The following is a 1,010,195-nucleotide window of genomic DNA, read 5'->3' as shown; positions in this document are numbered from 1 at the left end:
ACGAAGGGAGTCCCCTCTGCATTTCCCCTTAACAAGAGCCCATTAGAATGTGAATTGTGCCGCCGCTGGTTTAATTATTCTTCAGGCAGTGCTTTTGAATTTTAACCAAATCAGATGAGGTTTAATGGATTCATTTCCTTTAGCTGTGGACCATTCTGAAAGGGGGTGTTAGTTATTATTTAGAAAGACATGGACTATCAGAAAGAATCCTGCACTGAGTACTCTCAAGCTAGTCCAGCACTCATTCCGACATGTAAGTTCACTCAATGCGTTAAAAGAGAAAGGAGGCGGGGCTCTGACTGTGTTTGAGAGGAAGGTGCTTCTGAGAAACAGTGTCCTGTTTGATTCCAATTCAGTCATTTTTTTCATAGCCTGGCTTGGGAAAGTCCTAAATTTCAGGTTCTGGGCTCTCAGCTAATACTTTGGAAGGCATTAATTTTTATTAGGTTAGACTCTTAAACTAAATGGGAGAACCAGCACCTTCTTCTAAATATGAAGATCTTGGTATGCAAACACTCTCAGGGACAACCATACCGTTAAAATGAGGCATAAACCCTCACTTGCTAAGTGATCACTTTGTTAAAGGTATCTTATAGGTAAGCTCAAAGGAATACATTGAGAGTTCAATATTGGACCTTGTTAAAAGGTAAAGTAGCAATATAATATAGAAATAATGATCTTAACTAGGAGATACAGAATATATGTAACCTAAACCTAAAGAGAAAAAAAACATGAAGATCTGAATTATATTCCCATTAGAAGCAAACTAGAGGGATGTTGAGAAATATTAAATAGAATGACTCTGCAGTAGTAATCTAGATATGTTTGTCATATGTTCATTTAGGTGTTTTTAAATAAACTATCAATTTTGATTATCTCTTTTTTGTGTTCGACTAGTCGATGCCATTGGTTGGTTAATATGGATTAAAAGTATGATATTTGAGGCTGGGAGGTGGCTCAGTTGGTCAAGTGTCTGCTCTGCAATCATGAGGACCTGAGTTCAGATCCTGAGCACCCACATGAAGGTCAGGTGCAGTGGTGCACAGCTGTAACCCCAGCTCTGGCATGGGGTAGAACAAAAACCCTTCAGGTGAATCCCTGAAGCTCATTTACCAGGCAGCCTAGCCAAACTGATGAATCAAATTGATGAATTTCAGGTTCAGTGATAGACTTTTTCTCAAAAACTAGTGTGGAAAAAGACACCTAATTGCCAACTTCTGGCCTCTATATGTGCACATACACATATGCACCCTCACACACACACACACACATTAAAGTTTCAAAGTATATTTTCTGCAAATTAAAAAAGTCACAGCTATGATATTCTTTCATTAATTTCTGATAAATAAAAGTGGCTCCATAATCAGAATGGAAAAGTTACTTCTCATATAAAGGTTTACTGCACATCCTATTAAGACAGATGTTCTGCTCTAGAACCAGTCCTGGGGTGTCTCTGTCCTCCTGACGCTTTACCCCAGGAAAGCAGTCTATACACAGAAGACAGCAGGTTGTTATGGAAACTAAGTATAGTCCTGGGATAAACTTGGGGGTTCTCCGGGCTCGCCTCAGCATGCATTCAACCAGTACAATCAACTGCTTCAGTGCTAGTGGCCGCTAGTCACAAGGGGGAGCTCTGAGAAAAAGCATGGATGTGTTTCTGCACAGCAAACTGGGATCACTAGTCATGCAACATGTAGACTAGGTCCTTGTGGGGTAGTACAGTAAACACAGCTCCCGGTCGCAGCTCTTTGCTCCTGCTGCTGTGGAGCTGACACACTGAGGACAATCTACTTTCATTTTTTTCTACGTCTTAGGACTTCACTTTTAAGAAACATTACTTTATGTGGCAGTTATATATCTCTGACTCAAAAGAATAATTGGCTTAACTAACCAGATGATATATATATATATATATATATATATATATATATATATATATATATATATAAATTTAAAAATCTATCAAGTAAAATTAAAATTCCTTTCATTTCAGTAGATTTGATGAAGCTGTAATCAATTCACCTCTCACTAAAAGTAGACAGTTGCACATAACAATTTGACAAAAGTATCTCACTGCCAACGTGGTTTTGTTGGAAGACTGCATTACTTGTCAATGCTCTGGTTTTTTATACTTAGTATTGAACCTTCCCTTCAGAGTCTGTCCCCATAAACAGACCATGCATTTATTTCCACTGCTGAAACTTCAGAAATAATAGTACTAAGGCACCCAGCTTTTTCTACACACGAACCCTTTAGAGTCTTTTTTACACATCTAATTTTCTTCTTTCGTTAACTTAAAATTATTTTCATACAGTATATTTTGATCATATTCTTTCTTCTCCCCCAACTCTTCCACATCTTCCCCATTTCCTTCCTGACACATCATAGTCTCTCTCTCAACAACAATAAAATGAAAATTAAAACAAACAAACAAAAAACCCCAGTAAGACAAAAAAAAGGAAACAAACAAACAAACAAAACAAAACGAAAAGCACACACACACAAACCCATGACATCCATTTGGTGTTGGCCAGCTGGTTGATATACCCAGAATTACTTCACTGGAGAAAATTGATTTCTCTTCTCCCAGGAGGTATCAGTTGCAAATAGCTTCTTGGTTAGGAATGGAATACACATCTATTTTTAATTTCTTTTTTTAAAGTTATTTATTTATTTTATGTGTATTGGTGTTTTGCCTGCATGTATGTCTGTGTGAGGGTGCCAGATCCCCTGGAACTGGAGTTAGAGACAATTGTAAGCTCATGTGGGTGCTGGGACTTGAACCCAGGTCCTCTGGAAGAGCAGCCAGTGTTCTTATCCCCTAAGCCATCTCTCCAGCCCCCAGAACTTAATTTCATAGCTACAGCATTAAAAAAAAAACCATAAAGGTAGCAGGATTACAAACTCATTCATGATTAATAAGCACCCGTTAAAAACATGTTACTTTGCTGAAGGGCCATTGACTCTGTGTTGATCTAAAATTTAGTGGACACTATGACCACTAAAAATTAAAATTAAAAACATATATATCCTGTGACTGACTTGAGTATCTTTATAGATTCCTAGAATTGGAAAGTCTTGGATTTGTTTCAATTAATAGTATGAGTCCTTCCCATTCTAAATTTGTGACTCTTCTCATTGGAAGCTCCACACTTGAATGATCTCTTTAGATGACTGTTTAGTCTTAAAGTCTCTTTAGCTCTTTGAAATGGCCAAACCCAGGACAAACGACAGTCACAGAAATGACATATATAATTACCTTGACACTGTGGTTAAATCCATTTAAATAGTGACTCACAGTTGATACTGGAGGGAATCAGAAGAGTTAAGTGCCTAGCGTTCAAATATTAACTCACATGAACAATTTCAGCTTAACACCTGTATCATGTCATGTGTTGTATGACCCACAAAACATGTACTATAGCATTCATAATTTTTTTTTTTCGAGACAGGGTTTCTCTGTGTAGCTTTGCACCTTTCCTGGAACTCACTTGGTAGCCCAGGCTGGCCTCGAAGCATTCATAATTTCATAGGCATAAAAATAACAGCACACATCCTCAGAAACTAAAGGGAAGTGAAAATTTGAAAGAACATTTAAAAGTTCTGTATATTTTAGAACTGTGGACTTAGCTGTTGGTGGCTCTTTAAACCCCAATGGAATTCTGAGGATCCTGGAGGGTGATTTAGAGACTGTATAGCATTTGTAATTTTGTGTATGATCTTACAATTTAACATAACTAAATTTCAGGCTTGTTATTTCTTTATGTTGTGAAGCACAGTTAAGCCATTTGAACGTAGTTTTACAGATTCAGCTCAAAAATTCAGGCTCGAAGAAAATGCCAATATTGTGAGCATGCTTGTAAATAAATATGTGGACCGTGTTTCATTTCATAAGTCCATCTCATTATTGTTATTGCATTTCAATGTCTTTAAAGAGTCAACAAAAGTGCCCAAACATGAAGTGCTAGATGAAGAAATGAAAATCTACACATGCCTCTAATTCCTGATGATGAATTCTAATTGCAGGAGAGAATATCTCACTAACGCCACAAATGGAGCCCCGTGTATGCCAGTGACCTTCTCTACTCAGAGTTAATTAACACAAGCACTTGCTTCTTGCAGAGCACTTTGCTGTAATTTAGAACAAATTAAGGGAAAAATCATTCAAGTGCTGTTTTTCTTCACACCATGAAGTGAGCGTGATGGGCCAAATTTAATGCATTTAAAATATGATCATCCATTTCCTGTAATGGTGAATAGCAATAAATACCAATATCTCCTTTTAAAAACTGTCCCAATCTGTGTCATTTTTAATGTTTCCTATTTATTAATGGACACCAAGTTTCAAAATTAATGTCTTTTCTATTGTCCCCATTATGTCTCTTATTTACATTTGATTCATTGTATGCATTCCTAGATTTTTTAAAAATAGATATATCTTAAGTTTAATATGACAAACAGTTAAAGAATCATTTTTATTTTCTCTTGCCTCTTCCCTGCCCCTGAAATTACAACTTTATTATTGTCTCCATGGGGTTTGTGCCTTAACTGAAGTGTCTCGCCCTGAATCACACCTTATGAGGTCATGTCTTCAGTGGCTGTTTGAACTTTAACCTCTTAGTAGGTAGGACTTTATGGGAGCTGAAAACCTAAACATGGACATGATTAGCTCTCTTAATTAATTAATTAGTTAATGCTTAATTAATGAATAGCCCTCTTTCCCAGTAGGGAAACCTCCCAGGGGAGATGTGAAACAGAAGGAAAACCACAGAAAGACTCACAGGAAAGAGGGCAGAGTCAGCAGGAAGTGTCACCTTAGGTGAGCAGGGAGAAACTGCTTGGCCACTGGGCAAGCCTTGATACAGGTGGTGTTTATTCAAGTCACCCCCTCCGGGAGTACTCAAGCAAGATGCCTCTGACCCCACTCTCATTCCATTCTGGAGGGCCCCTCAAAGTAAACAACAAAACCCCTAGTCTCTGCACAATGGTCAAGAATTCATGGCGGCCCCAGCACTCGGGAGGCAGAGGCAGGCAGATCTCAGTGAGTTCGAGGCCAGCCTGGTCTACAAAGCTAGTTCCAGGACAGCCAGCGCTACACAGAGAAACCCTGTTTCGAAAAACCAAATAAATAATAAATACATAAATAGTTCATGGAAAGATGCTGTGCCTCTGACCACAGGGAGGGATCTGAGAGCTTTCCAGAAAGGAGAGTGCAACAGAAACTCCCTGGTGCTAATAGTGGATATTGCACTAAACTTCCCAAGAGAAGAGCCGGAGGGAAAAGGCATATAGAGAACGAAGAGAGCCTGTAATGGTATATTAATGGTAAATTAATATTACAGTCTAATTCTAACTTGTGTCTGCTACCTAATGGAGTTTTATAGATGGCAGCCACTGAACTTACCATGTTGTTATTACTCATACTGTGTAGGGTGCAGTAATATCTGACTCAGTTGGGACCCCAAAGAACTTTCTTTTAAATCAGTTATAAGAAGGAGGTCATGAAAATTGATAGCTAAACTCTTAGGTTGCACATGTGTTTTCTATTAGGACACACCCAGACGTACTCACTCATCTTTCGGCATTCAGGACAACACCGTTCATTTCACTGTTCTCTCTAGTTGGTCCCATCAGGTTTTGTCCACAATCACCTGTTTTTCTGTCACTAGCCAGTGAAAATGTACTGTGGATGCCTGCGGACCAGTCTGCGTGCACACTCTAGATTCCTGTAATCTCCTCCCATCTGAGATTCTCTTGCTCAATAACAGAGTGTTTACTCGCACGTTTAAATCTTCACAAAGCTATAAGTTTAGCTTTTTATAAAAAGAACACTCATAACCCTGTTTTTACGTTGCAAAATGTTTGCAATAGCTGGTAATCTGGCATAAAATAGATTTGTTAGCAAACATAACCAGCTGGTGTTAAACACAGGAAAGAATCAGTAGGTGCAGCAGCTGGGCCACACTTGGTTGTGTTGAAGCCTTGGTGATTGAATGGGGTAGTTAAGGCCTTAGCTTCTGGGGTTCTTAGTGTTTGAGGCTTTACTCTAGATTCAGAAAGGAGACTGTGCCTCTGAACTTAACTCTGAAATCCTCGCTGGTTGGGTCTGAACATAAACACGCCAGAAGACGGAGACATCTCTGAGATACCTGTCCAGACGGTAACTTGATGGAACATGTCTGAAGAAGCAAGCGTGTAAATGCTGACGAGGCAGATGCAATCTCAGAGGAAGCAAGCCACGACAGGGCATCCTCGGCAGCCCAGCGCATGGGACCAGGGCTTCTGAAGGCAAAGCTCTTTGTGGCATTTCGGATATCAGTTCTGTAAGAACATCCTCTGGCGAGACAGATGATTTATCAGGCTATCTTTCCTTCTGCCGTGAGCGTAATGACTTCATTTGTTTTGTTTTCTTGCTCACTAGAGTCACTAGTTAGAATTCGATCCTCAGGATGGGCTTGCCTGATACTGAGAAAACATGTGATCTTCCAGTATTTGATTCTTAGCATCCTAGGAAAGGGATTATCTTTGCTAAAAAATAAACCACCACCAACAACAAAAACCCTCAAAAGCTTATGGTTGCAATCTAATTTCCCATGCAGCTTAAACAGAGGTATCGATTGTGTAAAGTGGCGATTCTCAACCTTCCTAATGCTGTAACCCTTTAATACAATCCCTCATGTTGTGGTGACTTCCAACCATAAAATTATTTTGTTGCTACTGTTGTGAATTGTAATGTAAATACCTAATATGCAGGATATTTGATATGCAGACCCCAAAGCGGTCTCAACCTACAGATTGAGAACCACTAATGTGAACATTCTAGTCTTAAATGTTTTTGTGCCCCGGCCAGCAGGGTCTTCAATGGGGACCTAAAGGAAGAGCCGGCGAATGAGAGGGACAAGAGACACAAAGAATGAGAGCAAGACAGGACGTCTGACCAAGCTCCACAATTTTATTTTTCTCTCAAGGCATATATAGGTAGGCAAAGGGGGTTGAGAGCAGGAAGGGACTTAGTAATGGGGGTTGCAAGCAGGAAGGGACTTAACTGTGGGCTGTTCAGCCAGCAGGGAATATTGCTCTGAAGGTTATCTATCTACTCTTGTCTAACTGCCTAATTGCTTAACTGCAGCTCGTTCACCTGATATCTGAGAAGAGGTTCTGGTGCTATGGAGACTTAAGCAAGGCCTAGATCTAGGAAAAGAGGAGAGAAGCCCAAATATGGCGGCATGTGTGTCAAGGGTCACTTAGACTTATAGCTCCCGTCATCTTTGTGTGTGTGTGTGTGTGTGTGTGTGTGTGTGTGTGTGTGTGTCCGCGTATGTCTATGGAGGGGGAGTGCTTGTGCATGTGTGTTTATGGAGGCCCAGTTCACTCTTAGGAGAGCCTCAGTCATTTTTCTGACAGGGTCTCTCACTGTCTTGGAACTCACCATGTGATCTAGGCTGCCAGACCAAAGAGAACCAGAGATCCACCTGTCTCCATCTCCCCAGCTCTGGGATCACAAGAGTACAGTACACCATCACACCTTCCTCCTTTTTTATTTTTATTTTCATTTTTATTATTTTTGCACAGGACCTGGGAATCCAACTCAGGTCTTTGTGTTTCCAAGACAAACACAACTGAGCTATCTCCCCAGCCCTTGTCTTCGAGTTCTAATTATTCAACCAGTACAGCTGACATCATAGCGTCTTCCTCAGTCTTGTGTATGGCTGTGTTGGGGTCATGGTAGCTCTGACACATTGCTATAGAAGAAGATTGCTATAGGAACTATGGTCTCATTGGAAAGGGGACCTAGACCCCAGGCACCTGTCCCAATGCTGTGACTCCAGAACAAGCATGCTCGCTTAACTGGGCATAGCAGTCACAGCTTGATCTTATGACGTCTACCTCAGCAGCTATGGATGCTCAACCACAGTCAGCCAAGGTACTGCACTTCCTTATTCCAGAAAAGGGTCTGTTTCTATGACCATCAAGAAGCAATCCCAGAGACCCCTGGCAATCTTCAAGGTCCAGTCCATCTCTACTCTTCCTCTCTTTCCCAGAAGAACGGTGGGGCTTCCTAATGGAGGACTGGTTCTCATTCCAATGACTTTGTGGCAGTTTCAAAGATCACAAACATTGCAAACATCATCTCATAAATGAAAACTAAGACAGAACATTCTGTCTTGTGGATGATAGACATCTGACCTGTAGCAAGGTTAAATACAATGCGTGATTCCCGTCCTGAGTTCTCATGTTGCCTACAGGATGACTGACATCCAGAACACAGGGCAAAAGGGTGAAGTTGGAGGGAGTCACGGGAGACTGGGGACAGTCAAAGAGACCTTGTTATTTGACCAGGAAATCATAGAAGGGCAAACAGTCTCCTTACTCAAACACCCAGGGGGTGAGGCAGTTGCAATTATGCTTTGGAACCCCAGCTGGCATTTGGAACAGGGAGGGGGTGGCCAGGAAAGCTCTGAAATTGGGGAGTTGAATGAGGAGGCTCACGGAGGGCAGGGCAGGAGCCCAGAAGAGCCACACAGAACAACTACAAAGAAATAGAAGCAAGGCTACCCCAGTTATTTTTTCCTAACGCATCCTGCACGTGGTAAAACTTTCAGATTAGCTGGCACAGGACTGACATCTGGTTGTTTCTAGTTTGGTCTACGCTCCTAGAAACTGATCCATTCCAATGAAGGCAGGTGAGCTGCATTCCATCCAGGCCACAGATGCAAGACAATCAGCTCTGAAAGTTATGCAACTCCAGGAAACAGAGAACTTTAAGGAAGTCTTTTTGACTAGTAGTAAGTGGAAAATGGCAGCTAGAAATTGGGTTTGATTCTAATTGATTGCATTTATAACAAATATGAATGAGGAACATTTTTAGCATCAAGGTTTTTTATTTGTCCTTCCTAGCCTTGTGTGAGCTACCTTTATTCCCCTTTCCAATCTACAGACCACCCTTCCACACCATGCTATTGTTATGGGGAACCTGAGTAGAAAGGCTCCATTCGACCTGAATAAGTCAAATGGAGCCTTTGTTAGCCACCAGCGGGACTGTCCCAAGCAGATTAGCGGGAAGCATTCTTGACCCCCCAGCTGGGTCCAATTTTTAAGGGTAAAATGCAGTCATGACATATACAGAAAGGCAGCTCTGGACATCTGCAGCAAGCAGACCTTGTTTGCAGGCGTGGAGATAAAAGTTAAATGGTCAGGCAGTTAACCTTTAGCTCAGGGTCACATTGTATAGGGACTCAGGTCAGGTCCAAAGACCAGTTTGCCTTAGGAAATTAATGACTGGTCTAAGAGACCAGAGACCAGGTTTACCCAAGGCAGTTTTAGCCCTTGAAGTATCCCTTAGGAATACTTCCATGAGCTGGCATAACTATAATTCAATGGCCTACTACACTATGAGACACAGCCATGTCCCTTCGATGTCCGTGTCCTGTAGTTTCAGTTAGGTCCAGCCCAATGGAGCCTGGGAAGAATCAATGATGAGCCAGCGAAGCAAAGTTGGGGCTGTGGAGTCCCCAACTCTCTCCACACCTTCTGCATGTTCTTGCACTAGCCCCTGTGACTGTCCCTTGCCTGTACCACAGTAACAAAGCTACACAGCATTTCCAGGTCCAAGACCACCAGCTCTACATGTTTCTTCAGGCCTGGCCTGGGGAAAGTCCCCCGATGCCTGCAGGTGGAGCTGAACTCTAACTTTATACTTTTATTAGACTGTCTGCAATTACCACTCCCCGTGACCCCGCTTCTCCTAGGGAGCCCTAAGGACAAGCGTGACCCCACTTTGGATGTTGGAATGCCTACTGTTTAGAAGTCTGGATTCTCTGGGAGGGTGTTTCTTTTTCTTTTTTCTTTTTTTTTTTTTTTGTATGAAGCTTTTCCAACACAACATAAAATTCCAATTAAACACATGTTCAGCCCTACTGGACTCTAAACGCAGGCGTGGTAAATCATCCCCCAGTAAACCATTTTTGAACTGAAATAAGAGTGGTCACTGCCGAGGGAGGAAAAGGTTATTATCAACTCAAACTGTTAAATTATACTTTCATGAGCGAACACAACTGCAATCCATATTATTATTTTAAATTACACTATAAAACGCAGTCATTTATCGCCTTTCCAAAACTGAGTGATAATATATTACCAAATTATCGAGGGTGCTTTAATAAAGCTCTTGAATTTGATTCATACTGCATGATGTAGCTTATCCTTGAGAAAGAGCCACTAAAAGGTATCCTCAGTCTTCAACCTAGTGACATAAAATCTCCCTCTAATGAGCTGCCAGAAGCTTCCGCTTGGATGCTTTGTTGATATTGGTGTCAGCAGGACATTAAAGCTTCAAGCTTTTTATGTTTGATCAAATACCAACATTACACTGAAGCAGAAGAAGTCATTCAGAGCGAAGGAAGCTTCCAAAACCTCTATAGGCCTCCCTCTTCCTTCCTCCCCGCCGCCAAAGAGGTCACTTGAATCAGAGTTTGGTGACAAAGGAGTCTGTGAGTGCTGGATATAAGTAGCATTGCTGGAGAACCAAAGGAGAGACACACGCGCTGAACTGGACTTAGTCTAAAAACGCCAGTCATGTCTAAGACCGGGGAACGGAACCTGCGCTGGGGAGGAAGAGGTGACCAGGATCTTACTTCATCTTCAAAAGAGAAGGGGAGATGAGACCAAGGAGGCCGAGGGTCTGTCCCAAGCTCTCAGCTAGTGCGTGGGGATGCTGGAGTCCTTGTCAAGCTCATCACACATTGAAGGCCTTTCCTGAAGGAAATCCCTCAGCAACGAAAAATAAGAAGCCTCCAATCTTAGAGGAAAATCATTTTCGCACCTAACTATTTCCCATTGCTTTCTAAAGCTTTCTGAGCCTTCTAACAGGACATTTTTATTGTGCTGCCCTATTCACAAAAAATACTCAAAGGAACAGGTTGAATTTTCAGAGTCTCAGAAATCAACAGGAAAATGTCAACAATAAAAACAATGCTGTTGGGAAATTATTTACACACAAGAGCCCAAATTACTTGACTGCCATCTAAGCAATTGGTATAAATGCTGACCTCGATAATCTCTTACCTGTTTCCATGAATGCACACACGCACACCCAAATGTAGCATTATTGCCCCCACAGCAAGGACACTGCTCAACCTCGGAAATGCCTATAACCACCACTGTGTTACCGACGAAACCTTTCAGACCTAAAGATTATCTGATAGGTTCTTTTCCTAATAAAATGATTGGGAAAATAATATCACCTGCTACTTCAAGGTGAGAGAAAATGAGGAAGAAAAATCATCACTAACATAAGGAATTGGGAAAGGGGCAGGTACAGGAAGAGCTGCTTCAGCTTGTTGGGAAAATTCCATAGCAGGGAGTTGAAGAAATGGGGTTGTTCTCTTCTTACTGCCCCAGCTCTGACCACCATAACTCCTTTGAGCAATATGTGGCATCAGAGGAGTGAGCTGAGAGAGGAAATGATATTTTAACCAAATGTGATTCTTAGTGAATTTCAAATGTAATTGAATTTCTCTTTTAGGATCCAGGATCAGACTTTGCTGTCATCAAAGAACGCTTCCCATATTTGTACCTCATCCGTGTTTGTGTTTCGTTTTGTTTTCCCATTAACAAAAAGCCATAGGAACTGTATTTTCAGATTGGTGATTTTCCTTGTCAATAGTTGGCATGGCTTGACATATGGAGGACGGAACACTCATTGATAAATGTCTTTCCCCCTTTAAAGAGTCTAGGTAGTTCATGACACAGGAGTTCAAGTTGCTTTTGTTTTGGGTTTGGTTTTTATTTTAAGACAGGGTTTCTCTCTGTAGCCCTCCCTGGCAGTCCTGGAACTCACTCTGTAGACCAGGCTGGCCTCGAACACAGAACTCAGGGATCCGCCTGCCTCTGCCTCCCAAGTGCTGAGATTAAAGGCGTGTGTCACGGCCGGCCCAGCAGAAGTTTGTTTTTAGGAAAGCTTTGGAGCCAGCTGTGGCTCATAGCTGACATGACTCGGAACCTATCATCTTCGAACACTTTTCACTTCCCAGGATGCCTGTGGCTCACCAGTACACATGACCTAGGATCCATCAATGAGATGTCCACACTTAAAACCCCAATTCAGAAGGGAGCAGCACTGTGGCAGGCTGAAGAACGGTTCCCAGAGATATACAAATGTCACTTTATAGGGCAACATTTTGGCCAATGTGATAAAGAGGTTAAGATGGGGACATTATCCTGTAATTTCCCAGATGGGCCTTAGGTACCATTACATGTACCTTCTAAGAAGGGGCAGGGGGACATTTGAGGACAGAGGATGTACACAGGGCAAAGCAACATAAAGACAGAATAAGGAGGGTTTGAAAATGTAGTATTGGAAAGTTCTAGAAATGTAGCCACCAGCAAAAGAAAGCCAGTGGCCACCAGATGCTGGACAAGAAGGGATGGATTCTCTCCTAGTATCCCGGCCCAGTGGACCCCCGATCTGGGCATTGTGGTTTCCAGAACCAAGAAAGAATGTATTGCTGATGTTTTAAACCACCGAGTTTATGGCAATTTGTTACACACTGATAACTAATACCAACCCGAAGAATTCGGCCCTGCACGGAATCCAGTCTGCAAGGGCGATGGAGGGCACACAGGCATTCACAGAGAGGCCCAGACTGCAAGACTACATTCTAGTCATGGCGAGTCGCTGCCTCTGCCCAGAGGGTGTGACTGTGGAGTATGCTGGGTAATTTGTGCCCCGCTGTGCTGAGCAGTCTATGACTCTGTCTTTTGAGCTCACACTTTCACAAATTCTTTTTCTGTTGGAACTAGAGTGGGCTTTGTGCAACTCGGAGCTCTGGTCATACAATTCTGATTGCATTATCTCAAACATGTTGGGCTGTCCTTGAATGCAGCAGAACCCAGGGGCAGTAGTCTTTCTCCCATAAGTTCATCCATGGAAAATGTGCTTCAACTGAGATGTCTGAGTAACCATGGAACAGAGCTAAAAAGGTGATATCAGAAGCACATCCAAGTCAATTAAAATAAACTCTCCATTGCTCGATTTAACCATCCAAGTCCATGCCTGTTGTAAAGAGACAAAGAATATTTTTAAAAATTGTAGTGTATTAGATGGGAATACTATGAAGACCCTGCCTGGTGCCTGGTAATGGTGGTACATACTGATAATAACAGCACTCAGGAAGCTGAGGCAAGAAGATTGCTGAAATTTGAGGCATGTCTTGTCCACATAGCTAGTTCTAGGCCAGGTGAGGCAAGACAAAAAGTTGCAGACAAATAAGAAAGCTCTTCCCCTGTGCATTAGAGTAAGATTGAGCTTCTCTCTAGGACAGTAGTTCTCAACCTTCCAAATGCTGTGGCCCTTCAATACAATTCCTCATGCTGTGTTGACACACACACCCCCAACCATAAAATTGTTTTTGTTGCTACTTCCTAACTGTAATTTTGCTACTGCTATGAATCGTAATGTAAATGTCTGATATGCAGGATATCTGATATGTAACCCCTGTGAAAAGACCATTTGAACCCCCCTAGGGGTCTTGACCCACAGATTGAGAACCACTGCTCTAAGGTTTTGCTACTCCAAGTGTGGTCCATGAAACCTCAGTGTTTCAAGAACTTGTTAGGAAGACTCTCAGCCCATCACTGAGAATTACTGAGCCAGATTCTGCATTTCAACAGGATGCCCACGTGATCCTTGTGCATACTGAAGGTTGAGCAGGCCTTTCCAAGGTGATAAGCTGGACTTTACAGAGGAAATGGCACTTGAGTTGTTGCTTGGGTTTAACTGCAGATACCCCAGATACAGAAAATATCCAGAGCAGAGGTATAAAGGTAGGGACGCATAGGCCACCACAAGGGATCATGCCGTAGTTTTTAACCCTACCCAAAGGGTAAGTGAGCAGGAGGTAAGTTAGAATCAGACGGTGAGTGGTCAAATGGGAGAGTTTGCACAATAGCCCAGGGGCACTGGAGCTACAGGAAAGGGCAGGTGAAATGGTATGAACTCTAATCAAGCATGTCAAGTTGATTCAGGAAACAGCTAGAGATAGGGGACACATGGCAGTTGTTCATACGAGAACAAAGAAACAACAGGAGTAGGAAAAGGAAGTGTGTGAGTTACAGGGCAGGAAAAATAAACATAGGACTATTCATTTGGCCAAGGATGTAAGGGATAGAGGAGACTGAAACTCTTTATTAAGGGTGTTCCGGCAGGAAGAGAGAAAATGATTATCAAGGTGAAAGTTAATGAGTCTGGGTTAGTCTTGCTGATTTTGATGTCAGAATGTCATCTAGGGAATGTGCGCTTGATATTGGGAGATTAAACCAGTCCTTAGGAAAGAAGGGGGAAACCTGAAAAAGGCTGGGAGAAAAAAAGACAAGGGGATGACTGATACCTGAGAAATAAGTGAATTTTCCAAAGGTAAGCATGTAGGTGGAGATGGGCAGGCAAGAAGAGAATGCACAGAACATCATCACTTAGTCAGGAGAAAGAAGAGAGAGTGTTCTGGCCACATATCTTAGGAGCAAACCACGGCTTCCCAGCTCTGCTGTCCTAGGCAGAAAAGGGATTTGATAGGATAGGAGCAAGAGCTAGAGAATAGAGATCAGAAAACAAGAGGAAGAGACATGGGGCAGACAGCTGTGAGCTAAGACAAGCTCAAGGAAGCCACAGGAGTGGTTTGCTGAGACCACCAGTGCTGCCTGCGGGGCCACCCATCAGGGCTGACGTTACAGCGCCTGCCTGAGTTCTTGCTTCTATCGTCCTCCAGAAAATATTTCTGATTGTCCCATGCAAGAGTCTCAAGTGAATGGGACACCAGTTGTGTAACACGAAATTCTAAATGGTCTTTTAATAAAATATCCTGGTACCAGATATTGGGGTAAATGCTGAAAGATCAGAGAGACAAAGGAACAAGCCACATCTTACCTCTAGGACTCCTCAGCTTGGAAAAGCCTCTCTAGCTGAATGAGCTTCCTCAGCCAAAAAGGTTTCTAGTTCCTGTCTCCTCACACCTTATATACCTTTCTCCACCCAGCCATTAAAGGCATGTGGGCTTCCCAAGTACTGGGATTAAAGGTGTGTGCCACCAGTGCCTGGTCTCTATGTTTAATCTAGTGACTTGTTCTGGTCTCTGATCTTCAGGCAAATTTTATTAGGGTACACAATATATCACCACATTTCCCCTTTCTTGTCTAAAATGATAAAAGGTTATAACTAATATAAGAAAAACTATATACAATAAGTATATACAATATATACAGTCAAGAATTACATTAACAATGTTTAGTCCATTAACATTTGACAGATTCAGAGAAAATACTCCTTTATTTATCCTATTTTGGTGAGTCCAAAATGTTGTACCTAATTCACTTTCTATCCTAACTTGTATTACCAACACAAAAGTATCTTTTGATGTCTTTCAAACTTATACACTTTTTTTTTTTTTTGGTTTTTCAAGACAGGGTTTCTCTGTGTAGCTTTGTGCCTTTCCTAGAACTCACTTGGTAGTCCAGGCTGGCCTCGAACTCACAGAGATCCGCCTGGCTCTGCCTCCCGAGTGCTGGGATTAAAGGCGTGCGCCACCACCGCCCGGCTCAAACTTATACACTTTACACCTCTTCAGTGAGTTTCTTTTCTGAATTTGTTAACAAGGAAAACTCTAACTATCTAGATTTCAACTCCCTCAGAGACCCTGAGAAGCAAATAATATTTACTGAGTAAACAGGAAGTACAAACAAACAACTTCCAAAAAATGTGAGAAATGACAGAAACAGCTAGCTGCCTGAACAGTCACCCAAGGTTTCTCTGCAACATTGGGGCATCCATCTTTGGCCTACAGGCCCACCATATATCTGACAAACTTATCTGTGAAGCAGGATTTCTGAAAGGCTGTCCTACCTTGTCTTGGCAAAGTTCAGCAGTCCTTTCTTTTGTGTCCTGCTTGTCCACTTTGGACAGCATACTGTCAGCAGTTGATGTAAGGGCACTTTCTTGCCATTGCCTAACTTTTGCCACAAAGAAAGTAAACTCCATGTGGAGTTTCTTCGATGCTCATCATCTTCTCTGAAGTAGATTGGTGCTGCCAGGAGCAGACTTTTCTTATAGTCATAAAAAATAACAATCTATGTTATTAAAACATCTTAAATGCCATATTCTGTACATCTCTGAAGTGTTTGAAGATGACCTGTCTATCTAAAATATATCTGTTTGACCTTGAAAACATACCTAACTAACCTGACTATAAGTTTGATTGTAATAGGTAACTAACTACTAACCTGCATTTCTTTATTATCCTAAATAGATTGTAATAATAACTTTCAAGGACTAGAAATTTGCATTACATTGTTAAATGAACTGTATAGGTACAATACCTTGAACAAAATTATAAATATATGTACAGTATTTTCTAACAAAATTCATCTCAAATTTGTATCAATATACAAAATTTGTATAAAATATACAAAAATCCAATCCAATGTAATATATTTAAAATGAGTAGCTGCTTTTTAAAAGTAGATTCAATAATCTACCTTTTATCTTATCATATCTATATCCTCTTTTTTTCTTTTTCTTTTTTTTCAAACAAGAACCCTAAATCTAATCTCCTTTGTTTAGCCTTTTTCCTGACCATTATCAATTAACAACTTGTAACCAAACATCCTAAACAATCACGATTATCATTGAATCACAATAACTCATTGAATGACCAAAAACCACCCACCCTACCTCTTGGGAATGTGGGTGTCGTAGTCTTAAAATTATTTCCTGTTGTCTGGGGGACAAAGGCATCTTTGGGGGATCCTGAAAAGAAAATATTGGGTTAATTGTCAAGTCCTGGCAGAGGTAGCTGTATCATTTGTTGTCCAGTCTCTGCATAATTGGAAAGTGCAGAGCTTGTCTCAAATCCTAACTAGAGTAGTCTGTGAGGCTAGATCATCTCAGCTAGCCATCTCAAATTTGTCCTGAGCAGTTTGTAATCCAAAGTCAATCTCTGGGTGGTGTTTGTCAGCTTGGTGGCATTATCATTGTCCTGATGGAATCATCACTGGGGGCTCCCATCATCTATTCAAAGACTTCAAAGGTCTATTAGGCATGGTCATAGTTCACTGCAGAAAATATTTTTCATGGGACATTTTTTCTGGATGATTTGTTCTTTTTCTTCAAATGTCTCATTTGTCCAGTGTTTTACAGATTCCTTAGCCTTCATTCTCCTGAAAGACAAAAACAAAACTCTTCCCCAACCCTAACTTTGGGGAGGTACCCTTTTTAATCTTTATCAATTTTGATTTATGATTTCTCTTGAAATTTTTGTTTTATTTTCTAAAGTTGTTCTATCACCTTGAGCAGTATGGTTTTGTATAATAGGCATTAGGTTCTTTAATTGCTCTGTGAAGGAGTTTCTTCCGTGATGACAGGAAAGGACTGAATGGAATTTGACATGGGGGCCTGTGAGAGGTCCCTCAGGGCATTTCCTGATGGCAAAGCCAAAGGATTGTCTTGCCTGTCCCTTGTTGATCTACCAGTGTCTGTCTTTACTACACCTTCTGCATAATCCAGAAGGGAGAGGCATTCTATTGGGATTATTCCTAGCAAAAACATTGTTTCTAGGAACTCCCTGTTTATAGTCCCTTTTTAGGTGACCTTGTTTACAGGAATTGAAACATTTGATGTTTTGATTTTTCTTCAAACCTCTGGAAATCACCTTTTCTATCCAAGCATCATCATGATCATGAGATTCAATACTAATTATATCTTGGATCCATTTCTCCAAGGGTACTGATCTTGCCTTTAATGGCCTAATTATCCTTTTGCATTGTGTGTTAGCATTTTTAAAGCCAGAAACTCAATTATTATCTGTCTAGTTTCTGAATTTGGTATCATTATATTTACTGCTGAAGTCAATCTTTGTAAGAAATCAGTAACGGTTTCTTTTGGGCCCTGTATAACTTTAGTAAATGACTCAGTTTTCTTTCCTACTTCTTCAATTCTGTCCCAAGCATTCAAGGCTGCCATGCAGCATAAAACCAGGGTGTGGTCATCATATAAAGACTGTATTTGTACATCAGCATAATGGCCTTCTCCAAGAAGTTGATCTTGGGAAATTTCCATACCTCTAACTCTACTTCATTGTTCAATGGCCTTAGCCTCCTCTTTCCACCAGGTCCTCCATTGTAATTGGGGACCAGCCTCTAGGACTGCTGTAACCAAATCTCTCCAGTCTTGAGGGATTTTTCTATTACAAGTTGACCATGAGTTTAACATCTGTTTCATGAAAGATGAGTGGATACTATATGAGACTATTGCTTCCTTGAATCTCCTCATATCTAACATTTGCACAGGAGTCTAGTCAGCTCTTACACAGCCTTGAGGATATCTATTACTGGGTAGTTCCTATAAGGTTACTGGATAGATTAAGGTTGACTGTGAAAGCCTTAGGCTGTTTCTCTGTAGCCTTATAAGGCAATGTTGAGATTGGTTCTCCTTTAAATTCTTCTGTCTGGGTCTGAATATCTCTATGATCTGTTTTAACACGTTTTTCTAAAACTTTTATCTTGGCACTCATATTAACCAACTTTTTTAATGAAAAAACAAAAATGATCAAATAAATAATATTTATAATTGACATTACATCTATCCAATCAACATTATTTATCCTTTCATTTAACTGTTCCATTTTCAGATTATTTACTGTATAGTCAAGCAGAGACCAAATGCCTTCCATTGTAAAAATGTTTCCCATTTTTTTAATGTGGAAAAAACTTTCTTTTAACTAATTCCTCCCTTTAAGAAATCCCAATTGACTCACCAAATCTGCTGACATGACAATTCGGATGACGATGTGGCAGCAGCCTGATGAGGGGTCCCAGAGAAAGCCAAAACCTACCAGGAGAGGGGAGAAGCCAAAGAGCCAGCAGTCTGCATGGGGGGACATGCAAAAGCAGCTAATTCTGGCGTGTTTGGAGCCTGAGCCTGGGGAGTTTGCTACAGAGAGGCTTCAACAAAAACTTAGCCAGCAGGGTAGGGACTCCCAGCCCAGGCAGGGTGGAGATCCCAGCGGGGTGGATATTCCAGCCCCGTGTAGCTCCGGCCTTAGCCTGTGGCTTTGTCGTGAATCCGTGCCCCCACAAGTTGAGTGCCAGATGTAACATGAAGTTCTAAATGGTTTTTAACTAAAAAATCCTGGTGTCAGATATTGGGGTAAATGCTGAAAGATCAGAGAGACAAAGGAACAAGCTACATCTTACCCTAGGACTCCTCAGCCTGAAAAAGCCTCTCTACCGAAGGCCTCTAGCAGAATGAACTTCCTTAGCCAAAAAGGCTTCTAGTTCCTGTTTCCTCATGCCGTATATACCTTTCTCCACCCAGCCATTAAAGGCTGGGATTAAAGATGTGTGCCACCACTGCCTGGCATCTATGTTTAATCTAGTGGCTTGCTCTGGTCTCTGATCTTCAGGCAAATTTTATTAGGGTACACACTATATCACCACAAGTTGGGGTCTAGTCCTATAGCAGGAAAAGGAGGAGAGTAGAAGAAAGTGAGAAGAGAGGGAAGGGGAGAGAAGTTACCTCCTCCATCCATACCCCAGGATTCTGCCTGCCTTCCCGCCACATCCCAACTACTTCCACAGACAGACACAGGTCCGGAAGTTGACAAATGGCCCCCGAGGCAAGGAGGAAGGAAAGACAACAGAGAGATCATACTGCAACCTCACAGGAGAGGAGAAGGGAGTGGTCACTCTGGCAGACACGGTCTGGATGCGAAGGGTGGTTCACTGTTAGCAGTGAAGTCGTGGATCACCAGTCAGTGCCCAAGTAAGGAAGTAAAAGCCAGACTTTAAGAAAATCACATAAAGACAGAGTGAGGTGGCAATGTGGCCCGTATGTAAAAACTACCTTTTGTAAAACGTGGAGGAAAGTGCCAGGGTTGAGCCACCCTGCTAAGAGTCGCTGGCCAGGACAGTCCCTGCAGGTCCCCAAGTCACACTAGCTATTGCCAGTGCTCTTGTCTGCCCCACTAGCAGTGGGTGGTAAGACCTTACCGCTGGAGAAGACACCTCGCATTTTGGTCACTGACCACAGCGAAATGAAGCTGTAACTGAGCTGGGGGTTTCCTCCCTCCTGGACAGCCCTCAGACTGCTGGAAGCTGCTCTGCAGGCCGCAGGGGAGGCAACTTCCACTCCCAGTCATATTCAGCTGTGCTATACTATTGACTACCCAAGCAACAGGTGCACACTGGTGCAGTAGTGGGATGCTGTAGGGGGACAACCACTTTCTGATCGGACCTGAGGCCCACTCTGCAGGAGGGAATTCATATCCGCTCCTGTAAACCTGGTCAGCTAGGGAAGTAATACGCTGTAGTGTGGAATCAGCTGCTACCAGTTTATTAATTGGGAATGATGTGCTTCTCAAATTTGCCTTCTAAATACTGTTTTAGGCACATAGTGATTAGTGATATTGTCTGCTGTGCTAAGAGAAGTTTGCTTTCCAAGTGGGCAGCAGTTATTGGGAGACTCGTGACTGGTCAAGCGCTAAGAATGAAGGCGACTGTTAAATGCTGAGCCCTAAGTGGGACATTGATACCACCACCACCCATCCCCCACCCTTCACCCCCACCCCCGCCCCCAAAGACCCAGGGGACACCGTAGAAGAAGGGGCTGGACACATGTAAGAACTGGAGGAAGTGAGGGGGTGTTGTAGAGCCACAGCTTCCGGGCATGGCATTGTGCTCTTGGCCTCTCAGCATTCGTGAGTGTTTAAGATGTGCATGAGATTGAGCCTGTGGGCATCTGTCACGGCCGGATCACGAGGCTACCTCTCCCTGAGGATATAAGTGCAGTTAATGTTTCAGAGGGAGGAAAAGACATTGTCTTCAACAGTAGTATAGCCACAGGTAAAATATCCAAGCTTGTAAATAACTCTCCACCCATGTTCCTGTAAGCAACCCTAATTAAACTCAGTGGGCCATCAGAGAGAGAGAGAGAGAGAGAGAGAGAGAGAGAGAGAGAGCGAGCATGTCAGTGGAAAGGTGTCTCAGTTTCTTTTCTGTTGCTTTGATAAAATATCCTGATAAAGCAGTTTAAGTGGGGGAAAGGTTATTTGGTTCACAGTTCCAGGTTACAGTCAGTCCATCATGGCAGGGAAGTCAGAGTGGCGGGAGGTGGAGAGAACAGGTCACATGACACCCACAGCTAAGATCAGAGACCAATGTATTAATACCGGCATACGAGTTCAGCCTGCCGTTCTCCATTTTATGTAGTACAGGACCCCCGTTCAGGGAATGATCCCACCCAGATGGGTCTTCCCACATCGATTAAATTAATCAAGACAATCCCACACACACATTCTAGTCTCATATGGGCTGAGGCTCACTTTCCCTGCCATTCTAGGGCACAGGGACATGGAATACGTTTATCAGCTAAGCACATTTGTCTTGGGTTTCACAATGGCAGTCATTAGACTAGCTTTTTTTTTTTTTGGTTTTTCGAGATAGGGTTTCTCTGTGTAGCTTTGCGCCTGTCCTGGAACTCGCTTTGGAGACCAGGCTGGCCTCGAACTCACAGAGATCCACCTGGCTCTGCCTCCCGAGTGCTGGGATTAAAGGCGTGCGCCACCACCGCCCGGCTTAGACTAGCTCTTTGGCACTGTTTGCCTGTGTCATACCTACTGCTTGCTGGGATTCATTCTCAGAGCTGGATTCTTTGGCCTTCCAGCAATACCACAAGCCTAGGTATAACCAGACGCCTGCCTCCTAGATACCAAGCTGGCAATACTACCATCCCAAAGAACTGGTTAGAAAGAAGAAGGGTAATGGGAGTGAGGGTGGGGAAGAGATGAGAAATGATTATGGGGGACAAATATGGTGAAAACCCATTATATAAATGCATGAAAAGTCACGTTGAAACCCATTATTTTGCTTAGTTGAGACAAGCTACACATTGCTTTCAAGTGTGAAGGTTGGTACACGGAAAGATCCACACAAAGGGTTTGCTGATGACAAATGGACACTTGGATGCATTTCAGACCAGTTTGTAGGAATCTATAAAGGCGAAATTTCCAGATGAAAGGGTAAATCTGATCCTAGCCAATGCAGGAGGGGTGACTAATTAAAAAAAAGACGTGTGGGTGGAGGAGGTGGCTGTAAGAGAGAAGGGCATGGAGACAAGCAAATCCTGGAGGGGTTCCTTGACTGAGTTTAACTGATGTGAAATATTATCATGGGCAGGTATTAGGTGGAAGCTGTGGCGTGCATAGACATGAGTCGGGAAGCTCTCATGACTTCTGTGAGTGGTGAGCTGAGGCCCATTAGATTAGATGAGTGCTAATGTTCATTCAGCCCTAAATGTGTTAGCATTTTAATATTTTAAACTGCAAATATCAATACAAACAAGAGAGAATTTAATAATACCAAACAAGATGCACATTGTTATGGGAGTTTGGGACAGACAGTAAATGCTTCTAGCTTCAGGGCTTCAAGGACAAGGCTGAATCCTGAAGGACAAGGAGATAAGAAGGCAATGAACATTTGGCTGAATGTTCTCTCTGTCTGTCTGTCTGTCTGTCTGTCTGTCTCTCTCTCTCTCTCTCTCTCTCTCTCTCTCACACACACACACACACACACACACAGACACACACAGACACACACACACACTGGGTATTAACTGGATAACAGAATAGACATTTATATGGCTTGGGGATATAGTACAGTGGTAGACAGCTTGTGTAGCATGCCCAAGATCCAGAGTTTAATCTTTGTTATCAAAAAAGGAAATAAAATGGATATTTGTTCGTCTCCTTTCTTTGAGTTTTCTCCATTTACAAGACAGAACTGTCACTCTAAAAGCTGGGTCTAAGAGTTGAGTTCAGTGTTCACATTCCCTGCCACTCAAGTATAGGCACAGGGACACGGGTTAGGTTTATTAGCTAAGCACACTTTCCTGGCTTCAACAGCGGCAGTCCCTGCATCAGCCAGCTCTGTGGCATGATTTCACCTGTGTCATATCTACCACCTGCCGAGGCTGATCTCAGAGTCTGATTGCCTGCCCTTCCAGCAATCCTACAAGCCTTCTAAAACCCTTTCAGTACATTTTAAATTAGCTAGATTTTCTGATGTTTGCATGCAACCATCCTGATTCATAGCAGTGTGGTCACAGGAAGCCCACATACATACCAGCTTCGTGGAAGAACTAGGAGAATGTTAGCCATGGTTAGTTATGTCAGGGAAACAGAAATCCCTCTAAACAAGCCAAGTAAAAAGGGAATTGATATAGGAGATGAGAGGATTGCCCTATCTTTGGAAAGAACAGAGAAACCAAGGCCAGGGGAAATTTAAGAAATTAAAGGTGTGTGGGCTGCAGAAACCACTGTAAGAAATGTGTCGTTTCTGGATCCTGGGCTACCCAAGTGGAAATCATAAGTGGGCTAGGCCAAGCTCATTTGTCTAGTGTTAGCAGCCCCAGCCCTTGAGTGCTGGAAGCCTAGGTCTGCTTGGCAGACCAAAGACTTATGGCCCAGCCCATTAGGGCTGGGTCTTCTCTTACAAAAATGGCTTCAGGCACCTGTCTTGCTTAAATTGCTGCTTTCCAAGACAGGTGGGGACTGTCCCAAATGGTCATGACTGAAGCACGTCTTCAGCCATGGGTGTCATGGTCCTCTGAAGCTGCTGAAGAATTCTCAGAGTGACTGTAAAATGTCCAAACCTAACTGGCTGCCCCGAGGGTAGTCCACCCAACTGCTAAAAAGAGACTACGCTTGGATGGCAGTCCTACACAGGGCAAGATCCTGACAGACAGCCCACTCTTGATACTTTTAATCACTTACAGAAATATCACAGGGGTGTTTACAACAAGGACAATGAAAGCTTAACAAATCAATTCTAACAGATGTGACAGACAGTACTTAGTAATATTTAAGTGGTTAGCAGTACTTAGCTCCTACCCCATGTCCCAGGAAGAGCTAAGTACCTCTGATATGCCACACAACCACCAAGAATATCTCTTGGCAGCAACCAAGTCTCTGAGTCACTGCTCCGCAGATATCTGCTGCCAGTGCTCACGTGGTTAGCCATAGCTGCATCTGTTTAGTGCCCCTCACTGGAGAATCCCAAACTGAAGCTCTACTGGCAAGAGAACTGGAGAAATACATAATTTTCAAATTTCCAGTCTTGCTCGGAAGGGAATGACTAGCAGCATGGCACTTGGAGAATGGGGTATCTGGAGGCTAACATGCCTGAATTCATCTCCCTCCTCTCCTGCAACTTCCTCACTCACCTACTCCCCTATGTCAAGCACTTCATTGAGACTGCCAGCATTTCGAGCCCTCAGTTTTCTTCAGTCTACCACTTCCCTGCGTCTTTCTTCAATCTTCAGCCCCCTGCCTCCTTGACTTGCAACTATTGCCTCCCTAAACTATACAAAAGCCCGACGTCACCTCAGCCCACCAATGTGATTCCTCAATCCAGGCTGGCAGGCTTTGTTAGGGAGAAACCTCCAGCACCAGGCAGTCTGATAGCTTTAGTTATTTTATAGCCTACAACGGGTCCCAAGTGAACCACAGCTCACATTCCCCACAACTACCTAACTCTTCTCTTGATGCATGCCAACTCTACCCCCTCTTCTCCTCATCTCAGACTTTCTAGACAATGGCCTGACTCCCACTCCACAGAGAAAATGAGTCACAGAAATGTGGGGTTTTCACGACTTCAGACCTACATACTAACCTGCATCTGCCTTTAGTCTAACACTTTCCTCTCTGTAGTGGAGGAGGTCGTCTCTCCTTGTTATGGCTTACCTCCCATGTATGTTCCTAATCTTGAGTGATTTTCTTATAGTTTATCATCTCTCTTGCCTAATGACTTCAAAGTATCTCCCGTTTATGCCCATTCCATTCTCTGCATGAAAGTATCCAATTCTTACACACTTAAGAACATTTTTAAATGGTGATAGGACTAGTGAGTGAGGAGGATCCTTCTCTAACCCTTCTACCCTCCTCTCTGTTCTCATTTTAATAGCTAGAGGAATCAGAAATGCTCATTCCACACCACACTCATTCCAAATCTCCAGCAGCCTCACTCTGACAGACATTGCATATTGCTCAATCTTTGAGGTCAGCCTGGACTTTGGTTCCGCTAGAATTACTTCCTTAGCTGTGTGACCTAGAACACTTACACTGTGTCTGATTATCCTCTTACATGGGAGTAGTCATAACATCTAAAGGTTGTATTCAAAGTCCTTAGCACAGCGTCTATAGTACAGATAGTATGTGAGAATTAATGCAGCCTGTTATTGTATAGGCCCCAAACTCAACATCTGCTGCTCTCCCTCTACTGCTGAGCCTGCCCCACCAAGGCTTCCTCTGGCTTCCAAATTGGTGAAGATTTGTCTTTTTAATTTTTAAAACAATATTTTATTTAATCTCTTCAAGATGTTTCAAGCTGCTGACTCCTGTCTCTTGAACCCAGTATCCAAAGTGGGATGCACAAGGTGATCCACTTGGTTATAAGAAGAAGAACTCAAAACTCCCATTGATTGAAAGATGTAGGTTTGTTTTATGTGCACCACTCAGAAGGAGAAACAAGACTGCTGAGATAGCTTAGTGCATCGGGACACTTGCTGCCAAGGCTGATGATGTGAGCTCATCCCCAGGACCTACACCGTGGAAGGAGAAAGCCCTGATTTCTACAAGTTGTCCTCTGACTTCCATAGGTGTGCTGTGGCACACACATTAATCAATTAAAATTGTAAAAATAAAATTCAAGAAGGAAAAAGCAGAGTCAGGCATGGAGGTACATGCCTATAAGTCCAGCAATTATAAAGTGGAGGCAAGAGGAGCAGAAGTTCAAAACCAGTCTCAGCTACATAGCAAGTTTGAGGCTAGCCTGGGCTACATGAGACCTTGTCTCAAAAAGGAGGAGAAGAACAACAACAAAGAGAAAGTTATTTTACCTTTGTTTAAATTCACAAATTTATTTGACCTTACAAGCAGTGACAATACTATTATTGTGACTAAGTTCTTAAACGTGTGGCCACCAATAACGTCATCATAACTAGTCCCTAAGAAATAGGGAAATAAGCACCTTAGCAGAGGGAAATGCATTTTGTCCATGTCTAAATTTTCAACAAATTGTTTGGTTAGTAGTTACTATATGGATTGAAGATAATGCATATAATTCATAAGTTAATATACATATACTGATTGGGCACAAAATCAAACAGATATGGAGATGGCTGATTTAAACCATGTCTCAGCAAGTGATGATCTCTCGTGGTTTTCTTCCCACACTCTGGCTTTTTATTTGTGGCTCCCTTCATTTCTCCTCTTTATTTCCCTTTTCTGCATGCTAGTATTCCCCAGCTTCTCCACTGTTTGGACGCTCCTGTAATTTCACTTCCTCTGCAGAAACAGCGCTTCTGCCTCTGTCTTCAGGGTAGACCTCCTCTTAGTTCTCAAAGGATTAGTGATTGTTTTCTTTTCCTTTTCAGATTACAATACAATTATATCCCTCCCCCCTTCCTTGTCCTCCCTCCAAACCATTCCATATATTTCCCCTTCAAATTTATGGCCTATTTTTTAATTAATTGTTGTTAGATGCATATGTATATATGCATATGTATTCCTAAATGCAGTCTGCACAGTCTGTATAATATTACCTATATGTAAGTTTTCAGGGTTGACTGTTTGGTATTGAATAACCACTTGGTGTGCTCTTCCCTGGGGGAGACTATTTCTCCTCCTTTCATCATTCCTTAGTTCCCTGCAGCTCTTTGTGTAGGACTGAGGCCTCCTGGGCTTTCCCCTACCCACTTTGGCGTGTCAATCATTGTCCTTGGTGAGCTCCTGTTTAAACAGTCGTGTTGGTGAGACGTCATGGGCGTGGCTTCTGACGTTATCAGGAGACACAGTCTCATAGCCAACTTCCTGGTCCTCTGGCCCTTACAGTATTTCTGCCCCCTCTTCCACAATGTTCCCCAAGCCTCGGGTGCAGGAGTCATCTGTAGATGCATCCACTGATACTGGGCTCCACAACTCTGTATTTGATTGGTTGTGGTTTTCTGTAATGGTTTCTGTCTGTAGCAAAGACCAGTTTCCTTAATGAAGTGTGCAGATTACCCTTATCTGTGGGTAAGGGCAAATATTTGGAATGTAGTTAGAGATTTTGCTGGTTTGGTAAAGTAGTGGTTGTAAATTCTCCTTCAAGTTCCATGACTTCACTAGCCCTGGGAAGTTGGCGAGGTTTCCAAAACCGGGCATGTTTTCTCTCGAGTTGAGCAGGTCTCAAGTCCAATCAGAGAGTTGTTGGTGACCACCAGGTGTGTGTGCCTCTACTGCACCCTTAGGATTATGGTGCTATGGTGATATTTTATTTGTGCTGAAATGTGATTTTATTTGTATGTTAATAAATAAAGTTGCCTGGGGGTCAGAGCTAATAGCAAGTCATTTAGCAGAAGTCTGGCAGTGGTAGCACATGCCCTTAATCTCGATCACATGACAAGCAGATCTCTGTGTGTTCAAGGACACAGCCAGCATGGAGACACCCACCTTTAATCTCAATATCAACCATAGAGACCTGGAGGTCTATATAGACAGGCAGTGAAGAGGAGGTCATTTGTTTGGGTTTACAACCAATGAGAAGGCAGAACAAAAAAGTCAATAAAAAGACAGACACACAGGAAGTAGGTCTCTTTCTCAGGGGAAGAATGGCAGCGGCAGCAGGTGGTAAGAAGGTGGTCTCAGCTTTTGGCTACTGCTTTCTGATCTTTGGGTTTTTAATTCTGCCTTTGGCTCTGTGTTTCTTATTTAATAAAACCGTTCAGAATTACATCTACATGGTGCCATTATGGTCATTTTGTGGTTCACAGGTATCACACCTGGGTAGGACTTTTGATTGCTTTCCTCCTTTGGAAGCCTGCATGGTGTTTTCTGGTACCATGAAAGCCAGTGCTCAGGGAGAAAAAATTCAGATCTGTTCCAGCTTGGGGCCCCTGGGCTGAAATACATGGTGTCTTCAGCAGTAGTGGGCAATCCCAAGGGACAACTAAGTGATATTTTTTTTTATTTATCTATATGATGGGTACCTTAAATTCATCCACTCTGAAAAAGAGCTAATCAGCATTTTACATTCTTTCCTCTCCTGAATCCTTTGTCACAGCTAATGGCTGGAGCATTTGCTGGTGGCTCACTTAGAAGCCTGGGATTGATATCTTTCAATTCCATGTGTTATGATATTTTCCCAATAGCTGTAGAATGTCACCTACTCTCCTTTTCCACTGTTACCATTCCAACCTAGGTGCTGGGCAAAACAGACAGTGTGTAATGTTAAAAAAACCAATGGCTAAATCTACAATGTGAAATCTAAATGAAACAATAATTTGCATCATTGGTTTATCATGCTACAGTTACCAAGATCATCAAAACGGCCCCCAAACAAAGACATCTGCTGTTAGGAAGTGTGTGCCAGAGCTCAACACAATATTGTTTTAAGCCTATAATTACCTGGGATGCTGAATTGATTTTTTTTATCTTATAATTTGGTGTGTTAGTGCCTTAAGTATCTGACTGTTTAGAGAAAATCCCATTACTATTTGGCAAACGATTCCAGACTGGATTGATTAGCCATGAAATGAATGCAAGCACTCTGTGCAGTTTAAATATGCACTTAATAGTTTAAATATGAGATGACATTGACAGCATTCCAAATAGTGCTGAAATTCTAATGAGCAATTCACTAGCATCTATCAGTGCAATCCTTACATAGTAACATTTTACAAGCATTTTTTCCCTTTCCATTTGTATCTTGACTGTATTTTTAATTCTTCATTATGGCACCTCTTGGGGACAACAGACTACCTGAAATACTAGTTAAACTACAGTGGCCATCAAAAGATCACTGATTATTCTCCTCTTCCAGTGATTGCCATTTGAATGGAGACAATTCCTTTGGGTAGAAGTGATAGCAAGTTGGGGCAGTTATGACTAGCTGAAGAACCAAAAGTGTTGTCTGTACTCATGTTGTCTGTACTCATGTGTCATTTGCAATCAGGAAGCATTATTATAAAATATGAGAGGTAAACACATTGGAAACAAACCCATGAGCATAGCTTCAATAGAGAAAACACTACATGCAAACAGATACGTATGTGTGTGTGCATACCTCGCCCCCAAATACATAAAGGCTCCAGAAATCTACCCTTCTTGCTGAAAGCAATGGGAAGCTGAGCCACATTTAACAACCTTAACAATACTTTCTCAATATCCATTAACTCACAGGGGAAGTCTGACCACCCTTGGAGCAGAAACCTACTACAGCTATTTACAAGGTAGCAAAGATACACCTCTATTGTTGTAGTCTGTTTTTAATTTTTGAATTGTTAAGTACATACCTTTCATTCTGCAAACTGCACAAAGTAACTTGTTAAGTGATTTATAGATTAAATTATTTTTCCATAAGATTAACAAAACACTTCAAATTTAATAGCTGTGCAACTCACAGAGGGATACCATAACACATCATCAGAACTATAAAAAATCCAAACAATAAATGAAATCACAAAACATACAGACATCTTAGAAGGAATTGAGGTAAGAAATACTGTCTTCTTTTCTTTCTGTTGCTGTGATATATTCCATGACCAAAAGTAACTTGGGGAGGAAAGGGTTTATTTCATCTTACAGGACACAGTCACAACCTGGGGAAGTCAGAGCAGAAACCTGGAGTCAGGAAGTGAAGCAGAAACCATGGAAGACTTCTGCTTATTGACTGGCTCATTCCCAGGCTCATGTTCAGCTATCCTTCTTATACAGCCTAGGCCTACCTGCCCATGGATATCACTACTCACAGTGGGCTGGGCCTTCGTGTATCAATCATCAGTCAAGACAATGCCTCACAGACATACCTAAAGGCTGATCAAAACAAATCTTCAATGGAGGACCAGGTGTGTAAAGTTAACAAGAAAACTAATGAGGACAGATCCCCATAAAGACTCTGCCTAAGTCCACTGTGGTGATGTCATAGAGCACAGTGGTCCAAGCTAACACCCTGGAGGGGAAGGAAACCTAGTATCCATCAGTGGAGCAGATGAACGGGGTTGTTCTTTTTTTAATTATTATTAAGAAATTTTTTTCATTCATTTTACACACCAATCAAAGATCCCCCTCTTCCCTCCTCCCACCTCCCCAGCCTCCCCCTCCCAACCCACACCCCACTTGCACCCACAAGAAGGCAAGGCCTCCCATGGGGAGGCACATTCAGTAAAGGTAAGTCCAGCCCCTTCCCCCTGCCTCAAGGCTGCACGAGGTGTCCTATCATAGGTCAAAGAGAGAGAAGAGGGATTCTATGAGCAAATGCGTCAGGATCATGATGGGGAAACATGCAGGGACGACCAAACCAAACTAGAGGGAACTCCTGAAAGTTGGATCAATGGCTGTGGAGCCTACATGGGACTGGACTAGACCCTTTGCATGGCGAGACAGTTGTGTACCTTGATCTGCTTGGGGGGGCCCCTGGCGGTAGGATCAGAATCCTTCTCTGGTGCATGAGCGGGCTTTGTGGAGCCCACTACCTATGGAGGGGTTTGTTCTTACTCTTGCACTATCATCCATCGTTGACAGACAGTATTCTCTTCCTGGCAGTAAGAGTAATTGTGAGCTGGTGATATGGCTCAGCTGGTAAAGGTGCTTGAATCAAGACTGACGACCTGAGTTCAACCCCCGGGTCCCACATGCTGGAAGGAAAGAAATGACTCCCTTAAGCTGTCCTCTGACCTCCACACACCTGCCATACCCTCCTCCTACCACACACTAAATAAATAGATGTAAGTTTTAAAATTATTTATCGTACCAGACAACAGAAGATAAAAATGAAAATGTAAGTCTTTGTGACAGCTACCACAGGAATTTATATACAAAAGAAACCCTGTAAGGCGTCCTCACTCTGAATGATCGGATGAAGGTTGGCTTCATGGAAGAGGTCTAATTACACTTCAAGGTAAATTCAGATTTCCCAAAGATAAGGCCAGGAAGAGGACGTCCTTATACCAGTGAGAACCATTTTTCTCAGCCCCAGGTTAAGACAAACCCTCCAAACATGAGCATCTTCTCTCTCAGTCTTACAAAAGAAGCAGAAAATCTGATGGTGTCTTTTTCTTACAAAAGAGAGTAATTAATTTCTGGAAGTTTCTCTGAGGTATCTTATCTTCATTACCACTGCTACCATTAACATTCAGACTTCCTTTATTTCCCTAGACCTTTATGAGATTCCTGCTTGATCCCTCCATCAATCTCTAATCAAATTGCTACCAATCTCAAACCAATATTATCCTTACACAGCTTGCATTAAGCTACTCTTTCCACTCAATAATCTCTAATGAGACTCAAACAATTACCAAATCAGGCACATATCCCCCCAGCTAAGCATTCAGACAGATGCAAAAGGTGGCCAGAGTTTAAAAAAAAGAAGGAAAAAAAAAAGCAGTATCACGTTCACGAATTCATGAAGGGAAGATCAGTGTATTCCAAATGCAATCTCCCTCCAACTAGTCCTTAAATTAAACACAGTCTCAATGAAGGCAAATTGTTTTTCATTAAATTTGGCACAAAATTCAAAGTTCATAAACAGGAACAAGAGGGCAAGAATATCCAAGATAATTATGAAAGGGAAAAATAAATCAGGTGAAATATCTTACCTTCTCAGAAACTGAGATGATTTATTCTAAAGCTATAACGTAGGCCTGGGGAGATGGCTCTGTTGGCATCGGATGGCTGTTTCAATCTACAGCACCCACATAATAAAGCCAGGCATGGCCGCTCAGTGTTAACTCCAGCACCAGGAAGGGGCAGAAACAGGAGGAGTTCTGGGGCTTGCTGGCTGCCCATTTAGTTTGAGGTTCAGTGAAAGATCCTGTCTCAAAAGAATAAGACAGCCGGGCGGTGGTGGCACACGCCTTTAATCCCAGCACTCGGGAGGCAGAGCCAGGCGGATCTCTGTGAGTTTGAGGCCAGCCTGGTCTACAGCGCGAGATCCAGGAAAGGCGCAAAGCTACACAGAGAAACCCTGTCTTGAAAAACCAAAAAAAAAAAAAAAAAAAAAGAATAAGACAGAGAGTGATACAGCAAGATACCTGACATCCTCCTCTTGCCTCTGTGTGTACATGAGTGTGAGTGAGTGTATACCCCACACACACACCCCATACAAATACATACCTCACACTAAATAAGTAAATAACATTTTAAAAGAAGTTCAAAGTCATGTTTATACAGTGAGCTCAAAGGCATCCTGGGCCACATAAGACCCTTTCTCAAAGAGAAAATTAATTTAAAAGTAAAGATGTTAGCTGGGCAGTGGTGGCACACACCTTTAATCCCAGCACTCAGGAGGCAGAGGCAAGAGAATCTCTGAGTTCGAGGCCAGCCTGGTCTACAGAGTGAGTTCCAGGACAGCCAGGGTCCATGAGAAACCCAGTCTCAAAAAACAAAAACAAAAATGAAAACAAAAAAGAAAAATATATAATGTATAAAAATATTGCTACTATTGGTGCAAAGATGGGGCATTTTTTAATGAAGCTATATGCAGGGTCCATATATTGTCCCATAAGTTTATGGGTAAGTCCATATCACACAAGTGTCACTGCTAGACAATATGAAAAGAATGAATTTGATATATTTAACTAAATAAAAATAATGTTTTATGTTTCTATCCACTTAGTCAAATATACTCTATGCCCTAAAGTCTAGAGGAATTGAAAATCTAAATGTGTAAAATGATGAGAAAATTAAGGTGGAAACATAGGCAGGAAACATGGGATGGTCAACCAATTGTTGTCAACATAGGGTGATGGAAACTGGGAACTTAAATTGGTATGATTCTGGGAATGATCGCCAACACCCTCCTTAGTGTTTGACATGCAAACATCAAAGTATCTAGTTATTTCTTGCCTACTTGTATATTCCAGAAAAAAAAACATTTTTATCCATAATCCCAAAGAGTCATATGGTCACCAGCGTCCTCATGGGTCCATCAAATAATAGCTTACTGCCGCCTCTGTTTTGTATGATGTGGTCTTCCTCTACTCCTTACCCCTTTGTAGAAGTGAAGCCAAAGAGGTGTGCCATGGGAGCCAAAGGGTTTGGAACCCTCAAATTTGCCCTTGCACATAAGTGTATCAATTAAGGAAGAAGTGTAGATGTAATTCTAAATGGTCTTATTAAATAAGAAACACAGAGCCAAATAAAGAGTTAAAAGCCCAGAGATCGAGCAATAGCCAAAAGCTAAGACCACCTTATCTTACTCGCTGGCATCCTTCCCTTGAGAGAGAGACCTGCTTCCTGTGTCCTGTCTTTTTATTGCCTTTCTGTTCCACCTTCTCATTGGTTCTAAACCCAACCACATGACTTCCTCGTCACTGCCTGTCTATACAGACCTCCAGGTCTCTATGGTTCGTACTGAGATTAAAGGTTTGGGTCACCGCTTCGCTGTGTCCTTGAACACACAGAGATTCTGCCTGCCATGTGATGGGATTAAGGGCATGTGCCACCACCGCTGGACTTCTGCTCAATGGCTTGCTCTTAGCTCTGATCTCCAGGAAACTTTATTAACATGCAAATAAAACCACATTTCAGTACAAATAAAATATCACCATAAAGAAACTTTTGGGCAGCTCTTACCAGACTTCGGGTTATAGCTCTGCCACTTGTAATCCAGTCTTGGGCAACTTGACCTCTCTAAATCCCAATCTCCTTCCCTTAGTCATATTACCGAGACCCCCTCCATTTGATAACATGAGCATCTGGTGTAATTAAGACAAAATATACCAGCCATCACTTCAGACTGCTTACTTTAGGGTAGGCATCAAACACTATGTCAAGTGTGTTTAAGTGATAAATGAAGTATTAAAATCCCATTGTTATCTTTTGGGGATGCTGTGGGACCACCTCCTTATTTTCAAAATATATAAATCAAGAGAAATAACTAAGTAATTTGCTCTATAACCTCATAAATAAAAGTTTCTTAAAGAGAAAAACTTTCTCCTTAAAGAAGCGTCCAGCTAACAAATGAAAAGTAATGGAATATCTATACTTTCCCATTTTTAACAGATGAATAGATTTAGGTCATTTATCAGGTCTGATAATATCATCAAATGAGAGGAGATGATGTGTACATTCTGATAGGATGGCCCAAAACATATGAAATAGTATTGCTAAAAATAAATTGAATTTAAACCTCATAAGCCCAACACTAATTTAGGAGAAATATGAAGGTTAATGGAACATGCTGAACATTGCAACAGCAGGTGACTGAGATCCACACTGCAAAACCCTCCAAGAGCTGGAGTCTTTTCCATTCAGTGACAAGAAAGGGGGATAAGATTTAAAGTTAAAAACAACAAGGTCTCTGAAGATTAAAAGATACGTAAGAGATACGGCAACCAGTCTTAATTTGTAAACTCTTTACTTGAATTCTGATGCAAACAAACTGTGAAAAATTAAACAAGGCCCTTTTAAGATAATTTAAGGTGTGCCAACATTGAATAGATATTTAACAGGACTAAGAACTAATAATGAATTATTGCCAATGTTTTTAGGTGAATCATGTATTAAGGTTCTATTTTTAGAAGTCTTTAATGCGTATGCGTGCATGTGTGTGTGTGTTTGTGTGTGTGTGTGTGAGTGTGTGTATATGTGAGAGAGGATGTGTTAGAATGTGTGACAGAGTGTGTATGAGTGAGTGTATGAGAGAGTATGTATTAGTATGTATAAGAGTTTGTGAGTGTGTATGTGTGTGTATGTGTGTGTGTGTGTGTGTGTGTGTGTGTGTGTGTGTGTGTGTGTGTGGTATGCCAGAGACTGAGCTTCTTACTTGGTGTGTAAGTCCTCTGCCACTGAACTGCACTCAGGCCCAGGACTCTTCATATTTTGTCAATGCATTCTGACATATTTACAGATGAAACACTTTGCCTCTGAGATTGGCTTTAAACTAATCTGTCAGGAACAGAGTACAGGGACAGTAGAGATGAAAAAAGTCAGTCTGCGCTTGTGACTGTTGAAGGAGGCTTCTCGTAACACTATTTTCTCTTTAGTGTAGTTCTAAAATTATACAGTCAAAAGCTAAAAATAATAAAAAGAATTTTAAGACATGCTCGACCTGTGGCTAGAGAGGTCACAGGCCCTAGAGGAGACACATACACACACACACACACACACACACACACACACACACACACACACACACACACCCTGCTGATGTTCTGCTAAGTGACATGCTTGTCAAACTGTCTCCTAAATGTTTGTTTATGCTCATAGATTTGTGCTGCTTTTAGCCCTAGTCAGAAAAGCTTTTTGCAGAGGGTGATGGAGAAGGCAGAAACTCATTCCCGGTCAAAGTGCTGAGAGTAAGTGACTGTTGGATGCTTGGCCCTTAATGGGACATCTGGGTCACTTCCCACCCCAAGGATCAGTGAATGTTTCAGAAGAGTAGATAGAATGTGGGAGCCAGAGGACACTGAGGAGTGCAGTGAAATGCTGTCCCTGAAAATGACATAGCCATTGTCCCTGGGAACTCACACAGCAGTGGCCATCTACACAAGACTGGGCTTGTCAACAATCCATCATGGTTGGGGCAGGGGTTCATGAGGTTCCATCCCTGCCAGAGAAGCTAAAGGCAGTTAATTATTGCTGAGTGTAGGAACGTGTGTGTGTGTGTGTGTGTGTGTGTGTGTGTGTGTGTGTGTGTGTGTGTTATACTCATAAAGGTAGTAATAAGTGGACAAAAACTGATAGTGACAGTGGTAAGTACAGTGATGTCATAATATACTTCTTGATGCTAAAGTTTCTTAGGAACTTCACATTAAAAAAAAATCAGGAACGCAGCTTTTTTAAACTTCTACTGACCTTAGAGGTTAGCAAGTCTAAACTTGTCTCTGGGTTATGAGTCCTAAGGGGTTAGCTGGTCTATCCTTGTCTCAGAGTTATGAGGCAGCTTTGGTAGAGGTTCACATTAAACTGTGACTCCCAAAGCTAAAAAACAAACCAAAAAAAAAACAAAAACAAAACAAAACCTAACTGCTTTTCTCTTGTACTAAAGTTGAAAAGTATTTTTTAAGCATGATCATTTTCCCTGAAGAACCAAGACTCCTGGGATTTGATTATTTATCTTCTTAACTGTTGTTTTCTTGGGACAGATTCTGATGATGAGTTCAGTTATGAAGAAAGTGCTTCCAATTACCTATGTCAAAATCAAACGCATCACCCAACTTTTTAGCTCCCTGCCAAAACAGGCAAAGCATGTGTCTGTCAAAATAAAAAAAATCATCCCTTCACCACTTTTTTCCTATTCAGGAAACGATCTGTACCTCTGAAATTGCTGTATTATTATTATTATTATTATTATTATTATTATTATTACCCATGGTTTGCAAGTGTGCTAAAAATGCTTCTTAGAGAATTCTCACCACTTGTGAGATATTGTTCTATCCCAAACACATTATTGATACTTGCGACTTACTCCCACAAACAAAAGCATTCTCTTGATCTATGATCCATCCTTCTATTCCCAGAGTTCTTTTTTGTTCTGTTAGACAGTTGGCTTGAAGGTCTTCTCATTGGCACATTTGGGTTCTTCCTAGCCCCAGGAGTACATATCTAACCTCTGATGCTGCTTGTATTTACACTGGATACTGAATTCTCTAGGTCTATTTTCTTTGTCTAGAAAGCAAAAGGACAACAGACCCCAAGATCTGTTGATCTCTGTAATTTTATAATCCCTGGGGTCTCTGCACCGGTTAAGCTAATGAGGGATTGGGTCAACCATATTTACTTCTTGTTCAGCCTCTTGGGTCTGTGTTCTTAACAAAATGATTCTTCATTGGAGAATTCTACAGCCTAAAGTCTATGGAAGGAAGTTTGGTTTATTTATTGTTTTTGTGGATGAGTGTGTTTGAATTATACCCTTATACTGGCCCTTTGAGTCTACCTACATCTTGATTCTAATCCTCAAGAGTTTAGTTATGACCAGGAATAAAAGCAGATCTTCATTACCATGATGCAGTGGGAATTGTTTAAGGTTTATTTTTAAACCAAGCCCTTATCTGAACCTCCTGAGTCTTGCTTACCACATCTGAGACCATCTGTGGGCACCACCGCTGCTGCGGTTCAGATGGAGCACACACTGGCTCTCTATACACAATTACTCAAGCAGCTGGATATGCTTCTTGTGTAGTTTTTCTCCCTCACATCACAATTTTGGAGGCTGTCTCAAGAAACCAGTCTTTCCCACATTGAAACAGTATTGTGAAGGTTCAGTAAACCTTTTAAAAATCCATACTAAGTACCCCAACAGAAGAAACGTAACATAAGGGAGTAACTCGTTATCGAAGTTTTCTAAAAATGTGTTAGAGAAGCTCCTTAAAAAGCATCAGTTTAGAAGAAGCTACCCTTATCTACTAGGGATGAGGTGCTAGGCTACCATGGCTACCCTGTGGGAGCTAAAATCTTGGAGATGGGACCACACAAAGGGATCTAGAGGCATGGCAAGAGTTGCCTGATGGAAAATGGATCACAGAGTGCAGATCCCAGACAGGAGCCGGAGTCCCAGAGGGATCACAGCCCCTGTTACATGTCTTCCCAAAGAAGAAAGGAAAAAAAAACACCCTTGCTTCTTCTGCTCAGCTCCCATTTCTTGAGAGGAACTCCCATTGGCTGAACCTAACCAATAGGCAATGGGCAAGGGAGTCTGGGAAATTCAGGATAGCCCTTGGGGATTCAAACAGTGAAGGGCAGGGAATGGCTCAGAGCAAATGGGCAAATAATCTGCCCAAGAATAGGGGCGGGGCAGATACCCAAGTAGCCACTAAGCATAAGAAATTACGTTCAACTGCACTAGGAGTTGAGGACACACAGTTTTGATACAGACAAGTTTAAGTGCTGATGACTATGCTTAGCAATGGGAATGCTTATCCGCAATAGTGGGAGAGCAAGTTGAAGAACCATTGACCCTGTCTGATACGCTGATGCTGAGCACGCCCTGGTTTCTGGGAGCTCCGAGTCCAGAAATGCATCCTCAGGAAACTGCAGCAACATGCACTAGGAGACAGCTGCATTGGTACTGTGGACACTACTCAAATGTCCACCAAGAGAGTGGCTGTCATGTACTTTATTCTTATAATAGAACACTGAAATGAATGAACTGCAGAGATACACCATGAATGTCACGGACATAATTGTGAGCAAAAAAGAAAAGCATCAGAAGAACCTACCTCAAAATGATATTTATAGAATTTTTTAAATTTGCAAAATTATGTGCACAGTTTACAGGCTAAATCATACATACATGGCAAGACTATAAAGAAAAAAGTACTGGGGTAGATGAGAAGGCTCAGGGGATAAAGACACTTGCTGCTGAGCCTGATGATCAGAATTTAATTCCTGAAACCCAGAAGTTGGAAAGAGAGAACTGACCTCCACGACTTTTACTATGGTGTGCACATGCACTTAGGCGCACGCGCGCACGCGCACACACACACACACACACACACACACAAACACACACACACAATTTTAAATAAAAGTTATGAAAGAAAAACCAATTACCAGGAAAGGAATAATCAACTGAGGTCTAAGTTCAGTGGTTGAACACATGCTGAGCATATTTAAGGCCCTGAGTTCGATTCCCACCACTGAAAAGAGAGGACAAAGGATTGATAAATAGTTCAGAGGAGTGGTTACCTCTGGCAGGAAAAAAGGTGGCCATGACCAGAAGAAACCTACAGTACATCTACTCTTAATTTTTAGGTACAGAATATTTTGTCATTAAAAGCAAGACTTTAGAAGCCCCAAAGGTTCATTTCTCCTCCTCCCTAATTGTTACTGGGAGTATTATTTTATTGTACTTAATTAAATGTTATCTCATCCACTCACACCAAGTTCTTTACCGAGACTGTCACTGGCATCTTCACTTGTGGTTAATAACCTTGGCCCAGTTATCGATCCTGCATATGTTGTCAGTTTCTACATCTACAGGATGAGGGTACTGGGAATGCCCACTTCATAGGGTGATTACCAAACTAGATTGAATATGAGAAATGCTTATTCCAATAGTCTGGTAACCAGAGATCTGCAGATGCCACTCCATTTCCCACATTGCCTCAGCTTGAAGTGTCCACTCTCCCCACTGCCTTTCCTTAATGTGACCATCTGAGGACCTCTAGTCCAGTATCTGAAGACCCTTCCTGTAGCTAGAGTTTTCCTACCTGGCCCACAGTCAGGACAAATCTCTCTCACCTGCCAGTCCCACAGTCGCTCAAACCCGACCAAGTAAACACAGAGACTTATATTGGTTACAAACTGTATGGCCGTGGCAGGCTTCTTACTAACTGTTCTTACAGCTTAAATTAATCCATTTCCATTAATCTGTACCTTGCCACATGACTCGTGACTTACCGGCATCTTCACATGCTGTTTCTCATCATGGCGGCTAGCAGTGTCTCTCTGACTCAGCCTTCCACTTCCCAGCTTTATTCTCCTCCTTGTCCTGCCTACACTTCCTGCCTAGCCAATGGCCAATCAGTGTTTTATTTATTGACTAATCAGCAACACATTTGCCATACAGAACATCCCACAGCACTTCCCCCCTTTTTTTTTCAAAAAGGAAGGTTTTAACCTTAACAAAGTAAAATTACATATAATTTGGGAATTTGGGCATAGCTTCTCTTACTACTTCCTGCTGGAGGGGGGCACTGTATCTAATGTGGACACAAAGAAAATTTTAGGATTATGGAATAGTCCATGAGGGTGTATCATCTGAGCCAGTTGCCTTCAAATCGTTCTGGATGTTGGATCATCTGGGCCATGGTGTCATCGGAGACCTTTCAGGGGGTCTTGGCTGGTCAAATCTGATGTATCTTAATCTGGAACAAATCCATAGCCTTTGGCTTTCTGTGGGAACAAAAGCAGAGCCTCCTTTCCAAAGTAACATATCCTTACATGCAAATTTTGAAGTCAAGATATCTTTAAAGTATACATATTGGTTTAACTCAGCTTTCTTTACAAATATCTCTCTGCAGTTAAGAATCCCAAAGACAACACAATCCAGATTCTCTGTGTAATATTCATCTTTATGTGGCTTATTTTTTATATTAATTTTACTGTCTCTTTAAAGACTTTATTTTTTTTTTGGTTTTTCGATACAGGGTTTCTCTGTGTAGCTTTGAGCCTTTCCTGGGACTCACGTGGTAGCCCAGGCTGGCCTCGAACTCACAGAGATCCGCCTGGCTCTGCCTCCCGAGTGCTGGGATTAAAGGCGTGCGCCACCACCGCCCGGCTTATTTTTTAAAACTATGTATTTGTTTATATAAATGTATATATCACCTTTTTTTTTCTCTTTCAAGCTTACGTATATTTTACACACGTTATAAACTATTACATCTGAATCTGTCTTATTGTGAATCTATTGCTTTAAACTGCAGCAGCTGTAGCTGCTGGCTCCGCCCACCTCAGCTTACCATCATGGCCATGATTTACCACCAGTTCTGGGAGCTATTGGGGATCTATGCTTTTAGCCAAGCAGCGTGTAGCCCAGAAACCTCTTTTTTTTGTTTTGTACTAGCAAAGTCTAAAACCACCACGCAGCTTAATGTGCCTCTTGCAGAGGCCTCATTCCCGCCACACGGCAGGTCGAGTGCGCATGCTAGGAACCCACCAGTAGCTCAAACCGGCAGCTGCTGCTCATTTGAGAGAGACAATTAGGAACTGTTTTTAGCTCCATTTTAGAATCTTTTTTCTCAGTTTTTAGGTGGAAACTCTTGCCAACACGTTGGACGCCATTTGTATCTAGAGTTGCCCAAGTCCATTTCTCCTTCTAAATACATAAACTCCTGTTGCCTGTACCATTTTATGAGACATATTCTATCATTCATTCACTGATCCAGAAAAACCATTCCAGGTTATCCACACACAGAAATCAGTAAATGATCACTTCCCCATGGAGCTTGCATTCTGGAGGGCAGTGGAGAAGAGAGAAGTAGATGGAGAGAAAAGGAAGAGGAGAGGAAGGGAGGGAGGGAGGGAGGGAGGGAAGTGGAGAGACGGACCATAATTATCTAATCCAGGTGTGCTGGGTTCTGTCAGGAAAGGGTGAGGGGTGTCTAGGAAACCTGCTGCAACGGAAGATCGTCTAGACCATTCAGTTCAGAAAGACAGATTTCTTAAAGAAGATGACAGTGAAGGACAGACATGAAAGATATGCCACCATTTATTGTCACCACTAACAATACGTGTTTAGGCTTTGTAACTTCAGTAGAGTATCAGTGCACATGTACCCAAGGAACAAACAGCGTCAGGGGCAACGAGTATTAAATGTCAAATCCTGAGTGAACAGGATGGACGACATTATGCAGATATTTCGAGGGATAATCCTGAGAGAGACTGAGAGACAGACTGAAATAAAATGTGAATTCTGATGAGACAGTTAAGTGAAGAACGGAAATAAGACAGAGAGAGTGGGGGGATATCCTAGTCCTGTTGTGGAGCCACACACCCATAATTCCAGCACTTGGAAGTCTAAGGTAGGAGGTTTGAGAGTTCAAGGCCAGGCTGAACTACATAGCAAGGTTTTGTATTTAAAACAATAATAATAATAAAAAGTATTTCCTTTTACTAAAAACTTTTTTCATACAGTATTTTATTATGTTTCCCCCAGCTCCTCTCAGTTCCTCCTCACCGCCCTGCTCCCCGACTTTATGTCCTTTTTCTCTTTCTCTCCCTCTTTCAAATAAAACAAAACAAAAAGCAAGAAATAAAACCAAAACCCTTCCAAAATAAATAACAAAAAACCACAAAAATAAAAGTCGGCAAAAGCCCAATGAGAAAAGAAAAAAAAAAAATCCAAAGCAAAGCAAACTGAAACAAAAAGACCACAGAAGCACCACCGAGTTCGTTTTGAGCTGGCCAACTACAGCTGGGCATGGAGCCTGCCCTGGAGTGTGGTTGGTAAACCCAGTGATAGGTCATTGGAGAAAACTGGTTTTTCCCTTTGCTAGCAAGTGTCAGTTGCAACAAGCAGTGCTCTGAGTATGAGTTTGGCCAGACTGGAGGAGACAAGACCGGTTTAGACAGGTTGGTGTAAACAGGGATAAGTAGGAAGGGAGTTAAAGAGCAAGGGTCACATCATAGAGGACTTGCTTTCTCTAGACGGAGATTTCTCTTGCGATCACTGCCTTCTTCGACACTCTCTTGAAAGCCTTGAACCCCTCTCCTAAGGCAAAAAGTGTGTTTGTAAAGACAGCAGCGGCCTTCAAGGGGCGCCAACTCTGGTGGGCAGGTGCAGTAGCAGGTGCTGCTTGCTGTTAACGTTTCCCACTGTTTGAGACTTACGGGAGAAAGCCATTCACAGAACACCATTTCCTGCTGTTCTTCAACTCCCCCCCGCCCCCCCCCACACACTACTATCAGTTACACTGAACTTTGAAGCATTCTTGCGTTCTCTACCTCTGTTCTGTCACATCTACCTCCCTTGGTCAGATTTCCACCCATTTTTCAAGTCCCACTTGACCAGCTGCCTGTCTGGAAGCGTCGTCTGACCTTCTGTGCGTTTTACTCTTGAGTTACTGTTTAGGTTTCATCTCTTCCACAGCTCCGTAGTAAACACCAGAAGGCTAAAATGCTGCTCTAGCATCCTCGCTCATGCAGTGCCCAGTTACTGTGATACGTGCTCTCTGTAGCCACTAAATGCCAAGAGCCTGGGAGGGGAACGGAACTAGGATGGGTTTGGAGCCACATGGACCGCTGGAACCTGGAAAGTTGACTTAGACTCATCCTGACGGTAACAGGCACCTTTGGGGAAAACGGATGTGGGCTATCTCAAGTATACATCCTATAATCAACAAATAAGAGTTTACAATATAAAACGTTTACCTCTAGGTAACGTTGCCCTATTTGTGATAGTGTTGTCCGACGGACAGAATAAGGACTGAATTTCAGATTCTAGATGCAGACTTCCACATTTCGACTGAATTGTTATTACTACACCAAAAAAAAAATTTTTTTTTGCAAAGGTCAAAATGGTTAAAACGCCATAAAAAGTAGTATAATCGCTAGGATAACTGTTACTTTAAGTACTGTTTGACAACTTCTCGTCAACCTCCAAGGTGCCTTTATTCCACCTTTTAGGTGCCTTTATTCCAAGCGTACACTTCCCCAAGCCGAAGTGGGCAGGGTTGGGCGCACATTTCCAGCCCGCCACGATATGAAGTTCTCTCTCGCTGCCTTGTCTATCTACACCGCGGGGCAAGTCCTAAACCGACAGAGCCGCACTTTCCCAACTTCACTGAAGAAGAGGGGGAGCGGGTACCCCATGCACTGTGGTTTTCCTGAGCACTCTTCCCGCCTTCTGGAGGTCCCAAGCCGGCACAGATGTCTGCAGTGGGTGGGGGAATCCTGCACGCCCCCGCTTGGTCCACAGGCGCAGCTCTGATTGGTCGAGGGCGGCGGGGGCGGGGCCTGCTCGCCCCAGAGGTTGCCCCAGAGGCACCGTGAAACCGGCGGGACTCACCCCAGGAGCCGGTGCCGGGAACAGAGGCCTGGGACTGGAGATGGGGACGCGCTGGGCCACCCCGGGCCGAGCGACGGGGCTACTAGTGCTGTTGCTGCGGTGCTTCGGGCTTGCGGAGCCTTTCGAGCGCTCAGGTAACCGGGCGGCCTCGACGATGCTGTTCTGAGCATTTGCCTCCTCCGGGTCAGGTCACAGTCGTCTCTGGAGTGGACAAGCGGGGAGGTCTGGCCTAGGAGGGCGGCGGGCAGGGCTGTGTGGTGCGAAGGAACCCTCTGCCTAGAAGAGGCCTTGCCACAGTCTTCCCAGAGTCTTCTCTGCCTCTTGTTCCTCGATTGTCCCCTAAAAGCGTGCTACCCTGGGGCTCCCCATTTTTCCCTTGCATCCCTGTCGCCCCATGGTCATCTTGACCCCTCCATGATGAGGATGAGCCTTCACCCACACCGCAAGGATTCCCAGAGATCCTGACTTCACCGTGGCCACTGAACGCATTGGAAAGGAAGCCAGGTTCAACCATCGCCTCCAGAAGTCAGCCAAGAGTCTTAGGATGCCCTTCCCTGCCACCGGGAGCAATGGCCCTTCTAATTTGGTTATTATCTCCAAACGCTCCCCACTGAGGCAGGTGGCCCCCAGATAGAAGTGCAGATCACTTCCTGTCAGTGGGGAAAGGATGCTTTCTGTAAAGCTCAGGGTGGTGCCAGCACCACCAACCCACTTACGTTTTGCTTTTACTTTCTCTTTTTCCTCAGCAAAAGGTGTGCCAATGACCTTGTTACTTGATTCTGGTATATAACTGACAGTCTAAAGGCCGCCGACATTCACCCACTGTTTCTGCTGTCTTGCCCGAGTGAAAAAGGAAAGATGGTCAAGATGGGTTTTAGGAATGTGGCTCTTGAGTGTGGCTCTTGCTTTCTTCGGAGCTAAGCTTAGTTACCCTCTGATGTAGACTGTCCAAAGTTACGGGGAGAGTTTCCTGAAAGGTGGGTGTCGTCAACCTGTCAGCACCAAGAACCTTTGATGTGTTCTGTCTTGACTCACTCCACCAAAGGAGATATTAACAGTAAAATCTTTTATGGATATGAAAATTCAATTCTGTCTACTGCACAATCCAAGGAGAAAAATCTAGCTGCAGCAATTTACAGCGAAGGCATGCTGACTTCTAGTCACTCTCCCCCGCCCCACTCTCCCGGCTTCCATCCACGTCTGTGAGTCCTGTTTCATTGCCTCACAAATTTTTAGGTTTCCTTCATTTTCAAATGGCCTGGTTGAGGTTTTTTATTCGTTTGTTTGTTTGTTTGTTTGTTTGTGGCCAACTCAACACAAGCTACTCTCATCTGGGAAGAGGGACCCTGGTTGAGAAAATTCCTCCATCAGACTGGCCTGTAGGCAAGTCAGTAGAGCATCTTCCTAATTAATGGTTAATGAGGGAGGGCCCAGCACACTGTGTGTGGGGCCACCCCTGGACAGGTGCTCCTGGATAGCAAAAGAAAGCAAGCTGAGCAAGCCAGGGGAAGCAAGCCAGTAAGCAGCATTCCTCCATGGCCTCTGCCTTGAATTCCTGCCATGAGTATGATATGGAAGTGTAAACTGAAATAAACTCCCTCTTCCCCGAGTTGCTTTTGGTTGTGGTATTAATCACAATGGTAGGAACTCTGACTAGAACACCGCGGTCTCCACAGTCTATATCCTGTCTCATTGACCCACAGCAAAAAATGCTGGGCTTAAGTCTCTTCCCCCTGGACTAGGTCCCCACAGGTATTTATTTTCCTCCTTCGTCACTTCTAACAGCTGCCGAGGTGGCTTTCTCCCATCTTCAGGCCAGACTTGTGGCCTTATATTGGGGTGAACATATAAAGGGGTGTGTGTGTGTGTGTGTGTATGCATGCGTGCACGGAGGCCAGAAAGCCAGAGAAGGATGTCCCATCCCCTGTTCTATCTCTCCACCTTGTACTCTTGAGACCGGGTCTCTCACTGTGCCTGAAGTTCACCAGCTTGTCCAGGCTGGCTGGTCCTGGGATCTCTCTGCCTGTCTCTCCCCCAAAATTGTGGGCTTGCGGGAATTCCTCTTTTTTTTTCTTTTTTTAATATAATGTGGGCACTGGGGATTCAAACTCAGGTCCTCATGCCTGAGCCACAGTCACTCTTGTCCATTGAGTCATCCATCTCTCCAGCCCAGAACTGGAGTTGGAACTTCCATCTCTTTTGTCAACTTGTTTGGCGGTGGGTCAGATCCAGGATGCTAGCAATGGCAAGCACTGGGTCACATGTGTGCAGGAAGCTTGGGCAGCTTGGTCCTGGCCACCCAAATGCTGAAAGTGTATCTCTCTGTTCTTGGGGAGATGCCAAGTTTCCTTTCCTTTTGCTTCCTTGGAGAGCTAACGCCATGAAGTAATGTGATCCTTTAGGGATTTCTGAGCATCTCACCAGCCCACCACCTGTCTGGGATTATGGCTTTCTGATACCTAGTATGCTGTCATGGAACCACTTGTCTCTTCAGGACTTGTGTTGAACTAGCAAATCCAGACTTCTGATTGTCTCCCTCTACATCTGTATGTCCTTTACATTTGACAGAGATCACAAAACACTTAGCAAAGTAAGCTGTGGAAATTCCCTGGGAAGACCGGTGCTGCCATTTTGTTCCCTCCACTTCCCCATTTCCCCTTTTTCCTTCCTGTGATCTGTGGTGATAATGGGTATACGCTCACATCCAGCTTCGCTCCCAGAATGTACAGAGCCCTTTGCGCTGGGCCTAAAAACAGGCCATAGTGATTAGACAATAAGAAAATGTTGAAAGGACTCGTTTTCTTTGCTAGAGATAAGAATGCTAAGAAATCATTTTCAATGATGACATGCTCTTTGGCTATTCCCTCAAACCTCACTGAAGTCTTTATATAAAATGAAGCATATAAAGAGGACTCCAAGATGTACTTGGGCTTCTTGTCATCAACCTCTGCCCTCTAGATTTGTCCCAAACATAAATCTGGAGGGGAATGTGAGAACTCTGTTGAAGACTAGTGCGGAGAGGGAAAGTGGACAGTGTGCTCTAAAGCTACGGACAGAATCCAGTTTGGGGCTTGGGAAGATCTCAGTGCCAGGTTCTGGATTTGATGCCCAGCACCAAAAAATAGTCATTAAAGTTTGTGGTTACCTTCCCAGAAAGAATGCAATATCTTTCTCAAATAGTTTATATGACCTTATAAAACAGTTTTTTCTAAATAAGTTATTTTTAGTTTACCGGTTTTGTTTCCCACTCTTCAATCTGCAATCCCATAACGTCATAAAACTGAGGCAGACTGAACAGCTATTGCATAGGGCTAAGAATGATATGGAAAACTATTGTGAGAGAATAAATCTCTCCCCCAGCAGATATATTATTTATTAATGCTTACACATACATTATATATGAAGGCTAATGACAAGTTTCTTAAATCATTAATAATGAATAATTGTCCTAAGAAATCTCATCGGTATGTCAAACACTGGTAATGATTACATTCTCAGTTCAAGCACAGGTTTAGTCAGGCACACATACCTACATTCAAAAGGACAACTTAATGAGATACTTGGCAACACCTCCTTTGCTGTTCCATGCTACTCCACACTTCACCTGTCGTCTGGCTCCTACCAAGTTGGTAAGTCCACAAGTGGCCTGGAAGTAACCTAAGTGTAGAAAGTGAAAAGTAAAACTTTCTCTCTTCCGATGAGTGCTGAGGAAGCAGGACTTGCCACGTAACTCCACGCGTTCGTTATAGATTAAATGAGACCGACCTCAAATGTTACTCGTGGTACAGTAGTGTGAGCTAACTGCAAGAAGAATGTGCAATGACTTTGGCAAAGGTTAGTAAGCCCTGGGGAGCTAGGCCACTGTTACTTGGTGAAAGCATGGGATACTAGCTCTGGAATGGCTTGCCTATACTCCACAGCTTTCATCTGATACTTAGGGATATGAAGACCCTGGAGAGGAAGTGACTGACTTCCATGAGTCTCCCAGCAAACCGGTAATAAAAGTAGGTCTAGGGACTCCAATCCTTTGCTCCTCTGCCCTTCCCACCACACTAGGACTTGGAACTAACCTAGTGAATTTTATCAAGAGATCTGAAAAACGTGGAACTCCAAAAGAAAGCAAAGCTGCTGCTTGTCCAGGAAACCTGTTCGGGGTCAAGGGTCATGGAGCCGAGTGCCCAGGAAAGAGCACTGAGACTACAGGCTCCGTGAGAGGAATTTTTCAACTACGCTGAGGGCCACGTGCAACAGACTTCTCTTACCGGCTCTAGTTTGTGGTACTTTGGAATACAAAGAGTTTGGAGATGCGGGAGAGAGCAGTGTGGGACAAGGGTAGATCAGGTATTTGAGGGGCAGCTGAAAAGCACATGAGAGAAATTTTCCTTTGTGCTCACTATCCTCCCAACCTGTGACCATCAAAGAAAGAATGACAGAGGAGTGAGTGTCACAGAAGAGAGAGTGGGGACAGCAGCTGCTGGACAAACCCACCTAGCACTGCCCCAGGCAATTGTGTGTGTGTGTGTGTGTGCACATACATGCGCACCACACACCAGCATGCACTATGGAAGTCAGAGAACAACTCTGAGTGTTGGTCCCTACTTCCCACCTTATTTGAGATAGGTTTTCTCTGTTGTTTTGTTGGGGTTTTTTTTTTGTTGATTTGGTTTGGGTTTTTGTTTGTTTGTTTGTTTGCTGTTTATGCCAGGCCAGCTGACCCAAGAGCTTCTGGGGCCCCCATCTCTGCCTTCATCTCCCTCGGGAACACCAAGGTTCTAGATGCTCATGCTACAGGTCCTGCTTTGAGGCAGGTTTGAGGTCCTCATGCTTCTGAGGCAAATGTTTTCAACCAATGAGCCAGCATCCCGGCCTGTGATCTTTTTAAATTCAAATGTGAAAGCAGAAATGACCACAGCGCTAAGGTTTTCTTTGTTGTGCTTCCCATTGTTTGTCTTACTGTTACTTAAAGTGAAACAAAACAGAATTCCACCCACAGTTCACACGATCAGATAGACTTTTGGAGCGATGGCTTACATGATGAAATTTCCCCTCTAGCCAACAGTACCTGGCATGACCATTTTTAGCTCTTTAATCTATGACTTGAGAAAGTTTTCAGTGTTAGTAAACCCAGTGACTGTAAAGCTGACCTCAGGATGAAAACCCCTTTTGAGAACCCAAATCTTTTATGTTCTGCTGTGCCCTGAGTTGTTGACAAATGACTGTTTAAGCTTGTCTAAAATAGTCCAGCTTTATGTTCATCAACATGACCATCTGTGCCATACTTTTTTCTCTTTGTAAAAGAACTGACCAAAGTGTTTCACTGTGTTTTATTATAATTCATGTAAATCCTGGTCCTCAAACTCAGGTGTATAAGAAACACCCAATTACTTTGTTTTTTAGAAAATAGGTTAAATTTGGTTCTGAAACCCCATCCCACTAAGGTGACAGAAATTTTATCTGCATCTTTGTAGAGATTTTCTTCAGCTCCTGCAGAGTGCTGGGAAATCGTTCAGAGAGGCCCCATCTCTAGTCTGCAACTGCCACTGGTTAATTCCCATTTTCTCTTGTCCATACATGCCAGACATTGGACCTGATGGCTCAGGTTGTCCCTGGAGCCCAGTGTCTGATCCGCTTGATTTACTTGGTGAATCCCCAAGCTTCTGTCTCTCCTGGAGGTGCTGCAGTGGGGCTGGCCACAGGTTCCCCACCTCAGAACCCAGATCCTCTATTTTCTCCCATTGCTTTACCCCAATTTCTCTCCCCCTGCCTTCTCAGAAGTGTCCCCACTTCCACTGGTATACCTCAGTGAGGCTGGCTTCCACAGAAGTAAGTCTCAGGAGAAGTGGTTTTCAAGTAGATTTCCCTTTGGATGGCCGCAGTAACTTTCCCTGAGTCAGAGGAACATAGAGCCCTGCCTTCACAATTGGTGAGGGGGAGGAGCTGAAGTGAGAGCCAGGTCTGATGGCGTGACCGCTGTGCTGTGCATACTTTTTCATTGGCCACAGACCACTTGTGGAAGAAGAGGGGAAACTAAGGAGGTGCTTTATAAGCATGACAGGGAACCTTCCCTGGAATAGCAAAATTAAGTACACACCCTACTCTCTACTGGCATGGGTCAGCTCATTCCAGCATCCCTACATCCACAGTGTGAAGTGGATGCAGCCTTACAAATGAGAAATCTAAAGCAGAGAAGTTGCCTAATTTGCTCTGATCTCGTAGCACAGCAGAGGCAAAGTATGAGGCCAGGCAGACTGGCTTTAGAGCCTTGCTCTTACCACACACTGTGACCCTCACTCCTTGTGGAACACATGAGTTTACCAAGCCCAAGGGTCAGTGCCGTCCTGTGCCAATCAGACTCTCCTCAGCAAACAAGCAGGACCAAGGTGCGTTTGTCAGGTGACTCCGAATCCTGAAATGTCCTCCTTCGCTGTCTTGACCCAGGTAATGACCCATTCACCATCGTCAACGAAAACACGGGCAAGTGCATCCAGCCACTGGCTGACTGGATCGTGGCACAGGACTGTAGTGACTCTGGAAACATGTTATGGAAGTGGGTGTCCCAGCACCGTCTCTTTCACCTGGAATCCCAGAAGTGCCTTGGCCTAGATATTACCAAAGCTACGGACAACCTGCGGATGTTCCGCTGTGACTCCAGTGTCATGCTGTGGTGGAAATGTGAGCACCATTCTCTGTACACTGCCGCCCAGTACAGGCTGGCTCTGAAAGATGGATATGCCACAGCCAGTACCAATTCAACTGCTGTCTGGAAGAAGGGAGGCTCCAGGGAGAGCCTTTGTGACCAGCCTTACCATGGTGAGTACAGGAGAGAGGGACTTTGACCCTCTTGCTGTAATGGTTGCTTAATTTGGCATTAAATGTCACACCCAGCACAGCTCGGTCCTGGACACCTGACTGGGTAAAGGTGAGCTGCATGCAGTCTGATGGAGTGGTTCTAACTACTGAAGCAACCCAGAACCCAGTTTATTAGGAGGAGTGCACGGGGAGGGGCTAGCTAGTCCAGGTAGGAGGTCTCTATGGGCTAGCAGTCTCAGGCTCTAAACATCCAGGAGGAGGAAGCTGCAGGTGCTAGTGTTTGCCCACACTGGTCAGTAGTTGGTAGTCACTTGTACTTGGACCACAGGAAAGCTTTGCCTTTCTCAGCCTGATCGGTATGGAGAAGGCTTTGCCAGCTTCCCATGGGTCTGAGGCATTGGCCCTTAGCGTGGCTGTGCCCATGTCAACAATACACATTCACTCAGGCTTTCCTCAGTTCTCCACGACTGAGTTGAAATGAAGTCACAGTGACTAGGCAGGTACTGTGAGCTGCAGTCACACAGCCTTTTGGTGTGGTAAACCCAGGACTTGACTTCCTATGCCTCATTTACTTCCTATGATGCCATTTCCTCAAATGTGAAGAAAAAGGAAATGTTATACTGATAGGAAATACTTCATATAGGCTAAAGGCACATAATCGAATAATATTGATCTAATCCTAAGTTTAAAAAGAAAATAAGAGGGGTTGGAGAGATGGCTCAGAGGTGAACAGCACTGGCCATTCTTCCAGAGGTCCTGAGTTCAATTCCCAGCAACCACATGGTGGCTCACAACCATCTATAATAGAATCTGGTGCCCTCTTCTGGCCTGCAGGCATACATGCAGACAGAACACTGTATATATAATAAATAAACCTTTTTAAAAAAAAAAAAAAGAAGAAAAAGAAGTGGGTTTTTTTTTCATGCCTGGGAAATTTAATATAATGGAAATATTTTGCAAGTCTCATGTGGGTTTTCATAATATTTTCATCCTTGGCATAGGTATCACATGTTGCTCTTTGTATTTATGATTTGACATTTTAAATGTGAACTTTTCTTTGGTCATTTCCAAAAACAAGTACGTGAATATTGTCATGACCTTTGCTCTAGATTGCAATGAATCTTCAGTTTTTAAAAAATACTTTTACTCTTTGAGAATTCAGTGCGATGTATTTTGATCATTTTCACTCCCAGCTCCTTTTCCAAATTCTTCCCAGGCCCACCCCCCACACCCACCTTCTGAGCTTCCAAATTTGTCCTTTAAAAAATAATAATAATAGCTCACTGACTGGAGTTTGTGCTGCTCAAGTAGCCCTAGTTGTGAGACTTTCCTCTGGAACATGGTCAACCTACCAACACACCCTTAAAGAAAACCGACTCTCCCTCCCACAGAAGCCATCAACTGTCCATAGCTCCTCAGTTAGGGGTGGGGGCTCAAGACCCCCTTCCTATTCCATGCTAGAAGTTGAATATTGATCTGGACCACGTCATCTGCAGGCAACCATAGCCGCTGTGAGGGCATGAGTGCAGCCATCCTGTCGTATCCAGAAGACACTGTGGCACTCCCATCTTCCCTGACCTCTGGCTCTTTTCTAACCTTCCCATTCCATCTTCTGAGATGGTTCCTGGGCCTTGAGAAAGGGTGTGCTATAGACGTTCCATTAGTAGCTGAGCACTCTGCTTGTTCTCGGCACTTGGCCAATTGTGAGTTTTTGTATTGATCACCACCATGACCACACAAAGAGACTTCTCTGATGGGGTCTGAGAGCTGTACTAATCAACAGGTAGAAAGATACAAACTTAAATGGTGACTTTATATTGTGTCCGTTTCACAGAATAGTAGTAGCAGGTCCCCCCAGGGACCTGTGAGCTCTCCAACCGTAGAGCTTGACCCTGTTTACATACCAGGCATATGTTTCCTGTGGAGTGAGTCTTAAATCCAATCAGGAATCGATTGGTCACCCCATTACATTTGTGCCACTGTCCTACCCATGGGCATTTTCTTGCACCCCGGTCATCACTGCGGCTCACAGCATTCATCGCTGGGTAAAACTGTTGGCTGACTCCCTCCCACGCCCAGCAGACTGGAAAGCATCTTCCAGTGCTATGGAAGCTGCCTAGCAAGGTGGAAACTTCCCGCTCTGTACCAACTTGATTTCTCCATGTCCTGTCATCAATGTGTGTGGTGTCTTCAGCAGAGGGTCTGACCATCAACTTCTGTTGGGCAGCTAAGAGCAAAGCCAATAGCCTGATGGTTTGGGGCATCTTTAGGACACCTGTGACCCAACAACTTGAGGGGAAGTATCCCACATTGGCACTGAGCCTTTTATTTGGCAACCTGTGACTTCTGTGTAGGGTAACGCCAAGTAAATTCTCGCATATGAAAATATGTAGATACTCATTTATATGAAACTTCTACTTAAAAAGTAGGTTTTATATGGCTTTTTTAAGCTTCCTAAGGGTTAATTATTCTTCTCCCAACCCCTCCTCTGCCCTAGCCTTCTATTCCTTTCCCCACTTAAATCCCCCTCACCATTATTCCTTTTTCCCCTCCATATCACCTGTGTTCTACTACCCCCCCTTAAGATCTTCCTTTCCTCTTCCTGAGTCTATGGCCATAGTCAACGTAAATGGGTTTGAAGGGAAGATAAAGGACATCCTCTTATATCTGGCCAAAGACTTAGGATGGCAACTTAATTCCCCATTCTAACCGTAGTTTTTCCGCTTAGAGAATCTCTATTTCTTGTGAAGATCAAAAAAAAAAAAAAATTCCAGGAGTGTCTGGTTCTGCTCTTAATGAAGTGATATTAGAGACTTGGAGATGGGGTTTTCCTTGCCTTCAACTCATGGCCTTTGAATCACTAAATTTTCTCTTGGCCAGCTTCCTTTGGAACTCCAGAACTGTTCACTGAGGGCCAGGGCTCAGTGTGAACAATGCTTGCTCTGCAAGCATGGGGACCCAGAGTTTGAATCCTCAGCATCCATGGAAATCCTGGGTGGGTGTGGCAGCCTGCTTGTAATCTTATTGCTCTGGAGGTAGAGGCAAGGGATCCCTGGCTAGCTAGTCTAGGCCAATCAGTAAACTGTGGATTCAGTTGAGTTGGGGAGTGATCAAGGAAAAAGACCAATGTCTTCACATGCACATGCATGGCCTCACATGCACATGAGTGTGTGCCCACACACATACACACATACATATACCCCAGAGAAATAAGGAGAAGGAGGAGGGAGGAGGGTGGGGAGGTGGACAGGCAGAGAGAGACAGAGACAGAGATCACAGGGGAGAGACCGGGTTGTGGCTTGAACTTAAAGCAATTGCTTTCTGGATACCCCTTAAGGACAGGCTTAAATATTGTGCAACAAGAGTCTCTAACTTGGCAACTGAAAGAAAACATTGAACCCGAAAGAATGGCTCCAGATTGCATTTTGTTTCTGTTTGTTCGGGGATCAGGAAGGATCGTTTCCTTGGCAGCGCTCCATTGTCCTTCTGCCCTCGGTTCTTTTGAGAGAACAGTTGTAATCTCCAACTCCCTCAGACCCTGAAGTGTCTTCATTCCACTGAAACGTGTTTTCTTTCTTATTCTGTGTTTTATTTATGCGTTAATAATTTTCACACAACTGCTAAAGTGCTCAGCAGCACAAAAATGGGGAGGGGGAGGCCTCGAACCCTCCACAGCAGTGCCCAGGAGAGGGACAGAGTCTGTGCGCTGCACAGCCAAAAGGCTGGATTTGTTTCTTTACCGTTCCAAATTCAATACTTGAAATCCTAAAAACTTTTAGACCCTTAGCGCTCTGCCCGATTAAGAGTCCCATCAGATTTTCATTTGCACAGAGGCCAAGGCTGCCCCCAATCTCAGATCCACTCGGTTTCTACAAGTGGGAAATCTACAAGGCCCTCTTGACTTGTCCTGCTTTGTCTCCCTCCGCTCAAATTTAACCAGATATGAGGTCCTGCCCTTTCGAACTTTTAAAATTTACATGTGCCCCTTCCTATCTTAAAGTGAGGGACCTTTGCCAGGCCTCCTCTAACTCCCAGCCCAGCTGTCTATCAAAAGAGGAACAAGGAAAGTAGGCTATTCAAGTCCCAAGCAAGTAAAGTCCAAAGTTACCCTGCTTGAGGCACAGCTGGGGGTCAAAATTCATTCATTTCTCCAAATAACAGTATCTTTTTTCTCCCTTAGCTTTTGTAACCTGTTTTTTCACTTTGACTATATTAATCTACCATGATGTTTGTGGTTTCCTCAAACTTCATCATAGAAATCATCTTTATACTGAAAATGCTTTAACTGTAAAATTTTTTATGAATGAATTGCTGTTCACTAGCTCCTGTATATACAATGATGTCATAAGACATCTTGACCCAACTGGCATCTTCAAATCACAAATGTTTGTTGACTTACGCAGCGGAGTTCACAGTTCCTAGGAATGAACTGTGAACTCCGTCTGCTCTTGCCGACTCCCTGAAGCCTGTCAAACTCTGTAACTATTTGTCTCATTGCTTAAGCAATTCACTTTCCATGTAAACCCCTGATCTCATAACTTTGTGTCAATGCCACACTCAGCTGTTGATCTGAAGGTGTTGTCACCCCAAATCCACACATTCAGAGAAGAGTCTTGTTAGGAGAACCTGTCTTACGAAGACAACCCATGGGATGCAGGTGGTCTGTCAACAGCAAAGACAAGTGGGAATAAAAGGCCTAATTAACAGAGAGCCTCCGTTCGAGGCCTGCATCCGGCCTGGCTGTTGTTTGCTTATTGGTTTACAAAGCACTGGGTGACACAGAGAGCTGTATAATGACACTCCTCTTGGAGCTATGTGTAACCTGAAACCTATAAAAGCAGTTGATGGTGCAAAGTTGTTGGTGTGTGTCAGTGACTTGTCAAAGAGGCTGTCCCTATACCATGCTTCACGATGAGCCACCAAATGTGTCCTTTTAACCACTCCTGAAAAGTGGGGATTTCACGAACAACTCTGATCTTACAGGTTTGTGGTGAGGAACAAGTACAGAAATGTGTCTGAAAGCATTTTGCACATGGAAATAAAAGGTTTTAGGGAAACCCGAGCATCCCGGAAGCAGCAGCGCATTGCATCGTGTCCTGGGGTTGTCCTCTCAGTATTGTAAAAGGGGAGGAAAATGGGTCACGGGCCTTGGGGAATTTTTTCCTTTTTCTTTTTGTGGTTTTGGTTTTTCAAGCTAGAATTTCCCCATGTAGCCCTGGCTGTCCTGGAACTAGCTCTGTAGACCAGGCTGGCCTGGAACTTGGAGATCCACTTGCCCCTGCCTCCCAGAGTACTGAGATTAAAGGACCATATGCACCCAGGGGAATTTTTTGATGTGGTCAAATTTGAAACATGTGATGAGCATGCTACCACAAAGGGCCACCACACTATTTAGCAGAACTATTCTCTTGAAAGCTATTTATGTGGCACAGGAAAACAAAATCAATGACCCACAAAAGATTTATTATTATTTTTCTTCAGTAAGGCATCCAGATGGTTCTTCCTTTGTGATACCTTCCAAACTTAAGTCTCTGCTTCAGGCACATGAAGACTGGGGAATGACAGAGGATGTAGATAGAATCAAAGGCTAGCTTAAGCATACTTTAAAGCCAACCTGTGAGACTTTCTGAGAGACCCTAAAAGCCTGATGAAGGCTAATGAGTCTTGATGATGACACTCTCCCTTATGGCCATTCTTTCATTGCTCAATAACCAGAGGTTTGAAGAAATCGAAGCTAAGGAGAAAAGGTGACAGAAATAGCTACATGGTTAGCTGCTCTGTAAAACGTGTTTTCAAGGGGACTGACTGTTATTGGCACAGCATTGAGCACTTCCTCTGGGGTCCCAGGCATATCTGCATTGTGATCGTTTTCCAGTACCTCTCTGGGGACTAGAGAAAAATATTAAAATGAAAGCTAGATCTGCCACCTCCCTGGTCACCAGCTTCTCCCATCACTGCCCTGTTAAGGCCAGTTCTTTTTGCATAACCCGAATTACCATGTCCTGACTCTCCCCAAGCAGCTACTTGGGAATCTAGCAGCTCTCTTCCTTCGCTTCCTCCAAAGCCACCGCCTCAACTCTGTTGGGTAACCGTGTCCCTTGCCCGTCTGGCTAATTGCATAAGTGGTCCCAGGTGTTTCTTTGGCCCCACACTCACCAAAGAAATGGAGGAGAGTTGAGTCTCTGTCCAGACAGCCATTTTGAGGAAGTAAGCTGTCTCTGCCCCCCATGCTGGGCTCAGTCGCTTCTGCCTTGATCAAGCCAGAAAAGGACTCTTACTCTGTCACCAAATACACAGTGGACAACCCTTGAGGTAAACACTGATATTCTCGGTTTGAAATGCAGAAACTAAGTTTGTCTGTAGGCACACAGGAGACCCCAGATTTCAAAGTCCAGACCCAAGCAGTCAGTATCTAAGCTCTTTCCACAGTGTATAGCCTGTTCAGATATTGTAGGCTCATACGTGAGACCAGCACTCTTTCTTTTAAAAGTTTTAGGAATTAGCTATCCTAAGGTGGATTGTTCAGCTTTTAACTCTCCCCTGCTTCCTCCCCATCCCACAGAGATATATACCAGAGATGGGAACTCCCACGGGAGACCTTGTGAATTTCCGTTCTTAGTTGGCGAGACGTGGCACCATGACTGTGTTCGTGATGAAGATCACAGTGGGCCCTGGTGTGCCACTACCCTAAATTACGAATATGATCAAAAGTGGGGCATCTGCTTAACAGCAGGTATGTATGGGCTGGCGAGCTCCAGTGGCGAGAAGAGAGTGAGGTAAAGGGCGGAAGAGGGAGTTGAAGGTGACTTGGAAGTGTCTGCAGCAGATGTGATCCTAGAGGAGGAGTGTGCGTTGGCAGGAAGGGGGGGAAGTCGTGGGCAGCTTTGAATGTGCCTTCAGAAGCCGGTCAAGGAGAGAAGCAGGACAGTTTGTGTCCTGGGAAATGAGGAGGGGGAGGACTGCGGAAGCTTCGTCTACATCAGGGAGAAGTGGAAAGGGCATGAGCAGATGGGAAATTGCAGCTTCAAAGGACGAGTTGGGGAGAAAGTGGAATGTAGGAGACCGTAGCTTGGGCAGAAGGAAGTCACCCTTGTGCGTTTCATGAGGCAAACAAGAGCAACAGGTACAAAGGGGCTGAAAAACCGTATTTAGGATGGTGACGACTTATAGTGTATTTGTGGTCTGAAGCCAAGAGTGGGGGGGTTGGTTAAAATTAGAAAGCCAGGCATGGCGAGGATGCTGCCAGTAACCCCAGAACCGTGGAGGGTGGCTGGGGCTTGCTGGCTGCCAGCCGAGTTTCCAGTTAAATGAGAGAAACTGTCTCGGGAGAAGATGGAGAGTGACAGAACAAGACACCTGGTGTCTCCCTCCTGCCTCTGCTTGAACACACACATACACACACACACCACTAGCACAGGCACCCGCAGGTGCCAACCTGTGCACATGTACCACATACACACAGAGATAAATACTATGGGTGTTCTATGCTGTACACTCATGCTTATATGCCCATGTATGCATTTGTAATGTGAGTTCTATAATATTAATTCTATTCGTGGATTCAATCATCTATTCAAATATTACAGAGAAATTTGGACTGAATTTCCAAAATAAAGGAGTTGCTATGCTCCGAATCTTAGCCATTTAAGCAGCATGTCTGTACCCACACCTACAGTTCTTTCTCTGCAGGCTATAGAGAAGACTGCGGACATCTTTGCCAAGCTCTAGGGAACATGTTTTCCATTGGCTCAGTGTTCCACCCTGTACATAGGGAGACTCCCATCTTCAGGCAAAGGGCACACAGGAACTGGTGAAAATATGGTACTGTGGTTAACAGGGGACAGAGGGAAGGTTTAACCAGCTTGAGTCCTTTGCGCTGCTCTGATTTCCACTTCAGCACATAGTGAAAGGACCCAAGTACGGTCCTGCAGTGACTGCCTCCATTTTGGCACATCCTAAGAAAATGTAAATAGATTGCAATCTTGTAAGTGCTCCAAGTAACAGAAAACACTATGCCCTTATTTCATGATCACTAATTTTTTTTTATCAACAGAAAACGGCTGTGAGGGTAATTGGGAAAAGAATGAGCAGATTGGAAGTTGCTACCAATTTAATACTCAGGAAGTTGTTTCTTGGAAAGAAGCTTATGTTTCCTGTCAGAACCAAGGAGCTGACTTACTGAGCATCCACAGTGCTGCTGAATTAGCGTATATTACGGGTAGGTTTAGCTTGCATGTGGTAGAGCGGATAGCTGGATTTGTAAAGATGCTTCCTTCTTCGACATTTCATATCCAGGCGTGCTCTTTTGACGATGTCTTTTCTGGCCTCTCTTAAAATTTAAACCTTAACAGTGAAGCCTGCAAGGGGGGAAAAAAAGGATTGAATGTAAACATAATAATTCCATGTGTTGAAATGGATCTTGTGAGAGAAACTGATGTTTAGAAAGCAAGTTAGAGTATAATATAAAACCCTCATCCTAAATGGGAAAAAATGGAGAGGAGAAAGTGAACTCTAAACCTCTGAACATCACCAAAGAGAGAATTTGAGGAAGATAGATTAGATGGTGAATCATGCAGTTCTCCTCACAATGACTTACATAAATAATCAACAGCAATCTACATGGATTTCTACCCACCAATGAAATAAAGAAAAAAATGGCATAGATACAGGACGAAATACTGTGAAGCCACAAATGGAAGAGAAACTGTCCTTTGTGACAATGCAAACATCATGTTAAGTGAAACAAGCCAGGCGCAGAAAGGTGAATGCCACAAGCTGTCAGTCATCTGTGGAATCTAAAACCTTGATCTCATGGGAACTGAAAGGAGAGGAGAGGGAAGGAAGTAGGAAGAAGGGGGGATGGGGAGAGGTTGCTCAGCAGGTAGAAAGTAACAGAACTAAATGGTGGTGTTCTCTTACACAATGGGGTGATTATGGTTGACAGTCATACATTGCATATTTCAAAATAACTGGAAAGGATTTGGAGCACTCTTATCACAAAGTAAAGATAAATGTTTAAAGTGATAAATATGCCCATTTCCCTGATTTGGACATTATACAGTGCATCAAAGTATCACACTGTGACCCATAATATGTACAATTACTATGTGCCTATTAAAAACAGTAATGAAATAAAAAGTAATTGAAGCAAAAAGAACACCTGCCAAAGTGGACTTGCCCTTCCTTTAGTCTGAGGCTCTCTACTGTCAATCATCCGCGTGATAGCAAAGGTGACAATTAACACAGCCTCAAACTGGTCCAAGTGGAAGGAGAGAAAAAGTCCAGCTCTTGATGGTCCTGACCATATATGCTGCCTGGATGCTTCATATCTATCCAACAAGTACACTTAGAACTTACCCATTTCTCACTGACATCCACTGGGTTGCCAACATGGTAGAACACTTTAAATCCTATAATTCCAGTGAAGTCCATACAAATTACAAAGACTATGCAGTAATGAGACAAATCAGGGACTTTAGTTCAAAAGATCACATAATGTGTGTCCTTGCTACCTGCAGGTAAGTGCCAGGATTATACAGAGCAGCGATTGCTTCCTGGGAGGCGGGGTGGGGATAGCTGAAAAACCTTCATAGGAAGGATGCAGCTGAATCTGCGGTGGTTAGGAAGGATGGGTACTCCTTAGTATCCTGCTTGAACCACGGCAGGAAAGTAGAAGAGAAAACAAAAAGCATTCCAAATATCAGGTAACACGATTAAGTCTGGAGCACCAGACATATCTCTTAGTTTCCTGGACTTCTTCGGGAATGCTGGAAAACCAACACAAATGTGCATTAGATTACATCTTCTAGTGTGTTCTGTAACCGTGCTGGAGCTGTTGCAGGTGCTTGTGGGGTAAAAGAGAAGGATGAGTCCCAAGTTCTCTCCCCCAACCCTGTCAAAGCTTCTACACAAACACCCATCCTCTCTTTCCTTAATAAAGCATCTTTGCCATCTACTTCCTTGAGAAAGGTGGGGCAAGCCCTAAATTCCCACCCCACGCTTATATCTGTATCTAGACTGTGGCCCCTCCAGCTCCTCCAAAGCTCTCCCTTCTCCCCAAGATCTTTATGTCTGACCAGCCATTCTCTCACACTTTCATTGTTATCACTGTACTGACTCCTTTTCAACTGTCTACATCCTGTGTAAATATCCACCATTGAAGATTCATTTCGCTCCTGGGTCCTGGGAGCCTGCCTCCTCTCTTAACCAAGTTCCTTTACAAACCCCGAAAAGTCCTGCTTTATACATTTGGCTTCTAAAGTATTCATTGTGGTGAAGATTATGTATAACCAAAATTGCTCTTGAAAAGTCCTCATAATCTGGATATGTTTTCTCTCTCTGTAAACCCTATAGTCTATAATACACACACATAGACACCTAGTAGGGGGATAGATAAGGATGTAATGTAATAATATACATATTCCCCTGTGAGTAATTAGGAAACAGTTATTAAGTAATTTACAGCCAAAAAGACTCCAACAGATTTATAAAGACCCCCATCTTAATGTTTGTCAACATCCTCTTCGTCATTCATAGACCATTTCATCGTTGCTCTATCTCTTCTATCAAGCCTTCAATTAATTTTTCAAATTCTTCCCCTGTGGTTTTGATAAAATCTTTCTTTCGAGCTTCATAATCTCCTAAATGGTGGTAAAAATCCTTACAATCATTCTTATTCTTTCTGCGTTTTCTCCAATTTGTATGGACCCATTCATGCATGGACGCATCCATATTTTGTATCCATATCAGGTAGCACATGGACAACTAGACTCACTATTGAAACTATTTGTGCTTCCCTGTCCCCTTCACAACAGGTGTGTGTGTGTGTGTGTGTGTGTGTGTGTGTGTGTGTGTGTGTGTGTGAAAATACATAGTGAAACTGCCACTCTGAGAAAATTCTTTTACCTCAGAGGAGGAAGAACTAGACAAGCTATTTGGAAAGCAGAATTGAAGAAATTTATTAGACTTTGGTCTTCTCAAAAGAATAAAGTTTTGTTGTCTCTTAACGTGACCTGCCTCTGTTGCCTAGACATCTATCCATAGTGAGATTCCTGCTTCAGTCAAGACCTTCTGTTTTTTGACTGTCAATAGAAACCTAGTCTGATTTATATAATTTTGTCACTATTAAAAATTATATAAATTCCATTCATTTCTTCATCTTATGTGTTTCTTGTATTTTCTCTTTGGCTCTTTTTCTTCTGTCTGTTTTGTCTTTTTATGCTTTGTTTGTATTAATTGATCATTATTATTATTATTATTGTTTTATATGCCTGTTTATGTGGATTTGTGTGGGTGTGGAGGTGGGGAGGATCTGGGCGGTGTTAGGGGAGGGGAAACCATAATCAGAATGTATTGTATGAAAGACCTATTTTCAATTTAAAATTATATAATTCCTACAGGAAAAGAAGGCATTGCTAGAATTGTTTGGATTGGACTGAATCAGCTCTATTCTGCGAGAGGTTGGGAATGGTCAGACTTCAAGCCACTAAAATTTCTTAACTGGGATCCAGGTAAATGTATACAGGGTAAAACCTTCAAAAACGAAGAACTTTTTACTCATCCAGAGCTTTTAAAAGTTTCATGTATTGTCAGATCTCATGGTTGCTTTCTCAGAATTTTTTTCTAAAACATTCTTAAGTGTGCTGTTGTTTTTGCCAAGTTGAAGCACACCATGGGCAAAGGAGCATTTGCTCCGGGGCTTTAGAGCATCCCTAGATTTTTAAGAAGAACAGAATGAACCCCACAACATGGCTGGGAACCATTCTACAGCCCCTCGGGTCTTGACTGCCAATGCTTAGTCTAGAGCTTGCCTTTAAAGCAGGAATAGCCCTTCCTTTTCTGGTTCTTAGGCTTGCCCACTATATCACCTAAACACTGAGAACACAACAGCTGTATCTTATTACACAAATCAGTCCCACAATGAAAATAACATCCTGCTTAGCCAGAAACTCTACAAAAGAAAGGACGAGGAACCTTTGGAAAACTGGTCTGACCAAGGCCAAACCTAAATAACATTAATAAAAGTGTTCTGCCTACATAGAGGAGAAATCTATCAGTACTATCAAATGACCATGAGGTTTGCATTAACAAATCTTATTAGTAAACAAGGTAATACTCTATTATGTCAAAACTAGACAATGCCAGGCAAGTGCTCCACCACTGAACTACAGTCCCAGTCCCTAATGTAATATTTAAGGCCTTCAAAGGCAGAATCATATGTTAATATTCCATCTGGTTGTAAATATTTACTGGAGAGTAAATTTAATATAGACTGAGAGGTTCTGGCCACAGGCTGTTGTCGTGGAAGTTGCTCTAGAGCAGAAACTGATTTGTCTTCCTTGCCGCGAATCCGCTATCATGGATCAGAATGTTTCCCCTCCATCTTGCGTTTTAGAAGAGGCATAAATGATTTCATTGCTCTTCACTGCGGCTTATAACTTTTCGGTTTAGTTGAAAGTTTGAACCATACTGCGAGTTCCCATACAGACATACACTTATGAATTTGAATGATTTTAAGCACCACTCTGGCCCTAACCTCCTCCTGCCTCCTTGAACATCTTTCTTCCTCAGACACACCCAATGCACCCATGATAGGTGGAGCAAGCTGCGCCCGGATGGACACAGAGTCGGGGCTGTGGCGGAGTGTTTCCTGTGAAGCTCAGCAGCCCTATGTCTGCAAGAAGCCATTGACCAACACGGTGGAGCTCACAGGTTCTTCCCCTCTTCCTCATATGTACAGCTAAGTCTCAAGGCCAGAGTTTCCTGGTCAAGCAAATGCATGCCAGATACCCATTTTCACCTTTCCTACACTTGATACTGCCGATGTTTTCTCGGTCCCCAGAACCCATGCTAAAATGCTACGGTTGTGCATGTTTGAAATCCTGGGCTGGGGGCAGTGCAGGAGGATCCCTAGGCTTGACTGTCTAGCAGTCTAGCTTAATTGATGAGCTTCGGGTTAATGAAAGACTATCTCAAAGGAGGCTGATGGTTTTCATGACAATCTGAGGTTGTCCTTCGGGTGCACACGCACACTAAGTAAGAGTTTAAACTGTGTGTGTTGCGCGCATGTGAGTGTTCAGGTGCACGTGCCCATTAGTGGAGGCCAAGGCTCTCACTAATGGAAGTTCACCCTTTCAGCCGTCCAGTTGAGCAGCCCACTCTCAGGATCCACCTGTCTCAGTCTCCAATGCTAGAATACATACAGGTCCACACATCCATGCCCAGATTTTTACAAGGGTGCTGGGATTGGAACTCAGATGCTCAGGTCCCCATGACACTGAGAGCCCACTCTTACCCAGCCATCTCCTCAGCACTGTCAATTTCTTATCCAAAAAGGAGCATAGAGCAATTTAAAAAAAAAAAATGGTTATATAGAACAAAGAATGTAGGGAAATGTCTTATTGATAATAGGGAGAAATGAACATTTATCTTCCAAGTTACCGATTGTAGCCCATCTGACAGAAAGTATAACAGAGATACTGGTACAAGGGGGAATGTGCAAGCGCTGATGATGGAGTAAGTAAACACCCTGAAGTCGCCATTGTTAGTAAACCGTGATGTTTCCATAACACTGAACGGTGTGTATCTATTATAGCTGTGCCGGTGGGAAGCAAGGAACGGAGCACAATGATATGCTTACCTATCATTTTAATTTTGTAAAACTGTGTCTTCGTGGAGACAAAGACTAGACTATGGGGAGGATTGTTTGAGTTCATTTACATGTGATTGTTCTCTCTGTTCCTTCACCATAATTGAAATATCTCATGGTCATAATGAATGCCATTTAGAGCCCAAGTTAATTGAGTTAATCTTGCAAACCCGAGACTAATTGAACCTAAACTTTATCAATTTGTTTTTTAAAAAAAATACTCTACAATTTTTGTAGCTGTTTATTTGTTTGTTTTTACATCCTGACCAGTTAGTTTCCCCTCGTCTCTCCTCTCCTCCAGTCCCCTCCTCTTCCCCATCCACTCCTCTCTTCTCTTCAGAAAAGGGCAGGCTTCCCATGGATATCAGCCAGCCACGGTATATCAAGTTGTAGTGAGTCTAGGCACTTCCTTTCCTATAAGGCTGGACAAGGCAACCTGGTAGGAGGGAAGGGTCCCCAAAACAGGCAACAGAGTCAGAGACAGCCCCGATCCCACTGTTCGGAGTCCCACAAGTAGACCAAGCTACACAACTGTAACATATATGTAGCGGGCCTAGGTCTATCCCAGGAAGGCTCCCTGGTTGTCAGTTCAGGCTCTGTGAGCCCAGGTTAGTTTGATTCTGTGGGATTTCTTGTGGTGTCCTCGACCCCTCTGGCTCCTACAATCTTTCCTCCCCCTCTTCTACAGGAATCCCCGAGCTCCACCTAATGTTTGGCTGTGGGTCTCTGCATCTGTTTCCATCAGTTGCTGGACTACTCCATGTTTTTAAGATAACTGAGTTAGCTTGTTAAAAAAAAAAAAGAAGAAAAGAAAAGTTCCAGAGAGGATCTGGATAAGTTGAACAACAACATACTTTCTAGTTTTGCTAAGGAGAGTGGTAGCCCTTTGTCTCTGAAAGATTAGTCTTCCCTTGTGGATTTCACCATGGTCAAGCTGAGATTCCTCCACTGGTCTTTCAGAGTGGATGAAGCTGTCTAGAGAAGCCATTTGCCCTTCCCCTTTCCTCCTTTGCTGCCGTCCCTTGAGTGGAGACAAATACCACATCCAGTTCCTTCCCTCTCTACCCAGCCTGTATTCAACAGTTAGTGTTAATAGGCATCCGTTGTTAAACTGGTCACGCAAGGAAAGAAAGCTTGACTCCTTCCAATGTCAGAGCCATGGGTGGGGGTGCCTTCCAAATTTCAGACCTGGAAAAATGTTGTCAGCATCTGGCTTACTCCACACCTGTCTTCTGCCTATGAGGACTGAAGTCATTCCCCTTCCTTGACCTTGTCTATGCCCCTTCAGCAGTACAGTCCAGTCACATAGCATATGTGTTTCTCAGTAAGTACATTTCGTACCTGAATCTCTGCAGGAATTTTTATGATGTCAAATATACATTAAGCACAGCATACAATTCATGTCACCCTGAGAGCTGACATCACATCTCCCAGGTTTCCAGAAGCCTTGTGATTCAAGAAAGAAAAAACTTGCAGTGTTGTTGATTCAAACTAGATCTGTCTTTACTGGAATGTAAATCGCTGCTTTCCCCCAGATGTTTGGACGGATTCAGATACCCACTGTGAGGTGGGCTGGCTGCCCAATAATGGATTTTGCTATCTGCTGGCAAATGAAAGTGGTTCCTGGGATGCAGCCCATTTGAAATGCAAAGCCTTCGGAGGTGACCTCATCAGCATCCATTCCTTAGCAGATGTCGAGGTGGTTGTCACAAAACTCCATAGTGGGGGTGAGTTTTCTGTTTTGCTTTGTTTTGTTGTAAACCTCTTGTTTTAGGAGTTTAAAACATTTCAGGCCAGGCATTGGTGGCACACGCCTTTAATCCCAGCACTCGGAAGGCAGAGCCAGGCGGATCTCTGTGAGTTCAGGCCAGCCTGGGCTACCAAGTGAGCTCTAGGAAAGGCACAAAACTAAAACTATACAGAGAAACCCTGTCTCGAAAAACAAAAACAAAAAACAAAAAAAATTTCAGGTCTCCTTGTTTTCAGACTCTTGGTGGGAATGAGAGGGTTACAAACTGTCCCTGGATCGGCACATTTGTAAGTGGAGGTAGGGTGTTCAGAGGAAATGGACTCATCCTGGACCTGCCCGGTCCAGTGCTGTAGCTACCAAGAGGCTTTTGAACTCTTGAAAGGTAGTTAGGAAGAATAAGGAGCTGAAGTGTTAGTTTTGTTTAATTTTCTTTTTTTTTTTCTTTTTTTTTTTTTTTTTGCATTACAGTTTGAATAGCTACTACTGCCTAGCGGCCACTGTTTAATCAAAAACTCTCCCTCTTCCCATAATTGTGCCACACTTTATTTGAGTTCTTCTGACAACTGACTTGATGATCATTTAGCTTTTACAATTATCGGGAACTAGATTGATAAACAAAGACATCCTAGACTGCCTGTATTCCGCCCTCTTCCTAGATTCAGGCTGCAGAGGTCCCTGTTCCGTGTCCGAATGGTGCTAATGTTTTTCCATGTGAAGACAGTAGTCAGTCATTTCAGGGCAGCAGTGGACATGAACAATTTCTAATTAGAATACCTGTGGTTGTATCTGTAGAGTTTCACTAATACCCAGAAAGCAGGGTTTGTACCGTAGATCTCAGACACATGCAGGTGGCCAACCCCAGTGCAGCCTCTCTCTATGTCCTTTGCCTCCATGAGTGACATTACAGGCCTTCAAGACCCACCACCTTGCCTGCTCATCAGCCTTCTAAACACGGGCGACCAAAGAATACCAGGAAGCTCTTAAAAAGACGTTATCAGCACGTAAAAATCAGTAACCTACATATTATAACATACAGCAGAGCAAAACCAAACAAATAAAAGACTTTTCTTTTAGATGTCAAAGAAGAAATATGGACAGGCCTTAAGAACATAAACAGCCCCACTTTGTTCCAGTGGTCAGATGGTACGGAAGTCACTCTAACGTACTGGAGCGAGAATGAGCCGAGTGTTCCCTACAACAAGACTCCCAACTGCGTTTCCTATTCAGGAAAGGTAGGACACCTCCTGTGGCTTATTTATAGTCTTTTTGTTAGAGCTAATAATAATAACATTGTGCTGGGAACGGGATTTGTGTGCAAGCTGAGAGGGAAAAGGTAAAATCCTGGGGAGTGTCATTCTGATAGCGGGTGAGTGGAGGGTAAACAAAGGCAGTCACTGAATAAGCAGCCTGCTTTCTGTATAGAAAAGATATACAGATGCTTTGGAACTCTGTGTCAAACTGTCTCAAATAACCTGCCTTCTTCGAGGGTCTGAGTCTCCATCAGCCTTTATGCTCGCTATGATTGACGTTTGGCAGGTAGCCACAGGGTAGCCTGGAAGGTTCCATCCATGCTACGATTAAGTTCAAATTAATCATAATTTGAGGCTAATTGGAAAACACTATTCAATATTTCAATTTTATACGGTTTTCAATATTTTAATTTTTATAAAGTATTAGGTTAGATTTGTCCAGAAAACTGTCTTTTCCTGAGATGTATAGCTTGCTAATCATTCGTTGAACATGCTCTGGTTAGGAGCCTAAAATAGGCTGTATCATGTACAGAGGACTTAAGCACCTCTTTTAATTTTGTTTGGATTGCTTTCCTACAGGCAGCTCTCTCCTGGTATTCAGGGTGACTGTCACCCAGACATCTAGACTTTAAATGGAACCCACAAATTGTGTTCGTATTTAGAACTGTTTCAGTCGTGAAGATGTGTTTTAGAAGGTGTCACACTTGGTGGCCTACTTTAAAAGCCAAGATGTCTCAAAAACATTGTCAAAAGTGGAAGTGACGCGTGAACAGAAGGCAGAGCTCCACAGCCTGCCTGAGTTCAACACTGACCCTCTTCACAGTTGAGCCACTGACATTTCATTTCAAGAAGCAATGCAACTTAGTTCAGCCAAATTAATTTTATGTGGCATACTTGAAAGAGAGAATTTTGACGTCTATATTGGAGTAGAATTAAAAGAAACTTTTGCCCTTCGACTTCTTGAGTAGTAGACCACACAATCACCATCATCCTTATGCGGATAAGGAAATGTGAGCAAACATTGGCTGGTGCTTCCCAAAGACTTTTACTCTGTGAACTAACTGCAGCCAGGTCACAGGGAAGCGACCAGACGCTGGCAGCTGTGTGAGGGGTGGTGGTGTTGGTATTTTACTCTTTTCGGGGGCCCACCATCCTGTTCCCAAATAAATCACACATGGAGGCTTATTATTACTTCTGAATGCCCAGCCTTAGCTTAGCTTAGTTTCTTGCCAGCTTTCCTTATCTTAAATGATCCCGTCTACCTTTTGCCTCTGGACTTTTCCCGTTCTCTAACTTCTGTAATCTTACTCTTACTCCATGGCTTGCTGTGTAGCTGGATGGCTGGCCCCTGGAGCCCTCCTCCTTCCCTGGCTCCTAGTTCCCAGATTTCTCCTTCTATTTATTCTCTCTGCCTGCCAGCCCCGCCTATCCTTTCTCCGGCCTTGCTATTGGCCAGTTCTTCGTTAGACCATCAAGTGTTTTACACAGGCACAGTAACACAGCTTCACAGAGTTAAACAAATGCAACATAAACAAAAGTAACACACCTTAAAATAATATTCTGCTACAGAGGGGCTTTTCTCTATTCAACTTTCTGACTAACTGTCCTCGGTAAGGTTTTATTGGTAAGCTTCTAAGAAAGGGAGTTTGTGCTCGCTGTGACCTGGGAACGACAGGCTGAGCCATTACCTTTCCTGGCCTCCCAGAGTTATTGTGATTTAATTCTACATATTTGGCAAATATTTCCTTTGGTAAGAAATATTTTTTTTTCTTCTTTAAAAGTTAGGTCAGTGGAAAGTCCAGTCCTGTGACAAGAAACTCAGATATGTATGCAAGAAAAAGGGAGAAGTAACCAGTGATACAAGGTCTGATAAACTGTGTCCTCCAGATGAGGTAAGGAAATCCCTTCACGAATTTCCCTAAGCGGAATTTTCCTTCCTTGGTTAAAGATGACATTGAAGTTTAACCAATTCAAACTTGCCAAGTAAAAGTACTGATTTCTGCTCATTTATTTGAGAAAAAGCGAGAAAGAAGAGAATCCTAACACATTGGCATTCTTACAGAAAGAAAGATTTACCTATTTATGAATGTTTCTATAAACATGCAAATATGACTACTAGCCTCATTATTGATGGTTCGATTTCCTCCAATGACAGTACTCTTACTGAAAAACAATTCAACTAACAGCTGCAATGGGGTGTGTCGGGTACAAAGGACAAAGAAAATTATGCCACATCTCGGTCATGTAGAGATCTGTGAAACTGATCCACCCTTATCAAGTGAATAATCATGTCCACCCCTTCCTCACGTGGATGATTTTGTCCAAGTAACAGAATCCTACTTGTTTGAGGGGGACATCATTAAGTTTCAAACGCTGTGATGCTATTCCTCTTTTGATTTAGGGCTGGAAAAGACATGGAGAAACCTGTTACAAAATTTACGAGAAGGAGGCCCCTTTTGGAACGAACTGCAATTTGACCATCACCAGCAGGTGTGGCCATCAGCACACATATCCTAGATAACTTTTAACTGAGGTTGCCTAAACCATTCCCTAAGGTGGCAGGCGGGAGTGTGTGTATGGGGGGGGGGGAGTGGCTTTTATTTCAAAAACTGTGAAACATTTGCTAGATTGGTTCATCTTTTATAGATTTGAACAGGAATACTTGAATGATATGATGAAGAAGTATGACAAGTCCCTTCAGAAGTACTTCTGGACGGGCCTGAGAGATGCCGATGCCCGAGGAGAGTACAGTTGGGCCATCACTGGTGGAGTAAAGCAGGCTATGACCTTTTCCAACTGGAATTTTCTTGAACCAGGTGAGTGTTTTATGAAGGCTTGACAACGCCTCGAGACAGAGCTTACAAGGAGGGGGTTGGTATAGCGCTGAGCCCAACGCTTTCACGAGACACCAGATTTGCAGATGCTCTTTACCCAGTCGGCAAAGCTTGCTTGTGTCTGTCTATTCAGGTTTCCCAGGAGACATAGACCGTAGCAGACCATGTGGCACTAGGGACAGAGACAGACAACCCCAAAAGGAATGAGTCACAGGAGGCCATGACTTAGCATTGTGCCAGTCCATCTGTGGTTCTGAGTTTATGATTTCCCCAACAGCTCGCTGTTCTGAGGTGAAAGGTGGAGTGGGGAGCTTGGGGAAGCAGAAGCCGTTCTCATGCTTGGGATTCAATAACTATTCTAAATGCTAACTCATTAAAGAGTATCACACACATGCCAGCTGGTTGTCGTGATGAAGTGGGGGCAGAACATTCAAAGAGAAGGATAAGAGAGAGAGAAAGATAAGGCACAGGCTTAGCTGGGTGTAGTGCGCACACCTTTGATCCCAGCCCGCAGAATGAAGAGGCAAGTAGATATCTGTGAGTGCGAGGCCAGCTAGGTCTACATAGTGAGTTTCCAGGACAGCCAGAGCTATATAACCTATAGAGAAAAACAAAAGAGCACAGACTCAGTACACAGACACACACACACCAAAAAAAAAAAAAACCCTGAGAAATCTGTTTGACAAATTAGTGAGTTCTGCCCTATGGACTGGGCACCACAGTATGACACCTAACTCCTGACAAGGTTGGAGAGAGGGAGGGACCATCTCTGCTGTTTCAACTTTAAAGATTTAAAGGGTACCAACAAAAGAATACCAACTGCAGTGTAAGAAAGCTGGTGGTATTATAGAGATACGGCTTCATTTTTAAGAAACGAAGTGGTAGACCGGGAAGTGATGAAACACAGCGTCCCTCCCGATACACCTGCCACCTGTGTTTGGGTCTAAGGGAGTTGGGGATCTTCAGAACTGGAGGCTGTGAAGTCAGAAACAGTGCCGCTGTCCTGGACATCAAGTCCAGTGCTTTCCAAAGCCAGGGTCGGTGTACCCAGACCAGCGGCAGAAGTATGAGGGCTGGGTTGTTTTGCTTTGCTTTGGGTTTTGTTTTTTTTTAGTTTGTTCATTTGGGTGTTTTTGGGTTTTGGTTTTTGGTTGTTTTTTTGTTTGTTTGTTTGTTTGGTGTGTTGTGGGGTGAGGTTTTGTTTTTCCATCTTTTTTTAAATATAAGTCTCAAATAAAACCTAGATGTTTCCTGTGAAGTATTTTACATTTTTATCTGTCACCTAACTTCATCCTGCAGAATTAAAGGTTTATTTGTATTAATCTCAGTGAGGAGAAATTAGAAAAGCAGTGTAAGGTAGCATTTATTTCAAAAGCTAGTTCATTTTTCTCCAAACAGCCTCAAGGATTGACCACAATTTGCCTCAGAAACCAGGATTTGATGTAGAAGGGCCTCAGAAGTCCCATCTGATTTTAGAGCTGAGAAAATAGAGGCTTCAAGGACTTATTTAACAAAATATACCTGGTTGTCGAATTAATAAAATCAAGACCTTCCAACTTCTAAGCCAGCGCTGTTTAGACTTGGCTTTGAATAAGCTAAAGGTCCTAAGTCCCTCCACCTCTCTCTCTTTAAATGTTCAATATTTTTTGCATGATCTTATATAATGTGATCATTAAGGTATTTTTCTATAACATGGAAACTGGACTGTGTGATCTCATAATAGGACACAGTATTTTAAACAGAGAATCTCCACAAAAAAAAAAATCTCATGATCATGACTATCAGTTTGAGTAGCATTAATAATAACAAAATTATCTTTTTACTTAGAGAAGGTAGAATATAGATGCTAATCCTGGTTAAATATCAGATAAGGTAGATATATTCTAACAAGTAAGACATAGACATCTTGGTGGCAAATGCCTGTAATCCAGGCAATTAGGGCTAAGGCAGGAAGACCCCGGGGTTGAGGCTAGCCTGGACTACATAGCAAGAACTTGTCTTTCTTTTTTTTTTTTCTTGGTTTTGATTTTAGTTTTTCAAGATAGGATTTTTCTGTGTAGCCTTGGCTGTCCTGTAACTCCCTCTGCAGACCAGGCTGGCCTCGAACACAGAGATCCACCTGCCTCTGCCTCCCGAGTGCTGCGATTAAAGGCATATGTCACCACCACCTGGCTGTTCTTTGGAAGTTTTAATTTTTCATTGACTTTTCCCCAGCATCTCCAGGTGGGTGTGTGGCTATGTCTACCGGAAGGACTCTTGGCAGGTGGGAAGTGAAAAACTGCAAAAGCTTCAGAGCACTTTCAATATGCAAGAAAATGAGGGGACCCCAGGAGCCCAAGGAAGCAGTCCCGAAGCCCGATGGCCCCTGTCCTCAAGGCTGGCTCACTTTCCCCTCCAGTCTTTCTTGTTATAAGGTAAAGCTGCATTTTCATTCAGTCCTTCAATGGAGTCATTCTTCTCCTATCCTGGTTCTTGTTATTGTACAAATTATGCTCCTCCTTTTGAGCATGCAGAACCTAATACAAGTGTTCAGGAGCGTGGGGTCCTTAGAAAAGCATCATTGGACTCTGGTATCAGACAGTTCAACCCATACCCTACCCATGTCCTGCCCTCAAAAGTAAGACCAAAGCCGGAGTGACCTTTTCCCATGGTTCTTTCCTTCTGAGAAACTGGGTGACCTGCAGCATGCTGACATCATGTGTAGGATTTTCATAGGCCTCTAATTCTTCTTATTGGATTAAAATTCTTATAAGACGCCCGGCTAGTTCAGTCGGTAGAGCATGAGACTCTTAAAATTCCTTCTTGCATAATAAGAGCCAGTTCTTATTGTGTTAAAAAATAGTAATTTGAGGTCTGTGTCTTAGGGTTTCATTGCTGTGAAGAGACACCAAGACCATGGCAACCCTTATAAAGAAAACATTTAAATTGAGGTGGCTCACTTACCATTTCAGAGGTTCAGTCCGTTATCATCATGGTAGGGAACATGGCGGTGTGCAGGCAGACATGGTGCTGGAGAGGTGGCTGAGAGTCCTGCATCTTGCAGGCAACGGGAAATGTACTGAGATACTGGATGTTATCATTAGCATCAGAATCCTCAAAGCCCACCCCCACAGAGGCACACTTCCTCCAAGGAGGCCATACCCACTCCAACAAAGCCATACCTCCTAATGGTACCACTCCCTATGAGATTATGGGGGCCAATTACTTTCAAACTACCAGTCTGTAACATTCATCTAGTTCCATAACCAAACCATTCAATATCCTTCCTAAACCCCATGGTAATTACATTTAGTTTCACACTTATAGATGTCTGACTCAGTTAGGGTTTGACTGCTCGGCTGAGAATTCTACCAGCTGTTAGTCAGCTATCCTGGGCTGTAGGCTGTGACCTGGTGTCTGCTACCCTTCACTCTGGGGCTCAGGCAAAGGGGTGACACCTGTCAGATTGTTTTTCTCATAGTCAATTCCTGGAGCCCAAGAAAGCGAGGCCAACCAAGTTGGTGCATCTCAGAACTCTATTACTTCAGGGCCACTAACCTCAGCACACTACATGGCCAAGTCCCTTGTAAAGGTGGAGAGAAGCATGTTCCTTCCACCATACACTCTAGTCCTGGCTAGAGTGTAGGTTCCAGGGGCAGCAATCAGACAACTGTGGTTTCGTACTCTCGGCCTGCTCCCCTGCTTCTTCCTCTTCTTTGAAATAGGGAGGTCTCTTTTAGCATAGAGTTAATCATCACAAATCAAAGAAAGAGTCAAAAGTGCCAGGCTTTGATTTGGCACCATCTGTCGATGTTCACAGACCCATATAGATAGTTCTTTGATTATTCTTGATCAGAAAAAGAGCCCTGTTCTTCCGCAGGCTTCCGTGTTTGATGCTCAGAATTACGCTGTTGGCACACTTCTTCACAGAAAGCTGCTTCCAGAGTGTTCCTGTGCACCCTGTTCAGCCATGACCCTGGTGTGCTTTCTCTTCAAGGTCTTAGGAATGTACTAGTTGGAGCAGTTCTCCAGCCTGGCTGGGGAAGGCCACTCACCTGGTGACAGTGGCCACCACTGTGTGGGCCTTTAGCTCACTCCAGGCAGGACTTGCGTGTTTGCTGTGTATGCGTTTAGTTATGTTTCCATTACACCTGAAAGAATTCATGTCAGGGACCCACACCTTTGACTGCAATTGATAAAAAACAAACAAACAAACAAAAAAACTATGAATATTTTATGATCATTCCAGAAAAACACTATTCTATTTTCGTTAAGGTGTTCCATATAGAAAGAACGGTAAGAAAGAGGAACTGGGAAGAAGCTGAAAGATTCTGCCAAGCGCTTGGAGCACACTTACCCAGCTTCAGCCATACGGATGAAATAAAGGACTTCGTTCGCTTGTTAACGGACCTGTTCAGGTAATATTTCTAGAATGAGTGTTTCTGACCTAAGCCTGATGTCTTCTAGGTATCTAGGTTGTTGTGATCTAGCATCTAAAAAGCCGCCCATCCTTGACACTCAAGTAGCATCAAACGCCCTTATTGCAAAATGCCACGAAAGATTCAAAGCTGACCAAGGCGGAGTCCTCACCCTTTGTGTAGCACATACCAATAGCCAGGTTAAGAAAAGTGTGGCAAAAGTATAGGGCAATGATAAGGGGAGCCTCGGGAAGGAGCCAGAAGGGGAGGGAGTGTTTCTGGTGCAATCAGGGCAAATGTTATGAAGGAGGCTGATTCTTAGAAGGCAGACAGTGTTTTGAACAGTAAGCTAGCTAGAAATAGAAGCCAGAGAACACAAATAGAAACAAAGGTATGAGAACAGAGTGGACAGCTGAGGGGGAAAGAGCCATGCAACAGGAAGTGGGATTTTATGAAAATGGAACAGCCTTGCTAATCAGGGAAGAAGTTTGATCTTAAGAAAAAAAAAATCGCCGGGCGGTGGTGGCGCACGCCTTTAATCCCAGCACTCGGGAGGCAGAGCCAGGCAGATCTCTGTGAGTTCGAGGCCAGCCTGGGCTACCAAGTGAGTTCCAGGAAAGGCACAAAGCTACACGGAGAAACCCTGTCTCGAAAAACCAAAAAAAAAAAAAAAAAGAAAAAGAAAAAAAAAATCAAAGTTAGTCTCCAAGTCATTTCAGCTGTGAAGAGGTTAATTGTTAGGAACCACTGTGTTCCTGTAAACACACACATGTGTACAACCGCACAGACAAGGCTAGGGCATGGATCGGTGGGGGCATGCTCACCCAGCATCTGTGAGGCCCTGAGTTCTGTCTCCAGAAATGAAAAATAGTAAGACTATAAAGAGCGGGTCTGTAGATACTCTCAGGCAACTAGGTAGAAAGCTGCTACAGCTGCCCCTGTGGAAAGCCTCATGGAGTAGGACAATGTGAAAGACACTGCGAAGTTATCGAAGTGGCTACAGTCGTGGTTGTAATGTTAGTGTGGAAGGCTCCTCTGATGTCCCTGATGACCTTCAGGCAAATGTAGGTCAGCTGAAACTTTCAGTACAATCGCAGGAATTAGGGCCTTCGACGCCTCAAAATTACTTCTTCCTCACTTTTCTGAAGACTATGAGGTGTTTGTTTAATCAAGGTGTACTAGGATAAATGACTTTAAAAAAACACATAAATATATCTTAGTGAATATTTTCTCTACAATTCTGAATCCAACAAAAGCCCTTTCCTCAAAATAAAAGTTTACGAGAAAAATGAGGACAATCTAACTAGCCTTGTTCTTTTGGACATCATTAAATATAAAAGATATGTGAAAACTGGCATCTAAAGCGTATTACGGTAGGAGATGCTTGCAATCTGTTTAGCTCCCAGTTAACTTCATTTTTTGAAAAGATTGATCTGAACAATGTGTATTGCATCCTTTGAAAAAACACATCACAAACATACCCTAGCTCAGATGTGCATTTAAAAAAGCAAGAACAAGCCGGGCGGTGGTGGCGCACGCCTTTAATCCCAGCACTCAGGAGGCAGAGGCAGGCGGATCTCTGTGAGTTCGAGGCCAGCCTGGTCTACAGCGCAAGATCCAGGAAAGGCGCAAAGCTACACAGAGAAACCCTGTCTCGAAAAACCAAAAAAAAAAAAAAAAAAAAAAAAAAAAAGCAAGAACACTTAGAATAAGTAGTTTATTGTAAAAGGATATAGTTCGCCCCCAAGTCTTGATAGTTAATGTATGTCATTACAAGAACAGAACAAAATTACCCTAAATCTTAAAAGAGAAAACCGTCCTAATGGTGGGTTTCAGGGGCTGTGGCGATGCCTCAGCAAGTGAAGGCACATGCCACTCATGCCTGATGATTTGAGTGCCAGCCTGGAAGCCATTTAAGAAGCCAGATGCCGTGGCACACGTCACAGCTGTCCTGTGGTGAGATGGGAGGTGGAAACCAGAAATGCCTGGGAGCTTGTGGGCCAGCTAGTCCAGAATATGGATGTACCAGAAACAAGAAAGACCCTGCCTCCCCAGGGTCAAACGAGAGAACTGAGTCTTGAAAGTCGTCCTCTGACACACACAGGCACCATGGCGCAGATACGTTCCTCTCCCACACGCACACACAGTTGTTTTTCTTTTTTTAAATCTTAAAAGGAATACTTTAATAAATATCAGGCTTTAAACACTTTCTGAATAAAAACTGGAATGTAGAAACATAAAATAGTTGTGAAAAAATACCAAGGCATAATAAATTATTTTATCTGGAATCCATATTTTAGAAACAGATCTTATAAATATTAAAAATTTAACATTCAGTAGAGTTTAAAAGTATGTGTCCATAAATCAGATGTAGGAGGGGAAGGAAGCTGTACAATGTCCGTGTAGAGAATTATAGAAATGAAATAACAAAAGATTAATCTAGCATAAAATAAATTGGCAACGGCCCAATTTGTACATTATCAATTTTGATTAAGTCCAAGTCTACAAATTTATTCAATAATGAAATCCGATTCTATTTTGCTAAACACACACACACACACACACACACGAGGCAAATCTGGCATTACTGTTTGTTCAGCCTCGAGATTATGGTGTTTCCATTCTGGGTGGAAGGAAACACAAAATACTTTAAAATGGTGCATTTCAGTAATAGTCCTTCTCTCTAAAGATTAAGAGAAGTGGTGACATTTTATGTACAGAGTGCTGAATAGTGGCTCACCGACACAGGCATCACTTGGTTTGCCATGTCCTTGGCTCATTATGTTTTGGTCCTTTTTGCTGGCCTGCGCTATCTGTGTGGTTGTCCCACGTTAACTCAGATAACAAGAGAGTTAACGACCACAAGCTAGAGATTGTGTGATCAGATTATAATAGGGACTGAAACTGCAAATAGAAAAAATCCTAATTCATTTCTGTCTTAACATATAAATAAATCATATATTTGATGTGTTTAATTTAAATGCTTATTACATTAGAAACATAATGCTCAAGTCACTATCTGTCATAATTAATGAGGGAGCATTTTGAAATGCATTCTCATAAAAGAAACAGGTAAGGATGTCTATTATTATCGTTGTTGAGCTGTTTTGTAGTTTAATATATATTAAGATAGAAAATGTTGCTGGGCGGCGGCGGTGACGCACGCCTTTAATCTCAGCACTCGGGAAGCAGAGGCAGGCAGAGCTCTGTGAGTTCGAGGCCAGCCTGGGCTACAGAGTGAGTTCCAGGATATTGTTTTAAGTGAAGAAAAAGCAAGATTATAAAAATTTAAAGATATGCTACTCACACTGAAAACTAGACTTCAAAATACATAGAGATAATCAATGGGTATTACATCTAGCAAGCAAGATTTTGAGTGATTTTTGAAAATACTCCATTAGAAAAATTTTTACCATATTTTACAAGTTTGCTTTACCACAGTGAAACACAAACACTCTATATTTCCTTATTAAGGTGGCACACTCCTGCAGTCACTCCTAGCTTAGGGATATGTGTGGAGGCCAACAAAGGTTCCTAGTGAGATCTGAGCTTGCTTTACCCGGCAGAGCTGCATTAGAGGATTGCTTGACCATGTGCATGGTTTCTAGGTGATTGGAAAGGTCTGCACTTGGCTGTGCTAGAGGGTGGTCTTTTGCTCCACCCCTTGGCATTCCTATAAATAGCCCTTTAGAAGAGACAAAAGGGGCCGGTGGAATAGGATCCAGGCCCTCCCAAGGCTATCCTGTGTTTCTATCTCTTTCTCTCTCCTCTGTCCTTCTATCTAAATCTCTTATCCCTCACTCCTCAAGAGTACCCTGGGGTAAAATGTGGGAGCCAGTCTCCAGCTGGTCTCCCACAGATGTGGAGGCAAGAGGATCAGGAGTTCAAGATCATCCTTGGCTACATAGGAAGTCTGAGGATTGAACTGATTCTCATGAATGGTAGGTAAGCACTCTACCATTGAGCTATGCCCCAGCCCTCCTCATTTTTCTTTTGAGACAAGAGTCTCATGTAGCCCAGGCTGGACACATTGATTGTCTAAAACAATACTGTTCTTGAGTATTGATGTAAAATACAATACCTAGATTTTATAATTGTCTGTGTGTTGAGCATCTATTGTAGGAGTTCAGGTGTTCTAGACTTCATCATCTTGTATTAGGCCTAAGCCAATTTGGATAAACTTATTCTTAGATTCTTTTTGAAGGGAATCTTGGCTGTTTCCTCAGAGGCTTGAGAGTCGAGTATCGTGATTACAAAATTCAGATCAAATCCTTCTGTGCTTGCAGTCATTTGTTACACAGACATATGTTGAAGCAGCCACAGCACATTCCAGACAATCTACTTCGAAAGCTTGAAATCCTTGTCCCAGCAATCTGTCTTTGAGCATTTTGAGCTGTGTTGCAGCCTCACTTGAGGTAGATGTAACAAGGACAGAATTTTGTTCCCATGATCAATTCTATCAGGCTGTCATAGTCACCTGACCTAGCACCTGGCCCTGGGGCCATGTAGGGACCGTAGGTACCATTTCTAAAGATGCAGGTTACTGGAAAATACCTTTTAATGAAAGGTAAGGTTCCTGAGTATCTTAGCCAGTCCTTGTATCTTGAGTAATTTGTTTCACCAACAAAAGCCCATTTCTGAGGTCTTGCTGATTAACAAACTTCTAAATTTTGCTGATAAACCTGTTTATGACATTGAGCAGAAACCAAAGCCTTTGGTATACCATAGAATCAAAGAGTCCTTGTGGTAGCTGCCTCTAGGGCATGGCCCTTGAAATACACTGCCAATCTTAGCTGAAGTTTGGAATTTTAACAAGGCAACCTAATAAGATCATGAGCTTCAAACACACAAGTGTGTGCGCGCACACATACACACACAATCACACTATCTAGGTGAAGCATTCTTAGAAAATATTTACAGAACAAGCTCACAATTCTTTGCAAGGAGTTACTATCTCCAATTGGAGCAGGAAGCCATGGACAAGTACCGAGCAATATATCTGCAGATATTTGAGGGGACCAATTAATAGAAAAATGTCATAGCCCTGTATGGTAGAAATAGCCATTAAGAACATCGGTGGGCAGAGTGGATTACAGGAGAGAAAGCTGTGTGAAAGGTGGCTACCTTTATTGATCTGTTCCCTTTTAGCACTATTGAACACCCTCCTTAAAAACTGATATGAGTTCATATGTAAAACTGGAAAGTACATAAAAAAGTAAAGAAGAAAATGAAAACGGTTTCGAATATTACTTATAGGCAACATTTTGTGGAAATAGTTTCCATTTTCTTCCATTCCTATACACATTTTCATAAAATTGTCCAAAGAAAAAACTATTTAAAATTTTTTTCAGTCTACAAAAGTAATGCATATTGAAAATGGAAAAGATGGAAGTATAGAAAAAAAACTCCATAATACCTTCACCCATGGGAACTCTATTTTATTTGTGCATGAATGCCAGCAAGCCAGCAAAAGGCCGTATGCGCAGACTATTCTATCCAATTAATAAATGCTCCGTTATAAAGCAATTGTTTGCTTGGGCTGTGCTTAGAAAAAGAGCATACTTTAAAACCAAGATTGCCACAATAGTTTAACGGAAAGGAGGAAGCAGAGTCATTTATACTAGAAAATTATTATTAAGTCCACGCTAAACGTGTTGTTTTTATTACTTCTCAGCAAGAAGCCTACTGTCCACCAAGTCTGGATCACATGCCATGGAGTTAAGACTGGTGACTGCTCTGTTTCTCACAGTCCAGCTTCTAGATCTCTGCTTGTATTTCAGTAAAAAAGGATTCATGATACACTGACTCATTAAGGCTCTTAGATCATTGCAACTCTTAATGGCATCCCAATGGGAAACCATTGTGGAGCCAAACCAGTCCACAGATTAGAGAAGAAAGCCTGGTTCGCAGCCATTGCTGCTCTGTACACTCCCTCCTGGGAAGAGAAATGAATGGCTTGAGATAGAAATCTAGGCTTTGCAGACTAAGAGCCCTCATTAAATAGTATTTATCCGGGCTCGTGGCTGAGATACTGTTTTCCTTAGAAACCAAGTGCAGCAGGAAATTGGACTGAACATCAGAATTTTAACACACTTCCACTTACCAACCTTTTGTGCGGTGTCTCCTAATAGCCTTACCATATGCTTAGTGCGTGGAGTAGAAGCCGTTTAGAAAGGAAATGGGAAGGTTTCATTTTGATCTGGCTCCCCAGTTATGATCAGGAGCATTTTTTTTTTTCCTCCAGCCTTCTTGAATTCTGCACTAGAGGTGTGCAGTGAATGATGTGCTTTCCGGCTTATTCTTCCCTTCATCTGTCAGCAGCTAAGGAAGGTCAACTTCAGAAGAAGAAATTATTTTCTCCTCTAACCCGCCCCCCTGCCCCAGAACACACACACACCATGAGCACCTACTAGTCTCTGTATTTATGACACTCTAGGAAATCCCTTGAAATGATGCTGAAACTAAATTCAGGGTTGAAATGGAGTTCGTTCTCTGAAAGGAGTGATGATTGGAGATATTTCGGACAACTGAACAAACGTTTCTATAAGAAACCGCCCTCTGAGCTTTAGCATAGCACTCGGGAATGAACTAGAGAAGTTTGTCAGTAGGAGGACAGGGAGCCACTGCCTAAGAGGACACTGGGTGAGAGTCCCCGGGAGCCTAGGAAGGATGGGCAGAGCTCTGCAAAGGCTGGGGGTATGGGGTAGCTGCTTGAGTCTAGGCGATAGGTGATCATCTGTCTTTCTTCCCAAATGAGTAACAAATTGTTACTAAATAAGATAGATATTCTAAAGCTTCTGTAGGGAATTTCCCACGCCCAAGTATGTAAGAAGCACAGACTTGGAAGAAATAGTTGTATCATCATATGAGTTTGAGGAAGGAGACTTAACCTACCCTGTCTTAGCAACCTGGCTTAAGGATGACCTGTGTATAGAAACTGTCTAGACCTCGTGGTTTAGAGAAGTGTGATACAGTAGGAGGCCTGTGAGAAAGCTCAGTCAGCTGAATAGATAGCTGGAAATTGCAATTTCCTTATAGCTGCTCAATTTGAACTGGAATTAATTGTCTCTACTGGGTTTATCTGGTCTACAAATTGGTGACTATTCTCTCCAAATAGAACAACCTAACAATGAAAATATAAGAGGGGAGAATTCTCATATTCTCCAGGTCCGACAAGTTGAAGTTGAACAGGCAAGAAAACACTGACCGATACTAAACTAGTGGGAATGTTGAAGGAAAGGAAAGCGTGTGTTTGTTTCTGCTGTTCGGTTTTGTTTCGTGACAAGGTCTGGCTGTGTAGCTCAGGATGAACTGGAACAGACTAAATAACCCACACTGGCTTCACACCAGCCATCCTTCTGCTTCTGCATCTAAGTGCTGGGGTTATAGATGTGTGTTGCCATGGCCACACGCAGTGACTTTATTAAAGAGTAAGAGGGTGGTATAAAGTTAGGTTTGTTCTCTAGGTTACTAAAACATTGTATAAAGATATCCATGCTTGCCAGGTGGTGGTGGCGGCGGCGCACACGTTTAATCCCAGCACTTGAGTGTTAGAAGCAGATGGCTCTCTGTGAGTTCGAGGCCAGCCTGGTCTAAGTGAGTTCCAGGACAGCTAGAGCTGTGACACATAGAAACCCTGTCTCGAAAAACAAACAAATAAACAAACAAAAAGATATACAGGCTTATATTTCTCAATAACTTTATAGCTGTACATTCTATATATTCTGTATTTTCTACAAAGCTAAACAGTACAGACTGCTTTTGCATTTAGATCCTTCCTCTTCTGAAATAATTATATATATATATATATATATATATATATATATATATATATATAATCTATGCATGCACATGTATACTGTGCTTATACCACTGATACCATGTTCCACCATGAAGTTAAATTAAAGGGATATAATTTGGTTACTTATTAAAGCTGTAAAGTCTAGTGAATTTTAGGGAATGTTTTCAGTTGGAGGTTTGCAGCTGGATTACTTGTCACATATGTAGGCCTGCTAGTGTGGAAGTTTGTTTGAGGGAAGGACATTACTTACATGTGTGTTCCTGCCTTCCCATTTGTATCTCTTCATCCGTGAGGCACCTACCTGCATTCCACTGGAACATGGTAAGCACCTGGATTTGGGGCTCCAAAGAAATATTATCCATCTTTTGAAGACTGTCTTTTTCCTCCAGCCTCAAAAAGTGTTTGCATACTGCAGTCCACTATGACCTCTCATAAAAGTGTTGGGATTTCATAATGCTTAAATGCTATATACCTCATTTGGTAGCTCCCATGGGTTCATATGTATCATATTTTGTAGTGATATTTCCTTGGCTGTGTAATATTCTGTTTGACAGGCGACATTAGGTCTCACACTTCTCTGTGACATCATTATACCCAGCTCAATGCTTTTACATAGGAATATAAGACTGATAGTCTTAAACATGATGATTGAAGTGATTATTTCATTAACTTGTCCTGGCATTTTCTTTGCTACCTGAATAAACCTAGATTGAAACAAAAACAAAAACTTAACTACTTGCTCACTTTAAAATTAATGGACAGTAGGAATTGAAGTATTTAAAATTTTTCCTTAATAAAATTTTAATCAAATAGCCTATTTTGCTTTATAAAGAAAAGAAATTTGATAAAATGCCATAAAGGTGTGTGTGTGTGTGTGTGTTTTAACCTAGGGCCTTGTACTTGCTAGGCAAGTGATCTACCTTTGAGCAACATCCTTAACCCCTAGACAAGCGCTGTTTTTAAAATGCAGTTGTTGGGACTGGGAATGTGTCACCTTGTAAAGTACCTACACAAAGTCCTGAGTTCAAGTGCCAACACCTTATGAAACATGGTGTCTAATGCCTGCAATCCCAGCACTTAGGAGGTGGAGACAGAGGATAAGAAATTCAAGGTCAACCTTGACTGCATATAAAGAGTTCAAGGTCACGCTGGGCCACATGACACCCCCTCCCCCATCTCAAAAGAAGGCAAGTAGGTGGCCCATGGTTTAGAGTACTCGTGTTCTTACAAGAGGACCTGGCTTTGGTTTCCAGCACCCACATCATGGCTCACAACATTCATAATTCCAGTTCCAGGGGAGCCAATGTCCTCTCCTGACCAGGCACACACGTGGTGCACATACATACATGCAGGCAAAGCATTCATGGGCATAAATAAGTCTAGAAAAAGGAGACAAAGGCAAACTGCCATTATTGTCATTGACTCTGTCTGAAAATATTGCCTAATATGAACCATTGCAGTAAAAACTTAATAATCACATTTTCCGTTTAAAAGCCCAAAGCAGAGTAGATTCTGCCTTTTGGACACAGGAAATAACTTAAAATTTAGTTTTACACATGTGGTGCCTTTTCTATGGTTGCTCCGGACTAACGGCTTGATTTCATTTCTTTCTTTGTATCGCTTGAGATTGTCTCTTCTGTTGGTGCCAGATCTCCTGAACACACATACATGACTCAGTCACCTTAAACATGTGAATGCTAAATATTTTTAGCAAGTATTGTCCTCTACTTCTAATACTGCCTCTTTTTCTTCTTTTAACATAGTGGGCGGCGTTGGTTGTGGATTGGTCTCAATAAAAGAAGCCCCGATTTACAAGGGTCCTGGCAGTGGAGCGATCGTACACCGGTAAGTTCAAACTTTCATGGTGGGAAATAAATGGAAGGAATGTTTGCTTCAAAAGCAAGGAAGTCAGTTGTTTGAAACACCCACATCTAAAGTTTGTATGGAACTGCGGAAGAGCCCGACTAGCCAAAGCGGTCTGCAGGAGAAGGACAGCTCTGGGGATATAATTCTACCAAACTCTATCATTCACTCTGAGGAGCCTACAGTGATCAAAATGTCATGCTAGTATCAATAGGAAAGAAGAGAAAACAGGAAATAAATTCGTGAGTTGATGGTCACCTGATTATTGACAAAAGTGCCAGGACACATCAGGGAAGGTCAGTCCCTTTGATGAGTTGTGCCAAGAAGACTGTCTATCCACACGCATACCCATATGCACATCACATATGAAAATGAACTCAAAATGCACTGAAGACTTCAATGTCAGAACCCCAAACTATGTAGCTATGAGGAAAAAGGAAGCAGGAAATCTCCATGACAGAGTCTGGATAATGATTTCTGGAATATGAACTCGAAAGTACCAATGACAAAAGCAAAAATAGGCAGATGGGATTCCAGCTAAAAGTTACTGCACAGCCCAAGGGACCCAAGACCCTGTCTCGAAAAAGAAATACAATCTGTGGTTTCTTGGATGTTTATATAGATACATCAAATCATGTGTTTACATAGATATACAAAGGCATGTGATAGGCGTGAAAATAGAGATGCAGCTGTCTGGAAACACAAAGGAGGAGAAAGGGCAGGGTAGGGACCGAGGGCAGAATTGTCCAGTAGACACTACAGACTGTGTGAAAATGTTCTGGTGTGGCACGGTGTCACACATTGAGCACACACAATGAGGAACTAGAAGGGAGAAAATAGCGTGGTGGTTACCAGGGACTGGGGCAGACTGAAATAGGGGAGAGGTTTGTCAAAAGATACAAAATTTTAGGTAGATAAGCAATTAAGTTCAAGAGATCTACCGTGCAGTGTGGGACCATAGTTAGCAACACGTTGTTCTCACTGCATCCATGGTGACTGTGAAAGAAAATGCAAATGCTAACTAGCTAGACTCCGGTGTTCTCGGTGTGCACACTTTAAAACATCATAAAGACATAAAACACTTTTACCTCCATCAAAAAGACGGAAAACATACATCTCCATCATTAGAATTATTTACACATTTTGAAATAGACACAGATTTACTTATATGGTTCGGGAAGGAAAAAGCAAAGTAGCCATCTTACTTTTATTTATTAATTTATTTATTTATGTTTACTTATTTTGCGTGTGTGCCTGGGGGTGGGGTGGTGGAGCCCAGTGGATAACTTTCAGGACTCAGTTCTTTTCTTCCACCAAGTGGATTCTGGGAATTGAACTCAGGACGTCAGCCTTGACAGCAAGTACCTTCACCCGCTCCATTTATTTTCACTTTTTGAAAGCTTGTATGTCTAGTTTCTCTATATAGAGTTTTAAAAAATTGGAGCTATGCCGGGTGTCGGTGGCGCATGCCTTTAATCCCAGCACTCGGGAGGCAGAGCCAGGTAGATCTCTGTGAGTTCGAGGCCAGCCTGGTCTACAGAGCGAGATCCAGGACAGGCACACAGAGAAACCCTGTCTCGAAAACAAAAAAAACAAAAAAATTGGAGCTATACAAACATCATGGTAATCTTTGGAGAATACAAATCATTTTCCAAAACTTTCATTTGTACTTACTTTGTGTTGATTTCTATTATCTATTAATAATAGAAAATATGTATTTTTATCATCTAAAAACATTAGTTATATAACAAAGAAAGTATCTGTATTGAGCAAAATAGGCAAACCTAGAAAGGTCCTTAAATAATACTTTCAGTGTTTACCTTCTCTAAAGAGAGGTACATGACACTTCTAAGTGTCCATTTCCCGGACAGTCATCATTTCCTGTGTGTTGCTCTTATCAGTTTATTCTCTGTTCTGGATAAATGGAAGAGTCCAGGCTTACGCTTTCAAATTGGGGGATATCTGAAATCAACTGATCAAGTATACAGCTGACCAAATACACAAATACTGAATACAACTGACCAAAATACTGAAAAGTCACCGGCTGTGGAGGCGCACGCCTTTAATCCCAGCACTCGGGAGGCAGAAGCAGGTGGATCTCTGTGAGTTCGAGGCCAGCCTGGTCTTCAGAGAGAGATCCAGGACAGCCAAGGATATACAGAGAAACACTGTCTCAAAACGAAAACAAACAAACAAAAACTAAAAAGTCCTTTTCAGCTGTCATTTCTGACTCGGAGGTGACTTAACACCCTGCTGACCACACTTCTCAAACTGTGAGAAACTTAAGACATTCCAGCAGTTCCCAAGTCCTCTCATAGTTTGGCCTCCAGATCTTTCACAAAGTGGCATAAAAGACTGTTTTCTTTCAGTGGCAAATGAGCATGCTTGAATTATTAAAAGCTGCCTAAATTATATGTAAGTAGCAAATATCATATCAGCCTTCCATCCTCAAGGCAGGCTTGTCTTTTCCAGGTGTCTACTGTTATCATGGAGCAGGAGTTTCAACAGGATTATGACATCAGAGACTGTGCTGCTATCAAGGTCAGTACCATCCTGGAAAATCAGCATTAAAAATAAAATCCAGGGACTGAGGTTGGAGCTCAGTGGCTGAGTTCCTGCTTAACCTGTGTGAGGCCCTGGGTTCAACCCTCAACACCACACACAAATCTGAAGTCATGTATACTCAGGCAAAATATCCATGGAATACCTTTTGTTCATGGAGTGTGATGCCCATGCAGCGAAAAGCATGTCCAAACTGTCTAACTTAAACTAAAATTCATGTTCAAGAAACACAGCTTTATCGTCATTATGTAGTAATGATGTAGTAATAATTCATGATGCTTCAAAAGAGGAGGCTGAAGGTAGCCAAGGAAAAAGGAAGTGATCTCTAAGACCTGTCCAGAAAGAGTTGGGACTTGACCTTGGTCTCTAAGGATGGATAGAGTTTGTGCAGGTGCAGTAGGATCAGGCTTTCTAATGGGCAATTGCAGGAAGTACAAGAGGAAGTCTGGTGACCAGCAGTGAGGAGAACAGGATGTATCCAGGACTTTTATTTGGTTCTACATTAAAAACAGTACTTCAGGAATGGGGAGATGGCTCAGTAGTTCAGAGTACTGACTGCTCTTCCAGGGGACCTGAGTTTCCCATGATGGCTGACAACCACCCTAACTCCAGTTCCAGGGCATCCTCTGCCCTCTTCTGACCTCCACAGGCACCAAGCACTCCCGTGGTGTACAAACACATGCAAGCAGAACCCTCACCTGCATATAATTAACTTTTTTAATTTTAAAAAACAATGTTGGGAAATTAGGTTGCTGTCTGGTTCAGGTGCTTGAACTCTTGGTGGTTTTGTTTGTTTGTTTTGGATAGGGAACAGGATGTTTTTTAAACTGAGAAAGGGCAACATGAACCAAGATTGTGAATGTGAACAGGAAGCCAAGAATGTGAGGAAAATTTATCTTGAGATCTATTTCAAGATACAGCAATTAGGATTGGAAAATACCACGGACACATTTGGAATCTTGTACAGAATCCATTTGTTTATCCATTTTATAAGTGAGGTATCTGGGAGGTACATAAAGGCCCTAGAAGATATCAATGACAGGGCTCTTCACAAGAGCACAGCAGTAGATGGACAATTAAATAAGCTGGGGTACTATTGGGTAAGGGCTCCAATAGGCAAAAGAGAAGGTATATGCAATGAGGTGGTAATTGTGAGAATAAAAATGGTAGAGCACTGTCATGATGGTGGTATCGAAGAGTTATAGATTCTTTATGAGCCAGGCACTGAGGTAGGCATGTTGCACACATTATTTCACTTAATATGTATACAAACTGTGACATAGGTGCCATTACCATAATCATCAAGTTGAGAAAGAAATTTCAACTTAGATGTGTCAGAATAACACCTAAACCCACATGTGTCTGGTTCCAGGATATTTCACCACTGTACTATTTTGCCATGTCCTAGCACATCCCCAGGGCTGGACCTGACCAGGGTGATGAAGGAATGAAGAAAAGACAGATACACAGACAGGAAAGCCAACATCGGGAGAACTGGGGTCTCTGCTGGAGACAGCACAGCACCCTGGGAGTTCGCCATGTTTACTATATAGAGTTCACCTGAGAGGCGGTGTTATTGCATGCAGCTGATCAAAGAGACAGTCTCAGCTAAGCTCAGTAGGAGCAGTCTCTGTAGGCAAGTAGTCCTCAGGCTATACATTTCCGGGGGAGAAAGCTATGATTGATATTTTCTGCATCTACACTCATATTCCCCAGGGAAGGCTTTGGGGTCCTTAACATGACTGTGCACATGTCAACAGCACGCCCTCCCTCTGGACTTCACTCACTCATGGCTTTCTCTGCTCCCTGCACTATGGGACAAGCCTCTCCTAGAAACAGGCATATGCTGTCTTCCTCAGGATATGATACATTGTGGTTAAATACAGAATAGGTATAAGACATACCTTACAGTAAGCTGAAATCTAGGGAATAGAAGCGAAGCAGGGAATCGAATGTTTCCAAAAGCAAAAGACTCAGAAGTAGTTTTGAGGAAAACACAGAAAGAAAGCAAGGGCTGAGGAGACTGCGTGTAGCACCTTCGCTCCATAACCCAAGAAGGGTCAGAAAAGTAAGGTGGGTGCAATTAAAAATGGAAAGAACGCCATCCTCAAAGTAACTCTTTTCGTGGTCAGCGTCACAGCATTGGTTCATTTTATGGGATTTACAGCTCAGAGCAAGTAAAACCCTCAGAGAAGCTGATGTAGTTTTCAGAATTGTCTAGAAAACTGATGCAATGAACTGTATTTGAAAGGTACAGAGACCTCCACATAGGAAGAGATTTTAACCCCACCAAAAACAAAGTAAATGATAGAAGGGGTGCCAATACAACCAGCACCAGGGAGAGACCCATCCAGGGCCGTGTTCTCCCGTCCAGAGATGCACGCCTCTCCCACCACACTACCCATAAATCTGGCCTTAAGAGAAAAAGAATCATAAAGTGATGGAGGTTCTCCCAGCTCAGGCCGTCAACATTCCAACCCTGAACCATGAGCGTAAATGGGTCGCGCATCCTGGAAGTGGTACAGCAACAGCACAGCCAGGGCCGGGGCTGCTGGGCCCAGGAGTCCCTGTCACTTTCTGACCTGCTCTGTTATAGACTGGCTTAGACACCATCAAAATAAATACCTGTTTCTATTTAGTCTTTCTCAAACTTGAAAAGTACAAGATGCTCAGCATATAATATATAAGAGCATATAAAATATATGCTAGCATAAAAAAAAGAACTTCTGCAACACAGTATAACGAACACATCCAAGGAAAAGTTTTTACTATAGTTCTAAAAGAAATGGAAAAAAAGTCTAAAGTTTCATGTCAACAACAACAAAAAAAGACAACAATTAGCATTTTGGACATAAACACAACTTTGTTTCCTTTGTCACGCTCGCCCAAGCTGTTACTGTTTAGACATTCCATTCCTTCATCTGTTCATTTTGCAAGTATGGTAGGTGCTAGAACTAAAGTAGAGATGGAGGCCATAGCTTACAGTGTTTGCAAAGAGCTGCAACAGTTTCAGAATATTCTGCCATCCTCTCCCTCCTTCAGGTATATGACCATCCTTGGCGAAGAAGCTGGTATTTCTTCGATGACAGAGAATTTGCTTATTTGAAGCCTTTTGCTTGTGATGCAAAGCTTGACTGGGTGTGTCAGATTCCAAAAGGCAAGTGGTAGTTCCTGCTTTTCTCAGCTTCAACCCTGCAAACACTGGGCTAGAAGGTGCTCTGGGAAGAATGACGCAAGAATGAGGAAATCAAAATTTGGCAGATTCTTGTGAAATTTAGAAGCAATTTTCAGTCAACTCCAAGATGCTAATATTTTTATGTAAATTCAAATTCAAGAAACCAGTTAAAATGACAGTAGAGCCTGCAATGACAGAGAGAGAGAGAGAAAGGGAGGGAGGGAGGGAGGGAGGGAGGGAGGGAGGGAGGGAGGGAGGGAGGGAGGGAGGGAGGGAGGGAGGAGATAAGGCATAGTGGTATACACTTGTAGACTCCAGCACTCAGCAGCTGAGACAAGATTGCCAGACTTGGATGTCACCCTGGACTACGTAATGACACCCTGTCTTTGACAAGATTATAAACAAGAAGCCATGTACAGTTTTACCTGTCTTACAGCCCTATCGGTGAAAATTATCCAAAATGAAGAGTGCTGTCTCAGAGAGAAACACTAAACACATTTGATGTGTAGGCAGTCTCTGAGGAGGGGCTACTGATGCTTTGGTATTTCATGACCACATGAATTTCATGACCACAAGAAATGAGGCTCAGTGAATTTACCCTATAATTTCTAAGGTTAAGCAAATTATGTATTTATTTGAAATCAGTGTGGCTGCAGCTGATAGGAAAATGATGTGGGAAACCATTGGAGTCCTGTGAGGGCCATTGTCCAGGTGCCTCTTAGGCATAATGGTGTGATCTTCCCGGCCTTTGTGAGTAGAGGCACTCTTACAGAGTGGGAACTGGAAGCTCATGGAGTCAGCCATCTCATCCAGAGCCTTGCAAAGGAGATGTGTGTGCGGGCATCTGGATACTGGCCCACCCAGTCCCAAAGCCCAGAATTCTATAGAGCTTGCTGTATTTCCTGTTTCCATTCCAGAATCCTGAGTGACTTTCTTATTTTCCTCAGCCTTGCTTAATCTTCTTAAAAGAGTCACTTACTACTCTATTGTCTATTTTTTCCAATACCATCTTGGGAACTGGTAAGAATCCACCCCACGCTTACAGACTGGATACTCAGATTCCATTAGAACAGTGCTGATCCTCGCTGTGCATCCCTTGGTGCATTGTGTAATGGCTACAGAATCATCATTTGCTATTTTATTTATAGTTTCTAATTGCTGGCCATATGTTCTTTGTGACTTTCTTAATACAAAAGACTTCCTAAAAGACAGCTAGTAAGTCTTTCTTTCTGTTCTTACAATGGGGATCGAACCCATGGCCTTGCACATACTAGACAAGTGCTTTACCATTGAACTACATACTCAGTGCTAGACCACTAGCAATATTTAATAGGTCTGCCTTTTCAAAAGATCAGGACTAAAGCAAGCATTAGTATAAACACTGAAATATTACATTCAGAAATGCCTAACTCGACATTCCAAAAGGAACAGGCCCCCACAAGGCCTCCTATCACCTTCTGGCTCCATTTCCAGGATGCGTGCTTTGTAAGCCAGCACTAATCCTAAGCCTTTGCTCTCTTCCTTATACAGGTAGCACTCCCCAAACACCAGACTGGTACAATCCAGGTAAGCTGAGCGCCAGAGTTGAGCCAAAGCTACTCCGACCTCTTTGTGATCATGCATGTAGTTTGTTGGTAATTGCTAACTTCTTCTCATATCCTCAAGTGAAATGTCTGCAGGCAGCAGAGGTACGTGGATGGTGTGGGATGAGGAAGCCGAGATGGAGTTTCCTTCTCTGTGGGCACAGGAAAGTCCAGCCACTGGTTCAGAAGTCCTTGTTGTGTTACGAACAGTGCTTCCTCAGGGCAGACAGCCAGAATCTTAGTGGGTTACGGTGTTAAATTAACTGAGATAATGACAGTTTTTTTTTTTTTTTTGAATTTATTTTAATTTATTTTGCAATACAATTCAGTTCTACATATCGGTCACGGATTCCCTTGTTCTCCCCCCTCCCGTCCCCCTCACCTTCCCCCCAATGCCCCCCCCCATTCCCATCTCCTCCAGGGCAAAGCCTTCCCCACAGACTGAGGTCAACCTGGTAGACTCAGTCCAGGTAGGTCTAGTCCCCTCCTCCCAGGCCGAGCCAAACAATCCTGCATAGGCCCCAGGTTTCAAACAGCCAACTCATGCAATGAGCACAAGATCTGGTCCCACTGCCTGGATGCCTCCCAAACAGATCAAGCCAATCAACTGTCTCACCCATTCAGAGGGCCTGATCCAGTGTGGACCCCTCAGCCATTGGTTCATAGTTCATGTGTTTCCATTCATTTGGCTATTTGTCCCTGTGCTTTATCCAACCTTGGTCTCAACAATTCTCGCTCATATAAACCCTCCTCATTCTCGTTAATTGGACTCCCAGAGATCCACCCAGGGCCTAGTCATGGATCTCTGCATCCAGATCCCTCAGTAGTTGGATGAGGTTTCTAGCACAACAATTAGGGTGTTTGGCCATCCCATCACCAGAGTAGGTCAGTTCGGGCTGTCTCTCGACCATTGCCGGCAGTCTGTTGTGTGGGTATCTTTGTGGATTTCTGTGGGCCTCTCTAGCACTTTGCTTCTTCCTGTTCTCATGTGGTCTTCATTTACCATGGTCTCCTATTCCTTGTTCTCCCTCTCTGTTGTTGATCCAGCTGGGATCTCCCGCTCCCCCAAGCTCTCTTTCCCTCGACCCTCGCCTTTCATTACCCCCACTCATGTCCAGGCTGTTCATGTAGATCTCATTCCATTTCTCTGTCATTGGGCAATCCCTGTGTCTTTCTTGGGGTCCTGTTTTCCGGGTAGCCTCCCTGGTGATGTGAGTAGCAGACAATTCATCCTTGTTTCATGTCTAGTATCCTGCTATGAGTGAGTACATACCATGTTTGTCTTTCTGAGTCTGGGTTACCTCACTCAGGATGATTTTTTCTAGATCCATCCATTTGTCTACAAACCTCATGATGCCATTGTTTTTTTCTGCTGAGTAGTATTCCATTGTGTATATGTACCACATTTTGTTTATCCATTCTTCAGTTGAAGGGCATCTGGGTTGTTTCCATGTTCTGGCTATTACAAACAATGCTGATATGAACATAGCTGAACAAGTGCTCTTATGGTGTGGTTGAGCATTTCTTGGGTATATGCCCAAGAGTGGTATAGCTGGATCTACTCTGAACCTGCTAGAAGAGAAAGTAGGAAGTAGTCTTGAACGCATTGGCATTGGAGACTACTTCCTAAATAGAACACCAGTAGCACAGACTCTGAGAGAAACAATCAATCAATGGGACCTTTTGAAACTGAGAAGCTTTTGTAGAGCAAAGGATACGGTCAACAAGGCAAATCGACAGCCTACAGAATGGGAAAAGATCTTCACCAACCCCACATCTGACAGAGGACTGATATCCAGAATATATAAGGAACTCAAGAAATTAGACATCAAAATGCCCAACAGTCCAATTAAGAAATGGGCTATAGAACTAAACAGAGAATTCTCAACAGAGGAAACTCAAATGGCCGAAAGACATTTAAGGAATTGCTCATCATCCCTAATCATCAGGGAAATGCAAATCAAAACAACTCTGAGATACCACCTTACGCCTGTCAGAATGGCTAAGATCAAAAACACTGAAGACACCTTATGCTGGAGAGGATGTGGAGCTAGGGGAACTCTCCTCCACTGCTGGTGGGAATGCAAGCTTGTACAACCACTTTGGAAATCAATATGGCGCTTTCTTAGAAAATTGATAATGACAGTTTTAAAGACAAGACTGTGGTTGGTATGTAAATTGAATAAAAAATTTTCTTAAATAAGAAAGAAAGAGAGAAAGAGAAAAAGAAAGAAAGAAAAGGCTCCTCTGTCTCACAACTTTGAAGTTTCAGCTGGGAGCCTGCCGCATCTTGGCCTGACAGGATGTCCTGTGTCAGGGAGTAGGTGACGTAATAAGCTGTTCATGGAGGCTGGACAGTGAAAGAGAAAAGGGAGGTACCAGGGTCACAGTGCCCCCTTAGAAGACACACTTCGGTATAACCAGACTTCCTTCTAGGCCTTGCCTCTTATCCTTCTACCTGCCAATAGAATCTTGGCCTGGGGGCCAGCAGGCCTCTGAGGGACACTTATCTAAATGGCAGTGGTTAGTATGTATGATCCGATTTGAACACCCCCTGTGCTTAGCCGTACTGTTTGATCATCACGGTTATAACTCTGTTTTCTTCTTTAGAGCGCACTGGAATTCATGGGCCCCCAGTCATAATTGAAGGAAGCGAATACTGGTTTGTTGACGATCCCCACTTAAACTACGAAGAAGCCGTCCTGTACTGTGCCAGCAATCACAGCTTTCTTGCCACGATAACATCTTTTACAGAACTGAAAGCCATCAAAAACAAAATAGCAAATGTAATTGAAACGAATGCATTTTTGAGATTTTATTTATTTTTATTTTATGTGTATGAGTGCTTGTCTGTTCCATGTTCAGGCAGTGCCCAGAAGAGGGCATCCCCTAGATATGTAGGTACAGTTGGTGGTGAGCTCCAATGTAGGTGCTGGGAATTGAACCTGGATCCTTTAGAGGAGCAGCCAGTGCTCATTACCTCTGAGCCATCTCTCCAGCCCATCAAATGCATTTTCATTTCTTATATTTACATTTATTTCACTGAAATATTTCTGAAGTCTATAAAATCCAAATCTTAGCCATGCATGGTAATATATGTCTATCATCTCAGCACTTGGAAGGCTGGGACAGGAAAATTGTGAATTTGAGGCCATACCTGTCTAAACTACATAGGAAGACAGACAGAGAAGGGGTTGGGGAGAGAGGAGAAGGGAGGGGGGAAGAATGGAGGGGGATGCTCATACAAAATATGATTTGCTTCCCAGCCTCCAAACACCATTGGTTCATGCCAAGAAGGCTAAAGACAATTAAAGGCTTAATTATTAAAATACACATAACTGATAGTAAATATCAACTTGGTAGATACTTATCAGTAGAGAATGTAAAAAAGAATAATACTTATTCTTTTTTATTTATTTGTTTTATTCTCTCATATATTTCATCCTGACCGCAGTTTCCCCTTCCTTCTCTCCTCCCAGTCTTTCCCACCTCCCATCTCCCCAGATCCATTCCTCCTCCATTTCCCTTGGGAAAAGGACAGGCTTCCCAGGGACATCAACCAAATACGGCAGATCAAGTTGCAATAAGATGAGGCTCCTCCCCTTATAGTAAGGCTGGATGAGGCAGCCCAGTAGGAGGAAAGGGTCCCAAAAGTAGGCAAAAGAGTCAGAGGCAGGCCCTGCTCCCTCTGCTAGGTGTCCTACAGATCACCAAGCTACACACCCATAACGTACGTGCAGAGGACATAGGTCAGACCCATACAGGCTCCCGGATTGTCAGTTCAGTCTCCATGAGCCCCTATGAGCCCTGCTTGTTGAATAATCCTTATTCTTTATCATTTTTTTAACTTTATAGTTAATTTTCTGTTTCTACTAGTAAAAAATTAAATTAAAAAATAAATTAAATTGCAAAATAGCTTTTGGGAGGGGAAACTAGTGTTTTTAAAAATTTATAATTAACCATAGAAGACACTATATGCCCAATTATATAGCCACATATATATGGCTATGATTACAGTAATCATTTTCTATATCCAAGTAGAACCTATGACTATATAAAATAAGATAGGTCCAATTTTTTTTTTTTTTTTTTTTTTTTTTTTTTTTTTTTTTTTTTTTTGGTTTTTCGAGACAGGGTTTCTCTGTGTAGCTTTGCGCCTTTCCTGGAACTCACTTGGTAGTCCAGGCTGGCCTCGAACTCACAGAGATCCGCCTGGCTCTGCCTCCCGAGTGCTGGGATTAAAGGCGTGCGCCACCACCGCCCGGCCAGGTCCAATTATTTTTGATGGAAGGTCTTGGTATATATAGTTTTTTGAAACCAAGTAACGGAGTGTTTGGAGATTTTCATGATTCGTGGTTACAATAAAACAGAATATTTAAATCTACAGTCTCCAGCACATGTCAGGATGGGTATGCGGTTTATTTTCAGATATCTGGTGAAGAACAGAGGTGGTGGGTGAAGACAAGCTCGGATCCAATGGATCATTACTTCCCGAGGTATGTAACACCTTAGATACCAATTCCATCAATTTATCACAGAAGAAGCAGTCCTGATTGCCCTGGGCAAGTGGATTGCTACTTCTAAACAGTCTTCAACATGAATCCATAAGTTTGAGAAACCGAGTTCCTTTGCATGTTGGTATCAAAAAGTGGTATAAAAATAATGTTAACATCAAATTGACAATTCAGATAATTTAGAGTAAAGAAACTGGATAGGACATGCAATTACATAGGGAGTTGTCACATCTCATCTTTCTTTCAGATCACGATTCTCGTGGCACCGATTTTCCATCCCACTTGGAGATGAATGCTTGTACATGTCAGCCAAGATGTGGCTTCTTGGTAAGGTTTGTTCTGATGCTGCGGTGTTGACCATGTAATATGTGAACTTCAAATTCAGTGACCGCCTTAATCTGTCTTGCTTTCAATTGAATGTTCAGTGGGTTCTTCTTAATTTACCACTGATGACAGTAGCTCAAATTCCAAATAAAAGCCCCTTCCCAAGGTGAGCATTTTCGGCTCTGTTTATCCTCAAGCAATTACTTCAGACTAAGCTCAGCACTTTCAGAACTGGTAAGCAGATAGATGGATTTGCAAAGGTGAGCGGCAGGGGCCTGCCGCCTTAATAGATTTCCCTGCCAGCTCTCTTCCTGTTTCGTGCCATCATTCTTTGGATGGTGTGGTTGCTTTACCAAGTGCGCAATTTTTACGGGCAATATCACTGTCCTATAACCTCTTGATACGAATATAGTAGAGACAGAAATGAGTAGTAAAGACTGAAAATAATCAGGAATTACTGCTTGGAAGAGCCTCTCTTGGGGCTGAGGGTAGACTTCAGACCATGCCTAGCACCAAAAACCGTATGATAAAATAGGAGCCCATGTTTATTAGCAGTTCTTAAAATGCACTGAGTGAAAAATTCTCATCTTCGCAATTCCGGCTCTCCTTTTTCAGACTTAAGTAAACGAGCAGACTGTAACGAAAAGTTGCCATTCGTCTGTGAAAAATATAATGTATCTTCATTAGAGAAATACAGTCCAGATTCTGCAGCTAAAGTACAGTGCACCGGGAAATGGATTCCTTTTCGGAACAAGGTAAAAAGAGAGTTGCCGCCCTGTGCAAACGGTGATTGCTTTCATGCTGCTTGGATGGCCTGTGGTAGAAAGGCAGCCCGATCAGACACCTCTCTGAGAGGGCCTCTGTCACCAGGAACACGGGCGGTACCAAATTCATCTCTAAATTTAGTGATGCCTACAGGTCTTTGTATTCTATTATTCCCAACACCAAGTTGCTTAAGTTGATCTGCCAATGGGTCACCATCCGCCGACTAGTCACAGCTAATCCCACTCCCTGAGGAAACTGACTCATTTCCCCCTAAGGGAGAAAATCCAGGTAGCATCGTCAATCAACTTAGGTCACAGACCACACACGTGCTACAAAATACTTCTCTTTGATTTTGCCCACCTGAGAGTTCAGGGATGAAGTAGGGTCCGGGAATGGTGAGTTCTGTGCCTGCCTCTTTGGGATGTATGCGCCACACTGCTATATTTATCTACAGGATTATTGGGTTGCTAGGAAGAAATGGTCACTGGATGTTAACACATTTTTTTTCCTCTCACTTAAAAGAAGTTTAAAGGGGTGCAGGCTAGGCTGATGTAAAATCCCCACAAAGTCATCAGTGGCAGCAAGGTCCTTGTTTCTGCTCCGCCGTCTTCAACGCTGGATTTCTCTGTTGGAGTTCAGCATGGTCCTTCTGGGACCGTTTCTGGAAATCAACCAGTGACTTTGTGGCTCAGCTTCATTGAACTACCCAGTCTCTAAGAAGGCTGAAGAAAATTGTACAATGATTCAGGGAACACTATTTGAGACAAACTACTCCACCCTAAACTGTTCATCATCACAGAGAAAGGAAGAGATGCATTTGACAGCCTGTAGCGAAGCTGGGACCATTTTGACTTCTGGATTGGTTGGGGGAGGGGCAGTCGGCAGCGTCGCTCTCTCTGAGCTATGCTCCCAGCCACAGTTTAGATTGAAAGAAAAAAAAAATAGGACAATCTTTTCAGTTTCGAGAAGGAGCTGGAACTGTGTTAATTTGCATAGTGATAATATGTCGTACCCAAGCCGGGCGGTGGTGGCGCACACCTTTAATCCCAGCACTCCGGAGGCAGAGGCGGGCAGATCTCTGTGAGTTCGAGGCCAGCCAGTCCTGTTACACAGAGAAAACCTTGTCTCGAAAAACCACAAATTAAGAAATTAATTAATTAATTAGAAAAATAGGGTTGGGGATTTAGCTCAGTGGTAGATAGATAGATAGATAGATAGATAAATAAATAAATAAATAAATAAATAAATAAATAAATAAATAAATAAATAAAGTTGTACCCAGAAGAAAAGAGATGTGTTTAATATCAGGGGTGCTGACTAAGAGCCCAGGTTTTGATGTCAGATGGAATAGAATCGGAATGCCCATTTTACCACTGGGTAATTACTTTGCTTATGGGTCAAGTTGCTTCATTTTGCCCTGCCTCAGTTTCCTCCTTTGTTCTGGGAATTAAATGAGATCATGAGATGGGTAACTGAGTACAAAAACTGCAGAGCAAGTCAGACACGCACAGTAATGAGACACTTTAAAAATACACGTAATAGCTCGAGGATTGTTCATCACATGTTTATATTAAAAGTATCAATTTGAAATCATGTGATAGTGCTTGTTAATTTCCATATCTCACAGACTGCTAGCAATGCTCTAAAAGGTGAGGGAGGCATTTTCTGTTTGTGTGGTTTTCTTGTGTCCCTTGTTTACAGTGCTTTTTGAAGATCAACTCCGAGCAGCCCGTTACATTTTCTCAAGCAAATAGCACTTGCCTGACCTATGGTGGCACCCTGCCTTCAGTGCTGAGCAAGAGTGAACAAGGTACCAGGATTTCCCAGGATGGCTGGGAAAGCGGGGTTTGTTTGTTTGTTGGAATGCTGGGGATCAAACACAGGGCCTCAGCACAGCTGAGCAAGTGCTGCATGCTGAGAACCTTGTTTTAGTATGAGTTGGGAGCCAAGTTAGTTTTAGGAGGCTGTGGGGAATTAAAATAAAATCATATAATTAAACTCTTTTTCCATAGAAAAGGTAAAAGGCTATCTTGATAGATAATCCAAAAGCTTTTCTACTGTTTTTGTGTTTTATTTATGTGGGGTGTGTGTGTGTGTGTGTGTGTGTGTGTGTGTGTGTGTGTGTGTGTGTGTGTGAGATCTGTGTGTGTGTCTGATGTATGTGTGGGGATATGTGTGTGTCTGATGTATGTGTGGGGATATGTGTGTGTCTGATGTATGTGTGGGGATATGTGTGTGTCTGATGTATGTGTGGGGATATGTGTATGCTGGTGTGTGTGTGGTGTGTGTGTGGTGTGTGTGTGGGGATATGTGTATGTCTGGTGTGTGTGTGGTGTGTGTGTGGTGTATATGCGGTGTGTGTGTGTGTGTGTGTGGGTGTATGTCTGGTGTGTGTGTGGTGTGTGTGTGGTGTATATGCAGTGTGTGTGTGTGTGTGTGTGTGTGGTGTATATGCGGTGTGTGTGTGTGTGTGTGTGTGTGTATGTCTGGTGTGTGTGTGGTGTGTGTGTGTGTGGTGTATATGCGGTGTGTGTGTGTGTGTGTGTATGTGTGTATGTCTGGTGTGTGTGTGGTGTGTGTGTGTGTGGTGTATATGCGGTGTGTGTGTGTGTGTGTGTATGTCTGGTGTGTGTGTGGTGTATATGCGGTGTGTGTGTGTGTGTGTGTGTATGTCTGGTGTGTGTGTGGTGTGTGTGTGGTGTATATGCAGTGTGTGTGTGTGTGTGTGTGTGTGTGTGTGTGTGTGGTGTATATGCGGTGTGTGTGTGTGTGTGTGTGTGTGTGTATGTCTGGTGTGTGTGTGGTGTGTGTGTGTGTGGTGTATATGCGGTGTGTGTGTGTGTGTGTGTGTGTGTGTATGTCTGGTGTGTGTGTGGTGTGTGTGTGGTGTATATGCAGTGTGTGTGTGTGTGTGTGTGTGTGTGTGTGTGTGGTGTATATGCAGTGTGTGTGTGTGTGTGTGTGTGTGTGTGTGTGTGTGTATGTCTGGTGTGTGTGTGGTGTATATGCGGTGTGTGTGTGTGTGTGTGTGTGTGTGTGTATGTCTGGTGTGTGTGTGGTGTGTGTGTGGTGTATATGCAGTGTGTGTGTGTGTGTGTGTGTGTGTATGTCTGGTGTGTGTGTGGTGTGTGTGTGTGTGTGGTGTATATGCGGTGTGTGTGTGTGTGTGTGTGTGTGTGTGTGTCTGGTGTGTGTGTGGTGTGTGTGTGGTGTATATGCAGTGTGTGTGTGTGTGTGTGTGGTGTATATGCGTGTGTGTGTGTGTGTGTGTGTGTGTGTGTGTGTGTGTGTGTGTGTCTGGTGTGTGTGTGCTGTGTGTGTGTGTGGTGTATATGCGGTGTGTGTGTGTGTGTGTGTGTGTGTGTATGTCTGGTGTGTGTGTGGTGTGTGTGTGTGTGGTGTATATGCGGTGTGTGTGTGTGTGTGTGTGTGCACGCGCTCATCCCCATGCATGTGAAGGTCAGAGAACAACATTCAGGAAGGAGCCTGTTCCCCCTTCCCACCATGCGGGGTCTGAAAATCCAGCTCAGCTTTCTACCTCTCCGGCCCTAACTACTTTTCCAAAAAATTCGTTTGAACAGATTTTATTACATCCTTGCTTCCGGAAATGCAAACTAGTTTGTGGATTGGTCTGCGCTGGAGTGCCTATGATAGAATAAACAAATGGACAGATGGCAGAGACCTGACCTACAGTAATTTTCACCCGTTGCTGGTTGGTCGGAGGCTGAGTATACCAGCAAATGTGAGTTATATTTCAATCATCTATTTAGTGCGGGAAATACTTGAGTCTCCCATAAATCACTAAATCAGGAACAATAGCCCAGGGACCCGGGTATAACTCAGTTGGTAGAGTGCTTGCCAGGCGTGCACAAATCCCTGGATTGGATCCCCAGGACCACACAAACCAGCCAGCGTGGCATGTGCCTGTAATCCTAGCAACTGGCAGATAGAGGCAGGAGGGTCCGAAGTTCAGTTACCCTCATCTACATAGTAAGTTTGAGACTAGTCTGAGATATGTGAAACCCTGTCCCAAAACATTTTTAATAATAATAATAAAGGAATAACCTATTGCTTAGTTCCATTTCTATGACATGATCCAAACAGGCAAATTAAGAAAGATGGAGTAAAGAAAGAGTGGTTTCCAAAGGCCGAGGAGGTTGGAAGGGCGATGCTGTGGGGTGGGAGGCTCCTTTTCAGAAAAGCAATCATCTACCACTGATTGAGATGACGGTTACACAATTCTGCACATACACTCTGCACTATTGACTACACATGTTAAACAGGTGGACTGCAGCTCAGTAAAGCTGTGAGAACCACAGCCTTCAGGTGGGTGGCCTGGTTTTCACAGTAGCACAGACTCCTAGCAAGTACTTCACAACCTTGTAACTATCCAGAAACCAATGTAAATGTTTTACCAAATGTGGGGAATGTGAGCACTCCACCTCAGTCTCTCAAGATGAAAAGACCAAACAGTGATTGCTGATCATTTCTCTTTCATGTGAGGATGCCATAGATTTAATTCCTGGTTGATGTTCACATTAATGGGAAATTGGGGAGGGGAAAAGGGCACCATATTGACAGTAGTTACACAGACACCTTGCAATTGCCACAACAGTGAAATTCCTGATGAGATTTTGACTAGATTTTAGGGGAAATAAGACACTTGTCCAACACCTGGTTTGGAAATGTGGTATACAGCATCTCATCATTTACCCATCTTCCTTTAGGTCACTGTGAAATTTTATATAATTCTAGCTCCCTTTTAAACCACTGAGACGGGCTTTTTTCTCTTGATTGTCTTACAGATGTTTAGAAAGCTGTTGCCTGAGGACTTTTGTGTGATTTTTCCCCCCCCCATAGGCATCTGTATCAGTTACTTTTGGGTCAAGGTAACCACAGTGCCTGAACACTTCAGGGAGGAAGCTCTATTGTGAACTGTGGTTCCAGGAGGTTTCTGTCCATGGTGATGGAGGACACAGGGCCACAGAGTAATTCACATTGTACCGGGCAGGGAGCAGAGGCTGCTGGTCTCTAGCTCACTGCCCTCCACTTTTCTTTACACTCCTACCACCCCCTTTTATAAGGTGTGGTTCCTCTGCCATGAGATGACATCGCCCACACTCAGAGGGAGTGTTTCTCCTTCAGGCTGTCCTCCATGAAAGAGTCCTCACAGACACTCCCAGGGAGGTGCCTCTTCAGTCTTTTGTTTCCTTTTGTTTTCCCAGACAGGTTTCTCTGTGTGTGGCCCTGGCTGTCCTGGAACTCACTCTGTAGATCAGGCTGGCCTGAAATTCACAGAGATCCACCTGCTTCTGCCTCCCATGTGTTGGGATTAAAGGTGTACGCCACCACCGCCTGGCCACCTCGACAGCTTTATATAGGCAATTCTAAATCCACTCACAGTGGATTCAGTTCACAGTGAAAATTAGCCGGCACAGCATCCATCCCACTAAATTTCTTAACTGCATCTCAAGATTTTGTCAGTAGGTCTTCTGGGGATTCTAATTAGGTCATTTATAATCTGCATAAAACTGTGACCCTATAGTCACTATGGCCACTCCTCTCACCTCTGGCTTCACCACACCTGCCAGGACTTCCAGAAACTGAGAACCCAAAGGGAGTGGTCGCCACCACCCTAGACTTGATCTGGAGGTTAGCAGACCTCTCTACAAGCTTTTGTTGCTTATTATCTGATAACTCTGAGATGTAGCATTCTGTTACAGGTGTATTTCATATTTTTAATAGGAAGAAGCATTAGATTCTAAGTCTCATTTCCGTCATCTGCAAAAAATCACATAGTTTTTCCCACTAGACTGACCGGCAGATGGTAAAATGTGTGAAAAGATTGTGTTTCAGGCACCAGACCTACTTGTTCTGAGTAGATTTTTATTTTTTCTGTTGCATGGGCTTGGGTTAGCTATCGTTTGTTTGAGGATGTTTTCATCTCTGTTCACCCAGTTGATTTTTTAAGCTTTTCTTACCATCAGGCTCCCATCACAAAATGAACCATGTAGCTTTCTGTCTTGTCTGTGTTCTGGAATTATGACCCCACCTGTGCTAATGAAGGAACTATGGACAGCATGCTAGAATCCTCTTTAATGATAAAGGGACTTGGTGTAGGTGAGGACCCAGCCTGGGTTTATGATGCCTTTGGAAGCTCATTTAGAGCTTTGTAAAATTGACTCCACTCAAGTTCGGTGCTGTTAGAAGGTCTATACCGACCCTCTAATGATTGGATGAGAGTCATATTTCAAGTTTTAGTCCAGTACACATAGGTATTTTTCAATATCCACCAGGGTAAATTACCAATATTCTCCCAACTTCCTAGTACATTTAGGGACTTGGTGGTTCCTTTTGACTAAAGAAAGTTGTCTATGTCACTAACACCCAAAATGTATCAGAATAAAGATGTGCACCGTTCATTTGTTTTTCAATTCCCCAGGCCTTAGTTTGTGTAAAACAAAATCAGATGCATATCCTTGGTCCTTTGCATTGTCGGTTCCAACTCTCGTCAAGTCCCTCCCTTGTGTTATTAATAGTACGTCTACATTTCCTATTCTGTTTTTCCTGGAATGATCCTGCCTCTCACACTGAAGTGTTCACTTATTTTTCCCTTTTCAAATGAATTTAATAATATATATTCTCTCTGTATCAGTTTTAATCATATCCCCTTTTGGATATCTCATTATTTTCTATAATATCCTTATTTCTATTTTAGTTTAATATTTACATAGTAATTCAATTTTTAAATCTGTCACTCCTGGTGGCATAAGCCTGTTTTTCTTTGTTTTTTTTTGTGTATGTTTATTGATTTTGTGTATGTTTGTGTGTGGGTTCATGCCACTGCACATGTGTGGATATCAGAGGACAGCTTGTAGGAGTTGGCTTTCTCTCTCCACCATGAGGGATCCAGGTGCCAACCCCAAACACCTGTGCACATGCACCCACACACATGCTCATGTACATGTACATGCTCACCCAAACATGTACACATTTTTAAAAAACTATCCACATCTATTAAATTTAATCAATCGATTTTGCTGACTTGGATTATCAAGACTGACCAGTTAGTTTAGAATTCCTGTAGTCATTTTTGTCTTATTTCTAAGAGGCTTTCTTTGTTTGAAAATATGCTTGTCTATGTTAACACTTTTTTAATTTCTAAAGGTAATTGCCTTTTATATGCCTTGAATATTTGTCATGGTGTAGGTGGATTTTTCTGTCCCTCCTGCCAGCTCCCAAATCACGACATGGAGACTACTATTAATTATAAATGCTCGGTCGATAGCTTAGGCTTGTTTCTAACTAGTTCTTATAACTTAAATTAACCCATACCATATCTTTTAATCTATGTCCTACCACGTGGCTTTTACCTCTATCTAATTTTGTGTGTCCTACTTGTTCTGCATCTGGCTGGTGACTCCTGGCATCTCAGCCCTTCTTCTTCCCAATGTTCTCTGTGTCCCAAAAATCCTGCCTAGCTATTGGCTGCTTAGCTTTTTATTAACCCAGCCACAGTGACACATCTTCACACAGTGTAAAGGAATATCCCACAACATTGTGGCTTTGTTATTACTGTTGTTTTGTTCTTTAGAAAGTTCCTGCTAAGTTCTCTCAAGAGTTGGTTTGGTTTTGGCTTCGGTTCATTTGTTGGTTTGTAGGGGGAAGAAAAAACACCAATTTAAGATCCAAAATTTTCTTGCAAGGATCTTCAGACTATTAGCCCCATAACTGTGCTAATATTTTCTTTTTAGTTCTTTGATGAAGAGTCTCACTACCACTGTGCCCTGATTCTCAATCTCAAAAAGTCACCGCTTACTGGGACCTGGAATTTTACTTCCTGCTCCGAACGCCATTCTCTGTCTCTCTGTCAGAAGTACTCAGGTATTAACTGTCACCGAGATGTCTGCTGTGCTTTATGCTGTTAGATATATGCTGTTATGGTTCCTTGTTAAAGTCTTACAAGTGAATTCATATGTTTGGTAGTTATGTAGCTTACATTTTTAGCATAGACAAGTTCATATTGACACAGTGAGGCCGATTATCTCTTATAGACTGTGATTTTTTTCAAGTATTATTACCACAGTTAAATATAAAATTAAATCTATGGTGGCACATGTTAATAATTGTCTAATGAAAGTCATAGCTCAATATTCTAGTAAGCTATGGTTGAATGTTCTTTCTACCCAGATACTTCGCAGGTTTTAGTTTTTATCTGAGGAAAAGTTCAGTACTGTACAAACACTTACTGTTAATTTTAGCTTACAGAAATTAGAGGAAACACTATGTAAAGCTGTCTGTGTCTTCCCATAGTAAAAATAAGGTAAAATATGTACTTCAAAAGTAGAAACCACCCACGCTGGATGAGGTGGCATACTCCTCCAGTCCCAGCACTTGAGAGGCAGAGACAAATGAATCTCTGTAAGTTCAAGGCCACCTTGATTTACATAGTGAGTTCCAGGACAGTCAGGGCTACAAAGTAAGAGGAAAAAAATTAAATAGAAACCACCTAGTTTTTGAAAATATATTACATTATTTTATTGACCATGGTAAGTTTTTAACAAATATTTAAGTGAAAGTTCTTGCTACATAATGAGAACCTTAAGCACGTATTTCATGTTCCTTAGCAAATCTTTTCTTGCTAAATTAATCTTTGCCCCTTTGTCCCGCCCTCTCTAATGACTTCCTTGTTCAGATAACAACCCTAAGGCAGTAACAGTGACTCTGCAAAGTTTTTTCAGTTGAGAACTTTATAAGGGGACACTTTTTTTTTATGTCACTTTATTCAATCAGCTGATGTATCTAGTGGGGAAAAAGAAGTTAACTTTTTTTTTAACATAAAAATAGGTTATAATTTAAAAGTCCAGGGTTATTTTAAACAGTAAAATATTTTCTCTGTAGAAAATAGTATAAATTATAACATTTCCCAATAAGCCCTTTTAAGCCAAATGAGAGCTGAATTGTACATATAAATATTGATTAGATTCTGGGATACAGAAGAGACCTATCTTCATCTGTTCAGAGAGTTATGTTTTACTTACGTTGTGTAAGTGAGATTCCTATTCATCTTCCCCTCCACTGTTTGATTTACGGCAGACATTTTTCTATAGGCTAATCCATAATCTAAAAAGATTTTAGCCTCCATAAGGGGACACTTTTAAAAATTAGTTTTATTGGTTCTTTGAGAATTTCATACAATGCATTTTGGTTCTGTACACACACACACACACACACACACACACACACAAATTTCTCCCCCTCACTCCTTCCACAGCCATCCTTATCTCCCCTCCCCAAAGTCCATGTCCTTTGTTTTGTTTCTTACTTAGCCCATTGAGTCAAGCCTGTGCTGCTTCTGTAGTCCTAGCTGTGGGCCCTCAGCTGGAGCCTGGTTAACCTACCAGGCGCCACACTCTTAAAGAAGCCTGGCTGTCCTCCACAGAACTCACCAACTCTTCAGAGGTCTTCAGTTGAGGCTTGGGAACCTCTTCCCAGTCCGTGCTCACAGTGGACCAGCTTGCTCTTGTGCAGGCCTCCTCCAGGTACCCAAGCCACTGGGAGTTTATAAGCACAGCAGGCCTGCCATGTCCCAAAGACACTGTTTCATTCCAGTCCAGCCCAACCTCTGGCTCTTACAGTCTTTCTGTCCCCTCTTTAGAGAGGGTCCCTGACCTTTGGAGCAGTGGAGGTGACCTAGATGTTGTAAGGGGAGACTTTTAAATACCTTTCCTGGCAAAGCAGTTAACACAAAGGAGGCGTGATAATCTTATTGCAGGAGACTTTTATGGGGAGCTTTTCTCTCTCCAAATGAGAACATCCTGATTTTAGGAAGTTGCAAGTCATATATTTTACCCAAGCCATTCAGCAAGATATAGCTTAACCTCTCAACAGAATTCTGAAGTACATAGGCAAGTGATGTCTGAGGTAAACTAAAATGAAATCTGGAAATCCAACAGACCTCTACGACGTAGCACAGTGTGTGGGAGGAACTGTTGGTAGGTTGTTTTCTTCTACACTAGACACTGAAGACGGACAGCCCTGGGAGACTAATTCGGAAACTGTAAAATATCTAAATAACCTGTACAAAATCGTCTCGAAGCCTCTGACTTGGCACGGTGCTCTGAAGGAGTGTCTGAAGGAGAACATGCGGCTGGTGAGCATCACAGACCCATACCAGCAGGCCTTCCTGTCCGTGCACGCCACCCTGCGCAACTCCTCCTTCTGGATCGGACTCTCCAGCCAAGATGTAAGTTCTCCATTCCATCCATCAGCTCCTCTTGTAGACCAAGAGAAAGCGACATCGTAAAGCCTTATGCAGTTAATTCCGTGAGTGTCTATTTTTATAAAGGCCAATTATCTTTTGACATAAAGTGCAAGATTGCGGTTTTTAAAAACCTAGTGGGGGGTGGGAGGAGGGGGGAATCTGTGGGTAGTATGTGGAGTGAGTAAGCTACTGGTAAAAAAAAAAAAAAAAAAAAAAAAAGAATTGCCATGGTCATGGTGTCTCTTCCGAGCAATAGAAACCTTAAATAAGACAAGGACCAAGAATGTGGGAAGAAACATCTGAACAGAAGCAACTTCAAGAACTTAGGTACATTGTGGTATTTCTAGGACTGTAATAGGTAAATTGAATGCACAGAGGACTAAGAACAGAGTGGTTTTAGAATCCTCTTATATACTAGAATTCTCTAATGATTTACCTATTTTAATTGTAATTATTTTGAGATTATAATTACATTATTCTCCCCTTCACTTTATTCCTCCACCCTTTCCACATACCATACCCCCTACTCTCATTCAAATACATGTCTTCTTTTCCTTAAAAAAAAAAAAAAAACCTAGTGGGTGTGACTCATTGACCACTTCTTTTTATTTATCTTTCAGAAGTAGAGGCAAATAAGAGACCCTGTCTTAGATGAGATAAAAGGCAAAGACTAGCACCTCAGGCTGACCTTAGACTCCACACCCAAACCATGGCACATGTGTGCCAGTCTGTGCACAGATACACAAACACAGACACATGCACATCACACATACACACACACACACACACACACACACACAAATCACACACACTGACACATGTGCATCATACACACACATACATTTATGATTTAAAAATTTAGACTATCGTAAATTAAAAGAATGAAAATTAAAATCACTTGTATTAAAATCTCTGTTAACGAGGTAATGTGGCTTCATACCTGTAATCTCAACACTTAGGAGGCTGAAGCAGGAGGATTGTCATAAGTCCAGGGCCAGCCTGGGCTCTAGGATGAGTTCCAGACCAGCCCAAGCTACGGAGCAAGATTCTTGCTATTCAATGAAAAGCCACTGTATCAGAAGTTACCTATGGGCTAGTATTTTGGTGTGTTCTTGAGTTACTGTATTTACGGATTTATTTTTAAAGCAGTTGGAGTCATGTCTCATAACTTTCCCCATTTCCCACTTAATGATTTTGGTGTTTTTTCCTTGGTCTGATCTCTATTATCACCATCATCATCATTATTATTATTGTGTGTGTGTGTCTGTGAGAGAGAGAGAGAGAGAGAGAGAGAGAGAGAGAGAGAGAGAGATGGCGGCACACATGTGGAGGTCAGAGGACAACTTTGTGGAATCTTTTCTTTCCTTCCACCTTTGAATCGTTTGCTCTACCCACTGAACCATCTTGCTAGCCTCTCCTGTGTTTTCAGTCTTGACCTGAGCTTCTCTTTTCCCTTCTCCCTTCATTTTACATATCCTGTGTAGCTGGTGTGTCTTCATAAGCTGCCTTTAATCTTCTGAACATGACAGGATGTGAAGATGCAACAGTGTATATTGAAAACAATTGAATTTTTAAAAGCAGAATAGAAATAATATAAGACTTGTATTCAAGTGTCATGACACCAGGGAAGTATAGTGAGAACAGCAGCAGCATGGAGCCTGGAGCTGTGGGGACAGTTGTTTTCATAATACATGTATAAAGAAAATGATGTTGACCTGAAATAAAGCAGGTCCACTGTATCTCAAGTATAGCAATTCTGGGTTAAATGAAATCCAGAGCAGGGTCATGGCAGGGTCACGGCAGGATCACACCACACTGTAGTGAATATCAGGAAGAAGCAGGGAGAATAAGTCCTCATGTAAGACACATGTCAGAGGGAGGCATGGATCCTGGAAGTTTGCTCCAAGTGAAGGGACATCAAAGGAGATAACACCCACAGCCCCGCACTTACAGTCCTTTGGACAAAAAAATGAACAGGCTTCCCTTGTGCAGCTAAAACAGATTATTAGCTTGGAAAAGCCAAGTTCAAATTAAGATCAATGAAAGTTTAGATGTTAGAAAGTTTAGGTATTTATAGTCTTGATCAGGAGATTTCACGTTCATTGTGGACAGGGAGTATGATCGGAGTTATCTGTGGTAGAAGGGAGTTCCAAAGGCCATTGGCAGGGGCTGGTGGCAGAGAGGAAGAATTTGGGACAGTATAGGCCAGAGTATAGGTAAAATGCCTCCCCAGCGGGCAAGTTTAAAGCCCCACGGTGGCTTAGGAATTAACTGATAGAGCCTTTGCTAGCAGCCGGGAGGCCCTGGATTCAACCCCTAGCAGTACCAAAATAATGAAGCATTTGGTAGTGCTAGATGTGACTGTTTTTGAAATAAGGAATCTGTGTGTGACCTTCCCCTGGGCCTCAGAAATGCTTAGCCCTATTGTGCAGTTGGGCCAGCGTTGGTCATTAAGGCCTAGTGCCTGGTGTCACCAGGGGGAAGCTTCATAGCTATTGCTGAAACTCCCGTGTCAACCGCATAAAGCCATTCTCAAGACAGGCGGGTGGTCAGGACCTGTCAAGATCTACAGACAAGTGTTTAGAGGCTTCCAGATTGATACGTGTACTGTAAAGGAAGCTGCTTTGCCCCAGAGACCAGTGTGAAAACAGCAGTGTGTGCTGCCCAGGCTTGAGCTGACTCAGGAAATGAACATTTCACACTTGACTAGTCTGTGTTACAGCCATGTCACAGATGGGGGTCTGGAAATTTGGAGGGCCAGGCTCACAAATGAAAAGCTCACGTGGAATTGGATTACTGTTCACAGCCAGATTTCTGCTCTTTCTAGTATGCCATTCTGTCTCCATTGTATCCCGTGCAAACAGTGGTCCTCACTCCATCTTAGCTTTCTGGTTTCCACCAAACAGTTCTTATGACCTGTGGGCAGCAGAGCATGATGGTTAGGACCACAGAGTCTGAGAGCCAGAACTGGGGTTCCAGCACTGCACTCACTCTCAGTTCCCTGCTCTGTTAAAGAGAGGTAACAGTGCCCTCCTCAGACAGCTGTTACGCAGATTAAACAAGTCAATATTTATCAAGCATTTAAGATAGTGCTTAACACAATATAAAATACAACTAATAATTATTTGACCTCATGGGTTAAAATAATATGAAAGGGATAATGTGAATATTGTCTCTTTGAAATGAATTTCTGCACCTCATAGGATGGGCTCAACTTCGATTGGTCAGATGGAAAACGTCTTCATTTTAGTAACTGGGCTGCCAACAACGAGAAGCTTGATGACTGTGTGATCTTAGACACGGATGGATTCTGGAAAACAGCCGACTGTAATGATAACCAACCTGGTGCCATTTGCTACTATCCAGGAAGTATGTAAATTTCAAATGTCGTGGAATTTGGTTCATTTGGTTTTGCAAAATCTTATTTGGGGATTAGAAGGAAATCGTGTCCTTTTTAAGAGTGTATTTTTATTATCTTGTGTATGGGTGTGTTAGCAGTATGTGTGTCTGGGCACCGTGTGCAGGCCTAGTGTCCGTGGCCGCCAGATCCCTGGAACTGGAGTTAAAGATGTTGGAAGCTGCCGCAGAGGTGCTGGGAATCTAAAGTGAGTCCTCTGGGGAGCAGACATCTCTTCACCCTGAGCCCTCTCTAGCTCTACCATGTCAACTTTTTTTTTCAACAAAAATTTGGTGCAAACATTTGTGCTCAAGAATTATTGATTATGAATTGTTTTGAAATTACTTTTTTATTTTGGATTTTTGTCTTTCTTATATCAATGTTGATTGGCATATACAGTCCCATTGTCACTCAGCCTCATCTTACAAATATTTTTATTCATATATATTTACAAAACTAACTCACGGAAACTCTTTCTTAATTAATTCTTAACACCAACAACTGACATCTTAAACCACTGTTGAAATTCCCAGGCATGGTGGCACATACTTTTAATCCCAGCACTCAGAGGTAGAGCAGAAGATTGGCAAAGCCTAGCCTGGGCTACAGGCAAGCCCCTGTCTCAAAAACAAACAACACTCAGTTGATTGTAAGGAGTAACAACAAGATCAAGGTAGCTTAAGTCAAAAGGGAATTTCGAACACCACCCTACAAACAAGGGTAGAATTCAACCCATCTGGAGAAGGAGTATCAGAAACCCAGCACTTGGGAGCCCGAAGCAGGCAGCTCTCTGTGAGTTTGAGGCCAGCCTGGTCTACGTAGCAAACTCCAGGCCATCCAAAACTACATGGTAAGACCCTGTCTCAAAAGCAAAATTAAAGCAAACAAAAAATCCCAACACCAACAAGAAAACAGAAACCCAGAGATGTGGGTGTGCCTGTCCTTTCTCTGCTTCTTTGCTCTGCCCTTGTGAACTAAGCTGTCTCTGCACGTAGTGGAACACCGCTGCTCCCCAACTTCCACTGCTGCCTGTCACGAAAGGTTTCCGAATCCCACTTTTCCATCTCTTAGCATCTGTCGGGCTCAGCCTGAGTTGGGCATGCAATCTCCAGCCCAATCAGGGGCCCACATTTGTGTGTTTGTGGGAGAAAGAACACACTGTTTCTGAGATTGAGGGATTTGTCACAAAATGGGAGAATAATGCCCAGTGGTCTCTAGGACACAGTAAATCTTTCTCAATTATTTTGAGCTGTGCATACCTATATTTGCATCTTCTAGAATATATGAAAAATGAAAAAAATTACCTATTCTGGAGGCCATGTTTTAAATGATATCTCTGTTTAATTTTGTTAAGGGAATAACTATTCCATTAAGTTATTTCATTAAAATTAGAGCTATCAGTAAGCAGAAACGTGAGAGTGAATTACACAGTTCTAGTTAGATGTCTATTGTTAATTAATATGTTTATGGAGTTCCTCTGGGGAGGCTCCTGGTACTTGACATTTAATAATGCAGGAAGACAGAATCTCATGTAACCTAAAAAGCACCTCGCTTTTACATTCCTCCACTCCACAGCAGGGGTAAGAAAATTATGTCAAATAATTTCCTCACCACAGAAAGCCAGCATTCTTTATGCTATATTCGAGTGTAAACAGAGCAAGCCTCACCAGGCTGTTACTTCCTTGCTTCCTGCATATTTCCCACAAATCAAGTCTAATGACTGTGAACAGGATTTAACATTTACATCTGAAATTAGAATTCTCACCATTAACTCCTTTTCTAGATGAGACTGAAAAGGAGGTCAAACCATCAGACAGTGCTAAGTGTCCGTCTCCTGTGCAGAACACTCCATGGATAGCATTTCAGAACTCATGCTACAATTTCGTGATAACGAAGAATAGACATAAGACAATCACACAGAAGGAAGTGCACTCTATGTGCCAGCAACTGCGTAAGTACATCGTGCTGTCTTCCTGTGCTGGGACATGCTCCCTTTTGATGTCACTTGTTATAGAGATTCCTAAGTAGTGCTGGTGACCGACTCCCCTGATTTTCACACTAGAGAGCAGAGAACTGGGCGTGAAGCAGCTAGACCCACTGAAGTGAACTAGGTCACCCAGTGTGGCCAGCAGCTCCGTTATACCACTCATCAGAGCCAAGGTCCAAGGGGATGGGATTGACCTTGTGCATGTGGAGCTCTCCAGACCCAGAGCAATTCCCAGTTAAACCCTGAAGGTCTGTAACTTTTGAATAATGGAACAGAAGGAACTATGAACTTTGTGCAGAGTTCCTATGGAAAGTATCAAGTCAGTATCCCCCGAAGTGGGCTTTTAAGAGAAGTTCTACAAAAAATAAGATAGAATAAAGGTTGAGAAACACTAGACTGTTTACCCTCTGTATCAAAGTACAACTTTAAGAAATACTGGCATAGGCCGGGCGGTGGTGGCGCACGCCTTTAATCCCAGCACTCGGGAGACAGAGGCAGGCAGATCTCTGTGAGTTCGAGGCCAGCCTGGTCTACAGCGCGAGATCCAGGAAAGGCGCAAAGCTACACAGAGAAACCCTGTCTCGAAAAACCAAAAAAAAAAAAAAAAAAAGAAATACTGGCATAGCATATGAAGTCACGGAGACTGAGGCAGCATGCACAGGGCCTGATGGGATCCTAGAGCTGAAAGAAGTGGACACATGCCCCCACCCCCTACCAAGAAGCTACATCCAATTGATAACCACTTGCAAATGAAAATTTAGTTTTCTCCAAAGGCATCTGAACCCCCAACCCCACCCTGCACAGCAGGGGCTTCCTCCTGGACCCTGGATTAAAGACAAAGCACACCCAAACTCCTGTTTTCACAGAGATCCTTTAGTAAGCAGAGAAGAAAAGTTAAAATGGCTGCTTTCTGACTCTGACAGAAAACAGCAGCAAATGCCCTGGCAGGTGTCATTTTTAAGAGGAGAAAAAGGGGAGGTCTGTGTTAGAATGGGCTAGTAAAGGAGACAGGGGACCAGAGAGAGGGGAAGGGAACAAAAGAAAGGGGGCAGGAGTATTTGTCCTCAGGAGACAAGGACTGCCTCTGGATAGAGAGGAGACAGATGTGGCTCATGGGCAAACGGCCGTTTATGAAGGTAAAATGGGAAACCCCATGTGAAGATGAAGTGTTTAATTTCGGTTGGTCATTGTAGTTGAGCTTAAGGGGGCTTCTGATTGCTAGATTTCAATACTTCCAATAGCTCAACCTTGGTAGTCAAATAAGTGGCTAGCTTTAGGGATGTAATCTAATGGTTTTTACAAGGCAGGGGGGACAGGGGAGGGGACAAAGCCTGCCAGAGCCACATGCTTTGTGGACTAGTGTCCCTTCAGAGTCTCACTGGGAAACAAGCTACTCTAAGGGTAGACTATGTGCCCAGGAGTAGGCCAGCAGCGAACGAAATCAGTGGCACCTTTGGAGGTTCCTTGTCTCATAATGTCATGGCTGGGCTTTTTCTTTTTATTCTTTTCTTAATTACTGTTTATTTATCTTTCATTTAACTTATTTTACTTTTTACCTCACAGGCCTTTTGTATATATATTATGGCTTCTAGTCTTGTGTTTCTTGGGGATTCCTGAGCGTGTGCATGAGTGGGTCTTTGCATCTATATCTGTTTCTTGTGCCTTTTCTTGGGTTCATTTCCTTCTGTTTGTTTTTGTTTTATCTTATTTTGCTTTATTATTATCCCTTAGATGCCTGTTTGTTTTCTAATGAGAGACTGAAGAGGGGGTGTATCCAGATGGGAGGAGGGATGGGGAGGAACTTGGGGGAGTAGAGGGAGAAGAAACCACAATCAAGATGTAATGTATGAAGAAAAATAATCTATTTTCAATATAGAAAATAAAATAAGAACATTAATTTTAAAAAAGAATACTATCATAAATGAACTAGACTAACCTTGTTTGTATCAGTGTTTCCAGATGTTTTATCCATGTGTACTTTTTCTGAGAGGTCCCCTGATTTTTTCTGAGCAACACATTTTGGAAATACTAGCCACCTTTAACCCTGATGGAGCAGTGGTGTCTGAGGAAGAGGCAGGCTTGTCTTATGAGTTGAGGGGGACGTGATATAATTTTATTTTAATTTAAAATCATACTAAAGAAGTTTTGTCACAGGGTAGTTTTTAGCAGCACCCCGTTAATGCTGTGTGGATTTGTGCCCTTCGGAAAGTGAGCTTTAAATGAAGGGAAAGAGAAGTGGGTGTCTTAAGTTCTCAGCTCAGCTACCAGATCCCCGTGTCCTGTGGAGCCAGGTGTCCATGAGAATGTCTGACCGCTGCTCAGCCTGTCAGCTCCACAAGCTGATGGCTGTTTCGGTGCAGAAAGATCTGGGAAGGAGGACCGCCTGACTCTCTCAGGGAAGACAGAGGATTGTGTACACAGGAGTTGTTCAAATTGGCCTTCTTGTTTTGACAGATTCAAAAGCACATATTCTGAGTATTCGAAATGAAGAGGAGAATACCTTTGTTATGGAGCAGCTTCTGTACTTCAATTACATTGCCTCATGGGTCATGTTAGGAATAACCTATGAAAGTAAGTGGTAACTGCGGGCTTCTCCTTTAGCACTTCATTATGACCTGTTTATCAAACTACACAGTGCAATTCTTTTGTTTATTTGTTTGTTTGTTTGTTTTCAAGACAGAGTTTCTCTGTGTAACAGCCCTGGCTGTTCTGGAACTCTCTTTATAGACCAGGCTGGCCTTGAACTCACAGAGATCCACCTGCCTCTGCTTCTTGAGTGCTGGCATTAAAGGCGTGTGCCACCACACCTGGCTGAAAATGGAGTTCTTTAAAGACCGTGTTTATGGATGCACCAGCACGTGTTATGTATCTGCTATGGCATGTAATAATCCCACCAACGTTTTTGTGTGTCTGCTCTGCCACTAACACACCCTTACCCCAATCCTAGATTTAAATGGTAGAGAGTAATTTCCCATCTACACCCTTCCTTCTGGCGACTCAAGACTAATTAAAAATGACCACACTTCCACAGAAATCCCCAATTTGCACTCCCATTATAACTATGTGGGAAGAACAAACACAGGGCCCCGTTTCTATTGGTGCTACCCCATTGGCTTTATAGCCTTATCTGGGGTATGTGTATAGTAAGCAACAGAAAAATAAGATTCTTAGTCTAACAGTGGGAAGGATATTTGAAATTTGGATTAAATACCATGTCTCCAATATACCACTGATATGGACAAACCTTAAAACCCCATGTCTAATAGAATAAACAAGACCAACTTTGAAGGAAAATCAGGGGTATCCTGAAGTCCATGAGGTCTTGAAATTAGGGAGGGAAATCCATCTATAGGCATGTCATGGAGGGGCTGGCATTTCTTCTCATCTCTACCCTAGCAGTAGCCATGGCCCTTGAGCTCCTGGAAGAGAAGAGTCCAGATGGGACATGGCGATGGACAAGCAGCAGAGTTGGATTAGAGCAAGCAAGGAAGCAATAGATCCATGACACAAACAGCAGCTCCAGGCCTGGGCCCAACGGGCAATGTGCCCTATCTCTCCTCTCCTTGTTATGCCCTCTTGTGCTTCCCCTAGGGTGGGCACTCCCAGGAAATGTCTGTGCTTTTCCAGAAAGACCATTTTACCCAGAGTTCAGTCTGTTTAAGTGGATATATAAGATGTGAGAACATGTATAAAAATTAAATACTCGTAAAATTGGAAAGTTTCCTAGGTGCAGGTTCCCCTGGAGATGATTGTGCAGAGCAGAAGAGAGCAAACTCAGGCATGAGTATTTGAATTGTACCCTCTGGGACTGGAATGCATGGAACATGAAAACAGAAAGGGACTGTTGCGTGGGGAGGGGGAGCAGCGAGGGTGGGGCAGGGAGACAGAGTGTATGAAGATGCCATAAAATAAAGTCATTGTCTTATATGCTACTCTAGAAACTTAGTAAAATTAAGTTATACCCTCTTTGTCACAGTATTATCAGAAACAACTGAAAATGTATTCTTTTTTAATTTATTTTTTAATTCGTTTTCGAGACAGGGTTTCACTGTGTAACAGCCCTAGCTGTCCTGGAACTCACTGGTAGACCAGGCTGGCCTCGAACTCACAGAGATCCACCTGCCTCTGCCTCCTGAGTGCTGGGACTAAAGATGTGCACCACCACTGCCTGGTTGAGTTAATTTTTTATTGTGGTAACAGCAAGGAGCTTACATTCATAATTTTGTGTATGAATGCCTAGCTATTTAGCACCATTTGTTGAGAAGCATGATCTCCACATTGAAATGAAGTGTGTTAAAATCTTTCACTCAGGAGTATGCACAATTGTGTGTTGTAGAATATTATTTTAAGGTGTGTTACTTTTGTTCATGTTGCATTTGCTTAACTCTGTGAAGCTATGTTGCTGTGCCTGTCTAAAACACCCGATGGTCTAATGAAGAGCTGAATGGCCAATAACGAGGCAGGAGAAAGGATAGGCGGGGCTGGCAGGCAGAGAGAATAAATAGAGAAATCTGGGAGGAAAAAAAAGAAAGAGCAAGAGAGCAAGGAGAGAAGGATGCTAGGAGCCAGCCACCCAGCCACACAGCCAGCCACAGAGTAAGAGGAAAGTAAGACATACAGAAGTAACAAAAGGAAAATGCCTAGAGGCAAAAGGTAGAGGTGATAATTTAAAGTTAAGAAAAGTTGGCAAGAAACAAGTCAAGCTAAGGCCGGGCATTTATAATTAAGAATAAGCCTCCATGTGTAATTTATTTGGGAGCTGGATGGTGGGCCCCCTAAAAGAGCAAAAACAAACAATAACAATTATATCCAGAGAAAATAATTTCTTTCACTAATTTTATAAGCTATCAAGAATTTAAAAAAATAAAATAGTTATAATCGTTTATGCTACAGTTGAAAGTATATATAAGGAGAATGGATAGTTGATGAACAACAAATAAGCCACCAAAGAGTGGAATTCTAGTTAATTTTTTATATTCATAATTCATATTTTAAAGTTAAAAACAAGCATGATTTACTGTTACAATTAGGAGATTTTTTTTAAAGGTATAGTTAATCTGACAACCTTTTAGAAGGTAAGGAAAGGAGACAATAAATCAGTGGTTTGAAATACTAACACTGAAACTGAAATTTTGATTTAATCTCTAATATAGAAAAATGTATTTCTTTCCTAGACAACTCTTTGATGTGGTTTGATAGGACCGCATTGTCGTACACACACTGGAGAGCGGGAAGACCAGCTGTGAAAAACCACAAATTTTTGGCTGGTCTAAGTACTGATGGCTTCTGGGATATTCAGTCCTTCAATAATATTGAAGAAACAATTCGTTTTTACCAGCAAAGCATTTTAGCTTGTAAAATCGCAATGGGTAAGAGTCTTGGTCACTTCTCTTGTTTCTGTGGTAAAATAGCCTGACAAAGGCCGCTGAAGGGGAAAAGGGCTTGTTTGAGCTCATGGTTCAGGGGGATATGGTCCATCGCGGTGGGGAAGACATGCAGCAGGCAGGGAGGGCATGATGCAGGAGCAGGAGGCTGGCTGGTCACACTGCCACACACTCATGAAACTGAGAGTTAACAGGAAGTAGAGCAGGGCTGTAAAGCCTCAAAGCCCACCCCAGTGACCTACCTCTTCCATTGAGGCTCTGCCTCCTGAAGGCTCCACAATGTTCCCAAACAGTGTCATCAGCGGGGGACATTTGATAGTCAAGCCACAGCAGTAAGCATGAAAAGGTGTGGTCTCACTCCAGGGAAGCAAGTGTAAGACCATTGTTTTCTAGAGAGACTCAGACCACGCATGTCTGGAGAGCTCCGTTCATATTTAGTCCACATGTGGAACTGCAGAAGGTTACCAAAGAGAACAGAGCCCTTGGAGTCCTAGACTCATACTCCAGAAGGGAAACATTGCTGGTGAGACAGCATTGACGTTTCTATCCTTTGCAGGCAAGTCTTAGATTATTTGGTGAACAAAGAGCTCAGTGAGAATGAGGAGGTGGTGGTTGATTTGAGTCTTGAAAGAGGGACAGAACTTTTATTTTAAAAAAGGGGGAGGGGCTTGAATAGAATTTTGACATTCCAGGCAAAATGTGTGTCCTACAATCTTGTCTAATCCTTAAACAAGCCTATTTTGAAATGTAAATTATGTATAAGTTACCGTCAGCTTTAGAACTCGAGTACAGCAGCCTGCTCTGCTAAGCCCTCTGCTGATGTCTTGAGTACAGCAGCCTGCTCTGCTAAGCCCTCTGCTGATGTCTTGAGTACAGCAGCCTGCTCTGCTAAGCCCTCTGCTGATGTGGGGCCCATGGCAGCGACACCCTCGTGGACCCTCTTTGTTCCGGGTGCTGCCGAGTGGTGTGCTGGAGACCTGTCACATCAGAGTTCTCCTACTGACAGTCACTCTGGGTCCTTGTAAACGGTTAAGATGTTAGACACCAGCCTCTCCTCGGACTGTCTAAGCCTCCCCCAACCCTCACCTTCTCTCTCTCTGTTCTCACTGAGCATCATTCTGTCAGCCAGTCACTTCCTTGTTCTCTGAGTGTCCCACCACATAGTGTCAGCTTAGTTTGTTTTCCATTCTTTCATATACATGTTAATAGATGTTCATGTTAGGCTAGATTTAGATTTGCGGAGAACCTGCACAGTCAGAACTGAGAGTTCTCACTCCCCCACAGCCAATCTCCCTACTGTTAACATCTTTCATGAGTATCTGTCACAACTAATAAGCCAACGTTGATTGGTGCGTAAGAATTAACCAAAGCCTGTGCATTATTCATACCCCCTAGTTGTTACTAAGTTACTTTTTCTGTTCAGACATCCATGCAGGATACTGCGTTAGGCTCAGCCGTGGCTCCTCTTAGCTATGAGCATGTCTCTTAGTTTTGACAGTTTTGAGGTTATCTGGTCATAGATTGTCTAGATGATCAGTTTGGGTTAAGCTGTGATTTGAGTGTGGGAGAAGGTATCATTTTTAGCATAGCCTGTGAACAACGAATGCTGTCAACATCACTGCTGATTTAGCATTGATCTCTCTGGTCAAGACTGTGTTGTTGATTTCTCAGTTGTAAACTTACCCTTTGTCCCCTCTCCATGCTGTGCTCTCTATAAAGAGAGTAAAAAGTTACTGCACTCAGTCCACACTTACAGGAGGAGAGAGCTATCCTCCATCTTTGGGATGTGGGGCAGGGTATCTATGTGATTATCTGGAATTCTGTACAAGACATTTGTTTGTTTGCATTTTAAAATTTATTCAGTCATTTATACCCTCATCACTGTAGTTTTGTTGCTTGTTCAATTACTGTTTTTAGTTTTAGAAATTTGTGCGTGTGTGTGTGTATGTGTGTGTATTCGTACATGTGGCTAGGAGAGGACAACTTTGTGGGGTTCATTCTTCCTTCCATCTTTATGTGGGCTCCAGGGATTGGACTCAGGTTATCAGGCTGCCAGAGCAAATGCTTTTAGGTGTTGAACCATCTTGCCAACCCGATTCTTTCTTTATATCCTTCGCTTAACCCTCTATAACTACTTCAGACTCTTAGTTATTAATTTATACTTTGCAGCCAGGGACTATGGTTTGTGTGTTAATCCCAGCAGGAGGATCAAGAGTTCAAGGCTAGCCTCAGCTACATAGTGATTTTATGGCCAGCCTGAGGTATCTGAGAACCTTTCTTGAAAACAAAACAAAACAACAAAAAACACCTGGTACTTTGGATTTCTGTTCAGCATATCACACTAATCACTGACCTGCTCAGACTGGCTCATTGCAGCCTGACCACGGGGAGCTGGATCCTTGGACTCCAGTGTCCCTGCGGGAATTCCAGCATCACTGTTTTCATGTCGATTTGCTTATCTTCAGCACTTCCTTACTTCCTGGATATCTTCTTTCTCTTTAGCCTTAATTTCCCCTGCACTGCAGACCTGATTTGTTTGTCAAGCAACCTTTCTGACTCCCCCAGTGCAGATAACTCTCCTTTACAGTGAGTCTCACATGTCCAAGTGCTGAATCACTTTGCCATCATGTCACTGCAACTATTATATATATATATATATATATATATATATATATATATATATATATATATATATATATATGTATATAATGTGTGTGTGTGTGTGTGTGTGTGTGTACTTTTCAGGAGCCTTATATGTTCTGTGGAGATAGGAAACACAAAGTTTGCATTTGACCTCTTAAGTTATTTTGTTCAAAATATGTATTTGAAACTATTTAAACTTACCAGCCCTTTTATGTTCGATGTCATAGTTGACTACAAGGAAGAACACAATAGCACACTGCCAGAGTTCATTCCGTATGAGGATGGCATCTATAATGTTATTCAGAAAAAGGTGACGTGGTACCAAGCATTGAGCATGTGCTCTCAAAGTGGAGGACACTTAGCAAGTGTTCACAACACAAACGGGCAGTCCTTTCTGGAAGACATTGTGAACCGTGATGGATTCCCTCTCTGGGTTGGGCTCTCGAGTCATGATGTAAGTTTCACTTTGTTTCCAGAAATTTTTAAAAACTATGACTTTGAAATTGGTTAATTCCTGGTTGTTTCTTGCCTTTTACAGCATGGAATAAATAAAATTATAGAGTGTAAATGTCAGGCCATCCCAAGGGTTCAGTGGGTTAATAACTCAACAGACTCCTGTAATCTTTTGATCTGGAGTTATTTTTGTTGTGGGTGGAGTGGTCAACATCCCGTGTTCCACCTCTGAGCTCCATCCTTGGTCCCTGGAGCTTGTTTGAGAAGGACCAGTTAGAAAGCTCCTATGAAGTACATAGCATGGAATAGAAAAGCCTTTCAGTATTAATGGCACATCTGTCATTTCTGTGGTAGCTGATAGTTAATGAATTATTTAACCTTTGCAATCTTATTTCCTCATCAGTAAAATCAGCTAATAACATTTTCTTTTGTATTTTAACACAAAAATACATATAACAGGCAACCAAAATTCTTAATATGGTCAGTTACCTCTTGGATTTGAGAGGGCAGGACACAAGAGGAGTTGGAGAAAGGATACACAGGGTGGAAATAGTGTAAATACAGCACTCAATTTTGAAACTCCAAAAAAAAAAATTTAAAAACTAAAAAAGATTAATATATTGATAACACATCTTTGGTACCATCATTTGAGTCCTATCTCTTATATTATATACATTTAATAATGTCTGGCATACAAAAATAGCCATCCATTGAGAGTTTGGGGCCTCTTTAAATAATCTTTAGAAAAGAATGGAGAAAAATAGAAGGAAGAAAGGAAGGGAGGGAGGGAGGGAGGGAGGGAGGGAGGGAGGGAGGGAGGGAGGGAGGGAGAGAAAGAAGATGCATTAAGATTGTGGATTCAAGCACAAGTTGAAAGTCATCTCCTCACACCTAGCTCCTTGGGGAGAGGTGGCCTTTTCTAGCCCCTGCTGTGCGATGGCCTCTGTAATGTTGCCAGACACAAACCGAGAAACTATGAAGCTCAGAAAACAGCTTTCCAGAGCAGGATACAGCTCAGTGGCGGAGTACTTGCCCAGCCTGTGTGAGCCCTGGGTTCAATTCCCAGCACCACAAATAAGGAAAAGAACAACATGAAACAATTTCAGAACAACATGATGGTCGGGGTCTAAACCTTGAATTATGGTAAAGAGGTAAAATGGAAGCCATTTGCCTGTGTTTCATGAATCCAGTCTTTAAGTACAATCCAGGGATAGAATGTAGTGACTCTGTTTCTGAATTTAAAGTCCGGCTTAAATTCTGTCAGAGTAAATGCTCCAAATGACTGTATCAAAAGCAAATCTCTGGCATTATACACAGGCCCAAACTTACAATATTTATAAGCAGATAATCAGAGCTCACTTCTCACAGTGTGTGCATTCTTACATTCCTTCTGAAGTCACACAGCTGAGCCCAGGCTATCCAAACTGTTTCTAAACAGGGGAGTGAATCGAGCTTCGAGTGGGCCGATGGCAGTGCATTTGACTACACCCCATGGAAAAGCCAAGGATCTCCTGGAAACTGTGTCGTCTTAGATCCGAAAGGAATTTGGAAACATGAAAAATGCCTGTCTGTTAAGGATGGAGCTATTTGTTACAAGCCTACAAAATGTAAGACTTGATTTCAAATAACTATGTATTTACTATAATTTGATATAAATGTATGTACATCATTATATAATGAACATTTTTATAGATTTTAAATAAGGCTTGCCCACAAAAATCAGAACACGCTTTCTGATATTTTGTGAATGGATGTATAACTGATATATCTGTCAGGGAATTTGTTCCCAAGGAGATTCATCATTCTAGCACCGGTTACATTTTACTTTAGAATCTAAAGATTCTTGTTTCACATAGAAATGGTTCTCAAAGGCTTCTGTGTTCCCTTAATGGCATCATCAAAAACCAGCTTCGCAGGTACAAGGGGAAAGGAAATGCAAAGAAAAACTGTTGGAATCCATGACATATGATAAAGCATACAGTGATTAAAAAACAAATCTGAGAAAACAGACGTTTCAGAGTGGAGAATGATCGTTCAAACTACAATCATAATATTACCATATTGCCCGGCAAGTCCACGTTCAGGGCTAGACTAAAAAGGACTAAAAACAGACACTCAAACCGATATTTGTACAGCCATGTTCATAGAGCATAATTCATAATAGTCAAAGGCAGAGGGCCCAGGCATCCTCCAACAATTGAGTGGATAAGTAGAAGTTAGTACAGTGTGTCAAGATGTGTATAAATATGTCTATGTAAAACACACACTGGATCCCTCTTAAAGAGGAAGGAAATGCTAACACATGCCACAGTGTGGCTAAATCTTAAAGACAACACGATAAGCAAAATAAGCTGGTGATAAAAGGGGAATTCTGTAGGATTCTCCATATTACGAGGTACCTAGAATTCTCAAGTTCACGGTAATAGGAGGTCAGGGTCTAGAGAGGGTGAGGTTTAGACAGTGACTGCATACAGAGTTTCAGTTTGGCAAGATGAAAAAGTTCTGTAGTTGGGTAGTAGTGATTACTGTAGTGTGACTGTGCTTAATGCCACTGCGGTGCGCACTAAAACGTGATCGGGATGATGGTGTGTGTGCTGGTGCACTGTGTAATCCTAGCACTCAGGAGGAAAAAAGGGAACTCAGAGCCACTCAGGGCCACATAGTGTGCTCTAGGGTGGCCTCAAGCTACAGAAACAAAACCCTGTTTCAAAATAAAACAGAAAACAAACAAAGTTGAGGTGATAAAGGATATGCTATGTGTATTTTTCTGGTAGGATGAAAAATGGGGTCAGGTTGTACACCATAGCCAACTTTGTAGATTGTTTACCTAGCATACAGAAAGCCCAGCTCCTATCCTAGCACCTCAGAAACCGATCTGGTGATGCATGCCTATAATTCAAGCACGTGGGGTGTTGGACTTGATAGGATGAGAAGTTCAAGGTCATCTTAAACCAACCTGAGCTACATGAGATAAAGTTTCAAAATATTTTTTTTTACCCTAAGCAGAAATTCAACAGGGCTGGAATATAGATCAGTGTTAAAGAGCTTGCCTAACACTTGAGAGACCCTATATTGGATTCTAAGTTCCAAACAACAACAAAAAGACTATAACAAACTTACCACAATGCAAGCCCTTAAAAAAATGTTTAGGAGTTGGAAACACAACTTCATAAAGATCAGAAAGGAAAGGAATGTCTGCAACACAGGGCAGCCCAGCTACAGACAATTCTAGAAACCAAAAAGGTTGGTGGTGTGAGATGTTAAGAGGCCATATGCCCTGTGGTGCTGTGGTGACTGGTGGGTGAACTCACTTTCACATCTGCTGAAGCAACACACAGCTACTCCCAGACTCACAGGGCAATATCCCTGGGGCTTGTCAGCTACTTTCACGAAGTGGTAAAGGCAAGAATTTGCTGGTAGCAGCTCCTTCCACCACTGGTGCCAGTGGGGAATTGAACGGTTGCATTCGTTTGTCACCCACTACTCCAGCTGTTGAACTGACTGGGGGAGGGGGCGAGAGGGGGGAGCGGAGGAGGAGGGGGAGGGGCAGGGGTGCCCAAATGGGATAACATTAGGAAGGCTAAGCCAACAGCTGAAATTTGAAAGGATTGATCCTGCCTTCTAACAGAAGACAGAAGCAGAAGGAACTAGTCAACCCAAGGTTCTTGATGAAGAAAATGTTAGAAGCCATTTTCTCTGGAATCACAGAAGCCACAAATAAGACAAATCCCACCCACCTGTGACCTGCAGAGCCCACAGGGAGAGGGTTAAGGTAGTGTAGAAAGCACAACTGAGCTGAAGTCTGGGCTGAGATCACCGCCTGGGACAAGGCCAGAAATTTGAGAGATGAGAAATTTGACTCAGATGAGCCGTACTTAGCCTCTTTCCAGTTTTTTTGCTCTTGAAAAGGAATTAATCTCAAGCCCTAAGGGACCCACTCTTCCTTCAGAGGCTGCTAGCATTACTCAGCACAGCTAAAACACAAACAAAACAGGTTAGGTAGAAACCAGAAGAACTTTTAAGAGTTTCAAAAGATAACATCTTCTGGTTTGAAAGAGATTGACAAATTGCCAATTTTTTTACTTGTGGGTGCAACTTTTAAAGTCAATCTTATCTATCTAGATAAACGTTGGTTTACATTTTCACAATAAAAGGGAAGCCAGGGGAACAAAATTTAGTTATTGGCTCAGAGTACTGACAGGCCTACCAAAGCCTGTGTTTTCTTCCTTCCCCAGTCTGTGTGTCTGCTTGCTCTAAGTTGGTTGAACTCCATCCTCGAGGGGAAGCACTTACCTCATCTACCATCGAGGTTTGGAAAGGGCATTGCAAACAGCTAACCAGAGTGTATCTGTAGAGTTCAGACCGTGGCTTTTGCTGGTGTATGGATTGAGTTACAGGCTGCTTATCCACAAGCACAGGTTTCATATAGGAACATTGAATGAGATTTGAGGGAAGTATTGACTTTCTTCTGTGCATTATTACAGCTGTCTCTAACATTTTTCACAGCTAAAGAGCTGTCACCTCATGTACACTCATCAAAGTGTCCAACGGCGAAAAGGAATGGTTCCCAGTGGGTCCAGTATGGGGATCACTGTTACTCGACTGACCAAGCATTGCACAGCTTTTCGGAGGCCAAACAGTTGTGTCAGGAACTTGGTAAGTTAAAATTCACTTGTTTTCTTTTGACTGATTTAACTCTTCATAATTTTTTCTTAAGGAAATAATGGGGCAGGGGAATTACCATATCTTGGACAGTGTTTTAAAGGTATTTTTATTTTATAGTAGCATTATCACCTTATTGTCCAATAGTAGGGAAATAAGTATTTTATGCATAATAGCTCAATGGAATATTGCAATGGTCATTAAAAATGACTGATGTTGCCAGGCAGTGGTGGCGCACGCCTTTAATCCCAGCACTCGGGAGGCAGAGCCAGGCGGATCTCTGTGAGTTCGAGGCCAGCCTGGGCTACCAAGTGAGTTCCAGGAGAGGCGCAAAGCTACACAGAGAAACCCTGTCTCGAAAAACTAAAAAAAAAAAAAAAAGACTGATGTGGACTGAAAATACGGCTCAATTGGTAGAGCTATGCTTGACAAGCCTTCCTTTCCCGGTGGCGGCGCTGCGCATTGAGGAGCTCGAGTCCATGCTCACCCCTCACCAAGGGTCAGCTGCAGTCGTGCAGGTCTTCAGACACAAGCAGACAGCTGCAGCACACTGCAAACAGGGAAACAGGCTCATCTAGGTGAATGGACGTCCCCTGGAGAGAATCGAGCCTCACACACGCAGCAGTACAAGTTACCGGAGCCCGTTCTGCTTCTGGACAAGGAGCAACTTGCTGATGTGGATAACCATGTGAAGGGTGGTGGTCATGTGGCCCAAATGTATGCTATCCGACAGTCTGTCTCCAAAGCCCTGGTGGCTTATTACCACAAGTATGTGGATGGGGCCTCCAAGAAGGAGAGCAAAAATATCTTCATTCAGTATGATCGGACCCTGCTTGTAGCTGACACACCTACTGATAAGCCCATCTCAAGGATCAGGGTTTACCTTTATAATAAACATTCATGATTTTAATGTCAAAAATAAAGAAAAAGCCTGATGGTGGTGGCACACACCTTTAATCCTAGTACTCAAGAGGCAGAGGCAGGCGGGTCTCTGTGAGTTCGAGGCCAACCTGGTCTATAGAACAAGTTCTAGGATAGCCAGGGCTACACAGGAAACCCTGTCTCAAAAACAAATAAATATCAAAATGAGAGTGAATATATTGAAAATAAAAATGGAAAGAAGTAAAAATGCCAAGTGATCTATCTATTCACATCAAGTAGCAGTGATAACAAATGAAACAGTTTTAAATATACTTCAAGATGCTTAGAAAAAGGGGTTAAGAGGCAAAATATAATTGACTCTGTAGTCTATTACTGAGTTTTTAATACTAAGCTGATACTGAAGAGGATAATAAAATCAACTGAGCATGAGTTGTCCATCCATTCTGAATAGGATTGTCCCACATCCTAAGAACCCCACAACGGGGGCAGGACTTTAGTCTTCAGATTTAGCCATTTCAGGAAAAAAAGCATCAGTGACTGACTACCTCCTATGAGGGACCCAGTCATTGCCTTCAATAAAAATGTAAAATGACTTCTAGGAAAGCCACCTATGCTATTTCAAAAATCAAAACCATTTCACTTCATCCTTGGGTAGCTATGTAGCCAGGCAGATGGCATTTAACTCGTTCATTTTGCTCAATATTGTGGAGGCAGTAGGCTGGTTAGAAAGCATTTTAGTTACTGCTTAACTTAGCTTTGTGTGGGAACCTTGGTGTGCTGTACATGTTTATATATGATGAGAAGCACTGTAAGACATATCTATGCATATACATGGGTGTATGCCTCTTCCTCCTAAGGGAGGAAATAAGAACATTTGCTCTGCATGTAGCATGTGAGCAGGTAAGATATTTAAGCCTTTGAGGCAGACAGGCTGGGTTCATTTCCCAACTCTCAGATGAGCTGCTAACGGACACTGAGAAGTTGCAGACCTGTTTCTCTTCTCATCTAACCAATGAGAATGGAAACTTGGGAGTCTGAGACATTTGGGGGCATCGTCGGAATGGCATTAAGTGTTGCACATGGAGCACAGCGCCCTGCAGGTGGTGAACTCAGAACCGTTCTTCTTTCAAAGGTTTTGATCACCTTTTTAAGTTCTCCAGCTGGCTGGCTTCATCTTCGTGACTCAGTTTCCTTCTCTGTAAAAGGTGATAATACCTTTGATATTATCTCCCAGGCCACATAATGTTAAACACATTCAGTGCAGGGGCAAAGGCTTTCTTTCCTTTTAAGATGGATTTCCTAGCCTACTTATTACTAATTTCTATTCTGTCTGATGTAACTTATAACACTATTTCCTGTAGGTGTTTAGGAAACATGCTAAGCTTAAGGAATTTTCACTCACTCAATCCCATATCACTTTTAGGAACTTTTGATGGTTGTGACTGATCACATTTCTGTGTGCAATACCATGGAAGGAGAGTGCATGCTCCCTCAGATCACAGGCCAGGCTTCTTTGAATTCTATTTTGAGCAGAAGGAAGTTTAAATCTAAGTTACATAAAAATACTTTTTTTGAGGCAAGACCTAGAAATATATAGGTGGCGTATACTTTACAGTCACAAGCCCCAGTGATTGCAGCCAGCTGCTCAGACACAAAGGTCTCACTAGTTTGGCACTTCCAGAACCACAAAATGCTGCCAGATACATGGTTTTGTTGTTGTTGTTGGTTTTTTGGGTTTTGTTTTTGTTTTTGTTTTTGTTTTCTGAGACAGGGTTTCTCTCTGTAGCTTTGTGCCTTTCCTGGAACTCACTTGGTAGCTCAGGCTGGCCTCGAACTCACAAAGATCCGCCTGGCTCTGCCTCCCGAGTGCTGGGATTAAAGGCATGCGCCACCACCGCCCGGCCAGATACATGTTTTTTAAATTAGGAAATTTCTTTATGCAAATTTTTAATTTAAAAACATTTCTAATTTCTTTGGAACTGTTATTTGTGGGAGCACTTTTCACTTTTCACATAAATACCAAAAGTTTAAAGAGAGCCTCTGGGTGAAGCTTGAATTTCTCAATGGTCTTCTTCACAATAGAGATTGTTTTTTCCAAATGGGCTCGTTCAGAATAAAGCGCTTGCTTTACATGTTTAATGTGGAGTTAATTAAGTACAATTTGTTTGTTTTCCACAGATCAATCTGCGAACGTTGTCACCATAGCAGATGAAAATGAGAATAAATTTGTGAGCAGGTTGATGAGGGAGAATTATAATATAACTATGAGAGTTTGGCTTGGATTATCTCAACATTCACTCGGTAAGTGACACATTTGTGTGTGTGTGTGTGTGTGTGTGTGTGTGTGTGTGTGTGTGTGTGTCTGTGTGTGAGCGCGCGCGCATGCAAGTGCAGAGTTCTAAAGTTGAACACAGTGGCCCATACCTGTTTTCTAACACTGAATGGTTTTACTATAGTTCAAAATTAAGTCTTATCAGTGCTGTATTTTTCCAATAAGTTCAGTTAAATCTAAAGAGAATTTGTGGAAGAATTTTTTCAGTAAAGAACAGATACAGGGTTTGAAAGATGAAGCTGAAATTGATAAAAAAAAAATGAATTAAGTATATAAATTTGGTAATCTGTTTCATACTTTATGTAAAATTGAATATTAAATAATTAAAATAAATGTCAACTCTAAAATATCAAGTCATTTTCAAAAATGAATAGATTCAATATTAGCTGTCTAAATAAATTATAAATGTTTACACATTTATACTGCTGAAAAACAAAAATGGGGTGGGGGGTGATCCCAAGCCCTTGTAGTCCCTTCCCTCAGCAACATAGTTTCAATGACACGTTTTCTTAAAGAATGGAGATTAAATATCCCTGCAAATGTGTTTATCGCAAGCAAGCATTCTGTACCTTTATCAAAAACACATGTGTGGGTGTCTATAAAGATGAAAGTGGAGGCTGGAGAAATGGCTGAGTGGCAAAGAGCACTTGCTGCCCTTCCAGAGCACCCGAGTTAGTTTTCCAGTACCCACATCCATTGGCTCACAACTGTCTGGAGCTCCAGCTCCTGGGGATCTGCATCCTCAGACACTTGCACTCACATGTACAGAAACACACACCTACACATAACTTAAAATAACAAAAATACATCGCTTTAAAAATAAAAACATTCTGTTTCTCATTATCCAAGACAGCGGTTACTAGCCGCCTTGAGCATTAAGGCTTACAGGCCTTTGCTTATTTTTAATGAATTTCATTGTGTGTGTCCATGTTCATTTGTGCACGCGTATGTGTGCACATGTGTGTGAAGGCTAGAGGTCACTGCTGGGTGAATTTCTTTCACTTCCTGAAATTCAGCTTCCTGAATTTCTCTCCACCGTATTTATGTGTGCTCATGTTCATGTGTGCGTGCACATGTGTATGCATGTGTACATAGGTCAGAGGTCAACATCTTTCTCTGCTGCTCCCCACCTGATTATTTGAGATAGGATTTTTCACTGAGCCTAGCGCTCAGTGAAATATCCAGAGTGGCTGGTGAACGAAGCCCAGGAATCTGGTCTGTACCTCACCGTGCTGGGTTTATAGGCATGTGCCATGCCGTCCTGTTTTCTCACATGGGTCCTAAGACTCCTGTTCTTGTACTTACATGGGGAGCACGTCACTGAATGAGCTGTCTCTTCAGCCTGTTAGTTTTATTTTTAAATAACAGCATCATATAAAACAACACCATGGGGCTGGAGAGATGGCTCAGCAGTTTAAGAGCACTGACTGCTCTTCCAGTGGTCCTGAGTTCAATCCCCAGCAACCACATGGTGGCTCACAACCATCTGTAATGAGATCTGCTGCCCTCTTCTGGCCTGCAGGCATACATGCAGGCAGAACACTGTATAGATAATAAATAAATCTTTTTTTAAAAAATTAATTAAACAACACCATGCTAAGAAACTGAGTTATTTGAATCTTGTGTTTTTTTTTAAAGCTTTGTAATTAGTAGCAAGAAATATAATTACATTTATTATCTTTCTTTAGATCAGTCTTGGAGTTGGTTAGATGGATTAGATTCGACATTTGTCAAATGGGAAAATAAAAGTAAGAATGGTGATGGAAAATGTAGCATTTTAATAGCTTCAAATGAAACCTGGAAAAAAGTTGAATGTTCACGTGGTTATGCGAGAGTTGTCTGCAAAGTTCCTCTGAGTAAGTATGCAACCTGTCCTTAAGAGAGTTTTGAGCAGAATAAGTTAAGAAATAAATATAGGGATGTTCTTGTAGCTCAGTGGGAGAACCCTTACTTGGTGAGCATAAAGCCCTAGGTTCACTCATTAATGCCAATAAATAAATAAACAGCACATCTATGTACTTTTGTTTTTCCATGTAATTTTAAGTATTTATAAAGCATATCTCAAATCCTCATTAAATCACAGAGATTTTATATGATATATAAATATATAATACATCTAGAATTCCAAAATAAAGCTATTAAACAGCCCAAATTCTATATAAGTCTCTCCTAACTAAAAATGGAAACTGCTGTAGAATCGAGGAGGAAATTTCTTTGAGAACGTCCGTACAATGTATTTTATTCTGTATTTTCCCTGTATAAAAGCTTAAAGGTCTGCTTTTGTGGCTAGTATAGTGTGGCCGGTTTCCTGTTGCTGCTTATGGAAGAAAGGCTTCTTTTGGCTTGAGCAGAAGGATATAACCCCAGATGTTGGGGGAAATATGGCAACAGGCAGGCATGGTAGAAGGTGATGGAATGATCCCATTGCCATCCATACACAGGAAGCAAAGAGAGCAAGCAGCAAATGGGATAAGGCTATAAACCCTCAAAGCCTTACCCTGTGGCATACTTCCTCCAGCAAGGCACTGCCTACTAAAGGTTACGTAACTTCCCCAAACAGGGGCACAAACTGGGACCAAGAGTCTAAATTCATGAGCCTTTGGGGGATAGTTCTCATTCAAACCACCACAGCTAGTTTGCGTCCTTCTTCTTCGGTCCCATGAAACTTTCATAATGAATTTTATATTTTGTTTTTGCTTTTTTTTTAAGATAGAGTCTCACTATGTAGCCCTGTCTGCCCTGGAACCTCACTATGTAGACCAGGCTGCCCTCAGACTCACAGATATCCGCTTGCCTCTGCCTCCCAAAAACTGGGATTAAAGGCTGGGATTAAAGGCGTGTGCCACTACACCAGGCCATAAAAAATTTTAAGACCATCTAAAACTAGATCTAACTACCTAAAGTGCTCATGGTAGCTGTATGAAACTGCGATCTGAACTTTAGTCTTGTCCTGAATTGATATATAAAACAACCATAAAAATATCATTGGGCTTCATTTGTGGAGGAAAGGCTCAAAACCTTTTACATTAACATTTAAAAACAACTAGCATAGGCTTTCCATTTTGGTATTCTAAATATTAATGATAAAATCCAGTTGCGGTATACGTTTGTATATGCGTTGCTGTGCGCCACCCTGTTTTGCATGATGAAATGCACCTGAACGAGGTGGGTCAGCTTGCATGTTATCACAGACTGTCCAGTTCTGTGAGGAAGATAGATTAGGGACAAACAGGTCAAGTTTTATTGTTGTTGTTGTGTATGTGTGTGTGTGTGTGTGTGTGTGTGTGTGTGTGTGTGTGTGTGTGTGTGTGTGTATTTAGAGAGGGAAGTAACAAATAGTTAGCAACTCCATGTGCTGACAACCAGGTTGGTGGTTATTATATAGCTCTAGGAAGGTGTCTCTAGTGGAGGTGCTGAGGCTGAGCTCAGAAAGGTCAGCCCAGCAAGCTCAGGAGACAGGTACAGCTGGAGAGACTCCAATGGCAGAAAGAACACCGATGCTCAAGGAAGAGCAGCATGGTAGGCGGACAGAGACCCTTAGTGAGGCTGCAAACGACGGGCAGGGAGCCCTGGCTCTTTTCTGAGCGGAGTTGGCAGCAACTAGGGCTTTTGGGCAAAGAGGGGACAGCACCGGTGTGATAAAAGTTACACTTCTGGCCGGGCGGTGGTGGCGCACGCCTTTAATCCCAGCACTCGGGAGGCAGAGCCAGGCGGATCTCTGTGAGTTCGAGGCCAGCCTGGTCTCCAAAGCGAGTTCCAGGAAAGGTGCAAAGCTACACAGAGAAACCCTGTCTCGAAAAACCAAAAAAAAAAAAAAGTTACATTTCTGGTCGTGGCCATTTTGAGTTTGGGACATGGAAATCGATACGGGGATATCCAGTCTGCAGCTGAATACGTAAGAGAAGTGGGTGAGCAGCATAGGGACGGCATTTGAATTCGTGAACGAGCAGTAAGGATGTAGCTTGGTGGGGTGCTTGCCTTAGCATGTGTAAAGCCCCGAGGTCCAAACCCATTAGGAGGGGAGGATGGAAAGTCCAATAATACATGTTAAGCTGTTCTCCTAAGGAAGGTGGTGAGTAGAAGGAAGTAATGGCAATCCTTTAATTTCTTTGGGAGAAAAATGAAAAGCATTTTGATGTAAAGAAAACCACTTTTTTTTTAAAAGGAGTTTGGTGTTTAATGGTGGGTTCGGAATCTGTCATGGCTGTGGAACAATCTTGAAACTGTCTCTTACAGTTTGCTGAATAAACTCAGAAACAATGATAACCGTTGCATTTGTCTTACAATGTACTGTCCGGATTCCAGGTTCGGATTACAGGGGCATAGCCATCCTGTTCGCTGTGCTCTGTGTCTTAGCGCTCATCAGTGGACTGATTTGGTTCCTCGTGCAAAAAAACCATTTCCGCTGGACTGGCTTGTCCTCTGTTCGGTACGAACATGGAGCCAATGAAGATGAGGTGATGCTCCCTCCTTTCCACGACTAACTTCTTCCAAGAGTTGTTCGTTGGCACCAATGTTCCAGAAGAAAGATGAGCCGCTGAACATTGCCCCACGATCAGTGTTTACTCTGTTTCAAAGTAGAAGTCTTAGGGACGCTTTTAGTTGGTGAGTTGCTCAGCTGAGGCGCATAATTCCTTAACCCGCTAACCGCCACGCTAATGACTCCAGTTACCAGAGCAGACAGGTCTTAAAGCCAAAATGGAGGTTCAAATTGTTTATAGGGGGATAAACTCAACCAATGTGAATTGTGTCTGTTAGAGTGCAGTCGCAAGCCGGGCAGTGGTGGCGCATGCCTTTAAACCCAGCACTCTGGAGGCAGAGGCAGGTGGATCTCTGTGAGTTCGAGGCCAACCTGGTCTACAGAGCGAGATCCAGGGCAGGCTCCAAAACTACACAGAGAAACCCTGTCTCGGGAAAAAAAAAAAATGCGGTTGCTAAGTAGATATGTGCATATCTTAATAGCGCTTTAACAGCTTCCTAGAAAATTAAAGCTGTCAATACTACTAGGCTCCACGTGTACCTTTTAATTTATATGAGCATCTGGCCAAAGGCAAAGTTAGTACCTCAGGCAAAAACTCAACTAGAAATAAGATCAATGATGTTTCCAAAATAGCCTTTTATGGCACTGGGAAAAAAATACTTAATAAGGCATACTTTATACACAGAAAATGGAGCCTCTTGGAAGATGTTTCTTATATTATTTTGAAGATATTTATACCAATATTAATTAATTGTTATGTTTTCTGTTTATAATTACTCATATTCAGTGGGGTTTTTTTTATTTTGTTTTGTGAAAACAGTTTAATGTTTCCTAAAGTGTGGGAATGTTACTGGTAAATTGACTAGGCATGCTGTATCAGCATGGCTTGTGTTTGATGATTTTCTTTTTTACAAGGACCCAACTACAGATGAGACTTGAACTTACAGTTTATAATTTTCACACAGCACATCAATTTTTGATGAATGTGTTATTTTGTTGCCTTTTTACCCCAGCAAAACATAAAAGTGGTCTTTGAATGGTATTTGCTAACTTTGTATTTGTAAAAATGACAGCTTCTAAGACCATGAAACTTGAAACTTTGTGATTAATGTGGAAATATTTAAAACCTAAGTGACTAGGAAAATATTATTTTGTGGGTGTAATTTCCATTTTAAGACCCGGAATATATTCTACAAGTCACGTCCACTAAATAGGGTGACTGTTTTATTCAGTGTTTAACTCATATTTATACTTTAGAATATTTTTGTACGAGATCCAGATTTATTTTGTTTGAGGTGTTTATACTATCATAAAGTTGTAAATAATTTTCTAAGACTGTTTTAATATGGTCTACAAATGTTCTAAATATTTTTATTGAGGCGTCTTTTAAATAATCATTAAGAGTGTCTTCAGAGAACTAAACCAATACAATGTGACTACAGCTGTGTATAAAGCTGATGCCGTGGTAAAGTTGTCTTGCCTTTTAAAAGTGTTGGAGTTGATCCGTGCATGCAAAAGCATCTCTGAACTAGGTTTGACTGTATACCATGTCTAGTATGATGAGAAAGTGTCCAGCTATTGCAAATTGAGGTATTAAAGATTTTGCAAGCACTATTTAAAGAATAAATCTCTATATATATCTCTAAACGATTTTAGTCTCCTTGGCTCAGTGTTTCTCTTTTGTGTGTGGTGTATGTGGTGTGTGTGTGTGTGTGTGTGTGTGTGTGTGTGTGTGTGTGTGTAGCACATGAGTGTATGGGTGCATGCTTCCATGTGCATTTGCACCGAAGGACATCAAGGGTTTTTCTCTTGCTGTCTGTCTGCTTATCTTGTAAATTGGAAACTTGCCATTTTGTCTAGGCAACTTAGCCAGAAAGCTCCAACGATCCACTGGTCTCTGCCTGAATTTGTTGGAGTCTCAGACATGCAAAGCCATGTACATCTCTTTACATGACTTCTGGGGATTCAAACTCTGGTCGTGAGGCTTGCACACTAAACCTCTCTTACAAAGCCTTCTCTCAAGCCCTTAATGTGTCTGTTAGCATCTCTCAGTAGGGATCCCATCTGTGTTATACTGATTTCTCATTCTTTGTGCTCCTCTTAGAGGATCCTTCATACTTGTTCCCTCTGGGTTCAAATGCATAGTTCCAATGATCCATTAGATGATCTACTTGAAAGCTCTTCTCAACAAGTCCAGAACTGCCCCCTAGTGATCCCTTTCCCCATTTCTCAGTCCCAGGTATCTGAAAAACTTAAGACAACCCATTCCAGTCTTTCCTGGCTAACCCAGTTACTGCATAAGGTCTGGTCAAATTTGTCTCTTCAAGACAGACACCTAAAAAGGCAAGTCAGTGGACCCAATAAATAAGCACAGGGAACAAGTTCAGAAGCGACACCAGTATTCCCCCCAATTCCTCCCTTCCCCTTCCTCAGACACCTGCAAACTCTCCCTAGCAAAGGGCTCTGTATTTTGTTTTGTTTTTGAGACAGGGTTTTTCTGTGGCACCCTGCCTGTCCTGGAACTGTGTGTAGACCAAGCTGGCCTCTAACTCAGATCTGCCTGCCTCTGCCTCCCAAGTGCTGGGATTAAAGACATGTGCCACCACACCCAGCTAAAGAAAAAAAAAATTTTTTGGCTGTGTTCTTACTCAGCTCTATGTCTGACCCTTTGCTGATTCTTGTGGAGAATGTTGTCGATTCCTATTTTTTTTTTTTAATCTTAGGCTTCTTCTAATGCTAAACCCCTCTTGCAGAAGCAGAGACCTCATTACTACTAGTTAATGCAGTAGCTGTATCTTGCTTAGGAAGAGAAATTTGAATTAGTTCCCAAAAGAAAGACTTTCTAAACTAGGCCTTCATGAAAGCACTGTGTCAGAAACATAGACAGACATGTTTGTGGCAGTGCACAGTATCAGACTTCATGGACTATCAGATCACAAGGCCCCGTAGTTTCGGTGGTAACATGTCTGCTTCCTTTGTAATTCTGGTTGAGGCAAACATGCGTTTATCTAGTGCAATCTCAATTGTTTTAAGATTTATTCTATTTTTAGTATGTGTATGTGTGTTGGTATGTGCACATGAATGCAGGTGTCTGCTGAGGCGAGGATGGGGTCTTAAATTCCCTGGTTTGGGCACTACAGACACTGTGAGCTTCCTAACAGGTACTGGGAACCAACCTCCAGTCCTCTGGAAGAGTAGCACATAACCTCTGAGCAGTCTCTCCAGCCTCTGAGCTCTGTTTTTTAACACTAACTCTTAGATCACCTATCACTCATCACACAGTGTATCTACCTCTGTGTGTGTGTGTGTGTGTGTGTGTGTGTGTGTGTGTGTGTGTGTGTGTGTTGCAGAATGACTACAAAGGATTCAAGAGGCAAGATGTTTCAAAGAGGCCTAAGAAGTTGAATCCAGACAGATGGTGCTGGTCACGTGCCCACCAGCGCAGTCTTCCTCCACCCTCAAAACGGGGTCAGCGGCTGCTTGTGAAATAAAGCCTTTGAGGGCAGTACGCATCTGAGAAAACACTGCTTTACACAATGTAGAGTGACTTAGAGGGGAACAGCCTGATCTCAACATAAAACTGATGATTGGTGCACTCAACTCTAAGTCCCTGAGTGTTCAATGAAAACAGTCTCGCTATATCTAGACCTCCACAAACTGAGTAATGTTCGTACATTTCTTTCTTTCCCCTGAACTAAGCTAATCACAAACAAGATTTGAGAAACTATCCCACTTCCCCAAGCAGTTGTCATATTTATATTAGTTAATATGGAGAAGGCATAATTTTTGTCTCCAAGCTAGAAGCCCAGAAGTCACCTACAAATCCTTTCTTATCTTCCCAGTCCGACGATTTTCTCAGTTTTACCTGGACTTCTCACAAAGAGGGCGATTGCCAGTCACCAACTGTCTCATTTCCTTGTCATCTCCCCACTGGACCTGATGTAGATTGATAATCAGTCCTGGGTCAGCTTGATGCCTGGCCAAGGAGCCTTTTAATAGAGTGTAGCATCAAGTTGGTGTTTACGAAAGAACAGAGAGAACTGTTAGCCAGAGGAGAGTGGAGCAATTGGGAAACCACTGGTGATCCCGGCCAATGGAACTCCAGCAGCAGAGGAGCCAGAGTCCAGAGGGAGTAAGCAGAAAAGAAAGAACTGGGAAATGGGAGAATTTGAGAAATACAGTGGAAGTGTGGGAGTATTCTGAGAGGGTATATTCTGAGGAAGTTGTTTAAGAAATCTGATGGAGATAGGCCATAAAAGGAGAGGATGGTCCATGGCAAGTTTGAAGGTTTCCTTCCTTCCTTTTTTCCTTCCTTCCTTCCTTCCTTCCTTCCTTCCTTCCTTCCTTCCTTCCTTTTTTCCTTCCTTCCTTCCTTCCTTCCTTCCTTCCTTCCTTCCTTTTTTCCTTCCTTCCTTCCTTCCAAAAGAGATGGAAAATAAAGGTTTGTTTTTGTGGTGATGAGGACAGAGGACAGAATCCAGGGACTTATTTCTACATGCTACAATACAGATGTGGTGTCACTGATCTACAACCCTCAGCTCTTGGTTTATTTGGCAGAATATCACTATGTGGCCAAGGCTGGTCTCAAACTCCTCATCCTCCTGTTTCCTGAGTGCTCAAATTACAAATGTGCATTATCATGGCAGAGCCACAGGTCTAGAAGACAGGAGGAAGGGAAAAAAACACTTTCATGGAACAGTTGATGATGCAGAGGAGACAGGGGGAGTCATCAGTGGGAGACAATTTTGGAGAAGATGAGGCAAGAAGGGTGGTTCTCGGCTTACAGAAAGAGGAACTGGGCTTGCCTGTGATGAGGAAGCATGTCTTCCTCTCTGAGGCTACAAGGGAAGTGCTCCAGATAAGTATTTGAAGATGTTTGTCTCTAGCTGACAGTTGACGGCCTCCATTTTCTTGTTCAGCAGAATGCAAGATGGTCTTATGAGAAAGCAGACGAAGCCTTAACTTGAAAATAGCAATAAAAAAATTGGCATTTACAGTGGGAGGGATGGGAGAAGACAATAACCAAGGTAAAAAGAAAAGGATTGCCGAAGAGGCATGTAGGCCCCAGATGCCCTGGAAATGGCAACTGTTGGAAGAATGGACTTCCTCTTGCAGTCCTTAGTTATTACAATACACCAAGGGGTGGAGACCGAAGACAAAGGAGACCCTGGGCTGAGAGCTGGCTGGGGGATGCAACACCCAGGGGTGGAGGCTGACCGGGCGGAATAAAAGGGAGAAATGGAAGACTACGGGAAATAAATAGAATGAGACCAGAGAAGAGATAAATTGGAGAGAAAAAAAAAAATAAGGTGGCAGGTATGATTAGAGAGGAAGATGGGGAGTGATGGGTTTCAGTGGATAGATACCATGTTCTCCCACAAAGAGGCAATAAGTAATCAGTTTTATGTCTTAGCAGGAAAAATAAAGGTAGTGTGTACCAGAGTTGCCTAAGGGAAGAACACGCCTTTCTTTAGTTCAAATGATAAAAAAAAAAACCCTGCTGAAGTAGGTCACAGCTTAAATTAAACCAATTCATTAGATTGTCAGCTCTACCCTATATCTAAGATGTCTTTGACAATTAGTTGAACGTAAACTAATCCACATTCGTAACAACACTTTGGAGCCCGAAGTGACAGTGAAGGAAACTTTGTCAATTGCAGGATTCCATAGAACTAGTGGATCGGTAGTGGGCAAAAGAGCCCCAAATCAAGATATGTCCATATTTAAACATAGAGTAGTCTGGGAAGGATTTGCTTTCAGTTTGAGTTTAGTGCAGGAACCCATTATTGACTGCTTACAAGACCGGAAATAGGTAACGGCAAAGTCTTGACTCTTGGGCAAAGGCAGAGCCTGGAGTGCTGTGAATGAAAACAGCCCACACTGTCTCTAGCACTTCATGATGCCCCCTATAGGTTCCTCTGGTGAAATGCATTCTGTATGCATTCCCACCAGCAATGGGTTGTTGCTCCGCATCTTCCCAAGCGTGTGTCATCGTTGGGATTTGAGTCATTCTATAGGTATGTGGTAGTACTTAGTTTTCGCATTAAAGATGTTCTAATGACATCTTTTCATAAGCTTGTTTTCTATCTGCTTATCTCCTTGAGTGTTTATTCTTCAGTCAATTTGCTTGTTTTCTTTGTATTGAGTTTGACTTGATTTTATACATCAGTGACATGAGGCTTACCCAAGGGGCCTTGCTTGGTTCTAGTTCCTGTTTCTGATTCCAGAAACCCCTGGTTAAGTTATAGCTGCATCATCTATAAAAGCATAGTTTAGCCGGGCGGTGGTGGCGCACGCCTTTAATCCCAGCACTCGGGAGGCAGAGCCAGGCGGATCTCTGTGAGTTCGAGGCCAGCCTGGGCTACCAAGTGAGTTCCAGGAAAAGGCTCAAAGCTACACAGAGAAACCCTGTCTCGAAAAAACCAAAAAAAAAAAAAAAAACCATAGTTTAAAGGACCTGCTTGTAATCCCAGCACTGAGGAAGTAGAGGCAAGGATCGTGAGTTCAGTCCCAGAATGGGATACATAGCAAGTCCGTATCACAAACAAACAAATGTGCCTTAGAAAACATTTGATTAATTCTTTGAGAATTCCATACAACGTGTTTCAATTATATTCATTCCCCTCTCCCAATTCCTTTCATACCACCCCCTATGCCCTCCCCTCCCCCTCCACCCACTTTGTAATTTCCCTTATCACACACACACACACACACACACACACACACACACACACACACACCCCAACCATTGAGTCCAATTGGTGTTGCCCTACTACTCTTGGGAGTGAGGCCTGCCCCAAATTGTGGTTGACCAACTAGGGGGTCACATTGTTAAAGAAAACTGACTCTCCCTTTCTCAATACTATCAAACTCCAATAGCTCCTCCCCTAGTGGTGGAATTTTGTGCCCAACTGGCTCCTCTACGCTGGAATTTTACGTAGCTTGAGCTTCCAAATCTCTCCTACACGCTGTCACAGTCTCTGTAAGCTCATGTGTGCATCTGCCCTGGTGAGTCTGGAGAACACGGTTTCCTTGATGCTATCCACAAACTCTGGCTCTTACAATCTTTCTGGCCTTTCTTCCTCAAAGGTCCCTGAGCACTGGGGGAAGGAAGGGGTGTAATATGTAAGATCCACTTAAGGCTAAGGACTCCACAGTTCTTATTTTCTGCACATTGACCAGGGGAGAGTTTCTGTTAATTGCCATCTACTGTAAGGAGAAGCTTCTCTGATGAGGGTCGAGGGATACTCTCATCTATGAGCAAAGCAATAAGTCACTAGGGGTTACTTTAATACTATGCTCATTTAGCAGAATAATAGTACTGTGGTCTCCCCTAGGGACTATGACTTATTTAGCCACAGGTTCTTGGCACAATGCCAAGAATGGGTTCCATCCCATGGAGTGGGCCTTATGTCTAATCGTTAAGTGGTGGGTTACTTTCATAACATTCATGCCACTTTTGCAGCAGTAGGCATATTTTGTTAGGCGCATCATTGTTGTAGCTTGCAGGGTTCACATCTGGATGAGACAGAGGTGCTGGCTGTCCACACTACTGGAGGAGCCTGTAGGAAGGAATACAATACTGCTCCTCCAGTAGTGCATACACCAGCACCTCCCAGAACTGTGAAAGCTAGCCAGTAGAGATGAAGCTTCCAGGTTAGTACCACCTTGATTTCTCCAAGTTATGTGACTCTGGTACATGGTGTCTTCAGCAACAAGGGCTTACAGACAAGCTCTGAATATAGCCAAGACTATTGGCAATAACCTGTAATTCTTGAGGCTCTATTGGACCCCACTGGCAACAATTCAAGAAGTAGCCCATTCCTGGTATGCGGTTTTTATTTGCTAGGTTGAGGTGTCTGTCCTCTTTCTCTCTTGTGAGGTAACTCCATTAAAATATCTTTCTCTTGGGTTGGGGATTTAGCTCAGTGGTAGAGTGCTTGCCTAGCAAGCTCAAGGCCCTGGGTTCGATCCTCAGCTCCAAAAAAACTGTCTTTCTCTTCTCTCTCTCTCTCTCTCTCTCTCTCTCTCTCTCTCTCTCTCCTCCTCCTCCTCCTTTAGTAGTTATACTACCCATAGTTCTTCCTTCAACTTGCCTTTCTATCTCACATTCCAATTAAATCGTTCCTGTTCCATTATTCTGCTATACTCTTGATAGTGCAACTAATGATGGAGATGTTTTTCTAAGAGACATAGTCCACTGGGAGGAGCTTGTGAAAAAGGAGATTCTGGCTGCCGACACCACCTTCACCAAATGACCAAAGTCCATCACGCCTTGTCCCTTCTGTGGGACTCTTGCCAAAATGGCACAAACTGAATTCTACCGAGAAGAAACATCAGACAAACCCAAATTGAAGGACAGTCTTCAAAGTGACCAGAACTCTTCCAGGGGCTTTTGGTGTGTAAAGATAGAATGGAGGATAGTCCTTGACAAAAAGGCACCGAAGAGACATCACCTATGACCTATAAGTGTAACTCTTGTTCCTGGATTGGGTCCTAGAACAGAGATAATTGTCCAATGCCACAATGTCAGCAGTGCTCCACCACTGCTCGTTTCCTGGTTCTGATCACTGCCCCGAAGTTATGTAAGATGCTAACATTTAGAGAAGCTGGCCAAAGGAGTTGCAGGAATTCTATTTTGCAACATTTTAGAAAGTCCGAGATTATTTCAATTCACATGAAAAGTTTATCATTAAAAGAGAGAAGTTGGAGCCTGCAGTGAGCCAGCCTCTTGGAGCTCTGGGCGTCCCAGCTGTGCGACCCTGGCTTGCACTCCCCCGCCTCGAGTGGGAGGCGTCGCGGCGGAGCCCGGAGCTCCGCACGCCCGACAAGCGCCGCCCCCGGCCCGCTCTCGGCGGCGCAGCGCAGTCATGCCCCACGCAGCGCTGTCCACGCTCCTGCTGCTGAGCCTCGCCACTGCCACCGTCGCGGGTAAGCCGCCCCTGCCGCGCCCCCCGAGGGCGCAGGCTCCCCGCTCCCACCCCTCTCGTCCTGCGCTCAGACCATCCCACGCCAGACCATCCCACGCCCATCTCTCTGGCTAGGTGGCTTCCGAGAGCCAGACCCGGGGCAAAGGCCAAGACCGAGGACCTTCCACCCGCTTCCACCGTGTCTGTATCCTCAGCTCTGACCCCCCAAGACGGAGGGGCAGAGGAACTGAGTCCCTGGATGGGTGGCAGCAGGGAGGAAATGAGGCCTCGGGGGGGGGGGGGGGGGGGCGGGTGATGGGCCGGAGGAAACAGGCCCTGTCCCTTGGCTGGTGGTCAAGTTGGTAAAACAGGAAAAGAGTTCAGTCAAATAACCCCTGCATCAAGAAGGGAGTAGGTCAGACTGGGAACACAGTTAAAAAAAAAATGGTTTAGAGAAACGTTTGGTCAGCTGGTGTACTAGTGACATCTGAAAAAATTAGACATAATTAGCTACTTTTGCAAAAGGACTCCTGGGGAAGACAGACAATTCCAAGCATGTGTTTTTCTTTAAACAAGCTTTCCGTGGAGGCATGTCTAAAATATGTTAGTGGGGAAACTCTGGGGGGAGATTTCTTTCCAAGAAACACTATCGAGCGACCATTTCCGAGAAGGAAAGAACAAAATAAACAAGAGCTAAGTGAATACTTGTGTGGGCTTCAACAACAGGATTATGCAAGAGATTTTGGCCTCCTGGATTTCACTGCACTTCCAAATAAGTTTCTATAAGAAGCCTGCTCACAGCAGGGAATATTTTAAAGGCCCTGGGTGTTGGAGACCGAGCTTAGTGAGCAACTCAGAGCTTGCAAAGCTCTTTTCCTGGGCTCCTGTAGAGCGGCACTTATGACCAGTTAGACCATCTGCTGCCTATCTGAGGAGCAGCAGCAAGATGTGCAGTTTCACACCATTTGGACTGCGTGCATTCATTTTGTCTAAGGCTGGATTAGAGTTTCTGTGAAGTCTGGGCCGATTCTGTGTCCTCCTTAGGCATCCCCTTGTTAAATCTGAGCCCCATCTGAACTCCCCCTTAGCTCACTCTCTACAGTTCCAGACTATTAAAAAATACTCTTTTGTTTTTCCACCAGTGAGTTGGTACATGGGTAAATATGCTTGTTTTGCAAGCCTGGTGACCTAAGTTCATTCAGTCCCTGAAACCACGTAAATGGAGAATCAAACCTCCATGAAGTCATCCTCTGACCTCAGAAGGCACACTGCACCCACACACATACATCATACACACACACACACACACACACACACACACACACACACACACACATACACACACACAATGCTAGCAAATTAAAAAAAGAAGAAAAATACATTCTCAGCTAATCTGGAAAGACAATGCATTTCTATATCTTTTGATTTTGATATCACCTGCGAAGTTGTTTTGGACCGAGTCTGGTCTGGACAAACAGGCTTGCCAAGAGCTTTAGGTACAGTCCACGTCGAATAAATTTACTCTGCCGGTTGGCTTTTTTTCAGTCAGGCAACTTCAGAGAGCATGAGCACTTCACTCACTGGTTAGCCAGCTTCCCTGTACTTGAGTAGAATGGAGATGATACACTTCATAGAGCTGTTGAGTATCAAGTGAGAACTCCCTCTCCTACCTATTACAGGCCTGAGAAATCCTGGTCTCTTTCCCTTTGCTCTCATCATAAGACACAAAAGGTAATTGCATCAACAGAAAACATCCTAAGAGTACCGCTCTGTTGGCTGTGTATAGTTACCAGCACACTGACATTCATGATGGAGAGAGCTTATCAAGAATTAGAATTAGCCGAATCTCGGATCTCAATCCAGATCTTGGCAGAAAAGGAACCTCAGTCATCTAGCATACAGTCTAAACTTAATGCTGAAGTGGAAAACAGTCATAGTTTTCTCTACCACTTTGGAATATATTCGTGACAGGGAGCTCGTTGGTTTTAGTTATTAGCTCAGCATTCACAATGGCTAAAAAACATCGTTTAACTTTCGAAGGTTCCATGGCAGACCTTGGTGGAGCTGCTCTGGTTTGGGTTTGTTTGTTTTATATGAATGCTGCTGGGGATCTAAGTGCAGGTCCTCATGCTTGTCCAGCTAGTTCTTCACCCACTGGGCCACCTCTGCAGATCTAGAGCCTCTCTATAACAGTGCATCTGCACACAGGGATGTGCCAGTGACTCCCGGGTCAGTGATTTCCCATGAGGGGCACGGGAGGAGTGAATGTAAGTTCCCATTCTGTGCTCATCATGAGGGTGGGAACCCAGACCTCTGATTTCGAGGGGCTGCTACTGACAAGCGATGGTCTGGGGGCCCCTGCCTTCTGCCTGATGCTGTCTCACAGCCCTCCCAGCTCTTCACTGACTTTCTCCGCACTGACCTATGGGAACTCCAACCTTATGTTTCCTCTGCATGGGCTGCCAACCCCCTTGTTGCTGGCATGGTCATTCCTCCCCTACCATTTAGCTCTTTGTAATTACGTCATACCCTGAGGCCTTCCTCCACCACCTACTCTCTTTGTTATAGTGTTTCATCTTCAAAGCTTTTGAGTGTCCTTGTCTGTCTGCATCCTTGCCCATCACTCGCTTCCCAGGAACAAGCTATTTAACAGCAGGAACCTTACTGTCTTGAAGGGTTTTGTTTTAGTTTGATGTGTCTTTAAACTTTATTTTATAATAGGATGATGAAAAATTGGATGATTTAAAAAGTAGAGGGGTTAGCTGCATTGTGGATTCTTTCCAATTGCGTCTCTTCTGCCTGAACTTAGAACGGAATTCAAAACATTTACACCTTGTAAACCCAGAGAGGCCACTTTTTCTCAACATTGTAGGTGGAACATTTCTATTTCAGAGGAAATTATCTCAAATTAGATGTAAGAATATTTTTATGGGGCTGGAAAACTGACTCAGAGGTTAGGAGAACTGACTGCTCTTCCAGAGGCCCCAGGCTCAATTTCCAGCACCCATGTGGCAGCTCACAACTATTTGTAACTCCAGTTCCAAGGGACTGGACACCCATGTCAAAACACCAATACACACACACACACAAAAATTAATTAATTAAAAAACAAAAAATGATTTATTTTTAAAGAATATTTTTAATTTTATTTTTTCCAACAAACAATTGAATTCACAAATAGTTACGATTTTAGGATCTCTCTCATTGTTGAGAAGCCCTTGAGACTTGGCTGCAGAGTTGAAAATCAATGGTGCCACCAAAGCATGGGTTCACTCTGCATGGCTGTGTGAGCCTGTAGAGCAAACCCAGTTATCTGATAATGGTACATGAAAGCTCCTCTAGACGGTTTTCAGCATGATGCCTCACAAATCCATCCAGACAATAGGAGCCAAATCTGGCTTAAAATGAGGTCAAGAAAGAACAATTTTGCATCATCCATGTCAGGTACATGATTGTTTTTATGGGGTATTTTAGAGTTTGAGGAGAAAACAATGAGAAAGGTACAGATGACAGACCTCTTCTATGGGTAAATATCATGACAATCCTTTGAGGCTGGCCATGATGGCAAAGGCTATGCTTAATTGAACCTTTGGGCCAGCTGCTCCCTCCTGGACTCACCACACATGTAATAAACAGCCGTCGTCATCGTCACCCCCTTGTCTTGGTGAAGTTGGCCTATGGCAGGTAAGTAAGCGCCTTGAGAGAACGGAGAGTGTCATTACACTTGGCTTGGGAATACAAGATTCACTGTGGCAATAACCTTTCATTCTTTTGGCACATGGTACGTTTAGGTAAGTAATCTATATAGGAACTTTTGGAGCTAAGTGCCGCTTTTAACTTTTCCATGAGACAACTAAATTTCTTTTTTTTTTATTTGTTTTTTTATTGGTGCTTTCTGTGTCGGGGTAGCACCGAGGTAGTCAGGGGAGATGGTGCCCACTGGTGAGACTACTACATTTCTAGGCCTGTCAAATGAACAGAATTATGAAATTATCACATCCCTGAAAATGTCAGTTAAGTTCCTTATAAATAGCAATGGACCTTTCAGAATTGTTGGGAAGAAATAAGAGTTACAGAAAGTAACTTTTCAGGGAGCTCTCTGGGCATCTATCTTAACTACACCGGACTTACAGTAACAGAGCTAGCACGGAAGGCGACGTAGGTCAGCTTCCCACGCCTGAGCTACGTGGCCTCATCAACTGTCCTCACGGGAGAGTCAACCTCTCTGTACTACTGTCTCTAAGTCTTGAGTGTGTCTAAAGCTGGGGTACACACTCAGCTTTCCGGGAGGGGTTTCCTTTTTAATTAACTAGAGGTACAGCTCATGCTGAAATGAGCCGAAGGAGAAGGGGGCTGCAAGTTCTGAGTCAACAGTGTTTTTCTGTCTTTGTCACTTGTAGCTTTTTCTTTCTTTTTCTTTCCTTTTGATCTTGTCATAACTATTCAACAGTAGTCTGGAGTAATTAGTTGTCATCAACATCACCAGGATCACTTCCACCTCCGGAGTTTTCTATTTACTTTATCTGACTTCAATATCTGGTCTTCACCTCTTAGAAGTATCTGTGATTGGCAGCCTCGGAGATGTTCCCGACGCTGCTTATCATTTAGTGTTTACTCGGGTGTAGCTCACTCCCACACGGAATAGGGCTGACCTATTTCAGTGTGGTGGTCAGCTTTATGTATCAACTTGAGTGTACTATGAACGGATGCCTAAACAGCTGATAAGACACTATTTCTGGATTGGATTAGCATTTGAGAATTTGAACCTTAACCTCTAAACCCTGAGATTCGCATTTGTGTCTGTAAACCTATCAGCCTGGGCTGGCATCATCCAGTCCCTTGAGCTGGAACAGGAAGGCAGAGGAAGCACAAATTCCTTTCCAGCCTGAGCTGAGGCAGCCATCTACTTCTGCCTTGAACTTGCTGTAGACACACCTGGATCTCAGGCTTTCGAACTCAGGCAAGGATTTATGTTGTTGCCCCATCCCTAACCCCATCTTCAGACTTTCAGACTAGGGTTAAATAACACACCACATGTTCTCCAGCCTGCCAATGATAGACCATGAATTTTGTTTTGTTTTGTTTTGGCCTCCATAACTGTGTGAAACAGATAGCTAGACATCTGTAGGTAGGTAGGGCAATGGATAGATAGATGATAGATGAATTATAGATAGATAGATAGATAGATAGATAGATAGATAGATAGATAGATAGATAGATGGCAAATCTTTCTTATATTGTTGCTGTTTCCCTGGAAAATTCTAATACATAGCCAATAGGATATTTCAGAAATGAGTGAGTGTGACCACAAAGACTGCATTCTGTAAAGCTTTCACTTCTGCCTTGCACCGCGAATCCCTAGCTCTTGGGAAGCCATCTGCTTGATTCATTACTTTTCTCTTTGCTGGGACCCAATACCTAATAAGAGTAATGTAGTGGAGGAAGGGTTTTGGCTCACAGTTTGAGAGTAAAATCCATTCTGTGGCAGGAATTTGTGATGACGGGGTATAAGTTTGCTGCCTCTCATATCTCAGCAGACCAGAAAATAGAAAAGACAGAAAATGGGGCCTGGTTATAACCCTAAGCCTCAACCCACTTGCTCCAGCTAGGCACCACCTTCCGAAAGTTGGAACTTCTGAAAGCTGGAACTTCCGAAAGTTGGACTACTGTCCAAAACAGAGCCACAGCTGGAGACTGAGTCTTGAAACACATATGCTCAAACCAGGACATTCATACTTGGTTTCCATAGACTTGTGGCCATCTCATAATGCAAAGTGCACTCGGCTCAGCTTCTAGCATCCTCAGAGAATGAACATTCCCAACACTGTTATAAACTCTTGTCTGTGAGCCCCTGTATATAGACAAAAATTTATACGTTTTCAGTATGCAGTAGCACAGAATATTTCTCATTCCTAAACAGAAAGTAGCAAGGAAATATTGGACCAAAGCAAGAATGACACCCAACAAGGAAAATGCCAAACCTGCAGCTCAATGTCTGGCAGCTGGAACTCCAGCATCATGGCAACATCTGGGCTCCAACAGGCTTGGGTAGCCCTGTCCCTGCAGCCTACAGCTCCTGTGGCCATTCCCTTGGACCAGCCACACTCAATGTCAGCAGCTTTTGTTGGTGGATGCCTTTTGTGTCTGGCATCTCCAATCTCCTAAGATCGCTAGCGCATCGCATCCTAGGCTTTGCTTGACTTCATAGCTCTATACAAAAGCTCCCAGCTCCATGCATCGACTCTGACCCTGTCGCACATTGCCTGGCTCTGGCAGCTTCCTGAAAGATGGGCACAATCTTCCATGAATCTCTCATGCTTGCATCTTGTGTGTCTACAAATACAGCACCATATTGACAATAGCAAGTTCTACCGCCAGGTGATAGCCCGGCCCCTCCTGTACCATAATCTCCAGTACCCTTTCTGTATCTCTATGACTGAGCATAGCAGAACACTTCTCTAGGCAGCTCAGCTGCCCAGAATGGTTTTTGTTCAGGAACACTATTTCAAGTGAAAGTTCTTAAAATAGGTTTGCACTGTTAGACCCTGGTGCTCTCAAGGGGCAGAGTCTTGTTTTTAGGGCATCTTTCCTACTGTCTCCGTGAAAAGTGTGTGTATGGGAGGAGGGCTCTTGGATAACACTGAGCTCGTTAGCAGTTATGGATACTGTATCCCACCTGCCTTAGCCCCAACTTCTAAGCTCCCCCTTTCGTTACCAAACTGTACATTTTTCGTATTTTGGGGCTTCACTTCCTGCTCACTTGCACTGGAAATCTGGCCAAGAGCAATTAGTAGTATCGCCGTGCCAAAACCTGAATGCCATGCAATCTTGAAATTGTCCCTACCAAACAAATCAGTCTCTGTTTCCTTAATTACCCCTAAGTCAAGCTTTCAGGACGGAGACAAAATGAAGCCAGTTTCTTTACCAGACTATAACTCTATTGTTCTCTTAAAGCACGTGATCACAGCCTTCCTGTCTGTACTTCCTTCATCATCCTCCCTCTGTCTGTACTTCCTTCATCATCCTCTCTCTCTCCCACCAGGATCGCCTCTTAAGCTCTGCTTAAACATTCCAGGACCTCTCTAGCCTCCAGCTCCAAATTCCACTTTTCCTCCTAAAAACCTAAGAAATACAATCAGTTTTCTCCCAGCAGCCCCCATGACCCCAATTCTCATTATCAATCTTATGTATTAGTTACTGTTCTCACAGCTGTGACCAAATACCTGATCAGAGAAAGTTAGGGGAGAATTGTTTGATGCACCATTTGAGAGGTTAGTCCAGCAGGGAAGGAAAGGCATGGTGGTAAGGATAGCTCATGGCTCCGGTAGCAGCAGTGTTTGGATGCTTGCTCATTTCTGTGGGCCAGAAAGCATACAGAGGACAGGAAAGGAAAGAGCCACACAAAACAATGCCACTTGCTTTAGGATTAAATGGCCAAACACATGAGTCCATAGGGGCCATTTCACTGATGTGGGATAATGCTCTTGTAAAATGATTTAATAAAACGCTGATTGGCCAGTAGCCAGGCAGGAAGTATGAGCAGGGTGAGAAACTAGGAGAACGCTGGGAAGAGGAAGGGCAGAGTCAGGAGACGCCAGCGAGCCACCCAAGGAGCAACATGTAATGGGACGCAGGTACAGCCACAGAACATGTGACGATACATAGATGAATAGTTATGGCGTAATTTAAAATAAGAGCTAGCTAGCAAAAAGGCTTGAGCCATGGCCATGCAGTTGTAATTAATATAAACCTCTGTGTGTTTACCTGGGGGGTGCGAATGGGAGAGATTTGTCCCGACCACCAGCAGGCCGAGACACAGTAAATCTTCCAACTACATTTCACATTCAAATCAAGACGTATAGGGACTCCTCAGCATTACTGTGGTGAGAAACTGAGGTCTCCAGTCCACATCAACTCACTGTTATAGAAATGTGCCTTCTTGGGACCAGTAGTCCAGCTGTAGTTGAGTGTTCGGATGACTGCTGCCTTAGCCAACACATTGACTGCATTTGCATAGGAAAACCCTCCAAACAACCCAAGTAAGCTGCTGCTTCCGGTTCTTAACCAGAGACACTGGATAAGATGCTGTTTCCTGCTTTAAGCTGGCCATTTGTTACACAGCAGTAGGTTGCTAATACACCACCTTAGATGTTTAGCCTCAATTTAACAGAATCTAAAATTACCCAGGACACGGGCCTCTGGGGATTATCTTGATTGCATTAATTGAGGTAGGAAGACTTACACCCATTGTGAGTGGCCCGGTTAGTTTCCACTGGGACTGTATAAGTAAAGAAAGGGCTGAGAAGTAGCATGCATTGGTGACTCTCTGCTTTCTGTGGATGCAGTGTAACTAGCTGCTTCTGCCTCAACTACCCCCACGATGAACTATACCTTTGAACTGAAAATAGACCCCTCCTGCCTTAGGTTGACTTTGTCAGAATATTTTTTTCACATCAACAGGAAAGGGAACTACGACACCATCTGATCTGTTATTTTACTTCTTTACTTTTGTGCGTCTGTCCCCACTAACTTACACCTGTAAGAAGACCGGGTTCTCCCTCTCTTTTGTTCACCATGGAATTCCCAAGCACCTAGATGGGTACTATTTTACAAAAAAAAAAAAAAAAAAAAAAAAAAAAGGCGCAGAGGATGGCCTAAGTAATAGACCAGAGATCCTGTCTGGGTCAGACTTTTCTCCACAACCTAGTTTGCTTGCCCAGAGCCGTGCACTCCCTCACCCTTATGCATGCTTCTCTGGGTTGTATTCCAGACAGCAGAGCACCTGTTACTGGTGATATAATTAGATTTAAGACCGGATCTCTGCTGACTTGCAGTTAATAATCAAACCTGAGAAATAGGTGGCCACAGTATAAAACAATACTGAATGTGTCCAAGACTTCGAATGGTCATATAGCCTCTTTTGAATGAGAATGGCTGCTATGGGTCCTTGTCGTTTGACATGGGGTCTTTTTAAGTAGCCCTGGCTGGCTAGGACTCACCAGACTTTGTAGCTGGAGTTTTTCTCTCTGGGTCCCGCCAAGCCCCAGCAGTCCCGTAGCCCACTTATAAAATAAACATACAGACGCTTATATTATTTAAACTGCTCAGCCATTAGCTCAGGCCTACCATTGTCTAGCTCTTACTCTTATACTCAACCCATTTCTGTTAATCTATATGTCGCCATGTGTTTCGTGGCTTTACCTGTACCTTACATCTTCCTTGTCATGGAGGCAGCTGGCAGTGTCTCCTTCTCTGCCTTCCTGTTCTCTCAATTCTCCTCTCTGTTAGTCCCACCTATACTTCCTGCCTGGCTACTGGCAATCAGTGTTTTATTTATTAAAATCAGAGCAACACATTTGACATACAGAGCATCCCACAGCAAGACTTCTTGTGTTTTGTGTGGTCTTATCTCTTAATACTGCTAAAAGAGCAATAATTTTGGAGGGAGACATTAGAACCATAGCATTCTCCAGTTCAACTCTTCCTAGTGTGAAGCATGTAGAACAGTGAGCCATGCAAAGAAGACTTGGAGAGACATTGCTTGTTATTGCCATGAAGCTGTGAACTAGAAGCTATCCACACATTCACCAAAGAAATAATGGAAAAATGCACACATTATATAACAAGGAGAAATAACAATCCATAGATACAAACTAAAAACAAGTGACTCTCATAAAAGTAATATTTATCAAAAGAAGCTAGACACAAGAGTACGTTGTGCCTGATTTCCTTACTGTAAAGTCCCAAAAAAGCAAGATTGACCTATGGTCTTCTAAGTTAGGGAAATGATTTCATTTTGGAAAGGGGTGGTAACCAAAAGAGGGCAATGTTCTGTTTCTTCATTTTTCTGATGGCTGTGTGGGTGTGTTCCGTTTTTGGAAGTTTACCAAGTTATGGCTTGTGCTTTTTTGTATATGCTGTGTTCGATGACAAATTAATTTTTTTAAAAAATGTACCAGTAAGGTGATAGCATTGGCAGTAAGGTCGATTTGCTTAAATTTGGAGATATGAGACACTATGGAGTTTCAGGAAGGAGCAGATGAACTCAAGGCAAAGCATTTGAAGAAGATGGAAATAAATTGGTATGTGAAGGTGAAGAAGAAGATTTATTCACTCAGTCAAGTATTTTATTTTTTTAATAATTTATTTTTATTTTATTTGCATTGGTGTTTTGCTGCATGTACATAGATTGTGTGAGGGTGTCAGATCTTGGAGTTACAGACAGCTGTGAGCTACCATGTGGGTGCTGGGACTTGAACCCAGGTGCTCTGGAAGAACAGTCAGTGCTCTTAACCACTGAACCATCTCTCCAGTCCCTCAGTCAAGTATTTTAAATCCTTACTGTAGGTCCCTAACCAGGGGAGGAAGACAACAAAAGTGATTGGGGTTGATAAAAGCTACATAGTCTGGGAATCTTGCCTCATTATGCTGTGTGGTTTGCATGCCTTATCTAATGTTAACAATAATAATCTGTCTTAGTTAGGGTTTCTGTTGCTGTGAAGAGACACCATGACCACAGCAACTTTTATAAAGGAAAAACATTTAATTGGGCCTGGCTTACAGTTCAGAAATTTAGTCCATTATTGTCATGGTGGGAAGCATGGTGTCATGCAGGCAGACATGGTGCTGGAGAGGTAGATAAGAGTTCTACATCCAGATCCAAAGGCATTAGGATGAGAGACCCTGGGCCTAGCTTGAGCATCTCAGACCTCAAAACCCAACCCCAGTGATACACTACCTCCAACAAGACCACATCTACTCCAACAAGGCCACACCTCCTCATAGTGCCCCTTCCTATTGGCCTATGGGGGTCATTTTCATTCAAACCACCACACCAACCAAGAAGACATCCATCCTTTTCATCCCCTAGAAAACACAGGAACCAAGATAAGCCATCTAGGAGGAAATCCTTCCTGTTCTGACATCTAATGCTTGCTCTTAATGCTCATTTGCATTGAGAGAAAGATCTGTGTGGTAAAATTGCAAGTGAAAGCTAGAAGAAACTCCAGTGCTGATATGTCAAAGAAGGTGATACAGGAAAAGGGTCTGGTCCTACCAGCATGAAAAGATAAGAAAAATGGTTCATGGCCTGGAAGTAGATTTAAAGACATAAAAGTCTTTCTTTTTAAAAAAGAGGCTAGATGTTCTGTAGAGGCCCATAAAGGTTTCCTAGTGAGAGCTGAGCTTGCTTCACCCAGCAGGGCAGCATTAGAGAATAGCTTGACCATGTGCGTGGTTACCAGGTGATCAGAAAGGGTCTGCACTTGGCTGTGCTAGGGGGAGGTCTTTTCCTCCACCCCTTGGCATTCCTATAAAAAGCCCTTTAGAAGAGACAGCAGGGGCTGGTGGATAAAGATCCAGGCCCTCCCGAGGCTGTCCTGTGTTTCTGTTTCTCTCCCCTCTATCCTTCTATCTAAATCTCTTATCCCTCTCTCCTCAAGCGTTCTCTGTCATAAAATGTGGGAGCCAGTCTCCCAGCTGGACTCCTACAACGTTCATAGGAGGCGCAGAGGCACAGGTGAAGCAAAGGTGGCTGATTGCTGCTTGCCAGGAAGAGAAGGCTCCTGACTGCCCCAGTACAGCCTTCCCTCTCAATGCCCTGTTTTCAGGTCCCCTCAACTTTCCTCCTGCATGTATCTGTCATCTCCAGTCCCTCAATCTTTCTGGATGTTATTGCTCATGCCACCATACTGTGTGATGCAAGTGTTTATAAAACAGTAGCAAAGGGGCTGGCAAGATGGCCCCGTGGGTAAAGAAAGGTACCTGCCACTGAGCGTGAAAACCCAATTTTGATACTAAGGACCCACATGGTGGAAGGAGAAAACTGACTCCTGCAAGTTGTCCTGTGACCTCCACTTATACATTTGTGGCATGCATGGATGTGTGCACATGTGTTTGAGCATACACACACACACACACACACACACACACACACACACACACACTGATAAAAAAAAATGTAGTTAATTTTTTTTAAAGATATCCAGGCATGGTAGCACACACCTTTAATCCCAGCACTCAAGAGACAGAGGCAGGAAGATCTATGAGTTCAACAGCCTGGTCTACAAAGTAATTCTCGGGCTACATAGTGAGACCCTGTCTTGAAAAACAAAAACAAAACAAAAAGAAACAAACAAACCCAATGAAATAGTGAAATAGTCATTAATTTGTTCTAGTTGACATATGAAAGGCCTGAATTAGTGGGTTGGTCCAATGTGAGTATGATATGGCGATCCATCCATCTTGTGGCTCAGTTGTCCTATGGTACTTTGGGCCACATGGTAGCTGATGCAGCCTAGCCAACAGGACAAGGAAAATTGTAGTTGAAAGTTTTCTCCATTCCTGCCTGGCCTCACAGTCCCACAGCCCCTTATAAAATAATCACTCAGAGGCTTAATATTATTTACAAACTATATGGCCTATAGCAAGCCTCTTGCTAGCTAGCTCTTATATCTTAAATTAACCCATTTCTGTTAATCTGTGTTTTGCACGTGTTCTGTGGCTTTACCGGTCTGCTGGCATGTTGTTCCTTGGGCAGCAGGCAGGTATCTCTTCAGACTCCACCTTTCTCTTTCCTGACTGTCTCCTTGGATTTCCCACCTGCCTCTAAGCTGCCTTGTCATAGGCCAAAGCAGCGTATTTATTAACCAATGGGAACAACATATATTCACAGCATACAGAAAGCCATCCCCCAGCAGAAAATAGGGTATGAGGAACACTTTTCCTTTCTTGACTGACTTCTGTTCACCCCTCATCCTCCAGAAAATTGGAAAATAATCTATTTTGGTGACAGTGTGCTCCATGCTGTCAGAGGCCAAGGTTAAGTACTAGGGGTAACTTATGTCATAGTTTGACCTCAGTAAGATCAAGAATGTTGAATTAATTGAGTGTACTGTAGCTGATTACTCAGCTCTGGTCTTTTTAGGGGTGCTTGCTTCTATTCCTCTATATTAAATTATAACACATACAGAACTTAAAAGTGGAACTATAGAGGTGAGATCTTGCTAATTTTATGTAAACTTACAGGAATATGTAAGCTTAATATTTTTTGTTCTTTTGTCCACTAAAATTAATAAATCCTCTTCTATTCCTCCTATTTGTTTCAGTGAAACCAAGTTCTTACAGGCGTATTTTTGCACATAATGCTAAGTGATGATCTTCTGGGTCCCAGGCTTAAAAGTTTTATATCTTCATAATGAACAAAAGAAACCCAGGTAGAGATAGGGATGTCCTTCCTAAATAGCAGGAGCAGAAAAATGTAAGGTTCAGCTTCATAGATCTATGGAATCTCTATTGATAAGATGCTAAATTAAGAACATACAGGACTGGCCGGGAGGTGGTGGCGCACGCCTTTAATCCCAGCACTCGGGAGGCAGAGCCAGGTGGATCTCTGTGAGTTCGAGGCCAGCCTGGACTACCAAGTGAGTTCCAGGAGAGGCGCAAAGCTACACAGAGAAACCCTGTCTCGAAAAACCAAAAAAAAAAAAAAAAAAAAAAAGAACATACAGGACTTGAAAAATATAGCTCAGTGGGAGAGCACACGACCAAGTATACATGAAGCCCTAAGTTCAAATCCCAAGCCTCTCACCACACACACCCAGCACCCACAGGAGGACAAAGAAAGGAAGAAAAGATGAACATCAGTCGTGTTTGCTTGTGCAATATCAATACTAAAATTTTCCTGAATATTCATAATCTAGATATTATCTTCTGTTCTTGCAAGTAGAATTTGAACAAAAGGATTTTGCAGAACTTTTAAGACTTTTAAAATTATATTTTATATATATATTGACATATTATATATAATATATATATATATATATATATATATATATATATATATATATATATATATTATATGACAAAGATAGCCCTCAGAGAGAAGCTTTAAATTCTGACTAGTTGATTTCCTTGGTAGTCTGTTGGCTTGGTGATGACACTTAATTTGCATGTCTGAATTGCTAAAGAATCAACACACTTGTAACTGCACTGTGAAGACAGAAGTGAATCATTGGCACATTTTTTTTTCTACATGTAAAATGGAAAAAAATATGAATTCCTTTTACACTGGTTGATTTCTTGTTTTACCAAGGGAAATGACTTGTGTGTACATGTGGACTTTTAATATTCAATATCCTTAGCATCAGGAACTCATATTAATATTCTTTTTTTCCCTACATAGACTGTCCTTCATCCACCTGGGTTCAGTTCCAAGGCAGCTGTTACATTTTTCTTCAAGTAACCACCAATGTGGAAAGCATAGAGGATGTCAGAAACCAGTGTACTGACCATGGTAAGGAGCTTTAAAAATAGTAGTGATCCTAATATCTTTTAACTGTGTTCCTAGAATTGATGTGCAGACAGTGGAATTGGCCATACACTTTCTCCCTGTTTGGAAAACAGTTGTTGGACAAGACTGCTCACATTGGAGTGACAGAACCGTAACCACACCAGTATCTATTCAGTGTGTGCGCTGTGAGAGTGCCATGTGAAAGACACTGACTCTTGGAGTCAGATAACCTAGAGCAGTGGTTCTCAACCTTCCTAACACTGTGACCCTAATCCCGTTCCTCATGTTGTAGTGACCCCCCCAACCGTAAAATTAGTTTTGTTGCTACTTCATAACTGTAATTTTGCTACTATTATGAATCATAATGTAAATATCTGCATTTTCTGATGGTCCTAGGTGACCCCTGTGAAAGGGTCCCTCAACCCCCAAAGGGGGTCCTACCCACAGGCTAAGAACCACCGGCCTAGAATAAGCGTGATCTCATCTGTTCACTTCTCTCCAACAGAAGACAGTCCTTAGTATTTATTGCACAGCCTGTCAAGTATGGTATGGGAAGAAATGAGGAACTTTTTCTTAAAGAATCTTTTACCTGAGTTTTACAAGTTACTTTTTAAGTTCTACTGGCCCAGAACAGCATGACAACCTTAAACAAATGTTATCAACCTATACCCATGTGTCATTTGGAACATTTACTGTGGGGGATGCATTGCTTTCCACATTTTTTTTCAACAATATTAGAGCTAATTTTGCGCTGCCTCTCTCTCTGTCTCTCTGTCTCTCTGTATCTGTCTGTCTGTCTCTCTGTCTGTCTCTCTCTCTGTGTCTGTCTCTGTCTCTGTCTCTGTCTCTCTCTCTCTCTCTCACACACACACACACACACACACACACACACACACACACACACACACACACTCTTTGGTCAGAGACATGGAATGGAGAGAGGAAATGGTTAAAATCAGAGCTATCCATTTAACTTCGCTTGTAAAAGTTGCTGACATGGAGAGTCCAAGGCATAATAAGATTGATTACACTTTTTAAATGTTTATTTACTTTCTGTGTATTAATATTTTGCCTGTATGTATGCATGTGCACCACATGTGTGCCCGGTGCCTGAGGAGGTCAGAAGCGGGTGTCAGATCCCCAGGAATTGGAGTTGCATATGGTTTATGAGCTACCATCTGGGTGCTGGGAATTGAACCCCAATCCTCTGCAAGAGCAGCAAGTGCTCTAACCCTTGAGCCTCCTCTCCAGCCCCTACATCGTTTTATTAAATGAAAGTTAAATTTAGACAGGCTGAGCACTCTGTATGCAGACAGACTGAGTGCATGGTTTTCAATGACCTCAAAGGCTATGATGAGCTTGGTTACAAAGCTGGGTGAAAATTCAGTTAGTGAAAGCAGACTACTTTAAAATGTATTTTCCGGAAAACTCATTCCCACACCGAACCATGCCTGGCACTGTGCTTAAGCACTTCAGTTTCCATGGCTTTACCTATCAGAACAAGCCTGTCGAGCTGTATATTAAATTCTCCTTTATCAAAACTCAATTCAGTTGTTTGTTCAAAATCACACAGATTGATGATAACAGAAGCCGAGATTTGGACCTAGGCCTGCCACTTGGGTTTGCCCACAAGTGCCCGTCTGTCCTTGCTGTCTGTCTCTGTCTCCATCTCTCTCTCTCGGGACTGTCCTCCCTTACCCAGGATCTGATAATGTGCACGACCGTCTTCAAAGACGCCTGCCAACAGTATGGTCCTTCCTGGTCACTCGCTTACGTCTTACAATCTTCTTGCCCTCCCTGTGATTCTTGGCTGGTCTTTGTGACTTGCTTGCTAAATTAAATGCAACTCACGTGACCTTCTGGGACACCTGTGGTCTAGACCCTTAAGAAGACTAGCAAATTTTCTGGAAGCCAAGAGAAGAAATTGATTCGAGAAAGAGGGAGTAATTAGCTGTGTTGGTGTTGCTAGCGGCTCAGCAGGGTGGGAATCAAGAGCTCATTTTTGGATGCACGAGTGTGGGTGTGTCTTAGGATTTACACAGAAATCTCTATGCACCTCAGAACAAATTCCGAACTGGAATAGATTCAAGAAAAAAAAAAAGCAGGAAGAAAGGCTGGGAGAGTGAGCGTAGGTGACTCGTCTCTTGGTGAAAAATCTAGAAGGACAGCAGCTCCTATAATACAGTTCTTAATGTTCACCTACAATTTACTCACAGTATCAACTCACTGTATATATATATATATATATATATATATATATATATATGGAATTCCTAAAAGCAGAGTTAATGCAAATTACCTTCTTTGTATTCCAATTTCATAATGTGTAACAAGCTAGAATTATTTTATAGAATAACAACAAACAAGAAGCCCACAAAGCCTGTAGCCAGCCGAGTTGTTTGTGTGTGATTGTGGGCAAATGCAGAAAACAGTCTCCCCTCCGGTGTGGTCCTCAGCTTCCCTCTTGTTTGACGGGGTCTCTGATTAGTCACTGCTTCATATGCCAGGCTGGCTAGGCTGCGAGCGTCCGGAGGGTTCCGTCTCTAGCTGCCTTCTAACCCTAGGCATGCTGTGGTTCTGTACATGTGTTATGATTATCGGTGTTAGTGAGGCCTGGGGATCTTGTGGGACAAGCACTTCACCCACAGAACCATCTCCTCAGCTCTGTGGTTCAAATGTAACAATTTACTATTTACACAGCCAGGTGTCACCCCTCCCTGTAGCAGGGACTCCAGACATGTGCCACACTCTCAGGAAATGCCTTAAAAAAAAAAAAAAAAAAAAAAAAAAGACTGATTTTCATTATGCACATTGTCCAGGCTGGCCTTAAACTCTTGCCTCAGTCTCCTGAGTAGATAGTATTACAGGCATTTGCCATAGGACCCCAGCAACATTTCTGTTGTTTTGAGGGTCCCCCTCACACCCTGGGTGTGAATATTGAGGCCAGGTCCTCAGGCATTCGGAGTACATGTGCTTCAGCTGTCTTACTGGTCTTCTTTGGTTAAAGGTGTGCTTGGTGTGACAGCTGATAAACTGGGCTTTTTGTCCCCAAAGACATGCTTCTGTTAAGACACATTCTTTAGTGAGATCTAGAACCATACAACCTTAAGGTGAAATAAGAGCTTGTGGCATCCGTCTTTAGTTATTTAAAGGTGCCCTTATTTCTGTGGTAGAACTGAAAATCCACTGGTTCATCTCATCCCACTTTTTTCTTGGTCAAATTCCCAACTCCATTCCTTAGAAATGCCCTGCCTACCTTTAATCCCATGTGGGAGGCAGAAGCAGGCAGATCTCTGTGAGTTCCAGGATAGCCAGAGTACATAGTGAAGGGGGGGTGGCGGGATGGGGAGAGGTAAGCAAGTATCTGGGTGTGGTGATGCTCGCCTATAATACCAGCACTTAGGAGGCAGAAGCAGGATGATCAGGGGTGCAAACCAGCTTGGCCTACACAGTGAAACACTGTTTCAAAAAAATAAGGGCTGGGGGCATACTTCAATGGTTGAAGCCCTTGCCTAGCATGAACAAGACCCTTGAGTTCAATCTGCAGGGCCACTGGGGGCAGGTGTTGAAAACATAGAAACAGAAGTGCACTGTGGTGGCTAATTGGGGTCATCAACTTGACTGGATTGAGGGATGCTTAGAGATTCGCTTGAATTCACCTGAGCTTACACTGTTCTCAGGCGTGTATTGGGCCTTTGGCCCCGGATGTGGGACCAGCGCTAACGGGTCTTTTCCTGTTCTAAGAGATCTTGGACTTAGCCACCATTAGCTTCCCTTGGCTCTCCAGTGTGCTAATGGCCATGGATGGAATTTCAAGCTCTTTGACCTTGCAAGCCTATGTAATAAATCCTCTCATAGAAAAAAATAAAATAAAAACTGCGATTTCTGAAAACCTACTAGTTCAACGTGTTGGAAGACTATAAAATTATGCGAAGTATATTTAATTAAAATCATATTCCTTGCAGAAGGAATAAATGAAAATATACTTTTATTGATTTTGTTGAAGCTCCAGAGTTCTGTGTGTTTTTGACAGGCTGTCATCGTGTACATAGGCTGGCCTGGAGTGTCTGATCCTTCTGTCTCTGCCTCTTGAGACCTGGGATTACAAGTGCATGCTGAGGCTGCCTGCCCACATTGCACATAAACATATTTATTTCCCCTTGGAAAGTTCGTAGCTGCTAACTGGTGTTGACTTGTTGGCTTTTGGCGAGACACACACACACACACACACACACACACACACACACACACACACACACACAATTTCTAGTATGCCTGTATGGGTTTATTTCAAGGCAACTTAGTAGAATAGTAATTTTTCAAGTCTTAAGAGAATTTTAAAATGAGGTTTCCTTGAAAACCATCTTCAGTCTCTGTTTTAGAACAGTCTATCTGGAAAGCCCAGGCTGGCCTCCTGCTCCCTTTCTCTCCTGCCTGTGCCTCCCAGTTGTTGGGGTTACAGGTATGCACAACCATGCCGCATGGCTTCCTCTTTCTCAACAATTTATAGTGGTTATGTTTAGATGTAAACATAGATTTCAATAGCGTAAACTATAGTGGAGGCTATGAGCCATGAAAAGACATGAGCTATATTAGTTAGCTCATTGCCAAGCCTTTTTCCCCATTTATTGAAAATACAGCCTTTAGAGTTATCAGATAAGCAATTGTTTATTGTACACAAGCAAAATTGGCCCCTGACTGGCTTCCTCTATGATGCAAATGTATTTTCTTGAGCAAATTCCGTAAAATTAAATTGAAAACATAGAACAGTTTTGTGGCCTGACTCCTGTTACTTGTTTAGAACTCTTGTTGGGCTTCTTGTTGAAGCAAAGAAAGGATTTGGGACTTTTTAAATTGAAAACTTTTAAATTTTAAAATGATAAGATGAAAAGGGAGATCATTGAATCTACTTTTTAAAAAGGAACTACTTGAGCCGGGCAGTGGTAGCGCACGCCTTTAATCCCAGCACTTGGGAGGCAGAGCCAGGCGGATCTCTGTGAGTTCGAGGCCAGCCTGGACTACCAAGTGAGTTCCAGGAAAGGCTTAAAGCTACACAGAGAAACCCTGTCTCGAAAAACCAAAAAAAAAAAATAAAAAATAAAAAATAAAAAAATAAAAAAAATAAAAAGGAACTACTTGTTTTAAATAGGATAAGTAATGAAAATTTTTGTCTGAATTTGTCAAATGTTAATGGACTGGACATTGTTATATATTAATGGAGATTTTTGTCTGAATCTGTCAAATGTTAATGGACTAGACATTGTTAATGTAATTCTTGACTGTATATATTGTATTATTGGATATAGTTTTTCTTGTATAAGCTTTTTTTAATTTTAGACAAAAAAGGGGGAAATGTGCTGATATTGTGTTCCCCAATATATTGTGTACCCTAGTAAACTTATCTGGGGTCAGAGAACAGAACAGCCACTAGATATAGAGGCCAGAAAATGGTGGCACACACGCCTTTAATCGTAGCATTCAGGAGGCAGGGATCTGTCTGGATCTCAGTGAGTTCAGAGCCACACTGGAAATAGCCAGGCATGGTGACACACGCCTTTAATCCCAGGAAGTGATGGCAGGAAGTAGAAAGATATATAAGGCATGAGAACCAGGAACTAGAGCCTGGTAAGCTTTTAGACTTTTAGCAGCAGTTTAGCTGAGATTCATTCCAGATGAGGACTCAGAGGATTCCAGTTTGAGGAAACAGGATCAGCTGAGAAGTTGGCAAGGTGCGGTTAGCTGTGACCTGTTCTGTCTCTCTGATCTTTCAGCATTCACCCTAATACCTGGCTGCGGGTTTGTTTTTATTAATAAGAACTTTTAAGATTTGTGCTACAGTCTTGTGTATAAATGATGTCTTTTTCTGAATTAAAAGTGTATTCATTTCAGGGTTATGGGTGTAGTGCAAGGTTTTAGGTTTAATCCCCAGCACCCACCCCACCTTAAAACATAAAGTCTTACTGATTTGATTTCTTAAAGCTCTTGTACATATCTAGTAATCCTATGTGTTTTTCTAATAATCTCACTTACTTCCCTCTACAAATCCCCATTTAACAGATGAATTAGAAAGCTGACAGTATTAGTATTCTTACTTTGGGCCATGGTGGTGTTTTGTTTAGGATCATAGGTCACTATGCTAATTTGGAAAAAAATACTGTAACATAAAAGTCATTTCTTAAACCTGTTATTGGGTTTATAGAAAGTAGGTAACGTTTATTTTTAGGGGACCCTAGAGAGCTATTTTTACAGTATTCCCAGAGCTTTGTGCTAATTTACTTTATTTTTGTTAGAATTATTCATGTAGAGAAATAAGTGAATAATAAAGCTGGTGAGATAGGTCAACAGGAAGAAGCACTTACTTACCATGTAGGCCTGACAACCTGAACTCAATCCTCAAAACTCACGGGTTTCACGGTGGAAGGAGACAATTCCAGAGTTGCCCCTACCTCCACATGTGTGCACATACGCTCAGAAAGATCTCTCTCTCCTGTTTGCACAATGATATCTTTCTCTCTGTCTGTTTGTCTCTGTCCCTCTTACACCACACACACACACACACACACACACACACACACACACACACACACACACACACACACAGTTAATTAAATAAAAAATGGTAGCCGGGCGGTGGTGGTGCACACCTTTAATCCCAACACTCGGGAGGCAGAGGCAGGTGGATCTCTGTGAGTTCGAGGCCAGCCTGGTCTACAAAGTGAGTTCCAGGAAAGGCGCAAAGCTACACAGAGAAACCCTGTCTCAAAAAACCAAAAAATAAAATAAAATAAAAAATGGTAGGCTGGACATGGTGGCACAAACCTTTAATCCCAGTACTCAGGAGGCAGAGGCAGATGGATCGCTGTGAGTTTGAGGTCAGCCTGATCTAAAAAAGCAAGTTCCAGGACAGCTAGGGCTGTTACACTGAGAAATCCCGTCTTGAAAAAAACAAAAACAAAAACAAAATAAATAAACAAACAAATAAATAAATAATGGTCAACACCTCAAACTAAGCTGAAGTCTGTAATATATGCTGTCTATTGTAACAAACGTTTTCAATTTGCTTTTTATGAGAAAAGAGCTGTGTCATTATTCAGAAAAAAAGAATAAAACTATCAGATTAAATCTCATTAGGTGGTATTACTAATAATGTGTTGTTAAATAATTTTGCCTGAGCACATATATTCCTTGGGGATTCAAGCTGTCCTTTAAGAAAATGAGAGTATATCTTATTTGCCACATACAATAATTTAGTCTCTATAGTACTTAATTAGATTATAGTGCTTAAAATATTTAAGTTCCATTGACTGCAGAAAGATCAAAGAAAAGGACGGAGGAAAAACCCTCATTTCTGGATACTGAAGAACCAGCCTGCTTCTATTTTAGGCTTAGAAGGCATCTTATAGTAAAGACAAACTAGGTTCATTCCTGTTTATGATTAAACCACTGTTTCTCAAGATCTGGGCTATGCCCCACCTGTAACCTTAACTACAAATGGTTCTGTACTGCCTGTTCCAGAAAATGGCAACCTTATCTTTGTTATTATAACCATCTTGCAACCCTACCTTTGTTTCTAAAGGTTGTTATGACTACCTGTTGTTATGAATACCTTGTCTTGACCACCTTGCAATCATGCCTTTATTTCAAGGGGGTCTAACTTGTTATGATTATGATCTGCTCATGTAACCCCATCTGTTTTTCCCACCCTACCCCCCCCTTAGGACCCCCCTATCCCTGAGTTCCTCATCTCCAATGCTGACCCCTCGAACCCTGCCTTAGGGGGAGGCAGCCCATGTACATGAATTAAAAAGCTTGCTTTAATCAATTTGGCCATGATGATTTAGATCAGTGGTCTGTTTCTTTCCCATCTTTGGGATTAACAATACCTCTTGTACTACCTAGGTTTATGTCAATTTGACACAAGCTAGAGTCATCGGAGAGGAGGGAGCCTCACTTGAGAACATGCCTCCGTAAGATCTGACTGTAAGGCATTTTCTTAACTAGCAATCAAATGGGGAGGGGCCCACTGATTGTGGGCAGTGCCATCCCTGGGCTAGTGGTCCTGGGTTCTATTTTTTTTTTTAAAAAAAGCAGGCTGAATAAGCCATGAGGAGCAAGCCAGTAAGCAGCATCTCTCCATGGCCTCAGCATCAGCTTCTGCCTCCAGATTCCTGCCCTGCTTGAGTTCCTGTCTTGACTTCCTTCGATGATGGACAGTGATAGGGAAGTGTAAGCCAAATAAACGCTTTCCTCCCCAACTTGCTTTTTGGCTATAGTGTCTCATTGTAGTAATGGAAACCCTAACTAAGACAATTCTATATGTTAAGTATTTCTCCTGAGGATTTTCCTCGAACAGCAGTTTGGTTGCACTCCACCATTAAGTACTAGAGTAGATTTTTAAAAGTACAAACGGCATTTAATAGACAGGAGGTGGTATCATCAGCTGGCACTGATTAAAAAAAAACCCAATTTTTTGTAGGTTGCTTTTATAACATTTATTAAAATATTGCTATGGGTTAATAGAAATAGCAAAGAACCAAAGAATTAAAGTGCAAGCAATGTAAAATCCCAACTAAAATCCAGAAGTGTCTAATGTATTCATTCAGTAGCTTAACTAAAAACCAAAGAAAGACCCAATACTCAACATAATAAAGTACTCCAAAAACAGCTGGCAATTTTATAAAAACTGTTGATTTCATATTTCAATTTTTATCAGTCAAAAAAGCTTTTTTGAATGTTATGTACATATAAAACATAAATATATGAACATCAATGTATATATAAAAGATATAAAAATACATTGTAAACTTGTAACAATAGCTGAATAAACTTGTAATATAGACAATAGGTGGGACACTGTGGTGGTTTGAATGAGAATGGCTGCCATAGGCTCATAGGTTTCACTAAGTGGTTCCCAGTTAGAAATATTAGGAGGTGTGGCTTTGTAGGAAGAGATGTGTCACTAGGGGGTGGGCTTTGAGGTTTCAAAAGCCCATTCCATTCCCAGTCAGCTTTCTCTGCCTCTTGCTTGTAGATCAAGACATAAGCTCTCAACTACTCCTCCAGCACCATGCCTGCCATGCCTGTCCCCTCCCCCCACCCCCACCCCTCCACCGCCATGATTGTCACAGACTCTAACCCTCAGAACCATGAACCCCAAATTGAATGCTTTCTTTCATAAGTTGCCTTGTCCATGGTGTTTTGTGACAAAGATTGAAAAGTAAGAAGTTTCCACTCCCTGGCTGCCACAGCTTGTGGTCATATCGTCATGCAAAATACACTTAGTCCAACTTCCAAAGCCCCCAAAGTTTTTTTACAGTCTCAACATGCTTTTGAAGTCCAAAGTCTATTCTGAAACTCAGGAAAATCTCTTAATTGTAAGCCCCTGTAAAATCAAAAGGCAAATTACATACCTCCTACATACAATGGCACAGATATGTATTATCATTCCAAAAGGGAGGAATGGGGCACACTGAGGAAAGAGTGGGCCAAAGTAGGACCAAAAGCAAGCAGGGCAGACTCCAAATCCTGTAGTTCCCTGTCTGATTTCAAAGGGCCGAGAGGCTCTGCCCTTCCAGCTTTGCTGACTACAAATCCCTTCTCTGCCTTGGGCCGGCTCTCCTCCCTGCATGCAGCCCTCCATGGCAGACTTCCCACAGCTCTGGCACCTCCAATATCCTGGGGTCTCCAATGCAATCCAGGCTTCATTTCCACAGCTCAAAGCAGTGACCTCTCAGGGACTCCCCTGCCACACACTTGACCTCAGCAGCTCTCCTTAGCTGTGGAGGAAGTATAAGCCCCTTTTCTTGTGTAGCTTTCTTTCATCACTCAAGACAGAGCCACACAGCAGATGCTGCCAAGTTGGTTGCCTACTTGGGATGAGGCCTGGTTATATTTGCGTAAGCTTTGATTTGTTGTTGCTCTTTAGGATAAGAAAATCCCCTAGGCCTCTGCTTTCCAAGTTGAGGTTTAGCTGGGTAGTGTCTCACCCTGAGGGAACCACTCTTTTTACTCTATTTTTTTTTTTTTTTTTTTGTTTTGGTTTTGGTGGTGGTTTTTTTTTTTTTTTTTTTTTTTTTTTTTTGTTTTGTTTTGTTTTGTTTTTTTTTCCCCAAGACAGGGTTTCTCTGTATAGCTTTGGAGCCTGTCCTGGAACTCACTCTATAGACCAGGCTGGCCTCGAACTCACAGAGTTCCACCCGCCTCTGCCTCCTGAGCACTGAGATTAAAGGCGTGCACCACCACTGCCCAGCTTAGTTCTATTTCTTTTTTCTTTTTTTTAAAAGATTTATTTATTTATTGTGTGCCAGATCTCATTACAGATGGTTGTGAGCCACCATGTGGTTGCTGGGAATTGAACTCAGGACCTCTGGAAGAGCAGCCAGTGCTCTTAACCGCTGAGCCATCTCTCCAGCCCGCTCTATTTCTATTGAAGTGTTTGCTTCTATCTTATAATAGTCTGCTTAGTTTCTGGTTTTCCTCTTTGACAATTGTTTTAGTGGTTTTTTGCTGTGAAGAGACATCATGACCATGGCAAGTCTCATCAAGGGAAGCATGTAATTAGGGCTGGCTTACAGTTTCAGGTCTAGTCTATTGTCATGATGGTGAACATGGTGGCACTCAGGCAGACATGGTGCCGGAGGAAGCTTAGAGTTTTAAACAGATCTGTAGGCAGTAGGAAGAGAAGAGCCACTGGGCCTAGCTTGGCATGATGGTTTGAAAGAAAATGGCCCCCAAAGGGAGTGGCACTATTAGGTGTGGCCTTGTTGGAGGAAGTATGTCACTGTAGGGGAGGACTTTGAGGTCTCTTGCTCAAGCTTCTCTCAGTGTGATAGTCAGTCGACTTCCTGTTGCCTGAAAGATGTAGCACTCTCAGTTCTAGCTCCACATCTGCCTGCCTGCTGCCATGTTCCCACCATGATGATAATGGACTAAACCTCTGAAACTGTAAGCCAGCCCCAATTAAATACTTTTTTTTTTTTTTTTTTTTTTTTAGTTTTTCGAGACAGGGTTTCTCAGTGTAGCTTTGCGCCTTTCCTGGATCCTGCTCTGTAGACCAGGCTGGCCTCGAACTCAGTATTTTCTTTATAAGAGTTGCTGTGGTCATGGTGTCTCTTCACAGCAATAAAAATCCTAAGACACTTGGGCTTTTGAAACCTCGAAGCCTACCCCCAGTGAAAGACTTCCTCCAACAAGGCCATATACTTCCTAATTCTTCTCAAGTAGTGTTACCCATTGATGACTAAGCATTCAAATGTATGAGTCTATGGGGCCATTCTTATTCATGCCACGACAAATATGTTTTAAGAAATTTATTATTTTTGTATATGTATGGTATGTATGAGTGCAGGTGTACACATGCCACAGGACATGCATACAGGTCAGAGGACAATGTAGAAGTTGGTTCTCTCCTTCCATCATGTGGTTCCTGAGGATTGGACTCAGCCAGGCTTGCAGCAGGTGCCTTCAACCTGCAGAAGAGAACCATCTAAGATGGCCGTGGTATGCTTTGACTTTTGGACCCCAGACATTTTCCTTCTGTAGTTAACCACCACAACTCCTGCCTATTTTAAAATATGTATAGGTAAAACATAAAGCACAATTTTTATACACTTCATGATTTCAATTCTTTTTTTCCTTATTATGTATACAGTGTTCTGCCTGCATGTGTCTGCATATCAGAAGAGGGTACCAGATCTCATTACAGATGGTTGTGAGCCACCATATGGTTGAAGGGAATCAAACTCAAGACTGCCAGTGCTCTTAACCACTGAGCCATCTCTCCAGTCCCTCAACTGATTCTTGAAGTTGCTTTTCTTTTAAAATTATTTCAGGAGCAGACATGATAAGTATACACAACGAAGAAGAAAATGCTTTTATACTGGACACTCTGCAAAAGCAGTGGAAAGGCCCAGATGACCTCCTGCTAGGCATGTTTTATGACACAGACGGTAAGTGGTATTTGCCTATGAGACATGATTTTTTAAGTTATTTATCTTTATTTTATGTGCATTGGTATTTTGCCTGCATGTATGTCTATGTGAGGGTGTCAGATCTTGGAGTTACAGTTATTAGCTGCCATGTGAGTACTGGGAATTGAACCCAGGACCTTTGGAAAAACAGTGGTCTTAAATGATGAGCCATCTCTCCAGCCCAAGAGACATGATTTTTTAATGTTAATAAGACTTAAGATACTTAGCTCTTTAATTCTCTAGATCAGTGCTTCTCAACCTTTCTAATGCTGTGTGTAACCTTTTAATATAGTTCCCTCATGGTGTGGTGACCCCCAACCACACAATTATTTTCGTGGCTACTTCATAGCTGCAATTCTGCTGCTGGTATAAATCGAAATGTAAATAATATCTATGTTTTCCTATGGTCTTAGGCAACCCCTATGAAAGGGCTGTTCAGCCTCAAAAGGGGTCACGCCCCACATGTTGAGAACCACTGTTCTAGATGAAATGCATGTCTCTGGGTATTGTTTTTCAGTGTGCACCAATAACTAGTATCCAGTGTTTCCCAAGTCACTCCAAGTGCTTCAAAACTGGGAAACACACTTGACCCTCTTACTTTGAATTAAGGTATGGATATAGGGTTAGTATTTTCTGAAGATGTCATGGATTACACAAGAAGTATTAGTGTTTGCTGTTAATAAGGTAAAGATAAATTACCTTTCCCAGGTTATATTATAGGAATGTAAATTTTATTAATATATAAAATAAAGCATATGTATTTTAGTGTCTATATAAGAATTTTTATATAATTAGATATATGAAATGTGGATGTATGTAAGATATTAGTGACATTTTTAAATGTCATAAAAGGACTAAGGTTATTAATGTTTAACTATCTTTAAGTTATTTCACAAAAAATGTTTTCCTTCACAAAAATGACACCTTTTCCAGAATCCTCTTAAAATCAGTAAGTATCTTTTGATAGGATATAGTGTTCTTTCTACAACTTTTACTCCTACAACCAAAAATTCGATCACAAATATGTACATTTCGACCTTTAATCAGGATCTTTTCCTTTGTGTCTTCACACCTGTGAGAACGGTCATGGTGAAAATACTCCTTATTGACAGATGCAAGCTTCAAGTGGTTTGATAAGTCAAATATGACATTTGACAAGTGGGCGGATCAAGATGTCGAGGACCTAGTCGACACCTGTGGTTTTCTGTACACCAAGACAGGTGAATGGAAAAAAGGGAACTGTGAAATTTCTTCTGTGGAGGGAGCACTCTGCAAAGCGGCGAGTAAGTAAGACTGTCTTTTCCACTCTAGGAGGGCGCAGACACAGGCTTAGTTTGGGAGTGCTTTTCTTAGGCACACTATGACTTACAAATAGAGGGATTAAGACTTCAGAATGTAGCATGATGGAAGTCAAGTAATGCTCTTACATCTCAGAAGTGGAGCCAGATCATGTGAATCAGACATAATTTAATTCTGTGTGCCTATTCTTAGAAGTTCTTAAGAGCCCATAAATTTCTTCTTTTTCAAACAAATTTACATATCCTCTTTGCCTGTGATCTGACTGAGAAGTGATAAAGAATAATATTGAATAATCTTAACATGCTAACATTACTTTAAGGAATTAGATTCCCTACAAAATACCTTGTTTAGGCAAACAAAATGACATATTAAAATTTCATCATACTTCATGATTCTGTATTAAAATATTTTTCTGATCAAAGCTTAACAAAATTAGCATGTTCTGCAATATTTTCATGTTATTTGTTAAACACTGAATAGAATTTGTTCTAAAATACTGAGTAACTATTTCCACAGTAAACAAATGAAAACTACAAACTACAAATGGTATGGTTAAAACCGTGACTCAACTGTTTTCCAACTCAGATCCATTTTTTTGTTTTGTTTTGTTTTTTTGAGACAGGGTTTCCTGTTTGGCCCTGGCTGTCCTGGAACTTGCTCTGTAGCCCAGGCTGGCCTCTAGCTCAGAGATCCGCCTGCCTCTGCCTCCCAAGTGCTGAGATTAAAGGCGTGTGCCACCACTGCCTGGCCAAATCTGATCCTTAACAGTCTCTCCTTAACCATAAAGCAGATTATACATCTGTACATTTGGCTCTGAGTATTTCTCATTTCTTAAAACTACACTTACTTTCACTTGTTATAGCACAGTCCTTGGCTCTAATAGTGTTATAGGGATACTATTTTTTGTTGTATTATTAGAGTAGCCCCCCAACTTCAAACATTTTCATTTTGTTTTACTCTATTTGTGTGTATGGGTGTTGTGAGCCGAGTCTGGAGAGATGGCTCAGTGGTTAAGATCACTGGCTGCCCTTCCAGAGAATCCTGGTTTAATTCCCAGCACCCACATAGCAGCTCACAACTGTCTGGAACTTCAATTTTAGGAGATCCAATGCTCTCTTCGGGTCTCCAGGGGCACCAGGCACACACATGGTGCAGAGACATGCATACAGACAAAACACTCATTTACATAAAAATAAAAACTTAAACATGTCTTCTGGCCTCCAGATGGTGGTATGCAAACACCCACCCCCTAGCCAACCCCATACACACATGCACATTGGCTCCTTTCATCTACGGTGTTTGAGAGCTCCATTACAGAAAACAAACACTAAATGAAAAATACCAGAAATGGGCTGAAGAGATGGCTCAGAGATTGAGTCCTTGTTGGTTCCCAACGCGCGCAAACACGCGCGCGCGCGCACACACACACACACACACACACACGGCCAGTTGCAGTGGTTCTGATGCCTCGTCTGACCTCCATGGGCAGTAGGCATGGGATGTACTGCACATGCACACTTGCGAAACACTCAAATGCATGAACTCTAAAACTATTAACCAAACAACAAACACTAAGCAAATCCACAGCTGTTTAATTGTACACGTTTTCTAGACTCTAAAACCAGAATCATTTTCTCTCATCTACTATTATTTTTTATGAAGCACCTTTATTCTTTTTCCAGCAACCAAGTGAGTGCTGGCCGGTGGTGGCACACACCTTTAATCCCAGCTTTCAGGTGGCAGAGGCAGGTGGTTCTCTGAGTTAGAGGCCAGCCTGGTCTACAGAGTGAGTTCCAGAAAGCCAGGGTGACACAAGAAACCTTGTTTCAAAACAACAAAAACAAACTAAATTCAAAACAGTTAAGATAGATACTTGATGAAGCAGTAAAGTATATTAACCTCATAGAATATCCCTTTTAAACAACTGTGTATAAATCTTATAAGGCATCCTTAAATTTTTAATTTTAATTTTCTTTTGCATTTTAGTCCCATATGACAAGAAATATTTATCAGGTAAGTAACATTCTGATCTTAAAATTTTCCATACACTTAAATTCTGGTATGTTAAGATACTACTGTAGACCCATTTAAAAATATTATGTTGGCACATGCCTTTAATTACAGCACTTGAGAGGCAAAGGTAGGCAGATCTGAGTTTGAGGCCAGCCTGGTCTAGAGTGAGTTCCAGGAGAGCCTGTCTTGAAAAACAAAAAGCAAACAAACAAAATTTATGTAACATAAAGAACTTTTATCAAAATATAGAAAGGTCTAAGTAAGGCATCGCATTAAGGGCTGGAGAAATGGTTCTGTGGCTAAGGGCACTGGCTACTCTTCCAGAGGGCCCAGGTTTGATTATTCAGCACCACAGTGATGATTCACAAATATCTGTAACTCCAGTTCCAGGGGATTTGTACTGTCTTCTGGCCTCCGTGGGCATAAGGCATGTGCATGGGACACAGACATACATATAGCAGTGAGACTCCACATACCTGTATTCACAATACTACATGTGTAAGTGTCCAAAGATGGAAGTAACTCGAGTGTGCATCAAGAGATGGATGAGTGAAGTGTAATAAATACCAACTATTATTCAACAACAAAGGGAATTAAATTATAACATATGCTACATAAATCTGGAGAACAGATTAATACAAGTCAATCACTAAAAGGCAGGTGTGTCCTCCTTAGTGATCTCACTTACATAGGTACCCAGAATAGTTAACTTCACAGACAAATCTAGAATGATTATATATGTATTTTTATTATGACATCAGAGCTAGGGAGAAAAGTTACTGAGTTTGAGCCTCATGCCTATAAATGGATGGTGGTCCCAGCCAACTTGACTCCATTTAGTGATAATGAACTACACTTAGGTTTTTACTATAAGCTTATAAAACAAAAGCAGTTTAAGCATGGTATTTGGAAAGATGGAGACAACTAGCAGTTAATTTTGAGGAATGGATATTGGGTTGAGCAGTGGAATAGCAGCACAGCATTTTTTCAAATCTTGTGTTTATTAGTTGGGGTTTATTAGAGTGACTTAAAAAAAGCTGTGGTCCAACTAGTCCAATAATGGCTGGCTACCAATGCAAAGTCCAGGACTCCAGCAGTTGTTCAGTCCTCAAGGCTGGATGTCTCAGCTGGTCCTCAGTATATATACTGGAATCCCAAAGAAGTAGGCACTGTTGCCACTGAAGGAATAAACTTGCCAGCAAGAATGAGGGCAAGCAAAGAGCAAAAGCTTCCTTCTTCCACATCTTTTATATAGGCCGCTACCAGAAAAGTGTGGCCCAGATTAAAGGTGGATCTTCCTACCTCAAAATATCAAGGTTAAAGGTAGCTCTTTCCACTTCAAACAATTAAGAAAAAACTCTTTACTCATGCTCCCCATCAACTTCGGTTTTTTTCACAGATTTCATAAACTAAGACTTTTTAGCTGTGTAGACATTAAAAAAAAGATTATATTGAAGTCTGTGGAAAAATAGAGCAGACAGGTCGGTCATGGATCTCAAAACCATGCAAAGAACAGTGGGCAGGTTTAGATTAGTGCACATTTGGTTTAGAGTCCAGGGAAAATGTAAGTGGGTGGCCAGATTAGGCCTCAATCATAAGGCTGTAGCAAAGCAAAAAGATTTGAAGGAAAACTGCCTGATGCATTGACAGGCTTTGTCAGAAGTCAGTGAGTAACAGGAACACTGACTTGAGTTGAAGCAAGGAAAACAGAACTGTAGCAGCAATTTTAATGAACAAGGAGTTCTCTACACAAACAAAGTAAGATGGAAGACCTTGAGAATGTTGTGAAGAGAGTAAGGACTATAGAGGGATGTACTTGGTGTGGTAAGCACATGGAAGTTAGCCTTTTGGGGATACATAACAGTTTACTATAGACGCACCAGGATAACTAGAGCACAAAGGATTAAGTAAAAGCTAGCGTAGTGGTTACAAAAAAAAGTTTGGAGCTTTTGCTATTGCTTATTAAATGGATTTGGATAACTTGCTTAAATCATGCCCAGAATGAATTATGCACAGTAAACAATAAATAACTTGAAATTTAATAATTTTAAATGGACTGTAGTTTTGGCCTCAATATATGTTATAACTTTTGTATGAAGATGGCACATTTTAGAAGTTCCAGCTAGTCAACAAAAAGCCTTGCAACTCATTCATAGGCCACTTGCAGAACGTGTAAATACAGACATACTGTGCCCCATCAATCTTAGCTGCTGCCCCATATTTAAAAGGTCTTTTAATTTTGGTTGAATCTGTGACTATGTATCTGTAAACAACCCTAAACTACCATGCTGATCTTTCCGCCTAAAATTTACTGTTTTTCTAAACTTGAATTTCTGTGAGCATGTAATCACTGAAGCACATCCTACTGATTATGTGACTGTACATCATCAACACTGTGTGTCCACTTGCGTCAAGTCAAAAGGGCAAACCACTTTATAACTATGTGACATTTAATATAACTATAAAAACTGTCATTTGAACCAATAGTCCAGAAGTCTTGGTTTTTTGGTTTTTTTTGGAGATACAAGTTGACCTCAAACTCTGTAACTGAGGATGATCTTAATGTTTTTATAATACTGTTTTCCCTGCCTTAATAAGACACTTGGTCAAATTTATCCCATTCATTTCTAGCCCTTTTAGGTCCCACTGTAAAAAACACCAGTTGAAAATATTTAGCATAGTTAAGTAAAAATCCATCTGCAATGAAGTTGTGAATAATTTTGAATGCTTTATTACATACAATGCATCTACCATCCCGATTACTAAATCTGTTAAACGACATTCTTACAGAAAGATCCTAAAAGTTTTGAATTGGCAAGAACTGAAAGGTTGCATGCATTTCTTTTCTTTTCTTATTTTTGTTTGTTTTTCGAGACAGGGTTTCTCAGTGTAGTTTTGGTGCCTGTCTCAGATCTCACTCTGTAGCCCAGGCTGGCCTCAAACTCACAAGAGATCCACATGGCTCTGCCTCCTGAGTGCCAGGATTAAAGGTGTGCTCCACCACTGCCCGGCGGTGGCACACATTTGTAAACCAGGGAATCCACAAATACAGTGCTACTTGAAGAGAAACAAAAATGCAAGGTACTATAGCTCTTAGTGCTATTCCTGTGAAGCAAATTATAACTATGAAAGCCAGAGGGACCATCAGACCCCACTAGATCCTCAAGAGAACAGTAGGTGTAAATTCCAAAATCTTAGTTCAGAAAGGGAAAAGAGACATAAGCAAGACCATAGACAATGATACTCAGTAGAACATAGAACTGCAATGTTTTAATTGAAGTTTCAAGTATGGCTAGTTTTCCCACAAACGCGAATTTTAAACATTATTTCATTAATTTTTACTGTGTATACACACAAGCGTGCACCATGACATGTACACGGAGGTCAGAGGACAGCTTGCAGAGGTCAGTTCTCTCTCCACCTTGTGGGCCTGACAGCAAGAATCTTTACTCACTGAACCATTCTGCCTACCCAGAAGGACCAGTGTCTAGTAAAGAATGTGTAACTTTTTCTCATCAGTTGGAAATTCTACATATGACAAGTCTATGATGAGCTAACTGCTCCAAATGCAATACGTCCAACCTGTACACTGACTGCCTGTATTTTGTCTTTTTCCCCCCCAGATAACCACATCTTAATATCAACTCTGGTGATTGCTAGCACAGTAATTCTGACAGTTTTGGGAGCAATCGTTTGGTTCCTCTATAAAAGAAATGCTTGCTCCGGCTTCCTCTCTTTCTCAACTGCACCACAATCACCTTATGATGACGGCTGTGCTTTGGTAGTTGCAGAGGATGATGAATATGCTGTTCAGCTGGACTAAGACTTTGATATATCAAATACCCTGACAATGATTTCCTGTGCAAGGTTTTCATATAAAAGTTGCCACAGAAAACTGAAGCTTTTATGGTACTCCTTAGGCTCATAATATTTTCATGTACTCACTGTGACAACAAAATATTAACCTTTTGGTTCATTTTTAAAAAAGCAGATTTTGTAAAAGGAACAGCTGTAGATCGAATTTGAAGTTTTCTTAAGTAATTTTCATTTGAGTAAATGAAACCTCCAATAAAGCTGCTAAAATGCCACTCCCTGCCGGGTCTTCTTTATTGCTTCTTCCATTCAGTTAGTTTTTCCTTTAACAACTCTACTTCTTATTAGGAACACCAGGAACAAGCCGGACAGAGCCTGTCCTTTAACAGCTGCTGCTTCCCTTAAAGAGGAAGACATTTTACAGTTTGATACTCCTACTCCACACTTGTTCGTTATTTCACTCCTTGTATAGAACATTTGGGACAAGTAGTATTTAATGACAATCAACTAATTATGTTACAGATTCTTTCAAAGACAAGACTACAGCTCTAGCTAAGAGTCATGTAGATGGTGGCCAGCTGGGTTAACCTGTGTGTCCCTTGAGCAAAGGGTTTCCAGACCACCCTTACCTTTTCCTACACAATGTAGATTGTGGTGATATATTGTGTACCCTAATAAACTTAGCTGGGGATCAGAGGACAGAGCCAGCCACTAGATTAGACATAGGCCAGACAGTGGTGACACTCACCCTTAATCCTATCACTCAGGAGGCAGAGATCCATCTGGATCTCTGTGAGTTCAAGGCCACACTGGAACAGAGCCAGATAGTGGTGGCACACACCTTTAATCCCAGTACTGGGGAGCACACATTTGAGTACTTATCAATCAGTAGTTAATAACAAATTATATATGAATGAATTGTAGAACATTTTACCATGTAAATACCATTTTTTTTTTTTTTTTTTTTTTTTTTTTTGGTTTTTCGAGACAGGGTTTCTCTGTGTAGCTTTGCGCCTTTCCTGGATCTCGCGCTGTAGACCAGGCTGGCCTCGAACTCACAGAGATCCGCCTGGCTCTGCCTCCCGAGTGCTGGGATTAAAGGCGTGCGCCACCACCGCCCGGCGTAAATACCATTTTAAAATAAGCAACTTTGTGGGTTAAGAAGTCATTTTCATAATGAATTTTACAAAAATATTTAATATTTCAAATTCAGTTCCCAAGGACAGAAAATATTTATTTACATTAGCATTCTTAAAATTTGTGGTTTTAGCCAGGCATGTTGGTACACACCTTTAATCCCAGCACTCCAAGGCAGAGGCAGATAGATCTCTGTGAGTTCAAGCCCAGCCAGGGCTATTACACAGAAATCCTGTCTCAAAAAACAAACAAACAAACAAAAAAGGTGTTTTTACATAAGACAATGCACAGATAATAAAAGTTCAGAGCATGTTCAGGGGCTGCAGAAATGGCTCAGGGTTAAGAGCAGTATTTGGTATTCTCGTAGAGGACCTGGTTTCCATTATCGACACTTACATGGCAGCCCACAACTGTCTCTATAGTTCTAGGCGATCCAAAGCCTTCTCTGGCCTCCGAAGATACTACATGGACACAGAGCAGAGTCATATATGCAGGCAAAACACTCACACACACAAAATTAAAAAGTTGAGGAAAGAGTTGAAAAATCATTGTATGAAATAAGAGTTGAATCCCCCCTGCCCCCCCCAGACAGGGTTTCTCTGTGTAGTTTTGGTGCCTGTCCTGGATCTCACTCTATAGACCAGGCTGGCCTTCAACTCAAGAGATCCTCCTGGCTCTGCCTCCTGAGTGCTGAGAGTAAAGGCATGCGCCACCACCGCCCGGCAAGAGTTGAAATTTTAATTAAAATTCTTTTTAAGGGGGTTGAAATTCCTCATTGGAGACCAGTTTTAAAGGAAAAAGTTCAAACTAAAATAAATCAATCAGCATCACTTTATTTCAAGCCAAGGTTTTACATTAATACCAACAAACTAAGTGTAGGCAAACTGCTCATTCACATTTGAGAAATTACATGGTTTCTATTGAGATTTTGAAAAAGTTGTTTGTTGCCACAACACTGGACTAATCTGAAACCACCTGAAAGTGTAAATGTAAATCCTAAGGGTGTTGACAGTGGAAACTGTTAGGGAAATTTACACAACTCATGACTATAGTGCAAACTCATTCATGGTGAATAAGTCATTCATCTGTTTTTGCAAAGGTCGTGAAAAATATTAACAATCATCAAATAAATGCTCGCAATTACCAAGGAACAGCTACAAATGACCAGGATCCAAAGAGGTTGTTTCTATTGTATTTCTCTATAAAGAAGTGACAACACTAAAAACACATTGAAACCAGTGTTTTCAACTTTGAATGTGGGCTTTAAAAAAATAGTCTGTTAACTTGAGATTTTCAATCATGTTTAACCAAATATCACTTGACTGGCAATTCTGATATAATTTACAGCTGTAATATTCCTGAAAGGAACACCTACATACCATGGCCTATCAAATATAATCTGCATTTTTGCAAATCAATACAAAAGTTATCCATCATTTCTATATCTTTTACATACTTTTTTCTTAAAAATTAGGTTTTATTGCTAAGTGAATTTAGAATTCAAATTAAATTTGGAAACCTAATATAATTATGTTCTTCAAACCTCCCGGTTCTTTTAAAAAATTTTTTTAAACACTGGAAGTAAATGATTATCAAAATGTGGCTGTAACTTAAGGCATTTAAAAAGGAAAACTAATTAGGTGCCATTGGCATTTTATTTCAAAAGTACATTTTATCTGGCTTTTCACTAGCAAGAGACTAATACACAAACATTTTTTTTCCATAAATATGACTACAGTAATCGTAACACAGAAAAAAGTTGATGATATTTAAAATAAGGAAGGGTAATGCTTTCCCACTCACCTAAAAGAAAAAAATGCTTTTGATGATGTATTATGAACATGAGATTTGCTGGCCAGTGTTAAAAGGTCCAGCTGAAGAAATTCAATTCAGCAACACTTGAGAATGAATATATATTTACATTTATACATGTATGTATATATATTCATTTTATATATAATCAATATCTCTAATAGGCATTTCCCCACAAAATGATTCATACTTAATTGCCAGTTTTAATAAACATGTTCACGGATCATCCATTTGTCTTAAGTGAAGTTAGGCAATATCAAATGCTCTGTTATGGTCTCCATCTTCTTCAGAATCATCCTCTGAAGCTGTGGAGAGAAAACAGGATGATCAAGAATGATTTAAGGGGACAGGAATGCGACTTGTAAACATGAAACCAGAACAGCAATGACTTGTAAAAACAAAAACCCAATTTAGTATACTGTTTGGTCAAAATGGTAAGTTATCATGATAGTGTTAGGGTGGTTTGATTGTGGGTGATGCCCATTCACAATGTCCCCACCCCCACATCTTTGTGATGCTATATAATTTCCATATAATGAAAATGCTTAAAAAATGTGGTTTAAGAGCATCTTTTAAAAATGTTTCTGAGACCAGTTTGTGTTCATAGTAGCTAATGATATGTATATAAACATACACCAGAGGAAAAGTGAATTTAAGGCAAGTGCTCTCACACACCTGAGTAGAATCTGGCTTATTACCGCTGCATGTTTGATGCATCCGATGAGAATGAAAAAAAATGTACATAGAATAATAGGTTATGGATGTTCTTGCAAGTTACATCAAAGCTATGTCTATACAATGCCAAGGAAAAGCTCTATTGCAAAAGGAAAGCTTTATATAGACACAGCCTAACTTAAAATAATTGGCTTCAGAAAAAACAAAACCAAACCAATAACAACAAAAAAAATCTGCTGCTGAGATTATCCCCATGTCTCCCAACTCTCAGAAACATCATCATTATAACATTTCTGACCTCAATTTATTCAATGGCCATTAGTGATGTAAGACTTAATATAAAGCATCCTGGAATGTCTTTGAGATAGCCAAGGTAGTAAGAAGCTATGTATTACATAATCTGCTTTATACGTTAGGAAAATTTTAAGTTCTTTAAAGTAAACATCTAACTAATCTCTTTACTATTATCAAGAGCAGAAAAGCTTTGTATGTACTCTAGGATACTGGATCAACCCAGACAAAGAGCCAGAAAAAAAGTTAACATTTATGGATAAAATCTACTTGAAATAAGTGCTACCTAGCTCATGACTGACATAAACCCTGTTGTGAAGTTCTATGTTAGATCATACTGAATAGTGTTTAGAAAACATGACTGTCATGTTCTCTAGTGACTGACTCCACAGGAAAATACATCTCAGCTAGTTTTCAGAATGCAGCAGGACTCTGACATTTGATACTCATTTGAGGCACCGCCATCTTCCACTGTCAGCTGAAATTGTCTACATTTTACTTCTAGCTTTTGACTTCTCTTGCATATAGGGAAAAGACCAGGCTATGTTTTGGAAATTATGCTTTAAATGAAATTTTAAAGTGAGAAATCTTGGGGAAATACACTGAAACCAATAACCACAACATAAACAATAATTATAATTTTCAGAAACAAAAGCTGAACGTTTGTATTAGCCAGTGAGCTATTTTTATGAGTATTATACAGATAAAAAAATCAGTGAATAGTAATTACAACTGGCTCCTTCACTTTCACATATGCCAATAAAAAACCTGAAAATGTGTTGTCCAATTTTATCTCAAATCCTGTTAAAACCTAAAATTAGTACAGGCGTAACAACTTTTCTAAAGGCTAGGTCTTAGAATATTTAAGGAAGTAAAAGGTTTTAATGAGGACTGAATCCTTCTGACACTATCTTCAAAGGATGCCAGACTTCCTCTAAAGTAATCATCTTACACGTTTTCTAGATAACAGGTCACATTTCAACACTGGAGACTGTCCTGGGATGGAAACCTGTTGCTGTGGGTGAAGAGTGAACTAGGGATCAGATGGCTTTAATCCTCCCAGTTGGTCTCAAGGCAGTTGTGTCCCTGCCTGGTGTGAAGCACCACAGATGTGCTGTAATACATTACAGAACAGCAGGATGTGGAAATGCCCGTAAGATCTGGCATTAGGTGTCTTCGCCTATGACAAAGTGACCCTAAGAAATCTGAGCTGTTGTGTATTAAAGGTCCACAAAGAATTGTCTATAAGTAAACAAAGAACAAACAAAGCCCTTTTGTTACAGGCTCAAGCCTCTCTTATTTGCCTGGAACCAAACACAAGCCTAAAGAAAACCTTTCATGATCTGAATAAAAGGCAATTTTTTTTCATGTATTAAAAAATAAAAAGCCTGCCGGGCGGTGGTGGCGCACGCCTTTAATCCCAGCACTCGGGAGGCAGAGCCAGGCGAATCTCTGTGAGTTCGAGGCCAGCCTGGGCTACCAAGTGAGTCCCAGGAAAGGCGCAAAGCTACTCAGAGAAACCCTGTCTCGAAAAACCAAAAAAAAAAAAAAAAAAAAAGCCTTAACAGACAGGATTTAGTAGTTAATTTTATGTTTTCCTTTAATCACAAATAGTAAAATTTGTGAATTACTGAAAATATTAGTGATTAAAATTACCTCCTTCCACACATTAAACAATAACTTTAAAAAAATACATTTAAAAAACGAGAGTCTACCATCTAACCCATAGTATCCAAGTCAGTAACTGCGGTAGTATTAGGCCTATAACCAAAACTCAATTTGGTAGAAAAGAGTACATTTAGGTTTTGTTCTGTGGGTTTAATTTGCAAAAGTAAATTCAACAAGTCTGGGGAGGGGAAATTCCACCTACTTTCGAGATCTTCCATATGTGCCTGAAGAGTTCTTGCAAGGTTAATAAACTAGAAACAATGCAGAAAGAAATACAGTAGTTTAAATGTTGCAAATGGATCTAAAGAGAATCACTACAGGAGATTTATTTCTACTTAAAAAGTCAAACACCATTTTAATCCTTTAAACAGGGGTCTTTCTTCCCCAACAACAAAAATTATAACATTAAGGGTATTATGTTACATGTCTCATATAATCAGTTTTAATCATGGGGAGACCACTATCATGAAATTGGGAGCAGATATAATCAAATAATTGTATCCAATAATACTGTCTTCCTAATACATTTAAGAAAAATTATGAAATTAAGTGGGGAGACAAGAACTAATGTTTGCCTGCCTAAACTTGATAGCGATAGAGTTGTATATAACTCAGTGCTCGGAAAATAAAATATTGAGAACAGCCTCTACTGTATTCTTACGATTAATATTTTTTTTAAAAGAAAAGCCTTACTTATATGCTTAATATGGTTTCTTCAGTCACGAGAGTTAACACACCATTTTACAAATCATTTTATGGCATTAACTCCAGAGAGGGGCATATGACTTCTGAAATACTTAAAAATTAACAGAAAACTTAAGAGCATTCATAATTATGGTACATAAGTTTTCTTTATTCTTAGTACAAGTAATTATTAATTGGGTCACTTAAATATCTATATAATGAAGAAGCACAATAGTAACTTAGGAGCAACATGTATTTTGAATTATACTTTTTATCATTTTAAGATGAAAACACCTTAAATAACATGAACTCTTAAGTATTATATACTTAAAATTTAAAAAAAAAAAGGTTACCTTTACATATATTTTATTGTATTATGAACACATTTCAAGATAGAAAGTGTTCAGAATGTTGCAGTAAGACAGTGGTATACAAAATGACCAAAGCAACGGACTGTAATTGTCTTCTGATTCACAGAGACAAAGGGCATTGATTAATTACAAATACCTCACAAAAAGCTAGCTTAAAATTAAACATTATTTATAGCAACTAGTTCCTTCCTTAGTTGGTAATATTATTAGTTCAAGGGTAACCCTTTAAGGGATAACATCAAATCGTTAATCTTCCATATTCTTTTGGACTCTGGAACTCAATTTTATGTTTCTAAGATGTAACGCTAAGGGCTTTCTTTCCATAAATTAAAAATAACACATTTTTCTTGGCATTTCCAATTCTGATCGTGCTTCTCCCTGAAATATTTCACTTGCAAGAGCTGCAAAAATCACTTATTTCTCAAAATAACCTATGACATAATTAGGGTATTTGTTGTAGCAGACAGCACTTTCCATTAAATACAGACTATTTTTATTGTTAGCAAACGTTTAAACGGGCTCCTGCAAAGGAATTGGGATATGAACACATACATCAATTGGCTTTCCAAGACCAACTCTTGCGGTATCGCACCCGCCTCCCTCTTTCCCCAATACCAATGCTACTTACTCGGACACGAGTGCTTGGTTCAATTGTATTTCCCATCATATCAGAAAAGCTTTGTTCACACAAGTGCAGTAAGACCACTAAGTAGAGACCAGAGCTGATAAACTCGTACTCAGCCTTAAATGGGGAAGCAAAGAAAAGAAAGAGAATGAAAACTAGAATTGTGACTGACAGTCACTGTTAGCTGGTAAACTAAAGGAAGCGGATTCAGACACAGCTCCTAGAAAGGTGTACAGTCAACTATTAAAATATAAGGCTGACTTACACGGGTGTTATCTTTCCTCAGTCTAGCTCCCTTTATCATTTATATCAAAGTTTACTTTTTAAATCATTTGGTGAGATTTTGGTTTTCTATAAAGCTCCTAATAGATTTCCTTTTACAAACAACTAATAATTATATCAGTCTACTTTAAAATAAGTTAGTTTCATTTAACCTAAATCTGTAATGGGCACTACAATTTATACCAAATGTGATATACTAGTATTTCTTGGTTTTTTTTTTTTTTAATCCCGTTATTTTAAAGCAAACACACACAGATATTAGCACGCTTTTTTGGTCACGCTGGGAATGGAAGACTCAAATACTAAACAGTTTCAAACTGTTGTGAGTATGTTCCTTCTCCTTTATCTTTTTCCCTTCTTGCTGTTTTGGTGGTCCTAGGGAATGAACTCAGGGTCCCAAGAATACCAGACTAACATTGTACCAATATAAACATAGCTCTGAACACAAATTAGGATACAGAGATTAAAAACCCAATCTGTCCCTTTAATTTTTACAGTGAAAAGGTCAATTTTACCTACTTTGGATAATAAACATATCGGAAATTAAGAACTGCATGCTAATATTAATTTTAGAAACTGTTCATCCACATTCTACTTATCATTAAAAATCTGGAATAAAATCTTTACATGCTTAATCATTTTGACATTATTTTACTGAAAAGTAAATCATGTATCTGGGAAAATCATTATTTTTTACTTTACATGATTATACCAGGTATGGTGGCATACATCTTTAATCCCAGCACTTGGGGGTATACAAGTGTGGGGAGGGAGGAGTAGAGACAGGCAGATCTAAGTTCAAGACTAGCCTGGTTAACATAACAAGTTCCAAGCCAGCCAGAGATATGCTATAAGACCCTGTCTCAAAACAAAACAATCTAACAACAAAAATTTACATGGTTATCACCGTGCAAAAGAAAAAAAAAGGAATAAAATTATATTAAACCAATCACTTAAAAATCAGGATAGCTCTAGTCACTAGAATCCATGACTTATATAAAATAAGATAAAGCTAAGACTATCATTATCATTGTCTTTACAATGACTATAACTAGTATCTTCTAACACTTCTCTATAATGAAAGAATGCAGGTCATTAATATGATTAAATAAAAATAAAAAAACCTTTTTAGTGAAAAAAATGTGACTTAATTTTAAGAGACAATGTACATCTAAAGGTAGCAAGAGAAAATAATTTTCTGACTTCTCTTAGTCTAGAGACAACAATACATTATATCTATGTCCTATAAGCCCTTGTTTGTTTTTTTTTGTTGTTTTTTGTTTTTTGTTTTTCGAGACAGGGTTTCTCTGTGTAGCTTTGCGCCTTTCCTGGTACTCACTTGGTAGCCTAGGCTGGCCTCGAACTCACAGAGATCCGCCTGGCTCTGCCTCCCGAGTGCTGGGATTAAAGGCGTGCGTCACCACCGCCCAGCAAGTCCATAGATTTTTATCAGACTTTCAAATAGTATCTGTTATTCTCACATTATGTTTTTAAAGATTTATTTTATGTGTATGTATGTAAATTTGTATGTGGGTATATGCATGTGTGTCTAAGTGTCCTCAGATGCCAGAGTTGTGAGCCATCCAACATGGATGCTGGGAACAGAACTCAGATCTTAAAAAACAAAACAAGAGGCTGGAGAGATGGCTCAGAGGTTAAGAGCACTGCTTGTTCTTCCAAAGGTCCTGAGTTCAATTCCCAGTAACCACATGGTGGCTCACAACCATCTGTAATGAGATCTGGTGCCCTCTTCTGGCCTGCAGGGATATGTTCAGGCAGAACTGTATACATAATAAATAAAGAAATCTTTAAAATAAAAAAATTAGCTAAATTAAAAAAAAAAAAAAAAACCTTATTGCCAAGTGGTGGCGGCACATGCCTTTAATCCCAGTACTCGGGAGGCAGAGGTCTATAGAGTGGGTTCCCAGACAGCCAGGGCTACACAGAGAAACCCTGTGTTGAAAAACAAAACAAAACAAAACAAAACAACCTTATATTGTATGATTTCATCAACATGAATTATCCCAAGCTGGTAAATGTATAAAATACAACGCACTGCCAGGTAGTGGTGATGCCTACTTTGGACCCAATTTCCTAAACTTCTATTAATTTTTAGGCTCACTTATAAAGTCTGACAGTTTATCTTGGTCTTTTATTTAAAGGGAAAATTTTTATGAAATAATAAACTCTTATCATATGAATTATGATAAGAATATTACTAAGGTAGATTTTCTGACCATGACTTAATCTGTTCTTCAAGAGCTGTCCTTTAAGCACACAACAGACACTTACCAAATTAGGCAAAATATACTAACTTGTTCATTTGCATGAGCTCTATGTAGTTCATGAATATCAAAATCCTCCAGGTTAAGTTGCAACTTCTCTTTACAGAGTTCGCAGGTGGTTACAGCTTCTAATGAAGAACCTGACAAAAATCAAATAGTAAATAGTAAAGCTTTTCTGTCCTAAGCTCAAGGTTTAACATACTGGAGTAGACAAGCATGAAAGATGAGATTATAATATTGCAATAAACAAATAATGTATACAAAATTAATGATGTACAATGATAAATGTGCATGTCATGCTGTGTGTTGTAACATTCATGCCTTCACCCATCATTTGGATACCTTTTTTTAATCCTACACACTCATACATCCTATAATTATGAGATGCAGACAATGAGGCAAAGGAATGTCACCTGTACTTCCTCCTTCCTCCTGAAGTACACTGACATGTTACAAAAGCAATGTTTAATCACATAGCATCTTAAACACTAGTTACATACTTGGGTCAGTATTTTTGGTATCACAGCATACATATGTAGACCTTGTATGTGATCTAAGCAATGTGCCTACCCTGCTGCCTCCAAGAGGAAAAAAGAGATCCGCCTTTGTCCAGATAAAAGCAGCTCATTTCAGCAATTACTAGAATTAAGTCCTCATATATTTTAAAACATTGCCCAACCCAAGATATGCTAATAAAGAAGACGTAAATGGTGCAACCAGGATTCCCAACAACAGGCTGAAAGCTATCAGGGATTGGGAAGAGGACGAAGCATAGAGTTACAGCTTACTCACTACAAACTTTATGTTTTGAAAGTTAACCACTGAAAATTACATACTTAATTTTCTCACACATGATATTTTTGTCACAATTTTTTTGGGAAAAAAAAAAACAAAAAACACTTTTTTCTGTCACACCCAATACTTGATTTCTACAAGGCTGGTGGTAGCTCCACTTTAGTAGGCATTCATGCCTAACTATGAATGTAGGCCCTTCCACTATTTGGGGATTATTAGATAACAGCTACCAATTGAAAACTTTCCTCAAATAAGCTTTATGAGTAGCAGTGAACAGGTTTAAATTCAACTCCACTTACATTCTTTGAGTGAACTTGCACCAATCTCCAACCAAAGACTTTGGAGATTGAGAAGAGTAAGAGTATCATCAAACTCTTTTATAAAAAGGTAGTCTAGAGGAGAGTGTATGCAAGGGGACATGATAAAGAAACTGCCAACATCACCACTCCATTGTTAGTGGGGAGGTTTTTATTGTTTTTATTGAGTCAAGAGAGAAAAGAGCCAGAGGCATGTAGAGGAACCGAAAGCAGAGAAATAAAGAAGTAGACTGGACATGGCCAGCAGACTGAAAATGGCCATCTGTCTCCAAGAGGAGAGAAGAGTAGGGGACAGAGCACAGAGAAAGCATAGTAGAGCAGGGGGAAAGCCTTGCCATTGTGAAGAGAGTATGAACTCTGGGGAGGTGAGAAACCGGCATGCTAGAGTAGAGGCTTTGAGATGCGTAACAGTATTTGTGACACTGAAGGAGCCTGAAGACTAGCATGTGCTTTGATGGGCAACCACAAGTATATATATGTTAATGGAGAGCCACATATTCCTTCTTTCAGAGGTAAGGGAAATGACTCCTTTTGGCAGGTGGGAACTGGTTTCCCAAGTTGCTGAGGAAGGTTAGCTTTTATCAGCCAGAAATCCTTCATAGTCTAGGTGAGCTCATTTCTGGATACATGGACTGCCTTTTGGAATTTGGGAAATTGGGAGTTTCCTTGGACCTAATAGAAAGAAAAAGTACCAAGCTGAGAAACTGTATTGATTATTTGCCTGAGCTGTATGTGAAATCAGTTTATTTTCCTCAAATTGTCACAGACTTTAGTTAATATGACAATGGTCCCATAAGAATATAATGGACCTGAAAAATTCCTACTCTCCAAAATTTTTTAACACCATACTTTTACTCGCCTTCTGATTAAGTCCCACAATCGAAATTATCTTACACATTTCTAACATTACTCATTATTTACCTAGCAAATAAGCCAAGCTCAATGTATTCCAATCCACATCCAAGAATCAGTAAACCACTTTCTTAAAAATGCATGTGTTTCATTTCAATAATTTCGGCAGTGCTGAGTATTAAACACAGGACCTAACAAATGAGAGGCAAGTACTCTTGCCACTAAACCGTCTCCCCCAGGTCTAAAATCATTTTATGGAACCGTTTATACAACAGGTCATGCATCTTTGACTGAAGCAGGAGACTGATCCACACTCATTTCCACACTGGCTTCTGGACAGGAAATGGCTCTTCTGTCCAACTTGTGCTCTATCTTCTGCTCCTTTTCATGGATTTCTCTCCTCCAACCCAACAGCTTCTCAAAAACATGTCTGAATATTTTCCTACCTCAAAATAAAAATGTTTCCACACTCCATATAATACTCTAATTTGCTACCTTTGTTTATTGGGAAAAGAGCCTATGAGGTAGTATCTCCCTTTAACATACATATTTATCAATCTTGTCATTTCAGTGTATGTGATACATGCTCATGTGTGTGCACATGGGAGCCAGAGGCTGACACTGGGTGTCTTTCTCTATTACTCTCTACCTTCATTTTGAGACCATAGTCTGTTACTGAACCTGAAACTCTCCAATTTAGCTGGACTGGCTGGCCAGAGAGCTCCTGGGATCTCCCTAACTCCAGTGCTATGACTGGCCATGCTTTTCCATGGGGGCTAGGGGATCTGAACGCAGGTCCTCAAGTTGGCACAGCAAGCGCTTTATCCTGCTCAGCCACATCTCTAGCCCATTTCACAGATCATCATCTTAAAATCCTTCAATTCTTAGCAATGCTGAGTTTATCATACCCACTTTTACACAATTATTTTGGCTTACACAAAGTAAATTTTTCTCAATTTCTTACCACCAGTCTAACTGGAGGACTGGTCTTATCCTAAAATCTATTCTCCAGAGCAGCCAATAAAAATAAGAACAATTCAATTTTGCCCCCTTCAGTGGCTTCCCATCATATTCAGATATAAATTTAAGCTATAGCCTCAATCTTTAAGTCTTGCATGAGCTAGCCTCTACTACTCTCTTTTATCCCAACTGCATCAACCAAAACTTTACCCAACTATTAATTAAATACCAGCCATACCATACACCACTCAGTTTCCAAATATACCTAAGTCTTTCTTATTAGCTGCTCTGCTAAAATGTTCCTTTCCTTCTGAGCCAGTTTGGTATTATCAAGGTCTAAAATTAAATGGTGTTCCCTAAGAAAGGTGCTCTCTTAATGACAATATGACTACACCAGGTGCTTTGTATGCCTGTTTACTGTGCTCTAAAACCCATTTCTGGAACTGAACCTGACTCTCCAATCAGCACACCCAAAAGAATTCCCTGACACCCTGCTAAATGACACAGGCAATAAAACTTTCTCAAAATACATAGCTGCTAAATGGTGAGTGTGCTCGACTCAAAGGACTGTATATGCCATAATCACTGGTTAAATCCTAAGTATATAGAGTATATAAGGACGTGTAACTTTAATAATAAATTAGGAAAAAAATATGTATATCTCTTGGGAAAAGATATGAAAACAAAGTATCTAAGAGTGAATCTTACCAGAATTAATTTTGGCCTGTAACCACTTTTTCATACACTCTTGATGGACATACTGTAGACTCCCTGTGCATTTGCATGGCTCTATCAGTAAATTAGATGATGACGCAGCTGCCATCTGACAAATTCTACATAAGTCTCCTTCTTCTTCTTCAGAGTCCTCTAACAGGAGGCTAAAAAAGAATGCACAGATTTCAGAGATATTCTGATCCGTCCTAGATGGACATTTTCATCATACAGAATTTCAGTCTTTCATTTCTACTCGTACTGAGTACCAAAAAGCAAATGGTAAGAGTAGAGCAACACTAGTAACCTCTGAGAGTTTATGTTACTACGAATAAAAACTGTCACAGTAAATAAGACCAGCCATGCTGTAACTCAGCTTCAAATGCTTTAACTTTTGTCTTTGGTAACACACCTTTTTCACAGTCACTAAGATTTTAATTACTGACGTCTTCTAGATTACTTTAAGTACAATAGTATTAAGAGTAACATACATATCATTTTGGCCGTTTTGTCAACTGCAAAAGAATTTAAAAACTACTTCAATGAATTAAGTACATACTGACTTGTAGTTTCTCATTTACAAGTTATCAAAACTGACAAATTCTTTTTATTCACTGAATCAAAATTTTAAAAATAGATTTAAAAATTCTCCATCACTCTACTTTCAACAGTCTTACTAAATCATTTTGGTATCTATAAAGGAAGGCTTTTAAAACATGCAACATTTTCTATTATCCTTTGTCCTCCATTTAACAGGCTAACATGTACCATTTCTATGTGAATTCACTTTATAACAGGTCAAGTTTTCCGTTCACCTTTGTATTTTGTGAGTTCCTGACAGCACATCAAAAGCACTCAATAAACTGAGTACTGAATGATGAACTGCTACTGAACTACAACCTGGACAGTAGGAGTGGGTCTAACAAGACATTTACAGAGACACACAGACATAAGGCGACTTTCTGCCCTAGCTAAGTCAGAAACACGATATTAAGCACAAACATTCTGAAAAGTGGAACATTTTGTTTTGTATTTAACATTCTTCCCTTCATAGTTTCAATTACTTTTTACTAAGTAGATCCAATTTTTCTATGTTTATTAATTTAACTAGTCTTAAAATTCTCATCTATAAGGCAAAATACAACAAACACACATACTACAAACTCTCAAAATAAATGCCCTTTTACAACTACATAACTAGGAGCTGGTGTAGTAATACATGTCTGTAATACAAGTACACGAGAGACAGCGGCAAGTAAACAATCTCTATCAGTTCCAGGCCAACCAGGGTACTTAGTGAGATCCTGTCTCAAAAACAAAACTAAACCTACCTAACCAGATAGACTAGCACAGAATTGTAGACCAGTCAAGACCAATAAATAAATGCTATTTTTGAAGGTAAGAAATCTAAGTTACTACATACTTCAGATAACTTACAATCAGAGGAAATTGCTATAATGAACAAGTATTAAAGCTAGTATTACTAGGGAAGACTAAAGTTTAAAATCAGGAAAATAGTCCACGGTAAACTATATCAAACTATATCTTAAAAAAAAAAAAGGAAAATTAAGAAATACAAAATTAAGTGGTAAACCAATTAGTCTAATACAGATTGGCAATGCATTATCATTGGATTCCTCTTCCCAATTAAATTCCATTTAGCAGTAGTCCAACCATAGAACAAAGAAATTTGTGTGTATGGAGATAAGACACAGTAACACCATATAAGGTTAAGGAAGAAACCTCAGATAATGAGAGCTAATCTGACCTAGCTTTATAATGTACAATAAATATTCAAATATTTACCTTTCTTTTATTTTCTGCAGTTTTTCTGGGTCTCTTGAAGGTGCACTTTTAGTTTTATCACTTTTCCCATCAGCTGCATTCCAGCCAGAAGGAATAATATCTACAGTGATCATGACATTGTCGGCCAGATTACTTCCGAGTGCCGGTGGGACTGCGAACCGGAACAAGGAACCAGGAAGAATCCCTGCTATTCCAGTACTTCTTCCACCCGGAGGCAAATCTGGTGTGGAGGCACCTGCAGAAGCACTGCTTGATGCTCCAGATGCTTGTGGTCTGTTGGCAGCAGCCCCAAGGGGATCACTCTGTGCTTCAAGGTGAACTACTTCATTTGAGTCTCTTCTAAAAATATGAGATCTAGGCGGAACATCGGACACAGATATTCTTGAAGATTCATCTCTTCCCTCTCGCCTCCTTCTGGAGAACAAAGGTGTGCATCTATTTCTAAGTGAGGAAGATAACCATGGACCTGTACTTCTACCTTCTGATTCTTGATGAAAATTTTCTGCATCTGGTACAGAGCTATGATTTTGGCTAAGAGATGACAAACCCCATCTTCGCCTAAGAAATCTAAATCCCTGAGAAGCTTCAGATGCCCTGCCATCATTGACTTCAGAAGATGATGCTCCATTACTCCGAGACTGTGAAGTCAAGGTTCTTGGAGAAATATAATTTTCAGAACTCAATGATCTTGTATTCAAGGAATCCTGACTAGATCTTCGTGAAAAAAAAGTTGATGACATGCTAGAAGCTATCCGTGACAGCAATCTCCTAGTAGTACGCCTACCTTCATTGTCAGAAGATTCTTGAAATGGTCTCCGAGAGGAACCAAGCCTTTCTGAATTGCTTAGAACTGGGGTTTCATCTCTACTTGAAAGATACGAAAATGTGGGATGTGAACTGTTTCGAAAAGATTCTGATTGTCTTGGAGAAAAATGTGATCTGAAAGAATTTCTGCTAGAGTCCCTAGAACTCGGTACTGTCTGATGTTCAGAAGGCAATTGGTGATTGGTGGATGATGAATTCAACTGTAAAGTGCTCACTGAATTCTCTTTTGGTCTTGCTCCCTGTGAATATGAAGAAGGAACTCTTTCTTGAACATCTATTTTTGAAAGAAGGGAAGGTAACCAATTAAGAAATAATTTAATCGTTATTAAATGTACATTTATTGACTACTGCCAAATTGAAAGACTAGGTTTAAAATGAATACTGCTATCTTATAATTAACGGCTAAACTATTACAGGAGAAAAATTATTTCTGAAGTACTCCCAAGTAAAGTCAACACTACAAATTCAAAACAAGGTATGAAAGCTTATAAGAATAAGCTACTGAGGCAAGTTTAACGAGAAACTGATACAACGGACAACTCTCAAAAACTGATACAGAACTTTAGCCCAAAAGTACAGTGCAATGATTAAAAAAAGCAAAACCATCCCAGGGACACAGTTTTGGAGATTCTTCTTATTCTATTCAATAAATACAAAAATTATTTTATGTAAATGTTATTATTGCCCATGTAATTTGATAATATTCCTTGCTAACAGGTAAGAATTTCTATACTTTTGGTTACTCATCAGACACATCTTAGCCCTTTAATATTGGCTTGGAACTGTGAGTCAATAGAGGCCTCTGCTATCTGCATTTTCGAAAGTGGGGCAGGAAAGGAGGAACAGCCCAGCACTCGGGTGGCACAGGGAGGGGGATCACAGAGTTCCAGGCTTGTCTAGGTTAGTGTGGCCTTGCCTCAAGGTCAACAAGATAAACATACAATCCTTTAACTGGTTGCTTCAATCTGAGTGGGGAAAAGAAACACTACTTTTGTTTTGTGAAAAATATTCCCTATATACCTTGTGTAATACGTGTATTTATTATTGTGCTAATATAAGGAGACCAATGAAAGGATAAACTATAACAGGTTAAATCTATTCTTGTCCTGGGGGTTGGAGATTTAGCTCAGTGATAGAGCGCTTGCCTAGCAAGCACAAGGCCCTGGGTTCGGTCCTCAGCTCCAAAGGGGAGTAAAAAAATCTATTCCTGTCCTGTAATTTGATTAAAATAACTACAAACCCCACTTCTGCATGACTTTTGTTAACTCTGATCAGCATTCTTTTCCTTTAGTTACTTAATGTGATTGTTTCTGAAAAGCTTAAGTCTACATACAGAGACAAAAACTGTACATTTGAAAATTAATCAAAACAATCATACAGTTCCACATAATTCTTAAAATAGCTAATTTGGAGGCTAGAAAGACGGCTCAGCAGTTAAGAGCACTAGTTTTATCAGAGGTCTTAGATTCCATTCCCGCACTCACATGGTGGCTCACAGCCATTTATAACTTAAATCTAGAGGATCAGTCCCTTTCTTCTGGCGTTCCTGGGCACCAGGCATACAAGTAGAGCATAGACATACATGTGGCAAATACAGCCATATCCATAAAATAATTGTTAAAAATGGTGCTGTAAACATATATAGTTATTCCATAATTCAGTTAGAAGTACACATTAAAACTGTTATAGACAAGTCATACTGTAGTATGGAAAAATTATCTAGTAGTACTTTATTAACATACTTGTTTTTCATGTATAAAAATTTTAAAAAAGAGAATCTGAATACTCAAGAACATGTTTTAAGTTTTTTTATATTTGTTAAAGTAAAACAAGATACTAAAAAATTAGTTCTGATATCTCCATTAATAAATTCAAATTACTTCATTTCCTCCACTGTATTCTTATGAATGACACAGATCATTTTTGGTTGTGAGCCTAGCCTTTAACGGTTGAGCCATCTCTCCAGCCCGACACAGATCATTTGTACTAACACATAAGCGATATTTAAAGTATTTTATACATACATGATGAAGTTGTGAAGTCACCACTTCGGTGATTATAATCCATAAGATTGCTAATGGAGGAATCTGTTCTCCTCTCCAAATCTCTCCTTTCTCTCATCAAGTCTGTTCCAAATGAACCAAGTACCATTGAAGAAGATCTGGGAACCTGACTATGCCTCCAAGAAGAATCTTAAAATAATGGGAGAAGTTTTATTTCAGAGAAGGTTTTCAAGGTTTCTGAGGTTCATAAATCTTTAGCAATACAGTGAAGATAACTGTATCATTATAGCTATCCCCAGTTACATAGCTATAATCACAAGCCAAGTTTAACAAAAGCAAAATCACTTACTAATGAACTAATAATCATCTCCAAATTATCTTTCTGCCCAAACATTCTTCTTTTTTGGTACTGAGGACTAAACCCAAGACCTCAGATATGGTAAATCTATGTATGTTAAACAAATCCTTAACACTGTTAATCTATCCTCATACATAAGCTAAATGTCTTAGATATTCTCTATTACACCGTAACATTATGTCAAAATGATTATAGGTCAAAAATGAAAATTTGCCAAAGACACAGAACACTTCATAAAAAGTCAAAGTGATGTTAGAAAATCACCCAACCAAAACCAAAGCCAGGCATGGTGGCTTTAATCCTAGCATTAGGAGGCAGAGACAGAATCAGGCAAGCAGATTTCTGTGAATTCAAGGCCAGCATGATATACACAGTGAATCCTGGGCCAGGGCTATAAAATGAGACCTGGATCTCAAAACAAATAAAAATTAAAACCAAAGCTATTTTTATATGGTAATTCAGTTATAGAATAAATTACAATTTTAGCAGGAAAAGAAGTTCTTTTCCCCATGTGAGGAATTGGACTTACTTAAATGCTTGCATATTCTAAGCAGCCTCAGAAATAGTTTCACAGACATATTTCATTAGGTGTTTATACTAAGAATTAATGTATTTTTGCAATGATACTCCAAATTTTATTTGATATGATTTCCCTAAAAAGTAAACTAAAATTAATTCTCAAACCTATTTTGTTTCTTGCTTTTGAATTTTTTCCCCCTGTTTTTTGAGACAGGGTTTCTATATAACACAGGCCTGGCTGTCATGGATGCAGCTTTGTAGCCCAGGCTGGCCTGGAGCTCAGAGATCCACCTGCCTCTGCCTCCCCAAGTGCTGGGATTAAAGGCGTGTGCCACCACACCTGGCTTTCTTCCTATCCTAGAAATAGCCCAGTGAGTTTAATGTTACACTTTCACATAGCTAACAGAACAAATTGTTTCTACAAAGCAATGTGCTCTTAGCCATCTCACTACTTTTAGTGACCTTCAGAAGTGCTGTGTCTTTCCCTTGGAGTTCTAGCAAAACTAAAAGGAATCGCTTACACTAACTTAGTTGGTAATGTACAAGCATTTTATTTCTCATATTATCACAAGTTTTGTCTCCTTTTACAACTTTAGGGACAGTTTCAGTAAGGAGGAAATCTGCTTTCCTAACAAAGATTTTTTTTTGATCAACACAAATACATAAACCTAGGTATAAAATATAAGGAGGCTCAGAGCTTTATGGATAAAGCATGTAAATCCCATGGTGGTTAACTAAAGTGTTCAATGCCATTCTTACATACTTAAGTAGAGCTCTTAATTTCCAACTTTTTTTTAAAACTAAGAGTTTTGACATTTTCTGAAAAGTATCATATACTATGTTTATCAGTTGAAAAAACACATGAGGAAATGTTTATCAGATGTGGCCTTTGTAGTATCACTTTAAAAACCTCTCTTATATGGGGGCTGGAGAGATGGCTCAGAGGTTAAGAGCACTGACTGCTCTTCCAGAGGTCCTGAGTTCAATTCCCAGCAACCACATGGTGGCTCACAACCATCCGTAATGAGATCTGGTGCCCTCTTCTGGCCTGCAGACATACATGCTGTATACATAATAAATAAATAAATCTTTAAAAAAAAAAAAAAACAAAACCTCTCTCATAATAACCAACAGAAGACTCATGACTTTCACCAATTTGAACTACATACTAATACATACTAACGTTAGAGCCAAGCATGGTGGCACATGCCTTTAATACACACACTCTGTAAATTTTGGGCCAGGCAAAGCTACATAATGAGACTGTCTCCAAAACAAACAAACCAAGCAGCTATTCGACCTAATTAAAACCTACTAGCATGCTCTGTGTTTCAAAGCAAAAAGGCCAAATGAAGAGGCAACTCATTTTTACCACCAACTTAAGGTGGTAAAACTTTTTTTTTGAGAAACTACTGCATTTCCAAATCCACTATCATATACAAACTATTTTATTAAAACAATTAAGAATCTCAGAGGGGGGAAAAAGACTTCAGTCCCAAATATTGATAAAGTGACTTTTACCAGAAACTGAGTAACTTCTTACCTGAGACTGTATTTAAACCACCTCCAATATTTCTCCCAGCTGAGGTAGATGTACAATTTGTACAAGAAAGTTTAGGTCTCTTTGAATCATGATCCCGTTGCTGGTTTTGTGATCTTGACCGTGCTCCCTGAGTTATCTCAGATTCACTATACCATGTAGACTGAAATGGTGATGCAGATGCTGATGCTGATGTAGACTATAAAAAGATTAAGGAATAACTGCTGTTTAAAAATTACTCAATTTCATAGAAAATACTAATATTCAAATAATCATGCTAAGGGCTGTTGGAATGTAGCTTCCTAAATGGCAGGTGATTTGGAGGTAGTGGGAAGGTTGTGCTGGGTTAACCGACCCATGGTTTCTCAGATGCTAGGTACACACTACTACTGAAAGAAACCTTGAGACAGACTTATTACTCAATCAACATTAAAAGCAAAAGTATTCACCACCTGTATTGTTATTTCATCCACTGCTTTGCACATATATAGACAGATTAATAAGTATTCTGACTGGAAGAAGCATTTATCCACAGATAAAGCCATCCACCCACACGTACCACTTCAGCTAAAATTTATTTTAATTAATATTTATTTTCAAATGCAAAGTTTTCTAATTTTAGAAAGCATTTTATATAAGACCATACTTTCTTGTCCACAATTCTGAAGCTCCCAAATTTTGAAAATCATTAGCTATTTTATTTTGTTTCTATTTTAATAATTTAAGATTACAGGATGCCTCGGGTGCAGCTTTTTTTTAAATCTAATGAATGTACCCACAGCATTTTGAATTTGACTGTACATATATTCAAGTTAAAATACTACCTGATATTCAGAATCCAGTCTAAAGGAAGAGTCTCTAGAATGATAGGAATCATTTAAACTAGTTCCTCTGTTTCCAGACACCATCCTAGCACTTAAAGAGCCGGAGGGTTGAACAGAAATTCTTCTTGGAATCCTGGAAGGTTTAGACTCCATGCTTAAGGTTTCCTGTGAAATGCAAATCTGTGTTAATTTTATTTGGGAACACATGCAAGCACTTGCCCCCCCCCCCCACATACAACAACAATTTATTCTGGAATGGTCATTTAGTTTGAGACACAATTCAGGTCTCATTAATAAAAAAGCAGCCATTCCACAACTGGCACTGGCGGGCCCAGCTTACCAGGGAAAGGTGCTAGCCTTGCAAGCCTGAGAGCAGAGTTCCATCTCCAGAACCCATACAGAGCAAGGCAGAAACAAGAACCCCATTCACCAAAGCCTATCCCAGAGTAAACAATTCATCTGGGAAACAGATGAATTCCTGCCTCAACAAGGAGGGAGGAAAGAACTGACTCCAGAAAACTGTCCTCTGCCCTCTGCATATGCACATACAAAATAAATTTTAAAAATGAAAAACAATCAAATAGTCAACTATTTGCAACAACATTAAACTGTGAAACCCTCACCACGCTTCTCCTTAAAGGCAGAGAATGTATAGCAACATCCAATCAAGGTTTCCTACTGCCCACCTGACAGACATGGAAAGACGTTCTACAAATACACAGATCAACCTTGCAATGCCTGAACTTTTTCCCCATATACATTTATCCTTTACTCTTGGGCCATCCTTCTTCTTTTTTTTTTTTTTTTTTTTTTTTTTGGTTTTTCGAGACAGGGTTTCTCTGTGTAGCTTTGCGCCTGTCCTGGAACTCACTTGGTAGCCCAGGCTGGCCTCGAACTCACAGAGATCCGCCTGGCTCTGCCTCCCGAGTGCTGGGATTAAAGGAGTGCGCCACCACCGCCCGGCCAGGGCCATCCTTCTTAATGTATACACCTCTTAGACTATTTTCACACCCTTTAACAAATATACTCTCATAACCCTTTTATATGTCTGGGAAGCCTATACATTCCTTATCAAATTTCTGCCCATCAGATTAAATCATCTTTATTCTGTGTAATTCCACTTTTCATATATTTTTCTTAAGACATCACAGACTTGTTACTTGCTTACCACTTTATTTTTTCCCTTTCTCAACAATGCAATTTCTTTAGGTCAGGACTATTTCAAGTACTTCTAAATCACTGCCTAGGATATGTAAATGTACTGGCAGGAATACTACGGACAGTCCCTGTAACCCTCCTTTTGGCTATCAGACTGTTAAAGACAAGAGACCTAAGGAACTGGAATGTCTCGAAAAAGGCCTGCATGTCTCCCCCAGATTTCACACAGTTCTGACATGTTTTTACCTGGAAGGAGAGGCTGGATTTGAAACAATGATTGGTCATAGATTCTAAGGACCACAGTTTCATCATGACTACTTAGTTATCTCTAAAGCTCAAGGCTGGAGAGATGGGTCAGCAGTTAAGAATGCTTGACGCTTGCTCTTGTAAAAGACCAGAGATCCCAGCACCCACAAAAGATGGCTCACAACCACCTTTAACTCTAGTTCCAGGGTATCCATCCCCCTCCTCTTCTGGCCTCCATGGGCAACTGCACAACAAACATATAAATAATAAAGAAATGAACCTATACCTTGTGGCAGGATACTGGGGATGGAGAGAGAGAGAGAGAGAGAGAGAGAGAGAGAGAGAGAGAGAGAGAGAGAGAGAGAGAGAATGAATATATGTATGTATGTATGTATGCATGTGTCCCTTCTTTGTTTCTATTACTTCTCTGTGTAATTGGTCTGTTGAGGTCAGGTAGCTGAGCCTAGCTTATTAGGGCTGTCCAGGCTCTGACCTGAAAAATATTAGAAACAGGTTCTCAAAACATACAAGAAAAATCTTAACCAGACAATAAATATAAAACTGGATGTTACACACCCCCACACCTGCATCCTAGCGTTCTAGAGCCTGAAGCAGGAGAACCAGAGAGGCTAGCCTGAACTACACAGGGAAACCATGTCTCCAAAATGGGTGTTTTCCTTTTATTTACCACTGATATGATCTCTTAATTATAACATACATAAAAGCAATAGCTGCTATTTACCAAATACTGTGTGAGGGTAAGGGACTACTGATTATTCACTAGTCAACTACAAATCAATCCTGTGAGATAGGTACTTACTCTACTAGCCCCAATTTATAAGAAAACTTACTTAGACTATTGGAAAGGAATACTTTAAGTGAAAAGATCTACAAAATGTACAAACAAGAGATGGCACTAATTATATGGTGATTTAAGGAGGTGGCTCAGCTGGTAAGCACTTCCTGTGCAAGCATGAAAACCTAAGTTCAATCGCCAGCACTCACATAAAAGCAAGGCTTTGGAGAACACCTGCAATCCCAGCCTTTCCAAGGCTGACACAAAAAGCCTTAGTCTGCTGGCAGAAATCTCTAAACTCCAGGTTCAATAAGAGACTCAAAAATAAGGTGGCGTACTGTGGGGCGTTTACCCACCACCCCCACAGTTCCCCAGAGTTTTCTTGAGTGTGAGCAGCAGGAAATATTAGATAGAAGGATTTATTGCAGAGAATATCGCGGAGATAAACAGATAGAAAATAAAGAATAGCCTCGAGAGGGCCTGGAACCTTATTCAATGGGCCCGACTGTCTCTGCCCCAGGGTTTTTATAGAGACGCCAAGGGGTGGAGCAAAAGACCTCCTCCCCCAGCACAGCCAAGTGCAGACCATCTCAGACACCTGCACTCAGGCCCGTGGTCCTAATCATCCTCTATGCGGACCTGCTGGGTAAAGCCATGAGGAACCCGAAAATGGGCTCCCACAGCGTACAAGTGAGGAGGACACCTGATGTTGACCTCTGACCTCCACACACATGCCCTCCACACAGACACACACACACCCTACAAAACACTAGACACAGACACACACATACACACACTCCTAAGGAATTAAAGTATTAAATTTAGTTCATGTAAAATGTGGGACCAAGTGCTTTCCACTTTTATAGATTCATAATTAAATTTCTAAATTTTCTTCGCTGGCTAACACACAATAGTCATCATTAGCTCTATAGCTCTTTACCTATAAATGTATCACATTACACAAATTAATTTTGTCTGGTTCTAAGAGCACCCAAGACAACAGCCCCTCCCACTGAGATGACAATCTTCAAATTTTTTCTTTGCTCCTGTTTGCTCTTAATCTTAGATTGACTGTACACCACACCCCCTCCAAGGACTTCCCATTCCAAACTATGGGAGAAGGTCATGCCCGAAAGGTTGTTTTCCAGAAACACTGAGCAAAAAAAAAAAAAAAAAAAAAACTCAACATAAGTTACTTTAGTCAACATAGAAAGCTTGATCATTAACATCTTTATTTTTATTGGCCTGTAATTTGTGCTGACCTATGTGAAGATTAGAAGTATGTAGTCCAAATTCTAGAAGAACCCATTTTGCAAAGCTCAACTGAGGAACCCACCTGGTCTGATATCAAGAGATCATCTCGTGGAAAAAATCACCTAAAAGACTCCTTCAGAACTCAGGGTAAGATGGGCATTGAAGACAGATGCCAGCTATCTTCTAACAGTGCTGGGCTGTTGCTAATAAACGTGCTCAGTCACTGTCTCCATCAGAAGGTCTAGATCCTTGTATGATTCCAGCTTCCTCTGCTTCACATTTGTGAGACTCTCTCATGCTAGTTGCTCAGACAGCATGTCACTGTATAGGTGTACTTAATTACTTTCCCATTCTGTCAATGGAAATTAAATTGTCTCTTATTACCAACACCATTTAGACAAACATATTGCCTTTATAAATCAAAACCCTTGGGACTAGCAAGATGGCTCAAAGCCTTGCTACCAAGCCTGAGGATCAAGTCTAACCCCCTAGGACTCATACAGTGAAAGGAGAAGACTAACTCACACAAGCTGTCCTTGACACACACCTACATGCAATCATACAATTTAAGGGCTGGATACAGCTCAATGGTTAAGAGCATGTACTATTCTTAAAGAGGCTATGGATTCAGTTCACAACTACACCTCAACTCCAGCTCCGGAGGTATGCCTCTGGCTCTCCCAGTCACTTGCAGCACATACCATCCCTCAACAACGAAAACTACTGAAAATTCTTATTTTTTAAAAAGGTTAAAAACAACATTTTTACCCCTTGGGGTAGGGATCTATAAGCCTTCTGGAGACAGCCAAAGTCGGAAGACTACAAGGAGAATCAAGAGATAACAAAATAATCTCCCTATCTTTGCATTACCAAGTATTTTTAAGATCAAAACCTAATTTTTCCCTTCCTGAAAATTAGAATTCAGGCAAATATACAGAGTGATTTCACTACATAACTGATGTGCAGCTCAGAGTTAAGTATAATATTGCTTTACAAAACCATTCAAACTAAGTAACACAAATTGTCGAACTGACTTTCAGCATACCGTCTTGATAATTTATCAACTAACTTCTGTATTAACCACATCTTTCTACTTAAATTTACAACAAAGGAATTATTGAATTAATCTTTGTCTTAAAAGCACACTGGATATTGACATTAAAGGAAGAACAGAAGGCAGAGCTGGCTGAGCCCTGCCCAGTTACTCCATCTTGTTGTATAGAACAGTACTTCTTGGGTTATGCCTTTCCCCAAATGACTCCATTTTGTACAGAACAGTACTTCTCGGGTTATGCCTTTCTGTTGCTTGAATTTCTAATAGGTCTTATAATAAAAACCTGGAGCCAGATATTAGGGTAAATGTTGAAAGATAAGAGAGACAAAGGAACAAGCCGCTGCCACGTCTCACCTGTCAACTCCATGAATCCTCTGACTGAACATCTCTGAGTCCTCTGTTGAAAGGGGTCCAGCCGAAAAAGCTTTAGTTCCTGTCTCCTCACCGTTATATGCCTTTCTCCACCCAGCCGTATCATTTCCTGTCTCAACCTTCCTAGTGCGGGAGATTAAAAGCGTGTGACTCCCAAGTACTGGGATTAAAGGTGTGTGCCACCACTGCCTGGCTGGCTCTGTTTCTCTCCTAGACTGAATCAATCTCATGTAATCCAGGGTGGCTTTGAACTCACAGAGAACCAAAAGGATCTCTGCCTCCCAAGTGCTAGGATTAAAGGTGTGTGCCACCACCACTCAGCTCTATGTCTAATCTAGTGGCTGACTCTGTCCTCTGATCCTCAGGCAAGCTTTATTTGATACACAATATATCACACCACACCTTTCCCCAAGTGACTCCATCTTGTACAGAACAGTACTTCTTGGGTTATGCCTTACCCCAAGTTATTCCATTTTACAAAGCTGCTGTGTGTCCCTTTTGCTAGTCTACTTTGAGTATTAGATGCTAAGGTAAAAATAAACAGGTAACCTGTCTGGGCAGGCAGAAAACCATACTGGATACACAGAATTTATGGGAAGAATCCCTCCCCAGTCATACTGTACAACCATACATACTAACTTGTAGCTGGAGAGTTTCTCTCCAGCTCCCACCAAGCCCCGGCAGTCCCGTAGTCCACTTATAAAATAAACACAGAGACTATTATTTAAACTGTTTGGCCTAATGGCTCGGACTTCTAACTATCTAGTTCTTACATCTTAAATTAACCCATTTCTATTAATCTATAAGTTGCCACACGGCTTGTGGCTTACCGGCATCTTTACACACTGCTTGTCATGGTGGCGGCTGGCAGCGTCTCTTGACTCAGCCTTCCTGTTCCCAGAATTCTCTTCTCTGCTTGTCCCGCCTATACTTCCTGCCTGGCTGCTGACCAACCACCATTTTATTTATACAGAGGGATATCCACAGCACAAACTAATAACTTATTTATGTTAATAAAATTACTATTGTAAACTTACCAAATTAAATCAGGGAGGGACACATGGACATATCAAATCCTATCAGAACCACCACCAGGCATTTAGGTTTATCAAAAACATCAGTCCAATAAAAGAGGCAGCCCTGACCTGAAACATACAAAATGAAGGGTACCTAAGACCATGGCACAGCAGCAACACCAACTCGTTATCATGACCACTTGTGGTACACATCACTGGGATTCTTCTAAGCCCTAGGTTTCCCACCCCCACCCCAGTTTTTCAAGACAGGGTTTCTCTGTATGGCCCTGGCTGTCCTGGAACTTGCTCTGTGGACGAGGCTGACCACTGTCTCCCAAGTACTGGGATTAAAGGCATGTGCCACCATGCCCTGTTCTTATGTCTGCCCATGTCAAAGCTAAGCTAAACCTAGCCATGGGATCCTTGCCTAGACTGCACACTAACCCCTTACTTTATTATTTGCAGTGACTGCCATTAGTATCAGCCTATACCTTCGCTGTCATTACTGGCTACTTTAACCCTTTCTTGGTTTTTCTGTATGAACCATGTGATATAGGATCAGTGTTGACAGATATTACTAATTAAGACTCAATGTAATAAGGAACTTGTGAAATCAATGGTAGCCAGCAAAATAAAACCTAGGTAGCTTGTGAATTTGTTATTAAATAATTTTATTTATTTATTTATTTATTTATTTATTTTTATTTTTATTTTTTTTTTTTAAGGTTTTTCAAGACAGGGTTTCTCTGTGTAGCTTTGGAGCCTATTCTGGAACTCACTCTGTAGATCAAGCTGGCCTTGAACTCAAAAAGATTCGCCCGCCTGCCTCCCAAGTGCTGGGATTAAAGGCATGCGCCACCACCGCCTGGCTCATTAAATAAATTTTGACACCTGAAAGAACACAAACATGTCTGTTTCTGGCTATGACACAGCAAATATTAGATAGCTTGTAAGTCTGTAATAAATAAGAAAACAACATGTCATCAAGTATCATATTTTGCAACTAAGAATTTCCAGCAAATGAGAAATAAATAAGATTAAAAGCAATATCGGTTAAAGAAACCGTATCAGGAACTACTGTGAACAGGCTATCTTTAATAGTCCTTTTGTTCACCTCTCAAAACCCCATAAAGCAAGAGTAAATGAATCGAAGACTTAAGTCATTAAAAAAAAAAATTACAAAGGAACACTGAGGGGGATCTGAAGTAGGAGAGGTCCAGTAACTCAGCAGAGGATGGTGCTATAAGTGAAGGTACCCAGAAAGACGTAAGAACTCGAAACAAAGGATTTAACCTTATCATTACAGAACAAGAATCTATCCATACAACAAACCAAAAGAGAAAGAAAAAAGAGACATCCAAGTATAATACAATTTCTATGTAAACAGTAATGACAATTTCTCAAAAATAAAAACAGAATTATCATAGACCACCAAACCAAACCAACCTAACCGACTGAAAATAAGGATCCTGGAATATTTGTGCATCCCAATCACAGCAGTATTTGTCACAACAGAACTCAAATGTTATCAATAAATGAGTAACTGGATAAACAAAATATACATACAACTCATATCATCTAGCCTTAAAAAGGAAGGACGGCTAAGCAAGGTGGCAGAGCAGGTAAAGGCACTTGGTACCAAGCTGGACAATCTGAGCTGGATCTCTGGAAACTACATGGCTGAAAAGTCAACTGCCACAAACTGTTCTCTGACCTCCACACAATTATGCTGTGGCACATACACACCCAAGGGCATACACATCACCCACATACTAAAATAAACTGGGTGTGGTAGTGCACACCTTTAACCCCATTACTCATGAGGCAGAGGTAGGCAGACCTCTGTGAGTTCAAGGCCAGCCTGGTCTACACAGTGAGTTCCAGGACAGCCAGAGATACAGAGAAAGACCCCATTCTCAAAAATCCAAAAATAAAATAAATGTAGTATTTTAAAAAAAGGTTTAAGGGGCCATTCTGACCTGTGATAGAATATTAATCAGTCTTGAAGAAATTACACTTGGAGAATTAAGTCAGACACAAGTATTGTATGATTTTACTTACCTATTTAACATAGAATCATAAAGAAAAAACAAAAACAAAACCCAGAAGGGCAGTTACCAAGGGGAATCAAGATTTACTACTTGAAGTGTGTACAGCTTTAGTATTCCAAGATGAAAAGAACTTATACACCATATAAACTATATTTAATAAAATCAACTGTACAGTTAAGCACAATTAGGATGGTAAATTCTGTATGATGTCATTTTACTATAATAAAAAAATTGTGCGAGAGAAAAATGAAGCATGAGGCTGAAAAGTCCACTGAATTAAAAACCTCTATTTGGAGAGGGCTGGGGAGACGGATGAGTCAGTACAATGCTGAAATGAGCCACATGAGGACCTAGTACCTACACAAAAGGTAGTGTGATGGAGTGGGCTTTTAATCCCTGACCTGAGGAGTTGGACTAAGTCTGGCCAGCTAGCCTAGCCTGTATGCCAAGTCCCAAGTCCTGGTGATAGACTCTGTCTGTCTCTCATACAACACATACACGCACACATGCACGCACGCACGCACCAGGCAAGCAAACACGAAAAAACAAACAAGAAAGTACAATTCATGAGGAGTGATACCAGAGTTTAATCTCTGGCCTCCAAGTGCACCTGAACACACACGAACACTTAAACCCCTGTATTAGGAGAAACAAAATCTCATATTCTTGCCCAGCTCCCATTCCCTCAAAGACAGAATATTTAATCACTAGGTGTGGGTGAGGCACAGGTACTATCCATCCCCGATTACCATCATAATCATTTTCGCAACGAGATCAGTATGAGGAATTTTTTAAAATCTATATATATGCTATTGAGACACAGTCTCTTTTATGGTACCATTTCTCCGATGTTGTCAGGAGATTTACAATTTTCTATTCTTAAATCACTAAAAAACACAAGAACTCAGGACAGGAGAGAAGGCTTAACAGTTAAGAGGGCTGGCTGTTCTTGCAGAGGATCTGGGTTCCGTTCCCAGTACCCATATGATCATCTGCAGGCACACACATGGTGCACATATATACATAATGGCAAAATACTCACACACATAAAACAGACCTAAAAAGCTTTTAAACAGAAACAAACAAACAAAAATCAGAGGTAAGATTTCTAAAGTTGGCATATTTTCAAAAGTTTAACAGGGGGGCTGGAGAGATGGCTCAGAGGTTAAGAGCACTGCTTGCTCTTCCAAAGATCCTGAGTTCAATTCCCAGCAACCACATGGTGGCTCACAACCATCTGTAATGAGATCTGGTGCCCTCTTCTGGCCTGTAAGGATGTGTGCAGACAGAACACTGTATACATAACAAATAAATAAATCTTTAAAAAAAAAAAAAAGTTTAACAGGGCAACCATGTGTAGCTCAATGTAAGAGTGCTTTGCCTGGCACACATACATGCATGAGGCCCTGGTTTGTTCACCAGCACAGGAAACAAGGGAAAGAAGAAAGGAAGGAGGGAAAGCAAGCAGACAAAAATCAACCTAGCTCACCACAACTGCTCTACACCCAAGGCCACTAGTTATCAAAAGTATCTAACCTGCTTTTTCCTAGTAACAAACATCAAGCCTAACTACTCAATGAATTGATAGTATATAAAAAACAAAAATAAAACAATAATGACAATAAAAGGAACTTATAGGAAGGAAACTGGGGAGAAAAGGTTTGATTATCATCCTCAAAGGTATCAAAATAAGATGTTTGAGAATATACAACCAGTATTGTAAGAGTTGTGGAGATTCTAAATGAAATATACTTAAAAATGAGGAACATTGGAAGGGACAAAGCATAAAGACTAAAGGAATGTTGTAGAATATTATTTTAAGATGCCTTAAATACGTTTATGCTCTAGAACATTTGTTTAATGATGCAAAGATGTGTTGCATACTTTTATGTTGTGTTTGTTTAACTCTGTGAAGCTGTGTTACTGTGCCTGTCTAAAACATCTGATGGTCTAGTAAAGAGCTGAATGGCCAATAGCGAGGCAGGAGAAAGGATAGGCATAGCTGGCAGGCAGAGAGAATAAATAGAAGGAGAAATCTGGGAGGAAAAGAAGAAAGAGCAAGAAAACAAGGAGAGGAGGATGCTAGGGGCCAGTCACTCAGCCAGACACAGAGTAAGAGGAAAGTAAGATATACAGAAGTTAAGAAAAGGAAAAAGCTCAGAGGCAAAAGGTAGACAGGATAATTTAAGAAAAGCTGGCAAGAAACAAGATAAGACCTGGCATTTATAATTAAAAATAAGCCTCCATGGGAGAGGCAAAAGGGCAAAAAGCAGGAAGAGTAAAATAACAAACAACCAACAACATATTGGCACTCCAAGGTGGGATGTAGAAAGCTGAACAACAAAGGAAACCTCCCAGGAAGCAGAAAAGGTAAAAAATGTAACATAAGCAACAGGAGAGATGGATCAGAGGTTAAGAGCACCAGCAGCTCTTGCAGAGGACCAAGGTTCAATTCTCAGCACTCACATGGCAGCTTACAACTGTCCTCAGCTACAGTCCCATGAGACCAAACACCCTTCCACAGGCAAAACAAAACACCAATGCACATTAAAAATAAATAATTAAAAAATGTAACATGACAAGAATTGTTCAAAAGATTATCATTTGTGGTGATAAGAGAGAAGAAAACTGACAAGGAATACCTTTCTACAACTAAAACACACCAACCTCCACAATGAAAGGAAGCAAGCAGGATCCCAGAGAGTAAGATCAACATTATAAGCAACACCATTTCACCATTATATTGCTTTTCTCATTGCTGTGACCAAAAAAAAAAAAACAAAAGCCACTGACAAGAAGCAACTGGAGAGAGGTGGAATGAAGACACTCTTCTGACTTACAGTTTAAGGGATACAGTGCACCATAATGGGAAAGGCATGGCAGCAGCAGATGAAGCAGCTGGTCACCAAACATTAGCAGTGAGGAAGCAGACAGAAAGGGGAAGTGAGGTTAACCTACCAAACCACAGGGCTCACTCCAAGTGACTCACTGCCCCAAGCAAGGATCCACTTCCTATGGGTTCCACAGCCTTTCAACACAGCTCTAGCTGGGGACCAAATGTTCTAACACATGAGCCCACAGAGGACATTTTGTAATTCAAGCCACAACCATTTCAGTGTGAAATTTCAGAAACATAGAAATAAAGGGAAGATCTACCATCTACCACAGTAGGGAAGTGGACCCATACAAAGGGACAGTAACCAGAGAAATTTGGCAATATCCAACTACTAAACAAGGCCCAAAGTACTGAAAAGCATGTATACAACTATGAATTCTAATCCATGACTATGAAGAACAAGACATTTAAGGACATGCATAACCAATCAAAGAACAAAAGGACTGAGGGCTTATCTCAGTACTACCAAAGGGAGAGCCCCACCACCATATTGCTGTGAATATGTGTTGCTCTGATTGGTTGATAAAATACTGACTGGCCAGTAGCCAGGCAGGAAGTATAGGCGGGATAGGCAGATGAGGAGAATTCTGGGAAGAGGAAGGCTGAGTCAGGAGACACCAGCCTGCTGTCCAGGGAGCAGCATGTAATGGCATACAGGTAAAGCCATGGAACATGTGGGGACATATAGGTCAACAGAAAAGGGCTGAGTTTAAGTGTAAGAGGTAGTTAGTAGTTAGCCTGAGCAAATGGCCAAGTCGTTTTAATTAATATAAGCCTCTGTGTTTTTACTTGAGTCTGAGAGGCTGTGGACAGGGTGAGACACAGGAAAACTTTTGACTACACCGTTATCTTTTTGTTGTTGTTTTTGTTGTTGTAGTTGTTGTTTTTGGATTTTTGAGACTTTCTCTGTGAAACAGTTCTGGCTGCCCTGGAACTCACTCTGTAGACAAGGCTGGCCTCGAACTCACAGAGATCCACTTGCCTCTGCCTCGTGAGTGCTGGGATTAAAGGAGTATGCCACCACCACCAGGCCCACCACCATATCTTAAGTGAAGACCATGTCCTACCAAAATGAATGTGCAGAGCATGAAACAACCATGTAAAGAACCAGGAAGCTGTGACAAAGGGAAGCATTGAAGAGAACAGCAACACAAAAGCTAGGAACAATTGGTCACACTGGAGTAGGAAAAAGGAAGAAGAGGTTCTAAGAAATAAAGTATCATGCAGAAACTATATTTCATGGGCAACGTGGTAGAAATGATGGGTGGGTACAATTGGAAAACCAAGTACCTAAAATAAAAGGTCATGTTATTTTTTTAATGAAAAAAGAAAATTTGTAATATTAAAAAAAAAAATCAACATCCTACTGATCAGGGGGCCATAAGATAAAACACTGACTACTACAGAATACCAAAACCCACAAAAAAGAAATCTCAAGGAAACTCATTATGATATCAGCATTGTGGCAAGATATTATACATTCCAGTCCTATATTATCAAGCAAAATATATTTGCACTACGGGGTCCATGACAAAATGGCACTGCCTACAGTATAGGTACAAATTCAACTTCAACAAGTATCTATCATTATAATACACATCTAACAAAGCAGTACTAATTCCAGGATAAAAGTGGTTTACTGATTTGTTTCCCATACTCTAAGGACTGAGACTATTTTGTTTTGACAAGAAGCAGTTATTGGAGCATGTGGTCTCACTGTCAGGTATATAAGAAGCACTCAGTGCCAACAGTTTCCCACCTCTAACAGAAATTCTAACCAGCCCACAGAGTCCTTTTTTTTTTTTTTTTGGAGGCAGGGCTATGTGTAGCCCTAGCTGTCTTGGAACTAGCTCTGTAAACCAGGCTAACCCCGAACTCACAGAGATCCACCTGCCTCTGCCTCCCGAGTGTTGGGATGCACCACCACTGGCCGGCCCAAAAGATCATCTGTTATTTTTGTGGGGCCATTCATATGGCTTGAGTGGGTAAAGACACCTTATGCCAAGCCTGACTATCTTGAGTTTGATCTCTGGTAGAAAAGATCACAGGATAGAGACCTGACTCTCTCAAGTTGCCCTGACCTCCATATATGTACACTCAACACACATACACAAAATAAATTAATTTAAAATATTTTTAAAAGGCAATTACTATAATCTGGGAAAGGAGGTATGCTTCTATTTGAATGACTGCTAATATTTAGTCAGAATAGTATAAACAGGCTACTCAATTTTATTATGGTATAAAGTGCAGGAATTTAAGAAAAAAGGACAATGATAACCAAAAAGAATTGCATGAAAAACATCCTGAAGCAACAGTATAAACAAACCTTTAAGGAATATGAAGGTAAACAAATCCTAGGACAAACAAACAGCAAAAAAACAACCAACCAACCAACCACAAACTGGCAAGTAGGACCAGAATGGGGTAAAGGGTGGGACAAAATGATTGATTTTCTTCTAAGTAAGCTATCCATACTTCATGACTTACCTAGAAAAGTTTATAATCTGCAAAATCCTAATTTAGGATTACCATGCCAGGATAAGTTTGTCTGGAGACAGGGGTCACTCTATATTAGCTCTGGCTCTCCTAGAACTCACTATGTGGACCAGCTGGCCTTGAATTCACAGAGATCTGCCTGCTTCTGCTTTATTAGTGCTGGGATTAAAGGCTCGTAACAGCATATCTACTCCCAGGATAATTAACAATGCCTATGCTGTTTTTTAAAATTGCAGATGTTAGGTAATAAAGGATATGGTCACCTAACTCAGAAATCTTCCTACCACCTGCTTTTTCTCATCTATATACGTATTTGTTAAGTCCATACAAAACTGTTCATTAGAAAGAAGTGAAATTTTACATTGGAAATTTAAAGACATGTATTAGGAGGAAAAAATATTCATGAACACTAACATTCAAAAGTTTATCAATGACTCTTCAGCACCAAGAAGTAAAATCCTAGAGTATTTTAACAAGAAGATGTGTTACTTTATCAAGGTGGCTACAAAAATATTAAACAGAGGACTGTATATGTGATAAGGATTTTGAACTGGAAGACAGCATTCATTAAAAGATACAAGTCTACAACTCATTTTTTTAAAAAGCACAATGCATAATTATGCCTCTCATCATTTACTTTGACTCTATCATACCTAGCCCTTTCTTTTAGAAAGTAACTTAGTAGAATGTCTGCTCAGAACACACCTCTGGAGAGGAGGCAGAGAGGCAGAAAGAGTCCTCTGAGAGATAGAATTTGATACCGTGTGAAACTATTTTTGGCAATGCCGCTACATAAACTGATTGAATTTTGACAATGTGTTATATGAAAACTTATGTAATTTAGTTGCATAAGTTGTAGGTCAAAAGCACAAAAAATAATGAGAAATAAAATGTAGTCCTTGAAAAATGTCTCCCAAAGATTTAGAAGGAATTTTTTTAAAGCCCACTTAATAGATTTTTATGGAATGTTTACTATGTGCTGAGCAAATTAATTTTAAACAAGGGAATGGTTAAGTTGAGCAGAAAAACGCTCACTATATCAAGAAGCTGTAGCCTGGTGATAACAAACTATATAAACAACTGTCAAGTTCTGTAAGAGAAAAGGCAAGGCATCAGCAAGAATAACAGGGAGGACACAGTGCACTCAATCTATATACAATCCTTTCATCACACTCAACTGGACTTTGAGGCTCACAGGAAATCCCCAGTCATGGGAAGTCTTCTGTGCTCATGGCCCTCAAGAACAAGCGAGCACTGACAGGTACAAGGGACTGCATTTTCTCAACTCTACAGATTGTTCTGAATGCAGAAAGAACATAATGAGCCACAAAGCCATTACAATCTTAGTAAGTGTTTGAGGTTGTCATTTTACTTAACTCTCAACTCCCAAGATGAAGTCTCTGGGTAAAGACTCTCTGTAATTATTACTATTTACTGCATCATCTGTATTTTTACTATAGCCTCACTTTAGAGCATTTTTTCAGATTTTTAAAAATTTATTTTAGGTTGGTGTGGTGGTGCACACCTTCAATTCCAGCATTAGGGAGGCAGAGGCAGGAAGATCTCTGTAAATTTGAGGCAGTCTGGTCTACACAGGAAGTTTCTAGACAGCCAGGGCTACATAGAGAGACCCTGTCTCAAAAACTAAAAAAAAGTAACTAAATAAAATTTTATTTATTCTAAGATAAAAAGTCATTTTAATAGTGATTGATAAATGCACCAAGAGATATGTACACCAATTCCCATATTGGTATATTCTTACAAATCAGTAGCTTGCTGTAGCTATTAAAAAAGGTTAACTTCCATTTGCTGTGGATAATTTCATTCATCTGAGAATCCTAGGAAGCCCTTCAGAGCTCTCTATAATTAGTCCACGCCTTTGGTCTGTTATACACAACCCAAAGGGTCTTTACAGACACAGACACACATGCACACACGCGCATACACACTCATAAACAGCATTAAATGTATTCACATCTATTCCACACAAATAATCTTTAAGTTTTCTTTTAGTCCATGTAAAAGCCTAAAGAAATCTGTCATCATCAGTTGTTAAAATCTGAAAATTAAGTCTCCATCTGATGTTAAGTGCCACCTATCAAGTTGCCTGTTAAATACAAGTCTCATCACTAAAAGAGTATAGGCCTACTGTAAATCACCGGAAGTTTGTGAGAGGTTTTTAACTTGGTAGCATGATCATGTAGGCAGAGCCTACCTATACAAAAGAGGAGAATCTCAAGAACCCTAGTCAACTTCCACACTCTTCCAAAGTTGTTAAGGGAAGGCTAGGAAACTGAGTTTCTGCAAAGACTCTGTACTGACTGATGTAACACAGAAAGGTCTGGAGACATTGGGGAGGGGCTATGAAACCCACTCAGCTAAGCCCTTCGGCCAATTTAAGGCAGAGATCAGCTGGCACAAAGGACAGAGGCTCACACAAAATCTGACTGCACTCTAGACTCCAGAATGGACAGAAGACAGGAAGAAGCATAGAAACACTGAAGAATTCTCACCTTTCAAAGAGAAACAGGACACAGAGAGCCCGCCTAAGAGAGAAGCACCAGTAAGATGAAAAATGCTTTTCTAAATAGGATTTTTGTTTCAGTTAGTAAAATGCAAAAGTAGTCTACTGCTGAGAAAGGTACAAAAAGCCTTTGAGATCCTCTGCAGCACAGGACTTTCAAAAACAAACAAACAAACACTGAGGTTAGGGCCAACAAGACGGCACAGGCATGCCTCCAGTCTAATAATTGACCCATTGGACCCACATGATCCAACAGAGAGAACTAATTCCCACAAGCTAACCTGACCTTCAGTCTGTGGCTCATTTGTACCACACTCACAAAATAAAATGTAAAACAAAATAAAAATTCACAGTAATAGTTAACACAGTAATAATGAAAAGAAACCACACAGCCTTCTAGGCCTCTAAGGCCAAAGCAGTGGCAATCTACTACTAGAGTGGTTTTAGGCAAATAAGCAGTATTACAGTTTAGACTCAACTACAATTAAACCAATGCTATCCATTACACTTACACCCTGGTAGAAATAGAGCACACAAATACAAACTAGGATAATTAATATCATACCTACATAGAAGGCTGAAAATAGCGATTACAAAGTCCTCAAAATGTGGGCCAGTGAGAAGACTGTTCAATCCCCAGAACCCACATGGTCAAAGGAAAGAACTGGCTCCCACTAGATGTCCCCTTATATAAACACAAAATAAATGTTTAAAAAGAGAAAAAGAAAATAACCTGAACATGTTATGGAAACACCAAAGTGACAAAAGTCTCCCGGACCCCCCCAAAAAAAACAAAAATAACAAAGACAACTTCATAGGTAATATTTGGAATGATTTCTTTGATGACTCAAAGTACGAAGAAAAAAAAAGGCACAAAGGTATTAAGGCTTTTTTAAGAATGAAAGCCAGAAAACATACAAAAGGTGCAATTCAAAGCAAAGTAGGAGCCAGGAAGAGTTCTGAAAGTAGTAAATGCAGAAAGCAGACTACTCCAAGTGGTAAAAGCACTGACGTCCTCTGCTCAGGTGTATGTACTTAGGATCTCTCCCTCCAATGCTTTTCTGGAGCTTTCAGAAATGAAATAATTAGTATTCCAACAAAACTTGTATCTGTTTAGCATTAACAGGTCACTTGTAACTTCTGCACTTTTTGTAATACTAAAGGAACTTCAAAGTTAGTTTCACAGCCTTTGTGGAAGCCCAAGCCCCACTTTAGCAAGTCAATGCTATAAAGTTTAGGAGCTACTCAAGATTTTGAAACAAGCTCAGTTTAAAAAAAAAATCCCCTCCCCCACAAGCTGGCTAAGCAACCAGTTAAGATACAGGAAGAGAATCTGGCTCCAAGACAATGTTGAGTGAGGCCCCAACAAGAAGAAATGAAATGAACAGAAGGCACAGTTGATACATACTTCCAAAGCAGAAAACAAATGATCTAATAACCAGAAGGAGAGGGAAGTAATTATTCAGAATACTAATCAACTAAATGAAGCTTAATGCTTTCCTTTCTTGAGATTGAGAGCAGGGAGAAAGAAAGTACAAGTAAGACGATTTCAAGGAATGGGGGCAGAGACAAGGTACTCTAGCTAAGATTGCACACTGCTTGTAGCAGATCCAAATTTGCTTCCCAGCATCCATATTGGGTGGCTCACAACTGTCTAAAACCCTAACTCCAAGGATTAATACCCCTCCTGGCTTACAAAGGCAATCGACAATGTACACAAATATCCAGACATACCCAATACATAGAATAGGAGGAGGAAGCCTGTGGCAGCACCTAGGAAATGGCTCCTCTGGGTTAAAAGGACCTACTGCCAAACCTCATGATCTTGAGTTTGATCCCCAGAAACCACCTGGTAGAAGAGAGATCTGACTTTCAAAAGTTATCTGACTTCTACATGTGCTCACATACAGCACACAAAATAAATAAAATGCAATTTTTAAATGAATAAAAAATAGCCAGATGTCATGGTGCACACCTTTAATCACGGCACTCAGGAGGCAGAGACAGACCTCTCTAAATTCGAAGCCAGCCTAGCTTACATAGTTAGTTCCAGAGAGACCCTGTCTCAAAACAAACAAACAAACAAAAATAAATAAATAAATAAGGAAAGAAAGAAAAAAAGAAGTATGAAGTGACTTAAAAGTCCAGAGGATGTTATTAATAAAGTTCTGAAAACACAGTAGGGTAATGTGGGCCATCAACAGATTTTTAATCATGCCCATTTTTTTTTTTTTTTTTTTTGGTTTTTCGAGACAGGGTTTCTCTGTGTAGCTTTGCGCCTTTCCTGGAACTCACTTGGTAGCCCAGGCTGGCCTCGAACTCACAGAGATCCGCCTGGCTCTGCCTCCCGAGTGCTGGGATTAAAGGCGTGCGCCACCACCGCCCGGCCAATCATGCCCATTTTTACTCTTTGTCAGGCATATACTACCCCTTTGTGTTCTGTCTGTTCTATACCTTCTGCTTGGTTAGTCTTAGCACTAGGCTTCCAATATATCTTTAATAGTAAAATCTGGAGTACAATTGAAGCCTTGAATGATAATGCATGCCTACCATCCCAGCACTCAGGCCGAGGCAGGAAGATTATGAGTTCCAGACTAGCATACTATCAAAAACCTAAACAGAAGATAGGCAGATGGCTGCTTGAGGACTGAAATTCAGAAACCAACATCAATGGGGGGCAGCTCACAAATGCCTTAACTCCAGCTCCAAGGAACCCAGCAACCTCTTCTGGCCTCTGCAAACACATACAGATATACACATACACACCCACACGATTTATTTTCTAAGTTAATGTAAATTCTATATGTTACCTGCTTGTGAGGTCAATTTTGTTTGACCCGTACCACAAGTTGCCTGTCAGTGTAAAACTTGAAAAGCCGTGAAGTTACAAAGCAGAGAAGTAACCGTACAAGCCAGAAGCAGCTGTTTTCCTTTCTTTTTTGCAGTACTGGAGACTAAAATGGGGGCCTCACTCATGCCAGGCAAGCACTGTACCACTGAGATATAGCCTTAAACTGTAATTGTTAAAAAAAAATTTTAGTCAAGCACAGGGGGCACACATCTTGAATTCCAGCACTCAGGAGACAGAGGCTGGCTGACTTCTGAGTTCAAGGTTAAACTGGTCTACATAGTTAGCTCCCTGCCAGCCAGAGCTATGCAGTAAGACTGTCTCCAAAAAAGAAAAAGAAAACAACTCTTTTGCTATTACCGTTTTTTGAGACAGATCACACTAAATTGCCCCAATGATCTTCCTACCTCGGCCTTCATAATTGGAATTACAAGCTGTGTCACACTAAGCCTGGCCAAGTTTTGATTCTGCTTCCTCTCCTACCACAACACTGCAGATCACTGTGTCCCATTAATCTAATAATAGTTCCATTCAGGTATGTCAAGTCATATAGTAACACAGTAAACACAAGCCACACTACTAGAGTAACAAAAAAGACCCAACCTATCCATATGAACCGATGTTGTTTCCTATACCTAAGTCTTTTCCTGTATTTTAATGCATTTGTTAATACAAATGTATTAACACATTTACTAGTCAAATTCACTTAACTACTTTCTTTCCAAAACAAGACACTGAAGTTTTTTGGGTTTTTTTTGTTTGTTTTTGGTTTTTCAAGACAGAGTTTCTCTGTGTAGTTTTGGTTCCTGTCCTGGATCTCGCTCTGTAGACCAGGCTGGCCTCAAACTCACAGAGATCCGCCTGCTGGGATTAAAGGTGTGCAGCACCACCACCGCCCGGTGACACCTAATGTTTAGCACAAGCCAACTTCAAACAATTTGTAGAAAAATGGTAAAATGTAAGCTTTGCAATCTCCATACGTGGTATGAGTCTCTATTTAATCTCTAATGCTTAATAAGTCTTTTACCTACAAAAGGGTGATGATACTACTTTCAAGTGTGAGATTTGGTGACATAGCACACACTGAACAAACACTAGCTATTATGAAACAATACCTCCAGAGTTAGAAAGTCTATTGGCTTTTTTATTTGAAATTTGTCTTTATCATAAAATAAAATCTTTAAGAATCACTCAGGTGTATATATAAGCCATTCTCTGCAAAGAACTTCTACCAGTGTAGTTACCTTAATGGTATCTTTGAACTAAGAATATCACTTGGGGCTCGAGACGGCTCTGCAATGAGACTGCTTACTGTTCTCGACAGAGGACTGGGTTTGGTTCCCAGCACCAACATGGCAGCTCACAATCATCTGTACTAACTCCAGGTCCAGAGGATCTGATGCCCCCTTTGACCTTGTTGCTCTCCTATACACACATACACATAAAATAAATTTTAAAAAGTATCTCAGCCTATTGGCTGTGAAGACTGCCGAATTGGGAGGTGAGGGCTGGGGATACAGCTCGGGTGGCAGAATACTTGCCTAGCATGCAGAAATACATAAAACTGGGTGTGGCTGAGGCTTCCTACAACCCCATTTATAATCTCAGCATCTAGTAGAGGCATGAGTAACATAATGTCAAGGTCATCCTCATATATTTAAGGCCAGCTTGGGCTAGCAACCCTATGTCAAAAACTAAATAAGGGAAGGGGAAATTGCTCAGTGAGTAAAACATGTTCTGCTCAAGAAAGAAGGCCTGAGTTTGGATCTGTAGCGCCCACATACAAAGCGGGGTATGGTAATGCACATCTGTGCTGTGAAACAAAAGACAAGAAGATCCCAGAGGCTCAAAGCTCAAGATCAGTGAATTCCAGTTCATTTAGAGATTGTAAAGACCTTATCTCAAAAAACAAGGAAGCTGGGCGGTGGTGGCACATGCCTTTAATCCCAGCACTCAGGAGGCAGAGGCAGAGCCAGGCGGATCTCTTTGAGTTTGAGGCCAGCCTGGTTTACAGAGAGATCCAGGACAGCCAGGATTACACTGAGAAACCCTGTCTTGAAAAACTTAAAAAAAAAAAAAAAAAGGTGGAGGGTGATAGAGGAAGACACTAAGATACCAGATACTGATCTCCGGCTTTATCGCACAAATGGATGGGATTGAGAACCCACATACATACACAACACACACAAAACAAATAGCTGTTTACAGCCTTCGCATCTACACACAAAGCAAGTATCAAAAAGTGCTGTGCTTATAAAGACTAAGATGAGGTCAGAGTCACAAAAGCTTAGACCACATGGTATGTAGGACTTAATTTCCTATTGAATTTTTTTTTTTTTTTTTTTTTTTTTTGGTTTTTCGAGACAGGGTTTCTCTGTGTAGCTTTGGTGCCTGTCCTGGATCTCACTCAGAAGACCAGCCTGGCCTTGAACTCACAGAGATCCTGGCCTTGAACTCACAGAGATCCACCTGGCTCTGCCTCCCAAGTGCTGGGATTAAAGGTGTGCTCCTCCACCACCACCACCACCACCACCACCACCACCACCACCCTGGCTGAATTCTTAAACATACTAAAAGAGAAAATTAACTTCCACATACCAATCAACAATGTTAAACAAATTATCATTATTTGATCAATCTATTTACCATTTGTTCTATTAATTATTCTAAAGCAATTTCAACTGTGGCATTTTAAAGAACGTGTATTCTTTTTGTTTTTGTTTGTTTGTTTTGAGACAGTGTTTCTCTGTAGTTTTTGGTGCCTGTCGTGGATCTCGCTGTGTAGACCAAGCTGGCCTCGAACTCACAGAGATCCGCCTGGCTCTGCCTCCCGAGTGCTGGGATTAAAGGCATGTGCCACCACTGCCCAGCCAAGAATGTGTATTCTTAAATCTTTGGCAAATCATAAAATACGGCTACAAATTTCTCCCGTGCCCTAGTATGAACGTATCTTGGCAGTGCCATGTGGCTGGTCTGGACAGGACATGGCCAACTTTTACTTTTCTATCCCTTGAATGTAGATGTGCCTTGCCAAGTCATACCATATGGTTTGAAAAAGTCCTGAGGCCTTGTACCTTCCATTTTCATTCCCTGGATGCTATCCTAAAACATCATCCCATAAGAGATCACTCGGAATAGCAAGATCCAAGTATCAACCAACAACCACCAAGAGGCAAGGAAGCTAACTGTGCCAAGAGGGAAGTCCTTTGACACACAAAACTTCTAGGGCCTTTCAGAAAACAGTTCTCTCTGAATACTTAGCTAACACAGACTTAGGGTATTCTTAATATTTTAAAGGTTTTCTTTAGCAGCAGCAGCAGCAGCAACTATCCAACCGTGCCACTGTCTATCAGTCTCCAGCACTTAAAGATATAACCTATTCTCTCTGAAGAGAAGGCAGTTTAGGTATCACAATTCAATCTCCAGTCACCAAGTACAACCCATTTTAGAGTTCTTGTGCAGTCAGAAATACATGATTACCAGCTTTTACAAGCCTACCCTCTTTTACAGCTGTTGGAAAAAATGAGTGCAGAGGATTAGGTGATTTTAAAAGCAGACAGTCAAACTTATCTTGTCTAACCAGTCGTCAGAGAAAACATACTTGAGAACAGGTAAAACCAGCTTGGACCACAATGAGTTCATGTCAGTGAAGAAAATTAAAAATTACAATCAGACAACATCAAATCTCAGTCAACTCTTAAATTATGGAGCAATTTTATCATTTCTGCTCAGTCCTTTTGGATTCACTCCCAGCAACTTTACTAATGATACAAGTTTAATGAACAAACAAACAAAGACAAATGAAATAATTCTCCTTGGGTGACTACTTTAGTAGAAACTTGTTCATTTTAAGTTGTCATCTAATTTGGCCCATTATTGATCTAATAGTTTAATAGCTCATTACTTATTACTTAATTTGTTACTTAAAAATATGGCTTGATGCAAGCCTACACATTCTATTTAAGTATTTCCAAATTTCTTACTGACATAAAGATAATTTTATTTGGATACAACAGTTCTCCATCACACAGCACGGGGCACTAAACTTTCTAATGTAACACAGAAGTCTTCCATGGCAAGCTCTAACCTTCCTTCATTTTACCTCTCAGCCGTGGGAAGCCAACTGTCACCTCTTTAACCACATCTCCACAAGCAGGTCCTAGCCACCCGTCAGCTTAGCATAAGCATTTCTCCCTTTAAACCTTCCCAAGCCTGACCACACCACTGATGCCCCCACAGCATTCATGTATAGTATTTACAGGAAGATACTAACAGCAGTTGTTTACAAATCGGTCTGATGACTAAACTGTGAGTCGTAGAAGGAAGATTGCATCAAGTTCATTGTTGCAAAGGGAAACTCTAGTAACCAAACAGTGCTTATACTACTTGATAAATTTTCCACACCAAGATTACCTTAAGGTATATTAAAATGTGGACAACTCTTTATAATAGATGGAAGAAGAGACGGATATGAAATTGACTACATATATGATACAGACGTTGGTTGTCTACATAAATGCTATGGATGACTTATGTCCAAGTTGATTGTCCTTCAATGTAGAATAGAGAGGAAAAAATGTGAAGTTATGTAGGTAAACATTCCTCCTTATTCCAGACATCTGACCTAGGTTTGGGGTTACAGCTTAGTCAGAGAGTGAATGCTTAGTATGCCCAAGACATCTGATCCCGTGAAACTGAAAATAACTTAAGGTAATGGGGTGGGGCACGAAATTCCAATATAGACATATATGAAACTGTATGAAAAGAATAAAGAAAAAAATCTATAGGTGTGGGGGTGGTGGTGGTGGTGTACCAAACAGTTAGGGCAAAACTAGAGCTGTGTAGTGTTTGTTCCTGGATCTGGTGGCACACTCCAGCAATCCCAGAAGGCTTAGGCAAGAGTACCTTAAGTTAGAGGACAGTCTGGGTTGCATTATGAGTTCAATGCCAGCATAAAATACAAGGTAAGACCCCCCCCTCTAAACAAACAAAACAAAACTCACATATACATGAAGCGATGTGGATACAACTCACAAAGTTCAATTTTAAGTTTTTTTCTGATCAGAATACTTGGGTTATAAACCTGTGGTAAATTTCATTTGTTTATAGTCATTAAAACCTCACACTCCAAGTATGATGCCCTGAAGTGTCAGTTGACTGTTGGACACACTAGCTCATCTTATTAAAAACGCATCTCAAGGAGTGGAGGAACTCATCTCAACCAGCTCTGAAGAGGTTAAATAACTATGGTCATGGTAATGACCAGAGCCTCTGATTCCATTGCTACTGCCTCACCATCACGCTGCGGCTTCATACTTAGTGGAGCTGTAAAGAAAACCCTGACCCCATTTCCGGTTCTCTTGTGAAAATACATAGAATCTGCCTTTCTTGTGATACTACTGCTGTTTGATTTGTAAATCAGAAATGTATCGCTATGCTTATCTTCACTATCTTCCACTCTGGATACAAAAGGAATAGAAAGGAGTAAGAGATAAGGACATTTTAAAACAAAGTATCTAAAAACTACAAAATGGTGTGTGGACCGAGCCAGGCTCTTCTTAAATTGTTTTCACACTGGTCTTGACGATGTGTTTATTACCTCCACGGACCACCCCCTCCCCCCAATATACTAACATCTATACTTTTGTGGGAAGGAAGCAGTGTTCATTGTAGTGGTTTCGGGTGTGTGTGTGTGTGTGTGTGTGTGCATGTGTGTGTGTGTGTGTGTGTGTGTGTGTGTGTGTGTGCGAGTGCGTGCTCTTCGTCTTCACGACGCAGTCTCTTCAAGATGAGGGAGCCTTTTACTACTCACACCTCTCGCCCCATCTTTTGCTCCTCACACCAGTGTCACGCCACTCACGGTGCGGGGCCAGGCAGAGGCCTACCTACCATCACCGACTCCCAGGGGCTGGGAGACGGACCGACATTCCAGGAGGGGTCGCTAAGGCCGATCCCGTCCTCCCGCCGCCCGGCGCCACAGGCCGCCGCGGGTCCCCCGAGGGACACGCACCGTCCGCCCTCCCCGCTCCCAGGATCCGGGGTGGGGGCGGGGGGGGGGGTGCGCACTCCAGGGCTCCCCTCCCCTCCCCCACCGCCGCCGCCGCCGCCGCCGCCGCCGCCGCCGCCGCTCTTTACCCTCCTCCAGCTGGCACACCACAGGGAGCGTCGGGCTCGCCGCAGCCACACCGCCGCCTCCTTCCTCGGTGGTGTGCTCGGTCTCGGGCTCCAGCAGAGAAGTCGGCGGACGAAGCACAATGGCGGCCGCCCCCTCCGGATGCGGCGCAGCACTGGCCGCCGCCGTTGGCAGCCCCGCCCTTCCTCCTCCCCCGGCTCCCCCCCCACCCCTCCCCGCCCCCTGCGCGCTCTCGGGCCGCTTCTCGCGAGAGTGGCCGCGTTGCGGGGGAGCCGGGAAAGCTGCGGGCGGGCTAGACGTGCCCCGCCGCGGGGTGGTGCTCTGACTGCGGCAGCCGTTGAGGGCCGCCTCGGGGGAAGCTGCCAGGCGCCACGGTAAGCGGCCGCAGCTGGTCGGCGACGTGCGGGCGTGCGGGCGCCGGGAGCGGCGCGGGAGGCCGGGCGGGCTGGTCGCCGCCCGGAGAGTGAGGGACACGGCGCCCGCCTGGCTCCCGCGCCCGCCCGCCCGCCGCGGGCCCCTTGCAGGCCCGCCGCTCCGGGTCCCGCCCGGCTGGTGGCGTGGGTGGATTTTTGTTTCTCTGCGCTTGGCAAGTGGCGCAGTGACTGTTTACTGAATCGAGTCAAACACTGCCTCCTCCTCCTCCCGCCTCCCCCTCGAGCCTCCCTGGCGCGTCCCTGCCCACCTTGTAGGATTTGACAGCTCTCCCTCCACCTCCAGCCTTCTTCTGATGGATGCGTACACCCTTCTCGTAGTTTCCTTGGAGTAAATAAGTTTTAAAGGTCGGGGTGTTTTCTTTCTTTCTTTCTTTCTTTTTTTTTTCACGGTCACGTCTATCTTAAAATTATGCTATTAAGCTTTGAGAGCGCAGCTACAGGTTTTGCAGCAAAACATTCACTTATTTAGAAGGAGCGAGGGAATCTGTGACGTCGTAGTCTGGTGAATATGAGAGGAAACTTTCAAAACCACTGTAAATGCGGTAAACTAAGATGTAAATGAGTACCAATAAATACAAAGAGTATGGGAAAGCCACAAATTACGGGGAGTTTGATCTACCAAGCACGAGTTGTTTAACGGTAAGTTCTTACTGAAACTTGGAAGCATAGTGAAGACACTTGATTTAGACCTATTTGATTTAGCTTTTTGTTTTGTTTTAAAGAATCCCTTGAATCTAGATAATTACGCTGAGTGAAATGCCATAGATAGATAGATAGATAGATAGATAGATAGATAGATAATTTCATCTGAACAAAGTGGAGTATCAGTCAGTAATCATACCTGTTTCATTGATCTCCACTCATCACTATAATAAGTTTTAGCTAGTACAAACTTCAGTTTTTTGTTTTAATATTGTTAAAGTTGACACCCAGGCATCAGCCTTTTAGGGTGTTGAAATGTAGACAAAGTATCTGGTAGGGGATATAATTAAGTACAGATTACTTTTGAGAAGATTAATTTGTCCTTTTAAGAAAATTAATTGTTCTATTCTGTTTGACTGGCCATATAACACCCTTAACAATCAGAATTCTTGGGTTCAAATCTCAGCCCTGCCTCTTAGTACCTTTATCTTCATCAATTATTTAACCTTGCTAAGAATTCCTTAATCCAGGCTTCTTCCTATGGATTAGGGACCATAATCACAATGCTGCCTAAACTTCATGGTGTTGTTGAAAGGATTAAATGAGGCCATTTATCAGTTCTTAGAACATAGCAAGCGTTCCATAATTGTTCATAGTTACATTGTGTGTCTAAACCACCACTTGGTCTTTCTGTAATTTAACATTGTGTAGGCCCTTAAACATCTTTTTGAGTTTGTTCTGTGTTAAGTGGAATGACAGCACCATTTTCCTGAGCTATAGTAGTCAAACCTAGTAGTGGGAACTTCACTAAAGAAGCCCTACATCTGGCAAGGATGGTGCAGGTTTTTGGGAGATTATGGCTTCATCTTCTTCCAATACTGAGGAAATTATTATGAGAGGTGAGTGTGGTAGCAGATTTCTGTTTGACAGAGCTTCCAGATGTTAACTGTTTAAGAATTTTTAGTTTTATTTATTTATTTATTTAGTGTGTGGGGAGGTACTTGCCTCAGAGCATGTGTGAGGTCAGAGAGCAACTTGTGGGAGTGGGTTCTCCCTTACTATGTGAGTCCTGGGATCAAACTCAGGTCGTCAGGCTTGACAGCAAGCTCTTTTACCTGTTGATCCATCTCACAGGCTCCAGATTCCAATTTTTAGTTAATGCTAGGTAATATCTAAAAGCCACTGACGTGTTTTTTTCTTTGAGAATGGTCAGGGGTGTGTGTGTGTGTGTGTGTGTGTGTGTGTGTGTGTGTGTGTGTGTGTGTGTGAGAGAGAGAGAGAGAGAGAGAGAGAGAGAGAGAGAGAGAGAGATTGATTGATTGATTTACTCCCTGTTGTGAATTTTAAGTAATTTATCATTGTCAACAAATAATTACTGAAATTTTGCTATGTTAGAGACATTTTATGTTTTACTAGGAATTATGGAGATAAGTAGGTATAACAGTGTCTATATGTTCCCAAACAATAATCAGAGCAAACAATTTGATTGGCAAGCATCTGAAATCAGAACTCTTCGAAACAAGATAGACTCAGCGCCCTTTCATTTGTAGAGTTCTCTCACTGGGCCCTTTTTTGATAATCTATCCTTTATGACTGTGGCTCCTTTCTGAATTCAAGTGTCTTTGTTGACCTCTTGCCAGCACTGTTCTCCTTAGTTCCCATTTCTTAGCGTTGCTTCTCTAAGACAGTGTCTTAGTGGCTTCTATTGACTTCACTCTTCTGCTTTATAAACTTGTCGGTCATCTAGCCATGCTCATGCAGGCCTTTATTCTTAGGCTTACATGTTGTTATTGTTGTTTAATCCACTGGATTACTTTCTCTTTCTGATAGTACATTTCAAGGTACCTGTTCTCTTTTCATCATTATACCATATAACCTTCCTAGAAGCTTTTCCATGTCAAAAACAATCATAAGATGAGGTGATGTTAGCTGTTTGCAAATTGATCATTTTCAGTTATAGATTATCTTAATCTTTTGAGAAACAGGTTTCTACACCATGAGACAATATTTAGAATACTTTTTAGGGATACCAGTTTCCTTTCAAATGAAAATCTTATTAATCCCTAGGCTAGAGAAGGGAATCTGGGACCATCAACTAACTTGACAATCTACTATTTAAATTTATAGGTAGTGCCTGGCATGGTGGTGCACACCTGTAATCCCAGCACTCGAACTCAGGAATCGGAGGCAGGAGGATCACAAGTTCAAGGCCAGCCTGGGCTATGAAACTCTGACTCAAATAAACAAAAATAATAATAAAAATAAATTTATAGGTAGGTCCCATTTTCTAAATTAAGAATCCGCATTTTCAATAAATATGTTATGAAAGTCCTGTGCTGTACATCTTCGATAAAAAGAATTCCTTTTGTGCCAGAAAGTTGTAACCCTTGTATTTTAATGATTTCATACATTTTTAATTTTCCTTAACTATTATTGAAAACATGCAAAATTTAATAAATTAATATCTAAAACATTCCTTTAATTGACTTCTGCTTTTTTGGGCAGCAAAAAATCTCCAAGGTAGTAATTTAATCTCCAAAGGTAATAATTAAAAATATAAGAACATGTGAAAATAATGCCAGAACCTGCAACGCTGAGAAACTGCTCTCACACTTAAACTTTAGTATAGCTCTCATAATTAGAGATCGTATTCATTCATAGTAGTTCCAAACTGTCTGTCCTAGTAAGGATGATTTCCAATTTATGGGGCACAATTTCCATGATGTGTGTGACACACCATTACACTGCTTGAATCCTAGAATGTGGAGCTAGAGAGATAGCTCCGTGGTTTAGAGTGGCCAGCACCCACATCCAACATCTCACAACTGCCTGTAACTCCAGCTGCAGGGTATCTAATACTTTCCTTGGGCCTCTGAGGGCACTGTATTCAAATGTACAAACCCACATACTGACACACACATACACCTAATTAAAAATTTAAATCTTAAAAAAACTAAAATGTGTTGAGTGAAAGCTATCTTTTATTAATGATACAATTAGTGTTTGGAAAACTCAGGCTAAGTCTCACCCACCAGCTGTTACTGTAAATACTTTTAATGGAACAGTCATGCCCATTAGTTTATGTATTGTCTATGTATTAGTCAAGGTTCTCTAGAGAAGCATGGGCAGTTGTATACCACACATTATCTGTCACTTACCAGGAGATTTACTTTGAGGGTTGGCTAATACAATTGTGGTGGCTGACAAGTTTGAAATTTATAAGGCAGGCTGGCACTTAGATTCAGGAGTCTTTGACAGTCCTGAGGGAGAATTTCCTCTTTCCTAGGAAACCGTAGTTCTTCTGAGACTGATTGGATGAAGCTCATCTACACTGTTGAGAGTAATCTTCACTCACAGTTAATAGGTCGTGGATGTTAAGCACAACTACAAAACTCCTCCACAACATCTTCTAGATAAGTGTTGATTGTATAACTGGGTACTCTAGTCTTGTCAAGTCAACACAATAAAGTTAGCATCACTTGACTGTGGTTATTTTCTTCCTACAGAATCAGAATTGAGTACCTGAGACAGTATGACTGAGAAACACTAAAACATTCACTGATCTCGTCCTCTATCTGTTTCTGTTCTTGTTATAGTGACAAGATCTCTGACAGAAATGCCTTTAGCAAGGAAAGGCTTGTGCTGACTGTTTTTTATGTCAGTTTGACAGAAGCTGGGGTGGTTTGGGAAGAGGGAACCTCAATGAGAAAATGCCCCCAACCAGATTGGCCTGTGGGTAAGCCTGGCCTGCATTTTCTTGATTGCTGCTGGATGTAGGAAGGCCTATCTCAGTGTAGGTGGTGCCACCCCTGGACTGGTGTCCTGGGTGCTATATGAAGGCAAGATGAGCATGCCAGTGAGCAGTGTTCCTCCATGACCTCTGCATCAGTTCAACCTCTGAGTATGACTTCCTCAGTGATGGAGTGTAATGAGGAACCATTAGCTAAATCCTTTCCCAAATTCCTTTTGGTCGTGGTGTTTTGTCACAGCAGTAGAAGCCCTAAGATGGTATAATTTGTGTCACAATTTGGGGTGATACTCCATCATGGCAGGGAGGACATGATGGTGGGGGCAGTGAGTAGACTGGTCACATTGCATCTGCAGTCAGGAAGCAGAAAGAAATACAGAGTAGAGCGCTACTCAGTTTCTTTTTATGGAGTCTGGGACCCCTTGCCTGTGGAATGATGTTAGCTTCATTAGGATGGGTCCCTCAACCTCAGCTAAACTATCTGGAAATGCCTTCACAGGTATGCCCAGAGGTTTGTCTCCTAGGTGATTCAAAATGCCACCAAGCTAACAAGATTAACCATCACAGGTTCTTTACGGAAAATTTGCGAACTTCTGGAGTGAACTATAAAATTAATTGCAGTTAAAATTAGATTAAACTAATTACTGTTCCTGTAATATCGTCCACACACACACACACACACACACACACACACACACACACACGAGCACATATAACACACCCAGGTTTTGTTGTGATAATAAAAACTATATACACTTAATCTCCATTGCCTCTTTATATTTCAAGAGGCTGAAAGCAGAAATGGCTACGGATAGAGATTGTGTGGGTACTCCCTCTGACAAATTTGGTTGTATCCCCTTTCTTACATTTTTACGTGTATGTATGTATCAGTAGTTTTAATTATCAACTTGATACAGTCTAGAATCCCTTGGGAATGAGATCTTGGGGAGTTGTCTAGATTAGGTTGGCCTGTAGGCATGCCTGTGAAGAATTTTCTTTCTTTTTTTTTTTTTTTTTTTTTTTTTGGTTTTTCGAGACAGGGTTTCTCTGTGTAGCTTTGCGCCTCTCCTGGAACTCACTTGGTAGCCCAGGCTGGCCTCAAACTCACAGAGATCCGCCTGGCTCTGCCTCCCGAGTGCTGGGATTAAAGGCGTGCACCACCACCGCCCGGCGAAGAATTTTCTTAATTGAGCTAATTTGGGTGGGAAAACCTACCCTAAGTGTGGGCAACACCATTTTATGGTCTGGGCTCTGGGTTGGGTGAAGAGAAGAGAGCTGGCTGAGCAGTGGCATGTGTATATTGATTCCTTGCTGTCTGCTCTTGCTGGATGTAATGTGATCACTTCTCTTCCTGCTCTTGCTGCTGTGACTTCCCCTGCCATGATGGTCTATAACCTGTGACTGAGCCAAAAGAGCCTTCTCTCTGTTAGGTTGTGTTTGTTAAAGTATTGTCATGCTAATAGGAAAATAAGCTAAGACAGTTATGTATATTTTTATATAGATAAATAATGCAAAATTTAAAGTGTATAGCAATTATATCTTGTTTCCTAGCAATTTTAATATAGTGCTTTTGTGGGGGTCTCTTTTTTTCTTTCCTTCCTCACTACCTTCTGCTTTTTAATTTGGCTCTCCTGCCTCTTCTGCTTCACAAGCACCCTTCGCAATCACTCTAAGAAACTGCTGCGTGCTCCTCCACTGTTCTCCATGCATGGCCATGTAGTCATAAAAGAGGGGAGAGAGAGTGTGTGTATGTGTGTTGTGTATATACAGGACTGTCGGTAAAGGGAGAGTTTTTACTGTTTGGATAAAACAGGGTAAAATTAAGCATGTATCTTAAGGAATTGGGGAACTATAGGGTGGGAGAATATTGCCTAGCATATGAAAGGCCCTAAGTCAGTGCAAAGCAACATAAATTAATAAATACATAGTACAATTCGTAGATCACGTTTAACTAGCAAATCTAAATAACAGACATTTAATATAAATTTTACTTAGACATCTTTTTCTAAGACTAGATTATCCTATCATGTGAGACTGAGAAAATATTCATCCTGCCCATTAGTATGAAAAATTCTATTGGTGGAAATTTCTCCTTTTTGTTGTTGTTTTTTGTTTTTTGTTTTTCAAGACAGGGTTTCTCGGCATAGCCCTGACTGTCCTGAAACTCACTCTGTAGACCAGGCTGGCCTCAAACTCACAGAGATTCACCTACCTCGGCCTCCTGAGTGCTGGGATTAAAGATGTGTACCACACCACAGCCTGGTGAAATTTCTCTCCTGTTATTATTTATAAATTGTACATCTACTGTTAGGGAAGTGTCATAGCCTAACTACAATAAAAATATGTGTTAAAATTTTTAAAAATTGTTTACATGTGTTTATTTTGTGTGTGTATGTATAATACATGTGTGTGAATATGGGTGTGCGTGGGGGGGTCAGAAGAAAACTTGCAAGAGTGGGGTTTCTCCTGCCATGTAGATACTGAGTTTTAAACTTAGGTCATCAGACTTGGTTGCACACACCATACCTGCCCAGCCATCTTGCTAGCCCCTATGTGTTGAAATGTAATGGCCAATCTAATCATATTAAGAACTGGAAACTTTGGGAGGCATTTAAATCATAGAGCAAAGCTCCCATGGCCAAAGCCCTGAGAAAACTTTTGAGGGCTGGACATAAAGGTGGCATAGTAGTCCCAGACTGGGAAACTAAGGCAAAAGAAAATCTTCAGCTAGAGGCCAATCTGAGCTATGTTGTGAGACCCTGTCTCAAAACAACCAGAAAGTGTGGCTGGCGGTGGGGTTAGTAGAGGTAGTGTGTAGGCTGAAGGAATAGAATTGCTCTTCTACTATACCACATAAAGGACATAGCATTCTTCCCTATTGGAGGACACAGGTGCCTCATGGAAAAGGGTATCAGATACTAGTCCTCTTGACATCGAGCTCTTAGACTCCCTAGCTTCCAGAACTGTGAGAAATGAATTTCTACTGTGCATAAATTACTCAGTCTGTACTATTGTGTTAGAGCAGTGCAAATACAGTAAGAGAGGTAGCAGGTTGTTTCTGAATGGCCAACTTTTATTTAAATAATGAGTGTTTAGAGTAGAAACTACTATCTATAAATACCAGACATTTATTCATGACAAAATAAAAAATGATTCAACTCTTTTCTATGATGAATATTTTAATAGCAAGCCATTAAAGTATGACATTTTTCTATAATTAAAAGGAAAATAATACTTAAGGGGTTGGGGATATAGCTCATTTGGTGGACTGCTTGCCTGACATACTTGAAGCGTGATTCAATTCCTGGGACAGCATATAACTGGGACCCATGGTGATCCATGCCTGTAATCCTAACCTGTTAGGCCAGTGCTTGGAGGTGAGGTGGAAGAGTCAGAAGTGCATAGTGTTCTAGGCTCCATAGTGAGCTCCTGGAGGTGAGGTGGAAGAGTCAGAAGGGCATAGTGTTCTAGGCTCCATAGTGAGTTCATGGAGGTGAGGTGGAAGAGTCAGAAGTGCATAGTGTTCTAGGCTCCATAGTGAGCTCCTGGAGGTGAGGTGGAAGAGTCAGAAGGGCATAGTGTTCTAGGCTCCATAGTGAGCTCCTGGAGGTGAGGTGGAAGAGTCAGAAGTGCATAGTGTTCTAGGCTCCATAGTGAGCTCACGGGGGCATGAAAGAGACTTTATCTCAAGGAAGGAAGAGAAAGAAAACACAACACTTAAAAACTTTTTTAAAAGGCTTTTTAAAAAGTATGTATGTACATGTGTGTCTGTGAGTGGACATGTGCATGTGAGTGCAGGTGCAAACAGAGGCCAGAATGCTATACTAAATATTTTAATAATTGCTTTTTTTTTCAGATTTACCACTACCCTTTTTTTCCATAAGAATTACACAGTATTTTTTTTTTTTTTTGGTTTTTCGAGACAGGGTTTCTCTGTGTAGCTTTGCGCCTGTCCTGGAACTCACTTGGTAGCCCAGGCTGGCCTCGAACTCACAGAGATCCGCCTGGCTCTGCCTCCCGAGTGCTGGGATTAAAGGCGTGCGCCACCACCGCCCGGCTACACAGTATTTTTTTAAATCTTATGCTTAAAAGAGAGAATACAAACTTTTCAGAATGTGTAAAATTTCCTCTGCAATACTTATATTGTCATAGCTATCTAGGTTGTATTCTAGAAATACAGTATTAATGCCAAATCTCAAGATTTTTTTTAAAATTATTTTTCCTTATGGTGTTATGGTTTGAACCCAGGTTATTATACATGCTAGGAAAGCATTGTACTACTGAGTTATATCCCAAGATCTCTCAAAGCTTTTGAAAAGGACATTTATCTAAAAGAACAGCAGCAGGCTATTTAACGTTGTTTCTGCTTTCCTTAAGATAAATGTATAGATAGTTTTTAAATTATTTTGTGTGTGTGCATGTGGAGGTCAGAGGACAACTGTCAGGACTGGTTCTCTCCCTCCACTGTGTGGGTTCTGGGTCTTGAACTCAGGCTCTCAGGCCTGGTGTCAGACACCATTGCCAACTGAACCATCTAGCTGGCCCTAAATTTCTTATTTTTAATTAAGTGTATATGTATGTATCTGTGTGGGGGTGCATGCACATTAGTACCCCTGGAGTCCAGAAGAGGGTGGATGCCTAGAACTGAGGTTACAGGCTGTTGTCAGCTGTCTGATGTAGGTGCTGGGAACCTATCCAAGGTCTTCTAGAAGAAAAATGTGCACTCTTAACCACTGAGCCATTTCTTCATCTTCTATAAATAATTTTTAAATTTTTAGTAAATTGATTAGTGTAAGGCATGGAATTTTAACTTTATGCATCCTTTGCTATGTTATTTGACTCCATAACTGTGATACATACCTTTTTGTATGCTTTTCATTGACAGGTTGGACATTTTTAGAGTCACTTACATGGTTTGTACTTAGTGTGAGATAGTATTGACAGCTTATCTATTTCACACTCAGAAGAACAACTAGAAGTCTATTTATTACTTGACATCTCCAATGTTTTAGAAAATGTTTATGTTCTTCATATTTGATTTTTTTACATTGTAATGCCCTGTAAGTAAATGTCCCAGCACATTGACTTCTACAGTTCCAGTGAGGAACTATGATCAGTACAGTCATGTGGTTTCACAGTAGGGATAAGTTCTGAGAACATTGTTAGGCAATTTTATGGTTGGGCAAACATTATTTATTGTATTTCTAGGTAGTGTAATCTTATGATACCACTGTGACATATGGAGCCTGTTGGGAAACATCATTATGTAACACATGACTATAAATAAAAAAAGAAAACCTTTAAAACAGCATATTATAGGCTTGGGATGTAGTTTAGTAGAGTGTCTAGTATACAGGAAGCTGTGGGTTTGGTCCCCAGCACCAAATTAAGCTAAGCATAAGGCACAGGTCTAATGCCAGCACTCAGGAAGTACAAGCAGGAGGATCAGAAGTTCAAAGTTTACCTACATGAGACCCTGTCTCAATAAATAAAGAGCATATTATAAGTGAAAAATGCTATAGATAAATAAGGTCCTAGGAATTCTGAGTTAAAAATCATTGAAATTTTGGGTGAATCAATTTTTTTGTTGTTGAGACAGGGTTTCTCTGTGTAGCCCTGGCTGTACTGAAATTCACTCTGTAGACCAGGCTGGCCTTGAACTCTGTCTCCTGAGTGCTGGGATTAAAGGTATGTGTCACCACCATCCAGCTGGATGAATCAAATTTATTGTAGCTTTGTGGATACGATATTAAAGTTTGGCCAAGAAGAAGAGTTAGCGAAGTAGCTCAGAGAAGTAGAATGAAGCAAGAAGAAACATGCTAGTATGCACTGAAATTTACTGTGTGCTCTATAAAGAATAGAACTGGAAAATTCAAGATCTATTTCTAACCCTGTTTTTAATAGTAACTTTGATGTGGTTAGGCCTCCTTTGATATTGATTTGCTGTATAATCCAAAAACATCCAATAGAAAGGGCATGCCAGTCTTAGAAGAGACGCTTGTGGTTGTATGTCATCACCTTCTTTGAGGATACTGTACGTACCCCATTCCATCCTGATTGTTTGTTCTGTCGTCACATGCTACTTCTGTTGTCTGAAATTCCCAAAGAGTAGTCCTTGCAGGCAGTAGGCATTCAGTGTATGTTGATGGACGCATCATTGTGTTGACGTTTGGATTTTGATTGCTTATGGAAATTAAGTGGTAGTTATCTGATAGTATTGCATATGTACTTATATGTATAAGGGAGTAAGATATTTATTACTAAAATGCCTTCAGTTCAAGATACTATTTCATTATTTTAAATTTTTTATAGCAATTGGAAAATTTAAAGTGCTTTGACAAAAAATTTTTAATATGTAGGTTTTAATTCCTAAAAACTGTTAAATGAGAAAGAAAGCATTGATTCAGAGGATTATTAAAATCACTTATCATAATATAAAAAGTTATAGGAAAAGTTGAACATTCTGAATGTATGAAGCAACTATTTTTTAATAAAATATATTATATTGAAGTGAACACAGACTATGTTTCAATACTACATAATAGTATTTGTTAGAATGTGCTAAACAGTCTTAGAGTATTTGATGTAGTAGTGATTTGTAGTAAAATAAAATATTCTTAAATTCCAGGGATTGACTCTGAGACCTTGTGCATACTAGGCAAGTGTTCTGTCACAGAGCTGTGTCCCTAGTCCTCTTTTACTAAAAAACAAACCAGCAAAACAACAAAAGAAAATTGTGGGGTTTTTTTTGTTTTGTTGTTCGTTTGAGACAGGGTTTCTCTGTGTAGCCCTGGTTGTCCTGGAACTTGCTTTGTAGACCAGGCTGGCCTCAAACTCACCAGAGACCTGCCTGCCTCTGCCTCCTGAGTGTTGGGATTAAAGGCATGAGCCAAAATAACTGGCACTAAAATGTTTTTATGTTGAGGAGGAAGAATGGATTTTTAAAAACTGGGCATCTTAAGATATACGTTATCTTAAAGTCTGAGGCAGGATGATTGCCATTTGAAGCCCAACCTGTGCTACACAGTGAGTTCAGCACCCTGAGCTTCAAAGCAAGATTTTGTTGCAAAGACAAAAGTAATGTAAACTGGGTCTATTTGTGTAAGCCTATAATCCTAGCTACTCAAGAATCTACCTCGCTACAAAGTGAGTTCAAGGCCAATTTGGGTAACGTGTCTCAAATGAAAGCAAGGCATATAGCTCAGTGGTAGCACACTTTCATAGTGATTGAGAAGTCATAGGCTCATTCTCCAGTAGAGAGGGGTGGGGAAGGGAAGGAAGGGAGGGAAAGGAAGGAAAGAGTTTGAGGAAAGAATCAAGGAAGGCACCATAAGTGTTCCAGCATTGGTGGTTAGCATTATAATATATGATGGCAAAATTACGGTTACTAATAATTTTCATGAAGTCTTTTCATTCTGACATTTCAAAGTACTTTAAAAATACTAAACCTTTCAAAACCTCTCATGATAGCTACATACAGTTTAAATAGTTATATATTTCATTGGAGAAAAACAGAAACTGATAGAGGCAAAGTTATTTATCTGTGGTCACATAGTATTTAACTGATGGAGACTGAGTTATTCCAAATTCCTGTTAAATATAACTCATGTCAACAAAATCAGTGTAGTAATACCTAAATTGTAGCCCCACAATTTATTTATTTATTTATTTTAAGATTTTTGTTTTAGTTTGGTTTTTGAGACAGTGTTTCTCTGTATAACAGCCCTGGCTGTCCTGAAACTTGGTTTGTAGACCAGGCTGGCCCCGAACTTAGAGCATATCTGCCTGCTCTGCCTTCCAAGTGCTGGGATTATAAAGGCGTGCTCCACTATGACCAGCTAGAGATTTCTGTTTTAATTAGTTGTGTGTGTGTGTGTTACATGTCTGTGCCTCAGTGTGCACGTTGAGTGCAGGTCCCTGCAGGGTCAGAAGGGTTGGGTTCCTCCGTTACAAGCGGTTGTGAGCAGCCCAGTATAGGTGCTGGGAACCAAATACTAGAAAAGCAGTGGGAATTCTTAACCGCTGAACCCCTAAAACAGCAATTTAATTACACAGCTTTGATAAAATGAGTATTCTTATTTAGTTTTTGTTAAGCATAAACATTTACATAAGATTTTCATAGTCAATTTTATTTTTAACAGCATGGCCTTTAAGTTGTTTACTTGGGCTCTTTTGTTGTTGTGTTTTGAGACAGGGTTTCTCTGTGTAGCCCTGGCTGTCCTGGAACTATGTAGATCAGTCTGGCCTTGAACTCACAGAGATCTGGCTGCCTTTGCCTCAGGAGTGCTGGGATTAAAGGACTGGCTGGGCTCTCTTCTTTTTTAAACACAGGTCATAAAAGACAGAATTGTTTAAGACTGTGAAACACTTCTTTAAGTAGACCTTACAATAAACTGTTATTAACTTGACTGTATAAAAATAATTTTCGTGCCGGGCGGTGGTGGCGCACGCCTTTAATCCCAGCACTCGGGAGGCAGAGCCAGGCGGATCTCTGTGAGTTCGAGGCCAGCCCGGGCTACCAAGTGAGTCCCAGGAAAGGCGCAAAGCTACACAGAGAAACCGTCTCGAAAAACCAAAAAAAAAAAATAAAAAATAAAAAATAAATAATTTTCGTAATGGAGAATCCTAAACAAAAATAGGTAACTCCTTTCAATTGAAAGAATTTTGGAGCTGGAGAGATGGCTCAGAACACCTGAGTTTGATCCCTAGACCCATATAAAAGCCGGCTTAGCACATGCCTTTAATGCCAGGCCTCTGGAGGCAGTTCAAGACTAGTGTGGGCAAGTAAGGCTCCGTGTTTGAAAGGTGAGGGATTGATCTAAGGGGTGTGGGTCAGTGGTGGTCCTGTGAAACAGAATATCTTCAATATCCTCTCACTGCCTCATCTTCTAATCCAGTTAAAGACATCAGTTTTATAGAAGCAGTGGACATTGCACTTTTGCTTGTTTTCAAAGATTTTACCGATGGCTTTAGTTTATACCCTTCCCGAAGACCAGCTATGGCCACATAAAGTGATAAAAGGAACACAGCTTGAAGATTTCATTGTCTTTGTAAGTAAAACAAAAGAGGACGCTTGGAACTGGGCCACATATCCCACCTCTTTTCCTCCCGATTCCAAGGGCTTCCATCTCTTAAGCCAGTATTCTATTCTCTTAGATTTGCAGTTGAGCTCAACTCATTCGAGCGTTTGCCTTTTCCCAGAAAATCCGTTTAATTGGCAGATGACAGCCATTCTGCTTCTGCCACTCTTACTGCTTTTGTGAGTATACAAAGAACCCTGGCCGTGCTGTGCTCTTTCTTTGTCAGGCTGTGGGATGCTCCACCTTACAGGAAGCCCTACAGGCTTTGGAAACTCTCAGTGTATTTGTAGAAGAACTATCTATACAGAAGGAGCAGAGAAGGCATTCTGGAATTGGTAAACTCTTACGCAGTCAGTCTTGGTCAAAGAAAACAGGGCCAACAGCAACTTCAGCCATCTAAAACTAATTTTAAAGAAGATAGAAAGTGAGAAGAGGTCACGTGATCCTTAGAACACCTGCCACTCTCTTCTCCCTCATAAAAACAAAACAGGCATAAAGATAGACTCACAGAGCCTTGAAATGGAAACCACGAAGACAGAAATAAACATTTTTATTTACACTTAACTGATTTCTTTTCATCAGAATGTCAAGAGAGCAAGGAAAGAAAATCTCTTAAACAATGAAGGGTAGAAAGAAATTGACATGTAAAGAGTGAATTTGAACCCCACATTTCACACTGTAAATACAATTTAAAGTGAGTAAAAGATGTGCATATTCAGGTGTAGTAGTGCTTGTATGTAACCTTATGTCTTGGGATACTGAAGCAGGAAGATTGCTAGTTACGAGCAGTCTGAGCTACATAGCAAAACCGAAAAGAAAACAAAAACCAAAAAAAAAATCAGGAAACTGACCAAAAACCTTGTACAACTCAACAATGAAAAGAGAAGAACCCAATTTTAAATAAAAAAATTAAGTAAACATGTAAGGGTATATGAGTATATATATGATAAACATATATGTACATATATATATATGTGATAAACAAAAGATAACCTACATCAATCATTTGGGGAATGCAGATCAGAACCACAGTGAGGTATTTTTCATATAGTAAGACAATAAAAAAGATAAATGTTAACAGTAACATGGAAAGTTGGAACCATAGTACATCACTATTGGGAATATAAAATGGTGTAGATGCTTATAAAAACAGTTCAGCAGTTCCTCAAAATATTAAATATAGGCTGGGCGGTGGTGGTGGCGGCGGCGGCGGCGGCGGCGGCGGCGGCGGCGGCGGCGGCGGCGCACGCCTTTAATCCCAGCACTCAGGAGGCAGAGCCAGGCAGATCTCTGTGAGTTCGAGGCCAGCCTGGGCTACAGAGCAAGATCCAAAACAGGCACCAAAACTACACAGAGAAACCCTATCTCAGAAAAAAAAAAATAGATTGAATATAATTACCAAAAGAATCATTAGTTTAGTTCCTATAGATGACTGTGTATCTGAGAGAATGGACCATTTGTCGTAAAGGATCCAAGATACAAATATTCATAGCATTATCCATAGGAATTCCAGATGTGGAAACAACCTGTGTTAATTGACTAACAAATAGACAAACAAAATATAGCATATCTGTGTGCAGTGGTTAATCATCATTTTCAACTTGACTAGATTTAGAATCACCTAGGTGTATCTTCCAGCACATTTCCAGAGAATTTTAACTGAAGAGGGAAGAGTCATCCTATGGGCTGGCTGGGGTCCTGAGACAGATAAAAAGGAGAAAAAGAGAAAGCCAGCTGAGCATTCTTTTTCTGTCTTCTGATCTGCCCTGATAGGGACAAATTCCCACTACCAAAATCACAAGCCACTCATTCTGCCATGTCTTCCCTGTCGGAGTGAACTGTATCCCTAAACCAGGAGCCCAAACAAATCTTCCTTTAAAGTTGCTTGTCCGGTATTTGGTCACAGTGATGAGCAGAGTAACTAATACAGTCTGACTCAGCCAGAAAAATGGAAGTTCTGCTACATGCCCTAACATGGAGAAATCTTGAAAATGTCATCATAAGTGAAAAAAGGCAAATATAAAAGGTCATTATCAAGATTAGGCCTATTCATGGAGATGGAGATAGATTAGCAGTTATTTGAGACTAGGAAAAGCATTGGGAAATGAATTGGGAATGACTGCTAAAGAGTATGTGTTTTTTTCAGAGTGATGAAAATTTTCTGCACCTAGATGGTAGTGACAGTTTTATGAATTTGAGAATGTGCTAAATGCACTAAAATCCAAACATTATGTTTTTATGTATTTATTTGGATAGGAATGCTTTAACAAAGACTAAACAGACCTGGTGGCTAGAAGTCCAACATCAGCCTGTCATAAGAGTTGATTTCATTCTGAGGCAATCTCTTTATAGGTGGCCATCTTGCTGTGTGCTTGTGTGGATACCCACTAGTCTGTGTCTTGCCTGTGTCTTAATAGATTTTTTAGAAGGAGATCACATCCCTTTTATCTTAACCACCTCCTTTAAAGGCCTTGTCTCTGAAATCAGTCATATTCTGAAGTTCTGGGCATTAGGATTTCCATACATGAATATGGAGCTGAGAGATAGTTAGGTACTCTGCTCTAAAACATAATCTTAAAAGATTAGTGTTATGGCATATGAATTATATCTCAGGTTTTAAAATCTAAGACTCAGGCTAAGGATGGATCAGTGCTAGGGTGTTTGCCTAAGCATGCAAACACTCCTGGGTTAGAGCTCAGCATTGAGAAACAAACAAAAACCTTAAGTACCTACATCATAACTCCTCTGTCAGATAATATGAAAACCAAGTGCAAAAGATAATTTCCAAACTAAACTAGGAAAACCTTAATTAGCAACAAGGAAATAAAATACTAAATAATAAACATCAAAGAGTGTACAGAAATTATTGTAGAAAACTTTATAAAACATATAAAACTGGATTTGAACTAATAAAAAGATAGTTCTAATTTATAAATGTAATATTACCTATATATAAATGTAGGCAGAAGTTTCTGTCCCGCCAGCAACTCCCAAATACCCAACAGCTGCTTCCCAAATTACCACACAGAGGCTTATATTAATTATAAATGTTCAGCCAGTAGTTCAGGCTTATTACTAACTAGCTCTTACACTTAAATTAATACATAATTCTTATTTGTGTATAACCATGTGGCTTGGTACCTTTTCTCAGTAAGACAGTCTCATTTTGCTTCTTCTGCATCTGGATGGTGACTCCTGACTCAGCTTTCCTCTTCCCAGCATTCTTAGTTTGTCTTTCGTGCCTAACTTCCTGCCCAGCTACCAGCCTGTCAGTGTTTTATTAACCAATGAGAGTAAAACATATTTGTAGTATAGAAGAGGACTGTTCCACGGTATAAAAATACCACCATGATTTTTTTAGATTTTTTTTTGTGTGTGTGTATGAGTGTTTTGGTTATATGTATGTATACACATGATATGCGTGCCTTGTCCCAACAGAAGCCAGAAGAGGACATCAGATCCCCTGAACTAGAGTTACAGGTGTTTATAATCTTCCATGTGAGTGCTGGGGACCAAACACATATCTCTCCAGCCCCCACCATAACATTTTTATGGCACTAAACAAGTTGATACAAAAGTCTGTTTTTTAAGCCGGGCAGTGGTGGTGCAGGCCTTTAATACTAGCACTGGAGAGGCAGAGGCAGACTGATTCTAGGTGAGTTTGAGGCCAGCCTGGTCTACAAAGCAAGTTACAGAGCTGCCAGGACTACACAAAGAAACCGTCTCAAAAAACTAAAAAAAAAAAAGAAAAAAAAGAAAAATCTGATTTTTAAAAATAGGTAATACCAGGAATTGTTTCATGCAAACATGAATGTTTTACTATAATAATGCAAGAAAAGTTGGTGACAGAAGTATTTTTGGACTCAGAATTTTTCCCCATAGGATAGTAGCTAATCACAAAATGGAAAGAAAAAAAAGAAGAAGCAACTTCAGAGTGGACATACCTTTACCATATTGTCATTGCTATCAGCAGTGCAACAAAGAGAAATGCATCCTGGTAGTATCTCTAAAAAGATCTCTTCCCCTGAGATAAAAGTAAACATCAAAAACATTAGTCACGGGAAAGAGAGATGGCTTAGCGGTTAAGAGCACTGACTGATGTTCCAGAGGACCCAGGTTCAATTCCCAGACTGTCAGGTGTCTGATCACACTAGAATTTAAAAAAATAAAACAAAACCAAAAAACATTAGTCACATCCAAATTGACTGATATTCCATAGTGCCAATTAAAAAAAAAAATCACATGCTGAAGTTAACCAGGCCAAAAGTCTATATATCTCAGTGAACTTCTATTTAGTAACCTACCCATTCTGAAGCTGTGGGGCTTTATATTTTAAGTACTTACCAGCAAAACCAAAAAGTCCATGACAGAGTTAGAACTAGAAAAACAAAGTTAACTCTATATCTTATTTTATTGATTGACTTTTATTGGAAAACATTTTCTTTCATACATTATATTCTAATCATGCTTTTCTCCCAACTCCTTCCAGATACCCCCACCTCTTTTACCCACCCAACTTCATGCTCTTTCTTTCTCTTTAAAAAACAAGAAGCAAGAAATTCAAACACACACACACACACACACACACACACACACACACACACACACAATGACAACAACAAATCCCACAAAAACACAAAATCAGATACCAAAATATACAAGCAATAGACCAATAAGACAAAAAAAAAATGCCCAAACAAAGCTATATGAGACAAAAAGTCTGCGAAAATATCATTGAGTTTGTTCTGTGTTGGCCATCTACTCCTGGGCATGAGGGCTACTCTGAAGTATAGTTAATATAGTGAGACTCTGTCGGAGAAATCTAATTTCTCCTTTGCGGGCAGGTGCCAATGGCAGATAGCTTCTTGGTTAGGGGTGGGAGCCAGCATCCACTTCCCTTTCTCAGCTCTGGGACCTTTGTCTGGCTTGACCCTGTGCAGGCCCTGTTCATGCTGCCATAATCTCTGCAGTTCATATGTGTATCAGTCCTGTTGTGTCTAGAGGACACTTTGCTTGGTGTCCCCTGTATCCTCTTTTACAAGTTAGCAAAAGAAAGCTGTTCTCTCTACTTCTAACACTTCTGACACCAACTGATGTGTTCTACAGTTAAACTTCATTGGATTTAGTTTGAGTTAGCTCCAAATCACACAGGTCAATGGCTAGGGCTCCCAAGATTGATTCACCCACTTCAGTCACTACTACAGGTCCCAGGCTTCCTATACAAATTTGGGGTTCCCTAGGCTGAAGAGATGGTTCAGCAGTTAAGAGCACTGACTGTTCTCCCAGAGGTCCTGAGTTCAATTCCAGCAACCACATGGTGGCTCACAACCATTTATAATGAGATCTGGTGCTCTCTTCTGGCCTGCAGGGACACATGCAGGCAGAATACTGTATACATAATAAATAAATAAATCTTTAAAAAAATTTGGGTTTCCCATGACCCATTTTTTTTATCCAGTAGTTTGGAGAAGAGCTTTCATAACTAAGGGAGAACTTGAGTTTCTGTGGAATTTGTGGCACATCTTCCCTCCTCCAATACACATATGCTCAACCTGAAAGTTCTTGTCTGAAACCCTTTGTTTAATGGTTTAATGAAGGATCTATTATCTAGGTATGGTTCATTAAATATTGACCATTGGTGAATGACTTCAACCATTGGCTCTTCTCCCCTCCTCAGATGTCTAGAGGTAGGACAAAAGTCTCTACTATCTAATCATATGCTCATTTTCTCTGTCAACTAGCCTCCATTATTAGGCTATTCACATTGTTAGCATAAACTTGTAGAGTTTGTTTATGAATTACAAAATAATGCCCCCTCACCTAATTTCTAAGAAGTCCAGGATATTAAAGAATCCTGAAAGCACTGTACCAGAAACTGGGAACAAAAGTTAATGATTGTATTTCCCGGAGTTGGAAAATGAGAATATTTGAGACTGAGGACATAGGTCAGTGGTGGAGTATTTGCCTGCTGTGTTTAAGGCCCTGAGTGTATTCACAATAGAAGCAATGAGAGAGACAGGGACAGAAGAGGGGATGAGGAGAAGGGAAGGGGAGGAGAGAGAAGCATATTTGAAAGTTCTGGCACAGGAATGGAAGAGCATTCCAGTCTTTTGGACAGAGGAGATGGGTTTGGGCTGGAGAGGCTTTGAGGGTCTTACTACTAGCTTCTCCATGTTCTTTTGAATAAACAGTCCAAAGAGCCTCAATAACAAGGTCTAGGAAGCTCTGGAAGCCCAGTTTACGACCACTACAGTGTAATGCAGTCGCCTCTTCTCTAACGTGACACTTCTGCTTGCTCCAGTAGCTGTTGGAGCTTCTGGAACCACCTTCAACTCCCCTTCTCACACCTGGGAGCAGGATAGATGTGCTATTGCACTTCAGTATCTAAACCATATGAATCCGCACCATCCTGCCTCCTCTCCCAAGTAGGAATTCTAGAGTATATCTGCTTCCAGTGTTTCTAGTAAAAAAAAAGAAAAAAAATAGGTTTTCAATATTGTTATCATCTGGCTTTTCCTACTGCAGATGAAATGTCTCCTGCTAATCTTAATTTTCTGTTCTTTTTGCTTGCTTTTAAGCTCTTTTTCTTTATTCTTTTATTCTTACTATCCACATTTCTGTTGTAAAGTATTTGAGTATGACTCTATCCTGTTTGACATTCACACTGTATTATTTTAATCATTAATTGCATGGGAAATTTGGATTGTCGCACGTTAAATACTGTTCCTCCACTATTCTAAATGTAATAACATAATTCCTAGAATTATTATCCTGTCTTCTTTTTTTTTTTTTTTTTTTTTTTTTTTGGACAGAGTCTCATCTAGTCCAGGCTGTCCTGAGACTGTAGCTGAGGATGACATTGACTTTCTGATCCTCCTGTTTGTATTTCCCAGTACTGGGAACTACAAGCATGCACCTCCGTGACCTGTTTCCTGTTTCTGTGGTGCTAGAGATTGAATCCAGAGCTCTGTGCACACTGGGCACACACTCTACCTGATAAGCTATATCCCCACTCTCCACCTTTGAATAGAAAACTCATCCCATAATGCGATTTTCTTCATTTTTTTTCTCGTAATTACATTTTTTCCTTTGATTACACAATGAGCAACCATGTGCTCCAAAGGGGGGAAAAGAGGTACAACGATGTGGGAGACAATTTGGCATTCTCTTAGAAAGCTAAACACTTCCCATTCAACCCAACAATTTCATTCATTCCTAGATACTTATCCAGGAGAAATGGTAGTTTTATATTCATGTGAAAAATTGTATATTGATGTTCATAGAAGTTTCACTAAAACTTGTTCAACAATTGAAATACACCCAAATCTTTCAATTTGTGAATGGACAAAGTGTGGTACAACCATACGTGGGAAATTTATAAATACTAAATATGAATAGGCTTGCCGTTTTTACTCCAAACAATACTATTTACACTGTACTAGGAATTATAAGTAATACAATGATGTTTATAGTATATGATAAGGTTTGTGTAGGCTTTATGCAAACATGAACATCCATAGATTTTTAGTACCAGTGAGGGTTTCTGGAACTAAAATCTCCACAAGTACCAAGAAATGGCTATGTGAAAAGTGCAACAGTGTCAATGAATTTCAGGTATATCATGAGATGTAAAAAAAGCCAGAATAAAAAGCCTACATACCATAATGATTACATTTATAGGACATACATATTAGTAAAGGGGAAATTATTATAGAGACTAATGGTAAGTGTTTTCCAGCATTTAGGTGGCAGAAAAAGTGCCTCCTGTGATAGGCAAAACAATGGCTCCTAGAAAGGTCCATATCTTAATTTCTAGAATGTGAGATTGTTATCTTACATGGCAAAGAGACTTTGTAGGTGTGATTAAAGATGAAGTAGTTATCTTAGATTAGCTAGGTTAGCCCTGAATGTAATCACAGGTTCTTAGGAAGGGCAAATGGATTAATAGGAGAGAAAGTGCCAATGTGAAGACAAAGCATGGAAATGGTAACCAAAGAGTGTGGCAACTCCTAGGAGAGGGGAGAAGCAAGGAGCACATCCTTTCCTGAAGCCTCCAGAAGGAGCCAGCACTTAGCACACCTTGATTTTATCCCATCTAACTGGTTTTGCATTTTTAACATGAAAAACTAAAATTTTGCTGACACACAAAGTTTTTGGTAATTCACTACGGCCGCCACCAATAAACTAAGAAAAGCATGGGAGTGTTCATCCTTTCGGCTACTCTAGGCCACACCGGATAAAGAATGATCTTGGGCCACACATTAAATGAACAAACACTATCAAAAGCTGTTAAGAGAAAAAGTCTGCATAATTTCCACGTTATCTACCACCATAGATAAGCAAAAAAGTCCTCATATAATCTATGTGGAATCCTGTTCAGAGGGTTTTTTTTGTTTTGTTTTGTTTTGTTTTTTATTTTAAGTAGACCTCAAATTTGTAATCATTAAAAAAGAAATGAGCATGTCTAAGTAACAAAATATTCATCAATTTTTTAAATTGGTATTATAGAAGTAAAAAATGGGGGGCAACACAAACCTAATGGAATATGTGGCATTACTCTTGAGAAACCTATGCCTCAGTCTCTGGCTCAGTGCATGTTGTCGAAAGGCTTGGTGAGTTTTCAACACTCTCATCAGATACTTTGATCCTCCTTTTCCTCTTAGTGTGCCTCATTCTTGGAACAGGTGCTTATATGTGTAGGTGCTGGGGGAAAAAAGAATGACATGAATAAGACAGGAGATTGGGTAGGAGGATTGCTGCAAGTATGAGGTTAGCCTGGGCTACATAGTGAGTTTAAGGCCAGCCTGGGCTTCTTAGTTCACCCCATCTCAAGAGAACAAATAAGTAATAATTAAAATAAATCAATAAAATTCTTTTTTTGAGACGGAGTTTCTCTGTGTAGCTTTGAAGCCTGTCCTGGAACTCGCTCTGTAGACCAGACTGGCCTTGAACTCACAGAGATCTGCCCGCCTCTAACTCCGAGTGCTGGGTTTAAGGGTGGGCGCCACCATGCCAGACCTAATAAATCAGTAAATTTAATCAAAATAAATTAGTGTTCTGGCTAATTTCAGTAGGTGACTCTTTTAGTATAATATTTTCTCATAGGTTATTACTTTGAGTAGCAGGCTGATTTTAAGTAGTTGTATTGTTCTCACCTTTTTCTTCTTCTCTTGCTTTATGCTCTTGCATTCTCCTTAGCAATGTTCAAACCCCTGTTTACCAATCCTCAGTCTAGGAACAGGTTTTAGAAAGTCATCTCTGGTGGTTTTACTGCAATATTACTGGAGGACATTGCTGATCCTGACACAAGTACATGGTCACAAGGCTATATTCTTGTCTTCTTGAGTTCTCACTTTTCTACAGAACTGAAGCCTGGGGCTGTCTATTGATAACATATTCCATAGCATTCTGTTGGAGTGGGAGTAACACGCCTCTGTCCCTACTTGCAAAAGGTGAGCTGGCCTCTCATTCCTCCTCATGACATGCAGCATGTTTTTGGGTAAGCAGAGAAGCTGAATTTCCCCCTGTTACTACTGGGGTTGGATTGATACTAGAATACAGTCAGAATCAGCACATTTATTTGTATTTCTCTTCATTGTTTTGGTACTCAGTGGTATTTATTTTTGTTTTGAACATGTCTCCTTTCTCTAAAGTTTTACCTCTCACTTTCTTTTCTGTATTGTTTTACTCCTTTTTATTGTTTAGGAATTCCAGACATGCATACAATGTGTTTTGTGAAACTGACCACCCCACTCTGCCTTATAATTCCTCCCTAGCCGCTAGACTTTTCTTGTCCAACCTCATGGCTCTACTCTTTGGAACCCACTGAGTCCACTTAGTGCTGTCTTTGTGTGCATACGATTAGGACCGTTCACTAGTTTTTCATGCCCCACATCCCTGCATAGAACTGACTTTCTCTCCCCTATAGTCATCAGTTACCAATAGCTCCTCAGCTGCAGGTGGGACTTTGTGACCATTTCCTCCCTCTATGCTATGACGTTTGTCTAGTTTGATTTTCTGCAGGTCTTGTGAATTCTCTGATAGCCACTGTGAGTTCAAATGTGCAACTACCCTTTTTAGGTCCCCCAAACACTATTTCATTGTAATTATCTATCACCTGTGGTTCTTCCTCAATGGCCCCTGGTTACTTTTTTGAGAATTTCATGCATACATTCATACACTGTGTTTTGGTCATACTCATTTCACCATTTCTCCCATTAACTCCTTCCTGATTCACCTTCCACCCCACCTCTCTCCAAATTGCATGCCCTACCTCATTTTTATGTTACTCCTTTTTGTGGATGGAGAATTTTATGTACACATATAATGTTTTGATCAAGTCCACCTCCCCCCATTCTCTCCACTCTAACTCCACCTCTTTCCCTACCACCATTTCCTCACAATTTTATTTTTCTCTTTTTTATTTTTAAATCCATGGAATCCACTTAGTGCTACCAGTATACACGTGAGTGTAGGGCCATCTTCTGGAGCATGGGTAGCCTCTTGGGGGCTGCATCACTCAAGAAAATTGACTCTCCTCCCAGAAGGCATCAATTGCCATAGCTCCTGAGGAAAAGGTAGACTTTCTGATAACCACCCCTGTTCATTCTTATGCGGGTCTTGTGCAAATCATCATGGCCACTGTTAGGTCATATGTGTAACTGCCTTGTGTCCAGAAGACACTGTTTTGTGCAAATCATCATGCCCACTGTTAGGTCATATGTGTAACTGCCTTGTGTCCAGAAGACACTTTTTTTTTTTTTTTTTTTTTTTTTTTTTTTTGGTTTTTTGAGACAGGGTTTCTCTGTGTAGCTTTGCGCCTTTCCTGGGACTCACTTGGTAGCCCAGGCTGGCCTCGAACTCACAGAGATCCGCCTGCCTCTGCCTCCCGAGTGCTGGGATTAAAGGCGTGCGCCACCACCGCCCGGCGAGAAGACACTTTTTTGCTGTATTCATCCACTACCCCGCCTTTTGCAATCTTTTCTGCCTCTTCTTCCCCAGTGATCTCATGAGCCTTGGGAGAAGTTGGGTAGGATATAGATGTCCCATTTAGGGCTCCATAGTCCGCAATCTCCTATTCTCTGTGTGGAGACCAGCTGAGGGTCTCTTTGTTGATCGTCATCTCCTGGGAAGAGAGGTTTCTCTGAGGAGTGTTGAGAGATTTAATTATTTTTGGGCATAACAATATGTCTTCAGGAGTTGGTTTATGTTCATTTAGCAGAATGATTAGCAATAGGTTCTCTGTATTAGGACCCAAATTCTGTCTTGTGGAGCAGGCCTTAAATCCAGTAAGAAAGTGGTTGTTCCATAACATCTGTGCACTAATGCATCATGGGCATATCTTAGCATGCCAATTATTATGTTAGCCCATAGGCTTCCCAGCTGTAACCTTCTGTATTCATTGATTTGCAAAGAAAGACAGTTCAAGTATGTCCTTACATTCTAGAATCTAATCCTGATAGTACAGAAAATAGGACCAAAAATGGAAGAGAAACTTAGTACAGTGGATGATGAGAACTTTTGCAGGCGGGGATGTAGCTCACTTACTTTGTATGTGCAAAACCTGGATTTGTTCTCCAGTGTTGCCCCTCCACATCACCCTGCCAGCTTTTATTGTTGTGTTAGTCTAATTGTTGCTTACAGTGTCTCCTCACATTGGAACCGGCTCCTCTTACTCATTTCTTCCTGGATACTGGGGATGAGTGACTATGCAGACTATCCCATCAGTGTTTCTTGCTCAGTCTTGAGAAAAATCACATAACAATAGACCCAAGACTTAAGAATGGATTGAGCATTGGGGGATTTTTTTTTTCTCTCTGTAAAGCTAGAGTAATTTTATTGAAATGATTGTTGCAAATATTTTTTCTTAAACCAGAGATGAAAATTTGCTCAAACAGGGGTCTTAACCCTTATTATGTAGTTGATTTGTGCCTTGAACATTCTGAGGCCTTAAATAGTTAGGAGTGTGGACTGTGTGTAGAGGAACTGGGGATGGTGACACATTGTCATTTCCCTCTTAAGTTTCTAAGTAAGTTATGACATATGTCTGTGTTTGAAGGAAGTACGATTATTCAATCATTTCACTTTTTCCATACAAGTAGGAATAATTGTCTTCTTAATGCTAATTTCTGAATAATCATGAAATAATTTAGGCATTTAAATATTTATTAGGACTTCAGGGATAGATTAGTGGTAGAATACTTGCCTCACATATATCAGGCCCTGGATTTAATTAAACTCTCAGTACTATTAAAAAAAAAGAGTATTTATATTTAAATCATTGTTCTTCTGAAAGTTTCATTTTCTAGGAACATTGTATATAAACATCAGAACCAGGAAAGATATATAATAGTAAATTATATTTAAAAATTAGAAAGGGGCCTAAACATAAATGCTTATGGCCACTTTCTTCATAATCATCATGAACTTTAAACACTCCAAATGTTCTTCAGTGGGTGAATGTATAAACAAACTGTGACTTTACATTTCACACTACATTACATACTGTGCTGTGTAATATATAATGTACTATAAAATAACGCTCAGCAATAAAAGGAATGAACTTCAAAGGCATAAGAAATAGAAGCTATTTTCTGAACAGTATAATCCATGGGATTACATTTATAAGCTGTTCTTGACAAATGTTAGCAGATCAATGATTGGTAGCTGTTAGTGAATGTATGACTCTAAAAGCATAGTCAAAAGGATTTGACAGAGGAGACCGGGCAGGGGGAGGCTCAGAGATGTCTATATCCTGATTGTGGTATCAGCTATAGATCCATATATATTGTTGTTTGGATGTTTTGTTTACTGTAGCTGCTGTTTGCATTTCTGGGTGTCAAACTCTGGGCCCTGAGCATGTAAGGCAAGCATTTCATCACTTAAGGTGCACCCCAGAACAACACATTTTTGAATTCATAAAACTACCTATTACGATATAGACGAATTTCTAAACGGTGTTATTAAATACAAAACTTGGAGCCAAATATAGGGGTGAAAAACTTAGAGATCAGGGAAATAGTGAGAGCCACCAACCTTACCTCACCAGCTCTGCAGCTCCCAAAAGTGAGCTACTTCCTGTCTACCAGTGCCTTTTTTACCTTGCTGTTCTGCCCTCTGGCTCTTAGCCCAGCTACCTCACTTCCTTGTCACTGCCTATCTGTACAGACCTCCAGGTCTCTATGGTTGGTATTGGGATTAAAGGAATGTGTCACCATGCTTGGCTGTTCCCTACTGTGTCCTTGAACACACAGAGACCTTGCCTGCCAAGTGATCAAATTAAGGGCGTGTGCTACCACTGCCTGACTTTTGTGTTAATGGCTTGCTATTTCCTCTGATCTCCAGGCAAACTTTATTTATTAACATACAAATAAAATATCACCACATTTTAGCACAAATAAAAGATCATCACACTATGACTCAATTTGGTCATTGAATTTTAATTAGGTTTTTAAAATAATATAAAATGGTACATTTGGCTTCAGGTTGTGAGCATGCTATGCTAAAAAATGAAAGAAAATTTCTGAGGATAGGGATAAAAGATCTGAGAAACTCTATATGCAAAGAGACAGCAAGCTGAAATTTAGGGTTTGTAATGTGACTTTGATGTGCATTTTGTATTAGTATCTTTGACTATCACTGTCATGTTGATGGACCTTGGTCAAGTAAATTAACTACCCAGGTCATCAGCATATTTTTCTGTAGTTGAGAAGATTGGACTCTATGCTTCTCAACGTAAAATGCTTCTAATCAGTACTTTACTTAAATGAAGTTTGCTTTTGTGCAGAAATGTTTTAATTACTTAGCATTAAGTAACAACAAAGCTTTAGGAAGATATTCCATGATTCTGCTGGTGACGTCACATAGTTCTTGACAAGTACTTCTTGTCTATGAAAGTCTGATCTGTATAATTTTATCGCCAGAGAACTTCTTGAGTTTTCAGTGTGTGTGTGTGTGTGTGTGTGTGTGTGTGTGTGTGTGTAGGAGGGATATTGAGTCAGGGTCTCTCTACATCGCCCTGGCTATCCTAGAACTCACTATGTAGACTAGGCTGGCCTTGAACTCACAGAGATCGAGCTGCTTCTCCCTCCTGTGTACTGGGATTAAAGGTGTGTTCTTTTCTTTTTGAGATTATAGTTACATCATTTCCCCCTTTCTTTTCCTCCCTCCAAACCCTCCTATATAACTCTCCTTGCTTTATTTCAAATTCATGACCTTTTTTCAGTAATTGTTACATGCATGTGTGTGTGTGTGTGTGTATACATATATATGCATATATACTCCTAAATATAACCTACTCAGTCTGTATACTATTATTTGTATTATGTTTTCTTCCTTTTTAAATGTTTATTTTAAATATTTTGCAGACCACTAGGTGGAGATGTAAACAATTTAGCACTTGTTTCTCTTTTAATTTGCTCTAACGTAATTTTATACAGACTTGCCTGTGTTTCCCAGAGAAGAGGATAAAGCAAAGACACATCTATAAAAGCACTTGGTTTATGTTTTTAAATGAGATGACAACCTGGATTTAGAAAAACTCAACTCTTAAACTATGAAGTCGTTTTTGCTAAATAGCTTATTGTGAAACGGCAACGTGAGTTGAGTGACTGCAGTTTTAGAATCTGTGAGGTGTTTTTTGTCTTGTCGGGTTTCTTGGTACATGCTTAATGATGTTAAATCAGAAATATTTGAGATTAAAAAGATAGAGTGTGGGGTTGTAGAGATGGCCAAGTGGGTTAAGAGCACTTCCTGCTCTTACAGAGGACCTGAGTTCCCAGATCATGTCAGGCAGCTCACAGCACCCTGGAACTCCAGTTCCAGGATACACAATGCCTGCTTCTGACTTCCAAGAGTACCTGCACTTATGTGGCACACATACACACACACACACACCACACCACACACCACACACACATACACACACTAATCAAGTGTTTTAGCAAGATACATTGTAATTTTTTTTCAAACATTTTAAAATGTATTTTGTGTGTAGGGTTGTTTTGTCTGCAGGTCTGTGCACCATGTGTATGCTGGTGCCTGCAGAGGACAGAAGAGGGCATCAGATCCCCACAGACTACAGACAATTGTGAGCTGCCATGTGGGTGCTGGAAACTGAGTCCTCAGGAAGAGCAGCCAGGACTCTTAACCTTTGAGCCATCTCTCCAGTCCCTCTCCCCCAACACACACAGTTTTTGATACTCTAGAACTTAAAGGGAATGTTTGCCTCTTTTAATAGTTATAAAAGTATGCTAATTTCATGGCTTTATTAGTCTTTTTAATTCTTCTATATATAGTTGATTAAAAAAAATACATAGGGCCAGGCAGTGGTGTTGCATACCTTTAATCCCAGCACTTTGGAGGCAGACATAGGCAGAATTCAGAGTTCAAGGCCAGCCTGGTCTACAAAGAGAGTTCTAGGACAGCAAGGACTAAACAGAGGAACCCTGTCTTGAAAAAAAGAAAGAAAGAAAGAAAGAGAGAGAGAGAGAGAGAGAGAGAGAGAGAGAGAGAGAGAAAGAAAAGAAAGAAAGAAAGAAAGAAAGAAAGAAAGAAAGAAAGAAAGAAAGAAAGAAAGAAAGAAAAGAAGATAAAAAAAGAACATAGCCAGGCATGGTGGCACAGGCCTTTAATCCCAGCACTCGGGAGGCAAGCAGGAGGATGGTTGTGAGTTCAAAAGGCCAGCCTGGTCTACACACCAAATTCCACCCTAGCCAGCACTATCTAGAGAAACCCTATCTCAAACAAACAAAAATATATACAAACAAACAAAGAAAGAACAACACAGAATAGTAAGAGTCTCTTCATAGAACTGCTTTGAGACAAAACACCACTGTATTGTGTGTTCTTTTTTAATTTTGTGTGTGTGTGTGTGTGTGTGTGTGTGTGTGTGTGTGTGTTTGCACACATTCACACCTCTGTTCAGTAGCCTGCAGAGGCCAGAAGAAGGTATCAGATTCCCTTGAGCTGGCGTTACATATGACATGGAAAATATGGGAAGTAAATTCTGGTCCTTTGGAAGAGCAGCAAGTGCTTCCCCCCCCCCCCCTTTTTTTTTCTTTTTGGTTTTTTTGAGACAGGGTTTCTCTGTGTAGTTTTGGTACCTGTCCCGGATCTCGCTCTATAGTCCCGGATCTCCCTCTATAGACCAGACTGGCCTCAACTCACAGAGATCCGCCTGGCTCTGCCTCCAGAGTGCTGGGATTAAAGCCATGCACCACCACTGCCAGGCTTAGAAATTTTTTTTGGCAGCAAGTGCTCTTAAATTGAACCATCTCTCCAGTCCCTTACAGTCTTGTTTTGTTTTGTTTTTGTTTTGTAAGTATTTCCTTTTAATTAGGAGTCAGCATTGATGATGCACATCCATAATTGCAGCATTTCAAAGGCCAAACCAGAGGATTGCTCGTTAGAACTCAGCCTGGGCAGCAAGACCCTATCTGAAGAAGAAACTCATTAGAGATGGACCAAGGCTTTAATAGTTTTGTTCTTGCTGTTCATTGGCTGGTTTTTCCTATCTTTAAAATGAAAAAAGTTGTGTATATTGAGTCGTTTTCTTGAGAAGTTTCTTTTCTTGAATAGCTCTATATTTTTATTACTTTTGTAGGCATGCATCTAGTTATTGACAGTTACATTTGCTTTGGTAATTAAACATCATTACTGCTATTAAAGATCCCTTTTCATCACGGATGGTTCCATACATGTAGTTAGTAAGAGCTAGCTCACTTCTGTTTTTCTTTCGGTCATCTTTCTTAGGTTTTTAATTAAATCTAAGAATTTTAATATTTGATTCAGCTAAAATGTAAATATTTTAGCATGTTATTATAATTAAAAGGATGTATCAAATAAAGAAAATCTTGTCAATTTCTAGTATAAGTGGGGGATAAATTATTGGTTATTACATAGTTCTGAAATTATTTGGAAAACTCTAGGTCAGAAATGATTGTCCAAGACTATGATACATTTAAAGCATCTTTATTAAGTGATACAGCTCTCAAGAGAGTAGTTCTTATGATTAAATGATGTTTTGTATGTGAGAGAGAGGGAGAGAGAGAAAGAGGGTGTCTCACGATGTTGTCCAGACGACAGTATCTTCCTGCCTCAGCCTCCTAAGTAGCTGGAATGGCAGGTGTATGCCATACTGCCCAGCTTAAATGACTCAATTTGAGGGCTGGAGAGATGGCTTAGCAGTTAAAAACACTGGCTGTTCTAGCTCCAGAGGATCTGCTCCCCTTTTCTGCACTTACATTCATCAACACACACACACACACACACACACACACACACACACACACACACACACACACACTCACACACACTCACGATTACAGTTAGGGTAAGCTTCTTTGTATATGGTTTCCTGGGGTGTAATTTGTAAAGATTGGCTGCTGCACAGTTCTGGGAGGCTACCATGAGCCTCTCTGGACGCACTTCCCGTTTGTGTGATCTCTGCCGTGCAAAGGGTGGTCATAGACAAAGTTTTGAGTCACAAGGCTCAGGGCTTCAGTGCTGCTCTGTCAGGGTACAGTGTTCTGTAGCCAGCACTTGAGATCCTTGTCTAAATTACTAAGTGGACCAGCCATATTTTCTATCTCTTAGTAATATCCTTCCCTTCATAGGTAATATAACAGCTGAGAAGCATGCCCAGAAAGGTTAATCCAGGAAAAGGGAGAAACAGACCAAGGCTCCAGCTCTGACTCACTGTGGGAAAGGGGAAGCTGAAGCCAGGAGATAAACAAGGCAGCCCTGGCAAAAAACAGACTGGTGTCCTGCCCACAGGGCAAGCCTACAGCTTTCCACAGGCTTTAAAGTCATTGGAGGACTTTGGTATAATCCTGACCCCTCCTGAAGGATAGGCCAGCATTGGAAAAGAAATCCATTTTATTTCTCTACATATCTTGGGTTGTATCTAGGTGCCATGTTAAAATGGTCCAGTGGTAGAGAATGAAGGGCTGCTCTTGGAGACCAGAAAACAAGGAACAGATAGTACTCTTGGGTGGCGGGTGGGTGATGACTACAAGAAGTAGCCCTGGAGGAAGGGGCCAGTTGTTTTACAGTGGGTGAGTTCACCCAGGTTCTTTTTGTTGTTACTTGTTTGCTTGCTTACTTGAGGCAGGGTTTCATTATGTAGCCCTGGGTAGCCTGGAACTCATGGACCCCTGCCTCTACCTCTCAAGTGCTAGGATTAAAAGCATCTATCACCATCCCTGTTTCCAGATTCTAGGCCTTTGGGTAAAGAATTAAAAATCAAGGCTCACACAGACTTGCACAAGTGGTAAGAGAACTTCAAAATGAAGTGGTAGTGCAGATTAGAAAAGGCTGCATGTCAAGAGTGACAGTGGGTCACATGAGTGAGGGTACTCAAGAGCCCTGGTTACTGTTCGGGGCTTCCATTTATGGGGTTCAAGTGATTACTAAGGTTCTCTATTTTGGTTGATAGATTGGATCATATAGTCATTTTTCTTCCGTGCTTGTTCCCATAATGCATCAGATTTTAATCTTAAGCACCCTGAATCATGTGCAAGCATAAGATGGTTAAGTAGGGTTCCTCCCTAAACGTTCTCTTGAGGACACAGTTTTGCATTAATGCACAAGCAGCTCGAACCAGTTCAGGCTGGATTGGCCTTCTCATTTACACTACATTGGGAATATATTTGAAAAGAAACTGCCTATGCTTGTTTGTTGTTAGGGGAAGAGAAAAGAAACATCACTGTCCAGAGAGGGTTGAAGGTACTGCCTAATATAGGAGGGGGTTCAAGGTTGCTAGGTACATTGTGTGAAGAGGGGTTTGCATGCGCAAAACATACAAGTAAAGGAGCTGATCTGCCAAGATCATTATTAGAAAAGAGGGGTGTGTAGAACTCAATCCAAGTGGAGCCCCAGGTTATTAAGCTATCCTGTGCTTGCCGGCCTCAGCTGGAGGTGTACACATTGAGAAGTCTAGGCAACAGATGCCTGGGGAGCTCTGCCGTGCCAACCTCAGCAGTGTAAGGAGTTCCACTAATCTTTTAGTGACCTCAACTCAGGCCAAGTTGGGATTTGTGGTTTTGATGTAGAAAAGAATGTCAGGACTAGCTAGCTAGTGTGAAGCAGAGTTGAAGATGTTTGTTTTTGTTGTTGTTGTCATTTGTTTGTGTGGTTTTGGTTTTGGTTTTTTTGTTTGTTTTGTTTTTCAAGACAGAGTTTCTCTGTGTAGCCCTGGCTGTCCTAGAACTCAGTCTGTACTCAGGCTGGACTCAATCTCAGAGATCTTCTGACTTCTGCTTCCCAAGCACTGGAATTAAAGGCATGTGCCACTACTGCCCAGCTTTATTAAAGATATTTTAATATAGACTTTAAGCATGAAGGCTAGGAGGAAAAGTGCTTAGACTGACACACTAGAGAGCATGGCTGTGGGCTTGAGAGAGTCGCTAAGTGCAGGTACAGGCTCCAGGGAGCACTGAAGTTGTCTTAGCTGTAATCACAGCTACCGCTTTGGTGCTTCTCAAGTTACATCTTAAAGGTTGCAAAGAAGCCAGTTTTTTGTTTCTTGTTTGTTTTTTTTTCTCTCTCTCTCTCTCTTTAGATAAGAAAGACTATAGAGTGACTTCTGTTGTTGGTTGGTCTTTGGTCCTTTGGGGGGCTGCCACTCAATTCCTAAATAAATCCCACAGAGCCTCATTCTTACTTATGAATGCTCGGCCTTAGCTTGGCTTGTTTCTTGCCAACTTTCCTTACTTATCCCTTCTACCTTTCGCTTCTGGGCTTTTCCTGTCTCTTATTTCTGTAAATCTTACTTTTACTCCAGGGCTTGCTATGTAGCTGGGTGGCTGGACCCTGGAGTCCTCCTCCTTCTCTTGCTCCTTCCTCTTTTCTTCCAGATTTCTCCGATATATTCTCTCTGCCTGCCAGCCCTGCCTAGCCTTTCTCCTGCCTCAATGTCTAGCTCTTCATTAGACCATCAGGTGTTTTAGACAGGTAAAGTAACACAGCATCACAGAGTTAAACAAATGCAACATAAACAAAAGTAACACAGCTTAAAATAATATTCTCCAACAGACTTCAGAGATAACATGGATGGAATTACAATCTCATAAAGTAAATTCCAAGCCACTAGGGTTACACAAAGGGTTTAGGACATGACCTTTCCCTACACAGGAGTTTCAGGTGAGATTTCTAGAAAATTGCAGGTTTGTAGCTGTGAAGGGAAAAAGGCTCTAAGCAGTTGTTAATTGTGCTGCAATTCTTTTGTCTCTGAGGGAAAGAAGTTTCAACATGATTTCTGAGTAAGGGGTTCCTCTTCCTTCTCATGTCTCTATAATTTCTGTCTGTCTTGCTTCAGTGTGATAGTCACTTAAGACTCATTCCTTACACAGGGTGGTTTACTGCTGGGTGGGACCGGAAGGTGTCACTCTGGCAGACAGAGGTCTGAGTTCCCCTAGTTCTTCCTCTCAGTGCAGAACTCTGCTGTTTACTTCTCTGATACACTTCAGAAGACATCTACTGGCTGAGACCTTAGCCAACCAAGGCTGCATGAACTTGGTTGTGTCTAGGGGAAGTGAGAACCTACTGGACCCACAGATCATAAAACTAAGTGTGACTAGCAACCATCACTGGTATGCCACAAAGGGAAGCATCTAACGTGAATGCATTGTGATGGACAAGTGATTCCTGACTAGCTAACAAAGGCTATTAGGGTCCAGCCTCTAATAGTCTTTTCCCAGGTTTTCCAGAAGAGATGCTACCAACGGCAAGAAATAATCAAGAGAATGAATCTAAGTACACCGAGCTCTTTAGTCCATTCACTTTATTCTTCTGATACAAAATTCTGTCTGCACAGCTTCAGTTCTGTTCTCATACTTAGCTCCTCTCTGTCCCTTCCCCTCCTGTCCTCTCATAGTTCTAAGTTCTTTCCATCTTGTTCTCATCTTTGTCTTCATTTATATCTCCATCTTCGTTCCTTCCTCCCCTCTTCCCATGATCCATGTCCCTACACCTACCATCAGCCATACCTCTGCCCTGCTGCTTTCTGCTCTGGTAGGGTGAGTCTGCTCAGTAGCTAGGAAACCTGCCTCATAGCTTGAATGCACCTGGTCTGAAGAAACCCTTTTGTTCTGAGTTAAATGTTGGAGAGGAAATCTGGGGGTGCCACTCAGGCTATGTAAGAAGGGAGGATCTGAGCTTAATTTGCACAAGAAACAAGACCATGTACCTAACGTCTGTCTGGCCTAGGTGATGTCTCTGTATGATATTTATCTTAATTCAGGAGACTAGCAGATGGTGGTCTGGAATGCTTATTCTGTCTGTCCTTTGTCCTTGGATTATGATTCTAATGCTAAAAAAGGAGAAACAAAAGGCCTGGAAGCAGGAAGCCTTGCCTGTGTGGCTGTAACCCAAATACCTTAATTGTATATGCCCAAAGAATGATCAATCCACACTGTTTAGAAGTTCTTAGGAGAGAAAAATTAATTGGGAAAGCTGCTATAGCGCACAAGAAAATCATCGCAGGAACCGGATAATATATATTTAAAAGCTAATATCACCAAGACTCCTTGAAGCTTAGCTTTTTCCTCTGGAAGAGCCCTGCTTCTTCCAGATATTAGCTTTTGCTGTAGTCAGCTGAATTCCTGCTTCGTATTTCTGTGGCCCACAGCAACCAGCCTTCTTAGCGGAGTTGTTAGGGTCATAGCCTGGGCCCACGTTGGTTCAGCCACCCACCCTCCAGAGGCCAATGAAAATACTCAGATGCAACATAGTGAAAAACAGAAAAAGGAAATTTATTCTATGTAGCCACATATGTATGTGAAGAGGAACAAAGTTATAGTGACCCCCACTCCCCTCGAATCCATCTTCAGCTTCCTGTTTTAAGTTTGTATTTATCGTATGTGTGTGTGTGTGTAGGTGTGGGTGTACACTTGTCCATGCTTGTCCACGTGCATTTGGAGTCCAGAAGATAGTTGGCGTCAAGTTTCTTTCTCAGTGACTCTCCACTTCATTCTGGGGGGATAGGGTCTTTCACTGAAGCTAAAGCTCCCTAAGTTGGCTAGCCTGGCTGTCCCCAAGCTTCAGGAATCCTCCTGTCTCCACTTACTTAGCACTTGGCTTCAGGAGCACGCCACCCACCCAGGCTTTTGTTTTGTTTCACTTGGGTTCTGAGGAACTGAACTTTGGTAGGCATGCTTGGGTGGCACCCACTTCACTGACTTAGCCAGCTTGCCAGCTCACATTTACATTTAAATAGAAGACAAGGTTATGTATGACTAAGCAGCCCCGGCCAAGGTGTGGTCATGTTCATCATTGCTTGGCTCCAGTCAAGTGAAGTGCTTTAATAAGTTGTCAGAACCATGTGATATAAATACCTTTCTGAGAGACAAGCTCATCCTGTTGTTGACACCAGCCTCCCAGTCTTTTCCTTCTCACAGTGTAAAAGTCCCTGGAAAATTCCAATTTTGGGGGGACCATTATTTTCAGTAGTGTGATGGAAAGGCACCTGTGTGTCTTTAGAATATTTTCAGTACTGATAGGATGGCTTGAGCCTGGGCAAAGAACTAGCCTGAATGGATGGAATGACAAAGGACCCCAACTTCAACACTCACTCCCCTATACACATGTGCCTGGTAGACTTAAATCCTTAGAGGAGCCAAGAGGAAGCCATTCCAGTTCTGTCTTATTTGTTAACAATTGATTTGACTATACTTAAAGTATTTTTAAACTTTACTTTTGAAAACTTTTATTTTTTTATTCTTATCTTTATCCAATTTTATTCACATATTTTTTAGTGTGGGGTCAGATTTCATCTCTTACTCTTCTCTTCCTCATATTTTACTTTCTTTTGTGTAACATCGCTTCTTCTTTACTTTCCACATTTATTAGGTTCTTAGCATAACTTTTACTTCGTAACTTAGGCTTAACATTGTCTTCTGCTGTATTTTCTAGAGTTGTTGGTAGTGTGCAATTAACTTTAATTGAGTTGGGTTTTTTCAATGTCTGGTTTGGTTTTATCATTATTGCTGTGAAAATGGTTTGTTTTCCTTGCTGAGTAGTACATAGAATTAATCTTTCAAAAGAAGACCACTCACTGAGAAGACCCCCAAATAAAGCCAGAAGGGATGAGCATCCCAATACATGTTGCAGATCACAACTTAGGCACAAAAACCATGAAAAGGCAGGGCAACATGACTCCTGCAAAATACCACAACCCCAAGCACCAAACCTGAGATACCAAAATGGTTACAGTTCTGGAAAAAGAATTCAGAAGTCTCTTTTTAAGAATGATCAATGACCTCAAAAAGAATTCAGACAAACAGTTGAATGAAGAAAGAAATATTCTGGGCAAGAAATTCAGCAACATAAATAAGAAATCAGGAAGGAAATTGAGACTTTGAAATATAAACTCAGAAATATTGGAAATGAAAACTGACAATCAAATTCACTAAAAGACTAAGTCAATCAGAAGGTAGACTATTAGGCATTAAAGACAAGAAAATTCTACATTCAGACATCAATAGAGGAAAACGATTCCTTTTTTTTTTTGTTATTAAGAAATTTTCACCGGGCGGTGGTGGCGCACGCCTTTAATCCCAGCACTCGGGAGCAGAGCCAGGCGGATCTCTGTGAGTTCGAGGCCAGCCTGGGCTACCAAGTGAGTTCCAGGAAAGGCGCAAAGCTACACAGAGAAACCCTGTCTCGAAAAAGAAAAAAAAAAAAAAAAAGAAAGAAATTTTCTATTCATTTTACATACCAACCACAGATCCCCCCTCCTCCCTTTTCCCACCCCCCAGCCTTCCCTCCCAACCCACCCCCCATTCCCACTTCCTCCAAGCATGACTATTCTTAAGAATTCTGTCTCTATTGAGAGACAAAGCCTTGAGTCAGGCGGTGGTGGTGCACACCTTTAATCCCAGCACTGGGGAGGCAGAGGCAGGCAGATCTCTATGAGTTCGAGGCCAGCCTGGGCTACAAAGTGAATTCCAGGAAAGGCACAAAGCTACGCAGAAAAACCCTGTCAAAAAACAAAAACAAACAAACAAACAAAACAAAAAGACAAAGCCTAAGAAACCAAGGGAGTAAATGAAGGTCCTAATATCCATACTAAAGGCATTGAAAGTGTGTGCACCTAAATCATAACATAAAATCCTTGAATTTATGAGAAGATATGGATATCAATTAGACATAAGTAAAAAGTGACAACCTATTTATAAACATGGGAAAACATGAAATGATGCATTTCAAGCACAAAGAATAAATAATTGACAACCAATACCAACATGCCTCGACCTCATCTTTCAGAATCATTGGAGAAATGGCATTCCAATATAAGCACAATCTAATTCACAAGCAATACTCTAGCACTGCAAATATATACTTGAAGAACTGTTACACACAGGGGCTAAGGCAGGGGCTTAGTGTTTGCCTAGTGAGCACCAAGCCCGGGAACCACAGCACCATATAAAACTAGGCAAGGTAATGCGTGCCTATGATCTCAGCACTCAAAAGGATCAGAAATTCAGGGTCCTCTTCATCTGCAAATCAAGTTCCAGCCAACCAAGGATATGTGAGACCCTGCAAGAAAGAAAGAAAGGGGAAGGGAAGGAAAGGAAAGAGTTGTGGGGCAGGGGGAGGAGGGAAGAGAAAAGAAAAAGAAAAGGGCAGGTCATTGAGGTGATATATTGTGTCCCCCAGTATACTGTGTCTCCCAGTAAAATAAAACTTGCCTGGAGATCAGAGGAAAAAGCCAGCTACTTTATAGAAGTCAGGCAATGGTAGCACATGCCTTTAATCATATCACTTGGCAGGCAAGGATCTGTCTGGACCTCTGTGAGTTCAAGGCCACACTGGGAACAGAGCCAGGTGTGGTGGCACACACCTTAAATTCCAACACTAGTTAACCATGGAGGTCTGGAGGTCTGTACAGACAGACAGGAAGTGACAGAGCTGGGCAGGAAGAGGAAGTCATGTAGCTGGACAGAGAGAGCAAATCAAATGGCAGAACAGCAAGGCATATAGGCGTGGGTAGACAAGAAGTATCTCACATTTGGAAGATGCAGAATTGGTAGGTGAGGTTAGCTGTGGCTTTCCCTATTTCCCTGATCTCTCAGGTTTTCACCCCTATATCTGGCTCCATGTTTTTTATTTAATAAGACCATTTAGCAGTTTGTCTACAGGCTATTCATAGAAGAGGAAGAAAGTCATTCATCAGCTTAGGAAAGAATCAATTTCATGAGAGAAGAGGAACTGCTGGGAAAATGTCAGCATTTCTATTTCAGTATACCAGTGAACTGCTAGGATGAGTAAAAAGAAAGAGAAAAATGAGTAGTATTCACACCAATTAGGAAAACTACCAACAAGATTACAGGAATCAGCAAATATTTCTTAATATTAACTTGACATAAAATGGTCTTAACTCTCCAGCCGAGCAGTGGTGGCGCTCACCTTTAATCCCAGCACTTGGGAGGCAGAGACAGGGAGATCTCTGTGAGTTTAAGGCCAGCCTGGTCTACAGAGTGAGTTCCAGGACAGGCTCCAAAGCTACACAGAGAAACCCTGTCTGGAAAAGAAAAAAAAATTCCCAGGGGCTGGAGAGATGGCTCAGTGGTTAAGAGCACTAACTGTTCTTGAGGACATGATAGTTACTGTTTATAACTTCTGTTCCAGGGGATCCAGTATCCTTTTCTGACCTCTCTAGGCTCCTGCTGTGGTACACATATATACACTCAGGCATACACACATACAAATAAGTAATAAAAATAATTTCCAACTGTTTATCGTATGCAAGAAATATATCTCAATGCCAAAAACACACATAAACTGAAAATGGGAGGTTGGAAACAGTATTAGAGCAAGTTGAAAACAGATACTGTGGTGGTTTAAATGAGAATGGACTCCATAGGCTTATGTGTTTGAATGCTTGGTCCTCAGCTGATAGAACTGTTTGGGAAAGAATTGTTTGGCCTTGTTGGAGGAGACCCAGCCTTACTGGAGGAAGTATAAAGCTATTGTTGGTGGGCTTTGAGGTTTCAAAAGCCTAGGCTAGGCCCAGTCTCCCTCTGTCTGTAGGTTTCTCTTTGTCTCTGCCTGCTGCCTGTAGAAACAGGATGTAGAGCTACCAGCTCTCATTCCAGCCTGTCTGCTTCCCACCATGATGATCATGGACTAACCTCTAAAACTGTAAGCAATGGCCCCAGTTTAGTGTTCTCTTTTATGAGAGTTGCTTTGGTCCTGGTGTCTCTTCACAGCAGTAGGACAGTGACTACGACAAATATTAAATTTCTCAGCACATGGGAGGCTAAGGCAGGCAGGAGACAGCTGCTAAATTTGAGACCAACCTTGGGTACAGACTGAGATCCAAGAAAGCCTGAACTACAGAGTGAGATTCTATGTCAAAACAAAACAAAACAACCCACAAACAATTGGTATGATGGCTCATGACTGTATCCCAGCACTCAGGAATCTGAAAGAGGAGGATTTCCATGAGGATTGTCCTGATTTTGGTAAACCAGAAAACAAACAAACCAAAAAAACAAAACAAGCAAACGAAGCTATAGACCAATTTTCCTGATGAACAGATTTAAAAAAAAGTTCTTAATAAGACACTTGCAAACTACCAGGCAGTGGTGGTGCATGCCTTTAATTCCAGAACTCAGGTGTCATCTTTCCCTCTTTTTTTGAGGACCCACCACCTATCTCCCAAATAAATCACACTCAGAGGCTTATTCTTACTTATGAATGCCCAGCCTTAGACTGGCTTATTGCCAGGGCCTTGCACTTACTAGACAAGTGCTTTACTACTGAGCTAAATCCCAACCCCGCTTGTTAGCTTTCCTTAACTAATTATCCAGCTACCTTTAGCCTCTGGGCTTTTTCCATTTTTTTTGTTTGTTTGTTTTTTTGTTTTTTTTGTTTTTTTGTTTTTTTGTTTTTCGAGACAGGGTTTCTCTGTGTAGCTTTGCGCCTTTCCTGGAACTCACTTTGTAGACCAGACTGGCCTTGAACTCACAGAGATCCGCCTGCCTCTGCCTCCCGAGTGCTGGGATTAAAGGCGTGCGCCACCAACACGCGCATAAATCTTACTCTTACTCCAGGGCTTGCTGTGTAGCTGGGTGGCTGGCCCTGGAGTCCTCCTTTGGCTGGTGGATCTCCTCCCAGATTTGTCCTTCTATGTATTCTCTCTGCCTGCCAGCCCCACCTTGTTGCTGGAGTTTTCTCCAGTCCTCCCCAGCCCCACAGACCCTCACAACCGCTTATAAAATAACTACTACAGTAGCACATATCAATTAAACTGCTCGGCCATTGGCTCAGCCCTACCACTATCTAGCTCTTACACTTAAACTCAGCCCATTTCTGTTAATCTATATGTTGCCATGTGTTCCGTGGCTTTACCTGTGTGCCATTACATGCTGCTCCCTGGAGGGCAGGCTGGTGTCCACTCTGCCCAGCCTTCTACTTCCCAGACTTCTCCTCTCTCTTTGTCCTGCCTATACTTCCTGCCTGGCTACTGGCCAATCAGTGTTTTATTTATCAATCAATCAATCATCCACAGCACCACCTATCCTTTTCCTGCCTTGCTTTGGCCGTTCAGTTCTTTATTAGACCATCAGGTGTTTTAGACAGGCAAGGTATCACAGCTTCACAGAGTTAAACAAATGCAACATAAACAAAATAACACACTTTAAAATAATATTCTACAATACTCAGGAGACAGAAGCAGGTGGATCTCTGTGAGTTTGAAGCCAGGCTGGTCTACAGAGCGAGTTCCAGGACAGCCAAGGCCACAGAGAAACACTGTCTTGAAAAACAGGCGGGGGGGGGGGGGGGGGGGGGGGGGGGGGGGGGTTGGGGGGGGGTTGGGGCGGGGAGTGTTCAAGACAAGGTTTTTTTTATGTAGCCCTAGCTATCCTGGAACTCACTTCATAGACCAAGCTGGCCTTGAACTCACAGAGGTCCTATCTACCTTTGCCTCCCAAGTGTGGGATTAAAGATGTTCACCACCACTGCCCAGCTCAGCAAAATATTTTTAAAAAATCATGCAACATGACCAAGTTTATTTCACTTCAGATAGTCAAAGATTGTTCAACATGTACATAACAGTAAATTTAATTCAGTGTATAAATAACAGAGACAAAATGTCACATGATCATCTCAGTAGTTATAGAAATGGCCAAAACAGAATTTAACATCCTTTTATCATAAAATCTCTAAAGAAACTAGGCTAAGAAGGAACTTAGCCTCAAGATAATAGACGAAATAAAACTTACCTGTGGTGGTCTGACTGAAAATGGCACCCATAGGCTCATAGGAAGTGGCACAATTAGGAGGTGTGGCCTTGTTGGAGTAGGTGTGTCACTGGGCTTTTGAGGTTTCAGGTGTTCAAGCCAGGCCCAGTGAGTCTCCCTCTTCCTGCTGCTTGCTGATGCAGATGTAGAACTCTCAGCTCCTCACAGCACCATATCTGCCTGCATGCTGCCATGCTGCCCATTATAATGACAATGGGACTAACCTCTGAACTATAAGCCAGCACCTCAATTAAATGTTTTCGTTTTAAGAGTTGGCATGATGCTGGGTGGTGGTGGCACACGCCTTTAATCCCAGCACTCGGGAGATCTCTGTGAGTTCGAGGCCAGCCTGGTCTACAGAGTGAGATCCAGGACAGGCACCAAAACTACACAGAGAAACCCTGTCTCGGGGGAAAAAAAGTGTTGGAGTGGTCATAGTGTCTCCTCATAGCAATAGAAACCCCTAAGACAAAAACCTTTAGCCAACATGCTAAATGGGGAAAACTGGATTGCATTTCCTCTAAAATTGGGAGCAAAGTAAAAAGTATCTACTACAGGGCTGGGAAGGTGGCTCATAGGGTAAAGTTGCTTGCCACACCACCGGACCTAACAACCTGAGTTTGATCCCCAGAAACCACATGCAGCAGCATGCATCTGTAACCCCAGCATCCCTACCATGAGATGTGAGCCCAGACTAATGGCTGAAGAAGTGTCTGAAAACTGTGTGCACCACAGCAGCAGAAAACAGCAAGAGACCAGTCTCAGCAAGGTGGAAGCAGAGAACCTACTCTTAAAATTGCCCTGTAAAGACAGGCAGTGGTGGCTCATGCCTTTAATCCCAGCATTTGGGAGGCAGAGGCAGGCCGATCTCTGTGAGTTCCAGGACAGGCTCCAATGCTACAAAGAGAAGCCCTGTCTTGAAAAACAAACAAACAAACAAACAAACAAAAAATTGCCCTGTGAGACAGATGTCGTAGCACACAATTTTAATCCCAGCACTTAGGAGGAAGGTGGATCTTTGTGTGTTCAAAGCCAGCTCACATAGTGAGCTCCAGAACAGCCAGAACTACATAGATTTTTTTTTTAAATGTCCATCTGCCTCAACATTGGGAGTCTCTGCCTACCCTACTAATAAAGAAAAAGAAAAAAGTGGTTCTCCTCTGGTTGATATAATGGTTTGAATTGTTAGCCAATGCAATCAGGGAAGAGGGACATAGAAGTGATACCAGGGAGTCAAAATCCCCACATTTGCAAACAGTATGGGCCTATATTAAAAACCCTGAAATCTCCACCAGAGGCTAGAGATGTGTTTTGGGTTGCTGGAATTCTTGCCTAGCATGCACTAGGCTCTGGAGTTGAGCCTAACGTGCTTGAAACGGTGGCACAAGCCTGTCATCCTAGCATGTGGGCAGTAGTAACAAAGATCATCTTTCAAGGTCATCTTTGCTTATAGCCTGAGGCCAGCCTGAGTTACATGATATCGAGTCTCAAAAAAGCAGAACATTTCACTAGAAAGCTATTAGATATTATAAATTTTTAGCAAAGTAACAGGTTACAATACCAGTGTAAAAAAATCATTAGTTTTCTATGTACGAATAACAAACATACTGAGAAAGAAAGGCAATTAGTAGAAAATACTGTCACAGTATTTCAAGACAAAAGCAAAATCCAGGTGTAACCTAAGCAAGAGAACGAAAGACCTTTATAGTTAAAACACTGCAGCAAGAGCTTGGAGGGGACACTGGAATAGGGAGCTAACGCATCAACAGAGTTAATAGGGGGAAAGTGTTACCAAAAACAATGTATACATTCAATGTAATATCATCAAATATGAATGTATAAAAACAGTCCTTAAGTTCATTCTGAATTACAAAAGGCCCCTAAAGCCCAAAGCAGTCCTGAGCATAAGGGTGATGCCAGGCCAGGCATTGTGGTGCACGCCTTTGGGGACCGGCAGATCTTTGTGAGTTTGAGGCTAGCCTGGTCTACAAAGTGAGTTCCAGGACAGCCAAGAGATACATAGTGAAACCCTGTCTTCCGAGAGAGAGACAGGGGGGGGGGGGGGGAGAAAAAGAAAAAACAGCTGGGCAGTGGTGGCACATACCTTTAATCCCAACACTCAGGAGGTAGAGGCTGTTGGATCTCTGTGATTTTGAGACCAGCCTGGTCTACAGAATGAGTTCCAGGACAGCCAAAGTTGTTACACAGAGAAACCCTGTCTCAAAAAAGCAAAACCAAACCAAACCAACGCCCCCCCCGCAAAAAAAAAAAAAGGAAAGAAAAAAAAGTAAAGCTAGTGCTGGAGAGATGGATCAGCAGTTAAAAGAGCATACTACTCTTGCAGAGGACCTCAGTTCAATTCCCAGCACCCACATTGGGCAGCTCACAACTGCTTGTTAATCCTATTCTACGTGGATTCAGCACCTTTGGATTCTGGGCCTCTGCACACACCTGCAAATACACACACACACACACACACACACACACACACACACACACACACACGTTATTTTATTAAAAGAAAATAAAAATCTTATAAATGTTATGCCGGATTATCACAGTCCTTGATTTCAAATTATATTATAGCCATAGTAACAAAAGCAATATGGCACTGGTGTTAAAACAGAATGGAAGAGAGGGCCCTGAACTAAAGTCTCACGGCTACAACCCTTGAATTTTTCACAAAGATGCCCATTGTGTAGATTGGAGAAAAGATAGCATCTTATACAAGTGTTTGCTGGCCAGTGAGAGGGCCAGTGGATAAAGGCTCCTGCTGCCAAGCCTCGTACATGAATTTGATTCCTAGAACCCACATGGTGAAAGGAGAGAACCAAGTATCTCAAATTATCCTCTGACCTCAACATATGCACCATGGTGTGCATGTGTACACATACACACAATGAAATTCTTTTAAAAAATTCAGTAGTCCTAGGAAACCTGGATATCATATGGAAGAATGAAAGTAGATCTCTTCTCTCAGCCTACACAAAAGCTACTGAAAATGGGTCAAAGTCCTTAATGTAAGCACTGATAATTTGAACCTCCATGGGAAAGCACTTCAAAATATTGGAATTGGCAAGAACTTTCTCAAAAGTGAATGCATCCCATTAAAAGGCTTCTATGCAGCAAAGGAAGTGATGAAGTAGCCTACAGAATGGGAGCGAACATTTGCCAGCTGTTCATCTTATTGGGCATTAATACCTAGACTCTGTAAGGAGCTCAGGAAGCTCGGCACCAGCCATGTGTGCAGTGCACACCAATAATCCAAGCACTTTGGAGACAGGCCTGGGGAGTGATGGGAGCACGTAGTGAGACTCTGCCTCAAAAGGAGAAGCAACACAGCCAGCAGTGGTGGCGCTCACCTTTAATCCCAGCACTCGGGAGGCCAGCCTGGTCTACAGAGCGAGTTCCAGGACAGCCAGGACTACACAGAGAAACCCTGTCTCAAAAACAACACACAAAAAGCAACACCCCAAATAAGGCGCACAACCAGGAAATAGGCAGATGATTCAAGCACATTTCTCTACTGAAATACAGATGATGACCTAAGTGAGATGACTCTTGTCCATAATCCCAGAACCAAAGATGCCAAAGAAGGAAGATCATGAGTTTGAAAATGTCATAGTATAGCACATCATTTTGCACAATGGGAATTCTAATGTAAGAAGGAAAATGCATTAATATATATTTCTTACCAAATTTAGAGAGACTTGAGGGGTCTTTTGGTTTTGTTTGTTTGAGACAGGATCTCACTCTGTAGTCCTGGATGTCCTGAAACTCACAGAGATCCACATGCTTCTACCTCTCGAATGCTGGGGTTAAAATTGTGTATAACCATGCCTGGCAATGTTGCACGAATCCTAAATGGTCTTATAATAAAATTCCGGAGCCGGACATTGGGGTAAATGCTAAAAGATCAGAGAGACAAAGGAACAAGCCATTGCCACGTCTCACCTCACCAACTCCTCAGCTGATACCGTCTCCACGAATCCTCAGACTGAATGCCTCTGAGTCCTCAGCCGAAAAGGCCTAGTTCCTGTCTCCTCATGCCTTATATGCCTTTCTCTGCCCAGCCATTTCACTTCCTATTTCAACCTTTCTAGTGCTGGGGTTAATGGCATGTGTGCTTCCCAAATTCTGGTAGCAGAGGCATGAGATCTCAAGTGCTAGGATTAAACATGTGTGCCCCTACTGCCTGGCTCTATTTCTTTTAGACTGGATTAATCTCCTATAATCCAGGGTGGCTTTGAACTCACAGAGATCCAGATGGATCTCTGACTCCAGAGTGCTAGGATTAAAGGTGTGTGCCACCACTGCCTGACCTCTGTGTTTAATTTAGTGACTGGCTCTGTCCTCTGATCTTCAGGCATATTTTATTAGAGTACAACAAAATATCACCACATGGCAAATTTAGAAAAAATCTTGAATTTTCAATGTGTTGGTGAGTCCATTATAGAAATAGGCATTCTTATACAAGCAATAAAAATTGCTCTCATCCTATGGAAAGGAATTTAGTATTGTGAAAATGTGTTCACACTTTCAAGCAACAATTCTGTCTTTTTATTTAAGGTTTTTTTTTGAGAATTGTATACATGAGTATACTTAATGTATACTCACATTATTATCACAAATATACTTACATTATTTCCAGCTCTTCTCCCCTCTCCAACTCCTACCATGTCCCTCTGTCCCCTCTCAAATTCATGACCTCTTCTTCAATTATTGTTTTACACACACACACACACACACACACACAGAACCTGTTGGCCTGTTGAGTTCATTTTGTGCTGCTCATATGTACAGGTGTGAAGGCATGACCACTTGGGATTGAATAACCTATCGGAGAATCTGTCCTTGGAGAAAATGGATTCTCCCTCTCTAAGCAACCATTGATTGCTCATAGTGCTTCATCTGGGTGGAGCTTTGTGAAATTCCTCTCATCCACATTGGCGTATCAGTTGGTGTTGTCATTATGAAGGTTGCTTAGGCAGTTACAGTGTTGAGATTTAATGGGTGCAGCTTCTCTTTCAGGTCCAGAAGACACAAACTCATAAGTGTCATGGTCCTCTGGCTCTTACAGTAGTTTCATCCCCTCTTGAGTGATATTTCCTGAGCCTTAGGTATAGGGGTTGCATAGTACATGCACCAATTAAGAATGGGCACCCCAGTCATTGACTTGGAAGCCTCCTCTCTGAGGACCACCTCTCATAGTATCAGAAGGTGCTATGCAAGCTGCCAAGAAAAAACAATCAGTAGTCCTACCAGCTGTAAAGCCTATGAACCATACAATAACTGGTCGGGCAAGATATCCTCATAGGGTGGAATAGTGGCACTTTATCCGTGGGCAACCAACAGCTGACTAAAGACCTGCTCAGTAGGAGGGAAATCATGCCTGGAACTATAAACCTAGACAACTTCCTATGGCTGATGACGTCATAGACCCTAGAGGAGAGTCTACTACTGGCAATATGATTTGTTTTTTACATTTATTTGATTAGAGGTGGGCAGGATGCCATGGTGTACATGTCGAGATCAGAGGGTAACTTGCAGAGTTGGTTCTCTCCTAACATGTGGGTCTCAGGGATTGAACTCAGGTTATCATGCTTGTCAGCATATGCCTTACCCACTGAGCCATCTCACTGTAGCCCTGCCAAAATGATTTCTCACCTGAATCTGAATCTATGTCCTTTTGACCACAGATAAGTGTAGCTTTCATCCCTAGAAAGCTTCTTTTTGCAATATCTAGAGACTATTTGAAAGATTAACTGGGGTTGGGGATTTAGCTCAGTGGTAGAGTGCTTGCCTAGCAAGTGCAAGGCCCTGGGTTCAGTCCTCAGCTCCGAATTAAAAAAAAAAAAAGATTAACAGCTCAGTTTTTAAGAGTATAAAAAATTAGAGGCTAGAGAGACATCTGAGGGGTTAAAAATACTTGCTGAAAAAAAAAAACTTGCTGTTCTTGTAGAGAATCTGAGTTTGGTTCCACTACATTGGGTGTGTCCAAACCACCTGTAACTCCAGCTCCAGGAGATCCAATGCTTCTATCTTACAAAGAATATAAGAATAATTTGAATTTATAATCACTGAGCACAAAGACGTTTTTAATGTCATTAGTAGCAACAGAGAAGAGACAAACCATGTATCTATCAGAAGGAAATAGTTCACTAAACTATTATATATCACCACATCTCTGACACACCATGCTATTAAAATGAAGGAGAAATATTACTATAAATTACTGGCCTGGTTTCTAGTTCAGGGGGCCAACAGGAAAAGGCACCTGCCACCAAGCCTGAAGGTCAGTCCTTACATGGTAGAAGGAGAGAACCGATTCCAGGAAGTTGTCCTCTGGCCTCCACACATTGACTGTGGCATATCTTCCCCCTTCCATCAGTAAATGAGTGCAATAAAAAAATTTAAAGTGAGGGTCAGAAAGCTATGCAGATTCTCTATTTTATTTGGGGATAGTTCAGAAGAATAGAACTATAATAATGGGAGAAATGAAGATGAAAGAAATGTAAAGAGTTTTATACATAGTATAAATGTATAACAAAACAGATAGAGATAATGTCTATGTATTTGAAAATTAAGCCATACACTTAAAAAATATCCTTAGGTCAAAGCATTAATTGCAGTGGAAATTATAAATTATTTTAAAGTGAATAAAAACAAATATATACATAAGTATATGTGCATATATAAATACTTGTGAAGCTGCAGGTGTAGCTCAAAGTAAAGCACATACATAGAATAGTCAAAGCCCTGGATCCAATTCTCAGCACCAAAGTAAACAAATCAACTTCTGAGATACATTGCTTAAGAGACAAGTTAGGAGATTTATATACATATATTCCAAAAGAAGAAAGCCCCAACCCTTTCCCCCCCAAAAAGCTAGTGATCTAAAAACCAATTCTAAGATGTGAGAAAATAATTGCAAGATACATTCATGGAAAATAGAAGATGGAAATCATAAGGTAAAAGAATTAGGATGCAGTGTTGGGGCACACACCTTTAATCCCATGAATTCCAGGCCAGCCTGGTCTACAATAGTGAGACTCTGTCTCAAAAAACAAAACAAAACAAAAAACACAAACAAAAAAGGAATTTAGCAAAGAAATATTTTAAACAGGATATATTTTTTAAAAATGAAGTAACATGGTCATTTCTTTCTTTCTTTTTTTGGTTTTTCTAGACAGGGTTTCTCTGTGTAGCTTTGCACCTTTCCTGGATCTCGCTCTGTAGCCCAGGCTGGCCTCGAACTCACAGAGATCCGCCTGCCTCTGCCTCCTGAGTGCTGGGATTAAAGGCTTGCGCCACCACTACCCGGCTAAATGTGTGATGGGTTTTTCTTTTCTTTTCTTTTCTTTCTTTTTTTTTTGATTTTTTTGAGACAGGGTTTCTCTATGTAGCTTTGTGCCTTTCCTGGAACTCGCTCTGTAGACCAAGCTGGCCTAGAACTCACAGAGATCCGCCTGCCTCTACATGGTTATTTCTTTATCAGGGAAAGAAAGAAAGACACAAATCACTATCTAAAGTGAAGGGGACATCATTACAAATCTCAAATACATTAAAATAACATGATATTTATAGCAATGTATGCTAATGTGTTTGGAAATTTAGCTGAAATGGAAGAATTCCTGGATAAATTCAGCCTACAGATAGTTCTTTTTTTTTTTTTAATGCCGAATGCCATTTATTGAAGGAGGGAGGAGGTCTTAAATACAGGTTTACAGCACAATGGGAGAACCCCAGAGGGCATCTACGCTGTTAACGCCCATTATGCAGGATACACAGACAAGGAACTTCCCTTAAGCATTCAGGAGGGTGAAACCTGGGAGAGAATTAGCATAGGGAGGATATCAAGGTCAAGGTCAGCACTCAAGGCAACAGTTATCCAAAACGGGGGGGGGGGGGGGGGGGGGGGGGGGGGGGGGGGCAGGGCCCTACAGGCCCCCCTTTTACTAATAAATGAGCTTCTGACTTAGGTCAGCAGATCACCTTACTCGTCATGGAGACGCCTGCCCAGGCCACACAGGCGCTCTGTCTTAGGTTGGTGAGCGCCTCCCAGGCATTACCCATCTCTAAATACTCATTATCATACAGGCTCAATTGTGTGTGAGCTGCAGAGTTAACTGCTGCCAAAGATCTCAAAGTGGCGCTGGGCTTGCAATCTGTATGTTCGACACAGAAAAGACCAACAGAAGTCCTAATTCACCCATAGCCAGTACGCTAAAGGCAACTGAGCCATTTCTTTCCTTAATGAGCCTTACTGCAAATTGGAGTCCTTATAAGATGGTATCCCAAAAGCAAATAGTACTTGAGTTTGTAAATTTATAATTTTCAAAACCAATCGAAATGTATATAACTATTGAATTAAATTTATCATGCCCAATAGAATGAAAGATTAACTAACTGTGGTAGCTACTTTTGCTGCCAGGGTCTCCACTGTGCTAGCTGTAGTAAGCAATTATGAAATGGTAATCCCAGAAACAGTAGCAGCGGTGGCCGCCTCTGCTATAACGGCAACAACGGCAGCAGTAATGTCAAATTCTCTTCTGGAGTGTGTGGGCATCCACTGGCATAGACGCAACTCCAGGAACACGAACCACCAAGGCCCATTTTTCTTGATCCCAGCACGACAATCTGGCAGCTCTGCAAAAGAACAACTAAGAACCATAAAGAAAAAACAGGCAGCTCGCAAGGAGCATAACTAATGGTCTAATAATGGCTACATTTAGGCTCATAAATTTTAAGGTATCATCAAAGGGGGCTAAATGAATTTCAGGAGGCCAATAAATGTTGCACAGAGCCACTCCTGAAAAGTGGGTACTACACCAGCTTGAAGAGGATTGTGAAAATGAAAAGGCTTAGCTGGCATGCAACTGTTAACAAATGGCAGATAGTTCTTTTATCTCTTTGTCACTAACAATGATTAAACAGTCTCTGCATTCTGATTATGTTCGCACTACTTAGGAAGAAGGAACAGGATCTTCAAAACTTCTTTTAGAAAATAGAATACAAGTAAAACTTGTCAACTCATGATGAGACTAGATGATGTTGACACCGAAAGCTGACAATTACAGTGTAACACTGAAAATCAGACCAATGTAGTGGAGTATGCCTGTAATCTCAGCATATGGGAGGTGGTGGCTGAAGACTAGACGAAGGTGCTTCAGATACATAAGAAATGTGAGGTCATTCTCAGCTGCATGAGGCCCTGTTTCAAACACACATAAACACATACCCCAAAAAGAAAAAGAAATAAAAGAATGAGATCTAGCTATCATTTTAAATATAAGTTCAGCTGTGTATGATTCAATTAGAGTAACTGTGACGGTTGACATTGTTAATGGACAGCCCTACTTTAGAAACCCATGTATATACTTCACCTTTCATTCCCATTTCTAGGTATACCCAATCAAAATATGTGCACCAAAACATATGTAAAAGAATCACAGTAGCATTGTTCTACTAGTCAAAATGACAATTCAAATGCCTATGCATAATATGTATCATTGCTATATTACCAGCATGTAATTCAGGAGTGAAGCAGGAGGATCATGTGAAGCCAGGAGTTTGGGCAGTTCACTATGCTGAGAGTAAGATAATTGGTGGGATCATGACTACAAATGGCTACTGTATCTGGGCAATGAGAACCATCTTGAAATTTTGTTGTAATTATTGGCTGTTTTATAGGGTTCCTATTGCAGTGAAGGGATACCATGACCATGGCAACTCTTGGGGCTGGCTTACAGTTTCAGAGGGTTAGTCCATGATGGAAGCATGTCAGTGCACAGCAGACATGATACTGGAGGAACCAAGATTTCTACATCTGGATCATCAGACAGCAGGAAGAAATAGCAACACTGAATCTGGCTTGAGTGTTTGAAACCTCAAAGCCTATCCCCAGTGACATACTTCCTCCAACAAAGCCACACCTACTCCAACAAGGCCACACCTCCTAATAGTGCCACTCTCTATGAGCCTATTGAGGCCATTTTCATTCAAGCCACCATATTGGCATACACATGATGAAATACTATGAAATAACAAATAATGGATAAAAACTATGAGTATATGCAACAGCACAGATGAATCCTACAAGTATAAAACTATGCTACACCGGGTGGTGGTGGCGCATGCCTTTAATCTCAGCACTTGGGAGGCAGAGGCAGGCGGATCTCTGTGAGTTCAAGGCCAGCCTGGTCTCCAAAGCGAGTCCCAGGAAAGGCGCAAAGCTATACAGAGAAACCCTGTCTCGAAAAAACCAAAAAAAAAAAAAAAAAAAAAAAAACTATGCTACATACTATAACTAAAAAGTATTTTGAAACTGTCAAAGTCTATGACGTCAGCATTCATAACGTATCATTTTTCAAATGTGTTATGGGAATTGAGATAGGGGTATGTTAGAAAGTCTTCTGATATACAAGTGTGTTTGTTTCTTTTTTTCTTAATTTTTTTCTTTTCTTTTTTTTTTTTTTTTTGTTTTTTTTTGTTTTTTTGAAACAGGGTTTCTTTGTAACAGCCCTGTCTGTCCTGGAACTCACTCTGTAGACCAGGCTGGCCTCGAACTCACAGAGATCCACCTGTCTCTGCCTTTCCAGTACTGGGATTAAAGGCCTGCACCACCACCATCCAGCTGTTTTTTTTTTTTAATTTTAAAATTTTATTTCAATGTTTTAATTTTTTTTAATTTTTCATTAAAAACTAAAACATTTATTTCTATTATTTTTCATTATTTGTATGTTTGTGGGTATGGGCACATGAGTACAGGTACCCATAGAGGCCAAAGGTCTTTGATCCTCCTGAAGCTGTAGTTATAGGGAGTTGTGAGTCACTGGACATGGTTGCTGGGAATTGAAATCTGGTCCTCTGCAAGAGCAGCAAGCACCCTTAGCTATTCTGCCTTGTCTCCAGCCCCATGTTCTACATCTTCAGCACTTTTCACTATGCCTGCTCTGTGTTCTGCTGTTGATGTTACTACGGTTTAAACGCCTTTGAAGAGTTGAAGATATAGTTTAACTGAAAACTTCATGTCTAGCACGGGCGAGGCTCTTGGTTTCATCCCCAGGACTGGTGAACAAACAGCTTATTAGATAAAATTAACCTTCCTCTAAAAGACTTTAAAATGTATCAGATAAACCAATCGATAGATGCTGTTTTTGCTTTGTCATCTCAGAATCAGAAAAACTAGCAATAAGACAGTCATACAACAAAGAAAAGTTGAATAAGTAATGTCTGTATATTAATGTGAGGAGGTCCCTGCAGGTGTTGTAGAAGGCAGGGACATGAACCTTAAAAAGTGAGAATGAAAACTTGGCTCAGTCCAACTGAGTCTGCAGGCTGGATCAAACTTTGGGAGTCTGATGCCAGACAGTTTATTGCCAAAATATTTAAACATAGTATAATTTGGGGGAAAGTTCACTGGTATAGTACAACCCCCAGTGCACAAGGAAGCATAATTACATAGAAATTCAACTCAGGGTATATGCTATTTTTTCCAAAAAGATGGGTTCTAGAGATAGGCTACCTGCATTAGCATAAGGACCTATGGAAGGATCTGACATTAGTCACCTTCAGTCCTGGTTGTGGGAGCTTGGGGGAGCCCGTAGCTATACAGATGATGTAATGGTCATTTAGACTACTAGCCACCTCCGGTCTTGGTTGTGAAAGCTTGATATGGCCTGGCCCAACAAATGACATAGATTACTGGGTTGTTAATCACCTCCAATTCTCAGCCTTCTGGATGGAAGAACAGGTATTTCCTCTTTTGAGGAGACACCCCTGTGTGATTAACATTCCTAGTTTCCCTGGTGATCTGTGTACAAGGACCTTCATGCTCCCAACATTAATGTTATTGAAAATTACTGCTATTATGATATGTCAAATTGTACAGTGATTATGCTGTTTAAAAAAAGTGTTATGGGTCTAGGGATATAGGGCAGTGCATGGAATGCTTGGCCCGTATGCATGAAGCCTGAGCATGATTCCTTACAGCACACTCACACAAGAAGTGAAATGATGGTATATGTGATTTACTTAAGATAATCCCATGAGGCAACTGATAGAAGAAATGTATTTTCCTAGTATCCAAAAATGTTTTGAAAGGATATCTAGGGTTGTCATACTACTATTCCTATTGTTCATAGTCCTTCAAGATTTACCTAATAATACTTAAAAGTTTAAAAATGAACCAAATGCTTTGTACTTAAAACAGAGAAATGTCTGTTGCCTACAACCAATATTAACATTAGAGATACAGATTTCGAGTTTATCAGTAGAGGCTGGAAAGATGCCTCAATGTTAAGAGCATTTGCAGAGGACCATGTTGGGCAGTTCACAAACTCCTGGAACTCCAGCTCCAGAGGCATCTGATGCCTGTATGGGCACACATGTGCACATATACATATGAACATATGCATAGATATAATTAAAGTAAATCTTAAAAACACAAAAGTAGGAGTAATTGTTTCAGTAAAAAGCTTTTGGAGGCCTGTGGGATGGCTCAGTGGTTAAGAGCACAGGCTGCTCTTCTAAAGGACCTGGATTCATTTCCCAGCACCCACATAGTGGCACATAATGATCTGTAACTCTAGTTCCAGATGATCCATTGCTCTCTTTTGGTCTCTATGGGCACTGCACTCACATGGTACACATACACAGAATCAGGCAAAACACCCATACACATAAAATAAAAGATCTTAAAAAGAAATAAAATCTTTTGAGCCAGATGATGGTGGTGCACACTTTTAATCATCCCAGCACTCAGGAGACAGAGGAAGGAAAATCTCTGATTTCAAGGCCACCCTGGTCTTACAAAACTAGTTCCAGGACAGGTAGGGCTATACAAAGAAACCCTGTCTTGAAAAAAAAATAATAGCAGCAACAACAAAAAAAAACTTAAAAAACAAAAAACTGGGAGTTACTGTTTCAATAGAAACTTTTTTTTGTTGGCCTTAGAATGCTCAATGGTTAAGAGCATTCACCACCAAGCCTAATGATATTTCAATCCCCCAAAGCCTGAAATTTGTCCTCTGTCCTCCACATGCCCTCCCTCAAAAATAAATATAATAGAAATAACCTTTTGAGTGGAAATCACAATGAGACAGTTGTTGAATATAGATTTCCAGCAGACACACTAGATACTGTGTACTTCATAGCAAAAAATTTCATAGCCCACATCGAATGAGAGTCTAGCCGGCCTGGGAAGCACACTGTAGGCAGTGTGTAAGTCCTAATGTATTGCCAGGGAGCTTTCATGACCCACATAAATTATAAAAAATTAACTTGTCAGCTTGTGCTCGCCATTAACACACATAGTTGTAAGTGAAAAACATAGCTAACAATGGGGGCCAGATTTAGAGGACTTAACCTATTTGACATGACACAGTGTGGAAAGATGAGGCAACTTAAGTACAGGTTAGAACTTGGAGGGCTGTTCTTGGGAAAGGAAGCCTAGACACATTACAGGTGAAACATAACACACACAAAAAAATCTGGAAACCAGAATAAGAAATGCTTTTCGGGCTGGAGAGATGGCTCAGTGGTTAAGAGCACTGGCTGCTCTTCCAGAGGACCCGAGTTCAATTCCCAGCAACCACATGGTGGCTCACAATTGTCTGTAACTCAAGTTCCAGGGGCTCTGACACCTTCACACCAATTCACATAAATAAATAAATTAATTTTTTTAAAAAAAGAAATGATTTTCATATAGAAGACTAATAACTCAAATGCCAACAGGTTTTTTTTTTCCAAAGAAAAAATGTAGATGCCAGAAGACAATAGGATATCATCTTCAAAGCTGCTACAGTAGATAAGTTAGCCCTGGATTCCATGTCCAGTGGAAGTGTCCTTCAGGAATAATGACAGAATTAAGACAGTTTTATGAATGGAAAACTAAAAGACGTTTGTCTTCAGCAGACCTGTGCTACCAGAAAGGATAATGGAAGTTCCTCATGTGGAAAGGAGAGGATATTAACAGAGCGCTCGGATCCTCAGGAGCCAACGAAGGACAACAGACATGGTAAAAGAAAAGACTGTTTCTATCCTTGAGTTCTTTCAGAAGGTGTATGCATAGTTAAAGCATGATAGTCCTCTAGAGTTTTCAATGCAGTTCGTATCTAAATATATAATAACGTTAATACATAAAACTGCAGTTAAAAAGCTGGGTGTGGTGGTGCACACCTCTAATATACCACCGTGGAGACAGAGGCAGGGGAATCTCTGGGAGTTTGAGGCTGGCCTGGTCTACATATTAAGTTCTAGGACAGCCAAGACTACATAGAGAGACCCTGTCTCAAAACAAAACAAACAAACTCCAAGAAACAAACAAACAGCAACATCAACAAAAACTGCTATTAAATCACAAGGAAATAAACTATATGGGAGGAAATAAGAAGAGAAATCTATATATTTCCATGATACTATACATTTTATATTAAAAAGTGTTCTAGTTGAACTCTGAAAGAATAAGGTATAGGGTTGGAGAGATGACTCAGTAGTTAAGAACACTAGCTGCTCATCCAGAAGACCCAGGTTCACTTCCCAGCACCCACATGATGGCTTACATCCATTGGTAACTCCAGTTCCAGGAAATCTGATGCCCTCTTCTGACCTCCATGGACATGCACAGTCATGCATGTGGTGCACATTCATATATGTATCATACACACAAAATAAATAAGCCAAAAAATTTTTTGAAAAGACTGAGTTGTATGTTACAATCTTAGAGAAACTACTAACTAATACAAAAAAATATAGTTAATGAAACAATAAAATGTTAAAATGAGCTGGGCTTGGTGTGTATGCCTTTAATCCCAGCACTTGGGAGTCAGAAGGAAGCAGAGCTCTGTGAGTTTGAGGCCAACCTGGTCTACCAAGTGAGTTCCAGGACAGCCAGGTCTGTTACACAGAGAAACTCTGTCTTGAAAAAAAAAAACAAACAAACAAAAAAGTTAAAATGAAATGTTAAAAATATTTGAATTATTTTTTAAAATGGTATAAGAGGAGGAAGAACAATTACAACAAAGATTTAAAAAATAGAATCAAATGATAAAATTGAGTAAAATCTAATGATATCAATGATTACATTAAATATTAAGTACAAAGTACCTCGTAAGTGTTAGCGCAGATATGAAGAATATCAAACTATACTATCTATAAAAATTAGTATAAGCCAGGCAGTGGTGGCACACGCCTTTAATCCCAGCACTTGAGAGGCAGAAGCAGGTGGATGTCTGTGAATCTGAGGCCAACCTGGTCTACAGAGTGAGTTCCATCCAGAATAGCCAGGAATACAAAGAGAAACCCTGTCTCGATAAACCAAACTGGGGGGTGGGGGAGACAAACTTTGCAATCTTGAGATGGGAAAGTGACTCTTTATTAGAATAAAGGATAAACCATGAAAGAGAAAGTCAAAATGTATATTGACTTTTTAAAAATAAAATATAAGTCATCTGAGCGGTGGTGGCACACACCCTTAATCCCAGCACTTGGGAAGCAGAAGCCTCTGTCAGTTCAAGGCCAACCTGGTCTACAAACTGAGTCCAGGAGAGCCAGAGCTGTTACACATAGAAACCCTGTCTCGAAAACCAAACCAAAACAACAACAAAAAGATAACTTGACAAAAACAACTTAAGGGGAATAATTCATTTGTTCGGTTTTCAAGCATTTAATATGCAGGGTTTCTTGACCCTGAGGATTCTGGCAGAATGTCAGGACCCCAGGAGTTTATAGTTGACCTTGATGAAGATAAGATTCTGACCTGTGGTAGACAGCACGAGAAGGAGCCCAGAAGATGTGTATTCCAAGGACACACCACCAGTGACCTACTTCCTCCAGCTAATTTCTACCTCTCCAGAACCTTGCAAAAATAGTGCCACAAGCTGTAGACTAACCCTTGATCTATATTAGAGAAGGCTGTTGAGAGATACTTCATATCAAAGTGTAAGGAAACTGAAAACAGGTATGTAAATTCTTATACAACTGCACTCTTCACAGTAGCCACAAGACAGAAACAACCTCCATGCCCTTTACTAAATGAATATATGAACAAATGATGGTGTATTCATATGGTAGAATACTACTCAGCAAACAAAAAGGGAGTAAATGCTGGTAAGTGCTACAATACAAAAGAGCCTTGATAACATCATGCTACATGAAAGAAGCCAGACAGAAAAAGCCATGTTTGTTGGTTCCATTTATATAAAATATACAGAATAAGTTCAAAATGGATTGGTGATTTCTAGTTCTTAGGGGAAGAATGAATAACATATCTGTTTCATGGGTATAATATTTAACTATGTCAAAATAAAACATTTTGTTATTGGGATTTCTGTTTCATAACATAAATATACTAGATGCCACCAACTTGTTCCCTTTAAAATGGTCTATTTAATTTTTACCTGAGTGTGTACATGTGTGCTTGTGTGTGGCCCTGCATCTCTAAACATAGAGCCTTATGCATGCTGAAACATATGTTCTACCACTAAGATGTATCCCCAAGCCTAACATGGATAATTGTATATTGCATGAATTCCCACACTAAAATACAGAGAGACAAGCTCACAAGGCCACACCTTTGCACAGCAAATGAACTAGATATAATTTTAAAGCCCAATTCAGTATTGCATCTTGTTACCCTTGCAGAGGAACTGGAATACTTGTTTGCTGCTGACAGGAATATAAAATATTAAAATCACTTTTAAAACAGCTTGTCGATTATAAAAAATTGGACATAGTCCTGAGGACATGGCTCATTCAGTAATGTGTTTGTCACACAAGCATGATCTATGTTTAAAAACAAACATACCCAAAAGAAAAACAACCTAACAACAACAAAATAAGCACAGTGCACCAGTAGTCCAGCCTGGGGGGAGGGGTGGGAGGTGTGGTGGCACAGATACAGGGGGATTCCCACTGCTGGCTGACTAATCAGTGAGAGACATTGTCTCAGAAATTTAAGGTGGAGAGTGATTGAGGAAAATGTGTGACAGTGGGACTGGAGAGATGGCTCAGTGGTTAAGAGCACTGGCTGTTCTCCCAGAGGACCCGGGTTCAATTCCCAGGCCCACATGGCAGCTCACAAACTGTAACTCCAAGATCTGACACCGTCACACAGACATACATGCAGGTAAAATACCAGTGCACATAAAATAAAAGTAAATAAATTATTTTTTTAATTAAAAAAAAAAGAAAATACATAACATCAACCTCTGGCCTCCACATGTATGTACACATGCATGCACCCCATGTACAGATGCACAGACACATGTGAATGTATACCCCAGATTTAAACACAAATGAGCCACATGATCCCAGCCAGTCTTCTCTTAGGAATTTGCCCAAGAATAAAGAGTATTTGTTCATGCAGACTCCTGTATTCTGATACAGTGATTTACCTAGAAACTTTATTTTTACTTTCTCAAATTTAAATATTTAGTAGTGGATACATGAATAAAAAAATTGTAGATAGGCTCTTGCAATATAAACTTGACACAATAAAGTTGAAGCATAAAACAATTCTGCTAAATGGAGAAGCCCACCCATTTTTATTATATGATTTCATTCCTAAAAAGACTAAAAGCTGGGTTGCATGTCTGTAATTCCAGCACTGTGATGCTGCTGCAGAAGACATAACTAATTGAATAAGTGACTAAATAAATACTTTTTGAAAATAGACAATAGCCAGGCAGTGGTGGCACACACCTTTAATCCCAGCACTCAGGAGGCAGAGGCAGGCAGATCTCTGTGAGTTTGAGGCCAGCCTGGTCTACAAAGTGAGTTCCAGGACAGACAGGGTATGCAGAAAAACCCTGTCTTGGGGGAAAAAAAATCTTAAAAAAAAAAAAAAAGTTGAGTGAAACACATTCACTCTACTTAATGTATCCATATATCAAAACAGGTTATTTTTTTAGTCAGCATTGATTTTTATCTCTGTTTTTGGTTTATTTGTTTATTTATTTATTTATTTGAGACAGTGTCTCATCTAGCCCAGGCTGGTCTTGAACCCATTATACAGTCAAAGCTAACCTTGAACTCTTAATTCTCCTGTTTGTACTTTACAAGTACTGGAATTACAGGCTGTTCTGCCATGTCCAGCTCATAATGTTAATTTTAAATTAAATATTGGAGAAGATATAGAGTAATTGAAACTCCCATACAATACTCACTGAATTGTACATTTAAAAATGTATAATTGCCTTGTAAAATCAATTTGGCGATTCCTTAAAAGAGTAGCTACAGGGTTACTGTATAATCTATCAATTTTACAGTTAAATGTATAGTTAAGAAAATGAAAATGTGACTGGGCATGGAGGTGAATGTCTTTAATCCCAGCATTTGGGAGGCAGAGGCAGGCGGATCTCTGTGGTCTACCTGGTCTACAGAGCAAGTGCCAGGGCAGCCATGGCTACATAAAAAACTCTGTCCTGGGGGTGGGGGGGAAACAACTGATGGTTAGCTGTCAAAATTCTGGTAAGTGGAATAAGCCAGACATAAAAGAACAAATGGTATATGATTCCACTCGTGTGATACTGAATATTGTCAAGTTATTGCTTAATTAATATAGTTTCTATTTGAGATGATGGAATCTCTTTGGAAATCAGATGTGATGATAATTGTATAGTTTGTGAGTGTTTAGCCACTGAAGTGTGCAGTTAGAAATGGCTAAATGGTGTATTTTTATTTTAACTTATCATGAAGTTATATACAAAATCATTATAGTATAATGAATAGGGGACTTACAGTTATATCAGCTACAAGCAGTTGGCTATTCCACTCCACAACAAAACAAAACATTGAGAAAATTATTATTCCTTAAAAACAACCATAATTTGGGACAATTATGTTGGGAGTCTGTGGTCTTCTTATATCTTCTGTTTCTAGGAACCTGGTGAACCAAATGTGAGCTGTAGACAGAGCTCAGTGGTGGGACACTTGCTAAGTCTGGGTGAGGGTCTGGCTTCAGTCCCTAAGACCACACAGCTAAGAACAGCAGGAACTGTCTTCTTTTGGTCTTCCAAATATACTAAAATACTAAAAGTCCCCTCTAAAGGCTCATGTATTAGCATGCAAATAATGAGAGAGGGGACTCTTCAGAAGCGATTACATCATAATGGCTCATTTAATGAATGGATTAATCCATTGACGGACTTCAAATTTGATGGTTTTGAGAAGTAAGGCCCGATTGGAGGATATCGATCACAGGTAACAGATTTTGAAGGCAGTTTTGTAGATGAATTTCTAAAAGGTCTTATAAAATAAAAAACACGGAGCCAAATATAGGAGTGAAAGCCTTAAAGAGATCAGGAAAATAGGGAAAGCTACAGCTAACCTTACCTCACCACCTCGGCAGCTTCCAAATTCGAGTTACTTTCTATCTCCCCATGCCTTTATTGCCTTGCTGTTCTACCATCAATTTGCTCTCTCTGTTCAACTACATCACTTCCTCTTCCTGCTCAGCTCTGTCACTTCCTGTCTCTCTGTACAGACCTCCAGACCTCCATGGTTAACTAGTGTTGGAATTTAAGGCATGTGCTGCCATAACTGGCTTGAACACACAGAGATCCTGCCTGCCAAGTGATAGGATTAAAGGCGTGTGCTAACATTGCATGACTTATGTGTTGTGGCTGGCTTTTTCCTCTGATCTCCAGGCAACCTTTATTTATTAAGCACAAATAAAATATCCCCACATTTCAGCATAAATAAAATATCACCACACAGTTTCTTTTCCTCATCTCTTCCCTTCCATGTACCTCTCTTCACTTCCCGGTACCAAAAGGTGAGCAACTTTGCATAGACTGTCTGCTGTGATGTTCTTGCATGACTGAAAATTGCTGAAATGACCTGGACATGGTGAAAAAAGATGAGTAATCCCAGTACTGGAGGTGAATCAGGATTATTTCAGGTTATGGACAACCTGGGCCATGTGATGAGACATTGTCTCAAAATAAAACACATTCTGCCACTAAAATAACAAAAAAATTCAAAACCACAAAAACACATTTTACAGATAAAAATTTTATGATAAATAAGTTCCATATCACTAATTAAAGGCAAAAATAATATATTCCTACCAATCCTACCAGCTGATCTTACAAATGTACTTGGGAAAAGAGAAATACACAAAAATCTACAGTACCGAGAAAAGTAAATAAAGAGGGTGTGGAAGCTTGGCAAAGGAGTGCCTGTAAGAATGCACCATGGATTTTCACTAAGGAGAAAGCTAGAAGAAGGAAGTGTAAATCACATGCTTCTTAGGGAATACAAACAGTTCTAGTCGTTAGGTAAAAAGGTGACTTGGGGTCAGTGAGGTGACTCAGTGGGTAAAGGTGTTTGCCACCAAGCCTGATGCCTTGAGTTCAATTCCTAGTTCCCATATGGTGGAAGGAGGGGACTGACTCCTGCAAGCTGTCCTGTAACCAGTACATCTGTGCTACACACACATAATAAAGAAATTCAGAAGTATTTGAAACTTCTTTTAAAGGACCGACATTTTCATCTTTTCCTAGAACCCCCTCTGACTGAGATGAGTTTTGTATTATGCAGAAAGGTTCCCAACTGTCCCATTAGTCCCTTTTACATTATAGCAACCCAGTCTCACTTTTTCTATATTCATACTCTATATTCATAAGAGCATGATGAAATAAGTACATTACATTCTTTTTTTTTTTTTTTTTTTTTTTTTTTTTTTGGTTTTTTGAGACAGGGTTTCTCTGTGGAGCTTTGTGCCTTTCCTGGAACTCACTTGGTAGCCCAGGCTGGCCTCGAACTCACAGAGATCCGCCTGGCTCTGCCTCCCGAGTGCTGGGATTAAAGGCGTGCGCCACCACCGCCCGGCAACATTCTTGAATATATATAAAAGCTAACTGGTAAGATACAGACAGCCAGACACACACACACACACACACACACACACACACACACACACACACACACACACACAGAGTAAAAAAATGTAAATACAAAAAATTTTAAAGTATGATTTTTAAAAAACGAATTACCTTGATATCTTTTTGTGTCAAATTAAAGGATTGGGCTAGTCCCTAGAAAATGTCTATATACTTATTAGGGTTTTCTAAGAATGTACCCAGGTTAGTTCTTATTTGTCTTACATCTTGGAGGAAAAAGGGAGGATGGAGCCAATTGGGTCTTCCTTCAGGCCCTAGGTATGCCTCTGTCAGGTAAAGGAGGTGGATATAGGGAGTTTGGGGTTGGGTTCCCCTGCATAGGGTGGACAGCAAGAAGATATTGAAAGTATTTTCTTCCTAGATGGAGGCTTTCTCTCGTCTTTTGGATAATTTCCCTGCCTAGGGGGTGTAATTAAAGTTTCTGGAGTAAGCTATAAGCATAGCTTGGGTTTGTGAATCCATGTGGCATTTTTGACATAAAACAGGTTTATCTCTCAAAGCAAAGAAAGCTTGCACGTAGGAAACCTCAGATCTTTCCCCCTCCTCCCAGCAAAACAAGTCTAATTGTAAAATAATAGGATGTTTAATGCTTTCCTTCGGGGGCCACTTTTCTCCATCTGCCAACTGATATTCAGGCTAAACTTGATGGCAGAAAACCATCCAGCGGGTGGGGGTGTCTGGGGTCAAAAATAAGTATTCACAAGGATACGCTGCAGGGGAGGACTCTGGGTTGTTCATCAGTATGATAGCGAAAGAGAAAACACATCCCTGATTTTATTATCCCTGATTCTATGGGTTGCAGAGCATCCCTTCACTCCTCTCATTTTTAACCACAAGAGGGCCCTCTCCTTTATCTTTAGAGACCACATGAGGGGCCCCAGGCTTGGTACCGCAGCTGGCCTTGTCCTGCTAGAGGTCAGAAGGCTTGGACCTTATGTTCAGATTTTCTAATTATATCTGGATATATTATCCTTTAAATTTTTCTGGGCTAGTAAGAAGGATCTCTGTATGAGGCTCTTCAGGGTCACTGCTAGCAGGGAGGGGCATTTGGCCTAAGAGGTGTCCAGATAGTAAGTCACCCTTTAGACTTGAAGATGGACAAACATAAATATCAGGTAGAAGGAGGAGGAGGAGGAGCCATTCACAGAATTCTTAGGGATTATAGGGCCACCTATCCTATCTTATCTGATCCAAATTATGTCATTATATAGTGGAGGGTCCCAGCATAAGACTTGGGATCTCCATTGGCAAAGTAGCAAGTGGAAAGTGGCTAAGTAATGAATTTTCTTTTGAAGTCTGAGGGTAGATCTGGCCATTCTGCTTGTCTGTATGGTCTGTGTTAATGGGACCCAGAGTAAAATTTCCTTTCTACAGGTTGGGACCTGCTAGTTGTCCTGTTTTCCATTGCCCTTGGAGCAAGAGGGACAGTTAGGGTATGCCAGTTCAAGAATCTGTTTAAGAATTCAATTCCTTAAATTCTTTTCTATTGTCAGAGAAAAAGTCTCTCTCCCTGCCAAGCATCTACCATTTCCTAATGTACGGAGCTGTGAGCACTATCTACCCTGTAGGACTCCACAGGCAATTCATCTGAGCTTATGCAGGCCATCAAAGGTAGAGGGATATGTCCTGTAGCCTAGAGGTGAGCCTTTCAGGAGGGTGACCTCCCATTCAGGCAGGTAGGGGTGGTGTTCTAGCCAGAAGCTTTCAGGATTGTTTCCATCGTTAAGAGGAAAGGAGATCCTGTAGGCTTTTGTCATAGTCATGAGAGAATTCAGAGGTTAGACAAAGAATTGAGAGAAGGCTTTGATTGTAAGGGAAAGCCCATGCTCAGTGTTCTCAGGGCAAGGACTTCCACCAAGTTTGGGGAGCACATCTGTGTCAGCAAGAAGGAAATAAAGACAAGGGAATGAGCCACTTGACAGTGTATGCTTTTATTGGGGGAGAAAGAGAACCTGCAGAGAGGGTTTCTGGTGTAAAAGTGGAACCTGCTGTCTGCTTACTAGCTGGGATTCTTAAAGGGGAGAAAGAGGTGGGTAGGAAGGAGATTAAAAAGTTTCTCTTGAAGCCTGAGGTTGGCCATTGCTTGGGGTAACTAGGGCATGTTAAGTTAAAGATCCTTGGGTGATTATAGACATCTCTCCTGGCCATTGCTGGGAGTTGATAGCACAGAGAAGACGAGAATCCAGAGAACAAATTATTTTAGTTTTGGGAGCCAAATTACTTTAGATTTTGTAATTGTCATTGTCAGACCAAAATGGAGGAGCTTTCCAAGATGTCATGGCCATAATTAACACCAGGGATTTTCATCCCTTAGTCTTAACAAGTGAAGAAAGGTGGAAGTCTAGTTTTGAAGTTTTTTCTTCCTTGGGAGTGGAAATCTTAGGTGCATGATGTAGGAAAGCCAGATGCACTATGGGCGTCTCTTAAGTTGGAATACCTGGAAAATGTGCAGGACCATCATTTTAGTATGAGACCATTAGAGTAGAGAAGTTGTACATTTTATAGACAGGTTAAAAATGAAAGGATCAAGTATGAGGGGTGGAACAGTCTTTACCAACCAATTGGGAAGGACAAGGGCTGACTTCTTTTTGTTGTTGTTTGTTTGTTTGTTTTTTGAGACAGGGTTTCTCTGTGTAGCTTTGCGCCTTTCCTGGAACTCGCTTTGGAGACCAGGCTGGCCTCGAACTCACAGAGATCCGCCTGGCTCTGCCTCCCAAGTGCTGGGATTAAAGGCATGCGCCACCACCGGGATTGTTTGTTTGTTTTTTGAGACAGGGTTTCTCTGTGTAGCTTTTGGAGCCTGTCCTGGAACTCACTTTGTAGACCAGGCTGGCCCCAAACTCACAGAGATCCGCCTGGCTCTGCCTCTAGTGCTGGGATTAAAGGCGTATGCCACCACCGCCTCTGACTCAAGGCTGACTTCTTAAGTGTGGCTCAAATTGAACAGTCAGTCCATTGGCTTTTGTATTCTAATGGAGCAATTGAGGTTCCTTGTGTTGCTTTTTGTGCCTCTTCCTGTATCTGACTTGTAATGCTAATGAACATCCAGCAAGAAGTCCTAACAAGGACACATCATCTGCCTTGCTCAGTTAGCAAGTAATGTGGGGCAAAATGCTTGTCCAAAGTCAGCATGAACCACTGAATCAATCTAATGATCTGCAGTACTTTGAATTCATTACCTAAAGTTCAAATAATCATGGCATAGACCCTGTGACAGTCTGTGACAGTCAGCATTGTATGCTGTTCCTCCAACTGCCCCACTCAATGCCATGGTGTGTGTTTACAACTCTGTGATTGTTGCAAGAAGATGGGAGAGTAGTAGTGGGAATGAAGACTTGTAAATAATTATGGTCTCGTTTGAGTGGGCCACTTGATTCCCATCCACACTTTATATACCCCAGCCTTACCCTGCCTGGAATTAAGAAACATCAAGGGCATTCAAAGCAGAGGAAGCCATTTTCTAGAACCAAGTTTCAATTGGAGGTAAGGTGGGCTTTTGAGAGAAGCTAAGGAGGACAATGAGTCATGGGATCCAGGAATAGGCTGAGAGTGTGCCTTGATGAGGGGCTATGTTTTTGGTCCAGTTGAGTCCCTATTAGACGCCTTTCGTTGTAGTTCTAGTAAATATATTTTGATACAGGACAGTTTAATGGGAAGCTGTATCACAAACACCTGGGGCCCTGTGAAGGGAAGAAATATGTAACATGTCTGAGAATTATGTGATTCCTGAAGACTGGTAAAAGTATCAATAAAATCTTGGCCCTGGGTATATGAGAAGTTTTAGGGTCTCCTGGGGTCATCTGTGGAACATGAGCTCTTATACATTAATGGGTCTCTAGTGATACTGAAGTCAGCTCCAATATTAGTATCTGAGATATAATATTTAAGTTGGAAACAAAAGGAATCCTTATGCCCTTTGTTGGTGTGAGGGGTATTATACCATTAGTATGAGTGTAAAGTTTGTTTGACTACTGTCCAAGAAGACATCTTTTATGGTTTGCAAGGGTTCCAAGTACAGATGGCCAGATTCCCAGTTGTGGTTGTTGGTTGTGTTATAGGTGTGGATTTGAGTCCCAAGGTACCCATTGGAGTTTCCAGGCTCTTGTGTCTCAGGACAAAGAATTACACCAGACACATGATTAGAAGGAGCAATAGAGACAGTTTATTAAGAAAGGAACACACTCCTGAGAAGTGGAAGTGGGCTAGTGAGCTGAAGAAAAACATGCTAAAAAAGCCACAGCCCCGTATAGGTCATTTACATAGCACCACCTCTCCCCTGTTTGTATTGTGCAGGCCTTTCTAAAGTTTGCTGATGTATGTAGGCCAGGTAGGGGAGGGTTTCCAGTCTTTCTCTGCCAATTGTCTTCTTTCATGTTAATGATGGTGTCTCTCTTTCCAGCCTCAAAAATCTGGTCCTATTTTGGCCCTTAAGTATGGTTTAGGAAAGCAGGACATAGACATTACTCCTTTGCTTTTGTGTTTGGGAGAACTGAGGTAACCTGAATAGGTAAAACATTAGTTAAGAGACCGGAATGAAATGGGTCATGATTGTAGACTGGATAAAGAGGGCGATGGGAAGATCAGTTAAAGCACCTGGGGTGCACGGGGGTCTGCAAAGATCAGTCACATTATCAAGTCAGGATTCAAGAATTGACTCCCAGCTAGATAATGGTGATAACATTATCTAAATTCTAAATGTTTACTTTTATGGTCCCTCATGAAGGGAAGGCTTCAATCTCTAAGGATATAGGTCCCATCAGAGTTGTTTTCTGTTTCCTGAGAACCCAAAAGAGATAAGTTTTATTTCAGAAAGTTGAATCCAAATGGTATTCCACTTTGCCCGACAGTAGAGTGTATATAAAAGAACCTGGTATGTAGCGCACGCCTTCATCCCAGTACTTGGGAAGCAGAGGCAGGCGGATCTCTGAGTTCCATGCTAGTCTGATCTACAGTGCTATTTCCAGGACAGCCAGGGCTACACGGAGAAATTCTGTCTTCAAAAAACAAGGAGAAAAAGAAAAAAAAAACAAACCCCAAACACCAACAAACCTGGTATGGCCCTTTACATTAGGGTTATCAGAGGGTGTGACTCTTCCCTGTTGGATAATCTAAATCAGAAGTTCCTGGGTGGGGGCCTGTTTATAGCCTTGCAATAAGTGAGCTGAGTAAAGTCTGTTTGCCACTTCTCTCCTAAGTAGGTATATCTCCTTTAGACTGAGTTAAAAATCAGTAGCTACTAAAACTTCCTTTTTTTTCTCCCTCCTCTCTCTCTCTCTCTCTCTCTCCCTCCCTCCCTCCCTCCCTCCCTCCCTCCCTCCCTCCCTCTTCTTCTTCTTCTTCTTCTTCTTCTTCTTCTTCTTCTTCTTCTTCTTCTTCTTCTTCTTCTTCTTCTTCTTTTCTCTCTCTCTCTCTCTCTCTCTCTCTCTCTCTCTCTCTCTCTCTCTCTCATTTTGGTTTTTTGAGGCAGGGTTTCTCTCTGTAGTTTTGGCTGTCCTGGAACTTGCTCTGTAGACCAGGCTGGCCTCTAACTCACAGAGACCCACCTGCCTCTGCCTCCCCAAGTGCTGGGATTAAAGGTGTGTGCCACCACCCTGCTCTGTTCTTTCTTTTCATGTGAGTCAAGGTCTTACTATGTAACCCTGGCTGGCCTGGCACTCAGTGTACCCATTCTTGGCCTGGGTACTATCTTCCTGTTTCAGACTCCTAAGTGTTGGGATTACAGGTGTGTGCCACTATCCCCAGCTGGGACCCTCTTTCCATATTATATTATAGCTCATTCCATCTGTCCTAGATTCTCTCCATAATTGATAATCTCTTGGTTCTCTGAGTCATAAAGTAAATATTTATTCAGGAAGGGCCTCTACATAGCATATAAAAAAAGCTAAATTATAAGGTATCTTTGGGACGTCTTCTTGTTCTGGGAAGGGCTGTGAGTAGCAATTTTAGCCAGGATTAGAAGTTTACTGACAAGGTCTTTTAAGTGTAGGACTAGCCTTTCCAGTCTTTTTAAGAGGACTGGTTTTTCCATGCTGCATGAAGATGATCAGTAATACCAAGTGGAGTGGGGACTATCTGTTGTTTTTGTTGGGAAGGAAGATTGCTCAACACTCTGTAGGAATGATCCCTTTTAGTAATTGCCTTAGAAACTTCATGTACCTTTTCTTATTTATTTATTTATTCAAGAGCTGAGGACCGAACCCAGGGCCTTGCGCTTGCTAGGCAAGAGCTCCACCACTGAGCTAAATCCCCAGTCCTCATGTACCTTTTCAATTCCCTGTAGAACTCAGACCACCAGGTGAATGTGCCAGTAAAGTGTAACTGTTTATAGTCTTGTAATAAGCGATCTGAGTGAGATCTGTTTGCCACTTCTCACCTAAGTAGGTATGCCTCCTTTGGAATGTGTAGATGAAATTCTAAACAGTTTTAGTAAATAAGAAACACAGAGCCAAATACAGAGGTAATAGCCAAAGAGATCAGAGAGCCACGATTACCTTATCTTACCACCTTGCCTGCCTACAAAATCATTTTTTTAAATAATATTAGTATCTCTTTTTGTGGCCTGTTCATTGGACAACCGTCAGTTCTAATGCCTTTTTAATTGCCTGTTAGATTTTGTCTGCCATGTTGTTATTGGGGGATCTTTTTTCTCTGTCAATGATTCCCTTCCTAGGCAGTGATGGCACACACCTTTAATCCCAGCACTTGGGAGGCAGAGTCAGGTGGATCTCTGAGTTCAAGGCCAGCCTGGTCTACAGAGTGAGTTTCTAGGACAACCAGGGCTACACAAAGAAACCCTGTCTCTAAGAAAAACAAAACAAATCAAATGCCTTACAGTAAATTGAAGAGTTTTCACTACCAGAAATGATAAAGATTTGAAGTGATATGTTAATTGGTTGGTTTACTTGACTTACATTTTTTTTTTTTTTTTTGGTTTTTCGAGACAGGGTTTCTCTGTGTAGCTTTGCGCCTTTCCTGGAACTCACTTGGTAGCCCAGGCTGGCCTCAAACTCACAGAGATCCGCCTGGCTCTGCCTCCCGAGTGCTGGGATTAAAGGTGTGCACCACCACCGCCCGGCGACTTACATTGTTTTTATAAAATCACAATATCACTTGTAACCTATTTATAATTTAAAATAATTTAAGCATATAAAATATTTTAAGAATTTTTTTGGCAACCTAGGTCATGTAGAGAATACCTGTGATCCCATCATCTAGTAGTCTAAGGTGGGAGGGCCCTGATTTCAAGGCCAACATGCGGTGGCGGTGGTGCAAGCTTTTAATCCAAGCACTTGAGAGGCAGAGCCAGGCGGATCTCTGTGAGTTCAAGGCTAGCCTGGACTGTTTCACAGAGAAACCCTGTCTCAGGAAAAAAACAAAAACAAAAAACCAACAACAACAACAACAAAAAAAACCCATCTCAACCCATAAAGTAGAGGGGTTTTGTTTGTTTGTTTTTTGCTCAGAGTTTGTATATGAAAAGAATAAAAACACTTTCCAGAGCTCAGAAAAAATACTTTCAAACCTATGTGGAAAAATACTTTATTAAGACATACTTCATGACTGAAAATTTTTTTTTTCCCTTTTTCTTTTTGAGACAGGGTCTCACTACATTTACCAGTCTTGTCTCAACTGATCCCCCCTCACCACCACCCCCCAGAGTAATAGAACTATAAATGTGTATCACTGTGCTATGCTGGACTTGAAGGTTTTTGTTTTTTCCTCTTTTCGATAACTTCATAAAACTGCTGTGCCAACTGTACTACTGAATTCAGCTGTCAATTTTTAGTCTTTTTACCCAGCTTGTCATTGTCAGTTGAAATAATACAAGTAAATATAAGTAAACAGCTTTTACGGCCATGATATTTCCATCTCTCTCTCTCTCCTCTGGTATTGGTTGTTTTTACTCTTTGCTCTTTGGTCTTTTGGTGGCCCGTCACCCAGCTCCTAAATAAATACACACAGAGACTTATTATTACTTATGAATGCCCGGCCTTAGCTTGGCTTGTTTCTAGCTAGCATTTTCTTAAATTATCCTGTCTATCTTTTGCCTCTGGGCTTTTACCTTTCTTTATTTCTGTATACCTTTTCTTTTTTTTTCTTTCCATAGTCTGCACTTAATTTCTAGAATATTATTCTAGAGTTTGCATTGACCTCACAGTCTCTCTTCCTCAATTTCCTTTTCCAGTTTTCCACAACTTCTAAATATCAGAACACCAAAGAGTTTTTTCCATCAGTACTCTTTGGTGATTTCAACCATTTTGTGGCTTTAAATACTAAAAACAAAGAACTCCTAAATTTTTATTTCCTGCCTGAATCTTTTTCCTCAAGTTCAGTTTGTATAAAGTAGCTATATTTATGCTTAACATCTTCACATGGATGCTTAGATTACCGGTATCTGTGACTTAACATGTCTAAAGCAATCTACTGACCTATATCAGACCCTGATTTCATCATCCAGTGTATCTGTTTTTGCAGTCTGCCTATGTAAATAAATCTTCAGTCCTCTGTTTCCTGGAGACAAAATCTACCATCATTCAGTCTATTCTTTTTTTTATATTATCTAGGCAACCAATCAACAGATCTTTTAGCCCTACTTTCAGGAAAATTTCTGAATCTGACCCCTTTCTAGTACATCCATCACTGCTGTCTTAATCATTGATTTGTTGTAACAAAACTCTATAAACCATGTGGTTCATACATAGTATGCATGTCTTTTTCACATTTTTGAGCGCTGATAAGTATAAGATCAAAGGTACACAACCAAATATCCTATCTTGTGAGGGACTGTCTTCTGGTTCAGAAATAGTGCCTTTTCATTCTTTGGTCATATGGTAGAAGGGCAGATGAGTTCCTTGTTGTTTATTTATTGGTTTGTTTGTACATCCCGACTGCAGATGCCTCTCCCTCCTCTCCTCCCAGACCCTCCCCACCACTTGGGTCTGTTTTATAAAGACACTAAACCCACTAGTGAACACTCTGCCCTCATGACTTAACCACCTTCCAACAGCTCCAGGTCTTAATACCATTATTTTGAGAGTTGGAATTTTAACATATGAATTTGGGAGGCTTAAACCTCAAGACCATTAGCAATTACCATCTGGTTCTAAGCTCCCCTAGTCCCTAGTTTGAATGTTTTGAGGAACTTTTATGTGGTCTAACTTCCAATCTTGTTTTGCCACAGTGTTTCTGCCCCCCTTCCCCGTGTGTGTGTGTGTGTGTGTGTGTGTGTGTGTGTGTGTGTGTGTGTGTGTGTGTGTGTATGTGTCTCTGTGTCTCTGTGTGTGTCTGTGTGTGTACAAATTAGGAGCCAAAGTATGTTTTATAGCAATGAGATGGATTCTGTAACAAACCCCAGCCATTTTCCTTACCTTATTTTCACCAGAAAAAAAAAATAGTCTCTCCTAATATGCATCCATTTGCTTTTAATGTCTCTAATCAAGTAGTAACCACAGATTTTGGGTGTGTCTGGATGCCAGTCAGTTGGAGTGTGTACTCCTGAAGGGTTATTGTTTGTACTTTCCACCTACACCATATGTACTGGTAATTTCTGACCTTAAAAATGGACATACACAGGCTGGAGAGATGGCTCAGTGGTTAAGAGCATTGGCTGTTCTTCCAGAGGTTCTGAGTTCAATTCCCAGCACTCACATGGTGACTCACAACCATCTGTAATGAGATCTGGCGCCCTCTTCTGGCCTGTAGGGATACATGCTGGCAGGACGCTGTATGCTTAATAAATAAATAAATCTTAAAAAAAAAATGTACATACACAAGCCAGGTGGGCAGGCGTGGCACACGCCTTTAATCCTAGCACTTGGGAGGCAGGTGGATCTCTGTGAGTTTGAGACCAGCCTGGGCTACAGAGTGAGTTCCAGGACAGGCTCCAAAGCTACACAGAGAATCCCTGTCTCGAAACACCACCACCCCCCAAAAAATAGGTATCGTAAAATTCATATAGCCAGTTGACTGTCACAGAAGGCTTTAATTGATTTTCAGTATACTTCCCCCCGCCCTCCCCAGGGTTTCTCTGTATAGTTTTGGTGCCTGTCCTGGATCTCACTCTGTAGACCAGGCTGGCCTCAAACTCAGAGATCTGCCTGGCTCTGCCTCTGCCTCCTGAGTGGTGGGATTAAAGGCGTGTACCACCACTGCCCAGCTCAATATACTCTTTTTATTGATTGAATTTTGGATCTTGGTTCTGGTTTTGTATTAGCTTGGGCCCTTGTGCTTTCTAAGCAAGTGTTGAGCTACACTCTGTTCACCAAATTCTTGTTCTGTACCACTAACTGTAGCCATCTATTATTGTAGATCGTGAGTGAATGTAGTTCTAACATGAACATTATTATTTTGTTTAATTAAATGAGGAAGATGAAAGTGAACCAATAATGGGGCCTGATGTGGTGGTACATTTTTGTAATAACCAGCTAAAACAGGAAGATAAAGTGGGCTGGTGGCTGGCACATGCCTTTAATTCCAGCACTTGGGAGGCAGAAGTTCAAGGCCAACTTGGTTTACAGATTGAGTTCCAGGGCTACACAGAGAAACTCTGTCTTGAAAAACGAAACAAAACAAACAAATATGTTTAAGGACAGCAAACAAAAGAAAATGAAAAATAAATCAGGTCAAAAGATGTGTGCTGAAACTCTTTATCCGTGTCAACAACTTGCTGAATTGTTCATAACTTTCAAATATTAGATTATTTCCTCATCTTTGGTTATTTCAGTGCAACACTTCAAATTTTATTCACATTCTATACATACATATTCACTGTCCCCTCTTTGAGTCAGGGTTTCATTATGTAGTCTTGGCTGGCCTGGAACTCTCAGATGTCCACCTGCCTCTGACTCCTGAAGGCTGGGATTAAAAGTGTGTGTCACCACACCTGGTTGCCATCCCTTGCTTAAGTTTAGACCAGTGGTTCTCAACCTTCCTAAAGCTGCAACCCTTTAATATAGTTCCTCATGTTGTGGTGATCCCCAACCATAAAATTATTTTAGTTCCAACTTCATGCCTGTAATTTTGCTATTATGAATCATAAAGTAAATGTCAGATATGTAGGATATCTGATAGGTGACCCCTGTGAAAGGGTTGTTCCCACAGGTTGAGAAATGCTGGTCTAGACTAATAACAAAACATTAAGTTATGAGGAGATTTGTTTTATGAACATTTCCGTGGTATGAATATCCCAACAGTCAACTTCAAGCTACCACTGTGACATCACTACACAGAGTTGGGAAGAACCCTACAGCGGTGCCTCACTGTGTGGGTGTGCTGCTTTGATGAAGAATGGCCCCAGAGGCTCATCTATTTGAAGGCTTAGTTACTAGGGAGTCACACTATTCGAAAGGATTAGAAGGATTACTTGAGCTGTAGCCTTGTTGGAGGAAGTATGTCATGAGTTGGGGGGAAGTGGGGGTTGGTTTTGAGGTTTCAAAAGCCCATGCCAAGCCCAGAGAGCCTCCAAGGATCAGGATGTAGCTCTCAGCTACTGCCCCCATGCCTGCCTGCATGCTACTATGCTTCCCACCATGGTGGTCATGGACTTAAACCTCTGCACTATAAGCAGGACCCAAAGTCAATGCTTTCTCTTATAGGAGTTACCTTGGTCGTGTTGTCTCTTCACAGCAATAGAATGGTGTCTAAGGCATTGGTTTTGTGTATTGACAATGCAACAGAACACCCAAATAACCTCTAGTACAGGGACAACAGAGGAGTAAGAAGTGATGAGTTGTGACGTTTGTTTTTAATGTATTGACTTTTAAATTGGAAAATACTAATTTTTTTAGTAATAAATTTAGTAACCATCTTACAAAGATCCTGAAAATTTTAACATTTCAATTTCTTGCCCTGGTTTGCATAGAGGATTGCTTTAGGAAACACAGTTAATGTCTATGCATGTACTATAAAATTGCTTTAAAATTTTTTTCTAATGTTACTTGTATTTTCAAAGTTTATTATAATGAACTCATAAGGTTTCCATGTTTACCAGATAAAGAGAATGGCATTATAGTGCCTTTATGTTGGCCACCTTGAAACTCACAGATACACTGTGTGGCACACTTACCTGGAACTTCTTTGAAAATCTTTGAGAATCTGCTGGGTGGGTGGTGGCCCATGCCTGTAATCCCAGCACTCAGGAGGCAGAGGCAGGTGGATCTCTGTGAATTCGAGGCCAGCCTGGTCTACAGAGCTAGTCCAGGACAGGCTCCAAAACTACAGAGAAACCCTGTCTCGAAAAACCAAAAAAAAAAACAGAAAAAGAAAGAAAATCAAATCTATTTTGTAATCTGATATATATTTGCATACATGCATATACGAACACACATACTTTTTGTTTTGTTTGTTTGTTTGTTTGTTTTTTTTTTGAGACAGGGTTTCTCTGTGTAGTTTTGGAGCCTGTCTTGGATCTCACTCTGTAGCCCAGGCTGGCCTTGAATTCACAGAGATCCACCTGGCTCTGCCTCCCGAGTGCTGGGATTAAAGGTGTGCGCCACCACCACCACCACCACCACCACCACCACCACCACCACCACCACCACCCCGCCACGAACACACATACTTACATGCATACATATTTACACAATTTCAAATTTGGCTCTCTGTCAACATCTAATAGGGAATTATTTTCTTTACCAGCCAGTTCTTAGAATAATGAGTTGGGACTGGGCTCTTTAAGGGAAGAGCATTTCCATATTATGCATATGACTTTGTAAATGCTGTAAATTCCTTCCCCCCAACATTGCAAAAGAACATCAATGGGCTGCTCTTCCAAAAGGCCAGGGTTCAATTCCCAGCACCCATGTGACAGCTCACAACTAACTGTAACTGTATTATTCCCAGGGGATTTGACACCCTCTTCTGTCATTTGGCACCAGACACACCTGTGGTGCACAAACATACATACAGGCAAAACACCCATACACACAAAAGAAGCAAACAAATGGATAAAAGACCAGCAGCAACAAACCCTAAGGAACAAAGACTCACTGCTTCCTGTTCTATGTGGGCTAGAAAATGTCCCCCATAGGCTTGTGTGTTTGAATATTGTTCTGCAGCTAGCAGCTGTGTTTTAGGAGACTGGACCCTAAGGAGGTGGGACCAGCTTGGAAGAAGTAGATCTGTTGGTGGCAGGCCCTGAGCTGTATATCCTGGCTCTGCTTCCTGTCCTATCCTTGCTTCCTGTTCTGCCGAAGTGGCAGTGGCTGCCATGTGCTTTGACCTCCACCATGCATTCTCTGCCACGATAGGTTGTATCCCCTGAAACAGGGCCAAAGTGCACTTGGCCCTCAAGTTGCCTCTTGTCAGGAATTTGGTCACCACAACCAAAGTAACTAATAGTGACCTTTCCCTAGCTAAATGTGAGGTTTTTTTTTAAAAAAATCCTTATGACTTGTTTTACTACTGTTAGTTTTAATGATTTACGTAATCTCTTGTGGCCAATGGGTGATGTTCATATTGGTCCCCTCAAATTGGTTCCCAAGTCCTTTTGACAAGGCATCAACAATTGCTAATGGTTTCCATACTTTGTATGGCAGGATATTCCAAATTCATCCTAAGTATTTCTGCCCCAAACCTGGAATTAGCTCTCACTTCTGGGAATTCTCACAAGCAGATGGTGTTTAGAGACTGTAACCTGAGTAGTATGGGTGTGTGTTGGGTGAAATCACACTAGACCCTCCCAGGTAGTTACAATGGGCACATGCTAAGAAATAGGCGGTTTTAAATATAAACTATAGAATGAGTTCATTTTAAAGTGTAACAGTTTTTCATGTTTCTCATTTGTACCACACCAAAAGTTAATTTTCCCCAAACACCAATTAATTTGTTTATTCATTCTCAGACTATGCTTCAAGAGTATTATAGTAACCTCACTGGCAATAGCACAATGATATTGTTACAGATAACAGAGTTGTTTCTGTTACCTTGTAATTCTTTTTCTTAGGGTACTGCAGGAGGACTGTATTGTTAGAGAATGTGATTCAGTTTTGTTTGTTTGGTGGCTGCTGCGAACTGAATGTAGGTAGGCTATCACACATGGTAAGTATATGTTCTGCATTGAGCCACACCCCCAACCCTCATTATAGTGTTTAAAGGGGACACGGCTCCTTCTTTTCTGTCCAGTTATGTCACCAAATACAAGTTCATGAGTTCATGCAGGTGTTTGATAATAGTTATTTTATCTAGTTCTCCAACCACGTCTACTGAACAGATTTTAGGAGAAATTCACAAACAAGTTACGTTCCTTTCCCACCCTGCTCCCTCACTCTCTCATGGGTAAACTTGCTTTTGTTGTTTAATGTATCATTTTACCTGACAAAACCTAGCTAAAATATAGATGATAGATAGCATACAAGTTTTTCCTCTAATCTGCTTTTTTCTAATGCTCTATTTTCCTAAGTTTAGGGAGCAATGCTAAGTACTCCCTTTCATGGTCACTGTCCTTCCTTAAGCTGTGCATAGTATTTTGCTGTGTGGGTGTGCCATGAGTCATTCATCCATTATCCTACAGCAGACACTTGGTTTATTTCTAAGCTTTTTCTATAATGAGAATGCTTCACTGAATAATTTCCTATATACCTATTTTCATCATTTTGAGTCAGATTTTTGAAAGTGAGATTTTCCCTTCCAAAGTACATACATATGTAACTTTGTTGGAAGCTGTCAAATTCTCCCATGTTGGGATTTTCTTTTACATTTTGTACTCCAGTAAGCTAAAACGTAAAAATGGGGTGTGGGCTACCTCATTTCTCAGAAGAGCCTTACTAAGAGGCTGTGCTGTGAAACTTAGATTTTTGCCAAACTAATGGATGAGGAATAGATCTGAGTGATTTAATTTGCATCTCTCATTATAGAAAGGTTGTGAATGCTTTTACTGAAGAAGCATTTGCATTTTTTTTCACGTCAAAATACTCTTTCTGTATCAGGTTATTAGTTGTTAGTCTGTGTGGAGAAGCGCTTTTCACAGTTCATCATTTTTGTTTGTCCTGTGCTTATTGAGGGGGGTCTCCTTTTTTCTATAAAGTTTATTTGATGGGATGAAATGCAGCAGTCTTTCACTTTATTGTATATTATTTTGATATGGCTGGGAAGTTTTTCCCGTCTCTAAGGAATCCCCTATAGTTCTACACTACAAGATGTACATTTTCTATGTAAACATCTGATCTCTTTGAAACTTATTCTTGGAAGCATCAAAGTTTATTTCTCTACAGAAGCTCAGTTACTCAAACACTTATTAGTTAAAAGTCCATCTGTGTCTCGATGCTTTGGGACACACCTTTTGTCTAGGCGACATTTTTGTTGTCACTTGAGGCAGCTTCTCGTTCTTGGTAATTATCAACGGTTAAATTACAAATCGTTTATAATAACTCAATACCTGATATGATTGCCCCACTCTTCTTTAGGCTTCATTTATTTATTTATTTTCCCATCAGTGTTGCTGTCAGTTTCTGCTTATGGTAGTATTTACCACAAACACTCTTGGGGAGGGAGAAGGTTAGGGCAGGGGGAGGGGGAAGATTGGATGGGAGGAGGTATATACTCCAGATCACGGGAATCTCCCCTTTGTTTTAAAGTTGGGTATATGCATTTTGAAAAAAGCTTTACACTTAATTTTGGTGAATACCAGTAAAAAATAAAAGCCTGTAGAATACAGTGTTAAATTCTGATTTCGGACTGTCTTATGTCTTAAGATTCTCCTACACATTCTGGACTGTAGTTAATGACTCCAATCTCTCTAGCTGCCTTTTACTCATTCTTCACCTTAGTTCTGATGTCCTCTAGTTCAGGGGAAAATTGCACCAAATTATCTGAGTGTATAGCTTCAATGCCACTACCTTTTACAAAGTCTCTTGTGATTGCTTATTTCATTTTATTCATTTGGATATAGAGTCTTGCTGTGTAAGACATGCTAGCCTCAGATTTGAGGAGCTCCTTCTCCCTCAGCCTCCCAACCTCTGGTATAACAGGTCATTCTAAACCAGTCAAACAGTGTCTTCCTACTGCAGCTTATCATTTGCACTGCCTGTGAAGTTACTCCTTTAAACCAAGGTCAGTCATGTTAATCCTTTGCTAACATTGTTGGCTCTCAGGATAAATTCACCCACCTTACCACATAACCTTAGTAAGCCTTTCAGTGTTCGATACCAGCCAACTGTTCATGCTGTCTGTCATTTCTTCATCCCTCACAAGTACCATACCTTAGTTCACAGTGCTGGCGTAATTAGTCTGGAGGATGGCAGAACCTACACAAGTTCAGAATTATCACAAGATTAGGAAAGATTGCTCCATCACTAAATCCTCTCACAACTGTGCATATGGTTCAGTGCTGAGTTAGGTGATCTCCAGTAGAAGACAAAGGGCTGTGGGAGCTGAATTATTTTATAACTATACTAATTTGATCTGATTTTTCCTCAACTCTGTGAGCTAATCAATGGTCAAATTCGTAAACATGAAAAAGAAACAACATGATCTCAACAAGACACGAAGCATAGCTTTGTAAGAAGGTGTCAAGTACTGGGAGTAATATAGCTTAAGATTCCTAATACATCATTACTTTAAAATATCAGTTTAAACATAGAGGCTAAATTGTTCAGGTGTGGTGTTGCATACCTTTGATTCTAGCACTCGGAGGCAGAGGCAGGTGGATCTCTGTGAGTTCCAGGGTAGCCTGGTCTCAAACAAAATAAAACAAAAAATATTTATAGGTTATATTGGATAACTAATTCATTTCAATGACCAAATAACATGAAACACTCAACGCCATATTTTAATATAAAAATGTTTTTATTATTGATGTGAAAATATAGAAATTTTCATTTATAGTTTTGGGTGTCAATTATTGATTTCCATCAAACTTTGTCTTTGAGAATGCCACAAAAGCATTTCCAGATTAGACAAGAAACTCTCAATGATAAGTTTTCAAATGTTCTGAAAAGACATTAAAATAAAATTCTTTGCTATAACAGCTTTCCTGTTGTGTTTAAATCTTTTCAGGACACTAAGGCTCATTTTGCTGTAAGTCACAACCAGGGAAAAGACAACTTTTTGTTGATGGTGATTTCAACTTCAATTGCATGTACATACTTTTAAGACATTTAAACTCTGGGTCTGCATCAAAGGAATGATACTCTTATAATAATTAACTGATTATTATGTATATATTTCTTTATTAGGTATGTTTCCACAGTTTATTATAAAAAAGATACTATAATTTTCTCCCATGGGTTTTTTTTCCCCCTAAAAGCCAGGCAATGTAAATTACACATCCTATGAAACCCATTATTTGAGGACCAACGGAGCATCTATGGACCACATTTTACTTTAAGCAGAATACCATTCTGGGTTGCACAAGTTATGGTGTGCCACTAATGTACTTTAAGGAGAATTGCATCTCAAGTCAACTCAGAGAGTCAAGACAACTTGAAATCAACCCCTTTTCCTTATTATCCTAAACTAATGTTAACTAGGCAAAGTGTCAGTAACATATACTAAAATAGCAACATTGAACTTTATGCATAGAAATATCGCTAAATTCCATTTGAGTAATGACCACCAGTATAGAATAATACAAGAACTTTTTTGAGTGTGATTTAGGATCATAGTCTACATGCTACCATTCATATTTACATTTTAATCTATTTTTCATGTGGACATTATTAGTAAATTTTGAGATGGTGGGATTGTTGACCTAGTCATACATGTATAAAGCTTGGCCTCTGAGTTAATTAAATATGAGTTAATAATATATTGTAAGGAAATTATTGTCTTTATTACAGTTATTAGGTAGTTACTGAAATTATAGTTTGAAAGGAATGTAGAGCATGGAAAACTCAGGATTAAATTATGCATTTGAACCTTAGGCCAGCTTTTACTATAGAGACAGTTTTCTGCTAAAAGAGAAATTGTATGTCATTGAAATTAAATGCTTTTCTGGGGATGGAAGATTCCAGTTTTTAATGAAATTACTGAGTGTGGTGTAGTGAAATGATTAAAATCTGTATTCCGGGAATGTGGCAGGAAAAAAATCAATAAGTGCTAGCACAGCTTTGCTGCTCAATGTGAATCCTAAGATTGAAATAAACTACTACAAAAATAATAATTAAAAACATATCAGCACATTAATTTATTTAGCATCAGTCTCCCGAGACATCATCTTCACTAATTTTTAGCATACATTACTATGTAATGAGCAGCGTCTTTTCAGATGCCCCTATTAGACAGGCAGTATCTCTGCCCCTCCCCCAGGCTCCTGCCTGCAATCATTGTACTTGCGCTTATTATGTTACAAATGACCGAGGTAAGGCTGACATTCTCAGTGCATGCAGAAAGACCTAGTCTGCCAGCTCTTTTTCCCTCCTAATGAAGCAGCTTTGTGAAATCTCCCCATGTGTTAATACTAATGAAGATCCTCCAGCACAATTAAAATCACAGCCAGTGGTTGAGGAGGAAACATAAAACAATAGCATCTTTTAAGATACATCTAGCCACATATGTATGCATAAAATAATATACGGTCAAATTATTCTCCAATAACTAAATTTTTACTTGGTCTTCATCCTGAAAATCAAATTACTTAATTTGTAATTACATAAACTTCAAGACTTTATTGTGTTCTTAAGGGAGAAAAACACGTTAATGAATATGTTTTTTAAATCACCTTTCTTCCTAGGTAATAAAATGTACCATGGTTATGAATTTTTCCTTTTTAAAATCGTTTTTAGGAGGCTGCGGGTAGACTGTCGAAGGGAACCGGCTGCACTTTGCCTTTAGTTTAACTTGATTGGTTGAAAGGAATTGGGGAGTGGAAGGTTAAAAACTGAGTCAGCTGGCTGAAATTCTGGGGATCAGACAGATACTTAGTTGGTAATGGGCAACTGGTCTTTTAAAGTGTTTAGTTCTTATAGTTAAACTAGTCCCCCCGCCCCCCAACCGAAAGTAGAAAAAAATTGAGATTACGGCTTACAATTATACCAGTAACTGCAAAAGGGCTGTTTAAACGTCTTTAATTTGAATCTTATTTTGACTCAAACTATGAACATTACAACCAGTTTAATTCCATGGAAAAGCAGTAGTACCTTACCTTGAGATCGCCTTGCGCCCTGTTTTTTGAGTCCTAGCATGCACTAATTCTTGGCACATTAATTTAGCTTGTAGCCTCAAACACAATTTCTAGTTTACAAACATAAAATTTGGTGGAGATGGCTAATCTATGTTCCCTAATAGTCCGTTTACGTTTTTTAAAAAAATTAAATATTCAGTTCTGTTTCCCCTCCACCCCCCTGAAAAGAAAAACAAAACATTTAAGTTTCTTAACTTTTTCCTGGGACGAGGAGCGGTGCAAACTCAAAGATACAGTATTCTTGGAATGAAGAAGCAGCCCCCTCCCTTGGCTCCATTTAGAGCTGATAGGTCATTTATTATTGGAACTGAAATGGTATAAACAATTCTCTCGCTCTTTTTTCCCTTGTTAACAGCAACTTTCATTGTTAGAGAGAGGAGAGAGAGAGAAGCCTTGTTGGTTGACGTCACTTGGTTCATGAAGCCTTCGCCTAGAAGTGAAGCTGCTGAACAAACCTTGAGAAGAATCATCTCCTGCTTCAATCTGCTGCTGGATAGGAACTAATCAGAGAGAGAGCGGCGGAAGACGGGGACGGAGGGAGCCAGGGCTTTTCGCGACCACGGATCTCACCTCCACTCCAACTCCCTAGACTTTCTTGCAGAAATTACAAGAGAAATAAGGAGGCGGTGGGGATTACGAAAAGCTTAATTTGCACCCGGGAAGGGCGAAAATCCCTTCCACCGCAACTCAGTTCGAAAGTGAAGGTGAGTTTGAGAGCCGGGGTGCGGGGGTGCGGGAGAGGTGGGTTCCGGGCGGAGAGCGGCGGCTGCCGGCTGGAGCCCTCCCGAGGCGCCCGCCGCTGTTTACCCGCGCCGCCCGGTGTGTCTCTTTGTTGTGCGGGCTGCGACGCCGCCGTGGCTCTGGGGTCCCGAGTAGAGTTCTGGGCGGAGGGCGCAGGGACCTGGTCCCGGGCGGGGTGGGGGTGCGGGCTCCGCGGAACGGAAACTTTGCTGGGAGTGCGAGCGCGGGACCGGGCGGCCGGGCCTCGTCCCTCCATTGTGCCGGCCGCCCTCGCCGCCGGCCTCGCGGCGTCCTCCTGCCAGGCCCGCTGCCGCGCCCCGCGGGGCAGTCCGCGAGGCCCCGGGCCCTGCCCGCCTCCGCCCCGGTCCGCAGCCTCGCGCCCGCGCCCGCCGACCCGCGCCAGGCCGCCGGGGCTCGGGAGCCGGGTGGGGGTGGGGCTGCGGCCCCGGGCGGCGGGTCCCTGGCAGACCGGGGTCGAGCGGGCTCCCCGCGTCCCGGGTCCTCGGCGGCCTGGCAAGCAGGTCCCGCCGCGGCGGGCTGGGCTCCCGGCCCGCGGTCCCCGCGCCCTCCCCCGCGACGCCCCGCTCCCCTCCCCTAAAGTAGTTCCGCGAACCCCAGAATTGGGATCTAGAAAGGCTAGGAAGTGTGCAGAGACTCGGAGCCGGCCCTGCGGGTGGGGGCTGGCTCCTCTTCGCCTCTCCTCAGTCTTTATCTTTTGTGTGTTGTTTCCTTGTAAAGAGAGAAGCAGCTGCAGTCCGTGGCCGAGTTGTTGAAATTTATCCCTTTGTGTATATTACAATATCCTCCATTTTTCCCCCTGCCCTCTAAACAACAAGCGTTTCGCCATCTTGGGCAATTTTTATTCCCAAGTCTGTCTCTCTTTCTTTTTATTTTTAAGGAAGGGAAAGAAGCCATAGAAATGCAAAAAGTGTGTCTGGATAAGGCTCAAAGTTTAGGAACGGTTAGGGGGCCATGTGACGTCATGTAAACTTTATCAAGAAAATTTCCCCAAAGTGTGTATGTGTGTGTGTTCCTCAAAATTTTCTCGTTTTATGGAATCGTGTAAGTTAGAGTCTACTGATAAGTTGTGGGTTTATTTTTTTATTTTGCACTCAGAACGAATCGCAAAACCCTCACATTTAATGTTTGGTAGCAAGTGGAAGATTATTTTAAAAAATGATGAAAACTTTTATTGTGCCACTTAATATTCACAGCTTGTTTTGTGCATGCAGATTTTAGTCTTTAAATTTTCAAATGTATCTGTAGCAATATATGTCCTTTCTTATGTGGTTCCGTAAGATTTAACAAATTTAGCTCAGTTGATATTTACATATGCATCACTTGGGTTACGTAGCTCCTATTCTGTATTTGTGGACTAGTCTTTTGTGTTTTTTTGTTTTGTTTTGTTTTTTTAGATTTTAAAAGAACTATTCTGAATATCATGAGATTCTTGATACTTGTACATTTTAGTATTAAATATTAAAGTCAAAAGGTTGGCAAAAAGACGTAGTTTAGCATATAAAAGGCAGAATTAAGGTAAAAAGATAATTTGTAATCTTTTGCTGTAAACTTTATCAACCATCATAAAAATAATGATTAAAAAGTACTATTAAAATTTGTCTAAAATAGTTTTTCATCTTACAAAAAAAGTTGAGCTGGTCACATGACCATACTTAATGATACACTCACTGGCGAGTATATAAATAGGCACAGTAAATTGAATGGGAAAGTGTAATTCTGTCTCCAGTAGTCCTTTTCAGTCAGCATATTTACATCTCTTCTAACAAGGCCGTGAAACTGTCTGTATTTAATTTGCATCCCCTTTGTCTTCTGGGTTGGGGAAAAACATTGACTACAATGAACTTAAAATAAAGCTAATAGAAAAAATTCTAAATACATTAACGTTTTCTAATATATGAAAACTTGCACTGTAAATTATATGTTTTAAATTTCTGTAGCAATATTTTTTTGCTGTTTTCTGCTATTTATCCAGAAATTTCCTGTATGTAAAATGATACATAGAAATAATCTTAACTGAATTGAATGCCTGCTATTTAGTGAATTGAAGGTAGGTGAAAAATGTTTAAATAGTTAAAAGCACATAGAACAGATGGTTCTAAATTATACATGCAACAAAGGACTAGAAGATTTGGCAGATTATAAATGGAAGCAGCAGAGGATCAGCAGTTTAAGAAAATGGTAGTTAAGTACGTTGATGCCTCACACCTAGTGTAAACACTGCTGCACAATCAATAATTTAGATGACATTACGGCATTTGTATGTTTCAGTAAAAAAGTAAGATTTTTACAAAATTGAAAGCAAATGCTGAATGTAAAAATTTTTTAAGCTATGGTGACAAAGAATTTTTTTTAGGTATCAGATTGTATGCTTTTAAAACAGGAATTTATAAGAACTTAATATGTTCATATAATGGTTTTCAGAGAAATAGGAATAGGTACATATTTTTAAATTTAGATAATAAGTATCTGTACTGTCGTGGGTTGAACTAATACATTGACCATGTTAACCTGCTCATTCACTCTTTATACTAGTGAAAATTATATTTTAGCTGCTCAGTCTTGGGAAATGCATTGATTACAATACTGTCTGGCCTCATTTACTAAATAGCATTGAGTCAAAGGATATATTTTAATTTTAATATTTGAATTTTGTACATAATACTATGATACTGACTTGATGAATATAATTTACTATTCATTTATAAATGTAAATATTTTGTGTAATTCTGGTCTTTCTGGAAGAATGTAAATGTATTTGCTTTTTCAAAAAAAATAGAACATCTTAAAAAGTATTGAACTTTGCAGAAATTTGTTTTTAGTTTATATAAGGCACTCGTTTAAAATGCATATAAGCTGTAAGGGAAAGCTTGGGATTTTGGTTCTGTTGCTCTTTCTCCCATTTCTTTGTTTGCATGTTTATTGTAGAATTGCAGTGTAAAGGAGCAGATGTTTTGCCAAACATCCTGATGTGTTGCTTTTTCTTGTGGGAGTGCAGAGCTGCTCCTTCTGATGCATCAACTTGACAGCTGGTTGATTTCATGGAGCTGCTAAGAAGCCATTAGTGGTGTCATTGAATTGAAACAGAACAGTCACTCCCAGCTTGAACTGCAATTGTTAATGTCTTTGTTGCTACTTTTGTGTTACTCTACAAGATGAGGGATACCACAGTTGCACTGAAGTTCAAGGTTTCTGTCTTAGCTCCTCGAATTAGTGGAAGGTAATGCATTAGACTTTGGTGACTGCATAGGTTTAAAGTTTTCACAAGAGAAAGGATTTCTGAGTGTTTGAACTAGTCCTTCTTAAAAAACTACTACTAAAAAAGTCATAGTGCAAACAAAATCATAAAGTGGTATTGACCCCTGTAAGGAATTATGTAATCAGGGTTCAGTGATTTTTTTTTTTTAATACTCTTAATTTCCTGAGGGATTAGTCAAATTGTCTAGTAAGTATTTTAGGAGTTTTTTTAATTACATAAAATTAAATATTTTGAGTAATAAAGTCTTAAAATATTGTGGTTTATTTAATAAATATTGGGTCATTTGGCTTAATGTTTCTTTAAACCTTTACTGTGGGAAATGATCAGAAAATAAATAATTATTGGCAAATATACCATTTTGCTTGTAATTTTCTAATGAGGCCAAAATGTTGTTTAAAAATTCATAAGACCGTTCTAAACTATCCTCCTAGTAGCTATTTAATGATTTTCTTCAACTAAAATCATGTTTTTATTGTAGAAATAGCATTGTTTGTTTTGAGGGGCATTTTAGCTCTAGCTGGCTTCCATCAGAGTCTTGACTTCCTGAGGGCTGGCCTCACAGACTGTACCATTTCTACCTGTAGCTTCAGTTCTTCTATAACGTAGCATTCTAGCCATATCATTATCCATTGATGCCTGAGCTTTGTCCTTTTTCTAGTTCTTTGCATTGTTTTGTTGGTAGGAGAAGAAATAAGAAGGAGCAAAGGCTAAGAATAAAGACAGAAGTATACTGTAAGAAAACTGTGAAAACAAAATAAAACTTTAGGATGGTATGTTGCCAGAATGCACTGGATTTTATTTCGTCAAAAACCTTTTTAGTTTCAATATTTATTTTTTTCCAAAGTTTTAGATCTTAAAATAGAATATAATTTTAACAATTCTTCAAAGAGCATAGTTTACTTTTTAAAAAAAATAGACACTTAAATGTAAAACTGATCATTGGAATATGTAATTAGCTGAAGTAAATCCTATTGAAAAGACTTCCTGTATAATTAATATGAGCAAATTTTTATTTTGGATGATACACCTCTGAGTGATTCTGAGATTATCCTGAAATCCTAAGTTTATGGAGTCTTTGATTTTAGGAAAGTCATGGATTACTGCCGCTAAAGCTAGAGTAAGGGAATGCAACATTCAAGCCTTTTTGTATTACTGCCACAAAGTTCCTTAGAAAGAAAATCATTCTACTTACTGCCTTAGACTATGTATGACTCGTTTTGGAAAAGGTTTATTTGTATTATTTTAAAGTGTGTGTGTGTGTGTGTGTGTGTGTGTGTGTGTGTGTGTGTGTGTGTGTGTGTGTGAGAGATGGGCAGATTTTGTGCAAGTGAGTACAGATGCCGCCAGAGGCTGGAGTCAGAGGAGTCAGATGTCCTGGAGCTGGAGTACAGGCTTTTGTAAGCTACCTAATGTGGGTGCTGGGAACTGAACTCAGATCCTCTGAATTGCTAAGACATCTCTCCAGCTCTGTGACTCGCTTTTAAAGGAACATAATTACTTAACATGCATGTATTTGTGTGTCAAGGCAACTAGTCATGCAAACCAAATTATGGTAAATTGAGTTGTTTATTAAAAATAAAGTATTTTAAAGAAGCATGAAAGTTTAATTCAATGTTAGAGGTAGTATAGTAGTTCCAGCAGGTACCCTGCTGTTTCAGTGGAGGACAATGCTGGACCAGTCTGGATGAGTTGGAACTTGAATTCACATGTTTTTCTGTTGCCCATGTTACTTTGAAACTATGGCTAGCTGGGTGTGATGGTGCACATCTTTAATCTCAGCATTTGGGAGGCAGAGGAAGGCAGATTTCTGAATTTGAGGCCAGTCTGGTCTACATAGCGAGTTCCAGGACAGCCAAAAAGCCAGGGCTACACAGAGAAACTCTGTCTTGAAAAACCAAAAGAAAGAGAGAAGGAAACTATGGTTAATAAATATATTTATTTCATTTGCAAAAAACAGTTATAAAATATTGGGAACATCTGTTGAAAGTACAGAATTAAATGAATTTATATGATTTTTAAATCTGCCCTGAGTGTTACTTGATTTGTGAGAACTCAGGATTTGAGATGTAAAATACTTAATGGTTCAGATAAGTTAAACTTACAACATTCTATTCATTATGAAGTTTTAAGTTGTCAGTTAAGTATCCAGTTTTTAAAATTAATATGCTTTTATCAGAGTATGAGGTGAAATAGTTTTATTGCACATATTTTGTTTTTGTTATATAGTTTTGAAAATAAAGTTTTAAAAAAAGTTCTTATATAAAATTTGCATGTAATTTGGCCACTGAATGATTTTCATTTAAATAAAAATTGCTGGGCAGTGAGGATAATAACAGTGGAGGTAATGTGTTAATTAGGAACCCTTACTAATTTTGTTTGTGTGAGTGTTTATAATATAAGAAAGAGATGCATATGGTTTAAAGATAGCTTCTGCCCTGGTACCTACCTATATGGCTACATAATTGTGTATTTTTTTCCCTCTTTTCTGTTTTCTCCTCTTAACACTTTTCTACAAACATGCACTCATTAATCAAAGACCGTGCACTCCTGCTGAGGGCAGAGAGGTTCATCAAATTGGCAGTCAGCTTGGTGTAAAGAACAGTGTACTGAAGCTCTTAACTCACTGGGACATAAATAAATCTAAGGTCTTTGTATGCAAACCCTGGAGGTTAATACTGTATAATTCAATGTCCTGTCTTTGTTTTTATGATTGATGTTTTTAAATGTTTCAAGCTTAGTACAAGTCTTCTAGTGAATCAGTTCTGCCTATCTGATTGGCTGTAGTGAGAAAGCATTAGGTTGTCGGAGGACTTTGGAGTATGCTGCAGAGATTTTGATTTTTTTCCCCTGCAAGATCATTGTCATATTGCATGAGCTGTTATAGGAATGTACCAATGATTGACATTCCCTGCTGTGATAATGGACCTAGTGCATGAAATGCCAATAGTTTGCTTCTATTTGTTCGGAAGCATACTGCTATTTGTATCCTTAACAGAGCTAACATGGAGAACAAGCAGAGCTACTGGGATTTCTCTGTAGAATAGTGCTGGGATTTGCCTTTAACATGAATTGGTTGCATATTCATAATTTAAGAACAGCTGGTTACAGCAAGCACATAGTCATTTGCAAGCTATTATAAACCATTCCACTCACATGGAGCCTGTGCTTGGTGATTTTTTTTTTTTTTATTGATCTACCTGCATTTAAAATCTAGTCACTGCTGCTATAGAAGCTCTTCATTTTAGCTGTGTTTGCAACACAGCACAGCTTCAACTTTAAATCATCTATTTAAGTTGGATTTTGAATAAAATGAAGGACCTTAGAGTGAAACAAGTATAAAAGGTTGGATCTTATCTGCAAAATATTTAATCTTGTCTAAAACCCAGCCAGTCATCTAACAAAACATAAATTACACAACTATTACAATTTTTGGACAGTAAGATTTTATAATTTTGTCCAGATAAATAACTGAGTTGATTTTGCTTGAGAATTTTATTATTCATTATATTTTGCTAGTTACATATAGTTTGAGAAACAATAGATTGATATTAATTACTTTGTAAAATAATGTCTTATGTAGAAAAGAGGTAGTACTTTTAGCTTATGGGTAGTGCGAACACAAGATAGACAGTTGATAGGACTTTGGAACTGGGTTAGAATAATGTGAAAGCTAGATAGCTACTCCAGTTTTTGGAAATACTCAACTAAGTCGTCTTCTCTGCTTTGAGGGTATCTTACACATTTTAAAAGGTACCTGTTAATCCAGCTATCATAGCTCCTGTATCTTGTCAGTTGTAGTTGTAAACAGAGAAAAGAAAGCAACCTCAGTATTCCAAGCTTCCAGTAAGAACGGGAGAAAACTCCGTGAAATGCCATGTGTCCTTTTAGGAAGGACAGGGAGGGGCGCATCGCTTTGGATATGCTAAGGTAAGTGCACAGCTGAGGGAGTTATGACAACGCTGGTGTCCTGAGCGTTACACAACGGGGTGCACGCTTGTGCTTGTTGTGCTTGCGTGTGTTTGTCTCCAGGCCGCAATGATGAAGTAGCTCTCACCCCTCAAGGTTGAGAAACAGTCCTAAGAGTGCATTGTCCTCTTTCTTGGCTTTACAAATGACTGGATATGTTGGCAATATAGCAGAATATATGGCCAGGTTTAATCTAGTTGGTAGTAGGTTGTCCTTTTTTCTAAATAATAAATTCAAAGGTTATTAAAAGGACAAGGTAATACATTTTAGTTTTGAGTTGCATAGGATCACAAGTTTGTGCAGTTAAATTGCCTTTATTTAGTCACTTTGTGAACTATCCTATGTCCTTTCTTTCCCTTTTGGACAATTGTCTTTTCAGATATTTCTCTCCTCCATAGAGTTTCATCAGTGACTAAACAAAGGAAATAAAATGATTTGTTATTGTTCTTTTGTTTTGCCCTGGGGATTGAACCCAGGGCCACAGGTGAAAAGCCTGGCTTTCTCTACTTCTTAAAATAAAATGCCGGGCGGTGGTGGCACACGCCTTTAATCCCAGCACTCGGGAGGCAGAGCCAGGCGGATCTCTGTGAGTTCAAGGCCAGTCTGGTCTACAGAGTGAGATCCAGGAAAGGCGCAAAGCTACACAGAGAAACCCTGTCTCGGAAAAAAATAAAAATAAATAAAAATAAAATGGAGAGCTGGAGAGCCAGGTGGTGGTGGTGCACACTTCTAATCCCAGCACGGAGGCAGAGGCAGGTGGATCTTTGACTTCAAGGCCAGCCTGGTCTACAGAGTGAGTTCCAAGACAGCCAGAACTGTTTCACAGAGAAACCCTGTCTGGAAAAACAAAACAACAACAGCAATAAAAAGAGATTAAGACAGAGGGTTTTTCTTAGGTTTTCACTGAAATGAAGGATTAGGCTTTTGACTTCCAGTTCTTATCACATAGGTAATTGTATGGAGAGAGGAAGCATGAGGTAAATCAGTGAAACATAAAGTTTAGGATTTGTTTGAAAAATGAATGGACTCAACATCAGTCACAAGAGAAATTGTAGCTACCCAATATACTTTTATTGTTCCAGTAATAGCAGAGGAAAGAGAGGCAGTGACTTACACTCTCCATGTTTAATTTGAATGCTTTGTCTAGGCATGCATTTGGAGAGCTATGGACCAAAGTTTACTGTAAGTTCAGAGTGGAAGCCAGGGAGATGTCTAAGGGGGTGAAAGTTCTTGCTGTGCATGTCTGGCCATCCAAGTGGGGACTGAATTCTGATCTATCCCATGGGAAAAGTGTGATAGTGGTCATGAAACCCCAGTAGTCCTACAGCAAGACTAGAGGGTTGGCCACAAGATAGAGTCTACACAGCTCAGTAACAGAAACAAGAGAGACCCTGCCTCAAAAACAAGATGGAAGGAGGAAGCAGCACCTCCAGGTTGCCTTCTGACTTCATGTAGATGCAATGGCACACATTTGACTGTGTTCATACACACAATGAATCTTTCTGATTTTCGCTTTTGGGTTTTTGAAGATGGGGTTTCTCTGTGTAGCCCTGGCTGTCATGGAACTTGCTATGTAGACCTGGTTGGCCTCAAACTCAGAGATCCACCTGCCTCTGCCTCCCAAGTGCTAGGATTAGAGGTGTGTGTCACCACGGCTTACACACAATAAATATTTGAAACATCAGAAGAGGAGAGAGATGGCTTCTGCTTGGAATAATTTTAAACGTCTCTTTGGTTTGACTGAATTAGTCAAGAAAAATGAATGGACTTTGAATACTCGGTGGTCAGAAAGGAGCCAACAAAAGGATGGCAGTTGGAGCTGAGCCTTTGTTAAGCAAACCTGTTAAAGCTATTCCACTGGGAACCTTGGGATACTTCGGTAACTTATTTTGAGATCATCGCAACTTAAACCTTTTCCGCCAGAAAGATGATATCATGGGAACTTTCCCTTCCTCCATGGCTTTCAGAGTTGACTGGCTTTCTCTGAAGAAAGTGGGTTAATGAGTCAGGCCATTCAGCTATAGGCTTGACTATGCAGGCCAGGTTAAAAGCCACCGAGCAACTGCAGCCTTTTCTGGTTAGAGGTATTCTGGCCTTTTTATGATTAACAGAGTCCCTCCCTTTTCTTAAATTTCTTAATATTCTTCTGAATATAGTTTATTTCACTTAATATAGTCTCAGTTCTATCCACTTTCCTGTAAGTGACATGATTTTGTTCTTTGTAACTAAATAATACATCATTGTGTGTATGTGTATCACATTTTCTTTATTCATTCAATTTATGGTTACATATAAACTATGTAACACATGTTTTGAGTTCAAGCTATAGCTAGTATATGTTGGCATTGATTCCTTTGGGTGTATACTTGGGAATGGTATGGGCAAATCTCATGGTAGGTTTTCTGTTAGGTTTTTGAGGAACCTACATAATAATTTTCATAGTGATTACTAAATTGCATCCCTACCAACAGTATATAAAAGTTCCTTTTCCTGCATCCTTGCCAGCCTTTGATTTTGTTTGCTGGTGGAAACTCTTCTGGCTGGGATGAGGTAGAATCTCAATGCAGTTTGATTTGCATTTCTCTAAATGCTAAATATGTTGAATACTTTGCTATATATTCATGGGCCATGTGTACTTTTTAAAGAACAATCTAGTTGGTGTATTTGCCTATTTGTGTGTCTCCCTGTGCACATGTGTGTGTGTTTGCATGTGTGTGTGCGTGAGTGTGGGGGGGATGTGTGGGTGTGGGAGTGGACGTGTGGGTGTACAGGGGTGAGGAGCAGAGGACAACCACGGATGCCATTTCTCAAGAATTGTCCACCTTATTTTATGAGAAAAGAGCTTCCACTGGGACCTGTGGTTCAATAATTAGACTGGACTGGCTATTTATTAAAGCTCTAGCCAGTGAGTCTGAGGATCTCTCTGCCTCCACCTCTCCAGTGGTGTATTACAGGCACACACCAACACACCCAGCTCTCCATGTTGGTCCAGGAGTTGAACTGTGGTGGTCCTTATGCTTGCAGGGCCAGTATTTTGCCAGCTGAACTCTCCCCAGCTCCTAGTTGTCCATCTATTAATTGTGTTATCCTTTTTCCGTATACTACTTTTTTCTTTTTTATTAAATATTTAATATTCTAATGTGCATATAATGAGTTTGGATCCATCCACCATCCGCTCTCCTCCAATTCCTCTCCTATACTCCCCTAACCACCACCACCCCCAACGAATTTTATGTGCGCTCTCTCTCTCTCTCTCTCAAGATTAATTTACTTATTTATTACGTAGATGGTGCATATATGCCTGCATGCCAGAAGAGGGCACCAGATCTCTCTATAGATGGTTGTGAACCACCATGTGGTTGCTGGGAATTGAACTCAGAATTCAGGAAGAGCAAGCAGCCAGTGCTCTTAACCTCTGAGCCATCTCTCCAGATCGGTCTCTTCGTTTTTTTAAATTAATGCTGACTGAGTTCATTTAGTGCTGCCTGTAGGTGTAGGTGTGTGGCACTATTCATAGGAGCATGGGTAGGCTCTCAGGGATTGTATCATCCAGAAAAAAGCAATTCTCCTTCCCATTAACTAGTACTCATTACCTGCCAGTGGCCCCTCAGTTTGGGGGGTAGGGGAGTGACTTGATAAGCCTGTCTTCCAACCATGCTGGGATTTTGGCTGGCTTGAACATTGTGTAGGTCTGGTGCATGCAGCCCCGTCTCTGTGAGTTCATATGTGCCACTGTGCTACATAAAGTCCTGCAAAAAACTGTTTCTCTAGGACATCCTACAGATGTCCTACATCTGTAGACTCCTACAGTCTTTCTGTCCCCTCTTTCAAGATGATCCCTGAACCTTGTGGGGAGAGTGTGGGATATAGACGTCTTGTTTAGAGCTGAGCAGTCTATAGTCTTCTTAGTCTCTGTATAAATTGCCATCTACTGCAGAAAGCAGCTTCTCTGATGAGAGTTGAGAGACACAACAATCTGTGGGTTCCAAAGAACTTAGGGATAGTTTATTACTGTGTCCATTTAGCAGGATAGTAGTACTAGGGTCTCCCCTAGGGTCTGTGGCCATGGGGTTTAGCTCATTTAATGGTATCAGGGGTATGGACTCCATCTTACAGAGTGAGCTTTCTTGAATTCCTTGGTTACTAATTCCCTGTCAGGTGAGTAGTTGGCAAGGAGTTTCTCACATTTTGTGGCTCTGTCTATTCTGTTGATTGGTTTCTTTACTGTATAGAAGTGTTTTTAATTTGATGTATCTCCATATGTTAATTCTTATTTCTAGAACTATGGAAACATTCATAAAGCTGTTGTTTTCCTCTAGTAGCTTCAAAGCTCCAGGTCTTATGTTAAGGTTGTTGACATGTTTTGAATTGATTTTTGTGCATGGAGGACAGTAGGAACCTGATGTCAGTTGTCTACATATGGATATCAATCTTTTCCAGCACCGTTTTTTCCCCCTCTGAGACAGGGTTTCTCTGTGTAGTCCTGTAGACCAGCCTGGCTTCTAAATCAGAGATCCACCTGCCTCTGCCTCTGTCCGGAGTGCTAGGATTAAAGGCGTGTGCCACCACTGCCAGGCTTCCAGCACCATTTATTAAAGCTCTCCAGCATATGTTTTTAATACTTTTGTGAAGAAAATGGCTGTAGCTGTTAGTTTCTTATCTCTCTGTTGTATTCTGCTGGGTCTGTATTCTGCTTCTGTGCCTGTACCATGCTGCTGTTGTTACTATGCATGTAGCGTACTATGAAATGAGGCATTGGGATACCTGCAGCATGATTCTTTATGTTCAGGATTACTTCGGCTATCTGGAACCTTTTGTGCTTCTATATGATTATTATGACTTTTTTCTATTTCTACACGAGATGTCATTAGTGTTTTGATGGGAATTGCATTGTTTCTGTAGATCACCTTTGGTAATAATGGTGTTTTTGCAATATTAATTCTGCCAACACATGATTATATTAGGTCCTTTCTTCATGTAGTGACTTCTTCATTTTCTTTCAGTGTCCTAGAATTTTCATTGTCAGTGTCTTTTATCTGCTTGGTTATACTTGTTCTAGGTTTTTTGAGGCTATTGTAAATAGGATTGCTTTCCTAATTTCTTTCTTAGCATGCTCAGTATTGGTATATAGAAAAGTATTGATTTTTGTATGTTGACTTTGTAAAAGTTTTCTAGTGGAGTCTTCAGAGACTTTTATTTTAGTATGGAACACTCATGCAAATAGGGATAATTTGATTTCATCCGTTCCTGTTTGTATCCCCTTTGGCTCTTCCTCTTGCTTTACTGCTCTGTCTAAAAATGTAGCACCTATGTGGCCTAAGAATGGCAAGAGTAGACCCCTTCTCTCATTTTGAATTAAGAACTTTCAGCCAGGCAGTGGTGATGCACACCTTTAATCCCAGCTCTTGGGATGCAGAGGCAGGTCTGCGTGAGTTCGAGTCTCTTCTACAGAGTGAGTTCCAGGACAACCAGGGCTATATAGAGAAAAATCCTATCTCAAAAAAACAAAAACCAGAAAACTTTTTTTCTTCACTCAGTATAGTGCTGGCTAGAGGTTTGGTGTATATTGATTGCTTTTATGATGTTGACATATGATATTTCTATATTTGTCAGTGGTTTTTTTTAATCATTAAAAGCTTTGGGATTTTGTTGAAGCTTTTTTTGTGTGTTTATAAGATGATTGTGTGATTTTTGTCTCTGATTCCATTTATGTGCTCTAATCTGTTTATGATTTGTATATGCTGAAACAGCCTTATATCATGGGAATAAAAATCACCTGGCTAACTTTTTTAAATGTAATTTTGGCATTTTTTTATTTGGTAGATGTGTATGATATGTGTATGTTGGGTGGGGGAAAAGCACATGCCAAGGTGCTTTTGTGTGGTAATCAGAGGACAGTTTGCAGGCATCCATTCTTTCCTTCCACTAAATGGGTTCCAGAGACCAAACTTAGGCCACCAGGCTTTGAAACAATGTCTTTACCTGAGTCATCACACTGTCCCCATTTGTCTTTTTTTGATGAAATGGCCTTGATATTTTTTGAGTAAATGATTAACAGTGATTTTTTTTCTTGTGAGGTACAAGATTTTCTTTAAATCTGATTCACTGTAAAATTTTAGAAATTTGAGGTTGGAAAGATGGCTCAGTGGTTTAGAGCACTTACTACTCTTGCAGAGTACCTGGCTCTCCCAGCTACTTGTAACTCTGGTTACTGGGGATCGGATGCAGTCTTCTGACCTTTGCAGACACCTGTGTGCGTGCGGTGCACATACACACTGAAAATTCCTTATAAAATTTCAGAAATACTATTATTTATGGAACTGACTTGTGTGTGTGTGTATACTGGGATTGAACCTAGGTCTTTGGACATGTTTTGCATGCATTGTTGGGCTGGGGGCTACACCCTTGTCCTATAATATACTTTCAGAATCAAGTCTTTTAAAATGGTCTTTTTTGGACTAGATTACACTTTCTTACTATAAAGATACTTTAGAGTATGGATCATCACATGGGTATATTTGTTTATAAATTATATAAAGCTACTAATATAGCAATTCATTTGGGACACACAGTACAGCCATAGGTATAAGTAAAGACAGGATAGGATAGATATGATATGAATAATACTCTAAGATAGTTTGCTAATTGTGAAGGCTTTTTTGTTTGTTTGTTTATTTGTTTTTGTTTTGTTTTGTTTTTGTTTTTTGAGACAGAGTTTCTTTGTGTAGCCCTGGCTGTCCTGGAACTCACTTTGTAGACCAGGCTGGCCTTGAACTCAAAAGATCTGACTGCCTCTGCCTCCCAAGTGCTGGGATTAAAGGCATGCAATGCCATGCCCAGCGACTAGAAGTATTTTTAATTCTTGCATCCCCCTACCCCATAATTTTTAAAACCCTTCTTTCTTTTCCTCCTCTTCCTCCTCCTTCTTCTTCGTCGTGAAAATTGACTTTAAGTAGTAAATTTAACTTAAAAATCTACCTCATATATTTTGAGTCTATGCAAGACATTGACCACATATGAACACCTCTGTGGGTTTCTCTATAGTATGGACTCCATGCCTTTTTCATCAATAGCTTTTGTATCTATATGAAGCATAAGCTGTCTTACATTCAATTCTAGTGGTCGTAGTCTCCGTCCACACATCATATGTTAATAGCAAAATTTTCTCTTTCTTTTTTTCGAGACAGGGTTTCTCTGTGTAGTTTTGGTGCCTGTCCTGGATCTCGCTCTGTAGACCATGCTGGCCTTGAACTCACAGAGATCCGCCTGCCTCTGCCTCCAGAGTGCTGGAATTAAAGGCATGCGCCACCACTGCCCAGCGCAAAAACTTAATCATGATAAAAGCTGGCCTCCATGATTTCATCTTACACTAAAAACTGCCTTTACCATTCCAATTTTACAAAATATTCTTACTTATCATTATTTTGCATTTATATGTGCGTATGATGCGTGTGTGTGAATGTGAGCATGCATGGAGTACACACAGAGCATGTGAGGAGGCCAGAGAACAACTTTTGGAAGTTGGTTTTCTCCTTCCATTTCAACAGTGGAACTCTGGTCATTAGGCTAGGGGTTCTACCTACTGAACATCTCATCAGGTCCATTATTTCACTTTTGAAGAAATGCTTTTGTTCAGTACATGGATCTAGACTCTAGCTTCTCAAGAACAGTTTTCTGGACTCTACTACTTCAGCCCAGCTTGGTTGTTTTGTTGTTTGTGTGTATCCCAGAAATGCCATTTCTTAGTAGTGAACTTCAGACATGTAGGGTTTTAGGAGAACGTTGGCAAGATAGGTCAGTCAATAACAGCACTTTCTGTGCAGGCATGAGGACCTGAGTTCAAATCCCCAGAGCCTACTAAAAAGTCAGGCATGATCACAATGTGCCTTTTAACCCTAGTGCTGTGGGTGGATGGAGCTGGAGGGTCTCTGGGACGCGATGGTCAGGCTCCCCGCAGGTTCAGTAAGAGACCTGCCTCAAAGGAGTAGAGTAGAGCTTGCTACAGGAACCCACGCTATCCCCTGGCCTCTGTGTGAATGCATGAGCATGCATACACATGAAAATCACACTCAAATGCACACAGCAAACCAGCAAATAAATGGTAATGGAAAATCTAAGCCCACATTTATAAATTTTCATTTTTAGAATTTGTGTTATGTAAACCTAAGCATATTCAAGATGTAGTTGTCTTTGCCTCCTGAGTATTAGTGATTAAAGGCATGAGCCACCATACCTGGATTTGAAATAGTTTTAATAATTCTTTAGTGATATTTGATGTTATAAATATTCAAAATGACCTCTTAGAGCAGTATAATGTTCAGGTACAGCACAGTATTAATATCTTTGCTTATTTTTTTTGGGTAAAACAAATATGCCTGAAGTTGATAAACTGTTTCAAGCAGATTAGTGAGTAATAATTTTGGTAGCATGTTTGTTTGTATATGGAGTCGGCTTATTTGATTATTCTACCGATCAGAAAACAAACACAACAAAACAAGCCAACTGTTTGGGTTAAAAAATGAAAGCACATGTTTGGATTTTCATGAAGATTGAGCCTAAGACTTCACACATGCTGATACACATGCTCCACCACTTATGTCTTCAGCCCACATGGAATTACAGCTTTTAAGGCTTAAATGCAATACCTCTTAGTTTTGAGAATCTTTGAAATCCCCTTCACTGTGTTAGATATGAAATTCCAAGTATAATGTCACTCTTAAGGTATAGATCATTAACAAGTTAACAATTAAATGTAGTGGGCTTTTAAGTTTAATATGAAATCTTAATACTAATGCAGAAATTGTAGAGCAGATAATTATTATAAAGACAATACTGTGAATCTTTAACATAAATAAGGTGACTTATTAAAACATTTGAGTTCTATCAGGTGTGGTGGCTTATACCTGGAATCCCAGCGCTTAGGATGATGAAACAGCTATCTATCTATCTATCTATCTGTCTATCTATCTATCTGTCTATCTATCTATCTATCTATCTATCTATCTATCTATCTATCTATCTATCTATCTATGTGTTGAGAGGAGAAGTTCAGAGGACAGCTTTCAGGAGTTCGTTCTCTCCTTCCACCATGTGAGTGCCAGGGTCAGACCCAAATCATCAGGTTCCCATGTTGGGGTACTAAAGAAAGTACTTAAGCATAGAACCCAAATGCTGTTTTGGTTGGTTTTGGTCTAATCCAATTTTAGTCTGTTGACACTGTTTTTGTTTGTTTTATCTTGTTTATTATAGATCTACAGTTCAGATTTCCCGTTTTATAGGTTAAGATCTTTAGACACAGAATTTCTAAAGACACAGATATTTAATGACAAATCTTTTTCAACTTTAAACACTAATTTTACATATTTCACTTTGGGCTTTGTGGTTTTTGCCTCCTTACCTTAATGAACTGTCTACTATATGTATATTTGTTTTAGTGCACAACTCTGTCTAGAATAAGCAGGTGGCCAATGTCTGCTGATTAAATTCACTTCTACTTTTCCCTATTTTTATTTGAACTCTTCATCCTGTGAATTGTCACTTGTTGTTGTTGTTGTTGTTGTTGTTGTTGTTGTGTGTGTGTGTGTGTGTGTGTGTGTGTGTGTGTGTGTATTTGAGGTCTGAGTAGGGTCTTGCTGGATAGCCAGGGTGACCTTCAACTTGAGGCCTCCTGATTGTTTAGATTCAAGGCTTGAGTCACTTGCTTGTCCATTTGTACCTTTTCATTTTTTTGTTTTTTTTTTTGGTTTTTCGAGACAGGGTTTCTCTGTGTAGCTTTGCGCCTGTCCTGGAACTCACTTGGTAGCCCAGGCTGGCCTCGAACTCACAGAGATCCGCCTGGTTCTGCCTCCCGAGTGCTGGGATTAAAGGCGTGCGCCACCACCGCCCGGCCTATTTTTTTATCCTACCATATTTGTTTAGGTCTTAGTGTAGTTGGTCTTCAATTATAATAGCTAGCTGTATATGAAGAGTATTCTTTGAGTTCAGTGCCTTTTTTTTTTTTCCTCTGTGTAGTTTTGGTGCCTGTCCTGGATCTTGCTCTACAGACCAGGCTGGCCTTGAACTCACAGAGATCCACCTGGCTCTGCCTCCTGAGTGCTGGGATTAAAGGCATGCGCCACCACTGTCCGGTGAGTTCAGTGCCTTCTAGAATTCATTTATAAGTACCGAACTTATAAATACACGTAAAAAATTAAAAGGAGTTACATCAAATCATAAACATTAAGAATTTTAGAATATGAAGTAAGATGCTCACTTAATTTAAAGCTTTCATAGAGCAGTACAAGATCCAAATGTTTTAACACTAATTCAGTAATGATATAGCTTATATTGGAAGGAAACTTTTGAAAATCCCACTGGTTTAGTCCAGCCCAAAGAAGCAAAGCCATTTGTAATCCTTACTTAGAAATATAGTAACACTGTTTGTAAGTTTTTATACAGATCTTGATGGTTTGGATAATTTACACAATACTGGAATAAAACACAATACAATCAAATTAGATGATTTTCAGTAGTTTATTCTTAATGTTCAAGAGTAGATGGGGTACAGAGTCCCTAAACCACATGTCAGTCAACAATTCATTTGTGGTTAAGTTTTTAATTTTATTGCCAAGTCATGCATGCTATTGATTAAACTTCTAAGAATAATCAAAATACTGAAATACTCAAAGTCAATCATGGAAATACATTATCTGTGTGCAGATTATCTTGAAATAGAAAGTAATGTCCATAGGGAGACATAACCTTCACTTGTTTAGATATTTTAACATTCAATTTCTGATTTTATTCCTCAGTTTTTAGAAGCATTGAGATTTATCATAGTTACTTAGGATATTTTAAGTAAATCCAAAGTGATAAGAGGCTATCTAAGTGCCTGTATTCTATCCGAGACACTGGGCTTAAGAATCCTGAGGGCTGTGCTGTAAAGCACTTGCCAACCAGACATGCCTGGGGCCCTGGGTTCTGTCCTCAGCATTGAAGAAGGGGCGGGAGTGGGTTGGGGTTGAGAACAAACTGTGTCTGATAGTAAGACCCATATAACATGATGGATTATAGCAATGCTAGCAACATGGGGCTAGAGGAAGAGCTGCCAGTAGACTTGCCTTGTAAGCACGAGGATGCAAGTTAAACGCCTAGAACCCAGGTTAAATGCCAACTGGTATATGCGACTGCAGTCTCAGCACTAGGGAAGCCAGACAGGAGGCTGCCTGGGACTTGATGACTAGCAGCAGTTCCTGCCTAATTGGTGAGCTCTAGGCCAGGGAGGCCTCAAAGGAGGATGACACCGAAGGTGGTCCTTCGGCCTCCAGATGCACATGTATACATGCATGTACACCCACACATACATATTTACATATACACATACTCAAAAATATACATACATGATTTAACAAAAAAACAGAAGGGAGCAATACCAGGAATGTATTATATAGAGATATAATAGAAATAATATAATTTAATAGAAATAATTTCCATAATAATTATATAGACACGCAAACTACTGTGGGAACTCTGTTAGGGAACTGTGTAGTTATTAAGGTGGGAGTCTGGCCGAGTCTTGAAATTTTGTTCACTTTTATAATCCAGTTTGTGGCTCGAGCAAGTTTAAGGATGGAACTGTAGGCTGATTGGGAACTCTTGTCTTGTACATCTTACTCTGTTAGATAGTTCTTTGGGAAAGTCATTGACAATTTCTTTTTTTTTTTTTTGGTTTTTCGAGACAGGGTTTCTCTGTGTAGCTTTGCGCCTTTCCTGGAACTCACTTGGTAGTCCAGGCTGGCCTCGAACTCACAGAGATCCGCCTGGTTCTGCCTCCCGAGTGCTGGGATTAAAGGCGTGCGCCACCACCGCCCGGCGACAATTTCTTATTGTTAATTGTGTGAGAAATTTTCAGTTCTCATGTGTGCTGTCTTTGGAGAAGTTGGCATATTGATGCCCTCCCTCTGTGCTACTGTTTATAAAGGAAATAACTCTTCCCCCTGACTTTCACACTATGTTATGAGAATTGACATATAGTTAAATGGTAGAGTGGGTTTAAAATCTCTAGAGCTGCTAAAGACAAAAATGAACCCTATACGTACATTTTCATTACGTTGTATTACTTGGCTTCCCTTTTGTGAGCTGTTGGCTGGACCTAGAGGCCCGAGTGCATCTAGGCAAGAACTCCACAGTGGAGTTACTATTCCCAGCCCAGAAACAGCACCTTTTTAAGTATACCAAGCAGATTCTCTGGCTCTTCATGGTGTTTCCTAAATTGCTGCTGCTGCTTCTCCTTTTTTAAAAACTGATTTATTTTTATTTTATGTGCATTGGTGTTTTGCCTGCATGAGTGTCTGTGTGAAGGTGTTGGATTCCCTGGAACTGGAATTATACACAATTGTGAGCTGCCATGTGGGTGCTGAGAATTGAACCCAGGTCCTCCAGAAGAACAGCCAGTGCTTTTAACCACTCCAGCCATCACTCCAGCCCCTCTAAATTGCTTCTTGATCATCTTGTTATTCCTCAATACTCCATTATTCACTGTCAACTCTGTGCATTTAATCTTGTTTACACTGCCTGCCATCTTTACACACTTATTTCAGCAAGTTTTCGGTTCATATATTTTTGCATATTTTGATCATTTTGTCAAACTGCAGAATTTATCTGAATTTTGATTAGGACTGGGTTAAATTTATAAATTTTGGTTTGTACTACTGTCTTATTTAGTTTGTAGCAAAAATTTCTTACGTTTTTATAAGAAATATTTTCTGCCGGGCAGTGGTGGCACACGCCTTTAATCCCAGCACTCTGGAGGCAGAGACAGAGACAGGAGGATCTCTGTGAGTTCGAGACCAGCCTGTGATATAGATATGATAGAATAAAAGGGTAGATTATTCAAACTACTTTTTTTTTTTTTTTTTTTTTTAAGATTTATTTATTATGTATACAGTGTTTGCCTGCAGGCCAGAAGAGGGCGCCAGATCTCATTACAGATGGTTGTGAGCCACCATGTAGTTGCTGGGAATTGAACTCAGGACCTCTGGAAGAGCAGCCAGTGCTCTAAACCTCTGAGCCATCTCTCCAACCCCTCAAACTACTTTTAAAGAGCAACAACTTGTTTGAAATGTTTTACATTGCTATGGATTTTAGTTTATTGATACAAATTTAAAGTTAATTTTGTCATACTGTATGTATATTTCAACTCTTGTTTAAGGTATTATGCTTATGCAGCTCAATTAAAATTATAATGTATAATTAAGAAATACAGATTAATAGTCTATGATAGTCAAACTTATAGTCATGTTAGTTAAGTTTTCTAGGTATACATATAGATATATTTCAGTTAGTTAGGTAATCTTCAAACACTTCAAAGAACTACAGAACATATCATTTAAAATGTTTTAAAAACTTAAAAACTTTCTGGACATTGAGACACGTCTGCTCCTGGCAGTACTGATTTACTTCAAAGAGAAAGATGGGCATCAAAGACAATCTATATGGAGTTTATCTTCTTGGCAAAAATAGCCATTTGGGCAAGAAACTGTTCTTGCCTGGACTGCTGATAATGTTATATAAACTGGACATGCAGGACCCATAGAAAGGTGACCATTGAACTTTGCAAGGCAAAACAGTTCTTTAGGTTCCTGCTTCTCAGAGGAGACTGCCAAATATTCTACAGGACACTAAAAAACTCTAGGCCTACAGGCTAAAGATGGATGCCTTAATGTTACAGAGGAACTTTGGATGACTGTCCAGGCAGCCAGCTATCTCTGTCATTCTAGATTTTTGGAAGTTGCTTACAATGCATTTCCTGTTTACTTAGGTAATAATATATCCTTCTGGGGTCTTTGATGTAGTTGAAGACTAGATAATTATAATTTTCCTTGGTTATGATAAAGATAAATTAGATATGAAACTTTAGACTCATAAATATAGGATAGATAGAATATTTTCTTTGAATTTGCCAAATACAAATACACTAGATATTGTAACTGTAATTCTTGCTCGATAACTGTTTTGTTATATATAATTTTACTATGTTAAAGTTAAAACCTTCCTTTTTAATTAAACAAAAAAGAGGAAATGCTGTGAAAAAATGCTCTTATATGCTGGTTTAATAAAATGCTGATTGGCTGATAGCCAGACAGAAAATATAGGCAGGCAAACAGACTAGGAGAATGCTGGCTGGGGAGAGAAAGGGCAAAATCAGGAGTCGCCAGCTAGGCACAGAAGAAGCAAGATGTCAAGGCAAAACTAAAAAAAGGTACCAGGGCCGGGCGTTGGTGGCGCACGCCTTTAATCCCAGCACTCGGGAGGCAGAGCCAGGTGGATCTCTGTGAGTTCGAGGCCAGCCTGGGCTACCAAGCGAGTCCCAGGAAAGGCGCAAAGCTTCACAGAGAAACCCTGTCTCGAAAAACGGAAAAAAAAAAAAAAATAAAAAAAGGTACCAAGCCACGTGGCTAAATATAGATAAAAATTATGGGTTAATTTAAATGTAAGAGCTAGTCAGTAATAAGCCTGAGCTAATGGCCGAGCAGTTATAAATAATACTAAGTCTCTAAATGATTATTTTATAAGCGGGTCACAGGACTGCAGGGGCTTGGCAGGACTGGTGAAACCTTCAGACTACAAGCCTGACCTACAGAGCAAGTTCCAGGATCGGCTTCAAAGCTACCCAGAGAAACCCTGTCTTGAAAAAAATAAAAAATCCACACACAAAAAAGAAATATTGTCCAAGTATTTGTTTCATGCTTTTAAATTTCATTCACTGTATTGTGTGTGTGCATATACATGCATGCACACATAATGTGTATAGGAGTGTGTGCCACATTGAACAAGTGAAGGGCAGAGGACAACTTTGTGGGGTAGCCTTTTTCTTTCTATCTTTAGGTGACATCCAGGGATTGAACTGAGATGACCAGGCTTTTGTGGAAAGTGCTTTTACCTGCTAGACCACCTTGTTAGACACATGTCATGCCTTTTAATGACAGAATTTTTGTTCAGCTTCCTTTTTTTCATGTGAGTGTGGGGTGGTCAACTCACCTGCATATAATTATACTTAGGTAGGCCATGCAGTAGTTTGGACGACAATGGCCTGCATAGGCTCATATGTTTGAGTAATTGGTCCCCAGTTGGTGGAACTGTTTGGGAAGGAGTAGGGGGTGTGGCCTTGTTGGAGGATTTGTGTCCCCAGGGAGGGCTTTGAGGCTTCAGAAGCAAGCCTTTTACCATCCCCAGTGTTCTCTCTGCCCTGTACTGTTCGTCCTGCCATGCCTTTGACTTGCCATCATGGACTGAGCCCTCTGAAACTGTAAGCCCAATTAAATACTTCTTTTAATAAGTTGCCTTGATCATGGTGTTTTTTCACAGCAATAGAAAAGTAATAATAGATCTAAAGATATGCTTGTGAATTCTTTTCAGCTTTCCCCTACTGTTTATCTACAGACCTTGTTGGTATAATTTTGTAGTTGTGAAAAATAACTCCTTAGAAGATTGACATATATTTGTATTTCTTCATAAGTATTTTTTATTTTAATTTTTTTAGATTTATTTGTCAATTTAAAATTATGTGTTGGTGTTGTGTCTGTGTGTGCACACATAAGTATAGGTACCCTCAGAGGCCAGAAAAGGATGTTAGATCCCATGAAGCTGGAATTATAGATAGATGGCTGTAAGCGGCCATGTGGGTGCTGGAAACTGGACCTGGAACCTCTGCAAGAGCAGCATTAAGAATAAACTGTAACCACTAATCAGAATAAAGTTAGAGATAAATGCTAGGAAACTGCTAGGTTCATTCTCTTCCAGCCAAGCTTCTGCAACAGAGAATGTTTTGGATCTATGGCAAGGGAAAGATTGGCGGGCCAGTCTTTCTTGGCTCCATTATGATTATAATGATGCAAGCTAAAACATCTCAGTGAAGAGCTTTCCCTAGAATCCTCGAGCTGATGTATATATTAGGCAATACTTACTACTTGTCTTCCTATTGGTTTTCATGTATGTGCTCTCAAACAGTATGTTTGCTTTTCAGATCACTATTTAATTCAGAATCTTCTTACACAGTACAATTTTGCAAGTGAAACATGTATTTCTTGCAGAATGGTACAGAATGCAGTGCCAAAGCATCTGTGGTGCCATGAGGTATATAGGCAATATTGCAGAAGTAATTTTATTGATTTAGATCTTATAGGATAGTCACAGTGCTGGTTTTGTGTGTGTGTGTGTGTGTGTGTGTGTGTGTGTGTGTGTGTGTGTTTGTTTCCTTTTTGGATTCTTGAGACAGTATTTCACTGTGTAGCCCTGGTTGTCCTGGATCTCACTCTGTAGACCATAATGGCCTCAAACTCACAGAGATCTGCCTGCCTCTGCCTGAGTTTGAGATTAAAGGCGTGAGTCACAACCGCCTGCCATACACAGAGTGCTGGTTTGGCTTTTGCATAACCATTTCCCTATTTTGGGGTCATCTTTGACCAAAGTCCTTCCAGTTGTGTAACTTTATGGCATGTTCACACTTAAGTTCTCTGTGCCACTTAGGTCATTTCATCGCTGAGCTTCAGTTTCCTCTCCTGCAATGATATTTGCTCTTTGTACTTCATTGATAAATTAGGAGCTAATATGAAAGCATAATTATTCATAAATTAGAAAATCTCATATGTATATGGATTTGAGGTAGACTACTATAATCTCAGAGAGAGTCATGGAATTATGCCACACGATTCTTAACTAGTATCCTTTCTTCAATTCAATGAATGCATTAAGCACTTCTATGCATACAAACTCTCATTCATGATGTATCCTCTGTTGTACATAGAGCTTATGTTATGGTTATGTAAGGTAAAACCAACGATGGGAGTTTTAAAAGTATTGCCCACAAAGAGTCTAAGTATGGTGTTTGCACAAGTCCGTTGATATATTGGGAATACATTTTGGTCTAGCCATATAAATTCAATTTTACTAAGTCTCATTTTGTAGAAACTTAGATAATAATGAATAGAAAACAAATTTCAACCTGTTATCCTGCTATGGTCATGTTTTTGGTCACGCAAATTAGTGTTTTTCCTTATCAGCACTAAATAGCAGCAAATAAGAATGAAAATAATAGTAGGAAATAAGATTAAACTTACAAGGTATAAGGAAATCTCAAAAATTTTTCATAGAGTTTCTTTAACTAGTTAACAAAATCAAAGCATTTTTGATTCAAATACTGCTTTTTAGAATCTGCATTTAAATTACTATATCTGAAGGATATGTGTCTTTTTTTTTTTTTCAGAGATTTATTTGTTATGTATATAGTGTTCTGTCTGTGTGTATGCCTACATGCCGGGAGAGGGCACCAGATCTCATTATAGGTGGTTGTGAGCCACCATGTGGTTGCTGGGAATTGAACTCAAGACCTCTGGAAGAGCAGCCAGTGCTCTTAACCATCTCTCCAGGCTGGATATGTGTCTTTTATTATGCAGTTGACTAACACTTTCTAGGACAAAGGATTCAAGTAGACTGTTTTATAACTATACAATATTAAGTGGAATGGGGAGGAATCTAGAATAAGTAATTTTACAGTTTAATATTGTTTCTGAGAACCTTTTTTAAAGATTAAAAGACATTGCAAATATATATGCGTGTGTGTGTGTGTGTGTGTGTGTGTGTGTGTGAATAATACAATGAATATAAATATACCTACCATATATCCTCCCTCTTTTTAATTCTGATTGATTGATTGATTGATTGATTGATTGATTGATTGATTGATTGAGACAAGGTTTCTCTGTGTAGCTTTGGAGCCTGTCCTGGAACTTACTCTGTAGACCAGGCTGGCCTCAAACTCACTGAGATCCACCTGCCTCTTCCTCCTGAGTGCTGGGATTAAAGACATGTGCCACCACCGCCTGGCTGATTTTTCTTCTTCTTTTTTTTTTTTTATGATTTTATGTATATGGATCTTTTGATTGCATCTATGTCTCTGCCTTCAGAGGGATTGGATTCCCTGGAACTGGAGGGACAAATAGTTATGAACTGCAGTATGGATGCTACAAATTGAAACTGGGTCCTTTGTAAGAGCAGCAAATACTCTTAACCACTGAGCGTCATCTCTCCCAACCCATTTCATCTTTTTTTTAAAAAAACAAATAACAAATAGATTTGACCTTGATGTCACCTTCTCAGTCTCCTGAGATACCTGTTAATTGCTTCTATGCAAGTATTTCTGCATCTTTGTACTACATGAATATGTGATCTGCAGGACTGCTTGGCATATGATAAAACTTTGCAAGCATCTCTTATACAAAATGCTCAGGACTATAAAAATTTCAAATTTCTTTTATTTTAAAATTTTAATGCATCTGGGTATATACAATGAAGTGTCTTTAAGTTCAGAACCCAGCTCTAATCATGGAATGCATTTATGTCTCAGGTATACCTTAATCACATAACCTGAACATAGTATTGTATACAGTTGTTTTGCTTTGGTTTTTTTGTTTGTTTTTTTCCAGATGCCTACATTTTGACTCCAATCTGTTACATGAAGTCAGTCAGGTATGGAATTAATAGTTCATGAATTCACATTGATGCTCAAATGTTTTGGAATTGGAAGCATTTCAGATTTTGAATTTTCTGATCAGAGGATGCTTAATCTGTATAGCAGTTTGTTGTCTTTACTATTTCCACCTTGCCTTTTTCATAGTCTTTGCTGGCATATAGCTTGTGATTTTTCACTATTATGGTGTGTCTTATTCACCTTTTTATTTCTGTGAAGAGATACTGTGACCAAGGCAACTCTTATAAAAGAAACCATCTAATTATGGACTTGTTTACAGTTTCAGAGGCTTAGTCCATTATCATCATGGCAGAAAGCATGGTAGGAGGGCAGGAAGGCAGGGTGTTGGAGAAGTAACTGAGAGCTATATTCTGATCTGTAAGAAGAGAGGTGGTGGTGAGGAAGGGAGGGGAGAGGAGGAGAAAAGAGGGAGGGGAGAGGGGAGTGGAGGGGAGAGGAGTGGGCTTAGCCCACCCCTAGTGACATACTTCCTCAAACAGGCCATACCTCCTAATCCTTCTAATCCTTTCAAACAGTTCCACTCCCTGGTGACTAAGCATTCAAGCATATGATCCTATTGGGAGTCATTCTTATTCAAACCACAACATGGTGAAAGGGATATTCTTTTTAAAAAATTCATACAATATATGTTGATCATGTTTTTCCCCTCCCCCAACTCATCCCAGATTCAATTTTATGTTCTTTCTTGTTTAAAAAAAAAAAAAAAAAAAAAAGGCAAGACACCCCGTCAGACACACAAAGTCAAAACAAACAAAACAACCTGGCGGTGGTGGTGGGTGGTGGTGGCAGTGCATGCCTTTAATCTCAGCTCTCATTTCAGTTCTTGGAGACACAGGCAGGAGAATACACACAGAACCTGCCTCAAAAACAGTACAATAAAAAAGAAGCAAGTAGTTGGGCCGTGGTGGTGTATGAATCCAGCACTCAGGAGGCAGAGTTGGTCGGTGGGATCTCTGTGAATTTTAAGGCAGCTTGGTCTACAAGCGAGTTCAGGACAGCTGTTACACAGAGAACCCTGTCTTGAAAAACAAAACAAAACAAAACAAAAGCTTCAAGTAAAACAAAACAAAAAGTCCATAAAAAATACCATTCAATTCATTTTGTGTTGGCAGTGACTTCTGTGCATAGGGTTGCCCTGAAGTGTGGTTGATACACTCAGTGACACTCCTTTGGAGAAAACTGATACTCTTTTTGCCAGTGGGTGTCAGTTGTAGATAGCTTCTTGGTTAGGGTGGAACCCTGTGTCTGTGTCCCCATCTCAGTGCAGGGACCCTATCTGGCTTGAACCTGTACAGGTCTTGTGTGTATTGCCATAGTCTCTGAGTTTATATGTGCATTGGACATGTTGTATCTGGAAAAGGGTTATTATTGAACTTGTTTTCTGCAGTTACTAAAGGGTTTGAATCCTCAGTTGCTGTAGACAAGTTGATTTCTTTGATGGCTGAGCAGTTAATAGTTTTATTAAAAGTGCATGCAAGTTTTAATTTCTATTTTGCTTTTTTTTTAAATTTTTTTTTTTATTTTGAGACAGGGTTTCTCTGTGTAACAGTCCTGGCTGTCCTGGAACTCTCTTTGTAGACCAGGCTAGCCTTGAACTCACAGAGAGGTTCACTTGTCTCTGCCTCCTAAGTGTTGGGATTAAAGGCATGTGCCACCAATGCCCGGCTAAGTTTTAATTTCTTTTTTGTTTTTCGAGACAGCATTTCTCTGTGTAGCCCTGGCTGTCCTATAACTTGCTCTGTAGACCAAGTTGGCCTTGAGCTCACAGATCTGCCTGCCTCTGCCTCCCCAGTGCTGGAACTAAAGGTGTGCAACACTACCACCTGGCAAGTTTTAAATTCTTCAAGAGTCCTAAGTAAATATGATATTATCAGACTTAAAGTTTTAATTTGACTGATTACAGACTGGTGGCTGATTATTTTTATTTCTCATCACCTGGTTGAGTGTCTTTCATAGCTTTTTTTTTTCATTTATCTCTTGGCCTTTCACTTTGATTAAAGATTTTTTGTGGCATGTTAGTTTTAAAATTATTCCTATAGGGCCAGCGAGATGGCTTAGTGGCTAGAAAAGCACTGGCCATGAAATCCTGATGACTTGAGTTTGACTTCTAGTACTCAGGGTATAAAGGGAGAATTGACTCCTGAAAATTATTCTCTGACCTCCAGCATGGGCCCAAACCCATACTTGTATCACACACACACACACACACACACACACACACACACACACACACACACACACACACAAACACACACACTTAAAAAATTAAAATTATTCGTTTAGTTACAAGTTTTTACTATGATGATGCTTGCACATACACACCTGGGGGCTTCATACATTAGTTATGCTTTTTTATGTTTTGTTTTTTAAATCTTTATTACTCTTGTGAGCAGCCAAAAAACTTAATGGCTTGAAACAACGATTTTATTCTATGTCGTGGTTTCTCTGTGTTAGGAGTTGAGAACCGGCCTTGCAAGGCTGCTTTGTGTCTGTTGTGCAGAGCTCGGATGGGGGGTTGACAGCTGTGTCGTGTGGTTGGTACTGGTTGGGATTAGACTTCAGCTGGGCTGCTAGCCAGAAGCCCTACACGCTTGTCCACATTGAGTAGCAAGTCAAAGGCCATGCTGAACAGAACTGATGGTAATAAACACATAGTTTTTTCTTGCCCATGATGGGAAAGCTCCTTAAATACATCATTCATGACTGCTAATGTGTTGTCACGTTGAGTTTCCTGCCCCTAATCCTACTCACCTCCGTTCTGTTACCCTAAATTGGATGAGAGTTTTTAATCATGACTTGAATTTTTTCATTTTTGAAAGGATAATATAATTTTCTCATTTTCATTCATTAATGTGATCAGTGTTTATAGTATTTTAAAAACAGACTATCTTTGCAGTCCTCCAATTGAACTTACTCAATCATAAAATATTAATAGTGTTTTCATATTTTGATGAACTTGACCTACCAAGACAGTTGGGTTTTGTAACTGAAATTGATTTTGCTTTGAAATGTCCTAGCTTTATACAATGTCTTGCCTTTGCCTTCTCTCTTTTCACAAGAAATAATTCCAAAAGAATGAAAGAGAAAAAGAAGGAATAAAAAACATGTATAACAGAAAATAACTGGAAAGATGGTAAATTAAATCCAACTATATCAGCAGTTAAATATTGTAAATATTCAGTTAGAATATTACAATAGAAGATAGATATTAATGATAAATGAATACCATCAGAAATTTCTGAGAAATAGCATATGTACCTAAAAAGTATATAAAACAATTAACTGTCTTAGTAAATTAAAAGTGTGACCTAAAATAGATAATTTCCAAGAAATATATAAGTAAGCAAAATTATTTCAGGATTTAAAATCCCCATTAAGGCTGGATCTAGGAAATATCATCTTGAGTAAGGTAACCCAGACTCAGAAGGACAAACATAGTATGTACTCACTCATAAGAGGATACTAAGAGGGAAGGGATGGCCAGACTGCAACCCACAACTCCAGAGAGGCTAGCTAACAGGGAAAGACCCTAGGAGGGACACATGGATGATCCTGTGAAGGAGAAGTGGATGAGATCTACATGAGTGAACTGGGTGGGCGGGGGGGGGGGGGGGGGGGGGCAGAAGGCAAGGAGTGGGAGATGAGAACATAGGGATATGGGAGGGTCAAGCTGGAACAGGGACAGAGTGGGAGGGCAGGGAGGAAGATACCATGATAGATGAGGACATCATGGGAATAGGAAGAGGCAGGGTGCTGGGGAGGCTCTTAGGAATCCACAAGGTTGATCCCACCTTGGTCTGCTGGCAGTGGTCCAGAGGGTGCCTGGACCGGTCTACTCTGGTGACCAGCCTAGCAAATAACCTAGCTGTCATCATAGAGCCTTTGTCCAGTGACAGATGGAGGCAAATACAGAGATCCATGGCCAGGCACCAGACTGAGCTCTGGAAATCCAATTGATGAGAGAGAGGAGACATACTGCAGGCGAGGGACATTGAGATCATGATGGGAGTATGTGCAGAGATGACCGGCCACACTAGTGGAAGCCCATGAACTGTGGAGCCCCCATGGGACTGGACTAGGCCCTCTAGATATAGAAGACGGTTGTTTGGCTCAAAGTGTTTGGGGGGGCACCAAGGCAGGGGGATTGGGATCTGTCCCTGGTCTGTGGGCAGGCTTCTGGAATCTGGTGCCTGTGATGTGACACCTTGCACAGTCTTGGTGCAGTGGGAAAGGGCTTGGACCTGCCTAGGCTCAGTGTGCTGGGCTCTGCTGACTCCCCATGGGAGACCTCGATTTGGGGGATGTGGGGTTGCAGGGTGGCTTGGGAAAGAGGGCTGGGGGGTGGGAGGGGGGGTTGTGGATAGTATGTGGAGTGAGTAGAAAATTTCTTAATAAAGAAAAATGAAAATAAATAAATAAAATCCCCATTAGATGAATAACCACTAAATAAACTGGTGCAGGAGGTATGACCCACTCTGATAGAGCTTTGCATGCATGCACAAGGCTCTGTATTCAGTTCCCAGCACTGAAAGAAAAGTGATACTAGCAAGGCTGTACACAACAAAACAACACCACTGACTTGTACCTGTTTACTTTCACTCGTTATTAACTTATACAAGATAATTATAGTGAGTATTGTTTGAGTTTTTCTCCCCAAAACAAGTTCTCTAGTTCTCTAATACCAAGTATGTGTCCAGGATGTAAATCATTTCCTACAGTATCCAAGTTTAGGTCTCTTTCTAAAAGACTGCTCCCATCCCAGATGTCAGCCACCAGTGGGCATCCTGTCCCATTTACATTTCAACCTGGATGACTACCATTGCAGGTTCCCGAAACCTCCTCATGTTCCGTTATTTGGTAGATTGACACATTGGATTTTGGAAAATGCTGTAGTTATTATTGCCAGTTATTTGAACAGATCTAAATGAACACCTAGATGAAGAGGTAATACAGGGTCCCAAAGGGTCCTGGGTATAGGGGCCTCTCAGTCTCCATTGAGTCAAGTTGTACCACCCTCTCAGTACTGGGTCTTTAATGGAGAAGCTCCCCAGCTTCCTCTCTTTGGTTTTTAAACGTGTTTCATTACATAAGCATCATTGGTTAACTTATGAACTCCGATTCCCTTCCATCTCCTCCTGTTGGTCTTTCTGGAGCCTAACTAGAGTGTGATGCTATCTTAGCACTTCCACCCCTTGAAAGACGAAGTCATGTCAAGATCGCAATAGATTTTAGGAGTTTTAGGAACTCTGGGTTAGAAATGAAGCAGAGGCCAAAGACTTTTGTGGGTAAACTTCCTGTGCATCCCGTTTTTCTAGATTCCTCCAGCTTAAAGTGTTGAGTGTGCCAGGGTTCCTTGTTTTATAGCAGGCTCTGAACTCTGTTCACATCAACATAATTCTTACCACTAAGGAACCAGGGAGTCTAATGAAAGGGAACGAACCGGCTTTAGTGGGTTTGTTTTTGTTTGCTTGCTTTGATGCTTGGGATGGAGCCCAAGCCTCGGGCACAGGAGACAAGCACCCTACTGCTGAGCTGTATTCCCACCACTTAAAGGAAAATGAAGCAAATTGATAAAAGGAACATTCTAGCTGGGCTCAGTATTAAATCCTTACATTTAGAAAGTTCTGACAACATTTTAGTGACTCAGCGGTTACATTGGTTAAGCCAAGACACAGGAGATGCAGCCAAATGTAGCTGGGGTCGGAGGGTGCAAGGCAGAGGTTAAAAAGGTTCTCTGGAAGAGGCTACTTTTCACAGAGGGAGAAGGGGTGGAGGGGGGAGAGGGAAGGAAATAGAATGTTCTGAGCTATAGATGGCAGAAAAAGGTCAGTAAAGGTAGGGCGAGTCATTCTCTCCTCAGTGATGTATACAGTAGATTCAAATTGCATATACCCTACTTTTTATCTCTTACCATTTTCTTTTTTTATAAATATTTTTATTTTATAATTAATTTAATTTTACATATCAGCCATAGATTCCCTTGTCCTCCCTCCTCCCACCCCCCAGCCTTCCCCCTCAATCCACCCCCCACCATTTTGTATACAGTGTAATTTCATTAAAAATGCTGGAATGAAACTGTCAGTTGTTTTAAGAGGATTCTAAATTTCATTTAAACCAAGGGTAAGAGTCCATTTCCACCCAGTGGTGTTACACCACAGAGGAAGCTATTGAGAACATCCTCTGTGTTAGACTCCATACACAGGTTTCTACCACAGAGCTTCTGTGTGTTTTAATGTACTGAGCTAACATCGCCATGTAGGTAGACAGATAGAAACATCGCCCGAGTGGATTGAGTGCTAATAATGGTCACTTTTTATTTATATACATTTAAAAAACAGTATGACAGTAAAGCAGTTGGAAAAGTTAAGTCATTTTAAAAATTTGAAACCAAGAGATGCATTTTTATGAAAGTATTTTTTTGTTTTTATTCTTTAAAAAAATTCCAACTCTTTCAGTCCTTAAATTAGTAAACATGTTTGGTGTGGTGGCATGAGTGATATTCATAGCACTGGGGTGCTGAGGCAGGGGGATCATGAGTGTTGAGACCAGGCTTTTTGTGTTGTTTCTGTTTAGTGGTAGAGCATTTGGTAAGCTGGATAAATATAAAATTAGATAAAGAATAATTATAGAAGTATAAAAGAAGTTAAGCATTTCTATACTTTTGTAGGTTCTTTGTAGTATCTTGGTGTACAGTAGGAAACCTGAACACAGTCTGTACGTGTGACAGTGTGTTGATGTTCCTTGAACTCTTCAGAAACAGCTACTCTCATTTCTAGAAATTATTTAGTTAGTTAGTTTTGTTTTGAGACAGGGTTTTTCTGTGTAATAGTTGTGACTGTCTGGGAACTCACCCTGTAGACCAGGCAGCCTCAAACTCACAGAAATCCGCCTGCCTCTGCCTCCTGAGTGCTGGGATGAAAGGCATGTACCACCACAGCCTGGCACCATTTTCATTTTTAATAAGTCCCCTCTCAAAAATTTTAGAAACTGAAGGTAGCCATTTTTTTTTTTCTGGAGAATCCCAGCTTTTCTGTTCATTTAATTCATTAGCAGTTTGAAGACAATAGTAGCTTTCTTTTCATTTATTTCCTCTCCTTATGGTTAGATTGGAGATGAGGTTATATGATGTAAGTATGTAATGTTTCTATATCATGGATGGTATAGTAAATACATGGTGAAATTAGAGGTCAAGACATAGTGGGGGTGGGTGGAGAGATGGCTCAGTGGCCGAGAGCATTAAGAGGACTTCCTTGCTCAGTTATGAGAACCAGTATTTGGATCCCAGCACTCATATTAAGTGCTTACAACTGCCTATAATTCCAGCTGCAAGGGATCTGATGTTCTCTTCTGACCTCTTTGGGCACCTACACATAGGACATCAGTCATGTAGACACAAACGCATAAATAAAATAAAAATAAATCTTTAAGAAAAGGACATAATATGGCCAGGTGGTTGTAGTCGGACTTTCATGTTGGACTTTCTTTGGACCACCAACTCCCAAATAATGACACGGAGTCTTATTATTAATTATGAAAGCTTGTTCCCAACTTGCTCTTATAACTTAAATTAATCCATTTCTATTAATCTACTTTCTGCCACATGGCTCTTTACCTCTCTTCCATTCTGTATGCCCTATTCCCTCCCTGTCTTACTGCTTACTCCTACGTGCCTGAAATTCTTCCCAAGTTCTTCTCTCTCCCCGGAAGTCCCTCCTATTCTCTCTTGCCTAGCTATTGGCCATTCAGCTCTTAAATAAACCAATCAGAAGCTGCCTTAGGCAGAGACACATCCTCACAGTGTACAAAACGATTGTCGATTGTCTTACAACAGGTGGTGGTGGTATACACCTTTGATCCCAGCACTTGGGAGACAGAGGCAGGTGGATCTCTGTGAGTTTGAGTGAGGCTAGCCTGGTCTACAGTGAGAGTTCCAGGATAGCCAGGGCAGATATATAGAGAAACCCTCTCTCAAACAAAACAAAACAAAAAACTAACAAAAAAAAGAAAAGGACATACTATGTAACCAGGTATGATGCCGCATGACTGTAATTACAGCACTTGGAAGGTTGAGACAGGAGGAATGTCATGAGTTTGAGGCCAGCCTGGGCTGCATAGCAAGACTCTGTCTTAGCGAACAAAAGATTAGTGTGTTATGGAGAAGATGACATTGGTGTGTTATTGAGTAAATGCTGCTTATGCATCTCTTGTTGACTAGACACAAGTAATATGGAGACATCATAGAAACACGACAAATGTGAAGAAACATTCTAAGTGGGACAAGGAAACTCACTTGCTTACTTACTGTGACAGCAGTGAATTTAAAATGACATCTAGTAAAGTTTAGATAGTCATCTAACAGTGTCAACTCGTCATTATCTGTCTTCTCTGTCAGCAAATCCAATCATATAATTTTGAATTCTACTCTTAGAATCAGTTAAGAAACTCAGAAATCAAAGTAAGAACTTTAACTCATCAGTCTGCATGGAGAACTTCCTCTCATACAGGAGAGCTTAGTTCATTTAGCTGACTTACAGCTAGCTTTCTATAAACAATTATTTTCAGTATTTAGTTTATTAGTATTTGTTGTCCACCTTCACTAAGTGATGATGAATAAATAATATGCTATTGTTTCTCAATCTGTAATCTGTTGATTTTGATAGTTTCTCATGTGATACAGACTGTTTTAATATCTATTTTCTTACTGACAGTTTTAAGTTTCTGTTGAACGCTAAATATGCCTTTCTATGAATATCATTTGATCAACAGGGCAGTAGATCTTATATATGACGGGAAGAGAATTCACCAGGTACAACGCAAGAGTAGGGGACTGACTGCTTTAGTGATGTGTTTCTTTTGGTGGGATTAGCTATGATGCTTACACATCAATGTGTGTTAGAACACTACTGAATCGCACTTTGAACTGATTCAGAGTTGAATTTTTATCTCAGTAAAATGCATTGTAACTTTAAGAATTGAAGCACACAGCATATTTCAGATCTTATCCTTGATTTACAGTGATGGGCATCAGCTGAAGCATGCCATTCTGGCTGCTAAAGGGGTCAAGCTCTCGACTTGCTGACAGAAGTTCAGTTTCCCACAGAATGCATGGTTCTATCTCTTGTTTGTGAGAAGATGACTCCCCTCATGAACACTGTGAATATGAACATTAAAATGAAAACTGCACTGGCGTCTCTTTCTTCTTTGCGTTGATTGTGGTAAATGGAAAGGCATGTGTTACTCTCCAAGTCGTACGTTATTGTAACATTGTCTTTGATTCCAAAATTATTTTGGCTTCATTTTATTTTCTTTCAACTTACTCAGTTCTCTATTTATTTTATATATTATTTACCTTTGGAAATTGCCTCCCATCTGATAGACCAGGGCAGAGTATGAAGGTACACCAAATGTAAAAGAATCTTAAAATTACAAGGAAAATATTTTCACATGTGAATTCTAGTAATGTACCTAAATTAATTCTATACCAGTATGTAATTAATTATAGTTTTTATAACTTAACTGTTTTTCGGAGGCAAGAGAACTTGGTGGGAAGCATGGATAAAGGAAAGGGAGCGTGGAAGATGTTGATGGTTTGTACAAAGGATGGATGAATGGCTTGCTCTTTGAGTGTTTGCTGATTTACAGAGTAAGGGGAAGAGGAAATGGGAAAGTGGAAATGGGTCAGTAAGAGGAGGACAAAGGGAAGGACGGTGGAGAGACTTTTCATTCTTAATTGCTGCCATCACTCTTTGTCTAGTGTTGATCCTATTTAAATCCCACTCTATGTAATCAAATAAAAGCTGTGCATGACATTACTTTATTCTCCACAGCTGCATGCATATCATTTAGAAGGACATTGTTGTCATATCATGAGATACATCATTATACAATATTTTCAACATGATAGCCTCTATTATAAAATAATGTTTCTAAAGAAATTTGAATTTAATTATCTATATGTAGTATGTTCTCCCCAGATTCTCAATAGTTCTCAAATAACCCTTTAACTAGTCACATCTTATGTTCATTTATTTTCTAGTAGCAAGGACAATTTTGTGCATTTATTAAGTGTTTATTAATAATTAATCACACTTTTGTAGCTTTTCCATCATTATTTTCCCTTTAGGTCATCTTATCAGCAGACAGATGTGCTGCTCTGGTCTGCTAAATGCAGGCGTGTGAGATCACTTCCTCTTGCAGGTCACGGGCCCACCTGTGTGCCCTTTCCTGGGAAAATCCCTTAGAGAGTCTCGTATGTGCTGCTTCACCCTTGTCCTTTCTGTCCGTTCACTTTGCTCATGCCTTTGTCCTCATGATTGCAGGAAAACCTGGTCATGGGTAACATTAAAATTTACCTTGCTCAGTTCAGCCCTCAAGTGTTTTCCTGGCAGCAATTCTTTCAAAACAAGTTTATCAATCTGCCTTTCCTATAATTCTTCACTTTATTATTTAGCTTTGGGAAAACTAAACTCTTGATTTCTTAGTACTGTCCCCAGGAGGAGCATCCCTTCCAGTGCTTGGTACTACTTGAGTTTTTTGCATCTCTTTGCTGGGCAGTGTATTTCACTCAGTTCTTGCTCCTTTCCTCCAGTGCTGACCATTGAGCCCTGAGCCTCATACATGCTTAAGTTAGTCTTGGTTAGGAGCCCTTCACTTTGTCTGTCAGAGACCAGATCCCAACCATTGTCAACACCAGTAATGGTTCTGGGAGAGACATTTTCCTGAACCCTCAGTCTGTATTTGGATTTTCCACTTCTACCCGCAACCCCTAGGTTATTTAATTCTGAAAGAAAAAACAAGCTCAGACCTCACCACTCTCAGACCAAACATATCATGTGGCACGAATCTTTTTTTTTTTTTTTTTTTTAATTTTTCGAGACAGTGTTTCTCTGTGTAGCTTTGCGCCTTTCCTGGAATGTTTCTCTGTGTAGCTTTGCGCCTTTCCTGGAACTCGCTTTGGAGACCAGGCTGGCCTCGAACTCACAGACAGAGATCCGCCTGGCTCTGTCTGCCTCCCGAGTGCTGGAATTAAAGGCGTGCGCCCCCACCGCCCAGCAAACTACAGATTCTTAATTCAAATGTATTACATGGATCCTGATAGAGTCTACTTCCCTCTGAAATTTCGCAAGCCAGGTCTCCCTCATCTGTATTTCTTTCAACACTTTTATCTTGTAAGCTCTCACAGAATAGCTCATTAATGGAATGTTCAATGGCTTTTCCAGCTCAAAGTTTCACACACTTCCGCAATATAGTCAGGTTTGTTACAGCAGTACCAAAGTCCTGGTACCAACTTCTGCCCTAGTTTGCTTTCCATTTTTGTGACGTACTTCATGATCAAAATTAACTTGGGGAGGAAAGAGTTTATTTCATGTTACAGTTATAGGTTATAGTTGATTGTTGACGAAATTCAGGCAGGAACCGAAGTAGAGCCACTGAGGAGTGCTGCTTCCTGACCCGCTTCCTCTGGCTTGCTCAGTTTGCTTTCCTGTACAACTGAAGACCACCTGCCTCTGAGTGGCGCTGCCCACCATGGGCTCGGTCCACCCACATTCCTCATTAATTAGAAAATGCCCCACGGACTTGTCCAAGCAGGTCCTCTTGGATTCTAGTTCTTGTAAAGTTGACAAAAAAAACTAAGCAGCATAATGGTTTTAAGATTGGTTTATATCCTGATTTTCACACATTCAAATTTTGTTGTAACATATGTTAAATTTATTATTTTAGCCATTTAAATGTGTTTTTGTGGTTTTAAGCATATTCCTATAGCTGCACAACCGTTGCTCATCCCTGTTTCTCACCAGGACATTTTTCATATTCCCAGATGAAATTCTGTACCCATTAAACAGACCCAGCTGTTTATTTTCCGTGTCTATGAATTTGAGTTTCAGAGTACATTTGTCTTTCGTGACTGGCTTATTTCACTGGTCATAACGCCATTAAGGTTTACATCTGTTTGTTGTTAGTTGTTTTTTAGTAGCATGTTTCATCAAATGCATAGCAATTAATTGCATGTATGTCCTACACCTTTCTCTTTCATCTATGTACCTCAAAGTATTTTGTAATTCTAGTTAACTAAATTTCACAATTTCCCTGTGAAGCTAGTAATTATAGTATAGTAAACTGAAGTACTGATAGATCACCTAAGTACATCATGAACATGTGGTCAAATCGTAAGTAAGGACTAGAGTTACAGGGTTCCTTGTTAACCAGAAAGCATTAAGTCTGATTTATTATATAGCATAGCATCATTCTAAGAGTCCTAAGTGAGGAAGAAAAAAACCCATGCCTGCTGAAGTAATAATTGTTTAATATTCCTAATTAGTCATAACAAAATTATTTTAATAGAAAAATGTCTGAATTCCCTGCAGTTAGTCCAGCTTAGTTCTAAGTATATATTTCTTTGACCTGTGTATTTTTATGTTGCATAATTGCCCCACCAATCTTCCTAGCCACCTTCTGAAGTGGATTTTTTGTTTAAGTTGAAATAGCATCATTTCATTTTCTTAGCTATGGTACATAAAAGCTTTATAAAAACTGTGAGCATATGTTTGACTTGTGTCTGGCTTGTTCAGATTAGGGTATAGTGTTACTGTTCTTGCTAAAGGTGTTTGAGTTCAGAGGGTCTTGTGCACGGAGCACTCTGTTCCTGAGTTAGCTCTCCAGTGGGGGCGGGGTGGGGTGTGTCTTATGAGTGGAAATAACCTGTAGACCTGACATTGGTTGATGGGACTATGATAGGCTTAATTTGTTAGGAATAAACTGATTTTTCATATTCAGATAATGTAATTTAATTTAAAGTGGTTCTTGGACTATAAAGTTCTTGTGTTGTTACAATTTGAATTCCCTGAAGAATTTGTTGTTATAGAAATAAAGATATAGCTAAAACAACATGTACTTATCCTCAAGTGAAACGTTTGTTACTTCACCCGAGTGACTGGCTCACGTTTGGGTGTTACCTCTAGAATGTTTCAGCACCAGTTGGTGGCACCAGCACCTCCTTCCTCTAATGGATGGATGTCCACTTGTGGCTCAGAAGTGGAACTGGGAACAAGGAGTCAAGGGTTTGAGAACTGCTAGTTTATGTTGAAAGACTAGATTAGTAAAGTTTGGGAAGACGGGCAGTACTTTTTCAGAAAGGGTACCAAGTTCACCAGATAGTTTTGCTTTGTATGGTTTTATGAACAACAGAATGAAGCTGTCATTTGGGTTCTAGCCAAAAGTATTGTACACCAACCTAGAGTAACTGTATTCTAGAGAGGTTTTGGTCACATACAGTGGTAGGTAAAGATAATAATTTGAAGATTCGCTGGGCGGTGGTGGCGCACGCCTTTAATCCCAGCACTCGGGAGGCAGAGGCAGGCGGATCTCTGTGAGTTCGAGGCCAGCCTGGTCTCCAAAGCGAGTTCCAGGAAAGGCGCAAAGCTACACAGAGAAACCCTGTCTCGAAAAAACAACAACAACAAAAAAAAAACAAAAACATTTGCCAGGGCTGGAGAGATGGCTCAGTGGTTAAGAGCACTGACTGTTCTTCCAGAGGTCCTGAGTTCAACTCCCAGCAACCACATGGTGGCTCTCAACCATCTCTGGCGCTTATAATAAATAGCTAAATCTTAAAAAAAAAAAAAATTTGAAGATTCTGATAACATTTTGAGAGAGTGCAGTGTGTGTGTGTTTCCAGAAAGGATAGTGAGATAGATTATTTGATACAACTTAGCAATTTGAGGAAAGAACCAGTATAAAGACCCATAGTTCTACTTAAAACAAACTGCTTAGTTTGAAGACGTCCCAAGAAAACCCACCTCAGTTGCTGTATACTTCACTTGTGGGGCCAGATGTGTTTCTCACACTAAACGTTCTTTAACTCTGAACATTAACTACATGTGTTGCAGTTTAACTCTATTTGGACACATGCTTAGAGTTAGCCTCAGATCCCACAAGTTAAGAATTCATTGCCACAACAGTGCCCCCCTTCAGATGCCAAATTCTGATCAATAAGCTGTAAATTAGGGGTTCTCTTATGGTTCAGTAATTTGATGGAAGGGTTCACAGAACTCAGAAACATTTTACTTACATTTACTAGTTTTTTAGAAAAATATTTATGTGTATGTACATGTGTCTGTGTGTGTAGATACATGTGTATATGTGTATGTTGGGGAGGGAGGATGCCTGCAGAGGTCAGAAGAGAGTAACTGGTCCCCTGGAGTTGGAGTTACAGGTGGTTGTGATGCTGGGATGTTGGATGCTAGGAATAGAACTTTGCTACTCTGTTAAGAGTAGTAAACACCCTTAACTACTAAGCCACCCTGCCAGTCTGTGTTTCCAGTTTTTATAAAGATTATTTTAAGGGATGCAGCCAGCCAGCCAAATGAAGAGGTGCATGGGACAGTGTCTCGTGCATGTCTAAAGGGTCTGTTTCTCCATGGAGCAGGGGTGAACTACCCTCCTGGCGACTTACTTGGAAGTGTATCAAATCATGTAAATCATGTTTAGTAATCCTTGTAGCACTTAATCTCTAGTACCCACATCTCATTCCCTGAGATTAGTAGGTGAGCTAAAATTTCTGACTTTTGTTATTTATTTGACCTTTCTGGTTACTGGCCCTATTCTGAGGCTATCCTGGGTGCTCTGTCCTCCCCCCTAATTAGTATAAGCTCAAGTATGATTAACAAAGACTTGTCATGAACAAGAAAAGACTGGAAATTTTAAGAATTTTGAGATTTTTAAAGAATGGTGATGAATGGCAAGTGTATTTTTCATTTTGTTAATGAGAGTTAGAATATTGATAATGCATTTTTTACATTTTTTAAAATTTGTATTTGTGTTCTTTTTTTTCACCTTTGATTTTGTTTACTACCAAAGGAAATTTTCTTATGAATAAATATTCTTAAGAAAACTTAACTGTATTTTAGGTTGTGATTTGACAATCTGGGAGGGGTTAAATAACATTACCATTTGGTGCATTCCTAGACTTCATGGGAAGCTAGCTTTCTGAGCAGCTCCAGATAGTGGACTTCTTCTTTTCCCCAGACAGGGTTCCTCTGTGTAGCCCTGGCTGTCCTGGAACTCACTCTGTAGCCCAGGCTGTCCTGGAACTCACTCTGTAGACCAGGCTGGCCTGGAACTCACTCTGTAGACCAGGCTGGCCTGGAACTCTCAGATTCCCCTTGCCTCTGCCTCCCGGGTACTGGGATTAAAGTTGTATGCCACCACCACCAGGCTCAAATAGCGTACGTCTAATGATTTCCCAGGGACAGATCCCGAATTAGAGGTCTACTTATCCTGTTACAAAAGCCCACTGAGGTCACCAAAGCCTTAGAATACCCAACAAATAGAACTATGATATTGATGATCTTGCTTTTGTTGATAAGGAATTGCCAACTGTCCAAATAGAAATTGATGGTTTAGGGCTAGAGAGATGGCTCAGCAGTTAAGAGCACTAGCTGCTCTTGCAGAGGACCTGGGTTCTGTTCCTAGCATACACATGATGGCTCACAACCATCTGTACTCCAGTTTCTGGGGTTCTGACACCCTCTTTTGGCCTCCGTGGGCACCAGGCATACATATGCACAGACACTGGCAGGCGGAATACCCATACACATTAAAAAAAAAAATGATAGCTTTGTATTGGCAAGCCTGTAAAACTCAGTTTCTTCCATTGCTACAGTGAATAGATGGTTTCATTCACAGATTCAGTTAGTCCAACTTTAAGGTTGTATTGTTTTATCAATTTTGTTGTAGCTTAGCAGTTATTCATTTGCAACATCAGGAATCTTTGGAACTGTTGTTGCCTTGATAGCCCCTTTGAATCTTAAGAAGAAATCACATTTGAATTTTGCCCCTCTTTGACCTGCAAAGTTCAGACTTAAGTCAAGAATCACCCAGTACATTTTTGTACTATGAACAGCTTGGAATTGGAACCATACTCACGCAATCTGGCTATTTCCCTTCCTTTCCTATTTTGCATGTGTTATTGGTTCTGTTTGTTTTGTAAATTAGGAAGGCAGCTCCAGCACTTTAAATAAGACCCCCACCCCCACCAGCAGATGCTTAGTATCGAAAGTAGACATCAGAAACTAGAGGCTTTCCAGGCAGTGCCTTCTAACCCTGACCAGTTCATCCAGTCAGGTATATACATCTCTTTGTCTTCTTTCACTTTTGCCTTGGGTCCTGTCACTGCTGCAGAGCCATCCGGACCTCTGATTCTGAGTGCAGTTTCCTCATGACTTCTTTGTTCAGGTAAACAACTCACTGTGGCTGAAGTTAGGTGTCCGTCCTCCTTCTTTCTTAAACAGGTATGTTCTCTGTCTGGTTCCAGCACGGCTCAGAAAATGATCTACCATTTGCTTGCTGCATTAAAGTTCTTTTTTTAAAATTGGTGCTATTTTAACACAGCAAAACTTACTGCTACACCGTTCACATGGCTTCTATTAATGCTTTACAAAATAGTCTATTTTTATTTTATTTATGTTTGGTGTTGGAACTGAATGTGTGGTTTCTTGTATGCTTAGTTCCGCCTCATGAGTAAACCCACCACTGACTTCCACTGGCACTGTAGCCCCAAGAGTTTCTATTTTATGCTTGCTTTGAATTGAGACAGCAAGCTTTCTTCTTATGCACATGCGACTCTTAGTTTAAAGGCTGCCTGCCTTAAGTGGGCGTGGCGGAAAGCTGTAGTCCAGGCTCTTGGAAGGCTGAGGCAAGAAGATGGCCGAGTTTAAGGCTAGTCTGTGTTATATAGGATTATCTGTCTCTAAGAATCAAAAACCACAAAACTAAAAACAAAGCTCCAACCTTGTCTTGCTGTTAAAGCTGCTTACTTTTTTTCTGATATTACACAGGAAACAGGAAGTAATTTCTAGCAAATGAGGTTCCCAATGGCCAAAACTATTCAGTGTTAATGAAGTCACCTTATTGCTTTCTATGTTCTGTTGAGATTTTAGTCCTTAGCACTGCTTAGAAAGGCAAAAGAATTATAGCAAGTTTACCTAGCTGAATACAGTAAAGCAGATTGAAATGTAAGTGCTAGGCAACAGTGTTGCAACCTGAAGAATTTTAAAACACACTTCACCTGGGTGTGGTGGCATACTTCTGTAGTCCCCACTGCTCAGGAAGGTCACTTGAGCCCCAGCCTTTACTAGTTTGGCAACATAGTGAGATACTGTCCTCAAAATTAAAACCAACAGCAACAAAAAGCCTCAGTTCTCCAAAATGGAGAGTATTTCCCTTTATAAACACTATTTTACATTATGGATTCCTTGGCAAAATAAACATTTTATTTTTTTTCCTAAAGGTAAACTTCATAATTGTTTGAAGATAAGATAGTTCCTTTTTGGAGGCTGGAGAGTTGGCTCAAAGTTTTAAGAGTACTTGTTGTTTTTGTAGAGGACCTGTGTTCAGTTCCCAGTACCCACATGGTGGTTCACAGCTGCCCCAGAGTCCAGTTCTGACCTCAGTTGGTAACAGGCATGCTCATGGTATATATACATACATACTTGTGGGTATTTACACATACACATAAGGTAAGAATAAATAACAATTTAAGAGATAATTCCTTTTCTCTTATTTGGGACAATTTTACAGAAGTGAACAAATTCTACCCCACAGAATTGAGAGTGCTTCTTCTCTGTCTCGTTAAAAAGAGAGAAAGTTATTAGTTCTGGAGCTTGAGCTGAGTGCCTGTGTTTATTATTTATATTATATATTTATATTAAGACTTGCTCTCAGCCCCTAGAAGAACTAAAACTGCAAGTATTCAAGAGCATCTTTCTTGTTTGTTTGTTTATTTGTGTTTTGAGACAGTGTTTCTCTGTGTAGCTTTGGTGCCTGTCCTGGTTCTCTCTCTGTAGACCAGACTGGCCTTGAACTCACAGAGATCCGCCTGGCTCTGCATCCCAAGTACTGGGATCAAAGGTGTATACCACCACCACCTGTTGTGAGATAATCGTTTTGTACACTGTGAGGATGTGTCTCTGCCTAAGGTACCTTCTGATTGGTTTATTAAAGAGCTGAATGGCCTTTAATCCCAGCAATAGTTACCATTAATCATTTTAATTTGGTATTGGTATGGTATTAATAGATTCAGAAATGTATTATTATTATTCAGAAATAAGTGATTATTTGTATCAGTTCTGGTATTCAAACCCAGACCGTATACATGTCAGGCAAACATACTACCACAGAGATATCTTCAGCTATGGTTTTCTTTATTATATAACTACTTCTTCAAAAGAGTGTCCAACACAGAAAAAAAAAAATGAATGGTAACTATTGCCTTTAATGACTTTAGGTGTGATTAGTATTTATTTCCATGTTGTACTGGTTGGTGAATAAAATAAGTAGGTTTATTTCTTTCAATCCTTTCAGTAGACATAAATATCCTTACTTTGTAGATACGGAAAGTTCCAGAACATTGTCAAGTACAAGTTAAGATAGCATACTAAACTTGATTATATAAAAGGCCTGGGCAGGAGAGATGGTTCAGTGAGTAAACATGCTTACTGCTAAAGCTAATGACCTACATTCAGTCCCTTGATCCCACATGGTGGAAGGAGAGAACCGATGCCCCAAAATTGTTCTCCGACTTCCACACACTCACACACACACACACACACTCACACACACACACACACACACACACACACACACACACTCACACACACACACACACACACATACTCACTCACTCTGATGATGATGATATAAAAAAAAACTTAGGAAAGTCCTTCTGATTTGGGGCAAAGCAAGAGTAAACTATGTTATGACTAAAAATTGTTCTCTGCATCTGTAGGAGGACATTGGTATGTATTTTCTGAGGCTAACTGTAGTTGAAGGATCTCTGTGTATGCTATAATGGTGACTTGTAGAGCAGTGGTACATAACCAATATATTAGTTGAATTATATTTTCATAAAAGAAAACATCACTTTTTATATGTGTAATTTGAATACATTTCCTTGTTTTAACATGATTTTAAAGAGTTATCTATTGCTTATAAAAGCCACTTGATTTTTATGAGACGCTTTAATATTTGTCTGGCTTTATTCTCTGGAGTCAATTCAGTTATGCACAGTTTTTCCCCTCATGCAAGTACCTGCTAAGTCATGTGTAAAAAATGCTATGACAAGGGAGGAATGACTGAACTTATTTTTAACATTGGGAGCTTAGCGTTTTAGTAAAACCATATATATTTTAGCTACGTATTTGAAGTAAGGTGTATATATTTTAATATAGTTATAACTTTTTAAAAAATAAAAATGGAGCATTTGCTTTTATCTTTTTATCCAGTTATGAATAGTCTTTCAATTTATTTACACAAATTTTCATACCTCTTCAAAATTACAGAGTTTTGTAGAAACTGTAGTTGTTCTTGACCTGCCTCTTACCATTTTGTATTGATGGGAGGGAGAGCATATCATTTCCATGGGTACAGAGGAAGGATGTCCATGTCTCCCTGACTCCCTGGAAGGACTGAGAGAAATGACAATACCTCTTGTTTTATTCATCACCTGGTTTGAATGGAAACAAATGTTTACACTGGAAATTCATTCCAAGTAGTAGTCCCTTTTCTATTTGAAAGGCATGGCGTTCTTGAAGGAAGTCCTTTGGCACAGAGAGTGCAGTGATGTGTTGCATCCGCGTAGCCTCTTCTGACCTGCTTTGTGGTATAAAGTCCTGCCTACATCATTTGAAGCTCTTCCGTACACTCTCCTCGTCAGAGATGGCTGTTCACCTGTCTTTGCAGTCTTTACCATTTTTCTGCTTTGAGTCAGCAAGCCTATGATGTCCCTTTGTTTCTCATGATTTTTATTTATAAGGACTCCTCAAGTTTCGCTTCATAGTCTGTCCTTTCTCCATTCAACTTATTGAATGCATCTGCACTCTTGATTTGAGATATAGTTTATGTGACTTATTTTCAAATCTTGGATTATTTTATTTATTTGAAAAACTTTAAATAAGGGCTGGAGAGATGCCTCAGAGGTTAAGAGCACTGGCTGCTCTTTCAGAGGTCCTGAGTTCAATTCCCAGCAACCACATGGTGGCTCACAACCATCTATGAGATCTGGTGCCCTCTTTTGCGTGCAGTCATCCATGCAGACAGAACACTGTATATATAATAAATAAATAAATCTTTAAAAAAATTTAAATAAACTTTATTGTAAAAAAAGACTTACAAGGGGATAAAAATATCACATAACAAAATTAGTCAGACTTGAAGTCTAGACAACTTGATGAATTTCTATACTGAAATGGAAGTTTTGAATCTTCTCATTAAGTTTTACACTTACTTTATTTTAAAATTCACCTGCTTGTAGCGACATCCACTTGAATGAATGATAGCAACATGGACCTTACTGGCTGTTCAAAACAAAAGTCACCTTGCTCCCCCACTGTGTGTTTCATTGTGTAACTTAGAACTTTGAATCGTCTTTGCTATCATTATTAATTTAACATGAGTTCCTCTCATATCCTGCACTAAGGAGATGGCTCAGTGGATGAAGCTTTTGCTGTGTAAACATAAAGAGCAGTGACTGGTCCACAGAATCCACAGAAAGCCAGGTGTTGTAGTATTCACCCATAACCCCAGAGCTCCTACAGGGAGATGGGAGGTGGGGGGAGGAGAAGCCCTGGAAAATTGTGTTGTTCACAGCAGCAAATAGCAAAGAAGAGATCCTGTCTCTAACAGGTGAGAAGCAAGGGCCAGGCACTTGATGTGATACCCGAGGTCCCCTGACCTTTCTGTCACTGTAGACTCCAACACATGGACACACAAGCACATCCAGTCATACACCATCCATATACACACTAATTTGTAACAAAAAATATATCGTGGGTTTTCAGTTCCTTCTTCAAGTTTTAAATCTTAGCTATCCAGACTCTTACTACCCTACTGTTATTCACAACCCCCGGTTTTCCATCTCTCACTACCCTGTTTTGCTTGTTTGCTTTTATTTGTTCATTAAAATATATATTTTGGATTTTTTGAGACAAGGCTTCTTTGTGTAGCCTTGGCTGTCCTAGAACTAGCTCTGTAGACCAGACTGACCTCGAACTCACAGAAATCCTGGGATTAAAGGTATGCACCACCACCACCCAGAAAATTTAAGCATTTTAAATGCTTCCTGCAATGACTTGTTGAAATGAAAATGTTCATTGTGTTTCTATTGTTTTATGTTACTTAAATAGGCAGTAGTAGTTTTGTGTTTTCATTTACATTTGTAGCTCTCTATAGATACTAGATACTAGATATAGATACTAGATGTACTAAGAACTCCACAACTGCTTATTCCCTCATTTATTTAGCTACTGATTAAGGAGCAGTTGCTGGAGTCCATGTCAAAAGCAGAGCTCCTGTCATCTCCCTTCATGGAACTTAGAGCTGACAGTGCATAGTGAGACAGCATGGTGGCATTCGGTTTGTATTTGCTGTTGTCTTTGATTTTATGTTCACGAATGTTCTGCCTGCATGTATGCCTGTACACCATGTGCATGCCTGGTTCCCACAAAGGCCGCGAGAGTGTACCAGATGCCCCGGAACTGGAGTTAGGGGTGGTTTTGAGCTGCCCTGTAGGTGCTGGTTCCTCTGGAAGAACGGTGCCAGTGCTCTTGACTGGCGAGCCGTCTCTGCACTGATTTGCTTTACTACCTGACTGAAGTGAGAGAATCAGTCTTCTAAAGCAGAGAGGACAATTCCTCCAGACTGAGGGACTGGCAAGTGTCAAGGCTTTGAAATGAGACAAGTTTCGTACCCCTGGGGAGTGTATCACAGTCCTTGTGACCAGAGTGGCACAGAGAGTGGCTGGAGACACAGTGGAGGTCGGGTGGCAGAAGGCGTCATAAGCTCAAGAAGTACTGGGAGAATTCTCCTAAGCAGTAGTAGAGTTAGGGAGTGGTGGGAAAGACCAAGGGTGTGTCAGTGGGAGAGCACTCTAGCTATCAAGAATGAGACACTGGGGTAGATCCTCGCAACTCAAAACGAGACAAAAAACCCAATCAAACAAAAAGAAAGTAACTGTTCAGTTTTCAGTGAGGCAGTGATATAAGACACCAAGACTGGAAGTAGGGAGGCTCTATATGATTATATATCTATTTATATATTTATATATATGTAAACTATCATTTAAACCTTTGTTCATTGGTTTTATGTGTTTGTATGTATGTATGGGGGTGGGGAACACATGCATGCTCTGTGTTCATGGTGTGAGGGTGGAGGTCAGAGTACTACGTACATGAGTCTTCGCCTGCCAAGATTTGGCTCCTTGGGCTTGGTAGCAAGCATCTTTACCCCCTGAGGCATCCGTTGGCCATTGAGCAGTATCTTGAACTAGTAGGATAGCAGTAGTTGGTTTTATGTTAAAGACAGATGAGGAAAGGGAGCAGGATGAATTGTGTGGAAAATGTAAGGACAATGGCAGCTCCCTTCTGTTGGCCAATTCCTGTATCCTGGTGCAAGTTCCTCCATGAGTGTGTAATGAAGATTATTCATCTTCTGCTTCTTTGAAAGGATTATTATGAGGATTTGTTAAAACAACACATGAAAGCTATTAACCTTAAAACACTGACAGTGTGTTGTTTTTTAATACTAAAGCATTTAAGAGATGTCTTAAATAAAACCTTGTTAATGAAGAACTTTCTAGAAGGTCAGATTTCTCAGGGATAAACTGTAAGTCATTAATAGCTTAGGAAGTGGCTTAGTGTACAGGTTCCCTCGGGTTCACAGCTTACACTAGATCTGTCCCAAAGATACTTTTAATCTTTGATAAGGATTAGTGTGTAGCAATTTCTCTTGTTTTCAGTAAATGACATTTTGACTGTAGGTAAGGCTGCTAATCATAGAGAAAGTATTTAAATCAGTCCCTCATTGTGATATATTTAAGACACAGTGATTCTTTTCTTGATAAATGTCTGAAAATAAGCAAGACCTGTTTCCCAAATGTCCTATAGTTTATTTTTAAGTATCTAGTCTTGCTGACTATGAACAGGCCCACGCTGCCACACTCACAGGCGTCAGGAATTTTGTGCCGATCTGTGTCTTGCCAGTTTTGTGTTTGCTTCACTCGAGGTTGATGTGAGGAGAATAAAGACAAAGTTCTATAGAAACCGTTTCTGACATTACTTACTCAAGTGAGATGCAGCTGATTGCTAATTCTGTTTTCCTGTTGCAGGTTTCTCAACAGTGATGTCACGAGATTGACCACACTGATCACAGTAAGACCAAAATGACAATTCAGCTTCAAAGGATGATTTGTTTTCTCTGAGAATAAGAATTGAGTTAGGAGATATTTATAACATAACACTATTATAATTTCTTCCACTAGCCAGTTGAATGTTTACATTTTCAGTGACTCATCTTTCATATTTCTAGTTATTTAATACTTGTAAAATGCCTTAAAGGACTTTAAAGTCCTTTAAAATGAAAATTTAATTTATAACTAAAATTATTACATGCATATTTCACTGTGAATCATGCTGTCATCTTTTTTCATTTTTTTTTTTTAACCAAAATGTGGCAAAAGATTTAAGGTTATTCCATATTAGGGAAAAACTGGAAAAATACAGTTACTTGAGATAGTTATGGATTATTAAGGACTGGTTATGAAAGCATAGCAACTTCACAGAATTCTCAGGCTTCTTCCTTAAAGTCTTATTGATACCCAGATGTTCTGAGACAGCTTCCCAAGTGGCAGTGTTTGGAGAAAATGCTTCTTCTATTTAGCTTTATTTTAAATGTTCATTTCTGTTGTATGTCAAGGAAATGTGTTACCTAAAAGTAGCCCCTTAGCAATGCCTAGGTCTACAGTGTTGATTTTTGGTTTGTTTGTGGTGCTGAGATTGAACACAGACCTTATACACAGGAAACATGAATTCTAAAGCATGCCCCAGGCCTGGTACAGGATTCTCAACTAGTAAAGGCTACATTGTAGTAATGAAATTTCCCAGCATTAAGATAGTATCTTCATAAATAACGAAGGAATGAGCTTTGAATAAATTATTTATTGAGCCTACTTTGGGCATACTTTAATTGTTAACTCAGTATAGAAACAATAGTTAAGAGGTATTAAAGTTATGTATAAGGCAAAGCTATGTATAGATGATCTTTATAGTCATGTTTAGAATTCCTTTTGGAAATTGTTTTCAGTTTGCTGTTTTGTACTGACTAGAAGTTTTTTATTGTATCTCTAACGGTTTTATGGTTATTTTGTTTCACTGAGCCTTATGGAAGCAGTTTTACTTTCTCTTTAGCACTCCCCCTCCCCTGCCTTTTTCCCTTCCCCTTTCTCTTCCTCTTCCTTTCCTTTTCCCCTCTGGTTTTCATTCTTTGTGGTGGTAGGGATGGAATCCTGGCTACACATATTAGGCAAGTGAGTGCTGTATCCCTGAACTATGTCTTCAGGTTATTTATTTATAATCAGAACTTTATTGATAAAATAGAATATTTCAAGGCAACATACTAAAGCATTGTGTGTCCTGCTTTATAATGAAGTTAAAATTATTAAGTAGCTAATTGCAGCTCTAAATTCAAGAATTTCAGGAAGAGGTGATGTTTAGTGTTGTTAGATATTCAATAAAGACAGGAAGTGTTCCTTCAGAATTAGAGACTGTACTTTGTGATGATGACAGGCTTGTGAACCTTTCTTCACACCTTCCAGTCAAGAGAGGAGAATAGATTTCGACACTGATTATGGGGGTGCTAGAGAAAGGGGAGTTCACCGCTGTCTTAGTTAGGGTTTCTGTGAAGAGACACCAGGACCATGGCTCTTACAAAGTAATTGCCTACATCTTGTAGGCAACAGGAAGTCAACTGAGACCACTGGGCAGTATCCTGAGCATAGGAAACCTCAAAGCCCACCTCCACAGTGACACACTTCCTCTAACAAGGCTGTAACCTCTACAACAAAGCCACACCTCCTAATAGTGCCATAGTTTATGAGATTATGAGGGACAATTACATTCAAACTACCACAGCCACCAAGCCTGGGCCTGAGGTAAGGTACTGTTAGGAAAAGGCTGATTTATTGCAAGACAGTGGGAAGTCAAGGACCTAGTCAGAGATCCATAAGCTGGTATCATGAGATGACATAGTAATTAAAGTTGTAGACTTTAGCTATTTCTGAGCTAAAGCAATAGGCAACATTTGTATACCCTATAATATATAAATATATTTTTTCCTTAAAACATTTTAGCAATTTTTAGGAAAAAAGGAAAATTACAATTACTATTCTTTGCCTCTATACCACAATCCACACAGATAACAAAACTATTTTACTGAGCTTTTTGGGGGTTGGGCATTGTCAATTCCATCAAAACTTGTATATGATCCTCAGTTTAGTCTTACTAAGGGATTTCCCTATCCGAAAACCTTTGGTGACTTCTTGTTTTCTACTAGTTCAGACCCATACTCTTAATTTGATGTCCTAATTGGCTCCTGAATACATTATAATATTCAAGAGTAATAACTGTATATTGTCCTCAGTAAAAACTACATATGCTACATTAAATGTTTTTATGCCATTCTTATATCATTTTTACACAGAATATTCTATCTTTCCAAGCTTTAAAAACATCATTCATTCTGATGAAAACAGCTCTCCCTTCTAATGCTCTGTCTATATTCAGTCATCTCTCTGAGGTATTCTCTAATCATCCTAATTGAAAGTGATTCTTTTTCTCTAATAATTTGGTAACACTTAGTTTTTATTAGTTCTGTGTTACTGATCATTGACTCTTATCTTTTGGATTGATTTTAAGTACATAAACCTTTCTACTACACTCAGCAAATGTTTCTTGGTAGTCATAAACATACTGAAAGTGCTAAGTTACTTAGTATCTTTAATTTCCCCTGTATTAAAATGGGAATGAAGATTTCAGCATATGTAATTGAACATTAAGGTGCAGGGTGAATAGCAAGGAGGAGGACAGGTTTTAGATCCATGTAGAGTGCAGGTAATGAGGTCACTCTGTGCTGTTATGCAACCTTATGCCTTGGTACGGTCAACTATGAAGTGATGCATTGCATCTATTTGAAAGGATTGGACTAATACTTAAATAGAATGTCTTATCTTTCTTGCCTGTTACTTATGTTAACTGTAGCTTTCTCCATTATAGATTGCTAAGAGACAAGAAATCAACTATAAAAATCCCCTGAATATCGAAATTTATGATACTCATTGTAGCCCTATCATGTATGTTTCCATAGATTTCTACCTTCTTCTGTGTGTGTTTGTGCATGTTCCTGTATGTGTATGTGCACATGTGTGTTCAGGTGCCTGTGTAGAAACTTTAAGCTCTTGGACTAGGTTAGACTGGCTGGACAGTCAGTCCCACTTCCTCAGCACTGGGGTTACAGGTGCGGCTACCACACCCACCTTTTTATTTGGGTCCTGGTGATCAACCTTAGGTTTTCATGCTTGCATGGCAAGCTCTTTACCAACTAGTTTTATGTGCCCAGCCTCCAGATTATACTTTCTGATAGAGATACATGTATGTTTATCACAATTACACCCATCTCAACCTTCCACAGTCTTTAATTTCTAGCAAAGAGGAATTCAGTGAGAGCTACTGATGTAACGTTCTTTTATTTGGGAGAAGACAGTCATACTTGGCTGGAATGCTAACCTCTTAAAAGGCTAGAATGAACTTTAGACAGTTCTGACTGGACATTGCAGTATGGATAGAGTTTGAGGGGTGGTAGTGTGTACTGTGTTTAGGAACATGGACTTAGGTCAGAAAATTACTACGTTTTCCCTCTGGGGTTTATATTATAGTTGCAGTCTGTGTTAATTACTTAAAGATCCAGGTTTCCTTCTCTAGGAATACTACTTAGATCTCAGGCATGTTGTGAATATTAGAAGAAATAATGTTCACAAAGTACTTAGCATAAAAGACAACATGTACTAACTTCTTTTGACTATCATACTAGTTATCCGCAAAGTTAGTTGCCTAAGACATTGATTATCTAGTTTTGTCTTGTTCTGCTATAATTTGCATTACTGTTTTATGATTACCCCCAACTTGATTAAAAGTCTCAGCATAACATCTATACAAAGCATAATAGAATAATTTCATTAAAAATAAAGTGTGTCTGTGTGTCTAAGTGTATGTGTGCACATGCACAGGGGTTGGAGGGTGGACATGCGACAGTGAGCATGAGGAAGCCAGAGGACATTGTGTAGGAGTCAGCTTTCTCCTTCCACCATGTGGGGACCAAGGGTCGAACTCAGACCGCCGTGCTTGGTGGTAGCACCGTTACCTGTTGGGCCATCTCACCATTACCTGTTGGGCCATCTCACCGTTACCTGTTGGTCCAGAGCAGTTCCATTTCTTCTCAAATCCTCCAGATGTTTTTCTGTAAGAGAATGCACACACACACACACACACACACACACACACACACACACACGTATGTATGTATATGTATACACACATATTTTTACTTACAGCTGATTTTGTGTGCACTGAATTTCATTACAATGGCTTTTACTATAGTGTTACTTGTATTTTAAAATAATCCTATTTAATATATTATTATATACTTAATAATCTGTTATAAACAATCTTTAACTAAAGCAGTCATTCCTATTCCTATTAAAATTTTTTCTTGATTAATTTATTGTGAATATTACTTCAGTTTTGTAGATCTACACTAATAGAAATAGTTAATACCATAACAGATATTTCAATATTATAATTAAAAAAATTTTACTTTATGTGCATTGGTGTTTTGTCTGCATTCATGTCTGCATGAGGGTGTTGGATCCCCTGGAAATGAAGTTACAGACAGTTGTGAGCTGCCATGTGGGTGCTCATAATTGAACCCGGGTCCTCTGGAAGAGCAGCCAGTGCTCTTAACCACTGAGCCATTTCTCCAGCCCCTAGAATATTATAATTTGACAGTATCCCCATGATTAGAAATGTCAGTGTTAGGTTGTAAATTTTAATGTTAGGTATCTTTTCCCAGATAAAACATCATCAGATATGGCAATAACTGATACTTTTGCCTTTCTAACTTACATCCGTAGTACACCACTACTTGGAATAAAAAACATTTCATTTCTCCCTTGCAGCTAAATGTAATGAGTAAGCAGCAATAGTATGTCTTGTTGTATTTCTGTTGTTTGAGACAGGAAGAATCTCTGTGTGTAGATTTAGTGGGCCTGGAACTCACCAGGAAAGGCCTGCTCCTCCTGTTTGTCCCAGAGCTGGGGTGGTAGACTCCATCTGCCCAACTGAGTAGAAAGCGTCCCACAGGAAGAGGTGGAGCACAGTCTCTTCCTCCTGTCTTGTTGAAATGTAGCTGTGCTAACTGAACCATGGCTGGAGGCCATGTACTCAGAAGGGGGAAACAAAACAAAGAAAGTCTCCAAATTCATGATGCCACCTGCCTTGCTCTGGCTTCTCACATCTGCACTTCCTTTTTTCTTGTGACAGTGAAATTTCTGTGTTGCAAGAACTACTGGCTTTGTGTTACCGTTCATGGCTTAAACTGACTTTGACAACACTAAGATAGTTTGTTGTTTGTTTTTGAATTGGTTTTTGGAGACAGCGTTTCTCTGTGTAGCAGCCCTGGCAATCCTGGAACTCGATTTGTAGACCAGGCTGACCTTGAACTCAGATGTCCATCTGCCTCTGCCTCCCAAGTACTGGAATTAAAGGTATGCACCACTAACACCCAGCAACACTAAGGTAGTTTTTAGAAAAAAAAAAAAATACCATTGAAAAAAATGTTATAGGGTTTATTTGTTTATTTTTTGCTTTTTACTTATTTGAACTCTACTGTTATTTTTGGTGGTTTTAGTTTTAGGAGATTAGAGAAACCATAACAAGTCACTATCTTTAGGAGACAATCAAGCCATTCCTAGAAGTTTAGTCTGTAATTCCAGCTACGCAGGAGGCTGATGTTAGGAGGGTATCAAGTTCAAGGCCAGTCTCCCGAGTTTTGTGATCTCTCTCAAAATAAAGTAAAAAGAGCTCTATGCATGTAGCTCAGTACTTAGTGAATGTGCATTGAGAGAGGTGGAGATTTATAGGTGCAGGCATTTTATTCTGGTATCGTTGAAATATAAAGTTTGTGTTAGTGAGAGAGTAAAATGTCAGGAAGGAGCTAGGTGTCTAGTGATAAATTTTTTTAATATTGACCATTTCAGTATTATTTATTGTTTTTCTGTTAAATATTTTAAATAAATATATCAATGTGTGCATCAAGCCTCATTCTATTTGAACCTTTAACAACTTAGATGGCACAGTATTATATTTTACAAATGAATAAGCTGAGATGTTCCCAGTATTCTAGTGGTTGTTAAATCATTAGCTGTGATCAACTGTTTCTGTAACAGGTCTACTGTCTGTTTACTAACCCATCTCCTAACAGCAATGTAGCCATAACCACCACACCAATGTAGCGCTACCACCACCCATTCACCATGTCCGAGCCAGGGGCTGTGGATCCAAAAACAGAGACAAGCCTCAGCAGAATGCCGAGTGCCCTTTGTTGAAAGAGGGAGGGAACCTTAAATACAGGCTTACAGCAAAATGGGAGAACCCCAGAGGGCAGAAGTTCGCTACTGAGGTTTACAATCTTGCATCTAAGCTGTTAATGCCCAATATGCAGGATACACAAACAAGGAACTTCCCTTAAGCATTCAGGAGGGTGGAAACCGGCAGGGAATTAGCATAGGGAGGACATCTGGTCAAGGTCAGCAAGCAGGCAACAGCTTACGCAATATGGGAGGAGGCCAGGGCCCTACAAGCAAAACTAGAGTAAGTAGACTTAAGTCTACACAGGAATTTCAGTCTTTATGTTATCCAATACCTCTAATACACTAAAAATGTCAACAAGATAGTTAAAGTATAATGCAATGCATAATATATAGTAGAGTTAGAAAATCTCTTAGACATTTTGATATATAAAATCTGAATTCCGGCAGTGGTGGCGCACGCCTTTAATCCCAGCACTCACAGGGAGGCAGAGGCAAGCGGATCTTTGTGAGTTCGAGGCCAGCCTGGTCTACACAGTGAGATCCAGGAAAGGCGCAAAGCTACGCAGAGAAACCCTGTCTCAAAAAACCAAAAAAAAAAAAAAAAAAAAAAACCCCAAAAAACCCAAATCTGAATATTTTGAATAAGATCTTCAAAATTACTCTGTAGCAGCCATTTAAATTACTTAATATAAAGCCCTTTCCACTGCTGTTCTTAAATGTGTATTTGAATGAAGGGAACTCTCCAGCAATGCTCCATCTTCTAAAGTTTTGCAGCTTTGTCATTGTACAGTTTAGGGCAATGGAAAGCACATGGTGTCCTGCAGTTGAACAGCTGAGGTATTAATGGTACTATGTTTCACACACTCGAGTTATACATACCTTGATTATTTTTTTTTTAAATAGGATCTCTCTAAGCAGTCCAGGCTTACCTCAAACTCATGATCCTCTTGCCACGCTCCCCAGAAGCTATGATTAAAAGTGTGTACCACCACATCTGTCATCTTTTGAATATGTGAAAGTATACAAAATTAGAACAGATACTTTCTTATTTATCTGTCTGCCTGAAAAAGGAGAAAAATTAAAAGATCTAGTATTAGAGAGTGTAGAAGAAAAACATTTGTTTTTATTATTATTATAATAGTGCGGAGACTAGCACCTAAATCACACAAATCTTTTGAAATTAAGGCTGCATGGAATTTAATTTGGTTAGCACATTTTTGTCTTTAACATTTTGTAGGACACCAAGGCACACTTGTACTACAAGATCTACCTGTGTAGACAGATGAAGTCCAGGGAAGTCTGTCAAATTGGGTAGCGTGAAAAAACCAGTGTTCCACACTGAGTTACAGGATTTGGGTAGTTCACACTTTCGTTCTTTTCCTATAAACATAGAAATAATAATCTATAGTAAAGAAGGCATTTTGATAAAAATGGAGAAAAGCTTTTTATTGTACAGTTACCATCTAAGTTAGCATGGTATGGACGTTTTAAAAAGTCTAACACAAAAATTGCTGATGTTTCTTTAAACTATCAAATCCACAGGTCTATTTCCATGGCAGGTAAGACAGTATATTTAAATTTTGCAATCCACAAAGAGCACTCTGCATCTAAAGACTGCAGTTATGGTCCCTGGTTGTTCATATTCAAGAGACCCTGAACTTTTGATAATAAAATTCATAATTTTTCTTTCTACATTGCTCTTATCAAATATTCCTCTGTGTATGTGTGTGTGCGTGTGTGTGTGCGTGTGTGTGTGCGTGTGTGTGCACTCACATTTTATCTAATAGCTTCTTTTCTGTGTCAGCTTTGTGGAAGGAAAAATTAGAAGACATACAATACACCTGGCCCTAAATTTAATGCTATAGTTTATTTCCAATTTCTATCGGGGACTATGGGGGTCCAGCCCCTCGATAGTCCCCTCCCAGGGTCCGGGAAGAATCTCCAACCAGCTGATAATCTTTGATAAAAAAAAAAATAAATTTATGTACACAAAACTCCTTAGTTCATACACTTTATTATTCTGTGATAGTTCTCTCTCTCCACAGCTTCTATTCTGCTCTCATGCCTAGCTCCTTTCTTGCCTGACTTCTCTCTCTGTTTATCTACTGTCCCCTCTAAGTTCTATCTTAAGTCCTTCATCTAGTCCTCATCTTGTTCTTTTCCATCTGGCTCTTCCTCATTTTCCATCTCATTCCTCTAGTCCTCTCTTCTAGCCCTTCAATCTAGTTCTTCCCCGTCTCAGTTTGTTCCTCTCAAGTTCTTATCCGTCTAGTTCTTCCATTCTCTTTTCTCCATGCTGTTCTCTGTCTACAGAAAATACTTGTTGGTTCCCTGCCTCCTCAGGAATGTTGTTTTATCTCTCACCTTGATATGTAAAGACCTCTTTTGTTCTCAATCAAAATGCTCTGGAGAACCACTAGGTCTCCTCAAGGCCAGGGGATGGTCTGAGCTTCATTAGCACAGGAAACAAAGCTAGGTGTCTCCCGCCAGCTTGTCTCCTAAACTCAGCAGGGCAGTTAGTAACTTAGTTAGTAACTTAGGAGGTTCAGCAGGTCAGGGAGCTGAACTGTTTACCAATTGGTCTGGGCACACAAGGATTTCATAGCAGAAGACAGCGGAAATATTAAAGGCTGTCTAACACCAAATATTCATAATAAATGGCTTGCCTTTTGACAGACCCTTGGCCCGTCAAAGTTCAGCTTTAGTACACAGCTGAATCTCTATGATATATTCTTGCGGCCCTCAAGAAATTTCACCTTTTATATAGAAAATGTTATCCTCTGACTGACAGGTCTTCGTTTTTCCAGTTGATCAATCAAGATACCTAGATTCCTTCCCCACCCTCTGAAACTGTTGCTTTCTCTTAGGCAGGTTCTGGAAGCTGCTGCTTATTGGCAGAGCTTAACTTTCAAAGTCTTGGGGTGGTCTGTGGTCTCTGCTCACTTCTTCCTACAGCCCTAATGGGCCATCCTGTGTGCCCAGTAGAAAAGACTACTGAGCTGAAACAGTTCCCAGCCGATAGAAACTCCTGTTTACCTTTCGGAGGTGGAAGGGTAACAGGGAGAGGCTGAATGCTTCCTAAGCACTTGGCTGTGCAGATGTTGTCAAAGGAGCTCCTGCCAGGGCTTCAGACCCAAATCCAGGGCATTGCAGACTTAGAGAATTCCATGAATCCAGCACAGAATGCCCATTTTTGCCTCTATACCCCCTTCCTTTCCATTTCAGTCTTAAGAACTGCCCAGCCCAGGCCTGGGGTTTCTGACTGGAGGGCAGGACAGTGGGGACACCAGCAGGAGGTAAGGGCCAGCGGGACCACACTGGCTCACGCCAAGCCTTTGCCCCACTTCATGGCACCTGGGCCGGCTCCAGTAAGCCTTAAAGAAGGCAACTTGAGCCCCAAGGACTCCGATACCCAGTTGTCCATTTTCAGAATCTGTGCTTGCGGATAGACCCGCCCCTGTTCCCTGCTGCAGTCTTAACCATGTGGGATGGACTCTTTCCTTGGTCCTTCACTTTGTCCCCCTGGTGTGCTGTCCCCTCCCCTCCCTTCATTCACTGTCTGCCATGGTTAGTGGGAGGTTCCATGCAACCCTAAGACAGTCCTATGGGAGTCCATGACCAGTTTGTTTTCTTATGTCCTTCCAAGCTAGCAGGTGTCTGGAACTAGGGAAAAATTCCCACCAACGGTTACTGTTACAGTGAAATAAAGACCTTGAATACTGAAAGAAAAAAAAAAACAAAGAAAAAAATGTTATCCTCAGTGTTAGAGCTGATCTCTCCATTATGTGTTTCTTCCTAGTATTTGTTGTTTCTACTATAGCAGTGTTCGTTTGCACTGGGATTTTAGGCCTGAGTCAGTGTGTGTGTGTGTATGAGCCTGGACTATTTAGAGAAGAGAATGTGTGTGTATTTTTTTCTCACTAGTATATGTGTGTATACACATACACACACATATATATGTAATATATGCATACAACCTATACACAGACATGTATATATACATATATGTGTGTATATATGTGTATGTATGTGTATTTACATATACTAGTGAGAAAGAGACTAAAAGTTTTCAGTATTAATATAAAAATTAATGTAAATACATTCCTAGATCATCTAAGATGGCCATTCTAGAACCAGTATCTGCCAATGTGTTCAGGGTTGTGGCTATATTTATATTGGTCTAATGAAATTTTGCTCCCCAGATAAGTTTGATATGAGAATGATTTACTTGTGCCATGGAAGATTTGTTGATAGCATAGTAAGCTAACTCAAAATGTTGCAGTTTGTAGTAAGAAATGGTGGGACTACTTAAATCATTCAAGCATCCCACAGTACAGGTGTGAAAATTCAAATCTAAGTAGAAAGTGTGACGGTGAGTGTTGTTAACTTGATAAATCTAGGCTTATCTAGGTGCTGAACCTCTGTGCATGCCTGAGAGAGATTGTCTTGTTATGCTTTGATTTTGGAAGACCCATCTTAATTGTGGGTGGGACCTAGGATGTATAAGTGAGAAAAGTGAACTGAGAACTTACATACATCCATTAACTGCTCTCCTGATTGCGGATGAGAGGACTGTACCCTGGAACTGTGTGCTAAATAGAACCTTCTCTAGCTTAAGTTGCTTTGTCTGAGTATTTTATCATAGCAACAAGAAAAGAACTAGGTCAGAAATTGGTATGGAGAAGGAGGACTACTGCTGATAAACAGGACTGTGTGGCTTTTAGGACTTTGGAACTGTTTTATGGGACGAATGTGAAAGAGTTTGGCATGTTGTACTAAAAAAGCCAGTGATTGCTGGAATCAGAGCATAACAGGCCATCTTTTTGTTTATTAAGACATGGTCTTTCTGTGTGTAGCCCTGCCTCTACTGGAACTTGCTATGTAGACCAGGCTGGCCTTGAACTTAGGGATCCACCTTCCTCTGTGAGGTCAATGCCTGGTTTAATGAACTGTTCTTGTGTTAGTTTAGAAGATAGGAATACCAAGGAAAATGCAGACTGTTTGGGCCTAGGATATGAGGTTTCAGAGAGGAACAAATAGTCCACCAGGAACTGGGCTAGGGGCCATTTTTTTGATATTTTGGCCAATAATCTGGCTTCATTTAGCTAAGGTCCTTTCAACCTAAGTGAAGTTAAATCATGAGATGATGGAGTAGTTGGGTAGAGGAAGTTTCAGGACAGGCAAGCATTCAGGCTGGTGATGAGATATATCAGCTGTGATTGTTACCGAGATCAACTCCACCGTGAAATGCCTGGACAATAGAGGTGTCATGAGAGCAAAGCCCCATGTAGCCAAGGCTCCATTTTGTGAAGATCCTAATTCATCTAAAGGAAGAAAGCCTAAGCTAAGGAGCTTCCTGGATATGATAAGATAAAAAGGTCAATTATTGAATCTACTTTTTAAAAGGAGCTACTTGTTTTAAATAGGATAAGTAATGAAATTTTTTGTCTGAGTTTATCAAATGTTACTGGACTGGACATTGTTAATATATACAATGGAGTTTTTTGTCTAAATCCATCTAATGATAATGGACTAGACATTGTTAATGTAATTCTTGACTGTAACCTTCTTTTATTATTTTAGACAAAAAAGGGGAAATGTGGTGATATATTATTTTCCCCAAAATATATCGTGTACCCTAATAAATGTATCTGGGGTCAGAGAACAGAACAGCCACAAGACAGACACAGAGGCCAGAAAATGGTGGCACACACCTTTAATCCTAGCCTTCTGGAGGCAGATCTCTGTGAGGTACTCAGTAGCATCCAGATCTCTGTGAGTTTAAAGCCACACTGGAAACAGCCAGGCATGGTGACTCACGCCTTTAATCCCAGGAAGTGATCCTTTAATCCCAGGAAGTGATGGCAGAAAGCAGAAAGGTATATAAGGCGTGAGGACCAGGAACTAGAGCTGGTTAAGCTTTTAGGCTTTTGAGCAGCAGTTCAGCTGAGATCCATTTGGATGAGGACTCAGAAGCTTCCAGTCTGAGGAAACAGCATCAGCTGAGGAATTGTCGAGGTGAGGAAGCTGTGGCTTGTTTTGCTTCTCTGATCTTCCAGTATTCACCCCAATACCCAGCTCTAGGTTTGTTTTTATTGATAAGAACTTGATAAGATTCGTGTACAAGAGGCAGGCGGATCTTTGTGAGTTCGAGGCCAGCCTGGTCTACACAGCGAGATCCAGGAAAGGCGCAAAGCTACACAGAGAAACCCTGTCTCGAAAAACCAAAAAAAAAAAAAAAAAAAAAAAAAAAGATTGGTGCTACAGGTTCCCCTCTCCTTGAAAGCAATTGACCAGAAAAGTGTTTCCTCAGAATCAGCAGATAGAAACTGGTTTACTCATAGTTCAAGGTGGGCAACCTACGTCTTGAGCTGAACGAACTTGGCATCATTGTCCAGGTGGTACTGGTTTTGCAGGCACAGCAAATGCTAGATTGAGGGATCGTGGAAAACAGCTGAGGCTAGCCACTGTGTGATAGGATCAGAGTTCTTACAGAGAGTCCTTGAGCCTACTTCTTGAATCTGTGAATGTGAAGCCTCAGTTGCCATGGAAACACAAGGTCATAGATGATACCAGGACTATGGGGTGTCCACCAAGAAGAGTTGTGGGCATGGAGTGGAGCCAGCCTGGGAGAGAAGCTGTTGTAGCCTATAGGTGGCAGAGCTGGAGGAGCGGGCCTATCAGAGCCAGCCTGGAACTTGACATTATGAGCCCCAGGTGCCAGACATGGAACTGTTGGATTTTGGTTTTGCCTTGACATAATTGTTTCATGTTACGCCTTGGTTCTTCCATTTTGAGATGAGAATGTTTCCTTTGTACTAATAAGTGTTGGAGATTTGTAACTTGTTTTTTATTTTAGAGCAGCTCACAGTTAAGAGACTTTGGACTTAAAAATGTTAGAATTGTAAAAGACAATGGAGACTTTTAAAGTTGGACTGAATGTACTTCATGATATGATGTTAGCCTATGTGAAGAGGACACAGAATGTTAAACTGATGAGTTAGGGTGTCAGGTTGACAAGGGGTGGAATTGTGATGGCTACCACTAATTCTCAACTCTATAGACTCTAAAATCACTTAGGAGATGCATCTATGACATGCCTGTGAGATACTGTCTTGACCTTTCTTAATGAGTGGAGGAATTGTGTGTGGGACCTGGGCTGACTGCTTGTGTGCACACATTCATTGCTCTTGCCTTTTATGTGCAAATGTAATGGACTGTAGCTTGGAAACATGGGCTAAATGAGCCCTTTCTCACTTATGTTGCCTTTGGTTAAGAAACTAGGACAGAAAACATGGAAAACTATCAGTCAGTGCCCTATTTATAATGAGTATAATGATTAATTTTTGTAAAGCCATCATGTGATACCAAATTAAAATCTAGTAGTTTTCTAGTGTTTGTGAACATATTTGTTCATTTGTTTTGCTATTACATTTGGATAAGATCCTGGAGCCGAAGGAAGATTTCATCCCATCCAGTTTTACTTTTCTATATTTCATCACTGTAAGAATCCAATTAAATTAATACAGGTCATTGCAGTTTTTTTCTTCGTTGTAAAAGGGGTTTATGTACAACTAAAGTTTTGTAACGTTATTATAGAACTTGTAGATGCCTTGTGTGTTCAGCTGTTTCCTGTACTACATTGTAGACCGTTTCCAACCTAGTGCAGACACAGAATAAGTGGCTCGTACTAAGTGTGATGTAGAGAGAATTTGTAGAATTTACTGATAATCTGTCACATTTAAATATAGAGAAGAGAAGAAGATGGGGAAGGGAAAGAAGAGAAGGAATATCTGCATTGCTGTAGAGTTCAAACTCTGGGCTTTGCATGTGCTAGGTGAGTTAAAGTTAAACATCTAGTAGGATTTTGATCAGGAGTATTTTTGATGTTTTCATTTAAGCTAAGCTAAATTCATCTTTTTTGTGATGCACAGATTTTGTTTCAGACCACCCTAATAAAGCTAGCAATAAAGCAAGTAATCCAACTTTTTTGGGTTTCTTAGTGCTTGTAAGTCATATTTACATTATTATGTGGTCTGTTAGCTTTATTAGTAGCACTATCTGTACAAAAAAATATATATGTTTTAATTAAAAGTACTTCATTCCTTTTTTTTTTTCTTTTAAAGACAAGGTTTCTCTGTGTATCCGTGGCTGTTCTAGAACTTGTTTCTGTGGACCAGGCTGACCTGGAAATCAGAGATCCACCTGCCTGTGCCTCCGTGGAGTGTGGGGATTAAAAGTGTGCGCCACCACTGCTCAGCTAGTACTTCATTCCTTAAAAATGCCATAATTAGCTAGGTGATGGTGACGCATACCCTTAATCCCAGCAGAGGCAAGTGGACTCTGTGAGTTCAAGGTCAGCCTGAGGTACAGAGTAAGTTCCAGGACAGCCAGAGCTACACAGAGAAACTATCTCGAGAATCCAAAAACCAGGAGAAAAAAAAAAAGTGCCATCATCTAAGCCTTCTGAGCATCCTTATCTTCTTTTTGTTCAAGGGTCTTACCCTGACAAAAATTCAGTCAGTGGGTGCTGACTGGCCAAGGTCTGTGGCAGCTTCTTCAACTAAGATAATGAATTTGAAACAGATTTCTCAGTAGCATCTGGTGCTGTTTGATAGCATTTTACCCGTAGTGGAACTTTGAAGATTATTGTTGTCTAAACCCTGCACTGCTTTATCATGAAGTTTATGTCATAAATTCTGTGTCTTCCTTGGCATTTTAGTACCCTCAGTAGTATCTTCACAGGAGGGGATTCAGCCTCACTTTCTATTTGCTCATGCATAAGAAACAGCTCATCACATTTTATGACAGTATTGTAGGACTTGAGTCACGTTTCATGTTCTACTTAAAATGCCTTTGCCAGTTCCACCAGACACCTGTGCTTGCTTCCTTCATTGAAATCTCAAAACCTTTAAAGTCACCCCTGATGGCTGTAATCAACTTCTTCTAAACTCTTGGAATTGCTGATATTTTGAATTCTTCCTATGAATCATAGATGTTCTTGTGATACGTAAAATGGGGAGTCAAAATATTTTTCCCTTTTTTGAGACATAGCCCAGGATAGCCCCAAACTTGTGATGTTTGTTTCTCAGCCTCTGAATGCTGGGATTATAGGCATGTGCTACCATGTCCTGATCCTTTATAGGTTTTTTTTTTTTTTTTGTTTTTTTTTTTTTTTTTTTTTGGTTTTTCGAGACAGGGTTTCTCTGTGTAGCTTTGCGCCTTTCCTGGAACTCACTTGGTAGCCCAGGCTGGCCTCGAACTCACAGAGATCCGCCTGGCTCTGCCTCCCGAGTGCTGGGATTAAAGGCGTGCGCCACCACCGCCCGGCCCTTTATAGGTTTTTAATTTACTTTCCCACAAATTCATGATCTGGGACTGGAGAGATGGCTCAGCAGTTGAGAAAATGGCTGCTCTTCCAGAGGACTGGGTTTCGTTCCCATCACCCACATGGCTGCTCACAACCATCTGTTACTCAAGTTGTAAGGGATAATGATCCTTTTTTCTGGTGTCTTCAGGCACAAGGAAGGCACATGGTCCATCATACATATTCAGGCAAGACACCATGCACATAAAATATAGTAATGTAAAATATTAATTATAGAAGTCATTATCTATGGCAAGTTTAGCTCCACTTGTATTTCTTGTATTTCTTCCATAGTAATGCTTGAAAAGTGAAGTCACTACTCTATCATAGGTTACAGAGCATATGTTGTATCGACAGATATGAAAGTAACCCTGACCTTATTTTGTGTTTCACTGGGTAACTGGTATCAATGAGCAGTAATATTCTTGTGTGGTGTGTGCATATGTGTGAAAATGTGCCGGCTGGTGTGCCTGTCTGTGTCTGTAGAGTCCAGAGGTTGGCATCGGGTGTCTTTTTCTATCTTTTCCTCTAATTTTTGAGACAGGGTCTCTTATTGAACCTAGCGATCCCATCTGAGCTACACATGGTGGTCCGTGAGATGGACAAGTCCCCACCATGCTCTACGTGTTTTTGCACCACCCTCTGGTATTGGGTTTACAGATGTGAGTTTGCTGTGGCTGGTTTTTGTGTAGGCACTGGGGACTTGAACTCAGACCCTTATGTTTGCACAAATACTTTACCCACTGAGTCTTTTTTCCTACCCCAAGTAGTAATACTTCTAAAGGAATCACTTTCTGTGAACAGTAGGTCTCAACAGGGGCCTTATTCATTAAGCCTTGCAAACAGATGTGTTGTCATCCAGGTCTTTCCATGGGTAAAAGTAGACTTGGGCTGATTCTTAGGGTTCTAGGATTGTCAGACTGGGAAATTAGCATTGGCTCCAACTTGTTAGAGTAGCCTACAGTGAGAGAGTTGGCCTGAACTTTTAGGCCAACGTTAGGCATTGACCTCTCTTCTGATGTCATAAATGTCTTGAAGGGAATTTCTAATGGAAGGCTGTTTTGTGGACAGCTGTGCTGGTTAGTCTGGACACAAGTTCAAGTTATCCAGGCAGAAGAAAACTTAGTTAAGAAAAAGCCTCCCTCCAATTGGCCTGTAGGCAAGTCTGTGGGGGGTATCTTCTTGATTAATGGTTGATGTGGTAGGTCCCAGGTCTGTAGGAACACTGTCTGATAGGACTTTGAAGTAGGCACAAGACACCCCAAGACCAAGTTCTCAGCACAGAGAAGATATTTATTTACCCCACTGGGCCAAAGGACAGTCAAAGACAGGAGATGGGGGAGGGGTGGATACAAGGGTGAAGGGGAAGGGATATTTGCCTTGGAGGGACAAAGGACTGCCTCTGGGTGGAGAGGAGACGGCCCATAGGCAAATGACAGTTTATAAAGGGAAAAATGGAAACCCTGTGTTAGGATGAGTTGTTCTTTGTTAATTAAGGTAGCCCAAAGAGGGCTTTTGATGGCTGGACTTCAGTACTTTGACAGCTGGACCCATCAGGAGGAGGAAGTGGCCAAATAAGGGACTAGACCTTAGTGGCTAGCTTTAGGAATGTAATCTAATGTTTTAACAAGGTATAGGGAATAGGGGTGAAGGGAAAGGCAAAAACTGCCCTGTTTGCCATGCTTGGGTCTGCTAGACCTTCACCTTACTGGGCAGGTGCTGCTGAGCTGCGTTAGAAAGCGATCTGAGTAAGCCACGGAAAGCAAGCTGTTAAGTAAGCAGCAGTTTCTGTCTCCGTGCTTCTGCCTTCAGTTCTTGTTAACTTCCCTTCATGATGGACTGTGAGCTGTAAGCTGAAATAAACTCGGTTGTGGTCTTTATCACAGCAGTAGGGAGTAAAGGATGCCAAGTTACAGCTTAGTGCTTTGACTGGTACCTTCTTCAGTTATCTCAGTTGATCTGGAAAATGAACTGTACTTCCTGTGTCTGTCTCTGTTGCTCCACTTCCCACTTTTGTACTGTAGAGATTGTCTTTCCTTAAGCCTCACAACCCATCCTCTGTTGCTTCAGACATCTTGTACAAGGCTGCCACAGCCTTCAGTCCTCACGACATTGAAGCCAGTTAGGGCCTGGCTCCGGGTTGGGTTTGTCTAAGGGAGTGTGGCTGGATTGCTTTCTCTGTGTCAGGAGTAAGACCATACTGTTACTGAAACACCATCTTCAACTCCTTCAAGAACCTTTCCTGTTGGGTAATCCCAGCACTCGGGAGGCAGAGGTAGGCGGATCTCTGTGAGTTTCAGGATAGGCTCCAAAGCTACACAGAGAAACCCTGCCTTGAAAACAAAAAACAAACAAAAAACCAAGAACCTTTCCTCTCACCCATAACTGGGCTATTTGACACAAGAAGCTCAGCTTCTGCAGTCTGTTTTCAATAAGATTAATCATTTTCGGCTTTTGACTCAAAGATGAGAGAGGTGTTTGATCTTCCTTTCTTTACTCATAAGTTGTAGTAGGATTAATTGGCCTGCTCCCAGTACTGTTGTGTTTCTGGAATTAGGGATGTCTGAGAAGAGAGAGGCCGGCGAAGAGCCAGTGGTGGAAGCATCTAGGACACTTACTTACCACACCCACCAATGAAGAGGTATCCTAATATGGAAGCAGCTCATACTGCCTCAAGCAGTATAAATATAACACAAAACATCCCTGCTCACAGATTACGGCAACACAGTGGTCCTCAACCTTCTTGATACTATGATCCCTTAATACAGTTCCTCATGTTGTGCTAACCTCCACCCATAAAATTATATCGTTGCTGCTTCATAACTATAATTGTATTACTGTTATTAATTGTAATGTAAATATCTGGTATTTGGACCCCCCCCCCAAAGTGTCTTGACTCAAAGGTTGAGAACCACTGCTGTAACAGATATTATAATAATAATGGTGAAGTTAGAAATCTGACATAAACATGAAGTGAACTCACGCCATTATAACACTGGAGCCAATGACTTGTTCAATGCAAGGGTGCCACAGTTGATTTTTAAGAAAAGCAGCACCAGGCTGGAGATGGCTCAGTCTGTAAAGGCTTGCTGGGGGGCAGCGATGGAAGAGCCCAGGTTCTCTCACCAGTCAGTCTAGGAACTGGGGAGGGCGAGGTTCAGTGAGAAATGTTTTTTTTCCGAGACAGTGTTTCTCTGTATAACAGCCCTGGCTGTCCTGGAACTCACTCTGTAGACCAGGCTGGCCTTGAACTCACAGAGATCCGCCTGCCACTGCCACGTGTCGAGAAACTATTTTCAAAAATCAGTTACAGAAGCCACTTAGGAATGACACCCAAAGTCAGCTTCTGACCCTCACAGACCCACACACACACACACACACACACACACACTCTCTCTCTCTCTCTCTCTCTCTCTCTCTCTCTCTCTCTCTCTCACATATTTTATTATAGAGAAGCAAAGTACAGTAAAATAAGATATGCCTGAATTAGGATGATATCAGAAAAGTATATATTTCTTGACAGTCTTAAAGCTGATCATGAAATATGTAACTTATGGAATAAGGCAATACTTCATTGCAAAATATGTGAGTCTGTAGGTTTTATATTTATGGCAGCTTGAGAAGTCTTGGTTCGTAGGAAAGAGGAGAGACAGGAGACAGGACTGGAAGTGGATTTGGGAAAGTACTACAGACACCTTCGAGGGATTGCCCCAAATCACAGTACCCCAGTAACCTTCGCTTTCCCATAGAAGCGAAACTGGCATGAATTAAAATCCTGCACAGTGGTGGTACAAGTGTATGTCCTGCCTTTCCAATTCTGTTTTGACAAATGTTTGGTTTTGCTCTGTTTTAGAGACAGGTTCTTAATCTGATCTTTGCCCTGAGAGGTGGGATTCCAGGCATGTGCTGCAATACTGTGTGTGTGTGTGTGTGTGTGTGTGTGTGTGTGTGTGTGTGTGTGTGTGTGTGTGTTGAGTGAGGAGGGTATTCCTGAGATAGTTTCCTGAAAACAAAAACTTATTCCTGAAGTTGGGTACTGGAGGAGTTGGGGGAAGGGAAAGAACGATCAAAACATGAATGAAAAATTTAAATAAAAGATTAATTTAAAAATTATTTTATGCTGGGTGGTGGTGGCACATACCTTTAATCCTAGCACTCAGGAGGCAGAGGCAGGGAGATCACTGTGAGTTTGAGGCCAGCCTGGTCTACAGAGTGAGATCCAGGGCAGCCAGAGCCTAACACAGAGAAACCCTGTTTCAAAAATCCAAAAAAATTTATACGTAAAAAGAACTTTACAATGTTTATATATGAAGCATATGTCTGTACTACAAAAGGGTAAGTATATAATCAGTTCTTATCCTCAGAGACAATCTTGAGGAAAAAGAAAAAAACTTTTTTTTTTATTCTTACAACATTTCTCATAAAAGAGAATTTCCTAATAGAAGAGACAGGCCATTGAGTCCAATACCATTAATATTCCTGAGATACAGCCAGGCAGTGGTGGCGCATGCCTTTAATCTCAGCTCTTGGGAGGCAGAGGCAGGAGGATCTCTGTGAGTTCCAGGCCAGCCTGGTCTACAGAGCGAGATCCAGGACAGGCTCCAAGAGCTACCCAGAGAAACCCTGTCTGAGGGGAGGGTATTCCTGAGATAGTTTCCTGAAAACAAGACTTACTCCTGATTATTGTACGTTCCCCACTGTTCAGTTTTATTCCACAGAAATACATGGAATTCAAGTAAAAAGTGTCACTTCTGGAGTCCTCATAGGATAATTAATGCTAGTCAACATTGAGTTCTTAGTAAGTCAGACACTGTTTCATGAGGTTAGGGTATTCGCTGTTTTTCCTGCCTAACAATTCTCATGTTCCCCTCCCTTTACAAGTGGAAAAACAGTGGAGAAGTTTTCTTAGGAATGCATGAGAGTAAGTGAGATTCAGGCTGCAAACTCTGCCATTAGACCTAGAGCCTATGTCTTTACTATTATGCTACACCTTTTTCTTTTTTGCCATGGTACAAGATGCTTTTAATGGTAGTCTTATTTATTTAGTTAATCTGGCAGGGCCTGATGAATTGTTGTTTACGCCTCTGCCTGCTGTGTGTGTGTGTGTGTGTGTGTGTGTGTGTGTGTGTGTGTGTGTGTGTGTATAGTGCGTTTGTGTAAGTATGTAGATGTACACATCTGTGTGCTTGCACGTGGAAGACAGAGTCCCCATTTGTTTGGTTGGTTGTTTATTACCTTCCTTGGTTGCTGTCCATGTTGGTGCCTCCAGACAGGCTCTCACACTAACCTGGAAGCCCAGGTTTTAGCTAGACTGGCTGGCCAGCCGAGAGCTCTGGGAACCACCCGTTTCCACCCCACAATGCTGTGCCTACAGGCTGCCCTGCCTGGGTGGTTCATGGATACTAGGCGTTTAAACTCAGGTTCTACCCACTGTGCTGCTCTGCAGTGCTATCAAATACAGAATTCGGGGTTAGTTGGCAGTAGTGGTTTGTTTCAATTATTGTTGTTTGTTTCCTAGCACTGTTTTGTTTGTTTGTTTGTTTGTTTTCTGAGACGGGGTCTGACCACATAACTCTGGCTGGCCTGGAACTCACTATTTAGACCAAACTGGCCTTGAACTAACAGATTCACCTGCCCCTGCTTCCCAAGTGCCGGGATTAAAGGTGTGTGCCGTTATACCCAGCTCCCTAACACTCTTTAAATATGTTTTTCTTTGCTATCTGGTCCCTGGGTTTTGGGGTGAGAAATTAGCTGTTAATCTTGTTGTAGATTTATCCTTCATAAATTGCTTCTTTGCTTTTGAGAGCATTTGTTGGCTGGAGATACAGGTGTTTCTGCATTTACCTGTAGTCTATAAGAACCAGGGTTCTAGTTCTATCATGGCCTCTCCCATCTAGGAGATCCCAGCATGTCTTGGTGGAGATCCACTTTCCTAGATGGAGTTTGTTGATTTTGTTGGCTCTGTAGATGTATATCTTGCGTCAAATTAGGGAAGGTTTCCAGTCCTGGTATTTCAGATGCTTCTCGGTTCTTTCTCTTGCCGCCCTTTTGCATACTCGTCATTGATATGTTGGTTCAGTTGTTGATGTTGCAGGTTCCAGGGCTCTCTTCACTTAGATTATTGTGTTTGCTTCTTAGAGCAGATCATCTCAGATGGCCAGTCTTCACGTTTGCAGGCTCTTTGTCTGCTTTCTCACGACTTTTTAAATTTGCATAGTGAGTTTTCCCCTAGTTACTTTCACACTTAGTATTATTTCTAGCTCTAAATTTTCTGTTTCCTATTTCTTTACTGATGTTATTTTTATTCATTTTTTCCCTTCTTGATTTCTTTGTTGTCTTTCATATCCTTTAGGTCTTCAAGTATGATTTAGAAATGTGATCTGTGCTGGGTGGTGGTGGCACACGCCTTTAATCCCAGCACTCGGGAGGCAGAGCCAGGCGGATCTCTGTGAGTTCGAGGCCAGTCTGGTCTACAAAGTGAGTCCCAGGAAAGGCGCAAAGCTACACAGAGAAACCCTGTCTCGAAAAGCCAAAAAAAAAAAAAAAAGAAACGTGATCTGTTACTAGTAGATCCACCCTAAAAGCATGCTAATGAGACCAGGCTGACCTGGAATTCACCTGCCTCTGCCTCCCGAGTGCTGAGATTAAAGGTGTGCGCCACCACAGCCTTGTGAATACATCTTAAGAAGTTAAAAAAAAATAGTGCTAGAGAGGTCCACAAAAATCCACAAAGATACCTCCACAATAGACTACTGGCAATGGTTGAGAGACAGCCCGAACTGACCTACTCTGGTGATAGGATGGCCAAACACCCTAATTGTCATGCTAGAAACCCCATCCAATGACTGAGGGAACCGGATGCAGAGATCCATGGCCAGGCCCCAGGTGGAGCGCCAGGAGTCTAATTGGCGAGAAAGAGGAGGGTTTATATGAGTGAGAATTGTTGAGACCAAGATTGGAAAAAGCACAGGGACAAATAGCCAAACTAATGGAAACACATGAACTATGAACCAATAGCTGAGGAGCCCCCAACTGGATCAGGCCCTCTGGATAAGTGAGACAGTTGATTAGCTTGAACTGTTTGGGAGGCAGCCAGGCAGTGGGACTGGGACCTGTCCTTGGTGCATGAGTTGGCTGTTTGGAACCTGGGGCTTATGCAGGGACACTTGGCTCAGCCTGGGAGGAGGGGACTGGACCTGCCTGGACTGAATTTACCAGGTTGAACTCAATCCCCAGGGGAGTCTTTGCCCTGGAGGAGATGGGAATGGGGGGTGGGGTGGGCTGGGGGGGAGGGGGGCGGAAGCGGGGAGGACAAGGGAATCCGTGGCTGAGATGTAAAATTAAATTAAATTATAAAATAAAAACAATTAAAAAAAAATCTCTGGCTAATTTAACTTGAAGGTAAATAGGCAGGAAAGATAGGAACTTGAAGATAGAATCCTGTGTAGCTGTAATCCAGAGACCAAGGATTGTAGTTCAAGTAACAGAGGTGAGTGATACTGGAATGAAATAAGACCTTGCTCTTTTTGTTTGGAACATGTTGAAGCATTGTCAGTATGTCACACATCTACACTTGGTGCTAGAGATTGAACCCTTTGGACTCTCTCTGTAGCCCCAGTAACCTTAGTTCGGGTTTCTATCGCTCTGAGGAAACACTATGACCAGAAACCACTTTGGGAGGAAAGGGTTGATTCAGCTTACACTTCCACATCACTGTTCATCATTGAAGGAAGTCAGGACAGGAACCCAAACAGGGCAGGAGCCTGGAGGCAGGAACTGATGTAGAGGCCATGGAGGAGTACTGCTTACTGTCTTGTTCACATAACTTGCTCAGCCTGCTTGCTTGCTTGCTTGCTTGCTGTCTGCCTGCCTCCCTCCCTCCCTCCTCTCCTTCCCTCTTTTCCTCCCTTTTTGTTTTTTTAAGACAGGGTTTCTCTTTTCACACTTTGCTGTCTTGGAACTCTCTCTGTAGACCAGGCTGACCTTGAACTCTGGGATCCATCTGCCTGCCTCTGGGATTAAAGGTGTGTTCCACCACTAAATGGCAAGCCTGCTTTTTTATAGAACCTAGGACCACCAGCGTAGGCTATCCCCTCCACAATGGGCTGGACCCTTTTACATCAATCACTATTTAAGAAAATGCCTTACAGGCTTGCCTACAGCTGGATTTTATGGAGGCTTTTTCTCAATTGAGGTTCTCTTCTCTTGGACGACTCCAGTTTGTGTCAAGTTGACATGAGAGTAGCCAGCATAGAGAGGATAAATAACTTGCTCAGATTATATGATGTTTAGATGGCAGAACAAGCATCACAATTGGTGAGTGTGAGGATTAGTACCTGTGTCACCATATTCCTCATATATAGGAAATGTGTAAGAAATTCTAAGTAGTAGCACATACCTAGGATTCCAAATACTCAGGAGGCTGAGGTAGGAGGAGCATGGCTTTGTGGCTGCTCTGGGCAACTTATTGAGAGAGACCCTGTTCCAAAACAAATGAACAAAGCCCCCAAACTAAACAAGTGAAAATCTTGAAGTTTCTGAAACATGAAATTGTCCCGTGCCTTATCATTGCACCAGATACTTACTAAATGCCTGCTCTGCCCTCGGGATATCATTTTATTCTTTACCAGTGCAGTGGTTGGAGCTGTTGCTTTTAAGTCAACAGAGGAACTCATAGTCCTCAACCACATCTATTATAACAAAGACATGTTTGATTTCCCTATGATTTTTTCTGCCTTTCAATTCTTGTTCTCTGAGGGTAAATTATAATGATGAATTATGTGTCAGGCAGTTTCCATGTGTTATTATACTTATATAAAGTAACAATTCCAATTTGACACACTTCGGAAGGGTTTACATTCATAGTTTTTAATCAGAGACAATGATGTTTCTACTATAATGTACTCAATGTAAAACTAATTTGTGTTTAAAAAGGCCTTAGTATATATATTAGGAAAAGCAAACATAATGCTCAATAAATATTTTCTGAGTGTTTAAATGACAAAAAATTATAGATAAGCTATCTTAACTGTCGCCTCCAAAATTTATCTTATAGATTAATTGCCATTGTGACACTGTTAAAATGTGCAGACTTTAAGAGGGGATTAGGTTATAGGGCACACCCTCTTGAATTAAGGTGTTTACCATGATAATTTAGTAACAATAGGTGGGGAAAGTTTGATCTCTCCCCTCCCCATACACACTTACTCTGTCTCACATATGATGCATTCTCTGTGGGAGCCCATTTTCAGGTTCCTAGTGGCTTTACTCAGCAGGTCTGCATAGAGAGGATGATTGGACCACGGGCCTGAGTGCAGGTGTCTGAGATGGTCTGCACTTGGCTGTGCTGGGGGAGGTCTTTTGCTCCACCCCTTGGCATTTCTATAAATACCTTAGGGCAGAGACAGTCAGGGCCTCTCATCCTGTATTTTCTATCTGTTTATCTCCACAATCTAAATCCTTCTATCTAATATTTCGTGCTGCTCACACTCAAGAAAACTCTGGGGAACCGTGGGGTTGGTGGATAAACGCCCTACAATTCTGCCATGTTATGTTGCAACAAAAAGCAAGACAGAAGGACTCTCTTTGTACTCCAGCCTCCAGAACCATGGACCACATACATTGACTCATACAAGTACTCTTCTTGTACTCCAGCCTCCAGAACTGTGAACCACATACAATGACTCATGACTGACCCATTATGTTGAGCAGAAGAAACAGATGAAAACTTAGTGTGGCTCCTGAGGGCATTTTGAGTCACATAAATAAGCCAGTTTATACTCCACTAATCTGTTTTATTTAGCTTTATTTTTGTGGAGCTTAGTTATACTGCAGATACTAATGGAAAAGATATAAAGCTAGATGCCAAATGGAAAGTTGCTTGCTCTCAAATAGTCCCCAGGTAAGAATTAAGAGCCTTCATTAATTTAATCAATACTCTCTGTGTGCTCACATTCAGTCACTCATTCTTGTATTTATTCATTGTACAAATATTTACAGAGTGTTGACCTGTGTTTTCCTTGTCCATGTACTGGGGATGCTGTGGTCAATAGGACAAAGTTCTTTTGTCATTAAGTTCACCTTGGAGTGTAGGAGAAGAGAAAAATGTTCTCCAAGATTGATAAGTACTTCAAAGATGAGGGAAGGAGAAGGTGGTCCTGCTTACAGGGGGTGGAGTTGAACCTAGGGCAATAGACACCTAAGAGTTAGGAGTGGCCCCTTGGTAAAGTGATACTGTGTTGAGAAGTGAATTCCTATGAGGGCCCAGCCACATGAAGACCTAAGGGAACAGGGGATGCAGCAGCAAGAGGCAGGGAGACTGTAAGCAGGAGAATAGAGGTGGGCAGATCTGTCAGGGAGTCCCAGGACTGCAGAGGCAGAGCATTCGCCTAGCAGCTTGAAGCCTTAGGTTCAATCCTTAGTACCACATCCTTCAAATGTGAAGTAAAGCCACTGGAAGGTTTCCTTGAATCAGATTTGTCCCCGCCTCCCTGGTTAATGTTTAATGAGATTGTTTTATAGTCAACAGTCTTCATATTTGATAGTTTAAAGGAAGCAACTATATTTAATTTACTAGTGACAGTAAGTCATTATACATCCTCAGGCTTTGTATGAATTTATATTTTGTCAGTGTTTTATGATTTTTGTCCCTAAGTTATACTTGTAGCTTATTTAAGAAAGTTCGATTATCTTGATTTAATAAATACTGTATTCCTTTTAGCTTGCTAAACTTATAAAAGTAGAAAATACACTGTATTCTTTCGAAGTTTATAGTCTAGTAGAAAAAGAGACATGTAAAATGCATGTTACAAGTTTGCTATGTATGTTCTTTTCCGCTCTCTCTCCTCCCGTACTCCCCCCTCCACGCGCGCGGTCCTTCTCTCCCCCTCTTCTCTCTCTCTCTCTCTTTTCCCCTTTTTCTCCCAATAAAGCTCTAAAAAGGTTAAAAAAAGTTTGCTATATACCATGAGAAAAGTATATATAATATCTCGTATGAGCATCAAAAGACGGATGAGGGATGAGTTGATGGCCTAGTGATTAAGTGCTCAAGCATGAGAACTGGAGTTCAAACCCCCAGAATGCCATGTAAATGCTAGGTGGGTATGGTTGCCTACTTCTAGTCCCACCCTGGGAAGGTGGAAACAGGATCTGGAGCAAGCTGGCTTACAAAGCCAGCCAAATCAGGGAGCTTTGGCTTCTATTGAGAGATCTTGCCTCAACTAGTTAGATGCAAGAATGACCCAGGATAATTACTAGTATCTACCGTGGGCCTTGAAATGTATGTTCACATGTGTGCTTTTTGAAACAGGGTAACAAGAGTTAATTAAACCAAGGATCCTGATATTGTAAACTGTCTTTTGAAAGAGCTTATGATTTCTAAATTTCATGAATTTCCGCACACATGTATGTATTACAACTTAATATGTATGCAGAAATTGAATTGCTTTTCTAAGGTAGAAAAGCTTATATCTCTGTATTACAGACAGTCCTGGACCTAGCATGGTTCCATCATAGTTTTTCAAGATGTTGCAAAGGTAGCATGCATTCAGTAGAAACAGTACTTTTTAAATTTTGACTTGTGATCTCTTCCTGGCCTGGTGATATTCTTGTAATGCTGGGCAATGGCAACAAGCCCAGCCATGAGTTTACAGGGTAAACACCTGTGCCCTAAAGTGCACCACACTGCTAAGCTCTGATACTCTATAGCTTCCATATATTAAGTGTCTCCTTTTTATTTGCCATATTGTCAGCTTCCTCTGGGTTTGTAACTGCACAGGATGCTGACTGTTGGTATTATTACCCTTCTCCCCACTGTTTCCTTTCACCTTCCATTCTCCACATTCTAAAGGTTACATGAGGTGGGAAGAAGGGTGGGGGCTGTTAGAATTTTGATGGGGAGGCTAGCTCATCAGGCAGTGGTGAGCAATGCAAACAAAATCAACAATACTGTATAAGAATTGCTCTTTGGGAGGAGGCTTCTTAGCAAACTTTGCCAATTTGTTCTTTGAAAACAGTGGGTTATGGTTATAAAAAGGGAAGCAAAGGGCCAAGGAGATAGCTTGGTGCTGTCATACAAACAATAGGACATCAGTGGTATCCCACACAAAGAAGCCAGTCATGATGTCATGTGCTTGGAATCACAGCATTGGGATTCATTTCCATTGTCCTTCATGCTTGGATTCTTTAACATTTTGAAATTTTAGAAATATCAAGTCATCATGTCACCATATCAGTGTTCAACTATGACAAGGATTGGACATTTGAATCTGATTGAATATTTGAATCTGATTGCCATTCACTGCTACACATGATGTGTATTTATGGTAGAAAGTCTGTCATTTATTATTTAAGTGGAAATTTAAACACTATTATCTCATTCAAATATATGAACATCTTAAAATATTTTATGAATCTCTGAGAGATGACTTGGTGGATAAGAGCACATGATACTCTTGCAGAGGACCTGAGTTCAGGGTTCTTAACACCTATGGTAGGTGTCTCTGTAACTCCAACCCTAAGATGGTCTGATGATTCTGGCTCTGTGCGCATATACATACATATGCATAACCCCCTCCCCCTTTAACCCATACACACACATAATTAAAAGTAAAAAATAAATCTTAGAAGAAGAAAAGATGCATACCATGGGTTGTGAGCTCCTTTAGGACAAAACTCTCTTCCCCACTATACCTGTTCCTGGTGTTGGGATGTAAGCCTTCAATCTTGTCTGCAAAATTGCTCAATTGACTGACTTTTAAAATGTATCTTTGTAGGCATTGCTTATGCGTTCAATGAATGTTTATACAGCATAATTTTACAAAACTGTGACTCAATTATTTTCTGTTTTCTAAAATGCCATTTGAAGATAAGATATTAATAATTTTAGACTTAGGGACCAATAGTAAATTAGCATAAACAATGAGTCACTTACATCCTTGCTATACATACACCGAACACTGGCCAAAGAATTATAAACAGTTACAGTAGTTCCAAACGACTTCTCCTCCTCCTCCCTTTCCTCTTTCTCCTCCCTTTCCTCCTTCTCCTCCTCTTCCCTTTCCTCCTCCTCCCATTCCTCCTCCCTTTCTTCCTTCTCCTCCTCCCTTTCCTCTTTCTCCTCCCTTTCCTCCTCCTCCCTTTCCTCCTCCTCCTCCTCTTCCTTCTTCTCCTTCTCCTCCTTGTTCTCCTCCTCCTCCTTCTTCTTCTTTCTTCTGTTTTTTAGACAGGGGTTCTCTGTAGCTCCAGCTGTCCTGTTTACGAGATTGGCCCCTCACTCAGAGATCCGCCTGTCTGCCTCCTGAGTGCTGGGATTAAAGGTGTGCACTGTCACTACCTGCTCTGGAGCACATCTTGATGTGGGGCCTGTGTGAAAGTTAATGGAGAGAGAATGTTGCAGTTGTCATCTGATGTCATACTTGCATTTTTAATAGCTAACACTCTGTATTCTTAGCTATTTTGTCTCAACTACTGTATTGGGATCATCTTTACAAATGGAATATTGACTGACTTAGTAAAATGGAGCTTACTTGTTGTTCTGGCTACTTTTGCATTGATGTGACCGACATACCCAACAGAGACAACAGGAGGGAGGGAGGGAGGGCTTTCGGTTTGGGCCTGGTGGAAATGTGTGGCGGAGTTTGTGACCACAGCATGTGTGACAGATTCCTTCCGTAGATGCAGGCTCGGGCTGAGAGCAGAGCAGAGTGGGCACTTGGAAGCTGCACTTGTTACCCTTGGAGCCTCTTTCCACCTGGTGCCCCGTGCATACTACCTTGTAAAGACTCCATAGTCCCCCACCCCCAATAATTGCCAGCTGCCACTGAGCAAGCACTCACCTTAGAAGCCTGTAGGGGAACTTTAGATTCAAGCCTTAATACTAGCCGTCGTATTTTTCAAATAAAATAAAGGCATATTTCAATCAGAAAGAAATGATTTAGGAGGCCAAAGACCTTAAATAAAGGGACATATTCCCTACCCCCCCAAAATAAGAATTTATCATGCTTGAATGGGCGTAGCACTTGCCAATTTAATTATGTCTTGGGTTGAGACATAATGTTAATGACAAATAAGTATTGAGGAATTAAAAAGCTCTGGAATATGATTTTAATTATTTATTATCATACTCTTTAAATGAAAGAAATAAAGCAAGTTACTTGGAAGTTAACCCCCCTTTGTATGATTCTTAAAGTTAATTAAATTCCTATCAAAGTTAGAGTCACTAATTTAAAAAATGTATTTGGAATGAAAATCATTTCATAATATTATTTAAATTCTATTTTTACTTGTAATAAAAATTATTTACTTTACTTGCTTTATACTTCTGTCCAGGAATATGCATCATATCATGGGAACAAATGAAGTTTTTTGTAAAGTTTTTATTTTATGTGTATGGGTGTTAGGCTTTGATGAAAGCACTCTGCTGATTTTTTTATTGACAAGTTTTCATATGCCCACTTTCCTGATTGCAGCTCAAATGCAGTCTGTCCTTGGAAGTGATAGGAAGTAATGGTTTCTTTGGCATTACAATACATTAAAAAAGCAATTTTTATTGTTTTACATACCACCTCCTCTTTTTTTTTTCTTTTTAAATCTCACCAGTCGAGTTATGTTTAAATAGGAAGACAGTATCTCTGTTGGCTTTGCCTTTTTCCTACCAAGGGGTACTTAGAGACCGTCTCTTCATGGCTGAGAGCGCAGCAGTACAGGGGTCATTTTCAAAGTGCTTACACGGGCGGCCTTCAGTGTTAGGGCAGTTGTGTGACTGTGTACCTGTTGGAGAAGAGTCACTGTGTTCCTTTGCTTTGTTTTGCTATCTAGTGCTTTGTCTTGAGTCTTAAATCGGTCAGAATTAAGATCTTTAAAAGAAGTACCACCTCCATCACTTCTACTCTGTAGGGGAGGAAGGTGATGAGTTACACAGAAGCTGGAGGTCTTAAAATGCATCGGAAGGAACCTAAGAGTGACACTGTGTGACAGTACTCTGGCAGATTGTGACGTTGGTGTCTTAATTCTGTATTCTTTTCTGAATATTAGGTGACTTTCTTCCTTTTGGTGTGTTCTCTTCTCTCTTACATTGTTTTAACAAAAATCCTGTTTTAGGTCTCCTTTTGTGATTAAAGTCACCAATTTCCACATCAGATCGGAGATCTTGGCATCTGTGGATTGCTCTCTTCTGACTCCAGGAAGTCAGACCTGAAAAGGCATGTGGTCTATCTAGTCCCAGTGTCCTCTGTTTCCCTTCCATCCCCACATTGCCATCCCCAGCTCACACTGAGACAGCTGTCTGTTCACCTAGCACTTTCTGTTTCCAAGACCATCTCTCCTCTTCTCACACTGTGGATAACGTTGCCACATTAACATAGCTGAAGTCATGGTTGCTTTTTCTCACATTTATTTATGCTGTTCTCATTTTGTGGAAACATCTTTTCCCACCTGTGTGTAGTCAAATGCTGCACATCTTTCCTTCTGGGTTCTGGCTGAAAGGGAGTGTGAATTGCAAAGTCTGGAGTCAAGTGGCTTCTCTATCATTGGACACTTGGTGTTCTCTTATCGTGGAATGCTAGAGCAGGAAGGCTGTAGACGTCATCTCTTCCACTCACTTGACTTTCTGGTGAGTAAGTGACTTTCCCGGACCAGAGCTCTAAACAGATGCAGCCCTCTCCTAATCTCAACTCCAGAATACTTTCTTTTGTATTTTACTTCCTCTCACTGTAAAGTGCCATGTCTTTCATTCTAGAGGCTTTTTAAAGAGAGTGTTTATTATTTGCTTAGCTTGAGACCAGAACCTTCTTTTAACCTCTTTTGTATTCGCCAGTAGTTTGTATGTAACAGACTAATTCTTCCTTCCTTTTGTAGCGAATACTTTTCAGATAAGAGGATGGGTTAACCTGACATGGTCGTATATACTTGTCATGTCAGCACTGAGGAACCTGGGCAAGAAGTCTCTGATTTCAAAGTTTCTGATTAGGTTACTTAGGGAAACAGGTCTCAAATACATAAATAGACTAAAATTTTAAATAAAAATGTGTGTACATTTGTAAAGATATTAATGACCAAATATTATGGTATATTTGTTTAAAAGGGATGGGGGGAGCATTTATCTATCTATCTATCTATCTATCTATCTATCTATCTATCTATCTATCTATTTATTTATTTATTTTTGAGGCAAGGTCTCCTATATTCCAAGTTGGCCTTGAACTCACCATGTAACTGAAGGTGGCCTTGAACTGCTGATCTTCCTGTCTTTATCTCCAGTGGCATTATAGGCTTTTATTTCTATGGTGTTATGGATCAAACCTAGAGCGTTTGTATATGCTGGACAAACACTTTACCAAGTGAATGACAAATACATGCCCTGCCCCAGAAGTATTTGTCATAGTCTGATAGTAACCATCTGTTCCTCCAGCTTTACTGAACACAAAGTAGTGGGAAACAGCAAAATATAATTGAAAATTTTCATTCTGTTTTGGATTTGGCTTGTTTGCAGTGTTAACAACACTAACTGAAGCATAAAACGAGACATTACATCATCATTGTAATGTCAATTTCTAAGGAGCTGAGTTATTTTATTAAGAAAACAGTTTTGAGTGGAAAGGATTTATTGCAGGAGTGTATGTATAGTATGAGCAAGGAAGGCACTGCTCCCCCCGCAAAGCAGCAGATTTTATTAACAAGAAATATGACATAATTCTTTAAATTATTTATTACTTTGTATGTGTGTATGTTTATATGTGGACATGTGCATGTCGTACTATGTGTGGAGGTCAGAGGACAACTTATGGGAATTGGTTTTCTCCTTCCTCCATGTGAGTCCAGAGGATCAAACACAGAGGGCTTGGTGGTAAGAGCCTTTAACCACTGAGCAATCTCTCCAGCAAAAAATAGGATAACGGTCCATTGTTTTGATTCATAAGCCGTGATTGAGAACTGCCTTGTGGAGTCTTGGGTTTTAACATTTTCTGAATATGCTTGTTTTAAAGTATGTAAGCAAAGCAACTAGAATCATAGTTCATATATGTACTCTATAATTCCTTTGCAACCCAGAATGAATAAAAATGGGGCATTAGAGGGCAACTTAAATACTTCTTGGGTGAATAAAGCATGGGCTTCATGCCTACAGTTGAGGGGATTCATCATCTGCTGTAGCTGTAATACAGAGGTGACACCAAGGTGAAAGCAGGCTTGCAGAATGGTTGGAAATCATTGATATTCTAACTTGGAGGCTGTAAATGGCTCAGTGGCAGATGGAGTCTTTGTCAAGGAAGAAAAATGGCAGCTTTCTAGTGCATAGATGCTTTGCTAGCACCTCAGCACACTGGCTGTGACCTTCTTAGATTCAGACTCTTCTAGCTCTAATAAATTGTCCTCGGCTTTTATTCACCAAAAGTAGATAAATAGTAGTCATTACATTTCAGTACAAATTGAGGTGTTTCATTATGAAGAGACATAAACATGTTTTATTGTCCACTCTTTAAGGAAGTAAGCTTTTAAGGGAATTTGCATTTCTTGTCATCAGAAACCCTGACTTTCTCAGTTGATTTGCAAGATTAAAAGCACCTAGCATAGTCTTTGTTTTAGTTAAAAAAAAAAAAAAAAAAGAATATTACAATTTGAAAGAAAATCCTAGATTGACACATTCAGTTTACAGATGAAGAGACCAAGACTCAGGATGATGTATTCAGGACCCATTTTCCCAATTCACTGTTAAATCTCAAACCCAGGACAAATGGCTAACTGTGGTGCCTATGCCAGGTTCTCTCAGCATCCCTCAGTCCCTACCTGTTACAGAGTATGGCTGGCAAGCCCCGCCCCTTACCCTAAACTTCTTGGTTCCAGAGGCTGGACTGCCCTTTCCCCATCCTCCCTTCCCTATACAATCCAGCTGTTTTGGTTACCCAGCCCTTTTTGTCTACCCTCTACCCTCCTGGCCTCTTGGTCTCCTGGCATCCTGGTCTCTTGGCTCTTCCTTCTCCTTATATGTCCCTGCTCAAGGTCATGTCCACTCTGGACTCTCTCAGATGTCTTTGCCTCTGGCTATGTTCTCCCTCATATCTATATTAAACCTCCTCCTCCACCAGATCTAGGAGCAGTTATGTCCTTTTTTATTTCTCTTTTTCATTGATTCATGACTTACAGATTGATAGATTATGATTTGTTGTACTTAGAAGTTATTTTTAATTTTGGAGATACTACTTAAGAACTGCCCTGTGGAGTCTTGGGTTTTATCATTTTCTGAATATGCTTGTTTTAAAGTATGTAAGTAAAGCAACTAGAATCATAGTTCATATATGTACTCTATAATTCCTTTGCAACCCAGAATGAATAAAAATGGGGCATTAGAGGGCAACTTAAATACTTCTTGGGTGAATAAAGCATGGGCTTTAAGTACTTTAAGTAAAATTAAAAATTACCATAGAAGGCACACACTTATTTATAATAGCTGCATAAAGAAAGTAACTGTAGAGTCTTTCATTTATTATTCAGTTTCAGGTATTTTCATTAGAAAGAATCCCAGCTTTCATTCTAGTCCGATCACTGGAGTGAATAACAATTGTGTAGTTGTTTATACGAGGAATATGAAGTGATGTAGCATCAGCTTTGTTATTCCCTAATAAATACTTGTTTGTGTCTTAACCAACTGAGTCATACAGACAAATCTGAAGCCTAAAATGGTTCATCCTACAACTTTTTAACTTGTAATGCTGTGGGAGCACTGTGCATTCAGCAGTTACTGCACTTTGAAATTTGAAGTTTGATCTTTTGCTGTGCTAGCAATACACGAGAAGATACTGTTGGTGCCAAAGAGCCAGAAGTGAGCCCCAGGTCTGTCAGCTGTGAAGTCACAAGGCTAAAATGTAATAGTCTGTATTACACTGTGTTGCTAATTTTTGATTGCATCAGTGAGATTATAAAGTACATTTCCACTCACAATATTTCTATGTTTCACTGGATTTAATATGTAATCCACTGGATATAATCTGAGTACGAATTGAGCAGTATTTGCTTTATATTGTGAATTTTAGAAATTTTAGAAATACTACATTTGATGTTAAATTACTTAGGAGTTTGTAGGTTGTATTATGAAATACTTTGAAAAACTGTTGCATGCGTCAGTGAGAACTTATTTTGACTTTAGTGGAATGTAGGTACCTATGAGAGTATGTTATCATGTAGAGTATGTTCGGTTGAAAAACTGACCTATAGTGGAGAGTAACGACAGAAGGAAAAATGGAAACACCACACACCTAAAATCTACTCAAGCACTCGGCAGTCTCCAGAGCAGTGGTTCTCAACCTTCCTAGTGCTGCGACCCTTTAATACAGTTCCTCATGCTGTGGTGATCCCCAGCCATAAAATTATTTTTGTAGCCGGGTGGTGGTGGCGCACGCCTTTAATCCCAGCTCTCGGGAGGCAGAGGCAGGTGGATCTTTGTGAGTTCGAGCCCAGCCTGGTCTACAGAGCGAGATCCAGGAAAGGCGCAAAGCTCCACAGAGAAACCCTGTGTCGAAAAACAAACAAAAATTATTTTGTTGCTATTTCATAACTGTAATTTTGCTGCTGTTATGAATTGTAATATAAATATCTTATGCAGATGGTCTTAGGTGACCCTTGTGATAGGGTCTTTCAACCCCCAATGGGTCACAACCCACAGGTTGAGGACGGCTGTTCTTGAGTTAGAGAAAGGAGTCATGGATATCAGTGAAGAAAAAGGCCCCTAGCTTTAGAGGGTGTCTGCTTTCATGTGTAGCACTTCAGATCCAGACTTGTCATCTAGTGTCTACAAAAGTGCAGCGAAAGGAGATACACTAACGTGCTATCTGTGCACTTTGTAAAGCTAAGATTATAAGTCTTAACATTGTTTTGAATTAAAAGTTTGAGCTTAAAGTTTCAAAATCCTGAAACAACTTTTTAAAAACAACAAACTCCAATCTTGTGTTTTCACATAGAATGTAGATATGAAAAATATGAAGCAGAATATCCTGAGGTGAGCACTCCTTGTGAATATGCTGATAAGTAGCTATTTCACCTGTTACCTGCTTTAATATTAAATGATTATACTCAGATAGACGTTAAATGATAGTCACTGAGTTATTGAACAGCGGAGTAATAGGTACCTATTTATGGAAAGTGGTAAGCTTAATGACTGGACAACACAGACTTACTCGTGTGTCTTATTCTATGGGTAAAAGACAAAATAAGGTTTGATTTGCTGTGTGACCATCAGCACTGTGAAGAAAAATAAAGCGAGTGAAGGGCCAGAAGTGCAGGGTGTGAGTTGACAGCTGCTCTCGCGTGCTCATCAAAGGCTCTCTGATCAGAGAGCAGCCGAGCTGCGTGAGCAGCCTCAAAGGGGGCTGTGGGGCCCAGCCCCAGAAGGATAGTGAGCAGCCCCAAAGGGGACTGTTGGGCCCAGCCCCAGAAGGATAGTGAGCCCTGTGGGTAGGATTCTGTGAGTGACAGTGAGTAAAATGCTGCTAGTGGAGAGGTTTTGTATTCTTTGGGTCTTTTTGTTGTTTTGGTTTTGAGACAGGGTTTCACATGGTTGCTTAGGCTGCCGTCAAATTCATGATAGTTTCTTGAATGCTGCGATTAGAGGCATGAGCCCACTGTACCTGATCCTTGTTGTCAAATCAGTGTTTTCCAAAGTAATTGTGTCAGAACATTGGTTGTATGGAGCGTTACATGAAAAGAAGATTCATGGTTAAGTAAACTTGGGAGGTGTAAGATTAACATTAGGCCGGGTACACACAAGGCACATCCTGGTAATGGCAGTTTGGAAAGCTTAGACAGGAAGATTGTGAGTTGGAGGCTAAGATGCTGTCTTAAAAAAGGGATGGAGGGAGGGAACTAGGAAGGGAGAGAAGAGTAGTGGAGGGAGGGAAATGAAAGAAGAAATTGTTAAACAGGCTTTGTTTGATTGAACAGTTGTTCCTGGGCATCTTTTAAAGTACCCATGTGTTTATGAATCTACAGCATATTTGACCTTCAAAGAATATCTTAGGAAACTGCATCCATCCTCCATGCTGTTGTAAATGCCTACTAGACAGTACTAGAGGCTAACTACCAGGGAGGAAAGTTGCTGTTGCACAGTGTCTCTGCTTCCCCTTGGCAATCCTCCCAGCCTGTTCCTTCATTGAGACACACGTCTTTTTTCACCCTTTCTTCTTTTCCTTTCTAAATATTTCTCAAATACATGTTTCTTGAAACCTCTGCCGAATACTCTCGTGTGTGTGTGTGTGTGTGTGTGTGTGTGTGTGTGTGTGTGTGTGTGTGTGTGTGTGTGTTGCAACAGGCCCAGACTGGCCTCAAATTTATGGAAATCCTCCTGCCTTAATCTCTCAAGTTCCGGGTTCCAGGTGTGAGCACCCACACTCAGCCGGATGCCTAAGTCTTCATGTAGGTTTGCACGATGTCTCATTTGGCCTGTAGCAATAAGCTGAGTAACTGGTGCCTCTTGCTGTGCCCTGTTCATCCTTGTCTTAGTGATGATTTCATTGATACCATCACTCTAACTAGGTCATTCACCTACTCAAATCCTGCACTGACTTGTAATCACTCACAAGTCTCTTGAAGTCATTCATAAACTGTTCCATTTATCTGAAGGTATACCTCAGCCTCTTGTACTTACTGCTCCCTACACTTGAAACCATTTAACTGTACTAAAGCAGGTGCTGTGTATGCAGTCCCCCTCTCCTTACTCAGAGCTATGTGACCCACCCTTCCGCAGGGAGCCTAATTTTTTTATCCCCTCCCGTCTTTGTTTTGTTTTTTTGAGCCGGAGTGTCACTACACAGCTCTGGCTGTCTTGGAACTCTCTATGTAGACTAGGCTGGCTTAAACTCAAAGAGATCCACCTGACTCTGCCCCTGAGTACTTGGAACTAAAAGTATACACAATCACACCAGGCTAATTTTTTATTTTTAAAAGTTTTAGAGTGGATGTCATTTACAAGAACTTTCAAGATCTTCCTGGGTAAACCCAGGTACTTATGCATGAATTTCATCAGAACACTGAGTGTGATGAAATAAAAATTCAGATCTGCATTGCCCCCTCCATGTACTGCACAATTGTGTTAGGTGTCTAATCACATAAGCAGATATGATAAGAGTTGAGATTAGGTAAATAGTGGAAAGCATTCTGATGGAAAGACCTCAAGTTCTCTTTCTCTGCTCATAAAACTGATGGCTTATAGATTAGGATGTATAGCTGTAAAGTTTTAAAAAGAAAACTGGAAAATTATGAGCTCAACCTTCGGAATGAATTCTCATGTGATATGCAAAAAATGTTATCTCTAAAGGGAAACAGTCAACTGGGTATCATCAAAGTTAAAGATACTTTTTGGAAGATCCTATCAATATAATAATAGGTCGGACATGGAGTGGGGAGGGGCCCCCAACTCCCCACCCGTAGTGGAGGGGCTGCTGACAGTCAGTGGCTGCTGAGGAAAGATGAGTCTGTTTTCTTGGTTACACTCCAGGCCTCCCTGCCCCCAACCCATGATGCTTCCAGTGTGCAGGTAAGGACAATACCACATGGACTTGGGGTGTTTGAAAATAGGTATATAGTTTTTTAAAGATGATAAAAGGATACTATGAGGAAAAACTTCAAAGCTACATTTCTGAGAATATCTAGGGTATAAAAAAAGTACACAAATTAATATTGAGACTGTTTATTGTCCAATTAAAAATGGGCAAAAGGCAAAAACAGTTTGACCATGTAGATACTTTTTGAGCCTATGAAGAAATGATTAATTTCACAGGGCACTAGGAAAACCCAAAATGACATTTCATTCCTCACTAAAGAGAGCAGATAAAATCAAAGTTAGAGGTTGTGGAAATGGCTCAGTGAGGAAGAGCATTTGCTGTGCTGTTGTTGGGACTTGAGTTTAAATCAATTCATGTTTAAAGCTATGTATGATCATGCACAGCCTGTAACCCTGGTATTGGAGAATGTGGAAGACAAGGGGATACCTGGGGCTTGCTGGCCCCCCCAGCCAAGCCCCAGGTCAATGACAGTCCTGTCTCAAAGGAATAAAATAGTGATAGAGGAGGACACCAAACATCCTCATCTGTTCTCTTCATGCTTATACACTGCACATGTATACCATATATACAAATCAAAAAATGTTTTGTTGTAGTGAAAATACCACATCCTGACAAGAATGTTGAGAGATTGGGTTCCAAATACATTACTGGTGGGAAAGTAAAATGATATAATTATTCTGAAAAACAGATTTGGCAGTTTGTCTCTGTCTCTCTCTCTCTCTCTCTGTCTCTCTCTCTCTGTCTCTCTCTCTCTCTCTCTCTCTCTCTCTCTCTCTCTCTCTCTCTCTCTCTCTCTCTCTCACACACACACACACACACACACACACACAGACACACAAAATTATATACCTAGCATGATGCATCCCACAACTTGGATCCATGTCAGGTATATTTGACTAAAGGAAATGAGCCATAAAAGGTAGTTGTATGAGTCCATTTCTGTCCTGTCTCAAAGGCAAATACAATAGCAGTATATAAGCCAGAAAAAGATTGTGTTCTTAGAGGTTAGAGATGTCAGAGGGGAAGGGCTCGAATGTGACTTAAGAGCACAATGAGAGGCCTTCCTGGTAGTGTTGGTTACAGGACGAACAGAAAGGACAGTTGCATTAGATCAACATTTGTAGCTGGCTTCTTGGTTTTGAAGTGCAGGCAGCATGTATAAGATATAGTTACTAAGGAAACAGTTACTGATATGTGGGACTTGATTGTATCATTTCCTACAAACGTGGTTATTTAAAAAGAAAATGCCTTTTTTAAATTTATTTTTTATTTTATAATTTAATTTAATTTTACATATCAGCCATGGATTCCCCTGTCCCCGTCCCCCCCCCCCCCCCCCCCCCCCCCCCCCCCCCCCCCCCCCCCGCCTTCCCCCCAGCCCACCCCCCATTCCCATCTCCTCCAGGGCATAGACTCCCCTGGGGATTCAGCTCAACCTGGTAGATTCAGTCCAGGCAGGTCCAGTCCCCCTCCTCCCAGGCTGAGCCAAGTGTCCCTGCATAAGCCCTAGGTTCCAAACAGACAGCTCATGCACTAAGGACAGGTCCCAGTCCCACTGCCTGGCTGCCTCCCAAACAGTTCAAGCTAATCAACTGTCTCACTTATCCAGAGGGCCTGATCCAGTTGGGGGCTCCTCAGCTATTGGTTCATAGTTCATGTGTTTCCATTAGTTTGGCTATTTGTCCCTGTGCTTTTTCCAATCTTGGTCTCAACAATTCTCGCTCATTCAATCCCTCCTCTTTCTTGCCAATTGGACTCCTGGAGCTCCACCTGGGGCCTGGCCATGGCTCTCTGCATCCGGTTCCCTCAGTCATTGGATGAGATTTCTAGCATGACAGTTACGGTGTTTGGCCATCCTATCACCAGAGTAGGTCAGTTTGGACTTTCACTTGACCATTGCCAGTAGTAGAAAAGAGGACCCTAAGAAAGACACAGGGATTGCCCAATGACAGAGAAATGGATGAGATCTACATGAACAACCTGGATGTGAGTGGGGGTAATGAAGGGCAAGGGTCGAGGGAAAGAGAGCTTAGGGGAGCGGGAGATCCCAGCTGGATCAAGAACAGAGAGGGAGAACAAGGAATAGGAGACCATGATAAATGAAGACCTCATGGGAATAGGAAAAAGTGCTAGAGAGGTCCCCAGAAACCACAAAGAAAATGCTTTTAAGAATTGCTGTACTATGAATTGAACCCAGGGCCTTACACATGCTAGGCAAACAGTCTACCTACCACTGGGCTAACTTCCAGCCTTCTTTAAACTTTTATTTTGTAAGAGTCTTACTAAATTGCCTAGTCTGGCCTTGCTGTCACTCTTTGTCCAGGCAGCCCTTGAACTTGGAACCTTCCTGTCCCAGCCTTAGAGGAGCTGTTGTTCCAGGCCTGCGCTGCCAGATTGGGTCAGCTCACTCTTCTTTCTGTTCACCTTTGAGAACCAAAGTATTCCACGTCCTCATTCAAGCCAAGACTTTATCCATACTTTATGATTTGTGTAGCCTTCGACCTCCTCCAGAGGTTTTCTTCACTGATATACCTAACATATATCCACTGTTTCCCTCTTGAGTATTTTTTCTTTATTGTCAACTGTAGACTTGCCCTGCCCTAAGTAATATGATAAACAGAAGCATAAGGGTTATTCCATCCCTGGCATAGCTCAGGTTGAGTTGGCATAGAAAAAATATCAATCTCATTCTTTTTAACTGCTGTGTGCTATTTCATAATAGAAACATGTCTTAACCTTTTAATTTATTTATTTCACAATATTTCCAGCCTTTTCACTCTACCTTCAGCCTGCAATTTCATATCTTAGTATGATTCTTTACGTCTACTATTTGAGAACTTTCCTTGCATAGATATCTATCAGTGGAATTACCATGTTAGAGGTTTCATGACGTTTTTTACTTTATAGCATGTCTACTAGCTTTGTGTTGTCTGCTAGCTTTCTGTGTTTACCAGTTTACACCACCTGTGTCAAAGGCCTGCTGGCATTTACTTAGTTCTTCCTTTCCCAGTACCTGTCTAGAACTTGTTATAAAGTCTAACGGATTTTAATCTGTAGGTTTCTATGACCATATGACTGAACTTGCCTGGTCTTGTCTGATATTGGAAGATAAGCAGAATCGTATTTGCTTAGTACTGGATGAGAGATTTTACTCCTGTAATATATGTTTATGTACATATTATATATAAAATCTGTATATTATATAATATGCATTTTGTATGCTATATATACACATCTGCATATGTCTTTTTCTACTGTGATCAGTCAGAATATTAAAAATGCATTCTTTATTTTTGTAGCTTTGATATTCATCTTTTTGTTTTTTTCTTAAGACTTTAATTACAGAATCCTATTCTTGCTTAAACTAACTTAGTAGACAAACTATCACAATATCCTTCTCAGAAATTTATTTCTGGCCTAGTGATGGTGGTGCACACCTTTAATCCCAGCAGGCCTGGAGCTCTGTGAGCTTCAGGGCCAGCCTGGTCTACAGAGTGAGTTCCAGGACAGCCAGAGAAACCCTGTCTTGAAAACTTAAAAAGAAAAAAGAAATTCCTGTTCTAGTTTGTCCTACTTAAAACCATTAGGTCTGTATTTTTGTATGTGCATGTGTGTGTGGGTGTGCATATGCCATGGCCTGTGTGCAGAGATCAGAGGATGAGTTAGTTGGCCCTCTCCTTCCTCTGTGTGGGTGCCGGGATCTAACAGATGGTTTGGCGGCAGCACCTTTACCTACTGGCCATTTGGCTGGTCCTTGTCTTTAGATCCTTTAGCCATTCCTTATTCTAAAAGCAAACCACAGCCTCAAAACCACACTTGTACTCTTGAGGCGCCTTGATTTTTTTCCCTTTTCTGTACTGGTCTTCATGGCATTTTATTTACAAAAAGGACTCTCCTGCTGAAACCATTTAAAATTGGTGCTTTTAGCTGCTTAACATTTTCCAATCTATTACTAGAGTTTTTAGTCCTTCCCTCACTCCTTGCATGACTGCAGATTTCCAAAGAGAAATCCATATGAATAAGACTTTAAATAATCAAGCAGGAGGTAGTCAGTAGATTAGGGTACCACAAACGGTTTATTTGATGAGTGTTCTGTGTTTCAGTATGGACTCATAAGGAGCTGTTGGAGTTCCATCCAAATGACTGGAATTGGTGTATAGGTGGTTGAGTACATTAATGTACTTTTGTACACTGTTTTCTTTCTCTTTTCCTTTCTTTCTCTTTCCTTCATTTCTCCTTCCTTTCCTTTCCTTTCCTTTCCTTTCCTTCCCCTTCCCCTTCTTCCCCTTCCCCTTCTTCCCCTTCCCCTTCTCCTTCTTCCCCTTCCCCCTCCCCCTCCCCCTTCTTCCCCTTCCCCTTCTTCCCCTTCCCCTTCCCCTTCCCCTTCTTTCCCTTCCCCCTCCCCCTCCCCCCTTCTTCCCCTTCCCCTTCCCCTTCTTTCCCTTCCCCCTCCCCCTCCCCTCCCCCTTCTTCCCCTTCCCCTTCTTCCCCTTCCCCTTCTTCCCCTTCCCCTTCTTCCCCTTCCCCTTTCCCCTTTCCCCTTTTCCCTTTTCCTTTTCCCCTTTTCCCTTTCCCCTTTCCCCTTTCCCCTCCTCTTTCCTTTCCTTTCCTTTTCTTTTTTCGAGATAGTTTCTCTGTGTAGCTGTGGTTGTCTTGGAACTTGCTCTGTACACAGACTGGTCTTGAACTCAGAGATCACCTGTGTCTGCCTCCCACGTGCTGGGATTAAGGGTGTATGCCGCCACTGACAACCCATAGATTAGTTTCTTAATCTTTAATGCACAGAATATTCTGGTTGGTAAGTGTGGGCTGAATCTGAGATTTTGCATTTTGTAAAAATCCTTTCAAGGGCTTTTGGCTTATGGCTTCTGTTTGATTAGCTAAGAGCCTGATGAACGCCTGAATGGTCACACTTAGGGCTGCTCCTTTTGCACCATATAAAAGTAAATGCTTTCACATTGCTATAGATACGTGTTTTGTTTAATTTTGTATAGTTTAATTGGTATTTTGCTATATTAATGGAAATTTATGTATTTCAGTAAATATATTGATTATGGGTTAGTTACTGCTCAGAGGTTTATAACATCATCTGTTCAAAGCCACCCTTCAAGGTTATCGTTGTCATCATCATCATCATCATCATCATCATCATCATCATCAATTTTTCGTGAACACTATAGACTAACTGAAGACTTCAAGTATGCTACATAAGTGCTTCACTGCTGAGTGACCCTGCAGCCCCCAGATTTTATAGTGGCTTCAGCAGCTGTGAGACAATCCAGAAAGTTGAGCTTAACAAGCAGTTCTAAGTATTTCATTTATTTTTCTGGTAGAACTAGAATTCATAATTGCTCTTCATTATTTTTAGGATATTATTCTAATTTAGACATTAATGTGCCACTAAAGTGAGAATAAGAAACAATTTTCCATTTAGCTCCGGTCGTTTGTGGCTGTAGGTACCTGCCTTTCCCCTCTGAAAGGCGTGGGTTAGTGGAGATCTTACAACAGAGGCCCCACTGCCAGCCTTGTCTGCACTGAAGGTACATCTGAGTGGACGGGATGGATGGTTCTGGGCTTAAATAGGCTGTACGTCAAAGGGTGTCTATTGATTGGGGTGTTGATATTTCAAGATTAATAATACCAAATATTCTCCTATTCTACTCAACAAAATCACAAATCTTTGAGTAAAGTCTTCAGAATTACTTAATTTTTGACATGGGAATTAGCAATCAACATATGTAGACCCCAAAGTAAAATATTTTTGGAGAAATGTGTTTTTTTATTTAAAAACATTAGACTGATTTTCATTTTGATAGTTAATATACAGCCCTATATTGTTGCATTTAATAAATTGTCAGTAGTAGAAAGTTCTAGAGGATTTATGAAGAGATTTAGAATTGACTTACTAATTTTCATTCTTATTCATCATTCACATTGCACTGAAGTTGTGCATATGGAACTTATGTCAAATGTTCATCTTTTCAGACCAGATCTAGCACTTGTCTTGAGAAGTAGTCCTTCTTTGTTTCTTCTGGTCGCAGCCATTGATTTTCTTTTTAAAGGTACATTAATAGTGCTGATGAAGCAGTGCAGTTAGAATTTGCATTAAAAATAAATGTGGGGAATAAAAAGCAACACTGTATAATATCAGAGTCTCGGTTTTCCCCTTCCCAATAAGTTCTTCAGTGTAAAGGACAAAAATCCTGAAGAGGTCAGGGGGGAAAAGGCCAGAGAAGGAACAAATGATGCAAAAAAGAAAATGACCCTGAGGTCCCGGTTTAATACATATGTATTTCAGGTTGATAGTTGCTTTCATTAGCAGACCTCATTGTTATGCAATGGCTGTTCCTCTGCAGCAAAATGGTCTTGTACTCACAGGCCTTGCATGTATCTTCTCTGTTACTCTTACTGGAATGGACATCTATCTTTGGTTTACTTTTACCATTTTGTTAAGGAAAACAAGGAAAATTGAATTCTATTCTTTTGTTGCTAAATTTGTTTTTAAAAGGCCTTTACATTTGTATTATGGATGTTTTCTATTTTTGTTCTCTGGTGTAAACAATTATAAGATGGTTAGTATTGTAAACATGTTAATTATGATTTTTAAGGGAATAACAAATTTAATTGATTTTTATTAGCTACATAAGCATATGTTTTCTAACCTTTTTAAATATTGAGGATGATTTTTTTATTGCAATAAAATTTGGTAAGCAAGATCTGAAAGCTGCAACCTTTTTTTTTTTTGGTTTTTCGAGACAGGGTTTCTCTGTGTAGCTTTGCGCCTTTCCTGGAACTCACTTGGTAGTCCAGGCTGGCCTCGAACTCACAGAGATCCGCCTGGCTCTGCCTCCCGAGTGCTGGGATTAAAGGCGTGCGCCACCACCGCCCGGCTTTAGCTGCAACCTTTTGCAACAGCAGAAATTGTGTCTAGAGATTACTGCAGCCTGTGTTTTCATAAAATAGATTCTGAAGTAAACTATTTCAGTGGTTTTTTTTTTTAATCTTTTTTTTTTTTCCTGGAGCTGAGGACCGAACCCAGGGCCTTGCGCTTGCTAGGCAAGCGCTCTACCACTGAGCTAAATCCCCACCCCCCTATTTCAGTGTTTTTACGTTTGAGGTGAATACTGGACAGCAATGCAGAGAGTCTGAATGATTTCAGCCAGTGAATACAGGCATGGGTCAAACCAAGGTGGATACAGTGCTCATTATTGTAGATGTAACCAACCTTCTTACTAAAAGAAACACAGAACCAATGCGAAGAATAAAGCCAAGAGGTCAGAGCTAAGAGCTAAAACCTTACCCTTCCTCCTGCGGTGGTCCTACCTCTCTGAACCAGAGCTACTTTCTGTGTTAAAGTCCTTATATAGAATTTCTGTTCTGCCTTCTCTTTGGTTGTAAACCCAACCACATGACCGCCTCCTCACGGCCTTTCTGTATAGACCTCCAGGTTTTCCATGATTGGTATTGAGATTAAAGGCATGCGTATCCAATAATGGCTGTATCCCTGAACACACAGAGACTTACCTAACTCTGCCTACCAAGTGCTGGGATTACAAGCGTACGCCACCACTGCCCTGCTTTCCTATGGCTTGCTAATAGCTCTGACCCCGGGCAACTTTATTTATTAACATACAAATAACATTTTAATACAAATAAAATATCACCATACATTATAGTCATTTTGCAGCTTGACAGTACTTGACAAAGTCTGTTGGTTTTTGGAAAGATTCTCAAAAATTGTCCCCACATGAGAATCTTCGTTTGTGTAAGTACAGATTAGTTTTATCACATGCAAAGATATATGTGGTAATAACTGACCTTTTGGTTCACTTAATGCAATCCTAGCAATGTCTTGGCTACATTGACGAAACAGGATCTGTTATAATATGTACAACGGGTTATTAATGCATCATATTGAGTTAATTTGTACTGAGGGTGTTTTATTCATTGTGAGCAAGGTAATGAACGATTAACAAGCTGTTCTAGGGTTAGTGAAGGAAAGGTTGTGGGCCAAAAGAACCAGACTCCAAGAGAGGGTCACCCTAAGTTTGATTAACCCTGAACTGATAATGAATGGAGAGAAGCTGTGGGAAGCACAAGAATGATCTGGGAAGTCATAGGACATAAAGTTTGCATCTTTACAAAATAGAAGAGACCCACTCCACTGTGACTGTTTGATTTGCTATTATCTATTTACTTCACATGGAAATGGGAGTGTAGCTTTGATAAATTTCAATTGTATTCAGTCCAAGTACATAGCAGTTGACATTATTAGTGAGTAATGTTTGAGGGTTTTCTTTTTTTGATGATGTAGTGGGGCATAAGGAATTTCCTTATTCTTTGTTTTGTTGTTTTTCCCTGGACTAATAACATAAAAAGTAAACTCTACATGTGAAAACACAAATGTGAAGGGGTGAGGCTCAATATGGAGATGGAGTTGTCTCCCTGAGTTAGGATCGCCAGACTGAATAGGACTAGGATTCATCATTGATTCACTCCCAGGCAGACGTGAGAGGCCACAAATGAAAGCCTTCTCTGTGAAGACCTGGGTTTACACCCTCACATCTTCTTCCTCCCTTTCAGAAACCACACCTTTCCCTGAATGCCTGATGGACTCAGTCTGCAGGAGAGACTACATTTAGAAGACACTGAGTTGGGAATATGAAACTGTGAATTTAACAAAGATACCTGAGGATTCAGATTAGACAGATTAGAATTCTTGACTACATCACTTATTAGTTGTCATCTTTTATTATTTATTCTATGACTATGGCTTTTGTTGAGGAAATGATAAAAGAAGATGGCACAGGAAATTCATTGTTCTGATTTCTGTATATATACCGAGAAAACTTTTATTGAAAATATAGAAGAAATTTGTCTTCATCATGGGAACTAGGTAAAGCTTTGGGTTTGTGAATTGGTATCTTATGTATGAAAGTGAGGATTTTGGGAATTGTCTAACTGCTTCCCTTGCTGGCTAAACTCAGCTATAAGCCTCATGTCATGATGTATATGAACCTAGTGACAGCATTTCTGTATTCTGCTTTACCTCATATGTGCTTTTCTTACTTTTTACAATTTGAGACAGTGTCCATATGAGCCAGGTGGGTCTCCAGCTCATGATCCTCGGTAGCTTCCTGAGTGTTAGGCCTGAAGTGTGCCTTCTCAGCTGAATGTTATTTTATTTATATAAACTTACGTTTAAAAGACACTCTTCACTATTAGTTGTAAGCCACTTTACGTTCTTTTGGTATAAAATGGGAGATAAGTAGTGTTTATTACAGAACAATTTTATGTACTACTATGTGTGATTGTGAGTGTGTGTGAGTGTGATGTGGGTGTGTGTTTGTGGGCATTGACCAGCCACTGTGCACTAGTCAAGGTGAGAGGACAAACTTGAGGAATCTGTTGTTCTTTTCTCTGAGTTTCTGGGATCAGCTGAGGCCGTTCATTCTGGGAGGCCAAGCCTCACTTCTGTTCCCAGGCCATCCTACTGGCCCTTGCACACGTGTGTTCAATCTCTTTAGTGCTATCAGACTTGCCGGGGAGTGCGGATCTTTCTGAGGCCCTTTGTCCTCATAACCCCACAATTACAGTCAGCTGTGTTAAGTGTGCCCTATACAGGTATCTGAGTGACAAGATGGGAGGGGTGAGATACACCTGAGAGGGGGAAGAACGCCCTTTGTCATCTGAGTCACAGAGTGCCATGTATAGCAACTGTCCCTTTTGTCTGAACTGTAAGCGCTCTTCAGAATTACGTTCATTCATGTATTTGTGTGTGTGTGTGTCTGCGTGTGTGTGTGTCTGTGTCTGTGGGTGCGTGTGCGCATGTGCAGTCAGAGCACAGCTTGTGGGAATTAGTTCTCTTCTTCTACCATGTTGGTTCTGGCGGTCATATTCAGGTCCTCTGTGTTGGCAACAAGCACATTTGCCCACTGAGCCATCTCTTAGCCCAGGACTATACACTCTTAATAGTAAAGCTCACTGACTTCTGCTGCAGAGCCACTTTGAATGATCAAAGTATCACACTTACTTTCTGTTCCTCTTCACAGTTTTCTGTATCATTTTGCAAATGCGAGCTATCGTGGGACCTAACCTAGTCATGGACCTTTGAAATAGTTGAAATAATAATTTTATAATTTAAAACTTAACTGTTCATAGCCAAAAACTGCACATATGGTCGGAATTCCATTTACAGTTTTCTCTGATGGAATAAGGACCATGTTTGCATGCTAGGTGAAAATAGGATATTTGTGTTACTGAATTTGACCACAAATCAATCAGTCAATCAATCAATCTATTTATTTATTGGTTTCTCCAGACAGGGTTTCTCTGTGTGACTGTTCTGTCCTGGCTGTCTTGGAACTTGCTTTGACCAGACCAGGCTGGCCTGAAACTCACTGAGATCCACCTGCTTCCACCTCCCAAGTTTTGGGATTAAAGGTGTGCACCACGACCACCTGGCTAGCTGGAACTCTTAACGGCTTAGTTAGAGTCTTCTGAAACTTGACAGTTTCATTGTGGTAAAGGAAGCGTTAGTGATGTCAGCACCTGCCTTTCTGTGATTCAATACTCTTGGAATAACACAGTTGGAATTTGTGATCGGACTCCGGAGAGTCTGTCCATCTGGCCCAGAGTTTTCTGTTCAGGTGGATTTGAGTTCTCTGTATTGATTTTTGTTGTTTTCTGTTTTTCCTATTTCAGCACATAAAACTTTTGTTTTGCAAAATGAGTTAATATAAGCTTAATTTTAATCAAAATGACTTAAATGTTTGATGTGCTTATATTGTGAAATGGTCTTTAATAACTCTTTGCATTAAAATTATTGAAAGTTGTATTCACAAGTACAAATGTAATTAGTAATATTATATTTTTAGCAAATAGATTTCTTTTTTTTTTTTTTTGGTTTTTCGAGACAGGGTTTCTCTGTGTAGCTTTGCACCTTTCCTGGAACTCACTTGGTAGCCCAGGCTGGCCTCAAACTCACAGAGATCCGCCTGGCTCTGCCTCCCGAGTGCTGGGATTAAAGGCGTGCGCCACCACTGCCCGGCTAGCAAATAGATTTTTAAAAAAGATTTATTTATTTTATGTATGAGTACTCTATCTGCATGTATACCTTTAAGCTAGAAAATGGCATCAGATCCCACTAGGATGTGGGTTCTGGGAATTGAACTCGGGTCCTCTGGAAGAACAGCCAGTGCTCTTAACCACTGAGCCATCTCTCCAGCCCCCACAAATAGATTTTTAAGATGAGTACAAGTTTTATAGATTTTTAAAAATCACCTAGATAGTGTGAAAGTAGTAACTTGTTTTTCATTTTCAGGAAGCTAAGGATTTTAGATTTTGTAGTGATAATTTAAATCAATCTCCATCCAGTTGTATTATAAATTTCAGAGAAAAGGGCAAAAAGCAAATTGGGAGGGAAAAACTAAGAACAAAGAAATGCAGTTTTCAAAATAACAATTGGATATTTTTTAAGGGCTCAGGTGAATATTTTAAATTTTATTGTGTTTTTTTAAAAGGAGCTTAACATGTAGGGAATCATTTTACCTTATGTAAACTTTTTGATACATACCATTTGTTTTAAAGATTACTGTATATTATACAATAGTCTAATTACACTATTAAAAAGACTTAGGCTTTGACAAATAATTAAATGTTAATCTTTTATTCTAACTCAGAAATTCTTTGTAGCTACCTTTTTAAAGCAGTTGAAATTTAAAGGCAATTTTTTAAAGCAGGTTCTTGAATAATTATTTTCTTTAATTTAGAAAAAGAAATCTTGTTAGCATTGCCTTATTTTTATAATTTGTTTGCCAAAAACCAGTGTTTGAACCCTGCTCAAGGCTGTGAGCATTCTTTATTGTAAGTTGAGTTCCTGCATGTCAGAAATAAATCCTTCTTCAAAAGGGAAGGAGATGCTTCTTCTCTTTATTGTAAGGTTTGACCTCAGCAGAATTAAGAAAAGCACAATTACCTGAGCCGTCCCCCTTACCTGGCTTAGTTTCGTCACGTGAGCATTCCGGTTACGGTTACGGTGAGCTAAATGCTCCCTCCACCTGCCTCTCAGTTTGTTTACCAGGAAATCAAGATGTGTAAACTGCAGGAAGTACTATTTGACCCTCTCCGACAGTATCTCATTACAATAATTGCTAATCTCTGAATAAGACAGCCATGTTTGGTGAGAGAGAGGTTGTGTTAGGTAGATTCTAGGTGTTTCAACAAACAGAGCATTGCAAATGCTGACTTGAATTGTGCTTTCATTGTAGCGCTTGATAAAAGACATATTGTGACCTTTGGGGTCAGCAGAGCTAGGATACAATAGTAAGTATTCTTTCAAGCCTTTCAACTGAAAATATCGGGGCTTGTTGTGGAGTGCTGTCTCTGCCCTGAATCGAAAGGATAATGGCTACTTCCTGATTAAACCCTCCACAGTAAGCTGCCACTGTTGTGCTGAATGTCTTTCTCTGGCTAAGGAGAGCATTTGCTGTTTTCTTTATTGTGTATCACTGTGTTTTCACTGACGAGTCTTTTAGAAGTATTTCCTGAACTTGAACTTACATTTTGAGTAGAAACTACTGTTTTAAGTTTGGAGGATTTTTAAAAATTCGAAAGTGTTTCTGTTTTGTATCTTAAATCCGACCATCTCATATACTAACTGTATATATTTTGGTTAAGAAACAAGCTTTAAAAAACCATTAGCATGATAAGTTATAGAAAGCCGCCACCTGCATAGTACTCTCAGCAAAATCCTGAACTAACATGCAGTAAACCTTATTGTTTTCAGACTCTGGGATAGATTCTAATTTATTTTCTAGAAGAAATTTCTGTTTCCATGCTGTCATAATGTATTGTTTTAATTCTTATTAAATTGTTTTCTTACATTAATTACAAGGGCCCTGTGATAGCAAAATGAATGTTAAGTACTCAAAGCATAAGAAGGAATAAAGAACTGCTTAGCTTTAATCCTGGAGCTGGCAGCCACCCCATCTGTGGCCTTGGGACAGTTGTTTAAACTGCTTACCTTGTTTTCTTGTCTCCTACACAGGTGCTTAAATAAAATGTGTTTATTTATTTATTGCAATACAAAAAATATAAAGGAAACACATTTTATGAGTGTTTTATAAAATAGAGAACTAACTTCCCAGATGGGAACATTAGTGTTATTAGTATATAGAAAAGCAGGAGATTCACGTCTTTACAGTGAAATGATCATCTAATTTAAATACAGCTTGTTTTTCTTAACCCTTCATTACGCAAGAATTATGAATATTGTTGGATACATGACTAAAATAAGAAGTAGGCAGCTGATAGTTAATTCATTCGAGTCCCAAGCATGCTTCTGACCTTTGTAAGGATGAGCTTGCTTAGAGAATAGAGAAGAGTGTATATATTATATACTGGGAAGTGTAGGTTATTTAAATATTATCATTTTTAATATTTAAGCTCCAGTCGTAAGTATTTTGTTCATGTAAGAGATAACATTTTAAAATTATTAAAAATTAAGTGCAGTTTCTGAAGAAGGCTATAGAATCTAAAATAGGCAAACATTTAAAAATATTCTGGGGAAATATAAATAATCTAGCTTGTGTTGAGAGAATTGAGGTACCTTCTTTTCAAAATGCTTATCAAGTTCAATTTGATTCAGTAGTTTTAAATATAAGTTATTGTATCTCAGAAGGTTCTAAATATTATGTTTAATGTCAGGTTATGAAAATAAAATTTACAACAGTGCCTCTTTCATTTGGTAGTGATAAGTAATAGATGCCATTTATTGTTACATAGAAACCGATGAGCTAATTTATCATTTTATATTCATGTTAATCACATTAGGCACAGTATCACTGCTTCCATTTTCATTGCCGAAGAAATGTGTAGAGAATTTAAATACTGTGACTAAGGTTCTTTTGCCAGTGTCAGACTCAAGTGAGAAACACTAACAGAACCCAGAATCCAGAACTCCAGAGTCCTACAGAGTCTTAAAAAAAAAAAGACACTTTATATTTTGTTGATTATAAAGGTGCTCACACCTTTGGTTTAGATGGATTTATTTATCAAATATTTTAGAGTACCTCCCAGTTTTCAGACACTGTATGAAGTAAAATTACTAACAGTAGGAAGCCAAACAAAACCCTTGTCTCAGAAAGATCACAGTTTTAATATAAGAAGTAGAAAATTAGCAGGCTGTGATAGTACAGTGTGATAACTGATAAAGTGCAGGTAAATACACAGTGCTAAATGCTGTATAAAGTGATAGTCACTATATTGTTTTTATTTAAGATTATTATTATTGCTATTACTATTATTGTTTTGACATTCTGATGATAGAGCCTTAGAGAATGTTAGGTACCCTACCACTGGACTATTGTAGGTATCCGGAAAATAACAGCAAGTAAACCTTCCAAAGATTTACTTTTGTATAACATAGAGTTCGGATGGAGATAAGCTATAATGAATAATTTGTGAAATATGTGGCATGTTAGACTGTAAATGGTACTAAGCAAGAGAGAAAACTAAACAAAGGGAGCAGGATCACTTTTGTCACTGTTCTGGGCTCTGGAAGGACTTAACCAAGGTGGTGATTGAGCAATGATCAAGGTCTATGTACTTACCTTTCCAGGCAGAAAGCATTTTCAGGGCATGCCTGATATGAACTTAGGAAATAAATGGAGGCCATTGTGGTTAGAAGTAAGAGTGAGGAAGAGGGGAGAGTAGAAAGGTGTATTTCAGGAAGAAGGAAGGAAGGAGAGGCTGTTCACATGAGACCCTTCAGACCCCTGTTAGGACTTAGTGGAACTCAGGCTTTTGCATAGATCTAGTTTGTAGTTTTAAAGTATCATTCTATTGGCTGTGTTGAGAATAGACTGTAGTCATGGAACATTGTTACAGAATTCTTTAATCTAACAGAAGGGAATGGCTTGGTAGAATTTAAACTCTGGATGTTTTGAAAGGTAAAACTGAAAAGATTTCTTGGTGATGCTCACAATGAGAGGGAGAAAAGATGACTAGAAGGATGATGTTGCCATCACATCAGCTGTGAGATGAAGAGGTTTTCCAGGTGAACCATGGGTAGGGATAAGGAATCAGGACTTTTTCCATGTGGTACACTTTAAGTGCCTAATAGAAGTGCAAAGAGAGATGTAGGAAAGCTTCACCTAGACGATAACAATCTAAATTGATATTGAAGAATGAATTTGACTTATCCCAGCATAAGAGATGTTTCCTCATAAAACTCGCAGGTGTTCCCTGGAAAATCTTTACACTTTGGTGTTGTCTTCTTTATATACTTACTAACTAGAGTAGCATCCAATCATCTGGAAAGTATTGTTATTATTACTTTCAAATTATTGTTTGTGCATTGGTGTTTTGCCTGCATGTATGTCTGTGTGAAGGTGTCATATCCCCTGGAACTGGAGTCACAGACAGTTGTGAGCTGCCATGTGGGTACTGGGAAATGAACCCAGGTCCTACGGAAGAGCAGCCAGTACTCTGAACCACTGAGCCATCTTTCCAGCCCCAAGTGTTGTTATTTGAAATGTAATAAAGTTGTTTATGTCAAAGAACTAAGTACCTGGATAGTTAAGTTTTCATAGTATTTCAATGACTAATCATGAGCTGTACTTGAGTGCTTTAGCTGTTGGTTCTCACCATAGTGCTGCAAGGTAAATATTATTCTCATTTTGCATGGTGACAAAGTGGGGACAAGAGAGATTATTAATTGTCTGAGTCCTTAATGACTAGTTAGGCCGTTGATAGATAGCATTGACCATGCTCCGTATTTTAAAAATGTATACTCTTGAGGTTCATTAACAAACAAAAACAAAAAGCTTTTGTGTGAGAACCCAAGAAGGTTTTTTAGAACATTAGTTTCCATCCTGTATTGTAATATAATGATACTCTTCAGAACAAGCTTATGGATTCTTGGTCATGGAGTCAAGCCAGCTGTCGGTTGGTCTTTTAAAAATTTCTATGGTTTCTCTACCTTCCCCTGTTAGAGATGTTCCCCCTTCTCCTGCCCCCAGACCCCTTTGTAGTGTTCAGTAGAGTAGGAGTCTGACAAATTCAGCCGCTATCATCATCATCATCCTCATTTCTTTTCCTAATACATTGTGACCTTAGAAGTCATAATTCAGTCTTCTGAAAATGATAAAATCTCAGAGATTAAGGGTGTAAGGACTTTTTAATTGATAAAGAATGGCTTTTAACTTGTGTTTTGTCAGCTTACAGACCAGCTTTGGCTTCCTTTTTGTCTTCTGTGGTGGTGTGGCAAGTGCTTTTCCTTGACTGGAACACTAATCTCCAAGGTATTAGTACATGTTTTCAATGTAAAAATGAACTGCCCCTGCTGTATTTCAGTACAGATTGCTACTGTACCTGGCTGTTGAAATAGCTTTGCTTTGGAGACTGTTTTTTATAAGTACATGCCTTTACAGCACTTAACATCATATGCTGATTTTTTCAAAGGAATAGAAATAGTTCATTCAAACTTCCTACACTTATATTTAAAGTCTTCTACTTATTGTCATACTCTAACTTAAAGTTTTGTAAGTATAATTTATTTTAATGTCATCATAATTATTAAATAAGCTATTTAAATTATTTGGTTGGCCTCCAAAATATCTTTAAAATAATTATATCTAAAATAGCTGTAATTTTCATATTTTAAATAGCCCTGCTAAGAATTAGAGTTATATGTGTTGACTGTTTCTTTTTAGGCATAGAAAATGTTAGCATACACATTAATAATATGTCAGTGTGTTACTCATTTTTAAAGTATTTATTTGGACAGCATCTTGGTTTTTATTCAATCAGGGAAAATGAGAGCCAAGTGGTTGCTTATGCCTAAAATTCCAACACTGAGGTTCATTTAGAAGGATTGCCTTAGAGGCTGAGGCCAGCCTAGGGTACAGTTTGTTTAAGGCCAATCTGAGAGACAGCGAGATACTCTACAAACAATTTTTTTCCTTTTGAAAAAAGGGCAATCAGAATCTTATGTATTTTTCTGGAATGGTTTCCCCTACCATTTGTTATTGAAATTCCCACTTAATGTGTTTGTTCAAGTGTAGGACTGGATTCCATGTTGTTTCACATGTGGTGGGTTATTAGATCCTGTTTTGACAGCCTGAGCCACTACAAACATATTCTGGCAAATAAAATCCAAACAAATATTAAGTATGAGTATTGATTTGATAACTTAAACAATTTGCTCAGTGTTATAAGCAATGCATAATCAAATATAAAAATTACAGTAATTTTAAAACATTAAGCATCTCAAAAAAGGGTCCAAGATCAATTGCTAAATGAGTGAGCTATATAAATAAAACACTTTGACAGTAAGGGAAACCTGGTAAATAGAGTTCCAGAGGAAACATTTTCATTAAACGGACCAGAGTGAGATCCCTGAGCACTAAAAAAAACTTCAAGCACTAGTTTAAGAAGCAAATTTCCTGAGATGGAATTAACTGTCTAGCAAATCACCCTACAGTACATAATTCAATAATTTTGTTTTTTGTCATTTTGGAAAAAAAATATATCACAAAACTTGCCATTTGGATTAGGTTTTTTTTTTTTTTTTGAGGGGGTGGTTTTTGGTTGTTTGTTTGGGGTTTTTTTTGTTTTGTTTTTTGTTTTTTGCTTGTGGGTGTGCTAGGCAACTGCTCTACCATTGAGCTATATTCCTACTCCCAACTTTGGCCATTTTTTTTTTCCATTTCTTTGGAGACAGAGTCTCACTATAGTGCTGCCCTGGCTATTCACTGTGTAGACTAGGCTACCATAGAGCTCCCAGAGATGTGTGTCTTTCCTTTCCAAGTGCTTCAGTAAGAGGCTATGGCACTACACCTGGCTGTTTGACCGTTGGAATGTATCTAATTCAGTATTGTGCAGGTACTCCTATTATTTCCACAATGTTCTCACCACCCCAAAATTCTGTAATTGTCAAGCAGTAACTCTAATCTGTTTTTGTCCTATAAATCTCTCATGTTCATACACTTTTTTATTGGGCAGACTTATTTTACTTAGCACAAAGTTTTCAAAGATGATTCCTCTTGTAGAATTTTCAGAACCTCGTTGCTTTATATGATTCAATTATGTAAATGAAAGAAGCATGATCTACCCTTGTATATGTGTGTGTGTGTGTGTGTGTGTGTGTGTGTGTGTGTGTGTAGATATATATATATATCATCCATTTATCTGCTAATGGATAGACTCTATACTAGTATCTGCTCAAAGTTCTTGTAGTAATATTGTGCTTAGCCTTTTGGGAATTGTCATGCTTCAGTTGAAAAGAATAGTCACCTTAGGAACCTAGTATTATATAGAAAGCATGGAGGTTGTGGAGACTTGGCTCAACAATTAAAAGTGCTTGCTACTCTTGCAGAGGACCAGAGTTCCATCCTAGGCATCAGGTCAGGAGGCTCACAACCAGCTCCAGGGCATCTGACACCCTCCTTTTGCCTCCCTTGGCATCCACATACATGAGTGTGCACAGACACATCAGCATAAATAAGAAATAAAGTAAAATTTAAAACGCAAATTATGGAAAAGATGAGGCTGAATCATTATTGCTTTCAGCATATATCAGATATTTTTATTTGGAAAAAAAGAAAAAGAAAAGCAGCCGTATGTGTTATGTGTGAGAACGTGTTTGAGTATAAAGGGCTTCTGTTTACAGTGAAGCTATCAAAAATGAAGCATTCTGGGTGTAAACGATCCCAGTCTGGGTGAAGTATTTCACAGGCTGTGATTACTGACTCTGGATTCCTCATTCCCTGGGCACTCTTTATAAAAGAATACCTGTTGATGTTTCTATAGGTATTCCTTGTAACTTAGTGTGTTTCTGTCTGTTTCTTCAAATGAAAGTTTATTGGTTGTATCTATGTGGCAGGGTTTTCAGAGGCTTCTAAAGTGGACAAAATAGATATAGTAGTTAACAGTCTACTTGTAGGAGACAGACAATAAATAATAAAATTTGCATAATACATAGATTAACAGTTTTATCATAAGTTCTAAAAAGTGTTGGTGGTGATGGTCTTTCACATCATGACCAGGAGAAGTGTCTAGTGAAGAACTGATGTAACAGGACAGGTGGCCATTCCGTAGAGGATTTCTGTAAACCCTGTGCACTTGTCGTCTGCAGAGTTGAGTTGCAGTGACAGAGAGCTTAGGTGTAAGGATGTGAAGTGTGCTGCCTGCCGTCAGATGTTTGTAATTAGTGCTGGACAGGGATGCAGGCTTCCATTTCCCAGTGTTTCTTCTTGTTTTACTTCATTTACTTTTGTTTGTTTGAGATAGGGCTTCTTACAGGGGTCAGGGTAGGGCTCAGTGGCAGAGTACTTGCCTAGCCCGTGTTAGGTCACAATTTTAATCCCAAAACATGTTCTTTCAAAAGCAAGATGTCACCCAGGCTGGTCTCAGACTCCCTAGCTAGGGGAGTAACTGGGGCTAGCCTTGGGCTTCTGATCAGCCAGATTCTCCTGCCTCCTAGTGCTCAACTTCATTTTCATCCTTTTGTGTTGCTTTGTGTTGAATGTAGTTGCTTTTGTTTTTATTTGAGAAAGTCCTTACTGTGTAGGCTAGGCTGGCTTGGAACCTGTTATCTAGCCCAAGCTGACCTCCAGGTTGCAATCTTTCTGCCTCCATTCTATGTGCTGGAGTTACAGACATGCACCAAACCTCCAGTTTATGTTGTATGCTTTTCTTACTTAGAAATAGGATGGCAAATGAGGGTGGTTATTAGCTATGATATTATTATAGTTTTCTGTGGCTTACTGATAGTGTGCAGAAACACCAAAAAGAAACGGCTGCTTTAGAAGGCTAGGAAGACATCGGCAGTGACAAAACTGTTCTTTCTGTAAAGAATGAAAAAGATCAGAAAGAATCGTATTACTTGAGCTCGTATTCATGACAGCAGCCATCATCACTTCGGCATAAGGTAAATAATGGTTTTGTGTGTTTGGGTTTTGCTATTATGGTTATGGAACTGGGTTAACAGATGAAGGAGTTGAAGTGCAGGATTTCCTTTGCTTAATAGCTTTAACAGGGATGTGAAGGCCTTGAGCAAAGCAACCGGAAGCACTGAAATGAATGAATATCAAAGATCACTAAGGGAAGCCAGGGTCTTATAAAAGTAAAAAATGGAAATAGAAGAATTAAGAAAAAAAAATACAGTCATGGCGGCTCATGTCTGTAATCCCAGTACTTGGGAGGCTGAGGTAGGATTACTGTGAGTTTGAGTTTGAGACCACCCTGGGTGGAAGAGTGGGAGCCTGCCTCAAAACAAAACCACCAAATAATTTTTTTTTTTTTTTTGGTTTTTCGAGACAGGATTTCTCTGTGTAGTTTTGGGGCCTGTCCTGGATCTCGCTCTGTAGACCAGGCTGGCCTTGAATCTGCCTGGCTCTGCCTCCCAAGTGCTGGGATTAAAGGCATGTGCCACTACTGCCTGAAAAAAAATTTTAAAAGGGAAAAAAAATTCAAAGTTAATAAAAGTGACAGGATGGAATGGATATAGGAAGTATCGTGAGCAAACACATACAACTTTCTCAGGCCCTTTACTATGTATTATTGCGCTTTGAGTGATAGATTAAGTGAAATGTGTAGATGTAATTGATCAATATCCTACCCTCTCAAACTTCGGATTTGTTTTTTTTAAAGATTTATTTATTATGTATACAGTGTTCTGCCTGTAGGCCAGAAGAGGGCACCAGATCTCACAACAGGTAGTTGTGATTTACCATGTGGTTGCTGGGAATTGAACTCAGGACCTCTGGAAGAGCAGTCAGTGCTCTTTGCTGAGCCATCTCTCAAACTTTGTGGCAGACATTTGGTCAAGTTGTTACTGCTTTTAAACAGTGATGAAGTTGCTGAGGATCCAAACAGCTCAAGTGAGGACAGACGTCTCCGTCCCTCGGAAGGCTTCAGGTTCTGTCCTCGCCTCGTCTAGTACTGCTAAAGAGTTTTGAAATTGCTCCTCTAGATCGAGAGCAATGCGATTGTGTTAGGAGCCTTCCGGGCAGATCCAACACCCACAACAGTCACAGCTACTGTTGGTTCCGTATCATAAGCCACAAAACAACTCAGAGGATGCTAGTCAGAGAAGCTGTATGCACGCCAGGTACCCTGTCAACAATGCTCTCACTCCAGATTGAAGACTTAGAGTCACTTCCAGGCCTACTAGTTTATACTTGCTCTCAAGAGCCTGGAGCAAGAGGATCACTGGAAACTTGAAGCCATCCTGGTATACATAGAAAATTCTAGGCTAGCTAGGATACATAGTGAGACCACGAACTAAAAAATACAAAAATAATAATTTGGAATCGCTTCCCAGCTTCTTCCCCAAACAGCAGTCAGCCTTCTCTTTTAGTTGAACATATCTGCAAATGATGGGAGCTCTCTGTCCAGTTATAGGAGAGTAGCCAACGCTGACCTGCTTCAGGATAAGCTCTGGGCCATGTCTACTGTTACCAGCAATATTGCCGTCATGAATGAAAACAAGAATTGCTAATCTCAAGTGGAATGATGATACCCAATTTACCTACCTCTAGATTTGTTGTTAGGTAAAATGAGAAAATATGTGTATACTTTTCAAATTGCAATTTTAGTGATTGTCGTGTGTTTTCATTCAAGCCTTCAATTCAGATTTTATAAGCTCAAGGCTCTAAGGAAGACAATAATGTCTACTTCTCAAGGTAGAAAGCCACAGATCTGAACACTGCCATGTGGTTTAGTTAGAATTTAATTAGAAATAGACAAGAGTAAGAAGAGAGGAACCAGATTTGCTTGTGAGTCAGAATGCTTCTCCAGTCCTTGGAGGCCTAATGTGAGGTCAAGTTCAGCAAGGAATGGGAGGACTTTGCAAGCCTGTGAGAGCCTAAGGTGTAACACGTGGTGTGGATTAAAGGGGACTCATCTGTTTGGAAATATCAGAGTGAGGATGAGGGAGCTTTCTATTTTTAGTAACCAGTTTTCTATCAAGCATTACTACTTTAAAAAGTCAGGATCACTACTGACATGGAAAACTAAAGAAAAGGAGAGGTGGGGCTTAGAACTCCCAAGGTGATTGCAGTGTTTACAGTAAAGACTGAGTGACGTTGTGGACAAAAGACGTCCAGTAGCATCCTTAGACTCTGGGGCTTGCAGCTCCCTTTATAGCAGCATGGCCAGTCATGTGACTGCTTAATGAGGATGTGAAACAAGTCTGGCCCTTGCTTGATTCAAACTAGTTAGTCCCTAAACTGGGCTCATGTGGCTTTAGCTGGGTGTCTTTTGTTTTGTTGTTTTAATGCTTACAACATGGTGATGCAAGGTTAATGAGCACAGAGAGTGACTTGAACCCCTGCTTTATTATTTCCCTGTGTCTGTCACACATGAAGTTATAGGTGCTCTACATTCAGTCTTGAACAGAGTCCAGAATCAGGAATCAATAAAGTCGAATAATATTCTCTCAGAGAGAGATCCAAAAAGTTTGTTTTCAACAGCTTTATGGAAATCTGATTTACATATCATACATTTTACCATTTCAAATATCATTCAGTTTTTAGTGGATTCTCAGATTAATGTGTCTGTCAACACAATCAATTAAAATATTTTATCGTCGCCCGGAGTAGCCCAGTTCCTCATTTTCTCCCAACCTACTCACAGCTCTAAGGAACTGCTACTATGGTCTGAATTGGGATTGGGTGTTTGTTAACTTCTTGACCTTTTATCCACGGAACTGAAAATAAGGGTTCACACAGATATGCAGAACTGGCAAGACAGCTTTATTCAAAGTAAAGGGGTAGTGCAGATTAGGAAAGGATACAGTGTCAAGATTGACAGTGGGTCACATGAGTGAGGATTCTCAACTCCAGAGAGGAGTTTGGTTCTTTCCTTTGGGACATTGATAATATTCACGTGAACTATACATTTTAATATATATTAACTTAACCTTTGTAATATATTCTTTCTTTTTTTATTATTTTCTGAATTTCATATATTTTGCCCCAACAATATCCCTAAGTATTAGAATATCATTAGATTGTATTTGGAAGGTTTAAGACCTTGTATAACAGTGCTCAGAAAGGAATTTTAATGTGATGTCCTAGAAGGGATATAGTACACCCAGAGCCTTGAGTGCAGTCCTGAGCATCACAAACAAAATGAAACACTTCATGTGCACATCCCAAATGTGTCTTTATATGACCTGCATTGAATGTATGGACCATCATTAGACAGAAAAATGCAAGGATATGATGGGTATTAACTATGAGCCAAAATGTTTTGTGTATTTCAGTAAAGTAAAACAAAGTACTAACCAACAGTAAACTATTCTAAAGGTGATCTGTGAAATAGTCGACAATTCTGAAGGTATCCTCTAGAAACACTTTATTAAATTTAATAAGATTATTAAAGGATTATTAAAGTTAATATGGTCTGGTGACTTAACCAGACAGCACACCTGCTGCAACTACAGAAGAGTTGGGACTGTAAATGCTCATGTAAGACTCCACTTCAGATCTTCAAAGGCTAGTTTATGTTTAGGCCCCTCAGAAGGCTAAGTGTAAGAGTTACCATGTGACCCAGCAATTCTATTCTTATATATCAATCTATTTCTAATCTGAAATGAACTATATATCTACATAACCATTGCGTGCTCATGTCAGTAGTCACTGTAAAATCTAAAAGTAAAAATAACCCAAAAGATCATTAAGTGGTAAATGAGGTGGTAGGGTAAAAATAAAATATTATTCATCAATAAAAAGGAATAAAGTAGCCGGTTGTGGTAGCACACGCTGGTAGGATTTGCTGAAGGAGGCGGAGGCAGGAGGATCACAAGTTCAAGGCCAGCCTGAGCTACACATTTAAAAAAAAAGGAATAAAGTATTATGTATGCTATTAAATGGAATAACTTTGAAACATGGTTTTAGGCGTCACAAACAATCACTGCATGATTATTTTTATGTAAATTATGTAGAATAGACAGATTCATAGAGAATGAAAGCTGGTTAGTGATTCTGACACAGGGAATCAGAGAATAATTTAGTGACCTGGACTGTTTCAGTTACCCAGTCCTTCCTTCAGATAGTGCACTTAGCTGCCTAGCTCCTCGCTTTCATGTGTATGAATACATATCCCTTTCTGGACAATGGGGTAAGGTCTCCTCTCCTAACAACCAGTTTCTATTCAAATATATTCCCCAGTGTATTTGAGTATGAAGAAAACCCAAGCCCACCTGACTTGTTTGGAGTGAATACGAATTAAGACCAACTTATGTCTTCAAGTAAAAGTTCAGGGAAAATCTTGTATTTATCATCTTATATCTATACATAATTGGCCATGCATAGGATTAAAATAAGATGCATTGTGGTGAAAGACATGCCTAATATAAAAAGTTATTATACATATTGCTTAAAATTGGTAGTTAATGTGTAAATTATCAAGTCCAAATGGAAAGAACTTGGTCCCTAATTACTGAAAAAAGGAACACTGCAGTCTGAACAAAACTCATTCTTTAGTTATGAACTTATGAAATTAAGCATAAACTATAAGGAAAAAGCAACACAGTTACCTAAAACCAAACTAAAATTTTGCTATTATCTAAAGTTCACACAAGAGTATCCTCTTTGGAGGGTGAAATTGCCAAGGTGCGGGTAATCTAGAGGTAAGCATGTGTCCAGGTTTGCCTGTGAGAGAGAAGTGCTTGCTGTTGTAAATCCTCTGGACATTTCAGTTACCTTTAGTCACATTGAACTGATGAAGAAGTGATGTTGACATATTGAGCTTTCCTAGTCTTGCATCTTTCCTTTGGCAAATCAAAGCAGTTTTCTTCTACATTGTGACTAATCGAAGAACAAAGCATCTGGCCGGAAGTGTGCTAGGCCCTCCCTCTCACAATAGCTCTTTGAAGTATAATTAACCCCATTTTATTGATTCAGAAACTAAGGCTCAACAGATATACTGCTGTGTGCTGTATAACACAGTGAATTTGGGAACTACAGAGCAGTAAAAGGTCAATGTAATTAGCAGCTTCCGGGTAGACGCTGAAACTCTCTGTTGTGACCTGGAATTAGTCAGATGCAGCTGGGGGGATAAATCCACACTGGGGCCTTTTAGCTTTCACTTCAGAATAGGCTTGGGCACAGCTTTCTTCAGTTATCCTGGATCTGGTTCACCAGACACCAGTCACCTCCTCCATGCCACCCAAGTTTGACCCCGAGATCAAAGCCAGAGGATCACCTGAGTCGAGGTGGGTGCTGTATCTATCTGCCTTGGCCCCCGAGATCAGTCCCCTGCCCTGGGTCTGTCACCAAAAAAAGTTGGAATGACATTGCCAAAGCACCCAGTAACTGGAAAGATCTGAGGAGTACAGACAGTGAAGCTGACCATCCAGAACAGACAGGCCCAGATGAGGTGGTGCCCTCCGCCTGATCATCAGAGCCCTCACGGAGCTACCAAGAGCCAGAAAGAAGCAGACAAACATTAAACACACTGGAAATACCACTTTTGATGAAATTGTCAACATTGCTGGGCAGATGCAGCACACTGGTCTTTAGCCAGAGAACTTTCTGGAAATATTAAGATCCTGGGTACTGCACAGTCTGTGGGCTGCAGTGTGGATGACCTCCATCCTCATGACATCGTGGATGACATTAGCAGTGATGCTGTGGAATGCTCAGCTAGTTCAGAAGCAAGAACTGAAATAAATGGCAATTAAAAAAGAAAAAGGCTCTTGGGTCTGTACTCAGTGGAATGCGGTGTTTGGACTATTGGAAGGGAAACCTGTCAGGCATGTAAACAGCCTGAGCAGTGCTGAGAAGAGGCAAGTGTGACATGATATCTGTTAGGAAACTTTCTGATAGCCTCTTTAGGTTGCAAGGGAAATAGCTCACAGAAACACAAGTAAAAAGATTGGGTGCCGGGCGGTGGTGGTGTACGCCTTTAATCCCAGCACTCGGGAGGCAGAGCCAGGCGGATCTCTGTGAGTTCGAGGCCAGCCTGGGCTACCAAATGAGTCCCAGGAAAGGCACAAAGCTACACAGAGAAACCCTGTCTCGAAAAACCAAAATAAATAAATAAATAAATAAATAAATAAATGAATGAATGAATGAATGAATGAATGAATGATTGGTATGTATCCAAATGTTTCGGAGAATTAAAGAAACTCAAAAGGATAGGTCTAAGGAGAAGAACCTGGGATTAACCATACTCTTACCTCTGAGGGCCACTCAGTTTCTCTGTACATGTATTCTTCCATTTTCCCAGCCAATTTTGTGCTGGCTAGTTTCTGTCAACTTGACACAAACTAGAGACATCAGGGTAGAGGGGATCTCTGTTAAGGAATTGCCTCTATCAAAATGGCCTGGGGATATGTCTGTTGGACATTGTCTTGATCAGTAATTGATGTGAGCAGGTAGGCCTGGTATTTTTAAGAAAGTTGGAGCTGGGCAGTGATGGCACACACCTTTAATCCCAGCACTCAGGAGACAGGCAGGTGGATCTCGGTGAATTTGAGGCTAGCCTGGTCTATAAAGCAAGGCCCAGGACTGCCAGGGCTGTAGAGAGAAACCCAGTCTTGAAAAAACAAAAACAAAACAAAACAGGAAAAAAAAATGAAGTTGGACGGGCAAGCCAGTAAGCAGGGTTCCTCATGGTTTCTGACTCCAGGTTTCCCCCCAACTTCCCTTGATGATGGACTGTAAGACAAAACAAACCCTTTCCTCTTCCAGTTGAGTTTGGTCAGTGATGTAGCATACCACTCTCTCTATTTATATCTTCCTTCCTTCCTTCCTTCCTTCCTTCCTTCCTTCCTTCCTTCCTTCCTTCCTTCCTCCCTCCCTCCCTCCCTTCCTTTCTTTCTTCCGTTTTGCCTGCTGTGCTTGGTTCTACCCTGGGATTCAGGGCTATTCAGTCTCGGGTTCCTGGCCATCCAGGAAGTGTAGGACGTGGGCTCCCTTTCATGGCATGAGCCTCAAGTTCAATGAGAGCTCACCACTCTTGTTTAACTTGTATCTCCGGTTGATGGGCTTTGATGATTGCCCAGCCAAGAAACACTTTGCTTGTTTGTTCATATCAGAAAGAACATGATTAGATTATAACATCTTTTGGAGGCAAATAACATATGTGGTAGACTTCTGGCCAGCCATTATTTCTGTGAGTCATGCCTACTTAAGGTTTGTTTCATTAGTGTAGGGAAGCAATGACTTCTGGGAATAAAAGCTAGAGTCATTTACATACTATAAACCACTGAGTTACATGCCATTCCCTCTGTTTTCAGCAGAATAATGTGTGATTTTTCCTACTTTCTGAATAGATGTGGACGGAAGATAGAAACGGGTTTTATGACTTAAAAATTTCATCAAAGAGCCAGGTGGTGGTGACACATGCCTTTAATCCCAGCACTCGGGAGGCAGAGGCAAGGGGGATCTCTGTGAGTTTGAGGCCAGCTTGGGCTACAGAGCGAGATCCAGGAAAGCGCAAAAATGGAAACCAACCAACCAAACAACAACAACAACAAAACCCCAAAACCAAAATAATATCAAAGTAAAAGATTTTTCCTCTTCTGTGTGAAACCAAAACCAATCAACCAACCAACAACAACAAAGCAAGAAAGAAACAAGCAACACTATATATAAAAGTAAAAAAAATTTCCTCTTCTCTATATAAAACACAAATTACTGGTAATCTAGACAGGTCAATAATTTTCAATGGTCTTTAGCAACGACCCAGAATATATTGGTGCTTTAATAAATATGAACTCACGCCGGGCGGTGGTGGCGCACGCCTTTAATCCCAGCACTCGGGAGGCAGAGCCAGGCGGATCTCTGTGAGTTCGAGGCCAGCCTGGACTACCAAGTGAGTTCCAGGAAAGGCGCAAAGCTACACGGAGAAACCCTGTCTCGAAAAACCAAAAAAAAAAAAAAAAAAAAAAAAAAAAAAATATGAACTCACTATGTAGATTTCATGATTTCTAAGGGGTTATGACCCAAAATTTTTAACCCATTATTATACCTGTGACTATTAAAGAAATAGCTTTCTAAGCCATAAATTCTAGGGTTGATAGCCAGTGTTCAGGTTAGTACTGTTACAGGTCAGTGTTTTGTACATGTTCACCTTCACCACTGGGAAGGATGTTCATACATATGGATAACTGTGTATGGACTGAGCACATTTTATTTATGTATTTAGGAACACATATACATGTATATGTCACAGCAATTACAGCAAAAGAAGCCATGAATTTGAAAGAGAGCAAGAGTATATGGGAGGTATGGAGGAAGAAATGGAAGGGATAAATGATGTAATTATACTATAATCTCACAAAACTAAAAAATTATTTCTAAAAAGGTGTCTTGGATTCTGGTGTAAGGTCTCATTGAAAGGCGTTGACATCATCAGCCCCAGGGAATGGGCAAGTCTAAAGTGTGCAGCTGGCTGCTTCAGGATCTTTTCTCTGCTGCCACCTTGTCTACCTGCCGTTTGTTCTCTAACAGTGAGAAGTTCCAGTGTGTCTTTGTTTCCTCTCCACCAGTGATAACTGGACTAACTTAGCAGTGTTGCATAAAGCACAGAAAGAACGTTTGTGATTTTTACTAGGGATGTCTTGATGGAAACATTTGAGAAATCATGAAATATATAACTAGGATCATTTGACATTACTTTCTGAATGACTGTCCTACTCCTTGATAATGGCCAAATACACTCATCACAGAAAACATACAGCATGGTAATTGTTACAGTTTCGTCATAGAGGTAACTGCCATTCAGATATTTCCTGCATCAACATTTCTCAAGAAAACTTGAATAAGGTAGTACCTACCCCAAAGCTTCTTTGACAGTTTTAACAGTCTCCTTTATATGGAACAGATTTCCTCACTGAGCAAGATGTCAGTCATTTAGGTCAGTGTGCTGTACAGTAGTATTTTCAGAAGGATGTTGTTGTAGTTATTAAACACTTGAAATATTAGTGATGTGGTTTAAAAGTACTCAGGTTTAATGTTCAGTTTTAGTTTATGCATGTGATTATTAATTGCCCTATTGGATAATAGGATGTTTATGAATTACTTTTGTTGTTGAGGCACAGTCTCACTCTGCAGCCCTGGCAGGCCCCAGATTTATGGCAATTCTTCAGCCTTCACCTCCCAGTGTTGAGATTATCTATGTGAGCTACCACATCTGGGTACACATATTACTTGGGTTTTGTTATTGTTGTTGTGTTTGTTTCCTGAGAAGGTAGAGTGTCGGGCTCCACAGACTGGCCTTGAACTTACTGTACACTGAAAGGAAGTTTGAAATTCAGATCCTCTTGCCTCTCCCTGGGATTGTAGTACTGGGACTGTAGGTGTCAGCCAGGCACCTGCTTTCGATGGAAGGGGTCAAATCCAGGAATTTGTGTGTGCAAGGCAACCACTCTACCAGCTGAGCCGCATCCCAGCATTATGTGTTGCTCTTGGTACACTGATTGTGTGTTCCTAAAAATTCTTGCTGTCTAGTGGAGTTCTATCCTTAAATACTGCAGTAAATTGTAATGAGGGGCCTGTTTTTACATGTAGTTGAAGGAATAGCGCAGTGAAGATGATTTCAAATAATTTTTGGGTACTTCAGTTTGATTTTGTGTCCCAATAGAATCTATTCTGAGGATCCAGAGAACCACGTCCATTGAGTTAGTGTAGCTACTGTCGTTCTGAAGCTGGTGGGTGCATAGTGTACCATAATCAAATGAGTGCTTATGGATGGGATGCTTCTTCCTTTGCTTGGGCTCTTTGCTTTGTTTTTTCGAGACAAGGTTTCTCTGTGTAGCCCTGGCTGTCCTGGAATTCACTCTGTAGACCAGGCTGGCCTCGAACTCACAGAGATTCATCTGCCTCTGCCTCCAGATTGCTGGGATTAAAGGTGTGTGCCACCACACCCTGCTCTGGATTGAATTTTAAAAGTGTCAAGAACTTATATTTTTGTTGGGTAAACTGAGGTTTTTGGCAAATTGAAAATGAGAACTGTAGATATAAAAAATGGTTAAAGGTTTGTAGTTATAAGCTTGAATTGAAAATGTTGGTATGATGTTATTAAAAACGACGTAGTTTACTTTTATTGAACCATTTTCTATGTAGAGAATGTGGTCATTCTAGCATGGATTTAAGAGAATTCCAGTTCCCATGTCAGAATTTTACACCCTGATAATAGCAGAAGCTCTTAACTACTTTTGTTCTTGTTGTTGTTGTTGCAATGATAAAATGCATTGACAAAGTCACTTGAGAGAGAAAGGAGAACCTGGTGGTGAGGATGCATTTAATCCTAGAACGTGGGAGACAGAGGCAGGTGGATCTCTGAGTTTGAGGACAGCCAGGACTAAACAGAGAAACAGTCTCAACAAAGAGAGAGAGACAGAGAGAGAGAGAGAGAGAAGGGACGGGAGGAGAAGTGTCCATCAGGTTGGGGAGACTCAGTGGAAGGAGCTTGAGTTCATGCTCTGACGTCTCTCAGTTATAGACGATTATCTGGAAGTGTAAGACGAAATAAACATGTTACTCGCCAAGTTGGTTTTAGTCATGGTGTGTGATCATAGCAATAGAAACCCTAATTAAGGCACATTACAAATTTGGCTTCTACTCAGGTAAGCTTCCAGATTGTTAGGTATAGTTATTCAAGTTCATAATTGTGATCAGAGTACAATATGGTAAGTGCAGTGACTGTTGGGGAACTGTGACTTGTTCCAGTTTTAGTTGTCACTGTACGAAGGATGTGGGCACAACGACTTTCCTCTGGGGTAGTCAGATTATGTGGCTGTGAGGCAGGGTAGAGAACATTAGAGACCATGTAAATGAAAGTAGGAGAAAGTTTTGGGACGTGGGTGAATGAAGAGTAGGTGATTCTGGCTATGATTTCAGTATGATTGGAGAAAGTGAAGTTTTGAGGCCGAGGGTATAGCTTAGTGAGTTTAGCATGCACATGGCACCAGGCTTAATACCCCGCACTGGGAAAGGGGAAGGAAAGGAGAGGGCAGCAGCTTTGCCAAGGCGGTGCAAGAGCCCCAACCTGCGAAGTCTTGTGACTCTTCTTAGTAAGGGGAGGAGCAATGATGTGCTGTTCCTTCAAAAACAGTGACTTGTTTTTTCCCAAAGACTAGTTGATGAGGAGAAAAGGAGGATTGAGATGACTAGTCAGGCCCAAACAAAACAAAACAAAACAAATGAAACCAAACCAAACCAATGGGAGGAATAAAATATGATACTAACAGTGGCTGTCTCCAGCAATAGATGACTCCAGTACTAGAGATTTCTGTTTTGTTAAGATTTGGTTATGGCCAGATGAGTTGCATGCATATTAGTAAATTTTAGTATATGGATGGATTCCATTGCTATTTTTGGACTACTGTATATAAACTTTTATGTGAAATAATCTGACTACTTATTCTACCCTTAAATTTAAAAATATGACAAGGGAGAGATTTGATTACCTTACACATTTCATATTTGTAGTTTTATCTGTTTTGATCCACTTTTTCTAGGTATACGTCTATGTTATAAGTAAATTTAATCACAAGAAGAATTAAAACATGGATTTTTCTGTATGTTAAACCCTAGCATCTCTGAAATTTAGGGAAAAGTTAAGGATCACTCCATGGTATGCACTAAAAAGAAAGTAAAGGAGGAAAATGATGGAGTTTAATTGGAGCACAAGCAAACGGGTATTTCTCTGGTTCTGTCCCCCAGAGTAGAACCTCTTTTCTTCAATGGTAAACTTGACTCCAGTTGGTGAAAGAGGTCTATTTAGTTGAACATTCTTTATTTCTATCTAGAGTTCGACCTTCTTTGAGTTCATTCAGTCTGAAGTTTTCTCAGCTTCTTGTATCTTCAGGTTTGTTTGTGTTTAACCAGAAATGTAAAGTATCCAGCCTTGTGTCTTCCACTTTCTCAGCACTGGACCCTCTGTCCTCTGCTCCCAAGATTCCTTCTCTGTCAATGTCAGAATTTGTATTAGTCACCCATATGTCTGTAAGTCTTGGTTGTCTATAAATCTTTATTCTCTCATTTACTAAGATTGGATATCTACTGATGCCCCTCAACTTCATTTATGCTGTTTAACCCAGTGAGTCTGTGTGTGTGTGTGTGCATGTGCATACGTTACGTGTGTGTGTGTGTGTGTGTGTGTGTGTGTGTGTGTGTGTGTGTGTCTATCTGTCTGTCTGTCTGTCTTTTCTGTGTCGTTTTTAATTTGTTCATGATAATTCATATTATGTATTGAGAATCAAGAATCTGTGGTATACCCGTTCATTACTAGGGGAAAGTATAGATAAAAGCTGGAAGGAATTGGCTCTATGACCTGGTCTTGCTGCGATACTGTGGTGTTGCCGGCCAACTGCACTAATGGATGGCTTTTCAAAATACATCTGGTTCTTGCCAGGTGGTGGTGGCACACGCCTTTAATTCCAGCACTCAGGGGGCAGAGGCAGGAGGATCTCTGAGGTCTAGGTCAGCCTGGTCTACAGAGTGAGTTCCAAGACAGCCAGGGCCAGAGAAACCCTGTCTCAAAAAACAAAAACTAAACAACAAACAAACAAAAAACTAAAAAACATCTGGTTCTTTAGTGAAAAATGGTTTATTGTCCTTTGCATTTTATGATTCTCTTTGTTAATAATGACTGAAAAGAAAGCTGTAGAGCAGATCATTTACTTACTTCTTCTGGACTGTTCTGAGAGAGTGCACCGAGTGCTCAGCGCTGGCCAACCAGGGAAGTAGTGTTGGACATGTGATTGTGCTGTCCTTCTAAAGATACTTCGGGAACACATTTTATCTGGTCATTATCACAAGATGTTTTCCTGTGCCAAATTAAAAAACAAACATTACTTTTCTCCTTTAAGATACAAAAAGTTATTGTCTCTAATCCTCAAGTGATAGTTTTTAATATAAAAATTGGAATAGATTGAAAGTACAAGAAGGAATGGAACACACACATAATCTCACTACCCTGAGAAACAACTGTTACCATTTTGCAGAGTGCCTCTCAAAGTTTTTTCAGTCTGTTCATATATACATACATATATATCACAAATATTTTTATATGTCATCACATAACTAAATATATTTACTTTTTAAAACTAGATCATTCTGCATGTTATTTACGTTTCTTTTCCATTTCACATTACATCATTAGAAAATAAGATTGCTAGAAGTTTAAGTATTTAAGTTTATTAGCCAATCATTGTTTATTGCTTTCAGAAATATTTCTAATATTTTCATGATTTGTTAGCAGCTGCTTCTCCTATTCATTCATTCATTCATTCATTCATTCATTCATCTACTTATCTGTCTATTTATTTATGTTTTTTGAGACAAGGTTCAACTATGTAGCCCTGGCTGTCCTGGAATTTACTCTGTAGACCAGGCTGGCCTCTAACTCACAGAGATCTGTCTGCCTCTGCTTCTTGAGTGCTGGGATCAAAGGCATGCCCCATAACACCCAGTTGGTTAGGTTCTTTTTTTTTTTTTTTTTTTTTTTTCTGGTTTTTCAAGACAGGGTTTCTCTGTAGCTTTGGAGCCTGTCCTGGAACTCAGTCTGTAGACCAGGCTGGCCTCAAACTCACAGAGATCCACCTGGCTCTGCCTCTAGTGCTGGGATTAAAGGCTTGTGCCAACACCGCCCGGCTTAGGTTCTATTTTTTAGTGGTTAGGTTTTTTTGTTTTTTGTTTTTTTTAATGGACCATTATAAGTATTTTAGAAAAAAAGGCCATATCAGAGACTTTTATATGCCTTTAGGTTTTTCTTTTTACTTATTTAGGTCCTTGGAAATGAACCTAGAGTTTTGCACAAGCTAAGCTAAGCTCTGTGACTGAAGCACCCTCCCACCCTACTTACCTATTTATTCAACTGACATTCTGTCACATGTTAATTATTTATAGGGACTGATCCACGGCTTCCTATTTTATATGCTTCAAAACAAAACAAAACAGGCTGGGCAGTGGTGGCACACACCTTTAATCCCAGCACTCGGGAGGCAGAGGCAGGTGAATCTCTGTGAGTTCAAGGCCAGCCTGGTCTACAGAGATAGATCCAGGACAGCCAGGGCTATACAGAGAAATCCTGTCTCGAAAAAACAAAAACAAAAAAACAAACCAGTGTCCAGAATGAATGTGGCATTCTAATTGTGTCCTAACACAAATGAAATCAAAATGATAAGACCTCGGCACTGTCCATGCAGCTGGTTCTCTACACTGAGCTCGTAGCCCCCGCCCTGCCCCTTGTGTTGTTGACATAGTTCTGCTATGTAGCCCAGACCCGGCTTTGTATGGCTTGTAAGTGTGTGCCACACCAGTCATAGACAAACGCTTATCTTTGACACTGAACATATTTTGTGTATGGCAAGTTATTAACCTTTCTATGCCTATGTTTTCTTATTTGTAAAATAATTATGAAAATAATAATTACACTTGAAGTTTATTTGCCTTAATTAAAATAATGAAATGAAATTACTTAGCATAGTGCCTGGTATAAAACATTCAACAAATAATGTGATGGTGATGGTGGTAAGATTTAAACAGTGTTGATACTGGCAGTGCTAACAGTGTTATGTTTCGATACAATCAGAGTTCTTTTCCACAGTGGTGGTATAGTCACATTCACCTACCCTACTCCACGGTTTACTGAAAATATATGTATATATGCGATGATTTTTTTAAAGATTTATTTATTTATTTTATGTATATGAATGTTCTATCGACTTTATGCCAGAAGAGGGCATCAGATCTCACTATAGATGGTTGTGAGCGACCATGTGGTTGCTGGGAATTGAACTCAGGACCTCTGGGAAAGCAGCCAGTGCTCTTAATCTCTGAGGCATCTCTCCAGCCTCTTGATTCTTACTTCTTTTGGATGATTTTCCCAGTCTTGTACTTGTTACATTTTTAGTCCTATTTATAACAACTTACTTTGTTGTTGAATTGTGTTTTATACTTTTTATTTACTTCTAAAACTGTCACCTAAAATAATGATGAGTTTATTTTAATTCTTTTCCAATTATTAAAAATATGTATAAATGGAAAATTTCAAGGGTAAACAATAAACCCACACCTTTCTCATTTTAACCTGCAAACCAGTTTCTCGAGGACTAGAACTAGAGTCTGGGTTAGAGTGTGGTTTACTATGCATGAGACCCTGGGTTATATGCCCCAAACTGCAAAATAAAGTAAACTTTTCATTTAATTGTTTTTTTTTTTTAAGATTTATTTATTTATTATGTATACAGTATTCTGCCTACATGTAGGCTTGCAGGCCAGAAGAGGGCACCAGATCTCATTATGGATGGTTATGAGCCACCATGTGGTTGCTGGGAATTGAACTCAGGACCTCTGGAAGAACAGCCAGTGCTCTTAACCTCTGAGCCATCTCTCCAGCCCCCTCATTTAATTGTTTTTAAAGCTCATTGGGAAGATTGTTCAAGAAAGCTAACATAGCCTTTACCATGACAAGTATATCTGTAGCTCCATTACGTGTTATACCCAGGCTTGCTTGGTCAAGAATGTCGAGTTAATAAAAAAGCCTCATCTGTCTGTCTGTCTGTAATGCTACAGATGCAAATGGAGTGGCTTTGTGGATCTTGTTAGTGATTTTTATTTTTGTCTTACATGTAACTGCAGTATTATAGGATTTAAGGTGCAAAGTGGCAGTCATTAATTTATGTACATATTTTTAACAATGGCTGCTCTATGAAGAATGGGTTTTTAGTAAGGAAGATGAAGGCATTTGTAAATAGAGTTAGGGATTTTACCAGCAGCCAGAGTAGAGGAGGAACTTACCAGCGTTCTCTTCAGGGTCAGATAATACTCTAAGCTTTATGGCTCTCATAGTTTATCACAGCTACATTGTGGCTATGCAGAAGCAGTCACCACTAGTAAAGGAAAATCCGACCCTAAACAGACAAAAACAGACTGCCAGTAGACTGTTGTTGGCCAGGTCTTTGCTCTGAGTGACATAGATCAGTGTGGTAGCTATGGTGATGGAGAAAAATGGATAAATTTCAAATTCATAGTAGAAGAAAAATTGAGATGAATTGAGTCTGATAGGACGGAGGAATGGACATGTTCATGTCATCCCTCTATAGGGAGTATCAGAGTCATGGCTTATAAGTGGAGTGAGTTTCATGATTGAAGATACCATTGCATAAAAATTTTCATCTGATTTATGTTTGCAAACCACCCTAAGCCCCATTCAGATTTGTGCCAACTTGTATCAACAGCTTTTTTGTTTTTGTTTTTGTTTTTTTTGTTTTGTTTTTTGTTTTTGTCTCCTGGTTGAATCAACTCTGTGCTCGTTTGACCAGATTTTGCTTAATTTTCTTTTCACTGCTTTCTGTGATCTTCCATTAAAATCATCCAGTGACACCTTACAGAAATACATGTAGATGGCTAGACTGGATCAACTATGGAATATTTGAAGGGTAATTTCCAGCAATAACAAATTATTCTCCTTTTATTGATTCAACATTAGGGTGACTAGGACAGAGCCAAAATTTGAAGTATGCTGTTCATTATTTTGAATCATTGGTTGTTTAGAAAGTTTGTGTATGTCCTCACTCTTCCTCCCGAGAGGAGTGTAGTGTTGATTTCAGTGCATTTCTTGTGTATGGCAAGGCACCTTGTGTTGGACATGTTCTTCATCTGTGCCCTGCCTTGGGTGCTGCTGTTTTCCAGAGGTTCCTCACTGTTTCTGTGAGCGTGCTAAGTGTCTTTCTTAGCTGACAAAGCTTCCGGTCTCCTGTCTGTTCTTTGGAGTGTCTTGTGTTTGGGTTAGGTAATCAGACATTGTTGGTCTTCATCCTTCATGTCCTTCTTAGAGATCTCTAAGCTTAGTCAATATTTAAAGCCATAGATTATACCTATGGTTTAGTTGATCTACAGATACTAAGTCTTGTTCACATCCTCTGTTAATATTCCCATATATCTATTTTTTATGTCTAGGATAATGTCTTCCCTACAAATATTTCATTTCAAAGTAATACTTAATCTTTTGGATAGAAAAGGATACTCCCTGAATAGATTATTTACTGAGCAGTATAAAAATCAGTGCTTTGCTTTTGGATTATTTTCTCATGTTCAGGTCTCTTGAGGTCTCTAGAGTAAATTTTTAAAAAATTTAAATTACAGAACCTGTAATTTAGCATGGTGTGCATTGGAAAAGAGAAAAAAAAGCAGCATAGGGCCATGGAGAGAGCTCAGCTGGCAGAATGCTTACCGTGCACATGTGAGGACCGGTGTGTGGATGCCCAGCATCTGCCTAAATGCTGCTCCTAGTAACATGTGTTTGTAACTGCAGCGTGGGGCTGGGGTCAGGGGACAAGGGACAATGGCTCAGAGCTCAATGGCCAGCCAGTCGAGAGAGAGAGAGAAAGAGAAATATAGATAGATAGATAGATAGATAGATAGATAGATAGATAGATAGATAGATAGACAGACAGATACATAGTAAGATCGATCGATCTTACTCTTTAACCCAGACTGACCTGGAGTTGGCTCTGTGGCCCAGGCTGGCCTCACATCTGAGGCAGTCCTTCTGCCTCAGCCTCCCAAGTGCTGGGATGAGAGGAGTGGGCCAACACTCCTGGTTTGGGAATTTTGTTGTTTAGGAGAGGGCTTTTTTGAACTACCAAGCTTGTAAAACTCATTTGGACTTGAGAGGTAGTTTACTTCAGTCTTCAGGCACAGAAGCTAATATTTAGGGGAATCCAAGACTGTCCCATTCAGGCTGAGCACAGAGCGCCTGATCACCGAGTGATTTCTGTTCAGGCTGTAATTGGTCATCTACTTATGGTCAGAATTGAAAGTGTGAAGTAACAAGGGAATCGATTATTTCATATATTTGTATTTGAAATCATAACAGACTACCTAATTACTTGAAACAATAATATTTTAAAACTGTAGGTAAATGTTTTGTTTTGTTTTGCTTTTGGTTTTTCAAGACAGGGTTTCCCTGTATAACCCTGGCTGTCCTGGAACTTGCTCTGTAGACCAAACTGACCTTGAACTCAGAGATCCACTGCCTCTGCCTTCCACATGCTGGGGTTAAAGGTGTGCAAACCCCCCCACCCCCCGACTGGTAAATGTTTCTTGATAGAATTACTTGCCTATGTATATATTATATTCACAGTAATGTCTGCTGTCCAGTAATATCTTTATGTCCATATTTCCCACACACTCTTAATAGAAACATTTTTGTTTGCTGTTTAGCCATTGTTTCTGTCTGCCACCTGATATCTTGGAGTTTTATACATCCAACTGTTTAATTGCTTTAATGATTTTAAATTTTTATTATTATTGTTGTGTGTGTACACCACAGCACAGATATGGAGTTCAAACGACAATGTTGGGGAGTCAGTTCTCTTCTTCTACCTTATGTAGGTTCCAGGGATCCCAGGCTTGTGTGGCAAGTGTCTTCCCTTGCTGAGCCGCCTTGCTGGCTGTAGGAGAAATGCTGGAATAAAGGCATTTGTCAGAACATCTCAAAAATAATGAACTTGTAGCTCTCTACTCTTAGTGGATCTACTAAGGTAAAAGAAGCCGTGTACTGTCTGGCTCCTGGTGATCTTCCTAATTGCATTATATGAAAAAGGAAGGGCTCACTGAATCTTCTTCTGTACTTTGGATTCCCACAGAGAACTCTTGGGGTATTAGCACAGTTTTCACTGTTTAATAAGCATTTCCTTAGAGAACCATCAAAGCCTGTTCCTTTATAGATGGATGTCTAACCAGTACTGCCCACGAGAGTCTGTGACTCCTGGGATCAAGTGACTCCCTCCCAAAGCTAAGTTTGTGGGTCCTTGCCATAACAACTGGCTTTATGAGAAGCTTCTCATACTCCCAGTGAGGAGATGAGACCCAGAGCCTCCCACATGCTGTGGAAGCACCCCGCCTCTGAGTTACATCCTCAGACCGTACAGCTACATTTTCAGTTGTAAAATATGGGTGCATATGAAATAAGGAAGATAGCTGACAGCATGGATACTTAGTCCACATGTCTCCCTTCCCTAGTGCACCTGTTCAGTTTATGACTACCAGATGTCAGCATTCATAAATCCTGTGGTTACACAAAAGAATATTTGATGTACATGAGTTTGAACAAGAGTACCTGGTCACTGATTTCTTTTTCTTTTTGTGTACATACATAAAATCATCAAGCAGAAAAAGCTTTTTGTGGCCTTTTGTTTTCACAAATTCTGATTTTAGCATGTCCTCAGGATTGTTACAAATAAAGATCATTTTATTAAAATGAAGTAAATTTATCTTTTCCCTTATGAGTATCATGACAAATGCTGACTGCATGTCATTTATTACAGTTTTATACAATTTGGAAAAATTTTTAAATATTAGACTCTTAGAGGTATGCTAATAGAATATGTTGAATATAATTTTTCCATTTATTTGCACTGGCTTTAGCTTATAAAATCAGTTTGAATCATTGTACTATTATTATATACTATATATGTTATTATAGTTGTTTAGAGTTATACCTTCAAAGAAGAGTGCTGGGAACCAAGCTCAGGTCCCCAGAAGAGCAGAAAGTGCACTTACCTACTGCCCATCTCTCCAGCCCCCAATTTTCTACTCCAGTATTATGTGTTAAGTTTTCGGTTACAGTCATTTTTATCCTAACTTACTCCTTCCCTCCCTCCCAATCATCCTTCCATCTTGGTATGTTACCTAAGCTGAACCTGAACTTCTGAGTCTTAACCTTTTGAGTGCAGCCTTCTGGCAGGTGATACTATAAATACACATCACTGGACCTGGAACTGATTAAATTTCTAAGTAGAGTCTTAAGATATACCTTAGAAATGATACAATTTTATGGATTACCTCAAATGAAAAGATCTGCCTTTATTTTTATAGTCTACCATAGGAGAATATGCTGTGGAAGGGAAATCATGTTATTTTAGTGTGTTCATTTTAATCTTATGGGCTAGTTTTTAAGACACAAGCAATCTATTGGCCAGTGATGATTTGGATCCCAAGGAAAAGAATATTCTTAAAGCACATAGAATGAAAGGCGGTCACAGGAGCGCAGATATCACATAGAGGCCCTGCCCTTGGTAAAGTCTGAAAGTAGGTTGTTCTTAGACATCTAAATGATTTTATCCTATTAAATTATTTGAATGAGTTAATTTTACTGATTCTCAAATACTGTATTTGAATAGTGACTAACATGATAGCAGACTATTTTATCATCTGAATTTGTATTATAACATATTTGAAAAGTTTTGTAATAGAAGACCATATACAAAGATAGTTATGAGCTGAAGGAAAAGTGAAGTTATCACAGAAAAGTACAGCAGGCTCCTTTGTTAGAACAGCCATGGAAAGAATCTGGCTATCCCGTGAGTAACACAGGCTCTATCTGGTAATCAACATGATACCATGGCAAGGACTTATGGAACCTATAAATACCAATATGCATTTTAACACAAATAATGTAACTATCCCTTGTGTTCTTTTACTACCACCTATATCCACTGGCAATCAGATAAACAAATACTTATTAATTCAAGTTAGGCTGGGCATGGTTCACACCCATAGTCCTTAGCCCTTGGAAGGCTGAGGCAGGAAGATTGCCATGAGTTAAGGTCAGCATAGTGTCCACTGTGAGACCTTATCTGAAAAACAAAAAAGAAAAAAAAGTAGATGCTGTCTCTGATTGAATGCTAGACCCTCAGCACTTTGTGTATTTCTTCCTTTGATCTCAACTTTATCTTCACATTACTTGTAAGAAAGCAATTCAGATATCTATGTGACTTTCTCAATATCCCAGCCAAGAAACTCCAAGGTACAGTTGTACACGCAGATAACAATTGCCATCAAATATCTCACTGGTCCAGAGTAATCTGTTTCATTAGTAAGAAGTCGTTCTAGGTAAACAGCTCATGTTTGTCTTTCTATTTTTAAAATGAGAATTCATGAAAATAGTTTATGAAGAATATGCTAGCATAGGCCTTGGACGTATGTTTTAGAGGTCATTTGTTTTTGTACCTGACCCAAAGCAGCCCATAGAAATTTGTCTTGTTAGCCACCGTTAACCACTCAGTCTTTCCCTAGACAAAGACTGATAGAGACAAAGATTCTATCATACATGAGCATACTTACCATAGTACTGTCAGCTAAGGAGGTGATTGACAGCAGTCCTGGGAAATGAAGGGTGGCTGTTGAATTCCTTAGGAAGCGTTTGGAAGTGGTCTCACTCACAATGCTTAGAGTATCCTGTATGATTCCTTCTATCAGGAAAAAAATGTGTGTACTTTCCGTATTCACACTTCAGCTTTGCATTGTTTTAAGTCTAAGTTTTAAGATGTAACTGAACAGTTTTTTAAAGGAAATATGTGTCTGTGTGAATTCACTATGGAATATTATACAGATACCTTTTTGTAAGAAGATTATTGAAATTGTGAGAGCTTACATGTGACTAATTGTAAATTCACTCATAGATGAGCACTCTTTTTTTCTTCCTGTAGATGTACTTTTTTTTTGTTGTTGTTGTTTTTCGAGACAGGGTTTCTCTGTGTAGCTTTGCCTCTTTCCTGGAACTCACTTGGTAGCCCAGGCTGGCCTCGAACTCACAGAGATCCGCCTGGCTCTGCCTCCCGAGTGCTGGGATTAAAGGCGTGCGCCACCACCGCCCGGCGTGTAGATGTACTTTTTAAAGCATAAACTTCATGATTTCTTTGCTTAATTGTGAAATCAGTATATGCATTAAAGTGACCATAGTCTGGTAGGTCCTCAAATTTGAATATCACCATTATAATGAAAATGAAACCTGTGTAAGACTGAACCTATAGCAGCTCAGTACTTTAATAAGGATGCTCAGTGATTTGCATTATAAAGCTCTTTTGAAATCAGAGTGGAAACTTGGCTCTGATAAAACTTTAAACAGGTTCTCTGTCTTTCTCTCTGTGTTTCTCTCTCTCTCTCTCTCTCTCTCTCTCTCTCTCTCTCTCTCTCTCTCTCTCTCTCTCTCTCTCTCTCTCTGTCTTATACTAGAAATGACTGAGTCATCCTGGTCACCTGAGACAATACAAGGATATGTCCATCTAGATTTAGAAGATGAGGATACTCTTTGTTCACGTTGGTGTTTCCTTTTTGTTATTGCTGTCTCCCTCCTTCCTATCTTCTCCTTCTCCTCCTCCCTCCCTCCCTTTTAAAAGGGATTTCCCTGTGTTGTTCAGTTTTGCCTTTAACTAGTGAACCTTCTCCCTCAGCCTCCCAAGTAGCTTTTTGCATCAGGCCTGCTGTATTGCTTTTATCCTTTACAGCAGTGGTTCTCCACCTTCCTAACGCTGCGATCCTTTAATACAGTTCCTCATGTCGTGGTGACCCCAGCCGTAAAATTATTTCTTTGCTACTTCATGACTGTAATTTTGCTGGTGTCTGATATGCAGGAAATCTGACATGTGCCACCCAATTTGAGAACTGCTGCTTCGTGATAATACAGAATTTGGTTGCAGTTGAGATGTGATGAAGAACTTTGAGAAGAATAAGAATATAAAATTTATTTTTCCCAAGTTGATGACATCACACAGTTGCATAAAATTAGGCCATTTTTAGATACACAAACTGTGTGATTCATTAAAGAATATGATGCACCTAATGTTCAATTTGTTTCAAGCTGAGTTGCAGGGACACAAGGCTGTAGTCCCAGCTGGGGGACTGAGGTGGGGGGAATATTTGAGCTTGGGCACAGCCCTGTCTCAAAAATAAAATTAAACTCGTTGCATAAATGTTCATCTTACTTCACCTTCTGTTACTACAACAATACCTAGTATTGAATGATTTATGAAGTAGAGAGTTCTGAAGCCTGAGCAATAGAAAATCTGAGCAGCTAACCATGTAAGGTGTCCCCCCTGTACAACTACCCACTTCACAAAATGTGGATATGTTTCTAGAAGAGTGAGAGTCTACTCACTCCTGCCCAGTCCCATGAGAAAGGAGGACTCAAGCCTTAACATGAGTTTGGGCAGGGGTACTCTATTTTTAAGCCACAGGGGTATTTTGTCCATATTTCACCTTATACCTTTTAAAAAATAAGGAAAATGAGCAGACCTGTCTAATTCTTTGGAGTAATTCTGCTTAACACAGTGTTTCCTTCTGTCATAGATATGGACTCTGGAGAACGGCTGCCATCCTCACCAGCCTCCTCCGCTACACCAACGGCATCTTCTGCTCCTTCTGTGGCTTCAGCAGTTTCCAAAAGCAGCCTTTCCTCAGGAGCTGTTTCACTTAGTTCTACAATCAACCCATGTGGTGAATATCCTTTCCAACCCGACTTTAGAGCGCTGTCTTTCAGGGTTTTGTATTTGTTATACTACGCTCTGACCTGTTGCATAACCTCTGGGTTAAATATGTAGTCTTTCTACTTTATCTGGACTTCACTCTGGGCATGCACTACTTATTCCTGGTTCTCCACACTTCCCTCTGTCTTAAGTCCACCTCCACATTGTGGATTGATGATGTAGTGGGTTTGTGAGACAGCTCAGAACATCATACTTAAGAACACCACTTTTATCAGGGAAAAAATAGGCCCACTGCTTGAGGATATGCGCTTTTTTGTTTTGTTTTGTTTTGTTTTTAAATCACCTAAAGTTGCTCATTTAAGAACCGTCCTGAAAAGTAGTCCAGTTCAAGAGTGCCAAGGCCTTGCCTTCTTGGCGTCTGCACCAGTGATGTTCAGGGACTGTTAGTTCCCATGGAACAGTGCTCCCCAGAACATACCTTTAGTTTTATTGCCATGTTTGAGATTCAAAACCAGTGTCATTGCAGTAAGAACAATTAGGGCTATCAACATATGGGTTTTATGGTTTTTGTGGAAAGAGTAATATTTCTTTTCCCATAAGGAATGATATTAAAAAAAAAAAACCACCTGTTTCTAAGAAAATAATTTTGGGACAGTGCTCACCAAATGTATTACATCAATTAGGTGCATTAAATAAATACAGTTAACTAATGTATTAAAAGATAGGCTCTGAAAAATGGAAAGCTCTTCCCCGAAGAAAGACACAGATTTTTTTTTTTTTTTTTTTAAAAAAAAACAGTGTCTAATGATGTTAATGATTTAGCCTGGACTCCTTCGTCTTGGTGTAAGTCCTACGATTCTTGGCATGAGCCATCACATCTAACAAAGCTACAAATATGGAACAAAAAGTGTAACGAGTAAGAGGCAAGCCAACAGGAGTACTCAGCTCACTCATCCTAGTGCTTATAAGGATTCTTGTTCATCAGGAAGAAAAAGAAAGCCAAACTCCCTTTTCTCTGCCCTGAGCAAGGCGGGTACATGTCATTGGAGCCTTTATATAGAACAGCAATTGATGTACACCATAGCCAGGCTCACTGACAATCACGTACCTTCCTACATACTGGCTCCAAGTAAAAGCTAAGGGAATGACATTTAACATAAGTGAATAAATCAGCCTTACACCGTGCATTTGTTTGAGATTTTGGCTGTTTGACCTAATACATAGACAGAACTTTAAGAAATTTAAAATCAAATAGTTAATTTGTACAATAGTCTGCTGCTTTTCATTGTGTGTGTTGGGGGGTGTCCATGTTGGAGGTAGATTCCTTCAAACAAATCCTACATCACAGGCAGAATCTGGAAAACTGATAAACTAAGCCTGCTGTGGGTAAGGCTCCAGCAGGCATGCCTATCTCTAAAATTAACGTTTATATCACATCACTGTTCTCTGCAAATGTGTGCCAGGTCATTGTACACTGAGGAAATTGCAAGGTGATTAAGTCTCGTGCTGTTAGGTACAACAATGATTAACTACGACAGGAGAGCATGGGAAACATGCTGCTCCCAGATGGGTGCTGGGAGTGTCGTCGGCTCCTGAGGCTCCTCCTGGTTTTAAATCTGTCTCCTGAAGTGTGAGGCTTCATTCTCACTTGTGTGCCTCACAACTTCATGAGGGATGTTCCTTCTAGAACACCTCTTCAGAGGAGGCCAGGGGAGTGAGGTAAGCCAGGGTTGTGTGCCAATAGAGTGGATGCTTTTCCCAGAAGCCCCACCTAGAGATTTCCACTTAATCTCTTTCATCAGAATTGTGTGAGTGATAGTCTTGGCTTCAAGGAAGGACAGGAAGTCTGGGTGTTAACAGACCATATTGTGGCCTTGACTAAAATGGGCCTTCTATTAGGAAGGAAGGAAAGCTGGCTTGGTTGTATGTGCTGTGGCTTTGTGGAGGAGACAGACAAGTAGGAGCCCAAGCTGGGGAGTAGGCCATGACAGAACACTTAGAACTAAATCTGACATGCGTAAGAATCTGTGCAGAATAATGTAATGATTAAAAGCAAGGACACTGTGAGATCAAACCTTGGCTTGTCCACCTATTAGCTCTATGAATTACCTTTTCTTAAGGTTCAGTGCCTCATTTGTAAGGCAGGAGTAACAGCTGCTTTCAGTATTATGATAAATGAGGTAACGACTGACATATAGTTGGTGCCTAGTAAATGGTAACCATTATCTTTTCTTATATTCTGTCTAATAAGAATGGTTTGGTATGGTGGCAAATGCATTTCTATCAGTAGCATCAGTGTGTAAAAAGAATGCCACTAGAGGTGAAGAGGGCCTTGCATTTATATTTTTGTTTATATACGTTTATCCATATGAAAAACGATGAAGGTTCCAGAGACATTTGGAAATAAATTCATGTGGGATATAAAGACTGCATTTGTGCAAGGAGGCATATAGAGAAAGAAAAGCCTTGACATGACTTGGTGTGTCTACTAAAGGGTGATATAATAAGAAATGTAAAGAGGGAATGTGTTTGTAAGGATACAGGACTAGGTTATCTTTTTGTTTGTTATACCCAAGTGGTGTGTGTATGTAGCCGGAAGGTTCCTCTGGTCCCAGCCAGCACTGAGGTCCTGCAGCTGCTTATTTATATCATTCAGAGACTTAATATTAGTTATCAACTGTATGGCCTATGGCAGGCCTCTTGCTAGCTAGCTCTTATAACTAACCCATAACTATTAATCTATGTATCTCCAACGTGTTCCATGGCTTCCCCTGCGTCCCATTATATGTTGCTCTTAGGATGGCAGTCTGGCGTCTTCTCCACTCCGCCTTTCTTTTTCCTGACTGTCCTTGGATTTCCCGCCTGCCTCTAAGCAGCCTTGCCATAGGCCAAAGCAGCTTATTTATTAACCAATGGGAACAACATATATTCACAGCGTACAGAAAGACATCCTCCAGCATGTGTATTTATATGTTCATGTTGCTGTTGGTAGAATTTTTAAAATATTTCCAGTTTTTATCAATTGTAAATACTGCCATTAAGGGCATCATTAAATATAGGTATTGATACATACAAGCATATGCTTTTGGTACCCATAGTCTCATTTTTTTCTGCCAGATGATTTTTATGACACCAGTCAGACTGTGAGGTACTTCTGGTCAGTGAAGTCGTGCTTCGTCGAGGTGTCTTTTTAGCTTCTTGTCAGGATTTTTAGCTTTCTGGGTTTCTTCTTTTTTTTTTTTAATGCTTGTTTAGGGCTTTGTTTCATATTTCTAACAAGTCACATTTTTTCCCTAAGTGTTTATGAATCATATATGAGATGCTTTTCAATTATGTGTGTGGAGACAACTTTTCATAGTCCGATGTGTGTATATATTTGTTTGTTGTATATTATCTTTTGATTATAGCTTCCACCTTTGATGGAGCCAATTTCAATGGTTTTATTTCTGGTTGCGTTTGTTTCTTACTGAAGAAATCCTGCTTTGCATCTGAAGTTAAACATTTATATATTTAAGATTTTACTAACCTCTTAGCTTAGTCTAATCTGCCTACTATAACAAAGTACCACAGAGTTGATAATTTATAAGTATTAAAAATTTATTATTCACAGTTCTGGAAGCTGGGAAGTCCAAGATGAAGGCGCCACCCGACTCAGTGTCTGGTAAGTGTCTCGTACTTGTTTTGTGTTAGTGTCACAGAATCCTGGCTCTGTACTTAACAAGTACTTTATATGAAAAGAGACTTAGGTGGCATTTCATTCTAATGATTAAAAAGTTCAAACATTATGTGTAATATCTAGTGAATGATCCCTGGCTTACAACAGATGTGGCAGAGAATTTGAAAGAGAAATAGTTGTTTGGAAAAGGGACCAAACACATAGCGTGGCATTGCTTTATAACCATCTACTGTCCGTGAGAACTAATCTGTTCTGAGAACTACATTAATCACCTCTGTTGGTACCCTCTGACTGAGTAGTTTTCCATTAGCCTCTACATCTTAAAGATCTACCTCCTTTTAACATACTAAAGTCTGAACTTCCAACACATGACATTTTAGGGGATAAATCATATCCAACCCACAGCATTGAAAGCCTTTTTCCTTAGAGATTGCATTGTCTTCTTTGTCCTCTCTTGCATGGTAGAAAAGGGAACAAGACAGTCTGTTGTATAGCTTTTTCAGTGTAATAAGATTCACACCCTCAAAAATTACTGCAAAAGTGGAAAAGTAAGAAGGCAGCAATGTGTGACTTTTCCTGGGGAGAAATAAGCCAACATCTATTCACTACAGATAGGGCAGCAACGGCAGACCAAAAGAAACAGTTGACCCAACTCTAGCCTAATGGATCATAATTGGGTTACTAGTAGGAATGTGGGTGAAGTGCTTATTATAGAAGCATGGGTGACTCAGCAGCAGCTGCATCATCAAAGTCCCACGCTAGCATGGATGATAATTCTTGAAAGCTGCATCCCTGCAGCTCTGTGTACAACTTGTGGGTAGCTCTGCATATCAGAGAGTCCATTCTCTAGAAGAATCATTACTGCTTTTATTATCTTCCAGAGGAGTTTTATGAATTCTGTAAGTTTCAGGAGACCTCTGAGCCCTGTAAATTTCCTTTGCTTCTTGAGTCCCATGAGTGTTTATCCTCCCCATAGGAGGGAATGTGTGAGTTGGGGGGCAATAGCTACAGAATATAATTCCTTTAACATCTTTTTATAAGACACTAGTGTATTGGTAAGGATAACAGCTCTCCCAACTTAGTTCCCAAAGGCCCTACCTCACAATACTGTCTCATTGCAGTTCTAACATACAAATTTTAAGGGAACACCAACATTCTCATTTCTACTACTTAGAAAAGTACATGACTGTTAAATATCAGGCCAGTGTGACAGACTGAATTTAGCCATTGGATTTTGAAATTCTTGCTTGTTGGTTATAATATGTGTCACATCAGTTAAAGATATTATAAATCACTAAAAGTATTTTAAGTAGAATGAAATTTAATTAATCTAATCAGGGACTTAGAAAACTATAGAATTACTGACTCCTGGTTCCCATGACTGACTTCAGAATATTGCCGCCTAAGTGACCTGTTAAGGAAGTTACCTCTGGTTCAATTCAAACCACTCTCACGACTGCTGGCTTCACAGTTTTACCATTTTACCTTCAATCTAGTAGACTCGAACCCTCCCTCCAGCTCCTCCTAAATCATAATTAATAAATTAATTAATTGAATAGGCCTGGCATTTGAGACAGAAAGATGACAAAGTAGAGGCCTGCCTGTGATACATATAGTAAGTTCAAGGAAGACAGCCCAGACAACTTGGCAACTGTCAAAATTAAAAGGACTAATAACATATTTCATTGGTAGAGTGCGTGCTTAGAAAAATCTTTGAGTTCAACCCCAGTACTGAAATCAGTAAAGGAGAGAAGGAAGGCAAAAGGAGAAGACAGGGAAGAGAAGTCACCTTAGGTATCCTTACTAACTTCCCTTACATACTTGGTGTAATAAAATAACAAAGTACAGTCAATGCTTAAAGAAATACAGCTTTTAACTCTTAAAGGAAATGCAAATATTTATTGTTCTCTTGATAAAGATTACGAAGGACTTTTCAAGTGTTTCATTCTTGGTATATAGTATCATTAATTTTTCTGTCCTGGACCGTGTTGGTGAGTGTGAGAAGGTGCTCCCTTGTTGCCTGTCTTCAACAAGGAGGACATTCCAAAGCCTTCCTTTACCCAAACACTCTTCCGACTCCTGTTCTCTGTTTTCTGCTCAAGTGTTTACAGCCTTGCTTTCTCAGAGATAGCACCATGTGCTTTCGGTTTCCTCCCTTTGTGCCCATTCCGGCTCACAGCAGAGCCTTCTTCCTCAGATCCCCGTCACCTAGCAGCTGACAGCTCGCCAATCTTGCCTACTAGATCCCGTGATCCCACTCTCAGTTTTTTTATTATTTCTCTAGCTCTTGCTTCTTAGATTTTTTTATTCATTTTTTTGGTTGACTTTGATTTTCGTTTAGTTTCTTCCTTTTTGTTTCACTCATAAAGGTGAACTTTCCTAGGTCTTGGTTCTGAGGTCTTTTAGCTCTTGGCTCTTTGTTTAAATGTACCTGAATGAGAACTGTGAACTTTCTCAGATCCTGATTATACACATTTTGTCTAAATGTTTTATAGATATCTCTACCATAACAAACTGAACAAACCCCAACCAAAAATTTGCCTTTTCTGCTAAAATCAGTTTCACTTACACTCATCCCCATTCATTTAAATATTTGAGCCACTGTTCAGAAGCCCAGTGACTTCAACCATAATTTTTTTTCTTTCACTCTCACATATCCGTCCCAATGGTCCTGCTTTGAAAATAAAGCTGCCGCTGGTACCTTCTTTCTGGCTTCCTGTCACTAAAATAGGTGGCACCAGAACCTCTCTCCTGGGGCGTTGTGGTTCATGCTGAGTGCTCTCTCCACTTCTTGCTCAGTCATTTGTAATTCATTCCCCTCATAAAGCAGTGAAGGTAATAGACAAAACTTCTCACTTTTGGGTTTTCCTCAGTAATAACTTCAACATTTGCTTACAGTTGTTTGTCCAAACTATGTGATGGGTAGGGAATTGGGGTGGCTCTGGGAAGAATTGCTGGAGGGGAAATTGATATGACCAAAACACACTGCACAAAACTTTAAAGAATTAATCTTTTTAAAAAGCCTGCAAGGACTTTAGACTGTTTTGATTTGATTTGGGCATTTGGGAAAGTAAACTCTTGCTCTGTATTGGAGTTTACTCACTGTAGTGAAAAAACTCCAGAATTCTGAGGCCATATAGTCTATTAACTCTGGAATATGTTAAGCAGACAAATTTAGGTTATCCCTTGCAATTCATGATGAAAGTGTAAATATGCATAACAGGAAAGCCTATGTGTCCTCACGTAGCCCCAGGTTATATCCACTCCTTCAAGGTTTCCTCTTTTATCTCCACCCTGGCAGTCACTGCCCTGCTTTCTGCCACTTTTTACTGTTTGGGGACTTTTATGCAGATTAATTCATGTGTGCTTTTGTGACTTGTCTTTCATAATTCTTTTTAAATAGTTATATCATTGTTTATATAGTAGCTCATTCTTTTATCTTACTAATAGTTCTATTTTGTTTTATAACTGCCAGAATTTGTGTGATCATTCACCTGAAGATAGACATTGCAATGTTTCCACTTGAGGCAATTATGAGGGTTCAAGTTACAAACCCTTGTGTTTACACACGTCTTTATTTCTCTTGGGTAAATACCTAGAAGTGGAATTGCTAGAGAATATTCTAAGTGTATGCTTAGTTTGATGAAATTTGGCAAGTGTTCTTCTAAACTGTCTAACATTTATTCTTTAATTCTCTAAAAGCAACATGTACAAGATAATAGGAACAAGTAGTTCCTATGCTGAGTGTGTCATTAAAGAACATTTTAAACCAACACAGCGGATATATTATAGCATCTATATAGCTTTGGTTTTCGTTTTTAATTTTTTTACTTTTTGAAATTAAATGTAAGCATATTGTTTTTCTTTCCCTTTCTTCCCTCCAGCCCTTCCGAAGCATCACCCTACACCTCGCTTGCTCTCAAATTCATGGCCTCTATTTTTTATACATATATATTCATATATATGTATACATGTATACACACACACACACACACACACACACACACACACACACACACACACACACACACTGCTCAGTCCATAGAATGTTACTTGTATGTTATGATTTCAGAGCTGGCTACTTGGTGTTGTCTTTAATATGTATTTCTCTGAAGACTGATGGTATTGAGCAAATTTGCATGAACTTACTTGTCATTCATATACTTTCTTTCATAATACATTTATCCAGATATTTTACTCATTGTGGTGGGTGCTATCTTTTTCCAATCTGTGTAATTTTTGTTTCTTTCTTTGCTTTATGAACATTTACTGTTTTGCTTTATGAACTATTGAATAGAACTGATAATAACAGACATCATTGACTTTTGAGTATTTTTTATTTAATTTAGTATTGATTTTGTCATGTGATTGTGTCTAGTGAGATGTTGACATAACCTTGATTTTTAACTTGCTAATAAGGTGAAGTAATTGACTAATTTTTTATATGGTAAACCATTATAGCATCCAGGGACCAATTCCAATTAATCATGCTGTATTGGTCTTCTAAACCATCGTTGGAGTAATTTGTTGAAATTCTATTAGGCAACCTACATGAATGCTTAACAGGTTAATTGCTCCATTTTTATTTTCCTATCATTCTCTGTTGGAAATTATTTGGGACAGTCCCCAGTCCTACTGTGTTTTGGAAGAGTATATAATTGTTTTTACTTTTCTAAATGTTTGACACAATTTAGCAATGAAGTCATCTAAGCCTTGAGATTGGTGTGTGTGTGTGTGTGTGTGTGTGTGTGTGTGTGTGTGTGTGTGTGTGTGTCTTTGTTTAAACTTCAGTTGTTACACGATATTAAGTCATAGCTTTACCTTTGAAGAACAGGTACAGCTGGGGGATGGATGAGCTCATTGGTTGGTCACTTTCTTACATTCAAGATGCCCTGGTTTTGATACCTCTTACCAAATATGCAAACATCCCAGGTTATTTTTTTATTTCAGTGAGATTTGATTGGTGTCTTTAAAGGATTTTATCTGTTGTTTAATTTGTGAGCCCAAAAGACCTTTTTCTTTCATTGTTAATATTCATAATGTGTGCCTTTTCTCATTTTGTAGAGGTTTACTGATTTCATTGATCTTTTTAAAGAATCAAGTGTGAGTCTGATTGAATTTTCTTTTAAGCCTTTGTTTCTGTTTCAATGATTTATGCCGTATCTTTATTATTTGTCTTTTTTTATTAGTAAGATTTCCTTTTCTTTTTTCCTGTTTCTTTTGTTGTTGTTGTTCCATTTATCCAGCTGTCTGTCTGTCTGTCTGTCTGTCTATCTGTCTATCTGTCTATCTATTCATTCTGAGGCAGGGTTTCTCTCTGTAGCCCTGTCTGTCCTGGAACTCTATAGACCAGGCTGTCCTAGAACTCAAAGATGCACCTGCTTCTGCCTCCCAAAGTGCTGAGATTAAATGCATGTACCACCACCAACTGTCTTTTTCCTGCTTTTTTAAATAAAATATTGATCATTTATTTGGGACCTTTGTCCTTTTAAATATGTATTTAATGATGTGCATTTATTTATAGTATGGCCATAGCTGCAACCTGTGCATTTAAAAATATTGATTGTCTTATTCCATTAAAAAATATATTTTCTTTTGATTATTCCTCTTTGACTAACAGGTTTTATAGAAGTGAGCAATTAAAACGTGCATTTTAAAAATTGTTACCCATTTTGGTTTTATTGTGATCAGAAAATTCATTGATGCTATCATTCTTCTGGTCACTGTGTGTTGATTACAGTTTTAGACAGGCTCCCCATTTCTCTGTGCATTTGAAAATCCTTGGGTCAGCAAACTGTTTTAAGCAGAAGCGAGTCTCCTGTTTGTGATTTTCTAGCCTCTTTGTTTACCTCCACACTTTAGCTGCTCTGTCTTCATTGGACTCTGTAGTACGACATGTCAGACTTGACTCTTCAGGCTCCAAAGTATGTACAACAAAGCAATATCCAACTCAACAGATCTGCTGGGCATGGCTTTGCGTTTCAAGAATAGATTCCTGTGTGTCCTTTGCCAGCTTGTCTTCCATTCAGTAGAGTACTCACAGCTAGGCATTTGGGTACTTTACGTTCTGAATTGGGTTGGGTTTTTGTTCTGTTTGTAGTTACTCACCACTAGGATTTCACCCCTTCAGATTTCCAGATGTTCATTTAGCTCTGAATTCTGCCCTCTATACCTCATGTAGCTAGACTTGCCATTGTTTAGTTCCACTGTTTTCTGTGGCAGCTGGGAGATTGATGCAGCAGAAGTGGATAGCAAACCACCAACGCACACTTCTTAGCCCTTGTTGTTATCATTTTCACAGACTCTCCTTTGGCTTTTTTCTGCTTTTGGATGCTTTCTGTTATTTTTAGAGTGTGTGTGTGTGTGTGCCCGTGTGCATGTACATGTGCAAGTGCATGTGTGTGTGAAGCTTACAAGTGAAAGCTAGAGGTCACTTCACCTGGCATTCCTCAGGGACTATCTACTTTGTCTTTTGAGGCAGGGTATCTCCCTAGGATTTGGGCTTGCTAAATTGGCTATGCTGGTTGACCAGCAAACCTGCTGGACTCTTCCTTTCTCTTCCTTCCCAGCACTGGGCTTTCAGGCACACAGCACTACACCTAGCTTTTTACATAGGTGCACGGAATCTAGTTCAGGTCTTCGTGCAAGCACTTTGCTAACTGAGCTAACATCCTCAGTCCCTATGTTGTTGGTATTTTGAAGTGGGTTCTTTTTTTGGTATTTTGGTTTTTTGAGACAGGGTTTCTCTGTGTAGCTTTGTGCCTTTCCTGGTACTCACTCGGTAGCCCAGGCCGGCCTCGAACTCACAGAGATCCACCTGCCTCTGCCTCCCGAGTGCTGGGATTAAAGGCGTGCGCCACCACCGCCCGCCAAAGTGGATTCTTAATGATGCAGGCTGGCCTTGAAACCTGCTGTGTAGTGGAGGTTGTCCTTGAACTCTCTTCTTGTCTCTATCTTCCAAGTGCTGGAATTAGAAGAGTATACTACCAGACCTGCCCAGTCTTTTTCTTTCATAAGTTCAGTTAAAATCTTGTTAGAAACAGTTACCACCTTGTGTAGACTTAGTGTGGCTCCTTCAATCCTCTTCTAGTATTAGAAGTTGTTACCTCAAAGGTAAAGTACTTTTCCAGTTGTTTTTTTAACCTAAGGTCCCAGATTCCCGAGACTCATGTGATGTAGGCAATGTAAGCATCGTCTTTACCAGGGGAAAATGCTGTCACTTATACAATGGGCACATGATACAAACGAGACTATGCAAAGCTAAAGAGATTTTAATGGGGATTTTTATTGGCACTAAGTATTGGAAGGAAGGACCCATCAGAGGGAGCAGAGCCAAAGGATGGAAAGAAGCTGCATATTAGTCAGTCTTTAAATATAGCTTCTTCATCTGAAGCAAATCTTTCCCAAGAGCTTTTGAGGTATGAGAGTCATCAAATTAACATTTTCACATAGCCAGGCTGAATAAGATGTTTTGTGTATTTCAACCTGCATAATACATAAGGTTGTACACTGTCCTTCACCTGACCTCCCCTATTTCATCACATTCATTTGGTGCTCTTCTTGTTCTGATCCATCATATTTCAGCCTTCTGACCTTTCACTTCTTCAAGTATAAAGCTTTCTTTTCTAGATTAGTATCTGAAGTATACCCTCATCTTGTCTGAAAAATCTTTCTGTGGCTGTTTATTTCTCATGCTTTGTCTCAATTATCCAGAGATAGTGTGATGGCTAATTTTGTGTCCACTTGGCTGGGGATGTAGGATACCTCGAATTAAACATTATTTCTGAATGTGTCTACAAGGTATTTTTTGATGAGATTAGCATTTGAATCTATGGATTGAGTAGAGAAAAGTGCCCTCCCTAGTGTTGGTGAGCGTCATTCAATTCCTTAAGCCCTGAACAGAATGAAAAGAGAGAAGAGAAAATTTGTTTTCTCTGCTTGGCTGCTTGATCTGTGATGTCAGGCTTCTCCCATCACCCAGACTTAAACTCCGTCAGCTCTCTAGCTCTAGCTCTGCATCACCAGCTTTCCTTGTGGGCCACCATAATTTTATTTGCTGCTTCGTCATAATAAATCATTGGTTCCTACAGGTTCCATGTCTCTGAAGAATCTTGACTAATACTGACCTTAATTATAGATGACTCCACTGATCATAGTGTCTAGGTAATTGCTCTACTATTATCTAGCCCTGTACCTATTAATTTCCTCCATAGAACTCTTCACAATATGTAATTATACATTTGATGCTGTTTTATTCATCCTTTCCCTATGTCTAAAGGGCAAGGACTGTATCTGTTTTCTTCTACAGTATGGAAGAAAGAGAAGGAGGGTTGAACTTTGTGGGACTAGGACTTGAAAATTAGATGATTAATAGTTTTCTGGCTATTTCCACCATCTTTCACAGTCTAATGTAATGATGCAATAGATGCCTTGACTGATGTCCTCAAGCACCAGCAATGCCCCAAAGACACTAAATGCCAGGTTCCTGTTAGGTCTGCTTCACACTCATCCTCAGGCTAAAGGCTAAAGGATAAAGCTTGTTATATTGCTAAGTCTGAAGATATGGCTCAGCTGTTAAGGCTAGGCTCACAACCAAAAATATAAAACTTGTTACATTGCTAAATGAAATCATGAAGGATCACAGAACTGGTGATGTTGTTGTGAATCCCACAGGCAGGGTAAACGTGGAGTGCTAGACCCAGATTCATGTGCTGTGCAAAAGATCTAAGGAAGTACAAAACAATGTATCTTCTTACTTTGGTCTCATTGTACTGACCATCTCTCCTAAAATTATGGACCAGGAAGAAGCAAGACATCGGGAAAACCCTCAGGTTTTCTAAGAATGTAACACAAACATGTAAATAAAATTCTTCAGTGGGGAAAAAAATCTACAAATTTTGCAAGCTGTGTAAGTACTGTTTTGATAATTTCAAACAACTCTGCAAATTTCCATTGGAGACTAAGCATCAAGAACAACAGTGTAAGGAACTGTGGAAAAATCAGTTAACCAACCACGTACAGTTTTTGAAAAACCATCTTCATTCCTAGTTTTCTGGTCTTTTGCAAGAAAACTTTCAAGTAGCTTCCCTTATTTATAAAGGCTCAAAGCACTCTAGAATTTCCTTTGTCATTTGTTCCCAATCAGAAACAAATGCTCAGTGTGCTTGCTCTTTGGAAGAGGATGTGCTAGTTCACACAGGTGAAAGGGAAGATTCAGAAACACTTCCACTTCCTGCATGGTATAATGTGCTTTCAGAGGCTCTCCCAGGAGTGGCACTAGTGGGGACAGTGGGTCTTTCATCATCAGAGGTCCAAGGGGCTAAGAACAACTCTGGCTGCAACAGTAGCATGCCACACAACAAGTCTGCCATCATCCCTCCTATCTGTCACAGCTCACTAAAACATCCGTGTGAAATCCTTTACTGTGAGGAGCATCAAGGAGGTACAGTACGGTGTTCAGGTCATTGTGGACTGTTAGCAAAGAGAGGTCAGCTACATTGGCCTTATCTGTTAATGCAGGAGCTGTTGCTGATTTCAGCATCTTCACTCCAGCTCCATAGACAGTGAATTCTATAAGCTACATCTTGGCTTTTCAGGTCTATATCAGTTTGGGTTCTTCTGTTTCTGCCAGGCCATGTTTTTCAAATAAATTGAAAATCTAAAGGGATCTTTTGATGGTGTATTCCAGATGTAGCAGAAAGAGATATTTTGAAAAACTGGAGAAGAGATAAAAAGAAAAAAAAATATCAGAGTCAGATCATCTGAATTCTTTGACACCTTCCACAACTGGACCATATAAAAGAGTATGAACACCATAAGGGAGTCCTGCTTGTTATGTTCATGAACAGCCCTGACAAACTGAATGGCTTCATGAAGCTGGATCAAATGATCAGTGACCTCATCAAAGTAATGAGCAATCTGTCACCAAGACCTGTTCCAAGGAAGCAGGAGAGGGATCAGTGCTGTTTCAGGGTCAAAGAACATCAAAATAAGATTTCTTCCCAGCATTATTTGAATTTTAAAATCTCTAAATCTATTAATATTTAACATTATTTATATGGAGAATATATATTTAGGCATATTAGAAGTATTTTAATGGCAACTTTTAGATAATGAAAATTTATGTCCATTAATATGTTCTTATTTAGCATTTTGTATCCTATTTCACTTGACCCTTAGTCAATTAGGCAAGACTGTGTGTGTGTGCAAGGCTTAATCTCAGGGGCCAGCTAAGCAGCTGACGTAAGTCATATCCTCTTGATTATGCATATATTTCACTTGACAGTGCAAGGAACACACAACTGAAATGACACCATCAGGGATGTGAGAGGTCTTCTCTAGGTGTTTAGTAGATAAAGCCAATTTCACGATTTACATCACACTGAAAAGTTTTTAGTACCATTTTTCACTGCAGCTGCTTTGCTAATTTTGTAGGTTTCTGTAGATCTCCGATGCAGGCTTTCCATTTCCCGACTATCTTTTCTCTCTTTCTTTTCAAACTTTTTTACTTCTTTATTGTGTGTGTGTGCACACGCACATCCTTGTGGAAGTCAGAGGACAAGCGTTGGGAGTGAGTTCTCGCCTTCCACTCTTGTTTCTGCTGCAGCATAGGGCACTCCAGGCTCCGGACTTGCAGATGTGCCTCTCACATCTGTCTTCCTCATGGGTTCTAGTATTCAACTCAGCTCATCAGGCTTGCCTAGAGAGTGCTGAACTGTCTTCTCGGCCTCTGTCCAGCTCTTAACTGAGGTATATTTAATAGGAGATTGAAATATTATTTTAACTTTTACTAGTATAACTTTGTAGTCTAGTTTGAGACTTAGTAGTGATTTACTGAAGAAAAATAGTATGTCCAAGTCAATTAAGTAATTTTGGTAACTAACCAAGTATTATAGGTTAGATTGTATCTTCCTATTATAAAGAAACAAAGATATGTTGGAGCCAACTCACGGTGCTTCAGAAGGTGAGCTTATTTGAAGATGGGCTCTTAGAGGGTCTTCCAGTTAAAGTGAAGTCAGTGAGTATGCCCAGGCCCAGTTCTACTGTGACTGTGTCCTTCCGTAAGACATGTCCACAGTGGAGACAAAGGAGAAGACCAGAGCCTAGGAGAGAAGCTTGGAACATATCCTTTCCTAGCACACCAAAGCCAGCCAGGGTACATGGTCGTGCCATCATCTTGACCTTGGACCTCTAGCAGTAGTTTCTGTTCTAGGCTGTTATGACAGCCCTAGCAAAGTAATGCACTCTGTATTCTTCAAAACTCATTTTAGTAGTTTCTGTTCATTGTGGGAAAACAGATTTTCTTGTTTATTGAAAAAACAGTACTTTAAAATTATTACTAATTATTTTTCTTTTTTATAATACCATACAGTAGTATTAAGTTTTTTCAGTAGATTTAACAAAAATGTCTATTACAAAGAAGGAATTAACTTTTTAAGATAGGAGGGGTACTAGTTAATAGCTTTTGTTCCCAAAGCCACCCATGCTTTTTATTTATTTATTTATTTATTTATTTATTTATTTATTTATTTATTTATTTATTTATTTATTTATTTTGCCACCTATGCTTTTAATGACTTGTTTTCTCATAAAAACACTGCTTGAAGAGAAATAGTTAACTTCACAGTGGAGAGGTTAAACTGGCAGGCACCAGTTCAATCAAGTGATCAAAATGAACATCACCAGTGCTCCATAGAAACATCCTGGGCCTTGAGCATCTTGTTCTGAGAAGGGTCCATTGCGTATCATTCTCAGTGATGTACAACTTCTTCTGATCATTACAAAGCATTAGACACATTCTGATCTCTTTGGTTTATTCATCATGAAACAAAAGACAGAAATTGTAGCAGACTAAAGAACGTTAAAAGTACAGAATTCAATGTTAATGTGGGATTCTGGAATCTTGGGATAAAGAATGGTGTTAGTGAGAAATCTGATTAAAGCTAATAAATCTTTTGCCTAATTAAGGGTAATTTCTTTGCTTCGAAGATTGATCTATGATCATGTAAGATGTTAGCATAGGAGGGGCTAGAGAAGTATATGTAGGAACTTGCTGGTACTTTTGCAGTGTTTGTGAATAGAAAATAATCTCAAAGTAAATACTTGAAAATAACAGTAAGCTAGGTTAGTTGTGCATGCCTGTGATTCCAGCATTGAGACACAGAAGCAGAAAGAACTCAAGTCCAATGCCAATCTAAGCCACATAGTGATTCTGAAGCTAGCCTGTGCTACATTATGAATCCCTGTCTCAAGAAAAACAAAGGACTGGTGGTGGTCGCTCATACCTTTACTTCCAGCACCATAGAGGCAGAGGCGGGTAGACCTCTCAGTTGGAGGCCAGCCTAGTCTTTAGAGTGAGTTCCAGGACAGCCAGTGCTGCACAGAGAAACCCTGAAAACCCTGTAAACCCTGAAAAACAAACAAACAAATCAATGACTAAATTTGTTTGCATTCCATACCTCTAAGCATTAAAACATAAAGCTAGGTATTAAAACATAAAGCTTAAATGACTCCAAATAAGAGAATATAGGAATGAAATGAAGATTATTTGAGGAAAAAATGTTCTAGCTACATTAACTATAGAATTCTTTTTGTTAATTAAAATTCAAATTTATACATTTCTCTTTTGAGTTTCAAAATACTTAGAATTTCACATGTTAACTGATAGTTATTCAGTTTATAGCAATTTCAGTTATGTTTGTTTGGATTGATGCACTCCATTGTTACATGAGACCTGTATTTGAATGAACTACCATTTTTTATGATTAGCCATGCTTTACAGATTACAAACCAGAGACTAATTTTGCAATGGTGTAAAATCATGTTGGCAGTTTTAAAGAACTGAAGATATGGTGCAGCAAATTTGTATAGCATTGAAAGATGAAGAACACTTTTGGCAAACAGAAAAGCAGCCTCTATAGTATCTTTGCTTTGATTTTGTTTCTGATTTGAGGATTAGATGTTTTGGGTACTTGTTCCTTACGTTGATGCTGTTCATAGTGACTTCTGGACTTTGCTATAGTCATAGAAGACTTTGGTCACTGGCACTTTAGTTTCATGGCAGTAGTTCTGTGCGTTCATTGTTATTTGCTTCATGTGAGGTAGAACTTGTTATTGTTCACTCAGATTGACAACAGGGCTTATAATTACCGTTCCTCATGACTGACACATTGGCATTTGCCTCCTGCTTTTAAGGAATTTTTGTGTGTCAACTGGTAGACTTGGAAAAGTTGTGCTGAAATTTCTAGCATATCATTTGAAAATCTTAACATTGCCATTGTAGATAAATTGCCATTATCTAAGTTATCCATGGTAATCCATCATAGTTAAAGCAAAAACTAAAGTAAAATAAAATTTACGTTCATAGTGTGGAAACTGAACGCCTTCCAGTTAAAGGAAGCATTATTGCCTTAGTCATAAGTTTGCAGATATTTTCTTTGAGAAAACTTATTTTTAATCAAGATAGTTTTATTTGGGAGTATAGGTTGACATTAGGTATATTGATGTAGGAAAAATTTACTGTTCCAAAAGTAGAACTTTCTAATATTCAAGTCATCTTGTTTTATACTTAGGAATCTGAGAATAATGACACTAAGATTGTCCTCTAGCATCCACATGCTCTCCCAGACACTCAAATATACATATCCTGTATTTACTTCTATGTAAGTAATGAATGACTATTAGCTTACCTCACTTGTTAGAAACACAGGCAGAGAAGGAAGTATATATATTGTATGTTGTTAAACAAAGTGTTTGATTAGTACAACTAAATCAAGAAGTTCATTTAATTGATGAGACCCAGGATGGTGATGGTTTAGATAACTGTATTTGTCCCAGTTTTATCTGATCTTGACTTCAAAGGTAATATCACGAATCAAGGATAATTGAAAAGTACCTTCAGATTTTTAAAAATTCACTAATTTTCTATTCTGGCTTTAAAGAACAAAACCAGATTGACTGATTAGAATGGACACACAATATTGTATCCTTTGCCAGGCATGGAGCCCATGCCTTTAATCTCAGCACTCAGGAGCTAGAGGCAGGCAGATCTCTGTACGTTGGAGGCTAGCCTGGTCCACGTATCAAGTTCCAAGCTAGACAGGGCTACATAGGGAAACCCTATCTTAAAACAGCAACCACAAAATAAACCAACAACAAAACCAAAAACCTGTGTGTCCTTCCCTTGTTCTCTCATCTCAGAGATTCTTGTGCACTGTCCCTGTGAGGCCCTCTGAAGACTTTCCCTGTGAGAGGAGTTCCTGTTTCACTGTATGGAGCACCCCCTGAATCCAAACATCTTCCTATCAAAGACATACTTGATGCAACCCCTTTATAAAGATATTAGCATTATATCATTTAAGAACATAAGGTTTTTAATCAGTCTATGGGGTCTTTGGGTCTTGTTTTCTTAAGGACCAGAAAAACAGAGTTAACATTTGATAGACAGCTAAATGATGAGCAAAGGTATTCTCATTTATAACTTACTTTTTCATTTACCTCAGACATACTATGTAAAAATAGCAGAGATAGATGATATGTGGACCTTCCTCTGTTTAAACACTGGCTACAGTTTTATTCACAAAGGAGATGGCCTTTTCCTCTGCAGTACCAGTATTCTACTTTAGAGCAAGCCCTTGGCAACCATTAGACTGTGTCTGTATCTCCAGTTCTTGGTTGTTTTCTCTTTGTTTTTAAGTCAGTCTCACTAATTAGCAAAGGCTAGACTTGACCTCTTTATGTAGCCCAGGCTGGCCTAGAACTTTGAATCCTCCCACCTTAACCTTCTGAGTGCTGGGTTACAGGTGTGTATCACTGTCTTCATATTCCAAGTATAAAATATAGATATTTTTTTTTTGAGGCCAGGTCTCATTATGTAAGTCTTGGCTGGCCTGGAACTCGCCCTACAGACCATGCTGTCCTCCAGTCACAGAGATCTTCCTACCTCTGCCTCCTGAGTACTGGGATTAAAGGTGTGCCCTACCATTCAAAGCAAATTCTTTAAAAAGCCTAGAATACTGAGCTGTTTTCATAGTACTTAAGAAAGAATAATATTCTGTTTTCCTAGTAGGAAGCCAAAGTGTCCTAATTATTTCCTGTAAGTAAAGGAAGATTTTTCTTCGTGTTCTGCAGCTGACTACCAATGTATTTGTGAATTCATTTAGAAATGCCATAGGAAGTGTATTAACTGTGCTGTCCTTGGCACTGTGTGACTACAGTGGCCTAAGCTGCCTTGGGGGAATCAGGATGCTCTCCCCACAAAACATTAAAGAGGTTGTGCACATCTCTTTGCATCAAGTCTCACATTTGAGTGGTAATAGAGGTGGGATCTGTTTCATTGGTTTTCAGGGTTAGAGTCAGAGGATGTTCTTATTTTTCTCAAGAACTAAAGAATGTGATGTCACATCAGTGCACGTGTATTGGCAAAAAGCCAACTTCATTTCCTCAGGTCATACTTGGCATCTGTTCTAAAATCGGAAATTCGCAATAAGAAGGGTCTTCTAGTCATTTTGATTAATCTTACAATGCTTTTGTGTTTCTAGAAACATTTTGTAGGGTTTTAAGAGAAGAAATTACAGACAAAAATATAAAATAAAAATTTATTACATAATATATTGTTGTAAACTTCATGAATGCTGAATGAAATCAGGTAAATCTCATCTGTTTTATCTAAACAACTTTAAGTATGTTTTTTTCCCCTCCCAGGACATTTATTCAGACAAGCTGGGGATCAGCCGTTTAACCTGTCCACAGTGTCGAGTGCCTTCCCAATGGTCAGCCACCCAGTCTTTGGTCTACATTCAGCCAGCTCAGGGCATTCAGAATTTGGTGGTTTGGGGACACTTGGTACACCCACAGCCTTAGCCGCACATCCCCAACTAACATCTTTTCCAGGTAAACATCTCCTGTGGTGTTCAAGGAAAGGAGAAAAGCCTGCAAATGCTCAAACCATAATGTGTTTATTAAGTTGAACAGCAAAGCATAGTGTATTAGATTCATGGGCACGAATTGGCTCAGTTTTACACATACAGCGAAATAAATCTCACTGTGTGTCAGGGGATATAGCAGTTAATTAGGTATTTATCAGGTGTTTACCTACATAATAAATACCTGCAATAGAACAGAATATTTAAGGCAAGTGTTTATGGTGCTTTTTACCAAAGTATTGTATGTATAAAAATGTGAGTGTACAGTTTTAATTTTTCTCAGCTTTGGTTTTCTTTGGGGGGCTGTGTGTGTGTGTGTGTGTGTGTGTGTGTGTGTGTGTGTGTGTGTGTGTGTGTGGTGTATATATATGTATACATGTTAATGTGTCTCTCTGTGTGTATGTATGTGCTATATGCTGGGTACACATGTGGGAACGTCTTTGTGGAAGGCCAGAGGTTGAAGTCAGGTGTCCTCCTCAATCACTCTAGTCCTTAATTTTTGAGATGGGGTCTTTCCATTGAACTTGGAGCTCACTGGTTCGCTAGTCTGGCAGGCCAGCTAGCTCCAGGTCTCTGTTTCTGTTCCCAGATGTGTGCTTTGCTTTTTACCCTTGCTACATGGAGATTGCTCTCTGGTCCTCGTGCTCTTGGGGCAAGTACTTTACCGACTAAACTATCTCCCCAGTCCCTTTATCTAATATTTAAATCAAGCATTTAACTTGGCTTGAAATGTGCTCTGTGGTAGATCACTTAATTGCCTAGCATATATGAGGCCTTGGGTTAGACACCCAGCACTAGGAAAAATTTACTGAACCTGGAGTCTAGCTTTTCTAACAACTGTTTTAGGTTTTTATTTTTCTCTCCCATGTTGGGAGGATGAGGTGGAATCTTAAATTTCTATGCTTTTTCCTATTTAAAAACTGTTTCCAGAGCATGTTGGGAATACACGTTTCCACAGCAGTTACGCAGTTGGTGCATATACCTGGTCAGGGCCAGTGTGACTTGAAATTCTGTAGACTGTGGTCACACAGTAGCTGAATTCACACAAATTTTCTTGAAAATCCAAGCTTCACATTAATCACTGCACATTATAGTTCAGTTTTATTAAAGAAGCTTGGTTTACTGGAACAGTGTTTAAAACAGCAGAGCTTTAGTTCTAGGTAGAAATTGACCTGAATTTAAATCTGGCCTTGGACAAATCTCTGACCTTTCATCCTTGTAAACTGAAAACCATAAAATTCCTGGCTCTCTGGGGCTGTGTGAAGATTCTAGTAGACAAGCATGTCTAGTGCTGTCTGCAAATATCGCTATTTTTTCCTGCCCACCTTAATGGCAGACAAAGTATCTTTAAAAAGAATCTTTAAAAAGAATCAAATATCTTCTGAAACACAGAAAACAGAAATGGTTACATTGTATTTCAAGTACTATTTCTTGAGTCACATTTTTCCTTTAATTTCATTGTCTTGGAGAGGGGCATGATCGGAAAAGTTTGTGGCTAGACAGTGTTGACCAAGTCCGAGTATTTCCTTTACTATGTTAACAGGGACTTTAAAAACACTGTTCTAGACAGTCTCACTGTGTAGCCCTGGCTCGCCTGAAACTCTGCTGTGTAGATCAGGCTGACCTCAAACTTGTAGAGATGTACCTCCTCTGCCTCCCGAGCAGCACTGTGCCTGCTTCATTCTGTTTTTAACATGGTTATTTAGTATCAGATATCAACAGCTATCTCCAGAAATAGATTTCTAAATCAAAATCTAAATAGTCAACAGTAATATAAGTAATTACTAATATCTTCAGTACTTTTATTGTTTTGTGTTAATTTATTATAGTACTACTTTTGAACATTTCTAAACTATAGTGTATTGTATTAAAATCAAATACTGATAAGATGGTCAATGAATATTAAAAAATAACTTGTATGGGCTTTAATAATGATGGTATCTCCAATATGTAAAAACCAGTCTAAGACCAGTGAGACAGCTCAGTGTGAAAAGGCTCTTATTGCCAAACCTTAGGACCTGAGTTCAATTCATGGGACCCACATGATGCAAGAAGAGAACCTGTTCCCTCTAGTTCTCCGACCTCTATATGTACTGTGACATTCATGCACATACATGTGAATGAACACGCGCGCACACACACACAACAAATAAAAAATATTTAAGAACATCCTACATAAACAAGCCACATAATTCTTGAACCTAGATAAGGTGCTCATGCATTTCACCCGTTACGATCTGTGCAGGTGACTGTTTATGCAGCCACGCACCAGTACAATGTATTTTATGGCTTACTAGAGACAGGTAATTATAAACAGAAGCATTAGTAATTAAAAATGCATATGTGTGTATACTTCTTTACCAAATGGGTAGAGATTACAACTAATTTTAGAGAAACCACTTTCTTTAAATGACACCTTGGTGTAATAATTTATATATTTAAATTGTCTATCATTCAGAAGGGTAACCAAATGGCCACTTTAGGAAAAACACAAGGAAGTCACAAGAAGATATTAGCAATTTTAAGTAAGGTATAATTTTTTATAAGGTTTATTTACATCTAAACTATTTCTCATTTCAAACAGAAAATATAAAATTGTTTAATTGATATTAATATAATAAAATTTGTATTTTTATATTAAAATAGTATTTTATGAAATTTATCTTAAAATATTTAAAATTCTTGGTGTTCACATTTTAATGCTATAATTCTATGAAGTTTTGGGTTGTTTTCCATATATGAGTCATTTTTAAATTCTACCATATCAGAGCCAGGTATGCAGGCACATGACTATAATTCTAGATCTTGGAAGGCAGAAGATCACAAGTTTGATGCCAACCTGGGCTAAACAGTGAAACCCTGGTGCCAAGAAACCTACAAAGGGATGTACTGCATGATCAAATCTCCTGTATGCTCTAATATATTAGCATCACACCTGGAAATGATTGTTGTGGCTGCTGTAGTGTTTCTTAGGAATTTTGAATTTGCTTAGACTTTCATCCTGTACCTACTTATGTTACCTTTATTTTATATCTTCCATTTGATAATTAAGTTAGCTTATGACTAAATTTGTTTATTTTCCTCAATTTGAAAGCTACGTAAACTTTTCACTGAAAAGTTGTAATTTCCTGTGAAATAATGTCAGAGATTTATCTTTAGAGAAGGCCAGTTTCTTAGTTTATCTAATTGATCTTGTATGTTTGTCTCTGGGATGCCCTGTCACTGTGAGCATACATTGTACCTATTATTTTTCTCTAATGCCTACTGTATATCTGTCACATTTAAAATCTTATGCTTTGACTTCTTAGTTGTTTACCAAATCTTTATACCCAACCTTAAGACATCTGTCAGAAGTGTAAGTGAAACAATTCTTGCTGGGAAACTGCAGTCTGTTTTGTCACCTAAGTGAAAACTAAGTTGCAAACCTGTTTGTAGGGATGGTCTGTGCAGATAGTCCCTCCCGAAAATGCTTCCTCCTTTTATCCATCTAAGTGCAATCCAGACAGTGGTTGAGTGACTAATTGAGTAACTGGAATGTTCAGTTTTTCTGAAGTCCTAGCATTCAGGGTAGCATTCACTAGCTACTCTATGTGCAGTTTCAACAGTGGCCTTTGCAGTGTTTTGCCTATGCTGTTCATGATACCCCTTGGGACTGTTAGTGACCTTGGACATTACACACACACACACACACACACACACACACACACACACACACACACACACACACACACACACACCACACACACACACACTGGATTTCTCTGTGTAATCGCCCTGGCTGTCCTGGATCTCGCTCTGTAGACCAGGCTGACCTCAAACTCACAGAGATCCGCCTCCCTCTGACTCCTGAGTGCTGGGATTAAAGGCGTGCGCCACCACCGCCCGACTGGACAAGTGTTACCTTTACATTCCTGGGACTTTCTAAAGATCTTGTAGTAAAATCTCCTGATAGTATTGTGGTGTTTTCTTCTCATTTTCTGTGTTTATTCCAATCAAAAAATGAATGGCATATTGTTTAGGAGACTGGTATGAACAGAAATTACTTGGAAGTTTGGTGGATTATTCAGTTGGTGATTTTGTCCAGGATGTGATAAGAGGCAACCCAAGACAGTTCTTTGGATAATTTCCAAAGCTCTTTTTAATCTTCACTCTTCTTGGAAAAAAAAAAAATTATATAATTGGCTTTTCCCCCTAAGAGTTTTAATGAAGAACTACTATTTGAATATCTGAATTGCATTCTATGATTCTCCAATTTAGTTGTTTGATATTTATTTTAAAAAAATCAGTCATCTATAATTAAATGAGAAGTATAAAGGAGAGCTCAAGCTTTCCTTATCAATTTTAAAGCTAGAAGCTTTATAAGCCTTGTTTGTTTGTTTGTTTTTGGTTTTTGGTTCTTTGAGACAAGGTTTCTCTGTGTAGCCCTGGCTGTCCCGGAACTTACTCTGTAGACCAAGCTGGCCTTGAACTCAGAGATCCGCCTGCTTTTGCCTCCTGAGTGCTGGCATTAAAGACATGTACCACCACTACCTGGCTTATGCCTAACATTTTAATGAAAAATTATTTGTTTTGAAAATATTCTTTGAGAACTTATTTCTTAGTCTAAACAAAAAAGGCTTATTACTAAGTTTTTTATATTTTTGTTTTTTATTTGGCTACAGAATTATTTAATCCATAAATGCATTTGAGATACTCATCTGATAATATTAATTACCCACCCGCCAGATTTGTCAAAGCCAAATTTATATTGTATATAATTGGAGGAAAATCTTCAGAGGTTGCAGATGTCAGCTTCAAATCTAAAGTCTTGAAATAAATTAATATGGATTTAATTATTTTCCTTCTTGGCTTAGTAAATAGATGGTGTAGGTTATCAAGTCAAATGGTTCGTTTTATATTCTGAGTTTTTGGCAGCTTTTAAATTATGAAAATGTGTTCATTTTTAGCTTGAATCTAAAAAACTGTAAAGGGAAGAATCTTGAATAATGGCCTAGTAATAAGAGGGGATTATGCAAGTTCGAATTACCTGTTTACAGTGGGGGAAAAAATGATCAGAACTATGTGACTTGAGCAGTTCTGTCCCAGGAGAAACTTGAAACATTGTTTTTGCAATAGTAGAAAATGGTCACTAGATGAATTTGAAAGTTAATTCAGTTTCTTTTTCTTTGGTTTTGAGGTGCAGAATGGTGGCGAACCACAGACGTTCACACTCGTGCAGGAGCGCCCTTCTTTCCACCCTTACTGGGAATTCCACCAATGTTTGCTCCTCCAGCCCAGAATCACGATTCTTCATTCCATTCAAGGACTTCTGGAAAGAATAATCGGAACGGTCCTGAGAAAGGTACTCACATGAGCATGAGGGACGAGCCAGAACCTCTGTCCCATGCCTCTTTGCAACAGAGTTTGCTTCCAGGACCCTTTTGCAGCCTGGTGCTGGATGCTTCCTCGTCATCTTGCTTGATCCTTACAGTAATCAGATTACACATCTCCTGAGTTTGCAGCCAAGGTTAAATACTTGAGCTTGGAAGTATGCTCAGACACTGACGTGGTTTAGCCAGGATCTGAACCCAGTTCTACTCCTCTTCCCTCTGTCTGTCATTATCTCCTTACACCTAACTCAGTGGGATGCTGCTGCTTCTCAACTTAAGTATTAGTTTTGTCTAAGCCAGCACCCCACTACTGTGTTCTTCTTTGAAATGATCAGCATTTCTAAAGTTTCTAAGTATTGTTACGATAGTATTTAGAAATTACAGTGTTGTAGATAGCCCATTGGTTTTGTTTGCTTCCTTCCTTCCTTCCTTCCTTCCTTCCTCCCTCCCTCCCTCCCTCCCTCCCTCCCTCTCTCTCTCTCCCTCCCTTCCTTCCTTCCATGTACATCAGATCCCTTGGAACTGTAGTTACAGACAGTTGTGAGCCACCATGTGGGTGCTGGGAATTGAACCCGGGTCCTCTGGAAAAGCAGCCAGTACTCTTAACTGCTGAGCCATCTCTCCAGCCCTGTCCATTGCTCTTTTAAATTGAGTGTTTCTAAGCAGACAATACTTACATATAATTTATTTTCTAAATATGTTTGTTTAATTTAAATGATATTCACACAGTTTAATGCTAGGAATAATTCCGTTGAATTTAATGTGTTCATAATGTTGCATATGGCCACCCTGTATCATCTCTAAAATATTATCTCTAAGAAGTCTATACCCTGTAAGTAATCACACCTTCCTGCCTGTCACACTGTTGTGTGTGCCTTGTCTCTACAGTATTCATTATGAATCTTTCATTTAGTGGATCATATGTGACTTTTAGTGTCTTTTTACAGTGTTTACGAGCTTGATCTACATTACACATGCACAAGTACTCTATTCCTTGTTTTGGCCAAATAATGTCCCATCATATAAACATGTTTATTTTCAAGGTATAAATGGGTCAGTTAATGGAAACAGTGCATCATCTGTACTTGGTGTCAGTACATCTGTACTATCCACTCCTGCTTCAAGTTCCATGGGGCAGAATCAAAGCACAAGCTCAGGTGGAGGAAACCTAAAATGTCATCAGGAACAAAGCAAAAGTCAGCCTTTGGATGCCAGAGCCGACAAAATCAAAGATAAGGTAAGCTGTTTCTTTAAGAACAAGTACGTAATGGATCAATAGATAAGGTAAATATTTTAAAAGTCAAGCCACCAGAATGTGTGGATTAATTTCTTGTTACCAACTCTTGTTTTTGCAGATGTATATTTTTATAGCATAATGTTGATATTAGAATAGATATCTTGGAATATTAAAACTCACAGTACCTGAACAAACAATATAATTGGTAGTAATAGTTAGGAGTTGAACCTAAGGAGTTATGCAAACTACGCTCACACTATACCACTGAGTTAGGCTCCCAGCTCCAAGACAACTTGAAGGAGACATACTAGATGCTGGCTCTATTCTAATTGCTTTCTATATCAATTTCAATTTTCCCTCTACCCTACATTTGGTGGTTGTTAGTACAAATTGGAAAAAATAATTATCCAGTAAGTGGCAGAGTCAGATTTTGAAGCCAAAAAGGTTAACTTCAGAGTCTATAGTTAGGGTAGCAAAACTAAACAATCTTTTATTATGGGGAAGTTTTAGATCATCTCAATAGATCCTATACACCCATTAATTATGCTTATGGAAGAGTTAACCATGTTGGGCCAGTTCTGTCTCTGTATGCAGGTTGTCAATTGATTGTCTCTGCACTGAATGTATTCTCCTTTTCCTTTGCCTTTTGGCATAAGATTAGGCATTCTTAAGGGAGTGTCCTAGGCTGGGCATGATGTCCCATACCTTTACTCCCAGCCAAGGCAGGCTGAGCTCCAGGCCAGCCTGAGCTACATAGCAAACTTTAAGCTGTTAGAGAGACCTTGTCAAAAATAGAGCTACACAACCGAAAGACTGGGGGCAGTGTTCTATTAGAGGAGGGATTTTTGCTGCTGATTTAGTATTTCTTTCTCTTTATTTCTGTGTCTGTCTCTCTTTAAATTCTATACGTATGTAGATGTTTTTGCCTCCATTTGTCTATGCACATGTGTGCCATCTCCATGGATGCCAGAAGAGGGAGTCAGATCCCTAAGGACTGGAGTTATAGTCAATTGTGACCTGTCTTGTGGGTGTGGGAATTGAACCTGAGTCCTCTGGAAGAGCACCCTTTGCTCTTAGCTTCTGAACCATCTCTCCAGCCCCAAATTTAGTGTTTCTTTTAGGCTATGCTGTCAATGGATTACTTTGTTGCCAACTGATGGCCTCTAGGCTGCTAGTGTCCAAATATAGGCACTGGTATACAGAGAACTCAAATGCTGCACACCATCTAGTGATCTCATTGGCACCAGAGCAGTTCTATTGTTTCAGCCATCACAGTGGCTGCACATGAATCTTCTGCTGTTTCAGCCAGGAACGGCCCACTTCTCAGGCAGTGACCTGGCAGGACCTTTACTTCTCTCCAGATCTACCTCCTGCCATCAGATGTAGTTTTTAACTAAATCTCTATCATTCTATTTACCAATAAAGACTCGTGTGAAATAAAGCTTGGATGAAAACCTGTTAGCTCAGAGAGTTTGAAGAGCATCTATCTGGCTTTCCCCCTTTGCCAGTGTCTCAGAGTGTCTCTTCAGTTGTTCCAAACCAAAAAGGACCGCCACATTCGAAGTCCCTCCCTCCTACTCTCTGTGGGTCTTTCTATCCATCTTCCAGATTCCCTCTGACTCTCTATGATTACTTTCTGTCAACTAGTTGCTGACTCTGCCTCCTGACCCAAGGTTGATTTTATTTAATTAACACAAATGCAAACTGGGAGTTCACAGTGTTATCATATACCCCGCAACACAGTTTATAAGCAAGTTTTGCTGAAAAATGAATGGATGCCTTTCTAGGTAATTTTCCTGGTACCTACCCTAGCTGTCTGTATTCCCTATGTGTGTGCTAGGGCCTTGCTGGATGATACCTCCTTCAACAGTCCTGCTATACGGTGGGCAAGAGCCACTTCTTTTTTTATTTTTTTTTTATTTTATAATTTAATTTAATTTTACATATTAGCCACGGATTCCCCTGTCCTTCCCCCTCCCACCCCCCCTTTTTTAATTTTTTAATTTTATAATTTAATTTAATTTTGCATATCAGAAGAGCCACTTCTTTTCAACAAAATCAAAAGCTTAGCCTCAGGTGAATGGGTTCATGGGAAAGAAACCGTCTTCCATAATCTTACAGAAAAATGACTCTATCTGTGATTTCCTTATTATTTAGAGAGGGGCTGTTCACTGTTTTTATCAGGCATCTCCTTTTATTAACTAATAATTCTCAGTGCATGTTTTTGTTTTGTTTTGAGACAAGGTTTTACTTTGTAGGCTAGGATGGCCTGGAACCTAAGCTCCTTCTGCCTCACTGCCTCCGTGTTGAGGTTGCTGGTGTGTATCAGTACCCCCTAGCTACTTGGTAATTCTTTGCTACCCTTTCTCACTCAGATTGCTAATATGGGTTCTGCCTTCTGACTAGATCTTAAAAGAATTGGTTCCAGATGTAGGGTTAGTATATAATTCACATGTATGGTAAATTTATTCCAGATTCTAATCTTTAAAAGCTTCGGCTTCCCTTTTTAGCATGATACAAGGGAAACCCTGACATCCCAACTGCATAAAATGTTGGCCATCATTAGGTCCAGGTTTCACTTATCCAAGACACCTTCAGCTACATTTTTATCTTTTTTTTTTTTCTCGATCTCTGTTTTCTCAGCAGAAAATAGCTATTTCCCAGAATATAGTACACCCATATAAGAGCTTGGGGAAGGTCACCTGGTGTCTTTAAGAAGCTGTACAAGGCCCCAAACATTCTCTTTCTGCTCCAGACACTGAGCATTTGAGCCCACCTGGTGAAAGATCCTCAGCTCTTTCCTGCAGGTGATTCAGTGTCGGGTGCTGCTTCCCACCTGCCCTCTGCGGCTGCCCTCGGTCTCCCTTAGGATGTGTTTCCAAGGGCAGTCCCAACGGCGTAAGCAGCAGGGCTTGTTTCTCATTTCTGCTAGCTCTCCTCTGTGTGCGACACAGCACCTGCTCACCTCATGTGTTGTGTCGTTGGATACATGTCTACACTGTATTTCTAAAATGCAAGGGTCTAAACTTTTAAACTTTGTCATCCCATGTCGTGGAAGTCGTGATAAAAGTCTAGGGAAACGTGAAACCTCAAGTGGTGTACAGGTTCAAGGCATTGCACAAGAAGTTTGGAAGGCATGAATGTGAAACAGGCTTAACTTGTTTTTAGTGAGGAATCTGCACTGAGATTCTTAAGCAGAATTAGGGCTCCTCACTAAAACCTCTCCAGGAGCACATATTCAAACTTACCTACAGACACTCCTTTCGTGAACCGTACAGACAGATCTGAGGTACCATACTGGTGCATGTAAACACCCAATCAAAGTAATAGTATAAGAGAGTTGCTGTTAAGCGAAGTTTTATCTAATCTTAAAGTAGAATTTATCATAATGTAAAATTTATGATTTCATATAATCTTAAGCAGTTGTGAATTATACATGTGCCAACATGTGTTATGGTAACAGATTGCTTAAATAAAATGAACATAAAATCCTGTATTTTTACTCATCATTTTTCAAGATTAAAAGCTTTGTAAAAATTGCCTCATTAGCACTTTCCTGTAAAGTTTGAAAGAAATCTCTTCAGATAATTTGTCCTTCCTCAGGGGTGCAGTGCTGATCTCAGGCCTCCTCATTAGAGTCACTGATAAGTACATTTCCTCATGTAGCTTGCTTAGATCATAGTTTAGACTAGAGTATAGAAACACATAGCCTGTTTTGAAAATAAAACTACTTAAAGTTGAAAGTATTCTATCTTCCAGTTACATGAATTTCTGTCCTGTGTAGCCAATGCCACCTTTAAAAATAATAAGACTGTCTGTCTGTTTGTTTGTTTGTTTATTTATTTGTGACTTGAAGAACATTTTAGAGAATATAAATTGACAGAGTTGCCATGGACAAAGTGTGCAGTGAACCCCAAAATTTAGATTATAATTTAAGTATAAATTATAGAATTATAATATGATCCAGCCATTTCATTTGTGGGTATATGTTCCAAAGATTTGAATGAAGAGTCTCAAATATATGAGTCTGTAGTTTAATTATCATGGTAGCTAAAAAGTTCGATTCCTTCCATGTTACATTTATGTGTATGGATGTGTGCTAGCACACATTTCACAGCGCATGTGTGCAGATCAGAGCATAACCTTGAGAGCCCTTTCCCTCTTTCCTCCCCGTGTGTTGTCAGACTCAGGTTAGCCCCTGGCCATCTCCCTGGCCCAGGAGTTGGTGTTTAATGTGTTTAGTGTTTCTGTGTCACAGATGGAAAGAGTTCTGAAGGTGTGTTCTGACAATCATGTGCCAATCTGAATGTTTTTAATAGTACTGAGCTGTGCACTTCAAAATGAGTAAACGTTGAAGTTCAAAGTGCACGTTCTCTGCAGACTTTAAGGAGGCTGGCCTCTGTTGTCGCTCCTTCCAGCAATGGCTGCTCCTCCAGAATCCAGTGCACTTGCCCTTTGCTCTGAAGAGCCGTCTGAGTTGAGGTCTGTTGGCCTACCCTCCCTTATCACTTGCCAAAGGTCCTGTTCACTGTGCTCTGACTTGCCCAGAGTCCAGTTAGTGCCTTTTCCACTGCTGCCCTCCTGCTTTCGTTCTCCCTTGAGCTCAGCTCACCAGGTCCTGACGACAGCATCACAGTCCTACCTTCACCCTCTGGCACAGGGTGTGCGCTAATGCTCCTGTTTTTAAATGATACTCGCCACTCAGAATAATTTGATGTCTCCTGTTCTCACTAGCATTAAGTCTGTTCCTCATATCCTGTATCCCCAAAGATTTAAACACCTATACATAGCAGATAGCATGTCTTTGTTTTGTTACTGAAAAAAGTATATAGTGAAATTAAAGTTCAAGAGAGTTCTAAGAAACTCTCTGTGATCAGATGGAATGAAATTAAGCAGCTCTCCTTTGATCATTTTTATGTATTCAAGATGATTTTTAAAAAGTTTTCATGAAAGTAAGGAGACATTACCTAATTAATTTACAAATACAACATGTGTGCGTGTGTACACACACACACACACATATCCACCACACATATGTACACCATTCCTAGGGACTTTGTAAATGAAATTTACTGGAATGACTGGGAGTAGCTATAGGTTCTACTTAATCGCTGCTCTGTCTTTTCAACATTCCTCCTTTTCAGTCTTCCTATCAGTTGGCTTTTATTGTGGTTACAGAACTAGTTTTGTATTCCTATGTTCCTGTAATGTGTTTGGATATAATCCCCCTTCTTCACCCCTTCCTCCTCCCGACTTGGTGCCTGCTGATGGGTGCTCTCTGCCGTGTGTGCTCTTCCCTCCCTCGCCCTCTCCCTGCTCCGTCTCATCACCCTCCACGTAGATTATTGCTGCCTATATGTACATGGCTGTAGGAGCATCTGCTGGAGCATGAGTAACCCCTCACTGCCTGCATCCCTAAGAAAGGTGGTCTTCATGCTCCCAGTGGCCATCATTGCCAGTAGCTTCTCAGGCATGGGTTGATCTTCAGGAGCCCTTTCCCCATCCTTTCTGTGAGTTTGGCTAGCTTATTCTTCTTCAGGTCTTGTACAGTCACAACCACTTTGAATCGTGTGTGCCGCTATAGTTTCATGTCCCCAAAATACTCTTTCACTACAGGCATCCATACCTTCTGACCATTTCTGAAACATAGCCTACTTTTTAAATATGAACTTTTGTCAGCTTTTAATATTTTTCCCAATAAAGTCTTAAATATTCTAGAAATAGCTTTTTCCCTATGTGATTTCTTCATTTTAAATTTTTTAAAGGCAAGGTTTCAGTGTATAGCCCTGGCTGGCCTGGGTTCACTATGTAGACCAGGCTATTCTGAAACTGGTAGAGATACTCCTGCCTCTGCCTGCTGACTGCTGTGTTGATGTGAAATAGTCTTAGACAGGATTGCATTTCTTGACATAGCACCACAAATCTTTTGCTGTCTACCATGTCTTCTGTGTGTCACTCAACACAGATGCAATTGTTTGATTTTCTATGAAAAACGCTTCCCTCCTCTCTCCTCCATTAGACTGAGTTTCCTGTGTGCAAAGATTCACTGTTTCACACAGTTACAGTAGGTACCTCAAAAGGTTCCTTGGCACATCTTAGGTAAAAGTTTGTCTATTTGCTATATAGATAAAGACAACTCACACTAAATCTGTGTAATTATTTTGTGAACTACAATTTAAATGGTGCACTATTTGAAACATAGGTAAATCTACATATGTATGATATTTATATTTTAACTGTTCTACATGGGACATTGTCTATTGTTAAAAGCCATATTTTATGCTTTATGCATAAGAATACAATTTACACATTAAGTAACATAATAGAATTATTTGATATAGTTTTAAGTAGGAGAATATAGGGAATTTTTTTCAGGTTACAAAATCAGTCCCCACCCCATAACAATATTTTAAATCATTGTTTTCTAAACAGATCAATGGGCAAATGCATTAAGTGACAAGCCATGTCAGAACTTACACTTTCTGTTGATGATTTCTTGTCAAATAAGTTAGCTAATAATAACCTTCATGATAAATCATTTCTCTTGATATTGAAGATATCATTTGAAAATTAAAAGAGCATGTCTTTTACCGAAACCTGAATTTCTTCAAAAGTATAGCTTACCAAATAATGTCTCTTTGTCCAGAAACCTAGGAAGAAAGCTATGGAAAGTTCTAGCAACAGTGATAGTGATTCGGGCACATCGTCAGACACCTCAAGTGAAGAAGGCATTAGTAGTAGTGACTCAGATGATCTCGAAGAGGAAGAGGATCAAAGTATTGAGGAGAGTGAAGAGGAGGATTCTGACTCAGAGACTGAAGCACAACACAAAAGTAACAACCAGGTATTGTTTTGCATGTGTCTAGACCTCGTTAGGAGGGAGAGCCTTCATCTCGCCTATAGCCTGTTCATTTTAATAACCTTCAGTTCTTTCCTACAGACAAGTGCTTTTAAAGGATGTTTGTTATGTGTTAGTGACCTCTGTGTTATGTCTCTGTCATAGTGATTAACAATACTCTCTAAAATATTCTCTTTCTCCACGTTTTACCACTTGATGCTCTTAATGGATGCCAAGATAACTTCCTCTTAAATTTTATTTCCAGGTGCTATTACATGCTATTTCAGATCCAAAAGCGGATGGGCAGAAAGCAGCTGAAAAAGCCCAGGAAAAAAGACTACAGCAGCCATTACCTCTCGTGTCTGAACCCCAGACCCACTCATCATTCCAATCCCAGCAGAAGCAGCCTCAGGTTTTGTCACAGCAGCTTCCATTTATTTTCCAAAGCTCTCAGGCCAAGGAGGAATCTGTGAACAAACACACCAGTGTAATACAGTCTACGGGATTGGTGGCCAATGTGAAACCTTTGTCGTTGGTAAATCAAGCCAAAAAGGAAACGTACAGGAAACTCATAGTTCCTTCTCCTGATGTACTTAAAGCAGGGAATAAAAATACCTCTGAAGAATCTAGTTCTCTGACCAGTGAATTGCGATCCAAACGGGTAAGTTAAGTATTATGTACACAAGGATCTCAGTGCTGGGGTTTCTTACAAATGGGGCTAAGGTGTAGCTCAGTGTGTAGCACCTGCTCAATGTGGAGCCCAGCACTGGGCTTGATTCTCAACTCCAGACTTGTTAGTTAGTTAGTTAGTTAGTTAGTTAGTTAGTTAGTTAGTTAGTTAGTTAGTTAGTGTACGTGCATTGGTGAATTGCCATGGCTGCAGGGTCCGCTGGAACTGTTATTACAGACACCTGAGAGTTGCCATGTGGGTGCTGGGAATCAAACCCAGGTCCTCTGGAAGAGCAGTCCATGTTCTTAACCAGTGAGCCATCTCTCCAGCCCCCTCACCTCCAGATTTTATGCTGTGGATGTAGCTCAGTGGTAGAGTAAGACCAAGGTTCAGTTCCCAACATCCCCCAAAACTGTGTTTTCTGATTTTATAGTCATAAACTATTTCATACACTTCTGACAAAACTATTGTGTCACCGACCCCTTCTACTCCCCTGTTTACTATTTGGGCAGTAAGCGTATATTATAGTTGAATAAGACATGTTTTATAATTATTTTGTGTAAAATTAATGCCTCCTTATTTTAATATTAATATGTTCTCTGTTGAAGAAATTAACTTTTGTGTAATTTACCTTTACTCTTAGAACTTAAGTCTAAAATTTTTTTATAAAATAATCTTTTTTCAGTAATAGCACAGTGGCATATGCCCATATTTCTTCGACTGTAAAGCCCAAAGCAACCATTGTTTTGTTGGTTTTTATTTTTTAATTTTATACATCTGTGGGGTGTGTGCATTTTAATTAAAAGTTTTAATGTTCTTACTGTCTAGAGATCATTCCAGAAGTATACACAAGTAATTGCAAGTATTTTATGTGAACAGACATTTCTTTCTTAAATGTGTATGAATGAAGTGTGTGTGTGTGTGTGTGTGTGCGCGCACACACTGCATGTGGTTGCTGGGAACTGAACCTGGGTCCTCTGGAAGAGCAACCAGTGCTCTTGACCACCTGGAGCCATCTCTCCAGGCTCGTGAATAGACATTTGTATTAGACTCAATTCTCAATGATATTATCCACATGCCTTATTTAGCATTACAGAATATATTATGAGTACTTCTCTTGAAATAGTTTTCTTTATAGAGCACTGTAACACATTGAATTTTGTTTATTTCTTATGACAATCTGTTTTGCTCCACACTACCTGCTATTAATTCATCAGTCTTGTCATTAGGCTATGAATTTCTGATTTATTTTATCATTGATTCCTTTGACATTTATATTGTGAACATGTAATTTAAATTAGTATGTGTGAATAAAATATATATATTGACCAGAAGTAGAATGTGATCTGTCAGTCAAGTCAGACCTGGAGGATATTTTTTTTTTTGCATTTGCAAAAAATGAGATAGGGACCAATAAAGTAAGACCTTAGATGTAGGACTGTCCTTCAAACCCATCTGTCCATACACTGGCATGTGGGTAGTTGATGCTTTAAAACAGCAATAGATTTTCTACTAGTAAACACCATTATTAGATACTTGTCATAGCATCAATTGATAGTATGTGTAGTCTTAAGATTACCTGACTTGCCTTGAAATAAAAATGTAGTAACCTTTGTTTATTCCTGAAAGCTGTGGGTATAAACGTATGGTATGAGATTGTTTAGAGCTAAAGCAAGGAGTAGTTCCTGAAATTTAAAATATGAATGTACAGTGAAAACTTTGCTTTCATGGAACCATTCAGTCCAGTATTAAAAGGAAACATATCGGGCCGTGGTGGTGCACACCTTTAATCCCAGCACTTGGGAGGCAGAGCCAGGCGGATCTCTGTGAGTTCGAGGCCAGCCTGGTCTCCAAAGCGAGTTCCAGGAAAGGCGCAAAGCTACACAGAGAAACCCTGTCTCGAAAAACCAAAAAAAAAAAAAAAAAAAAAAAAAGGAAACATATATTGCTTAGTAAAAGGTTTATTATATGACATCTACATCTTAAAAGCTGAAACATTGGATTTTTCTACCAGAGAATTGTATCTTGGATTTATAAAAATATTTTATCTGAGAATCATAGTATAAAATTCCTTTCACAAAAGGAACACATTGAATAAATACTAATTAAAAATTTTGTGATGGATTGCATTTAGTAAGAATGTAGTAGCATTTGTTTACAAAGAATTATTTGAAGAATTTAATTTTTTTCTGAATGAGTCTTTTACCTGTATTGATATAGTTTGTACCACATGTGTACCTGATACCGAGGTGATCAGAAGAGGGGTCAGATCATCTTGAACTTGAGTTATGGGTGGTTAAGAGCCACCATGTAGGTTCTGGGAACTGAATCCTGGTTCTCTGCAAGAACAACAAGTGCTCTTAACCACCGAGTCACCTCTCCACTCCTGCTTTTAAAAATTAACATAATGTATTTTAGTCATTCGAAGTCATTATATAGTATCTCAATTATACTAATAAATTTTACAGTTTTAAAATTTTCAGGTAGTCTTATTTAAAGATGTAATATTTTCCTATTTTATATGTATAGGTTTTTCCTGCATGTATGTTTGAGTACTGCATATGTGCTTGGTACTCACAGAGGCTAGAAGAGGTCATGGGAACCCCTGTATTTGAGTTGCGGACAGTTGTAGGCTACCCTGTGGCTGCTGGGAATTGAACCCAGGTCTTCTGGAAGAGCAGCCAGTGCTCTTAACCACTGAGCCATCTCTCCAGCCCCTGAAGTAGTTTCTAATATCTGGTTTCCATTTTTATTCATAGAAGTAAATTTTATGGCTTAATTTTCTATAATTTTTTCCCACAATAATGGCTATTCTTGTGAAAGTTTACTTGTTTTCCTCTCATGCTGGGTATTGAACCCATGGCCTTGTGCAAGTACTCAGCTGCTAAGCCTAGCACCCAACTCCCCATTGGCCTCCCAATATCTCAAAATTTTGCTTTGAAAATCTTTTCTAGCTGTACATGATGGCTCATGCCTGTAATGCCAGCTGAGACTAAAGCCAGAGAATTGCAGTGGGTTGGAGGACACTCTGGGTGACCTGGGCTATAGAATGAGATTCTATGTCAAAGGACAAGAAATAAGCAAACAGAAGACTTTCTTCCTCAAGAAGTCATTTGGTACTCCAGTACTAGTCTCGGTGTGTTTCAGGTACAGGGCTCTCAGTAATGCTTTAGGAAGACCGTAAATGACAGTTTCTGCTACAGAAATTTATCAGAAATGCAAACTTAGCTCTTTACATTATGCATACAAGCCTGTATAATCAGAACAGAATTAGAGAATCACATGTTGAGGCACATGCTGTAATCTTTTAACTTGGGAATTAGACGCCAGAAGATCAGGACTTCAAGGTCATAATGGCTACATGAATGGTACTCTGTTTCAAAAAAGGGGAGAAAAAAACCAAAACAAACAAACAAAAAACTAGTACGTTGTTGGATATTAGTAAGGTAGATCACTCCGGGGATGGAGTAAAGAATGAATGTTTCTGACTGAGATGAATGTGGAAAGCTACTGAGTTAGAGCATGAAGCATGGGCAGTCTTTCACTTGTCAGGAACAATGCATATAGACAAATGATTTTAGCAGATTGTGGGAGGAGGAGAAGTGTGATATGGCGCTGGCCTTAGCAGTAGTCCAGTCAGCTGGAAAGGAAGGCTAGTGAGTAATTATGAAATGATTTGCATGTTACTGAATTCACAAGGTTGGCAGTGCTCCCAGAAGCTAATAAAAGAAAACTAATACAAAGTTTGCGTTCTTATATAGTATTTGTTGGGAGTTGGAAAGGAAGAAATAACAGCATGGTCAAAGTTTGAGCACTATTTAATGAATGAATCCAAGCACATGGTAATAGACTAGTTTTGGGGGGTATTTTTAGAGTTTCAGGACTGGGTTATTGTGAAAATGAGAGAGAGCACCAGTAAGGAGAGGGACAGTCAAGAAACACAGGTCTTTTGAGTGGATAAAGCGAATAAAAGTGTGACTATTAATATATATATAAAAGTCCAGCCATGGTTCAACGCCAGTTGTCATTGCTGACACACGCCTTCCACGCCTTCCCCAGCCCCTGTAGGTCATGCTTTAAGTTCTCTGTGAAGCTGTATGTACTCTGATACTGACAAACAGAAGCCGTCCTTGTTTTCTGTCTCATTGGTTTTTTTGTTTTGCTTTTTTACTTGTATTTCATCAGGAACAATATAAACAGACATTCCCATCACAAGTAAAGAAACAGGAGTCGTCGAAGAGCCTGAAGAAGGTTATTGCAGCTTTGTCAAACACAAAAGCAACCTCTAGTTCACCAGCACATCCAAAACAACCATTAGAAAACAACCACCCTAATCCGTTTTTGACAAATGCACTTTTAGGGAGCCACCAACCAAATGGAGTTATTCAAAGTGTCATTCAAGAAGCTCCTTTAGCACTTACTACCAAAACTAAAATACCGAGTAAGATGAATGAAAATGTTGCCAGTAGCACCCCATTTTCCTCACCTGTCAACCTGAGCACAGGTGGGAGAAGAACTGGCAATCAGACCCCTGGCCTGCCCTCCACCTCTCCCATACTGCACAGTCAAGGGAAGGAGAAAGTGGTTGGCAATAACGTAACACCATTGACAACACAGCATCCCTCTCATCCTGCAAAATCTTTGGTGGAACAGTTTAGAGGAACGGATTCAGACATTCCCAGCAGCAAAGACTCTGAAGATTCAAATGAGGATGAGGAGGAAGATGATGAGGAAGAAGATGAAGAGGATGATGAAGAGGATGAGTCTGATGACAGTCAATCAGGTTATTTTCCGTTTTAAAATTTAAAGTATTTCCAAATATGTACCAAAATGGTTTAAAAAAATCTTAATTTACACACTTAAAATCATTGTCATTCACTGTTTCTTATACTCAGTAAATTAGAAAAGTAGTTGATATTGAAGTTCTAAGTTAAATCTTAGCTTATGATTCACCTGGATTTAAATGACGAATTGTAAAGTGCGTATGTTCGCATGAAGCGAACAATTTTAGTAGCTTACTGAATTTTCACTTAATTCAGGAGCACTTATCCACAGTACAATTGCTACTCTTTTTAAAAATAATTTTTAGCCAGATGGTGGTGGCATATGTCTTTAATACCATGAGAGGCAGAAGGAGGCAGATCTCTGAGTTTGACACAGAGAAACTCTCTTTAGAATCAACAACAACAATAATAATAATTTTGAGTCATATGTAGTGGTGTATGTGTTTAATCTCAGCACTCAGGAAGCAGAAGCAGATGGATCTCTGCATTTGAGGCCAGCCTGATCTATAGAGTGAGTTCAAGGACAGCCAGGACTACATAGAGAAACTCTGTCTGGGGAGGGCAGGAACTATTAGTTCCTTGAGAATTTCATTCAGTATGTTTTTAATATAGTCACTGTAGGAGACCAGCCCCCACACTTACTTACCCCAGGGACTCTTGAGGAATAAGGGATAAGAGACTTCTTAATAGGGGGAGAGAAACAGAGAGAAAACACGGGATAGACTCAGGTGTGCCTGGATCCTTATCCACCAGCCCAGAACTTTATTCCAAAGGTCTGTTTATAACAATGCCAAGGGGTGGAGCAAAAGACCTCCCCCTGCTAGATACAGTCAAGTGTAGACCCTTACAAACACCTGGTGCCCAGGCCCGTGGTCCAGTCAACTTCTTATGCAGTCCTGCTGGGTACAGTCACTAGGAAACCTAGTGGCTCCAAGTCCCCTGCCCCTTCCTCTTTCCTCATTATGCCCCTTCCCTTCTCCCCAGCTTTTTGTCCTTTACCTATATCAAGGCCAGTATTTGCTGTCCAAATATTCTTGGTTGTATTTTATTCTCTCCTGCTACTTATTAAAACATTACGGGATATCTTTAAAATTATTCACCATGGTCATTCAAAAAGAACCAAATGGGGCTGGAGGAATAGCTTAGCCGTTAAAGGCTAGGCTCACAACAAATGTCAAGTCCTTTTTGACATCAGTATTTGCTAAGTAACACGGGGTCATGAACTTAAGCCTTGATTAGATTTTCATTTTCTCCGTAGTATTTTCTTTCGTTTAAGAGAGACTGTTTTTAAACACATAAAATGCAAGACAACTAAAATTTTCAATACAGAGATTACATAAATATGTTTGTAGATATGTTTGTATGTGGATTTATTACTGGTCAGCCAGAAATTTTTTAGTAACCAATGTAAATAGGAAAAGAGTCATTGTACAATTTAATGTCCTCATAATGTAAAATCCTGAAAGGTGCTTACTATAAAAACTAGCTTTTCCTGAACCTCAGTGCAGGCAGTAGGACCACAGCGATGAGGGCCACCTACATGCTGCTCTGCGCATCTCTGTGGTATAGTCCTGTGTTTATCTAGAGTTTAACAATCCGTTCTTCTATGTTGCATGGCTAGAGGAGTATGACTAACATATGTGTTAACATATAGAACTTCACAGCCAGGACAGACCTACCTCACCCAGCCAGTCTTTTGCCCCTCCATAGTTATTCCTGTGAGCATAGTTTGTGAATCTCGAGACGCCTGATGAAGTCTTTACATAACTAGGAAAACTACAGCTGTAAAAGCAGAACACCAAACTGGAACCCTGCCCTAAACAATTGTTTTCTTTTGTGCAGAATCGCAAGTGCCAGACTGATGGTTGTTCCAGGACAGTGAGATTAGCACAGGAGACTGTAAACTCTGGCACTTGTCAGTTTGCTCAACAATATCCCTTCTTTTACCTAACTTTCTCTATTAAGTTGAAATTAATTTTGAAAGCATTAAGCTGAACTGAAATGTCAAGTGTCATGTGGGAACTATTTCATAATTCAAATACTAAGTAAAAGTGTTTTAAGAGGAATTTGAGGAACTGTAGTCTCACACTTTACTCAAATAGCTTATGAGATGGTAAGTTTTACATTTACACTTACTCTTGGGAAATTGCTTCCTTGAATTCTCAGTCGCAAATACTGGTTCTGAAATACTCCCTTTAGGTGCAAACTTCAGGTGATTGGTTGTGACCTAGTTGTAATATCCAAGTGCTTCTTTACTTCCCAGAATCAGATAGTAATTCAGAATCAGATACAGAAGGCTCAGAAGACGACGAGGAGAAAGACCAGGAGGACTCAGATAGTGACACAGAAGGAGAGAAAACTGCCACGAACCTCAACCCGACAACCTCCTCTGCCAAAAGCACCCCCATCAGTCTCACAGCTCACTCAGCACCTCACAACCTCCACATAGGAAGCGCCCCAGGCTCTGCTCCTGCTGCCCTGTGCTCTGAGTCCCCGTCTCCTGCTTTCCTTGGTACTTCTTCCACACTCACTGCAAGTCCACACTCTGGTACTACACTTTATTTCTATCCATGTAAAGTCAAGGCAGACTGCAGCAGGGACTGCTGTCTACACAGCTTTGGGGAGAAGGAGCTCATTGTAACCATATATTGCATCTAGATTTGTAGATTGCCTAAGAAACATGCATTTTGAAAAGATTTCATCCATTGCCTGAGACTTTAATTTTTTTTCCCCTGTGGTTTTTATTTTAAGAATCTAATTGATGATCCCTCTTGATTTTAAATCTTTTCTTGTTTTATGTTCACCCTTTAATTTAGTATGGAATTCAATTCAGACTTGGATTTTTTGTGTTTTATATGAAATGATCACTTGGGTAATTAAATGCCTGCCCACTCACTGTACAGTCAACATCTTCATTTTTTTTTTTGAGTGAATTGCATCTTAATCCATTGCATACTATCTTTTTACATATTTGATTTCTTATAAACTTCTAGGCATTTTCATTTTAAATTTCCTACATTTAACAATCCAAGGCTGCTCTGCATTCTCATTCAATAACTAAGAAAATATGGGTTTGTATAGTACAGTAATTTGCTACTGTTTTACTTTCATTAGCACTTTCTAATTTTTGCTTTATTTACAACAAACAAGCATGATGTCCTACTAATTTTATATTTATTTGTATTTGTCTTAAAAGTGTATAATATAATCACATATAATCACAATCCCATTCCTGTGCGGTTTTGATTAAAGGCCTGGTACTGTTTGGGGCCATGGATATATATGCACATAGAAATTAAATTGTCTTTAAATATTTAAGCCAGCCTTTAAAATTTGTAGTGTCTATCTAAAAATCTCATAGACTTCCGAAGAAAATGAATTGGTTTTGAAACCTAGCCACTGTTTCCTTCCTGATGTCTTAGGGCAGACGGGGAAACCGCTTCTGTCTTACATAGTGTGCTTTGTCAAAAACACCTAGAAATAATGCAGTTTTCATAAATATACTAATAATCTGTCAGAGGACTGTCACCTGTGCATTTGAATAGCTCATGTCCCGGTTGACTTTTCTTAAAGGTACATCCAAGAGAAGACGAGTGACAGATGAACGCGAGCTGCGTGTACCTCTGGAATATGGGTATGCCACACAAGGCTCTCCTCCCTTAGGGACTGAATGTTTCATATATACTTGATTTCTTGTTCTCTCCTCTCTACATAATTAGTGATTAGAACATAACAAAGGGCAAAATGTTGAATTACCAGAAAACTGAAAGCACGTCTAATGCCTCATGAACCTAAAGAAGGACAGTGTTGGGGTGGGCTATGTGACTGGAATGAACCAACGGCCAGTCACATGTCAGAGAGCCGAACAATACTAGCAGAAGGCTTTGTCAAGAGAGAAGTAAAGAGCAGTGAAAGATGTCGTGGTAAAGGCCGAAGTACTCAAGGGAAGATTAGTTTATTTGGTTCTAGTTCCAGGTAACCATTAAGACTGGGTTCAGGGCCCAGACCTAGAGAGGCGTGCGTGTGCTCTTTGCACTTGGAGTTTTCTGCTGTTCAAAGAAACAGTCCATGTGAATTGATGAGTTACTCAAATGCGTAAGCCCTCAAAGTAATTCCAGCAGTGATTACTATAATACTTGATAGTTCAATGGTTTCAAGTCAAGTCTTTAATTCTGTAGATGAATTAGTTAGCTAAAAATCTAAATTGTTTTAAAATAAATGTATTTGGGTTATATGATTAGTTTTTCTCGTTTTAATGTTTTCTGAAGAGCATGTTACTTTTTTTAACTTTTAAAAAGTTTTCTTAATTAAATGAAGTATCTTACAATGCTCATTTCTGTTATGTAGCTGGCAGAGAGAGACAAGGGTAAGAAACTTCGGTGGGCGCCTTCAAGGAGAAATGGCATATTATGCTCCATGCAGCAAGAAGCTTAGGCAGTACCCTGACGTGATAAAGGTAAATACGTTTCTCCAGGTTTTGTACATTTGGTTCTGATACAGCATTCTAACGCAGAGGGGAAATGCACTTCTTTCTCAGATGAAGGTCCTTGGTACAAAATATTCTCTTGTATGGGTCTGATGTGCTTAACCTAAATTGCTCACCTAAATATAGCTTCTTTATGAAATATGCAAGACATTAATGTCTTGAAAGCTAGCTGCACATCAAAGATGACTTATAATTATCAAAACCTGAAATGGAAAAACATGTTTTGTTTTGTTTTTTTCACTCGGCAGAAATGGAATAGTAGCTATCTCAAGGGGCAATTTTAGCTTCAGTGCAAAACTAAGAGTGGGTGGTTTCTATGAAGCTAGAGATGACCCAAGGATGCACCTTTTAAAGTAGTCTTTGAACCAAAAAGTAGTACTATAACCTAAATGCGTAAGTCTCACTGATTCTAGAGGATTGCCTTTGTCAGCTAACATGCAATGTTGTGATGATTACTCAGGAAGACCTCAGGGCACTCTTCCAGTGACAGAGGGCTTTGATGTAATAGATGTTTTTTATACTTAGCTAAACTCTTTCCTGCTTATTAATTGTATCAACAGTTTTGTACTTTATATAAGTATAAAAATACATGCATTGTTTGTCTGAAGTTTTATCCCAAATAGGTAAAACAGTTTTAGAAAAACTAATTTGAACTGGCAGTTCATGAGACACTGCAAAAAAGAATTTTGAACACCACGTGGTTTGAGGACAGGATTTTGTCATCTGATCACACCACATTATGTGATCCATTGCATTCTTTACATGTTTTTTTTAATTTGGGAAGTAGAGATCCTTAGTATTAGATGAGTGGAAATTCTAGTGTTTTGCAGGAATTGGGCTTTAAATTAATTATGCACATTTTTGAACATATTAGCACAGTTGCCTCTGAACTTGTGAATTATATATACAACTTTACACTCACTCCCCCAAAACAGCTTCCCAAGAGTGTCTCATTTCTTTGATGTTTCCTTGGAGATCATCCCTTTCCTCTTACATTTACCTGTAAATGCTTATTCAATTCCTGTTACCTTTACCAGTCCTGTTGAAAGCATTTCTAGTTCAGGGAGTGATGAAAGGTAGATTCTTGTTAACCATGTATAGTCTTGTCATTCCAAACAATAGAATAATGTCCATTCTCCTTCAGTTTCTTCATCTATCATATAGAGAATAATAATTGTAACATTTCTGCCTTATGAGATTATGGCCAAGTTAAAATGAGATAATATGCAAGAAACTGTTTCAGATAGGTTCAGATGCTCAGCAAAGTAAATAATGTTTTCTTGATCAAGCCTCTTCCCCTTTGGGCCAGTTATAAGGCACAGAAAGTTTTTGATTTTGTTTGTTTGGTTGATTTCTGGAACTAACAATTTCTTTGTGAAAAGGCATGCATTTCCATGTTGTCTTACTCAGAAAATTAAGCAGATCCCAAGGTCACATAACCTCAAAGGCAGAGCTGTTAATGAATGAATGAGGAGCTGAGGGCTCTGGAAATGTGTTCTTTGCACAAGTCACATAAGTGTAGCTGGAGCTTTCTCCAGTCCTGCTGGGGCCCGCAGCCCCTCAGACCCAAGTAAACACACAGAGACTTATATTACTTATAAACTGTATGGCCGTGGCAGGCTTCTTGCCATCCAGTTCTTATATCTTAAATTAACCCATTTCTATCAATCTATAAGTTGCCATGTGGCTTGTGGCTTACTGGTACTTTACATCTTACTTCTCATAGCAGCAGCTGGCAACATCTCCTGACTCAGCCTTCCTGTTCCCAGAATTCTCCTCTCTGTTTGTCCTGCCTATACTATACTTCCTGCCTGGCTACTGTCCAATCAGCATTTTATTTATCAACCAAATCAGAGCAACACATTCACAGCATACAGAGCAATCAATATCCACAGCACATAAACCTTTTCCAGGTGTTACCATAAGGACTGTGCTGTGTTCAGTTCTAATTGTCTCCTTACTGCTAGTTCACAATACCAAAAATCTTGATTTTTTAAAAAATTTCTGCATAGAAATATAGGGTTTTTCTTATTTTGACTTATTTTTTTAAAAATTAAAATTTATTTCAACTCAGTTTGTCATCAAATTTTTTTTAAATCTGAGTGAGCTACTGTGTTTTAAATAAACTCCCTACATACTACTTCAGATTTTTTCTAACAGACATTTTGGAAGGAAGAATTATTAGAAATTCTTCTTTTTAATCTTTGATTCATCGTTCTGATCTTTATAACAGAATCATCTTTATGTTTTTTTATTCAATAGACTTTTGCTCTGAGGGGAAAGCTAATTGCTATTCAATACATGAAGGATTTTTGGTATTGTATCAATATAATTAGACTTAATCTATAAGGCCTCATTACACAGAGCAGAATGTTCTTTGACATTCATTCACTTTTTATTAAACACAATCAGTGTTCAGCAGAGTGTCTTGCTGAAATCAATTTCAGGTAAGAACTTGGATGAATTATTGGAGCTGTAGCATGTTGAGCAACCAACATTTCAGAGTGTACAGGGAAGATAACATGAACTCTGATACCAGCTTTTAGTTCAGAAAAGTTAGTTAAATTCACTTCAAAGTACTTTTAGAGAGCTATGGCTAAAGGTACCCAAGAAAATGTTTTACTTAAAGAATTAGAAATGTTCATGCTTTCAAAATTCTTATAGGTGCAAAGTGATATATATTTTATATATTATATTATTCATGTTTAAGCATAGGATCAATTAGGAATTTATATAATTATGTAAGAATTTTCTGTGAAAATTAACAGGATATCCTTTTGTTAGAGTAACTGATGGGAAAGATTCTTTTTTCCTTTAGTGTTGAAAACAAACAACAACAATCTAAATCAGAAGCTGCCTGTACCACCTCTCAGACTTAGCCTAGTCTGCCCATCTGGCCTTGCACTTCAGAACTGGGTCTCTGTAGACATCCTTGTTGACTACAGTTTTGTCCCAGGGGCTATCGATTGAGTACCTTGTAGGCTTGGTGTTACTATAGTTGTAAACCTTCACAATGAACTGGATCTTTGACCTTTTGGTGACTTCCTTCTTGGCCATGGTGGTCACCTTTTGGGATTGTTGTCAATACCATCCACTACAGTATAGTCTAGGGTAGGTCTGAAGTGTGATCATCAGTGCCCTTTTTAATGAAGGCTTTGCACTGGAAGAGCATCCAGCCAGGACAAACACCACTTTCCCAAGTTTCCCAAACTTTTCCAATTCAACAGCACCCAGCAAGCACAAAGCCGGAAGGAAAGTTGATTAACTAAATTTTTGGAGGTTATAAAATACGGTTTGGCACAAATGCATTATTGTCACACAATAATAGTTTTCTCTGTGTATAAAATACTTCTAACTTTATACAAATTGTGTAAAAGTTTGATGGCTAACCATATATTAAAAACACAACTGCATACTCCAAATGGAGGCTAGCTAGTATGGTGTTGCATGTCTACAGTCCCAGCAGAGGATGGAAAAGGGGAAAATTGCAAATTCGAGGCCAACCTGGTCTGCATATTGGGTTTGTGTTTTAAAATATAACACCAACAAAAATCCAAAAAGGGGGAAAAACATAAATATGTCAAAACTGATATTGGCTTTAATTGGTCATGGTAGAAGAGATTGTTTTATTCTTCTGTTTTGTGTGTTTTCATGTTTTACTCATCTCTTTTGTGTGTTTTCTGTGTTCTAAAATTTACTTGAATCAAATATAGGATGTCGAAAATAGTTTGTTTTTCAAAGTAATATTTCTCTACCTTGTAATGCAATAAAGCTAAGAACTTTTTATTTTTAAAATGCAGGAAAATTGAACATAAGGATATCAGGTGCTCTATATGTGATATGTGTATTTGGTGTTTAAGAGGAAATAAATGGTTTTTGTACAAATTTATTGTCATTTTAACTACTCAAATTAATAGCTTTCCTTGGAAATATATTTTCTTTCTTTCTTTTTTTTTTTTTTTTCCTTCTTTCTAGTTTTTCCAGTCAGGGTCTCTCTGTGTAGTTCTGGCTATCGGAACTTGATCTGTAGGCCAGGCTGGCCTTGAACTCACAGAGATCTGCCTACCCCTGCCTTCTGATTGCTGGGACTAAAGGCGTGCACCACCACTGCCCGACTTGGAATATGTTTTCTACGTCATGTCTTTATTCTTCCTTTTATGATATGCCAGGGGAACACCAATTGTTCATTCTAATTTTACCTAAAGCAGTAAATAATTAAAAATATTCCAAAACTCTTATCAGATAGGTAAAATTTAGGAGGTAATTTCTGCTAGAAAGTAATGTTTGCAGTGATAAAAGCATTTTGTAAAAGTTAACCATTTTATTCAGTATTTAGCAGCTTAAGGTAGTAATTCTATATGTATTAGACGATGGCAAACACTGGTTGAAGATAGTGATTGTGTATATTAAACAAGATGAAAGGTGGGAACCATTTTACATGTCACAGTTGAAGTGAAGAACAACAGTGTAGTGGTTCTCTTTCAAACAGCTAAAGCAGACGCCCTTATTTCAAGAGATTGGCCCTAAAAGGAAGGAGGCCAAGCAAACCTGTGTTCTTGAAGAGTTTTGTTTGTTTGAGTTCACGGAGAGCTCTGTAAGATGAGTGAAGGGTAGCATTGTTGCTAGCTAGATTTCAAATGCTCTTACAGTCTCCATAAAAAACCTCATCTTAGAAGATTAACTCTGTGAAACAAGCGGCAGTACTTAGAAGGCCATGCGCTGCCAGCCACCTGTCTCCAGCCGGATGTCTGTTACTACGGCCTCTTTGCAGCTCAGTGAAAAGGATTCAAATAGATGTCTCTACAGAATTCTGTTCCATTGCATCATAAAAAAACTTGTTGATCCTTATGTTTGTCACAATTTTTATTTTATTTCACTCTTTTTGGTTACCAAAGTAATAGAAAATATGCTTGTGCTGGATCGATTTTGGTTAAGTTGAGAGAGTTCTTTCTCTTACCCACATTTGCCTCTGGGAACATAGGACAGCATCACAGTGAGTAGCTGTTGATAGGAGTTGTTTTGAAGTGTCTGACGATGCACTCTGTGCATTGGTGTTTTGCCATGGGTGTTGGGTCCCCTGGAACATGTGAGCTGCCATGTGGGTGCTGGGAATTGAACCCAGGTCCTCTGGAAGAGCAGCCACAGCTCTTAACCCCTGAGCCATCTCTCCAGCCCTGGCAATGCACTCTGATAAGCACTGTGTGTGAACTGTAGCAGGTGAAGTATTTAATTAAGCATAACTTTTAAAAATAATTCCATATTTTTCACCAAATAAGTTCAGAGGCGTTTAGGACATTGGATACCTACTCTTCCTCAGTCTAAGAAAGAAACGAAAAGAAAAGACAGCAAGGGGATCCCGAAAGAGGGTGGGCAAGGGAAGGAAAGATGCCCAAAGGAGAAGTGAGTTACACCATTCAGAAGTTTTCTGAAGGATTCTGTTTAATGACGTTACACCATAAGAAAAGTAAAATGTGTTTCTTTCAAAAAATAGCCTTTTTAAAGTCATTTTATAAATATTTATGACAAATAATGTCCCCAAATTTTCCCCAAAGACATTTTTTTTCCCCAAAAAGGAAATTGTGAGCATACCTGTTACTTTAGAAATGAAGGTGGGAAGTCTAAATATGAAGAAAAACTAACATAAGTGGAGAAACCAGATAGTACATTAATATAGAAGTCACAAAGAAGTGTATTACCTGGTGAATTTCATGTTAGTCTGTTGCTGTTCAACTCAAATGAAAGAGCTTTTCTGGTGAAGAGTAAAAGGGGCAATCGTAATAATTTGGGCACCACGTGGTGTCAGCACAGTTGTGGTGCTGGTGATTATTTTTAATTAAGTAGAGAACCAAAGATTGGGAGTCAACAACCAGAGTTCTAGGCCAGCTTTGCTGTTAACTGCCACCCCTGTGCAGTCTAGCTCTGGCACATATGCACTCTGGGAACATGAACGATCAGCACGGACAGGGGAGAGGTCTGCCGATTCATGTCTCTCGTGTACCAGGTAGGATTTTAGTGGCTAAAAGAGCCCTGTACCAGATGGCCTACCACGTAAGCCCAAGTGTGGAGCTACTATAGACCATTTTGAGTCACTTTGGAGTCCCTTCTCTTCACATCCTTTGTTTTCTGAACCACTGACCCATGCACAGAAGTTACTTCGTCCTCTAAAGTTGTGATCTTAGGGATCACCTATTTGATCAGGTGGACAGCATAATCAACACTGTGGAGATAATTGTATCAAACCACACCTTTTTCCACCATGTTTCATGGGTGACACCCCTGTTCTCTGAGAGAAAGCTATTCTTGGTCTTTCATATCTCTTAAATGCTACTTAAAATACTGTTTGGCACTAATGAGCTGTATAACTGATGAGATTACGATTGCCCAGTGCCCTTCATGTGAAGTACATGAAGCTCTCTGTGCTGTTCTTAAGTAGAAAGCAATGGAAAGTAGACACCAGGCCTAGGGAAACCCAATAGAATCCCACTTTTCTTCATGTTAATTTTAACATTTTTATTAAATCATAAGTTGTCAAAATCTTTGAAAAAGGATTTGATACACATGCTTTGCTCCATGCCCTACGATTTTTCTGAGACTTCTAATCTTTGTAAGTCAGCATCCTATGTCACTTTGAAGCACTAACGCTTATTTAATTCCCTCACCTGGAATGGAAATGCGCATCACCAGGTCTTTCATATCCCTCCTCTTCTGAGTTAGAGATATGGCTCAGCAGAGAAGAGGACCGGCTACGCTTGCAGAAGATCAGGGCTCAGTTCCTAGCCTCCACATGACAGCTCACAGCCACAGATGGCTCAAATTCCAGAGGACACACACAACCACAGATAACCCATGTCCCAAGGGATCCAGCACCTTCTTCTGGCCTCTGTGAGCACTGGGCATGCATGCAGTACACTTACATAGGGGCAGACAAAACACTCATAAACATGAAACAAAATAAGTAAAAAAAAATTTTTTAAAGATTCTTGTTTTTTTAGGTATGACATTCGGAAACATTTCATGGGAGTTAATAGAAAGTAAGACTCAAAGCACACTTTCAGAAGGAAGTTGGTTTTAGTTTTGTTTTGTTTTTTAAAACAACTTTATTTTTAGGCTGTTAATTTTACTAAAAAAAAATTTAGTGAAACTGTTTGAATAATCTATTAAGTAAATGACTAAGAGATATAAAATTGTCACTACAAATGCATTAATCTACTTCAACCATAGACCACGGTTATTTTACTTCCAAGAGACAGGGATGTTAGATGATAAAGAGCCCATCCATGCAAGTGTAGCCTCAAGTTAAAAAAAGAAGAAAAGAAAAAAAGTATCCCTCATTCATTTCAAATGTGCCAGCCTCTCAAGAGTTAACTTGAGAAATCAGCCTTTAGAAGAATAGAATCATAGCTCCACACCAGTCTTGGTGACACAACACTGAGGAAAGTGATCCTGAGAAATTTGGCAAACGGGTCACTTGGCTTACTTGGTCCCCCGGACTCATTTATTGTTAGGACATAATATCAAATCAGGATTGAGATGTGAGAGCACACCCATGACTATCTAAGTATGATGATTCCTGTTCAGTTTTCTTTCTGGCTGGCTTCAGGCTTCCCTTTTCATATCAGGTAGTCTTCAGCTTTTGTTTTCTTCCCCTATAAGACTTTAAGCATTTGACCTTCTTCTAGTTTGAATCCCCATTCCAGAGTCTCACAATGTGTATATGGTCCATTGGGATAATAATTTCCTACCCTGACTTCTAAAGCTTTCAGTTCATTACTGTTGGTGATGTGGCCCTGAGTCACCTACACTAGAGACGCCAGGGCCTGAGGCACATTGTCACAAATGCTGTCACTCTGGAGCTCGGACGGTGGCTCCACAGAAGGAGCACTGGCTGTGCTTCAGATGCCTGCCTTTGCTTCCTGCCACCCATTTGTCATTGAGTCCCAGATATCCTTTAGCTATTGTATGAAATAACACATCGAGAGTCTAACTTAAAAATAATAATACATTGCATCTTACAGCACAGTTTCACTTATCTCATATTTCCTTTCTTATGAAAATATATGTAAAAATATAAATTAATAACCCTTCACAAAGGATTATAAAATAATAAACAATCTTTGATCATCTCCATAATCTCTCTTTTTATATGTGTCTTTTAAATCTTAGTCAAGAAATACTATTTCTAGGAAACATTTTTTAGTCTTAAACCTTAAAATTTAAGAAAAAAATAAATGGCTGGGCATGGTGGCACACACCTTTAATCCTAGATTTCTGAGTTCGAGGCCAGCCTGGTCTACAGAGTTTCAGGACAACCAGAGCTAACCCAGAGAAACCCTGTCTCAAAAAAAAAAAAAAAAAAAAACCCCCAAAAAAACCAAAGGGGAAACCAAAAAAAAAAAAAAGAAAAGAAAAAACAAGCATTCTCCACTATTGCTGGGGAACCCAAGCCGGCCGCTCACATAAACTAACTTTTTAACATATAATTTCTGACTCACAAGAGCTAGTCAAGTATTATGAATTCAATTTACTTCTCCTCAAGAGATGGATACTTAGATCTGGACTGTATGTCCTTACCCACAATAATTTGACTATTCAATGGGATTTCCTAACTTTCCTTTTCTTGTTTTCTGAAAGCCAAGAGTTAGATGACATTATGTCTAACTGAACATATGCGATCCCCTTTGTATTTGTTTTTTGTTTGTTTTGTTTTGTTTTATTGTTTGTTTATTGAGACAGGGTTTCTCTGTAGCTTTGGAGACTGTTTTGGAACTCACTCTGTAGACCAGGATGGCTTTGAACTCACAGAGATCCACCTGTCTCTGCCTCCCAAGTGCTGGGCCACTACTGTCCAGCTAAGTATTTGCTTTCTAAATGCCACAGGCACAAATGTAAGTTATAAAGGCACTGTTGTCTGATAAGTTTCAAGCACTAACATACTGTGCTTGCTGACAGGAGGAAGTTTTCCTGAGTGAATGTCAAAGCACTATATAAAAACCATATTTAGTAAGAAAAGATACTCATGTAAGACCCTTGAAATAGGTTTTCCTATTAATAAGATACTTAGAAACAGAATGCAGATTTGTTTACAGACTCCTTATGCTCAGGTCATTCAGTCATGAATGTCACTTTATCTGTGTCATTCATGCTGCTTTGATGCCTAAAATCCTAACAACAAAAGAGTGAACAACTACTAATAAGCCTCCCTTGGTGGCGAGCACAGCTTACTCTAACCTATCTGTGCTGATGGCTTTCTGAACTCGTGTGTGGCCTGAAATGGACTCTGTGCAACTGTTGATTCTATTGACTTTTTCTTAATCTTTAGAGAAAACAATTTTTTTCAAAATAGATTTAAAGTTATTTTAGCATGCAAGTCGCTGAAGAGTTAGTATTAGATTTTTACTTTTAGCAAGTAGATGTGGAATACATGCACTAGTCTTTTAGTCACAGTTTGGCTTGATATAGTCCTAAAAGTTGTGATCAATCACTCATCAACTTATATATACTTCTATATCAAAAGATAGAAGAATATCTTCGTAACCTCTGATACAATGTCAAGAGCATGTTGTGTCAAAGTGTGACATTTGTTTTCAAATTGAATCACAGTTTTATTCCTTGCTTTCTTGGTACCTCTAAAACAATAAACAGTGCCATCCATATAAGTTAGAAGTGTTACGAAGATCAAAGTATATGACTTCAGAGTGCCTGAACAAAATGGGACTTCTGCTGTGGATTTGTAGCTATTTTCTATTCCTTTAGCAAATATATTTGTAATTAATAGGTTCCATCATTGTTTTCAAATGGTTGCTTTTTTTGCTTGGTGCTTTCAAATGTCATTGTTTGTTACAATTTTCAATGTTAAAAGTCCTCAATCATTCGTTTAGATCAATTGCCAAGTAAGACTGATAAATTGAGACTGATAAATATTTTAAAGTCTACATAATTTTCCTGTCCTGTTGGTTAAGTTTGTCATAATTTACTTGTTGAAGAGGCCAAATCGTTTGTTGATTTCTTCAAACTGGGTTTTGCATGTATTTTAAAGAGATTCTTCTTGTCCAGTCTCGAATTTAAAGTTATAATGATTAAGTCTTGAATTTTCATCCAGTCCAGGTTTGCCTGGGGGTAGATATAAGATTACTTTAAGGTGACATGCGCCTCCATCAAGAGGCTGGTGTTGGCATGATTGTCTCTTTTTTGATGAAATGAAACCCATTCAAGGACAACTGTTACTCCTTACTGATTACAACAGACTAATATTTTAACTTTCTCTCTCATGTAGTAGCTATAATATTCATCTGAGAAAAAGGTTTGTCTGATATCTGGATAGCCTAATGTTTTTGGTGAACTATTAACACTCAAGAATAACCCATAGGGAAGGTATCACACAACTAATGCTTTCAAATGTCTACCAACTTGGTCATAATTGTATTCAGAAATGATGATTATGTTATATCTCTCTATATGCTTATAGATATAGATACAAATCTGTCTACATACTTAATTCAAGAATAAATAATTTGACTAAGAATTATTAAAGATAAACCATAGAAAAATTACTAATCTAAATTTAGTTTTTAGTAAGTTAAATTTTATACCAGTTTTATAAACTTAAAAAAAACTATGATTTTTAACTAGAATTTTCTATTATGTTGATCCCTTATTTTTATTTTGTTTGTAATATTTACTTCTGTAATTTATTAATTAACAGGGAATGCAGTGGTGTCTTTTGAAAGAAGAGGATGTCATTCCTCGTATCAGGGCAATGGAAGGGCGAAGAGGAAGACCACCCAATCCAGATAGACCAAGAGCAAGAGAGGAGTCCAGGATGAAGCGCCGGAAGGGCCGCCCTCCCAACGTCGGCAGCGCTGAGTTCCTGGATAACACAGACGCAAAATTACTAAGGAAACTGCAGGCTCAAGGTAAGAAGCATCTGTTCTCTGTCACTAGCGATCTTACAAAAGCCCAGGAGTCAACCTTCTTGTCCTTTTGACTTGGAAGTGATTGACACTGCTCTCAAATGAGCAGTTCTTTGAATGCATAACCAGATCTCAAGAGTTGTGTTTACAGACCCATCGACCCTGTGTGCTACAGTTGCACTCTTGAGATTTGCACGGGAAGGGATCAGCCAGCCCTTGGCACATGCCCTAAGGTTGTGCCAACAGGATTCTCCTTTTCACAGCTCCCAATCCCTTGAAGTGTACATGGAAATAATGCCAAAATATGTGGGTCTGTGGGTCAATTTTCAGAGAACTCCAGGTAGTTATGGTAACTATCCCCAGTGTTTTAGTTTGGAGTCTCCTGAAGTCTGGGTATGAATTTCAGAATGCTGAAGTGGTCAGTGTGTTTTAGAAGATGTGACAAGGGCACCAGAGAGCGGGTATATTAAGTTCAAAGTACTCATAATGATCAGAAATGTGCTTATTATTCAAAATCGTACATAAATTACCTTGGAGCTGCTCCTTATGACAAGGGACAACTAAGATAAAAATAGATGTTCTGCTGTGGAGTCTTGAGTTATTTCGTATAAAAGGGAAACCTTTAGATTCTCTTAAGCATATCATCTTGTGTAAATATCTTGAACTTGTAAGCATATATGTACAGATGACTGATGGCTTAAATTTTTAAAATTAAAATTATATTAAAAAGGCTATCAGAATTTTATGTCATTTCAAGAATGTTTTATCTCTATAAAACCTAGAAAAAATACACAAAATGTATTTCTGTTCATTGTAAATCAATCATAATACATAGCAAAGGCTCGTAGAACAAAACACTTTAAAAGAAAGCTCTTGTTGTCACTCATCAGTGGAGTCCTAACAAGTTTTTGTTCATTTCTAAAATGGGCTTCCCATGTATGCCCTGTCAGCTTGATCTTGGTCATGTTCCGGTGGCTCAGCAGTTAGTGATGCGCGTGCTTCTTTATCATCCCCGTTAGAACGCTGTGTCTTTGATGACTCTTCACTATCACATACAATGTAATAATAAACACATGGTAAGCATTTATAAGTATATATTTCATAAACACCCATCGTTTCCAGGTGAATCAGCAGTCAAATACTATTTCTAAAACAGATGTTCCAATTCATACTTCATCTAATAGCGTTTACAGTAACTACTGGCTAGCATCTAACTTGATATAGCTTTAGTCTTTCTCTGCCTTAAAACAGTTGATTTTTTAATGTTATTTCCTTCATCTTAATACTTCCATCTTCCAAATAGTTTAGTGATGATTAAAAACAAAACAATAAATATATCAAGAGACATGCGTGAGCTTTAAAATTAGTTTAAAGTTGCTGTTTTGTTTTTTGTTGGTGTTTCAAGACAGGGTTTCTCTGTGTAGCCCTGGCTGTTCTAGAACTAACTCTGCAGACCCAGCGGGCCTCGAACTCCGAGATCTGCCTGCTTCTGCCTCCCGATTGCTGGGATTAAAAGTGCACACCACCATGCCCAGCTTTAGTTTACAGTTTTTAAAATTGCATTTTCAATTGTCTTTTTCCCTGTGTGTGTGCATGCACATGTGTGCACATATATGTATGGGTGTGCTTCCCACAGCGCATGTCTGGTGGTCAGAAGAGACCTTGCATGAGTCAGTCCTCTCCTTCCACCATGTGGGCCCTGGGAATAAACACAGATTGTCAGTCTTGTTAGGAAGTCCCTTCACCCACTGAACTCTATTGCCGGCCCTGAGTTCTAACAATTATTATCAATAAAGCCATGACTCTTGTGAGGCTTGTGTAATGCGTTATATTTAGAAATGAGTGCTTGAAGTGAACTGGTAGCCAAAATGTCTTTTTTATATGTTTTCATTTCCAATACATATACCCTTATATACTATCTAAAACAGAGCATTTAAATTTGAAAAATTAACTCTATTGTAACAAAGAAGTTAATTGTCCTTTTACCCAGAATTTTTTTATCCTAGATTTCAAATTGATTTTATTCCATGACATGTTTGTCTCTGGTTGTAATGGGCTTCACTTAGGCCTTATTGTTAGTGTGTGTATGTGTATATATTCTCTATCTCCATTAAAACAAGCACTTAGTGTTTTCGTTATTTTTGCATTTATTAACTTACTAAGGAGAGTAGGGGCACTTGTGTCCCCCACACCGTGGAAGTCACAGGACAAATTGCAGGTATCGGTTCTTTCCTTTCACCATGTGAGTTCTAGGGATCAAATTCAGGTCGTCAGCCTTGGCGGTGACAGTCCTCATCCACTGAGCATCTCCCTTGCCACAGCATTAAATATTTACAGTGAATGATTACTACATTCAGGCTAGCAAGGTAAAGTTATTCCTGCCCAGGCTTTGTGATCTCAGTTCTGTCCCTGGGACTCCCACGTCAACGTGGAAGGAGTGACATGGCTCTACGAAGGTGTCCTCTGACCTCTACATGCCTGCCGTGGCCCACCCACCCACATACGCCTGTACATAGCAATAAATAAGTAAATGATAGTTTTTATGATTACAAGTGTATGACTTGTTGTGCGCCCCCTTTGTAGAGATTAAGTAACAACGAATTGTTTAACACCTATTTTAAAATTTCAAACAATTTAAAGGGGTTATTTGAGAGGATTCTACAAGGTTTTTTTTTCGTATATTTTATTTTATTTTTATGTGCATTTGTAGCTTTGCCATGGATGTCAGGGTCCCCTGAAACTGGAGTTTCAGACAGGTGTGAGCTGCCATGTGGGTGCTGGGAATTGAACTCAGGTCCTCTGGAAGAAGAGTCAGCACTCTTAACCCCTGAGCCGTCTCTCCAGTCCTCTACAAGATTTTGTTACATATTATTATTCTACTAGGATTTAAAGTATGCTGAAAATTTTGATTAAGTTTGCAGACTAGTTAAGAATATGATAAATGTACGTTTTGAACACATTTCCAAACACTGTAAAACTGAGAGAGCTCTAAATTATCAGAGAATAAAGATTAAATCTGACACAGTTTCCATATGATAATGGCTTTCAGTGCGTGTGACTAAAACCTGGGTGTTAATTGACTGACACCAGTACCTCAGGCTGTGTAGAGCAGAAACTAGCAGCTAGCGCTGGATGTTGCAGAACTGGAGATGGGGACACAGTGCTGTCCCCAGGACTGCTAAGAAGGAGTGCAGGTAACTGTCTGATAGCCTCAGATTTTAGTCATGCTGCGGGGCTTCAGAATATTCTGTCCAAAGAAATGTCTCACTAATTCTGTGTGGTATGAGTTTATTTGAAACTAAATACTTATCTTTGAAATTAAGGCAGATATATTTTTAAAAATTTTATTAGCATCTATTTATTGGTTAAAAATTATTGATTTCATTTTGACATTTTCAGAATTTATAAAGGCCCATTCTTCTGTTAGAGAAAGAATTGAGCTTAGAGTGAAAGATCAACTTATGTAACTTTTTTAGGGAACTGTTTTTTTCTAAATCAAATGTGCTTTTCAACTTAAGAGAATGTTGAGTGTTTAAATCAGAGTTCAATAAAAACAAAAAACCCACATTTGGTTCTTAAATATTAATATTTAAATATTGAAAATGTGTTATTGTTTCGGTATTATGATTGTCTTCTAGCATATTGTTAGCAGAGGTTGCTTTCTCTGCATGCCAGTTTAGAGGTATTCATTTCCAAGGTGTTTACTATATAGGAGATCTTTTGCATAACTCAGAAAGTTTTCATGGTGCCTCTGATTTCCAAATAGTGAACATTATTGGAAGGTTGAAATGTATTTTAGCATCAGTTTTGTTTTCCCTTCAGTAATATCTATAGTTTGCTACATGAAATTAGACTCATATCCATTTTCCTTTCAAAATTGTTATGATAGAAAATTAATGGTCATCAATTCATAGATTATATAGCTAACTTACTAGAACCCTGAAAACATTCAAATGCTGCTTCAAGGTTTTTCCTCATAGTGAAATGTAGACGGGCAGTTCAGAAAGATGTGTGCTGTGGGATGGTCTGTATGTCAAATGCTCTGATTGGTCAATAAATACAACACTGATTGGCCAGTGGCCAGGCAGGAAGTATAGGCGGGACTAACAGAGAGGAGAAAGGAGGGAACAGGAAGACAGAGGGAGTCACTGCCAGCCACCGCCATGACAAGCAGCATGTGAAGATGCCGGTAAGCCACGAGCCACGTGGCAAGGTATAGATTTATAGAAATGGATTAATTTAAGCTATAAGAACAGTTAGCAAGAAGCCTGCCACGGCCATACAGTTTGTAAGCAATATAAGTCTCTGTATTTACTTGGTTGGGTCTGAGCGGCTGTGGGACTGGCAGGTGAGAGAGATTTGCCCTGACCGTGGGCCAGGCAGGAAAACTCCAGCTACAGATGTGAGCTTGTGCTTTGACCGCTCTGTAACTTCTATGAGCCTTACACATTTTATTTATATACTGTGTGTAATATTGTTTACCTTATAAAATAGCTATGAAGATTAAATAAAATCATGTAAATTCAGTGCATTACCCACATTCAATCAATGGTAGAAATACATAGTCATTGTCAATTAATATAGTTTATAGGTTCCTTATATCTTCATCAGCTACAAAATTTAGAACTGTTATTCTGTGTTGTAAAGTGGTACTTTCTAAAATTATTTTCCAGGTAATATTATGATACATCCCTTTTAGAGTTAATAGCATTCAGTTGCGCTTGCTATTGAGAACAATGACATTGTATGGTTTCTGTATCCATCATACCCATTTCCACACTAACAACCAACCACTAAATCTCAGTGACACAGGGCACTAAAAGCTAATCCCTTTTCCAGATGGAATCAGTGAGAGCAGCTCTGTTGGTCTTGGCTGGGATTATTCACATGTGTGGGTTCAATTGGTTCCATGTGTTCAATACCCATCAGCCTATTGGAAACATGTCCTTGGTTGGTGGGCCAGGCACAGGGGCAGTAGAGAACATGTGAAACTTGTTCTCTACTTGAAAGCTCTGCTTTCGTTTCAGCTAACATCCTCTTGCCCAGGGGAGACCATTGGCTGAACTCAGAATCTAGGGGCTGAGTTTATTCCATCTCTCAATGAGAGGGACTCCAAAGTCCCTTAGGCAATTTTCTTAAATGTTTCGTCATGTGTGGTGACACAGCACCAGTTTCACAGTTATTCTTTGAGATTTATCTCGTGTGTAATGCTGTCACTAAAACCCTTTGAAATTTGTGTTTTTCAGAAATAGCCAGACAAGCAGCACAAATAAAGCTTTTAAGAAAACTTCAAAAGCAAGAACAGGCACGGGTTGCCAAAGAAGCTAAAAAACAGCAAGGTAGATAGATGACTTGTATGCGTTGAAAGGGGGGAGCTGGGCCTTCATAGGGCTGCCCTTCCTTGTGTTTCTGTGCTGACAGGCGTGCTTTGGGTTCCCTTAACAGCAATAATGGCTGCAGAAGAGAAGCGGAAGCAGAAAGAACAGATGAAGATTATGAAGCAGCAGGTATGTTCATGTGCTGGGACGAACTTCTGATGTGAATCTGCCTGGTGTACACGGGCATGGTACTCACCTGCGTTTCCTGCATAGCTGCTGTTATATGTGAATGTCTCTGTCTGTTTAGGAAGGTACCATCTTAAAATTTTTCTCCTTTAAAATTTTTTTTATATTTCAAGAAATATTTATTTTTATTTTATATGAATGAGTGTTTGTCTACATGTATGTATTTTTACCACATCTATGCCTGGTATCCATGGAGACCAGAAGAGGGCATTGGATCCCCTGGAAATAGTGTTAAAGTAGTTAAGAGCCACCATGTGGGTATTGGGAACTGAACTGAAGTCCTCTACAAAAGCAATCAGTATTTATTTTTTTTTAATGTTTATTTATTATGTATACAGTGTTCTGCCTGCATGTGTCTGTGCAGACCAGAAGAGGGCACCAGATCTCATTATAGATGGTTGTGAGCCACCATGTGGTTGTTGGGAATTGAACTTAGGACCTCTGGAAGAGTAGTCAGTTGCTCTTAAATGCTGAGCCATCTCTCCATCCCCTGTAATCAGGATTCTTAACTGCGGAGTAATCTTTCCCGACCTAGTTTGTTGTTGTTGTTTTTTAATGTGGGTTCTGAACTTAGGTCCTCATATTTGCGAGGTAAACCCTACTAACTGAGCGTGCGTGTGTGCGTGTGCGTGTGTGTGTGAGATCTCCATCCTCCTGAGTCCAGCTAGTATTGTTCATATGTACATGGGTGTGGGGCTGACCTCTGGGCTACAGGCAACTTGTCAAGGGGACTCACTCCTGAAGAAAAACTGATTTTCCCTCCTTCCAAAGGCATTGGCTGTCTGTAGCTGTCAAGTAAGGGCTTGTGAACTCTTCCCCTACCCATGGTGGAATATCAGCTGGTATGGTCTTGTAGGCAAACATTGTTGAGTTCACGTTTCCAACATTCCTGTCATTTCCAAAAGACACTATTTTACAGGAGGCCCCTAACCCTCTGGCTCTTACAGCTTTCCCCTCTTCCATGATGTCTCTGAAACTTGAGTGGAGTCGTTGTCTGATAGGTGGGGATGGGCACTCTACAGTCCATTTTTTCTGCAGTATGACCAGTTGTGGTTCTCTGTTACAGCCTCCATTAATGCAAACAGAAACTTGTTTATGAGGGTGTGAGCTGCACTTCTTTGTTTATTTAAGGATGAGTATTTAGAAGACAGTTGCATACTATATCCATTTAGCAAAATGGTGAAGAACAGCCAGCCTGGTGCCCTGTTGTGCAGCAGTGGCACTAATATCTCGGGAGTAACTAACAACTGTCTGAGTGGACTTAAGACCCATTCACTAAGGGGCAGTTCAGGTCTAGTACTATAAACCTGGCAAGAACCTGTTGATGGAAAGATCATGGTCCTAGAGGAAAACCTATAAGAACTTCCCCCATTTTTAAATCAAGTTTTTTTTCTTAAAGTTCTTTAAGAAGTGAGATTTTATATAAGGCATTACATATGTAATATTTATAAGTATCTTAATATTCTCATAGACATTGAATTCAAGTTGGTACCCTGAGACTGTTTTCAAACTTTAAGTTAATGTGTCAGTGGGTAGAGGATATTCCTTGAACATCCCAGTTGGAAACTGGGGAGTTTAAAACATTAACAGTATAAGCCTGACCTGAGTTTAATCCTTGGAAGCCACATAGTAGAAGGAAAGACCAACTTCACAAATGGTCACCTGATTGCCACAGGGGCAGTATGGCACATGTGTACCCCACACCTACAGTAATGCACACACAATAAATTTAATTAATTAAAAGTAAGTAAATAATACATGTGCCCTATTAGTAAAAAACTAAATCTAGGTGTTCTGGAAAACAGTTTGCCCTTATTGCTTCTGAATATTTTCAAAGAGTGTTATTCGCCATATCCAGAGTTCTCTCTTGTATTTGTATTACCTTTCTCCTTTCTACTTTACAAAATAACTTGGGTAAAATGAAGTAATTTTTAAAAATAATGAAAATATTAGTTGACAGATGTGTGAGCTGTTCCCCATCTCCACGTGCTCATCCAGCACTTAAACAAAGGAAGTGGGAAAGTGTATTGTTTTAAATGAAATCAGTTGTGTTACTGTATAAATAGCTCCTAACTCAATTGCCTGACTTGACGTCTGTCTCATTATCTTTGATGTTTCTTACAGAGTTAACTAGAGAAATGTGACCACAGCAAATTCCTGTAGAGTTGGAATTTAGAAGTTAGAGTTTCTAATCGGGCAGCCTAGAGTTAAATGTGGGCTGTACTGCTTAACGAGTCGATGACCTTAAAGGAATAATGTCTTCTGTCTCCATTTCCTTTATTGGAAAGGCAGATAAGTGTGGTGGCTGATGAGTTATTGAGAGAATGAATACACAATGCCTTCCACAGTTCTTGACAACAAATAATACTGTTTTTGAAAGATGTATGTAAAATATACCTTTTACCTTAATTTAAAATCACAATATAAGCCGGGCGGTGGTGGCGCACGTCTTTAATCCCAGTACTCGGGAGGCAGAGGCAGGTGGATCTCTGTGAGTTCGAGGCCAGCCTGGACTACCAAGTGAGTTCCAGGAAAGGCGCAAAGCTACACAGAGAAACCCTGTCTCGAAAAACCAAAAAAAACAAAAAAAAAACAAAAAAAAATCACAATATGTAAACTTAAATTCCTCTATTACTTTATTGTTACTACCAAACATTGTGAGGTTGACTTAAAATAAGTACACTTAGTAATGCATTTGTTAAAGTATTATAAATCTTTATTGAGTTGTATGTGTTCTCATACTTTGTTTTAAAGAAAAATACTGCCATTTTGTTAAACTTTTTGTAGTTTCTTTGATTTTATGTTGACCAAAGACTTATCAAATTATCTTAAAACTTTAAATTCAGCTTTGTGATCTTAAAGTCAAGTGCCTGCAACCTAAATTTTTCACATTCTTTACTGCTAATTGAACTAGCATTAGGCTTCAAAGCTTTCAACACCATTAATTCAGGTGAATTACCCTTATATATTTATCCAGACATTTATGAAACAAAACTACTTAGACTTTTTGTTAAATGATGACCATTTTATTTTGTCTTATTTCATTTTGAGCCTTCGGTGTCCCTGTGTTGCCTACGCAGACTTCTAACTTGTGATTGTCCTGCATCAGTGAATAGAGTTGTCAGTATTACAGATGTGTGCCATCTGGCCCTGAAATGATTAAAGTCAGCATTGATCTAGAAGAAAACAGAATCATGTTTTTCTCACTCTTTGGATTTCTTTTTCATCTTTGTTTTTGTTTGTTTGTTTGTTTGTTTGTTTTCATGACAGGGTCTTTCTTTGTAGTCTAGAATTCTGGAGACTAGGCTGGCCTTGAACTCACAGAGATACATCTGCCTCTGTTTCCAAAAGGCTGGGATTAAAGGTGTGTGCAACCCCTGTCCAGCTCTTTGGATATTTTTTAACACAAAAATTGACAAAATTATCATCAGAGCACTTTTTGACATGTAATATTTTTTGAATTTTTTCCTTGGCAATTTCATACATGTATTCTAACTAAAGTAACCCCATACAACTCTTTCTAATTTCCCTCCTACCCCATTACCCCAGCTCTGTTCCCTATAAGTCATTTTCCCACATTCATGTCTTTTGTTTTTATTTGTGTTTTTGTTTTTGTTTTGAATCCCCTGAGTTTAACCAGGATCATCTGTGTGACTGTCGGTTTGAAACTATCTGTTGGAACCTGGTAGATTCCTTAGTGGTCACACAGCTAACAACAATGACTGCCTCTTTCCCAGAATCCATCAGCAGCCAGCAGTGCAGAAGTGAGGGTAGGCCCTGTGAGCCCTTCCCTGGTTCACAGTGGATTGCTGACCAGTGCTGTCTTGTGTAGGCACCATACAGGGAGCCACAGCTCCTGTCATTACTTCACTGCCTGTGCTGTGTCCAGAAAACCACATTTTGCACTCCATCCCTGCCAGTGCTGGGGATCGAACCCAGGACTTTGCAGATGCTGCATAAGCACTTGATCACTGTAGGAGCTATGTGTCCCCATATACAACAAGAATCCTTAAAGCAATTTTGCAAGATTGTGGAAGCACCACAAAGAAGTAGGGTGAGCACAGACACTGTAATCTGAGTTGAATATGACTCTGCGGACTAAGTTAGCATTACAGCAAAATATTTGCTGTGTAAGAACTCAGTGTCCTCACTTACAAAAAGACTATAATTCCAACCACTAAGACTCTTATGATAAGTAAGATACTTTATATGAAGTAACCATCTCAATAAATGAGTACATAATATTATAGAAAATTTACTTCTAAATGATGTTAGTCCTCATCCTTGTGATACTGTCTCTAAATATCTATTTTTTATTTATATATAATATATATATAATATATATTATATATATATTATATATATATGTTTAGCAGTTAGGGTAAAGCTCTAAACTGCATATATGTAAGCCCAGATGACTTTAAGAGCCTCTGTCTGCACAGGAGAGAATGTGCAATGCTTTTGCTGATTTAAGGGCACAGCCCTTTAAAAGTCTTCGGATTGCTAAGAACAGAAAAATTTCACCAAGAATATATTTCTTCAGGTCTCAATAATTTTAAAAATGGGTTCTGCAATCTGTTAACTTAGAAATAAAATGAAAATCCATGTGTGGCTTTGTATTTTTGGTAAGCTACAGCTAATATTTAGTGCCAAGAAAGGATCACCAGCAGCAAAGTCCTAGAGTGTGATGAGTCTTCTGAATTAAATCATTGATTCCTCAAATCTTATGATTGTATTATACACCTCTGTAGAGACTCAATAATCCAGAATGACGGAGAATTGACAGTAGAGCCGTCAAACACTACATCTGGAGACTGAAAGAGAAACACAGCAGTGTTTGATAGAGATCAAATGTGTTTGATATAGAAATTCTAGAACAAATCTTAATTATAAATAAGAAATGTCAGGGTTTGTTCTTGTTAGGTTTTTATTCCTATCCAGGCCACTTGAAACTTTCTCAAAGAACATTTTTAAAATAAATCTTCTAACTGTGATCATAGCATAGAAGGATAATTTTGAAAATCAAAATATAAATTCTTATTAAAACTTAGATGATTGCTCAGTTATAAAATATAACATTTTACATGCCAGCTATCTGATGTAAGTAATTTCCCAGATTATAAATTCAAATTAATGCAGTATAAAATCTTATGGGTTTATTCTTATGCTTGAAAGTGTTGTTCATATCATGTCAACATGTGAAATAAACTTTAGAATTAGAGGTTATTTTTAATAATGACCTTATAGCTGTGCAATGACTATATAGTTATGGTTTTAAAGCATTTTTTCAAATTTATGACAAGCTGACAAGCCATGCATATACATTTTTTTATAGAAATATTGTTCTTTGTTCATGTTCATTCAGTAAGTTGTAGCTGTGTATCAGTCACTTTATGTATTTCTGTTTCTGTTTTATTTGTACTTGCAGTTACTTGTAAATATTTTCTGGATATATAACTTTAATCACATTTGTTATCTCTTCTGTATGTTCGTTTAACATTTATTGTTTACAATTATGAGAAAATTTCTACACTCATATGAATGTGAGTCACCTTATAACAGGTATCTGAATTTTGGATCCAGCATGGATAGCGTTTGATAGTTTGGTATTTGTGTCTTAAAATTATCTGACTCCAATTAAACCTTTTCCCCTAAATATTTATTATCTCATTTTCATAATGTTTCCTACAGGAAAAAATTAAGAGAATACAGCAAATCAGAATGGAAAAAGAACTCCGAGCTCAGCAAATTCTTGAGGTAGAATTCTTAATGTAACATAATTAAGATAAATACTCCAAGTCCAAGGCCATTTAAAATGCTCAGTTGTTACCTCATTTGTTCAAATGAGTATGTCCACTAGAAAGTCTGTTCAGAACTGTGTAGCCTGAGACATTCTTTGAACCTTTTTAGCAAGTTCATCCATGCTAGCACTAAATGTCAGAAAGTAAAATAAAGAACAAAAATGAAGAAGAAAAGAAAAGGCCAGACTTGGGCAGCCAGTGTAGTTGTCATGGAGTTCATGGTGTCTACCTTCAGGAAAGCCCTGAGGGTGTACAGACATTTCTTTTCATTTAGAAACCAGTGTTTAGTAAAGGAAACTTAAGTGCAGAACATGATGTCACTAACAGGGTTCCTGGTGTTCCTCCCTTTCCTGCAAGTGGACTAGAATTAGGGATGCAGAAATGTTAGCATCAAAATTAGTAGCTAGAAATCAGCAGGAGTAAAAACTGAAAAAGTGGGATTAACACATACAGGACTCAAGTCACCTGAAGAGCAGTTGGTAACATCCTGCGGTCTAAAGTGTCACTCTGTCACATTGTGAGATAATAACTGATGCTAGAAACAATTGCCCATCATCAAGACAAAGGCAAATTATGTTTCATGTCCCATATCAAAAATGGCATATGTCTTGAAATTATTTTCTGCAAATATAGTGAAAAACAAACTCTTTGTTTTTTGGTTGTGTTTTTTTTGAGAGAGGGTTTTTCTGTGTAGCCCTGGCAGTCCTACAGGCCTCAAACTCACAGAGATCTGCCTACTTCTACTTCCCAAATTGCTGGGATTAAGGGTGTGCACCGCCGCCGCCACCACCCAGGGAAAATAAACTTGTAATGGCTGCAATTCCTTTACCCTCAGCTGTTCATGAACTGCTGCTCTGCTTTATGGAACACTGTATGGCCTGAGGTCTGCAGAGACTTAGGCCTTTTTGTGGTAATAGTTGCTTTCTCCTAGGAGTATACACATATTCATTCCCTCACCCAGTTTCAGTTGATTTTACCACTCCAAATTCAACACACACTAACTAGCAGATAGTTAGAAACTCACAGATGGTGAGTGACTTCAGGTGGAGCACGGTGCTGATTGTTAGAGTGCAGGCTCTGTCCTGTTAAGAAATAAATGCTGCATCAAGACCTGCTCTACAGAGGCAGTGAAAATCAGATTTACTAAATTTCGTTTAATGTTTACAACCAAATAATGGATTTCCTTATCTAAAATATCAAGGAGTAAAGGAAATTCCAAAGTGTAAATATGTTCTAAGTGTTACTGATGTATTTTTGAAGTTCTTTTTATCCATCCATGTTAATTCTTTCTAAATTTTTTTCAGGAAGTAAATTTTCTTTTAAAATTCTCCAGATGCAATACATGACAGTCATTTTTCTTTGGTGTCAAGATAAAATAACGTTATTTCAGTCAGTTGTTTATAGAAGAAAACCATGTCGAGTTGTGATTTTTAAGGGTGCTTAGGTATATGTTTTAGTACTGGTCTGCAGATTGGAAACACTGTGATGTGAAGCGGGGGTTTTTGTGATTGTCTGCTTATGTATTACATGCTCATTGTGTACCTTGTGAGGCATGTAGCTGTGAGTCTGGGGTTATCTGCGAGTCTCAGCGCTGCTGTTGCATGACTTGAGACCTGTTTTGCATGCACAGGCTAAAAAGAAAAAGAAGGAAGAAGCAGCAAATGCCAAATTATTGGAGGCCGAGAAACGAACAAAGGTTAGTTTAGCCGAGAGTCAAGAGTTTTTATTTTCAAAAATAAAAACTTTATTTGCTTAACAACAATCATGAAAAAATAGTTTTTCTCAAAACTGCTATTGAAAAATATGTGTGTAAATGTGTGCTTCTATTTGTGTGTATATTTTTGTATTTTTTCATTTCTTAATGTAGGTTTTATGTGCTGTTTTGATATGTGCAAATTGAAGACATCAAATCAGAAATGCAAACTATTGCATGGCATCTGAATTTTAAGTTTTGCTTGATAAGAATGATCCCCCACACTAGTTTATGTGTCATTTAACCTGACTGTCCCTTCATAACTCTCTCTTTGTTAGTGTCCAGTAAGTGTTTTATTTATTAAAAACAAAATTCATAATCTAGGCATTGTGATGCATACCTGCCATGTTTACAGTCAGGAGGCGGACTTAGGCTGCTTGGAAGTCAAGTTCAGTGCTATAGCAAGACCCTGTCTATAAACAAACAAGTGACAGAAAAAACACTGTTAACTGTCATTACGTAATAAAATCAGCCCCTCTTATGACTGTAGCAAAATTGTGGAGGTGTTTTGATTACGGTTCCCTGGCATGAAGCATAAGAGAGATGTTCTGTTCATTCTGTTCCTTCCCCGCTTAACTCTCACCGTCTACTGAAGTCTGAATGGCGGCAGCCGAATGAACCTGCTGGGGCTGGCAGCACGGCTCTACCACATAGAGCCATGACAATGCTTTGTTGTTTGCTGGTTGGTTTTTGTTGGGGGCACCATAGTATGCGCTTGGGATGAATTGCGCAGCTAAGCAAAGCTCGGCTTCTAAGCTCTGCTAACCCTAGCTTTCAGTCTTTTTAACAACATACACTACCTTACTTTGTTCTCTAGAATAAAGAATAGTCTTAATTTTTATATATATATATATATATATATATATATATATATATATATATATAGTCTCCTTTACATTTACCCTTAATATTAATTTCACTTAGATTTTACCTTGCTAAACAATAGTCAATAGGTAACAAACTTAGATAATGGTTTTGCTTTGTGCCCCATCCCCTTGGGATGGTACTGTGACCTGCTGGTGGACACACGCACACATGCACCCAGGCATACACAGAGTATATTTGGGACCTTATGTTTAGCGTGAGGAAGGGCTTTACTAAGCTAGTTTTAAGACTTGAATCATAAATTATTGAGTAATTGTTAAAATACTTGTGTGGTTTTTAATATGCTATGTTTGACGATCTATTCAGTCAGTTTAGTGAATTTGCCATTGAAGTATGTTTTCTAATTATCCATTGAATTTGAAGTTGAAATGACTACTAGGAAAACATCCTTGCTACTGATTAGGCCATACAGTTTGAGTTAGCTAGCTATTAGGTAGAGTCAGATCAAGTTAAGAAAGATTGAATAGTGAACATTTTCTGTGGTTAAAGCTATTAGAAGGCTAAAAGTTTATCAGCAATGAAATCTTTATTATTTAATGTTCTCGAAATCTCTCCTAAACCCGTATATCACAAGTCTCTTATTTCTAAGGAGAAAGAACTGAGAAGACAGCAGGCTGTCCTTCTGAAGCACCAGGTCTGTATGCCCAGAGCCACACCGTCGGAAGTACCTTATCATTCTATTTAACTTTTGGGGTGGGGGGTGGGAAGCTTCAGAATACTTTCTTTAAAATATCTTTATAATTCCTGCTTAGGTTTTCCCTTTGTCTTACAGTTTATTGCCTTGCTTTGGTATTGGTGTCTTTGGGGGGTTAAAATTGGTTTTATGACTCTGTGATTTCTGTTTCATAATGTTGTGCCAACTCTTTCTACCAGGAGTTGGAGAGGCATAGACTAGATATGGTATGGGTATGTTTATTTTTGTACATCTAACACCGCATTGTGATTTGGTTGTGATATGGTTGTCATAGCAATGCATAAAGTGTAGCACTGGCTGCTGTCATATTACATACTGCTGCATGGCTTCACAGCGCAGTGCATTGCATACATCTGCTTGTCTGTCTATGGAGAAGTGTGACACGTCTCTAAGAGTCCATTGACTTGCATAAAACTCCTCTCTCAAAATGTACGTTACTGATGTCACAGGGAAAGCTGACTCATTAGACATCCCATATTCTCCCATCCTTGTAGATGCAAAACTGCCATTAAGTACAATGGGAATTTTGAATTTGCTTGATGGGAGAATATGAAATATACTCTGGCTTTATAGTCAAATTTTGGAAATCCTCCTTTTGGGGACCAAATATATTAAAACCAAAACATTGATTAAATATTAATATGCAACTTATACACTAAAATTAGTTACCAAACTAAGGTAGTGCTTACCTTCTTTCTATATTGGGCATTTTAGATTACTGCTATTTGCCCATGGTACAGTTTTTATGCCTTTAAATAGTGTGCCAAGCATCAGACATCAGTAAATAGGAATATCACATTTCAATGGTACATGTGTATGAACCATGACTAGTTTAACTTTTAATTGGTATAAACACTTTTTAAAAAATCTTCCTAATTTATTGGTGGATTATTGGATTTAAAAATGATTTTGTACTTGAAATTAACTTAATCAATTCTAAAACCATGATGTGAAAGTAATTATGAATTAATTTCTGCCTGATCTTAAATTTTAAGAACAATAGAACTTGTAAAATTGGCTATAGCATTTTACGGTTTTCTAATAGCAGATGTAAGGTAACTGACCTGTTCCAGCCAACCATTATGCTCTTTGTTCTGGCAGCTTTTGAAGGAGCATCACAGCTGACCATAAGTACCTTGTGTGCTCTGTTTACACTGTCTCCATGCTCATTGCTTCACCGTTTTGCTGTTGATTGCTCTCGTATTGCTTTCTAAACCTGAACTAAAACATGCACAGAATGGCCATTCTTGTCTGATATTTAGTATCTACTGTGACTTGTCTATAAATGCTAAACATGCTATATTGAGTTGTTGTTTCTGTTGTTGTTTCTGTTGTTGTTGTTGTTGTTGTTGTTGTTTTCCATTTGAACACCAAACAGTTAACTGTGGTTGAGCTGTTCTCCACATTTTATCTGGCCTCACAGGAGCGGGAGCGAAGACGACAGCACATGATGCTTATGAAAGCCATGGAAGCTCGTAAGAAAGCGGAAGTAAGTGTGTGTTTCTAGAAGAACGTTACCTTAGAAACAGAGTACAGGCTTGTCATGGTTTTTAGTGTGTTGGATGGCACTGATTAGCTAACTGTAGGCTTTATTACTGTAACCGGGTGTATGTCACAAAACTAATGTTATAGCACGCATAGAGGTGCCAAGCACCTTCATTCAAATACTAATCACACCGACCACAAACTTCTGCCGTCAGAACTCCTCTTAAGCATGTTCTGTGTGTGAAATTACACATGCCGTGTGTGCTAGAGATTGAATCCAGGTCCTGGAAGAGCAGCCCATGCGCTCAACTCATGAACCATCTCTCTGGCCTTAACCAATTTTGTAATGCTTTTTCTTCTTCTATTTCTTTCTTTTCTTTTTCTTTTCCTTATTTTTTTTTCATGGAATATATTTTCATCATGTTTTTTCCTTCCCCAAACTCCTCCCTGTTCCTCATTACCCACCCACCCAACTTAATGCTTACTCACCCAGTCACCTGTTCATTCTCTCTCTCTCTCTCTCTCTCTCTCTCTCTCTCTCTCTCTCTCTCTCTCTCTCTCTCTCTCTCTCTTTCTTTTCCTCTTTCTCTCAAAAATAAAGAAAGAAACTAAATAAAATGCCAGTAGCAGAAAAAGAAGATAGCAAACAAAAGAGATAAAAAGCACCTTCTCTTCACCCCATTCATTTTATATCGGCCAGCTACTCCTGGGCATGGGTCCTGCCCTGGACTATGATTGATTTATCCATTGTCACTCCATTGGAGAAAACAGATTTTTCCTTTTCCAGCAGGCATCAATTGCAAATAGCTTCTTGGCTAGGCGTAGGACTTTTGTCTACTTAACCCTTTTCAGTGCTGGGATCTTGTGTGGTTTGAACTTAAGCTGGCCCTGTGCACGCTGCCATAGTCTATATGAGTTCTTATGTACCTCAGCCCTGTTTATGTCGGGAAGACACTGTTTCCTTGGACTCATCCATCACCTGTGGCTCTTACAATCTTTCTGCCACTTCTTCTACATATGTTCATGATCCTTCATGACCCTTGGTTTAGTGAAAGTCTTCCACTTAAGACTAACTTCTTTAAAGTCTCTTCCTCTCTGCACATTGTCCAGTTGTGGCTCTCTTAATTAATTATTAATTGCCATCTACTGCATGAAGAAGTTTCCCTGATGAGAGCTGAGTGAGGCACTCTGCTATGGGTATGGTGATATACCATTAGGAGTCATGTTAGTTTACTAGAATAATAGCAGTAGGTTTTCCCTGAGCTCATGTTCTCGCCACTCCAGCAGTGTCAGGCATGGGTCCCACTCTTGGAGTGGGCCTTCATTCCATTTTTAAAGTGGCTGGTGACTCCCTTAACATGTGTGCTGCTGTTGCACCAGCGTATCTGGCAGCCAGGTAGCTGTTGAAGGTCTCAGCATTTGTAGCTCGGTGATACTGATGATTACTTCCTCCTTTGGAAGCTGTACTGTGCAGAGTGCTTTCTAGCATGATGAATGCTAGTTCCTAGGGATGGAGCTTCTAGTTGGGCACCAACTCAACTTCTCTGTGTTCCACAGCATAAATTAGTGTTTTCTTCAGTAATAGGGCATTTTCTGAATCTAATGAGAAGGTCATGTGGGTCTTTGTCTTTCAGTATGTTTATGCAGTAGATATGGAACCATCCCTGCATCTGTGGGATGAAGCCAGTTTGGTCATGGTGAATAATCTTTTTGATGTGTTCTTGAATACAGTTTGCAAGTATTTTCGTTAGAATTTTTGCATCTATGTTCATATTGTTCTATAAGTGTCTCTTTTTTCTAGGGTCTTTGTGTGTGTTTTGGGTATCAAATTAAGAGTAGCTTCATAAAAAGTATTATTATATATTCCTTCAGTTTCTATTTATTGGAATAACTTGAGGCATATTGACTTCAGTTCTTTGAAGGTCTGGTAGAATTCTGTGCTCAATCCATTTTGCCCTGAGCTCTTATTTGTTGGGAAAATTTTAACTACTACTTCTATTTTACTAGGGGTTTGGGGTCTATTTAGATTATTTATTTAATCTTGATTTAATTTTGATAGCTTGTACATATCAAGAAATTCATCCATTTATTTTAAGCTTTTCAGTTGGATGAAATACAAATTTTAAAGTATGTTCTTAGAATTTTCAGAATTATCCTCAATATATCTTGTAATGTCTCCCTTTTCATCTCTAATTTTATTAGATTGTATCTTTATATTTGCATTAATTTAGATAATGGTTTGTCAACATTGTTGATTTTTCTCAAAGAACTACTCTTTGTTTCATTGATTTTTTTATTCTTTTATTATTGTTTGTTTGTTTCTATTTCATTGATTTCTTCCCTGAGTTTGATTATTTCTTCCCATTTATTCTTTGGGGGTATTATTTCTTTTCTTTTTTTTTTTTTTCTTAAGAGCTTTCAGGTGTTTCATTAAGTTACTAATAAGAGATTTCTCCATTTTTACCTCTTAGAACTGTCTTCATTGTATCCCATAGCTTGGAAACGTTGTGTTTTAATTTTCACTAAATTCTGAAAGTTTTCAATTTCCTTCTTAATGTCTGTCTTGACCCATTTTTCATTCAGCAGTGAGTGGTTCAGTCTCCTTGGGTTTCTCTTCTCTCTGTGGTTGATGTCCATCTTTAATTATGGTGCTCAGATAGGATGCAAGTCCTCTCTCTAGGAAGCTGCACCAATAGTGTTGGTGGACCAGTATACTGGTCTTACTTTTAAAAAAATCCCAGCTTCCTACTGTTTCTCTGGTTAGAAATCTACTTCCTATACTTTTTTCTTTATGTAAATAAATGGTTAATTTTTAGAAACCTGATATATATAAATTATTTTGTTCACTATTTTTAAAGGGCCATTAGTATATTATAGAATTCATAAATATTTTTATAACTCAGTGTAACTAATACAATATGAAACATTTGCTTTTAATAACCATCTCTATAAACTAGCTTAAGCAACATGAAAAAGTAACGTAAGTTTTCACAATGTCTTATTTTAGTTATAAATCTTCAAACTACATGAGTCATACATAATAGCTTTATTCATATGAACTGAATGATAAGCACAGGAAGCATAACAGAACCTTTTACCATCCCCCATGGGTCAGTGAGAACAGACAGCTAGTGACCATGGATCTGCCACAGCATGGTGAGTCAGCATTCCAGGAGGCAGACCCGCCAAGTATCCAACCTGATTCTTACCCCATGAGCAGGAAGAAATCCATGGTTCCAGCGATTCCAGTCATGAGAGTAATCCTCATCTGATATAGTGGGAAATGAGAGTAGAATTACATGTACAGACAAGTTGTCAACAATTCAATATTTCAATATTGAAATAAGACGTAGAAATGTACTTAAAGGAACCCACTTAAACAAATGTACTCATTTCTATTTTAAACTTAAATTCCCTTTGAATGCAAATGTAAAATTACTTTTATATTCATTTTTCAATAAAACTTTAAGTATCATTTGGTGGAGTAGATTTTCTCTACCATTGTTACTAATGTAAGTGTATTGTAATCTTGAATTGTCTGACTTGAGAGTAAATAATTTTAAGTTTAGGAGATAGTTATGAGTAGTGTCCTATATACTATGTACAGATAGTTAACCCAACGTATGCTTGTGTTTTTCTTTGTTGGCTTCTAAAGAAACCTCAACAGGAACATTTTATTTTTACACGTCCTTAATTTGTACTTGCTGAGTGTAAGAAGCCTCTTTTCAGATTTTATCTTTGTTTCAGTTTAATTTTCATAAATATGAGATTAAAATATCAAATAGTAGACTGTTTTTAAAAAACTACTTGATTGTGCTTCTCATTCTCAGTGTGTAATCTCATTCTTTGTATGCCTTCTATAAATGACTTACATTTTCATCTTATTTATAGTATTATTTTTTTCTATACCCTGAGGTATATCTTTGTCTCTTAAATTATGTTTATATATTTTATATTTGAGTACAAGTTAATGTCAAAAGAAATGTAGTCCCCAATTTATCCTGGGAAAAGACATCTAAGAGATCCAATAGAATCATTTCTTAAAATTTTAAGAAATATATAGGTTTTCTGCAATATAGAATGGTCTTTTAAAAATGACCCTCTATTGTGATTTTATATGATATGAACTTTTCATAATAGGTAATTTTAAAATAGGAGAAAATTATTACATTTTTAGTATTGTACTATAGAGTATCTGAAAGTGTCTTAACATTTTTAGCATCTTTTAAATAAACTTATTTAGAATAAATTGATTTTTAAATTTTCACCTCATGCAATTCTGACTTTTTAAGATAATCTCTGAGTTTACTACATTTCTTTTCAATGGCTTCTCAAGGTTTTAGTAAAATTTTGTAATGGAAGTCTCATAGTCAGAATGATCAAAAGGAACCGAGGACAAAGACATCAAATTATCTTTGCCTGCAGAAAGAAACATAAAGGGCATTTCTGAAAGAATATGTTTAGTTACTGGTTCAGATGTTTTCTACCTTTACTTTCATGGCTTTTGAAGAACAAACCACTTAGCAAATTAATCACATGCTTAAATAATTTTAGGTGTTATGTCACACTGTATGGATCAGGATCACATGATATCTTATCAGTAGAAAATAATAATATTATTGGAAAGGAAAGCTGGACAATAATGGTTGAGAGTCAGATAGAAAAATCAGGAACACTTTCTTGAGACACCAGGCACCTTATCCTCCTGAGAATGTGCAGGTACATTACGGAACAGGTACACAGGTTACTTCCTCTGCCCTCTTGACGTTCACTCTTTAGTTGGAGACATTAATTAAACAAATAATTGTTGCACCTTGTAGCATATGCTGTAAGGTATAAGGAAGCTTAGGAAGATATGTAGTGAATTGTTTGAGGTAGTGGAAGGTCTGTGTAGCAGAGGAAGAACTGAGCATTCTGGACAGAGGCTATGACCTAGGTAAAGATAGTGCTGAATCCTACAGGACCAGGGGGCAGGCAAACCTCATCACCATTGTCCTCAACAGTGCCCTCCCCCCAACACCATCATCACCACTGACAGCACTGTCTTCTCACAGATGTGTACATGGTGTGTGGAATGCGCCAAGTCTGCTAAGAATCATGAGCAGAGGAGGCTAGAACTTGTGTTGGTGCTAGATTTGATTTGGATTTATATGCCATTCTAAATATTTGTGGGTGGCTGTGGAGACTCTGGAAACTAGTTCTATGAGAGTTACAACCAAACCACAGATTAAAGGCATGTGCCACCACTGCCCAGCCTTTTGTTTTGTTTTGTTTTCGTTTTTTCTCTGTGTAGCCCTGACTGTCCTGGAACTCACTGTGTAGACCAGGCTGGCCTCAAACTCACCCTGCCTCTGCTTTCCAGGGTGTTGGGATTAAAGGTGTGGGCTACCACTTCCTGGCTTTTGGTCCACTTCTTAAGGTAAACTTCCTGTTACATCCTGCAACCACACATATATCTGTGTTGATACCAATTATCTTAGCTTTAGAGATACTTGGTTGCCCGTGTGCCTTAAGTAATACTTATTTTCATCTAAACAAAGGATCAAACAAATTTTGAATAGTAGAAGTCTTCACTGAATCTAATATCAAGTGTATATATTCCTAAGATTTGAAAGGTTTTTTTTTTTTTTGGTTATATAGTAAAGATATATAAAGTGATAAAGTTATTTTAAAATCCAGTAGCTAACAGTGTTGAAGAAGTGGCTTAGTAGTTTAGAATGTGTAGTACTCTTGCAGAGGACCCAAGTTCAATTCCCAGCACCCATGTCAGGCAGCTCATAAGTGCCCATAACTGAGGCCCAGGGGACCGGAAGCTTGTGACCTCCGTGAGCACTGCACTCACATGCACTCACGTGCACACATACCCACACGCACACTTGCTAAGAAATTCAAACATCAAAATAAGTGCTTGTTTCTATGCAATTCTAAACTTATTCCTCGACTTCTTAAAGATGATTTTGTCCATTGAAATAATAATTTGATCGCTTTGGAAATACGTCCATTAATCTTCACACACTTGTCAGGATTAAGCATTCCTGTGCATGATCTTCTCTTTAAGGAGAGAGAGCGGTTGAAACAGGAGAAGCGCGATGAGAAAAGACTGAATAAGGAGCGAAAGCTCGAGCAGCGGAGGTTGGAATTAGAAATGGCAAAGGAACTAAAGAAGCCGAAGGAAGACATGTGCTTAGCAGACCAAAAGGTGATTATGACGCATGAGCCGTTCCTTTTCTAGAAGCACCCCAGGTGTCCAAGCCTCGGTTAGTTTAGCCTGCCTTGTCCGCGGTCCCCGCGGTCCGTGCATCACTGTGGACCTGTCAGTTTTCCGGGATACGCCACAGAAGTCTTCAGGGAAAGGTCAGAGAAGCAGCTGTGTCTCTGGGACTCTCTTGTACTCGAGGCAAGAAAGGCTTGACATCTCTTCACACCTGGTAGATATTTAAGTAAATGAGGTTTATCTGTGAACAGTTCCTCCAGTGCGTTAGCCAGCCTTAACTGAAGGTGTCCACTGCATGCCTGGCCCTGCGCTGAGTGCCTATATGAATTCCTTGAGTTACACGTTTTGATCTAGTCCTCAGTGAAGTCCCATGGTGCTAGTATTTATGTGTCTCCATTTATTGATGTGAAAACTGAGACAGCAGAAGAAACTGGTTCCTGATCACAACAGCTGACGAACACATGTGTATTGAAGCCGATTTGTCTGATGTTAGAGGCCATGCTCCTCATCGTCTTGAAATCCAAGAAATTGTGTCCAGCCACGGAACCTCGGGTTTTCTCTTCCAGTCTCAGAGGCAAATGCAGTGTTGCCACAGTACATGAGAGGAGCTATTTAGAAAGATCAGAATAACTTGGGAAACAACATGCTGTGCTATATTTTGGAGGAGAAATAAGCTTAATTTTGAATATAGCTAAGAATATGGTGCTTGTAGAAAATGATATTAACAATGCATACAATTTCTCTAACTACCCGGTAATATACCTATCACAGCTGTATGTATGCTGCTGCCCTATCCATCTGTTATGTATCATTGCCCTGGTTTGTACAACCCCCTCCAGTAGTGTGCCTAACACAAACATTTAGTGCCTCTGTAGGGGCTGCATTATATTACCATTCAATTTATTTTACTTAGCATAACTGCTTTAAGATAAAAATTAATGTATACTTACCAGTTTTATTTGGTTGGACATTTACATTTTCCTAAGCAGAATGGGGTTTTTCCTGTAAGTTAGCGAACACAGTTAATTAACTTATAGTGAGAAGACTTTTAAATTCTAAGTGGACTTTATCTTGCATCTTTTTTTTTTTTTCTTCCAGACAGGATTTCTCTGTGTAACAGCCTTGGCTGTCTCAGAACTTGGCTTCAAACTCACAGAGATCCGCCTGCCTCTGCCTTCTGAGTGCTGGGATTAAAGGCGTGCGCCACTGCTGCCTGACTATTTTGCATCTTTTATTTTCATTTAAATCATGTGAATTGTCAAATGTGTATTTATTTTAAGCCACACTTTTTTTTTTAGCTCTGTTTTGTACATTTTTAAAGTTATACAGAATTGTGTGTATCTGATATGGTTCAGGAAAAAGGAATCCTCAAAATTAACTGGCCTTTCAAATAGAGCATTAGCTATTATTCATAGTTCAATGTTGTCAAACAATATTAAAAAGAAATTCTTCAGTGAGTTACCTAAGTAAGTGCAGAGCAAAGGGCTTATTCAGGTAATATTTATAAATCACTTTTCCTCATAAAATTTAAATTACTATTTAAAGAAATCAAACATGGGCACAATGCTCCTAACTTAAATTACCTATTGACTGAATTTTTAATGTCTATGATAAACTTAATGTAGCTTAATTATTATTAAAGTGTTACCATGTGTGCGTATTTGAGAAGTGGCAAAGGATTTTGCTCTACTTTTAATTCTAAAACTCATTGATACTTCACTAACACAGGGAAACCTACAACCCTAGAGGTGCATTGCAGCCAGCGTCCTGAGTTCTGGTAATGTGGACCAGTGACTTACTGCAGCCGTTAGCTGTAGATGGTACACCCCTTCCAACCAGAATGCCCAGGGCACATACTCACAGCATAGTTCTGAGCAGCCATTAAACAGTGTGAGTTTCAGCCATCTGAATCGTTGGAAAAACTCAGTGCACATCTTATTAATTATGTAGTACTTTGGAAATGCTTATTTATTTTGATTTGCTTGGTTGACTGGTTTTTTTGTTTGTTTGTTTGTTTTTTGAGACAGGATCTCATGTAGCTCAGGCTGGTGTTGTACTTACTCTGTATCAAGGCTGGCCTTGAAGTCTTCAATACTTCACCTATTGGGTACTGGGATTTTAGGCATGGACCACCAAATGTGGCTGAAATGAGTACTCAGGTTATTTAATTTTGCCCCAAATTATATAACCTTATTTTTTCAATGTACAAGAAAAATTTAAATTCAGGTTTTTGCTGTCAGAAATTTGAATTCATATTGAGCTCAACCCAAATTTACAGGCGATTACTTTCAGACACTTAGTACCACGGAGCTGCAGAAACGTTCACAGGAAACCTATCCTCCAATACAAGAGAAAGAAACATAGCAGCTTAAGTTACTTTAGGTGATAGAAAAACCATGGTTCTGAGACTGGAGAGATGCCTCGTCAGTGAAGTGCCGGCCACACAAGCATCAGAACCTGTGTTGGCATTCCCAGCACCCACATCAAAAGCCAGGCACAGGCGTGGCCACGTGTGTCTGAAACCCAGAACAGAGTGGGAGGAAATTCTCTGGCTAACCTCAGTGTTCTTCAAGAGGGATAGCCAGATTGATGAGCCCTGAGGGATCTGGTGAGAGGCTCTGTTTTAAAAACTAAAGTGCCTAACTAAATGGGGGTGGGGGGCTGCCTGGTCGCATTGCTGGAGCAGTAAAGTGTTCGCTCTCCAGCCTGACAACCTGAATTTGATGTTCCAGAGCCCATATGATAGAGGGAGATCACCTGCTCCTGCAGGTTGTTCCGTGACCTCCACAGGCACACTGTTGCAGCACATACCCGCATGCATACAACATTAACACATAGATAAGTCAACAAATAAATGTTTAATAAGCAATTGAGGAAGGCACTCAGTGTCGACATGTGTACATACATGTAAATACATACATAACCCTGCATACACAAATACCATCCCAATTTAACTTTTAAAGCTGTTTTAATTTTCCTTGTGTTTTGTTTGCAGCCCTTGCCAGAGTGGCCTCGAATCCCAGGACTTGTCCTCTCTGGAACCACATTTTCAGACTGTCTCATGGTGGTGCAGTTCTTACGAAACTTTGGTAAAGTTTTGGGCTTTGATGTGAATATTGATGTTCCAAACCTCAGTGTTCTTCAAGAGGGATTGCTAAATGTAGGGGACAGCATGGGTGAAGTACAAGACTTGCTTGTGAGACTCCTCTCAGCTGCTGTGTGTGATCCAGGTCTAATTACAGGATACAAGGTAAAAAACCCAAAATCTAACCCATTGCTTTAAGTTTGTCCTCTCCGTGCATTGCTGGTTAACTTTTCCATGCTAGCAGAAGACTGTGTAGATTTCTCTTAAATGCATTGCTCACATATGTCTCTTGGAGTTAAATGTAGATTTATACTAGGTTACAATTGGGGCAGATACAGAAGAATCTTGCTAGACTGAGGAATATGGGCCAGTCTCTTGGTTACTCTTTGTTGCTCTAGCTGTAAGCAAAGTCCAAGTCTATTTAAGGAAATATGCCAGTGGTATCTATCAAAAACAGAATGCATAATTTCTCAAGGATTTAGAACTTGTGTGCTTATTCAGAAGCTCCCCTTTGTTAATTGTGAACAACAGGCTAATGAATCATGTATAGGTCACAGTGTTGACTCTGTATTGGTCAGTGGGTACTCCATTGGTTTACATTTGCCTTTCTTCTTACTCAGGTACACTTTCAAGGTGTCTTTTCTCTAGATAATACTGTAGAAAGATAAGCTTCCAAATGCAATGATTTTTTTCTCTGTGTGCCTACTCACTAACCTGACCTATAAAACATGATATAAATAAAGATAGAAAATAGTCATAGTGCTTTTGATCATCCTTCTTCTGCCATTAGATAAAAAATGTCTTTACAAATAAAGAATACTTGATTGACTACTTAAATCCGCCTTCTGCCAATCGTCAGGTCCTTCTCCCGACTTCAGTTCAGTGAGGGTTTAATAAGGGGACAGAACAGGGCAGACACTCAAGTATCTGTTTGTCATGCTGTTTTGTTTATCTCCATTCCAATTCTGTGAAAAATAAAGTCCTTGTTAGTAATATCTAGAGCATATAAGCCAATATTTTATCCTTATTTTTCAATACATGAATATGATAAGCACTGATAAAAATGCCAACTTTATAGGCCAAAACTGCTCTTGGAGAACATTTGCTGAATGTTGGTGTGAATCGAGACAATGTGTCCGAGGTTTTGCAGATTTTCATGGAAGCCCACTGTGGACAGACAGAGCTGACTGAGAGCCTGAAGACTAAAGCTTTTCAGGCTCACACTCCAGCACAGAAAGCCTCAGTGCTCGCCTTCCTCATTAATGAGCTGGCGTGTAGCAAGAGTGTGGTGAGGTGAGTCCCTTCTTCCTGTTTGAATGTGTCTAATCAGAGCGATGCAGATGGCTTATAGAACAATTTGGAAGTTACAGACTAGCACCAAGAAGAAAATCAAAATTGTAAACCACGGTTTAGAGATGGCCACCAATACTATTCCAGTTGTGTTTCTATGTGTTCTATTGAAAATAACGATTTTTCTGTACGTATGTAATCTATAGTCTTTGTTACCTGTGTTATTTAATTATTTTGCTAATTCTTCATGTAGTGGAGATCTTTATTGTTTGCTACAGTGCTCGAATTCAAAAACATCGTAGTAATCCACAATCTCTTTCCTGGACATCTTTGAGGACCTGATTTCCCCTAGAAATTCATAAAATGACCCAGCCATTTATTTCATTGTATGCTAATATAGCCTTAGATTACTAGTTTGTCAAAGAAGTAGTTTATACTTTTTTTCAAAAGTACTTAATCTTAATCTTGTTTAAGATTCCCAGTCTGTCTGGCACTCTAGTATTTATTATGAACAAAAGAATTAGCTAGTATTCTAGCATTTCAGGTTCACCGTTCATCCTTTGCTTGTTCTTAATTTGTCCAAAAATTGACTTGTGATACTTTCAGTCTTTTACCTTTTTAGAAAAAAGGATTTATGAATTTATTTCTACCATTGGTGGGCAAATTAAATCTTCTGTACCTATCTTAGCTATGATATATTAATATGATTGTTATTATTTATTTTTTGTATTCTTTTCGAATATCTCCAAAAATGTAATAATACTTAAGTTTTGAATGAGGGAATTATTTCATTATGCATAAGCAGGATGACAAATAGTAATGCTGAGTGGCTCTTTAAAATATATGTATACACGTGTAAACTCAATACACAGAGAACACTAATGTTTTCTGTTTTGGAAGAATAAAGGAACCACTATTTTATTACCTCCAGCAAACACCACAGCATCTTTAGTTTCCATGTTGACATGTATACATGCACAGAAATGTTATATCCATCTACGTCCTAATTTCCCAGTTGAATTTGGAAATGATCACTCCCTAAATATATGCCAACCACATCAGAATGCTATTTTTATAACCATATTGTGAGAGTATATTATAGCTCTCTTGATTAAAGTAGAAACAAAGTAACTTTCTTAATAGTAACATTGTATCCAGTGAAGAAATTATTGCTTCTTAAAGTAAATGTCCATGTCTAAAGCCATGTAGTTCTAAAATGAGGTTGTTTGTATCATTTTACCTACTAAAATATATGATGTTACATACTAAATGGACGTATTGCAGAAATGGATTCTATCTTTTAATTCATTTTTGTATTGGCAGTGAGATTGACAAGAACATTGAGTATATGTCAAACTTGAGGAGAGATAAATGGGTAGTGGAAGGTAAACTCCGCAAGTAAGTCCTATTTTATTAATCTAATGTGTTGTCTTCCTCCAATAAGGCATGTGAGCTGTAAAGACAGAGTTTAAACTTTACTCTTTCTACAGGAAAGATACTGCTTAATCTGCAGTCTGAAATGAATGATGAAATCTAAAATTAATAAAACTTTGGGTCAGAGTCTATAGCAGACAAGAAAAGTAGAATTATATTCATTGAACTCATGCTTCACATTTAAAAGAGACATTTCCCCTTTCTTCTTTCGATGAAGTCAGGCAACCATGTCTTCTGCTATTGTTGTTGCTACCGGATTGCTTTTGTCCTACCTGATATCTATCTCAGACTATCCTTTCTCTCAATGATTGTTTAAAATTAAAATCTGCCTCTACAAAATCTAATGAAAATGATTCAACCATAGAATTTAGTTGTCTTCCTTCCGGGAAATAAGTCACTGTAGTTATTCAACTGCTGTGCTAATAGGGTAGATGGTTCTCCAAGCATATGACCCATACCTGTAGTCTCAGCATTTGAGAAGCTGAGGCAGGAAGATTTAGAGTTGAAAACCAGAGTTAAATAGTGATAGCCTTTTCCTAATTGAAATAAATAAATAAACAAAAAGAAGTTTCTGGGCTGGAGAAATGGCTCAGTGCTTATTGCACCTGCAGAGGACCTGGGTTCAATTCCCAAGTACCTACATGATGGTTCACAACCATTGTAAATTCAGTTTCAGGAGACTTGATGCCCTTTTCTGACCTCTGTGGGCACCAGGCACTCACATGGTGCACATACATACATGTTAAACACATAAAATATAAAATGAATAAATTTAATTAAAAATGTTAAACAGCTGGGCGGTGGTGGTGCACGCCTTTAATCACAGCACTCAGGAGGCAGAGCCAGGCTAATCTCTGTGAGTTCGAGGCCAGTCTGTTCTACAGAGCAACATCCAGGACAGGCACCAAAAACTACACAGAGAAACCCTGTCTTGAAAAACAAAACAACAAAAATGTTAAACAATTAGTTTCTTTGCAGTAATTTGAATTGAAATTTAGTCAGGCACACAGTATAGAAATCAGGAAATATCATTTGATCATTGTTGGAATTATTCATCTCAGCTTTTATGGTTTTTTTTTTTGTCTAATATGTTCAAATTACCAAAAGATAATTCATAGAACTTTATTCTGTAACTGTGGAAACATATGTCTTAAATTTCTCTAATTGAATTTTTTACTGCCATTGATATATTGTTTACTATATGAGTATAAGATATTCCTGCTGAAGACTCACATTATGATCTGGATATGGTGGTACACACCTGTAATCCCAGCACGTAGGAGGCAAAAGCAGGAGGATCACAAGTTTTTAGGCCAGCCTGAGCTACAAAAGAAGACTCAGCTTCGGATGCCAAGTCCTGGGTGGGAGAATGTAGCTCAGTGGTAGATAATTACCTAGGGAACACTGTGTTGAATCCTCTGCACTGCTAGAAAACGGGAAAAGAAAGCCTAGCATTGTGCTAATACAAATTACAATTTTAACAGTGACAAGAGTAGCTTTTTATTCTGTGTCTTTCTTTTAATGTGTAAAGGCTTAGGATAATTCATGCTAAGAAAACAGGCAAGAGAGACACTTCAGGAGGCATTGATCTTGGAGAAGAGCAGCATCCCTTGGGCACACCCACTCCAGGACGCAAGCGGAGAAGGAAGGGAGGAGACAGTGACTATGATGATGATGATGATGATGACAGTGAGGACCAAGCTGATGAGGATGATGAAGATGAAGAAGATAAAGAAGACAAAAAAGGGAAGAAGACCGATACCTGCGAAGAGGAGGTAACCAAGTTCAGGTTCACGTGTAAGACCTGACAAGAGCGGTGCAACCTGCCAAGTCAGCCCGGCATTAAAGCCGGGGGCTACGATTCCAGTTCAGTTTGTGGCGTGGGCTTGCTCCAGTCTTTTCATCTGAACATTCCTTCCTCCTTCCCCTTCCTTTTCTTCCTCCTCCCCTGCCCCTGCCAGGCTTGCCTGTGCTGTGCTCCCAGCCTGAAGGTAGTGTGGTGTTGGTCTCTTAACGTGTTGTGTGATAATTAGGAGACACACAGTGGCGTGCCTGAGCAGGGAAAGAAACTTGGACTGAAGTAAAGTAGTTAGATTTGCTTCGTGTGTGCAGACGTTGTACTCAACAGGGTATGACAGTAGTCACCTACTGACATGGTTGTCGTCTTGTTTTGTGTCAGTGTCCTCTGTGATTTCAAGTAATGAAATCACTAACAATATGTTCCTCTGCATGTCCCTGTTGTTAATTGACACATGACCGTCATCATCCTTGGAATTCTCTCCAGAGCTCTGCAGATATGATTCTCAGACATTCTCTCTGGTACCAGATATATGCTGTTACATACACTTGCTCACCACTCGTGCCTCAGAGGTTTTGTCAGGTTTAGTGAAAATGCTGTATTTCTCCAACACTAGCTTTCGGCTGCTTTAAGATTGATGCAGCACTGAGAGTCCTCGCCACTAGTGAGGAAGTTTGGTTGCTTTTTTTTTTTTTTTAAGATAGAATGTTAATTGACATGCTAGGGAAGATATTTGCAGTGTACATCACATGCCCATAAAGGACATTTAGACATTTGGAGGAACAAACTCTCACAAGAACTTTCTGCACCCACTAGCTAAGAACGACTTGTTGGGCAGATGTTAGCATGGGGAAAATCCAAAAACAGTGTCTGGGGCAGCTACTATGATGCTGAGTTTCTTACGTGTTTAGGTATCACTTCTTTATGAAATGCACAGGGCTGTCTCTCCAATCTGTCCTTTCTTTGCTCTGCAGGGATTTTTATCCATATGGTCCCACTGTTGAACTTTGTTTTGGTGTCGCAGCCCTGGAAAGGAGATGGCACTGAGATTTGGTGCAGAAAGAAATTGTTCCATAGTGCTGTACTTCCTCCAAGCTTTTATGTTACCTCTACTGGCTTCAAACTTGGGTTCAAGAGACCCTCTTGCCCGGGACTTCTGACTAGCATGGGATGGCTCATGCATGGCCCTGTCCTGATACAATGTTCTTTTTAAAAGAAAGCCCTGGGTCATAAACATTCATCTTGTCACAGGTCATGGAAGAAGTATATAATTTGAGAATCAGAGACCCACTCATCAGTAATGTGTTTCATTTGGAAAGTAGAGCTGTTTCCATAGCAAGAGTTAAACTTTTCTAACTAAAATCAGTCACTATTCCACAGAATTGGTGTCTTAAGTATTTAATATTATAAATCAGCTTAATTGTTGACACAAATTTATAGCTCCACTTTGGGATTTCAGTGTATTCTGCCGAGTAATGTCCCACTAGATAGGACTGATTTAGAGAAATTATTTGACTCACTTTGCTTTTGGTAGGGGAGGGGAAGATAGTCTGCTCATGTAGGTCATGAAAATTAATTAGGATAGAAAGTGAATTAGATACATGTTAGACTTACTAAAATAGAATAGATAATGAAATTATTTTCTCTGAATTTGTCAAATACAAATGGACTAGACATTGTTTAGGTATTTATTACTTGTATATATTGTATATAGTTATTGTACTTTTGTATATAGTTTTTCTTTTGTTAGTTATAACCTTTTTCTTTCTTTTTATTAAAATAGAAAAGGGGAAATATGGTAGTATTTTATTTGTACTGAAATGTGATATTCATTGTATAAAGTTCATGACCCTTCTGGTCTCCGCTTTTAAGTGTGCAAAGTTTGAAAGATTAGAAAAAAATTAAATCTTCAAAAGACTGAAGGTTATAGCTGTGTACCACCCTAACCAGTCTCTGACTTCCTTTTTAATCATAATTAAGAGCCGTAGATTTTATTCTTTATACACAGACACTTGAAAATTAACATTACGTGTTTAGAGGGCGTGTCATTTAACATAGCCACAGTATGAGCAATCATAGTAAGATTATGTGTCTTATTATTAACATGAGAAAATGGTGTAAAACCTTAAAAATAATAAATACTTGGGGTCCTAAAACCTAATTATGTTTCCTTTCGCTGGATAGAGTGGCAAATGCCTGTACTACTGCCCTTGGGAGACTAAGAGGAGGAGAATAAGCAGTCCAGAGCTAGGCCAGGCTGCACACCAAGGCCCCGTTTAAAAAAGAACTTGCAGTGGGGTGGCTGGCGCCCTGCACCTGGAGGCCAAGATGAGAGCATGTCTGTGAGGTCAAGGGTGGCCGCTTAGGCTCCAGAGAGTTCCAGCCCAGCCTAGGCTGCAGTGTACAGCCTTGTCTTTAGCGGTTTTTTTCTGCCACATTTATTTTTATTTTTTACATCACTATTTTTTTTTTTGATATTATATCATCTTTTCCCCCTTTCCTTTCCTCCCTCCAAAGCCTCCTATGTACCCCTCTTGCTTTCTTATTTATAACTTCTTTTCTCATTAATTGTTGTTATATACATGTGTGCATATTTTTCCCCTTGAAATGATTGGAGGGAGTCTTTATCATACTAAAGACCTGGTAGACATGTATTGAATGTTGACTAGTCAATAATTCATTAGATATCTGATGATATCTAAGAGCAATCTCAGCTTCTTGCTTAAATTCTAGGAAGTATGTCAGGACAATAGTTATAGTCCTTGAATGATTAATTACTGGGAGTTTTTCCATTAAGGCCCACGTGATCCCTTCAATTAGAAGATGCTGCCCTCAACTAAGTCAGTCCCTTTGTCTCGTCAATTCCCTTTTGTTCCCACTCTTATCCTTGTACACATAACCCTTCTAATTGTTGGACCTGTGTTGAGACTTAGCTGAGCTGTGTCCTCATTAGGTGATGTACATGAGGTTGTGTTGAGCAGTAGATGCTTAGCACGAAGGCATCTTGGGTTAAGAAACAGTGAGAACCGTGGTGAGGATGACCTCTGTCTTCAGGTTTGATCATTGTGTACGCTCTTTTTGTTGTCGTCTTCCTCTTGGACCTGCCAAGGTCTTTGACGTTCCTTACAATTACAGGGTTTTGTTTGTTTGCTCTGTTTTTTGTTTTGGAGTTTTTCAAGACAAGGTTTTCTCTGTAGTCCTGGCTGTCCCAGAACTCCCTTGTAGACTAGGCTGGCCTCAAACTCACAGGGATCCACCTGCTTCTGCATCCCAAATGATGGGATTAAAGACTTGCGCCACCACCACCCGACTAAAATTATGATTAACCAAAACTCCATTAACTAAAACTTCATAGACTGTCACTTCTCTCATCCTGAGAGAAGTATTAAAAATTACATTTTGCAGGTTGGGTGTACCGCAGTTGTAGGATACTTGCCTTGTTTTCGCCAAGCCTTAGGACAATCCCGCGGCACAAGACAAGTGGAGGGGTTACCTTTGCTTGATTTGGCTGATGCATTACTACTTTGTTACCTTATTCTAATTATCTGTTGATTGGAAAGTAATTCTTGCTTTAGTGAATTCTGAAAACATTTTGTCCTGCTTATCAAAAGATCACTTACATCAGTATTTAAGTATCTAGTTGAGAGTCAGGATTTAAGGGTTTGGAGGCCTATTGTCTTTTTGAGGTTTATTTAATCCCAATGAGAATTCATGTTACTTTTAGCTCAAACAGTCTACATAAAAGCCAAAATAACTCTGTCCCTGACTTTGGATAAGAAGTGCATAGATAAGAAGTGGCGGTAAGATATGGAAGTCTTTCCTCCTTGTACTTCTGTGTACTAGGTACGTCTCTTTTCTGACGTTTATGAGTAAGTGCTTGTGACTTGTGAAAAAAGGTGCTTCTTACTGGATGGGAATGTCAGAAAAAAATGCTCAGAGGGAATATCAAAAGTGAATTGAAAGGCTAAGGATGTAGCTCTGTGATTGAATGCTCATGTGCTATGCACAAGGCCCTCACTTTAAGCAAGACCCTTAAAAAGTGGGTTTGAGGGTACAGCTCAGTGTTAGACTACTTTTGTAGCGTGGTAAAGCCTCTGCACCGACACAAGACAAGCAAACAAAATAGCCTCAGAAGGGACCCTCGGAGAGACCCCCCCCATGCCGCTTTTACTGCTTTATACACCTTATATACAAATAAAAGCGCGCACGCGCATGTGTGAGTGTGTGTGTGTGTGTGTGTGTGTGTGTGTGTGTGTGTGTGTGTGTGTGTACTCTTGCAGTATCTGATGATTAACGGATGAAACTGTCAGGCAGATAATTGATCCTGTGTTTTGTCACATTTAGGATGAAGGTGACCAAACAGCGAGCGTTGAGGAGCTAGAAAAGCAGATTGAAAAACTGAGCAAAGTAAGCACGTTCCGCCGTGTCTGCACTGTGGGGGCCGAGTCCCAAATCCGTTTGTCTGGGATTGCTCTTTCTCACTGCTAAGGAACAGCAAGCTTCTAGAAGCAGTTAAACAGAAGAACTCCAGAAACACTCAGTTAAACTTCACGAGCTGAATGCTAGGGTTAGAAGCCTCTGACACATTGTTCTTAACCAAATCTATGCAGAAAGAGTTCTAGACTCCTCAGTTGTACCTTTAAATTAGTGTACAGTAAAATATAATCTCTTGGAACTTATTACCCAAAAAATTTCTATGAGTTCATAGTAGTAGTTTGAATATTCATATTTCATTTTACACTTGTGCATTTATTTATTATACTCACTTTAGACTTATGACCTGTACATATTTATTGTATTTATCATTAAAATTTATATTCTGTATTCAGTATCATTAGTAAAATTTAAGATGAGTCTTTTTTGTAATAAACATTAAGGTATTTTGTTAGATTATAATATAATTATAATATTTCTTCCTTCCCTTTCCTCTCTCCAAGCCCTCTCTTAGACCCATCCCTACTCTCCTTCAGATTCATGGCAGAAAAATTAGTTCTTAAGTACTGTGAGATGCCTGTATATTACTCTGTCAGTCCCTAGCTGTAGGTCAGCATTTAGGCATGTGGGGACAAGGCATCAAATGTGTATAAAGCTAAGCAAACTATATACAGAAGTATTGGCAGTGTACTGAAGTTAGCTAATTGTTCTGGCTTAGTAATGTATTTGATGGCGTATACAATCGTGTTCTTATGTGTTTAAGAAGATCCTGGTAAAATAAAACTTACCTTTTAAGCCCTTGCTTGAATCCAAGATCTTTCTTACTATCCTCATTTGTTTTGAAATCACCCTTCAAGTCATTTCTGTCATCAGTGTGACTGGAATTGTACTGGGTGTGTAACATTAGTCCTTTTGCTGTGCAGCATGATGACACAGGATGTCTTTGGTAACTTTTAAGGCACTTATGGCTGTGATGTAACTATGTGGATGGCTTTTTAACAGCAACAGAGCCAGTACAGACGAAAGCTCTTTGACGCTTCTCACTCATTACGCTCGATGATGTTTGGTCAGGATCGTTACCGACGCCGATACTGGATTCTTCCTCAGTGTGGAGGGATTTTTGTAGAAGGCATGGAAAGTGGTGAAGGTAAGAACTACTAATCTAAATGGGGTATTGTATTTCTTGTTGTTTCTTTTTGGTTTTGTTTTTCTAGACAGGGTTCTCTGTGTAGCCCTGACTGTCCTGGAACTTGCTCTGTAGACCAGGCTGGCCTCAAACTCACAGAGATCTACCTGCCTCTGTCTTCTGAGTGCTGGGATTAAAGGAGTGTGCCACCATCACCCACCAGGATACTAATATATATATATATATGTGTGTGTTTATATATATATGTATTTATATATATGTATGTTTGTTCGTTTTGTTTTGTTTTTTCGAGACAGGGTTTCTCTGTAGACCAGGCTGGTCTCGAACTCACGAGATCTGCCTGCCTCTGCCTCCTGGGTGCTGGAATTAAAGTCATGCATCCCCACTGCCTGGCTAGGATTACTTTTTTTTTTAAGCTTATTGCTAGTGTCGTGTCTTGTGTCCTTTCATGATCAAGCGTGCTTTATTACTGGTCATAGTGAATATTCAGTTCCCATTCCCTTAAAGCCTCTGTACTGATGAGTGCTTCCTTCATGCCTATGGCTTTTCTGCTGCTGCCATCTCATGTCAGTCTGCTGCACTGTGGGCGGTGTCCTCACTGTCCCCTTGTGACTCTGTTGCACTGTGGGTGGTATCCTCACTGTCCCCTTGTGACTCTGCACTGTGGGCGGTGTCCTCACTGTCCCCTTGTGACTCTGTTGCACTGTGGGTGGTATCCTCACTGTCCCCTTGTGACTCTGCACTGTGGGCGGTATCCTCACTGTCCCCTTGTGACTCTGCTGCACTGTGGGCGGTGTCCTCACTGTCCCCTTGTGACTCTGCTGCACTGTGGGTGGTATCCTCACTGTCCCCTTGTGACTCTGCACTGTGGGCGGTGTTCTCACTGTCCCCTTGTGACTCTGCTGCACTGTGGGCAGTGTCCTCACTGTCCCCTTGTGACTCTGCTGCACTGTGGGTGGTATCCTCACTGTCCCCTTGTGACTCTGCACTGTGGGCGGTGTCCTCACTGTCTCCTTGTGACTCTGCTGCACTTTGGGCAGTGTCCTCACTGTCCCCCTGTCCCCTTGTGACTCTGCTGCACTGTGGACAGTGTCCTCACTGTCTCCTTGTGACTCTGCACTGTGGGTGGTGTCCTCGCTGTCCCCTTGTGACTCTGCACTGTGGACAGTGTCCTCGCTGTCCCCTTGTGACTCTGCTGCACATGTGTCTTCTCCCGCTGTCAGACTTCTAGACCCGTGGCTTATGCTCTCCCTTTCCCAGCAAGCACTGTCCTGACAGAACTGCAGAAGATTAACTCTGAGATTCTTTCCAAAATCTTCGTTTCTATTTGAAATGTTGTTCATATTTGAAATTTGTGAGCACCTAAACCCTTTTAACTTCGTCTTTCATGTCACCACCAGTTTTTGATATTTCATCTTTAAACCTCCATTCCATTAACTGTATGATACATCTTAAACTTCTGTGTTCAGTAAAGCTGTTGAGCCTAGCGTCTCAGAACTCCATAGCTGAGTCAGAATTCTGATAGGATGGAAGGATTGTATCAGCACTTGTGAATTCCAGGGCGTGGCTCTTGACCCTTGGTGGCATATAGAATACAGAACTTCTGTCAGCATGTGTCCTTTCAATGTATAGGTTCTAGAGGAGGCACAAAGTTACATGAGGAACAATCCATAACCAGGCACTGGGCTCATTTCTGTAATTCCATCATGTGAGAGGTGCAGGGTTTGAGACCACCTTGGGCTCTATCATAGCAAGACCGTTTTAGGAAGGAGGGAGATCTGCTTTCCTATAGAAAAAGTTACTGCTGCAGTCAGTTGGTTAACCATGTAGAAGACAGTAGAAATTGTAAACAAAGCATTTGCTTTTATGCTTTTGTTTTAGTAATAGAACCACAATTCTTAAATGAAAACTTTATATGAACTCTCAGCATCTTAAAAAACAGAAAGAGAAAGAACAGAGACAGAATTGTGACCAGTCTTCTTGGAGGAACCCTTGCCTTTTCAGACATGTCCTCTCCCTGTACATTTTCTTTCCAACCCAGATGTGACTCGAGGGGTGACTCCTGTGACTATTAGTCCCTGCGATTTTGAGGACCAGCAAAGACTCGGGCAAATAAGCTGCTTGTGGTTATTTCACAAATTAGTCCCTAGTATCTAAGCTGCTCTGGAGAATTAGTATGATATATAGTATAAATTCTAATTAGAAGTTAATTTAAGAGAAAGATGTGAGAGCTTTCCAATGTTAATGGAGAACTGGCTAGATATGATATACTCAGAGTGTCATGTGTGCGGTCAGAATGAAGTCCCGTAATGTGTTTTGCCATGAGAAGCTCTCACAGTGGAGCTTCAGGGAGAATCGGACGCACCCTTCCACCACTGAAACTGTGGACCATGTGCATGCCACAGTAGGGTTTTGTCACTATCTCCGGCTCTGACTGCGTCCTCTGTTTTATAGCAGCCACCATGTTTAGGAGAGCTTATTGAGTGGAATTCCATTATTATAGAAGAGAGAATTTAAAATTGATTGCTTCGTTCAGTGGTGGACTCTGTAAAGGAAGTAATACAGAATGATATTCCAAGATGAGTGGGGAGAAACCTATTGCACATAGGATGATGAGAGACAACTCTTTGAGAAAATATTTAACCTGAGACATGAAGGCTAAGAAGCAGTGAACAGATCCTGCAGAACAGCAAGTGCAGAGGCCCTGAGGAAAAGTCCTCACACATCTGAGAAGCAGAAGCGGGAGATCGGAACAGCGATGGGTTCCAGGGCCAACAGGGCAGAGCCTATAGGGGGTCTGTCAGATCCTGTAGAGTGCTGAGGCCTTAGTAAGGAACTGGGATCTTCTCCCATATTGCAGAAGGGTGTACAGAATTCTATTTTTGCAGTACTCCAAACCATAAGTTACAAACACACACCATAAAACAGGAACAAAGGACATATACACATAGATCTTCAAAGAAGCTATTCAAGTGGGAAATAAATACTATGAAAAAATGGTGACTGCCAGAAGCTAGGTAGGGTGTGTGTGTGTGTGTGTGTGTGTGTGTGTGTGTGTGTGTGTGTGTGTGTATGTGTATAACTCCTGGGGGGACGTTACACATATATAAATCTGATTAAACAGGATTAGTCTTGAGCAGAAGTAAAGATGGAAGAGTAGACAGGATGGACTTACTCTGCTCCTTCATGACTGAATATGTTAACCAGAAAGTCTGCTGCATTTCAGACAGAATAAAGTAGTAGAGTTATCATTTTAAGAGTTCCTAAAATTCATCTTAAAATTCATTAATAGGAGAAATAAATAGTGAACCACAAAAGGACATTTAGTCCGCTCATGATCAGATGTGATCCAATGTACTTTTTTACCTGCTGGTCATTGGCAAAGACAAAAAAACTGATAGCATCCAATTTTGTTGAGGATGTAGGAAAATAGCCATCCTTATGTGCTTCTGGGGTGAGTGTATTTGGTCCTAAATTTGACCCAAACTTTATAGAGGACAGTTTGACAGTATATTTCAAGAACTCTTAAAAAGTATGTATCTTTAGTTGCTCGTTTTAAGGAATTTACCCAAGGAAATAGATCAGAAATAAAAATCCACAAGTGAGAACACATATCATTTATTGTTAATAGTAGATAATTACGCTCTACTGCTGTCTCTCAGCAGATTAGTCATGATGTCATCCATTCAGTATCATGTAGATATTAAAATCTATGATGTAGTTGTATATTTGTTGACGTTTTATATATAGTCTCAGTTTATTTGAGTAGGTAGACTAGACTAGACTCCCTTTTTCATATTATGTAGACTGAGAGGTACATGGAGAACTCCCGAAAGTGTTATATAGATCTAGTAGGTTTTTTGTTTTTTTGTTTTTTTGTTTTTTTTGGTTTTTTGAGACAGGGTTTCTCTGTGTAGCTTTGTGCCTTTCCTGGAACTCACTTGGTAGACCAGGCTGGCCTTGAACTCACAGAGATCCACATGGCTCTGCCTCCCGAGTGCTGGGATTAAAGGCGTGCGCCACCACTGCCTTCTGATCTAGTAGTTTTTACTGTTTAGGTTTTGTTATTAATAACTGTACATTTTAAAGTGTGTGTGTGTGTGTGTGTGTGTGTGTGTGTGTGTGTGTGTGTGTGTGTGTGTGTGTTGGGGGGCAGACATGTATGTTGTGTGTGTCTGCACCATGCATGAGGAGGACATAGCATGTCTCCTTTACCACTCTACTTTATTGCCTTGAGACGGGGTCCCTGGCTGCAGAAGGCCACTATTTCCACTAGCCTGACTGGCACGTGGACTCTCCTCCAACTCCTGAGTTCCAGGCATGCATGGTCATACATGCCTGCTGTTTATGTGGGTGCGGGGCCTCAAACTCTGGTCCTCAGGCTCTCACAGTGAGCATTGTTAGCCACTGAGCCATCTCCACAGACCCTATATTTAATTAATGACTGAAAAAAATCCATCAAAAAGAAAACATGGGGAATATAAGATGGTGTAGAAGTTTGATGTATATGTGTATAATTTGGGGAATAATAAAATTTAACTTCAGTAATGGTTTGACATGTATAACTTACTTTAATAGCATCTTTCACTTTTCTAGGCCTAGAAGAAATTGCAAAAGAAAAAGAAAAGCTTAAAAAGGCAGAAAGTCTCCAGGTCAAAGAAGAAGTATTTGAGACTCCTGCGGACACTTTAAACTGTTCCATTCCAGATCACTGTGAGCAGCAGGATGACCTCAAAGAGAAAGATAACACAAATCTCTTTCTTCAGAAACCTGGCTCTTTCTCCAAGTTAAGCAAGCTTTTGGAAGTAGCTAAAATGCCTCCAGAGTCGGATGTTATGAGCCCCCCAAAAGCGAATGTTAGCACGAACGGGTGCACGTTGTCCCATCAGAACGGTGGGAAGCATTCCCTGGGGAGCGTTCCCTCGGCGGCAGGGCAGAGCAGCATGGAGAAGACAGACTTGGGTCTGTTTAGCACTGGCTCGGGTGGTTGTGGGAAGTTGTACAGTCCTCTCCCCAACGACCAGCTGCTCAGAACACTGACTGAAAAGAACAGACAGTGGTTTAGCCTTTTGCCAAGAACACCTTGTGATGACACTTCCTTGACCCATGCCGACGTGTCCGCTGCGTTGGTGACTCCTCAGTCACAGCCACCATCCAAGTCGCCGTCACCTGCTCCTGCTCCACTTCTCGGATCAGCCTCTGTTCAGAACCCTGCTGGACTGAATCCATTTGCTTTATCGCCTCTTCAGGTTAGTAATGCTCACAAAACACATTGTGACAGTACTTTATTTAACCTCTGCTGATCTTCTTCATGGAGAGCTTCAGTCAGAGTTAAAGTATCCTAACACAGTCTGAAAAGCAAAGCAGTTAGAATGTCGGTCACCAAGCTTCATTAGCACTCCTGCTTCTAACCTGGGTCTAAGTTGGCCTTAGTTCTCATTTGTTACAGTTGTAGTATAACTAGCAAGTAATTACCCTGGGGGACAAATAACACGAAAGGCAACATTGTGGCTAATGAATTTAGTTTTTCTCTGGTAAATGGATATTGTTTTAGAATTTGAAAAAGAATTTCAGTTTCTAAACATTCTCCCAACTCTTTAGACTCATGGGTATTGTTTTGTTTTGTAAATGTTGTTATTACATTAAGTATATGGAGATCAAGGGCAACTTGCATGGCTCTTCCCATCTATCATGGGAGTCTCCGGGATTGAACTCAAGGGCCTTTACCCTCTGAACCCCAATCTGAGTTGAACATGTTTTGTTTTACAGATGAAAAGTGGCGTGTCTATGATGGGACTTCAGTTCTGTGGGTGGCCTGCTGGTGTACTCACTTCCAGTGTCCCCTTCACATCACCTTTGCCTGGTCTGGGGTCAGGGTTGGCACTGCCCGAAGGAAATGCCAGTTCATTCTTGACCTCCAGTGTTGCTTCAAGTAAAAGTGAATCTCCAGTCCCTCCCCCGGAAAAGGCCTCCACAGCTCAGGCAGCAGCTCCTGAAGTAGCAAAGCCAGTCGATTTCCCAAGTCCCAAACCTATCCCAGAAGGTAGGTAGACAGCGGCAGCTTGCAGTACTTACTGCATCTCATGGTGGCAGTTTCTCTCTTGTCAGTGTATCTCAAAGGGAGTTCTGTGTGGCCAGCAACTCTTGAGATTTGGTCTGTGCCGTTATTCCTACTCAAAATAATATAAACTATGCACATGATTTGTCTTGACTTAGAAATGCAGTTTGGTTGGTGGAGAATTATTGACCCCGAGGACCTGAAGACACTGCTCCGAGTGCTGCACCTCCGAGGGATGAGGGAAAAGGCATTGCAGAAGCAGATGCACAAGCACTTGGACTACATCACTCAAGCCTGCGTGAGGAATAAGGATGGTGTGTGTCCTCTTATTTAGTATGAAAACTCATTCTTCGTATTGAAACTCACAACCTTTTTGTTTGTATCTTTTTGTTTTATGTGCACATTTGTCTGTGTGATGGTGTCAGATCCTCTGGAACTGGAGTTCCAGACAATTGTGAGCTGCTATATGGATGCTGGCAATTGAATCCAGGTCCTCTGGAAGAGCAGCTAGTGCTCTTAACCGCTGAGCCATTTCTCCAGCCCCCAAAATTTGTTCTTTTACCCTAAAACATTTTAATATGTATTTTTTATTACTTTTATTTATTTTCCAATTATTCTTATTATTTTTAATTATGAATGTGTATGCATAAGCCAGATGTATTGGATCCTCCTGGAGCTTGAATTATAGTTGGTTGTGCACCACATAATGTGTGTGCTGGGAATCAGACTTGAGTCTTTTGGATGAACAGTACGTGCTTTTAGCCACTGAGCCATCTCTCCAGCACACACGCACTTTATTATTTTAAATGTTGCTTAACAGTGACTAATGGCTTTTCTCAAATTGTATTACTTTCTATCATTTTTAGTACCTGTACACATATTGTTTTGTGTGTCTTAGACAATTTCTTATTCAGCAATGGACTGCATGTGCTTGTACATGTATATATGTTAAAAATTTTGATGTGCGTAGTGTCCCTAGCATTTTACTCATTTAGAGGAAGAAGTCATCATGCAGGGGTTAGAAATGAAATAGTTTTAAAAAGTGCTTTCTTTTCAAATGTAGTTGCTATTATTGAATTCAATGAAAATGAAGAAAATCAAGTAACTCGAGATATCGTGGAAAACTGGTCAGTAGAAGAGCAAGCGATGGAACTGGACCTGAGCATCCTCCAGCAAGTCGAGGACCTGGAGAGGAGGGTTGCATCAGCAAGTTTGCAAGTGAAGGTAAAGCTAGCTTGGCATCCAGTCTGCTTTTAGGAAAATGGAAGGTAATTTTATGATAGGCCTTGTATAATCTAGTTATTGTACTAAATGTTTTCACATTATTTCATTTAATTCTCAAAACAGTCCTGAGTTAATCTCTCCTGTCTTACAGGTAAGGGAACAATATAAATAACCTGCCAGTCATCATTTAAGTGGCAAAGAATGTGTGCAAGCCAAGCCTGTTTGACTGTGTAGCCTATGTGTGTGTTTTTTTGTTTTTTGTTTGTTTACATCTTGCTGCCTCCTTAATGGTATTCACAGAAATCATTTCTGGTATGGAGTTCTTTACCTCAAGCAAATTTTTGTTTTCACCATGATAAGTAAAGTTTTCCCTCTAAATCTTAACAAAGTCCTGCTGTAATGTTTCATAGAAGACCAAGAACTCTCTTATTTTTAACTGTTGTATGTCAGACTTTTACCATGTATAGTCTAAACTGGAAGGACGATACAGGCATATTAGGATCCGTGAAGCACATACATCTGGTGGATGTGACATGTCCCAGGCAATGGTCAGAGCTGATTTCTGCCGGAGAGGTAGAAGGAAGGTCTTACGTACTACCCAAGATGCTTAGGCTTAGGAAGAGGGCACAGGTGGTGCAGCTGTGCCGATGAGTTTGACTAAGCAGAGGAAGCTTCAGAGGCTTAGAAAACTGGGCTCTCTTAAATCATTTCACTTGATATTTATATTTCATTCAGAAGGAAAACCTATTACATAATCTTATCCTGCCCAATAATTTAAATTTTGCTTCATAATTAGTTTTGAAGGTCTCCAAAAACCATCATTTTCCAGAGCTAATATGTCCCTTTTTTGCCACAAACGTATTACTAACATTAGAAAGCAAAATTTATTACTTTTTAAAACTATTGTGCCTAAAACTGTATGTATATCTCCTCCCCCTAGCCTGTGAACTGTCCACACACCTCATTTATCTGGCATCTTTAGCAAAGGAACTCTTCCATACATGATAATTTTCTGGAGAAATGAAAATTATTCCATTTAGTGCTATGATTTTTTAAGATGTTTGTTGGATCTCTTGGTTTATGCATTTCACTGCCTCCTTAAATTAAGAATAACGAGTGTAATTTAAATTGTCTTGGTGACACAGTATCTTTAGCATGAAGATCAATTATCAGGCTGTAGGCCCATAGGCAGTGTGAAAGGGTTTTCTCCTGAATGGTTGGCATGCTTTCTCACACCGTGCATCTGCTTTCCACGCTCTGATTTTGCGCTCTGTCATGGTCACTTGTTACTACTTGTTGGGTTACATGGTTTTAACTTTCCTTCAACGTATTCCATCTAATTTGCCAACGCTCACTGAGCAGCAGTTGGGAAAGCGTGTCAGGTGTTCATAGATTGGAGTGTGGTCTAATTTGCCAACGCTCACTGAGCAGCAGTTGGGAAAGCATGTTAGGTGTTCATAGATTGGAGTGTGGTCTGACCAGCCAGCCACACTGGCTCCCTTGGTCCCAGCGCATCTCGGGCTTCAGTGCTCTTGCTAGTGTTCTCAGCAGCTAACCTACGTGGAGTTTGCATCTGAGTGGAGGGTCTCAGCACCCTGTTGGGAAGCTGCTTGTGATTTGTGCTGTATTATTCTGAGAAGTGAATTATCATTTTATTAGTCTTCGGTTGTCTTTAAGTGATTTTAAAACAAAAGTAAAAATAATAAGATGTTTTACTAGCTGTAGAAGACTTAATCATGTTTTTTCTTAAAAAGAAAATGCTTTTAGCCTGAGGAGCTTGCCATTATGAAAGCACATTAAACTCGTGCTGTTGATCTATTAGATCTACTCATTTGTATTTTCATATTGCTAAGAATGTTGGTGTTTTCTTTGTATATTGTAGGAAAATCGGCCCCTCGTCTCGGTCGTCGAGTATATGCTAAAGTCCTCTTGTTCCCCACTGGCTGGGGACAGCTCTGTGTCTCTGTGTTTTCTCTTTTGTGAGCCATGAGCCCTGTGAAGTGGCTCCCAAATTCCTGATGTTTTCTGAAAAGTACGGGGGTCTACGACCTCTTTCGAATAGTGAATCTGTAATTGTCCATGAAGATATCCATGGGCTGCCTCATGTGACCGACCCTGTGTGTCCATTGCCACTCTCTGAACCGGTGGCACTCTGTAACACCCACACCATCACATGGCTTTACTAAGTATGGGCCGGAGCAAAACTCCCCGAACCTCTTTCACATACTGTATTTTTCTGATTTATCACAGAAATGTCAAAGCTAAAATTTTCATTTACCTTTGTTACATTATTATTAGCTTTATTTGAGTGTACTTTTCGACATGCAGAGCTACTTTTATCATAGTCAGTTACCCAAAACATTAAGTTTTCTTCCTAGTTTTAAATATTGCAGATTTATAGCAACCACCTAATATTCATTCAGACATGTATCAACAGAACAAATGCAGAGCCTTTGGACACTGGCACTAAGGACCTTCTCTAAAGTAGCACCTTTTGGCCAGAGTGCCACCATCTGCCTTTTGATTTCCTAATTCGGATCTAGTTCTTTTGTTGTTGTCTCGACAGTTACTTTGCAGAAATTGAAGTATCATATTTACAAGGTTTCTGTTATTTAGCTATTTTGTTTCCCTTTTAGAATGTGGGAAGGTTTCTGTGACATAAGTTGTCCCTGCGCCTGTATATGTACCCTAAGTATTTATAAGTATTCTGCCTTGTCCAGTTCCTCACGCTTGCCAGCAGCCCACAAACTCACGATCATCCTCCTGTTTCAGTTTTGTGTTCCACTGTGTGTGATTTCCTGTGCTTTCTTTCTAGATGGATATTCTGTTGAGATAAAGGAGGCCATTTGGTCTTTTTGTTTGTTTGTTTGTTTTGTTTTGTTTGAGACAGGGTTTCTCTGTGTAGCTTTGGAGCCTTTCCTGGAACTCACAGAGATCCGCCTGCCTCTGCCTCCCGAGTGCTGGGATTAAAGGCATGTGCCGCCACCAACTGGCACCATTTGTTCTTAATACAGAGAATAAAACAATAATTTCTAAAGAGATTTAATTTGCAAAGAATTCCTTCTGTTTTTTTTAAATATACTTTTGCTCAGTAGTAGTTTTGTTTTTAATCAGACAATAAACACTACAATATTGGACAAAATGTACTTCTAATTCCCAGAAAGCTTGCCTTATAATAGGAAGGTAAAATATGGGCACATGGGTGCAGAATCTAGTAACTAATCATAAAGAAATACAGGTTAATGTGTGAATTTTAAAGAGTGAACTGATTTCTGCTGGATATTTGGGAGAGATCGGTCCAAACTGTGTAGAGTTGAGACTGTTCTGTTGTAAGAAAATGAGTGAGATTTTTGACTGACGGGACCCAGGTGAATAGTTGACTAAGAAGTGGGAGGATGGATAAAGGACCAGGGACTGAAAACTTGCTGTGTCAGAGAGGAGCAAGTCATGGAATCTGAGTGCAGAGTTGAGGTCTGAATGGCATGTGAGAGTGATGTTAGATCTGAATGTCACAGATGGAGGACTTGTTAAAAGTTGACAATCTTTGGTTTGGGACAAAGGATCAGTGTGAATAAGCTTGGTTATAAAATTATTCATTTATTCAATCAATATGTATATATTGAGTGCCCATTATTTTACCTCCACCGTGCTGGAAATAAATGAGTGAAAGCCAGCATGGCCCCCACCCTCCTGATATTTAGCAGGAGAAGGATGTTAGTCAAATCCTCATGCCATTGTAAGGGTACATCCATGGCAAGGCTGTAGAGCATTGCAGGATCCTAGGAAAGGCTGCGGGGGAAGGGGGGCGGGCGCTTAACCCCTGAAGGAGTTCAGGGAAGGACTTCTTCGGGCAACGCTTTCATGACATGAGGGCTGCGAGATGAGTGGTCTTTGTAGGTGAGGACAAGGAAGCATTTTATGGGCAAGGGTAATAGCAACGCCGAGTTTTGCAGCCAAACGGAAAGTAGTGGGTATGAGGACCTGCATGGCATGAGAAGAGAATCAAGAGAAAGCCTCACAGGCCGCCAAGACATTCTCTTTCTGTACATGTATAGCTTTAATGAACATGTTAATCTAAACCTTTGCAATCGTTTGCTGAATATTACTGCTTGTGTAACCAATGTTATTTTTCACAGACTTACCAACTGCTTTTCCTTTCTTTGTGCTTGTTTTAACCTAGAATTAGGAAATACAAGGTAAAACCTTTTAGATCCTTGAGATCTGCTGGTGGTTGCTGCTGAGTTTAAGGTAACTCACCCATCTAACATTTTCAGAAGAAACTGTAATGACATTATTCTCTTGATGTATAGGGTTGGATGTGTCCAGAGCCTGCATCAGAAAGGGAGGACTTGGTATATTTTGAACATAAGTCATTTACTAAGTTGTACAAGGAGCATGATGGAGAACTCACTGGTGAAGACGAAAACAGTGCGCATGCACTGGCACGGAAGAGTGACAACCCCCTAGATATAGCTGTAACCAGGCTGGCTGATTTGGAGCGGAACATTGAGAGAAGGTATCTGAAGAGCCCCTTAAGTACCACCATTCAGATCAAACTGGATAATGTGGGCACAGTTACTGTCCCTGCTCCTGCACCATCCATTAGTGGTGATGGTGACGGGTAGGTTATTGAGATTAACTTGACAAATTATTGTGCTTCTTTGCTAATTGGAGCCTATTTTCTATTGCCTGTTATCTATGTATCTTCTTGTATGTCTGTGATCCATGTGGATCATGCTATTTGCATGATGCTTTGTAAAAACTTTTATTTTTGTGATGTGCATTGATAATCTTGCAAAGTGATCTTACATTTATCTGGTTGTGACTAAGCTTCAAGGCACGTAGCCACAGTCTGTGCACTACATCCAATTTAGTTGCTTAAACTTTATACTTATTGGCTGTTACATGTTTTTGTCATTGCTTGGCTTTCAGTGTGATGATTGTTTCACATTCAGTGACCATAAGTGTGGCCATGACCTACTCAATTTCTCTGTATCTCAATGCAGAATTGAAGAGGATATTGCTCCAGGGCTCAGGGTCTGGAGAAGGGCGTTAGCAGAAGCTCGCAGTGCCGCACAGGTAGCCCTGTGCATCCAGCAGTTACAGAGATCAATAGCATGGGAAAAATCAATTATGAAAGTTGTAAGTGCTTTTATTTAAGAAATACTATGACTGATGTTCTCTGTCTTGTTTTTTTTTCCCACCTGCAGATCTTTCTTAACTATATATTACCATATTGTTACAATGATGTATATTGTACTTGGGAGTGTGTCTAATTCTTAAATAACATATAATCTATACTTTTTTCTTATCTTGAACTTTTTGTAGCAACCTGCCAAATATGTTATCTTCTCTTCGCTCAAATTTTGTTTTTGTCTCCTTTGAATACTTGTTTATAATCATAACAAGTTGCCTCCTCTACTGTATAATGGTTGTTAATTGAAATATTTTAAAGGCTGTTCACTCCTGTAAGCACTCTACATACTAGCATTATCTGCTCCATTGTGCCTTAATTGTATTACTTTTCTATCACTAATCAGAATACTAAATACAAAACAGAGAACTCAGACTATCAGATAAGGTTGGCATAGAGAGTAGAACTTTCTGTGTTTCTCCTGATAAGGAAAATGGACTCTTCATCTTTGGAAATCCCCAGGTGGTTGTTGGATAGCATGCATTCATCGTGGCATCCAACAAATGCCACATACTTAAAATAACAGCAATAGTTCACATACTTTCAAAAAGACAGTTGTTTTAAATCGTGTACACAGTGCCCTGTTACCTATTTTTGTACCATACATGGAAGTACCTATTATATATAGACCTTTACAAATTACTTTAATATTTGTTTTTGAATTAAAGACCAGCTTTAAAACTGAAGTATTTGAGATTTGTTTTCATAAATGGCTAAAGCTGAAAAGTCCTTTACTTGAAACAGAAAGGAAGAGCTCCTGGTAATCCAGCATCCCTTTCTTCAGTTTCCCCTCGGTGCTTAGACTGCTCAAGGCCTTATATGCAGTTTACAAGATACATTTTGTGTCTTCTGCTTTTTCATTTCTTCCTGAAGATGTCTGGAATCTGAATCTGCAGCTTTTTACAGTATGTTGAAATTTAATTTACTGTAAGCCTGAAAGTGCTGTGCAGTTTCTGAAACATAAAATATTTAACAATATATTTCTCCTAAAATTATTAAAAAATATACTTCTAAAAATATAATCTCCTTAGGCAAATATACTTGTTGAAGTCTAGACTACAGTGAGTAAAACATTGGAGTTTTACATTAAAATGAAATTTATTCTTACTTTTTCTATCCTCCCCTCACGGTCAGTTTGTCATAACCCTCAACAAAGAACCTCCAAACTGGCCGAGAAATGGTGGCGCACTCCTTAAATCCCAGCGCTCGGGAGGCATAGGCAGGTGGAGCTCTGTGAGTTCAAGGCCACCCTGGTCTATGCAAAGTAACCCTGTGTCCAAGAAAAAAAACAAACCACCAAACTCTACCAAAAATGTTTATATACCTGCTTCTCTCTGTCTCTCTGTCTCTCTTTCTGTCTGTTTCCTCTCTCTCTCTCTCTCTCTCTCTCTCTCTCTCTCTCTCTCTCTCTCTCTCTTTCCGAGACAAGGTTTCTCTATATAACAGTCCTGGCTATCCTGGAACTCATACTGTAGACCAGGCTGGCCTCACACTCACAGAGGTCCCCCTGCCTCTGCCTCTCGAGTGCTGGGATTAAAGGCGTGCATCACTGCCGCCCAGCTACCTGCTTCTTTTTTATTGTTGTGTTTTTGAGGCAGGTTCTCTGTGTAGCCCAGGCTGTCCTCAAACTCACAGTTCTCCTGCCTGTGTCTCCAATGCTGTGGGTTCCTTTCTCAGCACTGCCCATGATGGTGATGATGGTGATGCCATGGCTCGCTATTGATAGATTAACAAGTATTTTGTGACCTTTGAATAGATAGATGTCAGGACCCATAATAATCCTCAGAATAAATCTAAACAAAATGTTAAAGTGTTCATTACCTTTAAAAATACCTTCTTAGCGAGATTGCAAGCTTACCAGGAGAGTGGAAATGGCCACTTTGCTTCCAGGTAATTCTCTGCATATTTTTTTGCTTTGTAGCAAAGGAGTTAAAACAAAATATCAGTGTACACGATCTCACATAATAATTGTGAGATGTTACTATGTTTTTTTTCCCAAAGTGCTAAGAATTTGATATTTGTCACTTTTTCTCTGGAAAGATAAGAAAATACTTATTTTTAAATTGGACATGAGATGTCAAGCAGACTTTGTAGTATTTCTAGTGTTTTCTCAGTAAACAGAAAATTATGTTCATGAATCTTATTTTTGATATTGTTAAAGAGATTTAAACATAACCTTGCACTTGCACATGTTGTTTCTGAATAAGTGTTTTTACAATAGAGTTTTTAAGATAGAGTGTGGATTCAGTGAAATAGCATCTTAAGTTACTCAGCAGTGTGGGATTCAGAAAGCCCTTCTAATAGAAAGACTTTTATTTGGGGCTTATTAAACTCTACTGCTTTTGTGCTTACATCCATGATAATTATAATATTACATATATCTGATGTATTTAATAGACAGTTCTCATTATCTGTTCCCTTGCATAGTATGTATCTCGCATATTGATTACATTTTAAAACTACTTTTGTATATATATTAAGTTATATAAGATTATTGGAGTGTTTCCTAGGCTAGCATATAACGTATTGAATTAAATAAAGCAATTTTGAATTGTTGAACCATTCTTTTCCTAAGATTATAAATTCCTAACTTTAATGTACATGAATTCCCACTTAACTATTGCCACTTTTGAACTACTGATTGCAAGGTAATTTCTCTCATGGCCTGACCGTGTCCTGAGTTGCGGTGATCCTGAGAGCGGTACACTCCGCTCTCGCAGCTGCCTTGGATGCTGTGGGCTCCGCCTCTCTCCCTTTCTGAAATTGTTATACACACTGTGTCTACCAGGGGATACTTGAAGTAATTAATGGTATTATACATTGTTCAATAAAGGAGAACTATTTTTAGTTATAGAAAATAAATCATGACCGTAAATTCTCTAATTTATTGTTTTCTTCCTTGGAGATAATTTTTAAGATGCATTTTCTATATTTGTGGCAGAAATTTGACTTGGGTTGGTTTTCAGAGTTCACTGTTTAGACACATTTTTTAAGTCAGTCATAAATTATAGATGGATTGTGTACAATTAGGAATATCTTCTTAATGTGTCTAATTACACTAAGACGTTTCTGAATTCCGATATTAAGAGCTATTCTAACTCTTATTTCTTTCTCAGAATATCATAAGGACAATAAGATAAGCAAAAGATGAAACGTTTAAAGCCCCATGTATTAGAGCTCTTCATTGCTTTGTGTGCTCTGATGTCATGTTGATGACTTCATACGTTGACGTGTACATGCTTCTGAAGTGTGTGAAGGCATTCGACCTCTAGCTTTGTTCTATGCAGTGTATTTGAAGTGTGCTTTTACCCCAGAAGAATTGCTCGCCCGTCATGTGGTCCATATCTGTGTAATGAGAGATACATAGATGTGTGTGGCTATTATAAATTTGTTATCAAGCGGAGTGATCATTATTAATAGAACCTAGGAATTATGGTTTGTTTAATATCCCAGCAGCTAGTCCTCACAGCAGAGGACTAATTGTAAGTGATTTTCATGTGTTTGTAGTACTGCCAAATCTGCCGAAAGGGAGATAACGAGGAGCTGCTTCTGCTCTGTGACGGCTGTGACAAAGGCTGCCATACCTACTGCCACAGGCCCAAGATTACGACTATTCCAGATGGGGACTGGTTTTGTCCAGCGTGCATCGCTAAGGTAAGAACAGTGGGAAACCAAGCTTTTTAAATTACCAGGGTTCTGTGGCTTGTCACATTTTATAAAATTCATCTTTTTTAAACAGCCTATTAATTATTAATGCATTCACAAAGTTGTGCAACTTCACCACTATTAAATTCGAAAACATTTTCATAATACCAAAAGCCTTTTTACAGATATACCATGTATCTGCTGTCCTCTCTTACCTAAAATACTTGGAAAGTTCATGTTCTAGCATTGTTCGGTACTTTTTTTATAGTCAAATAATACTCTGTTATATAGACTTTCGCTTATTCGGTCATCAGCTGGTAAACATCTGAGTTGTTTCTACCTTCCAGATACTGTGAATGATTCTCTTATCGTTCATGGACCAGTTTTTATAAGAACTCTATTTGGTTCTCTTGGATATGTGACTTGGAAGAGAATGTCTAGTCAAATGATAATGAACACTTTTTTTTTTAGTCATTTTCCAGTCACATTTAAAGTAGAAACCTGTGAACCAAATTATGAGAGGAGTAATAGGCCAGGCAGTGGTGGCTCACGCCTTTAATCCCAGCACTCAGGAGGCAGAGGCAGGCGAATCTCTGTGAGTTCGAGGCCAGCCTGGTCTACAGAGTGAGTTCCAGGAGAGGCTCCAAAGCTATACAGAGAAACCTTGTCTCAGGAAGAGAGAGAGATGGGGAGAGGAGGGATGGAGAAATAGAAATATAATAAATTAAGAAGAAATGACTTGGCTATCATGACAAACACACCTATAATCCCAGCACTATGGAGCCATCAACAGGAAGATGAGGAACTTGGGACCACTCTGAGCTTACATAAATAGACTTGTCTCAGTAAAAGAAGGGTTAAGGATTTAGCTTTTGTGTCATTTTCAAGGCCCTAAGTTCAGTCCTTAGCACCACAATAAAATAGGAAGGAAGAAATTTAGTTGTAGGATTAAACGGTAAGGACTATGAAGTGTGTAGAGATCAGTGTTAATTGAAGACCTGACTCTTCGGTAAGTATTCCTTACATCTGACAGTCTTCTAACTTTATACTTGACCGAGTGCTTGCCAGTGCCTACCCCCGTTCATGAGCTCAGTTCGAAATTTTCATTTCCCAGGTTCCTCCTCCTGTCACTCCAGTGGTCCTCTGTTCTACCCAGAACCTTCAATTATAATCACTGTTTCCTTCCCTATGACTTAACGTATCAGTCATCCATCATTAGAATGATACATTCATGTTAGGTCCTTTGCCTCTCTTAGTATGTTATTTAGTTAGCCCTTCGTTATGGTTATTCCAGCCTTCTGTTCTGTGCCTTTCTCTTTGTAACTATATGTGGCTGTGAACAATGTCCAGTTCTTTAACTTGCAAACATGAATTGGAATTAGTCATGCATGGTGATTTATTTCTAGTCAATCCCTTCCATCCTCCCTCTAGTTACTGGACTCTGAGTCCACTGAGAAAGGCTTCAGAGTCTGTGTATCTGCAGTATCAAGCAAGTAACGCAGCATTCACTGAAGGACACTCACCGGTCTGTAACATCAGAAAGTCTTTTTCCATTTCATTGTATGTTTTCTCGGTGCAATGTATTAATTGGTTAGAAAATGATCCTAAATCAGAAAAAAAAAAAAAAAAAAAAAAAACTGTGCCAGGCAATCTACTAGTTCAAATAGAAACTAGAGATCTTCACCCATCATTCTTGAAATGTTACTGCATTTTTATTTGTATTTGTTCATTTATTCTTTGACTTAGGATCTAAGTCTGTAGTCCAAGCAGGCCTGGGACTTACTTAATAGCCCAGGCTGGCCTCAGACTCAAGGTAGTCCTCCTGCATCAGCCTCCTAAGTACTAAAATCATAGGTTTGAGTCACTCTGCGTAGTTTGAAATCACATAGCTGTCTACCTTAATCATCATTAAGGGAATTTTTTTATTGTTAGGCCTTTCTTTTTTAAAAGAATATCTGATTGTTTAAGTTCAGTGTATTAAGAACACTCAAAAGGAAACTAAGTGGGGAAAAGACTTAATTAAGCATTTAAATTATTTCAGTTCATGACAGAGAGTAGTGATTCTTCAGTAATCTGTGGGAAAGTGTATTTGCACTTTTTTTTTTCATTTTAGTGAATTGAATTAAAATAGCTCCTTAACTTTCCTCATAACCTGTCAACAGTGTAGTGGGTAGAGAACCAAATAATTTTAACTCCTTATGCACATTTTAATAATATCACTGGTTGAGGTAAATTTATCCTCAATGAAATTGCTTTAAAATACTCCAAAAAAAATGTTTGCAGTCAGCTAAGTTATTATCAGAGTGGTCATATCATTCTGCAGATTTCTGGGCAAGGGAGTAGTTTTGTGAAAGACATTAGAATGTGCCATTTGAAATATTAAGGCAAAAACATTACTACATTACTAGTAACATTACATGTACCTTTTATGACATATTACATGTAGCATAACCTTTAATCCTCAAAAGAGGCACTTCCCTTTTCTGAACCAAGGCACAGGATCTCACTGTAGTCTGTGGTTGGATGTGTCAGTCTTGATGAGCACATAGCTGACTTTCATAGATACGTGGCTGCTTTTATTTTACAGAAGAGAAAACAAACCACTCTGAGATTTTAGCCCAACATGCCTTATTTAGTAAATGGAGCAACACTTTCATTTAAGACCTTTGGTATTTTAGTTTACTTCATTTTTCTCAAAAAGAGACATTTTTCTCCCCATCTTTGTCTGTGCTTTGAGCCACAACTCGTGAAATTCTTCTCATCATTGGATCACTTTAAAAATCTAATTTTCCACCTGGTGCTTCTTGAGCTCATTTTCCTGTTTGTTCCAGCTTTCTAGTTCCTCTTCATTATCACTGCTAATAACCTCCATGGTTTCATTTACTGACATGTTTGTTCCTAGTTGTGCTGTGCTCTGAAAAAGAGCCCTGTGCCCCACCTTGGTTAGCCCCTCTCCTGGTTAGCCCTCTCCTGGTTAGCCCTCACCTGGTTAGCACCTCACCTGGTTAGCCCTCCCTTGGTTAAGTCTTACCTGATTAGCCCCTCCCTTGGTTAGCCCCTCACCTGGTTAGCCCTCCTTTGGCTAGCCTCTCACCCGGTTAACTCCTCACCTGGTTAACCCCTCCCTTGGTTAGCCCTTACCTGGTTAGCTCCTCACCTGATTAACCCCTCACTTGGTTAGCAGCCTAGGCTATAGGAATACTGGTGATCAGTTCTACACTGTGGAGCTCCATCTCCAGTTTTAAGAATTTTTCTTTTTTTTTTTTTTCATCCATTTATTTATTTATTTATTTATTTTTTGAAACAGGGTTTCTTTGTGAAACAGTCCTGGCTATCCTGGAACTCACTCTGTAGACCAGGCTGGCCTGAACTCACAGAGATCTGCCTACCTCTGCCTCCTGAGTGCTGGGATTAAAGGCATGAGCCACTGCCACCCAGTTTTAAGAATTTTTAAAATAGATTGTTTTCTCCATGCTTTTTTTTTGGGGGGGGGGGGGTTCAAGACAGGGTTTCTCTGTGTAGTTTTGGTGCCTGTCCTGGATCTCGTTCTGTAGACCAGGCTGGCCTCAAACTCAAAGAGATCCACCTGCCTCTGCCTCCTGAGTGCTGGGATTAAAGGCACCCGGCCAGTTTTGAGAATTTTTAAAATAGATTATTTTCCCCATGCTTTATTAGGTGTCACTCATATTGTAGGAGAAGAAATTCCCAGATCTCTGTAAAAGAATAGAATTATCCATCTTCTAACGCAGAGTTAGTATTTCTTGTTGATCCTACCAAACATTTATGATATAACATAATAGAAAGTCTGTAAACAGTTGTTTTCTTATACCCTATCTACTTTTTTTTTTTTAATTTAAGGCAAGTGGTCAGACTATAAAAATAAAAAAAATTCATGTCAAAGGAAAAAAGACAAATGAGTCCAAGAAAAGCAAGAGAGGGAATGTGGCTGGGGACACGGAGGATGAAGACTCCACTTCCACCAGCAGCTCGTTCAAAAGAGGAAGCAAAGAGCTCAAGAAAAGGAAGCTGGAGGAGAACCCTGCCGGCAGCTTCTCCAGAGGAGAAAGTGCCACTTCAGTTAAGAAGTCCAAAAGAGATGACTCCAAAGACCTGACTCTCTGCAGGTAGCTTATCTTTCCTTCAGTTTTTATACCTAATTTGGGAGATTCCAAGGTATAGGTACTGATTCCAAACATTATTTTCTTTAGTATGATCCTGACTGAGATGGAAACTCATGAGGATGCCTGGCCTTTTCTACTTCCTGTAAACTTGAAACTTGTACCTGGCTATAAGAAAGTCATTAAGAAGCCTATGGATTTTTCCACAATCAGAGAAAAACTAAATAATGGACAGTAAGTGAATAATTTCTGTTCAGCAAATAGCGAGTATTGATATTGAAGGTTTAACATGGTGACATATCGTAAAGTATTTGTGGAGGCTGTGAATTTTTTGTAGTGTGTAAGAAATGTTTCCACACTTGACTGGTGTAACACTTTTGAATGAGGGTCATAGGGTGGCCAGAGGGTTAGGAAAGTGGTGGGATTGGAAAACCCCCAGAAGAACGGTAAGAAGTCACATAGTAAATGGGATGTGGGAAACACAGGGCAGGTGAAAAACATCTTCCTGTTTTTGTTGCTATTTTTGCATCAAGATAAGGTCTTACTCTGTAGCCAAGGCTGCCCTCAAACTTGCAATCTTCCTGTCTTCACCAGCCAGGTACCGGGAATAGTTATGTGGTACCATGGAATACAGTTATGTGGTACCATGGAATACATTATTTGTTACCAGGAATACAGTTTCGTCGTACCATGGAATACAGTTACATGGTACCAGGGAATACAGTTATGTGGTACCATGGAATACAGTTATGTGGTACCAGGAATACAGTTATGTGGTACCATGGAATACAGTTATGTGGTACCATGGAATACAGTTACATGGTACCAGGAATACAGTTACGTGGTACCATGGAATACAGTTACGTGGTACCATGGAATACAGTTACGTGGTACCATGGAATACAGTTATGTGGTACCATGGAATACAGTTATGTGGTACCATGGAATACAGTTATGTGGTACCATGGAATACAGTTACGTGGTACCAGGAATACAGTTACGTGGTACCATGGAATACAGTTACGTGGTACCATGGAATACAGTTATGTGGTACCATGGAATACAGTTACGTGGGTACCAGGAATACAGTTACGTGGTACCATGGAATACAGTTATGTGGTACCAGGAATACAGTTACGTGGTACCATGGAATACAGTTACTTGGTACCAGGAATACAGTTACGTGGTACCATGGAATACAGTTACATGGTACCAGGAATACAGTTACCGTGGTACCAGGAATACAGTTACGTGGTACCATGGAATACAGTTACGTGGTACCATGGAATACAGTTACGTGGTACCAGGAATACAGTTATGTGGTACCATGGAATACAGTTATGTGGTGCCTTGCCTATCAGGGAAAATACCTTAGTTTTGTGACCTCTTCTACTGAACATCTTTGACGCAGCGTGGCAGAGCACAGTGAATGTTTCCAGATGTTGTCTTCATAAGTGGATTTAGATGTGTTCAAGTGCAATCACCCTGATCTCACCAGCTTTCCTTCCCATCCTCTTTGTCTGTGTACAAGTCCAAACCCGCGAAAGCAGCCTGTAATGATGTGTTTCCTTTCAGGTACAGCAGCTTTGAGACCTTTGCTCTAGATGTCAGGCTGGTGTTTGACAACTGTGAAACATTTAACGAAGATGACTCCGACATAGGCAGAGCTGGCCACAGTATGAGAAAGTACTTTGAAAAAAAGTGGACAGATACCTTCAAAGTGAGCTGAAGTTGTAATCTCCTTTTCCTCTTTTCCTTTTAAACAAGGACAAACAAGACCAGCAATGTGAACTGCATTTACACAGATGTGCAAGGCACATACATATTAACTTTTTTCCTTGAAATAAGTATATATATACATATATATATATATTAAAAAAAAAAAAAAAGATGAGAAGAATGATACCGTTTTTAGAGGCTTCACTCCTACAGCCAAGACCGTTGGTCACTGGTTTGGGTGATTTATCAGCTAACTTAGGTAGAACAGGGAAGCGCACCCAAAGAATGTTTCGAGGAAAGGGGTGTAATAGTGCAATAGTTATTAAACTCATCAAATCGCACTGAATAGCCAACACCAGAGCTCTAACGTGGGAAATGGTTCTCCTTTCCCTCTCAATAAATATCTATTTTTCATTTTTTTACTTTGTAGTTTATTTTTTAGTGAATGTATTTAATTTTATGAATTATTTATGATTAAACCACATCCAGAATCTTCGTTTTCTGTGAAAAGGAAGAACTAGAAAATTGCTTTAAATCTTGAAAATACAACCAGGAATGTTTTAAAATATAAAACAAAGCCAAGTGAACCTGTTTACACTGATGTGCTCTGAAAGCACCAAAAATAAACTTTACTGTAGAGTTACAAGTACATTTATATAGATATATATATATGTTGCGCATCACTTGTGTAGTTAAATTGTATTTCAAGCCAGTGGAAACTGATGTGTATATATTGTTCATTATTGTTTATATTGAGTCTTGTTTTAATATGTATTATGTGTATATATTGTTTGGAGACATTATTGTTTATGCCTTAGGAGGACTGTAGCATTTTATCTGAGTCGGAAGGTAATTACAGCTATACAGCTTGTACAGTGATTATCCTCTACCAACACTGTGGCGTCTCCCTAATCTTGGTAGTGCCTGCCTTTGAAACAGGGTGGAGGGATAGTAGTTTTCCATTTTTCTATTTTGTTATATAATTTTAAGCCACCAGGGCCTAAATTAAAGTATAATCATTTGTATCCATGTGAAATAAAATCGTGACGATTTCCTACACACACAGTATTTTTTCATAGAGACACTTCCTTCCCATCTGCCTTGCCTCAGAAATAAATTTAAAAGACATTTGTAACCACTGTGTTTTATCTACTGTGTGTTGTGGCCTGTTGGAGGCAAATAGATGAGAGTTTTTTTGTACCTATGTAAAAGTACTTGAAGTTTTATTTAAAATAAAATGTTGTGGAAAAGGTAGTATTCTTTTTTTAGGGGTGTTATTTTTCACTACTCTATATGGCACAGATACAATAAAAGAGTTTACAAAGCAGGTAAACTCTTTGTTGTTGTTGTTGTTTTTCTTAATGTACCTGAACATGCATTCTGTTAAAAGGCAGTTAATTTAAATTTTATTTTTGCAGTCTTAGCAGTGTGTGTGGTGACTGGGGAAGCCATAGGCTGAGTGCAAAGCCTCACGTCTCTGAGCTCTGTGAGAATGTCAGTTTCTTTGGACCTCATTTTGTTTCACATTTTCAATATGAAAGCATTAGGATACTATGATATGAGGATACCTGTTTATAGATGCATAATCCTCTTGTCATAAAGAAAGTTAATGGTATAAATTAAGCCATGAGATTCATAGTTACAAGTTTTGGTGGGCCAAAGCTGAACGTTGGAAAGCCACTGGTGAGCAGGACAGGTAGGACTGGGGAGGGGACTCAGTGGTCAGATTGTTCAAGCCTAAGGATCTGTGTTCAGATCCCCAGCAACCACATGAAAGCCAGGCCCAGTGTACGCATCTGTAAGCACCTGTATCCCTAACTGCCTGAAACACTAACTGCAAGGTGATGTCAGAAGGATCTCAGGGGCTTGCTGAGCAGCCAGCAAGTGGCAAGCTTCAGATTTGGTAAGAGACTCAAAAAGTAGGATAGAAGGCTTTGACAAAGAGACTTAACGTCAATCTCCTACACCATCCTCCAACAGGGTGAAATGAGCAGGCGCACCCACAAAGATACATGCATAACCCCCTACAAACACACACACACACACACACACACACACACACACACACACACACACACACACACACAGTAAGTAATAAAAGGCTGAGTGTGGTGGTACACACTTTAATGTCAGCACTCAGGAGGTAGAAGCAAGGTGGATGGTTGTGAGTGAGGCCAACCTGATCTATGCAGTAAGGCTAGCCTGGTCTATGCAGTGAGGCACAGAGAGAGGCAGTGAGGGGGAAGGAAGGGAGGAAGGAAACAAGGTAGAAAAAAGAAAAGACAAGCCTAATGTACACACAGAGAGGGCACAGGCAAGAGAGGAAAGAAACAAGCCAGGCCAGACCCCTGTTTGCAGGCCTGGGAGGGGGTAAGAGGGGATAATGGCAGCTGAATGGCTTTGTTTGTGGTGGGCAGACTTTTTTTGTTTTTTTTGAGGGCGGATGTTGGTGGGGTTAGGTGGTTTTATTTCTTGGTTGGTTGGTTTGGTTTGTTTGTTTATTTGTTTTGTTCTTTGAGACAGGGTTTCTCTGTCCAACAGTCCTGCCTATCCTGGAACTTGATTTGTAGACCAGGCTAACCTTGATCTCACTGAGCTCTGCCTGCTTCTGCCTCCCAAGTACTGGGATTAAAGGCATGCATCACCACCGCCCAGCTATAGGCAGATGTTTTACTGCTGAGCCGTGTCCATACCCACTGCTTTTCATAGTGAAGATAAATTTAAATTTCCCAAGAAAATAATGCTTGTTTAAAAATACTGAGCCATAAGTACTTTCTAGAATCTCTAATTTGTTTGTAGAGCTCTCTGTGAACATCAGCTGGCATATAAATATGTCTGTTTCTGTTTAGCAGATATTGCAACACTGCCCTTAGGGAGTTTGATCAAAAATATCCATGTGGAAAGAAAGTGATGTTGTGCTGAGCAGGAGGGGCTGTCTGGGGAGTCTCCCTCCCAGGGGGCTTTGCTGCAGGTTAATCTGTATGAGATAACATTACCTCCAGTGTCTAGGACTCTCATAAATGAGAAAATACTTAAATCTGTATGAATAAAACATCTTTCTCCAAGCAACCATTTTCTTTCTTTTAAAAATACAACATTGGAACATGGAGGCACACACCTGTAACCCTGATACTCAGTGCCTAAAGCAGGATTGTGACTTGGAGGCCAGCTTCGGCTGCATTTGGAGACTCAGTAACGAACAAGTAGATAAATAAGTCTCCCTGGAAAAAGGGAAGTTTGACAAATACTGTGTGCCTTGGACTGGTGTCTTCATTGTTGGGGTTGGGCAGAGGTGGCCACTGAAATGGGCAGTGGGTGGCACCCTAGAGGAACTGCCGCCAGGGACACCTTTAGGTGTGTGCTTCTTTTGTAAGTGACTCAGAACACTCACACTGCTCCATCTCAGTAAAACCATCTTTATTAGTTTTTCTCGGCTATAAAACAATGACCCTTCCCCCAGTACTGTCCTACACACAGTTCAGTAAGACACGTTAGGATTTAACTCTGACCCTTTCTCAGTACTAAATGCCCTGTACATTTTAAGCAAGTAGCCGGCCTTCATGTCCAGTTCCAGCTAGTCACCCAAATAAGTAGTCACTGAGTTGCTAACCGTGACAATTGAGTGGGTGAGATGTGGTAGGTCTACCTCAAACTCAAGGAAATGACTGCACATGCAAACTGACCTTTTCCTCTTGATGCCCATATAAAATGTTCTGCAAACACCAAAGTTACTCAAGATTATGAAGGATCAGTTTTGATTTTGATGTAAGCCCCCCCCCCATGTCCTCTTGCCTCAACCTCCCCAGTGCTGGGTTCACAGCTGTGTTTCACCACACCTAACTTCAGTATGTTGATGGACCCGCTCTGTTCTGTTCTTTCCCCATCCCTTCCACTCCCACGTCCTTGTAGAAACTCCCAGTCTACCTACCCCTTTAGTCTTCTCCCAGCAAGGAAACCTGAGGTGGATCATCTGTTCATTATATGCATTTAATTTCTAGGCTACTTTTCTCTAAATTATTTACATCTTAAAGATCTCCTTTTGATATTTGTGAGGTGAGAAGATAAGGAAGGTGCTCTATGAGAAATGAACTTTCTCTTTGATATACAGCAGAGGGAAAGGTGTAGAACCCTCCGAGCTAAGAGTCGCATCCCACGATCTCTTGATGTGGTTGGACCACATTACAACACTCCCAGCAGAAGGGGGTTTTATCCTCGACCGAGGTGATTCATTCTTATTTCATGGCCTACTTTTCACATTGTTCTTACAGATCTCTTTGTTTTCCTTAGCTTACTATTTCCTCTCTTGATTCCTCTACCCATTGTGTATAACCACTTTTAATGTCTTTCTGGCCATTTTTATGCACTTAGCAATATATGTATCTTCAAAAATATATCATGTGACATATACATATATATATTTATACAACTTTAAAACATACCAGTTAGATTCTGTAACTTAGTATTTCTTGATGTTTCTGTTACTTCTGACTTGAAAGTATCTTTTGATCACTGAAAGGTATTCCATCACAGTAACCCAAGTTTTACTAATAAATTCCTCTAGGAGTAAAAACCTACACTGTCTGCATCTCTCTTTCTGTGCAAATAAGACTGCTGGGGTTAGGAATACAGGACCCTCATACAGAAGCCATTGTCCAAGCTGATCCCAAGCATTCCTTGCCTTCTGGTTTCATGTCCACATAAAATCCCCTCCCGTGAGGGGAGTCTTTATAACCAACATTATATGGAACAGCACCAGAAGAATTCCCAAACCAAGTTATAAAATCCATTCCTGCTTCTACCTTGGATCATTTGCTCTGGGGCAGCCCTGTGAAACTTTGTAGGTACTGATCCCACAACCAAAGTGAAGTCCCAGCCAATGTCCTGAGAACCGCGTGAGAGACCCTGAGCCAAAACTTCCTACCTACGCTACTTGGGAACTCATAACCCATGTCAACTATGGCATAATGTTTTGTTTGTTTTCAGTGAAGTCGTTCATTGTATTCTGTTGGGGTAATCAGAAAAATAGAAGGGACCCATATACAATCAATTAATTGGAACTGATTCATGCATATGGAAGGTGACATGTCCTTTCGAGTTTATTCTTAAGGTTGGCAGTTTGTCATAGAAGCAGTTAGGAGCTAATGTCCCTGCTGGAAGGCTTTGAGACAGGAAATGCTGTTTCACTAGAAATGAGGTCATCTCTTTGTTCTGTTCAAACATCAATTGATTAGATGACATTCACCCACATTTTGAAAGTCTGTCTATTTGGTATAGTGACATAAATGTTAATCACATCAAAAAACTCTTAAAAAAGGAATATTTTTGGTCAGATATTTGGAGCATCATCGGGTTGACAGATGAAGTTAATCTATATCAAGCTTACAAACCTGTTCTTTTTGGGTATATCCAAGTTTTGTGAAGATTAAATATTAAACCAACATTGGGCTCCCTCTCAATAAGTTCATGGAATTCTGTATTAATAAGTATTTACATGATTCCTTATATACTTACCTACTGTATTTTTCTTTATTTTTAAAAATTATATCATTTCTCTTTCTCCCTTCTTCCCTTCCATGTCTAACCCCCACTTTCACATTGGCAGCCCTCTCTTTACCTGTTGTTACATATACATATAAATGAATAAACAGAAATACAATCTGCCGAATACACTTAGTGTTGCTTGTATTATATATTTTTATGGCTGATCAATCAGGTGGCTCATCCTGGGGAAAGAATCATTTTTCCTTTCTCTCAGCAGATGTTAATTGTAGTTATTCATCTAGAGCCTCATAATATTTTCTCCATCTCTGTTGGGATGTCAACTTGAACTGTCTAGGTCTTGTGTAGAGATGTTTGGCTGTGTTGTTGAGGTTCCATGGGCCTGGCTTCCCTGTTATAGCTGGAAGGCACATTCTCACAACAACTTCTTAGTTCTCTGGGTTTTAAAAATCTTTCTGACCCTTCTTACATGGCACTCCTCAAGCCTCAGTGCTGGGTTATGTTTTCCTCTTAGCAATTCAGGCCGGGCACCCCGCAGTCAGTTTTCTTGTGTTTTGACTACTTGTGGTTCTCTGTAATGGTCTCCTGCTGCTGCAGAAAGAAACTGTTTTGATGAGGCCTGAGAGCTACACTCATTATGCTGGGTCGGAGCACAGGATGTCCCATTCAGGCTGAGCCTAGATGTTGGCTAAGAGGGACAGCTGGAGAAGCTCCTAATGTTTGTTACTCACTTTAAGTAGTTTGTTACATTGCAATAAATAAGACTGTGTTAAAAATTTATCTGGGACTGATTCCTATGGGAGAATCCCCAAGTTGTGTATGCATGCTTCCCACAGCTTTGCCACACTGCTCTGTGGGTGATGAACACTCCAGTGTTCTCTCCTTCCAGCCATGGAAGAGAACAGCAGTCTTGCCTTCAAACCAGTCGTTAATATTTGGATAATTTTCACTAATAAACTGTCACAGATTTTGAGTTTTGAAATAAATAATGGTTTTCTGATCATCTGAGCAGCTCTAATATTGGCTTGTTCTCTCATAGCTTTTGTCCAATGTAGTAAGCAAATCTAACCGTCGCTCATTTTAGAACCATGGAAACTGCCTCTGATGTCTTCTTCAGCCAGGCATGCTCAGCATGCATTCTGGTAGCACATGTTCTGGTGACAAGGTGAGTTCGGGCTAGGTGATGAGGCTGGCATTGAAAGAACGTGTGCAAGCATGCCCAGGTTCATGGGAAGGATGGAGAAGTGATAGGTGTTAAGAGTTATAAGTTACAATAATAAAAGTAGCATCCAGAAGTATGCTGGTGACAGCATCCACTTAGAGCATCTCCTTTGGGAGAGGATTCTGCACTTTAGTATTAAAGCCCGGGGAGCCAGTGACAGAATTGATAGTTGGTGCCCTTTGACCTTCTGTCCACCATGTAGATTGTTTGCCTCACTGAATGCCTAAAGAAAAGAGTAAGAAGCCGGGCGGTGGTGGCGCACGCCTTTAATCCCAGCACTCGGGAGGCAGAGCCAGGTGGATCTCTGTGAGTTCGAGGCCAGCCTGGGCTACCAAGTGAGTTCCAGGAAAAGGCGCAAAGCTACACAGAGAAACCCTGTCTCGAAAAACCAAAAAAAAAAAAAAAAGAAAAAGAAAAGAGTAAGGAAGACGCCAGATGTTGGCCTCTGGCCTCCATACATGCACGTGTAGGGGAGCACAGCTGTGCTCATGTACATGCCAAAAGCATTTCTCAGATTTGTCCACATTAATTTTCCTGACTATTTCAAATATCTCAATGCCCTTTTCCACCAAAATACTGCAAGAATTATGTGAGTCTTGATAGCATTAGGAAATGGTATCAAGATGGTGAACACATTTGGAATAAAAAATCTAAAAGAATGAAAGTAAACTTTGCTCTTTGTCCATGAGGAAAGAGCTGGGACTAACATTAGGCCCAGGCTGTAAACAATGCATTTGAACCAAAGGAGATCTTTTCATCAGGCTACAAGCAGGGTAAGACTAATTTCTGAGGACCAATGAAGAAAACTGGCCTGTTTACCCAGGCCTCTACTCGAAGACACTTTCTAAAGAGAGCACAGAACTGGCTGTGTTCCACTGAGCAGAGAGGCATCAGAATTCTAAGAGTGCCAGGGGCATGGTCCTGTATACCTATAATCCCACCACTGGGTTGGCTGAGACAGGAAGGTAACAATTTCAAGGCCAAATGATTACCTACTGGAAACTTTCAGAGCATATTTGCATCTTCGTTCAGCGTCAGCACACCTGTTGACGTTACACAGAGGACGTGTTAGTGTGTGTACAGCACTGAGCTAAGTATTTTATGGGCGCTTATTCAGACAGTCAAGTAGCTCCGAGTGAACACGACCATGACCGAGCTGGGAAGCCGCCATGAAGGGCGGGTGGCTGCTTGGCAAAAGTGAGTAGACTCGGCAGACTTGCCTACTTTCTTCTAGGCCCGGAAATTATTTTATCAAGGCCGAAGAGTCAATGAGACTCAAGGTTGCTACCTCATTCACAAAACCATAAAACGGACTATCAACTAGATCACAGTGGGAGGGATTCTTTTCCAGTGACTAGGGAACCATGGCCAGGTTTCCAGTGTCATGATACCTGGGAAGAGGATGAGTCCCCTGAACGATGATCTGTGCACCCAAGTCCACATAAAGAGGCTGTGATGAAAATGGACAGGTGAATCAGCCCTTTGCCATGAGATAGTCAGCCACAAAGAAACCTTGCTGAAACCGGGCCCTTCTTGTGCAATGCATATTTAACAGCCCATTCTGCCCTTCAAACTGTTGTTTCGTTCCATAGAGCTATGACTGAGGAACAGAAATACGCCCACTTTCCTGATGATGCATTTTCTAATTCTGCCTCTTTAAAATCCTATCTGGCCATCTGAGTGCAATTATGGATCATTCCAGAGCTCACCATGAGTCATGTGTTCATTGACATGCTCTGGGTGTACATGCAAACATTCTTGCTAGTGTTTGTGGATTTATTGTCTTTTCAAAGTATCTATGGGCAGTGAAGTGAGGATACACATTGTCTACAATTTGAAGGAGTGTTTCCTCTTTTATCTTACACTGGTCCTCAAGAGATTGTGTCATACCTATTGTTAGACCTATCATTAATATAGCATTTGATACATTAAAGATACCAATGAGACTTTGCCTATAAGGCCTTCCCCTCAAGGAGGTGCTCAGCCTTTGAGCGCACCCTGAGAGCAGTGCTGAAAGAGGGCTCTACATACCATTTAGATTCAGCTTTATTGAGACAGATGCTTGGCTTTTTAAAACATTTGCTTGGAAAAGTGCACGTTTATTTTTTCAGAGACAGGTTCTTATTATGTTTCCTAAGGTGCCCTATTAACTAGAACTTCTGACAGTCCTGAGTCAGTCTCCCCAGCGCTGGGATTGGAGCCGTGATACCTAGCCAAAAAGCTTAGCTCTTATTTGTATAGATCGCTTGGACGGTGTTTCATGAATTTTGTAATCATCCAACTTTGTAATCGTAATTTTGACTTAACAATGTTTGAATTGAATACATCTGCCTCTGGGAACTTGTTGAAGAGGCTTGTGTCTATATAGTAAGGTTTCTAGTAAAGAGTTTCCCAGAGAGTTCAGTAGTTGAAAATGAATAGGTTAATACAAAGTGGGACTTTAAGGAAATTCTCCAGATTGCTTCTCTCTGCTTCTAATGCTGACCACATTCCCCTTAAAGAATGAAAGCAGTATTATCTGGTAGTCATCAATGCCATAAAACCATAGACTCAGTTTTCCATCACCCTGTGTTCGTTCCTATTTCCTAGTGGTGAATAGAGCCATGTGATAGGCTAACTCTGGTCTAAGAGTTTTGAATGCAAATAGCATGCATTAGTATTTACTATAGGTGGCTCCTTAGATGTGTTCCCATGAATGTGCACGGCTGGTGAAGGATCTGATTGCTCCTTAGTGTTCATATGACTTCTGTTCTTTTATTCTGAGCAGCTACAATCAGTGCAGTTCTTTAAGTCTCATAATGGACATGAAGTATGAGCAGGAATATACTCCTGTTGTTCTACATGACTGAGATAGTAGGTTCTACTGTATGTAACTGCATCATACCCCCAGGGCAGTACTCAACCTGTGAGTTGTGAGTTCTTTGTAGGTCGAACAACCCTTTCAGAGAGATTGCTTAAAACCATCAGAAAACATGGATATTTACATTATGATTCATATCAGCAAAATTATAGTTATGAAGTAGCAACAAAAATAATTTTATGGTTGGAGGTCGCCACAACGTGAGGAACTGAATTGAAGGGCTCACACCTATGATCTCAGCATTCTGGAGGCTGAGGCAGGAGGATTACCTTGAGTTTGAGGTCAAACAGGGATACATAGCAAGAGCCTCACTCAAAAAAAAAAATCTCATTGAAGAATGGCCCCTAAAAAGAAGTAGAACTTACAATAGAGGCATCTGAGTGGAAGATGAGGCTCTTTGAGAAGTTAGTAGGTAACACAGCAGAAATCTACCATGAAAGCAAAACCAAACATTTTGCCCCAGGCTCAGGAGAGAAATGTCATGATTAAAGATACAGAAATACCAAGAAAAGGTGGAGGGGAGCAACTTTTGACCCAAGGAACTTTTGGACCATTGTAAATTTGTCTAACTATATCAAATAAAACGCCCACATTATTATCTGTGGGTCAAGATGAAAACCCAGATGTGTTTCTGTATTCGCGCGTGTGTGTGTGTGTGTGTGTGTGTGTGTGTGTGTGTGTGTGTGAGAGAGAGAGAGAGAGAGAGAGAGAGAGAGAGAGAGAGAGAGAGAGAAGAGAAGAGAGAGAGAACTCATAAAAGTTGGAGGGTTACACTTGATAATTTGGCCACAGGGCATTTTGAAAATGGAGTCACGACGACTTGATGGGTGTAGAAGTGAGAAGGCAGATAAAGTGCACTTTCCAAGATCTTCAGAACTAAGGATGGCTGCAGCCAAGACAGGAACAACTGTCAGGGATTCCCACACACTGCTGGTGGCCTTGTGCACTAGCACAGCCATTTTGGAAAGCAATTTGATTGTTTTTCACAGTGTGAAACTTACGCTATCGTACGACCCAGAAATGTCACCCCTAGGTGTGTGTTCAAAAGACTTAAAAATACGTCCATGCAAAAGCGGGTGTTCATAGCAGCTCAGTAGCCGAGAATGGGAAGCGACTCAAATGCTGCCAGCTGACACATGAACAAAAATGCTGTCTACTTACTCTGTGGAATATTATTTGGTAATAAAAAGGAAGAACTACATACTGTAATATGTAAGAGCACTAAAGATACTATTCTGAGTGAAAAAGCCAGTCATAAAAACCACATCATATGATTCTCTTTACAGATAATGACCAAAAAAGGCAATGCTAGAAAAATAGCAAGTGGATCAGTGTGTTTGACTAGAGATTAGAGCTGAGAGCTTTCTTATTAACTTCTAGGGAATTAGATAGTAACACCAGTTGCACAACTGTGAATATATTAAAACAATTACATTTTATATTTTAAATGGGTGATTTACATGGTATTTAAGTTATATGCCAGTTGATCAGTTAAAAATATTAGGAAGTCAGCCAGGTGGTGGTGGCAGCACACATCTTTGATCCCAGCACTTGGAGGCAGAGGCAGGTAGATCTCTGTGAGTTCAAGGCCAGCCTGGTCTGCACAGTGAGTTCCAGGACAGCTAGGCTACACAGAGAAACTCTGTCACAAAATACCAAAATTGATTAATTAAGTAATTAAAGAATTAGAAAGTCACAGGAAAGATGAGTCATATTAGAGATGACCTAGACAAAAAGAAAAATCATCTACCCCTGTCCTATATGGTATGAGTGGGAAGCTCTCACCTTGGTGAGTGAGCAAGAGGCATTTAAGCAATATATGTTTTCATCAGCCCTAGAAACATTGACTTCATAACTATCACAGGGCAAGACTCCACAAATCTACATATGTCAGAAAAATATCTGCATGTTTCTTTGGACAGGAGAGTCGGATTGAATACATTCCTTTGGATTCTTAGATTGTGGCATTGTGTCTTTTAATGTCACCCTGTGACCTTCATAACAAGAAGAAGTTTGTATTCTTATTCTGGTCAAGTAAATTTTGCTCATGTGATTTTGCTCATAGAATATTTTAATTTTCCTCTTTAATATTGTTGCAGAACCTTTCATGAACAAATGTGTCTGTAATAATTTAGAATAGGCATAACTAAGAAGTGATTATTCAGCTCTAGTTACTGGACAAATGTAGAGTTGATTTAACTGACGCACTGTTTTGAACAACTTCAGAGTTTTCTGGAGGAATATCACTGCTGACCTCTGTTAATTAAGAATGACCCCTAAATATGAAAGAAGAGGGCTGGATACTGGGCGTTAAAGGTTTAAGGGGGGACGAGAGGGAGCATGGGGTGGGGAAAAAGAGGGAGGATGAGCGTGGGCCTTTGAGAAACTAATTAGTAAGATAATTTCAAGTTAACTTAAAGGAGTTCAGATGGAGACTACGTGGATGGTCAGTGCTGCTACTAGAAGACATGGGTTTAAGAAGAAATTTCAACGTCAGGCATGAGATCCCTCTCTGTGAGTTATTGGTCAGGGAGGCCGAGGCCACAGAGGTCTCTGCTGTGGGATAATGCTTTTGTACACTGGTTTAATAAAATGCTGATTTGGCCAGTAGGCAGGCAGGAAGTATAGGCTGAATAAGCAGACAAGGAGAATTCTGGGAAGAGGAAGGTTGAGTGAGGAGATGCCAGCTTGTCATCCAGGGAGCAGCATGTAATGGCACACAGGTAAAGCCACAGAACACGTGGCGACATATAGATTAACAGAAATGGGCTGAGTTTAAGTGTAAGAGCTAGTCAGTAGAAAGCCTGAGCTAATGGCCGAGCAGTTTTAATTAATATGAGCCTCTGTGTGTTTACTTGGGTCTGAGTGGCTTGGACCAGGTGGGACACAGGAAAGCTTTCCAGCTTAGAGGTCTCCATAAGAACAGAGACCATTGTTGTTGCTCCTGGTCACCCACTGTAGCTTTATGGTAAGACTCCAAGAATGGTTTCCCAATTTTAAGTAAGTAACAGTGACACTGAGCTTCAATCATAACATTTTAAGCAAAGAGAAACCATGTTAGCACATGTGGTTGTTTGAATGAGAATGACCCCCCATGGGCTCTGACATTTGAATACTTAGTCTTCAGTTAGTGACTGAAGAATATTAGGAGGTGTGGCCTTGCTGGAGGAAGTATGTCACTGGGGGCGGGCTTTGAGGTTTGAAAAGACTTGTGCCATTTTCAGTGACCTCTCTCCATCTCCTGCTTGTGATTGAAGATGTGAGCACTCGCCTGTCTCTGCCACCATACCTTTGCTCCACCATCATGGACTCTAACCCCTTGGTACTGGAAGCCCAATTAAACACTTCATCTCTAAGTTGCCTTGGTCATGGTGTTCTGTCATAGTAATAGAAGAGTAATTAAGAGAGCATATTTCTCCAATTTTCAAGAGTTGAGGACCAATGAAAAGTTAGCCTTTGGTTACTGCATTTAAAGCTGTGTGAACAACTCCAGGGCATAAAGAAAAATCTGCCATCAGGACAGGCCCCGGCACATGGCTCATGAGTGAGTTACTGTAAGGTGGCAGATCTTCTCCTGGAAGGAGAGATGGGGCCTTTGTCACTCTCCATGTGGTCTGGACTTCCTCAGAGCGAGGTGAGTACCCCAGAGCTGTCTTGCCTTTCATAACTACCAACTGAAATTATACAAGCCTATTTCTTGAGGCAGCTTTAGCATCCCACTCAAGTCAGGGGGAAGCAGCTGCTGTGGTTTGGATCTGGAATGCACCCCAAAAGTCCGTGTGTTAAAAGCTTGGTTCCAAGGCCCTGGTGCTGTTGAGGGGTAGTGGACCCTCTAAGTGGCAATGGGACATCTTCAGGTCACAGAGGGCATACCATTGAAGCAGGCAGTAGGGTCCAGTCCTTTCTATTTCTTTTTCACTTCCTGCCCTTGAAGCTGTGATTTTGCTCTGCCCCGCACATCCACCAGTGTGTGTGGAGCTTTCTGGAATTGGAATCCTATTAGACCATAGACACCATTACTTGGAGTCAGCGAAGGGGTCCTTGATGATGGCAGTATCCACCCTGATAGAATTAAGCCAATGTAGAGACCAGGAGCCAATATACTAAACTTGTCCCCTCCCCAATGTTTACTGTCGTGTCTTAAGGACCCAGGTGGCTCTGCAGAGGATGTGTCTGTCCATCTGTCCAATGGGGAAGCGCAGAGAACCTAACTATAGTTTTTTTTTTTTACAAATTTAAATTTCTGATATAAATTACAAATTTCTTTATAAAGTATTCCTCCTTGGCAAGATATTTTGGAAAAATCTTCCAAATTCCAAGGTTTTAGGCAAGAGACCAGCTACTAGTTTGCCTCTTCCAAATCTACCTGTCCTCGTGGCCTTGGGGTGAATGTGCACAAACAGCTGGTGTCTAGGCAGGGTCCATCAGTTATTCGTCTCATTGCTGCGATAAAGCACATGGCCAGAGCAACTTAAGGAAGGCTCACGGTTCCGGAAATAAAGAGCACTGTGACAGGGAGCACTGTGACAGGGAGCACTGTGACAGGGACCGTGGGCAGCACGGCTTGGTCATGGCATCCCCGTCCAGAAACAGATGAACATTGTCCTTTCTCCTTGTTTTTCAGCCCAAGACATTCTAGAGGACGGTGCTACCCACAGTTAGGGTGGACCTTGCCACCTCTATTAACCTAATCTAGAAAATTCCTCACACCCATGCCCTGAGGTTTGTTTCCATGGTGATTGTAGATCTGGACATATTAACAAGATTAACCATCAATGTAGGTTTCTCTTATAGATGTCACTAGAGATGATTAGAGCCGATCAAATTAATGGAGATATGCTGCATCCTTGCACACGCCTCCAGGGATTGAGCTGACTGGGCCCTCGAAGGGATGATAAGATGGCAGACACACATTTGCAGAAGCTGGGATCACATGGTGTGCTCTCCCATGGAAAAGGCTGCACACTGGAAGCTGGAAGCTCGGTGTGTTTATTGTAGACATTGAACAGGGAGGGGGGTCATATTCAGCTGAATCAGGGTGGCAGGGTTTATGGTATACAGCTGAACAAGGAGACAGGCTTAGCTGATCACCGGAGGAGCAGTCTCTGTAGGGGAGCAGTCTTCAAGCTGTAAATATCCAAGAGGACCAAGCTACAGTGGACCTTTTCTGCACACTGGCAACATCGGAATTGAGACAGGAGGGGTGGTTTTCCCATTTCCGTGGATCTAAGGTATTGGGCTCCTTAATATGGCTGTGCCCATATCAAACATATACACATTCACTCAGGTCTTTCTTCACTCACTACAGAGGTATAAAGATAACACTCATGTCTGGAAAGAACATGGAGAGATAGACACCACTCACTACTACACATATCACTCAGAATACAAACCATGCCTCTCTGAAGAGTCATTGGGTACTAGTGTACTTCTGAAGAATCTTTAGGCTCATATACCCAGAAAGTTCCATTTCTATTTAGCTGTATTTGAAGTTGGTAAATGTGGATAGATATATGTACGAAGAAGCTTAATCTAGCATTCTTTCTGTGATCAAAAATGTTGAAGTACCATTCAGCTGTAGGGAAATGTCCGGTAAAATTATGATATAGTTCCACGTGGACCATTAAGCAGGAAAAAGAATACTTCCAGTTAAGTTCCCAGCGGCAGACCCCGCGGGGAGCCGCTTTACGGGGTGGCGCGGGCGCGCATGCGCGGGTTGGGGCGGGGCCTGGGACGGCACTCCCGGCGCCGAAGCCACGCCCACCTCGAGTCGTCACCACGTGACCCAGCGAGCCAGGCTGCGCCCACTGAGCAGTCCTGCCCGGAGGCCCAGCCTCCAGGCTCCTGCGGTGCAGCCCGGGTGACCCGGAGCCCCGCGGTGCGCGACGGTGCTAAGCGTGACCTCGGCCGGGGGGCGAGGCGTGCGGGGAGGAGGCGCCGCGAGGCGGGACGCGCAGTCCGGGTGCGAGGGAAGTGAGTGCGGGCTGCGCGCCGGGCTGTGCGCCGGGCTGCGCGGGGGGCGGGGGCGGGGGCGGGACCGGGCCCCCGGCGGGCTGCGGCTCGCACACCCCGCTGGCCCGCCGGCTCGCCCGGCCTCCTGCGCGCCGCCGAGAGCCAGCGGGCGCCGCTTCGGAAAGTCTGCCGCTGCACCTGCACTCTGGGGATTTGGAAAGGCTCCAGAAAGCTCACCTGAGAGTGTTTTCCCAGCACCTGCTGGAGTGTTCGTGTTTGTGTTTTTAAGGCGGTGGGGGGTGGGGGGGTGGGGGGGGTTCAACTTTGGGGAGAAGATGAAGCTGAGAACATATAGGATTTTATTTGTAGAGATGTCCGTAAATTAGGTGAAGAAAGGAGATTGTGCATTTGACAAGTCGAGGTCATATCTGACCCTTAGGGGCGGGCACAGCCACTATTATTGTTGGTTTGTTGGGTTTTTGGAGACTAGTTAGGCTGGCCTCACCTCCTTGTGTGGTTTTGGGTGATTCGAGTAGTCTTGAACTTCCCATCCTCCCGCCTCTGCCTCCCCGCTGCTGCTGTTGTTACAGGCTAGTGCCACCAGGCCCAGCCTGCAATATTATTTTCTAATTGTTTCGTTTTTCCACTGCTAGATTTTTGTTTTTGGAAGCTTTGTTTTCTAAGTCATTTCACGCTAGTTTTCATATATAATATTTAAAGGCAAACCCACTTATATTTGGAAAAATAAATACTAAGCGACGTTTTATTTGAGCACATTAGGTACTTGGCACGGTCTTGGCTGTTGTGGTTAGAGATGAGCAATATGGACGAGGTGCCCACTTCTTCGTGAGAGAGGGACTCTTGGTCACTGGCAGTGGGGCTGCACACTGTAGAAATCAGTCCGAATGTTTCTCAGAAGGCTAACTTATGACCTAACTGTACAACTTCTTGTATACCCAAAGGCCTAAGTCCTACCACAGAGATACATGCACATGTATATTACAAGAAATGGAGCCATCCTAGATGTCTGTCATCAGATAAATGGATTTTAAAAGTTGGTACATGTACACAATAGAATTGTACCTTGCCATAAAGAAAAACGAAATCATGATTTTTGTAGGAAAGTGGATGGAGCTAGAAATGACCCCGTTAAGTGAAATAAAGCAGACTCAGACAAATGCTGCCTTTCTCTGGTGTGGATCCGGAACTGTTAAACTTGCTAGTTAAGAAATTGAAAATTTGTTCTTTGACAGTTTGATATACATAATATGTACATAATGCATTCTCACTGCTCTCATCCCTTACCCTTCCTTGACTCCACCCCACCCTCTGGCAAACTCCCCTTCTCCCCACTTTCCCTGCAAAACTCTGTCCCACCTTCTTGTCTTTTTGTTTTATGAGCCCCTGAGAGTTTTACCAGGACCTTCTATGTGGCCGTGGATTTAAAAGGATTCATTTGAGCCTCGTGGCTCAGCAGCCGTGGGTACACAAGTGAACTTGTCTCCTTCTCCCAGAATCTACCATTGGCCAATAGGAGCAGTGCCTCAGGAGCCGCTCCCTGATCCTTGACTCCTGGGCCCAGTCCTTTGCAGGCCCAGTGCAAGGAACCACACACAGCTGCTGTGAGTTTATGATCACAGAGGCTGTGCTGCATCTGGAGGGTGGAATTTCAAAGCACCTGGCCACCGCCTCTAGAGTTCCTTTTGTTCCCAGCCTACGGTTGTTCCTTAAGCTGTAGAAGGGATGGTGTCAGCATCTTGTTCAGGGCTGACTCCTCAGCTTTACTTTTTCCCAGCGTCTCGAGTAGCCATGAGACTCAGCATTCACCACTGCTCGTGGCAAAGAGGTTTCTCTAGGGCTGAGGGTACCATCTGTCTATGGTTTTGAACATAGATGTTTAGAAGGGCAGCTTGACACTCTGTCAGTTAAGCTAAACAACAATAGTAAGTTTTCCCCTAAAGACTTACGGCGTCTCCAGGCATGGATTATGGGCAGGTTTTTCAGTCCTGGGCATGGAGTCCCTCCTTTTCAGCTGTCCACGGATCCAATCAGAGGGAGATTGGTTATGCCCATAGCAGGTGTACCACTGTCACACTGGTGGGTACATCTTGCCTGGCAGGTTGTGCTTCTAGTTCATAGAGTTTCAGCTCCGTACGACTTGTCTTTTCGCTCCAGCAGCCTTCCATAGTGCCATCTGGCACCCAAAGCTAGCCAGCAGGGAGGAGGTTTCTAGGTCAGTTCCAGCTTAAGTTCTTTGACTCTTGGAACCAAGTGTGGAATTTTCAGCAGTGGAGCCTAATGGTCTAATTCTAGTGGACAACCAAGGAATGGCAAGAGCCTGCCGTTTGGGGGCTCCTGAGGCTTCTCTGACAAGCAGTCGCTATGAAGTGTGGGCGTTTAAATGAGAATGACCCGATCGATAGGTTCATATCTTTTAATCCTTGGTCGCCGGTTGGTGGGACTGTTTAGGAAGGATTAGGGAGTGTGGCTTTGTTGGAGGAGGTGTGTCACTGAGGATGGGCTTGGAGGTTTCAAAAGGCCATGGCATTTCCAGTTTGCTCTCTCTCTGCCTCATGCCTGTGGGTCGATGTGAGCTCTCAGCTCCAGGGCCATGCCTACTCGCCTCAGCCGTGCTCCTCCGTGCTCCCCACTGTGGTGGTTCCAGATTCTAACCCTCTGAAAATGCAATCAAGTCTTCCATCAGTTTTCTTAGTCATGGTGCCTTTTCACAACAATGGAAAAGAAATTTAGATAGGAGGTGTCCCACATCTGGCACTCAGATTTTTCCTCAGTGACTCTAGGGCAGTGTTAGCTAGTCATACAAGTTATCTGCCTTTAAACTTTGATGCTTTTCAATTGGGTATCCATGTGGCCTTTGATACACCCTTTGCTTTGGTTAACCCCCCCCAATCCCCCCAACCCCCCCAACCCCGTCTCTCATCCCCTCCCCCTCCCCCTCCCAGCTTAACCCTTTCTGCCCCAGTCTTCTCTCGTCTCTACTGTATGTTGAGTAGCCCATGAAACTACTCTGTCTCCGCCATTCAAGTCTCCCTATTCCCAATGTCCCCTTTCCAGTTTCCTGGCTTCCACAGGTATCCCAAGTTAAACACATAAAACTGAAAAGTTGAAGCTAGGATTCTGGCTCTTAATTCTTACATTTGTGTCGGGTGGGGATATGTGGGTCATAAAATTAGGAAGGAGAACAAGAAAAGGGAGAAAACTCAGGGGATGGGAAGAAAGTAATGGAATATGTATGACATGCGGCTAGAGAGATGGTCCAGTGGTTAAGAGCACTGGCTACTCTTCCAGAGGACCCGGGTTTGATTCCTAACACCCACATAACAGCTCATAACTGTCTATGAACTGCCAAATCCAGGGCCCTCTGGGTGTCTGCCGACACTGCACTTGTGTGGTGCACAAACATGCATATAGGCAAAACATTCATATACTGTACACACACATATACACCACACACACGCATATATGTGTGCATGTGTATGTGCGTGTGTGTGTGTGTGTGTGTGTGTGTGTGTGTGTGTGTGTGTGTGTGTATAAAATTCATGACATGAAGGCAGAAGGGGGTTATTTCCAGAGGGTTCAGAGATCAGGGAGGAAAGTAGGGAAATTCAACAAGACAAACTGAATGAAAATAATCATGATGAAACATAAAACTATATGTTAGTTTTAAAAATTGAATCTAAAACTTACCTCGAATAAACAACAGGAACACCAAAGATTTGTAAATAAATATTGCTGAATTTCAAAAAAGGAATCAGACCATATGTTTTTATGAGCTATAGAGAGGAATTTTTAAGTTTTTAAATTTTGTTTTTGGATTGTGTATGGTGTGGCCAACTCTCTTTTCTCGGCATCTTGGTCTCCCCGCCTCAAATCTTTTGTGTCTTTATGCAAACCGTGACAACACAACCACATTTTGAATGAGATTTGGGGGATTTCTCCCCCGTCAATAACTCATGTGTAAAGCAAACAGCCTTGGCTCTCCTGTGACACAGTTAGGAGTGGAAATGTTTCTGAGTTGAGAATAACAGGTTTGAAGTGAGGCCAGCTTTTAGGCTCCGAAGGTGAAGCGAGGCTATTGGGGTGGCTATGGCCTGCAGAAGAGATACTCTTGTGTTTTCTGTTCCATCATCTCCTCAAATTATCCCAGGTACTAAGTGTCCTTCAACATGGGGGTGCGGGCGTCTTCGTTGGGTAGATCCTGTTACCCGAACTTGGATTTCCCTGATTCCTAGGCTGGCACGTAACGTTGACCTGTTTACAAACGCTCAGGCTGTCTTCCGTGGCGTGAGGAACATGGTGAAGCTGATTCGCACGCTGGCAGATCACGGTGATGACGTCAGCTGCTGTGCCTTCTCCTCGTCCCTCTTGGCTACCTGCTCCCTGGACAAGACCATCCGCCTGTACTCCCTGAGTGACTTCTCGGAGCTGCCGCACTCCCCGTTGAGGTTTCACACCTACGCGGTCCACTGCTGCTGCTTCTCTCCCTCCGGACACATTTTGGCATCATGTTCAACCGACGGTACCACAGTGCTTTGGAGTGCGCACAGCGGACAGTCCCTGACGGTGATGGAGCAGCCGGGGGGCAGCCCCGTGCGGGTTTGCTGCTTCTCGCCGGACTCGGCTTACCTGGCCTCAGGGGCCGCTGATGGATCTGTTGTCTTGTGGAATGCACAGTCATACAAATTATATAGGTATGGCTGTTTAAACCCTGCCTGGCTGGAACCCTGTTAAAATTAGGTTTTACTTTTTACTGTGGTAAAATAGACACACAGTTGACCATTTTAGTTGAGATTGTTAAGTACACTAGAAACATAGCCTTCATTATGTCGACAATGAAAATAATCTAATAATGTTCTTCCTGCATGGCATCTGCAGAGCAGGAGGCCAGCTGGTCAAAGACTGTTGCTCCTTTGTGGTCTCAGAGCTGAAGAAGGGGATGCTTTTAAGTGATGGTAGGGGGCTAGCTTAGTCTAATCAGGCAGCTCAGAATGAATGCGATGTCTCTGATTTATAGAAATGAACGCCTGTGGTTAGCTAGCCAGGTTTGTGATTTCCACCTCTGTGGCACAGCTTCCTTCCTGCCCGTGATTAATACTGCACTAATAGCTGGGTCCTAATCAGTTTGTTTACCTACCTGACGAACAGTGTTACCAGGACAGCACTTTTGCCCTCTTCCCAAGAGAAGCACTGCGCCACACCACATGTTTTCTTCATAGAGTTTGTTTGAAGATGAGGCACTATTACCTGAGTGATGTCAGTACAGAAATTGAATGTGCTTTTGATCATAATAGTGTGTCTTTTCAGTAAAAATCATTCTGTGTATTTTAAATAGGGCCATTGTTACTCTTGGTTGTTTTTCACTTTTTTAGGTTTTGGGGTTTCAGTGTGTTCATGTTGACTTGCTATGAGGATATAAAGATGAGGATTGTAGTGACTCTGGTCCCTGTGATCTGGGCTCATAGGTATAGCTAATAGATTTAAATCCTCCCTGTCGGTCGGTTTATAGCACGAGATGCTTTATTTGGTGGGCATCAGTCACCCATTCTGGTTGTCGTAACTGCTGTCATTGTAAAAGGGACTGTCTGTCATATAAAGAACACCTCATCTCCTCCTGTTTTGCTTTGGTTTCAGGTGTGGTGGTGTCAAGGATGGCTCCTTGGTGGCCTGTGCATTCTCTCCTGATGGAAGCCTCCTTGTCACTGGCTCCTCTGGTGGAGATTTAACAGCGTGGGATAATCGAATGAGGTGTCTGCACAATGAGAAAGCTCACGACCTGGGGATTACCTGCTGTGACTTTTCCCCACGGCCCCTTTCTGGTTGGTCAGCTCACCCTTTTAAGCACAGGATCCCTGTTTGTAATTCCTCTGACTTGGTCCTTTGCGTTTCCATCCCAGCATTAGTATTGAGGGTCTCTCCATTCTATTACAGAACCATCCTTTGTCTTTCGAGATCAAAATGAACTGTGAAGAGCTGTTACATGAAAAAATGTCTTTTTTTTTTTTGTCTGTACAGGACATTTCTGCTTGTTACAGTAGATTGAGATTCTTTGAATATGGGATTTTCACAGACTTAACTTTTGCTTTTACTGTCTTTTTTTTTAAAATTGGAATTGAGATAGAAATTAGAAATTTTTCTTTTTCTTTTCTTTTTTCTTTCTTTCTTTTTTTTTGTTTTTTTGTTTTTGTTTTTGTTTTTGTTTTTCAAGACAGGGTTTCTCTGTGTAGTCCTGGCTGTCCTAGAAATCACTGTGTAGACCAGGCTGGCCTCAAACTCAGAGATCCCCCTGCCTCTGCCTCAAAGGTGTGTGCAACCACCGCCTGGCTTAGAAATGGGAAATTTACAAATTGGGAAAGGTTTGGGGAGATAAAGTTGATAAGGAACTTGTTGTGCAAGTCGGGGGACATGTGTGGATCTCCAGCACCACACCACCACACAGCAATCCAGACGCAATGGTGTGTGCTCCCGAAGTCTCAGCACTGGAGGGTGTCTGGGGTGTGCAGGTAGGAGCCTAACCCGATCAGCAGGTCCAGATTGACTGAGAGAGCTTGTCTCACAAACTGTGGGAAGCAGTTGAGGAAACCACTTGATGATGACCTCTGGTTCCTTGTGTGCATGTATGTGCACACACAAACATGTACACACACCAGGTTGGAAATAGAAGGAACATTTTTCCTTTACTAATTTAATCTTCCAAAAACTGATTAAGATGTTTGACAACATAACTAATTTTTTAAAAAGAGGGACAAGAAGTCCTAACTAAACTCTTGGTTTTAAATGGAGACATTGGCTTGAACAATTAGCCCTGTTCATTTTCTTTTTCCTTTCTTTTTATTTATCCTGTGTCTTTTACATCATGTATCTGAGGCCATTCATTTCCTGTCCCTTCACACCTGCCTTCCACCCCTGCACATACACCCCCAAATAAAACAAAATTTAAGAGGAAAAAAATGAAAAACATCTCGTCCTGGAAGCTGCAGTGTGACACAGAATGTCACGCAGTAAACCCCTTTGCCCATACGTCTGCTTGCAGGTGTCCATTGCATAGAGTCATCGGTCTGGTTCAAGGCCTGTGTCAGAGGAGAAACTCTGCCTCTGCCCTCTCTGGTCTTGTCCTCAGATCAGAGCGATCTGTGGCAACAACGGAACCGCACAAGTAAATTAAACTTTTTCTGGCAGACAAGTATGTTCAACCCATTACCTATAATGTTGTTTGAATGAGAACAGATCCAAATTAACAAAACATTTTCCCTTTTTATTATACCAGCAGTTCTCAACCTGTGGGTTGTGAACCCTTTGGCAAACCTCTGTCTCCAAAAATATTTACATTACGATTCATAACAGTAGCAAAATTACAGTTAGGAAGTAGCAACAAAAAGAATTTCATGGTTGAGGGTCACCACTGCATGAGGATCTGTATTTAGGGTCGCAGCGTTAGGAAGACTGAGGACCATTGTGTTAAATGAAGCCTTTGAACATTGGCATGTGTAACATGGGGTTCAGTACCCACTTGGGGCTGGCTGTGTTGTTGGCAGCTTGGCACAGACAACAGACAGAATGGCTTCGGCATTGCCCTTGTTCCAGAGCCCTCAATGGCTCAAAGACAGCGAAGGTCAAATTTCAGATCCCTAAAGCACAGTCTTTAAGTGCCTTCTTAGCATGTTGTACCTAACCCAATTGAAGATCAGTCCTGGCTTCGGACATCTCTTAGCACACAGCCTGTCTCCATTCCTTGACTGTATTGAATTTGGTTTTCAAGCAGTTTCCCCGGGGGGGCCCTTCACCTAGACAGACACCAGACCTTGACTGCTGAGGATTGCTTGATTAGCTGAAATCTTTTCTTTTTTAACCTTTTGACATTATATATCAGGTTCATAGATTTTTTTTTCTTGAATCCATTCTTCTGTTAAATTCTCTACCCAGTTTAGTTAAGCATTTTAGTCTTTTGATGATCATTTTGTGCTGTTTTATTCCCAGGATGGTTTATAATAGACAGGAACCATTTTGCCCATTTTTGAGGCACCTTCTCCACATCTTTGAGGCGCTCCCTTGTTGAAAAAGAGCATTACAAAGAGTCACACTGTCTAGGCAAGGAGGTTTGAGATCGCACACAGCATGGTGGGAAGAATACTTAGCTTTTACCCTACCACAGGGGGGTGACCTTGTCTCACCTCTGAAGGGGAAAGAAAGGGGCCAGGTGTCAGGAGTGCCTGGCATGTGGAGGTTGGGCAGACAGTCACACAAGACTTTCTTTCACAAGATGGTGGGCTAGCCATCGTTGATAGGAAACATTGTTTTTCACACATTGAATCATGGATGAGTTGTATAAATATGGAGGAATTTAGATTTCTTTTTTGCGCAAGGGGATAATCTAAAAATATCATCGTTGCACTAGATAATTGTGAGAGAGGGTACAGTGAAGCCACTGAACTGGACCACCCTGTGGGTAGAAAGAAAAGTTTACTGGGGTTTAGAACACACTGCTGATCGGCTCCCATGAATAGGGTAGCAACTCGGTGGGAAAGCACACAGATTTTATATGATAGTCCGCAAGATGGGGATTTAGTCTAGTAGATACATAATGAAATTCTGAATTCTCTAAGAAAACATTATCTAGCGGCATAGGAGATGCCAACTTGATTTGATTAATTATCCTAAACTGTGTAATATTTTCCACCAGATCAGCTGAATTGATATGGTTTTATATTTATATAAATTCAAATTTTCCTCTTGATCAAATCCATTGGAAAATAAATTTTCACTATTATTCCATGTGCATTACAGCAGCCTTTTAAGAACTTGGTACTTCAGAAAGCATTTATGTTGGGTGTGATTAACCATTTAACATTCTTAAAATAGCTGACTTTTCTAATTTTTTTCTTTAATGATAGCTTCATAGCCTCTAAAATTCAACTGGAAGATGTTCTACTTTGGTGGTTATTGGTTTTTACAGCTTTGAGCTATAACCTAAAAGGACATTTTTATTTTATTTTATTTTATTTTGGTTTTTTTTGAGACAGTTTCTCTGTGTATAGTTTTGGTGCCTGTCCTGGATCTCACTCGTAGACCAGGCTGGCCTCGAATAATAGAGATCCACCTGGCTGTGCCTCTCAAGCGCTGAGATTAAAGGCGTGCACCACCATCACCTGGCCAAGGACTTTTTTAAAACAGCAATTTCAGCCTTTAATCCCAGTATTTGGAAGGCAGAGCCAGGCGGATCTCTGTGAGTTCAAGGCCAGCCTAGTCTACAGAGTAAGATCCAGGACAGGCACCAAAACTACACAGAGAAACCCTGTTTCAAAAAAACCAAACCAAACCAAACCAAACCAAACAAAAAACCTAGCAATTTCAGAGTAAAGTTACAATCCTATATAATACCTGGTTAGAAGAAATTCTGTAACCATTTTATCGATAGTGTCAGCTGACAAATATTCATTGTTTACATGGCATAGACGAGTCACATTAGCAGATCTCAGCAGAATCAAAACTTTTGGTTTACAAATTCTTTGTTTATCTAACTTGCTGTTTTTAGGTGGAGAACACGGCCTTCAGTTTTACCGATTGGCATCAAGTGGTCAGGATTGTGAAATCAAACTCTGGGTTGTTTCTTTTACCCCTGTCTTAGGTATGTCTTAACTGTCTGAATTATTTGTGACCTGCAGAAGACTTTAATCTTTTTCTTAAAACTTAAGATACTCTGGATATTTTAAATAATAGTAAAAATATGCCTTTAATCCCAGCACTCAGGAGGCAGAGACAGGTGGATCTCTGTGAGTTCGAGGCCAGCCTGGTCTACAGAGAGAGATCCAGGACAGGCACCAAAACTACACAGAGAAACCCTGTCTCGAAAAACAAAAAAAAACACCCTGTCAGGAGACGGAGGCAGGAGGATGAGTACCTTCAATACCAGCTTCAGCTGTGTAACATGGACAAGGCCAGCCTGGGCTGTGACAGACCAACCTCGGAAGCAAAGAGAGGCTTTGATTGGATGTAAAAGTCTGTTGTCCACATCTGGCTCTGACCACACCCTGCCCCTGCCACGCTGTCCTTGACTTAGCTTTGACTCTTCCAGTGGCTTTCACACTCTTGCTAAACGTTGCGTACATCACCTTTGCGTTTATTTATCGTGGCTGCTGTTTATTGATGAGTGAGTCTTCCTCATGCTCGGTCTCATTTTCTCAGGTGGTCTTTCAGTCAGGACACGTGTGGTGGTCTGCGTTGGGCTACGGTATTCCTTCATCGTGTCTCTAATGATCCTCTCCTGTGCTGTCTTTCTGAACTTCCGTCAGTTGGCTGTTGGAGGCCTTGAATGGATTCTCCCAGCCACACACAAATTCATCTCTCAATCTATTGAATCTGTATTTTTTTTTACTTTTTGAGGAAATCATTCACTTTCAGTTTTTTGAATCGATCTCATCAATTTCTAAAAGTTCATCTTTAAGTCATTTCATTTTTTTCTAAGGTTACTTATTGGGGCTGGAGAGATTGCTCAGTGGTGCACTGTGCTTACTGCTCTTGAGGAGGGCCTGAGTTCGGTTTCTAACCCCCGTGTAGGATGGCTGACAGGTACCCACAGGGCACCTGTACTCACATGCTTGTATCCCCACACGCTCAGGTATATATAATTAAAAATAAAATAAATATATGTTAAGAGTTATTTCTTGTTATGGGGGTGGGGCACGAATGGTATGCGTGTGGAGGCCAGTGGAAAACTGGAGGTGGTTTCTGCCACCTTCACGTCGGTTCTAGGAACTGAACTCAGCTCCTCAGACTTCTGTGACAAGCACCTTTTTACCCCTGAGCTATCTCACTGGCCTTTTGGTTTTTTTTTTTATAGTTGGTTTTTGTTGTTGTTTTAATGAATGAGACAAGGAAGAATTTTTCAAATTCTATTCTCATAACCCCTTGGCTCCGTCTATGCCTGCCTACATTTGTCTCCTCCACATCGTTTCCTTTAGATGTCCAGTGACACTGTTTACATCTAGAGAGTTGACAGCAAGGATCTTAGGAGCTCACTGCCCTCAAGGCCTGTAGCATGAAGAGGTGCGTTTGCCTTCTTGGGAAGGAATTGAGGCCAGGTGGATGTCTTGTCATCAGCTGCCATTTTCCTTATATAGGTTGCTCCTGGGGAAAATCGCCTGCCTGGTGCAGCCTACTGTGGGGTGGGGGCCAGGAGGGATTGAGGCAGACGGTGAGTGTTTCCTGTTCAGACTCTGGGGTAATCATTTCGGTTCTGACCTTGTTTCCCTGGCTGTTGATGGTCCGTCCTATCTGAAAGGCTTTCCTGGGACGGAATGCGTCCTCTTCAGGGTTAGCCCCTCTGCACTGGGCTGTTCGCCCATCAGTCAGCCTGTTTTCTGACCTTCCACGATTGGTTCAGCTTCTCTGTGGATGTCTCCTTCCCAGGCACTGTTTGCATTCATATCTTGACAAATTCATCAATTATCATTTAAGGATTTTAAAGCATTGTGGTCAAACAGCTTTTTGATCCACATGCCTCAAAATGGGTTGTCATTTGTTACCTAATAAGCTTCAGCTAGAATACAAACTACGGTTTTGCCATGAATTGTTCTAGAGTGTAAGGAAGAGCCTCATGAGGAACGAAGAGACTGTTCATGCTAGTTTACATGTAATATCCTTTTCATCTAGAACATGATGGGGAGGTGGGACTTCTTCCTTCTCAAGTCTATCCAAGATAATCCTTATCCCTTTCTTTACTCAGGTAAAATTCTGGTACAAAATACAAATACAGTCACGTGTGGGCATCCTGAATACAATTACCTTGAAATTGTTCAAAAGGAAAACCTGTGATCCATTGTAAACTATCTTTACACCACTCTTTAAGAAACATGGGGGACCTCTTGGGTGTGCAGGGAAAGCCTCTTTAGACAGCATCTGTCACTGTAGGCCCCTTACTCGGCTTCATGGTATTGTGGGGCACAGGCAGACCTAGGCCCTGGACTCAGGAGCCGTTCTCACGGACGAGTTCCGCGGTCACCTGGGATGTGCAGCTGACTTGTGTTTGACTGTTGGCATGAAAGCTTTCAAAGTTCACCCAGGTTCTGGGATCTGCCGCCGTCTTAATGCTCCTCTCTGCTCTCCCAGGTAAACGCGTCTGTCCCGCTTTGAGTGTGAGCCTTCTTGTCTGGTTAAACGTTTGATTTCTGACACCTCAGCAGAGATCTTAGATCTCACCACTCCATAACTTCTTACGGTTGTTTCTACCTGTTGGCATCAGAACACACCGAATTCCGTCTGCTGACTTTTAAGAGAGTTGTGTTTATTTTCTGTAATTCTAAAGATTTTATGGTTGTCCTTTTTTCCCCCTTTATTTCAAGACAGGGTTTCTCTGTGTAGCTCTGGCTGTCCTGGAACTTGCTCTGTAGACCAGGCTGGCCCTAAACTCACAGAGATCCGCCTGCCTCTGCCTCCTGAGTGTGCCACCACCATGCCTGGCTATGACTGGAGATGTTGTAGATTTACAGGATTATAAATACCATTGATTTATGTACAGAAAGACAAAATGTGTTGATAATGTCAGACTTCACAAAATACAAGCACTGATTTTTTTTTTAGGCTTTTAGGCAGGTTTTTTGTTTTGTTTTGTTTTTTTTTAATCTTACCAAGCATTAAAATTATGCATAGTTCACATGTTTAAAAATTTTAGTGATTATAAAATTGCGCTAGCCTAGTCTTTGCATCAATTTAAAACAAAATCTGCCATTGGCAGCACTAATTGGATTTAATGGATTATAAGAAAAAAATCTATTATTGAAGCGTGTATGTGTGGAGTGTGTGTTTATGTATATGTATGTGTGGTGTATGGGTGTGTGTGTGTGTGGTGTGAGTGTATGTGTGTGGTATGTGTGTGTTGTGTGTGTGTGTTGTGTGTATATGTGTGTGTGGTGTGTATATGTGTGTGTGTGTTGTGTGTATATGTGTGTGTATGTGTGGTGTGTGTGTGTGTGTGTGTGTGTGTGTGTGTGTTTGTGTAAGCTAGAGATTAGACTCAGGACTACACCTCCAGCTGTTACTGAGTGTTGAAACCATCTCAAACCTACGGTATAATTATCTGCTATCTATGTGGAAACCTAAGCTGCATGAAGATTTTTATGACCTTGTCTTTTTGTTACTCACATTATTAAGTAGAGAAATGAAATTGTACGCATAATCAACTTACTAATTTTCTCACCTTGTTAATTACAGGCTTTGAATTAAAATATAAAAGTACACTACGTGGGCACTGTGCCCCTGTTCTGACTTGTGCTTTTTCCTACGATGGACAGATGCTTGTGTCAGGGTAAGCGATCTATAACGAAACCATTGATGCTCTGGAAGCTCCCTCTGTCGTTGTTTTGCTTACATTCAGCTATTCATTGTGTGAGCATGCGCGTGCCACAGTATGTGTGCGCAGGGCAGAGCACAGCTTACATGGTGTGGGTTCCAGGGCTTGACCTCAGATCATCAGGCTTGGTGGTAATCATCTTTACCTGCTGAGCCATTCCACCAGCCCAGTGTTTTTGCCTCCTTTCCTATGCTTCATATTTTGGGTCTTCTAAATTTTAACCATTGAGTGGTATGGTGCCGCCTTAGCATGGTTAGTTTGTATTTCCTCAAAGCAATGAGGTGAGAACTTGGCTGTGATCTATTTCAGTAATGGATATTTCCCCCTTCATCTCAAGATGATCGCAGGTGAATCACACTCACTTCCAACTTAAACCTTGCTTTGGTGCAGCAGACAGGTTGGGCTTATTTATACGGTGTATGGCTGTAGAGAAGGTTACTTTTCAATCTCACCATTTTGAATGTGATTCATGTTTTTTTCTTCTAGATGTTCATAAAACTTTTAGTTGTGGTTTTCTGTACATTCACTTTGATAGAACTACATGTGGGCTAATTTTTAGCTTGCTAGGAATTTTTTAAAAAACTAATTTGGGGGGTGAGGGTGGGGGGGATGTGCTCTGTGTGAAAATTAGAGGATGCCTGCAGGAGTGGGTTCTCTCCCTTTACCACGAGGGTACCAGGGATTTAACTCAATCCTCATGTTGTTGGACTTTCTTTCGATTGCCAGCTCCCAAGTAATGACACAGGGACTTAGTATTAAGTACGAAAGCTTGGCCTTAGCTTAGGCTTGTTCCCAACTAGCTCTTAAAACTTAAATTAGTCTGTTATGTTAATCTGTGTTCTGCCATGTGGCTCGTTACCTCTCCTCCATGCTGTACATCTGACTCCCTCTGCATCTTGCTGGAGATATCCGCCTCTTTTCTTCCCAGAGTTCCTGTCTCTGCCCGGAAGTCCTGCCTCTCCTCTCCTGTCTAGCACTTGGCCATTCGGCTCCTTATTAAACCAATCAGAAGGTGCCTTTCACACAGTGTACTTAAATATCCCACAACCTCCTCAGGCTTGGCAACAGGCACCTTGACCCACTGAGCCATCTTGCTGGGCCAGGAATTCTTTTTGAGACAGGGTCTCATGTGTAGCACTGGGTGGCTGAAACTTGCTGTGTAGACCAGGCTGGCCTTGAACTCTTGGTGATCTTCTACCTGTACCTCCTGAATACTGAGATTGCATAGTACAAACCACAGTGACCAGCCATGCCAGGAATCCTTTGAGCTTCTTAAATCTGTAGAAGAACGTTCCATTTCTGAAAATGCTTACCTCTTCTGTTATTGCCCTTGTCCCTTTCTCTGTCCTCTAAGGTGCCAGTTAAGTGCAGATTGTACCTTCCGACTGTAAACGTTCTCTCTTTTAGTCTTTCTTATTTTTATTGTTTATGTCTTCTACATTTTTTTATGTATTTTTATGTGTATGAATGTTTTGCCTCCCTATATGTCCATGTACCATGTGTATGCCTGGTGCCCAAAGAAGCCAGAAGAGGGCATCAGATCCCCTGGGATCGGAGCTACAGCTGGTTGCGAGTCACCCTGTCTGTGGGTGCCAGGAACCAAACCCAGGTCCTCTGCAGGAACAGCCAGTGTTCTTCACTGCTGAGCCGTCTCTCCGGCCAGTTCGTCTTTTTATCCTTCGTTCTTGATTCCCCTTTACTGATGCTCTCTTCAGCTAACTGTGCTACTTAAAAGTTTTTTAGTTTTGTTTAACTTTATTTTAATGTTTGTTTATGTATGTTTTTATGTGTATGAATGTTTTGCCCACATGTATGTAAGTGTACCAAGTGCACATGTCAGATGTGCTGGGGCTGGAGTTGGGGATGGTTGTGATCTATCATGTGGGTGCTGGGAATCGAACTCAAGTCCTGTGGAAGAACAGCCAGTGCTGTGAATTGCTGAGCCACCTCTCCAGCCCCCTACTCTGCTACAGTTAATAGTCTTCTGACTTAGTTTTGCTTAAACTGTGCCTCTGCAGTTTCTAATTGGCTGTTTAAGGCTCTTTTGACCAGTTTTGTGATTTCCTGTTCTCAGTTGGAGCATTCCTTTTCGAAGCTTGATCTTAGGAAGTTTGATTTGAACACACATGCTTGATTCAATTACTTTATAATATTTTTTCATAAAATTTATATTATAGTTTGACAATTAGCCTATTTTCAAACAAAAATAAAAGATATGATTCCTTTGTTGTTTAGATTAAAAAAAGTTCCTAGATACTTCAGTAAGACAGGCTCCATACTCCTCTGACGTTAACTTTAGGATTTATTATTTATAATTTTGTGTATGAGTGTGATTGTATGAGGGTATGTGCATGTGAGTGGATGAGAGTATGTGCATGTGAGTGTATGAGGGTATGCGCATGTGAGTGTATGAGGGTATGCGCATGTGAGTGTATGAGGGTATGCGCATGTGAGTGTATGAGGGTATGCGCATGTGAGTGTATGAGGGTATGCGCATGTGAGTGTATGAGGGTATGCGCGTGTGAGTGTATGAGGGTATGCGCGTGTGAGTGTATGAGGGTATGTGCGTGTGAGTGTATGAGGGTATGTGTGTGTGAGTGCAGGTACCTGAGGAGGCTAGAGGTATCAGAAACCCCTGCTAATTGTGAGCTACCTTGTGTGGGTTCTGGGTGCTGAACTCAGGTCCTCTGCAAGAACAGTGTGCCATCTCTCTGGGCCTCACTTGACGTTAACTTTGTCTTCTCTTGGCAATGTTAGGGATCCACTCAGAACCTTGCCCATGGTAGACAAGCACTCAGCCACTGAGTTACACACCATTAGTTTTTCAAGTTGGTGTTTTTAGAGTGGGAGAAGCTTTGCTTTATTGCCTAAATATTCTTGAGTTTTAGTATGCACTATGGCTAGCAAAGTCCTCTGAGAAAATTCATCCATTTGCCTTTGTTTATAATATTTGTTTTGAAATGAAATAGCATATGATTCTCTGTGTTCTATACTTAATTTTCCACTCCATAACTTTACAGAAGTCCATATCTCTTCTTCAGTTTCCATAATCCTGAAATCAGATTACTGCATTCATCTGTTTTCTTTCCTGTCCCAAAAGTTGTGGCCCAATCCAAATATTTGGGGGCACACATGTGGTGCACACACACAGGCATGTACATATAATAAAAGTTTTAGGAGATTGAGTGTCTTTAAATAAAAAGAACAAACAAGCTAGAGCAGTAGTAGGCCGGAAAGCAGAGGCAGGCCCCCACAGGGTCAGGAACCCACACCTCCGAGTGTGTCGGGATGGTGCCTAGTCCTCAGAGGCAGAACACAGGGGCTCCGGCCACTGGATTATTCATGGCGGACTTATACTATGACAGTATTTCTGGGAGGTGGGAAAAGGAGAGGTGGAGCCTAGTTAGAAGAAGCAGGTCACAGGGGGGCGATAAGTTCTTGGGGGTCATGCTCTCCCTAGGGTCATACCTGTCCCTGGCCTCTTCCTATAGCCCATTCTCTCAGCTTTCTGTCCACTAAGGATGAAGAGCAGCCTCCATCTCCTCACATGCTTCTCTGCAGGCAACAGTAAACTAACCCAGTAAACCCTTCTTCCTCTAAGTTGAAATACGTTAAATGGAAAAGTGGATTTATTTACAGTTTGGGCCAAAAACTGGGGAGGGAACTCTGTCTCTGCCTCCCCCACAGCAGCCTGACAATTTATGAAAAGGATGGAATGAAAGGTAGAAAATGTACAGATAGTTAGCTGGCAGAGAAGTTTCAAAAGCTGGCTTCTTGTTACACCTTCCAGGGGTGGGAAACAGGGGCCTGAGTACCATCCTTCTTAGTCTAGCTCCTGTGGGGAAACTGAGGAAGACAACAACCGTCTTACCTGGGCATCATGGTTCACACCTACAAACCCAGATTTGAGAGACAGCACAGGCAGATTGCCTGGAGTTTTAAGGCCCACCCAGTGTACAGTATGAGATCCTGTCTCAAATAAGATAAATAAGTCCTGATTTTGAGGGAGCTCAGGTTATGCTAGAAGTTTGAGCGTCTCTGGCCCTGGGAAGGTGATGGGCATTGCTGAAATGGTAGTTGGCTCTCTTACCAGCCAAGCAGGATGGGTCTTAGAGTCAGATTCACTTTAATGACATAAAAATAATACATTTCTGGCTAGGCGGTGGTAGCACACACCTTTAATCCCAGCATTCTGGAGGTAGAGACCGGCGGATCTTTGTGAGTTCAAGGCTAGCCTAGTCTACAGAGTGAGTTCCAGGACTATATAAGGGACTTGAGCACTGAAGATTTTGTTATGTGTGGAACCTAGAGGTGGCTTGGAATCACCCTTCTTCTCCCTCAGATACTGAGGGGGTGGTTATAATAAACTTATCACATATTTGCATACTTTCAAAGGAAACTTTAAAGTAGTCAATAGCAAGAGTAAAGACCTTCCCAGTGCCTGGCTTCCAGAGGCACTTGGGTGTTCATGCCTGCTTCGCATACCTCATTTGCCTCAGGGCTGTGCTGCTAGCACATGACATCTAGAAAAGCATGAAGAAGTTTGTCCCTTCACCCTTCTTCTGGCCTCCCCTGTGGTGACTTCCCTTCAGCCCCTCTGCAGAACTTGCATTTTGTTCCACCCTGTTCTCTTGATCTAGCCAGATGTAAGGAGTGTTATATGTCACAGTTTCTACTGAGCACAAACCCCACCTTTATAACTCAGATAGAGACTGCTCCTCTCCATGGTATTTGAGTAGCTAGGACTCCATGGAGCCAGTTTTGAAAGTGCTCACAAATATGTAAAGAGTTTTGAGTTGAAAAAAAAAAGATGCTTATTTTCTCGTGTTGAAAAATAATGAGAAAGAAAAAAAAATAGATGCCGTGTCTTAACTTGTTCTCCACCTTTTGGGCAGCATGGCTCCCACACTTCCATAATTAGGCAGGTCAGAAAACTAGAAAATGCACCAGGAGCTGAGCCACGAGGCACATGGCCTTTCTCCAAACTCTAGTCGTCTCTTATCTCTGTCTGCCAAGTAGGGAAGAGAGCCGGGAAGCCAAGTCTTCTTCCCAAAGACAAGTTCCTTTTCTCCCTGCCAGGGCACTGGTTTCTATAATAGAAACCAGTTCTGTCATAGAGGCTGGGGTCTTATTGTTAGGAAGCGGCCAACCCCGTTACTCCGTAATGACTAGCAGAGGGTGACTTAGGACATTTCCTAAAACTCGTCCCTGTCTTCCCTTGCTTCTCATTCACACCTTCACGGACAGTTGTCCCGACCCAGTGCTCACAGAAGTCACCAACAGTGACTCTTCTTCCCAAGTGACATTGCCTCCGATGGTGGTTTCTGAGAGTGGAATTTCCTTTTCGGCTGGTTGTCAGCGTGACATCCAGAGAATGTGTAGATGGGAGACAAAGTGTCATGAGGACCAGGCGGGAGGATTGTTTTCAATAGAAACTTACCATGAATGGGCTCGGAGCAACTGCACGTGATTCTGGCTTTCGTTCCATTAGAAGTTTAAATGGGTGTGTGTGTGTGTGTGTGTGTGTGTGTGTGTGTGTGTGTGTGTGTGTGTGTGTGTCGGCTGATGGATCTCTCATTTGTCTTTCCTGACGTCTTTCATGTTTACTATGGTGCTGACGTCCGTTCATGCTGCTCTAAGCAGCATACCTGAGTTTCAAAGCTCCTGTGCAGGTAATGTTTTTTCTTGGATAGTTGTCCACATTGATGTTGCTATGAAACTGGGAATTTCCATCCACCATGTTGCTGATGTCACTCCTTAGTGTTTTTTTAAGAGATGCTAAAAAAATATGGAATTTTCCATAAGAATTTTAGATATTCCAGAAATGATAACCTGTAATTTACTGAATTCAGGACTAAATAAGAGCGTTTATATATTATGTCTAGTATAATTCTTATTCTGAATCTGTGACAGAGATTCTGAGGTCAGCACCCATTGATGGTATTCAGTTCCCTACTGAACAGGAACCTTAAGCTAACAGGTAGGACTCCTTTGACTATAGCCCATTCCGTTTTCATGATGATGAACACAGATGTTAGTGTCCCACAGGCAGTGTTAGCACTGGTCTGGGTGACCTTGCAGTGTGTACCATGGTAGCAGAAAGACTCTTCCAAGGGTGGAACAGAAGAAAAAACAGCATGTTTTAACTTATTGTGAAAACCCTGTGCTTTGTTACAGTGCCATAGTTTCTCTGTATTACAGTTCTTTTTCCTACAAGAAGAGTCCCCAGATGTCCGCTCCATTCTAGCTGATAACCTGTCAATCTTCCAGCCTTTTCCAAGAGGGTGTGTTTGGTTTTTATAGAACTTTTCACCTAGTGTTTGCTTTTTTTTTTTAAAGGTCAGTGGATAAGTCTGTCATCATATATGATATCGTAAGTACTTCAGATCTTGTATGGAAACTATATAAATTGTTTATGAGATAATTGAGCTTCAAATTTAGTTGTATAAAATAGGTTTATTTTTAATATATCTATTTATTGTACCCAAGAATATAATATTCGTTCTCACAATGGTGAAATAGTAAGATACTTGGAAAAACCTTAAATATTTCAATAATGTCTTTATGATGGATGGAGTTTTAAATCTAATCTTAGAAATAGCCTGTTTCCATAGCAGCATGGATGTGACCTACCTACCTATAGTTCTTAGAGTACAGGGTGGATTTAGGGACCAGCATAAGACAAGTCTAAGGTACCATAGACTTAGAAAATAGGAGTTTGGGGCAGATTTATATGAGTAAATGCTGAATTGCATGAGTATAAATAAAAGTGTAAACTTTATATTTCATAAAGATATAGTTGATGGGAATGATCTTTAAGAGAAAATTGGTGTTGTGTGGCGCTGCACAGCTGGGTTCAGGCATCAGCTATGGCAGCCTTTCAGTGGAGGTGTACGTCATTAGGGAGTGGTGTCCAACAAGTGCCTAGTCACCCACACAGGAGTTAAAGTCATTGGAGGTTCTGGCAAAAAGTGGGAACAAACCCTCAAACACTCAAGCCAGATGAAAAAGCTGTGTTGTTTTTTACCGGCTTGTTATGGGATGTCTATATTCACAAATAGGTATAACATTGATTTTTGTCTATAAAACATGCACTGGTTCCTGTTAAATACACTTGTCCTGACTAGGTAAGCAGGGAAGAGCAACCTCAATTGGGAAAATACCTCAGCATATGGCCTGTAGGCAATTCTGTCAGGCACCTTTTTCTTTCTTCTTCTTTTTTTTTTTTTTAAAGATTTTATTTTTTGTATATGAGTGCTCTGTTTGCATGACAGAAGAGGGCATCAGATACCATTATAGATGGTTGTGAGCCACCATGTAGTTGCTGGGAATTGAACTCTGGATCTCTGGAAGAACAACTAGTGCTCTTAATTGCTGAGCCATCTCTCCAGCTCCTGGGCAGATTTTCTTAATGCTGGATGTGAAAGGATCACTCCTGAGGCCATGGTGCTAGGTCGTAAGGAAGCAGACAGAGCAAGCCATGGAGAACTGGCCAGTTAGTAGCACTCCCCCATGGCCTTTTCTGTCTCAGTTCCTGCCCTGACTTTGCTCAGTGATAGACTGTGATTTGGAAGTGTAAGTGAAATAAACTGTTGCCTCCCCAGGTTACTTTTGGAAATGGTGTTTTATCACATCCATAGGAACCCTAGTTAGGAAAATACCTGCCCATTGACTGGCCCCCAAGTGTACTCAGGGTATCAGCGGCTTCCATTCACCGATCCTGCAATAAGTACACATCAGATGCCACAGCAAGACTGCACCTTCGTTTATTATGCAGTTGGGTTTCTATTAACAGTCTTGGTCAAACTGACAGATGTCAGGGGTCACTGTAGGAAAACTTCCAAAGGAGGTCGTCAGCCGGCCGCCATGCTGATGCCTGAGAAAGCAGAACAAGCTCTCATGTTTAGTTATGGATGTCAGCTCTCCCTCATTGTCAGCCTCAGCAAGTTAGTTGCTAATGATGCCTTCAGCACGTAGACCTGTCAGTGACCTTCATCCCGACCTTGTCTCTTGCCTGACTGATGAAGTTATTCTGTTCTGTTTCAGGGCACCCAGAGTGTGCTGTACACATTGACGCAGCATACCAGGTCTGAGTTACTTCACAGTTCTAACCTAACTAAAATACTAGCCAGACATAAACACATAACGGCTGTGTTTATTATCTAGGTATGTCACGACTTGTGCCTTTGCACCCAACACCCTGTTACTTGCTACTGGCTCCATGGACAAGACTCTGAACATTTGGGAGTTTGACCTGGAAACACCTTGCCAAGGTTAGTGAGATGACCCCATCCCTGTCCTGTGCTGCCCGCAAACCCAGGGCCTCGGGACCTGCTGGGCAAGTGCTCTCTGCAAGGCAGAGCTACAGCCCAAGCGCTGCGCACCCTTAACCATCTCAACACTGATCAGAAAATTTAGGTACTTTTTTTTTTGTGGTCCTGGGGATTGAACCTGAGACCTTGTGCATGCTAGGCAAGTGCTTTACCTCAGAGCTACAACCCCCAAGTCTAAACTTTAGTAAATCCTTGACATGCTATTCATATTATACTGTACAGACTCAAATTTAATACACCTTAAGACTAATTTTAGAGACTCTGGCATTAGAGGTGTTTACAGTGAAGTTTTGGCAAAGGCTTGTGTGCACATTCATGTATATCAGGGCCCCTGGGGTTTTCCATTGTTTGTGTTAGGTGCTAGGTTTCCCTGTGAATGTAGCCTGAGGACAGGATCGGAATCCCAGCTTTATCTTGTGGCCTCTCCTTTTGGCCTCTCCAGGCAACACAGGTGTACAACGTAGGAGTTACACCTTTATCACTGTCAGAAGTAACTACACAGCAGTGCTGGTATGTGGGTGACAGAGCAAGCAGAGTGTCCCTTCATGGCTGGAGTGAAGAAAAAGTGGCCAGAAGTGTAGGTTAGTGCTAGAGTGTGTGGCTAGCATGCACAAGGCGCAAGGTTTGATCCCGAGCGCCACAAAAGCAGAAACATCTCTCTGCAGTGAGAAGGAAATTGTTAAAGGCTAGCATTTCCTGTAGCATTAGGTCGCCACTGTTAGTACTGTCCATGACAGTTCTTAAAAGGAAGCTGAACAGTCAACCAGACTCAAGGCGGGAATGTGGAGAGGAGAAGCATTGGCTTTGCCGTTCACTCGGCCTGTGCGTTTAAAGCAGGAAGCACGAGCGATCAGCAGAAGCCACTGATTGAGGACTGGTCAGAGGAGGACGTCTCAACATGGCTCCGTGCTCAAGGCTTGGAAGAGCTCGTCGGCGTTTTCCAGATGAACAACATTGACGGAAAAGAACTGTTGCATCTCACAAAGGAAAGTCTGGCTGGCGATTTGAAAATTGGTAAGAGCAGTGAGGAACGGGCGGTCTTCAGATTCATAGTGACTTCCCCAGCTGTCGGGCTACCTGCTCTCATGGTTGCCGCCTCCCTTCTTGCACAGCAGTAGTCCAGGGTAGTCTTTGTAGAGAGTCATCTGCCTCCTTAGGAAGAAGAAAGTATTTCTTCAAGTAACTAAACCTAGCTTGTAGTTATAATTTAGGAAGTTCCATATTTTAAAAATTGATTGTAGTTCAGACACCTCAAAATTTTCAAAACAATTTTTGTGTTCGTGTGTCTAAGTCCACGTATGTAGGTGTGTGTGGATACGGGGTGTGCATAAGAGGGCGGGCACTTGCTCAAGAGCCAGCCACCCCGTGTCTTGTGACATTCGCTTGGAACTCATCGGTCACTAACACGGGCTACCATGCCTGGCTTTTACACTCCGGTTCTGGATATTGAACTCAGGTCCTCCTGCTTGTGTGAGCTCTGACTGAGCTATCTCACAGTCCAAATGACTCTTTTAAGAGTGATGTTTACACACGGCAGAGGTGTGTGTTCAGCTCACCTTCACAGATAGTACCACCATCACCACTTCTTAATCAGTGCTGAAAGAAATCCCATACCTCACTCAACATATGTGGCCTTCTGTGTCTAACCTGTCTCCTTTTGCCTGTCTTCAACTGATGGAATTTGGGAGAGTTCCATGTTTTAGATCTAATAAATAGTACCTCTATGAACAATCATATACAAGTGGTTTTTTTTTTTTTTGTGGTTTTTGGAGACAGAGTTTCTCAGTGTAGTTTTGGTGCCTGTCCTGGATCTCGCTCTGTAGACCAGGCTGGCCTCGAACTCACAGAGATCCACCTGCCTCTGCCTCACGAGTGCTGGGATTGAAGGCGTGAGCCACCACTGTCCGGCTAATATACAAGTTTTTGTGTGAGCATCTTTTCAGTTTTCTTGTGCATCTATTCAAAGTAGAATTGGTGGGTCACAGGGGAATCCTCTGTTTGACACTGGAGGGGTTGTCAGGCTATTTTCCATAGCAGCCCTGCTATTACACACTCCTACCAGCATGGGGCGAGGTGGGGTGGGGTCAGGGGTGTTTCTCTGTACCACCCCCCCAGCATGGTGGGGGGGGGGGCTCCAGCTTCTCCTAGTGTCTCCAACACTTGTTTGATTTTGTTGTTAGCACCGCCCAGTAGTTATGGTTTCTCCTTAGGCTTTGATTTGCATTTCCTTGATAACTTAGGTATTTGCCTTAATGCATTCAGGTTGCTATGGCAACATCCTGTTAACTAGGTAAGCTAATAAATATCAAATTGATTTCTTCATTCTGCCAAGTCCAAGACCCAGGGACTGGCAGGTGTGGTGTCTAGTCAGGAGTAACGTGTGGTTTACAGACAGCGTCTCTCTTCCTGTTAGTGGGATGGATGAGTTCGCTCTCTGGGGTCTCTTTTGTAAGGGTTCTGGTCCTGTTTGTCTAAAGGCCAGCCTCCAACACCACTGCGTCATTTGTAACTATGTGTCATACTTGTTCTTGGCCTAAGGCAGGGAAGCAGTGGTGATAGGTTTCAACATAGGAATATTCTGCTTTACAGTTTGGAAAATTGGCAAATTCAACAATTTAGAAGCAGAATTAGGAAATATGTTCTCTGGAGCATCTGGTTCTTCACATCATTCTGAAATATCTGATATTTTGGTATTATGTCATGATCTACTGTGTGGCTATGCCCCATGATCCTCCTGCTTCCGCCTCTCAAAGGCTAAGATTATAGGCATGCATGGCTACATACCAGGCCATTCGGAAGTATGTTGAAATGTTTTATTTGTCTTCATTATAGAAGTTAACTTTTAATCTTCAAATACTGTTTTAAGCTACAAAGAATTTCCTTTAGTCTTGGATTTTAAGAAAAACACCCTTTCTGTAAAACAATACATTGGCTGACACAGAGTTAAAGTCAAGATTGAAAATAGAAAAGGCGAACTGAGGACATACATGCTGATGCCTGCTAGTTACATGCAGAAATGTTTTGCCTGCACTTGTCATTGTAGCTTGATTTCAGTTCCTAAGGCCAGTGTGAAATCTGAATTTGCTTTCAGCATACAGAAGTAGCCATGCACTATAAAGTGAGCCACTGTGGGTGTGTTCTCAAACTCTGCACCTTATCTGCCGTCTCCCAGCTTTCCAGGAGTTCAGAGTCACAGTTTCCCTTAAGAAATAACTCCCTACATCATCTATTTGCATAAGGAGTATCCATCCTTGATGTTGAGATGTATTAAGGCATTTGTGAATCTGCTGCCAAAATTTTAAGTATAACGAATGCCTGGTAAAGAGCAGGAAAGCCAATTTTGGACAGTATTAGAAAAGCCATGAGTCCAGTCTCTTAGAGTTGTGCGTGCACACTGGCCTCAGGATATTGCACAGTGCTGTGGATCTTAGAGCTTGGAAGAGATAAACTGGTAGAAATTTAGAATAGCAAGTGCAAAGAAACTACTGTAGGTCAGCATTCATATATTGAAGTAATTAATCATACATTTATAAATAGGAATGAAAAGTTTTTTTTTTTTTTTTTTTGGTTTTTCGAGACAGGGTTTCTCGGTATAGCTTTGTGCCTTTCCTGGAACTCACTTGGTAGCCCAGGCTGGCCTCGAACTCACAGAGATCCACCTGCCTCTGCCTCCCAAGTGCTGGGATTAAAGGCGTGCGCCACCACTGCCCGGCCTGTTTTTTTTTTTTTTGTTCCCCACTGGAGGTTTTACTTTTTGATCTTTCCTTTCTGGGGACTAATAAAAACCCACAAGGCATTTCTTTTTAAAATTCATTTTCCAGGTTGCTAGGGTTTGGATGTGTGTGCCTCGACTTCCATGTGTTAAGCTTGAGTGCCAGCCTGTGCTACTGCAGGGAGATGACAGGAGAGCTTTAGGAGCTGAGACTTAGTGGGATCAAGTTAGGTCACTGTGGTAGCCCCTAAAGAGCACACTGGGGGCCCCTCCCTTCCTAGACACCAGAGGCAGGCGGCTTCGTCACCCAGTGTTCCCACTCCGCTGCCTCTCAACAGGCCAGAATGCAGTGGAGCCAACTCACCCATGGACTAAAGCCAGAGTCTACCCTTCCACCTGCGGGTTGGCTTGAGTATTGTGTCCAGTAACAGAAAGCCGATTATTTAAACATCGTTGAAAAATAATACAAATTTCTTTCCTGGCTTTGTGTGTCATCTGTCTTTACACCCTGAAAGTTTATTTCACTTCCTGGTAATACTTCATTTTACAGATTTTCACCCGCTGCCTAAAGTAACAAATACTCTTTCAGAATCTCTAGGGCTACGCAGCAAAGTGCTGAGGAGTATCGGAGAGCTCAGGACCAGGATGGACTCCCTTTCTTCTGGAGTCCCTGACGAGTTTGTCTGTCCCATCACTAGAGAGCTTATGAAGGACCCCGTCATAGCGTCAGGTATGAGTGGTGGCTGCCAGACTCGGGGTGACGTCCACATAGAGGATAATGCGCACTTCACACAAGTTCCTTTAAATTTGGGCTATGTTCAAAATTCCCATTTTGTTTCTCATAAGTAGGTTTTTTTTCCTTTAAGAAAATTAAAGTAAAAAATTTTACACGTATATTTTGTAATACATTGGACACAGTAAATTGGAATTGAGACAAAGTATTAAGTTTTGAAATTTCACTTAAATTTATATGAATACCAGATGTCAAGACTGTGTGTGTGTGCAGGTGTGCATGCACGTGCAGAGGAGGACATTGGGTGTCTTTCTCTATCACTGTCTGCCTTACTTCCTTAAGACACATGCTTGAACCTTGCAGATTAGGCTAAGCTGGCCGGCCAGTGAGCTCCCAGGATCCACCGGTCTGTCGCTCAGTGCTGGAGTTACAGGCATGCGTTAGCCATGCCAGGCTTTTATGTGGGTGCTGGTGGTGTGGACATGAGTCTTCATGCTCATGCCTGCACAGAAGACTTTTAGCCGCTGCGCCATCTTCCCAACCCTCAAGATGTAAAATGACTGCCTAGATCTCTCTGACCTTTGGTTGTGTCTATCATGAATTTCAAGATTATGAAGTTGGAACATTTGATATCAATTTCTGCATCAGTATACAGACATGCTCAGCAGAATGTTTTTGATTGATTTATCTGTTGCACACATCAGTAATTAATTCTTTTTATATAAAATTTACTTAGCTCTATTTTATGTGCATTGATGTGAAGGTGTCAGATATCAAAAGCTGTCGGGGTCCAGCCCCACGATAGCCTTCACCCAGAGTTCCAGAAGAGACGCTCCCAGTGGCAGATTAACCTGAGGGATTCTCTAATAATCTACGTACACGAAATTCTTTAGTCCATTCACGGTTTTCCTGAGTCAGTTCTCTCTCCACACAGCTTCTCTTCTGCTCTCACACTTAGCTCCTTTCGTGCCTGATTCCACCTCTCTCTGCTGGTCCCTCTAAGTGCCAACCTAATTCCTTCATCTGGTTCTGCCCACTGTGGTCTTCCTCATCTTCCATCTCATCCTTCTAGTTCTTTCTCTAGTTCTTCCCACCTCAGTTCATTCCCCTCCAGTTCTTACCCATCTAGTTCTTCCATTCTCTTTTTTCTTCTCCATCCTTGCTCTGAAAATAAAACTATCTTTTATCCCTTTGGCCTTTATCTCTCCAAGCTATCTCTGCTCTTGCCATTTTCTGGCAGGGTGGGAGAAGTGTGTTTGATGGCTAGGCAACTTCCCTCACAGCTAGATGTACTGTAGGAAGGAACCCTTTAGTTCGGAGTTAATTGTTAAGGGTGGGTCTAAAACTAGAGATAAGACTTTGGAAAGGAGAAAGTTAAGCTTAATAAGCACATCCACCAGGCCTTCTCCAACAGATAGTCTGGATGCTTAAGTCTGTTCTTAGAGAATCTGGGAGGTATCTCAGATAAGATACTTTTGTCTTCTTAGATATTAGATCTTTCATAGTATATACCCTCTAGTCCTTTTTGTCTGTCTGGGAATGGTCCTGGCCGGATGCTGCTAATGATAATTACAGAAAAGCCTGAAATTAGGGATTTTTGTCTGTCTGTTGTAGCACAGTTGGAGAAATTGTGCCCAATGAATAATGGAAAAGTCACACTAGCACACGACAAGTTCATAGCAGGAAACAGCTAATAATCAAAAGCCAATATCACCAAGACTCCTTGAGCCTTGGCCTCATCCTCTGGAAGAGTTCTTAACTCTTCCAGGTCTAGCTTTGTCATAATCAGCTGAATTCCTACTTCATATATTTTTTGGCCTGCAGCAGTTAGATCCCCTGGAACTGGAGTTACAGACAGTTGTGAGCTGCCATGTGGGTGCTGGGAATGGAACCCAGGTCCTCTGGAAGAGCAGCCAGTGCTCATAACCTTTGAGCCATCAGTCCAACCCCAATTCATTCCTTTTTATTGCTGAATAGTGTTGCATTGCACTAGATATACCACATACATTATCCATTAACTGGCAATGGGCTAGCATGTCTGAAAGCTGTCCTAACGTTTCATCCACAGATCTTTGTCTGGACAGCACTCATGTCTCATGATGAAATACTTAGTAAACAATCCAGAAATTCCACTCCTAAGTGCATTTAAAACTGCTGAAATGTTTTTCAAGGTGGATGCACCATTTTAAGCTCATAACTGAGAATTCCAGTTTCTGCCCATATTTGCAAACACATGGTATTTGTTAGTTGTTCTAATCCCGAATAACAGGTATGAAGTAGTATCTCATTGTACTTTTAATCCTCACTGCAATGAAGCATCTTTCAGTATGCTTCTTAGATATTAGATCTTTCATAGTATATACCCTCTAGTCCTTCATTTTGTATTGAATTATCAGTTTGTTTTCTAAGTGTGTCTTTTATCAGGCAATGCATTGTATGCATTTTCTCTATGGTGTCTTTGAAAAACATGTTTAATTTTGATGGGGTCCGCTGGACCACTTTCATGTCGATTCATCATTTTTTAATCCTAAGAAGGCTGCCTGGCCAAGGCTCCGGCATTCACATTGGTTTTTAGGCCTATGGCTTGTTTCAAGCTAATGTTTGCATACGGTTGTCTCAGCTTCACGTACTAATGAGTCCCTCCTCACTGAAGCGAGACACTGGCCACGGAAGGCTCACTCCCAGGCTCAATGTCATCTTTCTGTCCCATCCTGTGTCACTCAGCCCGTGACCGCTGCTGCTTTACAGCGGGTCTCAAGTCAGGCCAGTGAGTCTGCAGGTTTGGTTCCTACTCTCGGACATCACCTGGCTTTCTTCACGGCAGCAGCTTGCTGGGGTTTTCACGAGGACGGTGTTTAATCCGGAGAGGGACTGGGAACATCACTTGCCAGTTAACACGGGTCTTTTCTCTCTCAGCACTGCTGTTTTGCTGCATAGATTTTTGCATATTTTTTCTTTTGTTAAAATTACTTTGTATTTTCTAATACTGTGGTTTTACACTTTGTATTGCATATGTATGTGGGAATAGGATTGGGCTTGGTTTATTGGCTTTGTGTCCTGTGACGGTCCAGCTTTGTAACAAGTGCGTAGATGAGTGGGTTTTCAGTGTGTGTGACTTGGATGGGCAGATAAGCTGGGGATGGTTGTGCACACCTGTAATTCCAGTGGGGAGGCAGGAGCATTGCTGCAAGTCTGAGGTCAGCGTGGGCTACACAGTGAAATCCTGACTGGAAAAGAAAAAGACAGTTTGATAAACTGCTTTACAGCTGGGCAGTATGCATGGTAGCATTATAGTCATCAGTGATCTATACAACTCAAAGCCACACAGCAGTCATGTTAACTGGTGGCTTAGTCTCAGAAAGTTGGGGAAAATAAAAAATTATTAAAAAGTTGGAAAATAAATGTTGGCAAGATAGAAATTGGAATCTTATGTCGGTGAGAATTTAAAATGCTCTGGTGGCTGTTGAAACAAACTTGGCAGTTTCCCAGAAACTTACAACATAGTTCTAACCCCTAGGGGTGTGTGTGTGTGTGTGTGTGTCCAGTTCATGAGAGAGGCTGGGCACTGGGAGTAAGTAGCGTTGAGAACTCCCGCATGGAAACTGTCCACGTTGCTTCTGTCTGCGGAAGGGATACATACAGCGCAGGGCTACACAGTAGAATGTTACCAGCCAGGCAGAGCTGAAGGGCCAACAAAGACGCCATCGCAGCTGAAGCCAGGCAGGGTGGTGCGAGACTGGTACTATTCCCCTGGGGAAGGCAGGAGGACGGCAAGTTCAGGGCCCTGTTGTCAACGGTGTAGTTCGAAGATTTAGCGTGGAGAGAAGCAAGCATTTCAGGCTGGGTGAAAACGATCCAAGTTCAGTAAAGATCACACTGGCCTCCTCCTGAGTGCCGGCCTCACAGGTTTGCGGCCCTTCGCCCACCTCGGTTGTCACATGTGTGACAAAGCAGTTTAGCACAAGCATGGCATGAGACGGTAGCGATTTTCCTCCGGCCATCTCTCTCTGGCCATATTCTGTGGTCTTAACTCCAGTGCTGTTCGACACCTTGAAGGGTTTCCCTGAGCTCTTCCTAAGACCTTTTCCTCCCTCATCTTTACCAGAATGTCTTCACTCCACTCTACCCTCTTTTCAACCGTAGTTTCTGAATTTCAACACAGCTCTGGTCTCAGCTGTTGTGTTTCAGCAGAGCACAATCCAAGCTTAGTACACCTTCAGGGGTTCGAGCCAGCTGCTGTGGCTGGGGTATCTGGACATGGTACAGGCAAAGCAAGAAGACCATTAACTGCCAATAGGTACCCTGGTTTGTACACTGCAGTTCATGTACTAATCCTAATTCCCCTTCCTTCCCTGAAGCAATGTGCTTTTTTTTCTAGATGGCTATTCCTATGAGAGAGAAGCCATGGAAAGCTGGATCCACAAAAAGAAACGCACGAGCCCCATGACAAACCTGGTTCTTCCTTCGCTGGTACTGACACCAAACAGGACTCTGAAAATGGCCATCAATCGATGGCTAGAGACACATGAGAAATGAATCGTTCATAGGGTATCGGATACATTTCCAGTGACGTCGTTCAGCGCTAACCAGGCATTACAAAAGCAAATAGAAGGAAAAGACATGTGAAATTCAGTTACTTTTAAAATGTAAATCACCCTTAAAGCACAGAATTATATGTCTAATGTCATTGCTGTTTCTATAAAAGTGAAAATATTTTTGCACTAATGGGAAAATGGGTAGAAATAAAACTTTGCAATGTCTAACTGTGTTATTAGGTGTAGGCCACATCCTGGAGTAGTTTAGATTCTATGGTTGTTTCCATCTTGGATAACAGCCATTCCATAGTTTTCAGAGAGCATTAGAATAGAATTTTCACAATATAATTGTAAATTGTTTAATAAATTGGGAAAAAATTACTCCAGGCATGTTGAATAGAAATTTTGTTGGGTTCTAACTTTGTATAATATAGGGATTTTCCCCCCCCATTATTCAACCTCAGATGTAAGCTAGCTCAGCTAGTCACTTTAACTTTGCTGAACTATATCGAGTGGCAAACTTCCTCCCAGTGTGAGAACGTGTGTCCAGGCAGCTAGCCTGGGACCTGTTACACCAGCAGCACCGTGTCTGCCTCCGTCACCCAGGACCTGAAGTTGAGGAAGGAGTCTGCACTGACCTCTCAGATGCCTGCCTAAGCTGTTCCCCAGAGCGGAGCCTGACCACCAGGGCAGGGGGCAGAACACTGTGTCTTTAGCCTTTGTCCTGTTCACTCGGCCCCCAGACACTCACAGAGTATCCAAGAACATTAGAATGAAGAAATAGGCCATACTCTGGGAATCCCGGGTATGGACCTGGCCCGTGTCCATGGCCTAGTCAGTATTTCATAAAGCCTCTTATTTACTAAAATGTATTCTTGGCCAATCTCTGAACAACCCCAGACCATAACAATACTGGCACCAGATACACAGGGTACCAGGGCTGCATCAGAGAGCTCTTTCAAGATGCAGCACCCAATTACATTAATCAGGGGTTTATAAAGACAAAATGCACAAGGCACGGGCTTCCTGCATTCATGCAACCAGGGGCAAGCACATATCCTGATGTATTTCCTGCCTACATGGAGTCAGGGGCAAGCAAGCTTGTTTACAGACGGGAAAACACAAGGTTTGTATGAGACCAGGCAATGACAGGAACAGCCCCCAGCATTCTGGGAAGTGATCTGTCCTCGGGCAGGTGGGGCTTACAGGTTAGAGGCATTTTTGTTTTATAGTTTGTTCTCCTAAGCCCAGTGATTTTCAACTTTTAAACATAATATTCACCATCAGAGTCTCGTTTCTTCTCTACTGTAGCTTTGCCTTCATCTCAAACGTTTTTTGTCTGTTAATTTATGGTTTCATTTTTTTGAGACTGGTTTTTGCTGTTGTCTAGATTGGTCCTGCACTGGCCATGTGGCGGAGGTTGGTTAAAACTTGCAATCCTCCTGCTTCTGCCTCCCGAAAGCTGAAATGACAAGACTATGTCATCAAACCCTGCCCCAGCCTCCTAATTCCTGATATCTCTGGCTGGCCTAATCAATCTTCTGTTATTTTTTCTTTCCGTGGTTTGTTCACTTCAGACTGGTATTTCTGGCTTTTTAAGATAATTTTTAAGGTTTTATTTAACCTGGGTGTGGTGGCAAGGCCTTGTCCCCTGCAGAGGCAGGTGAATCTGTGAGCTGGAGACCGGCTGGGTCTACATAGTGAGTTCTAGGCCAGGCAGGGTTACAGAGGGACCACCTTTTTCAAAAACAAAAATGATTTGATTTGATTTCATGTGTTTAGTTTTTTTCTGCACTTGTATATTTGCGCCATATGAGTGCCTGGTACCTTAGAAGTCAGAAGAAGAAATGGGACCCCAGGAGCTAGAAACTGTTAAATTTCAAACCTGGGACCAAATGTGCCTATTTAATATATCAGAGCAGACCTGACCACCAGGTTCTCCCAGCATCCCTCAGTTACAGGGTATGGCTGGCAAACCCTAACCTCTACCCTGAACTCTCCAGCCCAGGGCCTGGGCTGCCCTTCCCCCAGAGGCTCTTCTCCATATAATCCAGACATTTTGGATACCTGCCTTTTGGACTCCTGGCTGCTGCACCTGGTTCCTCCCTCCTCTTCCCCAGTCTTATCCTGTCCACTCAGGACCCTCCCAGAGGTCCCTGCCTCTGACTATGCTCTCCCACATCTCTATAATAAACTTTCCCTCTGCCATACCTACAAGTGGTAATGCCCTTTATTTATTTGTTTGTTTATTTATTTTCATTCAGAGCTAAGGTTGGCTTGGGATACTGTGTGGATGTTACAGGCAGGGATTCAGGAATCTGATCAAGACTGGAAGCCAGTTTTAGAAAAGAGTGTGTTTGATGCCAAAGGTTTTCAGACTTTCTGGCACAGGTGAGTCATGGTGGCACTTACCTCCAATTCAGGAGGACCCTGAAGTTCAAGGTCACCTTCAGCTATATGGCCTGTTAAAGGCTAGCCTGGGACACTTGATAGCTTCTCTCATAATAAAACTAAACACAAAATCAACCAAGCAAACAAAAATAAATGTCAAAGAAGGCAATGGAGAATCTTATCATTCTAGAGGCTATAGGCTCTGCCTGGCCTCCTAGAGGTTGGTCACCCCCTGCAGACACCACTGGGACTACTCACATGCGACCTGCAGGGATGATATGCAGCTTAAGATGACAGACATATATCCATGCTTGTCTTATCCAGTGCATCTGTTTCAGACATTGGCTGTCAGGCTGGTCATACACTAAGATGTTAAGGATACAGTATCACTAGGTGGAAGTCAGCAGGGGTCAGGCTTGGTCATACACTAGGATGTTAAGGATACAGTATCACTAGGTGGAAGTCAGCAGGGTTCATACTGAGTTGTAGTCTATCGCTGGATGCATGTCCATTCCCTACTCATAAAAGCAGAAACAATTTGTTAGAGGCTCAAGCCATCAGCACTCAGTAGGCTAAGGCAGGTAGGTAAGTTCCCATGTATTTGCAACCAGCCTGTCTACCCCAAGAATGCCAGAGCAGCCTGCACCACAGAGTGAGACCTTGTCTCAAACAACATGAAAACATGATGAATATACAAACTTATTAATGAATTTTTAAAAGCCTGGTGGCTCATTCATGGAGCATCACAGAAAATATGAAATTAAAAACTTTTGTAAATGAGGGGCTGGAGAGGTGGCCCAGCAGTTAAGCGTACTTAGGCTGCTCTTCCAGGTGACTGGGGTTCAATTCCCAGAGCCCACATAGTGGCTCACAACCCTGTCACCCCAGGTCCTGGGAATCAAGCGCCCTCTTCTGGCCTTCACAAGCACCAGAAACACACACAGCAAACAATGAATTCAGAAACAACGCTCATATAAATAACTATTTTGTGAATGAAAAGCGCTGTGGACATTTAATCACAAGATTGCCCCAGTCTGCTGTGCATAAATAAAACACCACTTAGAAATTTAAAAAAATGCCTGCCAGTGGTGGCACACGCCCTTAAATCCCAGCACTTGGTTGGCAGAGGCAGGTGGATCTCTGAGTTCCAGGCCAGCCAGGGCTACACACAGAGACCCTGCCTCAAAAAAAAAAAAAAAAAGGGAGGGGGAGAAACAATGTAAATACACCTTTTACTTTCTCCTGTTTCATAAACGTATAATGAGTAAGTTCCTTTACAGAAAACTGCCACATCTAGCTGTCCTTTTTTTTGTAACCACTGCTTTGGGACTTTTTAAACAGATACCAAACTGTATTTCTTTTGTTTCATAGGTAAACCCCTCCATCTTTTACTGTAGAAAGAAATATATTTTATTCTACACAGTTTAGTTTCATTGTGGGCAAAAAAGTGAAAATGAGTTCCACAAAGTAGTGCTTTAAATTGAAAGCTGTACAGAAATTATGCTATTATTTCTAATTGTTCTTTAACTTAGAAGAGAACCATCATTAAACCAAGTATCTCTGTATTGTTTGTTTTTATAAAGTAGGAGACTTGCTGGCTAGCTTTTCACTTAAAAGTTAACAATCACTGAAAGTCACTGGCTAGAAAAGGCAGTTTAAGTTACTTTTAGATGTGTGGGGATAGAGAAATGGCTTGGTTAGGAGCACTAGCTGTTCCTCTAGAGGACCCGGGTTCAATTCCCAGCACCCATGTGGTAGCTCACAACTGTAACTTCCAGGGGATCCAGGGCACAAGGCATGCAGGCAAAATACCGAGACACACAAAGTAAAATAGATGTGTTAAGATTTCTTATAAAGCAAAATACCTGGAAACTACTCATTTTCCAAGTGTTGACTTTTTATCTAAACTGACATTGACAAACAACCCCCTCTTCCACAAGACATCCTCCCCCCACTGTCCCCCCCCCCCCCCCCCCCCTCCCCGGGGACGCTGTGGCCCAGGGGTTGGTTCAGGAGGAGGTGGGGGCAGTGCCCAGTGCCCTCTGACCTGCAGCTTCCCGGGATTTCACTTCTTGCCTGGATAATGAGCAGGTCCTGTCTTTATCAAGACTGAAATCAGAACAGCAACTCCAGCAGTCCTCACACACTGGCTGCTGTCCAGGGTGGTCAAGGCAGGAGCTATACACTCCTCAGCACTACTCTGGCCTTCCTGTCCCATTCTTCTGTTTTATCCTTGAAACAGTGCTGAGGACTAGAAACAGTCAGCCTCCAGCAACGTCAGGAAGGAGGCAGTAACCTAAAGCAGTCACTAGGCTTCAGATCCAAAGTCAGTCTTCCCTGGCAGGTGATGGTGGCCAAGGGAGAGAGTCCATCTCTTGGGAGGCGTCCCCACAGGGAGACCCCCTTGCTCAAGTAAGGCCCACACCCACGCACATAATACACAGCACGAAGTGGGTTTAATGGGCCAGTAAAAACAAAACCATGGAGCTGGGACAGTACATATTGACAGGGATATGGGGAGACTGGAGAAAGGAAATTGGGGCTATGGTCATATTTCCTTGTATGCATATATGAAATTCTCAAGAAAATTATTTTTAAAAAGTATTTGTGTATAGCAGAATATCATTAGGGATCATTTCATTCACACACACACACCCGTCGTGTTTGGCTCTGTCCTAGGTCTCCGGGCCCTCCAGCCTTTGGGTCCTGGCCCTCCAGGCAGTGTCAGGGGTGGGTAGGCTCCTCGTGGCATGGGTCTAAAACTGGACCAACCAGTCACTGGTCATGCCACCTTTACCCCAACACCTACTGCAGGCAGGACAAATTGTAGGTCGAAGCTTTTGTGGCTGGGCTGGTATCCCAGTCCCTCCACTGGAAGTCTTGCCTGGTCACAGGAGATGGCCAGTTCAGGCTCTGTATCCCCCACTGCTAGGAGTCTTAGCTAGTGTACTCAGGTTGGTGCCTGGCCCGAGTGTCAGCAGAGAAGCTTCATCCAGCAACTGATGGACACAGATGCAGACCCACAGCCAAACATTAGGCAGAGCTCAGAATCCTGCTGAAGAGGGGGAAGAAAGATTGGAGGAGCCAGAGGGGTCAAGGACATCACAAAAAAAACTCACAGAATCAACTAACCTGGGCTCATGGGGGGTGGAGAGGAGGTTGGGGGACTGGGAGGAGAGGAAGGAGGGGAAACTGCGGTTGGGATGTAAAGAATAATAATCTTATATAGATATAAAAAGAAGTACTTGGAAAAAAATAGACATATGCCAACAAGGATGAGGGAAGTCTCACAGAGTCCCCACCACTAGATGAAGAACTACAGACAATTAGTGGCTGCTGAATTAATCTTCTCAAGGGGCAAGCCCCCAATAGGCTATCCAGTCCTAAATGCATGTCCATACAAGCAACAATAACTGGACTCAGGAGATTAGGGGTAGGTGTGTGTGTGTGTGTGTGTGTAAAACAGTTGAAGGGTCATGAATGTGAGCGGGCATGGGGGTGATAGGGGAGAAGTTGGATGGGCACAGGAAGCTGTGGAAATATGAATACAGTATGCATATGGAAAAGTCTCAAAAATTTTAAGTTAAAAAATACATAAACAAATATTTCAAGTAAGAATCGTGTATCATGATACAACGAAAACAATCTCACTCTTGACTGCTCTATCTGTGGGCGTAAAGACAAAAAGACCCTTTTAACTGAAGAATAATGTAAATGTGCTAAAAGAACCAGCCATTCTTTTTTATTTATTTATTTTTATGTGCACTGGTGTTTTGTCTGCATGTATGGCTGTGTGAGGGTGTCAGATCTTGGAGTTACAGACAGTTGTGAGCTGCCATGTGGGTGCTGGGAGTTGAAGCCGGGTCTTCTGGCCGAGCCATCTCTCCAGCCCCCGAGCTGTTCAGAGTTCTGCCCTCTAATGGAGCACAGGGCACTGCCAGTCTGTGTTACAGATCACCTGCTGCCAGTCAGCGAGCCCATTACTACACATTCCTGTTCCTCATGCTTCTTCCCTATTGAAGGAAAAACCAACAATTTTGATGCTAGAGGACTCTGGAATTTCTAGAAGCTTCCACTTTATTCTGGAATGAAGATGAAACATGTGTTTGTTGCTATATTGAAAGTGCTTTTCAGGCCAGGCGGTGGTGGTGCACGCCTTTAATCCCAGCACTCGGGAGGCAGAGCTAGGCGGATCTCTGAGTTCAAGGCCAGCCTGGTCTACAGAGTGAGTTCCAGGACAGGCACCAAAACTACACAGAGAAACCCTGTCTCAAAAAACAAACAAACAAACAAAAAAACAAAGTGTTTTTCACCCTTTAGGGTACCATTAAAACGAGGCAGGTAGCTGTTGAGAAGGTATTACTGTCTACTTACCCCTATCAATGAATGCCAACCCACTTGTAGTAATGGTTTTTATTCCATATGGAGAAGTACAGTAGATGTGCAGAAACAAAACTACATAACCAAAGAGAGACTTTCACAAATATTAAAGGAAACAATAAATAGCCATAGGAATGAGAGCAGAGCTCAGAGAACGCTCATACAAATGGCCTAGCTTTTTGTACAAAGCACGCTACACACACAGGAACATACGCCGAAAAACACTGCAAGGTTCCTATTCGTACAAAACCTTAGTGATGTTCACACGAACATCATGGCTACTCCTTTTTAAAACATTCTGCAAATATAGAACTTCCTTCTCCCCAGGTCTGGAAAATACATCATTTCACATCTCAACATATAAAATACTCCCCCCCCCATCTCTCTCAAACCAGCATTTGAACATCCTCCACTTTCATATAAAAATACCATAAGCCAAGGTTCATCCCTGTACCTTATCTTTACAGATGAATAGCACCTCAGAGGTGTTCAGACGAGATAAAGTGCCGTTAGGGGTATCCTGTTAACATGCCATGGGAGCGCATCGTTCAGTGCAGTAACCAGCATGGATGGAGCTTACAGAGAACATGCAGACGGATGGCAGGGTTCTGTGGTTTGTCTTTAGGTTAACTTCTTCTGAGTTATATGTACAAGCCTGAATAAAACTGGGCTAGCTGTTTCTATATACAACATGTGACTGCAAAATAATGACTGCATAATGAAAACAACCAACCCCCCAGACCTCCAGGGTCCTGTGTACACACTGTCCCTAGAGGACATCGGAGGCTTGTTTCAGGGACTTCCGTCGCTGTCCAGAGCGCCTTTGGAACCAGTTAGAGCTAAGCTGTGGGCATCACCAAGGATGCTTGTCTTGGTACTTTTGCACAAAAGTATCTGACCTGGTTACCAACCGAAAGTCTAGATGGCCTTCCCCTTCTATCAGCAACACCATGAAGCATGAATATATTTCCAAAAAAAAAGGCTATAAAAATACTCTGCGAAAAAGACCATTAACATGGAAGTAAATGTGTGATCCCCTTTGAGTAACTGTCACGATGGAAATGATACTTGGGTGTGCTCGTATTTCAGTAACAGGAAAAAAACCTGCTGTTTACAGTCACATTTATTATATCTGGTCAAAAAGTACTCAGGTTGCAATGTTTATACACATGTAAGAACTGGGGTGTGACTAAGGGATCTGTAACTTTTTGAACATTCCCCCATCTTTCCCAGAATACACTTCCAGACATTATGTCAGGAATTAAAATCTTTTACCAGTGGATGTTTCTTTCTTCTCTAAGTAAATGTGCTTTTGTACACAGCAAACCAAACATCTCCTAAGAGAACAGCTTCAGTTGATATCTTCTTGGCAGCCTTTAAATTGACAGGTAGAAGCCGAGTGTAGTTTTTAATTGTTTAGCATTCCTGTTTGGGGGCGATTTCTAGCTATGTATTATAGTTTTATGCTACATTTTTAATATGTCAATGGCATTAGATCCACCCAAGAGGTGGAAAATATAGCTAAAATGTAATTCTTATTATGGAAAAAAAAAAAAAAGACATGATTCGCTACCCAAGCCAACAGACTGCACTCCAGATATTACAACATAGGGGCTGCTTAAGGCTCACACATTCGACTCTATGAAGGATCGCTTTGGTTTCGCTGAAGTGAGGTGGCTCCTGTGGGCTTCTGTACTGACATGAGGCGGCTGCTTAGAGATGTTTTCCTGGTACAGGTGAGGCACACCCTTCGTTATCCTGCTGTCTTGACAGAGGGCTGGGATTTGGCACTTACTCTCCTCCAGCTCCTTCACCTGTGCCCCGTTGGGGACACCCGTGCCCAGGGGGGAGACTGAGCAAGGTTTGGCTTGGCTACAGTAGCCTCCTGGCTTGAGAGGGGGCTTGTCGGAGTTAGGCTGCAGGCCAGCTGCAGTGGCTGTGTTTGTGAGTAGCCCCTCTGCCCCCTGGCAGTGCCACGAGCGACTCGGAGGATTGCTCTGCTGCTGAAACCTGGCAGTCTTGTCCATGATGCCCATGAAGGGAGTACTGCGGGGCCTGTGTTCACTGGTGCCGCCCTGCACCGGGTTGGTGCCCTTGTCTTTGATTCGAGAGTCTGGGCCTTGGACCTTGAATCCATCTGAAAAACTACTGCTTGAAGTCAAACTACTGGTGGAACTTGACATCTTTATGCTGCTAGACGGAGAGCCAGAAGAACCCGAGCTGGCGAGGGACGCCGCCGGGTGTCGCACATCGGGTCCACCCTGGCTCGGAGGAGGAGCTACATCCACAGTCATAGAGGCATGAGCCAAGAGCCGCTCGGCAGCTTTGATCTTGCTTGGTAGAGGATATGCAGTTCCGCTCTCACTGCGCTGCAGCTGGAGGTTCTGGCTGGGGCCCAGCCGATCCCCAAAGTGGCCACAACCAGTTCCTGCAGCGAAGGGACCCGTTCCCTCTAAATGCTGGTTTCTGCTGCCCGCAGGGGCTACCGATATTCTACCAGGCATGGGGCTTGGGGGAGGGTTATGGGAAGAGACTTGTATTTTTGTGCTACTGTTCCTCATGCTCGATTGCCCAGAACCCAGGTGTTGGTTGGTCTTCACGATCTGTGCCTGTTTGGTCGGCTGCATAACCAAGCCTGGCTGAGCTACAGTCTCTCTCAGGGACTTGCTGATTCCTGTCCTGCTCTGTGGTGACACTGGCCTGCCTTTGGACTGTAAGCCCTCTTGAAGGTTTCGGATATACGGGGAAGGGGCAGATGGCGGGGGCTGGGATCTGGGAGTTGGGGAAATGGATTCTTCCTGTGAAGACGTTTCTTCCTCTTCTGCCTCCTCGATGGGGAAGTGGTCCTTTAAACTGGAGGCTGGCGCATCCTCTTCATTGTCCGAGTCATTGGACGGAGCTGGCGGGGGACCCTGCTGCTTTTGCTGCTGGCTCCTCTGGAGCTGTTTGCACTCTTCCTCCACACGGGCCAGAAGCCTCTTGATTTCCTGATTGGTGGGACAGAGTTTCACGGCCTCCTGCAGGTCCGCCAGAGCTGCCAGGAACTGCCTTCATATGGAAGCAGAAGATGTGATTAGACGCCACATGTGAGCATGCTCGGAATGGAACTGTCCTTACGCTAGCTGTCCCCAGAGGGGAAAGAGCGAGGTTCAAGCACTGGCTGAGGTGGTGGAGTCCTGGTTGGCCCAGAGATGCAGGGCCAAGTCCAGTGCTTCGGGGCCAAGTCCAGTGCTGCACTCTGACCCAGGGCTTTGTGACTCCGCATCCCTGATCTATCTGTACAGACTCGCAGACAGAGGGTGCCAGAATCCTGCTCGCCCCATCATGTCCCCTTCTAACTCAGAGGTCAGACATAACCCTCTTCTGCTCCCGTGCCACCCCTATTTGTCAGTCTCCCTGAAACCAGACCTCAGCCGGTGTTCTGTGCTGGGGTATGGTGGGAAGACTCCGGAATGCCAGGAAAATGAAAGGGTAGCCACCAGAGTAACACCCACTACCACGCTCTTGGAAGCTACTGGTCTCTATTAAAAGGGATGGGGATTGTCTGAGTAACAACCCTGATGAAGGAATACCCTCAAACTCATCTAGGCTCCCATAGTCACGTGGGTGACCCCAGACAGTACCTGCTATTCCTCTTTGCTCTTGCCCGGGCATAAAAGGCTTCATAGGACTTGGGTTTCAATTCCAGAGCCTTCGAAGCAAATTCCTCTGCCAAGCCAAAGTCCTGGAGTCAACAGTTAAACACACGAGTCAGAAGTAGTGCCGAGAAAAGGGGCTGTCTCCTAGGAGCTCTGCTCTAAGGGCAACAGAGCCCTGGTACCTGGGGGAGGCAGGGTTCTGGGGAGGCAGGGCAGGACGCATTTCCCCGTCTGCTTGTTTAAAGTTGGATAATCGGAGCTTATGACTATTCTTAAGAATCCAGCACAGAAGCAGCAATTATGACTCAGGAGAGGGCAGGGGTAACAGGGCACAGAAGACAGGGGGGGGGCAGGAGAGGGTCCAGGCCAGGAGCAGTCTGTAGGTGTCTGGGTGCAGGGCTGCATCCTTCTGCTCTCTCAGCAGGGCAGGTGGTGTGAACCCGGAGCAGGTGAGTTACACAGGGTGGGAGTGGGGGGAGGGTAGGGGAGGATGACGTTCAAATCATTGGTAGGAAGAACTACAAAACATCTACTAGTAACAAACTACAAGTTAACCACTACTGGTTATCAATTGAGTGTTTACTAAGCAGGCCCTCTGAGAAAACGGCCACAGGGCAGGTTGACTGTGAGAGGTTGACTGGGTTGGACTTTTTCTTGATGGTTCACAGCACTGGCAGCATCCCAGCTGGGGGAGAGGGGGCGCAGCTTGCATTTGCTGCTTTCACTGAAGCAAAGGAAGTTCAACGTCAGCGCATTCATCAGCATTTTGGGAGGTGGGCAGTGGCTGTGACCCGGACCTGTAAGAGGTCCCTGAGAGCCCCGGGTCCCCACAGCACCCCAGTCAGGTTGGTAGTCCCAAGACTGAGCCTAGGGGATGGCTGTCCCCTGCTGCTAAGGAACGAAGGGCTGGGGATAACAACTCCGGCTTACGTTGGTTTTCCTCCGGCATCGAGACAGATTGAGATAGAGGGAGACTCTTAGTTCATTGAACGGCCTCATGTCTTCTCCGAATCCTTCCCGAGGGAACTTCCTTAAGGCATACTGGTACCTCTGGGCCGCCTCCTTCATCTTCCCTTTCTAGGATTCAAAACCCACATGAAGTTAACCTTTCCCAGGGGCTCTAAGATGAACCACCATGCTGAAGACCATCACGTAAAATCATCATGGCCCAGAAGAAGGATCCAGATGGGTAGGTGTCTTATAGGAACCAGGAGACTAGTCTGAGCATGATCAGGCTGCACCGACTTCACATGTAATCACCCAGCAAGGAAAAAGACGGCTGAACAAGAAAAGTGTTTGTAAACTGCAAAATCACGAACTCCCCATCTTCACCCATCAAATTATCTTCTCGCATGTAATTTCAGTGTTATTTCAAGAACCATGTTTCGCTGAAATATATTTTAATTTCAAGTATAATATGAAAAAAAACGCTGTAGTTTCTAAGTCAGCTAGTGCCTCAAGGATAAACCTGCAGCTTGCTGGAGAATAATAATAATGCTTCTTTTAGAGGCGCTGAAGAACTGACTTCAAAAATCAGAGCCAGAGCCCATCCCTCTCCAAGCTGAGGAAATCCATTTGCTCAGGCAGCCCACTGCACAGCAGGAGCTGCAGCCTGTTGGAAATGGCTTGATATTTCTGACATAATTACCTAGCAGAACCCCCATTAAAACTACTTCAAAGCCACAACAGTATCCACCCTGAACTCAATTTCCAACCGACTCCAAGCTGGAACCCTGCTGGGTCATGCTGTAGGCCTAGTTATTTGTTACTATGAAAAAAAAAAAAAAAACCAACAGAAAGGAAATAAATGAACAACATAGCAGATAAAGCTGCCTAGTAGTGAAAAGGAGTAAGTAGTCACGATCTCCCCCCCCCACCCCCCCCCACCCCGGGAATCTTAATTCTACCTAATTACAGGTCTGGAAGGAGTAGTAACCTATGTAAAGGGCCTCCACACCTACCCAAGCCAGGCGGTGGCCACAGACATAGATTTACGGTTTTCCTGGGGCAGAGCCACACTGCCTTGCCTGTGCCTACAGAACCTGAGCCTACAGAACCTGAGCCCACAGAACCTGTGCCTACAGAACCTGAGTCTACAGAACCTGAGCCTACAGAACCTGAGCCCACAGAACCTGAGTCTATCTCTGTGCCAGCAGTGGCTGACTGGTCTGGAGAGACTGCAAAGCTGCATGCATTTACCAGAGCTACCCACCATGGATCTAAACTGGTAGCTCCTTTGGGAAAATTGAAAGTCAAATTTATGAATCTGTAGGTTTTATTTCCACTTCTGAGGGAAACTGAGAAAAAAACCAACAACAACCTATCTCTTGAGAAACTGAGAGCATGTTACTTGGTCACATTCAATAAAAATATCACTAAAAACACTTAAAATCCCCAAATTTAGAGAATTAAGAACTGGGAAGTGAAAGGCCGGGGGTGAGAGGGGAACACTGGCTGGTTCTTTTAATTTCCTTTCCAAATACACTGATGTACTTGGCATGTATTGTGTAGGCACACACACACCCCACAGATGCACGTGGGGGTCAGAGGACAACCTGTAGGATTCCTTTCTCTGCTTCTCCCAGGTGGGCGGGCCTAGGATTCCGAGGGGCTGCCAACCTAGGCAGCCAACAGCCAACCACTGCATCCTCCTCCTCCTGTCCCCTGAAACGTTCTCTTCTTCTACAAATGCTCCTTGGTGTCTTTTGCCATGTACCTCGTGACGAGGTCCAGTGCCATGCTTGGAAATTTGACAGGCGGGGAAACCAAGGGACCTTCCTGTGGGACGTGCCAGCTGACCTAGCAGTGGCTCTCCTTCATGCAGGAGCTTAGACAGGAAGTCACAGCCAGCACCAGGAGTATCACCAACAATTGTTCTCAAACACAAAGAGAAGTGCTTTCCCATTAAGATTCTGCTGTTTGGAGATTAACAGGCTCCTGGGCAAGAGGTCAGGTTAGAAAGTTTGGGAACTTCTGTTCTTGCGAAGTTACACTCTCTGACAGAAGCATGGCTGCAACATCCAACACCAAACTCAGGGGTGGTCCCAAGTCAACAACGGCGGCCCAGAAAGGGACGAAGCCTCTTACCTTGTACATCACATTTCCTTCCTCCATCAATTTCTGCAAAAGTATAATCAAAATATCAGGTTTGGATGTGGCCATTGCCCAAGCGGCATTTCCTGCAAAATAAACATGCCGTCAGAGGTGCTTCCTCGGCCCAGGAGGCAGTTCCCTTCTGCGGCCCCAACACTCGACAGGACCAGCCGCAGGAACTCAGGGCAAGGCAGTGCTGGGCTGTGCCCGGCGTTTCCGGCAGCAGGACTCTAGCAGGCTGGTTTAAACTATTTTATGCCACGGCAAGCCCTGTGGAGGAATCATCAGTGCCCACAAAAGCTATCTTATCGCTCCACTAACACTGGAAACGAAGATGCTGGCCTTCACCTGAGGAGGAGTCCAGAAAAGCAAGGAGGCCCTTAAGGGCATCCTCCTGGCTCCCTGAAACACCCAGCACAGCAGGGGTGGGAAGCTGCTGTCCCCAAGGCCCCAGCACTCTGACCACAGGCCACTCTGAGGTCCTAGCTTGGATCCCCTGCCCGGTCCCTGTCCAGCTTCTCTTTGGTCTGGCTCTAGCCTCATCTCTAGCCCTCAACCTGGCCTTGGGACACTGCTAATCACACACATACAGCTCTGCCACGTACTATGACCTTGGGAGGCCACGGAGCACCTTGTGTTTTGTGTTTGATTTCAGGTACAAAGACGGCATCACCACTGCCCACATACAGGATCAAGGTAAAAAGGGAAACTGGTCCCACACTGGGAAAAACCGTTTTACCCCCCGTACCCAGACCTGCTCATGGTCAAAGGGCCTTGGCAGCAAATCCAAATGGGCCCTGCGGTTCTTCCCTGCGTACATGCCAAATTTACGTGAGGCTCCACTAGCCACATACGTGGGCCTCCACACAACCCTTGGCCAAGGCCACTCTCTCCTCAGTGTCGTCTTCATAGCAATTGTGTGCACCGGGGTCAGAACTTTCTGTCAAGCTGTCATGATAACGCTAGAACAGCAGCTTGTTCTACAGAACCATCCAGGGCGTTCTAGCCGCGGATGCTCAGCCCATGTGCAAGTGCAGCAGAGCCCAACCGCAGTGGTCTGAATGAGAACGGCCCCCATAGGCTCATATATTCATTTATTTGAATGGTTGGGTCCCAGTTGGGTGGAACTGTTTGGGTAGGATTAGGAGGTGTGGTCTTGTGGGAGGAGGTGTGTCTCGGGGGTGAGCTTTGAGGCTTCAAAAGCCCACACCATTCCCAGTTGTCTCTCTGTCTCATGCTACTGGATCAGATGCAAGCTCTCAGCTACTGCTCTAGCGCCATGCCCGCCTGCTGCCATGGTCCCCACCATGATGGTCGTGGACTCCCCCTCTGGACTCTAACTCTTCCTTCTTGGCCATGTTCTCATCACAGCACTAAAAAAGGAAGACACTAACACTTCCTGGTGTGAGTGTCCCTCCCACTTAGCCTCTGCTCTCTGCCTACCAGGAGAGGATGTTATATGCTAAAAGGCAGCAAGATGGCTCAGGGGTTGAAGGCACTTGCCTCTAAGGCTGGGGACCCGAGTTTAATCCCTGGGACCCACGAACCGCCCTCTGCCCTCTGTGTATAGCCTGTGTTCACACACAGAATAAAATGTAATTTTTTTTTTTTAAACAAGAAAATCGAAAGCAACTTCAGTTTACGGGATGACTGGGATTAAATGAGACATGAGACAGAGCAGAGCAGGAGGCAGAGAGAGAGGGAGAGAGAGGGAGAGAGAGGGAGAGAGAGAGAGAGAGAGAGAGAGAGAGAGAGAGAGAGAGAGAGAGAGAGCGCACACACACACACACACACACACACACACACACACACACACACACGCTGCCAGCCCCCAGCAGGTAATCTTCAGTCCTTTCAGGAAAGGTGCTTGCTGGAAGCCAACCCTCTGGCCCCGCTGCCCCCGCTGCCCCCGCTGCCCCCCGCTGCCCCCGCTGCCCCGCTGCCCCGGAGTGGGGTTCACTGACCTAGTTTGGCTCCCTTTCTAAGCAGTGTAACCACCACAGCGGTGTTTCGACAGCCAATGGCTCTGTCCAGGGGGCGCATCCCACTGTGGTCCACGTGCTCAATCACGGCTCCCTTCTCCACCAGATACAGCACCTGGAGCAGCAGGGACAGCACAAGCCTGAGGAACAGTCCCTGGCAGGAGCGGTCATTGCGGGTGTGTGTGTGTGGGGGGGGGAGGCGTGTGTGTGTGTGTGTGTCAACGGACACCAAGGAAAGGGGCTACAGCCATGACTGGACTCTCTCTGCTGAAGCGACTCTGCTGTCAGTGATGAGGAAGGCAAGCCGACAGGTACAGACAGGTGTGAGCCCAAGGACAGGATCTGTGTCTGACCCCACTTCCACGGCCACAGACAAGACTCATGGTCACCTTTTCACCTGCGACTAGCAGGGAGGCTGCTGCCATGGCCTTTGGCATGCTCCAGACACAGACTCACACAGCGTGAGAGGACAAGCTGCAGACGTGAGCAGCCTGGAACCAGATGGGCCAGAGTCAGTCACTTCAGGGCTTAAGAAAGAGGTGACACTGTCAGGACTGTGAAGATGGGGCGTCTGAGGTCACCGTATCAAGGCTGGGGATGAGGAAACAGCTGCGTGTGCACGACACGGGAAATGCCAAGAAAAAAAACTACCTTGGCCACTCCAAATTTTCCACTTACTAGAAAAGAAACTTCTGTCCAGCTTAGATGGTTGTGTGTCTGCAACAGGACGTGTTTCCTACCAATAAATCCGCTGGGTGTTCAAAATGACACTAGCGAAGCTACTGTCTAGAATATGAAAGAGCTACACCAACCATAAAACCAAACCAACACGTGGGTAAGGGACGTCAACAGACATTTCTCCGAAGAGGAGACCCAGCAAGCATGTGAAAGAGATGGTGAGTCCCTAGTTGTTAGAGAAATGAAAATCAAAGCCATGGTGTGGGATCAACCCACACTCACAGGACTGTATTTTCTAAAAGAGTGGGGTGGGTGTTAACGATGACGTCAAGACACTGGAGCCCTGTGATGGAAATGCAAGCTCCCACTCGTGGACGGTGGAGTGGAGAGGGGCTGTGTGGTGGTGGGCCGTCCTTAGAGAGCTTTAAAAACAGAATTACTGCCAGGGATAGTGGTGCGCACATCTGCCATCAGAGTATTTGAGAGGTAGAGTGGGGAGGGTCAGAAGTGCAAGGCCAACCTTGGCTACAGTGGGAGCTGGAGGCCAGGCTGGGCTGTGTGAGACGTTATCTTTAAAAAACAGCATTACCCTATGACCTTGCAAGGGCATTTCTGAGCATGGAGCCATAAAGATTGAGAGTGGGGCCTTTTAAGAGTTATTTGTCCAGTCATATTTCTACTGATGCCTGAATGCATGAATAAAATCCTGGCCCCAGGTCACCGCCTTTCCACAGCACGACATGTGTCTCTCTGGCCCATCCTCTCATCGGATGCATGGGACTAAGGAAGCAGGCTCCCAGGTAGCTCAGAAATGCCCTGGTGCCTGCAGAGGTCTGGAATGCACATCTGCCCTGGAAGACATCTCCCAGTTCTCAGTTTCTAAATGAAAATTATAACTAGAAATAATTTAAAACAATTAGGATATTATAAATTAACTATTCTCTTAATAATTTTTCTTAAGGGAAAGTAGTTTCTGAATGAGCTATATAGGAATTTTATTTATATGCATCACATGATTAAAAATAAAGCTATGAATCGGGCATACATGTTAAACTCTATGTCTGCAGTACATGCAGTTGGTAGGGGTAGGACTTTCAAGCTTTAAAAAGCACATTAAGACCTCGACTAACAGTCTTGGGTTGGACTGCATGTAACAGAGTTATAGACAATTGAAAAAATCCCACACACCATGTGTACGTGTGTGTACACACACAGAGGCCACAGTCAGACAGCTTCACAGAGCCTGTGCCTCAGAGCAGGCACCTCGTTCCATCTGACCCATCCTGCACACGGGAAGGCACCCACACCGGAAGTGACCATCCACTAGTACCCACCGTCTCTGCGTCACCATAGAAGGCGGCCAGGTCCAAGGGAGTACGGCCATTTTTGTCCGTCTGATCTATCTCTGCTCCTTCTTCAACCAGGTACTGGACCACGGCCCTGTGACCCTTCAGACATGCCCAACTCAATGCTGACAGGCCCTCTTTGTCCAGGGAAGAAAGAGCAGCGCCTGAGAGAAGAGTCCATTTACAACTGGTTGGCAGAAATGAAGGTGTCCTAAAAGACACTTGTGTTTCCCAATCTCACTACCAGACTGTTGAAAAATGTACCCCAAAGAATGAGATTTCCCCCCAAGAATCTCATGCTGAGAGAAGGAAACTACACCAGCCAGGGGGAGAACTTGTCTCCCAAGAAGAGATCTCCCAGTTCTAATAACTTGTTAGACCACCTAACAGGACAAGATGGAAGCCCAGACAATGATGGGTCAGTGGCATGTGGGACCAGACCTCAACTGGAACTACTTAGATGTTCATATCCTTGGCCCTTACATTAAACATTGATTTCACTTCAGGACCCCAAGATAGACTTGAGGAGGCTGCTGGACCTTTGTCCCTTTCCCAATGTGGCCACACTGAGTAGATTTCCTTTTTCTGCCTTCTACTTCTAATTTGGTTCTTTTAATTGGCATATTGAAGAGGGGCCGCTGGATCTGACTTGGGCCACAGGTTGTAATCCTCAAGTCCAGTAATACGATCTCAGAACGTGAATAAACCTGGGCTGCCGAGGGTCCCACCATCTGGATGCCCGCCTGGGAGTGTGTCAGCCTGAGCAGGTTTCATGGCCAGAGGGGCTCACCGAGGCCGAATGGTAAGGCCCCAGGCTGCATCATGCCTTAGAAAAGCCACAGGACGAAAAGACCCGTGGGGAAGCCAAAAGTACTAGTGGGTCTCTGCAAAAGCAGCCAGCGTCCTGCAACACACCATACCTTTTGAAAGGAGGAACTCCACGGTGCTCAGGTGTCCTTCACAGGCAGCCACCATGAGAGGTGTCCGGCCCTGCTTGTCACCCAGGTTCACATCACAGCCATGTTCCAAAAGCAATCTGACAATCTGAAAGGAGCACTGAGAATCAGCCCCCTGCTGCGCTTACAGCCTCAGTCTCTATACCCAGCCTGTTTCTCCATCCTTCCCACCCGATGTGTGATACGTGGGGCCCAAACAATCTTTCTATTGTATTCCTTTCAGCAAAATCTTTTTCTATGTATTCTTTTAGCGTGCCCAGTTGTTATGTGTACAAAATCACATATACCAGGTAGAATTAGTAGTGAGGCATGCCAGTCACAATTAGGTGACTGGTAGGACAGTCACATTGGGAGGAGGCGGGGCTAACTCAGGATAGGAAGGGGCCAGCCCTTGCCATTAAGGTTCCAAATTGGTCCTGTGTATCTAGGGTTCTGAAGCAATAGATTTAACCAACTAATGGCATTCAATCTATAGACTAAATGCAAGTACTGTGCCATTATAAAGGACTTGAGCATTCTTAGATTTGACATCTGTGGACAAACTGAGAGGGGGCAAACTATAGTCACGCAGGAGAGCGACTCTGCACCCTCAGTTACATGCTTTGCCAAGATGTAGCACCAAGGGGTGGCTTGTCCTTCTCAGAGGACAACTCTGAGCAAAGCTCCTCAAAGTGAATTCTCAGCATCAGCCATGTGCTTCACACCGTGCACAGTAAGGTTGGGGAGAAAAATCAGAAACACAGGCAGGAGTCGAATGTAGTCCTTGTGCTGGAGGAAGCCACTTTATCCACTGGGTCGGCCCAGGTTACCCAGGCACGTCACCTGCTTCAATGCCAGTGACGGAGTGGCATATTCCCTCTGCTTTCACTTTACGCACCAGCAAATCCCCTCCCCCTTCCTCGTCAGTTAGGAGACGCTGAGGCAGGCAGAGGGTTAGTCATAGGCACTGTATGAGCGGTCCTGAAGCTGTGTGTGTGTGTGCACAACGCAGGCGCAACCATGGCACCAAGTAGGAGCAGAGATGTGATCGCTGTTTCAAAACGAAGGAAGCAGCTGAGGGCCAGCGATGCCCTGCTGCTCCCTTGCATTAAAGATGGTATAAGAATGGTTCTTCCAAGAAGCAGCCTGGTAGCTATTATTCAAATATGCTGTACGGACAGGCTACAAAGAAATAACAGCAGCAGATATGCCATGGTGGATCTTGTAGCACTGTAATCCAATCCTCTTGGAGTTAAGGGAACTACTGTGTGTCTGTGGCGTGGCCAGTCTTCTGGCCAGCCCGTCCGCCTCACTGACTGTAACTGTCCGTCATGTTGGCCTCTGAGAAGCAGTCATGATGGCGGAGGGAGAAGCCGCCAGGGATGGGACAGAGCCTCAAGGGTTACAAGTGCTCTCAGCAGTGAGTCCCATCCCCACCCACTGTTCCTGAAGCAGCTAGGGGCCCCCAGGTACCTGCCAATGCCCCTGGCGGGCTGCACAAAACAGAGGGGGGACCCCTCTCCTGTTGGCCCGAGACACAGCAGCTCCACGCTCCAGCAGCAGCTCGCAGACCTCCAGTTTTCCTCGCCCGGCAGCAGCAGTCAGGGCTGGGGAAGGGGGAGAGGGGAGGGGGTTGTCAGCGGGGACGGGAGGTGCAGAGCGAGGGCCTTGAGGGGCTCTGTGCAAGTGTGTGCTCTTTCCCTCCGAGTCTGGGTGGGCCTATGACATCTGCGATCCACAGAGCACGGCGGCACTAGGCTAACGTCTGGGCCTGGGTCTCTGGAAATGGGCGACTTGTGCTGCCCCTGAATGCTTGTTCCGGGAAGCCGGCTGCCAAGCTGTGAGGAAGACTGAGCAGCTCTGAGGTGAGCTCAACAGGGACAAAATTGAGGCTGCATGCCCTTGACAGTCTCAGGGAAGCTCTCGGCGGACGGCATCGGGGCCAGCCATGTGTGAACTGTCCTACGTATGTCTCCAGCTCAAGTCAAACTATACTCCTAGAGCTATGAGGGCAAAGACACACCAGCTGGCCCCAGCATGCTTTGCTTGAACCCCGGACTCATTAATTTGGGGCTTGTTTTCTTCAACAAGAGATAGTCAGAACACAGTATATCACAAACAGACTGGTGTTATGCTCAAAAAAACTGAAGCCTCTTAGCCTTCAGTTAGAGTCCCCTCAATGAAACATAATTACAGAGGGGCTGGAGAGACGGCTCCGGGGTGAAGAGCACTCTCTGCTCTTCCAGGAGACCCCAGTTCAGGCCCCCAGCACCTTCATTAAGCTGCTCGCAAACACCTGTAACCCCAGCTCCAGAGGCCTCCATGGGCCCCCACATTCCTGTGGTACACACACACACACACACACACACACACACACACACACACACACATTAACAAAAATTAAAACCTTTTTTTTTTTCAATAAAAAGAATTACTGAGATAATCAAGAGTGCCCACCCTATCATTCCCACCTTGCTGGAATGTAAAAACCTCTTTAACAAGTCAGATTCGATGTTATAAAACAAAAAGTAAGGTGCTGGGCTGGATGCCAGCTTATCACAGACCAGTGTTATGCAGTGGGGGGCGGGGCACAATGCCAACGGGAAAGAACACTCCCGTGACTGACTGTGCCTCCACTCACCTACATCCTGGCTTCCGCTTTGTCACAGGAACTATGTCCAAGAGAGGACAGCAGCAGCAGGGGTCAGGGACAACCCAGGCCAAAATACCGCCTTTTCAGTGGGACAAAGGGACAGCATGGCTCTGAGCCACACAGGGCAGACGCTCCTCAGAAGGGAGCATCCTGCGGCCAGGAGGAGCCATTCCCAAGCCTTCCTGGAAAACTCTGTTTTTAAATATATCCTCAATTTCCAGCTTCCAGAAGATAGACATATTCCTGTTAACTAGGGAAGAGGCAGACTTCTTAGGCTACAAGAGCGAAAACAGAAGAAACCCTTCACAAAGGGGCAAGTCAATGCCGGCAACCATATGAAAAGTGCCCATCCTCCTCAGCAGCTGATGTACCTGAGAAACGGATGTAGAATGAGGGGACATCTGTTCCTCACTGGTGGGAATGATGGCCGGAGACCGTGGTTGGAAAACAGGCCAGGTGTATGTACACTTGTATGGCAGCATTCTTCACACGGCCTCAAGCCAGATACTACCCACATTGCCATCAACAGTGGGAAACACCAGTGACGACGTCACACAGCGGGAACTTTACACATCCACGAAAATGCATGCCCCCACATCTAAACACAACTCAACAGGCCAGCCTTACACAGTCGACTCAATGAAAAGCAAAGAACACAGTAAAAATCCACACCGTAAGAGCTGTCTTGAAGAGGGGACCTCTGCCACCTCAGCAGAGCTGGGCATGTGGTAATGAGAACCTCAGAAGCCTCTGCTCAGGAAGGCTGCTTTCCATACACGTGCCTGCCCACACCTATCTCTTCAGACCCCTTGCATATGGTTAGCTGACACTTGCTCCTCCTAGGGCCCTCCATAAATCGACGCCATCAGGGTTGGCTCCTAAACCTCTGCCCTCTGCTCACAACTCCTCTAGCTTCTCCTAAACATGGCTCTGGGCCTGACATCTGCTGGTATCACTGGAGTTCCACCCCTAGTCTGTTCAGAAAGTATGGATGGAGTAAGGCAGAAACCACGGAGGGAGCAGATCACCAGGGAGACCTCATATGGGGTGGGGGGTTGCATCTGAAGCACAGAAAGACATCAGGAACACGCAGTCCCCCATCCTTCCAGAAAGGGAAGCCAGTTCTCATTGCGTTTCTGGTCCTGAGCCCTGAGGCATGAATGTGGACCTCACAGTCGGGGCACTGACCCTCCTCCAGCAGCTCCCTCATGGATGGCCCGTGTCTCCAGCAGCTGGGGAGGGAGGTGAGGAGCACTCTGCAGGCCTGGTCCAATCAGGCCATTCCTGCTCACCGTTAAGTCCCTCCTCACTCAGTGACACACATCTGCTACCTACCCGGGAAGTAGGTCAGCACATTTCTCCAAGAAAATGTGTTCAAGGGGCACTGTTCGGACTGACCCCAAGTCTCTTGGTTGTTTCTGCAGCAGACGGCACAGAAGGATCGAGTCAGGGGACCAGAGGAGGCAGCAGATTAGCAGCTGACACTAGCCTTTCCGGGCCTGACCGGGAGCACTCCCGGGCTAGCATCTGCTGGCTGTCAGGATGTTCTAAAATCCGAAGCAACTGTGCTTTTCTACAAAGCCCAGCAGCACATCCTAACGGCTTGTCTTGGCCTCTGGGGTAGCACGCTGCTCCAGGAAGTAGGACTGACCCCTCTCCGCTCTCCGCGGAAGTGGAACAGCCTCAGTCCCTGGGAAAAGTCAGCTGACACCAGGGCAGAAGGTACAGGGCAGCACACAGAGCCTCTTGGACTCTTGGGGTCCAGAATGGAGCGGAGGCACTCCCAGAAATGCAGGGGTTTCAGGATGAGCTGGAAAATACTGCTAGAACGTGTATTTTCTATGTGTGACCAAGATGGTTTCCTCATCCATGCAGTGAAAGTGGTCAAACCAGATGAGGCCTATGTGAAGAGCCCTAAGGGTCATCAGATGTTTAATTCGAATCTCATTGTTTAAATACATCTTAAGTATTGAAAAACGGAGCCATAAACACAATGCCCTCCACCCTATCTGTTATTACTAGATTTTAACACCCTGAGGCCACCAAAGCACACTGATATGGGTGACAAGAATAATCAACCTGTGGTTGTTTGAAAGTGAAGAGGCCCCCACAGACTCATGGATGTGAATGCTGCATCACCAGAGGGGAGCAGTATTTGAAGGGATTACATGTGGCCTTGTTGGAGGAAGTGTGTCACTGGCAGTGGGCTTTGAAATCTTCAAAAGCCCAAGTCAGGCCCAGTGGCTCTCTCTTCTCTTCCTGCTGCCTGTGCATCTGAACGGAAAACTCTAGGATACTTCTCCAGCACCTTGTCTGCCCACGTGCTGCCATCCATCTTTCCTACCGTGACGATAATGGGCTAACCTCTGAACTGTAAACCAGCCCAAATTAAATGTTTTCCTTTATAAGAGTTGCCTTGGTCATGGTGTCTCTTCACAGCAACAGAACACTGACAATGCCAAAGGGCATCTACAGAATATTTCTTTAGTTTATCCAAGAAGTTCTTACTTCAGAGTGTGTGTGTGTGTGTGTGTGTGTGTGTGTGTGTGTGTGTGTGTGTGTACAAGCGCGTATGATACAAACAGGCCCGAGGAGGAGACATTCAAACTTACACATAAACATGGACCAAAAGATAAGCACCAAGTCACTTTTATGCAGCAATGCACGGTGATAAAGGTAAAGAAAGCATCTCACACTCACACAGCCAACTGCCAAGGTGGTCCAAACTAGAAGATGAGATTCTAAGCCAGTGCCCACCTTGCTGTAGGGAACCCCAATACAGTCAGTTCCTGCCACAAGGATGGTGGTGGTGATGTTCATGACGGCTGAGGGATGGGGGGGCTTGGGGTACTCTGCACTGCAGAAGACCAGAACATGCCACACCCAGATATGCCTCTGGCAGAAAAGTTATATTGATTATTTTGAGAACCTCAGATACCTGAAGGAGCTCTGGGCACAGAGCTTTTGTGTGGGAACTGACAGCTCTATGGGAATTCTCCCTTGACAGGTATCTTCCCTGCCCAGGGAGGGCCAGACAGAATCTGGAGAAGCAGCCACGCAAACCTCACACTTGCTGGCCTTGTCCATGTAGCCTGTGCACCCCATAGCATGTGCAGAAGGCTGAGTCAGAAGCCAGCGTCTCAACTGCCTCTGAGCTGTGAGCACTTCTCGGTCCTGTACCCCTGGGCTTCACAGGGTATGGCACTCTGGTGTGCTCTGCTCCTGTTACCACATCTGTTGTTATAGGGGTCTGGCCCCACCCTAAGGGTTATGAAGGGTGTAAAAATTCTACCTTTTTTTTCCCCTATAATATACATTATCTGAACTGATCTGAACAGAATTTCTGCAAGTGGACCGTGAAGGATCCTGGTGCCAGCTGCTGCTCTGGAATTTTCCTTCACTCAGGGACCCTCCTCCTGTTTCCCTGGCTGTACCAACTAGGAGAAGAAAGGGATCAAAAGGCACATGGGGACGCACACATGTGTTTGCACACAGAGACATAGAACTCTGTGGAAAGGAGTGAGCCAGCCTTGCATTGGATGAGACCCGAGTGGTCCACCTACAAAAAGCTGCCTTCTTTCATTATGTGAAGAAGCTTCATCCCTGTGAGAAACAGGACCTTTAAATCACGATTTATGTTGCAGCTGCTACTGATGTCTTTCAACAGTAACACATCAGACAGCCCTGAGCTAAAAATAGGATCTGTGTGTTTCACCAGCTGGCAGAGAAGCCGGAAGTCAGAGCAGCTGACAGGCTGACATGCGTGCCCTGCCAGGCCTGGCGACAGGGTTGGACTCCACCTTCTTTCCCCACAGCCCGATCTGCTGTGTGCTTATGATTTCAGTTCTTCAAGTGTGTGTGTGGGGGGGCGGGGGGGCGCGCGGGGGCAGGGTGGATTAGGAACCTGTCAGCACAGGTCCACTTTGCTCAGGCTCAAACCAGATCAGGTTCTCTACAGGAATCCTAAGGAGACACTACCGATGACAGACAACAGGACACGGCTTTCCTCTTCTACCCAGAGTGAGTATTTTTAGCTTCCTCACACAAACTCCCCAGGCGAGGATGCATCTCAAGTTTCAGCAGCCTCAAGGACTTCGGGATACCATATTCCCATATTCGGAAGCATGGAGGGTACTCCAAACAAACTCCAAACAAGCTCTGCTCAGGAATTCCAACCATCCTGCTGAGACAGCCAACCTCGGCCCCAGCTCTAATGAGGGTCAGTGAACTCAGCTGGACCAGACAAGAAAGGAGTGGAGGCTGGGGCATGAAAGACACGAAACCAGGGTGGGAGAGGAGGGCACTGATGTTTTCTCTTCCACCAACAAAATACAAAAACACATGACAGGGAAGCCCCCGGTCTGGGTGAGCACACAGCACTGAAGCGCATCAGACACAAGCGCTTTTTTTACTTGGCAAACCCTTAACAAGACATCATCTGTGTGATTCAATCGTGAAAAAAAAGCACATTCCCTACCCTGACAATCTTGAATAATTTCACCTCAGCAGCGCTGTCTTCTGAGCATGAGTAGACTCGTCATGGCAGATGTTCATTTTAAGAAAAACCTGACTGACACTCAACCATCTGAGCTTACTGAAAACATCCCTGAGAAACACTTCCTTGCACCATAAAATGGATCATTTGGCAGAATCTTTTATATACTGAAGTTCTCTGGGCAAAGATTTAATTAAAAAAAAAAAGAAAAAGAAAAAGAAACCACCCTTAACTGCCAACTTGCTGGGAACAGAGTCATTGCATCAACAGGGCTGTTTCTAAAATGTTACAACAGACCTGTCACTCAAACACACAAGGGTGTGTCACTGACGCGGCCCAAGGTGGCTCAGCTTGAGGATCCAGTCAGGGATGCTCATTCCCCTCCTCTGCTTCTTAGACCTGACCCGGGGACTTGGAGAGAAGGTGACAGAGACCACACCTCCGTACCAGACTACCATCTTCCACACACTGCATGTGGAGAATCCAAACTGACCTTCATAGCCAGCCATGGCTCTTAAGCAAGAGTCTGCCTCTGCTCTACACACTTCCTCCCACTCCCAGGTCACCATGAGCAAAACAGCTTGGTTTTGTTTATATGTGTGTGTTCATGTGTGCAATTTATTTCCATGTGATACTGGCCTTTCCCGTTTTTATAAAAATTAAAAAAAAACCAGAAGTACTAATGTTAAAAGTAAGCAGCACGGTTCTCAGAGAAGTCACCTCATTGTGGCTGAGGGAGAAACCAGGAGATGACAGGGATGGTGATGCCTGGCCCTTGGTCAGGGCACAGTGGCCACACAGCACGACAGTAAAGCACAGGACCAAAGCAAAGGCTGTAAGGAAGGGTTGGATTTCTTTGCTATTTTATCAACAGTAGCACTTCTCAACCTTCCTAATGCTGCGACCCTTCAATACATTTCCGCATGCTGTGGTGCCCCCAACCATAAAATTATTCTGTTGCTACTTCATAACTACAATTTTACTACTGTTATGGATCGTAATGTAAATATCTGTGTTTTCCGATGGACTGAGGAGACCCCTGTGAAAGCATGGCTTGATACCAAGGGTTGTGACCCACAGATTGAGAACTACCAATCTAAAAGGTAAAATGAAACTAGAAATTACCCGTGTGTGTGTGTGTGTGTGTGTGTGTGTGTGTGTGTGTGTGTAGGGGAGAGGATGCCCTCCTACTCAGACGGGGCTATCACACGGGTATTTCAGAAAGGTGCCTGAAAGTGGTGCCTTCACCCAAAGGCAAGGCAACATGTCTTTGCAATTGTCCGAGAACAGGGCTACGACTTTCCTAGTTTATTTCTTAGGCATTTTTGTCCATCCTTGAGGGAGGCCAGGGTTCTCACACAAAACAGAAAAAGACACAAAACAGACTCTCCAAGATCTATAAATTCATCTCTACAAAGCTGGGGCTCATATCTCAGCTCCTCTTCACCAACTTAAAGGGTGAGATGAAAACAAAGATAAAAATAAAAAATCCTGCGCTTGCATCATAAGCCAGCGCTCTAGGCCCTGGGGAAGGAAGCGCGTCCCCAGCACAGCCCCAGGAGGTCCCTCCAGGGAGCGCTCTGCCCTTGCCCTCATGAATGAAGCCAGCGCTGCCCCAAGCTTCCTCACTGAACAGGCTGATGCTGCTCACAACACACACAAATGAAAGTGAACAAATTCTGAAGAAAGCAGCTCAGTGTCTCTTCTGCATTTTGATTTTTTCGAGTCTTCCATAATCCACAGCCATTTGTAGGGGCAAGAATTACGGTGAGGGCCCCTCATTTGGTAGGTTAAGGGAAATGAGACTGTGTACCAGTGAAGGCTGTGTCTCAAAACTAACTGCTGAGTACACGGAAGTTTTAGTTTTATTAGCCACTGGCCCCCATGTGTGCATGTGTGTACATACACACACGTGTGTCTGTGTATTTGCCTGCGTGAATATACGTGGAGGCCAAGAGGTCAACATCAAATGTATTGACCTCTATTGTTCTCACTTTTTGAGACAGAGCCTCTCAGTGAAGCAGGAGCTTACCATTCTAGTGAGAATGGCCTCCCAGGAAGCCTCCAGAACCCACCGCACCCCCAGATCTGCAAGCAGTAGGTGGGGTTACAGGTGCATGCCACCGTGCCCAGCTTCTCCAGCAGTTCTGAGGATCCAAACTTGGGTCCTGTACTTAAACAGCAAGCTCTTTACTCACTGAACCACCTCCCGAGCCAAGGGCTTTCTGTTTTGTTTGAGAGCATGATCCAGGTTAATCTATCGGCCAGGTAAAATTCCTGGCTTCCACAGGGATTCATTTTGTGACTTAGTGTAAGAGGTACAACTTTCTGTTAGCTTAGTTCCTTCAGCCTCATGAAAGTGCACTTAAAAGTGATCTCAGCCGGGCGGTGGTGGCGCACGCCTTTAATCCCAGCACTGGAGAGGCAGAGCCAGGTGGATCTCTGTGAGTTCGAGGCCAGTCTGGTCTACAGAGCAAGATCCAGGGCAGGTACCAAAGCTACACTGAGAAACTCTACCTCGAAAAACAAAAACAAAAACAAACAAAAAGAAAAAAAACAATCAATCATACAAACAAAAAAGTGATCTCCTCTAAGTGTGCTTATAGAGATTAAATAGAACCTGACTGAGGTGTTCTGCTGGACTCAGAAGCTAAGAGATATTCGACAGCTAGTATATGCAGCTAGAGTTACAATAAATTAGTATTACTAAGGCATAGATTTTTATATATATATATACATATATATACATACACACACATATATGCACACATATATACATATACTGAATTTCTTCCCTCCAGCCCCACTAACCATTTTAATGACACACTATGCCATGTGTGAAGAGCTCTGTATGCAACGCTTCATGGCTTTGCATATCCATGAATCCATTTCATACACAAGCAACGCCTGGGTGGCAAGTGCTAGTCTTGTCTATTGCCAATGAGGAAAGAAAGGCCCAGAAAAGTTCACTGGCTTGCCCAAGGCCATGCAGAAGTGGAAGCCTGGTTGCCATCTGAATTCCTGACTCCTCTGTTGCCTCTGGGAAGTCAGCTCTAAAGACACTGAATTCACCAACTTCTTGTGGGCGTCTTTTGAAGAAGACCGCAACAACTATGCTCCTTCAGGGCTGCCTGCTTTCTCCCATGGACGAGAAGAACAGTCTGCCATGGCTGTGCTCCCTTTTCACTCTGGCCACGGGGCTCCTGAGGCCAGAAGGGCAGTACATCTTAGGGCACACTGGTACCACTGCGTAGCATGCCCATCCGAGCTGTTACCTGGATCTGAGTCCTGCCTCCCTTTGGCCCCTATTCTGATATTATTCCAAATAGGCCTTGGGAATAATGTGTGCTATAAAAAACATAAATTTAACCTAAACACAATTTCCTAAAGTACAGATGACACTAATCCTATTTCACATGCGCTTTGCTCCTTTAAAAACCTGTCTGAGGACCAGAGCTTTGAACAGCTGTCACTCCTAAAGCATGCTGAGAATGTTCACACTTTGGATAGATCCAGCTACCTGCCAAGACACCAAAGGCATGCTTCGTTCCATTAAAGGCATGGAGACATGTCTCACGGTCTGCCCTTCTTTCCCTTACAGCTGAGCACAAGCTGAGCTGGACAGAGTCATGTGCGGGACATCACACTGGGTGTCAGTGAAAAGAAGGGAGGGCGTGTCACATCTCTTGGTTAGCGTCACACACATTCTCCATAGACCCCCAGAAAGAACTGGGCAAGCGCTTTTCTCCCCGTCTCTCACCTGGCCTGTGCGCTAAGGGGAATGCATAAAGGGTGAGTATTCCAAATCCTTAAATCTAAAACATGAAACTTTTCAAAAACAGCAGCATAATGCTCCAAGTTTTAGATCTTTGAACATCACCAATTATGCAAATATCCCATCCTCTGGAAAATCCACAAATCCAAATTTTTGGCACCAAGCATTTTAAATAAGGGATATGTGTGTGCATGTGTGTATACACACATATGTATATATGTATGTACATATATATGTATATACACATTTCTGCAGGCATATATACATGTATATATGTAAAAATATATACACACATATTTATATCTATACATGCAATGTATAAATACACATACAATATATAAACACACACACACACACACAACTTGCATGTTTAAGGACCAAACTGAACCCAGCAAGCTTAAGATATAAATTCTTACTAAAAGCCCCACCCCCAACCCACCTAAAAACCAAAGATAAAATTCAAATGAACAAGTAGTCACAGCTAGGCAGTGGTGGCGCACGCCTTTAATCCCAGCACTCGGGAGGCAAAGGCAGGTGAATCTCTGTGAGTTCGAGGCCAGTCTGGGCTACAGAGTGAGTTCCAGGAAAGGCGCAAAGCTACACAGAGAAAATCTGTCTCGAAAAACAAAAAAAACAAAACAAAACAAAACAAAAAGTAGTCATTTTTAAAGTAATATAATAAGGCACTCGGTTGTTTATGTTCTGAGGCAGCTATGGATAAACCCAGGTTTCCAAGGCCACAGAACGGAAAGGAAAGTAGGTTCCCACAGACAAGGGAACACTTAAGTCACAAAGGAGGAAACACCCTTTCCCAGCTCTGTGGTCCAGTGTGGAGACAGGTATATGCAAACATCCTGCCCTACGACTGGAGGCCTGTGGACACAGCAGCCATCTGACAGGGCACTCGGGACAAAGGTGGCCAGGTCCCACCCAGAAACAGCCAACAGTGAAGTGGGACTAGCACTTCAACCCAAGTAGGAAACGTGGTGTGCGTGCACACACACCACAGCCCAAAGCTCCCACTCGCTTACAGAGGAGAAAACCTGGCTCACCTTAGGAACAGCAGCAAATCAAGCATCTTTATTTAGCAGCTTTGGCAATGGGAGCCAATTAACAACGATGACCAAACTCCTTTGCAAGAGTTCACCAACACAAACATCACAGACTCAAAACAAAAGACTTGGCACTTTACACAAAGTATCTCAGTCAGTCATAACTAACTCTGATGGGACATGCTGGGACACCCCTTTCAAAATCAGGAAAAGGACAGCCCTCAGAGACAGCTAACATCCTGTATTCTCAAAGCCCAGGCAAAGGGCCTCTGAGGAAGCAACCAAGTCAGTACACAGAAGCTTGCTGGAGAACAGGTAAGGGCCCAGGAGAAGGAGATGTTATAGATACCAGGAGGAGGAGAAGGGGGAGCAGGAGCCACACCCACACTGCACCAGGAAGTAACACACCTATTAGCTGGCAGGCCAAACCCATTTGTGCTCTCTGTCTCTCTCTGTCTCTGTCTCACACACACACACACACACACACACACACACACACACACACACACACACACACACACACACACACACAAGCGCTCATCTGTGAATCCAACGAGGCAGACAGGACAGGACTACCACCAAACAAACCCACACCACTGGCTCCTTGTCTTGCCCCTATCCACCAAATATTTCCCCCACAGAATTCTATAAAATGAATATCCCATGCCTTAAGGCTGTGAGAGTTTTTTCTTTCACTCTTCCCACTTGGTCAATACCCACATGGCGAGCCCTTGACTGGACCAACACCGTCCGTTCCTCTGCTCAGCAGCCACAGGCAGGTGTGCCTCTGATAGCACAAGTGGGAACACCTCTACCCCTACGGAAACTCCTCAGGACAGCACTAGGCCAGGTATCACTTGGGAGCAAGAACCACAGGCAGTCCAGCCCTGGGGAAGCTCACAGTGTGTGGACCACAGCATCTCCTCCTAGAACAACAGCTCAACTGTCCTGAGGAGGGAGCTGCACACTGAGGTTAATAAGACCTGTGGGGAGGAAGCCTTTGCTCTCAGGAACAGGCTGGAAAAACAGGACCCAAGAGGGAGGCTAACAGCCAGACGCAGAGTGCAGACTCCCACCGGACAGAGTCTGGAAACATGGTATGTCAATTCCCACAGCACAGCATGAGGTCATCGATTAAGTGTCCCTCGTCATTTCGGCTTAGGCTGATTCACATCAAACACTGACATGGAAATAGTAACTCATTTCAGTCGGGACTCTGTGGGAGCCAGGACTGACTGACTGGTCATGGCTGTGGAATGCTGAGACAGATAACCCAGGCATCTGATGGGCTCGTGCCATGTTTCGGGCTGCCCAGAAACTGTGGGACCATCGCTGCCTGACAGTCTGTGGGTATATCACAGAGCGGCAGCCTCAAGGGTGGTGCAGTTTCTGTTCACAGGCCACACTCCTTATTCTCCATGGAGGAGGAGGAGGAGGAGGAGGAGGAGGAGGAGGAGGAGGAGGAGGAGGAGGAGGAGGAGGAGGAGGAGGAGGAAGGGAAGCGGGGGAGGCAGTATCGCCGAGCTATCTCAAATACAGAACTCACTTTGAAGGGTTTGTCTCTAAACACTGGACAGACAAGAAGCACAGCCTCATGAAAGGGAAGATTTTTCTAAGCAAAGCCCTCTGCTCCCCCAAATCAGCAGGCACTTAGAGTTTTGTAAAACCTGTGGGTTCCCTGCAGTGCCCAGACTAAACACGGTTGTCGATGAATGTCTTTAGAATCTGTAATGAAGTTCTCGCCCTGCTAAGCCAGCTCCTTCATGATGACGTGTGTGGACTTTCAGCAGTGAGGTGCGATGCTCCAGTGAGAAAGAAGGGCACAGGACCATGCCTCCTCCCGACTACCTCACGCCATGAGGTCTTCTCTCACTGGCTGAGAGCAGTTATCACTTCAGACAACCAGGAGGGGCCGTGATGGCCACACTGGGACCCTGTGAACAAGAAGGTACACAGAGCCGGCAAGTCTGTCCTGACAGGACAGTAGGGAAGGACTTTGTACAGGAGCCGGCGCCCACCTCTGAGCACCTCACGACTCTGAGAGCAGACACTGAACACCAAACAGTGCACCCTTCTATGACGGGCGGGTGAGCCTGAAACAGACGTGCAAACCACCCTTACAAGCCCGCCAACATCTTGAAGCCAAGTTGTTTATGACTACATCTACATTGAGCAGACTTGTAAATAGATACAAGGGTTCCAGGAGAAATAATGAGCGTATTCTCCACACAAAGAACCCAGCTGTTCCTCCACCTTCCCACACCCTACACAGGAGCCACTCTCGGGATCCTGGCCTGTGCTGTGGCCAAGACACTCTGGGATGTTTTGGACACAAAGCACTATTGAGAACACTCAGGAATGGAGACCAAGCAAACCACTGACCAAGTAACCACCTTCACCGCTGAGAACGCCTACAGTGGTGAGGACCAACTGAACGGCATGTGGAGTCCACCCCACCCACACTGAAGACCGGCCAGGCTGGAGTGCACGGCACACAGGCTGAGGCGCCTGCAATCACCGTCACTGCAGGGTGCACGAAGTCACAATGACGCCTACTCCCTCACGCATCTCTCATTCCCACATTTGGAGTCAGGCAGTAGACCCCACGGCCAAATAAAAACACGGACCTCAGCTTCCAGACAGCACAGGGAGCTGCTGATGTTCCCATCTAAACCATGCCTTACAAGGTTTCAGGCTGCTCCCTTGACATGTACAGCTGTGGAAGGCAGGAAGGTTTGGGGCGGACAGTGGTTATCAGGGATGAAGGAAATGTCAGCAATGGCGCCGTGGTTTTATCGGCACACGATCCCTAGAGAGGTGCAGTGGTCCCCTAAGCCCGACAGACAGCCGACCTTGCCTTTTCTTACTTTGAACGTTAAAATGTAAAACTATCTCAATAAAACTCTTGGTGCTGGGCACGGTGGTGCACCCCTATAATCCTAACTCTAAGAAAGGTGTGGCAGTAAGATGGCCACTAGCTAGAGGCTAATTTGGTTGTCATAGTGAATTCCAGGCCAGCCAGGCCTGTCTCCATCCACAAGAACAGGTCACTCCCCTTCCCCAACTTCTTGCCTACCATCCACCCCTCCAACTTCAAAGATCTGGGACTGCTTGGAGTCTGAGCCCAGAGTTCCAATCAGAACTTCAGCTAACCCACCAACTACTGGGTCCTGGGACAAGAACCATGCTGAGCTTGACCCCAAGTCCCACTTAAGAGACTCCCCCAGTCAGAGTGTTGGGCACAAATGCCTACCCCTAGCCAAGAAGCTATTTGCAACTGATAGTTGCTGGAAGAGGGAAAATCAGTTTCTTCAATGGAATGACACTGGGTATACCAACCCACGCTCCAGGGCAGGGCGCATGCTCAGGAGCAGTTGGCCAAAGCAAAAGGGACTCCATGGTTTTGTGTGTGTGTGTGTGTGTGTGTGTGTGTGTGTGTGTGTGTGTGAGAGAGAGAGAGAGAGAGAGAGAGAGAGAGAGAGAGAGAGAGAGAGAGAGAGAGACTGACTGCACTCGTGAGCACACTTTTGTTTGCTTTTGTTTTTTGAGAGAAAGAGTGAGCATAAAGTTGGGTGAGGAAGGGTTCTGGAAAAGAACTGGGAAGGAGAATATGATCAAGATGTTGTACGAACTTCTCAAAAAAAAAAGGAAAACGCCCAAATCAAAAACCTCTCGGCTGACTAAATTCATCCAAATCCTTACTAATGACTAGAACTGCTTTCTAGGTCACAAAGTCTGAAGATCGCCCATAAGGCCTTATAAGAGAAGGGCTGACCCAATCTGTGGCTTTCCACCAGACTCATGTACAGTTGCAAGGAGATAAATCCTATCAACAGCCGCTTAGAAACTGGATGAGTCCCTGACGGGAGCACAGCTCAAGCCAATGCCAACATTATGGGCAGGTAAGAGCCTGAAGCAGAAAACCCAGCCCTGCTGAGCCTAGACTTCCGACTCTCAGAAACTGTGAGTTAATAAATGTGACTGACTGGTTTGTTGTTGTTGTTTTTAAGTGAGAACTCTTTAATTTCTCAAGTGTCTCTTTAGACATCAACCGACTGGCAGACTCTGAATTGGGAGGGAACAGAAATTCGGGACCGATCCACACCATCTGGAGCCCTACACTTTCTCTGCAACTCACGCCATGCCTCACTCCTCCTTCAGTCCACAGCAAGAGATACGAAGCCAGCTGATGGTGGCTTCCCAGAGCGAGCCATGTGGCTCTGAAGGGCAGGCCTGCACTCCCACCAGGAAAATCTCTGAGGCTTCTCCCATGTGTGAGCTAGCTAATAAACTCTCCACACCACCATCTGCTTTGTTAGGAAAGAACTTAGAAGCATTAGAAACAGATCTGTGTAAGAGAAAAGGCAATCACATGCATCACGTACCAAGTCGGGAAGCATTCTAAGCATCTTGGTTACATCTGTCGAATGGAAATTTTCAAAGCAGCAGTAACTTCATTAATCTGAATAGTGATCTCTCTTCCCACCTTCAGCCCTCCTCCCCAGACCAACGGAGAGGGACTATGGACTGCATTCAGTAGTTTATATGGGGCTGTGAGACCTGAGTTCTACCCTCATTCTACAAGGCAGAGCAAGTACTACTTCCCTACTGAGCCACCCAGGCTTCCCTTGACAATGGGACCGCTGCCTGGCTCCTCTGGCAGGCATCAAAGGAGGATCAGGTAAGTCTGGACACGTGCAAACCCAATGCCCTACTAAGGCATTTCCACCTGATGTTTCTCAAGTACGTGGTAATTGCTGCTCTAACTCAAAATGAGTTGCTTTTATTGCTTCCAGGGAAGTTTTACTACTCATTTGGCAATCTGAAAAGGCTTTAAGCTCCAAATGTCTCGTGACAAAATAAAAACAGGACTACACGCATCACCAGTCATTCTTGAGACAATCGGGCCCCAGCAGGGCCGAGACACCACGCAAGCTGCCCCAGAATACAAACAGTGGAAGCATAATTACCTGTTTCTCCCCACAATGTGTCGGTGCCATTGACTTCGATTCCGTGTTCCTCTGCCATTCCCAGCAAGCACTGGACTACCTGTCAGACGTGGCAAGGTGATTTAATGAGGTCTCGGAGCAATGGGTGCTTATTATAGCCCATATATCAAAGGGGAGAGTGTTGTTTTTTAACCATTATAATCGTGTGCTGCACAAGTAGAGAAAATAGAATGAAAACCATTTGCAAGCATAATTCGTAGGCTATTCACACTTTCACTTGGAGAATTAAAAAAAATAAAACCACCTCAGTGCATTTCAGCAACTCTGCTCGGGATTACCAGGTACTCAGAATTCTAATGAATTCCGACATGACCCAAATATGCCAACGTAATCAACAAAGGGCCCAGCAGATCACAGAAAGTGCAGCTTCTGCATAAATCACCATTAGTATATTCCTCACAAGGAAGGAAAACAAGGTGATAGATACTTGTTACAGTAAAAAATTCCTTTTAGTATTATCCAAATGATTTTTCTTCTGACAGCACCGTCCCTCTCCCTTCTGGGCATCTTCCCGTCCAGGAGCAGAGCAGGTCACAAGCTAGAGGCAGGAAAGCTTGCTCTTGGAGAGAGATGAAGTAGCTGTGCTCTGGACCAGAGCCAGCATCATCCTGAATGACGGGAGAGTACGACAAAGCCATTTTCCAAGCTCCCAATCTGTATTGTTTGCGGTCTGCTGACTGGGTCTCCTCCTAATCCCCAGAAGCTCTGGGTGCTCCTTGAATGGCGGGAGGAAATCACAGACCTTGAAATGGAGTGATTATGTGGAACTGTCTGGGTATACAGTCTGTCACAAACCTCGTACAACCACAACATCCGTAAGGATGGGACAGGAGGAATCTGGGTCAGAGCAGGAAGGCATAGGGACACCCAGCAGGGTCGTGTACCCCGAAGATGGAAGAAGCAGGTCTGAGCTAAGGAAGGCAGTGGCTTCTAGAAGCTATGAAAGCCAGGAAAGGCTCTCTCCTGCAGCCTTCAGTGAGAAGCCTGGTTCTTGTCACCTTGAATTTAGATTTCTGACCTCCAGAGGTTTAAGATTCAGTGTGTGCTGTGTTTTAGTCGCTGAAGAGTGTGGCTGCTTGCTGTGATGACATGAGGAACTTAATATCCTCTTTGGGATTTTTGGCTAAGAAATCATGCTTTCCTGCTTGAAGTGGCTATTGGTTGTGCGGAGGGAGTTTCTGTTCCGTGTTCTCCAGGCCAGCTCCTAAGTGGTGGGCATGAGTTAAGAGAAGGACTGCTTCCAAACACGGGGGGCATGTGTGTCATGCGTGGGTGTGCATGTGCTCACAGACCTCCTCGTGATGACCTGTAGGAGCTACTCATTCAGACGGTTGAAGGAGGAGGCAGAGCACAGTGTCCCACGTCCGTGATTCCAGCACTTGGGAGGGAGGGGCAGGAAGACAGTGTTACAGTAACTAGACTATGTGAGGCCTTGTTTTAAAAAACCAAGACAAATAAAATAGGAAACCATCTACATTTTCAGATGTGTGTATTTAACACTGTAATTTAGGCATGCCAAATGTTTGCCAGCCAGCAATGCATGCTTATATGTATATCCGCCATCGTGTAGAAGTGCCAGATATCAGTCAGCCAGCTTGGCATTCAAATTCCAGTCATTTTGGGGGGAAAGAATATTACCAAACACTGGCACCTCCAATTGCTTAAAGATAACCAAGAGAGGGAACACACACAGCAAAGTGGGAGCAAATGCCACTATATCCACAGCCAAAGCAGGGACACAGGCCAGCTGATGTCAATCAAATCTTCAAACCTAAAGCTAGTGACATCCATCAGAAAGAAGCACTGTGTTGAATCTCCCCTTTGGTGCAGGAAATTCGAACAATGGGCATACTTCCAGGCTCTCGACGCACCCAAGCCCCCCTTTTAAAAACTCTTCACCCACTCAAGAATGATTTTAATTAGGGTTCCATGAGATTATTTTCTAAAAGTTATAAGGACAAAAGAAGGCGCCAAAGGGGCTGGGCGGAAAAAGCAGGGTAGAGGAGAGGAAGGAAGAACCAGAGAAACAGTGAACACCCACCAGAGCTCCTGAGTGGGAAGAAAGCGCTCTGCTCGTCCCACGCACATGAGTCCACGGGCCTCACTCACAGCAGGCTAGAGTATCACTAGAAGCCCTTCATTAAGCAAGGTCAGCAGCTACTTCCTGAAACCGCCGCTTCCTCTTGTTGCCATAGCTCCCCACTTAGAAGGCTGTGGTGACCGGACAACTGATGTTGGGCTACAGCATCTCCTACCTCAGGAAGCAAGCCCAGAGCCCCACTCACCGAGCTGTGGCCCATGCTGGCGGCTGCTGTCAGTGCCTGCTGCAGGGCTTGGCTCTTCCTCAGCGTGCCAGGCTGGGGAGGACCTGCTGACCACTCACAGTTCAGCAGGTACTGGAGAATGTCACTGTGGCCCCGCAGCGCGCTGTGGACGAGTGCACACTGACCCTTCTTATCCAAGTGGTCTACCTGGGGAGCAGAAGCAGGGCACCAGGTGAGCATCCCCTCTGCTCCGAGAACATGACTGTCCCGTGAAGGCTATCAGCAGACTCACACTGCTTCAAAAGGACAAGGGTTCACATTCCGACTTGTCTTTCTGGACAGCACTGGACTTTTGACCCCCTTCATTGTGATAAGGACGCACATCCAGGCCCCAGGTTCCCTTTGCGGGACTGGCAACCACAAGAGAGTCTCCTCACGCACACATCTCTCAGCAAACTACACAGAGCTCAGAGACTGAACCCTCAGACAAAGTCCTATGCTTCCCAGTGGGGTACTTAGATGAAGTAATTTCAGGCTGCTCTGAGACTTGTGGTCATGGAACCAGGGAGCCAAAGAAAGGGAAGGCTCTAGAGATCACAGATCTAAAGGATGCAGGACAGAAAGGGGAATGTGCAGGTAGATGACCAGGGACACGCCGGCTTATAAATCAAAGTCACAAAGCCGGAAGATGCCAGCTAATCAGAAGAAATGCGTGAGTGCTGCACACCTCCTAAGGGCCTGATGGTGGCAGACACCCTCAGCATTCCTTATCTCAAGGTGGGAGGCCTAGAACTGAAGAAGAGCCCAGGGCCCAGCTCTGCTGCCTCGTCACAGGGAAACTCTGCGAGCTTTTAAAATCTTTCCAACAGGGCTGGCAAGACGGCTCACCAGGGAAAGGAACTTCCTGCCAAGTTTAATTCCCAGGACCCACGCAGTAGGAGGAGAGAACCAACTCCCTCCAGTGCTGTTTTCTGAACTCATGTACAGCATGGCACCAGCGCACATGTGCACAGACAGACAGACAGACAGACAGACCACACACACACACATTTCTGAATAATCTTCCAAACAATTGTGGCGCCCCGTTAGAGTCTAGAATAAATTCAGTAGCCAGAGATCTGCCTGGTCCAAGCGCAAGCAGACCAATAGCTCAGGCACACACGGCTGCCTCTCGCCTGGGGCTCCCACCAAGATGGTTCCCACCCCCTCAGCCACCCTGCTGTCACCCTCCACAGCCAGAAGGCTGCTGCTTACCCTTGACCCTTTCTTGGTCAGCAGACACACCAGCTTCATGTGGCCTGCAGCAGCTGCGTAGCAGAGGGCGCTCATACCATTCTCCGACACCCCATCCAGGGAGGCGCCAAATTCCAGAAGCAGAGTAACAACTTCCTCGTGGCCAAGGTGAGACTGGACGCACAGGATGGGGGCGTTATTTAACACTTCCGTCCTGTAGTTCACGTTGGCCCCTCCCAAAATCAGGAGCCGGCTCACCTGTTGGACAACGCAACAGGATGAACATCTCATACATGTGTTAGTCTTAACAACATCTGGGAAGAAGGGCAGTCTCTGCAATGCTTGTATTCTAACAGATCTCAAGTTTGAAATGCAGCAGCAACAAATATGTGCACGCACACTACTGCATGTGCATGAGTGTGTTGAGTGTCCGTGCACACATGAGCATGTGTGTGTGTGTGTACAATGCGCGTCTTTACTGGTGAGAACTGCCCAAGTTCATCTAAATAATGGAAAACAGAACTGCATGCAGTGTGATGAAGCACTGCTACTTCTGGGGATATATCCAAAATGACTGAAAGCAGAATCCTGAAGAAATGTGCACATCTACGTTCACGTCAACATTATTCACGAAGGCATGGAAGTAGCCCCAGGGTCCACCAGCTGAAGGATGGAGAGAGATGCGCATGTCAACAGTAGAGAGATTCAGGCTTAGAAAGGAGTTATGGGGATGCTCCAGCAGAGACAAATATAAAATATGCTAAATAAGCAAAAAGATAGGCTACATTATGATGCTATAAAGGATGTACCCAAAGTACTCAAACACAGACACAAGCTGAGCATGGCTTCCAGGCCATGGACAGAGGGGAAATCAGAGTGCTTAGTGGCTAAAGAGACCTACTAGGTGAAAAGTTCTAGAGATTTACAACATTAAATGTGAAAGCTGACTTAAAAATGGTTAAGATGTTAAATCTTCTTCCTTTTTTCTTTCCTTTCCTTTTTTTTTGCTTTACACAGGGTTTCTCTGTGTAGCCCTGGCTGTCCTGGAACTCGCTCTGTAGACCAGGCTGTCCTCGAACTCACAGAGATCAGCCTGCCTCTGCCTCCCAGAGTGCTGGGATTAAAGGCGTGAGCCACCACTGCCCGGCAGATGTTATATTTTCTATTATGGATTTTTAGTTCATCTCAAGTGAAAATAACATTTTCTTTGATGTGCACAGTACCCTCTCCTCCCTCATCCCCTGCACAACACATTTTTTATAAAAGATTTATTTATTTTGACTTCATGTGTATTAATATTTTGCCTGCATGTGTATCTGTGCCATCGTGTGCATGCCTAGTGTCCACAGAGTACAGAAGAGGGCATCAGATCCCCTATAACCAGAGTTAGGGATGGTTATGAGCCACCATATAGGTGCTAGGAATCAAACCTAGGTACTTGCCAGAGGAACAAGTGCTCTTAACCTGGGGGCCATCTCTTTTTTCATGCTTTTCTGCTAACAGTGATTATTAGTGTAGGAGCTACACTTTGACAAGCCACTAAACAGTGAAAATTTGTCATTTTAACAAGGAAATAATGATCAAGGGCAGAATCATTAACAATGAGATAAAGCCTGAAGAAAACATGAATAGCCCCTTTTCTTGACAAGAACATGATCCTACAAGAAAAGGGAAAGCCCAGAAATGCCCCTGTGTCCTCAGGATCATCCCCAACACCATGTCCTCTGCTGCTCCCACAGACTACTGCACACAACACCTGTCAGATGTCAGGGCAAGTTTTGATCTACACTTATTAAAAATCACTGAACAGATGCAAATCTCTAACTGTACTAATCTCCTTCAAATCTCCAGATTATGATGCACTTTCACACCTAGTCAGATGGCTCACGCATCTCTTCAATCAGTCCCTTTCAACAGCTCCAACCTGCACCCATCACTCCCCATGCCAAGCCCTGGCAGGTCCTCAGGGCTGACCATCAGACTGAAAACCCAGAGACCATGTCATCTATCTGACTAGAGACATGTGTGAATCATTAAAAGTTACAGAAGGAGACGGGCATATCAAAATTCTGGGTAATTAGTAATGTGTCCATGGAGTAGCTGATAGAATATTTACAAACTGTAGGTACAGGAGAGTAATACTTCCAGAGGGGAAACCGCAGCCTAAGGTGGCATCTCGACATGTTAGAACCTGAAGTGTGAAATGTTAAGGCTTCTCCATGCTGCTGAAGGTTGAACTCCACAGGGCGGTGGTCCCCACTTTCTCTCTTACATTCTCTCCAGGGCCATGGCCTCACCGCAGGTCCTCTGGCTCCAGCAACACTAAACAGACCCTCCCGTTACAGCCTTTGCCTTTTCAGTTCCACGGACAGCAAAGAGTGCTTCCCGTGAGTCTCTACTCCAGCAACAGAACCCCAAAGTGAAGTCCCCATCCTGCTCCGGGCCCTCTCTACCCCTCCACATGCTCTTGCATTCTTAGCTCACTGCACTGGACACTGGTTCTAAACCGGAAGTGCACAGAGAAGAGATGCAGGAAAAGGATCCTCCATAGTCGGAGATCGTACACGCACAGGGTCTTTCTCATCACTGGGACCAATACTTATCCACAAGGAAAGTTAAGTCACCAGGTCATCTGGCCACCTGACCATCTGTCCAGCTGTTTATCCCATCAGAAGGACTATCATCATTGTGTAGTCAGACCCAGGTCAACACCAACCCAGCCTCCCAGTCAGTGAGCCCTTAGAGGGGTGTGTGTGTGTGCGCGCGCACGCACACACATAATACACAGAGGAAAAGACACTCAGAAATGTGAGAATCTAGCAAATAAGTTGACTGATTCCTACAACAGTTAAACAGGTTCAGTATCCCTAAAACACCACCTGACTCATACAATTCAAAGGTATTTTAAAACTGTTAAGTTTAAATAAAAGCAAGAATGAAAAAAACTCCTTCAGAATAACCATGATCAGTATGGAAAAAAACAGCATTATACTGAAGAACTACTTGGGGTTTTATAGAGGCCTCAGAAATCAGAAATCTGGAACAAGACGTAGGGACATAAATACAGACTGCTGAGCCCACCACAGGACAGGCAGGAGTGATGACTTTGCTGGCCAACTACCACGTTCCCATCAGCCCCACCCTTTCCTGAGACACACGAGCCTCAGAGAGAAAGATGACTGGGTAAGTGGTCTGAATTAAGTGACTCAAAACATTCTTCAGGTTTGCAGGGTTCCAGGTTCCTCTAGGGAATGAACAGTGTCACCCCATTCTGCTCAGCATGGTCCCTTTGCCGACCTTGGTGCAGGAGTGCATGCAGCCCTGTGATGCAGACCTGATGAGACACCCCCCCCCCGCCCCCCGAGACAGGGTTTCTCTGTGTAGCTTTGGTACCTATCCTGGATCTCGCTCTGTAGACCAGGCTGGCCTCGAACTCACAGAGATCCGCTTGGCTCTGCCTCCCGAGTGTTGGGATTAAAGGCGTGCGCCACTGCCGCCTGGCCTGACAAGATTCTTGGAGGGTATGCGTTCAGGGGCAGAGGCCTTCTCACCCATTCACACTTCATCAGCTTTGCTGAAACACAATTCTTTTTTGCTGCATTGTGTGCATTTTTACCACCTAAAACTCCTCCAGTCTGTAGCTCTTTACCCATCGTTCTTAACCACGTGGCAAACTGGAAGTCACCCAGAGCTTCAAAATTTCCAGTGCCTGGACCCTAGGCTGGAGATTCTGACTTTACCGGGCCTGGGGCTGGACTTGGCAAGCAGGGCTGTAAACACACCAGGTGACAGACCTGCAGACACACTATGGTAGACTGATAATCAGGTGTCCTTCCATCCTTCTGCACCCCAAACCTCCGCTCCCAGCTGAAAAACGGGAACCAAAGCACCCTTTCCCTAGGTGGCTGCAAAGATTAAAAGTGAATGCCAAAAATAACAACACCTTCCCCCAGGAAGAGAGGGAGACGGAGGGAGGGAATCAGAGGAAGAAGGGTGAGCAGAGGGGAGAAAGAGAGAGGGAGAGGGAGAGAGGGAGGGAGAGGGGGGAGGAAGGGAGGGAGGGAGGAAGGGAGGGAGGGAGGGAGACTTAGCACTACACTCAGTATTTCAAAAGTACTAAATATTAGCAGCTACTGTTACCATCACCTTGTGCTGTCTTCAGAGTGAGGTCCCTGGAGGCCCATCTCCTACCCACCTAGACGAACCACAGCACAAAACAGCAGGATGGAAGGCCTTACATGATTCACAGCCACCATCTCAAAGTTCCCAGGTGCCCGAAGCCCTGGTGTTGTCACAGTTTCCAGAGCCACAGGGAGCAGCAATAAAAACAACTCACCTGGGCACACAGAACACGCCAGGCACTTTCCCAAGAGTGTTCCTGCCAGCTTGCTGATCACTGGGAGGTGGTGTTTTGCGGTCTCCATTTCGGAGGTGAGGACTCAGGGGCTGGGAGTGGGTAGGGCAAAGGTAGCTCAGGGCACAAAGCTAATTGCTGCCACAGAGCAGGGTTGCAGCAGATACTGGGTGGCCCACAGGAAGGGACGAGATGACTCATCCTAGGCGTTCTTGCCCATCTGCAGGAGCTCTCTTTAGCTAACACTTGAAAGTGGCAATACCACCTAGCAACTTAGAGAAAGACAGAAGGGTCGTGCAGCGCCACTGACTACGGGGGCCTGGAGAAGTGCCAACCAGCTCAAGCTGCAAAGCAGTATACTAGAGGCTTCCAGAAGCGGGGGGTCATTCTGTGTCCTGCTAGATTGTCATGCAGAGTACAACTGACTCCCCGCGCCCAGCCAAGTCCCTGCCTCTTTCCCGGGCTTCTCTCCTTTCAGCAAAGCATCAGCAGCCAAATGCTCGACATGCGGGGGGCTGGCACCAGCCAAAAGACAACATTCGAGCACACAAGCAGCTGGGCAGGATCCCAGTGGGCCATGCGGGGACAGGCTGGCATGACCCTGGCCCAGTAACGGAGGCTACAGGGCTAGCAATCACCAGCACACTTCTAAAATTACCAAGCACTCTTTTCAGAGCAAGTCATTTTAATTTGCCAAAGTGGCAAACTGCAATTATTTTCAAAATGACATTCATTCCTGTATGACAACAGTTAATACTCTCTAAAAACAGTTCCTTAATTGCATGCATAATTTTAAATTACTGTAATTTGTTCAATATTCTGTGAAAACCCTGTTCTCCCTCATCAAAGACAAAGCAGGAGGATAATGGAAGGACTTAAGATTCCAGAGCCAAGTCACATGAATTTGGGGACGGTACAGAGGTAGGTACCATGGGAATTTTAGAAAACCAAGTCAAAACGAACAACGCAAACTCGCCAGTACCTTAAGAGGAAAGCCGATAGCCTGGAGAGCGAAGCCTCGTAATCCGCTGTCTTTAAAACCCACCTTCAGGGGAGGTTAACATTTACCATTCATTCCTCGCCACACTTAGAGCCTACAGAAGTGAACGTCTATGCCCATACAGTCGTTAAAGTAGTGTGAACAGATACTGCCAGCAGACTCCTCCTTTTCTTCTTTCATAATTATTAATTCTGTGCAGAAGTCAAAAGCTGTGATGCTACAGTCAGAAAGATGACCGATGTGATAGTAACCCAAACTCGAATTTTTATAAAATCTAAGTGGAAAAAAATTCACAACACAGCGATCTTTCTGTTTTGGAAAAACTCCATCTGGAAAGCCAGCGTTACCTGGGACAAGGGACAGCGGTGTGAACTGCTTCCCCTGCATTACAGAAATGGCTTCCTGCCCACCCACTTGTGAAAACCTGCATGCAAGGCTCAGTCAGGACAGAAGTACTGAGAGCTAGGAGCCTGGGGGGAAGGAACACGCAGGTGGTCCCCAGCAGCACAATTCTACTTCAGTGTGAAGGTCCCCAGAAAGGGGTGAGTCAAGCTGAAGACCTACAGCGGGGAGCGGGGATGTCACTGGGACACAGGTAGCATTTTTCATCATTGCGAACACCATCTCTATCCACACTCTGCTCTACACCAAGGTCCTCCACTGGCCAGCACAGCAGGGCTCTGGTCATCCACACAGGCTCACCCACAGCTAGATCCGCCCTGACACCTACGGTCCTTGGCATGGGATAACTTCACTCTTCAGCAGGGACAGGAAGAAGGCAGAGCACCTCAAATCAATGGGGAAGGCTCCACAGTGCAGACCCCAGAGCCACGGCCAAGGGGAGTACTCTGAGGGCACAGTGAGTGAGGCAGGGAGAAGAGGCACTAAAGGGCCCGGGAGTGCTCCCCATGTCTCCATTTCTGGTGCGTGTAGCCCCTTTCTTGAGGTGAAGTGGATGCCAGGTGCCTGAAAACTGAGTCAGGCCTTGCTTCCTCTTTCACTGAGGACCATGTTGGGTTTCCTTTGGCTTTACTAAGATGGAGCAGGTGCAATTACCACGTCGTAGTGACTTACAGTGAAGACTCAGTCCACTTGGAAGGAACCTCAGAGTCTGAGCAGCCAGACATGTCAGGACCTGGGGCTGGACTCTTCTGTGTGGCCTTAACCAGAGACCCGGCCTAAGGCGTGATTTTGATTCTAAGACTGTGTTATACAATCTGAAAATGGGGGAGGAAAATCTATCTGCAAAAGTACAGCAAGAACAGCATGATAGGAAAGCCACTGACCACAGAGCAAAGACGTTCTCAGCTCAGTGTATGCCCAACCTACTACTCTTTCCATTGCCAGAAGGGTGTGTGTCCCTGGAACCTGCAGGTAGCTTCCTGTGACCCACTGTTTTGTGTCATCAATGCTTGGTTTCATACCACCCATGAAGAGCTGGGTTGCTATGGTAGTCCGGGCCACTAAAGATTCAGTTTCCCTGCAAAGCTCTCTGACCTTTGGTTCCCTTTGTGAACCACCTCCTGACCACATCCTCTCTGAAATGGTCACTGTGTGGCAACATAGTGGCTCCATCTACCCTGTCTCCCTCTAGGGAGAAGGCTGTGATGAGCATGTCGGGGAGACATCACCAGGAGCTCCCCTGCCCTCCCTGGAGCCTCAGCTGGCAGACAGGGAGAGGAGGACACGGCCAGGTTCCCCTACAGAAGGCGGCTCACCTTCACGTTGGGAGTATAGAGATTCCTGAGAGAGGCCAGGGCAGCAGACAGCCCCTCTGTGCTGTAACCGATCCACAGAGCCTGCAGGTGGCTTGAGGAGACTCCAGTCTTCTTACTGAGGCCCTGGAAAGAACCAAAGAGACGCCTGTGAGTGCCTCCTCCCAGCTGCCCATCAGTTGGAAAGAGAGTCTGCCCAACAGAGGTGTGCTGTACAGTGTCTGATACAGAAGGACCCCCTTGGCCGGGGAGCGCAGCTCAGGGTCCTGTGAACTACATGCACAGCAGGGAGAGAGACTCGGAGAAAGCTTCCTTCTGCAGAAGGAGATCAGAAGATAATAACTGATAAGGGATCCGTAACTCCTAAAGAATAAAGGGGTCTAGGCAGTAAAGGCTGGTGGCATTATTTTTTTTTTATTTTGTTTTGGTTTGGTTTTTCGAGACAGGTTTTCGCTGTGTAGCTTTGCACCTTTCTTGGAACTCACTCTGTAGCCCAGGCAGGCCTCGAATGCACAGAGATCCGCCTGCCTCTGCCTCCCGAGTGCTGGGATTAAAGGCGTGTGTCACCACTGCTTGGCGCTGGTGGCATTATAAGAAGAGGCAAGCTCAGTGCTGTGTCTGCTGAAAGAGAATATTCTCACCACTGTATCTTGGTACTTTGCAAGGAAACAAAACTTCAAACCTGATAATGGCTCTAGACAGACCTGCCTAGACAGGAAATCCAGGGGGAGGAGGTACACAGCAAACTTCCCTTTGAGAAGCAAGCAGGGTCAGAGAACCAGGCGGTATGAAATGATACAGGCCACGCAACTCAAGTCCTTCAATTAGTAATGACACACCAGGGAATGAATGAAGGGCCCACAGGCCTGCCTAAAATCTTCAGGCCACAGAATTCACTCACACCTCACCTTGAAAATGTGTGCCTTCAGGATGTGGTGGCCAAGCTCCATGGTCTGCTGGCGGTTCAGCTTGTTTTCCTGTCGAGAGAACATGAACGCCAGCAGAGCGTGTCCATTCCTAGGACAAGAAACCCAAAGGCTCATGACAAAATCCCACCACACCAAGGCCCTCAGATAAGGACACCACACTGTCTCTGAACTGTCATCTGTGGGCATCAGCATGCGTACACAGAACACTCAGGCTGCACGCTATTTACAAAGACGGCAATCGGTGTTTATTCTGCAGTCCTTTGTGAGGTTTTTCCTGGGGTTCCCTATCTCTGTAGAGTGAGCACCTCAGTGCCTGGATCTCCAGAACCACTGCTGCCTGCTCATCACCACCACTCCCTCATCACCTGGAGTTTTGGTCAAGCTTGTCACAAAAAAACACAAACTTCATGACACCAAGGGTCTTGACTAAGTCACAGCTATAGTCACGATGCCTAACACGGTGCCGAATAATAAATACACAAGGAAGTGCTTACTGGATGGATGAACATGAGGACTGGTGGTACATAATCCTCACTGCCCTCAGCCCCGACCCCATCCCCATCATCATTCTGGGGCACAACTGGCAAAAGACAGGCCTGGCCTTACAAGGGGAAGGGGAGAAAAGCCAGGCCCTGCACAGCAATAGCTCTCAAGGAGCAGAGCCTAGAAGACTAGGTGGAACCCACGCGCTTCAGACTCACACAGACCTGCCTGCCTTTGCCTCCTGAGTACAGGGGTTAAAGGCGTGTGTCCACACCCGGTTTGTACCAGGCTGCAAAATCAGCAGGTTTCTAAACACTGGTAACAAGCTTTCTGAGAAAGAAATCCATTCATGGTAAGGAGGTGAGAGACCTCTGTAGTGACAATTAAAAACCACTGAAGAAAGAAACTGAAGCTACTAGAAAATGGGATCTCCTAGGTCCTCAGCTGGGCAATATGCCACTGTTTAAATGGCCAGATTACGGAAAGAGATCTATAGAGTTAATGCAATCCCTACCAACACCAACGACATCCCCGCCCGACACTACTAGAGAAAGTTCCTGTGGAAGCGCAGAGAGCTGGGAGATCCCAATGCAATCCTGAGTAAAAATATCAACACTGCAGGCACGATATGGATTGGAAAATACACTAGAGAACCATAGTAACAAAAACCAGGATGACAGTGGAATAAAAGTACCAACTACTAGAACAGACCAGAGGCCCTAGAAATAAACACTTGTGACTACAGCCACCTGATTTTCCACAAGGTGCCCAAAATACATGCTAAAGAGGAGGCAAATTCTTTAGTAAACGATGGTGGGAAAACACCCACATGTCAAAAAATGAGAACATATGTGCATCTCTGACCCTGCATGAAAGTTAATGAAAATGGACCAGAGACCAATGTAAGATCTGAAATGTGAAACTACTAAGAAAAACACTTCAAGAGACAGACACAGGCAATGGCTCTCTGAATCAGAGCCCAATGTCTCAGGAAACAGCAACAGGCAGTCACAAACAGGACTGGGCGGAAAAGAGTCGGTGTTGTGAAGGAGATAGTCCACAGTGTGAACTGACAGCCCACAGCACGGGATCTCGGCCACCTACTCATCCGAGAGAAAATTAACATCCAGAACAAATCAAGATCTCAAAAACGCTCACAGCAAAAGAACAAGGAATCCAATCAGCAAATGCTGATTGGGTTGAGAAGTGTGAACGCACACTTCTCAAAAGAAGTATAAGCAGCCAACAGTTTCAAAAAAAGGTTCATTTTTTTAGCCACCAGAGAAATTCAAATAAAAAATATACTGAGACTCTATCTCATGTCAGTCAAAACAGCTAACATCAAGGAAACACAGCTGATAATAAGTTTGGTATAATGCTTGCCTAGGATGCATGAAAATCCTGGGTTCAATCCCCAGCAATGCAGAAGGGGTGGAGCGTTGCACATCTGTAGTCCTGGTACTTAGATGGTTAAGGGGGATCTGAAATCAAGGTCATTCTTGGTATATAATGCATTCAAGGCCTGCTGCTGACCTAGGATACAGAAGACCCTGTCTCAAACCAAAGAGCAATAACAAAATAAAGGCTGGCCAAGAGGAGAACCCTTATACACTTTTGAGGAGAATGTAAGCAGTATGTTCCTCTAAAAAACACAATCACTCCTCTGTGTGTACCTTTGGGAATCAAAGTCAGCATACAATAGATATACATGCGTTCACCACCACGCCTTTCATAATAGCTAAGTTATGGCATCAGCCTATATAAGCTGCTAGTTAACTTAAGAGCGAAGATGCATGGTGCGTGATATATACAGTGCAGCACTGTCCAGCCACAGAGGAGAATGAAATCATGTAATTTATAGGGAAGCGGAGGGAACTGGAGCTCATTGTGCTAAGTGAAATCAGCCCGACTCAGAAGGACAAGTGCGTTATATTTTCTGTCACATGTGGAGTCTAGAAGAAAACAGAGGCAGAAGGGGGAAAGGGAGGGAGGGTAAGATTGGGTAGTGGGAGGGGCTGCCGATGATCAAAATATGTTAAATGCACATATGAAAGCATACAATGAAACCATTACTCTGTATAATTAAAGTATGCTGAAACTTGTAAATCAAACGGTTACAGATGGCCCCGGTGTGGCAACAAGGGCAGACTTCAGTGGCCAGCCCAAGGGTTTTCGGGGCTCTCAGCAAGGCACATGGCTTCCCACCTGTCTGCAGTCCTGTCACTCATTCTGTTTCTGTGCACCCCCATACTACCCTCCTATGGCTGGCCTTCCCCAGTCCATTCATGGTCCATGGGCTCCACTTTAGATCCGGAAACCGAACTGAGCTATTTCCTTCACCCACGCGACCTTGTTATATATACGACTTGCATTATAATGCCCTATCTGTTTATAGGGAAGCGAGGAAGTGGCCTGATTTGCCCAAGACTAACGGCTAGTAACTGAGTGGGCCTTCTACCAGACTCGAGAGCTTCAACTTGGGGAGAACAGTACTGGGTACCTCCCTTTAGGAGCTCTCAGCAACTGGAGGACACACATATAACCATAATGAAATTCAGCCAGAAAAGCAGAGAAGAGATACCGTGGGAGGAGGCAGGAAGCGGCCCTAAAGAAACAATCTGACTTTCTTTCCTTTGCATTCCCGGTTCCCCTTCCCCGTGGATGACACTGTCTCAGTGACGTTCCCAACAAGACCCCAGTTTCCTGCATTACCAAACCCAAACTGCTCAACTTGCCCTTTCTTCTCTGTGCCTCCTCGCAACCCAGGGGAAGGCATCTCCAAGGACGCAGGAATTCTGTTCTAACAGGCTCCTCCAAATCCTCACTTCCCTTAACCTCTGTTGGGATCTCTAACCTCCTTCCCTGTCACTCTCCTCCACCTCCAGAAGCCCAGAAAGCACCTTCACCAAGTCACACCACAGCTCACCATTAGTGATGTTCCATCTTCAACTACTAACTTCTCCAACGGCCACACAAGATCTGCGCCCTGGAGAGAGGTTCCCCACAGGCTCAAACTGTTCGGAACCAAAGCCAGCTCGGATCTGAAAAGACCTGACCCATCGCTCCCACCTGTCTATCCCTTTCTCCTTCTGCTGGCACAGTAGCCACCACACTCTCTGCTCTCCCCACTCCCGCCCACAGGCACTCTATCCTCCAGAGAGGGCACAAAGAGGCCATCTCTAGCATACTCCTCTGCTGGCTCCTCCCAGTCCTCCACACCACCACAAGAGCTTCAGGCAAACTAGACTGATTTCCGCCAGCACGCGTGTGTGTGTGTGTGTGTGTGTGTGTGTGTGTGTGTGTGTGTGTGTGTGTGTGTGTTTGTGTGTGTGTGTGTGTGTGTCCGTCCGCTGTGCCATTTCTGAGGCTCCCCTGTCTACAGGAGTGTCTTCTTCCGATACTCTCCTGTATCCCTTTGTTCTCAGCTAATCACATGGAGACAATAGCAGAGATGGTTCTAGATCGTGAGTCCTTGTGAAAGGTTAAGGAGCTAATAAATCCATGCGATGGCTGGGGGAGTCTAGCATCACAGAGAGATTTCAAGTTGTATCTCTTCTTTGAGAAGTGTTCACCACAATCTTTGAGGTACCCTTGCAAAATGAAAATAAAAACAGAAAACACAGGAACAAAAAGAACAAAGCAAAAGGCAGGACAGTCCTTGACTTCAAAATTTCCTACCAAATTGTACGCTAGGTATCAGAACAGCGTGGTAATGGCGTACAACCACACCCCTCTGGAACACAACAGAGACTCTGGAAGTGAATTCACCTTCTTACACCCAAGGAAAACAGGAAATACTTCAAGCCGTTAGCATGGACAAGGACTGTCCTGAAGAAGACCTCGGACGCACCAGAAACAAAAGCAAGGCAAGTAAGGTGGATTTACCCACAAAGCTTCTGTACTCGAGAGGAAATGGTGCAGGGACTGTCTACAAAATGGGGAAAGGATTTGCAAACACCTCTGACAAGGGGTTGGTTGCTAGCCTCAGGTCCCAGTGACCGCTGTCTGCCTGTGGTTTCTGTTCCTGCAGGAGCTGCCTTACTCAGCTCTGCCCTGTGCTGGACTGCCACGGTTCAAGATGCAGCAAGGGTCAACGATGACCACAGCCCAGCTACTCCCTCCTCTAACACCAGCAGTCTACATCCTGTGAGTCTCCTGATGCGTTTCTGTCTCTACAAAGTCAACTGCAGCTGATCTTCCTCAAAAAATGTGCTTTCCCTGAAAACCTGTAACTTGCTGAGCCATGTCACAGCACACACTTTGCTGCCTCTGGCAATTTGGTTTTAGTAGCCAACCTGGGGTCCTAAACCAGATTTGAAAGATAGTAAAACCCGAGTCCAGCATCACCTAAGAAAACAGCCATATAACACTGAGCAGCACTAGACCTATCAGCATACATCGGGAGGGTTGTGGTTATGTGACTCCCAGGTACTCACTGGCCTCTTCATTTCTAGGCCCAAGCATCTACCCCAGTGCCCTACAGTTCTGAGGAGACAATCCAGCAGCTTGCCAGCCTGTCACTAGAGTAGGAGGCGATCCTGACTCAGAGAACAGCTGCCCAAGAATGCAAAGACGCAGGCTGGACAGAAAGAGTGCTTGAGAGTGGCCGTGTCCACAGGCACTTGGAGTCTTCCATTCCTGACCTCTCAGCCCATTTTGCACTAGGTGATGGCTGGTAAGCAGGCAGGCAGGCAGGCAAGCTTGTCTCTCCAGCCTCCTGTGGTTCGAGTTCTGCAAGAACTGCATCCTGCGCCGGCCTTGTCTGTAGGAGACAGCTAAGTTGGATTCTAGGGTTCCCCTCTGTCCCCGACACTCGTGCTCCCTGGGATGAGGTGCTATGTAGCCAAGGATGGTCAGACAATGGCAAAGGATCCAGGACAGACCCCGGCCACGGGCAAACATTCTACATGAGCTCGCTATTCCCTAAAGCAGAGATACACTTCCCATGTATGACCTGCCATGCCGGTGGGTGGAGTCACACCAGTGAAATCATTAGCAGCTAGGAAATGCCACCCTGGCACCGCTCAGCTTCCCCTGCACCCAGATACACTAGAAATCCAGCAACCAAAGGAGGGCAGCTTTTGTAAAAAGGTATGGAAATTTTTTTCACTCTCTCCTGACCAAAACGGGGACACAAACAGCAAAACTGCACGGTACTCGGTACTTAAATTGCTCTGGGCGCCAACGGAAGCGCCTCCCGTACCTGGGCTCACACAGGAAGGCTGTGCTCTCCCCATCCGCTCTCCACACCAGCCACTCTCGGAAGGATGGGTGGCAGAACATCCGCGTTTTGTCTCTCCTCTTAATGAGGAAGCAGGAGAGGGCCTCCATCCTCTGCTGGAAGTCCTCCCAGCCCTGCTCGCCTTGGATGTGGCCAGCATTGATCGCCTGGAATATCTGCTCATCCGTCATGGGGTGGAGGGACGCCAGGGCCACGTTTAAAATGGGGAGGGCTCTGTCAAAGGCGGACTGGGTCATGAACTTCATGTTGCATTGCAGCAGGTAGAGCTCAGACAGAGACACGGGCACCACCTTGTAGCTGGCGCTCTTGATGACCAGGTGTCCCCGCTGGAAGAGGTCCAGCGTGAGCTTGAGGTACAAGTAGGAACCGAGGCTGCGCAGCACCAGATGGCTGCTGACTTTGCCGATGAGGGCGGCGTCGGCCTTGCCATTCAGGGAGATGTTGCTGAGGATGTCCTGGCTGCTGTGGACCCTGTGCTGGACGTACGCGTGCAGGTCGCTGTGAATGTCTTTGTTGTCCGGAAAGTCATCTAAGGAAAGCCTGACAAAGGGCAGCGCGCTGATGATTTCCTAGGAGAAAACAAAAGCCCACAGTTTCGCTTCACAGTTTCCTTTTTTTCACTTTAAACCAGGTTCGCTCGTTCTCTTTCAAGGAGGATTTTCATGGATTACAGGGACTCGTTGTTTTGTATTAAAACATGTAATAGGATAAGGTACAGATAAAAAGCTTATGTGAAAGAAATCCTGATGCGAGATAGGATCGGTAAAGGCTTTCCCAAAGCCCTCATCGAGGACCCTGAGCCAAAGGAGCAGAGGGAGGGGCCCAAGCAGACAGCAGCAACCAGGCCACACCAACAGGGGGGCAGCAGGGCGGCGAGACCCCACAGGTGACCCAATACCCATAATCCCTGAGCGGCTGGTTCTAAAACAAGGGTAAACACAAACCACACCGCACATCTGAGAACACAGCCAGACTCTGAGATAAGAGGTACCCTCTCGGCATCAGATACCAGGGCCCTGTAACCCCACCAGGAAATATGACACTTCCGGCCCTGCCTGTGTCCCTGGACAATGCACAACAAAAACCATTGCCTCTTCCAGTATAGCATGTTCTCATTTTTTAAAGGATCTTAAGTAAATGTTCTTTCAAAAAATTATTTTATAAACATGAGTGTTTTGTCTGCATGTCTGTACCTACGGCAAGGGTGCTGGATGCCTGGAACTAATCATGATAGCTGTGAGCCACCATGTGGGTGCCGGGAGTCAAACCTGCATCTTCTGAAAAGAGTAGCCCGTGCTCTTAATCACCAAGCCATCTCTCCAGCCCCCGAGTGAACTGTTGGATGAATCCTAACTGCATGGTGTCATTAATTTTCCTGCTCTCTCATTTCAAAGATAAGCACAGCCCTAACCCCAGGAGCAGAGAGAAGAAAAACTGTAACTTCTCACTACTACTTCTGAAGCACACGCCGTTTTAAATGTAGTAACTACAAGAAGAAGGTAGAGGACAGTTATTTCCACTTTGCATGGAAGTTAGCCAAACCTCCATACTCAGCCAGCAAAGGAACACAGGACCCAGGTCAAGTTTTAGCCTAGCTGCCAAATTATGCCTACTCAGGGAAACATGACTGAAAATGTACGGCTCAAAGGTACATACAATTAAGCATGCCATTTAAATATAGGTTTAATTTCAGCTTTAATGAGAAAAAAAATTAGCATGATAACCCAGATCTACAAAATAAAACAGAGCACACCCACAATGAGCCACCAGAAACGCCAGGAAACACTTTTAAAGTCCAGTACATCACGTGGCCGGGGACCTCAGCCAGTGCACACCCTGCTATGGTGAGCAAGGCTTAGACACTGCCGTTTCAGGACAGGGACAACTCACTGCTGATAGGATTCTTAGCTGACCCCTAAGAATCCTTGTTCCTACGGACTCTCTGAAGTCCTGACACGGTTTTCAATTCAGTAGGTAAATGGGCTATAACACTAGGCCGGGATCACTCGTCACTGGACACTTGGGATGTAGGAACTTGGAAAGAGAGGGGAGAAATCTTTTGTCACCTGAAAATTTGCTCTCACAGTCACGATCAACTTCAGCCAGGTGGGGAATTTAGGAATAATTTTCGTAATAAATGAAGACAGCGTATCTCCGTAATCAGGCTTATGAAACTCAGCTTCATTCAAGCCGTCTATCAAAATGATGTACTCCTCTTCTGGAATTTTCTGCTCTAAAAGACGAAATTAATTTTTCCAAATTAAGAAATTATACATTTCTATAACATGGCACCACCCAGTGCATTTTAACACACAGCCTAAAGTGTTAGCAAAACCTACAAAGGTTTACATATGGCAGAAGACATGTTTTCAAAGAAGCATATTTTCTATTAAATTTATAATGAAAAAACAGAGCACTGAGCCAAAAGAAAACCAAAGTCTTACAAAACAGTTTTCAGAAACATATTGCATTACAGACATTCACAGAATCTCAATCATACACATGTAACAGCTAGTTCTGCATAAGTCACCATCACCTGAGTAGCCTGCAGCCAAGAGAACGGACGCACCTAGAGCCTAAACCCGGAGCAGACACCAGGCCCTCGACTGGACTTCCTCAGGAACGAGGACCCAGCCCTCCCCACACTGCCACCAGGGGCTGTCTGGCCCGAATCACTCAGTGGTGACAGCCCAGCTTCACAGATGCCCAGAGTGGGTCTTGCACACAGCAGTGACAGCCTTCTGCTTGGAGCACAGAGTAAGCATGACACCACCATCTCAGGCCCTCTTTCTAGCATCTTCTAGCAGAAAACGCTTTGTAGACGGGTGACTTGGAAAGGAGGGGGCAGAGGATGGAAATCTTAAAGACCAATGTCATTGGTACGCCCACCTGGAGACTATTCAGGGGCAAGGAGAGGGGGAGGAAGAAACAAATGGAAACGCCTAGAAACAGTATTAGATTTAGATTTCAATTCATCTAAGCAGGGGCTGGGGGGAAGAAAGGAGACCATGCTAGAGGATTCTCAACCATCCGCTGGTTCCCCTGATGCCTGGGAGTGTATCACCTAGTCTTTAGTATGTGCATCACCTACACAGATTACAATTATTACCAGAATGTGCCTCCTGGAAACGTGAAGGACTGTGAGGGTAAACGATGAAGAAGTAAGTTCAGGTAGCCCCCTGGCCGGCCTTTTAGCTTACAGACAGGAAACAACTTCCTACCAGGAAAAGGGAAGAGTGCAGTATCCCCGCGGCTGGAGAACTGGACAAGTCTAGGTTTCAAAGCTTACTAACTAGTTGTAACTAGCATTAATCGTCCCATATATTTATCTTCTCAGTTTCCGGCCTCTGAAAGCCCAAGCTGTTTCCTGTTCTGTTTTGACTTCTTACCACTCCTAAAAGTGACTGCTCTTTGTGGAAGGTCCTTCGGGAGGTGGAGTTTTAAAGCCCCGCTCTGAGTTACCATCCAGGTCCACACACTGCAGGCATTAACAAGCTCTCTTTGGCTTTGTTATCTGTCTACTCTTGGCTCATTTCATGGACCAAGTATCACACCTCTGAAGGACAGAAAGTCTCCTCTTTCCTCCATTACACGGCTTCCTTAGAACTGCTCAGGTGTCGATTTCATCCACATCAGAGACATTCCGTTGGGAGCGATACCGCGGAGGAGATATGTGGTGGCCCTAGACATGTACTGACTCATCGATATCCTCTCCCCGCCACCCCAGGACTAAGCCGACCTCCCTTCTGAGGACCACTTGGGCAGCAGTCTGTACTGGGAAGCAGCCCCGAGGCTTCTGGTAGGTACCGTTTCTTAGGCTGGTGAGTGGCTCCAGCACGCCCCTCTTGAAGGCAGCCACGGGGTCCTGTACACACGAGCGGAGGCTCAGCATGCTCTGCAGCTGGGGCTCCTTGATCAGAAGGTCTCTGTAGGCAGCCAGCTGGTGGGACCGGCACAGCAGGGCTGCAATGCTGTGCACAAACTCGGGCACCAGGCACGTGTACGTGTTGTCAGCCTGGCAGTAATGATAGGCCACCACCTACGGAGAAGCCAGAGACATCAGCATCATCCCACCCCCCGCCACAGCTCCTCCCAGGACTTCTAACAAGAACAGAACTCTGACGTTTCCCTGAGATAAGACACTGTGCGTCTGTTCCCCGAGACAGGGTTCACCAACTGGCTTAATATTTATTCTGTTCTTCACTGGCGTGATTTGCTAAGTTCTCAGCAGACTATTAATTGCAGCCACAAATCCACCTTGATTAACACAAAAATCAGCACAACTGTTCTCTGTATTGAATGTGGATTAGCAAAAGGCATTTATAAAACCTAACGCCTCGACTGGCTTAGAGCACCTCCAAGCAAGCCCTGTCCCCGACACCGCCATCTGCACCGCATTTCTGTTCTCTAGATCAGTAGCACCTCGGGGGGACCCTCTGCTCATCCTAAAAGCACAGGATCAAGTTGGCGGCTGTGAACCCAAGCTGCAAAGTCACAGCTGCTTCTCCCTCCTGGCAGGGATGGCTCTCGCCCCCTCCCCACATCCTCACTTCTTCAATGGATGCTGCGGAGACATTCAAAACGGACAGCCAAGAAGTTACCAGCGATCTGCTTATCATGTGAAGGAGAACATGGGGAGAAAGGGAAGAGCTGCTTACAGCCTGCCAGGCTGAGGGGTTCCCTTCTCTGCCACTCTGATGGCTTTCCGGCTTCATCGCATCCCTCCACCGCTGCCCGTGAAGACGGAAGCGGCCCATCAAGGCAGGAAATGAGAGACTGCCTGCATGCAGGAAGGTGGCCTAGGAGCCAGTGTTAGACTCAGGGCAGAAGGAAGAGTTCAGAAAGCCCTTGACGATGAAGTGTTTAGAGAGAAAAAAAGGCAGCCAAAGTTCTTTTACAATCTCCTCAGAAGCCTCTGACTGAAGGATGCAGAGACCCACAGGCCCCAGGCAACAGGGCCCAGGCAGAAGCAGTCTGGGCCGAGTTAAGAGCTTCTTTCTCATCTCCGCTCACACAGCGAATGAAAGGGTGTGTGCTTGTCAGGATGGATGTGTGTTGAGTACACATGACTTCTCCCGCTGCCTCGAGGAACTCTTTGAACTTGGTTCAGATGGATATAAATCTGCTGTTGTTGTCTTTGGGATTTATTTGCATTAAAACCTCTTATTTGGAGTACTCATCATACTTTATCAAAAGCTACACTCCTCCACGCCAGCTCCCAGTCGACAAACAGTTGTTTCTGTTTTAAATTCCCCTCTCGAACTCATTTTTCAACGCCAAACTCTCTATCTGGAAGACTCTCTGAAACAAGAGCAGGTTACCTTAGAAGCGAGGGATTTCACTGCATCCTCTCTTGGTCTCTGGCTTTCGGCAGTACCAGGCCCGGCAGGTGTTTTGGCCACACTGAGAGTGCTTGTGGAAGAACTTGGCGAAAGTAATGGAGTGAAAGGGAGGTCCTGGGTGGGATCTGATGCTGCAGAGAGAGCCACCCAGATGCAACATAAGCATGTGGTATCACGAGTGTGGAGTACACTTCTGAATCAGTCCCAGACAAACTTGAATAGTAATGAGCAAACATGACTGGAAATGAGAGGTCTCAAATGAGCACACCAGCTCCCATGCTATCTCCTGCCCTGGAGGGCTGTGTTCCTAATCATATTTCCTCTGGTACAAAAAAAAAAAAAAAAAAAAAAAGCTGCAGGGCAGTGGTGGTGCACGCTTTTAACCCCAGCATCTGGGAGGCAGAAACAGGCAAATCTCTGAGTTTGAGGCCAGCCTGATCTACAGAGTGAGTTCCAGGATGGCCAGGGCTACCCAGAGAAACTCTGTCTTGAAAAACAAAACAAAAATGGTTCCTATTTCAAGACATTTTCTTTGTTAACAGGTTCACTGCCCATGAAATAGTCAGGGAAGCCAGGCATGGTGGTGTGTGCCTGTATCTCAGCACTTGGGGTAGAGGCCGAGGCAGGAGGACCACAAGCTCAAAGGTCGCCTGGGATGCAGAGAGCCCTGTCCACACGCTCGCGTATGCACAAAGTAAGAAATCAAGTGTTTAGCTATTCTGCCTCCTATTTAAATTAGTCTTTTTAGTTTTGGAAAAGCCAGCACAGAAGAAAAGGCTGTGGTGAACAGGATACAAAAGAATTCTGCATAGGATAAAAGGAGGTAAAATAGGTGTACTCACACTCACAGACACACACATACACAGCAAAAAAGGAAAAAAAAAAACCAAAATCAAAACACATTAGACTTTGTTCTTCCAAGCACTTTAAGACCAAAACTGCACCAGGTCTCTCGATGAAAACCCTCTGTAGTAGTGCATGCATGCAAACCCCCTTTGTGGAGAGAAGACGACAAGGGTCCAGGTTGTCTTGTTCCACACAAGAAGGCTGGCATCAGTCCAGACTGTAACTAACATACCTTATAATGACAGGAGACCCTCTCTCTCCTTCCCCACTCAAAAAAAAAGTACCCAAAGAAAACAAGCAAAAAGCTAACATACCCCCACCACCACCACACTACAATGGCTGGAAGTATTCAGACAGTTCACTTAACCTATGACCTTACATCCGATGCAGTAGCTAGAAAACCTTAAGGAAAACTGGTACTTCCCGTCTATTCAAACAGCGGCTCCCTCCATCTCTCTATCTTGCATTAATATAATAAGCTGGACAAGTAGCAACCATGGCCATACTTTTGGGTGATGAACTGGGGCTGCTAGACGCAATCTGTCTCATGCGGCTTCCATGACAGCTTAGTGCCACCAGCTTGGAAATAATGGCTGTCTTCCCGAACCCCACATTGCCCACGACCACCGCTCCTCTGTTTTCTGCCAGTTCTGCATTCCTCAAGCTTTCTTCTATCCGGTGAAAGAGCCAGTCCCTTCCCACAAACACAGAGTCGGTGGTGATGCTTGGTACTTCAAACAACAGAGGCTTCAACAAGATGTCCTGTGGCTTGTAGGGAGCAAACCGGGCTTTAAAACAAGCAGACAACATGGTTATGGAGAACATAGTTATTTAATACAAAAGGAAACAATATGTCCAACTTGGTTCTGTAAATTTGTCTGTAATACTTTACTCATTATATCATTCTGCCCCCCAAGTATCCTGTTACAATGACTTACTGGCCCTTCCACACTTCCAAGTTCTTTTCAAGCACACAGAGGAAGCGAAGTGAACGCTCCCATCACGCCTGGCTGGTTTACCTGAAGGCATATGGAAGACGGGCTTCTTCCACCCCCACTCAGATAAAATGCAAACACAGTTTCCCAGATTTGAGGGCACGGCCCTCATCTGGGTGCCATGGTGCTTTGCCCCCAGGACAGCTACGTCCCTGACCACACAGCTGTGCATTACGGACAGCCACAGAATATGGCTGATACGGCCTAAGGGACTGAAACAAAACTGATGGGTTGTGATGGCAACTATCTTATCACAGAATTATTTGTCCATTCTAGAAGTAATTTAATCACGTGCTTTAAGGAAGAAGCCGCATGTTCTTAAAGCTGGCTCCCAGCAGACCTCTAAGATACTACTTAAAAGAAGGGTACAAACACACTTCACATCACACTTCCAACACAGTCTGAACGCTGGTTATCAGACATTCAGCGTTCAGTAGGCAAGCTTGTCGTTGCGACCCGGGAGGCAAGGATAAATACCTTTAACTTCCTGTGTCCTACCTCCAGCCGTATTGTGCCAGGGCAACCTAATTGACGTCCGGAGAGGAGCATTTCTCTGCCCATCTAAATAACTCAGGTCTTCCAATTTGGTAGAACTTGTTGCTACAGGAGGAAAGTAAAACTGAGTTTAAGGCCACACCTAGACTACTGTACACTATAAATTACTAAGCAGTTCAGCTCCAACTTTCAAGAAAATTTACCTCAGGATAATTATTTCCTCCAGCTTATGTTTCTAGCATTACTGTTATCTTGAAAAATTGAAACAATTAAACACTACTCACTTTTAATGTTACGTTGACCTGGCTGCCAGAATTAGCCATTATTCCTTGAAAGAAACCAACTTCACTATACATTTTTTAATGAAAAACAAACAAGCAAACAAACTTGAGAGCCAGTATCACATGGCAGGCTTGAGTACTCACTGCTAACACATGGCATGAACTATTCTCTGCAGCTCTGGGAAGCCCTGCGCTGTTTGGAACCCTAACCCTCCTAATCAATAAGCAGGTTCTGCATGTATAATTCCACAGCACTTGAACAGGAAAAGCTAGCTCTTGGCAGTAAAAGTACAAACAGTTTCTTAATCTTCAACTATGCATGTGTGCATGTATATAAAATACATATATGTATATGAAGCCAGGCATAATGGTATATAGTTTATATACCATTAATATATATCTATAATTTCAGTACTTGGGAGACAGAGGCAGGTGGATCACTATGAGTTCCAGGCCAGCCTGGTCAACATAGAGAGCTTCAGGCTAGGCAAGGCTACATATAGAAACCTTGTCTCAAAAAACAAAAACGAAACCCCAAATATATGTATATGTGTATGTCATTTATTTCTGACCAAGACAGAAAGGTTCACAACACATAGATACCTGTTAAAAGCATTAAGGGTCATTCGCATGTATGCATAAGTAGTAACTACAGGAGGAGTTACATTCCAAGGGGTAAGTCTTTGGAAGTGCTTAGCAGGACCAGGATGAAGGGTACAGAAGTCAAACTGGGCACTCAGTACTCTGAGAAACTCTCTCTCGGGCTGTTACCAGCATCTAGCTACTCGGGGCATCATCTATCCTGTGCCTTCATAGCTCCCTTCACCTTCCTATTCTCTTTTGTAGTGCACATCTGTCTTTTAGTGTTTCTACTGCCGAAATGAAACACCATGACCAAATGGCAAGTTGAGGAGGAAAGGGTTTATCTGGCTTACACTTCAGCATTGCTGTTCATCTCTGAAGGATGTCAGGACAGGAACTCAAACAGGGCAGGATCCCGGAGGTAGAAGCTGATGCAGAGGTCATGGAGGGGACCTGCTTGTGGCTTGCTTCTTATGGACTTGCTCAACCTTCTTACAGAACCCAGGACCACCAGCCCAGGGATGACACCACCCACCATGGGCTGGGCCCTCCCCCATTGATCACTAATTGAGAAAATGTCTTACAGCCGGATCTCAAGGAGACATTTCCTCAGCTGAGGCTCCATCCTCTGATGACTCTAGCTTGTGTCAAGCTGACACACAAACCACCCACTCCAACATCACTCTCCACTCTTTCATTCCACAAGCACCAAAGGTTGAAAGCCTGGATTGGAGATGTCCAGTCCCCTTTCACACAGCCTCCAAGAACAGTCAAGCAAATGCTCTACCATGGTCCCTCCCAGGCAGCAAACCCTGTTTCTGCATCTTACTGATGTGCATCCACTGCACACATTCAAGTAACTGTTCTGCTCGTGGTCAGAAGCTATGGACATCTTCCACATTTGAAAGATTCAGCTAAGCTGGTATTGTAGTGTATGCCAGGAACCCTAGCTCTTAGGTGACAGAGACCAGAGGTTCAAGAGTTTGAGCAAGGATCAGCTACACAGACAATTTGGGGCTAGCCTGGGCTACAAGAGGCCCTCAAAAAATTAAAGAGAAGAAAAGGAGTAATTTCCTCAGGCAGGATTTCCAGTGGCCTTCAGCAGGTTAATCCACTAAGAGCCTCAAGCTTCTCTAGAGATCTTACACAGAGGGAAACTTCGTACTGTGGCTACAAGACCACCCAATCCCTCCAGGCTCCCTGTAGAAACACAACTTGAAACCCAATCCTTGGTTCATGCCTGAGCCCTGGGATCCTAGCTCTGCTGCTCAACATGCCTCACGGTGAAAGCAACCACCATGGTTCAAGCAGAAGGGCCCATCACAGTCACAGGCTGTAACTCTCTTCAGGGCCAGGGCTTTGGTCCCAACGAATACAAAGACACACTGAGTTTCAAAAGGCTTCTGTTTCCCCTTTCCCTGGTCCCTCAGAGCATGACATTCACTTTGTAATTTTGTGACAACTGAAAAGACTAAAAAAATATATGACTGTAAAAGATGTTCACATCAAAGAACCGGGGGTTGGAGGGGAGAGACAGCCCCAGCGTCATGTGGATACAGGAGATGGAGAGATTTCAAGTGGCTCTGTTTTCAGCTTTTCCAGCCACCAGCATTGGCTCAGAAGTCTGCGGCACGGCAGCCTGAGCAACGCCACTGCACATGGCTGATTCTCCACTTCAACCATAGCTAAGAGCTGGCATGGGGCACATGCAAGAATCCCAGACCTCACGTGGCAGAGGCAAGGGACCGTAAAATACTGTCAGACTGGGGCTACAAGGCAACACTGTTTCAAACGATAAACGCCCATGACTAGGCTGAGCTAAAAGCTGCATCGCGGCAGCAAGCGCCAGCTGCAACCATCTCTGCTTCTTAGGGCATTTTTGAAGCCGCCAAGACACCTGAGATAAGGAACAGCGGGGCCTCAGCTGCTCAGCTATGAGCTCAGGCACTCCCTTCCAAGTGATGATGAAATTCTGTCCTCTTCCACAGGTTCCCAGACATTAGCATCTAGAGCCAGGCTCACATCGTCTACACAGCTACCACCTACAATGCTAAAAACCATCCTGGGCCGAGAAAAATCAGAGGTCAGTGTCACACTGCAGCAAACCCACGGCTAACACCTCTGTGACTAAGCCGTGCATGAGGCGTGTGGGAACCCATGCATGCATGCACACACACACTGCGCTTGATATCTGATCCCAGCACACACATGGCAGCTCACAACTGTCTGTAACTCCTGTTTCAGGGGATCCCCAAGCCCTTTTATGGCTTCCATGGACACTAGGCACACACACGGTGCACATACCTACATGCAGGCAAAACACCCATACACACACACACACACACACACACACACACACACACACACACACACACTTTTTTAAAAAATAGTAAAATCAATTGGCCAAATTCTAGACTACCCAAGATGCAGTTTTTAAGTCTTTGAGCCCTGCCTTTAAAGAAGAAAAAAAAAAAAAGTCCATGTCATTCCTTTTGAAGTGATAGGCAACACTTCAAATTAATCCAACTCTAAAGAATCCTTTACAATCTCTAATAACTGACTTATTTTTAAGTCTTTGATTAAATTTTTTTTTTTTTAAAGAACCCCTTCTTTACACTTCTCTTCAGGAGGCTAAATTACAGGAATGGCTGGTGAGCTCAGGGACTACCTCTGCCCCTTCACCTCAGGTCCAGATCCCACGTGGACAGCTATCACCAGAGGCCTGGAACCAGCTGCCTCTCTTTAACCCACAGGCCAGCTTCCTACCAAGTGGCACTTGGTGTTTGCATGGATGATAACACGCAAATACTTCCACAAGATTTTACCTCATGGCCCCTCACATTTGGTTTCAATCTGAACACTAAGTGCTCCCTGTCTGCAGCTTGCCTTCAATCTACTGTATAAACAAAGCTGAATACAGTCCACACAACTGAACATTATTCTTTTCCACAAACCCTGACACATGGTGCCATTCTCTTGGCCGAGGTGCGCTTTTGGTGGCAGGAAGGCGGCCAGGGAGAAGCTACCAGACTCCTCACTAGTTAACCGGAGCTCAAGGGAAGACAGCTGCCTGCCTCCCCTGTGACTGTGCACGGGGCTCACAGCACAATTCAAGAGGGAAATGAGCAAACCCATCAAGCCACGGAGTCAGCTCAAACCCAGAGGTGAAAGCCAACCGTTCGTAAGGAGCTCTAGCTCAAGGGCACACACAGGACACACCGGGTAGGTACAGCAGAAACCAGACAGCTTTGCTCTGTAAGCCAGGCAGTCTCTGGACGAATCCAGCTCACACTCACTGTTGCTTCACACAGCCGGAGACATCCAAAGAGCTTCTAGCAGGACAGGTCATCCCCAACTGAGTACGGTTAACATCGCTAAAACTATTGCATTAATGAGTTTCCTAATTTTCAAAGAAGATGGGTTACCCTGAATGTAAGTGTGCTGTTTTGTTGAGGACACGAAAGCGGTCAAATTCTTGGAGACTACAAGTGACCCATTCACTGTAACCAAGTAACCACAGCCTAAGGCATCTTGAGTGCCTGTACTATGTTGCAGGGGCAGGCCAGTAGTGGGGACAGGGGAGCTTTTGGAAGAACCACCAATCAATACACATAATGCTCTCTAGTATTCCGCCCTAGCAGACGGGCCAAATCCCTCTTCTGGAACAAGGCCACTTTGCTTCCTTTGAAAGTGAATTAGGGTGTACCTCACAACTTTTCCATTAAGGCTATTTATTTACCAGCTGCTTCAGAGTTCCATCATAAAAAAATAAAATGAAACCACCCATCAGCAGCCAGAATGACCTAGCACATACTGAAAGGACAACATAAATTACAGGAAGAGCCTTTGATGTACAAGGAGTCAGTACAGTGGTAGGGGACACTTCTAAGCACTATGCTGGTAACAAAGAACTACCTGAACAAGCACCTCTTCTGAATGCAGCCAAGAGCACAAACGTAGACAGGAAAGACCTTCAAAAGGCGCAGAGTGGAGCTCCACCCCCCACCTTCCATATTCCTTGTTGGAGGATGGGCCACTGACCCGCCCAACTATCCACCCGTGCCGCTGTGCGTGTGTACGTGGCCCTATCTCTAGCTGCGACACACTGCTCTCGCTCCCACTGCACACGCTTTCGGCTGTGAGCTACCACGACGGCTGAATGTGACAGAAGCATTTGACCTCCCAGCTATGATGGGCCTCAACCACACAAAACCAAGTTTTAGAGTTGAATTAGCAATCCTCTGAGCTGGCGTCAGCTTCACTCTCAGTAAAAGACACCCCAAGGGCAGAGTTTCTAAGCTTTCCCACCTCACCTACAAAGAGATTCAGAGTAAAGGGACCGCTAAAAGACCCTCTGTGTGTGCAAACGGGTAAACTGGGGCCTAAGGAAAAGATCACACCACTGGCTTGTGTCTGGATTAATTTGGGGGTGTAAATAAAGGGAACCCAGAAGCCTGAGGCTTGGAGAGAGAAGCCCCCGGGGAAGAGCTGTGGCCTTACCTGCAACTGAGTTGGGCCGTGGCATTATTAGCGAGCTGGAGCTCTGAGAATAAGGGACCGGACCATCTCCAGCAGAGGGTTCCGCCTTGGGCTGCTCGTTCTCCACTGACCCAGTGGTCTCCTCTTCTGCCACTGGGGAGCAGTTATCCGCCGCCCTCCGGTCATGAAGCGGTCCCTTCTGAAACCCTAACCTTAGGCTCCCATCCTTACTCCATTCCAAACTGGAACCGCTCCGGTCGTCATTTTCCGATGAACTTGTAATTGTGGCTGAAACGAGAAATCAACATACTTTGAAAATACTCTGAAGGAGGCTAGGCACTGCTGGGGCTGCCGCCCGCCCGCCGCTGGGAGTTAAGACGCGCTCGGACCCCTCCCCCAGGACCAATGGAAAGTTTTCTGGTCGACACAGATTTTTATCAAAGTATGTTTCATACAATGTATTTTGGTAAATTAAAAGAGCGTTGCTTATCAGGGGAAATAAACTGCTAAATCACTCTACAGGAAAAGGAAATAAAAAAGATAGGAAGATAATGAAAAAGCTGCCTGAAAGTATCTGCGACTTAACAGCGAATCTATATAATTTGGAGATAATGAATCTTCCCTTTAACCAAGATGAATTGCTCATATCTCATTAAATTCCTCTGAATCTTTAAATACCCTATCCAAACAAACATTTGCTGGGGGAGAGACAACAACAGTTACTGCAGAAAAGAGGCAGGCTATGGAAACAAAGATGCAATTTAAAGTCAAGAGACGTTGATCCTTTACACGAAGCACTCTAACGTCTATTCAGCATAGTCTAGAGAGATCAACTTGCCTTTTTCCTTCTGCAACACAGGATGGAAAAATCTGTGTGACTGCAGCAGGGAAAGGCCCAGTATGGGAAGGTCTGCTCCGGTTTTAGAATTAAAATTTAACTTCTACAAAAGCAAGCCAGCACGAGGGTGGGGATGGGGGGTGTGTTGGGGGAGAGTGGAGGGGGGAAAAACATCTTGGCAAAAGCACAGAGGAACATGGGAAAGCGAAGCCCAGTACTCAGTACTCACCCTACATAGCTGCTACAGGCAGACGCTCCTAGTTTTCGGATGGCCTGAACAGTACCCAATCTGCTGTAACTACAGGTCACCCGGCCACTTGTGCTGCCCCAGCTGTTGACCTAATGCTGGCTTGTGTCCTTGAGGACAGGAGCCATGCTGACTAATGCGCGCACGGCTGGGATCCCAGCAGCCCAGGCCTCTGAGCAGGATCCTGGCAAATGGGGGCAAGCTGGCCAAGGTGCACTCAGACACAGCAGCTGGAGGGAGCAGCTTTATCCACACACTCTGAAGAGCACACTCTATCAGCAACTGGTCAATGCGCTCAGACAGAGTCACTTATCCAGGACCGAAAGGATTGAATGGTTTGATTTTTGAAATGTTCCTGAAGGTTTAGAAGACAAATGATTTCCTTGCTGTGGCCGCAGGACACCTTTCCACGGTTCTATAACTGCCTTTGCTGTGCTGCAGCCTGGACAGACGGCTCTCTGGTTTCTTCCTATTTATAAGCCCTTCCTTAGAAACAGGTTCTGTGTGGGAATCTTTGTAGTATACCTACCTCAAGTTGACCTTCTCCATTTCTGGACAGTGCAGCATCTTAGGCATGATAAGTGCTCAATAAATATTTGCTTATTGAATAAATGAATGAATGAGCAAATAATATTTCAGTTCCACTTGCAGTCAGACATTATATCTCACTGGCCTTACTTACTGTTTCCTGCTCAGGACCATTGGCCTTACACCTAACCAAAGTGAAAACTAGTGAGGTATGGGGCAGTTTCCAACTTTTGAGAAACCAAGATTATTATTCCAACATTCCTGCACGTTCTAGCAATAATAACCATGCCTCCATCTCTCTGGAATCAAGCCAGCCTTCACTGTGTTGTGAAATGGACAATTTACATGTACGCAGAACAAGCACTGTGACTCTCTCTTCCCATTGGAAATGCTGCTGCCGTATTAACAACAGCAGTAGCCGTTCACTGGAGGTCTGCTCTATGCCAGGGACTACTAATGCCTTACAGGAATAGTTTAACTTATTAATGAGTTTATTATTTATTTATGGGAATTCATTATTAATAGCAACTCTGTTAATAAGTTAAAAGCATAAAAATATAGTCTGTCTCATAAAACAAATTGTTTTAAGTTCACTACTTGGAATTCTGAGTGCTTTTCCTAAGACATCTTGTAATAAGTTAAGTTCTCAGGGCTGTCCCAACATCTAAATGATGGAAAGATGAAGGGGTGTAGGCGTGCCCAGAACGAGGATGGGGTGGTGTGTCTGGCGTTCCTGTTTTGGCTATTTTATTGGTGGCACCTGTTCTTAAAAAGCCTCTCAGGGCAGTTGATGCTTTTCTACACTTGCTGTCCCTTAGTACCCTGTGCTCTTATGATAAATACCTCAATCCCAATTAAGATCCTAACCAGTAGGAACAGGGACCTAGACCACCCCACTTCCTGTTACAGCAGACTTGCAGCCTCAGGGTCCCAGGAAGCAGCTGGAAACATCTGGAAGAGCCTAGCCAAGGCTTCAGCGTTCTACATGGCATCCAGGATGTGATGGGAGGAAACCCTCAAGTACCGGCAGTGAGAGAAAGAAACGTAGATGAGAGAAGGTAGCCCCGAGCCACAGGCGCAATGGTTGGAAAAAGAATTCTCCTTTGGAGTAGCCATTTTGATTGCTGTTTATTTTGTGGTACTGGGCATCATATCCAGGGCCTTGCACATCTTAAGAAGTGCTCTACTGCTGAGCTACAGCCCTAACCCTGAACTAGCTGCTTCTAGTGGAGGCTAGAAAAGGGCAGCGTTCATTAGCAGGGACTCTGGTGAGAAGAGAGTAGCCCCATTGCCACTAGGGAGCTTGTGACTGAGAGGCAGTCCACTGGCCACACTCACCAGGGCACTGAGAGCAGAGGCCAGAGGCTCCTGAAGCCTGGTGGGATTGTCCTACTGCACAAAGCCCAGGTGGTGGACTCTGGGCTCAGCTCAGGTACAACAAAAGCCCCGGAAGCAAGCCAGTGGGACAGAGAAAGGCCAGTGACTCCATCTCCCCTCACACAAGAAGTACACCTCCTCAAAGGGCAGCTCCAGGCTCCTAGAGAGAGGGAGCTGGCTCTCATAAGTAACATGTTACTGCAAGAGACTCCAGGCTAACAGCAACACAAATTCCTACTTAGGTTATTATTAGCACAGCCACTCTGGAGAATGTATGTGCATACACAGCCAGGTATACACACACAACAACAACAACAACAACAACAACAACAACAAAACTAGGGCAACATTTAAATCTGAAGACTTCTTTAAACAGGAGGGGCTGGAGATGGCTCAGCAGCTAAGAGCATTGGCTGCTCTTCCAGAGGACCCGAGTTTGGTTGCCAGCAACCACGTCAGGCAGCTTACAACTGCCTGTAACTCCACTTTCAAAGGATGCTTTCTGGCCTCTATGTCACATGTATGCATACGCACACAGAGACACACAGATACATATAAATTTAAAATAAAAATAAATTTTTAGACGGGCAGTGACGGTGCACGTCTTTAATCCTAGCACTCAGGAGGCAGAGGCAAGTGGATCTCTTAGAGTTCAAGGCCAGTCTGGTTTACAGAGGGAGTTTCAGGACAGCCAGGGCTATACAGAGAAACCCTGTCTCAAAAAAACCAACAATAATAATGATATGAAAATAAAAATTTAAAAACATCTCTACATGACATCTCCCAAGGAATGGATACTCTAAAATCTGCTAAGCACCCACAATACTTCCATTTCAGTCCTGCAGCTGGTAGAGACGCCAGCTTTTGTTGACCAAAGCTTGTCGCCCACCTTGTCTTAACCACTCTTCCACGTGTAGGATGCTGTACACAGGCATACAGTTCTGTGCACACTCCATCAGGTTGTCAGGCTAGACTGTGCCACGTGACTGTGGGATAAATGGGGCCTGGTGCTGCTCGCTACAGTTTCGATGTGCATCGTTCTCGCAATGTGTCCTTTGAAAACTCCCGTACCGCCAAGGACGGTGTCTATCTTCCTCTGCAGTGACTGCACACTTAACCATCTGCTCCTTCACACACAAAAGACCTTCCTGAGCTAGGAAGGCACACACACCAAGAGGATCCTCATGACCAGCGGTGGCCAGGCAGAAGCCCACCCTACTGTACAGAGGCAGACTAGGGAGAGGGCCAGTGGCACATCCAACGCAAGCTCCTCTCTCTGTGCGATCAACGCATCTGCAAGGCCTCCTTGGCTTGCCCGGGCTCAGTACCGAGGAGGGGCTGCATAAGAGGCAGTGGCTGCAGGAGGGTTTGCTGTCAGGAGGTCATCTTGTTAAGAATTGCCATCCACTCCGCCACCAAATAATTTGCTAAGTAAAGGGAGACAGTGACTGCTTCCTCCTCAGCTTCTCTTCAACCATCTCTGCCTTATTTCAGCTTCTATGTTGGAGGTTCCCTTAAAATTGAATCAGAAAAACCAGTGCAGGTCCAGAGCCAAGGAGCTCACTAGGACCTAAGTCACACCATGGATTTAAAAGAGCATTAAGAAAGCTAGACAGAGCCGGGCAGTGGTGGCGCACGCCTTTAATCCCAGCACCCAGGAGGCAGAGGCAGGCGGATCTCTGTGAGTTCGAGGCCAGCCTGGTCTGTAGAGCTAGTTCCAGGACAGCCAAGGCTACACAAAGAAAGCCTGTCTCAAAAAAAAGGAGAGCTAGACAGATTACAATGTGAATCCATGTTTAGCCTGATGACCAGGCCTAGCTGCACACAGCAGCATATGGACACAACACCTAGAAAAGTATCTTAAATGCAAACGCTTTGGGGTTCCACCTGCGCTCTCCCCTTTTTAAGAAATGGCACTGTGATTTGACTCCCCAGGCACATGGCAATGGGATACACGTCCATCTTACAGATATAACTTCAGGCAACTGTGTTTCTCTTTTTCCACTGGCTACCTGGGAACTCAACACCACTCCCTGATCACCATTGGGAAAGCAAGGACAACTGTATGACCTGACTTCTAAGTTCATCTTGTCTCTGCTCTCATCTCCTTTGTCTGACTTGCATCCCCACAGAACACTCCTGGCTCGCTACATGTCTACGAGTGAGCACTGTTTACCCCTAAGGAGCAATCAAGTAATGAGCATCCTTCAGAAACAACATGCTCACTACAGTGGCTGACATGGCCAGCGGAAGTGTTTAAGGTGTGCCAGGCTCCGTTCTAAGCCCTTGTCATATCCTAACTCACTTCCTGTAACATCCTCAGACAGGAACGCTCACGACTCCTGAAGTGTCACCGAGCTTCAGAACACTACTCTGATCCCGCCACACTAGTTCCAGAAAATCTGGGACATGTACTCCTGAATCTACTGATAAGTTATGTACACACATCGCTCTAGTTTATTTACTACAAAACACATAACCAAAAATATACATTTTTAAATGAGAGGAAAACAAACTAGAATTTATTTCAAGTACTCCACAGGTTGTCACTCATTCTCCACATTCAAAGTAAGAGCTCCAAGAGAACCCCACCCTTCCCTGGGTTTGGAAACATTTAAATAGGAGGTCATAGTTCAAGTGCCTCTTAAATTATTAGTACAATAGTTCTTTCCCCTTCCTGTATAACCAAAAATAAATAAAGTAGCATTGAAACATCTGTTAACTTCCAAATTCAGTCGAATGGGTGACAGGAAGAGCTTAAATGTTAAAACATTAGACCCATGAATTAAAAGGCAAACAAGAAAGGAATATTATGGTTACTTATGGACATGGGAGATGGAAAGACACAAGCTAAAAAGGGACACCAGCCACTACAGAGTGCCTTCTTTAGGCTGACCAAATGGAAGGCTGTGACAACTTCAGAAGTTCTATTTCAATGCAGCAAAGGAACTCTGAAGTTGTGAGAAAAAAATCAGCACTGAGTCAAGGCAGCTTTGCAGCAGTTCTCTAGGTCCTTGGCGGGACCAAAGGTCTCAGTCCCCTCCCTTGGACTCACACCTCACACCAGCAGTGGCTCAGGATACCTGGACATGCTTTGGATTCCTGGACCGACAGAGGTAAAGACTGCAAGGCCGAATTCCTTGTGGCTTCATCTTCCCGACAAGGAATGCGGGAATGCACATCTCTCACATCTCCCACCCAGGCCCACCACACTGCAAACCGGCAAAAGCCACACACAACCCTGGCTCACCTGCTCCCAGCTCCTAATATCTATTAGCTCAGCAAGGAGAAGGTTCCCTGGGAAGAATGGAAGCTACCTCTCCTGCCAGAGGGAATTCCCGGATGGTGCCCTGGGAACCTTCAGGGACTGCCTGGCTTCTCCTCCTGCACAGCCCCAGAATGGCAGCTTGGCACTTCCGGCTAGTCCTGCCCCTTTGGGTGTTGTTCTGGGAACCCTGTGCACTGGATTGTGACAGCCAGATCTCTGTACCGAATCTCCAGCTCAGCGCTCACCCGCATTGCGCAAGGTATGCTTTGCCACAACACGCAGCAAGGCCAGGGACCCAGCTGCAGTTCCCAGGTACATTCATCAGGCCCTTCAACTGTGGAAATACCTGAAGGAACCAATGGCTTCAGGCAGGGCAGTGTGGGAGGGGGAGGACTGGACCGGCCTGGCCTCTCTCAGTAAGAACACAGCCACAGCTGGATCTGGCATGGCAATCAAAGTCTCCAGAAAACGTCTGAAGACCTGACTGTGTGACTTTTCCTCACAGAAGTTACACAGTGCTTTGGTGAAGCTCTGCAAATCTGTACATGGACTGCATCCACACTGGAGCCTTTGGCACACTCAAAGGAGGCCCCAGAGCTCCCGACTCCTTGCAGGAGGGCTCACAGAACACAGCAGCTGGCATTATTATGCACCTGGAGCAAGGATCTTCCATGAGAGGCACCCACTCTTCCCAGCCACTGGCTGGACTGATAATTTCATAGTCCCACAGGAAGACAATTTTGAAAACATGTCTCTCTCTTTTTTTTTAATCATCCCAGTGCTGAACAAATGTGCTCCTCGAACACAGCGGGTGTCTGTCCACACATGCTGGCCACCATGAACAGAACAGCCAGAAGAACCCAAACACACAGAGGGACTGCCATCAGGGCAGATGCTGTGACTGGAACCTGCCAGCGATTTCTTCTTCACGCTGATTGTGTTACCAAATCATAAATGTAAAGAGAAACTTTGCTCCTTTACCCAAGAGATTTTAAAAGGCTTCTATAATTAACAATGATTTTTAAATTGCAGGTAATGCAGCAAAATGAATATTAACCCAGATTTGAAACATCTTAAATAGTTATCACCAAATCAATTTCACAGCATTCTATTATGGGGGGGAGGGGGAGATACAGGTGGCACCAGAGCAGCCTAAGTATAAAAATCAAAAGGGTGGGCTTTACAAGTTTAAAATGAAAAGAAAGTACAATTAGATTACCCTCCTAGACCTCTGCATCTGATCACCTCCCTGGAGACACAAAGTCACAGAAGTGAACAGACGAGGGCTACCTCCAGAATCCCTTTCATTTCCCAAGCCTGGAAGGAGGCAGAGAGAGTCAACGGAAGATAAAAGTCAGTCCATGACGACATTTTATGTTCTGAGGAACTGTGCAGGAAAGCAAATGTTAGCACTTCCCATCAGGTGGCGGCAGGGTATGGCCCAAGGGCCCCACAGCTTAACACGAGCTACTCTTGCAAGAGAAATGTTTCCATATTCTTGCAAGAGAGATGTTTCCATGTAGATGTTTCCCTCAAAGCTTACACTTGCTCCCCACTTCTAAATGAACAGAGGGGACTAAAGATCAGCACCCCAGGGAAGCAGAGGGAGGGAGGCACCCAAGGAGCTGAAATCGGCATTCGCTGCCCACAGCCACATTGCCTGGGATGCGGACTCCTGTGGTCCAGCTGGGGAAAGAGGGGTGCGGAGGGGGGTCAGGCAGGTGACACACATGACCTGGGAGAGACACAAAGAGTAAGGGAACAGAGCCACTGTGCAGAGCCCTCCAGCCTTCCTGGGGCTTTCCCAACACCACCTTTCAGGAGGAGGAGGAGGTGCCGGATGCTGCAGAATACTCAAGTAAAAACCTGGACAGGCCCAAGTGGACAGGGAAGAAGGAGCGTAAGGGATGAGGCTCTGAACGGACCCTCCTCAGCCGGAGTGTCTCTAATTGCTACCTTGAAATCCTTCTTGGTACATCTACTATTAATAGAGAGGAAGAATCTTTAAAATGTAGTGGGTTGTTTTTGTTTTTTTTTTTTAAATCTTGGGGCAAGTGAGACAACTCACGTGCTACACACACCTGGCAGCCTGAGTTCAATCCCGGGAGCCCCCCTAAAGACAGAAGGAGGAGGGCGAGTCCATCAGGCTGTCTTCTGACACCCACACCAATGGTGTAGTATGTACACACACACACACACACCTGGCAGCCTGAGTTCAATCCTGGGAGCCCCCTAAAGACAGAAGGAGGAGGGTGAGGAGTCCATCAGGCTGTCTTCTGACACCCGCACCAATGGTGTAGTATGTACACACACACACACACACACACACACACACACACACCTGGCAGCCTGAGTTCAATCCTGGGAGCCCCCTAAAGACAGAAGGAGGAGGGTGAGGAGTCCATCAGGCTGTCTTCTGACACCCGCACCAATGGTGTAGTATGTACACACACACACACACACACACACACACACACACACACACACACACCCGGCATGCACGCACATATATATGTATATAAAGGAAATCTCAGTAGAAGAGCTAGGGTTAGTTTGTGTGTCTCCTCAACGAGTCTACCCTCTGTCTTCCTAAGTGGAAAAGGTCTAGTTTCTTGAAATACATATACAAAAATATTTATCATCACCTGGACAGAAAAATTAAACACATTCAATTCAGAACATGCCTTAAAACACAGTACTTCTAGCAATTTTTGAAGGTCAGATTAGTTTCCACATATATTCCAATGAATACATATAGGCCATTTCCCCCTAAGCTGGGATTAATACAGATTACAATTCCATTTTAACAGCTCGAAGCAACTTAAAGGAGTGCCCCTGAGAAAACAGTTTTCTCAGGCACAGAGGGAACACCTTTGAAGGCTGTTTCCTTATAAATGCTTTTCTTTCCAAAGCAAGTGACTACAAGCTGTTTTACTGTGACTAGGGAGGTACAGCTAGGGTTCACGTTTGGCAGGTTTTCACACTGCAAATTTGGAAACCAGACACTAACATCCAGGTACTGCCAATGCTTCCAAAATAAGTAAGAAAAAAAATTAAAGACACTCATAGAAAATGCAGCTAATCCCATCTGCTCAGCCAGTATTTCTACATGACTGAACCACTGCCTTCTAAAGACTTTCATGATGGGAGAATCTGAACCTCTCAACATAGGATAAAGTGGGGCTCCCTTCTGAAGGACATGACGGAGTTGGAAAGGGGGCGGCAGAGTCCATTAAGCCTTGGTCTCCCAGAGCAAGACTGGAAGGGTGCCCCATAAGTTCTAATGGGTCACTGGCCCTTTGCAAAACAGTGGAAACCCCCTGTAAATGGGGGTACCTGTGGCAGCCCTGAGGAAGCTGCCCAGGCATGTGGCAGCAGAGGCTTCCTCTCCCTGCTTCGGCTGGGCAGAGAGTGATTTAGGTTAAATGCAACCAGCATGCTGGAAATCAGCCTGATAGTGGGAGGAGGCTCAGGAATTTTCAAGGATAGCTTGGCACTGTTTGGAACATACCCTAATGCCCTGAGTCAACTGTGCTTGGAACCTTCTGCTGCCCGAAGCACGCAATACCGAGGTAGCCCTACCCAGCCCACCTCATCGCATGGCCCCGCCGTCCAACGCTGGCTGTCCTGGTTCCTAAGGCTTACCTTACTTAAAATGGAAAGTTAAAGACAGCTGGTTCCTCTTTCCTCCAGGACTGGCGTAATTTGGAACACAGCTCCTTACCAACTCATTCGAGAAAGCTGCGGCCAGGCCTTCCGACGGGGAACCAGTTTTTTACCTTCATTTCTGCCCACTAACATCGGGGTATTCTTGAGTATTTTACTCTCTTAAACATCGATGATGCCCAAAAGCTGTGATCACGGGCTGCAGTTCATAACGTCGGCAAGCTCTTCAGTTGGCAAAAAAGCACACCCCACCCCAGCCATGGCAGAACCCTAAGTACAACACCGTTACCTGTCAGCTCAGAGGCCTTGGCACCTGCACCCCTGCGCACTGATCGTGGAGGAAGCTCTTCCCCTCTGGCCCCACCGCTCCTGCCTCTTCAAACACCTGCAGCTCAAGTCAGCCCGGGGAGGAAATTCTTGCTTCTTTTCCTTCTCCTCCCTACCACACCTTGGCAACAGACTTTGGTTGCACAGGTCACAGACGGGAGAGAACAGAGGCATGTTGTCACCAGCATGTGCTTCCCTTAAGGTCTTGTGCTGTGTGGTGCAAGCCTGGCCCCAGGAGCTAGGGTCTCCCATCTCCCGTGAAAGCCTGCGAACCCCTTTCTCTCGCTTTTCCCACCTTCCCATCAATATTTTCAGCTCTTCGTGTTTAGCCAAGGTTAAGGGAACATGTTGGTTTGAGCCAAGGAGCCAAGGAGCACAAGGCAGTATCGATGACATAAAAGGTTCTACTTTTTTTTTTTTCAATCAAAGCAGAGCTTAAGACACTGTGGTAGTAGATGTTTTAACGAACCAACTCGAAATAGGAATCCTGAACAGTTGTTTGTAGACCAACTAGATGTTCCCTGCTTGTGTGCAACAGCAATTCTTTCCTTAATTTCTTATTCCCAGCACTCAGCTAAGAACCCAGAACAGAGTTGGAAAAACAAGACCCCGATCCGTATGGAGTCATAACTAACTAACAAGCACACTGAGGGAAATCACTGTGGTGCCGTGGGAGCATATAATATGGAGTCTGATTGGGGAAGATTATATTAAATTGAGTGTTAGTTAAAAGCCTCCTGGCAGCTTAATCTTTGGCTGGCAATACAAACTGCTAGGCCAGGGCTTTTGCTTTTTTGTTTAAATGCATGTAGGGGCTGGGGGTGTAGCTTGGTTCTATTTCACTTGGTCCACAGGTACAAAGCCTTGGTCTGATCCCTAGAATTGCAAAACAGATTCAAAATTTCAGCAATGCACCCGAGTGAGAGAGAACAAATAATGGATGGGTGGTTCTGTGACTGAAAATACTTGGGAATGTTTGACCCCCACCCCCCAATGGCATATTTAAAATCAAGAGGCATGTAATGCCAATTCTAGAACTAACAATAAAAATAAGAAGCCTGTTCAAAAAAAAAGGTAGCAAAACCTTGAAGGAAGATTAAACTCTCAGAAGGACGTGACATTTCAAGAGCTAGGAAAGTCATGTGGCTACCACCGAATTCACATCAAAGGTACAGCTATGTATGGTGGAGAACGCAGAAACGGAGCCCAAGAAAAGCAGGAATGCACGAACAGTTCGTTGAAGTGAATTCATAAGCAGCAGAAGTCGACGAGAATGCCAGCTGGCTGGGTCAGCTCAGTGGAAGGCCTTGAAGTTAAATGAAAAGGATTTGTGACAAATCCTCCATTCATCCGAAATGTCCAAAGTCGGCTAAACCACAGACAGCAAGTAGGCTACTAGCTGACTAGGCCTGGAGATCCTGGGGAAACGGTGATTTCAAACTGGTACATTGTCTCTGGAGGGAATGGTGACCATGTTCTAAGATCAGCTTATAATGACAGGTACATAATTTTGAAGTTAGCTTGAGTGACATTACGGTATGTACACGACATTTTGATACTGCAAGGAGTACAACATAAAACAAATCCATAAGAGTCAGATCCCATCAACATTAGTAAAAGATGCTTCATTGCTGAAGCTGAGTCCTACCCAAGATGAGGAGAGCTCTATAGTGAGCCCACATCCTACCCTGCCCCAGTACTCTCTCAGGGCATCTTCAAAGTCTAAACTGGATGAACTCAAGATTTGTTTTTTTTAATTATACTTGGATGAAACTGTAAGTGATTGGAGACTGGAGAATATGGAGCTCAGAGGTCTATTTGACTACATACGAATGTGCATGTCCTTCAAAGACTGGGCATAGACCAGCAAAGAGGAGGCTGCTAACTTCTCAGGAGAGACCCACTATGAAATCAACACAATCATAGAATAGAGTGCCTGAGTCATGCCTTTGGGTCCCACCCATCTGCACGGTCACTGTCAGAAAGCCAGCAAGCTGGGGACCTCTGTCAGTCACTCCTGAGCCTACCTGCAGAATCACACAGCCATCTGTCTGAGCTGGGATATGGAAACAGGGGCTCTTAGGGCCACTGGATTCTAATATCCCACAGGTCTACAGACTAATGAATTAACCAAAATCCTTGATTTTCTAGACCGTGATGTGTGCGATTCAATGTTACTCAAGCCACCTAGAACTTAAGTCTCCTCACACCCACCTCAGCAGGACCATGTGTACCAGATGAGGCTCAGGGAAGGCTTCCTTAGAAAACCCTGGCCTCAAAACAGTGGCCAGATCCTAGGATAAGCAAGCCTTAGAGAACACAGACTCCACAGGCCAGCAGAGGGAAAAAGCAAGGAGATTGGGCTACGAAAACTCCTTCACACACAGAGATTTCATTACCCTGCTGCGGTGTCCTGAGGGGACCTGATGCCCAAGGAATAAACTGACCAGTGAGGTGGGAGGGTTTTCACAGGCCAGTCCTGATAAGGTGTTTTTCTTCGCTTTTTTTTTTTTTTCCTTTTTTTTTTAAACCACGTGAGCCCAGCAATAAAAAAATAAACGTCAAGGAATATAAAAGCGGATCTTCATTCTCTTGGCTGCACACAACCCTGCCCAGAGCTGTCTGCAAGAACAGGGCGGGGTCTGCAGATGACCTTCACAGACCCCACTGAATCCCTCTCCTGAGGTGCCTGTGAGCGCTTGGGCCCACGTGCATCCAGCCATTACATTACCAAGCGGTGAGCTTCTTACCTATAATTCCACTGTCCTTGCTTTCCAGGGTGGAGCTGGGGCTGCTAATGGTCTCACAGGGACTTTTGTTGGCTGCCGTCTTGCTGACACAGCTATTCAAGGTTGAGCAGGGGCTCTCGGTGCTGGGAGAGGCGGTGCTGCTTGTCAGCGTGGAGCAAGGGCTGATGCCTTGGCTCAGGGCTGTGCACTGCAAGGCAAACGGAAGGAGAGTTAATGTGGCTCCCACAGCATGCTTCGACACATGTTTTTATTCTGGATGCTAAAACGATGAAACTAAGCACAAGACAAATGGAGACACGGTTTAACCTCTAGAAAGCTAAACAGGGACAGACACGGTTTTCCAAATGCTCAAAGAGACGTGTTTTTGTTCTGCTTGCCTCCTTTGAGGGCAGTCTTAGTAATACTTCAGTGGGAACACAAATTCATAAAACAGAGATGGCCAACAAGCAGACTTCCTTTCATTTAAAGCCTGCAGAAGACGGATGGGTTATGTGACCTCTGTACGGAAAACCTGGGGACCGGCATGGCTTCTATTCCTGAAGATTTATGGGCTCTGTGTTCAGGAAAGGAGACTGGTAACCACTGTAGTCTCAACACCTCCCCAATGCGTGCCTCCTCACAGAGACCCCAGAAGGAGGCAGAAGTTCCAGCCCTCATTGCGATTTGCACACTCAGAGGTGGCAGGAGGCTGTGCTCCCTCGGACAGAGAGTACCTCCCGGGAGGATGAACCATTTGACTTCCCCTCATTTTGTCTCTATCTCATCTCCTATAAATCTTTTCTCCCCCCCCCCCGACTCATCCCAACCCCCAATCCCAACAGCTAAGAGAGCACAGGCAAGCACAGACCAAAGCAGTCAACTGAGGAATGGTGCTCTCAAGACTGAAGGAGCATCACTACCAAACAACTCGTTCAGCCACCTTAAACCATGTAGCCAATACTCTCCGGGTAGTGGCTAGCAGGTTAATATGAACATTTTCTTAAGTTCTGATCCCTTCTGTTTGTCCTTAACTACTTCCACCACCACCCCTGCGAAGACCCAGAAACAAACTGTTGTAATAAATTTCAAAACACAAGAGCCCAGAACTCATCTGACCAAACGATAACATGCCCTGCCACCTCCCCCGTCCACCCCCACTCCCCCACACACTGGTAGGGTGTGTACTATGGCCTCATTCAGCCTCTGAGCAGGTAGGAAATGCAGTGTCTTCTTCCAGCATTACCATGGTTTCATTTTTGTCTTCAATAGTTATGTGTGTGGCACTTGGGATCCCTTCTCCCAGTAAAAATCCAAGCCTTGTCAACAGTTCTTGAGCTGCTGGCGAACAGCTCGGTTCATTATCGGCCTTTGCTTCTGGAACAAAGAGAGAAAACAATGAAGGCGCCCCTCTGGGGAGTTTCGGCATCGCATCTGGACGAGTTTGCACTCCAGCTGCTTGTCTGGCGCGTTTGTGCATCCTTATAAAATGTACCACGTTTGGCGACAGTGCCTGTCCTCTAGCAGTACATTCTAATTAAGAGGCCATGACAGGTTGAGAAAACAGGACAGAGAAACACCAAGTGCAAAGGGTGACAGACCGGACCTGAAAAGTAAGATTCCCCACGTCACTATCTGACAGCAACTCCAGTATCACGTGAAGAATGGGTACCTCAGACACCTCTCTGGGTAAGAAAGGACTTCTACTTCACCATACCCTCAAAGAGCACTACATCCAATGTCACAGCAGGTCAGCGTTCAAGCCCGAATGGCATGCTGCAAAGACCCGTTATTTAGACATTGGGATAAACTAAAACCCAAGCTCTCATTCAACAAGACGAGGGCAGGAGGACTTGGGTGGGAAACTTGCTGTACATATCCCATAGCAATGAGAGTCAAAGCCCGGTTCCCACTCAAGTGCTAACCACAAGAATCCACATTGAATCCAAGACCAGGGGCAAAGCCAGGAGACAGGATCCAAAGCACCGCTGCCCATGCCACACGAAAAACGTTCTCAGCAGTAATGCTGGGAAGCATGGTGGTTCCAAGGTCGGTCATCTGGCTTTCTGTCCTGAAGGGACTGCTTATGTTGGAATTTACTTAAATGCCAAGCTGGAGACTAATCTCGAACCCCAAAGCCCAAGGATACTTAGCTTTTGTCAATTATGGCTGACCAGTAAAATATGGACATTATTCTAACACCTCTCCCACACTTTAGAGCATCCACGCGATGAGATCATATACAAAAGCTAACTGTGCTTACTGAAGCTGGAACTTAAGAACAATGTGACTTTCAAGACAATTACTCCACGTTTTGTCTGCTCTTCAACTTGTCAAGACATCTGGATCTACACATGTGTGCACCTATTTTCCCCACAGATAGATTCTACAGACGGCAGGTGGAGGAAAATGTAATAAATGAGCGATGTTATGAGCTAACATCATCACCACCATGCTCAGTTCTAACTTGGTAAGCAACTGCAAAATGCAATGAGCAAAACTTTGGTGAAAATCATATGGATTACCCTCAGTTCCAGAGCAGTCTTTCTACATCATGCACCCAGAATGGCAGTTGTGAGAGAAAGCAGCCTGGCGGCATCTTCATGAAGAGAAAAGGCCCCCGCCACTTGCTCTCAAAAAGCTCACTGTGCAGGGCATCACTCTAGAACCACGGTGACAAGACTGTTCTGTGTTTAGAGCCCTGCTGCTTCCAGATAAATTGGGCTAAACTCATAATATCCATGGCCCCATGCCAACAGAGGGGAAGGGAACCAGCCCAGGGCAGGAGAACCACACCCCTAACTCAGCCCTAGAAAAAGTCCCTCCCACTAGAGACCTCACGCCACGGGAGATGGCACTTGGGAAGGAAGGTGGAAACCTTCAAATCAACACGACCCAGGCACACCCAAAAACTCAATCCGGAGGACAGGTCCTACAGACCCTCCTTCATCCGCCAGACCTCACCCTTCTGCAGTGTACCTCAGGCCTCAGGCAGCTCTAGGTCGAAAGATGACTAGGGGTCAGGGGAGTAAGTGGGTGAGGGGGCGATCTCAGGACTTTTCTACTCCACCCCACTTTCTCTTTGAAACAATCTCCATACTGCTGCACCACTGTGACTCCATCCCAGCCCCAGAGAGTCTAGCTTCTGGTTCAACCAGAAACACTCTGGGGAAAGGGCCAGAAACTCCACCCAGCTGGCAGCTGGTATAGAGGCCAAGAGCAGCTGTATACGCAGGCTCGGCTGCTACAACATTTACCCTGTGGACAAACACAGCCCGTGGCTCCCTTGGGCTTCACTTGAAAGTTCTGGACCCTGGGCAGGACCTGTATACAGAAGAGGGCCATGGCACAGTCACGGTGACCTCTACACTGAGCCTGCAGATAGATACCCCATGTTCTCACAGAAAGGGGAGAGGGAGGGGGAGACGGAGGAGGTGGGGGAGGGGGAGAGAGAGAGGGAGGGAGAGGGAGAGAGGGAGAGAGAGAGAGAGAGAGAGAGAGAGAGAGAGAGCGAGCGCCAATCATGGCAATGAAAGTCTATAATACATAATATAATATAGTAATCCTAGCACTCAAGCTGAGGGAGGACTCTTGTAGTGGGTTTGAGACCAGCCTGGGCTACATGTCAAGTGCAACATGTACAGCCAACGAACACAGCAAGATATTTATCTCAAAAAAATGAAAAGCAAACCCCCAGCCCCCCAGCAAAACTAGCCATTCAAATCTCCATGCTCACATGAGCTGAGGGACTGTGGCAATTCCAAGCTTCCTGGCTGGGTTGAAGAGAGACACTACAATGCACAATGAGCTGTTCCCTGAACTGTTCAACCTGGGCGTGGCTATCGCCCAAGTTCTAAAACTTTGATTGAGGATGAAGAGACACGCATTCTTTATTTCATTTTGCATTCATAAAGTCACCAAAACTGTCTTCCTTCCAGAGGCTTCCCAATTGTTTGTTTGCTTGTTGGGGGGGGGGGTATATTTTTTCTAAATGTCACCTTAGTGACCGTCTCCTCAGAAGGTCCACTTCCGACTGAACTCCTCATGTTCACTAAGCCATTTATTGTTTTCCTCACCTCTAACTGAACCTTCCCTCTGGCAGAAGGACTCCTGAATGAAGACTGACAGTGCCATTCTGGGAGGGGAGAGGTGTCTGCAAAGCCACACACCACTGCTCCACTATGAACACACGTGAACATATCTGCAAATGAGGGAACCGGCCTCATGTAAACCCACTGGGCAAAGGGACACTGACGCTCTAATCAATAATGCCCCCTATGGAATCCTCACTGTGAAAAGTCAGCCCAAGCGGAAAGCTGAAAGGGAGTTCTCAGATTTCCTCCCTTCGGCCTCTTTCAGCTCTCTGCACACGGAGTACTGCATTTGAGGCGCGAACATCAAAGAGCGGTCCATACACCGTGATGACCACCATCACTTCCATCATCGGCGCCCTCCCCCGGCCTCTTTCTTCTTCCCCCCTTCCCCGGCGTCATTTCAGAAGCTGTGCTAACGCTATTAGAGAGCTCTTCTGGCAATGAACCTCTCTCAGAACTTCAATTTCCTGATCACTGAAGCGGCCATACCCACTTCCTAAACCTCCAAACCAGCACCATGCGAGAAAAGCCTCAGATGCCACCAGATGGTTGGCACCTCCTCTAGCTTCGCCACCGAGGCGGCGCCCCTCCTCTAGCATCGCACGTTTTGGGTTCACACATTCACGTGTGTTTCCCAGTGTGCTTGCGGATCTCTTCCCCCCAAAATGTAATTGGTTATCTATCATTTTCCGGCCCAGACAGCTTCTTCTAAACTCACTATTCCAAAAGAAAAGCTCTCTCCCTTTACTGTTCATAGCAAAGGTTCTCTCTCAGGCCCATGCTCACTGTTTCCCAGTTCATCTCCCTCACTCCACAGACACTGTGGGATGCCTGTTGTGCGATTTGCCAGTTTCATCTCTAAATGGGATTTTCTCCCTCCATCCTTTGGGTAATCAGGCTAAGGGTTTGTCAGTCTTGTCTGTCTTTAAAAGAACCCACTCTCCGTCTCAGTGAGTCTTGTCTTTCAGGCTTCTGTTGCACTGATTTCTGCCCTGATTTCTATGATTCCTTCCTGTCTACTGGTTTGGGGTTTTTGCTTTGTTCCTGTGTTTCAAACTTTTGAGGTCCATTATTAAGTTACATATTTAAATCCTTTCTGATTTGGGGATCCTTCAAGGTCCTTGGTGGTCATTCCATAGAGAGGAGACCGCCCACCTCATCCCCCCAATCTTCCTTGAACTCTGCAGTACACTGGTTACTTGGACAACTCTTGGACATCCACTATCTATATGACCTTGAACAGCTGAAGTTCCCAAGATGTTTGTTAATCGACTGTGTTAAGGGAGAGGAGTCCTGGACCAGACATTATACCCCTTTTCCTAAACTTAGCCACTTCTTACCCATGGCCTGCATTTTAGCTTCTTGTCTTCTCTGACTACTATTATAAGCATTTTTAAATTTGTTTGTTGGTTTGGTTTGGTTTTGAGACAGGGTTTCTCTGTGTAGCCCTGGCTGTTCTGGAACTCACTGGCCTCAAACTCAAGAGATCGGCCTGCTTCTGCCTCCCAAGTGCTAGGACTAAAAGTGTGTGCCACAATGCCTGATTACTTTTTCAATTTCTTTCTGGTTAATTTTCCTGAGCTACCACAATTCCCTCCTTATTTCCAAACACCAGTATATTGTGAACAGAGCATCTATCTGCAAGCTGGTGTTTCTAGGCCATAACATTTAAAATATACCTGCATCCAAGCTAGCTTCAAGCGAGTCAACTCATTTACCTCTGCAGTTTACTCATGTACCCCACGTTCAATCTGCTGAGGCATGTTTCTGGTTTGTCAGGGCTGGGTCAGAACTCACTGTGCCTCTGAGCTACAGTCCCAGTCCCAGCCCCGGCCCCGGGATGCAGTCTTGCAGAACCACAGAACTATAAACCTAAGAAACAGAGGACCCTTTTCAGCTAACTGTGGCAATTCTCTTACACCTCACCAACGCCTGACAAATAGCAATTTCTTAAAGGTAAATTCCAGCGCTGACTTTAATGTGTACCAATTAACTTTCTGTACTCTGGTCCTGTAAAATCCAATGATCTGTTTTATGGGTTTTGTTCTGTTTTGTGCTGGAGAATTAACCCAAGGCACTACGCATATTAAATGGGCTGGCACTCTACCAGTGAGCTACCCCCCAGCCTGCTCATGCTTTAAAGGGATCATTTACCCGTGTAAGATTTTGTAATATCATGGATTGGGTCAACTGGGAAAATGCTGGTTTTGCAAATCTTAAAAATGTTGGCACATTTTATTACACAATATCAAACTATCATAATCATTAATATTACATGAGCTATTAACCGAAAAATCCTGAGAAGCTACTGAGCTCAATGTGACAGGTGCAAGTTTCCCCAAAAATGTAACTTCCATTTAAAAGGTCAAGTTTTAGCATCGATGACTAACCCTATGAGGTGTCTTTTTGTTGTCTTGTCTGTTTAATTGAAGTGACAGGCTCATCTCATCCCTTTACAAGAAAACCTGTGATAAATGCTCAACTGTGAACAATCACAGTTTGCCCGTCATTATTTCAAATGAATGCTATGTTTCATTTGAAAAGCTGCTTGTCTAGCTTGCAATTCAAGTAAGAGCAAACTGCTTTACCTGGAGCCAGCCATCAGAAAGCAGCCTGCAGGAGAAATGCTTTGGGCACACTTCCGACTTTACCACCCAGAATACTAAAGACAGGTATTCGAGGGTCAGGATTTAATAACACTAATTGTTTTCAGTGTCTTATCAGGGGAATGCTTGAGTGGGTTTTCAGTCCTGGTGCAAGTGTGCAGCAGTGTGAGGGTCCCAGGATGCTGGCAGAGCAGGATGCTGGCAGAGCAGGCATCTGAAGTTCTTCGGGGGTGGCAAGGGTTTGTGCCATCTTTCTTTCAGGTTACAACCCATCACTGAGGGGAGCCAGAACAGGAACATGAAGCAGAAATGACAGGGGAACATTGCTCATTCGCTTGCTCAGGCTCAGGCTTACACAGAGCCCAGGACTACCTGCCTGGGGATGGACGCCACCCATAGTGGGCTAGGCTCTCCTCCATCAAGGAACAATCAGGACAGTCCTCCACAGAGAAGCCCACAGGCCAGTCTGATCTGGGCAGCTCCTCAATTGAGACTTACTTCTTAAGTGACTCTTAGCTGTGTCAAGCCGACAATAAAAGCTAACTGGTAAGATACAGACAGCCAGACACACACACACACACACACACACACACACACACACACACACACACACACACGAGACAGGAAAGTAGGAGGTAGTCTTAGGAAGAAAGGTTTTATAGAAAGAGATGGGCTTAAAAAAAAGATAATTAAAGGCGTGCGCCACCACCGCCAGCACTCGGGAGGCAGAGGCAGGCGGATCTCTGTGAGTTCGAGGCCAGCCTGGTCTCCAAAGCGAGTACCAGGAAAGGCGCAAAGCTACACAGAGAAACCCTGTCTCGAAAAACCAAAAAAAAAAAAAAAAAAGAAAAAAAAGATAATTAAATGACTAAAATTTATTATACACATGTGTAAAACTGTCAAGGCGTAAGTATATACTTGAAAAAAAGGAGGGGGCTGACCTAATAAATACAGACAGAGGCACCTTAGACCCGCATTTTGAGACTCTGAATGAAGTCTACAGTTATGCTCAGGGAAAGCCTTTTGCTTAGAAAAAAATATTATATATATATATATATATATATATATATATATATATATATATATATATATATATATCCACACATCTCCCTTCATTTGCTCAAATTCCTGGGGGTAATAGAATCGTCCTCCATTCCTTCTTCATGACCTCTAACTTCATTCACTCACTTTCAGGAATCCCCAAATGGCCCTACTCACTGCACTGATGCTTCACTTTTTGATGGCACACCTCTACTTTTAGACCTCGCAAACTCTGTCCTACATGGCAGAAAGTCCCAACTGCCAGCTGCCGAGACATGGAAAGGTTCTCCTGCCCCTTCCCTGCTACATCTTCTGCCTGCTACAGTGTCTCAATGAGATCTCAGAACGCCGCAATCCTTCCCCCGGTCTCCCGTGCTTCATTTTGCTTCTAGGACAAAGGGTATCTGGTTTACACACTGAGTTCTTTCTTGGGGCCCAGTGTGAGTTCCAACTCTCAGCTCAGTACTTTTGATTATTAGCTTTTCCACCATCTCCCAGAGACAACCTCCCTGAAACAAGTCACATCAAAGGGCTGGGTCTCCTCTGGTCCACAGCAGTCACCTCACAGGTTAGGGGTCATCATCTCTTTCTCTTGGGCCCTGGGGCCCTCAGAATCCTCTCACCCATCCCCGCTTTCCCAACCCTGCTCTAGAGACCGTATTCACACACCTCAACCCTGCTCTAGAGACCGTATTCACACACCTCACTGTGGAAAGCGTTTTCCATCGTTCCTCCTCACTCTTGCTGGCCTCCACCGGCTCCCTCCATCTGCTCTGCTGCCAGCTGCCTTGTCTTGAACGTTAAGTCTCCCTTCTGATTTCAATGTTCGAACCTAACCCTCGGGGTGATGGTGTTAGAATATAGGGCCTTTGGAAGGTGATCAGGGAAGGGGGAATGCACAGCCCTCACGATGAGATTCTTGTCACTTATAAACGAAGGACCCTGTGACCTCTTTCTACAGCAAGAAGTCATAGCAAAAAGACGGCTACTTATGAGCCAGGAAGCAACCCTCATCACATAAGAAATCTGCAAGTCCCCTGATTTTTAACTTCCTGGCCTCAAAAACTGTGGGGGAAAAAATCTATTTCTGTTGTTTATAAACTACCTGGTTTGTAGTATTTTTGACACAGTAGCCTAGGTAGACTATCAGGTAAATCATAAAGCATAGTGCGTCAGTTAAGCCTTTCCCAGCTCAGCATCTCTGCCTTCAGCACGGTTTGTATTCATCCCCCTTCCCACTCTGGATTAACCAGTCACACTGCACACGGGTCTTTAATCCCCTACTAGACTCCAAAGCTCAGTGAAGAGAGGACCCCACACATACTTGATAACTCATCTCAAACAGCGCCCAGCACAGGGATTTCACGGCTTATAAATATTTATTTACTGAAAAAAAAGCTAACGAAGAGCTCCTCTACTCCTCTACACCCATTCTCTCTTCTAATAAGTGGACGTATTAGGCATGTCCACTTCAACACCCCCTCAAAATCTCAATCAACCATTAGAAGAAAGTGCACTGCCATCAGAGAAGCTGAAAACTAAAGACAGAGCAGACTTGGGCTTACCTCTCGGGACAGGGAGGAGATTACAATTAGGGGAAACACAGTGGTGTTTTATTTCTAAAACTAGGTAGGGAACAGACAGATGTCATCATTTTTTAGACTCCTTTCTTCTCCACACCACTTTGAAAGTGTGTAAAAGTAATTAAAAATATTACCCCACATGTTCATCTAAGAAGGTACCCTCTGCCCAGAGGACAGTTTTGTGCTTAATGTTGTTGCTGCCTCAGGCATGATGTTTCACTCTTGTTTTGTCTTAGTTTTCAAAACAAGGTCTTCCTATTTAGCTCAGGCTGGCCTACAACTCACTAAGTAAGCCAAACTGGCCTTCAACTTGTGCCCTTCCCCTCCTCCCTCTGTACAGAGTGCTGAGATCACAGCCAAGGCCTCACCACTCCATCTAGTATGTGGGTTACCTTTCCTTGCAAACCAACCTGCTGGGGAAACAAGTTTCGTCATATTTTGAGATTGATCTTGAGCAATGACTCAGTAGATTAAGAAGTTTCTCACCCCTCCCTATCCCAGCATGCTCTTTGCTAATGATACAGTAAGGCAAACCTACATGAAATATGGTTGTTCCTAATCCAAAGAAATGAGGTTATTTATTGCCCTTTAAGCATCCTCTGTCAGGTAGAGGTATTGTTCAAGGGGAAACACACCGAGTTAACGGCAGGATGCTTATTTATATAAAGGGCTTGTTCTACGCGGTGCCTCGGTTGAGAAGAGCGCTTGACAGAGGGAAAAGCGGCAAGAGAAGGTGCTTAGTTTTCTCTATCCATTAAGTCTGGTTTTGCCAAAGTAGAAAAATTCGTGTATCAAATTTCAAAATACTAAAAAAAAATATATATTATGTCTTTCTTACAAATGTTTCCAGGTTTGTGTAACTTCAAGTTATTAAAAAAAAGTGTTCACCTGGTTGAACCTACCTCCCAGATGGCTAACTGTATGTGCTCACTGGTCTTATTTTATTTTGATTTAAATTCCAAACAGTGAGCAAAGAACCAAGAATTTATGGAGTTTGTGGTCACTAAAACAAAACGAGGCAGCCTAGGAGAGGGTAGCTCAAACCTTTGGATTCAATTGATACTGCATAAGTCTACATGAAATTTCAAAGGCATCTCAGGAGGAGATGCAGTATTAGTTCACTGAATACTGTCATGTTACCACTGACAACAGTGGCGGGAGTGGTCACAGAGACATAAATAAGAGTGTCCAAAGGAAGCACGGAGGGCACGAAGGTCAAACTTTCTAGTGGACTTGAGCGGCAATGCTGGTATTAAACTCTGGAAATGAGAGTTTGCCCAGCATACTTGGCTTATCACTCAAAGCGAGTTGGCTCTACTTAGCAGAAGCCTCTACTTTAGGTTCAGTGATCTAGACATAACATTTATACTTTGATATGGCAACCTTAATTAATTCCATTGAAACTTAAAAGATTCCACAAAGATTACAAGGCATACCACCCTTTGCTAATTGTCAAGTTCAATTCTGTAATACAACTGCCTCGTCATCAGCCAGCAGAGTAACTGCCGGAGCTTGTTTATCTCTACACATGACCGTGTACCCAGACACGTGAGCCATCCCTCCCATCCCACACCTACAAAAGGGGAACACCTGTCCTTTCTTAAAACTGGCCAAATGCAATGTTGTGATTTGGGTCCTAATGGGGTCTGATGAAGCTGAATCAGAGAGCAATGAGCACACCTGCAGATTTTGGCCACTCTAGCAAGACCAATGGCTACTCCTGAGTTTAGCTTGGTCCATGGCCAAGTATACACATCTCTTGCCAGGAAAGGTGTCCAAATCTGCCTCAAGCCAGAGGAGAAAAGTTGACAGTAAGAATTATTTGTAACCACTTTTCTTAGTCCAATAAAAATTCTAAATCTGTCCCCTCACCTCACATGAGAAGAACCCATCACAGAACCCCATGAATCCCCCTGATGGCATCTATGTCTCATACAGTCAGAGCTCCAGCATTTTAACCAGCCAGGACTACAAAGACTTTGGCCAATGGAGATCAGGTGTGGGGCGGCAGAATGAATCTGAATGGAGCAGAGAGCTGGTAAATTTGATGACTAATGCTTACCTTCAAAAGAATGTTCTTGTTTTCCTTTCAACACACAGAAGAAAAATGAGGAAGAAAGAAAGGATCTCTGCAGATGTCACAGCCAAGAAAGGCCCCCTGTTAGGTCCAAGGCAGCCCCTGCCTCCCAAATGGTAGTGCTGGTGAGAAGTCCTAAACAGAAGGACTTCGGCCAGGTAAACAGAAGGGCTTTTATTGGGTAAACAGAGGCCTAGAAGAAGGGTTTCTGCTTACCAGGATCTTCCCTTAATTAGCCCCAAAAGGGCAAGGGCATCTAACTCCTAATCAACTGAACAGCCAGTATCAGTTCCAAGACCCCCACCCCGCTACTGTCATATGAATCTGCTTGCTTTTCTGCTATTTTCCTCTTCTCTCTGTGTCCCTCCCCCCAAGATACAGCCGTGGCAGTTTGATCCCCAATAAACCTTTCGTTCTACCCAGGAAGTGCTCAGTCAGTTCAGTGGTTTCACTGCACCCTCACTTACAGCCTCCTGTAGCAGTTGACAGCTTTCTAACCTAACTGGTCACTACCATGAGTTCTCTACCTTCAACTACCTTCAACACACCCACGCGCGCGCACACACCCACACCCACACCCACACACACACACACACACACACACACACGCACGCACGCACGCACGCACGCACGCACGCACGCACGCACAGCCTTGTTCCCAATGCCACAAATCTTCAATGTGAGCCCCTTCTACTACACAAATGGTATTCCACAGTGGAAATCTGACTGAAAAATCCTTCCCATGGGTGGGCATCCTTCGGTGTTCGAAGCTATGGGAAGCAAGCTGTGTTCACGGAGGACAAAGCTAGCTTCTACCGGCCGAGTCTGACTGACTCTCCGGATTTTGCAGGGAAGGGGCTTACATGTTCAGAATATTCTGTGGACAAACGACATCCCAGAAAAAGAACAAACAAGTAAATTCTTGAATTGATTAAAAATAAGCAAACTATTAGTGCATCTATTAAATGCTACAAGCATATAACATATGTTATACTTACATTTTGATTTAGAAGTAGTTGTGGGGGTGTGATACAAATGACTTATGGCAAAAAAACAAAACAAAAACAAAAAACCCTGGCTTCAATCAGTTTGGATTTTTTTCTTTTTTGTCTCTAATCTAATCCTCCACTAAAGAAAATCACAGATGTTTAACTTTTTAAGCTTCCCAAAGTCGCCACATGCTCTTAAGCTGTCTAGTGGAAGTCTCAGATTCTCAGCCAAAGCCCGCTCTTGAATATTCTGAAGGGGTAATGTGTTTATATAAAAACCAAAGTCAACTGGCTGGCTTTTCATGTCTCCCAAACCCAGGAAGGTCAGAATTCAGAGGATATAAGACCCAACCCTTAAGCAACGCAAATACACCCAACTCAACTATTTCTGCCTCCTGTAAACAATTTCAAGAATTCACACTAGCTCTGTCAACTGCCTAAGGGGGAAAAAAATCTCCCAAATACATTTAGTTCGGTGAAACATTCTTGCAAGGGACTCACAGCCTTCCTTCAGAAATGGAGAATGCCACTACGCAGTCTATAGGGAAGGGGGAAGATCATGGAAAACATAGTCTTACCGTTCTCACTGGGCTCTGAGGGCTTGGACCCTTCTCTAAACGGGACCATAACTGTATCTCCAGGCACCCTGGGGCTCTCCACATACTTTGGCTTCCTGATGGGACCTGCAGTAGGAAAGAGTTGAATGTAGCTCACTTTTTCCAGACGCAAACAGAGCTTCAGAACATACAGTTTGTGTCCTTACCGGGACCCAAACACGCCTAAGGAAGGCTGGCCCTTCCCTTCAACACACATACACACAGTCAGTTCAGAGCAGACACAAGAATGTCCAGGCTTGTCTGCCAAAGAAGAACAGGGTGAGCTCCATTTGGAGAATGTAAATGCTGACCGAAACCAAAGCTGCTCCCCTCGGCTGTAGTTTCTACAGCTGTCTTTACTGTGTGTCAAATAGGGGATTCTGACGTGTTCAGACCTAGACAGCCCATGGTCCTCTCATTGGGATACAGATGGCTTGCTTGCTTGCTTGCTCGGCATCTCCAAGTCAAGAGCTGGGAATTACAAACAGCTGGCCTCTGATATCAACATGCTGAGCAGCCACCCAAGGTAAGTCTCTTATCAGGCTGATGACCAGGCTAACTGCATGGAGCCCAAGCATGGTTGCTTTCTTGGCAGCCGAAGCAGTTGCCCTCCAGCAGGTGTGCCAACAGTCCCGCCCAGATGTGGGAACACAAGATAACAAGAGTTGTATTCCCCTCCCCCCCACAACAATTTATCAGAAAAATCTGGAATTTTCAGTTTAATTTTTGAGTCAAGGTTTGGCTATGTCACTCAGGCTGGCCTAGAACTAACATCCATCCTTCTGCCTCAGCCTCTGGAGTGATTACAAGCTTGTACCACCACACCCTTGGGAATCTTTATAATTTTACCATTTTTTTGTCTTTTTTTTTTTTTTCTCCTGAGAAAGCTCTTGGAATGGGACCCTCATTCCCTGCTGCTGGGACAAAGGTGCAGTCAGTCACTCTGGAAAACAGTCTAGCCGTTGTTCAAAAAGTTCAACAGAAAAGCTGTCCTGTGGTCCAGCAGCTCTATGCAGACACAGACCTATGTCCACACAGAAACCAGGGCGCTGTGCTCACAACAGCATTACTGCTGTTACCGAAGGGCCATCACCTGACGACGCAGACTACTGGGAAAAGAGAAGGGACGAAGCAGCCGTCCATGCAGCATGAATGGACTTTAAAGGTGTTATGCCACATAAAAGGAGCCAGTCACAAAAAGCCACATCCTGCATGATTCCTTTCAACATGTAACTTCCAGCACAGGGAGCCTATAGAAACCAAAGATTTGAATGGCTGCCAGGGTTGAAGATAGGCAGGCGTGTAGGGTAATAAATAAGGGAATTCTTTGGAGAGTAACAAACTTTTCTAAAATTAGACTTGAGCAATCCATCAGTCCTAACACCACCTTGGGAGCATGCTAAAAACTATAATACCGTACATGCTTGGAGAGGTGAACTGCTTGGCTTATGAAATGGATCTAAAGTGACTTGAGAAGCAACAACAATGCCTATGTGCACCTTCTAAGTATCACATTCCATTTTGTTCCTGAATCACCTGTTTGACCTGCGACAGTTTGCACAAGGTCATAGAGAAAGACGGGGGTAGGGTGGGAGTGGGGGGAGGGTTGGCGAGGGTGGTGGTGGACAGTGCTCCGGGCAGGCTACAACACTCGAATAAGCCTAGACCACTCCCGTGACCAGGCCAGTGCCCTTGGCTTCATCCCCACAGTAAGCAGGGTAATCCAGGCAGAATGTGAACATCCTCTTGTCTCTACATCTTCTACGTCTGAAAGAGCTTGTTCAAAACATGGCTTATGGTGAGGGATGCTGCCATCTAAAGGTTTACTGTGAAAGTCTCTACAAGCCTGGAAAAATAATCCAATCCCCAGCCAGCGGTCATGCACTGCATCGTAAACAGGCTGGGTTATCAAAGAAGCTTCTTTTAAGAAAAGGATGCTATTTCAAGCTTTAGAAAACATGATTACAAATAACTAATCAAGTATTTACATGTACGGCTGTTTTAATAATTTATTTAACTGTCAGAGTATTCTTTTTTTTTTTTTTTTAGCGTAATGGTTACTGGAATGGACAGATATTTCCACCGTCTAAGTGGGGGCTGTGGCCTAGATACAACAGCATTCAGATTTTATCTGATGCATGTATTCATCCACATTTAAGGTATCCAAGAGGGAAAACAGAAAGGCTAAAGCATTTGTCAGGAAGAACAGAAAGGTGGCCAGAACAGGACAAAGAAACAGAACATGGGAGTGGACAACTACACAGGCTTTCAGTTGTCCCCAACTCCCCACAGCCAAGTGGAGCCCTGCCATCTTGTCTCTTAAACAGTTAAAGGGCAAAGAGGCGGGCGGCCAGGCCCTTTGTTACACTGTCTGATGATGCTGAGCTGTTACAGCCTCAACCTCATCCAAACCTTACCCACTGCTCCGGACATACCTGCCCCGCATACCAGAACTCGGGGGTGCAAGAGCAGCAAGTCCAGGGATCTAGTTCCAGGCTCCAAAGTACTTACTCAACATCCCCTCAAAAATACCCTCTTAACAGTTTGGTGCTCTTTTTTTTTTTGTTGTTGTTGTTTTTTCGAGACAGGGTTTTTTCTGTGTAGCTTTGGTGCCTGTCCTGGATCTCTCTCTATAGACCAGGCTGGCCTCAAACTCAGAGATCCACCTGCCTCTGCCCTCCTGAGTGCTGGGATTAAAGGTGTGCGCCACCACCGCCAGGCCGGGTGCTTTCTTAAAATGTGGATTACTTCACAGGGATAGCAAGAGGCACTGTGGATGGTGTGAACAAGAAGTCTTAAATCCCTTCAAGGGACACCCACACCCACCTGCAATGGATCTGTGCCTGGAGCAGCAGCCTGTCATTTACAACAGGTTTGAGGCCAATCCAGGCTACAGAGGAACTTTCCTCACAGCATGGTTAACTTGGTGAGACTATCTGAACACACGGTAACAAGAGCTCCACGGACACAGTTTACCAGGAGAGCCCTTACCTATCCCGAGATCCAATCCCTCCTTAAAAGACATTCTACAAATTCACACTTGGCAACCCGGAGGGGTTGGGATGTTAAGTGCAGACTCTTTGAACAAATTTAGACAAATCTGGGTTCTATCACTGTACCCCTCCTTCCTCATCGTCCCCTTATTCTGATCCCAGCATGTCCCAGAGTTAAGAGACAAATATTCAAGGCTCTTCCAATGGGGGCAAGAGCCCTGAGGGCACAAACCAGCACTCTATGGTTCCCAGGCATAAACAATACAGTGAAATAAAGCAAGCCTGTAGCCCCCAGTGGTCGGTCAAGCTAAGCACACTTGCAAGCATTCACTAATTCAGTCCTAGAAACCTGGGGGGAAAAAAGCACCATGTTCACCATTTTTAGGTCAGGAAACTGAGGCTCAAGTAAGTAAATCCAACAATTAGCTCCAAACGCAAAGGAATTCACACAGCTGTCTGCACAGTTCTGAAGCCCATGGATTGAGCCGCCGCTCGGAATTCTAGACTAGGCCTTCAGCTCTCAGCAGGGCCACAGCACTGGAACCCGCGCAGGTAGCAAAGCTTTTATTCATCCCACGTGTCTCCGATCGCCCCTTTTACGAGCAGCAGAAATATTAAAGTGAATATAAACAACTGTTCTCCAGCATGACCCTTTTATTTAAATTGCTTTTCACGAACAGCTGAACCGCGGATGCTGTAAAACAATATACATTTATAGGCATCGAGGTTTTATACATGCCCCGATTGGCCGTTAGAGGATTCGAGCATGCTCTCTACCAAGCAACACAGATGAAGCCACGTTCACCGCCCCCCCCCCCCCCCCAAGTGCCATTAAAGTTGCGGTAAAGACATTCAACAGAGAGAGCTGGGCAAAGGAGACATCCACAGGTGAGACCCAAACTTCTCTACCAGGGAAGAGGACTCCCACGGAGCACAGGGCCGAGCAGAGCAGAAAAGCTAAGGGCCATGGGGCCTCAGAATCACAGTCCAGTCAGAGAGCAGGGGCCAACCATGCAGGGTGGAGAGTCAGGCCTCCTCCCGAGCCAAGAATAGTCCCTCCTTGATCCTGGCAGCTGAGTTTACTTCCCTAGGAAGGATGAATTCAAAGCCCCTGAGAACGGTAGTGCTAAAACGAAAAACCAGGATTAAAATATTATGTGTACACTGATGGGCTCGAGAGACATCCCCTACCCTCTACCCAGCCGTGGGAATACTGACAGCCACACTTGTACACCAGGGCAGGGTAAGATGCGCAGGGTACCTCTCTGGGGAAGCTCGGACCTACCTACCAAGTACCATAGCTGGCAAACCCCTGGCCATCACGTTGTGGCACAGCCAGATCTCCCCAAACCCCTTTTACCGGCACCTCAGTACATTATAGCCATGTACAAACAGTCAGGGATCCCCAATGGATCCTATCAATCAAAGGCCCTGCCTTACAACTCACTTGACTGTAACAGTGTCATAAAAGAACTAAAGAACCCGGAAGGAACACCCCCGAGACTACATCCAACAGCACTGCATCCAACGACAAGGGTGTACTGTGACAAGGAGCATTCAGTCTGCGGTGTGCCAGCCCAGCAGGCTGCAGCTGCCAAAGAGGACAACCGAGACCACACCGGTGAAATCACCCACCCGCACTGGTCTTCCTCCGGAATGGCCACCTAACAGCCACAATGATCCAGAAACCATCCACACTAAAAGTCACTCCAAATACAGCAGCCATACAAGTTACGGACCCAGAGCAAGACTGAAAAGCCCATTTCCCCCTCAAGCCCCCTCACACTCAGGGGAAATTACTGCCCAGCACATGTCCACACATGATGTTTAAAACAAAACCCGATGCGTTCCCCCAAGCACTGACTATTTAAAGCAAAACAACGTCCGTCCTGACACAAACCAACAATGGAAGGTTAGAAAGTAACTGTCCAAAGCGAACGGCATTTCTGCTACTATCTGTGTTAAAGCAAGCGAAAATCGAGGCTGCCGGTTCTGAGTGTGAGCCAGAAGCCTCTTCCTGTCACTCCTGAGTGGTTGTCCCTGATGGCCATGTCAAGCAGCCACCCCACCTTTAGTGCCCCCAGGTGGTCTTGCTACACTGTGGTCTGAGGTGTCGGCCAGGATCTCAGACCATGCTTCACTAGCAAAAGGGAGGCCTATGAAGACCACCAGTGACCTGACCCTCCGGTACGTTAATGAGGGTCCAATGTCCTAGCCTGGTCCAGACGAAGAAGCTGAAGGTACTGGTGTTTTCTTTGCCGTTGTTTGAATTTTTGCTTGTTCAAAACAAAACAAAAAAATGAGGTCACAGTTGGCCCAGGCTAGCCTAGAATACACAATTTAGCCAGGCTGCCCTCAAGCACACAGTCCTCCTGCCTCTACCTATCAAGAGCTGGGATTAGTGCATCTGCATGGCATCTGGCACGTGAGCTTTTCTTGAGCATACATTAAACTCACGCTCTATATGACTTTTATTTATCTATCTATCTATCTATCTATCTATTTATTTATTTATTTATTTATTTATTTATTTATTTATTTATTTTATTTATTTTGAGACAGGGCTTCTCTGTGTGGGGCTGTCCTGGAACTCACTTTGTAGACCAGGCTGGCCTAGAACTCAGAGATGGGTCTGCCTCTGCCTCCTGAGTGCTGGGATTCAAGGTGGCAAGACATGGCACCTGCCTTTTTCCTTTCTTCTCTTTTTCCCTGTTCCAATCCACTTTTCCCTCTGTGTACCATGTGATAAAGAAAAGGGCTCTCAGTCATAAAGGACCCTTAAAATCCAAGGAGACAAACGAACATCAATGTGCCACACAGAGGTCACGGTCAGAAAGCTGCAGACACCAAAGAGTCGGAGCGTAAGGGCTGCCGTCAGCTTCTGTAACCACATGGAAGGGTCTGGAAGGTACTGGTGAAGCCACCCCAGCTGCTCTGTTCTGCGACTGGAAGGCACAGCCTTCTCCCCTGTCAGTATTCCGTCTTTGCCTAAGTCTCCAAACGCACTTTTCCCAGCGGCCAGCTTTCCTGTTCTTTTTGACATTTTCAGCACACAGCTATTCTGCTGCTTAGAAACTGCCATATAAGGAATGTTTTTTAAAGAGGATGATAGAAATAAACCAAGCTGGGCTTTATCTCCAGGCAGTGAAAGAGGGGAGGGGGACGTCACTTCTCATTTTGGAGTGTTTCCATTAAAAATAACTCTGTGTGTGTGTGTGTGTGTGTGTGTGTGTGGTGTGTGTGTGTGTGTGTGTACACAATATTTGGGAGGGAGAACACCTGAGGCTGCCCACTGCATTTAAAGTAGATCATACATTTTTTGCAGCATCTAGAGACTGTGAGAAGTGATATTTGGAGTTATTCCTCATGTAGGGGTGTTCCTCTAGAATCCTGAACTTTAACAGTGAAACACTAAAGGCCCTGCCAATTTTATCTGGTCCAGGTTTCACCCTATGCTTGAAAATGTGCGCAGGGTAAAAAAAGGAAATTTCTTGATGGGAGAGGGCTCCTGGTTTCTAGAGTTCGTTATTCAGTATAGATTCAAATGGCAAACCACAGTGGACTACCAGATCGTACTCTTGAGGGGGTTTTATTTTCAATTAAATTTAAAAAAAAGGTCAGGGACGGGGGTAGAAATGGTCCAATGGACAAGACACTTGCTGCATGTAGACATTAAGAACCTGAGTTCTAGTCCCAACACTCACATTAATAAAAACAGGCATGACTGTGGGTATGCATCTGTGACCCCAGAACCACGGAAGACAGACAAGCCCAGCTCCAGGTCCAGTGAGAGATCTCATCCCAAAGGAGTTAGAAGAGTGTGACAAGAGCCGGACCCACAGAAGCGTACACATGCATACACCATACAACACACACACACACACACACACACATACACACACACACACACACACACACACACACACACACACACACACACACACACACAGAGTGGGGGGGGATCTTTAAAACATTTTTTTTTTAAGCGCAGTGGTAAATTTTCCACCTGATTCGTATAACAAGCCACAGTTAAAACACAAGTGCACTGAAAATACTATATAAAGTTATCTTCAAAAGCTGGGTGGTGGTGGCGCATGCCTTTAATCCCAGAACTCGGGAGGCAGAGACAGGTGGGTCTCTGAGTTCAAGAGACTAACCTGGTCTACAGAGCAAAATCCAGGACAGCCAGGGCTACAGAGAGAAACCCTGTTTGATGGTTGGGGGAGAAGAGCAGGATTACTGTCAAGTCATGTATGTGTAGTTTATATAAATTTTTATATAATTTAGATAAATATTAATTAATTTTATGATTAGACTTGGGTCCCACCCCTATGAAATCTTATTGTATGTATAAATAAATATTCCAAACACTAAATACTTCAAGGGATTTCAGATTCAGTGTAGTCAACAGGTGCGAACCATTTATAACTAAAACTGATAGGTACTGACATTAATTTTGTGATGGTCCTGGAAGAAAGAGCTGCTTCCTTCCTGGAAAGGTCATTTCCCAGTTTCTGGAAGAGACAGAGGAGAAACAGTCAGCGTGCAGGGGATGGCTCTGCCCTTCTTCCCACAGCAGGAAATGACCCTGCATTGCCTGAAGCAGCTGAATAGAGAAGAGAGAAAAGCAGGACCCTAGGGAAGCCGCTTTCCCTGTGGGTTCTGGGCATCCAATTCCCAATTCTCCTAGACTTGTCAGGATGCACGTTCTCAGCCCCGCCCCACCCACTCCAACTTTCAAACCCACTCACTTAGCCCAGCTGGAATGCCTATCCCAGACCTTGCCCACTTCCTAAGGAAGCTTACAATCAAGTTGAAGGACGAGATAGACAGCTGCCTGCCCTGGCACAGCGCTGTCACTAGGGAATGCAGAGGCATCAGAAGAGGGAGAGGGACCTCCTGAGCTGCACCTGAAGGTGAGGTGGGGGGTAGCACTGTAGGGAATCCTTGGAGGGGGTAGAAGGTCTTGTCTTTCCACAGATATTGACTCTAATGAGAGGAGGTTTTCAAATGAATTTTACTTAATTGCTAAAAAGCACTATCATCTCATAAAAGATTAAATATGCAAACATTTCCTCAAACTTTCATTTAGTTCAATGGCTACAGCACATCTCTGCTAATCTTCCGCCCTTCTGTCAGGCAGGAGACTTGAAGTGAAGGAAGAGGCAGAGGAAGGGCAGGTGTCCCACTCCACTCAAAGGATCCAGGAATGGGACAGAGCAATCCTGCATCTTATTCTCAGTCCTCAGTGACCAGGTAGATCTAGCCCATCCTCCTTGGCTTTATTTGTGACGGGCATGTATGCACACATACTCCACCACCTCTCACCATATACAGGAACCTTCATATCCTACACTGCAAAGAGATGGCCACATCAAAGAAATGCATATGTTACTCTTCAGCCTCATCCTCAGAATTATCTGCATCTCATCGGTCAGACCTACCTCAGCTCCTCTACCTAACCTCTGGGTACTGACATCCAGGGTAGGATGCACAGTTTAACCACGTTTACAGAGAGATGATTATGAAGAACCGTTAAGTGGAAAAATGTACAGGTATAATTAGATTAGAAAGAAGATTAATTATAAGTCTTAGTTACAATCTGAGAGCTGGGGATGTATCGTAATTGGCAAAGTGCCTGGCTAGCATGCATAAAGCCTTGGGTTCAATCCCCAGCACCATATAAAATGAGATGCAGTCGCCCTAGCCTGAACTCCTAAAACTTGGTAGAGGCAGCAGGCTAGAGAGTTCAAGGTCACCGTTGTCTGGGCTATATAAAATCCTGCCTCAAAACTGTAAGATGATGGGACTTGTTAAGAAAGTCCCTTCTAAGCCTAACTGGATTACACTGAGACCACCACAGACGTGTAAGTCCTTCCCGGAGGATGTGTACACCCCACAGAACAGCTAACACTTCCAACCACACAGAACAAGCAGCAGCTGAGGATGCAGCACAACCAAGTGCCCATTTCACTGGTGAGACTACCACATGTTTAAGCCCTCTGGAAAATAGTTGACACTGTCATACAAAATTATACATACTGTCTGATCCTGCCAAATCCACTCCTAAGTACTGATCCAAGAGAAAGAAACAGATTTATACAAAAGCCGGTGCGCATACGGTTATAACAACTTTATTTATAATCATCCCAAACTGGAAACTAGCCAAGTGTCTTCCAACAGGCAAATGGGCAAACAGTGCCATACGCATGCAGTGGACAATTCTGAAACATGTAAGTTTATTGATATCCACTATAACATGTGTATGAATCTCAAGTGCACCCAGCCAAGGAGCTGGACTCAAAAGAACTGGGTAATAGATGATTCTGCACATCACACTCTGAAGAGTTCTGGGTTTGGAGGAAGACTACATGCTGCCAGAGCTTCGGAGTTACGGCTGACTGAACGGAGCAGTATGAATACATTGGGATGGATATACCGAGATGAAGGAACTGGTCTCCATCTTGATGGTGATGGCATTTATTCAATTTCTATGCATTTGTTGCAGCTGAGGACCTGTGCTGAGAGATGCCCCCATTTTTCTTGTCTCTGTTTCCTTTGGCGAGAGATGTGGACATGTATGCAAATTAATTAAGCAAAGTTTTCATGAGGCCATCAGGTAATGCTGTGCTAAAGTATAAGATAAAATGATAATTGTTCCCAGGGACATGTCCATGATCTACTCCCTGGAATGTGTAGCCACTTGATTTCTAGAGGTCTGTAGAGATTCATGATTAGGATAAGGATCTTAAGATGATGGGACCATCTCAGATTATCCAGACAGGACCCAAATACATGTATCCTTGTAGGAGAGAGGGGGCAACAAGACAGTAACACAAAGAAGAGGTTAGAAAGTGGAGAAGTGTGGGGACAAGGCGGAAACATCTAGAACCACCAGAAGGTGCAGAAGGTAGGAGTTCTCCCAGACTAGGACTCTATAGACTTCTGCCTGTGACTCACAGAGATGGCATCCACAGCTGAAACCACCAAACGGTGATAACAGGCCACTACAGCCCCAGGAAACAAACACTTTTCAGAACCAAGATGGGAGCTCTGCTTTACCCAACGCCCCTAACTCCCATGAGAGACAACTTCAAGTGGCCAAGGTACCTCTGGGCAGTCTGGACTGTTAACAAGAAAGGGAATAAATATCTTGCTTCAACTATTATGTGTTTGCTCCAAACTCGAAGCCAAATTTAATCCTAAGAACGCACATTTTCGGCCCTATGCTCACCTTTCCTGAGTTGGGCTTATCCTACAACCTAAGCAAAGTTTAGAACCAAATGAGGAGCTGAAAGAAACTCAAAGAATCAACACGACTGTGTTACATTTAGGAATAAGCTTGTCACCGCTGTCAGAACCGGAGAATATATTTCGTAGAGAATTACCAGTCTTTAAAAAAAACACATAGTAAACACAATAGCTAAGTAGCCTTTGGGTCCTACCTGAATTGTGTGATTCTCAGCCTCAAAGGGAATTCATGTTAAATATGATTGCAAATTAATTAATAAATGCAATACTTAAAACTAAATTTAAAGGCTATGAAAACTACGCTTTAAATTGTTAGCTAGAATATACTGAAAAGTAATTTAAGATTCATTTTATGTGTTCTACGCAAATAACATGTTGCGCTCAGAAATTAAAGGCTCTTCTCAAAGTGGTCTCTCCACCCAGTAAGGTCAAGCTTCCTTTCAAAATGTTAGCGGAAGAAAAGGGACTCTTAACTCCAAGTCCCCCCTTCTCCTCCAGTTCCTACCCAGGTGGCAAGCCTTACCCATCACGCATCACTGCCCGCGTCCTTGAAAGCACCTCCAGGCAGCTCCCTGCTCTGCTGCTGCTGTTTAAAGAAAGGAGGCCCCCTGGCCTAAACCATCTCCGCAGTCAGGACTTCACTGTACATACTCGATAAGTTGAGCGCAGACTGGGCTTGTGTCACACAAACACACTTGACGGTGAGGTCACTGAAAGGCACTCGCTTTCTTGCCTGCCGAAACATCTCCTGCAGACATCCTGCAGAGATGTGCTGGGCTGGGCCATAAGTCACTCTGGAGTCCAAACAGCATGCCTATCCCCGGCAGTGACCCAGACCACTGCGACGCCCTCAGCAATGGGGCTGACTCTGTCCAAGTCCTGAGTTCAAGACACAACAGAAAGAAGGATTCGCACCTTGAACACACCACAGCCCAGGTGCCTGTGGGATTTTTATTGGGTGAAAACTGCTACAATGTATCTGACCTTCCTATGAAAGCTGACTGAGATTAACATCGGGGTTGAGAACGCCTGACCTAACATCCATGCTTTTTAAAAAGTGTGTGTGTGTGTGTGTGTGTGTGTGTGTGTGTGTGTGTGTGTGTGTGTACGTACATACATACAGGTACCCATGTGTACATGTGTGCACATGCAGAGGCCAGAAGAGGCCGCTGGGTCCCTCAGAGTTGGAGCTGGAGTTAACAGGCATTTGCCAGACATGGGTGCTGGGATCCCAACCCAGGGCCTGGAGACTGAATAGAAAGCACTGTTCACCACTGAGCCATCTCACCCGTCCAAGTTGCTTTCTTTTTCTTTTTAGAACAACTATAATTCGTTACTTTAAAGTATCTATCTTTTCATCTAAACTTGGTAATGTATAAAACGAAAGTAGCAGTTCTTTGAATTCTTTGAAGAACAAAAACTATTTTTTCTTTTAAAAACTTGCTGCCTGGCTAGTTAAGTCACAGAACTTAACAGAAATTGTCCCTGAAACACTCAGTATTTACCACAAGGTGGCGCTGCGTCGATGTTTCAGACAAAGGCCCTGAGGCACAGGCTTGCCAGAGGCGTTTCTTCCCCATCAAGGCAAGAAACGACTGTCAACCAAAGGAGTAACAAGTCCAGGATGCTTTTTCTTTAAGGTTCGAGGTGACACATATATGCTTAGCAGTTTACACTAAGGAATTAATAAACCTCAGCGGCAACAGCTTCCTGGCCATTTTACACTTAACCTAACAGAACAGATTCTGAACGACACATGCCCACAGACAGGTCCCAGGCTCACAGAGCGCCAACCAGGCACCAAAGCAGCCACAAAGGCCAGAGCACTCGTAGTTATACGGCTGACTCTCTGAAAGTCCCTGCACACTTAAGTCCATACTGGAATAGATGAATAAGAAGACACAACTCTCAAGATACAGGATAATCCGCAAAGATTTACATAGATACTCCACTGTCGGAAGCATACGCTTGGCACCCAACGTTACCTGTGGGCTGTGTACAGTGACCATGTGGAGAACAGTGTGTTCCTTATGTGGCTGACGGAGACAGGCAGGGAAGGAGACAAGGTAACTTCCACGGAGAAAGTGGACATCAAAACCTTGGCCAGACAATCAAGACCAATGGGCAGAGGTGAGTTACACTGCTGGTATGTACCTTCCACTTCGTGGGCTGAAAAAAGCCACTGTGGCTCTGAGTTCTGCCTGAAATCCCTAAGTTCTGGCCAATGCTGAGAAAAACATCAGACACATTCCAATAGACAGGCAACCTACAAAATACCATACCCAAATCACCGGGGTCATCAAAACAAGGGAAGTCTGAGAAACTGTCACGGTCTAGAATCCATGGAGAAGTCAAACAGTGGTAGAACAGGGCAGTGGTGGCGCACGCCTTTCATCCCAGCACTCAGGAGCCACCAGGCAAACAGATATCCGAGTTCAAGGCCACCCTGGTCTACAGAGCGAGTCCCAGGGCAGCCAGGGCTACACAGAAAGACCCTGTCTCAAAAACACACACACACACACAAAAAAAAACAAACAAGAAAGAAATCTACGGAGACGTGGTATCTGAATGTGATATGGTGATGTGGAACAGAAAAAAAAACAATTAGGGATGGGGGAAAACCCACAAGTAGAGACTTTAGCAGGTGCCAATACTGGCTCAATAATTACATAGGATGTACCACACAACGCTGTGTTGATAACAGAGGAAACTGACATAGGATATATGGAACTTCTTTATACTGCTCTCTGCAACCTCTCTAAAAATCTAAAAATACTCCAAAATGTTTATGAAAATAAAATCAAAGCTCACCCCAGGCCACAGCCTGTAACGTGAATCTTAAAAGTCTTATTAATAAAATCAAACCTGAAGCCAGGTATTGGGGTGAATGCTGGAAGATCAGAGAAGCAGAACAAGCCACAGCTTCCTCACCTTGCTAATTCCTCAGCTGATCCTGTTTCCTGAGACTGGAAGCCTCTGAGTCCTCATCCAAATGGATCTCAGCTAAACTGCTGCTCAAAAGCCTAAAAGCTTAACCAGGCTCTGGTTCCTGGTCCTCATGCCTTATATACCTTTTTGCTTCCTGCCATCACTTCCTGGGATTAAAGGTGTGAGTCACCATGCCTGGCTGTTTCCAGTGTGGCTTTGAACTCACAGAGATCCATCCAGATCTCCAGAATGCTAGCATTAAAGGTGTGAGTGCCACCATTTTCTGGCCTCTATGTCTATCTAGTGGCTGTTCTGTTCTCTGACCCCAGATTAGTTTATTAGGGTGCACAATATATTGACTACAACTGCCCTGGGTGGCAGGCCAGTGAGAAAGAATGAGCCAGGCTTTAAAATCAGAGAATTCAGGTCCCAGCCATTTATCGGCTGGGTCTGTAACCACCAGGAAAGCTATCACCTAAAATCCTAGGACTCTCCACCAACTGGAGATGGGACTGATACTTATATCTAGGATTAAAATTGCCTATACTGTGTCCAGCACTGAATAATAAATAATAATATAAAATAAAAATGAATAAATAATAAATAAATTCTAACTCTATTCCTAAGAGGCAAAGGTCAGGGAAAACCATGAGAATGAGACCATCAAGTGCTTTCTTAAGTGCATGCCAGATTACAGCTGTGACCATCTATCTACATATTATCTGTGGCTGCTCTGTGCCATGATGGCCGAATCCAATGGTTGCAACAGAGACCACAGAAACCTAATATAATTCCTGTCTGACCCGTGGCAGAAGGTGGCCAACTCTGGTCAATAGCTGTATTTCCAAAAGCTAACAGACACTTTCATTCTTCATTATTCTTGACCTTCAACATCCTGAACTACCTTCCTCCTCAAGGCCAGAGATATGAACTTGGGTTCTGCATTCTGAGCCCCTCACGCTCTGCACAAACAGGACTCTGTGGAAGATCCAAAGTCCCTGACCTGCTAAGTCAAATCAGTGCATATGGTAGTGAATTACACCAGCACTACACCTGGGTTCCAACAGAAGTAGTATTACTTAGAACTTCAGGACCAATCAGAGCCTTGGAGTTCTTTTTTTAAAAAATGTAGGAGTACTGCTTACCTTGGAAATATTATAAAAACTATATTTTTTTAGGGAGCGGGGAGAATTGTAACGGTACAAGGCACAACAACAACAACAAAATCTCTTTTTCAAATCCAAATTCATCTAGAAAACCAAACTGGAGCCCTAGCATCTTTCCCAGATCCCTAAGCTCTGGACCGCTGGGCAGAGGCCAGGGAAGTGCCTCAGTGATGGTTCGTTGATATCCCAACCGCAATGTCACATCATGTGCAACGATAAAATGCCCCTGCCCCGAGCCACCATCCACAGTCTACCCCCTCCAATCCTCGTGTGCAAATATGTCGCTGTAACTCAGGGTTTCTTTTTCCTGACATTTCTCAGACCAACCTCCACATCACTGCATCCTCTTGGCCCTGCAGAGACTGAAGCTGCTGTACTTCAAAGGGATCACTGCGAGAGTCCCAACCGGTCTCAACTCCCGGTGGCAAGCAGAAAACAGGCCTTGCCCTAACCCACAAACTTCCTTCACCCTTCAGTATAAAAACAGTCAAAGGACGTTACTCACAAAAGCAAAATAACAACAACAACAAAAACTAAATCCTTCCTGACTGCATGACCCAGCTATTCTCCTAAGTCAAATCCACCATGGCCCTGACTCACATTTTCACATGCCTCCTGACTAGGGGGTGGGGGGTGGGGGAGGGGGTGGGGGGGTGCTGTTCCATGGCCGACTAGATGCCCCTTAGGAGCTCCAGATTGCTGTGGACCTCATCTACAAAGAACCCCTTCCAACATCACCCCTGCTTCCAACCGAGTTCTCCCTCTTTCCCACGAGGTCACAACACTCTACAGACACTCCCGTGTCTTCACCATCTCCAGTCTCCCTCACTAAACTGGGTGTTCCCAAGAGCTTAGAGCCAAGTGTTTATTTCCCTCTGTCTCCCTCATCCCTCGCCCAGAGCCCACACAGCTAACATTCAGAAAACCCACATGAAACAAATGTTTACAAAAAGCTCACAAAGTCACTGAGTGAAAGACTGACTCAAATAACTCAGAGTGCCTCTGAGGCCATGCGGAAAAATAAACCCCACTGCCCGAGAGAGAGCCACCTCCATCCCACAGTGTCCTCTCGTGATGCAAAGGATCCTGGGGCTGGAGCTGAAAGAGACCTTTGGGGCACTCCATATAAAGAAAGACAGACACAGTGACTAAGAATCTCCTTGGGTGAAAGAAACAAAATGGGATGTCAACCACACAGATAATGAAGAGAGGCAAAACACAAGTAAAAGTGTGATTCTCCTAAGCAATCTGCTCCAAGCTTCTTCCTCACTTCAGAGCAAAGTCCCGGGACTCTGTTTTTCACCTTCTGTCTATCACAGAAAATCGAAGGGCCAACATGATTCACTCACCAAGGTGGCTCGCAGCTTTTAGGAGACAAGAATTCGTTTTCCCTTCTTCAAAAGTAAATTGCTTAGTAAAACACCACAAAGTGTAAGAAAAGGAAATGGGGCTGGAGAGATGGCTCAGCAGTTAAGAGCGCTTGCTGTGGTCCGAACACAGGAGTTCAGGTCCCCTTCAGGTTTCCACTGCAGGCAGCTCAGGGAAGTCTGTAACTCCAGCTCCAGGGTAGCCAATGCCCTCTGCTGGTCTCTTCAGGTACGTGCGGTGCGTGCGTGTGTGTGCACGCTCACACACACACACACGCACATTTTTTAAAAAGTCATACAAAACAGTGTGCACTGTAAAACCCCAAACCAGTAAGTATCTATCGGTCGTCAGGAACTGGGTTGGTTTCACTGATGTGGCCCTCGTGTACCATGAGTGGACAGACTCTCCTAGGGCTCAGGTGGCCTTCCGGGCACCCTGGCAGCTGCTTGTTGCTCATAAGATGCCTGCTTCCCTGTGCTGCCAATGCTTCATCTTCAAGGCTTTCAATAAAAGCGGCCACAGGAAGAAGAACAAACAAGCGTGAGGCGCTGGGCTGGGAACAAGACATGCTGCAGGAAATGGAAACCACTCAGTATCTGGCCAGATCCTGTCTACAGAAGCGGAGGATGGGTCAACTCACTCCCAAAGCCGTGGCCACAGTGTTTAAGCACAAATCCACACTGAACAGGCCCAGCAACATTTACAGACAGCAGCTCAGCTTTAGAAGTCCCTGCATCTCAACCGTATTGCCTTCTCTATCCTCCGGGTCAGAGATATAAAATTCAGAAAATAAAAAGAACGGCCTATGAAAAGCCAGAGACCAGAGGGAGCAAATGATGTGGGCTCGGAAGTCGGAGTCAGTTTGATGTGACATCAGCAGCTTTTCTCCAGCGTGTTCTAGGAGACAGTTCCTCATCAACAGCCTCTATAATTCTCCCAAAGATATAGATAGCAGATGATTGATTATCATGTCTCTACAAGAGACCAAGTATCAAGAGAGGTCAGTCTAGTAAGTTGCAGAGACACAGCACTACCAACAACAAGGACTTGGGACCCGAGCCCCAGGTCTGTCCTCCTGGACAGGACGAAGCCTGGGTAGAATTTTTCTATTGAGACAGTAAGAGAAAAGTGGGGACAGTTTACAAAAATTCACGTTCACTTACTACAGACTATACCTACTCACATTTCACCGCTACCTTCACAAAAATCCATTTATCCCAAGGATCTCTTGCATGCACACATGCAAATGTTAATGTATACATCAATGTATATTCGTTCATGTCCTCGAATGGATACATTTGGCTCTAATAAAAACTGTGTCACTGAAAAAATATAAACTGTACCAAAATGTCTTTAATAAAAGAAATCCCTTACTGAATTTTTACTAAAGAGCTTAGGGTCCACAGTTTTTTTCTGATTGACACAAAGGGAGCTTCCCAGCATACAAGTGTTATTATATCCAGAGTCCCCAAGAAACATTGTGCTGCCCTAAATAGCAGTATCCCTAGTACTTGCTGTCTTGTCAATCAAACCCCTCCAATATTATGGCGGAGTCGTAACTAGGACACAATGACCTCATCTGCAGCCTACTGCACCTTCTCCATAAAGAAAAAGAGGGCACGTGGTCAACTATGGCAGTCTCATCTGCTGGCCCCACAGTCAGGCTCTGCCTCCACAAGCCCCGTATATGGCAGGATTCTCATGGACAAGCTACATGTTTCTGGTATGATGCACAAGCTCTCTACTCCATCTGTCAATGACAGAAGAAATCACAGCTGCATCGTATGTCTGTGAGTGCCTTCTCTGAGCAGTGTAAGCCAAGTTCAAACGAACATGAAGGCTTCCACTCAAAGACTGACCTGATCGCTCACCTGCATTACAGAACAACATCATGACTTTCTCCTGCGCACAGCTCCGAACCCCAGGCTACCGACTTCTTGACTGCACTCCATTGCTTAGTGAGCAAATAGAGATCACTGTGGAGTATGCAGTCCCCTCGATCTTCTTGAACACCCACCTCTCTTCCACTGAGAACATATGGGGAGTGTCATCATTTGCCAAGGCAGGACATCGCTGGCCCCTTTCTGCTTTACCTACATTTCCCTTTCCGGCCGAGACCCTTGCTTTTGAAGGACTTGTCACCCCAACCACCAGTTCTGAAAGCTAGCTTCCTTCACTGGGTGACTGCCCACACACAGCATTTTACTCATGTCACGTGAGTCATGTGCAAAGGGACAGGAGATGGGTGACCCCAGCGGCTGGCGGGAGAGCTGGGACTGGAACCCACTGGGCTATGCTGCTTTCATGCCCTATTCACAGGGAACAAAGCCTTGCAGGAGGCCGAGCCGCACATCAAGATGACACACGCTTGCCAGAAAACACAGATCTGAGGGTGGAATCCCCCTGGAGGGCATCTGGCTGAGGATGAAGGCTCAGGCAGACCAATCCTGTGGGAGCGCAGTGGTGGCCACTGGGTCAAACGAAGGAGGATGGAGATGGGTTCCATAGAACACGGTTCCCAGGAAATGGCAATCACCATACCCTACCCATCATCTCCAGCTAGGTTAAATGTGGCTTGTCCTGTGGTACAGTCGGCTCAGGCTGCTATAATAAAAACACCACACACTGAGCAGACTCAACTATTTGTTTTATGTAGCTTGGAGAGCGGAAAGTCCAAGATCAAGGAACTAACTGGAAACTGTCTCCCCATGGTCTCCTCACACGGCTGTGGCAAAGCCAGCTTTCCTTTCTTTCCCTAGTCACATGAGGACACATAATACTGCCATGGGGTCTCTGCTCTGGCAAGCCCATCTAGACCCTTAATCACTCTCCCTCCCCCTAGAGCCTATCTCCTAAAGGCAGGTCAGCAGGTGTTGGGGTCCACAGAGGTTTCCTAGTGAGATCTGAGCTTGCTTTACACAGCAGGGCTGCATAAGGGGATGGACTGACCACGTGCGTGGTTACCAGGTGATTGGAAAGGGTCTGCACTTGGCTGTGGTAGGGGGAGGTATTTTGCTCCGCCCCTTGGCATTTCTATAAATAGCCCTTTAGCAGCGACAGAAGGGGCTGGTGGGTTTTAATCTAGGCCCTCCTGAGGCTATCCTGTGTTTCTATCTGTCTCCCTCTATATTTCTATCTAAATATTTTCCACTTCTCCCTGCTCAAGAGTACCCTGGGGGGGGGGGAAAAGTGGGAGCGGAGCCCCTACATGCAGGGCTTAATATTTCAACATGGAAATGTAAGAAAACACATTCAATATCACACCTGTAAGAAAGGCACCAGATCCCCATCTCCCTAATGAGGAAACACCTACACCCTGCCCTAGCACACTGTGCTGGGAGGACCCACGTCTGGCCTGCCTGTGACTAGAGCAATTGGTGAGCGATTGCCCCAGTGAGGTCCTTCCCATCTCAGTTAGGGAGACTACCCAGACCAGGGCTTTCAGTGGGGGAATTAATCCTCCCAGGCCTTTTCAAAGGTGACATGTTTACCAATGCTTGGCACCTGTGATCAGCAAGGCAGGCTTTTTGATGAAGGAAATCAAATTTTCATGGAGAAGCCTTTCCTAAATTCTGTATCCTGGCATCTTCACACAAAGAAAGGATGCCAGGAGCCATGGTGCCAACGACTCTAAATAAGCAGCGACTCTCGGTGAGGCTTCCTGGGCTCAGCGCTCACTGTCCTGAACAATGAAGGTTATGGGACTGGGTATGGAGCTCGGAGGGAGGTACAGCACCTGCCTAGCACGTTTGACGTCCTGGCTCACATGTTCAGCGCAAAAAGAAAAGGAAAGAAGGAAACCTTGAGTGGGACTAGAGGATAGAGTTTAGTGGCAGAGTGTTTGCCCAGTGTGCATAAAGCACTGGGTTCAACTGGGGTCGGGGGTCAGGGGTCAGAGGGGGCGGGGCACGAACACATGCTGTGTCTCTAGTAAGCCCTGATGACCCTGCCTTTAGGAAACCGGCTTTGGGAAGATAAATATAGGTGGGCCTAGCCAGGCAGTGGTGGCCTGTGCCTTTGATCCCAGCACTCAGGAGTCAGAGGCAGGCAGATCTGTATGAGTTCAAGACCAGCCGGGTCTACAAAGTGAGTTCCAGGACAGCCAGGGCTACACAGAGAAACCCTGTCTCAAAACAACAACAACAACAAAACCAAAACACCAATAACAACAAAAAATAGGTGGGCTTGTGAGGCTTGTTAATATCCCATGACAGTATTGTGTGTCCTTATATGACAAGGGGAAGAAACTAGAGCTGGCTTTGCTACAGCCGTGTGAGGAAACCATGGGAAGACATGTTCTTCTCCACAGTCTATTTCCTTTAAAAAAAAAAAAAAAAAAAAAAGAAACATCGTTCTGTGTTACCTTCATTTCCCAATTCCTGGCCTTGCACATCTTTGGCTACTCTACCTTCAACACAGCCAGCCATCCCTACCCCCTACCAACATCCACATTTCACAACGGATCTGAGGATTCCAGCCAGAGCGCAGCCCCTCTGTCTGTTCCCACCTCACACTAACACGCATTAATGATAGAGATGGACGGAAGAGCTTCGGCCGGCCTCTGTGAGTTCTGGGTTTTGCTGTGAATCAGCAATAATCAAAAAGATTCCCTCTGTCCCCACCCCCACCTGTTTTCTTTGAGGCAAAACATTCATTTCTGAGCATGGCTCTGGGCGGGTTCCAGCCGCCATCTGACAGAGCCACAGGGTGCAGCTGACACTGCTCTAAGTGTGACTGGCTAAAACCTCCAGCTGTCATTAACTGCAGGCAGGCGGCAGGAAACAGGCAGCAAAACCTTGAAAAGCCCAAGAAAATAAGAGTGTGACCAGGGCTCGGGAACACGACAGCCTGCCAACAGACATGCTTGCGCACATTCCCCTCTGCTCACAGCTTAGAGCAGCCCGGCCTGAAGCAGGGGCTGGACCTTCACTATAAAGTGTGTGGTCTACCGTAGACATGGCAAAAAGCTATGTCCAAAGCCTTATGGATGCAAGGTACCACTACTTCTAAATTGCTTATGGGTCCCTTAGTATTTTTGACCAATCACATTTAGCTGGTCAATGCAGACTACCAAAATTCTCACACCTGGGTCTCATCACCAGCATTAAGAAAGTGACTGGATCCTGCTTTCGGGCTTCCTTGGAGTGGGGCGGACAAACAAGAACCAAAGACAAGACTCCTGCCCCCAAGGAGTCATGCATTCACTGTCGAGGCAGAGATGCAATACAAGGCTCGGCGCAGGGAAATATGGTGTGTGGTGTCTGCTGCCTACAGAGGCCACTCCTCCCACAGTGACAAGGGAAGATGGAGAGGAAGCTTCATGGAGTGAGATCAAAGCCTTACCACAAGTCAGCTCTGAGAAATTCTGACCTCAGGCAGAAAAAAAGAGAGTGAGCCAAGCGAGGCGAGGAGCACGGGCTGGTTTGATGAAGCAATGATGGTCAACAAAGGCCAACCAAGGAGGAAAGAACGGTCTTTTCAATAAACAGTTCAGGGACAAGTGGTGCCCATGTCACTTCACACTACACACAGGCCAACCCCAAATGGACCACAGATCTAAATACCAGGACGTGAAAACGATGGAACTCCTGGGAGAAAAACAGCATGATGCTAAACTAGGTGATGGTCGTCAAGACATGACATCAAAAGGTCAGAGGCAGATAAAAAGCTGGACAACAGAGGGCCTTTTCTGTTTGAAACAAACTACCGTGATAGTGAAAAAGAAAGCACAGAATGGAAGAATGTTTGCGCATAAAGTAGCTGATAAATAATTTACATTCAGACTATTAAAAATGCAGTAAAATACAAGACACTCGTTTCTATGCGCTAGGACAATGAATTAGGAAGAGGAACAGGGTTAGAGAGGCTGTAGGTATACCAGAAGTCTACTTAGACTCAACTGGTGGGAACATCAAGTGGAGCAGATACTGGAGAAATTAAGTTAGCAAGACAGTAACGCATTCAACACAGAGCTCCAGTCTAGACCCCCTGGCGCTCAAACTACATATATAGGCAAGAACAAATAAAAATATGTATGTACGTCAAAGTTAAACTATGAAATTGTAGCAGTGTGTATTTATAATAGCCCAAAGTGGATACAACCAATTGTCCACAATGGATAAGCAAAGGTAAGTAGGCACTGTAAGATTTTATATGGCAACAAAACTGAATGATGTCAATCATACTACAAGCATGTTCCAAAAACAGCAACAAAATCACTCGCCGAAGATCACACCTTGTTATGATGCTAATTGTATAGAGTGCCCACGATAGGTAATCTATAGAGACAGAAAAATGGAGTCATAGTTGCTTAGGGCTGGGAGTGGGGAGCGAAGGATGGGGAGGAATGTAGGATGATTAACAATGAATATAAGTTTGTTTGAGTTTTCTTTTTTAGGTGAGATTAAAAAAGGTTCTAAAATTAGACTGCAGCAATGGCTGCAATCATGTGAAAACGTCTAAAAAAACTGCACTGGAAACTTTAAATAGCTGAATTATGTAGTACGCAATTGTATTTCAATTGAAATTGTATTTCAATAAATCTGTTTTTAAAAAACACAACTGGGTAAATTACAACGGAAAACGTACCAATTTAACTTTAGAAAATTAGAAACTTCTGTGAGTCATAAAACACTATAACCTAATTAAGTGGAAAATGGACCACAAAGGTTTTTTTTTTTATAACATTCATGACTGACAGCTTAAAACAAACAGTAGAACTGTGACCATTCCTAAGAAACACGCTGACAAGACAGTTGGGAAGGACCGGCCACACCCTCCATGCTAACCTCGCGCCGGCCACTCCCCTCTCACATGCCTTTAGCTGTTAGACAGGAACGTTCTCTAGCTAACCCGTTACTTGTCCAACGGTAGGGAATGTGTGAGTGACTGTTCTTTTGTGTACCACAGGAGAGGAGGACAAAACTGTGTGGTGGTGCATGGCAGCCATCCCCTGGGAGGAGCTGAGGCAAGACTGGAGTCGGAGGCCATCCTGGGCTCCACAGGAGAGCCCGACAAAGACAAGCAATAGACAAAAGTCATTGTCTGTTAGGAAGGACAGAAGGACTAGACATCTAGTACATCCTCCTCTGTCTCTGTCTCTGTCTCTCTCACACATACACACATACACACACACACACACACACACACACACACACACACACACTTTTTAAGGTCTCAGTATTGCCTGGACTGGCCTTAAGCAATCCTCCTGTCTCAACCTCCTAAGCAGCTGAGACCACAGATGTGTGTCACCATGCCTGGCAACTTCATATACTTTTGTGCATGGGTAATTCTTTGTCAGCTATTATCTCTAATAGTAGAAATTAATGATAATATAGAAATGCTGACTCTCGTTAAAGAGGACTTATATGCAGTAATCACATATTCTTCATCAGTGGCTAGCAACTTGTTATATATATATTAGCATTAGTCTGGGGCCTAAAGAAACAAAACTCAAGCCATTCCTCATATGCCTTAAAGCCCAAGCTCCAGCAGAAGGCTGGAGAGCTGGTATTTCCTTGGATACTCCTGGAGCAATTTCTGGGTGTAGCCAAATGACACGTGGGTGAGCTAGGACTCATGAACAGAGAAGTAAGTAGACTCAAGGCCCTCGAATTCAAAGTGGAATAAACCCTGGCTCTGTGTGTTTAGAGGAGAATGACCAAGAGCACGTGTGTTCCAGTTGGTAAGGGACAATTGTCTGCCTACTTCCTTGGAGAAGGTTATCATACAACTTCCAGGGAAACAGACTGTTCCAGTCACCAGTGTCCTTGCTCAAGGCCGGTCTTAAGCACTCAAAGGAAAGCAGCGGGTATCAGTAACTATCGATACAGGGGAGGGCATGTGTGTTCCCTGCCTTATTCTCCAGCCACAAATGCAGCCTCACGGACGCAATGCACCACCCCCGGCCTATGCTCTCCTCCATACGTGAAACCAGAACATACAATCTCTCATTTATAGCTCTTGTGTCCACAGTATCCAGGCAGAACAGTACTAGTGACAGATCAGTAACTTGTACAAATTCCAGGCATGTTCCATGATGACTGTGGGATCTTTGCTTCCTTTTCTTCAAAGAATTCTGAGCCAGAAGCTGCTCTAAGAGCCCTCCCAACTCTAACAGTCTCAGAAGCCTCCACAATCTCTACGAGCCTCTCCAAGCATCAAAGACAGCAAGCAGTTATAGATGCAACTGGACACCAGCTGAATGTTTTTCTAAACATGAACTTGATCTGATTCAGCCGTGATACTGCCCCCGACACTGTACAGAAAGGAAATGGAAATGTCTAAGAAGCCCAGACAGATGGGGAGTTCAAAAGAGGAGGGTCACAGAGAGACCCTCCACCTCTCTAAAGGTCTCAGCAGGCACAACTAGCCCCGACAGAATGCCTACAAGCAGCAACCAGTCAGATGTTTTCCTGAAGATGCTAACTTCAAAGACAGCGCTCGGTGAACTCTGAAGAGTAGCAACTCAATACTACTTTCTGGAAAGCAACTAGCCAGTGTGCAGCAAGATTCTTCACCAATGCAGGCCATTTCATTGACTAATTCCACTAGGGGAAGCTACTGTCCTTGAGGAGATAGCAGGCGTGCATACAATTTACCAGAAAAAAAAAAAAAAGATATCAGGAGTTCTGGAAATGGGTTATACATCAATATGAAAGACTTACTGTTAAACAAATATGCTTACAGGCAGGGTCTGATGCAGCCCAGGCTGGCCTTGAACATCTGACTCTTCCTCATATGCACTGGGCTTACAGGCATGCACAGCTATTCTTGGCAAGATGGGAAATGATACATACTACAATACATATTACACCACAGCCAAAGATTCACACCAGGAATTACCAGCAAAAGCAGGAAACATTTTAGGTCATGCTACACAGCTTGTTTTGAATGCAATGCTTCTGCCTTACCTTTGCATGCCCTGGAATTACAGGCATGGCCCACCACACATGGTGACCAGTTCTTTGAATGAAAAACAATACAAATATCTGAGTGGAAACGAGTTTTGGAATCGATTATAGACTACTGCAACAGCTGACAATAAATATCACATGCATAAAGAAAACTAGAAGTACCTTACAATAAGATACAAAGCAGGAACAAAAGAACAGGGAAGAATTACATCCTGTGAGTCTCAGGTTTGCATGGGGCAGATCTGGGGGGGAGATGGATCCATCAGTGATGGTTCTGCCATGCACGCAAGAGGACAGGAGTTTGAGTCCCAGCACCCATACAGAAAAGCTAGGCGTGGCAGTGTGTGCCTGTGATCCTAACGCTGGGGAGGAGAGGAAGGAGAACCTTTGAGGCTTGCTGATGGCCAAGCCTGTCTTAGACCGATGGGGAAGCTCTGGGTGAGAGGATCTGTCTCCAAACGTAACGTGGGAAAGTCAGGTGTGGTGGAGCGCGTCTTTAATCCCGGCAGTCAGGGGGCGGAGGCAGGTAGATGTCCAAAATTTAAGACCAATATGATGTACATAGAAAGTTCCAGGCCAAGCTGGGCGGTGGTGGTGCACGCCTTTAATCCCAGCACTTGGGAGGCAGAGCCAGGCGGATCTCTGTGAGTTCGAGGCCAGCCTGGGCTACCAAGTGAGTTCCAGGAAAGGCGCAAAGCTACACAGAGAAACCCTGTCTCGAAAAACAACAAAACAAAACAAAACAGAAAGTTCCAGGCCAGCCAGAAATACATAGTGAGATCCCCTCTCAAAAATAAAATAGGTGGAAACGCAATCAGGGAAGATTCCCAATATCAACCTCTGACTTCTACATGTGCGCACACACACACATACACATATACAAATACATAAACAGTATACACACACACACACACACACACACACACACACACACACACACAGACTAGCAAAAAAATTATAATGACTAGCAAATATTAAAATGCCAGCAATAGTTCTCTCTCAAGGATGAGATTTCCAAATTAAGAAACACTCTTGCAGGATAGGCTAGGGAAGCCTTGGCAGACATGAACTCACGGTCCAAGAATCAAACAAGGAAGATGAGTTCCACTTCACAGCTTGCCAGGGTTCTCCCTGACATACACCAAGTGGAGTTTGCACAGCCACCGTAACAATTATGTCAAATGTTAAGCCAGAACTGGAAATAGCCGGTGCTCTCTGGTCTCCCCACTCTATCCAAAAGTACAAGGAGGGCAATACAGGGCAGGATCCCTAATCTAAGGTTTGCAGAACTCAAAGTATTTCAGGTTTTAGAATATGTGAATACAGATGCTGAGACTTGGGGGGCCTCAGACCCATAGAAAGCAGAACCCAGAGTGTTTCAGGTTTTAGACTATGTGAATACAAGTGCTGAGATACGGGGGGGCCTGGGACACACATGAAATTGATTTACACTCAAGTCCATCCTCTAGGCATACCTAGAAGGAAAGGAATGTAACCCTTCACTTCCAGTGTGCCTGACTTTTGCCCATGACCAATGACATGAGGTTGGGTGTGATGTCATGGACATGCTCAAAATTGCAGTTATTGGGGCATTTCAGACTTTAGAGTTTCAGATTAAGGCTGTTCAACCTGTACTGCCACATGTCACCATTTCTGCTGTTTCCATTACAGTGTTTAAAAGGCCACTTCTCATCCATGCCCTCATCACAAGGGAACCAAAGTGATCTGGGCAAGAGCCTGCAGATAAGGAAATAGCTAATAACATTACTATGAAGAAGCCACAGGAAATGGCGTTTTCTCATCTCTGAAAGATTGGTGGGGGGGGGGGGGGATACAGTACAGATATTAGTGAATTCCTAGTCCCATAAGGCTCACAACAACCACAGAAGTATCTTACTGGGCGTCGATCCTTGTTTGTGGTTATCATAAAATGGATCTTCCAGTTAGAAGAGCATCAAAAAGTGAAACCAAACCCAGAAAATGGAATGTTCTAGCAGGCAGTGGAATAAAGTACAAATAAACAGGATGGTGGCAGAAGGGTAAATGTGAATAACTGAACACAAAGTGGGGGCTGCACAGATAGCTCAGCGGCAGAACGCTTGCCCAGCATGGAAGAGTCCATGAGTTCAATCCTCAGTACTTCCAAAAATAAGTGATAAAAATGAATAACTCAGCTATACAAAGTTTACATCAACACAAGGTGAAAGACATCTCTGTTTGTTTGTTTGTTTGGGACAGAGTATTGCACTGTAGCCTTGGCTGGCCTGGAACTTAATGGAGACCAAGCTGGCTTTGAATTTCTGTGTCAGTCCTCCTGTCTCTGCCTTCCACGTGTGGCATGAGCCACCCAACCTGGCTGCAATGATATTAGCTCTGGCCCACGGTTCCCAGGATCTAGGTAGTCACCTGCAGTATCAATCCACATTTTCACTAATGTAAGCTGTGTTGTTCAAGGCGTCTAACTACAGGGGAGTTGACTGAGGATGAAGTAAGAGTTCTTTCTAGTCTCTGACGGTTTCTTCTCTGTTTTTTAAAGTATGTATTCCAGCAGGACAAAGCATGGCCCTTTCCACAGAGGAAGTGGTCCAACGGAGTTCATCCACGACCGTTCCCCAGGGACTGGTGCCAAACCTGGGCCTCAGCGCTGGTCTCTGTGCTGGCCGAGCTGGCACTCAGCAGCAGCTGGAGCCAGGTCAGCCTTAGTGAGTGGAAGCACATGTTGAGTCCATGTGTGACTTTCATCTCCACCACCATGACCACTCTGTTCGTGGGCCCAATTGGGCAAGGAGAGATGGCCAGGGGGAGGCCGACTGTCCATAGAACAGCCATCTTATCTCCATGATTACTGAACATACCTCATCTTCGTCTTACTTTTCAACTGCTATGACAAAACACTGTGACTACGTCAACTAACAAAAGAAAATGTTTAAAATTTGGGACTCACAGGTGCAGAGGGTTATAACCGTAATGTCGGAAGCCTGGCAGCAGATGGGCACCGGAGAAGTAGCTGAAAGCTCACGTGCTTATCAACAAATAGGAAGTAGAGAGAGCAAATGGGGAATGGTGTGGCCTTTTGAAACCTCAAAGCTCATCCTCAGTGACACACCTCCTCCAACAAGGCCACACCTCCTAAACCTTTCCAAACAGTTACAACAACTGGCGACCAACCATTCAAATATATGAACCTATGGGGGCCATTCTCATTCAAACCACCATATTCCTTGAATGCCTTTCTTACCAATGTTACAATCATGCTCTTTCCAAGTTCTTGACCATCCAGCCAATACATGAACCACAGCCCACAAATCAGTAAAGAATTGTGTTATCTGGCCATTCCTCCTTCCAAGCAAAATGTATAACCATGTGTACTGACTGCCTGAAGTTTGATGAGCATCAAGTAGTGAAGTGTTTCTACACAAGCAAGTAAAACAGTGTGGTGATTTAGGGGAGCTCCTGGGGTTTTTTGTTTGTGGAGACAAGATCTTGCTATGTGTAGCCAGGCTGGCCACGAACTCTTGATTCTAAGGCTTGGTACCTTTTAAAAGCAACTTGATAAACATCACAAATCATAACAAAAGTCAGCAAGGTGATTTGAAAGCTGGGCCTGAACGAGTCAGGGGAGCACAGGCCACAGGGGAGAAAAGATGGGTACCTGAGGATGGACTGGCTCATTATCTTCCGAGAACTGCGGATACACTGTACTTACTGTATCCTTAGCAGCAACGGTGCTAGTTTTAAAATAGATGGATATTTTTAAAGCCAGTGTATGTTCACTGCCATATGTCAACCTTTTTTAAAAATTTAAAAAAGAAAAAGCAGGTAAGACATTAGCACTCAGGATATTTTTCCAATAGTACACTCTGTAGAAATGTGTGTGAGGATCTATGAAAATATGATTTCATGTCTGGTGAGTTGCAGCCATTCTTAAGCAGTCATCTCTGCCTTCAATTTTTTCAGGTAAAATCACTAAGATAATGATGCCACATCAGCACTGGGAGACACTAATTTGCTACGTGGACTTAGGCAGTACACAGGAGCAGGTCTGCTGGCATGGATCTGCTCAGCTGAACAAAAGCATCTAAAATGGAAGGCATTTTCTCGAATTCATTAAAAGACTAAATATTCAGGAGTCCGGCTACATCCTTCCATCCATAAGACCAACCAAAGAACTTAAAAATAAATTTCATTTTTATAACAGAAAAAAACTTCAGGATGTTTTTCTCAAAGCTAAAACTATCTGATACTGGCCCACAAACATGGGACAAAGTGGTCAGGGTTTCTCTGTCCATATGAAGAGAATCCTCTTGGCACTCTTCAGGACAATCACGCTGCCCAGGCTTGCCTGCCAATGCTACAGAAAGTCCCACCAAACAGACACTGACGTTGCCATCAGTAATGTCTGCATTAAGTCTGAAATGTCATATTCGGAGTCTCAGGCGATCCTCAGCCCTGGGGCAAAAGCAATAGCAATTCATTGCCTGAGCAACTGTTTGTTAAAGATGAACACGGTTCAGCATATCCAGTCTCTGTACTTGGCATTCCCTTCCACCGAGGTTCCTCAGGAAGAAACAGGCCCCGAATTATCCCTGTTTTACATAGGTATGGCATACGCAGCTAAGACACTGTGTTCGCCCTAACGCATCAGTTACATGAAGTGCACAATGTTTAAGAAAAAGCACTATAAGCCGGGCGGTGGTGGTGCACGCCTTTAATCCCAGCACTCGGGAGGCAGAGCCAGGCGGATCTCTGTGAGTTCGAGGCCAGCCTGGACTACCAAGTGAGTTCCAGGAGAGGCTTAAAGCTACACAGAGAAACTGTCTCGAAAGACCAAAAAAAGAAAAAAGGAAAAAAGAAAAAGAAAAAGCACTATTCGGTGATACTTGTGGAAGAGTCGGAAGGCACACTTAATCCAGGAGTGGGTGCTGGACCACTGCAGTAGAACTTTTCAGCCAAGGAAAGACGAGGCTCAACTCTGAAAGTCGCACAGCCAAGTGGGGGTGCACAGCCGAGGTACAGAGCGAAGGTCGGAGGACACCAAACTGCAGAGGACCATCAGGAAGAGGAGGGGACTCTGGCTGAATTGAGCTAACAGGATTCTTGCTGAAGTCGGGCCAGGATGATCAGTTGTCACCTGGGGGTTGGTGGCAGAGGAGGAACAGGAGCAGAGCTGGGGGCAGGGCGGGGCTTCCTTGTTAAACTGACAGAACAGGTTTCTTGGCTGAATCTGGATTTTACAAGGTGGCCAGCCCACACAGCCCTGGGAGAAGGAAGGTTCATGAGTCTGAAATCTGGCAAAGCAAATAGTTTCTGTTGATAAACTCACTAACCCAGGGTGAAAAGACAAGTTAACACAGCTGAGTTAAAGAAGATGTTCACGATTTGTCAGGACAGTCATTCCAACAGGGGTGACCTAGCAAGAGAGGCCCTGTGGGAACCACGATTTGAAGGAAGAAAAGACATCTGACACACAGATACAGCAGAGGGGCAAGCAAAGGACATTCCAGGAATTTCCCTAAATACTGATAAACAGGTCAAATTCCTTGGCACAGGAAATCACTTCATACCAAAAAAAAAGTTCCCAAGTTCCAGCTAATGACTGAACTGTAAACAATGCTGTCCAAAATAAGAAAGCTCTGGAACAATGGAAGATTCTGGACACTCACCAAATTCACACCACCACTCCTAACATATAATGCCTCAGGGTTTCCCCTCTTAAATTTTACCATACATAAATCTCAAACACCGACTAGATGACTCAGAAATAATGCATATGCCATTTCAAGTAACACAAATATTTAGGAAACCAGAAACTAATTAATTTCATAGCCCCGGGGCACAATCTAGATGAACTCTGAATATGTTCCCATGTAATTGAGAAGAATTGTCATTGGCACATGATCAATGGGAACCCAAATTATCCTGCCTTTTCTAAGCAAATATTCAGCCAATTGAAAAGACTATCAAAGAACCGTGAGGACCCCAGGGATGCGCTCGGGAAGGGCTTTCCTCACATCTGAATCCCAGTCTCTCGTGGCCAACTACCACTTGTTTTCCTTCTCAGTGTCAGCTGAGAAGGGTATGACGTCGGTGAGGATGAAAGGAGTCACGAGGCCTTAGACAAGCAGCCCCCGAGCCTATGGCCCCCGCTCAGTCACAGTCCGACTCTTCACCAGAAATTCAACTTCATGGTTGCTCCAACGCTGGATGATGTCAGCAGGCAAACAGATTCAATACACAGGGCTCGGTAGTAGTGAACAGACTGTTGTCCGGGACACCTGCCTGCATCCATAACTTTAGGGGCATCTTGTAAGAGACAGTGTTCCTCCACTCACCAGGAAGAAATTGACAAAGCCAATGGTGAACGTGAGTTCTTATATCAAGATCTCGAATCTGTATGAAAGTCTATCCTGGGTAGTTTATCATTATATATGGAGGTGGAACTGTACAGAAAGGTGGACAGAAATACCTAACGATTTCTGGTCTGAGGGCACCTGAACGCACACGTGCATCTATCCACACATACACAGAAATCTGGCTCTCCCAGACTTCTTACAGGCACTCACTCATCATACTTTTAATGTATATATTAAAGAGCCAATCTGGCTTATGTAGATACTGGGAATGTTTTTCTTTACCTGGGGATTTTTTGTTCGACCTTGACTGTGTCAAGTGAGACTGTCGAGGCAGCAAGGGTGACGAAGGAAGAGACATTGAAACCCCTTTGGCCAAGCTCACACGATAGGTGTCTTCTGCTGTAGGAAGACCACTCACAGGAGAGTCACCGCTGTGACCAGAGGACAAGGCAGGCGTCTCGGAACCAAAGTCACCACCTGGAGTAAAGAGATGATATCTAGGTTACACCATCCACAACAAGTTGATGAAAGTTTGATTCCCAAGAGCTACGTCCTTAGAATACAATTCCCATATACCAGAACATGGAATTCCTTTTAAGTGATTTCCCTTATCACTCTTGAAATCCATTGTCTACAGGGGAAACTCCAGCTTTACCACTGAAGCATCAATGAACTCGGCCAGGAGGCTCATTCTGTTCCACTCAACTACTACAGAAAGTCATGGGCCACAAGACACTCTGATTTCAGCTGCAGTTACAATCGGAGGTCACTGCGCTTTTGTGGGTGTCAGTGGAACAGATTCCTCCAAAAACATAGAGGACGCAATTACAAGTGTACAAAGTGTGTGAGGAATACAGATCTTGGCAAGAGCGAGCCTCTTAGAGAAAGAAGAAGCGTAGCCAGTCTACACGTCCTCAGATGATACACTTTGCTCCTACCCTCCCCAACTCTGCCGCTCCACCCCTCGTCACATTCCCTCAGTATAGACCAAGAAGCAAGTGGGGACTGCAAAGAAACTTGAGTCATCACCCCAGAGATCACAAACCATCTTCCAAGTTCTAAATTATAGACAGTAGAATTAGGAGGAGACATGCAAGTTTTCCATAAGCAAAACCAGTCTGTCTGACAAACGCTCTCCAACGAGTCCTTGTCATGACCTCCTGGCTAAAAAAGAAAAAGCAAGTACTACATTTGAAGGAGGGAGGGGTGAGAAAGAAAAACATGAAAACCATGAGTTGTATAGCCAGACAGACACTCATTTTTTCCAGATCTTTGTGCATAAGGCCAAAGAGGGATGCGACCCCAACCCATCATGGTCCATGTCGCATTGCTGTGATTGTTTTCCACATGAGGAGCTGTGGGGTAGGAGTGTTAACCCCGCCACAGAATGCAGGGATGCGCTGAAGGCTCACTTCCACAACCTACTCAATAGCAACAGAGCTGTCAACAGGAAAGCCGTGGGCACTGGCGGAGTCGGGAAGGTCTCTTCAGTCTCACCTGCGCCAACTACACTTGAAACGTTTCACTAAACTTTGGAAACTATGATGACTTATCACTCTCTGCCCAAATGATTCACACCTGAAGAAGAGGAAAGGCACAATGACCAGACAGCCCTCACTGGAATTACAAAACCACTCACGGCATTCTACCCCTAAGGGAGGAGGGTAAACACAGGTTAGTAGAGGCCCTTTATACTGTCCGCATGAACAGGGGAGGTCCCTGCCCGCTTAGCATGATTTCATAAACATCCATGCTACATACCTCCCAGAGTTACAATGTTACATACATACCAGAGAAGCAGCCTGGGTTCTTGAAGATGCCACCTCTTGAGATCGTTAGTCAGTGCACGAGGGACCCAGACTTCCATCTCTGTGGCTGCCAACAAGGGGCAAAGCCAAGGCTACAACCAGAACACTACCTCCCAACAGGGCTCTGTATGCTGAGAGAGGGACGCGGGACAGCAGAAGGACAATTACTTTCTCAGTCTGCTAACTAGTTCCATGACCAGTCTCCACTACCATTTACCCCACTACCATTCTGTAAGCAGGTACAGTGCCTACAAGAACACTCGGTAGACCTGATCTGCAGGTACCCAGGCAAGTAACAACAGGAGCCAGACAAGAACATACAAGAAGCTGAGGTTACACCCCCGCAGTGACAGAGGACATGGGACACCAGGCAATGTTGATTTTCCATGTGCTTGAAGAGAGCTATATGGCACCATGGGTACCCGTGTATTACCCAAGTCCCAGACTTGGGCTGTAAACAGCAGTGAGCTGGCCTGACAAGCCATAAGCTTGTCTCCCTACCCACTCTGAAAGATTTCTAACCACTGCATGAAAACCCAAACTTCCAGACCCCTTAATTTCGATGGGAACACAAAGAAATGGAGAAAGACATACACCATCACCAGAAACTTTATAAGTTAAGCTTGTTCCTGAGAAAAGGTTTATCTCGGACACTTGGAATTCTCTAACACAGAACGAGAGAAATTAGGGACTGGAGGGCAGAAGATTTAAAGCATTTCCTAATCACAAATTCTGCCCATAAACTTTATTTGTATCAAGCAAAGCAAATATTTTCATTAACTGCAAGCCTGTGAGAAACAGCTTCCAAAGCATGCCGCAGCCATGAGGACCCTCAGCCTTGGGAACAGCTGGGCTCCAGCCCTTTGATTTTATGTAGGCTGCAATAAAAATGGGACTTAGGGATGGGGCTTGGAGGAGGGGGACTTCTATTTCAACTTGTCTTTGCCATCTCCTGACAGTATCTGTCCCAAACATGCTATTCTGTTTGGTTTTTCAGAAACAATTAAACTTCCAGCTTCTTTTTACTAGGAAGGCACAAGGCAGGGAGAGAGCAGCTTTATGGGTAAGCAGGCGGCACGAGGCACCAAGTGGGAGATCCTGCAGCTCAGAAGCTGGGCAGCATCCCTACAGATTTACTTTAACAGCGCAGGGCAGTGGGTTAAGGTCAAAGAAAGCTTAGAGCCGCCTATGAAGCAGAACTCTGGTAGGGGCACACACATAAATGATGGAGCATGCTCCAAGCAACCAGACATCAGAAATCCCGTGTTGTGGGATATCTGTACAATGTGTGAAGATATATTACTGTGATTGGTTTAATAAAGAGCTCAACGGCCAATAGCTAGGAAGGAGGTATAGATAGGACTTCCGGACACAGAGAGGAAGGAGGAGGAGATAATGGAGGTGCAGAGGAGATGCCATCGAGACATGGAGGGGGTCGGACATACAAAATGATAGAAAGGTAAAAACCCACATGGTAAAACGTAGATTAATAAAAGCAGGTTAATTTATGAGAGCTAGTGGGACAAGCCTAAGCTAAGGCTAATTAATAATTAATAAGAAGTCTCCATGTCATTATTTGCAGGCTGGTGGTCCCAACAAAAAAGCTTGCTATAGCTGGGCAGTGGCACACACCTTTAATCCCAGCACTCAGGAGGTAGAGCCAGGCAGATCTCTGTGAGTTTGAGGCTAGCCTGGTCTACAGAGCGAGATCCAGGACAGGCACCAAAACTACACAGAGAAACCCTGTTTCAAACCTCCCCCACACCCCAAAAAAAAGCTTGCTATACCCCTGGTTCATTCAACATTTCTCAGCAGATGCTTAAAGAGGTTTAAGAAGAATTAAAGATGTTCACTATAACAACCAGCATGTCTGGGGCATTTCATCAGTCCTTGAGTAGATGTTGTTTTAACTACAACCTACTTTATTCCTCACTTCAAGTAAGTCATAGGAAGCATACTTCAATCACCCTTCCTGTTGCTACAGCAGAAAGACCCAGGCTGAGCAGGACAAATGCATCCTCTCCAGGGTGTGCAAGCCATGTTATCAATGACCAGGATTTGCCAGGCTCCCCTCTCAACACTGGCAGATGCTTCCCATGGAATATTTCAACACCACAGAGAATCACATCACCTCAGCTCGAGGTCACCTCAGAGAACCCCAGATCCAATCACACCTCTCACAGACAGGAAACCGAAACAGCATTAACTGGGAGGAACAGAGGGAGTAGGTGGAGCCTTCTCCTAACTAGCCAGCTCAGAGTCTAACACACTACTCCATTTGTTTAAGAATGCTAGGGGAAATGAGAACCCCCAAAAAAACACATTCTAAATGAGTTAAATACGTAAGGGGCAATCATACTTTTTCTGTAAGGACCTAATAGTATCTTAGGCTCTGTAGGTTATATACAGTCTCTGATATTCTCTCTCTCTCTCTCTCTCACTCACATACACACACACACACACACACACACACACACACACACACACACACACCCCTCTCTTCCTATATCAAAATCACTGATTTCCTGAATTCTAAAAATAAAACATCAGGAAGTGCATAGGGATGAATGGTCATTTATAAGGTCTTCTGTGTTTATAATAAATCAAAATTAAAATATGCACATAGGAGAAGTATCAGAGTGAAAGCTGTATATGCAAAGATAATGAACTCACCAAAGAGAATAAAGACATCTAATAAAGCATTGTAAATTAGCAGAAATGGCTTTTGATAATTGTCCTTTATTTTAACTTGTTCGCCCTACTTGTAAAGACTTTGAATGAGGATTTCAATTCACAATGGAAGGAAAACTGAACCTAGGAGATGAGTGTTAAAAGTGGGCATGCAGAAAGCTGGAGTCAACACTGTCGACTGGAGAACATGGAGGGTAGGATTAGAGACGGCTTTAAAAAACCAGGGCAGGGAAGGCAGGCATTTGAGAGGAAAGCCAAGCTGAGAAAGAGTAGCCCTGAGAAAGACAAGGTGAGCTCAGACATTCAGGGAAATAGGTCTACCGAGGCAGGAAATAAGATTTCCATTTATCGTGCTCTAAAGTGGCTGGCTGGGGATGGTGGGGGCTGGAAGCTTCAAATAGAAAGAGAAAGATGTTCTGTCTATCCAGCTCCCAAAAACGGGACTGCGGTGATACATTTAACTAGGGCATTAAATGTATTACAGCATCTTCTGCAGTTCCCGCCTCTGGGTGCACTGTTTTCTAAAGGTATTTTCCATCATAAAGTTTTATAATCATATATTTACAGAAACCCAGCAAGTTGGAAAAAAATTTCCTCTGCAGTGTCATTTTTGAACCTTGCAGAAGGCTCTCTCTGCAATGGGAAGCACTTTAAAGCATCATGTGTCTTATGTGACCTCCTGGCATCTAGTCAGAGCTACTGATCACTCAGTGCACATTTTCCAAAGGAAAGGAGAAAGGAATCCATGTCAACTGTTTTCCAAAACATATTCACAATCATGAGTAACTCGTGAACAGTACCACAGTACCACCAAAGAAACAAGAATCCAGCTAATCCCCGGGGTCCAAAAAGTACCAGCTAATGACACAAATGGATCCTTTTGTCTTCAGACATTGTACAGATGCCTTCTAAACAGAGGTCAGCAAATGTCCTCACACCGCATGCTCAGAGCCGCACACAGAGACACCTTATCCTGAAACACACAAGCAAACAGACTGGCATTTCCCCCCTAACTGTCCAGGATTTTTCTTTGAAGTACGTCACCATGCAAGAACTACTATGCTTTAAAAATATATGACCTCAGAAAAACTTCCATTCTCGCACCCTACAGAAGCGTAATTTAAAGCGAATACTTTCAAGAGTGTGAGCAGGTGCCCAGGCAGAGCACCAAGTACACGCTATCCCCCCACTTCATTTTCACAACCTCCCTTCCAAGCAGTCACTATTCCTACTTCCCTTCCCAGATGAGGAAACTGAGGAACAGAAAGGACTAAGTAACACGCCCGAGGGCACCAGCCAATGTCACGAGTGAGTTTGAACTCAGGCAGTCAAACGTGGAATCCGGGCTGGAGAGATGGCTCAGAGGTTAAGAGCACTGACTGCTCTTCCAGAGGTCCCGAGTTCAATTCCCAGCAACCACATGGTGGCTCACAACCATCTGTAATGAGATCTAGTGCCCTCTTCTGGCCTACAGTCATACATGCTGTATATGTAATAAATAAATAAATCTAAAAAAAAAAAAAAAAAAAAGTGGAATCCATCTTCCCAGAGCCTTTCCTCTTCCAGAAGGCTGCCAAGATACACTTTCAATATTACATCATTCCGTGAACTTAACAGGGACAACCAAGAATAGTGTATGTAGGTCTACACGCAGTCCCAGGCCACCATGAAGAAGCCTGTTCCATCATCCAGTCTTCAGTTTCGTGCCGGCTGCTTAATTAGTCCCAAGCACTCCTGAACATTCTGCTGGGGAGGTGCCCGAGCCTCCTGATCATCCCTTTTCTTTCAGTCACACCTTACGCTGTCGTCACCCAAACCAAGTGCACCTGAAGCATAGGTGTTTAGTCATCAAGCACCCGAAATAGTTTCCTCTCCTTTCACCCAGTACTATAAGTTCATTCACTCTTGCAGCATATGGGCCTGCAGCTTCTGCAGCATTTGAATGGCAGGGCTAGTCCCACCCCCACCCCCGCCTGGCCCAGAGGAAGAATAAAGATGTGGGTCAGCTGCACGCTACAGCACCCTGGAAAGGTCTGTGGGATGCATGCAAAATTCCTTAAGTCTACATGTCCTCAGCAGCACACAGATGTTTACTGACCTGGTGGACCTCACCACCTCTTGGGTTTGGAAGCTTTCAAGGCCTTGTGTTCCTACATCTGATCAGGGCACGGCCCCAACTCCTCTGTTCCAGGAGCAGGCCTAGCACTGTCTGGGAAGCTGCTTCAACTACTGCGGCTCAAGCCATGGGCTTTAAAACTCTCCCAGAGAGGGTAATGCAATGCAATGTGTAGCAGAGATCTCTACTGCTGCTGGAACAAGAAGTGGGTCAGGTTCTAAATGCTTGTGTTAGGAAGTCAGAAGTCAAGGCCAACATGGGCTCAAAAAAAAAAAAAGACAAATGGGAGAGAAAGGGAAGGAAGAAACGATCACGCACAAAGTTTCCTGTATTTAGAAATGTACGTTTCATGGGAGTGTATGTGTATGTATTTGTATATGTTACGTAATATGTATATATAACTATGTGTGTGATATCCATGATACACCTACTGTTTGTGACTGGAGGATCTCTAGAAGGGCATATGGATTCTGTAGTCATGCCTGCATCTGGAAATGGGAAGTAAGCAACTGGAAGCATGGGCAGAGGTTAATCCTTGTATATGGCTGACACTCTCTGTGTGCATGCCTGATGTAAATATTTACATTTGCACTCCCAAGGAGGGAGCCGTGTGTATATCTGAAGGTCTTTGGGTTAAGCTGGCCACCTGCTATAATCTAACTTTGCAAGTGAATGAAATGAAGGTCCAGTCCACACGGTATGTGCTCAAGGACACGTGCACCGTGGTTATCACCCAGAGGTGACCTTGACGGCCATTGGCAGGTGGACAGGAGACAAGGGAGGAAGAACAGCAGAATGCCACCAACAATAACATGGATTTCTTCTCTGAACCTGCACTGGCTCTGTGCCAGCTCCAGGTCATCTCTGCTGTCATTGGCAGGGGGACAGCCAGTTGATGGAGTGGGCTGAGGTGGGATGCAGGTGGATAAAGCACGAAACCTTGTTTGTGTGTAAAACTGCACCAGGCAGGAAGTTACACAAAGCCTCCGGAGAACCCCAGTAAAATATCTGTAAACTAAGAGGCAAAAACTTACATGTGCAGCCCCAAATAAGAGACGGCTAGAAAGACAAGAGAGCCCAGCAATTTAAGAAGACAACGGAGCATACTTTGTTGTTGCAACAACAACAGCTTAACCACACTCTAGTCACTGAGACTGTTCCACCCCAAGCCTCCCAGCACAAACACTTCATGATTAAAAAGGTTCCCCCTACACAACAGGCCTCCCCTAAAATCATCGGTGGTGAGGAGCTGATAAAGTACACAGTTTACCAATGAAAGGAAAGTGGACATCTTGAAGACCGGGAAAAGAAACCTGAGGAGACCACCCAAGGACAGCGGGGCACCCTGGTGGACTACGGAATGGCTGGCCTACACTTTTCACACAGGGTTTGCTTTCTGGCCACTTAACCTGCAGCCCAGACTAAGGTCCACCAACACTTCACAGAGGGGAGTGACAGAAAAGGTTTAATGATGTGAGAAAAGATTACAGATACAGAAAACAAAAGCCGTTTCTCAGAAGAAACCTGGACATGACCAAGTCATGAGAACAAACCCTGTTCTGTCAGGAGGAAGGCGGACAAAAGGGACCATCAGGCCCTATGCCGCTCCCCTGGGGGAGGACCCAGGCCTGGAGTCATCTGGTAAAAACTTTGTATTGAAAACTTAAGAACAGACTGTCATAGACCAAGGTATGTGTTTTTGAATGTGCATAAAACAGAGGATGCTGCAAAGAACCAGAGCCCGACCACGCCTGGTCACTGAGCTGACCTAGAGCACTCCACAGCAAGGTATCACAAAAGGGGCGGATCCAACAAGCGGAAGTTAACTTCTTCCATTCCACACCTAACGGCCACCAATCAGAGTTTGGGGCAGGGTCATGTTCCCTCCAGAGACAAGCTAGTCCATGCCGACTGCTGTGTTTCTAGTTAGCCATCTCTGATGCTTCTTGGCTTGAAGACTCACCAGTCCAACCTCTGCCATCATCAATCCAGTGTTCTCTCTCCATATTAGTCTGCTTGAGATAGGGTCTGATTCCACAGTTCAGGCTGGCCTAGAACTCACTATAGAGCTCAGGCTTGCCTCAACCTCCCAAGTCCTGAGATTACAGGCATGAACATCACATTCAACATTGTTGCAATCTCTCTTAGGAACTCCAGGCATCTGAAATTAGGACCTATCAAGACCTTTAAATTGATCACATCTGTAAACACTGTCTTTCCAAACTAGGTCGTTTCCACGGGCACCATATTAAAGGTTGGGGCTTCAACATATCCTTGCAGGAAATACAATTCAATCCACAACACTTTGCTCTCTCCAACATCAAAAGCCAGAAGTCAAAACAATAGCTATATAGAGAGGGAGGGGCTAGGATGATCAAGTCTCATAAAGCGGAAACAACTTTTCAATTGTATGTCATATCAATCAAAAGCACTCTGAGATGCTCACAGACTCAAAACACACAATACATTTATTATTTTGGAAACAAAACGAAAACATTACTTAAGAGAACCGTCTAAATTAACTACAGTGGAGACACTATGGTTTTAAAAAGTATGTACTCTATAACGCCTTCCAGCACTTCAGTCAACTGTCCCTTCCCACCCCCTTCTCTTTCAGGAAGTGTGATTTTGAACCATATACTTCACCCCACAAGGAAAAGAGAAGCCCTTACCTTTTCTGGGTGGCCTCTTACACTAACAACGGTAACTGTCCTGCCAGAACTTGCTAGCATTTTATATGATCAGGACAACGGTAAAGAATGCCTCCTTTGCCCCACCAACAGCTCTAAACAAGCCGAGCGGCACAAAGACTGGTTTTGGTGCCAATGGACAAGTTACAAGAAAGAAAAAGAAACAGTTTGCCATATGATGGGCATTTTTTAAGCCACGTGGAATAAACACCCAGGCCAGTGTATGTAACATTTTCTATGCTGTATGACAATAAAAGGGGACACACAGCCAAAGCCTCCAAAGGAACCACAGTGACGATGATTGCTCTTCAGGCGTAGAAGCATGGATGGGCTTCCTCTGCCTTGGCTGTTTTCAGTGTGGCATGTATTCTTTTGTGGGACACGAATATTTTATAAAGTATACTTGACTATCTGGCACACAGAAACAGAAATCTGTACCCATCTCTTTTTACTTCCTGGGGTTGCCCAGTAAAGCCATCCCACTGGGATACTTACCAAGAAGCCCACTTTCCCTCGATCTAGAAGCTTCTAATCATAACCACTATGGGCTTCAACCCACAGGTTCAGACTTGAGCTGACACACCCAACCCATACATCGCGGTCTTAACTATCATAAGATGGTCTACTTTCTACTGATTGTTCTACAGTGATGTTCTAAACTGGCTTCTGTATAGCTGTCATTCTTTCCCACGTGGACACAGGGTCTCCCCATGAAGTCCAGGCTGCCCCCACAACTAGGATTAACATGTATTAACTATATAGCCCAGCTGTCTTATTCCAATTTCTTTGCCTCCAACTTCCAAGCTCAACCAATTAATGCTTTCTTTTCCTAATGCGAAATGTCCTTAAACACAACCCAAATTCACCCTCTTCATTCATAATAATATGAAGAACCTCACTTTCCCCATCAAACCTTCCTGTGGTTGACATGAGGAACAAGAGGAACACAGTGCCACAGACCTCTCAAATATGTCAGTAGTGTTCTGAAGCCAAGCGACAAGATAGCCAGGAACTGCCAGTGCCTAGAGAGTATCCATCCTTAAGCCATTCGCCCATCTCACTTACAGGCCTTAGCCCAGTGATTACAGCCCAAGCCCCCCGATTCCTGAAACTCCCGTCACGTGGGCATCACGGTAACACATCAGGATTTGTAGCTATGTCTTAATTATAAATGTTCTGTCTACTGAGTGTATCTGGACTAAGAAAGATGACTGCACGGGTGTGGGCGTGGGCGTGGGCGTGGCAGTCAGAGGACAACTTGCAGGTATTGGTTCTTTCCTCCTGTTATGTGTATTCTGGGAATGGAACTCAGGTCGTCAGGCTTGGCAGCAAGCACCTTTAACTGCTAAGCCACCTTGCCAGCCTCCTAATAAGGATGATTAAGCTAGTAGTCATTACTACTTACTCAGTGTGCCAGACACCTCATTAAACTTTATATACATTCATTTATTCACCACAGTCCATCCAAGAAGATGCTTTAACATCTCACGTGTTCCAGGTGAGGGCACACAAAGTCGCCCACAGATCAGTCTCGACTCTATACCACAGTAACACACTGGCTTGCTGGCCCAAACAGCAGATGCCCTAACCGAAGTGCATACTGGGAATGGAGAACTAACTGCTCAGTGCTGAAGAAATTCTATCACCCACAGATCATTTAGCAAGTCTGAATGATAATCATCAGGAACATTCTGTCACATTGGACATGATGACATTTTGGGGGTGGAAAAATAAGTGGAGGGAAAAAGGAGGCTTTGGAACAATACCATAACCTGTACACCACCCCCACACTCACTACTCAGGCCCAAACTCTGCCAGTCCCTTCAGCAAAGCTGTGTGCCAGCAGGCCTCACTACAAGAGAAAGGACACGCATGAAGGGAGCTGCTATTTCTATGTCAGTTGAAAGGAAATTTCCTTACAAGGAAAATGGCATCTATAAACATTTGGGGGGGAGGGGGCAGCTCAAAGTTTCTAGGCAGCATGTGAAGTTCTCAAAAACAAGCAAAAAAAAAAAAATTCAAGTGTGAAGATCTGAGTTTCCTCCACAAAACCCACATTAAAAAAAAATGTTGCTCGGGAGGCAGAGGCAGGCGGATCTCTGTGAGTTCGAGGCCAGCCTGGGCTACCAAGTGAGTCCCAGGAAAGGCGCAAAGCTACACAGAGAAACCCTGTCTCGAAAAAACCAAAAAAAAAAAAAAAAAAAAAAAATGTTGCGTGGGCATGGTGGTACACTTGCAATCCCAGCCAGCACTGGAGACGCAGGGACGGGGGATCCCTGAGCTCACTGCCTGGCTGGCCTGGCCTACCTAGTGAGCACCAAGTCAGTGAGAGAATCCAAGGTGCATGGTACCCACAAAGTAACGCCTGAGGTTGGCCTCTGGCATCCACATGAACACACACACACACACACACAACACTGCACAACACAGCCAACTCCGTTCATATTCCAGAAAGACGTATCAATTGACTATGTACACACAGCTATTTAACCAGGTCCTTTTCAGGCCTATCTATATTGAGGTGTGGGACTAGAGGAGAGAACAAGATGACTTTGCATTTACTGGCTTTTGGATTTTTGTTGTTTTGTTTTTTGAGACAAGGTTTCTTTCTGTAACCCTGGCTATCCTGGAACTCACTCTGTAGACCAGGCTGGCTTTGAACTCATAGAGATCCACCTGCCTCTGCCTACCAAGTGCTGAGATTAAAGGCATGCACCGCCACCACCTGGCTTCATTTGCCATTTTGTGTCTTTTGTATCTACACACCACGTCTGCTCTACCATCACACACACACACACACACACACACACACACACACACACACAATTATTGCTCAGTTTCAAAACAGCAGCTTCAACGACATGTCTGGTAAAATATCTTAGCAACAATGTCAATATTGTCTCACTGCAGCTAACCATATTAACTTTCCACTCTAACCATGAGTTCTAAAACATAAAATGGATTGCAAGTTATTTGCTCCATTCATTCTTCGAGTATGTCTCTGGGAAAAGAGCTCTCGAACGTCATGCAAATTGAACAGCAAAAATACATTCACTAGCTATTCCTTTTTGTGTATCTAACTTGTGAGTGTAAGTATGTGAGAGCGCAAAAATGTTGACAGAGAATCAGCATAAACACAAGAATCAAATGAAATACACTGACAAATTGCTTTGATCAAATCGTGTGCCTTGTTATTTTGTAATAGAATCCTTTAACTTCTGTACTTTCGCATCTGTATTTAAAGTTCATCTTTATAGGATTGCCAAGAACACAGTTTGCAATGATGGGGAACTGTACTTCTCCTAAGAGTAACATGCACAAGTATTGATTGCATAACTAGCTGGGATATCCCTGCAGTGTCGCAGAAAGAAACAGCAGCATGTCAGCAGCTCTAACCACTCAACAGCTCCCACAAAGCTGCAAATGTGTGGTCCCCACCCAGTGGTCAGGTGGAGGAGAAATGGCCAGGTTTAGGACTCAGCTGCCCATCAGTTACACTAGAGCCCATTCCTGTACAGATGAAGTGAGCAGTGAATCTCGTGCACAGCACTTCAAATGCACATCTTTGCAGACAGAGAAGCTTCTTGTTTCGAATCCTGGCATCTAGGCCCCAGTACCCCTTCCCTCTTCCATCTCTTAGCGAACACATCTTTCCAGACTGTTTACAGCAATTGTCCCTGCAGCATTCTGCTAAGGGCATGCCTATTAAGCAGCTCTTTCCTCCATCTGCACCAGATGGAGTGGCCAGGGTCGGGCTGGCCACGTAGACAAGTGAGCTAATGAATCAATATGTCCAAGATGCCACCAGTTACCAAAGTCTAAAGGAGAGTGCAAAGAGACCAGAATGGTATAGGGATTATCATCAGTTACAAGAGCAAACATTTCTACCATGCTTACTGTGGTCCTGACATTGTTCTAAAGATTTTAACTTAGTCACTCTTCAAGGAATCAACACTCTAGAGAGAAGACTTGCCCCTTGGTATGGGGAGGGGATTGGTTCCAATATCCCCACAGATAGTAAAATCTTAGTATGAGCAAATCCCTTATGGAAAATGACATAGTACTTGCATAAAACCTACATACATCCTCTTGTATACTTTAAATCACTGCCAGATGTTGGACAATACTTAATACAATGGAAATGCTATGTAAACTGGGGTCATACTATATTATTTAGGGAGTACAAGGCAGAAATCTGTTTGTGGTCAACGTTCATACAGTTTTTTTTCCCCTGATAATTTTTTTAATTCTGATTTTAAATATTCAACAGGTCAGCTCTGTAATGTTATTCTCCATTTCACAAAAGCAAAACCAGAAAGACAGTGAGGTTCAGCAGCTTAAGCTGGGAACTGAACTCAAGCACCCTGATCACCAACTTCAGGAACCGAGAAACTGGGCAATTTTGTCTCTACAACTCAAGAACCGTGTCGTCTTTACAGAGTTCTGAGTGGCTTTCCTTTGTTTTCCTTCTGTGGATCTAGGAATCGAACCCCGGACCTCGAGCATGCTAAGCAAGCACTCTACCACAGTTATACCCCAGCCCCTACTCTCCATCTATAAACTACCCACTACATTAGGTAAACAGAAGCATTCAGCACACTGTATAACTGTGCAGTGAAGAATAACTTTTTCATAAGGATCATCTCGTCTTCTCTAGAGAATCTGAGTCAACTGGTGGTTCACTTCCTGTTTGTTTTTTAAACCCAGCATCTGCATACCAAAACCCATGACATAAATTTAAACATTTGCAGGAGTATACTCATGATATACCTTTTAATCTCACCTGATACTGAAACTTTAAAACAAAATTCATTATATTTGACTCTTATAATTGCTATCTGACACAAATTATCTTCATTTTATAGGCAAGAAAGCTAAAGGTTCAAAGAAATATAGTAACCTGTTCTAAGAAAACTATTAGGTGCCTTCAAACTTGAAACTGAGAGGCCACCTCAGGGGACTTTTGTTTTGTTTGTTTGTTTGCTTATCTGGTTTTGTGTTCCAAGACAGTTTAACTCTTGTCTTATACAGCCCAGACGGCCTCCAGCTTCAAACCTCCCTACTTCAGCCTCCTGAGTGTCTGGCTGAAGGCATTACAAAAGCGCTCTTAACTCACTCCAACACAACACTTTCCTACATCAAAAGGTACCTGGTCTCATGTTTGGAGAGCCAATTGAATACATTAAAAAGAAACAAGCCCTACAGAGGATGGCATCTTCAGAACCGTGGCCCTGCGGGTGCACGTCTGAGAGTTTTAATCACATGAGCATCACACCCGAGCAGGAAGCAGGGAAACAGAGTCAATCGCCTCAAAAACTGATTTGTAACCCGAGCCAGTTTTTAACACTGAACTTACAGAATTAGTATAGAATCCTTCACTCAATCCTCCCAAATATAAAGGATGACTTAGATAAATCTTTTTAGGCTTTGTAATTCGAAATTAAACATGACATGTTTGCCTTGCTTAAAACTTTAGCTGGTGAGCTCTCACTGATTAAACACTCATTAAAATATTAAAACAGCTACTAAACCCAATGGAAAAAAAGAAGTAAACAGGCAGGACAAAGAAAGAAAGAAATTTTATTATTGACAAAAAGTCATACAACAGATACAGTGTCAAACATCAGCTTAAATGCTTCTAAAATATTAATTTAATCCCCATGAGCAAGCACTGAGCACAGAGCACCTAAGTCATGCGTCTAGGTTCGTGGAGCTGGTAAGCTATACAGCCACAATACATACAGCCCCGGAGAGGACTGCTTCAATGGCCACTGAACATACAAGAAAGTGCTGAGCTCATACCTTTTATTAAAAAGTCGTAACTGAAACATTAAAATGCAACTGTCTGGATACCCGCAGAGATAAAATCGCTTCGTTACAATGCTGGTAATATTTCCTAATACATTGTTGGTAGAACTATAAATTTAATGTCATCTTTTAGAAGGGTATTTTTGCAAAATCAAGAAAAATATAAATAAAAACACTACTTTTTAAAAAACAAAAACAAAAACTCTCCCCACTGAAACACAGACAGGTGCATTCAGGGAGATTCATTTCAGCATTGATTTGGAATCATGACCAGAAAGACAACAAAACTTCCATTCTAAGACAGGGTCTCATTACGCCATCCAGAATCACCAGGAATCATCACGCAGGCTAGTCCAGGCTCTAAACTCACGTTGCTTTTGAGAGCCGGGGATTACGGGCATGTGCCACCCAGGCCAGGCTTCGGCTTCACTATCAACAGTCAAAAATGAATCATGGTGGTATCTGCCAGATGTGGTAGCACATGCCTTTAAAATCCCAGCACTATGAGGCTGGAGGATCTGTTAAGTCCACAAGTTCTGGGTCATTCTGGGCAACAAAGCAAATATCCTATCTCTTAAAACAAAAACAAACAAAATGTAAGCAGAAGAGAAGGAAATGTCACACATACAAACCAGGGCCACACTAGGAAAGAAGAGAGAGAGCTGATCAGTTCCTCACCAAGGCCAGCAGAACACAGTGAGCCGGGAAACAAAAAGTCACTGAAAAGGTAGTGTACTTGAGCAGAACAACACGGAGGTCTCAAATGCAAAGGAATACTAGCTTAAATTAGATACGCACTTTACCTACAAAATTGACCCTTTATTAAAATTCGCAACATACTTAATACTAAGTAAAGGACTGAGAAGAAAAGAACCATGGTATGATGGCACAGTAGACTACTGGGCAGCTTTTGAAGACGTGTGTGTGTGTGTGTGTGTGTGTGTGTGTGTGTGTGTGTGTGTGTGTGTGTGTGTGTTTAAAGCAAAAATATCTTGCCTTTTTTTCTCCATCCTTAACTGATTTTCCCAATTGGACATTGCTCCAAAGACCCATATTTATTCTCAATTTTACTATTAGGGAGTAGTTTTTTTAAATGGTGTCTGCTAAGACAAAGCCTGACTATGTAGCCCAAGCTGGCCTTGAACTCATAGCCATCCTTCCACCCCAGCCTCTAGAGTGCTGGGATTACGAGACAGGCCATGGCACACATTGTACATAGAAATAAGCAAATGCAAAGAACTCCTTTTTTTTTTTTTTTTTTTTTTTTGGTTTTTCGAGACAGGGTTTCTCTGTGTAGCTTTGCGCCTTTCCTGGAACTCACTTGGTAGTCCAGGCTGGCCTCGAACTCACAGAGATCCGCCTGGCTCTGCCTCCCGAGTGCTGGGATTAAAGGCGTGCGCCACCACCGCCCGGCGCAAAGAACTCTTTAATATAATATTGTGCTAAAAAACCATCTCCAAAATAGATTGTTTTTTTAAAAAAAAAAAAACCTTAATCGAAGTATGTTAAATGATACAGTACTGTCGAAATTTAATCGAGAACAGATTTTTCTTTAATAGTACACAAAATAATGGTGTGTTGCTATCATCAGTGAATTATGACATTATACTTTAAGAACAATAAAATGCTATGGACACACTGTGTCCTCTTCAGAACTCCGATGCTGAGGCTGTAACACCCCATTGCGTGGCAGCGTTGGGAGAGGAGACACTGAGCACCAGGTAGACAATTCAGGAGACATGAGAGCACAGTCCTTGTTAGTGTAGGAAGGGGCTCCCGAGCGTGTGCTGTCTCTATCCCATCAGGCCCCGCTAGAAGGCTTCCTTCCACCAACCAGGAATAACCCTCACCATAATCTGGCACGCTGGCTCCCTGATCTGACTTTCAGCCTCCAGAACTGAAAACACCTAAGTCCCTGTTGTTTTAGGCACCCCACCAAAGATGTTCCATGGTGGCAGCTCAAGCAGATAAGAAAATCCACTATCAAAAATCAAAATTTTTTCACAGCTGGTACTTGACCCCCCCCCCCCCCCCCTTCTATCCTTAACCCGGAGTCCACAGCCAGGCTCCTAGCCTTGCTCATCGGCCAGTTCCATGACCTAGGAAAACTCCAGAAAATCCCAACACCTATGTCAGGCTGCTCACACCTGCCTATAACTCCAGCTCCAAGGGACGAGACGCTTCTCCTGGCATCCACAGGCACACAGACAGGAAGAGGCAGACACACACCCACAAATACCAATAAATACTTAAAAACTTTCCAACCAAGAGCACTGCAGCTACCCAGTGCAGGTTCCCCTCAGAAGTCAAATCATTCCTGTGTCCTCTGTGAGTGGGGTCAGGCATCGGGGGTCAGATCTAACAGCCTGGATGCTCCCACACCACCTTAAATATGGGCAACTCCTGGCTGAAAACTTAACAGTGAAGAATTAAAATCAGCTGTGGAGATACTTGTTTGGTTTTTATTCCTAAGACTTTAACCCAAAATGGTAAGTTCAGATCATCGTCTATTAAAAGTCGAGAATCCAGTTCTCCATACTTCTGTAGACTAGAAATAATCACCTTTGAAATTCTCTCCCCAAAGTGCAAACAGCTCACATGGAAACTAAAATATACTGATGAGGCTCTTTGCAATTCTTTTTTTTTTTAAAAAAAAAAAAAAAAGAAAAGAAAAGAAAAAAAGAAAAAAAACAGAAAATCACCTTTCATGAGGAAAAAAAATCTGAAATGAAATCCAATTTGGTAAACACAAATAAACATTTTTAACTGAGTTTCTAATTTATCATTTCCCTATTGAAGTTAAGCTTCCTTTTGCACATGTACACATCCAGCAGTGACTCGAGGAAAGTGTAGAGAGCTTTGCATCGTCCTTTATGATGATTCTTCCTGGAGGTCTCATCGGCGGAGGTTCTGGGCGATTGCCTTGGCCTTCCCTTTCCCTCTGAGCACAGGGCTTGCTCCAAATATGCACCACACAGCAAACAGGAAGTCCATCATGAAGCCATCACGGCCCATGTGTGCAGGTGTCCAACACATGACAAACACTCCAGACTTGTCCGCTTCCTCTAACACATCCATTCTTTATGTTTTCGGAAAGCAACCAGAGGATGAAAGACAAAGGCCTTCCAAAAATGAAGACCTCCCTGAATGAGGATGTGTTAGAATGAAGTCTTATAAATGTGTTTAGAAACCTATCCTCAGATCTGCTTGCCATCTCCTGAAATCACTTTTGCAAGGAAAGGTGCCTTTCAGTTTAATTGCACAAAGAAGGATACAAAGTATTTGATTAAGGCTAAAGGTGAAAAATACAGGAAAAGAATTTACAAAGTATAAACTACCATCTAATAAACAACTCAGAGCTTACCAGTTACATTATGGAGAATAGATTAAGACAGGAGAAGTACCTTTATGGCCCCAAATAGATAGTAGACTGCATATTTAGGAATAGGAAGTCATCAAAAGAAGCTTCTAGAAAAATCACTTTTGCCTGGGATCAGTTGTTAGGGGGAAATTTTGGTTATGTCATGGTCCGTTGTCCAGTTCAGTAGAGCATTTGGTTTCATTTTTGTTAAGGTCATTACTTTTCCTTTCTGTTTGGACAATACCTGATAATTATTCTCATTGCATATAGTTTTACTATGCTAGAACCTTTCCTTTTTAATTAGACAAAAGGGGGGAAACGTTACAGGAATTTTATGTTGTGGTCCATTGTCCAGTTGAATAAAGCATTTGGTTGGAGAGGTGGGGTTCACATTCAGCTGGCCGGAATGGATCAGAGTCCTCGGCGGACTCAGGATGAGAGAAAGATCGGCCCTGGGAAGAAGAGGAAGGGCGGGGCGGGGTGGAAGGTTGAGAGGCCCTTTTGAAACCAGGAGGCGAACGGCGGTGGCAGATGTGTCTCGGCCGTGGTGACTGTCTTGGGTTCTCTTAACTTGTACTAAGTTTTATATTATAATAAGCGGTGAAAGAAATCCCTCCAATCAGTCCTGACTTCTCTTTAACTTTCAGGGGAAGAACAAGAATTCTGTTTGAAGCCCAGCATAATTAATGGTTGTCTTACAAAGTAACATGACCAAAAGCAACCTGGGGAGGAAAGGGTTTATTTTCATCTTATACTTCTAGGTAACAGTCCCTCACTGAGGGAAGTCCGGGCAGGAACCAAAGCCGAAGCCAAAGAGGAATGCTTCTTACTGGCTTGCTCTCCATGGGTTGCTCAGCCTACTTTTTTATACACTATAGGACCACCAGGCCAGGAGTGGTTTACCACACAGGACCTCGGCTCTCCCACACCGATCAATCAAGAAAAATCACCACAGGCGTGCCCACAAGCCAATCTGGTGGAGGCATTCTCTCAATTGGGGTTCCCTCTTTCCAAATGACTCCAGACCATGTCAAGTTGACATAAACTAGCGCCAGCACACGGGTGCACACCTATAACCCCTTTGTTTGGGAGGCAGAGACAGAATGGCTGCAAACTGAGCTCTCTAGCAAGTTTAAGGACAGTCTGGGTCTGCATCTCCTCTGCTCTTGAAGCTGCCACAGTTTTCTCAAGAAAAGACAGAATGAATATTGAGCAGAAACTGAGTATCAACCTAGGTAAAAAGGATTTCTTTTTTTTTTTTTTGGTTTTTGGTTTTGTGGTTTTGTTTATTTGTTTGTTTGTTTTTCGAGACAGGGTTTCTCTGTGTAGCCCTGGCTGCCCTGGAACTCACTCTGTAGACAAGGCTGGTCTCAAACTAACAGAGATCTGCCTGTCTCTGCCTCCCAGGGCTGAGGTTAAAGGTATGTGCCACCACCACCCAGCTGAAAGAATTTCTAATTAAACTTGGACAATATCTCTGTAAGAAAGTTTTGCCCAAGTTCCAGCTATCCAGAGATGATCAAGCTGAGATTTGAATTTGTGACCTCCAATTCCCAAATCTGGTGTTTTGGTTTGTTCGTAGACTTTGCGCTCTGAAGAGAACAAAGAAAACACATGATGCAGGAACCCAGCAAACCCTGAGAACAAAGCTGTATCCCAGCTCCACTCTGCATAAACCAGAGACTGACACTTGATACAATTATTCAAATGCTCTGGTAAAGAGAAATGCATTACCTTTAGAAGGAACTGTTTCTGGTTACTGTGTTGCTGGAGAAACATTTTGTAGTCTCTTAACAGAAGATACCAAACGGCCACATCAACAATACAGTCGCTGCACTGAATTCCTAAATAATGGTCCACAGCCGCAGCAAGCGGGCAATGGAGCACAGACTAATCAAAAGCAGCTTCATAGTTTCTGGATGAAACAAAGCATCGTTTATATTGAGGCATTTTTAGACGGTACCACCGAAAGCCACAAGGCAGCCTGGAATGGCTTAAAATACCAAGTTTAACAATCACATCAATGGCTTTTAGACTTTGGAGAGGACAACAGCTTCCTTTTGCCTCGAATTCAAAGTGAAGAAACAAATGCAAAACAAACCAATTAATTGGGTACACATAGGCTGAGAAACTATCCATTGCCTTCATTAACACATTACAAGTGTGTTTAGCCAACCACCTGGGTTTTAGTGATGGATAAGGTGAAGGCCAAGGCTCCTTAATAAACTGCTCCAAACTAAGACCATTTCCTTCACACACACACACACACACACACACACACACACAGAGAGAGAGAGAGAGAGAGAGAGAGAGAGAGAGAGAGAGAGAGAGAGAGAGAGAGAGAGAGGGGGAGAGAGAGAGAGAGAGAGAGAGAGGAAGTAAAAGCTGGCTAGAGAAGGGATACATACAGGGAATGTTCCCAGTCCCCTCCTATGGAAGGCAAGAGATCTTCCATAAGAAGAGCAAAAATCAAGCCGGGCGGTGGTGGCGCACGCCTTTAATCCCAGCACTCGGGAGGCAGAGGCAGGCGGATCTCTGTGAGTTCGAGGCCAGCCTGGTCTCCAAAGAGAGTTCCAGGAAAGGCGCAAAGCTACACAGAGAAACCCTGTCTCGAAAAACCAAAAAAAAAAAAAAAAAAAAAAAAAAAAAAAAAAAAAAAGAAGAGCAAAAATCTATGTTTAAAAAAAAATATCCACTGTGAACTTTAATTATATTAGATATCAAATAAAATTATGTTTCATTTCTTGATGCTACTGTCAAGAACAAAAACCTCGCCAAACCAGCTGCTTGCTAGGAAATGCTAGCTGTTCTCCTGACTAAGGACCACACTTGTCAGTTTAGAGGGAAAGAGACCTTCCCAGTGTCTGACTCACCCACCCTCCATGGTACACGGGCTGATGGGAAGCAGAATTCACCCTGCCCCACAGACGTGAGGACATTTACACACACCTTCCAGCCTCTTTGCAGATCGAACCCAGGCATGTAAACCAGGCTTGGCCAGTTTACAAATACTTGAACAGTTTTCAATTCTCCTGGCCTAGTCCTGAGCCTCCTCTCTTCCAGATGAACTTTTTTTTTTTTTTTTATCAATTTTGTGCCGTGTTAGAAAAAAGAAACATACAGAATGTTTAAGGAGGTCAAAAATGTCCTGTATGACACTACAATATATTTCTCTACACCACAGGATGTCGATAACTACAAATGGGTCCTGATGTAAACCGTCTGTGCATCACTGGGATTACCAGCGGGACAAATACGGCAAATGAAACACTCCGGTGTGGCTCTTTTTTAACAGGAGAAGCCGTGCACATTGGGGGAAGCTGCTATACCTTCTAGTTGACTTTTCTGTGAACCTAAAACTACCCCTTTTGAAAACTTATAAAAAAAAAAAAAAAGTCCCCCAAACCAAAAAGTTGGGATGCGTGCAGGGTTAGATCAGATGAAGCGTATTTGGAGGCCCAGGGTTTGATCCCCAGGACTACAAGAATCAACAACAAAAGTGGAATTTCATCATGGAGTAAAAGAACTACACAGATAATTTTAGGAGAAGTAGTTGGCTTAATTAATAAATATGTATGTGTATGCATATATACTCAGGAATTTAATAATTCTTTTTATTCAGTCAAGTCTTGAGTCACCAATACAGCTTTATCATTTATTTCAATATATAGCTTATACATTTATCATTTATGATTTATGATTTACAACATGGAACATATTCCTTTTCTCTAGAGACCAGAGGCTGGCTTCCTCTGCTGGTTTAATATGCACTCAACACTGTTGTTAGGTTCTGATCTTGCATCAGATACCCCTGACTGGAGAATACCGCAGTTAGCTCATTTTAATAACAGTTTAATAAGAGTCGCATGAAAATCATCTGGTAAGATAGGTCAGGTGAAATCAAGAAATTTGGTGGTAGGTGGCAAACCTCTCTGAAGAGCTTTGCGATAAAGACGGTGCCTTGCTTCCTTGTTTTAAATCAAGACTCTGCCATGAAAACAGGGAGGAGAAAATAGATGTCTTGGTCTAACATGCCCTTCTACTGTGGCTAAATACTGATTTTTTTAAAATTACATTGATACATGTATAGTGTGTGTGTGTGTGTGTGTGTGTGTGTGTGTGTGTGTGTGTGTGTCCATCCGTGGGGTCCACACATGGGGATAAAAGGACAACCTTTAATTTATTTATTATTTAAGTCTCTCTGCAGAATGTGGGGGGGGGGGGGATGAAATACAAGTCGTCATCCTTCAGGCTTGGTAGCAAGCACTTGGCCAGCTGAGCCATCCTGCCAGCCCTTAATATTTATTTTTGCTCCCATAGACCTAGTTCAAGGCCAAGAGACAGATGTGGCTCATTTTTTACTGAGGAAACTTCAACAAGGACAAAGAGAACATTCATCCCAAAAACACCTCGAGGTTTTTGGTATTGCATTCCCCAACATGCCTCTCCAGCTTCCAGAAACTAACATTTTATTCATCTACAAGCACAGATGAAAATGCATGATCATTTTTAAACAGAATTTTGCTACTTTTAGAGTTCAACCAATGGGATTCAATCTCACTTTCTGTGATATATATATTTATAATCTGAGTGTCAACACTTGCTAATTTTTTTTTCCCACACAGCTTAAGGTAGTTACATAGGATATATTCTTTTAGGGACAGAAGCTGGAGGAAAAGCTTTTCAATACTTCTGGGGATACAGCTCAGCTGCAGAATGCCCACTACTAGGTTCAAAGGCAAACTATGCCTGCTGCCTGGCCTGCCTGAAAAGCACAGGTGCTGAATATCATTTAAACTTATTTCCTAGGCTGAATCCTTAGTTGTGGGTGTGAGGAGGGACTATTATTAATATTTAGCCTGGTGTGGCGGCACAGAACTGCAATCCCAGCAACTGGGAGGCAGAGGCAGGAAGAGCATACATTCAAGGCCAGGCTGGGCTGCTCAAAGAAACCTTGCCTCGAAAACACCACCAAAAATGAAACCAACAGGTGGTGGTTGCGCACAACTTTAATCCCAGCACTCAGGAGGCAGAGGCAGAGTTCGAGGCCAGCCTGGTCACAGATGGAGTTCTAGGACAGCCAGGGCTACAAAGAGAAACCCTGCCTTGAAAAAACAAACAAGACTGCTTTTAACTGGAAACAGTACTGCAAAGCCTGGCCATGCTGCAGGAGAAGTTCCCTGAGTCTCACAGTTGTCTCAGACCTGCTTAGGCTGAATGTAGAGAGAAATTCAGCTAGGACTCGCTGAGATGGTGAGCGCTGTCACAGAACTCAAAGAAGTTGTCGAATTCCAAGTATTTACCCAAATCTTTTCGCATAACCTCAGCTGGATGTAAAATCCCAGTTGCTCTGTTCCCAGCACAACAGAAACCAGGTTCTAGGAAGAGCAAAGCACAAGGACCATACCGACGCTCTATACCAAAAGCTCCCATTACGTTTTCAAGTCGGTGTACCCTAGTGAGAAACCCAGAGTGTGGGAACTACTATAAAGACAGGACTCACAGAAAAAGCAGTAGTTTCTCTTAAAAGGCCAAAGGGAGACCTAAACCCCAAGTCCCATGTTTTGAAACTGGAAACCTTTCAAAGGCAAACTATGCCTGCTGCCTGGCCTGCCTGTAAGGCACAGGTGCTGAACATCATTTAAACTTATTTCCCATGATCCTGGCACCATGGAAGAGGAGGGTCTTTGTTGAGAGATCCTGTTACTCTACAGGGGGTTTGGCTTGCAGACCCTGGTTCTGAGAGGGAGTGGGGGTGGGTACCTGGTTGCTTAGCAGCTCCATCCCAAGACAGCTTAGGAACTATGTTTATGCTAAAAATTACAAAAGTTTCGAAGGCAACAAATAAAGTCTCTAGAATTAGTATTAGATGAGCCAAAACTTCGGGGGGAAAAAAATTAACTACTTTCAGAAAAATAATGAGAAAGACATTTTGGCCCTGACCCAGCAAAGGATGAATGTGCCCCTGGAAAGAAATTATGTGAACTAAAATTTCTCCATAGTAACAATTCTAATTAATTATTCAAAGCTAGGGGTTGATTTTCTAAGGTTATGAGCTAACTCTGCAGCCTTCTGTTTATATCATTAAAATCTGCTTCCTTCTAGTCTTTGTATCTGTTTACCCAGGCATTAATGAGAAGTCTGTAACAGAATCCGAACAGCAACCTTGTAACAAAGGCTTCTCTTTGGAGGTGAGTTGGCCACTTTGCAGGCTCGGTTTAAGGGATAATTAGTAATAAGTAGAAACTTTATCTAGGTTCCACATAGCCAAAACATTTAGTTACTGAGTCCCTTATAAAAAGCATGGAGACAAATTAACAACACATAAGGTGTTTTGAATTAAAAGTTAATTATAATTGATGACGCCGAGTATATTTATCTATGATATTTTAACAGAAATGAAAACTGAAATATTACTTGACATTAAGTAATTTTAAAAGGAGCCATTTGGCAACAAGAGTAGATCTCACATTGAGTTTTCAGGGTGGCTTACAGGGTCGCTCCTGCAGCTCATTTTAACTGGGAATACAAATACACGATGCACAGACTTTCTATCGAGAGAAACTGGAACCTAAGACTGACGGGTGAGCAGAACAACCTTAGGGGAGGTCACCACATGGAATGCAATGCTATTTGGGTCACAGTGGCCAAATATGCCCCAAAACACTAGACGAGAGGAGGTAAGGCAGAGCCAAGTTAAGGCGCTCCCCTCACACGGAGTGAACCGTCTGGCATTAAGCAGGCCCACACCTGTTAGGAATAAAATTCGATACTCAAAAACACAAGAACCAGTCAGGCAACAGTTGGTCAGACATAAAATTCAACTCCATGTGGGACAAGGAAAAGGGCTTTCTAGAAATCAAATTTCTAAACACAACTGCCATCCTTCAGCCTCTTTAACTAGGCTTCCGGATCGGAATGACTTGTTAAAAGTATGAACCTTCAACATCTTTGGGGGAAGGATTTGGTTCAAAATTGAAACTTATTTCCAACATCGTTTCTCACAATAGTAATAATAAAAAAAACCCTTAAATACAGAGCTCCTCGAAGCCTCCAGGAGACTGCTGGTTCTGAGTCTCTCCGGGGTGGTCCCAAAGCCATGCTCCTACCTAGCCTGAAGTGGTGGGATCTGGCCGCCCGGTGCCGCCCACCAGAATAGCCCAACTTGTATCTGTGCACTTACCCTGCTTCCTTCTTGCTCCCCTTCCCTCCCTCTCGGCTCTTCTTCAGCACAGCCTTCAACATGGTCAACAGTCTCCTCCTCTAAAGAGAGAAGGGAAGAAGTCAAATGCAGGAAAAGTGGGGACTATCATTTGCATACTGACCTCAAATGTGTAGTAATCATGTTCAGAAAGGATGCCTTCGAATAACCCAGAAGTACCCTGAGATTTCTGTGAACGTCCTATGAATGAGCATGTGGTGGAAACTAAGCGGTGGAGACACAAGGAATGCTTTCTAGCTTTCGATGAAGCCATCAGAAGTTCACTGTCACGTTAGAAAAGTTACAACAGCCACATGCGCTGCATTCTCCGCATTCCACATCTAATTAGGGTTACAAGGCTAAACCTGGGTCCATCACTAGTGGTAAGATATTTGACAAGGTGATAATACAGTTTGCCTGCCCTAGTGAACAAAAACAAAAAGAAGAAAACATAAAATCACAAAGATTATGGTTAAGAAGAAAGAAGCTACATGGTTAAAAGAAATGTTTTACAGGTGCCACTAATTATAAACCACAAAAACCATTTTGGAAGGTTGCTGGATTGGAACATACCTCACAAGCATTTGCAAACTAAATACAGATGGAACCCATTTTAACCCTGATGCCAGGTGGCCCAATTAAACAGTGCACACTCCCGTGCATTTTTACTATATATAGTTATGACTTTGGGAAGGAGATGAGGAGAGCAGGCCTTGTGGATGGCTGCTGAGTCTTTTAAAAGAATGAATTGCATTTTGCATGGGCGGGGCGGGCGGGGACTGAGTTTGTAAAAACAACACAATGGCCCAGGATTAAGATGAAACTGGAAACCATCTCTACAACAAGCAACAATGGGACTATTATTTCCTCATGAAGCTGATGCACCAAGGAGGCAGAAGGCATGCAGCAGAGCCAAGCCCACAAGGATGCGGGGAGGGGAGGACACCTTCCACTGGAGAAGGAATCCCAAACCTGCCTGACTTGAGAGCCTCAGGTGGCCTCAGTCTGACAAGCCACATCGCAATGCTCAGAGAGTAAGTAAAGCAGTTCTGTGCAGCCCACTGAGAAGGATAAGGAGCCTCAATGTGCTGCCATCCACAGAGCCACAACACAAGCAAGCAGAGTGACCTTCCTTATCATGTGGTCCAAGCTTGTATTTATTTTTTCAAGCCTTTGTTTTACCAATGAAGAAACAGACCCTGGGAGACTGAGTCCACCCAGGGGTCACTCAGCTAATTAGCAGCAAGGCCTGGTTCCAAATGTGCAGAGTTCCAGCTGGGCCCTGCCTCCCTCAGCACGCTGTCTCCCTCAGCAGGCTGCCCATGGCTGGCTAGCCTCTCCTCTCAGATCAGTGAAAGCTTTGGGGAAACAAACAAAACCCAAAGATTTTAGGAGGATAATATCTAGAAAGCCACAGTGGTTATTAGGGTTAAACCTTCCTACAAAGCAGACTACACACAAAAGGAGCATGGCTCAGGCCCAATTCTGCCTTTGAAATGCTTCTTGAACCTGCGTAGCATCTTTCCATATGGAGCCCCTGGAAACACAAGTTTCTCCTGACAGTCATGCTCAAAACAATGCAAAGTGACATGGTATTTTTAAGAGGCCATAAAAGCCAGATATGGTGGCACACACCTGTCATCCCAGTAGTCAGGAAGCCCAGGCAGGAGGATCACCAGTTTAAGGTCAGCCCAGGCTACTTAGCAAGCCTTTCTCTAAAGAGCTTTTGATTTGTTTGTTTCTTTTTAATTTAAAGGAGGCAAAGGCAAAATTAAAAAAAAAATAGATGCATAATAAGCACACACATTTTCTTCTTCAAATCAACTGTCCGGGTTTGTAACTCAATGAAAACTACACACCTAAACAAGGAAAACACCAGCAGAACCATGCCATAAGCTTGTCCTAGGCCCCTCACACATGCTGTGGTGGCTCTCAGAGAGAGGCCTGTGCTTGACCCTCCAGCCATCTCAGGCCACATTATGTCCACAAAGCTGCCCTTAATTGGCCAGCAGGTCACTCCTAATTTGCAGCAGAACTACCATGCTACCCACCATGCTACAGAGTAAGGTCTAGATGACATTGGTTTTTGGCACTTCAGCCCAGACGTCCTGCTGGCCTGTGTCGGGAGCTCAGCTGTTTTTAGGATAGTTATATCGATGTCAGCGGTCTTAGATGTAACAGCCTATCAAATATCTACTGTAAGTTTTTCTCCTGGGCTCCCACTCATCCATGAACAGCTGACTTGGGGCAAAGTTTAAATTTTATTCTAAAAGCTGTTCAAACAATGACATGGAAAAATGGGTTATATGTGAGCACAAAATAAGTACCCTACTACTACCATAGTATGTGTGCATATGTGTACAACACACACACACACACACACACACACACACACACACACACACACACACACACACACACGAAAAGGGGGAAAATAAAGACTTCCCAGAAAGTCAAATTTTGAAATCAACAGAAGTCCATCTGAGCCATGCAAAATCATCCCAAATCCATGAGGGATGGCCAAAAAAGAAGCCATAATAACAAACCAGGCTAACACTGCCTCCTTCCGAAGGTCATCTAGCATACCGGATTCTACCTGTGCCTGTGAACTTTCATACCCACACCTATGTACAGGTCTGGAAACAGAGCGAGCCATCTCAAGAGCCATGTTACGCGGTGGAATGACAGAACCACCTCCCCTGTTCTCATCCCCACTGTGAAGCACCTCCTGACTCGGTCCTTTCTTAGCCCACCATCACCCGACTATGGTGTGCTGGTCCAGTCACACCACGGTCTGATCTGCTGGCAGACATGATTCTGGGAAAAAATGAATAAGTCGGTGTTCTGGATTTAAACAAAAGCTCTTGTGAGATTTGTTTTAATGGACATCACTTTGCCAAGTCCCATCCGTTTTCCAGAATAGTGAGTTTCTTGACCCCAGCTGGAGGACCAAGACAGACAGTAGAAATCCTTGTATGTCAATGGTACCAAGAGCTCTCAGAACGCACAATTTGTTCATCAAATACTTCCCAGTGGGCAACCACTGTCATCCCCTCTGACAGGTGAACACCGACTTGTGATGAACAAAAACCAAACAGAGAGGACATAGATCCCCTCACCCGATTCCAGACACGTAAATTCAGACCCAAGTGATGAAAGCCCAGCACACTGAAAAGAAACTGCCAGAAGTTCTCAGGTTGTTCAGGCAGAGCCATGCATACTGCCAGGAAGTTCTTAAGAACGAGTGTTACAACGGAAGGCACAAGCCATGTCCTTTATCTTAACTGCAAATACTATGCTTGACACAAAGGCACAGATGCAAGCGGCCGACTAAGAACCCTCAATTTCTGCCCTGGAAAACTGGAGCTTCCATGGCAGAATGTAGAACAAATGTAGGGTTGGACTCTTTTAATCCCAGCACTCGGGAGGCAGAGTCAGGCCAGCCTGGTCTACAGAGTGAGTTCCAGGACAGCCAGGGCTACACAGAGAAACCCTGTCTCAAAAAAAGCTGCTTTGAGCTGCACACCTGTAATCTCAGCACTTGGGAGGCCGAGGCAGGAGGATCACCATGAGGGAGACCATCCCAAGCTACAGAGTGAGACACTGTCTCACATGAAGAGAAGAAGAGAGCGACGCACTTCAAAGCTGGGCTGGGCAGTTCACAATCATAAGGCTATCCATCTGAAGCCCGAAGCAAGAGAACTGTAAGATCGAGGCCCACCCAGACTACACAGTGAGACCCTGGAGGCAGCGACACAGAGAGATTTCAGAATACATAGACAGTATTTACAACTTTAAGTTAAGACACTTTTGATCCGGGGGTGTAGCATGGTGGCAGAGTACTGGCCCAATCTGCTCAAGGCTCTGGATTCCATCGAGAGAGAGACAGAGACAGAGAGAGACAGAAACAGAGACAGACAGACAAAGACAGAGAGAGATTGATAGATGGACTGATAAATTTATTTTGAGGAAGAGAATGCAGGGCAGAAGTTGATCTTTCCTTTGCCCACTACAAGATTCATGGTTGACACCTCAGTAACAGACAGATAACAGAAGAAAGCCAAGGTCTTAGGTGATATGGAAGCATTTGAAAATGAAGACCCAAAGGGTCGGGAAAAATTGAGTTTTTAAAGCTTCGGTATGGCATTAACCAATAGTAGTGAACTTTGAGGAACACAGTAAGGCCCATTTGTCCAGTCTTCCTGGCCCCCTAAGGGGCAAGATCTCTGGACTGGGGGTCTTAGTGACCTATTTAAGGTGAAATAAATAGAAAATTCCTTTACAGCCACTCAAGAGGCACTGACCTTCTTACTACTGCTGTTATCATCTGGTAAAGGGTTAGATTTTAAATTGCCATGTTACAAAGCCCAACTAAAGAATACAACCTTTAGGCTACTAGCGATAAAATTAACAGGCATGTTTCCCATGACGTTCATTTAAAGGAAAATCAAAGGTGAATTGTTACCCCTAGATAGCTAATCTCCTAGGGTCACCTAGATTTCCTTATTTGTTACAATCACTTGACATCTGAGTTTCCCAGGCTCCACAAATTCACAAATCCATCCTTTAAAACATTTTGGGGGGTGGGAGGTTGGATGGCTCAGTGGATAATGCACTTGCATGAAGACTTGAGTTCAAGTCCCCAGAACCCACAGAAAGCCGGAAAAGTCCTACAAGACAGCATCCATTTACAATCCCAGTGTCCTATAACATGATGGGAGACAGAAGAGGAGAATCTCTGGAAGGTCATGGCCAGCTCATCTGTTGTCTATAGTAATAAATAGGGGGCCTATCTCAAACAAGGTGAGTGACAACTGACACCACACACACACACACACACACACACACACACGCACGCACGCACGCACGCACGCATGCACGCGCGCACATAAACATATGTGTACACACAAAAAGAAAACAATGCACCAAAATTCTCTAGAAGTTAAGCTAACCATCAAAAGTTTCACTTTTGGTATTTCTCCTTTAGCTCATCAAGTCTTTGGGGACTGACACAACACGCTTGTGTCATACAGCAGAAATTTTACAGTGCGTGGAATACTCTGTCTGACACAGAACAGAACACCCTAGGAAATCCACAAGAAAAATTCAAGAGAAGGTAGAAATCCATCACAGTTGTCAATCACTACAAGTCATGGTAATACTAGCTCTAAAGGGCTTGCTTCTGCAGGGCATGCACGCTGCCTGTCTATAGAGCGTTGAGACCACCTCCTAGCAGAGAGCAGGGACTATGTTTATTCCTTAACAGACACAAACAGAAGCCAGAACACAGGCTCTGCACCCACTCTGTTCTCAATATTTGTTGACAGATTTAACCAGCCTCAGATGACATAGATAAGCGATTTCCTCCCTAATCAAGCAATTAGCCAACGTTTATAGCAGTTTAGAATGGACAGAGAACATGCCTATATATTCTCGCTTGCAAGGAATGCGTCAAATCCAGTAGGACATCAGGGTATGAGATACTTGCAAAGAATATGCTACATTTCCTAATATCCCTCACACCCACACTTGAATTAACCTGAAAATGTCAGTCCAGTTATCCCAAACACCTAAACTCTCATGCTGTACACATTTCAAAGCAAGGAACATCTCCTCTCCACCCACTTATCTGCTCAAAGCAAAACTCTCTGAAGATGTTTCCTTTCTTTGGTCAAAATCAAGTGGCGCTGGAGAGACGGCTGAGTGCTTGAGCGCTGTCGCTGCTCCTGCAGAACACCTGGGTCTGGCTCTGAGCACCGACTCGGCAGCTCCTATAACTAGCTGTAAGTCTAGTTTTAGCGGATCCAACACCCTCTTCTGAACTCTGCAAACAACAGGTATGCACGTGGTGCACATAAACACAGGCAGACCAAACATTCATTCACATAACAGGTAAAAATGTACAACACTAAATAAAATTAAAAAAAGATTAATATTTACAAAGGAAATACAGCAAATTATGGTACATGTCAGTATTAGGAGCCATTTTATTTCAGAGAAGGGAGACATCAAAAACATCCTTCATGTTAGCAACTCAAGTTTTTAAAGCCCATTTAGTTTTGCCTTGTGTAGGGAAGGCCTTGTGGGCTTCCCTACGTATTAGCCACATTTAGTGTTTATCCAAAGAAAGGAAATGTATGGTAGCAGTAGGTCGGTGCAACCTATAAGATAATAAACAATACAGAATAATGCAAACAAAAGACAACAAAACAGAAGAGTCCGCAGACAGAGGTCCGGGGCACCCTGGGAATTCATGAGGAACCTGCCTGACAGAGGTGTCCTGAAAGCAAACACACCATCTACATCACCCGAAAAATCCCAGGAGGCTGGGGAAGCCCAACTCTTGATGAATGAATACTTACAATTCCTCCTCCACCAATACAAAGGAACCAGCAATCTTGCAAAGCAGCTATGAACAAGTGAGGGACAGTCTCCAGGATTCTGAGACTTCACATAAAAAGCATTAAGACAACCAGAAAGCAATTGGGACAGAGAATCGGCTTTGGTTTTCCTCAACATGCACAGTAGGAAAATATGGTGCCGGTAGGCTGTATTCACTACAACACAAAGGCCTCATCTTTCAGTGTGCCTTATTCAAACTGAGTCTACAAAGTCAATCTCCAATTATAATATTACTTACTTGATTATAAGTTACATTCACCTTAAAAAAAAAAAAAAAAAAAAAAAAGATTTGAGAGCTGGAGAGGTGGCTCAAAGGTTAAGAGCACTGGCAGCAATTCCAGAGGTCCTGAGTTCAATTTCCGGCCACCACATGGTGGCTCACAACCATCTGTAATGAAATCTGGTGCCCTCTTCTGGCCTGCAGGGACACATGCAGGCAGAACATTGTATACATAATAAATATTTTTTAAGCTTTTTTTAAAAAAAGATTTGAAATTTATGACATTAAAAGCTATGCAAATTTATAGTCATAATGTGAATTTTTTAAATTCAAGTCATGAATTTAAACTCAAATGTTAAACGAATTAGGGCTGGAGAGATGGCACAGTGACACTGAGAGCACCTGACACATAAGCATGAGGACTTGCGTTCAAATCCTCCACACCGACATTAAAAAGCTGGTGTGGTCCTACACGTCTTTAACCCCAGCACTTCAAGAGGCAGAGACAGAAGGATTGCTGGAGCTTGCTGACTGCCAGCCTAGCTCCAAGTTCAGTGAGAGAGCATACCCATGAGTGCTTGCACCTGCACACACACACACCCCCATTCAATGTTTAACAAGGTAAGTGGAAACTCCTTATTATAATGACATCACTTTCAACCTCACTAGAATACTCCAATCCTCCTCCTAAACATTAAGTATATCTCAAGCTGCTAAAAATGACAATGTTCAGTTTGTATAGAGACGCCCTCATTTTGATATGACTTGGCCAAAAGGAAACTTCACTTTTGGAGGGAAGAGTGACTTTTCTACTTCCTTCTATGTACAATAATAGCCTCTTGCTATTAATTGAGAAGAGATCTGTTCGGGCCAGCTTCTAACAATGCCTTCTCCACAAGGTCTCCAGGCAACAATAGTCCATCCCACATTCCATTTGATACATCTTTGTTGGTGAAAAATACTCAGGTCTACAAATTCCCCACAGCACCTCGAGGTTATTTACACAAAGCAAATGTTCTCAAGAGAGTAACTAGGAGGGTTATCAGAGAAAGTAAAGTACAGTGAATGTAAGTCTCCCCCGCAAAGTTTTGACTAGTTATTTTAAAAGTCTTCTGGTACCAGCTACTAATTCCCAAATTTATGGTCAGAGTTCTCTGGTTCACACATGAAAAACAGATCTGTTCTCCATCAGGCCTTAAAAGCACTGGCTACAAGAAGATTTGTTTTGGTATTTCAAATATGTGCACAAAACAGATCAGGGCAATGACAGAGAAGCCCAAGTCTGAAATCAATGCATTCTTCCTCAAACCAGGACAAGTTCGGCTCTAGAAATAACCCAGGGCTGCATTCCTGCGAGGTCAGTGCAAAGGTGGAACTCCTGTCCCACAGAAAACTCGGCTCGCTCGCAAGGTGTCCTCCTTAACCAAACCTGGCCTTCACCCAGGCAGCAGGACACTCCTAACTAGAGTAGCAGCATGGCCAGTCTTCCTACCACACAGACAGTGAGGCCCATCTGAGAAAGCAAGCCAATGCAAACTCCATCCCAGAATCTCTGTCTCTTAGATACTTTCCTTAACTTTATGCTATTGACACCCCTGCTTTGCCCAGCAGCCTGGGGTAGCCTGAAACATGTTTCCTCAGTTCAGTATCAATGGACATTTCTGAAGGAGCATGATGTTACCATCTGTAATTTTTGTACCTCAAAAAAAAAAAAAAACTATCATTTTGAGGGGCTGGAGAGAGAGCTCAGCAATTAAAAGCACTTGCCGCTCTTGCAGAGGACCTGGGTTTGATCCCTCACACACACATCAGGCATCTCACAACTGTCTATAAATCCAGTTTCAGGGGACCCAGCACCCTCTTTTGGTCTCAGTAAGTAGTCACGTGCGCGCGCGCGCACGCGCGCACACACACACACACACACACACACACACACTCTAAAATAAAATAAAGACTATCATCATTTTTTATGAAGTTAGTAAACTGAATATGCTCAATAAAAATACAAAGCCCTGAGCAACGGGGGAGCTGGCCCTGGGTCTCTGGGGTCAGCAAGTTGCAGAAATGGGGTTACAACCAGATTTTTCCAACAGAAGAAGGAACACTGGGCTAGTGTTGGGACTCAACAGCCTGGGTGTGGCATGCTGAGGACTCTTAACTGAAGGCAAACGAAAGGCCACACAGTAAACCTCTGACCTCCTGTCTGCCTTCCTCCTGCTCTCCATTCTTCCCCAGTCACTGATACCAGAACTCCTCCTTCCCAGTCACAGAAACTAGAAGCCTTCCTCCCTAAAGTAAGCCATAAAGTCTGACATAGTCCCCTAACTTTCCCTACCTTCCGATGAAGGAGTTGGCCATAAAGTCTATGACCTACTTTGTCTCAAAGTCTGTAAAATACATGTTTCAGGGGGCCCGACCTGTCTGGAGCTGGGAAGGAGGAATGCCACACAGAGAGCCCAAGAAGGATGTGAACATAAAGGCCTCCTGGGGCTGCTCCTTAGTCTGTTTCCAGTAGATCAGACCCTACTGTCCAATCAGAGTTCTGCAGTTCATCTTCAAATTTAAGCATAAAAGGGACAGTTCTCACTGGGCTTGGGGGTTTGCAAATCTGAAGGACCTTATGTTACAGAACTTTGTTTTTCTCTTGTACTAGCAAATGTGATGATTTTACTCTACACACAGATCCCTAAGTACCTGCTCTGTGCCAACCACAAGGGACAAAGTCGAGCATACTACCATGGAAAGAAAAGGCAGCAATTTGGACGGCCTTCTCGGGAAGCTAACCAACTTTACACTTCCACTTTCTCCAGTAGGAGATGGAGTGAGAAAGGTACATGAAGGCTCAGATTAGCCCTGTGGAGGAAGGGAAGACAAGCATTGAGACCAAAGGACCGCAGAAGAGCTCCAATCACCCAGCATAGGCAGAAGACCAGGCCAGGGACCAAATGATGGAACCCCAGCTCCTGCCTCTGATGCTCAGCACCACAAACATCCGCAGCACAGGGGCTCAGTGTCATCTGGGAACTCCCAGGACAGCAGGGCTAGGCAGTGTCACATGCAGGCAATAAAAGCTGCCTAAGGAGGGAACGGAGAACAAGACAAGAGAGCCGCAGAGAAACGCAACATCCCATCTCAGAGATCAAAACACAAATGCCGGAAGAACAAGCTAATGAGGAAGTTGAAGAGAACCTGGTTATTTTAAAGGGGATTTTAAATTTTGGATCTGTAACCATTTCAAATGATGGTTAAAACCCACAGGACTAGGGAGGGTGGCACTGGAACTGGAGCTCAGAACTGACCTGAAAGCTTGGGCACTGAGCAGCTCCCTTCAAAGTCTTCAGTGAATGAGAAGAGAGGGAGACAGGAAGGTAAAGAGAGCACAGTAGGAGCCCCAAGGAAAAGGAAAAGAGGATGAAGCTACAGCAGAGAGATCCAGCCGAGGTGGTCTTGGGGAATGCCAACATTGGCCATGAGACCAAAAGATCTAACAGATGTCCGGGGCCTTGAATGAGGACCAGTCTTGAATGAGATCTCAGGACCTCTCACAGAGCTTCGCGGAGGATGGCACCCAGGCCACAGAAGTCTTCCCTGGAGGTCTGACTCCCAAAGTTCCTCAGGTTAGTTCCATATAAACCATCTCTGAAAGTCACACTTGCTCTCCCTTTCCCGTTACATTTTGTTTCAAAAAGGCTACAATCTCCATCTAACCCAAGCTGCCTCCTTGACACATGGCCATCAACTCCCTGAATAGAGAAGAGGTCCCGTATACAATGTGAGAGAAAGCCATTCCCCCTTTCACTGGGCCAAAGGGAACGCTGGTTCCTGACCCCCTGGACAGGCTAAGGTCAGGTCACTTCCACCAGTGGGTGCTGCAATTTTTAAGAAGAAATCATTTCTTATTCACATTCCCACTGTAAATCACAGTAGCTGGCAAACGATCACCATAAAAAAGAACAGCCTCGGAGGGAGGCTGAGGTGTGGGTGATCAGCTCTTAGTATGAAAAGGGAAGAGGCCTTGAAGACAGTCTTCAAAAGTGTTAAAAGGCACTCAATCAATCAACGCCAGCCGGATGAAGTCTGGTATTAGAAATCTAAAGAAATTAAATTTTATAAATTGCCCTGCATCTGGCTGCAAAGTGAAAAGGGCCAGACAACTTCAAAGATGCCCCGTGAAAGGCAGCTATTCATTACAGAAAAAGCTCCTGCTTATGTAGCTGACAGATGAATCTTTCACTTAATGCCCCGGAATAAAAGACCTCAAAAATCCCTTTTCCCCTTCGTTAGAAACTGGCAACGACTGCTAACAAGGTTATAACCTCCACATGCTCTGATTTCATTAGGATGAGAGGTTCGGGGGTTTTGTTTATTTGCTCTTCATTTTATTTTACTTTATGTTTATGTTTGTGGGTGTTTTGCCTGCATGTGTCTGCCTAGTGCCGGTGGAGACTAGAGGAAGGTGTCAAATCTCCTAGATGGCCGTGAGCTGCCACGTCTGTGCGGAGAACTGAACATGGTCCTCTGGAAGAGTGGCCATTCCTCTTAACCAGTGAACCATCTCTCCAGTCCTGGGGACTGGAATTCTTAATGCCTACTTAGTGTTTTGGGTTTCTGTTTATTTCTTCCTTTTTCAGTTTTTAGAGACAGGGTCTGTCTACGTAGTCCTGGCTATCCTGGAGCTTGCTATGTAGACCAGGATGGATGAGAATTCATCAAAGGTGTGCACCACCACACCCAGACCGATCTTTTTTCAACCTCCTCCGAGGTGATTCTAATATGCAGACAGCAACACTAACCACACATGCCTAACTCTGCTCTGAGCGCTTTGGATGTGTGGAGTCATCTCATCTTCAAACTGTCCTTTGGGGAAAGTACTACCAATCTCCATTCTGCAGGGGCACAGACAGGCCTGTCACAGAGCGGACATGTGACACAGCCTTGTTTGTTGCCCATCCAGGCACCAGACTGATTCGAATAGCTCCAGACCTTGGCCGTGCGGTCTCTATGCCTTATCTCTCCCAGGCCTTGATGAACAAATTAAATACAGGCAAAGTTAAAAGAAAACTTTTATTTTTCAAGGAGGTTATGAGGGAAGAAGAGGAAGCAGCATCCTAGGTCTCAAATCTATCCTGAAAAAGAAGCTGCCTCCACTGGGGGACCTACTGTCCCGTCCCTCAGAATTTCTAGACATCCAACTCAGTTATTTCCAAGTAGTGCTGTCGCGAACAGGCACTATACAACAGAATACATACTAAAGGTGCAAGCCCGAGAGTTCACCTGCACACACAGGGAAAACACTCAGAGGCAGGCTAGAAGGCCAGTGGAGAAGAACATGTGGGACAGAGACATTTGTGCCACACGGGCATCAATCGATTCAGAGTCCTAAGATTTATCTCTCACGTTAAAGAGGAATTCCACTTTCATTGTTTAACCACTTGTTAAACATAGGACCTGTGGCAAGGAATGGCCTGACGCCCTCTTATGTTCTCTAGGCAGTTTTACACACTCTAATAATGCCGTGGGGTTTTACCATTGACGTCGGCTCTAAAGTAAGTTTGGATATGCCGGCACTGAAAATGCAATGGGGAAATCAGGCTGTGGTGATGCACAACTTTAATCCCAGCACTCGGGAGGCAGAGGCAGATCTCTGAGTTCGAGGCCAGCCTGGTCTACAAACCGAGTTCCAGGACAGCCAGGGCTACACAGAAAAACCCTGTCTTGAAAGACCAAAAAAGAAAGGAAGGAGGGAGGGAGGGAAGGAGGGAGGGAGGGAGGGAGGGAGGGAGGGAGGGAGGAAGGAAGGAAGGAAGGAAGGAAGGAAGGAAGGAAGGAAGGAAGGAAGGAAGGAAGGAAGGAGACACAGTGGAGCTGAATCAAATTCTGCCCCAGGGCACATCACCTCTTCTCAGATCTAGAGCAAGTGCCAAGTATAAGGGGGCTAGAGAGAGGCCCAACAATTAAGAGCACTTCCCAGTTCCCAGCACCCACATGGCAGCTCACAGCTCTCTGTAACTCCAGTTCCAGGGGATCCAACACCCTCACACAGACACACACGCTGTCGAACACCAATGCAGGTCAAATAAACATAAGTAAGTAAAAATGCCAGCGTCAGCCCCTGCACCGCCCCCTCTCACCACAGTTACAGGAGAAACTATCCTTGGCCACCGTAACCAAAAGTCCTTCTCTGGATGTTGTTCACATCTCCCGATTCTCCCGCATCCTCCTGAGGTTCCAACCACAAACCCAAGCACAAATCCAACCAATGAGTGTCCTGGGCTGACTTACAGAGTGTGAGTGACCTGAAAGTAGACACACTAGAATGTCTCCACCCTGCATGGATGATGGCTTCCTCTGAGCCCCACAGAAGGAACCCCACTTCTAAGTCTTCCCCAACCCATGTATTCTAGCCCCTCCTCCAGGCACTAGAAGAGCCCTGAGCGATTACAGAATTGCAGACAAACGGCTGGACGAGTGGCTGAGTACTCAGGTGACTTCCCAATGACCCTCCTCTCTCAGTCCTTCCAGGAGGAAATGTCAACAATCCTCAACTGGATCGGGATAGACTTTAAGTGGGCACAGCTGCTCTCCTTCAGGAAGGTGATGGCAGTTTGGCTTGAGGACAGGACAGTCTTTTAGAATGTCCATAAACATTTGGTTATAGAAAGCAGTCTTGTGCTAGACAGATGGCTTAGTGGTTAAGAGCACTGACTGTTCCTCCAGAGGATCCAGGTTCAGTTCCCAACACCACAACTATCTCTGACTCCAGTCCCTCGGGGTCCCACACCCTCTTCTGGCCTCCCAGGACATCAGGCATGCTTGTGATTCACAGACACATATGCAGGCAAAACACCCATCCACATAATGTTTTTTTTAATCAGTTTCAAGGCGGACCACCACCAGAGCTAGAGAGATCACACGGACAGACATACCCGATGACTATTTCCACTGACCCCAACAGCCCCCAAATGGGGAACACCAGAGCTCCCGAAGATGAAGTCAAAGCCAAGTCATGCCAGGAAACAAAGGTCAAACATATGAAGGTGTCTTGTTTTTTGTTTGACTTGGGGCTGGTTTTGTCTGTTTGTTTTTGTTTGACTTTTTGTTTTTTGTTTTTTTGTTTTTTTCAAGACAGGGTGAAAGGATAAATAAAAAGAAAATCGATGGTGGGTACCTTCTGGTGGCCCTGCCAAGGTGAGCCACCAAGCAAACACCCCGCGCACAACCGAGTTAGTACAAGAGGCCGTGTCCGAGTGGGGACCTGAGAGAGGCAGACAGACAAGAGGAAGAAGAGGCGAGAGAGGAAAGAAGAGGCAAGAGACAAGAGAGGGAAAGAGACAGAGAGCGAGCTGTGCCTGGCGGGCACTTTTAAAGGACGTACATGTCACATAGCTGACCCTGGAAAGGCACCTGGCGACAGGTGATGACGTAACTGCTTTGGCGGCTGAGGTGGAAAATAACAGGGTTTCTTTGTAGCCTTGGCTGTCCCAGAACTCACTCTGTAGACCGGGCTGGCCTCGAACTCACAGAGATCCGCCTGCCTCTGCCTCCTGAGTGCTGGGATTAAAGGCGTGCGCCACCACTGCCCAGCTGATTTGTTTTCTAATGTCAGGAAATCTAGCTATTAACAAATTATTGAACAAATCCAGTCCCAAAGTCAGATGAGAAAGACACAAAGGTGTCACCCACGATGGGAATTTCTACTTTGGGTGCCATGTGCTGTTTCAGCTACCTGGACCCTCTACTCGAATAATGATTTTGAATGTTTAAGTCGAAAATACAATTACAAAGGAAACTAATTATATTGAAACACAATTGCCAAAAATATTTAAAAAGCAACAGAAGCAATAATATGTCCTTAACATCTAAATAAAAGCAGAGAATCTGCTAAGAGTGGCAGTTTTTAAGGCAATGATGATTAAAAATAATAGTCTACGTCTGGCGGTGTAGTTCAAAAATCTATCTTCTCTGTGATGGAATCTTAGAATTCTGCTGCTGGCTTTCGTGACTGAAGCCAAAGGCAAAAGACTGGTGAGACAATGTCCACTGATCCATCCGCTCAAATTAATTTTCCCTCATTCATCCAACGACTCCGAAGCCTACGGACCCAAAAGGCTTTGCAAGTAGCTCAGGTCCTTAAAAACAAACAGTAACTCAGCTTTATTCCACCTGTGGAACCAGTGAAATCCAGAAAATTAAACAGTAGTCTGCCATGGGCACACACAAATGGCTGAATGCGTCTCATCTGCACCACGGCTCGCAAGTCAATGTCACATCCCATGACTAGTTTTCCAGCAGTTCTGTAAAACTTCTATGTACCAAAATGCCCATCACTGGCAACTCACTCACTCATCTGCACACATCCAGCATGGAATGCAGGAGGAAGACCACCCTTCACACAGCAAGACAACATACAAACTGGAGACACCAGAGTGCCTACGTGGGTCACATGTACTTCAAGTGTTATTTTACATGCACTGTTGGCGTTACTGGTTTCTATGTGTTTACTGTGTGTTGGGGGAAAGCTCTCTCTACAGACCTCTGGCTAGTCTGAACTCTGTGTAGACCAGACTGGTCTTGAATCTGCAGCAATTCACCTGCCTCTGCCTACTGAGCAGAGACTACTGGAGTGCACTGTCACCCTGGCTTTGTCTCACTGATTCTACAAAGCACTTATGGCCTGGCAACCACCGTCTTTCAGCTAACTACACTGGGCTTCCCAGGAAGGGTCTAACCCCTAGGCTTGCCTCCCCACCACTGCCCAGTATACAGTCAGGCCATTCCCCAGCTGCACACCCTAAATCAGGGAATCCCCGTAGAAAGACAACTATGACTCAGAGTCTAAAATTCAGGGACTCCCACGGGGCAGCACCCGCTTCTCATGTTCTCCAGTAACCAAGGAGGCTTTTGTTTCTGTGACTTGAACTACAGCAGCAGCTGCTGGAGCACCATGCTTCTCCTAAATTAATAAAATTACCTAAGTCTGAGTCCCAATGTCGGCTGTGGCAGCGGCCAAAAACTTTCTAGAAAAGATACGAGCCTTCAGCTATGCTAAAAATGCTGGGTGGTGATTCTGACCGAACTAGCCAACAGTAAAATCCAAGCCAACAGTAAAAACCACCCCAACTAAATCTGCATCATAGAATAATTTCTATGTGTGTGGAGACATCAAACATGATTTGTAGGAGTCCCGTAAAATCTGAATCAAGCCTATGAATTTGCGGGCGGAGGTTAGGCCTGTAGCTCAGTTGGTAAAGTGTTTGCCAAGCATGCACAAAGTCCTGGGTTCTGTCCTCTACACGGGGCAAACAGTATGGAGTGGGGTTCAAGGGACCCCAGCACTAGGGACAGGAGGGTGAATCAGAAGTTTGAGGTTATCCTTGGCTATATAGGAAGTCTGATACCAGTCTGGGCTACATAAGACTCTATCTCAAAATAAAAAACAAATCTATTTAGTTCAAGCTTTAAATCTAAAGGCATGTCCCATCCCACGTACATATGTTTTAGGGTTTGGGGTTTTGTTTTTCATTTTTTTTCCTTGAAACTCAGTGCATGGTTCAATCAAGCCCTTAGTAAGTCTGCATTGAAAACTTTGGATCACTGAATCTGTCACCACCCTCTCTGAACATGTATAAGGCGCATCCTATCCCTCAGGAACAAGATGGGCATTGTGACTGAGCACTGTGTGAACCACCCCAACAGAAAGAGAGAGAGAGAGAGAGAGAGAGAGAGAAGAGAGAGAGAGAGAGAGAGAGAGAGAGAAGAAGAAGAAGGAGGAGGAGGAGGAGGAGGAGGAGGAGGAGGAGGAGGAGGAGGAGGAGGAAGAGGAGGAGGAGGGGGGAGGGGAGAGAGACAGAGAGAGACAGAGAGAGGAGAGAGAGAGAGATCACTTTGGGTGTGGAGGTCCTGATATCCAGGAGCCAATTTCCAAAATTAGAATGTTCACAGACATTTCCCACATACACAAGACAGTTACTTCCTAACATCAGTGTGTGGTCCACATGCCTTCCTCTAAAGAAGCCCAATCAGAGTCCAACGGAAACCAGGACACATGTTTCTGGAATGACTTTGAATGAGGGACCGCCAATGGAGGTGGTTCAACTTAGAAGGAAGATGCTGCACAGATGTACTTGGTTTTCGGTCTCAGTGAAACATCTCTCTGGTACAGCAAAATATGTCTTCGACGAAACCCAGATAGAGAATGATTTGTTAAATAGCCAAACCTTGGTGCACTAAAACTTTCCAAACCAAATCCTTTCTGCCTGCTCACAAACATCACGAAGCTCGTGCTTCACAGTTTTGATAACTCTCCGGAAAGCATAGAATCACATTCATCTCCCGTTTAGACCCCTAACAGAGCTTCTTGTAACCATCTCCCCACTGTGCTGTAAAGCTGTACGGCGCGGCGATGGGCTCAGAGACAGCAGCTGTGGAAACATGCACAGCCAGAGCTCTAGTTCCTCTCCAGACAAACAGGGGACGGGAGACAACCTCAGCAGCCTGCTGCAGGTCACACCTCTGCTCTTCCTCCATGCTCTTCTCTTCTGGGGATAGGTCACCTACGAGAACTCTGCCTTGCACCACAAGGCCTTAGATGGAAAGATAAATGGCATGTGCATGAAGTCTCTAGTACTTTGAAAGGAGGCTAAAGACAGTATCCTTGAGAGACCCTGGTGCTGTTCCTATCACCAGTGTTGGTGTAAACCTACGTCACGTGTACTCTGAAACACATTTACCTGTGTAAGTGAACGCCATAATCCCACAACAGCTTCCACCAGTCTAGCCCTGGATGCTCTCTCTAGCCCCGGGTGCTCTCTCTAGCCCCGGGTGCTCTCTCCTCTGTGTCCCTTTACTGAAGCCACCTTGACTGCTGCCTCTGTATAGACAGCTCACAAATCGACTGCTCCATTGTTCCGACAGCACCACGACCACAGTCCACGACGGCACTAACCCTGGCAATGCCAACATTGCTTGCCCTAACCTAGACCCTTCCTCTCCCATACCTCCAGATGCACTCCCTGGGAACCAGGTTCCTGCTCTGAGCTCCACGCTGTTTTGTCCACCAGACTCAAAAGCCTCCCTGTCTTCATGGCTTCCTCAAGTATCTACTAAGCAAATCAGGACAACCACTCCTCGGCTCTAGCTCCTCCTCACTCATCCCACCTCTCTCTAGAGGTCCTCCCTTTGCCCCCAGAGCCTCCAGGCGGATTCTGCTAGCTCTAAGCTCCAGAGTGTGTCAGAATCACCTGGAGGTATTGCTGAGGCAGACTGCTGGGACCCAGCCGCGAGTGTCTGTTTCCTGTGTCTGAGGAGCAGCTGGGTTTTCCGACTCTAATGATCCCAAGCCGAACATGATGCTGAGATTTCCTGGGTCCTCTGCGGACCACTGTCACTTGAATTTTTCCCCGGTCACTTCATCACAGGGCAGGGTAGCCCTTATGAAATCTGAAATTTAACTTTCTAATAACTAAGTTGTCTCTTACTGGGGCCCACCGAGAACATCAGGTGCATATTCTGTCAAAACTACCAGACAAATATACAGCATCACACCAAAATTTATAGGACAATTTTTGTAGGTCACGAACATTAAAAGTTAATGTCAAAATCCCACAGTAACAAGCTGGGGCCCTTTTCTTAGCCAACCATTTTTACCAAAATGTAATGGGAAAATATGAGGAAAAAAAAAGATTATGTCCTCAGAAAAATCGAGAAGTGGAAGATAATATACAAAGTAGGGTTCACTTTGGTATATCACAAACATGTCCAAATCTATTCTCCTAAGATCAAGAGAACAGAAAAAAACTTGAGAAGATTTTACACAAATGTGCCTGCCTATACCTACCTAGCCTGAGTTTGTGGATCAGACCTTACTTTATTTAGAGCATATTTATGTTCGAAAAAAACAGTTTTTCTAAGTACTAATGGCAGAAACTACCTCTATGTATACTGTCTTTATTAATAAGGTCTTTACATGAGTCTTTCTGGCCTTTATGCCTACATGTGACTGATCCAATCATCACATGACTGATCCAATCGTCACTGGGAACACCAGAAATCTGGGAGGCAGACAAGAGCTTACCTGTTGGTCAACTATCAACTCCCACAAACTGTCCCTGGGCTTTAATTACTTTCCCTCAAGCCATTCAGTTCTCATGAAAACCCTGTTAGGAAAGAAAGCCTCATCCCTCTTTTCTTGTCTCAAGCCACCTGGTTAATAACAGCTATGAGAAGCCCACGGCTGGAATCTAGAAAAGGCCATAGGCAAGACAGACCACAGTTTTCCTAAAGCCACCTCTTTATCGATTTTGAGTTGCTATAACAAAATACTCCAGAAAATCATATTTATAAAGGAAAGAAGTGTATTGAGTTCAGAGTTCAGAAAGCTGGAAGGCCACAGTTGTGTGGCAGCATCCAGGGAGACCGCAGAAGGGCAAGCTGACAAGTGTTCAATTTAGAATACAATACATTCTTGTGGAGCAGAACCCAGTTCTGAGCCCTGCACTGACCACTTCTTACAATCCAGTCATTATACTTCCTCTCACCTGTCAACACTGTTACATGGGGACCAAGTTTCAACACCCATTTGGGAGAGGACAGACTACACCCAAGCCATACCAACTTTGGAAGAAAAGATGTCTCTTGGCAGATGAGCACATGAGTAAGACCTAATTGCCAACTCAAATTCAATTTACCCAACAGAAGTCTAAAACAACACTGGCATTATGGGAACAATGTGAGCCAGCGTGGGTAGAGTCAAAGGCTTGGGGTTTGGGAGAGGGGTGACCCATAGGTTTGAACCCCAACTCCAACACACTTTCCATGCCCTGTAATGCTGTGTCTATATTGAGTCTCTCTGAACGCTGAATTCCACAACATGTCATGAAAATCAGAATACTGTTTAATAAGTGCCTAGGTTAACTGTGTCCAGTACGAAATATGACTAGAAACGTTCTCAACTGGCTCTTACAATACTTCAGACTAGGTATATGTTCTAAAGCCTGGAACAGCTATGTGGTGTCGAAAGACTTTAAAATCTTTTTCAGTGGGGTGTGGTGGTACATACTTGTCATCTCAGTACATGGGGAGCTAAAGCAGAAGGAGTGCTGTGAGTTTGAGGCCAGCCTGAGCTACATAATGACCACCAGGCCAGCCTGAGCTACAGATCAAGATGCTGCCCTCCCCAGATAAAACCACCCTTTACTTATTTACAATATTGAAAATGACAGTAATTAATTACTAACTAAACCAAGGGGTTGTTAAGGGAAGAAGAGGAGTCACAATATCTGGTTTTAATGGCAGTCACTGGTTTTAATGACGACAGCCAACCACCAAAATGGAAAACCTGATAGAAGCACTGGGGTGAGCTTTGGAGCGGGACAGGAAGTCAGAGATCATTAGTGAGGAAATGAGTTAAGTTTAGATATCCCGAGTTCAAAGTATCCGTGAGTCATCCAAGGAGAAAGGTCCAAAAGACTGAGATGAGGATGGATTCAGAGAGACTCGGGGGTGACTCGTGGGCGGGTGGCAGACCAGGCAGGATTGAGACGCCCTGAAAGGGCTGAGCGGAATCAAGGAAAACCACCACGGATGAGCCTGACCTAGGAGACATGAGCACAGGAGGGCTGACGGGCAGGAGGAAGAACAGTCGTGAACGTGCAAAGGAAGCCGGCGAAGGTTCCAAGGAGAGGTGGTCAGGAGTCTGGGCGCTAGGGAGAAGTCCTGTCAAGGGCTACAAAATGACCACAGAGGTCTCCCATCCTCAACGAGAGCAGCTTCTGTTGAGGCAACGAGAACCAGATGACAGGCCATCGTGAGGACCCTCGTAAGCCGTGAAGTTCTCTAACTTCAAAACTGGAGCTCACTATTCCCCAAAGCCAAAACATTAATAAGATCTCAAATATCAATGGACTGCAAAGTCGTCTTTCAGATAAAGGGAATTTGCAAAAGAGAGACATAGTTAAAAACAGAAACTAGAACCAAGGAGATGTGAGCAGAAAAGGCACCAGCCACCAATCCTAGCAACCTGGTTTGATCCCCAGGACCCACACAGTAGGGGAGAACCAACTCTCACAAGCTGTCCTCTGATCTCCACAGCAACTACGGCATGAGAGCGCGCGCGCATGCGCGCGCACACACACACACACATACAATATAATTAAAAACAAACAAAATCGTGTCACAGGATCTGTTAGTAAGCTCCTACCTATGTCCTGAAGCTCATCCCAGAGAAGAAAAAAATCAGCTAATTCTCTGGCACACAAAACCTGAGGAGGAAAAACTGATAATTCACTAAATACATTTCCAGCCCAGTAAATCTCTAAGGGCAGCACACCTCAATCACTATTTCACTGTGACCCTGAGGAGTGTGTGGCTGCTGTGTGAATCTCCACTTCAATATGCAAATCTGTTAGACTTCCACCCAAGCACATTCCCACCTGGATTGCTAAATAAGCCAAACTTTTGCTGAATTTAGCAAATTACTCTTTGGTGCTATTTTTCTCATTCTGCGTGCAGTTAAAATTGTAGAAAACACTGTTCCCATGCAATTTTAGGTTAAGGTTGTGAAATGGATATATGGCAGAAGGGAATGTTGGCTTGGCAGTACAAAGTGGTTAAACTAGTTAGTGAGGTTCAAAATAATACCCTCAAACATCTGCTCAGGGTGAGAAGGCGTTTTTCTGTTTTCAAGTGAACACCCGTACAAGTGTTTTTCAAAAAATTAAGTATCTCAAATATTAATGTAGCAAAGAGAGGGTTTGACTATTTGAAAATTTTGAGCTGTTGCTTGTGGTAGTACACGCTTTTAATCCCAGCACTCGGGAGGCAGAGGCAGGCCGATCTTTGTGTGTTCGAAGCCAGCCTGGTCTGCAGAGCAAGTTCTAAGACAGCCCGGGCTATTACACAGAGAAATCCTGTCTCAATAAACCAAAAAAGGAAAAAAAAAAAAAAAAAAGGAGTAAGGAAAGAAGGGAGGGAGGGAGGGAGGGAAGGAGGAAGGGAGGGAGGGACAGAGGAAAGAAGGAAGGGAGAAGGGAGGGAAGGAGGGAAGGAGGGAAATTCTGAGATGTGTCACCTCAAACACATCACATTCTCTTTGTAGTGACCACTGAATCTAAGCGGGTGCTGAGATGTTCTGGTCCCTGATCTGACATGTCACTATCAGTCTCATCTAGGACAAGCACACACCAATCACCTGGTGTTAGGGTTTAAAAACAAAAACATAGCAGGGTCTCATCCTTGCCCAGACCCTACCTCAGCACACCTGGGCTGAATCCCAGAATTCTCATCTTCCACCTTCACAGGAGACTCTAATACACACTTCCTGACACACTCCTTTTGGCAAGACTCCCCAGATGGGGGGGGGGGGGGCAGTGCAGCCACTGTGCTTGATGGATAAACAGGGTGTGACCAAAAGGTAAGTGCAGAAAAAGAAATCCCACTGGCAAGCCACACCGGGAGGGTGGCAGAGACATACCCCAGGGACATCTGAAGAACAGGTGTCGGAGCAGCCTTCACCTGACCCTCCATCCCTCCGGAGAATTATTACCGGGATCCAGAGAGATCTAGGTCAGAGTCTTTGGTGGACACCCTGTGGGTGCCTGCCCATGCCTGTGTGGGCATTTGAGCCTAACCGGAATACTCCAAGCTGTACTCACCCCTCAGGACCCATTCCCAATCAGATCACCCTCCTGAAGGGGAAGGAAGGGATGCTCCGATCCTACTGTGCGCTTTGCAGTAGGGATAAGGAACACAGCAGAAAGGTAAGTGGAGGACCGACCGCTGAGATGACTCTAGACCTAAGACCTGAGTCCCATCCCAGAATCCACAGGATGGGAGAAAACCAAACCCCTGCAACACGCGCACAGACAGAGAAACAGACGTGCACACGCATGCATGCACGCACACACTCACACATGCACGCACAATAAATGAAAAGAATGAAGAATGTTTTGAAAAATGAGTGAGGGGCTGGAGAGATGGCTCAGCGGATAAGAGCACTGGCTGCTCTTCCAGAGGACCTGAGTTCAATTCCCAGCAACCACATGGTGGCTCACAACCATCTGTAATGAGATCTGGCACACAGACAGAATACTGTATACATAATAAATAAATCTTAAAAAAAAAAAAAAGAAAAAAGAAAGAAAGAATGAATGAATGAAAAGAAAAATGAGTAAGTGAAAGGGACTTCCTTTCCCTTTCTCCCTTCTTCTTTCTTCCTTTTTCTCATGTGGCCCAGGCTTGCCTACTACAAGACGATGACTGTGAAAGTCTGGTGGTGGTGGTGGGGGTGGTGGTGGGGGGGGGGGGGTGGAGGTGGAGATGGAGGTGGTGGAGGTGGAGGTGGAGGTGGAGGTGGTGGAGGTGGAGGTGGAGGTGGTGGAGGAGGAGGAGGAGGAGGAGGAGGAGGAGGAGGAGGAGGAGGAGGAGGAGGAGGAGGTGGTGGTGGTGGTGGTGGTGGTGGTGGTGGTGGTGGTGGTGGTGGTGGTGTGGTGGTTTTCAATAGGGTCTTACTATGTACAGTCCTGGCTGTCCTGGAACTCTCTCTGGAGACCAGGCTGGCCTTGGACTCAGTGATCCACTTGCCTCTGCCTCCTGAGTGCTGGGATTAAAGGCGTGTGCTAGCATGTCTGTGTATTTCAGGATTTGGGGACCACACCGAGGGCTTCCAACATGCTGGGCAAGCATTCTACTTGAAACTGAGCTACATCCCAGCCAGGAAGTAGGTATTTGGACAGAAAAATAACAAGGCAGGTTTAAAATTTTCCCCTGAAATTCCTAAAACCCCACACACCTAGCAAATCCTCCTTGAACCCCAGTGTGGGCAGAGACACCGGAAGTGAACGAGCAGTCTGCAGAATGGGCAGGAGACATGCCAGCTCCAACTGATGACCCCAAAAAGCCAACCTGTGAAGGGTGTTTTATGTAAGGAAGGCTATAAACATTCCCTTATTTGTCTCCTGGGAGGCAGAAGGCAGCTTGTAATTAAACCCAACCAAGTTTTCTCGGGGAGCTAGGGGCAGGCAAATGACAGAAGAAAAGAGACCGTCAATCTAACTTTATTAAAGCATCCGAAGCCAGACACAGCAGTGTGTGCCTGCTGTCCTTGCTACTCTAACTCTGGAAGCAGGGGGTGAGGGTGTGTGTGAAACGACATCACTTGAGCCCAGGAGACACTTCAAAATATGTAAGTAGGGCCTAGGACTGTAACTCAGTAGAGCGCTTGCCTAGCATGCACAAAGCCCTAGGTTTGATCCTCAGCACCACACAAACCAGGGGAAGTGACACAAGCCTAGAATCCCAACATTCCAGTAGAGACAGAAGGATCAGGAGTTCAAGGTCAACCTGGGATATAAGAGGCCTAGTCTATAAATAAACAGACAATTTAATCAGTTGTATTCTGTGTGCAAACTGTAAGCCCATACATTATAGTAATCAACATATATTAAATATTTTCAGTAAAGTACTGTACTAGATACATACAAAAAAAGCCCAAAGAACTCTGAAATAAGCATAAATCAATTAAATTAGAAAATGTTCAAAGGATCTACTGAAGTTTCTACACTATTAATCAGAGTGTTTTAATAGTAAGACACTTATTGTTTTAAAAAATTATAAGTTTGTTTTCATTAAAATATGCTATATTTCCTAAGTCATCACAATTTTCAGGACCTGTGTGCATCAGTGTGTTGCTGGCTCTCACCTCACCTCACCCCACCCCAGGCTCCACCTGCCTGCAACAGAGAGTGCCTGTCTCACTCCTCAGGGCACCTGGAAAGTTCCTCCACAGAGACTAACCAAGAAGACTGGCAGACAGAACCAGAAAGTGCAAGCCTGTCAGTACACTTACCCTATGGGACAAGCAACCCACACTCCCTAAAAACAGCCCTGGGCTCCCTGAGAACCCGGAGCAGTGGAGAGGGAGAGGGAGAGGGAGAGGCAGCCTGAGGACAGCAGGGGGACTCAGGTCCTTCCCTGCCCCACTCTCTACAAGCTGGCCTTGACGGTTCCTGAAAGCCCCCAGTCTTCAGCAAAGTCCTGGAAGTGTCCAGTTCATCGCTGCTAACTCGAGGTCTCTTCAGAGAGGTCTACAGCACCCAGTCCACAGTGAAATGTTTTCAGGATTTAAGGTAATCTTGGGGACCTGAGTCCCCCTGACCTCTCCTTCCCACATTTCTTACCTCCATCATAAACCCCAGCCTTCTCCGAGACTCACCGTTTCTGAGCACAGGGCTCAGCTCAGCACCTTAGCGCTCCTGTTTTTCCTCCCTCTGAACAGCCTTTCCCCCACTAGGTGTATTAGTCACACAGCAGGCCTGCTCCACCCCCGCAATGCTTCCTCTGCACCAAAGACAATCTGCCCGCAACAGCCCCGGGTCAGCCTCAGTGCCATTCTGCCTGGACTGTTGGTTTCTGGGGGGCTGGTGTGACCTGCCGCCTCTCTCCTGATCCTCTGAAAAGGAGAATCAGACACAGAGACTCAAGGCAGGCTTCCTCACTGGATTCTAGAGGCCCCCCACCTCACCCCGTGACTGACTCAGAGCCTATTTCCTTGTTTCTACACCTGTCCAGGAAAAGTGTTATTCCCAAGGGTGCTTTCCACACTCACAAACACTGACAGCCAGGCTCTGGCCCAAGTCAGTGCTCTCACAGCCATGATGCCAGGCTTCACGGCCAACAGGACGGGACCGTGTGTAGTCACCGCTGGGCCAACAAAAATCACCTTGGCAGGTGTAATGGGCAGAGTACTAATGGGTTTGTGCATGCAGAGGCTGAGTGGAGGCCTTTCCCTCCTTTAAATTGGTTTAATGAGGAGCTGGAAGTCATGCCCCGCCCTCATACCCACCAGGACTTCAAAGATGAGAACAGAGCACCAGAGCTGTTCTCTGGGAGGAAACCAGGCACTGATCTGGGGAAGGTCCAGTCTCCTCCACCCACCTCAGAATCAACTAGGACCTCACTGGTGCATACACAAGGGAGAGGACACTCCAGGGGACGGGGGTCACTCTCATACCAAATATTTAATGTTGCCTCAAAATGGCACGCCTCTGCCGTTAATGCTCTGGTTAAGCAAATGCTGGGGCACCCCAGCTGCTCCCACACCAGGCAGGGTCTCATCCACTGCAGGACAGCACCACCTGGTGAACAACAGCCTGCATGTCTAGGTGTCCTAGTGTGTGCCCCTCCCCCACCACCTGTCTCCTTCAGGGGATCAGACAGGCCTGAGAGTCTCCCAGCCACGGCAGGCCCTTCCCTCGGTCCTTCTGCACAGCACACCTCCATAGAAAAGGCACACTTCTCGTGTGCCCTCCACTACTGGCAGACAAGCATCAAAGGAATCCACTCAAGTCCACACCAGGCCCTCTGCCAGAGGGACCCTGGCTGGCCCTGAGGCCCTCAGACATGCACACCCGTCCAATCAGACCTGCAGCAGGTTACGTTACACAGCACCCTTGTGCTCTGGCCTCTGCCCCACCAAGAGCAACCCGCCTGTACCATCGCTTCCGGCCAGGCCAGGGAAAACATCCTTTCTGAATTTGAGACTACAACAAAGACAGCAGTAGAAATTACAGAGGCCAGAGGGGCAGGAGCTTCCTTCAAGGAGAAGGGCCGCCCCTACAGCCTGTTTTTGTGGTGGTGCGATCACAGAGAGCAGGTTCTCTATCTGGTCCTACATGGGTCTTAAGGATCTCCGCTGTAATTACGGTAAGGAAAAAGAGAGGCCCGGGAGACCAGAGGAGCTCTGAGTGGTACTTGCGAAGTTACTTATTACTACAGTCAAACTGCCTGCTGTACTGGAACAAAAACTACACCCTGAGATTTTTGTCCCTCAAAACCAACTTAGATTAGCAAGAAAAAAAAAAAAAAAAAAAAAAGCATGGGATGTTTTCCGAATCTCTTTCAAACCCCTTCCATTCAAAAATGCTTTCAGTACATAGAACAATATTTATACCCAATAAAGCTTTTAAAAATAAGCACTATATCACATAATATTCCTACATAAAATATACAGTTTGATAAAACGCATCAGTGTTAATGGGATTTTTATGAAAGCTGAAACCCAAGTCTATAGAGCAGTGGTTCTCAGTCTGTGAGTAACAATGCCTTTGGGGATTTAAATATCAGATATTTATATTATGATTCATAACAATAGCAAAATTACAGCTATAAAGTAGCAATGAAAATAACTGTATTAAAGGGCCGCAGTGTTAGGAAGGTTGAGAACCACTGCTATGGAGACTGAGGACTCCAGCCACCTTTTAACTAACATTTAATTTTCAGATCTCATTTCAAACTGACTTCCATTTTTGCTTGTTTTGTTTTACTTTGGTTTTTCAAGCCAGTGTCCCCATATATCCCTGGCTGGCCTGAAATGCACCATGTAGACCATCACACTAGCCTCAAACAGTGACCCTCCGGCCTCTGACTCTCAAGTGTTTGGATTATAACCACAATCCACCACACCCAGATTTCCAACTAATTTAAGACAGAACGATGGCCTGGGGGTATGAGCTCAGAACCTCAGGAGGCTGAAGAAAGGAAGAGGACATGTTCAAGGCCTGCCTGGACCATGCACAGTAAGTGCAAGGCTAGCCTGGGAAACATGTCAAGACCCTATCTTCTACCTTAAAATTTGTGAGCCTGAATGTAGCCATTTTGAGACCATTAGTTCTGTTCCTTGTGAACTGTCTGTTTTTCCTTTATGGTTCTTAGATGTTCTTTCACAGAGCTGCCAGCTTAAGTCGTGCTGGGATCAAGAAAAATGGGCCTTGGCGGTTCGTGTTCCTGGAGTTGTGTCCATGCCAGTGGATGCCCACATGCTCCAGAAAAGAATTTGACATTGCTGCTGCCATTGTTGCTGTTATAGCAGTGGCAGCCACCGCTGCTACTGTTTCTGGGATTACCATTTCATAATTGCTCACTACAGCTAGCACAGTGGAGACCCTGGCAGCAAAAGTAGCTACCACAGTTAGTTAATCTTTCATTCTATTGGGCATGATAAATTTAATTCAATAGTTATATACATTTCGATTGGCTTTGAAAGTTATAAATTTATAAACTCAAGTTCCATTTGCTTTTGGGATACCATCTTACAAGGACTCCAATTTGCAGTAAGGCTCGTTAAGGAAGGGAATGGCTCAGTTGCCTTTAGCCTACTTTGAAATCTTTGGCAGCAGTTAACTGCAGCTCACACATGATTGAGCCTGTATGATAATGAGTATTCAGAGATGGGTAATTCCTGGGGGGGCGCTCACCAACCTAAGACAGAGAGCCTGTGTGGCCTGGGCAGGTGTCTCCATGACGGATAAGGTGACCTGCTGACGTCCCACGCAACCTAAGTCAGAAGCTCATTTTCTAGTAAAAGGGGGACCTGTAGGGCCCTGGCCCCCGTTTTGGGTAACTGTTGCCTTGCTTGCTGACCTTGACCTTGATATCCTCCCTATGCTAATTCTCTCCCAGGTTCCACTCTCCTGAATGCTTAAGGGAAGTTCCTTGTCTGTGTATCCTGCATATTGGGCATTAACAGCTTAGATGAAAGATTGTAAACCATCGGTAGCGAACTTCTGCCCTCTGGGGTTCTCCCATTGTGCTGTAAGCCTGTATTTAAGACCTCCTCCCTCCTTCAATAAACGGTACTCGGCATTTAAAAAAAAAAAAAAAAAAGACCCTATCTCCCAATAGAAAGTAAAAACTGGGCTGGTGAGATAGCTCTGTGGTTAAAGGCGCCTGCTGTACCATCGGGAAACCTGAGTTTGATCCCTGGAAGCTACACATGGAAAGAATAGACTCCAATAAGTTTTCTCTGACCTCCATGCACATACTGTGGCATACCCCCAACCCTCCACATAATAATGTATTTACTTATTGTTGTTTTAAATGACATTCTTTATTTTTTTTATTTTATGTGCATATATGTTGTGCCTGCATGTATATCTGTGTGAGGGTGTCAGATCTTGGAATCACAAATAGGTGGGAACTGCCATGCAGGTGCTGGGAACTGAACCTGGGTCCTCTAGAAGAGCAGTCAGTGCTCGTAACCGCTGAGCCATCTCTCCAGCCCCTACTTATTTTTTTTAAGTATAAAATGGGCTGGGGATAGAGTTCCATGGTAGAGTGCCCGCTTAGCATGTGTGAGACTTCGGGTTCAAGCCCCAGGATACAAGATGTAATGCTTCTGAGAAGAACTACTAGGGCTTATCTATTGCTCGCCACTTCCATTCAAAACTGAAGAGACTTCAAAGTTGTGTATCCAACAGAAGTAGTCATCCAAAAGAACCCACTTTCCCCCCAACCCTCTCAAGTATTACCCTACGACTGCCCTCCTCAGGCCACCAAACAAAAGGTACTGGATATGTTCACGAACCAAAGCCTGACATCACTGGGCCCATGGGATAGTCCTCGGGCTCTGTGGGGGCTCCACAGCTCCGACTAACACGGACTAGAAGCCAGAGGGGCAGAGTTCATGATGAGGTTCAAGTCACACTCAACTGCAACGGGGGGGGGGGGGGGGGGGGGGGGGGGGGGGGGGGGGGGGCCAGTACCCCAGAGCTCCTAAAAACAAACCAAGCAAGCTCTGGTTTCTGCTGTGCTGTGAGTGAGGGCGCCTAATGGAAAGCAGGTTCAGTCAACAGCAAACGTTTGGTGGGAATTCCTCTGGCATCTGGAGCTTAAGTGGCAAAGGACTTTTTTTTTTTTTAAAAAAAAAAAAATGGGGCTTATTGTTCTGCCCATACTGGTCTCCAACTCCAACTCCTCCTGCCTCAGCCTATCCTGTATCCATCCAGGACTACAGGCAGGTGTCACCAAGCCCAGCTGCAAAGGGCATCATTTTCCATTTCAAATCTTGCAAAACTTTCTTTTTCTTGGAGACAGGCATCCCTGCTAGCCCCACAGGGAGATAGATGGCTTTCTCCCAAACACCTATTCAAATTTCCTGGGGAGTTTTCACGATTCTGACATTCTCAGGAGTTCTAAGAGAATCTTTAGTTGCAGGTTTAACGTTAGTGTACTTCGTCAGCTTGACCTACTGATGCTTCTCATTGGTAGCCAGGAGTGCGAGCCACTACCCTCGACCAGTTGTCAGAATGTTTACTTTGTCCTTCTGAGCATGGGCTGGGAAAACCTCACACCTTGAGAAAACAAATAGACCTGAGAAGGAAGTGGAGAAAGACAGAGTGGGTAACTTCAGGGGGGACATCACTGGGGTAGCTGCAAGGTGTGGCCTGAGGGGAAGACGAGAATAGAGACAGAAGGGGCCACTGCTTAAGTCTTGCATGAACTGTCACTAAGTTTGGTTGCTCTGGCAGGCCGGAGATAAGGGTGAGTGGTAACAATCCAAAGCTGTCTGTAAAGAACACTCCCACCTTAAGCCCTTTCAGAGGCGAGAAGTGACTATACTGATGGTCTCCTGCGGGAAGGGACGGCCAGCCCCAGCCACTGCTAACCCTGCTCTCACAGGCAGGATTCCTTTAGCCTCCCGCCCTCCACCTGTGCCTGTTCTGCTTGGATGCCTCTTTTCCCATTTCTGTTTCTCCCGGGGGAAACCTTTGCCTCCCCCATCTTGTATTAGTGCTTCTCACTTGGGCCCGGAGTGACCGGCCATTCTCGGCCACCACCACGGCCACTCCTCCGAGCTAGAATCCAAGTGTCTGCATTCCAATCACAAATCCTTCTCATTCCTCCTCTGAAATGAGCTGTGCAATCTCCCTCCGCACCTACAACTTCCCCTGTGAGGGTTTTGAGAACTCCCTCTCCTCCGCCTAGGGCTTCTGGAAGCCCTACTGGGTCTCCAATGTAGACTGTACAGCCCTTCAAACTCAGTGCCACTTGGATCCCTGCCCTCTCGATTCCAAATTCCTGACTCAATCACACAACAGGCACCCTGGACACAACGCTACTATTTCTAACTGCAGGTCGGAGGTCTGCTCATTCTCCCTACTACAAACTATGGTTTTTGATGACCGGGTCCATGTCATCATGAAGGAAGTCCCATGGATTTCCAGAACACTGGTTCAGAAAAGGCCTTTGCCTCGGGTCCAAGTTGCTCTCTATCCACTGTCACGCCATCTGATAAAATGTTCGTTCTCTTCTTTTCATGATGAAATTGCACTGGGCACAGGTGAGAAGATGCTGTTGATGAGACGCTAAGAAAGCCTGGCAGCAGAAAACCCTCTTACCCAGAAGACACCAGGAGCCTAGCAGCACAGGAGTTTTCAGAGGTGCCACAGTCCGGGACTACACTCAGAGTCCAGCAGAGGGGTTCCCAACCTCCACCACCCTCCACCTCTTTCCAGACCCACCCTTCCAGCTAATTCATCTCCTTTGGGATACAACTCCCACAGGAGGGAGTATTTGGTTTCCCAAGCCACTGGCAATTAAGAGGGCGGAGGGACTGCCAGATCAAGGCACAAAGACAGCACTGGAGTTGAGAGTGACAGGGAAGAAAATGTGCAGTTTAGCCTTTCAGTTCCCCAAAGCACCAGGGGCATTACAAGATGCACAACGAGCTGCTCAGAAAGATGACCCTGGGCACCAAAAAGGAAAGATGCGGCCAAACTCTGTCCCTTAAAACCCAAGTAGTCTAAAAAAACAAAATGGAGTCTGCAGCCAACTGCCATGTTCTGTGTCCTGGAGCCTCCAGGACCACCTAAGGCCCTGACAGCCCTTCTCAAAGTCAGGACGCATCACTCATCACTGCCGTGTGGACGTGGAATTTCCTCTGGCTACACCGACATCCATCACTCCCTTACCTACCATTTTTATGGCATCTGTACGGATAAAGCTCCTTGCCAGCTTACAGGCTTCTCTGAGCCCAGGGTTACAGTGGGGTGGAAGCCATATCCTTCCTCCTTCTGGATTACACTAAAGCCTTGTGGCTCAGTCAGCTCCATCTGTATTGGTCCTGGAGCATTAGGACCCTGGGGAAGCAGTATTTAAATGAGTGGGTTTTAAGATAGTCGTATTTCTCCTGCTTTGAGGTTAACAGAATGGGTTGACATATTAGGGTTCTGTGATCACTGAGGCCAGTGGCAACTACCTGTACAGAACCTGTATGGAATAGACAGCCAAGCAACAGACTCAGCTTTGTTGCCTAAGGGCAAGGGTGGGCTTACCCTTGCTCTAAAAGGATAGCTCTGGCCATTACTTACTCAGAGTGGGCCTACTGTGTGACCTGATAGACAACAGCATTCAAAAGCACCGAACTGTCTCAGATTGAATGAAGAAATTGCCGCAATACGCTTAACCTGGTAGTTCTGTAAGATGAGGCTATATACTTATAAGCCAGGCATTACAGTGCACACTACATACAGTCCTGGGTCATGGAAAGCTGAGGCAGGGGGATTGTGAGCCCTGGGCCAGCCTGGGCTACTAAGATCCTATCTCAAAATGAGAAATAAAATCCACATCTGCTTCTACATTTGAAAAAATAATTCTCAGTATTGTTTCTTATTAATTTAAAATGATCCTTACATTCTAAACCCCAGTCATTTATTTACAGAATAGGCCAAAACGACTGCCCAGGACACTGAGAACACTCAGCTGAGATCCAGGCAGCTGGGACTTCCAGGCTTGGTCTGCTGTTTCCAGTGTCTACAGAGCCCTTCCTTCCCACAACCAAGCCTCTAACCTTCAATCCCACCCATCCCGTCCTGGCTCAATCCAGTGGGGATTTCTACACTAGAGATTTAAATAGCCCCTGGCCAGTCCTGACCCTGTCAGCTTCTTTTCCTGCAACTGCACAGGCCTAACCCACCCTTTACCTCAGTTCTGATAAGCAGACTCTCCCCAGATAACCTGTTAAGTCCCCTGGGGCTGAGGAACATCCTTGCTCTTGGCTTTTGTCTAGGTAGGATACTGGCAGTCACTCTGAATCCACAAGGCCAGAGCCCGGGGACACGGGGTGTGTCAACCCACTCCCATGACAAGGCCCATAGGACCCCCATCCAGGCCATTCATCCCTTCTCTTCTGGAACAAGGACTTCCTTCCAGCTGCAGACAGGCCAGCTGTCCCCACCCCTGGGCAGGGCACTCCAGGCCCAATGCTTGGCACTGATTAGGAAATGACTCATCACAAAGCACCGAGGGGCCTCTGGCTATGGTACAAGTCAGTCATAAGATCTGGATCTATCTACCCAAAAAAAAAAAAAAAGAAAGAAAGGAAAAGCCAGAAAATAAAATCCCAGCAACAAAATGAGGACAGCTTTCAAAGGCTGGAGCTGTGGTGTGATGGAGACCAACCCCATGCATGCTTCCAAATCATCAGCTAAACACAAAGCAAAACCACTGAGGCAAACAAATCACTGGAACTGGTCAGCATGTAGGAGGGCTGAGGGGTGGGGAGAGGAATGCAGGCAGGTGTACACACACACACACACACACACACACACACACACAGTACTACGTGATAAATAAGCAATATGGGCGGCTATGGAATCACCTTCCACAGGAACCATTCTGGTGGTAAACTATGTGAATAATACCAGATAAACTATAAAACACTCGTAAAGGGAATGCAAACACAGACAAATGTGCTAGTAAAATAAGAGTCATATTCTTGAAAAGTTTAGGTTTAGAAAATAAATGAACCCTTTAGATGATGCGCTGCAGTTTGGATCTGAAATGTCCCAGTGGCCTGTGGATAAAGTCGTGGTCCTCAAGACGGCGCTGTGAGAAGTGGGTGGAACCTTTCCAAGGTGAGGCCATGCTGGGGGTGGGGGTGGGGACCCACAGGCAAAGTGTCTTTAGGACACTGGGGGCAGGATCCCAAGGAGGACTGTGGGAGTCCAGCCTCTTTTCAACTTCCTGGCCAGGAGGTGAGGGTTTCTGCTCCACTTCACATGCCTGCCATGATGGGTTAACTCATGACAAGCCTATAACTCATCTTGTCCTGGAACCTCCAAAATTGTGAGCCAAATAAGCCACTTTTTGCTTTTAGGTTGATTATCCCAGGTATTTCATTATAGTGATGGAAATCTGGACTGGGTAGCAGATGAGCATCAGGGAATCAGTCTCATTTCATTGTGTGCCCATGGCATGGGGACAGGAAGCTTTATCAATTGGAAATGAATACTATTTATAAATAAAATCACATATGTATAGGATTTGTTTTCAACGCCGGTGTGTAGAAGGGAAAAAGACAGAGGTCAGAGATTATAACATTGCAGTAATACAGGATGAGTAAGTCTAGAGATTGAAACAGTAGGAGGTCGACTGCTTATAATACACACTGGTAGCTTCCAAGGACTACCTCTCAGGTACTCTTACCACAAGATCATAGCCTGAGAAAGCACTGCTAGGCAATTTCATCACTGTGCAAACACCAGAGTGGACTAAGAGAAACCTAGTCATCCTGTTCAGCCATGAGATGTAAATGCAAGGTATAGGAGGCTGCTGCGGGCGTAACAGCACACTGCACTACAGGAAACTTTTTATAAGTAGAACACTTTTTTTTAATATTAAAAAGTTCCCTATAAAACTGCATGCTGTACATACACCGAGTCCCCGTGAACTTTTCTATGTCTCCATGGCATCACCACAAACCTGAGTTGTGTTATTCTACTTATCAGCTACGATGCATCGCTAAGCAAAGGGACTATTTTTTAGTACCATTATAGTCTTACAGGACCACCGTGGTATACGCAATAACCAAACATGTGACGGCAGATCAAACTTCATGCTGCTCACATTAGACAGACAAGGAAAAATAAATGACTCAAAACATCCATACACAAACTGCGTATAAACTCAGCAAAATGTTGACGTCTGAAACTGGCCAGTGAGTATTTACATGGACTTAATTACATGCCTCATGACTTACAGGTCTGTGATAATTCCTGTGATGACTTTTTAATCCTCTGGGTGGTCCCCCCATCTGGCATAAGTTTGCTCCCCAAATCCTCGCCACTTCACTAGACTACACAGATCCATGGAGTGTCCCTGGAATATACTCATTCCTCCTGAAAGCTCCTGTTCACCGTTTCTGTTCAATGCTTGCTGTGGGATGGTCTATATGTCAAATGTGTTGCTGATTGGTCAATAAATAAATCACTGATTGGCCAGTGGCTAGGCAGGAAGTGTAGGTGGGACAAGGAGGAGAATAAAGCTGGGAAGTGGAAGGCTGAGTCAGAGAGACACTGCCAGCCGCCACGATGACAAACAGCATGTGAAGATGCCGGTAAGCCACGAGCCATGTGGCAAGGTATAGATTAATGGAAATGGATTAATTTAAGCTGTAAGAACAGTTAGCAAGAAGCCTGCCACGGCCATACAGTTTGTAACCAATATAAGTCTCTGTGTTTACTTGGTTGGGTCTGAGTGGCTGTGGGACTGGCAGGTGATAGAGATTTGTCCTGACTGTGGGTCAGGCAGGAAAACTCTAGCTACAAATGCTACTCTGCAAAGACTGCTACAAAGATGAGGTTTGCTTCAATTTTCCCACGTGTTCTCACTAAATCCCATTCCCCTCACTCTGAATCTCCCGTGACATTATCTTGTATTTGCATGGAAAGCCATCTATCCTCCTAGACTGTGAACAAGTGGGGAGCTTCATTTGTTTTATTATCACATGCCCAGGATGTGGTATATAGTATGTCACCTGATAAATATTTGAAACACAAACAAGGCCTAGCTAGCCTGGAGTTATTACAAACCACAAGTGCTGTCCTGCCAGTGGGTAAGGCCTTGCAGGCTGTACAAAATCATCCTGAGGTGGAGCTTCCATTTCTTCATATACAGGGCCACTGACTTCTGATGATATGACTTGGGAATTTTCCCACTTCACGATGGTGTGAAATTGATACAAATTCAGTAGAAACCATACTTGGAGTTAAATTTGGACTTTCTCCCGGGCTCACAGCATGTGTTCTCTCCATGCTGGACAGTGCAGCGATCTACAGCTCCCAGTCACATGTTCATGAGGTCAGCAGGCACTCTACAGCACACTGTGTGGCCAGTGTTTGGGGGTATCGTGTGTCATATTTTTGCATCACGTTGTGTCTACTAAACACTCACCTGCGTGTATACAAGAGACACTCAACACTCATTACAAAGCGGACTTGTGTTAGATGATGTTGCCCACCAACACACAGTGCTGAGTATGTTAGAGGCAGAAGGGAGTCAGCGAGATGGAGCAGTAATCCCAGTACAACTAGCTCTTGGAAGGTTATAGCAGGCTAGTGAAGGTGCTATCTCAAAAACAACACAGTCAAGACAGACGAGACCTACCAAGATGCTTGGTAGGTCACGTGTACTAATGAATACAATTACAATATTTCACTACTTCCTGGGTTTATCAGGTTATGATCCCATAAGAAGTTGAGAAGCATCTGAAATCTTCTCAACCTTCACAGCAATCTGTGAAAGTCAAAAAATATCCTTCTCAAGTTCAGCCATTCCTTCCACTTTAAATTCAGTTGTATTCTGTTAAGTTTAAATTAAATAAAATTTACTATCTTGGGCAATCGGGAGGGCTCAGTGGGTAGAGGCGCTCACCAGGCAAGCCTGAGAATCCCATGTAAAAATGGAAGGAAGGAACCAATCCCTACTAAGTTGTCACCTCCACATGCATACCACAGTATGCACATCCGCACATGCATTATTCATGTGCACACACACATGCCCTCAATAATAATAATTTTGATTTACAATGATCTTGTTTTAAATGCCTACATTAAATTTGTGAATTAAATTACCTTTCTATGATTTTAAAATTCTCTACAAAAGGTAGGTTGCTCTTGTCATCAAGAAAATAACTTTTTAAACTTTTGTTTATTGAGAGAAAATGTGTGTGTGTGTGTGTGTGTGTGTGTGTGTGTGTGTATGTGTGTGTGTGTGTGTGTCCCTGTCACACCACATATGGAGGCCAGAGGACAACATGCAGGGATCAGTTCTCTCTTTCCACCACGTGCGTCCCAGGGATTCAACTTAGGTTACTGGGCTTGGTGGCAAGCACTTTGACACACTGAGCTACTCTTCCCGAGCTCACCCTACCTACTTTTTGTTCTCTGAGACAGGACCTCGCAGCCCAGGCTGCCCCTGAACTCAACATGTAGGTGCTGCTGGCCTTACACTCCTGATTCTCCAGCTTCTAGCTCCCAAGGCCTGGGATTAAAGGCAGGCGCTACCACAACCAGCTTTAGGAAGATAACTTCTTAAAAAATGAAGTGTGGGTGATTTCTGTTGAATGGAAAGGGGGCAAAGCCTTGCCTCCACCCTCCCCACTGCCAAGCTTTGAACACCACTCACATCTACCAAAATGTAAGCCAAAAGCCCAGTTTCAGATGAATGAAGTGACTACTATTCCATTCCTGTGAAAACTGCTTCTTTTAGGTTAGAAATTATCCTTGTATTTTCTTCTTAAATATTCTCTGCAAAATGATCAGATCATTAAGAGTCCTGTGTTAATGCGGTAAGTGCTTGGACCTCTTCTTAAGCACAGTAAACCCCAGATCCCAAGCACCTTGGCAAGGGAACCACGTATAATTGAACTCCACATTAGTACTCCACCTGACCTTAGCCAAAAGACAGAGCAGCAAATCACACTAGAACCAGCAGAGTACTGTGGTTTGAGTGTCTCAAATTCATGTGGTGGTTCAGGAGGAATACACCACATGATAGTGCAAGCATCCCTTCTAGTCCACAGTTTCATTTATCCTTTGTCAGCTATGATCCAAAAGGGTTAAATGGAAAACCCTAATTCATAAGCTTTTATATTAAAAAAAAAACACAATTTTTTTGAGATAGGGTCCCTTATAGCCCAGGCTGGCCTCAAGTTCATTATGTAAGGAAGGATGATCTTGAACTTCTGATCCTCCTGCCTCTGCCTTCCAAATGCTAGGATTACAGGTAATGAGCCACCATGGCCAGTTAAAACAGGGTTGGAGATTGAACCTTGGGTGTTGTACATGCTAGGCAAGCATTCTACCAGCTGAGCTACATCGCCACATGCGGGTACTGAGTGGTGTGATAAAAACAATTTACTGCCCTTGCAGAATGTGAATAATCTCTATCCGACACATGCAGATTACATACACGATCTACCTATTAGTCTTCTGGTAGCTGTCTGCATAATCAGAGCAACTGTTACACTACTAGTATATGATTAACTTGTTCTATATTATTAGTCACTGTGCTTAATGTGTCAATTAAACTTTGTTATTACAGGTATGTATGCACAGGGGGAAAGCATAATATATACACAGGGTTCAGCATTCTCCAGGGCTTCCGATATCCACTGCCAGTCTCAGAGTGTGCTGGGAATAAGCTTTCTGGGGAGCCCTGAAGATAAGGGGGGGCTACTACATTAAAAGGTGCCTGTGAGGAGGTGATCAAGCCACGAGGGCTCTGACTTAGGGCCTTATTAAAGAGTTGAAGGGGGTACCCTAAGACCCCTTGCCTTTCCATTTTCTAACACCCGAAAACACAGCCACAAGCTGTCGTCTTACCAGACTGCAGGCACTGGAGCGTGGATTAACTAAGCCTCTGAACTATAAGCAGTAAATTCTTAAAATTTATCCTTAAAAATTACAGTCTTCATTATTTTGTATAGTAACATGAGTGTACTAAGATATACCCATTTAAAATATCTAGACATGACCTGTGGCTTCAGAAGCTGTTGAGTGATAACACATTGGTACACCTATTTGGTGTACCAAACAAACCCTATGTGGCTATATATGCAATTGATGTATGTGTTCACGGCGCTCTGACTGCCAGACAACATCTGAATGACCTTCGACTGGTTGCTTAAATCAGTTGACCCTGAACAGTTTCCTGTGCAAAAAATCAATAAGTTGAATTACAACTGCTCAAATCCTCCCCATTCTAGAATTCAATATAAATTCCCAAACTCTTAACTGATCGACTCCACAGCGAAAGAAGAAAGAAGGCATGTGGAACCCTTAGCACAGCGGCTGGCATGCAGTAACCACGTCCTGAAAGCTAGCGGCTGGTATACAATCAGGACAGCAAGGCTTGGATGTGTTACACACTGCACACGTTTGAGTTGTCTTTGGGGAGGCTTTTTCTAAAGGGGGGGGCCGGAGAGCACTTGAAAGTCCTATTCTAATCAGCACTGTTAAATCAAAGCAGCCCCAAAATGAAACAGTAAATTACGAAGCCCTACATGAAAGGCTAAGAGGCTCTCCAAGCCGACCAGCTTTGTTTTGTTTTAAATTAGACTTTCAGTGAACTCTTGGCAGCACTGGAGAAGAAATCAAAATTGCTGTGAAGAATCATCGTTCAACACATTTCCTGAAAATTGCCATATCTAAGTTGCAGCTGAGGAAGTGAGGAGCAGCCGGGCTCTCCTTCCGGGGAAAGGCAGTGAGCGAGCGAGCATCCTGGGGGTGCAAACTGTCCTGGGTTCTGGATAAGGAGGAAAAGGTTATCTGAAACCTCCAGAGCAAAAGCCTCAAACTAGTGGGTCCCAGAGCCGCTGTCTGGCGGCACGCTTTGTTTTGTCTTGGCCTGAATTAGGCTGTCTGTGCTTAGCAATTAGGAGGCCAGAGCGGGAGAGGCCTTCTAGCTTCTGGTGAAAATGTCCAAGGGCCAGCAGTACTGTGCCTGCACCTCCTCTCAGCAACACCGAGGGTGTTTATTTGCACAGCTCCCTGAACTCCTGTAGCAGGACAGAAGATCAGAAGCCCCCAGGACTGGCTGGCCTAGCTTCCCAAGGCCCAGTCCACTGCACCCAAGCCTAGCCAGGCTTTGGAGCTGGAAGCCCCACCTTTCACACACAAGCCAGGTCATTATCTTAAGGACACGGTTCATCTTTCCAACTTCAGTTTCCTGCATGCAAAACTGGGATATTTGTGACTGTCTCTGCCTCACTGGGCTGGTGGGAGGGTAAACGTGTTATTACCTTCAAAGTGCTTGGAGATGAGTCTGGCACACAGTTACTGCTCCATCAATATTAGATGCTACTACCTTCTTCTGGCCCCTGGAGGCATGAGAGTTTCAAATTTCTGTCTCAGAACTTTAATATTCCACAGTGATCTGCCAAATTATTTTATGATTTAAAAAGAAATTGCCTACGGTGAAAGTTGTACAGATATAACTTAAGGATAACTAGAGGCGCCAGACACAAAGGGACCAGTGCAGGTCTCCACCGTGTGAGGCACCTAGACTCAGCAAATTCACACGGCTGGAAAGCAGAGAGGTTACAGACACTGGGGGCGGGGCAGTGAGGAGCTACTGTTGAAAGGACACAGCATTTGTCTTTGAGCTAATGAGAAAATTCTAGAGGTGGAGGATGATGGTGCTTATAAGAACACAAATTCATTTAAGGGCATCAAATAACAAACTTAGGAAGGATTAAAGAAGAAACTTTATGTCATATATTTTACCGTTAATTCTTTTTGTTGTTGTCTTTTCTGAGATAAGGTATAGGCGTGCTTTACCACACCACGCCTATAATTCCTTTTGGTTGTTGTTGTTTTGTTTTGGTTTTTGGTTTTTTTTTTTTTTTTTTTTTTTGGTTTTTCGAGATAGGGTTTCACTGGGAAGCTCTGGCTATCTTGGAACTCGCTCTGTAGCCCAGGCTGGCCTCGGACTCAGAGATCCACCTGTCTCTGCCTCCAGAGTGCTGGGATTAAAGGAGTTCACCACCACCACCCGGCTTGGTTTGCTTTTTCTTCTTGTTGTTTTTCTTTTCTTTTTTTCCTGAGGCAAGGTCTTACTAGGCAGCCTTGGCTGGCCTGGGAATTGCGATATACATTAGGATGGCTTCCAACTCCGAGATCTTTCTGCCTCTGCCTCTTGAGTGCTAGGATTAAAGATGTGCGCCGCCATATCTCATAATTAAAAAAAAAAATTACTCTAGCCTACATAATTTGATCTGCAGCAATTTGCTGAAATTAAGGTATTACCATTGTCTAAGACACTCGAGTGCACTATAAATCTATGTTCTCAAAAACCACATGCCACATAGCCCATAATATGTTTGGGGGGAAAGAGTGTTAAGTACTTTAACAGCTGTGTTTCACAACAAAAGCCTTTCCTTGGATTGGGGCTGTCATGGGAAGGAGTCTGTAGCAAACACAGTACGAGGTAAGACCAACTTTTAGTGCCCTCTCAGTGGCAGGACTGGCTGCTCCTTCACTATCGGGTGTTAGGGATTCCCCACTCTCTATTTTCCCTCCAGAAATACACAAAATGGAAGGCTTCCAGCCAGGCACCACATACCTGGCGGCTCTGAACCGTGGGATACTGAGCAAACCAGACATACAGTTTTGGTCCATGCCTGTTCTATGATAATATTCAAAGGCACATAGACACTAAGGGGCAGCTATAAACAAATACAAGGACAGTCCCAAATCACCTAAACTGGTGTTCTGGGATTACAAGATGTCTTAGTTAGGGTTTCTGCTGCTGCAACGAAACACCATGACCAAAAAGCAAGTTGGGGAGGAAAGGGTTTATTTGGCTTACACTTCAGCATTGCTGTTCATCACTGAAGGAGATCAGGGCAGGATCCTGGAAGCTGATGAAGAAAGAGGCTTGCTTCCCCTGGCTTGCTCAGTCAGTCCACCTTATAGAATCCAGGACCAACAGCCCAGGGATGGCACCACCCCTCATGGGCTGGGCCCTCCCCCATTGATCACTAATTGAGAAAATGTCTTACAGCTGGATCTCATGGAGGCATTTCCTCAGCTGAGACTCCTTCCTCTGATGACTCTAGCTTGTGTCAAGTTGACACACAAAACCAGCCAGTACACAAGGGTATACTACCACGCCCAGATTGCCAAAGGTTTTTGCATTTCTACATGTTATCATTTCCTAAGTTGTCTATCTATCTTTAAAAAAAAAACAAAAACCCCAACTAAGAATACTCTGAAAACTGAAGTTTATTAGTACACATAAACCAGTTATATCCTGTATACATGGTATATACCCACAATTTTCCTGGATCCACCACATATGTTTTCTTTTTCTTTTTTTGGTTGGACAGGATCTCACTACATAGCCATGGCTGGCCTGAAACTGGCTCTGTAGAGTAGACTAGTCTTGAACTAACAGAGACCACAAGCCTCGGCCTCTCAAATGCTAGGATTAACGTATGTGCCACCATACTGGGCTCAAAACATTCTTTTTGTTGTTGTTGTTTTTAGTTTTTCCAGTTACTGTTTCTCTGGTTATCCTGGAACTCACTCTGTAGACCAGGCTGGCCTTGAACTCAGAGATCTGCCTGCCTCTGCCTCCCGAGTGCTGGCATTAAAGGTGTACGCCACCATGCCCAGTGTGCAACATTTATTTCTTAACACTGACAGAATCATTGCCCATAATGTTATAATCTTGAATAGGGCTGACTCCAAGGAAAAACTTCTCTGCCCACAGGAATTTCTTAAATAAATCAGTGTCTTGGGGGCATAAACGATTCTTTTAAATACTAGTAAAAGTCAAATGATATGGCACATCGTTTATCTCCTAACTATAGCACAGTGAATGCCTATCCATCTTGGAAATAACCTCTGGCACCTTCATTCCATGGCTGTCTGTTTTGCAGACACTGAGATCCCAAGTGGCTGTATATGCTATAGAAAAAAAATCCTCAAACAGTGATCACTTTCCCCTGTGAAGGCACAAACATGAATAAAAAAATACAATTTAAAAGTTACAAACAGACTAAAAGGAAAATGATCACAGACAAAATACCCAATTTATTCTCTACAATCAATGTGTGCATAAAACAAGTATTTTTAAACTCTACAGAGGGAACAGGGAAAAGACAAGTGTTTTAAAATTGATTGAAATACATCCTCCAGCAAAATTACTGCCATTTAAGACTTGACATCCATCTACAAGAAGAAAATAAAGTGTGTGTGTGTGTGTGTGTGTGTGTGTGTGTGTGTGTGTGTGTGAGAGAGAGAGAGAGAGACAGAGACAGAGAGACAGAGAGAGATCTGACCTTCTTGCCCAGGCTGCAAATATTGTCAAATGTTTACTAAACAATGATGAGAAGCAGTGAGCCCATAGGAGAGAGCGAGTCCAGATCCCTGCCGTTAGGGTCAATAGGTCCTTCCCACTATGAAGGTTGAAGTTCAGGACAGGACCTTATTTAGAGAGAGAAAACTGATACAGAGGTGATCAAGGAGGTCATTAGAGTGGGCCCTAATCTCATGTGACTGATACTTCATAAAAGTGGGAATGTGCATATAGGTACTGACACAGGGAAGAAGCAAGGCGGTCACCCAGAAACCAGAAACCAGAGGCTTGGAACAGATCCTTTCTGCCGGCCTCAGAGGGAAACAGCCCTGCCTATACCTTGATTTTGGAGCTCTGTCTCCGACAACTAAGTAACTTTCTGTTGTGAAAGCACACAGTTTGTGTGTATATATGTTGTTGTATGTATGTAGGCACAAACATATATACAACTGTACAATACAGTTGTAGTTGTATGCTTGCAGGCCCTGGGTTTTAGCTCCAGCTGGCAAGTCACTGTGTTTGACTGTACTAATACAGAGTCCATGCAGCCCAGTCCACAGGTGCCTCCCCTATCAGAGGGTTAAGACAGTGTCCACAAGGCATCCCAGATCCATAAACTTCAGTGCGGTTGTGAGCACAGTTTCAGTCTGAAACTCTCCGCCCTTTCCTGCAAAGATCTTACCACCTCAGTGGCATGGGCAACAAACAGGGCTTTGCAATTTACCACACTGCTATAAACCATGACAAATTATGGGTTCAAACAGAAGTACGAAATACTTTGCTAACCAGTCAACAACAACAAAAACTAAGTCAATTCTTAGGACAGGATGTTCCCCAAGATCAGTGGCAAGTTTGTGAAGTTTAGACCCATTAGGACGGGTTATCTGTCTCTCCCTCTCAGGGGACCCTTTTACTGCAGAAAGATGACGTAATGCCCTGATGTGTCCACCAAACAATATAGCATGCCTTCAATGTGTCAGCCTGTTTCATCTCCCTAAATACATAATTGATTTTCAACATTTTATGCTCCAGTTACCACCCCAAAGCAGACTGGGACAAGTTCATATTTCAACTGCTTCTCCCTTTAAAGTACAAAAGGAGTGATCAGAACAAGTAATAAATTGTTTCCAGTTTTTCTTGGGGGAGTGATTTGCTCATGACCTTCTCTGTTACTCACTTACATATCCCTCATGCATGGACCATGGCTACAACATGCATACAACCTGGCTACAGAGAAATCACCAACAGCAGAAGAATTGGTTTTTTATTTAAACACCGAGAGTAAAATAGTCACTGACATTCCTCAAGAAACAGAATTAGGACCAATGTCAAACAAAAATTAAAAGTTTAAACTTGCCTTCAGAAAAAAAAAAAAAAACTAGAGCTATATATTTGGGTCATTTTATTTTTAACCACAGTCTCCTAAATGACCTGAATATCCCTAACATCCATTCTAAATGACAAGTTTTGTAATTCTTATGAATAATTTAGTTGGGCAAACTTGCTTTACTTGCTGTTGAATAAAAATGTTCCTTCAGAAATTGACAAACCAGTTGTCCACAATATATTTTCATCTGAATATTTTCCATTCATACTAGAAAAAAAATGAAGGAAGAAGGTACCTTAAAACTGGGTCTCTGACATGGTGAAGACTTCAACAACCACCACATCAGGAAATACCAAGGTAACTTAATGTCCTCAAAGCATGCATCTGCATGCAGGTACAGAGAGACATTGCTAGCAGTATAACCACATAAAGGACTTTTTCCCAGTGTCTGAGATCAAATCCAGGGCCTCACACATGCTAGACAAGCATGACCTCATAGCTGCATCCTCAGGGCCGGGACTTTCCGAAAATACTAAATAAGATACACCAGAATATTTACTTTGCCTTCTACTAAACAGAAACCATAGCAGCAGCATCCTTGACAGTGGCTATGGGGTGAAGGCTTTAGGTCATTATTTTAATCCACCTTCCCTTTTACAAAAGCTTCTATCTCTGGTCCAAGATATCATTTACCCAGAATGATGTTGGCTTTGGGAAACAGAAGAGGATTTGTTACTGGGAACTGGAGTCAGTGTGGTTCCTGTTTCTTTCATAGAGAGAGCTCCGACTAGCTCACCATCTGGGTCTCTTTCTGGGGCCCCACTTCTAGAAGCCACAGTAACTTACTAATTCATGAAGCATGGGAACAAACACTGAGAAGTGGGCGGAAGCCTGTCCCTCCCTGGCTGCCAAGCTCTCTCCTAAAGCACACACTGGAAGTTCTGGTACAGTGTGTGGTGATGTGAGAACGGCCTCCATGGGGAGGCACAATGATGGTCCCGCATGGGCAGCAAGCAGTCAGGCATGTCTGCCTATAGCGGAATTCACCTGGCTGGCAAAGCCCGCTGCTGGGACCCACAGAATTTACACGTGTCCTCCAAAGGTTGTGTTGGAAACCTAATCCCCAAATCCTTATGCTAATGCTGTTTGGAGGAGGGGCTTCTGGAAACTAAATTAGGATTAGATGAGGTCATCAGGGTGGAGCCTTTAATGATAGCATTTGAGAGACTGTCATAAAGAGAAGAGAGACCCAAACTGGCTGGCTTGCGTGAGAAACTCTTTGCTATGTTTTCTTTTTTCTGTAAAGATGTTTTAAATGTTTTTATTCTGATTTACATGTATGTATGTATGTACATGAGCCTGCTTGTCTCTGTGTGTACCATATGTGTGCACTGCCTGCAGAGACTAGAAGAGGTCATGAGAACTCTTGGAAGTGAGGTTACAAGCAGTTAGGAGCTGCCTGAGGTGGGTGCTCGGCATTGAACCCGGGTCCTCTGGAAGAGCAGCAAGTGCTCCCAACCACTGTGCCATCCATCCCCCAGCCCCAGTCTTTGCTGGGTTATGCTGCCTCCAAGGAGCCCTCACCAGACACCAGGCGGATGCTTAAAGCCATGCCCTGGACTGACTAGCCTCGGGAACCATGAGCCAAATGAACTTACTTATATGTTGTCCAGTCTTGAGCATTTTGTTATTGTAACAGAAAACCAACCAAGACAAGATAATTAAAATAATAGTAATTACACTAAATTAAGGCACATTCTTCATCTGTATCTCTATCCATTAAAAATTTCAAAAAGCGCCGGGCGGTGGTGGCGCACGCCTTTAATCCCAGCACTCGGGAGGCAGAGCCAGGCGGATCTCTGTGAGTTCGAGGCCAGCCTGGACTACCAAATGAGTTCCAGGAAAGGCGCAAAGCTACACAGAGAAACCCTGTCTCGAAAAACCAAAAAAAAAAAAAAAAAAAATTTCAAAAAGCATAATGTGAATTCAGTATGCCTTTTCCCCACTTTTATCTCAGAACTGGTTCAGAACTTCAAAAGGGAAACTAGACTAGCACTTATTGTTCCTATATCATTACCTGCACCCCCCCCCCCAAAAAAAGAGTATAAGGTAGTATTCAAGATCTTGAAATCTTTAGAAATTTGACTTTAGTCTGGGAGTGTATCTCAGCAGTAAGATGCTTGCCCAGCATGAACAGGACTCAAGTTTCACCCCCAACACTGCAAACATAAATAAAAATAAATGGCTTTACATTTATTTTATTTCTAAGCCATCTGTGAGAAAACAGAAAAAAATTAAACAGACTAACTTAGTCCCTAAAACACTGACTCTTAAATCGATACTGACAAGGAGTCACTGGTACCTTCATTATGACCATTATGACCATGTCTCAATGTGTCCCACTCAGCCACTTACTAGTGAACTTGTCTGTGCTTGTAAAATAGGAACAGGGTTATCCCTACCTCACTGGTATCACAGAGAGCAAGGGACACACAGATCTGCAGAACTGCCACACATAAAGCGGCTGGAACACACAGAGAGGGCCACTCCATAAAGCAGGCAGTGCTCAGTCCTCTTCTAGCCTCATCTACTCAGAATGGATACATCCATTCAGAACCAGCAGGGGGTCCGGAGATTATCCCAGTAAGCCTTTCTTCCATTTGGGGGTGAAAGAATTGGGATCTAGTATGAACAAATGATCTGCCAGACATCACTCACAGATCTTTGTTTAAGCCCTTCATTACTACAAGCACACAATTCTTAAATGTCATCCCCTTCCTTGAAATAGGATTTGGGAGATTATAATCTGTAAATTGAAGTCCTTCTTTACTGGAGGCCGAGCCCCTGCTGGGCTCTCAGGGCGCCTCCTTCAAAGGATGAGGCTTGTGCGTGCTTGCACTGTCCCACTGAGAAATCAACATAAATTGGTCCTGACTCAATCTTTCAGTGAGGCCTCCTCGCTCAAGGACACCCAGCAATCTCAAATCCTAATTTTATCAGTTTGTACCGCTGTCACCTCTAAGATTTCTCAACTACGTGGTCTCCCCATCTAAACCACAAACACACCAACTTGTTATAAAGTTGGCTAACTCTTTCTTATTCAGAAGTCAGGGTAGGAATGGTAAGTGCCTCTAGATGCTACAAGGCATCATTCAGGAAGAGTTCTCCAGAATTTAACATAGCTCTGCACAGCCCGTCTTTGTCGTAGTTCCCGACGGAATGGAAGGTGTCTGTGTTTGCAATTACTTCTGGTAATTGACTATCTGTACCCCCTGTTTCCTGAAGATGCTCTTTTCTCATTTGCTGTGAAAAACTTCCGCTGGAATTACTCAAACCACGCTTAACTATTTTATTTGTGAATAGTCTATATAAAACCCCACGGCTACCGAAATGCTGTCCGATTCCACCTTCTTTTCAGATCTGAGCACTCTGTTCTACATACTTTCAAATGAAGACAGAGCTTCGGGCAATCTGTCATTTAGCACCCTGCCTGCTTTTATTCCTTTAAGTAACAACAGTCTGAATTCCTAATCTGCCTGATATCATCACCTTTATTTCAAGTTACACCCAGTCCCTAACAGGTAATCAACCAGGCGGACGTGCATCACACCACACGCTGACCACACATTGGTCTGAGGTGGGGGCTGCTAACTTCCTACAAGGTCTGCTATAGCGTTTTCCCCACGTCACAGGGGCCGCTCTCCCCTCACGGTTCTAACCCTGCCATCTTTTGAACTCCAGAAACCAGCAATGCTTTTAGGATGGCGGTTTGAATGAGAATGTCTCCAGAAGTGTTTGAATACTTGGTCCCCAGGCGGTGGCACCGGTTGGGTAAATTTAGAAGATGTGGCCTTACTGGAGAAAATGGATCCCTGGGGGGCAGGCTTTGAGGGGTTTTTGGTTTTGGTTTGGTTTGGGTGGGGTGGGGTTTCTCTGGGTAACAGTCCTGGAGTTAAGCTCCATTCCCAGTGTGTGCTTTCTGCTTCGGGCTTGAAGTTCAGGATGTGAGCCTCCAGCTTCCTGCTCCCGCCACCATGCATTTGCTCTGTCATGGCGGACTCTAAACTTCTGGAACTATCAGCCCAAATAAACCCTCCCTTCTGCAAGTTGTCTTGGTCATGGTGCTTTATCACAGTACTAGAAAAGTAACTAATAAACACAATCTCACAATGTTTGCTGTGGAAGACTCGGACTAGCTGACCAGCAAACATTCCACAAGAATTAAGTAAGCACCCCTGCAGCCTCCCCAGTTTGCAGCCTCCATCCACTCAAAATCCACTAAGCCCGAGTCCAGTACTTCCACCTCATTTCCAATTCCGATGGTTGGCTTGGCTTCCTTCCCACTCCATTCAAACCTATTCTCAAAGAATTGAAAGATCTCCCATCAATTCTGCATGCCTTCTGTAGGAACTACACTCTATGGTCCAGTCTCCTGCATTATCAGCTATGAGAAAGTGATCTGACCATTCTAATGGGATAGACAGCTTTAATCCTCAGGAGTCTGGTTCGTGATACCTCAGCAACGTTCTTAGACAGATGGTGAGGGAGTTATAGCCCCCAGCTTTCTGGTTGACTCTCCACCCAGCCTACTCTCAATCTGCTTGACAGTGTACCTCTCTGTCGACTTCTCATCCACACACCACTCCAGAAACTAGCAAACCCTCCCTCAAAAAGGGCTGTGTGCTTCCTCTTGTGGATCACTGTCATTCTCAACCAGATGTCTCCACAGCAGAGGGTAGGAGGTGCTCTCCAAGGGTACCTAAAGGAATTAGTGAATTCCTAACTGTGTTTACTTCCCTCATCTTTCGTTTCTATTTATTATTCCATTTACATATTATCTTAAATACAAACCACTTGTCACTAAGCAAATATGTGACTATAATTTATACCTATACAAATGTTGCAGGTGTGAGAAAGGATTTTATTGATGTTGAGAATGTTTCAAGACTACTGGCCTAGCCAGTCACAGTGGCATGCACCAACAGACCCAGGTATTTGGAAAGCTGATGCAGGAGAAATTACTTGAATCCAGGAGTTGGAGATTACCATGGGCAAACAAATTAGCAAAATCTTGCCTCTTTAAAAGTAAAATAAAGCCGGGCGGTGGTGGCACATACCTTTAACCCAGCACTCGGGAGGCAGAGGCAAGAGGATCTCTGAGTTTAAGGCCAGCCTGGTCTACAAAGCAAGTTCCAAGACAACCAGGGCTACACAGAGAAACACTGTATCGGAAAAAAAAAAATAATAATAATGATAATAATAATAATAATATAAATACTCAGGACAAATAGTAACACTTTTGTCCCTAAATTTACTTGGTGCTTTTATTAGTTCCTTTTCTGTTGCTCTGATAAAACACCATGACCAACAGCAACTTACAGAAGAAAGTTTACTCTAGCTTAAGGTTTCAGAGGACTAAGAGCCTCTCGCAGCAGAGGAGAGGCGTGCAGCAAGCCGCAGGCATGGTGACCAGAGCAGGAAGTGAAAAGATCGCATCTCTGACCACAGACATGAAGTAGAAAGAAGGGGAAATGGAGTGAGCTATAATATAAGCTCCCAAAGCCCACCCCAGGGACATACTTCTCCAGGAGCACTGCACCACCTCCACCACAGGGCCACCAACTGGGAACCAAGTTTTTAGATTCCTGAACCTGCGAGAGACGCTTCTTATTTAAATTACCATAGTGCTCTATTGACAATGCCAAGTAAACCACTGTATGATAGGTGGGGTCATAAAATGTTGTGTGTTCACACAATTTAGATCGTAACACAACACTCTTACTGCTAAAATCATACTTCACTCCTGGTGTTCCTATTATAGAGTTAAAATTACTTTTATTCAGGCCTACTCTTGGAGAAATCTACACATACACACACACACACACACACACACACACACACACACACACGGTGGGGGTTGGCTAGACAAATAGCTCAGCAGTGAAGAGCAATCATTGCTCTTACACAGGACCCAGGTTCAGTTCTCAGCACCCACACAGTGGCTAACAATCATCTGTAACTCTAGCTCTAGGGGATCCAATGCCCCTCTGACCTCCAAGGGTTGCTGCATGTATATGGTGCACATACATACACTCAAGACACACACTCAGACATACATAAATATTTTAAATATGTTTTATATATATATATATATATATATATAAAATTTCAAAATTAAAATAATCAGAGAAACAGCTCTTAAAAATCAATGACATTTAGGACACAGTTTCAAACTCCTGAATGTAGAACTTATAAAATATGTGAATTTTCCTAAGTTCTTTCTCATTTAATGCTTTTGACACTTCAAATACATAAAATTGTACTTATTTGTTCTAGAAAAGATTAGGATTTCTTAATAGCTGGGGAAAACTATTTTTTAAAGATTTACTTATCTCATAGGTACGTGTGGTAAACTTGGGAGGCTGCAAGAAGGCATTGCCCTCTGGAACTGGAGTTACGGGCAGTTATGAGCTGCCTGACATGAACCAAAAGAGTATCCTCTCTGCAAGAGCAGCAAGTGTTCTTAACCACTGAGCCATCTCTCCAACCCCAGAAAAACACTTTTATAAAACCTTTAAACTGTTATAAACCTCAGGACTCTTCTATACTCAATATTGATTATTTTAGAGTCTTTCCCTTTCTTAAAATTTATTCTTATTATTTTTTAATTATGTGTCTATGTGGTGTGGGGAGGATATTTGCACATGAGTGCAGACTCCCTCGAAATCCAGAAAACAGTGTCAGATCCCTGGTAGCTGGAACTACAAGCAGGTGTATAAGCCGCATGTAGGTGCTGGGAACCTAACACGGGTCTCTAACATCAGTAGGTGCTCTTAACCTCAGAACCATTTCTCCAGCCCCCTCAATAGTGTTGTTAGTGAAGAGGTTCGGAAGGCAAACCATTCTCTCCTGATACTCTGCCTACCATTTCTCAAGGCATCCAGTTATTAACTGTGCGGTTTTGAACAGATCAGGCAATGTGTCCACCCTGTGCGAGGAATTCATCTATATTAAATTCATTCTATACACCAGGAAGGTTCTCGGATGAGAGAACATACAGGCATGAAAACAACAACAAAATCCTCTTGCAAAAGCACAGAAGGTTAAGTTATTATAATATTAGTCCCCGCCCACCCCCAGGAGGGGCTGGAATCAAACCCGGAGCCTCACCCATGCAAGGTAAGTATTTTACCACTGAGGTATAACCCTAGCCCCAAAATTAGCATATAATTATTTTACAAAGTGAAAGACTACTTTAGTAACTGTTACTCCAGTCCCATTTGAAAGGCAAGTTTCATCTGGCCTCTAAATGTGTCTTAGCTGATGAAAAGAAGACAAACTACTGAAGAAAACAGGACCCGAGTGAGGAGGCCAGATACCCTCTATCTCTCCTTGCAGCAAAGCTCCACAGATCCTGCCAGCCGCTGGGGGTAAACATCACAGCCAGAAACAAGGCCTGGCCAATGACTCTTTGATGGACGGCATCCCACCGAGTTCTGTCTGGATCCTCAGAAGGCTATTCGGTGATGCTGATGAAGCTCTGTTTACACCTGGAGGTTACAGCCGACAGACCTTACTGCAGGAAAACCTGACAGCTGCAAAATTCAACTGCAGTGCAACTTAATCCCTCCCGATACCGCTCATTTCCAGGCTGCCCTTGCAGGACCTGCCATGAACCATCTTTTTATTTATTCTAAATGATTACATAATCACAGACCATTGTGTCGCTGCTCAGCCAGCCCACCTCCCAGCACAGAATTTAAAAGCCACCAACCAGGAGGATGAATGACTCCTGCTGGGGCCAAAGAAAACACATGAAGGAAAATGATAACAGCGACTCTCAAGGGGGTACTTCCCTCATAAACAGCTGAGGCCCCCTTCATAAACACCTCACTCAGTCCAAGGACCTGAGACATCCTAGCACCTGTACCCTGGGGGATCCCAAATAGCACAGGCCACCACTGAAGACATGCCTCAGGCATTTCAGGTTACAGTCTCAAAAATGTTCTTGAGGAGCCGGTCCCATCCAATCCCTAATAGATTCATTTCACACTATTCTGCCAAAAAGAAAGAACACCCGTGACAAAAGGTCCCGTCTGTCTACAAAGTGGGAAGGTTGGCCATGATCTGACCTCACACTCGGGCTTTGCTACTGGCAACAGAGCAATACTCAGGCCTCCTCGGCCTCCTCCGCCTCCGCCTCCTCCTCCTCCTCTTCCTCCTCCTCCTCCTCCTCCTCCTCCTCCTCCTCCTCCTCCTCCTCTCCATCCATGCCTCTCCATCCAGTATCACATTCCTGACTGTAGACTCAGTGGGTCCTCAGCTGCCCCCTCCCCCAGAAGTTGACAGGAAGGAGGTACACTTGGGAGGAGCATGAGAAAGGGGAACAGGCTAAGCTGCTCTTTGGATCCACCCCGCCCAGCCACAGGTCCCAGTCTGGGAAGAATCTGCTGGTAAGTGGGAATCTGTAGGTAGCACAGCCTCCCACACACACTCATGATGACCTGGAGTCCCCTCCTGTACCCTCCGACAGCTCTGTAGCGCCACCCAGTCCAGACACTGGAGGCCAGGCTCTTCCACCACACTTTCAACCATGTGGTCTCATTACTAGGCCCCTTCTACCTCTCTCTTCTCATCATGCATTCTTCTTACTTCTATTAACAGCTCCCACCCCTCACAGAGTTTCCAGAATCTTCTTTCTGCTTTTTCAGTTCCCTGAGTAGAGGCAGGGGGATCCAACAGCACCAGCTTCCCCGCTTTCTAAATGTGCGACCCTGGGCAAGTTGTCTAATCCCTTTAAACTCAGGACCCTCATCGGTGCAGCAGAGCTGACCTCATCCCTCAAAATAGGGATTAAATGAAAACAATGCATAAAGCACTTAGCAAAATCCCTAGCACTCATTCACATATTTGCTAAGTGCCCACTTGGCAAAGGAAAAGGTTTTGTAACTGGTGATGGCTATATTCCCTCCCTCCGCTACCTTACTTTTTAGGATGGTAAAAAACAAACGTTTTACCATTTGTAAGGCTACAGTGAGTTCAGTGGTACAGATGCACACGCACATGGTTCTTACCCATCGCTGCCAGCAATGTCTGAACAGAACTCTTCCCTCGCCCTGCCGTGAGAACTCGGCTCTCCGGGCATGAACTCGCCTGCTCAGCTAAGGAAGCACCGGCTCAAACACGGTTCTGGACAAATGGAACCTCTCCAGTCCATTTCCCCTCTCGCCGCTTGTCCTTTGATGCTCCCCTATGCATGGTCACACCACCCTCCACCCCAACTCTCAGCGGACACCTACCTACTTCTGGTAACTTCTCATTCACGGAGGAAAGGCGGTACGGTGGTCCTTAGGTCACAGTTCTCCCTTCTGTCTTTTTCCTGTACGTTTGTGCCCGGCAGTCGGCCCCTGAGGGAAAAGAACACAGGGGACAGTCTGGATTAGAATCCCAACTCCATTTTCTGACTCACCATGTGACCTGGAGCAATGTCTTCTTCCCCTCTCCGGGCCTCAATGCCTCATCTGTAGATGGGGATAAGCCTTTCATGGCGCTGTTGTCCTAGCGGACACTTGAAAGCACTTAGCTGTGTCCAGCACACGAAGTGACAGCAGCGGTCATTCATCACACCCACCTCCGGCTCCCGAATCTAGGCTTTAGCAGGACCACGTCATGGTCACCAGTATCACGCCATGCTTGTGTTCCGGTTCTTCCAGCCGGCACAGAGCCCCCCTCCCAAGGTCCTGGCACTTTGGTGGCCCTTCAGTGTGTCCTGTTCTTCACACCGGGGCCTCTCAGAATCCATCACTCGTCATCCACCTCTGCCCCTTAGCCACTCTCCTTACTCTGCGGTCGTCTTCATTGGGCACAAGGTGGGACTCAGACTAGGCCTCAGCTTCTCAACCACATTCCAAGCCAAAATGACTTCCGAGAGAGGCCCTCTTGTAGCCCAGAATGCCAGAGCCCTGGAATCCTCAGACCCAGAAACGTCCTCAAAAGACAGAAAAAAGGCCCCTCCAATTGCCTTCGACAAGCGCTCCACACTTTCATCACTCCCTCCACTCCACCCAGAAAACCAAAGCCAGCAAACTTGATAGGCTAACCTCCACCTCCCTGCCGCTCTGTCCCTCACCAGGACTCAGCCACAGGACTCCCCCAGCTTTCCACTTTGATTCCAAAACAACCTTTCCTGAGTCCCCTTTCTGGGTCTCAACCATTGTACACTCCGTTCTATCCCCATGTAGACAAGTACGCCAGCCATTTACAACCCATGCCTGTCTGGGCTCCCTCTGGGCTGGCTCATATCTCACTGTGGGTGTCTCCCTCTGCCAAACCCCCGTCCCTCACCTAGACATTCCCTTGAGATACAATACAAAAACCGTCTCCTCCAAGAAGTCTGTCCCCCTGCCTCTACCGGGCTGCACTCCTCCAAGAACACTATTTTCTACGTGAAGGCGTCTCTCTACCAGGACACAGAGCTACGCCTGGCATGGGGTGCCAGTGACTACTGAATAAATAAACCAAGAAGTACTACAGATCCTGCTTTCTGCTCCGATATACTTTATTGAGACATTTCATTAAAAACTTCAATTAGCCGGGTGGTGGTGGCGGCGGCGGTGGTGGCGGCGGCGGTGGGGGCGGCGGTGGGGGCGCACGCCTTTAATCCCAGCACTCAGGAGGCAGAGGCAGGCGGATCTCTGTGAGTTCGAGGCCAGCCTGGGCTACCAAGTGAGTTCCAGGAAAGGCGCAAAGCTACACAGAGAAACCCTGTCTCGAAAAAACAAACAAACAAAAAAAAAAACAACTTCAATTATGACTCACAGCCCACCACTTACATACCATGCTGTACTTAAAATACGATATTATCGTCTTTCTCTGAACTCGATTAGGAAACATCCCCTACCCTTGCCTTCCCAGAACAAATATATTCCTTTGATTGGGGAGAGGGGAGAGACCAGAAACAAAAACACTACTTCCTCCTCAACAAAAACCAGAAATAGCAAAACAGCTTATAAAAAGTGCCCAGCTGGCACTGGCTTAGGGGTAAGAGGCAGTTGTGCGAGCCTGAGAGGGGAAAGGGAGGTTTACTTTGGAGGACGACGGAGGGGAGGGCGGGGAGTGGACACCAACAATATTCACAGGCGACACAAGAAAGCTGAACAAAATCATAAATCTCAGGGCGGTTTCTAAGGCAAAGGGAGGAAAGGAAGCAGCCAACGGCACTGGAAATCTCCTTCCTTTGTCTAGTTACTTCTGGTATGGCTACCACGCCAATCTCTCCATGGTACCTTATGACAATTTCATTTATAGGAAATGATTTCCAAGGGCCCAGGGAGCTGCAGATGGTACCCCGGGGGCCCATCTGTTTGAGGATGAAAGCTCAGCACACGCCATTACATCACTCTGACCTTCCTCAGTAACTTCCTATCGGACAAAATCGAGATGTTTGCTCAGTCAACAAGATATTTGTGCTCGTCCCCAGCCTCAGGCTTTGGTTCCTGATTAGTTTGGAAGTCATTATGCATCCACACTGAATAGGGCCACTGTTAGCAGCTGGAAGGCCATCCTCCGGGCACAGCCCCAGCTCTGTGGGCTTTGGGGGTGACTGCTGTCCTTTCTGCATAACTGCACTCTCTGATGGATCACCCTCCTGGCCCCTTCCAGAGCTAAAGCTGCTCTCCTTGGCATCCTCTTTCCTCGGGTGACCCCTGGAAAGGGAAGAAGGATGTCGGGAGGCTTCAGGCTCTCCTCAGGTAAATGCTCTACCACAACACATCCCAACTCGGGCACATCACTGCCCCAGCCCGGTCTCTCACCGCACACAATGCCCTCCAGCTGCCCTGACACCAGGTTAGCTACTATTTCCTGGACACTCACAGGCCCCAGAGCGTCCCAGGGCCCACAGATACAGCTGCACGGCAGTCGAACATGCTCAGGTGACCACACACACAGCTTTCATCACTCTAGGACACGAAAAACAAAACCTAGGTCCTTTGTAACTCTTCATCTTCCTCCGCACTCTATAGGACACAACCACAGATATAGTGTCAACTGTGAAGTGCCTGGAACCTGCTGGACAGCCACCTTAGGAGGCTAGGGAAGAGTCAGAGGATTGGTGGGATTGGGAGGGGGAACAAAATGGGGGCTGAATGAGATCGAATGCATTACATATATGGAAATGTCCTAATGGAACCCATGATCCTGTATAATTAATGTGCTAATAAAAACGTTCTGAAGAACTTATTCTTTAAACAGGCTGGGTTGTACGGGGGGAAGGCTTATGCACTGATGTTTGCCACTTTGAAGTGCTTTCTAAAATAAGATGGATTAACGGGCAGGTATAGAGTAAGCCAAGAGAGTAAAACCACAGATGTGGAATGGAGATAATGGGGAAATCACTGTCTGTTCATTTCAGGTTTCCCCTCATTTGAATGTCTCATAACAAACATCATCCGGGTTACTCTCGATTCCCACTAACATCCCTCCGTTCTAGGCTCCTGGTCCAGGGTCCCACATTGTAGCTACCTGGCCTCTGTCTCCTTGGTCACATTGACCTCCTCTGGAATCTTAACAGTTTTATTTCATTGTTGTTGTTGTTTTCCAATCCTTAACGGTGATGAGGAGTCCTGGTCAAGTATTTTACAAAATGTTCCTCAGTGGGTTTTGTCTGGCTTTTTTCCCCCCAGTATCACAAAAGTTACTTAGCAAAAAAAAAAAAAAAAAGTCTCATATGAAAATGTACACAACCCAATCCTACACCATAGTCAGAGCTGCCCTTTGGGGAGGTATGTGGACTCCTCTGCGGAACGGCCACTGTGAGGACTCTTCCCGAGGCTTCTAACATGATGCTCTTGCCTTGTATGACTACCGTTCCAATGTTAGTCTGTGGCCCGCTGGCTGCCATCTCCACAGGCTCAATCACAAGATTCACAAAGGGACCAGAGCCCCACAGTATTCCCTGTACACGTCTGCCACCACTTAACTTCAGTGATAACTTCTTGTCCATAAATTTCTTCAGCTCGGGAGGGTGGGCTAGCTCACGGCAACTCCTCGGCAGGCTCGGATGGCGGCAAAGAGGTAGGCCTGTCTGACTTTTTTTTTAAATAGCTGTATCGGGCTGCAGGTATAGGGAGACATCAGGTTAGGGTCCTACCATCACTGTACGCCCACACTGTCACAGAATGGCTACACACCAGGTTAGCTTTGACCGCTCAGCTAAGTGACAGCTGCTGTAAACTCACTTCTCCCTTCCCATACTCTACCCTGGAGAAGAGTCACAAAACTCAACCTCAGTTTCCCCTCGGCGAGCTGGAGGGCGTGCAAACCTCATCTTTAGGCTCCTGGAGGAAAAGGTAGCTACAAAAACTATTTGAAATTCTTCTGCACAAAAGAGGTTTCCTGTCTGAGCACAAATTTCATGTCATGTGAATACACATATTACGCTTTGGATTATTATGCAGGACCACACTATTTATTCTGTTGCTAAAGTTAGCTCTAGCTATTAAGAGCTCCTTGAGGTTGGCTCCTTCCTCCCTTCGACATGCCCACATCCTTTGTTTTTTGAGCACTTCCTTATTTTTCTGGCCACACAAGATGCTCCAGGTCTATAATTACGCCTTTCTCCAAGGAGTCCGGGTCACTGGACAGTGGCACCCCTAGAGTGAAGATATGGGTGTGCTTGTTGCTATGGTGTGTCATGGCTGCTAGGCCCTCATCACTCCTGTGTGTGTACCAGCCCATTTACACACATTTACTTACCAACTCTATCTGGATCAGTATTTAGCGAAACTCAAGTCCACACCTAGGTCTCCAACTCTAATCCCTCCCAACAAGGAACATCCCAGCCTTCTCTCTTGCTTACTTCACCATCTCTTAACCCAGGCACAGGTAACAGAACTCCAGAACTTCTAACCCATACCCCGTGAGAAACTTCTCCAACTAGTACAACGTGTTTTCCATTTTTTCTTTTTTTGCCTTTAGATTGATACTCAAAACACCATTCTTCAAAGTGAACTAGGTCCCTATGGCTTGTGTCCCAAATCTTCACTGTCATACAGCTAGACTCGTCCATCACAGTCTGTACCTCAACACACACACACACATCCCACATTCACAGACAGCTACTGTCTGATCTGAATATACTGGAATTCTCCTGTGCCTATTCAACTAAAGTGCTTATGTCCAACACTCCTGGAGGCACACATGCCATGCTTTACCCTTAATGCTAGGATTCTTAGACCTGAGCAGCTCACCCAGCACCTAGCTCAGTTCCGAAACGCAGAGACTGCTCAGCTACTAAAAAGATGAACAAGCTATAAAGATTTAGTCATTTTATGTTAATTCAATGCAGTTTAATGGTTGGAGACATTCCACAAAACATGAAGGACAATTTTCTTCACAAGGTTACCTAAAATTCAGTAGTAATAGTTATAAATTTAATGTTATTCCTAACAGACTACAAAGCAAATTACATACAACTGCTGGGAATCATTTGAATACATATTGGCATGTGATAAAAATATACCACACTTGTGTATTAAAAAAAAATACATAGCTAAATAACAAAAAAAGAATGGCATGCCATTTAGCATATGTCTGTGAAAAGAAAAGCATTGAAGGACACACAAAGTTATTTTTAAATTCCTTTTTTTTTCCTCCTTAAAGTTAAGGAGTCTGCTTGCTATGTGGAAAACCATACAGGAGAATCTTCTAAGACATGGAGTAGTGATCTCAACAAAGAGTAAAACTAGCTCAGCGTTGCACGCCTTTAATCCCAGCACCCGGGAGGCAGAGGCAGGAGGATCTCTGTGAGGCCAGCCTGGTCTACACAGCAAGTTCCAGGCCAGTCTGGGCTACATAGAGAGACTTTGACTAAAAACAAAACACAAGACAACTGGAATCAGCAGCCGTGTCCTAACTCGGAACAGTTTCCAGGGCAAGGCTATGGGCATGGAACAAAGAGCAAAGGTCCAAGGGACATCCCTCAGGTCTGCTGTCACCCAGGAGGAACACCTCAAAGGCAGGGCATGTGGGCAACACTGTTTCCTACAGAGAGCAAGGGGAGAACTGGGGGCTGTCTGGAGAGTGTGTGAAGACATGTGGGGTTTAAAGGGTAGGGAAGATTTCGATGAAGGCAGGGAAGGGAAGTATCCCTCTGCCTAGAAGATATCTCATTATCCACTCCATGAAGAAGATCCTGGGTCCTAACATCAACAGGGAGTCCTCCTTCCGGCCACGCCCTGGGAGGAGAGAAAAGATCTCCTGAGGACCTAATAAAGTTCAAGTGGCTGGTACACTGGAATTTACACGCCACTTTTACAGAAAGTGCTTTGGAACAGAAACTGCTCCAGGACACAGGAATCTTCCATTCTGCTGAAGGTTTAATGGGAGTAAAGCCTGTCGCTCACTTTCAAGTCATTTTCAGTGTGCAACACTGAGCCGGGTAGACAACCACCTCTAGTCCCAGATCACATAAGGCTAGAGAGAAATACAGGCCGACCTTCTCCAGACATTGTGTGGAGACTCTCGCAGTTGTGAGGGCTTGGGAAGAATTAGTATGTTCTAAACACTTAGCTAGACCAGGCAGCGTGTGTTACACATGCCATCTCCTTCCCCTTACAACCAGCAAGGAAAGGACTAGTCAGCGAACACCCACTCACCGCTCAATGGTACTGTCTTTACCTAGAATGCACAAAGCCTCCAGTTCAGTGCCCCACAGCACCCAGATGGCAGCTGACAATTGCCAGTAACTCTAGTTCCAGGGAATAAGACATCCTCTTCTGGCCCCCAAGGACTCCCAAATGCTCTTGGTACACATATAATCATGCAGGCACATATGTAGTAGAATATTATTTTAAGGTGTGTTGCTTTTGTTTATGTTGCATTTGTTTAACTCTGTGAAGCTGTGTTACTGTGCCTGTCTAAAACACCTGATGGTCTAATGAAGAACTGGCCAATAGCAAGGCAGGAGAAAGGACAGGTGGGGCTGACAGGCAGAGAGGATATATAGAAGGAGAAATCTGGAAAGGAAGACCTAGCAGTCAGAGAAGGAGGAGGACTCCAGGGGTCAGCAACCCAGCTACACAGCAAGCCATGGATTAAGAGTAAGATTTACAGAAGTTAGAGAACGGGAAAAGCCCAGAGGCAAAAGGTAGTCAGAATAAGTTAAGGAAAGCTGGTAAGAAACAAGCCAAGCTAAGGCCAGGCATTCACAAGTAAGAATGAGACTCCATGTGTGATTTATTTGGGATCTGGGTGGTGGGCCCCCCCAAAAAGAGCAAAAAACCAACAACACACATACACAAGTAGAAATAAATAAAGCTTAAAAAAAAATCAGATCAATTCTTTCCTCAAGTAGTACTCTTTCCTTTTTTCCAAAAATAACTTGGATATAATACCAAGAACTCAAGGTAAAAATCTGAAGCATAGCCAAGCATGGTGGTACATACCAGTCCCAGTACTCAAGCGGCAGAAACAGGAGGATCGGGAGTTCAAGGCCAACTTCAACTACACAGAGGAGCTCAAGAACGAACACATCCTATGTGCAAACATATCCTATGTCAAAAATCCAGAAACAAACAGCCAAAAATAATATTCGCCATTCACAAAGCACTAAAGAAAACATCTGAGAGACTGAGGCAGGAAGATCCAGGCCAGACTAAACCATCCAAGACTCTGTACCAAAGACAAGATCTCAACTGGAAGCAGACATTGAGCTCGTGCTTCCTCTGGGGGGGGAAGACTAACCCAGTCTGTACTCTAAACAACATCACCCCCTTCCCTTTCTGTCCTGTCTACCTCTCCCACACCCTAATAAAGACTCTGCTCCTCACCTAACTGCAGAAATAACTAAAATAATTTTTTGATCTACAAACCATTAAATAAAAAAAGAGACAAGTTTTTGGCATTAAAGTGATTTCATCGTTTACACATTCACAAAATGACAGGGAGTGATACTGCTGTGGGGCTCAGGATGTGCCACCCCAAAACACGGCTTCAGAAGACCCCAATAAGCCCCCTCTTCACATGTCCTGAGAAGCTGTCCTTCTGAAAGAGAATGGGCATCTACACAGGAAAGATTGATCCTTTAGTAAGAAAGCTGCTCCGGACAGCTGTCAGTACACAGGGGCTTTACCTACGTAGAAGGCAGTCTCCATCTGCCCTGAGGCGGCTTCCGCCACCCACCACAAGTCCCCATGCCTATTATGCTACCTAAGCGTCAATGACCTCACTCCTCTCTTGCTTTGAGACAGACTCCTATGCCCCCGAACACAGAGCATGGATTTCCCCTACTAATCCCTCTGTGTCAACTTGACTTGTAGCCCAAGAATCTAGGAGGGTGAAGAGAAGCCGAGTTCCCTTCCCTACACTTTCAGGCACCTATCCACGCTCGCGTGCACACACACACACACATACACACACACACACACACACATATCGGTTCACCCACACATGCTTAAATAGGCATTATCTTGGCATGGTGTAAATGTGTAACAGATGTATAATGCAAGACCTAGGGAGGTGACGCAACAGGTCAGGGCGCCTGCTGCTAAGTCTGACACCCTGAGTCTGATCCCCAAGACCCACATGGTGGAAGGAGAGGACTGACCCAGGAAGGTCATCCTCTGGCCTCCACACACCTGCTGTGGCGCCCACACACACACACACACACACACACACACACACACACACACACGCACGCACACGCACACGCACTCACCCACACACACTGCACTCATCCACACAAAAAGTAAATATAATTTTAAAGGTATGTAATGCATACTTTAAAAAAATAAATGTGACAGTACCATTTAATTAATCCCCCTTCCCCAAAGGATACATCCCAAGACCGCCCCCCAACAGATACCAAAAACCTGAGCACCAAAGCCTACCCGTACTGTTTCCCCTAACACACACACACACACACACACACACACACACACACACCATTAGTCACAGGAAATGATTAACAATAACACTAAAACAAGTACAACACTACAGCAGAAGTTTGTAAGTGTGTGTGTGTCCCTCTTGAACAAATCAAGGTAAATACTCGGAATTTCAGGTGCCGTCGACGGTGCGCTTCTGAACCACAGGAAGGAGAATGGCGGCGGATAGGAGGGATGCTACACAGGGCAAGCTGTGAGCTGCTGCTTTTCACCTCAACAGAAGACACTTGTCCCCGTCACTCCAGGGAGCTTCCTCTCTGTCAGGTCCAGAAGCAACTCAGGACGAATGGCTCACTGCGGTGCCTATTTAGCAAACCAAAGCACGCGCTGACCACCAGGCTCACTCCATACCTGTGGCTCCTCTCAGCACTCTCCCCCTCCCCCACCCCCACCCGCCCCTACCCTAGACCTCTCCAGCCCAAAGGCTTGGCTTCCCTTCCCCCAGCCTCTGAGTCCTGTAAAAACCTGCCATTTTGGCCTCGCACTCTCTTGGTTCCCTTCCCTCCCTCTCCCTTGGCCTTCTTGGTCTTTTGTCTTCCTCTCTTCTCCTCTCTCACTTCCCCCCACCCCACCCCCTCTCATGGCCCGGTCGGTCTTGTCTGGACTCTTCCATATGCCTCCGGCTGAACTCTTCCCCCTCATATCTACATTTAAAAACCTTCTCCTCAAGCGTCCCTAGGAGCGGTCATGTGCCTCTGTGCAGAGCCGCCTACTTGTTCTAGCTTGGTGTCTGTCGCTGTGACAGATAAAAGACTTACCAAAAGCCACTCGAGCCGGGGGAAAGGGTTCATTCCACTTCCACCACACAGTCCAGCGTGGAGGGAAGCCGCGGCAGGGTTCTCGAGGCAGGAACGGAAGCAGAGACCACCACGGAGAAATGGAGGAACGATGCTTACTCACAAGCCTCCAGGATCATACTCAACTACCTTTCTTATAAAGGCCAGCCCACCTGCCCAGGGATGGCTGGGCCCTTCTGTATCAATTAGCAATCAAGAAAATGCCCCACAGACCAATCTGATACAGACAACTCAGTTGAGGGCCCTTCTCCCCAGGTATGTCAAGTTAATAACCAAGATTACCCATCACACTACTGGTGAAATATTTTAGTTACTATGATGGTAGAGCATTCTATTGTATGGGTGACATGTTTCTTTCTCCTCAAGTTCTCCTTTCAAAGTGAACATTTCCCCCGATATTTTGCTAGTAAATAATGTGGTAACCATCTACATGATATAACTGTGTGCACTTGTACAATTATTTCATTAGCATAAACTTCTAGAACGAGAATTTCCGTTCCAGTGGTTCACATCGACAGATTGCCTGCATAACTGTCCCTACTGGTCTTCCCAACACTGGAAGGCAGCTCTCACGTCCCCATCACCCTTACTAACATGAGGATTCTTTTTAATCAACATATCTTTTCATTAGTATTCAGTGAGCACTATCCATATGCCAGGTCCCACTTGAAAAGCTCTCCAGTTACTGTGGTGATTTGAATGAGGATGCTCCCTATAGGGCCGTGTATTTGAACACTCGGTCCCTAGTGGATGAAGTTGTTTGAGGAGGCTTAGGAGGTGTGGCCTGATTGGAGGAAGGGTGTCACTGGAGGTGGGCTTTGAGAGTCTAAAGCCCTTTCCAACTGTTCTCTCTGCCTTGAGCTAGCAGTTCCCGGATGCAAGCTCTCAGCATCCTGCTCCAGCCATCATCAACCCTTAATCCCTCTGAAATCATAAGCTAAAATACACTTTCTTCCTTACATTGCATTGGTCATGGCATCTTACTCAGCAACAGAAAAATGACTGCCACAGTTCTTAGCACCCGAACTTACAATAGTTCTGTGAAAACAGGTGCCCCAAATACATTACACCTGTGTAACCTGTCACACCTCTCTGGGACAGTGAGGCCCAGATCCATGTGACCTGATCAAGGTCGCAAGGCTAGTCAACCATGCTGATGGTGCATGACCCCGGCTCAGCAGCAGCAGAACACAGGACAGCTCTTAAGCTTCTCAAAAACACCCAAATCCTACTTCACTCATTCTACATGCTGAATCATCTTCCCACAGAAAAACCTTTGGAAGATTCTGATTTCGAGGGCAATGGAAGGCTGCTGAGCTAGAGGTCAGGAGAATGCTTGAGTCCAACATCTTGTAGGGAACTGTTTTTCCAAATCTCCTCTTGGCTGAAAATGGCCCAAAATATCTACCATCTCTACCTTACAGTGTCTACAAAGGCTAAAATGATGATTCTTTCAAGCGTGCCTGCTGAGATCTTTCTCTGTGCCCTGATTCTGAAGACAAAGAGGTCAAGCCGGCCCCAAGCATCCCGAGAGAGGAGCAACAGGACCCAAACCAACCCAGCTACAATAGAAGTGGGGAGTGAGGATTTGGGGGGTCAGGCGAAGACCCAGACACCGGAAGCACCTGGGGAATCTGTGAAACAGAAAGCCCCTAAGTCACCCAAGCTGGCCGCAACTATGTTTCTGAAGACACACAGGGGCTAGAAGGAAGTCATGGCCGCTGCCTTAAACCCATAATGGCATTCTTTTCTCCCCCTTCCCAAACTTTACAGAGCATCATTTAACATTTATAATTCTTAAAATATTTTAATTGCTGCGAGCACAGATGGAGGCGTGATTAATTCTGACGGAAATAATGTATGTGAAAGGTGGGAACTCAAAACCCCCCATGAATGGTATTATTGTCAGAGCATGAAGTAACCTAGAATTATGCATAATAGCATTACAGACTGCAGCGCGGGTTATTTTTATGTTCTGCGCTTGGTTTCCGGCTCACCTGATAATGTACAACATTAATCATTTCTTTGCAGTATTTCCTCTAAATCTTAAAAAAACACAAATGTAGAAAAACAGCTGTACAGTACAAAGGGGCCCGTAAAGGCAAGGCTTTCTCCCGTCCCAGATTCTTGGCTTTTGGGTTGTCTTATTAAATAGTGAACTCTAGATTTATGTTTTAACCAGTGGTTTACATGTAAGTATTATTAACATTTCATTCCTGGTACTGCATCTTAATCCCTAAGCTGCGTCTTATCTCCAGCCCTGACTTCTTTTTTCCATTGTGCGTCTAAGGCCTGTGGCCAACATCCAACTTCTCGTGAACTCCACCTAGATCCCCACAGGTATCTTTGTGTTAATTGCCCCAAACCCCTCATGCTCCCAGAGAGGAGAGTCTATCCCACCCCTGCATCCTTCTCTCCCAACTCTGGTGTCCCCCTACCCCAGTATTTCCACTGAAATCTCGAACAGTACTCTAAACAGCTCCTGCTTCCTCCCCCTATCACCTATCAATCAACCAGTGATTTTGCCTTTCCATACTCTCCGTGCTTCCCACTCCTACCCAAGTTCAAGTTACTACCTTAACCATACAAGAGTCTCACTGGCTTCCTGGCCTCCCTTCTGCCCTTCCTACCAATCTACATGGAAGCAAATTTAAGCAACTCCCCTCCCATAAGCCATTCAGAGATCTCATCACCGAGAGAGTCAAGTTCAGTTCTTCAGCAAGGTCCATGAGGCCCGCCAATAATATCACACACAGGCTCTCAGGGCTCCTGGCTCAGGACTGCCTTCCTCCTCCAACCTACCACCGCTCTCAAACTGATTATAGCTCTGAATATTCCCACCCATTGCTCATACTGTTTGCTGCTTTGGCTACAACCCACCTGTGATGCCTAATCTTAGTTGTCGATTGGATACACCTGGGAAGAAGGCTCCTTAAATGAGGAATTGTTCTTTTATCAGATTGGCCTGTGTGCATGTCTTTGGGGTATTTTTCTTGATTGTGGATTGATGTAGAAGGGCTCAGCTATCACTAGGTATCACTACTAGGCAAGTGGGTTCAGTTTATAGGTCACCAGAAAGAAATGAACAAGAGTTTGCCATTGAGTTGATAGTAGAGCAGCCCATTAGCGAGGTGGACAACTGGGTGGTCATAGACTGTAATGGTGGGAGTAGGGCCCTGGGCCACCCAAAGGTGTACATAAACCTGGACAAAGAAAACAAAATGGGGATGTCTGGCTACTATGACCTGCAGTTCACGCAGCACCGTCAACCGTTTGGCTACATCCTTGTCCTCTGACACCCATGGAGCATCTCCACATTAGGTGTATTAATGTGAGGGCAAGTCAGGGGAGATGGCAGTAAGTGCCCTTCCTCTGGGATCTCAGTCAGAGTTCCTGCCTCCTGCTCCTGCTCTCCTTCGCTCGGTGATGGCTGTAACCTGTAAAATGAAAGAAGCCCTTTCTTCCTCAAGCTGCTTTTGGTCATGGTGTTTATCACAGCAACAAAGAGGCAACCTCAGTTCTTAATCCTTCCAAATATGACGTCAACACAAACTTGTCTTGAAAAGTGTCAAAGAATCTGCCAAGCCCTTGGCTCTTAACCCCTGAGGGACTCACATGTGTCGGCCTTGCCCACCGATGTCAGGTTCTTCCAAAACAGAGACCACATACATCTTCAGCCTTGGGGCTCCTATACTTTTACACTTCCCAAAACCTACTATGTGCCAACACCTATTCCAGGTGTCCTGTATGAACAGTTCTCATGAGGACAATGACCCCCTTCTACAGATGAAGAAACTGAGGCTGTAACATCAAGAAACATCTGCCAGGGCATTAAGCAGATGCTGAAACTTGAATCCAAGTCTATGTAACGCCACAATCATTGCTCCTTACATTTTACTGTTCCCTTGTGTATTTTGGAGCTTGGACTATAAAGTCCTGAAGATAAGAAAAGTTCACAATTATGGACAATCTAAGGACAGTGTATTCCCCCCAAATATCAGTCCAAAGCAATCTAGAATTGACAGTAAAACAGAAAGAATATTATGAACAGCTTTTGTAACTAGCCCCCACTCCACAAACCTGCTTTTAGCATACCCGGGCAAGGGCTTCTGGGAGGGCGGTTCAAAGTCCAAAGGGCCCACCACCTTAAGCAGCTGCTTAAGTACTCTACCTCAGTCCCACCAGTTAGCTCTCCCCATGAACAGTCCATCGTGTCCCAAATCTTTCTCTCCACACCCCAACTCCACAGCATCCATAGGCTCACACCACTGCAACAGACCTCAGAACCAGAACCCGTAAAGATTTAAAAGTGGATCCCTTCTGGACAGACGCAGCAATCCCTGTGAATACCTACTGGAGAACCCATGGCAGAAATGGGCAGAGCAAGAGCAAAGTAAGTGCCACAAGTGGTGGGTGGGGCAGGGTCTGGGTTCATGGTCACCTACAAAATAGGAACAGTGGGTGAGCGTGCTAAGGCCCCGTGTGGACCAAACTAAATGCATTAAAAATAAATAAGCTCTTGGCCCCAAGCCTGGCACGCAGTGGATGCTCAACTTGCATCTTCTAAATGACTGAATGAGCAACCAAGGAAAGCTTCCACCTGCCCTTCGCCAGGCAGAATGGGAACTAAGGAGCTGGGAGCTGAGAAGCCCTGTCACTGAGACAGGAAGTTAGAGAAGGCTCCTCTCCCTCCCCAACACAAAATGAACAAGAAACTAGTCTGATCTGCAAGAGTTAACAGAAAACTTGCCTGCTAGGATAAGCAGCAAATACTACTGTGGGCAGCCAGGTACCAACAAAAGACAAAAACCAAAACATATGGACCCACTACCAACTCCAAGCAGCCAGAGCCACACACATCAGACATTTCCTCCCAACTCTGGAGGAGTCACGGAAGGCAGCAAGGAACAGCAGCACACAGTCAGCCTACGCTGGCTGCTTGGCAGAATAAGCAGGCCCTCGGCACGCCCAGAGAGGGAGACAGGCACTCAGGCTCGCCCGCCTCCCGCCACCAAGCTGAAGTCTAGGACCTCACCACACTCCATTCCCCAAAGAACCTTCAGAAGCAGCCACACCCCAGATCCCCAGAGAGCAAGCTCCAGGAAGCCGAGCAATCTGCTCAGGTCACTGGGACCTAGGCACTGGGCTGGAACCTTACCACAGTCGCCTGGCTTCAAAGCCTCAACTTTGGCAGAGTTGCACATGACAAAGAGGGCAGGGATTGGATGTCACTCGTTATAAACCAATGTATGATGGGAGGTGGCTTGACTTGAAAACTCAGATTTCAGAGAGTTGGGTGCTTTTTTGTTACTTGGGGGAAGAAGAGGACACTGAAATCAGCGACTTTTGTCATTGTGATGGGGAACCAAATTCAGGGCCTTTCCTCCCCACCCTATAAGCACTCTCTAGTCTAACCCTGAGCTGCACACCTAGACTCTATAAATGTTTAGTCAGGAATAACCCAGGCCATTCCTGGGCAAATACATAACCCCAGAATATACAGCATTCCTCAGTCTCACTCTCTATTTTCCAGGGTTCCAAAAGTCCAACTTTTTTTTTTTTTTCCAAAGACATGGACTCACTATGTAGTCCTGGCAGGCCTGGAATGTACTATGTAGACCAAGCTGGTCTCCACCTGAGAGATCCACCTACCTCTCTGCCTCCCAAGTGCTGGAATTCAAGGCCTGTGCCACCAACACCCAGCCTTCAACCTCTTATGTGTAAGCAAGAAAAATAGGAATCTAATTTCCTAGAAATCTCTTTCTGAAAGTCCACTGAAAAAGCAAGGCAAATTCTAATTTTGAGGGCTTGCTGCTCCCTAATGTTAATCCAAATAACTTTTTAAAAAGAGCAACCTTGGCAAAATTCCATATAAATGCACATAAGATCATAAAAATAAATCATTTTCCTAGGTGATTATTTTTTTTAAACCAAAAATCAACACCATATGGTTTAAGGGGCTACGAAAAGTTCCTGAAATAGAGGCTGGGGAGATGGCTGAGTCAGTCAGGGATTGGGGGAGACCAAGGTGGTTCAAGGGCGCTTACCGGCCCCCAGCCTAGCCAAACCCAATTTCAGTGAAAGACCCTGTGTCCAAAAACAGGGTGGAAGGCTGGCAAAGTTCCTTACCGGGTAAGGGTGCTTAAAGGAAACTAGAAAAGAAGCATAAACTGTGTTTCCCCCCTGGAGTCTAAGCTTTCTAGAAATCAGAAGAGAAAGGGTATTTCTTCAAATTCCCAAAATGCACAGTTTTCCAAAAAACAAGACTCACGGCAGCCAATCGAAGCCAGCCATATCATCCGGAGCAAACACGGGCATACAAGAGAAAGGTTCAGCCTGGCCCTGCCCAGTCCTCTTGTGGCCCTGGGGTGTCTCCCTGTTGATGTCCCAGCTCACGCTTCTGCCTGGCTCCGCCTTTCCCTGAGTCCCTGTCTGTCTTGGACTCCATGCTGCCCAGTTCATGCGCTGCTGAAAAAGTACACTGCACCTTGAAAACTCAGTCTGTTGAAATGGTGTTCTTAGACACCTGTTCTAAGGGGACAGTGCCATGGGGTAGCAACCAGGGTTCAAATCCTGGCTGACCCACCTGACCCTGGGCCTGTTTCCCTTTATGAAAACCCCACAAGCTAATATGTCTTAAATGCACACTAAAAGGCACTTAGCTGCCTTCAGTCCTCGCCGGACCAACAACTCCAGCCTTAAATGTCATCTCTCACCTGACCTACTTCAAAAGCCTAACGGAGTGCCCTGCCACCCATCTGTGCCCACGCCAATCTCCTTTGCTCCATACCACCGCTGCCAAGGCTTTGCTCCAAAGCACAGATCTGATTACATCACCTCCCAGCTGAAAGGCCTTTGACAGCTATCATTGCTCAAGGGAGCAAGTCCACACTTCTTAGCCTGGCATGCAAGGCCTCTGCAATCTGGCTCTCTCCTCCCAGCCACTCTACCCAAATGCCAGGCACCGTCTGTTCTAGAACAAACCCCCAAGCATGACTTGTTTTCATGCCTCCCAGCCTCTGTTCATTGTGATCCCTTCATCCAGAAAGCACTCCCTCCCACCTGGCAAAATCCGACACATGCTTCACCTCCTCCCTCTGCTCCCTGAAGCCGGTCCAGAACCAACAACTCCTCTACCTCCTCCACCACCACTTCCTCCTCCCCCACGACCTCCTCCTCCTCTCTCCCGCAGGACTAGCTCCTCGCTGGTCACCTTCCCCTAGGGTCCTGTGTGCTACTCTCTCAGACAAAGACACGGGCCTGGTCCTTCAAAGACGTGACAGCCCTCAAAAACTGCAAGAGCCAAAGACAGAAAACCCCAACACCAGGCATAAGAAGCCCTCTTTTGAGTTGTTGGTCAGGGTTATGCAAGAGGCTACCAAAATAGTCTAAGCTATTGCTATTATTTCTATTGTTATTGTCACTGGTCACCCTCCCCCTCAGAGGTGGAAAATTAAGTCCTGATTGCTGAAGACATTATGCACTTCAGACGCAGGGCCCAGAGGCCCCAAAGCCTGGAGTGACCAGAATGCCCCCTCTCCAAGCACTAGCTTTCATGGTACCAGAAGGCATCATGCAAGCTTCCAAAGGAGGGAAGCAACAGACAGTCCTACCCACCTCTGATGCAAAGGAACCACGTACCGGCTAATTTTATGTCAATTTGACCCAAGCTATAGTCACTAGAAAGAAGGGACCTCGATTGATCAAACGTCCCTGGCTGTAAGCAGACAAGCCTGTACAACATTTTCTCAATTAGTGATCAGTGGGAGTGGGCTCAGCCCATTGCAGGCAAGGCCACCCCTGGGCTGCTGGTCCCGGGTACTATAAGAAAACAAGCTATGCAAGCCATGTGGAACAAGCCGGTAAGCAGCACTCTTCCATGGCCTCTGCATCAGCTCCTGCCTCCGGGTTCCTGCTCTGACTTCCTTTAGTAATAAACTATGATGTGGAAGTGTAAGCCAAATAAACCGTTTTCCCCACAACTTGCTTTAGGCCCTATCTCTCATTATAGCAGTAGTAACCCTAACCAGGACAAACCACATCAATGACCAGCAGGGCATGATGACACACACCTTCAGGCATCCTCGGATCTTTGCAAAGGCATGAGCATGGTATTTGTGAGACTGGCTGAAGCTGTTGTTAGTGAAGGAAGCAATGGGGGCCAAGGAAGGTGAAATCTCTATCAGTTCCACTGGCTCAGAACCCAGTCTCCATCCTTAGAGAAAGGGCATCTCTTCCATGGTGGAGAGAGCAGGTATGTTGCCTCATTCCTCCTGGCCTGACTTCAGGACTGTGAAGCTGGTCAGTGGAAGAGGTCCCTCAGGCTTAAACAAAATATTCAAAATGGGAAAGACCAACACACCTGGAAATGGGAGAAAAGAGTAAAGCCCTCAAGTGTAGCTGGACTTAGGTGTCACTGGAGTACTGAGTTCATTCTCAGAAGGAATACCACCTGGGTAGTAAGCAACACAAACCCCTTGTCTTACTGAGCATTCTCCTTACACAAGCTAGGTCCAAAGTCGGTGACTTAAGAAAGACCTGGAGACAAACTGCAGAGGAGCTGATCCCGCCTGGCAAGAGCTAATCCCAGCAGACATGGTCTTTAACAAGACACCCTGTCTGTAAAGAGGATTGCTCCCCCACCACCATCACCCACTTTGGGAGCTCTCTGGGGAAGCCTGCCCTCCTGGCTGGCAACCGCCCCATAGATAAACACATCTGCAGGACCGGAGTGTGGTATGCGGAAATGCTTCATCTAAATAAAATACTATTTACTGTTCTGAACCACAGAGCAAAACACCACCAAAGTCCCAGAAGCCAGTGATACTCTCACAGTCTCAGTAGGTAAATGGATTTTCGTAAAAACCAGACGGCTACTTAGCAGTATTCCTATGCCAATAGTAAAAATACCCCTTTTGGTCGGCCAGTTCCTTCTCTTCCATAAATTACCACCTAAAATTACCCTGCATGTCTGTTCAAAAGTTTTTGTATGGACATCTAATTGTTTAAATAGAAGCCAACCACCTTAGAGAGGAGCATGAAACCAAGTTCTTATTTAGACTTCTATTTAAAAAAATAAAATAAAATAAATAAATTATCAACTCCTCCCCCAGCCCTGAGCTGAGGACTGAAGCCCACAGAGAGAATCCTCTACTGCTGAGCTTAGATCCCTTTAAACTAAGAATTCTTAGAACGCTCAGAACAAGTGGCTCCGTCAGTAGAGGTGCCGCCAAGCCTGATGACCCGAGTTCAATCCCTGGGATCCACCTGGTGGGACGAGAGCAGCAATAACTGCAACCTGCCCTTTGACCTCCACTCTCACCCTGACGTGGGTGTTCTTCCCACACACATAAACATGCTCACACGAAAGACGACGCAAAATAAATAAATTTCAGTTTTTCATCCAACAATGATAAGAAGAGAGAAGAGTCATGCCTGGGTACCTACGAGCCAAGTCTGGCAGTAAGCAGTTTAGAGCGTCTACCTTTGGTCCTGGCACCAACTCCAAGAAAGAGGCATTACTATCCTCATTTTACAAAGAGGGAAATAGGTCAAGTCTCCTATCACAGCTACACACAAAATCTAGGTTCACATGACTCCAAAGGTCATGAGCACAGCTCCACAGTAGAGAGAGAGCACTGGCTTAGTATGTACAGTCTGGTTTGCTATCCCACACCTGAAAAAAAAAAAAAAAGGAGTTGGGCACAGTGGCACACACCTGCTGCACTCAAGATGCTAATCTTGAAAGGAGGAAGAAAGACAGGAAGGAAGGAAGGAAGGAAGGGAGGGAGGGAGGGAGGGAGGGAGGGAGGGAGGGAGGGAAGAAGGAAAGAAAAAAAGGAAGGAAGAGAGAAAGAAAGAAGAGAGCATATATTTGTAGTACAGTGCTATAGTTACAAAATACCTATTATGACCAAGGCACCTTACTTCACACAAGGCAAATTTGAATGTATAAAACAGTGTCCCTGCCAGCTGAGGGATTAAATATAAGAATGTGCTGGCAAAAGCTCAGGAAGGTTGCTATTCATCATATAAAGCCACTTTAATATGTGGTTAAGTTATTCTTCATTAACACACAAATTCCTTTTATTTTTTCCCAGACATAAAAGCACTCAAAAGGCTACAGAGGGAGGGGAAAAAATTTAATGGCAAATTAAATTAGCGAAGTCAGCAATGCTGAGGACTTTGATTTATACATCTGAGTTCACAAGATAATGTGTAGATAAATTTACCGCTCTGAGGACTTCCTTGCGGTTTTGTTCTGAGATTGGCCCAAGCATTCGTCAGAAAAGTATCTTTATTAAAAACTGTACCTAGGAAAAAAAAATGTATCTAGGAAAAATAAAATGGATGCATATTTCTAAACTATCGTGCAAACAAAAATGAGTCACCATACAACAGAAGTTTATCATTAAAACTCGGGTACCTTGCCATTTTGAATTAAACCAAAAATGTTCAACGCCCAAAACACTTTACTCAAAAGACACACGCCATCTAAGGTACAGTATACTATTCCTTCCGGTTACCCAGGCTTTTCCACAACATCTGGACCAATTCAACTGGCACCTCCTTGACATGCTAATAATAAAATCAACAGATAAATAATAAAAGTAATAAAATCCAAACAGATTCTACATCATTATTTCTTTATTTTTTAAAAAAGATACTGCTTATGAGTTACTAAACCTAAATGTTCCCAAACCACAGGGCTGAAAAAATAGACAGTCTAGGACTTATTTCTTTTTTCTTTTTGGCCCCAAAACTTTTACCTGACTCTAGTTATGGCTCTATTAGATTCTTATTTATTTTGTGGGCATGTGTACATGCTCCTGCCATGGCTTGAGAGTAGAGGTCAGAGGACAACTTGCAGGAGTCAGCGCTCTCTCCACCCAGATGGGTCCTAGGAATCGAACTCTGGTCATAGGACTTGACAGCAGGTCTGTTTACCTGCTAAGTCACCTCACCAGGCCCCGATTATACCTTTAAAACTAGCTTCCAGTTTATAGAAAACAGGGACAAAGTAGCACCATAAAGACCACCACATGAAAATGATGTCAGAGCCGGGCGGTGGTGGCGCACGCCTTTAATCCCAGCACTCGGGAGGCAGAGCCAGGCGGATCTCTGTGAGTTCGAGGCCAGCCTGGGCTACCAAGTGAGTTCCAGGAAAGGCGCAAAGCTACACAGAGAAACCCTGTCTCGAAAAACCAAAAAAAAAAAAAAAAGAAAAAGAAAAAGAAAATGATGTCAGAATATAGGGTAATCTACAAGCTCCTTGTCGAAGCTCAAGAAGCGGAGGGAAGCAGTAAACAGTATTTTTCTGTTCTGAAAAAGATTGAGGGCTGGAGAGATGGCTCAGAGGTTAAGAGCACTGGCTGTTCTTCCAGAGGTCCTGAGTTCAATTCCCAGTAACCACATGGTGGCTCACAACCATCCATAATGAGATATGGTGCTCTCTTCTGGCCTGCAGGCTGAACATTCACTGTATACATAATAAATAAAATCTTTAAAAAAAAAAAATTGAAGGAAGAATCAACACAGTATAGAATGAGAATATTTGATTCACTCTTGGTACAAAAAAAATGTTAATAAATGACATCTAGGGGACAATAATATGGAGAGATTATTGTTAATTTTATGTGATAATGAAGTAGTGATGTTTTTTAGTCCTTAGTTAGAAATGTACCAAAGTTGGTGAAGCAAAATTATATAACTGGATTTGCTTTAAAATATCTGACAAACTACTCAACCAGCATTGTTCTGTAGCCAAAGCATGCTTTGCAAAAAAAATACCTATTGCTCCATGCATTTGCAAAACAATGAATTCTCGATTTACCTCCTAAGAGATCTAGAATAAGACCTGAGTGTTTAAAAGTTGTGGCATTTTAAAAAACTTACCTAGTTTCGGGCTGAGAAGATTGTTCAATATTTGTCACATAAGCTTGAGTACTGGAGTTCAGAAAAAACAGGTAGGCTTGGTGGCCTCCTGTAATGCCATCACTTGGGACACAGAGACAGGGGACTCAGGGGCAAGCTTGCTCACTGGACTACTCTGAACTGGCAAGCTCTAGGTTCAGCGAAAGACCCTAAGTAAACCAAATAGAGTGATGGAAGAAGACTGTGGTGGTTAGAATGTGAACAGCCTGCATAGGTTCATATGCTTGACTACTTGGGCCCCAGTTGGTGGAACTGTTTGTGAAGGACTAGGAGGTGTGGCCTTGGTGGAGGAAGAATGTCATAAGGGCAGACTTTAACTCAGTTATCTTCAGTGCATTCTTCTGCTTCCTGCTTACAGTTAGAGACATGAGCTCTCTCAGCTGTTCCTGCCACCAAGCCTTTGCTCCACCCTCATGGTCTTTAACTCTGCAACTGTAAGCCCAATTCAACCCTTTCTTTTACAAGTCTCCTTGGACATGTTTTATCACAGCAATAGAAAAGAACTAATTCCACACTCAACATCACTTTCAGGCCTCTATACATATTTGCACACACAGGTACAGCCACACACATGTGAACACACGCATCTGGTACTACTGTGGATATCACTCTGTATAAATAAAATGCTGATTGGCCAGTAGCCAGGCAGGAAGTATAGGCGGGACTAGCAGAGAAGAGAATTCTGGGAAGTGGAAGGCTGAGGCAGAGAGACACTGCCAACTGCCGCCATGAGAAGATGTTAAGATACCGGTAAACCATGAGCCACGTGGCAACTTATAGATTAATAGAAATGGGTTGATTTAAGATGGAAGAACTGTTAGCAAGAAGCCTGCCACAGCCATACTGTTTGTAAGTAATATAAGTCTCTGTGTGTTTACTTGGTTGGGTCTGAGCTGTTGCGGGACTGGCGGGTGAGAGAGATTTGTCCTGACCGTGGGCCAGGCAGGACCGGAGAAAACTCTAGCTACATGGTACACTTTGCTTAACCCAGATTTTTGCATTTATTTAACTACAGAACCCTTTTCCTCTGCGGTGCCCTTGCGGTTCCATGAAAATTAATTTTTCATGGAAGCCACTTTGGGAACTGCTGTTTGTTTAGACAAATCACCTTGTGGGAAGGTTGTCTTAAGTCACATTCAAGTTAAGAACCTCAGACAAGGCAGCTAGAATGCAGTGGTGGCCAGCTGCAATCCCAGCACTGAGGAAGCTGAATGAAGCAAGTGGGCAGTGAGTTTTGGACTAGCCTGGGCCGCAAAGCTGGTCTCTGTGACACAAACAGATAAATAAAATCACATCTGCATGTCGACAATCTAAGAGCTACTTAGTGCTCCTGTGGCCCGTGCGTCTCTAACTACGCTGTGTCTCTGATATGTTTTGGTTTCTAAATCTCTACAGACACTAAACTCCACTGCAAACCTGCCCTCCACGAAGTTAAATTCTACTTATTCTCATCCATTTCCTCTCAATCCACAGAGGAACAATTTCAAACTCATCCAGATTGTCAAACTACACTTAACTTTTCATTCCCAAACTCCGTTGAGATATTTCCAAGGAACACCAAACACCTCTCTCAGGAGGAGATGAAAATACTCCTAAAATCAAACGTCTCCTGGGTACCACTTCAGGTTTGCCATCACTTACCTCAGAAGCCTCGATTCCCATCTTTATGCAGACATATCCCACGTGTAAGCAGGTCCTTCCAATACTCAGCCAACTAAACTGCCAAAGCATCACCTGATCACACACCATCCCCACTCCACAGTTAAATGCTTTACAGCCACTTTCAATTACTACCTACAATTCTTTGAGAAAAACTACATCCCATTCTACTTAGGATATGCTATACTTTAAAATGTATGGAAATGTACTCAAAAGGAAACAGAAATGGCTAACGAAGAAATATGAGATAGAAGTCAACACCACAAGAATCAGATTTTATGCCTCCCCTGCCTATAGAAGGCCATTTATAACGTTCCAAACACTTTCGTATATACTCTGTCATTTGACCCTCAAAACTCTGGAGGAATCTGTTTTTCATCATAGCAGCACACAGTATCTAGCAGAGCTCAACTTGAAAGCGGACAGCTTGTCAACCCTCAATTAGCCTCTCTATGTGAGGAATGTCAGCTGAGTGGTGGAAGAGTCCATCATTCCCAACAGGAATGCTCTGGCCAGGATCACAGTAGCATACAGGACAGTCTCCCAGGATTTTGCTTGGTGGTAATTACAGATGGCTAACCATTCACAGGCCTTTAGGTCTTCCTACATATCAGCTGGACATGGTGGCGCATGGCTGCAAGCCCGTCACTTAAAAGTGTGAGAGAACAGGATCCGGAGTTCAAGGCTAGCTTCAGCTATTTACTGAGTTTGAGGCCAGCTTGGGCTGCATGGGACCTTGTTTTAAGAAAAAGAAAAACCGGGCTAATGCGATGGCTCAGCACATGAAGGCAAAAAGGGGCTTGCCGCAGGTCTGACAACCTGAACCTGACTCCTGGTGTCCCCTGTGGGAAGGAAAGAACCAACTCCCATAGCTGGTCCCCTGATCTCCATACACACACAGCGGCATGTGCAACACACACACACACACACACACACACACACACACACACACACACACACACACACACATGTATTTTTTTAATTTTAAAACTACCAAAAGACCTTCATCTATCTAATCCACTAGGTACCCGCCTAGGACTGTCCAATGATGTTTCTGTACCACCATCCAATGGAGCCTCCCACTGTTGCTCATGTTAATATTCCCACAGAAAAGCAGCACACTATGTAACCAAGTATTTTTAAGAGCAGACTAAAGACCTTTGAGCAATCAAACCATAATAAGACAAACACTTCATATGTATTAGAATGGAAAATTCTAACATATATGTTGGAAAAAAATAGCAATCACTAGTGTTGTATGCATCTCAAAAAGCAAACAAAGAATGTCAGATTCACAGAGGCAAGGTAGTGCGGGTATTGGGTGCGGTCATTTTACTGTGGTAATATTACACGCTGTATACTTATGACAACTAATAGTGTGCACCAAGAAGAAGATACTCGGTCTTTATTTTCAATACACACACACACACACACACACACACACACACACACACACACACTACACACACACACACACAGTCCCCTGTCTCTGGGTCCCAAGTGATGGATTACAGGAGGCCACCATGCCTACCTGGTTTTTCTGAACTCCAGTACCCAAGGTATGAAGGATGAGGACTTATCACAAAGCCGGGTGGTGATGTGCGTCAGGAAAAGCCTAAAGATTAGACTGTAAGAAAAACCAAAGGCATGTTTTGAATACCTGTGTTGCAGGTGTTTCATCAGCTTGTAAGACAAGCATCTGAGGTAGCCAGCAGTTTGGTTCTTGAACAATCTCTGAATCACATTCGGTTCCCTGGGCGAGCAGGTCAGGACCCTGTCACAAGACAGGTGGAAGGAAACAAAACAAAACCCAGTCACAATATTTTCTCTGGCAACAAATGAGATGTGGTGATCAGGGGACAGTGAAGTACTCCAAACAGGTGATGTCAGTCAAAAGACAACATGGCACAGAATATCAGTGTTTCAACCAGGCCTCGGAGAGGAGGCCTATCAGTACATGGAACCTTTTCCACGCTCACATATTTCTGGAAGGGAAAGTGGACTATGGTGAACACATGGATAAAAATCATGTGAGGCAGCAAACAACAACAATCATAGCTGATGGCATTATATTTCTGAGTGACCAGACAAAAGAAAAGGCAGAGAACGGATGATTCTTCTTTGATCATTGTTTGAAACAGTCTCCTTTCCAAATCGTGTATAGCCTATAGTTTAAAGATATAGATTAAAAACTTTTATATAAAAATATTTAAAAATGGATCTTCGGCCTGTCTCTTTATTCCAAAGAAGGAGCCAATAATTTTTTTAAGCGACTAAGGTAAGGCAAGACCCCTACTATCAAAAAGCTTATACCCCATCAGGGCAGGGCAAACAGGTGAGCAACTTAATTATACAAGGTAAAAGGAGAAAAACATCTTAAGAAATGCACAGGCATGGATGGGTGGTGGCGGCGGCACATACCTTCAATCCCAGCACTCGGGAGGCAGAGCCAGGCGGATCTCTGTGAGTTTGAGGCCTGTTTGGTCTAAAAGCAAGATCCAGAACAGGCACCAAAACTACAGAGAAACCCTGTCTTGAAAAACCAAAAAAAAAAAAAAAAGAGAGAGAAAGAAAGAAAGAAATGCACAGCCACGTGCCAGGAAGATGAAGGGGGCGGGGTCACTGAAATGTGGGAATAGAGAGGGAAATCTTCATGAGAAATCAGTTTCTGAGTTCCTTTGAGCTATGTCTTAGGGTGATGCAATTTTCAGTTTGGAGAAGAAAGAGGAAGAGCCTTATCAAAGACCAAAGGCTGAGGCAGATGGATGTCTCTGAGTTCAAGGCTAGCCTGGTCTACAGATCCAGAACAGCCAGGGCTGTACAGAAAAACTTTGTCTTGAAAAAGCAAAACAAAAGTTGCAAATAAAAAAAAAAAAAATCACACACCAGAATTAACCAGACCCAAAGTCTATTCATCTCAATGAACTTTTCTTTTGTGGGGGAGGGAGGCAGGTCTTTGAGACAAGGTCTCTCTACACAGCCCTGGCTGTCCTAGAACTCACTATGTAGACCAGGTTGGCCTCAAACTCATAGAAATCTGTCTGTCTCTGCCTCCTGAGTGCTGGGATAAAAAGTGTGCCGCACCACACACAGCACAATGAACTTCTGTACAGTTAGAGCGGCCATTCAGAATGGAAGCTGTGGAGCTCATATTGGATTTTAGACTTTCACTATTCAATATATTTTTGTGCACTTAAGCCACCAAAAACAATCTATGACAGAGTTAGAACTAGAAAACCAATTAACTTCATACCCTCTTTCCTAACCTGTGCCTATTACCTGCAATCAGTCCTTCCTCATCCAATACTTAGCCTTTCTTGTTCCTGTCTCTACATGTTATACTGTATCCATATGTACATTTGTTTATATATGTGCATAGAATAGTGACTAGATTCCACATATGAAGAATATAACATATGGCTTTTCCCAAGAATCTAATGAGACGATTCAATCAATATTTTAGTTTATTTTTATTAATAAGTTGATATGCAAATCCTGTGCCAACCTATCAAAACTCCTAATCACTTTGTAGTAAGTTGTTTTGTTTTGTTTTTTTTCCTTTCTTTCTTTTAGGCAGGGTTTCTCTGTGTAGCTCTGGCTGTCCTGGAACTCACTCTGTAGACCAGGCTGGCCTTGAACTCACAGAGATCTGTGGTGATATATTGTGTACCCTAATAAAATTTGTCTGAAGATCAGGGGACAGAACAAGCCACTAGATTAAACATAGAGGTCAGGCAGTGGTGGCACACACCTTTAATCTTAGCACTCAGGAGGCAGAGCTCCATCTACATCTCTGTGAGTTCAAAGCCACCCTGGACTACATGAGATTGACTCAGTCTAGAAGAGAAACAGAGCCAGACAATGGTGGCACACACCTTTAATTCCAACACTTGAGATCTCATGCCTTTGCTTGGGAAGCACACACACCTTTAATTCCAGGAAGTGACGGCTGGGCAGAGAAAAGTGTATAAGGGGTGAGAAGACGGGAACTAAGGGCTTTTCAGCAGAAGCATCCCTTTTGACTAGAGGCCTTTCGGCTACAAAGCCTTTTAGGCTGAGGAATTGGTGAGGTAAGAGGTGGTGATTGTGGCTTGTTCCTTTGTTTTTCTGATCTTTTTACTTCAATATCTGGTTCCAGATTTTTTTTTTATTAAAAGACAATTTAGATTTCGTACAACAGAGATCCACTTGCCCATGCCTCCCGAGTGCTGGGATTGAAGGCGTGCGCCACCACCACCCAGCTTTGTGATAAGTTCTCATCCTTCATACCTTCTCACTCTCTTTACTCCAACTGTGTGCCGTTAGCATTTTCCCACATTCTTTGCAAGAACCTTTTAAAGTTGCTTCCCATTTTGTGGGAGCCAGTTTAATTAAAAATAGATAATATAAACCATAAATCTATGTAAATGGATAGGGTTCATCTAAGGCAGAGGTTCTCAGCCTGTGAGTTATAATCCTTTTGGCAGGAGTTGCATATCAGATATCCTGCATATCAAATATTTACACTATGATTCATAACAGGGGCAAAATTACAGTTATGAAGTAGCAATGAAAATAATGTTATGGTTGGGGGTCACCACAGCATGAGGTACTACTGTATAAAGGGTCGCAGCGTTAGGAAGGTTAAGAACCACGGCTCTAAGGCAAGAACAGCAGTGAGGTGACCACAGTCAACTCCACTAGGTTGTAAAACGCTCCTCACACAACCCAAGTGACAGGTACTGAGCAGCTCTACATTCAGTGTGTACCCATATATAAACGTTAGGAAAACTCTTTTGTTTTCCCCTTGGAAAAGCTCTGGTATTTCCTTCTCTCCCTTACTGGATAGTCTGGCACATTCTGCTTTGGTAATCACTGTCTCAGGCAATAATAAGAATTATTTTCCTCAGAGAGGTTCTAAGTCATGGTAGCGCTAGGGCTGGTTAACTCAGCAGCTGAGAAGAAGCCACTGTGGTTTTAGGTACCGTCAACCTTTGCATGGTGTTAGACCACTCCGAGCTTCAGGTGATGCTGAAGCTAGGCAAGTCGTAATTGGTGTCACAAACCTGCTCATTAATCGGCCACTGACAGCAGGTGCAGTTATACTACAATTATCCTGATGCAAGATTCTCTCCCTGGGGCAGGAGACACACCCAGCTTACCCATGAATATGTGGACGATTAAAAAGTCATCACAGGCAGAATTGTGGCCCTGCAGTGGGTGGGGCGGTGGTGGCGCATGCCTTTAATCCCAGCACTGGGGAGGCAGAGGCAGGCGGATCTCTGACAGGCCAGCCCTGTCTATGGAGTGAGTTCGAGAATGTCCAGGGCTACACCGAGAAACAAAATAAACAAGGCAGAATCATGGTAGGAAGTCATGTTGTGAGTTTTTAACAGCAATGCCCCACCACCAACCCATGCCCTGCACTCAAGCCAGTGAATCCTGGATGAGCCTCAGCCTAGGCAGAACAACCATCCAACTAAGGCTAGTTCTCATTCTAAATAAATGAACAGTGGTGGTTGGTCTATTTCACAAGAAGCAAGGGAGGCCAGGATACAGAAAGCTGTTGTATGCAGAACTGTTGCTGGAGGTGGGGGGGGGGGGGGGGTAATGAGAGAACTACTCTTTCATCTCCGTGGATTTTTTTAAATTCACACATCTAGGTCCACATCAGCAAGTACTCAACAAACATTAATAATTGATGTTACAAATCTCAAAGAATTTAGAGCAAAGCCTGGCAGTGAGAGGGGATCATAATACACTATATGGGCATCATGACCCGTCCTAAGTTTTTAGAAGTTAATTCAATACCCCTCTACACACAGAGACTATATCCCTGCAGAATGTGGACAAGCCTATGCTTTCCAGACTACAGGGGCGTACGTCATAAAGACATTAAGAATGTTCAGCCTTTTGCCTTTTGGGCCAGCCAATACCACCTCTAGACATCCATGCTGTGCTGGCCAGATGTTTTTGTTTTCTTATTCTCCGTCTCTTCCCCACAAGAACCTCCTCTGTGGGACACTGTCCCATCTTGTGGGTTTAATGGGGTCTGCCAACTGGAACTCTTCTCTGGCCAATCCGGGTCCTTTCACATTGTTCTCAGGTTGGCACTGACAGAAAGAGGCAGCTTTCTGATGATAGGAGGTTTTGGAGCTACCGGGAGCCACAGGCTGAGCTAGGCCTCGGTGACTTACATACATGCATCCCGTCTGAGGCAAAGAGCTCCAATAGCCTCAAGGGAGATTTCGGTCCAAAGATATCAAAGGTCAAAGTGGATTATCTGGTGATGGTAACATATGCAATAGACTTAGTAACCAGTCATTAAAACAGGGCCAAAGAATGTTTAACACAGAGGATGCATGTATGACAAGAGAAAGTGTATCACATGATCACATACTGAGTCTAAACTGCAGAGGTGCAATATATGCGTTTTTACTTGTATATCTTTCACATCTTCAAAACTGTATGTCACGTAATATACCATTTTGCTTCAGTACATTCTTGGTGCGAAAAGGCCACGCACAGCTACCTGATTCTTCCACGCTCTCCACCCTTCCGGGGTGCGTGACCCTAGGCATGCCGGGTGAGGCAAGGAACGTGCTGAGTCACGGTGGTTCTGTTAACTGGCTGAGCATTGTGAGTTCACGTCTATTTACAATGAATAGTGGCTGGGAGACTTTGGGACTAATACATTCTCTCATGCTGATGGCAAAATCCATGCCGAAACCCATGGTCTATGCCCTGTCTCTGCAACATTTTTCTTGCCTTGGACATTTCTTTCTAGAACATTCTCCTCCATCACCCACACTCACAGAAGCCCCTTAAAGACAATAGTCACTCTACAGAGACAACTGACTAGCAAGACAGCAAACAAAACCAGAATGCCTTTCACTCACCTCCAGATAATGCTTCTAAGAGCCTTCTTCACGGAAACCCTCTTTCTGTTGCTGTCCCCTTTAGGTACACTGACCGCCTTCCGACTTTACTAGGAAATACTACATCACAACGTTCTCTTCCGCTTTCACTTCCCTGAGGAGAGAGCAACCGTCTCAGATTTACCAGTCAGTGAACAGACACTGACACATCTGTTTAAATGGGGTTAAACCCCGTTTCTTAATATTTTGCAAAGATATTCCTCCAAAAGTTAAGTTTCAAAAGCTGACTATGAAGATACAAGCTGTGTCACATACCCGTAATCTCAGCACACAGAAGCTGGGGCAGGGAGAGCACAAGTCTGAAGCCGGACTGGGCTACTCAGTCAGGACCTTCTGTCACAACCAACCAATAAATAAATGCCTTATACGGACAAGTTGCTCGATCATAAAAGGGCTTATATGGAGTCACTGAGATGTCTCAATGGGCCAAAGGGCTTGATGTACAAGATCAACAACCTGAGTTCAATCCCCAGAACCACAGTGGAAGAAAGAACTAATGCCAAAAGTTGCCCTCTGAACTCCACACACACACAACATGGCATGTGCACCCAGGCTTGCACACGCACAGATCAAATAATAAATAAAAGCTGTAAAGTAAAAAAGCTGGCATCTGCTCGGTGGTGGTGGTAGCACACACCTTTGATCCCAGCACTTGGGAGGCAGAGGCAGGTGGATCTCTCATTAGTTTGAGACCAGCCTGGTCTACATAGTGAATTCTAGGACATTCAGGGCAACACAGAGAAACCCTGTCTCGAAAAACCAAAACCAAAACAAACAAAAAAAGCTGGTATCCTAGCATATGATTTCATTTTGAACCTGTTAAAGTTCATTGACAAACGGTGTAGTTCAGTGGTATATGTATTTAGCATGTCATAAAATCTAGATTTGATTCTCAGTATTACCGAAAATCCTGACCAGCTTCCAGACTGAGGGTCCAGCCACACGTAGTACTCCTAAACAGGCAGGCAGGAACACAGTAGACCAAGAGTGAAAATGGGTCACTGCACCCTCCTCCTACTTCACCATTTAACCACAAAGAAAGACTTGCATGGCATGAAAAGTGCTACAAAATCGATCTATGTACTCCATAGGAAGGGCACGTGAATCCAAGAAGGGGATATTCAGCCAGGCTTTATACTTAGTCTGAGAGAAGCCAAGATGAAAGGCAAAGAGTGTGTTCATCTTTGTTTTTAAAAAGACGTAGATCTGAGGAGGGATCTCCTCAAGAATGCTATCAGCAATACACATCTGGAATATAAATCACTGAAGCGTACTTGATTAAAAAAGAAAGAAAGAAAAGAAATTGAAAGTAAACAAATGATTAGTCAGAGAGAGGTATGTGACTTTCTGAAACTCTCCTAGGGAGAAATATTCAGTTATCATTATTAGAGAACTGTTTTTAATCCTTCATATCAGAGCAGAGATAAAGCCCTGGGGTTCTCGAACCAAAATAACCATAAATGAAACACTGTGAGAAACTGCCACACGTTCTGTCTGTCAGGCCTTAGTGAATTCACAGGTGACTTCCGTGAGTAAAGGTAGATAGAGGGAGAGAAAGGACAACAAGGACCTGCTGGGCTCAAGTTCAGCTCCATCACAGGTGACATCAGGCAAACCAATCTGACTTCCTGGGATCCTGGTTGACTCAACTGAGAGGTTTGGGGATAAAATAGGTATTGTAGCTCTTTACGATTGCTGTTACACTGTTCTGCTATTACACACGGGCTCCAAAATTCCTAGATTTCCCCAACTCTTGTAGTCACAAAGTTGCAATGTGATTCCATTCTGGGGATAATCCATAAGAAAACAAAAACCCAGGAAGGCTGAAGAGCCCTAGAGAGCAAATGCTTCTGTAAGCTGGGGGAGAGGCAGTTTTACAACTACAATAGGCATTTAAAAGACAGTTCAGAGTCAAGCTTGGTGATGCACACCTTTAATCACAGCACTCGGGAGGCAGAGGCAGAGAGAACTCTGTTGAGTTAGAGGGAAGCCTGGTCTACATAGTGAGTTCCAGGGCAGCAAGGACTATAGTGAGACCCCGTCTCAAAATAGCAAACAAACAAACAAAAAATAGTTAAGAAAAAGACCGTTCGAGAGACTTAACACAATTCCCCAGTGTGTGTGACATGTGTGTATAAACTAAAAGTTCCACAATAAAAATAAAATAAAGTTTGTTCTCCACACACACACCCCCACCAACAAGGCCTCATGTATACTGGACAAGAACATAAACCCATTTTTCTAACTAGAAAATTCTCAGTCTAACAGAAACAAAATCTTTACTATTGAGTTTTAAGTGCCTAGTCGAAACAGACCCAACTACCTCCCAGCTATTCTGGCAAGCCTCATTATAATATGGATTATAGCTTTACTAGCCCAGGGACAGGGCTTTTAATGTTCTCTGGGAGATAAAGAATTAATCAGCAACCCAGAAAAGAAGTTGTCTAAAAATGGATGATTTAGTCAAAGTAATTCCATTGTCTCTAAAATTATGCCCTCAATCACCCAGCATCAAAACCCCACTATGGCATCAAATACATTTTATGTGGTTAAAGAGACAAAATGTTCTTCTGGCTGTTATGGGAAGCAGAAAAGGGCTGACTGACTATGAATCAGTTATGTTTTAGCTCCACAACAAACATGAAATATGATAATTTAGACATTCTGGTGGTTGAACCAAAAAAGCAGGAAAATCAATACTTGCGAGTTCCAGCAAAAGTTTGTGGCACCAGGAACATGGAAGTGACCTTACATTTATTTCTGGACTTCCCTGCCTCCACCAAAAATCAATGACACTATTTTCCATCCCTTGCTGACAGAATCACAGTAGTTGAGAAGCCAGGACACGTCCAACTTGGCAGGTAGGAAGAAATCTCTAGGAAGGGGACTCGAGTAATGTCAGACACCAAACTTTCTTTACTAGGCATACTCATTGTAAAAGCACCAAGATCTATTTATGATGCTTTTTGACTGACACCCACAAGCATTCTGGCTGACACAAACTTTGCAGATTGTAGGGAAGTCCCTGTGAGCTCTTTAAGTAGCCCAGATGAGAAAAACACTCAGAACGCCACCATAATGAGCACCTCACAGGCGCTCATAAATTCTTTCATTCCCAGCAATCAAGAAGCAGCTGTTAAAATCCAGGAATCTTCCTAGTAGCAGATCTGAAATACCTCCGGGCTGCCCGGAGAAACTTCACAACTGCTTTCTTCTCTTCCTCCCTCCCCCACCCCAGGAGTGCCAGCCTGGCAGGATAAGGACGACCCAGGAAGGGGGGAGTGGGGTGAAGGGGAGTAGCGGATCTAGTGAAAGCAGAGACGCAGGCTCCCTTCTTTTTCACCACAAAGAAAAATCAACTCCCCGGGCCAGCCAACCAGGTTTCTCCTTCCGTCCCCCAGCACACTAACTTCGGCCGTCTGATGAGTCTGGCATTTCCAGAGTTCGCGACCTCGGCCGCCCCGAGCCCTTTCCTAAAAGATTTTGAACCAAGGAGCCAACAGCGTCTGAACTCCTTTCCAGGTTAAGACTCAGCTTGCCTTTACCTTTTAACCCGCCAGGACGCTACTTCTGGGGTCAAGTTCAAGATGAAGGTGCCCTCCTCACCTCCCTGAGTTCACTCCGCAGGAAAATGTAATACTGAGACGAGTCCCACTACTCCAGGCACAAGGATCCGGGGCTCCCAAGCAGGAGCCTAGGCAGCCTGCAGAAGACTGTCACAGCCCGGCGTCCCCCGCCCTCGGCCGCGGCGCCGCGTTTCTACCTGGCCACGGCCGCATTTCCTCCCGGAGCCTTTACACAATAAGTAAGTTTTGGGAACGCCAGTCCAGAGATCTTGCTGTCTGCAAACACGCTACACAATGCCCAGGGCTTCCTTCCCCGCCAGCCGTTCCGGAAAGAACCGCGCCGAGCCCGGGGAGCCCCCCTACACACCCAAAAGTCCTCCAGGAAGAACCTGAATCCTCATAATGCTTCCAAAAGTAATCACTCATCGCCCAAGGGCAAGGGGACTCGCAAACTTGACACGACCCTCCACTTAGCTGGCACGAAAAGAAAAATCTTCAAGGTCTAATCCCAAGCCATCACCCCACCGCCGCCACCACCACCAAGGAAAGAAATTCGCGTGCATATGCGAGTCGCAGCCTGCAGGAGCGAAGCACACCCTCTCAAGCCCACAGCGGGCGAGACGATTTTCCCAGCTGAAGTTCGCTCGGCAACTTCGCGACCCGCGCAGCGCGACACTCGAGACCCCCGCGGTGCCATGCGCCCCTCCCGCATGTCTCCCCCACCCCCACCCCAGGTGCCCTGCGCAGCCCAGGCCCTGTCTAGCCAAGGGACGGAGGAGGCGGACGAGGGGCGGCTGGGAAAGTCTTGCGAGCCGCGTGATCCCGGTGTCCCCCCCCGCCGGCCCGGCTCTGCTGCAACCCGTTCCTCCCGGCGCGCAGGAAACGGCCTGCACCGACTCCCCGGCAGCGCCTAGCCCGAGGCCGGGAGCACCGGGCATGTCCGCCCGCGCCTCTTCCCGGAAAGCTCCCGCTGTGCCCGGCCGAGGAGGAGGGGGGACGTCCCGAAACTTTCCCACCAGCCTGGCTCTCGTTTCCCGGGCTGCAACCCGGGACCCTTCCTCCCCGGCCATCCCGGGCAACTGAGCCGGCTGCGGACGCCCGGAGGCCCGCAGCGGGCGCCCGGACAGCTGGAGTTACCTGCTAGGAAAGTTTCCAGCGCTCGACGCCGTTCCCACCCCGGGGGCCGGGCCTCAGGGCGCGGCGGGCTGGGCGCTCGGCGGCTGCGGCGGCTCCTGCGGCTCCCGAGCCGGGCTCCCGCAGCTGCCACCGCGGAGGCAGCGCTCGGGCCCGTCCCCCCGCCTCGCTCGGCCCACACCGGGACCTCATTGGCAGCGCGAGTCCCCGCCCTTGCGCGTGTTCCGGAAGGCACCTTCGCTGTGCGCGCCCGCTGGGGCTACGCCTCCCGCGCCCCTCCCGACTGGAAGCTGCCGGGGCCCGGGGACCCGCTGGGGCGCGGCACGCGAACTTTCCGCCCGGCGCCTCCGCTCCTCCTCTCCCGGCCCGTTCCCTGCGGGAGGCCAAGCTTCCTTTGAGAAGGCTGCTCCCCTGGGGCTCCCTCCTCCTGGACGCCTGTGGGACAGGATCAGAAGTGTGATTAGTCGCCCCCCACCCCGCTTTTTTTTTCCCCAGCCGCTTTAAAATCAGTAAAGTGGCCCGGCCTTTGGTCTACACTGCTCTCTAAAAGCATTGGAGGAGGACATATGAGAGCAATTAGCCAAGCTGGAGTTTCCGCGGATGCCTTAGGGTGGCTTTGTTGGTTTTTCTTCCCCTCGCTTAACTATACACAAACAAACACATTTTTTTCTGGTTCCAAAATGAGCTAAGAGAGATGGACAGTGCATCTCGCTCACTGCACCTTTTTCTTTCGCAAAAATGAATTGGGGGGTGCTCGGGGATCAGTGACTGTCCAGGGTCGGGGGCCCACCGCCTCCTGGAAGTCTGTGGCTGGGGATGCGGTCTGGGCTGAGTCCACTGGCCAGCCGCGTATAGCTTTCTTGTCAGGAGGAGGAGTCGTGGAGGGGAACAGACAAAGATGCTATTATTAAGTAGGCTGGTGGCAGTAAATTAAACTCCCTAGTTCCCAAAATGTTTTGTTATTCCCAACAGACAGAAGTCCAAGAATGGCCTGGGGATCTGGGAGACCTGGGTCCTCCAGAACTTCCCAGCCATCCAGACAGCCCATTTACGTGTAGAAGGCTCAGCCCCACTCTATTCCCAAAACCCTTTGGACCCCCTTTCTTTGCAGAAGGATCAAGTATAAATTCCAAAAGGAACTGTGCACAGGCCGTTCGTGTGCATAGAGGGAAGAATACAGAAGTTGCTATAAATGGGTTTATTGGCAACCCCTAACCTTTGCTGTGGCAAACCCGCCTTTAAAGACAACTGTGTTTTAAACAAGTTTCCCTGTAAAAACTTCAGCCTCACATAGAGCTTCCCAGTATAAAGATAGCAGCCGGAATGGTGTTCGTATTTAAAGTTCCTGTGAAAAGCGACAGGAAGCAAAGGCCACTCAATAAAATAAAAGATGACTGAAATGTGCTGGGTATTTCTCACTCATACATTCAAAGGCCTGATTATCACTGTATTTATATTAAGCAGCAAAAGTATCTCAGGCTTCCCTCAAGCAAAGCAGGACATGAATATTCAAAGCAAGTAAGAGCAGAACAGGGGAAGTCCAGGAACAGCCCCTCCCCGCTCTCAAGTGCCTGCCTGGTTGTCGAAAACCAGGGTGATATTTGATTAACTTCTCTTGAAATACAGGGTGTGAAAGTTACCAATCTTTCAACCACAGATAACAAAGACAGCAACAATAAGACATTGAACCAAACAAAAGACAAAAACTCAAAGATCAGTCCAGTCTGGAACCCTAAGAATAAATAGGACAGATTCCTGCTCAGGCTTGTCTGCAGTGGGCAAAATGAGTAGGTGATGGAGGAAATACATAATTTTTTTGCACATTCTTCTTGGACTATCCTTAGCTATCTTTCCAACTTGAATGAAATTGCTTAAAGAACTATGAAGACCATCAAATTTCTTCCTCTCTACCCTCAAACTTAAGTAGCAAAATCACAGAAAGTAAATATGCTAATTTCCTGCATCATCTTTATTTCGGGTTGAAAAGGGTTTGGTTTTATAGTTTCAGAAGTCAAGGACGCTGACCAAGTAATCTCATCATGGCCTAGCTCGGGGTTCTTAGCATTCTGCCCAGGCAGAGAGCTAGCAATCTGAAATTGGTACACAGAAGGGCCCTGTTTCTCCTTCTTGTAGTGTTTATGTAATCCGAACTACAAGTTATTAAGCACAACCGGATCTCCTGCTTTAAACGATTACCATTATATACAGAATGTTGTACTAAGAGCCTCAAAGCTGTCTTAACCTGTGAGTGAAAATGATACATGTTGCAAAAGCCAAGCTCAAACATACAACAGAGTAAAGAAAAAAATCATGGGTGAGAATAGAAAAGGGAGCTGGGGGCACATAAAGATCTGTTGTGTAAGGACAGCCACAGTCTCTTCTAGATTTCCTAAGAAGTGTCTTCTTGAGCTGGCCCCTGCACTCGGGAGAGATGGCCCGTCTACCCCTCACCACAGGCGAGGGTGGACAAGACCCTGAGGGCATGCATGTAGGGGAGGACTGTGGCCCCAGTGGCCGAGACTGACCAGCTTGGCTATCACCCAGGCCCACAGTCGGGCCTTGGGTTGACCCTTCCTAGCATTTACTCCCTTTAGGACCTGCTGGAGCTTGTGAAAGGACTTCTGGAAAGATACCCACAAGTTCTCCCAGATTATAGAAGGCCATAGGATACCCCAGAGGAGTTCGGGTGAGGATCCAGGGATGATGGTGTACCAGAAACCAGAGGCCAGACTCATTGCAATGAGCATTTGCCAGTAAAGCTGATGGGACAAAGGTCTATTATATGGCACACCGAAGCCTCCAAAGCCACCAGGATGAATGAAGAGGTGCTGGAGAGGCCGGAAAGATGGAGACACGAGATTTTTCTGATGGTGGTGGTGGTGGTTTGGGGGGGGGGTTGTTTTCTTGCTTGCTTACTTTGTTTTGTTTCCTTATGTGGGGGGCACAGCAAGGATGAAGGGATGATATGGGGAGACCGGGAGGTGAGCAGAATTGGGGTGCATGATGTGAAACTCCCAGTCAATAAAGAAGTTAAATTTAAAAAAAAAGTCTCTTCTTAATATGTAAAGAATTAGCTGAACACAAGTTCAAACAGTGAATTTTCATGCTTTAAAAACAATCTGCAGCTGGGTGGTGGTGGTGGTGGTGGTGGTGGCGGCGGTGGCGGCGGCGGCGGCGGCGGCGGCGGCGGCGGCAGCAGCAGCGCACGCCTTTAATCCCAGCGCTAGGGAGGCAGAGGCAGACAGATCTCTGTGAGTTCGAGACCAGCCTGGGCTACCAAGTGAGTTCCAGGAAAGGCGCAAAGCTACACAGAGAAACCCTGTCTCGAAAAACCAAAAAAAAAAAAAAACCACAATCTGCTTTTCCCTTAAAAAAAAAATAGAAGGTGCTTTGAGTTGGTTATTAGACAACTTTGTATTTTCCGGGGCAACAGAGGCTCAAGAATCACCACTTGCTTTTCTTGGGGCTCTCCACTCAGCCAGTTTTAAACGTTCCCTAATTCCTTGTCTGTTTATCACAAGTGGAAAGAAATAAGAGGGAACCGTAGATGGCACAGATATTATGTACCACACACATTCCTCACATATATATGTGATATGCTGGGTTCCATTTGTAAATTTTCTGTCACTTTGCCAACATTATAGCTTTTCTCAGCAGACCGAAAGAAAACAGCAACTATTAAACTGGTTATTTTACGGTACAGTTTACTGCCCAGGGCAAAAGACTGAGGCAGCCTGAGAAAAGAATGTGCCTTGTGAGTGTTGGTGCATTTCTCTGCCTTGGTCAGATTCCTAAGTAGTTCTATTTTAAATCAAACCTAAATTAGGGTCATAGCCAGTGTTTATTATGGGATGTGTAGTATAGCGCACATAGTAAGAAGTAAAGAGTTTACGTTAAAATTTAAACGCCAGATGAAATTTTAAAAATTAACAAGACAAGGTAAGAAATCCAAACTGAAGCACACACTTCTTCTTTGAAGGGTCATTTAATAGTTACAGAGTTCATTCTTCTCCTTTGGTTCGTTCATTCCTCCTCTGCTTTCGAACATTTGGAGTTGGAAATCATTTGGGAGAAGCAATGAAATCAAACACCCTTATACAGTCCCTGCATGTGCAATGATCCGTAGTCACACATGTTTGCTAACACCATGGTCCGATGGGCTAATGGCAGACATTCGTCCAGGGACTCAGAAATCCATTGCTGCGCTCGGTTAGCCAGGCTGTCGAAGCAGTCACAGGACGTACAAACCACTCGCAGGTCTAGGGCACGGCCTGCCAGTACTGTAGGAACTCATCCCACATAGGGCAGGCAGTGAACTATTTAAACGGAAAGGAAATCCGGTTAGGGAAGAAAGTAGGAGAAACAGATTCAGATAGACTCAGGGTTCACATTGCGTTAGGAGATATGGGAACAGAGCTGGAAGGATGGCTCAGCAGGTAGAGACATCTGCCACCAAGCCTAATGACCTGAGCCGGATCCCTGGAACCAACAGAGTAGAAGGAGAGAACCACCTCCCAAAAGCTGGTCTCTGGAAATGAATAAACCAATACATGTAATAAAACCTTTATTTATTTATTATTTATTTTGGTTTTTTGAGACAGAGTTTCTCTGTGTAGCTTTGGTGCCTTTCCTGGAACTCACTTGGTAGCCCAGGCTGGCCTCGAACTCACAGAGATCCGCCTGGCTCTGCCTCCCAAGTGCTGAGGTTAAGGCATGCGCCACCACCGCCTGGCGTAATAAAACTTTTTAAAGACCATGGGACTAGCTGAAGTCCTGGGAAGGTCTGGCTGAGGGTGACAGGCAGTGTGACCAGTTGTGTTGTTATTGTTGCTTCAGCTGCTGTTGCAATCTAAACTGGCCCGGTACTTCAGATCCTCCTGCCTCAGCCTCCCCAGGGCGGGGATTACAGGAGCACACACTAGCTGGCTAATATTTTAAAAATAGATTTATTCAAAGTCAGGCGCTGGTGACGCATGCCTTAATCCCAGCACTCGGGAGGCAGAGCCAGGTGGATCTCTGTGAGTTCCAGGCCAGCCTGGTCTACAGAGCAAGATCCAGGACAGGCTCCAAAACTACACAGAGAAACTCTGTCTCAAAAAAACAAACAAACAAAAAAAAAAAAAACAAACAAAAAAAAGATTTATTCAAATCTTCTGATTGTGAAATGACCTGAAGATGGAAACAAAATTTTCCTTTTTCAGAAAAGGTGAGGTAATGCAATTGGGTACTAATCCAACTACCATCTGCTGAATCTACTTATGATAATACAAAAGTAGCCTGTTGATTTGGAGAATATACAAGGTATATTTTACAGTCTCCTCCTTAGAAGTATGGCTTCCCTTTTTTCACCAAGCTTTGTAAGAAAAGGCACTGAAATCAGAGTTGTGACATCTAGGCTGCTGCTCCGACTTTTGCACAGTTTGTGATTTCGGGCAATCCATCTAGTCTTTTCGGCCTGGGGTCCTAGGCTTCAAAATAAGAAGAATATAGAATGCCTCACAGATCTGTTAGAAGAATAAACAAGATAAGATTTGTAAAAATTTAATACGTTGGAAAGTAGTCTGTAAAGGTTCATGTTTAGTTAATAGACAAGATGTTTTTCCTCTCTTGTTCCTGGGACCAGTGTGCTTGGAATAATCAGAACAATCCAGAATGCCCACATCTCCACTCTGAGGAAGAGTGACTTAATGATGATTCAGTAGTAGATAATGACACCAATTAAGTTCTCAGGGTCTCATCTGGGGGTAAATTGGCAGTTCTTGTCTCAAACAGAAGCACACAGGAACCGTTTACAGAGATATGAGTTCCTCCCATGTTAGTATTACAGAGGAGAGATTATAGTACACATCCTATATTGATATACCTCACTTTATGCACATCAGTGTCCAGATTGCTTCTTTGTTTTGAGACAGGGTCTCATCATGTAGTCCTGACTGGCCTTGAACCCCCTATGCAGAACAGACTGGCCTCCAGTTCACAAAGAGCCACCTGTCTGACCGCCCAAGTGCTGGGGTGAAAGGCATTATCACACCCAGCCTGGAAATTAATTTTTTGTTTGTTTATTTGTTTTCATTTGGAGACAGGCTCCCACTGTGTAGTTCTGGCTGTCCTAGAACTCACTATGTAGACCAGGGTGGTCTTGAACTCACAGAGACCTGCCTTTACTGGGATTAAAGGCATGTGCCAACATACCTGGCCTTTGGCTTGGAAATTCTTAACAAAATAATATATCAGTGTAAAGGAAATGTTTCCTTTAAGAAATCCTAGCTGAAAATTTTTGCAAGAGCCATTACTATCTTATTTATACTACTAATCAATGATTGTCCCTTTGGTCCTATAAAATAGTGAGCCTAAATACTAGTGAGATTATGAACCTGAACCTCTGCGAAGAGTTTTGTAAGAGCAATTGTTAAGCAAAGCTGCTTTGCATCTGAACAAGGTGCTATGCACTCATCATACCAGCTCTTGGAAGGCTAAGTCAGGAGAACAGCCATGTTTGAGGCCAGCCTGGGACTTTAACTGCCTTGCAAAATTGGGCACAGTAGCACATAATGTCACACCAGCACTGGAGGTTAACCCAAGAGAACTGAGATTTGAAGTCAAACCTGGACTACATAGGAAGCACTTGCTCCAAAAGGAAGAAAGGAAAGCAAAGGGCAGGAAGGGGGCGGGGCATAAATACAGCATGTTCTGACAAACTGGAAACTCTCGTGATCACCTTGACAGTCACACAACCCAACCTTGAAATGGATGAAGGCTGCTGGTGTTATTGGGGAAGATAATCAATTTGATGGAACTGAAGAGTTTTGACTACAAGAAGACAATGTAGTATAAAGGCATTAGCAACTCATGCTAAAAGGAAAGTATATAAAACAGGATTCCTACTCTAAGAAAGCCATTTTGAGCTAGTATCCACATTTTAGTAATTATTATTAACATGAAACAGTAGAAGAAATGAAATCACTTTAGCACTTAAAATTTAACTCTTAGAAGGTCTTTCTGTCTATGCAGCAGTCTAGTAAAGATCTAAACATCTTAGAATTGAGACATACTGTTAAAACATCAACTCTTGTCTTCCTTGTGTGTGTCATGTCTGTGTCAATGGCTGTAGCAGGAGTCATGTGTGCCTAAGAGAAAATAGACACTCTGTAAATATCAGGAGATATTAAACTACGAGGCTTCATTAAAGGGGTCACCCTTACCTAGGGCATCTGCTCTGAAAACCAGCTGCTTGGTAAAAATAGATTTGGCTACTTACCTCTATCTCAAACCCTGTTACCTTTCAATGATTTCCAAGGTCTTCCTAAACCAGCTTCTGTGCTCACAACTAATCTATTGCTTCTTACTCTTCTAGCTTTTCAGTGAGCTTTGAAAGGATTACCTGAAGGGAAAGAGATTACTAATACAATTACCATAGAAACCAGTTAAAACAAGGTGTCAGTGACCCAAAATAAGACAGCAATCGCTGAGCGTTAAAATTAGATGGTATGCCCTCTGCCTCTTCATCTCCTTCTCAATTTTCCATGCTCCATCCTACCCCTGGGAATCTACCCAGGTTTAGAGGCCTAAATCTCATTGACCAAAGAATCCATGGAGGGAAACCTAATGTGGAAAGCTGTGTTTAAAGTATTGTTCAAAATCAGGTAACATGCAGAGAATTAGATCACTCATGTATCACTCCTGGGGATATGAAATGATATCACTTCTCTGAAAACACAGCTTGAGAGTTCCTTAAAAATAAATAAACTAACGAAACATGCAACTATCATAGAACCCAGAGATTATACTTGTGGGCATTTATCCCAGAAAAATGAGGACTGGAGTTCATAGGAAAACCTAAACACAAAATGCCCATAACAGCTTTATTCATAATATAGACAACAGCTGGAACAATCCATGCCTATTAAAGGATGAATGGCCAAATAAACTAATGCATGAGTACTACTACTGAGCAGTAAAAAGGAATGAAATATTGTTGCATACAACTTGTATTTATCTCTAGGGAATTATATTGAATAGAAAAAACAAAACAAAACAAAAACAAAACACCAAGCTGGGTGTGGTGGGTCATTCTCAGGACTAGGAAGTCTGAGCAGGAAGATCAAGTGTATGATACCAGCATGGGCTACATGGTGAGTTGTAGTTGATTGTTTTCTCCAGTCCTGCCCAGGCCCATAGCCACTCAGACCCTAATAAACACACAGAGGCTCATATTATTTTTAAACTATATGGCCTAATGGCTCAGGATTCTCACTAGCTAGCTCTTACATCTTAAATTAACTCATTTCTATAAATCTATACTTTGCCACGTGGCTTGTGGCTTACTGGTACTTTACATCTTGCTTCTTCTGGCAGCGGCTAATAGCGTCTCTCAGCTCTGCTTTTCTCCTTCCTCTCTCTCTAGTCGGAATGTCCCACCTAACCTTATTCTGCCTCACCATTGGCCAAACAGCTTTATTTATCAACCAATCAGAGCAACATATATTCACAGCATACAGAACGATACTCCACAGCAGTGAGTTGAGTTGGAGATCAGCTTGAATTACTTAGTGAGACCTTGTCTCAAAAAAGCAACAGCCAAGCAGTAGTGGCATACACCTTTAATCCTAGCACTTAGGAGGCAGAGGCAGATGGATCTCTGTGAGTTCAAGGCCAGCCTGGTCTACAAATCAAGTTCCAGGACAACCAGGACTGTTATACAGAGAAACCCTGGCTTGAAAAACAAAAACAAAAAACAAAACAAAACACACACCAAAAAAAAAAAGAGGGAAGGAGAGGCAGAGGGAGGGAGAATGGCAGGTGAATTCAAAATACTACAGGATCCATTTAAATAACCTCCTGGAGCTGACAGACTTCTAGAAAGGAAAAACAGCTCAGTGGTTGAGGACTATATAAGAACAGCTAAAGGGAGGGTGTTTCTAATACAGTGGTTCTCAGCCTCCCTACCACTGCGACCCTTTAATAAAGTTCCTCGTGTTGTGGTGACCCCCCAACCATAAAATTACTTTCATTGCTACTTCATAATTTTCCTACTGTTGTTGAATCGTAATGTAAATATCTGTGGTTTCCCATGTGTAGCTGGAGTGGCTCCAGTCCTGCCTGGCCCACCGTCAGGACAAATCTCTTTCACCCGCCAGTCCCGCAGTCGTTCAGACCCAACCAAGTAAACACACAGAGACTTATATTTCTTATAAACTGTGTGGCCGTGGCAGGCTTCTTGTTAACTGTTCTTATATCTTAAATTAACCCATTTCTATTAATCTATAAGTTGCCACATGGCTCGTGGCTTACCGGTATCTTACATCTCATTTTTCATGGCAGCAGCTGGCAGCGTCTCTCTGCCTCAGCCTTCCACTTCCCAGGATTCTCTTCTCTGCTTGTCCTGCCTATACTTCCTGCCTGTCTACTGGCCAATCAGCATTTTATTTATACAGAGCGATATCCACAGCACTTACCCTTTTCTTTTTTTTTTCCAAAAGGAAGGTTTTAGCTTTAACATGGTAAAATTACATATAACAAAACAATTATCAAGCAAGAATTACAGTTACAGCATCTAGTCTATTTATAATATCTAGTCTATTTGTATTTGGCAAAATTAAAGAAGATATCCTGTCTATCCTATATTTGTGAGTCTAAGGTTTCATATCTAACTTATCTTTTATCATAACTAAGGAAATTACAACTATCTAGTCTTCAACTACATCAAAAACCCCAGAAGGATATACTATTACCTGAGAAATGGGAGAAGGACACAAGCAACTTTCGGGAGTCTTGCGAGAGTAGACAGAGACATCTGGCAGCCTGGACAGTCACCTAATGTTCCTCTGTAAAGTTGGGGCATCCGTCTTCAGCCCACAGTCTAGAGTCTCTCAGTCACTTCTCTCTGCTTTTTTCTTCTTTTTTATTTGTTTTGGAGCTTCCCAGTTAGTTTCAGACACTGTGGAGAAACCTCGGGCGACTGTCCAGGCAGCTGGCTGTTTCTGTCAACTCACATTTTATTTTAAAGCTGCTTGCGTGCACTTCTGTTTTTATTTTTGTTAGGTGATATTATTTCCTTCTTGGGTCTCTGAGGGAGTTGAAGATTAGATAGTTATAGATGAAGATTAGATAATTATAGTTGAAGACTAAATAGTTATAATTTCCTTAGTTATGATAAAAGATAAGTTAGATATGAAACCTTAGACTCACAAATATAGGATAGACAGGATATCTTCTTTAATTTTGCCAAACACAAATAGACTAGATATTATAAATAGACTAGATATTATAACTGTAATTCTTGCTTGATAACTGTTTTGTTATATGTAATTTTACTATGTGAAAGTTAAAACCATCCTTTTTGAAAAAAAAGAAAAGGGGAAGTGCTATGGGATGTTCTCTGTGCTGTGACTGTGTTGTTCTGATTGGTTAATAAATAAAATGCTGATTGGCCAGTAGCCAGGCAGGAAGTATAGGTGGGACAAGCAGAGAAGAGAATTCTGGGAACAGGAAGGCTGAGTCAGGAGATGCTGCCAGCCGCTGCCACCATGACAAGCAACATGTAAAAATACCAGTAAGCCACAAGCCATGTGGCAAAGTATAGATTTATAGAAATGGGTTAATTTAAGATGTAAGAACTAGATAGGTAGAAGACTGAGCCATTAAGCCAAACAGTTTAAATAATATAAGAGTCTGTGTGTTTATTTTGTAAGTGGGCTATGGTACTGCCAGGGCTTGGTGGGAGCTGGAGAAAAACTGTTTAGCTACACCCATGGTCTTAGGTGATCCTTGTGAAAGGGTCATTTTACCCCCAAAGGGGTCACGACTCACAGGTTGAGAACCGCTAATCTAATATGTGACAAGAAGAGTCCTCACAGTGACAGAAATGTATCTGAATTGTAAAACTGTCGATATCCTGATAATAGTTTCCTATATATTTGTATGATTATTTGGCATAGGTAAGTAAATAGTGCAGGAGATGACTATATTATATAACTATATGTATATTGCTAATCTTTTCAAAGTTCATTGTGTTTATTATTATTAGCGTGTGCGACATGTGTGTGGGGTAGAGGGTTGCACAAATACCATGGTGCTGGTGTAGAGGTCAGAAGACAACTTTGTGGAGTCAGTTCTCTCCTTCCACCTATACAGGGTTTCAGGGATTGAACTCAGGTCCTCAGACTTGCAATGCAAGTGCCTCTACCCAATGAGCCATCTCACCAGCCTAATAACAATCTTAAAATAAAAAAGTTTAATTTTTCCAAAAAGGCTGAACTAAGAATGTAGCTAGACACACACACACACACACACACACACACACACACACACACACACACACACGCACACAGGTAGTTTTTTTAAGTCCTATGTATCACCATTTAGAATGACAAATTTATCAATAAGAAGCCAAGACTGGCTGATCCAAATATTAATTAAAACACATCTAAACCTGCCGTGGTAGTACATGTCTATAATACCAGCCCTTATGAGGCAGAGGCAGGAGACTGCTACAAGTTTGGGACTAGCCTGGTCCGCATAGCAAATTTCAGGTCATCCAGGACTACATAGTGAAACACCGTCTCCAAATACCATTAATAAACTAATTAATGAATTAACTAATTAAAATATAACATCTCAATGTCCCAAGAGAAGAGCAGTTTATTCACAATATAGTGCTAATGACCAAATGGCAGATTTTAAGAGCCAGCAGGAGGTCTCGCAACTTTCCCCAGTAGACTATAAGTTCCACAAGGACAGAGAACACGTTGCTTGATGGAATATCCATAAATCGTGTGTCAATGGCAGTTATCATCAGCTAGTGAACCACTCCAAACTCAGTGTCGTCATATGATATCGGATGTTTTACTCACAAAGCTGAGTTGGGCTGGGTCAGTCAAGCAGTATTCACTGAGGGCTCTTCCTGCCGTTGTATTCAGAACACAGCTAGGGGTGGGGGCTGGGAAGAGCCAAGCAACTAGGAGCAAGAGAGCTGGGGCTTCGGGACATCTCTAGCTGTCTCATATTTTCTCCACAGGGTTGTCCCAGCATAACAAAACTCTCACATGGCAGCAGGAGGCTCCTGGAATGAGTTCCCAGGGCAACAGCAAGAGCAGCATCCCTTTCAAATCTAACTCAGATGGCACACAGCATCTTTCAACGCTCTTGTTGAGAGTTGGTGTCATCAAAAGGCCTGGGACTTTGCAGACATGTTTGATCCACAGTATAGCTCTCCCTTTCCTATCAGGAATCTTTGGAAAGGTGACTTATGTTTTTCTGCATCCTGAGGTGAATTGTGCTGTCTTGGAGGTAAGTGTCTTTAATGGGAAAACATTTATCAGGGTAGAGTGTGAGTATGAGTTAAGAGGCAAGGTATTAGAGACAAACACCAGACTGCTCTGAGTATTTGGAGAGGGGTGTAGCAGACTTTCTTTTGGGTCACCAACCAGCTCCCAAATCATGACACAGAGACTTTTTATTAGTTATGAATGCTTGACCTTAGCTTACACTTGTCCCGCTAGCTCTAATAACTTAACCTGTTTCTCTTCATCTATGTTTTGCCTCAGGGCTTTTTACCTTTCTTTCATTCTGTATGTCCTACTCTGTGGCTGTCCCCAGGCACCTCCCTTTCTTTCTCCCTCCTTCTCTCTCTTTCCAGCCTAGAGATTCCTCCTCCTACTTATTCTTTCTGCCCGCCAGCCCCACCTATCCCTCTTCTACCTAGCTATTGGCCATTCAGATTTTTATTAGACCGATTAGGTGCCTTAGGCAGGCAAAGCAACACATCTTTACATGTTAAACAAATGCAGCATAAACAAATGTAACACACCTTTACATAGTTAAAGTAATATTCTGCAACATAAACAAATGTAACACATCTTTACATAATTAAAGTAATATTCCACAACAGAGGGGTTTGTGTTTGCTTCTGAGGAAAGGCTCTATATGGTAGGAGGCTCTGACTAAAAACTTTTCACTCCAAGGCTTTCTCTGCAGGGGTGGAGCTAAAGGACACTCTACAAATGAAAGCACCAGCCATTTAGAGCAAGCTTGCTTCTAGCAACATGTCACTTCTGTGCAGCCCAGTGCCTTCTTCCAATCTCTGAAACATTTTGAATGACAATGATTTTAATTACTTTGCAATGTAGTAGATAATAAACGGTAACAAGTATTACAGTTATTGAACAAACATTTAACTTTATGCATCTTAATAAAAAATGACTACTTATCCCTTGATATACCAGTCTCCCAGGACAACCTAAGAAAACTCAGCTCTAGTGAGCTTAGCTAGGAACAGAGTGTTGCTAGTTCACGTAAGTGGCAAGGCCATAGGTAGGGCAAGCTTAAAAAGAGGATGGATGATTCATGGACAGAGAGATGGCTCAATGGTTAAGAGCACCAACTACTCTTCCAGAGAATCAGTGTTCAATTCCCAGCACCAACATGGCAGCCCACAACTGTTGTAATTTCAGTTCCAAGGAATGCAACATCCTTACACAGACATACATGCATGCAAAAAAGAAAACACTAACGTACATAAAATAAAAATAAATAAATTTAAAAAACAAGCAAGCAGGATGATCCTGCAGTTTAGCAAGGTCATCTAGATCCATCTGATAAAAATGTCATCTTTTATCCTCTGTGGCTATGTATTACATTGACTTCATCCTTCATCCTGACTCTGGTTCACCCCGGGAATTCGATGACGCTGCCACTGTAACCAGGACACATAGGGAAACATCACATCTGTCCCCAAATCTGAGCCCTGAAATCACTTCACCTGGACAATCTGTCATCTGCTATCTAATTCTAAGACAGTAACTGTGTGGGACAAAGTGGGACTATATGTGGAGCATGCTGGTTGGACTGATTCAGTCCTAGCCTGTTCCTGGTATGTAGGGATTGGTTGATTGGTACTACGGCAAGTGGCTACAACAGGAAAAGTAAAATTCTCCAAGAAATATCTGATAAGGTAGAGGAAACCAACAAATATCTACAACTGGGAAAGGTGGATTACAGGTGGATTTTTTTTTTCACATTGTAGAGGGAAAATAAGAAATCTTAGAGGCTGGAGAGATGGCTCAGAGCTTAAGAGCAATGGCTGCTCTTCCAAAAGTCCTGAGTTCAATTCCCAGCAATGGCTAACAACCATCCATAATGAGATCTGGTGCCCTCTTTTGTCGTGCAGGCAGAACACTGTATACATAATAAATAAATCTTAAAAACAATTAAAAAGAAAAAAGAAATCTTAGACAAGTGGGGAGTGGTAGCGTATGCCTTTAATCCCAGCACTCAGGAGGCAGAGACAGGAGGATCTCTGTGGGTCTGAGGCCAGCCCGGTTTACATAGTGAGTTCCAGGACAACCAGGACTGTATAAAGAGACCCTGTCTCAAAACAAACAAACAAACAAACAAACAATCTTCGACAGTCTTTTTTTTTAGGTTTTTATTTATATTCACTTTATATGTATGAGTGTTTTGACTGCATGTATGTCTGTGCACCATGTACATGCTGTGGCGGCAGAAGAATAGGGTAGAACTGGAGGTACACAGGATTTGTGTGCCACCACTTGAGTGCTGGGAATTGAACCCCAGTCTTCGGGAAGAGCATCCACTGTTCTTAACCACTGAACCATCTCTCCAGCCCCAACAGTTATTTATTTATTTTTTTAACAACAATTCTAGAAAAACAGGTCCACAGTCATTGATGTAACAGGAAACAACAGAAAGGAAAAAAGGAAAGATAACAGGGAGATGTAAAATGAAAATGACCAAAGGGAGCAACAGAGCTGACTTTCAGGCTCTTTGGCTTTGTAAGAGGTTACTGGAATTCTGTTGTCTGTTTCTCTCTGAACATGAGTGGCGCAGACGTCTAACTAAAATATTTATTAGAGCCGTCAGCGAGAAGAACAGAGCAACTGATAATGAACTCCTTTCTCAAAAGGTGGACAGGGAGCCAGGCATGGTGGTACATGCCTACATTCCCAGCACTCTAGAAGCAGAAGCCTGAGGACTGCTGCAAGTTTGAGACAGCCTTGGCTACATAGTGAGTTCCGGGCCAGCCAGAGCTACCTGGTGAGAATCTTTCTTAAAATAAATGAACAAAAACAGGAGAGGAGGAATAAAGGAAAAGAAAGAAAGAAAGAAAAAGAAAGAAAGAAAGAAAGAAAGAAAGAAAGAAAGAAAGAAAGAAAGAAAGAAAGAAAGAAAGAAAGAGAAAGAAAGAAAGAAGGAAGGAAAGAAGGAAGGAACGAAGGAAGGAACAAAGGAAGGAAGGAAGGAACAAAGGAAGGAAGGAAGGAAGGAAGATCTGCCTAGGATTTTCAAAGAGAAAGCATTTGATATGGAAAACCATATTGTTGGACCAACTGAAAATCAGACAGGGAGAGGTAGCTGCCCCTGAGACTAGTAAGGAGAGGGAGCCAGGAAGCAGGTGGCCAGGAAGCAGGTGGTAGGACGGAAAGGCGGGGGAAATACTGCAGTAGCACAGAACTGCACTTCCTTCTTGTCTCTGGGAGTACCTGAAAGGATGCTGGGAATTCCAGAGAGATGGTATTCAGAAATGATGTCACTTCTGGAGAAGTGACGTTGTCAAAAGGAAGGGAAGTGCCGCATCCCCTCCTTCGCTATCCCCTCCTTCCCTTTCTCATTTTCTGTTGACACCTTTTACTGACAGTGCTTGATGTGAAGCCTGCCGGGAGTGAATCCTGGGAGATGTAGTTTGCAGGCCCCGAGCCCCAGTGTTATGAAGGAGAATATAGTAGGGTAGGTATGGAGCTAAGAGTCACAGATAAACCATCGGTACATCCGGCAATACTGAAAAGCATGTGTATTTTCACACTGCTGTTGACACTAAGTCCAAACAAGCAAATGGTAAGAAGTGACTTTTTATAATGTTGACACAGGCATAGCCCTTTGGAGAACATAATCCTTAAGAATAACCCAAAGGCAGAAAAGAAAGCATTTAAATAAAAAACTGCTGGAAGTAGCATCATTCATAACAACGAAACCATGAAAACAGCCCACATGCCCCACAAACAAGAGATGATGACGCAGACCACGGCAGATCAATGTAACAGAATACAGCTGAAAGAAAACCCCTCAAACACATGTTTCCAATAAGTCCGAACATGTCCACATGAAATAAGGTTAAGGGGGAAAAGTTGAACCCAGAACTGTTTGTCTGCTCCGCTAATTACACCTGTGTGAAATGTACCAATGTATATCAAGAAAGATCTGGGGCGACAGAATAATGTCACCAGGTCGGGGTGTCATGTTACTTAGGCTTTTCTTCTGGAAAGCTGCTTAAGTTCTTAATTAGAAGAGAAAAGTAAATGAGTTTTCAATTTTATTTTAGATGCCAAAACAACTGAAAATTGTGTGTTTCATATTAAGCTGCTTTGAAGAGAAAAGAAAAACAAAACGCACTCACATGGACACACTGTGCAACCTGGCTGACCGCTCCTGCCTAGCACTTTTTACAGCTCTGGCATTAATCACTGCCGTGGCCTCAGGCCAGTGTCCAATTGGTCTAGAGATTTTATTTTACAACCTGAGAACCGTGGCTGGCTCCCAGTGCCTCTGCTTCCCTGCCTCGAGCCAAGCCTTTCTTCTTGTTCCTGTACTTCATGTATTTTACTACAGGCCCAGGAGCTGTTAAAGTCAACTAAAACAGTGAATGAAGATAACAGGGTGATTACAGACCCCCCCCCCCCCACCCCCACCCCCCACCCCCCCCCCCCCCGCATTGTGATGATTGGATCTTTGTACATATTTACTTACTCCTTCAGCACCAGCTGATTCTCCTCAAGAATCGATAGTGCCTCCTGTCCTGTCTGAAACACACCCTGAGCCCAGAGGCCAGGAGGGACATACTGTCTGCCCACCCCTCCCCCATCTAAGTCTCTAAGTCCATTCGCAGATCTTTGATGTGCCCAGCTTCCTGGACTCATGAACTCTGCCTCACGAGCAAGTTAATCCAGATGCATGTCACAGCTGCCTAAGAACGACTGGAGTGTGTGGTTACAGCAGGGAAGGAGTGACCGCATAACGGCCTCCCACGGGGGCCAGCTGGCAGATTGCCCAAGAGACCTTGGCCATGCCCTGGGCTGGCTCTCCGTGCTTTGGATTAGGCAGTCGTCAGAAGCTTAAAGGAGCAAGGCCTCCAGACCTGACCCAGTTTCTGTCTTTGACTTTTGTGATTACAGGAGAACCATTGTCCAAAGGAGGTCCACCTACAGCCTCGCACGTATGTGGCCCTGTCCTAGGTAAGCCTTGGCACCTCAGTTTTTAATGCACACAATGGGAAGATAGCTGTAAATGCTTCCCAGTTTTATAGCAAAAAATAAATAAATAAATAAAAAATCTGAGACTAGGGTGCTTACAATCCCCTGGAAGATACTGCTAACTGTCCACCTGTTCTACCCTTCCATGTCAGTAACAGAAGGAGCATTTTGCTTTCGTTTGCAGTGGTCAAGTGACCAGCTCAAAACTACTGCCCCCTTGTGCAAAACAGCAGCAAAAAGCTTTGATCCCGGCACTCAGGAGGCCGGGGCTGGGGGAGCTCTGTGATTGAGTTCAGGGCCACCAGGGCTACAAAATGAAACCTTATCTCAAAAGAAAAAAAAAGAAGAAGAAGAAAGAAAGAAAATGAAAACAAAACAAACAAAAACCCAGCAGCAGCAGCAACAACTACAAAATGCCGCCCTTCGCCTGCGCACCTGCTAGGCTTCCTCTCAGCTGTCGTGTCCAGTGGCTCCACAGCGAGAGGCGTCCTGGAAAGCAGTAGACACTCAGATGGGGACACTCAGGCAGCATGTCTCCCGTCCATTGTTCTCCTTCACAGTGAACCGCCCACCTCCAGACATCTGCTGGTTTTTAAGGCCGAGTCTCTTACTGTAGCCCAAGGCCGGCCTAGAACTCTCCACCCTGCCTCACCCTCCAGGTCCTGAGATGACAGGCACGCTCTACCACGTGGGCTCCTAGACTTCTTACCTAAGGAAAAGGAACTCTACCTAACTCAGCCTTTGTGCTCCGGCTCTGCCACCCACAACTGAGTGCAGTCCTAATCTGAACACTTAGCATGTCCCTGCAATAAGAACACCTAGAAAAGATTGCCTTCTATTTTTCCAGAAAGTCTCTTTAATGATATCATGACCTCAGGATGTAACGATGCCATCAGTCACTACAGTGAGCCAAGAAGAGGTTCCTAGTTTTACTGTTCTGAAATTTAGTTATGGTAAGGTCTGCAAAAAGTTACTGATAATTAACTAGGACTGGCAAACATTCTTGTTATTCTCAGACATTAGCTGTAAACATTCACTGAAAAGGAACTGGGCAAGAGCCATGAGTGGTGGCACATACCTGTAAGCCCATCACTTGGGAGCTGGAGAAGGTTGGGTGAAGAGTTCAAGGCTAACCTCAGCTACATAGGGAATTCAAGACCAGCCTGAGCTACATGAGACTCTGTTTCAAATCCCCTGCTTCTACCTGCCCACGCCCCAACAAGGAAAAAAAATAGAACTGGTATTACAAGGGGGGGAGGGAATGAGGCACTTAAATATTTTAGCTAACGTGACCTTTATTTCCCAAATTAAACTTTATTTTCAGGAAAGCAAATGATCATTTCCAAGAGATGCTTTCTTATTTTTATCTACAAACATACTGAGTTATTTTCTCTGGTATTCAGGAACATTTTAATACATTAAAAAGTAAGACTGGCAGTGGAAGGGGGAGGGGGAGGATATGTCCTTCTCCCAAGAGAAAAACCAAATTAAAAAAAAAAAAAAAAAAAAAAAAGACATTGGGAGGTCTCTCGATGCTTTCCCAAGGGTTGTCTATGACACCCAAAGCAGTTTACTCTTGTACACTTGGCTTTCCAGAAGGAGAAAAACGTGGCGTTAGTCATGCGGAAGGCGGAACAGCACCCAACTCTCGGTGGCTGGAGATGGAATTGTTTCTTGTTCATTCCACCGGTGCCTTGGCGGGCAGGTGGTGTGCACTCCTCATGGTAACTACCGAACCCAAGTCCAGGGAGCCGTCTCCATCTTGAATGAGGCCTGTCATCAGGGCCAAGGGGAAACGGGGTCTTAAAGGTTCTGGCAGTAAGCATCTGTTGCTTTTGATGTCTTCCTGTTTAGCAGGACCCAGCTGCATGGTGCCAGCAACCATAACTGGGCCATAAAGTGAAATCCTCCCCTGTGGCGGAAAGGGGGCGCCAGAGAGAGTGGGTGAGTGACCCTAATATCCTGAGTCATGGTACTTCCTAGCCTGTGTTCCCTCATTCTCACAACAAATTCTAGCACCATTTAGCGTCACTTCCCAGATGAGCAGACCAAACAATTTGAAAGGATTTCTCTCTAATATGAATATTGGTTTCACTTTCTTCAGATTTCCTAAATACTTACGTTTCCCATGATCCCCCATCTCTGAGTGTAATTTGTTCAGTTGCCCACAGCCTCAAACCCTTGGGAGTAGGGTAGAGCAGAGGAACAGAAGGTGGAGAGAGGGGATTATTAAATGAGAAATCCAAGCTGGGAGTGGGGGTGCCTGTTCGTTACCCCTACACTTGGGAGATAGAGGCAGGAGGATCATGAGTTCAGGGCAAGCCTCAAGCTACAGAGTTCCAGGCTAACCTGGGCTATCTGAGAACCTGTATCAAAATAAAAACAAATAAGAAGAGAAATACCTAAATAGATAAATTCTTCTCTCCCTAGGGCCAAAGGGGCCCCTCTCCCTTGTATAGTATAATGAAGTGACCAAGTAAACTAACCTGGCCGAGGCTGCAAAGCTAATCACCAGAGGAGAAGGAAAAAGCGGACTAAGGCAGGATTTTGGAGAACGGGGTACTGGAGGTGCCAAGTGGGTCAGGCAGACAGCGCCATGAAATTGAGAGGCGACACTGTTCTATTTCTGGCCCTCGAAAGCCTTCGAGGGATCCACTTCCGAAGCCTCCCTTATCTAGGATGGTGGCCAGTTGTGTGAAAGAGCGCTCTTGGCTGCGCCTCGATTTCCACCGCCCACCCCTAAGCAGTGTTTGCAGTTTTGAGGAGTCCATTTAACGTCGAGTGTGTGTGTGTGTGTGTGTGTGTGTGTGTGTGTGTGTGTGTGTGTGTGTGTGCGCGCGCGCGCGCGCACGCGCGCAATCACTGGCTCTGGGTATGGACATTCTGGAGGGAACCAGCGTTTGGGAGTGAAACATGCACCAAAGCACCACAGAGCCTGACTGGCTCTAGAAGTCTCTGGCGGAGCATGGTTGAGGACCATTGACCTGCTTTGGCCAGGGATGTAGTTTAAGAATGACCCCTTAAGCTTATGAAATGGGTTTTCCACCATGACTTACTACAATTATTAGAGTCAAACAGCGAGACTACATATTCAGCTAACGTTGGAAATGTTGATGTAACTGGATTTAGTTTTCTCTAAGTATATTCTAAGACAAATTAGAAATCTGAAGAGATATAATGCTATTTTTAAAGAAAATTGTACCTAAAGATTCTTACAATGTAATGTTCCATGCAAAGGGCGCCTTACAGACTTCTACTAACTATTGGTGCCGCGTACACACACGGCAGCATCTACATGAGAGCAACATTGCATGTGGCCGGATTAATGCATTGCCTCACCTCGATTAAGTCTAATAGAGCAATATTTGTGTGAGTCATAAGTTATTATTTTTCTACTGCTTCTCAATTTTTTCTTTTGTAATACTTTGTGTGTGTGTGTGCATGTGCACAGATTGAACTGAAAGCCTCAAGCATGCTAGACATGCATTCTACTGCTGAGCATGCATACTGTCCCCAGATTCACTGATGAAATACATTTTAGAACTGAGAAGAGCACTGTAAACGAGTTCAGGTATTTGTTTATATAATTTTGTATTCCTATAGACCTTTAAAGATGAAAATCACTGTTGAAGATGATTATCAAAGACTCCAATAATGCTCTTAAAAGAATCAGTTGGGCACAGAAGTCAAAACTCAACTCTAAGGGGAATGTCCTAGAGTTGAGGGTCAACCCCTTCTTTTAATAGCTAAAATTGAAGTCACCTGGATAAATAGAGCCAGAAGAAGGCAGGGAAAATCTGAACTCTGCAACCTCGAGTATTGAAAGGAAGAAACCGAAGAAGTTATTCCAGCTGATCCTTTGTGTTTTCCTGCTTTTGCATCTCAGGGAAGGTTAAGGTGGCAGTCCGTTCTAAACACACATCCATTTACATTAGCAGCTTTTTCTGTGGGGGACTTAAGTGCATATTTGAAGCATTCCAGCAGAGAAACAAGAAAGACATCACAGGGCCAAATCAATCCACGCAAGCATGGCGCTGTCCGAACCAGTTTATTCCAGGTTTATCTCATCCCATTTGCCCCCCATAACCCAAAGGGACCATAAAACAGACCATAGCTGAAAGCCTGGTTTTCACAGTCAAAACAGAGTAGGCCTTGGCTGGTTTCTGGGAAAGTTCTAGTGCCTTTTTTATGTTAGCAAAGGGGAGTGAGGGAAGGATATGGAGAGAACTGTTTGACTAACAGGTTGTATAAGTAAGTGTGTCAAATAGGTGTCGGGTTCCTGTCTGAACGCCATTAAGTCTGAATCCCAAGAATGAATTCACTACTTGGGTGGTTAGCCAGAAATGACCGTGACTGGAACGGCTCCCAGCACCCCAACTTGGGCTGCTGATGTAACTCAAGGAGAACAATTACTTCAACTTTTCAGACAGCTGGTCTCTGTCTAGATTCCTTTGTCTTAGCCTAATATTCCGTCTTTAATGATTTCTCCCTGTCCCCCCCTCATGCCCCTTCCTCCCCTGATGGTATCATTATATACAGAAAATTGCAGATGTTTCCTTTATATACCAGGCAAGATTAATATTTACTTTAAACAAAATCTGGCTGGTGCATAAAATCCATCTAACAGCGCATACAATACTCAGAGAAGTCTGGGGCTTTTAGCTTTAGTAAGAGCTAAAGAATGTTTTTAAGTGGGGGCAGGGAAAAATGATGGGAATTTTTGTTTCAGGATGCAGACATCAGTCCCCTGGTACCATTAGCTCAACAGGAATTAAATGTAACTATGAGCAGGGGAAGTCATTAAGCTAATGGTATTTTTCTAGGAAGTCCTTACTCTACAGCCTATTTGTTGGGTTTGCCCAAGGAGGACAGAGGAGAGAAAACAATTGGTTAAACAGCAGAAATGACGGGAGGGGAGGGTAAACACTGGAGTTCTGGTGGGTAACACCCCAAAGGAAGGCTACGGAGGCCGTGAGAAAGCAGTTTCGGCTAGCATCATGGCTGGTGCCATTACCACTGAGCAGAACCACAAGCTGAATGACCGATTCTCTAAGGGGGAAAAAAGAAGTCAAAAGGGGTTCTTCGTCCTTTGTGAACATAAACATAAATGTTTGTGGAACAGAGAGAAATGCCCTTCTGTGACTTCCTCCTCTGTAGTCAGGGATGACTGAGTAATAACCAGCCAGAAAAATATAATAGTGATTGATGACTGGCAATATATCACATTTTATTTCACTAGAAACAGACGTATTTTTGGCCTAGTTCTCTACATACGCAGTCTCCATAACTAGTGTTTTTTTTCCTCCTCCCTCACTCCCTCCCTCTCCCTCCCTCTCCCTCTCCCTCTCTCTATTTTACTTTTTTGAGACCAAGTTTCACTGTGCAATCAAGGCTGGACTTGTGACCTCTGGTCTCTACCTCTGAGTACTGGGGTTACAGGCAGGCCCTCCCACACCTGGCTGGAGAGTGTCTCACAAATTTTTAAGAACTATGTATTATTCTTCTGCAAATGATCAACTAATACTTTTTCTTAAAGCTTGCCTTCCTATCTTTTAAAGATTATCAACATGTGTATGTGGTGTGTGTACACACGTTTGAATGTGTGTGCACGTGCATGTAGAGGCCAGAAGTTGATGTCCAGTGTCTTCCTCCTTTTTCTCTTCCTGAACTTGAAGTGTGCAGATTTGGCTAGCATAGATAGTCTAGATCATTGGCTTGGGCCTGGAATTCCCTTCTCGATGCCTCCTGAAGGCAGCGATTACAGGCTGTCTAATATGTCCAGGATTGTGTGGATGAAAATGATGTGAACTCTGTGTCCTTACACTTTCACTGGAAGCACTTTATCCAACCCATCTCCCAGGCCCCTGTCTTTTAACCTAATTGCTTGCTTGTTTGAGTTTTTCAAGACAGGGTATCTCAGTGTAGCCCTGGCTGTTCTGGAACTAGCTCTGTAGACCAGGCTGGCCTCCAACACACAGATATCTGCCTGCCTCTGCCTCCCAAGTGCTGGAATTAAAGGCATATGCCATCTTTTTTTTTTTTCTTTTTTAAATTACAAATGCTGGCCTGGGATCATAACTCAGTGGTAGAGTATTTATTCAGCATATGTTAGACCTTGGGTTTGATCCCTAGCATACACATGTTTCTGTATACACACATATACCTACAAAATTTAAAAATAAAAATTCTTCCACTATCTTTTCTCCCATTCATACTGATTTTAGGTATCTATTATTGTATTTAAAAATTAGCCCCAAAATTTAGTGGTTGAAACCAACAATGTTTCCCATGGTTTCTGTGGATGAGGAATCAGAGTGGCTTTATCTTGGTGGTTCTTGTACAGGGGCTCCCAGAGGTGGCAGTCACCTACAGGCTTGACAGGTGTGGTAGTTTGGAGAGGCCCACAAAGGTTTCCTAGAGAGATCTGAGCTTGCTTTACCCAGCAGAGCTGCATTAGAAGATTGTCTATGTGTTTGGTTTCTAGGTGATTGGCTGAGCTAGGGGGAGGTCTTTTGCTCCACCCCCTGGCATTCCTATAAATAACCTTTTAGAAGAGACAGAAGGGGCTGGTGGATAATGATTCAGGCCCTCCTGAGGCTGTCCTCTGATTCTGTTTCTCTCCCCTCTTTCCTTCTATCTAAATCTCTTATCCCTTTCTCCTCAAGAGTACCCTGGGGTAAAATGTGGGAGCTGGTCTCCCAGCTGGTCCCCTACAGTAGTTTGAATGTCATTGACTCCTATAATCTCATAGGGAGTGGCACTATTAGGAGGGGCAGCTTGGTTGGAGTGGGCATGGTCTTGTTGGAGGAAGTGTGTCACTGTAGGGGTGGGCTTTGAGGTTTCCTATGCTCAGAATACTATCCAGTATCTCAGTCAACTTCCTGTTGCCTGTAAGATGTAAGACTCTCGGCTATTACTCCAGCAGCGCATCTACCCGCATGCCACCATGTTCTTCGTCATGATAATAGACTGAACCTCTGAAACTGTAAGTGAGCCATCCCAGTGAAGTGTTTCCTTTATATGAGTTGCCGTGGTCATGGTGTCTCTTTACAGCAATAAAAACCATAACTAAGACAACAGGATGGGAGACTCACTGCTGAAATGACTTAGACTCCTGGCAAGTGATTGCTGGTTATTGACAGGAGGACATGGAAGCTGGCTCCCCTAGAGGAAGTGATCCAAAGACAAAACCAGGAGGAAGCCAACAACAATCTTTAATGACCTAACCCTGAGAGTCATGCTCATACTCTCTGTACAGACTCTCACTTCCAGTGAGAGGAAAATTAGGCCATACCCAAAGGAGTCCTGAAGTCCTTATGGGTGTATTTTTAAGTTGTCACAGGCTGAGGCTCAGTGGGAGAGTAAGCCTTTAACTTTGTTGGGGGCCTTGAGTTTCAACCCAGTGCCCGAAACTCCAAGTGACTGGCTAGAGTTCTATGGCAGAGCCCTTGTCCACCACACACAAGGACCTGTGGCAGTTTTCACAAGCAGAGGCTGTTTCCTTAACTCCTCCTCCTCACCCTGCAAGAGGAATGAAGGCAGACCTCTTTGTGAGACATCCGGAGGGAAGCTCCAGGCCTGTGTGCATCACTCTTGTTCTACGGAGTTGGCGCCACGTGACAGGCTCCAGTGTGAAGGTTACCAGTGATGGAAGAAGCAGGGACCCCGCTGACAGTCTGGCATTCTGTATGAAGAAAGGGGTGGGAGAGCGATGATGAAGCTGAGAAAGAACAGATGGGCCTTAAAAAAAAAATTAAAGCCGGGCGGTGGTGGCGCACGCCTTTAATCCCAGCACTCGGGAGGCAGAGCCAGGCGGATCTCTGTGAGTTCGAGGCCAGCCTGGACTACCAAGTGAGTTCCAGGAAAGGCGCAAAGCTACACAGAGAAACCCTGTCTCGAAAAACCAAAAAAAAAAAAAAAAAAAAAAAAAAAAAAAAATTAAGTGTTCTCTACAGTTAACATTTTTTATTCCGAAGATGATATTTTTTCCTTTTTAAAAAGTACACTTTATTGTAAAATATTAGCACACAGACGTTTAAAAATGTGTAACTCAATGAGTTAGTTATAAATCCCATAGCTATGTAGCCACTGCTACAGTCAATAAGGAAAGCATTGCTGACTCCCTTCTGGATCAGAAAGACCATTCATTCCAATGGTAACCATAGCTTGACATTTTAATAATCATGTCCTTGCTCTTTTAGCATTTTCCATCTAAAATATGCATCCTAAACTACTATACTCTTACTTGTTTCAAGACCCCCTCCAAATGGGAAGACCCAATGCAAATGTACACCAGCTTATCTGGGAGGCTGCTACTGCTGCTGGACATCTAGTTGGTTCTCTTTACAAGGCCATCCTGAACATGCTGTTAGGAACATTCTTACACATGACTCTTACACCTGGGGTTTGTGTGTGTGTGTGTGTTCACATTTTTAGGGTACAGTACTGGAGATGTTGGGTAGCAGAATCTTAAGTTGCCTGTAGAGTGTTTCCCAAGTGGATTCCACACATACATTGCCGTGGGAAGTTGAGGGGATTTCTCCTGGCTTCATATCTAAGAGAAGACATTTTGGCTGGGTATGGTAGCATGAATGTATAGTCCCAGCTACTGGAAAGGCTAAGGCAGGAGAATTCCTTGGGTCAGGAATTTGAGGTCAGCCTGAGGAAAATAGTGTGATTCCAGCACTTAAAAAAAAAAAAAAAGATGGGCAGTGGTGACACATACCTTTAATCCCAGCACTCAGAAGGTAGAAGTAGGTGGATCTCTGAGTTCAAGACCAGCCTGGCCTAAAGAGTGAGTTCCAGGAGAGCCAGGGTTACACAGAGAAACCCTGTCTCAATAAATAAATAAAAATATAAACAAACAAACAAGTGGATTCTTCATTCTAAGACTAAGATGCTTTTATATGAAAAAAGGCCCTTTAAAAACAAAATGAAAAAATCTGGGCATGATGGCACACACCTGTAATCCCATCTTGAGACAGAAGTAGCAGGATTTGCCTTAAGTTTGAGGCCAGTCTGAGCTACGTAGCAAGACTGTCTTAAATGACACAAAGTAAGATGGAAAGGAGAGAGGGGAGGAAGGACAAATTGTTCTTTTTGTATATTGTCATATGGCAAAATAAATATCTGGTGGTTCCATTTAGAAACTTCTGATTTTCCCCTGAAATCTATCCGACCACAACATTTCAAATGCTGAAAATCATCATCCCACAGAATGTGCTGTGGATTATCCTTTCTCTGTTACTCGAATGCACTGAGTCTGTTAAAAGATCTCAGGAATTTATTCAGATATAAAATGGGGATAATGCATGCACAGATACAGAAGGAAATAAACATCTGCGTGTATCCAGCTGTCATTATCCTCCGTTCTGCCCAAAGGTGATGGGAACCCACCATCCAGTCTCCAACCACCCAAGTGAGAGCAGGAGCACCCCCTCCTTAATTTTAACCCATCATGTACCTAGAAAAGGCCATGCCCATTGGGCCAGATAGCCCAAAGGTCACTGATTGAAAGGAAATTCTCCCAACATTTCTCTTCTGTTTTGCTGGTTTTTTTGTTTGTTTTTTTTTTTTTGTTTGTTTGTTTTTTTTTTTTTTTGGTTTTTTTGAGACAGAATTTCTCTGTGTAGCTTTTAAGCCTGTCCTGGAACTTGCTATGTAGACCAGGATGGCCTTGAACTCAAAGAGATCCGACTGCCTCTGCCTCCCAAGTGCTGGGATTAAAGGTGTGCATCACCACTGCCTGCTTCTTTTCTGTTTTGATGTGGAAAAAAACATATAGTATATAGAAGAGCTAGCCTCTAGTTCAGGCTAGCCCCTAATGAATCAGTCTCCCTCCTTCTCTCCCTCCCTCCCTTTCTCTTTTCTCTCCCTTCACCAGGGTCGGTTAGCCCAGGCTGGCCTCAAACTTGCTATATAGACAAAACTGGATTCCCAATCTCTCTCTCTCTCTCTCTCTCTCTCTCTCTCTCTCTCACACACACACACACACACACACACACACACACTTCTACCTCCCAATGTTAGAATTATAGGAATGTACTTAGCAGAGTCAGCAGTGGAATCGTGCTAGGCCCATAGCATTATAGGATTGTGCTACCACATCCAGCTCTGAACCCCCTCCTGGTATTTATGTATTTGTATAGAGTTTTCCTATATTAGATAAGAGCTGGTATTGTGACTTACAGTAGTGTCAATATATGAATTCTAACAATAGGTCATAATGATAGTCCTGTAACAGTACTGCTCTTTTGTCCCAGTCACTCTGAGGAAAGTCAGCTAGCATGCTCATGAAGCCCAATGAACAGCTTACACAGAAAAGAAAGCAGTAATCAGGCCACATTGGGTGCAGAATCTTTGTCTCAGTCAAATATTCAGATGACTTCAGTTGCCCAGTCTTTGAGATCTCCAGCTAAGAACCCTGGAAATCATAGAGACAAGCTACCCTCTCCGGCCCAATTCCTGACTCAAAGAAACTATGGTGCATGGTTATATTGTTTTACGCCACCATATTGGGGAGGGACGGACTTGTTATACAAGGGTTGACAGTCGATACAACACAATGCTCACCTAGAATGCATTCATACCTGAATATGTGAATTGCTGAACAGCATTGCATAGTAAAGCTCTAGTAGACCCACCCATTCTGGGTTTTCTGAACTGGAGTAGGCCTCTAGATTTAACTACAGGCTTGGAAGAAGTGGAAGTCATAGAGGAACACAGTTAAGTGGATACCATAGAAACGCAATCATCAAAACCTAGACTAGAGGAGACTCTATAGTCCAAATGGCCCAATTTCTCCAACTGATTAACTGAAGGGGAAGAGCTAAGAGGGAGACCTATTAAGAGACACTTATGAGGTCCAGTAGGTTTGCCTTAAGTATCATCCGCCCTCTCCTGTGGGACAATCACTCTTTTCCGCCTATGCTGACCTCCACTTCTGCCATGAGATCTGCTTTGAGCAGTAAGCTGTGAGCAGGTGTAAGGGTAGCCACTTCTGAGCAGAAGCTTTCCGAGTCATTGTGTGTTCCAACCACTCCTCATCACCATCTGCCAGGAAGTGGGTCGTCCCAAAGAGGGACTGTTTCTTTAGCCAAGAGTGAAGAGGATGTGGAGGTGACTCACAATGGAAATTCACGTGAGCAGGAAGTCAACCCAGGCTGTTGGAGGCCTGATTTCAGAGTTTTCTGCCACCACAGCATAACATAATGTACTCTGAGTCACACAAGTCATATTGCAAACTCAACATAGGAACCTTACTAGAATCCCGACGTAGGAGACAATTGGAGGAACTGGATACTGGATCGTGTCCTAGTGTCCTTCTCTGTGCTAAAACACCGACTAAAAGTAACTTGGAGCTCACATCATCTAGGGAAGCCAGGGCAGAAGCTTGAGGCAGGAACTGAAGCAGAGACCACCGAAGGACGGCTACTTAGTGGTTTGCTTCCCTTGGCTTGCTCAACTACCTTTCTTATATAGCCCAGGCCCACCTGCCTACAATTGGTACCACCCACAGGGGACTAGGCCCTCCTCCATCAATTAGTAATATTAAGAAAATATCCCACAGACGTGGGAACAGGTCAATCTGATTGAGGTAATTCCTCAGTTGAGGTTCCCGTTTCTCAGGTGTGTCAAGTTGACAGCTAAAGCTAATTCTAACAGATGGTGATTGAGAAATTGCTATTTATTTTCAGGTGTGTTTTGTACATTTGACTTGATTTTGTGTGTGTGTGTGTGCATGTGGTACTAGGAACTGAACCTAAGGCCTTGGTGCATGCTAGGCAAGTACTCTACTATTAACTCAAATTTTTAGTTGCTGTTTTTTTTTAAATATGTTGATAATGTGCAGGAAGAAAGTTTTTATAGTGTGAATACATACTGCAGGGGGAAGGGGACTAGGTGGGAACATAGATGAAAGAAGACTAACTGTGAAGTGTTGGCTTCAGAGCCGGGTGGTGGGTACATGCCAGTTTATCAGTCTTCTGCTTTAGTTGATAGGCGGGTGCTTTCACAATGAGTTTCAAATCGCTGGTTGATTTGGACTTGGACTTGCTCCTACTGTGGTTTCCTACTCATGCTTGTTGGCTGAAGCCCCTGCCGTGCTGTGTAGAAGGCATTGCACCAATGTTTAAAATCGGGGCCCTGCTCTAGCCCAGTGTCGCACATCAGCTGTCCCGAATATTTACCTGTATTATGATTCATAACAGTTGCAAAATGACAGTTATGAAGTAGCCACAGAATCATTTTATGGTTGGGGGTCACCACAACACGAGGAGCTGTGTCAAAGGGTCGCAGCCTTGGGAAGGTTGCGAACCACCACTCTGGCTCCTCCAGGCCTGAGCCCGAGTTTGCGGTGAGGCCGGGAATGGGAATGGTGCGTCCTCTCGAAATGATGATAGATTTGTTTTCCGCTGTTCCCCTCTGCTGCTGCAAAGTGCTCTGGTCCATTCCTAATGAAGCTCCTGTGCGTGCTAAGAATAGAGTTTCCCATTAGGGCAGTCGGCAGAGTGGCTGGGCCCGAGTTTTCTCGTGAGGACCGTGTGGAAGACAGTGACAGACCCAGGACAGAGTGAGTACATCCTAACCTGGGCTAACAGGAAGAGGCAGCAGAGCTTGAGCAGAGATGCTGCATCCAGGGATTGTGCACCAGGGGGTGGGATGCTGGGAAACACCTTAGGCAGATACTGCAGGGGAGAAAGGTTTGCTGGAGTTATTTGGTTATCAGCTCAGGTAGAAGCCCTGCTCACCTTGTCTAGAGGACTCAAGGAAAGAAACCATTTCTCTTATTCCATCCTCCAAACCTAGGGTGGTCCTCTGGGAAAAGGAAGAAAGATGGCGTTTGAGAATCAGCGTGTGCCCCCAACACAGTGTATGGGGACGGAGGTGGCAGAGAATATCGAGAATCTTCTAACATCGATTATTTTTTTTGTCTTTAGGACTGAAGTTTAAAGCTGGCTGTAGTAACCCAGGTTAACAGCACACACCTTTCCCCCGCAGGAATAGGGAGGCAGAAGCAGGAGGATCTTCAGTTTCGGACCATCCTGAGCTACGTAGCAAGATGCTCCCTCAACATTAAATAAATAACTAGCTAAAATAAAAATCAGGAGGACTCAGCAAGGTAGGAATTTCACAGGAAGAAGCAGACAGAAATGTTCATGGTTGTACCCTCCCAGTACTTGCTGTTCCTTAATAATCCCAAGAGGTCTTTAGTTTTCTCAACAGCAGCAGAAAAAGTTAAGGTGAAATTCTTTGGCCTGCACTTTCAATGCCACATGGTAGAGTTCAAACTAGACCCAGCTCCCTTTAACAAATGCCCTTCTCTCTGTCTCCTCCCTCCTGCCCCCCTCCTCCCGCTGACTTAACCAGAGCCAAACCAATGCACCATCAAGGACACTAAAAATAAATATCCACATTTTCTTCTGATATTGTGCCTGCTGTGACCTACTTTTAGTTGATTTCAAAAGCAAAGGACTGAGGTGTGTCCTCAATAAACAGGCCTGTGATCTCTGTTTCAGTGTTGGCCACACAGGTTTTTGTCCCCCAAGCCAGAGATTTGTGTCCCAGAGCCAGCCAAGAGGACACAGTTGCTCCTGTCATGGCATTGATATTTCAATTCTGAAATTCCATTTATTTCATCAAAAATCTGCTCCTGGGAGGATGACTTCCTGCAGCTACTCCTGATATTGATGGGCTCTAGCTATGCCGATTCTGATATGCCTGAGTCACATGCAGAGTTACTTCCAGCACACCCACACGTCTGGAAGCACATTTTCTTTCAGTGATTATAAAACCAAGAGCTGTGAAGGTTCCTTGCAAACAGCATTTATCAGCTGATGTTTTAATTATTCATGTTTAATGAAGTCCCTATAAATCTCTTTAAAAATTAGTGTCAAGGACTGGAGATGCAGCTCAGTTGGTGAGGTGATGGCTCAGCATGCATGCAGCAAGTCCGCGGTTCATCTCCAGCACCGTATGGACTAGGCATGGTGGTGCCCGTATTCCCAGCACTCAATAGATCAAGGCTGTCCTCTGTTACTGTATTAGTTACTTTTAGTGTGTCGTTTAGCTTAGAGCTCTGGGGGGTTAGAATCCATGATGGTGGGGCTAAGGCATGGGGGCGGGAAGATTGAAAGCTCACATCTGAATCCACAAGCCAGGAGGCAGAGAACCCACAGGGAATGGCAGGGGTTTTCTGAAACCTCAAGCCTCCCCCCAAATGACACACCTCCTTTAACAAGACCCCTAATCCTTCCCAAACATTTTCACCAACCAGAGACCAAGTGTTCAAACATAGGAGCCCATGGGGGTCATTCTCATTCAAACCACCACAGTTCACACAGAGTTTGAGGCTAGCATAGGCTACTGAGGTCCCTGTCTCAACAAACAAAGTCAATTGAAAAGCTGTCCGCTAAAAAAAAAAAAAATAAATAAATAAATAAATAAATAAATAAATAAATAAATAAATAAAAATATGAGGTTGTGATAGTTTCACCAACATCAAGAAATTATTATAATTTAAATACTTCAGCTTGAGCAGTAAAATATACATATCTGCTTGAAAAGTTAGTTTTGATATTCACCCCAGGAATTCTTAATTAACATTTGAAGTGTTCTAACGGGAATACACACACCAGGGAGTGGGTTGCTAGCATTTCATCTCTCTAATGGGGACCTTGGACCCGGAATCTGCGGCTGTTCCAGCTCCTTCCACTATTCCTGTCTGAATGTAATTGGGGAATTTACAGTTTAGAGGAAGTTGGCTGTCGCTGTTTACTGAAGTGCTTGGTGCTGAGGTCTGTTTCCTGCATGGACACCTTACTCTTCCAAGGACTGGAGTCACTTTGGGGAGAGCCCAGGACCACACTCTGGGTCTCAATGTTTGCTTGGTCCTGTGCCTGCCACTCTGTGCAGGAGGCAGTCCCCTGATCCATGGGATCCTATTTTAGGACACTGTGGTGTCTAGTTTGAGTGACTATTTCTTTAGAGGTTCTAATCAGAGCCTACAAGCTTACAAGATCTTACAAGGATGATTGGCTTGATTCTTGCCCTTGTTCATTAATCAGTACAGTTGGTGGCAGGATTAGCTTTCATGGTCTCATCACAAAGCAGCCTTGGAGGGAGTGAACCTAGGTTTAGGTCTTGAATTGTCAGAGGTCCTAAGACATTGTCAACTGGACACCACTCAGGTGGCTGTGTACCACTTAACATTTTGTTTACAAATAGTTACCATGAAGTATATTTAATGAACAATAAATAAATAGGAAAAAAGAACCAATTTTTTTTTTTTTTTTTAAAAAACAACCCTACATATAATGGTGAGGCTCAGGAAGAACTTATAGGAAGAAATATGTATTAGAACATTGTTACAATAGTAGTAGAATGTAATAATTACATATGGTCTGACACCTGGGGCCATGGTGACAGCTGAGCCCAGACTGCTGCCAAAGACCATGTCTGGATCCATGGTCCTACCACAGCCAGGGTCTGTGTTTGATGTTCATGGCCCAAGTTGCCACCAAAGGCCACACAGATGCCCAGGGTCTAGAGCACAACCTGTGACCATGCTGGTGTCTCTGCCACCAACTGGGCCATGTGGATCTGAGTGGCCTGTGCTGCCACCTGAGGCCATAATGATGTCCAGACCCCATGTCTGGGTCCTTGGCCCTACAGCAGCCAGGGTCTGAGTTGATGTCCATGGCTCCTGTTACCAACGAGGGATGCGCAGATGCCCAGGGTCTGAGCAGCCATCCCACACCATGTTGTTGCCGAGGGCCATACTGATCTGGGTGGCCTGTGCTGCCATAGAGGCCATGGTGATGTCTGGGCCTGACCTACTGCCAAGGGCCATATCTGGGTCCATGGTTCTGCTGCAGCTGGGGTCTGTGTTGATGTTTATGGCCTGTGTTATAGGAACCACGTGTGTTGAAATTTGGGGCCTATGCTGAGCTGGATTGCCCTTCACTGGACTGGACACTGCAGAAGGGAAGCTACATCCCCTATGCTTGTACTCAGGAGAGATGGTCCCACCCTTCACCATGGGTATGAGAGAGCTGGCCCTGATGGTGTGGGCCTAGGACAACTGGCTCCATACCTCACCTGAGGAGGGTGGTCCCAGATGCCCAGACTGACAAGCTCAGCTACTACCCAGACTCACATCCTGGGCCTTGGGTTGGCCCACCCTGACATCTACCCCGTTTATGACCTGCTGGAGTGCATGAAGGGATTGGTCCTGTGGAAAGATAGTAGCAGGATCTCCATGACTCAGGGCAATGGCAGGATATCCGAGAGGAGTTTTGGTGAGGGTCCAGTGATGATGGTGTGCCAGAGGCCTTGAACCACACCAATGACTCATTGCAACGGTCATTTGTGGGTGGGGCTGATTGGACCAAAGGATACAGTGAGTGACACACCACAGCTCCCTGGCCCACCAGGACCAATGAAAATGTGCTGGAGCGGCTGGAAAGTCTGAGGAGCAAAGGGTTGGTTGTTTGTTTGCTTTGTTTTGTTTTTAATTTTTTGGGGGGGTCCTTTTGGGGAAGGGACACTGCAGTGGTGGGGGGCAGATATGGAGGGGTGGGGAGGTGAGTGGGATTAGGGTGCATGATGTGAAATTCCCAAAGAATCAATAAAGAATTAGTTATAAAAAATTACATATGCCTTACTGTAGAAGTAACCATCTTATTAAATAAGAAACACAGAGCCAATGTACAGATAAAAGCCCAAGAGGTCAGAGCTAAGAGCCTTACCCTTCCTGCTTCAGCCAAGAGAGAGACCTACTTCCTGTGTGTTTGTCTTTATCTAGACTTTCTGTTCTGCCTTCTCATTGGTTGTAAACCCAACCACATGACCGCCTCATCACTGCCTGTCTCTACAGACCTCCAGGTCTTCTATGGTTGGTGTTGAGATTAAAGGCGTGTGTCTCCAATGCTGGCTGTATCCTTGACCACACAGAGATCTACCTATCTCTGCCTACCAAGTACTGGGATTAAAGGTGTGCGCCACTAATGCCCAGCTCTGCTATGGCTTGCTATTAGCTCTGACCCCCAGGCAACTTTATTTATTAACATACAAATAAAATCACATTTCAGTACAAATAAAATATCACCATACCTTACTGTTTAAGATCACAACTCTATGAAGACATAACATCTTCTCCATCTCACTGAGGAGGAAACAGAGGCACAAAATATAACCTGTCCCAGTTCATACAGATCTGGCAACTGGAGAAACAATCTTTTTTTTTTGTTTGTTTTTTGTTTTTTGAGACAGGGCTTCTTTGTGTAGACTTGGTTGTCCTATAACTAGCTCTTCAGACCAGGCTGGTCTCGAACTCACAAAGATCTGCCTGCCTCTGCCTCCCAAGTGCTGGGATTAAAGGCGTGCGCTATCACCGCCCAGCAGAAGCAATTGTTTCAATCTGGACTGTCTGGTTGGGACCCAGGCTTTACCTGTTTTAGATTATCAGTTTCCTTTTTGGAAAATATCAAAGCCTAGGAGCCATTCATGAGTACACAGAGTTAAAGAAGACTGAATTTGCTTTGAGTGCTGTGATGGCTATTCTTGGTTGTCAACTTGACTACATCTGGAATTAACTAAAATCCAAGTGACAGGGCATGCCTTTGAGGGATTTTTTTCTTAATTAAATCATTTGAAATGGGAAGACTTACTTCTAATCCAGATCTTTGAGGTAGGAAGGTAAAGATTTAATCCAGACCCTTTGAGGTGGGAAGATCCACCTTTAATTTGGGCCATACCTTCTGCTGGCAGCCTATATGCAGGCCATGGATGAAGGAAGCTCAGAAGCTCTTGCTCTTTGCCTGCTTACTCTCACTCTTACCAGTAAGTCCATACCCCCACTGTCATTAGAGCCTGCTTCTTTGGAATTCTATCATATACTGCAGACCAACTGAGACATCCAGCCTTGTGGACTAAACAATGATTGGATTCTTGGACCATCCATTCATAGGCAGCCATTTTTGGATTAGCTGGACCACAACTTGTAAGTCATTTTAACAAATTCCCTTTCTATATATATATATATATGTATTCCTTCTATAAGTTCTGTTATTCTAGAGAACCCTGACTAATACAAGGACCCAGAGGAAAACCAAGGAGTTCTGAAGTTTTTCTTGGCATCCAAAAAGACCCTTACCAACAAGAAATTTTTCTGTCAGGCATCATTTGGGCAGCAAGCTTCCGTGATGAATTAAAAATAAAGACCTGCCACTTGCTTGATGGTGTGTATAACAGTTTTTCGAGAGGCAGCAGAGCTACTAAGTTTTAGGAAGCTTTAGAGAGAAAGGCGGGCAGCTTGTCTTTCTTTCCATGCTAATTGTCCCTAATTTCTCCCTGTGATGCTCACCATGAAGTTACCGACCAAAGCTGCAGCTAAACGTTTGTTTTTCTGTGGTCCTTTCAGCCTTCAGCCAGGGCCAGAGCTGCAAGGATCCCACCGTTAGCACCACAGAACTACTTGGGAGGAGGTGACTAACACAGTCGATCCAGCACAGTGGCTTCCAAGCAGTTTGTCATCCAGCCTGAAAACATGGACACTTGCATGTCTAGCTCTACTTTGTGATCAGGGTGGGAAGGCACAGGGTGGGGGAGAAGGCTCTGTGAAGGTAGAGGGGACCACCTTTGAGCTGTCCTCTAAGCATGGACATGAGAAGTGACCATCTAGGCCAAGAGAAAGGCCCAGGCAAAGGTGGGCTGAGAGAGAGCTGTGCGTTCCCGGAAGCGCAGGTGGAAGAACGGTGAGGCCAAGGGGAGAGGCCATCCGAAGTCCCTAAAGGGTGTTTAGACGACAGACACTCAGAGGATACTGCCACTCAATCTGATGACTAGTGTGCACTAGTTAGCGCTCTAGTTTTGTTGGTTGGTTGGTTGATTGATTAGCTGGTTAGTATGGGGTGTGTGTGTGTGTGTGTGTGTGTGTGTGTGTGTGTGTGTGTGTGTGTCTACTGTATAATTTTTTAATGGGATCTCTGGACTATATGTTATGTAAAGCAGGAACTATAAAGTCTTGGGGGTCGAAAGAAACTAATGAAATGTCGGGTGTGTTGGCACACACCTTTAATCTCAGCACTCAGGAGACAGAGGCAAGCAGATCTCTGTGGGTTTGAAGCCAGCCTGGCTTACATAGTGAGTTCCAACATAACCAAGGCTACGTAGTGAGACCCTGCCTCTAAACAAAAACAAGACATAAAAAGAAAGAGTAATGAAGTAGGATCTTTTTGAAGGCATAGACTGTGCCCCGGGCATTTACATGTTAACAAAGACTTCAGACAATTTTTCTCCACAGTAGTGTGGCAGTCATGTCCTATTAACCAGGGAGACATGGGGTCGATCCTGTTTTCAACTTTGTGGGTCAGGTGAATTTTGGAAAAATCAAGAAGCAATTATCTTGCAGAAATAAGGAGAGTTTTACACCAGGCGGTAGTGTGAATGCCTTTAATCCCAGTCCTCAGGAGGCAGAGCCAGGTGGATCTCTGTGAGTTCGAGGCCAGCCTGAGCTACAGAGTGAGATCCAGGACAGACTCCAAAGCTACACAGAGAAACCCTGTCTCGGAAAAACAAAAAACAAAAAACAAAAAACAAAACAAAAACAAAAAAAGAAAGGAGAGTTTCAAGACAGAGGTACCAAATCCAAAATTGTATGTATGTATACATTCATACGTAATGATGTAAAAATACACCTAAGTAAAAAGGAGAGTGAGGGGCCTGGGGAGATAACTCAGTCCTTAAAGTGCTTGACGTACAAGCCCCTGACTTCAGTGCCCGGAAGCCATGAAACAAAGCTGGACACAGTGTCATGCACTGTAACCTTGGTGCTGCGGAGGCAGAGACAGCAGGATCCCTGGAGCTTACTGACCAGACTGTTCAGCTTCGCTGATGAGCTTCTGATTCCATGAGAGGCCCAGTATCAAAAATGAAGTGGGTGAGCAATCGAGGAAGACAGTTAATGTTGACCTCTGGCCTCTCCATTCACATGCAGGCACATGCAGGCACATTTTTCCACATGCATGTGTGAACATCCACATGAACACAGAGAGAGAGAGAGAGAGAGAGAAAAACGCTGACAGCCTTGATTATGCCGGGTGACAGTGATACCAGCACTAGGGAGGCAGAGGCAGGCGGATCTCTGTGAGTTCAAGGCCAGCCTTGTCTACAGAGTGAGTTCTAGAACAGCCAGGACTATACAGAGAAACCCTGTCTCAAAAAACAAAACAAAACAACAACAACAAAAAAAACCTTGATTGAGCCGGGTGGTGGTGGCACATGCCTTTAATCCCAGCACTCGGGAGGCAGAGGCAGGCGGATCTCTGTGCGTTCGAGGCCAGCCTGGGCTACAGAGTGAGTTCCAGGAAAAGGCACAAAGCTACCCAGAGAAACCCTGTCTCAAAAAACAAACAAACAACAACAACAACAACAACAAAAAACCAACCTTGATTGTGTTGTCATGTGGCATTGTGGGTAATGGGTGGTTTAAGGAACTACTTTGTAGTATAGCTATCTTACTCTATAATTTAAAAGTAATTTTCTGAAGTTCTAAATAACTAGGTTAATGTTGCAAAGAAGTCAAGTTGCATAAGAACCAGGAAGAGATCATTGACTTTGGCAAGTGGGAGGCTGTTGGAGAGATTTGGACAGGATGAGGAACGGAGTGGAAGCCAAATTACAGTGGTTGGATTCAGTGGATTGGAAGGAAGTAGCAAGAACTAGTACTGTAGTCTGGCAGTTAAGGCAAAATTTAAAACAATTATTATTGTTGTTATTACTGATTATGAAGTAATAGCCACTCATAAAAGCCGGGTAATACAGAATACTAGGAGCAGTAGAACAGGGGTTGGAGGAACAGCTCAGTGGTTAAGAGTACTTGCTGCTCTTGCAGAGTACCCGAGTTAAGTTCCTAGCACCCACATAGTAGTTCACAGCCATCTGTAATTCCATTTCTAGGGTATCCAACACCCTCTTCTGACCTCCATGGGTCCAGGCATACTCATGGGGCGCATACATACATGCAAGCAAAACACTCATACGCATAAAATAAAACAACTAAATCTAAAAATTTTGGAAACAAAAATAGTAGAATAATACTCATAATCTTATCAAAGCCAAACTATGCTGTTTGGCGCATTTGTTGAGTGACCATTTCCCCTGAATGCTTTGAGGTAAAGTGTTCTGTTGCTCGAATCCTAATTGGTCTTATAATAAAACCCCGGAGCCAGATATTGGGGTAAACGCTGAAAGATCATAGGAAACAGGCCACAGCCACTTCTCACCTCGCCAGCTCCTCAGCCTGAAAGACGTGATCCTGTCTCCATGAATCCTCAGACGGAATGCTTCTGAGTCCTCAGTCAAAAAGACTGAGTTCCTGTCTCCTCTGGCCTTATATGCCTTTCTCTGCCCAACCATATCACTTCCTGTCTCAACCTTCCTCAAGCTGGGATTAAAGGCGTGTGACTCCCAAATACTAGTAGCAAAGGCATAAGATCTCAAGTGCTGGGATTAAAGGTGTGTGCCTTTACAGATTCGAGCAACAGAACACTTTACCTCAAAGCATTCAGGGGAAATGGTCACTCAACAAATGCGCCAAACAGCATAGTTTGGCTTTGATAAGATTATGAGTATTATTCTACTATTTTTGTTTCTCTTTTAGACTGGATTAATCGTGTGTACTCTAGGGTGGCTTTGAACTCACAGAGATCCAGATAGATCTCTGCCTCCCGAGTGCTATATTTGTTAAGTGTACAAGCAAAACATCACCACAGTGTTCAGGTCAGAATCAGTCACATTCTGCTCAGTTATGGAAACTGAGGCTCAAAAGACAAAGTGAGTCTCCTAGGCACCGAAACAGACCAAAACAAAGTGTTTGTTTCCACAGCACCTTGCAGCTTCCTAGAGCTTTGCCCAGCATGTCCTAACGATTCCTTTTACCTCATAGCAGAAGTGACCAGCCAAAAGCTTAATCTTGTGCCCTGTTCTGAACAGGTTTCAGCCACAGTGTCTAAATTTCACTCTACCTACCTACTTACATATTTCTTAGGTGTGAAAGCACTATCTACTTACATATTTCTTAGGCGTGAAAGCACTACCTACTTACATATTTCTTAGGCCTGGACTTCGTGAAAGCAGACCTGAGCCTCATTCATCTTGTCAGTCTCAGATCCAAGCATAGAATTTGCCAGGTGCTTGGAATGAAGAATGTTCTTGAAGAAGAAAAGGTAACAGGTAACTGATGCAGTTTTCATCCCCATTCCCTGCCTCTTTGTGTTTCTAGAAATGAGTAGAATATTCTAGGCCCCGACTGTCACCATGTAAGAACCACACAGGAATACAGATGTCCCGTTTAGGGCTAAGCATTCTGCAGCCTCTTATTCTCAGCACCTTGACCAGTTGTGGGTCTGTGCTAATCAACCTCTACTGCATAAAGAGGTTTCCAATGAGGGCTGAGGGATGTGCTAATCTAATGTGCTAATCTATGGGTATAACACTAAGGCATGAGGAGTCAGTTTAATATGATGTCCATTTAGGAGAATAAGAGTAGTGGGTTCTCCCCTAGTATGTATAACCTGTCTAGCCACAGTTTCTATATCACCCCCATCCCCAATCAAAGCTCAGAGATCATGATGGAAGAGGTGGCAGGAAGACTGTAAGAGCCCCAGGCTGCAGGTGACTATAAAGAAACTGTTTTCTGGACACAACAAGGCAGTTGTGCATATGAATTTACAGCAGCTGCAACAGCATGCACAAGACCTATGCATGCTAAAGCCAGCCAAAATCCTGCATGGAGAGGGAGATGGGTATGGCTATGGGAGACCAGCTCCCACATTTATTTACCCCAGGGGACTCTTGAGGAGTGAGGAATAAGAGACTTAGATAGAAATAGAGGGTAGGGGCTGGAGACGTGGCTCAATGGTTAAGAGCACTGGCTGCTCTTCCAGAGGACCCGAGTTCAATTTCCAGCACCCACATGGCAGCTCACAACTGTCTGCAACTCCAGTTCCAGGAGATCTGACACCTTCACACCAATTCATATAAGTAAATAAGTTAAATTAAAAAAAAAAAGAAATAGAGGGGAGAGAAACAGATAGAAACACAAGATAGCATCTGGTGGGCCTGGATCCTTATCCACTGGCCCAGAACTTTATTCCAAAGGGCTTTTTATAACAGTGCCAAGGGGAGGGGCAAAAGACCTCCCTCTGCTAGATACAGTCAAGTGTAGACCCTTACAAACACCTGGTGCTCAGGCCTGTGGTCCAATCAACCTCTTATGCAGTCCTGCTGGGTACAGCCACTAGGAAAACTAGTTGGGCTCCCACATATGACGTTCTGAGTCCTAGCTGAGGACTTATTGGCAATTGATAGATGCTGGAAGACAGAGAAACAGTTTTAAGCGTGTGGCTCCTGGTAGGTCAACCATACTCCAGTGGATGACCACAGAGCCAAGAGCACTACAAACTTGTACTTGCCGGGCGGTGGTGACTCACGCCTTTAATCCCAGCACTCGGGAGGCAGAGGCAGGCGGATCTCTGTGAGTTCGAGGCCAGCCCGGTCTCCAAAGCGAGTTCCAGGAAAGGCGCAAAACTACACAGAGAAACCCTGTCTCGAAAAACTAAAAAAAAAAAAAAAACAACAACAAACTTGTACTTAATGGGTTAAAAAAAGGGGGTGGGGAGATGACGACATAAAGTTGGGTGGTAGGAAAGCGTAGTGGATTTAGAAGGAATTGGGGAAGGGGTGAACATGATCAAAAGTTATTATACAAAAGTCTCAAAGAACTTTAAAAAAATCCACAATAGAACAAAAATCAAATGCCTGGTCTTTGACTTTGAGACATTTGGTGAAAGATGGTTCTAGGACCGGCTGAAGGCGGCATCACCTGCTCATCACTGACTCCCTGTGGAGGGCAGAGTGAGGAAGGGAAACGAGCCAGGCAAGTGGATGAGGCTGGCCCCCGATCCTGCTCAACCATTCAGAGCTTATTGAATTGAAATTACCAGTTCTGCACCAGCCTCAGAAGGGTAAAGCAGAGCAGGGACAAAACGGCTGCACAGAAGGACTAGACATCGTTGTTAGAAATTCACATACACACACACACACACACACACCATACACCACACACACACACACACACACACACACACACATACACACACACACACACACATACACGCTGGCCTGGGGTGGCGCACGCCTTTAATCCCAGCACTTGGGAGGCAGAGGCAGGTGGATTTCTGTGAGTTCGAGGCCAGCCTGGTCTACAGAATGAGTTCCAGGATTGCCAGGGCTACAAACAGAAAGACCCTGTCCTGAAAACAAAACAAAAAATAAATTTATCTCCAATCATGCACACAACTTTCAGTGTTGTAGTGGCCACATTAAAGAAAGTAAAAGAAGTGAAAATAATTTGAATTACACATTTACTCTGTGTGTGTGTGTGTGTGTGTGTGTGTGTGTGTGTGTGTGTAAACTCACGTGTGGATGGGCGTGGGTACACATATGCAGGGCACATGTGTGTATGGGTCAAAAGACAACTTCAGGCATTAGTCTTCAGGTCTCTCTCACCTTTTCTTTGAGACCCGGTCTCTCATTGACATGGAACTTTGTCGTATAGGCCAGGCTCCTGGGTTGAGAGCGTCCAGGGATCTGCCTGTCTGTCTCATCATCACGGACTTACAGGCACATGCCACCCACCATACCCAGCTTTTTGTTTTGTTTTTTGAGACAGGGTTTCTCTGTGTAGCCCTGGCTGTCCCGAAACTCACTCTGTAGACCACACTGGCCTTGAACCCAGAGATCCACCCGCCTTTGCCTCCCTAGTACTGGGATTAAAGGCATGCGCCACCACTATCCAACTTTTTATGTGGGTTCTGGTGACCCGACTCCGGTCCTCATGTTTTTCAGGCAAGTGCTTTACTTCGTGAGCTCTCTCCCTTCCTCACAATACATTTGATGTAATCAATATAACCCACATATCATTTCAGCATGTAATCAACAAAAATTACAATTAGCATACTTAGTTTTCTTTCATCTCATTATTATTTTATTATTTGTTTATTTCATGTGTTTCACCGGCATACATGTCTGTGTGAGGGTGTCAGATCCCCTGGAACTGGAGTTACAGACAGCTAAGAGCTGCCATGTAGGTGCTGGGAATTGAACCTGGATCCTCTGGAAGAGCAGCCAGTACTCTTAACCACTGAGCCATCTCTCCAACCCCTAATTTTTCAGTTTTTGAGGCAGGGTCTTGATAGGTAAACCAGACTGGCCTCTAATTTAAGGTCTTCCTGCTCCTGCATGCCAAAGTGCTGGGATTTGCAGGCAAGTGCCACTATGCCTAGCTAAACTTTTCAGTCTTTGTATCAAGTCTCAAAATCTGGAATTCATTTCATCGTCATGAAATATCTCAATTTAGGCCAAGTCATAGCTCTGTTATTTTGTATGCGTGTATCAGAAGGTTGTATTAGACAGTGCAGGTCTTGATAGAATAGTCTTATAGAATTCTTAGCCCATAGCCAAGATCTATCTATCTATCTATCTATCTATCTATCTATCTATCTATCTATGATTTGTGTGTGCGTGTATGTGTGTGTACAGTACATTCCAGAGTATTACAGGCAGAGCTCCAGGAGGCAGAGGACCTAAGGAGGCCCTGTTTTATGATAAGGGGAAAGAGCATTGACCTGCATGGGTTGAGAGGGGAGCGGGCCATTTGTATGTCCAGTGGTCACCACAGAGAGGTGGCGAACTGGAGAATCATGACTTATCTGACCACACACACACAGCCACACTCTGGCTGTCCTTGAACTTGTGATCCTCCTGTCTCCACCTCTCCGGCATATCCTAGCAGCGTGTGCCACCACAACTGGCACACTTGCACACACTGTAAACCCCTAGGAATGTGGCCATCACCCTAGGGAAGGGTGAACTTCAAACTCAATCTGGTTACAATTAAGTCTCCACATTCAGCGGGAAGACACTAGGGCTCAAAATAGAAACTAATTTCTCTGTAGGAAGATGGAGGTGTGCGGATTTTGTATCTTGTGTGCTGAGATTCAGGCACACTGCAAAAATAACTAAGGGCTATGGATGAATTTGCTATTATGAGCCCTGGAGCCTGGATTGCTTGGGGGTTTGTTTGCCCCCTGCTCTTCCCCGCCTCCCGCTCCCTGCCCCCCACTCATCCCTGTCGGCGATCAGAAAGTGACTTAAACAATTGTGGGTTTTCAAAAGATCAGTGTCAGGTTAGGGGTGTAGCTCAGTGGCAGATGTATGCTGAGCACGCAAGGGCCTAGGTTCAAGTTACACCCCAAAAGAAAACTGTATCAATCAATACTTTTTAGTGAAAAGAGGAGTAAACGGTGACTTTCTTCTGCCCAAAGGCACTCGATGGGCGAGCAGCCAAGTACAGAACATTGACACACTGTATTGCTGGATCTTAAATCTGTATTCTGATTGGTTCTTAGATGGCTGTTCGTTTGTATGGTATTGTGGACAAATAATCTCACCTCTTAGCAATGAAAATAAAAAATGTAAGGAGTAAAATAACATGCTATTCATAGGTGAGTGTTCTTAGTATCATTTTTTATATAGCAGCCAATTACCAATCGACAGGTGAACGGGTAAATAAAATATGGTCTACCCAAAGAATAAGTTACAGTCCGTGCAGGACAGGGAATGGTGTAGTGATTTATGGCACAGCATGGCTAAGCCAAGAAAAAGTTATGCCGAGTGAATGAAGCTACTCAGAAGGTCCTCTCTAAGAACAATGGGAGATTCTGTTTATACCTGATGTCCAGAATAGTAAATCTAAGACACAGTCGGCAAGATTAGTAGTTCTCTGGGGAAGAGGTGGGATGTGGGGACTAAGAGCCGGAGAGTTTAAGTTTTCTTTTAAAGGTGAAAACATTATAAGATTCATGGTGCTGATGCTTGCACATATCTGTGACAGGGAAACGTGGAAGTGTATACTTTAAAAGGCCTGTGAATTTACACTTCAACTGCACTATTTTTAAAAAGTTAAAAAGAGTAAAGAGTTATAATTTCGTGTAGAAAATCTAAGTAAACAAAGAAACCCAAAACAAAAACAAACAAACAACAAACCACCCAGGAATAAATATAGGAAACTTAACAATGGTTAAGCCTGAATGCTAGCTATGTGAGCATATGCTATACTAATTTCTTTACTTCTTTGTAGACTTAATTTTTTCGAAAAACCAAAAAAAAAAAATTTTTTTAATTAAAAAAGCAAGACTATTTCTAGGACCTGGGAAGACATTTAAGGAGCTTAGAAGTTGCCACTATATTATAAAAGTAATCCAGGCATGATGGCACACACCTTTAATCCCAGCACTTGGAAGGCAGAGACAGGAGGGTTTTTGTGAGTTCAAGGCTAGCCTGTCAACAGGGTGAGTTCCAGGACACTTAGAACTACGTAGTGAGATACTGTCAAAAAATACGTGTGTGGCATGGGTGTGGGGTGCAAGTTAAAAGCTCAACTGAAAAAGAAAAGGAAAATAAACAGACAAAAACCACTTTATACGCATTTGGTAGCTCATGCTTGCAATGCCATCATTTGGGAGATGGGAGATAGAGGCAGGGGAGCAGGCCATGGCCAGCCTGGGCTACATAAAACTGTCAAGAAGGAAAGAAGGAAGGGAGGGAGGGAGGGAGGGAGGGAGGGAGGGAGGGAGGGAGGGAGGAAGGAAGGAAGGAAGGAAGGAAGGAAGGAGAAAGAAATGGAAAGAAAGGGAGAAAATGAAACAATAAAACAACAAGCCAACTCTCCTTAGATCCACGAGAGAAGTGAAGTGGCAGGGTAAACTGTAACCCCCAAATTGGAGCAACAGATAGGTAAGTACTGAGAACTAATTCTGAAAGGAAAGGTATTGGCTCAGGAACCCCAAGACCAAGTTCTCAGCACAAAGGAGATTGTGCTGTCCCCAGAGGGACAGAGGGCAGGGATAAGAGACAAAGACAGGAGGTAGAGGATGAGGGAGAAGGGGAAGGGACAAGGAAAGGGGGCAGGGATACTTGTCTGGGTGGGGGCACAAAGGACTATCTCTGGATAGAGAGGAGACAGACTCGGCCCATAGGGAAATGACCCCGTGTTAAGATGAGGTGTGGCCGGGCGGTGGTGGCGCACGCCTTTAATCCCAGCACTCGGGAGGCAGAGCCAGGCGGATCGCTGTGAGTTCGAGGGCAGCCTGGGCTACCAAGTGAGTTCCAGGAAAGGCGCAAAGCTACACAGAGAAACCCTGTCTCGAAAAACCAAAAAAAAAAAAAAAAAAAAAAAAAAAAAAAAAAAGATGAGGTGTTTAATTTTAATTGGGCATGTTAATTAGGTGAGCCAAACAGGGCTTTTGATTGCTAGACTTCAAGACTTTGATAGCTGGATCATGGTAGTCAGCATCAGGAGGAGAGATTGGCCAAATAAGGGAACAGACCTTGGTGGCTAACTTCAGGAATGTCATCTAACAGTTTTTAGCAAGGCAGAGGGAGTGGAGAGAAGGGCAAGGCCTGCCAGAGCCACGTTTGCCAGGCCCGGCCTGACCAGAGTCCTTTCCAATTTACCTGGGTAGGAACCAATGAGCAGAGGCCTCTGGGGAGCCAGTGCTGGGCTGAAGCGTTTACTTGTATTGTTCTATTATTAAATGAAACTCGGGAGTCAGATATCGGAGTAAAAACCTGATTGATCAGAGAAGCAGTGGAGAATCGACCAGTGACCTCCTTTCTCTCTCCTTCCCTGATCCAAAGGGGGCCCATGAGTCTTTCTAAACCCTCCATACTACTTCCTGTGTCTCTCTAGATCTATCCTGGGTCCTCCAAAAATTCTATGACTAATTTGGTCAGCCAATCGCTCCGCCCTCTGATTCAAGGTAAACTTTATTGTCTCGGAGTATCAGTGCAAACAAATACCCTGCAACATTTCCTCTTTCTGTCTAAATAAAAAGGGAAGGTTTTACCTCTAACAGAGTAAAACTATGTACAATTAGAACAATTATCAGGTATTGTCTAAATAAAAAGGAAAGGTGTTAACTTTAACACTGAGTGACTTGAGCATGACCTGAAGTCTAAGTGATGATTTTACTAAGCTCAGTAACAGCGAATCTGAGAGCTAAAGTCCCAGGCTTAGTCCCAGGGGGGCCACACACAGTTGTAAACCTTCTTGCAGGAGCACAGAAGGTTCTCATGGTGAGGATGGGAGAAAACTCTCTTCAGAGTCCAACAGGAGGAAGAGAAAGGACATACTGAGAGGTACCAGAGCATTCTGTGCTTCCTAACAAGGCCTGTCCAGAGGAGAAACCCCTTTACTAGAGCCTCTCCTGCTGGGTTTATCAGTACCTTACCTACCTGTGGGAAAAGGAAAACCTCATGCCAGCTCCCTTCAGTTTCCCACGGAGGAGAAGGGGGCACATGACTCCAGTCCTCTCCAAGCATGGTATCTTCCCAAGGGAGCGATGGGGAATGTGGAACTGAAGAGATGCCCACAGCTCATGGATGCAGGCCACCAAAAGGATGAAAAAGACTCCCTGCTCCCTCCACCTTCACACTAACTTCCTTATATCACGGCTGCCTTCTTACTAGAAGACATACTAAACACTAGAAGGCACACAGCTTAAAGAGACCGGGTGGCATCGGAACCAGAGTCAGACGTGCCAGGAGTACTGGGATTGTTAGGTGACAATTTTGTAAGGGCATGTGATATCTGATAAAGGACTAGTGATAAAGTTGACCACGTGCAAGAACAGACGGGCAGTTGAAGTCAAGAGCTGGGAATTCTAAGAGAGAATAAAAAAGAAGTTTGGAGATCACAACCAGCAGTGAAAATAGAGAATGCCTCTGGTGGGGGCATTAGTAGACTGACAGAGCAAATGGAGGACTTGAGGACGTGGAAGCAGAAACTTCCGAATGGACAAGTGAGGACTCCAGGGCAGAAGGAAGCTAGAACCACGGGATAACTACACAGGGTATAATTGCCTGTAAGGGGATTGCTCAAAGAGGAGAGGGGACAACAGAGAAATAGTTAAAGCAATAATGACCAACCATTTATCAAAATTAATGTCAGACACCAAACCTCAGAGCCAGGAAGCTTAACACCAAACAGGATTAATACTTCAAAACAAGACAAAACAAAATCTTGGGGTTAGCAAGCTGGTTCAGTGGGTAAGGACATCTGCTGCCAAGCCTGGTGAGCCAAGTTCGATCCCCAGGACCCATATGGTAGGAGAGAACTAACTCCTGCATGTTGACTTCTGACTTCCACGTGCATGGTGTGGCGCACATGCATTGGCCCCTCCCATGTGCACACACAAAAATAAACAATGTCATAAAAAATAAAATAACTACATATAATTTTGGGAAATCAAAGATTTTAAAAAAATAGATAAGGAAGCCGGAAGCATCCCCCTGTAGAGACAAATGGTAATAAACATATCTGGGCGCTCACTTCAGCAGCACACGCACATGTACTAAAATTGGAACAGTACGGAGAAGATGATCATGTTTTTTCTGTAAAGATGGCACAAACAGTTTTTTGGGGGGAAGAAGAAGAGGAATTAGGTGAGAGGAGGAAGAGAGTAAGCAGTCGTGAGAGGGAGACTAGATGGAGTAAGGGCAAGGTGAATGTGGTCAAATACATGACAGACGTGAATGAAAATGTCACAACGAAACTCATTATCATGTATATCTAGCATATACTAATGCGGTGGTTTGGATATAATTGGCCCCCATAATCTCATAGGGAGTGGCACTATGAGGAGGTGTGGCTTGGTTGGAGTGGGTATGGCCTTGTCAGAGGACGTGTGTCACTGTGGGAGCAGGCTTTGAGGTTTCCTATGCTAAGGATACCGCCCAGTGTCTCAGTTGACTTCCTGTTGCTTGCAAGATGTAGGACTCTCAGCTAATTCTCCAGCATGTCTTCCTGCACGCCGACATGCTTCCTGTCATGATAAACTTTTCAGTCTCTGCATCAAGTCTCAAAATCTGGAATTCATTTCATAGTCATGAAACATCTCAATTTGGGCCAAGTCAAAGTTCTGTTATTTTGTGTGTGTGTGTGTGTGTGTGTGTGTGTGTGTGTGTGTGTGTGTGTGTGTGTTGGGGGTTCTGTGGAGACACTTGCTGCTTGATTTTTCTGTAGCCTAAAGTTGTTCTGAAAATAGAGAGTATTAATTATTTTAAGGAGGGTGGTGGCTCCAATGTAACACTTTAAGTATTAATTTCAGAAAGCATATATCTTTGCTCTTACTACTGATAAATTAAATAGAGGAATAAAAACCAATTAATTTCCTTTCTTTTGGGGGGACTAGTAGATAGTTCATTTCTATAGTTATTGATAGACTTTCTGGATAACATTCTTATAATAAATGGAGAATGGACCTCTGGAAGCATTTGATAGCAATGATTGTGCATCTTTCCAGGCTACCACATAGGCTCAGGGACCCCTGCCTGGAACTGGCAGAATCATCAAGAAATGCAGAGAGAGAGAGTTGGAGAAATGGCTCAGCAATTAAGGGCACTTGTTTTTGCTGAGGACCAGGTTCAGTTCCCAGCACCCACATGGTGGCTCACAACCATCTGTAACTTCAGTCCCCTGACCTGTGACCCTCTTTTGACCTCCATAGCCATGAGGCATATAAGTGGTGTGCATATATACATGCAGGCAGAACATACATACACATTTAAAAAAAATCTTTTTATAGAGAATAGAGATGATTATCCCAGATACATTTCTTTACTTTTCTGTTGCTGAGAGAAAACACCAAGCCCAAGGCAATTTATAGAAGAGGGAGTTAACATGGGCTTACAGTTTCAGAGAGCTGGTGTCCAAAATGGCAGAGACGTCATGGCAGCACGTAGCAGGCATGGCCTCTGGAGCTGGAAGCTGAGAGAGCTCACCCTTTGAACAGCAAGCGGGAAGGAGAAGAGAGAACTAGAAATGATGTGTGGCTTGCAATCTCAAAGCCAGCCCCCCAAGTGGCATAATTCCTCTAGTAAGGCCATGCCTCCTAAACCTACCCAAACAGTGCCGCCAATTGGGGACCAAGTATTCGTACATCTGATCCTATGTGGGACATTCCCAGTTATACCACCTCACCAGAAAACAAGTTTTTGTTTTGTTTTTTTTTTTTTACAAATATTTACCTTGTAGAAGTATTGTCAACCCTTCAACCCCAAAGCACTACAAAAAAGAAAAATATTTCCAATCCTTTATAAAAATATATTTGAAAGTATTTGCCAATATTAATTAACACAATGTATTAATTCAGCTCACACAGTAATAAAAGACAGTAGTTATACAGTACTTACTATGTTAATGCTCTTTTCTATATAATTGACTCATCATATCCTCATTATGAGCTCCATTTTACAGCTGAGATCATTTAAAATCAGAGAGAGAGAGAGAGAGAGAGAGAGAGAGAGAGAGAGAGAGAGAGAGAGAGAGAGCTCCACTACAGGGCAGAGCCAAGTTTCTAGAGCCCTGCTCTCAATTAGACTGAAAAGAACCACCCCTTCGCAGAGGCTACCAGAACCTTCCAGAGTGCAGGTAGTTCAAGGAAATTTTCCTCTATCAGCTCAGCTACTTTCTACTTCCTTCTGATCAGTGTGGTGTGGTGTGTGTCTCCCTATGTCTTTGCATTTAATACGCACGTATCTTCATATTTAGAGTAGGATTTTGTAAGCAGCATGGGTCTTGCTTTTGGGTTGATCCTCACAATTTTTGTCCTTTAACGAGTATATATATATAGACAATTGATATTTAAGATAGTAATCGACATGCACGCCTTTAATCCCAGCATTTGGGAGGCAGAGGCAGAGGCAGGCAGGTCTCTGTGAGTTCGAGGCCAGCATGGTCTACAAAGCGAGTTCCAGGACAGCCAGAGCTACATAGAGAAACCCTGTCTCAAAAAACCAAAACAAGAAAAGAAAAAAAAAAAAAGATAGTAATTAACATACTTGCATTACTATCTATCATATTTGTTATATGTTTGTTTCCTTTTTTCTCTGTTTCTGGCTTTTTCTTCCACACTTTTTTCAGGTTGAAGTGAGCGTTTCCATGTCTGTTTTCAGCCAGCAGTTTTGAGAACGGCTTTAGAGGATTTTTTCCCACTCACACGGCTCCTCCTGAGGCATAAACTGTGAAGTCCCCAGGCGCCCTGCAGAGAGGCACAGCCTGCGACATTGCCACCTGTAAGTCCACACTGCCACAAACAAGGGGCCTCTGATTTACTAGGCTTTCCCTGCCGGCCCTCAGAGCAGTTAATCTTCTGCCCCAGGGCAGAGCTTGACAGCTCCCAAAGGTCCCGTGAAGTACTCTTTTCAAAGTAAAATTCTCAATCAAATAAATTTGAAACAGACTTGGTCCCAATCCAGGTACAGACTCCTTGGCCACCCCCCACTCCAGGCAGCAGTTGGCTGCACTTCCCTTCCTGGGTTTTTTTTTTTTTTTTAGTCTTCTGGTACAGACATAGTTTTCCTTCAATAAAACAGTGATTTAAAAGCCTCACTCTTCCTGTTGCATGCCTGTGCCAGGGCATAATCATTCTGTCGCCAGGGGTGTGCAGATTTCAACCCCGGCTATGTGACGCCCCCAAGATGGGTGATATATTAGATAGACCCACCATTTGTCTGTTCTTTGATGACTTTTACCTTAAACCAGTTAGAACTATTTTTTTTTAATTTGTCTTTTATTTCTTCACTCGAAGTCACACTGTGACTTAGTTTCCCCCCAGACATTCGGATTGTTTCTTTGCCTGGTGTCTGTGTTCCTCGCCTCTGCTGGTGCTCGGTGGTGCCCTGGTGATGGCAATGAGCAGGAGGGTCTTCTCTTTTGTGAACCCGTGCCGTCGGGTGGGTACTGCCAGAACGGAGGGGTTGTTGGAGATGTCTAGCATCTCTGCAGCTTTTATTAACAACTTCGTTAGAAGTCTATTGCGGGCACACCCTCTCTCCCAGGCTGTTTTCTCTCTGAGTGCACTGGTATGGCGATTGTTAATGCTGTTCCCTCCAGACACCATAGAGTGTACTTCCTTCCTCTTTTATAAGTGTCGCTATGTGATTTGCTCAGTCCTGTGGACCATGTGAAGTGCCAGGTGCCCTTGCTAGGTGAAAACTTCAAAGCCCAATGATCCCTCAGGCTCACTTCCCATCCCTGGGGTTGCTATAGTGATAGTTTGAATGTAAACTGGCCCCCATAATCCCATAGGGAGTGGCACTAATAGGAGGTGTGGCCTTTTCGGAGTACGTGTGGACTTGTTGGAAGAAATGTGTCACCATGGGGGCAGGCTTTGAGGTCTCCTATGCTCAAGATACTGCCCAGCGTCATAGACCACTTCCTGTTGCCTGCAAGATATAGAGCTCTCAGCGACTTCTCTAGCACAATATCTGCCTGCCACTGCTATGTTCCACCATGATGATAAGAACTGAACCTCTGAAATGTAAGTGAGCCACCCCAATTAAATGTTTTCCTTTATAAGAGTTGCTATGGTCATTGTGTCTCTTCACAGCAATAGAAACCCTAACTAAGACACTGTGGAAGTAAATACTGAGGCAGAATCTCCATAGCCTGGGGCTGGGGTTGAGTGACAATGGCTAGGAGAGCTCCCTTGAGACCTGCAATGAATAGTGAAGGACTGGTTTGTTTATTGGTTGGTTGGTTTTTTGAAACAGGGTTTCTCCATGTAACAGTCCTGGCTGTTCTGGAACTCACTCTGTAGATCAGGCTGGCTTTGAACTTACAGAGATCCGCTTGCCTCTGCCTTCCGAGTGCTGGGATTAAAGGCGTGCGTCATCATGTGTGCCAGACAAGAACTGACTTTAAAAAAAAAAACAAAACTATTCTCTTATGTGTGTGTGCAAATGCACACGAGTGTGCACAATGTGTGTATGTGAGTGGGGGTGTGGAAGGAAGTCAGAGGACAACTGTTGGCAGTTCCTTCTCTCTCTTCTCTATGAGACTGAACTCGGGTTGTCATAGTTATGGAGTAAGTACCTTACTCACTGAGCCATCTTGTTGGTTCAAAAATTCACATTTGCTGTGTTAATCTCTGAATTGTTTGTTACTATCCAGCCCTTCTTAAGTGATAACATTCAGAGCAATTATAAAAAATCCAGACAGACAGTGAATATTTGTCACGAGTACAAAAGCTTAAATCCATCTTTTGATCTCAGGGAGCAATTTTAGAGGAAATACCAGGTCACTTTACTTATGCAGCAAATGTATGCTGAGGACCCGCTATATATGAGGCACTGAATTAAGGGCCCTGGGTAGCCTGTTATCCCAGCTAAGGCAGAAGGAGCTGGTGTTCTAGGCTAGCCTGAGCTACATATCAAGATGCTGTCTCAGAAAAAGGAAAAAACAAACAGAAGAAAAACAACAACAACAACAAAAACAAAAGTCAAAATCCATGCACCAAACATCCCTGCTAGTGATAAAAACTGTATTTGATTATTAGGGCTATTTCTTAAAATTAGACACTAAAATTCCAGATAATTCAAAACAGCCAACAGGACTGAAGAAGCTGAGGAGATTGGGGATTGCCTGTTACAAGCTCACACTGCCTCTGAGCCTTTTACAGCTATAAAGTTACTGAAGGATACTGTTCCCCAAAGAAGCAAACTCGTGACTCTCCTGTGGATCTGAAACAAACAGATGTCAAAGACTTCACGTCATTCATTATTTACTGCGGAAACCAGAAACACACCACAATAGGTTCAGAAAAGAACCCAGAAGGATCACACTTTGATGTGGAGTAAAAGAATGTTGAGATGAATTTCCAGTTGGACCCAAAACTGTTCTTTTCTCCCACTGGTGGTACTAGGTTGTGAGGGGTGTTTAAATGAGACGGACACACCCACAGTTCCACCTCAGCGTTGACTGGCAAACAGCAGATGAGAATCGTTTGGAGCTCTCTCAGTATGGCAAATTGAAGATTTGGAATTTACAAATTACAAAATTATAAAATAGCTCACAGTAAGTGAAAGGCTAGATTCAGATAAGGCAAAAATATGTTACAGGCAATGTTGTCTTCCACTGGAGATGTCCAGTAGAAATCTCTGTTGCCTTGTCATAAGCACACCCTGTCAGAAACACTGACAATAGCCTGGCAGTGGTGGTGCACACCTTTAATCCCAGCACTCAGGATGTAGAGGCAGGCAGATCTCTGAGTTTGAGGCCAACCTGCTCTACAGAGCAGGCCAGCCTGTTCCACAGAGTTCCAGAACAGCCAGGATTATACAGAGAATCCCTGGGGTAGGGTGGGGGTGGGAGAGATACCTAAACAAACAGGTTTGTTCTTTCCACAAGGTCAGAATTCGGTGAAAAACAAATTTACAAGATACAACAGTTTAATTGGCTGCAGTTTGCCAAGTAGTCCCAATTTCTTTGCTAGCCAGTAAGGCAAACAGAAGTTGTTTTATTTTAATCTTAACTACTAATATTAACTTAGATTACACAGTAAATGTATCTGTTCATCATCCATCCATCCATCCATCCATCCATCCATTCACACACACACACACACACACACACACACACACACACACACACACACACACAAAGAGTTAACGAGGCCTCAGCAGAGTTCCACAAGCTTCAAAGAGACCTAACTGAGAGACAGAAGCAGGAAGCTGATAGAAACTCCAAGCTCTTTGCAGTGTGCTCATATAACTAACTCTGCTGGAGGTCAGCAGGAAGCTATGGAGTCAGACTGCTGGGTCACAGGTTCAAGCCTGCCCAGGAGCCAAATTGAACCAAAGAAGTGGAGGACTCTGCAGGTTGGAGAGGCAAAGGGTAAGACCAGGTTCTGATGGACAAGTGGGCAGATGGGTGGATGGAATTCAAGTAGGTCATGTCCTCCTCTTTATGGGGGTCACATGACAACATTGTCCCCTTCCCTCAGTCTGGTGAATTTGGTAAGTTCTCCAGCCTGGTTTTCCTGATTTGATTTAAATTACATTTACGTGTGTGTGTGTGTGTGTGTGTGTGTGTGTGTGTGTGTGTGTGTGTGTGTGTGTGTGTGTGATGGTCAGAAGATATTTTGCAGAAATCAATTCTTTCCTTCTTCTGGATGAGTTTTAGAGATCAGATTCAGGCCATTAGTCTTGGCACCAAGTTCGTTTCCTGTCAACCCCTGATAAGATTTTCCACATATCCATGAGCTTCTACAGTCCCAATTTATTTTGACAAGTTCATAGAGTGGTGCCCTTTCTATTTTTTGTAATATGTTGTTCATCACTTTGTGCCTTGTGGGTGGTGCCAGACAGATGGTGTAGACTATATATCCGCTAAGGTGCAAAGTCTTTCTCCGACCCCAAGATGGAGTCAAATGCTGCTTGTAAAAGAATCTCTCAGTGCAGGGCACAGTGTTTAAAAGCAGTTTTAGAGAATATGGAGTCACTTAGAGCCGGGCACAGATGATTTCAACATCTTATTCTATACTGAAGAGATGGCTCAGTGGGTAAAGAGTTTGCCAAAATAGTCTTTGGCTTGGGTTTGGATCCCCAGAGCCCGTGCAGAAGCCACAAGGTGGAAAGGAAGAACCGACACCCAAGATTGTCCTCTGACCACCATACACATGCCAAAGCACCCACTCACGCAAACGAGTGTCTGTACACAAAGATAAATATATATTTAACGGAATGTTTTTTTAAACTCTCCTTATAGAACTGTCAATGAGATCGTATTCTCCTGTATTCCCTCCTCCTTGCGAACTGTCCTAAGAATTCAGGTGCAGCACGAAGCCTGAAGAAGATAGGAAGTGCTTATCTAGAGTAAAGTGGAACACTCCCAAGGGCTGAGAATGAATCGGGGCCAAAGACCACTGTGCTAACCTTCCTGTTAGCCAGTTTGTCCTAGTTCCTCCCTCCCTACCTACTTCCTTCCCTCCCTCTCTTCCTCCCTCCCTCCCTTCCTCCCTTGCTGCCTCCCTCCTCACTCCTCACCCTTTGATTTTTTGAGATAGGGTCTTTCTGTGTAGTCCTGCATATTCTAGAACTTGCTCTGTAGATCAGACTTGCCTCAAACTCAGGGATTCCTCTGTCACTGCCTCTCTTTGCTGGGATTAGATCTCCCCCACCCCTCTCTCGTTAATGGCGTTTCATGTAGCTTAGGCTGACCCAAATTGGCTGTGTAGTTGAAGATGACATTGAATTCCGGATCCTTCTGCCTTCACCTCTGACATGCTGGGTCCACAGGCTGGACTATCACACCTGAGTCCACAGGCTTGGACCATCACACCTGGGTCCACAGGCTTGGACCATCACACCTGGGTACACAGGCTTGGACCGTCACACCTGGTTCATGTAGTAGCAGGTACTGAACCCAGGGTTTCGTGCAAGCCAGGCATCTACTCTACCCGATCAATTTTCATTCCCTGCCCAGGACTGGTCCTATTTCTGAAGTCTCTACAACAGACTTTAAACTTTCTTCAAGGGGTGTGCTCCTGCCCACGTGATCAGGCCCATTCAGACTAACCCTTCTCAGGAGAGGAAATGGTGTGTCTGGTATAGCTCTGTTCTTTACTGGGAAGCTTCAGGCTAGAGAGCTATTGTGTAGGTTCAGATAGTTATCTATTAATGACCTTTAGGGCTACTAGAATGTCATGTCTTCACCAAGGATCAGAGCTAAAATCAAATCCCATTCTTTTTTCATTTCTGGATTTATAAGCTATTAATTATGAGGTAAGAATCTGTTCTCAATGACCTTCAAACTTGCTAACACCTAACTAGCAATTTAACAAAAAGAATCCCATAAATAAAAAACCATAGCAGAAGCCTGGTGGTGGTATACACCTTTAATCCCAGCACTCAGGAGGCAGAGGCAGGCGGATCTCTGTGAGTTCGAGGCCAGCCTGGGCTACAGAGCGAGATCCAGGACAGGCACCAAAACAACACAGAGAAACCCTGTCTCAAAAAACAAAAAACAGGCCGGGCGGTGGTGGCGCACGCCTTTAATCCCAGCACTCGGGAGGCAGAGCCAGGCGGATCTCTGTGAGTTCGAGGCCAGCCTGGTCTCCAAAGCGAGTTCCAGGAAAGGCGCAAAGCTACACAGAGAAACCCTGTCTCGAAAAACCAAAAAAAAAAAAAACAACAGCAACAAAAAAAGGCATAGCAGTAAATGAGTAATGCTATTGTCTCAGGGCTGGGTGATATGCTATGAGATCTTTGTTACTAGATCTAGCTGTCACTGGGGCAACTATGTTATTCTCATTCCATAGATTAAAAAACAGACTTATCTTTCAATATTCCAACACCTAAATGAAAGTCTGACTTATTCAAAATCTTTCAACACTTTAAATAATATTTAAGATTTTTTTTTTTTTTGAGACAGGGTTTCCCTGTGTAGTTCTGGTGCCTGTCCTGGATCTCACTCTGTAGACCAGGCTGGCCTTGAACTCACAGAGATCCACCTGGCTCTGCCTCCCAAGTGCTGGGATTAAAGGCATGCACCACCACCGCCCAGCAAGATAACAAAATTTTATAAATATTAAAATAATAGTAAGTTGACCCTGTATTTATATGCAGCTCCATGAATTATAATACATGTATTGAACCATTTAATCACAACCACAATCTGGATACAGAATTGTTCCATCACCCAAACTCTCTGCCAGAGCTTCTGCTTTATACTCAATGCCCAGTCCCTACACCCGCCAACCAATACTTCTGACTTTTATGAGTATTAAGTATATTGAATTGCTAACCTTTAAAAATGTTTTTAAGTAATAGATTCACAGAGAGATTTGAATATAATACAGAGCGCTCCCAGCAGTCTTTACCAGGCACCCCAGTGAAACCAGGAAGTTAAGATTGGATAAGCCATAGGTTTCACTTAGAGGTTATCTGTTTAACAGGTCCTCACTGCGGTGAGTGTGCCGTTCTATATGGCTCCATCATGGTTAGATTCGGTTCCCCATCATGACCTAGGGACAGAACTGTCTTGTTAACAGTCTCCTTACTCTGCCCCTTTATAGTCACATCTTGCAGAGTTCAACATTTGAAAATCTTTCTCTCTGTGTTTTCAGCCTCTTTAAAAAATAAATTACACTTAAATTGGGTGGCGGTGGTATACACCTTTAATCCCAATACTCAGGAGGCAGAGTCAGGCAAATCTCTATGAGTTCCAGGCCAGCCAAGGCTGTTACACAGAGAAATCCTGTCTCGAAAAACTAAAAACCACCCAACCAAACAGAAAAGTTATACTTATTTTTTTTATTTATGTGTGCTTGAGGCCAGAGGACAGCCTTTGGGAGTCAGTTCCCTCTTACCATGTAGGTCTGAGGGGTCACACTCAGGTCATTAGGCTTGGCAGCAAGTACCTTTACCCACGGAGCCATCTCACTAGCCCCAAAGCTTTCTCTCAAACTTTTACAATGTGTGTGTGTGTGTGTGTGTGTGTGTGTGTGTGTGTGTGTGTGTGCCATCTGTGTATAGAGTCACATGAGTACCACTGTCCTTGTGTGGTGTCAGAGGTCAGGCGACATCTTTGTGGAGTCAGCGTTCTCCTTCCGATTCACAAGAGTTCTGGGATGAAACCTAAGTTGCCACGCTTGTGTTGCAAGCCCTTGACCCACTGGACCATCTCAGCAGCTCCTCCTCTTCCTCCTTCTTCCCTCCTCCTCCTTCTTCTTTTAATTCTTTCAAAATGGTGCTGTTTTATGTGTGTGGGTATTTTGGTCTCATGTGTGTCTGTGTACCACATTCATGCCTGGTGCCCAAGGAAGCCAGAAGAGGGCATCAGATCTCCTGGAACTGGAGTTATGGATAGTTATAAGCCACCATGTGGGTCCTGGGAATGGAACTTAGGTCTTCTGAAAGAGCAGCTACTGCTCTTAACTGATGAGCTATCTCTCCTGGTCTGGTCTCTTTTTTCTAATGAAAATATCTTAATATAATTGTATTGTGCACTTAGGAGTCTGTGTGTGTGTGTGTGTGTGTGTGTGTGTGTGTGTGTGTGTGTGTGTGTGTGTGTAGACTCATGTACATGCATTTGGAAGCCAGAAGAGAATCACTCTCTACTTTATTGGCGTTATAGGGTCTGGCTGAACTGGAAGCTTATTATTTTTGCTAGGCTGGCTGGTCAGCGAGCTACCAGGATTCACCTGTCTCTACCACACAATGCTGGGGTTCCGGGCATGTGCACCAATGCCTGGCTTTTTACAAGGGTACTAGGGATTTGAACTCAGATCCTCTGCTTGCGCAGAAAGTGTTCTTAGCTAGAGATATTGATATTTGATATTGTAATATTAATATTTATTTGATATTATAATATTAATAATTGTTCTGCTAAGGATTGAACCTAAGTCCTCACACTTAGTAAACACATGCTTTGCCCCTGAGCTATACCCAAGTCTTAATTTATGTATGTATATATGTATGTATACATATATATTTGTGTATATATATATACACACATACATATACACATGAATATACATATATTTATGTATAGGCTTTTTGAGACAAGGTTTTTCTGTGTAGCCTTGGCTGTCCTTGAACTCACCAAGATCCATCTGCCTCTCTCTCCTGAGTGCTGGGATTAAAGGCATGTGCCACTACTGCTCCGCTTATATTTTTACTGATATAATTATATATAGAAAATTCAACAAAAGAAACATTTCATTGTGGGTTGTTTTGCTATCATTATCCATTTCATTGTATGAAAATGATTCTACCACATATGGAGGGATTCATTAAAACTACTTCATCACTGGTGTTAACTGTGCTACATGGCTCAGTAAATATTTGGTTATCTCCAGACACCAGGAAGGGAATAGTAGCCTGTCTCTTAAAGTAAGTTCAAACTCTCTTACAGCTAGCAAGAATTCAACTGATTGTCTTTTCTCTTCGGTGCTATTTCAAAAATAATATTTCTTTCTTTCTTTTTTTAAGGATTTATTTATTTGTTTGTTTGTTTGTTCAATGTTCACTGATGTTTTGCCTGTATATACTCTGTGTGAGGGTGTCAGATCCCCGGAATTGGAGTTACAGACAGTTGTGAGCTGCCATGTGGGTGCTGGGAATTGAACCAGTGTCCTTTGGAAGAGCAGCCAGTGAGTGCTCTTAACTGCTGAGTCATCTCTCCAGCTCAAAAAAGCATATTTCTTAACAAAAAGGATGCCATTTTAAACCTCTTAAGAATAAATACCACATGGTAATAAATAAAGGGACTGTGACAATGAGATGCATTAGATTTTTAAAGAACTAAAACAGTTAATTTACCAAACCTATGAAATCTCAGGTCTTCCTCTGGGCGCTTCTTCCCCTCAAGCAATTAGACATTATTTTTAGGTAAGGATAACTGTAGACATGTTGTCTCCAATTTGTGTCTGCTTGTTAAGAAGCTGAAATAAATTTTATTCTTAAAGCAGATTGCTGCTTCGCAATTTCCAGAATACTGTTTCGCCGCATTGATTTGCGGAGGGCTGTGCCCCTTACCACTCTACCCATGTCTTCTCTGTACATTGTTTCTCTTACGCTGATATTTATTATAAACATGGGGATGGGTCCCAGCTCTGGCTTGAGTTACTCCTCCAGCATTCTTTGGCCAGTTAAGCCCCTGAGCATGCTGGGACTTTTCTTCTAAGTTCAGGACAGAGACACCCAGATGGCTTCCGATGGCATGCCGCATGTGCCGAAGCTGAGTACCAATTGGTGGCAGCAAGGAGCATTTTTCTCTCCTAACGTTACTTTTCTTACTAGCTCTTTTAATGCGCACTCTCTTTTTCTACGGAATTAGAATTATAAGCCAAGGTAGGGACCTAACCACCTCATTGCCGTGACTAAATACACTCATTATTGGTGGTTCTGGGTGGCTTTGCCCCGAGGTCCATAGGCTTGGCTACTAATGACAAAGTAGGGCACTGATGTCAGTAGACTGTTTTCCATTTCCTCCTCCGCCTTTCCCCTTCCCCACACAGGGTTACAGGTTTAGCAAAATAAAAATACAAGGTGAAGAGTGAGGCAGGCTTGTCTGTCCATTGCCTCCCTTGTATGACCCCTGAAGGCTGTCTGTGACCTCCTCCCATGGCCATGGTTCCTGCAGGCAGCCGCTCGCTCTCGTAGCTACTCACTCTCAGTGCCCAGTGACTACTTTCTATGCTCAAGGTAATCCCAAGGCACGCCACCATTCTTTCCTGGTTTTCTTTTAATCCTGCCCCATACTGAAAATGGTCCCATCATTCAATTCTCCTCGATGCCTCTTTGGGAGGTGCCTCTTGCTTGTCAGGTCTCTAACTGACACAGGGTGGTTCTGGCTACTGGTACAGCATGTTTTCTAAAAATACAAATTGTAAATTGAACTACAGAGCTATCAGTTTATATATTCTGTGGCTGTGTGTTTATGTAACTTCGAGGATGCTTCAGTTTAGCTTGTAAATTAGGTCACTCCTAATATCTCTGGTTGGGAGGCCTTAGAAATGCCTCTACTCACTCACAATGAGACATCATTTTACAGTGAAGGTATCTTTCTCTCTTCCTTTTTTTCTTCCTTTCTTTGAAACAGAGTCTTGCTATGTAGCTGTCTGGCCTGGAAATTGCTACGTAGACCAGGCTAGCCTTGCTTTGTGACAATCTTCTGGACTCTACCTCCCTGGTGCTGAGATTACCACACCCAGTTTTACAATAAAGATTTCTATGCATTTAACATCCTCCTCCCATTCTCTTCTTTGAATATATGTAATTGCTTGATATTTATGGCATCCTAGTCACTTAATTTATTGACCTTTCAAAAATGATGTACATATGTATATATGTACATATATTAATTTATTTATAAATTTTCTTTTCTTGTCCCGAGATCTTATATGAATATCACAATATAACACAATTCAAGTTTAAAAGTCCCACAGTCTTTAAACATTTCAACACATTAAAAGTCCAAGTTCTCTTTAAAAATCCCAAGACTACTGACTATGGGCTTCTGTAAAATCCAGAATAAGTTATATATGTTCTTATTCTAAGAGTGAAGAACCAGGGCACCTTTATAATGAGATCAAAGCAAAACCCAAATCCAACAGTGTACATAACTCAGTGTTCGACATTTGGGACTCAGTCATGATCTTCTGACTCCAAAAGGCTGGGCAGCTCCACTTCTCTGGCCCTGATGCCCAAAGCACCAATAGCTTTCGTCACAGACTCGGTCAGCCCCACCCCACACTTGCTGCTCTACTTCCTGCACATTCCATTGTCCTGGCACCTCCAATATGCTGTGCTCTCCACTGCAATCGAGGCTGCACCTTCACCAACAGCCCCTCTCAGTCTCTGCAGGGAGACTCTGATCTTGTTACACAGTGCCAAGCCTCAGCTGCTCTCCATGACCCCTTCATGCCTTCAAAACAAGTACCATGTGGGAGACTCTTACACATTATTTGCCAAGTTCTGTTGCCAGTTTGGTGTGCAGTCTTGGCCCCTCACCAGATAGAGTGTCTATGTGCTGACTTTGAGGAAAAACTTCCCAGAAGATTTTTCCTCAATGACGCTAGTTGGCCTCTTATTAATCACAGCTGATTTTTCAGCTCCAGCTAATGAGCATCCATTATTCCAGTAAAGAAAAGGCTTCACAGATCCTTAATTCAAATATATTGCATGAATGACATTGATGGAGTTTTTAAGGAACTCTCAAACTTCCTTCTGAAACTTCCCAAGCCAGGCCTCATTCTCTCAGAGCTCTTTTCTTCTAATGAGCTCCCACAGAAACAGCTCGTTAAACTCTGAGAACTCAGTATCTTTTCCAGATCAAGGTTCCAAACACGTCCAAAATCTTCCCCCAAAACAATGTAGTTAGGTCCCATCACACTCGGACTTTTAGAGGCTGGAAGTCTGAGGTTGGATGCTAGAAAGGCCAGATCCTGGGAAGGGCCGCTTCCAGGGTGCTAACTGCCAATTCCTGTTCTTAGGAACAAGGAGAAGGGGCAAGTGAGCTCTTTGGGGCCTTTTCAAGAGAGCACTAATTCCATTATGAAGGCACTACCCTCTCATCCCAATTCTCTCTCAGGGCTCTACTTCCAGGACGTGGGGGGACATAGTTTCCACACATGAATTTGTGGAGACTCTGAACATTCAGTTCGTCATCATGGCTGACTACCAGAGAAGAGCTGGACAGTGCAGCACACACTTGTTTTACAGATAGTCATCTGTGAAGAGAAAAACAACCAACCAGGTGAGAAGCTGCGTCTCTCTTCAAAGAGTCTGTTTCTGGAACCAGTTGCTGTCATTGTTTGTTATTATGAGTTTCATAACATAATTTGACCGTTCAGATCATGCCTGGGTAGTTTTTGATTACCTCAAATATTTTCACAACCAAGAGGAATTGTGTATGGGATGACTTAAAGCACATTCGTGGGGAAGATTTTCTTAATTTTTCTTTAATAAGGCTGGGCCTGAAGAAATGTCTTGAAAAGATTTTACTTACTCTTATTGTGTTTGTGTGCATGATGCGTGTTTGTGAGTATGGGTGCACATATGACAGCATACGTTGGTCGCCTCCCTTCATCTGTCCTTGAGTTCCAAGGACTGAAATCGTCAGGTCTTCTCAGCAAGCTCTTCATCCTCTAAAGCCACCTCACCAGCCCTGGTGCTAAGAAATCTAATCTAAAGGAATGTCTTGATGCTAGATTACCTAATGGTTGGTATTATATTTTTCTTCAATTCAAAATCACTAGGAACATTCAGGGATATACTTTATTATATTATTTAGAGAACAAAATATTTTATAAACAAAATAGGTCCTTTTGAAATGATTGATAAGAAACAGCCTACAGAATCAGATAATTCTGTAATTTTATTTTACTGATTTCCATGGGTTTTCATTATATTCTCTTGATAACCGTCAGAAGAAAGGGCCATGGATTAATACTTTAAAAATTAATGAATAATCAGACATATCCTTTGGAGGTATTTAAATGTACTATGTCATATCATTTCCTCTGTCTAATCAGAGATGAAGCATTAATATCCAGTGATATATATATATATATATATATATATATATATATATATATATATATGCTTGAATTTCTTTAAATTGCCTTTCTGTAATCAGTGGTCTTAAAATAAATATGGTTATACATCAAACAAACTGAAGAAATATAGCACAGTGGTTGTCTGGAAAATGGAACTGGAGAGTTTTTTTTAAAACTCTGTATGTATTTTCATTTTGTTTTGTTTGGATTTTTGAGACAAAGTCTTACTGTGTAGATCAGGTTGGCTTCAAACTTGTGCCCTGCCTCAGCCTCTGAGTGCAAGGATTACACCATACCTGGGCCTCTAAAGTATTTTCTAACACCCTATGATTGTTATCACTTTTGAGTGGGTGCATGTGCATAGGTGTATCTATACACGTGAAGGTTAGAAGTTGACATTGAGTCTCTTTCTCAATTGTTCTCCACCGTGTTCTTCAAGACAGGGTCATTCATTGAACCTAGACTAGCTAGACTAGCTTTCCAGTGATCTACCCATCTCTGCCCCCAGCCATCACTGGGATTATAGACATGTGCCATCATGCCTGGCCATCATGGATGCTGAGGACTGAACTTGAGTCCTCATGGTTGTTATAAAAAGCACTTTACTGACTAAGCCATTTTCCAAGCCCTCCAATTGTTCATCCATTTTATAATCACAATACATCCATATGTGGGTGTATGTCTATATTGTCAAATTAAAGAGGGAATCATGTTAGTAGACTCTATTTGGATAGGGCTCCAGTTCCCCCTTTCTTCTTCTGTGCTAGGAGTTGGCCATGGACTGAGTATGCATCTCTGGGCACATGGCCCTCCATCTCTGAGCTCTAGCTCCAGCACCTCTTACTACAGTTCTTTACAGTGGTTTCACCACCGTGTGGATGCTGGGGACTGATTCTGGGTCCCCTGCAAAAGCGACACATTCTCTTAATCACTGAGTCGTCTCTGCAGCCCCTCATAAGGCTGTTCTGTGTTTACAAGAAAACACAGAAACATCTCCATCTTTGTGCCGTTTTCCTACTGACATGAGAATCAGCTTCCTTGAGAAGAGCCCTTCTCTCTTGCAAGGATGACTGGACTAGTTCATTGATTTTTTTTTTTTTTTTTTTTTTTTTTTTTTGGTTTCCAGGTCAAATAACAAAGGGGTTCTCTGCCAGATGCTCTTTGTTTTTTGTGTTACTCTTCCTGTCCTTCACATACAGATGTGGCTAGCATGCACATGTGGAAGACATAGGTTCTGTAGGTAATTCATGGCCAAGTCAGGACAGAACTATTGATGTTCATTTCTCCGTCCCTGCCCCAAATGGCACAGGATACAGAAAATCCTTGGAGTCTCCTTGGATAATGCTAGATCTCCTTCTGATTTCCAGTCAGTGTATTAGCACATCTCTTCAGCTTGGCCCTCCATGGCTGTGGTTCCACATGTGTAGAGCCAACAACCAGTTGCAGACAAAAAATATTCAGAAAAAAAAATGGTGCTTGTAGTAAACACATTAAGATTCTTCTTGTACTGGTCTAAAAACAATGTGGAATAGCAACTATTTATGCACTATTTACATGTTACTTGGTATTAAGTGTCAGATGATCTAGAGATGACTCAGGCATGTCTAACTTGTGGTCTACAGGCTACACATGGCTAAGGACAGCAATGAATGTGGCTCAACACAAAACTGTAAGCTTACTTGTCTTAGTTAGGGTGTCTGTTGCTGTGAAGAGACACCATGGCCATGGCAACTCTTTTAGAGGAAACATTTCATTGGGGTGGCTCACTTACAATTTTGGAGGTTCAGTCCATTGTCATCATGGTGGGGAGCATGGCGGCATGCAGGCAGATGTGATGCTGGAGAAGTAGCCAAAAGTCCTCCATCTTGCAGGCAACAGAAAGTGGACTGAGATACTAGGTGTTATCCTGCGCATAGGAAACCTCAAAGCCCACCCCCACAGTGACACACTTCCTCTAACAAGGCTATACCCACTCCAACCAAGCCACACTTCCTAATAGCGCCACTCCCTATGGGATTATGGGGGCCAATTGCATTTATACTACCACATTAGTAAAGATGTTGTGAGACATATTTGCATGTTTTGGTATTTGGTGTTTGGTTCTGGAGTATGAGTTTTATAGATAAAAGCATTGTGTTGCAATGTCAGGAGGGTGAACATATCTGATAGGGGAGGATGCATATCGATTAACTGCAAACACTGTGCCATTTTATATGAGACTTCAGTACCTATGGACTTGGGTTATCTGTGGGGTTTCTGGAACCAGTGACCCATGGACACTGAGGGACATTTTATCACTCCCAAGGCTGTATATAATGGGCCTCTTCTTATCCGTCCTCACCCCACCTCCACCCAGGTTGGTTATCTGGGGACAAAGATAGTCAGGACAACTGTGTCATCTCCAAAGCATTTTGCTATTGTCCCTCCCACTTCTCTCATGCAGAGGTCAAAGGACAATTTCCAAGATTTTGCTCCCTTCCACCGCCATGCAGGTCCCAGGGACTAAACTCAGGTTGTGAGACTTGGCAGCAAGTGATTTGACCCCAGTGTTCTGTCCTGCTAGCCCTGTAAATCAGCTTTGTCGAGGGTCAATTTACATGCAATAAACTGACTCTTTGAAGGTATAAAATTCTCTTTAGCAAGTTTACATCCTTTTGTACACAAACCTTTCTCCCCTCAGAGCCCCCGACCTGATCTGTGTTTTGTCCTGTAGTATAACTCTTTTCACATCACAGAAATGGAAGTACACAAGCCGAGTGTGGGAGCACATACCTTTAATCCCGGCACTCAGGTGGCAAAGACAGGTGGATTTCTGAGGGTAGCCTAGTCTACAGAGAGAGAGAGTTCCAGGGCAGCCAGGGGTACACAGGGAAACCCTGTCTTGGAAAAAAACCAAACCAAAAAAAACAAAAGAGGAAGCACACGTGAGGAAGGCAGGTTTCCTTTTCTTAGCACAACGGATTTGAAATATATTCATGTCACTGCAAGTAACAGTGGTTTACTCCTTCTTATTGCTAAGTCGTATTGCAGTTACAACACTGCCCAAATTATCGATACAAGTTGCTAGGCATCTGGGTTGTACACAGTTTTTGGCAACTATGGTTAGAATTGCTATAAACACTTGGGTGCAGGTCCCCCCATTTTTTGTGTGAGCGTTGTGGAAGGCAATCTTCATTTCTCTTGGTTACTTATATAGGTATGGGGGCTTGAGGGCCCTAGGGTAGATATGCATTAACCTTTATTAGAAGCTTAGACTGCTTTCCAAAGTGGAAGTACCACTTTGCATCCTCACCAGCAGTGTATGAATTCCAGGTGCTCTGAACCCTCCTCACCATTTGACGCTGTTGATTTAAAGGTTGAGCCGTTCTCTTTTCATTTGCGTGTCTCTGTTGACTAGTGAGGCTGGGAATCTTTTCTCATGTGTACATCCCTATCTTTTCTATGGTGACGTATGCAAACTTGTTGCCTATTGAGAAAAGGAATTGAGGGCCTGGAGAGATGATCCATCAGTTAAGAGCACATGTTGCTCTTGCAGTAGACTCAGGTTCAGGTCCCAGCACCCACAAGATGCCTCGCAACCATTGATAATTCCAGTTCAAGGGGATCCAATACTCTTCTGACCTTCACAGGAACCAGGCACAGATGTGGTCCATAGACACACACGCAGGCAAAACACTCATACACATAAAATAAAAAATATATCTAGCCGGGCGGTGGTGGCGCACGCCTTTAATCCCAGCACTCGGGAGGCAGAGCCAGGCGGATCTCTGTGAGTTCGAGGCCAGCCTGGTCTCCAAAGCGAGTTCCAGGAAAGGCGCAAAGCTACACAGAGAAACCCTGTCTCGAAAAACCAAAAAAAAAAAAGAAAAAAAAAATATATCTAAATTTAAATATAAAGTGTTGTCTTATTGAGTTGCCCTGCTATCTGAAATAAAAGTTCTGAATAGAACTTATAGGAATGTGATTGAACAGCTGAAGTGATTGAAAAGGCCATTGCCTCATGGGGGAAATATGTATGTATATGAGAGCACAGTACACCCTGAATGACACCCTTGGATTTTTGTATTGTTTCCTCAGTTTCACAATGCTCTACGGAAGGGATGAGCAGTAGTGTATTGAACCAGTCCCCTGTTGGTGGACATTTGAGTTGTTTATAATAATTTCCTTTTCCTCCTACAGTTGGGAATCAAATCCAATCATGTCTTTTTTTTTAAAGATAAACTTATTTTTATTTTATGCATGCTTGTCCCCTGATGGAGAGGACATCAGATCCCCTAGAACTGGAATTAGGGATGGTTGTGAGCCACCATGTGGGTGCTCAAAAACAAACCCAGGTCCTCTGCAAGAGCAGTTAGTACTCTTAACCACTGAGCAATCTCTCCAGGCCCCGGATTTCTATGTCTTCACTCATACCTAAGCATCCCCTTTTCGTCTTGATGCTACCAGAGGGGCGTGTCTAAGTCCTATTGGTGAAAATGGAAACTTGGTGTGTGGGAAAGGTGAGATTAGGGCTGGGATGGGGGAACTCTAATCTGGGTCTTCATAATGCAGGCTCTACCTGCCAAGAAAGAGCTGTGAGGAGCCTTCAGCTCCGCTCCCCACAGGTCTCCACTGATGGTGGCATTCTTAGAGGGGAAGATTGTTATTTTTGTTTTGTTTTGTTTTTGAGACAGGGTCTCACTATGTAGCTCTGACTGTCCTAGAACTCACTATGTAGACCAGGCTGACCTTGAATTCACAGAGATCGATCCTCTTGCCTTTGCCTTTCTGAGTGCTGGGATGGAAAGCACACAGCACCACACCTTGATGGTGACATTCTTAGCGCTTCCCCGTCTTCTTCCCGCTTTTTTTTTTATTTTTTTTTTATTTTTCCTCCATGTATTTTACAGCTGATGCCTCTTGCTTATATCTGCGCCTTGGCTTCTGATCTCTATCTACAGGGAGATTTTGTGATCTGCATTTGAGTCTAACAGTTTATGGAGTTCGCTCTTAAGTTCCTCTTTTGATCATCGTTCACCCTCAGCTAATTTGCTCAAGGAAAGAGCAAACTCCCAGGAGGAGATTAGCAAGAAGGATCCATTTGGCTCTATCAAGTGAAGTGTTTCTGAACGTGATCGTTCACTTCTCACTCAAGGGGGCATTTAGGATGGAGCAGCAGCTTCTTTGATATTTGATATTTAACAAGCTCATTCTTTTTTCTTAGTTTTAAAGAGCTAGGATGGCTTTAAACACTAATTTAAAGAAAAAAGTTTCAAATGTGCAAGCATAGGAAGTTAATGCTGAAAAACAGCCCACAGCTTGCCTACCAACCAGTTCTTAATTTAACCCCCATCGGACCTTTGGTATTCTACACATTTTCATTTCAGTTTTTTAACTCTGTACACAGGCCTGGGGTGTATGCCGCTCAGTGGTGAGGCAGTTACCTCCCAGGAGTCAGAGCTTGGCTTTGATCCCCAGCACCAGAATAAATGAAAAATAAAAACGAACACACTCACTCACTTTGGTAACTTGTGGGTTGATTGTATTTAGCGAAAAGTGAGCTCAGAGCTCTTTGGGCACACGGCCCTGGTTCACGTCTCTGGCAGGGGTCATATTCAGCCTCGCTGTCAACAGAGTCCACCATATTTTTCTTTCCACATTGTTTATTTAAAGAACCATCATGAAGAATATCCATACGCCCAAGATGTAAACTCCACACGACGGCTTCGTTTGACTTGATGAAGATGTGCGCTTGGAGTCGCCTCTTCCCTCAGGCCTCACCTCTGCCCCGAGAGAATGTCAAACCCTGCAATTTACGGGAATTCTGACCTGTGGGGCCAGGAAGTGCACGGGACTGGAAAAGGTGGATAGGAGGGAGACCGGCCCCGGTGGGGGTGGACATACCTGCAGCTCTGGTTTCCAAGCACTGTTTTTAAACTGCAGAAATGAGTCGTTCTGGAAACAAACGTAGCACATAAATATCTCTTTATTTAAATGACTTATTTTCTTCCATACCATTTTAACTGAAGAAAGAAAAGAAAAAAACTCGATACAATCAGATGGAAAATGTACATACAAGCTGCACATATTCAGTCACACAAAATGTTACAGTATATGATCTCTTTGGGGGTGAAATTTCTTGCAGAATTTTTTATTTCCAAAGATCAATCTTGCCTTCCCTGCTAAGCTACAAGGCAGAAGGCTGAAAGAGGCCTCAGAATAAAGCTCTGGATTTAAAAATATTTTTAAATGGCCTCATTGAGAAAATGTTTCAAGGGAGAGTCACCCTTGAATGAATGAATGAATGAATGAATGCTGTATCAAATTATTGAGAGACAAAGAAGAGAAGCCATTTTCTCAGAACAAATGCAGTAGCTTTGTTTGGGAGACAAATCATTCTTGCAGCCTGTTTGGAAATGTCACTTTTAAGTCAATGAGAGTTGTGTTCCAATAAGAGGGGGATGTGAGACCCTATTATACTCACAAGGATGCTATGTTTTTTGCCTCTGAATAGTTTCCACAGTGCATGAAAATTCCTGTTTTGGGGTGGGTGGGTGGGGAGGTCTCTTTAATGTCCTAAACTGTTTTCAGGTTTTACAAAGTACTTCAGTTCCCACATTTAAAGGGCAGACATGACCACACTGGAACACCAGCCAGCTACAGAAAGAAGTTCTGGCTTTTTTAGACAAGCCTTTTGAACCCTTAACATGGCGAAAACAGAATCCTTGGCTTGCCCGGTTACTTGTCTCCTGGAAGCCATCCAAGGCTTACCATTTTCTCTGGCTCTTGGTGATATCCCCCACTGGAGCTGGGGCCAGGATGGAGCTACTCAGAGCAGTGATGGTGTGGAGCATAATAGGCACTTAGAGGTCAGATGGGACACAACTCCATGGGAAACTCAAACCATTGCCCAGAAGTGACCCGATGGGCTGGCAGCTGTGGGATTCTGGGGCAGCAAAAGCAGTATGGCCCTCTTGACTCCATACATCCCCCAAATTATCAGTAAGTTCACAAGATCAATTTGCTTTGTTGAAAACAATGTTCACAGTTTTCATTGCTCAAAGAGACTACCAGCTTGGCAAGAGTTCCACCCCATCATGCCCTTCAGGTAGATTTAATAAAACATGAAATAATCGGGGGCATTTTTATATGAGCTAGTCATGACCTTCAAAAAGACAAATCCCCTCTAGAGAACCAGGAAGTAAGCCTGCACCGAGCCACCCCTGCTTAACCGAGTCACCCCTGCTTAACCGAGTCACCCCTGCTTAAGGACAAGCAAGAGCCTGGCGGCACAGAGCAGCTAGGGAGGAGCAGACACTTGGATCTGTGAGAGTCAGTCCCGAGACGGACAAGGAATGATGCTTGGGACTCAGCCTCTTCGGAGAAACTTGAAGATTTTGAATGATTCGATGGAAAAGATCTACTTCCCAAAAGAGACCAAGTTTGTTAGGAGCACAAGTCGTTGTTGACAAAGACAAAGCTCTCCACATAGACCCTCCCATTCTGGTGTTCAGTCAAAGCGAAACTTTAGAGCGTAGTAAGAAGCAACCAGTCTGTGGCCAGCCCAGAAGTCAGAACCAGAAAATACATTTCATGTTGCTGTTTCTCAATGAGCCTTTAAGGTTAGCAACAGTGTAAACGTAGCTCTACATTTTTGTCACAAATCTAATAATAATAATAATAATAATAATAATAATAATAATAATAATAATATCACTTGCTATTGTAAAAAGAATATTAAGTATAATACAAACTGTATAAATTATATTTTACTGTGTGCCAGGCACTGTGCTAAATGTGTGTACATTCACAACTCAAGCATTTTCCACAGAGTTGATCCTGTTAGCTCCATTTTATAGACAGAGAAACTGAGCCCGAGAAGTTGCCCAAATTACCAAGCTGTTTGTCTTGGAGAAGGTAGTATTTGGATCCAGGCAGTGTAACCTCTAGTGTGTTCAGCTTTCCTTAGAGTGAACTCAGAGCATTCTCACTGTCTTTAATTCCAGTTCCAGGGGACCCATCATTTCTTCTGGCCTCCTAGGACTCCATGTGGTGCAGGCAAAACGCTCATTGGGTGGGAGGGACAATGAAAAGTTAAAGAACTTCAGGGTGGTTACAGGGCTGTTAAGGATAGATGAAGCTTAAATCTAGGCATACTGATCCTCAACTCATAGTGCCTAATGTCTAAGGCTGTCCATCACGAAGAACACACACATTTCTCAGTTTTGAGGAAAAGCATTTCATTTTCATTTGGAGTTTTAAAAACGCGAGGCCTGAAATGTTTTACCTAAATAATAATCAAGTGCTGGTTGCTTACCACCTTGAGACCCCTTCAAATCCACTGCTACCGTGGAAGCGTGGGCTTTTGATTGGTCTGTACTACCCTCTAGTGGTTGCTCGAAAGCGGCTCAAAGTGCTATCTGATGACAAAGAAAAGCATCTTATTTTAAGAGATTCCTTTTAAACCTACAGAGCAAGCATGTGTGATTGCATTTGTGCTTTTAATAACATTTGGCTGAGAAAAAAAAACAGGGATTAAAAGCTACTTGGATTTAGTATCTCTTATGAATGTGCTTTTATTTTCATTCATCTCAATAGTATGTGCAGATATGGAAACCAAGGCTATGTATATGTCTACGCACACACGCATGTGTGTATTGTCTGCTTATCTGTAGACAGTATGTGGGGGTGCATGGCTGGATATTGAAGCTCATACATTAGGCTTTCCCTTCAAGATTCTTTGGCTAGGTCAGCAAATACCCACGTTGGACCAATCACAGCCTAAACACCATATGCTTCAGCGTTTTTGACCGAAGAGCACATGAAGGCATTGTGGAGAACACTATCAACCCTGCAGAATCAGGGCATCAGGAGATGGCTCTCCCGAAAAATGCTGGTCCATTGTTGCCAGAAGAACTAGATGGAGCAACATTTGAGTTGTTGGGTCATTTCCCCCCAGTCAGAGACTCGTTGTAAAGTCAGGTCCAGTCAAGATTTATTATCGCTCAGCCATTTTCCCTGATTTTTGCATAAGAAGAACTTGGAAAGTTTTAAGGGAATGCAGAAGGAATTTATGAGGAACTTCCCAGAGAAGAATCTTGAGGTTGCTTTGTCTGACAGCTGCATTCTATAGCAGCACTGTAGGTAGTATCATAACCTCAGCCTCATTGGGAAGTGAGACTTTTGTGAATTTGTCAATGTCATCTTGATGCTTAACTTTTCTTTCTTTTCCTTTTTTCTTTTTTCTTTTTCTTTCTTTCATTCTTTTTTTTTTTTTTTTTTTTTTTTCCCCTGAGACAGGGTTCTTTGTGTAGCTTTGAAGCCTGTCCTGGATCTCGCTCTGTAGACCAGGCTGGTCTCGAACTCACAGAGATCCGCCTGGCTCTGCCTCCCGAGTGCTGGGATTAAAGGCATGTGCCACCACCACCCGGCAACTTTTCTTAACTATTTGTACAGGTGTTGTTTCATTGGAAAGCTTTGCTTCAAAGTGGGTTAAAATATGCTTTGCTTGGTGTGAATAAAGACAGCTGTGCTTACCATCTGATGGTTAATTTTGGACAATTCTGTCTTTTTTAAAGGAATGACATATATAGTTTATTTATTCTACATTTATCCAAATATGAAGCTGAACAATATATTTAGTTTTAATGTATACCTGGTTAACACACAGCAAAACCTTCTACACACAATTGCAGTGCCTTTTGAATTGATTTTTTTAGAAATCTGTTTTTAATTGAAATAGAATTATATTATTTTCCCTGCCTCCAGCCCCTCCTAGGTATCCTCCCTCCAACCTTTTTCAAGCCCCGCAGAGTTGATAGCCTCTTTTTCTTTTATTATTACTGTTGTATATGTATGTGTGTGTGTGTGTGTGTACAAATATGCATAAACACAACTTTCTGTGTCTGTTTTTGTTGATGATGTGCATATGGTTTCAGGGGTGACCACTCTGCATTGGACAACCAATAGGGGGAACACCCCCGGGAGGGGGGCTAAGTCTCCTTCTCACTAGTTGCCTGTAGGTTTTTGTTTGACTGTCTGGGAGGTGGGACACCATGGAATGCCCTCCCTTCTGTATTAATATGCCCATTGGTATTAGCGGTATTCCTGTCTTAGGTATACAGCCCTGAAGACTGCATCACTGCAGACTTCCTGGAATCCTGGCTCTTACAGTTTTTCCATTCCCTGTGCCATGGAGTTCCTCATAGACGTAGGAAGTGTGATGAGATGTATCCCTTGGGCTTGGGCTCCCCATGATCTGTTGATCTCTGCACGGTCCAGTTGTGGGTTTCCGTGATGGCCTCCACCTGTGTAAAGAGAGGCTTCTTTGATAATGGTGGTAGCTACACTCATAGCTGAGGGTCTGCATCTCAGATGAGAGAGAGCATAAGGCATTTGTTTTTCCGGGTCTGGGTTAAATATTTCCAGAACTTAAATGAAAATGAAAATACAACAAAACAAAGTTTTTGGGGCATGTTAAAAGCAGTTCTACGAGGAAAGTTTCTAGATCTAAGTTTCTATATTACAAAAATCAGAATGAGCCGGGTGGTGGTGGCGCATGACGTTAATCCCAGCACTAGGGAGGCAGAGCCAGGCGGATCTCTGTGAGTTTGAGGCCAGCCTGGTCTACAGAGCGAGATCCAGGACAGCCTCCAAAGCTACACAGAGAAACCCTGTCTTGAAAAACAACAAACAAACAAACAAACAAAAATCAGAATGGGCCAGGCAGTGATGGTGCATGCCTTTAATCCCAGCATATGGGAAGCAGATGCAGGAGGACCTCTGTGAGTTCCAGGCTAGCCCTGTCTACAGAGGGAATTCCAGGACAGCCAGGGCTACACAAATGAGCACAAATAAATGACTTAATGATGCAACTCAAGAATTTGGAAAAACAAGAACATATCCAAACACAGTAGAAGGGAAGAAATAACACAAATTTAGGCAGAAATGAATGAAATCGAAACTAAGAAAACAATACAAAGAATCAGTGAACCTAAGACAAACAAGATAGACAGACCCTTGGCCCAACTAACTGAGAGAGAGAGAGAGAGAGAGAGAGAGAGAGAGAGAGAGAGAGAGAGAGAGAGAGAGAACTCAAATTAAAAGAACCAGAAACGAACAGGGAAGCATTGCAAAAGACACCAAAGAAATAAAGACTATTATAAAGGTATACTTAAAAAGCTCAGCTGGGCGGTGGTGGTGCACGCCTTTAATCCCAGCACTCGGGAGGCAGAGCCAGGTGGATCTCTGTGAGTTCTAGGCCAGCCTGGTCCAACCTTGATCTGGAAGTTCCAACCCCCACTGAGGCTTCGGTAACTGTCACACCTACAAGGTGGGGCCAAGAGAGGACCCTGAAGACCTGAGATCTGGATGCGCTGCCTCTCTTGGTTCCTGGACCCCGGATGCTGGAGGTAGACCGAGCAGAGTTCTCCAGAGAACACCCCCGGACTGCGCTATGTCTTTCCCAGACCCGGCGACCTACCTATTCCTTCATTTGTAAGTTACACCACTAAATAAACCTCCCATTTAACTACGTGGAGTGGCCTTAATAATTTCGCCAATACTCTGGACTCTTCCAGAAGTCTCTGTTCTGTCTCTCTTGTCCACTCCCACCCCCAATCATGGAGCAGCCAATTTTGGTGGTTTCTTTTCTATGCTCTCATACAATTATGTTGTTGACTTTGATGTCTGATAGAAGCCAGTATCTTGACCAAAAAGAGGCTAGAGAGATGGCTCAGGGGTTAAGAGCACTTGCTTCTCTTCCAGAGGACCAGGTTCAATTCCAAGCACTCACAAGGCAGCTCACAACTCTATGACTCCAGTCTCAGGGGATCTGGTGCCTTCTCCCGGCATCCAAGGGTACTGCATGCATGTGGTTTACTGCTGCACATGCAGGCAAACACTAACACGCATAAAATAAAAATAAATAGAACCTAAAAATTCAATCTCAGTAGCAGAGATGTCAGAGGTAGAGTTGATTTTGAAGTTTGTGGGGTCTGGTTTTAAGGTGGGTCTTTGAGTGTCGGGGCTTGACTGTTACTGGACCAAAGTTCATAATTTTATAGTCATTAGTGAATATAGCAGAGTGAGGATTTTGAAATGAGTCATCCAAAAGTAGACTGTTAAGCTGGGGATATAGCTCAGAGAGAGAGAGAGAGAGAGAGAGAGAGAGAGAGAGAGAGAGAGAGAGAGAGAGAGAGAGAACTTGTCTATCATGAGCCAGGCCCAGGAACTGATCCTTGGTACTGTAAAACAAACAAACAAAAACCCCAACGAGTAAATAGTCATTGGATAACTGTAGTTGAGACCTCCGTTGCCATGGGGAAATGCTACTTCCTAGTGTCAGGAACTGAATGTTCTAGTCCTTACATGTGCTTGTTAAAGCTCTAATCTTCAACATGGAAGTGGAGTTTGGAAGGAATTAGGTTTAGATGAGGTCGTGTGGGTGCGGCCACCACCCTAGGGTTAGTGTCCTTAGAAGAAGAGGGCCTGACACCAAGAAAGGCCACTAGATGTCACAGGGAGGAGGCAGTCAACAGCAGGGCAGGAAGAAACCCCTTAGCAGGGACCACATCACTGGCACCTTCATCTAGAACCTGCTTGTCTCTAGAACCCTGAGAGAATGAGTGTGAGTCAAGCCACCCAGTCCAAAGTATTTGTCATAACAAGTCCACCCGACAAAGACACTCTGGTGAAGAGAAATTAAGTGTCTATTATTTGGATAGTTTTTTTTTTTTATATTCAACTTTACCTTCCTAATTAAGCATTTTCTGAAAAGGTAACGTCGTGTTAAGACAGATGACAGAAAGCTGTGTGACAATAGGGTGGGAGGAGGGAGGAGAGGGGAATCTGAGGTTGGTATGTAAAATGAATAGAAAATCTCTTAAAAAAAGAAAAAGGCTGTGTGACAATATCAGTTCCCAGCATATCCAAAATCCGATACAAAACACTCCCTGCACTCTTCTTCAATCTGTCCTCAGTAGTTTCAGAAAATAATTTCAATTGCATTGATTCATTCTGGTTATTCTATAGAGGCCTTCTAGAAAATAAACAAAATATATCTCCCAAATAAACAACAACAACAACAACAACAAAATGAGACCTGACAGATGGCTCAGCAGGTAAAGGTACCTGCTGGCAACTCGAATTTGATCCTTAGGACCCATTTGGTGAAAGAAGAGAACTGACTTCTGCAAACTGACCTCTGACCTCCACACACATATACCCATTCCCTTCCCCACAATGAACAAACAAATAATTTTTTTTTTTTTTGAAAAAGAACCCACAGCTGTAGGGATGGGAACAATAGGGCCATGTGATCTTGACCTCAAACCCACAAAAGGAAGTAAGATTCAATAAACAACTTGGAGACATTTTGAAAGACCTAATGGAGTTACCTGTGGTGGTGGCACATGTGTGGTCCCAGCTTTTAGGAAAGCTGAGACACAAGTATCACTTGGATCAGAAGTTCAAAGCCAGCCCAGACAACATACTGAGGTTCTATCAACATGGTAAGAGCTCATCTCAAAACAAAGCTGTACAAATAACAACGAAACAAAGCCCCAAAGGAGTTATCCATCATGAAATGTTTTGCTGTGTTACTAACTTTTTAAAAACTGGGCATTGTATCACGTGCCCCAAATTTCAGCCCTCTGGAGGCACATGTGAGTTCGAGGTCAGTGTGGGCTATAGGCAACACTTGGTCTCAAAACAATTTTAATTTGTACCCTTATATCCTGTGGTAGTTTGAATGTAATTGGCCCCCATAAGCTCATAGGGAGTGTGTGACTTTGTTGGAGTAGATATGGCCTTGTTGGAGGAAGTGGGGTGGGCTTTGAGGCACAAGCCATACCTAGTTTTCGGTTCACTTCCTGTTGCCTGGGGGTCAAGATGTAGGACTCTTAGCTCCTTCTCCAGCACCAGGTCTGCCTGCATGCCATCATGTTGCACTATGATAATAATGAACTAAACCTCTGAAAATGCAAGCCACCCCAATTAAATGTTTCTCCCTTATAAGAGTTGCTGTGGTCCTGGTGTCTCTTCATAGCAATAGAAACCCTAACTAAGGCATATCCATACTGGTATTATTTATAATAATAATTTATAATGAAAGAAACATCCCAAGAATCCACTGATATTTAAATGAATGAGTGAATATATGGATAACCTCGTTGCCATCTGCCAGAAAATTATCCTAACGTGTGCTCAAGTCTATAATAACCCTAGTATGAAGGATCACCCCTGGAGTTGTGGGGTATATTCCAGTCACGGTATCTCTAAGAATTCCCAACAGAGACCAACACAAAAAGCACAGACCCAGCCTCTTTCCCACTAGCTCTGCTAGTAGTCTAGAGTACAGGACCCAGAAAATAAAATAAAATAAAATACAATAAAATAGAGCAATTTTTTTTGATATGACACAGAGACTTTGAATTACACAGGTTGTAGCGGCGGGGGTGGCATCCAAGTTAATATGCCAAAGCCACACACAGACTCCAAGGTGCCCAGCTGGCAACTGGGAAGGGAGCTTTGAGTCAGGAGTGGTGGGAGTGTTGTTAGAAAGGACAGGGAAGCTGCTGCTGGCAGGCTGTGGCCAGAGAAACAGGTCGTCACGTGGGCCTCTGCTCAGAAGTGGCTTTCCTAGTGGCTGGGAACGCCCAGGTTTCTAATTACTTCTGGGATCACTTAGAGACAATTAGAAGCACAGAGGACCTGTGGCGCCCCCAGGTTCCAGCATCTCGCTTCTCACATTAGACAGCAGTGGAGCAAAGATGTCAGGAGCCACGCATTCACAGACTAGCTGGTGCCCGGCTTTGATCTCCTGAGCATGTGCGGATGGAGAGGGTCCTCAAAGAGTGAAAGGGTGTCTGAAAGGGAAGACAGAAGATTCCAGAGGCAAGAGGGTCCATATCCCAGTTAATGTCATTTCCCCTTTCCCACAATCTCTGTGCCCCAGGAAGGGGAAGGGGGAGAAGTACCAGAATATTGAGAAGCATATTAAAGTTTAAAAAGAAGTCAAAACTATGGGATAAGATTTGGCTTTTTGTTTTGTTTTTCAAGACAGAGTTTCTCTGTGTAGCTTTGGAGCCTATCCTGGAACTCGCTCTATAGACCAGGCTGGCCTCGAACTGACTCACAGAGATCCGTCCACCTGCTTCTGCCTCCCGAGTGTTGGGATTAAAGGTGTGAGCCACCACTGCCCGGCTAAGATTTGGCTTTTTACTCATTAATTCCCTAACTCCCTAACTGTAGTATGCTTGGAGATCATATATCTAATGAGGAAACAGATAACAGAAACACATGATTTATGGCAAAGCATGCGCTGTGCTGTTCTAGACTTAGGAATGTAGTGCTGAGGGGACCTTAAGCAGGTGGCCCTATCTTCCTATGAAGGACGTGGGGACATTTTTCTAGAGGGAAGGACATTAGAGCAGGTCTTGAAGGGTGAGGGAGAGTTTGGCAAGAGGGAAGGTCTGAAATTCTGGGTGCCCAAGGCAGCGTCTAGAGAGGGGATGATTTTAAGAGTGACGGGGACATTGTGTCCCGTACTCTGTGGGAGGTGACCCAGAGCAGGCCGAAGAGCTGTCATTGCATCCTGTAGCAAACCAAGTCGACCGAGGACAGTGAGCCACCGCTTGTAGAGGGTTCTGTGTTGAGGGGGATAAGCCTCAGGGAGGGCAAACGGCAGTGGGAGGGGGTGGAGGCGGGGACACCAGGGAGGTAGGTGGCTGGTGCAATCTGCAGGCTGTGCCTCAGCAGTGAAAGAACTTGCCAGGACAAGCTGGGCAGAGGGGGTGGGGCTGCTCAGCCTCACCTCCAGGCACCATCTGTTCCTGCCCTCACAGGGCGCCTCCACCTCCAAGCCAGCAGAACTTGTGCTGTGACATTTGCAGCCGTGGCCAGGGCTCCGAAAGGCCTATGGTGCGTGTCACCAATGTCCACCCCGGCTGTGGGTCTGCGTGTGACATGAATATGGCTCTCTGGTAGAGTACTACACTCTAGCAGGAAGGAGGCTGGGGGAACCAGCTCCCTCTAATCCGGAGAAGAGCTGAGCGCAGGATACATGGCAAAGAAAAGCACCTAGTGAGAGAAAAGGGCTTGAATTTGGTGTAACCAAAGGCAATGGGTTCACATCTTGGTGAGTCCAAGGTCCAAACTGGCACAGCCAAGACTTAAAAGCAGAGGAAGGAGGTTACGGCAGCAGGCCAGGAGAGCCAGGGGTCATTTCCAAAGCAGAGCTCTCCTAGAACACGCAAGCACATGGTGTTTACAGAGGAGTCTGTACGTATGACTCAGGGGTAGGCCCATTCCTGAACATGCTCAGTTTAAGAAGGAAGGATAGAGGCCGGAGAAGGCGGCTCAGCAGTTAAGAGCAAGTACTGCTCTTCCTGAGTTTGGTTCCCAGTACCCATGGCATGTGGTTCACAGATGCCTATAACTCAAGCTCTAGGGGGATCTGAAGCCTTTGGCTTCCATGGGCACCTGCTCTTGTATGCAAGTACACACACACGCACATACACACACACACACACACACACACACACACACACACACACACACATACAATCTTAAAAAAGAGGGAAAATTAGTAGATACCTTTTTGGGCATGCTTAATTCAGGTTCATGGAGCACATGGTCAAAGGTTAAAAGAGTGGACAGAAATGCTTCTGGGCATACTCAGTTTGCATCACGAAATTCTAGCTGGAATACTTAAAAGAACACTCTAAAGTTGTGTTAATATGGCAATGTGCCCCCCAAAGTTGCCTGCCTCCATAACAGCTCATACTGATGAGCATATCAGAGAGAGCTAAGGCTGAGGCCAAGGTCTTGTGGTTGGAGAACAGCCCTGACTCCGGGGACTGAGCTGATGTGTTCAGTTCTTGGCTTTTGGGCTAATGGAACATTGGATTTAAGCAGTTGAAGATCTGAGGAGAGATCTTTCTTCTAGCCCCCATCTTGGCACAATGCTAGGCTCAGTGATTGTTAAATGGTACCAAACACAAGTAGCCAACCCACTGAGACCCTTCACTCCTGTTTCTCATTTCTCATGGTATTTATTATTCCAAAAATATTGCTTGTTTGTTTACACATTGAGATGTCAACCACATTTTTTAATATAAAGAGTTCTATATGGCTTACATATTTTGTTTTAATTTTTTAAAGTCTCAGAGTGTTACACAAATTTTATTTACTCATTGTGTGTGTGTTGGAGGCTTGTGTGTGGCTCTTTAGAAGCTGGTTCCTCCATTTGTCGAGGCCAGGTCTCCCTTGTTTCTGCTGCACAGCGTACTCTGGGCCAACTGGCCCATGAGCTTCTGGCCAATTCTGTCTTTCATGGTGGGGGAAATCATGATGACAAGAGCTTGAGGTGGCTGGTCACCTTGTGTCTGCACAAGGGAGTCATGAACGCTGATGCTTTACAGCCTTCTCCATTTTTTGGTTTTGTTTTTATTTTTTTTTGTTTTTTTGTTTTTCAAGACAGGGTTTCTCTGTGTAGTTTTGGTGCCTGTCCTGGATCTCGCTCTGTAGCCCAGGCTGGCCTCAAACTCACAGAGATCCACCTGGCTCTGCCTCCCGAGTGCCGGGATTAAAGGCATGTGCCACCACCACCACCACCCGGCCTTCTCCATTTTTCTTTTAACCCTGTACCCCAGCCCATGGAATGGTGCCACCTATATTTGGGGTTGGACTTTCACTTCAATTAACCAGTGTAGAAACTCCTTCCCAGACATGCCCAGAGATTTGTCTCCTAGACGATTCTAGGTCTTGTCAGGCTGACAATATTGACCATCCCAATAACTTTTAATTTTCTAAGCTAAGCATTATTTGGTGTTTTTTAAGCTTTTCTCACATGCTGTATAGCTTTTAGAAGTTGGCAAGCCAGATGGCTGGTAGGTGAAGGTGCCCATGGCCAAGCCTGGTGACCTGAGTTCTGTCCCTGGGTCCCACACAACAGAAATCAATTGACTCTACCAGGTTGTCCTCTGACCTCGACGTGTGCATCATGGCACACGTGTTCCCCCCCCACACAAACACCCCCCCATAAGTGTAAAAAGAAAAAAAAACAACTAAAAACACCTGACGTTAGGTATAATTTATAACTTATAATGTATGATTTATGATGGACAGAGGTCTATTTTGGCTCCAGATTTTGAGGTTAGAAGCTCCAAGATATTGTGACCACATGGGCCGCATGCCACTTCACCTCATAGAAAAGAAATGGCTTTGTGCCCATAGGGGACATGTGCAGGAGAGTACAGGGAGGGGTCCGGCTTACCTTGTCACGCCCACTCTTCTGGTTGCTAATCTGGTTCCACAAGAGCAAGCATTCTTGTGAGGTCCCATCATGGTGACCTATGTCTGTATTCCCAGCACTCAGGAGATTGACACAGGAGGGTCACAGTTTCAGTGCCAGCCTTGGATACATAATGAGGACACTGTCTCAGAAAACAAAAATAACCAATCAACCAAATAAAAGACTCCTGTTAGACTGCATTCATCTGTTCTAAGAGTGGAGACCCTATGGCCGAATCACCCCTTAGAGACCCCACTTGTCAATGCTGATAAATTGAGAATCAAAGTTACACTTGAGTTTTGTTTTGTTTTTTAACTTTCTTTTTTACTTATTCTTTGTGTCTTTCACATCATGCATCTATATCCCATTCATCCCCCTGTCCCTTCATATCTGCCCTCTGCCTTTGCAACCTGCCCCTCAAAATAAAATAAAATAAAATTTAAGAGAAAAGTAAAAAGAAAGAAAAAGAAAAATCTCTTTATGGAAGCTGTAGTGTGACAGTGAGTCACACAATATATCCTTTTGTCCATATATCTTTACTGGCAAGTGTTCACTGCAAAGAGCCATTGGTTTGGTTCAAGGCCTCTGGTTTCTGCTATACCATTGATACTGGGCCCTCAGTGGGACTTCTCTTGGGTATCCTTTTGTTGCCCTGTGTCATGGAGATCCTGCAGCTTTGGGTCTGCAGGACCAGCCCCTTCATGTGCTCCAGCAGATCATAGATGGGGTGGATGTTGGGGTGGGTCAACTCATAGTCCTAGTTCTGAGCCTGGGTAGTTGCAGGGTTGGTCAGCCTGCTGGCTCTCCTTTCTCCCCACTGCCAGGGTGAGCTCTCCAACATCGCCCTGACTAGTTCACCCTATGCAACTAGGAGCAAGGGGTGGGACCAGTTCTCCTGTTCTCATGTCCTCAGGGCCGGCTCACTGACACCTACGCCATCAGGGCCAGTTCTACTGTGTTGTCCAGGTGAGGTACAGGAGCCACTCTCCCATGTGCTGCAGGTAATGAGGGGCAGGAACACCTCTCTTGCTCTTATGACCTCAGGGCTAGCCCGTCTGCCACAGGTGGAGAGGGGTGGGAGGGGGAGGGGGGAAAGCATCTCTCTCTCCCACACCACCCCTTGCCCCCCCCCTTCAATGGGGTCATCTCTGCTATGCTGCACAGGTGAGGTGCAGGGCCTGCTTTCCTGAGTGCTGCAGCTGGTAGAGGGGAGGGTCAGCTCCCTTGGTTGTTGCAAGTGGCAGGGATGAGGTGGGGAGGGCGTCTTTTCCTTGCCCTCACCACCACATGGCAGACAAGGGGTTCAGGTCCAGCTCTCCCATTCTCATGCCCTCAGGGCCAGCTCACTCACCCATGCCCCCTTGAACAGAGTCAGCTCTATTGTGCTACCCAGGTGAGGTGTAGGACCCCCTATCCTAGAGTGGGGTGGGGTCAGTTCTCCCTAGTGTTGCAGCCAGTGAGGGGTGGGGCCAACTCGATGCAGCCCTATCCTCTTGGCCTTCAGTGGTAATAGGAGTCACAGATATCAACACAGACCTCCGCTGCAGCAGGGCCATGGACCCAGACATGGCCCTTGGTGACAGCCTAGGCCCGGACATCACAATGGCCCCAGGTGGCAAGCAGGTCACCCACCTTAGCCCACTCCTCACCTCCTTCATCTCTTAAGATCTGCCTCTCTCCACAGAACATGAACCATACCCCTTTGTCAGTCACAAAGCAATTTTTTTTTGTTTTGTTTTTAATTCCTATGAGACAGTGGGATGCCAAATATTTTTCATTCTCTTGATTTTTGTGACACAACGAACTTCTCAATTTAATCATTTGTAAAATAGGGATAATTGTACCTCATGGAATTGTGATAAAGATTAAATGACTTACAGAAGTATAAGGATCTTGGAATAATAATAATTACTATTATTATTGCCTCTTTTCTCTAACTTAGACATGACATTACAGTCTGTTGTGTCATTAATGTGCCTCTTCTTTTTGGATACAGGGTCTTTCTTTATAGTTCTGGCTGTCCTGAACTCACTATGTAGACCCAGTTGGCCTTGAACTCACAGAGATCCTCAGGCCTCTGCCTCCCCAGTGCTGAGATTAAAGGCGTGTGCCACAATGCTCATGAATATGTCTTAACAAATTTTTAAAATTTTTTATTTGTTATTATTAGTGTGTGTGTGTGTGTGTGTGTGTGTGTACACATGGAGAATGTGTGGAGGTCAGAGGACAGCTTCAGGAGTCAGTCCTCTCCTTCCCTGTTGAGTTCTGTGGATCTAGCTCAGCCCATCAGGCTTGGTGGCAGGCACCTTTGCCCAGTGAGCTGGCCCCTTTTGTTTTCCCTCGATACTGAGGATGACTCCAGGGCCTTGTGCACACTAAGTAAGCATTCTGCCAGGAAGCTGTAGTCCAGACTGTTGACAAATTCCACAGTTGCCCTTGTCCTAAGTTTTGCTCTCCCCCACTTTTGACCCTTAGTAACAAAGTGCACCAGTATGGCCCTGATAGCTATTCAATATACCGAGACATTTTCATTCACAGATACAAGCCCATCAAATACCTACCACAATGATTTAATTTTTAATTGTGCAACCAAAGGTTGTATACCTTGAGTACACCTACCTAAGGAGACCCTAAAGCACTTTTCATCAATGCTCCCCCTTTCCCCCCACTTCTGATTTTCGTTCCAGATCCTAACCCCCATTGCTTCTCCCTCTCCCTACCAACCTGTCCAGATACTGTGGTCAGTATGTAGGCTGCCCCATTAAAATTCATGTGGAGCCCAGGCACCAAGGAGAAAACATGGTCCTGTCCAGCGCCATTACAACTGAGCAGAATAAGGAGACCCACATGCTGCCCAGGGCACCAAGGAGAAAACATAGGCCAGTTGGGCAGTTGGACCTTGGCACCTACAGAGACTATGCCATTGGAAAGTACTAGCTATCTCATTCAACCTCACGCCCTCCAGGGATCAGAGAAGAAAGAAACATTGAAATAGCAACCAGGAGTAAAGATAGAAACAGCAGGAGAAAGAATTGGCAAGTTGAGAGGGAATCTGAGTCATGAGAGTGCAGTCACTAGATCAGAAACAGCAGATGCTCAGTTCTCATGGGCACTGTGAAATATTGGAGTCAGAGAGCAGCTGATACATCCTGAACAGCCAAGAAACCTGTTCCAGTTCTCCTTGAGGCCGATGGCCCTGGTGATGACTCACTGTGATTGATGATGATGATGATGACGATGACGACGATGATGATGATGATGATGATGATGATGATGATAATATAAAAATATAAAATATTCAATTTCATGTTGATGTATGATTTAACATAATACTATGTAAACTTTTTTTCCTAAAGTGCTAGGACTTAAATCTAGGGCCCTGATGGAGGCAATTATTGTACCACTGAACTACACTCTCAACCCGACATGGATCTTAAGGGATAAGTTCTATGGATTTTGAAAAGCAAGTCTAGCCATATAAGACACGGGAAATCATTTTCTCCATCCCAGAAAATGATGCTTATCCCTTGCCAAATGAGTGTGCTTATTCTTACCTTTTGTATCCAATGTCCTTTTAAATCTGGCTGCTTTCGTTCAATAGGGTAGCTACCTTTCTTGTTCCTTGTAGGCATGGTTACCTCCTTTCATCTGCTGATGGCTATGTGAGTTATTTCCGCTTTAGAGCTTTTAAGAATAAGGCTATTAGATCCCATTCTCGGTGGTGTGACAGAAATCAGAGGCCTCAAGTCACACCAATGACTCGTGGCAATGAACACTTTTGCATAAAGATGAATGGACTAAAGGGTTAAACTGTGTGTCTCAATGGACCACGCTACAGCATCCATAACAAGATTCTTCTTTTCTTTTATTTTGTTTTGTCTCTTTGTTTTGTTTTGTTTTTCTTTTAAATTTGGTTTTGATTTGTGGGGAGGTTGGAAAAACAGAGGGCAGATTTGAGGAGGAGACAGGGAGATAAGTAGGATCAGAATGCATGATATGAAATGCCAGGGGCATAGGATGTCTGGGAAAGCTTCAGGCACGGCATAGGGTGGATCAGGTTCCTTCTGGAAAGGTATTTGGATATGAGGCTTGACCCACCCTTTTTTTTTTCCTTTGAGATTCTTTGAAATAGTCTTTCATTATGTAGCTCTCGATGCCCTGGAACTCATTATATTTGACTAGGCTGGCCTTGAACTCATGGAGAGCCACCTGCCTCTGCTGCAATGTCCAGCCTCCTATCATTTTCTTAAATCCTGCTCATAATTTGCTTCTAAAAACACCCTCTTCCTCTCAGGTAGGATCCTCTGAATAGTGCTCACCAGCCTTCCCCCCTCTGTTCTGTGGTATAGGTAGCCACATCATCCCTGCTAAGGATTCACACTCTTGGTGTTCTTAAGAACTTCCTGTATCCAGAACTTGTGCTGTACAATCCTTTGCTGCAACTCAGTGATTTGAAAAGCCCAATAGCGGGAATACTTGAATGTGCAGAAGGGCAACAAAGAATGTGATGTGTTTCCAGTGGCTACCCTGGTACTAGAGCTTTTGAAGTTGGGGATACAAAGGGCTGAGGAAAGCCTGTCTGTGGGGGCAGGGGTTTAACTACATGCAGCCAAAGGCATGTACTGAGCTTCCCAAAAACTCAAGGGAGAACTCATGGGTAAGAAGGCCCTGGGCAGCAGGAGAGCTTCAAGGCCCCTGAGCTGAGGAAGTTGTTTATGTGCAAATGGCAAAGGGCAAAGGGAAGGTTCTAGAAGTACTGACAGGACAGTGGGGTTTGTGTTCTGGGCTCCTAATGAGCAGTATAGACACTAGGAGATGGTGTTTGTCTCACGTGAAATGACTTGGTATTTATCTTAGCTTGACTGGTCCCAAAGCACGAACTTTACAAGGCTTTGCAATGCCTTACACTGTTTTTTTCTTCAAAGCCTTTTCACTCATCCTTAAATCCCAACATTGAGAACCATAAATGTCTATTCCTTTTGGCCTTCTGGCCTTCCTCTAGCATTATAATTCAATCATATAGATGAGTAAAAACATTCTTAAATCTTTTTTTCCCTGCCCTGGCATAGAATGAATAATGAGCATTTTATGAGTAATTGATCAAATTCTAATTCAGGAGCGAAAGCTAAATGTGTGGTACCACAAAAAGAGCATGCATCTGAGAGACACTTAGCTGCTGTGTGACTTTAGGCAGGGAATTGCCTCATTCTGAGCCCTGGTCAACCGGGCTGATAACAATGTCTGATGGGAATGTCGTTCTGCATGCTGTGAATGTGTTGCCCTGATTTGGTTGATAAATAAAACGCTGATTGGCCAGTAGCCAGGCAGGAAGTATAGTATAGGCGGGATAAGCAGAGAGGAGAATTCTGGGAAGAGGAAGGCTGAGTGAGGAGTCGCCAGCCAGACACAGAGGAAGTAAGATGGGAAGGCAGAACTGAGAAAAGGTACCAAGCCACGTGGCTAAACATAAATAAGAATTAAGGGTTAATTTAAGTGTAAGAGCTAGTCAGTGGTAGGCTTGAGCTAATGGCTGAGCAGTTGTAATTAATATGAGCCTCTGTGTGTTTACTTCGCTCCAAGGGGCTGCAGGGCCACGGGCAGGACCAGGAAAACTTCGGCTACAAATGCCTTCCCTTTCTATTCACTGTCAGTCTTAAGTAAGACAGCGAAAGTATTTATGCCGAGTCCCACTAGGCATCGAATAGCTCCCACGAAGTGTCAGTCTCTTCCCTCTCAGCCTCACTCCCCATGGAAAGTGGCTTGCCTCACAGGACTCCAAGGGGAAAATATACCTGCAGATGTTTTGGAAGTGTGACGTGCTGCTGCAGATGCTGCTGTTGAACAAAAGGGCATTCTATTTTCATATTTGAGTTAGTCACTCCTGGGTTCCAGACCTTCTGTAAAGTCTATACACAGCGTGAATGGCAAATCACTCTGAGCCCTCGAGCCATCTGGAAGGGAGAGGAACACAATGTAGCAGCAGGCTTTAAGTAGCAAAGAAAAGAACTCTTTTATTTTACGTTACTTTTGTGACAAGGTCTCACTGTGTGGCCCTGACTGGAACTGAAGTCATAATCCTCCTGCCTCAGCCTCCTGAATGCTATGATTATGGACATGGACTGCCATGCCTAGTTCCCCAGAGTTTTGACTGGAACAAAAAGCCCTTGTTAGCCCCTCTACCGCAGAGAAGGAAATCTCAAGTACTATCTCCAACATTCAGCTTGAAAATATACTGGCTAATGAAAAATTGGCTAAATGCTCTTGTCAAAGCTGTGAAAACTCAGGGACACATCGATCCTCAGCCATTGAACATCAACTTTTACATTATTTGCTTTGAAAATGCTCTCTAAAGCTGGACAGTGGTGGCACGTGCCTTTAATCTCAGCACTCAGGAGGTAGAGGCAGGTGATCTCTGAGTTCAAGGCCAGCCGGGTCTACAGAGCTAGTTCCAGATCAGCCAGGACTACAAAGAAACCCTGTCTGTTTTTAAAACCAAAAAAAAAAAAAAAAAAAAAAAAGGAAAGAAAGAAAGAAAAATAAAAGGAAAGTAGCTGTTCCCTGAATTTGTAACCACAGTAGGATATTACAAAGGAAGGATCAGCCACGTGCTGCAACAGAAATAATATTCCAAAGTTAGGCTGTGGACACCACCTATAGAACAAAGATGGAGGTCTGATGTTTGCCCTCTTCACCCTGGAAAGAGGTGTCATCTATGTATGTACATAGCACATATGTGTGGGTTGCCAGGGAAGGAGGGATGCAGGGCTGTGACCTTGGGCATCCTTACTTCCTGTGAATTGCGACAGAGATTCCCATGGTAGAAGCTCTGAAAAAACACACAAAAGCCCCCTTAGGGGGAAAAAAAATCAGTTGCACTCAATGTCTTAGTCCATTTGCTGCTGCTCTAACAAAATATCTGAGACCTAGTAACTTAAAAAGTACAGTGGTAGTTATGGCTTATGGCTCTGGAATCCATGACCAGGTAGCTGGATCAGGTGTGGGCCTCGCACTGACTCATAACATGGCAGAAAACTGAAGGGCGAGCGGAAGCCTGTATAAGAGACAGAGCACAAGGGGTGAGTGTACCTTATCACAACCTGCTCACTCAAAAATACACTCAGTCCTCCAAGAAAGGCTGTGATTCTCCTTGGGATCAACCACATCAAAACCTTCACCTCCTAAGACATCCACAGGAGTGGCCAAACTTCTAACAGGAGTTTCAGAATGGACTCTGAAACCATGTTGGAATCATAACATCAACCCATCAGCAAGAAGTGTGGAGAGTACCTCTTATTTTTTTGGAATAGGGTCTCATGTAGCCCAAGCTGGCCTTGAACTCACTGAGTAGCTGGGGATGACCTTGAACTGATCCTCTTGCCTCCAGCTCCCAAGTACTGTTAGGTACTGTTTGGCACCTCCCCCCCCCCCCCCCCCCCCCCCAGTCTTCATCAGCTCAGGCCATCAAGCAGGGAGTGGGGTCATGGAGAAGTTGACAGTTCCCTTTCTCCACCACAAATCTCCTCAGGAGCAGCCCTAACCTTCAGGGTTTACGGTTTTACCTAGGACCATACATTTGATACCTGAACAAGAGCTTGCTTGTGACCTAAGAAACAATTTCTCCCTGAGGACCTGAGTACACAGATAAGCATAGTCCTGCTTGAGGTTTTTGGCAATGCCAACTCCCTAGGGGTCAGTAGGAAATGTGTGGGAGTGTGTTTTGATTGTCACAATGGCTGGCCGGGAGGATGCAGCAAGTCTGCATAGAGCAAAGGCCTGGGATGCTAAGCATCCTAGAATTCCCAGAATTGTCCTGCGTGAGATTTGAACAGGTCCACCCCCATGGAGCTGCACCCTCAGAGGCCAGGCCTTGAAAAGACGATGGCAGCCCAAAGTAAAAGCATGTTTTGATTGTGTTCCATTTGTGCTTATCTACCGTGTCCATGACATGGAGGTTGCAATTCCTGGGCTGACCTATGAACTCTTCCTGCTCCTCAGTTTTCCAGGCTGAGAGGATGAGGCAGAGGCAGAAGCAGGCTGTGAAAGCCAGGCAAGGAGCTCAGAAACCAAAGAGAGCCCTGAAAGACCTGGCCAGGCTTAAACCTGCTGGTGGTGATTGAAGTCTAGGACTGGCCGTAGGCTGAGAAAACCTGGCTTCGGCCTGGTGTGGTCCACTGAGTCACCACCTGTTCCCAGTCTCTGAGGTCTCAGAATGAGCCAGCTCCCATAACAAGGTAGCTGTCTGTGTAACTAATTTAAGATCCTGGACCGGACTAATAATACCTGATTATGCAGGTGGGCCAAGGACATCCACAGCAACCCTTATTACAGGGAGCGGAGAGGGTGGGAGCCCAGAAAAGGACATTCAAGGGCAGAAGCAGCAGTAGGAGAGGTGTGTTTTAAAGATGTACATGGCTTCTGGAAACTGGAACAAAACGACCTTCAGAAAGGGAAATTGACCTGCCAACATCTTGGCTTTAGTTTCTGAGACCAACTGGGGGCTTCTGATCTCCCGTGTGTGTGTGTGTGTGTGTGTGTGTGTGTGTGTGTGTGTATGTGTGTGTGCACGTGTGTATGTATTCATGTGTGTGTTCACACATGTGAGTACGTGTGTGTGTTAAGCCACTACATTTGTGATAATCTGCCACAGCAGCACTAGGAAAGTACTAGAGGTGCCTGCCTGGTTTGATGTGTGATGGAAGTCTCCCTCCTCAGGAGGCCCTAGAGGGTCTCAGTGTGTTACTCCAGGGATCTCCAAGCCACAGCATACCAGTTTTGAAGTTTCCAAGGAGACAGTGAAGTAAGCCTGGCAGCATCCCTTCCCCAGCTCTCATCAATTTGTGGCCCATGACTTCATGATAGAAATGTATGTGTGTGGAGGACAAGAACCCAAAAGAGCAAGAAAGGAGTCCTGTACCATCCACCGTTTTCTCACACAATGTGGCTTCTCTGTCGCCATGGAAAATTAGGTGATACTTCTGTTACATCAGCTGCGGGCTTTCAAGGGTTTCCCTCACCTTACAAACTCCTACATGATCCAGTGCTGGCCTCACAGATCTTGCAAAAGCCGTGACTAGCAGAGTAAAAACCAGAGAAAATGAAATGGATGTTATTGATAAACAACACCTCCTTCGCCGAGGCAGACTGAGCATCTATGTGGCAGGAGCTCCGAGGGCCATTTTCCACACTGCCTGAGGCACTCCATCACAGGCAGCATGGTCTCCCCTTCTTCCCCCAGAACATACATAAATATTTAGCTGCAAACTTCAGAATAGAATAAAGCCAGACCTTCAGTTTATTTGGAAAGAAAATTTTGTAGCAGATACTTAGATCGTTAAAGAGAAAAGTCAGCGGAACTGCTTGTAAAACTGAAGATTATTAGCTAGGAGTCAACACGAATTCTCTCAGGGCCTGGTCCTCCCCCACCCCGCCACCCGAAGCAGGAAAAACAGTAATCACTCCGAATTAGATAGATAGACGGAGCAAAAGCCTGGCTCCCTGAAAGGTCTGTTTTCTCTCAGGAATACTTAGTTTGGCACAGGGAAAATGAAAGCAAGATTTAAAAAAAATCATTCCTGATTTCATTTTCTCTGGAAAGTTAAAAAAGACGTTCGTGTTGAATAAAAGCTGTCTCTGCGACCTCATTCTGGATGGCAAGTGAAAATGTCCAGCATGGCCTCTCCAGCAGCTCATGCCTACCTTCAGCGATCTGGAAGCAAAACCTTCCATACATGACTAGTCAGATGGACGAGTGGGAAGAAGTTGAATTTATAGTGTGTGCAACAGGAAGCGGTAGGGGACACATGGCCCCACTTTTTCTGCAGCATGTTGCGAGAGAAGTAGCTAATGTGTGTTTCCCAGCACATTTTACAAAGCTTCACTACATTAAGAAGCACGCACGCAGAGCTCAGTATTACATGGCTATCAGGCTACATTACATGGAAGTCCAGCCTTGGGTATGAGACCATCAGTAAACTGAATATGCTATACTGCGTGCCTAGTACTGGAAGGTTCTGTGGCTTCCCACTAAACTTTGGTATCTGACTGGCTGGTCCTTACTTCATCCTACGACCCACTGGGTTCTGTGTGACCTTTGCAGCAAGCTTGTGTCCTTCTTTTTCCATCCAGCCGCCCATCTCTACAGCACAAGGCCACAGCACAGAGCCCATCTCTAGGAATCTCTGACCATAGCTATTTTTATACCATCCCTGGCTCTGTGACCGACCTCTGATCCCAGAGAGCACCCCTCCCAGCTCTGATGCCTCCACTCCTTTTCGTCTTGCAGTATTCTCTGTTTCTTGGGTTATTCAGAAAGTCAGGGCCTGGCTAAATGCCGCAAGGCCCTGAAGAAGTTCTGTGTTCTTTGTCTCTAGGGGAACTGAGAAAAGGCTTGTAAGAGAGTCCACTTTCTGAGTTGTGGCTTGTGGTGTCTGCTTAGTGTTTTTAAAGGAGAGGCAGGGAGGTAGAAGAAGAGGGAGAATAGGATATGCTTTAATTTATTTTATTTTTGGGTGCCCGACATACTCTATGCCCCATGTATGGGTTTGGACTGTTGATTGGGTAACTGGAATCTTCCCAGTTCCCCCTTTCATTTGGGACCGGGTCTCATGTAACTGAGGCTGGCCTTGAACTTGCTTTTTAACCAAGGATAACCTTGAACTTCCGATCCTCCTGCCTCCACCTCTCAAGTGTTAGCTTTACAACCATGTGCCATCACACCCAGTTTATTCAGTGCTGGGGATTGAACCCCGGGGCCTTTTTCTCTAGCATTCGTGGAAGTTAATCACCAGTGCTGGAACTGATCTTTCTCAAGCATCCTCGGTGTCACTGTGCTCTTCCCCTGGCTCCTGGGTGGGTGGGTGGATGGGGGGCTCCCCCCCCCCCCCACTCCCACTCCCGGCCAGGCAAAGCCCAGCACTGGTTTTGCTGCTCACTGATCCAGTGCAGTGGGGTTGAAGCCTTTCTCGGACCCCTTCAGCCGCCCAGGCTTACCCGAAGCCTCTGGTGCCATCCTATAAGCCTTGGTCACATGGTCACTGTGGCCCACCCCCACCCCCGCAACCCCCACCCTCCCCCTGCGGAGACCGACCCATTGCGGTTGGTATTGGAATGCAGCTTTCCTCTGGGGAACCCTGCGCTGTGTCTCACTGAATTCCTTCTCCGGCAGGCTCTGATTGAGCTGGCTACTCTACCAGACACTGTGGGAATTCAACAGACCTTTAGCTCTTAAGAACCTAAGTGCTTCCTGTTGGAAGGCCAGGCTTCAAAACCTCGCTTCGGCTTCGTGCTTTTTTTTAAAGGCCTATTTTGTACATCACATCCGGTCAATGACTTTCCTTCTGGTTCTGAACTGTTTTCCCACGAAGCAAAAGATGCAGGACAAGGGGAAGAAGAGCTGGACACACACCTGTAATCTAGCACTCCAGAGGCTGAGGGAAGAGGGTCACAAGTTCTAGGACAGCCTGGGTTACATGGGGAGACCCTGTCAACAACAACAACAACAACAACAACAACAACAACAACAACAACAACAACACCACAAAGCCCTGTGGTTATAGAGCAGTTTTAGAAAAATAAGTGTGCACCACCTCTCACTTCCCTCGTGGGCCACCTCCGCCACAGGCTGACAGGTCTCATTAGGTTTTGTAGTAGGTGAAACAACATTTAACTGGTTGCCAATGCTTTACTGGGACGATTTTATTTAAAAAGCTGTATTTCTGGCCCTTTTAAAGCTTGACTCTGGTCCAGGGCAATCACCAAGATCCATGTGAGTAATTCTCTCCCCAGTTTGCTGGTGCCCCCTGCTGGTCGTCCTATATATAGCCACTTGGCTCAGTGATAGGGGGGGGGGGTTGAGGGGGAGGGGAGAACTTCACACTGAGTCTCAGTTGTGTCCTTCTACCCTTGGCCTTTGCCCCTTCTTTATACCTCCACCTTTGCTGACATCAGTTCACGTCTCTCTCACCAGATGACCAGTCTCACTGAGAAAACCGAGGCCCTAGTTACTGAATATTCCATCCATCTCCGGCGTCCACATTTCTAGCTATATGTACAAATCTTGCCTGCTCAGAGAATGGGACCTCCAGCTTTTAGTCAAAGGAACCTCTGCAGTCACACTGTTTAAAAACCCTTTTATTAAATATAACTTCAGCAATGATACCGTTTCAAATTATTTAACAAAAGTTAAAAATAAGTCACTTCCTCTACAAACCCAGAAGGATAACACTGTCCCAAAGCTAACGCAATTAAATTACTGATAAATATTTCATAGATTCATTCCTTGTCTGTTTCCACAAGACACACCCATTAAGCAGATTTTTGTGCACAAAATTTTACTGTGTTTTTCCAAAATTAAGATTGCATTGGGCAGTGGTGGCACAAACCTTTAATCCCAGCACTCTAGAGGTAGAGGTGGGCAGATCTCTGTGAGTTCAAGGCCAGCCTGGTCTACAGAGTGAGTTCCAGAACAGCTATTACACAGAGAAACTCTGTCTTGAAAAACCAACAAACCAACCAACCAACCAACAAACCAACCAACCAACCAAACAAACAAACAAATAATAAAGATTGCATGCTATTGTATATAATGAGTCTTTCTCTGTCCCACCAGCCAGCTTCCAAATTATGACATGGAAACTTATTAATTACAAATGCTTGGCTGATAGCTTAGGCTTGTTTCTAACTAGCTCTTATAACTTAAATTAACCCATTTCTATTAATTTACATGCTACTACTTGACTCATGGCTTGTTACCTCATATTTTATATGTCATGATTCCTCTGCATCTGGCTGGCGACTCCACCCTTCTTCTTCCTAATGTTCTCTCTGCCCCAAAATCCTGCCCAGCTATTGGCCATTCAGCTTTTTCTTAAACCAATCAGAGTAACACATATTCACAGTGTATAAAAATATTATTCCACAACATTCCCCTCCCTTTTTATCAAATAAAAAGGAAAGGTTTTAACTCTAACATAGTAAAACCATATACAATAAGAATAATTTTCAAGTAAGAATTACATTTACAATGTCCAAATTTGTATTTGGCAAATTTAGAGAAAATACTCCATTATCTATCCTCTCTTGATGAACCAAGGTTTTACTAATTTATCTTCTATCACAACTAAGGAAAACTATAACTATCTAGTATTCAATTCCATCAAAGACCCCAGAATGATATAATATTACCTGAGTAAACAGGAAATGTAGAGAAAGCAATTTCTAAAACTATAGAAATGACAGACATCTGGCTGCCTGGACAGTGACTCAAGATTCCTCTGAAATGTTGGGGGATCCATCTTTGGCTTACAGGCCTAGAATATCTGACAGACTTTTCTGTGAAGCAGAAATTTTGAAGGACTGTCCTGCCTAGTCTTGGCAAAATCCAGTAGTCACTTTCCTGTGTGTCCTGCTTGTCCAGTTTGAGCAGCATACTGTCAACAGTTGAGATAAGGACAGTTTCTTGTCCAAATGGCTAGTTTTTGCCAAAAAGAAAGCAAACTCCACATGGAGGTTCTTCGATGCCCATCATCCTTTTATGAAGTAGATTGGTGCTTTCATGTCTCACTGTCATGAAAAGCCCTATGTTATTAAAACTTTAAAATGCCATATTCTGTAGGTCTCTCAAATGTTTGAAGACCATCTGTTTAAAATGTGTCTCTGAAAATATACCTAACATGACTTTAAGTTTGATTGTTATAGGTGACTAACTATTATCCTGTATTTCTTTATTATCCTAAATATCTTCCAAGGACTAGGACTTTACATTACATTTATAAATGGGCTGCATAGGTACAATACCTTAAACAAGAAATAGAAACATATAATACAGTATAACAAAAATAACCTTAAATTTGTTTCAGTATTCAAAAATATCTACAAAAGAGTAGAAACATATAGTATAACAAAAATAACCTTAAATTTGTATCAATATAAAAAAATCCATACCGATGTAAAATATTTGGGACTACTGATTATTTAAAATTAGACTCAACAATTGTATAATTTTTGTTTTTCTACTGAATGGTGGTTGAGTGCTTTTTGTATTAGTACATTTTTTTTTTTACTGTAGTTCAAGTGTTCCATGATTAATTTACTTATTAAGACCATAAAAAATCACAAAGTAGCATATTCTTACTAAAAGCAACTTAATTAAGTCACAGAGAAAAGAAACATGAAAATTCTTGCTGTTTTCCAAGGATCCATTTTCATACCCTTTCTGACTTTTGAGATGGAATCTCATTACCTTGCAGTCCAGGCTTGGCTGGAATTCTCAATAATTCAGCCTCAGTCTCTCCTACATAGCCGGAATTGCAAGTAAGTGCCACCATACCTGGCTGTAAACTTTTTAAAAAATTAAAATCTGGCCGGGTGGCGGTGGCACACACCTTTAATCCCAGCACTTGGGAGGCAGAGCCAGCCTGGTCTACAGAGCGAGATCCAGGACAGGCACCAAAACTACACAGAGAATCACTGTCCCGATAAACACCCCCACCCCAAAATTAAAATCTATAGAAGTAAAATTCATATGCCCTTTCGGGCGTACAGTCTGTGAATCTGTAAAATCTATGTAGCTTCCTAACCATTGTCACAGTTCAGAGATGGGCCATTTGCATCACTCCCCAAACCATTCTTGTTTGTGACCCCTTCTGGTTCTTCCTACCTGGATGCTGGCCCTGGAAACCACTTATCTGTTTGCTGTTGTATAGATTTTTCTGTTATTGTTGTTCCTTCCCCTCCAGTGAGTCACTGACTATTATGGCCTAGATTTTATAGGTCATTGGAGGCATGCCTTTGAAGTTGGGACCCCTGCCTTTCCTCTTTCCCAGAGGTCAGGAGGTGAGTAGCTTCCTGGACCACACATACACCCTGTCATATGAACTGTTCTACCATAGGCCCTAAGGCAACAGATCTAAGTGATCATGGAATGAGCCCTCTGAAACCATGAGCCAAATGCATCTCTCCTCTTTACAGCTTCATATGCTCAGGTGTTCTGTCACAGGGAGGGAAAGGTCACACTAATAGAATTTTATAGTCTGGAGCCTTTGGAGTGTGGCATCTCTCACTTAACACAATGCACCTGAGATCTGTTCATGCTGGTGACTTATCAAATTCTTATTCTACCTAGCACATGGCAACAGTTTTTATTTCCCTAGATGAGATTGATTGCTTAGCTATTTTGTTTGTAAACTTAAGTATTGTAAACTTACTTTCATGTAAGTTCTTCCATCTAGATCTAATTCTTTTTTATAAACTGTGACCCAGGATTTCATGATATGCTTAATTTGTTTAACTGTTTTTCTCTTAGAAGATCTTCAGGTTGGGTCCAACTTTCCACCATTCTAGGGAAGTGAAAAAGCATGAAGAAGTGAGGTGTTGTTGACAGCTTCTTGAGTGTGTATGTACATGTATTCTTAAGAGAATTGCTGAATCAAATGGTACATTAGAAATTTTGACAGATACTTGCAGATTGCTCTCTAAGAATGTGCATGTTTACCCTCCACCAACCTGTCTCTCTTTCTGCCTAACCTTACACCAGCAGATGCCCATCTTCTTAATTTCCATTGTCTTACCAGCAGAATGATGGGCTCTCATAAAAATATGCATTAGCCATTTGCTTTTTGTCTTCTGTGAAATGCCAGTTTTAGCTTTTACCCATTTGTCCATTCGGTTCTCACTTACAGACAGGGATGGGAAGGAGTTAATGCATTGTATGACCAAACACCTTTCCCGTGCTTTCTTGTTTGTAGACTTCTCTTTTCATTTTTTTCCAAGACAGGTTTTCTCTGTGTAGCCTTGGCTGTCCTGGAACTTACTATGTAGACCAGACTGGATTCGAACTCAGAGATCCACCTGCCCCTGCCTCCCAAGTGCCGGGATTAAAGGCACACAGTGCCATGCCCGGCTATTCTTTTTTTTTTTTTTTTGATACAGGGTTTCAGTCCTGGCAGACCTGGAGTTTGTATATATCCTAGGCTGACCTCAAACTCACAGTGATTTTCCTGCTTCTGCCTTAATAGATCTAGGGTTGTGAATGTTGCCTTATATGGTAAACGGGAACTTTCAGATGTGACTAAGTTAAGGACTTGGGACAAGAATAAGCTTGGGATTATCTGCATGGACCCAAAGTAATCATAAGGCAGAGGGAGACTTGATTCCAAAGGGAGAAAGCACCATGAAGCTGGGATAAGAAACCACGAGACTGACTTTGAAGATGGAAGAGGGGCCAGGGAGGCAGGATGCAGATGAGCTCTAGAAGGAGTAAAATGCAAAGACAGAATTCTCCTCAGTGACCTCTGGAAGGGGCTGGTCCTGCTCATTCCCCGACTGTAGCTCAATGAGACTGATTTTAGATGTCTGACTTTCGGAACTATGAGAGGATAAATTTGAGCACACTAGGCTTGGAGCGATTCATCACATCAGCAGTAAGAAGTGAATGCTGTGCTCACATTTCTGTCTTTCAGACAAGAACTCTCCTCTGTCCATCAGGGCCATATCTACATCTGTTTGTTCTTGGATCCAGTGAGACCCGAACAGAGCTCAGGACCATCACCCTCTTCCTTTCTCATTTCTGTTCTTCATTTAACGGAGCCACCATGTCCTGTGTCTCACAAGTGAGAACCAGGGTGTTCTGTGGGAGTCCAGCTCCCACCTTTTGAAGGGTTCTTAGGTGGAGGAGAGAGGGATAAGAAAAATGTCAGATAGAGAGACCTAGATGATGAGAAGAAAAGACAGAGACACAGGATGGCTTCCGGAGGGCCGAGGTCAATAGCCAACAGCCTCGTCCTTTATTGAAAAGGGCTTTTTATAATATGCCAAGGGGAGAGGCAAAAGACCTCCCCTTTGCAAGATCAAAGCACACTGTACTGCCAAGGGTGGACCCTTCCAAACACCTGGTAAACACGCCCTGTGGACAAATCATCTCATGCAGCCCTGCTGGGTAAAGCAAGCCCAGATTCTCTGACCCTCAATAAGTTCTCACTAGATAGCCTCCGTGGGTTCCCACAGTGTTCCTGACCTCCTCTTATCCACAGCCAGTAGTCCTGAGGCCCTGGAGTGTGAACTGCCCAAAGCCTCCTCCAATATGCCTCTCTGTCTCTGTCGTCCTTATGGTTCTCCTCTTACAGATTTAGTCTTCCATCAAATCCTTCACATCCAAGCCTACACAAACCTTCTAGAAGGCAAAGCTGACCAAGATCCTTCCTGCAGCCACTGCTCAGAGTGAGTCCAAGCTCCAGGGCAGGCCATACGATGTAATTCACACTGAAAGATATTTTTGTTTGAGTATCTAGAGGCCAGAATCAATGTCTGTGGAAGCTCAATGGTTTGTCAAAGGCCCCCTGAGTGTCTGTGGAACTAAACTAAGTTGTATTGCAGATAGCATGGAAGTGTTTCCTTTGGTGATAATATTTCTGACATTTAGAAACCTTCCTTTTGTAAATGTGATCTCCTCCAGCAGTACTAGGCTGTCGCCAAGAATAAGGATGAGCAGAAGCCCCAAGCAAATATTGTCTAAAATTTTAAGAAAAAATAATGGAAATGTTAATAAACACCACGGTCAACCCATCTTCCCTGTGTGTTTTGTGAAAAGTATTTGAAGTTTTATGCTTCCTTGATGTTCAAAACGAGACAGAATATTTTTTTTTGAACTGTTTAGACATTTTGAATTTGACCTTTGACAATCTTAGAAGGTGACCTTTCTAATCGTCTGTGAAGTGTAAGTACACAGTGTAGTTTATTTAATTCACAGCTAAGTCTTCGGGTTGGGCATTGTTTCCGAGTAAATGATAGAAGCGGTGAGTAGCATCTCTGTACATAACCACGAGGGACAGCATCCTATAGTGACCGCAAAACAATCAGCTGCCCAGGATGCGCTGCTGCTTTTTTGTACGACCAAACCACACAGAGCTCTATGCACAGGGTGCTCAGCTTCTGAAGACAAGGAAGGAGGATGCAGACTTGTACAATACTCACGCTTGTACAAGTATCCCTGGAAAAATAAATCAGAAATGAGCAAATATGGATGCTGGTAGCCTGTGAGAACGGCCAGAGCAGATGGGAGGGAGGCCGAGTGCAGTTCTTTGTTACTTATAATATTTGGAATTTTGAATCACATAGTATCAATTTAAAGTGACCATGAAAAGTAAGTGCTGTTTCGGTGGTTCGGTGGGGAAAGGTGCTTGCTGCCAAGCCCGACAACCCGAGTTTGATCCCTGAAACTCACATTTGAAGGAGAAAATCACGTCTCAAAAGTTGACCTCTACCAGGAGGCAGAGACAGGCAGATCTCTGTGAGTTCAAGGCCAGCCAGGGCTGTTACACAGAGAAACCTGTAGCACGAATCTTAACAGGTCTTATTAATAAAAACAAACCTGGAGCCAGGTATTGGGCTGAATGCTGGAAGATCAGAGAAGCAGAACAAGCCACAGCCACCTCACCTTGCCAATTCCTCAGCCGATCCTGTTTCCTCAGACTGGAAGCCTCTGAATTGCTGCTAAAAGCCTAAAAGCTTAACCAGCTCTAGTTCCTGGTTTCCTTGCCTTATATACCTTTCTTCCATTACTTCCTGGGATTAAAGGCGTGAGTCACCATGCCTGGCTGTTTCCTGAGTGGCTTTGAACTCACAGAGATCCAGATGGATCTCTGCCTCCAGAAGGCTAGGATTAAAGGTGTGAGTGCCACCATTTTCTGGCCTCTATGTCTGTCTAGTGGCTTGTTCTGTTCTCTGACCCCAGATACATTTATTAGGGTGCACGATATATTGAGGAACACAATATATCACCACAGAAACCCTATCAAAAAAACCAAAAAAAAAAAGTTGTCCTCTGACATCCACAGGTGTGCATGTACACACACACACACACACACACACACACACACACACACACACACACACACACATTAAAATGTCGGTCATTTGAAAAATTAGATAGTAGAAGGTGTGGTCAGTAACAGGCCTCACGTGCTATGTTACTGTTTAAAAAGCATCAGAGTATTCTTCGTTTCTGGCCTAGAGAGCCTTTTAAACAACTGAGTTAGAAATGATTTCAACTTAAAAACATAAAAATAAAAGCACAAAGGAGAACCGTGTACCCTTTAGCAAACTCACCCGCCGGTGTATCACCCGCCGGTGTATCACCCGCCGGTGTATCACCCGCCGGTGTATCACCCGCCGGTGTATCACCCGCCGGTGTATCACCCGCCGGTGTATCACCCGCCGGTGTTTTGTCTTGTCTGAGTTATCCTATCTGCCTCTGTTTCTCTCCAGACCAAGTTGCCTCTCGGGCCCATCTGAGATCTTGTTCTCCTATGCCTAAACGTTGATTATGTTTTGTATCGGTTGTTGTGAGGAAACACCTAACAAAAAGCCGATTTGAGGCAGAGGGGTTTTATCTCGGCACGTGGTTTGAAGGGATACAGTTCATCACGGCTGGGAAGTCATCATGATAAGACCTCAGGCAACTGGTCACGAGTCGGAGGGTGATGGATGTAGGTGTTGACTCACTCCTTTTCATTCAGTTTGGGACCCCAGGCCATGGAATGGTGCGGCTCAGGAAGGGTGAGATCTAGCCAATCCCTCAGACACACCTAGCGGCCTGTCTCTTCTAGATGCTGTGAGCTGATAATCGATTTTAAGCAGCACAGCGCCTCCTAAGGATATAGCTATTGAACGGTTATCATCTTCAAGAGTTTATGGCTACGCACTGAGGGCAAGAGTCTTTTTGTTTAGGAAACAAATATTTCTAAACCAAAGACCCTTTGAAACATCTCTGTTGTACAAAATGGATGCGGAGCAATCTGCTCCCACAGGTGAGGAGATCAATGAGATGTCACCATGGAGCTTATTAAAGTCTTCAAATGGGTCCATTTGTTAAGGTCTCGTAGGTGTTTTTCCTCTCTCTTCCCTTTGCTCCAAACCAAGCCATTCATCTCCCAAAGCCAGCAGCTCCCCTGAAGTTCTAAATGGAAAAGTCACATCACAGTTCTGCAGTGGAACCGGGGGAAGATTCTTCCATTACACTTTGTTTAAAAGTAATTAAGCAAATGGTGCCTTGTTTCAAGTGCGTTTGTTTCCCTCTGTTGACTGCCGTGGTCAGTGGTCGGTTTGGACCCTGTTTCTTCCCACTCTGGCTGAGCTTGAGAAAGCTCACGTGCAGCTGATAATGCCAGAAGCTGGAAAGAGCCGGGAGGGGGTGCCTTTCCTTCCGAGGCTGCGTCAAGGACCCAGAGTCTCACACAGAGGCTCCGACTCCGTGAGACAGTGCTATGCTGTCTGGTGTTGCAAACAATTTCAGAAACATTCCACAGATGCTTCAGTGCCAGATGCCATGTGGCTAAGTGGCTCTGCGGTTAACGGCCACTGTTCCACAATCCCGTGGAGACGTGGGTGGCGGCGCGGGTGACGTAAATCAGCCAGGCTGGACTTGTGACCTGCGTTGACTTTTCCCTCTGACTCTGTTTCTGCCTACTCCCTCTGCTCTCCTGTTCTCCTCAGAACATACCTGAACTTGGCTAGACTGGTGGGGGATGTGCTTTGCCCTCATTAGTCAGGTCTTTGTGGACGGAGATTAGAATTTCGAGCTAGGCCGGGCGGTGGTGGCGCACGCCTTTAATCCCAGCACTCGGGAGGCAGAGCCAGGCGGATCTCTGTGAGTTCGAGGCCAGCCTGGGCTACCAAGTGAGTTCCAGGAGAGGCGCAAAGCTACACAGAGAAACCCTGTCTCGAAAAACCAAAAAAAAAAAAAAAACAAAAAAACAAAAAACAAAAAAACAAACAAAAAAAAGAATTTCGAGCTAATTTCAACACTTGGATGAAAATCATGATGTTTATTTGTTCAACTTTCTTTTGATTTTTTTTTAAAAAGATTTTGGAGATTTAATGCTGGGCCTCAAGTATTTGAGGCAAGAACTCTAAAACAAAGTCGTATCCCTAGTTTTTAAGAGCCTTCATTTTGAGGCAGAATCCCACCAAGTTATCCAGGCCACACTTGACCTTTTGGTCTCTCAGGTAACTGGAATCATAGGCAAATCCTGCTTGGCAACAAACTCAGGATCTCGCATCTGCACTGCAGCCCCTCGCCAGTTTAAAAAAAAAAATTATATTTATATGAGTATGAATGTTTTGCCTGCATGTGAGTAGACACCACATCATGCAGTGCCTGTAGAGGCCAGAAGAGGGCGCCGCATCCCTGGAAGTGGAGCTTGAGATGGTTGTGAGGCACCACGTGGGTGCTGGGAATTGACCTCGGCATCTCTGAAACAAAAAATAAAACAAAATAATTTTCGGGCTGAGGAGATGGCTGAGTGGATGAAAGAGCCTGCTACCAAGACTGACAACCTGAATTGATCCCTGGGACCCAAAGGTGGACGGAGAGAAGTGACTCCTGAAAGTTGTCCTCTGACTTCCATGTGTGCGCTGGAACATGTGTGCCGCCCCCACCCCCCGCCCACGCAAATAAGTGAATGAGCAAATGGAACAGTTTTTTTTTTTTAAAAAAGAATATAATCTAATTAATAAAATGAGTAAGTTTTCACAGACTTGTACATCTACTAATCCTATCAATTTGAGAATATCCTCGACATCCCCAAAGATACCCTTTGCTGCTTAGGTTTAAAAATGGTACCTACCACTTCCACCCTGCCCCTAGCCACTACTCACTTGTTTCCTGCTTCTGTGGATCTGCCCATTGTGGACATCTGGGTTAGATGTAATGCATGGCTCCTTGTGGCTGGCATCCCGTGGGCAACAACGTCATCTGTGTACAGTACATGGCGGTACTTCAGTTTTCTTTTGATTTGTTCATTTGGTGCTGGGATCATATGTGGGGCCCTGTGTACACTAAGCAAGCATATCCCCAAACTCTTCATTGGTTTTCATTGTCAAATAACATTCCACTGCAAGGAGAGACTACAGTTTCATTTACACATTCATCGCTTGATGGACATACGAGATGTTTCCAATTTGGGGTTATTATGAACAGCACTATTATGGATATTATGGACATTATTGGTACACCAGTTTTCATATCCTATTTGTTGGTTTTTGAATATTATATGTAATGTTACCATGACTATCTTGGTGAAAAAATAATTTAGAAAAGTAGTGGGAAGATTTCCAGTCACAGAAAAAGAGCGTATGTAAAAGCCCACAGGCGTGGGTGTTTTAAGTCGTAGGTCCTTTGAGCAATCCTTCAGCATTAAAACGGGGTACAGGAAATGTTAGAGAGAGATCAGATCTAGTGGGGAGCCTCTGGCACACAGTAATTTTCCAACATGTCTTAGCTATCATGTATCCTCCAAACCAAAGAGAGATAGAGAGAGGGGTGGGCGGGAGAAGTTTCTCGGTGTCGTGGGCAACCGTTAATGTAGGGACTGACTGGTTAGAGTGTGAGAAGTGACAGTTGATGGCTCAGCCCTAAGTGGGGTCCCTATATCCAGGCCTCCGGGGCTCAGGGTACATTGTGGAAGAAGGGATGGAGAGAAAGTAAGATCTGGGTGGGGAGGAGTGAGTGCTGTGACAGAGTAGTTTCCAGACATGCCATGCCATTGCACACAGGAGCTCAGAGCAGCTGTGGTTACCTGCACAAGGTAGGGCCCATCAACAGTCTATGGGGTGGAGGAGGGGCCGCGAGGCCCCACCTCCTTGGGCAGTTAACGTTTCCTGAGGAGAGGGAGTTATTTGCTTCTGGAGGTGTAGCTGCTGTAGGATGGCCGGCCTCCAGTCTCCTGTATCTGCAGCCGGCATGAATTTGATTCAGTGGGTTAAAAATAAGATATGACGGTGGGAGAGGGGGATGTTTGCGGGGAGGCTGGGGATCGGGACAGGGGACTAGGGGAAGATGTGGATATGTCTACATGTGTGAAATTATCAATCAACCAATAAAGAATACTCTTTAAAAAGCACAGTATGGGCCTTTCTTCTCTTTGGAAATATTATCACCAGTTCCATATGTCCCCCTCACCGGGACACTTTGCCTTCCTTTCCAACGTCTGCATTCAGCCAAACATGACACCTGCAGACCTGAGAGCATGCCCCTGCTTTGAAAGCCAGCTGGATCAGAACCACTTGACCGGCTGCCCATCAGGCTGCTTGCTTCTTGTCAGCCCACAGCCCAGCTCAGCACTCGGCTCCCTTGCACTTGAGGCATTCAGTTAAACCTTCCATTATCTCTGTTTTTGGATGTCTCCTTATTCTGCCTGTTGTATCCATGCAACAGTCTCCTGGGCTTCAGCTGTCAGAGGGAATGGTTTTGTTCCTGAGTGACCTTTTTCTGCTCTCATTTCCCCGGATCTCTTTGCATCTGCTCTTTGATTTTGCTATTTCTGCCCCAGGGTCATCACCTTCATTTTCTGTCTCCGCGCTTCCCCTTAAAGGCATTCGCAGCAATATCTGTTTTATTCGTGAAAGCCTCTGGCTAGAGTCCTTTAGAAAGCTCTCTTTATGATACTAAAAATGTTTCATTATTCGGCAGTCTTTAAAGGGGAGAAGGACTTCTCCACTTCCTTTCTCAATTTTCTATGCTTTAAGGAATTAATTTCAACCCCTGCTCTTGCATAAATAGGAGCGACACAATCTTTTGCTTTACATCTACTCTCTTAAATGGCACCTTTTGTTGTCATTTTGTACTTCACTTTTTGAGCAAAGGTCTGGCTATGTAGCCCAGACTGGCTTTGAATTTGCCGTTCCTCCTCCTGCGCCTCCTGAGTTCTGGGGTTACAGATGGGTGCTTTACCACATCTATTCTTTATACATTCCGTCCTTGAGTAACTAATGGACCCTTCTTAGAGAAGAAAAGGAAAAGAACTAAGTACTAAGAATTAAGAATTACCGAAGTGATTTTATTTATAATAAATGACATAGATAAGATGCTGCCTCATGTGGGTCATTTCTTGACTTCAGCAAGGTTATGATGACTCAAGTCTCATGTTTCATATTCAAAGCCTTGTGAAATTTGCTCGTGAGGAAGATGTGCTGGGTCTTTTCTCACCAGCTTCTGATCGTCACAACAGTGGCATGTTGTACGCAGTGGGCTTGACAGTTCCAGAACCAGTTTGTACCTGAGGTCCAGTGCCATGCTGGCTTATTGGATGGGCGTCCGGGTCACCCAAAATATGTTGCTATAATTATTGATTGTTTGGGGAGCCCTTGTGGGAAACATTACAATCTGTCGCTACACCTTGGAGTCTGATGCTGTCCCCTTTAATGCAGAGGCCACCCTTTGCCTCCCTCCTCCCCAGCTCAAGCCTTTCGCAGTACCCAGGCAAGGAATCCTGTTCAAACCTTCCCTTTAACTTTCCAATGGCCCTTTGAGGGCTCACATCAACGCACTGATCTTTTTTCCCTCTCCTGTTCACTTTCATGATCTTTCAACTGTTACCCTGCTCTTTTTAAACAAAACCCTGAAAGCTTGAACTTACACAGCTCTTGCCCTGTGGGGGAATTTGGTTATTTCCCCAACCAGCCTTTTCTCTCAAAGATTTCTTTCTTCAAATTCAGTTCTGTTTCTTGTCAAAATTATACCAGACCCTGTCTATTTGGAGATTCTCGGCTTCTTCTCTAGCCTTTGTTCTTAGGGGATGGGAGAGACAGCTGTGGATTTAGGACTAAGGCATTCCCAGAGAAACTGCCTCCACCTAACCTCAGAGACTCGGCGACCTTCCGGCTTGTTTTCCTTTCTGGCCTTCGGTATTTCCTTGAATGTTTTCTGTGTTTTCTTCTGACTGCTCACCTCCTTTTGTTCAGGTTCTGCCACTTCATTTTTTCTAATTAATTTTTCAATCTTTTAGCCATTCTATCATATTTGGATGCAATGCTGACAGTTGATGTCCAATTTGTTGGGTCTGGGAAGCTATTTTGAGGGTAAACCGCCTCCCTGAAGTATCCAAGGAATAGTTGAATGGCTGAGTTGGGGGACAGCCAGTATGAAAAGATGGATTTCCAGATCAAGGTGGTGGATGGGGACAGGAAGCAATGAACGAATTTATCAGGAATCAGAGGCAACTGATAAATAGGACAGTGCAGCCACGGGAATTGGCAGCCATCTTGAGGACGGTTTGAGCTCCCACTGCAGATGGGATGGGTGTGGGGGACCCTAGGGGTAGATCTGAGGCAACCTTATCTAGTCAGAAGGGGGCAGTGACACCAGCTGATGCTATATGCACCATATGCACCAAATGTAAGGCTTGCCTTTGGGTCCTTCTGAAGAATGCAGCTCATACAGAGAGCCTTGCGAGTGACTGTGGAGTAAAGACAGTTTTATTTGCCATTCTTAACTTACTGTGGTTCTTGTTCTAGGTTTTTTGAGTAGCCTCAGAGGTGGTTCTTAGATCGTTTTCCTCAATAAGAATTCGTTTTCTCCAGCACTTTCCTTCCATCCCCCTGGTTAACCTTCCGCGACCTCTTGCTTACTCTGCTGGCTCCTTCCGCTCCTCCTTCCCTCCGAGAGGCTCCTCCTTCCCTCCGAGAGGCTCCTCCTTCCCTCCGAGAGGCTCCTCCTTCCCTCCGAGAGGCTCCTCCTTCCCTCTGAGAGGCTCCTCCTTCCCTCTGAGAGGCTCCTCCTTCCCTCTGAGAGGCTCCTCCTTCCCTCTGAGAGGCACCTCCTCCTCTGTGCTCTTCCCTTGGCGTCTCCAGTTTCATGGGCTCAGCTGTGTGTCTTTTGTTTGTTTGCTTTGGCTCCTGTGGTAAGCGTAGCAATGACAATTTTCATTTTATGGTCAAAGGTTCCTGGTGGCTTACAGAAACACTCTTTTATTCCACTGTATTTGGGAAAAGTCTGTCTAAGCATCAGGGAAGAGACAAAGAAATGAGGAGAAAGTAAGAGAGAAGAGAGAAAGGGACGAGGCACTCATCTTTTAGAAAGAATATTCTGAAACATTTCTAGAGGAAATTGTATATTTGGACCATAATCTAAAATACCCCAGGAGGAGAGAGGGGAGGGAGGGAAGGAGTTATGTCATGGCTAAACAGTATCGGTCACATTGTGAAGCTCTGTAATGAGCACATAAAGATTCAACAGCTGTATTGACCCCAGCTTTGAGGATGTTTGACATTTCATGATAAAAGATGTAATTTAGGTGTTGTATTAACGTTTTGGACATGGGTTATTGGTCTTCACAGTCACCAAGGGTTTTTTTTTTTTTGACTGCATGTGACCCTCAGGTGATTTCTTAAACTCCATTCACATCCTTTCCTAAAGCATGTCTCAACTCTTGCTTCCTAGTGACCGATGGTCACGCCTCTGTCACTGGTGGGTACAGTGCCTGGCTCATCTTCCGAGCACAGTACCTAGCAGATTTTATTAACTTGAAATGAGCCCAAGGAAAGTGTCTGCCAGGAAACCCGTGGCCCATAGACACTCCTTCCCCACTGCCATGACTCTTTCGGGAAGTGTGACAGCAGGGGCTCCTAAGTGAAACCACAGCACATCTGTGCAGGGTTTTCCTCCCTGCGTGTGAGAGAAGACCTCTTGGCTTTCTGCATACATGGCCATATCACTATGGGATTTTCTCATAGATCTGGTCCTTTTTCTTCTGGTAATTCCAGTTTCTTTCCAGATCTAAAGGTCACGCTAGACTTGCTGCTTCCCGTGATTTATAGTTAATAACTCAGGTGTGGATGTAAACTAGTGTTTTTGTCTTCACTGTATAGTATGCTTTGAGCATCCTCTATCTTAATACATCCTTCATCCCTGGACAGAGAGATTGATGCTTTTTCTCTTCTCACATCTGTTGGATGCCTGGACCCATTTCATATCTTTGTCATTTTTCTTATGGTCCCAATGTTTTTCCCTTCAGACCCAAATCCTTGACACCTCCCTGAATTCTTTCTGTTGGGATCCATCCCTTGTTTGAGGGGGTCCCTGCAGGTGTCACACAGGGAAATGAACTGCATGAAGAGATAAGTATAAAAAAACCTGGTTCAGATTGACTTCGTCAACCTGGATCAGACTTCGGGAAGTCTAATAACAGGTGTTTTATTCCCAATGTATTGAAGCCCAGTATAAGTTGGAAAAAGTTTCCTGGTATAATACAATCCCCATCACACAAGGCAGAACAATTATATCAAAACTCAACTCAGGGTACTTGTCATTTCTTCCAAGAAAATGGGTTCTAGAGCTAGGCTACCTGTACTAGCTTAAGGGCCTAAGGGTCTGGCCTGGTCTCAGTAACACAGATAGTGTAGAGGTCATTTGGGCTATTGCCACCTCTGGTTCTGGTTGTGGGAGCTTGGGGGAACTTCTGGCTGTAAGGGTCATTTAGATCACTAGCCATCTCCAGTTCTGGTTGTAAGAGCTTGCTATGGCCTAGAACAACAGACAGTTAATCACTTCCAGTTCTCAGCTTTCTGAGTTTCTCATCTTTTCCATTGGAAAGACAATCCTGTGTGCATAACAGTCCTGGTTTCTCTGGAGGTTCCAAGGACCTTTGTGCTGTGCTCCCAACAGTTGTTCATCTCTTGCTAGTTTCTTCTGGCAGCTTCTACCTTACTTCCACTACCTTAAACAGCTTTTATGAATCTTAGGGGTCACTTTGTCTTCAAGGTTTCAACTGGCGAGACATGTATAATTGCATCCATTTGACAAGGGTCACAGAGGGTAAGTGGCTTGTTTAAGGTTTCAGAACCAGCAAGAGACAGAAATAGAACCCTGTCTCCTACATCTTAGAATTTTCTAACAGTAGCTCAGAGACCAGGGCTAAGCCTAGGTGGAGTGATTAGGAGTATTTCTTGGACTCATGCTGATATTGACTAAAAGCTTGATATTGTCTCCAATTAATTTTCCTATTCCTGAAAAAACCCTAACAAGCCAGAGGATGAAATAGGTTGATTTGTCCCATCACCCCATCTGAGTTTTACCAGGTGCCTTTATTGTAGAATATTATTTTAAGGTGTGTTACTTTTGTTTATGTTGCATTTGTTTAACTCTGTGAAGCTGTGTTACTGTGCCTTCTAAAACACCTGATGGTCTAATAAAGAGCTGAACAGCCAATAGTGAGGCAGGAGAGAGAAATAGGTGGGGCTGGCAGGCAGAGAGGATAAAGAGAAGGAGAAATCTGGGTGAAGGAACAAGAGAGAACTAGCCAGGGAAGGAGGAGGACTCCAGGGGCCAGCCACTCAGCTACAGAAAGACATGGAATAAGAGTAAGAATCACAGAAGTAACAGAATGGGAAAAGCCCAGAGATAAAAGGTAGATGAGATAATTTAAGTTAAGAAAAGCTGGCTCAGAAACTAAGCCAAGCTAAGGCCAGGCATTCATAATTAAGAATAAGCCGCCGGGTGGTGGTGGCACATGCCTTTAATCCCAGCACTCGGGAGGCAGAGCCAGGCGGATCTCTGTGAGTTTGAGGCCAGCCTGGGCTACCAAGTGAGTTCCAGGAAAAGGCGCAAAGCTACACAGAGAAACCCTGTCTCGAAAAACCAAAAAAAAAAAAAAAAAAAAAAAAAAAGAATAAGCCATTGGGCTTGGCGTAGGTGGCTCATGCCTTTAATTCCAGCACCCGGGAGGTAGAGGCAGGCAGATCTCTGTGAGTTTGAGGCCAGGCTGGGCTACGGAGTGAGTTCCAGGAAAGGGACCAAAGCTACACAGAGAAACCCTGTCTCAGGGGAAAAAGAAAAAGAACAAGCCATTGTGCATGATTTATTTGGGAGCTGGTGGCAGGCCCCCCCCCCCAAAAAAGAGTGAAAACAAACAACAACATGCCTTAGGCTTCCAGATAAGACTCAGCACCAGGATACATACTAGAACAGTTGTTCTCAACCTGTGGGTCGGGACCCTGGGGTGTGTGTGTGTGTCAAATGACTTTCACAGGTGTCACATCTCAGATATTACACATATCAGATATTTACATTACAATTTATAACAATATCAAAACTACAGTTATGAAGTAGCAACAAAAATAATTTTCTGGTTGGGCTCACCACAACATGAGGAGCTGTATTAAAGGGTCATAGCATTAGGAGGGTTGAGAAACACTGCCCTAGAGGATGTTAATTGGAAAGATGAGAGATGAGGATGGGTAAAGTGTGGATCTCCTTTCTTAAGTAAAGAGAAGAACTGATTGTTGGACAGTGTGATCAACAAGGGGTGCAGAATGGTGGGAGAGTGAACGATAGCCACCGCTGTGAAGCAGGACTGTGATTGTCTCTTACTATCACCCAAACATAAGCAGGAGCTAGCTGTATGGTGGAGTGGTAGGGAAGCTAGAGCAGGCTTAATTATGACAACCCTTACTTTGCACCATGCCTCTAAAGATGCCCTGAAATGTGATCCTAGTTAGTCTTATCAATAAAAACCAGGAGTCAAATATTGGGGTAATAACCTGAAAGATCAGAGAAGCAAAGGAGCAGCCACCAGTGACTTCTTATCTCTCCAGATCCTCTGACCCCATGGGGCCCAGATCCTGTCTCAACCCACCTTATATTCCTGTCATCACCTCCCAAGTCCTGAGATTAAAGGTGTGACGCTCCTAAGTGCTGGGATCAAAGGCATGAGCCTCCCAAGTGCTGGGATCAAAGGCATGAGCCTCCCAAGTGCTGGAATCAAAGGCATGAGCCACCACTGCCTGGCCTCTATGGTTAACTAGTGGCTAGCTCTGCCCTCTGATCTCCAGGCAAGATTTATTTGTCAGAACACAAACAAAATATAACAGTGCCCAGACCCAGTGCACCATAGTATCACAACCTCCTTAGTTTAGAGCATTGACCTCCTGGGAGTTTATCAGCAGATTTTCTACCAAAACAATCTTTGGAGGAAAATATGCTTTGATTCCTTGGCAGAAGCTACTATGTTTGTAATCATTTAAATTATTTTCCTTTTTCCTTACCAAACTTCCAAAACAAACTATGTATTTATGTGGAAAACTGAGACAAACATTTCAGTTTAAGTGAAAATGTGACCATCCTGAGACAAACTGAAAGATGTATTCCTTTTGTCCACATAGAATTTTAGTTTTTGCAAAGCTTAGTATGCTCCCCCTGCCCCAACCTTCATCTGCAAGGAGAACTGAGCATGTGTGGAATAACTCAGAGTCAGTATCCAGGAGAACACTGACTCAGGGTAGTAGATGAAAAAGTTACATGTCCGCCAGGTGGTGGTGGTGGCGGCGGCGGCGGCGGCGGCGGCGGCGGCGGGCGGCGGCGGCGGCGGCGGCGGCGCACGCCTCTAATCCCAGCACTTGGGAGGCAGAGTCAGGCAGATCTCTGTGAGTTCGAGGCCAGCCTGGTCTACAGAGTGAGATCCAGGACAGGCACCAAAACTACACAGAGAAACCCTGTCTCGAAAAACCAAAAAAAAAAAAAAAGGAAAGAAAAAGTTATATGTCCTGGATTCTTCTCTCTCTCTCTAGAATTACATACAATTCCAGTAGGATCCTGATACATAACAAAAGGAGCACAGGAATGTATTGGATTTATAATTTTGGAAGCTTTATTATCTGAACCAAAAAGGGAAGATACAAAAGTTGCTTTATTTACTAAGCAAAGGAGCAGACCTACATGGAAGTGTTGGCTGTTTTTTCTGAACTGTTAGATCATAGGAAGGTTGACCAGATGGCTGAGTTTTATATCCTGGCCCATCATTTTCGAGGCTGCTGGATAATGTAGGCCCTCTTCGGCGGAGCGGCCTTCTCCAGGGCAGGTGTGGGTTTTTGATGTGCTGTGTGAACTGTTGCTGGAAATTTGTGGTTGAGCTAAAGGTGAAAAGGGAAGAAGAGATAAGCATATTGAATCCATTGGGTTATGAAATATTACAATAATAGAAAATAATCAGTTGGCTAAGTCACAGTTTTCTTTGCTTCTTTGTCGAGACCTTCCTTCCACAGCACTTCCAGTCTTCAGCCCATGGAAGTAAGTGTGTGGATTACACTGTTGTTTCCTTCATTAGCTTTTAATTTTGTTTGTTTGTTTTTCGAGACAAAGTTTCTCTGTATAGCTTTGGAGCCTGTTCTGGATCTCACTCTGTAGACCAGGCTGGCCTTGAACTCACAAAGATCTGCCTGGCTCTGCCTCCTGAGTGCTAGGATTAAAGGCAGTGTGCCACCACTGCCTGGCTAGCCTTTAACTTTTATAATCATAAGAACATATGACATATATAAGTAAAAGTCTAGGCTAGCCTTGAACTCGTGATCCTTCTGCCTTAGGCTTCAAAGGGCTGGGATCAAAAGCATGTGCCATCACACCAGGCTATATATTTGTTTTGAGGTCCCATTTTGAAAAGCAGAACTGGTTACTCATATCTGTGCGAGTGCTCTGTAATATAGCAGTGATTCTGGTACTGGTGTATGTAATACAGATCATTATAGTTGAAGAAGGATGTGAAGACATTAAGGAGAAGTTCTGAGGATGGGAAAATTCTTTAATCATCAAACAATCAGGAAAAAGAGCCTTTGAAAAAAGTTAGAAAGTGTCAATTTATTCATTAGGGCAATGCATTTTAAATTATAATTTTTTTTTTTTTTTCAGAAAAGAGTGTGACGGTGGCCATTCCACCTGGTTCAAACTACACAGCCTGGTGAAGGAACACCGAAGAGGAGCTTCCTAGCTTCAGGGGAAGACAATTCTCATTAATTAGCTGTGAGGAAGTGCATTGAAATAAACAGAGTCTGAGATTTTCTGACAGTAAAAAATATTTCCTATCAACCAAAGATCCTGTGGGATTTACAGTCAGTGCAGCTTAAGATGGCGAGGGTTCAGAGCTGTGGAGTGATTTGCACACTTTTCCTAGGAAGAGTTTGACTCAGTGACCTTTGGGTCTGCTCAGTGTTGGGTTACCAAGCTCATCAATATTCCCCAAAGTACCTCAAGACACCGCTGTTAGCCAGCCAGGAAGTGGGCCTTGGCTCGCTAGGCATTTAATTTATCACTGTTGAATGTGAATGTCCTTGTTTTGACCCTCAAACTAAATAAGAGGGGAGACAGACTGTTAGGACTCTAAGTAGCACACTGATTGGGTTCTTCTAAACTAGGGAAACATGTGCCTTCCATCTCTTCTCAAATACCCCTGGCCAAGCTATGATGAACAGCAGTGACTTTCATTTGAAACTTGACTCTGAGAAGTCTCTTCTTGGTCATTAAATGCACATGTGTATACACACACCCACACACACACACACACACACACACACACACACACACACACACACACACACATACACACACACAGGCAGTATAGAGTCATGAGAAATTCTTAGTGATTTACTTATAAGTATTTTTCTATTTTTGTCTTTTACAACAAGCAGATACAGTATATACTAATTAACCCCAAGGATGGTCCCCTGCTGACATTCCAGCAGAAGGGATCAAAATAATTTAATATTGGTTATAAGTGTCGCTTTAAAGTCTGAAAAGAATGGGGGACTTATTTTTTTTAAAGTCAGAGCAATTACCATTAGTGTATATGTGTTTTGTACTACGGTAAGGGAGAATTTTATGTTTTGTTTTTCTTTTAACATTAGAGCCCAAAGGAAATTTCGGGGGTCACTGACTTTAGTGGTTTATTTCCAGAGTGGGCGTTTTTTAGCTTCATCTAAAACAGATGGGTTTTCTCAGGTTGACTCTAAATCACACTGAAAAAAAGAAAAAAGTCACAGACAGGAAGGACAATGTGGCAAGTTACTGAAGGTCAAATGTGAGGCACAGGGTGAGGAAAGAAACAAATGCAGCCCCTGCTAGAGCTGCTGTCAGTCAGGATGAGGCGGGCCGAGACAGGAAGTTGGGACAGGAAGGAGAAAGCCACAGCTGTCATTGTTCTTTAGGTGTGAGAGGTGACAGGTGGAGCTAGGTAACTGGAAGGGAGGGACAGCTCCAGAGCACCTTGTTTCTTGGCTTAGCAGGGATTTGTTAGTGGCCATGTCCTGGATGATCTCAAAGAGCTTAAAGGGCTCCATTTCTGGGGGTGGTTTTACAAACTGTGGTAACATATGATATAAAATGGATCACTTTATCTATTTATAAGAGTGCTTTACAGTCCAATACCTTTAAATATGTTCCTATTGTACCATCACCACTACTACTCATCTCTGGAACTTGGTCTCCAAGCTGAAACATGGCACCCATTGTCTTAGTTGACCAAAAGCAACTTGGGGAGGAAAGGGTTTATTTCATCATACACCTCCAGGTAAGTCTATCATTGAGGGAAGTCAAGACAGGAACTCAAGTGGGGCAGGAACCTGGAGGCAGGAACTAAAGCAGAGGCCATGGAAGGGTGCTGTTTACTGGCTTGCTCAGCCTGCTTTATTATAGCACCCAGGACCACCAGGCCAGGGGTGGCACTGCCCACAGTGAGCTGGGCCCTCCCACATCAGTCATCAATGAAGAAAATACATCACAGACCTACCTGGTGGGAGTATTTTCTCAACTGAGGTTCCTTCTTCCCAAATGACTCTAGCCTGTGTCAAGTTGACATAAAACTAGCCAGGACACCCCTTGAGTCTTCCCCAAGTCCTTGGCAACCATATTCTACTCTCTGTTTCTATGAATTTGACTATTCTAGATATCTTTTATAAGTGAAATTCAAGCAGTATATTTCTCTTTACTTACTTCAGTTAACATGATATATTCAAGGTTCATTCATGTGATAGTCCTTGTCAAAATTTCCTTCCTTTAAAGGTGAGCAATACTGCATTTTATACCACATTTTGGTTCTCCATTCATCAATCCATAGATATTTGGGGAGGGGTTGTTTCTACTTTTGGGCACTTGGGAATGATGATACAATGAACATTGGTGTATAAATGTCTGTTAAAGTCCTTGCTTTCAAGTTGTGTGTGTGTGTGTGTGTGTGTGTGTGTGTGTGTGTGTGTCCATTCCCGCTCCACACACACACACAAAAAGAATTGTAAGAGAGAGGGAATATGAAGTTGGGTGGGAAAGGAGGGAAGGGAAGATCTGGGAGAAGTTGGGAGAAAGTAATGGATATGATAGAAACATACAACATGAAATTCTTAAATGATACATTTTTAAAAAATAAAATAAATCTTGAGGAAAATTAGTTTAAAATTCTTAAAAATGCAGCAAGGAACTAAACAGAGAGTTCTCAAAAGTTGAAATGTGAACGGCTGAGAAATATCTATATTGGTTTTTTTTTTTTTTTTTTTTTTTGGTTTTTCGAGACAGGGTTTCTCTGTGTAGCTTTGCGCCTCTCCTGGAACTCACTGGTAGCCCAGGCTGGCCTCGAACTCACAGAGATCCACCTGGCTCTGCCTCCCGAGTGCTGGGATTAAAGGCGTGTGCCACCAACGCCCGGCCTATATTGTTTTTTGAGACAGAGTTTCTCTGTGTAACAGCTCTGGCTGTCCTAGAACTTGATTTGTAGATCAGGCTGGCCTGAAACTCACAGACCTCCACCTGCCTCTGCCTCCTGAATGCTGGGATTAAAGGTGTGCCCCACCACCACCGGGAGAAATATATTTTTAAATGTTCAATATTCTTAAGCCATCAGGGAAATGCAAATCAAAACTACTTTGAGACTTCATCTTACCCCAGTCAGAAAGGCTAAAGTTAAAAAATGACAAGAGAAGCTGGTGTGGATGTGGGGAAAGCAGAACACTTGTTCAGTGCCTGTGGATGGGTAAACTGACACGGCCACTATGGGAATCAGCGTGGAGGGTCCTCAACTATCTAGAAATAGATCTACCACACAGCCCAGCTATACCATTCTTGGGTATATACTCAAAGGGCTCTGCAGTCTTCTACAGAGACACTTGCTCATCTATCCTCAATGGTGTTGTATTTACAATAGCAGGAAATGGAAAGAGCCTAGGTATCCATCCACTGGTGAATGAATAAGGACAATGCAGTGCGTTTACACAATGGAATATTATTCACCTCTTACAAATGAAATTAAGAAGTTCATAGATAAATTTACGGAGCTGGAAATAATCATCCTCAGTGAGGTAATCCAGACCTAGAAAGACAAATGTCACATGTTTTCTCTCATATGTGCATGTTTGCTCTGAATCTTTAGAGATGTGTGTTTCATTTCTAATACCATTTAGATGTTAAGGAACTAGTATGGGGCCTGGAGGTAGTCTTTCAAGGGAGGGAACTAGAATACGGTGATATAAAGGGTCAAGAGGAATAATGGAACAGAAAGGGTTAAATAGGATGGAGGACGGGAGGGCAGGGTAGAAGGGGAATTTAGAGAGTTATAACTAACACTAAAGACCTTTTGAAAAAGTTATATGGAAACTTGATGATGTAGAGTCTTCCTAATATATATGTATGTATAAAAGATACACACCCCCACACCTCCTACACATACAAAAAGAATTGAGTATTCTGTAATAGGATGAGGGGAGCCAATGCCCCTACTAGACATTACAGACTAGCAAATAAAAAGCTGAGTGCCAAGAATGAGTAACTTATTTTAAGGTTCTAAAACAGTGGGGTCCCATAGGTTTCCAAATTGGCTATTGCCATTGCTCTTGGTTATCCCTCAGAACTTGACAGTAATCCTCTATTGGTGAAGACACTATATGTTTGAGTCACAGAACGTGCGCAAGTCAGATGGTACTTGCCTGGAAGCTTAGTCACTTTTGGCTGACTAAGCTTTCATAGTGCTTGAAGGTGATATACACACTACTGAAGAGGAGAAAGTAAACATCAGTCTTACCCGACTGTGAACCCAGTGAGCCACTATAATACCTGGCCTGGCAAGATATGCCCACTGGTGCTGTAGTGGCACAAAATGTTAGGGGAATGACCAAATATTTTCTGATTGAATTTAAGGCCTTCTCCACAAGGTAGAACCCATACCTAGCACCATTATCAGGGCCAAGAACCTGGGCCTAGCCAGCTTATATACCCTAGGGGAGAATTTACTATTATTATTCTCATAAACAGACATGGCATCAAAACAACTCCTAATGACTTACTGCTGTATCCATATCTCAGAAAAGCTTCTTTCTTCAATTAACGGAGACCCACAACTAGTCAAGGTGCAGAGGAAAGAGACTGCAGCATGCTCAGTCCTATGAGAAAGCTCTTCCCAAGCAAGGCTCAGGGATCGTCGCGGAAGAAGGGGCGGAGGGACAGTAAGGAAGCCAGAGGATGATGGAAGCGAAACAGCGATTTTCAAATACAGTGGGGCAGTCACACTGTGAACTCACAGCCATTGTGAAAGCATGCATAAGACTTGTACAAGTCCAAGCCAGAAAACAAATCCTAGCATGGATGGGGGAGAGAGACCTAAAGTTCTACCCCTACCTGAAGAGCAATTGATAGCTGCTGGAAGGAGAGTTAGTTTTCTTTAAGGGTGTGGACTCTGGGAGGTCAGAGGGATGGGCCTACAGGAAAAAGGGGTGGGCAGCACACATTGGATTCGATGGGTTAAAAAAAACGACCCAAAAATGGGTGGTTGGTGGGTGGGGGAGGATCTGAGAGCGGTTGGGGAAGAAGGGTGAGTATGATCAAAATGCACTGTATGAAATTCTCAAAGAATTAACATGACTAGTATTAAAAAAACAATGCAAAACAATTGTTAAACTAAAAGTGTGTAGGTTTAGGGTGTGGACACCAGAGCTGCACGACAATTTTTAATAATACAGTGACAGAGAGTGAGGTTCTCCTTGACACATCCCCATCCCCGTCAGCAGGGACATTCTCACGTAGCAGTGACAATTGTGGTGCTGGGACACACCTGTAGTCCCAGCATTTGGGGTGGTGTCAGGAGGCTAGCCTGGGCTACAGAGACCATAAACAGAATGGTCAGTACCTAAGTGCAGGGTCTTTGCTGTGGATTACATGTCATTGGAGGTACTGAGATTATAGTTTCAAAACTGAACTGGAAACAAATAGAAGCCGGTTTCTAGAATACAGTCTGTAACCAACTATATTTTAGGCTAGCATCTCATTTTGGGAGAGTTCTAGAGTTTTAATCACTGGTCATCATGAAGTGACAGTGTTAGTAGAATAAGATTCGTTTCTTATCTGAGTCACTAAGGTACCTCACGGAACACAAGAGGAAGAACTCAAGGTTGAGTTGCGCGTGTGTGCGCGTGCGCGTGCGTGTGCGTGTTTCGGGTATGTATCTCTGTGTGGTTTCTGTCTCATAGCTTCATTACAGAGTTGACATACTGAACATGAAAAACACATCAAGAGAAATTCCTGTGTTGAGAATTTTCCCTCCTTGGAGACACCTGTGAGTTCAAAACCCCTAGTTTTGGTTTCAGAGGAAACAGCCTAAGAAGTCGGATCCAAGCTTGTCTGCCCGGAGCTCTGAAGTCAACTCTAGCTGGAAAGAGATCCAGGTCAGGTTCTGCAGTTGAGCTGAAGTGTGGTGGTCTGAGCGGATGCCAGCTCGTCCATCCATCTTCCTCGGCTGTTAAGTTCCAACTCCAATGTTGGTGCTTACATTTCCACACCCTGTTAAGCAAAACACTTAAAGCCATCCACACACTGCACGTCAGTGACATTCAAGGGCACTCCTATGGAGATGGTAATCTGCAGAACAAGAGGAACCCTCCTAATTTCACAGATGCCTTTGATAGTTCTCTTTCCTAGGATCCCATTTCACAGGCAGCTGGGCGACTTTGGCCAGTGGGTGACCCAACGCCTGGCAGTTTGGAAAATGTCACCTAACTTTAATCAGACTTTAATATCGCACCTCTACATAACATAAATATTATTAATGTTTAACCAGATACCTTTGTGTGCTGACAACACAACTCAGTATCTCCCCCCGCTCTGTCTTAAAAAGAGAAACTTAAAAGCACACGAGAAACCATAAACCTTTGAGGAACTATGTGACATCTCAAAAGTCCAGTTGCCTTTGAAAGTGGCCAGTAGAAGAGAGTCTTGACCAGGTCCCCCAGATGTCAGCACAGAGAGCATCCAGGTTACAGAATGCCTTTCTACAGTGACATCAGGCAATGTGTGCAGCCACTGGACGGTGCAAATATTCTGTGTAGGGATGGAGAGGTGGAAAGGACTGACAGGAGAGGCAGAGAAGGAGGAGAAGCAGGGTGGGGAAAAAGAAAGGTCTGTATGGGAAAATGGTGGGAGGAGAATGCCCAGGCTGCTCCTCATCTAAACTAACCCAGTTCCAGCCCTCTGGGGGAGTGTTTTCAATCTCCCAAGGCTTAAACCATAGATTAGTAGACAAATGACTGAATGGCTGGTGAGGCCTTCTAGGAAGTGGTCAACTTAGACCATTACAGATCCAAAATCAAGATCAGAAATACCAACCAGCTGAAAGTGGGAAAGGATGTTAGCAAATACAAAAAGTATGGCCCTCAATTGTGCTCCTGTATTGCTTTTGACCAGTCATTAGGTCTTCATGGTAGTGTATAGTGTGGCCGAGGAACCAAGGGAAAAACATCAAAAGAGGTATAGATCTCTACTTCCTTTGTGGTTTGGGACAGGGTCTATCTATGTAGTCCTGACTGTCCTGGAACTGGCTATGTAGGCCAGGCTGGCCTTGAACTTATGGGGATTCACCTGCCTCTGCCTCCCGAGTGCTGGGAATAAGCGTGTGTGACACCACCGCCTGCAGATTCCATTTTTATTCGTACGTACCCTGTGTGTGAGAGCGCAATGGAAGACAAGCAAGGCAGCGGCCTCAAAGGGGACAGGTGGACTGTGGTCGAGGATATCTGATCCCCTCTCTGGTCTCTGTGTGCATGCACATCTGCCCACACAGACAGATAGACAGACAGACATACACACAGAGAGATACACAGACACAGACAGAAACACAGACACACATACACATATACACACAGATATACAGACAAACACACACAGACATAGACAGGCAGGAAGACAGACAGACAGACAGACACATACACACACACACACACACACACACACACACACAGAGGCATGACTCTTTCCAGAACTGAGCTGATGCTTCCGAGATCCTGATTTTGGCAACACAATGCTTCAGAGTATGGCCCCTTGGCACACTGATACCTCACACTGAGGAAGCCTAGTAGGCAGCAGGTGCAGGAGGGGCTTCCACTAAAGTTGTCTTTCTGCCCAAAGGCCAGACCCCTTGGGACATTCTCTGTTGCTGTGAACCCCTCTCCCAGGTATCTATCAGCCGAGAAACTGATGCAGACCTCAGGAAAGGAGGCAGAGTTGACCACAGAGCAGACTTGGTGTAGGCTGTCCGCTGTTCTAGTCTGTCCAGTCCTCCAGAAGTGATTTCTATTCTGAATTGCTCACCTTCTCCGCTTCCTTTCCCTTTATGCTACAAGTGTGTATGCTCCCACTCTGTGCTGGGCTATCAGATAGTCACTTTTCTCATTTTAGCTCCTGGGCATGCAAGAAACTTCTAGGCCTTCCTCTGCTGATCATCACTGGTTTATTTCAGACTAAATGCTGATTCTCAGAAGTGTGGGAGAGAAGTTGGAGTCCCCCTTACAATTACAAGTCTTCATTAAACAGAGGCAGCCCTGTCCTGTTCCTTCAATTTATGGGTGAGTAGAAGAAAGAGAGAGACTCTTTATCACCCTTAGGATAAATGCACTTGCTTCCTCAAACTGGAACAAGGGTGCACAAAGTTTTCCTACAGAGTTTGGTTGGGATGGGGGGTGGGGCCGGGGAGCCGGGTTGGTGGTGGTGGGGGGACACACATGGATGGGCAGACGGACAAAGGATGGGGACAGGGATGGGAAAAACCCAGAGTCCCAAACTCCAAATTGATGTTTGCCCAATATGACATTTTTGAGCTGTTTGACCTACTTGGGGTGAAATTCAAGCTCTAGAAGGAAAAATAGTAGGGGTCACCATCTTTCCAAATGTGGTTTACTAGATGAACCCAGCTGGTGTCTGGCTGCCTTCAGCCCCCAACCTCTCAGCGCTCCACTACCCACCGTGGCCACAAATCAAGTATTTCCTATGGAGATGCTGAGGTACGGAGAAAGGCCAAAATGGCTGGGGTCTCGACACATGCGCTGTCTCTGTAAACGATGCCAGTCTCTGAGAACTATCTGGGAGGGCAACGAAAATTCGGCACAGTCAGCATTGTGGTTTGCACTTCATCCCTTACCTTGTTTTGAAACGATTTATTTAATAGACACTTTAGGGATTCGGGAGAAACAGCTCTTCTATTTAAACTATTTTATGTTTCTCTAAGTGAGAACAGATCGATTTCTTTCACAAGGACATCAGACTCACAGGCTGGAAAAATCTCAATTAGTCATCAGCCGGCTCACAGGGGCCACTAGATCCACTGGGGAAGTGCAGAGTTAAGAGTATTGTGTGAGTTGCCTCCAGGATGGCTCACCTTGTCCAGTGTGTCATTCAGAGCATCCAACATCTGTATTTTGGCAGCGTTTGAGATGGCACTGTGAAGATGAAAAGGAACTTTAAATAAGATCTGAAGCTCAGGGCTGGGAATGTAGCTCAGTGGTTGGTGGAGTGTGTCCCTGGCATCTGCAGACCCTAGATTCAGTCCCCGGCACCGCCCCCGCAAAGTTACTCATTGGTTTGGGAAGATGTTGCGGTCTAACTTTATAACGTCAGGTCATGGTAGAAGAAGCAGGGAGGAAAACAGCCCCTGTGTTGGCATGCTTTTGGGCTTTGTCTTAGGGTTTCAGTCTCTGTGATAAACCATAAGCAACTTGGGGAGGAAAGGGTTAATTTCATCTTATACTTCCAGGTAACAGTCCATCACTGAGGGAAGTCAGGACAGAAACTCCGGCAGGGCAGGAACCTGGAGACAGGGACTGAGGCAGAGGCCGTGGAGGAATTGCATACTGACTTGCTCCTCATGGCTTCCTTATCTTGTCTTCTTCTAGCACCCAGGACCAGTAGTGCAGGGAGGCACTTCTTCCAGCACCCACAGTGAGCTGGGCCATCCCGAATCAGTCATCCATCAAGAAAACGTTCCACAGGCTTGCTTACCAGTCTGTCGGGCGGGGGCATTTTCTCCACTGAGTTTTCCCCTTCCAAAATGACTCTAGCCTGTGTCAAGCTGACATAAAACTAGCCAGCACGTAGTGGCTGTTTTCTTAAATAGGTGAATGGTGATTTCATAATTTTAGAGGCAGCTATTTTTTAATTCAGGGGATTCGCTTTGTCACAGAGCATGTTATGGAAAAGGCCAGATGAGGTGCAGTATTTTAAAGAGTGACCTGAAAATAAGATGAATGGATGAGCATCGGGGCCAGATGAATTTAGGACACTTTAGGAGGTGGCCGGGTGGCTACAGAGAGGAGAATGGGTAGGATGTGATGGGAGAAACGCTCCAGTCCGTATCCCAGAACCAATGTTCATCATGATGCTCACCTCTACCCAAGCCCGACTGCCTTCCTGGAAATTCTTGGGGCCTTGGTTTGTCCCCGAGTGACTTGTGGAGGCAGAACTATAAGCGATCCCTACCTTGTTTTCTCCAGTCCTGTTTTTTTGGTGTGTCTTTCCAAAACGCCCATTTCTTGTTTTTTGGAAATTCGCATTCCTCCGGCTTTCACTGAAACAATAGGCAAGCACGTTAGAACAGCTTTGTTTTTCAGACAGGACTCCCATCTAAGGAGAGCTTCCAAATTTCTACAGAAAAACTTTTATCTAAACAACAGAATAAAAGAAAAATAAAACCTAAGGAAGCCAGGGCAGGGAGGGGGAAGGCCTGGGGTTTGCTTTTTTCTGCTCAGAGAGGTGGGATGGAGGTTGAAAGGGCAGAAGGTCACACCTTAGATTTAGGAAGAATAACAACACGCTCCCTCAGGCATTCAGCTGAAAAACATTTTTTCTCTTGTTATCAAACCAATTACATTCTTCAAGATAGCAACCCATAATTACAATGTGACCCCTCTGTTTTCCCACAGGATTAAAGCTTTTGCGTGGCTTGCACTTTTGTTTTTTCAACCGAAGTTTTCAAATGCCAGATTCTGAGAGATGAGCTAAATTCCAGGGTGCTGACAGACATTTAATTCAAACAAAGGGCTTTGAATTCCAGGGGATAGCCACCTTCATCTCAGCCCCCAAACCTCCATGTTGGCTGAGCTCTGAGGTTCTAATGAGTAATTAAACTGTATTAATAGTCATGTCATTCAAGAGTTCAATTAGTGTTAATTGAACAGACGACCTAAAAGCAATTCAAGTGTTTAACAATGTCAGCTGAAATCAGCTTTGGAAAAGGAGCAACCCGCTTTAGGTTGCAAGTCAAAACAAGTATTTTCCTCTTTTCCCAGAAAAATCACACATCTAAAATCTGACAAGCTCAGATGAGAAGTGGCTGGCTACCCGGATGTTGATTTGTTTGAACCTGATAATTCTTTTTGTGGAAATGCCGCTTGGGCAATTCTTTAAAACAAATTCCCATAAGGTGACAAGGAAAGAAAACCTATTTCTCAAGCCTTTGTGTGCTGACTTTATCACTGTTCTTATAAATAGTAATACTTAAATCTTTTGATAGGACCTACATGCAGAAGAAATCAAGAAACATGAAAAGACTTCTGAATCCCTGTCACCATCCCTTTCCAGCCTGCAGACAATCTCTCTGGACATTGCTGAATTCCAAGTTCCTAGTTCCTGGTCTTCACCCACAGATGTTAAACACATTATTTGTTTCAAATGGTAAAATAAGACACTAACTGTTCCCTATTTGGTTCATCCTGCCCTCCGCCCCGCCCCCCCAACCATACATTTTATAGAATGTTTTACATTTCTCTATCTTTATCTGTCTTCTTCTTCTCCTCCTCCCTCCGCCTCCTAGCCACCCCCCCCCCACCCCCCCCCACCCCCCGCAAGACAAGGTTTCTCTGTGTAGCCCTGGCTGTCCTAGAACTTGCTCTGTAGACCAGGCTGGCCTCAAACTCAAGAGATCTGTCTGCTTCTGCCTCCCGAGTGCTGGGACTAAAAGTGTGTGCCACAATGCTCTTTCTTCTTAATATCTGTTTTACAATTTCATCATGAAAACCTTCTGTGTTTACATAGCCACTTTCCTAATGCTAAAGCATCTCATGTACTTCTAATTCATAAACAAAGCTGTAATGAGTATCCTTTTTATAATATAACTTCACACTAGCACATGGCTATCTGTGGGATATATTTCTAGAAGTGGCTTTGCTAGGTGCATTTGGAATTTTGCTAAATCTTGCGGAATTGGCCCTCACAGAGGCTGCATTAGTTTACGGTCTCATCAGCTACAATGGCAACGATTGTTTCTCCAGTCACAATGAGCTAGAAAATATTTTGTTTTTTCAACCAGTAAGCTAAAAACTAGAACTATAATTATACACATATTGTCTTAGTTAGCTTTCTATTGCTGTGAAGAGACATCACGACTGTGGTAACTCTTATAAAGAAAACATTTAATTGGGGTGGCCTGCTGTAGCAAGCTTTTTTTGTCGGGACTGTCAGCTTACAAATAATGACACGAGACTTACTATTAATTATGAAATCTCGGCCTGTGCAGGAGAATCCATAAAAAGCGGCCACAGACTCCTCTTCCCTCTTCTTCTTCCTCTCTCTCTCCCTGCCTAGTCTCCATAGGCCTAAGCACATTCCCCTCTGTTCCTTCTCTTAATAAACTCTTACAGTGGGTTTTGTTGTGCCTTGTGGCTTTTCTTGCATGGTAAACAGCACCGCTTAATGAGTAGCATTGTGCCATGTAAAACTAACATTGGTGCCGAGATGAAGCAGGCCCTCCTGGCACTCTGCATCCGGGACCCTGTACCAAGGTTTGTTCGATCTACTATCTATGACTGCCTGCTTTTGCATTTGCCTGTCCGTCGGACCGCTTCACATAATACCGGCTGCTCCAATTGGTGAGTTTTACCTTTCCAGTCCCTAGTCATTTCCCATGACTGCAGCGTGATATATATTTCTTGCTATCAGACCCCCAGGGTGTCCTTGGGCTGCGCGCACACCGACTGATTCTCTCTTGATGAAGCACTGAATGCTGTTGGACCCTCCAGAGTGGGGGGTTCCCTGTGCTACCTACGTATGCCCTGGCCCTTACCCTTCTCTTGACAAAGTATTGGGTAACTTGTGCCAATCCACAGATCCTTCCTTGATCTTGGGGGCACCTGAGATTGTGGTCTTGGATCACATCTGTTTTTTTAGTATTTTATTTTTTTCTCTCTGCTGCAGCCATGGGAAATAAGGCTTTTTCTTCTTAGTCCCACTCCTCCTCTGAAAAATGCCTTACGTATCCCTTAGATAACAATAAACATGGCCACATAATGGCTCCTTGGACCCCGATACTTCACAGGAATTATCTAACTTCTGCCAGAGAACGGTCAAATGAAGAGTTACTTTATCCCCAAGCTTGTTACCTAAGCTCTGAAGCCTCCCTTTTTGATTCTTTCTCTCCTGCCCACATGCTCCTAGCCATTCAATCTCAACAGGAGGAATCTCTGACTCCCAAGAACCTCCGCCTATCTGACCTCCACTCCCAGTCTCCGGTATTGGGCAGGCCGCTACAACCACCCGACTCTGGCTCTCACTTTCACTCTTCCTGTCACTCATTCTCAAGCTGCCCTGAGAAGCACAGACCGGTCTAGGAATAGGCTAGGATGCATGCAAATGAGTTTCACCAAACCAATGCGGCCCACCCACCTGGAGCTGAGGCGGTTCATGATCAGGACCCACATTGGGATTATAATTATAATAGCCTGGGTGGCTCTCTAGCTAGAGACCAGTTTATAACCCGCCTCCTGGCAGGTCTTCCTAAGGCTGCCCTCAAACTAGTAAGCTAAATAAAGCTAAAAAATGTAATTCAAGATAAGGAATAAAATCTGTCTCATGTCTCCCAGAGCTTCCCTGACATCAGGGTTAAACTTAAGCATCTGGAGAGGGGGGTCCCTCCCACAGGCAGAGGTCTTAGCTGTGGCATTCAAGGTGTAACATGGGAGAGATGAGAAAGCCCGTAAACAGAACTGCCAAATGCTGGCACATGCTATCTGACCGGGCTGCCTGAAGGCTTCCAGGTCCCTGTTTTAACTGTGGTTAAAAAAAAAAAAAAAAAAAAAAAAAAAAAAGGCCACTGGGCTCATGTGTGCCCTGCCCCATGAGGGCCACCAACTAGGCTTTGTACAAAGTGCCACCAAGAGGACACTGGTCAGCTGACTGCCCCTCATGGCATGGGGACATCAAACAGAGACCACCCCTCCAGCTGATCTCCTAGGCTTGGCCATGGGCTCACAGGGAACCCAGGATAATTATTGCAGCATCAGGGCGACCCATTTCTTTCCTTTTGGACACTGAGCCACTTACTCAATCCTGAGGGAGTTTTGGGGTCCCACCTCTTCTTCTCAATTCCCTATTGTTGGGGCAGGGGGACAGCCTTACCTACCTCATCAGACCCCACCACTTAATTGTATTTTCAGGGGCATCCCTCTCACCCACACGTTTTTTAGTGGTGCTAACCTGCCCTGTGCCCCTAATGGGACAAGATTTTCTAGCTAAGGTAGGAGCTTTTGTTTCATTTGCTCCTTCCATTTGCCTTACTGCAGAATCGTCAGCTTTAAGACACTCTCCTGTCTCTACTGACCCTATTCTGCTATATCAGCTTCCCTCTGTGTCTCTAATAACATATTCAAATCTCCTAATTAACTACTCAGCTAATTGTTACAGGACCACCATAGAACCAGAGGCCAAGGACCATCAAGTATACCCAGGCAGTAAGGAGCAGTAACAGTCCAGAGGTATTTACACCCCCAGACTCAAAAGGGTCTTGACTCTGCTAAACTACTAAAGAAAACAGGTGCCTTGAGGTTTGTCTTAGATAAGACTTATCTCAGGTAAAAATTAAAAGCATGTTCTAAATCTCTCTCTCTCTCTCTCTCTCTCTCTCTCTCTCTCTCTCTCTCTCTCTCTCTCTCTCTCTCTCTCTCATACTAACCAATATAGCAGAGTACTGAACATTATAATATCATGGCTACCAGCTCAAAATTTTAAATTCCCTGTGGCTGCTTCTTAACATGTTTAAAAATTCTTCTGAGCTCCAGAGCCAGCTTGAATCCATCTGTACAGCACCTTGTCAGACCCAAGCAGCCACAGAGCCCTAAAACAGTGAAAGGTGCTGGATGATTCCCAAAGCACCAGAGGACAATCCACTACCTCAGGATGTCTGGCTTCCCCAAAAGCTCCCTTCCCTACCCTCAAGAGTTAACCAATGCCCACCGAGGTCAGCAGGAAGCAGTTTCAGGAGACACACTGCCCCCATTCCCGTTCACCTGCCATTTTTTTTATAATAAGCAAAGAATCTGGAATGTTGCTACATGACCGCACATGAGCTGTCCAGTAGTCAAGCAAGAACCTTTGTCATCCTGGGGACTTATGTCCTATGTAATCTGTGTGCTGCGTGGTCACGTAATTTGGACATCTTGACACATGCTTGGTCTCAGCGACACTTCTTAGGCATAGAGGCAATTTCTATAGCCCGTTTCTTCTATCTTTAACTCTAAAGTCAGAATCATGTGGCTGAAGTTGCCAAGTTTTCCTGCTTGCTGGGACTGAAACATGGCCCCCTTGTTCAATTACATCTTCACCAGCTTTCTGTTTACCACCTTCACTGCCAAAGTTTGGCTGGTTTTTGAACTTGCTCTCTATATCAGGCTGGCCTCAAATTAAGAGATCTGCCAGCCTCTGTCTTCCAAGTGCTGGAATTAAAGGTATTTACTGCCACATCCAGCTCTAAATTTTTCTTAAATCCCTTTCCACAAGTTGGAAACTTAGCTGGGTGAGATCTGCCTGCCTTTGGCTCCCAAGTGCTAGGATTAAAGGCGTGTACCATCACACCTGGCTCCAAGCTTTTCTTTAGCTCCTTTTTCACCTATTTAAAATTTAGCTGAGTAGAATCTTGCCCTGAGGTCACCACTCCCTTTATTCCATTTCTTAATCTGTTTATCTCCTAGAACAGAGAATTTAGCTCTATTCCACTTTCTGGTGCTCTTTTTTCTCCTCAAAGTTTTCATTTTGTTAATTTACCTTGCTTAGCTTGCTCCTTTTCATTATAAATCTTCATTAGCCTTACCACTAATGACTATAGGACAGAGTCTATATTAGGCTGTTTTGAGATTTCTTCTGCTAATAGAATTAATCCAAAACTCTTCACCTTAGCCTCAGGCAGACTCTTTGGACAATGGCAAAAGGTGCCCACTGTCTTCACCAAAATATCACAAGAATGTTCTCTAGGCAACATACTAAAGTTCTTCTTCTCTGAAACCTCTTGAATGAGTCCCCCACAGTTCAAATGACTTTTAGCACCTCTCTCTCCCAGGCTTCTACTAGTATGTTCCATTAAGCAGTGTGTAAAGACTTCCATTGCTTTCCAAAACCAAAGGAACCAAATTCCTCCAAACAAACACATGGTCAGGCCTGTCACAGCAATACCCCACTTTAGGTACCAACTTTTGTCTTAGTTAGGTTTCTATTACTCTGAAGAGACACCATGACCACAGCAGCTCTTATAAAGAAAACATTTAATTGGGGTGGCTCACTTACAGTTTCAGAGGTTCAATCTATTATCATCATAATGGGGAGGATGGCAGCATGCAGGCAGATGTGGTACTGGAGCTGAGAGCCCTACATCTTGCAGGCAGCAGGAAGTAAACTGACTGTCACACTGAGGGAAGCTTGAGCAAAAGAGACCTTAAATCCCGCCCCCACATTGACATAATTACTACAACAAGGCCACAGCACCTAATAGTGCCACTCGCTTTGGGGGTCATTTTCTTTACAACTACCACCACCACACACACACACACACACACACACACACACACACACACACACACACACACACACACGTGTGTATATGGAAGTATACAAGAGTATGTCAAAAACATGTACATCTATGACTATTTCTGAACTTTCTGTTCCATTAATTTGTACAAATATCACTATAAGTATATTAGTAGCTAAAGCATTTTAGTATACTCCAGTAGTTTATCTTGTTACATTTTATGTAAAGAATTATACTATCTATTGTTTATTTTTTTACAAGAACTTAAAAATTTGTCAATCCCCTATAAAACCTTGTTGATTTTTATTTTTTTTTAATTTATAAGGTATTTTTTGAGATACAGTATTACTGTGTAACCCAGGGTTGTTTTGAACTTGTGAACTCTCCTACGTTAGCCTGCTGAGAACTGAGATTACAGATGTACACCACCACACCTGGGTAAATTTATGGATGTTTTTAAAGGGAGAAATTCGTATCATTATCATCCTGGTGGCTCTGTATTTGAGAATGTGTGTGGTTTTCTATTGTCTGCCTCTTCTTAGTCCCTTGGAAATTTGTCCAGACCAATTTTGTACATTTATGCTTAGGTTCATCCTTTACGAGCATTTTGTCTGTGTTGATACTGCTATTGTAAATCAGGTCTAATCTTCATGCCCAAACTAAGAACTTGAAGCTGAAAAAGTTAACTGAATATCAGTAAGCTTATCATAATTGATTTTATACTTAAGATGTAGTGAATTCTAGTATTGCTTATTATAGCTTTCTATAGATTCTCTAGGATTTTCCAGGTGAAAAACTATGTAATTTATAAAGAATAATATGTCTCCTTTAGAAAAATGTTAAATAGTGGTGATTGTGAACATCTTTGCCTTTCTTATTTTTTTAAGGCGTGTGACACCACCACTCAGATACATATATTTATTTATGGTGGGGGTCGGTCTTGTGTGTTAGAGGACAAATGATTCTTTCCTTCTGCATGTAGGTACCGGGAATTGAACCCAGGTCATCAGGCTTGGCAATGGGTCCCTTTACACGCTGAGCTATCTTGCCTGCCCGCCTTTCTCATTTTTAAAGTCTTTTCCTTATTAAATTTAATATAGTCTTTGGGTGGCCTTTTTCTACATATCTATCTATTTACATACATACACATTATAAATCTTTCATTACATTTAGGGAATATCCTTCTATTATGATTCCATATCATTCTATTATTTAAATAGATATTGGATTTCAACACATGCATTTCAACATTTATGGATATGGTCATATGGGTTTTTTTCCTTAATGTAAATCACTGTTTTAGGTACTGCTAAGTTCATTTGAAAGGACTCTGAGAGTTTCCAAAGGAGAGTCACTAGAAAGAGGGTAGGGAGTTGGGTCACAGGAGGAGCTGTGGAATCCAGTAAGACTACTCACTAGTGGGAGGTGAGGGTACTATCACCAAAGTTCTGAAGGGCTATGTGTCACGTTGGGGATCATGAGAGTCATAAGGAAATGCTGTGCAAAGTAGGGCATCCCCACTGCCCTGAAGTCGTGAGACTGCTGTGATTGGCCTACGGTTTGAGTTTGTCCTCCAAGGGAAACTGGTCCTCAGTGCGGTGATAACGGAGGAGGAAATGACAAGTGGTAGGGCCTCCTGGGAGATCCTTAGGTCAGTTGGGATTGGCCCTTGGAAGGAATAAAGGGATCCCAGTTAATCTTCCTCTTGCTTTCTGTGGTTGATTCTAGCCCTGTCATGCACATAGTCCTGCTTTCTGCCATACAGTCCTCACCAGAGAGCCAATCTCCAGAACTGGGAGCTAAAGAAGCCCATTTCACTCATAAAGCTAGCCTGTCTGAGGTATTTCATACTAATGAAGAACAGACTAATAAAGTGACTGTGAGCTAAATACCTAGTTCTCTTTCAGACTTGGTTTCCACATCCCTCAAAAGGGAGTAAGTCCCACTGTTCAGAGGTACTCTTGAGAATAGAGATACATAAACCAGACTGGCAAAATGACTCAGTGGGTAAGGATGCTTGCCACCAAGCCTGATAACTTGAGTTTGGTCACCAGGACCCACATGGTGGAAGGAGAGAACGGACTCTTGTAGAGTGTCTTCTCACCTCCAATGCATGTGTGTGCTGGCAGGGGCGGGGGTGGGGGTGGGGCAGGTGCATCGCTCATACATATAAATAAATGTAAAGTTTTAAAAATGGAGAATACTGAAAAGAAGACATGCAAACCTTTGATGCATGGTAGGCACTTGATAATTAGTAGTTGTTACTATTTAGATTTTATTTGGGTTGCTCCAGAAGGGAAGGGCAGAGTAATTATCAAATAAGAAAAGTATCAGAATAGTTTGTGTTAGTGTGAAGCATGTTGGTGGTACAATGGTCAGTGCCCCTCAACATACTAGAGCAAGGGAAAGAGGTTCGTCTGCCATGAGCATCCTAGGAGAATTCTGGAGAACTTAGCAGAAATTGAGTCACACGGTCATTGTCAATGAGGTCCTTACTGTGATCCTCACCCTGCTAATCTACTGTGAAAAGAATATCCATCACTTGCCTCACTTAGGAAAGGGCATAAGCACTCAACAGAGAAACAAACACCAAAGAATATTTTGGAAACCCACACTGCAAGAGTTCTTCGTTTTCAAGAATAAAGCAAAGACATTTAGGGAAGACAGAAAATATCCCCATTCTGCGAGTGGATGTGCTGGTTTATAGAGTAAGGCTCTCACAAACTTGGGGTGAATGAACCAGTTGGAACCATTTTATGGGAGGGTCATCTTCAAAGCTCTGCTGGAGACACTGGTCTCACAGGATCGAGACAAATCACCACTATAGCCCATGACAGTCACTCTGGCCTGTTCTTGATACGATGGATAGCTGGAAGGTCTTTCCAAGGAACCTGTGTCTAAATCAACCCTTTCAAACTTACATGCACCCCCACTTCAGCTTCATATTTGGACTGTATTTTCTCTAGAATATTTGTGTAAAAAACCAACTGCAGTTCAACAAAGTAAAATGTGACTGTGTTTACTATTTTAATGGAGAATAAATGCAAAGTTGAATATAAATACAGTAAGATTTTTCAGGACTTCTGATGAATAAGATGAACTAGAATCTACAGAAGTATAAAATGATGTTCTTTTGGGTTGTTTCACTAGAAAACCAATGTTGATACAGGAGAACTGAAACTTCCCCTTCCTGTCTTGGGCTAGAGCTAAGTTCTTGTGGTAGATTTTATGCTTTGTAGGTTTTCAATGATGGACCTTATAGTTTCAAATTATACATAATTTCCAGTTAAGATTTTTTCCAGTATTTGGTAGAGAATCGTCAAGACAAAAACCAGCCTGTGAGAAAAATTAGCCCCTTTCCTTCCGTAGACCATGGGAATGTGTATAAGAAAGCAAGAAAACATGAAGTTCGTGCCAGCTCTGTAAAACTTATTTGAAGATATAATTAAGAGGTCAGTGCTTACAGACTGCTTAGTGTACAGTCAGGGTTGACTCGTCAGCGAATTTTTGGTGGCCAATCAAGACCCCTGGAAAATTCTCAAGAGAAGAGGCTTTTTTAGAGCCAGAAAATTTTGTCACAAAGCCAATTATTTTCCAGTCCCAGGGCTGGGTGGCATTAGTAGAGTCTCTTTGCTGCTCTGACTTTTAGTTCGCTCTTTTGTGATGCTTATCTGCAGAGTGTCATTTATCTGTAGGGCTGCTGCCATGTCTGGAACTTTCTATGCTGTGCAGGTGCAAGGTTGACTCTGAGTGAAGGGCACCTGCCCTTGCGGTCATCAGCCCCTTCTCCTTGCTGTTTTGAGCAGTGGATCTCATATACTTCTCTGTCCCCGCTACTCTGCACGAGTTAACCAGCTGGATTGAGAAAAGTCAAGACTTCATTTTGTTTAGTTTTCATGGGTTATTTTTTTTATTAATTTTTTTAGGACAGAATCTCACTGTCCTAAAAAAATTCTGTTCTCACAGAATCTCACCAGCTGGCCTGGGATTTTCTTTGTAGATCAATCAAGCTGTGCCTGGATGCACAGAGATCTGCCTGCCTCTGCTTTCTGAGTGCTGGGATTAAAGGTGTGCACCACTGTGCCTGGCCTATTTTTATTATTTTAATAGAATGTCTTTTATGCATTCTTTAACAAATATACACACACACATACATACATACATACATACATATGTATATATACACACAGTGTATCTCATACCCACCTCCAACTATTACAGCCTTTTCATGTGTATATGTCGTTATAGTGTGTTCTTATTAATCTCCCTCCTTCACTGACCTATGCCAGCTCCCCTGGCCTCCATTTTGGTTGTTTTAAATGACACTGGTCCTTAGGCAGTTGATCACCTCTGGGGTTCTTCATGATAACCCTTCCTCATAAACTTTTCTCTTTTCCTCACAAGCCAGAAAATGCCTCTTGCAATTCACAACTGACCCTCCGCACATTTCTGATTCCTTTGACTTAGTCAATTTAAGAAGTGCAGGACTGGAGATGACCTGAGGAGAGACTGTTAGTCTTCCTATTCATCTTGCATTTCGCTTCCCTGGACCACCTCACAAAACTTTGGTATTGCTGATCACGTAACGGGGTTCTTCTAAAACTAAGAGAAAGGCAAATTGAAACAGCAGGAAATTCAAAGTTATGCTTCCCAGAGCCCAGGCTACTTCTTGGTTAACATTATCTTGTTTTAGGGCATAAATGTAACATCAACAGAGGTGTGATATATTACATCAGTACACGTAAAGGAAGTGCTCAGCACACATGCGAGTGGGGTGTGTGTGTTATGGCTGGCTGATTTCTGAGTGGTTTCACTCATAACTACGCTGGCGAGCACTGGTGTCCTTTCCCATCGCAATTGTTTTCTGTCCGGACTACCGCAGCAGGTGCCCGTGAGGCTCCCACATCTGGGGGCCTTGGAGTCCGAAGGATCATTCTGCATTCTGCTGGCTACAGTGGGTTTTACGAGGCCTGCATTTTAAAGGGGTCAACATTCAAGTGTCAGGTCCTTTATATTCACAGCCTCTTCTCACCCACACAGGAGCCTTACCAGACTGATGTTATTTATTTTCCCTTTTCACAGGTGAGAAAACCGAGGCTCTGAGATGTAGATTGAAAGTGAAGTCCAGACCCTACTCTGTCAGGTTCTAACCACCATGGCTTACCTTCCCACTATATGGTACTAGCTTCCTGCTCTCAGACATCTGTATTTTGCTTCTAAATAACAGGTGAAAATTTAATAGAATTTTTGGCATCTTATTAGTTTTGTTCCATAACTAAAAATTTGCATCATTGCAAACTGGTTCGTAAAATAAAAAATATGGGGAACCAGCTGAAGGGTGAAGTTTCTTTGTTCTCTTGAGCTCAGTGGGGAAGCAAGTCTGCCTACATCTCCATTCCAATTATCCCAAACCTCTTGTCTGCGGTGTCACAGTTCATAGTAATTCATTGTCATGCCAGAGGCATTGTGACATGCTTGATGGAGTCATGGTGTGCTATGTACACAGAGTAATTAGCAATCATTAGTGTTGGGGACAGGAAGTTCTGGCTGGTGTTGTTCAAACTTGCGCTTTTTAAATTGACGTAAGCCAAAGGAATCGTTTGTCTAAGTTTAACTTTGTGCACAAATGTACTGTAGCAAATCAGATTTTTCAGCTGGAGCGTTTTCTGAAAGACTGGAGTGGAGGCCGCAGGAGAAGGGTGCATTTCTTTCCATCTGTGCAGTATATGAGTTCCTCTCCTAACACCTGTATAGACGGCTCCCCATTCATTTACATCAATACCTCTCCATTTTTAATGTAAAAAATTGCTAAATTCAACTACAAGTGTAGAACGTCAGTGGACTGACAAAAGAGATTGGACATGGTGTCTAGAGCAAGCCAGGAAACTCTCATTCTACTGGGCTGCCTTCCAGAATGCGCTGGGTCTGTATCAGATCCCCATCCTCGCAAAGCCCGGGCCTGTCATACCTGCCTGCGGTGAGAGGCCTCAACCTCCCCTTAGAGGTAACAAAGAATTATACAAATAACTGGGTTTCTAAAGGGAGACAGGCAAGCACAAAGCAGTCAAGCTTTTGAGATGTCAGGAGGAAAGGACAGCAGTTGGAAGAATGTGAAACTGACTAAAAATAGGCCTGTTCCTGCTAGTCAAGCTATATAAACGTATGCTTAGTTACGGGAGAACCAGTGTCGATAACCCACAGAGTCGATGCGAATAGCATGAATTTAAAAACAGGAGACACTCCAGATGTTAGAGCCCCTCCAGTCCCTGGGTACTTATGAAAGAGTGCTCCTCAGCTTGTGGGCAGATAGCATTGCCCAACCCCAAAGACTCCAGAAGCAGAAATGGGCACTGCTCTCTGCACGGAGTCAGTATGAAGTCAGCTAGCCATGGGTGTCTTGCAGAATCTGAGTGTGAGAGGTGGAAAACGGAGTAGGGTTCCCCAAGCGGGTAACTCACTCAGGTGAGGGTGTGTCCCGGCTAATCTACCGCCGCAGAGGAGCTCAGGCTGCAGGAAGGGAAAGCAACAGCTGTGGGCTGACAACCTTGGCTCTGCTGGGGTGCTTCTGGGAGGACGAATGGGGGCGAGGGAGCAGCTGCGGGAGCCTGGTCAGGTGGGGGGACCTACCTGCTGGAGGGTGCCGCCCTTTCAGCGGGGACAGCGGGACTCGCACTTCGTTTGCCATAGTGCCTGTGTGCCAGTGCCTTCCTGGTGCTCTGGAGGCTGAGTGCCAGCAGCGGTGGCCGCCTCACCTCACCTCACTAAGGCTTTATAGCTGCAGGGGGCGGGGCCCCTTGAGGGCCTTGCTGAGCAACCACCAGGCTTGTCACTCAGCTGCCCTGGAACCTGAATCTTCTTGACAAGCCTCTCTTATTTGATTTAGGAAAGCAAGGTAGATGTCTACAGGGCAGAGGAGGAAGTGGAGAAGATAAAGCAGCGTCAACAATTCTCTCCAGAAAGTGTGAGGCTCTTTGTCACATACAGGCATGACACGGGTGAACAAGACAGGGTCTTTGCTTCAAGACATCTGTGGTCTTAACAAGAGACAATTCCAAGTGAGCACTATGCCTTTTGGAGGGCTTCTCAGTGACGAGCAAGAAAATAATCGCAGGTGTCGACAGAGGCTTCTATGCAAGTATATTGATCATGCATTTCTTCTCTCTTATTTTGTTTTTCTTTAAGGGAGTTAATAGATATATCCCCCAAACAGAGAGGCTTAACTAAGCTAAGATGTGGCCAAGAGAATGATATGTATCCAAATCGCGTTTCAAGTAATATTTAGCGATGAAAAAATATTAGTGATGATACAGTAAACTGGTAGATGAAACCGATGGATAGATTTTTTGCTTATTGCTGTATCTCCAGGGCCAACATTTAGCAGATGGTGCTTAGACAAACTGTTCTTCATCAAAAACTGCTCCTTGGCCAGGTGTGCTGGCTCGAGCTTTTAATCCCAGCACTTGGTAGGCAGAGGCAGGTGGATCTCTGTGAGTTCAAGACCAGCCTGGTCTACACATAGTAAGTTCCAGGACAGCCAGGGCTATATAGAGAGACTGTCTCGAAAACAAAAAATGAAACAAACAAAGAAAATGAAGAAAACCATGAAAAGGGAGAAAATGTTTATAGAGTACAATTTGGATGAAGTACCAGCATCTAGAATATAGAAATAATTTTTACAACAAAATCCACAGTGTAGAGGGTTCACACTAAGCACCTAAGAAGATGGTCAATATCATTATCCGCTGGGAAATGCAAATGAGAGTTCTGCTGAAATATCACTACCCATGTCCTAGAATGCCTCACTAAAACCACTGAAATATCACTACTTATATACTAGGATGCTACACTAAAACCACTGAAATATCACTACTTATGTACTAGAATGCCTCACTAAAACCACTGAAATATCACTACTTATGTACTAGAATGCCTCACTAAAACCACTGAAATATCACTACTTATGTACTAGAATGCCACACTAAAACCACTGAAATATCACTACTTATGTACTAGAATGCCACAATTGCAAAAAAAAATTAAAAAATATCAATGCAGATGTTGGAGCAATAGGAGCTCTTATACAATGTTATAAGACTATAAAAAAGTAAGAATGTTAGAAGTCAATTCAATATACTTAGCATATATCGTGTAACCAATAATCCAATTGCTGGAAATTTTCCTAAGAGAAATAAAAACTTTTGTATACATAGAAACCTGTGTATAGATGTCGATAACAGTTCTTTTCAGAATTGGCAAAAGTTAAAAACAACCCCAAAGCCCATTAACTATGAAGGGACAAACAGCTTATGCTATATTCACATAACAGAATACAAGTCAGTAACAGAAAAGTATATCAAGAGGGACCCCCAAAAACGTTATGTTAAATGAAATATGCCAGACTAAAAAAAATCAGGGCTGGAGAGATGGCTCAGCCACTAAGAAGGCTGCCTTGTAGAGGACTGGAGTTCTGTTCCCAGAGCTCATACCACGTGCCTCCGGTAACTCTAGCTCCAAGGGGTCTCACACCCTCTTCTGGTCTCTTTGGACGCCCGCTCTCACACACACTTGAATTAAAAAGAAATAATGCTAACAGAAGGGCTCATTGTCAGAGCACTTGCCTAGCGTGGAGGTAGACCTCTTCAACCCCCAGCATGGTGGAGAAGAAAGGGAGAGCTTCAGATACAGCAGCCATAATCTAACCAGTGACTACTGCAGGGGAGGTGAGATTAAACTACAAAGGAATGGGAAGGGACTTTGGGGGGGGGCGTCTATACTGTATCTTGGTTATAGGGTGATTACATGATTCACAGATCATGTATACCTTCTATAAAAGTGAATACTACTGCATGCGAAAAAACACCTCAATAAACAAAAGAATATCTGCTTATTAAATAAATTGATGGATGTGTACTATAAAATGTTGAGGGGTTATTTATAAGTAGCCTATCACCTATTGATTTAAAAAAAATCTTCTTTAATTTTTTTTATTAACTGTGTGTGCAGGTGCTCACACATGTGTATGTGTGTTCATTGGCATAAAATCATTGAAACATCATGTGTAGACTTGACTCTGCTTACAGGTATTTGTGATACACAATGGATTTCATGTTCAGACTTGGAACCCATCTCGGAAGAGATTTCATGTGTGGATTCCAAGATTTGAAAAAGCACAAACTAGACACTTTGGTTCTGAGCATCTCAGATAAAGGCTGTCCAGTCTGTAATGGGTCATAGGACCACTTGTTTTATTTTCTTTACCCCTAAAAAGAAAATAAACTCCAAGTTTATAACAGGACTGTAAAAGTGATCTATAAAAGAGTGTCATAACCCATGAAGAGAAACCACCTGCTTCCCTGTAGGAGGGGGAGGGGGAATGGGGCCACTGTTCATTGCTTTCCCGGTGGTCTCTTCCCACACCCTTGCCCATCTCTGCTCCTGCAGCAGTAGGAGTCAAGAGGCTGTTCTGACCGCCTTGGTGCACAGTTAGCCCAGAGATGGGGAGCTCTCAATGCTCCATCTTTAGGTCAGTCATGTAAAGCCAAGGTCTGTTTTGCGAACCATGAATTAAGGGGAGGCAGCATTATTTGCTTTGGAAAAGGCTACTAAAACTTCTGTAAGGATGAAAGTCTTTCCAAAGAAGAACAACATGTTATTACCCCTGGAGTGGGCTTATAAACCTCCTTTTAAAGGAGGCCTTGGTGTGGGTGATTCCGGGGCGAGTGGCGGGGGGGGGGGGGGGGGAGTGGTCCTGTTAGGACTAGATCGTCTGGAATTGTGCTTAGTAATGTTAAAAGCCTAGTAAAGTGGGTTCTCACGACACAGAGGTTTCCAGACAGCCCTTTGACTTTTAAATGAAAGGCCTATATAACATTAATGACATTAATCAGGCTTCGCGTTCACGACAGCACTTTCTTCTCTTCATTTGGGTGTGGTGATGTTACTACATTTCTCATGCACTTTTATTTTTATTTTATTTTATTTTTTTGCAGCGTGCATCTCATTTTTATGTTTTACTTTCTCCTCCCTAATGTTAGTTACATGGTGTATCTAATGCCAAGTTTTGAAAGTGTGAATAATCTGTGTCAGAAATCATAGGCAAGCAATACTCTTCCCAAGAGGGTGCTGGGGTGGTTTAGAGGGAAACCTCCTACAGATCCGGCCTCCTGTTAGGAAAATTCCTGGGCTCCCAACACCTATCTGTTTTTAGATGTCTCTCCTCCTAAACATTGGGATTTCCCTTCCTTCCAGACATAATGAAATGAAAACGTAAGTTGACTGCAGTCATTATTTATTTTTGCATGTGCAAACAGTAGTATATGTGCGTGTAAATGCACAGTGTATGCGTGGAGATCAGAGGACAACTACGGGAGTCGGTTCCCTCCTTCACCGTGTGAATCCTGGGGAAGGACCTCAGGTTGTCAAAGGGATTGGAGGTAAGCACCTTTGTCCGCCGAGCCACTGTGCCAGTCCCCAGAGAGACTTTTTTTTTTTTTTTTCCCTTTGGTTTTTCGAGACAGGGTTTCTCTGTGTAGCTTTGCGCCTTTCCTGGAACTCACTTGGTAGCCCAGGCTGGCCTCGAACTCACAGAGATCCGCCTGGCTCTGCCTCCCGAGTGCTGGGATTAAAGGCGTGCGCCACCACCGCCCGGCCCCCAGAGAGACTTTTAATTCCTAATATTCTTTTTGTTTATGAATTGGCGTGTATATGTGGCTGGAGTATTGTGCATATGTGTGAATGTGCTTGTGTGGCTGGCTAGGTGTGGAGGCCAGAGGTTGATGATGTATGGTGTCCTCCTCAGTTACTCTTCACTTTGTCTGCCTATCTGTCTGTCTGTCTATCTATCTGTCTATCTATCTATCTATCTATCTATCTATCTATCTATTTTTGGTTTTTCGAGGCAGGGTTTCTCTATGTAGCTTTTGAATCTGTCCTGGAACTCACTTGGTAGACCAGGCTGGCCTCAAGCTCACAGAGATCCACCTGCCTCTGCCTCCCGAGTGCTGGGATTAAAGGCATGTGCCACCGATGACCAGCCTTATTTATTTTATTTTTAAAATGAAGAATATTAATTCATCATAGAGCTGGGTGGTGGTAACACATGTCTTTAATCCCAGCACTTGGGAAGCAGGTGAATCTCTGTGAGTTCGAGGCCAGCTTAGTCTACAGAGCAAGCTCCAGGACAGCCAAGGCTACACAGACAAACCCTATCTTGAAAAACAAGCAAACAAAAAAAAAACAAAAAAAAATCATAGAAAATATATGAAAACATTAATTTCTGCAGTCACCTTATGTTTTCCACATTCCGTAAGACAAAATGTCTTTATCCCACTTCATAATCAGGAAAAAACAAGGCAAGATGGCAGAGAAATGGTTAAAGCTTGAAATTAGTTTTTTTTATTGGCTCAATCGTCATCATTGTGCAAGAATTTGAAACATCCATCAAGAGTCTGAGCAGTAATACTGGGAAATCTGTATAACGCACCCAGACAAGACAGCCAAGGAATGGTACACACTGAGTAGTAGATGGTAATATTGATACGTCAAAGAGATGTGTGGCTCTTCCATGGGTAAGAGAGGCTCAGGTACTAAAGACTGTGAAAAGGAGTCCAATGGCACAGACTGGGATGAGGGGAGAGGGATGGGAGAGGAGTAAAGAGATGGAGGGGTAGGAGGAGATGGGGAGGGAGAGCTTGAAAGGCTCCAAGACACCAGCCTTTTAGAGACCAGGTGTCTGACTTTTTTTTCTTTTGTGGCCCCGTTATCTGCTCCACTGGTGGCCCTCCCCCTCCCCCACAACTCTTGGGGAGGCAGCCTGCCCCTCCTGTTAAAGGAAAATCTCCTGCCGGAAATGGACAAGTCAGGTAGATACTTGGGCTTTGTTTTTAGACTTTCTCTATTGTTTCTCCGTTGTGCATGCTTTGGGTGGTGGGCTGCAGGGAGCAATTTTGTGGAGTAAACATCCTGTAGTCCTTGGTTAAGGAGCTTGTGGAGGTTTTTCTTGGTTACAGAAAGTACAGTGTAGGTTTCTGAGCCTGGGAACCCTGGCTTCTGACTGGACCCCTTTCTCCCGTTGGGTGAGGAATCAACTGGGACATTCACTCACTGTTTTCTGTATGTCTGTACATCTCTTTATTGGCCAATCCCTGTGTTAATTAGTCATCCAACTGAGCATCTCCAAGACTGTTACATTTTTACTTAATTGATCAATGTCTTAGTTATTGTTCTGTTGCTATGACAAGACACCATGATCCAAGGCAACTCTTATGAAAGAAAGCCTTTAATTGGGGGTTTGCTTACACTTCTAGAGGGTGGTCCATGATCATCATGGCAGGAAGCAGAAGACATGGTACTAGAATAGAGGTTTGTATCCTGATCTACAGGCAGCAGGTAGACAGGGCGGGGCATGGGCTTGAAACCTCAAAGCCCACCCCCAGTGACACACCTCCTCCAATGAGACTATACTTCCTCCAACAAGGCCATAGTTCCTAATCCTTCCCAAACAGTTCCACTAACTGGTAATTAAGCATTCAAATGTATGAGCCTTTGGAGGGCATTCTCATCGAAACCACCACAAGCAGGTAATACATTTGTATAATTTAAAACTCAGAGGATAAAATGGGGTTTATAGTAAAAAATCCACGTGCCCCTTACATTTATTCTTGTGTGCCTAACTTCTTTCTGCTTTTAGAATATCCCAAAGACAGTTCTCATCAGACAATGGCTTCTCTGTGCCTCAGGTACTCCCCAGCCTCCTGTTTCACGAATGGATTGAAATTTCCCAGTGTCTTCCTGTTGAAGATTTGTCTGTAGCATTTTCTATTCCAAAAACTGTTACAGTAAACAATTCCTTATAAATACAAATTAGGCGTTGCATATCATCCACAAGAAAAATTCCTAGGAGTCGATTTTTGGATCAAAAGATGTGTGTGTGGTTCCATCAACATTGCTGGATTGCCCTCTATAGCTCAAAACCACTGAGCATCTTTTCCCTCAGTGCTGTGCCTGTGTGTCAGCCTCTGTTCTCAACAGAGCTAAGGGAAAAATAAACGCTTCATTTAATTTGCTTTTAGTTTGAATGTCTCTTTGTAGGAGTGAGTTTTTTTCAACTTTTAATTTTTCTTTTTCTTATTGAGAATTTCATACTTGCATATAATGTGGATTTTCATTCATTTGTTTTATTTAGGCTAGGTTTCAACTTTGTAGCCCCAGCTGGCCTGAAACTCACTACGGGAACCAGGTTGGCTTCAGACTCACAGAAATCCACCTTCCTTTGCTTCCTGAGTGCTGGAGTAAAGGCTTGGACTGGACCAGGCTCAGTGCCTAGAATGTGTGTTGGTCGGATCCACTCTTCGACCCCTCCCTTCCAATTCCTCTCCTACCCTCTTGCATCTGCCTGCCAGTTTCCATTGCCAACTTCCTGTGCTTTGCTTTTAAATCCAATCTACTTAGTGCTGTCTGTAGACATGGGTGGAGGACCACCCACTGCAGTATGGGGAGCCTCTCTGGAATCACAGAAGTGAGGCAAACTGACTATCCACCAGCAGCCATCAGTTACCCATACCTTCTCAGCTATGGGTGTTTTTCTCTTTTTCTTTTTGCCCTTCCCCTTTCTAAACATCATAATACCTACCACTGTCTTCCTCCCTGGCTCCCAAACCCCTGCAAAAATTTCTCCTGTCCTTGGTTGCAAAGATCTATGGCATTTATATACTTTCAGTAATGATTATTGCCATTATTTTCAAATGTTACTATGTCTTTATAAAAAAGTGAGCCATCCTTAAAAATATTTTTGAAATTTATTTTTAAGTGTGTGTAGGTGTGTGTGTGCATGCCTGTGTCTGTGTGTGGCTAAGGCATGTAAGTGTAGGTACCATGGAGGCCAAAGGCATCAGAGCCCCAGGGAGCCAGAGTCACAGGGGGCTGTGAGATGCCTGACCTGGGTGCTGGGAACCAAACTTGCTCTTAACCACTGAGCTGTCCCCCGAGCCCCTAGAAGTCCTTATTTAATGTCACTGACTATTCAGTCAGTATTTAGATTTGTCTGATTGTTTCATAACTTTCTGGTTATAGATGGCAGCTTGCTCACACCAGAAACCAAGCAGATGTATGCAATGTGTTTCTTTGATGAGTCCATTTATTCTTTTTGTTGTTGTTTTGTTTGTTTTCGAGGCAGGGTTTCTCTGTGTAGCCCTGGCTCTCATCCTGGAACCTGCCCTGTAGACCAGCCTGGCCTTGAACTCAGAGATCTCACCCGAGGCATGTGCAACCACTGCCAGCTTATTTTTTCTTGTTTTGGGGTGCTCCAGATTGAACTCTGGGGCTCCTGAATGCAACATTTGCTTAGTTAATAACCTCAGTCACTGTTAAATCACAGTGAAATATGTTTGTGTCCTTCACTTTATTTTCTAAAAAATATTTTAAAAATATTTTTGCGCCGGGCGGTGGTGGCACACACCTTTGATCCCAGCACTTGGGAGGCAGAGGCAGGCGGATCTCTGTGAGTTCCAGGACAGCCAGGGCTGATACACAAAGAAACCCCGTCTTGGAAAAGAAAAAACATTTGCTTTTTACTTTTTTTTATTTTTCAGCAGTTGCTCATTGAAGGTCCTGGGTATTTAGTCCAGCAGTTGCTACATTCAACTCTTGATGGGTTAGTTGCATTTGTTTGAATATGTTTTCTTGTTCTAGTTCATGCAGACTAGCGGCCGGATAGGTTTCATGTTTGATTTCTTTTCTTTCTTTCTTTCCTTCTTTCTTTCTTTCTTTCTTTCTTTCTTTCTTTCTTTCTTTCTTTCTTTCTTTCTTCCTTCCTTCCTTCCTTCCTTCCTTCCTTCCTTCCTTCCTTCCTTTCTTTCTTTCTTTCTTTCTTTCTTTCTTTCTTTCTTTCTTTCTTTCTCTCCTTCTTCCTTCCTTCCTTCCTTTCAGCAAGCGTAGGTCAGCAGTGTTTTTGTACACTTCCTGTTGAGTCACGTCTAGAGGCATATAAAGTCTGGTTGTCGTTGTGTGCTGTTGTGGCTGACCTGTCATCGTAGCTGACGTACTGTTTTTAAAGAATGCTGTTAGATGCAGAAAATGGTACTTGTCTCAATGTAGAAAACGAAGCACCAAAGGAGAAAGCCATAGCTTTGCTTTAGGGAGGGGAACATATGCAACGTGAAGAGCAGACTTTTGTATTTAACACAGCAGAAGACTCCCAGAGAAGAGTGTCTTTGTCCCCTGTTTAGGATTTTGCTGTCAGGTGTCTGGAGGAGTAATTTGCTGGCTCACGATGACAAAATGTGTTTCAGGCACTTCTCTCTCAGCCTCTGCTTTTCCTTTCACTTAGAGCAAGTGATGGTTTATTTCATCTTGCATATGTTTCACTTTTTAAAATGTTCCTGCTAGCTGCCTTTCAAACGTCAGTGAGAGTTTAGGGGCGTGGAAAGCAGCCGGTAGGAGGCTGCGGCTGTGGCCTTGGTGATGGTGAGCTTTGTGGATTTGCAGTTCCTTAATGACCTGTTGCTCTCTGTGTTTTCACGTCTTTGTTTTTCTCTTCCCTCCATCCTCTCTAGCTGGTGATCAAGTCCCAGACCCCCACGTGCCATCCATCCATCTGTGAGTTGGCCCTGTGCAGCCCACTCTGGCCAGCTGTGACGCTCTGAGAGCTTGATGAACTCACGGGCCTTGGGGTCTGAATCGACCCGTACGGCTTCCAGAAGCACTTGCTGAAAGGGAGTCAAGTTTGTTTCATGTAACTTCACAGCTATATTTCTTCTCAGACAAGTAGGCCAAGTGGTTTTTCAATGGGAAATTGCTTTCTCTAAACCATTGGACAGTATCTGCGATTGCTTGTCTATTTAAGTAAAATGAATGTAGCTGAGCAGACATCTTGGGTAAGAGATAATTTCCCATTTTTCAAATAAAGAAGAAGCACAGCTCTGAATAATTATATCTTGTAAATGGTTTTTAAAATTCTGTCAATCCTTAGTCAATCCCATCTCAGCCTCTGTCTGCCTGGTGACCCCTAAAGATAGACTGACGAAAGTTCCCATAAATGGCCCTCTTTGGGCCTTCCTCCCTTTCCTGTGGGTATATAAGAAATTGCAAGCGTTTGTTATCAAGTGCGGACCCATCCTTGCGTGGGCTGGGGAGCAGACGGGCGTGGAGAGGAGGCAACATGCTCTGTTCTCTCTTGCATGTGCTTCTGTGAGTGCATGTGGATCTGGCTACACAAATGGCCACTATTTCTTCATTGGTTGGAAAATAACTGAAAATGGAAAGATGTGGACTGCTCTGATTTCAGTGATGCTGTGTGGAGAACTTAGAAGAAAATACCCACTTTCTCAAGCTGCATATCAATAGCATTGGTTAGAAGCTTTAAACAATGGCATAAAACATTAAAAAAAAGTTTTCAAAAACAGGGTTTTACTCTATACGTTATGTATCTGTGGTTGACCTGGAACTTGGGATCTTCTTCCTGAGTGCTGGAATTGCAGATATGCAGCTAAGATTTAAGTTTAATTAATTAACTAATTAATATTAAGTGTGTAAATGTGTGTGTGTGTGTGTGTGTGTCTGTGTGTGTGTTTGCCTGTATGTATGTCTATGCACCACTTGCATGCCTGGCACCTATGGAGGCCAGAAAAGGAAACTGGAGTTATAGACGACTGTGTGCTCTCGTGTGCATAGCTGAGAATTGAACCTGGGTCCTCTGGAAAAACAGCCAGTGGTCTTAACCATGGGGCCATCTCTCCAGCCTCCCAGCTTTTAAGTTTTTACATCCCATTATTAATAGAGTTACTGAAGTATATCACCCAAGACTCTGATGTCTAGGAGAAAAGAACTTTCAAACATAGATAATGATCAAACTTGCCTTCTTTCTCGCCTGATCACAATGATAAACTGAAGACAGAGATTGAGAAAACAGTCCTGTCCTTCAACTCCCTGTAGCAGAATCTTAAACGGTCTTATTAATAAAATCAAACCTGAAGCCAGGTATTGGGGTGAATGCTGGAAGATCAGAGAAGCAGAACAAGCCACAGCTAACCTCACTTTGCTGGTCCCTCAGCTGGTCTTGTTTCCTTAGACTGTAAGCCTCTAAGTCTTTATCCGGAATGAATCTCAGCTGAACTGCTGTTCAAAAACCTAAAAGCTTAACCAGCTCTAGTTCCTGGTCCTCACGCCTTATATACCTTTCTGCTTTCTGCCATCAATTCCTGGGATTAAAGGCTCACTTCCTGGGATTAAAGGAGTGAGTCACAGGCTGGAGAGATGGCTCAGAGGTTAAGAGCACTGGCTGCTCTTCCAGAGGTCCTGAGTTCAATTCCCAGCAACCACATGGTGGCTCACAACCATCAATAATGAGATCTGGTGCCCTCTTCTGGCCTGCAGGCATACTATATACATAATAAATATATTAAAAAAAAAAAAAAAGGAGTGAGTCACCATGCCTGGCTGTTTCCAGTGTGACTTTAAACTCATGGATCTCTGCCTCCCAAGTGATAGGCTTAAAGGCGTGTGTGCCACCATTTTCTGGCCTCTATGTCTATCTAGTGGCTGTTCTGTCCTCTGACCCCAGATAAGTTTATTAGGATGCACAATATTTGGGGAACACAATATCACCACAACTCTCCATGCTTTGACACGAGCTGCCTCGGGGTTAACCTATGGAAGAATCCAGGTGGCAGAGAAAGACTGGAGACCCCCCGTCTTGGCTTCACAGGGCAGACGCAGCTTGCACGAGCTAGCTTGCAAAGGAAGACTGGAAACCTTGAGCTCCGATGGACTCAACATGCACAAGGAAAGCCTGAGCTGTACAAGCTTGGGGGAGCTGAGTGCTCTACAAAGGTCCTACCAGGTCCAGCTCCTGGGAGCCTAGGGCCTCAGGGTTCTTCCTTAGCTCCCTAGCCCACTCACTCCTGGGAGCAGTTTCCTTTCTTTATAAGCTGTCTTTAATTCTACCCATGTTTCCCTGGTGTAATCCTTTGTCCCGAGACACAGGAGCCAGGATTTGGGTGTCCTCTGAACTCAGATTCCGCAGCTTGAAGAAACATGCTTCTGTTTTTCCTTTGGCCTGATACCAGGCAGAAGCCTAAGTTTTCCTGACACTCTGGGCTGTTTCTCTGATCTCCAGGCTTCAGAAGGCAGGCTTTCCCTAAGCCATGTTAAAGACATAGGTGAAATAATTATACTTTTAATGAGATACTATATATTTTCTTCCCAGAATTCCTGCCTCTTAACGAGGTCCCAATGGTTGCCGTAAGGTTTGGTTGGGTTGGTCAGCTTGCCATCCTGACTCACAACACTCCCCTCCCCTCCCCTCCCCTCCTCTCCCCTCTCCTTTCCCCTCCCCTCCCCCTCCTCCCTCCCCCTCCCACTCCCCCTTCCCTCCACCTCCTCCCTCCCCTTCCCCCTCCACCTCCTCCCTCCCCTCCCCTCCTCCTCTTCTCCCCTCCCCTCTCCTCCTCCTCTCCTCCCCTCCCCTTCTGCCATTTTCTTCTGGGTGCTGCCAGAGCCTCAGTGTACCCTTCCCTGGTACTTTGTGTTTGCTTCCCCATGGCTACTTGCCCACCATATGGCTGACCATTGTGCTGGCTTCCCATCTTCCTCCTCTGGGCAGCTGCTGAGATTCACAGCTTGTCTGACCTGGGGTTCTTTTTCTTTTAAACTAATAAAATTGTCCCCCAGTTTCCATTTGATTCTGTTCTTAAATCCTTCTATTAATGAGACTAAGGACCCCAAGAGAGGACCTTGATTTCCCAGGTATCATGGGCAGAAATCAGAAGCCATGGGTCTTAAGATGCAGAACAGTCAAGAAGAGAGTTTTAGCTCTGCCCCGTCAGCCCCTTGATGGACTTAGCGCTGACTAGCCTGCAACACCATTTCTGCACACGTTTCTACCTTCCAGGATTGGGACTTACGAGAGTAGGATGTTTGTTATTCGGATCACATGGCATCCGGCTGGCACAAAATAAATGTATGTTGTTGACACTGCCGACAATTCCGGGATAGACAGCCGTGGGAAGCGTCTCAATCTTAGATGTATGGTAGAAGTGTAGGAAGGCCAGCTGCACCCACTTCTAAAATCCACTCGAGAAAGGGAGGATGACCCACGCTGGTCACTGAACAGTCTTCCTGACGGCAGTGAAAGGCGCGGTGGTAACCGATTGTGACAACCATCATTTGAAGGGCTCCTTGCTGTCAGAACCTAGTCTAAGAAAACAGAAATGCCAAGAAAAGGAACCTTAAGCCTGTGAGCTATGGGGAAGGATAGATACAGGGTGGCAAGCTAAGGATGGACATGTCAGAGATCGGGCAGGAGAACAGGGAGTCAAAGGAACGGCAGCAGCTAAGAATGCTTCACATAACGTGGAAATTGGAGGGGTACAGAATGAGGAGGGAGAGGCAGGCCGCTTTCAAGGGCAAACCCCACAGAACAGTGGCCCCCTGGAAATGGTAGCATTCAGCATCCTGTGCTTCGGGGCCCGCGGGAAGTCTTCAGAAAGGCAGCCATCTCCTGTGCCGTTCAACGCCTGCACCCATTCAATTTAAAACTGGAAATGGCAACAGGGCTTGTGTGTGTGTGTGTTCTCAAGTCCGGGAAGCTCATGCTTTGTGTCAGGCAGTAGAAAACAGAGCCTTCACGTCTCCAAGAATATTTCTTCTAAAAAAAAAAAAAATAGCCTGCTGAAAATCAGGTTTTATTAAATTCTCTTGTATGATCCAAGTGCGTTCTGGTTTTTCTCCTCACATGCCAGGTTCTGACTCATTTGGAGAGAAAAACAGCTCCATGTTAAGCATTTTTTCCCAGTGTTTGCTATCCCATAGAGTCTGTATTTTGAAAGATTCTGTCAGCCAAACCGCACTTGAGACCAAGTCATATGTCCACCTTTCTTAATCAAATATCTAAAGCAAAGCTTTGCTTGGGGATTTACTGACTTCTGATAAAATTCTGGCCAACAGCTTGGCATCTGAGGTAACCAGGTCAGAAAAAGATAGAGATATGCAATAAAGACAGAATCAGACCTAAAATAAATAAATAAAATAAATAAGTAAACCTCTAAGTGGGTTACAGTGCGTTTAAAAATATACATAGACTTGAGAGAGAAGACGAAAAGGGTACACAGTCATAGATTAAAAATAATTTAAAAATAATGAAGTAAAGTTCTTAAAAAAGGAATAGAGTAATAAAGAATATGATAAGCCTCGTAAAGATGGAAAATACAGAGAGTCTGGATTCTGTTTGTTATTGTGTTGTCTTTGAATATTTTGGCTGCTAAGAGACACTGGATTATGAAAACTGCTAGATTCAGCCAACCTATACATTTTAAAAATATCTTGACTTCAAAAAAGTCAAAAGATATGTTACTTTGGAAAAGAGATTCTGCTTTTATTTCCAAAGAAAATAAAAGGCTGTGGATTAATTCTGGGTTAAAGAAAATCAGGTTTTTTTTTTTGTTTTGTTTTTGTTTTTGTTTTTCGAGACAGGGTTTCTCTGTGTAGCTTTGTGCCTCTCCTGGAACTCTCTTTGGAGACCAGACTGGCCTCGAACTCACAGAGATCCGCCTGGCTCTGCCTCCCGAGTGCTGGGATTAAAAGCGTGCGCCACCACCGCCCGGCGAAAATCAGGTTTGATCCAGGAAGACCCCCTGAAATCCTGACTGCAGACATAAAGAAATAAACCTAAAAAAAAAAAACCAAAAAAAAAAACCCTACAAGACACATGATGTATATTTTATCTCCTCAAACACATAACAAAAAATCATCTCTGGTTGACTTGTATACAATGCACAGTCTAAGCTTTTATTCATGCAGATATGTATGTTACCTTTAAAAGTTTATTTTCAGAGCAAGGAGACCAGACACAAAGGAAAATTGATGGCCCAGGTGACCCAGCATTTCAATATGCCCCTGTTACAGTCTCCTCAGAATTATGCATCCAGAACAGTTTCAAGGCTGCCGGCTGAGATGATCCAGCCTCATAGAATATTTCTGTCAGGACTTGATCATAATCCTGAATTTTCTCAGGGTCCCCCAAAGATTACCAGTGCCCTCAAATAACAGGAAGTAGTCTACAGAACTATGCCCACATTCCTAAAAAATGGGTTATGGATGTTTATTATCATTTAAGGGGGGATGGTTACAAATTGTTATTGGTAACGGTCAGGAAAAAGCTAAACAGAGAAGATTTGTAGATTATTGAACCCACTTTATTAAAAAAACTATTAATTTCAAAATATTTTACATTGGTATGGATTTTGGTTTATTGATACAAATTTAAAGTTAATATTGTTATACTGTATGTATGGTTCTACTCTTATTTAAGGTATTTTGTTTATGCAGCTCATTTTAAAATGCAATGTATAATTAAGAAATACAGATTAATAGTCATCTATTATAGACAAACTTATAGTCATGTTAGGTATGTTTTCAAGGTCATACACAGATATATTTAGATAGATGGTCTTCAATCACTTTGAGGACCTACGAAATGTGGCACTTAATATGTTTAATTACCTAAGGCTTTTCATGACAGTGAGGCATGTCTGCTCCTAGCAGCACCAATTTACTTCAGAGTAGATAATGGGCACTGAAGAAACTCCATATTGAGTTTGCTTTCTTTATGACAAAAGCTAGTTACTGGGCTAAGAAACTGCCCTTGCCTCAGTTGCTGATAGTTACTCTCCAAACTGGACCAGCAGGACCGCCAAACTGCCAAGACAAGGTAGGACAGTCCTTCAAAATTCCCTGCTTCACAGGAAAGTCTGTCAGATATGTCAGGCCTGTAGGCCTGAGTTGGATGCCCTAACATTGCAGAGAAACCTAGGGTGACTGTCCAGGCGGCCTGATGTCCTTGTCATTAGGTAACATTTCATCCTTCTGGGGTCTTTGATGGAGCTGAAGACCAGGTAGTTATAATTATAGTTTTCCTTAGTTATGATAGTATGGTAATTTAGATATAAAACTTTAGACTCACCAAGATAAGATAGATATATTTTATCTAATTTTGCTAAATGCAAATGGACTGGGCATTGTAATTCTTACCTGTATATATTTGTATATAGTTATTGTACTTAGTTTTTTGTATATAGTTTTACTATGTTTAAAATCTTCCTTTTTTATTTAGACAAAAAGAGGGAAATGCTGTGGAATACTCCTTTATGCTTTGTGAATATATGTCACTGTGATTGGTTTAATAAACAAACTGACTGGCCAGTAGCTGAACAAGATAAAGTCAGGTGAGAAAGCCAAACCAAGAGTGATGGCATGAAGAAGGCCAGAGTCAGAGGAGTTGCCAGCAGATGCATAGAAGCAAGATTAGCATGCCATACTGAGAAAAGGTTCCAAGACACGTGGCAAAGCATAGATAAGAAATACGTGCTAATTTAAATGTAAATTTAGCTAGTAATAAGCCTGAGCTATTGGCCAAGCATTTGTAATTAATATAAGCCTCAGTGTGTCAATTTGCAAGTGGCTCCTGGGACGGGAAAACTGCCTACACGTGTAGCACGAATCTTAAAAGGTCTTATTAATAAAAACAAACCCGGAGCCATGTATTGGAGTGAATTCTGAAAGATCAGAGAAGCAGAACAAGCCACAGTCACCTCACCTCGCCAGTTCCTTAGCTGATCTCATTTCCTCAAATTGGAAGTCTCTGAGTCCTCATCCAAATGGATCTCAGCTGAACTGCTTCTCAAAAGCCTAAAAGCTTAACCAGGCTCTAGTTCCTGGTCCTCATATCTTATATACCTTTCTGCTTCCTGCCATCACTTCCTGGGATTAAAGGCATGTGTCACCATGCCTGGCTGTTTTCAGTGTGGCTTTGAACTCACAGAGATCCAGATAGATCTCTGCCTTTGGAATGTTAGGATTAAAGGTATGTGTGTCACCATTTTTGGGCCTCTATGTCTAGTGGCTGTTCTGTCTTCTGATCCAGATAAGTTTATTATCATGCACAATATATTGGGGAACACAATATCACCACATACATGTGAGATGGCTCACTGGATAAATGTGCTTGCCACCAAGACTGATGGCTTGAGTTCAGTTCCTGGAACTTAAGCTGAAAGGAGAGAACCAACTCCAAAAGTTGTCCTCTGACATCCAAGTACGCAGGCAGGCGCACGCGCGCACACACACACACACACACACACACACACACACACACACACACACACGACTATCACCACTACCACCAGCAGCAACCACAGGGACAAGAACAATTACTACAGTAAATGAATGGTTGGATGATTGAATAATTTTTTAAGGTCTCTGTTGGGGCAAAAGCTGGTTGTGCTTATTTGCAGCACTTTATAAAGTTGGAGTTTCCTAATCTCCCATGTCTAAGCTGTGAGTCAGGCCTACTGTATGTGCAGTGCCCTCTAGAGCTGTTCCCTAGTCCCTTTGTGAGACTCACAGCAGGCACTTGAGTGACTAACTGCCCTAGGGTTACATTAATTACCAATGCTCGGCCAATAGCTCAGGCTTACTGAAATAGTCCTGAGAACCCTGGGATGGCTGGGCACCCTAACTAGGAAGCTGGCTTGTGTGTGAAATTCATGTTGTCGGCTGTACCTTCATCTCTGAGTCAGTCTCGGGTCTTCTGCAGGCATGTATGAAGCCATGGGTGGTTACTCTCAGTGTGCTAGGGTAAAACCTCAGACCCTTCCCAGTTCTGACAGAGAGCAGTTTGGTAGACATTTTCCTCAGCCTTCATTCCTTTAACTGTAAAGCACAGAGAACATCTGCCCTTCAAAGTTTGGGGACCGAAATGAATGGTGACTATAAACCTAAACGCCCAATTCATACTCTACGTCTCACTGGAAGCTGTCACCATGTCCCTGTATTCTTTAGATCAGAGCAGTTGTTCTGATCTAATTGTGTTGTGTTGTGTATGCGTGTGGCTTGTGTAATCCTTTTCATGTTTACATGGTAGAGAATAGCAGATTTTAAAATGCTCAATTAAGCATTTCTATTATTTTTTTAAAGATTTATTTATTTATTATGTATACAGTGTTCTGTTTGCATGTATCCCTGCAGGCCAGAAGAGGGAGCCAGATCTCATTACAGATGGTTGTGAGCCACAATGTGGGTGCTGGGAATTAAACTTAGGACCTCTGGAAGAACAGCCAGTGTTCTTAACTTCTGAGCCATCTCTCCAGCCCCTATTATTTCCTTTACCAAAGTCAGATTGGATTCCTTAGCTGACCCTGGTTACTAATTAAAACATTCCCCAACTGTGTCATGGCATGGTTTTTGAAGTACGTTTTATCTACCAAAACAATATCATAAGGCATTTACCATCCTCCGTCAGTCCTTAGTGACCTCTGGTTTCCTCCTTAAGATCCCTAGGAAATAATAAAAGTCCCAGGTGAAACTCTTCAGAGATTCTTTGCATGTAGTGATGAGATGTATTTCACATCTACCGCAGAACAGAAGAGAAATGTTGCATGCACGTCAGGTAATCTCTACTTCCGTGGAAAGCAATGCTGAAGAATAGCGTCTCTCGTCATTACCCGCGTTGCCAATGATTTTATAGATGTTGTTGTTAGAGCATGTGGTGTATTTATGATCCTTTCTCCTAATAGTCAGAGTCAATTTTCTCTAAAAGACAAAAGCAGTGCATGTTTCCTCGACTTGAAGGATTCAGAATGTTAAACATCTGGGCAGTCTTGAGGGTGCAGAGGCCTGGGCAACATTCACATTCTGTGTGACAAAGGAATGTGACAGCCGTTTCATGGGTTATGGGCAAAGTACATTTAAACTGAATGTGGTTATGAAGTGATTTGAAGCTGTCTAGGAAAATGAACCCACTTGGGACTCTGTGATTATACCTCAGTTAGCCAGTTCATTTATGCATGGTAAGTCAAGAATGACAAGCAGAAATGATGCCCAGCACCTCTGCTTCTCCTCAGATGTGATGGGTGCACAGAACCCCTGTATTATTCTATTTCTGTGCTGAAACCTATTTCCATTTCCCTTGTGGGCTGAACTCATTTCTTGTTCCATAAATGTAACGTAAGACTCAATGTATTCACTCTTAGGCCATCTGACCATTCCTTCTCAGTCGGCAACTGTCTGGGTAGTTCTCATCAAGCATGGGATTATGGTTTGGTGTTTATCCAGAAGAACTGGAAAACATTCAGTAATGTTGCCTAAAGGGGTCAATTAAACGTTTGTGTGATACAACATATAGAAACATGGTGTCCCTGTATCCCTCTCTGGCTTGAGTTGGAAATCCTTCAATGGCCTCCAACATTCTATTTGTTTCTTTCTCTACATAACAAAGAAACTATACCCGCTAATGGAATGACGATTAACACATTTGTAGTTTTTTTCTAATTAACATATATGGACGTTTTTACCAAATGTCTGTGAATCACATGGATGTCTGGTGCCTATGGAAGTCAGAAGAGGGGGTCAGATCCCCTGGAACTGGAGTTACAGTCAGTTGTGAGGGCCCATTGGCTCTAAACCTGTTTTTCCTAAGCCCAATCCTTGTCTTTAGACCCTGTCCCTTCTATTCTGTAAAGGTTCCCTGTGGTGTTAGTATCATAGTTTGAGGCAAACACTCATACACATGAAATAAAAATAAATCTTAGAAAGAAAGAAAGGAAGGAAGGAAGGAGGGAAAGAAGGAAGAAAGAAAGGATGAAAGAAAGGATGAAGGGAGGGAGGGAAGAAAGGAAGAAAGGAAGGAAGGAAGGAAGGAAGGAAGGAAGAAAGGAAGGAAGGAAGGAAGGAAGGAAGGAAGGAAAACTGATCTGAGACTCATTCATGGGATGAGCCTGGGTGATAGGCTGGGGGTAGTCGAGGAGCCACAGCAATCTATGTGCCTTGAATTGCCTTTTTTTCCAAAAGGAAATGTTTTTCCCAAGGTCTTGGCAACCTAAAAGTACTCCTCCACCCTGTCACTCCCTCCTTCCCCCCTTTCTGATTTACACCAAAGTGCTTGCCAAGCCAAATGAAGTCCTATGAGGTCAATGTCTGATTTATTCATGGGCATTAGGTGTATTGGACAGAGATCTTTTTTCCCATCACAGGCATTTCTGTATTTGTATTCAGAAATAAGCTGCAGTTTGTTTGGTTTTTAAAATATGTCCAGCTTTTGTCATATTAGAAATAGCCTGACTATCATTACTTTTACAATCAGTTCATAGGTCATTTTCTGTAAAATTTCAAGGTTAAAGGGAAATAAGCATAACAAACCTAAACCATGTATCAAATGAACTGCCACCCTGAGAAGCAGTTCTGGCATCTGGCCGCCTTCCGATCTCAGGAGCACATCACAGATGCACATGCGACAGTCTGGAAGGAACAGTTATCCCCGTTGTCACCTGCATCCAATTGTAGACTGAAAATTAAGATCTGAATTTGTTTATCATTTGCAAGATGGTAAATACATTTCACTAATGGTTTGTAATTAAAATGGAAAATCCTATATACGACAGTGAGAACCTGCTCTCCCCATGGCATGCTTGAGTGCTGAAGCATTTGAATCACGCTCGAATCTTGTCATTGTCCATTAAATTCACTGGGCAACAGGAGCCCAGGCTGAGCTTTCTAATTTTGGGACTTGGCAACTAGGAACAGCATCTCAGTGGTTTAGTTGGGATGGGGATGCCAGCTTCAGTAAGACCAGCCTGAACAGCATCTGCCACTCCATTTAGTGCTGACTCTGCTCAGTCTTTCTGTGGTTTATTTGCCAAACCAATGGGGCAAATCTGAATGGAACTGGAAGCCATGCCCATAGCCTCTCCAGAGGGCTTAGCACTCTGAGATAATGACCTACTGATTTACCAAGGTGAGTGGCTAATGTGCAAACAACAGGTTGTGACCGTTCTTAAGACTGACCCAGTATAAGTCATAAAGAAGTGCTGTGGGATGTTCTGTATGTCAAATGTGTTGCTGATTAGTCAAACTTAAGCTACAAAGAAGTGATGGTATATCCGAGTTTCCTGTGGGAACAGATTCAGGAGTAGATAAATGATTTTTGTCAGTGTGTACTGCTTTTCTAATCAAGTCTGAGCATGCCTCTCTGGTATTTTTAGACTTGGAGGATTTTTACATTCCATTTTCCTTATTTATCTATAGTGATGGTGTATAGCCTCACGGAAGAGTTCTGTGCTCATTAACTGAAATGTTCACACAAATATTGGAATATGGTATTTCCAGATGGCTAACCCAGAGACCCAGACGTCCCAGTGTGGACGGGGGTTCAGACAAATAGAGCAGAAGTGACTGTCCAAGATGTGTGATGAATGACCTTGGGAAGAGGTAACCAGGAGGCTCACTTTGTCGCTGACCTGAACCATCAAGAAGCAGGGGCTGTGGGGGGGTCCTCCTAGAACAGCAGAAGTCCCTGAGCACAGGCCATGGTACAGGGCCTGAAGTGTTGGCAGATGGGAGACGGAGACACCATCGTGCTCAAGGACACAGCGAAGCTTCTCCCTCCAGACCATGTCTGCACCGTGATTTTGGCGCTGTCTTAGATGTCCAGTCTCTGAGCAGGCTTTCCAGACTGCCTGAAAATTTTGGATGCACACCTCCTAATCTTTAAGTAAAATTTCTCTTCTGTAAAAGTTGGTAATGGGGCTGGAGAGGTGGCTCAGAGATTAAGAGCACTGGCTGTTCTTCCCGAGATCCTGAGTTCAATTCCCAGCAACCACATGGTGGCTTACAACCATCTGTAATGAGATCTGGTGCCCTCTCTGGCAAGCAGGGATCCATGCAGACAGAATACTGAATACATAATAAATCTTAAAAAAAAAAAAAGTTGATCAGGGTTGGTCTCTATTCCTCTCAGGTAAATATTGGATATTCTGATACCAAACAAAAACTTGAACCCTGTCAGTTGGTACAGAACCCACACTTAAGCTCTGTAGGTGCCAACTGTACTGGGAGCTATCATCATGCTGGCCAACATACTGTAGGTGCCTTGCTGAAGTGCCATGGAGATTATTGCACCAGATGGAACATTTTTTGAGAAATAAAAGTTTTTTTTTTTTTAAATAATTAAGTTGCTGTTGTGGGCAAATGAAATGGTCTTTTTAACTTTTTAAAACCCTACTGAAGAATTGTACCTTTCTCCTGTCAAAGTTAATGGGATCTTCTGAGAATTATATTTGTGTTTTAAATCACAGATCTGATAGACTCACTTCATTTATATCAGTTTCCCATATATGATAGTAAATTTTTTATATTCACTTGGTTGGGCTTAGATTGTCTAGATACTTCATAGTCTTTCTATATTTGTCAAGGTGTCTCTGGAAGAGATAAAGCATTTAAATCAGTAGCCTGAGTAAAGATAAACCCTTTCTAACTGAACATCAATGCCTAATCATTTGGGAAATGGAATAGACCAAAAGGATAGAAAGAAAGGGACAAATTTGCTTTTTCTTCTTGAGCTGACACATCCCTTTCCCTGCCTGGGACACTGGAACTCCTGGGTCTTGAGTCTTCAGTGCTGTGGGATGTTCTGTATGTTGTGAATATGTGTTGCTCTGATTGGTTGATAAATAAAATGCTGATTAGCCAGTAGCCAGGCAGGAAGTATAGGCAGGATAAGCAGACAAGGAGAATTCTGGGAAGTGGAAGGCTGAGTCAGGAGATGCCAGCCCTGGCCATCAAGGGAGAAGCATGTAATGGCATACAGGTAAAGCCACAGAACATGTGGCAAAGTATAGATGAACAGAAATGGGCTGAGTTTAAGTGTAAGAACTAGTCAGTGGCAAGCCTGAGTTAATGGTTGAGCAGTTTTAATTAATATAAGTCTCTGTGTGTTTACTTGGGTCTGAGCAGCTGCAGCACCAGGCAGGACACAAAAAACATCCAGTCACACTTCAGACTTAGACTAATGTAGTCCCCTTCCCAAAGTCTGCACAGGTTCTCAGATCTGCCTTCTGATACTGAATTCTACCTCCAGCTTTCCTGGTTCTCCAGCCTGCAGATGGAGGACTGTAGGATGCCCAGGCTTTGGTAATGATATGAGCCAATTGCCAAAATACATCTCTTAAATACGTATAGGACTATATAGTTGCTGTTTCTCTGAGAATCCTGGGTAGTAATATATCAAGATAATCAAGGTAAAGTCAGCAATACTCATTCTGTTAAATGGCTGTTTAATTTCTTTACTAGCAAATATTAATGTCCCATTTAAGAAGCAGGCTTTCCTAGAGGGATGCTGCCTGTCTTCAAATGCAAATCCAGAACTGTGTAAGATTCTGCTCACCAGGAACAATGAGCTGAAGAAAAACATAAAGCCATGAGGAAAATGTTGCATTCTTTTCAACAAGTCCATGAGTTGACAAACTGTGAAATGAATTGGTAATTGAGGAGATGTCCAAGATTAGTGGGGTTGAGGGAATCCATACCTCAGACTCATAAAGGGATACTTATTCTCTTCACTACTGGTAGAGTATCCCTTGACAAGGGTATTGCATTTGCTGAAATAAATGTATATGACAAGCTCGAGAGAAAGGTGAAGCCACAAGGGACAATGGAAGCCACAAGAAAGCTCAAGTGTTCTCTTGGAAAGGGGAATATGGAGGGAGAATAAAGAGGAGACACACAGGGGAGAAAATCCATCATATAATAACACCGTTGGGGGCAAAGCTAGAATGGGCCTTTAGGAAAAGAGAAAACCAAATGTTCTATTTCATTTGGTCTCTCTTTGAAAGTCATCAACTCTTTGTGAAGATCAAAAACTTACCTTGAGGGTAGTGGTTCTAGTGAAGGATCTCTAGTGAAGAATCTCTAATCTGTCTTTAGGTTGACCTGGGGCAAAGGTGTAGCTTATGCATACAGGTGACTCACTAGTGGATGCCTTCTGTGCTTAAAAAAATCTGCTTGTTTTAAATCTGAGCAGAGAATCAGGAGAGGTAGGGAGGAAAGGAATGTCCGTGGGAGACTCCAACTATCCAAGGGTTGACACTAATGAAGAGAGGACCTCTTTAACTGTCAACTTGACCCAACCTATAAACTACTTGAGAGGAGAGCCTCAGATGAGGAATTCCCTATATCAAACTGGCCTGTGAGCACATGTGGAGGGGATTATCATCGGGTCCTATCCCACTGTGGGCAGTGCGGTTCCCATGGTTTCTGCTGTCCTTCCTTGGCTCTGAATGAGTTCCTGGGCAGAGAAAATTCTGCCTGGAAAAGCAAGCATGTCTGCCTTCAGGCTTCTGCTTGAGTTCCTGTCCTGACTTCCCTCAGTGATGGTCTTTGACCTGGAAATGTAAGCCAAATGAACCCTTTCATCCTTGGGCCAGAGTGTTTTATCACAGCAGCTGAAGGGAGACTAGAGCAGGGAGCAACGTGGTGGAAGATGGAAGGTTCCTGAAGAATCTGAGCATGGAGCCATGTCATCAAAACTCCAGCTCAGGACAGACACAAAGTGACAAAGTATGGCAGGGGAAGGGACACGTCCAGAGGTCTGTGTGTGTTAGCCAGGCTTTTGTGTTGCTGACCGAGATACATGAGACAGTAACTTAAAGGGGAAGGATTTATTCTGGCTCCTGGCTTCAGAGTGTTTCCTCCATCATGGCCGGCTCTGTTATTTCTGGGTCTGTAATATGGCGACTGTCATAGCTGTGGGGTCATGTGACAGAAGCTACTTCTGGTAGACAAGAAGCAGAGGGTGAGTCAGGAAGGGCCCAGGAACAAGATCACTCCAAGGACCCATACCCAGTCACCTACTTACTCCAGCTAAATCCTACCTCCTTGGGTAGAAATTTAGCTAATTTCTACCATCCCCAAGCTACTACGTAGGGACCCAGCATGCAAAGCGTGGGTCTGTGGGAACCTTTAACATTTAAATCATCCTACCCTGTGTCACCAAGACTTGACTGGCTCATATCATGAAGGAAACATGAGGAAGAGAGCAACTAGGGAAGAAACCCACCTTGGGAAGATTTTTTTTTTTCTAATTATGCCAAGTAGATCAATCAGTCTTGTGATTCTTCTTCTACTCCTTTGCCCCACACTCACTCTTAATACCTGCCCAATATCCAGACAAACATTTGTGAGATTATTCTCAAAAATTTTTATCGACTTTCTAATGTCAAAAATCTTCAGAGAAACTGTAAGATCATTTGTTTCTTATGATTTAAAACATGTCAAGAATGTGGATAATCTGCTGGCAGTGGGGGAGCAGGTCCTTAATCCCAGCATTTGGAAGGCTGAGGCAGGTGGATCTCTGTGAGTTCCAGGTGAGCCATGACTACATAGTGAGACTCCGCTCACAGCAAATAAATAAATAAATAAGGCTAATCTAATAATTAAAATTGATAATATCAATTGGCTATTTATCTTATTATTCTTTTTTGTTTGTTTGTTTGTTTGTTTGTTTGTTTTTTCGAGACAGGGTTTCTCTGTGTAGCTTTGCGCCTTTCCTGGAACTCACTTTGGAGACCAGGCTGGCCTTGAACTCACAGAGATCTGCCTGCCTCTGCCTCCCAGGTGCTGGGATTAAAGGTGTGTGCCACCACTGCCTGGCCTTATCTTATTATTCTTGACAGCATCTAAATACAGTGGAGAATATACACGAATTTGCTAGAATTTGACCTCTGTAATAGATAACCTGGAAAATAACAGTAATAGGGAAAATTCACATAAAACTGTGGCATAGCAGTGCTATGGTTTGAATGTCATCTAATTATTTAATCAAGTCCCCAAAAGATCGGCTATGATTGAGAACTTGGTTCTCAAAGTGGCCCTATTCAAAGTGACAGAACCTTTGAGAAGCAGACCCTGCCAGGGGGTCCTTATGTCTTGGAGATGTGACTTTGGAAGGGATTATGGGACTTCAGCATCTCTCTCTGACTTCCTGTTTGGCACACCTTTACAATGTGCTGCAAGAGGTACCAGAGCTAAATGGATGTAGGCACCATATCCTTGCACCTCTGGAACTGAACTAAGTAGACACTTTATAGCAAAAACTTCAGCTGCCTCAGGTATTTCATTATAGTAACACAAACCTGATTAATACAGGAAGCCCTTTGGTTCTTGACAAAGGAGGCCACTTCCAGTTTTTGTTGTTGTGGTTGTGTGTAGTGGCAAAGGTAGTTCATATGAGGCTTGAAGTTTCTCACTGAACTACATTTTACTTCTAGTTTTGGTTCATAGTTGCTGAAGTGTGGCTTTTATTGTTAAGGCCCGAGATAGAATTCTGTCTAATGTTTCCGCCTCTTAAGAAGTTTGGTGAAAAATAGGAGAAAAGTGAAGGGTACACATTTCAGTTGTCTCTTAAGGAACCACTTGGAAACTTCCATGTAATCTTTCTTCTTTTACACCAATGGCCAGAACTTAGTTAACTGTTTATGTCTAGCTGCAAGGGATGCTGGGAATGGTAGTTATTATTCCCTGGCTAAGATAAGCTGAGGGCACTCTGGAAGGGCAAATGCATATTGGAAATAACTGAACTTTCTGCCTCAAGAAATGTATGTGATTTGCTCACTTTCCCATATCAAATGAGGACAGTCAGGACTAGAGAGAACTCAGCTCTTCTGGATTCCTGGGTACCAGCTGGCATTTTTACTATAGCTTCTTATCTTTTCCACCTCGTCCCGCATATACCTCTATGACAAGCAGAAGCCCCTCAGTGAGTTAGTGGGTTTGCTTAAAACATCATTTTCCTTTCTCTGTGTGAGTCTTTCTGATGATCTATATGGTACTGTATGTGTGCTCTCTTGTCATGCTTAACACCACATAACAGAATATTCTCAGATCACTAGAGATAAGAGGTTTGGGGCTCAGGTTGTCACCTGGGTGACTAAGAAAGTACAGAGAAAGTGAGGAAGCAAACGAGAAAGGATTGGAGCTCACAGAGGATGCACAAGACAACCAGGAGAGGTGGAACTCGGCAGACACTGAGATGGGACCTGTGGGTATATCGTGCAACCAGGTGAAATATATGGATAATAAAGGGAATTTCTCTGCTCCTGGGAATTCCTCATGTAATATATTTTCTAAAGGTGAAAAAAAATTTATGATTAGTATGTTGTTGTTGTAGATAGCTTGAGAATAAAGATTGGAGTTTATCATTTAAACAGGGCATAATAACAATGGATTCTGATTTCCTTTCCCCAACTGAATTCTTGTGAACTAATAAGCAAAATTGAGACACCAATATTTGCAGAAAAATGATGCTCACCCTGTTTGATGTCACCTTTGAAATCTAAAAAGGACCGTTTTATTTTTCATTTTCTCTTTTTATTTGTTTGTTTGTCTTTGTGGGGGGGCAGGGTCTCAATATGCAGCCAGGCTAACCTTGACCTTGGGGCAGTTCTTTTGCCTCAGCCTCCTGAGTGGTAGAATTACAGATGTGCACCATATGCCGAGGTTTAAAAAGGACAATTGAAAACTAAGAGTCTGTGAGTCCCTTTATAAAGCCAGGCCTCTAATTTTCCTTCACCATAGAGGGTGTGTATGGAATCTTTCCCTAAAGGGTTTGTCTCTCTGATGAGAGTTGCTACCAGCTCTATACATCTTTCATCATGAAGAGGTACAAGGTGAGCTCTTGACTGGAGTGAATTCTATCTGGCTGAGTAACTGCTCCCATCCAGGGAGTCAACACTAAACCAGGCAAGTAAAATTACTAGGAGTTTCATGGAGGACAATTGTGGGAGAAGCCAGGGAACTTAAGAGTCTGAAAGGAGGACCTGGGGGATCGGGGAAATGTTGCCAGCCTGACTCCATGCTGGACCATTTGGAAATCCTAGGAAGTATGAGAATGTAGATAGATCCCAGCAGAGCAGGACTGTGACGGGAAGCTGCCTGGGAGATGTTGTTCAGGACGATTGTTGCTTCTGAAGGTTGGAGGCCAAGCATCCCAGTGGGGGCTGTAGGACACTGTTGGCCAGTGGTTGGGGCAGCTGTGCAACAATGCGGGCAGCAGTGGGCATGGGCTGGGCAGATGCCACTCTGTCTTTCTGTCTCTTTGGAGAACAATGGCTGCTCCTTTGTTTCCACCTTCCAACTTCTGCATAAATTCCTATTTTGGTCAAATCTCTCTGAGAACCCTAAGTGGATTCTGGCAAATGTACTTCCAGCTGAAGCAGCTTGATACAGTATACCTTCCCAGAGTGAAAGAGTGAAGGGGGGCGGGGAATCAAAGCTAGAACACTTAAAAAATGTGGGGAGCCAAGGAAGCCCTGAGTGTGCTTTTGAGATGAGCACGGCCATGTCAAGAACTCCAAAGCCTCATACCCATGGGAGTGGCAAAAACTTCTGATCTCAGTGTGAATGTTGACCGTGTATATAGAGACTACCAACCACAGCTTCCTCCAAGATGTTTATGGCCCGAGACTGCTCCCTTACCAACTCCCTACTGAGAAGAGCTAAGCCCACCTCCTTATTCAGCTGTACACAATGAACCCGCCTCCTTGTTCAGTGTATACAATGAACCCGCCTCCTTGCTCAGTGTACACAATGAACCCGCCTCCTTGTTCAGTGTATGCAATGAACCCACCTCCTTGTTCAGTGTACGCAATGAACCCGCCTCCTTGCTCAGTGTACACAATGAACCCGCCTCCTTGTTCAGTGTACGCAATGAACCCGCCTCCTTGTTCAGTGTACGCAGTGAACCCGCCTCCTTGTTCAGTGTATACAATGAACCCGCCTCCTTGTTCAGTGTATACAATGAACCCGCCTCCTTGTTCAGTGTACACAATGAACCCGCCTCCTTGTTCAGTGTACACAATGAACCCGCCTCCTTGTTCAGTGTATACAATGAACCTGCCTCCTTGTTCAGATATATAAAATGCACATGCCAAGTGTCTGGGTTGCTGCTGCAGTTGATGCCTCCATCAGAGGGGGGCACAGACCACCAGATCCCAGCTTTTCTGTATTTGTGCCTGTGTGCCCATCCTCAGTCCCTCATCTCGCTAGTTTGGCTAATCCCTGAAGACATGCAGAATGTGGCAAAGAAAAGGTTAATGACAACTGACCCCAGTTCGCCTAGTTCACATATTTGCAAGAAAAACAAGAAATTTATTGAAAAATAGCCATGTGTAAAACATCAGCTGATTGGGGTGGAGAATTTAGCTCAGTGGTAGATCACTTGCCTAGTAAGTGCTAGTTTGCTAGGTGGGTTCAGTCCTCAGCTCTGAAAAACAAACAAACAAACAAGACAAAAACATCAGATGATAGCTTTCATTGTACGAGTATGGAATAGCTGTACACATTTGCCTTTTACATTTCCATTAAAGGATGAAGAGGGCTGCCCAGGCCAAGAATATTTGCCTGACATGTGCAAAGCCCTGGGTTTAATTCCAACATCACAAAAATAAGATAATAAGAAGTAAATCCCGTTATAGGGATGGTTTTGATTTCTAATAGCTACAGGGGGACCATCCAGGAAGATTAGTGGAAGTGCTGAATGCTCCTCTGGATTTGACAGAGTATCAAACAGACAGAGGTTGCCATCTGAGGATCACAAAGCATCCTACACCATTTGCCATTTACAAAGATGATTTATCCCAGGAGCAGTCGGACTAATAGTTTCACACTTGGTGCTTATTAATGCTCATTACAGATTATTTCCCTTAGCTTCATTAAACTTTAATCTCAACTGTTTTCTGGCACATTAAAATATGTCAGACCAACAAAGGAAGACTAGCTACAGATTCAATTTTATGAAAAAAAAAAAAGTCAGTGAATTAGATGGCTTTGAAGACCAGGCTGGCCTCAAACTCATTATGTGGTCAAGGATGACTTTAAGCTTCCCATACTCCTGCCTCCAGCTCCCAAGTAGTGATATTACAGGTGTGCAACGATGCCTGCTTCTCACAGTGCTGGGGACTGGGCTCATGACTCCAGGCATGTTAGGTGCTGTATCAACCGAGCCATATCTCCAGCCCTGGGTACAGCCTTCTGCTGGACCGAACAAGAACAGTCGGTTAAGAGCCCTGAGAGGCCTCTTGGGTTTTTATTTTGGGGGCATTCAGATAACTTTGGAGAGCATGACTTTCAGCCATGGTACTGTGCATCCTCCCAAGCTCTGACTAGGCTGGGAACCACTGGGAGATGGGTTTTCATCCCCAGCTACTCTTGGGACTGGCTCAGGGCTGAAACAGAAGAGGGAGAACACCCATTGTCTGTCGCCGGTCTTTCCACTCCCTTCAGACACGCCTTCCCATGGTGTCAGCTGTTCTCATTAATCTTTGGTTGCCCAAGGTCACTTACTGCTGTTTGTTCCTTAGGCCAGCTTTGATCAGGCAATGCTTTGTGCTTCAGACTTTCCATGGCCATTTTTTGGGCTCCTTTCCATCATCGCTTCAAGGTCTTTCTTCAGTTAATGGAGCACCATTGCTAATAGGCTCAAAAATACCCACTCAGCAAGAATCTCTTTAATAATGCGGGCAACTGGGTGTGTCTGCTTTCCCAGATTTCTCTGCTGGCTCCAAATTGGGCCTTCTGATAGAGAGATAATTTAGACAGTCCTTTGGCTCTTTCCACTGGCCACCTACTCTGCCTACATGTGGGTTAAACCACAGAAGCAAGTGTCTGGTTAATTATTAATGTGATTGATGGTTACCTATTGCCCAAACTCAAAGGTCCTAAATGTTTCACATCTACAGATACTTAATAAGTGCTTGTTGGCTGAATCAACCCTCACAGTGTCTTTGCCCAATGATTTTAATGTGTTACAGAGACAAGTGGGCATCAGTATTTCAGCAGATGCAATTTCAGTAGAGAAGCAGCAGAGCTGTGGGTGAAGAGTTATAATCATGGAGAACAAGGCCAGGTCTCTGAACGGATGGGCAGAATGGACCACAAAGACACCTGAGCTTGTAGGCCAGGTATGTTAGCATGCCTGAGTTTGGGGCAAGGTTTGGAAAAGGTGGGGAGTGGTTATTGGAGTCTGTCACAGAAAATGATAGAGAAGGCCTAGTGGTAGGCAATGCCAGAACAAACCAACTGATGAAAACCAACTCAACCAGTACCTGGAGGCGTTCGAAGCATCTTAGGAGCACATCTTTTTGGAGTGTCTAGGATCTGTCTCATTACCATCACAGGTCCATCAGCATCTCCGGCCTACAAGGTTCAGGTCTTAGCTCTAGGAAACACGAGACATCATGGGCCTCTTCATATTGACCGAATACATTGTGCATTGTTCACAAAACTATCTGGGTAGGAAAAGAACTGATTTCAGTGACTGAGTCAGCTCAGGGTTCCATGTACAGGAGGAACTGAGAAATAGTATCTGGGTCTTTGATTACTTGATTTGACCATATGGTGCAGCAGAGTAAGAAGTAGAGGTAGAGAGGGTCATGGTTTAGTTGACTAGTCTGCTTTAACTTTGGGCCACACCCTCTCTGAACCTCATTTTCCTCTTTTATGTGGTAGAAGCCTGACAATTCTACCTGCCTGCCAAGATCCTTGAGAAGGCCAAGTCAGGTCCTATTTATAAGAGTGCTTGGTCTGGGCCAAAGAGATGACTCAGCCAATAAAGACATTTGTCTGTAGTCATACCTTTTCGTAGGAACCACTGGCTCCCCAATAATGACACAAAGACTTATTATTAATTATAAAAGCTTGGCTAATAGCTTAGGCTTGCTAAGTAGCTCTTCCAACTTAAATTAACCTATATTTATCAATCTACTTTTTGTCTCATGGCTTTATTACCTCTACTCTGGACTGTCCATGCTGCTTCCTGTCTGTCTGTCTGGTGACTTTCCACTTCTTCTTCCTAGCATCCTGTGTGCTTGAAAAATTCTGCTTAGCTATTGGCTGTTCAGCTTTTTATTAAACCAATCAGAATGACATCTTCACAGTGTACAAAGATTATTCCATAACATTTCCTCCTTTTTGTCTAAATAAAAAGGAAAGTGTTTAATTCTAACACAGCAAAGCTATATATAATAAAAATAATTATCAGGTAAGAATTACATTTATAAGTTTAGTTCATTTGTATTGGGCAATTTTGGGGAAAATATTTTATTATTTATCTTATTTTGGTGAGTTCAAAGTTCTGTACCTAATTTATCTTCTATCCTAGCTAAAGAAAACTATGACTATCTAATCTTCAACTCCATCAGAGTCCCCAGAAAGATATAATATTACCTTTGTAAACAGGAAGTGCAGAGGAAGCAACTTCTAAAAGTAAAAGAAATGACAGAAGTAGCTGGCTTCCTGGACAGTCACCCAAGTTTCCTCTGCAAAGTTGGGGCATCTCTCTTTGGCCTATAGGCCCAGAATATCTGACAGACTTTTCTGTGAAGCAGAAATTCTTGAAGGACTGTCCCACCTTGCCTTGATAAAGTTCAGGAATCACTTTTCTTTGTGTCCTGTTGGTCCAGTTTGGACAGCATACTGTCAGCAGTCCAGGCAAGGGCCGCATCCCACCCAAATGGCTAGCTTTTGTCATAGAAACAGCAACTCCATATGGAGGTTCTTTGATGCCCATCATCCTTTTTTGAAGTAGATTGGTGCTGTCAGGAGCAGATGTGTCTCATTGTCAAGAAAAGACTTATATTATTAAAACATTTTACATGCCATATTCTGTAGGTCTTTGAAGTGTTTGAAGATCATATATCTATCTAAAATATATCTCTGTATGACCTTGAAAACATACCTAACATGACTATAAGTTTAATAGTTATATATGACTATTAACCTGTATCTATTTTCCTAAATAGCTTTCAAAGACTAAAACTTTTACAATACCTTAAACAAGAATAGAAACATATATACAGTATAACAAAAATAACCTTAAAATGGTATCAATATACAAAAATCCATACCAATGTAAAATATTTGAGACTAGCGGTTGTTTAAAAGTAGACTCAATAATCCAGTCACTTGTCCCATCATTTCTGTACTATATCCCCCCCTTTTTCCTTTAGAAAGAGGCTCTTGAATCTAACTCCATTGTTTAGCATTTTTCCTGACCATCACCAATAACAACTTGTAACCAACTCCCTCCCCCAAACAATGACAAACATCAAATGACCAAAAACCACTGACCCCCTCTCTTGGGAATGTGGGCATTGTGTTTTCTAGATTGCTTCCTGCTGTCTGGGGGTGCTGAAATCTTTAGGAGACTCTGGGAAAATTGGGATAATGGTCAAGTCCTGGGAGAGTTAGCTATATTATGTGTTGTCCAGTCTCTGTGCAATGGGGAAGGGTCAGGTTTATCTGAAGTCCTGGTTGGAGTAGTCTGTGAGGCTGGACCATCTCAGCCAGCAGCCTTGAAGCTGTTCTGGATGCAGAACTCTGAGGAAACTGCAACAGAGGCACTCAGAGATGCTGGATCACCTGGGCCACCAGTTTTCATTGGTTTCTGGTCCCCTTGCTCTGAAAACACATAAACTTTCAAAGGTAACATACATAATCTGCATTAACACAAGTATGGAATGTGCAGTGTGCACAAATCAGTTAAAGATGATTTTTTATTCTGTGTTGAACAGGGAAAAGGCATCTGTCAACTTTATAAGTCAGTTTGGACTGTATAATCAAGCTGTAATATAAATCTCTATTCATGCCATATAAAAGGATGGCATGTAATAATAAGTTATGAGGATTCTGTAGCCAACAAGATTTATCATGTCTCATCCAGTCTCAGAGCTGTTCCCATGTCAAGGGATAAGCTTACACATCACCTGTCCTGTAGTCATTTTTGGCTTCCTCCCCCATGTTCCTTCCCCAGGAGGGGGCTCCCCCCAGTCAAATCTGATATCTATTAATCTGGAAGGAATCTGCAGCCTTTCATTTCCTATGGAAACAAAAGCATAACCTCTCCCCCAACACATTGCCTGACTTCCACTTTGAAGTTAAGACATTTTAAAAATATATAGGTTGGTTTAATTTAGCAGTTTCCATAATCCAATGTCTCTCAGCAGCTATTGTTTTTTGTACATTAGCATTTTAAAAATTCAAAGTTAACAAGACACTTTATAGTATCCAGACTCCCTGTGCATTTTCCATCCTTATGTGGCTTTTTTCATTACTTTACTCTTTCTTTAAAGACTTTATTATTTTTAAACTATTTTTTTCTATGACTGTCCATACCATTCTCTTTCCTTAAGCCTACTTACATTGATAAACACACTGTAACCTGTTTAGAGTATTTTTTCCCATTTGAACCTGCTTTACTGGGTATCTATAACCTTTTCTGTCTGCATGAGCAAAACCTTAAACCTGCCACACAGCTTAGTTCATGGCACACTGGCAGCTCAGGCATGCCAGCAGCTGCCGGGAGATGTGTCTCTGTACTGTGGCTGGCATGAGAGACATGAGAATAGGAAGCTGCATTTGGCTCCATTTTTATGTGTGTAGAACCTTTTTTAAAGTTTTCTCAGGTCTTATGTGGATATATGTGGCCAGATGTTGAGCACCATTTGTAGTTGGACTTTTTCATCCAGGACCACCAGCTCCCCAATAATGACATGGAGAATTATTATTAAGTATAAAAGATCAGCCAATAGCTTAGGCTTGTCACTAACTAGCTCTTACAATTTAAATTAACCCATATTTATCAATCTACTTTTTTGTTGTTGTTTTTCAAGTCAGGGTTTCTCTGTGTAACTTTGGAGCCTGTCCTGGAACTCCCTCTGTAGACCAGGCTGGCCTCAAACTCTTGGAGATCCACCTGCTTCTGCTTCTGTCCCATTCCAGATGTGTGCCTCAAAGAAGGAGACGCAAGGAGCAAGCAGTTCCCAGCCAGGTTTACGGCGGTGTCGTGCACCGTGGCCAAACAGTGCTGAGTGCTGGGACTAAAGGCATGTGCCACCACTGCCCGGCTAGCAATCTACTTTTTGTCTCACGGCTTTATCACCTTTACTCATTATTGCCCATGCTGCTTTCTCTCTGTCTGTCTGGAAACTCCCCTTTTTCTTCCCAGCATCCTGTGTGCCTGAAAATCTTGCCTAGCTATTGGCCATTCAGCTTTTTATTAGACCAATCAGAAGGGCACATCTTCACAGTGTACAAAAAGATCATTCCACAACACTTGTCCCCAGACCTGACAACTCGCATTGATTGATGGGACCCATGTGGTGGAAGAAGAGAACCAGCTTCTGCAGGTTGTTCTCTGACTTTCACATATATGCTGTGGCATGAGTATGCATGTACGCACACGCAGTAAGTAAATGCAATGACATTTTTTAAGGGCTAAAGGATTAAAGGCGTGTGCCACCACCACTTGGCCCCCTTTCAAATCTGAATAATATCCTATTGCACACATGCGTGTGCACTCCCCACTCCCCCCCCCCCCCATTTCATCTACTCATTTGTCCTGGAAACTTGGGCCAATGGACCCTCGTGTGTGCTGCTGTTTGGCCACAGTGCCCGACACCGCCGTAAACTTGGCTGGGAACTGCTTGCTCCTTGCGTCTCCTTCTTTGAGGCACACATCTGGAATGGTGTTGCTGTGCCATTTCTATAGCATCTCTACAGCCGCCGCCGCCGCAGCAGTCTGCATTCTGACAAGCAATGCGTGAGAACACCAGTTTCTCCTCAATAACAGTTCCTTTTGATGATCTTAAATGTGACTCGAGTGCATGTCGCTCTTGAATTGCCTGGGAATCGTCTCACTTTCAGAAAACTTTTTTATTTGTTGTTTTGTGTGTGTGGAGGTCAAGGACAACTTGCAGCGAGCGGTCAGTTCTTTCCTTCTACCCTGTGGAATCCAGGGATTTAACTCAAGATTTCAGCCTAGGTAGCCTTGCTGGCCCCTGCTTTTTTTTTTTTTTTTTAAGTTGTTTGTTTTTGTGCAGTGCTGGTTAGTTTTTATCAGCTTGACACAAAATTAGACATATCTGGTTTAGGAGAGAATCTCAGTTGAGGAATTGCTGTCATCACATTGGCCAGAAGGCAAGTATGTGAGGGTGTTTTCTTGATTAATGAACTGATTAATGAACAGAAGGCAAGTGTGGGAGGACTCAGCCCGTTGTGGGCAGTGCCGTCCCTGGGTAGGTGGTTATGAATTTTATAAAAAACGCAGGCTGAGAGAGCCCTGGAGAGCAAGCCAGTAAGCAGCGTTCTTCCATGGTCTCTGCTTCCATTCCTGCTTCCAGGTTCCTGCTCCAGTTCCTGCCCTGAATTCCCTTCATGCTTGACTACAAGCCGTAAGGTGAAATAAACCATTCCTCCCGAGCTGCTTTTGGTCACGGTCTTTATCACAGCAACAGAAAGCAAACGAATATAGATGGGCTCTCACTCTGTGACCCAGGCTGGTCTGGAACTCACTGTACAGCTCGAGCAAGCCCCTAAGTCATACCTATTCTCCTGCTCCAGCCTCCCGAGTGTTGGGGTTACAGAGTCGAGCTACCATGTCTGATCAGCGGTCCTACTTTTGACAGCACATGCATCTTATAAAGGTTTTTGTAGCTTCGCCTTTGATTGCAGATGATTTAAATTGTGACTGCTGAGGGTAGATTGGTTAGTCCTGATTTTGGTTGTTTGTGCCTTGTTTTATTGGAGGTCCCGCCTGGAGGAGATGTTCTTAGGCAGAGCTGCTGGCCATGTAATATCACTGGATGTGCAAGAACCAACTGCTTTTCAAGTTTGGGCTTCTTCTCTCTGACAGCTGCAAAATCACACACGTAGGGGGGAACACATTGTCTCCAAACCCATCTTCACATCTTTTAAATTTTTTCTTCGTGTCTTGATTGAATTTCCTGAGCGGGAATCCTTTATCCTCACTTTTATGCACTGTTGTCCTGCATAGTTACCTGATTGTTCAGGGTCCTGCTACCCTTCCTGAGGAAGCTCTCAGGAAGCAAATCTTACTGCTGATGGTCCTCCACAGGCTGGAAGGTGGCCACCTTCTCCGCTGGGAATCCTTCTCACGGGGAGAACGAAACCAGACCGAACATGCCTCCGCCTCCTTTCAAAGCTTTAGACTTAATCACTGGCCTGCTTGTTAATTCTCGGGGAGCTTAGATGGAGTGATAAGCTCGGGCTAGACTAGGCGAACCGTGTCAACTCCCCGTGTGCACATGATGGAGTAACCCCGGCTCAGGCTTGTTTCTCAAGTGTCTTTGGAACCAGTGACTCCCATGTTTACCACTGTCTTGACTCCTTTCTCCCACACACATTCTCTGGACAGGTTCCTGCCTGATGGTGTGGATAGGAAAGGGGTGCCGGGGAAGGACTCTGGAGCGGGCGCGGCCCTCTTGTTCAGCCACTCCTTAGGAACTTGTCCTGACTTGGTGCAGAGTCACTTTCTTACATCCACGATGCATGACAACGAGGTGCCCAGACCTTGGAATTCTGTTAAGGGGGCTGTTCTTCTTCAACTGACTGAAATGTTTGATACCTCATTGAAAATTATTGTTTCCTATTTTGGAAAAAACGAAAAATCCTTCATTATCTCAATGCCCAGCATGGTGCACACACACATACACACTTTAAGGAAACAAAAAACCCCAAATAGATGATGTTATGCATACAGATATAGTATGTGTTTTTAGCACTTATAATTAAAGCCATAAAAAAATCTATATAAATTCAGTTCTTGTTTTGAGATAGGGACAAAAGGACTGGAAACCATGAAGCCAACCCAAACTAGGTCTGTTCTCAACAAGGCTGAGACAGGGAGCTGGCCTGGGAGATGCCATATGACGAAGGAAGGGCTGTGAGTAGAAGAATGTAGCACTAACTGGGCTAGAACTCACTGGGTAGGCCAGGTTCGCTTTGAACTCTCAGCACTTCGGCTGGCTCAGCCTCTCAAGTGCGAGGATGACAGGCGGGAACAGTTGCCAGGTGTGTGCCCAGATGAGGCTCTATCCCTCAGCGGAACTGAGAACCCAGCTGAGAATCTTGTGTTCACTAACCCTGGGCCGTGACTCCCTGGCCATGCCCTTCATTCCTGTGTATGCCCACTGCAGAGTCTGCGATACCTTAGGTGACTGCAGAGGTCCAGGCTGGGGTTCTGACAGCGGGATGCAGGAAAATGAAAAGCCCCAAAGGTCCGCTCAGTGAGCAGCGTGGTTTGGCTGACTGGTTTCTCTTAAAGATGGTCCAGTATCAGCTGCCAGGCAGAATAGCCAACGGCTTATCGTTTGTCTGTGGCCCAGACATACGAAGGGGATCACATGCTGGAGGCTTCCTTCTTTTATTCCCACCTGTACTATGCAGGCCTTTTGTCACTTTTATTTTGGGGTGTGAGGGGCTTTGTTGTCCTAGTAACGGTTATAAAGGACCTTTGTGCTCTCTTTCTCTCTCTCTGACACATTCCTCTGTAGAATGGTCTTTGAACGATTTCTGGCATTTACAGAGGTTAATTCTCCCGACCAGTTCCCTTTCTTCTGAACAGCATTCTGTGATGGTGACTTCTAGACCTTTCTCCGGTTCACCCTGACCTCTCCCGAGCTTCTGGCTGGTTAGACCAACTTCCTTCTCCAAAGTCCATCCCAGATCTTCTGACGCCTCACATCACAAATGTGAGGCTATTGTCTTTACCTGAAAAATGTAGATTTATTTTTTTCACCATTTGACCAAAGACTGACAAATAATAGTGGGAAGGGTGATGAGGTCCCAAGGCTAGCCAGGACTGGGTTATGTGTCCACTCTGATAGAGCCCTGTGACTCATTAGCCCTGGGAGAATGACATCGGGTGAGCAGTGATTGACAGAAAGAGCAGTGATTGACATGGCCATGTACCAGCTGTCCACTCCGAGTGCATGTTTCTGTGTTAGGATAATGGCTCCTTACATGTGTCATGGGATTACCTTTTTATTCAGCTTCTTAATTTCTTATTTCTCACTGTCTGCTGAAGTTCACAGGTGCCCATCTTATTGGATCAAGACCAGAACAGAGTTATGAAACAATTGATATTCTAGGACCATGCTTCCCAAATGGCAATGTATACATGAGCCAACCTGTTAACATGCTGATTCTCCCTCGGGAGGACTGGGTTGGGACCTAGAATTTCACATTTCTTATACACTTGAAATTAGGAAAACACCACAGATGAGTGTCTTAAGTAACCAGAATTTACCTTTCTCCCAGTGCATTGGGGAGTCCAAGTTCAAGGCCAGCTTCTGGTAAGGACACTCTTTTCTGGCTATGTCCTCACACGGCCTTTCTTCTGTGGAGGTATAAAGATGGAGGGTGTACTAGTACTCTTCCTCTTCTTACAAGACGCCAGTTCCCTTGGAGTCCCCATCCCCTGTCCTCACTTAACTTTAATTAGTTGTGAAAGTTTTTTCTCTAAAGACAGTTAAACTGGGTGTCCAGGCTTTAATATGTCAACAGGTGGGTTTTGTTGTTGTTGTTGTTTTGGTTTTTTTAGTAGGAAAGAGACACATTTTGTCCATACCCACCAACTCATCAGTGCTGAAGAAGCAAGCTGCAGTGTAATGAAGTCCCAGGAGCTAGGAATACAAGAAATATCACGCTGGGAACACAAAGGACTGACCTAAGAGAAATGACCCACACCAGGAAACCAGGTGGTTCCCCAGTTTCAGTAACCTGCCCACAGCTTAATCTACATATACATATTTCCTGTGATGTCAAGGCCAGGTGGAGACAGATTGGGATGCTCTCTCTCTCTAGTTTTGGCCAAATGATAACTTTCTTATTCAATTCTTGTGTATTTTATATTATTTTTTCTTAACACAGGCAAGTGGGGGGGGACTCCTGTAATATTACTGTACAAACGATCAAATATGAGTCTTTCTATCAAATGCTGTAAAACTTGTGTTTAGCATGGGGAATTAAAATCTTCTATCTCCCCCACCTTGTAAGACTTTTATGTAAATGTTTAAATTTTCCCTACCAGGTGAAACCTTTGTTCACACAAAGGCCCACTGCCCTATCCTAGGAATTTGTTGGCTTAATTCGGCCATTCCTTTCTCCTTCCTCCTTCATTGGCTCTGCGCCAATTCTCACTAACCAACTGAATAAGACTGTGAGGTCAGACCCTAGCCAATGGGGAGAAGACACAGCCATCACCTGAGTTAGAATCAAAACAAGGGGCTGGAGAGATGGCTCAGAGGTTAAGAGCACTGGCCGCTCTTCTAGAGGTCCTGAGTTCAATTCCCAGCAACCACGTGGTGGCTCACAAGCACCTCTTCTGGCATGCAGGTGCACATGTAGATAGAATAAAAACAAATGCACTTCCTGCCTCCCTGAGCACACCTTCTTGATCATGAGTGAAGTTTGCTGCTTCTAGACACTTTGGTTGGAATGGTGGTCTCTTTCTTTGGGACCCCTAACTCATTTCTAACACTAGAAGGACCCAGATCAGCAAGGCGAGACACAGCAGAAACCCAGAACCCCATTCTCTGCACTCAGAAGGACCTATGCAGCACTGTGGTGGGTTCTGCTGTGACTTCACTCTCTGGGGAACATTAAGGATATTTAGTGTCTCTAATTTGGCGATTTGGTCATTTTCTAACTGGTTTCGGGGGTATTTTTCAAGTAGCTTCCCTTCAATTACTTTCTGTAAAGGGTTCCCTAAACTTACCCTACAGCCTCAGCTTTGCTCTGGGGAAGCCAGCTGGTGACAGAAGATGGCCAACATGGCCTCTCTGCCTTATGTTTTGTACCTAGAGAGAAGCATAGGCTGTAGAGGCAGAAGGGACATCAAAAACCATGGCATCATACAGGGCACCATTTAATTTGCTAAACGGCTGCAGACCTACTATGGGATGAATTGTGTTTCTCCAAATTCACCCCTTCGAGTCTTATACCTGGTACTTACCATGTACTGTATTTGGAGATGAGGCCATTAGGGTGGGGTCCCGACCCAATGTGACTAGTACCTTTAGAGGAAAAGGAAGAGACACCAGGAAAATACTCTCAGAGTCAAGGCTATGAGAACAGTGAGAAGGCAGTATTTGCAAGGAAAGAGCCACACCTGTTCACACAACTTTGATCTTGTCCTTCCAGCCTCCCAAACCATGAGAAAATAAATCTCTGTTGTATCCAGTCTGTGGCATCTGCAGCAGCAGCCCTAGAAGATGATACAAGCCCTAAACAGCTAGATTCCATTGCCTTTTGTGTTGACTCAAAGGGTAATTCACTCAACCGACATGTACAAGGCTGAAATTACACTCACACAAAGAAAGTATCGCCCCCTTGCCCTAGACTGGCAGTGGAGACAGACCAGTAAAAGACCAGGGCAGTGGGGATGGGGCTGAGAGAGGAGAGAGCCTGGTGTGCTTGGGAAACTCGCAGCCCTGAAGCTCTGTCCTGCTGGGAGATCAAGTGCAATAATGGGAATGACTAACGATGAGGATGGAAGGTCGTTGGAGCCAGATGGCAGGGTTTGGAGGTCAAGATGAAAAGTGGTGGGTTTTAGATGGTGTGGTGAAACTTGCATTCTATAGAGGGTTTATTAGTTGAATATGGCAAAGGATTAGAGAAGAGCCAGGGGACCCAGATGGGGTATAGACATAAGGATCTAGAGGGGGTATGGATGGAGAGTAAGAATCCAGAGGGGGTATGGATGGAGAGTAAGGATCCAGACGGGGTATAGACATAAGGATGAAAAGGGGGTATAGACATAAGGATCAAGAGGGGGCATAGAGGGAGAGTAAGGATCCAGAGGGCTATAGATGGAGAGTAAGAATGAGGCAGGGGTATAGACAGACCCAGTATGAGGAGTAGGCTCCCAAAAGCCAGTAAAAGAGTCGGAGACAGCCCTTGCTCCCACTGTTAGAGTCCCACAAGAGGACCAAGCCACATAACTGTCACATACATGCAGAGTGCCTAGGTAGGTCAGTCCCATGTAGGCTCCCATTGGTTCAGTCTCTGTGAGCTCCTATGAGCCCAGGTTAGTTGATTCTGTGGGATTTCTTGTGGTGTCCTTGACCCCTCTGGCTCCTACAATCTTTTCTCCCTCTTTTCTGCAGGACTTCCTGAGCTCCACCTAATGTTTGGCTGTGAGTCTGCATCTGCTTCCATCAGTTGCTGGATGAAGCCTCTCTGATGACTGTTGGACTAGGCACCAATCTATGAGTGTAGCAGAATATTGTTAGGCATCATTACATTGACTTTTTCCCCCCTCCAGTCATGTTTGGTTCTATCCTAGGTCTCTGGGTCATCCAGTCTGTGGGTCTTGGTGCTCCAGGCCATGTCAGGGGTGGGCTTACTCTCCTGGCATGGGTTTTTGGCTAGACCAGTCATTGATTGGCCACTCCCTCAATCTCTAGGCCACTCTTACCCCAGCACATCCCATTGGCAGGACAGACTATAGGCCTAAGGTTGTGTGGCTGGGTTGGTGTCCCAATCCCTCTACTTGAAGCCTTGCCTGGTCATAGGAGATGGCCAATTCATGCTATGTATTTGCTATTCCTAGGAGTCTTAGCTGGGGTCATCCTTGTAGATTCCTGGGAGATTCCCTTGGGCCAGGTTTTTACCTGACCCTGAAATGCCCCTCCTTTCCAATAGTCTCTGTCAGTACCCTCCCCCTCTGCCAACCTAATCACTCATGTTCTTGAGTTCTTTATAGGTTTTGGAGATGAGCCCTCTGTCAGATGTGGGGTTGGTGAAGATCCTTTCCCATTCTGTAGGCTGCTATTTTGTCCTATTGACAGTATCCTTTGCCTTACAGAGACTTTTAGTTTCACAAGGTCCCATTTATTAAGTGTTGATCTTAGTGTCTGTGCTATTGGTGTCTTGCTCAGGAAGTAGTCTCCTGTGCAAACGCATTCAAGGCTGATTCCCATTTTCTCTTACCTGGGGTTGCCAGGACCAGCCTGGCCTTCAGCACAGCTGCTGGGACTGGGATCCCTAGATCTAGCCTGTACTCTGGTAAAGCTGAAGTCTGCTTCCAAAGTTGTAGAGCAAGATATGGAGCCCAGGGGAAGGGACGCAGATTGGTGTTGTTGGGTGGGTTTTAAGGAGTGTTAGCGGGTGGTGGGTGGTGTCTTCCCTGGGGTCCCTAGGACCAGCCTGGCCTTTGGTAAAGCTGCCCGGGGCTGTGGGCCCTAGTGTGGAGCCCAGGGGAGGGGTGCAGAATGGCAACTCCTATCTTTATTAAGTGCAAATGTTTAGAATTGCCTTTCACAGGATATATACTTAGTGAAAATAAGTCCACCACCTATTTGACATTCTTGGCAAAAATATCTGCTGCTTTTGTTAACGAGGCAGGCTAGCAGTCGAAGGAATAGCAGCAACCTTGGACTGCACTTGTTTTGGGCTGTCCACACATCCTTCTTCTGAGCATGCTCTTGGCAGCCTGAGACACTTACCTGTTAGTACAGTGCACACACACACACACACACACACACACACATACACACACATCTCTGAACAACTCGCCTAACAATCTTTGAGCACCTAGGACCCCCATTTGCACCAAACTGTCACATGCTTCAAACAACTGAAATAAATTACTCCCCCTAGAAGCCTCTTGGAATGCACCGTTTCTCTTCAAACATGGCGGGGAACATGTCCTGAAACCAAGAGAGATGGTCTGATCTGGCCTGAACTGGTTTTTTGAGGGCCCGTGCTGCAAGGCAAACTGTCCTCTAAGTGAACTTGTAGGGAGACTCCTGTTTACCGCCCTGTGCCTCTGCATAATTGAACATGCAGAGGACTGCAATCAGCTTCATTACAGGAAAGGACACGCACGGGAAGCCTGGACTTATATAACCCAAACCTGCTCATCAAAACAGAACTGCCCAAGCTACACCACTTAGAAACCTAGCTCCACCTTCTTTCAAAGCACATTAAGAGAATTCCCAAGCAATCATCAGAGCCCTCGGGTACTCTCGCTCAGGTGGCCCGCTGTCATTCTTGACAGGGTCTAATTTGTATTACTGCTTTGCTTTGAATAAAATGTCCCCATCCCTTGGTATATCTCTGTGTATATAAATAATGCTTTGCATAGGACACCAAAAACCTGGAAATAACCAGCTCAGCTAGTGACTTTGGCCGGCAGTAACAAGAGTCTTCTCTCAACCTCAGTCCCCATGTGACCCCCTCCCCTAGTATATAAGACAACTCAGGGCAGCCCCCCCCCATGTTGCTGACTTTATATTACTTCTTTATTACTATGTTGTCTCAAATGGTCCCTTCTAGAATGGCACCTGACAAGATCCCACTGTCCTGTCCCAGACACCTGTTGTCTAAAGTTTCACTCAAAAAATTTTTATTGAAAAAAATTATTGGGATAAAATTCACATAACATACTGGGCAGTGATGGCACCTGCCTTTAATACCAGCACTCATGAGGCAGAGGCAAGCTGATCTATGAGTTCTAGGCCAGCCTGGTCTACAGAGTGAGTTCTGGGACAGCCAAGGCTACACAGAGAATCCCTGTCTTGAAAAACCAATAATAATAATAATAATAATAATAATAATAATAATAATAATAATTCACATAGCTTAGAATTTACCATTCCAAAGTGAAGAATTCCATGGTCTATAACACACACAGTTACTACACGGCTATCATCTCCCCCACGTTCCCAAGCACCCCCAAATAAAGCTCATGCTCACTAAGCAGTCGGTCCCTATCCAACACTGCTTGCCGCTGGAAGTTACCAGTCTAGATTGTATCTGTATAATTTGCATATTCTTCATATATATCAGATTTTACAACGATGCCTTTGCATCCATCATCTTTCACTTAGTATATTTTCTAGGTTCACCCAAGTACTATCTATAGGTCAGAACTATAGTTCTTTTTCAGGCTGAGTAATATTCCACTGAATGCATATCTATAATTTATCTCTCCACCTGGTACCTAGCATTAGTGCTGTTTCTACCTCTTGGCTCATGTGAACAGTTCTTCTGTGAATCTGCATCATCTAAGGCATTTTTTCCCCTGAGAGCCCATTTTCATTCCTTTTGGATTCTCTCTCCACTTTCTGCGGTTACAGTTGGCCACTCCAAGCTGGGTTGTTGTGGGGTGCCGGTGTAGAACCAGCGCTGACCACATGTAGGTGACTGTTGTGAGAATGAGTAGCTAGGAGGGCGCAATGGCTCCCCCGTGTGGTCAGCAGCAACAAGTCTGCATATTCCTGTCTTCCTTGGTAGTGCTGTCAACATAACAATTTATTGACTTTCTAGGGATGAACCAAAGACAAATAAGAGACCAGGTGCGTAGGCATACTGAGATCTTTGTGCAAAAGAAGTGGAATAATGCTACGTCTTTCCTTTATTGAAGAAACAAGGCAAATGACTCCAAATTCTCTTTTCTTTGTTATGCTTGGAGAAAAGGAAATATGGATGATGGAAACAGCATTTGGTGTTGACTGAATGGCTCATCATGTGGAAAACATAGGACTTCTGGGTAATCCGTGCTTTTGGTGTGCTGTGCCATGTGCTGGAGTGTGACCATGTGTGCCCTGCAGGACTATATCCTGTCTTTTCTCTTGTCTCTTTTTTGTAAAGCTGAAGAATCACACAGATCATTCTTCCTATCTGCCCGTGCCCCAGGAATAGATGCCAGGAAATTTCCCAGTCCAGCACAGTGAAGATAAATAAAACTTCACCTGGTTCTCAGTAACTCTTGTGTCAGACTGCGCATGCTCTGAAGCCGTAGCTCTGCAATATTGCAGAAGAAAGAAATCTCGTCGGCAGGCATCAATACGTTTGTTCCCAGGCTCACATGAAAAACACAGGGAAGAGCTGCATTGTGCTCGTTGTTTGGGTTTGATTTGGTCAGCTGGGTCCCATCCTCAGACAAAGAGCTAAGTAGTTGGCAGATGCGTCGACAGCTTTGGGGCTCTAGTTCTGGCATTAGCTGAAAGGTTGTAGGTTAGGTCGGAGAAGAGCATTTGACTAGTTTCTCTCAACTCAAGTTATTTCACCATAGAAAAAAGAGGAGAGAGGGATGCGGTCTGCGGTGAGGGACCAGGGAGCGAGGCCAGGTCTGCTTCAGGCTGTTCACCTGGCCTCTGCACCCCCCCTCTCCGTGGAGTCGAAATAACTACACCCAAGGAATGCCAGCAGCTTATCACATTCCTTTAAGATACAGATCTGTCCCTGAACCCCAAATGCCTCACTTCGGAGTTGGCGTGGACCATTGCCACGGGTTCTTACTGTTTTGTTATTGGGTGAGTGTCGGCATTCGAGCTGGAGTTACTAGGAAGTCTGGGTGTGGTTTCTAAGCCACCCCACCCCCCATTTCTTTCAGGCGCCAGAGATGCCACTAGGCCTTGTGTGCACTGTACGAGCAACCCTTCTCTAAGCTGCGCCCGGGGACCCTAAGCATTGATTTCAGCCTTGCTTGTGTCTATAACTGGTTCAAATTGGTCTGACCCAGTTAACGGCCAGGCCCCCTTCCACCAATTCTGAGTCCCCAGGCTTCCCTCCTTGTATGATCTAGACTGTTTTCAGTCTCGCTTCAATCCTGGAGCCGAGCTCCT

At 42.6% G+C, this 1,010,195-nt stretch overlaps 7 protein-coding genes and 3 pseudogenes across 39 annotated transcripts; 6 read left to right on the top strand and 4 right to left on the bottom strand.

Annotated features, from left to right (window-relative positions):
• The first annotated feature begins 43,516 nt into the window (after positions 1-43,516).
• On the top strand, positions 43,517-175,855 carry Ly75 (lymphocyte antigen 75). 3 transcript variants are annotated; one of them, XM_052724695.1, is made up of 39 exons: positions 43,517-43,661; positions 49,966-50,337; positions 56,900-57,070; positions 58,391-58,555; positions 61,737-61,847; positions 62,908-63,048; positions 65,521-65,712; positions 66,810-66,967; positions 68,767-68,877; positions 69,387-69,475; positions 69,632-69,801; positions 72,034-72,233; positions 74,074-74,216; positions 83,781-83,862; positions 86,353-86,421; positions 89,485-89,599; positions 91,148-91,183; positions 93,811-93,986; positions 95,629-95,696; positions 95,962-96,041; positions 96,654-96,793; positions 98,505-98,613; positions 100,385-100,545; positions 104,558-104,687; positions 106,823-107,049; positions 110,271-110,436; positions 112,248-112,415; positions 114,906-115,022; positions 117,626-117,820; positions 120,706-120,932; positions 122,370-122,538; positions 125,438-125,587; positions 128,654-128,776; positions 130,496-130,663; positions 156,379-156,489; positions 168,318-168,434; positions 169,568-169,738; positions 171,741-171,767; positions 175,391-175,855. In XM_052724695.1, the coding sequence occupies exons 1-39, from the start codon at positions 43,568-43,570 to the stop codon at positions 175,588-175,590; spliced, it is 5,619 nt and encodes a 1,872-aa protein (XP_052580655.1). In that variant the 5' UTR covers positions 43,517-43,567; the 3' UTR covers positions 175,591-175,855. The 3 variants fall into 3 exon arrangements, with proteins under 3 accessions (XP_052580655.1, XP_052580653.1, XP_052580654.1); XM_052724693.1 differs by lacking the exons at positions 156,379-156,489; positions 168,318-168,434; positions 169,568-169,738; positions 171,741-171,767; positions 175,391-175,855 and adding an exon at positions 133,113-134,937; XM_052724694.1 differs by lacking the exons at positions 43,517-43,661; positions 49,966-50,337; positions 56,900-57,070; ... (29 more) ...; positions 128,654-128,776; positions 130,496-130,663 and adding an exon at positions 141,996-142,218.
• Positions 125,980-126,432, top strand: LOC128102503 (40S ribosomal protein S16-like; annotated as a pseudogene).
• Positions 175,856-177,530: 1,675 nt separating the features above from the next.
• Positions 177,531-221,941, bottom strand: Marchf7 (membrane associated ring-CH-type finger 7). Of its 5 annotated transcripts, XM_052723275.1 has the most exons (12): positions 221,770-221,941; positions 202,838-202,945; positions 200,457-200,726; positions 196,921-197,085; positions 196,100-196,295; positions 193,701-193,868; positions 190,852-191,950; positions 189,043-189,212; positions 185,441-185,550; positions 182,847-182,960; positions 181,366-181,414; positions 177,531-178,834 (listed from the first exon to the last, which is right to left on the bottom strand). In XM_052723275.1, the coding sequence occupies exons 4-12, from the start codon at positions 197,071-197,073 to the stop codon at positions 178,776-178,778; spliced, it is 2,118 nt and encodes a 705-aa protein (XP_052579235.1). In that variant the 5' UTR covers positions 197,074-197,085; positions 200,457-200,726; positions 202,838-202,945; positions 221,770-221,941; the 3' UTR covers positions 177,531-178,775. The 5 variants fall into 5 exon arrangements, with proteins under 5 accessions (XP_052579235.1, XP_052579234.1, XP_052579236.1 ...); XM_052723274.1 differs by lacking the exon at positions 200,457-200,726; XM_052723276.1 differs by lacking the exons at positions 200,457-200,726; positions 202,838-202,945 and adding an exon at positions 179,205-179,229.
• Positions 221,942-222,012: 71 nt separating this feature from the next.
• Baz2b (bromodomain adjacent to zinc finger domain 2B) lies at positions 222,013-547,761 on the top strand. 17 transcript variants are annotated; one of them, XM_052723258.1, is made up of 41 exons: positions 222,014-222,141; positions 277,836-277,938; positions 304,297-304,645; positions 353,610-353,652; positions 408,056-408,139; positions 434,936-435,082; positions 438,683-438,733; positions 454,451-454,639; positions 459,848-460,012; positions 461,084-461,277; positions 467,924-468,121; positions 468,381-468,776; positions 472,971-473,568; positions 475,833-476,117; positions 477,143-477,203; positions 477,917-478,025; positions 488,758-488,968; positions 494,212-494,304; positions 494,411-494,472; positions 500,221-500,286; positions 501,961-502,026; positions 503,558-503,602; positions 503,842-503,874; positions 505,086-505,151; positions 511,206-511,346; positions 514,357-514,611; positions 515,525-515,739; positions 517,060-517,134; positions 518,702-518,945; positions 523,313-523,375; positions 524,405-524,549; positions 529,146-529,798; positions 530,319-530,592; positions 530,766-530,921; positions 531,671-531,831; positions 536,142-536,452; positions 536,838-536,973; positions 540,533-540,679; positions 544,529-544,794; positions 544,879-545,022; positions 546,364-547,761. In XM_052723258.1, exons 6-41 carry the CDS (start codon positions 434,938-434,940, stop codon positions 546,515-546,517), a joined length of 6,573 nt encoding a protein of 2,190 aa, XP_052579218.1. In that variant the 5' UTR covers positions 222,014-222,141; positions 277,836-277,938; positions 304,297-304,645; positions 353,610-353,652; positions 408,056-408,139; positions 434,936-434,937; the 3' UTR covers positions 546,518-547,761. The 17 variants fall into 17 exon arrangements, with proteins under 17 accessions (XP_052579228.1, XP_052579223.1, XP_052579227.1 ...); XM_052723268.1 differs by lacking the exon at positions 408,056-408,139 and having other exon boundaries at positions 222,013-222,141; positions 459,854-460,012; positions 503,842-503,868; positions 536,142-536,347; XM_052723263.1 differs by lacking the exon at positions 408,056-408,139 and having other exon boundaries at positions 222,013-222,141; positions 459,854-460,012.
• Positions 412,691-417,652, top strand: LOC128100487 (60S ribosomal protein L12-like; annotated as a pseudogene).
• A 14,097-nt stretch (positions 547,762-561,858) lies between the features above and the next one.
• Positions 561,859-594,926, top strand: Wdsub1 (WD repeat, sterile alpha motif and U-box domain containing 1). 6 transcript variants are annotated; one of them, XM_052723989.1, is made up of 11 exons: positions 561,859-562,061; positions 566,331-566,752; positions 567,693-567,877; positions 571,591-571,683; positions 575,265-575,358; positions 581,743-581,776; positions 583,450-583,490; positions 583,570-583,676; positions 584,574-584,750; positions 588,038-588,178; positions 592,560-594,926. In XM_052723989.1, exons 2-11 carry the CDS (start codon positions 566,355-566,357, stop codon positions 592,715-592,717), a joined length of 1,428 nt encoding a protein of 475 aa, XP_052579949.1. In that variant the 5' UTR covers positions 561,859-562,061; positions 566,331-566,354; the 3' UTR covers positions 592,718-594,926. The 6 variants fall into 6 exon arrangements, with proteins under 6 accessions (XP_052579949.1, XP_052579944.1, XP_052579945.1 ...); XM_052723984.1 differs by having other exon boundaries at positions 584,571-584,750; XM_052723985.1 differs by having other exon boundaries at positions 566,294-566,752; positions 584,571-584,750.
• A 4,579-nt stretch (positions 594,927-599,505) lies between these two features.
• On the bottom strand, positions 599,506-828,957 carry Tanc1 (tetratricopeptide repeat, ankyrin repeat and coiled-coil containing 1). Of its 6 annotated transcripts, none has more exons than XM_052723607.1 (27): positions 828,819-828,957; positions 794,163-794,270; positions 740,985-741,060; positions 715,606-715,803; positions 684,329-684,433; positions 672,607-672,737; positions 671,385-671,571; positions 658,405-658,671; positions 653,024-653,146; positions 652,058-652,339; positions 650,685-650,836; positions 649,171-649,402; positions 647,430-647,596; positions 645,325-645,932; positions 639,618-639,726; positions 638,713-638,835; positions 631,662-631,898; positions 630,429-630,614; positions 628,105-628,183; positions 612,633-612,766; positions 611,145-611,268; positions 610,213-610,388; positions 608,183-608,315; positions 606,213-606,304; positions 604,056-604,202; positions 603,111-603,211; positions 599,506-602,535 (listed from the first exon to the last, which is right to left on the bottom strand). In XM_052723607.1, exons 3-27 carry the CDS (start codon positions 741,040-741,042, stop codon positions 601,113-601,115), a joined length of 5,574 nt encoding a protein of 1,857 aa, XP_052579567.1. In that variant the 5' UTR covers positions 741,043-741,060; positions 794,163-794,270; positions 828,819-828,957; the 3' UTR covers positions 599,506-601,112. The 6 variants fall into 6 exon arrangements, with proteins under 6 accessions (XP_052579567.1, XP_052579566.1, XP_052579570.1 ...); XM_052723606.1 differs by lacking the exon at positions 828,819-828,957 and adding an exon at positions 818,859-818,972; XM_052723610.1 differs by lacking the exon at positions 828,819-828,957 and adding an exon at positions 818,859-818,972 and having other exon boundaries at positions 653,045-653,146.
• On the bottom strand, positions 796,845-798,101 carry LOC128100485 (small nuclear ribonucleoprotein G-like). The gene is made up of 2 exons (XM_052722668.1): positions 797,618-798,101; positions 796,845-796,880 (listed from the first exon to the last, which is right to left on the bottom strand). Exons 1-2 carry the CDS (start codon positions 797,864-797,866, stop codon positions 796,845-796,847), a joined length of 285 nt encoding a protein of 94 aa, XP_052578628.1. The 5' UTR covers positions 797,867-798,101.
• On the top strand, positions 818,846-819,654 carry LOC128100864 (single-stranded DNA-binding protein, mitochondrial-like; annotated as a pseudogene).
• Positions 828,958-940,714: 111,757 nt separating the features above from the next.
• Dapl1 (death associated protein like 1) lies at positions 940,715-964,749 on the bottom strand. The gene is made up of 4 exons (XM_052724401.1): positions 964,573-964,749; positions 951,636-951,723; positions 950,539-950,599; positions 940,715-940,999 (listed from the first exon to the last, which is right to left on the bottom strand). Exons 1-4 carry the CDS (start codon positions 964,628-964,630, stop codon positions 940,886-940,888), a joined length of 321 nt encoding a protein of 106 aa, XP_052580361.1. The 5' UTR covers positions 964,631-964,749; the 3' UTR covers positions 940,715-940,885.
• Positions 964,750-1,010,195: the final 45,446 nt, after the last annotated feature.

The sequence above is a fragment of the Peromyscus californicus genome, unplaced genomic scaffold (genome assembly GCF_007827085.1).
Source record: "Peromyscus californicus insignis strain IS unplaced genomic scaffold, ASM782708v3 Scaffold_7__1_contigs__length_154581171, whole genome shotgun sequence".
Lineage (NCBI taxonomy): Eukaryota > Metazoa > Chordata > Mammalia > Rodentia > Cricetidae > Peromyscus > Peromyscus californicus.
This window is presented reverse-complemented; position numbering and strand designations above follow the sequence as displayed.

Bases quoted from the DNA above. Each gene is read 5' to 3' on its own strand.
- Ly75 (XM_052724695.1), top strand. From the start codon at position 43,568: ATGGGGACGCGCTGGGCCACCCCGGGCCGAGCGACGGGGCTACTAGTG. The intron at 66,968-68,766 runs GTAGGACACCTC...CTTCTTTAAAAG, and splicing joins GCGTTTCCTATTCAGGAAAG to TTAGGTCAGTGGAAAGTCCA. The intron at 122,539-125,437 runs GTAAGACTTGAT...CATTTTTCACAG, and splicing joins TTGTTACAAGCCTACAAAAT to CTAAAGAGCTGTCACCTCAT.
- Marchf7 (XM_052723275.1), bottom strand. From the start codon at position 197,073: ATGGAGTCTAAACCTTCCAGGATTCCAAGAAGAATTTCTGTTCAACCC. The intron at 189,213-190,851 runs GTAAATATTTGA...ATTCTTTTTTAG, and splicing joins CTGCAGAAAATAAAAGAAAG to CCTCCTGTTAGAGGACTCTG. The intron at 185,551-189,042 runs GTAAGATTCACT...GATTTTTGTCAG, and splicing joins ACAGGCCAAAATTAATTCTG to GTTCTTCATTAGAAGCTGTA.
- Baz2b (XM_052723259.1), top strand. From the start codon at position 434,938: ATGGACTCTGGAGAACGGCTGCCATCCTCACCAGCCTCCTCCGCTACA. The intron at 536,453-536,837 runs GTAGGTTATTGA...ATCTCAATGCAG, and splicing joins ATTAGTGGTGATGGTGACGG to AATTGAAGAGGATATTGCTC. The intron at 544,795-544,878 runs GTAGCTTATCTT...TATTTTCTTTAG, and splicing joins AAAGACCTGACTCTCTGCAG to TATGATCCTGACTGAGATGG.
- Wdsub1 (XM_052723984.1), top strand. From the start codon at position 566,355: ATGGTGAAGCTGATTCGCACGCTGGCAGATCACGGTGATGACGTCAGC. The intron at 567,878-571,590 runs GTTGGTCAGCTC...TGCTGTTTTTAG, and splicing joins TTCCCCACGGCCCCTTTCTG to GTGGAGAACACGGCCTTCAG. The intron at 581,777-583,449 runs GTAAGTACTTCA...GTTCTGTTTCAG, and splicing joins CTGTCATCATATATGATATC to GGCACCCAGAGTGTGCTGTA.
- Tanc1 (XM_052723607.1), bottom strand. From the start codon at position 741,042: ATGTTGAAGGCTGTGCTGAAGAAGAGCCGAGAGGGAGGGAAGGGGAGC. The intron at 672,738-684,328 runs GTAAGACTATGT...TCTTTGTTCCAG, and splicing joins CTCAGAGCCCAGTGAGAACG to AAGCAAAGGCCGATAATGAA. The intron at 610,389-611,144 runs GTATGGTGTGTT...CTCTTCTCTCAG, and splicing joins GGAGTTCCTCCTTTCAAAAG to GCGCTGCTCTTTCTTCCCTG.
- LOC128100485 (XM_052722668.1), bottom strand. From the start codon at position 797,866: ATGGACAAGAAGTTATCACTGAAGTTAAGTGGTGGCAGACGTGTACAG. The intron at 796,881-797,617 runs GTAGGATTGGGT...TGTGTCCTATAG, and splicing joins AGGGCAGCTCTGACTATGGT to AGTGCGGAGGAAGATGAAGA.
- Dapl1 (XM_052724401.1), bottom strand. From the start codon at position 964,630: ATGGCAAACGAAGTGCGAGTCCCGCTGTCCCCGCTGAAAGGGCGGCAC. The intron at 950,600-951,635 runs GTAGGGATCGCT...TCATCTTCACAG, and splicing joins ACAGGACTGGAGAAAACAAG to TGCCATCTCAAACGCTGCCA. The intron at 941,000-950,538 runs GTGAGCCATCCT...TTTCACCTTTAG, and splicing joins TGAATGACACACTGGACAAG to CTCAACCACAAATTTCCAGC.